Source organism: Onychostoma macrolepis, chromosome 19, assembly GCF_012432095.1.
Source record: "Onychostoma macrolepis isolate SWU-2019 chromosome 19, ASM1243209v1, whole genome shotgun sequence".
Classification (NCBI taxonomy): Eukaryota; Metazoa; Chordata; class Actinopteri; order Cypriniformes; family Cyprinidae; genus Onychostoma; species Onychostoma macrolepis.
The window spans coordinates 17,585,250-18,688,884 of NC_081173.1; the positions used below are offsets into that span (position 1 = coordinate 17,585,250).

A 1,103,635-nucleotide genomic window follows, 5' to 3' on the forward strand; every position below is an offset into this window, starting at 1 on the left:
ACATTGTTACCAATAGAGTTCAATGGAACTAACAACCATAGTTAGCTAACGATGCTTTTGGGAAACGCACCCCAGGTTGTTTCAAACTTCTTCCATTAAGGGTAACAGAGACTACATGCTTCAATGCTGCAGAAATTTTTCTGTACCCTTCCCCATATCAATACTATCCTGTCTCAGAGGTCTACAGACAATTCCTTGGACTTCATGGCTTGGTTTGTGCTCTGAGATGCAGTGTTACCTGAAGGACCTTATATAGACAGGTGTTTGCCTTTCCAAATCATGTCCAATCGGACGGATGATCAGTGGAAACAGGATGCACCTGAGCTCAATTTTGAGTGTCATGGCAAAGGCTGTGAATACTTATGTACATGTGATTTTTTTTTTTCTCGTTTTTTATTTTTAATAAATTAGCAAAGACTTCAAACAAACTTCTTTCACATTGTCATTATGGGGTATTGTTTTTAGATTTTTTTGGAAAATAATTAATTTAATCCATTTTGGAATAAGGCTGTAACATAACAAAATGTGGAAAAAGTGATGCACTGTGAATACATTCCGGATGCACTGTACAGGGGTGTTGTATGTTGGTGGAAAACCAGAGCCTGTGTGCTTTATGTGCTTCTCCATGTGGAGATCTTGAAAGAGGTGTGGGCCAGATATTGAATGCCACGAAGCAGCCACACAAGTTATATATTTTATTTTGATGACCTATTCAGTCAGTTTATAATGTTATAATGTATTCTATGTTATTGTTGTTTTTCCTTCAGTCTGGTTAATAAAACTCAGTTCAGTTGCAATTCATATCTGTTGTCTTTCTTGGTCACATAATGAAATACAGTGTTTATAGAAAATCTTACAGTGAATTTGAGGAAAAAAACAACTATTAATATGTTAAACTGTATTCGTCTCTTCAACCCCATTTCCATCTTCAACTCCGTTACCCTAGTCTCAACCCCGTACTCCATACTCGGAATTTGTGCTCTGCATTTAACCCATCCAACGTGCACACACACAGCAGTGAACACACACACACACACTGTGAACACACACCCGGAGCAGTGGGCAGCCATTTATGCTGCGGCGCCCGGGGAGCAGTTGGGGGTTCAGTGCCTTGCTCAAGGGCACCTCAGTCGTGGTATTGAGGGTGGAGAGAGCGCTGGACATTCACTCCCCCCACCTACAATTCCTGCCGGCCCGAGACTCGAACTCGCAACCTTTGGATTACGAGTCCGACTCTCTAACCATTAGGCCACGACTTTATGTGATTCATAAATAAATACCACATAGGCCACAGGGTTTGTAAGATTCAAAGTTTTATTCTCTAACAAAAATGAACTGGAAAAAAAAAAGTACAAAATTACAACAAATTAAAATATGGAGTGTAATAAGGATGTTTTTTCTGATTAAATCAATCAAATAAAAATCAGATCAGTGCAATAAAACAAGCAAGACTGGCTTCATTTCTGTATATAAGACATTGTATAAGTCTCAAAGGCAGTAGTTAGGAGCATGCTAAAGTCAGCAGACACTGGACTGTGTGTGTGTGTAAACTCCCTCATTAGGAATAAGCCTGTTACTGTATTTAGCGTAGGTAGGGAAGTAAATTGTCATTAAACCACTCTCGGGTGAACTGCAGGTGATCTCCATCAGTGGCGAGGAACACAAGCTTCCCTGCAGAATCCATCTCTGCCAAACCCAGGTGATCCTGGCCAAACAAAATAAAGGTAGATAAATCTCTAAGTATTTAAAAAGAAAACAGCACTCTTTCTGTAGGTTGGTGGGTTAAATGTGGATAATACAGAAGAGGAAAAAAGCCAACAAGCTTCAGTTTACCTCTGTATAAATAGCACTTTCCTGCAGTGTTTCCAGCTCTTTAGCTTGACCAGGTTTATAGAAGCCAAACCACTGACAAAGACAATTCAATTAGTAATAGTTCAGTCCTCTTCTAATTCAATAAAAGAGAGATTGATGTACCTCAGAATCCACAGGATCCACCATAGTGTCCTGCAGGAACTTAACCATGACAAACTTATTCAGAGACATGAGATTTTTCTTGTAGGTCTCATTCACCACCTGACAGAAATAACATTCATTTACACCACATGCACAAACATATCTATTTTTAATAATAATTTCTCCCTTATCCTGTAACTTACCCGCTCCTGATTGATGTCAGCAAGAAAGAGGCTGTGCTTTTTATACAAGTCATCATTGAGGGGATCGTGCCAGTATTGTGCCTGCACCAAGCTAAAATCAAATGACAATCAATTTGCTTGACTAGTGAATGTTCAGATGTGTTTCTGAAATCATAAAATGGTCTGTTGAGAAGCCAAAAGCAATCGTGCACGCACTGTTTTTGAACTAAATCAGTGTAGGCTCCTGAGTTTAACATCTTGCGAATCCAGTCACAGATATGAGAGCTTTCACCAGGGCATCGTGGAAGACCAAACACTCCTGTGATTTCCCCAAAAAAAAAAAAGGAGGAAGAGAGAATCACATGTCTGACAAAAAAAAAAAGCATGTTAAAAAAGATATGTTTGAATCATGTGGTTTTAGTCGCTGAATAAAAACAATTATTAATTTATAAAAATTTTATTAATATTTATTAATTAATATTATTTTCACTAATCTTGCCAAATGGTAGCTTATATCTAATTTTACATGCTGTAATGTGACTGTCTGCAAATGTTATAACCTATTTCCAAGTAAATTTTATTTTTACTCAGTAATTCAAAATGGTTGCATTTCCTGAAGCAACATAACTTGTGAAATCAAAACAGGGTTGTTGTACCACGGTGCTAACCACTTTCAGGAACAAATGTACTGCTGTTTTTAGCAAGTACATCAACCAAAGAGTCAGCAGAGCACATCTGTCATATTACCTTGATGCTGCCCACCAACTGAGACGAGGTTCTTCATTGGGGGATCTGGACAGCGCTGTGCAACTGCCCGCCTTACGAAACATTAAACAAGATAGAAAGGTAAAACAACATGGATAGGACTTCTGACAATCCCTTTCACAGACTGGTTTGAATAAATAACCACTTACAGAAACTGTGACCCCTGGGAGAAGCCCATTGCATTGTAGCCTCCCTTCAGTTTAGGGTCCTGAGACAGCTGATCACATACAAAAGACACCTGCTCATTAACATCCATGAAGAAGCCATTTTCAGTGTCCTGTTAAAAAAAGAAAGAAAGAAACTAAATCTTTTTATTTGAAACAAAAACAGGAATGAGAAGGAGGATGTGGACCTGCTTTACCTGTACGATAGTCTTGCCGATCATCAGGGAAAGCACATATATTCCTGGGACTTCCTCTTCCACCATCTTCTTTATTGCACCCATGCTCAGTGGATTGCAACAACTGTCTCCTACAAAAAGGTGAACAAATAACAATGATAATTAGCAATGATCTAATTATCTTTATGGTAAACTCAGTATGTGTGTTTCTGTTAATCTGGTAAACATGTTTTCATAGGTCATGGCACTACAAGGTGTTTATTAGACAGACAATTTTATGTTATTATTATAAATAATAAGCAGATGTGTATTGCAGAAGATCATGATAACCCCTACTGACAAAATGTTAGATTAAATGAAACAATTAGGAGCTATTTTACTGTATGGAATTGTGTATTAATAATGAGGAGTACAAACAAATGAAATGTCAAACAATTATAAAAAGACTTGTAATGATTAAAGTCACTTAATACACTACCATTCACAAGTTTAGGGTCAGGTTTTTCTTTTTGAAAGATATTAATACTTATATTCAGAAAGGCTGCATTAAATTTTTTTTTTTTTTAAATAATCCTGAAAAAATTTACATAAAAATATCCAGTCTCCAGCCTTATAAATGTAAACATAATTTCTTAATATTTTGAGGAAACTGTGATACATTTGTACACGATTATTTGATATTATTGCTATTTGAGCATTTAATATAAAGTTCAAAAGAACAGTGTTTATTTCGAATAGAAATATTAGGTAACATTATAAATGTCTTTACTATCAATTTTGATTAATTTAATTTCATCTTTGCTAAATGAAAGTATTAATTTATTGAAAAAAAAAAAAAAAAAAACTGACCCCAAACTTTTGATGGTTAGTGTACAGGTGCATCTCAATAAATTAGAATGTCGTGGAAAAGTTCATTTATTTCAGTAATTCAACTCAAATTGTGAAACTCGTGTATTAAATAAATTCAATGCACACAGACTGAAGTAGTTTAAGTCTTTGGTTCTTTTAATTGTGATGATTTTGGCTCACATTTAACAAAAACCCACCAATTCACTATCTCAACAAATCAGAATATGATGACATGCCAATCAGCTAATCAACTCAAAACACCTGCAAAGGTTTCCTGAGACTTCAAAATGGTCTCTCAGTTTGGTTCACTTGGCTACACAATCATGGGGAAGACTGCTGATCTGACAGTTGTCCAGAAGACAATAATTGACACCCTTCACAAGGAGGGTAAGCCACAAACATTCATTGCCAAAGAAGCTGGCTGTTCACAGAGTGCTGTATCCAAGCATGTTAACAGAAAGTTGAGTGGAAGGAAAAAGTGTGGAAGAAAAAGATGCACAACCAACCGAGAGAACCGCAGCCTTATGAGGATTGTCAAGCAAAATCCATTCAAGAATTTGGGTGAACTTCACAAGGAATGGACTGAGGCTGGGGTCAAGGCATCAAGAGCCACCACACACAGACGTGTCAAGGAATTTGTCTACATTCCTCTCGTATTCCTCTTGTTAAGCCACTCCTGAACCACAGACAACGTCAGAGGCGTCTTACCTGGGCTAAAGAGAAGAAGAACTGGACTGTTGCCCAGTGGTCCAAAGTCCTCTTTTCAGATGAGAGCAAGTTTTGTATTTCATTTGGAAACCAAGGTCCTAGAGTCTGGAGGAAGGGTGGAGAAGCTCATAACCCAAGTTGCTTGAAGTCCAGTGTTAAGTTTCCACAGTCTATGATTTGGGGTCATCTGCTGGTGTTGGTCCATTGTGTTTTTTTGAAAACCAAAGTCACTGCACAGTATCGTGAAGGACTCCACACATCCCTCCCACAGTCTCTTCCAGCTTCTACCATCAGGAAGACGGTACTGGAGCATCAGAGCCCGCTCTGCCAGACTGCTCAACAGCTTTTTCCCCCAGGCTGTGAGAGCCCTGAACTCAAATCACCCCGCCACTCTCTGAACCCCCATACAAACCCCCTACCTCCTGTAACATGGACCATCTGAAACTTATGGAACTTTTTTTGTGCAATCGAAGTGTGCTACACACAGGTGAGTGGGCCTGTACAAACCACCTGTAGTAGCACACTCTCCTCTATTGCGCACTAGTCACTTTTCACACACACTGCTGTGTGTATAAAAATCCCACAAAAAGACTCTGTAATATATGTACATGCTCCTGTACTACAAATCATCCTGCACTGTTCCCCAGCCAGCTGCTGACTCACAATGTTTCTCTTCGCACATGTACAGTATTTATCTGAAGCACTCGTATAGTTTGTATTTTTTAGTTTATGTATAGGTAAAAACAAACATTTTATATATAGTATATTTATAGTCAAAATCTATCAGTAGGATAGTTGTGTATAGGTTTATATTGTTTTACTTCATTGCTGTATGTCTGTATTTATGTAGTATGTCCTGTGAGGCACGACATTTCGTTCCACTGTATGCCCCCGCATGTAGCGGAAAGACAAAGCGCAACTTGACTTGCACCCGTTTACCAAGAAATTTTGGAGCACTTCATGCTTCCTTCTGCTGACCAGCTTTTTAAAGATGCTGATTTCATTTTCCAGCAGGATTTGGCACCTGCCCACACTGCCAGAAGCACCAAAAGTTGGTTAAATGACCATGGTGTTGGTGTGCTTGATTGGCCAGCAAACTCACCAGACCTGAACCCCATAGAGAATCTATGGGGTATTGTCAAGAGGAAAATGAGAAACAAGAGGCCAAAAAATGCAGATGAGCTGAAGGCCACTGTCAAAGAAACCTGGGCTTCCATACCACCTCAGCAGTGCCACAAACTGATCCCCTCCATGCCACGCCGAATTGAGGCAGTAATTGAAGCAAATGGAGCCCCTACCAAGTATTGAGTACATATACAGTAAATGAACATACTTTCCAGAAGGCCAACAATTCACTAAAAATGTTTTTTGTATTGGTCTTATGAAGTATTATAATTTGTTGAGATAGTGAATTGGTGGGTTTTTGTTAAATGTGAGCCAAAATCATCACAATTAAAAGAACCAAATACTTAAACTACTTCAGTCTGTGTGCATTGAATTTATTTAATACACGAGTTTCACAGTTTGAGTTGAATTACTGAAATAAATGAACTTTTCCACGACATTCTAATTTATTGACATGCACCTGTATGTGTGTGTGCAATATGAAAAAATTTGAAAGCTAATGTATGCAAAACCTTAGTGTCAGTTTTTTGTTGCTAAAGCCACTGTATACACAAAAGCCTTTTTGTGACGTGACCACTGTATATTACCCTAATGATTGACATTATTTAATGACTCAGACCTATTATTTATTTGATCAAGTGCGGATGTGTGTCTCACCCATGCCGTGCCATATCACCAGAGGGACTGTGGCATTAAATTTTCCCCACGATGAGCCACACAGCAACAACAGACACCCAGACACAGCGAAGAGGCGAGGAGCCGCGGATAAACCCATACTTGAATCCGAGCCTGAAGATGTGAACACATTTACATCCCTGTTAACAGAAAACACTTACAGGAAGGGAAAGCACTGAAATAAGGAAGTGAATAAGTGAAGCTGTCATCCACAATTAATTGAGTGGGCTTTCTGCGACACACACTTTTAAAATGTCAAAAGCATTTTCTCACGGTACACAAACACATCTAAAGCAAAGACAATTTCATAGCAACTTAACGAGCAATGGCCTTCAAAATCGTTTCCCTTTGTAATATTTGCGATTATACAACCGGGAGCCTTGATAATGCTACGCTAAGAAAAGCTATAAACATGTTAATACATGTTTAAACGTACACATATTTTCAGTTACAGCCATTGTGTACTTACTGCGATAACTTTCTGTTCATTCAATCACATGACAGACGAAAACACCGCTCTTGTCAAACAAATGCGTTTATGGCTGCAAATATTAGACTTATATGTCATTACATTACACCTGTCTTATACAGTCAGTCGGTCCAGAGTGTTTAGATTGTGATGCTAGCTTTACAGAGCAGGAAGTCTCAAAATGTCATGTGATCAACAGGAACTATGGCTTTCCTGAAATGCAACATTATTGTGAAGCCGTGTCGGCATTGATGTTGCTGGTGTATTGAACATTTTGCACTTATAGAAGTAATTAAAACGGTTTGTACGGCTATGGAGGGGTCGAAAACGGATCTTTTTTTTCTTCTAAAGCATCCAGCGACTGAGTCTTACATCTGTTTAGGAAGCATGTTAATGGTAAGAATAAATAAAAATCGCACCATATGTCAAATTCTGTATTTGTATAAATAACATTATTTGTGTATATAACGTAACATATAAATTAAAATACAAACCTTTGTATCATGTTTTTACATTAAACTGACGTTTTTCTCACTTTTTTTACATTTCATTTCATATGCTAAGTCTAGAAAAGGCAATAGAGGGACCCAAAACTAGCTCTTGAAGGGTAAAAGAACTGAATTGCATCTTGATTTTCTCCAGGATTCAGGTGAGACAAAGAATGTCATCTGTTTCACTGATGCTCCTGACATAAAGATGTTGGATGTTGTGGCGGATGTCAGCTGATCTGTTCTGTTAACCTTTGTGCTGTTCAATAGTCAGATGTTATGTTCAGAAACTGTCATGTGCTACACTAGAGAAAATGGGAATTTAAAACCTACATGATAAGGTATTTTACATTGTCATGTGCTTGGACATTTTCAGTAAGGTAATACAAGAGGTTTAGGCTTCCCAGTAGATCAACCTCTGAGTGAGTGAGTGAGTGTCATAGTTTTTTTCTTTTTATTTATTTACCAAAAAACATTTAAACACGAAATAGTCAAAACATATTACAGCTTTCAAATGAGGAGCTTTCTGATTTATGCCAAAATATAAGGAGTAGTCGTGCAATATAACATCTGAATAGCAATAAATTATATTAAAGGCCATAGAAAAGATCTGAAAAAAAATCTTTGCAGAACATTATTCAGTAAAAGCTGAAACAGACACATTTGCATAATGAATGATGAGGAAAATTGGTATTTGGCATGATGGATGGTCCAAACAGAAGAGGAAGACTAACAGAAAACGGACTGCTGATGTCAAGCACTGATAAGGAGAACTAAACGGCAATTTATGAAAAATGAATAAATACAGCATTGATCCCACGATTGTTGATTAGTTTTTGATGAAACGGCGCCTCAGATTGAGTGAAGCTAATGGATTTTCTGAAATGTCTTGTTTGTGTTTCAGTATTTGTGGATGTCATACTTAAACTAACTCAAGTACAGTCCAAAACTTACACCTTTGCAATCATGGCACTACAAGACGGTTACTCCATTAACTCGACCACGGACGACCAGGACAGCGACACTGCACCACTTCTAGAGAAGGAAGTGGAAAAAATCACAGGTTGGTCTGCAGTTTGATCCTCCTGCAGTCTGCATGAAATGTGGTGGTTTGTTTTGTGCATTAAATAGGTCTCGTCACACATATGCTACCATTCAAAAGTTTGGGGTTGATAAGATTTGTTTTTTTGTTTGTTATTGAAAGAAACCCCTTACCAAATCAACTCACCAATGATCAAAATACAGCAAAATATTATTACTATTTAAAACAAATGTTTTCTAGTTTAATATATTTTAAAATGTAATTTATTTCGTAGCAAAACTTTGTATAAACAGTATTTTAATAGTTTAAATCAATGGACTAAAGTTCCGTTCAGAATCTGGTTTAAAGAATGTAAATCACCTTTATTTGAAAGACAGTCAAGACTACTGAGATGGGTCACCTTTGACCCTGACTTTAAACCAGCAAAGTCTGATGGGACGTTTCAATCTTGGTATAGACTTGGCATCACTACTTTTAGTTCAATTTCCTCAAAGGGAGAATTAGATAGTTATCAGGAGATCTCTGATAAGTATGGTCTGGAAAAATGTGATTTTTTTAGATATCTGCAAACCAGGACTTACTTCAACAGTGAAATAAGATATTTGGAGAAGCATGACCCCAATTTAGTAGATTTATTTATTGATGTCTATAAAAATAAGGATAATAAGAAACTTGTCTCAAAACTTTATTTATCTATTCAATCCAATAAAGAACACTCAACTAGGGAGGTTAGGTTAAAATGGGAGAGAGAAGCCAGTCTTGCTATTTCAGAAGAAGAGTGGTTGAATATCTGTTCTGTTCAGGCTACTTCTACTAGTTCTGGTATGTGGAGAGAATTCTGCTGGAAGAACCTTATTAGATACTTTATAACCCCCAAGTTAAAATTTACTCAGAATGGTCAGACGGGTAGTGGTTTGTGCTGGAGGAAATGTGGGGAACAACTAGCAGATCACTTTCATGTATTTTGGAGCTGCCCAACCATTCAGCCATACTGGCAGGAGGTAACACAAGTAATACACAATATTTTTGATGATGCAATTGATTATTCTTTTTCTACAATTTATTTGGGTAACTTGCCAGCTCATTTGATGGTGAGAGACAAGTACTTATTAAAGATATTGTTAGCAACCAGCAAGAAAGCTGTAACACGAAAGTGGCTCCAGTCTGAACCTCCAACAAGGTCTGAATGGTTGGACATTGTAACCAGTGTACAAAATATGGAAAGAATCACTTTCACATTAAAATTACGGATGAACACATATCTTCAATACTGGGAAAAATGGATTGTGTCTATGTCTTTATGTTCTGTAATTTGACTTCTGTATGTTTCTGTTAATAAGATCTATGTAAAGATGCAAAGGTGACCAGCCAACTGTTTGCCAAGTTCTGTTGATATTCCTATTCTTTAATAATAATAATAAAAAAATAAATAAATTAAAAAAAATGTAATTTATTTATATTTTCTTCTGATATGTTGTTTTAACAATGTTGGAAACAGTTGTGCTGCTTAACATTTTTGTGGAAATGTGATAAATTTTTTCAGGATTTAATGTGCCCTCATTGAATAAGAGTATTAATTTCTTTCAAAAAGACAAAAAATCTAGTGCACCTTAAACTTTTGAAGGGTAGTGTGCTAAGTGACTATAATCTTTACCAGTTTTTTGAATATATGTAACTATTTAAAATTTCAGAATATGTTTGTATGTGTGACAGTGCCTCCCAAATGCTGCTCTGCACGATGCAATCTGGCTGCTATGATGTTCTTTGGCTTTGCTGTGGTCTATGGTCTTCGTGTAAATCTCAGTGTTGCCATGGTTGCTATGGTTAATGGAACCAATGACCAGTCATCATCCAATAGCAATATATCAAACGAGTGTCCAGTACCCACCCATACATTTGACAACAACAGCCAAAGTTCAGAACAGCCAGATGGGGTAAGACTAAACCGCATGCAGCATTTCATGCACCAAACCTGGTGGGTCTCCTCATATGTCATGTAATTTTATAACTTATAATACTTATATATATAAATATATATATAAATATATATATATATAATACTTGGTTCTTGTTCTATTTCATTTTCTTTTCCTAGATTCCAAGATACCCATGGAATCCCGAGACGCAGGGAATGCTGCTCGGTGCTTTCTTTTTTGGATACCTGTTTACTCAGATCCCGGGAGGCTACCTATCAGGTCGCTTTGGAGGAAGCCTGTTCCTTGGTGGTGGTGTGCTTGGAACAGCCGTCCTCACTCTCCTCACTCCACTGTCAGCACAGCTTGGAGCCAAGTGGCTGTTTGCCTTGCGTGCACTGGAGGGATTTGGGGAGGTTAGGGGGTGTTTGTAATTGCCAAAAAAACTCCACAATGATTCTCAAATAGATAAAATAAATCAGTCTTTTTTTTTTTTTTGTCTAGGGTGTGACTTTTCCTGCCATGATGGCGATGTGGGCCCGCTGGTCTCCTCCATTGGAGAGGGCTCGTCTGATGACGTTCTCAGGTGCAGGCTCTAGTTTTGGTGCCTTTGTGGCTCTTCCTCTCACTGGCTTCATCTGCCATAGTCTGGGGTGGCCAGCAGTCTTCTACTCCTGTGGTGAGGGAAAATGACATTTAATTTATGGATGCATTTATATACATAATAGTTTGGGGTCAGTAAGGTTTTTGTCTGTTTGTTTTGAAAGAAATTAATAGTTTAATTATGCCTATATTCAGAACTTGATCAAAAGTGCCAGTAAAGACATTTATAATACATAAATGCTGTTCTTTTGAACTTTCTATTCATCAAAGAATCCTGAAAAGATTTAGGACTATTTCCACAAACATATGAAGCAGCACAACTGTTTTCAACATTGATAATAATAAGAAATGTTTCTTTTGAATATTGGAATGATTTCTGAAGGATTATATGACACTGAAGACTGGAGTAATTGCTGCTGAAAATTCATATTTGGCATAAATTATATTTTAAAATATATTAAAATACCAAAAATTTAAAAAGTATTTAATTTATATTTTTACATATTATACAATTTAATTAATAAATTGTAAGAATATTTCACAATATTTGACTGTATTTTTTTTATTAAATAAAGCATATAGAGCATAAGGGACTTTCAAAAACTTAAAAAAAAAAAAAAATTTACTGACCCAAAAATTTGGAAAATTATATGTAACTAAATGTATTGGTGTAGCATCTACTCCAAGCAAAATGCTTGAAAGTAATTGTTTTATATATGTGACCCTGGACCACAAAACCAGTAATAAGGGTTTTCATCTGGAAGCTGAAGAAAAGCTTTCATTGATGTATAGTTTGTTAGGATGGGACAAAATATTGAGAAAATCGCCTTTAAAGTTGTTCAAGTACTTAGCAATGCATATTACTAATCAAAAAATAAGTTTGGATATATTTACGGTAGGAAATTTACAAAATGTCTTCATGGAACATGATTTTTACTTAATATACTAATGATTTTTGGCATAAAAGAAAAATCTATAATTTTGAGCCATACAATGTATTGTTGGCTATCGCTACAAATATACCCCAGCGACTTAAGACTGGTTTTGTGGTCCAGGGTCACATATGATATATGAAAATACTTAACAGTCTTTACTCTTGTCTTCATATTTAATGTAATATAATAGCGTCATATCTTATACATTAACGTGTTTTTACCACCAGGTGGTGTCGGGTGCCTCTGGGCAGTGTTTTGGTTTATCTTTGTGTCAGATGATCCCCAAACTCACCCAAGAATTAGTGACAGAGAGAAATATTACATAATTAACTCAATAGGCTCACAGGTATGAACTAATTTTATATTTGAATTTTTGATGATGTATACAGTTGGTCTCATTCTTTATTCATCAAGTAAATCATCCATGCTAAAAATAAATAACTATATGTAAACATGTATTAGAATATGTTATTGAATTTAAAAGGAATCCTCAAATAACATGAATTTCCAGCATGCCTTCCTCTCCATAATTAATCTGTGGTTTAGATCTGTGGGCATTTATATTGATTTGATATTTTCTCTGTTTATAGGGGATGGCACATGGTTGGTCAGTGCCTATATTATCTATGATGTTATCTGTGCCTCTTTGGGCCATAATCATCCCACAGATGTGCTCTAACTGGTCTTATTACACTCTCCTCACCTCACTTCCTACCTACATGGACACTGTGCTCCACTTTGATTTGCGACAGGTGAGGCAATTTGGATATTTCGATTAAATCAGCCTGGTTGAAATCCTGTGTCTCACTCTATTTTATTTCGTTTTGTCAATCAGAATTCGTTCCTCTCCGCTCTGCCATATCTGGCTGGCTGGGTGTTCTCAGTGGGCTCAGGTGTGCTGGCAGACAACCTCCTGGAGAGGGAGCTCCTGAGTGTCACAGCTGTCCGGAAAATCTTTACCTTTATTGGTATGAATAATAAATATCTTATAAATAAGATATTTATGATGACAGAGTGCCTGTATAAAGTGTGGAAATAGAATAGTTATGCTAGGTGGTCAAAAATTTGGAATTGTTACATTTGAAATGTTTTTAAAACACTCTTATGCTAATCAAGGCTTGATCAGAAAAACTGAAATATTGTATTTTGTAATGTATTGAAACATTATTACAATTTTAAAATGTAATTTTTCATTAGCAATTACTCCAGTTTTCAGAAATGTGATCCTTCAGAAATCATTCTAATATACTGATTTGGTGCTCAAGAAACAGTCTTACTTTCCTCAGGCTTTTAAATGAAAGTGTTTCACAGTTTCAATAAAAATATGAATAAGCAAAAGCTGTCCTCAAGATTGACAATAAGAAGAAATGATTTTGAGCAACAAATCAGTATATTAGGATGATTTCTGTAGGACAACGTGACACTAAAGTGTTGCAGTTTAATTGTTTTTATTAATATTTTTATGTTTTGTGTCCCATAGGTCTGTTTCTACCTGCTGCTTTCCTGTTTGCTGTAGGCTTCACGGGCTGTAGCGGTGTGCTGGCTGTGACATTTCTCACTTTGTCCAGTGCATTTGGGGGTTTCAGTGCTGCTGGTGTCTACATTAACCAGATTGACATTGCTCCACGGTACAAAACCAAGACTGTCTGGCTGGTTTATATGTCACAATTAATCGGTCTGCTCAAGTAGGCCCTATAGAGCTGTTCATACAACAAGGATTTCTTACGGGTTTTTGAATTTTTATTTAAAATATCGTTTGAAATGTTAATCTTCATCCGGGTTATATAGGACAACAAACTGAACAGCTCTGTGCTAAAACTCATGTCCATCAGTCTATCCATTAAGTTACCTTTACAAGCTTCACTTTTATTGCAATAGTTATATCCAGTGTTGGGGGTAACGTATTACAAGTAACGTGGGTTACGTAATCAGATTACTTTTTTCCAAGTAACTAGTAAAGTAACGCATTACTTTTTAATTTACAAGAAAATATTTGAGTTACTTTTTCAAAAAAGTAACGCCAGTTACTTTGTTTTCCCATTTATTGACTGACAAGTCTCCTGTCCCCATGTTGGGAGAAATCGGAAGTACAGACGCGTTGTGTGCGCATATAACTTTTTATATGAAAAACAATCAATCAAGCCCTGCTCATATTTAAAAAGTAACGCAAAAGTAACGTAACACATTACTTTACATAAAAAGTAACTAAGTAACACAATTAGTTACTTTTTAAGGGAGTAACGCAATACTGTAATGCATTACTTTTAAAAGTAACTTTCCCCAACACTGGTTATATCTCCTTTTTTGCTCTTTTCTTCCAGGTACGCAGGTACACTTCTAGGAATCACAAACACTTTTGGCACCATCCCTGGCGTTCTTGCACCAATTGTAGTGGGCTACTTGACCAAAGATGTAAGCTGTGTTCTTTACTTTGTGTAACACTGCAGTAGTTTAAAAGAATTCATCAACTAAAGCTGACATTTTTATATGTTCTCCCTTCCTTTGTTTTCCGAGCAGCACTCAGTTACAGGATGGAGACACGTGTTCTGGTTGTCTGCAGGAGTGAGCGCCTTTGGAGCCATCTTTTACGTGATCTTTGGCACTGGAAAGATTCAGAGCTGGGCAAGGACAGATGAGGAATCAGACACAGATACACACAGTTAAACATTCCAGTTGACCAATTCAGAGGGATATGAGGACTCTGCTTTTGAGTTTTATCCTATACTCAATACGTACTATCAGACAGAAGTTTGGACAAAAAAAAAAAAAAAAGTGTTATTCTAAAGACGAGCATAAAATATGCCTATTTTATAACTGTTTTAAAAAATGGACCAGATACATAATTCGTATATGTGTTATTTTATAGTTTTGATTACTATTATAAAAAAAAAAAAAAAGTAGCATGTCCAAACTTTTGACTCTGATAGTATTAATAATACTTTACTCAGGGTTTTAAAAGGGAAAATTTGTGCCTTACAACAAGTGCCTTACAATATGTAGTGTATTAGTCTGGCAATATTTATTTATTGCTGAACAATTCAGACTTAATCATAATACAGTGGAATGGAGAATTCAGAGTAATTCCATTTCTCAATCTCATTCAATTAAAAAATATACTCTGGACTTTATACTAACTTTCAATCAAGTGTAATTTTTATTACAGTAGTGAAACAGAACAGATTTAGGGGTTTTATCTAAATTTAATTACATTTGAAAATACTTGTTAATAAGCACTTTAATTCATTAATAATGAAAATACCTTACTTCTTGGGACCAGTGCTGTTCAGGTCATTTTAAACTTGTTAATGAAATAACTGTACTCCATTAATTGTGTCATTCAGTTCAGCACTCGGCCACTTGGTTTGTTACAGATTTACTGACAGATATAGTCCATTCATATTTACTGGAATTTGCCAGACATGGTACATTATTGTTTTGAAACTTGTCTTTCTTCAAGTTGAAATTTTTATGATGATTACATTAAGCTAGTGCAATTTAATTCTTTACATGTTTGGTAAGCTTGTGCACAATTTTATTTTTTCAAGAAGTTCTTACATTAAGTTTCACTTAATGTTTATGTAGTCATACATTAATTGAGCCACAATGGCCAGCACTTTTTTTTTAATTGCATGAATATCTCAATGCTGAAAATTGCCCAGTATTACTATTCCATTTTTTTTTAAATAAGTCATATTCATGTATGATGTTGATCATGCTCAATAAATACAATTTAAGTTTTTACAGTGCAGTCATATTCCATCTGTTTTGTCAGCACTTATGTGTTCTTCGATATGGATGAAAGATCATTAATCAAACATTTGTATTCCTATGAGCGATTACATAGTTAATAACCCCATCATTTTAATGGATACAGTATAAATAATATACGAGGCATTACAGTCAACTTGTGGCATTTGGGGACTTGATTTCTCACAACAACAGTCGGCAGATGGCGCAGCACATCGTTGATAAATGGCTGAATTATTAGAATGCCTCTCAAATTTTAGATCAGATAGTACTGCATGTTTAAATGTTATTTATCTTAAATTTGTGTATTATGATAACTAAAACAGTCAAGGGGCAATAATACCAGATATATGAACAATATCACTGCCTATGGCAGATGAGCTCCAACACTTTCAACTTACCTCAGCATTGTTGAGAAAATGACCCGGATGTACTTGACTGGATGCGGCAAGATCTCACGTGCTTATTTACAGTGTGACACTGATGTAAGCTTGACGATTGTCATGTAACCTTACTGGGCATTTTAACATTTTGTGTCATTAAGATAGTGCTAACTTTGATGTAATATATCGATTTTTATCAATGAGACAGCGAATATCTTTGATTATTTTAGGTTGGTCTCTTTAATCCTTCCTATCACGACATTGTAAATACACCCTTTCCATATCTTTTGTGTGTGTGTGTGTGTGTGTGTGTGTGTGTGTGTGTGTGAATAAATGAGCGATCTTTAGTCCAGCCCGGCATACCATGAGGACAAACATACTGGTAGAGTAATAAAATAACCTTTCTTGTGTTACAGTTTTACTAGCTGTTCAAAGGAGCAAAGTATTTGCTCTATGAACTTGATCTTGCCCTACCATACCCTGTTATATTGTTTAATATTATTGTAGATGTGTCTTATTTTGCTTTCCTGCTTGAAAGACAAAGTCGAGGAAACATTAAGGTAATATATGAACTGTTGGTCTTTAGATGGGTGAGATTTTAAAATAATAATAATAATAATATAATATATTAACTATAAGCAACATATTTTTAAGTAGTTGTGAACTGAATAGGAATCGCTTCCTTTCATACATGGACAATTGCATTTTCACCAAAGGTCTGAGACAAGCCCATGGTGTTCTCACACATGCAGATTTTTGTTTCTCTGACCCCTGACCTATTTGCATTACACCTTAAAAATGCACAACGCATGGAGTGGATTTGCAAGTGGAAGTTTCTTGCCTTGAGGGGGAGGTGGAGGATTTCTGCAATTCAGTTTGTTTTTTTCTTAATTATAAAAAGCCTTTAGGTTGATCTAATATTTATGACTACTTTTTTAAGTTATTTCATTTTAGGTTTAAAAGACTTTTATTAAATGCTATGTTGTTTAACTAGTGTTTTAATTTTAGAACTAGAGTACAGTTGTTTAAATTAATGTCAAGTCACGTAGCCTATTTCAGAACTGATTTAAAGCTAGAAGTCTGAAGGATTTTTTAAACAGTTTTAGCACCTCCGAAGGTGCACAGCATTGCTATCATTAAAATACTTTTTCATTGACATAACATTTGCATCTATTCATTTAGCAGATATTTTGGTCCAGACTGACTTATGATCATTCGAAATGTCAGCATTGCTGCAATATCAAATTTCAAGAGTAAACCATAATACAAAGCTATCTTGCAGTGAGGCCTGCTCTGTGTTTGAGCCTTGAGGGAAAAGTTCAGGCCTTTCCTTCTGTATTGCATGACTCAACAGTGAACTCATGCCAGGCATTGACGTTGATTCGTGGCACAAATTCCCCATGCCCTCCCCCACACTTGTTGAGTGCCTGAGATAGAAATCAAATGGCTGTTTATCTGGACAAATAGATATTAAGCCTGTTAGCATTGCGCTGCTACATGAACCTGGTAAACAGGCCAGACTAGATCAAGAGTCAGCACAGTATACAAAAAGACAAATGGTTTGAAACAGGGCAGGATATGCTGAGGTGTGTTTGTATGTTGGGGTGGGACTTTAGACAGCTGTGCTGTGAATAGTAATCATCTTTTGTGTGTGTGTGTGTGTGTGTGTGTGTGTGTGTGTGTGTGTGTGTGTGTGACCAAAATAAGAAAGAAAGGTGGGAATCACTGCAGTTCACATAGCACAATCATGTGCCAGCTTTTTTAAAATTACTTGTTGCTTAATGCATAATTCTATGTACTTCCATTTCTAGTATTACTGTTAAAGAAGACTATGATAATGACTGAAGAGACGTTTAAAAGGGTTTTTTGATTATTTGCTTGATCTGCAGGTTTGGGTTGACGTAATCAGAGTTGTTCAGTCTTTTTTGTTTAGATCAGTTGTTTCTCAACCATCAAGTTGCCTGGAACTTTTTGATTTTAAACTTTTTGATTTTATATTTAATATTTCTTATTTCAGAATTATATACTGACAGCTATTGCAAGGTCTGGTATACAAAGCAGTACAGAAACAAAATGGCAAAATTAAAGTTAAAAAAATATTTTACATTAATAGAAATTTCATGAGCACATCGCGATTGTTTAATTTATTTATTTTTATGTTTTTATTATTATAATGTGCAGTGTTCAATGTGTTGTTGACTTCTTTTTGTGGACACAAATTGTATTAATTCCATTGTTCTCCTGTAATTTCACACACTTTATTACAACTGGTGCATTTAGAAAAAAATAGTTTATACTGTACTGCCCTGCATGTTGTCTCATTATTTTAATGTACATAATTCATCTTTTTATTTATTGTCTATTGACTATGCAAACCATTGCTTACATGAAGGACATCGACCAAGGACAATTACAACAGTACACTGTTAATTCAATTATGACTGAGTATATTTTATTCAAATAGCCAATCAATCCATATCACTGTTCTTTGTGTAATCATTGTTTATACAAGAGAATGTGAAGTGAGTTGTGTGTTACCAGTATGCCTCTATTATGTTTTTTATGTTATATTCATGATTTTTTGTATTATTATTTCAAATACTTTTATTATATTATGTCTGTTGTGTCCCCATTTTGCTTTTACGACTGCAGCAATTCTGAGCTGCATGAACGTAAAATTGGATGATCATGTTCTCCAGCATGATTTGAGAATGAGTCAAAGAGCAAACTGTGCTTCAGTGGAAGCAAAAACATCAGACTATCTGTACAATGGAGTTTTCATGATCAATGTAACAAAGAATCTTAAATAGATGCAGAATCTTCAATGATTCTAAAAATTATTTTGTCCATGCTAGGATGTTTTAAAACCTTAAAACTTAATTTATAACCAAGTTTAATATTTTTTTTCACATTTGAATGAGGTCCCTGACTTTTAGACCCCAAAGCATGCTGCTCTGATTGTCACAGTATATGTCATTTGACTGTGTGTCTGTGCTGCTCTTGACTGAAATTAGCAGCTGTCGACCGAGCATCTGTTACCTAGAGGAAGAGAGAGTTGATCGGAGGTTCAGGGGGACATGCCAGCTCTTTGAAATAAGGCTATGAGGAATGTATGGCATTGAAGACCTGTAAGGCACTGAGAAGAATTAAAGATTCCCCACACTCTAGAACTCTGAATGCATGAAATGCATACAAACTAAGGGAAATTACGAAAGGTTCGCTGCCTCTTATGGGCTTATGTTTCAAATTAGGATAGTTTGACTCTCACTGTTCAGCAAATAGTCCTGATTTCATTTGAATCTGAATAGATGAACCACTGGGTGGAGATGCATCTGAAAGAACAGACCTGAGTGCCCTTATCAACTTGGTGCTGGTAGTAAATTGCTGACTAATTTGCACACAGACTGGGCTGATCACTGTCTCTGGGATAAAAGACTGGTCGTTTCATAAAATAAAATTCTGATTTCTTACATTCTTCTAAAACTGTTGTGAATAAAAGCATGTGAACAAGATGTCATTACTGTGAGAATAAGCATAAATACGAGAAAGAATGAGAAAATGAACAGCTTGCTGGCTATGCATATATTGTACACACAGAAAACTCGTGTTGCATAAAATGAAACTTCGCAGCTACTTTGACCAAAACCAGAGAATTAAATGTGAAATAGTTTAAGAAGTAGGCCTAAATGTGATGAACCAAATGTGTGAACCAAATTCAATCAGTGAGAGATAGGCCACGTAACGTATTAAGTTTTATAGTGATATAATTACCGTCATTCATCATAAGGAGACCAAAAATGTAAACATGTGTGATAAGCATCTTGTGACAATCTAAATTTAAAATGGAAAGACAAATTTCTAGTATGCATTAACATTCACGTTAAAAAATAAAATAAAAATAAATATATATATATATATATATATTATTTATTTATGCTATTTTGTTAGCTACATGGTATGGACTCAGGCATATATTTTCCCATTATGTTTATCGCAACATATCGCAAATATTTGTAAAAATAAAAATAAAAATAATAATAATAATACTATTTCATACAGTCAACCAGATGCTCAGTAAAACAAAGTAGTGACGCAGTTTGTCGAGGCGGGGAGAATTTCGCTCGATTGTGTGTGATTTGCGGGTCGATCAGGCAGAGAGAGGAAGCGGGGGGTTGCAGCCCAGTCGGTCCTCCTCCCGTGTATAAATTCTCCAACCAAACCGTTTTTCTTCCTCTTTCTGTTACCTGGCAAAGGGGAGCAGCAGCTGAGGAGTGATCTCTCAATCTTGGTGAGTACTTTATTTGTTGGTTAGGCCTTGGTTTTTTACGCTCATTAATTCCCTTCTGAGAACTTTTGGACAATTTTGAAGGATTTTCTTCAGGTTGATGGTATTTTGAAATTTTCAGCGTTGTTTCGTTACTCGTTGTGCTCATCACTTTTGGTTTCTACAATGGTTTTCTTTCTGATTTGTTTTTTAATAGTGGTGTTTTTAATTTTTTTAAATTAGTAGTATATTTAGAGGAGATGGGGTTTGCTTGTTTTTTCTATTCTTTTCGTTAACGTCCATCTCCCAAAGATTGGGAACCGGGAAAAGAACAAAGGCACCAAGAGACCTCAAGTCGCGGGCCTGTTAAAAGCCTTCCACACATTCCCGCATCCAACAACTGTTATCAATGACTGGACAGCCAGATGTCTGCGTCCTTATGGATTCCTTTCTGACATTTTGGATTTTTTCCCTGTAACTTAACACCGCGCTACTCTAAAGAAACACGTGTCGCAGTTGCCTTATGGTGAACTAGGCCGGTTCAAACTCTTGGCCATCCATTACTTGTTACGAAATCCCCGCTCAAAAGTTTTTAATGATGGAAAGTCTTTCACTCATGCCTCTTTATCTAACTTTACTTTTCTCTTTTAATACAGAAACTAATCAATCATGGGAAAGGAAAAGATCCACATTAACATCGTGGTTATTGGCCACGTCGACTCCGGAAAGTCCACCACCACCGGCCATTTGATCTACAAATGCGGTGGAATCGACAAAAGAACCATCGAGAAGTTCGAGAAGGAAGCGGCCGAGGTGAGAGTTTAAACGCTTGTAGTGACTGTTTCGTGAATTTCTGTGAATTTATTGCGGCACATCTCCGAGTAAAAAGAGCCAAAATGGCGGCGGTAGCACGCGTTCCTGGGCTCAAGCCGGCTGGGTGTGGGAGTGGGCGGAGCTTAAGCGGTGCTTCACTATGACGTTGCAGATTCTGTAATGGCGCCCAGTAGGCCGCGCAACATGTGCACTGGTCCCATTCAACCTTTCAAGCAGTTCTGATTTTATAGTTTAACACTTAAAACCACTTGTGATCTGAAGTTTAATGTTTTAGAAGTTCAAAATGACTAAATGCCACCCTTTGTTTAATTTCTGTTTGCAAAATAGATGGGCAAGGGCTCCTTCAAGTACGCCTGGGTGCTGGACAAACTGAAGGCCGAGCGTGAGCGTGGTATCACTATTGACATTGCTCTCTGGAAATTTGAGACCAGCAAGTACTACGTCACCATCATTGATGCCCCTGGACACAGAGATTTCATCAAGAACATGATCACTGGTACTTCTCAGGTATGACTACACTCCACCCACACAGAACTGCTTTTGTGACTAATGAAGTAGGGTGAGGTTTAACTACAGTGCTCTTTCTTTTTCCTCCCCTCCTTCCAGGCTGACTGTGCCGTGCTGATTGTTGCTGGTGGTGTTGGTGAGTTCGAGGCTGGTATCTCTAAGAATGGACAGACCCGTGAGCATGCCCTCCTGGCTTTCACCCTGGGAGTGAAACAGCTTATTGTTGGAGTCAACAAGATGGACTCCACTGAGCCCCCCTACAGCCAGGCTCGTTTTGAGGAAATCACCAAGGAAGTCAGCGCCTACATCAAGAAGATCGGCTACAACCCTGCCAGTGTTGCCTTTGTCCCAATTTCTGGATGGCATGGGGACAACATGCTGGAGCCCAGCACAAACGTAAGTTTGTCTATGCAACTTTGCAGGGGTGGTGGGAAATGAGTTCTGTTTGTGTAACATCTTTCTTGGTGTATTTCAGGCTACATCTTAGTTGACAATGTCTGTCTATTTTTAGATGGGCTGGTTCAAGGGATGGAAGATCGAGCGCAAGGAGGCTAATGGTAGCGGGGTTACACTTCTTGATGCCCTGGATGCCATTTTGCCCCCCAGCCGTCCCACCGACAAGCCTCTCCGTCTGCCACTTCAGGATGTCTACAAAATTGGAGGTTGGTATAACATAACGTGAAGTTATTCAAGTTCTAAAGTCAAAAACTTGAATTGGTCTAACACTTTCGATTTCTCAGGTATTGGAACTGTGCCCGTGGGTCGTGTGGAGACTGGTGTCCTCAAGCCTGGTATGGTTGTAACCTTTGCTCCTGCCAATGTGACCACTGAGGTCAAGTCTGTCGAGATGCACCATGAGTCTCTTACTGAGGCCACTCCTGGTGACAACGTTGGCTTCAACGTTAAGAACGTGTCTGTCAAGGACATCCGCCGTGGTAACGTGGCTGGAGACAGCAAGAACGACCCCCCTCAGGAGGCTGGCAGCTTCAATGCTCAGGTTAGGCATTTTCCCCATCATCTTGATCACCAAGTCACTTTAATTCCAGGGTTTTTTGTGTGCATGTATACTAATTTGTTTATCTTTTTAGGTCATCATCCTGAACCACCCTGGTCAGATCTCTCAGGGCTATGCCCCAGTGCTGGACTGCCACACTGCTCACATTGCCTGCAAGTTTGCTGAGCTCAAGGAGAAGATCGACCGTCGTTCTGGCAAGAAGCTTGAGGACAACCCCAAGGCGCTCAAATCTGGAGATGCTGCCATTGTTGAGATGGTCCCTGGCAAGCCCATGTGTGTGGAGAGTTTCTCTACCTACCCCCCTCTTGGTAAGTTCATGTCATGCCAATCGACTCTTGCATCCACATTCTGAACTTTTGACATGGCTTTTTGTGCTAATCATTCTCCATCCACAGGTCGCTTTGCTGTGCGTGACATGAGGCAGACCGTTGCTGTCGGTGTCATCAAGAGCGTTGAGAAGAAAGTTGGTGGTAGCGGCAAGGTCACGAAGTCTGCACAGAAGGCTGCCAAGACCAAGTGAATTTCCCTTCATCACGCTGTTCCAAAGGTTGTGGTATGTTCATCCCAACCTCCTGGAATTTCTCTAAACCTGGGCACTCTACTTAAGGACTGGCTTATGCTGATTAAAACCCATCGGAAAAGTTTTCGCAGGAAAGGAAACCAACTTGGATTTAAAGTGTGGCTCCATTTATTGACTGATAATGCCTCTTTCAGTTGTTAAATTTGTGTTAATGGTTTAGAACTGCACCTGTTGCCACAGTAAAATTTGGAAAGAAGCTGCTGAATAAGAAACTAATAAAGGTATTAAAAATTGAAGTTGCGCTTTCTCCTGTCATCAATGGGGAACTGGGTGGGATTTGGGATAAGCAACTGTAATATGATTTGTCATGGTCCTTGCAGCTGTTTAACACGTGTTGCAGCCGGGTTTCTTCTACAGCGTGCCCACTTTACTGACGTCTTCTCCTCCAATCGCAAATAGTCAGTGCACAGCAAAGCTACCAATGGTACCCCTCATCTGAGCAGTATCTATGTGGTCTAGGTGTTTTTTCATATCCCACCCCTGTCTGAACCCATATAAATTTAGACGGGCAGTGTGACTCGTTCCTTTTTCTCCAGTCTGCTCTGGGCTGTCTGTAGTGCTTGTAGTCGGGTAAGTTTATTACTGCCTCATTTTATTCAGTCTTAATTCTGGAGTTGCTAGGCTGTGTTTGTCATAAGGGAGTGCCCTTAAATGCATTTTAAAATCTCAAGGCTGTCTAATTTAATATTTTCAGGGTAGCTGATTCAGACCAGGTTATTGTACTTCCAGGTTTCTTTTTCTCTACTATGCTGTTTTCACTGACGCATGTAGAGAGCACAAACTTGCTGGCAAAGCTGGAGAGAACATGGCTGGTGCTGTCATTATAGTCCTTCAACATGGAGGACACGAAGTGAATAGAGGGAGGGGTGGATGTTGCCAGATCTTGGAAAAAGAACCTGGACTGAAAAAAATGGAAAAACCATTTATTTAATAACGTAAATGCGGGTTTTTTTAATTCAGTCCCACAAAACAAACGCATTATGGAAACCGTTGTTAGTCTCGAACAGTACGTGAATTTCAACAGCTGCGATTAATGATTAATCAACTTGTGCTACCTGAACCAAGCTCTTGCAAGCCCCCAAATTAAGACTATTCACCCGCGACTTTATCTCGTTATATTATAATACATAAATTCTTATAACAGGCGGACATGGCAACACCGCCGGTGCTGCGCGTTGACGCAGAGATTACCCCGCACCCCTTGTGGCGTTCAGCGCACGAGCGAGCTCGATCCTGTCTCATCGCTTATATACTGTCGCGTTGTGAATTTATTTCCAGAATTCCTTGAACGCTTACGTGTAATGTCCGGATAATGTTTATGCCATCTAAACTAAACCCAGCAATGTCTTTCCACAGTAAATTTACAATATGGGTAAGGAAAAGACTCATATTAACATCGTGGTTATCGGCCACGTCGATTCTGGCAAGTCCACCACCACCGGACATCTCATCTATAAATGTGGAGGAATCGATAAGAGAACCATCGAGAAGTTTGAGAAAGAAGCCGCTGAGGTACGTCACCACAGCCGGGTGGCTTCCGATGACTAATGTGTCTCGATGACAAGGATATTCTGGGCGTGTCTTTTTAAACACCATGTGTTGTGAGCGACATCTACAGTTTAGTTTTGCTGGGCTCAGTCAGTTCAAAATGTCCAAACTGAACATATGAGGACTTCATTTGCAAAAACAGATAACTCCGTTTTTAACAATTTTCATTGTTATGAAAATCATTTGTCATTCAATTTTCATTGTGCATTCCAATTACTTTCCATCAGTTCTGTTATTTTGATTAGGTAAAAAAAAAACTAAAAATACAGCAAACTAACAAAAACATGACATAATACAAAACATGATTTGTTATCTGTTTTTGCAAATAAACTCAATATATTCTTGCAGGTTTTTTTTTTTTTTGTGGAATATAATCATTAATGAAATGTAGAGAATTATAATTAAACCAGTCCCATTATTGCATCACTTATAGATGTTATTCTATCATCCATATATCTATCTATCTTTTATTTATTTATTCTTTTGTCCATTCCGTCTCACAAACTTCTCAAATATGCTTCTGAATATTTTTTCTGCATCAAGATGGGCAAGGGCTCCTTCAAGTACGCCTGGGTGCTGGACAAACTGAAGGCCGAGCGTGAGCGTGGTATCACCATTGACATTTCTCTCTGGAAATTTGAGACCAGCAAGTACTACGTCACCATCATTGATGCCCCTGGACACAGAGATTTCATCAAGAACATGATCACTGGTACTTCTCAGGTAGGTTTTTTTAATGTCAACAAATCTGTCACAGATTGCTGTGTGTAATGATTTTGTTGATGCATTATTATTATTGTGCATTATTATTATAAATGTTGTGATTTTATTCATTCCTCCTTCCAGGCTGACTGTGCCGTGTTGATTGTCGCTGCCGGTGTTGGTGAGTTCGAGGCTGGTATCTCTAAGAACGGACAGACCCGTGAGCATGCCCTGCTTGCCTACACTCTGGGAGTCAAACAGCTTATTGTTGGAGTCAACAAGATGGACTCCACCGAGCCCCCCTACAGCCAGAAGCGCTATGAGGAGATCACCAAGGAAGTCAGCGCCTACATCAAGAAGATTGGCTACAACCCTGCCACTGTTGCTTTTGTCCCAATTTCTGGATGGCATGGTGACAACATGCTGGAGCCCAGCACAAACGTGAGCATCTGCTGCTTTTTCTTGGTTTTGTTAGGGTTTGTGATCACTGCGATTGTTCATGCTTTTTGTATTGTATTTTTTTTATGGATAATAGATGAGCTGGTTCAAGGGATGGAAGATTGAGAGGAAGGAAGGTGCTGCCAGCGGTGTTACTCTTCTCGAGGCCCTGGACTCCATCCTGCCACCCAGTCGGCCCTTTGACAAGCCTCTCCGTTTGCCTCTGCAGGATGTGTATAAGATTGGAGGTAAGCATTAACTACCAACCAGGGTTATTATAGATCTGAATTTTAAATCATTTTATTTTGTAATATTTAAATGTTTTTATTTGTCTTTGGAGTTGAATTTGTAGTTTGTCTTCTAGTTTTGCCTTTTGTTATTACATCAGTTTTAGTATTTTAGGGCTGCCATAGTTAATGCACCAACCAGTATAATTAAAAAATGCTATCATTTTCTTAGTACGGTCTAGTGTTATTGCAGTGATTCTCAAACATGTCCTAAAAAACTTCCAAGAGGCATCAAGGTGACTTTAAAATAAGACAAAACAAGCATCAAAAAGCTTCATAAGCTATACTAATTAAAAATCAAGATATTTCTTTCAGTTCTTCATTTGGTCCCTCAACAACTGTTTTTTTTTTTTCTTTGAAAACCGGTAACACATTTGTTAACATTAGTTGATGTATTAACTAACATGAACAAACAATGAAAAATGCATTTATTACACTATTTATTAATCTTTGTTAATGTTAGTTAATGAAAATGCAGTTCATTGTTTATTCATGTTAGTTCACAGTGCATTAACTAATGTTAACAAACACAACTTTTGATTTTAATAATGCATTATTAAATGCTGAAATTAACATTAACTAATATTAAGAAATGCTGTAGAAGTATTATTCTTTCTTCATTCATGTTTACTAATGAACCTTATTGTAAAGTGTTACCAGAAAACCTTGGATACCTGTAAATATGAGAAAGGGATTTCTAGATCTGGTAAAGTCATGTAAAAAAATAAAACTCCATGGACGTATTTGAACATTTTTTTAAAGAAAATCCTGATTTGTCGGTGCTAATAGCTTCGTGGTTAGTGCGTTGACATACAGCGCAACTGCGCTCATGGCAACCCGAGTTCAATTCCCGTCTTGAGGTCCTTTGCCAATCCCGCTCCCTCTCTCCTCCCAGTACTTTCCTGTCATCTCTCTCTACTGTACTATCCATAAAAAGCCCATAAAAATATCTAAAAATAAAAATTCTCTTTTAATCCTTATCCAGTAAATCACAAACTGCATTTTCATGTTTAATGCAGACAGTATTGCAAAGATTTCAAATTTTATAGTATACCGTGAAAAAAAAAAAAAAGAAACTAAAATGATTTTGCAGACTAGTTAGTTTTGAAGTTATAAATACACTGAACAAAATTATAAATGCAACACTTTTGTTTTTGCCCCCATTTTTCATGAGCTTAACTCAAAGATCTAAGACTTTTTCTATGTACTCAAAAGGCCTATTTCTCTCAAATATTGTTCACAAATCTGTCTAAATCTGTGTTAGTGAGCACTTCTCCTTTGCCGAGATACTCCATCCACCTCACAGGTGTGGCATATCAAGATGCTGATTAGACAGCATGATTATTGCACAGGTGTGCCTTAGGCTGGCCACAATAAAAGGCCACTCTAAAATGTGCAGTTTTATCACACAGCACAATGCCACAGATGTCGCAAGTTTTGAGGAAGCGTGCAATTGGCATGCTGACTGCCGGAATGTCCACCAGAGCTGTTGGCTGTGAATTGAATGTTCATTTCTCTACCAAAAGCCGTCTCCAAAGGCGTTTCAGAGAATTTGGCAGTACATCCAACCGGCCTCACAACCGCAGACCACGTGTAACCACACCAGCCCAGGACCACAGAGATACCGTGACGAGATCCTGAGGCCCATTGTTGTGCCATTCATCCACGACCATCACCTCATGTTGCAGCATGATAATGCACGGCCCCATGTTGCAAGGATCTGTACACAATTCCTGGAAGCTGAAAACATCCCAGTTCTTGCATGGCCAGCATGCTCACCGGACATGTCACCCATTGAGCATGTTTGGGATGCTCTGGATCGGCGTATACGACAGCGTGTTCCAGTTCCTGCCAATATCCAGCCACTTCACACAGCCATTGAAGAGGAGTAGACCAACATTCCACAGGCCACAATCAACAACCTGATCAACTCTATGTGAAGGAGATGTGTTGCACTGTGTGAGGCAAATGGTGGTCACACCAGATACTGACTGGTTTACAGACCCCCCCAATACAGTAAAACTGCACATTTTAGAGTGGCCTTTTATTGTGGCCAGCCTAAGGCACACCTGTGCAATAATCATGCCGTCTAAATCAGCATCTTGATATGCCACACCTGTGACGTGGATGGAGTGTCTCGGCGAAGGAGAAGTGCTCACTAACACAGATTTAGACAGATTTGTGAACAATATTTGAGAGAAATAGGCCTTTTGTGTACATAGAAAAAGTCTTAGATCTTTGAGTTCAGCTCATGAAAAATGGGGGCAAAAGCAAAAGTGTTGCGTTTATAATTTTGTTCAGTGTATAAATTTAGTCTGTGTTTCCCAGTTATATTGGTTTTAATTTTCATTTCACTGAAAGAAAGTGTTTTAGTTTTCATTAACAATAACAACAGCCTCCAAACTCATTCAGTTTTCTCTAATGAGAAACTAGTGTCTGTCACTCAAACATTCTCCTTGTGTTTCCTTCAGGTATTGGAACTGTGCCTGTTGGACGTGTTGAGACTGGAACTCTGAAGGCTGGTATGATTGTGACCTTTGCTCCTGCCAATGTGACCACTGAGGTTAAGTCTGTTGAGATGCACCACGAGTCTCTTTCTGAGGCTCTCCCCGGTGACAACGTTGGCTTTAACGTTAAGAACGTGTCTGTCAAGGACATCCGCCGTGGAAACGTGGCTGGAGACAGCAAGAATGACCCCCCTCAGGAGGCTGGCAGCTTCACAGCTCAGGTTAGATATAAATAATAGCATACAGGTGCATCTCAATGAATTAGAATGTCGTGGAAAAGTTCATTTATTTCAGTAATTCAACTCAAATTGTGAAACTTGTGTATTAAATAAATTCAGTGCACACAGACTGAAGTAGTTTAAGTCTTTGGTTCTTTTAATTGTGATGATTTTGGCACACATTTAACAAAAACCCACCAATTCACTATCTCAACAAATTATAATATGGTGACATGCTAATCAACTCAAAACACCTGCAAAGGTTTCTTGAGCCTTCAAAATGGTCTTTCAGTTTGGTTCACTAGGCTACACAATCATGGGGAAGACTGCTGATCTGACAGTTGTCCAGAAGACAATCATTGACACCCTTCACAAGGAGGGTAAGCCACAAACATTCATTGCCAAAGAAGCTGGCTGTTCACAGAGTGCTGTATCCAAGCATGTTAACAGAAAGTTGAGTGGAAGAAAAAAGTGTGGAAGAAAAAGATGCACAACCAACCGAGAGAACCGCAGCCTTATGAGGATTGTCAAGCAAAATTGTCAGACGTGTCAAGGAATTTGTTGTTGTATTCCTCTTGTTAAGCCACTCCTGAACCACAGACAATGTCAGAGGCGTTGACTGGCCAGCAAACTCACCAGACCTGAACCTCATGGAGAATCTATGGGGTATTGTCAAGAGGAAAATGAGAAACAAGAGGCCAAAAAATGCAGACTGTCAAAGAAACCTGGGCTTCTATACCACCTCAGCAGTGCCACAAACTGATCACCTCCATGCCACGCCGAATTGAGGCAGTAATTAAAGCAAAAGAAGCCCCTACCAAGTATTGAGTACATATACAGTAAATGAACATACTTTCCAGAAGGCCAACAATTCACTAAAAATGTTTTTTTTATTGGTCTTATGAAGTATTATAATTTGTTGAGATAGTGAATTGGTGGGTTTTTGTTAAATGTGAGCCAAAATCATCACAATTAAAAGAACCAAAGACTTAAACCACTTCCGTCTGTGTGCATTGAATTTATTTAATATACGAGTTTCACAATTTGAGTTGAATTACTGAAATAAATTAACTTTTTCACGACATTCTAATTTATTGAGATGCATCTGCATTATCTGCATGATCTTCATAATGTCAGGTGCTTTATCATGTACCCCTCTTTCTCGCAGGTCATCATCCTGAACCACCCTGGTCAGATCTCTCAGGGCTATGCCCCAGTGCTGGACTGCCACACTGCTCACATTGCCTGCAAGTTTTCTGAGCTCAAGGAGAAGATCGACCGTCGTTCTGGCAAGAAGCTTGAGGACAACCCCAAGGCGCTCAAATCTGGAGATGCTGCCATTATTCTTATGGTCCCTGGCAAGCCCATGTGTGTGGAGAGCTTCTCTCAGTACCCACCACTGGGTAAGAAGTGTCATCATTTATGTTGCCTTGAACATTATATATTTAACATTAATCAAACGTTCTGCTTTAATTTGAACTCCTTACTATCCCACTACTACTTTCCAGGTCGTTTTGCTGTACGTGACATGAGGCAGACCGTCGCTGTTGGTGTCATCAAGGCCGTTGACAAGAAAGCCTCCACTGCTGGCAAGGTGACCAAGTCTGCTCAGAAGGCTGCCAAAACCAAATGAATCGTCCCGTCAGACACCCAGCAAGCCTCATTGACATCCTACACTGCAATGTCTCAGAACCTGAGCACGGTTTTAAAGGACTGGCTTATGCTGATAAAAACCCACCGTAAAAGCTTCAGAAGGAAAGGAGGAAACCATGTATTTCTGAACACCTTAGGAGAAAACGATTATAAAAAATAAAGAATGACCATTCATCAGTTTGTGCCATTATTCTTTTTTGTCAAAGTCAAAGCATTATGAATGGGTTTTATTGTAAGTGCATTCATAAATAAATTGATTTTGAACATGATAAATATAATTAAGATTCTTTTTCTTTTACATTTGAATTGTGAATCTTTCAGTGTTATTATAGTTAACTAAACTAACACTATTAGAAATAAAGCTGAAATAAAATAAAATACAAATATTAGATTTAATTACCGTCCTGTATACGGGACGTCTAAGTTTACTTCACTATATTACAATTAAATCCTAATGTAATCATGACAAACTATATATCATTGGAAAGGTCTAAGACTCCTAAATAGATATTTTACCATTTTTTGTTGTAACAAATTATGTAGTAATAGATTAATTTATGACAAGGGTGCACCAAGAGTCTATGAAAAATCTACAACATAACAGGAGTTCTGACCTTTGTCACAAAAAGTCTTTATTTCCTTGCCTTTTTCCCTATCACATGTTTTAGCAATCATTGTAATTTATATACCATTTGAAAGCTTAAAATCTCAAAATTCATCCTGTGAAAACCTTTTGAAATTTAACGTTGTATTACCATAGAAATGGTACTTCAATATGACTACTTGGGTGTCATATTACAAAATGTATTACGGTCTTTTAGAATCAAAACCTTTTATAATCTTGACAAAATACAGTGAGGAAAATAAGTATTTGAACACCCTGCTATTTTGCAAGTTCTCCCACTTAGAAATCATGGAGGGGTCTGAAATTGTCATCGTAGGTGCATGTCCACTGTGAGAGACATAATCTAAAAAAAATCCAGAAATCACAATGTATGATTTTTAACTATTTATTTGTATGATACAGCTGCAAATAAGTATTTGAACACCTGAGAAAATCAATGTTAATATTTGGTACAGTAGCCTTTGTTTGCAATTACAGAGGTCAAACGTTTCCTGTAGTTTTTCACCAGGTTTGCACACACTGCAGGAGGGATTTTGGCCCACCTCCACACAGATCTTCTCTAGATCAGTCAGGTTTCTGGCCTGTCGCTGAGAAACACGGAGTTTGAGCTCCTCCAAAGATTCTCTATTGGGTTTAGGTCTGAGACTGGCTAGGCCACGCCAGAACCTTGATATGCTTCTTACAGAGCCACTCCTTGGTTATCCTGGCTGTGTGCTTCGGGTCATTGTCATGTTGGAAGACCCAGCCTCGACCCATCTTCAATGCTCTAACTGAGGGAAGGAGGTTGTTCCCCAAAATCTCGCAATACATGGCCCCGGTCATCCTCTCCTTAATACAGTGCAGTCGCCCTGTCCCATGTGCAGAAAAACACCCCAAAGCATGATGCTACCACCCCATGCTTCACAGTAGGGATGGTGTTCTTGGGATGGAACTCATCATTCTTCTTCCTCCAAACACGTTTAGTGGAATTATGACCAAAAGTTCTATTTTGGTCTCATCTGACCACATGACTTTCTCCCATGACTCCTCTGGATCATCCAAATGGTCATTGGCAAACTTAAGTCGGCCTGGACATGTGCTGGTTTAAGCAGGGGAACCTTCCGTGCCATGCATGATTTCAAACCATGACGTCTTAGTGTATTACCAACAGTAACCTTGGAAACGGTGGTCCCAGCTCTTTTCAGGTCATTGACCAGCTCCTCCCGTGTAGTTCTGGGCTGATTTCTCACCTTTCTTAGGATCAGTGAGACCCCACGAGGTGAGATCTTGCATGGAGCCCCAGTCCGAGGGAGATTGACAGTCATGTTTAGCTTCTTCCATTTTCTAATGATTGCTCCAACAGTGGACCTTTTTCACCAAGCTGCTTGGCAATTTCCCGTAGCCCTTTCCAGCCTTGTGGAGGTGTACAATTTTGTCTCTAGTGTCTTTGGACAGCTCTTTGGTCTTAGCCATGTTAGTAGTTGGATTCTTACTGATTGTATGGGGTGGACAGGTGTCTTTATGCAGCTAACGACCTCAAACAGGTGCATCTAATTTAGGATAATAAATGGAGTGGAGGTGGACATTTTAAAGGCAGACTAACAGGTCTTTGAGGGTCAGAATTCTAGCTGATAGACAGGTGTTCAAATACTTATTTGCAGCTGTATCACACAAATAAATAATTAAAAAATCATACATTGTGATTTCTGGATTTTTTTTTTTAGATTATATCTGTCACAGTGGACATGCACCTACGATGACAATTTCAGACCCCTCCATGATTTCTAAGTGGGAGAACTTGCAAAGTAGCAGGGTGTTCAAATACTTATTTTCCTCACTGTACATATCTTTGGAAAGGTCTGAGTCTCAAGATTCCATATTTGGTTATTTTGTTATAGATGTAATATTGAGAGAGAAATTGATACTTTTGAGACACAAATGCATTAACATTTTTTTAATGGAGTTTGGATGGCACCCGGTGGCTGTTTTTGGTATAACGCCTAAACAAAATTGCATATGAACCTCAATTTTTTTAATATCAACTTCAAATTTGGAACACAACTTATGTAGACATATGGCTTTCATTTTATAGCAATTTTGGATTTTTAACTTTTTAAAAAATATTTATTTGATGTAAAATAAAATAAAAATAGTATACGTTTTATTTACAGTAAATTTAAACTTCTATAACTTTTTAATACTTTAATTTTATTAAATGCTTTCTGTAATAATCTGCTAATTGTCTTCTTTAAAAAGAGATCAACCTTAGGTCTGTATTCAAAAGCATTCATGAATTATAAAAAAATAAAGTTTGGATAGTGCACTTTCTCCTGAATGTTCAAATATGGCAGTTAAGGTTAAAACTAAAAAAACATTTAAAAAAATATATCCTTGGCAATTAGCTGAAATAAGTTTTAGCTGAACTACTAAAATTTCTAAAACTGAAATTTCTAAAAGCTATTGAAAATGTTAAATACTATAATAGTATATAAATAATACAAAAATAGCACTGTCATGTACACCTACCGCACTTTGTTTTCTCATATTGTTTATATTGTTAAAAAAAAACATTCTTTTGTGTAGTAAAATTCAGCCAGCTGTTTTAAATTTAACAGTCTGTTGTATCACTTAAGGCCAATTCACACCGCACAGACAAACGCCAACAAACAAGTTGGCTCAAGTTGGCTGTTGGGTTTAGAATTTTATTAAAAATAACTGTCATGTTCACACTGCCCCAACAAACACCAACAAACGTCGAGTCACAAAGAGTCAAGCATAGACATATAAATATAGTATTTATTATGTCTATGGAGTCAAGTAACACGGTGTCTACACCGGACGCGACAGTGGTCCCATCGCGACGCATCCAGTGTAGACAGCGTCACTGATTATAATCAATAGAACCTCTATTGTATTTTGTCTCGTTGCACCGCGCCGCTCGCGTTTGGTGTTGATGGTGGAAGTCTGATTGGGGACGAAACTGATGATCCTGTAACCAGAATCAAAATTTTATTGTTATTAATGTCTTTGCGTGTCATTCTTCACCTGAAAAGATGGCGAATAAAAAGGAAAGAGGCCGTGGGTGGAGCACGCTTTAAGTGAAATATGCGCGTCGTCATGGAAACGGTTCGTGGCACGTCAGAGTTTGTTGTAGTTTGTTGGAAAACCCTTTCACACTGCTCAGACATTCCACGACCAACAAACGCCGATTAAGCATGTTCAGTCGGGTGAAAACAAACTCCAACCAACGCCAACAAACGCCAACAGGGGTAACACACTGATCCAACAAACTCCAACTCCAACAAGGTGTGAACTGGCCTTTAAAGTCTAAAAAAACATAATCGCCATTTCATTAGACAAAAGAAATTTGCATGAAACAGCCATTCAAATGTATTTAAACTGTGCCATCCATAGAAAAAATACTTTCCTAAAGGTTAACCATACACACTTCGGTCAGCACATTACAAAGGCCTTTGTACATTTAGACATTGCTTTCAGCTGATAAATTACATCTGTAACATTACACACAAGAATCAAGCAGGTCAACATCAAAGATCAGGGCCCGGTCGCATGAAAGTCCTTAAGTAATTTGTTTTAGGAGTATCCCTGAGGGGAAAGAATTCCCTGAGGTAAGGGATTTCTTTAAGAGAGTTGCAACAAACGTCTTAACTGTCACCCTTACCTAAGCGTTTCACGGTAGTTCCTGACAACATACGGCAATGAGCGCCGCGGTTGCTATAGTTATTTCATCTCATAATAAACATAGATATGTATATCTATGAAAATAACCAGAACATAACGAAATACAAACCTAACCAACTAAAACACGAACAAATAAACGAGTGCTGCCCGTTTCTGCGCTGTTTTGTGTAACGTTACAGTCGTTACCGAGGAAACCGCTGTGTTTCTAAAGTGAAAGCTCTCCTGACCAATGACGGAAATGTTAATAAATGTGAAAATTAACCCATGTTTTGACGCGGCAAACACGCAAGAGTTGTGAATGTGAACAGGTGGATCGACAAGAAGATAATGCATTATAAAAATCATTATAATGCATTATAAAGGCATAGATTACATTTATATTGTTATTTAATTAATGTAGGCTAATAATTGATTAATAATAATTGTTTAAATTAATATAATAATTGATACAACATCCATTTTCTTAAAAAATTATACAAAAAAATTGTGTTTTGTGAAAACCTGTAAGTCATGCATTTTACAGTCATTTTACAGTTTAAAATGTTACCATAGTGATTGCCCTACTATGCTTATATGATATTTTATTTGTGCAGGTCTTAAAAAATGTCTTAATCTCAGTATTTTTAAGATTTTTAAGCTCAAATGTAAGATTTAAGATTACTTAAGGGAGCTGTTTTGGTCCCTTAAATTTATCAAGGTGAAATAGTTACTAAGGACTTTGTAGCAACGCTTAAGGGAACACTTAGATAATTAAGGGGAATACTTAATGACAGCCTTGAGGTTCCTTTAAGTTGACCCTTAGGATTTTTCTTGCAACCCAAGTTTCACTAAGGGTTCCCTTAACCTTATAACTAAGGGATTTCTTAACTTAAGGGCTTTCATGCAACCGGGCCCTCTGTTCCTTAAGTTTCGGTTTTACGTCACTGGAACGAAGTCACACCCTGAAGCTTTTACTGTAAAGCGAAAGATCATCTGATGTGGCAGGGAGGAGCTTAGAATCAATATACACTTGTGCTGTATTTCTGTGTCAACAGATCTTCTTCTCTAGATCAGGAAGAGGGTAAGTCTGGATTCATGCATATCATTAAATAGTATGCTTGTGAAAATGTAAATAAGTGTGGAATAGATCAAATTTGGTGTCACAAACTGTCCTGTACGCTTTAGTAAATGCTGTGCCATTTTTCCGTTCTTGTTCCAAAATACACATATAAATACATCAAAACATCCTATATGTTTTTATCAGTTTAGAATTTCTTTTATTTTCTATTCCCTTTTTAAGCTTTGGAGTTCCATTTACGTTTATACTCTTAAAATGTATGAAAGCCATAAAACAGGGTGTAAAGCTCTCAGGCGTTGCACAATGTCTGTAAAATAAAAAAAAGGGTTGAATATATTGAGTTGCTAGTCAATTACTCTCTATGTTTATGATTTTTACTGAATATTATTATTTTATCCATGGAGAAATCCTAGCACATTTCCATACTTAATTAATTTGCGTTTATACTGCATTCAAATTTTAGGCTGGATTGAGCACCACGACAGAGGATCCGAAGAGCACTATATATCTTACCTTGGGTTTTTCACAGCTCTATTATGGAAAGTCAGAGGACATCATGTAATGTGGAGGATCTTTACTAGGTTGCTCTTTGAGTTATTGTTTGTATCTATGTATACTTGCTTATACTTGTTCTGTTATCATAAAGTTGGAGATGATTGTTCCATTTCGCCCGAGCTGGACCGCTTGATCAGACAGAGAGGTCGAGATCTACGGCTGCGTAAGCTTGACCAGCAGAAAGCTGTGAAGATAGTAAACCACCTGATCGACAGCCTGCTGGAATTCCTGAAGAATAATGATGATCAGCCCTTCTTCAGGGAGGTCTCCGTTCTCACCAGTGGCAGCTATTATGAGATGGTGAAGGTAAAACATTTGAGAAAAATCAGCTAGTAGTGTCAAGTTTGTATCAGAAATTAATTGTCTGTTTTTAATATACATTACCGTTTAAAAGTTTGGAGATTTATTTACTTATTTATTCCTGAAATTAATACTGTTATTTAGAAAGCTTAAATTAAATTGAGCAGAATTGACAGTAAAGGCAATTACAATGTTGCAAATTATTCAGTGTTCAAATGATTTTAAAATGTTCAGCTATTTCAAATAAACACTGTTCTGTTTAACTTTTTAATTTGTCAAAGAACCTTGAAAAAATCTATAATGGTTTCCACAAAAAAACAGCACAACTGTTTTCAACAATGATAATAATAAGAAAAGTTTCCTGAGCAGCAAATCAGCATATTAGACCGATTTCTAAAGGATCATGTGACACTGCAGACTTCTTTCAAAATCATTTAAAAAATCTTACCAACCTCAAACTTCTGAATAATAGTGCAATAATCCTCCACATCTTGAAAAACAAAGATTGACTAAAAGTATTCATGAATGTTTGGAATAATGGCAGGGGCGGCTCTAGAAAATATTTTTTAGGGTGGAAAAGGGGTGGCATGGGGTCTATGAGGGGTGGCAACACCAAAGCAAGCCCCCATGCATAGTTTTGGGGGATTTATTGCAGAGTTGTGTTCACAAATAATGCATTACCATTAAGTAATCATCTATACTGTTTAAAATTAAAAATAATTAACAACATTTCAATATCCATCATGGCACCAAGTCAATATGCAATATAAAAAATTTCAACAGGTTATAAATGTTTCTGAGCTTGTATCATTAATGAAGACATGCGATTTTATTAATATTGCATAGGCTACTTAGATGGTATAAATCACGTTTTAGTGCAAGTTTAAGAGTAACTCTTTTGAATTTCCTAACATTAGAAAGAAATACAATAATATCACAGCATTGAAACTGGATCAGTTTTGAAAACAATGTTTGATTTCTGTTATTACCAGAGGTGGGAATGTCTGTAATCACCCAGACACACTATCAATAGACTAGCAACACCCCAGCAGCTGCATAGCAAGAGCCTAGCAACCACCCAGAATATCCTAGCAACCAACTAGCAACACTATAGAAAACATCTAGAACATCTAACTGACCAAACTATTTATGTTTCTTAAACAAGACTTTAAGACAAGCCAGCATAAATTTGTCTTTCAAACTTTTCAATCTAGTTATTACAGGATTCTTAAATGCTTACAATTCAAATACACAGATGACTTTCCTGCCCAGTGAACACTCATGAGATCAATAACACTTAACAAACAACTCTTATTAGGATTCAGGAATTGTTTTTTCAGTTCAATGTCTATTACAGTATACAATATAAATTAAATTACAGATAATAATACTAATTCAGCAATGAACTTTTGGGAACAGATAATTTTCATTTTACTACTGTAAAGTAATCTTGCAGTAGATTAAAAACACCAGAAAAGTTGAAATACCAAAGAATTGTATATGAACTTGGTATGCACCACAATACAGTACAGTAAAAAACAAAAACAAAAAAACAAGTAAATTCAGCATCCTCAGCACATTTGGTCAAATTTCATTACAGTGTACAGTACTATAGCAGTTTCCTGGTCTCATGACACAAGACTATATCTCTCTAGGCAGTCATTTCTTAGTTCTGCAAACATGCAGTACACATAAAAAATGGTTACAGATAAAATTTGACAGTCACACGTTTAAAGGTGTACAACATGTGCTAGAGTTTACTGTACATATAGAATAGTGAAATTTCCATCATCTAATGTAGGCTACTGGTACTGTAATTATACTGAATGTGTAAGTATAAAACCCATGTATATTATTCGTTCAGCTCTCTCCTCTCTCCGTTGTTAGGATGCAGAGATTCTGATTGGTGTCATTTTGCTACCTAATGTTTAACTTACTCATTGTTAAACCTTTTGAGAAATGTGTCTTTGTTTTGAGAACTAAATTAATGGTTTGGGAAAATGGGCTAAATAAAATCAGTTATATTATGTTAACAATCGAGAAAACTGCAATACAAGATTCTTACCTAACTCTGCTATTAGTTTTCATGATCGGCATCTGATTTCATGTTATTGTTTCATCATGGCCTCTATATCCATGATGAAAGTGGAGCGAGCGGTCGGAGAATCCATCACCAAACAATTACGGGATGAATCTCAGATTTATCCGGACGGGATTAGATTTCTCAGAGGACTTCTGAATAAACCGAGAAGCAGTATCTGATTCACGAACAAATGTAAAAACAATTCGTTAGTGAACAGGCTGCGCTTTGTGTTTTTGACTCAAAAAGAACTGAGTGCACAGTTTAGTGAAAGACGTGTTTTTTTTTTTTTTTTTTGCCATCATTTTCCATTACGCTGTCATCGCCGTGGCTGAAAAGTAGCACATGAAACACTGCTTACATTTATGTTTTATTCTGTGATAATTCTGGGGTGGCACAGCTTTTTCTTAGGGTGGCAGTTGCCACCCCGTGCCACCCCGGTAGATCCGCCCCTGATTAATGGAATGACAAACTATAATTTTATCACCAACAGATCAACAAACCCAATGAGTTTGACATTATGCTGAAACTGAAAGTCCCAAGGCTTGTACTGTCAGAACTGGAAGAATATCAAGGACTGTTTTATAAGATAAAGCTTTTCAAAGCCACACGAACTGAAATCCAGCACTTTCTTCTCGAAGATGAACGAACCATCTCAGCAACCAAAATCAAAGCAGAAATGTACCGCTTGGTCCGCAAATTCATTAGCAAACATTTTCAAGGTGCGTTTTACTGATCAGTCTCTCAACACCATGTATACCATGTTCAGATAGCTTTTTATACACTACAATTCATAATTTTTTTTATGTCTATTTGGTGCATATATTTGATACAAAAATATAGTAAAAAGATTAAAAAACGGAATAAAATTTCAGCAGCCATTTCTCCAGTTTTTGTCACATGATCCCTCTGAAATCATTCTAATACGCTGATTTGCTGCTCAAGAAAAAACATTGAAAGGTAGTGTATAACCTTGAGATTGTTTGTGGTTCTGCCACCCGTTCACAGGTGAAGGCTGGGTGATACGCAGAAATCAAGTAAATTCACCAGCGGTGACCCTTGAATTTAAGGTGAAAGAGAATGACGATGATGTGATGTCTGTAGACATCGTACCTACTCTTGAGGTGCCACAAGGTTGGCCACAAGCAGCACGGGCAGGTCCCAATATAGACAAATGGCTTGGAAAAAAATCTCGTCGTCAGTTTGTAAGTAAGGCTGTGTATTTCGTCCCAAAGAGACCTAAAGGAAGAACTCTCAAAGATGATGCCAAAGGTATGCTGGCACAATACATATTCAGTCATTACAAAAACATTTATTTCTTTCCTTACCATAAAGGATTTATATATTTGAGGTATTCGTTCGCAGAGAGCTGGCGAATATCCTTCTCTCACATTGAAAAAGAGATGATGCAGTATCATGGCAATAAGAAGACGTGTTGTGAGAGTCATTCCAATAAGTGTTGTCGGTATGAACAAATACTAATTTTTATAGTTGGTTATGTTATAATGTTATGATGCCCCTAAGATTTTCTCTTCTTTCTAATAGGAAACTTTGTCTGCGGCTTCTGAAGTGTCTGATTGAGGGACTGAAGCAGCGGTATCCCAAAGAACTTGAGTCTCTGTGTTCCTACCATGGGAAAACAGCCTTCTTCCACGTCCTTTCAGACAGAGTGCAAGATTCGTTTTGGTCTCCAGGCCAGCTGTCTGTCTCCTTCATGAAGCTCTTTGGGTACTTTGAGCGATGTGCACTGAATGGTTCGCTACACCACTTCTTCGTCCGCGAACATAATCTTTTCTCCCCACCTGCATTTTCCAAGCGAGCTCTTTTATTTCTGACCACTGTTCTGAGGGAGCAAAGAGAATTGGGGTTCCCTGTTTTGAAAATGCTACGTCCTACCTCTGCTCTGGTTCCTGACACTGATGCTGTGATTCACCCAATCAGTGGCACAGACAGTATGGTTGCCTCTGAATGTTCTTTTAAGCATGTATATGTATGCTTATTGGTTGTTATTGTGTGTGTAGGAATCGGATGTGTATTTCAAAAATGAATGATGAATGATTTACTTTTTTTTTTTTTTAGAATGTAATCATTGTGCAATATAAAATTATTTTAATTTTAATGAAAATTATGCAAAAGATCATCCAGCTATGTCATGTGCTTAAATTATTTTCTGTGTGTTTTATGAGAAATATGGTACAGCCATATTTCCATTTTCTGAGAAATAAAATTTGAGGAAAAAATAGTTACCTTTTTTCATTGGGGATACGCAGAGTATGCTTCTTTATTATTTTAGTATAGTTTTGCAGTAGGCCTTATTATAGTATTTAAATACAGTAATATAAACTTTTAATTAAATCCAAGAAAAGACTGCATATATTAGATTAGATTAGATTCAACTTTATTGTCATTACACAAGTACAGGTACAGGGCAACGAAATGCAGTTTAGGTCTAACCAGAAGTGCAATAGCAGCAAGTGCAGGTTATACAATGGTTGAATAAGTGCAGGACAAGGATATGTACTGAATATATGTATAAATATATATAGAAAGATGGTTATTACTATAAACAGAATTTACAGGTGAATATGTATAATGAATAAATATACAGATGGCTATTACTATAAACAGAATTTACAGGTGATATGTACTATCAATGTAATATATATACAGATGGCTATTACTATAAACAAAGTGTAAAAGTGCAGTGGAAGTGATTGCATATTACAATTAGACATACGGTGCAAAATGCTAATGTAAACATTGATAATGTAAACAACAGTCGGCAGTGCAAATGAGCATAATCCAATTTAGGTATGGTAGTGCAAGATACAAAAGTAAACAGTTGTTACTGTAATAAAAATTTACATTCAGTAGTGCAAATAAGGCAGATGTGAGGTAGGAGAGAAGAGTTAACAATATATGAGGAAGTGGATCAACGGGGGTTAGAGTTCAGTAAAGAGACAGCTCTGGGGAAGAAACTGTTCTTTAATCTGCTGGTCCTGGTCCGGAGGCACCTGAAACGCCTGCCGGAGGGCAGGAGAGAAAACAGTCTGTGGGCTGGGTGAGAGGAGTCCTTAAGGATGCTGCGAGCTCGATGCAGACAGCGTTTCCTCTGGATGTGTTCGATGGCAGGTAGTGGAGTCCCTGTGATGCGCTGGGCAGTTTTCACCACCCGCTGCAGTGCCTTGCGCTCCGCAACAGAGCAGCTCCCATACCATACTGTGACACAGTTGGTCAGGATGCTTTCTATTGCGCAGCGATAGAAGTTCACCAGGATAGCCGAGGAGAGCTGATTCTTCCTCAGTGTCCTCAGAAAGAAGAGGTGCTGGTGAGCCTTCTTGACCAGGCTGGAGGTGTTGGTTTTCCACAACATGTCCGCCGAGATGTGGATCCCCAGGAACTTGAAACTGGAGACACGCTCAACAGCCATTCCATTGATGTGGATGGTGTCGTGTGCCTCTTGACTCCTTCCTGAAGTCCACGATGAGCTCCTTCGTTTTGGTGGTGTTGAGGAGCAGGTTATTTTCAGTGCACCATGTGGCCAGGTGCTGGATCTCCTCCCTATAGGCAGTCTCATCGTTGTTACTGATGAGGCCAATCACCGTGGTGTCGTCTGCAAACTTGACGATGGAATTAGATCCATACACAGGCTTGCAGTCGGAGGTGAAGAGGGAGTAGAGAAACGGGCTTAGCACACAGCCCTGTGGTACACCAGTGTTAAGTGTGATGGATGTGGAGCAGGTGAATCCTGATCGAACATTCTGGGGTCTGTTGGTCAGGAAGTCCAAAATCCAGTTGCACATTGAGGTATTGATGCCCAGGTCTCCAAGTTTGGCTATTAACTTGGTTGGGATGACAGTGTTGAATGCTGAGCTGAAGTCAACAAACAGCATACGTGCATAAGTGTTCTTATTGTCCAGGTGAGTGAGCACAGAGTGCAGTGCCATGGAAACTGCATCCTCTGTGCTCCTATTGCTACGGTAGGCAAACTGGTGTGAGTCCAATGTGGATGGTAGAGAGTCTTTTAGGTGTTCCAAGACCAGCCACTCAAAGCACTTCATGACGATGGGTGTGAGTGCTACAGGGCGGTAGTCATTAGGGCACCTCGGACTAGAGTGTTTTGGCACTGGCACAATGGAAGTGCATTTAAAGCATGTTGGTACGGCTGCTTGGGCAAGAGACAGATTGAAAATGTCTGTAAAAACCCCAGCGAGCTGCTCCGCACATGCCCTGAGAACACGACCAGGGATGTTGTCTGGTCCAGCAGCCTTGTGCGCACTGATGCCTTGTGCGCATCTCAGTGCCTTGCAGACATCTGTGGAGGAGAGTATGATTGGTGGGTGGTCAGCTGAGGGATTGAGCTTGGTGGCAGTTTCTCTGTTGTCTCTTTCAAAGCGAGCATAAAAGTAATTTAGCTCGTTCAGGAAGTTGACATCAGTGGCTGCGGGGGTGGAGTGGGTGGGTTTGTAGTCACTGATGGCCTGAATGCCCTGCCACATGCGTCGAGGGTCAGAGTTGTAAAAGTGTCCCTCTATCTTTAGCTTGTAGCAGTGCTCATAATAAAAATAACAAGATCTAGGACATAAAACATAGAAAGGTAGTGTATAACCTTGAGATTGTTTGTGGTTCTGCCACCCGTTCACAGGTGAAGGCTGGGTGATACGCAGAAATCAAGTAAATTCACCAGCGGTGACCCTTGAATTTAAGGTGAAAGAGAATGACGATGATGTGATGTCTGTAGACATCGTACCTACTCTTGAGGTGCAACAAGGTTGGCCACAAGCAGCACGGGCAGGTCCCAATATAGACAAATGGCTTGGAAAAAAATCTTGTCGCCAGTTTGTAAGTAAGGCTGTGTATTTCGTCCTGAAGAGACCTAAAGGAAGAACTCTCAAAGATGATGCCAAAGGTATGCTGGCACAATACATATTCAGTCATTACAAAAACATTTCTTTCTTTCCTTACCATAAAGGAAGGAAGGAATGAAGCATTTATGTAGCGCTTTTATTGTGTATTGCTATACACCCAAAGCGCTTTACAATCATGTGGGGGGGTCTCTCCTCAACCACCACCAGTGTGCAGCATCCACTTGGATGATGCGACAGCAGCCACAGGACAACGGCGCCAGTGCGCTCACCACACACCAGCTACAGGTGGAGAGGAGAGAGAGATAGAGCCAATCAAGGGGATGGGGATTATTGGGAGGCCATGATTGACAAGGGCCAGTGGCGGGAATTTGGCCAGGACACCGGGGTTACACCCCTACTCGTTACGATGAGTGTCATGGGATTTTTAATGTCCACAGAGAGTCAGGACCTCAGTTTAACGTCTTATCCGAAAGATGGTGCTCTTTTGAAAGTATAGTGTCCCCATCACTGTACTGGGGCGTTCGGACCCACACAGACCACAGGGTGAGCACCCCCTGCTGGTCTCACTAACACCTCTACCAACAGCTACCTAGTTTTCCCAGGAGGTCTCCCATCCAGGTACTGACCAGGCTCAGCCCTGCTTAGCTTCCATGGGCAACCGGTCTTGGGCTGCAGGGTGATATGGCTGTGGGCAAAGGATTTATATATTTGAGGTATTCGTTCGCAGAGAGTTGGCGAATATCCTTCTCTCACATTGAAAAAGAGATGATGCAGTATCATGGCAATAAGAAGACGTGTTGTGATAATCATTCCAATAAGTGTTCTCGGTATGAACAAATACTAATTTTTATAGCTGGTTATGTTATGTTTTCATTCGGAAAAAAAACAAAACAAAAAAATTTCATGAAGCAGTTTTGAAACATTTGAGTTGAGGAAATAACAAGATCTAGGACATTAATACGTGTGTTCCATTGTAAAGACTGTTAATATATTCCTTGCAGCCTTGTTTAAAAATTAATCACATAAAATTCCATACAGTGTCTAACGAAGGTCTATGACCTAAAAGACAGTCCTCTCTGGACCTTAGTCAGAGTAGACGTGAATAGGCCTATACTTTTCAGGATAGACATGCATTCCAAATGTTTGCTTTAATGGTATTTGTCAGATGTATTTACCAAGATACACAAAAGTGCAACAAAAATTAGCTGCTTTTTTTCTGTGCAGCAGGGATGGATTAAAAGACTAAAACAACAATTTTCTTCTTCTAGTTCAAAAATATTTTTCGAAGATGTAAATAAAACAAGGATTATTGGAGTAAGTTTTACAAGAAAATACCATTTCAGTTTTTTCTTCTTCAGAATTTTATGTTTAATTCAATGTTACAATGTTACAATGTTACTTGTCATTTCTTTGTCATTTTTGGTGAAATTTTCTTGCAGTTTCTGAGTGGAAATTGTTTATGCATTTATTGTTGTGCATTTATTATTCTGAGTAAGTAAGTAAGTAGCCTATTTATCTTTGTATTTTTGATGACAGCCTGATGGATTTACTAAGAGTGAAATTGATTAAACTTATAGGCTATTTCTGAATTTTCTTTTTTTTAACATTCTGCTTGACCAAATGATTAGGCTACATTATCCTGTTTAACGTTTCCCTATTATGAACATGATTTAAAACAGAATTTCCTATTGTGAGATGAGCGACAGGCTAATTGTATCTTCTTTCCTAATACTGAAAACTATTTTCTCCAACATGGTTGGTTTCAATCCTGTTCCTCGCGACCCACTGCTCTGCACATTTTGCATGTCTCCCTTCTCTGACACACTCATTTGAGTTCATGGAGCTCTTTCCTAATGAGCTGATGATCTGAATCAGGTGAGTAAATTAGGGAGACATGCAAAATGTGCAGAGCTGTGGGTCTTCGGGGACAAGTTTGAAAACCACTGCCTTATACTCTGAACTCTTAAGCAAACGTGTCGTCTTCGACTTCAATTTTGGAGTCTTTAAATATTACCGGAAGTTCGTCCCGCAGCGCAAAGCATGCTGGGTTGTGTAGTTCTGTGGTCTCAAAACGTAGCATAAATGCTCTGCGCCGGAAGTATATCGTCCTCTTCTTAGTGATCAAACATGGCGGTGAGTACAGTAGAAATTGTGATCATGAAGGAGTATCGTTAAAATCAACAAACATCTGCTTGTTTGCATGCAATAATCACGTGAAGTACACTGTTATCAGTCCCTGACGCTGTGATATACAGAATTATGACAGTATTTGTGGCCAGAATGAGTCGATGCGGCGGATTTTGGCGCTAGCTTTAGAGTGTGCTGTAGAGCCGAGACGGCACGACTTTGACTAGCATTGACTTGTGTGCTTCCAAAACTCCCTGTACTCTGGTCCTGTGGAAACCACAGGGTCCGGATGAACAACCGGCAGCTCCGTTGTATATAATGTGAAATATTGATAGTTTGTTGGCTTGTATTTCCATACTAGTAGCTTTCCAAATGGTGGATATGTCCGGGCATGTTCATCTCGGACCCATGGCCATAATGTAGCTGTTGGTTCATTAGAGTTTCGTTTGTTTAGCACCTACTTTTTAAGAGTTACTAATTGAGGGAGCTGGTGAGGTTTGTGAAGAAACCGCTTTAATGACAGCTAATTATTGGACTGCATGTCATTGTACAGGAACAGGGTGAGAAGAAGGAGAACCCTATGAGGGAGCTGCGCATCCGCAAACTGTGCCTGAACATCTGTGTGGGTGAGAGCGGTGACAGACTGACCCGTGCTGCTAAGGTGCTGGAACAGCTGACAGGACAGACTCCTGTCTTCTCCAAGGGTAGGTGGATCTTTCCATCTCTTGTTGGTGGTTGAAAATGATTGCATTCTGCTACATGTTATGAATGTGGATTTATATTCATTGATGTTTGTAAAGTTGTGCCATGCATTAAGTGTAAATTTCTTCCCCCGCTCAGCCCGCTACACTGTGCGATCCTTTGGTATCCGTAGAAATGAAAAGATTGCAGTCCACTGCACTGTCCGTGGAGCCAAGGCTGAGGAAATCCTGGAGAAGGGACTGAAGGTGAGAGGAATGTTTTTATGTTAATGTATTACTTTGTATTTGGTGTGCTCAAATTATCCAGGGCTGTACCTTTAAATGTCATGTTTTTTCATGGATGTTGTATTGTTTTTAAGCAGTTATTTATTTATTTTTGTGCAGGTGCGTGAGTACGAGTTGAGAAAGAACAACTTCTCAGACACAGGAAACTTCGGCTTTGGTATCCAGGAACACATTGATTTGGGCATCAAGTACGACCCAAGCATTGGAATCTACGGCTTGGACTTTTATGTGGTAAGTTGCATTTTACTGATACAAAAGTGTCACATTTATGCATCTATTTACATCACAGCTGCGGAACCTTATTTATTTCCTCTTGGATAGGGAGTTTGAGTAATGTCTGCCAGTACACTTACTTACAGGAATATCCATTTAAAGACCATAATACCAACTGTACTAATTTTTTGGAAGGGATTCTTCCTGATTGATTGATTAAAGAGGTAAGCCTCGAGAAGCTGTAATGTACAGTGATTTTAGAACCGATAACACGGAACAGAGTATTAAAAACAGTAACAATGTTGTCCTTTATTGACGATTAATTCTCAGTCGTCATAGTTAGGTAAACTTCTATAGCTGTGAATTGGAGACTATATCAAATGTGTTTTGCATTGCCATTTTCTCAAATAGCAAAAAAAACTCTACATGGTGTGTTCCACTGAAAACATGAGTGTTTTCACGAAAAAAATAGAAAACTGTCAAATTTACCTTCACTCCCAAAGACGGTGTATAAGAGACACCTTCACAGCTGTGACAACAATTTTTTTGTAACTTGATGCAAAGCTAACATAATGCAAAGAAAAGTGTTATAAATGTAAAAAGAAAATTTAAATATAAAAATTTTGCGTTGCTAATGACTTAAAACGTGTCATTGCAATCTGTGAAAAGGGTCCATATAGTTCTTCACCAGTGTGTGGAAGAATGGTTCTCGAGCAACACCGATTCACACAGTTGACTGTATATACATATTTTACTATGGCTTTAAAAGCAGCTCAGCCAATAATAAATTGCAGAATCATCCATATTATAACAGATCTTACTAATGTGTGTCTGTTGTGGTGCAGTACAGATGAAAGCAAACATATTTTAACCTTAACCTGTAATTTCATGGTTATATGGGCAAATATGAATAAGCAGTCCTAATTCTGTGTTTACTGTAGGTTCTTGGCAGACCTGGATTCAGCATTGCTGACAAGAAGCGGAAGCAGGGCCGCATCGGCGCCAAGCACCGTATCCGCAAAGAGGAGGCAATGCGCTGGTTCCAACAGAAGGTGTTTAAATAGCTGATACCTATGTTGATTTAGTTTCCAAACAGTCTACATTTTAAGAATGTATGGAAGTTGTTCTCTGTATTCCTGAATTTGCTTACACCTACTACTTTTGTCTTTCAGTATGATGGCATCATCCTCCCTGGCAAGTAAAGGACCACCCTTTTTCCCCAATTTGTAACAAACAAATAAAAGAAAAGCCCAAATGTGATGCCGTCCTTGTCTTTATTTGTGAAGTACTCACTGCACATAGTTCGTATTAGTGTGACATGTGACAAGTTCAAAAGTTATCAATGAAGTATATGAAATATGACTTCTGTTGAACTTTAAGTCATTTTAAAACTGAAATATCAGCTGTACTTGTTTAGGTGGTGCAGATTTTAGGTAGGGCTTTTTGCCAGCTTCTTGGTGTCCTTGGGTGTGACGTTTTAGATCTAGACACTCGTGTGGTAGTATTAGATGCTTTTTGAAGTACATTTGATTACAAAGATGGTAGTTTCTGACAGTTGAGGGCTGGATGGTGATTATGTTGCAGTGAATATTGCAAAGGAAAGAAGAGACAAGTTTTTCTTAAGTTTTATTCAGTGAAATCTCAGATTTTGAACCAGATACACTCCAGGCTCTTTAATCTGCTACATATTCCATGTTATGCATTCAATTGTTAACATTTCTGTTTCGTATCTTTACTGGTTCTTTTAGATGGTATATGATAAAACTATTATAGGTAGTTGTTTTGACCTCTACACAGGTAAGTAAAGACACTTAAATATAACTTAAATACATAAATGGGTTAAAACAGTAAATATGAATATGGTAAGCATGTTTAAAAAAATCATAACCAGTCTATGAATCATGTTGGTTAATATGTGTGGTATTATGCACATTCTTTGGAGGGCAGTATCAATGGTTTTGTGCTTAAATTTTATGTTTGAGGGGGGTATTGGCTTTTGCATTGTACCTCTTTGCATGTACCCGTGAACAACTTTTGCAGTTATTGGGTTTGATTATTAAGAAAAAAAATTATGTGAGAAATAAATAAACAGATACGACTTAATTCAGTACTACTGAAGTAAAATGGTTATAATCCCACTATGGTATTTTCAATGGAACTGTATGGCTCAATTTCTAAAACTCATTCACAGAAACCCATAAGCACATACCTCACTAAATTCCTTGCACTGCAGAGGCTCTTGTGAAATGTACCTTTCACATTCTTTATAAGTGGGTCCTAGGTAGTACCTTTTCTTTGAACTCGCTGTTTACCTAAAGCATCTGGAGTTTTAAGAACAAGACTTCTGTGCTTTTCCCTTCATGTTGTTATTCTTTACATTCTACTCTAAATTTCCATTTCACCTATACGTCTCTCTCTCTCTTGCTGTCTTTTTTCTACACTTCAACAATCTCTCCTTTCATCCTGTCTCTTTCTTGCTCTGTCTTTCCCCAGTTTTTCATGCAGTGTTATGCTGCGTCACGCTGCTAGGATCTTCAAGGGAAGGTGTGTTCCGGTGTCTGCGGGACGTGTGGCGTGGGGGCAAGGGAAGGGCACAACAAGACACTCCCACTATGGGTTCTGGCAGGTCTTCCGCTGTTGACCAGCTCTCGGTGCTTGGATCATAGCGTTGGACTGCTGACTTGTAGCGTTTCTCTGCTTCATTCCATCCACCTAGCAGGTACAGGTGATTTCCCAGTGGAGACATACCAGCTGTGCTCACTCCCAGGGGCAGGGTAGCACCTCTGGTCCACTCCTCGCTCTCAGGGTTGAAGACCTCCATGGTCATCACATCAATGCGGACTCCACCGGGACCAAGCTGGCTACCTCCTACCACGTACACCTTGCCACCTACTGTTGCAGAGCAGTGCCAGCCACGAGGTGTTTCCAATTCTCCCTGCTCGCTCCAAGTGTCGCTGTCAATGCTATAACGAATGACAGAGCGAGAGTAAGCACAGTTAACATACCCACCAGTCACCAAGATGTCTCCCGATGGAAGGATGGCACTGGCATGGCAGCATCGTGGCACATCCATTGGCGTACGGAGCTGCCAAGTGTTGGTAGAGGGCTGGTAGCTCTCAATGGTGGCCAAGAGGCCATCAGTGTTGCGGCCACCAATGGCATACAGCCGCCCACCAGTGGCCACCAAACTGAAATGTGTACGTCGTTGGCGCATGCTGGTAAGATGTAGCCAAGTGTTGAAGCGAGGATCATATCTGAGGATCAGAAGGTAATGCGGTCAAATCTATGTATTACATTTTTAGACTAAGGGTGTCCAATCCTGTTCCTGGAGGGCTACCTTCTTGCAGAGTGGCAACCTACCTGGAGCTGCCTAGTAATACTAAAGCCCCTGATTAGCTAGTTCAGTTGTGTTTAATCAAGTTTTGGACTAACCTCTACAGGAAGGTGGGACCCCAGGAGCAAGATTGGACCACCCCAGTTTTAGACTGATTTATAGGGTCTACTGATGACTAAATTATTTGTGATAACATACCTGCTAAGGGTGCCAACAGCATGTTTAGCCTGGTTTCGGGCATCATTCTGATCTTCTCCTCCTGCCACATACAGGAATCCATCCATCACAGCCACACACTGGTTGAAACTCTTGGCTGGCAGCTGAGTAAGATGACGCCATGTAGCCGTTCCCTCTCGTGGATCTCTCCAAAGCACCTTTGCACAGTAATTCAAGTGAGCAATCAAAGGAAATAAAAAATTTATTTCTTCATGTGAAACACAGCAGGGAGTTTAGTCTTGCTCCTGAAGGACCACATTCATGCAGAGTTTGACTCCAACCCTAATTAAACCAGAAACACCTTAGCCAAGATATTCAGGATTACTAGAAGCTTCTAGGCTGGTGTGTTGGAGAAGGACAGAGGTAAACTCTGCTGAAAGGTGCTCTTCCAGGAGTAGAACTGGAAACCAATGATGTCAAGAGTATTACATGTCATGGACTTTGTCCAAAGGTTTGTACCTCTCGACTTAGGGCACGCTCAGTTAGTGAAGGACGACCCCCAATGGTTAGAAGAGCATTTTGGCTTCCGCGGACCTTTGTGCGCCGTGACTGCAGTGTATTCTGCTGGTAGGGCAGCAAATGGTAGTTCATGGCATCCACCAGAAGACGGTGACACTGAGGATCTAGCATCATGCGTGCCACTGGCTGGATCTCACTAACCAGCTCGCTCGCAGAGATGGTCTCAAAGCGCACGTGAGACAGCAGTTCTGTAGCATGTTCCTGCCTCTTTGGGTCAAAGTCTATCCACTTCATTGCAATCTAGGTTCCAAGAAAATTTAAAACAAGTGGTCCAAGTTTAGTATCTAATTTAGTCTACTTTTATAAATAGTGTACATATTTATATCCTTCTCATGACTGTATATCTCGTTTTACAGTATGTGCTGTGTTTGCTGACATATTTAGCTTTAGGGTATAAATAGGACTTCCTTAGCCTTTGCAATACCCCTATTCCTCTTGCCCTTCCATCCATCTTTCCTTACACTAACCTGAAAGGTGGTGACCTCTGAAGGAAGAGATAGGTTGTCATCTTGCAGGAAAGATGTGATCTGCTCCAGGGTGAGTTGGTTGAATTGGCTTGTCTCAGAAAACTGGGTAAAATTCTCCAGAATGTAGCGCCGGGCGGCCTCTCGAACAGGCATCAGGCCATATGCAGCGCCGATGTTCCACACATACACACAAGTGTGCACATTCAGTTCGGCCATCAGGAAGTCCATGCACATCTGGAGAAGATGAGGTATTTGCAGGGTGCTGGCTGCAGACACAGTGCAGCCAATGGTGTACAGGGACATGTGCACACGGCCCAGGTAAGCAAATGTAATCACATTGGCAAGTCCTGAGGATAAATATAATACATACAGTATATGTTATGGTGTTTTAATATGTATGACTTAGCCATAATGTCAGTCATGATTCCAGTTGTTTGGGTCACTCAAAGTATTGGGGAACTTTAACAAATGCTGCTAGGTCTTCAATCCTGCTCCAGGAGACATACTGTCCTACAAATTTTAGTTCTAACCTGTTCCAACCCACCTGCCTGGTTGGATCTGATCGTAAATCAGATTAAGAATTGTCCTGAATGGTTGGTTCAGGTGTGTTTGATGAGAGTTGGAGCTAACCTCTGCAGGACAGCGGGTCTCCAGCCACACAAGTGAAAACCTCTGACCTAGGTTATATCTATTAAGGCTTACCGAGAGGTGAGAGGGTAGGGAGTTCCAGTCGTTTAAGTCCAGGGTCCTTGGCCAGAACTTCACGAAGATACTGGCTGACTGAGGAAATTACTAGCTTATGGACATCAAATGCCTTGGTTTTGCAGGCCATTTCCATATCAGTGAGGAATCGTTCCTGTCTCATCCGGCTCAGCTCCTCCAGCAGAGCGGATCCATGCATGGGGCGGGTGAGCTCACTGCCCAGGCCAAAACCTCTCTCCCCAGGTCGAATCACAGGGGGTGGCAGGGGCACTCCATTGAGCCGGTTCAGCTGCTCAATATTAAAAGGAAGCTCCAGCTTCTTAACTCCGGGCTCTGGGACAACCACTCCACTCTCAACTGTTGATGGTTCAGGAATGGACTTCTTAGGGCGTGGTGACTTCTTCTTGGGAGCCATTGAGATGTGTAGGCTGGTTAGATGATAGCTTTTTATCAGTCAGGTCAACAGATTTTCAAACTGATTTTTTGTTTCTTTGATTTTGAAGCTGTGACACTTTTACTGTATCACAAGAGCACCGATTAACCAAGATGCTATATGGACAGACAGATGCACTACACTTGCAAACTAACAGTGGAGGAGGGTGATTGATCCGTGTCAGTGCACACCACCTGAAAAGAAACACATTTAACATATAGTAAGTATGAGTTCAAAAAATACCATATGCTTTATAATATCATGGTCAACATGGATGGGTTTACACTTGATCTCATCTTACTCTTTTACAGTGGGATGATATAAGGCTGATTGACAGGTGCATGTGGTCTCGTAGGGGAGTTTCCAAAAAGGATTGCCACAGACCACGGTTATAGTTTATTATAAGCAAGCTGAGTAGTTTACAAGTAACATGCATATTTTTGTATTTCAAATTGAAAGAAAATTGTAAAGTATATTCCATGTAGTCTCTCTGTTGATATAATTGCATGAAAACCTTATGTATAATATATATTTTTAAAGTTTTTATTTTTAGTTTTTACATTTCATAGATCGATGGTGTATAGCAGGGCATATTGCAGGGCACTATATGCAGTTTTGTTACTAAATTTGATAAAGGATGTAATGTACATTTGCATTGACATCTGACTCTTATTATAGGATTCAGCATGTCTTAGAATATGTGTTTATTCTTATATCAGTAATCCCCTCCCATTTGGCAGTTATTATAATTAAATATACATATATGCAGACTCAGACTCAAATATTTAGCCATATAGTTTATTACAGATCACAGCAAATACATAAGCAGAATTATTACTTTTGCCCAGGTTGTTTGTAATCAGCTCATTTAAAATGTGTATTGTTTCAGAGAGGAGATTGTTCTGTTATGCTTGCAAAACCAGAACAAAGCTGACCCCTCATAGACAAACAAACAAGCATGATTGGACTGTGATAGACAGGTGTGTTTGCATCTCTTCTAAAAATATTCTAAAGCCACATAGGAAGAATGGCAGGGCTGTGCTGCTTAAATTACCCTCACACTGTCATCATTCCCTTCCTGCCCCCTCTCTCACCCCCATCTCACCTTAAAATCTGTGCCACAACACAAAGGTTACTCGGTGTTCTCAAAATCTGATGCAGTTGTTTTCATTCAAGCAGAAATACATGGATATGACTCAGTCATGGTGCACAGTGAATCCACCCATTTACCATGACAACCTTTTTCACCAGGGACATAGATACACAAAGGGCTGCTGCTTGAGTGTAATCAACGGGTATTCAAAATATGAAGGGTCTCATTTAAAAAGAAAAAATAACAGCATCAAAAAGCAATTATTATATGATTTAAATATACATGTTGGACAATACAATGCTTAAAATCCTGAATATTAGGAAAGCAAATTTTTATGACAGCAAAAGGCAACAATGTTTTTAGCTTATATAAACAGTATCTTATTTAATCTTTTTTTTTTTTTGTAGTATACGATTTTATTATATTGTGCAAACTTTTCAGTGAGCATTTCCATCTTCACAGATGTGTTTTTTCCAGTCAGAATATTTTTATTCCTAGTTGGTCCCTAAAATGGCAAGATTTACTATACGTAAATGAATAAGGAACACACACACACATATATATATATATTGCTATATTGCCTTCTTGATGACACATTAGATACATAAGTTATATGTTGCCTGCCATGCTTTTTTGGCATTTAGTATCATTTGGATCAGGTCTGCATGTTTTTCTGTAGATGTTCAAATGATTTCAGGAGTATTGCAACATAATGTCAGTCATAAGGCACTAACATGACTGTCAGCTCTTAAATTACACCACGGCAGCTGCTGGCCCTGCATGGGCTATGACATGCACAAACAAAACCACAGCACATTTACAGCTATTTACAGCACAGAGAGGAAAATGCTTGAGGGGAAAATAAATAATTTTCAGGTTTGCAGTAGTTTGATGAAAGTTGCAGTGATGGTCATACAACCATCTGACCCAGATTGCTCAATGAAAGTCATCTGGAGATCCTTTCAGGTTAATAGAAAGGTGATAGGTTCATGTTCTTTAATCTGATGCTGTAAAGAAGATTTCACAAGACTCAATATGAAAAGGTGAGAGGTAAGCAGGGGGACAAAGAAAAGAGCTTGAAAAGAGAAAGATAATAAAAAAGGATGAGAGGGTAAGAGGAGATGGAAAAGAAGCAGCTGTCACACACGTCATTCCTAAAAGCTGAAGGCCTGGCTGTCTGTCTTCAGTCTAAAATGCTGTAGTATCGTGGAAAGTCAGATTAAGTATTTGCATGCCAACTTCCAACAAGCTCCTCGCTCTGCTTGTTATTTATAGAGTGAGAAACAACCCTCATGTCATTCTCTGTTTCTTACTCTGACAGGGGTCTGTTTAAATTTAGACCACCCCACTACAGTGGGATGCCTTTGATAAGAAGTTCTATGAGTCTGTGTTTGGATTGTGAGATGTCCGTGATGCATATCCAAAGTGATGTTTAGTTTTTTGAACCCACATAAATCGAAGCATGTCTATATGAAGTAAGCATGTCTTACGATTCAGGCTTGTTGTTAATCCATGTTTTAAATTACAAGGAGATAGTGAATCTAATTCATGCATTAGAAGTGTAAGCAAAGTTCTGTTGCTTTTTAAAACATTCACATGTCAGTGTCTAATTTAATGTAAATGTATTATTATGTCCTAATGCATTCATAAAAAGAAAGAGAAGCACTGAATGTTTTACCTCTACTTTATAGCTCTCTTCCACTCTTCTTTGTCCTTCCTTGTTATTTCATTCGCTTTCCTCTTAGTTCTTGAATCCACACTGTTTTCTTTCTCTTCTTGGTAATCTGTCTCTCTCACTGTCTGTCTGTCTGTCTGTCAGTCAGAGCTCTGCTGGCAGCAGGAGTTAGTGGAATAGATGAACCAACCACAGCTCTGCAACACAGTCCTACCAACCCCTCCTACATAACCTTCTCCATATACAGCCATACACCCCTCCCCAAAAAAACACTGTCCATATCCAGCTTGTCCTCCAAACACCGACCTCATAGGCCAAACAGAGGCAGCGTTATTCTTACAGCCATGACAAGATTAGGGCTATAACCGCCCTAGACATTATCCATAGACAGTATGCATTCTTCAATTAGTGTACATATTTTACTTTAGTATATATATGTGAAGTTTAACAGGGTATATAGGCTAATATAACCAGTTTCAGTCTCTCGTCAGTGATGATGCTTTAACGTTTGATTATATCCTTGGCCAAGAAGATGCTTTACTCATGTTGTGGTGAGTCTTTGTATTTGAATAATGTAACAAATTAAATACTTTAATAATTCTAAATCACTTTTTTGACATGCTATAGACAAATTAAAAGCCAATTAAAGTTTGCAAGTAAAAAACTCACCACTTTGACCACATTTGGCCTTCCTAGGTAGGATGTATGTATCTGAAATTAGCACAAAGCTGAATTTTCAAAGCTAGACAATAAATACATGAATAGCCTACATCAAGACTTCACCAAGTGATTGGGATGACTTTATAACAGCAGTGTTACGTTCTTCCGGAATCTCCATTTGGAGTGACGGAAGTTCGCACTTCGCAGCAGCCTGAAACAACAGCAGGCCCCCACCACCACTGCTGCTGCGGCTTCCGGGCAACATGTACCAGCTGTAAACATGGCGGAGGAGCTATTGGAAGCAGTCGAGAAGTTGCAGTCAAGGCTCACAGAGAATCAAGAGCCTCGCAAGGTAAGAAACCTTTTCGGTGAGACGAAGCGAATGCTCTACGTCGTCCCTTTTCGCACCGTGTATGGCTGTGTTATACGCACTTCGGCGAGTGTCTGGCCTGAGGTTCGATCAACATTGCTATCCAGAAATCCCACGTCTTACAATTACAAGACCAGCAGACCGTGAAATGGACGATCGGTTTTCATAGATCTGGATCTGGTCTGGATTTAGCTTTCTCCTCAAATATGCCTCGATACGACAGCAAAACAGCATCGAGGCACTTTCCCAAAAGCTTGTGCTCGGTTATCAGAAATGTCAACCACAGCGATTTAATACGATAGCGGTGACAGATGAAGACAGGCCTTGAGTAATGCAGCAGAATTTCTGTAAGACACGATTCCTTCTCAATAGTGAATAGTTATTACACTGAGGTTGTGTCTCAAAACCGAGTGATCTGCCTATGTAGATTATTGGCATTATTGGGCAGAATGCTTCATTCCATGCCTCAGAATGTTGTCTAAATAGGAAGCTCGACGTGGTTTGAGATACTGCCCAACTTTCTGATCAATGCAACCCCCATGTTTCCCTGTAGGCCACGACGACACTTTGAAAGTGCAATTAAATGTTTGTTTAGCTAATTTTGGCATCTGGATTCTACTGCTTAACCAACTAATGTCTTTGTTACTTGGCATTAGCCTTACTTACGATATTGTCTTTGTGTAAACAAAAAATCCCACAGTACTACCTTATTTGGGCTCTGCACCACGGTTGTGCCATGGTTTTTTGTTGTTGTTGTTGTTTTTTTGGACATATACAATGCCAGTCACTCTTTGAAATTGTAAACATCCTGGTGCATGATATACTACTGTCAGTTTTTTTTCCTAAACGTAATGCATCTATATAGTTTGTCTATTTTATATGTATTTGGGTATAATTTATGTATCATTGTACATTTATCTTTTTTGTGGTTAGTTTTATAGAATGATGTGATTGGTATTTTAGGATAAAATGTGCTAAATACATTGTTAATGATTTTAAGTGATAAGAGTAGTGCAGTTTTGCACTTAATTTGATCACAAAGATTTTGATGTTCTTTCCAATATTGTTGTGGTAATGGTTCAAAATTTATATTTTGCCACAGCTGCCAATGGTGAGTGTTAATGGAAAATTTACCTGCTATATATACTTTTTTTCCCCTTTTCACCTTCTGTCTAGCTGCTGAAAACTCTTAAAAGGCTGGGGGAGCTTCCTATAACAGTAGACATCCTGGTGGTAAGATTAAAATATTACTTTTGTTCTTAAGTATTACTCTTGATTTGGTCTAACAGATTTTTTTAAATGCAGTTGCTTCTATAGCTTTTAATATGTTTACGTTTTCTTCGATTGTTGCAGGAAACAGGCATTGGAAAGGCAGTGAATTCTCTGCGCAAACATGAATTTGCTGGGGAGGCAGCAAAGAACCTTGTGGCCAAGTGGAAAAAGCTTGTGCCAGAGAAAACTGCAGACAGGTTAGTTGTTTAAAGTGATATAATATTATGTATTCATCATTGCAGTTAACCTTTTAAAGTAATAAGAATAGTGTAATTTTCCACAAAAGGGATACATAAAAGCCTAACATCTGATCATAAAGATTCTTGACAAAGCATCTACTGCAAAATTTCTTGGTGAAGAAGTTGAAACTGAAACAACTGTTCTTCAGACTATTTTTGCTGTCTTGGTCCAAAATTAACTTTTTGCCACAACTGCCAGTAGCAGGTGAATTGAGGAAAATGTATGTGCCTTAGATGTTTCTTATTGGTCATTCAACTGTATATTGCACTTTTGCTTATTTTTATATATACAATACTGTTCAAAAGTTTGGGATTTTGATAAGGCGGTTCTTGAAAAAGCCTACATTTATTTGACCAGAAATACAGTAAAAACAGTGATATTGTCACAATTTAAAATGTTATTTAATTTAATATATTGTAAAATGTAATTTACTCCTGTGATGGCAAAGCTAAATTTTCAGCAGTCTTTACTCAAGTCTTCAGTGTCACATGATCCTTCAGAAATCATTGTTATATGTGGATTTGCTTCTTAAGAAGCAGTTTTGCTGCCTAATATTTTTGTGGACACCATGATACATTTTGTTTTTCTGGATTCTTTGATAACTAGAAAGTTCAAAAGAACAGCATTTATTTGAAATAGATTTAATGATTTTTTGCTAAATAAGTAAATTTATACAGTATATTTTTAAAAATCTTACTGACCCCAAAGCTTTGAACGGTTACCAGTGCTGATGTGTTTTACTCAGATTTGATGTTTGGCGGGTAATAATTTTGGAAAACTGGTTGTTGTGGTGGTGTTGTCTAGTGAGATAAGAGATGAATAAGTATATGTTATATGTTTCATGTTTATCAAAAGACCAAGTGTAAAGGAAGGGCGTTCCCACTCACGCATTAATGAGTCTGGAGGGCACAAACGAGTCCGGGAGCGGTCTCCAGATGAGCCTCCACTTATGGAGGAGGAACAACATGAAGAGATGGGATACCAACATGGCTACTCCCCCTCCCCTCCACAGCACTACAGCTCACAGTACAGGCACAGTAGCGCAAGGGAGTATCAGTCAGATGAATATGAAAGCCCTCCTGAAGAGGAGCCAGAGCCCAGTCCCCCACGCAATGACATTAGACACAGCAAGCCACACAAAGAGCCAGTCAGAGAGCACAATTCCCAAGACATTCGGGAACAGGAGAGACGGAAGAATCGTCCCACGGGTGTCAGCAGCAGTGAGGAGAGGTCGCATAGAGCCGACAGAGAGCAACAGGGTGGGACGAGTCACAAATCTAAACACCATCGACATTTAAGCCCACACGAAAGCAAAAGGGAAAAGAAAGGAGGAAGTGATGGTAAGAAAGTTTTGCTTGCTTTTATTGTGGTTGACATGGCAGTATCCCTAAGGAAGTCTCTTATACTCACTATTTATTTGATTAAAAATACAGTAAAAAGTCATATATTAATAATATATTCACAATATTATATAGTCATGTTGTGAATATATATTATTACAATTTAAATATTTTATCTCTTGTAATATATTCTAATATGCTGGTTTGCTGCTCAAGAAGCATTTCTTATTATTAATCAAACAGTTGTGTTGCTTAATATTTCTTTGTGAAATTTTTTTTCAGGCCATTTTTCGATGAATAGAAAGTAAAAAAACTGCATTTATTTGAAATCTTTTGTAATGTTAAAAATGGATTTACTGTCACTTTTGATCAATTTTATACACTTCCTCTCAATTATTGACTTAAAACTGAGTTGTATAAGGTTTTACTTGAATTGCCTTTGTCTTTAAGGAAAATCAAGGGAGAGGAGGGAAGTTCCAGAGCCAGTGGATGAGGATGAGGAGCCATATGAGGCTCCAACTATGTCTTTCGAATCCTTTCTTACATATGATGCTCCGACCCCAAGCAAAAAGAAGAAAAAGCAGTCCTCGCGACCCCCTCAGCCTCCTGCCTCGATTCCTTCTGCTTCCTCTAAGTCTGGCAAAGCCAATGGGACCAGTAGTAAACATTCAAAGCCATCCTCTTCCTCAGTGACCACGCCTGTTCCAGAGAAGCGCAGGAAGGTGAGGCTGAACTTGTTTCTTAGACTAGGTGATGGGAAACCAGCTTTTGTCCATGTGTCGAAGGATTTCTAATCATTATTTCTCCAGGTAGTGGATGTGGTTCCCACACTGCCTGATATCCCTTTGCCAGCCATCCAGCCCAACTACAGACCACTGCCCTCCATTGATCTTACACCACTGACCCCCCAGAGACGCAAAGGTATGCGTTTTTTTGGTTTTATAACCCTATCAGATCATACCTGAAACGATCTGAATTTCAAAACAGTGCAAGTGGATAAATCCCAATGATTTTTTTGCACGGACTCATGTTTTTCTCCTCTAGTCCCACTATCACATGAGGAAGAGGATGGTGGCTACGCAGGGAGACGACTGAACTCTAAAATGGTGGTGTACTCTGGGTCCAAGACTTCGTATTTACCGAAAATGATGTCTCTGTTTGAACAGTGCATCAGAGTCCTACAGAACAATATAGATTGTAAGTTTCTCATTCTCTGATAATTTGTTATTATAGTAATTAAACATTTTAGTATAATGTTTAGCCCTAATGTGCTGTTATTGGGTCAGTTAAACCCTATATAATCAATAGTCACAGTTTGTTGTGTGTGAGAAATGTGGTGACAGTGATGACAAAATCAAATCTGTAAAGGATGCCATGATATTTCAGGCTGGCTGAAGTATTAACCATCAATTGACCTGAAATGAATCGGCTTTTTACTGGTATTTCTTGCATTCTCTTAGCAATTGATGAAGTGGGTGGAGTGCCATTTGAAATTCTGGAACCGGTACTGGAGAGATGCACTCCTGAGCAGCTTTACCGGATTGAGCAGTGTAATCCAGTATGTGTGTCAACGCAGTCACGTGCAGATTATTTATTTCACAGTTCTAATCTAATCTCTGATCTGGTTCTCTTACTAAACTGATGGTGTCTTTCTTTTTTTTTGTGTGTGTGTATTCTATTCAGTTTTGAAACCATGTACACTACTGTTCAAACGTGTGGGTCAGTAAGATTTTTTAAAGAAATTGATTTAGCAAAGATGCATTCAATTGATCAACAGTGACAGTAAAGACATTTGTAATGTTACAAATTATGACAAATTATGTTACAAATTTGTAACATTTCATATAAATGCTGTTCTTTTGTACTTTCTATTTATCAAAGAATCCAGAAAAAAAGTATGATGTTTCCACAAAAATCTGTTTTCATAATTTCTTGAGCCACAAATCGGCATATTAGAATGGTTTCTGAAGGATCATGTGACACTGAAGACTGGAGTAATTGCTTCTGAAATTTCAGCTTTGCAATCACAGCAATAAATTACATTTGAAAATATATTAAAATAGGAATATTTCACAATATTCTTACAATATTGCTGTATTTTTGATCAAATAAATGCAGGCTTGATGAGCATTAGAGACCTTTTTTTTTTTTTTAAACATTAAAAAATCTTATAGACCCCAAACTTTTGAATGTTAGTTTACATTCATAGTCATAATACTTAAAGGGGTGGTTGACTGTTTTTTTTTTTTTTCTAGGCTTGTGTTTATGGGGTGCAGTCTAACATGTTAATGCTTTCTTTTTTTTAAAAAAACATTATTTTTCACATAATTTACCTTTATTCCACACCGCTCTGTCCCTTCTCCTATAAACACGCTGATCATTTCCTGCTTTTATGAAGCCCCTCCCTCAGAAATACGCAATGGGATCAGATTGGTTAGCTGGTCCAGTGTGTTGTGATTGGCTAAACCGCCTCTAGTGTGCATCTGAACTAGAGCCCTAGCCCGGCCCGTGTCCGACAGCTTATCAGAATTCTCGGTCCGAGTCCGACCCGAGCCCGTCTTTTTTCCCCCTTCTCCCAAAACAGCTTATCTACTACCGTTTCAGCTATTAAAATAGTTCAGTTTTGTATGAAATGGCAAAGTGATTGTAATTCGTTTAGTTATTTTATTAAGTTAATTTAGAAAAACGTTTGGAGCATTTTTTTTTATTCGTTAAATGTAAGTTTTTGTTTTTTAAAGTTACGACCAAGCGGCCAGCGGCAGACAGCGAGTTGATCATAGCCTACGTTTGATAAATTTAGCTTTCTCAAATCATCACGACTTCTCTAAAATTAAATCTATAATTATAAAACAGCTCCACAATGTTAGTTTAAACGCTTGAGCTAGATAAATGTGCACTGATGCATATCCAGTAGTTTGTGTGGAGAGTGGAAGCTGAAGCGCGCTTTACAGGACGCGCAAGAATGATCACTTGCATTGGAAACATTTCAAAATACGCTGTCATTTTTGCTCATAAAGGTAAGAGTAAAAGGCTACGTTGTTCGGAACCGTAAAAGGGTCTACTTTTATTTGCGTGCACTCACAATATCAACAAAACGTGCTTTCATTAAAAAAAAAAAAACAGTTTCGGTTTTGAGCAAGCGGAGCGTTTCTGAAAAACCGAAACGCAGCATATAGCCTACTTGCCTCACTGACTTGATAAATATAGTATCTATAGAAAGCTTTGAATTACTACTTTAAAACGAAATAATTCGAATCGAAAACAAAAACTTTCATTATAAAATCCCTAAAGATGCATTTCTCTCTAAAGGCCCATCCAGTGAGGAGATGGCGTGGATCATCATCAAATGCATGGCTGATCAAAAATGCAGCTTTTCCCGAAGCATTGGGAACTTTTTGTAATTCCACGCTCCAACTTCTTCCTGATGCTCTGCATGGTCACCTGTATGCTAATGTGTGCGTGTGCGTATGCGTTGCGTATTGCTTAGGCGATGTATAATATTTATAAAATAATCAGTATTTAATTAGCCATGTGTGCTCTGCGCGTATATGGGCACAATAAAAGGAGAGAAGCTAAATGAGCCCGAGCCCGATCTGTAAAAAAAAAAAATGGCCCGAGCCCGGCCCGAATGGACTCGGCGTGTCGGGCCCCGACGGGCTTGCAGACCTCTAATCTGAACGTCTCGACCCTCAGCACAGCTGCATGTGCTCTGGTTGTATTGTAAACAATGGCGTCGTCTTATCAATGTGAGCCCGATTGAGACACAGAAAATATTAGTGAAGAGGATCGCGCAGAACCTGTGCGAGCACGGCTCTTAAAGGTAGGGTAAGCGATTTCTGTTGTTGATATTTGAAATCACCAAAACAAACACACCCCTATTTTGATAGCTTTGCCCCACACATATGTACGCAACCCAGGCAACGATTAGTTATGTGAAACAAAGCAAAACCAATGTTACACCGTGTCTACACCGGATGCGAGCGGCGCGACAAAATACTATAGAAGTCATTATAATCAGTGATGTTGTTTACACTGGATGCTGTGCGGCGTGACAAATCTCCGACAGTAAACTGCTGCCGCATTCTATTTATGTGCTGACGCAAATTTCAAATGATTTTCAACGGTCGCTTTATCGCGTCCAGTGTAGACAGACTTTAGCTGTTGCTGCGTGGTGTAGACAAGGTGTTGCTCACCTATCAAGAAGAAACAAAGCAACCTCGGCGTCCGATCGCGGGCCTTGAGTTCTCTCCAGCGCTGGAAAGCTGATCCGATATTTATACGGGTCCTACTTCTTGCCTTATCGTTCCGCAGACGTTTTCCTCCTCCTCTTTTTTTTTTTTATTTTTTATTATTTTTTTATCGCCATCTCTATCTTTCTGTTGCTTAGCTCGGCTAATGTCAGTCATGTGCACTGCGCGCTCTCTCCTCCACATCATGAGTAGACACGCCCCTTACTGCTGATTGGCTACAAGTTTGTTTTGGTACTCGGTCCCGACTCAGTTTTCTGAAGCGTTTTTGAAAAATTACATACCCCACCTTTAATGTTTATGTTTGTTTGTTGTTGTCTCATGCTTTTTATATACGGTTTTATCCTGATTAAAGCTTTTAATACAGTACTGCAACCGCACATGCGTCCATGTATAACGCTTCTCATAGCTGTGTGAAAATAAGAACAGTTCATTGTTGGGGCTGAGCTGATGATCTGAAAGAGAGATGTAGAGCAGGGCGACGCGAGGAACAGGATAAGAACCGCTGCTTTAGAACATTGATTTTGAAACTTGTGAATCCATTAGAAGACAGAATCACGATTCATATATGCATAGATTTTTACGTCACCCCTAGTTTTCTTGCCTCGCCTCCTTTGTTGCATGTTCCCGGGGGCGGGGTTTGTGATGTTACAAACCCGGGAAGTAACTCTTTGTAGTCCCTACGAGCTGTTTTTGTTGGCATTAAACTGGCGAAATTTTAAAAGAAAATATCTCCGTTTGCATTGAATTTTCAGTGCCGCAACTTTGCAGATACTGTTTATGCTCAAACAGCAACATTACACACTAACTAATGTTAAAAAAGTGAAATCGCAATCAACCACCCCTTAAAGAACAACACTGTATTCAAAGTTTTCCCATTAGAACTTAGCATGGTGATTTAGGGCTCATTTTTGGACTAATCTTTAATTTCAAGCCTCTCTACTCAGTATTTCACAGAAGATTCAGATGATCTGTGGATGAAACACTGCCAGCGGGATTTTAAACACGACCCTCGACAAGAGTATGAATCCTGGAGGGAGCTGTATCTCCGGCTCCATGAAGAAAGAGAAGAGCGTCTGCGCAAGCTCACAGAGAACATCACTTCTGCCCATGCAAACAAACCTAAAGGTACACACAGGCAGTAATCAATACTCTTAGATCAAACTTATTGTATAGATCTTTGCATAGAAAATGTTAACATTGTAGCTCAGTGAGTGCAATAAAAATGTAGGTGAGGATTTAGTAAACTGTTCACAATAATAACAACTCTATATTGTTCACTTTTAACAGGGCGGCAGGTTAAAATGGCTTTTGTCAACTCTGTCGCTAAGCCTCCACGAGATGTCCGCCGTAAACAGGAGAAGTTTGGCACTAAAAATGGTTCTACCAGCACAAGCGCTGCTCCTCCATCTGCCAAGTAAGTGAATGCTGCATTAGTCACAAAGATGTCATTAGTCATGTAGATGAATCTTTATGTCGTTTTAGCTGACAATCTGCTTTTCTTCCAAGCAAAACAAAAAAGAGAGAAGGATTTTTGTTTTTGTAGCGCCATTTATATATTATGCTAATTCTTCATATACAGGATCAGACCAGCAACAAACTACAGTGCTTATAGCAAAACCAGTGATGGTGGTCAGTCTTCTTTTAGCAGTCCCCCTGAGTCCTCCTCACGCGCCTCTGCTCCCAGCAGTGCTGGTGCTCCCAGTGCCAGAGACAAACCACAGGTCAAAAGTGAGTCTAAGAGGAAATGTTGTTGCTGTTAAATGTTTATCTTTACGTATTTATTTTACAGATATTTATGTATTGTATATTCACTGTTAATGTTATGAAGATCATGTCCAATATTTGCTCATTTAATTGCTTGAACAGGTTGTTTAAATTGTTTTTTTGTTTTTTTTTTAACCACTTTTCTGCTCTGTTTTTCAGAAGTTGCTCCAATGATGGCTAAGACTATCAAGGCATTCAAGAACAGATTTTCCCGGCGGTAAAGAGAAAAATGTTTTTGTGCGTGTGTGATAGAAGAGAGAACGACTGGAAGAGGAAACATTTTTTTTTGCTGTAATGCTTCATAGGAAATGTGCAATGCCCTCTCACCTCTTATCTTTTTATGCTTTTTAATATTATCAGTACAGCTCACTGGACGCAATCATAGAAAATATCCGCATCAACAACCATCCACACTCAATTATGTCATAGCATGTTGTAAGCTTTTTACATACACGGAAAACAAGTGGTACACTACAGATTACCATGTGACACCAGAACCCAGACCCTCTGTTATATGTTTATTTAATTGCTTACAATAATCATTGCATTTTCATGGGACTAAGTATACGATTTTATTGTAGAGTGAGAGGGAGAAAGAGATGAGATGTAAAAAGTTCAAGGACTGTACACTTCCACACCATCATATTTATTGAAAATCTTGGACCTGGCAGTCCTGGACCTTGCCTTGGATGAAAGATCAAGTCGTTTTAATAGATTTTATGAAGTGTTCTATGGACATTTTTAATAAAATCCATGTTGCTCTCACCATGTTCTTGGGAGTTTTACGTCTTTGTAATTATGATGAATAATGAGATGAAAGTTTTAATTTTCAACTTTTCACTATTGCTCTGTTCTATCACCTAAAATGGAAATTATGTCATTTTTTTAAATTCAGTCTCGTGTTATCTCAACCTGTATGACTTCTTTTTCGTCAGTGGACCACTAAAGACAGTAAAAGGTGACTGTCATTATACCAAAAAACATCTAACATTTGTGTTAAACCTAAAAAAGGTAACGATACAGGTTTAGAACAACATTAGACCGAGTAAATAATGTCATAATATTGATTTAACTCGATCACTTTAATGGAACCGCTTGTTTTCTTTCCACTTTATTTACGATGACGCAAAGCCAACGACCAATGAGACGTTAAAGCGTCACAAGAACGCGACTCCAAACTCTACTCCTCATTGGTTCCTTTGTTTTTTGTGGTCCAATCACGTTCCACGTTTCGTGTTTGCGTGTTGTCTACTTTCCCACTTCTACCACCTGTGTAACTGTACCATTTCAGCATATGCCACAGAAGCCGCTACTAGAGCTGTCGTACGTATCTCTCCTGTAAGCTTGGTTGTGTGTGTTTCGGTACTTTTTCGGTCCAGAACTGCAGGTTCACGCCATGTCTGGACACGGTCACGGCCACGGCGGCGGACGCGGTCACGGCTGCTGTGAATGCGATCACGAGCCAGCAGAGCGAGGAGTGGAATATGAGCTCTACAGACGCATTGATATCGAGAAGCTTCAGTGTTTGAATGAGAGCCGAGACGGAGATGGTAAACTGGTGTTCAAGCCTTGGGATCAACGCACTGACAGGGCGAAGGTACCAATTAACCTGGCTTAGTTATGCAGGAGGTGTGACGGACGTTACATTATCCTGTAGAATAGAGTCAAACTGCGAATTAAGACACTTCTGTATTTGCTTACATACTTAATTGCATATATGTATGTTTATTTTACTTTATATGAACTCTTCTAAGTTAAAGTCGGCGTTGTCTTTTGAGAAATTAAATAAACTGATTGGTTAATAAACTGTTGTCACATTGCTGTTCTATTTGTTTTAATGTATGTCTCCTGTTTTATTTTCAGTTTGTCGAAAGCGACGCTGACGAGGAGCTTCTGTTCAATATACCGTAAGATTTGTTTGTTGCAAGCAGAATCCATTTCAGTTTCTCTTCTGTTCTTAATTATCGTCTATTTAATAATTTTTGAACAATTTGCCTAAATACTAAGTGGTTTACCAACAGAAATGGATACAGTTGGTGCATATGGTTAAATCTGCAGGTTTACAGGTAGCGTGAAGCTGAAAGGGATCATTATTTCTGGAGAAGATGATGAGTCACACCCAGCTGAAATGAGACTGTGAGTTTGCACTCACTGCAAAAAAAAAAAAAAAAAACCAAGACTTGCAGTGTCACATATGGATGCAATGCAATATAAAATGTAATGCAGTTACATGAATGAATAAGTGTTGCAACTGGGAACAGGAATCTGCTTGCTGAGCTTGAGTATCCAAGCAGTTTGTTTTAATAATAAGTGCAGCTGCTAAACTATTTAAGAGAACATTATGTAAAAGGCTAAATATTAGAACATTTAAAATAGTTGTTGCTGTACATTTGTTTAAAATATTTAAAAAATAACAGTAACACAATGTTTTATGCAAATAATTTTATAAAAGATCTATATAACTTAAAATTTGCTTTAAAGGAATAGTTCACACAAAAATAATTTTTGAAAATGTACTCTGCCTCAGATGTAGATATCCAAGATGTAGATGGGTTTTTTTCATCTAAACAAATTTGCAGAAATTTAGCATTGCATCATTTGCTCACCAATGGATCCTCAGCAGTGAATGGGTACCGTCAGAATGAGGGTCCAAACAGCTGATAAAATCATCACAATATTCCACGTTTTTATCAGCTGTCTCACTCTCAGCTCTCAGATCAAAAACTCAGAAACAAACTCATACATACAGGTGCTGGTCATATAATTAGAATATCATCAAAAAGTTGATTTATTTCACTAATTCCATTCAAAAAGTGAAACTTGTATATTATATTCATTCATTACACACAGACTGATATATTTCAAATGTTTATTTCTTTTAATTTTGATGATTAGAGCTTACAGCTCATGAAAGTCAAAAATCAGTATCTCAAAATATTAGAATATTTACATTTGAGTTTGAATAAATGACCATCCCTACAGTATAAATTTTGGGTATCTCTTGTTCTTTGAAACCACAATAATGGGGAAGACCGCTGACTTGGCAATGATCCAGAAGACGAACATTGACACCCTCCACAAAGAGGGTAAGTCACAGAAGGTCATTACTGAAAGGTGTGGCTGTTTACAGAGTGCTGTATCAAAGCATATTAAATGCAAAGTTGACTGGAAGGAAGAATTTGGGTAGGAAAAGGTGCACAAGCAACAGGGATGACCGCAAGCTTGAGAATACAGTCAAGCAAAGCCGATTCAAACACTTGGGAGAGCTTCACAAGAAGAGAACTGAAGCTGGAGTCAGTGCATCAAGAGTCACCACGCTCAGGCGTCTTCAGGAAAAGGGCTACCAAGCCACTTCTGAACCAGAGACAACGTCAGAAGCATCTTACCTGGGCTGTGGAGAAAAAGAACTGGACTGTTGCTCAGTGGTCCAAAGTCCTCTTTTCAGATGAAAGTAAATTTTACATTTCATTTGGAAATCAAGGTCCCAGAGTCTGAAGGAAGAGTGGAGGCACAGAATCCATGTTGCTTGAAGTCCAGTGTGAAGTTTCCACAGTCAGTGATGATTTGGGCTGCCATGTCATCTGCTGGTGTTGGTCCACTGTGTTTCCTGAAGTCCACAGTCAACGCAGCCATCTACCAGGAAATTTTAGAGCACTTCATGCTTCCTTCTGTTGACAAGCTTTATGGAGATGCTGATTTCATTTTCCAGCAGGACTTGGCACCTGCCCACACTGCCAAAGGTACCAAAAGCTGGTTCAATGACCATAGTGTTACTGTGCTTGATTGGCCAGCAAACTCGCTTGACCTGAACCCCATAGAGAATCTATGGGGTATTGTCAAGAGGAAGATGAGACACCAGACCCAACAATGCAGATGAGCTGAAGGCCACTATCAGAGCAACCTGGGCTCTCATAACACCTGAGCAGTGCCACAGACTGATCGACTCCATGCCACGCCGCATTGCTGCAGTAATTCAGGCAAAAGGAGTCCCAACTAAGTATTGAGTGCTGTACATGCTCATACTTTTCATTTTCATACTTTTCAGTTGGCCAAGATTTCTAAAAATCCTTTCTTTGTATTGGTCTTAAGTAATATTCTAATATTTTGAGATACTGATTTTTGACTTTCATGAGCTGTAAGCTCTAATCATCAAAATTAAAAGAAATAAACATTTGAAATATATCAGTCTGTGTGTAATGAATGAATATAATATACAAGTTTCACTTTTTGAATGGAATTGGTGAAATCAACTTTTTGATGATATTCTAATTATATGACCAGCACCTGTACATACATACATACATGCATGGGCGACATTTGACTCTCGAGTCAGGGGGGGCAAGAAAAAAAAAGATCGGATGTAGCCTATGCATCAAAACAATACGCTACTATATTGCAACGCATTGTGTCAATACAGTGCAGTGAAGAATAACTTAAAGAGGTTGGCTGTGTTTACTAAACTGTGGAACTTTGACTCTTGCTGCTGATTTGAATGGCCAAGATTCCCGTTTTAAATGTCAGTTGATGGCCTTGTGCCAAATGTGCGCGCTGCTTTTCTGATGTTCATTAAAATTTTCCTTGTCTTTTTCCCGTGTCACTTGAAATGTGTCCGTTTTGAATCATTGTGGTGAGACACGTGAGGAAAAAAATAAACGATCAGTTGTGGGACTATTCTGTCATAATTCACATAGCCTACCATTCATTTCTGAACTTTGTACTATCCGTTACTGGAAATGAAATTACTGGTTGATATTTCCCAATCTCAATAAAGTTTACGCTTTTAGTCCGTGAACTGAATGTCTGTGGAAGTTTGGTCAGGACCGCTTCCAGAATATTATATATATTTGTATAACTCTTGCAGCTTCACATGAATAATGCAGTTACAATTTCCATGAATGAGTGTTGCAGCTGGGTACTTTTTGAGCAGGTACAAGAACATCCCCCAAATGTCATTTGACGATACAAGCAGAGAGCCAGAGCAAGCGTTTCGTCTAAACAGGGATCCGCTTGTTGAGCTTGAGTATCCAACCAAGTAAGCAATTTTAAATATGTTAACATGTGCATAAGCACATTAATAGTACATCCTGTATGTTGGACGCTATTAATCTATGTTGACCATGCCCAAATATTTGATATAGGATTGCGAGATTCTCCAACGTGCAGCACTTATCAATCCACATATCTCGAAACTTTGGGGCAGAATCCACTCGTGTGTATTACATTGGTCTGCGGGGAGAGTACACAGAGGTCAGTATTGAATACAACATACTGTATATGTGCTATAACAACAACACTTCCATCATCATTAATAACTGGTGGAAGATGCGCCATATTCTGACAATATTATGCTAGTGTTGCTGTTTCTATAAATATTTGTTTTACACTTGAAAAAAATAAGAAAGAATTCCAGAAGCATCTGCATTGCAGTCACCTTCATCTAGTATCTTTTTATCTCTCTTTCAGGCTCATAGGCATGAAATTACAATCTGCAATTATGAAGCAGCAGCCAATCCAGCAGATCACAAAGTGGAGACCATTACACCCCAAACACAGTTCATATCATGACAAATGGAGGAGAGAGAATCTCACGTGTGCTGTGTGAAACTATAAAAGTGTGCATGAGTTTTGATAATGGTGAGATGATGAACTGAGAAAGCCTGTGTGTTCTTTGTGTTCAACAGGGATTTCTTCACCAGGGTTTGTTCATCTGCAATTCTGCTAATGTGCCAATAAACCCTAGGCTATATAAGCATAATTACTTAATGTATGCTTATGTCAAATAAACAGTGTATGCTTCAACAAACAGAACAGATGAGCTGTGCAAGAAGTCTGTTCCTTAAAAAACATCTCTAAAGAATGCCATCTAGTGGAAACTTTGTTGTTCTTCTCATTTTTACAATGTCTTATACATCCATTTAATATTATTTTGCATTATTACCTTGGGTAAAAAAAAGCAAAATGTGTTTTAATCGATTCCTCAAAAGTGTATAACATTGATGGATTCATGCAGTTTGTGTAAAAAGAAAGTTTTAAAGAACACTTCCTGGTTAATTTTATTTTGGCATTTCATATCACACATTTTACAACAACTTCTATTATTTTGCTATTAGTTATTTAATGGTGCACTTCTACAGTTTCAGTTCGTGTTCACATATAAACGTCTATTGTGACAGGAGCATAACCATTTTGAGCATCCATCACTACAAATCCATTGTGCTTCACTGTAGCATAATTTATTTATTTTTGCTGTAATACAACAAACCACTTAAGAAAACGAGTAATGATATTTTGTATAACTAACAGTTTATTTGACTTAAAAGGAGTGTTACAACTGGGCCCAGATTTTAAAGAATGTGCTGTAGTGGTGCGTGATGGGCTAAATAATAGACAATTTAAATATTAAAATAGAAATTTATAGATTTAAAAATAATGAAAAATAAGAATAAAGTGACAAAAATAGTCTTAAAACGACCTTTTATTGTGATTGTAAAAAATACACAATTGAGAAAATTTACATTTTGCATTACGTTGTAGCCTTACGCTTACAAAATAGTGTACTATTTACAGATTACTACCTAAAAATGTTTAGATCCGTTTTCCAGTGCGTTTCATTGAACAACATTCAAGATCACGCGGTTGAACAAGTGCGGTGACGTCACAGCGCCGTGACTCCGCCCCTCTCCGGCAGAAGGAGCGGAAGTTCCGTTGTGACCTGGGATAGCAAGCGGTGAGTCAATAAATTTGTTGCACTGGGCCGCTGTTTATATCTGCTTTTTTTCCTGTTTGAACCCTAGATTTTAATCTACTCCCTGACCTTGGCTTTATCGCTAGCTATAAAGGCGCAAGCTTGTCGTTGAGTAGCGTAATTGTGGGATTATTCGCGGGGGTAGAGAGCCAGATAGCTCCATCTATGAGGCTGTGGATTCATTGTGACAATCATACAGGCGAAACGGGATTAAGCTGCCTAACTGCGATCATGTCGCTCGAGTATTAATGAAACGACCTGGCGGCTTTATTTATACATGTACCCTGTCCTTGATTCCGCCAAATTGAAATAATAATGAGCTAAGCTTCGCCCATTTCTCTATTGTTTTCGCTGCCCATCCCTTTCTTCCCATTCTTTTTGAATATATGATCGTGGTATTCATAGCAGGGTTCGTGAGAAGGATTATCGCACTGACGCATTAGAGATTATCAATACAGTCATTTAGTAATTTGTATAAATCATGGTGTAATCAAATGCATAGCGGTGCATACGGAGACCATGCTCTTTCTTTGAAAAAGGGTATTTTTCTTGTGTTTAGTGGAGAATGCAGCTGATTTGATAACGTGCAGTACTAAAGTCCAGAAAGGCAAACTGACCCATAAAACCAAGACTGGCACATGGAGTTCATTCAAGTGTTGAAACACTTCAGCCTTAAACTTGTGATATGGTCACCCAGGCCACTCAAAGACGAACGAAACCATTAAACTGGAATGTTTTGCTTCCTGCAGCTGTCAAGATTCAATTTCTTAGTGCTGTCATATGATTCCAGGAAAACAGGGACCCGTGGTTTTCATTTTAGGCTGCATTAGAAACAGTTTTCTGAGAGCTCATATTAAGCAGAAGTCTGCAAGTACAAACTTGTGATCTGAACAGCCACCAGCAGGAAATGAGCCTCTGTCAGTATGATTAACATAAGCGCCGACGCTTATCCAGTAGGTTAAATCACCCTGTAATTTTTACGTTACCTTTCAGCGTGCTTTTTCTTTTTCACGTCTAGATGCTCTGCAGGTGCAATAGAGCACTTTTAGCTTCAGATGGGCATGAATTGCTAGTTGAACTGACTTTAGTAAGTAACACCGGTAATTAAACCAACTTTTGTTAATCATTCTGCAGCCTGCTGACCGTTTCTTTCTAAAATCGTCTGGTTCGTATCTTTAATATCCAGCACTTATTGCCTGGGCCTTTTTATTTTGCATAAACATGTTGTACTGATTGCATTTGAACATTTTGTTTTTGTATTTTCCTAAAAGCACTCCTCACATTGTATGTGTGGCAACAACATGTCTGTACCTCTGCTCTCTGAAGCCTTGACAGTGCCTGGGACGGAGAAGGAAACGGCTGTGGTGAGAGACCAGTCGAATCATTAACTAAATTCTAATGTTGTCCAAGTTATTCATTAGCATTACACAGGCCAGGCTTCAAATCTGTTATTTTAAGTTTACCCACCCTTATGTTGCGAGTAAATAAAACTTTGGTTCGTTTTCAAAACACAAATTAAGATGTATTTAATGTCCCTCTATTGAAAGTCCAGGTAACCAAGAGGTTCAGAATAAGAGATTAGAAGATTTAAAAAGGTCATAAAGGCATCTCAAATGAATTGTATAACATATTGTAAAGATGGAAGCTCACACTTGCTGCGTGTTGCTTGAAAACAAATGAGGTTTGTTCTAGCCTCGCATGACATGTATGGGAATCCGTGTTTATCATATGTAATGTGCTCAGGGGCATAGCGTCTGGGTATGCAGGTGCATATGGGCCCGGGCAGATTGGGGGCCCGCCGAGCCGAGGGGTAACTTTTAATTGAAACCAGGGAACAAATATAGAGCCCTGCACGGGTCCGGCAGCTCATCAGAATTCTCCGCCTGAGTCCGACCCGAGCCCGTCTTTTTTCTCTCTCTCAATTTTCAATTCAATTAAATTCATATTGCTTTATTGGCATGACATACTTGGATACATATTGCTAAAGCATTGTACATAACAGAATAAAAACAAATATACATCCATAAATAAACAAAACAAAATACATCCATTTAGATTTATATAAACATTAATGGTACTACTAATACAGATGTGTTCACACTTCTCTCTTTCTCTTCCCCTTTACACAGCTGCTGTTACAGCTGTTAAAATAGTTCAGTTTTGTTTTTTAATGGCAAAGTGGTTATATTTCGTTTCATTTCTTTAAGTTAATTTAGAAACATGATTGGAACATTTTGTTTATTAAATTCAAGTTTTTTTTTCTTTTTAAATACCAAGCGGCCAGCTCCAGATAGTGAGTTGAGCATAGGTTTGATCAGTTTAGCCTTCTCAAATAAACATGATTTGAGACTTAAAATTTCATGCATTTCACAATATAAATTTAAAAATATAAGATAAATGTGTGATACATAGGCTATCAAATCATTTGTGCTAAAAGTGGAAGCTGAAATGTGCTTTGAAGGACATGGAGGCGCTAGCGAGATCACTTGCATTCTTTCTTAATAAGAGTGGAAAAATAAAATACGCCGTAATTTCTCCTCATAAAAGGTAAGAGTATACATCATTCGAATCTGCAAATGGTTTTATTTGTGTGCACTCACAATATCAACGAAACGTTTTGCTATTGTAAAATAAAGAAAACAAACAGTGTGGTCTTGATCTTGAGCAGGAACACTTCACAAAAACTGAACCGAAACTCAGCAAATACTTGCCTGACATGATGAATAGAATGCTATAAATTACTACTTTACAACGAAATAATTCAAATCAAAAGTTAAAAACTCTTTCATTAGCCTATGTAATCCGAAAAGATGCATTTCTCTCTTAAGGCGCGTCCAATGAGGAGGAGATATGAGGAGTCAGGGTCGTCAGCTTCATACCATTTTATTTTTATTTATTACATTTTTTTGTTTTGTTTTGTTTTTTGGGCCGCTGTGCCAAGATTGTGTTTGCATGCAGTACAAAATATCCAACCGCGGCATTTTAGTGTCACGCTGAAAAATAACTAAATAAGATTAACATCATACTATTTTAAGAATAAAGTCAAAATTACGATAATAAAATCATGTTATATTGCGTGAAGTTAATGTGAAAATTACACTCCGCAAAAAAAGAAAGAAAAAGAAAAGTCTGTGGCATCCAACCTGTCATTCTTAACACGAAAAACAGCATGTTTTTGAAAATCTAATTGATCGATTTTTATGAGACATTCGTTTGTTCAGATTTTTTTTTCAATATGCATTCAAATATTTATTCATGTTTATTTCGTGCTGCAAATATTAAAGAGGAAAACATTGATTCACATGCCGCTTGAACTGAGGCGAATGTAGTTACCTCACTACAAATAAAAGAGCTATTGTTTGTATCTGTTTGTACAATTTGTTTTGCATATGGGCCCGGGACTGACTTGCTACGCCAGCTGAATGTGCTCTATATTATATGTGAATAAAAGCCTAAATTAGATCTGGGCCCTTATTTATCAAGCTTCTCAAAGTGCTGAGAATTCATGAAATTTACTCCTGCTTTCAAACTTAAGTATAAAAGCAAGTTATCAAACTTCTTAAAGCCAAGAATCACTCTTACTCTCCCAGTTATTTAAGACAGCTGGAGAGGTCTCTCAAGTGGTTAGGAGTTGCCAGCAGGGGCTTGTGATGGCACTGAGGAGACAGAGACATGCCCAAATATTTCAGGAGGAAGTATGTTTAAAGCAATAAAGCAATTGTATCTCTTCACGAGACTTTGATTAAACAGTTTGATTCATATGGATTTATTTTACAATGCCTATGACCTTCTTAGATCTTCTAAGTTTTGGTTACCCAGACTTTAAAAGAGAGACAGGTTTCATTAAAAATATCTTAATTTGTCTCTCAAAGATTATCTTTTGGCTTTGGAACGACATGAGGGTGATTAAATGATGACAGAAAGTTCATTCTTTTAATAGTCAACATACAGCCTATACCGTTCTTCAAATTCTCATTACAGTCCAAATCTTCAAATAGGCTGCCTGCCTCCTCCTTTACTGGAATAAAAGGGTGAATGGATTCATAGAAAGTTGAAGTTTGCTATTGAGATGGTATCTTCATATAAAATAACCACAAAGTCAGCTTCAGACAGGAAATCTGGCCTATTTTGGGCTTTGCAGAGATAAGTTTCACATCATATTCTGTAAACTTTGCAGGTGATCTTCCTTCATGGCCTGGGCGACACAGGGTACGTTCTGTTTATTACCTGCCTGTTGCAGGATCTTTTAATATCCCCTGGCCTGGTGTAGAAATAACCCTGTGGTGTTACTTATTATAGACACGGCTGGGCTGATGCTATGACGTCTATTCGACTGCCATACATCAAATACATATGCCCACACGCGTAAGTGAAAATCTGTGAAATATTTTTTTGATATGTTTATTGTTATGCAACACAAAAATGTTCGTATCACTTGATTTACTTTGTAATTTATTGACCATAAGCCTATCATACTTTCTGACTCTAGACCCCGAATCCCTGTAACACTCAACATGAAGATGACTATGCCCTCATGGTAAGTTTCCTCTGCTGTGGATAACATTAAAATCTAGTACATTTACATAAAAAGTGCAGTGGTAATTTAAACCGGAGAATAAATAATGCTTAGGATTTTGAAAAATGTAAAACAAAGAAAATTTATGATGTAAAATGAAGAAGCATTTCAGATTCTGTACTATTATAGGCAGTTAATCAAATCAAGTGGCTCTTTGTACACATGGTCAGATGTTACATACTTGTGGTCAAAAAGCGGGACAAACAAAATACTAAGACATTCTGAAATTCATTTGAATTTTTTTATTTAATTAAAAACTTTTATTCAGCAAGGATGCATTATTGATTAAAAGTGACAGTAAAGACATTTTATTTTTAAATGTTGTTCTTTTAATATATTATATGGGAAAATTGTATTTATAAAATGCTAAATAAAAGCATTTTCACTATTGGACTCTTGGATTTCTCCCTTAATTCTTGTATAATGTTTTTCTTTTCAGGTTCGATCTGATAGGCTTAAGCCCAGAATCACCGGAGGATGAAGCAGGGATTAAGAGAGCAGCAGAGAACAGTGAGCAAAATTTGTTTTTTGGACACGCATGCACATTGAGGCAGTTTCCTGTATACAGCTGTCCCATCACTAACAAGCATCCAAAAATTGGCTTAGTCTGTGTCATCAAATGTAAAACCTCATGAAGAAACGGGTTCATGCCAGAGAACATTGTTATATATCGAAATTTGATTATGTGGCGCTAAGTATAGACCACTCCTTTTTTTCAATAGTAAAGGCCATCATCGATCACGAGGTAAAGAATGGTATACCATCCAGTCGTATCATTCTTGGTGGCTTCTCTCAGGTAAGTGATCCATCCTGAAAGTTTGTACTCTCACTCAAATGGCTGACATTACAGGTGCTTTTCAGTTCCTCTTTTGTTGTCTGTACCCTTCAGGGTGGAGCTCTCTCTCTCTACACCGCTCTGACCTCTCAGCAGCAACTAGCAGGCGTTGTCGGACTTAGTTGTTGGCTTCCACTTCACAAGACTTTCCCACAGGTACAAGATGTCAGCAGCGAGTTTGTGTGAGGATAAATATGTATGTATGTAAATAGGCATGTCTGTCAATATGGATCTGCTTTTTTATCCATTAGGCTGCAAGTGGGAGTGGAAACAAGGACACTCCCATTCTGCAGTGTCATGGGGAGATGGATCCCATGATCCCGGTGCAGTTCGGGGCTATGACGGCAGAGAAGCTCAAGACCATTGTTTCTCCACAGAATGTCACCTTCCGCACCTACCCGGGTCTCATGCATAGCTCCTGTCCTCAGGTGAGACTCATGTTACGCACACAGAAACCTAAATTTAATGTTTTACCATGTACAAATTCAACATGCAGGCTTTCACAGACCCTCACCCAAACAACAACAACAAAAAAAGCTGAATCCTTTTAGACCTACCGAGGTCTTCTTTTGATTAGTAGTTCTTTATTACTACTGTATTACTACACTACTTTTTAACATTTTGAAAGCAGTCTCTTCTGTTCATAAAGGCCGCATTTATTTGATCAAAAACAGTAATACTGTGAAATATTAATACAATTTAAAATAACTGTTTTCTTTATGTATATATATTTTAAAATGTAATTTATTCTTGTGATGGCAAAGCTGAATATTTAGCAGCTGTTATTTCTCTCTTTAGTGTCACATCATTCTAATATGCTGATTAGGTGCTCAAGAAACTTTTTTTTTTTCTTATCAATGCTGAAAACAGTTTTCTCATGTATTGTCTTTTGATCAATTGAATGCATCCTTGCTGAATAAAAGTATTAATTTCTTTAAAAAAAAAAAAAAGTACCTATCCCAAAATGTTCAATGGTACAAGAGGGTACAACAGCTGTCACTGGGGCGGTACTTTTTCAGAAAGTACTTATATGTTCCATACATTAATGGTAAATAAGGTACAAAGGTGATTTAATTGAAAGGGTACGGCCCTAGTGTCAACTTTTATGCATTTTTTTTCCTGACAGTGTAATGTAAATATTGAAAAGAACTGCCTAGATTTAGTTAGAAGCAAGCTCCTGTTCTTTATAGGACACTTCATGTAAACTAATAACGGGATGAGGTCTGAACTGAAATCATACAAAATATTATTTTAGCTTTAGTACAGTGGTTACAGTAAAATTTGTTCATGCTATTTCTAACACCCATACCACTCTCTGATTGGCTTTACAGGAGATGTCTGCTGTGAAGGAATTCATTGAAAAGCAGTTGCCCCGAGTCTGACCTCATTCTAGCTCACTGTGACCCTTAGACACTGACCTCTCACCTCCGACCTGCCATTCTCCCACAGGAAACAGCCATGATCCCCTACAACACAAAACAACACACGAGCATGCACATTCAGTTGTACATACTGTGAACATGCAACACATGCATAACCATGTCATCTCACACCTTACTTTGTAATTTCATACATCAGTGGACATTTATTAAAAAGGTGATATTATAAGTGGCATCCATACATACAATAATATTCCATGAAAGTCTTTTGGTCTTTTCTTTAAGGGAGACTCGTTAACTTTCATTATACATTCCTGTACGTGTTACATCTTGAACCACTATCTCTCTTCCCTACTCTTCGGTCTCTTTCTCTCAATAAGCAAGGTGGTAAAGGTAACATTTTGCTAGACAGCTCTGTAACAGAACTCGGGAGATTTCAGATGCTGCAAATCTGTGGTGGTGGATGAAGTTAGTGAGAGCCCGGTGCCGTCTGGAGTGACTCGCGTCGTGCTGCTATGCATGCTAGTCCCACGGTGCATGCCTGTGGTGGGGCTTCATTGGGATGCTGCAAATCATACTTGTGCTGAAATATCTTTTGTTCTCTTTTGGTTTTTAACTAGAAATATGAGAAAGGCAAGCGAAAATGGCTCAAATAAACTGCGCAAATGAATCATTCAAATCTTCCAGTATGCTTTGTTCATCTAAAACAATTACACAGAATGAGAAAACATTATTTCATTTGTGCCAGAGTGAAATCCGGCACCAATGCTTTGAATCTATATGCAAATGATGAAAACACAATATATAATAAAGTGATTTAAAATAAACATTTTTAGAAAAACACATAACCAGCTTTAGATTTGAGTATTTAATTGTATAATAATCAATGATACTAAGCTTAAAAATAATCAGAGTGAATCACTCCAGACGGCTGATAATATTTTCCAGTTGCTTTAAATAGCTTCCTCAATCCTCCCTAATTCCCTGTCCACCTCATAACCACATCATCCTCCACTCACGTGACCAAACACATTCAAGTGTTCTGGGGTCTCAGATCGCATATGTATATACATTTCAGGCATAAAAGTATTGTTTACTGACACGACCTATTAATAAAAGATGGAAGGTCACAGTTACGCAGCAGCGTGGCAGATTAAGCCTGCTGATATTAAAGAAGTAACCTTGATTAGCTATTAAAATGGAAAGATGGGTTTGCAAACATGGTTGCTATTGTCATTTCTCTCACAGTTTGCTTGTATACGTTTGAAAATGGATTAAAATGGTTTCTGTGTGATGATATCTAAACAAGTTGTTTGCAAAGTAGTGAATGTTGCTTTTTTAATCTAAATAGATGTTCTTCGATATATTATTTCAGTGTTATTTTAATCTTACCGAGTCCATTTGACTTCCATGTTTTCATAACCCTTATGATCCCCTCTTTTATAATTGGCATTATTCCTTATTATTAGTTAGAATAATTTCTTAGCTTCAGACAGGTTTCCTATATGCCCTGTGGCTTGAATGTTTATTGTATGAATCATGGGCATGCCAGGCACAAGTCGGTCAGCAGAAACTGGCAATATCTTTTGGGTTTAACAGTGAACTTATCAGTTTATGTCCACCTGAGTTGTATTTTGTCGTTGGTTTTTGTTTTGTCATTTGTGCTCGTTTAAAAAAAAATCTGTCATGTTCTTTTGTCGTTGTCTTTTTATTTGAAGTGTACTGAAGGACAATTGGTTCTTCAGAAACTTTACCGAAACACCTGTATGTGAAATAAATGATGCAAATCACAGCAAAGCAGTCCTGCACCTTATTGATAATGCTACTTTAATCATTTTAATGTGATGTAGATGGATCAATTTGAGAACTTCAATTGAACAAGCATCAAAACCTTGCACACTCTTTCTCTCTCTTTGTTTTCTTAACAGGAGGCAAGCAAATACACCAAAGGGTGTAACTGTTTTAATGCAGAAAATGTGTAGGCCTATGATTTGAGTCAACTTAAATATCTTCCAGTAATAAACAATTTCTCATTTTATATAAAGGTCCAAAGGGGTCAAAATGTGCACAAATCCTAAAGGAAGTAATCTAGCTAGAGCAGAACTGCTGTCCTCAACAGATGACCTGTTTTGACTGCTGCTTGAAATAGTACTGAAATCAAAGTGTGATCAAAAATGTGCCCTAATTAAAGAATGTAGGCCTATAAAACTGACTGTAAATTAAAGGGAAAGACAAGTCTTTCAAAGTCATTTGACAAATGCATAACATCGATTCAGTGCCATCTCTCTAAATATCAAAACAGCTACCAAAAGTTCATATTTCTTCAGAATCTACTTCTCGCGCAATAAACTGAAATTTAAATGATAATTCCATTTTCCTTTAGGTGGCGCAAATGCTTTACTTTTTTTTCGAACAGATCACATTTGTGACCAAAAATGTTTTTGTGCTTGAGTGATCTAAAATTAATAATGTATTGTACACAGAGTTGAGATGTAAATACAAATGCAGACTGGGTTGATTTCACGTGAACATAATAGGCTAAAGGCTATACATACACCTACTACATAACATTTAAACAGTTTAGTGCTTTACTAGTTCGCATTATTTAAAAATATAGACTCAAATAAAAAGTTAAAAATAAATTAAAAACTAAATAAAATAAATAGTTAATAAATGTAATAAATATTAAATACAGGAAGTAAAGGAATAAAATAAAATAAAAATAATACAGAATAAATTCAGGACTAAATTATTATGTTTATTTATTTTTATTATTTATTTATTTAGGGTTTGGATTTTGCAGATGTATGCTCCCATAACAAATTATAAGAGTAATATTTAAATTCAATTCAGTTATTTATAACGCTACTCATATGACTCATGTAAGTGTATATGATAACGTTTTCAAATGTTCAAGATAATGAGTGGACCTTGATATAAGATAATATTATACCGTGCCTCATACTTCTCGGTAGGTGGCAGTGAGCGGCTCTTAGACTCGGTCCTTCATCTACCGTTAACACCGCGAAGGAGACGAAGATTATTGTCCTATGAAATGAGAGCATGACCAGCAAACACAGGCACGAGCACCACCCCTATGATTATACAGTTCTTTATCATTTCTTTTTACATAGTCTCTGACATGATCGAAGATCTGCCGTCCGATAACAATGTTGATCTAAGCTTTTGATAAGCCGCTTGTTCTGGTCATTTGATGTGCCAACGCTTATTGGATACGTCCAAATCAGTGATGAGGTACGTGTGTGAATGTTTGTGTGTTGATCGCTCATGTCAACACGCCTTGGTGTCGAAATCTCCGCTTGACCAGCTTAGGAGTGTGGAAAATTAAAGCTCTGCTTTATCAAACATGTGTTTGTTGGTTGAGGGCTTTAATGCAAGGGGTCTGTCAGCCATAGACCGGTATTGATGAACTGAACTGATGGTGCTGATTAGCTGTCAACACATCCTTGGAAAAACTACAGGCAGAGGCTCAAAGCGTTTGTTGAAAGATCTGCCCAGTTTTATTCTTGCAAATGCTTCTTGAGGAATTTAGCCACCAGAGAGAAACCACTGAAAACAAATAAGCAAGTCACAGAACAAGTATGCAGCGTTTACCTCCATGCTTTGTGATGGATTACATGAAAAGCAATCTTTTGGGTCTATTAGAACATTATAAGCAGCTGCTTTCTTTTTGAAACCAGTAAGTAATCTGTAAACAACGTATGTAATCTGTTTTATGTGTTTAGCTTGTCACCATGTTGGCTTTTTGTGTATTGTTAAAGGGGTAGTTCACTCAAAGAGAAGATTAGGTCATCGTTTACTCACCCTCATGCTGTTGCAAACCCGCATGACTTTCTTTCTTTTGAAGAACACAAAAGGAGATGTTGTGCAGCATGTTAGCCATGTCACCATTCGCTGTTGTTAAATATGCAGCGGGTCACACTTGCCTAGTAACTAGACTATGGATTTGATATGTAACTACATGTTGTTCTGGAAAATCACCACGAGTCTGAGGTATGGATTGCTTTTAGGGTTAAAATTTAAGGGTTATAGTTTTGGGATTACAGTTAGGGGTGTCAAACTCAGTTCCTGGAGGGCCACAGCCCTGCACAGTTTAGATGCAACCCTAATTAAACACACCTGATCCAGCTAATCAAGTCATTAAGGCTTATTTGAAAACTACATGGTATGTAAGTTGGAGCAGGGTTGGAACTAAACTCTGCAGGGCTGCGGCCCTCCAGGAACTGAGTTTGACACCCCTGGAAAAGTTAAGTGTAATTACAAATGTTAATTTAATGAGAGTCCTTTAAATGTAATAAGCATGAACCAACGTGTATGTTTATTATATATACATAGTAGTTAATAAAGCGTAACCATGCAATGAAGGTGAATATTCTCTGAGACTGTCAGTCCCTCACATTTCGCATTTTGTCGTCCAAAAATAATAGTAAAGATTTGGTACTGTCACTTTAAATGTCAGGTTACTGCATGCTGTTCTTGTCTGCCATGGCAATTAATTAGCCCGGAGTTTCAGACATTGTTAAAAGTGAAAATGGCAGTTGAGGATCATCTTTTAACACAAAGCCTGCATTGTTTGAAAGTAGCCCACTGCCTGTAAAATAAATGCAAATGGAGTTTTTCCATTAATGGACACACAGTATGTTTAATGATTGAGCTCTAGTGTGGGGGAAGCTTGTGGAACAGAAACGTTTCCCTCTCTTTGTGTGCCTGCCAAGTGCTGCTCTTAATTCATCTGTTCTGCATTCTCAGACGTCCCACCTGAAAATGAGCCGTTCTACCACAAGCCCAATGTGCGTTTATAATGATCCTTCTGAGTTCTAAAATGTGCTTTGTTTCTGATGCAACTCCACAGACATTTTTGTTGAATGCGAGTGAGATGTGAAATGATGTGGAAAAGAACAACAGAGTAGACAGAATGACCTAAAAAATCGGGTCGAACGCCCAGCTCCCACTCACTCATGCCCGATCAGTGCACCTGCTGCCGCCCTTTACTCTCCCACAACCCTCTCAAGCAGATTTATTAGAGCATGATATGATGCATGCTGGATTGTTTTGCTGATGAAACGTTATAGATCCCTTAGGTCATGTAACCTTTTTAAAAGGTTTCTTTTTTTTCTCTCAAAAAGAGTCATCTGTTTTATCTGATGTAAACGTTTAGAAAAAAAGGGTAACGATAAGATCAGATAAGGACACCTGTGCAAGATTGTTATTTGCACAATGTGGTCTTATGCAAATTAGCATTTTGTGAAGTAGACTGGTTTTGTTACGTTAGGGATTTCCATAAAATAGTTATGCGAGTTGGATAGTAGCTTGTTTATTTTTCGCACAATAGCATAGTAGCTGCGTATGAGTTATATATTCAAATCTGAACTGTATACTTGTTTACTGTTTAATATGTTACAAAGCAGAGCACAGAGCACGTTTGTGTTGCTTTCCACTGTTTTTCTATGTCAGCATACGCTAGATGGACGTGTTTGACCATTGCGATCATGCTTGGCATCTTTTACAGTGTATCGCACATGACACAGCTTTCTAAAAACATTTTTAAAAAATGCTCCTCAAGACCTTTATACTATCCTAAGTTTCAATGGCCCCAATTAAGCCACTTTTTGGTTGATTTCAAAGAAATGTGTAAACACTTCGGCAATATCAAAACAAGTGCAAACCCAACAGTCGATTTCATTGATCAACTGTGTCACCTGTCAAGAAATGTTCAGACTTTATAGATTAGGTTCAGAGTCCAGAAAGATTATTGATGGATCTGATCTGTCTTATTTTTGTGCAAGATATTTAACATTTCCAGTTGAAAATGCTTGTGGTAATTTTACACTCCAGATTTAAGCCTAACACTATTTTTGAATCAAGCTTTGAGGGGCAGGTAATGGACTAGTGATGGGCGTAGAGATTATGTATCGCATTAGGAGCAAAACCTGATTTTCTGGTGTCAAATTTTTAAATAGAGATTGCAATATGGTGCTGTTGATTTTCCACATTGATTTTACATTCCATGATGTAACACAGTGGTTAACAGATTCCAGACAATGTGATCGTGTTGATGTGTTTACAGGACTTGCGGTATGCGGCCCATCCACTCTCACGCTGGCTGAGTGCTGAAAACTTAATGTGGGCCGCTCTGCGGCTCCCACTACAACTCCTGCCATGGGAATACCGGCACCAAGTTTCGTAAAGCACTTATCAGTGGAGACGAAGTCCTGGCTTGCCAGCTTTATGAGAGCAACCCCCAATTTAAAGAGGCTCTGGAGCCCAATGCATCTTATGGGGAGCCCTATCAACACAACACACCCCTGCACTACGCCTCACGCCATGCCATGACGCGCCTCATCAGGTAGGAACCTGTGAATATTTGGGCACCCAAATACAAGCATTAGCCTCTACTGGTTGTGTTGTGGTTGTTCACCTTAAATTTCAGTGCCAGAGTGAATCTGACACTGAAAAGCAGAGCTGTGCAAATGATCGAATGCGATGATCATGCGCATCTAGTCAGTAAAGCCGGTTCTGTGATTAGAAGTTAATCTCCTTCACATGCTTTCAGATGGAGTGGCATTTAATACACAGAGCTGTAGTTCACTGACAAGCTACGCAATATTGCATTTAAAATCGCAGATAAAGCTCATTCGATTTTGAACGCGATATTGCGTAGCTTGTCAGCGAACTACGGCTCTGTGTATTAAATGCCGCTCCATCTGAAAGCACGTAAAGAACAAAAGAGCACAAAGATCAAAACAAAGAACTATTATAATTAAAATTGTTATTATGTTATGATTAGTTATGAAATTATGGTAACACTTTACAATAAGGTGTCATTTATTAACATTTATTAACATTAACAAACAATGAACAATGCATTTATTACACTATTTATTAAGTAAGTTCTTCGCCTCCACGTCGTGCATTCAAATCGTTTAATGCACAGCTAGCCGTTGATTATCCCGTTTATGCCATGGTCATTTGCCAGCATTCACATATTAAAGATGTTAATAATATTTGCGCTGCAATATTTGACCGGAACGATAAAAATTACTATTCAAATGTAACTGTATGTTACTATGGTTACCAATGTTTATAGGAAGCGCATTAATATGGAACGTGATTAAACTGACCAGGAACTACCTGTGCATTAAACAAATTTAATCAACACCTGCCAGCCAATCAGAATCGAGTATTTAGACAGACCATGGCATAATCTTTGTTAATGTTAGTTAGTGAAAATATAGTTGTTCATTGTTTATTCATGTTAGTTCACAGTGCATTAACTAATGTTAAAAAATACAACTTGTGATTTTAATAATGCATTAGTAAATGCTGAAATTAACATTAACCAAGATTAATAAGTGCTGTAAAAGTATCGTTCATGTTGTTAACTAATGAAACTTATTGTAAAGTGTTACCGAAATTATAATTTGTAAGGTACTAGTAGACATTACACAATCGTTCGAAAGTTTGTATCAGTAAGGGTATTTCTTTTTAAAGAAATTAATGATCTCATTCAGCAATTGATTAAAAGTGGCAGTAAAAATATAACAGTTTTGCTGATTTTTTTTGTTGGTGAGACTTTTTCAAAAACATTAAAAAAAACTTACTGACCCCAAACTTTTGAACCATACTGTATGTGTCACAGCAAAACATATGAACACATTTAATTTTAATTTGTATCCTAACAAATAAAGTTAAGGTTGTTAGACTTTTATTGATGTATTGTGGGAAAAACCCAAACAGCACAGCAGCATTTGTAGAGGTTTGTTGCTTTAGGAAAACACTGAATAACCTTCCCATATTGGCCCCTAACAGACAGGACCTAAAGCAAATATGCATGAAATGGGAAGCTTATGTGGAGCCCGAGGTGTTTTTGTGCGATGCAATGTTATTTTTGCATGGTTGTTGAATTCCATTGCTTGGTATTTGAGTCAAGACCACTTGCAGCCATAAAGCCAACTCTGACTTAGTGTACATTTTACATTTATGCATTTAGCAGACGCTTTTATCCAAAGCGACTTACATTGCATTCAAGTTACAGTTTTTACATTTAATCAGCTCTTGCTTTCCCTGGGAATCGAACCCATGATCTTGGCGTTGCTAGCGCCATGCTCTACTATTTGAGCTACAGGAAAGCCTGTAGTGTAGTTAATGCACCCCTCTGAAAAAATGGTTGGTAATTACCAGCTAGGACAGCTAGCTACTGAGGACTCTCTGTCCCTCCTCTTTCCTTTTCACGTTCCTCTTTTCATTTTCCAGCATGTTGGAGGACACTGCTAGTAACCTCAATGATTTCCCAGCATGATTGCTTCTCATTCTGATACATCAAGTTTATTGTAAAAGGCAGAATATACGTTGATCTGTATAGTTTGTCATATCTTTACCTTTGACCATGATTTCTACCCACATTGTAGCTTATTCTGGTGTACTTGGACAGGAAAAGAGCATCTGATCGACATTTAAAAGTGACCTACATGTAAACATGTGTTCTACTGTGCTGTTTATATGCAGATTTACAGACCATACCACAAAAAATAAGCTTGAACTGAAAGTTTGTACAGCACAGAGGGTCATTTCTTTCAGACTTTACCTTGAAGTTGCTTAAAATCAGCCAATCAAATTAGCGCTTGCAAGGTCAAAAATTTCTAATGTTGACAAAACTACAAAAATCCTAGCTAGAATCACCACCCAAGCTGTAACGGCCAGTTTGAAGTGGTTATGTATTGAAAAGCTAATACTAGAGTTCTGTATTTTGTAACTGAACTTTTGATTTACTTTGTGGCTGCTACTGATTCTTGGAAAAACAGCCTGCCAGTCTAGACTACACCCAGGATTTTTGAGGCCAAATGTGGCCAAATGCCACGTACTAACGTATGTGTACCCTTTGTGTGGTCTAGTTTTTATAATGATCACACTTTAATCGGCTAGCATACGGCAGAACAAAGCACAAGATGTCTTTCACCTGTTTGTCTAGACATTATCCTTGGATGTTGGTGTCATTCCACCGTAAATGCTTGGCTTTGCATTTCATGATGTGGTTACAGCATTATTGCACTAATGTTCTATTGTTACATCTCAGTAGATTTAACAGTCATGTAGTTAACAGGTGTCCATGTCAATTTCATGGTAGTTCAACCAGTCTTTCTGGCCTCTCAGGTGCAGTTGCAGTTGGAGAGCAGGGTTAGGGGAATGCTGGGAGTTAGAGCTGTTGTTTTCAGTTGCATCAACTAATAAACTCCGATTGCCAGATTCACATCACAGACTTCCCAGAACAGCTCGCCGAGTCATTTCCACTAAAAGGCATTAAAGCCTGCTGAATGCAATCACTAAATTCAAGGTTGTACGGTTTTCTGAGTCCATTCTATGGTGTATTTCAAACCTGTTATCAATTACTTTGAAACTCCCTCAATTAATCCCCTGAAAATGATATTAGTCTTCCTAATTACCTCCAGGCAGGGAGACATCGAGGGCTCCAGCTGTATTGAACCGTGTCATCGTGACATTTTCATTGTTAATATTGTTATGATCCTAAATCACCCTCATATGTTATGAAATTTTAGATGCTGCCACTAGCTCTCCTTTATTGCTTGAAGCGATATCTCTGAGAAGAAGACGAAGGTCGTCTTTAAATAATGCCTGTGGTGTTTTATAGATGCTTATAAAATCACTATATGAGACACTTCTGGTTTTGGATGCTGATTGGGTGATACAACATGGCGTAATCCACGAAGTGTTAACAGTTATGGTGCAAAACTCCTATTCATTGCTTGGCACCCTTAAGTCTCTGAGCATGCAAAATCAACCAGTGTTGATAACAGGATGTCATTCTATTCAACTCATTGTTCAACGCAGAAATAAGCTATTCCTTTGCTATCATTATGCTGATATGAGATTCTGACGGTATGATAACCTTAGCTAAAAATATCACGGTTTCATGGTATCACGGTATTGCTATTACAGCTCTAAAATATGTTATTTTTAAATGTCTGGGTAAAAAACAACGTTTTTTCCACTGAACACAATACATTTTATTTTTAAGAAACATATAGAACATTTTGGAATGGTAAACATGTCAGGCTAAATAATTAATATAAATAATTGAATTCTTGTTAATTAAAATATGTGCAATCACTTAAGTGAGCCTAAACCTGCAGCTCAACAATAATAAGAACATAAATTATTTTCTGTAAAAAAAAAATCAATAAAAAAAAAAATCCTTCTAAATGAAAAAAAAATTACAAATGCAGTCACTTAACCTAAACCTACATTTCAATAATCAAAAACATAAATCAAAACAATTTCTGTAAAAAATAAAAAATGCAGTCATTAAACCTGCAGCTCAACGAGGTTTTTGGAGACATGCTCACTTTCTACACATTCATCTTTCAGTCCAAGTTATGAGCGGTGAGGTACAAAGATGTGTGCACATACACATAAGGAGAGTGCGCGATTGTGTCACACACACACACACACACACGGTCTCTCGAATAACACTCAAACAGTGGCAAAGACACCTGAGCCAGCAGTTTGTTTCTTTTTTAAATGACGTGATTTTGAACAGATGTAAAAAAAATGGCAGGAGGCTTAAAATTATAGACGTGATACCAGCTAAATTTATTGTACTAAATCGCAGAAACATAGTACTTTAGTCTGCTATTCCCCGCTCTGTGAAGTAATGTGAGGGAGGAAACTAGCTGACGTTAGCTATTTAATTAAGTATGTTATCTGCCTCGGTAGCAAGCCAAATAGTATTTATTTCAACACTGAAACAACCGGCGAATGGGTCTCTGTCTTGATTGAAGGTGAAAGAGGGAGAAATGAAGATGACACAGATATATCGTTTGTGTACGACCTGGAAGTATTTACTTAGCGATCGGCGCCAAAACGGCATCTGTACGGAACATCGTTGTGTACGGAACATGATTTGTTTACGTTACCCGAAAAATTCCCATACGGCAGACTTCGCCTTTTTCGACGGGGGAAAAAGTTCTTGAGGATTCACCTCATTCAGCCATCATCCTACACACAGGTGACTCTCACTGACCGCTGTCCGGAGGAGGAGGAGGGGTCGTGTGACTTGTTACGCTCTTCACTGCTCACAACTGAGGGAGTCCTGCACTTTCCGTCTTTGACGACACGTAAAAAAAACTGCGCATACCGCAGGAAAGGTATAACGGAAAATTTTAGTGGTTTTGGAACCGTGAATTTTCCAAACCGCGGTATACCTTAAAACCGGTTATCGTCCCATGCCTAGCTATCATAGGTAAATAAATTGAAGAATAACAGTGCAGTCAGCAGTACAAATTTTGTTTTGTTTTTCATCCAAATTTTTGCTACAAACCAGTGTGTTTGACTATAAATTAAATAAAAATAATGCATACTTTAATAATAATAATAATAATAATAATAATAATAAATTAAAATAGTATGATAACAAATACCTATTTGCAATATCGAGCCGCATATTGGACTTTTTTTTTTTTACAGCTAAAATAACTGGAAGCCTCACACATTCAAGTTAAAAATGTATGTGCCTGCCTTAAAAAGTCATGAGATCTAATAAGATCTTAATCCCTGAAATTGTCTATAGTTCATATACATTTTTCTTATGATCTAATTTCAGGAGATACTGCTCTTGTGTAGCTTGTATAAGCTATAGTGATGCTTGATTTTTAAATGATTTGTTCTTTTTAGTCTGTTGTTTTCAATGAAAATGATCAGTCTAAATGATTCATTAAAGAATCAAGTCTGAATCAAAATCATTTGCACAAAATGAATATGTACAAAAAACTACGCTAATCTACAGTTTTTTTTTTTTTTTGCATTTAGATTCATAGCATTTACTGTTTGTGTTTTGCTGTTGTAATTTGTATTCTTAAATGTAATTCTGATTTACAGTCGAGTTCCTTTTCTGCAGGTCTTTCCTTCTCTCCAAAGATGGCAACCCCAACAAGTGCAACGTTCACAATGAGACTGCGTTGCACCTGCTGTGCATGGGCCCGCTGATCCTGCTGAGTGAGGGGGCGCTGCAGCCGCGGATCAGCCGCCCCCATGAGGATGAACAGAAGCGGGCTGAGTGCCTCCAGATGATCCTGCAGTGGACCGGAGCCAAGCTGGACCAGGGCGAGTATGAGAGAGCCAATGTCAATGCCACCGACAACAAAAAAAGCACCTGCCTGCACTACGCGGCGGCGGCTGGCATGAAGAACTGTGTTGAGGTAACAAGATTGTTTTTTTGTTTTTTTTCTTATGTAGTTCAGGCCTTGTGTATGTATTTATTGTATTTTCAATTGTATGTGTATGTGTGTGGCAAAACTCCATGACCATGCAAGATTGCTTTTCTGGTTTCACTGTAGGACTCTAGGATTGATTACTCAGTGAAGCAACTAACTAAGGTTAGTCTTGTGTTTTACAGTTATTAGTGAAGAAAAATGCAGATTTGTTCGTGGAGAACGAGGACCGAGAGACGCCGTGCGACTGTGCAGAGAAACAGCATCACAAGGAGCTGGCGCTCAGTCTGGAGTCTCAGATGGTTTTTTCTCAGGATGCTGGAGCTCAGGAGATAGAAGCAGAGTATGCCGCCCTCGACCGACGAGAGGTATGGCTGTGTTAAAAACTGTTTTCTGAATTTAGATGTTTTAGCATTTATTTTTTATACATTAAGTTTAGGATCAGTAAGATTATTTATATATACAGGTGCATCTCAATAAATTAGAATGTCGTGGAAAAGTTAATTTATTTCAGTAATTCAACTCAAATTGTGAAACTAGTGTATTAAATAAACTACTTCAGTCTGTGTGCGTTGAATTTAAGTCTTTGGTTATTTTAATTGTGATGATTTTGGCTCACATTTAACAAAAACCCACCAATTCACTATCTCAACAAATTAGAATATGATGACATGCCAATCAGCTAATCAACTCAAAACACCTGCAGAGGTTTCCTGAGCCTTCAAAATGGTCTCTCAGTTTGGTTCACTAGGCTACACAATCATGGGGAAGACTGCTGATCTGACAGTTGTTCAGAAGACAATCATTGACACCCTTCACAAGGAGGGTAAGCCACAAACATTCATTGCCAAAGAAGCTGGCTGTTCACAGAGTGCTTTATCCAAGCATGTTAACAGAAAGTTGAGTGGAAGGAAAAAGTGTGGAAGAAAAATATGCACAACCAACCGAGAGAACAGCAGAATTTGGGTGAACTTCACAAGGAATGGACTGAGGCTGGGGTCAAGGCATCAAGAGCCTCCACACACAGACGTGTCAAGGAATTTGTTGTTGTATTCCTCTTGTTAAGACACTCCTGAACCACAGACAACGTCAGAGGCGTCTTACCTGGGCTAAGGAGAAGAACTGGACTGTTGCCCAGTGGTCCAAAATCCTCTTTTCAGATGAGAGCAAGTTTTGTATTTCATTTGGAAACCAAGGTCCTAGAATCTGGAGGAAGGGTGGAGAAGCTCATAGCCCAAGTTGCTTGAAGTCCAGTGTTAAGTTTCCACAGTCTGTGATGATTTGGGGTGCAATGTCATCTGCTGGTGTTGGTCCATTGTGTTTTTTGAAAACCAAAGTCACTGAGAATCTATGGGGTATTGTCAAGAGGAAAATAACAAACAAGAGGCTGAAAAATGGAAACCTGGGGCCTCATTTATAAAATGTTGCGCAGAAACCGTTCTAAATTTGATCTTACGATCGTTTCTCAGAAATGCGTACATGCGATTCATAGAATGAATGTACGAACAGAAAACGAGCGTACGCACCTATTTCAGATGTGAAATCTATGAATTGCAAATTATCTTGAACTTGTGCGCAATTGAATGGTTTCAGCTCTCTGCCTTGTAAACGACTCCTAATTAATATCATTAACATATAAAATATCACCAATCATCATAATTTAGAACAGCGACCTGCAAGAACAGCTTACATTTGAAAAATTCTGCATTACTCCGACAATAAAAAGTGCGTAAGTCTGCTCGGACCCTGACATAACGCTAAGCACTTTTCCACGTCAAAGACCGTTTTTATAAATATGAGCGTTGGCGTGGATTTAAGTGTACGCACACTCTAAGCTCAAATCTGTGCGTACGTATGCTTTATAAATGAGGCCCCTGGGCTTCCATACCACCTCAGCAGTGCCACAAACTGATCACCTCCATGCCACGCCGAATTGAGGCAGTAATTAAAGCAAAAGGAGCCCCTACCAAGTATTGAGTACATATACAGTAAATGAACATACTTTCCAGAAGGCCAACAATTCATTAAAAATGTTTTTTTATTGGTCTTATGAAGTATTATAATTTGGTGAGATAGTGAATTGGTGGGTTTTTGTTAAATGTGAGCCAAAATCATCACAATTAAAAGAACCAAAGACTTAAACCACTTCCGTCTGTGTGCATTGAATTTATTTAATATACGAGTTTCACAATTTGAGTTGAATTACTGAAATAAATGAACTTTTCCACGATATTCTAATTTATTGAGATGAACCTATATTAATAACATAGTGTATAAACAACATATTGTGCCTCTAAGTGCCATTTGAAATTTTGTATCCAAGTCTTTACATTTTTTTTTTTTTTTTTGAAAGAAAGAAATTAACATTTTTATTCAGCAGGGATGCATTAAATTGTTCCAAAGTGACAGGAAATACATTTATAATGTTACAAAAGATTTTCATTTCAAATAAATGTTCTTTTGAACTTTCTTTTCATCAAAGATTACAGAAAGATTATCGTCATTACAACTGTTTTTTTAATATTGGTAATAATAAGAAATGTTTCTAGAACACCAAGCCTTAAAAAAAAATAACAACTTGAATGGTACTGTTTATACATATACAGTGGGGCAAAAAAGTATTTAGTCAGCCACCAATTGTGCAAGTTCTCCCACTTAAAAAGATGAGAGAGGCCTGTAATTTTCATCATAGGTATACCTCAACTATGAGAGACAAAATGAGAAAAAAAAAATCCTGAAAATCACATTGTAGGATTTTTAAAGAATTAATTGGTAAATTCCTCGGTAAAATAAGTATTTGGTCACCTACAAACAAGCAAGATTTCTGGCTCTCACAGACCTGTAACTTCTTCTTTAAGAGGCTCCTCTGTCCTCCACTCGTTACCTGTATTAATGGCATCTGTTTGAACTGGTTATCAGTATAAAAGACACCTGTCCACAACCTCAAACAGTCCAACTCCAAACTCCACCATGGCCAAGACCAAAGAGCTGTCAAAGGACACCAGAAACAAAATTGTAGACCTGCACCAGGCTGGGAAGACTGAATCTGCAATAGCTAAGCAGCTTGGTGTGAAGAAATCAACTGTGGGAGCAATTATTAGAAAATGGAAGACATACAAGACCACTGATAATCTCCTCGATCTGGGGCTCCACGCAAGATCTCACCCGTGGGGTCAAAATGATCACAAGAACTGTGAGCAAAAATCCCAGAACCACACGGGGGACCTAGTGAATGACCTGCAGAGAGCTGGGACCAAAGTAACAAAGGCTACCATCAGTAACACACTGCGCCGCCAGGGACTCAAATCCTGCAGTGCCAGACGTGTCCCCTGCTTAAGCCAGTACATGTCCGGGCCCGCCTGAAGTTTGCTAGAGAGCATTTGGATGATCATATGGTCAGATGAAACCAAAATAGAACTTTTTGGTAAAAACTCAACTTGTCGTGTTTGGAGGAGAAAGAATGCTGAGTTGCATCCAAAGAACACCATACCTACTGTGAAGCATGGGGGTGGAAACATCATGCTTTGGGGCTGTTTTTCTGCAAAGGGACCAGGACGACTGATCCGTGTAAACGAAAGAATGAATGGGGCCATGTATCGTGAGATTTTGAGTGAAAACCTCCTTCCATCAGCAAGGGCATTGAAGATGAAACGTGGCTGGGTCTTTCAGCATGACAATGATCCCAAACACACCACCCGGGCAACGAAGGAGTGGCTTCGTAAGAAGCATTTTAAGGTCCTGGAGTGGCCTAGCCAGTCTCCAGATCTCAACCCCATCGAAAACCTTTGGAGTCCGTGTTGCCCAGCGACAGCCCCAAAACATTACTGCTCTAGAGGAGATCTGCATGGAGGAATGGGCCAAAATACCAGCAACAGTGTGTGAAAACCTTGTGAAGACTTCCAGAAAACGTTTGACCTCTGTCATTGCCAACAAAGGGTATATAACAAAGTATTGAGATGAAATTTTGTCATTGACCAAATACTTATTTTCCACCATAATTTGCAAATAAATTCTTTAAAAATCCTACAATGTGATTTTCAGGATTTTTTTTCTCATTTTGTCTCTCATAGTTGAGGTATACCTATGATGAAAATTACAGGCCTCTCTCATCTTTTTAAGTGGGAGAACTTGCACAATTGGTGGCTGACTAAATACTTTTTTGCCCCACTGTATGTGTGTGTGTGTGTGTGTGTATATGTATATATATATATATATATATGTAATATTACAATTGTCTATATAAAAATACATACTGTATTTAAAATATATTCGTATATAAATAATATATCTTCCTGTGCAAGTTTTTCTCAGTAAATATTGGTTTATGCAGTTATTTGCAATTTATGTAATAGCATATCTTGTAATTAACTTAAATATATTGTTCTATTTGTTAAATTTGTTAATCAATTCATAGCCCAAAATATAATATAGGCAGAAGTTCGCAGGCCTACAAATGGAGAAACTAAGGTTGAGTGTGCGTGTGAGAGTACACCGTTATTTCATTAGTCATAGCTGTGTGCTGAGGAAGTGAGCTCAAGATAAATCATAACTTGGTAATGTCATGTCAAAGGATAGGGCACCAGTTGACAGAGGATAGACCCAGCTGCCAGCAGCAGACTCATGATTGCTTTGTTTTGCTGCTCCAGACAGGCTGAGCAATATAGAAGTTTAAAAGGAAAAGCTTTATTAGTTCTCTTTCCATCACTTCTCCACTTACACCCTCTTTCCTTTACACTTTTCATCTTTATCCCTCTCTCTCCCAAACCTGTCATTCTCTCTTCTTTTTCTCTCCAGCCATATGAGGGATTGAAACTGCAAGACCTGCGTCGGTTGAAAGACATGTTGATAGTGGAGACGGCGGATATGCTGCAGGCTCCTCTCTTCACGGCTGAGGCCCTGCTGCGAGCTCACGGTATGAATTTTCTGCAGCAAACAATTCCACTCGGCCAATGATATCACTGGGTGTATATGCTCCTTTTTTTATTTATTTTTTTTTTATTTTTTTAATACAATAATTGGCATCACAAGTGAATCCTGATGTAGTTGGGTAAATCTTTTAGATTTTGTGAACACAAATAAAAAGTTTCTGACTTGAATACTTTGGAGTACATGCTATATGTGTAAGTATCATCTGCTCCCTCTACCATAGTTTTGCTGCAGTACATATTTGTAAAACATTAGAGATGAAAAGGTAATATATTGCAGAGGTCTGTCACTGTGCCAGCTGATCCATTTGATCAATTAAAGAAATATGCCATATTTGGCCTATATCCAGGACCCTTCATTCTTCAAGATATTACAAGCAAAAGGGTTTGGCTCATCTTCATTACTGGGCAAACCAGAACATTCCATGTTTAATCTTTACTGAAGTATTTGGCACCAATTTCACATTCAAAGAGACGGAAGAAAAGTGAAATTGCAAATTGCGGAATTCTCTTAGAATATTATATAGCTGGCAACTGCTGCATGTCCTAAACAGGTGCTAGGCGACCAGGTTCCAGGTTCCTGCTCATACTTATTTTGCAAGACGGACTTTTATTTTGCAACATTTTTACAGTTTTTCTTAAAAATTGTGTTGGACAATGGCGGCCTTCTTGTCAAAAATGTTTAGAAACACTGCATTAGAGGAACCGTATGTTTAAACCTTCTTTTTGCTGAACAGATTGGGACAGGGAAAAACTTCTAGAAGACTGGATGTCTAATGCGGAGGACTGCTGCCAGCGCTCAGGTGTTCAGATGCCAACTCCCCCACCGAGTGGCTACAATGCTTGGGACACTCTGCCTTCTCCTAGAACCCCGAGAACAACTCGCTCCTCTGTCACCTCCCCTGATGAGATCAGCCTGTCTCCTACTGATGGCCTTGCCCTGGTTAGATTAATCGCCATGCATGACGTTATGATCCACGTTCTTTATCATTCAATGTACAAATACTGAAAAGAATATTGACACAGTTTGTTCAATGTTTCTTATGCCCATATAGTGTGGGATTTGCATGTGCAGCATATCTGTGTTTGAGGACCCTGTGGATATGTCGTGTGGGCACGAGTTCTGCAGGGCATGCTGGGAAGGGTAAGGAATGAAATATAAGTTTTGTTTAATGCACAAGATCAGATCATATCAGATATTTTCTTAATAATGCATCCATTACAGGTAACTACTTACACTACCAAGTTTGGTGTCAGTGAGATTTGTTTTTAAATACATACATTAATTTGACAAGAATGCATTAAACTGATCAATAGTGACAGTAAAGAAATTTGTAACATTACAAAATATTTCAAATTGAAATAAACCTGTATGTTTTCAACTGTTTATTCATCAAAAAATCCTGAACAAAATATATCTCGGGTTTCCACAAAACATTTTGCAGCACAACTGTTTTCAGAAATGTTTCTTGAGTGCAAAATCAGCATATTAGAATGATTTCTGAAGGACCATGTGACACTGATAATGAGGCTGAATATTCAACGTTGCTATCACAGGAATAAATTACATTTAAAATCTTTAAAAAAGCATCTAGAAAAGTTGTTTTCAATTATAACAGTATTTAACAATTATTACTGTTTTTTGATAAAATAGATGTGGCCTCAGTAAGCATAAGAGATTTCAAAAACATTCGAAAATATTTCAGACTCCAAACTGTTAAATGGTAGTGTATGTACTGGAATAGTTTCTAAATGGAATGGCTATAAACGTCAAATATATTGTTTTTTTAATACTTATAGTCATTGACTATTTCAGATATATATTTTACCATTTCCTGTTTGTTTATAGCATTTGCAATGCTTCATGTGATGAGTAGTTCTTTCCCTCAAAATAAAAACCTTTTGATGTTTTTTGACATTTTTAAAATCCTGTAGATAAAATGAATGGGAAAATCCACCTCAGTTAAAAAAAAACACTGTATCGCAGGCTGTTTATGATTCATGTATTCACAGTCTTTGAACACTGTTTGTCTGGATGTCAGGTTTTTGAATCTGAAGATCCAAGAAGGGGAAGCACATAACATCTTTTGCCCTGCTTACGACTGCTTCCAGCTGGTTCCTGTGGAGGTCATTGAAAGCGTTGTCTCCAGAGAGATGGATAAGCGCTACCTGCAGTTTGACATTAAGGTACAATTGCAGCTCACAAAGCACCAGAAACCATTTCAAAGCTGCCATTTTATTTTTCTTATCATAGACCGTGTGACATTGGCTTTAAATCAAATGCTGACAGCATCCTGCTGTTGGTTGAGTTTATGCCAGTGTTTGTTTGAACAAAAAAAGCTTTTGTAAACACGCATGCTCAGAAGTCAAATGTTTGATTGTTGGGTAAATATCACATCGATTTGATTGGGATGATTTACAGATTAAAATTGGTTTTGGATATTGGGTCATTTACGTCATCCAAAACAAAGAGGAAGTTTAAACGCATTTCTTTTCCATCACCAGGCTTTTGTGGATAATAATCCTGCCATTCGCTGGTGCCCTGTAGCCAGATGTGAAAGAGCCGTACGACTGACTAGGCCAGGCCCTGGAACCTCTGAGCCTATGAGCTTCCCCTTGCTCAAAGCCCCCGCTGTAGACTGTGGCAAAGGCCATCTCTTCTGCTGGTACGTTAACCAGCTGTTTCCTTTATTTACGCTCTCAGAAAAAAGCCGTGTCTGGAGTGGTTACTGTAAGGTACAAAAGCTAAAAAGTATATCTTAAAACCTCTAAATGATACATATTAGCACTCAAAAATAAAAAAATGCGATCATTGTGAGTGTTTTTTAGTGTTTTGACAGTATTTTAATATCAGTTGAGCACATTCTTTCCTTTTTCCCTTGGATTACTGTCTTCGCATTTTTTAGAGTTTTGTTATTCCTATTATTCTTTGTAATTATTTGATTCTCATTGCTGTAATATAATAATTAATTTCTGCAAAATGCAGTAAAACACTTAAAAACAAAAAAAAGATATATATATATATAATATATCTTTTTTTTGTTTTTATATATATTAGTGGTGGGCCGTTATCGGCGTTAACGTGCTGCGTTAACGTGTGACTCTTATCGGGCGATAAAAAAAATATCGCCGTTAATCTATTCTCAAAGTTGGGCTGGGAGCTGGATCTATACTACGCAAGCTATGATGACTTTCACCTTGATATTTTAGCGCGGATGTATACCTAGTCGAATTGCACTGTAGGGGGCGAGAACGCTTCGAACCTGTGTGTATGCGTGCTAACATGGATGCAGCTATGAAGCTGCCGGGTTTGCTTCAGGGAATATTTATTTTTAAGAAGCTTCCCAATGGAAATCTGCAAGTCATTTCTGTCTCTACGTTACATGGTCGCGCTCTCTGTATCGCGCGCACAGCGGAGTTCCGCCCCGGTTCGCACACACACACACACACACACAAACAAACGTAAGCGCACACACAAGTGAGCACACTCCCACTCCTATTTGTAAATATTAAGCCGCAAAACGTCTATTTAAATATGACTTCTGTGTGTCTGTGTTAATGTATGGCGCAGACGCGCGGGTTTGTTCACTACTCATACAGAAGACCGCGTGACGCTTGCGGCGATATTAACGTCTGTCGTCTCACTAAATGAGGACATAAATACATGAACAACATCTCCAGAACTGCTCTGAGAGTCACTTCATGAGCATTCGAGCGTTTCATTTGAGAAAAACTATCCTCACGGCAACCCGTCAAAATAAAAGTTCGGTTTCACTTGAAGACATTGGGCAGAACGTAATAGGCTACTACTACTAAAACTATTAAAACCTTATCTTTAAGGAATAATCATACAATGTCTTCGATGTTATCAATATTAAATTCTTGATGACTGCTAGTTGTTTACTACTAGTAGTAAATTTATTCTGATCTACTTGGCAGAATTCAAATGAGCCACTTTAATCTAGATTAATTCCAAGATTACAGTGAGATTAATCTAGATTAAAAAAATTAATCTATGCCCACCACTAATATATATATATATATATATATATATATATAAAATATAGAGGGAGAGAGAAATCTAAAAACTAAATGCATTAAAAGTAAATAAAAGCAATTAAACTTGTGCATAATATAATGCTGTACTTTTTCTCCATTTCATTTTTTGTGCATTACAGGGCTGGTGGATACAAAAACCCATAACAGCCCTAGAAATGAATATTTTTGTTAAAATATAATATATTGTTTCTTTTGATTTTGATTGGATACTCTGACACTTCCTGAGAGGTTTCATGAGATCACCATCTTAACGTTCATCCTGGAAAATGCCATCAAAACACTATTCATGTTTATCTCTGGGGTTTCTTCTCAGGGAGTGTCTTGGTGATGCTCATGAACCTTGTGACTGTGAGACATGGAAGATGTGGCTGCAGAAAGTGTCTGAAATGAAGCCTGAAGAATGTAGGAGCTCCAGACTTTTCAGTCTGCACCTTTGCTTAATATATGCACCTTCACCTGTACCTTTATGTAATGGATGTTTATGATATACAACTCGCTGCTGTAGGTTTTAATATTGAGCTCCTCTCTGTCTCTGAACAGTAGCTGGTGTGAGTGAAGCCTATGAAGATGCTGCCAACTGCCTGTGGCTACTCACCAACTCTAAACCTTGTGCCAACTGCAAATCCCCCATCCAGAAAAATGAAGGCTGTAATCACATGCAGTGCGCGAAGGTCAGTACAGAATGGCATGTGTGGACAAAAAAGACAGTCATTCGAATGTCAGCCCGCTAAATTGTGACTGTCTGATGATTATCAGCTGATACATTATGGACTAATGAGGTCAAATGTCCGAAAATGTATTCTATCAGTGAAGAAGCTGGTAATCACATATGTGTGGCACATTTATTAAGGACCAATATTTAGCTCCAGAAACATTTTTACCCTATGAGGGCATTTGTTTTTAACAATAAAAAAACAAAGGAAGCCATCCATTAATGTTAAAAACATAAATTTAATCAATTAATTGAAAGGAAATAGTTTAATAAAGATTTAATATTTTTTTTATAAATAGATTTTACTTGCAGTTTTGTGATTATTCAGTACAGCAGCAAGATAGCAATATATTGCTTTTAAAAAATGTATACAACTTCTCAATTAATTTTGAGTAAATTGCATTTTAAACACAATATGACCAGCTTTCTTATTTATAAGAAATAATATTGTTATATGAAATGTCAGCACTGTTAGAAAACTGCTTGTCCAATCAAATTAAAGGACTGCAATATAATTAGTATTCAACAGATAAAATGAATTCAAATCAAATTTTAGAGCATTTTAATTCTAAACTAAAGGAAACTCCTTGTGAAAAGATCCAAATGATGCTTTTTGAGATGCTATTCGACTTAAGATAACTTCCTCCTGTCATTATGTGCTGTCCACATGCACGGGCTTTAAATGAGCACTTGCATTCTATTTATTCTATAATGTACAATATAATGTAAACTCATTCATATGAAGTATGTAAGAGATTTTATATTGGCGTGTTTGACCCTGACACAAGATGCATGTGTGATGCAAAGCGGCCCTTTGACGTCAAGAGGCAGGTGTTTGAACAAAGGCAGTGTGGAGGCCATAGCCTCACTGTTATTTTCTTAATGAAGGCTTAACTAAAGCTATGAGTGACAGGCGCAGGACAGGGGGAAGGGGAAGCTATTCACACCACCAGCACGTGGAGGAAAGGCAACGTCACATGCTCACAAAAACAAATGTTGAATGCGCACTCATGCCTGGGTGGCTATATAAATATAAAGGGTCTTGTACTACCTGCTCCATGGTCGTACACTCTTTTCTTTGATTAATAACACGCATGCCGATTGGAATTTCTTGCTGGTTTATGTTATTGATAAAAAGGAAGGGAAAACAGTTGGAATGTATGAGAGCAGTTGGAATTGATTGTATAATTCAAAACAATTTCTAGTGCTTGCATACGTATTTGATGAGTTCTGTTTTGCTCTCCTTTCTCGTCTGGATCTCTTTACAGTGCAAGTATGATTTCTGCTGGATTTGTCTTGAGGAATGGAAGAAACACAGCTCCTCTACCGGAGGATACTATCGCTGCACGCGCTATGAGGTCATCCAACAGGTGGAGGAACAGTCCAAGGAGATGACTGTGGAGGTACTCACGCCTAAAATGAGTTTACATACATGGCAGCAAATGCATTTACTTGGATCTTTTGTGATTTGTTTGTGCACTACTGTGAATGGTGCTGGTCAATAAAAGGCTCAGCACTTCACATTTACTTTCCAGGCTCATATTTCTCATGTGTAAAAAGTAACAAAACAGGTTCCGTGCTTTTGTTCTGAGTTTGCATGTCGTTATGAGCTTGAATTTCCATCATGAAGTTACTCTTGCTTTTATGATTGTGTCCTCGCAGGCAGAAAAAAAGCACAAGAGTTTTCAGGAACTTGACCGTTTTATGCATTATTATACACGATACAAGAATCATGAACACAGTTACCAGGTAGGAATATTTATGTAATGAATGTCTTAAAGGGGTCATATGATGCGATTTCAAGTTTTCCTTTCTCTTTGGAGTGTTACAAGCTGTTTGTGCATAGATAAGATCCCTAAAGTTGCAAAGACTAAAGTCTCAAAACTAAAGAGATATTCTTTATAAAAGTTAAGACTCGACCACACCCCCCTAAAACGGCTCATTGAAACACTGAACCTGGGAGTAGCCTGCCAGCTGTGCTCAAAGGCTGTTTCTATAAAGTGGGGCAATTCCTACTTTGCAAGGACAGTCTGGTGCTTCTGATTCACAGCCTTTAAGTATGTTTTCTTATTTAAAGAATTTGCCACTGACTATTCAAACGCGAGTTTTGAGCTGTGTAGAGTAGTGCTTGTTGTTTGTTGTTTCTCCGATCACAAATGCAGACATGGTAATGTTTACACGGCGCGATGCAACGCGACGCGTAAAAAGACAGTAACGTTATAAGTCATTATAATCAGTAATTATGTCCCCACTGGATGCAACAAATGCCTCGTTTATAATGGGTTTTATTGTTTTTGTGTCGTTGCGCCGGGATACGGCATAACATTTCTGTCTCACGCTTGAGGTATTCGGCCAATCACAACGCACTGGATAGCTGGCCAATCAGAGCACACCTCGCTTCTCAGAACGATGAGCTTTGTAAAAATCGGCGCGTTTCAGAAAGGCGGGGCACAGAAGAGCAACAATAGTGTACATTATGTGGAAAATAATGTGTTTTTTGAACCTTAAACTGCATAAACACATTGCATTACACCAAATACACAAAATAATGTTCTTTTTAGCAACGTCATATGACCCCTTTTAAGAATGTTCTAGTTGAGTTATTGGTTCAATATTTGTTGATAGTCATTCATCAAAGGTGCTTCTTTTAATTTAGTTAGAAGAACGACTCCTGAAAACCGCCAAAGAAAAGATGGAGCAACTAAGCAAAGCTTTCATTGGAAGTGAGTGGAACATAATTTACATCTATTATTGTACATGGCTTTAGTTTGAAGTGTGATTATAGTATGTTCTTATGAACTGGTGTATTTTACATAATATAAATATGTAAAAATGTCAATATATCTCTTTCTTCAAGGGGAAGGAGCCCCACCTGACACCACTTTCATTGAGGATGGTGTGCATGAGCTTCTCAAGACCCGACGCATCCTTAAGTGCTCTTATCCATATAGTTTCTTCTTGGAGCCCAAAAGCACAAAGAAAGAAATATTTGAACTTATGCAGGTAGTGAGATCGATATCTATTCACCACTTAAGAGAAACAATGCAGTGTGATTGGTTTCCATTTAACCTTTTCTTGCACAATATGCTGATGTGTTTAATCTTTCTCCAACATACACAGACTGATTTAGAGATGGTCACCGAAGACCTTGCTCAGAAGGTGAACAGGCCTTACCTCCGCACCCCTCGCCATAAGATCATCAGTGCCACGTTTCTGGTGCAGCAGAAGAGACGTGAGTTCTTGGCCTCTGTGGCTCGAGGTGTCGCCCCAAATGATTCTCCCGAGGCTCCCCGCCGCAGGTAAATCTTTGTGCTGCTATTTACACCATTTTTATCAGGTTGTCATTTTTGCTAGTGTACTAGTACAGTATAATAGTATACATTTTCAATATGCACCATATGCAAACGCCATAAAAAAACAAAAAGGTTTTTTGTCAGCGAAAGAGAGAACTAAGATCTCCCTGCAGTTTTCTGCTGAAATGCAGTATAAGCTCTGTGGTTTAATGTTTGACAGCGAAGAAATTAAGACATCCATAAGTATTAATATTTTCTATTATGTAAAATAAGCGTATTATTATCATTAAATAGTATTAATACTATAGTAAATGATTTTTTGTTGGATTTACTTTTATTAAAAAATGTAAAACAACAACTTATTGCATGGTCATATTGCATCTCGTTGAAGAACACTATGATGGTATTATAATACTTTGATATTACTTTGGTACCATGTCCAAAATATATTATACTAACAGAAATAAAACCCTACAGCCACAGTACTTTTTTTCCTCTTTTGCAGTTTTGCTGGTGGGACGTGGGATTGGGAGTATCTTGGATTTGCTTCTCCTGAGGTATAACTGCATTACTGCTCCTGTGTTTACATTTTTTTTTTTTCTGTTTTAACTAACCTCTGCTATTGCAAAGCTCACACAGCTAGCCAGAGTTGTTACTCACTATACTGTTAATGCCCTCTGACTCTCTGCGATGTCCTTGTAATAATGTAGGAGAGTTGTGTGTTGTTGTAAAGTACTAGCAGTCACCGAATCTCATTCTGTGTCCAAAGATGGTGAGGAATCATCCAGTACGGGGATCAAATGCACAGCGTGAGGGCAATTACAATGCAGGAGGCCAGCCGCAGGTACTGCTGAAGACAAAATAACAAAACATTCTTACACAATTTGGTGCAGCATCAATTTTATAGTCATTCATATGTCCAGTATGACGTAATATATATGATGCTGTCAGAATAAATGTAATCTGGTGTTTAGCTGTTAAGGCTGGTCATCTCCTGGAATATTCCAGATAAAAGACTATGCCGTTACTTAGTCCAAATGCTTAAATAAACCAGAATTTCTGTCCTGTGGTCAACTTCACCGTTCTTGAAATGTGGACACTGATGTAGGCTGCTTTGTCATGCATTCAGTTTGCCTGTGCAAATAATCTGCATTCAGTCTTTCTAACAACTGCAAAATTATTATAATATTAGCTTTTTAATATATGTATTTTTTTTTCTTAATTTTTTAATGCCTGAATACAGTGGCCTCAAAAAGGATTTGGACACTCAGTCATTCTTAAAGTATGAATTCTTTTGCAACGGATAATTACATATTAAACTAAGAGGCATCTGCAAAAAAATGGTGCTGGACATATTTTCTCAAAACTAACATCAGGCTTCTAAACAGTTTTTTTTTTTTTTTTTTCAATGACTTTTAAAAAAATAAACAGGTTGTCAGTCTTGCAGAATAACCACTGGTGTAGTTCGTTGTATTAAACATGAACATGTTCTACTACATTTTAACTAAAGCGTTACAACCAGAAAATATCCAAGTACTTACAGTAGTTAAGTTTTGTTTTTTTTTATTTATTATTTTTTTTATTATAAAACAATTTAAACTTATTTTTGTGGAGTGTTTTTCTTGAAAAGTGTTTTAAAATAAAACTGTGGTTAGACATTTTATTATATAATTACAAGAAATTAATTTTTAAGGGTGACTTGAGTGTCCAAATATGTTGTATGGTCACTGTATTTTATTTTAATCCATATTAGTAGTAAGGTTTAGAGACGCAGGATACGGTTTTCAAATAATAATTTCATTAATTTCATTTATTCACTGCTTGTAATATTGAAGTCAATCAGTATTCTTGTGAGAGTCTGTCCATTTTTTTTTAAGGATCTATCCATTACTTAATTACTGCTCCTTGACAACAAATCATGTTCAGTATTTTTGTAATTAAACTGAGGTTGATGGTTACTGCAGGAATACTCCGATTTCCAGTACAGACGGAGACACAGGCAGAGGCGTAGAGGAGACCTTCTCAGACTGCACAGCCTCCGCAGTAACACCCCTGAACCACATGACTCCAATGACAACACTTTAGGTAAAGCTCCTGCCCGAGATAGTGACCCCACATAAAGTTAGGATAGACATAACTCAAAGAGCTGCTTTATGTCGGTTACAGAGTTTAAAATGTCCAATTTGTGTCTACAGAAACACATGAGGGAGGCAATACACAAAGGCATGGGATCTCCACGGTGAATATACTATTTATATGTAAAGATTTTCTAACCTGATAAGGGTTGCAAAACGATTAATCGTGATTAATCACATTCAAAATAAACGTTTATGTTTACATACTATATGCGTGTGTACGGTGTATATTTATTATGTATATATAAATACACACACGTATATATTTAAAAAAAATATTTTATGTATATATTTATAATTGTATACAATTTATATTATATATAAATAGAAATATTTTATATACAAATCTTACAATTTTTTTTTCCTTAATATATACATGTATGTGTGTGTATTTATATATACATAATAAATATAGACAGTACACACACATAGGATGTAAACAAACTTTTATTTTGAATGTGATTTAATCATAATTAATCATTTTGCAGCACTAAACCTGATTTGTTTTGGTCATATTTTGTATTTTGAATAAAATAATTTATAGTTACTATTTCATTTTTGTCAAATTTACTATAAAATGGCATCTAAATTTAGTCAACGAAATTGCTAAATTAAACATAATATTTCATACATTTTCTTAAACCAGAAAATATTTTATATGCTAAATTTTATATTGAAAATTTTGGGGTTGGTAGGATTTTTAAAAAAGTTTCTGTGAAAATGTCTCACCAATGCTGCATTTATTTGATCAAAAGCGTGGTAAAACAGTATTGTGAAGCTGTTTTCTATTTGAATATGTTTTAAAATGTATTTTATTCCTGTGATTTCAATGCTGAATTTTCAGCAGCCATTACTTCGGTCTTTAGTGTCACATGATCCTCCAGAAATCATTCATTTCTTATCATTGTTAAAAACAGTTGTGCTGCCTAATACTTTTGTGGAAACTGTGATGCATTTTTCCAGAATTATTTGATAAATTGAAGGTTAAAAAGCAATAGAAATCCTTAGTAACATTATTAATGTCTTGATGTCAATTTTTTTTTAATGCATCCTTTGCTGAATAAAAATAATAATTTCTTTAAAAAAACCCCACACATTTGAATGATATTGTAGCTCAAAAATGAGTCAATGAGCATATATTGAGAATTTGAACCCTTTTTATCCCTCAGGCACTTGGGTCTCTGGATGAAGATGACCCCAATATATTGTTGGCTATTCAACTGTCCCTACAGGAGTCCGGGCTGGCCTTGGACCCCGAGCCTCAGGATGTGCTCAGTAACGATGCCTCTGTAGGTGCCAGTGGTTCCTCTCTGCCCTCTAGACTGGATTCTGCGCCCCATACTGCGGATCCCCCCCGAGCTTCCATGAGCAGCTCTGAGCTTCTGGAGCTGGGAGACAGCCTTATGAGACTGGGCAACATTACCAGCCACTATACACCCTTTAACATGAGTTCCTACCCTGATGCCTTGGGTAACGCCTTCAACCCTAGTGACCCAGACTGCCTGGACCCTTCCACCAATGCCAACCTGCTTGGCAACATTATGGCCTGGTTCCACGATATGAATCCACAGAGCATTGCACTGATTCCCTCAGCCACCTCAGATGCCAGTCCCGAGCCACCCGTTTTTGGAGAGGGACAACCTGCCAAAGCCCAGGACGAGGAGAATGAGGTGGGGAGTCCTGAGCAGGATTCCCTATCGCTAATGAAAGAGAGCGCAGATGTGTTGGCATCGCAGCTTTTGGAGCTAGAATGTGTGGATGATGCACAACCTCCTAAAGCAGAGCCAGACTTGGAGGGTTCGGGCGGCAGTGTAGATCTCACTAGCGCAGTTTGTCCGGAGAGCAGTACTGATCGGGATGCGCAGGTAACCGACCTCTCCTTAGAGTGGGAGGAAGAAGTGCACCTAGTGTGAGGAAAAAGTCTAATTATGTTTACCAACTGAGTGCTCTTATCGTGCCAAAACACTAAATAAAAGCAGAATTGCTTGTTCAGAAATGGAGAAGAGTGAACCAGGTGCATTGGGGTTAGACGGGACTTGTCTTGGTTGTGTGTTGCAGTGCGTCTGGTGGAAGAAACAAGAAATTGTGATCAGATTCAAGCTAATGAGAGAAGAGTGGGTCTCATTCATTAACCGTATTTGTGTGTGTATGAATTTTTTTGCACAGAAATCATAATTCATTAATATCTTAGCACTTCGATTTTTTTTTTTTTTTTTTTTCTTCTACATTTAGCATAACAATTTTAGATCCAACTAAAACTGTATGTATGTAAAAATCAGTCCTGGTGGCCTTAGAAACATCAAATGGTTTAAGCCGAAAGGTTTATACGGAATTGGAAATTTTAACAGCTGAGTGACCCAAAAATGATTGAGCATTAAAAAATTACACGCATTTTAGATCTGGAATGGGTTCTGCATAAAAATGTATTGTTAGGCCTATATAAAAGGTCTTTGTTTTGTAATTAAAAGCCATTATATGGAGATGGTTAGGGCACTAATTATGCTAATTGCTAATTTAGGGACGTTTATGTAGAATAATCTGGATTCATTAACATTAGAAAGACAGTAAGAGCAAATTTCCATGCCTACCCGTTGAGAGTAATCGGGTGGAAATTTTGTGTAAGAACCATTTCTGTGCACATAAGAACACGGTTATAAGTGAATGTTGCAAAGTATTAAACTCACAATGAAATGGAAGTAGTGACAGGTATTTTATTCCATATTGTGGAATACATTAATCCGAGTGAAATGGATATTTGGAAAAGTAAAAATGTTAGGTGGCGACTTAGTTATATCCATTGTTGTTGATTGCAGTCGATTGTAAGAAAGAGACGGGGTTTATGCGCGCTAAATGATTGAAGAAATTAACATGCATCATCATAGGTAAGTCTGTCATTTTCACTGGAAGATCCACCTCGTTTAAAAATGACAAGGTTTTCATTTCATTTCTCTAGAAATCTTGCTGTGGGTGCCATGAGAGAAAGCTCCATCTGTATTAGATTGGAAAGTCATTCTTTCTTTTAAGTTCAAATGAACGGAAATTAAATGGATGAATTTTTGACATAGTTGTTTCTTTCTGAAAAGGAAAAAGGAATGTTTACGTGCAGACGGAAATGCATGAAAGCATCAATCCAATGTTTCTTGGCTCTTACAGTTACAGTGAAACTGTGAAGCCACCATTAAGACCTGCACTTTTTGCCCTGCTTTGTTTTTAATTTTACAGTTCTCCTATTTAGCAATGCCAATTTGTTGCTTTATTTAGAAACACAGATGTTCTTTTCATTTCATTTACGTCACATTTAATGCAAGTGCAGATTGCACAATGCACATTTCATGTTAAAAATAAGGAGTGTTTTGAAATCTTCAAGCTGTTTGTTCTTCAACATATTGTCCTGCAGAAGACCTTGTTCGCTTCCAAAAGGTTACAATTCATGTAAATTTACACTCCTGAAAATGTGAGGGCATTTATTACCTTGCCTATTGTGACTACTACACACAATACCTCTTGATTATCCTGTGTTGTGTTTTTCATTTGGGCTCATGAATAACGCGCATATATATATATATATGACACTTCACAGGTCTTCTGAAGCAATAGAGAGATAACAACAGTGCTTTTCCTTTTTCGTTTGTGTGCCGATGTATGAATATGTCATATTACATAGAAAGTCATTCTCTTTAACAACAAAACAGATATTTTGTCTCTTATTTTATGTACGGCATATGAGGCCAAATTAATCATCAAACCTTTGCAGAAGGCCAATCACATCCCTCTCTGACAAAACACACCATGCTGTAACCAAGAGGCTTTTCAAGGAATTTTCTTGGTTAAATACAATTTAAGATTTTTAGACGGCATCTGTGGCATGCTATCGGTTACCACATCAACCCTTAGTTTGTAAAATAAAAGCAATGTCTTTAACATGTAACTCCAACACTGTTGATAGATCTTAAAGTGTATTTAAACCAGAATATTTCTATTACTGATACATAATTGTTGGAAGGTTTTAGATGTGGGGGAGAGATATTTCCCCCCTTTTTTCCTTTGATTTACTGTGCTCATCGGTGTGCCTTTTTTGTACTTTTTCTTATTTATATACATGTTGCCTAATTATGTTAGTGTTTGCTGTGTCAAATCAAGTAGCCTACAATCAACCTTACATATTCATGAATTGCTAAAAATTCAATTTCTATATTCAATTGCTAAAAGTATGTTTCTTTTTTCAGATTGAATAGTTTTTGGTAAATGTTGACAACAGCCTCATGTTTTGTATTCCACTGAACAGGTTGCCATGTTTTGATTGTCTTTTATGACATTACAGTTAGAAAGGTCTGTGGCCCTAGAGAGGTGTCTTTTATTGACATTATGATACAAGGGAAAAGAAAGACTAGATGTAGATTTGGTGATTATAGTGGGTGTATTTAGGTTTGTTTGTTACTTTTTTCCAGAAAATTTTACATTAAAAGTGATGGCCAGTTTTTACAAATTTAACATTTGATTAAATCATCTTGCGTAGTAACGACCAGTTTTTACATCCGTTTTTTCCCCCTTACTTAGGTATTTATGGTGGTGGTATTTTATCTTAAATTTTTTTTATTTTATTTTGAGGAAACGTGACCATTCACATTGCATTGTCATTTGCACTTTCATAGACTATACTTGATACATTCCCAGTTTGTATGATGTGTAGCCAATAAACAGAAAGTATTGGTAAAGGTTTGCTCGGATTAAAAAGTTTAAAGTGCAGTCCTGTTTTATTGTGGTTCATGAAAAAACTAATGCAACAAACATGCTTTAAAATTAAATGACATGAAACAGTGAAATCCGGTTAAATATTTTTCTTGACAGATTTGTTGACTGTTTAAAACGCTCAATTTCTTCTCTTGTTCTTGTAAGTTTTGTTTTTTTTGTGTGGTTTGTTTGTTTGTTTTTGGCAAGGTAAAATATACAGGACCCATTATTCATTGTTTTCAAAATTAAGGATATGTATTTGAGACCATATTTCTTTGAAATGGACATTTATTGTAGAATTTTGACTGTGATCGCATTCTCAAAGAAACAAAAAAAACGACGGTTTAATTCAGAAATAACTTTACAAAACCAACTCTTCTTCCATGTGGAGAAACCAGGGGGAAATTTTGTGTAACACTCACCCGGGTAATCGTACAAACAGTGGATGCTCCGGAGTGTCTGCTTCATCCACCATCCAGCAGAACAATGGCCAAGGAAAACAGGTTTGCATCTTTCTTAAACTTGCTTTCTAACGTTGATTTGTGTAACCTTTCATTTAGACTGCTGTTGTCACTCTAAGTATAATAATAATAAAAAAGCTATCTAGTTCAATCATAGAAAATAAAATGTATATAGAGGCTGTGTGTGTTTGTGTACTGGTATTACCTACATTATGGGGACCAAATGTACGCATCAGTAGGTTTAGGGGTAGGGTTATAGAATATACGGGTATGTATATTGTTATTTTTACTGTTATGTTTACGTTTATACTGTTTGCCATATATTTTCTAGTGTTAAATATTTGTTCCTATTTTGTTTAACTGAATCTGAATTAAATAAAGCAAATAAATACATTTATTTTTAAACTGTAATTATTTAAAACTGTAATTTTGTATATTATTACATTTGCTGGTTGAATGGTTAGCCAGCAAATGTAAAATATGGTTAGCCAGCTTTAGAGCGTTAAGAATGGGTGTCTCAACTGTACCATGCTACCCATAGTGTACAGTTGAGACAAAAATTCACCTCATGTTTATGAGCTAATTGTGGAAAATATAAACTACGTATGGCTATCATCAATTCATGATATTTTAGTACACAAGCAAAAGAAAGATCATGTGAAAAATCACTTCATTTCAGCATCTAGTTTTTGTATAGTGATGAAAAGCAGAAAGTGTCTCTGGACTCAGTCTACCCTACATGACATCGCTCCCTTTGTACAGTTTTGGATGCATATTTGTATTTTTTTGCTTAGACAATTTTACTCCTATATACTTTTTAATGACATTTTAAAGAAATATGATTAAAATAATTGTACACTTGCATGAGACTACAGACATAAGTCTTCTAATTATATGGAGCGGGTCGCCCACTTAAGGGCGCTGCAACGTTTACATCACCACTGTCATGCCATTACAACCATATACAAAACTGTTGCTAATCTTGTTTTCCCCTTTATTTTATAGTCCAAACAGGAAATCCACAGACAATCCACACGGTTACGTAGCAAGTAGGCCTACAAATCTGAGAAAAAAAGTCTCAACCAAAGGATAGAGTAGACGACACATTTTCAAATTGAAAAATGTGCTTTTCATTCAGGCTTGTGAATAATTTTTATTTCTCCCTCCAATATTTACGTGGTTTAATAAAATGTTTCAATGGCTTTTAATCTTCTTTGTCTTCTATCAACGCCCCAGAGTCTGTGTCAACAATTGTCACACATCAGAGTCTGTGTTGTACAAGCTAATCGCTCCTTTGTACTGTGCAAAATTGTTGCACTTTTCTGTCTGCCACTTTCTATTCAGTAACCTGCACTTCTTGTGATCAGGGTGTCTATTATCAAACAGGAGACTTCACTAAAGTAATAGATGACCCATACTGTTGGCCCAGATCCAGCCCACATTTGAAATCCATGCAGGCCAGATGCGGGCCGGTTTTGTCCAGGACCAGTACTGTGAGAAAAGCTCTGTGTTAACTTGGTTGATCCCAACTCTGTCCAGTCCTCAAGATCGATTTGATCCAAGCACATTTATTCTTGGCAAGCAATGCAGAAATGCTTTTTTGTTGCTTGCTGATGTGCTGGACTTCAAATATTGCATATGCAAATAGTTAATTGTTAAAGGATATTTACACTGACTTGGTAAACCTGAATATTGTGGGGTCAGTGCATCATTACTATCATATATCCTAATTTGAAGCATGGTTAAAATGTTTTTTTGTTTTTTTTTAATTCCTTTTTATAACCGCTGCATAAACACCTTTATTTAATTGCGTAGGCCCTGAAGAAGACTTGCCATGAAAAAATGGAATTGTCTGTCACGCTCCATCAGTTTTCAATTCAAGAAGTTGCCTTTTCCCTACAATACCAGTTCGTCCAGAAAAAGGCTACGTTTGGACTCATGCCGACACCTGCTGAAGAAACTGTTGGGTGACATTAACCACTAAATTACTGCATATTCAGACTCAAGTTTTTTTGTTTTTGTTTTTTTAACAGGAATTTTCAGGACAATTTTAAAAACAGAAATGTCATGCTTGGATTAGAATGCGTGATATTTGTCATTGAACATAATACATTATATACAGTCACATTTCTAACTCAAATGTACAAAATAATCCAGAACTCTTGAGTTTGACAGTTAAACGCAGAAGCTACAGTAGTACGACACAGAAGTCTACAAACTGAAAACAGAAACTGTAAATACAAAGTTAATTTGTACACAGTATTGTTTTCTGATCTTCCAGTTCTGTGAGGAATGGCTCATCTTGAGCTTAGGTTGCCTGTTCACCAGCTTTCAGTATCTTGCTCTTGTTGAGATGTGGTGAGTCTGTGCTGGTGTCCAAAAGATGTGCCTGAAACAACCAATCCTTGATTTAATTTTAGCTGAAGGTTGAAGTGAGCAGGTATGTTAATTTTTTTGGCTATATTTTATTGATTAAAGAATAATCTGTTCAATTAAAAGATCATTTCTGGAACTCACATTGCTTAAATTGATGATAGTGGAGATTATGTCTCCAGTGGCCATCTCCTTATTGACCATGTTTTCCAAGGAGGCAGTTTCCTTGAGCTGCGTAATCTCCTGATCATGCTGCTTAATCTCCTCCACTGTAGCCCTGCAAGACATTGAAGATGCTACTACATTTGACTGGATATGTCTGTATCCACAAATGTACCTGGAAAGAACGTATGTTTTCAGGTTTTTTTCTACCTACTTTTTTAGCTCTCGTTTAATGGTGAAGTATTCATCCATGTTTCTTTGTATCGCTAACATGACGATGACTAAATTTTCGTAGTTCTCTACAGTCAGGTTCTCTGTATAGCCACTCCTTAATGGCTTTTGATGCTTGATCTTGTTTAGTTTCTTAACCACCACTTCCACATGGATCATGTCCGCAGCTTCGAGTTTGGCATCCAGTGGCGAGTCCTGTTTATGTGTTAAAACATTAAAGGTTTTTAGCTTTATGAACACAAACTAGATTTACATGGAGGAATAGAAGTGTAACTTAAAAATAAAATGAAGGAATAAATTATTAGTTTAATAAACAGACATTTAAAAGTTCATTGTTGAAATTATTATTTTTTAATGTAACAGAAAAATATTTTTAAAAAGAGACTTGTCGAAAAACTAATCACCTAAAACTAATCAAATATGTGATCCAGCATATAGTGCAATTGCGCTTCAGGTTCAATCCCAGCTCGTAGTTCTTGTCCTACCCCCACCCCCTCACTTTCTGTCCTCTCTCCAACTGTACTATTTGAATCTGAAAGGCATATCTTTAAAAAAAACCCGATTGACTTAAAAATGTAAGTTAAATGTAACAATAAAATATCACATTAATTTTAAATGCAACATTTTTATTGCATTAAAAAACCATAGTCCAGTTGCCAACTGCTTAAATTTTGCCTGAATTTGATCTGTTTTTTATTTGAATGTATTATTTGTTACCAGGGTCATTGCTGTTAAAATAAAAAAATAAAATGTAAAAAGTATTCCATTACAGCTAGTTGCCAAGACAAATGTTCTCATTTTCGTTTAGTTTAGGTTCACAAACTAAAATTACTAAAACTAATCATCTAAAAATTAAAGCGTAATACAAACTATATAGACATATTTAAATAATAATAATTCTGACAAAAACACAACAAAATATTTAAAAATCTTTAACTAAAATAAAAATATTAAAATATTAACAAAGCCTGTAGTAGTATATCTAAGATACTAAACTAACCATGTTACAATGTACTTCATTTTAAACATGATTTGTGACAGTTTTAAAAATGCCTTAAAATGTGCTAATTTTAAAGTTGATTTGACATTTTTGATTTCTGTATTAATACAGTGAGAATTGGTTCTTTGTTTTGTTTTGAGCTCTATAGTTTTTTTTTTGTTTTGTTTTTTACGTATAATGAAATTATGAGTGGTCCTTCCCTGTGCAAAGCTAAGCATGGTTAGCAGGGTTGCCAGGGTGTTTTTAAGGAGTTCTGGGTGGTTTTCTTAAGGCCAATTCACACTGCACCGACAGATGCCAACAATTGACCTCAGACACGTTCGTCGGGTTTTGTCTGATCAGTGTGTTGCCCAGTGTGCTACTGTTGGCGTTGGTTGGCGCTTATTTTTGCGGATTGAACATGTTGATCAGTGTTTGTGAAGTCTTGGAATGTCTGAGAAATGATGTACTGTAATCTGTTGACTGTCGGTCTGCGTCTGTCTTTGCGATGTGAATTGGCCTTTAATGGCCCAAGTCTAAAGAGGAAACCTATTTCTGGTCCTTACCTTGAACAAGGCATTAACTGTTAGACGCTCTTGCTCAGCCTGCTGTTTCTGTGCTACAATGAAATTGCCTTGTATCCAAGCATCAAACATTGAAAGCATTAGGCCACTAGATAGGATGAATGTAGAGAAGTACAGTAAGGTCCAAAACGTGTTTCCCATTTCATCTCTGGAAAACATGAGTAAGGTAACTGTGACTTAATGCTGGACATGGAAGAAAGCTTGTGAGTATTATGATGAATGTGTCTGGAAAGCAGTAAGTTGTACTCTTGTATTATCTTATAGGTATCTATCCATGAGTCTTGGGTTATGCAGACAAACAAGGTGTAAAATGTTAAAGACAGATTCTCAAAGGCTGATGGAAGAGTAGTACTGAACATGTCGACCCCAGCAACAGTAAAAGCCTGAGAAACAATCAAAGCAAATACAACTTAATTGCTCAAATTGAGCAACAAAAACAACAAAGATTTAAAGTGTAAATATGTATACGTACCAGAATGGCAACCACACTAATAAAAATGATTATTCTCATCTCTGAGAAGGATTGCACAGTGGCTTTCAGTGTCATGTCCATTTCTTGCATGGAACAAATACACAGGGTCAGACGAACTGAACGCAGACATCTAAAAAGCCCAAATGAACTGGTGAGTATGCTTTATGTGGAGTATAATTTTATAACACGTGGCTGTTAGTAATAGTAGTTGTTAATTCTGCTGGTTAGTAGCTGATTTTTATAAGTACGGAAATAAAATGAAGAGTTCAGATACAAAAGCCTCTAAGTGCCATCTGAAAATGTAATCTAAAATGAGCATTTTCATCAGGCTCCTATGTTTAGGTTCAGTTATTTCACTTTAATTGCATAGAAAAGGACCTATACATTGCCATTAGTGTAAAATTATTGAACCTAAACATAGGAGCCTGATAAAAATGCTCATTTTAGATTACATTTTCAGATGGCATTTACAGGCTTTTGCATCTAAACTCTTCAAATATTCTTTGTGTGTTGTAGCTTTTAACAACTTTGACTTAAGAATTCCACACCTGAAAACTATAAATGTGTCGGGATCACTGGTGACCCTGTGTCCCACAAAGAGAGTCAGGTTGATCAGGAGGTTCATGATGTTCCACCTGCTCTGGAGAGATTTTAACACAAGAGTCATTGTGTGACACTGTAACTGTATTTTTTTGAAAGCAACACCATGAAGTTGTGTTGAGAGATTTGTATGATGGGGCGTTAGGGTGCCACAAAGTAACAGGTTAAAGAAAATACTGACTACAAGGCACATTTCACGGACATGGTATACACTTTGAATTAATTTATTGATTGTGTGATTAATGATTGTGCTAAAACAAATTTAAATTAAATATCTTTTAATTTTTATCACTAAAAAGGATAAAATTACAAGTACACAGAAAATGAATAAAAAATAAAACACCTACTGAAGAAATTACTTTCATGTTAGTTTTTTCTTTTGTAAATAACTTACAGTATGCTATTAGGGAAAGTTCCTTAGAAAAAGAGAAAGAGAAAAATACCCTCCAGAACATCTTGAAGCCATAATACCACTTGACCAGAGTTTCCAGTACAAAGACCATCAGAAAAATCTGTTCACATAAATATAACACAAATCCATGTCTCTAAAAGAGGAAAGAAATGTGTTAAAAGTTACATATTCCTCATACGGTTTTCTAAAATAATACACAGTATAAGTTCTAAAGATGCAAGCCAATGGACATGCACAAATAAAGGCATACGCTATCTCACCTGTGAAATGAATGTGATTGTTTGGAGGACTGCAATTATGGAGTCGCTTACAACACAGCTTATTATCAGGAAACGGAAGAAGAGCTTCAAGTAGTTTTTCTATATATCCAAACAGAAAGCCCTCAATCACTCACTATCATTTAGCTACCTGCTTTTATCTAGTGAACTGCCTACTAGTCAGCCCTGCTGAAAAAACAAACAATAGAAACCATCACAGAAATTATGTTTTCCACTACAAATACCATTGCAAACCACCAACTTCTAACCATTAAAAATGGTTTTCTGTAGTGTGTTTTGGGATCTATTCCATTACAATTTAGTGGTTTTAAGTCACCCATAGAAGGCAACCAATTACCAGTATAAACCCACACAAATTTTTGGTGTGGTGTGTCTATTTTTTTTTAAAAATGTTTATTATTATTATTAATTACATTTTACATAATTGCACGCGCTGTTTTACTACAGAAGAAAACTGTAAAATGACCTTTTGTCCTTCGATATCGGTATTTTTGCTCTGAAACTCCAGCCATCCAGTCTTCGCTGACACTCGCTGCGCCTAAACGTGTTCAGCAAAACAAATATCAAACTAGCCTTTCATTACTGTTAGAATATAATTCAGAGATGTAATATTAACAACAATATCTTATTTGTAAAAACTTTTCACTGTGACTGTACCGGATCGGGATGTACCCTGTTGTCCATTTCGGCGATTGCAGACAGAAAGATACGTTATTTTCTGTCTCGCACGTGACAAATAAACGAAACGTCCGTTTTAAATGGTTAGCTTTTAAAAAGCTTCAGAACGTCATCCTTTAATGAATCGGGGATTTGAAAGAATCGGTTGAATGAACGAGTGACTCATTCATAAAGACAGCATGGACGAGGGGAGTGAAATAAATACGCTTAAAACAAATAATCAAACGAGGGAAAAAATCCCAGTAACCTATTCTTATTTACAGGACTGGACCATAACTTGATGCAGGGGTTTTCAAGCTGTCATCTGGTGACTCCTAAAGGACCACAACGGAGTAGGGTACATAGAAAACAGTGAAAAAAAGTGTATAAATAAATAAATACACAAATAAATAATGTAACAAATAAACTAAAACTAAATAAATTAGATTAAAATGATTCAAATAAATAAAAAAAGATGTAAATATATACACCATAAATGCATTTACAGGCTAGTGAGTAGAATGTAAATAATGCAATGTAATGATAAATAATGTAATATAATGAAACTGAATATTTTCCAAATAATATTTTACACATTTATAATATTCATTTTCACAGTATAAAAATAGGGTTTTCTATGTGAAAATGCATAGCTGTCTTTTAAATTTCACTCCAGTGAGAGTCAAGGAAGGGAGGATCTGTTTCTATTGGTAAGTATTACTAAAAAGTAAGATGTAAGTACTAACCAACCTCATTTAGAAAGCACATTTTTATTTATAGTTTAAATAAATGTAGTAAAATTAGTATGTATCAGAATGATCATCTGCTATCCTGCTTAGTTATTATAGAAACAAATGTGTAACAAGCAATATCACGTTTTTGTCACTTTGTTCTTCTTCACTCAGCATGTATACAGACAGAAATTAATTACTGAATGGTTTGTCTTAAAAGGTTACAATCTGATAATGGCTTTTGGCTGATGTCATATATTTTTAATATGTCTGTATTTTGTAGCAATCAAAAGAGAAGTGCAATCATCTAATATGGAAAAAATGTGAAAAAACATTTCTGTTATAATATTTTGGGAGGTTGGTTATTTTATGTATATATGTGTGTATTTATTTATTTATTGTTCCTTGACTTCTCTGTGAAGCATTTGGTTATTTTAGTCAGTAGATGTCTTTAAGAATCAATTACTTAACATTATTTAATGCGTTAGGTATCACAAACTAATTATACTGTTACAGCATTTATAGCATCTAGATTAAAGCTTATTTGTACTGTTGTTCATCTCATATTTACTACTGTTAATCTTGAAATGTTAAAATTTGGTTTATAACACAGAAATTAAATTAAACTACATGCATACAAATTCTGTTCATTGTTAGATCATGATACCTAATGATTCCAGTGTTTACAAATCAAACATTATTGTGTTATTAATATTTCAACATTGAACAATAGAAGAGACTTAACTGTTAGACAAGAAAATCAATGTTTAACTTTTTCAATGTTTAACTTCTGTCCAATGTGTCACAACCATCAGCTGCTGTGCCTATGACAGCCACCAGAGACACCACTCTTCTGGAACATTGTTGGTTTGTTTTGGACTTCAGTTCCCATTACCCCTTGCACTGATTGTTTCATTACCATCAGCTGTACCAATTAGCTCACCCTTGTATATACCATGCTCACTTGCCCTGCGTCCCAGTGTGCATACTACTCTATCTGCCCTAAATAGTATTGGAAATGACTAATATCACTTAGAATTTAGGATGGTCAGTATGCACATTGGGAGACAGGCTTAATCTTTTTTTGCTGGAGTATTGCACCTGTTATTTTGTGTTTTCTGTTACGCTGTGTGGATTACCTTTTGCCAGTGTTTTGCCTGTTGCTCTGTTTTTTGGACCATTGTTTTGGACTCTTCAATAAAAGCTGCAATGGATCGTCTTGTTTGAGAGTGCTCCGTGATATGATAGGCCTTTATAGCTACTCTTGATCTACATTAACTGTTTTAAGGTGAAGTGTCTAATTGTTTTCTATCTTGGTTTAATATTAAAGGCCAGGAAGAGTGTTTGGGAAACTTGTATGTAAACAGTATTAAAATTTGTTTTGGTGCCACTAGTCTTCTCTCAGGAGCAGCTCACATGAGTGAGTATGAAATATGGTATATGAGTTTAATTGATGGTGTATATAGTTTTGCAGAGAATACAGAGGGGATCAGGCACTAATTATTACAGTCTTAGATGAAGACACCAGCACAGCATAATGCAAAACAACAACAACAACAACAAAAAAAGAAATAATAAGAAATATTTTCAACATGGATAATAATGAACATTTTCATAAATACACCTCAGCAGTAATGGCTGCTGAATATTTAGCTTTGCGATCACAGCAATACATTTTAAAATATATTAAAATGTTTTTTTAAATGTAATATTTCACAATATTTCTGCTTCTACTGTATTTTTGATTAAATAAATTAATCCTTGGACTTCAAAATCGTTAAAAATAACTTAATTTATTCTTTAAATTGTTTATTGTTTATTCTTACGTAGTGTTTATGTACGTGCACTGTGGTTTAAGGTGGTCTTCTAGTGCCAAAACCCCTCTAAAACCAACCAATACCAGTCTAACTGTAACATCGACTATGTAGCATAATTTAAAAATAAATAAAGTTAAATCAATTTACAAGTCTAATAACATTGGTTATTTTTATAATTATAATTATTATTATTTTACATTTAAAGTAGATTGAAATGTTTTACAGACCTGTTAAATTATCTGTTTAAATGTTTAATTTCTGTTCAGTCTGGCCTCTTAAAAGTGATCAGGTTATTTTTTAATTTAGACAAGAGGAGAGTTTAGTCAGTATTTAATATGGTGGCACTAGTGTTGATGTATTCGCTGCTTCTCTCCTGAGCTGCTCATAATGTTCCGAGTTCTCAGGGTTCCGCTCACTGTTGTGACATCATAATGGAGATTCCGTTCGGGCAGCTCTAAACTGCTGTTCTGACTAATTTTCTTCTGTTGGTGTGTTAGGAGTGAAAAGATCGAAAGCTACTTTTGTGACTTTCTGCAGATATTGAAGACAAATACTGAATTCACTTGCAGCATTCAGTGTCCACAATGGCACTGTTTAGCAGTGTATTTAGACAACTTTTTGAGCGTTTTGCTCATTTCTTGCGCAGAAGGGAGACACCTTTGAGGGCACAGCAGTGTGCAGCGCAAGAACGGGCGGCACTAGAGAAACTTCCAGAGGCATCGCTGATGAAGGCGAGTGAGAGTGAGGCCTTCGACTTCACTGCCAAAAACAGGAAGTGCAGGAGGAGATGCCGCCAGGTAACTTACCTGAGAAGTACTAGCTTGCACTGAAAAATAAATAAATAAATTGGTTTAGAACAAATTTTCACTCAGCAATTGCTAGTGAATTTCACAATTACTTACAAAGAAACATCAACGCACTGATTTAAATGTGTAATTTTGAAAAAGAAAGACTGAAATAGTATTGTCTTGTATAATTTGCTTCAATAATCTTTATTCACGAACTTGAAACATCATTTTTACAGTATGGAGAGAAAGAGAAGGAAAGACAGGTGAAGAGAAAGGTGAAGAAGGAGAGAGAGATGAATGAGCGAGGAAGTCATAAAGACAAGGCAGAAAAAGAAAGAGAGACACTTAGCCTTGAAAAGATAAAGGATAGAGGACATGTGCCGCAGAAAAAAAGACAGTCTGCCAAATTAAGAAAGATGCAGAGTCTAGAAAATTTGATGGAGGGAAGAAGTGAGCATAGAGAGGCTGGAGAAAAGAAAAAGAAGAAGAGAGAACTGAAGGAACGAAAGACCACGGAGCCTACTCCACTTCTTGTGGAGGTCAAACCTCAGCAATCTATAGTCAGTCCTCCAGTGAGATCTTCCTTCTTGACGCCAATAGAAGGAGAACTTCCAGTGTTTCCAAGTGTCTCTGAAGACCTTCCTCTACCAGCTGCTCACTTCAGGCCCCTGCCGCCAGTGACCAAACCGCCCATGTATCCTCAAAAGCCAGATCCTGCATCAAAAGAAGTGTCCCTGCCATGTTCTCCTCTTCAAGTGGATCCTCCTAAACCGTTGGCAGTTCCTCCACATCCCACTCCAGCACCTGATGAACTGTTTTCCCTCCGACGCTCCCAAGTGAGGCCTTCCAAACAACTGGTGGTTCCTCTGAGCCCCATTCCTGAATCTGATGAAGTTGCTGATCTGCAACGTTCTTCAACTCAAGTGTGTCCTCCCAGCCCGGTGAAGCCTCAGCCGTCCACTTCTTCCCTGGTTGAGCCGCCTCCACAACTCATGCTCATCGACATAGAAGATGAGGAGACCGAGTATGTGGAGTACACAGGGAAGACCATTCGGGCCTGTGACTTACCCAAGTCTGAATGCCCCCGACCGCTGGAGGCTGAAATGAAACCGAGACGGATGGTTGCTTGGTTGGAGAGTGACAGCGAGGTGCTGGAGGAAGTGTGGGCGAGTGAAGTGGTGGAGGTCCAGGGATTTGAGGAAGTGAAAGATAACCCTGATGAAATGGGAGACTCCAAGGCCATAGAAAGGCATTTGGATGATGCCTCTCAGAAAAAGAAGGAGTTGGATGAGCACATGATGAAGCTGTTCTGTGTAACCTCTCCTGAAGGTCCCAAAAATGAGACCCAGCACAATGTGAATGTCCAGGAAGAGCCAAAGAGCAAGAGAAAAGTGCCACTTTTTCTGTTCATCTGGGCAGAAGAGAGGGCCAAGAAAAAGGAGGAGAAGAAAATAAGGAAGGAGAAGGAGCGAAGAGAAAAAGAGTTGCTGCTTGACCGTTACAGGAACAATCCAAAACTGAAGCACTTGTTGATCAACAAGTACAACCGCCACTACTGCTCCTCTGAATGAAGATCATTGTCCCTTCCCAAAACATCCTCTTCACCTTTAACCTACTGCACAATTCTGTGTACAAATAAAAAAAACTGTGCAAACTAAAAGTTGAAAGATACATGCAAGTTTCCTGACTATTTAAACATAAAAACACAAATGTTTAATATGAAAACATATTTGAAATGATTTTCAACCCTTTTGAATAACCATTTTTAACTAAGAACAGGCACAGAAAGTTAATGATTCATCTCAGTTCACAACATTAAAACTACACTTGATTTGAGTAAAAGGTACGTTTCGCAGGTAATTAATTTACAATTAGGTTTGGTTGGAGAGTGACAGCGAGGTGCTGGAGGAAGTGTGGGCGAGTGAAGTGGTGGAGGTCCAGGGATTTGAGGAAGTGAAAGATAACCCTGATGAATGTCCATGATTTGGATATTTCAAACACATAACCTGCCACTCTTGTTATTTATTTATTTTTTTAATTAATTTAAAAAAAAAAAAATGTTTCTTCCACTAGAGGCCCCCTTTGTGGATTTTTGGAGCATTTCCTCCCTAAGAATACATTTACATTTAGTCATTTAGCAGATGCTTTTATCCAAAGCGACTTACAAATGAGGACAATAGAAGCAATCAAAACCAACAAAAGAGCAATAAAATGCAAATGGAAGAATACATACCATATGCTACTGTTGTTTTTGACAAAAACTTGAATGTGTTTATTTATGTCTCTTTCAGACATGCCACACATTCACGTTAACGGTAGGGGTGTAACGGTGGATGTCAATAAAACTGCTTGTAAACAAAATGTCATGTAGGATTTCATTTATCTCAGGCAAGTCATCAGTGTCCACAGCTCATTATTTCACTAGAAATTAAGTAAAGAGCAGAGCATTTAGCAAAATATTAGACTAAAAACTTAAAAACTGCATTATGTGCAATGTATGTTTGCATACAACTTTTAAGTTGAGTGTTGATTATTTACCTAAAAATAAATAGTAATTAAATTTAAGTTTGGGCTCTGTTGTTAATTGTAACCTTAAAGTAAGGAAAAAGGGCTCTGTGGTGGTTTCCTGACCACCCAGGAACAGGTGGTAAGACGTTCTTTACTCATAAATTGGAAATGTCAATGCTACAGATCCGTTTCTTGCTTTGTTCATTTAATGACAAAGATACAGCTTACAATAAACGTGGATTCATGGTTCTATGGCTCTTAGGATATGGTAAGAACCATGTATTCCCGCTATCTGGTACCCTCCCCACACACACAAACATGAGGGTTTAAATATCATGACACACACCAACTCCCCCCATTCAACTAGTGGTTAAAAATTACATTTGGCATAAACTGAGGTAAATTTTTATCCCTAAGGAAATTTTATTTATAATTGAATTTATTTAAAGAAAGCAATTTTATCAGTAAACCACAGTTTGTTATTAAAAAAAACAAACAAAAAAAACAATTAATTTTGTTTGGTTTTTTCCCCCCTGCTCTAGGCTACCGAATACCGAACCGTGACGGCAAAACTGAGGTACGTAGGCCTACTGAACTGTCATGTTTGTGTACCGTTAACGGTCATATAAAACTAAATATGAAAGTAAACAAATTCACATTTTCTAAACAAAGCTGTGCATGGAAATGAGGAGTCCATATTTCGTTATGTTCCTGTTCTCGTTATGTCATTATTAGTTCATCCTCCTCACCTGTCTGTCCCTCATCAGCCCTCCTATTTAAGTTGCAGTCTGTTCAGTGCATGTCCTCCGGCCTACCTGTTATGGATTACCCTTATGTGGATAATTAAAGTTTATCGTTGTAGCAAATCAGCTCAAAAGGGAAATGTATATAAATAATTACAATTATTTATGATTAATTACAATTATTTATATCGGCTGACTAATAACTGTAGCAGAATTAAATTGCCATCAACTGATCTGTTCGTCCAGCGAACATTCAGTGTAAGTTCATATTAACTCTAAGAAAGGATGTTTTCGTGGCCACAGAAAATACCTTCCTAAGTATTAATGCATTAGAACATGTAGTAAGGATCAAAAATTGTAAAGGGACATTAATTTGCAAGGCAGAACCAGAAACTCATGTAATTTGTGCACACAACTTTTATTAACTAAACAAACATACATACACTAACGCGTATATACAAAAGGGGAGCTAAAGTGGATGAATGAAGCCATTAGAGAAAACAGAATGCAGTTATGGAAAGAGTCAGTTAACCGCCTGAGAAAAACCATCAGCGTTGTTTATAACGGGGTCTATAACTTATATTAAACCTCTGTTTAGTTTAGTTAGATGTACCATACTTGCACTTCCTTGGTGAGTGTCTGGAATGCAGTCTCGGATGAAAAGTCTTTGGACTCACGATCACGTTCTCCCAGGTTGAAGAGTGATGAATTCCAAAAGATGTTATTCTGGCTCGGTGGTGATTGGGAGTTCCTTCCCAGGTAGAAAGTGAAAAAGAGCTAAGAAAGAGATCATCTGAAGTCCGAGGACCTTTGGTTGAATGGAAAGTCAAGGCTGCAAGGCCTGGCACAAAAACTTAAGGGTCCAGAAGTGTTCTAGCTCACATCCTCGTCTTCTCAGTATCTGAAAAGAACCGCAGACTGGGATATGTTGGAGCCCACCGGGCACGCCTGTACCGGCTCAGGCTCTCCACACGGGCAGCAATCCGGAGATTTAGCAGAAGAGCTTTTTCAGAAGACAGTGAGGCGGAACTGTGCGTGAGCCCTTTAAGGTCTGAGAAGAGTCACGCCTCTCAGGATGGCCTTGACCAATGAGAAAGCCTGAATTTCCAAGCAGGAGTTTGGAAATACTGGGGGGCTTTACGACCCTTTGTCTGAGAGCATGGTAATTTGCAAAGGGGTTGGATTGGAAGTTGATATACAAACTATTAAAGATTCTTAGGACACTAATATGTTGCATTGGTATCAACATGTAATATTCACTCTCAATTAGATCATCCGAAGACGAATTGATAGAGACCAGACATGGTATGAGATAAAATGATATTATCAAGTGATATATCATAAGCATGCATAAAACAGTATACAATACACAAAAACATATACAAGAACAGTAATAATATACACAATGACCTGCATGATATGTGTGTTCATTCAAAGAAAGGTTTTTCTATGAATTAATTAGAGAAGAGTCCATTTTTATGGCATAATGTCTTTCCTATAGGAAAAAGGTAGTCCGAGTTGCTCTGCTTGCATTCCTTTGAGCAATACAACTAGTGTTATCTGATGGGTTGCCATGGAACCGGGGGCCTGAAGTCATTGACAGACATACTGGCACTGAGTATGTATATTGGGTGAGGGGTCTGTGACTATTTGTTAATCTAATAACTAATTGATTTGTTAAATCAAATGCAAAATTGTGTGTCTGATTGGTCCAAATGCTACATCGTCATTCTCTTCGTATTCGTGCGTTTCTCCTACACCGCACCGTGACAGAAATCCGGACCTATAAAAAGTAAAGTGGTGCCCCTTTTCACCGTTTAGTTTCCGTTTTTGTCAGTTTTTATTTTTTGTCATGGATCATCCCAATTACCACCTCCTTCTGTTGGAGCAGAAGAGGATGCCTCTTGAGGTCCACTCGGCGATCTTCTTGGAGATTGTCAACCACTCCAGCTTCCCAGACAACAGCCTCTGCACATTCTTTCTCACGAGCCTCAATGATGAGTGCAGAGCACGGTTGTCTGGAGGTGGACCTCGGGATTCTTTCGACTGGTGAGACGCTCCTCGGTGAGTCCCACTCTGGAACCAGTATCCAGCCCACCATCACCCCGCAGCACGGAGCATAAGCCTGAGCCCACTGCTGACGGAGAGGCAGAGCCTGCCGCAAGCAACGAGCCATCGCCAGAGAGAGCGACAGTGCTGAGGATCACTCCGGAGCCAGAGCCCGTGACATCAGACCAGGTGCGAGAGCCGGCTACAAAGCTCGCCATGGGAGAGAGCGCCATGGACAGTGAGAGTGCGGAAGAACGCTCTGCCCACTGCACCATGGCTGAGGGTAAGTCGAGCCCAGTGGACTATAAATGGGATATATATGCAGACATGCCCCCTCTTCTCCCACCTTCGTCTGAGTTATCTGTCTGCCCTGAACTGTCTGCCTATCCTGAACTGTCTGCCTGTCCAAAAACGACCGCAGATGTCATTCCCCTGTCCGCCGCGCTCCCAGTGTTGGGAGTCGTGATGTGGTGTGTGTGGGCGGCACACACCATCTCTGAACCCTCTATCTGCCTGGATTTCCCACCCACCCTCCCTCCCTCTCCTTTCTCCTCCTGTCATCTCTGCCTCAGCTCTGCCACCGCTGTCTCCTGGCAGCCCCTCTGCTCACCCTCACTCCACCATCTGTGCGGTGGGATCGCAGCGGGTCTGCCAGTCTCCATCGGCAACATGGCTGGAGGATCCCTTGTCTCTGCCTCCAGCCTCTGAGTCCTGGACTCCGCCTCGGCCCTTTGACCCAGCAGCTCCACAATGGCTCCTAGCTTCCTCCTCTCTGCCGTGGCCCGTCAGTCCACCAGCTCCGCCGGGCTCCCTCGTCCCTCCGGCTCCGCCTTGGTCTGTCATCGACCATCCGCCGCCTCGAAACTCCACTCCTCCGGCTACACCTTGTGCCTCCATCCCTCTGGCTCTGTCAGGCTCCTCCTTCCCTCCGGCTCCACCTCGGTCCTCTGTTGCTCCAGTTCCACTGAGGCCTTCTGGATCCCCGCCTCGGTTGCTGGTGCCATCTGGCCCTCCAGTTCCTCATGTCGCCCTGGCTAATCGGCTCTCCGTCTCCGCCTCGGGCTCCTCCACCACCTGCTCCGCTGCCGTAGGTCAGCCCCCTGGAGTCATCGGCCCTTCCTCCACCATGGCTCCTCCCTCCGTTGGCTCCACAGTGGGCCGACATCATGGCTGTGGCCTGAGTCCCGCCTGGCTCCTCCTGCTCCAAGTCCCTCCTGTCTTTTTCCTGGCTCCTCCCTCTGTCTGATCCGCCCTGGCTCCTCCTTTTTCCTCCATGGCTCCTTCCTCCATCGTCTCCTCCCTGGATTCTGTCTGTCGTCCACCTCCCGGGTGTCTGTCCTCCACCCAAACCCCCACCTGTACTGTTTGCCTGCCTTCCTGCCAGCCCTTTGCCACCCCCTGTCACCATCCCACATTCTCTCCTTTGTCCTCCTCCTAAGTCCCCCTCCATCCCTCCCTTTGTCTCTGTGGCGCGAGCCCGCGCCTTCCGGGAGAGGAGAGAACTGTCACACCCATGGAGGTTTTGTTGTGTTTTCATTCCCATGTGCCCATATTTGGTTACGTTCCTGTTCTTGTTATTTCATTATTAGTTCATCCTCCTCATCTGTCTGTCCCTCATCAGCCCTCCTATTTAAGTTGCAGTCTGTTCAGTGCATGTCGTTTGTGTAGCTTTTGAACCTTTTTTTTCCTGCTATAATAATGTTTAATTTCTGTCCAATTTGGCCTGTACTGTAAGTACCCTTCTAAATTATAATTGTTTCTTAAAAGTTTTTTTTTCTATTATCTTTTAATTTTCAGAGACAGGAGGAGAGTTTGGGAAACTTGTTAGGAAGCAGTCAGTATTTAATATGGTGGCACTAGTGTTGATGTATTCGCTGCTTCTCTCCTGAGCTGCTCATAATGTTCCGAGTTCTCAGGGTTCAGCTCACTGTTGTGACATCATAATGGACATTCCGTTCTGGCAGCTCTAAACTGCTGTTCTGACTAATTGTCTTCTGTTGGTGTGTTAGGAGTGAAAAGATCGAAAGCTACTTTCGTGACTTTCTGCAGATATTGACGACAAATACTGAATTCACTTGCAGCATTCAGTGTCCACAATGGCACTGTTTAGCAGTTTATTTAGACAACGTTTTGAGCGTTTTGCTCACTTCTTATGCAGAAGAGAGACACCTTTGAGGGCACAGCAATGTGCAGCGCAAGAATGGGCACTGGAAAGAGAAGTGAAGGAAAGGGAGATGAATGAGGGAGAAGGTCATCAAAACAAGGCAGAAGCAGTGAGAGAGACACTCAGCCTTGAAAAGATAAAGGACAGAAAACATGTGCATCAGAAAAAAAGAGAGTCTGCCAAATTCAGAGAGATGCAGAATCTAGACAAGTTGATGGAGGGAGGAAGTGAGCATAGAGAGGCTGGAGAAATAAAAAAGAAGAAGAGAGAACTGAAGGAACGAAAGACCACTGAGCCCACTCCACTTCTTGTGGAGGTCAAACCTCAGCAATCTCTAGTCAGTCCTCCAGTGAGATCTTCCTTCTTGAAACCAATAGAAGGAGAACTTCCAGTGTTTCCAAGTGTCTCTGAAGACCTTCCTCTACCAGCTGCTCACTTCAGGCCCCTGCCGCCAGTGACCAAACTGCCCATGTATCCTCAAAAGCCAGCTCCTGCACCAGAGGAAGTGTCCCTGCTATGTTCTCCTCTTCAAGTGGATCTTCCAAAACTGTTGGCAGTTCCTCCACGTCCCACTCCAGCACCTGATGAACTGTTTTCCCTCCGACGCTCCCAAGTGAGTCCTCCCAAACAACTGGTGGTTCCTCCGAGCCCCACTCCTGCATCTGATGACGTTGTTGATCTGCACCGTTCTTCTACTCAAGAGTATCCTCCCAGCCTGGTGAAGGCTCAGCCGTCCACTTCTTCCCTGTTTGAGCCACCTCCACAACTCATGCTCATCGACATAGAGGATGAGGAGACCGAGTATGTGGAGTACACAGGGAAGACCATTCGGGCCTGTGACTTACCCAAGTCTGAACGCCCCCGACCGCTGGAGGCTGAAATGAAACCAAGAAAAATGGCTGCCTGGTTGGAGAGTGACAGCGAGGTGCTGGAGGAAGTGTGGGCGAGTGAAGTGGTGGAGGTCCAGGGATTTGAGAAAGATGAACCCAAAGAAGTGGGAGACTCCAAAGCCATTCAAGGCCATACGGATATCTCTTCTCAGAAAAAGGAGTTGGATGAGCACATGATGAAGCTGTTCTGTGTAACCTCTCCTGAAGGTCCCAAGAATGAGACCCAGCAAAAAGTGAACATCCAGGAAGAGCAAACAAGCAAAAGAAAAGTGGCACTTGTTCTGTTCACCTGGGTAGAGGATAAGACCAAGAAAAAGGAGGAGAAGAAAATACGGAAAGAGAAGGAGCGAAGAGAAAAAAGGTTGCTACTTGCACGCTACAGGAACAATCCAAAACTGAAGCACTTGTTTATCAACAAGCACAACTGCAGCTACTGCTCCTCTGAATGAAGATCAGGGTCTCCAAAATGCCCCTCTTCACCTTCAGCTTGCTACACATTTCTGTGTGCAAATAATAAAAAATAAATAAATAAATAAAATAAAAAACTTGCAAACTAAAAGCTGGAAGAACCATGACTCTTCCTACATTCGAACTACTATAAAGTAATAAACATGTTTAAATGCTTAATATGAAAGCCTGTTTATTATTAAAATAATTAATTTTTAAACTTTTTTTAATAACCTGTTTTTTCCTTTAACAATTGAATGAGTCATTACAGCTGACATCAGTTTCATTTTGTCTTTCATTGGTTTAATGTTTGTAAGATAAGATAAGTTCATAAAACATAATATGGGGCTCCACTGAGTCCAGGTACCAGTGTTGTCGTTACTTTTTCTAACAGAATTTCTGGATTTCACACAAGACACACATGTGTTTCTTGTTAAAAAAATTCCATTTGATTTGAGTGAGAGGTAAGTTCATTATACTGTCACTTGTATGGAATTAGTGGCTCAGATTTTTGTCTTGGTCTGTACTAGGTCAAGCGAATTTTACAGGAGGTTTTTGCATGTGAGATGTTTGATTCTTTCAATATATCCAATACATCACCTGCACCCTTCTTCTCCTATAGGTGCTCTTTGTTGATTTTTCCAGAGCAGTTTTTTCCTCAGATTAACAGATACAGTGTAAAAAATAGCAGTTGCATTTGATCTAATTGGAATATTTATGCTGCTGTTGATTGCTGTTTGTACTTTGTTTTTCAGATCTACAAATCCTACACATCCATTTCTCATTCTCAGTCTCATTTCTCATGAACAGCCTTCTAGAATGGCCTGGCGAGAGAGAAAGAGGAATAAAACAGATCACCTTCGTATTTCGTGACATGTTGTATTTCAAGACATCACCAGAGGACGCTATAATCTAATGTTTTTTTGTTTTGTTTTTAATTGATGAAATGCATTGCAACATATTATATTGCATTTAGGTGTCACAAAACTAGAATATATATTTGGTTTGAAATGTTTAGGCCTATGTTGTGTTCAATTTGAAACATAATCGGTCATTTTAAAGAGCTTTGAAGTGAATCGCTCTTAAGAGGAGAAATGAAAACTGAACATGTAGTTTAGGAATATGGTCGAAGGCTTGGATAAGAATTCTCATGCAAATTTGACCAGGTTGTCCAATGAATAAAGTGCGCTAAAACTGAAGGAGGTTCACATCATCAAAGGGAGGGTGAGTCCTGCGAGTTGCGCTTCCTCCACAGCGAGAGAGAGAGAGAGAGAGAGAGCGAGAGCGAGAGCGTGTAGCAAATCCTTACTGAAGACTAGCCTTTCCCAAACTTCATTTCAGTCTCCGACTATAATATGGACAGGCTTCAGTGGAAACATGCACATCCAGCCCCACTTCATTTATGGCACAGAAGATGTCACAGTTGTTCCTGAAATGACAGCTCGTTAGTTTTTTCCGTAAATGAAATCAAAATGGGAAAACTGCAATCGAAACCTGGTAAGACACTTTGCGGATAACATGCCAGACGCTAAAACATATCAAGCGACTCACCACCTTGTATATTTCTTATTCTCATTCTTGTTTAATTTTTTTCCCTAGCATGTAAACGGAGAGAAAATCCAGAGGGTAAGGTGATACATGTAGCCTATAACTTCATTATCCATAGGCTATAGCTATTACATAAGAAAAAGTTATTAAATGGACATTTGTGTTGTATTAGGAGATGTTTTCAAGGAGGCTGAGTGTGTTGGTGAAGTGGATAGAAACAAACAGGTAAGGTGACAATTTTTAATGTTCAGGACAGATTTAAGTTAACTGTCTCTACATCTACATAACTACATGTATATAAGTGCATGTTTAAGGGTTAAACCTGTAAAGTGTTAATTGGTTGATGGGTACAACATTTATTGACAACATTTAATTAAACTATTATGAAACATTAGGGTAGACTGAGTCCAGTAGAGACACTTTCTGCTTATTTCATCACTACACAAAAACTAGATGCTGAAATGAAGTGATTTTTCACATGATATTTCTTTGGCTTGTGTACAAAAATATCATAACTTGATAATAGTCATAAGCAGTTTATATTTTCCACAATTACACAATTACATGCGGTGCATTTTTGTCTCAACTGTACCCATATAGTGTACAGTTGAAACAGTAGCATGGTACAGTTGAGACACCCATTCTTAATGCTCTAAAGCTGGCTAACCATGTATAGCAAATGTAATAAATCATCATTCATAACTCGAAACTTTCTGCATTCTTACATTTTCAATCATTCTGTATGATCTATAAGCTTGTTTCATCATGGGGACCTAAAAATATTCCCATAAGGTTAGAATTTACTGGTATTACTATACTTGTGGGGACATTTGGTCCCCATAATGTAGGTAATACCAGTACACAAACACACACAGCCTCTGTATGCATTTTATTTTCTATGATTGAACTGTTACTGTATACAGTACATAGCAACCTATAAAGGCATGTGAAGCAATAGGAGACCAATCCTGGTACAGCTGATACACTGTGTCTCAACCGTACCCCACTGACATTCTCACACGTTTCTCTAGATTATGAAAAGACCTTGCATGGCACAATGTCATAAAATGTCTATTTTTAGAGCACAGAGTAAAGTTTGCAATGATATATGTTAAGTTTAACAATCATAAAAGAACAATAAGCTATTCATTGTTGAAGGGACATGGTGAAATGAAAATCTCACCTTGGAAAAAAAACTTTTGCCGATATCTTCGTAGTGGAAAGACACACATTTCAAATTTCCCACGGTCAAAGAGAACACTAATACACATGTGGAGCAAAAATCACGGCTCGGGGTTCTTGTGTATTCAAGTTATTTAAGGTGTTTCAACTGTACACATGTCTCAAATGTACTCAGTCTACCCTACTAGATTATATAGATTAATTCTTAACAAGTAAATAGGCTACATTTATAGTCAATGCATACTGTATTCTTGTTGTAATGTACATGAAATAGACAACTGATCTGTTTAATATTATGCAATGTGAGTTTTGCTTATTAAACAATGTTGCTATAAAACTCATTCATTTGTACATTATGTAACCTGTGCATTAGAATCATCTTTATTTTTATGACCTAATGTCTGGTGCCAAACTCTAAAATACCAATAGTTTTTTTTTTTTTTTTAGATATGTAATTATATGATATAATAGACAAGCTGCAAGTATTCCTATTGTTTAATTCCCTGGGATCTAAAAAAAAATTGTATACCTAGCTTGCACTGTTAGAGGTGAAGTGAAGAAATGAAAATGTGAGTCAACACAAATCAACATAAATTGTCTTCATCATTTCCACACTTTAGACTACTCAGATTTTGAGAACAACCAGGCACTGAACGCTTTTCTCCGTATTACACTGTACTCTCAGCATTGTATTTAAATGGTGTTGGGTCTCTTCCCTCTTTTTCCTTTGCTCTCATTCTCTCAGTGGAGCCTGGAGCCTTCATCACTGTGTGAAATGCATATGGCCGGCAGCCAGAACAGCAGGGTCTTTGAACGCAGCCCCACCACACATCTGTTATTGGTTTTGAAAACAGAGGGAGGCTGTGATGGGAAAATGGGGGGAAGTGGTTGGAGGAGGGAAAGGAGGTGTAGTTGGTGGGAGGAGTGCTGCTGCAAACGAGTTGCAAAATGTAGATCAGCGGTTCGGCTTAAAGGCTTGGATTGTTGTGGTGATGCTGTGTGCATCAAACATCTAATTCAGAGATCAGGGTTGGTGGTTAGGACCAAGGAAATGTACAACACAGTGCAGTCAGTGTTGCTGTTTTCAGGCGAATGCGGGAAGTTGAACAGTTTCCTGGATTTTTGTAGCATTGAAACATGTTTTTTTTTTTTTTTTTACATTTTAAAGATGTACAGTCCTACTTGGAGATGCTTGATGATGACCATATCTCACTAAAGATGTATATAAGAAAAGAGCAGGGCTTAAAATGCTATAAATGGTTTGATAAATCAGTTTTCAAAGTAGGGTAGCTGTAGTAAGACATATAAAAAGTCACCAAGAATGGTACATTAAGGTGATTAAAGTGAAAAGCAAGTTGTGATATTACAAAGAATGTAACATTATTTGCTAGTGCCATGCTCATGGGTGCAATCGCAGGGAAAGTGCATAATGGCAACCAGTTCATGTTCAGCCTGTTCAATCACAGATGATGAATCTATAGACCTTAGTCAGGTAGTGTCATATTTCATTTTTGACAGAAATGAAAACAAAACTGTGCGAAGTACTGTGTACAATAAAACAGTTTTGAAAGTTACGTGCGATTTAGGACATTTATGCAGTGCATGCCACTGAAAGTCTCACATACAATTCAATATGGCAAATAACCTTACTAATGTCTATTGTGCAAGCTGAAAATGTATGAAAAAACGAAGAAATAGTACTTGCATTCTTTGAATTACATTTGGTGTCACTAAGTGACAAATTTTAAGTAACAATTTACTGTAGATTCCAATTTAGAATGCATGTCACCATCAGTTGACAAAAATGTTCATATCTGCTGTACACTCTCAGAAAAAAGTTACAAAGCTGTCACTGGCGTGGTACCCTAAACTACAAAAGCTAAAAAGGTACATCTTTGTACCTTATTTACCACTAAATGATACATATTAGTATCTTAAAGTTGTATTTTAGTATTTCAAAATACATATTAATACCTAAAGTGTAAACATGAATACATTTTAAAAGGGTACTGCTCCTGAGAGTGTACATCACATACAAAATAGTCTCCAAAACATGAGATTATAAGAAGACATTGGCCAAATCTTATTAATTTCAGTTTTACGCACAGAATGTATTTGAACTAAATCAGTCTTTGACTTTAAATGAGGACATGTGTATGTTTTCTGTCTCCAGTGTGTTTCGGGTCTAATTAGGACGCTGTTTTTTCATGGCAGGATCCTGCAGTGTGGGTCATAAAGCCAGGGACACTTGAAAGGTTTTGGTCTCAGAGGGCTCAAAGGAGTCTGTGTTTGCTTGGAAAGGCTGGAAGAATCCTTTCTTTCACCCTTTTTCCTCTCTGTCCCACTTCAAAGGACATAAGGAAGGAAGCGTGTGCTGGAGGCAGTGATCCATGTCTCTTTAGAATAGGGTGCATAGGATGACTGCTGCGTTTTCTTCAATTATTTTATACGAGCAAACTCGTTAAGTGTTATTACTTAAGTCTGTTGACTGCCAATACTCAACATTTGTTGGATGGATCAGTAAAACCCTAAAATGAAGTATCAAAAATAAATAAAAAGGGCTAAAGGGACTGAAAATACACGTTGCGAAGTAACAGATAAACAGATTCTGTCCTGTTCTATTGACCTTCAGCATCCAATGTATTGATATTTATCTGATAGAAAAACAAGAGCAGCTTTCGTCAGCTAGCACAGCTAGTTTGCCTAGACATGCAAACAAAGAGAGTGTAACTACACAATGGTATAAGCTTGATGTGTGGTTTATATTAGATTAGAGTTTCTTACTAGTAAGACTTAGAGTACTTACTAAGGCCCAAATATAAAATTCTAACATCATTTACTCATCATCAAGTTGTTCCAAACTTGTATTAATTTCTTTGTTTTTCTGAACACAAAAAATATATTTTGAAGAATGTTGGTAATCAAACAGTTTCTGGTCCGTATAGACTTCCATAGTAGTTTTTTTCCCATACTATAGAAGTCAATGGCTACCAGCAACTGTTTGGTTACCCACATTCTTCAAAATGATGACAGAATTTTTTTTTTTTTTGAGTGAACTATCTCTTTAAGTACTTGTATGCTATTAGTCTATACTAATACAATCAAGTTTGGGTAAGAAAGGAATACTACAACTGTAAGCCATTATGCAGTTCTGCCTTGAATGATTGCCCATCTAAACATGGAAGGCATAGTGATGCTGGATTGCGTTTGAGTTTATTCCAAGACCATGAAAGATTAAATCAATCACATCCAGCCTCAAAATTTTTAGCAAATGGTGTTAGATATTCTAGTGCGAGCGCGATCATACTTCATCCCAAATGGCATGTTGTTTCTCTCTCTCTCTCTCACCATGTAATAAGGGTTCCATCCAGGTGTTTGGTGACAGGAAGTGAGAGGAAACAAAGCCAGGTACTGTTCTGAACCTTGTGAGAGGGCACAGACAGCAGTGTGAGTGGGTGGTGAAGAGGAACTGGAGTTGGGATAGGGGGTGTCTGGCCCAGTGACACCCGGCTCAGGGCAGGAAAAAACCCTCCAAGTTGGTAATCTGAGCCCACATCAGAGGCCCTAGAGCAAGCAGAGCGTGGCAGAGGTTTGGCCATGATGCTGAGAGAAATCATTGGCAGACCGATAGATCACTCATCACACTTCTTTGGGCTTTGTTCTTCAGGTTTCTGTCAGACTGCAAGTTCTGCTTCCAGCAGCGTGATGCGGAGTTTTGGTTTATGGTTGCACATTTGGATGTGGGGCAAAAGATGAAATTTAATAGATGGAAAGTGTTAATGTATTTTGTGCCAGTATTTCATTTCATTTAAATTCTTGGATAAATACATATGAAAAAATATTTTGTTCAATTTATGGTAAAAAAAAAAAAAAAAAATGTCAGCGATGGTTGCAAAAAAATAAAATAATAAAAAAATAAAAATAAATAAACAGAGGCAATGTTTTATGTTGTACAGGGGCATATTGGTGCCTGTATATTTTACTACTACTAATTTTCACAACAGAAAATGTAACACAAAACACCCAAATGTACATTAATGATAAAATGAGAAGAAAAACTATTTATCGGAAAAAAATTCATATATATACAACATATATATATATATTTTTCGATAAATAGTATTACTGTCATATTACTATATAATTTGTTCTTGCAAAAACCATAGATTTGGAAGTATTTCACAGTAAAATTACATATAAAGCAATGCTAAACCTTTTATGGTTTTTCATAGTCAAGCAAATAACAGGGTTTTACTGCAGCATTTTTTAGAATTTAGAATTTTATAAAATTATAAATTTTCCTGTAAAAATCTTACAGTTTACAATTTTGCATTTTACAGTGCAAATAGGTCTGTTTTGGATTTTTAATTGTTTATGTTCATAGCCTCTGTTTTTATATTTCTATACATTTTTTTTCATCTAAAACTCACTTAAAATGAATCTAATCTAATAATTATTTAGTTCATGAAATCTTTAGCAAATCTCAAAATGAATGTTTACTTTTCATACTTTCATACTTCATACATACTTCATACATTATAGCATTTTTAGCATTTTATTTAATTAATTTTGAGAAAAATAGTGTAGAATTTTATTTACATTATTTATATTTATATTACAGTTTTTAGTTATTGATCACAACATGAAAATAATTACTAGTCTCAGCCAGTATCAGTCAGAATTTAAATATCGGAGCATCCCTAATATATTTATTATTTTGTGTTGGGTGATTTTTAAACAAGCTCACTCAGACGGGAAGCTGACTGCATGTTCTTAAGGCGTTTTCTCCAGATAGATTCATGGTTCTGGCTCATAAAAGAAGGTATATAGTTGTGTGTGTGTTACTTTAAATACAGTTTGTCTAGAACCATATGCTTTTCACATCTGGCCTTAAGTGAGCACACTGTGGGTGTTATACTTAATGTGTTTGTGAGTTAATATCTGGTTTTATAGTTGTGCATGATGTCAAAACTGGCATGAGTAACACTGTATCTACATCATGTCCCTGACTGAGAGTGCTAACGCTTTTATCTTTTTTAATAAAAGATTACATAATATTACATTTAATCTGAAATAGTATGATATTCTACTATAAAAATCCAGAAGAATATATGTGATGCATTTATTTTATATTCTAAATTTTAACATTTTTATGATGCTTGCTCACAGCAATTTTCAGAATGTTGAAAATATTCTTTGAATATCATACAGTGTATTGTGGTATCCCCCCCCCCCACAGGAATATTTAAATATTTCAAGCAAAATTACATTACATTGTTAAACAAATGCTAAAATCTTGGAATATGACATGAAAAGTTGATAGTCAGATGTCCTCAGTGAACATAAAGTTGTGTTTTCTGCTAGTGTAAGAGGGACAGAGTTGTGGCAGAGAGGATTACAGATGATTTTGAGTTGTTTTGTCAAGGAGGACAATTCACTTCCTCCCTCAGAAACCAGCAGTGCAATGTGTCTGGAAACAATTGGGCTTAAGACCACAGGAGTGCAAAGAATGAAGTGATTTTTTCTTGTTCCTGGTGAATTCATTATGGGGGCTGGTTTTCCAGCTTGAAAACAGGTTTTCTACGCAAATTATATACAAAACTGACTTAGCAATGCAAAGTTTCATAGATCGTGTTTGTCAGTTTATCATTTTATAGATGTTCACCCTCTGAAGAAACTAGCATGAGTGTTGTTTTCTTTGGATGTCCATAGTTTTAATGATTTGTTTTTCCTATTTAACTCTAGGATCTGAGTGGTAGAGATCCAAAAGAAGATCAGTTGTCAGATCAGTACTGTTCACTACAGGGTAAGTTGAACTGTGAAAGGAAACTCATTTACAAATAGTGCCATTGTTTAAAGCAAAGTAATACAGACTAATGTTTGTTTTCTCAGTCAAGTTAACATTATCTGTTATTTGTAGTAACACTGCCACCAGAGAGAGTAATGGAGACTCCTAAATCTTCGCTTTCTTCTCCTGAAAATGAAAGACAGCATCCACTCAAAGATTCATTTAGGAGAAATGGGAAAAATGATGTAAGTTTTTGTCATAGATAAATGCATATGAAACAATGAATATTGTACCTATTGTGAAACTCCAAAGACGACCAACCTGACATACTGTTCAGAAGTTTTAAATGTTTTTGAAAGTCGTCTCAGTGATGCTGCATTTACTGTTATTTGACTATTACTAGTTTTCAAAGTAATATTGTGAAATATTATTACAATTTAAAATAATTTTCTATTTTGTTCTATTTTAAACACAATTTATTCATGTGATGGCAAATTACATTAGTCTTCAGTGACAAGAATGCTGTCAAGAATTTCTTCTCATTGTCAATGTTGAAATTGGTCGTGCTGCTTAATATTTTTGTGGAAACGGTGATACTTTTTCAGGATACTTTGATGAAACAGAATTTATTTTAAATAGATTTATTTATTTTTTTTTGCCAATTTTAATTAGAATTCACTTAGAATGCATTATTGCTGAAAAAAAAAGGTAGATTAAAAGAATGGTTTGCTAAAATTAGTTTTCTGAGATATAGGATATCTTTTATGAATAAACATGTTATGCTAATTCAAAAATGATTGCAAATTCTTCCATTGTTCTGTTGATATCAGGGCAAGGGGTGTAATGTGTCTGTCACGGATGAAAATCATCAAGAGTGGATGATCACATTGTATGATTTGGACAGCAATGGGAAAATAACCAGAGAGGTAAATTTCAGTATTGACCATCTCATTAAAGTGATCATTTAGCCATTGGTGAGTTTCTCTCATTGTGTTTGTTGCAGAATATGTTGAGCCTGATGCAGACGATCTGTGAAGTGGTCGAGGCATCAGTGAAACAGCTGGTGCTTAGCAATGGCACAACCCTGCGTGTGAAGCTGAGTGTCACTCCATTAACCAGCAGAAAAGCCAACAGAAAAGGTGAAGACCGAACCTATCATAATAAAAAAAAAACTAATGATCTCATATCCTATTTGATCAATCTCCTGAAATAATCATGATGTAATGCAGTGTTACTCACATTTTACTTCTGTCCTTCTTGAGAATGGGATGCTGGGATGTCTCAGAATGAGCCGGATCAAATAGAGGATCCAGTACGATGTGCAGAGAGCCCTCATTCTCAAATCAGGTGATTTGTGCCATTGCATATATGAATGAATCAAAATTATGCTTGAGAAATATTTATACAGGAAATGAATGCCAACAAAATTATAACAAAATGGAATAAAATTATAGAAACAGTAACCAGTAATTATACCTGTGTTATTTTAGTATTATTTATATACTAATATAGTATTTATGAATATTTGTAGCTTTTACTTTTATATTTTCTATATCATTTTAAAGTGCTTTTGTAATTTTTATTCCTAATTAGCTTTTATTTTTGTTTTCAGTTTTAGTAATGTTTGTACTTCAACTTTTAACACTAATACTCTTTATTCTATTTGTATTTTATCTACTTGTTTTTCTTTTATTCATTTAAAAATAACCCTCTAACACTTGCACTCTCTGTTCTCTTTCTATTCTAACTACTTGTTTTCTTTTTATTAAAAAATTGACCTTCTAACACTAGCGTTCTCTATTCTTTTTCTATTCTTTTGACTTTTCTTTTTATTTATTTAAATAAAAAATGACCCTCTAACACTGTTCTCTTTCTATCTACTTGTTTTCTTTTTATTTGTTATAAAAAAACAAACAAAAAATAAAACTTGATACGTATGCGTTAGACTAACCGAGACTTGTCACATACATATTATTTATATATAAACTTGCATATTATTACTTTTTTTTTCTTTCTCTCATTTAGAAGTCGCTTTGGATAAAAGTGTCTGCTAAATGACTAAATGTAAATATAAGTTGTTTTATTTAGGTATTTGCCAAGGCATTTTGCAACTTATTTTAATATTTTATTTTAAGCTTAATTTAAATTAATGAAAGAGTTTTTTGATAGTTTTAGTTAACAATAACAACACTATTACCAACACAATATTCAGTAATACTGTATTATTTTGTCTGTCAGACAGCTGAACTCGGATCAGTTGGGTGTTTCAGAGAGGAAGCAGTACTCTGTAGATGAAAACACAGAACGTAGGAACCACTATCTAGATCTGGCTGGAATTGAAAACTACACCTCTCGATTTGAAGGTGATAGCTTAATATTTATTCTCTGAACTTCAGCAAGGCCAGTGAAAATTGCTGAGCTCAGTTTTATGAAAGCCAGTTCTAATTCTAGAAGATTCTAGATGTTTAAAGCTTTCTTAAATATGATTTATTCTACCATCAAAGCTCCAGAAACATGTGCTGAGGAGCAGCCTCAGGAGAGCTCGTCCCGCAACCATCATCGTCGCTCTCAACCCGAGACCTGCAACCCTGTGGAGTCATCTGGAAAATCCATTCCTTTCCTCAGGTCACTCCGCAACCGCAGCAAGTCTGTCGGTTATAGTGGAGCCACAACCAAACCCAGCAAGCTCCATGGGCATCACCCTATGACCTGGTGCCATCCATCCCAACAGCAGCAACAGCAACCTCTGCTGCACAGCTCCAGTAAACGCATCCGTGCCCGAGCGCGTGAGACTGCATCGCCGTCCAGAAGCAACCATGACAGAGAATTACAGCCTGGGCCAGCTGTTCTTCCTGGGGGTTTTATGCCCCTTCCTCAAAGACACGAACACCATCATCACCATGAGCACCACCATCACCACCATCATCACCATTACCACCCTGCGTAAGAGTTCTGAAAAACTCGAGTAGCAAACTCTCATAAGCAGTGTTATTTTTTCTGTAAAAACAAACATGCTGGTGGTTCATCTGCCAAACACACACAGCTTGATCATTTCTGTATTAAAAGGGGCTGAACCACTCTTTTCGATGATATGAGAACTGCACCTGCACAAAAATATAATCTCAGTTGAATGAGCCTGCATTCATTAGTGTGCAGCTCCTCCATGTGGTTATAAATGGAATAGACCAAACTGGTTTCGTCCCTAGATTATATTGCATTTGGTGGACTTTCCTTATTGGTTTGGAAAATGTATCATTTTAGTATATGCTTATTTCTTAAAAGGTTGATTGGAATTTTTGCGTTTGCGAGGTGCGACACTTTTTTTCCCTCAGGAATGTGCTTGCTAGACTATGTAGATGTAACCACTTCTATTGTATGTTATTACATATATCAATATTTCCATTAATGTAGTTTTAAGTCAGCGTGCTTATATTCATAGGCTGTAGTCAGTGTTTTTATTTAAAACCAAAGGTAGTCTTTACAACCACATTGCATGTTTATGTTCTGAATAGGGCTGCTAATATTATATTAATTATATTAGAAAATGCCATGTTTTATTGCTGACATCATGGTTAAAACAACAAAACACATAATGTACCAAGCTAAATAAAATATTAAATTAATAGAAAATGCACTTTTATGGAGCTGTGTATATATATATATATATATATATATATATATATATATATATATAGTTTTAAGTCAGCGTGCTTGTATTCATAGGCTGCAGTCAAGTCTTTACAACCGTAGATATATATTATATATATATATATATATATATATATATATATATTTTATATATTTCAATTTTTCAATGCATTTGCATTCACTTGAAAAACTTCTGTTCTCTCGCTCAAGAAAAAAAAAAAGAAAAAAAAAAGTTCCCCTGAAAATAACTTTGCTTTCCCTCGAGAAAGGAAATTTAGTGTGTTCTTTCACAAAACTATTGTAAAACCTGATAAACATCGCGTTCGCTCGCAAAAACATTTTCTTCCCACCTGATATTTTGCAAGCAAGTGAAATATATCCTATTTACAGTGACTTAATTTAACACAATTCTCAAAGGTTGACCCAGAAAATAGATTTTTCCTACATCCACAGAATGTAACCATTGTTGGTCACAGGTAAGAGTCTTCTTTTTTCTTTCCAGCCATCCAAAATCTAATTGCTGTTTAACCTCAGCCTGTTGGTCATGAGAGTATGAGACAGCTGCTTCTATAAATAACTATCCCCCTCTCGACTACCTCCCTCCTCATTCTCTCGATCAGCACTCTTCTGTTCTTGGGTTGACGCACATGTATATGTTGTTGAAAGAGAGCAGAAGAAACACTCCATATCTCCTAAAGGCTGACAGCTCTAAGAAGATTCCTTGATCTTGGGAGTTGACAAACACAGCCATGAAGAGCTTGAAGTTTCTAGCAGCCGAGGGCTTCGTTCAAACCGGCCCAAATGCGTGTAAGAACCTCCACTGCTTGTCTTACAATCTCTACCCAATCATCTTCAAAGCCAGCTATCTGTGTGAGGAGGCCACAATGCTCCACAACTTGGTCCAGACGTGGCCTCTGACAGTGCTCAACTTGCGCAAACTATTGGGCAGGACAGTGGACTGTCCAGATGATCTCACGTCCCACACATGCAGGCTCTGTCTGGAGGCCATTCTCTCAGGTCTGAGGGACTATGTGCTTCAAGCTCCAAGCACGTATACAAAAATGTTACGTGTGGTGGATCTAATCGGTCTGCAAGACATAGAACACCAGGTCTGTCCCTGCAGACGGACTCTTGGCCGTTGGGCAAGAACTGAACTGCTTACCCGCATGTGCTACGAGACTATGGTGTCCATGCAGGCCGGCCAAGCAGCACCATCAGCGATTGATGTGGAGGTAGATGTGCGCTTGGATGCATTTGTTACTGGACGGAACTATGAGGTGGTGGCTCAGGCTCTGTTGCTGCGCAGACACTGCCCATTAAAACTGAACTTCGTAGGTCTGCGTGTGGACTCGCTGAGCCTCAAGAACCTCTTTTACCTTCTGAAGCTGGTGGAATCACATGGCCTGCAGAAGCTGGAAGTTGTGCACAATGTACATCTGGAGGCTCCACACATTGAGGTACTGCTCTCTCAGCTGAAGTTCCCACAGCTGCGCTCACTCACGTTTCCTGCACAGGCGTTGAATGTACGCAGATTGGGTCCGGAGGACGAGGGACTCATGGGAGTTCTGGGTGAGCTGATGAGCAAACTGACTGAACTGAGAGAGCTCTATCTGGGGTTCTCCACACTTACAGGTCATCTGAGGAAACTGCTGAGGTAAAGACTATAAAACCATAATGTGACCACAGTTGCCATTTAAACTCCTACACATTTTTTCATTCATATTTCATCAACAATTAAATTTAAAATAACTTTTCTGTTTTGATATATGTGACCTTGGATCACAAAACCAGTCATAAGTAGCACGGGTATATACTTAGTATGGCTCAAAATTATTGATTTTTCTTTGTGTCAAAAATCATTAGTAGATCAAGTTCCATGAAGATATTTTGTAAATTTCCTACCGAAAATGTCAAAACTTAATTTTTGATTAGTAATATGCATTGCTAAGGACTTAATTTGGAAAACTTCAAAGGCACCCTCAGATTCCACATTTTCAAATAGTTATATCTCAGCAAAATATTGTCCATACATCAATGGAAAGCTTATTTATTCATTTATACATTCAGATGTCTAAATCTCAATTTAAAAAACAAACAAAAAATTGACCCTTATGACTGATTTTGTGGTCCAGGGTCACATATTTAAAAATTTAATTTATTGCTGTGATATGGCAAAGTTGAATTTTTGAACTTTTGAACAGTCTTCAGTGTTACATGATCCTTCAAAAATCATTCTAATATGCTGATTTGGTGCTCAAGATACATGTCTTATTATCATGGTTGAAAACAGTGCTGCTTAATATTTTTTTGGAAGCTATGATAGACATTTTTTACTGACCCCAGCCTTTTGGATGGTAGTTACCATAAGGTATATTTTTAATTTAAATATGAGATCCAACACTCTTATTTGATGGTTTTACAGTCTAATCAACTGTTTAATATCAAGCCATGTTGTTGTTCGGCTGGCTCTCTGTTTGTTGTGTGACTGCTAGACTACAGACAGCTGTCCCATTGCAAACCTGAAGTAGGCCAGGACATGACTCTGGCAACACAGTATGTTCTATATTTACTGTAAATAGCAGCACACGTGTCTTATAACAGTCAAAACATCACGTCTCATAGGTGTATATGTGACCCTGGACCACAAAACCAGTCTTAAGTCGCTGGGGTATATTTGTAGCAATCGCCAAAAATACATTGTGTGGGTCAAAATTATAAATTTTTCTTTTATGCCAAAAATCGTTAGGATATTAAGTAAAGATCATGTTCCATGAAGATATTTTGTAAATTTCTTACCGTAAATGTATCAAAACTTAATTTTCGATTAGTAATATGCATTGCTAAGAACTTCATTTGGACAACTTTAAAGGTGATTTTCTCAATATTTAGATTTTTTTGCACCCTCAGATTCCAGATTTTCAAATAGTTGTATCTCAGCCAAATATTGTCCGATCCTAACAAACATCAATGGAAAGCATATTTATTCAGCTTTCAGATGATGTATAAATCTCAATTTCGAAAAATTGACTGGTTTTGTGGTCCAGGGTCACATATTAACAGAGTGATTTATGGTACCAAAACAAAATCTGACCCATAGCATGTTAAATAATACATCTTCATCTGGGGTGAATTAATATCTTATGGGTCAGATTTTGTTTTGGTACCTGGAACTTCATATGGATTGTGAAGTTTGCAAGGCAAGGCAAGGCAAGTTTATTTATATAGCACATTTCATACACAGTGGTAATTCAAAGTGCTTTACATAAAAGGAAGTGAAATAGTCATTAAAAATAATCGTAATAACAAGAAATTAAAAATAATAAAATAAAAACAAAGTGATTTAAAAATTGATTTAAAAAGAATTTAAAACATTTAAGAATAGAAAGTGATTATATAGAGTGCAATCAGTTTGGACGTAACACAGTGCTCATTCAACAAATGCACAGCTAAACAGATGAGTTTTGAGTCTGGATTTAAATGTGGCTAATGTTTTAGCACATCTGATCTCTTCTGGAAGCTGGTTCCAACTGCGGGCAGCATAATAGCTAAAAGCAGACTCCCCTTGTTTTGTGTGAACCCTTGGTATTTCTAAGTGACTCGATCCTAATGATCTGAGTGGTCTGTTAGGTTTATATTCAGTGAGCATGTCTCCAATGTATTTAGGTCCTAGGCCATTTAGAGATTTATAAACAAGTAAAAGTACTTTAAAATCAATCCTAAATGTAACTGGAAGCCAGTGCAAGGACCTGAGGACTGGTGTAATATGCTCAAATTTTCTGGTTCTAGTCAGAATCCTGGCAGCAGCGTTCTGGATGAGCTGCAGCTGTCTAATGGTCTTCTTCGGAAGGCCAGTGAGGAGACCATTACAATAATCCACCCTGCTGGTGATAAAGGCATGAACAAGTTTCTTTAAGTCTTGACTGGAAACAAAATATCTAATTCTTGCAATGTTTTTGAGATGATAGTATGCTGATTTAGTTACTGCTTTGACATGACTTCTAAAACTAAGGTCTGTCTCCAGAAACACCCCAAGATTTTTGAACTTCATCTTTGTTTCCAAATGCAATGACTTCAGTTTTCTCCTTGTTTAACTGAAGAAAGTTCTGGCACATCCAACAGTTTATTTCATCAATGCATTGGTAAAGGGAGTCAATGGGGCTGTAGTCATTTGGAGATAAGGCTAGGTAAATCTGGGTCTCATCAGCATTGCTGTGATAGGCAATTTGGTTCTTTCTCATTATTTGACTTAGTGGGAGCATATACAGGCTAAACAAGAGCGGTGCAAGAATTGAGCCTTGTGGGACTCCGCATGTCATGGACGTCCACTTAGACTTATGCTCTCCTATACTCACATAATAACCTCTCCCTTCTAAGTATGACCTGAACCATTTGAATACCATCCCAGAAAGCCCGACCCAGTTTTCCAGTCTCTCTAGAAGTATGCCATCAATATATCAAAGAAAATACAGAAGTGATCAGATAGTGCTACATCCTTAATAACAATTGATGAAATGTTTAGACCTCTACTGATGAGTAAATCTATAGTGTGTCCACGATTGTGTGTGGGTCCATGCACATGCTGGGTCAGATCAAAAGTGTTTAAAACAGTTATAATTACTTTTGCAGTTTTGATTTATGCATTATCTATGTGAATATTAAAATCCCCTGCAATAGTAAAACAGTTAAACTCTGAGGAGTTTATATGAGTTTGCTATAAATTTACTGTTGTATCCAATAGATTTGTACTATATATGCACTACTGTTCAAAATTTTGTGGTCAGTGATTTATTTAATTAATTAATTAATTAATTTATTACGAAATAATGTTTATTTTCAGCAAGGGTGCATTACATTGATAAAAAGTGACAGTAAAGACATTTATAATGTAAGATTTCAAATGAATAAACATTAAAGAGTAAAAAAAATTAAACAGCACAACAGTTTTTGACATCGATAATGGATATATAAAGGAAATATTTTTTTTGAGAAGCAAGTCAGTATATGTAAAATGATTCCTGAAGGATCATGTGACACTGAAGACTGGTGTAATGACTGCTGAAAATTCAGCTTTTGCCATCACAGTAATAAATTACATTTTAAAAATATTAAAATAGAAAAGAGTTAATTTAAATGTTAATAATATTTTACAATATTACAATTTTACTGCATTTTTGATCAAATAAATGCAGGCTTGGTAAGCTTGCAGTAGAGTTGCAAAAAAGTGCATTGCCCAGTGAATCACTGGGATCACATTTTTCAGAGGTCCCAGTGCTGCATTCTATCAAATTTAGTTACATTTTTTTTTTTAATATTAATATACATATTATATAACATATTAATAGTATTGCTAACTGAACTTAGTGTAAATTACACTGTTGCAGTTTGATGCTTAATCTTGAGATCATTCCTAAACACTTGTTTTGAGTAACTATAATCTGTTTGATTTGCCAGTCCACTGAACACTCCACTGCAGTGTATTGAGTTAGCGAACTGCAGTCTTAGCGCAGTGGACATGGCCTACTTCGCCAACAGCCTGCACAGTGAGCACATAGTAAAGCTGGACCTGAGCGGTCATGAGGTAGCCGACCTCTTCCCCAACACCTTCCGGAAGCTTCTGCATCGCTGTTGTGCCACACTCACTAGTCTGGGTCTGGAGGAGTGTGGACTGGATGATGATAAACTGGATCTGCTCACCCAAGCACTGACACCCTGTCATGGGCTACAGGAATTGAAGATCCTGGGTAACCCACTGAGCACAGCTGCGCTGCACCTTCTTTTCAATATGCTGGCTCTGGGTTTTCCTGCATTGAGGTACAGTAAAACCATGTGTTCACTGATATCAATTTGGTTGTTTTTCTTGTCATTTATTACATTACATTGTCTCAGATACGTTGAGCTGCCTGTCCCTCGTGACTGTTACCCTGAAGGTGTAACCTATCCACTGGATGATAGGACGCTGATAAATTATGACACGGAGAAGTTCCAACAAGCCAAGAACGAACTTGTTGGCATTCTAGTGAGGGAGGGAAAAGGACATATAGAAGTCTGCACGCCATTATTTGGAGCCTATGATCCTGACATCAATGAGACGAGCAATGAGCTGGGAGTCTCCATGCTGCACTCCTTCAACAGTGTCATAGGAAACTTCATTGACACAGTCAACAGTGTTACCCAACGGAGAGAGCAAGGAATGATGGAGTGAGAGTGCCATCCCAGGATTAAACATTATATATTATATTCAAATAGAAAAGTTATTTTAAATTTAACTTAAATTACTGTCACAGTATTTGATCAAATAAATGCAGCCTTGAGCAATTGAAAATAAACATCTTACCAACTCCAGACTTATGCAATAATAGATGCGATTAATATTTACTGTATAAAGCTTTTAAAATAATTAATGCATAATGTATACTTATACATAAAGCATTAATAACACAACTTATACGGAGTATTTCAGTACCAGTATTGGTATCACTGAGTATTGTAAAACTTTAATGCCATTACGTCTATATTTAAAATACTCTCTTTACATTTTTTCTACATAAATTTAAAGAGCTAATGTGACTTTAATGAATCCATAGCACTTGTGAAAGAAATAATACATAGGCATGTAATTGTGTAATAATGTATATTAAGGTGTGCAATAAAGAATTCAAAGTATTTACAGCTTAACATGATTTATTTGTGATTGCACTTTTGTAACTGATGAATAGTGAACAGTTTAAGGTAAACCGTAGTTATTAAATTTTATTTATGTCTTGTAAAATCTGTAAGTCACTTTATATATATAGTCACTGTATAGTGTGCATTTATTGTTTTTATCTGTATTTAAACAAATGGCCTTATCTTTGGAGTGTACTGTAACATCCCATTAAACATTCTTTGAAAGATTCATTGACTACAAAATTGTCATGACTTTTTTTCCATTCAAAAGGGGAAAAAACAGGCATGTGAAGAGTTGTCAGAAAGGAAATTTTAATAAGTATAGGGGCTCATCACATAATACATTTTCTCTTAAATACAAGACACCAGACATCACACCAAAGAGGAGCTTCAGTCTCTTCACACTCATCCTACTTCTTTGCCCACTCCTCCTTTTCCTTCCTTTCACGAACAACCTCCTCCAGATAGGGCTCAAGGTAATGCGCATCCTACAAAGAACAATATTACTTGTGAAAAACATCTGAAGCAGAGGCTTAAATAGATGTAGATTAACAAACACATACGTTAACCTCATAAATAATATGTCTTGTATTTTCCAAACCCTGGTGAATAAAATACAGAAAAATGTGCAAACACACAAATTTTTCATTTTAAGACACTCGGTGTCTGTCCCTATTCACTTTTATTATATGAAAAAGAGCAGCATGCATGCTTTTCCTACAATCTATATTTGTACTCCATGACAAAACAAGGGATTTTATTTTATTTTTTTCAGTCAATTGATCACTTAAAATATGAAATTCTCATAAAAACAATATTTGAAATTAAAAAACTGGAACACTGTCTAAAAATCTTTGGGTCATTCAAATATGCATTTATGCACACTACACTGACAGCTACAATTCGAATATATTCAGCTGACATGCTTTCTCACCTCCTCATATTTAGTCCACTGATCCTTGGGAAGAACCTGTTGTTTCATTGAAAGATCCAGAGCTCTCTTGAGACGGAACATTCTGTCATTGTAAACTTGTTCTGGGAGCCGACGAACGGCTTCTTTCACATCACTGTCCTCATGGAGGGTATCATCCCGCATCAAGCCTAAATGACATGTAATGACACAGAAATTGGTACATTTGTAAATTGTTTTCAATGTAAATACCAGTCCATGAAAGTAACATGTTTTGTCTGCATGGCAAAGAGAAAGCACAGCTTACCAATTTTGTTGAAACCGCATGCATTGTAGTACCACTTCCTGAAGCCCACCAAGAGCCTGCTGGTTGCAGCTGTACAGGGATAGGAATATATTACATAACATCCAAAATTAGAGATAGGTAACGAGGCAAGTATTCTGAAAAGTCAGTGAGTGTCACCTTAAACGTATGCTGTGGTTAACGGATCTTATGTCAGGTGGGAATAGGGTTATTATAGCAGAAAAATCACTGATGAACATGTCACAGCTGACATTAGATTCAGTTAACCGCCTGTTAACTGTCAATGACTGAATCACGGAGCATTTCATTCTTCCTAATGCATCGTTTACAATAATTAGGACATAAATGGACAGTTACGAGGGGATAGAAACAGAGCATAGTCATATTTTGAGTGGTAACGTACAGCCCGCTGGCGCAGACGGGGACACACAGTAGAGGACATCAGTGCTTTACATGACAAGACTAACAACCTCTACAATAAACGGTCATTCGAACAGCACAGAAATCAGAGACATGGTAAAATAACTCTTTAAAATGATGGCAACAAATTCATACGCTCACACTTTTACAAAACGCTCACACAAATAACAATATTTCACCTGGTGCCCTCGACGCCATTTCTGTTCACTGGGAAAGTCGCACAGGATTGTGGGATACGTGACGTCTCGTCCGGTGATTGCGCAATCAGCTTTTCTCAGCATGCGTGGGGTCATTAGGCTGTCACAATTTTTTTTTTTTTTTAGAAAGTATTTTTTCTTGATCTGTTGCCTCCCCCCCCACATTCTCACTATTTTATTTAATCTCTATTAAATATTTCCAACAGTGTCATTCATGGCTAGACTTTAGTCTTTTTTCATTGAGTCATCTTTCCACCACATAATAGAAATGACAATTTTAAACAATTTTGGAGTAAAATGCCTAACCCATAAATATATAAATACAATTCTTATCCCAAATTTTGCATAGTTTGATCAAACTACAGCTTGATCATAAATGACGCACAACAAAAATAGGATAATGACGTTTTCTTTATTTTCTTCACACTTTGCATTTTTAAATACACGCATAATCTTCACTTGGGTGAGAAAAATTTGTGTGTGGCAAATTTGGTTTTAGATCTATACCTGTATAACTTGACTTACACAAGTACACCAAGGGTCATATTCAACCTCCTATTAAAATGGAGTATATCATCACAGGACAAAAGATCAACTGGTACTATAACCAATTTAACTTTGCAATGTTTATTTATAAAACTATGTTCATACAACCCAACTATTAAACATAATTCCATTTATTCTGTACATCTACAACGTTTTCTGAAATCTTTCAAAGTCTTCAAGAGTGGCTAACGCTACTTCTGAGCAGAAAACATCATCAGGCAAGAACACCAAACGATCCAAGGAGACGTAGTTGGGTTGAGATGGTTGGTACTGAGCATGGCCCAAATACTCTAGAAACAAGTGTCGCTCCTGGATGCGAAGGAATTTGGCATTAAGGACCTTTGAGAAAGTAAAAAAAAAAAAGTTAGCATGTTGCACAGTACAAAGTAAACTCGCATATTACACTGCATGGAAAATTTTTATTTAACATTTAATACACCAGTTATTTCTCTTATCTGATAGAAGATAAATACTATGCAAAGTGCCTCAGTTAAATTATTCTATCTGTACATACAATCACAACTCCAAATTTATAAATAAACTCTAAACTGCATTTGCATTCATAGGGCTTCGAACCAATGAAAGGACTAAATATGTACCTGTGGGAACTTTGCAATAAGTGAGTGTGGAACATCCATGGTGTTGTGAACAAAGTGAAATATTTGGGTAAGTTTTCTTTTATTGGCTATTAGAACTTTAGGAACTGTGGTCACAATATGCTGCATTTCATTTCCACGAAATCCAAACTCCAGTTCACAAACCTGGATGAGAGAAATGTATGAATTCCTGTCATATTTAATATCACAATAATATATATATATATATACACAGTGGGGCAAAAAAGTATTTAGTCAGCCACCAATTGTGCACGTTTTCCCACTTAAAAAGATGAGAGAGGCCTGTAATTTTCATCATAGGTATACCTCAACTACGAGAGACAAAATGAGAAAAAAAAAATCCAGAAAATCACATTGTAGGATTTTTAAAGAATTAATTGGTAAATTCCTCTGTAAAATAAGTATTTGGTTACCTACAAACAAGCAAGATTTCTGGCTCTCACAGACCTGTAACAACTTCTTTAAGAGGCTCCTCTGTCCTCCACTCGTTACCTGTATTAATGGCATCTGTTTGAACTCGTTATCAGTATAAAAGACACCTGTCCACAACCTCAAACAGTCCAACTCCAAAATGGCCAAGACCAAAGAGCTGTCAAAGGACACCAGAAACAAAATTGTAGACCTGCACCAGGCTGGGAAGACTGAATCTGCAATAGGTAAGCAGCTTGGTGTGAAGAAATCAACTGTGGGAGCAATTATTAGAAAATGGAAGACATACAAGACCACTGATAATCTCCCTCGATCTGGGGCTCCACGCAAGATCTCACCCCGTGGGGTCAAAATGATCACAAGAACTGAGAGCAAAAATCCCAGAACCACACGGGGGGACCTAGTGAATGACCTGCAGAGAGCTGGGACCAAAGTAACAAAGGCTACCATCAGTAACACACTGCGCCACCAGAGACTCAAATCCTGCAGTGCCAGACGTGTCCCCCTGCTTAAGCCAGTACATGTCCAGGCCCGTCTGAAGTTTGCTAGAGAGCATTTGGATGATCCAGAAGAGGATTGGGAGAATGTCATATGGTCAGATGAAACCAAAATAGAACTTTTTGGTAAAAACTCAACTTGTCGTGTTTGGAGGAGAAGGAATGCTGAGTTGCATCCAAAGAACACCATACTTCACCTACTGTGAAGCATGGGGGTGGAAACATCATGCTTTGGGGCTGTTTTTCTGCAAAGGGACCAGGACGACTGATCTGTGTAAACGAAAGAATGAATTGGGCCATGTATCGTGAGATTTTGAGTGAAAACCTCCTTCCATCAGCAAGGGCATTGAAGATGAAACGTGGCTGGGTCTTTCAGCATGACAATGGTCCCAAACACACCACCCGGGCAACGAAGGAGTGGCTTCGTAAGAAGCAATTCAAGGTCCTGGAGTGGCCTAGCCAATCTCCAGATCTTAACCCCATCGAAAATCTTTAGAGGGAGTTGAAAGTCCGTGTTGCCCAGCGACAGCCCCAAAACATTACTGCTCTAGAGGAGATCTGCATGGAGGAATGGGCCAAAATACCAGCAACAGTGTGTGAAAACCTTGTGAAGACTTACAGAACACGTTTGACCTCTGTCATTGCCAACAAAGGGTATATAAAGTATTGAGATGAAATTTTGGACAGAAGAGCCTCTTAAAGAAGTTGTTACAGGTCTGTGAGAGCCAGAAATCTTGCTTGTTTGTAGGTAACCAAATACTTATTTTCCACCATAATTTGTAAATAAATTCTTTAAAAATCCTACAATGTGATTTTCTGGATTTTTTTTTTTCTCATTTTGTCTCTCATAGTTGAGGTATACCTATGATGAAAATTACAGGCCTCTCTCATCTTTTTAAGTGGGAGAACTTGCACAATTGGTGGCTGACTAAATACTTTTTTGCCCCACTGTGTGTGTGTGTGTGTGTGTGTATATATATATATATATATATTAAAGAAAAAAAAAAATTAACAAAGTGTCAGACCTTTAGATTCTCTTTAATTGGCTCTAAACTGCCACACAGTAGTTTTGGTAGGCGAGTCACAACATCTCGGGTCTAAAGCAAAAATCATGACAACAACACTCATGGTAAATGTAGCTCTTCTGCAAATGGTAAAGGCCAGTGTGAAAATCAGGTAAAAACCACTTCATTATTGGTTTAAACAAACAAAAAAATATATGTAATTCTACTCCACCTTCTCAGCACTGAGTCCCAACTGCTTCTGAAAAAATCCAAGCCGGTTGTCGAGCCTCTCAACACTGAAGTTAAGCAGGTATGGAGCTTTGCTCACCATAGCAGCCACAGACTGCTTACTGAACTTCTTTGATTTCAAGTAGGACACCCTTAAAATGAACAGACAAAAGAGATAAGGTAACCTTTATAAGAAAATGTCATTACTTAAAGGATCAAAACGATACCCATGAAGAGACGTTTCAATGCAAAGATCACATCTTTCTAAAAGCTGCTAATTAGTTTGTAAAAGTTTTACACTACAATGTATTTCTTCTGACCTGGCTTCAAGGTTGTCCAGGCTTTCTGTGAGGATGAAGGGGTTCTTGGTGAGCAGTTGACCCAGTTTAGACTCTTCAACTCCCAGATCTTTGAGGAAGAGTAGTCTGGGTGCGACATCGGCATGGAAGTCAAGTCTAACCAGCATGGAACCCACATTGGGTCTCTGTTCTAGTTTCCAGAGGTTGACACCTGGAAAATGACCAAAGGATTAGACAAATCCAGAATAATCCAACATAATTTACTTAAGATATGAGACATACCAAGCTGAACCAGTTTGCTGAGTGTTTCTGATTTATCCACATAAGGTCTGAGTGTGGAAGATTCTGGTGGAAGGGCAGAAGGTACTTGGATTTGGACTGCTTCCTCCTCGCTGATTTCCTGAAGCGGTGAAGGATGCACAGCTGCATCCAAATCTACAGAAAACAAGACAGATTGTTAGCATGACAATTCAATCAGGGATTCAGAAGCAAGTAGATATAATACATGCCTTTACTTACCTATTCGATGCACGTCAGAATTTAATGGCACAACCTCTTTCTGCGCAAGATCAATCTTATTATAGACATCTGGCGAAGCAGCTTGGTGGTCCGTGAAGTGTCTCCATGTCTGTCTGCTGTGTCTCTGTGAGAGTGTGTGTCTGGTGCTGTGCTGCAGCAGTGTGAGACGTGAGCGCTGATGCAGTGCGCGTGTCGACTGCTGGAGAGCTGCAGATAAAGGCCTCGAGAGCAACAAACTCACACACCGCTGACAAACATGCATGACGACTCACAAGAGTTTTCCTAGGTGGAATAATAAACAACAACAGTGCGTTATGATGTTAATTCTTATTAGGTGTTATTGTGAAAATACATTATTTTAATTTAGTAACTATTTCTATGCAAACTTAATGTGACAGAGTACTGACTCCATTCAATGTCATTACAGCAGTGACATTATTAAATCTTCTATACAAGGCGCAAAGGGGAGACAATATTCAGTTTGTATTACAGCGTTATCCTAGACATAAGCTGACATCTTTTAAAAATATGACATTACCTATTTTCGGTAGTAGCATATAAACCTCCTAATGTACAAACTGCTGCCAGTTCGCGTGTAGTTTCCAGTCTTCTTCGCTGGTGATGCGCAATGCACTGGGTCTCAGCGCCCCCTAACGCACGGATGAATAATTGCATAATCAATTCATCTTCTTCTTCTTGTATGATTTAATGGCGGTTGACAAGCCAATTTACCGCCACCAACTGGATTGGAGTGTGAAGCATTAACGATAAGGAGAGAGAGAGAGAGAGAAAAAAAAGATATTTAAATTCTACTTTCTAATCCTGTTATCTTCAGAAAACTAATAATTTCTCTCATACTTATTTGTCATAATAACTTAAAAGCATAATCAATTCAGTCAAGGGACAAAGGGATTTATTAATGACTTTTTATTACAAAAATTACATAACACGGCTGTATCAAGTCAGGGCTAAAGGCAAATAACATAATGTGTAAGAACATTAATTTTAGTTGTTTTTATTCCAATATGAATAAAACGAGCAGATTGCGAGGCATTTAAATACTGCACTATAACAGATAGTGTTTAATTATTGTGATTTACAAAACATAGAGTTGTCACAGAGGTAACATCGAGAAAACCAAAGACCTATGGACTGTTTTAAAAAGTGCTTGCACAATTACAAAAATGATCTTTACAGCAAATGGCACAACATTATTTTAACAAATGTATATCACAGTATATAACATTTTATGTTATATGCTTGTCTGGCTGACAAGCAAAACTAAAGCTGCTTTTGGGTAAATGTTCACAACACTGAAGCTCAGGGAGAATTTAAGGAAATAGTGTTGTTACTGTAGTAGGTTTTTGAAAAAATAAAATGAAACAAAAACAACACGTGAAGTAGGCCAATACTTCATTAAATATATATATTTTTAAACATACAAACTATGAAATTTTCTTCTTTTTTGTATCTTTGGAGCAGCTAAAATGTTACTCTTTTATGTTTAAACAAAGAAAATACTTTCATGAAAGTAAACATGTATGTTGCATGTCAACATGTAATTCAAAGCATGCAAAACAACAGGAACCATTAAATAATGAAACAGATGCATCTGAAAACGTGATTAAAGAGAACAAACTGAAGGCTAAAAGCCTTTGAAAGTGAGCACAACAAACAAATGGAGTGGCAACAGCTGTGCAATTTCACTTCAATGATAGCAATTAGATTCGTACTTTCCTATGAAAACCTACCACCATTCAGACCATTTGTTTTCTAAGATAAGCATTTCTGTAAGTTTGAGAACAAAACATTATATTTTTAACCTCAACTAGGCCAGAACAGTTCAGAACCATTTAGTTTTTTTGTCCAATGTGCATGCTTGTATTGAGAAACTGCTAAAAGAAGCACTTTTATTTACATTTATAAAAAAATTTTTTTGCATGTGAGACGGAGTCCACATGTAGTATGCATGAAAATGCACATGCACAGAAATACATAACACATTATATACAAACAAAACTATTAAAAACAATAAAATCTGCCAGTGTTGACCATAAAATGTCTATATAATGTGAAATCGGGGGCCAGGGGTGGCGATGATGTCACTGTAGGGCTCGTCCTGCCTGAGCTCCACCGCCTGCTGTTTCTTCAGCACGAGAAAGCTGTAGAACTTAGCAGCTGCTTGTTTCTTGTTGTTACTTCTGCACAGTTCCAGCAAGCTGATTGATTCTGCTCCGGTCTTAGCAATGACTCTCTGTGGAAAGTAAGAGGAAGCAGTCAAAGGTATTTATGGATAGAAAACCATTTTATGGTTAAACTGAATATGCCCTGACAGATCTCATTTATCAAGATGTGAAGTGTATGTTCAAACCTGTAAACCGTGCAGCATCTGCTGCGTCCTCTTGTTCCACCTTCTCTCCTCCTGATCCTGGTCTCCGCTTTGACCTTCCTCCTCCTTTTAAACACAAATTCAGAATGAACTGAGGGGAATCAAGTGCAACCAGTGCTCAGATGGTCACATGCCTCATATGATAAATTATAATAACCGATCAATTAAAAATCCAAATGCAAATCAAAAACATACAGGAATAGCACAATTATAATTAATTATACACAAAACTGGGCATTTAAAAATTAAGTTGGGCATAAACAGTTGTACTATTTTGATGCTTGGTGTTAAAATGTTATTCTAATTTAGCTCCTTGATGCTAATTTGTGGTAAAGCCTCATCACCTCCTCCTCCTCATCATCATCCTTCTTCTCTTTGCTCTTCTCTCCTATCAGGTCGAATTCAGGGATAAACTGTGAGATGTTGGTTGGTTCCTCAGGTGGAGGAAGGTCCACCTGCTGCATGTTCACATGCTGTGTGGACACAATAGAGGAACGATCATCCTCCAGCATCTGTGAGAAAACAAGCGAGAGCACATAATTAAAAAAGCACAAACAGTGACCCACACTAAAAATCTGTCATTTAAAATCTCACAGGTAAGGCAGGCTCTGTGTCCTGAGCTTTGCGCTTTTGTCCACGGGGTCCAGATGGAGGAGGCATGACTGATTCATCAAGGGTTGTGCGACTGCCCTCCATGGCTGAAGCCTGCAGAACACTGGGCTCCTCCAGGATGGTCTGGTCTGCAAAAAGCCAAACATGGGCATCCGTGACAAACTAGTGAACTACTGTTAAAAATCTTAGAGTCCTCCAATATTTATCATGCGCCTTGTGATCTAAATAGTAGTTAGCCATATGAATCAGCCTCTTTTACCAATGATGTCTCGTTGCTGAGACAGGGCCTCTTCTCGTGGTACCTCAGGGTTCTCCAGGTCTTTGAGAACTCATCTAAGCTGTCTGCTTCTCCACCTTTTCTTCTCTTCCTCAGTTCATCGGGCACCAGAGGGGTCAGGCAGCGTGTGAACATCTGCACAGAGAGATAGAGCTGGTCTTAGGACAGATGATACTAGAGAAGATTTCTAATAAACTAAATTTGTGTAGCAATTCAATGGGAAACAACATTGTTTAATGGCAAGACTACAAAAAATTTAAAATTAAGTTGTTTTGTTGCCCAAGAACAGCCATATCCAAGGCCACTTATGTATTTTGTTGCACTAAAGCCTGTATTAATGTCTCACAGCTTGTTCCAGAGATCTGTCCTGACCTTGAGCAGTCTGCTGTTCCAGAGGGGCTGAGCTGGCAGAGAGAAGAGCTTCTCCACTCCTCCTGTTTCCTTCCACATCATCAGCTTCTTGGTAGGGGGAGCCAGATCCAGAGTGGTGACAATGTCAGAGTAGTCGCTCAGCTGGGCACGGATGGTCTTACTGTCCAGCTCCTTCACACTGTCCACAATCAGCTTCCTCTTTCTTTTTGCTTTGGTTTCCTTCACTAATAATATATAAGAGTATGGTTTGATGACAAGATAACTAAAAATGTTTATTAAACATTTTAACATTTCAAACATGTACTGTATGACTTTCTTTCTTCTGTGGAACACAAAAGAAAATATTTTGAAGAATGTTGGCAACTAAACAGTTTCAGCTCCCATTGACTTCCATTGTATGGTAAGCAAATACCACGGAAGTCAATGGGAACCGAAACTGTTTGGTTATCAATATCCTTTAAAATATTTTATTTTGTTCAGTAGAATAAAGAAATACATACAATTTTGGATGCCAGGAGGGTGAATAAATTATGACAAAAGTTTATTTTTTGGTTGGAAGTTTTTGAATGTAGAACATTAGTAATATATATATTCAGATTTATACTTGTCCTGCCAATTATTATACCTGTCCTGCCTCACCACAGATTATGGATTATGGCACATAAAAAAACAATAAATTGTTTGTTATAAGTTTCTTTTGTTAATAAACATGTACATACTTTTACATTTTACTCCATCTACATATGCCAGAAACAGTTTTATAAACAAAACAGAACAAAAAAACAAATCTTACAAAAAATTATTTAATAGGATAATGTGCAATAACAGATGGAAATTATATGGCTATAATAACTATAAAATAACTCCATGACAGCTAAACATTCATCAATAATTGTTGGAAAACAATGGTCACTTGTTTATAATTTTAAACATAATTAATTAATCAATCATAATTATAATTGTTTATATAATTAATATGATAATGAATTAATTATAAAATATAAAAAAATATATACAGTATATATTTAGAAATTAATCATATAAAATAATCTGGTACACAATAAAATTTGTTAATAATTTTTTGTCAAAATATAATTCATGACAGTCAGCTAGATTATTTTACCTTGGTGACATATTTAAAGCACAAATTATACAATCAGTCACATTACGGCATACAGTTCTATAAACTGGCAAACCTTAACTGTATAACTGCACTATTACTACTATTTCTCTGTTCTGGCTGACCTGTAATGTCGATGGGCTCCAAAGCAAAAGCCTCCTCCTCATTATGGACTAGGGTGGTTTGTTCAGTCTGGTCTGTCATGGTGGGCAGCTGCTCCACAGGACCAGAATCAGGACTGTCTGGACCTCCTGCGGCTATTGAACAAAATGGCAAATGTTTAATTATTATGCATAGAACCAAATACATATCATGATGTTATATGCATTCTTACGTGAAAGGTTGTCAAAATCATCATCATCATCTCCACCGTGGTCTTGGGGCATCATCACACCCTCAGCGATGGCTGGAGGGTCATCAAAAATACCACCTCCATCCTCGTTACTGAGCAGCTTGTCCACTGTAGGAACAGGAAGTAGCCAGCTCAGTCTCAAGATGCTTGTAAATGCAGCTTTAACTTATAAGGTGCTTGCGGATGCCTCTCTTACCCAGCATGCCTCCCTCTGTGCTCTCCATAGGGTTGTCTCCAAAGTCATCTTTGTATTGGTCATACTCTAGGTGATTGGACTTGTCAGCAATCTGTACGCTACTTGACTCTGTCTCCAGCAGCAGGTTAGACGCAGACGCTCCATGGATGATGTCCACTTCAAATGCACCTTCCTCTCGCATCATCTCTCTGTCATCCATCCCGAAATCAGCTGTCGAGAAAAATGTGTTGGGTATAAACTATCTACTGTACGAGGACAATGCGATGTGTGTGCATGATCAATTCAAACAATAAAAAGAGATAAAAACACAAGACAAAAAAATGTTTATAAAGAGGATGTTTATATGCCATACCAAAGTCATTCTCCTGTAGCAGATTGAGGTTTCCTACTTCTTCTCGCATTGTGATCTCCTCCACACGCGACTGATTCAGGGTGAACTGTTGAGCAACGTCAATGTCGCTGCAATCCACAACACAACCAAGGGTCAACACTGACTGCATGCAAGTCTAACTACATTTATACATTGATATCTGTAAGTTGAAATCTGAACATACTCCAGGTCCGGAAGAGGCTGATCGAAGTCGTGAAATTCTTCGGGTAATGTGATGGCGTTGTAGGCAGCTTCACGGTTCTCCTCAGGCAGGTCGACCACACCTGTGTCACATAGTCCACAATATATTATCTCTTGCAGTACAACAGGACCAACTTCTTTTGTAGTCCAGCCACAACTTACCTGGGCGAAAAGCCATTTTAATCTTAATAAAAGCCTCATTGCAGTCTGCCAGCAGGTACTTGGCTTTTCTGTGGTAGATCCTCACTACGCCAAGGAGTAAGTGACCAGATGTACGGAGAGCCATTTTTACCTATCAAATTAAGCAAATATTATAAATAAATGGAGCTGCTATAGAGCTGCTCAGTCATGATGTCAATTTGAAAGCCATCCCAGAAGGAATTTCCAATGTGATTTTTATAAATGTGGTTTTTGATTTATGAGTAAAATAAGGTCTGTGACCATCATTGAAGAGATTTTCATGATTTGTTTTAAACACAATTTAAAGTAGCTATGTTTACATGCCCACAAATATTCAGTTTATAATCGGACTGATGTGTCAGATGGAAAGAAAAGCCTTTGTGTAAACATTTCAATCCATCTGATTGAGCTTGATCTGAATAAAATTTTGATTTGATTGACCAGGGTTATTAAACTAAAACTAAAACCCTATTTTTTTTTTTTTTTTTGAAATGAAATAAACTTTGAAATGAAATAAAATATATGTACTATATGTGCTTTTGATGTACTAAAACAACTAATTAGAAATGAATAAAAAGGATATAGACATATTCAAAAATGACAAAACACAACAAAATTACCAAAACTTTAATTAAAATTGAGATGAAAACAGAAAATACAAAAATGAAAACTAAAATAAAATATATATATAAAAAGTATCTTAATATTACCAAAATAGCACTAGTGTAGACCTGAAATAATCTGAACCACAGGAAAAAATTAAGCATTCGAATGTCTAAATCAGACTATTTTCTCAATTGGATTATAAAATGTAAACAAATATGTGAATCGGATTGCAATGTTCAGGGTTCATATAAACATATAAACAATAATTTGTGGACGTAAACACCACTAGTCAAACCTCAAACTTGAAATCTAGGGTTTTTGGACTACAAAATGACCAGCACTATTATTCTAAACAGGTCTGCAAAGCATTTTAAGCTGTCATGGCATTTAAAAACGATTAAAAAATGGATTCCACAAGAAACATGGACAAAAATAAACCTGAACAGCATGATTTCAAGAGAATCTATTAACCTTTGGAGAGATGATGCTCTCTACACTGCTCTCCAGATTGCACTCAAACACGTGTGCTTTGGTCAGCTTCTTATCCCAGTGGGCCGCCAACCAGATTTTGGCCAGCGGCCCACGTTTGCTGAGGACAAAGTGGGCGTAGAACATCGTCCCTGCACCTTCTCACACTGAGGTGGTGGGGGACGCTGAACCTGCAGAATGAAATGGCAATGGTGTTAGGCACAATTATTTGTTATTTTTAATTAATAAACAGTTATTATTATTTTTTTTCTTTATATCACACCACTTTTCTCTATACCAACTCAATATGCAGAGAAACCTTTGAAATGCCCTTGAAATGTTTCAATACTTGTGGGTCTGTAGTGGTATCAAAACACTGCTGGTTTTTTTGAGTTTGTGGCAGGACTGTGTCAGTCCGACCAAACAATAGAAGACAGTTCAGGAATTTCATTAAAAACATTCTTTAATTTTTATGCAGGTCTTTTAAATGGTTTATTTCACAGAAATCTAAAAATATCACTCAATAACTTCTTTTTGTCATACACACCAACATTCAGTTTCTAAGGGTGTTCATTGTAATTTCATGTATCTATGTTTAGTTTGTTGCAGTACCTTTAAATAACGTAACTGTAGTTTGCATTTTGTCATAAAACAATATGGTATTTATTAAATCGGTTTCGGTATGTGTGTTTTTGATTAAACCGTTTCAGTCAAAAAAGATTCGACTCAAAGGGACAATTCATTCGTGAACTTGACGGACATCGCTAGTTGTTATTTAAGTGGCTTCTTACCTTTTATCGGAAATGTTTAGGAATATCATATTAGATTAAAGACATAATTTGAACAATTCTATTTGGTGAAATAAATTACAGCTTGCCATAACATTTTAAGAATTTACTAGTTATAAGTTAATGTACTGCTTGAATGTATGATGCAAGAACTGTACTAAGGTGAAAACGCACACACTAAATTATAGATTTTAAAATTATTATTTTTTATTAAAATAATTATCTAGATGTAACGTTTTCCAAAATATCCCCTCAGTACATATAACATTAGATGGGTGTGACTGTAAGTGATGGCGGGGCCTGTGTGATGCGCACACTTGACTAATGCACTGTGACCACAGAGTCAGCGCACCCCTGCACTTTTATTATTCAGCGCGTAATGGTGTTATTAGAATATGTAATAGTATATAAAATGTACGATAATGTCATGACTGTTAATAATGAAAGGACAGACGTGTTGGAAGGCTGTAGCTAAAAGAAAAGCTAACAAGCTAACGGTCTGCTGTCGCGAGATCAACATCTGCCTGGAATTTGTACTGCGGCGCGCGCCATGTGCGGATTTTCCTCGTGCTTTGCATGCGCAAAGACGCCGAACGCATTCTGCACATAAGTAATTTTAGCGCTGATTAAGACATTTTAAGTGATAACGTAAAGAAATGATGTTACACAGCGTCTGTCATTTGCCGCTGGTGTAGAGAGGGAGAATGGAATTTTCTAGCAAGTTGCATGAAGAAATCGAATGGTTATGATTCCAATGCATGCAATTCAATGCATTTTTATTGATGTTTTCGCCGACAGTACTTACGCGGAACGGTCCTATCGTAGCTTTCCGTATTTAGCAACCGTATCTAGGGTACCTTTCTCACCCTCCTCCCACTGTACAGTTTCACTAAAACAAACAAAATGGCGACGCCCCCCTCCCGCCGTGAGATTCATTTAAAACGAGCTATTAATGAGGGAAACTGATGCTCATACTGTATGCATGACAGAAATAGGCAGTTCGTGTACATGCAAAATTGAAAGAATGAAAACAAAATGCAATTTTAATGACTACAAATCCTCATGGCTGTATTTCCAGTGAATATCGTTTTGGTTAAGCTACACAATTATTAGGCTATAGTTGAGACAAACGCTCAGGCAAACATTAAAATGGGCTATATTTAGTAAGGCAGAACTTTCTCTGGAAGAACAAGTTGTTATTTTTATGTTAATAACAGTGATTGATGAGAATGCTGATTGAGACTATCAGCGCTGCTTTTTCTTGAAACTGACATCTGGTTTAAAACAACGAAAATAGTGGACTATGTAAATATATAAAGTAGCTACCGAAACGATTTAAGTTGATGAATAACCCTAATTTACATTGGAGCTGTCAAAGGATCAGGGAATCTTTACAATTCTCCGTCTCTTGGACTTTAATTTGCTGTAAGACTGAAAATATAACGTTAAAAGCACAATATACAAGACGACAAATTACACTGCCATGGAAAGCCATAGAAGTTGGAGTCTTCTTCAAGTGTTTGTAATGTATAACCTATCAAAATCTACAAATTACAAAGTTAGTTGAATTTAATGTCCAGAAGATCCCATTTCATAGCCACCAGATGGTGCTCACACTCCATCCGTAGTAACGGATTAGCCTACAGTTTAATGCTGCCTCAGACTAACTGCTGGATGGCTGAATTAAGCACTATGAATAAACATAATGCATCTTGATATCTGCTGTAGATCCTGAGAATTTTTATAGTTTTACTCCTTTTCTTCCAATATGGTGGTGAACAAAACTTACCATCAAGACGTTAAAGCATTTCTACAGGCTTAAGAAAATTTACCACGGTTTTATTGTAGTAAAAGTGTAGTAGCCTAACCATGGTTTTTGTTAAATTGATTACCATTTGTGTGACCACAGTTTTACTACAAATACCATGGTTAAACTATGGTAAGTGTAGCAAAACCACGGTTAATTTGTGGTTACCATGGTTTAGTAACCGTGGTTTTTTGGTTTAATTTGTAGTAAAACCATGGTTAATTTTCACAAGGGTATTAAAAACAACAACAACAACAACACATGCCATGTGTCACTGTAAGAAATGTGAACAACCACATAACCTTTACTTCACTTGGGTGTTTTTCACCAAAGTGTCTCAGAACAGTGCAGTTCTTGTGTCAATTATAGGTTAAACAATAAAGAACCAGGATACAGGATTTATGTTATTGTGTAAAGATACAGAATGGCAAGGAATTAAAGGTTTATTAACTGGCAGGAGAACAGTCTCCCTTTGAAAAAATTGCAGCCTGTTATGTTCATTTAGAAATAAACTTTAAATAAAGTTCACAACGCAGGTTTGGGAGGAGCCTAATCATCCAGTCCTGCCAATCATCATTTCGACCGTATATAAGCAGCAGTCATTGTTCCGGCATCCCTCCACCACCCCTTCTCCTTCTTTAAATCCCTTCTCTTTCATCCACACCGTATCATCATAAGGGGGGTTTCTTACTCGGAGCTCAAGCCGAGCCTCGGGTTTTGAGCTTCCTTCACGGACAGCAAGCCAAGTTCGTTTTACCATTACCTGGCAGGGCTGAATGGGCAGGCGAACTCGTGAACTGTGTCAAGAAATGAAACCTGCTTGGCAATTTACTATTTTATAGTATTTATTTGAGAACAAACCTATTGCAATTTGAATGGAAGTTTATAGGAGGACAAAATTTTTTGTGGCAGTTCTGTTTATATAAGTTGTTTATATAAGATGCTGTCTTGCTGTAAACTTTGTTTTGGAATATAAAATAACAAGTGTGTTGCAAACCTAAACTTGACCTATTTTTTTTTATACCCTTTCAGATGTAGAGATATGGAAATGCATGGATTATTTGCATCCGTCTAGACAAATTAACTAGCAAATAATTTGAAATTAAATATATATATGCAATTATGTCTTTAATGTATTTATATATCAAACACACATATCGAGCCAACACCTTCATGTATATAGTGAACCTAAGGTGAATGTGTTCTGCTGTTTGGTGCATATGAGCCATGCATGATGCCCTTACGTTGTCCTTTGCTTTTAATGACAATAGCGCTACCTCTTAAAGTATTTTGCATAAATCACTGGTGCTTTGGGGAATGAATAGGGACAGTCATTTCCAGCATATTACCTTTAGGGTGAGGGGTTTCCTATAGTCTGAAAATACGAATTTCCATTACTCCTCCATGACAACCGAATTGCTTACTTTTAATTGGAAATGATCATAACTCTCTTGTGAGCTTTACTGTGGAGGGCTTTGTCATGCATTTATTCTCATATGGTGCCCACAGTGTCGGCCCAGAATGAGACATCCATCAAGACTCAAGGCAGGAGACACTTGTTCTTCAGCAAGCGGAAAGGAAAGTGACCTTGAGCACCAATGGAAGAGAAACTTCTCTATCTCTCCTTCACCAAGTCTCTGCCCATCCTTCATGATCAGTTGTCTTGTTGAACTGTTTTTTAGCTGCCCTTTTGCAGGTCATGTCCTCCACCGGGGCTGGATGGGCCTGTCATTGTCACAGCTGAGGTTCGAGCGCAGTGTACTTAATCAGGCCTCTAAGAATCTCATTAGCGCACGGATGCGGGCAGATGCAGTCGAAAGACAGAAACACAGCGAAGACATCTGCACTCGCTCTCTTGAGTAACCATGAGTGCATTTGCAATCTGAATCTGCAGCCAGTGGGAAATGAGAACAACAGTATGGGATCTGCTGTAGACGAGCAGGAATGGTGATCGCAAAGCATGCCAGAGATGGAAACTCATGACTGAGTGCTTTCCTCTACACAGCAGAGCAAGGGGAAGGTGTTAAAAGGGCAGTTCATCCTGCAAAATTCCCAACCTGACATTCAGTCTTCTGTGGAACATGAAAGGAGTAAATATAAAGATGGTGCTGGTCTTAATTTCTTCAGAGAAAGATTTTTTGAAAAATAATCCATCTCTGAGTCTATGTAATGGGATAGTTCTCCCAAAACTTAAAATTCCATCATCATTTGCTCACCCTCAAGTTGTTCCTCAAACCTGCATGAATTTCTTTCTGAACACTAGAATGGTGGTAACCAAACAGTTGATGGTCCCCGTTGACTTCTATTTCTTTCCACACTGTGGAAGTCAGTGGGGACCAGCAATTGTTTGTAACCCACATTCTTCAGAATATCTTCTTTTATGTTCAGCAGAAGAAAGAATCTCATACATGTTTGGAACAACTTGAGGGTGAGTGAAGGATGACAGAAATATCATGTTTGAGCAAACCAGCCCTTACTGCAAGTAAATGGATTCACAAGCACTAAAAAGTTTAAAACATTAGTATTTTCTCACACACACACACACACACACACACACACACACACACACACACACACATATTTTCACTTCACAAGACTGGGGTTGTATGTCGTGTTCGCTTTGTGTGGTTTTTGAAGCACCAAATTTTGGGTCACTATATTTACTTGCATTATATGGACTCCCAGAGATGGATTATTTATTTTTTTATTAAAATCTTTCATTTTCATTTTTGGGAAGAGTATCTCTTTAAGAACCCAAAAGCTCTGTAAAAATATCATGTTGTTCACATGATTTGTGCACTATATAAGACTTCTCGAGTCATACCAGCTTTGTGTGAACAGACCCATATCAAAATCTTATGATTTAGACCTTAGTCAAGGTAGCGAATATTTACATTTTTAAAGGAATGAAAACGAGGCTGTGAGGGATAGAAGTACAGCGCCTTCAATAGATTGTATTGTTGTTTAACAACATTATACAGAACTGATTGTTCAGCTAAAAAATAACTTTCAGTAGACAAAACTCTATAAAGGAAATGACATGATCTAGGACCTCTATACAGTGCAAGCTATTGCAAAAGCTATTGTAAGTCCCTTACAGCCTCATTTCCATCCGTGTTAAATTCAGTATAGTGTCTATCCCGATTACGGTCTATTCACCGATAACAGGTATACGGAGTCAGTGCAAAGAATCAGCCCGATTAGGCTATTTGTGAACAAATCCTTCAGGGCTGAGTTTCCAGCATCATAAGCATAAGTAGAACGTAGAAACCATTTCCTCCAATGCTCCCAGTGCTTTTGGGAAATGCAGCCCAGCCTGGTTTTGTGGCCAGGTCAAGTAATTCTCTATAAAATATCTGATTCAAAAGAACAATCGGGTACAGGAATCTGCTATTTGCAGCTGCTTCTATCACGAACAGGTCAAGGCAAAATGTGCTCTCCAGTATATGTGATAGAAAGGGTGAATGAAACGTGATTTACGGCTAAAGTAAATAAGAGCTGGAGCCTGTCTTGGTTATCACACTCACTCCTGCTCTTTGTACTCTAAGCTCTCTCTCTGCCTGTGATTCTGTTATCCCCTTCAGTGTCCGGCTTTAAAGTGGTATGCTAGGAGCACTACAAAACGCTGCTGTGTCATCTCCCAGTTCACCGTGGCAAAGGAGAACTTTTACCAGTAACCTTGATCTCACTATTGGCGTGAAATGATGCAGAAAGAGAAAAATTGCTGGTTCGTCTCAAAGAGAATTTACGCTTGAAGCTGTTGTGATATAAACGTGTCCGTGGTGAGATGAAAGGGTGGACATGAACCTTAGCTCTACTGTGACAGAAGTATAAGCATTAGACTACAGGATTATACTACTGCATCTTCGTATTCTGAAGTGGCTTTCTGTTTGGTTGGAGATTAAAATATTGCAAGTTTATACTGGACGGTTAAATTGGGGTTTTGAAGGTGGGAGAGCACTAAAACCTGGTGGTCATCTTTTTTTGGTCATAGTGTTTGAATTTTGCTGAAAATACCCTTTAAATGTATTAATCCAATATTTCTTTATTTCACATTCATTATCGTTACTCACTTTGATTAAAACGTCTTATATTTTAGTCAACAATTAATATTTTGGTTGATGAGAAAATGCACAATTAAACCAAAAAGTGTATTGTCTTAATTTACACATATATCAAAATTAAAACAAAAACAACATTTGAAAACCATTTTTTAATGGTCGTTGAGCTGTTTTATAGCTTATTCAACTTCATTTCATATTTGAAGCATTTTGCAAAATGGACACTGTTTTGGACAACTGACTCGATCTGAATAATAACACTATTGTCTTCTGTAGAGCTTCTGTAAAGAAAATTGAACTTATTTAAAAATGTATAAACATTATAGTTATTGAACTGAACTGACTTAAGCTGAATAACAACACCACCTCTTTGTAGAGCTGGCAACAGAATTTGAATTTTTCTTATATTTGAAGTAGTTTGCATCATTACCGTGTTTATTACAGTTAAGCTGCTTTGAAACAATATGTATTGTAGCCTATAAAACGCTGAAGGTAACTTGACCATCACACATTCTATCACAAAACTTGTGCATTTTATTTCGCACCATTTTATGCTGAGGAAGTCTATGTTGTGTAATCTTGTATGCATATAATGTGTTGGGGGAGTTGATTAAAACTTTTATTTTTAAGATTTATTTTTGGTGTTTGGCTTTTTATTACAGTAGCGGAGTGTAGAGGAGACTTAAAACTTTAGCTCTGAAAGCAGTATGATAATTATGCAATTCACTGATTGTCTCACTCCCTCAGTTGCGTTCAACCTTGTTTGAATTCTAGTCATACTGGAAGTGGCCTTACATTCGTCGCTGTGCAAGTTTCAGTATCTCAAGGTCTGTCTTGTGTCAGGAATGTACACCTTCAAGAACAGACCACTTCATGAGTTTGTTTCATCTATTCTCTTTTATCTTCCTTTCAGACAACAGGGACAAACCTATATTCAATAATCTAACCTTGATTCATGTTTTTTTTTTCTCTCTATACCAGTGGTTCCCAACCTGGGGGGCGCGGGGGCGCAAGAGTTCACAGCGGGGGCGCGGGAGCAGTAGGGCTGGGCGATAAAATGATAACTACAATTATAGTGATATAATTTTCCTCGATACAACAAGTTCGATAAACATTCAATGTAATGTTTATGCAGGAAAAGCGGAACAAAACAGCTCTACTCATTTGAACCGCGCCACACGGACCATATCCGCTCGGTTCAAACAGCAGCGCAGCGCTGACTAGAGCAGATGTGTTTACTCACCGATCATGCAACCACTAAACAGCGCTGTGAGATCCGGTTAGAAGCGCCTGAATTCAGCGAAGAACACATGACTGGTATCAGTGGCGGTTCTACATTGAATTACTCCCCGGGCGAGACCCCCTCTGAGCGCCCATCTCCCCATCCGAGAAAAAAAAATTGTAGGTTTTTTGGCTAAAAGATTTTGCACAAACAGTTTTACTATAACAATATAAGTGTAAGACAAGCTTATATTTCTCAATTGCACAAATCCTTCAACATGAAAAACACAATTCTGCACAAAACAGTATAAGTTATCAGAACTTAAATAAATATACTCTATATACATAATAAACACTGTGTTTATTTGGCACTCGACAATCAACAGATTTCCCATCCCCCAACACTGTCACTCACGACCAGAAGTCAAGACTAAACCACAAAGTGAAAATAGCAGTATTCTTTAGTGATATGTTATTTACACAGTGCAGATAGCTTTAGATTCTATTTATTCTATGTTAAAATAAAATAAAAACATGGCGAAAAACATTATTAGAGAAAAACATTACTTATTGCAAAAATAGTGGTAATTATCTGCACTTCTGCATTGTAATACAGTATAAAATAGTATGCAATAACTTGAGTATAATTTTTTAATTTTATTTCTAATTATTAAATGGATGCCACCTTATTGGGACAAAAGCCCTCTCTACACCTACCCTAACCCTACCCGATACTTTGTTCAACTTTTTGATTATTTCCTTCATTTTTATTAAAAAATAAATGCTTTTCTGATGTGATTTGAAATTTAAAAAGCGAGAAAAAAAGTTCGCCAAAAGGCAGATTCGAACCCCTGTCGATCGTGTCAAAAGAAATGTATTGCAAACTTTACCATCTGCACCACTGAATCTGACAACTAGTAACCGTCTTTTGCATATTTGACTATCCCAATCATACATTTGTGGGTGGAGTTAATGTAAATAGCCTCTGCCAGCAACATAGCTATTTGCACTTAAATAGACACTCCGATTTTTTTTATTTTTTATATTCCCAACAATTAAACAGTTGCCCACATAAAAAAAAAAAAAAAAACAGGGGGTGCTACAGCACCCTCAGCACCCCCACTTCCCGCGCCCCTGGGTGTGACTGACTTTAGCCCACTTGTCCCACTAATTTGGGAGAGGTGAACTGTCCCCCGCGGCCGCACCCCCCTCCCCTTTCCACTTCTCACACAGCTTCTGTGCTCGGTACCTTCTCAACAAGCAGGGGCGCCAATTTGCCAATTCCCCGCACAGTTATATGATAGATAATATGATAGATAATAGAAAATCGCTTAGCGGCGAAGATGATTTTTTTTTTTTTCCAAGTGCTTGTGCCGCCCCCCACGTGTCATGAAAAAATGCCGCCCCGGGCGGCTGCCCCGTTCGCCCATGCCTAAAACCGCCACTGACTGGTATAAACTAGTATCAGTCGATATCAGTCAACTGATATAAACTAGTTTAAATCCAGACAAAACAGCGCTGACAAACAGCAGAAAAACACTGTGTGCAGAAGGCTTTTCAATCTACAAATCGCCATCGTTTACCAGGGATTTACTGTAGTAACATTAACTGCACCATGGTATTGTGGCAGAAATGTGTGGTATTTATGTCAAATTTATTATATTAATGTAGACGTGTATTAAAGGAGTAATGGAATGTAATTACACTATATTTGTGATTAAGCTATAAGTTATCGTTTGTGCATTTATAATAAATGTATTTAGACTACTGTTTTAAATATAAATAGGCTACATAAACATATAGTTGGATTTTTACCACAGTATTGAGGTGCTATATGTGTGGTTTTAACTCTGGTTATCATGATGTAAATGTATGCTGCTATGGAAGAACAAGGGTTAATTTGAATAAAACTCAAACAGTCAGAAAAATAAAATTTCACCATATAAAAAAGGAGGTTTTTGCAATTTTTTACAGATGTTACTGATTTTGAAAATGAACATAAATTTACATCTGCATCCTAACTCAAACTACTACTGTCAACTCAATGTCAAATGTGTCAATGTCAATGTCATTTTTAAGAGATAAATATTAAAATGTATATTATTATTGCATATATATATATATATATATATATATATATTACCATATGTGTACGTGGAGGGGGGCATGAAAAAGGTTGGGAATCACTGCTCTATACAATTATGCTGTAGTGAATTTGCAGACAAAGGGAAAAAAATGACTTCTGCATTTTTTGCAACTTTTGCACTTTCACACACAAATAACTTTTAAGCCTATGAAGCTCAACACCGATTTAGACAAAATTAATATTTAAGATTTATTTCTTCATATTGTGGCATGTTACACATGCAATTCAAATTTAGGTTTTCAAATTCTCAAAGATGGATTTCATAGTTGATTTGACATAGTTGATTTTGTTGGAAGATGACATACTTAACCCATTATGTAGGCATAAATCATGTTTTTTTCCCATTGGCAGCCATTAAAAAGTAGCTGTGTTCTGCCAAAAAAAAAGATCTTTGCAATTAACATTCAAAAGTTTCAAAAGAAGCAAAAATGGCAGCATACTCCCTTTATTCACTCATGGCCCACAGGAGAAGGTTTGCTGGAAGTATCTTCTTTTTTGTGATCAGCCAAAATAGCATAAAGCAAAATTCACCACAAAGTCATACATGACCTCGGCAACATTGTCACTTGATGGATATGTCAATCCCAGCTGTCATGGGCGGAGTTTATTCATTTACAGACTGCTACTGCAATTAAGACTGTGTCAAAGGGGGAAATGAGATCGCTCCACCCTACAGGGATTTCAGCAGCTTCTAACTCCTGCACTCAAAGCGTCAAATTGTGATAAAAGGTGTCAATCAAGTGGTTGCATAGCAACACAAATGTGACTGAAGCCAACAAGTGTGACATTTAAGCAGGGGGTAAACAGGAATGTTTAATTGTGAAATTCTAATCAGTCATGTTGTGTGCAGAACAATGCTCACACTGAGCTTATGAGACGGATCTGATGGATTATTTGAATAATATTAAGAGAACATGTTTTAAAACACGATGATATCTTTGGCCTGTTGATTTTGGCTTATCTTTGCAGCCCACATTTCATTATTGATCTAATTCCACAAGAAAAACCTCGAGTAAATGCTTAAATCAATGAAAAAGACAGAACACTCATTACAAAAGGAATTAGCCTTTTTAATCTTACATTGCATTGAAAATTTACATAATAGTTTCATACATTTTACAAATAATTTCTTCATAAAAATATATTTCTTTACAAAACTTTTTTTATATTCTTTTTTACCCTCTTTTTATATCTCTTTTGAATGCATTAACATGGGAGGAGTACCCAGCTGTACTGCAAATATTCATCTGTTTGATCGAAAAGTGTCCTTTTTTTATCATAAATGTGTGTTTTCTTTTATTGCAGTCAGTTATAGCAAAAGCTGTTGTTGGCAAATAAGTTCAGACTGGCGAAGGTACTTAAAATGTCTCGGACGGGCAGTGGCGTTGGATAAAATTGTATTTCTGAGCCACACATTTCAAGGGGCGGGGAGAAATTAAAATCCATAAACTATATGGCAGAAGGTGAGGAATGAGTAGAGGAAGTGAGGAAGCAGCAGACCTGGGTCACATGGTTTTTGGTAGGCACTGTGTAAAAATCTGCCATGTATTTAAACAAAATCCTAGAGATAAATAATAAATTCAAATAAATCAGTAATGTCAATGATGTGCAAGACTGCAAATCCCTATGGCTGAGTGCAAAAATGAATGCAAAAAATATCACAGGTTGGTTTGTTGGATTTTGGAACTCCAGGACATTGATGTCAGCATAGCCTCCTGAAGACTGCAGCGTTCACTCCTGCCGATGCACAACAGCGTACCTGGACTGTAATATCACATTCATTCTACTGACACATAATCATTTTCAATATCCTTTCATATGACCTGTTTAGGAAAATGTGGTGGTGAGTACTTTAGAAGGCACTGGAATGAATCTCACAGCTTGCAGGCCTGGAAACACATGACCAACAGTGTCTGACCCTGCGTTCTTCAGAATTTCATCTCCTATCAAACATATAGTGTGATATGTCTAGTTTCTTTGTAGTAACTTCATTTAGGTTGACCAAACCCACTTTAGATATTTTTTAAGGTCAAATAATCAATGTTTGCTAATGATTTGGATGAACGTGTTTAGTGTAAAACACAACAAGGTCAGACATAACCGGAAAGGTGTTTGACGGGCCATATGTACACGATAGATATGATCATATTGTTGCCACCATATATCAATATACCTTAAGAAACATGCATTTGTCTGTTACCGTATGTAATCTGAGGTTTATATAAAAGTATACTGTATAAATGTCAAGTGCATTTCATTTTATACAAATTTTTTTATACAATAACAGTAATAATAAGAATGGCAAGTTGTTATAATGACCAAATTATCATATCAAATTTGTTTACCAAATACAAATGGAGCTCAATGACACTTCCACACCGAAACACCAATTAAAAATAAATAGAAAAGAAAAACTAATCTGCAGGCTTCAGGTCAAAATGCTGACATTTGTCCGACGGCCCATTCTGAAGATGGGTGCTTATCAACAGACACACATACTGAATATCAAAGATCTATAACAATTATTAAAAAAAAAATCCTCAGGAGGTAACGACACACCACTTTTCCACACATTTTCTCTCATTTTACCCAAACACATCACATAATGCCTCGATGTCCAATCACAGAGATGACTGGCGACATCAGGAACCGAAGCTAAAGGAATGACTGTGAATGAGCTGTAAATAAAACACTGCGTACAGTACAAAACCGTCAGAGAAATAACATATCGGTCGATGTGAATCTCCTCATAAACTCTTGTTAGATTCGTTCTCTTTTGGCCTCTCCCATGTGGTAATATATAGCACAAAAATATAGGTGGTGAATGCTCCTCATATATATGCAAGTAGATTTACAGATCCCTTTCCCCTAAAAAAATACCCAGTCAACTGTGAAGAAGCACTCACGGAGTGTGAATAAGGTAGCAGAAGAATCTCTTCATGCTTTCCGTCATGAAGAAGCTTTTCAGAGTGAGTCTTCAAAAAAAAAATCCCCCATGACAATGTGTTTCATATTTCATACATGTCCTCTGCGGACGCACATGGTCAAAATGGTTCCTGAAGAGTGTGCTTTATATATCAGAGGAAGGGCAACAGCGTTTGTGCTAGACATCCTCTGCGAGTCTCAGACAAATCCGTCCATGACTGTAATGCGATTGTTTCCACCTCCATTTAAAAAAACAAAGCAAAAACCCTTAAATAAAAAACTCCACAGATGTTCTCGTGTCAGGCGGACCTAATTATACCATTGTGCAGACTGTGTTCAGATTGGGGTCAAATCGGACAGCTTTGCCTTCCGAGGACTTTGTGTTGGTGTTGTACATGGGGTTCTCGAAGGCGGCCTGCCCGTTGTTGTTCTCGTGAACCGAACAGCCTGTGTACTGGGTTTTTGGAGTAGTCCTGTCAGAGCGAAACACACACAAGACACAACATCAAAACGTCATTAGAATAAAATCTGCAGCAGCTTTGAGAGTACGAGCGGCAGCGGGTACGTGGAATCACGCAGGGAAGAAAGCTAGCATCTAATTATGATCGCATTCAATAACCTGCAAACCAGCTAATTCTGTCTCTAAAGACGGTATCTGTCACTGTTTATTTCTTTACATCCTGCAACAAATGATGATGATTTTGTCAGAGACTAATTTCTAAATTCATTCTGATCTGTTTAGAATAACAACTCCGCAAACAAACTTTGACAGACGGCAAGACTCACCGCTGCTTGTAGAGATAAAATCCGAAGCCTGCAAATATCAGGGCGAAAAAAGGCACAAGGATTGCTATGGCCACAGAGCTACTGTTTGTACCATGTGGTGGATTTGACGAATTATTACTTTCTGACATATTCAAACCTGCAAGAGATCGAGAAACACATTCATTTTCATTTTAGCATGTATTCGCGTCTATTTAATTAACCTTTTGTGTCAAAAAATGCATTGATGAAACAGGGTGAGATAAAATATTTTACAATGACACAATACATGCAAAAAATATCAAGATGGGCTCCCATACCTAGCCTTTGCAGGCCAAACTGGCCGTAGTCTTTACCCTGTATAAAGCCTTGAAAGACATATGTGGACCCATCTGGTTCAGGAGACACCTGACGGGAAACAATCAAACACATCAACTGCCTTGCAGACCAATAGGAATATATTATCCACTTATAATCGCTACTGCTCACACAGATCGCCAAAATAACACTGAAGATAAATTAACAAAGAAATTGTCAACATGCTGGAATGTCTTATTAGCAGTTTACATTCACATTAGCAATGGTGGACAGTACTAAAATATACTTTAGTAAATTAATTAATTTTATTCAAATGAACAAAATATTTTATGTTACTACATTCTAAAGCATAATATTTGACATCACTACTGTATATTTCAGGGAAAAACAAAACAAAACATGCCATTCCTTGTTATTCTGAAGTGAAGAAATCAACACCCGATGTCAGAAGCAGAGAGTCATTTTTGATTAATAAATAAATCATTCTTTTGAGTCGACTGAACTGGTTCACAAATCATATTTAATGATTCTTTAATTCAACTGATATGATTGCAGTTGTTCGTTTACAGAAGTAGAAATCAGTGTTATTTTAGTTTTGAGATACTATTATTTTTTTTATTAATATATTAAACCAGTTTTTATTTTGATATTTTCTGTTTTTATTTTAATTTGAGTAAGTAGTTTAATTTTAGAAATGTGTATTTTTGTCATTGTTCTTTTTTTATGTATGTCTATATAGTGTATATTATTTTAAATTCAGTTATAGTTATGAGAAATGTTGCTTTGATAACTAGCAAAATAAAAAAATAAAAAAAATAAAAAATTGTTTTATTTCTGTTAACATTTATGGTAATACTTTAGATTAGAGAACACTATTCACTATTAACCCGTTGCTTATTAGCATGCATATAACTAGCATACTGGCTGTTTATTAGAACTTATGAAGCACATATTAATGCCTTTTTCTGTAGAATCATATTCTAGGTCCCTTATATCTGCCCATTTACACCTGAACATAACCACTACAACAGCTATCTTTCTTACTATCAGTAGTGTTTATTGAGGAAAACCCTGAATTAATAGTCAATATGCATTCCCTAATCTAAAGTGTTACCACATTCATTTTAGTTTCATGGTTTTAAATTTAGTCTCAGTTTAGTTTACAACAATAACCCTGGTAGAAATGTAAAAGCAGTGTACTTATACTTTTACTGGAGCAATATTTCATCAAGATATCTGTATTTTAACTCAAATACAGGATGCTTGTACATCATCCATCATTGCATTTTAGTATATCACACTATATTCCTCTGTGCAAAATAACCTAAAAAGATAACACGTGCACATACAAATCCATCCAGGGTCCACTGGTCTTCTTTGATCTTGCTGAGTGTGGTGGATGAGGACGCTTTCACATGATACACCAGCAGCATCAGACGTGCTTCCTGGCTCTTATAGACACCTACGACAGAGAACAGAGAGCACACAGCTGTCTCCATGTTCTGCGTACATGTGTTTCATCCTCTTATTGCTCTCTTCTCGTCTCGGTCACTCTCTCTAACTGCTGAACAGAATTGCACGCACACACACTCTCTAGTCTGACCACAAAATAAAAGTATTGACAAGCCCCGCATTACCTAAGACACAGCTCTTTGTCTACAAGCACTCCTCCTGACCTAACTGCCCACTTTCTAAACTACAAACGAGAAGCTAATTGAGAACAAGCAAACATGGCTAATGGCACTCCAGCATTTTGGGCGAACAGACACATTTCATTGCCCTCCAACTGGTTGATGACTAATCAGTTGATGGTTCGCTGTTATGATCATATTACCATTCCAACAAGTCCATTTTTCACTTGAGTGACTGGTGGTTTATTCACCTTTATTCACCAGTGATTATTCCTGATGGCTGGCCAATAGGAGTGTCTAAGATTAATTAGATGATGTAAAGCATATGTCAGCTTTATAAAGACTCAGTGAGTCTAATACAGTCAGTCTAATGATCTAACTCGTTAACGGTCTAGTTTAATTTTACTCTGATGGGCTGAATCAGATTCTGTGATGGTAAGAACACATGTTTGTAAGCCTGTATTATAACGTGTTCTGTCAGTTTAACAGCAAACCAACCTGAAAGCAGTAGTTCCATGTTGCTGCTTGTTAATGTGACGTTAACTCTACCCGTGGTTGTATTAAAGCTTGTGATACTCAAAGTCATTGGTTGTTTTCTTCCTTTGTAGTTATATGAGCCCTTCCAGATGTAGTTAGGGGCAAATACATCATCAGGAACTGTAAACAAATAAACAAAGGAAAGACACGTTCAATATTATTCATAATATAATTAAAATAGTATTTTTCAATATTAGTCATTTCAATCCATGAAACATCATATTATAAAACATATAACGCTCACATATACACATCTGAATATTTTCCGTATATATTAAATTCCTGATATTTCTCTTATGATATACATTAACATGCAAATAAAGTCTTTCTTAGACACCTAATCACTACTATATTTATCTTCTATTGCCAAAACAGAGTACAGTATATAGTGTATATATATATATATATATATATATATATATATATATATATATATATATATATATATTTCTGTATACAGAACTATATTTTGTTATATCTATTTTATTAAAACTAGTTGATGTTTTAAATTGGATATTTCTAAATAAATAAATACATTAATAAATATTTATATGTTATACCTATATTTATATATTAATATACAGTAATATAGCCTCTCATATCTTACTACTTAAGCAAGGCAAATGATTAAGTCAAGCTTAGCCATAATTCAGCGTATAATTCAACAAAGTATTCAGTTATTCAGTTAAGATATTTATAATAGAGCCAGATAAGAAATAATGTGTTGGCCGGAGTTTTCAGATAACACGCTCTGAGTCTTCTCAAAGGCAGTCAATTTTCCTGTAATCTACCGTTTCAGAACCCAGTAGCTCCAAGGGTTCTCCGTGTCTTACTGATCCTAGGATCCATCAGTTTCTAGAAACACATTGGATATCCGGTTTGTCCTTTCTGTCACGGACTCAGTGACTCAGAGGAGTCATATTTGCTGTAGGTGTTCCCGCTTGGAGGAGCTTCATCATTGCATGCTTAAAGCTTTGCAGGACACCAGCTTGTCTCCTACTTAATCCTGCTCTCTAAGTATATAAATGTAAGATACGCAATATGCTCTACGAAAGTCTGGCAAAGTTCAGTAGGATTATCTTGTGATTCCAGTCGAGTTTCTTGTGGCTGCCAGACTACTTTACTGTCAAACTAACTGGAACTCGTTTTCTCCTCATTAGTCCCCTCCTCCTGGGGCTGTGGTCTGGAATACATCACGGATAGTGACTGTTTAAAGGTACCATTGCACTCTGTGGCCAGATAAAGGAGATGTTCAGCCAAAATTATGCATCCTAAATGAGGTGCACTTAACACTCATAAGTGGTCTTTCAAATGAAACCCTGTTTCGTAATAACAGTGCACCCACCATTTAGCTTTGGACTCGGTGTCCCTGGGACAGGTTTAATAGGCTTTTCGGAGAGTTTGGAGCCCGCTGGGAAAGAAAGAGCAAAAATGAATAAGGCATTTATTTTAAAAAAGATTGACAGATCAAATTGGCATCACTTTTATCATTTCATGCGTACAGTAACATCCCCAGGCAATAGTGTGCCTCCTTTCTTCCCTTTCACAAAGAAAAATCAGGTGACTGCAGACAGCAGGGGGGGTCACATGGTCAACATATCAAGCAGCAGCTGAACATTCAAAAGGAGGCTGTTTAGGACAAGCGCAGAAAAATGAGGGAGAAATACAGCCCCATCACAGTTTGGAGAAGCTCCGTGTCGACCGCTCGGGATTTTTTTTTTATAGACAATCACATCTGTTTATGTGCAGTAATTACTGGAAAGCCTGAAGTGTACAGCTGTGTGTGCGCACGGCGGCGTGTGCTGGCTGCTGTGGCAGCGCTCGGAGCTGCAGGATGAAGATGAGGAAGATAAAATCACAGCACTGCAGCATGCTGGCCACACGCTAGCGCTCCGGCACCCCACCTGAGCACACGCTCACTTGGGCTGGAAGTGCAAAGTCACAGTTATCAGAAAGGAGAAATGTTGTCTGGTTTAGCAAAATGTGTCATAATAGAGAATAGAGAGAAATCAATTACGTTTAATTCTAAAATTTAAAAGTAAATAGGGAAAAGGCTATGAAATCAGGGATATCATGCACCTTATTTTTTGAGGGGGGCTCTTGGTGGTGACTTGGTCTATGTGAAATAAAGCATGACTGAAAAAAACCCACTGAATATATTCTAAACAATTCAGTATGTTTAGGGGTGGGCGATATACTGGTAGACCCGATTAACTAGTAGAGATCTACACAAACGTATTTGTAAAAATGCCCATCTTTGCAAGTATCCTCATAAGCACAGTTATTTAGGTCTTAAGTGAAAGCAAATAGCTGAGAAAGAAAACACCTAACAGTCTATTGGATCCAGGCAGCTTCAAAATGAAGAAGAAAATTTTATATATATATATATATATATATATATATATATATATATTATATTAGTGCTGTCAAAATTAGCGTGTTAACGCAGGCGATTAATTTTTTCAGTTTAATGCGTTAAAATTATTTAATGCTGTTAATGTTAGGGGTGGGAGCCTAGGGTTGGCCATCCCACTCATAACTGCTGTTTCTGTCTGTTTTTTCTTGACAAGAAGTGCATTTATTCAGTCGCAGAACGTCTTTACGAGCGCATCAATCCGGATACGTTTCAGACGCGCGCTACAGCTTCACTTCAGTGCCAGGCGCGAATCAAACAAGCACGGAAACCGGCGCGCGCTGTAGCCTGTATCAATTCATATGAAAGCATGAAATAAACTATACGTGCATGCAATGTCGTGGTCAGTTAAGGCATGAAGTTACCAAAAAGGCGATTAAAGCTGCCTTAAAACTGTGCGTGCATGTAATGTGTTATATGAGTTACATTAAGAACATGTCTCTGAAATGGTTTTCAAAACTGTCCTGGAGCAGCCCAGCACTGTCTCCCTCATCTCAACTGTCTCACACACTCGATTCAACTCGTCAGTTCATTAGTAGAGACTGAAATGGGTCTGAAAAGGTGATGAGAGTTGAGAGAAAATACGATGCGTTTCAGATCCACGTCACGTTCAGCAGCGACATCTCAAAGTAATTGCAGCCAAAACAACCTAATAACCAGCTGCTGTGATGTCTGTTCATCAAGAATAAAAGAAAAAAGAGGAAATCAATAACTTTTATATAGCTGTAAGTATTATCTGTAATTAGTTTAGAATTTAGTGTTTGATAACTTGATTCAATTTCTGTATATTTCTGCTGAGGGGCACAGCTAGCCTAGCTAAATATAACATTTATTATAATGGGTTTATGTGAAGATTGTTTTAAGTTCACTTAAAATTGTTGAAATCGCGTGTTCAATTTGTTTTCAGGATTCTTTGAATAGTAAGTTTTCAAAAGATTTACTTTTATATTAATAAAAATATAATAAAAGTATTAATAAAAAAAAAATTAATCTTACTGACCCCTAACTTTTCAATGGTATATTAATAGACCAAGCGAAATTGCAATCGAACAGCTAATCAAAAGTCGTAAAGTAAAAAAAAAATCTGAGAGGACACGATTGAATGTTTCTGATGGGAATATTCTGTATGCATGATATATGTTAAAAGTGCTGGCAGAGAATGTGAAATGATACCTCGACACACAGGCATCTTCCCAGTCCAGGTTCCATCAGACTTGCAGACCCGGTGCTCAGAGCCACCAGACAAAAAGAAGCCAGTCTGGCAAGTGTAGATGAGCGTGTAACCATAGGAGGGTAGATCCATACCCATGACATCCACATGAGGAGGACTCTCTGGCTGTTTACAACTGTGGGCTACAAAGGGAACAAAAGTAATTTAAAAAGAGAAACAAAAGAAATGAAAGCACTATCTAGCAAACAGTCTCGCTCCCCATATAATCAGACTTCAAACTTCAGTGGGCAAAATCAAAATGAAGTTTGAACTTTAAAGACAACATGGCGTGTTTCTTTAGAGAGGACCTATGCTCTCTCCCTCAGTAGCTGACACTGCCTTGTTCCTGTGCCTACAAAAGCTGGCTGAGAACCTTGAGTGTGGCAGACGTTGATGCATGCTGGCAGACGGCACTTAAAGGGAGCGCACCTTTACCTGTCACAGCAGCAGATCAAACGCAAGCCAATGCTCACTCAGTCATTCCAACAGCTCCACCATCACTACGACTTTGATCAAAAGTAGCCGGATTGAGGTTTTGGCTCGGTGCACTGGACCTAGTTCTTTTATCCAAGACTTTGATAAGGGTTTCTATCCATGATCACTACATCAACAGTACAGCCACAAAAGAAAAGAATGTAACCAGGCAAAGAAACTATTACGGTTACATTGCTGCGTAATATGGGAGCGCAGGGATTATTGCAATAAATTCTGCTCATTTATTGAGAAAATGTAAATCAAAATGCGCTTTGAACATCTTTGACATTAAATTCATATTGTTATTCATACTCTTTCCTAATATTGAGAGAGATATAAAGGAGAGATCAGAGTTTAAAATTATTTATGATTTGATGTATTGTGAAAAAATATTGAGCAACTGAGCAAAATATTTTTTTCCCCAAATTGTCCAAAACCCAATATGATCACAATTATCCCTTCTTTTCGCATGTCTTTTTGCATGTTAAAACCTCCCTTTGCTATAAATTATATGATACAGTCCACTTGAAGTAAATAAATATATTCTCTGGACAGAGCAAGGCACAAGAAAAAAAGAGAAAAGAAGCATTATTTCTTTGGAGACGAATCTAGTGGAACGCTAATGGAAAGGACAGCCAGCCATTATCCAATTCTGTGTAAAATAAAAGATGGGAATGAGAAAGATGATTTAGCACTCAGCCTGACTCTGTGAGTAGCCAACTGCTCTGTGTAAACAAAATTACAGTGCGTAATTACGGAATGATCTCGATTATTCTTGGGGAAAAAAATGGTGTGATTAGGTGCGAGCACACAAAAGCTGTTTTATCACAGATTTACAATTAAGCGAGGGGAAGCGCTGTGTCTTCCTAGCCATCTCCTTCTTTAATTTCCTAATTTTTGCAAAACAATGACAGAACTTTGGGGCAGTGGCATGATGCAAAATGTAATTAGCTTTTGAAATGCTTCAACTGAATGGCAATCTGTCTTGTGAAATTGGAGGCCAGCTGTTTTCTTATACTTCAGCCTGCTTTAACGCTGTTGATTTTGGAGCTTCTGTTGGTAAATGGACATAATCCAATCACAAGCCTCGTAGCCCACCATGATAACCCACCAGACCTGAGTGAATCATCTTCATCCATTTGCGATTTAAATACACTGAGGTGATGTCAGGGGCATTTTACATTAGAAAGACTTACAGGGAACGGATTTGAAATTGAACTCAACTGACATATATGAAAATACAAGCACTTGTATGTATATCAAATGCAGATAAAAAAAAGAGCAACCTGTCGGAATTGTAACTAAAGAAACTAAGCATTTTATTTTTATCCAAGTAATTAAAATAGATTATTTTAGGAGTTAGTCTGCTTTAACCCTCTAAGAGCATGGACGGACCTTTATCACTATGAGATCAGCGATTTATCAATTGATGAACCAGGGGAGTGTAGTCAGGGTATCACAACTCACATTTATCACCCAGATAATTCAGAAGCAATTCAACTCAAGTGGCCGTTGTGTGAGAAACATTAATCTTCCCCCTTGCAGATAATGAGACATTTTCTAAGTGATTCTCTTTTAGTATGGTTGAGTATGTGCATCATCTGTTCAAATGAACCTCAGAGAAGCAATACGTTGGTCAGATCATTACAGTAGTCTCAGAGTCACCCAAAGGTCTGTTTCACACCGCTAGTTTTAGCTGTGAGTAATATTCACAGTGCAACCCACATGGTGTCTTCACACTGCTGTGTAAACTAACTGCAGCTTGATACAGAAAATAAAATGATTTCTGAGTTACTATGTGGAGTATTTCCTTTAATAACAATCATAAAGTATAAAATGGTTATCAGGAGTGTGCCACTGAGAATTATGACATCATTTGATGGTAGTGAAATCTAATTTATATGAGGAGAGAGATCACATTTACATCCAAATGGCAGTCAATCTAAGAGAAACTATTGCTATAAACATCTATATTCAGTCAGACCAAAAAAAAAGTAGCTTCTATCAAGCCCAGATATCTTTTCCCAAACAATAGATGAGTGGTTTACGCTAGTACTTTATGTTGCATCATAAAAGCCTATATTGCAAAAGACCATTCATAAATACGTTTCTAGTGCATTTTCCACCATATTTTCTGATGTTAATATAAGAACAGAAATAAACTGGGAACCACTGCTTTAGATTTAGTTGCATGTGACGGATGTTGTGAAATTAACAATCATTATGAATATAAACTATTAGCAGAGCGAAAACACAAAACTGGTCATACAGTGTCTCAAATGCAAGTTAATTGATGTTAATCTTTTGTTTGTAGAACACTTGGCATTTAATAGTTAATTCAAGTTGAGCTGGACAGTGTTGTAGTCGAGACCAGTTCAAGACCAGGGGCCAGTTGCATAAACCTAGCCACCATGTTAAGACTATGTCTTAAGAACTAGTTTAAGCAACTAGCAGTTGCCAAGGGGTAATCAGTCTAACTTTTCCAATACAAATAAGACCAATTTAGCTTTTCATAACTGAATTAAAAAGTTATGAGTAGTAACGCCAAAAAGCAGGAATGTCCGCCAATAGTTCTAGGAACTATAAAAATGTTCCTCCGGTGCAAAAGCCCCTTTTGTCTTAACATGAACTCGACTCTCTTCTGGTCTCAGTTTTGACTTGGACTCGAACGAGCTGTGCTTGACTACAACACTAGTGGACCCATTTCTCTGTAGCTTAACATTTAGCATTGACCTTTATAAATAAGAAACTTTACCCACAAATATAAACTGGTATTTTAACAGATTCCCATGGATGTGCTATGAGAACACTTACGGATGCACTCTGGCTGGGTCCCGCTCCAGGTTAGGTCGGCCTGGCAGAGTCGTGTGGTGGAGCCCTGCAGCAGGTGACCAGGCTGACACTGGAAAGACGCCATACTCCCAACCTACACACAACACACACACACACATCCCCTCAGACACTGTGCTCCCATAACTCTTCTGGCGGCAGATTAAACACAATATTAAACACCTAATACTTCCAGCTTTGAATGACAGAGTTTCACTCCTGAGGACAGATGCTACAAAAGACTGTGACTACAAAGGTGTCGCTCAGAATTTCACATCTTTCAGGTTCCTTCTGCATCGTCGTACACCATTTGCTTCTCAGACTCGCTCTCTTAAAAGCTCAAATGGATGTGCGCTAATGTCGGGAGAATATTCTCATATATGGTACTAACCTACTTTACCTACAGCTAATGTAATCACCAGAACATGCACTTAGGAAGCCATTTTGACCTTCTTTCTGGACCACTAGTGATGTAAAGTGGCACTTATTTCCATAATATATGGTAGGGCTCCTCATGTGAATGTGGCTACTGTGCTATAATCAGCAAGGTCATGGGACAAAAAAAAAAGTGTTGCATATATGCCTATAAGTGTGGGCTGTGCTTTAGTATACATCTGAGGAAAGTAAAATATTAACGCGTCACCGAGTGGCATGTGGGCTTAGCACATTAATTGATTAACATGTCCCTGCTCACTGTGAACACGGTTGACGAGCCATAGACACTGGCGCTTATCTGGGGTGCGCGATATCTCCTCTCACTGACTCCAACATCATTAAGTCCCAGAAAGCAAAAGAGCTTGACTGGCTCCTTTTTCTCGAGGCCAGACAAATGATTTACGAATATAGAAAGGATGATATTTAGCCGTTTCATGAAGCCTCTGCAGGGCTTGACCTCTGATACTGTAACGACTTGAATTCTTAATGCCAGCACATCTTGGCGATGAATGCTCTTCCTCAGCAGACTCAGAGTTTCTGTTTTTCTCTCCTCACATCTCCCTCAGTTCACCCCTCTGTCCTGCTCCCCTGACAAAACATAATCAGATTCATTTGCACTACTGAGAAGTTGATTTTTTTGCTCTTTTCGAGTGGTTCTGTGGTGGTTATTACATCCATGCATACATTTCACCGCTCCTCAAGTGGAAAAGTCTTGAGAGGTCTTAATAATATTTTGTAGTGGATGGGAGGGAATGGAAGGCCTACACCAAGTAGTTTGTCTGAAGTGTGTTTGAGAAAAGCCATGAATCATTCTTTGAAAATCATTAAAATCGCATTCATGAAAGAATGAGGGAAGATATGAAATTTGTTCTTTTTAACCATTAATTTGAAGACGAAAGAAACAGCTCACCTAAAAATGACACTGTTATTCCAACTGCTGTATTAATCTCTATATTCAGTGAAACTGAACAGGATCTTTGACACTGATTATTGTGAAAAAATTGTTTGCGACTGTGAAAAAGTGTTGTGAAAGTGGTCCATACAATTCATGCCATGTAGTTTCAGGTTGGAATGACATAAGGGATAATATCTGATAACAAAATGTTTCATTTTTGATTAACTTTCCTTTAAAAAGCAGTGATTCTCAACGAAGTGGTCTGGGCCAAGGTGACTTAAAATTCTTTAAAATAAAGACAAAACAAGCATTAAAGGGGTCATCGGAAGCCCACTTTCCACAAGTTGATATGATTCTTTAGGGTCTTAATGAAAAGTCTAAAAACACCTTTTTTACCATGTCAAAATCAGCTCTGTTTTTATTAAGCCATTTTAGTCCATGTTGCTTTAAATGCTAATGAGCTCTGCTGACCCCGCCCCTCTCTTCCAGCAGTACTGTTTACTTTAGCCGCAAAACTGGCTAATTAGCACCTTATTAGTAAAGGTGATTTGCAAAGATTCATAAAAAACCCTTATACTCACTTCTGTAGATGGAGCTGGATCACAAATTTTCTAGCATCTTTTTTTTGGCAAAAAATATTTTACATTAGTCATACTAATACTTTTCAGTATATCCCAAACATCTAGAAAAAGTTGTTTTGGACAATGGTGGGTTGGGAACCACTGCTTTCAGAAAAAAAGGTCCAATGATATTTTAAAATAATATATGTGCATGAGTATATAATATATGAGTGTAAAAAATATGTATAATATATGAGTGGAAATTTTTTTTTTTTTTGAAAAATTATTATTACTTTTTATATTTAATAATGCATTTCAGAGTACATGGTTTATATTAGTGCTTATTTCTTAGAATTTTAGTTTGCCTCTCTTAGGCTTTAATGAGTGCAGCACTCAAGCTGACATGAACTCCACGTTTTTAATTATATATGTAGTCATCCTGCTACCTTAAAGCCAAAAGTCCTGTTAAGAGAGCCATAACGGGGCGTCCCAGGGTTCTCACAGGTGGTACGAGTTGGCTCTGAGAAAAGAAAGAAAGAAGAAAGACAAAACAAATGAATATCCAGTCACATTCTTCTTCTCAGTATCTTCTTATCTGTCACAACTGAGGCAGTTTCTTTTTCACCACCATGAGAGCATAACAGCATTTCAACTCTCATAAATACGTGCTACATCTCCCTTCATGATCCCAAACACATCTCTCAAAGCAGCGCTAAGACTCGGCTTATAGTGATGGTTATGGGGCCTGTGTGTTTATGTAAGTGCTGCAGCAGTGTCGTAACTGTTGTTTTTTTATGGTGGGCTGATGGAGACGCAGCAGGGGGCAGTGTTGCTGCAGCAGTGCATCTGCTACGACACAGCTGTGCTGTTCTGTAATTGGGATGTAGAGCACATTTTTGAGCTGACGCAGAGACCCTTGATTCAATGCAGGCGTGCAAATGACAGGACAACCTGCAAGGCTTACACAACCAACCCCTTTTCTATGCCGTTTTTTAACCGTGGAGCTTCTAATACTGAGTCAGCACACAGAAAATATATGACTGCATTGCCATATTGAGAAGAGAGTTGCAGACAGTGTTCGTGTTGCTTTGATTTTGAAGGAGGAGCCCACTAGGACGCCAAATAGTATCAAGTAGAAACTAGAACATCTGATTCACTGACTCGCATCCTTTTTTAAAATTTTTATAACAAGTTATAAAAAAAAATCAGGTTGTCACCACCAGAAGATACAATTTTTTAAACAGAAATATTTATACACAGATGAAAAACACAGTATAATATAATATAATAAAAGTTGCATATGCCCAACAATATGATACTGGTTGCAATATGATACAAAATGAATAATTTTGGTTTCTAAATGTTTCATGTAATAATGCATTGCAGAAAACACACTAAGGACAGCATAAACCTCTCCTGTGTTCTGTGTGATCTGTGTTTATTGATGCTTGGGTCATATTTCTTGTACCCTGCATAGTTTAGTTCAAATTTTGAGGATGAGGTCACGTCACACAACCTGTTCATGTTGCTATCTACCTAATTTGTCAGCTTTTACCAACTGACAGATGAATTTGCAACTGAATGCACTTTTTTTTTTTTTACGTCAAGAACAAAAGATAACTTTTAAAAATCTCAGATTTTGCTACACATAACTATGCACAATTTTAAGGTTAGTTGAATTTAATTATGTGCATCTGTGCCACTGAACTAGACTGCATAGTCAGTGAGAACAGCAAACAGGATTCATTCTATAAGAATTGTTATGCATAGTAGTTGCCTTTTAGAGCACTTAATTTCCACCCCCCAACACCCTATAATTCTTTTTCATGGAGTCTTTGAGGGTGTAACACGAGGCCTTAATAATACTCCTTTGAAAGAGCTAAATGATTACACCTGCTTTGGGGCCATGGCTGACATCTTCTGTTGGCACAATACACTAAATGCTTAAAAACGCCAATCAGAGCTCATCCAAATCTCCTGCTGGCTGTTCACGGCTCCTCAATAATGGCCTCACAGAGTTGGGACCATTTATTCAATTACTTGCTCAATTAAAAACAATTATCGATGTATTTATTGACGTTAGGAGAAGGACTCCCTCATGGATATATAAACTGAGGCGTTTAATCAGATAAACACTGTACTTAGGGGGACAGTGAGAAGAGTCTTTGTTAATGAGACATGGAGAAATGGATGAAGATAATACAGCCATAAGGCCAGTTCAAACACAGAGAAGAAAGAAAAGTGAAAAGAAATAAGGTATGTATACATAAATAAATAAACAGAAATACTGTTAGAACTAATTCACAGAACTCTATATTTTAAAAGAGAGAAACAATTCTTTGTGAATAATAACTTTGATTTAGTTCACATCAGTCTCTATGGTGTCTCTCATGATTCAAAAGCACCCTAAAGCAGCTTTACAGAGATCAGTGCCTTAATACCCTCCAGTAAGGGAACCTGGGGTGAAAGTAACAAGGGAAAAATCTGTTGGGGTAGAATGCGAAATAAACCCCGGAAGGAACAAAGACTCAAAACTTGAAGCTTAAGTTACAAACTCAAGATTTCACATAGTTTAACTATAGTCAAGAAACCAAAAAAGAGTTATCTATAATTCAAAAAGTCAGAAACAGAAAATAGTTAACAAAATAGCATTGACAATTCGTTTTTTACACTCATTTTTGCACTAATAACAGAACCTTCATGTCATTTTTCAAAACTCTAGACACATAATTCACAACCGATGATGAAAATGCATTTTTCAAAACACTTAACACTTTTTCCAAATGCTTGGATACAATACACATGAGTCAAAGATCTTTTGTTCATTGAACTAAAATCACCTGTTCAAAATGACTCAACCTGATCAAGAGATGGAGGAAAGGTTGAGAGGGGCCCAGAACGATGTTCGCTGGGGGGCCTGACCACCCATTTTCAAATGTTTAATGATTCCAGTGTCTGTACTTTTCTCTCCAGTCTATTACAATGACGAATTTGTAGAACCACAATGAAAGCTGCATCATGTGTTTTGAACAACTATATTTAATGATTGTACTAACAACTACACAGTGAAACTATGGGTATATTGTGTGTGGGTGATCTACAGTAATGTTCCTATGATATTTCATAATAAATTAGTTTTTTGAACCAATGCTTCTGCAAATGCAAGGCTTCTTTAAAGATATGAACGCAATATGCAAAGTTTTGAACATCGGACAGCCTGTGTTACAAATAATGACAGTTTTGAGTTTTGTGTCTAGTGTCTTGAAAAATGACAAGAAGGTTCTATTATTAGTGCAAAAAAGTAAAAAACTGTAAAAGAGATCATATCATCATATCTTCAGAAAATCAGACAGTAATATATAATCCTGCAAATCAGAGAATTTATATTGCAAACAGTACAAAGATCTATATAAACAGTATGTATTTTATACAATATACAATACATGCAGAAATAAAAAATACTTAAGTTGAAAAAAGTGATAGCATTTAAATAAAACTGAACTAAAAAGAGCAGTGAGTTAAAATGATGAATGTGTTACACTTCACAACAGGGTTTGATTAGTTAACATTGATAGTTCATTATACCTAATGCATTAACTAATGAATAACGTTTTTACAAGATTTATTAATCTAGGTTCATGTTAATTTGAATATACTGTTGTTCACTGTTAATTCATGCCTTTTCAGAATATATTAATGTTAATTTATACAACTTGAAAGGCTAAAATGTATTTGTACAATGTAAAAATTAACATGAACCGAGATTAATAAATGCTGTAAAAGTATTGTTCACTGCGAGTTCACGATACCTAATACATTAACTGGTGATGATGAATTGAACCTGAATTGTAAAGTGTAGCCAATGAATAATTTGATTGGTGAATTATAGAACTTCAGTCAGGTCACAGGTGCATGCCTCAGTGCACCTGTGCTTGAGGAGGTCATGGGAACCGAGCCGAGAAGCAGAGGACAATAACTTCACAACAGCTGCCACTGCCAGCCGTCAAGAAGTGAGTTCGTCAAGTTGAAGTTTCTCATGCAATTTTGTTTTCCCTGGCCTCCGTTCCACACTTCATACTCGTCTGCCAACTGTTCCCACTTCCCTTGTTCTGTGGTCACTAAAAGGAGTGGCTTTGTTCTTTCCCACCATAATTGTGTCAATACAACATCAGGCCCAACTGGAGCAGCACTGGCCTGGGCTGCTAGGGCTGTGGGAGGGCATCGATTTCTTTGGAGTTGTTGTTGCTAAATACTTTTGAGCTTGTCTGCGCACTGGGCGACAAATAATACCAAAAGGTCTTGTTGTTGTGGGCGGTAATAATAAGACTACTGGAAAGCATTATTTGAGGCAAAACTTGAAATTCTAACCACCTAGCTTCTGCTGAACTGAACCATGAAACCATAAAGAGATGAATGACTTAAGTGAGCGTAATTGCTTCTCGCTTAGCAGAGTTGGACGCAGTGGTCAGCTTCAGTTGGCTGATTATTTGGTTTTAGCATTATGAGGTTTTGATATACATACTTCTAAAAAATTATTATGGCAGTCTGTTTCACTGGGAATTTAACATATGGTTTAAACATGCAAACTGTGTCAGCATAATTGATTTACCTATACAGCGAGGCTGGGATCCACTCCAGGTGCCATCAGCCTGGCAAATGCGTGTAGTACTGCCTACTGGGATGTAGGGAGCCATGCAGTTAAATGACACCTCGGACTGGAAGATGAAGCTGCGGCCTTCCCTCGAGCCAAAAGCAGGGATTCCCGGATCCCCACAGAACTTAGCTATAATCACAGTGATCACAAAGGAATACTTTCAGCTAAATCATTCTCGAATGGTTAGTCATGAATGATGCTGAAAGCTTTGTCGTTATAAAACAGGATGAATGCTTTATGATGTTACCCTTAATATTTAACATTTCTCAGAAAGAGAGAAAAAGTGATGCAAATATTGAAATTGTGAATACAGCAATGTGAGGAATATTCCAAAATCTGAAATATACACTGTCTATGGTTCATTCATCACACTAGAAAAGGAAGGTCAAAACTAGCAGATTGCATTGTGGGATGTAGCATCACGCTGTGTGCTCTGATGCATGTATACTGCACATTTTGGCAAATGTAGCTGGTCATCCAGTATTTTTTGAGGCTCTTATTCTCACCAAAGTCGCATGATGAAAAATACTGTAAAAAACGTAATATTGTGAAATATTATCACAATTTAAAATAACCTTTTTCTATTTTAATATATTTTCAAATGTAATTTATTCCTGTGATCAGCATTACACGATCCTTCAGAAATCATTCTGGTATGCTGATGGTAATGAATAAACCTTTCTTAATATCACTGTTGAAAACAGTTATGTTTTTTTTCAACTGTATCTAAGCTTTCGTAACATGATGTCTTTAATGTCACTTTTGATCAATTCCATGCATCCTTGCTGAATAAAAGTATTCACTTCTTTAAAAAAAAAAAAAGCATACTGACCCCAAACTTTTACACATTATATATTGCAGGAAAAGTAAGTATAGTATGCTATTATGCTATTCTGAGCATAGCCATATAACAGTGGGGGAAGTCCCATGCCCTGTGGTAAACGTTATCCATTGCCCTGCCACTGTCAGGCAAACAATAGGTCTCTGGAGGGAAAATCAATCACATGGTTGACGTCACCAGCTGACTGATCCATCATAAATATGCTGGTCAGACTACTGTGCCTGAGATCTAGCACTACAAACTTGACTTTTCTTGATGAATTATAGATATGCTGTCAAGATATAAAATAAAAGTGGAAAAGAAAGAAGGAAAAAAATCAGTACCCTGACAAAGTCAGAAGTATGCTTACTTTTTCGAGCAAACGATTTTTTTTTTCAATTGCCTGCTTTTGTTTCATGTGAGGGCTAAAGCAAGGGTACCTTTGTGATAACTAGGCTTTTTAAACTTTAAATTCTCATACCATGTCTGGAGGGTCTTCATCTTAGACATCATACAGCATTGTGCTGAAACAGACTGATATCCCACCATGCTAAGCCCACCTTGTCTGGTGTCCTAAACAAATATTACTACCTAATCCAGCCAGGCCTGTAGCCAGCTATGAGGTCATTTTCATGTTCAAAAATAAAATTTGTTCTCTGAATGACTAATTTGCTGTTAAACTCATATGAATGTCTGCATGACATGTATACTACAGTTCAGACAGTTTGCAAGAATTTTTAGCGTCCGTGGTATGAAAATGATCGCTGTGAGATGCTGCCGGTGTGAACGAGTTGTGAGTGAGGGCGCGGGCACAGCCTCCATGTTGCCAGATCCATATATTATACGCGTTTTTGGACTTGTCTTTTCCACTTAATTTAACACTTTAGAAAGGTAATAAAGTAGGAAGGTGCGGTTTCCTACTTTATTACCTTTTTTGTTTAGGGTCAGCGATATCTTTATCTTATCTTATTTGTAAAAGATTTGACAATTTTGGTTATTTTTATTTGTTTTAATAGTAATATCTGGCAACACTGCATCGCCGGCACTTAAACTGACAATAACAAAAAAGCCCACGGACAGGTTATAGCTGAAGGATACGACATTCGGTAAGGGAAACGCAAAAATAAAAAATATATATATTATGATATTATCTGTCAGAAACGTTATCAAAAACAGTAGCATTTAACAGTACACAGATCTGTAGAACAAGTAGGTTACAGAATGGAATGAAATTAAATACACAAACACTAGACATGAAGAATGTCATTCAGTAGACCTATAGTAGTTAAATTTTCATAAATCATGCAATGAACATTCAAAAGAGCACTAGACAAAGTTATCAGCTATATAGCAATGGTTATTAATAAAAACTATAACAGTAATATGTATTGTTGCATGAATAATAAACAAATGATAAACTTATCCACCCCTAACTATATTAAAGTATTAACAAATTATGATGCAATAAATATGATTTAAAAATGAGAGAGAAAACATCTTTCACAAACATCTACATATCTGTCTCTTTTGAACTGTTTATAGCGTATATAATGAGTTGTATTTGTAGGGGTTATTATAGCACGATTCTTTAACACCAACATCCCCCCCGGACCTCACTCATTTTCAAAGCCTGGCTACAGCCATGAATCCAGCAGATCTAATTGATATCAAGACCTATATGTTCACATTCAGTGATGATACAAATCAATCAATGTCTGATCATGACTTCCTCGCCAACAGCAAGTAGATAAGTTGCAGACATAAGGCAAGGTATGAACTTTCTGCTGCTTTTTTGGGAAATGTTGGTTGCAAACACCCACAGGGATGAAGCCGTCAGCTTGATTAATATTGATAGAGTAGTACAGTACTCACGCAAGCACTGGGGCACCTCACCACTCCATGTACCATTGCCCACACAGGTGAGAATGGCAGGGAAAGAGAGCTCATATCCTGGGGAGCAGCTGTAACTCACGCTGGTGCCCCACTCAAAGTCACGTCCCTCCAGGAGGCCGTTTGAGATGGGTGGAGGAGCTGTGCAGGTAACGGCTAAAGGAACAAGTTAAACAGAGGAGAGTTAAGCTCATACTTAGAATGACATGCCTGATACAGTTAGAATGTAACCAATATAATAGTAAATTTGTCTTGATTTCTAGTAAAAATGTCTAAACACCCTTAAAATAATACAAATGACACATTCCAGGGCTTTTTTCCTTTTAAACAAATGATCAGTGAAAGGAGGTGCTTAACCTTCAGAAAATGCTGATTGTTAGCCTCAGGAGGGCAAAGTAAATATAAAATGAGCAGTTTAATTTTCTATTCATTTTGTATGCGGTTTGCAATTCATGCAAATTTGTTAGCAAAATTTGAGAAATAAATACAGTTTAAACCCCTATTTGATGTGATTCACTTCTAGCAATAAACATTAAATAAACATAACTCTCCATAGGAGGTAGTTAGTTTGGAATCAAATGTGGTTTGTAGTTAACTGCATTTCCAATAAATGAAAGAAAAACTTTTTGTTTGAATACAACAGCTCGGGTAACATGGTTACACGTTTCCAATCTTCTTTATGAAACAGTCTAAATGATGCTATCTTAGATATCAGGCACAAGAACATTGCCATTTGTAAACATGTACATTTATTATGAATAATCTTAGTTAATATATTAGCTGTTAAAATATTATTAATATATAAGACAACATGTGTAAAAAAAATGTAGCGTTAAGTGTAGCAGTAACTATAACAGGACTAGCAGTTTCAGTAAGGTAGAGAGATTAATTGCTTCTGCTAACACCGCTGAAGTCATTGAATGCTATATCTGTCTTAGAGGCCCCATCTTTTCCAATAACTGCCCACACAACTCTGTGAGGTAAGTCCTCTTTCCCAGTTATCAGTCCTCAGGTACCACATGAGCCCTTAAAATCAATCACACTCTACCAGACAGGAAGCCAATGCCTTGCTCAAACAGGCACTCATGATGACACATGCCCCCACTTATGGTGCAACACCCCAATATGATGCTCACACACACACACACTCACACACACACACACACACACACACACAATCTTTATACCATGGTAAAGTTCTAGCCACAAGGTTATTACTGCCTGCAAAAACTATGCTTCGACTGCTTCTTTATGAGCTGATCGTGTTGCCTTTGCTTCACTCATGTTGATAGAACCAATAAACTTCTAACAAAGCCCATTGTTGTATTATTAATCAGAATCAGTGTTGGCATCCTTTAAAGAGGCCTGGACCAGATTGGAGCTCCTAAACTAATGAATATTTCATGAAAACCATCGAGAACTGCAGGAAAGAGACAGAAGGGACACACACATACTCAATGTCAGGATGCTCCCCACACCTGAAGCATTTGACAGAGGTGGGAGTGGTTCTTTTTTGAGTCGACTCACTTTAGCATGCATATTAATGGCTCTGTGAGACAGAATATCAGTTCAGACCAAGGATATGAAGTTCAAGGCTCTTCAGATATGTATGCACAACATGTCCTTTAAGAGACAGGAGGAGGCCGCTGCCTTCAGGAATAAATGAGACATCTGTGTCTATCTAAATGAGCTTTGCAAAATGGCATTCGATGCCAGGGCACTGGTGAGGATCACAAATGCATCGTCCAAACCTGGAATTCAATTTCATATCACTTTATATATTCCGTACCAGTTCATCTCCTGGCAGTGGGAAGATGACAGGAGTCATTTGTGAAATTAATTACGAGAAATGCAAGGGCTCATAGGTCAAAGCTGATTATAATAATGGGGACAACACAGCCCTTAAGGGGTGAACGCTCAGTCTACAAATGTGTTTGTGTTCCTGTTGTACGACTGTCATTTGTCAAACAGCATGATCGGTTGATAAAACATGAATGTTTACCGTTCATTGTAGCGCAATCGCACAAGAAAAGATGACCTACAAGGGTGGATAAACATTCCTCCCCTTTTTAGCTCTACATTTCAAACAAGACATCCATCACAATGGGTGAAGACACAAAGCTGGAAGACCTCAACCCACTCTGGGTGAAGCATCTGTGCATCTAACGCTTGGGGCGGTTGGGGCCAGATGTACAGATATATCAGTGAGCGAATAATCTTAGGCCTTGCCTTGTGAACAATAAAGCTCTTTGACTTTACTAGGCAGAGAAAATGTTAGAGTAATGTGTTAATCTTGGGATGATGAAGCCTGTGGGAAATTTCCTAATGGGAAATTAAGTAACACTTAATAAGGTTTAATCTGTCATATTAATTGACACATTAAATATCATTATCCTAAATTAATAAATACTGTAAATGTTAATTTGATAGGTCACACTTTACATTAGGTGGCCTTAACTACTATATACTTACATCAAAAATAAGTACAATGTACTTATTGTGTTCATATTGTATTGCATATTGTATCATATTGTAAATGGGACCATTTGATAATTATATCATTGTTCGATGTTAATCCATATTTGGTCATAGTCCATTAACAAATGTTCATTTATTCAGTTTAAAATGCTAAATAAATAACAAGTGGTTCTCAACCAGGGGGCCGGGGTCCACTGGGGGGCCTCTGGATGAATCTAAATTTAAATGCTGAACACACCCACAGACACACACACACACACACAAAAAAAATCTACTTATGAACTGAAAATCACATTCATTTGTTCTCCTCAGTAACTCTTTTTATTGAAGAACACACAGAATCAGAACCTTGTATTTTCTGGAATCACAAAATGAATAATGGTTTTTCATTTTTAATATATCAACACTCCCAGTTTCTGCTATAAACATAATATGTTAAGCTGTCTTAATTACAGCAGAAATACCAGAGGAAATACTTTAGGATATTGTGTTTGACAACTATGGTCTTTCAAGTCAAAAAGGTTGAGAATCACGTCAGTAAAATTATTGTTCATTGTTATTTCATGATACTTAACACTCTAACTAATGTAAACAAATTGAACCTTATCGTCAAATGTTACCACAATTTATTATACCTGTTACTGTTATAATGTTAAAGGATGTTTAAATCAAGTTTTACCTTTACAGAAAGGCACAGGGGCGTTCCAGGTACCATTTCCGGTACAAGTGATGGTGGAGAAACTCTCGATTTCCATTGTATAGCCAGGCTGGCACATGAAAGTGATGTTTTGTCCAATGGTGAAGTCTTCACCATATCTCAGGCCATTGGCTGGCACTCCTGGGTCTCCACAGTTGATCACTGAAAAGTAAAGATCACAGCTATGATGTTTATAGGCCAAAATGAACTACTGTGTTGAGTACAATGCGCTAATAGTCTCTATTTGAGCTAAAAGTCTGGGCAATTTACAATCTGCCAAACAACAGCAGTGTAGATCTTTATTCAATATCTAATACAACTCATCAGATGGCAATCATAGCTTTTTGTGGCAATGTGATTGAAGCTATCGAAACAAACCTTGGGGAGCCACATTCACAAATCATCTTTAACAACTCATTTACGCTACAGCAATCTTTAGGACCCCTGGCTTTTTATTTGAAATGATAGATCTTGTTATTATGTAAAGAAATCAATAGTAGCACGCAAGCACGGCTCCCGTCCCACCGGCGTCCCCGAGGTGCAACTTCGAATCAATTCCACAGATCTTTTACAATTATCATTCCTTCCAATGGATAAATAAGAGGAGGTCGGATTGGAATAATGTGAGAAAGAATACAGTGCCACTGGAATTCAGATGAAACAAATTTGTAGTTTTGCACTCTGCTGTGGCTGACAAAACCTCGCTCGATCAGTGCATTTATTTAATTATTTCCCAGATGCAACATCTTAATTTCCTCTATTGATTTATGGTGGACCATTACTTACTTGTCACCCTTCAGTTGCCATATGTTTTGTGTCTTTTGGAAAAGGATGGAAAATGATGTTTTGTAAAATCCATCAGCGGCCTTGCACATAAACATGTCAGCTGATGGTGAGAAATGGCTAACGCTAAATGCTAATGTGACTCCTCCCTTGGACACAGCCATGTATCACCGCTTTTGCACCACTCAATAAACACATGTAGCGCTGCATCAATTAGAGCTGGTTTGGTGCACCGCCCATATAATACCAGTCAACAGTACGCAGGGAATACGTCCACGTTTAAGGGTGAACGTTTGAGAGCATTAAGAGAAGTGATTATGGATGATAATGCCAACTTAGCTAGACACATTACGCATGCTTAGCTGTTTTATTGTGTTGTGAGACTCTTCATCGTTACTCAAACAACTACTACTGCGAGAGTTTTTAATCAACTAGATATGTGAGTGTTCCATCACTCACAAAATTGAACTGAAATAGATTCAAATGATAAAAAGCGTGATCCATATTCATACTGTGAGCAAAAAACAAAGCTGGAGCAAATAGCTATTTGGCTACTGGTTAACATCATCAAATAGTCCATTTGACCTAAAAGACACTGATGCTTTTAAATTAAATATTACTAAAGACACACATTTGTTCTTGGAATATTATGTACCTATGAATCATTATAGATTCATGGACTAGACTGTAAAATAAGTTAGTAATTTTTGGTAAATGGTAAAATGCTACAGTAAAACAATCTAATTGGTAAGTTACTCACCGTATACATAAATCGTTATGGACAGGCCATTTATGAAGAACACCGATTCATAATGTGGTTTTCTATTGTACCATCTGTTTTATTACGGTGGTTGTCAGTACATTTTAAAGGTACACAAAAGCAGAATTTGGAAGTTTATACGGTTATAAGTTGTAAAATATACAGATACCATTGTGTCCATAGCAGGGCTATGAAATAATTGATTAATGTATCTAACAGAGCAAAAGTGGAACTATCCTGACCTTTACATCTTCCTGCCTTTGACAAAAGAACATCTTGGAGCTACCTCGGAGAAACCGGATCCTGCAATCCCACTAATTCTGACCCAATTCTTCTAGAAAATGCACTGAAAAGTTTCTAACCTTCTCTATTCAAAGGAACACCGGTTACTCTCATGGTGATGCCTGAATTAAACTTCCATAAAGTTGGTCCCCTGAACTCTCAGCAAGAGGACTTCTCTCTATCAGTCAAGGTCTGTTACCATGACAATACATTTTTAGTACAGCTTTACACAAATTAATCCCTCAAGCACATCCGTCATATCACCTCATTACAACCTATAATGAAGCACTACTGAGGCCATTTTGGTTTATTCGAAAACAAACAAGCCTTCATTTCTATTTCAAGTTCAACAAATCCCCTGCCGTATCTCACTTGTTTCACACTTACAGGTGCAGTTGGGTGCAGTGCCAGACCAGGTGCCGTTAGCTTGGCATTGCCGTGTGGTGGAACCACTTAGCAGGTAACCATCCATACAGGAATAGATGACTGAATGTGAGAAGGTGGTGCCGTCCAGTCGATATACCCGTCCATTACTGGGAGTCCCAGGGTTACCACACTGCACCGCTGTAGTATTTTAAAAACAAACAAAAAGAAAAATGTATGAAAAGTTATCACTTAACATTCTTGAGTGAAATAACATGTCACATTATTTAGTAATTTCATTAGGGACCACAGGGGATAGCTAGGGGGTGTCAGTGTTTCTTTTGTCTGCTTTTATTTTGTATCTCAAGGTTTCGTGTTGTCTCTCGTCTCAACTTGTTCCAGCTGTTCACGCATGTACCTCATTTCCTTATTTTCCCTTGTGTACTATATCGTGACATGTTCCATCATTTTGAGTCACTTTGACCTAGAAATACAAACATTTTTATATACGGAAGGAAAAAGCAAAGTCTCAGATTTCTGATTATATTATTATGTTTTTGAGATATATTCATTTAAATGATGGCTGTAATAAAACCCCGTTTTTAAGAAAATAATCTACAAAAAATCCAATCAGAAATCATAGACATTTTCAAAATGTTACACATTATCTGACAGAATCACTATAGTTTGAGTTCAGTAAGATTTTTATTCAGTAAGGATGCCATAAAGTGACCAAAACTGGAAATAAAAACTTATGTTTTAAAGATTTATTTCTATTTCAAATAAATGCTGTTCTTTTTAACTTTTTATTCATCGTATAATTCTGAAAAAAAAAAGACATCATGGTTTCCACATAACATAAGTACCACAACTGTTTCCAACATAATAATTTCTGATCAAGACTGAGGTAACGAATGCTGAAAATTCAGCTTTGCCATCACATTAATAAATTAGATTTTAAAATGTATTGATATAGAAAACAACTATTTTAAATTGTAATAATATTTCCCAATTTGTCCCAGGAACTTATTATTATTATTTTTTACCCCAGACCTGTTGCTGTCTGCGTTTCCATCTGGTGATGTAGGTCTGCGCGCGTTTCTCAATACGAAGCACGCAAATTTCGGACTTGCGTCCTCCTCGGTAGTTCTGACTTCGCGAGTCCGACTCTGGAGTGTGAACTCCCGCGGACGAGACGACGCAAGTCCGGTAATTCTGCAAAGAGCGGCATACTTGATAACATCAGTAAGCTCGCCTCGTCTGCTGCAATCTTCCTCACTGTATTTACAATAGGATGAAATATGATATCAAACACCACTGCCTCTTTTCGTTTTCATTTAAACATATTAATATAGCCGCGGAAATGAAGTTCAGGGAATGTACATTACAATGAAACGAAATATTATATCAAACAGCATTGCCTCTTTTCATTTTCATTTTAACATATTAATAGATTAATAGAATAATAGAATAAAGATGGAATCTACCTGTCAGATTTACCCAAAGCGAATTATATCATTATACCAGCGAATTATACCACTACAGAGACATCAGAGCCAGCGGCAAATATCAGAAGGACTAGCCGAGGTTATGCTCCTCTCAGTGGGATACATGAGCATTGAGCGCCCGGTGATTGCGTGGAGCTCATGTCTCCGAAATCGGCGACGCACATTTTCAAATAGGCGCGCTTGCTGCGTCCCAATTCGCTTACTTATACCATGCCCTAAAAGTATGTACTCTTTTTGTGAAGAAAAAGTACATACTTTTGAGTATGTAGCAGAATAGTAGGCAAGCTTTGGGACATACTACTTCGTCACAGCTGCTTCTTTAATAACGGACACTCTGTTGCTTAGTTACGTGCATTCTGTAACTGTTTAAACTGCCCTGTCAATCATCTTAACAGTTAACAAAATCCACATTTCGTTTAATTAGATTTCCTACCGTATTGGAGAGAAATAAAGAAGCACATCGCGGGACTTTCATGCCGAGAACTCTGCTCATGTTTTTGCATAATGATGCATTTCAAAGTTAATGACCAAACGTATCATTATAAAAGATGAAAATTATGCTGATGAAATATAACGTGGATAACATTAAATAAATATTTTTTTTCATCAGGTTAGACATTGATTATTTTATCACTCAAATCCCTTTCTCTACCTGTCCGTCGGTCGCGCATATCCGCCATGTTTGTAGTATGTAAACACTTTTTATGCGTGTTTGTAGTTCTTATCGAATCCCCGTCCACCGCGCAATATGTTGTGGGCAATATTAGCAGTTAGAGTGTGCATCGATCTGCACTTCGAATTCTAACCGGAAGTAGTAGACCATCTTTGGCATACTTTTTTTAAACATACTATGATTTGGGACATACTAATTCTATTTTCGAATACTATTTAGGACAGACAGTTTGTGAATTGGGACGCAGCAGCTGTCTTTATAAATAAACCGCAGATTTGAGTTTTAAACAACTACATTCTCCCCTGAAATACTTTTAAAACTACATTTCATGACACAATAACAGTAATATTTAAAAAAAATTATGCAAATATGGTGGTTGAAATACAGTGCTGTGTGAACTCAACCAATCAGCATGCTCAGCGCCCAGGTCCCGCCCCTGAAAGTTCCAAACCTTTGAAAAAGTACTACCTCTCGAGCAGGGACTATCTGGGGGGCAAATTTGTACCAGAACTTTATTTAGGTCCTGGTTCCCCTCTGGTAGCCCAAAGTCCCTAGTTCCTGGGTAAAGTTCCTGCGGTGGAAAAGGGGCTATAGTTCTACTTAAACAGCTTTGGCGATTTAAAATGATCACATACCCCCCTAGTGTCTTGTCCAGCCTTGAATCTTTGTCATGTTCCTTAGTCTCAGATGGCACACACAGTCTGTTCGCTGATCATCTGATGTACAGTATATTGCTCACAAAACTGTCTAAGTAGGTGGTACTTGGCAAGAATAAGTGGCAGTGTGGACAAGACCATATGCTGTTCAGTCAAAGGTCTGACTACATGAGACTTTGTGCTTTTTAATTAGCAATACAAATATTCTGCCATGAAGCACTTACTAATTGAACTGGATTACAATTTTTCAGAAGTAGTCCGTTATCTGTACAACTGTATATTTCATTTATTAAGTAGCTTCCCCCAAACTGTATTTGATATATCTTAAGATTATCTGGACATCTGATGGGAAGAAAGTGATGGTCTAAAGGAACAGATATCATTAGAGAGACGTCTTTGACCATGTAATGACTATGACATGGCACAGTGGCTATAACAGAATGAGGAATTAGCGTCTGTAAGGCTTAAATGAGCTGGGATGAAGTTTGAAGATATGGTATGACAGGCCCGTAGATCATACCCGGAGCATGGCACCGAGACCGAGGAAATGAAAGGACAAAAAAAGAGAGCTCTTTATTTCCGCAGAGATGCTGGTTGAGTGAATTAACTGGCTGAAAACCTATTAATCCGCCAAGCCAAAGTGCTTTCTTGGTTGACTGCAATGGAAGAACTCAGGCTTCCTTTCAGGATGGAATCATCTCTCTGCGCAGCTGTTAAAAAGACAGTGCTTGCGGTACACCTCCATGACGGCAAACTCGAGCACTCTCTTTGTCTTGCGATGACAGGCTGACCATTGTGATTCCCATAGGGCTTGTCATTTTGCAGCATGGGGGACAGATTATAGCGCAATGCCTTCCCCCTCAATTAGTCACTGTTGCTGTATCCCTGTGCCAATTGCCGTCTCTCGCACAATGGCTTAGGTCATGTCAACTATATGTTCTGTGGGAGGTGGGAGCCCTGGGAGAAACACCATTAGTCAGGTCTCAGAGCAAGAAAACAAGATGGTGCATCATGTTTCTGCAGAAAACACTGCCTGCTTGAGTCTGGAAGTGACTAGTCATCTTTCATTTGTGCTGTAGACTTTACAGCCTCGGGGAAAATGTGGGTTTATTACGTGATGTGGGACTCTGACAACTGTACAACTGTAACGGCAGGCCCAACTAAAACATCAGGTAACAATGTGGTGGATGGTGATATATTATTTAGCGGGTAGTTGATTTTATTGTTTGTCACTGATAAATGACTTTTGGGACTATTTTATGGTATAATAAAGACAACACTTGCTTCCAGGGGGTTGGATGCAAGATCATTATTAAAATGAACAGGAAGGTCTTCTGTTCAGCATTTAGTAGTGCTACTAAAGAAATAACAAGGCAATGCTTGTTAAAAGGTTCAAAATAAGTTCCACTGTTCCACTCTACTTCTAAACCAACTCTTAGTTGCTGATGAGAAAGTATTTTGGTATTTTTATTATGCTTAAATCTTTACTATATAAACCATTTTCAACCATAATTCTTGAGAGATGTGATCTGTTTTTTCTCTTTAAAAAACAGCATCTATATGAAATAAAAATAAATATACATAAATTTGAACAATTTAATGCATTCTTGTTGAATAAAAGTATTTCTTTAAAAATACAAAAAATAAATTTAAAAAAATTATACTGACCCAAATCTTCCAAACTTCTGAATAAAGTGTATATATTCCGATTTCATCGGAATACAGTGGCTACTTCTGAATGGCCGTCAAATGCAAAAAGATTTAAATGAAAAAAGCATGATCAAAATATAGGCAAAAGGCAAAAAGATGTTTGGAACCAGATGGTATAGTTACGGAATCTCCCTGCAGGGGTTAACATGGGCATAGTAAAATGCCAAATCTAGATCCCTTGATTTGAACAAACAGATTTCATTACATGCAGTCAGTTCTAAATATCGGCTTTGACAACAAAATCGCATTTTTGTGTGCAGCATGAAAGCCTTAGATCAGCCGAAGACTTGTTAAAACAAACTCCTGACTAAGTAGCTTAGGGCTGAGATGTCTTACTTCTGAATTCACCTAACCAAGTGGAAGAGAATATGTGCAATGTGAAGTGAGAGTGGGAGTTGGGCAGTTTTAGAGATGCTGGATCATGTCAGCTGCTGCAGGCGCTTACGTTTGCAGGAGGGCTGAGTACCGGACCATGTGCCGTTGGGGAAGCACATCCTTTCTGCGGAGCCAAAAAGCTCGTATCCCACCGAGCAGCTGAAGTGCACTTTACTACGTATTCGAAAGTCACTCTCATCTCTGCTGCCATGGGATGGTGTGCCTGGGTCACCGCATGTCCCTGATGAATCACCTTGAGAAACAGAGAGAGGAATAAAAAAGACAATAGAGATTGAAAAGAGGTGAGGGTCATTCCAACTATATCGTAAATTTTTATGTCCCCATTGTATGTGTCTTAATATATTGGATAAAATATTAAACTCATCCTTTTATAAATGGCCTTTCGATTAGTTATTCTTAATATCACCATCAATTGAACAAATGGGCTGAATTTTAAATAGTTTTACTGCTTTCTTTATGCAGATGAAAAAACCTGCTAATTTATTATTCCAGGTGTTTCTAATTTTTGTTTCCTTTCTCTACTCAAAAGCGTTTTTGGGAATATTTCGTTTTTTTTAATTACCCTGTGTCCTCAATTTTACTTTCCTTCCTGTTAGTCTTTTATAAGTCATTTAATAATTCATGAATGACATCATTCTCCTGGAAATAACAGTTTTGGTGGGAAAACAACAGCACAAACATGAACATGAGTTGATGAATTTTATGCATTAGTTGGCTTATTTCACTCAAAAACATTCCATCTTGTTTGATACAATTACGGGAAAAAAAATGAAATGATGTATTTTTATTTCTATCGTGTTCATTTCTTGTTATTGTGTATATAAAAAGTTAAAACTTAAGTGCCTGAGGCTGACGAGCATATTTGTAAAAGTCTCCTTTATAGAAATACCTTCTTAAACACACAAGCGTATTAATCTTACTGTAGAAATATGAGGAAGAAAAAAAAGAAACCAAGTGTAAAGAAACATACTATTTTAACCTATTCCACTGCCAAACGAAAAAAAAAGGATGACTAGTCCTGCGCCTGTTTTCCAGCCCCTCTCAGGATGTAATCTTGGAGGAGGACATCTTTTTTTCCATGCACTCAAGGCTCTGCTACAGCTCTCTGGAAATTGATATTCCTGATTGATTCCTGCTGCTTCCATATATCTGAGCTCAGGGCCCTGCAGCCTTGCACCTCACCTGAACCTGAGCTCCATTCATCATCAGCACACTAACGCACACAATCACACAGAAACACACACCTGCACACGCACATTCATGCTCACAGGGTTTATGAATAATCTCGACACACCAAAAAATATAGAAAGTGATCGTTTGTGATTGTGTCACGTCGCATAGAAGTTTCACATTCAGTGTGCACAGACAAATCGCCTGCTGCTGGAAACCTGGTTAGGACACAGTGTTAGAAACCATGACTTATTGCTCAAACCCTGGACAAGAGAGCTAAAATAGATCAGTGGCTGGTTGTGCCAGCTGTGTGCAAGTTATAACTTAGTGCCGATTTGCACCAGAACCATAGGGTTTTAAGGGTGCTTTCACACCTGCCTCATTTAGTTCGTTGAATCACACTAGAGTTCGTTTTCCCTCTTGGTGCGGTTCGTTTGGGCAGGTGAGAATGCAGCAATCGCACTCGGGTGCGCACCAAAAGCGGACCAAACAAGCGCACCGAGACCTAGCTGAAAAGGTGGTCTCGGTCCGCTTCCAAACGAACTCTGGTATGGTTCGTTTAAGGTGTGAATATGAACCGGCCTCGATCCGATCCAATTGCAGAAAGCACGCTCAGAAAACACACAGCTCGCGCATATAGTGCTGTTGTTTGCATTTCAATCACTTAAATCACTTGTTTTCAAACCGCAATGCTTAAAAACGCGTGCAAATTATGAGTTTTCGTGACCATAGCGCCCACAGCAACGTGACATGAGCGCACTAAATAGGCTAAAGCTTGCCGCAAAGCCCAGCAAAAGTTACAATGAATGTGTCTGGGGGAAATACTAAGGAGATATTTGAATTATTTATTAATAAACTAGTGTTTTCTGAGTCAGTCCATGATTAGCCTGTTTAAAAACATTTAAAAACATTTTTTTTTTAAAGTTATGTTTTCACAAACATATTGTGCAGCACAACTATTTTCAACATTGATAATAATAAGAAATGTTTCTTGAGCACCAAATCAGCATATTAGAATGATTTCTGAATGATCACGTGACACAGAAGACTGGAGTAATGGCTTCTGAAAATTCAGCTTTGCCATCACAAAAATAAATTACAATTTAAAATATATTCAAATAGAAAACAGCTTATTTAAATTGTAATAATATTTCACACCCTCACTGTTTTTACTGTAAAGCTTCTTAATGGTTCAATAAACATACACATCATATTTGACTACACAATACTTTACAGAAGGCTTACAACCTGGGCTAACTTTTGCCTTAGGACAAAATTGTGCTATTAAATTATGTACAGACTTTGTTTCAAACTAACTAGTATTCACTACATGTGAACTCCATGTCTCCAAGACCTTATGAACACTTCTTGCAACTGCAACCCTACCCAGCACCCTAAAGGTAAAAACCGTCATCTCATATCAGGCCAGTCAACATCCAAACCCAGCCTATGTCAACGAAACCAGCCAGCTCCATAAACAAGTAATGATTTATTTAAGAACAGGCAGTTGTATGAAAAGAAAAAAAAAAAAATCTCCTGATCTAATACATCAGTGTGGCTGGAGAGTTCGGTAGGCAGGGCTTGTGCCGGGCGGCCCAGGAGACAGATTAAAATGGCTGTTATTAAAGGACTGCGGGCTGTTCCTCTTACTTATTAATACGTCAGTGGGCTCCTTGAACAGGCTCTTCTGCTGAAGGGCCAGTTGTTGACCCTTGCATGACTGGCAGGTTTTTATCCTGCAGATTTTGTTGTACAGTAAATCGCATACGTGTGCCATACTTTACACAGCGGGGACTCGCGCACCAGATGGACAAGATGCATGTTGACATGAACTTGAAGTTAAGTGAGGAGGATGGATTTCCTCTCAGAGAACAAGCACACAGAGGGGTCTGTTTCTCAGGTTGTGGTGTGATGAAGAAACAGGCTCCCTACCGGTCATGCTAAGATAAAGTAGCGCACATTTCTTAGAGTACCGCCACATGCACAGATGCATTGTGACAGCGACATGTACTTTTCTTGGGGCGTAATACAGCAAGGCGCCTCGTATTGGTAAACTCTTTCCGGGGAAGAGCGAGTAGTAAATTTCCTGGGAGGTCTATGTGTGTTTGTATGTCACTGCAGAACAAGGTGTGTGTTTTTATGTCATGTTCCATCTTCGTCTGTCTTGCTGGTGGCAGAGGACGAGAGGAGCGAGAGCCGGTAGGTGTGGGTGTTTGGACTCCCAAGAGCGTGTTCTGTCAGGGAGAGAGTGCTGACCAAGCATAACACTTCAAGGGCAGACGGAGGGGACTGCTGTATTAGCCGTCCCGCTGGAACTCTTCCACTTATCTGCAATGGCAGCCCTGAGACCACCGTAGACGCGGGAGGAGAGGGTATATGTCCATTTGCGTGTCACAAATTGATGTACAGCCACTTCTGATCAAAAAATGTCACCGCAAACATGCAGTTCACACTCTGAGGCAACACTGCTGACAGGATTACGTCAGATAAAAACTGACGCAATATTAAATGTCAACTTTCTGCAACCACACAAAACTTGAGTGGAAGAGAAGTAGGGCACTAAACATGGATTATTGATCAGTGGCATCTTCGGTGGCTTTTTGGCAGTCAGGGTTGATTTTTCACTTCGGGTCAAATATGCTTTTGGACAACAGATATGGGTCAGATACAAAATAGCAAAATTGATGGAGCTTTATCATAGCATTTAAAGAGATAGATCACCCAACAATGAAATTCTGTTGTTATTTAGTCACCACCATGTTGTTCCAATCTGTATGACTTACTTTCTTCTGTGGAAAATAATTTTTTTTTGTCCATACAATGACGGTCAATGTGGTCCAGTGTTTTTTTTTTTTTAAACATCATTGACCTTCACTGTATGTTTAAAAATTATTGAATTGGCATTCAAAATGTCTTCTTTTGTATTCTGCAAAAGCAAGTAAGTCATACAGGTTGAGTAAATGAAGACAGAATGTTCATTTTTGGGAGAAATATCCCTTTTAAAAACACACACTTCACAATCACACAGATCCAACATCCCATTCCGCCTACTCAGGTTCACTGGAAAGGCATGCCTTTACCTATGTTTCTGCAAAACTCAAAAAATGCACCTATAAATATGACTCGCTGCAGTTTCCAGTTGAAATGAACACTAGAGGCAGTAAAACTCTGACAACTTGTATTCGTTTTCACACAAATTATGATTTACAGGGCCAGAATTTCGATTAAGAAAGCCTAATTTTCACACAATTCCTTGCACAATATTATGTTATGACCTCAAAACAATTTCAATATGCTGCAAAGTTGAAAACTGATACTTTTAAAGTTAGCATTACATATACAGCTTCATGTGTATGGGTTTTCTAATGCAGTAGGTTTGCTTGGTAGCTCACATGATATGGCATTGCAGCTCTTTGGTATGTAGTAAATGTGCATTTTAGTGCCACTCACTAGACATTTCAATTTGAAACTGCTATGAAACATGCAATAAGCACATATTTTCAATGAGCTTGGGTTGTATAATTTCACATTAAAAAAAAGGCAAAAGTTCCCTTTGGAAAATGGAACTGATTGATAGCACCCATGCTAACATCCATTTAAGTCACTTCAGTTCTACTGAATAGTCAACATAAGTAGGCCACTTTTCTACTCTTAAAATGTTTTATTAGGGGGAAAAGGCACCTATTTTACCTGTCAGTTTTCTTCTTCTTCTTCTTGAAGCTGCTTGGAACGTAAGTCTGCACAAAGGTAGCTCTCCAGGAGCAGGATTGGAGACCCTCCAGAGAAGTAATTCAAGACAGCTCCTTAGCTCTTTATTTTACCTTTGTTGTGCTTGCCCCCTTAATTGCTGCTTGTAGCTAAATTTTAATTTGCTCTTATCATAGTTTTAAATGTACTTTTTGCACTAGCTGGAATAGCAATAGTCTTGAACTGTTCCTGACACAAAGTGTGAATGCAGCAAAAACAGTAATTTTTTTGTTACCAATGCCATTATGAATGCGTACAAATGCTCTATTTGCAGTGAGCAATTATTTCTTTATTATATGAACAAAAGTGTTTTCAATTGACAGGGGGGTGATATGAAATGTCACAAAAAATTCAAATAGTTCAATGTTGTACAAAATTCAAATGACATTTTCTTTTCTAGCCTCACAGAGCAGGATTAGCAGCTTGTACAAACCACGAGCAGAAGGAGATGTAGAAGAACTGATTGGAAGCAATTTCATTTTTTTGCTTTTTTTTTTTTTGTTTGGGTTCCTTCAGGGACATAGGAGTGACACACTTCACCTTTAAGAAAAGCAGAATCCCTGCGGTCTAAGCTAGCAGCTGCTCTGTCTCAATCAGTGTGCAGTCAGCTCGCTCTATCTGCAGTCAAGCAGTGCCAGAGAGCTCAAGCAGAGCTGGGAAGTTAAGTCTTGAGAGAGGCTCACTGCTAGAGGCTGCTCCTTTAGCTGCAGCCCTCACATACTTACAGCCGCTCTAATTGGACCACAGGAAGTTCAGGTGTGAGCAGGGAGAGAACAGAAGATCTTCCCACCAGGTGGACACTAAAACCCTCACTGATGCGGCCCAGTATATGTGCTAATTGGGTACCAGGCTGTTTCGGGGGCAAAGAGTAAATGGTTGTTTGTTGATTTTAAGAGGGTCGGATCATGTCATAACTTCGTAAGGCTTTACCTCAGAGACTTCTCTCTGGAAGCAGGCAATTAGAAGAGGCCGGCAACAAGGTCAAAGGCTTGTAATAGCTTCGGTTTGGACTCTTATTAAAACAAAAGGTTGTAAAACAGCACGGGACATCACTAACTGATCTCAAGAGCTGCTCGTGCAACAGATGCACACACAAAAATATCAACTCAGTCCTCTCTAGCAGTCTGCAGTCTCCTGCGTGAGCGCATGTTTATGTGTATAAACGCCTTCAGCACAGCACACAGGAAAAAGGATGAAGTTGTGCTGCTATGATTTTGTGCCATGAAACCCAGAAAACCCTGGAGGCAGATGAACAGTACCAGGAAGGAGAATAAAGCCTCCTAGGACCAAGAGGAAGAGAGATTTCTCTTTCTGTCTAGCTGTTGTTCTCTCTCTGCCTCCTCCTTTCTGGGTCATGGATCTCTGTAGAGGATTGGATCATATACAGTGGGATTGGAAAGAGACAATGTCTGTACTCACGCTTTATGGGTCACAGGCACTTAATGCAGGTTTAATGGATAAACAGTGGGTGTTTAAAAATATGCAAAGTGCATTTGAGAGTCACATTTATGCAAAGGCTGTCTGGAAGTTTTCAGCAACATGTCATTTTTCTAGGTACATTCACACTGACGGTGAGCGAGCAGAAGTGATTTGTTTTCAATGAGAGTTGGTGATCAGAGGCAACATGCACTCAAAAAATGGATTTTTCCTGCTTCTGCAATTTGGTTAATTAAAGTGAGCTAATGCAACACAACTCTTCAACATTTTGTCACAGCTTAATTTCATTGTGAGCAATCAATTTAAATGTGTCAAATGGAAGTTTACTTAATCCATTTGTGTAGGGACTACATGAGGCATGTTGGACATTACTGTGAACACTATTTTTTTCAAATCTGTTCTTTAATTCACTTAGTACTATACCAAATTACATCAAGGTTATTTCAGTCTTTCTTGTTGTATGCTATAAAGAAACAAGTAAATAGGCAATCTTTAGTACAAATTGAATGTAAAATTAAACAAAGGTAATATAGTAGCAACATATTGTAGTAATATTTTTCAAAATATCAATTTAACAGTATTAAGTAATAGTACAAAGTAAGCTATACAATAATGCTGAGCAGAGTTTGACTTGCGTCACTGTACATTCTGTCCTCATTTAAAAAAATGCTGTGTGATATGACAAAAATCACAATTTGATGTTTAATCTACACTGCCGCTTGGGGTTGGTAAGGTTTTTAATATATATAAAAAAAAGAGAAATATCACCAAGGCTGCATTCATTACAGTAAAACAATAATATTCAAAAAGTTATTACAATTTATAAAAATGTATTTTTTTTTATCATTATTATAAAGATTATATAGATGGCAAAGTTGAAATGTCAGGAGCCATTACATTGGCCAGTGTCACTTCAAAAATCATTCAAATATGCTGATTTGCTGAAGAAACATTTCTTTCTAACCGTAACAACAGCAGAAGCATCATGGGAATGAGGCGTGACATTGCTGATTACAAAAGTAGAGCAGCTTAGCCTAACAAATGCTCAGTCTGAACGGTCACAGACAGTATTTTAGTCATTTTACCCACACATATCACTGCAAGCCATTTGTGGTCATTCTTTAAACAATCTCAAATACAATGGACTAATTTATAACTTGAAAAAAATTGCACATCAAGTGTTTACCATGAAAAATGATTCTGATGGCTGGAATAAAAACACAAGGACACTACAATCAACCAAACCAATCAAAGTTCAGTCTACAGGCTTATACAAAAAGCAGCACAACCTTCAGCACAATTTCTAATAATTCAAGAGCTCCAAACGGAGATTTAAGAGCATACAAACATACAATATTTTCTTTTAAGAGGGAGTCCTCCACTACCAAGTCAGTGGTTCGGTGCACAAAATCTTTTTTTAAAGGGCACAACAGACTATTCTAGGCAACGGGAGGGACTTGTTGAGCTCAGTGAACCAGAGTATGTAGTATAAAACCATTCAAAATGCCAGTGACTGAGCAATTCTCTCTCTATACGCCTTTCCTGCATGTTTATATTTAATTCCCTTTAAAGTCTCCAAGGACAATGTGACAGTGTGGTAGAATAAGAGTTAGGTGAGGCATTGGACACAGGGGTCCTTGATTCGCAATAATTCTTTGTGACAAAGGCTCAGCTGCCGCTAGCGCACTGAGTTCAGAACTATTTGAAGTGGCCTTGCAGAGCGTTTTGTGCACGGATGGCATATGGCTTATGTAAAATTTCTTTAAGCCATATTTGGTGCTCAGCAAAACTCGTGCTGTACGTGTGGGTGTAGGAACCCACATGTAGAGCCCTGTGAGGTTCCCCTCTGGATTTTTCCCAGTTAGCACAAGCCTTTCCATTTCATTTACAGAATGAACAATGGAAGTGAGACGGTGGGGTATTGTGTTGTGTTTGTTATGAAATGTGCATGTTCGGTCTGGTCTCCACAGCTCGTCTTGATTCTGAGAGTCCCCTGTTCCTGTTGTAAAGACTACACAACATAAACAGACATGGACTCCTGCAGTTGCATCTGTATTTGTCCATGCCCAAAGCCATCTGCATGTAATCTCAATAAAAAGCAGAGAAAATGTATAAAAAACAGCACTGCAAACCCACAGATTAATTATACACCTCACAGATGTCGGATGCAGGCTTAAGGCGGCGCCCCACCAGCCGATTTTTCAGCCGTAAACTTCATTTACATAGTCATCGGACAGTCAGAGGGAGTCCTGGCCGTGTCTCTCAGTGGGAGAGTGTTAACAGCCCTGGCGACTCAAACCTCTGCTGAGTTAATGGCTCTGCCACTGGGGCGGATTCTCACGGCCTTGCTGGGCGTCCAATGAGTTTTTTCTCACACGGAAGAACTGACGAGCTTTATTTGAAGACATTTTGTGGCTTGGAAGTCATCCAAACTTATATCCCATGAATTGTTAACTGTGATTCTGCAACTGAGCTATTTTCTAAGGTTCTCCTACACTGAAATGACTAATAAAATGAGTAATTAAATAAAAAGAAGAGGCAGAACAGACTGTGTTTATAGAAAGTAACTCTATTTCTAACTCAAGCTGTGCATAAACATATACTCTCAATAGTAAGCCCTGAAGGAATAAATACACCCATGCATTCAGAGAGAAAAGATACTAAACAAATTGCATGCTAATTCAGTCTATTACAAGTCTGTCTGTGCGGTATTCCTGTTTAGCAAGCTACACATAACGGGGAATTGGAATAGGGCCTCCTTGAAAACGAGATGGTGCATCTCAAGGGGTTTATCCTCAAGAATATATTTGTTGCAACTGAAAAGAAATGTCATAGGCTTTAGTCTGTGACCACTCTTCAATTTAGAACCAGTTATTTTGACAGAATGTGGCCAGATTTCAGCAAAAACAGTCAGTAGGTATAAGACCTTAGACCAAAATTGAGTTGCTTTGACTCTAGATAGTCCAATAATGAAAAAGTTAATACTGACTGTCGACTGACACCAAGGAAGATAACTATAACTAAAGTTTTAATAATAATTTTGATTCTATGAGAATAGGTAAGTCCACATCACAACTATAACGATAACGACACCTATAGGAACGCTATAGTTGGAATCACTTCATGCCGACATTAACTGCAGCACACATTTAAAATAAAAAGGACGTTGATGTGGATGCTAATATAGTTATAGTTATCTTTACAGTTATTTTAGACACAGTATTGACAGTTCTTCTTTTTTCAATTTCATTTTTGCTCCAAGTACGAAAAATGTTTCAAATTTAACTGACACGTCTCACAGCAGTGGTGTTTTATTTCCTGTATGAATCTGTATTTTTTTTAGACTGATTAAACTTACTAGCATATCAATATATAACATACAGAAAGAGTCGCTGAAAAATCCCCACCACTAAAACATAGACTGACATTCTGGAACACAGACAAAAGCAGAGTGTTACAAACACTAATAACTTCTAGAGTTGGACTGTATATCAAGACTTTTGGAACAGCGCTCAGCCCATCAAACTGGCTGAGGACTAAAACAGAACTAGAAATAACTGTAGTAAAATATCAAGTAAATTACATTCCAAACACAACACTGACAACTATGTTGCGGATTTTTTTTTTTGCTCTGCCAGAGAAAATATTTACAAAAGAAGCCAAAGCAGGAAGTGTTGCGAAAACAGGCAACGGACTGATCCAACTGTTTTATGAAAAATCAGCAATTTTGGAATATCGCCTGCCCAATCAAATTAGTTGACTGCAAATAACTGTTGCATAGTGATATATATTACTTTTGCAACCAACAAAGGAAAGGAAAAACAAGATTGCTTTGTGGAGGCAGCTAGGTTTATGAGCACATGCTGTTTATATACTTAACCTAAGGACAAGTTCTGCTTTAGCCAGACAGAGTTGCCTGATGATGTCATTGCTATAGATAAACGGCCTAGTTAGGGTTAAGAGGATGCTCATATCTGTCCACAAACACAGAACCTGACGGCTTCTGCATCTGTGTGATGTCAACAAGAGGGATGTTTATGCAGGGGTACAATGGAACCCAGCCAATCATCTCTGCATATAAAATGACAATGACAAAAACAAAACCCTTAATGAAGGTAACAATATCCAAAATCTCTTCTAAGGCAGCATGTAATGACTCTTAGCATCTTTAATTGCGCAGATAGCATTGATGGATGTGTGTGCCCGTCCTACCTGAGCAAAAGGGCATGGGTACGCTCCAATGGCCGTTGAGCTGGCAGGTTCGTGAGGACTCGCCCTTCAGTTGCCGGCCACCCATGCAGCTGTAGCGCACCGTGGCGCCAAAGGTGAATTTGTCCCCGCTCAGCACTCCATTGGGAGGAGATCCAGGATGTCCGCAGTCCACCACTATTCAATACACATGCAGACGCAGAAAAGTGCGAACACGGTTAGTGGAACGGCAAACACTCCTTCAGTACACATTCACATATGATTATACGAAAACATAATAGACTTGAAACAAAGACGCTTTTTACTTTTAATTACACAATCATTCCGGTTGATCCCAATAATTACGGTGCTAATTCAGCTTCCTGCAGGAGCACTAAGATCAGCACTTTCTGAAAGTTTGCTCCTTTCCTTAGCTCAGACCTCACCGCTTGTGCACACCACTACTAAAATTAGAACATTTTTAATGGATATAATTTAATTTAAATATAATAATTTAATGCAATAGTAAAATAATTTAATATAATTTATTTTAATTTAATTAAAATGGCATTAAATGTGCGCGGAAACGTCATTGAGCTAACATTAAAAATTATATGTAATGTCATTTGAACGGATACAGTCTTTATGCTTAGATGTAAAACAACATAAAAAAATAGAAGTGAAAAGTAAAAAAAAAAAATCTCATTCATTATTAGCTGTATATATATTTGTATGTCAGCAGAAAAGGTGTTCACAAACAGGTGTGAGCACAAATAAATATAAATAAAGCATTGAGTAAAGTGTGCCAATCTCATAACCATTTGAGAAACAATAAACACCTTTCATACAGACCTAGACTGCAAGCAAACATCAGCATTTTTATGTAGAATTTTATTGTAGGGTCACTTTGGTAATCAAAGAGCCCAGCAACTGGTGTTAGGATCAAACATGTAAAACTACAGGGAAGATTATGCAGACACACAAAGCAGAAGTGACGACTGGGCAAAAGGGCAGCTCTGACAGCAGGGAGTCTTGTCAGGGCAAAATGTAAGCTCAGGCCCCGTCGACTTCGCAGCTGCTGCAGAACATGTCTTACTGAGCTGTACACAGGCTGAGGATGTGCTGTGTTTCAATTTTCACATATTAAAACAGGGATCAGATAAAAAAAAAAAAAAAAAAAAACTGACATTGCTAATTAATCTGCCATGGAAATCTGTGTTCCACCTGTCCCTCAATTACAAGCACTGATCTTAAACAGCGGGAAGAGGGTCGTGCAAATAATTCCCCTCAATTACAGGAATGAATAGGTAATTAGCACCACAATGCCACTGCCAAATTCTCATTGAAAGATGCCAGAAACATACCGATACACTCGGGCAGCGGTTTGTCCCACTGACCCGTGGGCTGGCAGGTGAGGACAGGAGAGCCAAACAGGTAATAGCCGGGGTTGCAGTCGTAGAATACCACCGTGCCAAAGGTAAAGTTTCCATGCTCGATCTTACTCTGCCTGATAGAGTTGGCTGGAATCCCAGGATCAGAGCAATTGACAACTGAAAACAGAGAAGAAAGGAAGAGGACAGAAACGGAGACATGTGTTATTTGGCAGAAGCACTAAGCAAGTGACTTCTGAGGAAACAAGTAGGTCAGATGCTCTATGCCTGCAATGCATGCAGAATGAGAATTTGCCATTTGTAGTATGTGTCACAGACATCCACATCCAAACATACTGTTAGGACACAATAAAAATATCTGAATCTTTGTTAAAAAGTGACATTAAATTTGAATAAAAACATTTTTAAATGTAATATTGAAATATACAGTATATCTTATATAAATATTATGATTTAATTTAAACTATGAAAATAATATTATAAATAAATACATTTTTAATACAATTTTAGTCAAACTGTGTTAGCATCATGTATCATACAGTTACATGCCACAATAAGTGAATGCACACATGCAGAATGAATTATCACAGAGCATGCAATCTATTTTTGTGTAAAAACAGTATAACATCGTCTTTCCTTGCCAGGCATCAATGACAATTTTTGTTAGTGTACTTTCAGCCACCAAACCCCACAACTGGCAGCCACTTAGCAACATCGCAACAGCCGCTACCCCCTTCCTTACCCACAGAGTGCACTGCGGTGCTTTAATTTTGTCAGGCGGTGGATCAGGCAAAGCTCCGTGTGAATAAAAGACTTAACTTTTCTCCCCACCTTTACATGTTGGTGGTGGCTGGCTCCACTGTCGGTTGGCCTGACACTGAGCCCGAGAAGGGCCCTCCATCACGTATCCCATGTTGCAGGAGAAGCTCACCACATCATTCAGGTTGAAGCCATTGCCTACGGTACGCCCATAGATGGGGCTCCCTGGATGCCCGCAGCTGATGGCTGGAGATGACAAGTGTGAGATGTTTTAATATGGCATAAGCACCATGTTAAATAATAAATTGAGTGTTGCGCTGTGGGATGAGTTCTTTCCGGGAGCTGTTTTCTCACAACAGGTACATATTAAATGACGGAAACATTTTTAGAGCGTGATTAAATTATGGAAGAAAATAGATGTGCCCTTTATATTGATTGGTCACTGCAGGAAATTAGTTCATTTTTCCCTCTGTAATTTCTAATCATTTATTTGGTAAGTTGCCAACTCAAAAGCAATAAATCAGATTCAGGTTCTCCTTGATAAAAAGGCAATTCAAAACCAGCACTACAGTCTAAATATCAATGAATAGAAACAAAGGCAGGTTTTATGAGGCAGGTCATTTTAAATGGGACACAATCACATGTACACATTTATCTGGACCTCTCCTGCTAAACAACAACAATTCTTTAAATATAGGGCTCAATGATAAAGATGGCCAAGGACAAGTCAGTGTGAGCGTTTTGGGCCAGTTACTAAAAATGTTACATATAATGATCAACGTATATACATTTTTAATGCCTTGAAAATCTAAATGTTTAGCATCAGTAAGAATGTGTTAAAATAAAAAGCAGTAATGTTTTGCATCTTATGCCATCATTTTACAGCAAAAGTTTTTCGAATTTATGGACTTAAAATTATCTGTATAATTTATAGCTATAAAAAATTAAACAAAAAAATAAAAATGACAGATTTTCTAGAGAAATTTCTTCATTTATTGAAAACCTTTTTTTATTAAATGATTTTTTATTTTTTTTTATTTTTTAGAAAATCTCAAAATGCATTGGTCTCGTTATTGTTCAAAATTTTGGAATCAGCAAGACTTTTTGGTAACACTTTACAATAAGGTGTCATTTGTTAACATTAGTTAATGTATTAACTAACATGAACAAATAATGAGCAATACATTTATTACAGTATTTATTCATCTTTGTTAACGTTAGTTAATAACAATACAATCATTCATTGTTAGTTCATGTTAGCTCACAGCGCATTAGCTAATGTTAACAAACACAACTTGTGATTTTAATAATGCATTAGTAAATGCTGAAATTAGCATTAAAGGTGCCATAGGTGATTGTCTTCAGAAACATTTTTTTGTTATTCTGGTTGAAAGTCTCTTCCCATCCTGATAGCAATCATTAAGTTAAGTGTTCTAAATCTATTTATCTGTATTTATATATTCTGTGGAAGGTGTAGAACCAAGAAATGTTCGTCCAATCAAAACGCTAGGTCTGAGCGTTTTAATTGGCTTTCCTACCTGCCTGTCAACGTATGTATTTGCATACCATCATTAGCGCGTTCACGCACGCTGTGCGGACAGAGCAAGAATGGCAGGCAAACATCAACAACCCAATCTTCCTTCTTGGTATTGTAGTACTTTTACTAACTGTGCTGTAAAGTTTTCTCACTGACACATGATGTAGCCCAGCGGTTCCCAATTCCAGTCCTCGCTCTGTGCATGAACTGTGTTCCGATTGACATGCTCCCTACACAGTGTTCATTACTCTCCACTCCCTGAGCAGGGGAAATCCTTTGAAGTTTATTTCACTTTGGAACATTCACTCACGGATTTGAGCTGCACAGCGTCTTCACACACAGACGAAACTTACTAGAGAAGTGTTAAGTGTGACATAATATACCTCTGTAAATAAATACAATTTAAATTCACATCTCGCACACTTTAATGTCTGTTGTGTGTTCAGGGGGGCGTGGCTTTGGACGGCGATTGCAGGGAGGGTGGGATGTTCGCTTTCAGTGCTATCAGATTAAAGTTAGCATTTTCCGAGATCTCCTATTGCACCTTTAACTAAGATTAATAAATGCTGTGGAAGTATTGTTCATGCTTAGTTCATGTTAACTAATGTTGTTAACTAATGTTAACTAATGAACCTTATTGTAAAGTGTTACCGACTTTAAAAAAATATATATTTATGTATTAATATTGAAATTAATAAATTTATTCAGCAAAGATGTATTAAATTGATCAAAAGCGACATTGGAGACTTACATAGTTACACATTTTTTTATCTATTTTAAATAAATACTGCTCTTTTAACTTTATATTTAGTAATAAAGAACCCTGAAAAAAATGTATCAAGTATTAAGCAGCACAACTGTTTTCAACATTAATTAATTTCCTGAGCACCAAATCAATATATTAGAATAGTTTTTGAAGAACCATGTAACACTGGAGTAATTTCATAAACATGAAAAATCTTACAGACTCTAAACTTTTGAATGGTAGAGTATATATAGCATGACATTTTGTCTGGAAGTGTGTCATCTAATAGCGCTGTAACTGTCTATGTGTGAAGGGAACATTAGTCCGATGAATGAAATCCCGCTGTTCTAATAGCAATGGGCAACACGGTACCATTTGTGCTCAACTGCAGGCATTTGCTGGCTGAACGAAGCGGTACATGCTGTAAACAGAAGATTCACACTCAATGCCTTCGGGTGAGAGCTGTCACTCTGATGTTCAGTTTAGACGTTCAAATTCTATCGTTTATCAGAGTACATACAGACAGCAATGTAAATCAATCTAACAACAGCATACTGCCTTTTAATTACATGCCAGGTTGAGTTTACTTCATTTATATGGAGAAAGTATTAGACCTAAACTGTCAATCAGTATCAGATATGGAGCCGATGTTAGCAGTGCAAGTTGTTGTTATCTACTGTGTATTGTGACTACACTTGTAAGCCGAAAATGACAGGCCAATCCTCACGTGTCTCACCGTAGGTCTCCACAATGAGTGCTGATTAACTCCAGAGTCTAATTCATACACTGTGCTCCAGAAGGGCTCTTATTTAATTAAAGTGAAATTTCTTTCGCTGATATGACACATTTAGAGGTATATTTGCTTTTGTAATAGCTCTTCCAGGCTACAGTATATTTTGTTCCTCACTATGCGTCTTTTCTGCACTCATAAAAAGCCACAGTTCATTTGCATAATCACAGTTGTAATTTGTTTCTCTTTGCACGGAGGCAATTTCCCTTTCATTTAAAGACTCTCCGTAGCCCAAATTTCCAACCAAATCACTGTATACTAAAATAGCTCAAAATGTACCCACATATTTTCCTCTTTTTTGTATATTACAAGCTGTGATTTTAGCTTGATACGCTTGAGTGCAAGATCAATCATTATTTTTGCTCAGTTTTCCTAAGAAAAAAATAAAATAAAAAATGTTTGCAAGCAATGTAATTCATAAAATACATTTTAAGCATCTATATATATGCTTATAAATGAATTTTGTGAAAACTGATTGCAAACTTTGAGGAGTACACCAGCAAATAGACCCCCAAACTAAAAGAACTGCAAAAAAGTCCAATATTTATTCATTTCATTGGGTCTTTAAATTGAGTAAACGATTAATACATCAAGTATGTCAGCTGCTATTGGTTAGATCCATTGAGGACTCACAAAGTCTGGTGCAACTTGTCTGGCAATAAAATTGGCTTTCTTCTCTTTTGCTTTATTCCATTTCAGAAAGTGAGAGATGATTTGTAGATGCAAAACAGCTCTGTGATTGTTTCAGACGCCGTGTTAAAGTAATGTATTGGAGAGGCAACAATCACCATTATCAAAAGAGACATCTCAATAGCCCAGTTTTCATTGTAATTGACTGCTATTCTCTGAAAGATCATGCAGGAGATGCCACATGAATGAACGTTGAATCAAATCAAATGACAGTCAGATATTACCAAATTTGAGAAGTAGTTCTCAAACATTTTTGCTGAGGACTCAGATTTGATCTCAAGCAAACTAGACCTACAACCCATTTTAGGTTACAACCCACATCTTAAAAAACAACAACTTTAAACTATTTGCTGATTTTGTATAAGTAGATAATGATACAGTATCACACAGCTTTCAAGACATATAAAAATGTAGGATCAGCCCTGCCAATTCGTCATCACTCGTGTCCCTTAAAGGTATAGTTCATCCAAAAATGCAAATGACAGAATTAGCATTTTCGGGTGAATTATCTCTTTAATAAACTGGAAGATGATGTGGATAAATCCTGTAGCTTCAAATACTGCAGTTACTTCACTCCTTTCCCTGCAGCTCCTTTTTATCAGCTCATTTAATCTAAATGTTCTTCAAACAAATAAACGCCCCCATTGAAGTGAGGCAGACTTGCTGCAGTGCGTGTCTGATAAATGCAGGCTGTGAGCGTGGACCCAGTGTGTCACTGTGCAGTGGGAGATGACAGTGACGGCACATTTTTTTAATATAAATAGCTCCCTAAATACAGAGGGCTCTTAAGGTGGATTCTTTAAATGCCAGTGCCATTTAAGAAAGAGAAACAGAGCTCTGAGGAGTGTCTGTGCCATGATGTCATGTCCCCTTATGCTTGTTTGCAACAGAGTTACTCTCTGTGCCCCAGATATAGTAGTAGTTTAAAACTGCAACACTAGGATGAGCTAAAATTAGGGCTGTCGATTGATTCAAAGCTTTCACTGAATTAATTCCATGTTAACATTATTGATTATACCCCATATGAGGATATTATTGTGGCGAAATTTAATATATTATTATTAGTGCTGTCAAACGATTAATCGCATCCAAAATAAAAGTTTTTTATATGTGTGTATATTTATTATGTATATATAAATACAAACACATGCACATGCACATATATAGATTTAAGAAAAATATGTTATGTTTATATATTAAATGTATTTATATATAATATAAAATAAGAATATAAATGTACATACATGTAAATATTTTGAAAATATATACTGTATGCGTGTGTATTTATATAATAAATATACACAGTACACATACATACAGTGCCCTCCAAAAGTATTGGAACAGTAAAGACAAAATTGCTCTGTTGGCTGTGGAGTCAAGACATTTGCAAATATGATTAAAAGATGAATATGAGACAAAACTACAGAATGTCACATTTTATTATTAGACGTTTCAACACATATATGTTTTACCAAATAAAAAGAACAGCACTTAGAGTTCATCCCACTCATTGATGCGAGCATAAGTATTGGGACAGTTGAACATAAGGCAGATAAAAGATTAAAAGCTATTATTGGAGTTGGAGATCCCTTGTGCACTATCACAGCAGTGAGTCTGCGTCTCATAGACATCACCAGACTCTTGGTCTCATCCTTTGAAATGTTTTTCCCAGCCTTTAATGCAGCCAATTCCAATTGTTGCTTGTTTTGGGGAGTTTCTGCCTTTACTCTCCTCTTCAGCTGGTGAAATTCATGTTCAATTGGATTTAAATCTGGAGATTGACTTGGGCAATCTAAGACTTTCCATTTCTTTGCCCTTATAAATTCCTTGACTGAACTGGCAGGGTGTTTTTATCATTGTCCTGATGCAATATGAAGCACTTCCCAATGAATTTGGTGGCATTTTCTTGAATATTGGTAGGCAAGATAGTTTTGTACCCTTCCAAATTCATTCTGCTACTGTCATCATACATTAAGTCATCAGTAAAGTTGAGAGGGCCTGTTCCAGAGGCAGCCATGCATGCTCATGCCATGACACCACCTCCACCATGCTTTACAGATGAGGCTGTATGCTTGGGATCATTGCGGTTCCCTTTTTTTCTCCACATTTTTGCTTTCCCATCACTTCGATAAAGGTTCATCTTTGTCTCATCGGTCCATAAACACCGTTCCAAAACTCTTCTGGCTCACCTTTGTGCTTTTTTGCAAACTCTAATCTTGCCTTTCTATTTTTGGAGCTGGTCAGAGGTTTGTATTTTGTTGTGTAGCATCTGTAATTCTGTGTCAAAGTCTCCTGAGGACAGTAAATTGTCAGAGCATCACCCCAGCTTTCTGGAAGTTGTTGGTGATTTTACAGACATGTCTTTTAGGGTTCATTTTCACAGCTTTTATGATTTGTCTGTCATCAACTACTGTTGTTTTCTCAGCTGATCAGGTAGTTGTTGGTTGCTGGTGGTTTCCAAACTCTTGATTTCTCCATGCCCTTTGTTTTTGCTATAGCACTAACTGACTTCCTCTTTTCTCTTAGCATCCAAATTGCTTACTTTTCTCTCAAAGTCAGCTCCCTCGTCTTCATCCTGGTTTGTGTGTGTCATCATCAAATGCAAGATTCAGAATGCAGAAGTAATGGATGTAACTGATACGACACATTCCCTGCTTTTAATATCTGAAGAATTAATGCAAGAGGACACAGCTGATCACTTAGAAAGACCTGTGAGGCAACCGTTCCAATACTTATGCTCACAGGGATGAAACTCTAAAAGTGCTGAACTTCTTAGCTGGTAAAACATCTATGTGTTGAATCACCCAATAATAAAATGTGACATTCTGTAGTTTTGTCTCATATTCAACTTTTAATCATATTTGTAAATGTCTTGACTCCATAGCCAACAGAGCAATTTTGTCTTTACTGTTCCAATACTTTTGGAGGGCACTGTATATTATGTAAACAAAAACTTTTATTTTGGATGCGATTAATCGTTTAAAATCAATAATTATTATTATATGTTATTTCCATATTATTCAACATACAGGCCAGATACACACTGGTAAATTTTTTTATTAATTTGACTAATTTATTGTTTTTAACTGACATCTGTAGCTAAAATATATATGATTGTGTCTGTCTATTTCTTAACCCAGTGTTTGGTGCTATAGGCCCTCTGTCTGATTTAATCTCTTCATGGATTCAGTAATTTTCCACAGCTTGTCTGAGAGAGAAAAGCATGAGTCCCAAACTCACGGACGCAGATGGGCAGCTGTCCGGACCAGTTGTGGTCTTGTTGGCAGATGCGCACAGAGGAGCCGATGAGGCGGAAGCCGGAGACGCACTGGTACACTACCGTGTCTCTGTAGCCGAAGTTCTCCCCGATCACCTGACCGTTGACGATCTGCTCGGGTAAACCACAGTGGCCAGCTGAAAGGAGAGGAAAGAGAAGAAAGAGTGATTAAAGTGAGAGGTCTGAGTAGCAGCTACATTACACTGTAAAATATTAACATCCAATGCTTTTAGAGAGTAGAACTGCTTCATGTAATTAAGTGTTTAGTGGAGTGCATGTAAATTCAAAAAAGTGAGACCTTCAGTGGAGCAGGAGAAAGAAACATGATTGAGGTCAAACGCACTTCAAGCACTTAGACACTACAGTATGTTTGTGTATTGCCGTTTAAGTCTGGGGTCAGTAAGATTTATTTTAAAAGAAATTAATACTGTTATTCAAGCAAGGATTGCTGATCTTTTGAACCTTGAAAAAATGAATCATGGTTTCCACAAAAATATAAGCAGCACAACTGTCTGAAGCATTGATGATAATAGCATACAGAATCGCGCATATATATATATAGTGTATACATTCACACTTCCATTTATTTTATTTTATAGTGAAGGCATTAATTACAAAATGTGGTACAGTAATAATAAACAAAACTTCTGAATGGTTACTACTAGAAACTAGGACAATGATGATTCTGTCACACTTAACAAGGTTTAAAAATCAAGTTGGACCGCTGCCAGGCAAACATGCCTGAAACAGCAGATGTGAACAGCAGCAGTGAATGTACACCACATTACCCAAGCAGCGCGTCTCTGTTCCACTCCACAGACCAGAAGATAGACACTCTCTCACAGTAGATCCCACCAGCATATACCCATTGTCACATGTAAATATGGCTGTGGCCCCAAAGGAGGTCTGAGTTCCAATTTTCTTGCCACTGGGAGGTGTGGCCAGATCCCCACATGAGATGACTGTGGAGGGAAGAGAGAGGGTAACACAAACAAGCACAATCTGGAAATCTTAAACATTTGACTAACGGAGCCAAACAGCTGTTGGATTGAAGTTGAATTACACACTTACTTTGGCAGTGGGGCCTTTCGTTCTTCCAGCTCCACACACCATTGGCCATGCACTGAATGTGGGCGGGGCCTAAGCGGTAATAGCCAGGATCACAGGTGAAGATGATTTTGGTCCTGTACTCATAATGCGAACCGTTAACGATCCGCCATCTTCCATGTTCCAGAGAGAAAGATCCGATACTTGGGCAAACCACAACTGTGCAGCAAATACACCAAAATCAATATTCAGAATCCTATGGCCACTCATTAGTACTGTGTCAATATTTTTTTTAATGATTCCGTTTCAAAATTTATTGAGCTGCCATGCTATTTTCATAGGTATCTGCCTTCTAAGGCAGCATGATAACTGGAACGGTAGCAACTCCATGTGTCAAACAGCATTATTCACAGTTTTCACAGTTCATATCACTAAGCTAACTCTGTGATACTCTAATAAGCATAAATAAAAAGCACACACACAAATACAGGGTAAGAATTAACTTTTTTTTTTTTTCATCAAACTTGAGTATATTTACTATTTGAATATTATATCTTAATCCTAATGTATTATAGGATTGCTTTCACCACAAAGGATAATTGCAATGCTGCTTTAGATTTTTTTTTTTTTAAATAGAAGGCAAATACAAATCTTAGAAGGCAAAGCCTTTAGAAACAGGCTTTGTGTTGAGGTTGATGCTTAAAGGGGTCATATGATGCGATTTCAAGTTTTCCTTTCTCTTTGGAGTGTTACAAGCTGTTTGTGCATAGATAAGATCCCTGAGGTTGCAAAGACTAAAGTCTTAAAACCAAAGAGATATTCTTTATAAAAGTTAAGACTCGACCACGGCCCCCTAAAACGGCTCATTCAAACACGCCCCCACATGTCTACGTCACAGTGTGGGGAGATTTGCAAAACACCAATCAAACGTATACGCAATGAAAGAAGGCGGGACTTTTATTCTCGCTGTAGTATTGTTGATGCCACCGGCGCCATGTCCTGGAGACGCTGTTTCGTTGTGAAGGCGAAACTACTTTGTTTGGGCTTCCAAAAGAGGATACAACTAGAAGTGGTTAAGTTGTATTTACAACACTGTTCAGAACAGTTCAACACAAATATTCGAGTGTGTGCAGCACATTTTACAGAGGACTATTTCCTGAACCTGGGAGTAGCCTGCCAGCTATGCTCAAAGGCTGTTTCCATAAAGTGGGGTAATTCCAACTTTTCAAGGACAGTCTGGCGCTTCTGACTCACAGCTTGTAAGTGTGTTTTCATATTTAAAGAATTTGCCACTGACTATTCAAACGCAAGTTTTGAGCTGTGTAGAGTAGTGCTTGTTGTTTGTCGTTTCTCCGATCAAAAATGCAGACATGGTAATGTTTACGTGGAGTGGCGCAATGCAACGTGACGCGTAAAAAGACAGTATAAGTCATTATAATCAGTAATTATGTCCCCACTGGATGCAACAAATGCCTCGTTTGTAATGGGTTTTATAGTTTTTGTGTCGTCGCGCCTGGACATGGCATCACAATACGGTAAGGGGCGTTAACATTTCCGTCTCACGCTTGAGGAATTCAGCCAATCACAACGCACTGGATAAAAATCGGTGCGTTTCAGAAAGTCGTGGCATAGAAGAGCAACAATAATGTACAGTATGTGGAAAATAATGTGTTTTTTGAACCTTAAACTGCATAAACACATTGCATTACACCAAATACACAATGTTCTTTTTAGCAACGTCATATGACCCCTTAAAAATGCAGCCTAAGTAGGCAGCTCATGTTTTTGAAACAGAGGCATCATTTTGGCAGATATAATTGGCTCATTAATAAATGATGATTAAAGCTGAAGCAAAGAGCTCTCTCAAAGTCCCTTTAAGGCAAGTTGATTCACTCAGCGGCCATCTAGTTATGCCCCAGGCAGCTATTTTCTATTTAGCCAATAGGGATACAAGCACAGCTCCTGCCTACTTGAATGGAAAAACACTGAAATTTCCAAAACTGTTTGTCTAAATTATGTTTTAATAACACATTCCAAATCAGCAATAAAATCTGACAACAGTATCATAAAATTTGCTTGACTTGCTCAAATAATGCAAAAAAGTATTTTATTTTCCAGGCTGGACCAATTAATTCACAACCTAGAGTAAACATCCTCTATTAAAACGGGATTATTTCTGTGTACAAGTCTATCTCATTCCTCTCATACTGTCTCTTGATCTCTTTATCTGCTGTAAAATTCATGCTGAAGGGCTTCTGCATCTCTATGAGCGAGCGGGCCTGTACCTGAGCAGCGAGGGACTTTGTTGTGGTTGCTCCAGGTGCCGTCAGGCTGGCACACAGCACTGGTCAACTCTTTGGAGGACAGCCGGTAGCCATCGTTGCAGAAGTAGGTCACACGTGTACCCACTGAGTAGTCCATGGCAAGCACTCCTCCATTCACAGGAGCCTTGGGCACCCCACAGGAGACAGCTTATGGGTGTGAAAATAAGATAGACATACGGAATGTTAAGTAATAAGTTGAAAATATAATTATGAGAAGATAATTAAAAAAAAACCTCTCATCATTGCTTATTACCCCATTAGAATATTTCACCATCAGAGCAATGAAAATTGGCTATTCGATTGGCTGGTTTTACAAGATGTAATTAGACCTGCTTTTCAGGTGCTTATGAACACGTAGCGGCTTTATTAAAGGTCAATACTACGTTTATGAGCAAAAAAGTCATTTTGGCCAAAAGGAAGTGGTCTGTGCACATGAGCATTTAATTTTAGGGATGCATGATATATTTGTACCATATCGGTTACCAGCTGAGAGAGAAGACATTTATCTTTATATTTAATAACACTGTGAAATGTAATTTTGTAGCAAATCTCAAATGAATATCCATTTTCCGTGCTGTACATTATAATGTTGTGATGCCTAGATTCAACAGTTTTTTTTTTTTTTATTTAAAATGTAATATCATCTATAACAAGAAAATAATTATTGGCTTATTGGTACCAGTTGGCCTGAATTTTAACATCAGCACATTCATATTTAATAAGAATTATAATAAGAATAATAAGAAGAATGGCACACGACCATCCCCAAACTAAAGTTGCCCACAAAATTGAATGTATGGATGGATGGATGGATTTCAAAATGTCACTGTATGGATTTACATTAAGAATTGGAATTAAGGAGTCTAGTCAATTTATTGAAGGTAAATACTGTATTAAAAGTATTAAATGAAAAGTCAGAGAAGGGCAAAAGAAAAATGACTCTATGATTTCAGACAATCAAAGTCAAGGTTCGCCTGTATGTAAAAGCATATCTTTTTCATAAACAATGAAATAGCACTCAAGGAGTTGAACTATTCCTCTACAACTATGCTTGTCATCAGTGTGGCAAACCAGCCAATGGAACATTCCATCTCGCTTCTTGTTCTCCTTCTCCCTTACGCAAGCAGCACTGGAACATATTATTTATCAAGGCACAGTACTTTAAGATGACACTAAGTATGAATCATTGCTGTGCAAAAGCCCTCTAGATTTATTGAGCAGCAAAAACACTGGTACATTTGAGAAACAAAGCTACAGTCCTAACCATCCGACTGTCAGTGCTCAGCCATTAGAAGCCGAACAATAACCTCCCAGTAATTAAAGAGCACATATCAAGAATAAAGCCGTTTCTCACCAAGAGTGGCCTTTGACAGTGACGCAAGAAGAACTCTTGTTGCTTTGCTTTAGGATAACAAAAAAAAAAAAAAAAAGTGCCCAGATCGCTTTTGGAAGTTTACAGAGTCATTTAAGTGTCACTTGATGTTAGAGGCACCAGAGCCTGTGGCCCTTAGAGGGAGTAGGGGCCCATTCTGTCACATTAGTGTAGGAGCAGAGGCCCTTGCATGAATGCGCCGCCTCAGAAACTATTTAGTCAGGCTCATCTACTCTACTGTGAAGCTGCGTCTGGGAGGATAGGTGGAGCAGGATAAACGACACAGATGGATAAAGAGAGCTCTGAAGATTAGTCATTAATGTGACAAATGAAACAGATCATGAATAAACAGTATCAGTGAGAGGAGCGGCGACAGTAATTACTGCGTCTCCATCACTGACCGTAAAAGCTTGTTAGAGATGCGTCAGGAAAATTACTGATCATATCTGCAAGCACTGAATTACTACCTGCTGACTTTAAAAAAGGTCTGTTCGGTGTTTTAGTCAACAAAATACAGGTGTGAAAAGAATACAAGTTCAATGCAAGTTTAATACTCGATTGACAGCATTTGTGGCACAATGTTGATTTTGACTTGCCCAAATAAAAAAAAAAAGGTAAAAATCTAAGTCACAGTGAGGCACTAACAATGAAAGTGAATAGTGACAATCTGTAACTGTTAAAATATTCTCTGTTTCAATAGTAGAGTCACAAAACATAAACAATATTAGTGTTCACATTATTTTAGTTAGATAAAAGCCTTTTCTTTGCAGTTTTATTCAATTTTAAAACTTTTTTGCCATGAAATCGTAAAGCCTAAAACTCTAAAATTACTGCAAAAATTATAGGAATGTTATATCTTTTTAAAAATAAAATTATTAGCTTCATGTATAAGTTTTACAATTCTGCAGAAACTGGTCCCTTCACTTCTATTGTAAATGCCACACCGTATCCTTTGATTATTTAATCAAAATGTTTTGTTTAATCAATGTTATGCTTTGAAATATTTTAATAAAGTTTGAAATATTTGAAATTATTGAATGCAGAAAACGAATGCTTTCCCATATCCCAGCTGAATATGAAGGAAAAAACAGTAGTTTGAAAATGGTCATTGTTTTTGCAAATCAGAAAAAGTTGGCGCTGGTAAATAACATCAATGTCGATGCCGGTTAAATGGCTAATAATCATAAAGTATTGAACCTTTAACATACTTTGGTTATCAGCACATTCAACCCAAAATGGACTAGTAAACACCTTGGCAAGCAGGAACCGGGGCGTCCCAGGCATAGTAGCCGAAGGGGGTCTTCTTGCAAACGGCAGTGCTCTTCCCAATAAGCCGGTATCCACGATCACAGGCCCAGCGTACCAGGCTGTTTAGGTGTCCTCCGGTCTGGCTGCTTATGGATCCATGGAGAGGAGAGTCCGGGGTGCTGCAGTACAGAGCTGTTCAGACAGACAGATAGACAGACAGATAGAAACCAAACCCCATCAGTTCCTTAATCACCACCCTGTGACACAGGGCTCATTCACTCATTCAGGCACATAGAAGTTCTGCTTATAAAAGGGGTTCAATACTTTCTGAAGGCACTTAGAAAAGCCTTTCTGCTTTAATAACATACTGTAAAACTCCTATGTGCCTTATTCAACATGCCTCAGCCTGGTGTTTTGGAGACATTTGGAGACACCGGCTGCAGATGAATATTTTATCATTTGTGAAAAGGTCACATTATCTGGTTTATTACTCTTTTCGCCCACTGAAATTTAGCACTGGAATTTGAATTACAGAAGATAATTCTGTAAAGAAAGAATTATTTTTTTAACTGCTGCAAAATTCTTCTTGTTCTTTTAACTTTTAAAAGACACAGTTTAAAAAATGCATGAATTTAATTGCATCTGCCAAAATTATGACCTTTCCTCAAAACTGACTTAAAATGTTTCAGTCACTTATGGAATTTAACCAGCGGTTCCTGTTCCTGTTATATAAAAAACCTGTTATTATTCAAAAACCAAACAACACCACCACGCATATTTTAATGGTTTAATAATTTAAACTCATTTTTGAAAAATACTTTGCCAAGTATTGTTTTAAGCTCAGTCTCACATATGCATGCCATGCATAAACAGTGCATTCAGAATGTATAAAAGTATTTCTTTTGCTATTATGTGGCAAGTCAAATGAATTGATTTTAAATAGGATTATTTCTTCTCACTTCCTCACAATTCTCTAAAATAAAATGAAAAAGATTGCTGTAAATAAAAGGTGGACCCAAATGAATGAAATCTATCTGGAAGATAAAATAAATGATAAATAATAAAAATAATTGCTATAAAGAAAAGATTGATGGATCCAAATGAATGAACATCTGCAATTTAGGCTAAGACAGAAAGTGAGTATTCTGGAATGGCCTTCCTGGAGTGTGGATTACTCTGCAAATACTACATGATACATGTATAGAACAGTTAAAAATATTGTGTTTTAAAATATGTTTTACAATCTGATGGTGTAAGGGATCAGAATGTGAGAAGATTCGAGGGGATGAATACTTTCTGAAGGCACAGTAGTCACACACTCGGCTTGAAACCAAACATAAACACATCAATAACCATGTCAATCAAACTCAGCGAGAGACCTTGACAGCAACAGAGAGCTCCACAGACAGAAAGAAGCTTTCATAACGTTAGACTTGGCTCTAGCCAAGTTTCACAGCAGACTGTGAATGAATTCAAACTGATTCTCAGCCTTTGAACTGAAACAAAGTATTAACATGTTGATGTGGAAATTTTCATATCCTAACGACGGAAATGAACAAGCCATTCATCATTGATTTCACAAGCCGAAAACAACTGACAGGAGGCTAAAGCCTGAAAAGCACTTCGAACGTGGGTTGTCAGTTCGCATTTCATCTCAGTTCAAAGATACTCCGAAATGCACGGCCTTACATGACTTTCTTCTGCACCTGCAACAATCACAGAAGTGTGAAGAGGATGTAGGTACGAGGCCTATTTATATCTCAAACCGGCAGGATAGAGGAAGTGTAAGCATCTGACCTCCATTCGCACGGGCACCTCATTCGGTTAAATTCACTCCAGGCTTGACTTTAACAGAAGTTCAGCCAGGATGTGCGGCCCTAACAACAGTTAAATCTGAGTTCAGAACGTCCAACTGTGATGGAAAACAAAAGTGAGGTGAGTACTGCTGGCACCCTCCAGCAGAAATGGCCTTCCTGAAAAGAATCAAGCCCTTTTGATGGAAAGTCAGTGAGGAAATATTGCTAAGTGAAAATATGTTGCAAGTGAAGAAAAGCTGTTGACTCGTGAGGTAGGGTGGATTTTATAACACTCCAAAGCACTTAGAAACTAAAATCGATACATGCAGTGTTGATATGAGAATATATTTCAGCACCTGCCACTGCAGCAATTTGATATGCACATTACCACTCAATAAAGTACACAATAAAGTCTTTATTTGCCATATGACCATGTGAATTAATAGAGTTATAGGAACAGTCCCCTGGAGCAACCCGAGGTTAAGTGCCTTGCTCAAGGGCACAATGGTCATAGCTCAAGGATTGCTCCGGGATCGCCCCCTGTTCGGGTTTGAACCTTTTGGTTACCAGCCCAGATTATAGAATTAATAATGATGTTATATAGTAAAGGTCTCAGTATTTCGTTTCTTGAAAATTGCAGATAATAAAAATTACAAATAACAACAATAATATGGATTTTTCATCTGCAACATTTTACATTACAATTTATATAGAGCAGTGTCTAAAAGTTTGAGACCATATTTAAAATCTAGGATTCAAAATCTAATTTAAATCTGGGATAGAATTTTTTAAAGCAATGCTATAATACAATAATACAAATGAAAATAAAATAACATTGATTTTTCACCATCAAGATTTTACACTACATCTTCTAAACAGTGGTGTCTAAAATAATGATCAAATGTGATAAAAAGCACGGGATGCTCTTTGAATCATTCTCAAATCATCCTGAATTACATGATCATGAGGTTTAACAAACTTTGTTATTAGACAGACTTAAGAGGTGGTCATGGCCATGAGAATAGTGCATTTCCCATGTCTGTAAAAAGTCTTTTTCGTGGAAAAAACGCTGAGACGCTAGGGAAACTATCCGCTTTAAGTGACCACAGAAAGCCCTTATACTGTAGATTTGTCTGTCCCTATTCAGTCCGCTCTACTACATTTAAACACACACACTCAAGCTTGAGGAATTGAAAGGTAAGGTGTGGTTAAAAAAAAAAAGAAAGAAAGAAAAAGAGTGCAATATGTGTACTTGGAGTCCCCAGGTCTTTGGTTGACATCCACAACGGCAAGTGTAGCATTCACTTAACCACAGTGCACTATGGGGCCAATGGGTCTCAGCCCTTTCTTGTTCTGTCAGTATGACTTTTTCAGGGAAACTGTAAAGTGCACGACCTAAACTGCAAAAGACATTTGTCAAACATATATGAGCTGAAATAAGGTAGTGTGTACCTCTCTCTTGGGCAATGAAGACAAAATAAACAAAGACAAAGTCACCTCTACAAAAATCAGCAGGTACATGTCCATCTATGTTCATACAAATATACACAAACATATACATGCGCGTGCACTCACACTCATTCGATTCTGACAGACATTAGTAGTTAACACATAACATGCAATAACTTTTTCCCCCATCAATATGCAGATTTTAGGTTTATATTGATAATAAAATATATAAAGAAGAAATGCAGGGTCAAGTAAATAAAGACAATTTTGATTTATTGATTTTATGATTAATTGTGATCTATTTCTTTAAATTGTCCTGCAGTTTGAAAAAGTTTTAAATAGGGATGCATCAATTTTAAAAGTCTGGCCAATACCAAACAGTCAATAACTACAGTATTTTTATGTTATGGCTGACAACCAATAAATGGCTAATGTTGAAATTCTACAGTATTTTGTCCAAATAAATGAAAAATAAAATACTACATACAATCAAACATTATACTGCACAGTATAAAACATGGACATTAATATTGACAGTGTTAATAAATTATTAGTGTTTTTAAAGTTTGTATTAGACAAGGAAATCTAAATGCAAAATTAGGAGATATTATGTATTATTTTTTAATTAAGAGTATAATAAGTTACACTGCAGGTCATCTACCCCAGATTATTTCATGCCAACTACCCAAACACACTTCCTCAGCTCAAAGTATACATGCTCATTCAAATTCAAGACCAGAGACGGAAAACGTGCAAGCAATAAAGAGATTTAAATGGATACATACTTTGATACTCACCGACATAGCGGATGCGGAACCCCCTCTTATTGGTGCCGTGGTCAGCTGACCAGCGCAGAAGAAGCTGGTGGCCAGTGGTGGTGATGTTGAAGGGTGTGGGGAGGTCACCACTCAATGTAGCCAGTGTCTGACTATGAATTGTGGGTCCTTTAAAAGAAATAGAAGAGAAAGACAATTTGCAGGAGGACTGTTACACCAAATTACATCTGTCAAAAAAGATGAAACTCATAAAAGAACCTAATGCTCAGGTGGAACACAATTTGACTAAGGCTTTTGAAATGACTTTTTGAAAAAAATATCTCGGAAATGGGAAAAGCAGACAAAGTGTAGATAATAACAGCCTTGGCTACAAATGGTGACTAACCTGTGAAAGGCATAGTCACACTTTTATTAGACTAATATCAATTCAAGATTCACTTTTCATGTTGCATTTAAAAAGAAAAAAGACAGTGAAAAGAAAAACAATTTTATCACTTTGTGGATCGTGTGAACACAGTGTTGCATATGTTGCAGAAATCTCTATAAATTAAACACTTTTACAATAACAGCCAAAGTTAAGTGGAAAAAAAAGTCTACCATCAAAGACTTCCAGAATGTCGTATTCTTTCTCTGTCTGGAAAAACTCAAAATACAGGGTGATGTTGTAGCCCTTCTCCACGTTGATGCTCCAAGAACACATCTGTAGGTTGGGGTAACTGTCTGGATACCCAGGGCTCAAAATCACCCCAGATGAGTCAAATCGGACATCATGAGCAGGACATTGCACTGTGGGGGGAAAAGACACATTTTTATTAGTTACTGATTTTGTACAAAGCAGATAATTATAGGGTGTGTGTATCAATAAGATGGGCATATTTTATATGGTACTACTCTACTTCATATTTCATATGTTACTCAACAAAGTTACTCTGTTCAGTTCAGTTCAGCTAAACTAAACTAAAAAAACAGTGGAACTAATTTAAACTCAGCTCAGAGAAATTAAACTAGAATAGACAAAACCCTCGACTTAACAAGCCTAAACTTGACTAGGCTAGACTAAATTAACCTAACCAAATTTGATGAAACTAAACTGAAAAAAAACAGATCTAGATAAGACAAAACTCCACTTGACTCAACAAACCTAGACTTGACAAAACTAAACTAACTCATCTAAATTGAACTGATATCAACTCAGCCAACACTCCACTCAACACAACACAACACAACACAACACAACACAACACAACACAACACAACACAACACAACACAACACATCTAAACTCAACTAGATTAGACTAAATGAACCAAACCAAACTAAATAAAACTAGACTAAACCAGACAACACAAGACAAGACTACATTTGACTCAGTCCTAGACAAGACTAGGACGGCTCAGAGTAACGAAACTAAAGAGGACTACACTTGACTTAATTTAATTTTGTTAATTAACCAAACCAAATTTAACAAAAATAAAGCTAAATTCAACTAAACTAAACTAAACTAAACTAAACTAAACTAAACTAAACTCCAAGACTAAAGTTGTAGAACAATAAACCAACTGAATTACTTTAGTTCAACTGTGAATGAAATCAGGCCTGGGGTGTATTCCAGAAAGCAGGTTATGTGACATACCCGGGTAAGTTTGAGGATAAGCGAGCGGATAACCTCAGCTTTCAGTTCCAAAATTGGAGGTTACTTTCGGGGTATGTAAGTAACCAAAGTAACTTGCTCTCTGAAGATAACCTGCTCCGGAGCAGGCTATGTTCCAGGGTTAGTTCACTTCAGCGCTATCAGCGCACGCGTGATCTACTGACGAGCCTTCAGTGGGCATGACAGATAGCGCACAACATTATATAATATTAAATTATGTAATATAGCCTATTATATATAACATATGACAAGGTAATGTTTAATTTATTATATTATATATATATTTGTTACATTTTATATTATCATCTCACACATGGATCGGCATTTTCTATAATGTATTTCTATAATAAAAATACATACAGTATCTGATATGACTTAATACATAATTAGCATCAAACAAAAATGATTGCAAAACTATCAATTAGGTGGCGATATGGCGATAAGCATGTAAACGACCATTGAACAAAAGAAGAAGAAAGAAACCGCAAGGCACGCTTTTTTTTAGCGTCCGTTTCCATAGTGACTCATTGATTCGTAGCTCTGTTGAGAATATCTTGAGTCTTAACCATACTCTGGGTTGAATGAATTTACTCCCGGATGCGTTTTTGGAACCACATACCTTGAGTAAGCAAGGTTTGGGGTTAATCAACCCAAAATTCAGGGTTTAGCTGAAGGTAAGTTAACCGTGCTTTCTAGAATACACCCCTGGTATCTATTGATCTTATTAATTCCTTAGTTTTAAAGCAGCAAATCATTTGCCTGGGACCATATTTCCTCAGAAAATGTAGATGGTGGCCATCGTCTGTCATCTTGGAAAAAAAAAGAAGCCACAATTTTTCATCAAGTCAGCCTGAAATGTTACATACTCTGCAAAACACTTCATGAGCTCTCCTGCTCCATGGCTCACTTTGTTTATCCCGCTCCGAAACTGCTTTAATGTGCATGACAAATGATTGAACTACCGTTTCCAGGCACTTTCCTGAATCTAAGCACAGGACAAATTCTAACAAAGTGAGTGCTCTCTTGTGGGGATGCAGGGAGAAGGATGGAGCCATGAAAGATTAATGGCAGCAGCTGTTTGAGCCACTAAACTCCAAGAGCTGCATCACTCATCAACAGCGAATGTGAGGGAAAGAGCAGTGACAGGAAATGACTGAGCTCTTCATGGACTATCAGCAATACCGCCTCTGATCACATTTTACCCTCCATTACATGTATGATGCTCGTCTGAGTGATTTGAGCTTATAGTCTAGCCATCCCAATATCCTGCCATTTACTTGTGGACGGAGGTTGGACGTTTCCATGGCAACACGCTCTAACATGCTGAAACCTTTAACCCCAGTTCTGCGCTGGTTCCGCTGTCTAAACGAGGACGCATTAGACACGTAATCCTGGTAAATGGAAGCTGGTGGGTCTGTGTCATTTAAGGGGCTTTGTTCTTGAAGAGCATGCCCACCTTGGCAGGAAGGAGGGTGTCCGTCCATCTGTAGCCGTTCTCCCAGCCTGCATGTCAAAATCTCGCTCCCCACCAGGGTGAATCCGGGGTGACAGCGATAGCGGATAATATCACCTGAGATGCAAAGAGAGAAAGAGAGTTACAATGATTAAGTGTCCGTTTAATTAGGTGGGACAGCGAACCTCCTTGGTTTTAATGGAGATAGATGCCCCAGATATGGGCGAGATGTATATATTTTAATGTTAAACTTGAAGAGGTTGATAATTGAGCTGTAAAACAGCAGCGTTTGCAGCCCTGTCTAATGAATTGCTTGTATTGGCTTTGCATGACAACCCCGCCACCGTCGCCTATCTAAAAATAATCATGCGTAAGCACCTGGAAAACATCAAACGTATGACGCATTGAAGCGTTCCTATGCACTGCCAGTGTCTAGGCAACAGGGCAAAGTGAATCTCGTTTACAGTATTGGCCTAATTTCTATAGCACTAGAAAAGCCAGGTTTGATCATTCGTGCCAACATGCCTGTGGGTGAAACGCTTGTGTTACAAACGGGTCTTGTTTAGGGTACTATTTTAGTAGTCACTTTGGCACTGAGGCCAGATGACAGCTGGCTGGAATGAGTTGAGACTCCTGTAACAGGTGGAGTGGAAATGTATGACATTTTTTGCAAGGAACATAAATTGCATAAAAATACCAGTGCCTGATCTGATTGTAAAAACTCGTAATGGAGAATTTCACCAAAAAATGAAAATTCTGTCATGATTCATGTGCCCTCATGTTGTTCCGAACATTAGATTTTCCTATTTGGAACACAAAAGATGATGTTCAGAAGAACTGTTTTTGTCTATACAAAGAAAGTCGGTGGGGTCCAAAACAACACTGTACCCTATTCATTTTCTTTGTATAGACATAAAAAGAGATTTTTCAAATGGCTTCTTTTGTGTTCGGCTGAAGAAAGTAAGTCACATGTTTAGAACAACACGAGGTTACGTAAATCATGACAGAGTTTTTATATTTAGGGGAACAGTTCACAACGAAAATCGTAACGGGTGACGGCGCCGATAGCCTCGTGGGCAGCACGTCGATATGTAGCGACGTTGCGCTTCGGGCGTCCCGTGTTCGAGTCCTGGCTCGCGGACCATTCCTCTCTCTCTCCAACTTTGTTTCCTGTCTAACTACTGTCCTATCAAATAAAAGGTAAAAATGTAAAAAATAAATCTTTAAAAAAAAAAAAAGAATCATAACGGGTATTAGAGAAAAGCAAACAAACAGAGTAATGTTATTAAAGTGCCACGGTATTTATACTCTTCAGGAGCCAATCTACAAATGGCTTACTTTATATAAAACGGGATAGGAGAACATTGGGAAAATAAATAAATAAATAAACACTCCTGGATCTCAAGCCAACCTGAACAGAATCAGAACCACTTTTATTAACAATAGAAAATACATGCGTTCATACCTATCTCCAACTCATTATCCTCCATCAGGATATCTGCGTTTGCCACTTCCAATGGAGGCTGGCAGACTCGTAACTGGTAGGCTGCAAAAGAAGAGAACGAAAGATGTGGTTACAAAGATTTCAGGAGTTATGTAACAAAAAGTATATATAAAAGCAACAAATATATATATATTTTTTTAGCATTTATACATTATTAATCAATGTATTCATTTGTACAAAATTTCCCTAAAGTTCTCTTTGCCCCACCCAATGCCCCATCTTAAAATAGTGAAAATGAATTTCATGTGAGGGCGAAAGATTTCCTCAAGCAGATTTTCGAACAGGTTCAAGCAGGTCATGCAGATTCAACAGAAAGATGCTTGGTTTGAAAGAGACTTCTTTTTGAACTGTGCTTCATACATCACTATGCTGAAATTTCACCAAAATTGTGACCCTGGACCACAAAACCAGTCTTAAGTCGCTGGGGTATATTTGTAGCAATAGCCAAAAATACATTGTATGGGTCAAAATTATAAATTTTTCTTTTATGCCAAAAATCATTAGGATATTAAGTAAAGATCATGTTCCATGAAGATATTTTGTACATTTCTTACCGTAAATGTATCAAAACTTAATTTTTGATTAGTAATACGCATTGCTAAGAACTTGTAACAGCCCATAGCGCTGTTACTATGGATTTAGTTAGGGTGAAGTTTTAGTACAGCCCTCTAGGGCAGGGCTATTCAATTAACTTCATTTGAGGGCCGGATTATCGAATTTAACATTTGAAGGGGGCCAAGGGGGTGGGGGGCCGTCGCGATCTTTTTCTGGGGGGCCTATAAAATTGGAAATTAAATTTAAATGCATATTCAGCAGTAAAATTAACTAATATTACCAACAGTAGCATCTATAAAAGGTTAACATTAGTGCTGTCTGCCATTCAATAAAAAAAATAATCACGCATTTCTGTAATTAATTTTAAAAATGTGACTAAATGTGACTAGTCATATAATTGTGTTGTCATATTTTCACACTGAACTTCCAAATTAATATAGAAACAACAAAGATGGTATATTTTAAATTGTGTTTAATGGCATCTTTTTACTAGCCTATTGTTAATGGAGAAGTATCATTGATACAAATAATGTTACTGTTGTCTCTATTAAATCCATTTTTTCCCTTTAATTTTAGCCATTAATTATAGCCATTTAATATTACAGTATAATTGAAATGTTATGATTATTTTTTAACATTTAATAGGCTTTGAAAAATATAACAACTTTTTATAAGTGAACTTAAAACAATCTTCACATAAACTATAAATTGTATGCATAAGCTATATTGATTATTCAAGCTACAAAAGTTAATCCGCAAGCAGAGCAGTCAAGTGATTTTCTCTTTTTCTTTAGTTCTTTGATTCACATCAATCACAGACTGCAGCAGGTTTCACTTTAAAAGCAGCGCTGTTTCTTTAATAAAACCTGATGCACATGACGCGGATGTGACACACATCCAATTTTCTCCCAACTCTTTACGGTCATTTAAGATTTTATAACTGATTTAAGACTCACCAAAACCATGTATTTTTACATCATTGTGTGTGGTTTTGTCCATTGAAGCGCTGGTGCGCTTGTCTGAAGCGGCTCAGCTTATGAGTTCAGCCAAACGTGCAGATTTTCAAACTATACTTCCTGCTTTGATAATAATCTTCGTCCAGTGTTGGCGCTATTTCTTGCCAGAAGTTATGACCGATAACACTGTCTTTAAACTTGTTTAAACTAACGTTAGAATTGTGGATCTCATAACTCCCTCACATAAACACTTGTCAAAACTGCCATGTTGCGGTCTCTGGCAGATTGTTTATTTTTGGCTGGCCCGAGCCAGAGTTGCCACCTTGTGGACAAACTAATTAGTGCAAGAACAATTCAAGGCGAATGTGCAACCTGCTTACTCTTCCTCGGGCCGGATGAAGATGATTGGCGGGCCGCATTTGGCCCGCGGGCCGCCAATTGAATAGCCCTGCTCTAGGGGCTCTAGGGCGCTCCCCTCCTTTATATTAAGCCCAGGTGGGGTAGTAGAGGGAGATATATTGTTTGGTTGGGAGGAAGCATGGCTTCTCATGCTACCTTCAATGTTTAGAGTCCCAGTTGAGAAACGTTGATGTTTTAAGCTCAATCAATGTAAGTGTTTATCTTTGTAAGTTTATTTGTGTTACTTTGCTTGTGTTTGTTTATTTAGTTATTTTCTTTGATGAATGTGTTTGTTAGCACTCTGGTTCTCAGTATGTGTTTGCGTTCTAGAGGGACTCTTTTGTACCGGTGGTTATTCTTGCCACTGAAGGCCACGCTGTCTGTACCTGGGAGATATTTCTACCATGGGATTCCTGTTGCTGTCGTGGACAGTTTGAGTTTTCTCACTCGGGGACTAGAGTGGTTTTGGGACTATATGGTGGAGTTTGTTGGATGCACATTGAGCTTTGTCGTCGTCTTCGATATCATCGTCTACCATGTCTTCAATGATAAGTACTACAGACATTCAGTGACATTCATGTTCCCCATTGGACTATGCTACAGGTTTAACTTTCAACCAGAGTTTCCACTCCTGTTTGTATGCTTGCAAACCCACATACTTACATTTCACAAAGCAACCGAGACTGTTGTTTTTCTTGTTGTTTATGTTGTGATTGGTTTATGCCAACTTCTACCACACGATAATAATTGGTTTAATCTCACTCTGTGTATTGATTTGGTCATTGTCAACATATTATTTGTTTTAAGGTACACTTATGAAGAAAGGTTGGTGGGCCCCTCTCTCAAAATATATTGTAATGGCTCGTTCTTTTAAAGAGAAGGGGAGCGGTTACAAACTTCATTTGGACAACTTTAATATTTTTTCAATATTTAGATTTTTTTTGCACCCTCAGATTCCAGATTTTCAAATAGTTGTGTATCAGCCAAATATTGTCCGTTCCTAACACACCATACATCAATGGAAAGCTTATTTCGAAAAATTGACACTTAAGACTGGTTTTGTCATCCAGGTTCAAAATTTTGCTAATGCCACTGCACATGTGTGTGGCCAAACTTATTTTCATGTTAAACACTTCATCACATCAAGACAATGAGCCAAACGTGCCTCCTCACGTGACTTTTTACCATTTGTATTGACACCATTTTTTTAGGAAGGAAAGGTAGTTGCTGCACCCCTGGCAATGCTTTTGCACAGACAAATATTGATGTAAATAATATTAAATGTCATATTTCGTAATGCTTCTCATTTTATTTTGGTACAGCCCATTATTTTCCAATGAAATCTTTCGCCGCCTCTGGAAAAAAAACGCCCTGGCCCAGCGTGACGTTCGGCACAGTTGCGTTGGCATCTAGTCAGTACTAATGACAGAGGAACCTGCCGTGACAAATAACGATGTGATTAAGTAGGGTGACACTGGGGGGCATGGAAGGGTGACTATCACTGCACTACGGGCCGCTTTGCGACGTTAGCACAGAGCCTTATCAATCGCTTACATCTGACAGCGGATATACGTGCTAGCAAGTGAGCGTGTCACAGTCGTTGAAATGCCAAGAACAAAACGACCCGCATAATGAGCAAATCACTTAAGAAGAGAAGGAATTAACCGAACATTTATCCGGCTACGGATTGCATGAGTAATGTATTTGTTGTGCGAGTATAACAGTGCTGTGGCCCTTTCCTGTGCAATCTATAGATAGCCACGACTGTTGATGATAATTACCGAGTAGCTTTGCACAGCATAACTGGCGAGTTAATTATTCTGGTATTAATGAAAACTGTAAATGCAACATGACCTCGAAGCAGTCGAGCTGATTCCAAGTTTGACATGAAGCTGTAATTGTAGCGACTTCACACTGATTTAAGATGGATATTTGCTTTGAGGACATCATGAACTGAGTCTTCCATCATGAGATGGAAGACTTTGGCTTTGTCTTCTCTTGCCAAGTTGAGGTTTCAGAAGGCTGAGTTGGAAACACACTAATTAACTATTGAAGCCCACTTAGCATGTGGCTTCTTCTCAGTTTGCTTCCTGAAGGGTTCCCTGTTGTGTTTTGGGGTAAGTGGCCAAAATGGAACGGCAACAAAAGGGGCAGCCCGGAGAGATGAGGGTGGACGCTCTGATCAGCAGCCATGTGGCTAAAGACACTATACTTCCCTACAAGAGGCTTTTCAAGTGGGTGTGAAAAAGGAGGGGGAAAAAAACAACAGAGGGTTGTGATTTAAAACCCCCCACACACTGAATTTATTCAATTACAAACCTTCCTTGTTGTTGTCTGGAGTTTTTCTTTGATGAATCACGGACCAGGGAGGCGGAAATGGATAGTTTGTGAGCGAGTATGCTTACTTCTGAGAGCCATTAGAATGAGACTTCGGAATTAAGTCGTTAAAATGGGCTACTTGGCACTTCTCTAACTCAGAGATGCCTCTTTGATGTCCTTGGTGTCTGGACGGAATATTGAGTAAAGCCCCGCTAATAAACCTGAGTGAATTTTGAGGGCATGATCTCTGCATTTGAGAGCTCATTCCGAGCTCATAATCATATTCCATAGATTCCTGTCTAAGCTGCTTTGGCTAGATTGGCTTTAAAACACTAGAGGATGCGACATCAGAGAGCAGATTGGCAGACCCGACAGAGCCCTAATATGATTAGATAACATACTAAATACTAGATGAATATTTCAGTTTAATGGATGGTAATTTTTACTAATTCATATCAAAGCAGTTGGTGGAAATAAAGTTGTCTTTCAGGCTCGGTGTCCCATTTACTCAGAATCAAACGGAATCAAAGCTAAACTCATTATGATGGAACGGGGTATTCCCAGGGCAAATCTGAGTAAATATAGACGATCCTTTCTCTTTGTTATGTATGCGCATCACAGACTAAAATATCTGCAGATGCAAAATTAGTCATCTGCAATTCAATCCACGAAAGACGGGTGAAGAAACTAAACTCATTGAGTGATAAAACAATATGGTCTGGAGCATAAAAACTCACAATAAGAGTTTTCTACTTCACATCTGACAATACACGACATTAAACATGCATAAGAATAATTCTCCAAAATTCTGCGGTCACTTACTCACCCTCTCATCTTTCTTAATCTGAAAATTTATTTGGTGGAACAAAAAAGGTTGAGTTGCTGCTCTTTGCCATACAATGAAAGTGAATGGTGACCAGTGATTACCAACTTAAATTTGAGACTATTCCTCACATAAAGCTGGTTTCAGGACAGGATGGAAGAGAGTAGTGTGAATATTATGAAAGTTATACATTTTTAACATGAGCGTGAGTAAATGAAATCCTTTTAATTTTTTAGGACTATCCATTTAATAAAGGATTTAGAGAAACTAAATGGAAAATATACAAACCAGACTATTCGGCGAGCATTATAGATAACCTTGAGACTGTTGGCGTGACTTGCAGTCTGAAATGGTCATCTTCTTTCAATGCATCTCAGGATGATTAAGCCCCAAGTGACAGCTGACATGGGCCAAGGATCGATATGAAAGCATGTAATAAACTACAAATACTAGTCAGCAGCCTGACTCAAGTCAATATGATCAGTGCATATGTAAGCCACTTTAAATGCCTGATGGGGATTGAAATGACACATTGATGACATATTTATTGAATCAAACCAATTTTTACCAATGTTAATTCCTGTTTGCAGATCACCCCAGGTTCTTGAAAAGCATCTTACACTATTTAGTACCAAGGTTAAAATTAAACAAGCCTAAGGAATAATTTATACAGAAGTGCAAGTATGTTTACGTGGCTTACATACACATGAGGGATGAGGCTACAAAGTCTGAATGTATAACTTGCCCTCAATTAAAATTCCTTTGAATGGATAAAAGTGTAAACCATTCAGTCTCTCACAGACACAAATGATATAGAGTTTAAACAGTTGGGTCTGCTGTTTAATTGCAGTTTGTGTTGTTAAAGCAATCAGTGAGGCTCTGATTGGATAAACTGGTAAAACATGTCTATGAATGCAACCTGAAGTGGCATCTCACCATGGTAACTAAGCACAAAGAAACCACTTCCACTGAAGTCGCTGTGGAACTTGATGAGGATCTGATTGGACGTGCTGTAGACAGACTCCAGGGCTGTGTTACCACTGAATTGACCGATCTGGGGCGAACTCTGGTCAGGACCATCCCTGCAAAAAACAGAAATGAAGCGAGATTTACAATTCATCCCCAGCTACATCCAGAATGACTGATCTCATGACTCAAGTCAACTTGTGTAATAGGTTTGTAAACAAAGGCTTTCTAAAAAAGTTGTTTCAGCGCAAAAACCACCTACAATCTAGAATAAATGGAGCCTGAGTGTTAAAATTAAGTCATTGTCACTCTTTTCAGTGCAAGCACACTTCATTTCTAGGAAAATTAAGCTCATTATACATTCCGCCTTGTTTACAAAATTGTTCACCTGGCGCTGTTATTGTGGGTGGCAAAGAGAATTTGTTAAAAGTTTTTCTGTTGATCATGGCAGCATGCAGTAATTCATTAAATGATGAACAAAAGATGGAAAAAAGCTTTATAAGTGGGCATAACATTAAATATACTTTCTGCATTTAAATCAGGGTCTTAAAAAAACACATACAGCAAGTGCAAATTCAGTTTTTTTTATGGGGTCTGAAACACCCAGTAAAGAATTTGCAGTTACACATAGAGTAAATAAATTAAACATTTTAAGACTCCTCTCCACTGCACTTTATCACTTAAAACTGCTTTATGAACCTTAAGTCACTGAAACATGACTTTAACCTAGTGGCCCAGCAAAAATAATGACTCTGCAATTACACTGAGAGTAAATAAACTATGTGCTTCATAGTTTAAAACTGATTTCTGCTGCAGTACATCGCTGAACGCTGCTTTTATGAGCCATATTGTCTGAAATGGGACTTTAAGCAGAGACAGCAATATTTCCCCTATTATTGACTGCAAGAAAAAGCGAGAAGCGCATCTCCAAAACAGGCAGTCATTTCTCTGTGTCTTGTAGTTTATTAAGCTATCTTCCTGCCATATCTGCTGCTGTCTTTACATTAGGCCAGCCCAGCAGAAATGCACAAAGTCTTTGTTCTGTACATGAACGATAGAGCTGGACTAATGAACCAGAAGACACTGTTTTATCTAGGTCACCTATGATGCATGAGATGGTCACTAGTAGCAGCACACTGAGGAACCGACGGAGCACCCAGAGAAAGAAATACAGAAGCTTGTTTGCAAGTTTGTTACAAATTTTAGTAGAGCACGTTGTCAAGCAGGTTTTGGGACAGACTGTAGCACTGCAACATGCAACATAAATGCAATCTCATTTGCAGATTGTACAGAACAAAAAAACTCTCTATCCGTGGTAAAAATGCATTATTTAACACAACGGTGAGTGTAGGCTATGCAGAATCCATTAATAAATAAAACATACCCTCTGGAATTTTTCTTAAACAAGAGGGACCTCTGATATGAAAAGTGAACAGCTGACATTAATTACTGGATTTATCCTGGGTTTCTTTCAATGCATTATTCCATCTCCCCCGCAACTGGGTGTCACAACGATGTGAAAGACAATTAGTCAAAAATCTCTGCTCTTCTGAACAACCAATTGGCCTTAACTGACTCTGTAAGGACACAAACTCTGGCTAAGGCCAGCTGTTATCTGTGACATATATCTAATAAGATATATGCCAATAATTTCAAAAGTTGCATGCTGTGTTACAAAAATAGCTTAAATTCGAAAGTTGTACTTTGCAACTTTTACCTCAAAGAACTTTAAGTATAAAATCTGTATTGTTGTTTAATTATTCCTCATTTTAAGCCTGACAAACCTCAAGAGATAATTCTTCTTGTTTGAAGACACACTCCCTTTGGAGTGTAAAACACCAAAGCAAATGGGCTTAATTTCCATGAGGGGGCCAAAACCAGTAGCTACAGAAAGCAACTAAAATGAAGTATACCCAATTAGCAAAAAGTCTTTACTGAAAGGTTAAAGAGACAAAGCTCAGAAGGGAAATTATGCACAACTATTACAAAAAGCTGCAGAAAGTCATTTATGCCCACAAACCAGACATATGCAAACTTTTGAACATGATAATTAAGGTAAATTTAAGGTGAAGTTTACATTTTCTTAAGAAGAAATAAAATAAAATTAAAAAATTTGTAAACACTATACTAAACTAGACTACTAAAACACTAGAACTAAAATTCTTTTTTAATCAACTTTAAAATATTAAATCTGCATCTAAACATAGATCTAAACATTTAGCTAATGTGCAGTTTGGTGGCATCTCTAGTATCATCCAAGACCAGACAAAGTCAAACAAAACAAGTGTGAAGTTTCCATTTTAGTAACAAGACACCACATTAGGGAACCCAGAAGCGAAACAGAATTTAATCCTGAAAATTGTCTCCTGACTTGAGGAACTGTGCAAAGGCAATTTATATAACTGCTTTTCAAATGGAGAGCTACTGTGATGCCTAACCAAGCAAATGAGGTGGCAGCTAGTCCTAAAAGTGTTTTGGGGAGATTTAAAGGATGATTTCCTTCCACAGACATGAGCAAGTGTGCTTTGAGGCTTTTCGGAGGACCGCAGGCTGTTTTGCACACAAGAGTGAGTGTCTTACGTTGAAGGACATTTGGAGTGTGGTCACAAATGGCTCTCAGTTCTTGTGGCTCATTCATCTGCATGTGCAGTCCCATCTCTCTTACTTCTTCAGTGCTATTATTATTTATCATACACTGATGAATATTAACAGATTCCTAATAAGGACATCATGACATATTTAAAAGATTTCCTATGAGAGCTTACCACACAGTGATGTAGTCGTAGATGGGTTCAGTGCTGAGGACGGTGAAGTTGATGTAGATGCCATTTCCAGGGGGCACCCGGACACTCCACACACAGTCCTGGAAGTTGGGGTATTCAGCTGGGTGACCCGGGGAGAAGATGGTGCCGTTCATGGAGGTAATGTTTCCACCACACAGAGCTTTTGGGGAGAGAAAAAAGTCATGTTAACAACATACAGTACATTTTGTGTATAGATAGAACATCTGAATAAATTTGATATTCTTTAAACAAGAGATTACACACAACCCTATAATAGTAGTCTAGGAAAAGCTATTTTATTGTACATATGGCTGGTCCTATATCACTGTGGGTGACATGTTTAGATCATATGACCTGCTAAATATCTACACACTTTATATTGGTAAACCCCAGAATAAATTAATATCAGGTGAAAAAAAATAAGGGTGTCAACGCATGCGATTAATCAAAAATTTTCAACGCGTAAATTCTTTTTTAATGCAGATTAATCGTTTGATAAGGTTTGACTCCAACTTCTTCCTGTCATCGCAGCGCGGAAGGTTATCTATCATTGTGCGATGAGGGTACAGAGGACCAGTGTTGCCAGGGTAACGGCACAAGTGGGCTATTTTGAAAATACAGTCGCGGGAAAAATTACAGAGCCGTGGGTTGCGGTTTTTGGGGCTACTTTTATAATGTACCGCGGCCGCCCAAAGTGTATATAGACAAATAAAAATTAAAATAGATCCTTTTACTAATGTGTATTATACTTGGAATGTATCCCTGGCAACTTAAGAACGGAGAGGCGGTTGTAACATCACAAACAACGTGAGTTTCAGCCAGAGCATACATGTTACGGCTTTTACACAGCAGAAACAAACATGACAACAGCCACTCTAGATTATATAAGATAATAAACACACGATTACGATAGATATGGTCTGTCTGTGATTTTCTTGAGTTGAATGTGTACATCTGAAATGCTAATTTGTGCAGCGATATAAAAGGCTATAAATAGCATATTTTAACAACAGTAAATGACCAAATTCCACATGTGATCGCAAAAGGAAGTTATTACAAACACTCGATGGTGGTTTGAAGTGAGTTCTGAGCAAAAGTGTACTATTAATCTCATAAATTGTCTTATGTTAGCATGTTAGCAATAATGCAGCTGCAGAACAGGTCCAAATCTTCTTCATAATCCATTTTGTCATAATACTTAACGTACGGTCGCAAGAAATGTTTTGTTGTATTTATTTAGAAATACTTTTGATAATAGTTGGGTAAATGTATACTGGGATTGAAGCGATGTGGCTTGGTAAACGTTTTATTGCCAGTATAAAGGCTGATAATGGCTGAATAAAAACAAACTAATAATGATAAAAGAATAATAAGGATCATGTCTCATACCTGGCGGAGGTGTGAAAGGTTCTGTTTCCTTAAACTAGTTTGTCATGCATTTCTTTTCCAACACATTTACAGGTAAATCCTAGTATTTTAAATTTGCGATTAATCATGATTAATAACAGTCCATGACTGTGATTAATGCAATTAATTTTTTTAATCGATTGACAGCACTAAAAAAAAAAAAAATGAAAACTGCACTTTATAAAGATATCAGTAAAAGAAACACTATTTATATTACATGATTCTGCATCCACACTATGATTGTGTAATATATTGAATATTCATGATATATTTGTATAGGTTTTTCGGTCAATATAAAATAAAGTAACACCATGAATATTGCAATGATTTTAATGTAATTAAAATTCTGAATTGTAATTCTTCCTTACTTTTATATTACTGATGTGAAAATCAATTTCAATTCATATCCACGATCCATTAAATCATATTGTCCATTTCAATGAATCAAATAAAATCTGTGATTCATGTCATCAATCAAAAATATAAATGGAAGTCTGTGTTTGACAAAATGTTTCTGTAAAATATATCTAGGCAAATATTGCTGTTAGTTATACTAGTTAGTTATAACAGTTACTCTGTTTTATAAATGCTTTATTTAGAATTTAAAAATTCTTTGTCGAACTTTGATGACATTTCAGTTCCAATCTCAGCCAACAGATGTAGGTATACTGTATAGTCCAAGGCTGCTTCATATTGATGAACAGAAGCTGGAAAAACAAGAACAAAATGACCTGCTGTAACTTTAAAGGTTTTATCTCCTAAAGTTCATCTCATAGCCTTGATCGCTCTGCTATGACATCACCTCACTGTGCTCTGGGAAATAATGTGGATCAGTGAGCCATTGAGAATTTGTTCTCACCATAGAGATGCGTGGCGCTGTTTAACATTGCGCATTATCTAGTAATATTGTTGAGATAAGGCAATAAATCTCACTCGTGAGCTTGCGTATAATCTCATCAGCTGTAAGCAACTGGCGACGCTTTCATAATAACTTATAGTGAGCTGTTTGCATGCATGAAACACCGAGGTCATTCAATTTCAGCAGCGAATAAAGGTGGTGTATAAAGAATTTATATTGAGGGGAAGAGTAAAAATCCACCTTCACAGCGTGGTATAGGGTTGTTCCAGTTCCTGCTGATTCCATGGAGGCATGTTAAAGAGGTCTCGCCGATGAGTGAGTAACCGGGTAAACACTCGAAAGACACCGTCATGCCCACGCTAAAGTCACTGCCTATTACGATACCATTCCTGAAAGGTCGGGGGTCAGGACAGCTCTGCAGCTGATAGGCTGAGGAAAAACAAACAGTTGAGGAGGATGAATGCAAATACCTCAATAATAAGACACCGAATGTATCTTGGGAAATGGTAGAAGTCTTACCTTGGTATGTAATATGAAATCCAGGTTTATTCTGGGAATAGTCGCTGTGAAAGAAGAAGCTGGTTTCGTGGGTGGTGCTGAAGAGCGACTCAGGAACCTGCGGCCCACTGAACCTGTCAATCACTGTACCAGTCTCACTAGGCCCGCTTCGGATCTCCAGGTAGTCGTGGATTGCCTCAGTGGAGAAGTTCAGGAACTGCACGTGGATTCCTTAAACAACATGTCGAGCACAGTAAGTGACACTGATTAAAGGCCTTGAGTCACAAAATTCCGTAGTTCATTCCTACACGGTTTAATGACATGCACATACCGAAGCCAATGGGAAGGGTGACCGTCCAGGTGCAGTCCAGACCACTTGGGTAGTTGCCAGGAAAACCAGGGCTCAGAATTACTCCGCTAACCTCCGTCATGGATCCACCACAATGAGCTGTGAATATACAGATAAAGATTTACTTGTTATACAGCCAAAAATGTTTTTTTTTATGCACTCCTTCTCTACTGCATCACTGAATGAATACAGCACAAAAAAGTCACAAACCCTGTCAAAACCCTGAATATTTTGTCACACTGATGTACCTTAAAATAGTTTTTTAATCTGAACATTTGGCAACATTCTCAATACAAGTTCAATTTGTTAAAATGAATTAGATTAATGCATTAAATCTCAAGAACTGAAATATTTGTTTGCTATTTAATAAATGAGTTTGTAATAATCTAAGATAATTTTTATTAATAAATATTCAACTGATCAATATTAATTTGTGTTGACTGATAATATATAGTAGTATTAACTTTGAATGAATGAATGAATTATAATTAAAATTAATTTAAAATTGTGCATAATTCCACTGCCAGAATTATACCGCTTTTATGACACCCCCCCCCCCCCCCCCATCTTAATTTCATTCACTTGCTCATAATGTGTTTTTAGCGAATGCAAAACTTTCACATAATTCCAAATATTTTGCACATATTTTATTGACAATTTATGGAGAATTTTTTTCCTGGAGTCATGATACAGAATACAGATACAGGAAATAGAAATGCAACTAAGGCCATGTGTATCACTTCTAACGTGAAGAACAAGTAGCCGTATAGACCTAGCAGTGATGCATTATAACTGTCCGTAAGTATGTATGTATATATATATATATATATATATACAGGGTTTACAGGAGCTCTCAGCACTTTCATATATATATATATATGAAAGTGCTGAGAGCTCCTGTAAACCAGAAAAAAATCCTTGTACATGTGATCTCACTTGGCCAATAAAGCTTTTTCGACTCTGAGAAGATGGGCCTCATCAGATCAAAACCACTGTAAAAGCTGCAGTTGGCAAGAGAAATTCCATTTACATATTATGTCAAGTCCCTTGTGTTCAGTCCTTTACATTTCACTTACTCTTAGATTAAACTGTTGCTTAAGAAGAGGCAAAATAGAGGAGCAGGAAAGCACTTAAACAGAAATACACATACTGGAATAAAATACATTCTGATCTGCAGTCTATTTGTTTGGCACAAAAACAAAAGCTATTGTATCTTTTAGAGGCATGAGGAGCATGATAAAAAGCACCAACACTTCTGGGGTTTAAAGTCGTGATTCCATCAGTTTTATGTAGATCACAGCTAATAGTTATGGATGGGAGGTCTAGTTTTGGCACAGGAGAGGCTGGACAATGTTGCTGCATATATCAGTAGTAGAAACTTCCTTCCAATTTCTTTCGAAAAGGAGGCAAAGGGAATTGGGCAGGTCAAGGGACAGCCAACTCAAACATGAGCCAAAGCAATATAAAAGATAAACAAGGTGCCCTTGATCAGTGATGAACTGATCTGAGGAAAAAGACACAAACTTGGTCTTGTAGGAAAGGCTGCTGGCCACACAGGATATGCTATAACGGGATAGGCTGATGCAGTGAAAGGGAGAGAGATGTCTGGCACATCAGCTTGGCAATCAAAGAGAATCTCCATCTTGCGTTACACATGGAGCAGATGGAGAAGAGTGCGTCCCCCTCAAACACATACAAATCATTACCAAACTGATCATTTCTGCTCTTGAGTTACTTGAGTTACAGACGGGCAAAATATCAACTGTACTAAGGGATACTTTGGCCACTTTGTTTAGCCAAGATTTTAATTTTTCATTACAGTTGTAAATGTGCATGATAATGCAACCAATGGCATCAGTTAGGGGCGGGGCCATCTTATTATTATTTTTTTTCTTCAAATATATGTTTGTGAACCATGACATTATGACTGTAACTTCCCCAAAATAACAGATAGAATTGACAAATTCATATATTATTAAGTGTGTTGAAAAACAAATGCATCTAAATGCTTTACTGGTCATGTTTGGGTTAAAAAAGCTTGATATTTATTTGGAAAAAGGTTTTGGCAGTGACAACAAACAGTACTCATGTCTTTGCCCTCTGAGTTGAGAAAAAAGCACCCAGAAAGGAGCGTTAAAAAAGTTATAGTTATGTGTGAGTACTTGCATTCAGAATGTGTACGAGCAGCTGGGTGGTAAATTATTGAGCTGGGTATTTCAGGATTTTCAGCTTGGCTGAGGCCAAAACAGTTGAAAAATGAAGGCAAACACTGAAACATAAAGGCTCTAGTTGGCTTTCACTCTAAAAACAGCCCCATAAATAAACACCAGATAATCCATCATTCTATAGTGTGATCGAAAACTCTGCCGCGCTCTGCATTTTAGGAACGGAATTAAATAAAACCTGCTGGGACAGGAGAAGAATTTAGGAGGAGATGATGAATAAAACTTCAGCCTAAACTCACATAACCCATCGTAGAGCCTCTTATTCAATTGCTGATGAAAGGGAATCTGAAACTGAGAAACACAATCTTCCACAATTCATTTCATAAGACCTTACCGAGGCAAAGAGGTACCGGATAATTCCACCTCCTCACTGGTCCAGGCATGCATGTGATATGAGCATTTCCCTAGACGACAACAAAACAGATCATTATTTTTAAATCACAAATACTGTGCTTCCAGGAATATATGACAAAACCGTTTGCAAAGAAGTGATCAATGCACAAAACAAGTCAGATGCCCTGAATGTTTTAAACAACACATTGGCCTCACCTGTAAAGAATATCCTAGCTCACACTGGAACATGACAACATCTCCCACCATGTATCGATCCCCTACTTTAATCCCATAGGTCGGAGTCTGAGGCTCTGGACATGTATCTAGGCCAATAGCTGTAAACACACAGAGTTCAAAACCGCTGCAATCATCTGATATATAAAAAAAATCTCCAAAGAATAACGCTGACATCTACCGTGTGCAAAAGATTTCAGGTTGCTGAACTCCTAAAAGGATGGATTTGTATTTCAGCAAGCCTGTGAGGATTTGGTGTGCTGGTATCTGAAAGGACTGTTTTCTGGCTAATTTTATGGATGTAAATGTGGACATCTGGCTCTGTTTTGTGTGGAACAGGTGTCTCTCTCTGGCTCAGCACCTGCAGCCATTCAGATCATTTTGCCAAATTCTGATATGAAAATATGTCTATTGGCTGGGACCACCTCTTTTTTCATTGCCATTCTCCCCTTTGACTACTATCTGTAGTATCTATCCATCCATCCATCCGTCGCTGCCTCTTGTGTCTATCTATCTATTGTGACTGTCTATCTATGTTTATCTGCCATTTGTCCATTCATCCATCCATCCACGAGTCTTTCTATTGTGTCTATCTATTGTGCCTGTCTATCTGCCATTTGTCCAACTATCCCTTCATTTGTTTATCTGTCCATTCATATGTCTATTTATCTGTCCATCCATCCATGCATCCATCAATCTGCCATTTGCCCATTGTCTGTCCATCCATCCATCCGCAAGTCTTTTTCTATTTTTTCTATTGTGTCTATCTATTGTAACTGTCTATCTGCCATTTTTCCATCCATCCACGAGTCTGTCTTTCTATTGTGTCTATCTATTGTGCCTGTCTATCTGCCATTTGTCCATCCGTCCATATGTCCATTTGTTCGTCCATCTATCCATCTTTTCATCCATCCATCCATCCATCCATCCATCCATCCATCCATCCGTGAGTCTGTCTTTCTATTGTGCCTAACTGCCATTTGTCCAGCCATCTGTCCATATGTCCGTCCATCCATCCATCCATCCATCCATCTGCGAGTCCCTTTCTATTGTGTCTATCTATTGTATCTGTCTATCTGCCATTTGTCCATCCATCCATCCGTGAGTCTGTCTTTCTACTGTGCCTGACTATTTGCCGTTTGTCCAGCCATCCGTCCATATGTCCATCTGTCCGTCCATCCATCCATCCGTGAGTCTATTTCTATTGTGTCTATCTGCCATTTGTCCATCCATCCTTCCATTTGTCCATCTAGCCATCCATCCATTTGTGAGTCTGTCTTCTTTGTATTGTGTCTATCTACTGTGCCTGTCTACCTGCCATTTGTCCATCTATCCATCTATTTGTCCATCAATCCATCCATCCATCCATATGTTAATTTGTCCATCCATCCATTCATCCAATACACATTACGTGCACAGAAAATTTTAAAGCTAAAGACTTTCTCAAGAGGTCAAGGTCTAGGGTGGGGCTGTACATGCAGGCTTTATTTAACACAGAGTGTCCTGTTGGACTCAGCCATTTGAAAGGAATCAATAGAGTAATGTTGTTACACTCTGCTGTTGTGTCGTACCGGTGTATTCCAGATGGAAGCCTGCTGCTGACACACTGATGTCTGACACAAAGTTCAGGTAGAGGTTGTTAGATGTGCTATTCAGGAGCTGAGGAATGGTGGTTCCTGATAAAGAAGAAACTGTGTTATGCATGCAATGGACTGCAGAAGATTATGAAAAGCTGCAATTCTTTACTTTTGCAGTCAAAATCACATTAGCTGGGGCTGAAATAAGAAACAGATAAAGTGGATTACCAAGCAAAGACATTTCGAGCATACCAAAATGTGGCCTAAGACCACATCAGACTTTTATTAATGTCTTAAATGTCCATGCTGTGATGAAAAGTTTTGCTACACCTGTTAACATTTGTCTTGTGACACAGCACCCTCACTGTTTTAAATACTTCCTGCTGTACAGTTCAACTCTGAGGTCAACTTCTGAGCTGCTGGAACCATCTCAATTACTGCTCCCGCAGCGCAGCCATAAAAACCTTGACTGTCCCTGAAAGCAAGATAAAGTCATGCACAGTTCCCAACAGGACACTATAAAGCAGTGTTTCCCATTCTCCAGGAATAGCCCAGAATCACTGTTCCAAAAACTGTACACTGTCTTGATGACAAGAAAACCATTGAGCCATCAGAGCTCAGAAATGACAAGCTGTTAGCATCAGTACACGTTCTCTGGCCGCTCTGTTTACAAACAAATAAAGTGCTGAGTGGTGAGGTGCAGTGCCCATTAGATGTGCTGCCAGACATAGCAATTAATTAGCTAGCCAAAAACAGCATGATGTGCCTTCTCCAAGTTTCCTGGCTCCATAAATTACAAACAATTGACTTTCTTCAAGGTGTGACTCAATTAATGATATCAAGTTCTAGTGAAGAATCTCTGATGTTTTCATTTTAATTCATTTCTTGTAAAGACTAAGAGCAAAGATAATTTTCTTTGGATAGAGGCATTCCATTACTCCTAATGTACCAGGGGCGTAGCAGCCATTTTAAAAGTGGGGGGGACAGCTGTCAGGTGATGTGACCCTCAAAGGAAAATAAATAATGTGCAAAGTAAGTACATTCATGTTCATATAATAAATTCTAAATAGAATACCAATTGGCGTTTTAGAGCATCATAGTTGCAATTTTGGGAACGTGCCATGATAGCTTGCAGGAACCTATTTTGTGATATCATACTAAAATTTTAAAAATAACTTCAGGACCACTGTGGACATCTATATTTGAGCCCACTGTGGACATCTATATTTTCTGATGAAGTAAAAATATACTTTTTGTGAAATAAAGATATTTTATGGACAATATTTCAATTACACTACACTTGAATAATAACGTTTATCTTAATTCTTAACACTTATTCACAGATAATTCTACATTTTAGGAGCACCTTCTAATCAATAATCAAAAATTCTGATCAAAAATTAACCTTCCCATTAAGAGGCAATATTTGACTCCTTAAAGTGATTTACAGGGAATTTTGTTTTTACCTGTGTAATGGCATTTTTGTAACTTTATTAAAAGTATGTCACATTTTATGTCAAATCAAAAAAAAAAAAATTATATATATAAGCTTTTTAACATTTCTAATTAAAACAACAGAATAAAAACAAGAAGAATAAGAAACAGATTAAGAATAAGTTTTGAATTTAGATTTTTTTATTTTTTTTTTTGAATATAGAAATATTAAATGATTTAAATAACAGAAAAGGATACTTTAAAATTTAAATAAAACTGCCAGTAGGTGACGGCAAATCACTGATTTGATCACTGAATCATTCATTCAATTGATTCTTTTGAACAGCTGATTCATTCAGGAACGAAGTACGTGACTGTCTTTATGAAAGGATAATTGAATCATTGACTCACTAGAATAGTTTAAAAACGCAGTTCATTCATAAACGAAACAGAAACACAGCTATTTTCGTTGACGAAATAGAGCAAAATAAGGCCATAGTGTTGTAGTCAGACAATATAAGTCACTAATATTAACTTCTTGTTTAATTAACTGTTGTATTAAATCAGTATCACATTTGCAAACTCCCTTAATAATCATTAAAAGCTGTCAGTCATCTTAGTTCATCACGATCCTTACACTGCACAATGAATCTCTTATTTACACCCTGTCTACACTTTGTTTGTTATAATGAGAGAATATGTCTGTCTGTGATATATTACTCAATTGCAAAAGCAACTAAGTTAGAAACCTTTGAAGCTCCCTCAGCGCAAACACAAATATGCTGATCGTGAGGTGCTCCTAAATATTTTTTCATAGTCGACTCGCACGTAGTATTTCCCCTTCAATTTGGTCACTCTACATTGCTATGGGAAATACCTTTTCCTCGAATACTACTGAAGCCTTATTGAATCACGCCAGTAAAACTGGCCAATGACATTCAAGCGCGCGAAATATGAGCGGGATCCCACTCTATATAAGGCAGTTCTTGTACGTCATCCATTCAGAATTTTTTCCTTCAGCAAGAAGCCTATCAAGAAATCTACTACTCACCGTGATCTACACGCTGTAGCGAACACGCCTTCTTTTCCCCTGCTGTGTTCCGGTGAGCTTCGGACGGACAAAAGATGACCTCTCGCGATTGCCTCTCCTGCGTAGAGCCAATCGAACCCTCTGATGGCCATGAATCGTGCGTCTTCTGCCTGGGTCGCGTCCACGCAGAGGTGGTGCTTGGGGGGGTCGGACTGCCCCCACTGCGGAGATATGAGTCTCCGGACTCTCAGGCTCCGTGTGGCCATCGTCCAAGGCGATGAACTCGCCCAAGTAGCTCTGCCGCGCTCTTCCTCTGCAGCCTCTTTTGAGCCAAGGAGTAAAGTGCCGCGAGTTACTGATGCGGATCTGTCCGGGTCGGGTGACGAGACCGCGCCGGCTCCGTGCCCACGCGCTCCTCACCCCCCTGCTGCAGGTCCCCTTCCAGTGCGCTTCATGGCCGCTAATCTCCGCCCCTCCCCCAGCGCGCAAGATGTGGTGTCTTTCGGAGCCACGGAGGAGGATGAGGATGATGCCATCTCGGTGGTGGCGGCGGTGGCAGCGTCTGCGAGAGAGGAGTGGTCCAACAGCCCACTGGATTGCACTGCGCCCATCAGTGACGCTGGGGACCTCCATCACAGTGATGTTGAGCTCCTCCGCGTCCTGACCAAGGCAGTTGATGAGCTCGGTCTGGAGTGGGCGCCTCCAACCGAGCCGGCCTAAAGCCGTCTGGACGAGTGGTTCCTCCAGTCGGATCGCGGCCGAAAGGACACCCCGCGGAGGCCCGGCCCCTTTTTCCCGGAGGTGCACGACGAGATAGCGAAGTCGTGGAACGTGCCGCTCACCAGTCGAGTGCACAATCCGGGATCCTCTCTTCTGTTGTCTGTGGACGGCGCTGACCAAGCGGGGTATGTTAAACTCCCCCCTGTGGAGGAAGCAGTCGCTGCCCACCTCTGTCCTGCAGCCGTGGCAAACTGGAGGGTGCGAAACAACGCGTCTCTCCCATCTAAACCTTGCCGAGCCACCGCAAAATTCGCTGGCAAGGCTTTTTCAGCGGCGGGACAGGGAGCTTCAACACTGCATGTGATGGCGATACTTCAGGTGTATCAGGCCAAGCTCCTTCAGTCCCTGGATGAAGGTGGCCCGGACCCTGAAGTCTTCAAAGAGCTCCGACGCGCCACAGATCTGGCCCTCAGAGCGACGAAGGTGACAGCTCGAGCGATCGGCCGCAATATGGGTAATCTTGTGGTGCTGGATCGTCACCTGTGGCTGACTCTGACCGAGTTGAAAGACTCAGAGAAGACGACTCTTCTGGACGATCCTGTGAATCCCTCAGGTCTCTTTGGAGCGGCGGTAGAGACGTTCACGGAGCGCTTCGTTGAAGCGCAGAAGCAGTCGAGGGCCATTAGCCACTTCTTACCAAAGCGTGCCGGCGCGAATCCTCCTGCGCGTTTCCGCTCCTCCTCAGCGCAGTGCGCGGGAAGACCGTTTGTCCCTCCTACTGCTGTTCGGCGTGAGCATGAGCCGGCGGTGAGACCAAGACAGCCGTGGCTGAAGCGCCGCCAGGGCTCGAAGGGCCAGAAACCCCGCCCTGACAGAGACGGCAGGCCACCGGCTCCGGGATCAAAGCCTCGTTCCTGATGCTGTCTCTCGGAGGAGGAAAGCTGCACTCAGCGCCGAAGACGAGCCACTGAGAAAGTCTGCTCGCTCCGCTGTGTGTGTTCACCACGCCCCCCTGCCTGTTGCGGGCGGCAAGAACGATTGTCATGTTTGTGTTTTGACTGTTCCGCAGTGCAATAAAGTAAAAAAAAAAAAATACTAAAATCACCTCAATATCAGGGCAATTTTCCTCCTCTCACTCCCCTCTCCCACATCACTCACTCTCACACTTGTGTGGTATTAAACTCCCCGCCCCCCAACGAGTTATCCCTCACGGTGTGCAGTCCGCCTCGCCCGCTGTCACAGTTCACAGAAGCGTGGCAGGGACTGCCAGGGGTATCAGAGTGGGTTATGAAATCAATAAAGAACAGCTACACGCTTCAGTTCTTTCGCAGACCGCCCCGTTTCAACGGTGTGTTAATGTCCACTGTGCGGGAGCAGATTGTCTCAGTTCTGCGAGAGGAAATACACAAACTTCTCGCAAAGCGCGCGGTAGAGGCAGTGCCTCTCACAGACCGCGAGAGCGGCTTCTACAGTCGTTATTTTCTGGTACCAAAGAAAGACGGCGGACTCTGCCCAATCTTGGACCTGAGGCCGCTGAATCGCGCGCTTTCAAAGCGCTCGTTCAAAATGATTATGCTGAGACAAATCCTCTCACATATCAGACCGGGAGATTGGTTTATCTCCGTGGATTTAAAGGATGCTTATTTTCACATTCAGGTAGCCCCCCGCCACAGGCGCTTCCTGAGATTTGCATTCGAAGGGATAGCGTACCAATTCACGGTCCTGCCCTTCGGCTTATGTCTGGCCCCTCGTACGTTTACGAAATGCATGGATGCTGCTCTCTCTCCTCTGAAGCAGAGCGGAATACGCATCCTGAACTATCTCGACGACTGGCTAGTGTTAGCCCAATCAGAGAGCGTGCTGCTCAGAGACAAACTCCGACTCCTCGCTCATGTTCAGAGCTTAGGACTGACTGTAAATATGCAAAAGAGCATGCTGATACCGAGCCAGAACATCTCCTTTTTAGGAGTGGAGCTGGACTCAATCAATATGCGAGCGCGTCTGTCGGAGGAGCGCTCACAAAAACTGATCAGTTCTCTCGCAGTCTTCAAATTAGGGCGTTCTCCCCCGCTGAAATGCTTTCAGAGGACCCTCGGCCAGATGGCTGCTGCCTCGACAGTGTGCAATCTAGGGCTCCTACATATGCGTCCGCTTCAGCTCTGGTTAAAGAGCCAGGTGCCACAGAACGCATGGCGCACGGGAACCTTGCGCATCAAAGTGACGCGCAACTGTTTGCATACACTGAACCCTTGGCGCGATATGACTCTGTATCGCCGGGGTGTTCGTATTCGTCAAGTGATCAGGAGAAAGAATGTTACGACAGATGCATCGAGTACGGGCTGGGGAGCCGTATGCGATGGCAGACCAGCCTTCGGGACATGGTCAAAAACGGAGAAGTCATGGCACATAAACTGTCTGGAGCTCCGTGCTGTTCACCTAGCGCTCGAGTGCTTTCCTCCAGACATTCTTCAACGTCACGTTCTCATCAGGACGGACAGCATGACAGGCGTTTATAAATCACCAAGGCGGTGTGAACTCGCGACCACTGCTGCAACTGGTGAGAGACCTCCTTCTGTGGGCAGATCGACACCTCCTCTTCATCCGGGCAGTACATGTCCCCGGACGCCTGAACTACGGCGCGGATTTACTGTCGAGAAATGGCCCAATCAGCCGTGGTTCCCAGAACTGGTGGAAATGCTGGTAGCCCCCCCATGGATTATCCCACTGAAGAGAGACCTCCTCTCTCAAGCACAAGGAACGATTTGGCACCCAAATCCAGAGTCATGGAGACTTCATGTCTGGCCACTCGACGGAGCTTGCCAGTAACAGACGCACTTCCTCAGCGGGTGTTGAACACTATCTCTGAGGCTAGGGCTCCTTCCACGAGACATCTTTACGCACATAAATGGAGAGTTTTTTCAAGTTGGTGCGTATCGCGGGGCGAAGACCCAATCAGCTGTCCAATACCAATAATCCTTGCCTTCCTTCAAGAACGATTTGATAGTAGTCGTATGCCATCCACATTGAAAGTGTATGTGGCCGCTATAACAGCCTTTCACGCGCACGTCGAAAATCGCCCGATCGGCAGAAATGACCTGATCATACGATTTTTAAAAGGAGCAAGAAGGCTGAACCCTCCTCGCCCTTCTACTCTACCCACTTGGGACTTGACGCTTGTGCTTGACGCTCTCACGGGACCCCTGTTCGAGCCCATACAATCAGCGAGCTTGCGAGCTTGGTTTCGACTAGGTCCTGTAGACCTGAGCTGTGTTTACGAAGAACTCCAATATCATTGCCGCTCTCATTACGGCTCTGGATGTGAAACTTGACATACTTTGTCGAACCAGGCTCCATCACTGTGACACGGCGGGATTTTATACGTTCCCATAGCAATGTAGAGTGACCGAATTGAAGGGGAACGCTCTCGGTTACTAACGTAACCTCGGTTCCCCGAAATGAGGGAACGAGACATTCCTGTTATTGCCGTGTCACAGAGCTCAGGATCTTAGAATGCCAAGTTGCTTCAGTCAAAGATTCTGAATGGATGACGTACAAGCACTGCCTTATATAGAGTGGGATCCCACTCATATTTCGTGCGCTTGAACGTCATTGGCCAGTTTTACTGGCATGATTCAATAAGGCTTCAGTAGTATTCGAGGAAAAGGTATTTCCCATAGCAATGTCTCGTTCCCTCATTTCGGGGAACCGAGGTTACGTTAGTAACCGAGAGCGTTTTCAGTGGCAAATGCGACTGAAATGGTCGCACTGTAGAGCCCTGATTTGCAGCGTTACAGTAGGTTAAATCATAACATGGAAATTTGATCGCGTGAATTGTGTCATCGCGACATAACACTTACTTACTGTGTGTGTTTGGAAAAAAAAAAAAGAAAAATCCCCCCCGGTTGCTACGCCCCTGTAATGTACTATTCCTGTAATGTAAATTAAGACCTGAATAACACAAGCTCATTATGTGGTTTTCTGGAATACTTGATTCTAATTGGTCAATAATAGCAATCAGCAGTGAGATATTTTTGAATAATGACGGTCACCAGGGGAACGCTGTGTAACCAACCTCATTCCTTTTGATTACAAAAATTACCTCTATCCACAGCAACACTAGTCCACTCTTTAGTCTATTCCTATTCCATATTTTAAACCCCAAACTCATGAGTTTATGAATTATTAAATATAATGTTAAATTAAAATAAATAATCAAAATCAAAATCAAACTGTTACTAAAAATATGAAGTATTTTATTTGTTTACCTGCATGTCCTGTGACCATAAACTGACTATTAAAATGTAGAAATATTAAATTAAAATCTCATGCTGTAACAGCTGAAAAAAAAAACGTTTGGCAAGGGAATCCCTGCTATATAACAATGAAGGTCCTCTGGAGTGAAAGAAAACATATGTTCAGTCAAGAACATATATCAATCCCAAAACAGGAAAAAGTATGTATTTTTTGGTAGTTGAACTCTCACCTGAATAGCTGCCCAGTCTGGGTGCATTGTTGTCTGCACCATCATAGAAATCCAGAGAATCCCAGTTATGTTCCGTGGCAAAACTCACAACTTGGATCTGATTTATAAATAAAGTAAGCAAATGAGTAAGAACTGGTAGAACAAAAGAACACACCTACAGGAACAGTAAATCTTAAATAAAACCTTACAGGTAATTGTATAGGTTGACACATACACCACCATTAAAAATGTAAAGTCAGTAAATTTTTTTAAAGAAATCACGGTTTCCATAAAAATATTAAGCAGCACAGCTGTTTTCAATTTAATAATAGCAAATGTAACAGTAAATAATAATAAATGTTTCTTGAGCATGTAAACAGCATATTATAATGATTTCTGAAGCATCATGTGACACTGAAGACAGGAGCAATGACTGCTGAAAATTGAGATTTCCCATCACAGAAATAAAATAAATAAATAGATAATAAATTAAAATAGACAGTTATTTTAAACTGTAATAATATTTTACAATATTACTGTTACTATCACTGACCCCAAATTCTGAACAGAAGTAGGCTATAGGTGTGAATTTTACACTGTTTTGATACAATGGTCGCTACAATTGCTAGAAACACATACGGTTAGAATCAAAAGGACAGAGACTTCAGATGGCTTTGATATAATTGTGAAGGTCATTTAAATATATATTGAAGAATATTAATAGCAAAACAATCCACACTAAGAGTATTATTTTAATGCAGCATTAAAAATAGAAACTGGGCGACTGTCAACAGAAGTCAAGGCACACTGCAAAAAATGCTTCTAATGCAGACAGCTTCCCTGATTACAATGTACAATGAGAGTGATTTTTTTTTTTTTTTTTTGTATTTGGATGAGCTGCAACATGTTGCTTGAGTCCAGTGTAAACACAATGTGAGATTTCAATAAACACTCTTAGTGCTCCATCAACAAAATTACTACATTCAGAAAAAACAGGCAAGGTGAAGAAACAGACTGGCACTGAAGTTTGTAGAACTGTACTCCCCATCATTTCTAAATTAAACATCGCCTTATGCATAATTAATTAGACATTAAGAATTCCCTTTATTGTAGTTTAAACTTTTCCATCACTGACGCTTCTTGTCTGAAACATTTAATTTGAGGAACTTCAAACAAGTTCCTCCACTCACTTGGATTCCAGCTCCCTCAGGAACAGACACCTTCCACACACAGTTGAGGTTGTTATCGTAGGGTTCCGGGTAACCCGGGGACAAAATGGTCCCCTTACGCATTGCCAGTATCCCTCCGCAAGGCACTGCAAAGACGAATCAAAAGACAGGAAAGTGTGTTACAATGAGCATTAACTTTCAATTAAATGGAAGGAATTCATCAGCCTAGGTACAAAAGAGAAGCAACTTCTGATGAATAATCAAAGCTAACTTTTCTGTATGATTACTCCCGACTAGGCCTTGATGCCTTCCCGCCTAAAAATATAATTTTATAATTTTATAATTTTAACTGATACTAAGTAGGTGTTGCTATGCTCCTGTAATCAGCTTCCAACTAGGTTTTCATTTAGGTAAACTAAAAATAATTATTATAATGAGATGAAAAATGTCTTTGTATTAGAGCACAATGAAAAATAGCAATGGAAAAGATATATGATAAAAAAGATATACAAGATATATGATATGGTTTTTGAAAATTCTGTCACCGTTTACTCACCCTTAAGTGGTTCCAAACCTGTATGAGTTTCTTCTGTTGAACACAAAATACGAAAGAAGGTGACCAAACAGTTGTTTTTTTCTCATACTAAGTCAATGTTACATCAACTGTTTGGTTACCAACATTTTTCAACAGAGTGTTCAACAGAAGAAATAAACTCATTTTGGAACAACTTGAGGGCAAGAAAATGATGACAGAATTTTGATTTTAGGAGAACCTTTAAAAAGCACACCGTAGCATAGATACGTTAGGAAATAATGCATAATATGTCACATCTCTCCCACCGGAGAAGCCTGACTTAGCAATTTTCTCCTGTTTGCTGAAGTGCTGCCAACTATTGTCTATAGCAGAAGCCACAGACTGGATCTGTCAATAACAAAGCACAGGCTGCTATCTGACACTGGCAGGGCAGAACTGTCTTTGTTATCCTATGCTCAGGTAAGATGCTATCTGTCAAGGACAAGGGGATAATCTAGAGGTCAAAGCCAATCACTTTGTTTAAACAGCTACGAGCGGGTAGGGACATCCTGATTGATGTGCCACGTTGCCGAAAAAAAAGCAGAAAGGGAGCGGGACAGAGAGCGAGAAGAAACAGGGAGGCTAGATATGGAGCAGGGCTCAATATATCTGTGTCAGATTCTTAAATTATTAACCAAATTCACTTCCCTGCAATTTTGGGGTCATTCATTTTTAACGAGTGATATATAGAATGCACCATGTGCTCAGGTAATCATGTGAAATATCACAGATCGCTGACCTTTCAGGCAGAATACACAGAGATGAGCAGAGAAATAAAACAAATTGTGACACAATAAAGCAGATGCCTTACATAAGAACGGTTGAACATAACATAGGTGTGACTCTATGGCTGCATTTACACTGCAAGTCTTGATGACCAATTCCGATTTTGTGACTATATCCGATTTTTTGGACGACGTGCTTACATTTCTTTTAAAAGTGACCCGTATCTGATGTGTGCATTTCACACTGCACTTGGTGAAGCAAGCCAAAAATAGCATATGACATCACAAATCAATTTGAATAGTACATTGAGTTTAATTTATTGACATGGAATTCATATAGAAACGTTTTTAATGCAATAGTTACATCTATACATCAAAATGATATAGCCTGGTACAAATTCTTCAGGACAGTGATGTACGCAGCTCCGCTGAAAACAGCGAGTGGAATAATACTCAGATGGAACTTGTGAAAGATATTGTTAAGCGTGTCACATCGTCTATGTTTTTTTAGTAATTAAAACCAAATGCATTCATCAGTGATTGTATATCAAAAGCAGGGACATGTTTGTGTGCATTTTATTTTGTGGTTTCAATGGAACGAACGGGACAGAAGTGCTCATCTGAGCACGAGACGCCGTCACTGACAACAGCAGCAAGGAGCACTCAGTGTGATTTCAGAAGCAACACATTCAGCATCAGATCGCCTTTTATTTAACACAAACGAATGAAATTAATACTCTGCTACTCAACTAGAGATGTTTCATTTGTTACAGGTATGTCTACCGCAAAATGTTTCAAAAAACTCACTTTTTAATGACGTAGGAGTCGCATTTACAGGGGAATATCCGATCTGACCGCTTACACTGCAGGTGCAAATGCACGTATCCGATTCAAATATGATTTATATCCACATATGAATGAGGCCTGAAACCGATTGGAGAATATCGGAATCCATGTGATTTTTTTTCCTGCTTACACGGTCGTGGGCCATATCCGATCTGTGCCACATGGGAGGAAAAAAATCGGAATTGGGTCACTTGAACCATGCCGTGTAAATGCGGCCTATGACTGTGTCTTGGCAGCTGTTTGAACGGCAGGTGGCAACTAATAAAAACACGCTAGTTTTCGTATTATCGTATTGAAACACTGGAGGAAAAATGTTTTACTTCAAATTTAGTTTAGAGTAGATTTAAATGGATAATAGGATAATATATACTAGTGTTCACTTTTATTTAATTGATCAAAAGTGACAGTCAAGGCTTTTACTCTATAGTAAAAAAATTCAAATAAATGCTGTTCTTTTAAACTCATTATTCATCAAATATCATGGGTTCCACAAAAATATTAAGCAGCACAGCTGTTTTCAACATAGACGATACAACAAAATGTTTCTTGAGCACCAAATCAGCATATTAGAATGATTTCTGAAGGATCATGCGACACTGAAAACTGGCGTAATTGCTACTGAAAATTCAGCTTTCCCATCACAGGAAATTACATTTGAAAAATAATAAAATATTACAATAGAAAACAGTTATTTTAAGTTGTAAGATTACTGTTTTACTGCATTTTTGCTCAACTATATCAAACATATGCAGCAGGTGAGCATAAGAGACTTCTTTCAAATACATTAAAATAACTTACCTACTGAAACCATTTAAATAGCAGTGTATACTAACATCATAGTTTGCTAATATAAACATACAGAAAACCCTTCAGTTCTATTGACTGAAAGAACCTTTAATGGGTACTCTATTCAGTGCCTGATAATAAATTAAACTGTGTCACAAATCACATTACATAAAGTTTTTTTTATATATATTCCATACAGCTAGCCTACTAACTGATTAGCCTGACTGCTTAACACACAGTTACCTAGCCGATTAGCCAGTCTTAGCATACTGCCACATGTTTGGCCTGCTATCTCAGCTATTTTGGGTTTGTGTACTGGGGAGGGTTTCTTTTTACCTAGCCTAAATATGACAAGAAAAACATAACTGCATAGCACTCCAAAATCTATAGTGAGAGAGAAAGAAATACTAGCAGAGAGACTATCAAGCAAAACAAAGAGAGGTGGCTTGTTAAAATCGGACCTTTTATACTACTAAACACCTCTCTGAAACTTGAGTAAACAGCTGAAGAGGTGTCTGTTTGTATCATGATATTTGGCTTTCGCAGGGACGCTTTGTCAGCCTCAGCCTGTTTCCCTGTGCTAACTGCAACAAAATCTGCTTAATTAACTCTGCTCACCTAAAAGAAACTCCCTGTCACATTTTGCACAGTTTTACTTCAGCTTGCATTTTGTTTCGCGGTGATGTATCATTCAGCTAACTATGCTTGGTTACACAACCAAATTTGTGAAAACAAAAGACCACATCGATTGTGCATCGCTCTCAGGGGCTTACCGACGCAAGTGGGCAACGTGTCGTTCCACTGAGCCAGAGCATCAGGGACGGTTTCACAGTGAATGGCAGTGGAGCCGTGGAGCGTGTAGCCTGGGTTACACTCGAACATCACTGACGCGCCCACGGCGAAGTTGTTGCCAATTCGTTTGCCGAAACGAGGTTCTGGAACAGAGCTGCACTGCGTGGCACTGGTCCTTGGTACGGCTATAACAGGATTGTAAAACAGAAACATGCAAACTTAGAGACTTTTACCTCAAAGGAGTGCTTTTTTGTTTCTATTTATAATGAAATGGCCTTGACTGTGGCTCAATGCTTTTGAGGTGAAATAGCGGCAGAATTTTATTTAATCAAAAATAAATATAATAACATAGACATCTGTTAAAGTAAGACCTTTATTCAATGTAAACATCTTCCTTTAAAAAGACTGAATTGGAAACTCTCATACTATCCACAGTAAGTGGAACAAACACAACTTGAAAATGTCAGGCCTTGACCTGTTAATGAATTCTGGAATCAACTGGTTTTCTTTTGCTTGTAACATCGCAGATATCTTTTTAAATGCCAGTTTAAATCACTGCTAAACCAAATCAAACACATATATAACTGTATCTTAAAGGGCAAAACCCCTCATCAATCTAAAAGGTGGAGAATATAATAATTAACCTGGAACAGACAAGTTTTTGGACTTGTTGTTCAGTCACTTAGAGGCTGAGTCAGTATGATTGACTCCCAAAGTACCAAAATCAAGACGTGTAGGCGAGGCTTAAAGCAGAGAAAGATATCCAACATGCTTTAGAACACAGGGCATTACATTTCAAGGTCCTGTGTGGCTCTTTAAAGATTTTACGATTTTAATCCAATGTGTAGTTATTGTTTTCATTTAAAAAGTGAAGTATTGAGCATAACATAATACAGAAAGCACAGTGATCAAAAATAACGCTGTAAAAAGGCTAAATACACTGGGGAAAAAAGTATATTCCATGCCACATTAAGTAAAGACAAGCTACAGGAAACCTTTATGATACATTCAACTGCACTAAAACAAGTGTCCTCAATAATTATATGTTTTGAAATACAGATATGAAATACTGACTAGGAAGTAGCAAAATAGTGTTTATAAATAGAGTAAATATCAACATAGAGCTGAAAACTGACCTTGGTAGACAAAATGAAAGCCTTTGGCAGTTTCCGGTCCAACTGTAGTAAACTTGATAGTTATTTGATTTCCTGTACTCAAAGGCAACGACTCGCCTGGAAAACAGACAGGGAGTAAATAAATCTTGAAATTGCATTTCGGAGTGATCTGCACACATCAAAAATCACTGCACTGAGCATCATTTTTGCTTCTTTTGGCTTCAAAAGCTTCTGATAGAGACGTATATTTGCAGAGAGGAAATGCCTGAATAGAAGGTCTCGTTTTACTTTGAACTCCCATGTGGCTGTTCAATCAAATGGCAATAACTGCCTTTCAGCTAAAAAGCCACTGAAGGATGCTTCTCTTTACTACAGGATGGTCCAACATATGTGATGAACACAGATTACGAGATAAACGCACAGAATTCGCTTTGCTACCAGAGTGGCAGTTATTTTTTTCTTCTACCATGGTATTTCTTTCTTCTTAAATTGACCATGTCTTTGTTAACAGGATTTGTTTTGTAATGTTCTGAATATATTCAGTGTGTTGAAGCTATGGAATAGATGTCAAATGACTTAATGCAGTCCTAAAGCACAGTAAATGCAACACTATTTCTTTGTGCCCTTCTTTTATGTTTTGCAATAACAGTATCACACCTGAACAATGGCTTGTGATGAATGGTAATGCGTCCAATTTAAAGTATGTGAAGATAGGTTTGAGCTTTACCTGAGTGAGACCCAGAGAGAGAAGACAGCAGAGAGGACTGCTGTGTTGGCCCATCATAAATGTCCACAACATCATTCAACGATGTCTGGAACAGGACAAACTGTCCAAATAGAACTAAAGGGGGAAAAAAACAGGCATATTTCATAAAATATTGGCTATAACATGACAATAATTACATACTCTACCCGAACCCAAGCGACCCCTCAACTGTTAAGATCCCAGCTGGAAGCTTACAAACAGCAAATGTGTCTTGAAAGGCTTTCTGCCTGTATTCTTCATTTACTTCACACATATTCAGATTCCCAATTAGACGCCACTAAGTACTCATATGCAAGAACATTACGCAGAATCATTTTTCTTCAATAGATCTGCGCATTTTAAACCAGCGAGAGCTCTCGGAGGTAATAAGCCTGTATGTTTATTTAAATCTTTTAAATTGGCTATCATGCTGTAACATCTCCCTATTATGTGTTGGTACCATGCTGAGTGCTACTGTGCATTGGTTTTGTCCTCCACTGGGCGCACTTGTTACAGTCTCATTTGCTGTCCGATGCTTTGATGTTTCCTCCATTAGGAGAAAATCATTAGTATGCTACTCATCATCATTACATCAAATCCCTACTCTAAAGTATATCTTAAGGATTAGAGAAGATTGAACTGAACATTGTACAACAACCAAAACTTTGGAAAAAAAGTTGTACGCATATGGATTCTACTGACCTCACTGGCATCTCTCTCTAGTTGTCAGGGTGAAATTTATTGAAAAAAAAAAAAGGCTTTAAATACAGAAACCTCTAGCATCAAAATACAAAAATTAGTTCTGGGCACAGATACAGTTGATATAAATGGAGTGAATGGACAGAGATTTCAGGGCCACTGCTGTCTCAGACTACATCCTTAACAGTGTCTTTGAAATCTGGCACAGATTCCAGTGATTCACCAGGGCTCTGAGGATCGATGGAGCGCCTCATATTCTCAGCACAGCTACTGTGTGATTAAACAGTTCTCTGCTCAGTAATACAAGCGTGTAATCAAACTCTTGCAAAAACCAAATCTGAAAAAAAAAAAAAAAAGATTTATTTGTCACTGGAGGTAAACAAAGAGCTTGATTACCTGGACCTGATTGGCTTTATTGGCATCGTATACAGTAGCACCTACTGCGCAGTTCTGGACAACAAATGGCATTTTTCACCGGTTTGATTTCACTGACTAACATCAAAAACAAAGTGATATTGGCCAGTGAAATCACAACTGAAGTCACTGGAAAACTTTGTTATACTTCTATGTCTGTAACCCTTTTCTTATAAATGACTGCCACTGGCTCAGGAAGGCAAAAACCAAGACCAAAGCTGCATGTGTATAAATGGACGGAAACATTGTATCAAGTTCAGTTAAAGATCAATTTAAGATAACGGGCAAAACCAGACCAAACCAAACAGTTCCTGCCTATGCAGAGTGTTCCAAACCTTAAGGTTTAATTTCAATTCGGATGCTACCACAGATGGCAGGTGTCTATGTAGGCAGCAGGCAGATTTCTACATTTGGAATTGAACTACAGTATAGTGTGCATTGTGGGTACTTATAAAATTAGGCTGATATTGAAGGTGGCTGCAAACTCTAGAAAATGAATCATGGCTCATCAAGTCTGTTGCCAGTGTGTGTGCAGGGAGTACTTTTGTCCCCTATGCCTTTGATAAGAACAATAGAAGCGAAAGATAGCGGTGGTCCACAATGCATTATTCTTGAGCTTCCCCATCTCCGAGGCTTTAGCAATGCCAAGATAATTACCACTTCATGTCAGAAAACAATTGTGCCCGTTAAGGTTTCGCTCGCATGCACCAAACAAAATGGGGCAATGAGAAGAAACAAATCAATTTGGAAGGAGAAAAATGCAATGACATTGTGCCAGGTTACAGTTTATTTATTCATTTATTTTATATTTTGAATTTCAACAAAAGACAGATCCCTTTTACACACCTATTAATAATGTACAAGGCTTAAGTAGTACATGGTTGTAATCATACTCAACACATTATAATTACATTAGGCCAGGGGTCACTAATGCACCGCTTTGCTACTCTGGGAAAGTTTTAAAGATGAAGACAGGGTGACATCTTCGTCAGGGACTGCTTTTGTATAGTGAAGCTGAGAGAAATTGTGCTTAAAATGTACTGTTCTGGGACAACAAAATGTAGACTAAATGTATTTATGCAATATTCATATGGCATTAAAATGTAATGTCAAGTAGCAGAACTCAAAATAAGTATATATTTTTACAGAATAAAATACATGTCAAGTGCAAAATATGTTTCAGAACTAAACAGTTGCACTAAAGTGCATTTTAGTTGGAACTATGGCTCAAAATAAGTATATATAACGTGTTTCAGATGTCAGACTACTATAAGTGCTACTAAATTGAGTCAAAAAACTTGATGCATTTAGGACACTAAATCAATATCATTTAAATACATTGAAGCTGCAATCACTTCTAAATATCCACATTGAGTAGGGAGTTTTAAAAAGATTACTTATAAAAATAGTATTTTTACAAAAAAAGAAAAAAAGTCTAGTTGTCACTAGGGTGGCATTTAGACTACATTTACAGACAACTGAGAAGGTTGTTGCCTTTGCAGGATCCACAGAGCACTCAGGAGTTGGAGTTCAGTGATTCCTGATACACAGTTCATTCTTAGCTTCTTGATGCCATTCCTTATATTTCCTTTTGCTTTCCTGCAGCCCTTTTTTGAGAAGTTCTATTTGAAGCTGGATGTGTGCATGACATGTGAGCAGTGCTTCGAGATGAAGCAATGGTCTGTGCATCTCTGTGACATTCTGACAGGAATTGAAATAAAAAAAAAACTCAAAAAACTAGATAAAACGAGTGGATGCACAAATCAATATTCACAGCTCTGATAGTTTGCACACTCCTCCAGCAGCCCACAAACAGAATACTAATCGGCAGATTTCTATTTATAGTATTGGCACTTTCCACTAATAGGGTACACTTTGTGTCCCATCACTTTAAAAAGCATTTAAAAGCACTCTAAAGCATTAGATGCAAAAACCCCATTTTGTGTTGTAAGAACTATTAGATACACAACCATTCAAAAGCTTGGAGTCAGTCTCTTTTTAAAAAAAAATAAATAAATTAATGTTTTTTTATAAGGCAAAGATGTATTACATTAATCAAAGTTGACAGTAAAGATTTTTAGATTATTACAAAAAAAGCATTTCAAATAAATGCTGTTCTTTCGAACTTTCTATTCAAACGCAGAAAAATGGGTAAATAAAAATAATAATAATAATATTTCACAATATAACTGTTTCTATTGTATTTTTAAGCGTGTTTGAGCATAAGATGCTTAAAAAAAACATTAAAAAAAACCCTAAAAAAAACCCCAAAAACTTACCCACCCCAAACTTTTGAATGGTAGTGAATGTTAGATAAATGAACTCTCAAACCAGCTGATAGCTTAAATTAGAAATTGTGCTCTACATTTGTGGCACTGTTACCAACTATAGCATGTTGCTTTTGTTTTAATCATTATTTTAATTAAACTATTTTATTTGATGATTATTTTCTAAACTGTCACAATCAACATTCTCTTTTTGTTAACCATTTGTCGAAAAAGAAAAAAAAGAGTTCCATTTCGTACCATATTCCCGGAAAGTGCTTTTTTTTTTTTTTACAATGTCTTCATGCACTCATGTAGGGCAGAAGCATTTGAATGTTATGAAAGCATGTATGACAAGCATCATTCACATGCAGATTGTTTTCATCATGCTATGTGCTCTCAGAAAGGGCTTTTGCTTTATTTCACCATTTCTTTCTGTACTGCACAGCTCCCAACCACTGTAGATTGGCCTTTTCCATACATCCTCTTATACTTAACACACTCTGACAGATGCTTACCGGCTGCTATGGAAATGAGGCCTGTGATTAATTCACACCTTTTCCCTCTTTTCTCATGACTTACACAATTCAGAAATAAAAAAATAGCTCTGTGGTTCCCTGCCTCTCCCCCTGTCTTTCCATCTCTTGAGCTGGACTGGATCACCAATTCAATTTGCTCTCTGAAAGAAACAGAAGTGAACGGGGAGGGGACACACCTTTCCTTCTCCCTGTGACAACTCAGGTGGAGAGAGGCATGATTTCAATTTACTTTCATTGGCATAATCTGCAAAGCATGCTGGGATACCAGTCCTGCAGGGTTCTTGCAGTTAGAGCAAAATAAAAATAACCCTTGATAGAATCACCCTGTTGTTGCAGTAAAACAAATACCTTACAAGCAACTCAAATTAATATTGAGACTAATGCTAAGGTAATAGTTTAACCAAAAATAAATGTTTTGTTAATTTACTCACCCTCACATCGTTCCGAACCTGTTTGACTTTCTTTCTTGTGAGGAACCCAAGATGTGATATTTTAATTACAGTCTTATACAATGAAGATCGATGGGGTGCAAAATGAGCGGAGTCCATTATTGTACAGACAACAACAGTTCATAAATTCTTTAAAATATCTTCTTTTGAGTTCCACAGAAGAATAAAAATTTGGAACAGCATGAGGATAAATAAAAGATGACAGATTTTTCATTTTTGGTTGAATGATCCCTTCAGGAATTGAATAGAATATGGATTTATATTCAAGTTTCATAGCAAAGAGAGTTAAAAAAATGAATTCAGATTGTAAAAGTCAAATGTTGAATGTTTTGCGCCTGAAGCATGACTCGAGGTTAGGTTAAGATTGGATTAGATATGGCTGATCAAGTCATCAGCTCATATTAAGTTCAATAAAACCTTCAGAGGAACTGTGAAAATGTCTAATACATGAAATTACAATGAAACTGGGATGTCCAGTCATATCGCACAGATGATAATAGGCAATAACCCAATATCTTTAGGGTTCCATAAACCTTACTGTACAGAAAAAAATGCAATTAAATGTGAGTGCTCCAGCTAAAACGTTTCCCAACATGCGAAGTGCTCCGCCATATATAAGCATATGGAGTAATAAAGCATAAATGACCTGCTTATTCAAGTCCTTACTAAGTAAGTAGAGTACTAACAAAGACCTCAGCTAATACTCTTTACCTAAAGAACATTATGCTAGGCAGAGATCTTTCCTTTCCTGCTTAATTAACACCGAGGGTACAATAAAGCTGGGCTGAATGCAAGGACAGCATACAAACACTTTGGACCTCTGGCCTGGATTTCCATCTCAGGTGTTTATTCAAGTTCAAAAGGCCCTGGATTAGATAACCCCTCAGTCAAGTCTGCAAAGGGGTCAACACAGGAGACAGGAGTGGACAAGTCTGCTGATTTGCGTCTTCCCTCTGGAGACATGTGCATCAGCGCCTCTCCATTAGTCTGCAGCCGTCCATCTTTGATGTACAAGAGCGAACAAGTGGCGAAAACAACTTATGAGGACAGGGTGGGATGTGTCTCAGGTGGATGTGGAGAATTTAGAAAGTTTAGGTACACTCTAAAAAATGCTGGGTTAAAAACATGTTCACCTTTTGATGATTGCTAATGCCTCTAGTAATTATGTGTTTGAATTTTAATTTACAACCAATTTTGAGTTCATTTTAAGCCAGCCATTTTACGTTACTTTTGAGTTGCTTTTTAAATCTGGGCAGGGCTTGCATGTTTGTTTTTAATATAAAATGTTCTTCTTTTACAAATGTAAAAGCACTTCAAAAGTGAAATGAATATGCCTCTGGCTGAAGGAAATGTAAATTCATGTCTGTACAGTAGAGGGTGCAACTAAAACAAATTGTATGAAAAATATGACGCAGGAGAAGGAATAACAACACTATTCAGCAATAACAAAAATGAAACACAAATGTGTAATTTTTGCTTATTGAATTGGATCATCAAAAGGTCAGTAGCAAAGACATTGGTTAATAAAATGGGATTAAATACATAATTGAGTTTGCATTTGACTGTTTTTATTCATTTTGAGGATTAGTGAACCTGTTTTTATGCGGGTGAGATGAGTAAATGCACGTTCATATTTAGTCTAGAACTACAGTAACATCATGTTCACACAGCAAATACCAACCTGGTCTCATGAAAATACGTACCTCTGCACACTTTTTGTGCGACACCGTTTTACGTACCTTGCTGCACGTTTCGCCGCAGTTTGAAATAGAAATGTCCACTGAATGGCGCTAAAACACAGGTTCAATATGTGAACCCTGGCACGTTTTTATTACGTAGATATTGGTACGTATTGCTGTTTTTTCATTACGTTGCTTCAGATACGTATTGCGGCGGTTCAGAATTCAAATATCCGGGGACTGTCGCTAAAGGTTAATGCTCTATCGTGTTGGAAATATGCCCTACACCAAATCCAGCCCTAAACCTACCCGATAGTGTTAACAAATGCAAAACAGACATAAAAACATATTAGCTTATGCAGCTGTTCCATTTGAACTTCCTTTTACGCAGATTTTAACTGCCTTGTCGAACCGTAGTTACACGGGATTCGAACCGGAGCTTCTCGTCTCCTAAGTCCGCCTCCGTACTCCGTGAGCTACCAAACAAACTTGTTATCTCTGAAAACCCATAGATATGAAGCTGGATGTGTGCGATGCTAACGTTCAAAAGCATCAGTTTTCAAATCTCTCAGCATATTAATATTGTTTTTAAGTCATAGCATGATATTCTTCAAGTAATTGTGAGAAAATTACGCTTTATTAATCGCAACTCCGTAAATTTGTGTGAAAGTGTTCATTTATTTTGGAAACTGCAGTGATATGTACTTCTTGGTACGTATTTCATGTCACGCTAAAAAAGTGCACCCAGGTACGTAAATGCCATAAGACCAGGTAGGCAAATACAATGCCTCTGCACTTATACCTGTTTCACACATATTCCATTTGCAGTGCGTATTTATTACCGCACCCATGTTAACAGATTAAAGCGTTCACACTGCACGTGGTGATCCTACCCGTCAGATTTTCCTACCAGGGCTTATTGCGTCTTTTTTCTCATGCTGAACAACAATATTTAATGTATCTGCATTACTGTATGGGTAGGTTTAGGGTTTGGGTAGGTGTAGACATTAATAAAACAATCTAATAGGTAGAAAAAATTATTTATTGTTGGTTTCCGGTAGCTGTATCCCTTCTAGCCACAACTGTGAATATAAAACATAATTACTGTATTTGCATTACTGTAAGGGTAGGTTTAGGGTTGTGGTAGGTGTAGACATTAATAAATCATAATTTGACAGTTAGCATTTTTTGTTGTCGAATTGTACTACCTACTGTTTTAATGGGAGGTAGGAAAATCTGACAGGGTAGCACAAATCGACAGAACACCGGCAGTGCATTCCTGGAGCGGTGCGTCTGCAGCAGTGCAGAGATCGTTTCCGCACCGAATCTATTTTTGCTGTGCTGCACACGCTGAATTAAAGTAACAGTGCTTTGTTCAAAGTAAAAATGAACATGCATTGACATGGAAATGCAGTAATTTCACAAAAAATAGATATAATTAAAGTCTTCTGTGTTTCACAGGTTTTTTGGCTAGGTTTAAAACAAAGAAAAGTGCACTTTTAGATAAACAAGGCAACATATGCACTTGTGTCTTGTGGAGGTAGAAAAACAAAGTTCTTTAAGACCCCTGGGACTGTTTGTAATAAAGATTTAAATGTAAAAGGCACGAAGGCTATTTGCTGTGTTTAAATGTGTTTCCACTTGCTTGAGCAACTTAATATACAAATCTATAGCCAAATGCATTTAATACGTTGTTTATATTAATTGAGTTTAAACGTGAATATGCCTACGAAAGATTGTATAACTGTACTGTGATAAAAGAGGATCACTACAATGCTGAAAAATAACTTTAAGTACGCTAACAACATTTGGATTTGAAATCAAAATAATGGATAAATGTTGTGTTTGTGGTAAACAGGCGCGGACCGCATACGCACTGCAAACAGAGCATGTGTGAAACAGGCATCACTCCCGATTTCTCTCAGCATGGCAACACGAGAGCTGTCAGTCAATACATGGGAAACAAAGAAACTGGAGTTACTTATTATATCTATTATTATTAGATATTTCCCTCTAAATTAAAAAGTAATGTGTTACTTTAATAGTAACTTGCGTTACCCCCAACACTGTTAATAAGTGCTTTAAAAGTACTAACAAACAGCCCATATGTTAGTAATATGCATGCTAATAAGCATCTAGTTAATAGTGAGAATTGGTCCTTAAACTACAGGTTCACCACAATTCACAACTACAGTAACCCTGGCTGAGGTGTAAAGCTCAGGCATTCTTAGGCGTGAGGCATCAACCCTGCATAAAAATGGAGGTACTGTTCAGATGTCTTGCCTTAGACAGGCAAACACTGCTTTAGCAGACGTGCTGTTTCCATGGAAATGAATGGTCAGATCATCGTTGCTCTAGATGCACGAGTAGCCTATACATGATTGAGTTAATGAGCACAGATCCAGACACGTGCACGCACACCCGGGCAATACAGTTCATATGGCACATATCACTGTTCAGTATGCTGTCCGAGCCTCTCCATGTCTTTCTTTTATTAGACTCTCTCCTTACATCGAGTGGCTTTCAGTTAGACTCAGAGGAGAGGGGTCACTCAAGCAGAGATTTATACCCCAGGGCCATCTTCTTGCTCGGGGCTAGAAGGCAGAGGTCTTTGCTCTGATTCCTAGCACACCTGTCTGGATTTGCAGGCATGGGCTGGACATCCGCCTCACACATCAATGCCTGGTCCCGTAGGGACAGAGATGCTCTCGCACAATCTGCCAGGATCTCTTTGAGGTGGGAGATTCCGCAGGGCTCATTGGATGTGCAAGCGAGAAGTTACTTCACTGTAGATTGACAAATCAGCAGAAACGTTCAAACCTCAAACTTGACTTCTCTAAAAACGATATTCTTTCAGCTGTGCGCTTCATATCTGTATCCAATAACGCCACAAAGGTTCAGGGTTTGTTCTGTCTCACTGCACACATGAAATATCATCCTGTAAACACGACCCACAAGCTATTTCCCCTGCATATGAATAATTGATAGATAACACGTATGAACCCTGAACCCCTTGTCCAATACACACACACAGAGACACAAAATATCCAGACAGGAATGAAAATACAGCAGTGTAGCGAAAATGCACCGCCACCTGTGCACCTGTTATCAGTGAAGGATGTTCTATCTGCAGTGCCGTGTGCCGAGGATAGATAGCAGCTTCCCCGCTCACCACATGGTGGGGACAGAGGAATCAACACATGCTGCACGCAGATGTAGAGAATGAGAAAAGGGAGGGGAGTAGCTCTAAAAGTCTGTTTATATCTAAACATAGACATTGCAGCAGGTGAAAAGATTTTTCTTTTTGTCATTACATTAAATTGAGGGAGAAACAAACACTTGAGGCAGCTCTGAACATTGGCTGGCTAATGAAGTAAGCTATTGGTGTGTGTGGTGTAGTGGTTAACCCTCACAGACCCAATGTTTTACATATTTTGTAAAAATGCAACAGTGAATCTTCCATCTCAATATTTTTAGCAAGTAAAAAAAAAAATGGAGCTAGTCAAATGAAAGCGGAAAAGGTACAGGTGACAAGGAGCTTTAGCAGAACAACCGTAAACTGCGGTCAGATGAGATGTCGTCGGGCCATATACAGTAAAAAATGAATTTTCCTGTCCTGTCAGCTGTTATACTGTGCTCAGAACACATGCTCTTTAATCTCATGCACAAATATGGCGGCGCACGCTGTATTGTCGTCAGTTAAGTCATGAAGTTACCAAAAAGGTGATTAAAGCTGCTTTAAAATTGTGCATCCATGTAAGATTTTGTTAAATATGAGTCACATTTAAAAACATGTCTCTGAAATGTAGTTGTTTCAAAACTGTCCTGAAGCACCCCGGCATGGTCTCCCTCATCTAACACACCCGATTCAACTCGTCAGCTCATTAGTAGAAACTTTAAGACCAGAAGTGGGTCAGAAAAGGTAAAGAGTTGTGAGAACGATGCATGTCAGATCCACGTCCCGTTCAGCAGCGGCAACTCTTAAAGTAACTGCAGCCAAAAAAACCTAATAACCCAGCTGCTGTGATGTCTATTAATCAAAGAAAGAAAAAACGAGGAAATCAATAACTTTTGTAGCTTTAAGGATTCATCTATATTTAATTTTGCATTTAGTGTTTTATAACTTTTTAAAGCCTAATAAGTGTTTATATTGATAGCTCAGTTATACTGTATTCTGATATGTACTTGCCTTGCCTACGTATATTTTTTTTCTCAGAGCAAAAAAGAAATTCTTATGATGATTATTTATGTTGAATGGCCATAGTCAATGGTTAAATATTAGGAAAAAGAAAATTTCATAGAGACATCAGTAGTACTGGTATCAGTGATACTGGCCTTCAGTCATAAAAAGTACACTGTGTCTATGCTGCTGCTACATTCATTTGAATATAAAATTATTGCAATATAAAAGTATATTTAAACTTTAATGTTAGGTGGGATTAATTGTGATTAATTTCAGAAAAAATGTGTTATTAATTAGTTAATTTTTTTAATCAATTGACAGCACTATATATGGTATTTAATGAATATTTGTATTGATCAAGGATGTGTTAAATTGATAAAATATGATAGTAAAGACATATTTTTAGAAAATATTTATATTTTGAATGTGCTGCTCTTTTTCACTTTTTATTCATCAAAGAATCCAGAAAAATATCACAGGTTCCAGAAAATAAAATAAAAAAAGCAGCACAACTGTTTTAAACATTGATAATAAATGATAATAAATCAGAATGATTTCTGAAGGATCATGTGACACTGAAGACTGGAGTAATGGCTGATGAAAATTCAGCTTTGCATCACAGGAATAAATTCTATTTTAAAGTACAATAAAATAGAAACTGTTGTTAATGTTATAACAAAAAAAAAAAAAAAAAAAGCAAATCTAACAATCCAAAATAATCCATCCCAATGAAAATTATGCACTGACTTTGACTTTGCTATTACTATTATATACTAGTGCTGGGCGGTATGACCAAAAATGTATATCACGGTATTTTTCAAAATTATACCGGTTTCACGGTATATGACGGTATTTATTTTTTTCATGCATGATCGGGTGTTAACCACATTTTCTACTGATTGAGAGAGGAAAAACTGCAGTAGATTGACTTAGAATGCCCTATTTTACTGTCATGAGGAGCGAATATTGTAGAAAAACTCCACACTAAATAGTGACTAAACACGACCCATTAATACATGTTAACCAGGAGCCATTCTCATTTATAATCACGACATCGTCTGATAAAATCAACATGCATCTAACGTTATACTAAAGAGCGGCTATGCGGTGGTTTTGGCTATATTACTTTTTTGTCTCATGCAGCGCACTGCCTGCGTCTGAGTAAACTAAAAAAAAAAAAGTGCATAATATTAACAGACGAACTATGCTCATATTTATAATTCCAAACAGTCGCGGTACGGCCAAATGAATGCGGTGCTTCTCTGCCGCTCGCTGCTCAGAACAGACGCAGAGAGACGCGACGCTGCGCTGGGAGTCAGATCTCGCGCTCGCGGGGCAGCACTGGCGACATCTTCCAACTGAACCATAGCTAAGGTTTATCCAAAACATTCGCTAGGTTTGTCAGTTTGTATATTCTATGGGGGAAAAAGCCGCTAAAAGGGTCTGAAAGTTGCTAAATATAGTGCTAAAGTCACGCTCCTGTGTGTGAGACACGGGAGCTGGTGGCGGCGCGCGGTGGATATTGTGGATGAGTTCTTCTGTGTCATCACGTTCTACTAGTTCTACAGCTTCAGAACACACTTAGTAACACATACAGCTGTGTTCTTGCCACAATGCAATAGTGAAAAGAGACCCCTCTCAAACAGTGTGTCGCGTTCCGAACGTTATTTAAATAACACCAGTATTGCGGTATTTTAAAAATTCATATCATAAGAAAAATAAACACCGGTATTCGGTATGAACCGGTATACCGCCCAGCACTATTATATACATATTTTAATAACCAGTTGCTTTCATGGTAGATTCAAGAAAGTTCATTATCATTAGCAGTGAGAGTCTTTGAGGGTTAAACCTCTGGTAAAGTAGTAGCCAATCCCTCAAAATAAGAACTATCATCACCGTACCCTTGAGCAAGGCTCCAGAAGTTAAGTGCCTCGTACCATTGTCTCTCTAATAGGTGTCCTCCAAATTACCGTAGATAAAAGCATTTATTGATGATGAAAGTACAGTTGTGTTTGCTACTGCCGCTACACCATGCTAGGACTCTATCTATAGTCAGACTGACATCAACATTTACACATTTCTTTTTTACTGTCATGGCTACAAAACTGAACTTTTCGCACAGCAAATCAAATAACTGTATGAGAAGCAAGACTATGTAATTGGAAGCATGTGTGCTTGTGAACTGCATACGCAAGCTTGCAATTACCACTGAAGACAGGTTTGTTCTGTCTTACTGCGCATCAGAGCGCTATTCTGGTGGTGTAAGCACTTAGATAATTATAATGGACCTTGTCACCCTGCATGGTCAATTAGATATATGCCTATTTCCTTCAAGTGGTACGGACGTATAACCTTCACTGTTTTCTGACAGAATAACATCTGCTTCCCTGCTAATTACCTGGACAATAGCCATAATGCCATCAAGATTGTGCATGTTTACAGGTGCATTGACCCTGGCAATCAGCTGACAGTAACCTTGATGACTTGACTAGTTAACAAGGCTAAAAGTCCTTGAGGTCTGGAGACCATGTATACATAAAAAAAACAAAAATAAAACAAAACAACACAAAAACACAAACAAACAAACAAACAACAAAACAATAAGAAAATTATTATATATAAATAACCCCAATGTAATCTATTCCTGTTAGATTAAAGCTGAATTCAGCAGCCATTACTCTTTAGTTTTCAGTGTCACATGTTCTTGTTCAATTCTGTTAAAATTTGTTGCTGAATAAATGATCAATTCACAAAAATCTAACTTTTCATTGGATAATAAGAATTTAAAATGGGGGTAAATATCATTATGAAATAAAATGTTTTTCTCTAATACACATTGGCCCTTTTATTCAATACTTTTTGAAACCTCCATTTGCCGGTTTAACAGCTCTAAATTTGCTCCTATAATGGCTGACGAGGTTAGAAAACACCTGACAAGAAATCAGAGACCATTCCTTCATCCAGAATCACTCCAGACCCTTTAGATTCCCAGGTCCATGACAGTGCTTCTTCTCTTCAGTTCACTCATTTTCTATAGGGTTCAGGTCAGAGGACTGGAATGGCCAGCAGAAGCTTGGTTCTGTGCTCAGTGACCAATTTTTGTGTTGTTTTTGAGGTTTGTGTTTGGATTATTGTACGGTTGGAAGATCTAAACATGGCCCTTTATAAGATTTCTAACAGAGTCAGTCATTTATTGATTTTTTATCTGTTGGTATTCGATAGAATCCATGATGTCATGTATCTAAACAAGATGTCCAGGACCTCCAGCAGAAATATAGGCCCACAACATCAAAAATACAGCAGTATATTTAATTGTACACGTGGGTTACTTTTTATCCCTGTGTTCACCAAACCCATCTTGAGTGTTTGCGGCTAAAATCTAATTTTTTAGTTTCATCTGACCATAGAAGCCAGTTCTATTTTAAGTTCCAGTCGTGTCTGATAACTGAATATGCTGGAGTTTGTTTTTGGATGAGCGAGGAGAATTTTTCTTGAAACCCTCCCAAACAACATGTGGTGATGTAGGTGCTGTTTGACAATTTTTTTTTAAAGGTTTTCTGACTCTGAGACTCAACTAATTTCTACAATTCTCCAGCTGTGGTCCTTGAAGAGTCTTTGGCCACTCAAACTCTCCTTCTCACCATGCATTAGGGTGATATAGACACACGTCCTCTTCCAGGCAGTTTTGTAACATTTTATGTTGATTGGAAATTCTTAATTATTGCCCTGATGGTGGAAATGGGGATTTTCAATGCTTTAACTCTTTTCTTACAGCCACTTTCTATTTTGTGATGCTCAACAATCTTGTTCTGAACATCAGAACTATATTCTTAGGTTTTACTCTTTGATGGATGATTAAGGGAATTTGGGCTTTGTTTTCCCTCCTATTTATATTTCTGTGAAACAGGAAGCCATGGCTGGATAATTTCATGTTCATAATCACACTGGAGTGCTCAAAATTGTGAATATGAATGGGAATATACTTCAGAAATATTTTACTCATAAGAATTTCTAGGGGTGCCAATAATTGTGTCCAACTGTACTTGTACATTTATTTAATAATATTTCCCCCCATTTTAAATTCTTATTATCCAACGAAAGGTTCGATTTTTGTGAATTTTTAAAATAAAAGATCAAAAGGATTAACAATGCAGATTAATTTTCACAGCCTTCTTTGATCATATTTACCAAGGATGCCGATATTTTTGACCACATTAACTTCAACTTTTGTTTTGCAAATACATTTATATTCACAGGAAGACTTAATGCTTTGATCCATTTTTGTGCAGTCTGTTAAAATATTTGTACAAACTAATCTCACAGCTGTCAAAGATCTTTAGTAGCTTACTAAAAAAGGAAATACTGAAACTAAAAGTGAAGCACCACAACCACCCTACCGCTGAGATATTAATTTGAGAATTACTTTAGGAAAAGATAGCGCTTAACTGCCCTTAGCCAACGGCAAAGTCAAGAAATGGCACTTTTTGCCTGCTTGACTGTGATTTATCAGAAAAAAGAACTTTAGCACCTTTGGTCTGACTGGAGTCAAGAAACACAACAAAAACATTATACAGAGCCCTGGCGTTCAACTGCTTTCTTTTTCTCCCTGGTAAATGAACTTTGCCTTGACTTCTGTTCTGTTTTGATGTTTTGGCTCAGGGGCTTGCAATTCCCAATTCTCACAGGCTTTAGAATAGCTTTGTGGAGAGAGAAGAGTGATCCCTTTCCAAGAGAGCGTCTATGTCAAAGACATGAAACTGTGACTGTTTTGAGTGTGTGTTTGTGTTTATACGGAGGTCAGAGTCAGCCAGGGGAAAAGCTATTTAGTTGACTATTTCTAACTGACAGCCATGACAGAAAATATAGAAAGTGTAAGTGGCCTAATGGTCGCCTCGGGCATTCAAAAAGGGAGTTTATTTAATATCTCTGTGCATTAATTTTGAATTTCTACGTTGCTGAAAGTCTTTCTTATTTTCAACACCACATGAAGGTACCCCAAAGCAAAATCCTAGTGATCAACTGAAATATTGAAATATTAATATGGTGTGCTATGCTACATCAATACACTCATACATGTCGTCATGTATTCACGAAAAAAAAAAAACCCAACAAGCATCCATAAAATATTAGTTAAAAAAAGGAATTGGTATAAAAGGGTGTGTGCGTGTGCAGACCAATTCTCACTATTAACTAGTTGCTTATTACTAGTTGCATGTCTATTAATAACATATTGGCTTATGAGTCCTATATGAGTCCATAAAGAGTCCTACTTAAAAAGTACATATTTTGCATGACCATATTATGTGTCTACATACGCTGTATATACATACACACCCTTTATATTAATATAATGGGCAAAGCTAATTATTTTTTAACTGATATTTTGTAGATTTTGTGGATGCTTGTATGCTTGTCGATACAAACACACACATTGTTATTTTAGTATAACTGAGATACTATTATCATTTTTATTTTTGAGTATTTTATTTTTATATAAATTTTGTTATAGTAACTGTGTGTTTTTGTCATTTTTAGTTGTTTTTATATATATATATAGTTTTTATTAAGTATACATTTTATTTAGCACATCAAGTCAAATTAAATTAAAATGACAAATATTGCCTTGGCAGCTAAAATAATAATAATAATAATAATAATAATGATATAATTTTAAATCAGTTAATGTTTATTTAATTTCAAGTAACGAAAATGTTTATGGTTTTAATTTTATTTTTGTTTCTTAAACTATAAATGACCCTGATACATACAGTGAGGAAAATAAGTATTTGAACACCCTGCTATTTTGCAAGTTCTCCCACTTAGAGATCATGGAGGGGTCTGAAATTGTCATCGTAGGTGCATGTCCACTGTGAGAGACATAATCTAAAAAAAAAAATCCAGAAATCACAATGTACGATTTTTTAACTATTTATTTGTATGATACAGCTGCAAATAAGTATTTGAACACCTGTCTATCAGCTAGAATTCTGACCCTCAAAGACCTGTTAGTCTGCCTTTAAAATGTCCACCTCCACTCCATTTATTATCCTAAATTAGATGCACCTGTTTGAGGTCGTTAGCTGCATAAAAACACCTGTCCACCCCATACAATCAGTAAGAATCCAACTACTAACATGGCCAAGACCAAAGAGCTGTCCAAAGACACTAGAGACAAAATTGTACACCTCCACAAGGCTGGAAAGGGCTACGGGGAAATTGCCAAGCAGCTTGGTGAAAAAAGGTCCACAGTTGGAGCAATCATTAGAAAATGGAAGAAGCTAAACATGACTGTCAGTCTCCCTCGGACTGGGGCTCCATGCAAGATCTCACCTCGTGGGGTCTCAATGATCCTAAGAAAGGTGAGAAATCAGCCCAGAACTACACGGGAGGAGCTGGTCAATGACCTGAAAAGAGCTGGGACCACCGTTTCCAAGGTTACTGTTGGTAATACACTAAGACGTCATGGTTTGAAATCATGCATGGCACGGAAGGTTCCCCTGCTTAAACCAGCACATGTCCAGGCCTGACTTAAGTTTGCCAATGACCATTTGGATGATCCAGAGGAGTCATGGGAGAAAGTCATGTGGTCAGATGAGACCAAAATAGAAATGATCATATATGATCTTTTTGGTCATAATTCCACTAAACGTGTTTGGAGGAAGAAGAATGATGAGTTCCATCCCAAGAACACCATCCCTACTGTGAAGCATGGGGGTGGTAGCATCATGCTTTGGGGGTGTTTTTCTGCACATGGGACACGGCGACTGCACTGTATTAAGGAGAGGATGACCGGGGCCATGTATTGCGAGATTTTGGGGAACAACCTCCTTCCCTCAGTTAGAGCATTGAAGATGGGTCGAGGCTGGGTCTTCCAACATGACAATGACCAAGCACACAGCCAGGATAACCAAGGAGTGGCTCTGTAAGAAGCATATCAAGGTTCTGGCGTGGCCTAGCCAGTCTCCAGACCTAAACCCAATAGAGAATCTTTGGAGGAGCTCAAACTCCGTGTTTCTCAGCGACAGGCCAGAAACCTGACTGATCTAGAGAAGATCTGTGTGGAGGAGTGGGCCAAAATCCCTCCTGCAGTGTGTGCAAACCTGGTGAAAAACTACAGGAAACGTTTGACCTCTGTAATTGCAAACAAAGGCTACTGTACCAAATATTAACATTGATTTTCTCAGGTGTTCAAATACTTATTTGCAGCTGTATCATACAAATAAATAGTTAAAAAATCATACATTGTGATTTCTGGATATTTTTTTTTAGATTATGTCTCTCACAGTGGACATGCACCTACGATGACAATTTCAGACCCCTCCATGATTTCTAAGTGGGAGAACTTGCAAAATAGCAGGGTGTTCAAATACTTATTTTCCTCACTGTAAATATATATACATAAATGTACACACACACAAGCAAAGACATCATATAAATGTTTTAATACAACTAAATATTAAAATGTATATCCAGCGGCTGAATGACAGAAAAAGGTGATTTTTATCTATATTGCAGATAAAAATTGAGATGATTCTTGCAATATTTTGCCACTACTCACTGTTATGGTACAGGCTTAATGGTGAAACCAGATGCTATTGTAAATCTATATTTGTGTAAATTACCTTATCTTGGGCCTTGAGCAGCCAGCAGATGATTCAGGACTACAGAAAACATATTAATAACATTACATCCAGAAGGTGACATGGCTGCTAATGTAACACCTTACGAAGTGCCTATTAACAATGCCGGAGGCGACCAGGCCGAGCTTGTCACATAATAAAAACGAACGCAGGAGTGTTTGATTAATGCATGCTGCACAGTATATATTTAAGTTCAACGTAAGGCTCTCGACTGATTAAAGAATCAACGTTAAATTGAAATCTGCAAGACAAGCTAACAGATAATTAATGCTCTGAAGTAAAACTAACATCTCGCTAAGAGGCGGCCCTGATTACTTCTTCAACATGCCACTCTGCAGCTCCAACACCCAAGGCTTAGTGCTGTTTGGCAACATAAATGTTTACTATCTTAAGCTGTGAAAACCACGCTCACTCATGCAGTGCTCTGATCAACAGTTAAAAACACATTATGCCCACTTGCGTAGCTCGAAGAAAACCGTTTCCAAAACAACCAGGCAGTAATGAAGCCGTAATTGAAGGTTTTGGCTTCAGCGTGGAATATTTAACAGACAGAGATCATCAATTTAGATTTTTTCCCCCTGACCCCCAACCATTTGCAAGCAAGGATTCCCCTACATATTTGTATTGACTGCCCGGGGCCAGCGGGGGTGGTGGGAGCCGACAGGAACATGAGGAGGGGGTGCATGCTCTGAATAATGCATCTCTCAGACCAAACCTGTCATTGTCTGAAATATTGCCGGCATCATTCTTTGTGACAGAATAATGAAACATTAAAAAAAGGCAGTGGAGTGCTGCATTTTTAACGGAGGGCTCCAGAGCTCTGCCCTACAGATCAGAGCCGATGGAGGAGGGTATGTGTATGTGTTTTTTCGGGTGGTGGTTTCCCTTTAAAGAATGCAAAATCTGAAGTGATTAGGGATCCTAAGGATCAGCGAATGCAATGTGCATCTCTAATAATTACTAGGGATGCACCGAAATGAAAATTCTTGGCCGAAACCGAAAACCGAAAGAGAGGAAACCAAGGCCGAAAACCGAAACACCGAAATAAATTATGCCAATTATTAGTACCATTGCATTAATGGCTATGACTATGTACTAACTTTACTAAAATCAAGGCATTGCAATTGCATAAATTAATTTTAAAGTTTCAAAGAATAAATCAATTACAAATTATGCAAATATTTATTTAGCACATTGCAACAATGCACAGTATAAAATAAAATTCAAACTAAAATGTTTAACTTGACCCCACTCATGTGTACATTAAATAATAATGTACAGGCCTACTGGCCTGCTGAAAGGTTGTAAAATTAAATGTTCTCTCATTTAGGTCAAGTACATTTTAAATTTTTCTCTGTAGGACTACTACAAGAAAGTGCATTCAGAACAAGTGCAACTGCTTAAAGATACAACAATATTTTCTCTGTAGGCCTTCAACATAATAGTGTATCAAAACAAAGACTCCCATAGCCCATATGTTAACTTTTGTGTAATGCCCTTTGCCTTGACACCATCACTGGGAAACTTCCTTGCCTTTTCAAAAATGTCCGCCTCAGACGGAGTGGGCGTGCACGGAGGCATTTTTCTTTTCTCTGCCGCGTTCCTCTCATATTCAGCGTAGCGATCGGAATGTTTGGATTTCAGGTGATAAATTAAACCCGACGTGGAGAAAATCTTTGCAGATGCACCCCCTCTTGAAATTTCGGCATTACATGTTTTGCAAATCGCTGTCCGTGGGTCTTTCTCAGATATACTGAAATACGTCTACACCGCAGACATGTTGCTTCAGACAAGCACGTGCAGGTCGCGGTTTCTGTTTGCGTCATCACATTTCGGCCGTATTGTTTCGGTGATAAAAGTATTTAGGCCTTTTTCGGTGGCCGAATATTCGGTGCATCCCTAAAATTACTGTTTCTTCAACACTGTAAGACAATCTTTCCTTAATAACTATTTACTGTACATACCGTCCATCGGGAAACTGTTTTGTCTTAATGTAAGCATAAATCTAACAGCTAATTTTAATTTGATATGGTTTATGCATAAAAGAGGAAAAATATCTGACAGTGGATCTTTTCATCTTTTAAAAAAGAAAGTTATTTAGAGCAATGAAGGACTAAGATTAATCTTTAAAAAATAATACTTTTACTTAAATTGATCAAAACTGACAGTTTCAATCAATCAGAATCTTATAAAAATGTGCATCATGGTTTCAATATTGGTAATAACCACAACTGTTTTCAATATTTGATTGGAAACAGTTTCAAGATTTCACAACATTACTGTTTTTACTGTATTTTTGATTAAATAAACGCAGCTTTGATGAGCATAAAAGATTTCTTTAAGGAACATAAAAATCTAACAGATCCTAAACTTTTGAATGGTAGTGTATAGAAAATCTGATTTATAATTGTATACATTTTAGCGAATTTTTAAAGAAAAATTATATGTAAAATAAGTAATGTAAATCTGTGTACATCATATTTGCCATCACTGCATTGTAGTCACTGAATCTCTAGAGTTCTATCTACACTCATTTCTGCTTATGCACGTTGCCTCCAGAAATCTGCAGTCAGTGCAGGAGCCATGCTTTATGGTATCACTAAAAAGAGGCACAAAATTCCCTTCCTGAATCTTCACAGTCAGCGAACATCGATGGTGGAAACATCTTCCCAACGGCATCGGAACCACACAATCCCTTTTTACCTTCAAAAAACTCCTCAACTCCTTCATGAGCGCTCCACTCAAAACTATGACTGCAGTTACAGTACTTAATACAGTACTATTCTTCCTGTACTTTTTTCAATTCTTGCAGTGTTTCCCGAATCTAGCGCATACTTTTATACTTTTCCCAGCAACTGTGAAACTTTGTATCACAGTATTGTCTTTCAAGGATGAATGACTTTGTTACATTCCTCCTCATTTGTAGATCACTTTGGATAAAAGCATCTGCCAAATGAGTAAATATTTATAAATGTATACAAATCAGGCACTTTGCTCTCTAGACATCGGTATTGAACATTAAATTACCTATATAAGGTTTGACCACCAGTCTTGTGTGCCAAAAAACTACTCTCAGCAATGGCAATGCCAGTTTTTATGATTCCTTCCCAGTCTCAAAGGATTGTGCATGCCATTCTATGCCCAATCCACAGCCAACAATAAAACCAGCAGACCGGTTTCACGATATTTTAGGAATCAATACACAAAGCTGAACTTCTCTGGCTTATATGATCTGCCTCCATGCCGTTTTTGAATCTGACAAAACAAAAGCTTTTATGACAACTGTAAGATATTTATCTCCACTCCGACACAAATGCTCAGCCCAGGCTTTGTTCTACAAGGCACTTTAAGCTTTTAATCGTTCCCTCTCTTGGCCTGGATGTTTGACGATACTTCAGGTGCATGATAATGGAATGCTCCCCCTCCGTGCAGGTGTCCACCATGTAGAGGCTCAGCAGCATCAGCACAAACTAGACTTATGGATCTCCTGTCCTGGATTTCTTCTCTCTCTCTCATTTTTTCACCCTCTATTTGAGTTCGTTTTTCCATCTTCTGCTCTATTACATTAACTTGTTTAACTTGCACACTGAGTGATTTGAACTAACAGAACTGCTGATGACCAATGTACACCGAACTCAAACAGGACTAATTAAAGCAGCACTCGGTTGCACAGTATTTTGCCCAAGACCGCATTTATTCATTTTTTTTAAACACACTATGTGACATTTGCCTGTTAATTGAGCATAATGGATGTACCTTAGCAGATAATGTTAAGCGGATATCACTTTGAAAGATAGGCATGGTTTACTAATTATTCGTTAATGTAAAAGAACCTCATCCCTTTTGCAATTCCAATCATTACTAATGGCTTGAACTGCAGCTCTGGGGAACAAGATAAATTGCTGCGAAAGTTTATGTCTAGATCTCAGGTACTATTTACCTAGGGTTAAAATCCATCTAAATACCTGAACAATTACTTTGTCCCTAGGAGCAGCAGGTCTGTGCACCATTCAGAATTGAATTTAGAATGCTTTTAAAATTACAAATTAATTGCTGCATTTCTTAAATGGCTAGTTTACTCCAAAAAATTCTGTCACAATTTACTCCAAACCTTTATGGAGGTTAAAAAGTATCTTCTTTTTGGTCTACATAAGAAAGAAAGAATGTCATACAAGATTGGAATGACATAAAGGTGAGTAAATAATGACAGAATTGTAATTTTTCAACTTCTGAATTTTGTCCAAACATCCTTTTGGAAACCAGTGCAAATATGTTTGTTTCCCTTGCATTTACCTGCTGGTACTGATATATTTTATTGCTGTTGGTTCTAGTAAGAAAAAAGCAATGCCACAAACGGTATCCCACGCATTTGACAGAAATACTTTAGAGTATAGTAGAGAAATGTGAATATGTCAATATTTATGTTTAGAACTGAACAGGCAGGCAATATTTCACAGTATGTTTAGTACTACGTGCACATATGCCAATGTTTAAAATGGCATGGCGAGTTCAATGGTGTGATGTATGCGTTTCAGGGGCTCACCTCAGCTGCTGACTATTCATTTTCACGCCTTTTCATTTGCAAAGCTATCATGTTTTTCACTTTTCGTTTGCTTTTTGTGAAGGCTTCAATTCAAATGACATCTATCTCGTTTAGGACCTTCCATCAGAGTGCGAGCAGTCCAATGACCAGAGACGGGCCTCGAGGGAGAGATCACATACAGCTCACATAATGCCAAACGATGTTTGTGAAGGAGGTCCAAAATCCCCATAACAGTTGAACTGACAGCAACGTTTACAGAGGAGGGTTTTTTTTGTTTTTGACATGGTTTCTATCCTTTCAGCACCACATACAGGACTGAGATAGCGAAGTGGCTTTCTTTTAGGACGAAAATGAACCCTAAGACGAGAGACCGGTACTGGGAGGTTTGAAGTGCTTTCTCATTTCACACTTTCATCTCTGTACTATTTTCCAACTGGCGTCTGGATATTACAATCATAGGCTGTCAGCAAACATTTCAAGTATCCCTGGAATACAGCAGGTGAGGGATTCTGGGTGGCACATAACTACTAACAAATTCTGCATTTGCTTCTATACTTTTAAAGGTATAGTTCACTCAAAAAATTTTATTCCGTCATCTTTTTTTTTTACCCTCACGTCAAACCTGGATGACTTTCTTTCCTCTGTGGAACACAAAAGAAGACATCTTCTTTCATGTTCTACTGAAGAAAGAAAGTCATAAGGGTTTGCGTGAACTATTCCTTTAGGTAGCTTAAATATAGTTCTGCCATGACAACTCCGGGAGGGATTGGCATGGTAATGTACATGACAATGTTAATGTATTTGGTCTTGGCGGAATAGATCTGCTACGCTGCTGCGGCAGAGCAAGTACCAAGACTTGCTACTGCCAATACATCCACAACATGCTGCTGTGAGCATGTAAGAAATACTGCTGCTGCAAATATAACATACATGAAATAACCCCCATATAGCATACATGAATCACCTTGTAGCAGATCTATACAGGTGGAGCTGCGGAAGGTGGAGGGTTTCTGAAGCACGCTGCAAACTGCTACAGCAAGCAATAGTCATATATTTGAATGTTGATCAGCAAGTTTATTGGCTACCCATACAGGAGAGAACCAATCAGCTGTGCCATATGATAATGATGTCATTAGGTCGGACTGCGCCATCTAGAGTCTCATGCCAGAACTCTGTATTTGGTTCTGTTTAGTCAGCTACTCAGACTCCTTTAAATTATTAGCCAGTTCCAAAGCAGCTTCTCTAAAACTGCTGTTATTCACAGATGCTCTGAATTAGAGCTGCATACGGTACCAAAATTCATTTCAGTTCACTCCCTCATCTCTTTTTCATCTGTTGGTTTGGAAGGTCTGGTCTTTGTGCAGTGACACAGGAACGTTGACACCAGACTGACTACGCTCTCAGACTATGAAATATTCTTACTGTGCAACACCTTGCTTCTAGACAAGTCCACTTTATTTATTTATTTTTTTTTTTTTTGTCGACAGATGGCTTTCAAGTATAAAAGAAAGACGAGGAAGCTAGTTGCTAAGCTACACACCTCCTGTCTAGAAAAGAGCTAATCAAATGTACAGAAATGAATACAGGAGAATAGCATACTTTAACACAGTTCAGATGAGACTCACCCTTGTAGAAAAAGAAGTACCCTTCAGCATACTTTTAAAAAGAGAACTCATTACAGAAATAATTTACTTAAAATATATACTTACTGTAAGTGCAAACTGAAGTATTAACATTGCAAATTAATTGCAATTAGTTAAAAATGTATATTAAATGGCATTAGATGAAGTTTAGAGTGCCTTTTTTGACCACTTTATCTTCATTTGAAATTTCATAATTACTTCTATTGTCTTTGAAAACAACAAAAGACAATGATTAAAATGTACTTTAAAGTAACGTAATTAATAAACAGTCATGCAAATGTACTCTAAATACATTTACAGTCAAACTAAAAATTATTCAGACACCAGATATAATTTTTTTTATATTTTGTTTACTAGTGGGTGCAGGACACTATAATTTATTTATGTAAGTCAGGATAGCACAAATTCTTCATACAGCGGACTACCAGTAAAATTGATAAAAATTTGGGACCAAAAATTATTCCGACACTTTGACCTGACCATGTTTTGCTTAAGTGTTTTTTTCTTTAATTGCTAATGCGACCTTTTTACACCACACACTGAACAAAATTAAGCATTGCTTGGTAATTGGTTGACCTAAATTGGTATGATCTAATTGTGTATTTAAATGTAACAGCTGACAGCTATTCAACCTAATTCATTACATACCTCTCTATCAAAGTTATTATTAAGAAATTATCAAGATGAATTTGTTCTGACACAGTTTAACTCTGAGTTATTGTCATATTTCATTACCATTTTCTAAACTGTAGCAAATGAACTGTCATAATGTGAGAAATGTTGAAGGTGTCTGAATAAATTTTGGTTTGACTAAGTATTTTTTTATTTCATTAATATTATATTTTCTACAAGTACAGTCTTAAAATATACTTTCAAAATTTGATGTACACTACAAGTGTACACTTAATTAAGCACACTTCTTTTTTTACAAGGGCATACTGTTTCTAGTAATTCAAAAGTATGATATTTAATATGATTTATTCACTCAAAATGATTGTGAATGTAACAGTGTCATATGTACAAGACATGATGAGGTATTAATGATTTGGAATTTAAACTAGAGCTGTGTGTGTTTATTAACATGGTAAAATGGTTAAATGTTTAAAACCATATTCAGACTAAATAAAGAGAATTGCCCAAAATAATATCCCTGCCACAAAAAACCAATGATAAACACACCAAACACATTAAATGCATTATGTTTTGGCTTTGCTGCACTGTGAAACTGCAATTTTGTTTTCGTATTTTCAGTTACTCACCAAACTCCCTGGGTACAGAGATAGAGTACACACAGCTCTGTCCCGTTGTGTAGTTCCTTGGGAAATTCGGTGACAGCACGGTTCCTTCAGTCCCAGTAGACCGACTTCCACATGGTGCTGTTCACACAAACACCCAGATCACTCATTACTTTATGCTTCAACATTCATGATGAACTGCTATTTTTGAGACAGCAGCCTCGATAGAACTGATCTTGGCTAGCGAAGCATGCACAAGTCATTTTACAAGTTTGATTAATTCTGTTTGGTCTGCGGCAGCACGCCCAAACTGTTTATTCTCAGAGATTCTCCTACACATCCATCTTTACTTGCAGACTCTACCTTGACAGCTGGGCAGCCCCCTGTTCCAGCCAGGCCTGCCATCATCACCCATAATGCAGGTAAGCGTGGAATAGCCCTGGAGGACGTAGCCTGCCTCACAGTAGAAGGTCACAGTGGAGCCCAGCTTGTAGTCGCTGCCCAACCGAGTGCCATTCATCACATTACCGGGATCAAAGCATGACTCCCTCAGCTTAGCTGTGTGAGATGGAGAGAAGGTGCAGGGAAAGCAAGGGTTGAAAATCACTTTAGGCATAACTTAGCTTGCAGAATGAACAGTTATTGGTTGAAACTGAGATTTCTTTACAACATAAACACATTTTTCTTCAAAGAAAAAGCCTTTTAGGGGGGTTTTGAAGCTTGTCTGGTAAGTATGAACTATGAACTGTAACTCTTAAAAAATTCTATGTTCTGAGGGAAAAAAATAAATAGATAAGAGCGAGTAAACGTAGACAATGTTCATTTTTGGGTCAACTACTTCTTCAAACCGTCAACTGAATACTAGTCACAGCCTGACTTCCCTCTGCAGTTCGATATATGTGTAATATACTGTATTTAATTAAGGGTTTAGACATTTAGGCTCTCAAAATGTCAGGGTCTACCTTTGTACTCCAGGTGGAAGCCAGTGTAGCTGACAGAGCCATCACTGCGAAAGGCCAGGTACATGGTGTTGGAGCTGCTCTCTATTCGTTCTGGAAGCTTGCTGTCCTGAAAGCTCCCGATCAGCGGGCTGTTGCTGTCCGGTCCATCGTAGATATACAAGAAGTCATAGTTGGGCTCTATGCTGAAGCTAGAATAGATGATCAAAGAGGAGTTTTCTGAATAGAGGGATCAAAAGCTAGGCTGTGATCTGGATATTCGAGTCCTGAGATCAACTTTGCAGACGGCAGTATAAAGCAAGTGGAGCCTGTTTTAGAATGATAGGGGAGACCAACAACAACACACACACACACATACATACATATACACATATATATATATATATACACACACACGCATATATATATATATATATTTATTTATATTAGGGATGCACGATATTATCGGACCAATATAGGAATCGGCCGATGTAAATATCGGCATCAACACGATATGACAAATTATGCCGATATGTCTTGCCGATAAGAGGAATCCATTAACTCACATGTGCTCAGGGTGTGCTAGCGATTAGATCACGTCAGCATTGTGGCTCATTCTTGAAGCAAAGGTTTGCCTGAATGATGACTAGATTCACTGTTTTGGATCTCTGCATTTAAACTGAGAATGCACGTACAGAATGAGGCTTTCGGTATATGATAGAGTAAACAGTAATAGCACGTGCAGCGGCAGCCTCCCCCGGGTCCTAATGCCCGCTCAGTAATGAGTTTTCCATAGGGGGCGCTGTTGGCCGACTTCTAATAAGATGAATGCAAAATACACAAATAATTATTAGACTGCCTTTATGATTAAATAAAGCAGTAATTGATGCCATAAAATCATGTGCATGTATTGATTTAAAGGTCAGAAGCTATAACATGACACTTAAATTAAATAATTTTATTTATATATATATATACACACTGATTTATTTATTAATGTGTAATATTTTTTAAACAAATTATGAGCTCTAAAAGATTTTCAGAATAAAACAACTCTTTTGCTTTAGACCATTTACAAATGTTAAATCTTAAAATAGAATGTTAAGGTTACCACTGCATCTTTCTGAAAAAAGAAAAGAAAAAAAAGCAGCGATTGAATATAGTTTATTTATAGTTATTTTCAAATCTTCAATGTACTGTCATTATAAAAGAACTTCATTATTGTTTATTTAATTCTAACAAATAAGTTATTGTTAAAAACTAACCAAAATTTAAAATAATTTGCTTATAATTCCTGCACAGGAGAGACTTTTTGTTGTTTCCAAACAAAAGGAAATATATCGGTATCGGCATCAGCTATCAGCCAAAACGAGTTGAAAAATATCGGCATATCGGATATTGGAAAAAATCCAATAGCATGCATCCCTAATATATACACATACACGCACAAGATTTTAAATCTCACACCATCATCATGTAATTGACTCCTGTATTACATAAAACACTATTATTATTATTATTATTATTAATAAAAACAACAACAACAACAACCCTAATAAAAGTGCTGATATAAATGTTAAAAATGTATACAAATATTACATACAGTATTAGTTTAAAATGATGAAACAATTATTGATATTATTAGCAATATTAAATAACATTTTCTAATACTTTTAGAATACACATTAATAACATTAATTTTAAAAATAAAATACAATAAAATAAAAAATTGAATTAGTTTCTTCCAACCAAACCACAAATCTACTTTGGAAAATAGAATTACAAAAAGATTAAATTCCTGCCCACCTAAATGCCTGTTCACATGCTAACTTGCAGTTTAAGGTCTAGGTTGAGGTATGTCTCTTTATTGTCCATATTGCCTGCATGACAGTTGAACATCCTAAATAAATATCCAGGCTTTGAATGCCAGCATTCACATACTTCTAAAACTCAGATATAAAAACTCCCAGCACAGTATCAGCATCTTAGCTACACTCTGAGATTTCCAAGACAGAGAGCCCCATATATAAACACTTGCACCTTTTCATTTGCAGTAAGGTGTAATGATAAGGTCTCGCCCATCAGTGGAGTCATTTGCATGAGATGGATTGTGACTGAATCAGATTTACACCCCCTTTTCCCCCCCATTATGCAGAGAGCGAATGCTAAGCATGCCTTCCACACTTCACTGCGTCAGAATCCACTGCTTAGGGGTTATTATAGGATAATTCATACACAGGATAAGATCCTTTACACCACATTAAAAAAGCCATTAATTTCTGATAAACAGATGCATTGGGTTTTTCCCCCACTCCATACCCTCTGTAGCTGTCAATCAGAAAACAATTATTTCTGCAGTAATCAGGTTGATAGCACAAACTGTACTGTTGCTAAATAGAGAGACACCCGGCTGGGATTACATTTGTAGTGTTGCTAAAAGAGGTCACTTTTTTTCGGAGGGCTGGTGCGCGCGTATTGTTCATTTCCAATTTCATTGTGGACATATTTCATATTGTGGATTTTTAAGGAGAAAGAAGTCAGTAATGGACTGTGTAATGAAAGTCTTTGAGATGGAACCGAACGAGAGCTATTTATTAGAAACCTGTTTGAGACATTGCCCTTCTGGCAGAACTCCAACATGCTTATTTACTCAGAGAGAGGACAAAATTCAAATGAGAAAGAGGCTACTTCAGATGTAACGCCAAACATGAGAATGACACTACCTGCTGGGCTAGGTAAAAAAAAAAAAAAAACCCTGAAAAAGTTCTTCATCATCTGTTTTGGGGCTGATATATGGCTTTAACTAGTAGCTGTGAAGGTTTTGAAAAATATTAGGAGCAGAAAACTCACAAAACAGCCTCAAATGGCAGCTCCTGTTGTGATAAATGTAGTAAATTGTGACACACAGGCAGAACAGAAGATTGTTTTTGAGTTATTGCTGTCATTAAAGGAACTGCTCTTAGATGATGAGTCAAAGAGAAGAAGAGGCAAAGTTTAAACTTTCAACAGTCGCCGATATTTCAAAGTGCGAGCGTGAGAAACGGATATTCAGAAGGAGAAATGCTGAAACCTAAGCACTTCTTCTGCTGACTGCATGCGAATCCTGATTAATATTCCACAGCCTCACGCCTGGACTAGACCCTCGCGTCACCCTTTGATCCAGGTGGAAGGGAATCGCATGCTAGTGGTGCTATTAGCATTAACATGGAGGGAGGACTACAGCGACTGTCAAATACGACAAACTCCTACAGCACTCGAACTTAACCCCACGCTGACCCCGGCTGGACGGAGAATCCTGCTTGCAGCTTGAGCGTCGCTACGTGTTGGCTAAATGAAAAATGGACATAATTAGCAACATGATTGGACTGTGAAGGAAATTTATCAACCCTGCTTTTATACTAATTGGTCACATCACTCAAGGCAGAGACACCGCTCTACACCTTTAAGGCAAGATGAGGGGAAGCTGGAAAAAAAAAAAAGACCACCATCAGGTTCATTACAGACAAAATGAGCAAAGAATTCCAGCTGGGCTCATTATCTCTCCCAGACATGAAATGCATTTTAATTCAGACACTGATAGCCGTCGCCGCTACATAATTACTCAACACGTCGACTGCGGCCATGTCGAAGGACACAGTGGGCGCTCATTTTGAATTCAGCGTTATGACACAGCAGCCTCTAAATGAACTCGTGAACTTATCAGTTTGAGATATTATAGCTCAAGTGAGGGCATAAACGAAAGGCCAGGAATATGCGCACGGCAAGATTATTTCCGATAGTGTGTATACTGTCTCATCGGCCACAATTTAAAACTCGCTGACCCCAACACAACAGAGGGTTCAGCTGATATTAACCTTGCGACAGAGAACCGCACTGTCTGCATTCACAAAACTTCCTGGACACCAATGGTAAATATACAAACCTCCCTGTACATTCTGCCACAAATGCTAAGCTGAAGCTGCTAATATATATCTGATTGTCCATAAATAAATAAATATATTTATTGTCTATAAATTATATAATTAGTTTTTTAAAATTTATTTATATTATATACTGTATGTTTTTCTTATTTTGTTCCTCCTCTTTTTCAAATTTCATATATATATATATATATATATATATATATATATATATATATTAAGGCTGGGCAAGTTAACGCGTTATTATCGCATTAACGCATTAATTGATTAACACCGACAATATGTTATTGCGCATAAACGCAATAAGTTTTTTATTGTTATGAAAGTCCGTTGCTCACTGGCTCTGAAGGAGGGGTGGGATGTTGATCAGTACTGGCTTGGGATGGGTGTCATCACGCATCTCAACCAATGAGAGCATGCAGCAATTTTTTCGTATTCATTATCCTAAAAATTTGTCACGCACAGAAACCTTGCACACTGAGTCTGATGCATATTAATTAATCAGTTGCAAAAAAATTTGAAAAACAGTAGCCTACTAAATGGAGTCTTCAAGCATTGAGGTTGATTTTGTTGTCGACTCGCTTCTTAAAAAAAGAAAAAAAAGGAAATATTGGGTCCATCCAATCCTGAGATATAGAGAGTTCCTAGTTTGCTAGTGATACTAGAGCCACATATTAAAAAGAAGACCACCAATTTCTGTGAACTCAGTGTGCAAGGATCTATATAACTTACAGTGCTTTGTTCTGCGAGACCAAGTTGATGAATTTGACAATCGCCATTCTGGATTTTGGCGTTCGCTTGTACGGTGGCTCCGAACTGTCAAAACACCTCTCAAAATGCTTGCTACGTATGCGAAAAACGGAAAAAAATTGAACCCGATCCGAAGCTTTTTATGACGGACGAAAATTTTGGAGGCAGTGTGTAAACGTGATTGACATAACGTGAGGTCGTATTTAATTTTTAATGTGCAGAAGAAATTTTCGGACTCAGTGTGCAATGACCTTTAAGTGGGAAATCGGAAGTTTTCCGAATAGCATGTGAAGACAGCAGAGAAGCGCTCTCGCTCAGCACAGTGGAGTGCTTCGTTTTGTTAACTTCCTGGTTTATTATTTTGAGTCTTTTGGGACGCGGTAACACACGGCCCTCTCACAATATATTGCTTTACAGATCTATCACATTTGCCGCTCAGAAATGTTAACGCAATCATGCTGCACGTATCAGAAGTTCCGCGCTCTGGTGTGGTTAGCGCTCACACTACATGCGTACCGCGCCTGAGCCCAACTGAACCATGCTCCTCTGGCCCACCTCTTCAAACAGAGCCAAGGCCTGAGCGCGGCATGGAGCGATCACACTAGTCAAATGAACCGGGCTTTGGGGGTCAAACGCGCTCGGGCACGGTTAAGATTGCCTAGTACACCCTTATTCTGCCGCATCCCGCACACACGAGTCTCTACACACCCTCACCCGCACTCGCCTATCAAGTGTTGTCTGCACCCTGCTGCGTTGGGGTCCCGTGATCGTGCAGGTCTCTACTCAGAATGTGCCTGTTATAATGTTATGATCGAGGCTCTGGACTCTGAGCATAACTTGTTTTTCTATAACAAACTATAAAATATTTTCTATAAAAACTTTAATGCCCTGGCAGTGGCAAATAGTTTTGGTTTTATATTTAATTTGATTACATTAATGTTATAAGTTGAGATTTACAAGAAATATTTTAACTGCTACTATGTAAAAGGAATACTGCTGTAAAAAAGCACCTTATTTGTTTAAAGTGTTTGCAAACCAAATGTTATTGTACTTTTGTTCATACAGCAGTACTTAAAAAAAAAAGAAAAAAAATTATATATATATACACACTGTACACTATATTACTGTTACTGCACCAATGATAAATAAAAAAACGTATTATTCTACAATCTAAAGCAATACCACAGACATACAGAATAGCTTATAGATTTCTTTACCTGATGAATGCAAGAGACAGGACGTAATCAGAGTTGACGGCTATGAGCCAGTCGCAGTCCTTGCTGTGCGGGTATGGATGAGGGAAGTTGGGCGACAGAATAAACCCAGAGGAACCGGTGAGATTGCCCCCACACGGAGCTGGGAAAACACAGAGGATTCATATCAGCAGCATATGGGCATTAGTAACACATGAGGAGAATCTCTTATTAAAACATGCGGCTTGAACATCTGTGCGAACCAGGAGCCCAGAGAAAGAGTGCTGGAGTGAACATGCAGAGACAGAGATATTGAGAAAATTTTAAGGTCCTCTGAGGAACCGGGCCACGTAAAGCGCTCATATCTTATATATGAGAATGAGAACTACAGCAAGAGAGAAAGGTTATTTAGAATATGAAAGGATAAGATGAAAATCCTGTACCCTCACTTTCCTGCTTCCAAAATGAAGTATCTTTTGAAAGAAAGAGACAATCCATATCTCGTAACTTGATATTCATTCATTTGGGCACACTTTCATGTCACTGAGATGACAAGGAATCTCAATGGTGTCGGGTCCCTCAGTTTGCGTACAGCTCTTGAGAATGGGCTGATAAAAACTGCCTAATTTTAGAGCACTTTTTAGACACAAGTTCTGTTGTCAACATCTAAAGCAACATGCACCAATTAACTCAGCCTCTCAGATGTCTCAAAATCATGAATATGCATTATGAAAATGAGTAAAACAATTCTTCTTAAGTATGAGGCTTTGTCTAATGTTTACAGATCAGCATATAGCATACAGTGTACAAATACAATACAATACACTAACATAACTTTTTCAAAGCATCAGGGACACAAATCCCATTTTTGAGTGAACTGTTAGATACTGTATATTTAATAAACTATTATTTACCATAAAACTAACCCACAGGAAAATTAGCTAGTTTTAAACACATATATCTATATCAGAGGTCTTTCTGACTGTATCTAACAATTAAAATCATACAACAATTAACATCACAATTTAGAGATAACTTGTTGAATCAGTATTCAATTCATTACAGTAAAAAAATTAAATGACTAAAATATGAAAGTTTAGTTGTGTTACACATGATATTTGCTCATCACAGTCCTTAAAAATTGTGACACAAAGTAAATCTTTTTTTTTTTTAACTTAAAAAAATGCAGAATATTAACTGTAAATTAAATATACAACCTGAATTCTGGAAATGTTGGGACGTTTTTTAAATTTGAATAAAATGAAAACAAAGAATTTCAAATCACATGAGCCAATATATTATTCACAATAGAACATAACAAATGTTTAAACTGAGAAATTTGACAATTTTATGCACAAAATGAGCTTATTTCAAATTTGATGCCTGCTACAGGTCTGAAAATAGTTGAGACGGGGGCATGTTTAACATGGTGTAGAATCTCCTCCTCTTTTCAAAACAGTTTGAAGACATCTGGGCATTGAGATTATGAATTTCTGGAGTTTTGGTGTTGGAACTTGGTCTCATTCTTGCCTGATATTGGTTTCCAGCTGCTGAAGAGTTTGTGGTCGTCTTTGATGTAATTTTCGTTTAATGATGCACCAAATGTTCTCTATAGGTGAAAGATCTGGACTGCAGGCAGGCCAATTCAGCACCCGGACTCTTCTACTACGAAGCCATGCTGTTGTAATAGCTGCAGTATGTAGTTTTGCATTGTCCTGCTGAAATACACAAGGCCTTCCCTGAAATAGACGTCATCTGGAGGGGAGCATATGTTGCTCTAAAACCTTTATATACCTTTTAGCATTCATAGTACCTTGCAAAACATGCAAGCTGCCCATTCCGTATGCACTTATGCACCCCCATACCATCAGAGATGCTGGCTTTTGAACTGAACGCTGATGACATGCTCCTCTTTAGCCCGGAGGACATGGCATCCGTGATTTCCAACAAGAATGTCAAATTTGGACTCGTCTGACCATAGAACTCTTTTCCACTTTGAAACAGTCCATTTTAAATGAGCCTTGGCCCACAGGACATGACGGCACTTCTGGACCATGTTCACATCTGGCTTCCTTTTTGCACGATAAAGCTTTAGTTGGCATCTGCAGATGCACGGCGGATTGTGTTTACCGACAGTGGTTTCTGGAAGTATTCCTGGGCCCATTTAGTAATGTCAATGACAGAATCATGCCGATGAGTGATGCAGTGTCGTCTGAGGGCTCGAAGACCACGGGCATCCAACAAAGGTCTTCGGCCTTGTCCCTTACGTACAGAGATTTCTCCAGTTTCTCTGATTCTTTTGATGATGTTATGCACTGTATATGATGAGATTTGCAAAGCCTTTGCAATTTGACGTTGAGGAACGTTGTTTTTAAGGTATTCCATAATCTTTTTAAGCACTCTTTCACAGATTGGAGTGCCTCTTCCCATCTTTACTTCTGAGAGACTCTGCCTCTCTAAGACATCCCTTTTATAGCTAATGTTACAGACCTGATGTCAATTAACTTAATGTTGCTAGATATTCTCCCAGCTGAATCTTTTCAAAATTTCTTGCTTTTTCAGCCCTTTGTTGCCCCCATGCCAACTTTTTTGAGACCTGTAGCAGGTATTAAATTTGAAATGAGCTCATTTAGTGGGTAAAAGTGTGAAATTGATATGTTTAAACATTTGTTATGTTCTCTATGTTCTATTGTGAATAAAATATTGGCTCATGTGATTTGAAAGTCTTTTAGTTTTCATTTTATTCAAATTTTAAAAAAAGTCCCAACATTTCCGGAATTCGGATTTGTAATTTAAACAAACCAACATTTGGTCCCAAACTAGCCTGCTACCCATCCTGCCATTTTTAATGCATTTATTTAATTGTGTTTATTTAATAATTTAATAACTTAAAAGATCACACAAATGTTACATGCACTGCTACGTTTGTGTAGCTGTGGTAAAGCCTGTATAATTCTAAAGCCAAATACTCATTCTAACAGATTCAGTCCTTTAATTAAATTCAAATATAAACCCTTACCTATACAGACAGGAGGGCTTGGTTGCCAATAGTAGCGGTTCTCCACTTGAATGCAAGTAATCTTTACATCTCCCTGCAGTTCATACCCAGGATCACACTGAAAGGTTACAGTGTCTCCAGGCTCCCGACCATCTCCATTACGACTGCCGTTCATAGGCACTCCTGGATCCCTGCAGGCAGTGGCCACTGAACCTGTAATCACATTCAAACCAATTAACAGTCAATTAGCACCTTATGAGCAGTAACTGTATGCTGTCAATCGAAATACAGGGCTCCAATCAGAACTCTAGAAAAAATAAATCAACTCACTGGAGAACTCTATGGCAAATCCAGACTTGCTGATGTAGAAGTCAGTCTCGAACTGAATGGTAATCATGTTGAGAGTACTGTGGACGTTCTCCGGTAGCAGAGAGCCACTCACCTCCCTCAAAGACATCTCATTCTCTGGAGGCCCGTCCCATACCCTCAGGATGTCGTGGGATGCTTCGGTGTCGAAGGCTAGAAACTGTAGGCTGTTAATATAAAAATAAACACATGGAGATGTATCCAATCATACAAGTCATGCTTCATTAGATGCACAATGTACGGTGATAGAAATAAAGGACTGTCTGACATACAACAGATGTGCCATTCATTATTATTCCAATGCATAAAACAAAAAACATGCAAGAGTAATTATAGTTAACTAAACCTAATACACTTTTGATACTTGAAACTAAATATGTATTAACTGGAAAAAACCCTTAAACTTATTTAATTTCAGCTAGTTGCTAAGGCAATATTGCTCATTTTCATTTAGTTTAACTTGATGTACTAAAATAACAAAATTACAACTGAAATAAAAAATAAAATAAAAACTTTATAGTCAATAAAAAAAAAAGACAAAAACACACAAGAAAAGACTACTAAAATTAATATGACTACTAAAATGAAAATGAAAAGACAAAATATAATATAGGGAAGTCGTGGCCTAATGGTTAGAGAGTTAGTAACCCAAAGGTCATGGGTTGAGTCTTGGTACCAGCAGGGATTGTAGGTGAGAGAGTGAATGTACAGCGCTCTCTCCACCCTCAATACCACGACTGAGGTGCCCTTGAGCAAGGCACCGAACCCCCAACTGCTCCCCGGGCGCCACAGCATAAATGGCTGCCCACTGCTCCGGGTGTGTGTTCACTGCTGTGTGTGTGCACTTAGGATGGGATAAATGCAGAGCACTAATTCCGAGTATGAGTTACCATACTTGGCCACATGTCACGTCACTTTCATAAATACAGTATAAAAACTAATTAAAACATTAACAAATAATCTCAATAATACTAAAATGTCATTAAGTGTTTCATATTTACATCACTCAGCAGATTATTTCATATTTACTGTGAATACAGTAGATAAGAGAGTTTGATTTGGCAGAAATGAATGTTCAAAATTCTTTGCAGAGCCGTGACGAATCACACAGAGGTAGTGTCAGACAATCATATCGCAAATATTATGCTCCAGGGTTCAATAATTGAGGACAACAATCGCATCTCCTTTCTGAGCGACAAGTCCTTGATAACAATTTAGCAATCTGGTCTGATCGAGACATCAGCCGCAGATGAACAAATAATGAACGAGTATGCGATTTCAAAAAGCTTTTGCTGCTGAGAGAATTGGAAAGAGGACAAATTATTGGGTTGTAGTGCAACATTAAAAGTGCAACAGCGTTTTAAGCTTTATAATGAGTTTGGCCGTGCAGCTGGTAAACAAAGAGATTTACGAGGTACCATCAGCTCATCTGATGTCTCCTTTTCTCTCTGTACATCAATGGCCAGGTCTGCCATTAGAGGTTTATTAATAGATAAAGACCTCCAGTCTCAGCTGAATTCGCTGGCTGCATTCTTATGGGCTCGGTAATGTTCCAATTGCTAATTCTAGAGGAAGACGGACAGCAGATGGACAGTTGGAAGCGAATACTTATCAGCACCTGATGATGTTGCCCGAATCCACCTCGACAACCCAGGTACAGCGCAGATTGTTGTCATAGGGGAACGGATAACCTGGCGACAAAATGCGTCCTGATGTCTCCCCTTTAAAACGTCCACCGCATTCAGCTGGGAAAAAGAAAGGACAAAACGGGGTGGGAGGAAGAGACAGAAAGAGAATTGAGAAGAAGAATTAAACAGCGGTGAGTTTATGCATACTCTCACACTTGTACAAACACATCATGGCCCCTGAAGATTTTCAGGCGAGCGCTGAAATAATTAGGGGTGCCTGGCAAACAAGCACAATACGAGAGGGGCAGTCCGATAATAAAAAGCAGTGTAAAATGTGCGGTTAGATCAATAAAGCACTGTGAGGTTTTCAGACATCTAAACACAGCGCAAAAAGTTTCTGGATTGTACAGAATAGCAATTTATTTATTAAAAAAAAACAAAAAAAAAGGATGCATGTAAAAACAATGAGAGGAATTGAACTACTGAAGCTGAATCATTTAGTTTTAGATTTTAAACTGCAGTGAACCAGTTACCCCTCCCAGCATCTTAGAATAGGTTGTATTTTATTTTATATGATCAATATATATTGATAAAATATGATCAATATATTGATAACGCCTGCAACTCGGTCAATTACAGTCAGCAATGTGTCATGTATTGAGGCTTGGTTTTAACTGTGGTGGGAAACAGTCACTAGAAACAGTCATTAGATTACACATACTTATTTATTTTACCTCTAATAAAATTGGAAGAATTAAATGTGCTGTAAACAAGCACATTTAGATGTGTGATTCAATCTCAACCATCTTCATTGTTTGGCTTCTTAAAGCTTATTTTATTTAAAAAAAAAAAAAAAACAACAACAAAAAAACCTTTTAGGCATGTTTTTCTTACTAAAATACTCTTATTAATAAATGTTTCTCTTCATTTTGACACATTTCTGACTATATCAGTGTTGGAGATCACTGTAAATGGCAATTTTAACTTTAATTATAGCTGTCTGTATATTTATTTCATTTATAATCATCATTAATCAACATGATGTTGACCTCCTGTAACAAACAATTCTGAAAATATCAAAAATCCGTCAGAAAAAAAAAAAGAAAATATTACATTTTAGAAGTAATTCTAATAAAACATTTATATCTTTTGTCTATAACTGTTCTGGGAGAATTTCCATCACAGAATGAATGGTGATTTGAGATGAGGGATAGTTGAAGGGGGGATTTATCTGTGATGCATGTATATTTAGTAGACAATTTAAACAAACTACCGAGTTTGAGTTATACTTTGCATTATACCGAGTTTGAAGTGTATTTTAAGGAAGTTTAATATTTAAAAGTCCACAGGGTCAAAAGTACCCATAGTAAAAGATACACCCAACAATGGTGGCTTTCACCTCATCTTGTTTCACCACTCCTCTATTCTCCTCGAATTCCCTATAAGCAGCCAGGTGATTTCTCAGCTTCAAGTCAGAGCATCAATCAAATGAACAAATGAGCCTGACGTCCATTTTGATGTCTCCTGATGGCATTCAGACTAGCCACTTTTGCCCTCTGTACTCGATTCATTATTAGTCGGCTTTCACAAGCACTTTATTAGGAAACTTTAATTGCAGGCACTCTCTTTTCCCCTCAGACCCCTTTTCTATCTTCCCCTATCCTGTCTTTCCCATTCTCCCTCTTGTAAAAAAAACTGCAGGGGCCGGAAGGAACAGTTTCAAGAGAGACATGCACCGTTTCTTAATGATTCCCTTTTCAGCAATTCCTGTCACTGAGCCTCATTTGCATAAACCATCTACATGACAAACAATGGACGCACAGCTCAATGAAGCCTGAATAACAGGGTTCAGATTGCGACTTGATTAATCTGAACATTAGAGTGTTTTTTAGACATCCGGAATAGAGGCATCTTCCAAATGTATTCCTCCCCAGCTTCTCGCTAAACCAACATCCTGCCATGTTCATCGCTCATCAGGGCAGCGTCTCAATCACGTGTCATTGGACGGTTAGGAGCGCTCAATCACCCCTGATTGGCTGCTCATGCGTTGAAAATCAATGCAGGAAGATTAGGAGTTGAAGGGGCCTCTGGTTTGAGGCTGAAAATGTGTACATCCACTCTTAGCGCAATTATGACAATATGACATGTCGAGGCGTCTCACGCTAGGTGTGTTTATGACTGCGTGTTTCAGCCCGCAGATTATGGCACTGCTGTTGAGAGGAATGCTGATTTAGCACTGCGATGGTGTAGCTTCCTCTGCAGAAACAGGTGAATTGGAATTTCTTATTCACACTCTTTACCTGTGAACTTGAATGAAAAAAATATTAAAAGAGTGAAATATTTCATCTCTAATAAAAAAAATAAAAAAAAAGGTAACGCCTTCTCACTGTTTTGATATATCTCACTTTTGCTAAAGGTCACATCAAATGACCAGCACATTTCGCCTGTCAAAGGAAGTGAAATATCCTCCACATTATTAAGTATGTATTATTAATGCTGGCAGATAAGCCTGAAAAATATCAGCCTGAAACTTCAAGGCTGATTAGTATTTTGCAAGCCTACCATCGGTTTTGACGTAGAAATGAGACGAATGTGAGTAAAAAACATGCTCTGTGTTTAACACAGGAAAGTCACTGTGTTTTATCTACGTCTGCCGCGCGGAAGCAATTTGGACGAGCGCTTTGAGTCTAATCAGACCTCATTAAGACTAAATCTAATAGTGAGCAAATCTGATCTGGGGTCAGTAGACATACCAATATCCAACTCATTGGAGGCTAAATCCCCATAATCACCATTCATCAGGAAAATGAAGGAAGTAATAGCGGCACACAGCCCTATCTCAACCCCTCATGTGCTACGCTTGATGAAGAATCATCTCCATAGCTCAACCGGGACCCCTGCATCAGCTACAATATTAACAACCTGCACCATTAATCGCAGTCCACCATCGCTAATTTTGTTAAGAAACATTTGCCATTTGTATTCATTTATGAAGGAATTACTTTAAAAGGTTAAAGGCCGCATAGTGTGGCCTTTTAAGAGCTTTAATGTGCTTTTTCTTGTGCAAAATATGAGCAATATTGCTGCTTTGCTAGCTACAGAAATGGGGAGGGGCTTATACTGCAGCACTTGATAATTATAACAAATGGCTGAGAGCAACACTGAGCTCAGTTATGATAACCAGAAGCAGAGATCAGGCTGGAATGATGCATACTCTCCAATACCCAAGTTCAAATGTGGTTTCTATGACAACAAAAAATCTCCATGCACCAAAAGGACGTTAAAGAGGTAAAGTGATCATTTGTTCTAATAAGAATAGCTGCTGTTCTGTAGTCCATGAATTTGCCTGTTTGCATTAGGTAATTTTTCTTGAATTTTTCAAATGTCAAAAATAAGCAATAATCACAAAAAACCACCAACAACAAAAACAATACAATAAAATATCACTCTTTTTTAATTTTTTTTTTTATAATTGACAATTACTCATCTTATAATGTCATCTTTTACATTTTACATTAATTCGGTCACATTTTATTTCAAGGTCCAGTTCTCACTACCAAAAATGAAAATTCAGACTCTCGTTAATGTGCAGAGGAGACTGACACGAAAGAGAAGAAATTGGTGAATGAAGTAGTTTTTGTTTTCTTTGTGCACAAAAAGTATTCTTGTAGCTTCAACAAATTACGATTGAACCACTGATGTCACACGGGCTATATCCTTACTACCTTTCTGGGCCTTGAACATGGTAGTTCCATTGCTGTCCATTCAGGGTCAGAAAGCTCTCGGATTTCATCAAAAATATCTTAATATAATTTGAGTTCCGAAGATGAACGAAGATCTTATGGGTTTGGAACGACATGAGGGTGAGTAATTCTTGACAGAAATGTCATTTTTGGGTGAACTATCCCTTTAACTAACTATTAACTATGACTTTTGCCTTAATTAACTCCTAGTGTGCTATTTTGGGTATGGGGTAGGATTAAGGGATCTAAAATATGGTCATGTAGGCATTAGCAATATTAAATGCTCTAATAAATGTACTAATAAACAGCCAATATGCAAGTAATATGCATGCTAGTTAATAGTGAGAATTAAAATAAAGTGTTACTAATAATTGTAATTTTTTAATATGTTCATTTATATGTGAATTATAACATTCATATATTTGCACTTTTTTGCTTTTTGACCCCTTTTCCTTCAGGAACAACATTAGAAAAGTCAGTATACAGCACAACCTTGAAACTTTTAAATCACCCGCATGATTCCTAATGCTACATTAAGCTCTGGTTGTGAACGAATGGACCAATTTATTGTACTGAGTCACCGTTAACGGTAATGATCCTTTGTAACTTCTATGTAATTTCCTTTTGTATATACAACACTTACAGTCCCGGTGCATTATTAAATTCATAGCCACATACAGGGTGGTGATAGTGGGGTACATTTACATTACTCTATAGTTGTACTAGAACATTTATATTGGATATTGTCACGAATTCGGTTCGTGGTCTTCCGTCCACTCGCCATCACAGGTCGCTTTTGCATTAAATTGACTCTCACGCCACACAGACTGTTACACATCACCCTGGACTACATTTCCCATTATCCATCGCACTGATTACATGCACACGGCTCTAGCCAATCACACACTCTACATAAGCCATGGACTTCCTCTTTCTCACTGCCGAGAATTGTCTAGCGTTTATCGCTCTCCCAGTGATAGCTACTTTATGGAGCCCTTCCGTGTTTTCTGAGTCTAAGTCTAAGTCTAGTTTATCCAGTTTATTGCGGAGTCATTCGTATCTTGATCCTAGCCTGTGTATCTCGTTTCTTATCTGATCTCTGCCTGCCCTGAAGTGTATAGCCTGCCTTAGATCTCTCTTTTGTCTTGTCGTTTTGGACTCTGTTTGCCCCTGCCTGGACTATTATCGTGTACCTGGATTATCTCTCTTTGTTTTGCTCACTGGATTACGCTCGCTGCCAATCGACCCTGTCTGTTCACTGGACTGCTCTTGTGTCTTGCCCGTGCCATAACCGTTTGCTGTTGTTTGACAATGCCTGTGTTTTGACCATGTCTCTGTTTAATAAAAGCTTGCATATGGATCCGCATGCCTCTCGTCTCGTTACAGATATTAATAAACAGATATTCGAAATCAAAAGATAATAATCAAAAGATATTTGAAAAGAGCTTCACTGACAACCTGAATTAATGGCTCATTCTTTTTCCTTTTCCTTTTCTTTTTCTGAAGTCTTTAAAGTCCTTACTTTAAATCAGGTATATAATATAATATAAAGTTTAATGTACAGTCTGCTGGACGTTATATTGCAAAATAAACCCAGACAGAGTGATCAGGATCAATGCAAAGAGTCGGATTACAGGGAAGAAAGTGTAAGGTGGATTCATGAGGTTACCTGCAAATAAACACACCATGCAAAATATCATAACATATGCAAGTCACGTCCATTGTACAACATCACATATACATTTTACTGTGGCTTTTCTGGCTTTACCAGACTACTAGGATGCAAATATGTGTGCTGTTACAAAGAAATCACTTGCATTCTTTTAGTAGAATCAAAAGGCTGTGAAATTTATTGACACGGAAAGGCTTTTATCATCTTAGATTCATGAAATAGTGACTTTCAGTCAAAATTGAGAGAATTCAAAGACTGTACTTATTCTGATTATACGCATCTATGACTGTGACCCTGCTTCAAAGTACACTAATAATTTACTGCACATCCTTTCTACATAGTTTGAGCCGCTGAAGTCTTACCGATGCAGGAAGGAAGAGGATTATCCCAGGCCCGCCTCTCTCCTGTCATGCATTTGAGCAAGCCGCTGCCGTGCAGTGTGTATCCGGGGTCGCACTTGTAGGTGATGGTGCTGCCAGAGAAGTGGCCCTGGTCGTTGACCTTGAAGCCAAACTGGGGCACCCCAGGGTCCTCACAGTGAGAAAGCTCAAAACCTGAAAGACATTATGGCTGTTAGCTTACTGATGGCTGTTTGACTCCAGAAAATGTCAATATTTTCTTAAGAATAGTGCTTTTATTGTACTTTTTATGTCATTTATTAAACATCCCTGCATAAACCTGTCAAAAATGATAAAAATGGAGCACTATGATGAGTTTAGTAAGACTAGATTCATATAAGACTGAGAACAACTGTACTGCATTCAGCTTTATGAGGTCATTACAGCGATGATTGCTGAAATTTTCCTTCGCCTGATATTTTCATGCTGCTCTGTGGCAAAGCTGTAAAAGTTTGCCATTAATGTGATCATTAACGGCAACAATTTGAAGTTAAGATCCTACTGGGCTAGTAGGCAGAGACGGTCCCTTGCTAAGCAGGCAGAACAATTAAGATTAAGTGCTTTGTTAATTTGGAGCCATAATCAGAACCAAAGCACAGACCCTCTCACTGTGCGACACATCCTGTTATTAATTGTATAGCTATGACTCATTATCATTAAACAACCAGTACTCAGAAATAGCCGAAAACACATGGCAGCTCGCACAGTATATCACAGAATTTTAATTAAGTACTAATTTTTCAAAGTTTTTTTTACCTTCATTAACAAGTTATTGAACACTATGATTTCATATACATGCAAATATTAATATAAACAGTAGTTGCTCCAAGAAAATATGTATATGTATATATACATATATACAGTTGAGGTCAAAAGTTTACATACCCTTTCAGAATCTGCAAAATGTCAATTATTTTACCAAAATAAGAGGGATAATACAAAATGTATTTTATTGTTTATTTAGTACCGACCTGAATAAGATATTTCACATAAAAGATGTTTACATATAGTCCACAAGAGAAAATAATAGCTGAATTTATAAAAATGACCCTGTTCAAAAGTTTACATCCCCTGTTTTTTTGTTTAGTGATAGTTGTTCATGAGTCCCTTGTTTGTCCTGAACAGTTAAACTGCCTGCTGTTCTTCAGAAAAATCCTTCAGGTCCCACAAATTATTTGGTTTTCCAGCATTTTTGTGTATTTGAACCCTTTCCAACAATGACTTTGAGATCCATCTTTTCACACTAAGGACAACTGAGTGACTCATACGCAACTATTACAGAAGGTTCAAACGCTCACTGATGCTCCAGAAGGAAAAACATGCATTAAGACCCGGGGGGTGAAAACTTTTTGAATTTGAAGATCAGGGTAAATTTAAATTATTTTGTCTTCTGGGAAACATGTAACTATCTTCTGTAGCCTTTGAAGGGCAGTACTAAATGAAAAAATATGATATTTAGGCAAAATAAGAAAAATGTACACATCTCCACTCTGTTCAAAAGTTTTCAGCCCCCGGCTCTCTCTCGCTCTCCCTCTCTATATATACATACACATACACATACACAGAGATAAAATAACTATTATAACGTACAGTATGTAATGATTAGTCAAGCATAATATGATGCTTTTTAATTCAATAATGTTCATTAAGTACCACATTTCAACTCAGTAACACAAAAAAAGTTATTAAAGTGCTACAAAGATTGAGAGGGTCTCTCAGTTTAGCAAAATCCTCTTATCTCAGAGTTTACTCTCTCAAAAATAATAGGTCTCTAAAGATGACCACATGGGGACTTGTATAGCTTATCAGCAGTCCACCATTAAGCTGCAAGTTGTTAAGTACAGATAAACACAACAGCACTTAGCATCAACTGTAGGTGGAGGTAACAACTTCACTAAAATCTGACACCCGGCTTTGATTGCTAGTTGATTACAGGTTGTGGCTTCACAGCACGCTTGGGTTGAGATTAGGACTCAGCCAAATAAACAATGCTATTTTAATCAGCTACATTCTCCCCCCTGTCCTGGATCAGGTCTCTAAATTACAACATCTAGATACCGGAGGTGGCCCAGCTTCTCTGGCTCTCTCTGACCTTTATTATACACTCAAATGGCTAATCCTTCAGGGGGAATGGAATCGTAGACAGACAGGGATTTAGTCGATTTCAAATGAGATAGCCCACCAGCAGGTTAATACTTTACCCCCCACTGGAACTAAAACCTTGTTGAATCCCACACTGCGAGCACAATAGCATTAAAGCGCACCGAATTCAGACCAAGTGCCTGCACAACTCTGGCTCTGGGCCAACAAAGCCAAGGTCAGTGGAGACACAGTCATGTTTTTCCTGGTCCACTTCCTGATAATCCCTTTGAGCTGAACAAAAGCTGATTGTTTCAGGTGTTCTCATGCTTTTGTTATGTCCTTCCCATGTAAGAAAAAGCTTTTCCTATCTACTGGTTGTTGAGTTGTGAGGAAATCAAATCTTTTGGAATCGAGCAAGAAAACGAAGTGATGCAATTACATTTTGTTAATAATCCCTCCTAATATTTCTAGATTGCAGATGTGACTAAGTGTAATACAAGTATCATACGATTTCATGCATATTTTCATTTGCTGAATGACAATATTTTGAGTTCATAAATCATTGATGGTTATGTTATTCACATTAAATCCTTATGTTTCAAAATGACAGAAAATATCATCAAGAAGCAACACTGAGAAGTAACAGTTTGCTGAACTTTACATTTCCTGACATTGCTGTATATCTCTGGCTCTAAACATTTACATTTTAATGGTTAACATTTTAAACCACACATTGTGTTTACTTTAACATTATCTGAGATCAAACTGTTTTTAAATATGTTAAAAACTATCTATTTTAACACTGTATAAAATACATTTTTAAACATTGTTAGCTTTTTTATATTAGTGTAATGGTTGTAAATTTTAATGAATTACTTTTAAGATGTAGTGAACAAATATATATTTATGTAAACATTTCTATACATGAACAACTGACAAGTTATATCAGCTATTATTCATTCATATTATTCAACCATGAAAAATGGTTTGGAAATAACATGTACAATAATGTTTCCTTGCATCTTATATGTTTTGCTCACACTATCATCAAGAAAAACATAAACTGGCTCACTAATGGGCAATGTGGCCATATGCAAGATATGCTAATAATATAGAAGCCATCATCCACTAATCGCTTGCCTGTAGGAAACACTCCGTTGGTCAAAATAAAGCAATAACATTCCATCTGCTGCCTTCTTCCTGTCATTCGTCTGCAATGTGAGTGACTCTTACTAGAAAGGTGCTCTTTATTAAGATGAACACTTTATTTGGTGTGAATAGCATTTCTTTATTACTAAGGTCAAGCCCTCGTGTGCTGAAGTGTGTGCAATGTATAGGGCCAATGTAATAACTTACTGGAATAGACCAGTTTGAAGCCTTCTCCAGTGGCCTCTGCATCACTGTAGAACTCCAGCCAAAGGTGATTGGAGGTGCTGATGAGGGTCAGACCCAGCATAGATGAACCGGTGAAGGCCCCCAGCATGTGAGCCGCGTTGTCTTTACCATCATAGATCTGGAAGGCAGTAAGATCAAATGTAGATCACAAACAACAGCAAGATGAAAAGAAAATGCTGCCTGATATTTGTTCTATATACAGACAGACCAAAAAAGATTTTGTTTGAAAAGCCTTTCTAAGATTCTCGTTATTCTTGCTCTCTGTTTATCTGGATGTGTACAGCAACATCTGCAGGGCCCTCTCAGTCACACACTGTATGTCTTAAGATGAAAGGAAAAATAAAAATGAATGTGACGATCCTGAACATGATCGTTTAAACTGGCACAATTTTTACTTTTTAAATCCCTTTTCACATGTAACAAAATGAGTATCTCTTAATTTCTTCTGTGGAGCATGAAATTATTTTAGACAACTTTAGCCAAAAATTAAAAAAAGGCCTCATAAAAGAGGTCCATATGGCTTGTACACAACAGTTACTGAAGCCATCTTTGTGTGTAGAAAAGACTGAAATAAAAGTTGACATCTAGCCTTATACTGCATTCACTCTAATTCGCTTCTGATCAAAGAGTCTGCCAAATGCATACATTTAAATGTAATGTAAATGATTCGTTCACAACTCATAATGATCCAGAGTTCAATCATTGACTCAATGATCCAGTCGTTACAGTTAAAAGCTCACTGGAAGATTATCAGCGATTAAAAACTTAAATTTCGGCCTGTGTCACACACAAAGCGATCACATGACTTTAGAAGGCTTAAACTATAGCACATGATTTCTACGTACAACTTTTACAACATTTTATGGTGACTTTGAATCATTTTTAAAGCTAGAAAAGCCCTGTCCACATTCACTTAAATTATATTGCAAAATAATGGCACATAGCTCTTCACAGTTTTGCCTTTTACATTCTATAGAAGTTATAAGATGTTAAGTATATGAGTGAGTAAATGAAGACGGAATTTTGTTCCTTTTTATTTTTGTTTCTCCAAAAAAGGCTGCATCATGACATTACTATTTTTTTTTTGCAGCCCTGTAACTAGTTGCGTCTTTACATAGCCAAGTTAAGACTGCTCTGTGCCAGCTCAAAATTCAGTGTAAAGGCACAATGCCAAGACTAAAAGCCAGATTAAATTATGCCTGCTCAGACCCAAATCAGCCCCTGGTATCAAAGTATAAAGTTGTAATTGCTGTGTAAATGCATTTAAGCTATCGTTGAGCAGTCTATGTAAAGACACCCACATGCCACTTCAGAAGCGCTTCTGTGCCACCTTTGCCTGTCAATTTGGCATAAATGTAGAAATACCTTCAGAATGTCACCCTGGGCCAGATGGAATGTTCTGGCAGAAATGTTGATTCCTTTCCCAGCCTGCACCTGTATGCTGTAAATGCACTCATGGTTGTTCTCGTAGTTCATGGGGTAATTTGGTGACAGCAGAATCCCTTCATTGTTGATGACAGATGAGCCGCACTCAGCTAGAGATGGGAAATAAAACCACGGAACATTGGGGAAAAATGGAGTAACACAAGCACAAAGCTAGTAATCAAAACGTCATCTACTATTATTATATAAAGATATTCAGTTAACATTTTGCTACACACAAACACACCACACGGACATATTGCTGCTGTAAAAGCTCAACGTGCGTTAATATAGATCTGGCATTTTCAAAAAGATTGGTCTGGACAGCACAAGTCTGTGGTGCTCGTGTGACGGCGCGTCTGGAAACCGAAATCGACAGAGCTGAGTTGCACCATTCGTAGCTTTAATTCAAAATCCCATGTTGTTAGGGGATATAAGTTGGACTCTGAACAATAACCATCAAATGTAGATTTGATGGAACATCAGACAGTAAAAACAGGTGTACTAATATCCATCATGTATTCTGGTGCACGAGAAAGACCAACATAAAGCAACACAGCCCAGCTGATTTATTTAACATCCCCTCGCCATTTCTCTCCATGCCGCTCCATGTTATGACGATATTACCAGTGTCATATTTTGAATAAATCACCACTGTTACTGCCTCCATTTAGTAAATTACCTACATACACCCCCCTCCTTGGTGAGTCAGCCCAGGACATGATGTGAATTTACACTGGGCGAGACTTCTCGCTTTTCCCATATGCCCTTCTTCTAACTTTCATTCAGTTCTAGGGAATAAAAAAAGTAGTTAGGAGCAATTTGACTGAACCGCAATCTGAATAAGTTAGGCCGTCCCAGAAATTAAAGTGTGGGAGGAGGAGTTTTTCAGTGCTTTGTTGCCTGTTTTGTTTAGAGCAATATAAATACCAAAGTGCAATTTTGATGTGGCCTGGGGAACGTGGTTTGGGCTGAGATTGCAAGCGCTCCTGTCAAAGTAATGTTTGCGGATGGGAGTTTGGACTCCTGCTTCATTCACACAACCTGATCCAATATGACAGGCAACTGAAACTGACCCTTGTGTTTGGAAAAAATGGAGAACTTCAGAATGCTACTTTCAGTGAGGAAGGCAGTATGTCCAAAAATTATGTGAGTTTGAGAATCAAGTCAGATGCCAGAGTTTATGAAGTGCTGTTTAATCTGACAGAGCAGGAAGTCTGAGATGAGCTTGGGGGAAGCAGAATCTCAGAACTGGGAGACACTGAGAGGTTTGATTCCTGCCCAGACATTTCTAGAACTTATTTAGGGTTTGACATTAACTCAGCTGACAGAATCCTTAAAAATCCTTCATATTTGCTGAAAAGTTAGGTTATTCCATGTGTTCTCTCCTTACCAATTGTCAAAAAAAGTTTGTTAAATTAAAAGGATTGTTAACCCAAAAATGAAAATTCTACCATCATTTACTCAACCCTCATGCTGTTCCAAACGTGTATGACTTTCTTCTGTGGAACATGAATGAAGACATTTTCTCAGTGTGTGTGAATTATTTCCATACAATGGCAGTCGAAGGTAACCTAAACTGTTTGGGAAACCTAAACATTCATCAAAATATTTTGTACTCCACAGAAGAAAGTCAGGTTTGGACTGACGTGAGGTTTGGACCGTACTGTAAATGACAATTTTCATTTTTGGGTGAACTGTCCCTTTAATTCCTTCCTTCTTGTCAATGGTGGACTCGGTCATAATCCTTTGGCAATGTTTCACCTGGAGCCGTGCAAAGCTGTCACAGATGCACACTCCATTCTCCATTCCAAGTCACAGACATAAACTACAACCAACTACCTCTGTTACTCACATGATATTTCAAATGCATGAAATTTTAATTAAACCAAAAAAAAAAAGTAAGTCAAATGAGATTCTAACTTGTGATTTCTCAAACTTAAGGCAATAAATATTCCTCTGAACCACACAAACCCATGCACAGATCAGGAACTGAGCCCCCTAAGGCTAAAATCCTAAAATCGCCCCTGGCACAGACCTTTGGTCATTTGGGAACTTTCAGAAACACAGGACAAGTTTTATGCATACTTAACTATCATTACACACATCTGTGGAAGGAATGAAGGATACTCAGTGCCGGATTCCGCACAGGCGAAATTGGCAGTTGCCTAGGGCAGCAGTGTCCCCTGCGTGCCACTCCTGCACACATCAGATGAGCACATCCAATTCTGCTGGCAATGGAGCGATGATATTGCCATACAGGACACGTCATCTTAATCAAATCACAAAATAAAATGTGCACCGCCTTCAAAATTTGTAGTGAGATACACACGGATATTCCGTTTCAGTTATAGTATTATTTTAAATTCTGAAACTATATGCAGTTTCTTTATTGTCAATAAGATAATCACATGAAATAGGTAAATAAGTTGCAAAATACAAGTAAGTAAATAAATTGTAGCATAGTAAAATGTATACAATAGTTTATTTATACATTACCATTAAAAAAAAAAAAAAGTGGGCATCCCTCTGATTTTTTGATACTTTGATTCAACAAGGATGTTTTAAATGGATCAAAAGTGAAAGTAAAGACATTTATAATGTTACAAATGATTTCTATTTAAAATAAATGCCGTTTCTATTAACCAAACAATTCTGAAAAAAGACAATTTGCTTAGGTTTCCACACTGCAGCACTACAATTTTCTGATGTGATGCTAAAAGGGTTTCTTCAACACCAAATCAGAATGATTTCTGAAAGATCATGTGACACTGAAGTCTGATACTGAGCAATGGCTTCTTAAAATTATATATATATATGTGTGTGTGTGTGTGTGTGTAAAGATAGTACACAACAAACACTAGCGTCTACAAGTATTGCTCTTTCACAGGATACCACAATAAGCAACAATCAGCTGGATAGAGTGAATGCAACATCCTCTCAAAAAAAGATAAACGTGACCATTTAGAAAAACGGTCTCATTTAAAACAATTAAACGATGAAAGACGTGCATTGTGGAGCCTAACACTAATCCCTATTCTCTTTCAGACTATAAACAAAACATGCATCAATCAAGCAAATGGTTTATACACAGTGTTTAAATGCATGCATACTAAATGGACGCTGCAAACAAGTATCTTGCTGCTAATCCAGTGGAAAAGGATACTTGTCTGTTGAATCTTCGTGTCTGATTCCTTTAAGCCAGTCACCTCACACCATGAAAGGCCAATCTGATAAGATCTGCTTCTGGTAAAGAGACAGGAGGCTTTACTTCCTTTAGTGACAACATCATTTGTGTGGTATACAGAAAGGATTCGGTGTGCTCATGTAAGCAACTGAAGCAGTTTCAATCTGTTTCTTCTAACGTTAAGGCTCTTCTCAATCGGTGGACGAGAGTTCAGACAACAGTCACAAGACACAAATGTCTGCCTCTATCAGATGTTGCTATTTGGCACACATTTATTGTCATTCTGTGTAGTCGTGCCTGACTTTTGTTTGGTTTGCTTGGAAACAGACAAAGATTGTCCAGATTGTCCAGAAGGCTCACTCAGACAGAAGTGGATGTTTCAGACCATGGCCGCATGAGCAAAGACTGCCATGAGCTCGAAAAAAAAAAAAAGAAGAGCAAACTGAATCCCACATTAACTGACTAATTAACTTTTGAGATGGATCTAATCATAGAACATATATTCATATTACTGCAAATAAACTGTAGAAAGACAACAATACTTCAAAATTTTAACGGTGCAAATGGTTTCTAACCTGTGCCAGATATTCGTGCATATCATTTGACTGAATATGAAAAAAAAAGAGTACAAACAATATTTCATACTTTCAAATGGAAAGAAAATATAAATAATTTAATTGTAGGCAAAAATGTTGTTATATTCAGACAGCAATGTGATGAAGTTTTAAGTGAGCAAGCTTATAGAAAGTATCAAGTTTTTTTTTTTTTGAATTATTTTATTATCTTATAGCAGTAAATTTAATATAAAATTTACCGATATTACACAACCCTGAAGGTGCTATTGCTATAGAAATATAAAACATGATATAATCAGCAAGGTAGGAAACAAAGAGGAAAAAATATCTGGTTACCATATTTATTCATTATTCATAGTCTTAGTCATAGTCATAGAAAAAAGAGAGATATTTTCAGAAAGAAAAAAAGTTCTGAAAGTTATGTTTGGATGTCAAATAAAGCAAAAAATAAAAATAAAACATACAAGTGCATCAGCAATTTTTTTACAAGTGCTAAAATGCAGGTTACTGAGGCTTTACAAAGAGAATGAATGATGAATTATGAAAAGCTGTATTCACATGCATTTGTATTACTCTTATATACAGTGGGGCAAAAAAATATTTAGTCAGCCACCAATTGTGCAAGTTCTCCCACTTAAAAAGATGAGAGAGGCCTGTAATTTTCATCATAGGTATACCTCAACTATGAGAGACAAAATGTGAAAAAAAAAAAAAAAAAAATCCAGAAAATCACATTGTATGATTTTTTAAGAATTTATTTGCAAATTATGGTGGAAAATAAGTATTTGGTCAATAACAAAATTTAATCTCAATACTTTGTTATATACCCTTTGTTGGCAATGACAGAGGTCAAATGTTTTCTGTAAGTCTTCACACACTGTTGCTGGTATTTTGGCCCATTCCTCAATGCAGATCTCCTCTAGAGCAGTAATGTTTTGGGGCTGTCGCTGGGCAACACGGACTTTCAACTGTCGTCCTGGTCCCTTTGCAGAAAAACAGCCCCAAAGCATGATGTTTCCACCCCCATGCTTCACAGTAGGTATGGTGTTCTTTGGATGCAACTCAGCATTCTTTCTCCTCCAAACACGACAAGTTGAGTTTTTACCAAAATGTTCTATTTTGGTTTCATCTGACCATATGACATTCTCCCAATCCTCTTCTGGATCATCCAAATGCTCTCTAGCAAACTTCAGACGGGCCCGGACATGTACTGGCTTAAGCAGGGGGACACGTCTGGCACTGCAGGATTTGAGGCCTTTGTTACTTTGGTCCCAGCTCTCTGCAGGTCATTCACTAGGTCCCCCCGTGTGGTTCTGGGATTTTTGCTCACAGTTCTTGTGATCATTTTGACCCCACGGGGTGAGATCTTGCGTGGAGCCCCAGATCGAGGGAGATTATCAGTGGTCTTGTATGTCTTCCATTTTCTAATAATTGCTCCCACAGTTGATTTCTTCACACCAAGCTGCTTACCTATTGCAGATTCAGTCTTCCCAGCCTGGTGCAGGTCTACAATTTTGTTTCTGGTGTCTTTTGACAGCTCTTTGGTCTTGGCCATGGTGGAGTTTGGAGTTGGACTGTTTGAGGTTGTGGACAGGTGTCTTTTAGACTGATAACGAGTTCAAACAGATGCCATTAATACAGGTAACGAGTGGAGGACAGAGGAGCCTCTTAAAGAAGAAGTTACAGGTCTGTGAGAGCCAGAAATCTTGCTTGTTTGTAGGTGACCAAATACTTATTTTACCGAGGAATTTACCAATTAATTCTTTAAAAATCCTACAATGTGATTTTCTGGATTTTTTTTTCTCATTTTGTCTCTCATAGTTGAGGTATACCTTTGATGAAAATTACAGGCCTCTCTCATCTTTTTAAGTGGGAGAACTTGCACAATTGGTGGCTGACTAAATACTTTTTTGCCCCACTGTATGTAGCCACAAACCTTAAAACCCTATGTTTGTCAAACCCACAAGTATCAGCTGTAAATCTTTTGAACAGAACATGCTTCTAACCATTATGAGTTACACAACATCTCACACAAACCTCCTCAACATGAGCTTGGCAATATAAGGCTGATATGATGAAAGGCAACGTGAAAGCTCTTGTACTGTATATCATAACCTGTATTTCCATCCAGCATGTCATCTGGCACAATAACATAATGAACTCACTGATACAGCTCAGTGCCTACTGAGAGGCAATTTTGCTACCATTTCTTTCGTAAGATAGAGGTGAGCGGACCGCCTCAAGTGCAAGACGGTATTCTAACTCATCTACGCATTTATCATTATCGAAGCATCACAGGGTGCACATTGCTTAATTCCCTTGTAATTTGGCTGTGCAGTTGCCAGACAACTCAGACGGCCAGCGTAAGAAATGGTTTTCACAGCAAATGATCCATTGGTACAGGGTTCACCGAAGCCACATTTCACTTTGCACTTTTTTCCCTTAAGACAGGGTTGCTCTGTGTTAATCTATCTTAATCCTTGGAGTAAACAGTAAAAAAAACAAAAAAAAAAAAACAGTGGCAAGTCTTGATGGTATGACTAGACGTTCCATCAGGGGACTTCGATATTTACCAGGCCTCTTGTAAACATGGGAAACAAGCACATTTGAAATTGGGGTGTTTGGAAAAAACAAATCAATTTGAAATGCAGTAGCAACGCAGGCGAAACATTGCTGAAATTGCTTTATGATGGAATATGACCTTCTGAACCACAGGAAACAAAACTGAAGGGAAACCGAAACTGATGAATCTGCAATGCAGTGTTTGTGTGGGTCAGAAGCTCGAACCTCCCTGACAGATAATCAGGTAAACTGAATTCTTAAACACAATTTAAATTCCAAACACATCACACCTGTTCACACATCAGTTAGGAGGTGTGCCTCTGTGTGTGTGTGTGTGTGAGTCTGTAGAGCAAGTTGACAGGGCTTACATAATCACACACACACACACCAAATAAATACTCATGTTCTTTGCATTTTTCTATGGTGAACTCATTACGTAGCAAGGTCAACAAACAGCACAAACAGGAATGGAACTAAACCTCATTGGAAAACACCTAATGTTTTTATTTACTCGTGCAAACGGATGGACAGATCAGGGTTGCCAGGTCTGTGTAACAAAACCAGCTCAACTACTACCCAAAAGTAGTCCAATCACGACAGAAACTAGCCCAATCAAATTCTGGGGGAAACGGGCTGTCAAAATTGCATCAAAAATCACCATAATCATGTCAAAATCGCACAAACTAGAGACTAAAAAAAAATAAAATAAAATAAATTAAAAAAACAGCCCATGGCAGCAGTATAAAACTAGCCCAATTCCACAGGAAAACTATAGACTTGGCAACTCTGGGACAAATACAGGTGCTGGTCATATAATTAGAATATCATCAAAAAGTTGATTTATTTCACTAATTCCATTCAAAAAGTGAAACTTGTATATTATATTCATTCATTACACACAGACTGATATATTTCAAATGTTTATTTCTTTTAATTTTGATGATTAGAGCTTACAGCTCATGAAAGTCAAAAATCAGTATCTCAAAATATTAGAATATTACTTAAGACCAATACAAAGAAAGGATTTTTAGAAATCCTGGCCAACTGAAAAGTATGAAAATGAAAAGTATGAGCATTACAGCTTTCCTGTAGCTCAAATGGTAGAGCATGGCACTAGCAACGCCAAGATCACGGGTTCGATTCCCAGGGGAAAGCAAGAGCTGATAAAAAAAATGTAAAAAAAAACTGTAACTTGAATGCAATGTAAGTCGCTTTGGATAAAAGCGTCTGCTAAATGCATAAATGTAAATGTAAATGTAAATTACTGCAGCAATGCGGCGTGGCGTGGAGTCGATCAGTCTGTGACACTGCTCAGGTGTTTTGAGAGCCCAGGTTGCTCTGATAGTGGCATTCAGCTCATCTGCATTGTTGGGTCTGGTGTCTCTCATCTTCCTCTTGACAATACCCCATAGATTCTCTATGGGGTTCAGGTCAGGCGAGTTTGCTGGCCAATCAAGCACAGTAACACTATGGTCATTGAACCAGCTTTTGGTACCTTTGGCAGTGTGTGCAGGTGCCAAGTCCTGCTGGAAAATGAAATCAGCATCTCCATAAAGCTTGTCAACAGAAGGAAGCATGAAGTGCTCTAACATTTCCTGGTAGATGGCTGCGTTGACTGTGGACATCAGAAAACACAGTGGACCAACACCAGCAGATGACATGACAGCCCAAATCATCACAGACTGTGGAAACTTCACACTGGACTTCAAGCAACATGGATTCTGTGCCTCTCCACTCTTCCTTCAGACTCTGGGACCTTGATTTCCAAATTAAATGTAAAATTTACTTAAATCTGAAAAGAGGACTTTGGACCACTGAGCAACAGTCCAGTTCTTTTTCTCCACAGCCCAGTTAAGATGCTTCTGACGTTGTCTCTGGTTCAGAAGTGGCTTGGTAGCCCTTTTCCTGAAGACGTCTGAGCGTGGTGACTCTTGATGCACTGACTCCAGCTTCAGTTCTCTCCTTGTGAAGCTCTCCCAAGTGTTTGAATCAGCTTTTCTTGACTGTATTCTCAAACTTGCAGTCATCCCTGTTGCTTGTGCACCTTTTCCTACCCAAATTCTTCCTTCCAGTCAACTTTGCATTTAATATGCTTTGATACAGCACTCTGTAAACAGCCACACCTTTCAGTAATGACCTTCTGTGACTTACCCTCTTTGTGGAGGGTGTCAATGTTCGTCTTCTGGATCATTGCCAAGTCAGCAGTCTTCCCCATTATTGTGGTTTCAAAGAACAAGAGATACCCAGAATTTATACTGTAGGGATGGTCATTTATTCAAACTCAAATGTAAATATTCTAATATTTTGAGATACTGATTTTTGACTTTCATGAGCTGTAAGCTCTAATCATCAAAATGAAAAGAAATAAACATTTGAAATATATCAGTCTGTGTGTAATGAATGAATATAATATACAAGTTTCACTTTTTGAATGGAATTAGTGAAATAAATCAACTTTTTGATGATATTCTAATTATATGACCAGCACCTGTATGTAGAATCATATACAGACAGACAGAAAGATAGAAAGACAAGGATAGATGGATGGATGGATGGATGGATGGATGGATGGATGTAACAGAACAGAACAGAACAGAAATGACAGACAGATCTTGCCATCCATGCTTTCCTCACAATTCCTTGTATTGTCCTTACTGAGCACTAGGATAGATTAAGCTGGCAGAGACATTTTTTTTCCCCGATGATAATCAGTGGAAATCCTTTTGTTATCCTTTTATTCCTAAATTAAAGGTAAACTGCTTAATGCGGCACAAGATGAGATTTTGCCATTCTAAACCCCTCAGGGAGTCCGACACAAAAGTGAAGTCACAGCTACCCAAGCCCGTTGTCAGATGACAGAATATTAAAGGGAGCAATATTGACATTTTCCATAAGCTTGATAGGCCTAAAGTTCACTCTAACTGCATTGTAACCCAATTATACTGATTAGAGGAGAGCTGTGCACTTGTCTCTGTGGACTGCGTAGAGAGAGGAGAGGAAGAGTCCGAGGAAGAGGCTGTTGTATTGAAAAGACAAAAGACAGGCAACTGACATTGAAAGACATTGTACGAAAGTTAAAAACCCTGCTGGGTGAAGTATCTGAAAGACATCAATACAAAACGGACTGACTGCAATGTTTAATGCTCAGAACAAAACAATGTACAGTATCTCCTCCAACACATGATTGCCTAATCGCTCATTGATTGTTTTCTGCTGAATAGTCCTTCTGGTTGCCTTGAAAGTCCAGCAGTTCTCAGTCTCAACAGCATATGAACATTTTTATTTTCTCCATAACAAGATGTTGGTATGAGAACTATTTTTGATCAAAATGCATTGCTCCATAATGAGCTGCACATTTAGGGTACTATGCAGTTTAGCGTGACAGAAATATGCAGTGGGAAGAAACTCTAAAGCCACTAGTAAAAATATTTTTGCTGTAGAGCAAAGAAATCTGACCTTTGCACATAGGAGCTTCCATAGTCATTAGCCCCTTTCACACATAGTCTTTACTGGTAAATTAGCGTTTAGAAATCATGTGTGAACAGAATCTTTTCAAAAATACCAGTAAATCAGTTCTGGCAGTTTTCCGTTGTAACGTTACCAGTAAATTAACGGTGTGATTCTATGTGTGAACAAAGAAAATGATTAATGGTATGAGCATGTACAAGATAAGATGCACTGACATAAGAAGTCTGCTTTAGGCCGTAAGCGGTGCTGCTTTTAATAGTATTTCTATATGTCCTAGATAAATGCATGACCGTAACACTGCGTCTTGCACTTGAGACCTTGCCTTCTTTTCTATTCATCAGCACTGCAGCTCCTCAGTTACTACTGCATACTAAAGTAACTATTATGCATATTGTGTTTTTAAGAGCAAAAACATGTTTTGTGTGATCATCCCACAGATAGCGAAATTAATGTGCTTCTCCTCATCCATGTGGATGAAGAAAACAGTGCAGCATTTAAATATGACTTCTGATAAATGACATCACAGAATTTACCAGTATTTTGGTACTGATGTGTGAACATAATTTACTGGTAAAAGGATGGAATGCATATTTGTGTATTTACTGGAAAAGTTAATTGGGTAATTTGAAGGTAATTTACAATGTGTAAAAGGGGCTAATGTGATGTACAGTATTTGCTTATTTAATTAAGGACCTGGAAAAAATGCAGAATCTTAAATATTTCTTAATAAATTTTTAATTAAAATATATATATATTTTTCTTAAAACTTTCCATTGTCCCAGGTTACATTTATATTTAATTATGAATAACATATTTCCAGTGCGGTCTCAGACTTTTGGCCCCCTCAGTATGGATTAGTGTTCTGGATGCAAATATGAAATGCTTTCATTTTGTCATATTGCAAAGATGTAATGAATCCATAACATATAACCTGGAAAAACATTCTACTGTATGACAACGATCAATTCAATAATATATTTCTTTGCTAAATTAACAAAAGCATACATGACACGTTAGTAGCTCCAATTGCACAATAAGCATCGCTATCCTACAACTGCACAGTTTTTGCAAGTTTGCGCTGTTTCTCTCCATCAGCAATATACAGGCCTACAGGCCTTTCTCCAGACAGAATGCAACTGCTTTTATCCCTTTTACAGCAGAAATTGTCTTTTGATTCTCTTAAGAGAACCATGTCTCAATACACACTCTCTCACAGCTTTGCAAAATACACAAATTACAGATAAAACATTAAGAATAAATGATACATTTTGAGTTTGAATGTTTAAGAGCATCTTCAATCACCCACTCAGGGAATACATATATATTAATTTCACCGTTAGCACCGTATCATTGGCACAAAACTTTTTTTTACAAGTAAGACAGAACTGTTGAAGTCCATTTCCAAATGAGAAACTCAAGCAGTGCTTTAATCACGAGGATTCAGTTAATGTCTCTCCTTGGCATTTGCAGTTGAAGCACTGAAGCCGAATGCATTAAAAATGTACAAGACGTGCCCTGTAAGATATAGCTTGCAACAAAGAAGCCTTAAAAATACAGTTTTAATATCTATGCTAATGATAAAACTTTCCTCTACAGTGAAAAAGGAATGAACGAATGGTGGAAAACGAGATGGTCATGAAAGTTTTGCCAGCTAGATCGATGGGGATCAACATATTGAACAGTTTTTCACAGCTGCAATTAAAGTTTAGAATACATTATGAATTACGAATGATATGAGTGATGGTTTCGCATGAATTATTGATAAGGCGATTATACATTCATAAAGCATGTCATCATATACTGAGTCATGTGACTGGACTGCAACTCCCCTCAGAAACACAATTTATCAATCCGTGCCTTTGGCTATGATGAATACATACCAGCATGCAAATCAGCAATTTGACACATTCTAAAGCATAATTTTTATGAGGTAAGCAGAATGTTTAGATTGAGCTACGCTGCATCATTTTTTTATTTGTTTTTTTAAGCAAGAAATAAAACATTTCCATGTGATCATGGAAACAATGAATGTACACTCCATCTGTCCAGCCCTAGTAAATGAATAATGATACTGCTAATAATAACTTTATTAATACAAGTACTACATAAAATATCTACCATCAACTCTACACATTTTCACATTAACACAACATCCTCCTTATTTTACATGACACACAGTACTAATTTATTATTAGTCATTATAATCATTATAGTACTTATACACTCTCAGAAATAAAGGTACAAAAGCTGTCACTGGGGCGGTACCTTTTCAAAAGGTACATGCTTGTACCTAAAGGGTCCATTTTGGTACCTTAAAGGTACATATTAGTACTTAAAGTGTACATATTTGAACCTAATAGGTACAAAAGTGTACCTTTTGAAAAGGTACCACCCCAGTGACAGCTTTTGTACCTTTATTTCTAAAAGTGTAAGCAACAAATTAACAAATATTGAAATCAATGACTGGCTTACTTCTGTCTCAATCCCTTCACTAGTGACTAGAGCTAGCAAAAAACAACCATTTATAATCAAAATATCAAGGGAAAAATGTCCATGCCATAAGTAAAATAAATAAATAAAATTTATTTTTGAAGAACGATGCTTTGTGCTTCTAAATGATGCATTTAAAATATCTATCAGCAGGGGCTGATGGGGTCATGCTGACCTTAAACCCTTGGCTCTTTCCAAGGTTTCTTCCTCATGCACTTAAGAGTTCTTAAGTAAGTTTCTGGCACTGTTGCCATTTGCTTGCTTATCGCAGAGTTTGTAAGAAAGCAATCATTGTAAAGCGCCTTTGACACAAATTGTATTGTGAAAAGCTCCATACAAATCAATTAAACTAAACTGAATACATCTGAGAAATTTAGCCTTGGATATTTGTTCAAAGCACATGATCATCACTGAATGCATTATACAACTCTGCATTATGTTTGCATTATGACTTTAATTGAAATGTGGCCTTTGTGGGCAGCTTCCCATTCTTTAGACCACTGCCTGAGGTTATACAAAGATACTAATATCTTCATGTTTCACAACATCTGGACCGCTGGCAAATGAATACCTTCCACACATACAAAGTCACTACTTATAATGTGATTACCATGGTACAAATAGACATTCTTAATCTATTCAAATCTTGTCTATAAAACAAACCATCTGTGTGAGTGCTTTACTTGAAAATCCCAAGGTGCTTAACATCATAAACCTCATGCCTGCTAAAATGGAGATGTAATACTGATTTATCACAGCATAATCTCAACCATACAAAAGCAGCACCTTGTCTTGCATAATATGTGTTAACACTCAAGTTAAGTGATTAACTTCACATTAACAGTAAGTATGTGTCGGGGAAGATGCCCTGTGGTCTCCGATTGAGAAAAAGTGTAACGTGATCAGATAATGTAATTCTTATTGCAACCCATTGAACAGGCTTGACTCAACTCATAAACGTCACCCGCATATGATTAATAGCATTATAAGAGAAAGATCGGATGCTGCAGGAGACTTTACCAGCATAAAAAATTCAGTTTAAGGAATAGATTAAAGAAGGCAAGGTGGAAAACAGCTGGCTCATTCTCAGTGGTTCTGCATTGGCTTTAACATATTTCTCCTTGAACAGATCTGTGAGGTTACTGTTTAAAGCAAACATATTGGAGGAACTTTAAAGTTTAAAGCTAGGCTGTTTAATTTCGGTGCCACCAGTGTCAACAAATGCAATTGAAAAAACAAATAAACCTTTGTCACTCATTGGTCAGGCAAAACAGATAGCCCCACCCCCAGGGTCAGAGGGAGTTCAAATTGTGCCGTTATGTCTATATTGTGTTTAACACCCATGCTTATTCTAACCCCTGGCCCTAATTGTTGCCTAGAAGGTCCATTTGTCCTCATTTTAAAAAAGGACATTTATTTTTTTTCTTTTGCAATGTAAAATCGATATTGGTGATGGATGGGAGGGAAAGCTGAGGCTTGTGTTACTGTCAAGTTATTTTGATTAATACACCACCATTGTCTACCTCCCCTCAAGTGGAAGGTATGTTTAAATCCAAAACTAAAAATACACTCAGCTCCAAACTCATCAGGCATTAAAAAAGTGGCAAAGATGAAAGGGATAGTTCACCCAAAAATTAAAATTACCCCATGATTTTATCACCCTATGTGTATTTTATCCTATGTGTATATGACTTTCTTCTTTCAGATGAATGCAATTGGAGTTATATAAAAAAAATGTCCTGGATCTTCCAAGTTTAATAATGGCAGTGAACGGTGGTCGAAATATTGAAGTGGTTTACTCTTCAACATACTACAGTACTGTAGGTGGCGGTATTGATCCTTAATGATGGTTGCCACATGTTATAAACCGGAAAAAAAGCAGAAGACAACAATGCAGTGTATAGCTACTACTGCTTTACAAAACCATGTCAGAGATGACAGACAAAAGTGAGACAGTCTATATATGCTCGAAAAAAGTTTGCTCGCCAGTGTGGGAGGTTTTTTTGTAAATAGAAAAATGTGTTAGACACCCCAGTCTGCACGAAGTTCTTACGGTTAAGTTACGGTTCTTTTTGTGTGCTTTTGTACAGTTGTGGTTACAAGCTCTCCATCTACCTACACTCATATTTCAGTGCGATTCATTGGCTAAAAAAAAAAAGAGAAAACACAAAATAAACAGAGTTAAAGATGAATCTGACTGATAGTATTGGTTTTTCCTCCAGAATTTTTATAGGTCACAATAATATTGCTATTGTGAATTCTTTTGGCCATGTATTGAAAATCAGATATTGTGTCAGGCCTAATCGATGTGACAAGCAAATGAGCGAAAAAAAAAAGCCCAGTGCCACCTCCGCAAGAAGCGGTCCATACATAGATCTGCCACTGGATGTACTAACTTTGTTTGGACGTGATCCTTGATCTCCAGAACTGATTAGTTTTCTAGCACTGGACAATGCAACACAGAAAGAATTGTGGGGACACAACCTCCTGGTTGAGGGTAGAACAATATAAATAAAAAACAGCCATGATAAATGCAGTTATTACTTTTTTCAATTAATGTGAAAAATGGCCGGTGACCCCTCATGACCAAAGAAAAGTGTAGAGTCACTAGCAAACCTCCGAAAGTTCTCCATTATTATAATTGCCATTTTGTTTATGCCCCTGTCTTGTGACATGCATGGCTAACTTCCAATTGATGCCGCTTCAGCCCACTCTGTCTACGTCTGATGAATGCTTTATTGCCGAGGAGTCACTTACTGACGCCGGTGAGCAAGATACACTGAGAGATACAATCAAGAAACACTGAAACATGACAATAGCAGCACTAAATCACTCCAAATGCTCTCGGCAGGAGCCAACCAAGCTGAATTGTGAAAGCAACTGTGAAAGAAGTTTGGCGTGGCAAACCACTCCTGTCCTGGAGTTTATTAGCTCTAGGAACCAAAATGGAAATGTGACCCCTCTGCACAGCAACATGATGACTCTTTGTGTGTTTCCAGGGAAACAGTAGGAACCAATTACTCTATCATAATCAGCCTCGACTTAGCCAACCAAAGAAAGTGACCATGGTCCTATTGGAGAAAATGGAAGCTCATGTCATCATTCTCACCCTCATTTCACCCTGTATGACTTTCTTCAAAGATTGTGCTACTAATTATATATTGTGCTTTTTTATTTTGTATTATTAAAATAATTGTAACAATATTGTGACAGCCTTAGTCTTCATACACCTGCATTATATTAAAAAGAAACTGAATTCTTCAAAAAAAACTGATTTTTGTCTTCCACTGAGGAATACAGTCATACAAGCTTTAATAGACATGAGGGAGAGTAGCTAAATAATGACAGAGGTTTCATTTTAAGTTGAACTGTCCCTTTAAACCATTCATTGTTTGAACCCCTCTGACTTATCCCCCATAAAAACAGGTTTATCATTAAAGGCATTTCTGTCATTGGGCTGACAGTCAAAGTGAACATGTCAGCATTACCTTTCTTTCGAATCAGCAATATGTCCATGTGGTGTGCCATTTGGTAATGAATCAAGAGAATAAAAGTTTAAATGAATGAAAACAGCTGACAACGTACCAACACACCTTGGCAGAGGTGCGCTCCACATGCGCCGACCCCCTCCCAGGCAAATGATTTCTGGTACTCCCTCCAGGCGGTAGCCCATATTGCAGGAAAAGGTAAGTGTATCTCCGATGCCAAAGCTGTAACCGTTACGCCGCCCGAAATGTGGCACTCCTGGATCCTCGCATGGCTCCAGGTTGTATTCTGGGGGAAACAGAATTTGTTTAAAGATTACACATTAAAAAAAATATTTATTAGGGATTGGGGTAAACATAATGAACATGAAAAGATGTTGTTTTTGTATTTCTTGTTTAGATTTTAATTATGCCTCTATTTTTTTAAATACATTTTATTTTTTATTTTTATTTTTCTTTCATGCATTCTTTTTTAATATTATTTTAAATTAATAATTTTTTTCTCTTTTTAAAATAGAAAGTCATTTTTATTTAATTCACCATTGGTAGTTTTATCACAACTCATTAGGGTTTTACAAAAATATTAAAATGTTCACACAATAGATAAGAAAATAGTCTGATTCTGTAAATACTGTATAAACTGTAAGAGGACCCAACTACCGTCCCTGTGCCCTTCAGAGGGTCTATTCTCAGGATATCCCTCACCTGAAAATGTGATGTTGAACCCTTCGTAGGAGATGGAGAAATCAGATATGAAGCGGAGCTGGGCCTTGAAGTTGCCATAGAGCCCCGCGTTGATGGGCGAGGGCAGTTCTGCGCCTGTGAGGCGGGCGAGCGGCTGAACAAAACTCCCATTCTCAGTGATGAGCAGGTAGTCATGATGATCCTCCAGGTGGAAGGTGTTAAAGGTGAACTGAACACCTATTGGGGAAACAAGAGCAATGCACAAAGGAACCGGCTAATATTATAGTTCAAGTTTTTGGTCAACCTCTGACATTCACTGTCTGGTGGAGCTTGGAGAAGGAAGAAAAAACTGACAAAAAAAGAAAAGAGTAAAAGGAATGATCAAGCACATTAGGGTCAACTTCATTATCTAAGGCAAAAGGGACTTGTGGGCCCCACTAAGGGTATATCCCACTCATTAGACCCAGGAGAAGGGAGGCCCATTCATTAAAACCTTTTTTCTCGGGCCCTGTGAATTTAAGCAACGGCCCTTGGCTGAGGTCACGTAGAACAAAGAAAATTTTGATACTGACCCTTTTCTGCCTTTGTGTCAGAAAGAGAAAAGTGTATTTTTAGTTCCAAGTGATCTGTCCACTAAACATAATGGCCTTCAAAATTGATATGCATTAGCAGCCATGGGAAATTAAAATTCAGAGGAACTTTCATTATTCTGAACTCAAAGGTTGTATAATGATATTTCAGAGTAGGGCATGGACAAGTACCTAAATCTGTATTCATGACAGTTTGTACCTACGGCTGGCTTCATCCAGATTTCATCCAGATATCAATTTGTATATTACTCTTCAGCATATGGCCTGTCAAAATGAATGCTTATATACCTTTCAATAAGTGGGTAACAAACTGCAGGTAAGGTATATCAATTGCTGCTTTACCTTTGCCATGGCTGACCTCCACAGTCCAAGTGCAGTTAAGGGAGCTGGGGTAGACCTCAGGGTATCCTGGGGACAGGATGGTACCTCCAGGTCCTCGAACATCACCCCCGCAGAGTGCTAAAGGCAGAGCGAGGAAGGTTATTTAAACAGACCTTTCGCCTACAGTAAATTCAATGTATGCAAATGGAACTATATAAGAATAAAGGATTTCACTCTTCTATCAGCCCATATACTGGGCTTATAAGTTAAAATGTCAAAGATGAATTAACATTTATATCTTAGTTCCTTGTGATTGAAACTTCTAAGCACTTGCATAGCAACTGCAGTATTGTTAAATAAAACAATTAAAACAATTATTTTGTTTTCCCACAAGGATACATTTAAACAACCAAAAGTGACAGTAAAGACATTTACAATGTTATTTCTATTTCGAACAAATACTGCTCATGTGAACTTTCTTTTCATCAAAGAATCCTGAAGAAAAAGAAAAAAAAAGGTTTCTGTTTTCATTAGGTTACAACTGTTTTCAACACCAAATCAGTATATTAAAATGATTTCTGAAGGATCTCTGAAAAGTGGAGTAATGGCTGTCGTAATTCAGCTTCGCCATCATAGGAAGTAAACTATATTTTGAAATATATTCATATAGAAAACAGTTACTTTAAATTGTAATAACATTTCACAATATCCACGTTATTACTGTATTTTTGATCAATAATTGCAGCATTGCTGAGCATTAGAGACTTTTTAAAAACATTTAAAAAATTGTACGGACTCAAACCATTTGAACTGTAGCATATGCAAATACAGCGGGGTCCAGAAATCTGAGACCACTAATAGAAAAGCATTTTCCCACTTTAATATCATTCAATTCTTTCCATTACAAGTAACATTATCAGGATTTGAGTGATAAAGCTGTAAATTTATCAAAATCTTAAAATCAGGGAGTCTTTTCCCTCCTTTTTCTTATATATAACTCCATTCAGTTTACAGTTTACAACATGGCTTGTATAAATCCATCCATCCATCTATCAATTTTCAAAACCACTTTTCCTATGTAGCGTTGCAGGGATACTGGAGCTTTTATTTAAATAAGAAATATGCAAAAAGGAGCTTAATTAAAAAAAAAAAAAAAAATGGTTCTGCTTGTATCAGAAGTATAAAGAAAAACAGTATGACTTTCACACCAGCCTAAGCTATTTCTTGGAATATTGGTCAAAAACGTCACCTCTCTCTCACCTCATAAAATGCATGCTTGATTCGTATCAGTACTCATACGCTTTTTTCTTAAACACTGCATGGTGCTCAGTGGAGGATGGATGTACAGTATCAGACAGACCTCTGCTACCTGAGACAGCAGTACAGGCAGGTGCATGTCTCTAATGTATGCTGCATTTAGAGCCCATGGAACTGAGATGACTGTGCGCAGTAAAAAGTGCCCCTGGATGTCTAATCTGGTGAGCGCATCAGTTCCTATCAGCTGAAGCAGCCTTCACAGCAAATTGCCTCTCAGAGTCCTCCTCAGCGACGGGCTAATGGCCTTGCATTGAATCACATTGTTTCAGTTTAGCTGCCTTCGTGAAGGCAAAGCGAAAGAATGTAATCAAATAGCCGAAGGACAGGCAGCCTAAGGAGCTCTGACGGGGTAAGACATAGGTAACGTCTTTCATCCAGCGTTGAGCAGAGGTTTCATTGCCAGCACAAGCCTGCTGTTTAGCGCTGTCTTGCTTTAGTAATACGGTCTATTAAGCCCTTTTTGTCACTGACTCTGAACCTCTTTTATTCAAGATGTAAATCAACATGTCACCTTTTTTCTTTACCAAACAGTTTCATTGATCAGTAGGCCACAAAGATTAACAGCTCTCTTTTTACTGCGAATGTCTCAGGAGACTAACCGTCACAGGTGGGTAGTGGGTGGCTCCACCAATGGTTCTTTTCACAGACCAATGGCTCTTCGTGGCTGAGGCGGTAGCCTGAGTCACAGCCAAAGGACACGGTGGAACCGATGGAGAAGTCCTGACCATAGCGAAGACCGTTGACTGGAATCCCTGGATCCAGGCAGGAGTAGGCATCTATTGTTACGCCTAGGAATAGTGAGACAGATGAAGCTTAGAAAAAAAGTATTTTGAGAGCGTTTCAATTACTGTATTTACTGCCTGCTGGTGCTCTAAATTAATGAAAGTTGCTTTCAAATGGCAAGTTTTGAAACTGTGGAAAGTTTACTGTACACTTACTTTCATACAGGATCTTGAAGCCACTGTTTGAGCGGCTGTTGTCAGTGGTGAAAAGCATGTACAGGTGGTTGCCGCTGCTGAATAGGAACTGAGGCACTTGGGTGCCGTTGAACGAGCCAATTAGAGGAGAGAGAAGATTGGGCCCATCATGAAGCTCCAGGAAATCACAATTCAACTCTGTCTGAAATCTGGTTGGAAAAACAGGCAATAATTAAATGTCCTTGCCAGCAATGAGACAACTTTATCATATTTAATATACACTACTGTTGAAAAGTTTAAGGTCGGTAATCGGATTTGAATGTTTTTGAAAAAAGGTCTCTTATGCTCACCGAGGCTGGATTTATTTGGTCAACAAAAATACAGTAAAATATTGCGCAACATTATTGCAAATTAAAACAACAGTTTTTTTTTCATTTAGTCCTGTAATGGCAAAGCAGCCATTACTCAAGTCTTCAGTGTTTGTTCAGAAATCATTCTAATACGTGACCCTGGACGACAAAACCAGTCTTAAGTGTCAATTTTTAGAAATTGAGATTTAAACATCATCTGAAAGCTGAATAAATAAGCTTTCCATTGATGTATGGTTTGTTATGATCAGACAATATTTGGCCGAGATGCAACTATTTGAAAATCAGGAATCTGAGGGTGCAAAAAAATCAAAATATTGAGGAAAACGCCTTTAAAGTTGTACAAATGAAGTTCTTAGCAATGCATATTACTAATCAAAAATTAAGTTGATATATTTATGGTAAGAAATTTACAAAATATCTTCATGGAACATGATCTTTACTTAATATCCTAATGATTATTGGCATAAAAGAAAAATCGATCATTTTGACCCACACAATGTATTTTTGGCTATTGCTACAAATATACCCCAGTGACTTAAGACTGGTTTTGTGGTCCAGGGTCACATATGCTGATTTGGTGCTCAAGACCATTAATTATTATCAATGCTAAAACAGAGTAAAAATATTGTACCGTTTACTATTTTTTTGGAAACCGTGATACTTATTTTTCAGGATTTTTGTACAATAGAAAGTTTGCAAGAACAGCATATGCTTTGTTTCCAAAAACAAAAAAACAAACAAAAAAACAAACAATTTAGTGCATCCTTGCTAAATAAAAACTTGCTGACCCTAAACCTTTTAATGGTAGTGTATTTCCAATATACAGATTTCTTTGTTGTAACCATTTAATTATATAGATGTACAAAAGCAACAATATCTATTCAAATTAAAAAAAGCATACTTCTCAAATGTGATCTTGATGGAGCGTCCCGGTTCAGCCTCTATGACCCACTCACAGTTGAGCGAATCTTTGTAGTAACCAGGCCACCCAGGAGATAAAATAACTCCACTCGGAGCTGAGAAGTGGCCTCCACAGGGAGCTGTAGAAAGAACAGAGGTTTAACAGAGATGCATTTTAGTTTACTTGCATAAAGCCACTGTTTTTTGTATCTGTACTTGAGACAGACGACCGGTTAAAAAATAAAGACCAGTTGACTGTACATTATACCTCATTTTACATATTTACAATCCCACAAAACTTACAGTAAGGTGTTAAAACTGCTGGTGGGCGACACTGTTAGTCTGTCACTCTACTGCTCTGACCATATGAATAGTGTTGCTGCATAATTAGAAACACGCTGAGCGAAATTCGAGGGATTGACAAGGATTTTAACGACAGATGACAGGCTGCTCACCACCACATGCCCTCCGGTTTACATGCCCTATTAACCCCTGTCTCTGTGACCCACAGGTGACTGTCTATTCAATTTAGAGTCACATACAAAACTAGGCACAACTGTCCACTTATTGGGGACTCCTGTCTACTTCTAGTGGTAACTGGCCATAATAAATACCTTCACACTTTGGGATGGGGCCGCTCCACATCACCTTGCCACCGCTGAGCTCACAAGTGATGGTTTCTGCTCCCTGTGTCTTAATGAAGCCATCCTCGCAGATGATCGAGATGGAGCTGCCTAGCTGGAAACTGTCACCGAAACGTCTGGCGTTCAGGGGGACTCCTGGATCCGGACACTCATTATGGCCAAATGCTGGAAGCAAGAATGACATAAGATAGTAATCTAGAATTGGAAGTGTCATGAACAGGCTTTCGCCATAGATTTTCTGGGTAGTCAAAGTATTTATGACACCACAATGTCACTACCAAAAAAAAAAAAAAATCACTTTAACAAGTGGATGAGTTAAAAACGAGGTTGTTGAAAGTTGAGAAGTTTTAAAGACACTCCATTCCAGGTGGTGCACTTCAATTTACCCTGCACTCAAAGAATGAGGATTTGTAGTACTTTGCAGGACACGTTTCCACTCAAGGCTTTGTTTATTAGTGTTAGTGTTATTGACCTTCCAGCTGTTTTTATCATAACTCCATGAAGCATATATAGAGGCCCAAGGCGATTGGCCAAGAAAGCTGCTGTCCCCACAATGCCCTGAGTGCCTGATGGATGTCTAGTGACAGGAAAGGCCTACAAGAAGGACATGACGTTTGTCAGAATGAATACAGATTTAATGTGCTCTATCAGGGCACTGACAGCTCATAACAGACAACAGTTAGGTGTCAGCCTGTTAAAGAACTCGACATTAGCGTTAAGCCTTAACGACTACTATAGCAACCTAATATGCATGCAAACTGATGTCTACTTTAAGGACTTTGATGGATTATAGTGACATTTCACATCTCCTTTAAGAAGGACCATCAAGAAGTCATTGTGTAGATTAAAGTCATGTATGTGCTAATGAGGGGCGGAGGGGAGATTGGGTGTGCTGGGGGAAAAACGAAGCGGCGTATTTGCATTTGAAATGCCTGGAAGTTGCTGTAAACAGACACTCTTTCATGTTAGTTTGTTTTACGCATCATAAATTCAATGAATTCATATTTTACAGAACATTATTTCTTTCTTTCGTTAAGTGTTAATTTCGTCAACAAAATTATTGAAGATGTTTACTAACAAAGTTTTTTTTAAAATTATTAATGATAATAAAAACAGGATGAAAAATGTGAATTATAATTATGATTAATTTTAATTTAAACTAGTGCTGTCAAATGATTAATCGTGATTAATCACATCCAGAATAAAAGTTTTTGTTTACATAATATATGTATGTGTGCTGTGTATATTTATTATGTATATATAAATACACATGCATGTACAGTATGTATTTCAGAAAAATAGGTTATGTTTATATATTAAATAGATTTGTTTATAATATAAATTATGTCAATATAAATATAGAAATGTAAATATTTTCAAAATATATACTGTATGTGTGTGTCTTTTATAAATACATAATATACACATAACACATATACAACCAAAAACTTTTATTTTGGATTAATCGTTTGACAGCACTAATTTAAACATTTTGTTGGTGATTTAGATATAAATACAAATATAAAGGAAGTTTTTTTTTTTTTTTACCAAAAAAGTACTATATAAAGTATTGTATTGATTTTTTCACTAATTATTGTAAGCAGCTGACTTACAAGATAGAGAAAAAAGATATTGAGAAAGTTTGAAGGACATTTTCATCAAAAGACAAACTATTAATAGTACTGCAAAGGTGGTAAAAAGGGTTAAAACTGCTCTCAGTATGCTAGATTATAGCTGTAATAGCATATTATTCAAAGACAAGTTCATCTTAATTATCAGCACCAAGAAAAAAAAGTACCTGCTATCAGTACGATTTGATGCACAACACATGCTTAAAACAAACATGATGTCTCATGCAGAATTCATGCTTCATTTATGCTTAACAAATGCCCCATGCAGACATAATGCTGATCATAAACCCATCCAAAGGTGTTACACGCACTGGTGTAGGTAATGTTGAAACCTCTGCCCGACATGGAGTGGTCAGCCTGGAACTCCAGCCGGAGAATGTTGTTGTTGCTGGTGAGGTGGGACGGCACCTCTGCCCCAGTGAAACGGCCAAGCACAGACGAGTCAAGCATCTCTCCATCCTTCACGGTCAGGATGTCATATGGAGCCTCTAGGTCAAAGTCATTGAAGGCCAAGTGGATACGGCTGCCGGGTTCTGATAGGATCAGCCACACAGTTAAGGTTGTTCCCATAGCCCTCTGGGTAATCCGGAGAGAGCACTGTGCCCATGGGTGCAGTGAAGTTTGAAAGACAGGGAACTGAAAGAGTAAAACAGAATTGCTACTAATTTTTAACTAAAGATTAATGTAACTATGTTCATAATGACTGAGAAAAAAAAAACACCCCGATAGCCGGCAACATATAAAAACATGCCACATCATACATCAGTGTAATAATACAGCACTTAGCCATGTGTATGCGTTTAATATGCCATATGGAGACTGTCACTCTGCTGTTGATTAGGTTCTGCACTTTCTGACAAACTGCGTTCATGACATAGATGGACTTCAGGCTATAAATAGAGCTGATTTGTTCAATCTTCCAATTAGACGTGGGGAAATTTCAGCAATGCATTTTTTTTAAGCAAAGAGCCTACAGGTGAAGTATCAAAATAGAGCAGATGTCACTGCAGCTGAAGTAGTCCCCAGGTTGGCTGTATATATAAGCCAATTATTTCAGCTGCCTCAGAGATCTCTGCATTCATTTGGAAGTAAAGGCAAAGACAGGAAAGTTAATAAAATGCAGTTATAAGGAAATTCTTATAGAAGATAAAAAATTGGTCAGAAAAAAAGATGAAGTGTGTGATTTCTATGCCACTAGAGTCCCAACTAATGACTGTTTTCAAACTTGTTTCCTAAACATTTTCCATACCTGCCATTGGTCAGCTAACATATAGTCCCACCCACCCACTTTATTTGCCATATTATTATTTTTTATAGAACCCTAGAGAGGGAAAAACTATCTTAACATTAATTTCAATTTCAATTTTCCTAATTAAAATGGTCAAATAATACATTATAAAACTGTCATTATAGCACCAAACTAGGACAGGAAAAACATTTCCAAAGCAATTAATCAGTTTGCAACGTACAGTAGCATTGACAGTACTCACAAATGCAGATGGGGATGTTGGCAGACCACTGGTTGTTGTTCTGACAGGATATTGTCTTCTCTCCAATAAGCTCAAATCCAAATTGGCACTCAAAGCGTAACACGTCACCATTAGAGAATCCATCTCCTTCTCTCATCCCATACAAAGGGGTGCCTGGGTCCCCACAGCTCTCCTTGTCGATTTCTACAGAGAAAGGATGTAAATAATAGCGATTGCAGCAGTGGAAAGAGGGAATGTGATGTTTAGCAGTTTAAACAAGAAACCTTTTATTCCTTGTTGATAAAAAAATTGCTTAAGCTTTATATACAGTATACATTGGTGGCCAAAATTATTAGAACACTAGTTTTTTCACCAGCTAAAAAATTATTTTAAGTCAGTTATTTCTATCTTTTGCTGTAGTGTGTCTGTAGGAAATATCAGTTTACATGTCCAAACATTCATTTTGCCATTAATTGTAATAATCCAGTGAGATTTTTGTTTGTACAAGGAGTCTGACATCAGCCAGTGCTCCACACAGAGATCTGGTCTCATCATCATCAAGTCTGTCTGGAATGACATGAAGAAACAGATCAAACTGAGACTTAAATCCAGAAGAACTGTGGCAACATCTCCAAGATGCTTCAAGAAACCTTCAAGTTCACCGAAAAAAAAAAAAAAAAAAAAAACTAATCAGACAGCATAATCTTTGTTGTGCTGGTGGCCTGAAAAAGTCTTGCTGGTTGAGGTAGTTAAGAGAAATGAACTGTCAAGTGCAAGACTTATAGCAAATTACTAAATTGTAGCTTTGAAATTGGCACTGAATTGTACTGCAAAAATCCAATGATGGACTGATTTCATCAGATGTCCTGAACCTCGCTGCACTTACAGGAAGTTGACTGGAACAGAATGCCACCAAAACTCTCTGTTCAGCCTAGATAAGCTCCAGCACCTGGACCCTTCAGTGGTAAGAGTCGGTCAACCAGGACATTGCCACCACGAGTATAAAAACCAAGTCTAGGGGTCACTATACCTAGATAACACCTTCCATCTGCATAGAATCGACTCAGTGGGCGGCAGGCTGCTGGAATGGGCAATACATCTTCCCAGACGCTTTGCACGGACATTCACAATTGAACTATGAACTCCATTCCGAATAAGGATGCTTGAGGGTTTGCCAAAGGATGGATGGTAAGAGAGAGGAAAAAAACATCCACTAAATTTCATTTAAAACCAAATCAAAGTTTGAACGTGTAGGAAGGGGATTCCTCCTGAGGTATAATGGAGGTCTTTGGCCAATGCTTGATGTATGGCATTAATTTCCGACATGACAGTCTCTTTATGACTACCACAATGCTTTACTTCATTGGTCAATCGTGAGGGGTGGCTAGGGGAAGGTTAGGCCATATTTACAGCTTTGTATTCATGATGAGGCAAAAAAGAGTACAAATTGTCTGTAGGAGCTGACGGTGTGTGAATAATCACGGACAGCGCTACACTCCGACGTGAGGTCAGCGTGTCAGATGCGAACCCCTACGCTTCTCTCGCGGCGCTTAATGTGATGGGGTTCTGTGGGACCACTCTGTGAAGATCAATTGTGTCAACAAGTTATCCAATCAAATCCAAAAGGTTGATTCTGTATGTGTAAGCACAGATGGCCCACACGGGGGAAGTTTGGGACCTGTGTTTTTCTTCCTAAAACAGCCAGGGAATTACAAAGTATCAGTGAACTTTGGCATGCAATATATCAAAAAGCATTCTGAGCATTTACCATATAGCAGGACTCATTAAGCCGGCCTTCACATAAAAGCCTATAAATAAATTTAATCTCAAAACCATTTCTTATTCATTGGAAAATGGCAAGTAATTTATCTCTCCCTTTGTGTATCCCATGGATATTGTTTCATTTCAATAATGCTGACTTTATCTCGCTCAAGAAAGTGCTCATTATCGCAAAGTCGAGTTTTATGTGGAGTCGAGACACAAAACGAGGCACTTCTAAAACACGAGTCACATGAGTCAAGTACACACAGGCAAACTCCCAGGCGGATCTCTGGTTTTATTTCTTTGAAGCATTCAATTAAATTAGGTTTTTAAACCACATTGAAGATACTGAAGCGTTGTGGCCATACGGAATACAAACAAAATTATCTTTAAAAGAAGGGATATTAATGAGTGTGGCCATATGCTGGTGCATTGAAACAGTGTGCCAAAGCACAGAGTTCAGCTATGGATAATCAATGGTAATCTGCACTAAAAAAAAACTTCAGTAATGCATAGGCACCACTGCTTAAGAAAGACTTGAGTAGATTGTTTCTTTCTGAATTATTTAGCCAAAAGTTTAAAAAAGGCCATTTTAAAACTCTTGTAACTGGTAAAAGTCAGTAATCAGGCATTCGGTCTATACATTCTAATTCAACATTTGTTTCTTTCTGTAACAGCTGTGTTTCTTCAATGTTATTACAAAGTCAAACTTGCAGTTTTTAAGCAGCAGAGGTTCAAGGCTACCAACATCAAATGGAGGATAACTAAACAGAGCATACGCTATACATATAAAACTAGCACAGCCACCTACGCCAAGTTATCAATGACATACTGTTCGGAGAAATTATAGACACCAAAATAAAAATACTGTATAGAGGCGTTAAAGAATAACACATAAAAATGTGCTCAAGGAAAATGTTATTATTTAAAAATTAAGAATCTAAAGGTTCAGGCACTACTCAAAAGCCTGGATGCTTTGATTTAACTGAGTGACATTCGTCTTTTTAGAATTGATTTTTTTATTTATATGCCAAAACCCATACAGTATAAATAACAATGAGACTGCCAGAGTTAAGAATAATAGACCGATTTTCATGGTAATGAATACAAATCATGGTAACAGTGCCTGTCTACACTTTTAATATGTTAATTTGAACCTTTGGGATCAAGTAAATGTGTTATGTTTTTATGTCATTAAGTTTGTCACAAGAAATACAGTGCACCCTCAGAGGTAAAACATAAGGGTATAAATTCATTGATGGAAAATGACAGATGTAGCTGTTTTAATAAGTGAAATGTAGCCATCAAACTTCAGTTACCATAAACACAATTAATGACCCATGTAGATTATGCATTTGTCACAGACGTCAGTATAATGGAGTGCATTTGTATTGTAAGTATACACCCCTAAATGGGATGAACTATATCTCTTCTGTGCTCTAGGGCAGTGCTTCTCAGATATTGAGTAACAACCCAAAAATGGGCCGTAGGCCTAACTGTTTTTATTCTGCCAATAAATTGTTATTTCATAAATAAAGTTTTTATGTGCCAGATAAAACAGTGGCAAACACTTGGTGTTACACTTAAAAATCTAATTCAAACACAAATTAAAGGAAATTAAAAGCCAGTCTTGTTGTGAATGCTTGTGTGAGACAAATTTCTGTATATTTTTAGGCTATTCTCTTAACAGATTCACATCAAAGCCTCTGTAAATTAACTTTTGCATTCAAATCATCATTTTAATTATATAATCACTTCTTTCATGTTGAAGTGACCCTTTTGTGCAAAATCGTGACCTGACAGGTAAATGAACTACTGGGGAACAAAACAATGAAAACTTCAATTGAATGAATGAGTGCTGTGAACCATTAATGAGTTCATTTTGTGTCTGGATCCCTCAAAGGGCTCTTGATTTATATGATATATCACATATAATACTCACATCATATATCATATGTGTCCTCATTGGGTTCTCATTTTATCTGTGCTTTGGAACACATAACAGAATCTGACATTCCAAATCTCATTCAGCCTTAATCAATGTTAAACCCATGATGTTCTTTCAGTTAGAACAGCTCCATATTATTAAAATAATTCTAATAATACTATTCTATATATTCTCTCTCTCTCTCTCTCTAAATTATATTCTATATACCTGTATATACATACATTATATATATATATATATATATATATATATATATATACACACACAGTGGGGCAAAAAGTATTTAGTCAGCCACCAATTGTGCAAGTTCTCTTAAAAAGATGAGAGAGGCCTGTACCTCAACTATGAGAGACAAAATGAGAAAAAAAAATCCAGAAAATCACATTGTAGGATTTTTAAAGAATTTATTTGCAAATTATGGTGGAAAATAAGTATTTGGTCAATAACAAAATTTAATCTCAATACTTTGTTATATACCCTTTGTTGGCAATGACAGAGGTCAAACGTTTTCTGTAAGTCTTCACAAGTTTTTCACACACTGTTGCTGGTATTTTGACCCATTCCTCCATGCAGATCTCCTCTAGAGCAGTAATGTTTTGGGGCTGTTGCTGGGCAACACGGACTCCAAAGGTTTTCGATGGGGTTGAGATCTGGAGACTGGCTAGGCCACTCCAGGACCTTGAAATGCTTCTTACGAAGCCACTCCTTCGTTGCCCGGGTGGTGTGTTTGGGATCATTGTCATGCTGAAAGACCCAGCCACGTTTCATCTTCAATGCCCTTGCTGATAGAAGGAGGTTTTCACTCAAAATCTCACGATACATGGCCCCATTCATTCTTTCGTTTACACAGATCAGTCGTCCTGGTCCCTTTGCAGAAAAACAGCCCCAAAGCATGATGTTTCCACCCCCATGCTTCACAGTAGGTGAAGTATGCTGTTCTTTGGATGCAACTCAGCATTCTTTCTCCTCCGAACATGACAAGTTGAGTTTTTACCAAAAAGTTCTATTTTGGTTTCATCTGATTCTCCCAATCCTCTTCTGGATCATCCAAATGCTCTCTAGCAAACTTGTACTGGCTTAAGCAGGGGGACACGTCTGGCACGGCAGGATTTGAGTCCCTGGCGGCGCAGTGTGTTACTGATGGTAGCCTTTGTTACTTTGGTCCCAGCTCTCTGCAGGTCATTCACTAGGTCCCCCCGTGTGGTTCTGGGATTTTTGCTGTGAGATCTTTGGGTGAGATCTTGCGTGGAGCCCCAGATCGAGGGAGATTATCAGTGGTCTTGTATGTCTTCCATTTTCTAATAATTGCTCCCACAGTTGATTTCTTCACACCAAGCTGCTTAGCTATTGCAGATTCAGTCTTCCCAGCCTGGTGCAGGTCTACAATTTTGTTTCTGGTGTCCTTTGACAGCTCTTTGGTCTTGGCCATGGTGGAGTTTGGAGTTGGACTGTTTGAGGTTGTGGACAGGTGTCTTTTATACTGATAACGAGTTCAAACAGATGCCATTAATACAGGTAACGAGTGGAGGACAGAGGAGCCTCTTAAAGAAGAAGTTACAGGTCTGTGAGAGCCAGAAATCTTGCTTGTTTGTAGGTGACCAAATACTTATTTTACCGAGGAATTTACTAATTAATTCTTTAAAATCCTACAATGTGATTTTCTGGATTTTTTTCTCATTTTGTCTCTCATAGTTGAGGTATACCTATGATGAAAATTACAGGCCTCTCTCATCTTTTTAAGTGGGAGAACTTGCACAATTGGTGGCTGACTAAATACTTTTTTGCCCCACTGTGTGTATATGTGTGTGTGTATGTATATATATATAAAATAAAAAAAATATATAAAACTATAAATACATAGTATAATCTAACTAAAATTATAATTTTTTTCATAATTCATCCTTTCACACCAGACTCAGCAAACTATTGTAATTGTGGCATCCCATAATAGTGGCACACTGAAAGCTTGTTCGTGCTACATTATGTATGTCCAAGCTATAGCATTTTTTTTTATCCCCTCATGTATGACCGTCACGTATTTATGATTGACGGGTCCAATTAGATCTACCTAGAAATTGAAAATTAAGCAACAAAGCCACTGTGCTTGTCTGTGGCATATATAGAATGAATTATAATAGGTGTAGAGAAGACAAACGAAAAAAGACAAATCTAATGCAATCTGTAATATTTTGCCCAACTCTCCCAGGGATATCATACAGTAATCTGTTTTTTTTTTTTTTTTTTATCTCTCTGGTCTTGCACTTAAGGGGATTCATTTGCTCTCTCGGTCTCTTTCTCTGTCTACCTCAGTCAGTCTCTCTCATTATACTGAATGGCACGCTGTTCATCACCCCGACACTAATTTATTACAAAACCTTGAGGGAGGAGAGATAATCAAAGATATGGGTTTTGTAGGGATTGCTGCTTCTATCAAGTGAATGTAGCTCATGTGTTCGGGATGAAAGTTAGTTGCCGTGCATTCAGCAGAGACCACTGAAGTGATTTGTGGGAACTGCTTCGCTTTTATGCACACTGACTACTAAGAATGTATGCTGAATTCTCATGCAGGAAATAGTGGACCAGGTAAATAATGTCTGGCCCTTTTATGTCTAAACCGCTTTGCAGTGGATGTGAAAAACACTTTCTCACTCGATCAGAAAACAAGGATGAAGGTTGGACATTTGATTGAATCTGGGCTTATGCCAGACAGGTTGTTTGTACAATTTTGGTCTACCCTGTTTTCCTTTGTTTGTTTGCAGTTGCAAATGAAGCTGTTTGGGTGTTTTTATTTTTTTATCACTCTGCCACACGTCTTCCTTTTAACCTTGACAATAGGGCTGCCACAGTCACAGAATTGACAATTAATTATTTGTTGTACAAATAATTTTGATTAAGAATATTTATTTAATCTTATTTGTATACACTTTCGCATTTCATGTTCACAATGAATGTTAAGTCTAACTTATATTTACACTAGGGTGCTTATCGCCAATAACCGAGATCAAGTAAATCACAATCCTGTATTAATAATACATGTATATTTTTTTCTTTGAGCAACTCTCTGTTTGCTTTTTAGTGTTTTTTTTTGGACTCTTCCCAATGTGACTGTATATTATTCACATCCTGGTACCTTTGTAGTTGATCTTGAAGCCTATAGATCCCACGCTTTCATCAGACTGGAGGTGAAGCCACATCTGATGGGTCATGCTAACGATGAGGTCGGGAACAAAGCTGCCAGTCAGACTGATGAGAAGAGAGAGATTATACACACATAAAAAAAAAAAAAAAACAGCAATTCATACTGAATGTTTAATAGCAGACAAAAGGTTGAGCACACCTACCCAGTGCTATTTTGCATAGTTGTCGAAATTAAGAATTAGTTTAATTATAATTTATATAATGCATCATATATTTCAATGCTTTAGCAGTTTCAGAAATTAGTTTTGTAAAGAAATTCAATCATAGGCATAATTTTTTATTTGTCTACAAAGAGGTCTTCAAAATCTCTGATGCCAAATATTTGACTGGTATTGTACGGATACGTACTAATAACTAACTTCATGAAATGCGTTGTATCGTCGCTCTTCGTAACTTAAGACAAACACATCCAGAAGGTTGGCAAAGGAGGACAACAAACATTTGAATGGTTTCTGAAAACATAACATGGTTATTTACACTGGTAGGATATTCAACATTCATTTTTGTTCCTGGAATATCATTCCTATCAAACAAACACTGCCCAGAGCAATGAGTCTGGTTTATAGAAATACTGTTTCAGGAACAGCACAGAATGTCCTACTTGTGTAAATTATGTATCATCTTACCGTCCCAGACTGTGGATAAGAAACTCACACTTGCAAAATGGTTTTCGGGTCTCCTACTTCCCCTCCATCACCGATGGTTAGTGTGTCATAGCCCAGTTCTAGGTCAAACTCCTCAAAGTTAATCTGAATCACCTGTCGGCAGAAATGAGGCATAATGCTTAGTGATGTGTCAAATGAACTGAATTAAACTTTATGGCTCTTGCATAATTGAATCCTGTCAGCTGACTGAAACAGAAAGAGAGAGAAGATGGCCAAAACTCACTTAACAGAATTTGGGAGAGAATAAAGAAACTTCACCTTTATTAGAAGGTAAAAGTTTCCAGAAAACATACTTGAGTTTGCTTTGAGCATTCAAGCATGATGAACATGCTTCTACTAAACAAACATCATAAATTAAAATGAGAATTTTGTTTGTTTTTATATACACCAAATGTACCAGTTTTTTATAGTGCTCAACAGAAGAATGTAATCATAACCAAACCAGTCAAGATGATTAGTACTACAAATTTAGCAATTATTGATTAAACAAGACATTTTTACATGTATTTCCCGCCTTTATGCTTCCAGCATTCTCTCTGTCCTGTTGGAAACAGATCCTTATGAAAGAAAAAAAAAATCTCTATAAAAAGACTAATTAATTATATTATAATAGTATTATTATATTATCAGATATAATTAAATGGGCTCTAAAATAAATAAAATAAAATACATTTTGTGAAGAAATTATTATTATTATTTTATTTAGTAAGAATGTAATCATAATTGAACCAGTCAAGGTTATTATTAGTACTACTTTTTTTTTTTTTTTAGCAATTATTGCTTAAATGGGAGATTTTTTACATTTATTTCACGCCTTTGTGCTTCCAGCTTTCTCTCTGTCCTGTGGGAAACTGATCCTTATGAAAGAAAAAAATCAATATAAAAATCAGACTAATTATACCCATTACACTCAGCACAATCAATTGATTCATTCAAATGTAGTAATTTGAACACTAGAGCGTCTCTTGGATGACTGGGAGTTGGGAAAGGAGGATCAAGGCTTTAGAAACAGGGATTAGAGGTGTGGAAGAGCTACAGGCATTTGGAGAGGCCTGAACTTTCTATATTGATTAACCCATTGAGAGGTACTGGGAGGAATTAGTTGCCATGGCGATGGGCTCTTCACCATAGCTGGGGCTTAGCAGGTATGGATGTATGAGAGCTACTTAGGACTGATGATTGATGCTCAGACAGCACCTCGGCACAGATAATAAACTTGTTTTTCCATGTAACTGAATACAAAATACTCCAGAGTCCCTGTCTCACTAAAGGTCACCAAATAACAAATGCAGCGCCGATGCAGAGATGCAGAATTTAACGGGATGAAATAGTTGTGAATGAGACTTGAGATCTCTGGATATCTATTATAAAGGATACCAGTGTAAAATAATCCATAAACCTGATCCCAGATCAGCCACACAACACATCAACACAGGAACTTGCCTTCAGTGACTTGCCCTGCCTGCGGTTGTCATGGCGATTGGAGTCGTAAGCTAATGTTTTTGTTGGAGAGCAAGTGAGGTGCCGAGGCCAGAGTATTGAATTGCAAAGAAATAAGGTAATAGAGCAGAATTATTACTTTACAATGGAGCAGAGAGGCCAATGAAAATGCTCCAGTGCATTTACAGATATACCGCACAGACAGGTCTATTCCATCAAACATGAAAATGCATCATTCTGACGGGTGACTGTTTTAAAAACTAATCCAGAATCGCTAATCTAACAGCATTCGGAAAATTAATCTGGTTTGGCCTGCTGCTGTTCAAACAAGTGTAGGGACAGCAGACCAGACACATACACATACACATACACATACACATACACACATACACATACACATACACATACACATACACATACACATACACATACACATACACAAATGTGCATTAAATAGAGACAATTATTGATTGTATAATAATATGTGTTCACGCAAATGGGATTTTCTGGCTTACTGGTGACATTGCATGTCATTGTGTCTCTGTCCCTTAGAAAAACTACATCTGTCCCATTTTACATTTATGCATTTAACAGATGCTTTTATTCAAAACAATTTGCATTCCAAGTAAGCAATTTGGCAGTTTGCAATGTTTCCTGGGAATCGGAACCATGACCCATTGTTACATTTTTACCAAACCATTATACTGAATAAAAAAAAAATAAAATAAACAAAAATAAAATACAATACAATTGTATTTTATGTTTTTTTTTTCTTGTAATTTTATCTTTCAATGTACTTTCTGCTATAATTCAATCTCAGTATTGCTAAGCAGAAAAGTAAATACATTTCAAACTTCAACTTCAAACTTCAACTTAAAAAAATGCCGTAGAAACGCCTCGCTGCGGACAGAAGCTGCCTTTTTTTCTGCGATCTCTCACTGCTTCCGCCTGCTCTTCGAGCTGCTTCAACAACCAGCGCAGACGCCAGCTCGTCCCCTGCTGCCATCCGGCGAGCCTAAAATAGCAAATTTCTCTCTCTCTAAAAGAGCAGCGGTGTTGCAAATGTCGCGCCGTCATTGCGCGTTGTGCAGGATTGCACTGCACGATGGTGACGGCCACTCAGAACTTTTCCACATCCTCTCTAAGGCAGTCGAGGAGCTGGGATTGGAGTGGTCCATGCCGGAGGAGCCCACTCGTAGCCGTCTGGATGAATGGTTCCTGCCAGGGCACCGCCAGGCCCCTCGTCAGCGAGCCTCTCCGTTTTTTCCGGAGGTCCATGATGAGCTTAAGTCGTGGCGTGCTCCCTACTCGGCCCGCCTTCTCTCTAACTCTTCTTCTGTTCTCTCCTCAGTGGACGGCGTTGAAGAAAAGGGTTATGAGAGGATGCCTCCTCTTGATGAGGCAGTGGCTGTGCACCTTTGCCCAACCACTGCCATTGGATGGAAAGCAAAGGTCGCTCACCCCTCCAAGCCCTGCAGGACGACTTCTGCCCTCACTGGACGAACATACTCCTCCGCTGGGCAGGCCACCTCAGCTCTACACTCTATGGCTGTGCTACAGGTCTTTCAGGCCAAACTCCTCCAGGCTATGGATGAGTCAGGACCTGATGCCACAGCTTTCAAGGAGCTATGTAGCGCTACAGACCTGGCTCTAAGGGCTACCAAGGCCATGGCACAGGCCATAGGGAGGTCAATGGCCAGTTTAGTGGTGCTTGAGCACCACTTATGGCTAAACCTCACTGAAATTAAGAAGGCTGACAAGGTCCCCTTCCTCGACTTGCCGGTCTCCCCTGCAGGGCTTTTTGGACCTGCTGTCGGCCACCAGTCGCTCCAGACCTCCTCCGCCTCAACAGCTCTCCCGCTCGGCCAGATGCTACCCATTTCCCAAGCGCCAAGGACCCCGGCCCAAGCTGACCTTGGATCCTATGCCCCGGCGTCATCCTGATCTGCTGGAAAGGAAGAGGAAGGGGCAAAGTCTTGCCAGTGCTGGACTGCCCCCAAAGCGCCCTCTTTTGTGCCCTCAAGCACCCCGTTCGGTTCTGGGTGCCAGTGGAAGTATGTTTGTTTATTCTGTTGTGAATCACGGGCCCGTTCCAAAAGTGCCCTCACGCACAGTCGCTGTTATAGGAAGAAAAATAAAAAACAAACATTTTCAAATAAAGAGCACCAGTCACCATGAGTGTCAAGCCCCCACACGGCGGCTCACCACCCGAACTAATCCAACCCCTTGTCACATGGGCCGAGGCCTGGCAGGCTGTCCCACTGGGTGCTGGGAATTATAAAACGAGGTTATTCACTTCAGTTCGCTCGAAGACCCCCGCGGTTCATCGGCGTGGTCTCCACCTCAGTGCAGAGCAAGAACGCTCACGTTCTGCGAGCAGAGGTAAAGAATTTGCTGGCAAAAGGAGCTGTAGAGACAGTTCTGCCAGCTCAGAGCAAGTCAGGCTTCTACAGCTGCTACTTCCTTGTCCCCAAAAAGGATGGCGGCCTTCGGCCCATCCTCGATCTCAGACTCCTGAACCGCACCCTTATGAAACGGCCATTCAAAATGACTACACTGAAGCAGATCCTCTCACAAATTCGCCCAGGGGACTGGTTCTTTTCGCTGGATCTGAAAGATGCTTACTTTCACATCAAGATAGCCCCCCATCACAGACGATTCTTGAGATTCGCCTTCGAGGGAGTGGCTTATCAATACATGGTCTTGCCCTTCGGGCTGTCCCTGGCTCCCCGCACTTTTACGAAGTGCATGGAGGTGGCTCTCTCCCCTCTGAGACAGATGGGGGTCCGTATCCTAAAGGGGCACACACCTATCTAAGGCGGTCTAAGTCTCAGGCTCTGCCTGATTCTTCAAGAACGCTCTTGGCCCTATTAATAATGCTGAGGCTGTACATAAGACCGTTGGAACGATTATCCAAGATGGGCTTATAGCAGTTTATAGCAGTTGTTCCTCTAACATGGCACGGCAGGATTGTATTGGTTCCCCGTTAGTGTCTAGCGATGCAGTACGAGTGAAGTATCGAAAGGGAACGTACTCTGTTACTTGCGTAACCTCGGTTCCCTGAGATACGTGAACGAGCACTGCGTTCCTTGCTGTACCATGACACTGCACAACTCCGTGTCGTCGCTTCAGTCGAATTTACCTGAGATCCTATGGTGGAATGCCTGCTTATATAGCCAGATGGCCCCACCCATTCTGGCAGGCTTCACTGCCATAGGCTCATACAGCACTGCTGCCGAGCCATTGGTTCGTTTCTTTATCTCTGCACGAACCAATGGCCGTGCAATTACACTTTCCTCGGAGAAAAAGGAGTTTTCCCCATTAGCATCTAGCGATGCAGTACTCGTTCCTGTGTCTCAGGGAACCGAGGTTACGTAAGTAACCGAGTACGTTTTTCCTGCATAGAAAATTATGAGGCGGTCGCCTCCGCCTCTGGCTGTAGACAGACTCAGACAGGCAGTCAAATACAAGTGTCACTGAACCACGTCCATTAGGGCTTCTAGTTCAAAAGTGGGCATATTTGGAGAAATATTGATATCTTTACACATAATCACTTTATATTTCTTTAGACAGAATCACCATTTCTTCTAAATTTCCACTGAATTATGCGATCTGATGAGCATTAGTAGCTTCCAGCGCTGTCTCAGTATGTTTTCTCTTTTGCGATCGGTGTTCTGACTCAGGCCCTGTTTACACTAGTGCTACGTTTACGCCTGTTGGCTATACTACTCATGCGTTTTCGTCCACCGAAAACTGAGACTTTTGAAAACGCTGCAGACCAGGTCAAAACTCTGGGGTTGCATTTCAGTGTAAACGGACCAAAACTGAGATTTTTGAAAAAGATGGCGTATCCTTGCTCTGCGTATCCTTGATGAGCAAAAACATAATGCTCATTGTTGTACCCACAGATATATATAGGTAGATTCCCCATTCGACCGCTCCAAGCATGTAGACGCATGCTAAATAATAATAAATCTAAATAATAGGGCATCTTCATATACATATCTATGGTTGTACCTGCATGAATGGTCATGTGACGTGTTTTCAGTTGTGTAGTGTGGACGGAGATCTTTTCTGAAACGCAGTGAAAACGCCAGTGTAGATGAGGATCGTTTTCATTTTAAAATGCCGATTTAAAACGAAAACACACTAGTGTAAACAGGTCCTCAGAGGAAGATAATTTGCTGCTTATATGTCATTCATATTGTGCATTAATTTTAACCCAACGTAACCGATACAGATATGTGACGATTCAAATTGGTAGAGATATTAAACGAATTGTGATGCAATTGGTTTTGTTTGAGTTTATATGAATTTATCTCTGAGGGGAACTGTCTTTAGAAAAGATTAGATGGCATTTTCTTTTCATTTTACCTCCGTATAATGCATATTAATGTAGTATTTAAAAGCGCCCGTGCAGCTTTGTTTACAGCGGTAACCAAGTAAAAGTTTTTTTGCTGTTCCATTAGCACCACCTGCTGGCAGAGAGTGAATTTGCATCTAATTCAGCCTGTCTGCTGTTTTTGTTTCATGCAGATGTTTTATGTAGTATGGCTTCACAAAACTAAAGACAGACCATTCTGTTTTTGCTTCAAATTTCGAAATTAAGCAATCTCATTTAGATTAAAAACTGCTCATGCTCATACAGAGGTTGCCTCTAATTTAAATGGAAAGAGCACAGGCAAAGCCTTAATTTGCTTATATGAAGAATTTATTAAATTTATGATATAAAACTTAAATTTACTTTTGTTTTTTGACACATTTCAGTTTCTCAAAGAAATGTGCAGCATTTTGTCCAAGCAATAACACCTTTTAATTTATAATTTGTCTTAAATCTCTCTTTTTTGTTAAAAAAATAAATAAATCAGTATTGTGAATCATATTGTATTTATCATATCGAAGCCTATTATATTTATTTTAATGTTCAACAGGTTTGTTTTTGTAAAATGTAGCTTGATAATTATCATTTTCTTCAATCATATAATTAATGGAAAACATAAAATGTTGCATGTAAAAAGGTGTTTGTTTCCACCAGTAAAAGTGTGTACATTGTACCCACCGTATAATGAATTCTGATAATATTTCACAGTATTACTGTTTTAAACTGTATTTTTGATCAAATAAACATGCTTTGGTGAAATCTTCATACCTCAAGCTTTTGAAGTGTATGTGCAGTGGCAAAAAAAGTACATAATATTGTTGGTTCAACGCTCACATCTAATCACAAAGATTGGATATGCAAGTCCTCCAAACACACAAACATGTAACAGCACACACATCCACAAGGGGATCTGATGCTTCCTCAAGGTGAAAACAGAAAACACGCTGCCTGGATGTCAAGCTCCCATAGGACTGTTCGTAGTGTCATTTCCCCCGATTAGGTTTACAGAGATGGGATCTCTGGTTTCCCTAAGCCAAACTACTTCAACTGTCACACAATCCTGCTGGGATTTACTGCCAGCATGGATTTATGGCTGTAGTATCACCCAAGCATTTCACAGATGCAGTTTAAAAACAAGAATGAGAGCACACGCCATCATTTGAGCACAGAAAACTACAAGGTTGCTGCAAAGCAAAATGCTGAGTGTTGTACTTCAAACTCTGATTGTCCAGGTCAATACAAGAAGGAACTTTCAATGAGTGCATCATAAGCAAGTAATCAAAATAAATAAATGCTTTAGATTACAAAATTATATAATTAATAGTAATGTCCATATTATTAATTATCAATTATTTTTATTTATTTTATAAAACAGTTTTTTTGTAGTCTGAATATGCTGTATTTTAAAACTTGTTTAGATATAATTAATTTAATCATTAGAACCAGAACTAATAACACATCAGTCAAATTGTGCCCGTCATGCGATAGACAATATGTGTATTGTTATTATCACCACTAATATATGTAAGTTAATGATATTTCAATCCAACGGTGATTGCTGCGGTTTATTAAATGCAATAAGGCACTTGAGGCTGTGTCCGATTGATATTACATTTTTGTTTGTGTTACGGTAAAAATCACTGTCATCTGTCAAGGCTTATTGCTTTAGTTCAACACTGTGTTCTGTTTATTTTCCCTTGTACTAGAAGCTTTATATAAAGAGTTTTTATTACCATCATGTTCACTTTCTTCTGTTCAATGAATTTTCAATCATGTCACTCAAATGAGTCTATTTCAGTAGTTTTACCTGGAGCAGAATTTCAGTACTATCATGTCAGCCCTCTAGCACATGGCGAGCTGTCAAGTCAGGACCATGTCAAACGACAGTACTGATGAACAAACGTTACAGCCTCAAAATGACAGGTAAGTAATTCAAGTTTGTTCCAACAAAAGGCATTTAGCAATAAAATGTAGTTTAGAATAAAAAAAAAAAAAACATGAACTAGACTGCGTCTTTCCTCTGTTAGTCATTACAAAATCAAAGTTGGCTGAAACTTGGCTGAACTATTTGATGAAAATAATGATTTGAATATTTACATGATCACAAGCAGTGACAAGGGGCCTTTAAAATCCCAGATTAAATTTTCAGTTTCTCTTCAAAACATCAAAATGGGTCTGTTTTTGTTCTTGTTCCCAGGAGGACAGGAACACGCTATGAAGAATGATACATTTTCCTTTCATCGCTGATAGTGAAAAGCTATTAGTAACCCTTGAAAAAGTTTTTAAAGCCCCTGATGCAAGCGTGATGTAGGGAAAGAATACATCCTGAAAAATGTGCTTCTGGGTATCCCATTATTGACACAGATAAAAGGCATGATTGAAAAGATTATAAATAACCATGCACCTTACAATGCAGTCCCTATGCATCTTTTTTTTTATTATTTTTATTTGTTTTTTTTTAATACATTATATTAGCTGCTTCTACTGTAATATACTATGCAAACATTTTTTTAAACCACAAAAATGAATAAATTAATAAAACAGAAGAGAAGAAATGAAAAAGAAAAGACAACTTGAACTGAACAGTCTCAACATGGATGAGGGGACATATGTTTCTGCCCATCGTGATCCGACCTTTGATGCTCCCTCTGAGGTTAATGCCCAATCTGGGCATCAATCTCCAATGAAAGGCCAATGGGGCGACAGCATTTTAGTTTCTGCTTGATAAATCAGGTCATGCTCCATTCAGAATGGACAACTGAACTCTGAAAAACAACCACCTACAAATGCACAGAGTGACGTTTAATGCTGACTTCTCCTTTAAAATCAGAGAATGCAACTCAACAGCTGCAAATATGAACAAGGATGGAAACAATTTGGGCCTTCTTCATGAAACACAAGCCAATTACTGTGTAAATCGCACATAAAACCATTTCTTTGTAATTTGTCCAATTGAATTCAATGCATGTGCTGCATTTATGATCAAATTACACAGAAATTTGTTCGACTTGTGAATAAGGTCCAATGTGTGGCTGATGCAATGGCCTTGATTCTATATGCACGGAGTTAAGCAGAGTTAGCAAATCCCTTGTTAAACCACTGATCCGTGTGTTATTTTCGATATCTCCATTTTAACAAACAAACAAAAAAACATTGTATCCCACATTCTCACAATCCAAAGGCATCACAATGGAGTCTAAATTGAATTAAGCCCCGACACGATTCAAGTCACTCTTACCAAGGTTAAAGCACAGAGTGCAATATAAATAAATCGCCACCCTAAAATTGTCTGCCAAAAATAAGTGAGCAATAATGTTCCCAGGCTGTAAGAGACAATTAGCAATTTCTCACTTGAAACAGGGTGGTCTGCTGGTTGACCGAGATCTATTTAAATCTTTGATCTGATGTCCTGAAACACACCTTTGTGCTCCAAATGCATTTCGCTTCTGTAGATGAATGGCTTTTGCCACATGTTTTTCCTGTCATTTAGTGAAACCTACCAATTAATTGAACTTCCAGAAAAGTGTTTTACAGTTAGTACAAGGCTATAATTGCAACACATATTTTGAACAGGTAAAATGGGGACGAGTACATTAGACTTGGTACCATGATGGCTGAATATGGGATTTTTAAAAAAGAAAAAGGCAGAGGCTAGTCACCACACAGGTGCTAAGCCTAATATACTCATCCACATTTTATCTATTTAAAACATCAATCGCTGTTTGTTGCTATTATTGCTTTGTATTTCAGTTGTTTTTCGGTTGGGCAAAACAATAGTTTAATGTATTTGCATTTTACCAAATGTTTTGCTGTTTAATGACATGTTTTATTTAATCTTGCTGTTTAAATTAGCTGAAAAGCCTATAATAAACTGTTTAACGGCAAGTTCCCCCAGTAGTGTGCCCCATAGCACAAAGGTGTGTTCAATGAACTTCATGCTCTGTCCATTGTCTTTTTAATTTTTCTTTTAGCGAATGACTCTTATGATCTGTTCCGGCCATTACAAAAAAGAGGATAAGGGGATAAGAAAAACAAAAAAAAAACAAACAAAAAAAAAAAAAAAACTTTTTTTCTTGGAGTAGGCTACTGTCTACAAACTCTTTGATTTATTGAAAACAACACGCCAAAGCCAAGGCTGCAAGAAAACAACACAAGCGTCTCTATTCATGCTGGCAGAGTTCCAGACCTTTCAAAGTGGTCAAATGCGAACTGAAAAAAGTAGGAACAGAAAAAGAAAAAAAGTCTCTCAATGGCCCACAAGGCTTTCATGCTACCCTCCATCCATCATACGATGGGAAAACGTCCAGACGATTTCATCACAGCCTTCTGAACATTTAAATGGTCCTGAGAAAGTTAGGTTGTAAAACACAGTTTTCCAGTTAAAACCTTGGGTGATTTCAGCTCTCTAGAAGTTAGGAAAATGTATAAATGAACAGTAAAAGTAGGAGATGTGAATATCGGTATGATCAGGACACTCCATTTCACAAACTGTCCCCTGAAAGTACCTGGATAAGAACAAAACTTCTTTATAGACCTATGAGTAGGCCGACGAGGAGAAGGTGAAACTTTGTAAACTTTGAAAATGGATTGTTCGTTTTCATTTATTGCCTCTGTATATCATTCCACCACAGCAAGAGTCAATCGCAGAGGCCTTGACTTGAGGTTAGGAAGAATTTTCAGTGTTTTTGTTTGTTGCACTCAATAGATCTGCTATTTCAAGATGAATTGCAATGCAAGTGAGTCACATCACCTGGAATCAATTGCAAGGTCCTACAATGACAATACAGACATGGCTGAAGTGCTAGCTGTCGTTACAAATGTAAGGGAGAGGGATATCAATCAAAATGTCATGACTAAGGTTGAGAACCAATTAAAAAAAGACCAGCAAACTTTGATTCCTGAGCGAAAGATTCTCATAAGCTGGATTTTTTTCAAGTGAATAAAAAAACTCTGATTCTTATGATCTGGTTCTTCTAAGTGATTCAAAGAAATACAGTGTAACTAGGGAAGTGTGATTGTCAAGATAATGATTCTTATGAACTGATCCATTATAGCGAATCAGAAACATACAGAGCAAGCAGTCAAATTCTCGAGTGAAGAGCTCTTTTGAACAAGATCATTTAAGTGAATCAAAAAATGACAGTGAAATTCTCTTGGGCTAATGACTCTTATGAACCAGTCTGTTTGAGTGAATCAAAAACCAGTGAAATCTGATTCTTGAGTAAATGACTCCCAAGAGTTCATATTAGTGGATAAAAACATACCAAAATCTGATTCCCAAGCAAAACACTCTTGAAACAGTCCTTTTTAGTGAATTCAAAACAAATCTGAAAATGTTATAATCCTCTTGTCCAAAATTTGTAATTTTTTATATTTACCACTAAAATGATCCACATTTCTACACATTTATTCAAATATAAGTGTTGATGGAAATGAAATAGTTAAGACAAATCAGAATGACTTTCCTCCAATGCCTTTTCATCACCGAGTCCTCCTCTCCACAAAAGGATCATCTCTCTCTTTCTCTCTCACATTCACATATTTATACACTGATTATCTCCCTGCACACATTCACACACTCATATTTTCTCCCCTCGATGTAGCTGTTGTGGGGGTGCATCTCAAAATGTTGGAATTAAACTGAAGTGTGGCTATAAAATCCACAAGAGCAATGAAACAGACACTGTTCACCTTTACACACACATAACTAACAAAGCCCATCATGCAGTTCCCTATAAAAGAGTAAGGGCTTAGTGAGGAAGAAGGGACGGATTGGGAGCTGTTTGTAGGGGGCAAGGCCACAATAGCACACACAAAAGGACAAGGGAGGAGGCCAGGAGCAATCATACAGAAGGCCAGGAGAAGCAGGCCAGTCAAAGGAGCGGACGCCTATGCACCCTCTCTCTCTCTCTGATACAGTGACAGCATCACCACAGGCTCTGTACAAGAGGCTGAGCAGAGTCACACCAGAATACTAATGCCAACCTGTGGAGCACAGTGTAACGACAGAGGCACCACTAAGGGTGGTAGAGTGGTAGGAGACCCTTGGACACCTGATACAAACTGTTCGGCCCCTCATCTAAACAGTTTAAAAAGCTACACTATAACTTCAAAAGTTTGGGGTCTGCAATGTTTTTTTATGTTTCTGAAAGAAACCTCTTATTGTATGTTCAAAAACTGTTATGTTGTATAATATTATAATTTACTTTTCTTTGTAATATATTTTAAAATGTAATTTATTCCTATGATGGCAAAGCTACATTTTTAGCATTAATTACTCCAGTCTTTAGTATGGGGCAAAAACAAGAACGCTTCTTTTCAGACACATTTTCCATTTTCTATGATGACTGTATGGGAAAGTCATTTGGTGACTTGTGAACCATGAATAAACATAGTAAGAGGAGAGTACAACAGATGCAATATACTTTGCGAATACTCTTTCTACCTGCAAGCTACTCATTAAAAACAAACATAAATTGTTTTAACATCTAAATGTTATAGAATATTAAAGGCATTAGAGCATTATCAAACACGCATCTTTGCTCGTACCTTGTTTAGGTTGCTGGCTGTGATGATCCACACACACTGGGAGTTGCTCTCATACTGAATGGGGAAATTGGGTGAGGTGAACGTCCCCGATGGACCTTGAAGATTAGATCCACAAGTTTTCACTGTATAGAAGAAGAGAGAGAGATAAAATAGAGAAAACAGTGAGAAAAAAAAAAAAAATCAGGAAAGTGCCTTTTCTCTTCAAAAGCATGTCAAAGTCTCAGCTAAATGGTTTCAGCTGCGGTCAGCGGCCACTTAATGTTTTCTACTATTGATTCGATAATTAGGAAAAAAAAGTCTGCGACCCCACCATCTCGAGGGATTGAGTTTCACTTACCGCTCGTAATGTTTTTGCGGGATTTGCACGGCTCATATTGGAATATAAGCCACAAGCCTCCACCAGTCATCCATGACCGTCTTAATTTGTCAACGATTAGCAATCCAATCAAATCCTCAGATGACTAACTTCATGCCGGCTAAACGAGTTAATTCGAAGCAGGCTTAGCCAAACACACTTGGGCCTGATTCGTCATCTTAATATAGAAATGTCAGTTATAATTTGCTAAGTAGACACGCTCTGGTGTTTCTCTCCCAAAGCCAGTGACAGTGATATCTTAAAAATTGACGACTGCGGGTTTACGCCTTCTCAAATCCAGCCTCTTGTATTTTTGCCGTATTTATCATGGTTGATGTCAAAGTGACAGGGCTTTGATGAAAAGACAAGGAGGCATTATCTCCAACGGCAGCAGGTTTCACTATCGGCTTCTGACATCTTGATTGCTTTTGAAAATGAATAACTCATTATCTCAGGCAAGCGCAGGGGATCCGTGAGGCTCCTTCAGGCCCGAAAGCATACTTTTTCCTCTGAAAGTCATTCTCTCGTCAAGGGGCTCCTAATTAGAGAAGTATCCTGTGACAAGCCCTCTCCAGTCTGGCATCCGTAATAAACCTTAGCTTGAACTGATGAGGTGTTTGCGTGAATCACCTATCAACAGCCATAAGGGTGGAATACCAATAAACCTATGTGCAGCCAGTGAGAGCTGAGGGCAAAATATGTGTGTGTGTGTGTTTATTAATAACAACATATTTTGAAGCTTAGCAATTTGTAAAATATTACCTCATGTTACAGATGTATCTTGTGACTCATATGCATTACATGAACTGTATTTGAAAAACAAAAAACACTAGATTTAATTTTGGACAGAAAGTGGTACATCAAGTACCAAAAGTGTTCATCATACAAAATTGAATCTCAATGGCTTCATGCTCTCGACAGCCAATAACTCACTATGCTAAAAACATTGTGGTTGGCACAAATCATATTTATCCCTGTTGAAAGCAATCTCTTGTTTAATATAGTCTGAGTCACTTTTTCTCATATTTTTCACACCCCGATTTAAAAAAAGGGAATGTGTAAAAAATAATGCATGGTATTCTAAAATCCTTTTTTCCCTAGATTAAATAATTGTCTAACAAATAAAGCAAATTATTTAAAATTGTTTATCTTTTTTTCAGCATATTAAATAAATAAACAATAATAAACCTTATTTTTTTGTATTTAAAAACTAAGCAAATAATAATTGTGCTAATAATTAAAATAACTGTGATTAATCTCCTGACTTCCAACTTGTCTTTAGAACAGAATGATACAGCAATAATATCATATTTTCTGTACATACTGTAACAAATATCTCACATAGTATTTTTGTATTTACATTGCCATCTTAGGTATGCACAATTATACGATTACTTCACTTTATTAATTGAATTTACATTGTATCTTCCCAGCTGTCCATGACCCCATCAGAACATATTTCAGGGTCATGACCCACTAGTTGTGAATGACTGTTACAGTATTAAGAGGTCTGTTCTATTAAGGCTTTACAATTACAAACCTCTATAACAAATTTCCCTGATTAATCACAATATACTTTTTAACAACCTCCAAAAAAAGGAGGGAAATGCAAAGGGAGGGTGTCAGGTGTTGGACCCAATAAATGGAGGAACTAAAATTTATGATTAACTCAACGTACCCCCAGGATATAAAAAAAAATAACATAGATCCAGGCAATTTTCTGCATGATTTCATGTAGCATCTTCTCATTTAATTTGTGCAGTCTGTAGCTTCAGGAACAAACAGGCACCCAAGTGACATGAAGGTAGTGATTTAGTCGAGAGCTAAAGGTTAAGCGCCCGCTGAGAGTTAGTTGCACAAACTTCACATGTGTGTGAGAGAGACCAAGTTGGGGACATGGACTCATGCAGAAACACACTTCTCATCTATACTGAGAGGGTTCTGGAGTGGGCAACATTGCAGGGGGATGAGAGTTTTGAAAGCCTGCGCAGTAGGTGGTCATGTTCTCTGAGCGTGCAGACTCCCAACGAAGAAGGCAGCTGTCCAGATAGCTGCAGGCACTCCTTAACACAAATCTGACACAGCTAGCAAGTTACTTGCGTGTCAAAGGATGATTTCTACCCCTGGCTATAAGATATTTGTGGTTAAACAAATGCAACATCTTTCCATCTTACACTTCTAAAGCACTGATTTATGAATAGATTTTTGTTCAATATCTAGTTTTATGTTCATTCAACATTTTAGTCGACAATGAATGTGCAAAATGTAACAGACCAAGCAAATTTGACAAATGAAATTTTGCTTTTTGTTATAAAAATCAAACAGATTTATCAACCTAAAATATATCATGTTTCCGCAATTAAATATTTAACTCTCTACTTTACAAAATTACTACCTCCTTGTCACTTGGGTGACCATTTGTTTTTATGGCTTTAGACTGGTAAATGGTATATATATAACATTTTAAAATCATTTGAATAAAATGCTAACAAACATTTTCAGTTCTAATTTGGTTGATAAGATAAACACCGCTCTCTGGCATGTTTTTCAGTCTTTTTGTTCTTTTTATTAGACAATAAACGACAGTACACACTTCTACTGTTTGTTTTACGTTCTGCATCTCTCTCTCCATCATGTTATCTCAACTCATAATGTCTCTTAGTCCTTCCCACTTTTCTCTAGACGCGCAATACTAGAGCTACAACACTGATGCGGTGTACACAGAGTGTCCATAAACAATTCACAAGTCCATCTCTGCTGTTATTCCTGTCGCTTGGTCTCAGTGTTGTTGTACTGTTCTTACATACTAGCGACAACAACTTATGGACAAGCTTGCAATTTAAGAGCTCAGGGAAGCGGTCCAGAAAGCTACATCAGTTCTCACAGTGACGTATATCTGCGCATGCTTGTGCCTTCACTGACAGCTCAATTACGGCTTGCTAAATGAACGGCCTTGGCTTGGCTCTCTCGCCTGTAGCAAAGCAGCCAGAGAGAAATTATCTATAAAATTAAAGGACAGGATGCGCAAACAATTCATTACTTGGCCAACGATAGCCTGTCACTTTTTATCCCACCTTCACAAAACAATGACAAGAACCCTTGCTTGTGCAAGACTGACGTTTATTACAATCAAAGCTAAATGTAAAGAGAAAAACTAAATTAAGGATATACATTTTTCATATCTGAAAAAAATCCACTCTACAAGCTTTATAGAATGGTAAATTTAAGTAAAACCATATGAGCAAGAGTGCTGGCACAACTGCGCAATATTGTAAAAGTTCAACATTGCAAGCAAGACGTTAACATTTAGTAACTTACATTGGTACTATTACATTTTAGACAATATTGTTAATTATTCTGTCTATTTGTGGTCCACCAACAAAAATGATCAGTTTACTATCCCATCAGTTTACTGGAGAGGTTTTGCAAATGGCAGTGAAGCGGTGCGACTGACACTGATGGGTCACATGACAACGATAACATGACAAATGTACTGTAGTATGAAGTAATTACTTATTAAAAATAAGTATCTGCTAAGAGTGTATGCAATTTCAGACTTGTTTTGCTCCTGTTAATGAACAAATCATTGTACGAATGACTCATTTTGAAAGAAAAGTCACTTGTTTCCACCTAATCTCGTAAAATGTACCCACAGAAATAATCATTTAAAAATCCCCACCATACTGTCGGGAGACACCGCTAACAAACTCAAGGACCAGATAAACACTTTACCAGTTTCCTTCCTCCTTTACCTATTTTTCGACCTCTTTGGTTTAAAAGTACATTAGCCTAACTGCCTACTGTGATTCTACCACTACCAAATCTTTTAATTCGAGAATATTGCCGTTTTTCTGAGAAGGAAAAATAGCTTATCATTCAGCTTTTAGTTCTAAGAATCAAGATAATTGCCCATTGCACCAGATAAAACAATCTCCTTTACGTATCCCTTGTATAGCCAGCCTTATTTGCTGTTTTACACATCCTGACATTGAATCCGACCTCTGCAGGGAAAATGGGCCAAGTCAGCACCAAACATAAAGATTAGGAGACTCCAAGACATTGGAATGGGCTGAACTAAAAAACAATCGCCACCCAGAATGATCAATTACATCATTAAACCTCGAACACTGTTTCACACCTTCATTTTCCTGCATGCTGCAGACTTAAAGCCACAAAACTCATACTGAACTCATCCAAACAAACACAAACTCACATTAATAGTCAATCTCATATAAGAGCACTCGTCCTTCTACATGTAGACCAATCACCTTTTCTGATTTCAAAAGACAAGAATTACTGCACTTGACTCAATACACAATACAAGTTTTAAAATTCTCTGTCTAATTCTATCTGCTGATAAATAAACACAAAATGAACTGCTATGACAAACTGTAAATTGTAATTTATCACCTGTGATGTCCCTAGGTGGCCACTTGGGGTCGCACTGTCTAGTTTCTGCTCATAGAGGTCCATAACACCGACAAAGTATGTTAGCATTCGCTTTCAGATCAATGGCAGTTGCTTGGCTAGTGCAGAGCTCTCTGGAAGGTTGAAATCTGCCATCTTTGCTCACAGGCACGCTCTCTTCCAGACAGAAGTTTTTGAGCCAATAGTCTGAGTAGTAAATGCCAATGTGACTACTCTGGAATTGGAGAAAATGACGGCCTGGCTGGCTGATGGCAGCACAAGAACATGCAAGCCCCCTTTCATTAGTGGCTATCCACAGCTGTGACTGAAAAAAAAAAGACGTTTTAAGAGAGATTGGTCACTGGGAAAAAGTCTACTGTAATCTAATTAAACACATAGGCGGGGCACATAGTAACATGACCATATGATGACAGATTCATATCCCTTGTTATTACATCCAGTTTAATATTTTATCTAATCTAATAAAAAAACAAACAAAAAAACATTTGAGATAAACTAAAACCTCAATAAAAGCCATTTATAAACCTTGTCGTTTAAAATAATTATAATTTTACATGCATAGTAATTCTGTAGTTTAACATAAGCCACTGCACAGGTCAAAACAATGCAGGCTAATACATGATAATATTCATAAAAGGAAATTATGTAAATTACATTGCACGGAAACACATCATTTGTGCAGTTTTACAACGTTCCCACCCCTGCGCAACTGGGATTTAAAACTGGCTAGTCACTTCTGCTGGATAGCTGAACAATAAAAGACGGTGCAAGCTGCTAACTAACAGATTGGAGACTACATTAATAGCAAGATGCCCTTGTTTTAAATAAACACTAAAACAGAGATAATAATTAACTTAATGTTACGGCTAAATTAATTCATATTGTGCTTGTTTGATTAATAAGCGTTTAAAAATAACAAGTAAAATAAGTAAAAAACAGAACATCCAGTGATCCCAAAATGCTGATGAAAGTGTCTGTGTCACTCCACTTCATTTTGAGCTATAATTAAAGTGTCCTCCTGAATGATGGAGACAGTTCAATTCCTGTTTGTTTGCCCAGGGCAGCCAACTGACACTTAAAGCCATTAGGGCTGTGAAAAGCTAGAAGTCACTGCTGGCATGCAAATTCTGCTCTGAATTTTACTAGTTGCCATGGCAATACTATCAGATCCAGCGGGGGAAAAAAGTTGATTAGTAAGCTTGTCACAAGACAACTGCAAACACTCCCGAAATTAATTAATATTACCCCTTCTAACCTACCCCTTGTAGCAATAATTAATCCTACTAAGTATTCAGACCAAATATCGCTTCATGATGACTGACCCAAATTCATAAGAGAGGCTGACAACCTATATAGAGACTGTGTAGGTTTAATCTTAAAAGGATAGTTCACCCAAAAATAATTTTCGCACCCTCAAACCCATATAGCTTAGTTTCTTCTCTGGAACTCAGAAGGAAATTTAAGTAGAATATTCAAGTTGCTCTTCTTTCATACAATTCGAGTGAATGGTGAGCAGGTTTAGCTGCTTAATGTGCATAAGTACATATTTAAATATTGTGTGCAGAGATTTATTGTGCCAGATTTTATGTCAGCAATAGGTTCTTACTTGTCACGTTACTGAAGTGACACACGTCATATCAGAATATGCGTAAATGAGATTTGAGGGCAAGATTTTTGCAACTCTAATTTCAGTATATGGCAAAGCTTCACTGTCAGAAAAAAAATATATATTTAAAGTTTATACCTTTTCACTGAAGCAGTACCCATAAAGGGACAACTTTGTATCTTATCTATCCCTAAAAGGTGAATATTAGTACCTTAGAGTATTAATATGAACCCTTAAAGGGATTGTTCACTCAGACAATTCTGTCATTAATTACTCACCCTCATGTTGTTCCAAACCTGTAATACCTTTGTTCATCTTCAGAACACAAAGATGAGATCAAAAAATTGCATCAAAAATATCTCAATTTGTGTTCATGTAGTAAATAATGACAGAATTTTCATTTTTTGGGTGAAATATCCCTTTTAAGGTACTACTATGAACGTTTTAAAGGGTTTGCATTTAAAGGGTTTGCATGTGCATTTTGCACATTTTTTTTCAGAGAGTGTATTGTGTAGCTTCATGAAAGTTGGAATACAGTGCACAAGTCACACCAATTTTATGATACTTTTTTGGAACCTTTTAGAGCAGCCTCTGGTACTCATCCACTTTCATTGTATGGCAAAAAGCAGCATGAATATTCTTCTAAACACCTCTTTTTACAGTAAATGCAGTAAGTTTGGAGCATGAAGGTGAGTAAATGCTGACAGAAGCGTTTTGGTGGCACTACCCCTTTAAACTGCCGGACTAGACCACCAATAACCACCGTCTAACTTTAATCTGATTAACACTTCTTGAATTTAAATGGCCACATACACAAATGTTCAGTGTGGTTTGCAGGTAATAGACTCACCTCTACAAACAGGTCTATGATCAGTCCAAGCTGCGAACACCTCCGCCACTCTCTGACAGGTGATGCTCTTGGAGCCCTGGAGAACGTGGTCTTCATCACAGGTGAACTGGGCTGTGGCACCAATACTGTAGGGATCAGGACCCATATGCGCGTATGCACACACACAGAATGACAAACAAATCAGATACAACACAAATCCATTAGCAAGTCTGAATAATCAAGGTGAATGCCATATTTAATTTGATGCACATGGAAATTAGGCTTTTATAGCTAAAAGCACAGTTCAGTGGGCTATAACGTTGTGTACCATGGTAGCAGTCACTATGCAAGATGCCACAGAAAAATACGGTTCAACAAAAAAAATTCAAATTCCAAATGAAAAATGCCATCTACTCTTAGTTCTGCGCAACGCACATACACAAAGAAGTTTGAGAGAAAAGTATTGCAGCACGCACAAGAGGGGGATAAATAAATGAAAGGATACCAAAAAGGTGTCTTATCCTCCTTACTAGCGTACAATCAATACTGTGGTGCTTCTTGATACTTTATAAAAGTCTAGTTTGAAGCTTCCTCCATTCCTTCAACCTGTGGTTGAGCAGAACTCAACAAATCCACTCAGCAAGCGCTGACACTTTCACATTTTGACAATCCTACACCCTCATTTGAGGAAACCGCAAACAGTTCTTTTACAACATGTTGCACAATCTCGTGTGTAAAACCCTCTGCTAACAAACATCAAACGCTCCCGTAGAATTCGCTGGGGTTTTTCTGCAATTCTAAAGCCATGTTACACAAAAACCTGAAATAACATTAGAGTCACACTTTGAATCGACTAGCCCTAATTAGCGGTAAAGCCATGCTCATATTGTCAGCTTCCCTGTGGAGCTGGTATTAGCATGACATTGGGAAAGTCTTGGAAGAGCCTGGTCTGGAGAACATGATTTATATGCTCTGGGAGTGCTAAACAGAGGACACCACTAGAAGATATTCAGATGTTACAATATTAATGACAAGTATCGGTGTAGAAGCACTGAATCCATAATACAGGTTTCTTCTCTTCTTGGAAAATTGATTATGTAAGGGCTGACTGTACATTATCCCAGTTATTACACAACTAGTCTTCCATACTGTATGTGGACATTATATATTGACTTGAGTTGAAATTATTTAACTTGTCTGCATATGATCTTAAAGCTTCTGCTAAAAAAAAAAAAAAAAAACAGTACAGCAAAAAGACAGTATTACAGTATTTTGCCTGCATGTATGATGGCGAATATTACGAAACATCAGAATGCTGCGACTGACCAATATGAATGTAATTATTAGCATCTACTGCTGGCTTTCTTGGTGAAGAATGTGGGAATAATGGTCACCAGATACCTTCTCACGAAGCCATTATCGGGACACACAGTACCTAAGGGTGATTACCTAAAGTCGTTGCCAATGCGCTTGCCGTTTTCAGGTTCCCCTGGGTCTGGACAGGAGTTAGAGGCCTGTTTGATTCCTCCTTCGTTTACTGCGAATTCAGAGCACATTTTACCATTAGACACATACATACGGATAAATATCATCTCTTCATGCAAGTCTCATGCAAACGGTTTCACAGAACTGCTGACACTAGAGGAGGTGGAATGTAAACATGAACACAGACAAAGACACACAACGCACACATCCTCGAATGATCTAATTGATAACTTAACACATCCCCACAAATGTCTCTCAGTGCAGTTGTCACTTTGTAAGAGTGTGACTACTTCATCGAAAGTGGTGTATCTGCTAAATCCCAGGCCGAATTAACAGCTTTTCATACTAAATTGAGGGCACACTTTATTATCAGTGGCATTAATAGTAGATTATACACTATGTTAGGGAGGAAAAAAAGCTGACTTAAGAAGTGATTCAAGTGCAATATGCAGAAACCCTTGTGCAGAATATGTACACACACACACACATACATACATACAGATGTGTATATGTATATATATATATATATATATATATATATATATATATATATATATATATATTATATTATATACTCTCTAAAAAGGCTAAGACTGAAGGTTAGAGTGGTTGGCATGGGCCATGTGACTAGTCTGAAGATGAGTAATTTTGATAACTTTCTATCTGGGGCCGAGAGGACGGTGTCACCTCTCATTATCCAACTGAGTGAATGTGACTTCAAATGCAACCCTTTACACACACACACACTTGTAGGTGTATAGTGTGATGAAATTAATGCACAATTAATATTGCATTTAACCATGCAGTTAAAATATGCTGATTACTACAAAGAGAAGTTTCAACATAATGCAGAAATACTCACTATCATCAGCATGCACACAAGCATAACACTGCAAAAAGAGAATGACTCCCTGTATTGAAGACATTCACTTTTTTATGCATCCTGAACTATTAAAGAAGCTCCAATGACTCTACAGTGCAAATGCAGAATTTTACACTTTTTTATTTATTTATTTATTTTTGTACCGTCTTATATCACCGTGTTAAGTGGATGCATTTGCATTTGTTAAACTGTCCCCAAAACCTTTGATTCTTAAGATAATCTGATGAGGAACAGTGGCTTCCTCTACTTTATGTTTACTGATTCAAACTTATAAACACCTGCTGGGTTTAAATGAGGCTCAAGATGTCCTGTCTCTCCAGAAATGTCTTGCCACTGAATAATGGAAATGTGGTCTTGCCACAGGACGAGGAACTCTCTAAGACTGAAGGATGCCTACTGATGGTGTAATTTATTTGCACACGCTGTTCCTGTTGTTTTAGTGGCAATTTACTAAATTATGCAAATGTTGGGACAAAAAAGACCTAATTTAAATACTCATGATGCAGTTCTAGTTTTTCTTCTGAAGTTGTGTGCTAAAGTTCTGCAACTGTTTAGTCAATTTATCCCACAGGTCAGTGGTAATGACATACATTTAATGTCATACAAATGGACAGCACAAGATAAAGCAGAAATTATATTACATTATTCATGTGTGTGTTTTTTTTTTTTTTTAGTTTTAAACATGATCATTGACTGACTGTGAGGAAAAAGAACAAGAAAAATATAGGGGAAAACAAGTAGATGAAGATAGACTGATATATTGTTCTTGATTCACCTCTCTTGAGCATTTTGAAAATCAGCCCCATTTAAAGCTGCAATTCACATCAAAGCTGTTAGAACTTTAACTTAAACATTATGCACTTTTCTGCAAAGATTGTCAGTCACCTCAACCTGTTTTTCCTCCAAGTATCCATTTTCCTGCTTTTTACAGATTCTATCTGGCTTCTTCATTAACTATTAAAGGCTCTGGAAAGGTGCAACGGGAAAATGGAGCATATGCAAATGTCAAACCAATACAAAGGTTGATTTTGTCAAAGCATGGGTGAAACTGTGACTAACATCAAAAGCAACAGATTGTCAAAATGTGATTTTCCTGTATTTTGCAGAGCTTTGAACATGGAGATACTCAGCCCACACTGTGACTAAGTTAATTATCATTTATATTCATGCAGTTAATCCATGCTTACTATTTCAAATCAACTCCCACTTTACCTGCCAATTGACATGTAAGATTTTAGGTTAATATGTAAATTAATGTACAAGGATTTTTTTTTCTAAAATGTAGTTTCAGATGGTATATAACGTCACACTACAAGACTTCCCAAAAGTATTTCATGTCAATTATCTTAACACTTTTATGTTTCTCTGTAAAGTTAAAAAATGTATTCTAAAATTTTACATACACAGTGTCTTATGTGGCATCATTTATCCATTGATGCTTTCAAATTATTTTGTATTACTAAAGAACTAAAAAAAACATGGTGCCTATAATATCCAACTGCTTGCTCCAAAAATTGGTTATTTAACTCAGGAATCAGGAAAAACAGCTTGACTTGACAGATTTTGAATTGAATGGAAAACTCCAGGATGTGATGAATGTGGACTCATATCGGTGACGACAACAGCAAATAACAAAAACTACACATGAAGAAATTAACATGTTGTGATTTAAAACAGACGAAAACAGACGGTTTCTGATGAATGTCTGTAATATGTGAGAACGGGTAAATATTATCACTCTATCTAGCTCTCTGTCTATCCTAATTTCATTTCCTAATTCACCAGTCACCAGTCCAAACATCCATTCAAATTATCATCTGTCTCTGAAAATGGCCACAAACAAACAAATCAACCCTGAATGTCAAGAAAAAAAAGTTTGCATGTTTGATTCAAAATCAGCCTACATTGCGAAACATTCAATAACATGACTGAGTGTGGGAGTACTGTGAATTGTGTTAAAAACGGCATTGTTATATCTGCACACATGTGCAAGGTATATTTACAGACATGCGTGGGATTTAAGCTACATTTTCTTGCTTGTGAAGCTAACAAACACTGTGATACTTTGAGCCCTTCAAGTGCACTGGATTTTACTCTGCTTGTATATGAAAACTGACACAAAATGAGATTTTCCTCTTATTCTGAAAGAACAATTACATAAAAGCCTTCAGCTTTTTTCCCAATCAGCTGAGTTGACAATTCATTTTATCGAACATAATAAAGTTCAGTTCATGCCACTAATGCAAATAAAGAAATTAACAACAGTGCTAAAATTACGATAATTCTAATTAATATAACTCAACACCAACCCTAATGCCTCTGATATTTAAAAAGAGATTATTTATCTTCAGTCATTTGTTTGAGAATATGCATGCCCAAAACAACATTTATCTATAACTTCAATATAGGGATGGTTTTCAGTGGTTTTGTCTACATAAGTGTCAGTTTTGTGCTTCAACTTTAGACCTAATTTTACTGTGTAATGAGGCATTCAGTGATATTGTCTTTGGAAGGGCTGACTGATATCTTGACCGTATACCTTTCGGAGGAAACTTGATCAAATTTGGCCCTGCTTTTGGATGTGAGCCAGTCCTGATTAAAAAAAATAAATCTCTACTAAAATGTGATTAAAATGCCCAAAATGCCTCTCGAGTCTTTGTGGCAAGACAACTCTTCTCTTCTATCTCACCTCCCTCGTAAAAATGCCTCGTGATTTTCTCAATTTTCTTTTATTCTCAATGTCAATTAGCCATGATTTCTACAGAACCATTTATTCTCTTGATTGAATTTGTGACCAGTTATAGTCTGATGTAATTCCTCTACCTTCAGCTGAAACCTCTTCATTGTAACTATAACTGAACATAATGAACTCTCTGGGAACTGAAAAGTGCCAAAAGTTAGTACGTTTAAAATCATCACACTAGAATTGTATCTTGTTATATTGTATTGTTTAGCTGACCTTTGTGATTAAGCCTTTCAGTCAGAAGAAAAATCATAATGACATTTTTTTAAAGCGGCAGTACGCTGTTTTGAAAACAGCTTAACTGCATGTAAAAATGTACTGAAGTACTAGTAAATATAACTCAAAACAGTGATAGTTTAGTATTAACTAAACTAATTACACCCCAACATTAGTCTCTTTTTCATGCACAAGTGCTGTTGCTAAGAAACTTCTTCTCTAATACTTCATACATCAAAACACATTCACTTAAAATCAGCAGCATTTTGTTGAAGAAAATTAAGAAAACTAATAGGACCCAACTGGCCGTGTGAAAAAACAAAACATGTTGAGGTCAAGGGACTGTCTTGGCGTTTAACTTGCTGTTTTCTTCTAATGGGCTCTGAGCTGAAGCATCATGTTGCAGTTTTCACCATCCATCAGCCTGGGAGAATTTAGGGCTTTCAGTGGAAGTTGGGGGTTATTTTAGTGCACTTCTTTTTTTCCAGGTCCTCCTTTAGAATTATCCCTCTGCTATGTTTAGAAAAGTTGCCTTTTTTTTCTCACATTCAAGGCCAGTGGAGTATGAAACCCACAGGGCTTTTAGAGCTCAATCAACAGTCAGAGAAGCAGAACTCTCTGTGAGACCTGTTATTCTCATTCCCTGAAACTTACCCTCTGCCTCTCTTTCTCCGCATCCCTCTAATTCACACAGACAAATACATACCCACACACACACTCTTGATGAAACACTCTCTTGACACTGTATCTCACACAACACATTCAAGCACAAAACATTCATAAATTCAAAACACACACATCCATAGCTAAACTGTCTTTACTCTGTGATAGGAACTGACTGGTAAACAGAAAAACGTCATTTTCAGAATCACATTCACTACCTTGCACAGTATGAAGTGTATTCTACATAATCTTATGAATAAGGAGGCGATCAAATACTTATGAGCATATCGCATATACTTTTCTATTGTTAATTTATTCATATGTGGCCAATGCACAAACAAATCACAAATAAAACATAGCTTTATATAAATACTCAATGCTTCATGCCCTTTCTTGGACCTCGCCAACATGCGTCAGGAAAAAATGGGGCGTTCAGGTGGACACATAAACAGGGCGAGCAAGCGAACAAGCTATTAAACATGCAGTCACATGCACTCACTTCCGCATGATCAATGTAGACCTGTGCATCCATGAAGTCATGCCAAATTATTGACAAAATCTGTTTCCATATAGCCAATAAAGAAATATACCAGCTGGTTTGACTGTAAACAGATATACCTGGTTCAAACTAGCAAAATGTTGAAACCAATTATATGGGCCTTTGTAATTCACTACAAAAATCAGCCTTAGGCAGATGTAGGCACTGTGAATAAATAAATAAATATAAAAATAAATATTTTAAAAATAAACCTCCATAGAGTTTTGCAGTTTTGGTTTATTATTGAAAACGGATGGCTAATACCTGAGATCTGATTTGATCTGACTTCAGATAAAGATGGAAAACAGTTAAGCTGAGCTGTTTATAGGTCTGAAAGGTAAATTTACTCAAAAAATGATAATAATAATAATAATAATACTTAATTATAATTATTAGGACAGAACGCTAGAGAGTGGAACAGGCACACATTTTAAGCAACTACATGTTTGATATGATTTTTTTTTTTTTCATTTGTATTCTGCATTTGAATACTTATGTGTTTACATAATCACAGTATCTTCAAATATTGCTACATAACTACAGAGAAAGTATGAAAGGTCAATGATTGCTCAGTCGACTGTAAATATTCCATCTTAATTCTATTAACTGCATGATGTCATGGAACACCAACATTTATGAACACATTTTGTTCCTATAACAGAAAATTATTTACGCTTCAGGCTCATTTGCTTTCTAACACTAGATTCTGAATGCGACCAGGCAAGTTGCATTAACAATGAAACAAGATGAACTGTCTTTTCAGAAGCACATGTTTAAAACATATTCCAAAAGCATTAGAGGGGAGTCACTAGCTGTGCTATTTGGCTTCTCTTGTATCCACTTGACATGTAAGCAGTACAATTGAAGTACAGAGTTCAATTTAAGGTCATTTTAATAGGGATCTATGAACAACACAGTGCCTGAAGCACTTTAAACCATTACACCCAGCTCTATAAAGTCTAACAAAAGACCCCCGACCTCCAGGTGTTTTTGACAATACACTATAAATATAAAGTATGTGATTGGGTATCTTTAGTATAACAATCCCAAAGCAATTTTACACATTTGTTTTTTGTATATTCTTTGCCTGTCTTATGAGTCTAAAAAAAATGTAGCACTTTGGAAAGTGCTAAACCGCATTTCTGTTAGCCTTACACTACATCTAAAAGGACACACTGCTTCAAATTCCCTCAATAGCTATAAAAGTAAAAAGCTAATTTCACACACAGAATGGAAAAGGCCTGAAATTATGGAAGGGCTGCTTATAGTGCATTATTCACAACAATATGCAAGTTACAAGAAAAATAACGTAATAGTGGATATTTCCCATGTTTGACAGCTGCAATCTAGATTGATAACTTTCACAATGGGTACTAGATCAGAACTGCATGGTGCAAACATTGCTCACTGTGTTGTGTTGTTGACGGACGGAGAGACTGCTGGTTTGGAAATGGCAAGAGAGATTGGTCATGCAAGCAATATCAGCAGATAACGATCCCCAAATAAAGCAATAATAATAAAAAAAAAAAGAACCTAAATCGAAAAAACATGGCACACTCTGACAACACAAATATATTCAAAAGGAAAATAAGAAGAGCACAAGCAAACCAAAAAAGAAGAGTCAATTAAAACAAACATGACATTGTTGAAGATCATTGCAGGTGTTTAAATATTTGGTCAATGGGATACATGCTGTAGTTTATCTCAAGCTGAAGTGACTGTTACTGCATATCTACAGCTAATTTGCAATGCTGGACTGTCTTTCAGGGGAAAAAAAAAAAGTGTACTCTTAACTATAGAACAACCTTTTCCCTTCTCCATTTTAAAGTGTAAGTTGATATGTTCATAATAAAGGGGGTTTCAAACCCCCAAAGGGCTTAAAAAATTAAATTAAATGAAATATATTTATAATTTCCAGTACTTTCCATAATTTTCCATATTTCCCTTAAGTGCAACATACAATATATATATACAATATTTTTATATTTTAGAATATCATGCTTACTATTTTTCTCACACAGTGTAAATGGGTTTTTATATGTCCAAAAATATCTGGCTTTTTATTTTATTTATTCCATACAATATACAATTTTTTGTATACAATATTTATTCCATACAACCCTGTTTTGGGGATTTGAAAGAGCTATTAAAATCTATAGGGCTGGCTCCAGTTTTAATACTGTTTTAATAATTGTATATATACTGAATTAACTAAGTAGTCACTGAAATAAAATGTTTCAGAGAAACGTGAGTCCATGTCAGAACATTAAAGTGAAGAAACATGAATTTAAGTTTCATGTCACTGTCTTGTTTAAATTATGGATAAGTGCTTAAGTGAACTATGCTCATATATGTTTGATGTCTGTTACATAACTCGCAAGGTTAAACATATTCTGTACTTAAAGAAATCTATAATTTTTAAAACTAACCTTCTAGACTAAAGGCCATAAAAACAAATCTTTGTTTTTGAAAGTAAAATGAAGAGCAGCTAAGGCAAACTGGATGTTGATATAAAAATGATAGGAATTTACGACCCATAAAAAGAGCGCAGATACCACGAGCCACAAGGTCACTCCCTCATTACGGTGTACAAATCACAATTTTACTGTAAACTGCCATTCATGCTTTTGAGGAAATAACTCTCAGTGGGGGGTTAAATAAAATCTGCTGGAAACTTCTGCTTGTGAGATATTCGTGGGAACTGAAATTCATTCGTGATTTCGCCGATAAATGCTTATCAGCACAAGATGATCTTGCAATGATCTTACTGTCACTGTTTGCTGTAATCGACTCCAAACGAGTAACACAGATTTACCATAAAATAGTAACAAAGGGTAGACTCACAGATAGAAAACTTGTTGCTGTTGTCTTTGCCAGGGAATAATTTTACTCCTCTAGATTTGAAATCTACAGACCTTTTCACTAGTTAAAGGGGAAAAAATGAAACAAAAAAACATGAAATCAGGTGAAACAGGTTTTAAATAAACTTGTAAGCATTATAAAAAATAAACCATCATCAAGCGCATGAGAGAGAAGAGCAGAAAAGTATAGCAGTGTCAACAATTTCCAAAGTGCTCTGCAAACAGAAAATATGGGCATGTGTTGAATAAAAGGCAAGGGCATAAAATGAAAAAGTGAGGAAAAAAAGATTAATAAAGGAGTGGAGGGACAGGACTTCTGTTCAGTTGTCAACCTTGACAAGGGGAAGATTTCAGCTTGCGCTGCATGTCTACACCATTCGATGTGAAGCAGACTTTGTCTAATGCCTCTGTGAAGTATTTTGGGCCACAAATGTCTGCCAAGGTATTCCTATGGGGGAAAAGTGGCTGTTTGACATGCATGCAGACAAATGGCACGGTCCTTAGGGCTAATCCAGACAAGCATGTAGCCCAGCATGTCAAAGGTCAAACAGAAGTCTTGTTGGGAATGCAAACGCTCATAATAATAATAATAATGAAGATGATGATACTATTAACTAGTCCACTCTGAATATTTGTTAAAACATTGTGGAAAAAGCTTTATTTGCATTAATGCCTCTACTTCCCTTTGCAAATGGTGCATGTCATTAAACAAGCTAACTAATAAATGCATAATGAGTGCAAAGCAACGGAAACAATTCTTGGTCATCACATTAGTTATAGGAAGGCCGACCTGAAAATGAACCCTGGCTTTGCCATCAGATGGAGTGATGTGACAGTGACTAGGACTCGGTAACAGCCAGGTTAAACCGAAAATTAGAAATTCCATAAAATGTTATATGAAATTAGTGTGATTTTCTGTCAGTAAATTTGTCTTTGCCAGTTAAATGTAATCATTTGAACACATGGAGCTATTGGAAAACAGCAGCCTTCATTTTATACTTTAAAACCACATCTGTGATATTATTGGAAATGGGATTTATACATTTTCATAGAAGACAACTGTTACCCCCATAATAGAGCTGTAAATGTTTGTCTCTTCAACTGACACGGATGTCATGGGGAAAAGAGAACATGTTGGGGATTTAAACTTTGTGTAAATCTGAGATGCAGTATTACTGTACAGAGCCATGCAAATACACATTCAACAATGGCTCTACTTCCTATAGAGATACAATACATTCATCTTTCAGAGGAATAAATATTCCATTTTTGATAAAGAGGGGCCTAAATGTGACAGTTCAGGCAGCCTATGAATATGAATGAAATACGATGTTTGCCCACCCTTACATAATCTTTTACCAAACACTGTTCCAGCATATGTAACTTCATTCTTCAAAACCCTTTGATCGGTCCATACACTTTCACAGCTAGAAAAGCAGTGATTTTATCAAAATTCCAATGCCAATCAAATCCACCAATAAATAAATCAATAAATAAAACTACATACTAAAGAATATTTGAAGTTTAAAGTACATTTACAAAGAACATTAATTAATAAACAATACATTTTAGACAACATTTGAGGCATAGTGTTGCTAGATACAGAATATAATTGACTCAATCCGTACTTTTTGTTAAATCAGATGACAGCAGCAGCAAGGCATTTACAACACAAGTAAACCAGGTCAACATTCCAGAGTGCTGAAAAGCAGTAATGCAAAGCCTTCATTTTTGTTCAAGACTTGCATGAATGATTCAGTAAAAACCTGTTTAGTATTTGAGCTGTAAAGTTATCTAAACCACCATTTTAGAAGTGGTATGATGAGTGAAGGTGGATGAGGTGGATTCACTAAACTGAATGCACCTATATCTGGAGGAAGCTGTTTAAGAACGATAGGCGATTATAACACACCTACAGTATCCAGCTGAAAATGGAATCATTCTATCAACTCCTAATGGAATCTCACTTTCATTACTGAGCACCCATTAACCACCCACTGGATCAACCCAATCACCATAAATAAATAAAAACCAATGAAAAACTGATTTCAAAAAGCCTTCAACATGAACCTATTTAGCATTCATTTGAATATGCTATTGCCATAGACACACCCAGATCCAAAGGTTTAGTAAATTATTCCGTAGATGGAAATTTGCTCTGACACCTGTTTCTACTTAAAAGGTTTATGCTGAATAAATCATTTGACACGAGGCCTGCAAATGAGACGCTCTGCAAATGACAAGACATTAAAACTGAGGAAAGGACTGTTGACCTTAGACAATGACATGACATTAAACCACTTTTAAAGGTACATTAAAACACACTGAAATTACACATAATGCTAATTGCCATAATACTTCCTTTTTGCTACCATAAGAAAACAAATCTAACCTTAAACTTCAGTCATAATCACAACTCTTTTAAGCTGTGGCACATCATCCCATTAACACTGGATGTTCTATCATTATTATAAACTTGAGTAGAAACACTGACATAAAATCGCAATACATGTGATTAATTAGAAATTTTGGCAGAAACGGGCTGTACACCAGAATGATGACACATTTCTGTTTTGAAAATGAAAGCCATTTTTCACCAGTTATTATCCCAAATGATGTTTCAGCATGTCTTTCAATCACTTATGTCACTTTAGACATCAAGTAATTTGCTTATCGCTTCCTGAGTATCGCAAATGGCGCAAAATGTTGTATGCCATCAATAAAACTAAGATCAGACTATAAACACCCCAGACAACACATTAAAATAACAAACTCATTCATTACAATTCCCAACCAACAGCCTGGATGCAACATCAGCGATCTGTATTGGCAAATGCACACATGCATGCTAAATACAGTATATTCTAAGGAAATTCCTTCTACCCCAAATATGCATCTATATAGGCAATAAAGAGCAAGCTTTCCACAATTACTGTCTATTACCTGTCAACCCAAACTTTCCTCAAATTCTTTATGGCACCGGACTGACATTTTACATCTATAATTAGTCATTTAACATTTTCCTGAGCCTCCACATGTGTGACAAAAGCATTTCAACACCTATTCGGGCTAAGAGCGCTTTTCAAACACTAATTAATCTAAAAATCGAGCAGCTGTCAGCAGCTAACCAAGGTCAACATATTCATGGTTTCTTGGAAATGACTGCTCCACTGAGCTGCACAGGATGTGATGGGTACAAATCAAATCTTCAAATCCCCATTGCAAGGAACTAATCAACTCAAACCCAACTACTTGTGATGGGTTCGAAGGTTTGCTATCACAAACATTTGTTTTTCTTGTTGCTGCAGACTTGCACCTTCATCTTTTTGTTCTGTTAAAGTTAAGCGAAGATTTCAAAACACAATCAACAAGCTACTGCATCAAAACTCCAGGTGAGAGTGCTTTCAATCTGCTTTGCCTTTCGTTTTATATGTACATTGGCTCTTACAGGTATCTTTGATGTGAACTCAGACATGTCCTTGCATTGCCACCTTATCTCTCTGCTGAGTCCCTTGGCAACCTATCCCCATGTCCATCTAGTCAAGGATAGATTACAGTAATTGTTTTCCGCACTGGATGTCAGATTATTAGCTGGACCAAAGTCAAGCGTGGATCCTGTGCACCATTTGTTATCGGATAGGAAATAGTGATACTATCATATTTCCCTGCCATAAAACTGACCTTCACCTTCTTACTGTGAGGGCAACATTACATAACATCTCAGTTATGACTATATCAGCAAAAGGGCCACACAGGTTTAGCATCTGATTAGTAATCTTATGGTTTAATGCAAATTACAATTTGTCGACCCGCTTTTCATTTAACAACTGTCTCTATAAAACCGTTAAGATAAATGATGAACAGAGCAGAAGCATAATACTTGCGGAATACTTGCCACTTTCTGGCCATTACTTCATCTGAAAGCCTCCCTGAGTGAATTCTGACATAACTCTTGGATAAATCTCCTCTGATGAGACCAAGCGCGCTACTCTTGTCTAGAAGTAATGGCAACACTGAGAGCCATTAGAGTTACAGATATATTTTTCTCCTGGGGACGTTTACCCTTTAAAGACTTATATACCCCTAAGGACTCAGACGCTTACAAAACCTCTGCATTATCAATGAATAGTGGATGGCATTTTCTTTAATGGAGACTTTCTTTTGTAGATTGAGGGTGGGGGCGTCTAATATCAACTGTGGCCTCAGGACGATCTTATTTGACCTCTGCAAGCACAAAATCAGTCACAATAAAAATGTATATTTCAGTTCTTTTATTTACAGTTACTGAAGTCATTCAAGTAAGCGAGAAGAAAACTGTAAATGACCTACGAGGTGAGATAAATACTCCTTATGTTCTTAAATTGAGCAGTTTGATGAGCCAGTGTTGCTCAGGGGTAACTTTGATTGTTATTTCTGCTTCTGTGAATAATCTATACAACAAAAAACCCTTCTGTGTGCCCTTAGGTTGCTTATATATGAGTAAACATTAATAACCACTGCCGACCAGAAAAGAAAATACTAGCTGTGCATTTGTTGATCCATTGCCACTTTTGATAATAACATGTTGGCTATGATAACCATATCAAGCATTGCTCTGTCCAGAGAATAATGTACCGTATGTAAGAGATGATCCATAGGTGCTCATTATATCATGCTATAAATATGAATTATTAGCCACTCAACAGTCAAAGCAAGTTTTTATTTTCTCTCTTATAATCATTCAAATCATCAGATTTCCTGCTGTTCTTGTAAATGATTCTGTTTAGAGAACCTCTTCATGCTTATTTAGCTTGGTTATCAATCAGACTGCAATGTTCCTTTATCCAAAATAACTAGATAAAAAAAACTTCAAGACATTTTGTTTTCCACTTAGCAACAGCTCAGCCATTTTTAGAGCAGGAGTGAAAGGGAAATTCTGCTCTAAAAATACTTATACTGCTGTTTATTTGCATGGACTGTTTACGCTGGTTTTATCCACTGTATTTTTCAATGCAGACGGAACGTCCCAGGTTACGTATGTAACCATGGTTCCCCGAGGGAACGAGACGCTGCGTCGGAACGCTTTGGGAACACCCCTGTGTTCCCACGCTCTGAAACATGTGTGCAATCAGTCCAACGGAATGGCGAAACATCACGGGCGGGGTGACGTAGAGACCAGAGAGCATAAAAGCGCATCCGGAGCAAGCAACACCAGCTTCAGAAAGTTGAAGCAAGTCGCTCACAGGGATGCAGGAAGTATGGCATGCGACGCAGCATCTCGTTCCCTTGGGGAACCATGGTTACATACGTAACCTGGGACGTTCCCCTTCGGGAACTCGAGCTGCGTCAGAACGCTTTAGGAACGACAATGCCCCGCCACCATACTGACAAATGCCTGTCTAGTGTGAAATCATGACGAGCACAGCTAAGACAGATGCACCTGAGAGTCTGGAGTGGTACCACACTTCTCCTGGCCTCAAGTACAACGAAAGAAACTTGTACCAACGGGTAAAACCCCTAATGCAGACCACCCAAAGGGACATGGTAAGCAGCTTTTACCGCCATGAACACTCTAAAGGTGGAGGGGGTCCAACCTGCGGACAATCGTTCCTGCAGGAACTCCAGAACTTTAACCAACCAGGAAGTTAACTGGGAGCAGTTGACGACTTCCACACCATGAAGTGAACAAATCCACTTCAAGGACAGTTTCCTTGTTGAGGGAGCTCTGGACGGAGTATGGTTTCAACAACCTCAGTTGAGAGACCGGAAGCTATGAGTTGTGCCCACTCAGGGGCCACATCCCCAGCTCCCACAACTCCAATTAGATGGGAATCTCCCATGGAGAGTCTGAGAGTAGGGCCTACCGGGCTACCAGGCTACCTAATAATAGGAGCTAGCTAATAATAGGAGACAAACGCTTTCTCTGCGAACTCTCTCCAGAACTCCCGGAAGCAGAGCAATCGGGGTGGGAAGGCGTACAGACGAAGCCTCGGCCACGTCTGTACCATGGCATCCAGTCCCAGTGGAGCTGGACAAGTCAGAGAGAACCAGAGGGGACATTGTGAGGTCTCTCGAGATGCAAACAAGTCCACCTGGGCTAGACCGAACTTCTTCCAAATCTGCTCCATCACCTCGGTGTGGAGCATCCATTCCCCGGGCCTCAGCCCCTGTCTCGACAGGATGTCTGCCCTCTGATTGAGGTACCCAAGGATGTACACTGCCCTCAAGGAGAGCAGTTTCCCCTGGGCCCACAGAAGGATCTGGTGCGCCAGCCTGTACAGGGGACGCGAGCGCAGACCCCCCTGGCGGTTGATGTAAGAGACCACCTACGTATTGTCTGTGCGAACTAGCACATGATGGCCTCTCAGGTCTGGGAGAAATTGCTTCAATGCTAGAAATACTGCCAGCATCTCCAGGCAGTTGATGTGCCAGCTGAGATGGGAACCTTCCCACAGACCTTGGGCGGAGCGGCCACTCATGACCGCTCCCCAGCCCGTGAGGGAGGCGTCCGTCGTTAGCGTTTCTCGACGACATGGAGCCCCCAACACGGGCCTTGTGACAGGAACCACGGTTTCTTCCACATGTCTAAGGCACGTAAGCATCGCCGCGTGACCTTGATCATGCGAAACGGGTTGCCCCTCGGTGAAAACCCTGTGGTCCTGAGCCACTACTGCAAGGATCTCATGTACAGCAGGCCAAAAGTGATCACGTTGGACACAGCTGCCATCAGACCCAACAACTTCTGAAAAAGCTTCATAGTGAGTGACTGGCCTTCTCTCACTCTCTTGACTGTCGTGAGGATCGACTCGATACGAGCAGGAGACAGACGTGCCTGCATTGTGGTTGAATCCCACACCACGCCCAGATAAGTGGTCCTCTGTGCTGGAGGAAGCACACTTTTCTTTGCATTTAGTCTTAAACCCAAGTCTTTCATGTGAGCGAGAACGACATCTTGATGCTGAACTGCTACCTGCTCTGATTGAGCTAGAATCAACCAATCGTCGATGTAATTCAGTATGCTTCATGAAAGTATGGGGTGAGAGTGCTAGACTGAACGGAAGAACCCGATATTGGTACGCTTTGCCCCCGAAAGCAAACCTCAGGAACTTCCTGTGTTGAAGAAGGATGGATATATGGAAGGCGGCGTCTTTAAGATCTATAGTCACAAACCAGTCCTCGGACCTGATTTGGGACACGACTTGCTTGATAGTAAGCATCTTGAACTTGAGTCTCATGACTGAGCGGTTCAACAATCGCAGATCTACAATAGGACGCAACCCCCCATCCTTCTTCGGAACGATGAAGTAACAGCTGTAGAACCCTGATCCTCTGTCGAGAGGAGGGACCACCTCGATGGCCTCTTTCCTCAAGAAAGTAGCTACTTCTTGTTCCATTACCAGAGCCTGCTCGGGGCCCACCAGAGTGGGAAACACCCCGTTGAATAGAGGCGGACGCGACCCGAACTGAATCTTGTACCCTCTCTCTACAGTGTGCAGGACCCATCGAGATACATTTGGCAGAAGCTTCCACGCTGCCATATAATGTACTAAGGGAACCAGTCTCTCGAGACTGGCCTCTGGTGTGTTTTGAACTGCTAGCTCGGTGCCCTGAAGCGGAGGACCGGCAGGGAACGGCAGATCTAGCGTTCTAAACACTTTTTTGGAGGTAGTAAGCCTCTCAGGACCGCTACGTTTCCGGGTGGAAGCTGAGAGAAACACTCACTGGAGATCGCTGTGCCCTGAAGCACCGAAGGTGGCAGGGGTAACAGAACGATCTCCTGAGGGCACTGAGGAGAAACGGGCACCATATAATGAGGTGTACACCGCTCTTCCCCAGAGGGGCCTGCCCCCCTGAAGTCTTTTATTGAGACGATGGTCCTCAGACCCGCGTTATCTCCCAGGAAGACTAATTGGTAGAACTAGAGCCTGCTAAGCAGGACCCAACGGGACTTGGCAGGGCTCCCACACCGCCAGGTGACCTTCTAAGGGAACCAGTCTCTCAAAACTGGCCTCTGGTATATTTAGAGCTGCTAGCTTGGTGCCCTGAAGCGAAGGACCGGCAGGGGACGGCCGATCTAGCTGCTCTAGAGACCCCCAAAGGGGCGGCGAGCCTCTCAGTTCCGGCTAGGGGCCCAGCAGCCCCTAGCTTTTTTTTTTATATAGGAAACTGTCGGGGCCTTAGGGGTGATGCTGCAATGGAACAGATAGCCAGCAAGGGTCTGTCCCACCTTAGACATCGCCCTAAAACCTAGCCATTCATCCCCTGAAATTTGAAAATACAAATAAGGGCAAAGAGCTGGAATGACAAATGGTTAAACCCATGCTCTCAGCACCTCGGTGTGGAGACAGGGAAAACCAGAGGTCCCGACATGGAGGTTGTGATAGAATGCTACATTTTTCTAGAAAACCTCCAGCAACTCCCTTTCTTTTTTTTTTTCAAAAGTCTTGAAATAACATGCTGACCATATCAACCTAAATCTAAATGCAGAGCACAAATTCCGAGTATGGGTCACCATACTTGGCCGTATGTCACTTCACTTTCACTACTTTCACTTTCCTCGAAGGAAGAGAGGTAAACAATGTGCCCTCACGCGAGACTATAGATCCCAAGAGAGAGCTGTATAGAGAGTGAGGGAGGAGAAAAGGGGGCCCCGTCTCCAATCCCTGTGCTGATTATATATATAAATATATTCATAACATATCTAACTTCTTAAAGCTAGAGGAATATACATATTTTAATTCCTCAGAATTAAATGCAACCAAGCAACCAGGCAAGTGAACACGATCTGATTATAATATAAAATGCAATATAAAGAATGGCGAATAACAGCCTGCAAACGCATTTATACATTTGCACTTGTTAGGGGGAAGAGCTTTATTTTCTAGAGAAAAATAACCTCCTGCAGCTTTAATTGCTGCTAAACCCATAAGCACCTGTTGCCTCAGCAACGCGCGAGCCACTCGATTACATTGCATAAACTTTCTTCCCCTTTTTTTTTTTTTTTTTTTGGGAAAAGGGAGTGTAGATATAAACGCAATCTAGTGTTGTCACGGTACCAAAATTTCAGTATTTGGTACCGATACCAGTCAAAATCCATGGTTCTCGGTACCAATTTCGGTACCACATGCTAATTAAAAAAAAAACACTATTTTTAATAATAAAGTCAAGCAAAAAAAAATTTTTTACAAAAATCAATGCCATTCTTTATACTTTATTTAAATTGTGTTTCAAGTTTTTCCGCAAGTAATAAAAGTATGAAAAACAGTAAACAAGTTTCAACCAAATTTAATTTGTCTTTTAATTAATTAAATTTAAACACATTGTATTGTTTTGGTAAATAAAGGGGATTTACTATTAAAATTTAAATATGGAAGAAATATTGTGTGATTTCTTTAAAAAAAAAAAAATGTAAAAAATGTATATATATATATATATATATATATATATAAAATTATATTTCTGGCACAATGTCTTTAAGATAAACTTTTATTTTGACGAGTTGCCGTGAATACCTTTACATTTCTGTGTGTAGCTATATGATATGACGCTGGTTTTACTCAATGAAACGGTAAAATGCTCGCTAGGGGACTCTCAGAGCAGTTCTGTAGATGTTGTTTATGTATTTATGTCCTCATTGAGACGGCAGATGATGAATCACCGCGAGCGTCAGGCGCGCTTCAGTGTATGTAGTAAAAAAAAGAAAACCGCGCGTCTCTGCCATTCATTCACTCACACAGAGATTCGCAGAACATGCGGGATTCATATTTGAATCGACTTTTGCAGCTTAATATTTACAGATACTAGTCCACGTCGCGATTTGATTTAAGTGCAATGACCTACTTTTGATTAATTCATCCAAACTTTGACAAATTCCGTGACATTCCATGCTAAACTGTAAATTCCGTTTTTATAACTGGATTCCGAGATTCCGTCCGCGTTTTCTGCATCGCGGAAATCATAGGGCCGTATGCGTCAAGAACCGGGTTGACCGGGTACTCGGTACCACCGGTACTTTAAAAAACCTGGTACCGTGACGTTTTCACTTTTTTAGTACCGACTTGGTACCGAAGTACCGGGTCTTTTGACAACACTAACGCAATCCCTGCGAACCAAATCGCCGCCGTGCCTCAGCAACAGCGGGACAGGAACCGCAAAGACCGCAACACGGACACACTCCTCGAAGTGTGCCTGGCGGGAGCGGAGCATTCGCGTTTGCAGGAGCACAACGCACAATCAGCTCCCTCGAGCGTGCTCCGCTCCCAAACAAACAACACAACGACCGCGTGCGTCGATATTAGACGATATTTTGCCGAGTGTGTTATTGTGCTGATATCTGACTACCGTGGACAGCTGCAGTTTTTGATATTCTGCATATTCTGTGTGGAAATTAATCTTTTCATATAAGTTTAAATTGATTTTTACCTTTTATGGGCAATTTTACCTTTAATAAAGCCATTTTTTTCTAAAAGTATGCATCTTTTGAGTTGAACTGTTACATTTAATCAGTCAATTAGAATAATAAAGAGATTTAGGCTGTTACCAAACAAATTAAACCAGTATCAACAAAATTCATCTTTGCAGAAGTTGCATCTGAAGTGGCATTTAGATGTATTCACACACTGTTTAGGACATGGAGTGCTTTAACCTGCAGTTACAAATGCATATGTTTTGATATTTTAAACATAACAAATTAAATACTGATATTTGAAATTATTTTAAAATGAACAGATACTCTGAATGTGAAATTAAAGTCGCCAGTAGGTGGCAGCAAGTCACTGTTAACAATTGAGTCATTGCGACTGAACCGAATCATTTAACGGTTGATTCATTCAGGAACAAAACAACATCGTCATGTTCCTCAGAGATGAAAAACAGTGCTGTAGCTGTTTGGAATTATTTTTTTGTTGGCGAAATGGAGCAAAAACAGGCAATATAGTGTCTACAACATAAGTCTCTTAATATTAACTTATTGTTTATTGAACTGTTGTGTAAAATCAATATCACAATCATGCTTATTTTTTAACAAAAAAATGTCACTCTTCGTGTGATTGTAACTATATGAAATTATATATATATACACATTTTCTGCCCTCATATCTTGAATTTTGTGATCATTCTTAATGCATTTTAATAGACTGAATCATGCAGTGAAAGAACACACTCTAAATGCGCACGCGCTCTAGTCTAGACTTCACGTAATGAATGCGTGCTCTCTGTTTTGCAAAATACTCGATAATGTCAAATTGCACATTGTTAAAACAACAATTACTATATTATTGCAGACGATATATATCGCACACCCCTAATAAATATATACATGTAAATACATGCAAATATTTTGAAAATATATAATGTATGAGTGTGTATTTATAAAACTAAATTTTATTTTGGATGCGATTAATCTCGATTAATCGTTTGACACCACTAGTTTATTTAATTATGACACTAAATTACAAGAATATAATAAATACTAATTCGCAACCTCAAACGTGTTTTTCAACATTTTATGAACAAACGTCAATGGAAGTTTTCCTTCCAAATCTCAAAAAAGTAAAGTTTCGCAAAAAGTATAATGTTCGCCAAAAGCTAAAAATAGACAGCACCTAAAACTGAAATTCAATTGAACCGAATAATCTACAAAACAAGGCTTGCAAAACAAGGATCATTAAGATGTTTAATATTCATCTTTTTAATTTGTTTATTTTTTCTTATCGTTTTTCCCCTTGTTTTAAGAATGAATTAAACAACAAATATACATAAAACAAGAAAATGTTGCCAATGACTTAAAAAACTTAACTTGGATCTCTGACAATAAGTCTCAACGTCTTATTTATTTATTTATTTATTTAATTTACTAACTGCTAATTACAAATTAAAATGATTTTCCAGTGTTGACTAGAAAACTGTAAGCAGAATGTTGCTGCCTTGTTTGCCCTGTACAGATGGTGATGGGCAGTTTGGCACTGAAACATTCAGTAAGAGTTTCTGGGATTCCACTCTGTTGCCTAAAATTGAGACAATGGTGTGTGTTTCTATTATATGTCAACTTGTTTTTGCCTAAAGCCCATGCAGGCACAGATCCAAAAGACAGTGAAGCCAGAGTTTAAGTCTGAAATCTATTATTTTAGACCTAGCGTTGTTCAGTCAAGACACTATGCTACAGTTTATGAAACACTGATAAAGTGATATTCTTTATTTTATTATGTTGTTACGCCAATATGTCAACAGCTTTGATCTCCATATTAGATTCATTTCACATTTCCAATTCTTCAAATCAAAGGCTACACTGCTCAAAAGATTATAACATAATGTTCCACTTGTTTGACATTTAAGAGGACATTTGAAATGCCCAACTTAAGCACAGCAGGCCGAAGAGTAGGACATTGTCTTCATTACAGACTGTTTGCTGGAGTTTCTGTATAGCACTAATGGCATTAAGTTAAGGAAATTCCTGAGGAATGGTGTTTGACAGACCTCGTAGAGGCCAGCCAAATAATTACTCCCTCAGGTGAACTGTGAATCCAGTACGAACATGCAAGATTTTAACCAGTTTAAATGGACGGTGGCAGGAGTGACCATCAAAGGAGGACTTTATTAGGTGTGGCATCCACTCCAGGGAAGGCATGACAGAGAACCTGTGGCCACATACTGATTTCAAGTTCTATTTCTAACTGACCTACTCTCAAAAGTGAGCGAGAAGTGTTGCAGAGTGCTTGCTGTGTCATCAAAAGCTACAAGACCAAGTTTGGTAGAAGAACTCCATTTGCACATTTGCAATTCTTATTGGCGTTATGAAAGCTGGCTCCCCTGGCCCTTTGCCAACATCTTTGCCCTAGTTTACATGACTTATCTTGGATTATTCTTCATTATCATCCTCACCTCTAAATGACTTAGGCTTGAAGGAGAAGTTTGTTTTGCATTTTTGACACCACTACCATCTGTACATGCAAACTACCGTGTTTATTTAGTTGCTTTGGGGGTTGAATGATGTCTTACTCTTAACACAATAAGGCATTTCATTCTTGCAAGATGCATTCACATTCTAAATGCAGACAGAAACAAGCTGCTACTCCCTGAGTACCTCAGCAGAAGATAAAAAAAAAAAAAAAAACACTTAAGAAAACCTTAAGGTGACAATACATTTTCCGTTATAACCATTTTTTTTAAAGGCTAATTCACACTGCACTGACAGACATTCCAGACATGAAAAATGCCAAGATGCTCATTCACTGAAAAACAAGTGCGACCAATGCCAACAGAAGCAGACGGGATAATACACTGACGGATGTGTCTGCTGCCGTTGGTTGGTGTCTGTCATTGCAGTGTAAATTGGCCTTAAGATGTTTCTTGCTATTAGGGCCAGCACATAATTTATTATTTAACATTTAACACTGAACATTTATTTAAACAATTGAAGTGAATATATTACATAATTACACACACACACACATATATATATATATATCCATATAATACACTTTAAGAGAATTAAAGTGTCATGAATAGACAAGCACTGTGGCTTTAGAACAGGGTTGGGCAAAATTCTGAATCTGAGAACTGGCTCCCTTTCAATCCATGAGTATAAATTTGAATTAAAACGGCCACAACCCACAGGAAGTTGTAATTTAATTTGAATCAGAATGACAGGAAGAGGAATTTACTTAATTGTAATTCAAAGAAAGTCAACACAGGTAATGCATTCTGAGAAATTAAGGGCCAGATTTACTAACAGTTTGCACCAGCACAAACCGTCTCCTGGTGTTAAAATGGTACTGTCAGGATTGACTAAAAAACGCACAGTGAAGAATTAGCACTGAAAAGGCATGGACAGTTATTTTTGCACCTGACCTTACTGAATATGCATTTGTAGGAGTTTCCCTTTCAGACGCAAAAAATTATTGGGAGGAGACTATTAAAATTAATCATATAACGTGATTTATTAACGTTTGCGCTTGTCAGATTACTGGTATTTGTTCCATTATTTAATGCCCAAAAGAGCATGACTTAAAGCAAGTGGTAATTCGCGCTGCTCTGGGTAGACTGCGCTGGTCATTATGGAAATAATCTGGCTGTGTCTGCGTTCTTTAATGTGCGCATTTTCAGTAAATCGCCTGCAGAATTTGCGCTTTCATGGATGTTAATTTGCCCTGTTTAGTACATTTTTATGAATTCCTTATTTTTTCATTCTGTTTCCTTACATTTAAACTGCAATTCTAAATCCTTTTTGTAGATGACGCTCCCTCTCTCTCTCTCTTTCTCTCTCTCTCTCTCTCTCTCTCTCTCTCTCTATATATATATATATAAAGATGAATTTTTGAAGATACTATAGACCTCCCACTCACTCCATTTTGCCCAGTTGCTGTACTCGAACTCATTATTTCATATATAATCATTTCATCAGTTCAGCTCCTGGTCAGATCTCTAGTGCTATATTGAGAATTTGATAAAATTTTATGAATGCGACACCTTTACTAGCAAGCCTTCCAGCTAGCACCACCAAGTCTTTACAGGTGATCCAGAAAACAGCAGCACGTCTGGACTTCAATCAGCCAAAGAAGAGCCATGTCATACACTTTCCACTCACAGCCTGTTGCCGCTAGCATCGAATTCTCAAGGCTCTGATTCTAGCATAAAGAATTTACATTCCATCTCATTTCCTGTGGTCAGTGAATCAACAATGCCTGGAGGAACCATCACAATGCAGCACAAGGTCACTTTCAAAAACTTTACGCTCACTGTGACTACTAACCTTCTTTACAGGAATCCATTCCAATCTTCAGAAATCATCCGAAGACGCATCTTTCAATGGAGCATATGACTAATGACCCCCCAAAAAAATAATAATAAAAAATTAAATTAAATAAAAATAAATAAATAAAACTAATAATAAAAAAATAATAATAATAATAATAAAATAAAACGAGGAATTGAATATAAAAAAGATCAAAAATATATTTTGGGGAAAATAAACATATAATAAATATAATTATTCTGCACTTAAACCTTTTTTCTATCATTATACTTTTCTCTTAATATTTTTAGGCACTATTCTTATTTCTCCATTTAATTAGTTAAAAAGATTTTAAAAAGTGTGCTAAGTGGATGGATGTTATATGAAGAAAAGCCTTTCCTTTAATAACAAAAATTAAAAACCCTATAGTAATTTTGTATAGATTTGTAATGTCTTTTTTTTTTCTGTCATTACTGGTTCAGAATGAATAATGAGTAGAAGAACACGTCTACCTCATACTCTTGCTTCTGGACTCTGAGTTTCTCAGATAGAGACCCGGGTAGTCTGTGTATATTGAAGCCAAATAGCCCCTGCCAATAACAGCTTTATTTTCTGCAGATGAGCATTTCCATCAACTGGCATCTTGAACCAGCAACAGCTGGTTAATGTGTATAAGAGTGGAGCGGGCCGAAATGGAATGGGCTTCCATTCTGATGGCATCTCTTTCAGATGAATCAGTGGGCTAAATTGGATTTTGCTGGGCTGTGTCCTGAAGCGCAGTGCAGATGTTGCTTTTTGAACCCGATCACTTGTCCTGGTGATGCAGTGAGTACCTGCTATTTCACAGTCAAAACTCATGCCAGCTCAATTCAATGCAGGAAGCTTCTAATCAGCACTCTTGGATCTTACACAAATCCAACAAATCCAATCCTATAGCCAAACTTCTGCTCACGTTTTCAGTTATCCAAGATGATTGCATGACTATTCAGAGGAATGGACACAGAGGCAGACTGACCTGACAGGTCTCTAAAGTTACACAAAGCCCTTCTATAGAAGTACGTTTGCAGCAAGGGATAAAAAAGGTAAATGTGGAAAAAATGTAAACTCTGAATTCACAATCGCAAGATATAAATTCAGAATTCTGACTTTTCCTCGCTATTCCAAGTTTACATCTCACAATTCTGACATATATATATTTTTTTGTTTGTTTGTTTCTGTCACAGAATAATAAAAAAATATATATATAAACAGTAATTGCAACTTAAATCTCACAATTCTGACTTTTCTTCTTAGAATGGTAAGTTACGTTATAAATACTGCAATTGCAAGAAAGAAATTGCTATAAAAAAGGTCAGAATTGTGAAATAATGATTTGCAATTAAATTTTTTATTCCCGTGGCAGAAAGTAGCTTTCATACAAAAATCATATATCCATGCAAATGAGGTTTGTTTTTACTAAAGGCTCAGAAAAGAATCTAGACGATCCAGTGAAGACGTATATGAATTTCCATATAAAACAACATTATGCAACACTTCTGTAAGATAATAGCATAGATATGCAAGGGTTGGCAAACAATTTCATATTTCACTCCAGACCTCTACAGAACAGCTTCCAGTGAATGGTTGTATAGACACTGGAATCGAGTTTATGGTAAATGTGTGTAAGTAGTTCACAAACACAGTATGCAGCCAAGCACATGAGGAAAATTATGGCTATGGATGACCTGTCAAAGCATAAAACTTAAATGCGGCTTGCTTTTCGCCGTTCTTTCTTTCAACCCCCACCATTTTATTACATTTGAGCTTCCTTTTTTATGAGAGAAGCAAAAAGATAACTCTTCCAAAAAAGACAAGACATGATTTGTTGTTGAAATATGAGTTAGTTTGGAAACAAAACAAATCAACCAAAAAAGGAAAGAGGCATTCAAGCATTGGCAACAAAAACAACACTTTTCTGACTCTGAATGTTGAAAGTTATTGCAAAAAGAGCCATGTGAGCTGAAGTCAATGACAATCAACACAGTTTTGAATGATCTTTCTCATGCTTGCATTAAATAGACATTTGGAACAAAATGATAATTGATATCAAAACGTGTTTAACATAAAACTCCAATATTCTTTTTTTTTTGCACCTTTTATGCAACAAAAATCATCAAATCAAAGATAATTAATCGTGTAATTAATTATCCAGAGAGGACAACCGAATAGACTTTCACTACAGTGTTCACAAGAGTAATACTAGCCATGGAAACCATGCATTTGCAATGACAAAGCGAGCAGTTTACCTTGATAATGGGCGCTGAAGCCTTTGTATCGATGGTTGCTGTCAGTAACAAAGTGTAACCTCAGCCAGTTCTTGTTGCTAACAATAGGAGATGGGACATTCATTCCGGATAACCTGTAAAACATGAAGGAAAGCTCTTTACATTTGTTACGGAAAGTCACCCATTAACAGCGACAACAAAAAACATTTATAATTACATGGCATCTATCTAGAGGGGCTGTAAAACTCACGTTTTGTAGATGTACAATGATAGATAGCACTGTCAAAATGAGTTTAAATGATCTGTCTGTTTAGGCCGTGAAAGTAGATGTTTGGATAGTCAATATTTTATCCTCTGAAGTATAAAACTTTCTGAGAGCTCATAATATACTACCAAGGTCACTGATCTAATACTCTGACATTTTGAGGCATGGCACTCGGGACATTTAACAGAGTACAAGCACCTTAACACTTAGGCCACCATTACTCATGAAGTGCAAGCCGGGCCAGATACGGTCAGCATGCTCTCTGGACACTTTTGAGGGGCGGTGCACACAAACTGAACATTTTGACAAGTAAAAAACATTGTGTGTGTATGTGTGTGCGCGCGCACGCACGCGCGCAGTGTGTCGTGAATCAGCGTGGTGCTGCAACAGAGGACAGAGGTCATTGTAACCCCAACCCTCCACCCATCAAAATGCTCCATCTTCATCCTACATCTGTCTCACTTTATTGATGACTAACTGGAGATGTCATTAAAGGACATGGCCACATGAATCACACTTTAATGGCCTTCACAGGCTGGAGCGGAGCCATATCATTACTGTTATCTTTCTGTCTCTCTCTCTTTCGCTCCAACACACACACACAGGCAGTTTACATTCTTTTGCTTAGACTTAAAGGTAAAGTCTGTAATTTCTGTGCCACTAGTGTCACCACAGAGAATTATAAAAATAATGACTGTTTGTAATATGTTTTTCCAGTACAAAGCACGACTGCGAGTGTGACGTGTGACGTGAGCTTCAATACAGTTTTGTTTCCTGAATGAATCCATATTTTGAACGAATCGGCTGAGCTAATGATTCACTCACTTATTCAAATTCAATAAGGAATTCAATTGTTGATTCAGGAAAAAAGTTGATTTGGACAATTCACTCATAAAGACTATCATTTGTCGCCACCTACTGGCGCAATGATATAATTTGAAAAAAGTTTTTTTTTAACTATAGTTTATTTCGTATTTGAATTTATCAGATATATGTTGTTTACTAAATATATAAAAACAATAATAGGTAACACTTTATTTTAAGGTGTTCTTGTTACACGTTACATGTACTTCCTATTATAATAACAATTAATTATAGATAATTACATGCAAGTAACCCTAAGCCAAACGCTAATCCTAACCCTAACTATATAGCAAGTGCATGTAGTTAATTAAAATTACACAGTACTTAAATGCATAATTACACTGTAACAAGGACACCTAAAAATAAAGTGTAACCCAACAATAAAAAAATAATAATGTAAAGATAATGAGATGATCAGCAGTAAGCATCTTTATTGCGTAACACATTTCACATTTAATTAAATAATATATTTAAAATAATATTTCTTCATTACAACAGTTCATCACAGCATTTTTTTTTTTAAAGTTACTTACTATGTTCTAAAATATACGGAAGCCATTTTTTTTTAGCATTGCATTGCTTTTCTTCACATGTATTTTACAAAAGGCCAGGGTGCCATTACATCAATTTCCAAATTACTACATGTCCCAGAAGAGCCCTACAAGAATTAGAATTAAATTCACCCCATTGACTTAAATATTTAGATTCAGTTCAGCAAAAACACTGATTCATTTAATTTCGTGCCTCTTTCTGCAAATTAAACTATTATGCCAGCAGGTGGCGAGAATAATTCTTTTAAACGTTCACTCAACAGATTCATGGAGAAAGAAAGAAACACCAAACACAGCACCATTTAAAAATACAGATAATAGAAAAACAGCTAAACTATGTCTTGACATGTATTACAAATCATAATAGTGTAGCCTAATATAGTCTATATTTCATATTAGAAAAAAAAGGTGACCTGTGGCCTAGAAATACAATATTTGAACCAATTCAAAATCTTACAATTTGTAATATAGTCACACACATCTTTTGCTTGGTTTGATGTAATATTTCACACAGCTCCATAGCCTCCCAAAGGGACAACTGATTTTCTGACATTTGAATAATGTGTCCTTGAAATATGTATTCAGGAGTTGTATGAAACTTGCATGAATATGTTTGTCACATTCTTGTCATGCAGTGGCACAATTACAATACAACAGCACTTGCACACATAACCCATTCCATGTTCATGACTTTACATGTCTCAGTGAGCTTACATTTAAATCTGAAATGGAGTCCCATAAATTAAACATATGCTCCATAAAGATCATAAATTAATTATGAGTCAAAACTGATTTTTCTTCTTCTTCAGTTTTTATGGGCATAATCTACTTTAGGAAATGAGGTATGGCAAATGCCCCTTAAATATAAAGACATAGCATTAAAAGCTTTAGATTTATCCCTTTTGCTGCCAATAACCTATGCTCACAAAGCAGTCCATGCCAAAATAGACTTCATACTCATCTTGTTGGTTAAAATACAGCATGTGTGCTAAGGCTTTAAGGACAGGCACACGTTGTATTTCTTTTATTCTATCTATGCATAACCAGTACTACAGAACAGACTCTATAGGCACACCCAATCATGAACTCCACTTCATCAAAATAAGTCTTAATATGACCTCAATTTAGTTTTTGTTTTGTTGTTGTTGTTGCTCAGAGTGTCAACTTTCAAGTTCTGTCTCTTTTTCCTCCAAAATTAATACACAAAATGTCTTTTTTACGCCCTTTAATGTGGTGTGACAGATCTCTGTAGCTGCCTCAGTTCAAACAGAAGCACAGAATGTGAGCGAATCAATAGTCTCTTCTGCTTTACTACTAGCTGCAGCATGAAAAAAGATTAAATAACACCAGAGAATATGTTAAGAGACACAGTGCAACTACAATTGAAATGTATCAAGTGTATGACCCTGACATTACATTTACATTTACACACACACACGCACGCACGCACGCACACATATATATATATATATACAGTGAGGAAAATAAGTATTTGAACACCCTGCTATTTTGCAAGTTCTCCCACTTAGAAATCATGGAGGGGTCTGAAATTGTCATCGTAGGTGCATGTCCACTGTGAGAGACATAATCTAAAAAAAAAATCCAGAAATCACAACGTATGATTTTTTAACTATTTATTTGTATGATACAGCTGCAAATAAGTATTTGAACACCTGAGAAAATCAATGTTAATATTTGGTACAGTAGCCTTTGTTTGCAATTACAGAGGTCAAACGTTTCCTGTAGTTTTTCACCAGGTTTGCACACACTGCAGGAGGGATTTTGGCCCACCTCCACACAGATCTTCTCTAGATCAGTCAGGTTTCTGGCCTGTCGCTGAGAAACACGGAGTTTGAGCTCCCTCAAAGATTCTCTATTGGGTTTAGGTCTGGAGACTGGCTAGGCCACGCCAAAACCTTGATATGCTTCTTACAGAGCCACTCCTTGGTTATCCTGGCTGTGTGCTTGGTCATTGTCATGTTGGAAGACCCAGCCTCGACCCATCTTCAATGCTCTAACTGAGGGAAGGAGGTTGTTCCCCAAAATCTCGCAATACATGGCCCCGGTCATCCTCTCCTTAATACAGTGCAGTCGCCCTGTCCCATGTGCAGAAAAACACCCCAAAGCATGATGCTACCACCCCATGCTTCACAGTAGGGATGGTGTTCTTGGGATGGTACTCATCATTCTTCTTCCTCCAAACACGTTTAGTGGAATTATGACCAAAAGTTCTATTTTGGTCTCATCTGACCACATGACTTTCTCCCATGACTCCTCTGGATCATCCAAATGGTCATTGGCAAACTTAAGTCGGGCCTGGACATGTGCTGGTTTAAGCAGGGGAACCTTCCGTGCCATGCATGATTTCAAACCATGACGTCTTAGTGTATTACCAACAGTAACCTTGGAAGCGGTGGTCCCAGCTCTTTTCAGGTCATTGACCAGCTCCTCCCGTGTAGTTCTGGGCTGATTTCTCACCTTTCTTAGGATCATTGAGACCCCACGAGGTGAGATCTTGCATGGAGCCCCAGTCCGAGGGAGATTGACAGTCATGTTTAGCTTCTTCCATTTTCTAATGATTGCTCCAACAGTGGACCTTTTTCACCAAGCTGCTTGGCAATTTCCCGTAGCCCTTTCCAGCCTTGTGGAGGTGTACAATTTTGTCTCTAGTGTCTTTGGACAGCTCTTTGGTCTTGGCCATGTTAGTAGTTGGATTCTTACTGATTGTATGGGGTGGACAGGTGTCTTTATGCAGCTAACGACCTCAAACAGGTGCATCTAATTTAGGATAATAAATGGAGTGGAGGTGGACATTTTAAAGGCAGACTAACAGGTCTTTGAGGGTCAGAATTCTAGCTGATAGACAGGTGTTCAAATACTTATTTGCAGCTGTATCATACAAATAAATAGTTAAAAAATCATACATTGTGATTTCTGGATTTTTTTTTTTAGATTATGTCTCTCACAGTGGACATGCACCTACGATGACAATTTCAGACCCCTCCATGATTTCTAAGTGGGAGAACTTGCAAAATAGCAGGGTGTTCAAATACTTATTTTCCTCACTGTATATATGCACTATATTATTAATGCTTTACTTTTTTATTTGTATTTAAAAATAAATAAATAAATAAATAAATCTGTAATCTTTAAGGCCTGGATCTTTGGGCCAATTACTTTAAAAAACTTTCTGAACTTAAGTACAGAAACTTAAGTACAATCTTTATTTATTTTTTAATCATTGCATAAAATACAAACTGTGTTTCAGCATTAAAATGACTCAAAATGATGGAGAAGGTCACAAAAAACTTGTGTTTTCTTGTCTGCATAATGCAAATGAGAAAAAAAAAAAAAAACAGTCCACCCACGGCCTTGAAGGTGGGCCCTCCATTGCTACATTGAAAGTACTGAAACCTCAGCTAGAATGTCAGCTAAAACCTACAGGTGCCATGGGACAAAATGCAACTCCCTCAGATATGTCTTTAGATGACTAAGGAACATACCCGAATGTAGTGTTTCAGTAATGCCCTTGTTGTATATCAGCTCACTTCTGAACAGAAATATAGCTTTGTTAATTAATTGTAAAGTAAACTTCAATGCACCGGTGAACTTACTTTAGCTTATTGATGTGACTGTCTCGGTTGCGAGTCACCCTCCTGAATAGCACATGTTTCCACATTTGTAATTGCCTGACAGTTTAATTAAATAAGTGTGAATTTTGCAGTAACATAATTTCTCAGGAGCTGGAGAGGCTGGCAGTGTTTGAAACCAACCACAACACAAGAACTCAGATTCCTCCACACCGCCTATATCTACCCCTGAATAAATCACCATGCAAGCCAATAAACCCTTTCACATGGATAAATGTATTTTAATCAACATAGCTCATTCCAAGGTGTCTGCTTTCTCTCTGAGTGTGTGAATGTGTGTGCGGATGTTTGTTGGAAGGCAAGGTCAGGAAAAGGAAGGGGAGGTTATCAAACACATGGATGAGCAAAGTGGTATATGAGCAAATCCTACCATGTCAGTGCAGTTAATCCACATGGGATGTAGAAACGGTTTATAAATAGGACTAGCTGATATGGTGCTGCAAGGAAACTAATATTGCTCAAAATGTGTGCATATGTCATTCTATATTTTAGACCAAACATCAACTATTGCTAGGTATAGAAACGATAATATATTTAAAATCATATAAAGTAACACAGTGAATTCCAATAATCCTTGTTTTATTTATCGCCAGACACTCTGCCAAAGCCAGCACAATGCAAGAGAAAAATGAATGAGTAAAGCAGAATGGACGAGCAATGGAGGAGGAACAGAGGAGAGAATTTGAGATGTGTAGGAGTGGACAAGAGGTACCAAAAGAAACAGAAAAAGTCAGGAAAAGAGCAAGATAAAGATTTAATAAGAGTAGAAAGAGGTAGAATAACTTTCTGTATCTCTGCATTAAGAAAGATCCTCAATGTTTATGAGATACCTCAATGTACTAGACAGTGGCAACAAGTTAATAATTGCCTATGATTTAGTTGAGTGATGCTAAATTGTGTGGACAGAAATATTGCTCGTCTTATTAGGAAATGGCATTACAAACACTAAAAGAAATAATTTCAATACCTCAGACATCCAGCAAGGAAAGGTATTTCAGATAAACACTAAATCAGACTAAATTAAACCTCAACCTGTGCCACAAATCGGACAAGATTATATAGCAGCTTTAATGTAGTGTGGGTGTGTGAGATTTCAGATGCTGGGCTATGCATCTGAATGATGTGAATGACCCAGTGAAATCAATAAATGCAGCAAAAGACAAACTGAACTATAGAGCATGCTCAGACTCCAGACATTGAAATGTGGCTTCGAAACACATCGACTTCTCTCAAAAAAAACGTCAAAAAGGGGGATTGAGACAAAAGGGTGAGAGTCTTCTCATGAGGCAAGGAAAAATAAGAACGTATCATCATTGACCATAATGGACTTGGCGAGCTTTTAAGCTTTTGCCATGCAAGTCACATCCCTTTCTCAGATCAATAGCTCTCAGTGGTTCTGTGCAAAATTAGGAGAGATTCATTATTAGCAAATGACAGCCGTTAGCATGTTCCTTAATCAGGGAATCTGTCTTAATTGCCTAGCCGCTAATTAAGACAGGTGGCAGCACTAATATAGAGACCCTTTTTGGCACACAAATACACAAACATAAAATGTATTGCAGTTTACACAGAAATACGGTACAACTTTTTTTAAGCATAATAATCAGAAATGTTTATTGAACAGCAAATCAGCATATTAGAATGATTTCTGAAGGATCATGTGACACTGAAGACTGGAGTAATGGATGCAAAAATGTTTGCTTTCCCATCACAGGAATAAATTCCTTTTTTAAATGTATTAATATAGGAACAAATAGAAAACAGACATTTAAATTGTAATATTTCACAATATTACATTTTTTTATTTTATTTTTTTGGTCAAATAAATGTAGCCTTGGTGAGCATAAAAGACATCTTTAAAAAAAAAAAAAAACGAACAAAAAAAAAAAAACAACAACTTTGAAACCCCAGAGTTTTGAACGTTAGTATATAAAAATGTATTCATAATAAATCTCACTTTACTGTTTAGTAGTCTGAGAAGACGTTTTATAAATAGCACACCAATCGTTACTGTCACACACAGAAATGAACACATACTCTTTCTGAAACTTCATCAACATCCTGTATACCTGGGCTCCCATGGTGAGAGAGGGGGGCAAGACATGGAAAGAGAAAAAGAGAGAGAGAAGAGCATGGCGGAGCAATGGAGAGAGGGAACGAGATGAAAGCAGGCTCTACAGCATGGGTCTCACACTGGCGGTCGCCTCATCAATCACGGGCCGCTGTAGCCCAGACGAATGAGAGGCCGCTGGGAAGCCGCTCGCGTCTCTCCATCAAACTGATGTTTTGAAAGTAAGTAATCAGTGTTCTCCACGGGCACTACTTCTGTGGCAGAGCACCCCTCCTTCCCTACACTCCTCCCGTACTCCCTCCCTCCTACCATTCGTGATGCACTCTCCCCTTGTTCTCTGTTACATGGAGTCAAGGCCTCTCCACCCCCATGGCATTGTGGGAGCCGTACTTTATCCATCTCAGCACAGTGGGAAGGACTCGACACTATCCAAACTGCAAGGTGCTTTTTGTGAACAATCATGCTCAACAGACGGGGGGAAAATGATGTACACAGAAAAAAAAGTGGTTGCTATGTTCTTCTGTGGTTGACTTACTGGACTCTGGGACACACACATAAAAAAAAAATATATATATATAAATTTTTCTTTTTGTTTTGTGCTACAGTAGTAAATTGAAAAACACAGGAAAAATGTTAGTATTTAAAAAATAAAAAAAATTACTAATGAAAATGTGTGTGTGTGTATATATACACAGATGTGGCCATTAGGAATGCATATTTTTTCCCACGGCATGCCGCAATTCGGCCCGTGGAATGTTGCTGAATCCTGTGAGCACATGTTTTACAGTGGAGATCAAAATCAGAGAACAACCTACAATTTCCTAAATTTCATGGTCACTGTCTCTTTTTAAAAAATTAAATGAAATCTGGCACCTGCTGCTAAATTCCTTAATAATATGACAAACCCTATTTAACTGGCAGCATTCCTCTAATTTTCACTGCAATTGCAAGATGCTGGGCCGCACTAAAGCGACCGAAACCCACCAAAAGTAGGTTGTCGAGATGAAGGCCAAAGGGATGACACTTTTAGCCACCTCAAGAGAAGTTGGCCATTCTAAATCTGTCTTGAATATTGAATATTGCAGATTTACAATGACACTAATTCATTCAAGTCCCCCAAAAAGGCTGGTCTTCCACGTAAAAGACAAATGCATGAGAAGACAGGATAAAGCAGAGGCTCTCAGTGGGGAATCGGTTCAGCACTGCAGCTGGAATTGCTTGCCAGTTCAGTGTTGAACAGGGTGAGGATCTCTTTTGGAGCGTTTAAGAGAAGTCTGAAACCACACTCTGCAGTGACCAAGCATCTCATCAGCAGAGAGAATCAAAAGACTAGGCTCACCTTTGCTGAGGAGCACATTGTGTGGACAGAGGAGAACTGGTCCAAAGTTCACTTTAGTGATGAAATCAAGTTTAATTTATTTGGGTCTGATGGGAAACATTTTGTTTGGCGTCAAACTGAGGAAAGACTGAACCCCAAGTGCATAAAGAAGTCATTAAAAGGTGTAGGAGGAAGTGTAATGATTTGAGTACAGATAAAATTATAAAATGGCTGGCCCAGAGTGCTGATCTAAACCCGATAGAAAATCTCTTGAAAATCTTTGGTGACAAAGTTATGGCTAAGAAACCCACCACAGTTACCGGACTATAAAGAAGAGTGGACCAAGATCACACAAGAGCAATGTGAGAGACTAGTCCTGTGGCAGCAGATGCAAGTAGATCAAAGTAGAAGTAGAATTCAAAGCAGAAGTAATGCAAAGCAAGAGCCTCTGCACCTCTATTCAAACTACTTTTGTGAAAATAATATGCCAAAATATAGGTGAAATAATGTTCCATCGACATTCAGTAACACACACACACACACACACACACACACACACATATATATATATATATATATATATATATATATACACCAATTCTGACCTATACTTATTAATATATATATATATAAAAGAATAAGTGATCACAAAATATTTTAGGAGAGAGGCAAAGATAGGTAAATGTCAAATAGTTAAAGTTGCAATAGGAGATCTCGGAAAATGCTAACTTTAGCCTGACAGCACTGAAAGCGAACGTTCCACCCTCCCTGCAATCGCCGTCCAAAGCCACGGCCCCTGAACGTATACACACACCAGATGACCAGAGACAACATTACTACAATACATCATGTGTCATTCACCGGTGTGAAAACTTTATAGCACAGTTAATAAAAGTATTACAATACCAGGAAGGAAGATCAGGTTGTTGATGTTTGTCTGCGATTTTCGCTCTGTCTGGAAAGCATACTGTACGGGAACGTGCTGATGACGTATCGTGTCTGCACGAACAGGGTGCACAGAGGTATGCAAATACATACATTGACAAGCAGGTAGGAAAGCCAATTAAAATGCTTGGACCGAGCGTCTTGATTGGACGAACATTTCTTGGTCCTACGCCTTCCACAGAATGCTTAAATACATATAAATACATTTAGACCACTTAACTTAATGATTGCTATCAGGGTGTGATGAGACTTTCAACCAGCACAACAAAAAATGTTTCTGAAGTCAATCACCTATCGCACCTTTAAATACTCACTTTTTTTGTACTCCTAAACTAAACTAAAATAAATAAATGAATTAAAAAAATAGCTGTATGCTGTATTAAACTTTTATTGCTTTGATGCTTGAAAACCTCTTTTCAGCTTTAGACCATATAGTGATTTCATATGCTGTGTGGATGCCACATACTTTGTCTCAGTACAGTGGCAATAATTAAGTTACTTGGAAGGATTCTCTGTGAAACTTATGTAAATCAGAGACCACCACATTGAGACATCTTGCACGCTGGTCACATTTCCACATGAATATCTTGTTTGGCCCATGACCAGAACCTCCATTTTGAGGATCAGATTGGGAGGGAGGGAGGAATGAAGGCGGCGTGGCACACTGGAGAATAAATGAACCTCGCACGCCAGCTAATGACCTCGCAATGCTTTTACTCAGGAGCATATTTCACCACTGGCTTGGTATCCAACACCCCCAAAAGCCATTTCAATAAAGCCTGTATTTACAGTGAACAATGTGTGATGGCAAATGTCATTTGAGTTAGGTAGGCTGATTCCTCTTCTAGCACATGATTCACAGAGGTCTTTGTACTTGTTTTGTGCATATGCGCTATTTTGGGTATTAAGCTTGACTTCTGAGAGCACAAAGCAATGCTGTGATACCGGAGTGAATGTGATTATGTGCACCCAGACTGAAATGATGGTTTAGTGTCTTTAATCACGGAAAAGAGCTTTTTTATTGAAATGGGAATTTGGACTTTCAGCCGCACAGTGTGATGAAATGTGTCTTGGTAAAATGATCCCTAATAAATCCTATGTACCATAACCCTAAATCGATTTTGTTGCTTTTATTAAACATCAATCACTCAATCAAATAATCAATCACAGGCAGGCGTCAATTAGTTTGTCATTAGCTTTGTAGACATATTAGATTCACATATTAGAAAAAAAAACACACAGTATTTTGGGAAGGTGACAGTAATAAATCCCATCATAAGTGCCATTCGTTTGTCATATAAGAGGGCTAATTCCCCAAAGAGGAACGGATTGTAATGGATTACACAGCTCTCTCTCTCTCTCAGTTCTTCATATTTCCCAAAGGTTTCTCAGCTAGAGGGCTTCTCTAATCATGCAGCATGACAGAATGTATGATTAAGTATTATAACTCTATGAATAATAAACAAAACTCTGCACCGTAGCCCAGGCAATGGACACACACTACCAGCTCAGCACCTCATGTGTTAAGGTAACATGATTACAATGGTACCAGAATTATTTGAATACTTAAGTGACTCTTAAAAAGACATTAAATGTGCATTAGAAGCAAAATATCATACATTACATTTATTTTTAATGTATATGGCACAAACATTTTTTGAGAACGCATTATGAGCTGAAAAAAACAAGATTGTTAAAACTGTATACAGTTAGATCTATGGATATATCTGTGGAAACTTGTAATAGACCGATACATTATTAAAATTATGTGATTTTAGTGTCTGGATTTTAAACATATGTCTTTTGGAGACAAGAGAGGCTGTGCCTCTTCAAAATAAAACAAATATAATGAAAAATTTAACTCAAATAACATGAAAAAGAGATCAAATGGAATGTAATCCACAATTTGGTTACACTTTATTTTGTGTCCTTGTTACAGTGTAATTATACATTTAAGTACTGAGAAATACTAATTAACTACATGTACTTACTATATGGTTAGGGTTTGGCTTAGGGCTACTTGCATGTAATTATGCATAATTTATTGTTATTATAATAGGAAGTACATGTAACGTGTAACAAGGACAGCTTAAAATAAAGTGTTACACCACAATTTTTTCTAAAGTAACTTAAAGTATACTGCAAGACACAGGAGAAACGTAAAGTGAGACGAGGAAGTTCCTCCACGTCACTGTGACTGGCTGATTGCTGAGTGTAATAGTTCCCACCTATAATGTTTGTAACTCCACAAATTGGCTTGAATGTGCCAATCTGGTAAAAATTTAATCAATTAATTAAAAAGCAACAAGTCAGAATTAAAATGAACTTGTAATGACTTAATACACAGAATGATCTATGAGCAAGGTGGTTTTTAGTGAGCACTCAGCTCGCTAAAAGTTAAATTAAAGATCCATCTGTGTGTCTGCAACCTCCACTGCACTTACGGTGTTTACAGAGGATTTGTTGACTAATGATCTGAAAAGAAGGTGACTATTAATAATAACAGCTGAATAACAGTATGCTATGCGAATAAATACAGATACATAAAAGTATTCTTGTCACTGTACAGCTGTAGCTATTATTGTTGAAACAATGTAAAAATGCAAATAAAATTGATGAGACTTTAATATGATAAGACTTTTATGTGACTTTTCTAAAATAGGTTTTAATAGTATATGTGGTGTACATTGACAAATATGGGGTTTCAATTTGGCAATATAAACAAAAATGAAATGAAATGAAATGAAATGAAATGAAATGAAATTAAATTAAAATTTTCGCATTACTCAAGTGCTTAGTTATTTGAACTCTGCAGCAATATTTGTGAAAAACAAAACAAAACAAAAAAAACATAACTTTTTGTGACCATATGAGAATCATTCCATCTTTAATTGAAAGTGGACCAACATAACTCTGTCTTTAAAGCATAATAAAATATATAACAATAAATAAATAATAAAATACATAACAATAAATAAATAATAAAATACTAATTAAATAAAATTATAAAATCTTCTGAAATAAAACAATAAAATGACTAATGTTCTCAGTTATTTGCACTCATAGCGATATTTGTAAAAATCGGAACTGTTTTGTGAATATAAGCATATGAGCAACTTCCCATCCTGAAATAAAAGTGGACTAACTTAAGTGTAACCAAGATCAGAGGGCCTAGAAAATCCACAGCACATAAGCCATCGTCATGCTGCTTTTGACATCCTGTCTAGACACATCAAAATGCGATTTGCCAACCTCATTTCACCCCTAATGAACAGCCCTAATGAATATTTTAGGAAGAGACAACCGGATAGAGTCTTAAGTGTGTCTGTAGTCACGTCTGTAGCGTGGCGCTCTGGTGTTTTTGCTCTGTTCTCTGTCGCTACGCAGCAGCTGGGTTCTGTGTGGCGGCCCACCTGCTCATCTCCGTCATCCTTTCCACCACGAACCTGTTCTGAATCCTAAAAAGCCCATCACTATCACAACACATTCAACTTTAATCACTTGGACTGTTCCATCCTCTGGTGTGGCTGTTTGTTTTTGCTGTTGTACAGGCTTCAGCGCGAGTCTTGATGTGTAGGGCGCTGAGAGGATTGTAAACAGGTTTACAGGATCTTGTAGGAACAGATCAATTCTCTACACTCTGTTGATCACAGTATCCAGACCTGTCACTCAGAACGTACTGTAGGAGGGCAAGTGTGTTGCATTGAATTCCTTTACAGCAGGAGAAGCGTCTTTAGTGCAGAGAAAGGAAAACGGCGCAGCAATCAGGGGAAAAAAAATACGAAACTGTAAAAGAGAGACCAGTGTTTTTCAAACTTTTAGTCATATAGACCCTCTGAAACCCATCAATAAGGCTCAGGTAGCCCTTCAGCAACAGCATTGACATCTTTAAAGTGGCCATTTTACTTCAAAAAAAGAAAAGAAAAGAAAGAAAACTATCAATATTGTGTGTAAAGAACAGTTTCAATTTGGAATGTTTTATGATGGAATTTAAGTACAATCGAAGTGAAGTGATGAAATTTTACCTACAGTGAAATAAAATAAAATATTTGTTAATGAAACATATACTGTAGAAAAAGTCATTTACAGTAAAAAAACAAAACAAAAAAAACAGCAGCTGTTACGGTAAAAACAGCAACAGTAAATTTTGTATATTAAACTTGAATGAATGAATGAATGAATGAATGTGAGCTGTCATATTTGAGAAGAGAGGATTGTGGTAAAGCCAATTTATGATTTTTTCACCATAAATTATAAGAGGAATTCCAAAATTTAGTATTATGTAATAGTATTTTAAAATTACATGGAATCTCCAATTAGATCTATAGACCCTTTTTCTGTTAGTAAACATTGTGACGTTTTTCTGTGGGTGGAGCTTAGGTGGAGGCAGAAAGATTCCACTGACCGCTTCACTAACGCTAGCTATGAAGTTTGTTAGCTTGTTTTTTTTTAACAATTAGTGGAGAAAATCAGATTTTACCTGCATATGTAAGATCACTCACTGTGCAGGACCGTAACTGTTATTTAAATATGTTAACTTTAATGGACGAAACCAGATTAGCCGACCTGTACTCACTTAAAGGATGGACGATCTGATAGGATTACATTCGGTTAAGTGACTCACGTCTATAGAGAAACCTTACGTGTAGTAAAGAGAAACTTACCTGTGTCTATCTAGTCATGAAGATGTATATATATATTTAAATTTCAGCAGGCAACTATTTTTACAGCTACATAAGAGTGAACTGGGCTAAAATATAAAAAGTAAGTTAAACATTCAATGTGATGGATATATTATTTGAAGATGTATGTATCATTTTGTATGTATGTTTCGGACAGTGTTTTCCCCTGCTTGGACTATTGCTTACGTTTTCAGACTACCACTCTTGTCAAACCCCTTTGGATATTGTTTGCTGTCGACTGACTCATGCCTGTTTTTGATGACTCTTTGCCTTGCCTGTGATATACAGTGGGGCAAAAAAGTATTTAGTCAGCCACCAATTGTGCAAGTTCTCCCACTTAAAAAGATGAGAGAGGCCTGTAATTTTCATCATAGGTATACCTCAACTATGAGAGACAAAATGAGAAGAAAAAAAATCCAGAAAATCACATTGAAGGATTTTTAAAGAATTTATTTGCAAATTATGGTGGAAAATAAGTATTTGGTCAATAACAAAATTTAATCTCAATACTTTGTTATATACCCTTTGTTGGCAATGACAGAGGTCAAACGTTTTCTGTAAGTCTTCACAATGTTTTCACACACTGTTGCTGGTATTTTGACCCATTCCTCCATGCAGATCTCCTCTAGAGCAGTAATGTTTTGGGGCTGTCGCTGGGCAACACGGACTTTCAACTCCCTCCAAAGATTTTCGATGGGGTTGAGATCTGGAGACTGGCTAGGCCACTCCAGGACCTTGAAATTGCTTCTTCTGAAGCCACTCCTTCGTTGCCGGGTGGTGTGTTTGGGATCATTGTCATGCTGAAAGACCCAGCCACGTTTCATCTTCAATGCCCTTGCTGATGGAAGGAGGTTTTCACTCAAAATCTCACGATACATGGCCCAATTCATTCTTTCGTTTACACAGATCAGTCGTCCTGGTCCCTTTGCAGAAAAACAGCCCCAAAGCATGATGTTTCCACCCCCATGCTTCACAGTAGGTGAAGTATGGTGTTCTTTGGATGCAACTCAGCATTCTTTCTCCTCCAAACACGACAAGTTGAGTTTTTACCAAAAAGTTCTATTTTGGTTTCAGCTGACCATATGACATTCTCCCAATCCTCTTCTGGATCATCTAAATGCTCTCTAGCAAACTTCAGACGGGCCCGGACATGTACTGGCTTAAGCAGGGGGACACGTCTGACACGGCAGGATTTGAGGCCTTTGTTACACTGTTAGACATTTCTGTAATTTCCACAGTTATTTACTGTATATCACCCAGTATAATACTGCAAATTCCCTTTACAGTAAATAACTGTAATACCCTTTGCATCATGGGCATTTTCTGTGACGTCAGACCCCACATACAGAGACTTACTGTATTTTTTAAAATTGCTGTATACTACTGTAACGGTCTCTTTGGCGCCATTATACTGAGGTCGTTTTATTTTCCTCATTTCTTACATTTGGATTGACACAATTGACACAGAGCGCTTGGAGTACATCTGTACATCAGAAATATACCGGGGCATCACATTACTGTCCGCATCCACTGTAGATAGTATATATAATGGGTTCTATATTGTTTTTTATCATCTCGCCGCGCCACTCGCGTCCGAGGAAGACACGGAAGCAGCGGGACAGCGCCGCAAGTTTTTCCCGGGGATGAATCCGCGAGAGTGGAAGAGCTCCGGAGAACATCTGCGCTGTGTGACGATGCGCTTTACGAGAGAAAAAGACCAGCAAGCAAGGTAAAAATATATGTACGTTTGTCTGTGTGTTTTGTGTCAGATTTTTGCACACCAGTTTACCTAACATTAGTAACATTTACTCCTCAACTTGGCGGTTACAGAACTTTACCATGGTAAACTGCGCTGTCGTTTCAAACGACTTTTGTCAGCTTATTGAATTAAGTTACAAAATTAAAATTGTTTTTAATGAGCAACGCTTATCTTATATTAACATTAGGTTAACTAATGTGAAATTTAGTTCAGGTGTTAGTAGTTAATGTTGGCCAGTAGCCTGAGAAAATAAAATCGTATGTTAGCTAGGTTAAACTAGTTTTATGGCTAGCTGCCTTTCTAGTTTTAGAATTAGTTTGTTATAGTTTTTAATGGAATTTAAGATTTACTGCATTTTTTTGTATTTGTGTTTTAAAGGCAACTGCAATGAAGCATCAATAAAGACATGAGCAGGTCAGCCACCCTGAGACTGATAATTCATGGTAAGAGAACAACTGTGGTTTTGAGAGGTTTGTGTATTCTGTATGAGGTTTGCCTTTTAAAAGTGTGCTATTTCTTCTACTTGTTTTTCAGAGAAGACATTTCTGTCAAAGTGGATGGTGAGCAAAGATGGTGGCCACGTTTTGGAGCAGCACCTGGGTTTTGCAGACGGCTATGTATTCTTTGGCTGTTTGTCTTTTTTCCCCATTTTGTTTCTGTTGCCTAAAGATTCTTTGTGAGGATAAATCACAACAAAATGCACTGCAAAACGTCCTAAGACAGGAGAAATGGTGAAGATGCACTGTTCCAGCATTGGAAGACTGTATTTGTATGTGTTATACATGCAATGTTTTAAATAAAGAATTTTATATTTTGTAATTATTGTGTCTGTTTTAATTGAATGCCAGTAGTACCTATGTAGAGTAAAAATAAAATGAATTCTATATAAAAATTATAAAATCTAATGAAATCTATATTAAAATGAATGAATTACAGTAGTATACTGATAAATCAAATACAGTTTGCTACTGTAAGTCTTAATTACAGTAGCTTACTGGCAACAGTGTTCTTGTGATCATTTTGACCCCACGGGGTGAGATCTTGCGTGGAGCCCCAGATCGAGGGAGATTATCAGTGGCCTTGTATGTCTTCCATTTTCTAATAATTGCTCCCACAGTTGATTTCTTCACACCAAGCTGCTTACCTATTGCAGATTCAGTCTTCCCAGCCTGGTGCAGGTCTACAATTTTGTTTCTGGTGTCCTTTGACAGCTCTTTGGTCTTGGCCATGGTGGAGTTTGGAGTTGGACTGTTTGAGGTTGTGGACAAGTGTCTTTTATACTGATAACGAGTTCAAACAGATGCCATTAATACAGGTAACGAGTGGAGGACAGAGGAGCCTCTTAAATAAGAAGTGACCGGTCTGTGAGAGCCAGAAATCTTGCTTGTTTGTAGGTGACCAAATACTTATTTTCCACCATAATTTGCAAATAAATTCTTTAAAAATCCTTCAATGTGATTTTCTGGATTTTTTTTTTTCTCGTTATGCTCTCATAGTTGAGGTATACCTATGATGAAAATTACAGGCCTCTCTCATCTTTTTAAGTGGGAGAACTTGCACAATTGGTGGCTGACTAAATACTTTTTTGCCCCACTGTACCTGTTTGACCCTTGCTTGTTTCCGGACCACGCCTCTGGCTCCGTTACACATACAGTACGTTTACTGTGAATATGTGAATATTTTCTAGAAATAAAAATTCCAGAAACTGATTTTGAACTTTCTGTGTTTGATTATTCTTTCTTACCCCAAGTTCTTAGAAATTCCAGCTACTATCAATCACAACAATGTATATTATGTATAAATCGTCAGTTTGTTGTTTTACACACATGCACCCAGACATTATTTCATACACGACATAGTCGTGAGATGCATAAGAAATCTTTAGACACATAACACAAACCATAATCCATAACAAACAAAAGACAATACTTTATTGAACCTTTTCTGATAAGAAGTGTGGGCTGCAAGCATTTTTGACGATCGTTTCTGTCCAGTCCGCTGGTTTTATCGCGTTTAACCACAGATGTCGTCGGTTTTTTGTCTGGCAGTGGCAGCAGGTATGCGATCTGTACTACGTCGATTCTGGCACCCAACATCACAACAAGATGATATTTTAAGCTCCTTGTGTAGCCGAATCTGTGCTGGTTTGAATTGGCCACCTCCAGTTTTCCCTTTGTTTTGCCTCCAGCTAGCGCTGTTACGTTATTGTGACGCTGGCACAAAAAGGGTCTATTGCATTTCCCCTTCAGGAACTCGAGCTGCGTCAGAAAGCGCTAGGGAACGCCTTCAGCGATACCGTGCTCTGAATCATATGTGACCCTGGATCACAAAACCAGTCTTAAGTCGCTGGGGTATATTTGTAGTAATAGCCAAAAATACATTGTATGGGTCAAAATTAAAGATTTTTCTTTTATGCCAACAATCATTAGGACATAAAGTAAAGATCACGTTCCATGAAGATATTTTGTAAATTTCCTACTGTAAATATATCAAAACCTAATTTTTGATTAGTAATATGCATTGCTAAGAACTTCATTTGGACAACTTTAAAGGCGATTTTCTCAATATTTGGATTGTTTTGCACCCTCAGATCCCAGACATTCAAATAGTCATATCCAAATATTGTCCCATCCTAACAAACCATACATCAATAGAAAGCTTATTTATTCAGCTTTCAGATGATGTATAAATCTCAGTTTCGAAAAATTGACCGTTATGACTGGTTTTGTGGTCCAGGGTCACATATGTGTAATCAGTCCAAACGATGGGCGAGACGTCATGGGCGGGTGACGTAACGACCAGGAAGCTTAAAAGCACATGAGGTGCAACCGGCGTTAGCTTTCTGTCATTCAGCAAAGCTCTGTGTGTGTGTCAGTCACGATCTATGTTCTGTGAGTCTTATTTACTGTTGTTTGTCAAGTTACAAGTCCAGCAACATATAAAGCTCCAGTGTCTCTAAAACCGAGGCAAAGACAAAACATAAGGGTGAAAGCAGTTCATGTTACAGATTGTGTGTTCCTCCCTGCCCATGCTACATTTGCTGCCCGCATTGTGAGCGGCTTCCACTGTGTATTCTTCACTCCCCGAAGGCTCTCTTTGAGGAGCGAGCCTTCACCAGCGTTCCTCGCGGTGCCGGCCCCGATTTAGCTGAGGCGGAGCAGCGGCTGTGCTCGTGGGAATCGCAGATGGATCAGGTGGAGGGAATGAAGACAGGCGAGCCCCTATCTTCTTCCTTTCCCATCAGACCCAGCAACCGCTCACTGGGATCGGAAGCCCGCCCGGCGGAGTGTGTCCGCTGAGGCACGGCGGCAATTGAGATCGCGGGGATCGCACATGGATCTGGCGGACGGGTTGGAGACGGGCTCGCCCTATCTCCACCTGCATTCCCCAGATCTAGCGCTCTCTCGGGGTTCGGAAGCCCACTCTGCGGTTCTTCCCCCTTTGAGTGAGAGCACGCTGCTGCAGCTATCTATCTCCGAGGAGATTGATATAGTTTTTTTATCCGAGTGGCTCGCGTGTTGCCGAGGCTGAATCTTTTAATCTTTTCACATCAGACCATGTTTACTTGTCTGGTTGTTTGGCTGCATTTAATTTTGAGGAATTAAATGATGTATTTCATCTGACTATGAGAAGTCAGACATATATTATATATATTATATACAGGAGCCTCTTGGGATAATTTCTTGAGTGAGAGGACAATGTTTACCTCTCTTCCTCCGAGGAGGTTGAGGTGGTCAGCATGGGCTGCTGAGTGGGAGCAGCCCCAATCGTGTTCCAGTTCCTCATTCTGGGAACGTCACTTCTCGTACTCCCCACAATTTTGGAGTCAGAGTGGCGCTCCCGGACCGAAGGCTTCTGGGATCTGCGGACCGTCATTCTCGCTGGATAGTCTTCGGCTAGAACGTCCTGAAGCCTATGGCCCAGGGCTTTTGAGGGCCGGCCCACACGGTGCCCGTCTCTCCTCAGTGCCCTCAGGAGATCGGTCTGCCAACCCTGCCAGTGTTCCAGGGCGCGGCGGTTTCCAGTGAGCGCTTCTCTCAGTCTCTTCTGCCCAGTAACGTAGCAGGGCTGAGAGGCTCACTACCCCTTCAAGGGTCTCTAGAGCAGCTAGACTGGCCGTCTCCTGCCGGTCCTCTGCTTCAGGGCACCGAGCTAGCTGCTCTAAGTATACTAGAGGCCAGTCTTGAAAGACTGGTTCCCTTAGTAGGTCACCTGGCGGTGTGGGAGCCCCTACCAAGCGGGTGTCGTTGGGTCCTGCCTGAGCAGACTCTGGTTCTATCAGTCTAGTCTTCCTAGGAGATGATGCAGGTCTGAGGACCGTCGTTTTCAATAGGAGGCTTCAGAGGCAGTCCTGATGCCCATGGCCCAGGACTTATGAGGGCAGGCCGCCACTTCGGGGGACTCAAGAGTAGCTAGAGTGGCCGTCTCCTGCCGGTCCTCCACTTCAGGGCATCGAGCTAGCAGCTCCAAGCACACCAGAGGCCAGTCTCGGGAGACTAGTTTCCTTAGGGTGGGTTGCACCAACCAGGATTAAGCTTAAATCTAGATTAAATCAAGGTTTATCTAATAATTCTGTTGCACCAAACTTTAAACCTTGTTTAAAAATAAGCAGGTTTACATTTAAACCATAAGTTTGATCCTGGATTTATTGTATATTTAAGATAGATTAACTTTAATCCTGTTGCTCCATAACTTTAAACTCAGATTTAAATCTCAATTAAGGATTAACTTTAAATTTACAGGTGAGGAAGTTTAAATACAATAAAGTGCACTTACAGTTACAGTATGTGGCTGATTGAACAAAGATAGAAACAGTGGGTGTGTCCTCAGGTCTCAGAGAGGTGTTTATTATAAATAAAAATGAAAATTAAAGCGCACTGAGCCCGCAGATTGTGAGGGTCGTGGCAGCCTGTAGTAAACTCGCGTCTGCTATCGAGTCTGGGATGTGAATCCGTCACTTATCTCAGTGCATCTTGGCGTACGACAAAAGGAAAGACGACAGGAACGCGGCGCGCCTCTTGGTTCTCACGGCCGCTCCACACGCGTGCTGGACGGCGATCAAACGGAAGGGGCGCCGCTGTCACGAGCGGAGCGGAGGTAGTCATTCCATGAATCATGCCAGTTATTTTCTCTTATCTCGGTTGTCATAAGCTATACTCCATTAATTGATACAATAAATATATATTTCCAAGATGATCAAATCCGTATGCACTGCCTCAAAGTTGTATTGCTTGTTTGATCAGCCGTTTGATCAACGGTCTCTCTACATAACATTTTATAAAGATGGCGGACCTTTTACAAGTTTATTTCCTTTATCGACAAAAGCAACTTATGTCAGAGACAGAGGATAAGGAATATTAACATTGTTGCTGATTAATTACATGACGAATCCATCATGGCAGAGAAAATTAATCGTAGATGGAGGTTTTAATCGCAGGTTAGAATTCTAATCCCCAATTTGTTAATCTCAGTTTAAAATTAAGTGGTGCAACACAACTCGATTTAAAATAAAACCCAGATCAACAAATCCTCGATTAGCTCTAAACTTTGCTTAATTTAATCCTTGTTGGTGCAACCCACCCTTAGTAGATTATTTAGCAGCGTGGAAACTACTGCCAAATGTATCTCGTTGGGTCCTGCAAACTGTAGAGGCATTCAGTTCGGCGCTCCGCCACCACTTTTCAAAGGGGTTTTTCTCACATTAGTGGGCCCTGAGCAGGCTCTGGTATTAGAACAAAAAGTGAACACTCTCTTGAGGAAGGAGACCATCGAGGTGGTCCCTCCTCTCGACAGAGAGTCCGGGTTCTACAGCCGGTACTTCATTGTTCCAAAGAAGGATGAGGGGTTACGTCCAATTTTAGATCTGCAGCTATTGAACCGCTCAGTCATGTGTCTGAAGTTCAAAATGCACACTGTCAAACAGGTCGTGTCTCAGATCAGGTCCGAGGACTGGTTTGTCACGATAGATCTAAAAGACGCTTATTTCCATGTCTCCATCCTTCCCAGTCACAGGAAGTTCCTGAGGTTTGCTTTCACGGGCAAAGCTTACCAATATCGGGTTCTTCCCTTCGGCCTAGTACTCTAACCCCATACTTTCACGAAGTGTGTGGATGCTGCTCTGGCTCCTCTGCGACTCCAGGGCATCCGCATACTCAATTACATCGACGATTGGTGGATTTTAGCTCAATCAGAGCAGATGGAGGTTCGGCATTGAGATGTCGTTCTCGCTCATATGAAAGAGTTGGGGTTAAGACTAAACGCCAAGAAAAGTGTGCTTTCTCCATTACAGAGGACCACTTATCTGGGCGTGGTGTGGGATTCGACCACGATGCAGGCACATTTGTCTCCTGCTCAGATCGAGTCGATCCTCACTGCAGTCGTGAGAGTCAGAGAAGGCCGGTCACTCACTGTCAAGCAGTTTCAAAAGCTGCTGGGTCTGATGGCAGCTGCGTCCAACGTGATATCTTTTGGCGTGCTGTACATGAGACCGCTACAGTGGTGGCTCAAGACCATGGGGTTCTCCCTGAGGGGAAACCCACTCCGCATACAAGGTCATGCGGCGATGCCTACGTGTCTTAGACATGAGGAGGAAACCTTGGTTCTTGTCTGGTAGCTCCTTGTCACCGCGTAATGCTAGCGACGGACACATTCCTCACCGGTTGGGGAGCGGTCATGAGTGGCCACCCTGCCCGCGGTCTATGGAGCGGTCGCCATCTCACGTGGCACATCAACTGCCTGGAGATGCTGGCTGTGTTTCGAGCACTGAAACACTTCCTCCCAGACCTAAGAGATCACCATGTGTTGGTGTGCACCGACAACACAGCGGTGGTCTCTTACATCAACTACCAGGGAGGTCTGCATTCGTGCCCCCTTTACAGGCTGGCGAACCAGATCATTGTGTGGTCCCAGGGCAAATTGGGGGATAAGGCTCACTCAACTAGAGTGTGGCGGCCTCCAAGGCCTTTCTGGCAGGTGTACCTATGCAGGACATCTGCAATGTTGCGGGATGGTCTACGCCCCTCATGTTCGTCAGGTTCTATGACCTAGATTTGCGAGCCGCTCCTGGCTCTTCTGTTCTCTTGCCATAGTTGTGCTCTTTCACACTAGGCAGGGATTTGCAAGTCTGGCAGCGTAGACAACTCGTTCCTCTAGCGTTTTCCGACGCAGCTCGAGTTCCTGAAAGGGAACTTCCCAGATTACGTATGTAACCATGGTTCCCAGAGGGAAGTACCTCACGTACTTTTACGCTTCCCGGTCGTTACGTCACCCGCCAGTGACGTCTCCCCCATCGTTTGGACTGATTACACATATGATTCAGAGCATGGTATCGCTGAAGGCATTCCCCTAGCGTTTTCCGACTCAGCGTCTCGTTCCCTCGGAGAACCATGGTTACATACGTAACCTGGGACGTTTTTCACCATATAAAGAAACTGTTAACTGGTTTTTAAGCGTAGCCTTTTTACAAGTCTTTTTCTGTTGAAATTATGATCATTTCTATTTTCTGCAACAAATGTTGACACTGATACATGACACAAAGCCCTGTTTTCTGTATAAAGGGTTTGTGTTTTGTGGCAAGGCCACAGATGGGCATTTTTACATTATCTTTCCACAGCGTAGGTACGTAATTGAAAAGCCTGGTCCCTTCATTGTCGGCCCTCTGAATCATAGTTTCACATTGAGATCTAGGACACCTTCCCTAACAATCAATAACAATAGAGCGCTGCCTCTTCATTCAGAAGGGCCTGTTGTTGGATAGATGACTGAGAGAGGTTTCTCTTTTGTTCGTCACCTTGCCTCGGCACGCTACAGATTTAAGAGATGAGGGCGCTGGTGGCAGCATCCGCTCATTTGTAACGTTTTGTTCATCTCGAGCTGTCAGGCGCCACACTCAGAGCAGGAAATGCAGCCGTCTCTCACTGGCAGATTGCAATGAGAGGTGCTTCTTCCAAAGTACCAGCCAAAAGTCTTGCAAATGATTCTCAAAAATGTGGGATCAGTAAGATTTAATGTTTTTTTAAAGAAGTTTCTTCTGCTCATCAAGGCTGTATCTATTTGATCAGAAATACAGAAAAACTGTTATTTTGTGAAATATTATTGCAATTTAAAATAACAGTTTTATATTTTAATATACTTTAAAATATAATTTATTTCTATGATCAAAGCTGAATTTTCAGCATCATTACTCCAGTCTTCCGTGTCACATGATCCTTCAGAAATCATTCTAATATGCTGATTTATAATCAATGTTGGAAACCGTTGTGCTGCTTTGTTTTTTTTGGGGGGGGGGGGACCTGTGACCTTTTTTTTTTTTAGGATTCTCTGATTAATAAAAAGTTAAAAAGAACAGCATTTATTTAAAAAATAAATTTTGTGTTACAATATACAATGCTATTCAAAAGTTTGGGGTCAGTACATTTTTTCTTTCTTTTTTTTTTTTTTTTTAAGAAATTAATACTTTTATTCAGGAGGGATGTGTTAAATGAATAAAAAGTCACAGTAAAGACTTATATTGTTAGAAAAGACTTCTATTTTGAACAAATGCTGCTCATTAACATTTTAAACAATCAAAGAAAAAAGTATCACAAGTTCCAAAAAAACAATATGAAGCAGCACAACAGTTTCAACACTCATAATAAATCAGCATATTAGAATGATTTCTGAAGGAATAATGATGAAGTAGTGAGAAGTAATGATGCTGAAAATTCAGCGCTGCATCACAGAAATAAATTCTGATAAAGTACATTGAAATAGGAAACCAATATTAGAAATTGCAATAAGATTTCACAGTATTACTGTTTAATCTGTATTTTTGATCGAATAAATACAGCCTTAATGAGCAGAAGAGACTCCCTTAAAAAAAACATAAAACATCTTACTGATCCCAAACTTTTGAGAGGCAGTGTACGTATGCATATACAGACATATATACGAACATACATAATTAGACATATAATATACATATATTTTTTCTATATGTAAATTCTGTAAGTTCAAGACTTGTTCAAACATTTCTTCTAATACTTACATAGCCATTTCCACAGTAATTTATTAATACCTATGAGTTTCATTATTATAGTTATGTTTATAGTTATATTGTAGAAACATTTTAATGAGCCTGTTGCTTAGGAGAGTCTCATTATCATGACATAATTACACTACAGGCTGAAGAAACATTTGCATCAAATTCTGTTAATCTAATTCAACCATAAATTAATTCACAACAGACATTACTCAATATGTTAATTATCCTGAATACTATCAACACAATCAGCACAAAATAACATGCTAATGTCTCTAGACTAATCGACTGTAATGCCAGAAAAAATAAAAAATAAAAAATCACCAATATAAACATTATAGGAGACAATGGGGGTTAAAGGCTGGATTTTTTAAATCCCACAGCACGCACACCTACACAGGTTGCAAAATACTATGACTATTTTATGATTTGTGATATTACTGTATGTTACAATAATACAAGAATGAATTTGTTATTAACTATAAATTAGTAAAAATTAGTTAAAAATAAATGTTGCAGATTTGTGTAGCTAATGTGGATCAACTAACGTGATTAAATATGTGAATAATGTTACACATAGCTACAAAGGCCCTTATATTTGCATTTCCCCCCCTTAAGAGTGCTTTTTATCCAGTTATACCAAATATTTCAAGTATTTCAGCTTGTGCACACAATATAAAGCAAAGTTTTATTACTTTTATTTTTTTCTTTATGTAATAACATAAAAAGAGGGAAGCTTTGAAATGCTGCAAATAGTCATCTTCAAATGAAAGTGGATTTTTAATAGGATAAAACTCAATGGTAAAAACTAAATGGTAATGCATTCCCATAGAACGCCCCTTTCTAGGAAGTGTGCCCAGTGTCCACAATGGAGAGGCTTTGGCCAAAGCACTGGACATTATTACAGATGCAAAGAGCCCAGCCAAAACATGAACTATTACACTGCTGGAGAACAGCAGAGAGTTACAGCCTCCACAACACAAAGGAAAACAAGGTACGTGGAGCCATGTTTAATCTCTATCTTTACTGGGACTCTCAGAATGTTTAATTCATCACTGAAGAATTCAGGCCACCGACTCACAAAGCTCTGACTGCAGCACACACACAGACACAGACACACACACACACACAGACACACAACAGCATGTATACAATCACAGATTAAATCAATGTGAAAATACACTACTACTCAAAAGTTTGGGGTTTGTGAGATTTTTTAATGCCTTGTGCCTCGAAAATACAATAGTATATTGTGCTTTAAAACAACTTTTTTAAATATAATTTGTTGGCAAACTGAATTTTCAGCAGTCATTACTTCAGTCTTCAGTGTCACATGATCCTTCAGAAATCATTAATAAGCTTATTTGGTGCTAAAGGAACATTACTAATTATTATCACAGTTAAAAACAGTTGTGCTGCTTAACATGGAATATTTGATCAATAGAAAGTTCAAAAGAACAGCATTTATTCAAAATTATTTTTATAATAATGTAAAAGTCTTCACTTTCCTTTTTATCTTTAATATATATATATATATATATATATATATACATATATATATATATATATATATATATATATATATATATATAGTGCTCAATAATGGTGACAATCAACAAATTTTTAAATTTTAATATACAGTAACTACTCAACAGATAACTATAAGTGACAATAAATAACAGAAAGACAGCAAATGGTGAAATAATCTTCCCATAAAAGTATGTGCATCATTTATTTATGATGCAAAGCATATTGGGAACTGAAAAACCCTTGACAAATTGTTCAATATGAAACTCTTTGTTCAGGCAACACTGCCTAGTTGGAATAACATCTTGCGGAATATTGTTGGTCTACTATGTGTTTTTTTTTTTTAGAATGTAGATTCAAAATAATTCATATTTTCAGCGTGTGACTCAAAAAGCTCTGCATGCTGAATAAAATGTAATTGCTTTTTGACAGTGCACAAATACAAACAGTCACGCAAATAAAACAGATGGATACCTCCAAGAACACAGAGTTAAGCCAATACACACAAAAACAACACATGATGCTGCATATTTTGACAAATTTCCATGTAATTGGCTTTTTCCTCCTCATTCACATGCTCAATTGATATGTAGCAGGTTGGCAGAGCAGCTGCCCAATATGGTCATGAGGAATTTATCACACGTCTCCACCTTACAAACCACCATCTGGGAGTGTGATTAAAATGCAAGTTCATGGCGACTTTAAGCCGAATGCTTTCCTTCCAACTCTACTCCTTCAAGAGATTCTCATACTTCTCCACACTAATGGCTTCCCTCATCCTTACAGTCATCGGCTGAGGCAGTATTAAAAAAAACCTGTATTTAAAGTTCCCTGGGGACCGAGATCTACAACGAAAAGATGTTCTCTGTCCTTGAGCGAGAGACGTTAGACACAGAAGACAAATCAAACACAGATCTTCACTTCACTTCGTATTGGACACAAACTAAAGCACACAAAACAGAGCGACTGTGATGTCCGATCAGTTGACTGTTTCTGCTTTTAAGGGCCTTTCCAGACTGGCAGCCATTTTGGCTCTATCGCACAGCTCCAAATGAAATTCATACCACAGCCTGAGCCACTGTGGCACGCACCACTGCCTTTGGGTAAAGAGAGAGTCAATGTGCTGATTTTAGAATTTTACAGATTTCTGCTTATGGCTATGTAGCACATATAAAAATAAAGTTACTCTGTAAGGCCTGCATACATGTACGGTACATGAGATGAAGAAGTAGAGAGGGTTTTGACTGATATCAGCAAATACTTTGTGCTTGGCTGTGTAATAATTGAAGCAGAACTAACAATAACATGTCTGTTGCTGCAGGAAATTATTAAATAGTTTAGTTATCATTAGCCATTACTAAATCTTGTAAGGATATATAAATGTAAAATAAATAGATAAATGTGAAAAATAAACTAAACAACACAATTAATAAAAATAAATGTATTAAACATGATAAAATTATAAATATTTAATGGTAATAAACATTTTTTTTTTTTTTTATTTTACAGGCAGTAGACATAACCCATCTTGTAACATTTAATACATTAATAAATTTAGTTAATTTGAAATTAATTAATAATAATAATAAAAAAAAAATCATGAGCATTTGTTCTTTAACATCCCCAAACATTTGTTATTAACAAAATACCAACAACAACATTAATAAAAGTAATAAAATAATGTAAAGTCTTGTAACAATATATATATATATATATATATAGATAGATAGATAGATAGATAGATAGATAGATAGATAGATAGATAGATAGATAGATAGATAGATAGATAGATAGATAGATAGATATAGATATATCAGAATAATATCAAAGTTCCAGTACACTGGAAATTGATAATTACATAATAATAGCCTCATTATATAGTTATGTTTATATGATAAACTATTTGTGACCCTGGACCAACAGTCATAAGGGTCAAGTTTTTGAAATTGAGATTTATACATCATCTGAAAGCTGAATAATAAACTTTCCATTGATGTATGGTTTGTTAGGATCGGACAATATTTAGCCGAGATACAATTATTTGAAAATCTAGAATCTGAGGGTGCAAAAAATAAAAAATAAATTAAAGTATTAAAGAAAATCGCCTTTAAATTTACAAAATATCTTCATGGAACATGATCTTTACTTAATATCCTAATGATTTTTGGCATAAAATAAACATTTATAATTTTGACCCATACAATGTATTGTTGGCTATTGCAACAAATATATCTGTGCGACTTATGACTGGTTTTGTGGTCCAGGGTCACATTTTTCTGTTATGTACACTCCCAGAAAAAAGGAACAAAAGCATATACGCATAATCATATACACATATACACACATACCTAAAGGGTAACTTTTTTTCTGAAAGTGTTGCGACCAAAGTAAAATCTAGGTAGAGAAGTACTGGTTCTTTTGAAAGACGAATAAAAAAGCACACAGGGAAGGTTTGTTCAGTACAAAGCCCTCTCAGAGAGCCGCTAGCTTCACACTAATTGTCTCAGCTCCTGTACAAATGCACCTGCAAACAGGCCTCGGACCACTAAGCCCTCAAGGGGGGTCCGAGGTACAGAACGAGTGGGATCACTAGCCGGATTAGCAAGGATCCCACCTGACTACAGTGACTAAGCATGATGGGGACTTGGCAGGAATTGCTCTGGAAGACCCATTCTGAAGGACTGTGACGCTCCAGAACACTGCAGCTCCTGCCAGGCACTGCTGTCCGAGCTTCTTATCTCTCACTTGGCAAAGCTGACAGCCTCTGGTTGCCTGCCACCTCCACTTTAGGCCGGCTGCTCTCTGAGCAGCCTGCGGTCTGTGGAGCCGCTGATAAATGCCCTAACGCTGCCCATCCCGACCCACTGAATGTCACTGAACTCTTAGCTCCAAACTCTCCTCACTTTCTGAAAGCACATTAGGAGAAGGCCAACTTTAATGGGTTATATAGCCCATCTAATTTTTTTTTCTTTGAAGAGACCCTGAGTTTTGTTTTAAGCTACTAAAGGCTTTTGAAGGACACCAAGCGTGTAGAGAACGTGTTTTTTGAGCTAACACTAATAGGGATATTTGGTTACAGTATAGGATAGAAAATAGTATGTGCAGTGTTCAGAAGAGATTTGAGAATGCCTATAATAATAATAATAATAATAATAATAATAATATACATGCATATACTCTTAAAATAAATTGATGATATGAATTTGAATTTAATTGAATTAGCAGCCAGGATTCAAAATCAAAATACACATTATTATTATTATTATTATTATTATTATTATTATTATTAGGTAACACTTATTATTATTAATAATTATTATTATTAGGTAACACTTTATTTTAAGGTGTCCTTGTTACACATGCTACATGTACTTACTATTATAATAACAATTAATTATGCATAATTACATGCAAGTAACCTTAAGTCAAACCCTAATAATAATTCCTTACATTTATATAGCGCTTTTCTAGGCACTCAAAGCGCTTTACATTGTGAGGGAGGAGGGGGGGGGGGTCTCCTCATCCACCACCAGTGTGCAGCATCCACCTGGATGATGCGACGGCAGCCATAGTGCGCCAGAACGCCCACCACACACCAGCTTATTGGTGGAGAGGAGACAGAGTGTTATTTAGCAAGAACACAATCTGTTGATCAATACTGACAGCAAAGACTTTCTTTTCAAAAGATTGATTTGAACAGTTGAAATTTGTAAGAGTCTAGAAAAAAATAAAGAAATCTTTGTTTCCACAAAAATATTAATCAGCACAAATGTTTTCAATAATGATAATAACAAATGCTGAGCACCGAATCAGCAAATTAGAATGATTTCTGAAGCATCATGTGACACTGAAGACTGACTTGAGTAATGGCTGCTGAAAATTCAGCCTTGTCATCCCAATAATAAATGCAATATTTAAATATATTAAATAGACCATAATATTTCACAATAATACAGTTTTACTGTTTTTTTGATCAAATAAATGCTGCCTTGGTGAGCATTAAAGACTCATTTCAATTAAAGACTTCTTTACATTGAAAATCGTACTTACACAAGTAAATCAAGAGTGCAAGTTATGCATGTAGCTATGCATTCAATTAAATCCGCCTAACTGTGTGTACATGCTGAGGGAACCTAAAGTCCATGTATCTCAAGGTCACACCGAAGGCACTTCCTGCTCAGAATGCTGCTTCCATCCGGGTGCTGTAGATTTCCCAGAAGTGAACGTCGGTTAGTGTGCCAACAAAATTGATTGGAACGTGGAATGCATAACATTACTCTCAATTGATGTTCAATTCACTTTAGTCTCCCCCTCCCCCCTTGTTGTTATTTAAGATTTTGGCAAAGAAATGAAGAAAAGCACAAATTATATGAAAAACACCTTTGTGTGCCAGTCTATTACAAAAGGAAGGGCTTTTCAATGACACAGACATGGTGGATTAAAATGAAAATAATCTTCATTTCAAGCTCATATCCTGAGATAAAGCAACTACACAATACCTATATTGTTTCTGATCATGTACATTTATTAAAAACATGCCTCAAGGATTTTCCAAAAAAAACTACTGTATTGCGTTTCTTAAAAGCTTTTTTAAATAGACTCCATCCTGACAGCATGAAGAGACTTTCTGCCTTTTCGCTGGGATGATAGTCTGTATAATTTTTCATCATGGTTAGGTAACTTTGTATTTGTAGCCTTTAGATGCCAGGTTGCTTTACATGTTCACAGAATTAAAAGGGCACTGTTAATTATCCTCCCGCTCTTGCCTCTCATCCAAACACAGAGTGAGCTGGAGGGGTCCTCTTCTGGCATTCAAGCACACAGTCTGTGTGTGTGTCACGGCTAGACAGAATCTGCAGCCATTTTCACATTTTCTGCTCTGATTTTGGGGAAAATCTGTGTAATGGATTTCAATGTGATAAAATGTGTTAAACTGAGTGCTGCGATATTCAAGCATTACTAAACAAGCCAAAATTTTGATGTGGAGCTTTAAGGCATTCCAAATTTATTTTTCACTGGGAAAAAAAATAAATAAATAAAAAATAAAAAAAGAATAAAAATAAAACAAAACAAAATAAAATAAAATAAAGTTTGGGTTAAGATTATTATTATTATTATTTTAATTATTCAGCAAAGATGCATTAAATGGATTCAAACTGACAGTAAAGACATTTATAGTATTACCAAAGATTTCTATTTCAAATAAATGCTGATCTTTGGAATTTTCTATTCATCAAATAATAAGAAAATACTAAGAATACAAATAATAAGAAAAGTATCACAGGATATTAAGCAGCACAACTGTTTTCAACATTTACAATAATAAGAAATATCACTGTTTATTTTATTATATTATTATAGAATATATATTAAAATAGTTTATATTATTGTAATATTATTATTTTTCCTGTATTTTTGATCAAATAAGCCTTGCTGAGCATACAGTGGTGTGAAATAAAAAAAATTGGGGCCCTTTCCAATATTTTATTTTTTTAAATATTTGTCACACTTGAATGATTCAGATCATCAAATTAATTTTTATATTACACAAAGATAACCCGAGTAAATACAAAATGCAGTTTTGAAATAATGATTTCATTTATTAAAGGAAAAAAGCTGTCCAAACCTGCCTGGCCCTACGTGAAATAGTAATTGCCCCCTAAATCTAATAACTGGTTGTGCCACCCTTTGCAGCAACAACTGCAATCAAGCGTTTGCGATAACTGGAAATGAGTCTTTCACGTCACTGTGGAGTAATCTGGCCCACTCTTCTTTACAGAATTGTTTTAATTCAGCCACATTGGAGGGTTTTCAAGCATGAAAGGACTGTTTAAGGTCATGCCACAGCATCTCAATTGGATTTAAGCCCGGACCTTGACTTGGCCACTCCAAAACCTTAATTTTGTTTTTCTTGAGCCATTCAGAGATGGACTTGCCGGTGTGTTTGGGATCACTGTCCTGCTGCATAACCCAAGTGCGCTTGAGCTTGAGGTCACAAACTGATGGCCGGACATTCTCCTTCAGGATTTTCTGATAGAGTGCAGAATTCATGGTTCCATCAATTATGACAAGTCATCCAGGTTCTGAAGCTGCAAAGCAGCCCCAGACCATCACGCTACCACCACCATGTTTGACTGTTGATATGATGTTCTTTTTATGAAATACTGTGTTGGTTTTACGGCAGATGTAATGGGACACACACCTTCCAAAAAGTTCAACTTTTGTCTCATCAGTCCACAGAATATTTTCCCAAAAGTCTTGGGGATAATCAGGATATATCAGGATATACAGGGGGGCAATTAATTTTTCACGTAAGACCAGGTAGGTTTGGACAGCTTTTTTCCCTTAATAAATAAAATCATCATTTACAAACTGCATTTTGTATTTATTTGCATTATCTTTGTGTAATATTACAGTTTGAATCTTTTAAAGGGGTCCTATTATGCTTTTTCATTTTTTGAATTTTAGTCAGTGTGTAGTGTGCATGTTTGGGCATAAAAAAGATTTTAAAATTTACAAATCTCAAAGTCCACTCCAAAGGGAGATATTTTCATTTTTTTTAAAAATCCCTTTTCTAGAACTACAACGAATGGCTTGTTTGGACTACAGCGTTGTTTTCTGGGTTTTGTGATATCACAAAGCGGCCCATTAGAATATCATTAAAATAAATCTTGCCTACGGAAATTCGATTGGTTGGGGGTGGGGAGGGGTGAGGTCGTGGTTAGAACGCTTGGTTGAGTGCATCAGACAAGAAGAAGACGAAGTGCTGCTGTAGCGTCAGGTTTTCACAAGTTAGCCGTTTGTGCCAGGCTGGGGAGAAGGGTATTGTAATAATGTAAATTATGTGAAAAATAAAGTGTTTTTTGAACCACCAAGCGTGAGAGCATGTTCTAGTACACCCCCAAAACAAAATCAAGACTTTGTAAAAGAGCATAATAGGACACCTTTAAGTGACAAATATGCAAAAAAACAAAAACAAAAAAGAAAAAAACAAGAAGGGGGCAAAAACTTTTTCACGGCATTTTAAGATATTTCTTTGAAAAATACTTCTAAAAAAATCCCATCAAAATTTGTGCCTAAAGCGCAATTTTGTAACCCAGACTTCCATTAGTAATTTTTCTATAAATCACTAGTACATACATGTATGAGAATGCTAACAGTTAGCTTTACATCACATCTTTCCATTTCTCAACAGCGTCTTTTGCTATAAGCTAAACAACCAGGTCACATCTTGAAGTCTGTGTTTTTGTAATATTCTCTGCACACTCATCTGTCAAGCGACTGTATGATATTCAACAAACAACATCATCTTGGTACAAACATGTTAAGGCAAACTAGCCTTCACCTCGCAAACACAATCTTCCATTGCTCAAATAACCTGCACTTCAGATAAATAAACCGCGAGTTATCGCACACGCTCTACAACACGGCCCGGAGAATGAAAAGGAAGCATCTGCGGCATTGAATTATCTATGACTACAATGCACTGGACTCCCATAGTGCAGTAAACAGTAAGTGAGGTTGCCTTGCCCTTTGAAACATGGTCAATACACTGCCTTCCTGTGAGTGATGGAGAGGGACAAAAGTGATCTAATCCAATCATCTCCAATAAGAGTAGAGGATGAATTGTGATGGGAGGTAATGAGCAGTTGTCTGGAGTTAATCCCACTGTCTCTCCGGTGAGAAATGGCTCATTCTTCTTCCGTCCCAAGCAGAACTGAGACGTTTCAGGCCTTGATTTGAATGGCTGTGTGAGATATCTGTTTCCGGCCAGGAGTCATTTGTTGGGCAACAATTTCTTTTTACTTTAAGCCCTGAGATGTAGCACTTCTAAAATTGTACTTTGGCAGATACAGCGGATAAAACTTTAAGGGAAAGGATATGATGCTACAATACGTTTATGGCAGCCGAGCTGTCGCATTCTGGCTTCAATCATGTCTGCTCTCACAACAATGCTGGATCTAATCACTCTCGTCGCATTCTGACTTGCACAGTGGGTTCAGGCTGAAGTGATGACTTTCTGAAATGCTGACAGGCCGGACAAGCTCACAGACCAAGAGCTGCTAGAGATATCTGTACTCCAGCTGCACTGAAGCTGTCAGAGCAGCATCATAAGCCACGCAGCAGACTGTGGCCCTCTTAAAGAGCCGGGTGACGGATCCAGAGGAGGAATGACGATGCAGCTATCAGTGGAAGCTCAGGGGAACTTAAATCAGAGGGAAATGAATTGAGAGGGGAGAAGCAGACTGGTAAAGCGAGCAGCACATACCTTAATGCCTGCAATGGTTCAACACTTCAAAGGGATGAGCAATTGTAAGCCATCAGATAAAAAGCAGTGAGTAAAAACCTGGAATTCAAAATCTAATTTAAATCAGGAAATACAAAATGTTTTATTATTATAAAATAATTAAAACAAATAAATGTTATGCTTTTCACTGAAATTGTTATAATAAAATGATATAATAAAAATTATTATTATTATTATTATTTTCACAACAATAATCTATAATTCAAAATCTAATTTAAACCAGAAAGTAAACAAAACATTTAAGATTAAAAACAAATGTTATGACCCAAAATGAATGAAAACAATGTAAGATTCTGAATGCTCAGAAACTATATGTTAATATGTCAGAAATATATCACTTATTCAATTGAAATTTTCACTCAAATTATGTTTATAATAATATCACACTTGACAATTTGTTAAAATAAATATTTTCAGATATGAAAATAAACATTTTTTCTTTGCTGTTATTGCAACAATTAAAATGGAGAATAAAACCCTTCATATTAATGCTAAAACAGCAAATGCCTTCTTTTCTAGTTAGCACAGACCACTTACAACATCATTAATTGACAATTAGCAGCAAATAATTTGATGAAATGCGACAATAACTGTCTGTGTAATTTCCTAATTAAAGTTTGCACTAGCAAGAATAAAAATGAAGCATTTTACATGTAACCTCATATAAGATACAGTACGTGCTTTGAACCACCACTTTTTGTTTTTCTAAATCATCTTTGCAACAGAAAACAGGTGCAAAATAGCCAATAAATTATCATATTAATATATCTACATTAACATTTCAATTTCCAGCACAGCTGCCCTTAACCTGCTTGAACTCTGCGCTCTGGGTAACATCAGGGGCGCTTCCAGGGCAACCTGCCCAAAATGCAGAGATACTCTGAGCTGAAAACACTTCAGTAAATAAGCTGCTCAATCAGAGAGCACTAAGACTGCAGCAGGGAGAATGAAGCTCATCATTTATTAAAGACATCAATTATGCGTCGCTGGAATGCACCGAACTACCTGTGGTGCTTTTTTTTTATAATAGTTTTTACGTTTCCAACGTCTCCTGGCTTTGACTAATCCAATAAGAGGTATTCGTTGAAAGGCAGTGACCCAGAAGTGCGCGAAAGAGATGTCAGGACATTCTGTAAACGACAGGTTAGATCTGCGATGTGGTGAGGGGTGGCGTCACCTAATCCGAATTCACAAAAAAAGGTCAGGCGCACACAAGTTTGCAAAACAAATTAATTATACACAAGACAGATTAATGCGCAGCAAAACTAATGCCAGATATGATTAAGTGATGAGGCAGGTTTATCTGTTGATCTAGTCTCGGATGAATGAGCAGTGCAAACACAGGGCAGTGAAGCTTGTTGCGTTCACATCTACATGTATCAGCAGCTCCCTCAGATGTCCGCTGTGCTTTGTTTATGCAGCAATCAGCATTGGAGACGGACCGGCCCATCTACATAACATGCATATTCAAATCAGGCTCTCTGGCTCGCTTTAAAAATCCTCTTTGACGTCCCCTTGCTTGCCGCTAAGAGACTGTCTTAAATAAATCACTGTAAACAATGTGTTAACACGTCGCCGCTGCGTGCCTGAAGCCATTACGTACCCCCTCGACCGCTTGCTTCGAATCATGGGAAATCTTACGAGCACTTAACGGAGCTGCAAGTGTTGCCAACTTCCGCAGAGGAGAGTAAGGGACACTCTTGGTCTTGTCTTTTTTTTTAGGACGATATGGGACACCCTGCATTTCTTTACACGACATGTGAGTTTTAGATAAACTCTTGATGGCAGATAACCAGCGAGCACAGTACACTAAAACAAAATTCTAGAAAGGCCTGCAGCCAAAATAGTCACTGCATGACTGAGTTAAGTGCTAAATATATTTGAGTGGCTTGATTTTAGTTTATTGACTATTACATCTGTTGAAAAAAAAAAATGTTTCATAATAAAGTGTCACATGCTATAACACGCACATCAGTTACATTAGCTGTCAACTAGATAAATGATACGTAACTCCAGTTATTAAATTATATAAATTATTGTACATATATATTTTAAGATGAAAAGAACTAAACTTAAATGTGCTTTGCATTTTAGACATTTTAATGAACAAACCCAGTTAAGAATGTACACCAATGATATGCATAAAAAAATAATGGAATTACATTTGCATTTAATCTCAATCGACTTGGCACTTTATATCCCACAATGGTGCCTTGATATCTCAGAGTAAGATTTTATATCTGACAATGTGACTCAGTGTTATTGTCAACTAAAACTAAAACTATTAATTGAATTATTGAATTACTTTTTGCTTTGCCAACTAACCTAAATAAATTTAAATTGTACTAATAAAAAATAAGTAAAATTAAAAACTATGAACGGTATATATATATATATATATATATATACACATATACATATATACAAACCCGATTCCAAAAACGTTGAGACACTGTACAAATTGTGAATAAAAAAGGAATGCAATAATTTACAAATCTCATAAACTTATATTTTATTCACAATATAATATAGATAAAATATCAAATGTTGAAAGTGAGACATTTTGAAATGTCATGCCAAATATTGGCTCATTTTGGATTTCATGAGAGCTACACATTCCAAAAAAGTTGGGACAGGTAGCAATAAGAGGCTGGAAAAGTTAAATGTACATATAAGGAACAGCTGGAGGACCAATTTGCAACTTATTAGGTCAATTGGCAACATGATTGGGTATAAAAAGAGCCTCTCAGAGTGGCAGTGTCTCTCAGAAGTCAAGATGGGAAGAGGATCACCAATTACCCCAATGCTGCGGCGAAAAATAGTGGAGCAATATCAGAAAGGAGTTTCTTAGAGAAAAATTGCAAAGAGTTTGAAGTTATCATCATCTACAGTGCATAATATCATCCAAAGATTCAGAGAATCTGGAACAATCTCTGTGCGTAAGGGTCAAGGCCGGAAAACCATACTGGATGCCCGTGATCTTCGAGCCCTTAGACGGCACTGCATCATCACATACAGGAATGCTACTGTAATGGAAATCACAACATGGGCTCAGGAATACTTCCAGAAAACATTGTCGGTGAACACAATCCACCGTGCCATTCGCCGTTGCCGGCTAAAACTCTATAGGTCAAAAAAGAAGCCATATCTAAACATGATCCAGAAGCGCAGGCGTTTTCTCTGGGCCAAGGCTCATTTAAAATGGACTGTGGCAAAGTGGAAAACTGTTCTGTGGTCAGACGAATCAAAATTTGAAGTTCTTTTTGGAAAACTGGGACGCTATGTCATCCGGACTAAAGAGGACAAGGGCAACCCAAGTTGTTATCAGCGCTCAGTTCAGAAGCCTGCATCTCTGATGGTATGGGGTTGCATGAGTGCGTGTGGCATGGGCAGCTTACACATCTGGAAAGGCACCATCAATGCTGAAAGGTATATCCAAGAATAATAACAACATATGCTCCCATCCAGACGTCGTCTCTTTCAGGGAAGACCTTGCATTTTCCAACATGACAATGCCAGACCACATACTGCATCAATTACAACATCATGGCTGCGTAGAAGAAGGATCCGGGTACTGAAATGGCCAGCCTGCAGTCCAGATCTTTCACCCATAGAAAACATTTGGCGCATCATAAAGAGGAAGATGCGACAAAGAAGACCTAAGACAGTTGAGCAGCTAGAAGCCTGTATTAGACAAGAATGTAGACAAGAATAGGACAACATTCCTATTCCTAAACTTGAGCAACTTGTCTCCTCAGTCCCCAGACGTTTGCAAACTGTTATAAGAAGAAGAGGGGATGCCACACAGTGGTAAACATGGCCTTGTCCCAACTTTTTTGGGATGTGCTGATGCCATGAAATTTAAAATCAACTTATTTTTCCCTTACAATGATACATTTTCTCAGTTTAAACATTTGATGTCATCTGTTGTATTCTGAATAAAATACTGAAATTTGAAACTTCCACATCATTGCATTCTGTTTTTATTCACAATTTGTACAGTGTCCCAACTTTTTTGGAATCGGGTTTGTGTGTATATATATATCTATATATATGACAAAAGCACACATTAATTACTAAAACTTAAATCTAAAATTAAAACAAAAACTAAACTAAAAATATAAAAAATGAAAAAAATTCAAATAAATAAATAAATGCTACACTAAACTATAAATAAACAGATTTTAGCATTTTAAATTTATAACTCACGATTACCTTTTGTATTTTGTACTCTGATGTTTCCACAAGAAAGTGACGGAGAGTTTACAGATTGTCTAATTAAAAAAAAAAAGTTCAAAAAGTTGTGTAGCTGTTTGGGTGTGAGATAGTAAAATACAGAACAAACTGTGCTTCATGTGGATTTAAATATATACTGTCCCCTTAAATATGTGATGATTCAGTATCATATGGTGCAGTAGACACCCCAGAGCAAAATTTGAGTGCTCCATGCAGCCCTATATGACACTGACTGATATCAAAACCATACTTTCCAAATGAGATGTAATTAAAAACTTGGCTTGAGTTCAATTTATTATGTTAAAGCGAAGAGGAAGGGCATTTCGGGCGATCAATACTCATGTTCATTTCCTCTAAGAGCTGCACACAGTACAAGAGCGCATTGAATTTTTCGCTTTTAACAAATGTAGCGAAGCGTACGAAGAAGAAAACAAAAAAACTTGGTAATAATTACCCATCTTTTACCCATCATCACCAGGGTAGACAAGGCTGGAGGGAGTGAATCAATAGCCCAATTTGAGCCCAATCAATAAGCAGCAGAGGTGAAATATTATGATGATATAAACATTAGACGCTTCCATTATGACTAACGATTACATCCATAAGGTACAGCTGGAAACGACACACGATGCACAGGCACGGCAACAACACCAAATGAGGAAACGCTTGCTGTTAAAACATGCAAGATTACATCTAAATCACAGACTTGTTGGATTACACACAGTTACAAAGGTGAGATCACGGATGGGGGCGATGGCTCATTTAAGATGTCCATGAGATTAGGCAAAGATTTGACAGGAAGCTGCTACCGTTTGCACCACAAGACAGATGAGCATGGGAATAAACACCAGAGGGCAAGGCATTTGGACTCACCATATTGTTGGCGGCTCGGACCCCTCCACCTCCAAGTAATCGTACTTTTCCTCCGTCTGGAAGTCTGTAAAAATGATGGAGATGGTGTCTCCGGGATCAGCAAGTATGGTCCACGTACAGTCCGCACTATTGTAATATTCACTCGGGAAATTGGGACTCGTAATGATGCCACTTGAACCCCTCAGAGTATCACCACATGTGTCCTCAGCTGTCAACCAAACACGAAAAGATTTGTGTTAGGAATCGGCCTTTAATTTCTAGACATACTTATACAGTAGAAAATGACAGCTGAACCTTTTGGACTAAATCGAGGCCACTTTTCCCATTTGCACACCAATTGTTAAATGGATTCTGCGCCAATTCACAGCCCATTGTTGGGAGCTAAAAATAGCTTTATGGCGATTTTGTTCGATATTATGCGAATGAGCGAGAAACTGTGGTTATCTGGCGGTGCCGTTCATTAATTCGACACACACTAGTTTAAAACAGGCTGTCCCATGATTCCTTTTATCATGTTTTAGTGAGGCAGTGGCTCTTCCGGCTGCTTTTGAAGCTTTGGCCCTCTCTCGTTTAAGTTTTGTAAATGGTTTCCGTCACGACATGGTTTTCAGAAAAACAAGGTCCCAGCTGCATTTCCAAATAGACTCAGAGCTCATCTCTGGTCCCTTCTGCTAGTAGGTGTCCAATTAAATTTGAGAGCGATCTTTTTGAATTTACCAATTCCAAATTGTAATTTTGTCTTTGGAAATCGAGTTGCAAATAGAACTATGTACAGATAAAGACACATGGACTAGTCTGTGCAAACATGATAAATTATATAGAAATAATTTATACAAACAAGCATCCACTCATATGTACGTACAGTCATAGCACAGAGCCATGTGAACGTACATATAGTGCGTACATAAATATGTAGAAAGCGATGCTCCGATTTGGAGAATCACTTTTACCTTGGATCGACACATAGTAAAGGTGCAAAAATTCTTGGCAACAAGAAGAGTTACATTGAAACAATTACGAAAGACGCATTGACATGTCCGGGACGGAAGCCATGTCGATGCGTGCCCACGCATACATTTGCATACATTAAATGTTGAGAACGTACATACACGACATGCATTCACAGGCAGAAATGCGCAAGAGCACATGCACTCAGAAATACTAAATGGAAACCTTGATATCTCTTACACTTCTAACGGTTATCTTTCATTTCAATTAACTACCTTTGAAACACAGCGCTCTGAAATCCTCTATTGCAATAGGGCAATCACAAAATTCAGCAGTCAGATATTTTCTTAATATTCGCTGTCATCTGTGGATTTCATTGAATTTCATTCAATTGCTTTGCGTCTTAAAGGGATACTCCACCCCAAAATGCAAATTTTGTCCTTAATCACTTACCCCCATGTCGTTCCAAACCCATAAAAGCTTTGATTGTCCTCGGAACACAATTTTAACAATTTGTACGCTGTTTCCGTTCAAATCGAAGCGTAAATAAACGTACAATACGTATTCATGTGTTACTGATGACAAAGAATAGCGTACGCACTTTGCGTCCATCGGATGCTTTTCAAAATGGCGCTACGCTGACACAGAGAGACAGAGGAGACAAATTGTTGAATAAATGTCGTTATTTTTATTTTCTTTGCATACAAAAAGTATTCTAGTCACTTCATAAAATTCAGATTGAACCACTGATGGCAGATGGACTATTTTTAATTGTGTTCCGAGGACGAACGAAGCTTTTACGGGTTTGGAACGACATGGGGGTAAGTGATGAATGACCAGATTTGCATTTTGGGGTGGAGTATCCCTTTAATTATCACTTGTAGTGAAAACGATCTTGGTAAACTTCTGAATTAAAATGACTGTAAAATTGTTTTCCACATGACTTTTTCTTTCGTGAGGTAATTAGGAGAATGTTCAAGCTGCTTTTTGTCTATAGAATAAAAGTGGATGAGGAGTAGGAACCGTCATTCACTTCCATTTTATGCAAAAGAGCAGTCTGGACATTTTCCTAAACATGTCTTTTCTTCTGTCTTGTGTTTGAAGCAAGAAAGTAAGTCATACAAGTTTGGAATGACAGAGTGAGTAAACAGTAAAAGAAGTGAGGTAAATAAGCTCTCATTGAACATTAACCCTCTGGGGTCCGAGGTCATTTTGGGGATAAGAAACTAAATTAATAAACTTATAAAAGAACAGAAAAGGTATAATATGGTTCGAAGTATGAACAATGGTGTGAGAAAAACATGAGGAGTATGAAATACATGTTTTGTGTTTCAAATACAAGCTTGTCCTAAAACATTTCCACACTCTGATGGCTGGGAAAAAGTCATGAGACATAAAACCCGAACTACAGTAATATCAATGCTAATGTCAGGAAAAAAAAAAAAACACGCACGCACACACACTTACACACGCACAACTATTAATGTCACTGAGCATGTGATTGACAGCCTCATAAAAATTCCATTACATAAAAGGAACTCGGGAGACAAAACGGACAAAGGTGTGTTTGGGCAAGTGTGAGAGAGTGTATTTCTCTCTTTTGTTTACACTGAATGTGGCTGCATCTCACTTAGATATGTAACAAGAATACGAATAAGGTCTTTTTTTTTATTGCACAGCTCATAGACATTTTGTAAAATGTATGTAAATGAAGTGTGACTTAGTGCCTGTGGGCATGTTTAAAATTATCCTCACCAAAGACAATGTTGAGGTGGCCTTTTGGTGTGTTGCAGAATATGTAAACACTTATACACCAACAAAAAAAAACCATACAATTCAGAAAAATCGACTTAACTGATAAAAAGGGAAAAGTGATGGTGTGTGTTTCAATAAATACTAAAGCAGCTTGGCCTTGACATTTGCATTGTAATGTGGAGCGACGGACTGTGGGCTATGATAGATTCCCTCAGGGAAATATTTGTGTCAGTCATTTGTAAATCAATTCTGCATTTTTATGCATCTCTCAGTGTCAAATGTGGATGAGCTAGCACTGCATTTCATACAAACTGGAATAATAACACAAGAACATATAGGGTCAAAAAGAAGAAGAAAAAAATCTCATTCTACAGTTGTTGATGGGCTAACAGCCAACATGACCTCCAATCCATATTGTGCTGTTAAAGGCACCTTGAATACAGTTATAAATATGTCAACAGAACAGTTGTGATCTATGCATAGCTGGTTCTGTACCACCAATATAAATAAAAATAAATCTCTCATTTGTCTTCTGTTCTGCCATAGCTATATTCGATATGTTTAGAAGTGCTCAAGTACCAAGGGTATTGTATTTAATAATATTTAATTAATCATAAATTACACAGTTATGTATTGTTTTTTTTGTCTTTTTCCTGAGAAACCCAGCATACCTGAATTTATTGATAAGTAAGTAAGTCAATAAATAAATAAATAAATGTTGTGTTTAAAGATCTTAACAATTCTCGCTGGAATGCTTGAAATGCTGAAAAGTCTGATGTGACAAAATTACATAAAAGCAAATAATAATTTAATATTATTGTGTAAATATATATTTACAAAACTTTTTGAAAAAATTCTACCTATTTCAACTTAAAACTTAACAAAACTTAAGTTCAGTTGCTGCATTAAATGTTTAAGTACGGCATAATCAACTTACAAGTCCAAGTCATATCAACTTAAACCAACTTAAAAAAATAAAAAATAAAACAGATAGAATTTCATATAACATATAAAATAGCTCAACTTCTTTTAATGAGTTCAGTTAACGTAAAAGCATAAGTTGCCATGACTTACTGTTCGTATAATTCTTTACAGTCCAAATATAAATATAAGATGAAGAATATTAAATAAACAACACATTTTTGAAAAAGCTCAGATACCTAAATTAATTATTCAACACCCGAACAACAAATCTTGCACTGGCCTTTAAATAAAAAAAAGTTTAATTTAAAAAAAAAAAAGAAGAAAAAATCTTGCTGAAAATTCCTGTGTGAATAAGCTATGAAATGATTGCTGGGTTTTTTTCCCCCAGCTATCCTAAAAATTCAGTTGCTGACTTCCCCGTGCATCTTTTCTGCTCAGCCCATCAGCTAGACTCCAAACAAGGCTCTGGGACAGGACTATGGATTGAAATGCAGGACTGGTATAAAGGCTGATGCTATGATGGCAGACACAGACACAAACATGTTAGCAAATGATCATTCAGGGGCCTGTGGGATGAGATGTGGTGTCAGGAACCTGGCACTCTCCTGTCCATCAGCTAAAAGCCAGCCTGACTAGACTATATATGTACACACTGCAATGGGCCATTATGATATACAGAGGGTTCTAAATGTCTGAGACCACTGAAAATCTGGGATGTGTTTTTTTTTCTTTTCTTTTTTGTATATTAACTGAAAAAAGTTTCATATTTGAAAAAAATAACAAACAGAGAAATTCTGACTTTTAAAATAAAGAATAACATTTTCTGATTTTCCGCTCTTTCTAGGTCACTAATCAAATAAATAAAATGCATGACGCATTTTAATAAGTTTTGATTTTTTCTTTTTTTCTTTTTTGCCTTCGACTTTGGATTGAAAAAGCCATCCGTTGTTGCAATGTGTCCTGAGTCCATCACCTGGCCAGATCCATTAAATCACATTCTGTCACAAAGCCCATTTCTTTCATTTTCTGTTTCCATGCAATGGCCTATCTACCCACATATTGTGTTCTCGGGGGGGGGAGGCACCTGTCAGCGACTGAAGGTGGAATCTGAGCTTGATGGAGTCTCTGTATAATCCATGTGATGTGACAGTTGAGAGGGGTGGAATATGGTGATTGAACTGCACTGAGGTACGCTGGGGGGGCTTTGGTCTAATCCAGTCATCGAAGAGCAGGAGAAATGAACACGTTCTGACTGCAGAACGCTCAGCTGAAGAGTGCATTTGTATGTGTATTATTCATGCGTGCTCAATGTCAAATGCAAATAAATTCAAATGGACACATACTGAATTCATAGGTATGGATATATTGTATGAGGCTAATTCTGGTTTTATTGCACAAAAAAGGGCAAATGAATAATATGCAACATATAAAGTGGACAGGATTACAAATGACATTCACTAGTCCAGTCTGGAACAGGCAGAAAGTAAAAGTAAAGAAAGTTTGAGCATACTTAGCCCTTTTTAATTATTACAATTTTGTAATGTTGTTGTTGTTTTAAATTATAATAATATCCCAAATAATCTACTAAATAATACAATGGAAGTATTTGGAATGAACGAACGAACGAGCAAATGAACGAATGAACAAACAAACAAATACAAGTTTGTAAAAAATACAGTGTAGCACTTATGTGTCTCCACAAAATAAATACTATATATAACTTGACCTAAATTTGGAGGATCATATATATCATCATTAGATGATCGTCATTGTAACTTGATTGGACTATTTTATTTATTTGTTTGTTTGTCTGTTATTGTTTTTATTATTATTAATATAATTAAAAATATAAATAAACAAACAATATAAAGTACATAATCAATGTGTACAGTGTTCTATATTTCTGAATATATAAACAATTTAAAACAATATTATGGATCATCATAATTGACATTTTATGTTATTCTATATGTCTGATTACTATTTAAAAGATTTCAAATGCTCTATCCTGAAAAAAAAATAGCCAGTGTGACCACTGAGATAGCCTCAAAAACACTGTTCCTGACAGTCACATCTGGTCACTCAGTTCTGAAATCACATCTGCGCTGCATTAGGGGCTTCTCGCCCTGAAATCAATCAGTTATACAGCATCCTTACTGACATATCTGCAGTCCTCCAGAGCCTTCTGTGGTGATAGTGTCATATTTTGTTTTCACAAATATTCATATTTGTGTTGACACTTTTTCCTGAGGGTGAGTGACATGATAAACGAGCTGCCGCTGTAAATGTAGTAAGTATGTTTGTGGGAGGGCAAAAGAAATGAAACCAATGCACTGAAAGATTTCTTGAAGCTCTGAAGACAAATGAGAAAACGCTCAGCCTGGTGTGAATTCAGGTGAGTTCTCGTCTGCGGGAACGCGCAGGTCCCTTCGTATGGTCTCTGAGGAGATTTTTGAAATGTCAGTCCTGACAACCTCAACAAATGTGGGCATACAAACATATTTTCATGCTTTGGAGCACCCAGGAGGCACAAACCCATTTCAACTTTTTGATCTCAACTGCTGTGAGGAGACTTCGAAATGACCGCGGTGTAATAATAAATGCTACCTTTGTAGAGCTTTGGGAATATAAAAGCATCTGAATTTGAATCCATGTACCTAATAACATACTTTTTTTTCTATATTTGGATGTTTCTTCAACTATACACTTTTTGGCCTTGTAGAATTTTAGAAAATAAACTCCTAAAACACTTTTCAAACTCTCATCTCATCAACTGTTTCATCTATTAACAATTTTTAAAAATCTATAGGGGTGTTTCTTTAACTTCAGGCACTTTTATGTTCCAAGGATTGATTATTATTAAAATTAGCAGCATTTTTGGTTATATAAAGGTCACCTTATTTGTGGACTATATAAATACGTTATATGAAAGTCAAACATTTTTATGAACTGTTTACCAGGCCTTTATCACTTATTTTCACTACTTTCAAATGTACATTTTACTCTCAGCCCAAATTTGCAATTATCTGCTATACAAGTCCATCAAAAATATGAATTATTATATATGATTTATTTGATAACCTAAACAAGACAAAAACAAACATAATCATTATAACAATTTACTTTGTGAATATAATCTTACATTTTTCAAAAATTATGACCACCCCAATCACATTTTTGAGATGAAATATGATATATGTATACTGTATATATCATTATATATATATATATATATATATATATATATATATATATATACTGTATATGTTATAGGACAGCCTTTCCTGGTTGAATCTATTCTACTCTATTCTGTATATGACACTCACAAGCAACAATAAAGATGGCCATCCAAAATGTCCGTTCAAATCACAATCAGTCTTACAGAGAGAAGCTATTGAGGGCATTGATGCAACTGCAGTGGCTAAATCATCTGCTCTCGAGCTGTTTGATTCATCAGTGCTCTGCTTGGGGGATGTGGACTCTGCTCGCACCAACAAGCCATGTCAAAACAAAGCCTAAGATATCAAGAAACCATGAAGTGTTATGATATCAGAGCCCACAGACTTGTGGGCACAAGCACATATATGGCTGTTTCTTCAACTGCTAACATATTTGAACTTTTTTTCTTTATGCTACATGAAAGTCACATTTTGACCTTAGAAACTTTTACCATGTCTTTATCAAATATAACACAAAGAAAGAAAGAAAGAAAAACATGAAAATGTATTAATATCCAGTGCTGGGTAGATTACTTACAAATTGTATTCTGTTGCTGATTACAGTAATGCAATTTAGATTACTCGTTTTGAGTAATGTATTCTGGCTCCTTTTGGATTACTTTTAGATAACTTATGACCTAAATTTTTACTTTTGAAATATTTTGTTTACCTGCATGCTAATGTGACCATTATCTTACATCAGAAAAATGTGAACAAGCAAATGTGTTGTTAAATGATTGAAATATTATTGTAAAATCTCAGGGGGACGTTTGGGAATCCCTGCATCATAATATAAAACAATGTAATCATGCAATCCATAAAAAAGTAACTGTAATCTGATTATGAGCATTTTAAAATGTAAAATAATCTAATTAGAAGTACTAAATGTTTGGAATCTGATTACGTAATCCAAATTACATGTAATCAGTTACTACCCAGAACTGGTAATATCAATTTTTAGACATTTCTCCCATAGTTTAGCCTAATTTTCATCAAACCAACAATTTTGTCATTAATAAAGTGTTTCTAAAACTGCACAAAATTAATGTATTAAATATTTTACATTGTTAGCAGACAAAGTAAATAAACTAGTGAGAGTTCACACAAATCCACAGGATCAACAACAATGCCCATAGTTAAAGCAACAACCACGTACACAAGTTTACTTAACTAAATAGGTACATTCTACAGACTTCTACTGTTTTATATAGAACTAGTTCTATAGTAAATACTATAACCTAACCCACACCCCAATTCCTACCAGAAAACTTTGGTACAATATATGCTGGTGTATTTTTCTCTCAGCTTTGCCTCTCATAGTGTATATTGTATTTTTTTGTAACTGTATTCAATATACACTGATTACGTAATCATGCCGGTTACAAGTCTATTCTTTAGCCTGAATTTAAAGCAGCCTTCTGGGTTTTGTAAGCCAACAACTGGGGTCAAAACGTACAGTTTGTCTCTGGATATATGGGAAAACCAAATTAGCAAAATATATTCTGGAGAGCAGCTTCTGCTGCGCCGTGTCAGAGGAAATAGCTGACTCATCATCGTAGAATAATTCCTAAATAGAGAAATGACTTAGCTCAGCAGAGCAGCTGTGGGTTTCGGGCCAGTCACCGGATGGCTGGCTGGCTTTACAAAAGATCATTGACACTTCAATCACACCGTTGAGAAGGTGCTGAAATGGCCTTGTGCTAATCATCAGCGCACGCTCATGTAAAACTGTAATCGTATGATCAATTTAAGCATAATCCTCATGCTCTCTGCAAATAGTGGTGCTTCGGAGTACTTGCAAGGGCAAGGAAGAGGATGTCACTCGCCATCTCTGCTCCTCACACCCACACAGACATGTCATTCGGCCCTGTGGGGAGCTCCGTTCTCAGCCTTGTATTAATTCACTGCACTTAATGTGCGACTGAGCTAAGCATTCAGAGCAATTAGAGCTTGCAGTGTTGTGCAAATTTACTCTCAGGGAGAAAGGACTGTGGGAAGAGACCTTTTAGCGCAAAGGTGTCCTACACACATCAGGACAGCATATCTGATAACTCATCGGTACCCTCCCAATTCTAGACTTTTGTAAAGTGCAAATTAAACTCCTGACAAGAAATTTCATGCTTGAGCTGCATCTGTCTGCGCAAAGGTAGATTTAAGGAATACCTCACCTGAAAATAAAATTATATTTTCATTTACTCATGTTGTTGTAAACCCACATGACTTACTTTCTTCTGTTGAGCACAAAAATTGAAAAACTGCACTTTTCAAGCAATCACAATGACTGAGGACTGAGGATTTCAAGTCTTTTCACCCTTCAAAGGGTTTCAAGCACATAAAAGTACCATTAAAAGTGGACAATATGAGTTATTTTCAAAGACTTATAAGGGCATACAATAGCTTTGTGTGAAAAACAGACCAAAATTTAAAACATCTGCCTTAGCTCTGCGGTTTTGTAAATGGGATCAACTAATTTATTTTAAAAAATTCAACTTAAAAGAAAGATTAATTCATTAAACAGGCATCACTACAGAGTCAGATTGAGTCAAAATTGAAGTGGAATATTTTCAGTGAAATATTTGGATAAATGAAATGTAAATATTTTGTCAATATTTGTCAGCAGTTTTTCAATGAATCAGTGTATGTAGTCCATAAAACTAGCTTAAATGATTCGTTCAACTCACTGACTCCGGTTGCAGTGGTTAACAGCTCACTGGAGAAGAAGATATTTAATAAATAATGAGTTTAATTTCAAGTTTGTTGCTCAAACAAAACAAACCATATGACTTTAGAAGACTAAATATATACATTGAAAAAAATACTGTGTAGAAACAGTTTTCACTGAATTAATTGCATGGAAATGGCATGTAATATTGAATTAAATGTGAAATTTTGCAGTAGAAAAACTGAAATTCTTTTGTATCCTTTTCAAAAACTATTTTTGCATAGCGTGGAAGAAAGTAAGTCAAGTTTGAAAAAAAACATGAGTGTGAGTAAATCATCATTCACAGAACCATAAAGCATATCCCTCACTGTTTGCTTCTTTTAACCAGGAAATAACAGTGGTTTGGTGCTGGAAAGCTTTAACCCATCTTCAATCCGAAAACACTAGAAATCCTGATCCTGCTACAACAGCTGTTAATTAGCACACTTAATTACAAGCTTAGCCCTGTCTGACAGGAATGTGATCCATCCAGCGCTAAAGTAATTAAACGATACAGCAACGATTCGCTGGTGCCTCCTGGACTGTGGAGAGAAGCCAATGTTAAAAAGCTTCCCTTTCCGGAAGCTTTGCATTTAGCCTAGTCTGTTCATTATTCTCTCACAGAACAGTGAACAAATGACATATTTGGAAAAATTCCGATTTAAATAATACGGCTTGGAAAATGCTGCATCATTCTAATAATGAAACACTTCTAACACGCAGCCCTTTTGTGAAGTACTTCAAAGTGACCGGCTATTAAATTGCCTGTTGCTGATAAGGTCAGTCTATAAAATTATATGACAGCTTTTGATGTCTATAACAATGGACTGAGTATCTAATACCATTGCCATCCAGACGAGACCACATTATAAGTCTATTTCCCAACAAGACACAAAATGGACACTAAGCCAAAGCCATCTAAGATCGGAAACTAAATTGATTGTTGGGTAATCCATCACGGCACATTTGCTGGCCACATTTGCTCATTATGACTGCAGATTCAATGATCTTTAATCAATAGATCTCCAAAATAGTGTTCTTCATTTCCGCAAGTGCGTTGAGATTGAATCTTTGAAAAGAGTTGCAGGAATTCGATATACATTTTCAATGACAATAGAAGGGAAGAAATAGAAAATTTATCTCTACTTTCCTTGAATGTACTCACTGGAAAATCCCACAAATATGGTGTCATAATCTAATCATGCCTAACCAGCCATTCATCCTGCCATGATCCTGTACATCGCCTGAGATACACAGAAGTGGGGCGGATTCAGGTCAGACCATTGAAAGGTCACTGCACTGACTTGGAGGGTAATGAGGCACAAGGAAATGGGGGCAGCCAAGAATTTTCATTCCCCAAAAGATACTATGATAGATAGTTACATGTGGATGCACCACACAGGACCTTGAGTTTGACACGAGGCTTCTTTGACCCCATTAGATCACTATGTGTTAATCATCAGCCACTCGCACACACACAGATATAAACACACGTAATGGCTACAAACATGAGATTATACTTAAGTAATCACACAAGCAAGAGTGCACAGCACAAGGCTGCAAGCCATTGCAAGACTGAACATTTGGCCAGCTGTTTAGGATGGGAAAGGATTTATTTATAGCAAAATATTTGAACCACAAAAAAATAAAAATAAAATAAAATATATGTGTGTGTGTGTGTGTATATATAACATTTTTATTCAATTTAATGAATAATTAAATTAAACGGAGATTAAACAATGAAAAATGTGTCTTGTTTTTGAAGGATGTATTCATTTGATAATATGAAATATAACAATTTAAAATAAATGTTCTATTTTTATTTTTTTTATACTCAGTGTTGAAAACTGCTGGGCTGTAAACACTGTTGTGGAATCCTTTTCCCCCCCAGAATTCTTTGATAAATAGAAAGAACAGAGCAAAAAGAAGAAAAGAACAAAAAGCTGAATTTATTTGAAATCTTGTATGCAAATGTCTTTACGGTCACTTTGATCAATTTAATCAATTTAACATCTATATCTATAAATACATCTATATAGATGGATAGATAGAGAGAGAGACAGAGATATAGATATAGATTTAGGTATAGATGACTCAGGAAAAGAGACTCAATAAAATACTATTTTAATTTTTAATTTTTAAAACAAATTCTAGAAAGGTCACTGACCAGAGAGGACAGAGAGGACCAGAGAGGACATGACAGAGTCAATAAAAATGCATCAAGCAAATCATCAACAGTAAAGTGCACTGCTTCAAATGTGGCCACAAACTATCTTATCACTACCGAAGTCTTGCTCCCAACTGCCACGAAGAGTCACCTTCAGCCTCTCAGTCTTCTCCAAGCACTATGAATCAGTGCAAATTATATATGCATGCTGTTGATTCTGTACCACTGCTTGCTAATCCTGTTATTTGAGTGCCCTTGATGTGAGGGTATTGACAAAGTGTAAAGCTTGTTATTGGATTTCAGATTTTTCCCCTCCTCTCTTATTCCCTCTAGGTCCACCTGCGATTATTTGATTGTATTGAGAGTTGCTTCCTTGGTGAATCCCGGAATGCAACCTTGTAAAATAAATTTGAGACTTTTAGGAAATTTATCGAACTCTAATCTTTGTTTGTGCCAGCAGTCATTACGGCTGGTGTATCAGTCCAAATATGCATTAGATTAATGGTATAGATAAGTTAGAGCGAACAGGAGCTTTTGATCAGAGTGTGGTGCTGTCAGAATGCGAAGGACTGTTTATATGCGTGAGCCAGTTTACTACACTTTCGGCTCAAATTTGCAAATTTGAAGTGAGCCAAATAAGACAAAACCTTAGACATTTGGGATTTCCTAATTTCACAAAAATGTAATAATATTATAAAACAATATTAAATAAAATAATAGTAATATTATTTAATAAAATAATAAAACTGCAGATGAATACCATACTAAAAATGGTTAATGTTTAATTTGTATAATATTATAATAATGTTTGACCTTGACCTGCAAAATATTCTGCTGCCCTGAACAAAATTTTAAGAAAACAATTCAACCAAGTCAGTGGTTTTATTATGCAAGATAAAAACAAGATACAAAATGAAATCAAAGTTTTAATTAGGTTAGTTTAGGTTAGATTGTCTGGTTGGTTTGAAGTTAGGGGACAGTAAATATCATTAGGTCAGTGTAAAAACAATGTCATTGTAAGGTCCAATATGGATGAAGAAAACAACTCTCTCTTTTTGCACTTAATCTATTAAATTTCCTTAAAAGCAGAGTGCACATATCTACACATTCATGACTTTTAGTTCTATTGCCATTTATATATTTATATATATTGCAATTTCCTTTTGCCTTGCAGTCTGCCTTCTGTCCATTCTTTGATACATACCTCTAAAAAGCCTTTTTAGCTGTAATTTACTTCAGGACACATTTCAAAACACACACACACACACGCACGCACAGAGAGCATAGAGACATTGTGGTAATTAATGCTTTCAGATGTGTAATCAGCCATTTTCAACATACTGTGCTAAACCGAGTCTCTCCTGAGAGGCAGTGATTGTGAATTATAACACTTCTCTCTAAAGTGCTGTTTCATCACAAACTTAAAAAAAAAGAAGAAAATTGCCCTTAAGTGAGAGGCAGATTTTTATGATAATCATGTCAAAACAAAAATGTGATACCATTTAAATGTGTGAGGAGCTTTTGCTCTAATGTTCTCACTGTGTTCTGCAATTTCCCCACAAAGTGACACATGGAGAGACTTTTCATTGATTGTATTTATCTCATCTCAAACTACCTAACTGAATAGAATCTAAAGACATATAAAAGAAAATATCTTTTTCAGATCCAGCCTAACAGACTATAAAGACACTGACGGCTAAATGTAATTCCATGTACAGGATTGTCTGAGGGGTTATTTCATTGTCTTTAATTGCTAGAACTTTGCCTCGTGACTATTCAGTCTGTCTGCAAATTAATTTATTCCAGTTTATGCACGTGTGCGAGGTAAGGAGCAAGTGTACGTGGGCAAGCGAAAGCTTGCGGCTTACTGGGGTAACACCTGTCATTACCCTACAGAAGCATGCATCCAATTAGCTGTATTTTCAATAAATCAGTAGCTAGGGATCATACGGGTCAAGTTCTGTAAACAGCACAATTTAATTGCAAAAAGGAGATGTGCTTCTGCTTCAGAAACAAGAAGGTTCTTATTGTCTTTCAAGGCAACACTGGTTTGAGGAAAACTACTGTGGCTTTTTAAATGCACATTTTGGGACGCTGTGAAACAACGCTGTATAAGGAAGTTTAAGTGATGGACAGGTCAACTTCTTAGACTTTTCTTCAGTGCAAATATTTGATGGTTTGGTGTACTTCTGTTCCAAAATATTACTCAGAGTTGTGCTAATAGTCTGAGCCATTTCATTTCCATGCTGGCAGCTCAAGCCAGAAGGAATATAACTGAGTGATACCTAACTACGCCTGACTAAAAACTGCTCTCTCCCCTGTCAATTAGCAGCCTAATCATCTTTTGCTGGCTTCTAACTCACACCTTTACACTTCATAACATATACAGTAGCTCTACCCATAATGTTTTGACAAGTGGTAGCTTTACACAACTACTCCCTACTGCTAAACATGATTTAAAAAATAAATAAATAAATAAATAAAATAGTATAATTATAAATTTTAATATAAATTTAAATTAAATATTTCAATATAATTGTAAGTATATATTATAAAATATATATATTATTACTAAAACATATACATACACACATATACACACACATATACATATATATATATATACACACTGTGACTAGTCGGTGGCCCTCCCCCTTATTATCATCACCACCCCGTCCCTTATTCGCCGCCCTTCACCAGGCTCCCGACGGGAGTGGGTGTGTGAGAGAGGAGGGGCGTAGGAACAGCGAGGGCTGGCGGCGTGTGATGAGGCACAGCTGAATGGAATGAAGCCTCATCACCGCCGCTGTTCAAATGCCAAGCGCGCCTCTCCTCGGGAGACCGGTCTCTTGCATGCACGCTGGTGTCCTCGTGGGTCCAGGAAGGGTGCGTAGAGGGACTTTCGCGCCACCGGAGATGTGAGCTGCAGAACCCGCGGTCCGGTAGAAAGCCGCACCCGTATGACGGCCGTCGGGCCAGGATGCCGGGTCGTACAAGTCCTGCCAAAGGCCGTGGAAAGAAGAGGAAGAGCCGCCGCTAGAGAGAAGCCGCCGCCCCTCGTGCCCCGGACCAGAGCGGGAGCGCGTGCGGCCACCGGACTCCGCCTCTTACCTGGACCCTCCCTTCCAGAACACTGCCCTCCTTCACAAGCCCCGCAGCACGACGAGGACACCAGATCCCCCTGTTTCTGTTGGACACTTCTTCCCCCTGGACACTTTATTTTATTGTCTTTTTGTTTAATAAAAGCCTCTCTGAGGCCTGACGACACACCCACTGTGTCTGTCGTTGGCTCCTCCCGTCACAAACATATATTATTCATAAAATCTATGCTAATTATTTTAGACTCACTGAATACACATACATGGCCAAAAATATTGGCACCCTTGCAATTCTGTCAGAAAATGCAACACTTCTCTCAGAAAATCGTTCCAATTGCAAATGTTTTGGTATTCACATGCTTATTGTTTTTTTTTTTTTGCACTGCAACAACACAAGAAAACCGAGAAGAAAAGTCAACCTTGATCAAATTTCACACAGAACTCAAAAATGGACTGGACAAAATTATTGGCACCTTGTCAAAATTGTAAGAAATAATTACTTTTCAAGCATGTGATGCTCCTGTAATTTGTATTTAGACACAACTGTGGCAAATAACAGGTGTGGGCAATCACACTTGCAAACAGTTAAAATGGAGAAAAGTTGACAACCTTTGTGTTGTGTGTCACACTGAGCATAGTGTAAAGAGTTGTCTGTGGATTTGAGAGAAAAAAAATTGTGGAAAAACATGGACAATCTCAAGGCTACAAGTCCATCTCCAAAGATTTTAATGTTCCTGTGTCCACTGTGTGCAATATCATCAAGAGGTTTACAGCCCATGGCACTGTAGCTAACCTCCCTGGATGTGGACGGAAGAGCAAAATTAATGAAAAATTACAACAAAGGATTGTTTGAATGGTGGATAAAGAACCCTGATTAACTTCCAAACAAATTCAAGCTGATCTGCAGACACAGGGTACAGCATTGTCAGCTCGCACTATCCGTCACCATCTGAATTAAAAGGGATGCTATGGTAGGAGACCCAGGTGGACACCACTGCTGACACAAAGGCATAAAAAAGCAAGACTGCAGTTTGCCAAAACTTATGTGACAAAACCACAATCCTTCTGGGAGAACGTACTGTGGACAGATGAGACAAAAGTAGAGCTTTTTGGTAAAGGACATCATGGCACTGTTTACAGAAAAATAAATGAGGCCTTCAAAGAAAATAACAGTCCCTACAGTCAAACATGGTGGAGGTTCAAAGATGTTTTGGGGTTGCTTTGCTGCTTCTGGCACTGGATGCCTTGACTGTGTGAATGGTATCATGAAATCTGACAATTACCAAAGAATTTTGGGGTGCAATGTAGTGGCCAGTGTCAGAAAGCTGCGTCTCCACCAGAGGTCATGGGTCTTCCAGCAGGACAATGACTCGAAACACACTTCAAAAAGCACTCAGAAATGGTTACAAACAAAGCACTGGAGAGTTCTGAAATGGCCAACAATGAGTCCAGATCTGAATCCCATAGAACATGACCTGGAGCAGTTTGCAAAAGAAGAGTGGTCCAAAATTCCAGTAGAGAGGTGTAAGAAACTCATTCATGGTTACAGGAAGCGATTGATTTCAGTTATTTTTTCCAAAGGGGGTGCTACCAAATATTAAGTTAAGGGTGCCAATAATTTTGTCCACTGCATTTTTTTGGGGTTCTGTGTGGAATTGTATCAGATTTGACTTTTCTTCTCTGGGGACACTTAATTTCAAGCGATTATCGCTGATTTGATTGCACAGATACTATTTAAAGTAAACTGAGCTAGACAATGACATCTCTGAATTCAATAATGAAATGCCTTTAACTGAAAATTGAGTGTTTAATCTTACCATTATACATTACTGACACTCCATCTTTCAATTTGATACTGTTAAGTGCTTTGACACAATCTGTATTGTTAAAAGCGCTATATAAATAAAGGTGACTTGACTTGTTTTTTTTTGTGTTGTTCCAATGCAAACAAAAAATAAAAAATTAACGTGTGTACCAAGACATTTGCAACTGCAACTATTTTCTGAGGGTTGCATTTTCTGACAGAATTGCAAGGGTGCCGATATTTTTGGCCATGACTGTATGTACACAATTACAGACTAGGAACAAAACGTACACAAGTGCAACCAAGTATTACCCGATCTCACTCTTTACAATTCCATTCAATTTTGTCTACATCCTGCATGTTTGTCCTCTAGAGCTGAGGCAGTTCTTTTCCTCTTTTGTCTTCTTTGGCTTATAGAGACATCCTCCAGCTGCCTACATCCTCCAGCTCACCCTAGTGAAGAATAAGCAAGCTGTTGCCTCCTGTCACTTTTGAGGATGAACCTCATTGTCTACTATTGGCTGGCAGCACAAAGTGAAGGCATGTGACAATCACTCCTGGGAAACCACATTCGGTGCGAATGTTTGTGCAAATCTTTTGATGGGAGAGGTGAGACGAAGGTGGCACCAATACAACTGATAAGAAAAAGCCAAGTTTTGTCAAACTATAATCCATCCCACTAGCAATAACAGGCCGGAATGTATAATTCCACAGTTTAGCATTCATTTCAAATGTACATGCATACACTCTCAGAAAAAAAAAGGTACAAAAGCCGTGGAGCGGTACTATTTCAAAAGGTACCAATCTGTACCTTTAAGTTACTAATATGCACCCTTTAGGGATAAATAATGTATACTATTTGAAAGAGTAGTGCCACAGTGACAACTCAGTAACTTTTTTCTCAGACTGCATTTAACAAACACTGTAAACCAGGCAAGAAAAACATGACGAAAATAGCATTTATTGCCATTTAAAAAAAAACAAAAAACAGTGAAACTGTGTGGGCTTCACTTTGGAGAATTTTAACATGTGTAGGTCATAGAAATAACACTAGAAAAATCAGAGTTCTGTTGTCGCTGTTTTTTTTCCCTATATATCTTCATGAAACCGCTCAGAAACCCCTCGGCTCTGTTGACTGTGCCTCTCCACTGCTATTATTACTTCTCACGTAGCTGTCACAGCCATCACAGGCCTCAGATCGGAGGACATGCCTCTCCAGCTCTTACTTTCATTACTTCTTTCCTCCTTACATTTCCTATCTCCTCTCTTACTCACCCATTTCTGCTCTATCAAAATCAAGCTTGCCTTGCCTGACATGTCCAGAGTCTGATAGGCGTTCAAATAAACTGTCAAATGGTGAAAGAAAAAAAAAGTATGACATGCCAAGGGGCAATTACTGTCAAAGCACAATGTGGAACCCTAGAAAAGGCGTGCGTTCGTACATTGTGTATTTTCCTCGAAATGTGTTAATTTGCTGGCGAGACCTTTAATTTGAGATGGTTCCCACATTCAAGTGTCAATATCTCGATGTGATAACTAACTGATGGGTTTGAAGTGATCATCATACAGGCTCTATAGGAGGACCCTTGAGCAGAATTAACCCCCCCTCCCCCTCCCCTCCCCCTCCCCAAACTACAACTCCAGGATTAGAAACATGCAGCAAGGGGGGAAAAAAAGAAAGGAAGGAAGGAAAAAAAACCTCTGGCACAGGCTGGGCACCTGCTATTGTTCTCTGAGCTGCTAGATCGATCATTTTACAAAACCCTCATTTACATCAGTGCCTTATTAGTGCTTAGCTTTTCACTGGCTTGATGTGCTTATGTTTTCGGGTGCCAGATTTCCTTTTGATGTGTTGTGGCATGAAATTTTATTTCCATGACTCTCTGCCCTTGAAATCAAAAACATTTAATTCTTCATCAAAAAGCAAAAGGCCCAAGGGATACATCTTTTTTTCCCCCTTTATAATACTATAGGCTTTCATGAGCATGTTTATATCAAGGATTGTGCAGCATTCAAAATCGAATTAAGAATGCCTTTTAAACTCTAATTTGATCTGATTTTGTATGAAAGTGAGAAACAGCATGCAACAGCATTAAATGTAGTATATATAACAGCATATCAATTTATTTTCAGAACAAATGACCAAAAAACATTTTTGTTCACACACACAAAAAGTTAGAAACATAAGACAATATTAATAATTAATGCCATAATTGACACAGAAAGAAATACACAGAACAAAATGGTTCAACTTGCTAATATTAATTACCATGTTACGTTTAATATGTTTTACAACATTTATTTTATTCAGCGTTTATTGATTATTGTAATGTTAATTAATAAAAATACTATTGTTCACTGGTAATTTGTGAATTTAATTTTAAATGCTTGTTTAAAATTCATGTTTAGAAAAGTTAGAAATCTATTATGTAAAAATTAACCAATATTATTAAATGCTGTACAAGATACAGTATTTCTGTATATAATGTACATAATCTTCATATGTTACCATGATTTATATACATTTCTTTATAGTAAATAATTACATTTCATTTTATTGAAGAGGAAAAATACATAAATACCCAGAATAATTTACCTTCTTCAAAATAACGTGACACAGACTAGACGCAAACAGAACACAGAAGCTGTGTTGAACTGCTTAAATTATTTTGTAATCTTTGTTCTTATTATTTTGTGTGTTGAATTTCTTTGAATTGCAATCACTCAATTCAACCTCCAATTTAGCATCATGTAGGATTGGTTGATTTTAATTCAAATTTTACCTTATGATTCGAATGTAAGCCAGTTCTGGATGTTCCCTGATATTCACCAAACCAATTGGTTTAAGACAGAACTCCCTCAGACATTGTGTGACCTACATAAATACTAACCAGTCAAAATGTCTAATTCACATTACTCGATAGCTCTGTAAGCTCACATTAAACTTTCAGACAGTAAAAGTAACTCAACAAACAAGTATCGTCTAAAATGTCTGAATACTGAGCAGAAACTAGGCTACTCTGTGACAAGCCAACATGAAACTTTATACACCAGTTTTTACAACTGCATTCAAGGATCTTGTCCTTAAAGACTCATTTTGTTTTCTGACATGTTGTGACATCGTAGCATGTCTCGGTGATAAGTTGACATGCGAAAGCCGGGTGCATTTCAATATCGAAATGTGTCTATCACAATGTTACCCCATATTAAATAAGCACTAGACTCAACCATCTGTCTCACCTTACTCAAAATAGTCATGAAAAACAATACCTTAAAATATTGCAATCTACATTTCAAATCAGACACTACCTTCAGATTCTGTTAGAGCTCATAGTTTCATAGACGCAAAAAAGTATTAACATATTATCATCAGTTTTAATTTCTGTCTCAAATATCACCATACAGAGTTATTAGTCAGATAATGACTGTTTCCTAAACTCCACCCATTTGCAATTGGTCAAGTAAACAGCAAGTCCCGCCTCAAAACTTACACCATTGGCTGAGCCACTGTTGCTGTTGGGCTGGTCAGGATTCTCCAACAAACAAAAGTTTTGAACAGAACCACTGTGTTTACATGTTTCAGTGAATCAACCTAAATCTGCTCATTTATAGTTATATATTTATAGTTGTTTCCACATTAAGCTGGGACAGGAGAAACTATTTTAAAATACTTTTGCTAGTTAAAAACTAATTTAATTCTGCAAACACTCTCCCCTTCAGACATTTGTCAAAACAATCCCCCCTCCCCAAATCACACTATTGGCTGAGCCACTGTTGCTATGTCAGGCTGGTCGGAATTCTAAAACAAACTATTGTTTACACTTCTCAAGTGAATTAACATCAAATGTTACTTACAGTTGTCTCTTCATATTAAACTAGAATGGGAGAAAGGTTATTAACATTAAGTGTTTAAAAATGGCATACTTCACTTTTATGATCTACTATGGCAATGGTGTTATGAAACCTGGTGCTGAGAGTAATTTCCCAAACTGGTAATGGCACAGGATAAAAAAGATGAATGGTATGCTGAATTGGCTGGGTTCATGCATTGAATTCCAGGGACCCTCATCCTTGCTGAATGACAAAATGACAATTAAAAGTGATGAGTCAAATGAATATTGGACATGGGCATTTTGGGATGGCAGCCATTTATAGTATTCTCCATAAAAATGGATGAGGTGGAATTCCTCAGGAATAATAAATAAAGGAAAACAATGAATGGATTTTTGATGTCTTTTGTCTCAGTAAAGCCTTTGAGTGTTATCATCATGTATGAATAGTGAACAGTCAAGCTGTAAGTTAATCCGTTTTCCACCTTTTTTCCTGACAAGGTTTTTATAATGATGATGATGGTGTCTGAAAGTATGAATAGGAAAAAAAAAATAATAATAATAAATCATACAATCCATTTTAATCCATTCAGGTGGTGTTGAAAAGCTTTGGTTAAAAAGTATGGTCTGAATGAGATAAATGTTAATATATATAAGATACGGGGTTCTGGTTATACTGTATGCTCTCATGTTTCCTACTCGAGCCATGATTTCTGAGATTCATTTTTCATCTGTATTCATCAACTGAATTTGGAAACAAAATGGCTCTCAAAGCTGCAATGCAATTATGTTGAAAGAGCCAATAATGAAGCAGAATTCAATTAATCATTCCACCATAAGATGGAGATGATGAGAGAATTTTGTTAAATAACGTAACTCTAATAACGCACAGAGTACTTAATTTTGCAACCACCTCATATACAAGTGTTTGATGTAAGAACAAGGGTCTATAAAACAGTCGATTCAAAACAGGGCATGCTGAATTTTGAGCAAGCTAGAGACTGAAAAGCATAGGATTTCCTCCCTCTTTAAATACAGAAGACTACATTAATGGTGCCTATAGGGACAGGCTATATATCTGACATCTCTCAATATGTTGCTTCAATTATGCATGAGCGTGGTGAAAAAATGTAAATGTAGTTCTATAAACAGGATCTGCAATTCTTTGTCCTCCATGCCAAACAGGAGATAAGCACCATTCAGCTCAGTAAATATTCATCACTGTGCTTGTTGTTTCTGTGGATAGGATTAGGCACAGCATATTAACTGGCCCTTGGGGTAAAGGGACGATCAAGGCGGATGGCTTGTCGACGTCTGTGATCGTCTTACTTCAAACATACAAAGTCACTTAAGAGATGGGAGGGGGGTTGTTTAAATGCAACATAAATATATATATATATATATATATATATATATATAAAAAATCACGATATACTGTATAAATATAATTTCATATAATTGCACACACACACACACACACACACACACACACACACATATATATACACTGTATGTTTCTTTTTCAGACTAGTGACTAAAGTGAGCAGTAGACTGTTGTCTTATTGATCAGACCAGATTGAATTTCATTATATGTGTTTACTAATTTATTCTTTATTACCTCAATTCAGAGTGTGCTTCATCAATTATACAATACCTTTCATAGTTTTGCTTCACATTTTAATGCATTACACCTATTCAGGCGCATTATCATGAATAATATACACAATGAACCAAGCTAATCATGCTATCAATTTGTTTTCAAGACATATTTTATTCAAAGACTCATTTGTAGAGCAAATAAAGAAAAGAACAAAAATGTTGTACAATTACTTTTAGCCTGCAGCACACAACACATATTTGTGTATTTTAATATTGTATGCAATTTTTGAATCTCTAAAAGCAGAGTTTAAATATTTAATGATGCATTCATGAGAACTATGTTCCCATATGAAATTACAAATTAAAAAATAAATTAATTAAATAAATTTAGCAAGCACATAAAATTCCTCTTTGTGTAGAATCAAATCAAAGTTAATTTAGCATACAGGATCAAACTGCAAAGCACATACACAAAAACAACAGGAAACAAACTATACCTGTAATCAACCCAACAGTTTTTGATAGCATCTGACCTTCAGAACTTAACAAAAACTCCCCTCTGTGCTTAAAACCAAGCAAGTAGGAGCAAAGCCATTAATAAAACTTGTGAATAACCTTTCAAGAGCTTCACATGCTGACTAAAGTGGGCAGGTGAAACTCTGACAGGTGAACGTTTCTGGAGTAGACAGCCCAGGCAAGCCAGGCATTAAAGTGTCAGAACATTGCTGTACCAAACTATCATTCAATGGATAGTAGCACAAAGGCTCCATCAGATAGAATCTAGCATTAAGGGCTTGGCTGTCTTTTAATTTAACACAGTTCAACAGACAGGGTTAAAATAGTTTGCTTTGTGAAGGGCAGGAATATTTTGAACAGTTTGTCAAAACATGATTTGTACAGTTTGTCAAAACGTCTGCTGATAATGATTTACTCATAAAGTGGGCAAATTCCATTTGGAAGTGAGAACCCTTGAAGTGTGGATTTTGGAGGGAGCATGGTATTTGTGTTTCATAATGAAGCCGTTTGGAAAGCACTTGACAAATAGAGCAACAACAATGAATGGCAGCGATGACTGACCCAGAAGAGAAGAAATTGTTGAATAAAGTCGTTATTTTTCTTTTCTTTTCGCACAAAAAAATATTCTCTTAGCTTCATAAAATTAAGGTTGAACCACTGATGTCACAGACTATTTTAACAATGTCCTTACTAACTTTCTGGGCCTTGAAGTGGTAGTTGCGTTGCTGTCTATGCACAGTCAGAAAGCTCTTGGATTTCATCAAAAATATCTTAAATTGTGTTCCGAAGATAAATAAAGATCTCACAGGTTTGCAACGACATGAGGGTGAGTAATGAATGACAGAATTTCCATTTTTGGGTGAACTATCCCTTTAAGCATTTTAGTGTAACAGCTGTTTGAACTCTCAGGATAAAGTGCTTTTTACTGGTATTTTATTCCAAACTGTAAGCACTAAGGAGATGTCCGCACTGCTCTTTTAGCTGATTCATACCACAAGTTATCAAATGGTGAGCTCATTTGGCATTAAGCCTTGCAATGAGGTGACATTTCAGGGCTTTTTCCTAGACATCCACTTCCATTTAGCATCTAAGAGGACTAGAGCTTAGATCAGCATTGTTCCACCTCTAGAGTGGGGCCGGTGTCCAAGACGAGGCAGTGCGACAGGCAAAAAAAAAAAAAAAAAACACAACCAAAATTTGTACATCTCAATACCTAAAAGGCTTCATTTTGGTGCCGACTCCGAGTGAGAGAAAGAGCACACAATGTGTTCGTCCAGGAGACGCGCTCTGTGTGTGAAGATTACCTTAGAGAAGCGATCAAAGAACTGTCAGACTACTCTGTGTGTCTAATATTAACATTCCTAAATATAATGTCTGTCTGTCACTGAAGTCTTACTTTAAAATAGATCAAATAAGAGTTGAAGCTCTTTTTTGCTTTCCATTCGAGCAGGACTGTGAATAATTCATGGCTCTGTCCAAACAAAACCACCATGATAGTCACATTAAAAACCTGACAAACATCCTTTCTTTCCTGTCTTGTGTTTCCACTGCACAGGTCCAAAAAACACTTTCTGAGGTATTAATAAAAACAATTTAGATTTGTTTGGCTTTAACACTGATATTGGGTATTTACGGTCGGCAGCTAAATCTGTTTTATGTCAAATCTCCAAGCAGCTCTTTGTTGCACGTCTTTGGTGAAATGAAATTATGAGGGCAAGAGGGTAAAGTAATACCTTAATTGGCATTAAACTGTTATCGCAACCGCTAAACATGGCAGTGGGAGCAAAAACTGAGGGAGTAATTATCACTTCACTCTTTAAATCATGATGGATGTATCATAGGCTGCCTGCACTGATGTGAAGAAAAACACCAAAGGCAGTGAACGTCTGTGGCATATGGCACAGCAGCCTGTGTAATAAGTCACTTAGATCTTTAAGAGGTCTGTGTGATAATACTAGTTAGCGAGACTGCTATTTTTAAAAAAATACTATGCAGAGACAGCGAAAAATATTATATATGCCAAATCTATCTATCTATCTATCTATCCCACATGACCATTGTATAAATATATTATACAGACAGCTCAGTATGTGCGTCTCCTTGTACACTGAACACATGTTCACAACAAACACATGTTCCGTATTTTCAGAACTACAAACTTGTAAAAAAGTTTTGTTTTGTCTTTGGTCATGTCTTATCTTGCCTAGGGCACCAAGTGAGCCAGGACAGCCACCGGTGCCCCCTCACAAAAACAGGTGGATGACGCCGCTGGCAAATGGTAAGCTAAGTTATCGTAGACTGGCTTCCCAGAAGAACATAAACACTGTGGCTTGGTAAAACTTTCAAAACTTTGCTTGTCAGCAACATGTCAGCTTATGGCCCAAATAATGGTTTGAAATTGGTGGCAGGACTACCTGTTTGACCAAACAAATAGCAGACAGGAGGCGGAGCAGAATTCCTGTGTATAAGTAAAGTGATTCTTACAAAACTGACTGCTTCAATTCAATGGAGCAATTTAAGAGCTGATTTCAAATAATTTTCACAGAAATACTTGTGCTCTTCGAATACAGCCAATTGTAGCTTCAATTGGTGCAGAAATGACACACTCCACAAATACATGTTGCTGAGCTGTCTCAAAAACTAACATCTCTCTTTGTGTCTTGACAAAGAGATGGATGCTGAGAAACCTGAAAAAGTTGGTATCAACTTCTGGGCAATGGCTGATTCTGCACTAGAGTTCAACTTCAAACCATGTAAGTTCAAAATCTCTGGGTATCAGCTGTACTTTTGAACCCTGAGTGAGCTCACTGCAGCAGTCTTCTCTGATGCAGGTATTCACCTCCTCTTCTGGCATGGCTCCCATCTCAGATCATCCAATACGGTCATTGCTGCACTCCACTGCTGTACTCGTAATAAATGGTGTTCGTCCATCACTTAAATGACAATTGCACATAGGAACTGAATTCAAGGGAATTACATACTGTACAGGCTGTGGCGAGATCTTTCAAACCACAGCATAAATCAACACCATTATGGCTGCATAGTATAAGCTAATGGAACACAGATAGGCTAGCATCTGCAGTGTGGTACCTTATATGAATTAGAGAATTTGTCTTTATATGAGATTCTCAAACTTTTCAGGTGGCGTTAAAATGAAAATCCAAGGGGTTAACAATTACCACAAAACAATTACCAACCTAAAATGGGTGGATTGGACTAAACACGTTTAACACACTGCTGGTTATGTTAACATTAATAACCGATTCTAAACAATTCATTGTCATGAGTTGATTCAATGTTGAATGAATTCTCTCTCTCTCTCTCTCTCTCTCTCTCTCTATATATATATATATACACATACACACACATATATACAGTGAGGAAAATAAGTATTTGAACACCCTGCTATTTTGCAAGTTCTCCCACTTAGAAATCATGGAGGGGTCTGAAATTGTCATCGTAGGTGCATGTCTACTGTGAGAGACATAATCTAAAAAAAAAAATCCAGAAATCACAATGTATGATTTTTTAACTATTTATTTGTATGATACAGCTGCAAATAAGTATTTGAACACCTGTCTATCAGCTAGAATTCCGACCCTCAAAGACCTGTTAGTCTGCCTTTAAAATGTCCACCTCCACTCCATTTATTATCCTAAATTAGATGCACCTGTTTGAGGTCGTTAGCTGCATAAAGACACCTGTCCACCCCATACAATCAGTAAGAATCCAACTACTAACATGGCCAAGACCAAAGAGCTGTCCAAAGACACTAGAGACAAAATTGTACACCTCCACAAGGCTGGAAAGGGCTACGGGAAATTGCCAAGCAGCTTGGTGAAAAAGGTCCACTGTTGGAGCAATCATTAGAAAATGGAAGAAGCTAAACATGACTGTCAATCTCCCTCGGACTGGGGCTCCATGCAAGATCTCACCTCGTGGGGTCTCAATGATCCTAAGAAAGGTGAGAAATCAGCCCAGAACTACACGGGAGGAGCTGGTCAATGACCTGAAAAGAGCTGGGACCACCGTTTCCAAGGTTACTGTTGGTAATACACTAAGGCGTCATGGTTTGAAATCATGCATGGCACGGAAGGTTCCCCTGCTTAAACCAGGCCTGACTTAAGTTTGCCAATGACCATTTGGATGATCCAGAGGAGTCATGGGAGAAAGTCATGTGGTCAGATGAGACCAAAATATAACTTTTTGGTCATAATTCCACTAAACGTGTTTGGAGGAAGAAGAATGATGAGTACCATCCCAAGAACACCATCCCTACTGTGAAGCATGGGGTGGTAGCATCATCTTTGGGGGTGTTTTTCTGCACATGGGACAGGAGACTGCACTGTATTAAGGAGAGGATGACCGGGGCCATGTATTGCGAGATTTTGGGGAACAACCTCCTTCCCTCAGTTAGAGCATTGAAGATGGGTCGAGGCTGGGTCTTCCAACATGACAATGACCCGAAGCACACAGCCAGGATAACCAAGGAGTGGCTCTGTAAGAAGCATATCAAGGTTCTGGCGTGGCCTAGCCAGTCTCAGACCTAAACCCAATAGAGAATCTTTGGAGGAGCTCAAAGCCAGAAACCTGACTGATCTAGAGAAGATCTGTGTGGAGGAGTGGGCCAAAATCCCTCCTGCAGTGTGTGCAAACCTGGTGAAAACTACAGGAAAGCGTTTGACCTCTGTAATTGCAAACAAAGGCTACTGTACCAAATATTAACATTGATTTTCTCAGGTGTTCAAATACTTATTTGCAGCTGTATCATACAAATAAATAGTTAAAAAATCATACATTGTGATTTCTGGATTTTTTTTTTTTGGATTATGTCTCTCACAGTGGACATGCACCTACGATGACAATTTCAGACCCCTCCATGATTTCTAAGTGGGAGAACTTGCAAAATAGCAGGGTGTTCAAATACTTATTTTCCTCACTGTATATATATATATAGTTCATTTTTTAAATAAATTTGTTTGAGAATAAATTGTTTAAGAAAATCAGAAAATATGTTATATGATGCAGTACTGTTGCAACATCTGAAAATATAGATATTGTGTTAATGTTTTCTTTCCTAAATATACAATAATTTTCCACAATCTCCGGAGGAACCCTTAAATTAGCCTGACTACGTCAGACTTCGTACGTCCGCTCAATTTCATTTCGCTTCTGTACTCAGTCTGATATAGCAAACGATCTCTCAGTTTATCTCCGGCTCCGCAGCAGCTGGGCCAATCAACGAACAGAGGGCGGGCTGAGAGCCGTGTAAGATTGTAGTTTAGGTTCAGGTGAGGGAAATCTAAAACGACAGCAGACATGGAGACACGGGATGCCGTTCGCTCTGTTGTGGAGAATATTCCCGGCATTTGCCAACTGAAGCCCGAACAAGAAGAGTGTTTGGTTCACATTTTGAATGGAGGTGATGTTGTGGCCCTACTCCCGACAGGTTTTGGGAAAAGTTTTATTTATCAACTGTTACCGATCGTCAGCGAGAAACTGGGGAGGCCAAAGTTCGCCAAGGTGATAATTGTGGATGTGTAGATTTACTTCACATAATCTGCAAAAGTCGTTCACAGCCATCTTCACTCCGGTATTTCGCTCTATGGTTTTGTTTTCACCGCATACCTGTGTTTACAGCGGAAGTTCGAGGTGGCTGAGCCGGCGAATAACATATGTCATAACCAACCGTTATGTGATTGGCTTACGGGTACACCAATGATTTTAAATTTCAGACAAGCGCCCATCCACGAGAAAGTAAACGCTTGTCAATTATGCCCTTCCAGACTCTGTCTACGAAGCAAAGCGAAGTTTGGTATTACCAGGCTACCCTTAAGTGGCTACTAGAGGAGAATTTTCTGAAAATGGAAATGGGTAGTTATGTGACTAGTATTTAATTTTAAAAGGCAGTGACACACATTTGCGTCAGGGAAGACTCTCAGAATATTTTAGGCTGATCATCTGTAGGTGAAATAGACAGTAATCAGTAATAATCATCAAACTACATTTCACTAAGATGAAACGCAAAGACTTGAGAGAGAAAGATTACTAAAGCAGCACTACTTCTATAATACACTGCCTTACAGTGTGTGACCTGTTTTCTCTTTTTGGCCTTAAAAGACTAATGAAAACAGGAAATGTATTATTTTGAACTCTTATTTCTATTATCACAGCACAGAAGCATACCACAATCTATCAAACTTGTGATTGTATAACTAGTCTCACAAATTACATTTATGAAATTGCAATAACTGATTTTCTCAAGCCCAAAATCTAATTTCTTGGACAAGAATAACAAAAATGGAATAAAAAATAAAAACAAAATAAATATATTTATATAATATTTATATTCAATATATGAACAAAATTATTAACGAAAGTAAATTATATATAGAGTATATACTAAAAAGTTGGGATCAGTAAGTTTTTTTTTTTTTTACTTTTAGTTTTTTTATTTCATTTATTTGATCAAAAATACTGTAAACATTTTAATATTGTGAAATTATTGTGAATTAAAAAACTTTCTGAACCCCCAATTTTTGATATCAACTACAAAATATTTTCACTGTAACAGCAGTTCTGTATTTGCAATCTCTAGATTTATGAACGAGAAAAACTTTAATACTCAGTACATTACACTGCATTAATCAGATAATTTGTGCTAAAGACGACAGTGGCAGCACATAAGGGAAAGACACTGAAATAGCATTAGCATATAAAAGTGTCAAGAGGCTAGAAAATGTGGCAATGGCAGCACCCACTCGGCAAAAAACTGCAACAGATTAAATAGACCTCCATCACCCCATGAGTCCAGGAGCCAAATCCCTTTTACCCAGCAACAGACTTTTATTATCCATAAAGAAAACTTGAGAATGCTCCATAACCATGCATCACAGACTCTTATAAGGTTCTCCATAGAAGTGTTGTTACCATTCACTAAAACTATTACGATTAAAATAAATTTACGGTAACACTTTATAATAAGGTTCATTAGTTAACTGTATAGTTAACATGAACTAAGCGTGAACGATGCTTCTACAGCATTTATTGATCTTATTTAATGCTAATTTCAACATTTACTAATACATTATTAAAATCAAAAGTTGTATTTGTTAACATTAATTCATGCACTGTGAACTAAAATGAGCAAACAATGAATAACTGTATTTTCATTAACTAACTTTAACAAAGATGAATAAATAGGGTAACAAATGTGTTATTCATTGTTAGTTCATGTTAGTTAATACATTAACTAATGTTAACAAATGACACCTTATTGAAAAGTGTTACCATTAAAAATTCATAAAAAGCACATAAACTTACTAAAAAAATAAACAAATTCAAATAAAAACTAATAATTATAAAACTATAATAAGTATATAAATAACATAATACTAAAATAACGGTCTATAGTCTTTCTCAGATTGACGAATCACCAATGTTGGTGAAAAACAGGCTTGTAAATTTTTCTTTTTTTGGTCAGACATGTCTTCATGGGCTTAAATTGTGCAGTTAGAGACAGATTCTCTAAACCAATCAAGTCAGCGCATAAGCAATCCCTGGCAAGAGCATTGCATTTAAGAAGGGTGTGGGTGTCAGCTCCAATTTCGGCAGGGCTGCTCAAAGTGGTGTGGGATTGATCAGGGATTTACGTCGTTAAGCAGGTGGTCCCCATGGTTGTCAAAGCCAGACAGGAAGGGGAAAGGAGAAGCACGATTGCTGCAGCCCACAGCGAGTTTGAACTCTTTAATAAAAAAAGACCCTGTCAAAATTAAAGTCTAGCACATCAAAAGCCAGTCATTAAGGCTCATAGCCTCAGCGTCGAATTATCAGCGTTTTAATGCTCCTTGAGGAATTCCATCCGACAAAGGATAATTTTAGCTATTCCACACTTGGTCTTGCTAAGTAGGATTGGTTTAGGAGCATAAGCACTAGTGGAGAACGGTAAAGATCATTGGAAGCCATAAATACTTACACGTAATGATCGATTTGCTTAATTAACTGACTTGCATTACAGAGTGACTTTATTTGCTTTGATTTTTTTTCATCTCGCTACATGCTTGACCTTTAAAGGCACCGGTTTCCAGCCGAGATTTTGGGACTTGTTTACAGCGAAGGCATGCGATGATAAGAGGTAACTTCATTTGACTTATTCAAAGCTTGAAGCGAATTTGAAATTCAGTCTCTGGCCTAAATGATGCCATTTTATAGCTGTCTGATTAACAGAGCTACATTCCCTCAGCCGTGACAAGATGGCCCATTTCACTTGGGTTTACCAGTTTGTTATCCTTGACCTCTGCAGAGGACTGAGCCCATCCACAAACATTTATTAGCAGCCAAAATTTACTGGACCAAATTAGCCCATTCAATATGTTAATAAAACATGCCGAGCTCGTCTGGATGATTTCCAGGTACAAAATGGTTTGCTTCTCGGTCTAAAAAAGCAGCATTGATTTTGCTGACTGCGTTAAGGGCTTTGATTTTATTGAGGCAGCTGTTCAAAGATTCAAAAACAGAAAATGCTCAGGAAAAAAAAAAAAGACAATTCTCTGAGGGTCTCACACTATCTAATGAGATTATTTTTACGATAAACAAGTCCCATGGTGTTGTGCAGCATGTGATTGGGTGCTGACCGTATTGTTTGGTAATGTCAGGGCTAAGAGTTTTCACCCTAGCTAAATAAAAATCTCTGTGACTGTCGTTTCGGCTCGACTACCTGTGCAGCAGTGCTGTCATGCCTATTTCACACCTTGATACTGCAGACTGACCAACTGTGCCAAAGGCATCCAAGAATGGAGATATGCACAACCAAGCAATTTTGAGAAAAATTCTTGAAACTGAAGTTAGAAACAGCTGACAGAAACCTCTATTTGTTTCAGTCAATTCCAAACTACCAAAATGCTGAAAATGCAGTACGTATTATAGCTTTCTGAATTGTTTATATATATTTTTGTTTACTATATATTTATTCCGAATCATATGAAGACATTACAATAATTCATAGTGAATATATATAAGCATTTAAATATAATATCGTTTAGATAAAATAATAATAATAATACTTAGGTTCACAAAAAAGTAAATAAATAATAAAAATAAATAAATAACCAAGAATACCCATAATGCAATTAGAAGAGAAATGAAAAGTGCAAGTGGGCCACAAATATTCTTGAGAGCTTTTTATATCTCCACTTCTGCATTCAGAGATGCATACATTACAGAATTTTAGCATAACATTGACATTTGCGGAAGTAGTATTTCTAAAGGTCCTCTGACTTAAGGTTTAAAATGGATTTTTTTCCCCCCTTAATCTAAAATTAATGGTAACTGTAAATTGCCGGGCAAAAATAATTTCAGAGCTGCTTTTATGTAAAAATCTCCCATCTACTTTGCTCATAAAAGGGCAGATACCATCTAACACAAAGATTCACTTTTTGTCAAGGTAACTTATGAGTAGAAAATTAAGAATGCTCTGTGATGTTTTTATGAATATCCAATTACTAAATGCACTAATAGAGACACAAAACCCAACATGCATTATAAAATGTACTTGTGGAATGAAACCCACATCTATGCGACAGTACTACAGTATATGCAATTCCATAATTAATCAACAAAATATTAAATGATCAAAACACATCCTCGCATATAAGACATAAAAGCTTAAAGTTGTACCCTGAAGAAAGTGCCAGATGACAAGTGCAGCAAACACAGTGGTCTGCTCCTCCATACCCTACTGCATTCTGGGCCAGGTTGAGGCTCCACATTTTAGTACCTCAGGCTATTTTCTATTCAAGCACAGTTGGCTTTGCAATTTGTGTCCAACCAAAGCAAGCATGATCCAGACGCTGTCATTTCCCTCTTTCTATTAAACACGCTGGAGCAGAAACCGGCGCAGGCTGTCTATGGAGAGATTCTTATTTGAGAATGGTCATGGCTAATGCACATTATAATTGGTCTGAACGTAAGACAATAAATCTTGATACCTTCACAACAAACACACAGAGCCCTGACTCATCTTTTCAGGGGAAAAACAACAGTGTGGGACAAGTAAAGTGAGCTGAATTATGAAAGGGAATCAAAAACTAATTGAAAGTCAAATAAATGCAAAAGGACCCTTATGGGGCTTTAAATGAAAGAATGAAAGATTGAAATTGAAGGACAGAAAATAAACATGGAAATGTAAGAGCTGACAAGAGCAAAGATGTGATTTGGTTCTCATGTTCAAGAGGCCTCAAAATGAAAGGGTCGATCTGTTGCGCCATTTCTAATCAAAATAACCTAGTGCTTATATCCCACTATAGCCACTCGCTGATATATTCACCCATACATGCACGCATATATGCACAAGCATCCGCAAGGACAAAAGAACACAGAAAAACATCAAACACTCATGCAGGGAAACTCACAAACACGCACACGTTTGCAGTGCATCGGTCATGCATGTCACATGTAGGGATATTTGGCTGTTTGCTTACCTCTGCAGATGGGCACTGGGAAGTCCCACACGGCAGCATTGCCTGCATTGGTCACACAGGTGAGCTGAGGATGGCCGTCCAGCACATAGCCGGTTACACAGCTGTAGCGGATCTTGTCGCCTACATTAAAGCGTGTCCCGTACAGGATGCCTTTAGGCGGGACGCCAGGGTTCCCACAAGAACTGCTCTGCAATTCTAAAAAGGAAAATACCACCTTTAGCATATGTTATTTATATACAACCATCCAAACATTTTTAAGGAAGCCTATCATACCCACCAAAGCTGCAGTTATTTAATAAAAATACAGTAAACACAGTAATATTGTAATAGTAAAATTGTATGTATATATAAAGAACAGCATATATTTGAAATAGAAATCCATTATAATATATTTGACTGTCTATTTTTGATTAATTTAATGCATCTTTGTGGAATAAATGTATTAATTACTTTCAAAAAATAAATAAAAAAAACTTTTTTGCACTACTGTTCAAAACCTCAAATATTTGAACAGTTGTGTAAATATTTTATTTTATCATAAATGTATTTTGGCGATCCATTTCTCAGTGTTGAGTCTGACCAGTTATCCACCATACATTCAAGAATGTAAACAAGTTTTTCCTTGTAATTCATAGTAAACTAATTTATTCTTGGCACTATTACCATGCCACACTGACAAGCCAAGGGCTACGGGACCAAAAGCGCAACATTTTATCTGAATTATTTGTTGTTTAATCGCCAATTCATGCTTTATGTTCTGGTTGGATCCAAACCAAGGGCAGAGCGGTAGCACTTTGAAATAAATGTGGCCCAGGGACTAGTTTGGGAAATAAAGAAAGAGGTACATTGATTGCGCTGTTACACACGGCTTGGCATCAGACATCTTGCTAGTAGGAGGCCATGAATTCACTGCTGACTTTTAGAAGGTTTAGACCGACAACTCTAAACAACAGCATGGAAACTTAAATAGGCCTCTATTGTTATAGACCTTAAACTTAGATTTCTTATTGTGTCTTTATTTCTGAAGACCCAACAAGCATTGCAAAAGAAAACCAGTAAAACTGACCACAGGGTAAAATATATAATGGCATTTTTTCCTGCTGATTTCATGAATTACTATTGATTTGGCCAAGAAAAGTAACAAACAGAGGATCTATCGAGCAAGATTAATTACTTCATTATATCAAACAATACAGCAAGAACATTAACCACACAAAGGAAAACAAAATGACTTACGAAAAATGCTCTAACGCAAATACCACATAAAAATACAAAGACATAAAGAAACATTTACCCAAGAACTATGTTAAGATGCCATTCTTTAGTCACAACAACCACTTTCTAATCCTGTTTACTTGAACAAATACTCATAATAATCTTTTACAAAAGACCGTTCCATTGTACAATATGTTACGCCGTAATATGCCACTTAGCTGTTTTCCCAGAGGCTTTGGTTTTGTTTAGTACTTTTGTAATTATTTATTAAGTAATCACAAATGCTCAGCAAATTATGGATTTCTAGCTCAAAGTCTTGCTTGTAATGATCTCTGGAGTTTTCAACATGTAAAATATAATCCATAGTGCGGCTAGGGTTTCTTAATGACCGACATAAATAACATATAACGCCAATACATCTTTAAATGAACACATTAGATCTCTAGTTTTCTCTAATAATTTGCAACAGTATGATTTCGATGCACTGGACTTCTGGAAAAAGACATGCAGCAGAACAAAGTCATATCCATGTCCTTACTTATTCACTTGGCAACTCCCCTTATTTAATATCCCTAATTACCTCTATCTCAGAGCGAGTGAAACGGGTTGAATTAAATGACGGACATCAACCGAACATGCCCCTCCTTTGTCAAAACAGTGGGCCCTGATCTCAGCACGTTATGGCTGGATAATTTAAAGATCTTAGGGGTGATTGTTGGAGTGTAAATTGCACAATAAGAAGCAACAAATATGAGAACATCTCTCAGCATGTTAATTGTGTTGATTATAACCTGCTGACGCCCGATTTGCATTTAGGAAATGAAAGTGTCGGAAACAAGCATCAAACCGCCAACACCATGTTGGATGTGAAAAAGTGTCACATTGGAAGGATTGAATAAAAAAGGATAAATGTGATAATCTTGTGTCAGCAGAACAGGCATTCAAAGCCCTTGAGGGCTGTCAATTTTGCCATTTAGAGTGGTGATGGATCACTCGCGTTTGTCATTGAGGCCGACGGGAATATCAATGAAACGAAAATGAGAGATCCGGTACATCAGTGGAAAAGACAAAAAAAACTAGCCAACTGTCCATGCCATGCTTTGTCATTTTAAGAAGCCTGTATGGAATATTTTTAAAAAGCATTCCAGTGTGCCATATTGGGATCACATGATCAGTTCACTTGAGAGAAAAAAAAAAAAAAAAAGTTCACATAGCGCCTTACAAGGTTAAATTTGTTAAATTAGTTAATGCACTACAAATCATGAACTTACAATGAAAAATATTTTTACAGCATTTATTCATCTTGGATAATGTTAAATTAATATACTGTACATTTGAAATGAACAAATGTATTATTTATAAGCAGATCGCATATAAATCACACAAATAAAATATGCTATTTTTTTTTAGTATTAAAGACATATTAAAGACAACATAAGAATGAAGGAGCCAGAGTCCAGAGTAATGGTATGGATCTGCGATTCACCCGTCCAAACAGAATGAGCATGAGTAGAAAAATAAAAGGTCCGAACAAGTACTGCCTGCTGGAGCATGACAGGGAAAAATGGCTGGACCTCAAGCAGCGAACAGGAACATACAATGGCCACAGCCAGCACACAACAAAATACCTCTATCCACAACTGCACCACGTCCCCAGTGACACAAACGTATCACAGTTATTACTTATTTTGTCCATAATCACATTATAAAAAATGCTTCTTTATCAAAAAGCAGTGCAAACTGTCTCCCCTGCTTCATATTTGCATAAAGCCTAAGCCATCCGACTGAATTCCAGTATGATTTAGCAAAGGTTACAAATCTTCCAGTAATCTCACTGATAAGTCAGTGTGACACAGACACGCCCCAGGGAGAGTCTGGCCTTCTCCAGGGGTCTGAGATCTCCTCTCAGGAGCAGTGTGAGTTACAGAGTGACAGGGGGATAACATCTAAGCTTGTTAATGCCCTTCACTGGCCCCTTCACGATCCTCTCTTCAGCCCTCTTAAAGAGTTTCTGTAAAAGATCGCCACTGCCCTTCAAACCAAGGCTGCCACCATCAGATTCAGTGTCAGGTTCACTTAGAAATCGCCTCCAAGGAAACAACACAGAGCCGTCTGGTTTTTCCGTGGAGCTCTCCAGCTGATTCGGATAAAACCAGGTCACATATTCAAATGAATGTATCATTCAAGCAATCTGTACAAATCCATATTCATAGAAAGAACGGCAAGTTCTCCCGTTCTGAATGGGTAAGAAGCACTCAAAAGGGCTATAATGAGAAAGTGCCAGGAACAGTATTCTTTCATCTTTTCTAGTGATCTCACAAAGACACCACAGCGCTCGTATCAGTTCTTTCTCTTCTGTTTTATTAAGAAACTTCCCAAAGATGCAAAGCATAGAAAATGTTAGAAATGACATATTTTGGGGCATCTCTAACAGCAAGTGCGTAGTCATGTAAAATTAAACAGGGCTTGCAAATTTCGAGAAATCCCGCCAAAGCTATACATTGCAAGGATTTATTATTTGTGGCAGCAGTATTCATGTGCACAGTCCCTCTGGCATTTATTTTTCTTGCAAGTTTGCTTGAACTGCTTAAACACTTTGAGGATTAAACATAGAAAATCTTAGCGACTTTGAAAGCAGAAGTTCTTTAGAGAACAGATTTTTATAAATTTTTCATTCACAGTAAGGGGAGGGGGGAACAATTCACAGAATTAAAACCCTGAAATGTAGAAGACGGTGAATCACACACTTGGCTTGAAAACGTTCCTAGGTTTTACAACAAATTGAGGCTATGCCAGTATTATTTGGTTTGAAGATTCACTTCACTACACATATCTAAGCTTCAAGACTCAACTTTAGTTTGGGGAATGGGTTTTAAACCGTAAAAAAAAAGTATTTCTTATCAGCAGACCTCCATTTGGACTGGCCATTCATCACCGTCCCGCTGCCTTAGACATGTAGTGCTGGGGCTGGACCTTGCAGCTTGGACTCTCGGGTGACAGGGCATTTCCTGCCCTCAATGTTCCATCTTCTGTACCAGCTAATATGTGGTCTATCGATTGCATTTGTAAAAAAGCGGGATGTACTTTCGGATGTTTTTTTTTTTTGTTGAGTCCCAAAGGGAAAGCAAAAATCTCCAGTATCTAGGTGGGTGGACAGAAAAGCGATAGCAGGAAGTGGCTAATTCTCTTTCAGCGCAATGTTTCTAAATAAACTGGCCATAAGTTAGTGGATATTAAGTAGTATTGGCATTTTAAGATGATTAAATATAGGTGAACTACTAGTTCGCTTTCTTCTAAAGTTGTTTGTTGTTCTTGTTTAGTTAAAGGGCAAGTGTCATTTCCAATAGCTTCACTAAAAGGAACTGCAAAATAATAACTGTTTGAAAGAGGTTTCCTGAACACACCCCTCCAAGCTGCTATTGGTCTGAACTACTGATGCCCCGCCCCAAACACACGTCATTGGTTAAACCTCCGTTGCTGTGTCTGGTTGGGATTCTCAAAACAGAACAATGTTTTGTTAGTGCCGGAGTGCTTACTGTTTTTGTGCTGTCTCTGCATATTAAGCTAGGTTAGTGGCTATTTTAAAGGAATATTTCAGGTACAATATAAGTCGCTACCACTTACCGACAAAAGTGAAAGGTGGTGTTCTGTAAATGTTAAAATACTCATTGTTTCACTGGATGTTTCAACAAGGCATTTGTGGTTTACAGGGAAAACTCACTCAAATATTCTGTCAATTTACTCACTCTCATGTAATTCCAAACCTTTAAGAACTTATGTCTTCAGTGGAACAAAAGAAGATGATATTTTGAAGAATGCTGGGGTCCAAATGACACCATAGACTTACATCAGGTGGAAAAAATAACAATGAAACATGTGCAGAATCTTTTCTGTTCCACAAAAGAAAATGTTATGAAAAGTTTGATTTTCATTTTTGGGTGAACCATTCAACATTTTAATATAATTTCACTCAGAAAATGCCTTTTTTTTTTTTCTTTTTTTTTTCATATCTACAGCTTCATTGGCATGACAAGGTAAAACCTAAAGCATCCATAGAAAAGGTGAAACAATTGTCAGATCAAATAGCACAAAAATCAACAGAATTAATGTGCTTTTATACAATTAAGCTTCAAATTTCCTGCTTTTTAAAACCTCCAAATTTTTCATTTACTTCTATTCTAAGTGCCTCACTGCAGCCTCAATTTTTGCTGCTACTGCTTCTTTTTAGTATTTTTTATTTTATTTTTTTTTAAAGTAAAAAGGGTACAAAAATTACACAAGCAAAATAACAGATTCATGGAAATATACATGATAAGACAAGATAACTGTTCTTAGAGATCACAGTCATAATAAATCATGTTATGTAGATGACAATGACCCCTCTGCCTTTTCATCTACATCATATTTTTTTATTAAAAAAAAAGAAGAAGAGCAAAGCTGATATCACAGATTTTATAATTTTTTATAATTACCCAAGTGTCCTCTAAAGAACTACTCATGCATGCTAAAATTGAGACGGCAATTTTCACAAACAGCTGTCTTCTCCCATCAGCACATGGAGGTTCAGCAGAGAGCCTGACGATATCCCCCAGCCCTTTGTGCGACAAGGTCCAAGAAGACTCAACTTCAACATGACGACGCCATGTGAGAAAAACAAACATTTCATCCCTCCGGAGGAAGAGTCCGTCATCCGGCAGCTTAAGATGAGCAGAAAGCAACTTGAAGTTTTCCAGAGGCATATGACCTAAGAGACCCCGCCGCTGCCCAACGCATTAGCATCCCAATTTGGTTTCAATACAGCCCAAGACTGGTGCCGAAGGGGCGACTTTATTACAATGTGTTGCGACCTCGCCTCAACGCTCTCTTGCTTATAAATTATTCTCCTTTCAGGGCAGAGAAGCAAGGCGCCGATCCACTTACAATCCCTCAGGAATAATAAGATCCTTAAACCCATTTCTATCTGCCAGCAAGCAGCAATGAGTGTGTTGGCCTCGCCGTTCAATTCTGGAAGAGGTATAATGGAGATATTCTCTTTTCATTATCACAATTATGACTGCATGGCTAGAAAGGATGGATTTCTTTGTCTCCAGCTGGACGTGGACTCTCAGTCCTGCATGGCGTTGACACAGCTGCTTGGCTGAGATGGGCTGCGTTTCCCTCTGACACTATTTTCTGTTATTGTCCCAAGAGAAAAAAATTACAGGCGTAGCTCTATACTAAGCAAACAAAGGTGGGAGAGAAAACCAAATGTGAAAAAAAAAAAAAGAGGTCTACGGGGCATACTTTCAATCACACTTTATTATTGAGATGGATGATATAGCAAACTGGGGGAAAAAAATAAATGAAGGGGTCACTTAAAGCCTGACCAAAACCATCAAGGCCTTAGTAAAGTATTGGTATTTTAGACGAAGATGGTTCATATCATCACCTACAACCTAAAGTTTTGAAAAAAGGCCAATTCACATACATGCTCAGATGCCTGGCCTGACAATTGATCATCTCTGTGGTCTTTGGGGGTCGCAAAGCTTTCAAAATGACCTCATTTATAGCAAATGTACCTCTCTGAACTATCTAACTTCAATGTTGCTGGCTTGATAAGAGAAGCCATAGACAATGCGGCATGTCAAAGGTTACGAATAGGAGGGCATAACGGACAGAAATGAAAGCCCATTGCGGTTGATTGTTGGTGTATGTCAAAACACATTTGTGTCTACACAAGACCTTGGTTGGATTATAGAGAACATGCGTCATACAGCACGCCACTCTCATCTATTTCAATCCATCATGGCTAAACCAAAGCTTTACACACTTTGATCATCTGCCTTGTGAGATCACAGAAACCAAAGGTAAGATTGCTCTTGTAAATGAATCCGAACAAAAGATGAAAGGGGGGACTGTAGACTATGAATATGTTCATTATTCGCCCCCAACCCCACCTCCCACCCCTGTAATCCGCCGTCAGTTGTATAGCAATAAGCTCAGCGACTGCTTTCATAAACTTTGATGGAAATCTGACCTTGCTACTTTAATGTCATCACAGAGGAACCTAAAGATCAGCCGCGGCTCGATTGTGTATTGATCGCGGGCCTGCTCTGGTATGGAAGGGCTGTGCTCGCAGGTGTGGGCTAAAGGAGACAGACTGCAAACTAATGGGTCCCACCATCAGCGGCCCATCTTCAGCACAGTGCCATTTCCTTTGATTCTCATCAAAAAGGACTCCAGCTGCCTTTTGATCAGGCCTCGGCAAGGATGCCCTTGCTTACCTCCTCTTACTAATTGAGGGACGCTTTTTGTGCTCTGTGTAGGTGTAATTAATTAACTCGGGTTATTAATTATTGTTGCTGGTCTGAGAGTGTCGGAACAGCAAACATTTTTCTATTTCCTAATTATGAGGATGGAGTATCATTTATGATTAAATAAAATCATCATCCACAGATTGCATTTGACCCATGCTGAAATGGAAATTGATATGCTACTTATCTTATCATAAATGCTAATCTAGATTCACTGTTTGCATTGTAAAAACGTGGTCTTTATTAGCCCTGAGCAAATGTAGGTTGATCTGACCGCGATTTATCAAATTACCACAACCTTTTAAATGTGAAAGCAATAGCTAATGGTGGTTTCAAATATTAAAATGACCATAATTCAACATTAGCATCCCAAAAGAGCTACCATGCGGAGGTGGGTGAAAACAATTTCAAATAAAATTTTTGAAAGACTGACAAAAATTCGGATGAAGACAGATCAGACCATATTTGACCATTTCAGATGCACAAGAAGCACCATTTAAACACCATTTCAGGCCCTATTTTACCTCATCAGACCAGGAAACCACAGAAACCACAAACAGAAATCGGTTGGTTGCTCAGTGTTGCTAGTATTTTGCAAGGTGGCATAAACATTTCAATAAAAAAGTGTTCATGGAAATATTGTCATTACTAAAAGTAAGTTTGGTGTTCTTGCTGTGAATGTCTGGAAGTTCAAAGAGGAATCCTGTCCAGGTAGGTTTATAATATTTTATAGGCCAGTTAAAAGATTCATAATACGTTCCAAAAGCATTGTTCGTGATGGTCTGTGCATTTTATGAAATATTCAGTGCCTATCCCACATCCCAGCACTGACATAATGTCATGAGGCATGGGCTAAGGGAGGAGAAATGAAGAATATCAAGTCAGATCATGGACTCCATGGATGACATTTTTCATTGCAGTGTACGATCCCTGTAAGAAGACCTTGATGTGTACACCAGCATGAATGTTAATGATGTACAACTGTGTTCAAAGGCTCCTGCATGTTAATTTTTCAGTACCTTTGAAAGAATTTAGGCTATAGGTAAGAAGAACTACATGAGAAGGTTAGTGAGGTAACCTGACATGGCTAATCTTGCTAAACATTTAGTGAGATAATGACTGAAGCTCTGGCCTGAGGCAATGATCGTTTGACAATTACTGACTCTGTCAAATGGCTGCTGACTATAAACAGCTTTAGTGAAAAAAGATTCAAGATCTAAAAACAAGAAGTCCATTGACAAATCTGTTTGACAAATCCGGATGAGGCTGTTTCATCTCAAAAAGAGCCAAGAAAGATATCGGCTGAGGCAATTCAACAAAGCCAGTGCTTAAGGGTATCTGAGTAATCGGCATTTGAAGTACTAATAGATAATATAAAATAGAATATAAAAAGTGTTTTATATAACTAAGACGTTAACAGCTAAGCAATATTACACTAGCAAAAGTGATGTTTTTTTTAATAAAATCATGTAATATATATAAACAAACGGATGGATGGATTTGCTGCTTGGTAAGTTTTTTAAATTAATTATCAGCTAAATAAAATTGCATCACATAATTCCTCAAAATTCCTCTCGCTCGGTTTAAATTTTTTCTTGTGTGCTTGTTTAGCCTTCCCAAATGTGGCTAGTTGTCAGAGAAACATCAGCACCCTGCTAGCCCTCTTACATTTTTCATCCCTCAGTATCCTCCTAGCTATCATTGTCTACTACTTCCTTTCACTATCTCCTGTGTATTACAACGGCAACCTCTGTTTATTTCTTTGTTGTTTCCTGTTTGAATTCTCAGCCATTCTCAGGAGGTTTTCTCTCCTTTCACCGACGCTCTCCACAGCTGTGCTTGATTCTCCTGCCTCCTCTCCTTCTAATGTCATTTCGAGCCTCCAATGCAGGCGAACCGTCTCAATTATCCTCTGTCTGCCTCTCCTGGCATGCTTGAGTTGAGTCCATCTTACAGCACTCAGAAGGTTCATGCCAAATTGGAAATCTCTGTATGCAATTAGGTTGGCCACTAAAGCATTCCTTAAATCTCCATGTCAAATAAATTTGACATGAATTTATTCCTAGCAAAGCTTTATGGTAAAGGTATAGATACCAATATGTTTTAAAAAATCCCATTTGGGCAAGCTGAGCAGAAGCTTTTTCCTTCCTACAAATAGTATTACCTTGCAATTGAAATTAAGTTTTAGAAATGTAGGGCTACATCAAAAGAGAATAAGAGAATAAGAACACTTATTCACTATTAACTACGACTTTTCCCTCAATAAATTCCTAATTTGCTGCTTATTAATAGTTAGTAAGGTAGTTGTTAAGTTTAGGTATTGGGTAGGATTACGGATGTAGAATAAGGTCATGTAGAATAATGCATTAATATGTGCTTAATTACTACTAATAAATGGCTAATATTCCAGTAATATGCATGCTAATAAGCAACTAGTTAAGAGACCCTAAAATAAAGTGTTACCAAAGTCTGTTTTAAATAAATGCTGTTAAACTTTCAAAGAATCCTGGACAAAAATGCAAAAATAAGCAGCACAACCATTTTTTAAACTGTGATAATTAGAGATGTTTGTTTAACACCAAAATCAAGAAATTAGCAATCAGAATAATTTCTGAAGGACCACTTGATACCGAAGACTGGAGTAATTGCTGCTGAAAATTCAGTTTTGCAAACATAAAATACATTAATATATTTACATTTTCTTAAACTGTAATATTATTTACATAATATTGGTGATCATAAGATAGGAGACTTCTTTCAAAATAAATCATACAGACCCCAAACTTTTGAATAGTAGCAATGCAAAAAATGCTTTTCTTATTCAGATTTTTTTTGTCTTCTTTTCAGCCAAAATATCTAAAAATTCTTGTCTTGTTTTTTAGAAAAAAACAAACAAAAACAAGTCAAAATCAAGTGAGATTTTGCTTAGAACAAGCAAAATAATCTGCCAATGGGGTAAGAAAAATAATCTGGTAACACTTTACAACAAGGTGTCATTTGTTAACATTAGTTAACAACAAACAATGAACAATGCATTTATAACACTATGTATTAATCTTTGTTAATGTTCATTAATGAAAATACAGTTGTTCATTGTTTATTCATGTTAGTTCACAGTGCATTAACTAATGTTAACAAACACAACTTGTGATTTTAATAATGCATTAGTAAATGCTGAAATGAACATTAACTAAGATGAAGAAATGTTGTAGAAGTATTGTTCATTCTTGGTTCATGTTTACTAATGTTGTTAACTAATGTTAACTAATGAACCTTATTGTAAAGTGTTACCAATAATCTTATTTAAAACAGAAAACAAGAATAATTTGCTTACCATTGGCAGATTATTTTGCTTGTTTTTTTTTTTTTTTCTGAAAACAAGACAATAATTTTTACTTGTCTAGAAAATCCTTCTTGATTTAAGAATTTTTTTGATATTTTAAGCATTTTTTTTTTGCAAAATCTAGACTGATGTGGCAATAGGAAACCTAGTAGAAAAGGACATCAGCACCATGGACAGCACTCAACCACTCTTAGTACAAGAAGAAATAACCTTGTTTCTTAAGTGTGACTAACTGTGACATGACATGTGGCCAAGTATGGTGACCCAGCATTTAACTCATTTAACTCAGCAGTGAACACACACCCGGAGCAGTGGGTAGCCATTTATGCTGCGGCACCCAGGGAGCAGTTGGGGGTTGGGTGCCTTGCTCAAGGGCACCTTAGTCGTGGTATTGAGGGTGGAGAGAGCGCTGTACATTCACTCCCTCACCTACAATTCCTGCTGGACCTGAGACTTGAACTCGCAACCTTTGGATTACGAGTCCGACTCTCTAACCATTAGGCCACAACTACCCCACAATTTTTTATCTGCCATGTAGGGAAGGCATGGCAGATAAAATGATTCCCATTCCCAACTCCAACAACTCTGGGGGGGTTAAAGGCAAAGGACTGCAGAGATTAATGGCAGTGTCTACGAGGAAATAAAATGGGGCCTGGCCAAAAATATATACATTTACAAAGAAAGAGAAAAGGAATAGGAGAAAAGGGCACTTTATCATCGCCTCTTAGCCTCTTAGAAGCATACTGCTACATGTCAGAGCCTGAAAGATTATAATCAAACAATTTCTCCAAAGGAACCCCCTTGAGAAGATTCAAACACCTATTTATTGCCAGGACCACTGATTTTTTCCCTATTTTTTTTTGGCAGCATGGCCTTCTCTTTAATGGTTTATGGCAAATCCCAGCCACTTTAATCAGTATAACTGAGAGCCCATCAATGTCATTTGTTCCTGCCATCTTAAGATCCTTTTATGTGTTATAGAGAGGTTACAGATTCCCTGTGATTATGTCATGGGGTCCAGGGACCTATATGATGTCAGAAGACAATGACAGCCAGCATGAGACTAGATACAAGAGAACAACATAAGGACAGGCCATGCTGTGGTGCTCAGATAGCAGGAGAGAATGGAAAGTCTCCCAACAGCCCCTGCCTGAAACACAGAGATAGTACTTGTTCTCCTGAGGAGGACATGGACTAAAAGCATGACTGACTCTCTCATTTTGTTGCATGTATAATACATTCTCCATGTCATAAAACAAGAATATATATTAAGGAGAAGGCGTGGGGAGGCACAGTCGTAAAAAAGGTTTATGCACTGTGGGAAACTGGGGGAGCAGTTGGAGGAAGTTGGAGGCTGGAATTCAAAGACAGTGAAACACAATGCAGATTCTCAGCATATCTAAGAATGCACACGTCTTGACATTTCAGTTTAAGAGGGTGAGAACAACAAGCTCCGGTGCATCTGCTATTTATAAAACACTTGCTAAATTATTTTTTCTACTTACATTTTATTATTAGTGGTAGTAGTAGTATAATTAGTAGTATATGGTTTTATTTATTTTTTATTTTTTAATATTCACTCTGTTTCTACTCATATTATTACCTTTATATAATTGAGTGTGAACATATATTTTTTTAAATGTTTATTACAAATATAAAAATATACAAATTATTTTTTTTAGAACTTAACTTACATGTGCTGAACATTAATGCCAGGCTCCATTAAAAAAAAAAAATAATAAAAATCACTCTGTTTCTAGATATTATTCTGTATTCTTTCTTTATTTTTATTTATTATTTATTACTATTATTTTTGACCCTGGACTACAAAACCAGTCATAAGGGTCAATTTTTCGAAATTGAGATTTATGCATGATCTGAAAGCTGAATAAATAAGCTTTCCATTGATGTATGGGTTGTTAGGATATGACGTTTGGCTGAGATACAACTATTTGAAAATCACCTTTAAAGTTGTCCAAATTTAGTCCTTAATGCATATTACTACTCAAAAATTAAGTTTTGATATATTTATGGTAGGAAATTAATGAAATATCGAAATGGAACATGATCTTTACTTAATATCCTAATTTTTGGCATAAAATAAAAATCTATCATTTTGATCCATGAATATAATGTATTTTTGGCTATTGCTACAACTATACCCGTGCTACCTATGACTGGTTTTGTGGTCCAGGGTCACTTTTAATTACTTATTATTTTCATCTATTATAAAATATATAATTAAACTAAGTCAAATTATTTTTAGAACTTACATGTTTTAAACATTATTGCAAAGCTATGTTTCTACTTATATTATTTTTATATAATTGCATGAGTACATAAATATTTTAAATGTTTACTACAAATATACATTTTTAAAAAAAACTTAACTTACATGTGCTGAACATGAATGCAAGACTCACTGTTTCTACTCATGATTATTTATTACTCATTTTATTATTAATAATTTATCTTATTTCATGCACTATATTCACGTTTTCTGAATAGCTTTTGTGTAATAACTAACTAACTAACTAACTAACTAAAAATGTAGTTATACAGAGAACAGAGACTAGAAAAAATATCCTGTGTGTTTCATGGAAGAAAGTCATACAGGTTTGGAATGATGTGAGGGCAAGTAAATAATGACAGTTTCTAATTATCTAGTCAGACAGATCCTTACAGCATTCAACCAACCACTGTGCATGCCACCTGATATTATAAATGATACATACTGACGTGTCCTACATCCGTGTGTATTCTAAACTAACGTACTACCCAAAAAAAAAAAAAAAAAATTCGTAACGCCAGAGGACATAAAAGAGGAAAGGAGGGATTTTTGCACTTCTTCCTTTCTTTGATCTAGTTCCTGTGCCTTGTGCACACACTGGAGCTGCATGTCAAATCTGGTGGGGAAGCAGGCGGTGTCAGTCAGCAGCCAGTCAGATGGAACCGGAGGAGACGGGTGTAAGCTGTCCCACGAGATACCCGTGCTTTGATAACCCCGCAGGAGCAGCACTGCATGTGTGTGTGTGTTGTGAATGCGTCTACTCTCTTTCACCGTGTATATGTTAAATGATCCATACAAATGGTGTGATTGTGAACAGGTGCTTTTCTGTTAGTCCTTAAGTGCACTAAGAGGATGTTTAGTGTTGGTGTGTGTCTTTCTATCATAGTTATGGTTTTACCGACAAATTTGCTGGGAAAAAACAAAAACAAAAAACAAAACCAAACCCAAGAGTGCAGCTGTATTTGATTAAACCTCTTTCTGAGGACATACTCAAATAAATGCAGTCTAAGTGAGGCGTTTTTAAACTTTGATGCCAAGGACCCCAAAATAAGATGATCATAATAAAGACAACACATTTTTTCCAAAATTAAACCACTGGCTATCATTTTGATCCATGAATATAATGTATTTTTGGCTATTGCTACAACTATACCCGTGCTACCTATGACTGGTTTTGTGGTCCAGGGTCACTTTTAATTACTTATTATTTTCATCTATTATAAAATATATAATTAAACTAAGTCAAATTATTTTAGAACTTACATGTTTTAAACATTATTGCAAAGCTATGTTTCTACTTATATTATTTTTATATAATTGCATGAGTACATAAATATTTTAAATGTTTACTACAAATATACATTTTAAAAAACTTAACTTACATGTGCTGAACATGAATGCAAGACTCACTGTTTCTACTCATGATTATTTATTACTCATTTTATTATTAATAATTTATCTTATTTCATGCACTATATTCACGTTTTCTGAATAGCTTTTGTGTAATAACTAACTAACTAACTAACTAACTAAAAATGTAGTTATACAGAGAACAGAGACTAGAAAAAAATATCCTGTGTGTTTCATGGAAGAAAGTCATACAGGTTTGGAATGATGTGAGGGCAAGTAAATAATGACAGTTTCTAATTATCTAGTCAGACAGATCCTTACAGCATTCAACCAACCACTGTGCATGCCACCTGATATTATAAATGATACATACTGACGTGTCCTACATCCGTGTGTATTCTAAACTAACGTACTACCCAAAAAAAAAAATAAAAAATTCGTAACGCCAGAGGACATAAAAGAGGAAAGGAGGGATTTTTGCACTTCTTCCTTTCTTTGATCTAGTTCCTGTGCCTTGTGCACACACTGGAGCTGCATGTCAAATCTGGTGGGGAAGCAGGCGGTGTCAGTCAGCAGCCAGTCAGATGGAACCGGAGGAGACGGGTGTAAGCTGTCCCACGAGATACCCGTGCTTTGATAACCCCGCAGGAGCAGCACTGCATGTGTGTGTGTGTTGTGAATGCGTCTACTCTCTTTCACCGTGTATATGTTAAATGATCCATACAAATGGTGTGATTGTGAACAGGTGCTTTTCTGTTAGTCCTTAAGTGCACTAAGAGGATGTTTAGTGTTGGTGTGTGTCTTTCTATCATAGTTATGGTTTTACCGACAAATTTGCTGGGAAAAAACAAAAACAAAAAACAAAACCAAACCCAAGAGTGCAGCTGTATTTGATTAAACCTCTTTCTGAGGACATACTCAAATAAATGCAGTCTAAGTGAGGCGTTTTTAAACTTTGATGCCAAGGACCCCAAAATAAGATGATCATAATAAAGACAACACATTTTTTTCCAAAATTAAACCACTGGCTTTCATATTGTTTCAGTACAAATACTGCACAGTAACGCTATACTGCAAAATAATACACAGTAACAATATATTATTGCTAAAGAGAAAATTTGTACAGACAGCAGTCATTACTCCAGTCTTCAGTGTCACATAATCCTTCAGAAATCATTCTAAAATGCAGATTTGGTGCTCAAGAAACTTTTTTTTTTTTTCATAAATTTTGAAAAAAGTCGTGCTGCCTTATATCTGTGTGGAAACTGTGAATATATATATATATATATATATATATATATATATATATATGTGTGTGTGTGTGTGTGTGTGTCTGTGTGTCTGTGTGTCTGTGTGTCTGTGTTTTATGATTATTTAAGTTCAAAAGTACAGTATTTATCTGAAATAGAATTTTGTAACAATGTAAAAGTGTTTACTTTTAATCAAACTATCATATCCTTGCTAAATAAAGATATTAGTTTCTTAAAAAAAAATAAAAAAAATTACTGACCCCAAACTTTTGAATGGTTTTGTTGCTTATTTCTTTGTTAAAAAAAAGAGTCAATACAATTAAATTGCATGATTTCCATCCAGTCTTAGAAAGCAGAATCAAACAATAATATACAATTTGGTAAATGGATTTAAATGTAATATTTAATGAATACCTTGATTTAACACTTTAACAGGCCTAAATAGGTCGAGGGTCCCGAACCCAATTTGAAAATCAGTTTAATAATAACAACGTTTTTATATTCCTGTGCTACATAAGGTATAGTGAAGTAATTTTAAGTAACAAATATAAATAATTAATATTGAAATATTGATTAGATTAACAATAGTGATTATGATTGATTAATCAGCATATTATTATATTAATTTACCCAAAATTCAAACCTACTTTTAAGTAAACCGAAAGTCAGACAGAGAGCACGTACTATCAAAAGAAATCACGTCGCTGGTCTCGGTGTGGAGTGGTGCTGACAGATGTGCCTTTCATCTACACGTGGACACAAACTCCCACAAACACAACCATATGGGGGAAGTGGCTGGGATCTTCATCACAAAGGGTATGAATGCATCCCTCTACACCTACTCCGCCACTCTCAAGGTCATTCCCTCAGCTGGGCCATCAATCAAAGCAATGCCTCTGCCACAGCCACTGCAATCCCATTGCCGTGCATGCCCACCACTAAAGTGGATGCTGGCAAGTCTTCAGCGGTGAGTGGTGAGCCCGGGGACATCCGAGCCTGAGTGCTGCAACCAGAGATTTGAATTTGAATATATGAGAGAAGTAGAAACATATTAGCCTCATATAGCACAAGGCTTGCATTCTCACCTTGTTCAGACTTGTAATAAGTGTGCAGACTAGCAACTTTCTGCATGGCAGCTACTCTGCTTTAATTAATCCTGTCTGACCCGCATCTGCATGCATCAGTAGCCTGGCAATGTCTGCTAAGCATTCCAGCACGCTGCACTGAAAATGTCTCTGAAGTCAACAGCATGAAAATAGGAGCCGGGACCCAAACGTATAGTATAGAAGCATCATATCATGATGGAGGTGAGACAGCAGTATGTATTACAAGAAGACCCTGAAGAATAACTGTAAAGGCATCAGAGCCAGCAACAGTAAAAGCTGACAGAGATAAATAGTGATTAAAAAAAAGAGTGACAGAGTGCTGCTATACCAGTGGTTCTCAACATTTTTGACTCGAAGGCCCCTGTTGTCCAACACAATATCTGAAGCCCCCCATCCACCTATAGGCTACAACACTTTGGGGTTTTTCCTCTGTTTTCTCTTATGATGAAGCTGCTTGTTTTTTTTTTAATTAATAGAAACTGGGAGTATTGACATAAAATTAAATAATTAAACTTTTTATTTTGTCATTCCTAATATTTTAAGAACTGTATGTTATTTAATAAAAACATTATTGAGGGGGGAAATGTATTATTTCAGTGTACATATTGATTGATTGATTTTAAGTAGCTTTATTTAGATTAGAGTAAGATTTAATTGTAATATATTAATGATTATTTATTAATTTAAATTCTTTCCACCTGATTAAGAACTACCGTCCTATTCATTCTATGAATAAATAAATGCATCAAAACCAATTCAAAACCATAGGTAACAACAAAGCAAATAAAACCAGAACTGTCAATACATTCAATAATTTATTGTGAATAATTTGCGATTAATGTTATATTTGTGTAGTAAATATCCAGCGCACATTCAATTCAGTTTTAAAAAATAAGTTTTTTTCCTTCAAACTGTATCCAAACAGAAAAAACACATTAAATGCAAAAGATGAATGCAAATCAATTCTGTGATAATTACTACAGTAATAAAAAAAATACTACAGTAATCATATATATATATATATACACACACATATACATATACATATATATATATATATACATATATATATATATATAACAACAACGTGTAATTAAGAGGTTGTCTTCTCAAAATGCAAAAATGTTTATATAAAATGTTATTTCATACTTCTTGAGCTTTGAAGCTCCCACCATACTATGAGTACAAATGAATGTACTTTTGTTAAAAATCGAAATGTGATGTTTAAAAAAAAAAAAAAAAAACCCACAATTAAATAATCTCAAATTCAGAGAACGTGCTTTAAAAACAAGTTTGTACTGCAGTCGATTTTTAGTACTGGTATACTGCAGAGACCTAGTCTGCATGTGCACAAAATCCTTGAATGGATTCTGTCGAGGAACAATAACATGCTGCCACCACAATGGCTGACAAAGCCTCTCTGTGGGTTTAGAAAAACATACGGCATAACACCACACTAATGACAGACAGAGACACACATACATACATACACCTAACCACATTCAGGCTATGACTGAGTGGGATTCGCATCACAGTCTTCCCGAGAGTTAGGACAGATGTTAACCTGACACAGACTCACAACATATGCAGCCCTGTGGCGCAGCTCTGCATGGGGCCTCACAGCACCGCTCTCACTGTTCTAAACAGAACTAAATAAAGCAAACCTGCACACACCCTTCCGCTCCAACAACCAGAGTCAGGTGCTCTTCAATTATTAACTGCAAATCAATCCTATCACACTTTGATGACATCTTTAGGTAATGCGGATCAGATAGGAAATGTTAATCAGATAATAATCTCATATTATTCAGATTAGCCATTATGGCAAACAGAGTTTTGAAAGCACCTTAGGGTTATGCTTCAGATTATTTTACTCATCCTCATGCCTTTCTGAACCAGTATGACGTTCCATCTTTGTTGAACATAAAAGATGATATTGAAGAATGCTTTTACTCTTTGGACCATAATGGCTGCTGGAAATTATTCCAGTGGTTTAAGTGTTTGGGAGAGATCAACTCATTTATTTATTAAAACAAAGGGTAACACTTTTGTATAGGGACCAATTCTCACTATTAACTAGTTGCTTATAAGCATGCCTGTTATTAACTTATTGGCTGTTTATTAGTACTTATAAAGCACATATTTTGCATGACCATATTCTACATCCCTAATCCTACCCAATACCAAAATTTAACAACTACCTTACTAACTTTTAATAAGCAGCAAATTAGGAGTTCATTGAGGCAAAAGTTGTTGATAATGGCTTGTTAATAGCGAGAATTTGACCTTAAAATAAATTTTTGAGCTTTGGGCTTTTTGAGTTGGCGTGTTGCATTCTAAAAGGATGATTAGATTCATTATGGCAGAACACCTCATATAACCTCTTGCACTGATATGCTCCCATGATGAAAAAGAAAAGAGGCATCATCGGTGCTCAAGGCATGTAATCTTTTGTGTTATTATATCCTGCAGGAGCCGACAGCCCCTCAGCTTTGTAATTGTTATTGATGGTGCGGCAATGCTAAGTTTTTTTTTTTGTTGTTGTAATGTGTCTGCACAACAAGAAGCCTGTACTCCGCCACGTTCCCCAACAAGGTCATCCCTCCAATCCATTGCATTAACAGTGGGTGCCAAGCAGCCAGCAAATGGAACAGAGCTCTTTGAAGTCACTTCCTTAAAGCGACACCCACAACATCAAGACATTTTTTTTTACTACCATCACTACACCACCATTTAACGGGATAATTCACACAAAAATGTACATTCTGTCATCATTTACTCACTCTCATGTATGACACAAGATATGATATTTTGTAGAATCTGTTTTCCTTGCACTTGCAATGAATAAGGATTGTGACTTTCAAGATACAAAAAGGACACAAAAACCATAAAAACAACACAAAGCCTGAATCCATGGCCTGTGCTCCTGTCATTTTTGTGTGAAGAACAGACCTAAACTGAAGTCATTATTCACTGATAGCAGTTACAGTAAATCACTATGAAATCAAAATGTACAATTCTGACAATTCTGTCATTCACTCACCCTCATGTCTTTCCAAACCTGAGAGGTTTCTGTCCCACCACTGAAATCTATTCATCTGTTTAACCAACCATATGTCTTTGTAAGACTTGGATTAAGCCACTCAATTCATATATAAATTCATTTTACAGTGCATTTATGACCTTTTTGGATCTTCTAGATTTTGGTTATCTAGACTTTCAATGGAGGAACAGAAACCTCTCAGGATTCCTTAAAAATATCTTTACTTGCATTTTGAAGATAAATCAGAGTTATAAGGGTTTTTAGAACAACATAAAGGTGCGTAAATGAGGACAGAATTTTTATTTTCACTTCAAAATCATCTCTTCTCTGATGATGTGTTATTTCCGAGATGCCAATTCAGACTAGTTTTGTGAACCAGAGTAATTGATTCATTAAAAAGATCCAATTTAAAATAATGATTCATTCATGAAAATGACAGCACTGCTTATCATAAGAAGGAGGATGTCAACAATTTCAATCTATTAAAGGGACAGTTCACCCAAAAATGAAAATTCTATCATTAATTATTCACCCTCGTGCTGTTCCAAACCCGTAAGACCTTTGTTCATCTTCAGAACACAAATTAAATATATTTTTAAAGGAAATTGGAGAGCTTTCGAACCCTGCATAGACATCTTAAAGCTGCAGTCCGTAAATTTTGCCTCTTTGTTGCCATCTCTGTTTGAAAACCTGGAATTGCACTTCCTTGCGGAGTTATTTTTATGGTGTGGGTTGTACTCTGGCACGGCTCCAGCGCGGATGAATCTGTTTTGAGGAGTATGTGTGCCTGTCAGTCACTGCACTGGTGTGGATGTTTACTGTACTCAATCACAGATTCTAGCCTACGCCTAGGAATAAGAATTTTCACCGGATAATTCCATCTGAACAAGTAACAAGTCTGCCACGTTTGTTCTGACCAACTGAGGAAAACAGAATTACAATAAAATGGTGATTTAATCTAAAGATCGGTTAGCTCGTATCACATCAAACCGTGCAAATTATTATTGTTATACTTTATTCTCAAATTATTAATGTTAACAACATCAGCATTGCGTGACAATGTACATAAATTGAAATCTACACACTAATACACACTATACTCAGTCTAATCTCTAATTGTCACACCATTCGAATTTCATATTAAGAAATTATTTTAACCCAAAAAGCAAACTAGGCTTCCCTCGAACTGGTTGTCTTTAAAATACAAATCTTGTGTAATCCTAGGCTATCTGTAATCAGAAGCACATTTAAAACTGGAATATAATTTAATGTCATTAAATTATGGATTGTGATTACAATCCGCCATCAAAATGATTTTTTGACATTTAATTATTCTAGCTGCTGTGAGAAAAGGCTATAAACGTTCTGCCACCTGCAGGATCCTCACATGCGATAGCCTAGTAGCCGGGACAACTTCATGTTTACAGACGTGATGTAATGACGCAGTGCCATGCTCGAATGCTCAAATTAGAAAACATTATTATAAGCTAAGCGTTGTGAATCGGGCTAAAGTAAGGCGATAGTTTTGAACACTGGCTGGTTATGTACTTGCTCAAATATTGATTTTGGATATTTTTTAATCAAAAAAAGGTACGGACTGTAGCTTTACTATATGTATATGCAAAATATCTTAATTTGTGTTCCGAAGATGAACAAATGTCTTACGGAATTGGAATGACATGAGGGTGAGTAATTAATGATAGAATTTTCATTTTTGGGTGAACTATCCCTTTAATTCACACAAACCTATCATATTGCTTTGGAAACTAGGAATACAATAGTATGAGCCACTGTTTTGTATCCTTTTTGCATCTTTAAAGGCCTTCTGCTCACAATCCTTCATCACTTTTCCTTTTCTATAAAATCTGAAAGTTATATGGGTTTAGAACAACATGTAAATAAATAAATAAAAACAGAAATAAAAATCTTTGTGGGCTGAACTATTCCTTTAAGAGAGCCAAGCCAAATCCAGCACAAGCATACACTCACAGCTCTAACTCCCTCCCAGCGATTAAAATGTCAGAGCAGAGGAAAAGCCAAGCTGCTGCAGGAATATTAAAACTACACTGTCTTCCATTTTTAAGACCTGAGCTAAGGGAATGGAGAGAGTCTATGAGCACTTGGCGCAAACCCTTTGATGCATCTGCACTGAAATAATCTCATGCGAATGTGACACATTCATTTTAGAAAACTTCAGCCGAGGCCCCGCAGAATTTGCAGTCAGGGCTCTCGGAGTATAATCCACAGCTTAGTCTGGAGAGTGTTGCTGAACGCGGGAAGAGCAGCGGTGGATGCAAAATGACTCGTGTACATGGAGCACTGCAGTTTCTCTTCCTTGCTGCAGAGAGAATAGGGGGAGAGTAGTCAAGATTCAAGAGGTAAATTGTGTGGGAAGTTATAGTATATCCTGCCAGATCTTGCCAGGATGGTAATGAGACGGGATAAAGTATCAGAATTTTTTTTAATAACTTGTCCAGCTGTCAAGCATTTTCTACAGCACAAATGTAAGCTGACTGGAGCAGAACCAGCTGGCATAATTATTTTACAGTACAAAAAAAAAAAAAAATCTATTAATAATAATAATAATAATAATAATAATAAGTGATCTTGCAGTATATTGCAATTTTATATAGACATTATATACATACGGGTGTTACATATACATAGTACCATATAATATAGTTGCATCAAAATCATTGTGATTTTATTATAACGTTTATAAAATAATAATAACAATAACAATAACAACAGCATTAATAACAACAACAACAACAACAGTAATAATAACAATAATAATAATAATAAATACACAAAATATAACCTTAATACAATATACAAAAATAATATAGAGTACATTATAATAAAAATTAAGACAAACTTTAATCATTATCTCAGAATTACAACTAATGTCAAAATACATAACACTTGAGGATTATTTATTTATTTATCAGGCAGAAATGGTATTCCATAACTTCCCTTATTTTGTATTATGTTTTATAAAGTTTTGCATAATGTCTAGAAATCATATATAGTATCTAGTACTATAACACACACACACACACACAAACGTCCTTATAATAATAATAATACAAAATATACAATACACAAAATATATTATCTTTAGTATAATACACAAAAATAATATGGAGTACAATATAATAAAAATTAAGATCAACTTTAATATTTATCTCAGAATTATAAATACTGTCAAAATACATAACACTTGAGGGTTAATTATTTATTCATTTATTTATGAGGCAAAAATGGTATTCTGTAACTTCTCTTATTTTGTATTATGTTTTTATAAAGTTTTGCATAATGTCTAGAAGTCATTACTGAGTCGCAATAAATATTGCCAACCATAATGTGGCTAATTAATTTAATTTTAATTTAATCTCCCTCTCATTCAACCAAAACAACTCGAAGATGAATAGTATCAAAATAACCAAGTGACTCGGTCTCAGTCATTACATAATTAAGCTCAGTTAGGAAACATTTAAAGCCACGCAGTTAATTTGTGTCTAATTAGGCTACAAAAGAGGCAACACTAGTGTCTACCAAAGCCTTTGCTGTTCAGCAGGTTTGTTTATTGATGGATTGACCATAGCAACAGCAGGCACAAGACGAGGGGCTGAAAGGCCCGATAAGAGCAGAGCACAGCAGAAGGAGAGCTGAGAAAGCAGAGCACCATGGGAAAGCGCAGCCCTAAAGGGCCGTGACCGGTTGGCACTAATCTTCAATGGGCTCAGCTGCTTTTATCAGCAGGTGCGCTCTGAGGTGTTGGCTCGGCCCACTCCAACAGATGGAGAATGATGGATACAATGTGTGAGGAGAAGGGTGACATCCTCCCCTACCCACAAGTCCCAGCGAGGAGGCCCGTGCAGAGTTAAGACAGAAGTACAGGCCTGGGTTAGAAGTAGGTCACGGAAGTACTACAAGGCTAGTGAAGAAGTTGTTTTCATGCTAATGAGAGCAGCTGAATTGCGGACAAAAGGAAGGCCAGACAGTCAGTACAAAAAGCACATCAGTAGGCTACTTGCTCTTGGGACCTTCAAATGTTTAACAATGCACTGACTATTTTTTTTTTGTCTAATTACAACACATCAGGTGGGCTGGGAGTTAGAGACCTCCTAGAGACTTCATAGGGAAATGCACAGTCTTTTGTTTACTAAAAGTTTACTAAAAAAAAGTTATTGCCCCCCCTCTCCTCTACTGAATGTGTGTTTCATCTATATAGATGAATATAAGTGAAATGAGTATAAGTGACAGATGAGTATAAGTGAAAAAAAATAATAAAAATGATGCGATTGCACTAGTAAGTGTGGGTATTTGTACATAAAGTGTTGGTTTTTGCAAGTTTGTAATAACACTAAAACATACATCTACTGTAAGTATTGACAGCATCCAAAAAAAAAACATTTTTGAACAATTCCTATAAACAGTACATATATACAGTATGTACAAATATTTAGTTATAATTAATATTGTCACTTTATTTGTTTATGTATTATTATTATTATTATTAGGTCATTATGATTTATATAACATTGCCAATTGGTATAAGCTCAAAAATAACTATACAATAGCAAAATGTAAGTACAAAACCAAAACAACACAGAACAGAACAGAACCTAACCAAACCAAAAAAACAAACACCACAACACAACATAAACAAAACACACAAAAAACAAAACCTAACCAATAAATAAAATAAATAAATAAAATAAAAACAAAACAAAACCAAAAACAATTTTTATACAGTTATACATTTTTTACTTGCTTTCAATACTAAATCAACTTTGTTCTTTTTAGTGTACATATCTGAATTTACCAAAAAACAAACAAACAAAAAAAACTTTTACATAAAAATTTTAGCTCAGAAATCAGGTAAATAAAGATAAGCAGCCAATCAAAGTGCAAACTGTAAAATGCAGCAGATTTCAACTTCTAAGTGACAGATGTCAATCCTGATATCCCAAGTACATCAGATTGGCTGGCTTCTGTCACGTTTCTTTGCCAAAATCTTTGTCATTTTTGACTAGATCAATTAATCAATTATTATCTCGTCACGTAGCGTGTCAGTTTTTTGGAGGTCAAATGATTGTCTTAACCACCCGGTAATCTGCAACATGCAGCTCTTCAAATTGGCGAAGTCAGACAAGTAAAGATTTTCAATTGAACTGTGCATCTCATTTTGTGCCCTGAGGGCAAACGATCTTTATTGGATGGCAGCAATTAGCATGCACATGTTTAATTAATTCTGTAAGAAGCTTTTGTGTCGGCACAACACCTCAAATCTGAAGGACTGAGACAGGCTTTGTCTGAAATCTCAAGGACTGTGCAAGAATGTCAAGCCACATGCTGGCTAAACCTGGAAGATTTATAGTCACAAAGGATTTGAACTTGTCTAAAAGTGGCAGTTGTACAGTCTGTCAAACACGGATCTACTGAAAGACGCATTTTCTGATACTCATATCAAGAGACAGCAATGTTTGAAGTAATCTAAGAAAATTAATATGCTGGTGGCACGTTTGAGATGTAAACATGTTGGTGGCAATTATCTATATATATATATATATAACATATGCAATTATTATGTCTGTCCTATAAACCTACAGTTCTTAATTACATTAAGTTTCTTCTTCAGGCCCGATTCACTTCAAGCACTTAGATGTAGACGACTTCAGCATCTGCTACAGTACTAATTGCCTGTGTAAAGAAAAGAAAAAAAAAGTCCCTCGAGGTATTTTTTCAATATTTTCCAGCAATTAATGAGCTCATCTATAATTACAAATGTGAAAGATGAGATTTACATGACACCAACATTGTCATTTTGTCTTAGTTTCAGCCCAGACGTCACACAATTGAGTTTGGAAATGACAAAGGTGCAGTCAATAAGACAAGAAGTTGGCTATTAAGATGAGAACAAGGCATTTTAATGGACAAGCTTTGATGGTGTTCTTTAAAACGGGAAGCCGACTAATGGATTAGAAGTCAAGAACTCTGGAGAAACCATTGATCTGAAAATAAAGGAGGCTGCTTTGACAGTTTTTCTTATTCTTTTCCTCTTCTTCTTCCCTCTGAAAAAGTGTTTAAGACATACCTCAGCAGACGCTCAGATGAGAGACTTGATTATTGACAGGACTGGTCTTTACCCACGCTTGAAGATTAGATGCTCTTTAATCACCTGCGGATTCAATTAAAAGTAAACAACCGATCCTTTGTGCTGCGAAGCTGTACGAGACGGATGCTCCCAGTCCCACCTGCTGTCTGAGTTTGCCGTTCCCAGACACGGCAGATTTATATTTTTAGTGCGAGACAGAATAAAGGGATCATCAAGGATAGAGTAAATAACGTTTAGTGCTTGAGTGGTGCTGTTGGGGTTCATCTCAAGATTGTTCCATCCATCTTAATCAACCAATCAAGGTCTGGCCGGTTAGAATGGCCCCGTTGGCCCCTGCTGGTAGATGTCGTAACTACACCCTTCAAATAGTCTAGTATCTCTGGATGAATAATCAAGTGGTTTTCAAACCTTCCAAAAAACATAACAGCATCTATAATTTCATGTGAAAAATGTGAAAACTATTAAAGCTATTTGGCTTTTATGTTCTTACAGTACCAGCAAAATTGAAACATTAAAAATTTAACACTTAAATATCTTAAGTTAACACTGACAACCTTAAAAGTTTGGGGTTGGTAATATTTGTTAAATGTTTTTAAAAGAAGTCTCTTATCGAATGCTCAACGAGGATACATTTATCACATTAAAAAAGCCATAAACTACAGTTTTCTATTAATATATCCTAAAATATAATTCATTCCCATATAGCAAAGTTGAATTTTCAACAGTCATTATTCCAGTCTTTAGTGTCACATGATCCTTCAGAAATCAAATCATTCCATTATAACATGTATTATTATTATCAATGTTGTAGACAGTAGTGCTGCTTAATATTTTTGTGGAAACTGTGATCCACAAAGAAAGAATAGAAAGAATGATAGTCTAAAAAAGACAACATTTTCTTGAAATATAAATCTTTACATTAGATATGTTGGTACTATCCCTTTTGATCAATTTAATGAATTCTTGCTGAATAAAAGTATTAATTTCTTTTTTTTTTTTTTTTTAAAGGTACTGTACATGGTATTGGTATCATAAATAAAATAACTATTTATTTATCTATCAGTAAATGCACACCTTTAATAAAAAATTGCAAACCCCCAACCATCCCACCCAAAACTAAAATGAAACACAATCTATATCATGACTGACATATATGCAACTATGCAGCCGTCTAACCACAGTGAGAAGTGATATCAACCATCAACCTATCATTCACAATCATACGCTTTAATAATGTCATCATATCTCCAGAAATACCCATAACCATTGTCAGTCATCATCAGAACGCTACCACATGCCCAAATAGTCTGTTCCTCTAAACACTTTAGCTGCAGATGGTGGGTTACACTCTGGGTTATTGAACATCTTCTGATTAATTCACTGTTAATTATGATAAAGTATGAGAGACAGTCTGTTGTCACTCAAAATAAAGTGACAGGAGACCGAAGAGGTCAGCAGAAGCACTCATAATAAAGCAGCAGCTCCCCCATTACCGCTGGGAAATGATCTTCACAAATAAGCCTGAAGTTAGATGCCAGTATAAATTAATACAATTAATTTCAACCTGAAAATATGCTTGGAGGAGGCATGCATGTTAGGCCAGCGGTGGATAGTCATTAGCGAGGATATTAAATATTCCAGGCAAACAGGAAAGCGTCAAATTGAAAAGGAAACACAATCTGGAGAGAGAAAGCAATGACTTCCTGGGACCTTTGGCAACGGCGCAGATCTTCCTGATTAAGGGGATGTGCTCACAAACATCTGTAAATTCATTACATGTTGTGAAGAGAAAAGAAAAATCCTACTTCATCCTATATGGAATAGATTAAGTTTAGAAGGGTGGGAAAGAATCACTCGAGGCTTTTGCTTTAAACTGTCTGCGTCCTCTTTCACTACTTGTCAGCACTATGCAATAATCTCAGGACACCCTCATGAAAACGAAGACTTATGTCAAATAAATCAGTCAGCATTTTCTGGATCCCTGGGGTCAGAAGTCTGCTCACTCGTTTCTATGGCCAGTTTTTGGGATGTATAACATATTCAGACCCACTTAATTGGGGAGGGAGCAAAATTAAATACGGTGAGCCAAAAAACAAACAAAAACACTTTTCTACCACATACATATAATAGTGACGAATGAATGAATGAACGATTTGTCTATTACCAAGATTTCTAATCTACTAGAGTAAAAGGACTGAGTTTTGAATCAGTTCAACAAAATGATTAATTCAGTTTGAATAACTGATTTATTAAGTGACATCTGTCAAAATTAGTACAAAATTAAGTACAAAATTATTTGTTCCAATTTAGCAAACTTCAAGTATCATGAAATAAATGTATTGCAAATACATTTTAGTATATTTATTTTTCACTATGATTATTAGTGATCGTTTCAAAGATTCACTCAACAGATTTGTTCTAAAAAAGTCAAAACACCATGACAGCACTAATTCAAAATAAACATTTTCAAAATAAAATACAATGAAAAAAAAAAAAAAACCCAGCAACTAAACACTATTTTGACATTCATACTACCAATCAAAATCAAAGTCTATATTTCATTGTTTATTATAAGATCTCACTTCGTCTTTCTCTCTTTCTATTTAGAATTGTGAAAATTGGAAGCAACACTTGCAATCAAAACACCTGGAATCGGAATCTAACAGCCTTACTGGCGAAGCGGTTTTTCAACAACATAACATGAAAATGCTGTCATGAATGAAGAAACATAAACCTTAGGGCCGCAGGGAATGCAAAACACTTAGTCAGATATCCCTTTTAGTTGAGAATACATTTTTAATAAAGCTAGCGTGCACCATTAATAATAAAGCACACTTTAATATTCATACTATATATACTGAAGGAAAACATCTAAGTTCAGAAGGTCTCCGAGGTCCTTTAGATGTACAAGAGGGTCTCCTTTAGGAGCGAGGCAGTGAAGTACAGTGATTTGGTTGAGCTCAAGAGACCTTCGAGGTTGCCAGACTCGCCGTGGATGTTGTACGATATATTCTACCTGCGCCGGCCCTCATGAGAACAATAGCTCCAGGCATGTGTTTACAAGAGCAGGAGTAGAAATGCTGACTTCCTCTCCGAGAAGCTAGTTTCCCAGGTGATAGAGTGTCTTTGAAATCAACATGTTCTACACCCACACCACCCTTAGATAACTGTCTATTTGTCATGGTCTGAAAAGAATGATTCCAAAATCCTTCAGGAAACATTCGTAAGTTATTTTAGCTGTTTGTGCATGTTTTTCTCCTTCCGTCATCTGTTTTTAAACGTATTCAACATTTCCCATCTGAATACAAGAGGTAGAAGGAGATACCTGGATAGAATCACGCAATCAGTGGTGGTCCATGGTGCAAGAAGACTAGAATATCTGGATCCACTTGTTGTGTGCAGCAGAATAAACGAGTGAATGGAAACTAATCCCAAAACACACTTTCACAAGTCGACAGGAACTGCTCATTAAATACCAGGGTAGCTAAAATAATGATGCAACATGTAAAAACATTCAGATCTTAGTGCTGGAGAAGAATAACAACAACATTGTACATGTAATCCCAAAAAGGAACAATAAATAAATAATTAAAATGACCAATGAGATGGCAAAGAAAAAGTTTTACAATTCCAAACTTCCTCCTCCTCCTCAAAAAAACAAAAAAACAAACTGTGCAACAATGTTAACATATTAATAAAAGTGCAGTAATATTAAAGTCCTCTGAGATAATTGTCACCGCAGTTGATAACTGAAACGCAAGATTGCCGGCAGTTACGTTTATATTAAAACGAGTCAAATTAGCATCAGTGTCATGAACAAATGACTAACCCTGGCCACATGGTTGCATGGTTGCTGGTTTAACCCAGCTGTTGGGTTAAATTTTTATATTCAATTTTAAACCCAAAAGTTGGATTAGTCCATATTTGACCCAAAGTTGGATTGAAACAACCCAGCATTTTTTTTTTTTTTGAGTGTAGAAAGTTAAGAAAAATTTGTATGTGCATCCACATGTTGTGAATTAGGTGAAAATCTTTCTAGAGAAGAAATATTGTGTGTACAAATAGATAATGGTATATACAATTATTAATAATTTAACATGCAAATTTACCAGTATCAGTATTAAAGGCACAGCAGGAAAAAGTAAGCAAGTAAATAAACAATAAAACATTGCCAGTTTAATTGTAATTCATTTAAATTATTTTTGGCCCCTCAAAAAAAAAAAAAAAAAAAAAAAACACAACACTTTACCAACAATATAAGTGGACCCCAGAGAATAATTATTATAAGAGCCTTTAAAAATTATCTCTATTAATTGTTTGGAAGACTGCCTACCATTTGGCATGCTTTTGCCAATTTTAACTCTGAGACAGATGAGGAAATGGGGACAGAGAGGTCGAGTGGGACCGTACACAACACAAGCGAACATTGAGTTTTTTAGCTGAACCCAGTGCTACTGCTAGTACTTTGCTAGTAATGTTTAAGTGCCAAAGACACTGTAGTGAATATTACAACCACAACCTCTATAGAAACATTCTCATTCATATCTTGTCTATTGCCATTGCCAATACCATTGTCATTGACATACAGCTACACCTCCCCAATCTCAGCCTCCATCCGCCAATGTTGAATCATTAAGATCATTACCAGTCATACCAGGAACTCTGCTCTGCATGAAAGTTTATACAGCCTAGTAGTTCTGGGACAGACTGCTTGATGAGGCTATGCATTCCCAACTGCTGTCCACATTATGAAACATTTGATTATGTAAACACACAGGACGCACACGCTTCACATCTCCAGCTGAATTTCACTTGATTTTGAATATCTCCTGATTTTGGATCAGGCACATTATAATAATGTGCCGTTTGCAAAAATACAAACGACACATTATTATAAGTTATGAGTGCTTCGGTTGTTTGCAATGCAACCAGACAGGCTGATGTAACAATGTGCCCTAACCAGGCGTGACACGACAAGCTTCAAGAGGAGAGTAATTTGTCTGTCCACACCAAGGATAAAAATGCAGAATAACATAACAAAATTACAGAAAATCAAACATAGATAATGATATGGCCATGTGGAATTTTGAACCGATAAGACAATAAGTGGTTGAGGCTAACCAACCACTTAACAGGTGTGTACAGTTAGGTCCATGCATATTTGGACACTGACACAATCCCCCCATTTTCTGGGGCTCAAAAGTAATTGGACAAATAAATATAATCATAAATAAAATGTTCATTTTAATATTTTGTTGAGAATCCTTTGCAGGCAATGACTGCCTTAAGTCTGGAACTCATTGACATCACCAAAGACTGGGTTTCTTCCTTTGTGATGCTTTGCCAGGCCTTTACTGCAGCTGACTTCAGTTGTTGTTTGTTTGTGGGTCTTTCTGCCTTTAGTTTTGTCTTCAGCAAATGAAATGCATGCTCAGTTGGGTTGAGATCAGGCGAATGACTTGGCCATTGCAGAATAATCCACTTTTTTTACCTTCAAAAACTCTCTGGGTTGCTTTTTCTGTATGTTTTGGGTCATTGTCCATTTGTACTATGAAGCGCCGTCCAATCAACTCTGCTGCATTTGGCTGAATCTGGGCAGAGAGTATATCACTATACACTTCAGAATTCATCCAGCTGCTTCTGTCTTCTGTCACGTCATCACTAAACACCAGTAACCCAGTGCCACTGGAAGCCATGCACACTCATACCGTCACACTGCTCCACCATGTTTCACAGATGATGTTGTATGCTTTGGATCATGAGTTGTTCCAAGCCTTCTCCATACTTTTTTCTTCCCGTCATTCTGGTACAGGTTGACCTTAATTTCAGTCATCCAAAGAATGCTTTTGCAGAAGTGGTCTGGCTTTTTTTTTTTTTTTTTTTGCCAAAGTCTAATCTGGCCTTGTTTGCACCTTGTGGTGAACCCTCTGTATTTGCTCTCGTGAAGTCTTCTATTGATTGTAGACTTTGACAGTGACACATAGCTCCTGGAGAGTGTTCTTCACTTGGCTGGATGCTGTGAAAGGGTTTTTCTTTACCATGGAGAGGATTCTCTGATCATCCACCAATGTTGTCCTCCGTGGACGTCCAGGCCTTTTTATGTTGCGGAGCTCACCAGTGCATACTTTTTTCCTCAAAATGTACCAAACTGTTGATTTGGCCACTCTGAATATTCCTGCTCTCTCTCTGATGGATTTGTTTTGTTTTTGAAGCCTAACAATTGTCTGTTTCACTTGTATGGAGAGCTGCATGAAGTGGGTTCACAGCAACAGCTTCCAAATGCAAATGGCACACTTAGAATCAACTCCAGAAATTTTACTTGCTTAATTGATGTAGAAATAACGAAGGAATAGCCCATGCCTGTCCATGAAATGGCTTTTGAGTCAACTGTCTCATTACCTATGGTCCCTTGAAGGGGGTACATATTAAAGAGCTGTAATTCCTTAACCTTTCCTCCAATGTTGATGAGAACACCCTCAAATTAAAGCTCAGAGTGTGCATTTTAAGCCCATATTAATTATATAAGTGTAATTGAAAAAGTTTTGGTCAACAGCTAAAATAATAAAAATTGTGCCAGTGTCCAAATATATATGGAACTAACTGTATGCTAAAGACCTTGTTTGTTTTCAGTGAGGATTACTTTCCACAGGTGAAGATTGCATTCACAGTTTGCTCTGAAACATGACATGAAGGTCATTCACTTTACTTGGATCTTTTATAAGCATATTTTAAAAGAAGAAAGAAAATAAACTGCTTAATAAAAGCATGGTTAAAAGCCTCCAAAACTATCACGAGTGAATTTACCATGACTTTGAGAGAATCAAGTATTAAACACTCTTTTTAGAGTTGCATTCAAAAAATGTTAATGTATTGTACATCTATATCTAGATTCCTCGAAATAAAAAAAATACACCTTTATAACTTTAATAAAGTGCATGTCTGATGCTATTAACGACACCATAAATTGATGTTTCTAAAAAATAAATACAATTAAATACTTTCATAAATTTCAATGTAGATATGTTTTGCATGAACTAGCCAGAAAATTAATAACTGAAAAAAAGTTTTAAATCCCATTTTAATTAAGCCAAATTTGATTACTTATGTTCTAACAAATCACTTTCACTTAAGCTGTGTACGAGTGATTATTAAAGCCCACAGTTTTCTGACAAAAGAAGTTTGACGCTGCAGTAGTGAAACACTTTTTCCCTGCACAGTTTGATCCAAAAAAAATGAATCAAAAGGAAGGGGAGACAACCAGGCCGAGATACTGAAACACAGTAAATGATGCTTCAGGCTGACGCAGCCTACTTCAAGTGACTCAGATCAGACAATGAAAGACACGCAGAGCGGTTCTGCTACACACGAACAAGACCACACTCATCCATCTCCCTCCTACAACCTCACTCCCAAAGCTAATATGTGTAGTGAACGCATTTCCTCCCATTCATCCAGCCGCCAAATGCTCTGATAAGAAAATAAGTTAAAACCAAACTCTGCTGTACATAAATATGCATTATAAAGCATCATATAAAAACATATAATCATGATTTCACTTAGCAAAGTCTGTTAGTTTGTTTATTTAGCTTTTAAATAAATAAATAAATCCTGTACGTCTTCTTAAATAAGACTAGGAGGCTGTAAAGCACAGTCAAGCAACTGGAAAAAAACCCTAGACTAACGCACTAAAGACACAGACGTCATGTACCCTTCACTATCCATTAGTTAACATACAAAATTAATGAAATAAAAGGTGATATAATGCTCTGTGCCATCGTCCTGAAATTTTATGCAAGTGTCTAAAAGAGGGGGAATACATATTTTAGCCAAAGCCTCCAGACAGTAATTTGATGAAGTTTAATGGGGAGTGATGAGGTCTGTAGTCAGAGACCACCTCTTTATTGAGGTTTAATAAATACAATTATGATTGGCACAGATTGCAAGGTAGCCTTTTACTCGCCAAGCAGAGTGGCTCTTAATTAATGCCGCAGATTTCATCTGATATGCGCAATAAATGACAATATAGTGTAACAAGACATAGCACAACACAGAATGCACTGGAATCCTTACCTTCATAGTAGATTTTAAAGCCGTGCGCGCTCACGGCGAAGTCACTGGTGAGTCTCAAGGAGAATACAGACCCAGTGCTTGTGACAGGAGGTGGGATTTGGAAACCCGTTAACCTAAAGAGATCAAAGAGAAGATAAATAAGCATAAGTTAGAAAAGAAAGATCTTATACAAATCATCTTATAACATGTTTAGAAGTTTTCAGCACTCACTGCATGCATGGTGTTCGTTTTGTGATTTTTGTGATATTGAAACACAACTGATGATTTCTTGAGATATAATATTATTTTTAATTAAAATTAATATTCTTTATTCAGCAAGGATACATGAAATTATTTAAAAATGACAGTAAAGACATTTATAATGTTACAATATATTTATATTTCAAACAAATGCTGTTCTTTTGAATGTTCTATATATCAAAGGATCCTGCAGGAAAAAAAAAAAAAAAAAAAAAAAAATCACAAAACATATAAAGTACAACTTTTTTCAACCTTGATAATTTGTTGTATTGTATAAAACTTGATGTGTTTTGTTTTATAACATCTAACATTATAAGATCTAACAAAGGCAATAGGCCGATTATTAAAAAAAAAAAAAAAAAAATAAAAACTCAGTGCTTATGACAACATGGCTAAAATATAGAAAACATAGTGTGAAACTAATTTGATATGGCAATGTTTAGTTAAATCTGAACCCCTCTTCTCAGAATGCTCATATTATTGCACATTATTTATTGTGAAGGCACTGGGTTTCTTCCCCGCTTTATTTAAGCTCCAGAATAATCCCCAATGCTCATGTGTGCATGCAAAGAAGTCATTTCGTCAAACCACTCCTTGGGGGCATCCAGACATCACCAACATTATAAGCCACCAGCATGCTACAGAACATATATTTAGAGGCATTGATGAAACACACACTCTGCATAAGGAAATTGTGTGTTAGCAGAGCTGCTGGTTATCTCCATTTAGAAAATCGATGAGGTCAGCAACATGTTAGGATGCGGAGAGGTTTTTAAAAGTGTGTGTGGGTTTTTGCTCAAAAAATGTGTGTGTCAGCTAATGTGCGTCACATGGACAGAATTTCTTTTGTTTATGCTAATGAACTCACAGTGAGACTGAAATATTTATAAATGGCTATGAATAATATCCTTAGGACATTGCAGTTTTGTTTTAATAATATTAACCTTTAAACTTGTCATAAACTTCAAAGACGGTTAGAGAATAGATTAAAAGACCTATGTTCCTAAATCTTATGTAAATTCACACATGACCTAGTTGCTTCTTAAAAAAAGAATAATCTCTTTTTTCCTTCAAATGTTTAGCCGACCATATTAAAAAAAAAAAACTTCGTAAAAGGCTTGGAATTAAGCATTTTCCTTTTACGGGAAGGGTAATATTGAGGCTAATGATTTAACATTTTTGACACAGCTGTGATTTACACTTCAAATCTTCTGATTGGCTGTTTAATTTCAGATTTAAAATGAATAAACCTCTTTTATTACTTGGTACTGTACACACAATGTTTACGTAATGAAAAATAACTTGGGAAAGAAAAAAAACAACTTTTAAACGAAACTAAGTACTATGCATCTCCACCAAACTGCCAAAAGTGAGGCATTAAATACTAAGCAAATAACCATCTTGTGCTCTCTTGGCAAAGTCTCCCTGAATAAAGCCAACACTCTACTATTGTCTGAATTACTGCATGTATTACCAGATACCTTATCATTATTCTTGCTGGACAAAGGAAATAATTTGGATTTGTGAGGCTGGATGGCACAGAATCTCCCTTAAATGTATGTGTATGAATACATTCATGCTTTGGAGGACTTCACAGGACATTCGTCCATCTTCAGTGAGACTCCAAATCAGTTTGGTTGTACTTAATATCACAGTACAATGTTATAGATCTTCCGTTACAGTCTTGGGGGGGTGAGTTAAAGCATGCAAACAAACTGCTACTAGCATATCAGACTGCGGGACCGGGTTTTAAAGGTTGTTGGAGATGAGTGGAGCTTGAGTTCTTTAAAAGGAACAGCAGCTCCGTTCAGAGTCCATCCATCCCCAAGGGCTTCGCTAACTGCTTTTTTCGACTACTGCGTGAGTTGGAACAAATCTATCTCCTCACTCTGCCCACAGCCAAAACAGTCGGGAGCCTCCACTCTCTGCTGCTCGTTAGATGATCATCGGGGTTTAAATCGCTTGGACATTCTGCTTTTGCCCGAGAACATGCAGCAAACTCCTCTGTCTTCAAGCTCCCAGCCACCAATCAGCTCGCGCTGCACACTTTAAAAGGCACCATACTGACAGGGTCAAAAACCAGCCTGTCATACGAGTTAGGATTAAAAGGATGGTTTAACCGAAAACTGTCCAGAAAATGAAAGATTCTTGTGTAGGCAATAGTGTTCCAGCATCAAACCTTTGACCTCAAGTGTTTCATAAAATGTTCAAAGGCAATACAGAGAAGGCAAAGACTTAAGTACTGTTTGGATGGGATTTCAACATCTACAGAACATCTGAGTTAACATGGGACTTCAGCAGCGACTTTATGTAATGGTTCAGGCAAGATTGGAAACTCTGTGGTTTTTAGTTGATTGTCTGAATATGGACAGCATTAAGATCAAAGCTTATGCTGCTACTGTACGGTATAAGCGTATGTCAAAGTATTTCCAGAAGGAATTTTGGATTAATTCCAGCTTTTAAGCTCACAGATTTGGCTTCAGACAGGAATTATTATCACATAACCCCAATGTTCCTCAAAATAATACAGTATTTCATTCGGCTGTAAAGGTTCGTAGGACAAAAACACCTATATTTCAACATTTTCTAAAACATTTTTTGATGTCTACACGTATTTGTCTTGGAGGAACATTCACTATCCTAAATGATTCATGAACGTAATGCCTTTCTCATTTTGAATGGAGAGGGTAGTCTATATTTCATTTTTCTTTCTTATGTCAAATGAGTGCTTCCAACAAGGTAGAAAATTACCAAGATCCTGTTTTACCATGAGAAAAAAACAAAACAAAACAAAAAAAACACTATGATCCATTGCGAGAAGAACACGAAACATTTCCTCAAAGACACCATTACACCCCTGCCTCTAATGTTGCTTTATTCCTAATGTGCATTTCCTCCTTTTAATCCGGTAATTACATTTTACCAAATATGCTCATTCATACTCATACTCATTTATTTCTATGATGAGATTTCTCTGTTTCTGTCTCTCTGTCAGTCCCTCTTCCTTCTCTTTCTGTCTGTCTGTCTCATTAAGCACTTAAAGAGTGGTAAAGCTTTCTTACACAACCCGGGGAGGAATAAATAAAAACACTCAGCGTTGCCACAGTGGTAGTGCAGTGGGGAATGGTGAAAAAATGAGGTGTCTTTACTGCTTAAGGTTTGATTGGAGGGTTTGATCTGCTCCAGTAGCATCTGTTTCAGGGTATTCATTATATACAGTCAGAGTGGGAGCTTATGAGCCAATAAAATCATGTTATTCTGTAAGTGAAAATTCATCTTTTCTAAGTACTTTCCTTAATCGGAGTGCGATATTCAAAGTCATAGATTCAAGTCAATTGATTTTTTTTCCTCATTAAAAGTCCTCGGGTGTTAAAGGATAATGTGATTCCACAGGGAAGGTGCAGTTCCTCTGCTTATTTGATTGTTTTCATCTTGCCGTGGTTACATACGATCGCATCTGAGAGAGTAACATGTTAGGATGAGAGTAAAGACAGATGGGTTTAATAAAGATATTTAAACGGGGTTATGAGGTCTTGTACGTTGCTCAGGGACTTCAACCACAAAACAAATGAACTTGATGAAGATGGAGATGTCAAGACAATTCATTTCTCTCACTAGAGAACTAGATACAGGTCAAATAGTGAAGCCATTTATTGGTTTTGTGGATCTGCAGGGTGTTCGACCAATTTAAACTGGACACCTTTGATGTCAGATGTGAGATTTTGAAACATGGGTAGAAAATGCTTGGTTTCATGTAGCATTACATTGATCTTCATCATTTTGAGACTTTTACAAAAGGTAAAAAAAAAAAAACAGTACAGCCTCAATTATATTTAATAATCATCAACCTCAATAAGTCAAGAATCTGATAGTTCATTACTGATAAATGACTGATATTGAAAGTCTATCGGGTTTTGTCTAATGCAAAAATAAAACATTACCTAAAGTCAGTTGTTTTAAATGTTACAATGCAACTAATTTAACCTGCATACTGTAATAAAGCATGAATGATTAAAAGGTTGGTACTGCTTTAAGTGTGACAGTCCAAAGAAACTTAACTGGCCTATTTGGTGTTCTAGAAATAAAACACAGCAATAACGCACACTTGTGATATTCACTATGAAATTCTAAATATAATAGTAAACTATGCTTGCTTTTGAGAAATCCTAAGTACAGTGTAGTGGGCCATAGCTGGCACAACACAGATGGACACAATTTTGTATGAATATACATATACACCCGCACACTGAAATGTTTTGGCAGCTTCCTTTAATATGCTGATTGTGTGAGACTATTTATATTACAAGGACATTATTTCCAAGAACATAATTTATATTCTAGCTATATGGCAAAAGGCATCAAATATATGAAAGAAGGGTATAGAAAACCACACATGCAGCAATGGGAATAAAAAAAAGCAACCTATAACAGTAAGTTTTTGATTTACTTTTACCTTTTGACATTTTATACATCTCATTATGTGGGACATTACTATTAAATCTAAATATTGGTGAAGGGGGCTTAGAGTGCAGGGAAGCTTTCAGCCAAATGAAAACAGATGATATCATGGTTCCCCCAAAAAGATGTAATGCCTCTCATGGGGAAAAACAGTCCATAAATCTTCATTTGTCAAGATGGCTCTTGCAGATAGTCGTTCATAACTTTGAGCTCACTTCTCTCAAAGGTCTGTGGCATATTGGAAGGCAATGGACTTAAGTTCAGAATTTATGCAATTGCCACAATTGTGAAAGTCAATAAAAGTAACATGGGACGTTTCTTTGTAAGCAATTTTGTGTTTCTATAGATGAGAAAAACTCAAACTGACAGCCGTATAAAATTACCAACCACGATAACTAAGCAATTTGGGAGTCTATAAAGAAAGTTTCCTCCAAAATGCAATTTTCGAACATCGCTTGATGTATTAAAATGCTGTAGCAAAGAGAAAAATGGAACAGCTTCAAGAAACTGACTTGCCAGAAATATAGATCTGTCTTAACACTATTAAAGCTCTACAAGTTCACTCCACTGATGATGAATATCAGCATCCCAGTCATATTTACTCAAATTTCCGCAGCTTAAAGAATGTGATATGTAATATTAGCTCATTTCAGTCCATTGACAATTATGTGACCTCACTCTTTTATCTGTTATCCATGAATCCTTGTTGTAGTTTAAAATGACCTCAAACAATGTGCAAAGTCAAAAAAAAAAAAAAAAGTACAATAAGCCATGAGAGACTGAGGCCCTGTTTACACTAGTGTGTTTTTGTTTTAAAACGCATAACTTTTGCTACGGTTACACTACTCCGGCATTTTCAAGGTCAAAACGGAGACTTTTGAAAATGCTGCAGACCTCGTTTTAGTTTGAAAACTCCGGGAGAACGTTGCAGTGTAAATGGACCAAAAGGGGAGACTTTTGAAAATGATGGTGTGGCTGCCCACATTCGCTCTGCGTATCCTTGACGACCGTGCAAACAATAACATCATGCTCATTATTGTACCCATAGATATGTATGGATAGATTCCCCATTCGGCCGCTCCAAGCACGCAAACGCGTCCAACATCTAAATAATAGGGATCTACCTATACAAATCTATGGTTGTACCTGTATGAATGGTCACGTGGCATGCGTTTTCGGTTGTGTAATGTAAACAGAGATCATTTCTGAAACGCAGCGGAAACGGCAGTGTAAACGGGGATCGTTTTCATTCTAAAACGCCGTTTTAAAACGAAAACGCACTAATGTAAACGGGGCCAGAGTTTTACAGTGTATCCTTCACAACTGACGACGTCTCAAAAGTTGAATGTTACATCTATGACCTATTTCAACATGAAAGTTACTGTAAACTCATTTGTGGAATTACATTTGTTAACATTAACAACATTAGCTTACATGAACTGTAAAATGTCTACAATATGATACAATTACATGAATTATTATGATATTATGACAATATTAATTTGACACCCTCAAGTAAGTTAACTCTAAATCCTTTATTTTAGTGGATCAGTTTAATTTCCTTTCCATTGTGTAAAAATCAAGCTACAATTACGGTTTAAATGCCTGAGCATATTTCTGAAAATCTTCTAAGAAGAAATACTTCCTTACACTTCAAGACATGTTCATTTTTTAAGTTTCAGTTGAGCTCAAAAGGTTCTGCATAACAAGAACGACCCGCACCAGTCAAGTTAAGAACCGCTGCTTTAGATTTTAACTTTCAAACAGTTTCCCATCGGTAGAGTAATTAAACGAGGACGAGACAAGCGTGTGGGCGAGCGATACCTCGAGAGATTCATTCCCAATATCTGTGACCACTCAGCGAATCAAACACTGTATCTCCTACGCCTTGAAACAAATCACAAAGTTGTGTGGCAAAATACGGCGGGCTATAGCACGCCCCAGCTGCTAATGCTGCAGCTCACTACCCCAGATTAAAACCCTTCTGTTCCTTCTATATCTGCCCAGCCAGACGTACCACTCACACAGGCATACCGTCTTATCAAAATCCACATTCCATCAGCACCATACTCTCCCTCAGTGGGGGGAAATTGCCTGCATTCCACCCCAGCTCCCCCCGTCCCCCCACCCCAAAGCAATCTGCTGCAGAGGACAGTTCCAGTCTCCCACTCAAGCAGACCCTGCTATTTATATGGAACCTTCTGTTCACTAACATGGACACGGATGCACTTGTCTGGCTAATGAGCTTGGGATTTTATGAGGCAAGCATAGTGGTGTACAACAGAAGAGTGGGTTTCGCCTTTGGCTGAAAGACATTTGTTTTGCTACCTTTTTCAGTTGTTAAAGAACATAATCTTTATGTACGCAACCACTTTTTTGGTGGGGATTCTTAATTATTATAGGAACAGCCTACTTTGAAATGGCCCTCATGTCATTCCAAATGACCATTTCTGACTTTGAATGCATATATGAACTAACTGAGAGCTGGAGATGAAGATTTTTGGTCAGTTCCTTACACAAAGTTAACATATGGCACAAGAAGGTTACACTTTATTTTGATGGGGCCCTTTAGACATTAGACGTGTAGCTGCAAAGTTACAGTAGAATGTCCGTTGAGGCACTATCAAAATAAAATGTTAGCAGATATTAAGCATACAGTCTATTCATACTCTGGTAAATGACAAGTTACTTGTAGTCAGAATGTCTAAAAGGGATCATTAAAATAAAGTGTTACCCTTTGGAAAACGTACATTATAGTAAATGATTCGTATTTCGAAAAAACTATTTTTATGGAGCTTTTTTTCCTTCACAAATGTCATCCCTATACAAAAAGAGCTATATTTACAAAATTAAAGGGCTCAAATGTCATACTCAATCACTTGAGAAATTAATAAATCATTGGAAAAACAATCAATAAATAAAATAATAAAAAAGAAATGTTAAAAAGTAAAAAGCTGCTTTGAAACAATCTGTATAAAGCGCTATATAAATAAATGTGACTTGTCTTGAAGATAAATAAAAATGAAGATAAGCAAATTGAAAATACAATATAATATAGAAATAAAAAAATTTCAACCACTTCTTAACCAAAAATAAATTTTATATTTTGTTATTTCTATATTAACAGATGAAGAATTAAGAATTAATTATAAAATCTTACTATAAAATAACTGACATATTCATTTTTTAAATACATTTATCAATTCCTTAGTTGACCTCATAATTATTTAGACCCCTATTTAACAATTCTTCTTCAAAAAAACAAAACAAAAACAAAACCATTTGGTGCATTCATTTATTTGTGAACTATTCTTTTAAATGCAGGTAATACATTTCCAAGACTGCCTCTTCTGAGGTAAGTGCCTGCAAAATATATTTTAAAAAATGTTGAGAAAAATAATATTTGCAGAGTAACTTCAAAGATTTATGACAGACCCTTTCAAAACATTGTGATGTTTGATCTCACTGTATTTTTGGCTTTTGTATTAGCTCATCTTTGTTAAGTGGAGAGACCTGTCTACTCCCACTCAATATGACTGACTTGATCTAGAATCAGATCGGAGGCAATCAAGCAGGGGAAGTTTTGATAACAAAGGCGACCTACAGTGCGGTTGAGGGGGAGGACATTGCACGTCATACGCTGCGTGGACTCACAGAAATAATTCAGACTGTTGAATAGCACTGTCACCCTCGCCATCATGGTGGTCTACAAAAACACAGCTCAGTTCTGACTTGTTAATCTGCAGAAGCGATCTGTGAGGGACAGCCAGACTGTTTATTCAAGCCACATACTGTAGATTGCCTTATACTATATCTATTCACTGGTCAGCAAGCGGTGGCCTATTCACTAAATGCTATATTCTACCAAGTAGCTTTGGTTAATTCACTCAGATAGCTTTACAAACAGCATGGATGGAGGTCGATCTATGTAAACATGAGTCTTTGTAGCGGTCTGGAACCTGATTTATGAGTCTGGCCAGGTAGGAGAAGCGATGCCATGGTTCCACATGCTGGTCTGTCATCTGGGTAAAGGTTAAAACAGGCCACGGGACCATCAGCCCTCTAGAAACGTGCTGACATGCCGTTCATTACAGCTGGCCTAGCTAGAAAGTCCATATGTCGGCAGACCCAGAGCATCATTGCAGTGACCCACAAGATCTGTGGGACCCACAAGCTAATGCCCATGGGCTCTCAATTCCTAATGCACAATCATATGCACATAATTAATAACAGTTATATGACGACAAATAAAACGGTCAGCTTCTGAGATAAAACTTGTACTTGAGGTGAATCAGAAAGAGATCTCGATGCAAAATATACTGCGAGTCAGATATTAGCACAAATGCAAGTTTCTGAACGGTGCAAGATCCATCATTACTATCACTGACATTTATTATCAGGGCAAGATATAATTTTCAGGTCACAAGTAATGGTGTCTTTTCTCAATTTGTTAGCGCACAGCTCTTTGCTCATTAACAGTTTGAAGACATAGAACAATTCCATTCTTCATGCTCTTCTAAAAATGCAATAAAAAGAAAAATTGAATGGGGCAATTTGTCTCTGAAAAAGAAACAGGTGAGAATAAAAGTCAGAGATATAGTAATAACATCCACTTAAGAAGAAAGATGAATCAGAGACTACCACGTATAATATCAGCCTTACATTACATGAATCATTATGTATATTTATTTTCTCTGATTGTATATACGCAATAAATAATGACCTTCTTACTTCAATCGATTTGAAATTCATAATAATAAATGATCAAAAACACTCAATGGATACAAGGTACAATTTTCAGATGAATGGCACTAAGATAAAAGCTCGTTTAAGGATGTTGTCATTGTGCAGAGAAGGAGATCAAAGTATTATGTCATACAGAATGTACAGTAATTTGGTGCCTTTAACGAAAGTAAAGACAAAACACTGTGCAAATAAAGGGATTTGAGGTTTTTGGTTTGAATAAAGCTCTTAGGTTATTCCTGGGAACATTGACAAGATCTTCATACGTCATTTACTTGCCGCTTTAAATAGCAGTTCGGGATCAAACCATCTTTCACTGATCTCTCTGAGCACATGAGAACAAAGAACATTTAAATAAACAACCCAAGGCCGAGAAACAGACGTTTGCTTCTACTAAACACAGTCACTCCAATGGAGAGAATATAAGTATGATTATTACTGAGAAACAGATTTATTGTCTTCTTTGAGGTACTTCGAATTTGAATAATATTAAATGCAGTACAGCTCTCACTAACAGCCGAACACCTCTTTAAATAAAATCTGAATATGAGAATAATATTCTCAAGAGTGTTACAACTTTCAGCTACCCAAATCACAGGTGCTTCTGACTGTGACTGTGACCAATTAAGTTCAGAGAAAGAAACTCTGCTAGATCCTCTGCAGAACGTCTTGCATCTGTTTATAATCTATAATCATATATTCACAGTGTTATGTCTTACAACAATTTGTTTTGAAACATTTATAAAACATTGTAGTGTTATATAAACCGTTTCAATTATTAATGTTTTATTATTATAATATTAATGAACATTTGTGCTATATATAAAGTTATATAATGCACACACAGTTTTATAATATGGTTTGTTTTATAATTATATATATATATTGTGAACTATAGTATTAGTATATTTCTAAAGTAGAAACATTTATGTATTTATTCTTATTTTTTACGAGGGTTTTCTCTCAGTCATCAGGTTTTACTCATACACCACTGACATGAAGCTTGGAGGAACTACTCAGATATTTTTTTTTTTTTAAACCTTGCAGCTACAGGTGTACCACATCCTTTAGTACGATGAGAAAAAAATATGTCTGTTTGTCAAATGCAGTTTCTTTTCTTGATTAGTACAGAGGGTCCATTTCATCTAATGCATGATAAGTGAGAAATATGAGATTTTAGGGGGAGGAAAGTCCATTAAATCAAAATCTATTCAAATGGTGCAATTAGCTCTGTTCCATGGATATAAAGGGACCGTGTGGCTCCAGCACTTGGACTTATTTTTCTTAGTTCTCTGCAAGTTATTAACCTCGGTCTCACTCTTTCTCTCCAGATCTCTTTCTCATCACGTCCTCTTTCTTTCTCTTTGCAAATCATTCCATTGCATCCACATGGATAACAAGCCAAAAGCACCCACGGCCATGGCACTTCAAAGACCCTGGTCAAATATTGACTATAGAAATTAAAATTATCTGATTTCCCCTCACAGGCAATTCGTTTCACAGTCCTGATCATGAACACTTTCCAGTCATGAATCCTGAATGCCTCATAATGTGATAGATTGATTTTTCATACAAGAACTGATTCTCTTTCTTTGAAAAGGCTGTTCCTACCGTCACCTGGAGCTGTGTGCTAGTGGCAGCATAATGATGCACAGCACTGGCTAGAAAATAATGTTTAGAGCGGACACAGAGGCTAGTTGTCACTTTTACTATGGTGAATATCTCAAGGTTCTCTATTAGATATTTTTACTGTCAATGCCCAGAAGAACGGAGAAGTAGAAGAAAAAGAAAGAGAGTTAATTCAACACATGTTGAATTTATATTTTGTGATAACATACCCCCAGACATGTTGTACGGTAAGTTACGATAATGAGAACCTGCCAGAAGAAATTATGAAAAAAAGAAAAAAGAAAGAAATTTAGAAAAAGCTAGCATACAATTTTAAATCAAACCACTGCTAATAGAAAAGGTAAATAAAATAAATGATATTAAATTTAACATACAAAACATACATACATGCACTGCCCTGATGAAAACATCTATAAATGAAATACATGATCATTATACACTACCATTCAAAACTTTGGAGTCTGCAATATTGTTTAATGTTTTTGTTTGGATGTCTTTTACGCTCGTCAAGGCTATACTGATTTGATCAAAATTACAGTAAAACAGTAATATTGGGAAATTTTAAATAACTGTTTCTTATTTTAATATCATCTAAAATGTAATTTATTCTTGTGGTGCATGAAACATTTCTTTACTATTATAAACCCTAACAACAGTTGTACATTCATTCATTCATTCATTCTTCTTGGGATGATTAAAAAAATAAACAAACTGTACTGACCCAAACTTTAGAATGGTACAGTAGGATAATTAATAGTAATATAATTGCATGGATGTGTGTCAATGGTTATATTGTTCAGTTGTTTACTGCACAGTTATAACACAAATATGGACAAAATTTGGACAGAATTGAAAAAAAAGGACTATTGTGGAATTTGACTTGATTTAAAACCTTATAGTTACTGAGATGCCTGGGTCTCCCCTATGCAGTTTGTTAGATTCAAGTAGACGCAGGTACTCCAGAGGTACTCCAGAAGTAAATGCTGTTTGGCATTCAGACTGTAATTGAAACCCACAGCATTTTCTGCCATCTGCGTGGACGGCCTTTTCAGAGTTTTTTTTTTTTTTCTTCTTCTTCAGGGTAAGGGGACTCGGGATGACAGGGTGGAAGGAAATAGAAGAGAAAATAATCATTCTATCACTCTCTTGGTCAGGATTGGCATTTGGCTGATGGGATGAACATTAATAAGAGCACTGCTGAATATTTAATGCCACTGCCATTCTGCTCTAATGTGCGCCTGACTGCACTCATTTGCTGGAAATGTGAGAAATTTATCAAACCATGCTGGTCATGCCTACATAGTCATTTGTTTTCTGGACTATTCTAGGCAGGAATAACCTGGAGTGCAGAGTGACCCTTATGACAGCCTGGACGCTGCAGAGATATATGCTACACTGCTGTAAACTCATTAGCATGTTGACGCATGTGCATTCATATGTACATAAAATATCTGTCCGTGCATGACATACAATTATGATTGTGTGCATATGGAGGGTTGTATGCTTTGCGTGCATTAGCTTATGATTCATATTAGGTGAACTGTTTTCATTCCAATTTGCATAATTAACTTTGACTTGCATAATAACTTGCTAACGTGTGGATGGCCATTTTTCTTTTAATTAAAACCAAATTTTTAGGTTAAAATCAACATGAATGTATAAGGGAAATATATATATATAGGACTTGTAACCGGCCTTTTTTTTAACCATTTCTAAATACCTTCTTGAATTCATTTTAAATGGTCCTAAAACACTAACACACACATGGTTTTAAAGACAATTTTAAATGGCTATGTAAATAAAATGGTTCATGTAGTATCTTAAGTATACATTATGAAGTAATGAAACATGTATGCATAATTAATATAAATGTTTTTAAAAAATATATTTAAATAGAGCCCGGCGTGTCAACTTTCCTGAAGTATTTTTATGCCAGCTTCCCAATATATATGAAATATCACCTGATAAGGATTACTGGAACTTTTAGACTGAATTTATCTGCTCATAAAAACAAACACACACTTTGTGCCATTAGAGAGTCAACACACCAGCTCATTATGATTCACATCATTAAGATGCTAATTTCCTAACTGAGTACAAATATGAAAATGCCACTGTCATTTGCATTTAATCTGGAAAATGTATATAGTATTTGTTTGCAATCTGAAAGAGAGGATGGAGGAGGGGGGGGGGGCTATTTATATGCCCTTCTATTTTTTTCATTTTTATTTTTTATAAAACAGGTTACGTTTTCAGGCTTGGTCATGCGGAAGACTGAATTAGCCAAGACAATGAGCTGAGCTAATTAATCTGTGCAATCTCTCATCAACTATTTACCTCAGCACACTCCCAGTAGCCCATTCAATGAACCCTGGGAGTCAGCCAATCGTGGCCCCCGGAGGATGATATTTGGAGGAATGCTATCTCTGTGGCACAGCGAGCGTTTTACAAGACCTACAGAACAGCAGTGCTGAAACTGATGAAGGGTATCGGTATCTGCTGCGCAAGGCCCTGCTGCGAGGATACAGAGGGGTCTGAATTTAAAAACATAACGGTGGAAGGATTCACTCAGTCTCGTGCCAAACTCTTGCCTTGTCTTGGTAAGACACTATAGGCAACGGCTGTTTTAGGCACTTGCACTAAAAACTTTAAGTGTTTTATTACACTTTATAATTTGCATCTGTAAATTGCAATCACATTGCAATTTACATACAGTACATACAGTATCTTTAAAGGCCAAGTTTTCAAATCAGTTTTTTCTTATGCACTGAGCCAGAAATCTCCACTTCAGCAGCACTTAAATGAACCAAACTTTTTCCCCCAGCTTCATTCCGTCTTTACAGAGGGGTTTGTTAAAGGAATACACAAAATGGAAAATTTGCTGAAAATTGACTCCCCTTTAGGCCATCTGAGATGTCGATAACCTCTCTTGCTCACCAATGGATCCTCTGCAGTAAATGGGTGCCGTCATAATGAGAGTTCAAACAACTGATAAAAAACAAATCGCAATAATCTACGTTGACTCCAGACAATCAATTAAGTCTTGAAAAGCAAAAAGCTATGTGTTTCTAATAAGCAAATTCATCATTAGGATGTTTTTAACTTCAGACTATTTTGAGTTATTGTTTTTGTTAAAATATGAATCCCCCATCCATAATATTATATTCTTTAGTAAAAAAAGTTGTCTCGTCTGAATCAGGAGAGAGATATACACAGATCAAGCACTGTTTACAAGCCAAAACGGTCCAAAACTGTTCTAAACAAAAATATCAGTAGATTTTGATGCAACAAGACAACAGGGGATGGACTGTTTCACTAGAAGAAGCGTATGCATTATGGACTATTTTGGCCCGAACCAGCAGTTTAATGATGAATTTGTTTCTTATAAATACTCAGCCATACGTTAAGTGATAAAAACATCACAATAATCGACAAGTAATCCACATGACTCCTTTCTATCAATTGTTTGGACTCTCATTCTGACGGCACCCATTCACTGCAGAGGATTCACTGGTGGGCAATCGATGTAATGCTGAAATCTGTTTCGTTGATAGATGGACTGAGGCTGGGTAAATTTTCATTTTTGTGTGAACTGTCCTTTAATATATCTTTTGTCTGATTTATTTAACATTTTATTCAGATTTTTCACAGCTGTTATTTTCTGATTTATGGACTTGCTTATTTAAACATAGCATTTCAGTAAACCTGTTCACCTGTAGGGTCTTGCCTTTAGTGGGGTTATTGTTATGCTTCAGAGTCTAATAGAAATGTGGCTTTCATAGAGGGCTTGAATTCTGGAAATTGCTTAATCAATGCGACCGACTGGACTATTGCAACTTTAAAATACACTTTAAGATCCCCGCTGATTGGGTAAACATCCATTTTTGTTCTTGTCATATTTAACTGACTTGAATAAATTCTACTGACTCTATGAACTTCGCAAAGTGACCACTATGATCTGATATAAACATACCCCTGCACTTCATCAGCCAACCAAAAAGAGTGCCATCAGAGATGTTAAACCTGGCCTTGGCTCTTTCCTCACAGATCCTAAGACAGCCTTTCAGAGCCAGGGCCCTTTGGCTTGCTGGGAAGCTCAGATCCCTGATCACAAAGAACACTTTCTTCCTTCTCTTGGTGGCCTCTCCCACCCCCTCACATGCGGCAACTGCACCAGAGGACAAACCGTTCGCCTACTGAATAAATAAAGAGAGAAACGAGGGGGGAGAGACTTGGCATGGAGTCAGCTGGGTGGGGAGAAAGATAAGAGAGACAAAAATTTGCAAGGGTGTCGGAAGGAAAAGCCCTCTTGCTGCTAGGTTGCCTTGGTTGTGAAAAGAAAGAAATGAAGACGACTGCATTTCTGAATGAAGACATGCTTCTGTCTCTCTGAAATCTTACTGGATGCCCCTTCTCTCTCTTTCACAAACTTCCATTGCCTTTGTTCGTACCTTTCGTACAATGTTGGGGAGCAAGTAACTAGTAGCGGACTACTTTTGTCAATAGCATGACAGTCAGCTGCTTCAAAAAATAACAGAGCTTAGCCAGATAAGTTACTTTAAGTTAAGGGGTAGGTCAGGATAAAATGCTATGTCACATTGCATTGTACATAAAGCTTTACAGCTGAGCAAATTGAGAAAATAAATCGAACATGGTTCCAAAACCACCTTTCTCTCGCATGTGTGGTGTTGGGAAACCCCAATCATTTTAGTTAATCAGTTCAAATAAATGATTCACCGATTCACTTAAGAACCAGCTAAATGCTAGACCAGTTTTTTTATATTTAGACATATTAATTAATATCACTGCATGGTTATTATATTAACAATAATTATATTTATAATGCACACACAAAAAATTATGATTTTTATTTCAAATCTGAAAAATGAACATCAATGTAATAAATAAATAAACGTTAAGCAACTGTTTTCAACATTCATGATAATAAGAAATATTTTTGAAAATCAGCATATTAGAATGAAATATCATGTGACACTGAAGAATAGAGTAACGGCTGCTAAATATTCAGCTTTGCCATCACAGGAACAACTGCACTTCACAATAAATTAAAGTAGAAAACAGTTTTTTTAAATTGCAATAATATTTCACAATTTAACCGTTTTTATTGTATTTTTGATCAAATCAGTGCAGCCTTTCTGAACATTAGAGACTTCTATCTAAACCATTGGTCTCAAACTCAATTCATGGAGGGCCACAGCTCTGCTCCAACCCTAATCAAACGCACCTGATCCAGCTAATCAAGGTCTTCAGGATTGCTAGAAACTTGCAAGCAGGTGTGATTTGGAGCTGGTTGGATCAAAACTGTGCAGAGCTGTGGCCCTCCAGGAATTGAGTTTGAGACCACTGATCTAAAGCATCATTCAAAAATCTCACCAACCCCAAAGAGTGGTATATATAAATGTATTTAATAAAAAAATAAATAAATAACATTATTATTACAGACCATTTAAAGCTAGATTGCATTAGATATTTCTGAATGTTGGTAACCTATTAATAAAGTTGTTTTTATTTTACAATAATTTTAAAAAGTTGTATTTATTTATTCAAACTGCATCTCTGTGCATGTAATACCATCACTAGCACTGCTCCTGCCAGAAAGTGTCATTTGCACAGTCTTGGTTTCTTTCTGCAGAAATCCTATAGGTCAAATCAAAGCCTAGTTTAATTGAATCCTTGTATTTCTGTCCTATGCGTAATGAACTGACTAGCAGACCATGGCAAAAACCTTGTTCTCTCTGGTAATGAAAAAAGATCCAAAGTTTCATGACAGCAGTGTGTGGCCCAATGCTCGCATCATTCCGAGGGACAGAGAGAGAAAGAGAGATGAAGACAAAAACATAGCCAGTGTGTCAGCCATTTGTCAAGAATGTTGACATAGCAGCACCCGTGTTAATCTCAAATCATATTCGGGTCAAGATATTTACAGTTATATCAGGTAAATCACAGATTTTATGATATCAAATGTACACAGGGCATCATGTTGAAGGGTCATCTTTACATTTTCTCATTTTCCAGGGGAAACTAAAGCATTACGGAGAACTGCGGGACTCATTCATCTTTGCTTAAGAGACCAACATTGCCGAGCCGGGGAAAATTACTTTGCTCAGGCAATAAGAGCAAACATATTCGAGAAAAAAAAAAGGAAAAAAAGTCCAATGATTGGGTTAGACTGGTGGAGGTTGCCCATGGGCCATCCAGCATATGGTCGGTGCATTCATTTTTCATTTTGATACGTGAGCTTTGAGTAAGTTCAGACAAGCCACATTTCCCCTATTGTTTGCTTTTTTTTCAATCCAAAATGGACCAACAGGGAGTTCAGTGACAAAGATGGGAAAGATTTAACGAGCTGCTGTTGCAAATGTGGATCAGTTTGTCTTTTCAGTCCCAGTGGGTCAAGGCCAGGCTAGATAGCACGTTCCAGTTACCCCCTGCTGGTAATGTACATGTTGTTACTACACGGTTTGGCTATAAAAGCATTTAAATCCATTGATAACAATTCAGCAGCAACATAAAATGAAATATTTAGGAATAATTTAATAGTATTGCCCAATTTGTTTTAGTATTTTAGGCTGTTAAAAGCATAAAGTGCACTTATTCTCAAAATGAAATTTTCAAGGCAAAATAAGCTTATTATCTGTTTTTGATTGTGTAGCGACATATAAAGCACATTCTGTCAGGACCACTATCGTCAAACATGATTGACAATTAGCATACAGTTTGGATTGGCGGTATGGTTATGTTCTGGGCAAGAACTCCCTGCGCATCCATGCAGCCTAGCATGGATGAGAGCAGGGAGAGCAGTGATAACCCCCAGGGTAAACAGAACAGAACCAACTATGCAGATATTGTAAAAGTTCAGTAATTTTTGTTTATTTTAGAATTAGTCTGATTCAAAGGAGAATCAGAAGGCTGGATCCTGAATGACAGAGGAGGAGCTGGGGATGGAGGAGGGTAATTAGCTATTGAGCAATGCGAAAACTGCTGATAAACTGAGGGACCTTATATATGGATGCTTAGATAGGTGTCATATCCCTATAGGTAGATGGGGATCAGCTGAGAGTCAGCTGATGAAAGCTCGACTAACGTGACCTGCCAGAACTAACAAGTGCGTTCGAGATGCACTACACCAGCCTGCCACCGGCTGGCGAGAGCAGCCGCTTTCAGTCGGGGCGGAGACGTCAAGTCGGACACTTTCCGCTCCCGTTAGTGACGCTCGCACGGTTTGCATACTCGTAGCACAGATGAAGTTAATTAAATGCTATATTTTTCAAATACACAGAAACGTTTTCATGAGCAACAGAAACACTTTTTATATACTGCTTAATACAGCGCCATCTGTTCATGAATAAAGTTCAACATTAACATATACTATTTAAATACCAATAAAGTGGGGGTATATATGCTTTTATCAGTGTTTTATTGATAAACGTGATTCAATATGTGCGACTACACTAAAAATGCTTTTACTGTTAAAAAAAACACAGATTTGTGAGCATTATTGGAATTGAGTTGTTAGAATAAACACACAACACACCTCGTGCTTCTCATCATAGAATCTAACCAATGAGAATAAAGTGTGTCGTCATCAAGGATCTCGCAGCCGATCTTGGAGTCTGTCCTCGCTGCCGCCTGTAGCATGATGACGTAGCTGGACTTTATCCAATACGTAGTGGATGTTTTACGCGCATGCGCTGTAGTAGGACTCAAGTAAATTCATATTTTTATTTACATTTAATCATTTATCCACAGCGACTTAGTCTAACGACTTGGTCTAAGTGAAGTCTAACGCAGTACTTGTAGCAAGGGTTTTTGACCTACATTACAATACGCGATGACCTACATTACATTACAATGTAAAAACTTTAATGTCTAAACTCATTAAAATCATCCACGATGTTTTTGTCTTTACAACTTCAAAGCTTTTTTTTTTTTTTTTTTTTTGAATAGCCTGCATTTCATATGTTATCACCAGGATGCACATATCAGTGTTGTATCCATTATTATAAGGATACAACAAGCACTGTAACATGATTGATAGGCAGAGGTCGCACTGTAAATAGCTAATTCAGATATACATCACTCTGACAGATTTAGCCTAAATGTCTTTTTGATTGTATCCGTCATGTTTATTTAAATTTATTAGGCCTATATAAAATGATTAGGGTAATGTGTGTTTCATGTCCCTGCTAAAAAAACAAAAACAATAGAAGCCCAATAGAAACCATCACAGAAATTCCAATGGTTTCCATTAAAATAAACCATTTGCTTTTTCCAGTAAAACCATTACAAATGTCCTTTTTGTAGTGTGTTTTGGGCATTTTTCCAATAGGATTTAACATCTCACCAATAGAATCCATCAAATACCAGTAGACACCATTATAGTTTCCATTAAAACCAATAAAATTCCCATTATTATTATTATTATTACTACTTTGATGGCATATGTGATCGTAAGGCAGCTGCAGCACCGATCAAAGTCGGACAAATGTTCTAACCAGAATGCATTGCTTTTGTCAGCCGATTTTTGCGGCGCCGCATGAAGTTGAACACACCTAACGCTACGCTTGATGCTCACAAAGAATTCACTTTCAAACCAAGTTGTTTTCTGTTAGTGAATGCTGCAAATTCACATGAGCAACTGAACTAATGTTTTTTTCTTCTTTAATTTTGGTCTATTATTATTAACTTGTAACTGTTCTTGACATTGTTGTAAGATATGTTTATTATTTATTATCGACACGTACAGCTTTTCAAGACATTACAGACATTCTTAGTCTATGTAGCCTACATGTTATTTTTATTTTATAAAATAAAGTCTGAACTCCCAAATTACTCTAATTGTATTACTGACAAATTATGCTGTGTAATGTGACAAATCGAGAATAATAATTATGTCATTAGAAAGCAGAGTCTTTCATTTTCCATTCCGTGCATAAAACTCAAAATGTGTTTCTGGGGCAAAACGAATCAAAGCAATGGAGCAAGTCACATACTGTATGGACAAAACATGCAGCCAGTAGATGGAGCAATTTACACTTGGCAAATTTTATGAGCGTATTTACATCAGCATGAGTCCCTCCACCACCCTGACAGTTTTCCAGCTGCAGAGAGCTTCCGAATGGGGTGCAAATCATTTTGATCATTGCATTGTTGCCCTTTTCTTGGCTGGCAACCGGGGAGCTCAAGGAAAGCAATACCTCAGAGGACAAAATAAAGGAGAATAAGCAACTGCCCTTTGTGCCACGGTGGCCAGGGGTTACTGGACAAAGATCAAATGTAAAAACATAGTGTTTTCATTATGCAATGGAGGTTCACAAGCAGCCGTTGAATAATAGAAGCCCTAGTCATAGTACATTAAGCAGACAGTTTATCTGAGGTGATGTCTGTGAAGGTTTTTTTTTTTTTTTGCAGCAAATGGATATTAGCATGCCACTGATGTGCATCGTCTCTTTCCTTTTCCATTTTCCAATTCGGCACTACTGTGATATTTAGCAAAAGGGAGATTAGTGTGTTATAAAGCAGAGAGCACCATGCCTCAGGATGTTTTTGGGCGATATTAAAAAATTGTGAATAAATAACTCCAACGTCAGTGTGCAGAGGCTGGGATGTGGCTGTCAGGGACACTCTCAGCATTAATTAAATCCTGGGCTTTCAGGAAAAATTTCAGAAGTGAGGAAGAAAGAGAGACTGTGTCATCTCTAGTCGCTTCCTTTTATCCATTCCAATCCCTATTTTTTTTCTTTCTTTCTTTCTGTATTTCTCACACGCTCCCCCCTCACCGCATGAGCACAGCATCCAGCATTCACAGTCTTCCCTCACAATTTTCCTGCGTGTCTCAATACGCCTCAACGTGTCTCAGCGATGGGTTATGCTTTGAAATAAAAATATATTTGCTCTGCAATGTGGCAAGCAATGTGTCAGTCTGAAGTAACATCAATGCAGGAAATAAAGTTTGACATTGAGAAAAGTGGTAACCTTTTAGCAGCCTTGTAGAAAATAAACATATGACAATCACTTGCACATTCAATGAATCTGATGTGAATAAAATGCACCGTCAGCCTCATCTTTCACAAATGCTCATTAAATAGGCCAGCTTTTTTTGGTAGCTGTTCCACTTGGGTGAAGACTATCTACTTTAAAACATGGGTAGCTTGTATTTTTTCAAACTGCAGATACAAAGTAGTTCAACTACAATCTTTTATTAACTACTACCAAACTGTACAAACTCGATCTCATAATAAAACTGTTTTATGATTTTGCTTTGTTTTATTGCTTCTGTTTTATGATTTATGACACGATTTGTCTGGAAATGTAAAATAAAAGCACGAAGGACCACCTCTATACCTAACCGTTAGAAGATCTCCACCAATTTGCCAAAATATAAAATAGTTATGAATTGCTATGAGAAAACAAGTTAATGCAATTTTTATTTTATTTTATTTTATTTTTAAATGGATCAGTCAAATAGGTTACCAAAATGACTTGCTAATATCACGCTCACTGCATCATTTGGAGACATTTTTCATTTAGTAAAACAAAAATATAAAAAAACACAAGGACATCTGGATGAAGTGGATCCTTTCCCACAATCAATTAAAACAAAACATGCAAAGGCATCCAAACATCAGCGATGAAGGAGGTCTTTAAGTTCAACACCTGCATGAACAGCTTGTGAATGATTCTGTAGTGCACATAAAGACATTTTCCAACCAGACAAGTATCAAAGCAGTACACAAGTACCATCTGATATCAATTTGGCATTTATCTGCTACAAAAACAATGAGGATATCAAATATAGTGACTGAATGAACCAATTCACTAAAATCAATCTCAATGCTTCATTTGAGAGTGAGATGGGAAATGTTTTAGGACAGTGCATTTGATAATTGTTTGCTTGACTGTGCCGTTTATAGCTCCACATATAAAACAACATAAAAATAGCAATATAAAGATTTCTCAAGTTAGCAATATCACTACTATTAGTTAGTTGCTCCCAAACACAGAATAATAGTTTGTATCTTGTTATGAAACCTAGTATCCTATGAGCATTAACAGAAAAAGACAATTTGTTTATTTTAAGTTCTCTTATAAATAATAAATAACAGGGCTTAATGGTACCCTATGTAAGACGTGGATATTCCTACTTGATATCTCCAAACTCAAATCATGAATATTTTTCAGTGCTAACAAAACAGCAATTGTAGATTTAGCTTTGCAGGTGTTTAATTACCAATCTCCTAGCAACTAAACTACAGAGACTAAACAATGTTATGCTAGCATTTGTTCTGCAGGTGTACGATTATTAACAGAGAGGATAATTTACTGTGTTTTACTCGGCTCTCTCTAAAACATTTGCTAAAAAGATGTATAAACATCAAATGTAGGAACTTTAACTCACTCAATAATTTTTCCCCAAAATAACATGTTTATATCATAAACTTTGTATATCTCCCTGAGTGCCGCCACGTTTGAGTCACATCATACGCCTTCAGAAAAAAATCTGATTTTTGGATTTCCACTCAAGTTCTAAAGCTGGAAATCTGATATCAAGCAGCATTCCATTATACTTCTCCAAGACTTTCTGAGTTAAATGCAATGCATCATAAGAACTCGACATCAGATGGCTCGATGCTAAAATCTCTTTAATTGCAGCATCTACTCTGCTAACATATCCTCAGAGAGCAATTTGGCGTGTCTCATTGCATGCTATTGTGTGGATTTCACGAATGACATAATGCAAAGACTTAGACAGGAGAGACAAATGCACCGTGCCCATTTACAAACCACATGCTGGTTGAGAGCTAATTTGCATATATGACTACATTATACCTCTGATCCACTGGGTATGTGACTCTCATGGGTTTGGGGATGAAGGAAAATGGATGTCAAACGATGATACTTTGTTTAAAAAGTTAATCAAACATGTATAGTATGTTTGTAGCCTCCAGCTGTGTATTATAATGAGCCCGGGCCTCCTGTTTATTGCAGTCAGGCTACACAGCAAAAGAAACAGGGGCATTAGGTCAGGGAATTTTGAGGTGAGGGCTTTACACTCATTTTTGCATGAAAAATGATGTGTTAATGTGATTTAAGGGAAATATTATTTACGTTACAAAGGTCATATCCGCCTGGTTTCAAGGCAAGAGGCTTAAATGGGAGTTTAGATGCCGAGAGGAAACTAGAAGAAATGCCAGCTTCCTTATGGTGGAAACTAGCCGAGCTAGCTGAAGCTCTAGTGTTTTCACAGCCTAGATATAAAGTTTTCAACATTAAACAACCCATTATTTAACAAATAATTAAAAAAAAAAAAAAAAAAAACTGGCAAGTAACACACTGAATTAAACTTGAAGTAGAAAAACTGAAACAGTATGTTTTGTAAAACATACTCCAATAATCAATAATAATTCAGTTTTTTATAAGATAGATAGATAGACAGTAAAAAGCGTCTATTTTTTGATAGTTTTCAGAGAATATCACAAATTCAGTTTATTTTTCTTACCATATTGGCAAGTTGTTTTTTTTTCCCTTAAATTTTACCAAATTTATTTAGACTTACACTTTAAGAAAGAACAATTGACCTATGAAGTAAACATAATTATAGTGTGACATGTTTTTTTTGTAAATAAATAAATTATTTTTGTTGAATATTTTCATTTTTGAAATAATTTCAGATATTTTAACATAAATATAAAAGGATTTTATAGTTTTTGAACACTGGCTCACAGACCCCCTGCAGTGCATTGCATGGTCTCTTGGTTGAAAATTCTGGCCTTAGAGGATATTGTGAGTCAGATACATGTTTAGAAAGCAATGAGCAGGATGAAACACTGACACCCAATTAATCTGACGGACATCAACGTAATCAAAAATGACTAAACCATCCCAGGAAGTGTCAGACTTTTCTTTGACTGAAAAGGACACAATGAGAAAAGGAGGGAGATGGCCCTTTCTCAAACAGTCCATGCAGTTTCTCCCACCAGGTGATTGCAATGAATCAGTTTGCATTTGGATGCTCCAATTGTTATGTTGTTGCTCATCGTCTTGTTCATTTACAGCCTGACAGCAAAAGGCATTAACGAGCAGTCAGGCTTGTGGAATGATGCTGCTTGAGAAAAAAACCTGAGGCTGCAAACAATGCTGACTTGACGATTCAGACTCTAAAACAAAGTGTTGCCGAAGTTAGATCACATACAGCTGTAGATAACTTTGACATCAGTGGAATCATTATTTATAATAGGCTGTATAAATCTTTGAATTTCTCTCTGGGAAAAAAAAAAAAAAAGAAAGAGGAAATGCTTGAGCTGTGCGACAGCTTGTACTGTATATAGTATGTGTACTATTTGCAGACAGCAGAAAACACAACACAAGACACACCATGTTCTCCAGGATAAATGACAGTGCATAATTAAGAAAAGTATCCATCATGGACTGACCTAATGAATCAGCATTTTTTGATGACTATGACTATGCTGAGGAGTCCTAAATTTTGAATGAAGATGACATAGGATGTACTTTCTCAACCCTCTCTAAAAATGGACTACCTACTATAACTGCCAAGCAGCAGAGGATAATCTAAAAATAAACTTGACTTGGTTCTTTAGGGGAAGAAAACGTACTCGTCAGCTAATGTATTCATCCAACCATGAACAATCCCCAGACAAAACACTTAGACAAATGTATAGACAGCAATTTAACAGAGCAATAGGAGCCATAATGTGGAGATACGAGCAGTCAAGAGTGTAGTACCAAAAGGAAGTGCACCTAAAATCCATCTAATGTCACAATAGCGATCCTTTTTCAAGTGAAAAGCAGTGCTTTTATGAGACTATCATGTACTGAAAAAGACTGGAAGCTCTCCAGTACAAAGCCTCTCTACACAAAGGCAACACACAATGATGCTTTATAGAACAGAGTTGCTTTAACACAAAGCACTGTCTCCATCAAGAGATTAGTTTTCCCTTTGGAACATCTTAATCTCTGGTAATTTGAAATCTTTTCCCCTTTGTAAAATCTAAATTTCATTTCAGACCAACGGAGCCCTATTTCTTACAATAAGATGATAACATTAATCAAATATGAAAACGCTACACATGGTTTCCTAGAAATTGTGGCAGTATTGCTCTCAGAAGAAACCCCTATGCCATCACACATTAGCTCTGCTACAAAACCCAGTTAGCTGTCTAAATAGGGAAAAGCAGGGGCATAATCTAACACCAGGCCACATGGTTGAAAAGTTTCCACACATGCTAGCATGATAAAACTTGTGTATTTACTAGTTGCCACATTTAATTTGACTTGTATATTTTGATTAGATCAGATAACATTTTAAGGTGTTATATGGCTATGTTACAAAGTGTTTCACCCATGGGGCGCGTTGTCACATTTCACTTGCATTCTGTCAGCGTAAATAAGGAAAAAAGTATACACTGTGTTAATGAAAAAGGACCACATATTTGTACTAGACATGTGAAAATAATGTGAAAACTACCAATTCACTGAGCTAATAGCTTTATACTCTAATAAACAAATGGCACTATCAAATACTAAAATGTTTTAATTTTTTAAATATTAAAATTAAAGGGTTAGTTCAGGTTGTACTCACCCTCGAGGCATCCTAGGTGTATATGACTTTCTTCTTTCAGACGAATCCAATCGGAGTTATATTAAAAATTGTCCTGGCCCCTCCAAGCCTTACAATGGGGGTAAGCGGGTGCTTTTTGTCAACAGTCTAGAAGACGTGAAATAAAGTGCACGCATCTGTAATAAAACATGCCTCACATGGCTCCAGGGGGTGAATAAAGGCCTCCTGTAGCAAATCCATGCATTTTTGTATCCATAAAATATCCATATTTCCAACGTAATAAACACTTTTTTCTCACTTCTCGCTTTATTTCACATCTTCTGGACTGCTGACAAAAAGCACCCGCTTACCCCCATTGCCAGACTTGGAGGGGCCCGGACAATTTTTAATATAACTCCGATTGGATTCATCTGAAAGAAGAAAGTCATATACGCCTAGGATGCTTTGAGGGTGAGTAAAAGGCAGGCTAATTTTAAACCTACATATTTGGGTGACATAACGCTTTAAATACATTCCTGCATAAAGGTAAATGCTCGAAAGAGTTGCAGTGCATTCTTGAAGCGTGTTTTTTCTTTTTTTTCCCTGAGGATACATGCTATTCTGTCTGAGAATTTGACCAAAGCGAGATACTTGAGGAGGCAGCCTAGAGTTTGGAACAGCACTCACATTGGGAGCGCACCTGTGATGTCTTAAAATGCTGTCTCCAAAGGCAGCTCACTAGGTTTTGGAACAGAGCAATCGTGTACAGAAGACACACGTCCTCAGGTCTTTCCAACTGCGGCAAAGTCCATCATTAGTGCTCATGTCTGCTCGAGCATCTATCCATCATTCACTGCTACAAGACCTGCCAGCGGTCATAGGTTGAGCTGTATGCTGCAGGCTGTGTTTTCGTCTCTTGGTTTGAGGAGGTGAGACCAACCTAAGATTAGAGCTGGATTTGACAGAGGGGTCATTTTGCAGGAAATCATTTGGAGGAAATACAGACAGGTGAGTGGAGCTACTGTACATCGGTAAGATTAATAGAATGGTTCCTCAAACAATAATAGAAATGGTTCATACAGTCTGGGTGAAGTGCAGGTGTCGGAACAATGCTAAAAATAGACCATTATGCAAGTTTCTTTTGCCAAGAAACTTAGTTTTATGCAATACATATTGTACTGCATATATCCAAATCCAAATATGAACTACTCAAACTGTGGCTAAATAAATGCAGTAGAAATTAATTTAAGTGACACTTTAGAATAACATTAATCTAGATCTAATATTAATGAAAATTATATATATGAATTAAGTTCTGTTGTTAATTGATATTTGTTTATAATACCTTAAAATGAATGTATAAAACATAAAATATATTAGCTTTAACCAAGATGAAACAACAAAGACTTATTGGAATTTTTTTTTGTGAAACTCCAAAAACATACAGATACATACAATTCACTGCAGTTTCCAGCTGAAATATACAATATTAGCAGTAATGCAAACTAAAATGGCATGGTTGCTGCAGCAAATGCATTTGTATCCCACATTTGCTTTGTTAACACGGTTAGGTTTACTGCAGGGGGTACATTAATTACGCGATAGAGCATTAACCTTTTGGTGCCACTCGCCAGATTTTTAATTTTCAAACTGCTGCTACTACGGTGGCTGAGAGAGCTCAACGCGCTGCAACTTCAGAAAACACATGCAAATAGAAAAAGCACCAGCAAATCAAGAAAACATCTTCTTCAGTTTGACAGCAGGTGGTGCAAATGCTCAAAACGCAAACAAATAAAGAAACGCGCTGCCAATTCACACAACACAACCAAATAAAGAATTTTATTTGCAGCGCGTTTCTTTGTTTGGTTGTGTTGTGAGTATTTGCAGTGTGTTTCTTTATTTGGTTGTGTTGTGAGCATTTGCAGCTCGTGTGTTGTCAAATTGATGAATTTGTTTTCTTAATTTGCAGGCGTTTTTTTCTATTTGCAGTGCGTTTCTTTATTTGGTTGTGTTGTGAGCATTTGCAGCGCTTGTGTTGTCAAATTGATGAAGTGGTTTTCTTAATTTGCAGGTGTTTTTTCTATTTGCAGCGCGTTGAGCTCTCTCGGCTACCGCATGCTACACTTATAACAACCACCATAATAAAACCTTGCCAGATTCAAATTCAAATCCATCCATCCATCCATCTTAAATATTTCAAATATAATTCCATCCATTTTGTTTAATTTTATGTCAGATTTATTCACTTGCTTTATGTCAGATCTTGTAACAACTCCTTACTCTGTAAAAAAGCGCAAAATCTGCAAAATAAATTAACTGAATCCTATTTTTCTTTTTAATGTGTCTTGTAATACAACATCTGTTTGCTCTAAACCATCATGCAGGAATATAAACACCATCAGACAAAGCCCATTATTCCCCCACCTGCATTTGGAGTGGTGTATCACCACCCCTCTTATTTGATGCTAAAATCCATTTGCAGGCTCTGAGGTCCAACGATGACAGACCTCAGTAGCGCACCTTCACTCGTCCATGGGTGAGTTTACGCCTATCACGCTTGTCCTTATGCTCCCCATGGACTGCGTCGAATGCTGAGCGGGAGATGAAACAGCATTTCCTAAGGGGTAAACACTGGCAGCCCCTCTTAACGCAACAGAGTGTCACGATTGCTCACTTCAAAGAGCCCTCCTTGCTCACTTTTATACCTATTATGACAAAATTCTAACGGGGCTTGAGGTCTAATTGGGAAACTGCTGGCAAGATGAGGATAAGTAGATTACATCAAGGTGTGGAAAAGATAATCTTGCCAAGGTGAATTTAGGTCGTGAGAACATGAAGAAGATGATCGGCTTGTAGAACCAGACCTCGTTCAATGTTCTTCTGATGCAGCAAACACATAACGGACAAGAAGAGATGCACCAAATATTTCCAGCTGAAAGGGAAAACAGACTGAAAGCAAAACCAACCACAGCCTGCTTCTCTTTCTCTTTAGTCATTTTAGGATGAACATCAAAAACTGCAAATGAATCATTATCCTTAGTTGTCTTTTGTTGTATTTTAACAGTATTTTAACAGAAGAAGTTTAATGTAATATATAATAAAATATTATTCAAAAAATGACTACTTTTGCTTTTCAGTCCAGAATTATCGGCTTTGGTCCAAGAAATTAATTTTAAAATCTAAAAGTCCTAGATTTGTGCATGTGTGCATGAATATTCAAACAAGTCTGCTGTGGTTTTCTTATACTGAATTACACACACTTATAATGCCATTGGTGGATATTACAATTCTCAATACATCATACCTATTGTATCCAGTGATTTATCCACCATATAAAACACATGTATTGCAGTAGCCTCATATGAAATGGAAACCAGCCATAAACCTTTTACCCCACCCCATTAAAGCGACAACCCCTAAAAAAAAAGGGGGAAAAAAGTGGTCCTGATTTAGTGGATAATAATGAAGGCAGTCCCTGCAGCCAAAGCCAAGGGCAATGTGTTGGAGATGAATACAGTGAAAGTGTAAAGTCAGGGGAAGGGCGTAAGGGACAAGTGCAGTAGTGAATGATCACAATAGACCAGTGGCTCAACCACTTCAGCTTTGACTGCATGCCAGGCTGCTCCCTCTTGATTTATTTTGTTTTCACAGGGTGTTGGGCCACAAAGAGGTATAAATGCACCGGCCTGAATGCTTTACTCACAGACATCTGCAAACTTTAATACACAACAACTACGCTCCAAAATCTAATAGCTGTAATTTGCTGTGGGTCTTGCAAACATAAAAAAAAAAAAAAAAAAAAAAACAGGAATATACAGTGCAAACCAATTCAGATGCAAGAGACTGTAATGTAGGAAAAGCTAAAAATACACTAGCGGTGCAAAATTATTTTAGGAGGACCATGAGAAAATTCACAGAATCGGGAAAAAGTCCACTCAGATTATTTTCTTTTGAATAAAGTCTGGCCTTTCATCTTCTGGATTAACATCGGTACTTATGCTAAAATATTCATTCAAGGAAATTCAACCTGGTCTTTCTGCTTTATCTGTGCTTTATTAACTAGGTAGATATATGCATTGATAATAAGAGCAACAAATCAGCAAAAAAATGTGCTTTGCCATCACTGGAATAATTTATATTTATATATATTTACATACATACATACTGTATGCAACATATATAATACATATATAATATGAATACTCTTTGCCAAGTCCAACTTAATTTTAATAGCTGCTCTTTTTGGTTTGGGGAGAAAGTCTGAGTTCTAAAGGTTACAGTATGTTTTCATAGTACATGGAGCTCTTTTATCTCAAAAGATCAAGGAAAATTTGATTCCTCCTGATATGACCTCATTAAGCAGTTATTTCTACCTGATCCGGCCCTTAAAATCCCCTTCATTAGTATAACCTAATGTGGTCAGGCTGATTACATCACAGTAAATAATGTTTTCAACTTGAATAAAACCAGTTAATTTGGATGTTACCACATGAAACATATTTTTAGGTTACCTGGCAGCGCATTTTTTACTTCTGAGCAGGAACTTAAGCAGGTGTGGATTGCAGGGTATCCGGCCACCTTATTCAACAACAGATGTTCATGCAATGGACTTCATCATGGTCAACAAGGCATGAAGACTTTCCACGCTGTTGGGCTAATACTGTTATTAGCTTGTGAAATGGAACTCTAACCGCTGCTGCAAAATGAGAAACAGGGCGAGAGGGAGAGAGAGAAAACAGAAAGAGGAGAAAATACAGCATTTGGACACTTAAGTCACACTCTGTTTGTGTAATTGTCACAAACAGACTCAAATTTAAGTCATTACTTTGTGAAAATCTTGACATCTGCCCCAGTTGTTACAGCATGTTCAGGACAATTCACGAGAGAAGAAGCAATGTCTCTTTTGTACACATGATTCATTTATCACAGTTAGTAGCTACTGACTTATATGTCAGTCTGTTTGTCACAAAACGCTATCATATGATCTCAGAAGTCTTTGATTATAGTGCAATATGTCAAATGGACCATATTTACGCTTGACAGGCCCAATCCTCTTTTGCTTTCATTATATTGGCCAAAATTCATACAGATTTGGAGGATTTTAAATGGGGGTATCTTTAAGTGTGATTTTTAAGTGCCCAAATACTTACTTTTGAGGCCACTGTATAGTATATATTTAAACTGAAGCAGAACACGATGATAAATGAAAGGCACACTATAGTTTAAAAGTTTGTGGTCAGTTTTTTTAAATTTTTTATGTATTTTTAAATATAATAGTTTAATTTTTTTAAATATATATCTTCATTCAGCAAATGCATTACTTTTTGGACCAAAAGACTTTTACATTATATAACAAAAGTATTTGAAATAAATGTTGTTCTTCAGAATGCTCTGTTCAAAGAATCATGAAAAAATTAATCACAGTTTCCAGGAAAAAAAAAAAAAAAAAAAGGAATAAACAGCATAACTGTTTTCACCATTGATAATAAGAAAATAAAATGATCAGCATATTAGAGTGACTTCTAAAGGCTCACGTGACACTGAAAAGTTGAATAATGGCTGCTGAAAATTCAGCTTTGCCATCATAGGAATAAATTATAGTTTAAAATATATTAATATAGTAAGCAATTTTTAAATGGTAAAATATATTAGTTTTATATATATATATATATATATATATTCGGGAAAAACAAAACTGTCCCATACAGTAGCTTGAATGTCAATAAGTGCATTTATTGATTATTTTTTAATATGCACTAGTAAAAGTTTGAGGTCAGATTTATATACTTGTATATATATATATAGTATATAAATCTGACCTCAAACTTTTACTAGTGCATATTAAAAAATAATCAATAAATGCACTTATTGACATTCAAGTTACTGTATGGGACAGTTTTGTTTTTCCCGAATACAGCTGTCCATGCAAACACCACATCCTGAGCCTATGCTGCACTTTGCACATTTACCACAAGATGTCAGTAACCCAAGCTCAGCAGTGCAATAGATGGAGACAGAGCCAGAGAAAGAGAGAGAGAGTCCTCTTTCCCTCTACCGTGGCTTTGCTCTTGGCAGAAAACACTGCACAGCAACAGTCCAGACTGCTACTCCTTTACGTCCACTAGATAGGGATAAAATGTAGTCTGTCACTCTCTCTCCCTCTCTGGCTATTCAAAACAAGCCACTTGGTATGTCAGACATCTTTCCAGAAGCCACACGAATGATGTGTCACTCGCCTCTTCCAGGCCATGGAAACGTAATGGAGTGACAGACTGTATTCTGCCTACAATCGATACTAGTAACCCAGGGTTGAATGAATTTCACCCTGAATTCCTAGAAAGTGTAATGAGAGCGACTGGGTGAAGGGGAGAGGTTAGTTTGTGGGTTTTACAGCCTCACAGATGATGAACTGAATGGCTGTGGTAAGCGTTAAGTCTGAAAGCAGTGCATTTAAAGGGGCAGTACACTACAAAATGAAAATCCACTCATTATTTGCTCTGGTATTTACCCTTTATAGAGTTTAGATGGTTTACAGAGAGACTGGTGAGAACTATGTGAAGGGTCTCACAAAAGTCATGATTTTAGAATGTCATGAGAATAGTAAATAATGACAGAATTTTCCGTTTTGGATAAACACATTTTTATTAAATGTCTTTTTCTTTTTTTCCCCTGACAGAGCATCTTGGAAACAAAGAAAAACTTCCTTGTTGTCAATGTAAATCACCATTTCAACTGCTAGTGCAACTATAGTGATGAGCAGGCATGCATGCTTTTATAACCAATTCACAGTCTTCCTGTATTCGCATGCATTCGCATCTCATGCATATGCATGAGTTAAAGACACAGGGATGAATTTAGTTTCAATCGCAGCACCTCTTGATTTTCACATTCCGTCCATGCGTCAGTACAGTGCTCCAGCGCTGACACCTCGATCAGACGCCAAAACAAACGGCAAATGATTTATGGCTATGGGTAGCTTTGAGTGACAGGACGGGGATGAATAATTGCTGGTGGCTGCTCTCGCTTCCTCTGTCCCATCCCCGCTACATGCTGATGACTAATTACATTGCTAGCTCCACGGGCTAAGCGTCTGCAATTACACCTGGCTTTACTTAGGGGGTCTCTTTCACAGTCTGACACACATAGTGACACCCAGCGTTACTACATGAACCGCTCGCAGCCCAGCAGCCACATGTATGAGTGCTTTCTGCACAGACAGAGGGGGTGCGAGGACAAGAAAGAGAAGAAAATATACAGTATCTGAAAGTGAAGGTGAAAGGGAGCACAATGGAATAAGATGAAAGACTGTTACTGCCTATTATTTCTCTACTCCTGCAGAGGATATATAGGCTACAACTTAGTCATATATATACTGTATATATACGACTAAGTTGTATACAGTATGACTAAGTTGTATAGTCATATATAGTCATATGTGTATATATATAAGTATATATAATATATATGTGTGTGTGTGTGTGTGTGTGTGTGTGTGTGTGTGTGTGTGTATTTATGTACACACGCAAACACACACATACATATATACAGTATATATTATAGAGCATATACTGAGAAATCAGCAACAGCAGCAGCAATGAGTATAATTTATCATGTAATAATAATAGTAGTAGTAGTAGTAGTAGCAGCAGCAGTATTGTCATTATTATTATTGATAATAATAACAATATTAATAGTGACAGTTATATTAAAACCAGATAATTATTATACACAAATGAAAGTTTTTTTTTTTCTTTTAAGCCTTAACAACATATTCAACAACCAGGTCATATATTTGATTCCATTTACCAAGAAGAACCATTGAAATGTGTGCACTGATTAATTCATTGAGTCTTTCTATAGGTTACATAATTACACTGGTAGGGGCAGCAAGTAATTATCTGAGTATTATGAGTGAGTCTTTGAATAGTTCACTCAAAAGATTCACTAAAATCAGTTCATGACAAAAACACAATTGCGTCCATTTCCAAATACAAGATATAATTGACAAACTAAAAAGATGGCAGCTAAATTATCATATCATTTCTATGAAATAAGAGGTGAGTGGGCACAAGATCATCAGAGGTCACCTCTTATTTGCCATTATAGTCTTGGTAATTTAAACATAAAGTAAATAAAATAAAATAAAAAATAAAATAAATATATATGACATGAGTTATATTTTCACACAGAATACCAGATGTTTGTACAATTAGAGTTTGAGAGGGGACGCTTTATTGCGTGCCAACCAAATGATCATTTAAACCTATTAAGAATTTGTTTTGATATTTCTGAGCAAAGCTGTAAATGATTCAGACAGATCTGTACATATTTGAAGATTAATCACTGATATCTTTAGATGTCAGGTTCAGTCCCTGGCATTGTTAGTGTATAATTCATTTAAAAACAGCTTTTTTTTTTTTTTTTAGAGTCCCAGCCAGGTCACATTAATAATCATTACTGATGTAAAATCAGGACGGAAGGCATCTATCACCCATCAAGATCTGAGGCTTGATCGCCCACACATCTTTCACAGGCAAGAAAGAAAGAACAAGAACACAAATGAATGAACAAACAAATAAACCTGCTGAAAAGCGAAAAAGCATCGACATGACACTCACAATATTTTATATAGGTCAGCACACCCTCTGTGCGCTCGGACAGAGACGCCTTAGGGGGTCATTAAAGTCTAAATGAATCCCGATTAATCAAATTCATTAAATATGGATATATAGGTATATAAGGACATATAAACGGTAATGGGCTTTAAGACGCAACAAGGTATTCATGTCAGACCTCTAAGGACGTTGGTAGTGGCCATAAAAGAGAAGTATATCTTCTTTCAAACAGACAAGAGGAAGAGAGAATGAGAGAGAGAGAAACAGAAAAAGAAAGAGAAAGAGGGCTCAATCGCTAATTGCAGTGCATAATTTAAAATGGCTGAATAGCAACATGCAATTTGTCTATGATGCCAACGAACATGGCGATGCAAGACACAAATGTAGTGCCTGCAGAATCCTGCATTATTTACGTCTTGAACGGTTTAATTAAGCTCTGTCATTATTCCTGCTTCCTCTTCTCCACACATACCCCCTTCTAATATCTCCTTCATGCAGGAGAGCAAGAGAGAGAAGAGGAAGAATGAGAGGCTACAAGAGACTAAACATTTTTCATAAATAAATAATTGAAAAGAGGTGGCCTTTGTGAGTGTGAATGGTTATTTGCAGTTTTGAAAGTACAGCTACACACACACACACACACACACACACAAATACGTAGAGCTTAAAAATTGTCTTGAGTGTATTTAAATTATGTGGCTAAAACTTAAAATCTGCCATATTTACTTATTTATTAGGTATTGACTTAAAAAAAAGAGCTCCTTTAATTTATTTGGTTTTAAAATGTTAAAAAAACACAATTTTTAACATTATGCACATGATTTAAAGTAAATAATAAAAAAAAATGCTGGAAATTATGCTAATAATAATACTTTATAATAATATTATTAAATTATTTTTTTGTTCTTTTTCCTTTCTATTTCACAAGAAAACATCAATATTTAACATTTTACAGTATATGCACCAATGGCAATGCATTCCACTTGGAAAAGACAGACCGGACTGCACTATGTCAGCTGGTTAACAGCTGGGATCTGTCAGGTATCGATCCATTCCGCAAATGGGACCACAAATCCCTTGACACCACCTTTACTTCACTGCCTAATGCATAATACACGCAGACAAACATGTATGCATCACTAATGCGCAAACAAATACACATAAATCTGTCACATTGCAGAACTATTTAAAATGAATTAGTAAAAAAAAAAACACTTGACCAGATACAAGGATACAATGATAAATTCATATACAGTACATTAAGCTAAAATCTAAAAATAAAATAAAAATGACAGACATGTAATTTCCCTATACCTTACAAACATAATTACTACATATAATGCTAGATTTCCGTCCCATTTTAACATCCTTGTCTGCTGTCCCAGTACATGAGAATGAAAATCTAAGTGTACATGGCACAACAAAATATATGCACATGGAAACATTCTCCTCTTACAAATGCATACAATGTTTTGTATGGAATTTCCAACAGTCATGTTCACCATATTGTCCAGCTCTGACCATAAACAGCATAGATGTGTAAATGAAATACCCCTTTGTAATACTTGCAAAGATAGTTGTCATTAACCCTTTATGTGCATAATCACACTGGTGTTGTCGCAGAGATCTTACAGAGCGTTGGTAGAGTTGTTTTAGGGAAAGACATGCTTATTTCCTTTGCAGAGAATTTGGTGTTAAATCCATTCAAAGCCCTACAAATGTGCCTTCTTAAATTATAGGCTTAACCGCAAGACATTTTTACGTATCTACAGTAGGTATGTCGTTTTAAATGGCTGAGAGTCGATTGTAAAGGATAGAGAAGCGCGTCAAACAATGGCCAAGTTAGGAAAATAGTGCTTAATTTTTTTTAGTGCAATTATCCAGGGAGAGTTCTTGGCAGCACTTTCACTTGGCATCATATTCAAGTTGCTTACAGGCACACCGTAAATTAGACTCGGCAAAGTGCTTCCTCTATCCCTCCGTGATCAGGTATGTACAGTTCTCTGTATTTTAGTCTCACATTAACTTGATACGGTGCAGTTTTACAGTTACTTACAGTTTTATGTAAATCGGTCATTATAAACAGCACTCACCTCGTCCTGAAGTTAGCTGGGTGCGGGTGTCCATCGTAGAGAGATAAAAAGTCATAGTCCTCCTCCACTGCGAATGACTGAAAGACTATTTGAATTCGGTTGCCCTCCTCTGCTACAATAACCCACGTACAGTTTGCCCCGTTCTGATATCCATATGGAAAACCAGGACTTTCAATGGTCCCATTCCTTCCTTTTAATGTTCCACCACATGTATATATGAAACCTGTAAAGAGAAAAGAGAGAAGAGTGTTCACTAAGGTCAGCAGTATAACCACAGTTTTGTAACAGAAATGAATGAATTTATTACAAATATGTATTTTTTATATTATAGGAGAGAGATTTGCAAGGAAGGAAATTTGTATGCATGTACATAAAAAGGTAAAATAATAAAATAACTGTAAGCCTGTTGAAATTTCTACAAACAACAGAGTACCTTTTCTGTGCTCATAAAAATACTTCTATAGAATGGTTAATGAATGTGATTCAAAATGACTGATTTCCACAGCAATGCAGTCCTGTTTGTCAAAAATATTCACTTTAGTCATCATAATGAATTCCACACAAATTTGATAAATACCGGCTTATGCACACTACAATTGCAAAGGCAACAAAGACACAGATATCAACTCTCATATTGAGACTCAACACAGTTAAAATCACACACAGTGTGTCAAAACTGATAGTACATGTTGAGAGTTTTGAAAATGAGAATGAGTGAACTCGCTCTGTAATTGTACATCTGTACAGTTGATTTGAGGGCCCTAGATGATTGGCCTGATGATCAGTACAGTCTGACATACTTTGGACATTCCTGGCAGGTTTATTAGCCATATGAAACTGTGCCTTATTTCAAAGTGGACCTGTCTCACAAGCTTTCAGTGGAATTCAATAACATTGAGTGAAGGAAAGCTTGTTTGTATAATTAAAGCAATCTTCAATTTGAAGCTACAGTCATGAGGCCAATGGAAATTCTGTATTATACACCAAGGCGCTGTTTCTCTGCTGACGGTATTCATTTTGGGATAACTTTACATCATACAATTAAAATAAACAATAATGTTTCCCATAACAAAGAAGGGCACTGTTGGTTAAAACTGAATTATACTCAATATTACGATCACAGAAAATGACAACATTGCAGCTTTTATTCTGAATAAAATACTTGACTCACAGAAGACAACTGTACACTCGATGTTGCACTGTACATGGTAGCAGCTAGGCAATGAATTGGTATCCCTATGAGCTCTGTAAGTTGTAATGTATTGTCACATTGTGAGAGGAATTGATCTAGGTATGTCTCAAATGGACAGCCATTTTGCACTCTCTCATCCACGAATTCAACACAGGAGTGACTCAAGCAAACCAATTCCCTGAATCCAATCTGATGACTAATGAATCAACTGAGCCAGCTCTATCGTGTATTACAACGCAAAACCTGAGCAGATAACATCTGTTTGAAAGGCAAAGTCTGTTCAGATCTAATCAACGGTGAGCTGGGACAATCATTCGGAATAGTTGTGGGAATGTGGCCACAATAAACCATTCTAACCCAGCATTCAGCCTGCTCACATCTGTAAGGTTTTTTCGTCTATTGGCGACATAGACTGTAAAAAAAGGTTGGCGTCCATTAGTCTCTAAGTTTTAAGGTAGCTAACGCATATGAATGTATGTGTGTCTGCTCAGAAAGAAGAGCACACGGTTTCTCTGGCTATGGGCTTTACAGTAAGTAGACTGCGATAATCATCGCACATTCATGACATAATGGTGTGAAAAATCTGAGTTTTAAAGGGATAGTTCACTCAAAAATAAAAATGTTGTCTTCAAACCTGTCCCAAACCTGTATAAATGTCTTCTGTTGATCACAAAAGAACATATTTTGAAGAATGTTGGTAACCAAACAGTTGCAGGTAGCCACTGACTTACATAGTACTTTTTTTTTTTTCTCCCATATTATTAAAGTCAACAGCTACTTGCAACTGTTTGGTTACCAACATTCTTCAACATATCTTCTGTTGTGTTCAACAGAAGAAAGTAACTCACACAGGGTTTAAGTCAGAATGCTTTTCACTGAATAATGTTAACCATTGTAAACAAATCATTTGTTTAGCTTCTGCCATTGAAATTTCTTTAGGATCTTTAGGTGCATCCCAATTTGCATATTTATTCACTATTCTGGACTGTTTTTAAAAGTGTAAATAGTGTGATTAGTGTGTTCACACTAAATGTTGGGCACTTTATGCATTCAACTGTCGCAACTTTAATTACATACTGGAAGGGGAGGGGATATCAGACTCTGATGTTGGATGACAAAATAACCAAATATAATTGATACATTAGACGGTTGACTACATAGTGTATAGTGTATATCGTGTAGGACACAACTTTTATCTCTTTTTTTATTTTGTCAAGACTATTCATTGTATATTTTCACAACCCTGGGCATGTGTACGATCTGCTTCCTGCCGCCCCTGATTGTTCAGTGGCCTGTCAGTGATTCGGTGTGAAGGGTGGAGGCCCTCCAAGCTCTAATTGCACCATAAGCTGCCATGGGAAATTAGCACCAACGTGGTCGCCAAGGAGTGTGAAGAAGAAGCACTCTATCATGCACACACACACACATGAACAATGATTAGTTTCGGCAACTCCTTAGAGTAGAGCAAGGGGACAGACTGTGTCTGTGAGGATGAAAGCCAGTCATATGGTCACTGATGGTCAGTTTTGTGGATTGTAGATTTGCTGTGACAACGTCCAATGGGTCTCACTCGTGAAAATGACAAGACAGAAGGGAGATCTAGCAACCAAAGCTTCTTTACACAGACTGCAAGACCCTGATTTACTAAAAGACAACTTAACTAGGAAACTATTTAGCTTGTGCAATCTAACAAAATGTGTAGGCTAAATGTATACATTTACATATGTAGCAAATATAATTAGATAAAATAATTAAATAGTATAGTCTATCTAGGCCTATCTATACAAGCATATTGCCATATTTTAAAACCCTGATGTTCAGTGAAAACCCATTATTTTCCATGACCGCTTGATCGTAATACCTAATCAAATTAATACCTGCATATCAGCCATAATGAATTTGCACAGGCATTTACTAAATCTGAATGACTTTCAAGGATGATAAATCACTTTCAGATGAAATTCAATCTACTTGCATTGACAACGCCGTGTATGAAAACACCAAAACATATTCATTAGGAAAAACAAGATAAACCAAAACAGGCAAGATACGGTTTTGTGCATCTGAAAGATGCAATAACAAGTAAACCAAGTTAGTACATCAGCTCTGGCGATTTGTTGTGCACGCATACTAGAAAACCTTTATTAAATCAAGACCTAAGTGAAATCAAAGCCATAAAACACATACAGAGAACGATGATTTAGCCTGAAGTGGCATTTACTGTTACTGCAATAGTTTGTGTTTATGATGCAATTAGAAATGCCACACTTATTTCAGCATCACATGTAATGTATATTTTATTATGAATATTTGCAGTGGGCTAGAATCAGGTTCTAGGACATGTGAGAAAATACTGTATACAGTTGTTATTAAAATATCAGTGAATATTGTAGACAGTCAGGAATTGTGTGATGCTATAAAAGTACAAGTACATATCGTTTTTCATTGCTGAATTGTGGCTCAACAGAAGCTACAAAATAAGGAACAGCTGTTAGCTACCTTTCTTATGTGCCTGCAAGTACGCTTTTATCTAATTTTGGTAGTTTTTAGAGGTAGATTAGATTTATATGCACCTCTAAGCCACAATATGTAGGATAGCAAGAGAAGTACATTGTTTATCATAAACAAGCAATGAAATTTAGCTATATACAGGCTAGCGCATTAGCTAAGCAAGTTTCAAATGAAAGCTAAACTTTTTAAAGCCAAACACACTGTTTTGAACATCGTCATATGTATAATTGTTTGTACTACTAAGGCAGTAACAATCTCAGTTTCCAAGTACCCATAACAACACATTGTACTAGCCATGCTAAGATTAGCTTAGAGAGTAATGCAGGTTAAAGAGAAGTAAATGCTACCCACAGAGAGCTAGTTTTCCATTGATGAGGAAATAAATCTCGAACATTGCAAGCGTGTCCCCCTTATGTGAGTCCCTAGAGATGGAAGACAGCTGGAAGATTGTCCAGTTCCCACCGTTACTTAAGTAACAAGATTAATACAGAGATTTTAGCCCACTCCATCTAATACGCAGGCTAAAAGAGCTCAGCATAGCATCTGAGAAGCTGCTGATAAAACAAACTGACATGCCTATAACGAAAAAACCCCCACCTAATTAAGATTTACTATTTATCTCTCTTCTCTCCCTTAAGGGGCTAATTAACATGGAGGATAGAGGAGAAGTGTAGTAGAGCTGGCTATGTGGACTTAAGGCACCTACACATCTCCAGCAGTACAGAAAAGCAACCACAAGCCTACCTAAATTTTCAAGAGATTTTGTTTTCTTTTGCCATAGTCGAGGTGATCATCGGCTTAAGAGAGAAAAATGTTGAATCATCTGACCGCCTCTGCCCATTATGAACATTACGCACTTTTTAAAAATTTAATATCGAGTAAATGTATGGCTTGAGGGAATGATCTCAAAAGTTTTTTGGTGATTCATGTTGTAGGGTAGAGACTTTAAGGAGAGGGTGTAAGCTTCTTATAAAGAAGGCGCTAAAATCTTGACTCACATAAACACCGTGCAACTTCACTTGAGCCAGTGATCAAAAGGAGATCACAAAACACTAATGAAAAGTTTGGCATGTTGTAGGCTTGAGCAGCCTACACACTGCTGAAATTAAACTAACCACATATTCTTTAATTTCACAAAGATTTAAGAAGCTGTCCACATAGAAACATTTGTTCAATATTATTTGTTAGCCAAGGTGATAAATTATATAATATATTATATACAATTTAGTGCTGGGCAGCGATTAATCGTGATTAATCACATCCAAAATAAAAGGGTTTTTTTTGTTTATATAATATATGTGTGTGTAATTTGTATATTTATTATGTATCTATAAAGACACATGCGCACACAGTATATATTTAGAAAATATTTACATGTATATATTTATATAATATATTTAATATATAAACAGTATATTTTTCTTAAATATATGCATGCATGTGTGTGTATTTATATATACATAATAAATATACACAGTATACACATATATTATGTACACAAAAACATTTTTTGTTCAAAACTGCTTTTTGGATGCGATTAATAATAATTGCGATAGAAAATAGTTTATCGAACATTTTTTAATAGGTCTCATTCCCAAAACCAAGTGATGTGGGCTGCTGGAAAATGAAGTTTAAGAGGGTAGCTGTGTTTTGAAATGCTTTAGCTGGTTTCTGGCTGGTCCAAGGTAGTCATTAACTGTCATGCAAGCTGGATGACCATTTGGACCAGCTAGAAACCAGTTAAGATTTTCCAAAACACCTGAAAGAGGAGTTTTGTACTCATTAGTTGGATTCTAGCTGGTCAAAGCTAGTCATTAGCTGGTAATTTTAGCTGGTAGACCATCCCAGACCAGTCCAACAGCTAATGACCACCTTAGACCAGCTAGAAACCAGTTAAGAAGTTCCAAAACACAGCTTCCAGTTGTTTTGGAACATATTAACTGTTTCTAGCTGGTCCAAGGTGGCCATCAGCTGGTCATCTAAGCTGGAAGACCAACTTAGACCAGCACCAAACCAGCTACCAGCTGGTGGTCAAGTGGTAGTCAAACTGCTAATGACCAACTTGGATCAGCTAGAGGCGAGTTAAATTGCTTCAAAGACCCTGATAGCTCTATTTTTGAATATGTTAGCTGTTTCTACCTTGTTTTAGATGGTCATTAACTTAATCTGGATTGTCCAGAAGTGATAGGACACTGATCTGTACTCTATTTGTAGAAATACCAATCAGCTAATAATCTGCTTTTTCAAGTGTTTACCTCTTTGTGCTTATTATTATTTCTACCACAATGCTAATTGCTCATTATATAACAGAAATAGAAGCATGTCTTGCTCTTTTCTCAAGCTGTTTGTTGATCCTGACACTATGTAGACGTTCATACTGATTACTGAGGTGTGAGGAGAGGCGGTATGCTCGTCCTCTCTTCTTGTCCAGGTTCTGTTGGCAAAGGTTTGCGTCTCGTTTTTACCTTGGCAGCTGGCCAATCTTCTCTTTTGCTCTGTATTTCACTTGTGCTTCCTCCTGCCACCCCATATTTACAACAAATGCTGGCGCCACCTGGGTCAGCATTTCCACACCACATCTTTCTTACCCCTGACAATGCAGCTGAGTAGTCTGGCAAGACTGTGGCTTTAAAAAAGAAAGGAAAAAGAAAGATCAAGATCATTTTTACCTAAGCTCAAGCCAAGACTCTTCTTAAACAAGACCTATCAGTACCATGTTGTATCGATTTGAATCTGCTTTAATTCCTTTTGAGAGCTTTTAGGAGTTTCTGCAGTCAAACAAAATAAGAATAACAAGTGGATGAGTACAAGTACAATAGGGTTGGGTTCGATTATGTTTAAATTTAGACAGTTCAGTTGGTGCACTTGAAATTATTTAAAATAAAGATTTTCAATAGTGCTGCAAAATTTAGATGCTCAATAGGGCAAATCACATAGAATTTAGGAAGCAGCATTGCACTCGCTTTGCAAAATTTTATAAACAAGACTAATAAAGAACATTATTATCATTTAAAAAAAAAAAACCTAGATGAAAATGAACTAAAATAAAATAAAATGGTTTATGGAAATCAAACTATAATCGTGTACTACCATATACAAACAAAACTAAAACTAGAATTGCAGAGAAAAATCACTGACTTTTAAACAGAAAGCACCAGTCAGGAATGTTTGAACATGAAAAACAGCAATCAACATGTCAGTTATTTTTACATAACATTTTGCACACTGATCATCTAGGATGACACCACAATAATAAACTAGCATGCATTAAATTACACAGCAACTCGATCAAATAACAGCACAGGAGTCACGTTGTAAAAACAACCAAAATTTCGTTTAGGTCATAAACACCCGCAAACTTAAATATCTGATGCTATGAATCTTGTCAATTTTGGTTTAATCAATAACCTTTGTTCTCTGATGCAGCTGAAACTGACACCAAACCTGAGTGCACCTTGTATTATGTTATAAGAGTAAAAATACAATTATATTTAAATTAAATGATATTAAATACAATAATAATTAAAAAAAAAAAAAAAACTAAAATACAAACCACTTTAAAATCCATTATTTACAAATGGAACTAATCACACATGTAATGACTATTGTATTATTATTATTATTATTATTATTTTAAAACAACATAACACAGACCTTAATCCACAAGTAAGTCTAAATTTGCTAACCTGCCACAGGTCTTTGGATGCCAGATTACTATTAAACCTTGAAGAAAGCTTTTCTACAGATAAATGAGATTTCTAAAGGAAGTGAGGCTTTCCCTTTAATGAATTATTAAACTGCATTCCCCAATGACAAAGTCTTCTTAAAAGGAAAGGTCAGATGAAAGGAATATTTTATTCCCATTCCTTGCTTCTAATTCTCAGCAGACCTGAAACAATTGGCCCTATCAGAATGAGTGAGAATCCTCCCAATTCAAAGATACTAGGAAAAAAGTCACAAATCAGAGATATTGCAGCCACATCTAAAAATCTGATCACCAAGAAAGCATTTCAGGCATTAAACACACACATACAAAGTCTGTATCCAATATTACACATTTTTTGTTTCATGTTAAATGTAATTTGCACTATTGCTAATGATTTGTGCTGCACATAGTATCGATTATGTTGCATATTAAGAAGCAGATTATGTTGTGTACTAGGTGTACTTGTTCTACTCAGTATTCATATATGCCACATATTTCTGTACTCAAAATATTGACCTAGCTTAACTGGCTATGTGATTCATGTAAGGGGTATTACTGTATCTAAGCACAGCCCAGAAAGTGGTAGACAGCAAGCACACTAGATTTTGAGACAATTCTATAACCCTGTATAAAAAGTATCCAGCGACAAGTTTAAAGGTCTATAAAACAAACTAAATCATTCAGCACCATTTGTGGTTCCAATTAAGTGTGGTTTAAGGTATATGTGGACTGAATCCATCAGACAAATCAAAGGTGTCCCTTCTAGCAACCAAAACAACAACACTGAAGTATTCACTCCTAACCTGAAGGTGTTGCTTTTTTCATATCCCTTCTTTATATGTTATAGGGCTAGCAGAATATGTCTATTATGAAGGTGTTTATTAGACTTCAGTGTTAGGTACACCTGCCACTTATGCTTTGTACCTAGCTGACATTCAGATTTCATGGGAACAGTGTCCTCAGTGGATGGGGGCATCCTGTCTTCTCAATTCTGTGTGTTCAGAGGATAGATGGAATGCCTGACAGCAAGAAATGTTCATCTTGATGTATCTCTCTTGTGGGGCAGTCGTGGCCTAATGGTTAGAGAGTCAGACTTGTAACCCGAAGGTTGCGGGTTTGAGTCTCAGATCTGGCAGGGATTGTAGGTGGGGGGAGTGAATGTCCAGTGCTCTCTCCACCCTCAATACCATGACTGAGGTGAGATCTTTGAGCAAGGCACCAGACCCCCGACTGCTCCCCGGAGCTGCCCACTGCTCCGGGTGTGTGTTCACAGTGTGTGTGTTTGTTCACTTCTCATTGCTGTGTGTGTGCATGGGTTAAATGCAGAGCACGTATTCCAAGTACACATCTCCTCCTTTCCTTTCGGTCCCACAGTTCCTAGTTCCTACCATTCAATGAATTAGTTGGAATTTGAATTGAACCGTCCAGACCCCACAAGAAGTTCAATTGGAATTAACTGATCAACTGCAAAATTTCACAGACAAAATCCAGTGATTTTAATAAGACTCTGTGCAATCAAGAGTTTTTGTCAACAGAATGCTGCTTGGTTTGAAAGTGCCATTGGTGTGAGTTGACACTGAACTTTTTTTGCCTGCAAAATGTTGCCTAAATTTCACTGTGATCGTACATTTAGACCAGTAAACCTTCAAACTTTTAAAAATATAAAATAAAAATGAATAAAATACTTTCAAAGACATTCAGTTTTTGACACATTGTTTTTCTATAAAAACATTATAGTTAACTAACTAAAATTACACTGATTTTTTCCCACTTTAATTCTACTTCCTTAAATTTAAATACAAATTGCTAATTTTTCACTTCACAGGGAGGCGATTGACAGGCGATCTGACCAATCATAATGCAGAATCTTCCATTTTTGTCCTGCAACCAAATCAGACAGGAGTAGATTAACGTCTGTGAACTTGAAAAATGGTGTGTATTGACGTCTTTCTGTGGTTAAAACAAGATACCTTCTGATGTTCATTCATGTTTATTTCTTGCTATAGTTAATAAAGAGGAAGAGATGATTGGTCCATGTGCTGCTTTAACTGAAGCGCTGCAGCGATCTGTCACGACAAATTAAAGAGCCACAAAATGGTATTTATTGTTTGAATTTATTAATTTTTTTAAAAATGACAAAATTTGCAAGCTGAGAACTTGTTTCATACCTAAAGTAACCTGCTCTGTCTTGTCTTTCGGCACATTTAGGGCTACACGATAAATCGAAATGAAATCGCAATCGCAATTACACAGAAGCTGCGATTGTCATATATCTTTCAGTGAAGCAGGGTTCTGTGATCAGTAGTAAATCGCCATCCGAAGGCCAGAGGGCGCTCTCGTGTGGAAACTCCAAATACGGAGAAACCCAGGAAATGCCTATAACAGTTGCTGAATAAACAGAAGATTTAACTGTTTACATTGATTCAATGTGACTAATAAACGTGACTACGACAATATATGGTTTATCTGAGTTCTTATTATTATAAAGTATATTTATAATGCAATGCCTTTATCATTTATAATACTATGAAATATGTTGTGTGCCTTATTCTGTGTAAGAAGCCACATCATCTCACAGAAGTATTTATTTCAAACACTCGACTGATGTTATGAAGTGAGTTTGGAGTAAAAACGTTATTAAATGTGGTATTTTCACATGCTTTCAGATAGAGCAGCATATACTACACAGAGCCGTAGTTCACTGAGAAGCTACGCAAACAGCTGTCATTATCGCAAACGATTTCTTCGATTTCATAATCGCGCAATAATATCGTCTGCGATTTTTTTTGTGTGTAACCTGTCAGTGAACTACGGCTCTGTGTAGTAAATGCTGCTCCATCTGAAAGCACGTGATGTAGATTTACTGCTGATTACAGAACCGGCTTTACTGACAAAATGTGCATGGCAATCGCATTCGATTTAATTGTGCAGTCCTAGGCAGATTCTGTCAGTTTCCTCTTTGCTCCGCAATGTATTTTTCACTGTGTGAGAGCACCATGGCTTGTCAGACACAGCAACAGTAACAAAGCAGGATGGGTCTTTGCGAAGGGTCAATTTAAATTCAATTAAATTCTGGAATTTAATTGGAGTTTACAAGGCATCTTCAATTCTGAATAGTGAACAATGCAAATCACAGCAAGTTCCATTTGTAGTTCCTGTACCTAAGTGTAATTTCTGACCTATGGCTGCATTGCTCAAATGTCACTGATGCTAGGCCCTTTTCATCGCCGCTCACTAACCCTCTCGCACCGAAACACAATCTATACTGACACATGTCACTGACAGACAAAGTGAGATCTTTCACCAATGTATAGAATGTGTTTAACCCCTGCTGCCTTGCACAAAAAGACCATTTCTTCAGGCAGTATGAGTGAGACAGAGAGCAAGAAGCTGAGAAAGATGACAGAAGAGCTCCCTCAGAGAGCATGTCGTTAGCATGAGCGGAAAATGGAGGGGAGGATGAGACGGAGGAGAACTGATCAAACTGTCAATCACAGGCCAGATAACGCTATTGGAACGCGGTAGCAAGGTGGCGTGAAAAATTACACGACCGTCACCGTGAGAGGTCGTACATCACGTCTGTCTGGTAGACTGAGCTTTGTTTGTTGAGTGATAATTGTTAGGATTAAGTGTCTACTGTCACACAAATTAAGAGTGAAGACGCACAGTGGGTCACATTTGCCGCATGACATTATTCACAATGATGGCCTAAATCATGCATGTAATATGGATTTTGATTGGATCCATAACCAAACAACAATACAAAACAAAAGCTTTAAAATGGCAGTTTGACAACATTAAGCAGCCTTTTTTTTTTTTGTAGATTTCAGTAATTTTATCATTTACCAAAATTATATTCACAATCTTTTGGTCTTTTCTCATGTAAGGCTTATGAAAATAGGGTTATTTTTGACCAATTTTTGCTTAATTTATTTATTTATTTTTCATATTCTGTGATTTTCTTGAATTTCATCATAAAACTACTAATCAAATGAAGTTGCACACATTCTAATTATATATTTATTCAAACTGAAATTAACAATGTATGTAACACTTTAGAATAGAACAATTTACTGTTAACTAAGAGCTTTACCTGAACAAACTCCTAATTTGCTGCTTATTAATAGTAAGCAAGGTAGTTGTTAAGTTTAGGTATTGGGTAGGATTAAGGGATCTGAAATATGGTCATGCATTATAAGGCATTAATATGTGGTTTATAAGTACTAATAAACAGCCAACATGCTAGTAATATGCATGCTAATAAGCAACTAGTTAATACTGAAAATTGGTCCTTAAAATAAAGTGTTACCCAATTTATAATTAAACGCAAAAATGATGACGAAAACATTGTATTAATAAATAAAGTGACAGATTTTCACAGCATACTCTAAAACAATTTTACTATAGAATATTGCATTTTACTATACATTTCAGCAAATACAGTTTGCTGAAAGTACAGTATGGATTCATACAGTATAGGCAATACATTCAAAACCAAGCTTTTATTTTGGTTGTGAATATTTCAGTTTGTGTGTTTTATAGAAATGAATTGCTCATGACCTGAACTCAAACATCACCTCCAGACATAGAGTTTGCACTTTAATAATCGTGATTTTCATCATGGAAATCACATGGCCCTACACTTTTATCTGCCAAAGTTAAAAACATTTAATCACTGATAGCACACTCCTATTCTCCAGGATAGGTCTGATTTTCCAGTGAGACAGGATGCATCGATAAAAAGAAGCCAATATAGTGATTTTCCAATTCACTGCATATCTGTGTGTGTGTGTGTGTGTGTGTTGTGCTGGGTGATGAGGATTAATTAAAGGGGCATCGGTTACATGTCGGGTCGTCTTGGCGGAGCTGATCGATCCTGATGGCTCCTCAGTCCTCTAATAACCCAGGCAAAGCCCTCCAGCTGTCTCCCATGCACACACACAAATCCACACAAACACCCTCTGCACCTGCCTTAATCACCCTGCTTGCAGTCACACTCTCATCACGCTGTCTGTCTGTCTGACTGTCTCTCACACACACACACACACACACACACACACACACACACACACACACACACACACATACAAACACACACACACACACACACACTCTCTGTCACAGGGTAGTGGCTGACACTAGCTCATTAGTAAAGGTAGGCTTTGTAATCACTAACCTACATAACTTGTCTTCTGTGATAGAGAAAACAGTTATGTCTGGGGGGTATATACAATAAGGGTATATACTGTTACATAACTATTATATAATTAATACAAATATTAGCAGTAAATTCTGTCTTCTGTGATAGAGAAAACACTTATGTCTAGGATATGGATGATTATCAAAAATGGGGAGAATAAACAGGCCTATAATAAGATTAAATGCTGTCATTTTTTTTTTCTAATAATTATTATATATTAATGAGGACAGTTCGTATTTTCTATTTATAATATGCTATATACTGTAGACTAGGGATGTGCATCTCCATAATTGAGGCTGATGTGATACGCATGTCGATGCATAGCCAATGATACGATACATTGAAGATACATATGAAGCAGCTAGCGATGCGTTGCGATACGATTCACCCCTATAACAAAGTAGGGTGATTTGATTTTGATTCGATTCGATTCAACACAATGCGATTCGATGCAATAGAAAAAATATGATCACTTTTATTTCTTTGGTTCAGACAGACAGCAAGTCATAAATTAACTTATGTGTCTTCTGACTTCTAATGCCTCGAGGCCTGTTTCATAAAACAAGTTTACCAAATAGGCCAGGCTCATTTCAGTTAGTCTGACTCACCGTCAAATGATTTGGTTCCATAAAGCAAATTTAACAAAGATCAACCTCAGTCACTGTGGCAACTTATGCTGGAAAGCTAACTTGGTTCAGGGCAGGCAAACTGTCAGGCTAAGCTGAGCTCACTGACCAATAGGAATGCAATGATATTACCAATGACTCTCTCACATACTAGCCTTTCTCTCTGGTCTTATGACAGCTGTACCTTTTATAGTTAGAACAGATAGCATTAGAACATTACAATCTAACATTGCTCTTTAAAGCATTAACAATCACTAACCTAAAAGTTAAAATCACTAAATTAAAACTACATTTTAACTGCTACAAGAAACACACATTAACTCATCTGAGCTTAGTAATTAGGACTGTATTAGCTCACATTTTATTTACCCATTACAATAGTCCCTTTACAGTTACTGCTATCATAAAATGCATATTTGACTCAGAATTATTGCGCTCTGTCCGTTTAGCAGGCGTAAGCCCACTCATGACAGAAAAATGGACGTATTTGCACGACTTTCTAACATTTACAGATGAAAAAAACCTACTCGTGACATGTCAGTTATGCACTGAGGAAAACAAAACGTCTCAAATGCATTAAACAGCACATATATATTCGCTGTTTGCCATGGTGGATCAGTGCATCGCGATACAAATGCCAACTTGTATCCAATGCACACCTTTTAAACCGATGCATCGCATAGTTAACTTTTTTTGCTGGTGCACCGAGCGAATCGAGGAATCTTCCCATCCTTACTGTAGACTGTTACATATCTATTATCTAATTAAAAGAAATATTTGCTGTAAATTCAATATAACATAAATAATAAAATAATATAATATTTAAAAAAAAAAAAAAAATTATACAATACATTTTGGGAAGTTCAGACCTTTGACCTGCGTCTCTTTGGTTTCTGCTTTTTCAGTAAACCTCCCACTTTATTTGGGCTTTCATTGCAGCCGACAGATTGCTTTCCTCCAGACATTTCAGGCATGCTCTTGCCCTCTTTCACCTCTGTTGTGTTATCATTTCCCTCGCCTCTCTTCTGTACAGTTACATCTCCAATATTATCTTTCACACCCTCAGTCATCAGTCTGTATACGCCCACTGATGATAGTTCTGTCTCACTTTTCTGGATTGTTAAAATTGCTCCAATAATGTCACCTCAAAAACACTTACAACGAGATATCTGAAAAAATCTGAGGGAAAGATAAAGGTGTAAAAGGTGCTGAAGAATGGAATCTTTATTTATTACCACATGAACAAAGCCTGTGAAATGTAGTTTTTATGACTTTCACATGAATCTTGAATCTTTACTTGTCGCGACCATGATCTTCACATAAGGTTGTCATAGAAAGGTGCCTCTCATAATGCCTGTGCTTCTTGCAGATATCAAACCAGTATCCTTTTGGTTATTAGCCCTAAATCTTAACCACTACACAGAACCACTAAATAAATATTTCTGCTAAGACAGGTTTCTGCTAAAACTTATGAATAAACCAGTCACCTTTACATCCTACACTCTACAAAGTAAGCTATTTCTAACTCCTTGGATATCATCACACTCACACAAAAATCTGAAATTTTTTTTACACACGTCATTTCAAACTTGAATGTGGAGCACCAAAGAAGCAATCGCTTATGAATGCTGAAGCATGTTCAAGCAGCCCTCTTTGATACAACATTCGATTACAGTGATCATGACTGAGTAGATCCAACTGTGTGCTATATTTCAAGTTATCTGGAGCCAAAAAAAAAAAAAAGTCTTTGTATAGCCTTAAAAATAATGGTTCCAAAAGGGGGTTATCTCTGCGCTGTCACAGAAGAACTATTTTTGGTTCCCAAAAGAACATTTCAGAAAGGAGCTTTTAAAAGAACCTTTTTTTTTTTCCTTCTTCTTCGTGGTACAAGACTCTCTTAAAAATAGCAAAGGTTTTCACAGTGATACCACAGAAAAACTATTTTGGGTTCCTGAAAGAACCCCTTGGCGAACCATTTCTTTAGTGTTAAGAACATTTGAATCATCTAAGAACCTTTTTTTCCTTTTTCCACTGTAAAGATTATTTTGTGTAATGGAAATGAAAAAAAAAAAAAAGACATTTTAAAGAGTTTAATGATTACAGTACAAGTAAACCTAATGTGACACACCTAAATATTATACAGCATACAAATAACAAGGTGAGAAAAAATAATGAATGTTCAGTTTTGGTTGAACTATGAAAGTATGAAACAATGATCAATGTTTTAAACTGATTTAATTGTGAATCTTAGAAGAAGCCTCTTTAGAAGGTTTATAAGAATATATCAGTCATATTCACAGCCAAAAGTCAAGTTGTATGGATTATTACAGTAAATAATAACATAATTTTCGAAGCAAAAAAACCAATAAATTTATTCAGATTTCCCCCCTTTAGATTTACAAATATACAAATGCAAAATACTACAACACAAGCAATTCATCTTCACAAATTCCTAAAGTCAGCCAGAAAAGTACAAGCTTGTTCACAGATGCAAGTGTAAGAAAGCCATATATATATTTTTCTCTCAGGCAAGGGTTTCAGTACAGAGTACAGAAAGCCTCTTGATATAAACATGCTCATGGAGGAGCTGTGAATGTGAAGGACACAGCTGGTCTCCTACTTTAATAAACCAGTGTCCTGAAGTAAGGTGGAACACAGCACCTGTATAACTTCACATTACTGCCGTCACCTCTGGCCTACTGTGCATCTTGACCTATTGAATTTAACTGCATTGGATTGTCTTTCCCTCTTGAATAACCCTCTATGACCTCAGATCCGATGAAGGAAAAGCCCTAGTGTGAAATGTGGTCTATATCTGGCAGTCTTTCACATTGAACGACATCCCTTGTTCATATTCTCCGAGGGTTCATGCTAGCCCTTGAAAAACTATATACCTTAAATTCCAGTATTTTAGGACAAGAACCCTTCACATATGCTTGCGGCAACCAGAGCACATGGAGCAATCTGGACTGTGGAGATTACATAATTAAAACTATTTAAGGGAGCGGAAGGTCCCACACACAGAAAAGCGGAAGAGCGGAACTGCTTAGCTGTTACAAAAGGTTGACTGATGTAACATGAAGTTGGCTAACAATGACAGGACACTCAAAGAGAGACATTCAAGGTGTCGAGTGCTTCAGAGCAGCTGTGTTGACTCGAGGACTAAAATGCTTATTGTGTATCTGTGCCTGTAAAAGAGACATAAAAATAAAAGAAGACAAAAGAGAGGAGGTAATTGTGACTACACGAGTGACTCATTTCTTCAGAACCTTCACGCTGAAAAATCATATTCACACTTGCGTAGACAAAAGCATCAACATTTATAATTATGAAAGCCTGAATGAAAGGCGAAGCAGTCTATGAAAGTCTATGTAACATTCTAGTGTGATAAAAACTAGACACCCACATTAAAATTCTAGTAAGTACCAGTAATTATTTATATATTATGGCTGATAATCAAAAAATTCTAAATTCATTAAAAATAAAACACTAAAAACTAGTGTTGCTATTGTTAATTACAAATAATAATAAATAAATATATATATAATAAAGTAATTACAAAAAGTTTTTGTAACTAAAATAAATTATAAATATTAGATGAAAAACTTAATTGGACATGTTGCCTTGGCAACTAAATCAATTACATAAGTTAAAGTTGAAGTATGTTACTACTAAACATAAAACTGGAATGTAAAAAAGAAAAGAAAAAACGATTAAAATTACTTAAAACTAATAAAATGACAAACACCTAATAAAATGACTGAAAATATATACAAACTAATTTAAATTATGAATAAATACTATAATGGTAAATAATACTAAAATTGCATCAAAGCGAGTTTACAGGCATCACAACATTATAATGTACTGTATAAAATATGAAAATAAATTTTAAGGTTAGCTAAAGATTACATTTAACTGTTATTAAATTATACGATTTTCAAGATTATTTTAAAAAGTTGTAGATAATGGGAAGGGTCATTTGAATGTAAAAATAGGGGAAATGAGCATACAGATGATACAATAAATCAAACCGCAAAAATCTGGCCAGCAAACACATGCCTTGCAATTTCATACTTCATAAAAGACAAAGTCTATATTTACTGTAGTTATCTGTCACTATGGTTACATGCTAAATGAAGTGGCATTTGCATAAGAATGTAATTAGTGTGAAATAGAAGCTAACTATCCTCTTGAAATCAATCCAATATTATCACATTTATATAAATCAATGGCTAATTATTACCTACGCAATATGTAATGTAGTATATATAATATGTATGTATTTTATAATCCGAGCATGAAGTGGGTGTTGGAGTAATTAGGGGGCAACATTTCTGCCTCCACCCCAGTTCGCTGCTAAAACCCCAGTTGATCTTTAGTACAACACCTTCACGCAACTTCCCATGCAGAAGGGCCGAGCAGTTTCTTTGTGCTAAGAGAACAATGAGCAAATTACAGTTGTGGCCGAAATAAACACTACAGTGAATATAGTGAATGTTTCTCTAGCTGTTCAAAGGCACCATTAGAAAGCGTTTCAGTGAATGCAGCTGCATTTACTCTTTTGATCCTGCACAATTACTGGCGCGTCAAGGGAAGGCGGGCAAATGGCGGAACCCCGCTGAGAAAAAGACCGCAAGCATCATGATAGTAGACCCGAGGGTTGGATAAACTATTAGGTTCCAGAGTCACTACGAGGTTATGGGTGCCCTGCAGTAAAAGCGTGCCCAGGTTATGCCGCAACCTACCCAAGAGCGTGGACTCTCTGAGTAACACTAACAGACATTGTGCGAAATCCTGGTTTTTATTTACAGTGCACATCATGACGCATTCATCAACACTTGATTTACTGATGCCTACGAAGCTATTATAGCAAACACTATGCCTGTGGCTATCTGTAGCACACTTATCACATATTCAGCGCCTGAAGTCTTCCTGACATGTCAGCATGTCATGAATCTATTGTTGCTGCTTCATTACAGTGACTAACCTATGGTAGATCATTCTTACTGTAGGCTCAGGCTGTCACTGTAGGTCTGTCACAGCAGGGCGCCGCTGATATGGGTGATCTTCAGGACTGAGCTCGTCTTTGAATGAGAAGGATTTCACACAATGAGATGGTGCAACACAAAGAGTTTCATTACCATAGAGCTTTTCTTCATAAGAGTAGAAATTCAAGCTTTTCAGCACATACCTTTTGAGCTTTGAATCGATTCTTTAGCTAACCTAAAAATAGTTTCTGAACTCACCTAATACCACCCACACAACTCTGACCTTGGTTTCTTGCTTTCATATGCCCTTCACTCTATGTATATAGTTGGGATGCACAGATACAAAAATTCTGCTAGATAAAAAGTCAATTAATTATTTAGAAAGTAGCCGATAGTATAAATTCATATTATTTTAAATAAAAATTAATTAATAAAAAATTATATATATATATATATATATATATATATATATATACACACACATATACATACACATAAACAATATTTATAAACTAAAAATACAACACTTAAACCTAATTTGTCATTTAAAATTATTGTAAAAGCAAATTTAGGAATCACAACTATTTATAACAATTATAAATGTACACTATGAAAAATTAATATTTATATATTGGGATTTGATAAAGTTGACCTTCAACAGTTTTAAACACAATAATGGTTAAAAAATATTAAGTAAAAAACCAAAAAAACAAAAAAAAAAAAAGTTGGTGCCAGTAGCCAGAAGGGCAGGACACCAACATATTGTGCCATTGCGCTTAATCCCGACTCAAGGACCTTTGCCGATCCTGCACCCCCCCATATCAGGTCTATCATAATAAAGTCAAAAATGCCAAAAATAAGTCTAAAAATAAATAAATAAATAATTTGAGTAACTTCAATAGCAAATACAGTACTGATAGAACAGATAATGGCCCTATTCCTATACAAATGTTATGAAAGCTGTTTTATATATTTTATTGTAAACGGTGCAGCTGGAAGAGTCAAACTTGCTATTTAGAAGTGGGTGTCCACCTACTTTAAGCCAAATAGCCTTTTTTTTTTTCTGATGCTGTTACTCAGCCCACTTTGCATTAGCATCTTTTTAACATCAGCGGAGTGGGTGTGCACATAGGCCAAAGGGTCTCAATCTTGGCTCATGTGTTTGTGTGTGTGTGTTTGTTTGTGTGTGTGCATGTGACTGAACTAGGCTTGGAGAGGCTCTTAAAATCCAGAGGGTCTCTTCCATCTGTGCCTTTTCTCAGAACCGCCAGCCATGACACAGAATGGTCCATTTCCTCTTGTGCCTTGATGCTACACTTGAGACTAAAGGAAGAACCTGCTCAAAGCTCCAAGTACTGATTCTTTTGCAGGTTGAAATGTACCATTTCATACTAGGCAAATAGAAGAACAGTCAATGCATTAAAGAAAAAAAAAAAATAATAATAAAAATCAATATATCATAAACATTCATATACTCATTTTTAACAAGAACAAAACAGATAAAAGGATCTTAAATTAATAACTGATGTGAAAAAAGACCCAAATGAAGAGAATTCAAATACATCACATGGGTAAATGAATATAGCATTGAACACACACACAATCTGTCATTTTCACACTCAGATTTTAAAAATAAGCAACAAATTTCACAATTCCTATAAAAAGCACCAAGCATTAAACAACCATTCGGTTCCTGCATAGAGAAAAAAATGAATGCATTCATCACTGTTGTGACTATATCCAATCTTAATTCTTAACAACATTAACACATTGCACCAGATGACTTTAATGAATGTGGACTAATTGAAGGATTTGACTGCGGATTTGCAAGTGCTCTTCATGCATGTCAAACACTCAAAAAATATGGACTTGAAGCCCGAATAAAATGGACGTGCAAAAACACTTTAAAGCAGCTGCTTTATCTAACTTTTCACTTGCTCTTATCTTTTATTATCCAATTCCGCATCAGACGCAAATGAGTGTGTGACAGAGTGTCTGTGTCATAAGGAGAATCCTTGCTACATAAGACACAAACACTCACATGCTCATATCTGCTGGTTACTATGGTAACCGGGGCTGTGCCCATTAGCCTCGTTCACTGAAGAAAGAAAAGAGAGCAAGGCAGAAAGTAAGAAGGAACGAGAGAAAGAAAAAGGGAAAGTATAAAGATCGAGAGAGAGAAATGATGTAAACACTTATAGGAATAAAGGACAGTGGGAGAGATGAGGTGGAACTGAACCTCATCTGCCTCATGATAAAAACGAACCCAATTTGCTGCCATTTCAGGCAATTTGCCATGGAAAGTGAGAACACTTTTCATTGGCTTTTATAATGTTCAAAGGTGTACAACAGGTTCCTCGCCTCCTTTATTTCTCTTTTATGGTGCGCAGCAGGGCGCTTCAAAATGTGTTGCTGGCAATCAAACATTAAAACTTCCTTAAATTTCATTCATCATGGTATGCAAAACTGATCACAATTACATAATATGACTTTGCAGACCAATATTTTGTGTAAGCCAACATCTCACGCGTTTTTACAGCACTGCGCATTATAACCAGTCACACATGATTCTGTTGAGCTTATGAATGCAATGACCTCTTTCTGGCGAATTCTCTCGTCAGAAACACCACAATGCAAATGTGTGTATGAATCTGTAAGTAAGATATTAAGGTCATTGTGTAAACAGCTTCAGTGATTTTAATAGACTGTAAAATGTTCTTTGATAATGTATGCTCTTTACTATCTTTCTGTACAATGAAAGTGTTATGATTAGTAGCCTAACTTACAATATGTTTATTCACATTAACTTTCAATGTTAAATTCACATTAAATATAAAGTCAGTCTTATTAAAATATGTTATGGCATGACACCCATATCTGTTCATTAAGTAAAGAGACAGGTTTTCATGCATAGTTAATACCGTATTGTCCCGAATATAAGACGACCCTGATTATAAGACAACCCTCCTTTTTCCAGATGTACCTGTTGGAAAAAGGCTTTTTGAAAACCAAATCTTGTTTTTTTTTTCTCTCTCTGTAAAACACATTTATCCTTAAATTATTTTCATATTGCATATTTTTCCAATTCTAATTTTTGTTTTGAAAGTAGGGTAAATACTGGTAAAATGTACCAACAATGACATTGGACAATTTTGATATACCATTGAAATAACAGGTAGCCCATCTGAATTATATAACAATTAGGCTATCATAGTAGCCTACCAAAATGTTATTATCAGTAGACGTGAAATCTTATTGTAGTCTTCAAATCTGGGTACTGTCTTATGTTTTAAAATCACTTACAGAGGAAGTTTGGTCCCATCAGACTAACATGACAGTCACGATCATGCTGCTGTAAGCTTTTCTTTTTCATTTGTTTTCATTCGCGATCTTTACAACACACATTACATTACATATTTCATGGCACACTCGTTTTATGCGTTTTTGGCGCCACCTATTGTTGTGGGTGTATTACTGACATGTCAAAGTCTCTAGACCCTGAATATAAGACTACCGCGTTTTTTCCAAGCGGCAACCTCCCGCTCCCTCTAGTGAAACCAACACGGAAGTGACTAAAACTGCAATTCATCGACTGGCCGCTGGAGGCTGGCTCCAAAAGGGAGTCAATGTTAAAATGCCCAATTTTACAGCAGAAAAAAACATGTTTACAGCCTGGTACAAAACATTATTTTGGTCTATATAGCTAATTTTGCCCTTCGTGACAACTGTGAGGGGGGTGAATTTTTTTATAACTCATCCGTTTAAATTATATTAAGCCTTAAAGTTCTGCATAATTAAGGGCGTGGCCACTTGAGTGACAGGTGGACTGCCGCGAGCTCTGCTCCAGAGTGTGAACTCGCTAGTGCGAAACTTAGAAAACTGGCTTTAATGATTTGTATTTGTACAGAAAAAAATAATTATAGGTAGGACACTGGGAATCTGGCAATTAGATGTTTTTAATCGTTATTGCTTACAGTGCTTTGTTATATGGAGCAGTTTGTTAGATCGCGATCTCTCTCATTTGTTTGTCTAATGAAGTGCCAACAGATATAGAAGTACACAATAAACGCGGTAGACTTTAATGGACAGTAAAACAAAGGCAGAATACCGTATACTCCAGGCTGGCACAGTATTGACGAACCAATGCAAACATATGCAGAGCACCGTAACTTATCTGAGCTTTCCAAAACAAAGTCAAAGCGCCGTAACTGATGTTATACTGTGTTCTGCCTTGGTTTCTCCGGGGCTTTTCTCCATGATACTTAAACACATGATAAAGGAGGTCATTAATGTCCCAAAATGATCAATAACTCATTTTCGACCAAAACGGTTATGGTGTTCTGTCTTTGCACGGCAGCACTGCTGTCACTATAGAGGGCGTGGTTTCAGCTCAGCTTCACCCACGCCCCGCCTTTTGCCCATTTTCGATTATCCGGGAGTGACGCGCGGTGACGCGCTTCCAAGATGGCGGCGGTCGGCTCCGCCCACTTTAGGCTTCAAAAACGCTTTACAGAAACCTACGGGTGACGTCACGGACACTACGTCCATTTTTTTTTACAGTCTATGGTTTTTTCAGATGTATTTCCAAGGAAAAACATCGTCTTATATTCGGGTCAATACGGTACATTAAATCATGAAACTAAACACTTAAAACTACCCATATTACAACAACAAATGCTAAACAAAAAAAAACAAAACAAAAAACTAAGTGAAAATAGTAGATAAATCCATTTGGGCCTACTAATTGGTAAGAAAACAATACCAGAGAGCACAACCTGGGTAGAAACAGGAAACAACTGACAATAGAACAATGTCAGCCTTTCAAAATAAAAGTCATTAACCAAAAACTGACAGAAATAAGTTAAACTAGGATACATTTCTGCTGATATCCAATCAAAACAATGAGTATATATATATATATTGTGTTGGTATATATATATATATTGTAAAGATATATCCCCCCAAAAGCTGAAAATCTACTGACGAGCACTTTTGGAACAGAACAACATCATTTGTTTTCTGCAGTCAATATAAATGCTAACTCAAGTGCTAGCGTACCTCAATTCAAAAGCAGTCAAACCTTTTGATTCTTCAGTTCCCCATGAATGCTTCTCATGATAGACTGGATTTAGAAGCAGGCTTTTTTGTTTGTTTGTTTGTTTGTTTGTTTGGTTGGTTATTAAGCCTTTGCTTGGCTAATTCCATGCATATATTAGCACAAAAAAGAACCTCTGCCTCATTATCAGACCATCATCTCACGAAAAACTAACAGGATTGCTGTTTTATTCTGGTTCTGTTTCTTTGTTGTTACATTTCTCTTTAATCAGAAGATTACAGAAAGGCCACACATCAATGATTAATGTCTCTCGTGTAATTATTATAACAGCTAGCAGTTGGATTGACGGTATTTGCATGTCATCTTAAAGAGAGCATGTTTTATTGTGCTCTCCTGCAATTAGCCTATTGTGTAAAGGCAGACTTAAGATAACGTAATGAATACTTTTGTAAACACTTAAATTATTCTAGCAGGCGGGGTCATTTGGTTGATGAAAGGGAAAATAAGGCAAAGAACAATGGTTGCTTAAATGTTATATTTGTATTTAGCAGTGCATTGTGTTTAAGATTATGCTAAAGTCAAGGGATTTAAGAAAAAGCATGAAATGAAAAATATTATAATATAATATACATAGCCAAACACTAAACATCCGGTGTTGCGGTTATCAAAGACAGAATTAATTTCCATTCCACTCCTTTTTGAGCGGTTTCTCATTTTAGATCCAACAGGGCTTTTTCAGCTGTCAGCATTTTCTATGAGCAACTGCTGTTTGGTGTCAGTTTTCACAGGATTCTTTGCACAGTTCAGTTTCTTTAAAGCTCTTGATCATATGACAACAAGTCTTTGTTGGCTGCGTTTTGTTCTGCTAGGCCAACTTATGCAATGTAACCTATATACTGCCAACTCATCCCAGCAATGTTCTGCTGAAGGCACCTAATGAGTAGTGCATATGAGCAGTCATTATTTAGCATGAAATTAATCCTTAACTGCTTTCATTACACAAGGATGTCTACTAAGCCAGTGGCATCAAAGTCAACAGGCACGTCTTGCAAGGAAAAAAGCCTTTGTTAAATTGAGTGGAAGTAAGGCATTGTGTGTGAAAGGCATCTGTTTGTTTAGTGCACTTCCCGTTAAAAGCAGCTGAAAATGACAAGACATATACAGTATCCTGTGTTTCATTCATGTTAAATTGAATTGATAAAGACATAATGTTGATTTCCACAGAACTTAATTTTGACCTGCCCCTCCTTTTCTTTAAAAGAAAGAAAGAAATGGGGTTACTGTAAAGCACATACAATTAAAGTGGGATGAAGAGGTCTAAAATACTCACAGGAACAATAGTAGATTTTACTGTCAAAAATTTATTTACTAACCTGTATGCAAAACACTAAAACGGTGTAAAAAAAATTATGAGAAAATTGTTACAGCTTAAATAACAATTTATATATAAAATTAGTGCTTTTTTAAAAATATATTTAAAAATATTTCTGCTTTTACTTCCTTCAAACTTTGGCTATTAAATCCTTCAAAAAAAAGAGTACCTTTTTTATGTTATGTTATTTTATTTTATTTTAGCACTTTGGCTCGATTCTTGAATTACATTTTTTTTTTTTTCAAAACTTTGAAAAATTTATTCCTTCTTCACTTAAGATTGGAATTTCTTTTGCAAACAGGATTAAATTGCAAATTTGTTTTGGGATATGTGCAAAAGAGCAAGTACAAATGTCTACAATTTGCTCAATAACTAAATGATTCTCTGTGAAATTGTCATATTCTTCACAACTTCTAAACATTCTTTCATTATGTGAGCCATCACATGCAAATTGATCCATCAAATTATGTGTTTCTAGTAAACATTTACCTACAAAGCTGTATCTAAAAATGTGATATGCAAAATCATTTAGATAAAACGAACAGTCAGTGTGTCAACAAAAATTTGAACAAAAATTTAATTTGTACATAAACATTTCCATGGTTGACTGCCATGGTAAAAACAAAAAAACAAAAAAATCAAAGCCAATATACTGACACAATAACTAGGTTTTTAAGCATGAATTAAATTGCTACATTTTGCAGACATGCAATAGAGTTCTTACAGTTTAGAGAATGTTAAGAATGTTAATGTTTCAAAAATGATCCAAAGCAATAGAAAAAGTCTGTAAGCAAAATGTGATAAGCCAAGATAATGTTTTGGTTAATCAACATTGTCACAAATGCTGTGTATTAAGCTTAACTTGTACTAAACCCAGAACAGTTCTTTAAACAATAAAGATGATTTGCTTGATTACTTCTAAAGTTGTGTGTGTAGATGTCGCTTGGCATGAAAACGGCTTGTTTAGAAACAAGCAAACATATACGTATGGAGAATGCAGACTGCAAACACATTCACACACACATTACACACATACAAGTTGTCACGGTGCTGTCATGCTTGTGCAGTGTCGCAGAATCCAGACTTATCTTCCAGCAAGCCAGATCAGAAAACAACCTAAGGCCGGCTAAATCGCCGTGACTTGATATCTCCCTAGCGTGGCATTCTGTTTCATGTCATAATGATGTTAACAGTGTGCTGTGTACGTTTGTTTCAGTGATCTTTAAAAGGACACAAAAGAGATCTAAAGCGAGAAAACGGAAGCATTAAGCATTATAATTCATCAAAACGAGAGAGAAAAAAGACTGAATTCCAAATTTTGGCTAGAGTTGATGGGCTGCTATTACAAAAAAAGAAAGCGAAATTATGCTGTTAAATTTTGTGCAATGGATGAACATGGATCTGAGCTGCCTCTGAGGTACTAAAAGCCCTAAAAAAAAAAACTATTTGTTCAATTAGAGCTTGTGAAGTAGCTGCCAATCCCAGCACTTGAATCCTCAAACAGCTAGAAAAGGGAATAAAGATGACAGCTTCACTAAACATTAAGCCATAATGCTACGTTGCGGTAATTACTGATCATCATTTTTGGGTCTAGACATGCATGATCTTCAGATGAGATATTACTCTTATTGTATTAGTATCTGAACATAAAACAACATTTAGTCTTTTATTATCTATTATTTATGCATTTGCATAAACAGTCATATTTTAAAGGTACACTACACAATACTGGGTTCTCAGTCGCCATCTGTGGATGAAACATACATTTTTACGTTCTTCTGCACAAATTAATTTGATGCTGAAGCCTAAAATTTCCTGCCAAATCAAACTTGACAGCTCTGAACATAAATCATTGCTGTATTGTAGGCTTCTTTAGTGACTTGAGGTAAGGCAAAGGCAAATTAATTTTATCATGTACTGGCTCAATAATGAATTTCTATTGAAAAATAATACAAAAAATTCTCTGTAGTGTGCCTTTAAGCACTTGCAAACGTGTCGGTGTGAACAACTGGGTGTAAGACAGCCGATTTGGAAATTCAGTGTGTGTGGCATAAAGACCAACTATTACACAAGGAACTTTCACTCACATTGACTTGGCTTTGAATAGATTATTGAAACCGACAAGGCGGGAAATGAAACTACTTTACTTCCAAATGTTTCCCCTGCTCTGGTTCTTGTAATGATTCTCAAACATGCTACATATTGTTACCGATGTCCCATTTACATCTGAGGCTTTAGTGTCGACCAACTTCAGCAGCTCGATCAGATTCGACAATATCAAAAAGATATCAAAAGATAATAAGCAAATACATGCAGTGCACTGGGCTAAACCTGTTTCACTAAACAGAGATGCTATCTCACGTCCTCTGCTTTACTCGTTGAAATGCATGGAGATTGCCAGAGTCTTTCATATTCATTGCCTTGCTATTTCCCAGCATTGGTGCAGAATGGAACTTGGACGAGCTCCGATTGTGCCGGAAGCGTCATTTATGTGTGTCATATGTGGGAGGAGAAGCTCAGATACTATCTATGTCCCTGCTGTCGTGGTCCAGGTTTTTTTTTTTTTTTGCCTGTCTCTCCCTGATTTCTGCTGCTTCTTGTTTTTTTTTGTTTTTTTTTGTGGCTGGCAGGCTGCTTGTTGTCTTGTCTGGTTTATTGTTGTTTTTTATTTTGTAAAGTATGCATTTTGTGTTTGTTCAGCCGTGAATTGTTTGCAACAAGGTTTTAAAGCTGTTTGTGCAATGCCTGCTCCGATTTGTCTTTTGTCTAATGAGAGCTGCACTTTACAAACCAGCTACAGTCTAGCATTGTGCAATGGGCTGAGAAGCCTGTTTTATATATACATCAATATACTACCGTTTAAAAGTGTAAGGTCGGTAAGATTTATTAATTTTTTTTCATTTGAATATATCAATATATTTTTTTCAGTAAGAATGCATTAAATTGATTAAAACTTTACAAAACATTTGTTTCAAATATATTTCTATTTATTTTGAACTTTCTATTTATCAATAAATCCTGCAGCCTTTTTAAGACTTATTTTTTTTTTTTTTTTTAAATAGTATCAATTTAAAACTTTTGTACAATAGTGTGTGTATGTGTGTATATATAATGTATGTATGTTATAGAAATAGTTTTTTTAAAATAAAAAACAGATTTATATATTATGTATTATTTGTATGCATTATTGTTTGAATAATAAATTAAATAAAAATGTAATGATTTTTATTACAGATATGTTTGTCTATTTTTTTTAAATATGTATTTACAAATCAGGGTTTTCTTATTCTTCTATTATTCATCTATTCAGTCATGTCTCAAAATGTCAGCAGAGTTGCAAAATTTCTAAACCTCATCTAAAATTAATTGAAAATGAAACAACTCATTTAATATTTAGTTTGACCTTCTGAGGTTGACAGTGTACATTTTCTGAAAGTTAAGCGTCTCTTTACATCAGTCATTTACTGAGAAAAAGTATAATAAAAGTTCCAGGCAATAGAAATGAAAAGTTTCATAAGCAAAGACGCATTCACAAAGCAACACAAGTACAGCCGAACTACTCTAACTAGAAGCTTTATTCCGAAGATTCTGGAGACTCAAAAGTTCTCATCTCTCACAGGGCTGTGCATATTAAAAGCAAATATTCTTTACTCTGTCTCTTCCACAAGACTGCTGATCAAAGACTCAAGGTGTTTAGCTCATCTGATTCTTTCTTTTGAGACGTTTTAGCATTGCGCTGAAGTCACGATGCTAATTAAAGATGCATCAAAGCCTCTCCTCCTTCTCTGACTTCCCACCTTTAAACAGAGTCTACTAGCAAACTTATCTGGACATAGAATTTCACTTCGGCACTTCAGATTGAGGAGAAATGGGGGAGGACAAAAGGGAAAAGTGCTTTATTTGATTTAACAACCCCCTCTTCTCCAATTGCTTCCCCTGTGAGTCTCCCGCAGCAGCGTGGTTGTCATGTCTGACAGCGGTTGGGTTGCTCTGCCAACATATAGAATCATTCCGGCACCCCTAGTGGTTCCCATGCAAAGCGCAACTCCTGCTCACTACGTTCCTGCAGTCGGATGGAGTGGAAATTAGCCTGGGCATTTTGGGACCTCAGCTCAATCGGCTGCATGAGCTCCTTCATGAATAATTATGCTCCGTCCCAAAGCTTTAGCAAGATCTTAAGAGCTTTCTTCTCAAAAAGTGATATAACAGTATGGCAGATTGCCTCTGATAAGCCTTAGAAAGGGCAGGCTGGACCCTTTCAGGATGTGCCGATCGATGATCCAACATGCTTGTCTGATGAAGCCCTGCGCTTAGTTCCCCAAAGTCATTTGTAGCCATGCGTGCTGTCACATCTCAAACCAAAGGCCATTGTTTTATAAAACGACGTAAAGGACGGTGCTTCGGTGATGTAAGCTGTCTAATATACTCATATTCAATATGAGCAGGATAGAGTTTAGAATTAGCAATTAAAACAACACTAATAGGGAGAGTAATTGGAAACATCACCGCTCAAAGAGAAATAGGATCATGTGCTGTTAATGCACTGCATTACTTGACAATCAAAACGCTGGTTATCTCGCAGCATTCCCCAACGTCCCTCCTGGGTCTCTGAAATATGCTTTACCAGTTAATTAACCAGCAGGATTAATTGGAAGTGATTTTTTTTTTTTGAATTGTAATGAAAGTAAAAGTGCTTGGCTGTCAGCTCTGCCATGTTTAGCCATAAAACGAGGGGATTTAGTGGACCGTAGAGATCCACGGCAATGCTCATAAGGGAAGGCATGATGAAACTAGAGGAAACGATGCAGCCTCAAGACATAACGCTCCATTGCGGGTCCCGTAATGTGGCAAAATGCTTTCTACTCTAGATCCAAGACTTATCAAAATTAGATGACAGTGAGAAAAAAAATGTATAAAGGTTGCAATGAACTCCCAAAACTAAGCACTGTGTTTTGGGGCGTTTTTGACGGAAATGCTTTGCTGACTAAAATGGGCTGTGTTTTGTTCTTCTTGCAGAGAAGCTATCGTTTTATGTGAAAATCTGTTTAGATCCTCCTGGTTGACAATCAAGGACAAATTGGGATTTGGGACCCTCATGGATAATTTGGATGTGTTACCATTACGGATTTTTTTGTTATTACTTAAAGGCTTAGAAATGGGAGACAGAGGGTGTGTGAGAGACAGACTGAAAGAGAGAATATGAAGACAGTGCCCAAAGCAACAGTTCCATTCAAGCAGATCTAAAGAAATCAGCTGTTGCACTGGAGCCCAAGTAAAGGCCCTCTGTGTCGTGTCATGAGAGGACGCCTGATGCTACTGTGACATCCTGAGAAACTCACAATTCAAAAGTAGAAGTGGTGAAGTTGATGCAAAGATTTGTGTGATTATCCACTTTAAGGTTGTTTTTGCATACTACAACAAAAGGTAAACCTGTAAATTGGAAAAAAAACTAACTTAAATAAGAACCAACCAAACTAAAAAAATCATTTACAGTGTCAATGAGTGATTCACACATGGCAAAATCTTACAAAATATAATGGCATCTCTATATTTCCATGTACGAAGTACGAAAATCTAAATATTACAAATATGTATATATGCCACTTAAAAAATACCCTGAGTTCTTATAGCTTTCGTTTGGTAAATTAAACTCTTTCATTGTCATTACAATCAGCATGCATCTTCCGTCAGCTTCTGCTTGAAAATCTAGAATCAACAAGTTACAGATGCATTGAGCTTCCCGCAGTCGTGATTCCTGTTTAACACATTTAAATGTAACACATTTGAATAAATTTAAATGTTATACAATACAAGTCTCTTCTGTGCCTCCTTTGCAGTCAAAAAAAAAGAAAAAAAAGAAAGGGCTTTCAGTGGAATGGTTTAACTTTTTTTAGATTAACATTACTCAGGTTTATGTGTAATGTAGCAATATTATATTTAGCCCTCAGCTTTGCTAACTATAATGTAAATTAACAAGTGAAACAGAAATATAAATGTCCATAAAATAAATAAACCAAACAAATAATTCTACAATAATAAAAAAAAATAAACCCATATGCTACTAAAACTGAAAATTAAAATGAAAAATACAATTCCAAATACAGTAAACTTCTATTATATTGTTGTATTATTTTGTATTATAAATCTAATAAATCCAAACTAACTGAAACGTAAAACCAAGTGAAAATGCAAAACTACAATAATCCTGATCCACAGCAGTATGATTTTTATGAATAATTAAACGTAACACTTCAGATGCTGCCTCTTTTAATATTAAGCCATCAGAGACTGTATCGAATAAGCATTAAAATACCAAATTACACTTTGACAAAGCAAAAAGACCAAGAGAGCATCCAGCAGCCCTCTATGGATTTATGGGTAAAAGAGCATCAAACAGCAGGCCACAACACTTCCACCCTCAGGACAGACCAAGAACTCAGCAAGGCCGTCCGTCTGGTGTCAGAACGTGTTTGTCATCGTGTAATTGTGTGGAAGTTTTTGTCTGCAGAAGCGTGACAGATGCTGGGTGTGTCTGCAACAGGAAATTAGAGCTTGTCCGATATTCAGAAGGATTCTGTCTTCGGCCCAGGATAATCGCCATCTCGTACACAAACAAGAACACGAGGGTTCCCGCCAAGAGGCAAATCAGATCATGATTATGGATTTCTCAAGAATGCAAACAAGAGCAACTGCAGGTAAACACAGTTAAATGCATGTGCGCTCAAGTAATAAGCCTCATGCATACACGAAAACGGAAACAGATCACCACCGTGGATTTTATAGAAATCCAAATAACACCTACACAAAACTGCTGCAAATCGCACAAGTTAATAAGAATATTAACTTGCTCTCTCTTTCCTCCTCTGCTCTCCTGTGGGATAATAAACCTGCTTGCATCTTATTTCCCCGTTTTCATTTCTATACTTCCTTAAAAGTGTTTATCCTTTCTGATCTCGGCAGTGTCACACTCATGCACTGCTTAGCACCCAGAGAGGCCATCCATAATGACAAAAGACAAGAATGTGCAAGAGAAAATGGATTAGACTGTAACATATTTAAATATCTGTACACAAAGACTTCCAGCTGCACAAGCTCAATTTTATGTCATTGTGTTTTAAAATGTGTCAGAGTGCAAATCAGACAAGAAGAAAAGATTTTTGGATTAATTCGTATAGTGACTCTTTCTGCAGGTTATGCCAGTAGGTGTCTTTTATTCAGAATGATTTGTGAATAAGGATTTGTGGGTCATTTTAAGATTCTTGGGATTTTTGACTTTTTTGTCTTTTTTGTGTTTAGTAAGTCATTGAACCCAAAGGTTGTTCAAATGTCTACAAATATACATTTCATCCATTTTGTCAACTGCTGGGCTTCCTGATATTTAGGACGAGGTCCTACTAAATAAAATTAAAATATGAATATATATAAAACAAACTTATTTTATTTCAGATAATTACCAAGGCGACATTTCTTATTTTATTTTAACTTAACTAACTAAAATAACTAAAACTGCAAAATAAAAAAAATAATTTAAAAAATAACCAAAATACACAACAAAATTCATAAAACCTTAACTAAAATTAAAATGAAAACAGGAAAAACACAAAATATTAATAATATAAACTATAAAATATCTAAATGCTACTAAATGAATACTTTACATTAGCAGACATTAAGCATGTTTAATGGGACTGCACACCTGTAATGCATCTGTACATAAAGGGGTAGTTCATGCAAAATTGAATATTTTGACATATTAATTTACTCACCTTCAAGATGGAACACAAAGGTTTTTGAGGAACACTGTATAAACAGTATCTTCGTTTGTGTTCCACAGAAGAATTATGGGTTTGGAATTATGAATTTACATTTTTGGGTGAACTTTTCCTTTTAGTATGTTTTAGGCCAGATGCAATATGACAAGATATTTCTCTGTCCATACTGTCCACATCACTGCTGTGCAATGTGACACAATCCCAGCCAGTCAGAAGATTTGATGTTAATGTGCAGTTATGTGCAGCTTTAGGACACAGTGTCCTAAGAAAAAAGAAAAAGAGGGACAGGAATCCAACAACAGAGCTGGAATGATACATGTGCACACTCACAGCGGTTACTAATGAATGGAAAGGTGTTAAAACAGTCACAACAGCTGGGCAAACAAGCAAGAGTGGGAATCCAGGTCAGTAATATGATGTGGTGTCACAGTACATAAATCTCTGCTGGGTAGAGAGGGAAGGCGAGCGGGGAGGAGGAACGGAGCAGGAGAGAGGTGCAGTGGTGGGCCTCAGCTGCACTTTCACTTGTTAAGCTTGTTTGCTTTGCATTGCATTGCCTGCCCTGGGGCCACTGCCTTCACATGGGCTGCCTACGCCTCTCTCTCTCTTCACTGCCGTCTTTGTGTGCCTTGCACAGCACTCCACCTCAAAAAATAAATAACACAAATAAAGGGCAACATGGGGCATGTGCCATGCAAATGAGAATGCTGAAAAAACAATCAGTGGAGCTGAGAATTTTGTCTTGGGCCTTGAGTTACAACAATAAAAGGCAAGAACAAAACCCTTTTGGCTTCTCAGCCCATGCAACTTCTGATGGTAAATTGTCCACGGAGATAAAAAAAGACTGATTTGAATCTCTTTGATTTGATTCTCTCACTCTGCTTACATCAGTGAGAGGCAGACTAACATCCTTTATGATCATGGTTGCAAAATTAACACAGGACTCCAGCCAAAAATGGGTATTTTTCCACAGCAGATTGTATTGTAATAATGTATTTATGCTGCAGCAAGTCATTGATTTTGATTATGTTTTTCAGAATGCATTTGATTGGCTGTTAGTCCCCATCTTTAGTGCCACTCATGGAAGCACATCCAATTACTTTATTTTGCTCAATTGCTAATAATTTGTGTTTGATATGTTCAAATCATAAATAAACACATTGGAATGTTTGTAAACATCCAGTAGCCTAAATATAAAGAAACTGATAATTTGTTATATTCTATGCAGATACTCGGAAAACTAAGAAAGCTTGTTTCCGCCATGGGATTAAAAAATGTTGCAATTACATTTTATTTTCCGTGGCAGAAACAGGCTTACATAGAAAACAATCTGATTGTAAGTCTGATTGCTTTACAGTTCAACAACAAAGAGGTTAATATTGGTAGTTCCGGAACTAGTCAGCGTTTTTGAAGGATTATGTTGAATGAATATGCAATTATTGACTCATTCATGAAGACAGCTTTTTATTTTGTTCCTGAATGAATCAGATATTTTGTTCACTCAAAGAGTCGCATGTTTCTCCTGAATGAATCATCATTTTTTAACAAATCAGTTGAACAACTCATAATGATTGCATCAATGTAACTTACAGAAAGAGTCACTGAGAGAAAGCTTTTCTCTTTTTGCTAGTTTATTTATTCATCTTTTAATTTTAACGTTATTTAAAAGAGAATTCAACCAAAAAAATGGAAGTTGAGGTTTCACACCCTGCTTATGATGAGGTTAAGCAATAGTGTGCGATATCTAAAAGGGTACAGTAACATATTTACTCATCAAAGCCAAAAAAAATTAGAGTGGTAATTTTTCGACCCTGACAAAGAAAGTGAGCCGGAATTTACAACGACCGACACTACAACTCTGCCCGTGGTGAGGAACGTGAGTGGAACACATTTGATTAATGAAATATGGATCTCCTGCAGGCATGATCATCACTGGGACATAAATCAAACCCCAGGACAGATCAGTGGGCGCTCGCTGCCTGCATGGTTATAGTAAAACACAACGTGAAGAAATTACAGGAGTCCTTGATGTTACTCTTCTTCAACCTGAGGTGCTATAATATGCAGACTTACATATCAATAAATAACAATTCACAGCAGAACTTCAGGGTGTGTTTATATGACTTGTTGTGATTAAAACGGGATTTTTTCACATTGTTCTCAAACAAAGACAATATGGCAGAGCTTTGTCTAGAACCTCATCTGTTAACAGATGTTTCTCAGCGTGCCTTTGGAAACTCCCTGAAGCACCCATTGAAGCGGCGGCTTAAATTACAGAGCCGTATCAAACCACAAAAAAAAACAAAAAAAAAAAAACAAAGAACACTATTTTCTCTGGAGTCTACTGAAGAGATTTCCTCTAATGTGTTCTTTTCACTGGTTGCTATGTGAACCAAAGGGACCACAAATCTCTTCTCCTCATCGCGATGTGGATCAATAATGAGAAACCGAGCACGCAGCACATATTTTGGGAAAAGAGGCTCCCATTGTTCTACATTAGACATTTAGTCACAGATGAGGCTGTCTGATTACACTTGCTAGATTTAAATAGATTGCTCCTGTCTCGGAGAACGTTTCTCGTGGGGCTGTGTTTGATATAACACCCATTGCCACTTTTTCCATATTGCTTTCTTCCGTCAAAAGAAAGAAAGCCAGTGTGAATAGATATGACGGATATTAAAAGCATGTTTTTGATGCCTTACACAGAAATTAGGTATAGCTCTGACTGAGATATATGATAGTGAAATACCTAAAGGAAGCCTATTTGGTTGGCTAGATGAATGGATGGATAGATAAATAAATAAATAAATAAATAGCAAACCCATAAAATATTAAATTTTATTTTTTATTTAATTAAAATGTATACATTTTTTTAAAACATTTATTTAGAATTTTTATTATTACTTTTATTATTATTTACCTTTTGTGTTCTCAAACATCATGAGGTTGAGTAAATAATGACAGTATTTTCATTTTGAGGAGTACCATCTCTTTAAATGAACATCATTTGATTTCTTACATGCAGAAATGATGAATTTATAACTCTGTGTGGGATTGAGGATAGTAATATGAAGCCTACAGGAAGTACTGCCTCATTTGGGTGGCGAGGTGAGAGTACCGTATGGCCGTGTGATATGAAAACTTCAAGTGAGTTAGCAGTCGTGAGATGTGGGCGAGAGATCCCTTTGCCTCTGAGACACTAAGCACAGAATGAGATTAGAAAGAAAGATTACACCTCTCCTTCTGCTTCATTTCAGCAGGGACCATCATCACTAGAAAATAGCACTTAACTTGACACATAGTACAATCAGAGTGATGCACACCATAGAGACTCTCCATTGAGCTGAGATAAGACTAAGAAATGTTTAATAATAAATAAATGAATTAAATTAAAAATGAGTCTGTCAGTTTAACATGTTAATTTAATACAATTAATTGCATAAAAACAATGTATAAAAAGAAAGAATTAGCACATTTAATAAGGGATTTTCCACTAATCACCCTACCAAAAAAAAAAAAAAAAACATTTCTTTGACTGCTATATTGAATTGCACCCATTTCTGTGAAAGCTGGACAAGGGCTTTAGGAAGAAAGGAAGAGAAAGAAAGAAAGTGACAGAGATGGAGAGAAAGAATAGATAGACTTTCTTTGACAGCTAGCTGTCTGTCGTGCATTTTTCTGTCTCATGTAGGAGAGAAATTGTGAAATGTTTTCTCTTTCTGCTGTTGCCTGACTTGCCAGAGTTTGAGAAAGATAATTCAGCTGGCTCCGAGGCCTTCACTGGTCAGAATGCTACAGCTTATTGAGGGTTTGAAATGTTCGCAATACTGCACTCAGCTGCTGTTGAATAACCATTTAGACCATCATTGTACATCACAATGAAAGTAATTGAATGCAAGTTTCTAAATTGAATGTACATGACATTTTTTAGAGTGTACTCAGACATTTCTAGACCTTTGGATTGCATTATTTTATATTATTTCTTTATGCCGAGTGGGGTCGAAACATCTGTGGAATCTTTCTTGTTGGAAAATTTGCTCTTAAATTCGTGGAGGTTTTGAAGCCAAAAGATAAACTTTATTAACAAAGCAATAAAGCCAAGTTATGTTTGCCAAGACAACTCCAGAATCTAGTTATGCACTTACATATATGCTCCTTGAGGCTATTCAATACATTCCATACATGTCCCTCTTTCTGCCATATACGAGCTCCTGAAGCATAATCAATTAAAAGGTCCTTTTCAATATATGTGTGTGTTCCATGCAGTTTTAAATAGTTCACTTTCAAATGTTCTAAGCACACTACAGTCCTCTCACACACAGTGAAATATATAATAGTACATAATCATTTTCTCAAATAGCTATATTTCTTTTTATTATACTTAATGAAAATTAATGACTATATTCCACAAGGCCACTAATCAAAATGCTTCTATTAAGTATTTTTCATTTCATATCATAATGTTTTTTTTTTTTTTTTTTCTCCAAACCAATCAATCAGTCTTCAGATTTTCAATGTGAACTCATATGATTTATTTTGTATTATATATTTATGATATCCAGAATTTTTTTTAAATACTTCGCTTAAATTTTCAGTGTGGATTATTATTATTATTATTATTAAGAATATAGAGAAAGATGTTTAAAGCATTGCAATATAGAACATGCACCCACATAATAAATGTCCATGCATATGAATATGTTTGATTACAACTCTTTCAATAACACAATCTGAAATTGTGTTATTTGAGACAGCCATCTTATTTTACAAAGATATAAACATCAAACATAAAACATGACTATTAAAGACCATTTTAATAGTATAATAGTCATTCCAGACTCTAAAATGCCAATAAAACTAAATTAGGGAAATATGTTGTCAAGCATAAATCATAAGTATGTTATTTTAAAGTACTATTAAATTAAATGTCAACATAACAACGAAAAACAAAAAAAGTTTGGCCATTTCTAATTATATAACATAAAGTTGGAGCGAAATAAGTCCTTATACAGCTTGCCAAACACTGTGGCTGGTCTTTTATCTACAAGAGTTAATTTTAGTGCCAGCGCTCCTGCTGACAGAGCAGAATGGATACGGACCCAATCTTGCTCCTCGTTTTATACTATATTAAAAAAAACACACACACACACATACACACAAATGTTTGAGGCAATGCAGGCGAGGTCTTTCCTTCTCTTCATAAATAAGCTTGAGCTAAACAGGCAAGTGATATTCAGCACCATGGAGAGCGATACTCTCTCACATGCCACATGCTGAGCTGAATTCACAACAGTTGCACCACTTCTGCAGTCAAAACCTGCATCATTCACCAACCGTGGAAATCCAGTTTAAAGGAATACATCACCCAAAAATGAAACTCAGCTGAAAATGTACCCACCCTCAGGCCATCCAAAATGTAAATGAATTTGCTTCTTCATCTAAACAGATTCAGAGAAATTTAGCATTACATCACTTGCTCACCAATGGATCCTCTTCGCTAAATGGGTGCCGTCAGAATGGTGACAAAAACATCACAAGTTATCCACACAACCCCAGTCCATCATTGATGAAGAGGAAAGGCTGGGTGTTTGTAAGAAACAAATCCATCATTAAGACGTTTTTAACTTCAAATTGTTGCTTGTAGATAAAAAAAAAAAGAGCCCTGTATCCATAATATTTCTTTCTACACTAAAACAGACATCTTGTCTGAATCAGGAGAGAAATATGCGGAAGCACCTTTTTCGTGTGAAGACCTGAAAGCAGTTTTAAACAAATATGTCTGTGGATTTTGATGTGTGAAGACAACAGGAAATGGAATTTTTCACTAGAGGAAGCATTATTTATGGATTATGGACTCATGGAAGCAACAGTTAAAGGATAAAATATCTTGATGGATTTGATTGTAGATTTATACTTCACAAGACATTAATTGATGGACTGGAGTTGTGTGGATTACTTGAGGATTATTGTGATGTTTTTTATCAGCTGTTTGTTCTGACGGCACCCATTCACTGCAAAGGATCCACTGGTGAGCAAGTGATGTCTTATCTGATGAAGAAAAAAACTCATCTACCTCTTGAATGGCCATTTTTGGCAAATTTTCATTTTTGGGTAAACTATTTCTTTAACTATTTGCTAAATAACGCATTCGCACGAGCAGGTGTTCACCCCACCTCTGGAGATGCCTCGGTACAGGCTGATGATGATGATGAAAAGAGTCCTTTGCTCTAATGAAAGCCACAGTGCTCTAATGTCTAAAACAGGTTGGAGGGTAAGTAAGGATCATGCACCCTGTGGAGCCCAGCACAGCGCTGGTAAATACTTTCCCAGCCCTCGCATTATTGTTCTCGGGGTGAGCCTGGGCTAATGTTGATTGGCTCTGTTTGTGCTGATGTGCCATTTCCCAGCTGGCTAGCCTTGTTTCCCAGCTCACTTTGATGGTGAGCCAACAATGATGGGGGCCTGCGTTCTCTCGCGCCTGGAAGAGCACGTTTTGAAAAGCGGGCCAAGACACTGTGCGTCTCAAGCCGCTTTCATTGTTTCGATTTTGATATATTTGTGTGCTGTAAAATCGCATCAGCACAACGGCAGTAATGCTCATTGACTGGGATTACGACGGATGCTTCCTGAAAAACACAAACTATGTTTCAACACAGTGGCCACTCAATACAACAGTGCGCTGCTCCAAATGTGACTATGAAAAATGGCACTTTCAAATGAATTTTCCATGTTTGCTGTAAACAATTTTTTTTCGAGAGCAGCAGCAGTCCTTATGTGTTTGGAGCATGTCTGTGCCATATGTGGCTGTTCTAATTTTAAATGCTCTCTAAACTGAGCCTGTGATGTTACTCCAGGCAAAACAGAGAAGCAACTGAAGCTCCAAACTGTAAGGGAAGGTGAAACATGAACACTTGTGTGAAAAACACAGGATAAAACTAATCAGAAAAAAAAAAAAAAAGTTATATATAACCTCTCAGGGCTTTACAAAATACAAACTTGAAACTAGTGAAAGCACAGCATGATGTAAGGTTATAAGCACATTGCACAAAAACAATAACATAAGGGAGGAAAAACACACACACACACATAAAGCACACACTTTCCCTGTCACAAACACTGGCTGGAGGCGTTGATAGGACTTTAGGACTTCAGGGAAGCATGGCGGAAGAATGAATGTGAAAGAGAGCAATGCTTATCACTGAACTGCAGCACCTCTCAGAAGGAACTCAAGGAATGTTCCAGAAGCACAAGTGCAAAGTGACTTTGGAGGAAATGGAGGAAAGCAGACAGCTGAACTGATGAAAGTGTCCTATTACAGCACTGCTCTGCCTTTCCATTTCCTGGACCTTCAATATTTACCATTAATCTATCTTTCTTTTCATTAATAAGCAAAATAAATTGTATTTTCAAGTATACATAATATAATGAGGATTATATTATGAAAGAGGATGTGTTGATGCTAGAAGTGCTATATATATTATTTTTATATACATTTAGATCAATATAGAATTTATAGAATAATATATAGAATATATATAGAAATGTTTCAGATTCTATATATCAAATTTTAAATATTTGAAAATGCAATTATAGTATTAATACGACATCTTATTTCTGTGGAAATGTTTAGTCCACTAGATGAAAGAGATAGGAGAAAAATTATCAGCAGAGCTGTCAGCACATGCCCTGCATCCATTTTTATAAAACGTCACAAATTGTGCAGATTTCTTCAGGATAGGTGAGTTGAGAATGAGCACATGCCAAAGCATGTTAAATGGTCAGCAAACACAACCTTTCTTGAAGCCCGAGACGATTCCAAACACGTCAAGGAGGACTGTGAAAAGCCTCTTAATTCTGAGCAAAAGACCGTCTGTGTGTGTCTCTCTCAGTCGTTTTGAGAGAATAAATAAAATCCAAAAATGATTAAGAATGTAAGAATCAGAATAAAGCATTATCATTTAAGCTATAATGTCTGAAAGATTTGATGGCACAAAGAGGACGCGCATTTGCAATCTGCCAATAGATGCAGACGGCCAAATAGTCTCCCAGAATAATAGTTTTGTTGATGCAGAAAACTATTGAGTCCTGAGGCTTTGAAGACTGTATGAACTTTGTCCTTTCGGACTTCTCTCAGTCCATTACAAGAAAGGCTATGAAAGAGGATTTGTTGATGCTAGAAGTGCTAACAGGCCCATTTTCAGTTTGAAATGTTTCATTCTCTTTTAAATGCATCCATTGAAACGATTATGTGTATATTACATCAGCTTTTTCCTTTCCAACAGGACTGAATAAATACATATGAATGACAACTGGCCTCTTGCAATTGTGCCTAAATTTAGAAATCCTTAAAATCACTTTCATGTTTTTTGTTTTTTTTTGTTTTTAATCAATCAAGATAGCTCAATGTTACAGTACATCTGATGATATATAATCACTGTGCATTAATTTGTTCTTCATCCCCTCTCTAGACCTGCCTCAGCAATTGGAGTTCACCTCCGCCTTAAACCTATGATTCCATGAAGACCACTATCTCCATCGGTTTATTGACAATCCACAAACTGAATACAGATGAAGGGCTTAAGTGTCCCTCATTATGGTTACATGGAGCCTGTGCTCTTTAGGAAGTTGGCTTAAAGTTCAAGTACTGCAATCTCCTTACCAACAGCACCAGTGGGTTATTCATCCGCTCCTGTAGCAGGATGGTGCACCAATCAGAATTTAAAAAGCAACAAATGCTTTTTAAATTTCAATTTAATTTTTGAATTTGAACTGAGGTAGCTGAAATATAATTTGAGTTAAATATAAATGTACACATAACATTTGGGCTATTTCCAAAAACATGAGATATGAATTTATATACACTACTGTTCAAAAGTTTGGTTTTTGAATACCAATATTACTGATACTACAGATTTTTTTTTGAATGAAATTAATACTTAAGAATGATTATTTTGATAAAAAGTGACTGTAAGTACATTTATAATGTTACAAAAGATTTCCATTACAAACAAATGCTGTTAATATATATATATATATATATATATATATATATATATATAAACAATCTAATCCAACCCTATTCCAACCCTGAAATGTTATTCAAACTATGAATTAATATGCCTGAAAAGACATGTTGGAATAAGATTTTCTAGTTAAATTTAATGTGAGTGTACCAAATGTCAATTTGCATGCATAATAAAGCTAACAATGGAGCCAAATACTGTCTGAAACTTGTGCTTTTCAAGCAGAACTCTTGCTTATTATTTCTTGCAAAATTCAAAAAGGTTCTTCCTCACTAAAAATAACACCAATATCTCCTTAAAAAAAAAAAAAAAACACATACTGTGTGATGACAGGTCCTGGAACTTCACAACAAACCTCTCAGGATAAAGTCTACACCAGTAAACTTGACACTACAGTGACTGTCACACTATTTTAGTTTCCCAACAGCTCATTAAATAAACATGAGGGTCTGACTCAAAACAGGGCATATTTGGGCTATAATTTCACATGGTAGTCTGAGTGGAAGTGATTATTTATAATTTTATTGCCACCCCTTCTATAGCTTTGGTTCTTGAAGTACACTGTTGCAGAAATCCTTTAATTAATGTATCGGGGGCTTTGGAAGAACTGGGATGTCTGACTCAAAGAGGCAAATTAAAAGCAACGAAGTGCAGAAGGCATGTAGCTTCTGACATTAAAGCCATGCAGCATGGATGTCATTACATATGGAGACTAGATCAATACAAGAGAAAATGAAAAAAAGAAAACCCTTCAAGCATTGCAAACAACCGGTGAGCATTCGCACAGCATTTCAGCAACCTGTTTGTGTGTGTGTGTATCAGTGAATGAGCTCCACCACTGAGAACTGCTGTATGTATGAAAGAAATCGCACTGCTGGAATACATCGTCCTTATACTGCGACGGCAGGGAGCAGAGTCAAGGTGGAAGAGGAGAGGGTAGAAAAGAGGCAAATATACAGTGGAACGACAGAGGCCGAAAAGCAGGGGGCAACATCTCGAAGGGCATTGTGCGCCATCTCCAGCTGGAGCACTTGACATTTAAACTAGGGTCTGGAAATCCCAAAGGAAAGGCTCAACATATCTTCAGATTTGTGTAAGGGGGCTTGAAAGAAAACATCAGCATGATTCAACATTAAGTGTACAGCCTCTGCTGGGCTGACATTTGCGTTTAAAGACATAAGTAATCCCTGCGATATTTCTCATCCCTACAATCAAGATATGCAGAGATATGAAAGGTGCCACATTCGATAATGGAGGAATAAAGGCCTATCCTACCAAATTTTCAGCACAAAAGCATTCACAACAAGATTTTTAATCAAAGAGCCAAATTGTCATTGTTTAATTCAGACATTAGGTTCTTTTTTTTTTTTCAGTTACTCTGATGGGAAAACAATTCATTTAGCTCTATAAACTTTGTAACATTTAACAGTATGCAATATAAAAAAATTAACATTAGGCTATTTCACATTAACAGAAAATGACTAATTGATAAAGACAATCACTGTTTAGTTACTCAATGTATAAGTGATTTGAATGAATCAGTTGAGTGTATGATTCAATGATTAGCTTATAAAGACAGTTGCTTGCGTTTTCCCTGAATGAATGAATGAATGAATCACTCAATGATTCACTCGTAAAGACGGTCACTTTTTGCCACCTCTTGGAGCAACAATGTTCTACTATTCACTGATACTTAAAGCATCAAAGATATAGTATACTAAATAATGACAATTATGTCATTATTTGCTCATCTTTATTAAGGAAGTCAATGGGAAGCAAAACTGATTGGTTACCAATATTCTACAAAATCTTCTTCATACATAAATACATTGAGGTTTATTATTCAAGATAAGTATTATTCTGCAAACTAAATAAATAATATATAATTCCCTTATTAGTTTTCCCCTCTTTAGCTTAATGTATTTACCTCTATAAGTGTACAGCCCCATGACTGGATTTTTCTACAGAAAACATTCTGTATGTTTTTGGATGTGGTTAGATTTTAATTTATGTTTTTGTGTTGGACTTGGTTCGATCAATCAAGAACCTACTTGTTTTGTATATACATTTTATATCTGACATTAAGATCTAGTTAATGTTTGTATAGATCCAATTAAGCGCTATCAATCACTACTTTGTGTGCATATTATAATTATGCCACGAGAAGCTACAACGAGCAGCTGCGCACCCCTTTATAATACATACACAATAGATAATAGCAGCCTGTGGGGTCTCAGCGGTGGTGTGAAGCAACTAAACACACAAACTTGAGGAAAGTCACAAATGAATGTAAATAATGGGTCAAATTACACCTTGCACCTCATCCGTGTAATTTCCAGAACAAACTAATTTTCTCAGGTGTGAGAAACAAGGGTGACAATGTAAAGCGTAGGAGGACAGACGGATCCTCTGCATCTTGAAGAGGGCCTGATCTGAGAAAACTTTAATGAGACCACAGATGTGACTTTGTCTCACTGCTAGAAATCAAATTATTACAGAAATCTATGCACAATCATGGCTGGCGCCTTACTGATGTAGAATGGCGATTTTTTTTGGACAGCTTTTAAGAGGTGAGGCACTAGTTCCTGTCACCACTCGCTCAAAACTGCACTGCAACAAAAAGCCAATTAGCCAAGGAGCCTCGTAGAAAATGAAAAGGGAGTGTTTTTTCATTCCTAATTATTGCTCTTATCAGCAAGGTAATTTAAGAAATGCCAAATGTCAGCACAGGGCAGCTGGGAAAAAAAAAGGGTGATGCTGTGAGTTCTGGGCTACTAGAATAGAGAAAGGTTTATCCCTTATTACAAAAAAAAAATACTTACAGTGCAGCCCTTCTACTTTATGTAACCACCAGTGATAATTACGCCTGCCAAATCTGTGGAACTTCTGAAAAATGTCAAACGTTCTCTTGGTAATTAGAGGGATTTGCGTCTTACCGCAAACTAGCAGCAAAACCCTTTTATTCCTTCAGACGTTCACACATGCTTGTGTTGGTGTGTGATTTCTCTATTGTTGTTATGCGATTCGGATACTGAGCTCTTATTGTTTGCTTCGTCTTTGATTCTACTACTAAATTTATTATGTTATCAAACACAGCAGTGCACCGACTGACAGGGGTGAAAAGTGGGTGCACACTGTGTGATTTGTTGTGTTTTGCGATTGTTGCTTGTCAGATTGTATGATACCATCTCAGTGTGATCTTGGTGAAAAGCAAAGACAGAATGTGTGACAGTTTTGTGTTTCATATTGTATGATATATTCATGAAATAGTACTACACAAACCCAACTAAGCCTTTGTGCTTATGCTAGCAATGTTATGACTGAAATAACTAGGTGTAATTTGCACAGTATACATTTTTGCATTTAAAACATGAGATGCAGGGCATCTATAAAGTTCAAAAGTTACAGTACTTCATTATTCAGCCACTCACTTTTCTGTTTTCTGGGAGAAATAGAAAATTAATTTACATTTTTTTAAATTAAATCCAAAAGTTTCAGAACTCTTCCTTGACTGCACTGCAGTAAAAGACAAAATACATTACTTACACATATTTGAGAATGGGAATATCAGATATTTCACTATTAACAAGATGTGTCTCCATAGAAATAGGAATATGATGTGTACTAAAATAGTTTGCATTAACATATATGTAAGCAAGTACCCATGCACTCTAATTAAATATTTTTTTTGCAAGCAACATATAGCCTGATCCAGTCATTTATTTCATAATATAGTAGATATTTTACAAGTGACAGATTTTTTTCTGAAGGGCTCTAAAAAGCGTGAAATGGACTTTTTTCCTGTCTGCTGCCTTTGACGTCAAAGCTCATATGCTGGAAAGATAGTTGGTAAGGGCTTGGGACTTGGCATGTTATTCTGATAATATTGAATTCAATAAAGTGTGACAAAAACATTTAAATAACATTAATGGGAAACATATCTAACCAGTGAACACAAGTTGTACTAAAGTTTACACAATGTTGGAATAAATGAAAAGAAATAGGCCTAATATGCTGGTAAAGGTTTCTGCCAATAACCTCCATTTTGACAATGGCCTAGAGTCTGGAAACTGACTGACGACTGGCTCTGTGGTTCTGCGGACAAATGTATCTCAAAGATGAGAGTGATTGTGTTTCCAGACATCTGCTGCTGACATCATAATTACAACTCCACCTGCTCATGCGCTCCCCCTTACTAGCTATTGATTGGCATTCATAGTTGAGACACATGTATTCTGGTCTGTTCTCACAAAAACACAGACCCATAGTAATTAAAGCACTGAAAGTGCATTAAACCTTTTAACAAGACCAATACTATTATTTATAAAGCCTCACTTATACTTGAACAATACCACAGTAGCTTTGTGAACACTAGCTTAGCCAGACAATAATAATAAATCATGATGCAATTATACATAGTCATTATAACTCTCTCCCTCAGCCAGTGTTTGGCCTTTCGCTTTCGAAGCCTGTTGAAGCATATAAATTCTGATGATAGGTTGTTCTTCCCTCTGTGGAGTGAAAGTGATTCCAAAAACTTTTCCAGCCTCATTAGATTTGCAGCCCTCTGCAGGTACAGAAGGAAAACAGATACAGTACGCAAACAGCTGGAACAAAGTCATCCTTGTCTAACATTGTTCAAGGCATGAAGCCAAGCCTTTCACTACAATACTATAAAAAGTCCCCATTCGACTAAAGTAATATTTTAAAAGGCCACAGGAGATCACATTAGCCTTCAGCATTGTGTCATGGACCACCATTAAATCACGTGATATGTATGGTTAACTCCCCCTATTAAGCATTCTGGGTGAAAAATAACTCTTGAGCAATCTCAAATATGCATAGTGATGATGAATCTTAATTACAAAGGCGATAAGCTTTCGTAATATCAGCATTCACAGCACGCACAGTCAACCAGATAAAGTGAAGGGCCGTAACTCAAAATTTGGTTTTAAATCTTGCTGGACTAGAACAAATGATCTCAAGGTGACTTTAAGCCAGGTAAAACTGATGAAGTTGCATTCTGCATATCTCAAACTGCATGGACACACTACCAAAATAGCACACACTAATTTAAAATGTTTGCCATTTTAATTAGATTATGCTCTGAGATTGCGTTATCTGATGAACTTACGGGGGCGTCGTGATTCAGCGACATTTGAGCCGGAACAGAGTAGAAAAGTGTTACATAACGAACTTTGTTTCGCACAACTAGTTTAAACAGGTTATTGTGGTGATTCAATTCAGATAGAAGCTGAATGGTACCTGAAACTTGAAATAGCAACACTACAAAGCAACCCGCTCAGTGGAAAAGCTAGAAACTCTTTATTCTTTATTAAATAAGACAGTTGAAGATACATTTCTAAGAATTACAGTTTGCTTGGGGCATCTAGTATTTTAAATGTAGCAAAACATCTTGGCTTCTGTTGACTGTATGTCATAGTCACAAGCACTTTATGATATTAATATTGTAGTGCAAGGAATTCTGGGAAAAAACTGGGTTTATTAATTTATGGAATCATCTAAAATGACAACCCAGCAAGCAGCTGCATCCTCCGCCGAAGCCAGAAGCCTAGGAATGAAAGGTCAAGGGGTCAAGCTAGTCCAGATCTCCGTCCAGCTGTGTCCTCTAGCTGACGACAGGTATCCATGTCATTCCTCCTTCATTAAGGTCCGCCACAAAAATATCACTCCATTATATTTCCAATGCGAACTCAAAGAGATATTATTTATATATGCTGTCTATGAAAGGGAAACAACATATGTGAGGGGAACTGGAGGGAGAAAAGAGTAAATGAGCTTTGAGGAAATTGGCAGAGAGGCTCAGCATGAGGCAGCCCCAAATTCAAGGGAACCCAGATCGTACTGACAGCTATTCTCCCTGCAAACAAGAGGCCCACCATGAGAAGCAGTCACGAACAAGCCTCCCTTGTGAAACAATGAGGCCACAAATATATCACTGACTATATTAAACGCATCTCCACTGAAAACAATGAGGCAGAAAGAATCAGACTGGAAAGCCACAGCGCATATGACCTGCTTGCAAATTCTACATGGCAAAAGGTCAAACGTATAACGCCGCACGCTCCCACCTCCTCTGAATCGCCGCCATTGGCTGTTGTCGAAGGGATGGTGACTCCTCTCTGTCAAGCCAATGCACTTCAGAATGGACTTTGATGTCATTTCTTCATTCACAGAAGCTGACCCATAAAAAGCCTGGCTCTGGACTGTGGTTATGGACATTCTGATGAGGGGAGAGGTCTAGGTCCAACATGTCTAGGAAATGTGCCAGTCTTCTGGTAAAAATAGCACTGTACAGCCACACACAGGCATACATATGGATTCAATGGATCTAATTAAGGTATATCACCCCAATGCTTTTGAATATAGCCAGTGGTGGACAAAATATATTTGAGTTAAAACCCTGACAAAATGTATTTCTTTTAAATGTAATGTAAACGTATTTCTTTTAAATTTCTACTTAATTTTACTTTTAACTTACTAGTAATTACTTTTAAATATCAAAAGTACTTATAAGGATAGCTGTATGTTATTTAAATTGCTATCTGTTATACTTCATCCGAAATGCTTAAAGATTCTAAAGTCCCTGCCACACATATAGGATAGAGCTTATTTTACTGAAAATAATCATGAAGTGAATATATATATATATATATATATATATATATATATATATATACACACACACACACACATTTAACTTCATATTGCAATACTGCATTTGAACTTGAGTTGAAGTGAGGTATCAACTGCAAAATTAAGTTGAAATTTAAAAAGCATTATTCATTCATTTCTAAATGGGGCACAACCCAGGTAAAAAGTCAGATATTACATTTTTAATGTAGCAAAGTAAAAGTTTCCCAAAATGAAAATAGAGTAAAGAGTAAACTACTGGAGAAAAATACCTTCCTCCACTGAATTTAGCATGTCTCAAAAGCAAGCAGCTGCTGAATACTGCAGCAGTACAGATGTATTCTAGCATAATAAAAACAAACACAGCTTTTCTTTTTTTGACACTGCGGCTGTAGCAGCAGTTTGTAAATGTGTTTGTGAATGTTTATAGGTGTGTATGGACTGAGCAACTCTGTCACAACAGGTAGTGGTGAGAATGAATTGCAAAAACAGACAGCTCCACACCTCTGCACCTGATCCTTCCTGACAGACACAGGGCTCCAATCAGACCATGTTTCCAACACAGCTGTCACCCTGGAAGCCTTTCACTTCTCTGAGGTCAGAAAAATGCTTCAGTATGACTGTATATTCTGCAACAAAGCTTTGTTTGTTTTGTAGTAGATCAATTTACTGAAATGGATTCAGTCTTTGCTGAGAGACAGCGAAACTGCTTTAATACGATGTTTAATAGCCTCTGTTGAAGAAAATTAGTTCTTGTGGGTTAAAATAAAATCATTGTATAAATCACTGCATTTGAGCGCAGTGCACTTGTGTAGTACTTCACGCACTGAAAGCCCTTTACAAGTAATGAGGTCGCGACTCAGCCATCACTCATGTAGCCTACCACTGTGTGACAATACTCTAACCGTCATCTAGTATGTGGACAGAGCCTTTTGTTATTCTCTTCCTTGATGCTCAATTACAAGCTATGGCTGAAAGGGTGGTAAACGGGACCATATCACACTGATGAAATAGTTAGTGCCCCCTGCTGGCTTTCACCAACCAACACCAACCTTACCACTGATGTGACTTACAAGGCTGGCATGAACGTTGATGGTTTGAAGATGAAATAATAGTATAGATATGTAATATTCATTGCATTTCCAAACTCATATTGGTTGTTACAGCACTAAAATGCAGCATGTTGTAAATAATGCCTAGGGTGGTTAAAAAACAGCTAATATTTAACACCATCTGACAATCCCATGCGTAATTCACTAATGAATTACATGGGAATTCTGTACTTGAAGCAGCCTTAATGGTGTATCCCAAAATGTTGTTTTCTGCAATTTGACCTTTAGGGATTGCATGTTATTTCCCTAGACACATAATAATTAAAATGCAAAATGAGGTTTGGTATATATGCTGTTTTTATACTGTGCACACCACCAAGTAAAAACTTGGCAAGCCAATAGAATGGCCGGTAATTTTACAACTCTGCTGAATATTACAGAGACATCAGAAGGCTGTGTGAAATATCTATAGTTTTTCTCTAGAAATCCATGCAATGACATGTTTGTGGAATGTCCCCTTCATATGTATGTGTGTGTATATACATTTACAGTAAATTACTTTAGAGACAAAATATTGGCGGAAATTGGAGAATCATCAATGAAGTTACAAACAAAGCCACAGAGATTAGTTTCACACCTTGGAACAACACGCTAGCCTTCCTGAATGAGTCAGTGCTACTAACTGATTCAGTGAATAATTCAATGACAATGACTACTAATATAATAATGTTATTCCAGTATGAATCAATGATTTTAAACAAATTGTGTGAATGAACGATTCAATGAGTCACTCATTATACAGTCACTTGTTGTCACCTACTGCTTTATCAACTTAACCAGAAGAAAGTAAGCATTTTTAAAATTATATTAGAATTTGTAATACAAAAATAATGCAAAACGGTTTCATATCGCTAACAAATATTTATGGTTGGTAAATGAACAACGTTAGCAGATTTGACATTAATTATTTTCAATAAAAATAATGTGAAATAAAGTTTCATAGCCGTAAGTTTACTCAGCAGTAGTAAATGTGAAAATATGCTAATTATTATTTTCAACAAGAATAATATAAAATGCATTTTCTTGCCAGTAATAAATGCTTACAGCTGTAAAATTCACTCACCATTTTATTGGCAAGGTTTGGTAAAATGTTTATTTTTGGACCCTGCTTCCACTGTATATTTCTTTTTAATTATTTATATTTTTAATAGGCCTAACCACAAAGCTTCTTATATGACCCTTAAAAGACCCCCACGAGGAACAACTTGTATTCCAACTACCTCTTCTCTTGTCCACTAATTTAAAACATCATCCCTTCTGAAAAGCCATCCATCTGTCAGTGTTTTTGCGTGTTTTGTACTACAAGCTGTTTAACACTTCAGATGTAGTCAAGTACAAGTCAAGAGACCAAAGTAGGTGTGAGTATTTGTGCATGCCTAATACAATGTTGATCATCAGGGGCTGTTAAGGAAAAAGACAGAAGATAAATCCAGGGAAAACTATAGGTGATCCACTGAGCATTCACATAAAGCTTTGTTACTGTGAGAAGATCACTCCAACTCCCGATCGATTCTCCTCAGGGTGGGAGAAAAGGTGATGCATATCCAAGTAGCAACATGCATGGTCTGCAGCAGAAGCACAGATCTTCAATCTGATATAACATATTCCCCTCCGAGGTATTTACATCCCTTTATGTCCTATTCATGTGTCCACCGATAAACAGAAACCATCTAATTGGATCCATTTTATTGAGGCTGTTCAATTTCCCATGAGACATAATTCCAACCTGAGGGCAGTGTGCCATTTGTCACTTGATAGGAAACACTACAGAACATGTTACACGACAAGCCTTGCGCACACAAACGGCTGCTAGAAATCATCTTGTAAGCTGTGCATATTCATTCAAATAACCCTAAACATGCTTTTTGTAGAAGAGGAGTTCCTAAAATCTATTTGACTGCAGACATCTGGGGACTTTAATGACCCTGCTCTGCACCTGGCTCTTCAGCAGCCATGCTTTGCTCATGGAGATTAAAAGCCTCTTTCAGGCGTGCCAGAGAAGAGGCAGTGTTACACAGCGGCAAACTGTAACATGCTGGATTTTACACTTGTAAGATAGGGCACTGATCCCAAGTATGATGCCTCTTCCAGCTATTAATCCATCCCCTCAGGACTTGTCCTCAGTGGGTCCGTATGTTCACCACTGAGTAGACATATTCTGCTTTTAGCTGGTGATCTGTGGTCAGTTTATAGAGACTAATTTGAAACAAGTGAGATTAAAGAGGCTTTTGATGAAGCCAGGCAAACTAGGTTTGTGATAGGGCAGGTTAACAACAATATATTAGGTTTTTCCATAAATTTTTATTTATTAAGCAGCCTTTCAGAATAAACAATCTGAAAGAACCCTGCTGTTTTGTGAAATTAGATATGGCATAACTTATGGAAATAAACAAGACTTTGAAACTAGACTTTTCTGCTCTATTAATGAGGACAAATGCTTCCATTATTTGACAGTCAGTCCATTTATTTTCACTTCTTGTTGCTTAAGCAGGAAACAGAAAAGTTTAAGGTGTCGTTAGTAGATCCTAAAACACAAAAATTGTCTACACAGGATTTAAATTTTATAATTAATCTCCTACAGATATGGCCAATATATCATCCTTTTTCATCCTCTAGATCTCTATTGCTCCATATTTCAAACTACTTCATTTGAATAATGCATAAATGTACTAAAACACAAATACTGGACTGTTTAACTTCAAAGCCTGTAGATGATCTTTTTATATCACTATCACAAAATTGACAAACTCAAAAAAAAAAAAAAAAAAACAATTTTCCTCCATGAATTCTTGAATGATCCCAATGTTCTCCCATTCCAGTTACGCCCTGCTGGTTTTCCTTATATCAGAAAATGTGCCTTTGCTGCAAGAAATGAGATGAAGCAGGTTTATAAAAATCTACCACCTGGACTCCTGCAGAGCAACTGGCTTCCAGAACAGTGAATTTTTAATTCAACGCCTGTAGAAATAATGTTCATAATTAAGTTTTGTCCTAAGGCCTGCTGATCCTAAACCGTGAAGCATTTATCTACTGACCACATCCCTGCTAGGTGGGAAAATGCTTAAACCAGCCTAAAATGGTCTCCCAGGCTGGTCGTGCTGGACGAGTTTGCTGGTTTAAAATGGAGTTAGGCACGTCAACCACTTAAAAACTATCGAGGAGATCAGCAAGACCATGTTAAGCCACCTAAGACCGGCCAACCATTGGTTTAAGACTTTTCGTGTCTCTTATCTTTGAATTAAAGTATAATATATGTTCATACCAAGAGTTTATGCATTTATTGAAATACACTAAACAACTGCAAGTCAGAATGACTCACTGAATAGCGCGCGCGCTCTCTATCTAGCACTAAGTCAGTGATGTGAGGTCTAGATCGCATTAATTATCCTCGGGATCTCGTCACACTGCCACCACGCGACGGGTTATCAGCCAACAAGACTGCATCTCGCACACTTTACGGACACCGGTACTGCTGTTTATCCATATCTATCCAGTCCAACTAGGAAACACATCAAGCCCTTTTCAGTATTCATTCCGCGCAACGACAAACTCGATACGCTAAGCGTCTAATCAAGATTATAGAAAAATAATCAGGCTGCTAATATCTTATCTGTTTATATTTATAAAATAATGAGTTACATTAGGAATGAATGAGATTTGAGCTGGCGGTACTATTCTTATAAACCGTTTAGCACCAGATGAATCAGCTCTGATGCAAATTAAAATGCTAGGCAGGTGGTAATGACCGAGATACATCAGGCAGAAGTGCTGCCCAGGGGTTTGCCTCCACCCCACTAAATTCAATCAAACTACAAAGGTTTTTTTGAAACCAGAAACCTAACAATTAGCACGTTTCTAAAACTTCACTTCTAAAAGCCTTACAGATTCCATATCGCACTAAGAATCACAGAGATGAAAGCTCACACCAAGCCTCCTCCAAATAAATCCACTGAAAACGCCGAGGATGTTTCAAATCTATATGCTGTATATATGGAGACGGCGTGCAACAGTTAAAACATCCAAATCAAGGCTGATCAATAGGCGTCCAGACGTGTCAATTCCATCGCGAGCTGCTGGGTGAGATGGTACCCTGACAAGTGTAAGGTCGAAATCTTTCGTGCCACACGTTATCCAGGATGTTCTTGACTACTTATAGACTAACACATGTGTTAATGGTGCATTTTGTTGGCTGTATATCAACTATACCATAAGGAATCGTGATTCGCTTTCCATCTCCAACCCATATCGAGCTGCGTTACCCGAAAATATAGCACTCAAAACACGCGTTCATTTGAGATTCAGTAATTAGCCGTTCCCTAATAGTGGTTATTTGAAACCACCCTGCGTGCTGTTCATATGTAAAACAAGCTCGGAATCAAAATAAAATCTCTCAACGCCCTTATATTACTTTGTGATCCATCACTTAATGACCACAAGCAACTCACGTATCCGCTCAAGCATACTGCAAGAATATTTATTGAGTCCTCGCTCAATGCCTGCATTGAGTAAATGCGCTTCTATTCTCAAGCATTTGCTGCACGGTTGGCTCTCCTCTCCCTACATCCACTCCAAGCTCGTTCCCATCCATATACACTGATGCAAAACCTCCGAATAACTCCTCGAGACTGACGACTTACCTCGCACGCATGTGACCATCATAAAAAATATCAGATTCCAAAATGTAACTCCAGTTTTAATCCCCATTTTCTTTGCTTGGGAGTCCACCGGACCACATCTAATACATCCTCTCTTGAAAACGGACAGGAATCCCGTTGATCTGACGCTGTGCCCCTCTGTGTCATCTATGTTCATATTCACATGAAGGTAGTTGTTCTTTCCCTCAGCCAGAAGCGGAGCGGATCACGGTGTGGCTCGAAGTGAACGGTGATGCTGGGATCCCACAGCAACCTTGACGAGGACTCAACCATCTCGCCAAAAGGGGCCAAACTCTCTGCGCTGTGATCTCCTGTGACTCCTTTTCACTGCCATTCAGTGGATTAACTGTGTGATCTCACTGTTTCATCATTGCTAAAATAAAAGATTTAATGCATTTATCAGTAAATGAATGAATGAAGCACCGCTGTTGAGGGGGGAAACAAAAAACGGTCTGAGCTGGTTTACTGGTCCGCTGATCTGGGCAAGCTGGTCTACTAGATGATTTTATGCAAATTTTGACCAACTAAGTTAGATGTAAACTAGCACTGTTAGACTGGGAGACTAGGTTAAACCAGCTAAGACCAGCAAACCACATCAAGCTGGGGTTTGTCCCCAGCAGGTATTAAAAATAAATTACCTAAAACAAAAAATAATATACAGTCATTTTGAAATAGAGCATACATGTACAAATTTGCATAGCTTATTATTGATTATTTGGGTTTTTAATGCAACATTTGTTGAATATATTAATTTGTTTTCATAAAGGCACAAACAATCCATTGGCCACGCACATATAAACACGTAACAGTAGACTTAATATGATGGAAACACACTCATTATTTAAAAATGATTCTAATTCAGTCCAACATGCTGCAGAGGTATTAGGCTAACAATTTAATTTGATTGACTTTTAGAGTCCTCGTGTAAATAACTATTTACTTGAGAATCTTGAGGCCAATAATCTTACTTGGCCTACCAGTTTAGTATAAATATTATAATTATTTCCTACGAAAGGCATCTTTGTAAGAAGTTTGTCGGTGAATGTGAGATCTAAGACTGGCTGATTGCGCTGTAGAAGGACACTCCTGCCATCTACAGGCTAAACACCCAGTCAAATTGCATCCTCAGAAGTATGCAGACACCCGGCATTCCCTCTGTCCACCAACCCCCTCACGTGCCTGAAAAACAACACACACCGTCTCTCTCACACACACTTTGGACAACTAGACACATATAATGGAAAACAAAGAAGTTTCAAGGGATTTCATTTACTCGTTTTTCACCACTTTTTAGTCATTAACAACCATTCTCATTCTCAACATTCTCAAAAAATCTCAAGTCATTCTCAACAATTTGGAACCTAAGACCAATATTTAGCACATAATGTCAAAAATTACCATATTTGTCCATACACAACCATAAAACTGTCCAAGGTGCTGAAGTCTCTGATGCAGCACATTTGAATAGATAGATAGACAGATAGACCGACACTGTTGCAATGCTTATTTATCAATATGTTTAGCTCTATAAGTTTTAGATATAAATTATAGATATATTTATTTGTTTAATATTTATTGATTTAATATATGCTGATACTTTTTTTTTTTCTATGGTGTTCTAAGTTACCTTAGATGCTCTTTTTAAATAAAGAAGAGAGCCTGAGCATTATGAATAGCTGAAATGTCGAGTTAAGGAAATATTCAACAAAGTCATTCATCCGATTTTTTAGCCACTACATGCTCTCAAGCACTAATTAGATAGTGGAATTCCATCCTCATTAGTCCTGCAGATCCACACCCCTCTGAACAAAGGAAAGGGCAATAAATCATATAGTCATAGGCATAAGCATATAACCTTTACTCATCGCAGTCTCTCAATGACAGGATCAGGAGATGGTGGAAAATCCACCAGAGAATGAATCATGACTGCACCTCATCAAATCCACATTTCTCCTCTGCTTTGAGTACAAGAGACTAACCTTCTTCTCCCTCCTTCCTCCAACACAGAAAATTAAAATCCAGTTAAAGTCCCTTAAATATCAGATTGGCTCAATGCGAATGGACATTTGGGGAATGATATCTCTGAACTCTGAAGGCATTCAATTAGAACTCATAAACAGTTTTAATGCGTGTTGTTTGCCAGTCTTTAGATACCAGTACGTTTGATCAGCAAATAAGAGTGGTATATATTAGCCTTGGCAATATTAGAAGCACTATATGATTAGTTACATGTCATTTAGCCAAAAAGTTTAATCCAAAGTCACTTAGCGTATACTAATTGCTCTCCCTAGAGCACTAGATCAAGGACAATTGAGACTCAGAGCAACTCTCTTGGATCAAACTTACAAACTTTGCTTGACAAACCTTTATCTTCAGGTTGTAGGATATATCTGAATCTTTAAAAGTAAAAGGGCCTTTTAAAAATAACAAATTCTGGTTGAAATAAAATAGCTTGATGTACTATATAAACATATGCAAGTTTCAAAATTGAAAACATTCTCTCCAGTCCAAAAAAAAAAAAACATCTGTTGAAATGAAGCTGGAAGACTCAATCCAAAATAATTGGATTTCTGTTTTCAGACAGATGAATACATAACATATGACAATGACACCTATTCAGTGTCCAGCAGCTTGGGCTAGTTTGGTGCAAAGAAGTACAACAGATTCTATAATTACAAAACACCCAAAATAAGATGTTATTATTCCAGTTAACTAGAAGTTGGCCAAACGCTGTGTTGTTTCTGGCTGAGAGTGGATGTTTATTTTTAACAAGTACACTGATAATTTCAGTCCAGCCTTTAACAGTTTGTGCAGCACATTTCAGCATATATTGTTTTGTGAACCTGCAAAAGAGGCTGTTAGTGAAGAATAGGGCTGCACCAACTATACTGGACCTGACAAAAAAATAAATAAATAAAAAAACCTACAAACCATAAGCATTGTTTCTATTTTACATGCAAAGAGGTGAGCCAATCATAGCAGAGGGTGTTTACACAGAAGTCTAAAAGTCTAAAAAGTACCAACAACTTCCTGTTTAAAGCATATATGGTGTATAAGGAATATGGTGACTTTGACTACATAAATAAATAAATAAGATAGGGACTAATGGGGATGCCAATACACTAAAAAGGCAAAATGTAGCAAATATGCCAACACTGAAACTGATCATTTTAATTGATTTAATATCAAAAGTTCACAAGACATAAGTTCAGTCATAACTCATAAAATGCATACTTACCCAAGTTTTTCCTTTTGCATGGTTATCAAAAGACACAGATAAGAAATAAAAGTAGAAGATCAGTCAATGCCAGTCTTCAAAGTATCACCCTTACTTTATTGCTTGCTCTCAAAGCATCACACCAGAGCAAAACAAGTTCCAAGGGCACTGAGCAATGAGATACAGAAACATCTGCTTAAAAAGGCTCATGGTCATTTGAGGAGATGCAATGCATCAATCCAGCCCTGAGGCTGAAGATGGGTTATTCTTATGACTAGAAAAGTGACCTCATTTGCACACTTCATTAAGTCACGAGCATAGCTCGCCTTCCAGGTGTTAGAGAGTTTCTCAGCTTGTTATTTATTGTATGTCGTCACTCCCTGTGGCCCCCCACCCAGCTCTTTGGATTTACTGCTGGGTGAGAGCAATGAGCGCACCCGTCTGAAGCACTGTTGAGCTTCAGGCTCTTATCCATCATATCTGGGGGACACGTGCATGATGGAGAGCATCAGCTCTGTCACACCTGCCATTCAGATTCATTAGCAGTAGATGAAGACTGAACATGGCAACCTTTCAAAGTACAAAGTACATTCACAGTCATTTTTTGCAGTTATCCCAGTATTTAAATAAAATCACAAATGTGACTCAGAATGAGACCTACTGTAATTTGCAGCCCATGGTCACTTTTTTGTTGTTGTTGTTGTTTCTTTATTTCTTTCTGTATTTATTTATAAATGTCAAATAGATGTGACATATCTTATTGATTTCAAGTAAAATGTATGAATGCAGTGCTTTCCTATAAATTATTTTACATTAGTTTTTTTTTTTTCATTGTTGCTTACTATTTAATTAATTAATTAATTATTTTTTATTAGTAGATTTTATTTCTATGTACATGTGCAACATTAAAGAAGACATGAGGTTTGGATAATGGAAATTTCATAGTATAAAATTTCATAGCATTATTTCATAATATAGTTCAAAGCTAATTTCATAGTAAAATTCGGAATATTTATTTATTTGTTTGTTCATTTGTTTGACTAATTTAATTATAAGAGTACTGAAAGAGTTTAAGATGATTTAAGACATTTGTACTTCAATAGTGTTGAAACAATTTTTACTCAAAGGTTGCTAGTACATTTCACAAATAAGTAACACGTTTAAGTAAACATGACATTTTTAAGTAAAAAGATGGAAATGTTCTTGTAAAGCATATTCCGATCGTTTTTACAACTTCTAAAATATTTGTATGCATGTTTAAAAATGAATGTGTATAAAAATTAAAAGAAGGAAAGAAAAAGAAAGAAAGAAAGTAAAGAGAATTATGGTTTCATTACTGGTCATTAGTAAGCATGTGGTCACTCAAGAAGCAGATTTTAACTTTACCATTAAGTTGTCCATCAAGACTCTGTGTGTAATGGCTTGAACTGCAAGCACAATATTTTAGATTGAATCATAAAGCCTGCATGCAAGGAATATGAATTAAGTTATTGATTCACCATAAATGAAATGACATTCTTCTAGTGTGTTGTCCTAATGTTCACTATCAGAAAACAATGAACAGAAAGAGAAGACGTGAGATAAAAGGAAAGAGCATGAGGACAAAAGAGGGTGTCATTCATCATGCCCAACACTAAATGCTTGGGTATTCCATGTTTAGAAACTCACAGATTTGTAGGCTGGTAGCAGTAGTTGACAATGATGTGTGGCACTGTAAGATCTGCTGAGGCAGAGCACTGTTTCTAGATCGGCTCCCCGTCCGCTCCATAGAAAAGGGCTCTAAGAAGAAGTAATGATGGCAGTCTGGGGTGAGTTCACTGCCTGACTAATGTCTTGTTGAATGCCTAAAAGTGTCAGGGCTTTAACATCACACCCATCAATTCTTCCTCACCCTCCTGTGGCAAAAGCCATAGATCCGCCGCTGTTAGGAGAGACAACGGCATCAAAAGCCAGACGTGACAGACAGGAGAAGAGGAAAGAATTGTCCGACTTTGACAGAATAAAATAGAAATTGACCCTCCCTGAGCCCTGACTTAAAATACTGCTTACCAAACCTTCCCTTTGGCAACTGTTGCCATGCATAATATTATCAGACAAGCTTTTCCTACTTTCTAATAATGTAAGTGAGTGGAGATCCTGTGTGTTTGATTAGTAATCTGTATATTGAGAACAGTCCTGTTCTCAATATATAGTATAGATAGATAGATAGACAGGCAGATAGACAGATTGATTGATTGATTGATTTGCATATACAATTTTATTATGTTTATTAAATATAGAAAATTTAATTGTTTTTTTTTTTTACTATTATGTTTAATTGATTAATTATTATTTTTTCAATATATGTATTAAAAGTAATTTAATATTGCATAAATGATTGTAGTTAAACAGCATTTTTGCATATCTTCTTGCATATTACAACTCAAAATGACTCTGTAATAAAGAAAAAAAAAAAAAAGTTGATGCTGTCCACTTTGCATCGCCAGCCAGAAGTTATTATATGTTCCCAATCCATAATTAATTTGAATATGTCAATTAAAGAAAATTGCCCCTTAATTACCCATGTGCTGGTGAGAAAACCAGTGCCTCAGCAATCAGAAAGAAACCTAAATATACCCCAGACCCTTTGGGCTTGTCAAAGTGATGGAATAATTATATCTGGAGAGGAAGGAAAGTCTATCTCCAGCAGAGTCTACAGTAGCTCTCACAACACACATCGAGCTTGTGGGTGAGAAAAGTTTCACTTCAGAAATGAGGGCCAGCATTCAAGGAAATTGCTCTCTGATCAGAAGGTACATTCTGATTCAGCCGCTTCTGCATCTGGGCCCCGCTTTTAAATAAAACAAACGGAGTGTTCAGTATTTCACATTACAGCCACCAGACGAGAAATCATTTTTCATCAAAGAGTTTGTTTTATCTTTTATCCTCCGGGCCCATTTTTTCTTTATTTATAAAGCTTGGCTGATACGACAAGTCTCACTGCTCCCGAGACCTTGACTGACCCTGCATGAGAAAGGAAATTTAGAGGCATATCGGCATCTGAGAATACGACAGTATGCGCAACTCGGTAGACGAGGTCGTCACAGCCCCACAGTAAACAAAAGCACATCGCAAAGTTAAATGAGCGCACGAATGCAGTCCCTGATATCGCAAACAAAGCCACCACTGTTGTATTAATCTTTGATGAATGTCAAGTAATACGACGCTTCTGAATTTCTCGCAGAAAACGCATTTCGGTGAGCCTTGAACCGTTTATTCCTTGTCAGTGTCGTCTGCAGAGACGGGAAACTTTTGATGAATGACTGAAGTCCCTTTGCTAATGGTGGAACTGGGCCATACAAGATCCACATCCTATTGTGTGTCTAACAGTCAGAGTCACTGTTTCATTGCACAGAGAGGAATTATGGAGGCTTTGCAAACCGGTTTAGGGATGTTTTGGTCTCTAAGAAGCTTTTCATTTGGACCAACCGTGTCTTTCTTCAACTAGCCATTGACCTATTGATGTGACTAAACAGTGTTTCTGCAAAAGGATTCAAATGTCATATGGAATCAATCATAATTACACAGTGACTTTCACCATGTGTTTATTCAGTGCCTATGCTTTGATTCTACAAGAATGGGTATTAAAACCGATATTAAAAAGATTCATCAAAGTCAATGGACTGCAGTACAGCAGACAGAGTTAATGCCAAGTATTCTTTAACAGAGTGTGAAGCACAGCCCAAACATTAAATGTAACAGTTTACTGGGGTTAAGCGATATTACCACATTAACCTATGGTGCAGCGTTCTGCTAGGATTTCATAATTTTAACATTTCCATTTGCTTTTTCACACACACCTCGCACTTTGCATGTATCAGGGAAGCGTTTTAACCTGAATGATGCACAACACCCTGTGTATCACAATCAGCATGTTTACATGCACAGTTATAATTGAGCTAAAGTGTGTTTTTTTCACAGCCAAGGTACAGTCTCCATTTGCTGTCCAAATAGACATACTTCAACTAAAATCATGCATATAAATATACTATTTGAAGGAAATGAAACACCTTCTTATATATATATAAAACTTAAAACATATTGCACAATACCATTCATTTTTTGGGGGTCAATACACTTTTCTCTAAGAATTGAATACTTTAACTGAACAACAATGCATTAATATGATCAAAAGTGACAGCTGACTACATAAAATATCCATTTCAAATAAATTCTGTTATTTTGAACTAATAACCAAAGAATACTGAAAAAAAAAAATATCACGCCTCCCATAAAAATATTAAGCGGCACAACTGTTTTCAACACTGATAATAAGAGATGCTTTTTGAACACCTAATCAGCACATTAAAATGATTTCTGAAGGATCATGTGACACTAAACATTGGAGTAATGGCTGCTGAAAATTAAGCTTTGTCATCACAGGAATACATTACAATTTTAAATATATTAAATAGAAAACAGTTGTTTTAAAATGTAATAATATTTCACTATATTACTCTTTTATTTTATTAAACTACAGCCTTGGTGAGCATAACAGACGTAATTCAAAAACATGTTAAAAAAATCATACTACGACTTTTAAACGATAGTACTGCACACATGCACTCTCTGCACATCACTGAAATTTCTCTGGGCTGCTGCTCAGAGGCCTTAGAGCCTTGGAAGAGTCATTGTTTATATGCTTTAGGTTCCTATTGTTACTAGTAAAATTGGTCCCAGCAGATCACGTTCTACATTCTTGTGCACCCACGGTTCCTTGCTGCCTTTTTATTTGTTTGCTATTATTCCAGTTTTCGACCATTGTTACCAAGGAGACTTGGCTATTGTTCAGCGTGTTTAAATCCTTCCAAACTCTCAGTACAGCTAAGACACAGTTACTGTCCCTCTACGCTGGTTAACACAAGGCAAGAAACAACAAAAAGCCATGGTTGTTAGATAAGAAAAAAATCACCCATTTACTCACCCTGATGTCATCTCAAACATTTATGATTTTCTATACGATGAAAGTGAATGAGGAGCTATAAAACTCCAAAAATGAAAATAAACACCTTAAAAGTAGTATAAAAGTAATCCATATGATTTGCACAACATTGTCCCTAAAGGGTGTGCTCTTTTCCAAAATCATCTGTGTAAGAAACAGACCAAAGCTGTTACAACTTGCATTTTTGTCTGTTCCTCGCACAAAGCTTTTGCATGATTCGGAATATAGTGCAGAAGTAATATGGACTACTTTTTATGATACCTATATACCTAGCTATACCTAGTTAAAAAAAAAAAAAAACACACAGCTCTCCATTCACACTTCAAAACATTTATTTTTCAAAATGCAGAAAACAGATGTAAATCAACATGGTAATTTGTAACAGCTGTTCATTAACAATGCTTGAATCAGAAAAAAATCCCAAATTAAATGTTAAGAGTACATTTACATTTAGCAGACGCTTTTATCCAAAGTGACTTACAAATGAGGACAATAGAAGCAATCAAAACCAACAAAAGAGCATTTGAGAAGAAGAATATTCCCTGAGCACATTAAAACAAAAGAACGCACACTCAATATACTTTAACTTACATAGTAACACAAACATTTGCTCATACTGTCTAACTCCTTTGACATATATTGCAATGTCAGCTTGTGTCATCAAGTAAACACAATAGCTGAATCAAGAGAAAACATGAAAATAAACATGCAAGACCTTTCCTCTCCGTGTTGTGCCCAAGCAGGACAGGAATGCCATGGAGAACTGCAGTGTGTTGAAGAGTAACCTCAGTTTCCTGAAAAGAGGGAAGAGTATATAAAACGAGATTCCATGTTATTCTGTATCTGTAAAGAACGTCTTATTTATTGTTCTTAATTTGCTGACAATCCATTTAATTTAATGAGCTAGTCTTTCTAAAAATTTTAATTTATCACCCTCATGCTAACCTCCATGTATATTACTTTCTTCTGATAAATACAATGATTTTTAGAAAAATAATCAATCTCTGTGAGTCCATATTTGATGCTTTAAAAAAAAACACACACACAGCAATTGTGACAGTAATTCATATGAGCACAGTGGAGGAATAAATATCTACTAAAGACATCTTCCCAACATCTCTCTCGTTTTTGAAGAATTAACTTTAACGGTCCCTTCCTCTAGCATTATATGGTCTCACATAGATGGATTATTTTTCAAAAAATCTTTAGATAGTGTTTATCTGAAGAAAAAAGTCAAATACATCTGGGACAGTATATAAGAATGAATAAATGATCAGATAATTTAGATTTTTGGAAAGAGTATCCCTTTAAAACATCCTTTTCTGCCAAGCAAAGTCATCACATACCTTCTCCAAGTTGTCTGTTTTTCCTGCCAGGATTAAGAGATTTAGAGAGAAAAAACTGTGATTAGTTGTAGAACAACAAAAAACACATTAATGATCAATATCTTTAGCATAATTTTCACTCATGCACTTTGTATTATATTAAAGAAACTAACCTCATATATGTACGTATTGCTTTGGAATCACCTTTCATATCTCCTCAAATGCATATTAATCCAGCAGCCATGGGTCTCTGTAATATGATGATGCAGGTAAAACAACTCAGTTAATTCATGAACAACAGCAGATAAAACCTAACTGACCATGAATATATCTAAAAGACTGTAAGTACTTACTTTTGTGATGTGATAACATCTCCAAACTGTTGTGCAAAGTTGTCACAAAAATCTCTTTCCTAAAAAGACAAGGATAGCAATTATTAACTGGATTGAAGGAAAACAAAAGCATAGATAAATAAATAAAACATTAAAATGATACACACACACACACACACATATATATATATATATATATATATATATATATACACACACACATATATATATATATGTGTGTGTGTGTGTGTGTATGTTCCATTAAAGAATACTCCATAAAGTCTTTTGAAGCTACAACAGTAATTTATTTAGTAAAGGACAGTTATCTTTTGTTTGATTAACATTAATAACACACCACAGCAGGTTTATTTAGGCTGCTGTCACTTTAAGAAGAAAGAATCTAATACTGATCCACATCTGTTTTTCTCCCAACTGTTCACATTCATTTTAGACATAACCGACTGTGTTTATGTGAATATTAAGAAAGATTGGTATTTTACATATCTGTGTGTTTATTTCATTTCATTCAAATGCCGCGAAACAGAACACATTTCTGAACTTCAATGCTGACAGGCATCAGCGGGCGCGCACAGAGATCCGTCGCGCGAGTGTCGAGCTCAGTTTTCTTTCCGCGCACTTTTAAAGTATCAATCAAGCACGTCCCGTTCTTTAATCTCCATTCATCCGTGCTTCATCACTCAAAACGTGTCAGTAATTCAAACACTGAACACTGCGCGGATATATTTACCAGGCGCGACATAGACGACATAACAAAATGTATATTGACACTTTATATTCGACAAAACACGTGCATTAATCCATTAACTTTGACTTTAATATCATATAATAAAGTTCCTTAACATTAAACTCAAACTTATATGTATAAATACTTCGTTTATCAGCCGAGGTCTTCCACAAAACAAGATGGCCGTTGATCAGAAAATGCTCAATCCAAACCCTGATGACATCAGTGGTCACATGGCTTGCACAGCACTCAAATCATGTAACCTTAACTAGGGACATTTGAGTAACTAGGACTTTTAGCACAAATAGTAAGATTTAATAGATCTACATCAGTAAGGTAAACAAACAATAGCACTTTAAGTAAAGTCAACAAAATGAATTGAGTTAGCACGTTTGTTAAGATTTTACAGTGCAGTATGTTAAAAGAGCAACCAACACATTATTCAGTTTTTTTTATTTTTGTGTTTTATAGAAGAAAGCAGGTTCCTCTTTCCAGCTTGAGATGTTGGGATATTCTCCAGCATCCCTGAGACCACAGGACACGTAGTTTGGAAATTCCAAGAATGGATGAAGAACAAAATAAGTCCTGGTTTGGAATGACATGGGTGAGAAAATTATGATTTTTTTGGGTGAACTATTCTTTTAAAGGTTAAGAGATGATAACACGTAAGACAAAACTCATACCGCAGAGTTTATTGAGGCAGTTCACAAGCATGAGCGACCACAGTTTATGTAGATTCATCTGCGTGACATCAGACATGCTGGCCAAGCCTCGCAAGCTGTTAAACAACTTGGCTTTGTCCTTTCATTCTCAGCAACGAGGGTGTAACAGCCAGAACTGGACGGAGAGCCAGAAAGAGCGTTTGAATATTCATTAAACTGGTCATTAGAGAGCTGGCTTGGCTTCTAACGAACCAATCAGACCTAATGAATTTGATGTGCAAAGCCTCAGTCTTCAAGAAGGCCCCACACCGTGAGGGAGGAGACTCCAAGCAGAGGAGATTATATGAGGCGGAATGAGAGCAATTGAGAGTGAAAGGAGAATGAGTTAAATTGCAGCAGACTATGTTGTCTTTTGAGTATAAATGAAAAGATTAACATGCTCACCGCCTGAATCACGCAACAAACAAATTGTAGAATAATGAATGGGAACATTAAACAGTGCAAAATTGGTGTTTTTGAACAGCATGTGAATTCAAAACAAGTGTGGATATAAAAGCTATATATAGATTTGTTCGACTTGCAATCCGGCCAATTTAATGCTGTCACAGATGCATTTGTGGTATATAATTATCAGTGTGAAAAACATGCCTGTGGTGACAAACTCGGCAAAATGATTTTACGTTGCTTTTTGCACATCCGGCGACACTTTCAAAGTGAAATGTCCAGTGAGTGGTGCTAAAAGAGCATTCAGTTTTATCTGAAACAGGTGAGCATGAATCTGGCAACGTTTTATTATGTTGATTGTTGTACATATTGCAGCAATTCTGAAATGAAATAAAAGAATAATGCTAAAATATTAATGATACACTATCCTACACTAAACCCTACCCTAAGCCCAATTGATAATGTTAACAAAAGCAAACGTGAGATAAAAATGTCTAGATTATGGTTCAACATGTTACCCAATGAAAGTTTCTCTTATAGGCGAATCAGTCTTACAGTAATACTTTTGTATATCAAAGTAACGGTTCGCCATTATTTCCCATTTGAACATACCTAAAAAAAAAAATAGATGAGTCTGTGAGGAAGTCATTTGTGAACTCATTAATGGCTCTCAGTTTACTGACTCTGCGAGTCTGAAGCAAACCACTAACTAACTAATGACAAAGTTTAATTTGTTTTTGACTATATGTGTAATTTATGTTGTGGAACAAATGTTCTCCACGGATCATAAATCTAAAAGCATTATTGAAAATTATTGAGGGAAACCACTAGTCAATTAAACGTTTGGGTTGGCAAATGGACTTCCTGCCTGTACAGTTCTAATTACTAGCAAAAAGCACAATTAAATCTGAAGAGGATGAGATTGACTAAAAGCAATGGAAGGATAAAAACTGAAAGCAAGACAACAAGGCTCTCAAGTCTTCATATTAGCTCTTGCTCACTCTTGTTTGGTATATTTCTGGACATGCCAATCTTAGCGGACAAGGACGCTGTTAAAATTGACCAGTGATGCAACACTGGTACTCTTCACTCGATACTGGTAACGTATGTTGCCAAAAGGGGAGAGGGAATAGCAGGGGAAGGTGAGGAAAGACAGATCTGGAGCTTTCAGTCAATAGGCATATCATTGATTGAGTCTGTCTCTCTCTCCTCTCTCACACATTCACACAGAAGAACACATGGTGTCTACCACATCAGATGAATCCCTTTTCTCACTCCTCTGTCTCTCGGTTGACCTTATTTACACTTTATGAGAAGCTCAGACGGACAACAAAGGAAACCTATTCCAAGCTTTGAAGTACATCTGATTCATATCGATGCCCATAGTGGTAAAGGTTGATCTAGGCCTTACAAAAACATGACACTCAAGAAATAACACATCTCTCCTCTCACATTTGGCAAGGACGTAGGTGAGGTTTGAAAGGTAGAAGTAGTTTTCCTATTGTCACATTTTGTCATTTAAAAAGGCTGGGGGAAAAAAACATATAAAACTTAAATATGAAATGGTACAACGGCAATGAATTAAAATAGGCTTAAGTACAAAAATATCTAAATATAAAATAAAAGGTAAATAGAAATATTAAAAACAAATGCTAATAAAGACGAAAGCACAAAATTGTTACAACTTAAAATTTTTAAAATAAAATTAAAATGTAAATACGTAAAAAAAAAAAAAAGGAAATTCAAAAAAGTATTAACTACTATAATAATATATAAATAATGCAACTACAAATACATTCTCAGTGAAGGATACATTTGGCTAAAAGAAGGTATCTTAAAGGGGTAGTTCACCAAAAAAAAAAAAAAAGTGTCATCATTTAGAATTTTAGCATCTTGTTACAAATGTGTTCTCAATGAAGGATATGTGCAATGCTGCATTAGAATTTGGCTAAAACAAGGTATCTTAAAGGGGCAGTTCACACAAAAAAATGTTAAATAAATAAATCATATTTATTATCGTGAATATTTATTTATTTATTACAATGAGCTTGAATATTGTGAATATTTTCTCAAATAAGGATACTTGAAATTTCTGCCTACAATTTGACTAAACCAAGGTATCTTCAAAGGACAGATAGCCCCAAAATGAAAATTCTGTCATTATTTACTTACCCCTACACAAAAAAAGAACAGTGGGGTCCAAATAATGTTGAAATGAATTGGATGAATTGTATCTTTAAGAAGCAACATTAAGTTGCCTATCTTTTGTAACAGACTTCAGGCCAGAAGCGCTCCTATGATATGATTATGATTTTTTGGAGCAAAGCAAAAGTGTGAGTACAGCATGGTACAATCAGAGTTTCTGTGGAAGAGATAAAGAGAAAGGGGGAATGTACTGCCTAGTATACTTTTAATGATATGATTGTACTTGACAAGGCTAAATGTGAGCAGGTGTCATAGATACTCATAGGTTGCATGGGCAACGCCAAGGGTGTGTTCTTCAAAATGTCTTCCCCCCTGCACATCCTTGAGTCTCATTGGACGTGGCAAGTATTCTAGGAACAGTTGACAAGTGTGTCAAACTAGCGCAGTATCAAAGCTATGGGTCATAGCTTTGGGTAGTGTTGAAAGACAGGTCTTTGTGACCTTCATCAGCAATATAATGATAATATAGGAGATAGATCTGAAAGGGGTATTTAAAAGAGAATATAATCAGCTCTTATGCTCAGCTCAAAGCTGTACTGCAGTTGAAGTTAACAATTTTGAGAATTTAAAAATCTACCTTTTATTGATTTAAAAATCCTCGAAATATCATAAAAAGAAAATGATTCAACAGTTCCTCTATTTGATGAATTTTATGTTCCAAATATGTTTTTGACTTTGTTTGGACTTACTATCATAAACAGACTAAATAACTGGCTCTGAATTTTAAAAAAATGTACTTATTCTCTCCATAGGGAATATATTTTTAATTATAACTTCATAATAAACCCCTAAAGACAAGCCCACTGTGAGCTCCAGGGGTTGTTAAACAAAGGCATACGAGTCTGTTAATACCCTCAGTCAGAGTTATTTCAAATAATTAGTTGAAAATTGTGTTTATCAACATAATTCCTATTGAAGAACTACACTACCCTTGATTCTGCAGAGAATCTTGGGAAACAAAGTGCACCAAAGTGTTCTGAAGCGACAACTCAGTCACATGAAGCACTGCAAACTATTTATATCTCTATTTATATCTGTATAGTTGCAATTAACTTAATATGTCTTATTTCTATAATTATAATCAACAATTGTAAATCAATAGTTTATATTTCAATCACATCATTCACTACACTGTACTTTTGAATCGTTGTCTGATTTTCAAATACATTTTTGGTTTAAATCAATGTCGAATGCACATCAGAACTGGCTGCTTCATCATAGAACTCTACTCTTATATTTTATATATATATATATATATTTAATGTTCATGTAAAAGTATACTGTATCACATATCCCCAATTACAAATCCTTTGCCATGCTTTTCACTGCTCAGATCCAAGCCTCGATAGAGATGGTCTTTGCATGTAGTTCAAGCTTTGAGTTCTTTGAGTCTATTTTCATCTCTGTTCCTAGCAGCAGGCTCTTCTACGCTGTTTGCTGTCATGAATGAGCATGCCCAGGGGGATTGTGGGAATTGTATTCCAGGTGGAGGAGAGGCCCTTAAGTGGTCGGCAGCAGGTGCTCACTTATTTAGACGAGTGACTGGATAATTACCAACACCTGTGTGCTTATTGGAGAGCTGTTTCACTGCTTCGGAAACAGGCAGAGGATTCAACTAAAGGGACAGTTACTCCCAAGGGGATTTGAGTGGAAACTGAGCCAAAAGAACAATTGAACACAGTACCACTACAACCATGATAGTAAACTAGGATAGCATCCAGCTGTGTGTCACATAGTAAACAAGCATCCCTCATAATATGAGGAGAAATTCAACAAGATCATATGAAAAAGAGCTGCATTAGTTCAGGGAGTCTGATTCAGAGATTCTCAGACAGATGCAATCTATTGCATTCACTTTGAAATGAACATTGAGACTGTTAAGCGTCTTATCCTTCTTATCTGTCTGCCTCAGGGCCAAAAATTCAGTAAAAAAATAAAAAAATAAATAAAAATAGGCTTAAAGAAACTGTTCATCCAAAAGAGAAAATTCTGTCATTATTTACTCAACCTCAAATTTTCATTCTTTTGTGGAGCACCAAAGGGGAATGTGTAAAAAATATCCTGGCTGTTCTTTTCAATATAAAGAAAATAAATAAGCACTAGGACTATCAAGCTTTAAAATGACAAAAAAAAAAAAAAAAAATACTAAAAAAGTGTTCCATAAAATGTGCACGATAGTGCCTTGCTTTCTGAAGCTATTTATTAGCTTTGAGTGAGAAACGGGCAGAATCGAGAGTTTATACTGATCATATTTTTGATTCAAATATTTTCAGTGAATCAGTTAATCAGATTCAAAAATCCACTCTGAATGATTTGTTCATTAATTGAACTGATCTGATTCTCATGTCGCAATGATCCGACTGCAGAAAGAAGCAGCACTGTCCAATTTGTGAATTAATTGTTCATTTGAATCTTTTTAGTTAAGTGGTTGATTCAGTTAAAAAAAAAAAAAAATCTGAATGATTTGTTCACAAATTTGGCTGATCGAGCTCTTGACTTCAACTCACTGATGGTTAAAAGAAGGCAAAATTTCAATCTGTTTCACACACAAAGCTAACATCATACAGTATGGACAACTTGTATGAAAATGTTATGGTGCATTTTTCTATTTTTATGGTGCTTTTGTCTTCATGGAAAATAGTCTTTAGAATCTCCTATGAAAGAATATGTAGCAAGTTCGGAATGACTTTTCATTTTTAGGTAAACTACGTCTTTAAGCAGAAATGTTATAGGGTACAGAAAGCAATATATAATATTTAGTGCATAACATTTCATTAGCAAGGCCTCTTAATCGAACACTTAAGTGTGCTCCAATAAGATAATTTAATAAAGTGCTTAACCAAAAAGCACAAATTAACAATATTCCTCCTCACTGTTGCACATTAACACAACAATCTTCAATGATGAAATGCCCTAAACACTAAATTCACAGTGAGGGAGAAAAGGCGATAAACCTATTTTATGCACAACAAATCAAAGCACAAGCACTTACTGTAGTGTTTGTGAAAAGTCTGCTAATTGTGTCCAATTTGATTTATTTAAAATGATGTAGACAACCCTCTACAATGGCAAAGCACTGGAGAGATACTGCGTGAATGCTCAACATAGAAATCTTTACATTATTGAGCAGAAGTAATCCTGTTATTCACTTCCATCCTTCAGTACTAGAGATACACTGATAAACTTTTTGAAGAGCCGAGAAAGATATGATCTCTATGGTCGTGATAACACAATCAATAATTTATGATTCCAGGGACTGAGGCTATATTGAGCTAAAAGGAGAAATGGGAAGAAAAAAGGAACATACAGCACATTATTTGAAGAATACAATACTTATATTGTATGTACCTGCTGGATCAACTTGCCATTAATTCCCATGCTTCCCCTTGAACAGCCTTGAAGCCTATCCGTGGAATCTGTGAGAACTATAAACAATGCAATAAAATAAATTCAAATGAATTGCCTTCATATTTAAATCAGAACATACAAACTGTATTTATATTCGCCTACAATGCCGAATAGATGAACAGCATCTTTTAGCATGATAATTCTCCATGTTTTCTGAGCAAATAATCATTTTCACTACAGCATTTTCTCTCTGAGGGAAATGTGAGATGTTATCTTAATATGCACACCACAAATTCAAGTTATATTTTGCCAATTTACGTAGAACAACAGCAGCTTAGACAGGAACACTGACTTTAAATCTCTATTCTGCACGCCAGCGCCATGTGGAGAAGGTTTGCATTTTGAAAGGTGCTGTGCAGATGAGATTGTCAACTGTTGGATATAATATGCCTTTGGATGACTCAACATAGCAACCCACTCTGCTTCCTTAAATTTGAGATTACACTCTTATTGGAAATACAGGGGCAGTAGTTTTAGGTAAATTGGTTGTTTCTTGCTGTATAGCTGTGAATAATAATAATTTAAAAAAAAACTCCAAACCCACAATATGACCACTGAAGCATTAAGATAAAGTGCTTTACCTGAAGTAAAAAAAAAAACATGGGAACTGGGAAGAAGATTAAAGCTGAAGTGAAATGTTTTGGATTCTTTTTTTTTTTTTCAAACCAGCATCATTAACTCAACCAATGGCATTATTTTGTTGGAAGGACTAGCTAACCAAACATTAATGAAGGAAGTGGGAAATTACAAATGTTGGCTTTAATACAGAAAAAAACAAAAAACAAAAAAAACAGATGGACTCAGCATAAGTTACATAAAACAGTGCAAGCACCCAAAAAAAAAAAATCAATGCTGAATGTGAAATACTAGTAAAACTGTATTGTAAATACTGTATAGTTCCCATTGGAATGAATTTGTTGGCCATATTCAGTAAAATCTGTATTTAGATCCCAATGGGGAATATCACAATGCTGGCAAAAAAAATATGCTGGAATCTCATGTCACGTTGTGGCTCGCTTTAGTTGTCGGCGTAGAATCGGAAAGAGTCAGGTATTGATCAGACAGAATCAGATTTCCCCTGACAACTGAAACAGCTGATTGATTCCTTTGCAGCGCTCTGCAACGCACCAGAGACGCCGATAGACTTGAGGTGGCCAATGCTCATACATACTGCTTCACAAGTGACTGCTGCTGAGGGATGACAGATTGACCAAAACAGTGGTGGCAATCGAAGGACAACGCTTCAAGGGTGGTCAATCATGGTGATTAGTCTCCCGTGGTGGAAAGTGGAGCTGCTCTTTTTGTTGAAGCCCTAAGAGTCCATCAGCTTGGCAAGACAAGACTGCGTCTGCGATACAAATGCATTAATACAGCTTGTGGTTACGGAAGTCCTTGCCGACAATTAATGGCTGCCCTTTTGAAATGCAACACTGACATTTTTCTAGACAACACCATGAGAGCAGCCTGCTATTGTTTGTGAGGCTCACTTTTCTATGTCTTTCAGGCCAAAGACTCAATTTAATGGGTGACTAGATTAGATCTAACAAACAATGAGTGGATATTACTCACTGGAATAGCAGTGTTGAAGGAAATACTTTATAACTGTAGCTAATATATAAATATAAATATTAGGGCTGTTGATTTAATGTATTAATCTTAATAATTAGTTATGGAAAAATAATGTAATTTGTAACACAATTTTGCTCTGACATTTTGAACTAATCAATTAAAGCAATGATTCAATGGCCTTTTCATAAAGGCCTGTCCATTTACTTCATGAAGGAATCAGCAGTTTGAATGAATCAGATCCTTACTAATGCTTCACATGAGATTCATTTTATTTGGCTGTGGACACCAAATTTCACAAATAACAGCAATGTCACATTTCGCAATTCTACTTATTGGACCAAACCTATTTTTACTTAAAAAAAAAAAAAAAAAACTTTTAGTTAATTGATAATCAGATAAATATAACCGATTTGATATTCAGAGGTCAGTTACATTACAACCAAACATCAAATTTCCATAATGTATGAAAAGTATGATAAATGAGACCATTCTGCAGTTTGGCTAGTGCTGGCTGGGTACCCATTTCCTAGTACTTAAATATTAGCCTCTGTGTAACATACATCAATATGTTAAAAGCACTACAAAAAGCAGATGGTGTGGATTATTTTCCTGGCAACTCACAAATCTCAAATGACTAGACCATCCAAATGAAAGGTCGTCTGCGTTTGGTTAAAGTCATGCCCTTCAGAAATATGTCATCGCCTTTGATATCACTGCCTTTATCAATGCCACATTAAGTGGAAATTTCTATTTGCTCAAATCTCATAATGACCACCCCATTTGACTTCTTGACCCAAATCCCCACTTCAAAAGCTTTAGATCTGAGGTGAACATTTTCAAGGCTATAATGAGCAGACTCCTGAACTGAAATGCACCACAGAAGCCATTGAATATGCAACAGACAGTTTTTTTTTTCTCTGTGCATTGATATATTTGAGGTTGTTTTTCTCAACTGTCCTTTAAATAAACAGATCAGCATGATATGACATGGAGATGTCATACATTAGGGTAATTATTTGTGCATTTGAAACTACTCGCCTTCCCACACAGCTCACATTAATTGGCTTGTTAATTGACCCTAGACACAGTGTTGTATAAATTCATGATCAGCTCTGCTCCTTGGCTCAGCAGCTGAGTGCTTCCCCGGTGTGATTCAAGACGGCCTGCCGGCTGAGAGGTCACAGGTAACACTGTGAACGCAGCAGATGGCCAAAATACTCAGCATTTTGAAGGAGGCATGTGTATCATTTTGGTACAATTATCTCAACTTCTGTTCCTTCATCGATGCATGTAACATATTACACAGTTAAAGCCAGGCATACGGACCATGCCATCTGTGGTCAGAAACAGAGGCCGGGACATTTCGATTGTTTAGAAACAAATTCCCTCAAACTGTTATTATAAAGGGCTTCTCCTTCTTTACCATTATTTAATAAAAATATGGCAGATCAGCTGATTCTGTAGTTTGGAATTTGTATAAATTCAATGTATTTAATAATAAAATTATTTTTTATAAAAGGTTTATTCATTAATCTATGCAAAAGTGTCTATTTTGAAAACACGATTATATGCCAAATATTTATTTAATGTAAAAAGCTGTTTTTGTACATTGTTCTTTTGACATTTGACATGCTGTTAGATGAAGGCCAATTAGCTGTTTCTTGGGTAGCTTCTCAGAAATAAATTACAAATATAATTACCATCAGCTATAATTACCATCTGTACAATCATACGTTTAAACCAAAAAAGCAAGCTTCATTTTTCAAAATTTATGTATTAATAAACTTGGCTCCAGGTTTCACACTGACATTCATTGTTTAAAATTGGTTTTGAGGATAATTTATAAAAAGTAAATCCAAGCCAACAGGATTCTTCCCTCCTCTGCTGCACTGTGCCATAAGAATTCACATTTCCACCATATATTGTCTAATAATGAAGTAATGTGGTTACCATGGGCAACAAAATAGAAAAAATATTGTGGGGCAGCCAGTTCTGAACTCTTTCATATGCCATTAATGATGTTGTTGTTGTTCTGAGGTGAGACGTACACATTGCTCCCAATACATTGCTCCCAATAGTGAAATTGCACAGTTGAAAATAGTAGAAAATGAAATAGGAAAAAATAATTACTCACTCGCATATCACTGCATTTCTATATGCCTTTATTTATTTCCTGAAACATCTAAGAGAAGTTTATGAGAATGCAGAGATGTGCTTTTCAATACAATGGAAGTGAATAGTGACCATGAGCTGCTAAAGGGGTCATCGGATGCCCATTTTCCACAAGTTGATATGATTCTTTAGGGTCTTAATGAAAAGTCTATAACATACTTTGGTTCAAATTTCTCAATGGTAGTGTAAAAAACACCTTTTTACCCTGTCAAAACTAGAGCCATTCTAGTCCATGTTGCTTTAAATGCTAATGAGTTTTGCTGACCCCGCCCCTCTCTTCCACTGGGTGATGAGCAGATTTTTAAACTTCAGCCGCGAAACTGGCTAACTAGCACATTATTAGGAAAGGCGATTTGCAAAGATTCATAAAAAACCCTTATACTCACTTCTTCTGTAGGTGAGGCTGGATTACGAATGATTCGCGCGAACATAGACGCATTTAGGCAGATCGGGGATCGGCGCATTCCTTTCAAAACGAAAGTAACATTAATCCTCTGCGTCTTCAGCAGCTCAGATGTCCGGAGTAAATGACGACTGCTATATTCATTATTACATCCAACAACAAAACGCCTCAATCGCTTAATCGGAGACGTTCTTGTCTTCCCCTGCACCGGCATCGACACAATGGCAGACAGCTCTCAGCTCACTCAGGGCGGGTCTAAGGTAAGATGGCTTGTCAATCAACTATCGTGGGAGGGGCCTGTACAGAACTACATAATTCTGACAGGAACCTCAGAACAGTCTGATTTGAGAAAGGGGATTTTAAAATAGGGATTTTTGCATTATAGGATGGATGTGTACATACACTTCCAACATACATTTATGTTCAAACAACTTGTAAAGTGAATTTTGCATCCGATGACCCCTTTAAGATACGAAAGGTAAAAATAAAAAAAATAAAAAAGCACATTGAAAGTAATACACTATATTTCAAGTCTTATGCTGCCATATTATAGTTTTTTGTGAGAAACAGACATTTAAGTTACTCAAAATGTCTTGAATACATTTATTTTCTTTGTATGGAAAATAGCAGCTCTAACATTCTGCAATAATATCTCCTATTGTGCTTTGGGTTATAAAAAACAAGGATTGGTAAATAACAACATAATTTTTATTACCTTTAAGTAAGCTTAATTTCCTTTTTATACTTATTTAGACATTTATAATCAAGCCATAAGTATATATGCATATATTATGATGATGTATTCTTTTTTTTTTTAAATTTTAATAAATGAATATTCAAAGTGTTGTTTGACTGTGTGGTAAGAAAGGCAAGGCAGTTGCACAGTTTGATTATACATGTTTTAACAGACGCAGTGTACAGTAATACGGATTGTCACAGCAGGAGTTTGCTGTCTTTAATGCAAACCGCCTGCTCTCAGCAATGTCATGATCACACACTGCTGTCAGACTCGCTGCAAGGCCACACACACACACACACAGCAACACGAGAATATCACTGCCTTACTGTATGCCTTCCTTCCCTGCCACCACACCACTGTGCTCCATGTCAATGAGGAACTGGATGTGCTAAATGTTCCCATTTGGCTAATTGGTGGAGAATATTGTTGACATTCGCAGTTTTTTAACTTGGTTCTTTTGAATTTCACTCTGATGTGTTGATCAGGGAGATTCAAACTGAACATGGTGTTCATGATTTTGAATTTTCAGCTTTTGCTCAGTCTATAAAGACAAGCTCAATGGATAATGAGCCCTTCAAAAACATTCACACAGGCTTCCGATTCATTTTATTCAGGTAATGACGGTTAATGAAAGTAGCTGGGAACAAATGCAACCCGCTTTTAATTACCTAGAGATAAACAGGAATTAGTTTGCTAACAGCTTAATTGGGGTGGCAAATGCTTCCTAAAGGAGTTATCAGTCATTTCATCAGGGGGCTTTGTTGTGATTTATGACACAGCCGTTGAGTTTGTCCTCGATAAGACTAGCAGTGGTATTTCAATTATGTATTCTGCACAAAGGCATGTTATCATCTTTCCTTCGGCCAGTTAAGTTTTTATCAATAAAAGAATAAGTGTTTTGTACACTTTTGGGAACCTCTATAATAACCATACCACATAGCATATACTGTATATCAACTAGAAAATTATATGTAGATTCGAATTTGAAAAAGAAATGAAAGCATTAATGATTTTATATTTATCATTCAAAGTCATGGCAACAGAAATGGACTGAAATGCATAAAAAAAAAAAAAAAAGAAAAGAAAAAAATTACAATCACAGAGCACCGTATTATGCACTTTGGCATTGATTCCTCTAGGTCTAATGTATCAAACCATTAAGCACCAAGCGCAGTGACAATGAGCACAAAAGCAGAATGTCAAATCATGTTACATTTGTAAAGGAAGCTCTACAGAACAAATAATTGCCAGAGAGGAAAAATGATGACCATGAATTTGTGGATTTTGCCTTATAAAGCTGAAAAGGCTAAAATATGACAGATGCTCAAACCACCAAGGTTTGAGTGAAATAATGAAATACATAATAGAACAAACTAATTAAAATGCTGCAACTGATTTCTGAGGACAAGGTGTAATATTTAAACAAGTAATGCATCCTTGAAAATTCCAGTGCATTCAAAAAAAAAAAAAGGCAATAACACTGTGCTGAAAGTCACACATAAATTGGGTAATTCTGTATGTGAAAAATACCCAGCATGCATTGTTTCAAGAAATGCTCGATTTTAAACTTTCACTTTTTTTCCTCATTATCAGAGACACCAGAACGTGTCTTAGTTGACAACATAGAGACCTTTGAGGCACCTTTAATGAAGTGCATCTCAGCCAACCTCCGCAATTAAATAAATGTTAATTCAAGGGTGAATCTCTATGAATGTGACTTCAAAGCTTCATCAAATTTAGCTTTTATGAAATCATGAATAATATTCAAACTCCAGATGTCACATTCCATGCGTGGGGAAAAAAAAAGATGTCATTTTTTACTCCGATTCAAAGTGAAAGATTAGCAGGTTAGGAATTATATCTCACTCACTCCCAGCTCACAGAATCAACAAATTCTCTGAGTAGATGTTTGTCAGTAAACTCATGCCTCTGATTCTGCTAGACACTTTTGCCTTTAGTTATTAAGCCATTCATTTGACTAATTTATGTGATGCTGCCATCTGGCCTTGCCTCTACAGAGACAGTCAGTCAGTCATACTGACTTCATCTAGAACACCCAAGAACACACCAAATATTAGTGGAAATTTAGAAGTGAAACAGTGTATATCCAATAAAACAAAGTTAAATGAGCTGGTTGTACAAAGATTCAATATGTAATGCCTGTTTTGGCTTCATTCAGCAGTATCTTCATTACAAATCTGTCTCGTTAAGCTACAATAATTCAATTAAATGATTATATAAAATAACAGTGCATTACAAAACATTAATCTAGCCTGCAATCTGGACTAAAATCACTCAAGTTTAACAGTGTGCACTAAAGTTGTGCTCACATCAGCGAAATTTTGTAATTGTAACAGTAATTGTGACCAGACTTTATGCTTTCAGTTGTTTCAAAGGGTACATTAATATAGCAACTGCTTCTGATTCTGTCACACGTAGTGAAAGGGGAATAAAACAAACTATCTGAGATGCATTTATCTCAAATCTTACTTTAATTGTTATGACGCTAATATAATTTGAGTTTACTAATATTTTAGAATTAATACTTTGCTAATTTGTTTTCTAACAGTTTACTTTTGACTTGCATAACTAGCATGATTGACCAGCATGATTGCAAGTGATATTTATACAACCATTCAATAAACAAGTGCAAATTAAGTAACTTACATTTTAGTTTTGACAGATACCTTGTCTGTTTTGTGTGTGTGTGTGTGTGTGCAATTGCCTGTAATCGATCGAGTAAATGATTCAATGACTGGCTGCATCTGAAATCACATACTCTCACGTGCCCCCTCACTTTGAATGGGCATGACGCCTCTGTCTCTGAGTTGGCACTTCTTTTGAATAAGTAAATTCTAAGAGACTGTTAAAAATGGTATGTACATATAAATGAATAAATGATACATATGAATTAGATATGATATGTGAGAGAGAAGGCATACATGCCAATGAAAGTGAATCAGAAAGCAGTTAATAATGGCGTCAGTGTGGATTCTGGGGTCTAGTGCAATTGTTCTGCTATTCCATGGTATTATAATTGCTGAATTATCAAAATTGTAAGAATAAAATGGTTTGTCACCCATTTGCTGCACTATTCATATTCAGGGCACTTGCATTGACAAAACCGGCACTCCTTACCCTTCTTCTTAATTGAAAAGGTCACCTAAACGCCAACACAACTCCATTTTCTGTGTTTACAGTGGATTTTAAGGAACAGTGAGGTTCAATTTAATCACTCCACCTTTCAGTGCTTCATATCGATAAGACACAGCATTTACAACCACAAGGGAAAAATGTTACTGCTTGGCTGTGCAGGTTAAGACACAGACTAAACACTAAATCTCAAACGCTATCACTCTGAGCTACGATCATACATGTTCTCCACACATGAGCCTGTATCCTATTTAGCCATCTAATATATAAAAATGGGTTGGCCTATGTGAGAAAAAAAAAAGGTGTTAAGTGAAAAATGGGACCCCTGGGGTCAAACCCCTCTCCCTGTCTTTCTCTTTATCATCACGCCACACTGGACAACAGTGACAATGATTCACACCAGCTATCTCACCCTCTCTACCAACTTCTGTAATGTCTACTCTTCTCTTATCAAACCCAGTTTTCTTTGAATTGTGACTCATTCATCACAATTAAACATCCTTTGCTTGTGGACACAATTAAACACACAGAGATACAGCCTTCATGAAGCTATATTGTGTTATTGCTATTGCAAAACGCCTACAAAAAGAAAGAAAAGTCTTTTACAAAGCCTAATCAAACCAGCTGCAAAAGAAAACTAGAAGTTTTCAGAGCATTTAATTTCCATGTATATACATATAATGTGCAATCCTAATAATTATTTGACAAAATTAAGCTATTATTCTTAAAATTTGTTATATAAATTTGACCGACTAGATCAAGCAAGAATCAGGTTAAGAATGAGTAATAGTTTTTAGATATTAACTATTCTCTTCCTCAAAGGTTTGGCCCCTTTCAATACATCAAGAAGACAAAGTTGATCAGGGATGATCAGCGATTGATCATTTGGATTGTTTGTGATGGTCAGAGAAACAGATGGTCCATTGAGATGGTCTTTTTTTGGTCAGTTTTGGTCTCTGAGGATCAGAAGGTTCAATACAGCACCTTAGTCTAACCCCTTAAAAGCATGCATCAACAAGATGGTAGGAACATGAGCATTACAGTCCAAATACTCTTCTGAATAGTAAACTAAAAATATCATCCAAGTATTTGGAATCTATCCAAAACCATACATAAGAAACATCACGTGAAATAATTACCATTAGAAGTTTGTTATAGAGTTCTAGAGCTGATGCCAGTCAACAGAAAACAAATTAGGACAAGCTGAAAGTGACAAGGAACATTATTTAACTGTTTTATGGATTCATTTGGCAGCTCTGCTTTGTAATATGGGGCTGTAATTAGATCATTGACATCTTAATCACTTCCATTTGTTCCTCCTGCTTTGCCCAGAACCATTAGCCTAGGTCTTCATTTAGAACAAACTGGGCTCGCACACAGTTTAAAGGTCATAAATTTTATTGTAACACTTGTTTAATTTCATAAACCCCATTTTATTTGAGGTGCCTGATAAAAATTCTCACTTACAGAAATGCAGATGAAGTCTGTTCTGAATTAAGGCAAACCGTTAATTTAGTGTAATAGCGTGTTGACAGTTGAAGTCATAGGTGCAATTATATTGAAATAAAATAATATTTTTCCTTTTTATATTCACAATGATTTTATCTGAAATCATGTAAAGTAATATAAGGTTCCGATTCATTCTGTACTTAAACTTTAAAAAGCATGACATGATAGGATTCATATAATATTCATAACTGAGAAGTTGTTATACTTCCTTACTATGAAATGTTAACAACGATCATACTGTGAGTGGCAAACATTTACAAAATGTTTTGTTTTTCATTTAGCAAATAAAATAAAATAAAACACAGATGGATTAGATCACTACAGCTAGATAAAAGGTTAATTTAAATAAAAGTTTAATTTAAAAGGGCAGATTAAAGGTTGCAAAAATGAAATTAATTTTCCCAATATTCTGATAATGTAGCACATCAGTTAAAAAAATTGCTCAGTTTATTCTCATTTCTCATACTCATAAGTAAAAAAAAAAATTAATGCACATAAAAGGACTGATATAAAAAGATAACATTCAAAATGTTTGCTAGACAAAGCAAAGAGGAAAAAATGATGAGGAACTGCTCACTGACGTACAGTAGCACAACCCTAAAGCAACTTCAGTCACGAAGAATGCTTAGAAGTTCAGCAACGTGACATTAATTATGAATGTAGCTAGTCAGATTTCCCTTTTGTTCATTTTTTTTATTTTTTAAATCTTCTAAAATCAATGTAGCCTCACATAATTGGAAAATGTTTACAGCAAAGATCTACATGAATGAAATGGGTGTACTGCAACCTGATCAATCTTACTGAGGAACAAGGGCTTGGTACTCTATTCCTGTGATTTTTTTTATGTGATCCATTCAAGTGGTCACATAAAAGTTCTCATTTCCTGACAAGGTGAGCAAGGTATAGAGCTGCTTTATCTAACGCTGTCGCTGGCACTTCAATATATTCCTGCTTGATTTTAATGAAAAGACCCTTTGTTCGATGCATTGCTTGCATTTTCTCATTCATAGCATTTGTCACAGTATATCAGGTCACCTTTCCACCCTTGCAGGGTGCACTTGACCTTTCCAGTCAGTAATTACTATCTTCCTCTTCACTGCACTCAGCGAACTTTGTATTGACCGGTGCTGACAAGGTGAAGTTCAAATGTGAAGGGTTTTGAGCTCTGCAATTGCAAGAATTAGGTTTTACACAGTGTCTCCTGCCCGAAAGATTGACATTAAGGCAATCATTTGGTTGCTTTACTCATGTCAGTCACGAAGGACGTTCTGTTTAATGCTTTCAACACTTTGTGACCCTTTAAAAGCAAGGATAAAAATCTCAGATTGAACCAGAGTGTATTTTTTTAATCTGGTTATTTCAAGATAAACAGTCTGTTGAGTTTTTGTTACTTCAGAAATATAATACCTACTTTTTGATGGGATAAGCCCCTATGCACTGCAATATCCTACTGTTGACAAAAAGGATTGGGATGTCTGCCAAAAATGGGGAGATATATAAATATATAGCAAATCCAGCTGCAATAAAACCGTTTTCTTGTCGGACAGCTCATGGACAATGATGCCCTGGGATTCGTCTCACAATGGAGGGAGTCAGGGGACTAAACAAGATCACACACATTAAACCAAGCGAATCTGTGACAGGTCAATCCCCACGGTCCACACTTTCCCAGCGCTACATAACCTCTCATGGATGTCACAGCAACAGAATGAGAGGCACTCTGTGAGAGAAACAAATTGGTTCAATGAATCAGAGCAAAATAGAACATTAGGAGATGAGTTTCAGGAATGAAACACAAACAGTATTCAAAACCTTTTTTTTTTTTTTTAACTAAAAGGTATTTTTTTCTGTACTTCTTTAATCAGTTAGATTTTTTTATTTTTTTCCCTCTAAAGTCATAAAGAAAAGTTCAAGGTGTGGAATAGTTTACTTACGTGTTTCTTTCATTTCTCTGGTCTGACACAGAAGTAAATTCATTCAAAAGCATTTCCTTCCAAGAAATCCACTTGTTTGCTATTCTATTGAACATTCAGAACTTTTTACTTTGTACCTGAAAAATATTGGTGAGAACAATTCAAACTGTTTAGCAAGAAATAGGCAAAAGTTACCATGATGAAGCATTACAATTTTAAATAAGCTATTCATTTTAAAATATAGTAAGTAAATCCAAACAAACTATCCATTGCTCATCATCTTATTGTCTCGGGCCTTACATATGCCTCCTACTCCACTTCATTGCTCATGGGCTCCTACATTGAGCATCTCACACATCCAGTAGGTATTAAATAATTCTGTGCTTAAATAACTGATGAGGCCGCTGTCTAAGGGAGTTCAGTGGTATTTCATTTTCACAAGACATTTATTCTACATAACTTGCTGGTCACACATTCTATGGAGCATTTTTACTCTACCTTTCACCACAATGTGAGATCATTTTTACATGAAAACACATCACAGCCAGTTAGCAAACAAGCCTGGTCTACATTATGCACGACTGTAAATGAATCCAGTTGTCCAAATATAGCTTTAAATGTGGAGAGAAAAGTTTGACTATTGGTTAAAATGCAGAGTTGCTACTAGTAATAGGGTCTCTTCGGCCTTATAAATATACAAAACTAGCAGCCTACAAAAGTACTTCTGCAAACCACAGGAATGTACTAACTTGTTATTTTTACTTTATCATGTTTAGGGATTTCAAACCATCAATAAGTCTGCATGTTTCCACTGGACTGTAAGGCATGAGAGCTTTGCAGGAAAATTTGTTTTAAAATAATGACATACTGACTCATTTCAGACCCACAGGAGGTTGAAAAACACATTTCTGTCCAAATGTCTGGCAATCAGATTTCACATTGTTGAAAAGTATTGCAACATCTGAGCATTAATGCTGTCCAATATGCTCATTCTAAAACATTTGAATCACATTGTGTGGAATCAAATTTCCCTTGTTCTTTTAAGATAAAAGAGTTCATTGTACTATGAAAACAATTTCAAAACTCAAAGCTTGACTTGATGACACATGACCAACTACAATTATACAATCAATGAGTGTACATGCACAACAATATGCTGATAACAATCGCCAAACAACTAATTAAAAAACCCACCAATGTAAGAAAACAAAACAAAAAAAAACAATCACATTATAAAATTTGCAGCCTAGTCTCATAAAAATTCGTACCTCTGTGCACTTTGACGTTACGCCGCAGTTTCAAATAGAAATGTCCACTGAGTGGCGCTAAAACACAGGTTCAATATGTGAACCCTGGCACGTTTTTATTACGTAGATATTGGTACGTATTGCTGTTTTTTCATTACGTTGCTTCAGATACGTATTGCGGCGGTTCAGAATTCAAATATCCGGGGACTGTCGCTAAAAGTTAATGCTCTATCGTGTTGGAAATATGCCCTACACCAAATCCAGCCCTAAACCTACCCGATAGTGTTAACAAATGCAAAACAGATATAAAAACATATTAGCTTATGCAGCTGTGCCATTTGAACTTCCTTTTACGCAGATTTTAACTGCTTTGTCGAACCGTAGTTACACGGGATTCGAACTGGAGCTTCTCGTCTCCTAAGTCCGCCTCCGTACTCCGTGAGCTACCAAACAAACTTGTTATCTCTGAAAACCCATAGATATGAAGCTGGATGTGTGCGATGCTAACGTTCAAAATCATCAGTTTTCAAATCTCCCAGCATATTAATATTGTTTTGAAGTCATAGCATGATATTCTTCAAGTAATTGTGCGAAAATTACGCTTTATCAATCGCAACTCTGTAAATTTGTGTGAAAGTGTTCATTTATTTTGGAAACTGCAGTGATATGTACTTATTGGTACGTATTTCATGTCACGCTAAAAAGTGCGCCCGGGTACGTAAATGCCATGAACCAGGTAGGAAATTTGAAATCATTTTTTTTTTTTCTTGTTTTTATATGCAGCCTGAAAACGGTGCGAGAACACTGCTTAATGTGTTCAAACACAGAGCAAAAATTGGGTGAAATTGAAGGCAAAATTGAGGGCATTTATGACTTTTAACCGATAAAAAACAATAATTTAAGGCAGTGGGTCTCAATCTAGGAACAGGTTTAATAGTTTAAAGCATTTACATGACCTCTACATATTGTCAGGATATTAAGCATAATAAGCTGGCTGTAAATTCTGTAAAGGTTCCCCAAAGAACCTTAATTTACTTATTTTTTTCCCTATGAGAACTATGAGATTATTCACTTTGAACATTTATATATACTGTATATATATATATACTGTATATATATATATATATATATAGAGAGAGAGAGAGAGAGAGAGCACTAAACCACTGGATGGTTTTATGGATGCTAAAGGTTCTTTATGGAACCAAATACTGTACCTGGACAAATAAACTTTTATTAGTGTGAACAGTATTCACTGATCTTTAAGCAGAATAGTCAAATTTAAATAGTATGTACAACACGTTTAAGTGTAGACTGTGGGAAGTTTTTGTGTGTGTGTGTGTGTGTGTGTGTGTGTGTGAAATGCACATGTGCAAATAATAATTACTAAGTGCAATTTTTTTTTTAATAAATAGTAAAAATAGCAATGAATGAATGAATGAAATGTACGTATGATACAACCCCTTTAGGAGTCCTCAAAAGCATTTGGATTTTTGCCAACATCAACTAATGCAAATGTTCATGAAATGCAGATTACCTCCATTATTTGTACAAAGATGAGTGTGTTTTCATACAGATTAATAACACCATTTCTACAGTTAAAAGCCTGTCAATGCATCTGCTTATTTGAGGTCAAATGGCACTTGGAGCGTCTTGATTTTTATTACATCACAGCAGCTGTAAATCCCTTCTATTCCTCTTTAATCAAAAACCTGTGAGGACTGAATTGCAAACTCATGTGAAAAAGGCTGAAACCTTTGGCTTGGAGTAACATCTGCGCTATCACATTGCAGCCTTGAGAACTGCTGGGATGTTGATGTGAAAGGACTATTCCCCTGCCTACATCCGAAGTGGGCTGTGTTGACTTCTCTTTTTGCTTACACAAATGGTCTCATCTGTAGTGAGCCAAATGTTCTACAGAGCAAGGCCACAGAGGGAAAAACGCCTCTCCTTTCCTTCCCAGCGAGAGCGGATGGAGCAGCGAGTGCCGGGAGGCGATCTTCTGTTACCTGTTCATCTGCCAGCGCGGGCTGAATCACTCGGCCCAGACAGCTGGCCTTCTATCGCTCTCTGATGCCATTTCCCATCCACTCCATATTCAATGGCAGTCCACAAAATGAGAAGCCACATTCCCTTTGTCTGTTCGCTTCAGGATTTACTAAACCCTGAGCAGTTGAGATTCGAAGTATCCGGTTCAGATCAGGTCCAAACCAGTCCGCTCCACACTGTGCAAAATCCTCATCCCCATTCAAACAGTCATTTGTATCAAAAATACCCATTTCTACTGTTTGATAACTTCACTTCCCTGACAAGGTACATGAGCAAATCAATGCTTATTACAAGAGCTGCCAGAGGAGGGATAAAATGAGCTTAAATGTGTGATTGCTGGGTCTTTGCTGATTGTTTCCTCTCATCATTGTGGCCATCCTCACCATATTACACCATGCTTACATTTTTCTCCTCTGGGAGGAGGCTATTTGTTTTGACTTTCTGCTCAAATGAGAATGCAAATTGGACTAAATGATATTTCAATAAAAGAAATATGCAGTTCATACCGTGTAAATTAGAGTACAGGCTTTGGCATCAGAGTGAAATAATGAAATGAGATCATGTCATTACTGTTTCAGTCATTTTTTCATTCACTATGGAATTTCTATCATCCCATAGGTTCTATTTAAATGAGTTTTATTTCCTTTGTCACTATGAAAGGTTGTAACAGACGCACTCATTTTATTATATAATTATACACATACAGTTCAAAAGTTTGAGATCAGTAGGAGTTTTTCAAGTCTCCCATGTTAAAAACCATGTAATTGTGAAATATTATTACAATTTAAAGTAATGTTTTATTTTTAATATATTTTAAAATGTAATTTATTCCTGTGATGGCAAAGCTGAATTTTTTTTACCAGCCATTACTCTAGTCTTCAGTGTCACATGATCCTTCAGATATCATATAGCAATATGTTAATTTAGTTCTCAAGAAACATCTCTTATTATTATTATTATTATTTATTTATTTATATTAATGTTCTTTGGATTCTTTGATGAATAGAAAGTTCAAAGAAGGGCATTTATTTGAAATAGAAGATTTTTGTACACTGCAAAAAGACTTATCTTACTTAATAGTTTTGTCTTGTTTCTAGTCGAAATCTAGTCACAAAAAAAAAAACACAGTACAAATACTGTTACAGTACTATTTTCACAAGTAAGGTGTACATTTTCAAAATTCTTAGAACTTTAAACTGATCACACTTGTAACACCACTAGTCATTTATTTCAAAACCTGATCTCATGATTTCATTGTAGAATATGTTCATTCCGCATAATCATTGTTTTAAAACACAAGATCATTGTGATTGAGAACATTTGAATTAATCACCAAAGCACAACAGTATGATCTTCTTTCAATTTAGTACTTTTAACAATCAGTTCATTCAAAAGAAAACATTCATGTTTCAAATCACCTTTGTTGCTGAAATAATTACAGCAATAAAGGCAATAACTGTCATGTTAGAAAATACACTTAAATTACCTAACTTGCATATCTCACATAAAATCAATAATATTTTGTAAAAGTATCCAGTGTGTTTTCAAAAGGTTTGTGCTAGAACAGAGTTTACTGTCAATACAGTAAATGTCCTCACTGTGTCATATGACTGAATCTATATTCTAGCTGAATTTTTCAGATGAAGGGTGAGTTATAGTAATGTGCAGTCTTTACCATGGTAATGCTTCAATATACAGTATCACATGGCACGATGTAATGTAAAATGCTGTATTTGATGCCATCTGTCTCCGTTCTTCTGATACATCTCCAATCAGTTCCTCTCCCTTGTGTCCTGCTGTATGTTCACAAATAGCAAAACACACGGTTTTACAAATGAGGACATCCTCAAAGGGAGGTTTTAGGTGATTTTGTCAAGTTTTGCTTACTTCTGGGTACCAATTTGTCCCCAAAAATTGTTTACTGTAACGTAAGTAGGTACACACACACACACATGTTTGTTTTTGTGAAAAGTGGGGACATCCCATAGGCGTAATGATTTTTATACTGTACAAACTGTATGTGCTATTGCCCTACACCAACCCTACACCTAAACCTACCCCTTACAGGAGACTTTGGGCTATTTCAGATTTTCAATACACTCCATTCTGTGTGATTTATAAGCGTTTTGAAAAGTGGGGACGTGGGGTAATGTCCTTCTCCTTGTAATACCTATGTCATACCCTTGTCATTGTCCTCATTTGTCACAAAAACATGCACACACACACACACACACACACACAGGTTTTCCTATCGTTATGGTGACATTCCACAGGAGTAATGGGTTTTATACTACACTAATCCTACTCCTAAACCTACCCTTATGAAACATTTTTTTTTTCTCATTGGACCCAAAAAAGGACAATGATTACAGATATTGCCATCTTTGTGGGGACATTTTGTCCCCATAAAATAGGGTTTACCTGAACCACACACACACACACACCCTTACAAAATAGTGGTTATCATCTTAGATAAATCACTTTTAGTGTAAAAATAATTCAGTGCATTTGGTTATCCCTAATTTGAAATCACGTTCTATAGAAACTAAATATCTATATCTATAGATGCACCAAATGATTCACCAATTAACCATTAAGATGAGTTAGATTAAATAATAGACAAATGTATTAAACTGAATGAGAAGTCATGCTAATGAAAAGTTTGATAGTAATATCTTTATGAAAGGCAGTTACTGTGAATGAAACATTTATATAGATGAAACACTTGTGTAGTGAAAAGGATATTTTGTGATTGTGTGTATTTTACTAACACAATTGAAAATATGCTGAAATGTTTGAAAAAAGTTCACTTTTGATGATCTGTTGTGATATTAGTACTAAGAGTTTTGAAAATTTACCAATTTAAAATTTAAAATTGTGGCAAAGCAATTTAAAAAAAAAAAAACTGTAAACACGTGAATAACCCAGGAAATCTGCAGTTTTGTTCTGACACTTGACATCTCTGTTATGACTCTGGCACCTACTGTGCCATGTTCTGCCAACAACCTGGGCAAAGAATCAAACCTAGAGGCCCATTTGCTGGACCCAGTGTCACAATGCCTGACCTATGGAGCTTCAGCAGAGATTGACAGACCTGTGATTGACTTGAAGGTTTGTCACATTTCATGAGCTAAAGATGGACCGTATGAGGGCATGTCATATACCAGTCAATCTACATAATCTTTATTTTTTATCTTCTTTCCCGTTTACATTGGCATGCAAGAGCTTGTAATGCAACATGTCATATCTCAGATGTCACAAGCTAAATGGGTTCTGGAACAAATCGTCACATTGGATGTTTATGAATCAATTAAAAACTATATTGTGTGATTTTCTACATTTTATGCTAAAGATTGTGGATTGACAATGCTCAGTAAGTAGCACTCCGTCAAGCCGCAATTTGTTTGACATACTTACATGTAACATTTAAAGGTATTTTTGAGCCGTGCAAGAGTTAGCCAACCTTTGAAAATGTCAACCTATTTAAACATGGACTAAACACAGTCTATGGTGGCAAGGTATTTCCTGTCATTTATTCTTTTATCAGTTTTATGGTAAAGGCTCAGTGCAATTTTGCCGATTAGCAGTTGAAAGACGGAGGTATGTGTGTCCTTCGAAGGGCCATCAAATGTGGCCTCAAAAACATGGGCAATGCAACACAGTAGAATATGATGGGCATACCAGAAGAGGTGATGCCAATCAAATGAGACATGAATATAAATAGGGCAGAGCACTAGCTCTAGCAGTGACAGCTTATGCTGATTAGATTTTTTTCCCTGCACTGACAGGCCATTACAAATTCATCTTCTTTTTTCATTCTAGACGCGCCACATGACCTATGAATGCCAGACTGCTAATGTAAGGAATACTGTCTCCACAACACAGACATAATTGAATATCTTAGCATGACATATTGGTTTTGGACACATCTGGGCCTGTTCATATGCATTAGCTTCTTGCAAGATCTGTGAGGGACGATACAAATTAATTACACCAATCGGATGAAAGTGAGTGTGTGGTAAAATACAAAGTGACTCTTTTACTAATAGTCACGTATATAGTCTGGACAGCAATTTTATTTATCTGTGGCAGTATGATCTATACTTGATTTAGGATAAAGCCACAGAAATCCATATAAACTAGACTCAAATTCATGTAAAGCTTTTGCAGCTTTGACATTAAAGTTCACGCAAAATGAAGATTATGGCCTCAATTGCTCACCCTCATGACATTCCAAAGTCACAAAACTTTGGTTAATGTTCTAAACACAAATTAAGACTTTTTTTTTTTTTTTTCAGTAAAAATTTTAGAAAATCCCAAAATGTAAAGGCATCATTTAAGAAAATAAAAATAAATAAAATTATGAACATTATGAATCTTAATAATTTATTCATTCTTCTCTATTTTATTTTAATTTAATTAATTAATTTATTTTTGGGGTGAGCTATCCAACTAAAATGGAAGATATATCAGTACATTATCGTTTTTTTTTTTTTTTTTTTTGGCTTCTCGGTACAGATGATGCTCATGTCAACCTAGTTTAACATGCACATTACATTTATTGTCAACCAATGTTCACTTAAAGTTCATCTTTAACAAAAACAAATAACTTTTTTTTTTTTTTTTTAACTCTGTTAAATGTAACCTTTACCCAATCTCAAAATGAATATCCATTTTCATTGAAAATACAAACTAAAAATGCAATATAAATAAACCTGTGAATGATTCATTTCTGTTCACTTAAGTAGTTATCATGCACACAAGTGTGCATCAATACACTCTGACTTCTTAATTAGTGAAAAGGGAACTTAATGAGAGAGATTTAGAGAAAGGCAAAGAGAGACAGATAAAAAGAGCAAGAAGGAAAGAGACCGAAATCCCATCCCCAGCCTTCCAAATTCAATCACTGTGGGTAGAGAGTTCATTAATGGAGTTAACCGGCTAATTACCAAATGATGAATAGAGTCAGCACTCCCCTGAGACGCCCAGCTGGTGAGGCTCCGAGGGGCCCGCCAAGTCAGGGGAAAAAGAGTGTTTAGCGTAGAAATAAATTCTTAGTGACAGCTCAGTCAGTGAGAGCATGGGGCTCTGCTGCCACCTGTTAGAGAATCAGTATGATATATGGGTTCAAATCAAGATTTAGAACACTAGTGTCACATTAATGTGCTTATTAATGGCATTATGCAATAACTTTTGGATTGCAGGGGCGTCATGCGTCTATTTTTGGCACCATTGACAGTCACTTATCACTGTTAAGACACGATTAAAAAGAAAAGACAAACAGATGTAAAAAACAAGAATTGAAGTAAGATGTGATACAGGGTTATATATATGTACACTGTAAAATTTACGGTACAAAACCGGCAGGTTTGGTTGCCGGAATTCTACCATAAAAAATACGGTAACAACATTTTAGGATTTAACTTAAATTTACAGTTAAATACCGTAATTTCATTAACTGATATAATGTTAATATACCAACCTATTGAAGTACTGAAATCTGTTTTGTACCTTTGAAATACACTGATAACCACCAAATGCAGGTGGTGATGAGAAAGTCACGATGAACCAAAGCCCATCACAAGTAGCTTTTAAATAGTAACATATATAGAAGGTGTACAGTGTCATTCACACAAACACTAAACCCCATCATGGTGAGACTCATTAAACTGAAATATGCAGTAAACATTAATTTAACATCATTAGATATAACATACAACCCTAATGACTCTATAAGCGCTTTGAGTACCCAGAAAAGCGCTATATAAATGTAACGAATGATTATTAATTATTATTATCATTAATAAACATAACTTATAAGAAAAAAAAAACTAAGTAGAAACATAGTTATTTCAAAGAAAAAAACATCCAATTCAAACAAAATTTGAAATGCAATGCAGGGAATTCTGGGAAGGTCAGTTTACGTTTTTCCCTGTAAATTTTACAGGAACTTACCGTTAACCATTTAACAGGTTTTTACTGTAGCATTTTCACAGTTTTTTACCGTTAAAATCACGGTCAATTTTTTTTCAGTGTAGAATCAAAATTATTAAAGTAAATGAATTTAATTTAAATTAATTACAGTATATTAATTTTATTGATATTTTTGTAAAGTTCAGTTATAAACCCCAGTAACTGAACTTTAAAAAAAGTCTGAGGCTGAGGGAGACATGTGAATGGTGATAGACATAAACATAAACATAGCAAGATTCAGGTTTCTTAATGGCACCTCTTTGCCCAAAAAAATCTATTTTACAAATTCTTCTTCAGTGATACTGATGTAATGTGTTTATACACCTAGTAAATAAGTCATTGTTTTAAGTTGCTCCATGTCAGTATATATCAGGCTACGCATGTGGCTGAAGAGAGGACAGCAGCACAGAAACTCAAGGTTGCATCTTGTAAAAAAAAAGAGAGATTCATGTTTTTTTTTTCTTTCATTCACTCCTGTTTAACTTTCTAACAAACTGTTTTCCCCTTTCCCTCGCCTTCCATGCCAAAGGAACATTTTTCAATGCGATGTGCAAAGTCAGACAGAATCAAGGAGCATTGCTTATTGGAAGACGTTAAATAAATAAATTTCACTAAATAAATAAAAGCTCACATCAATCAGAATAACACAATTTTTTTTTAGCAACATGGAGGTTAATGTAAATTTGATCTCACAGTGCTTCACTACTGTAGATTAGTGCTGAGAAAAACAAACAAAACAAGATTCATAAAAATGTGTGATTCCAAAAAAAACCTCAAATTTATTTATATCCTTATTTAGAGCTCTGAACTCAGCAAAAAGTACACTGCTCAATGTCACTTGCCAGATTTTTGAGAAGTCACAGACTTGAAATCCTGAACTCCTCAAGGGGAATGCTTTTATATTCAAGCTGCCTCACAGATCAAGAGATTCGTGGTACATCTACACTCCAACAGCAGCTCAAAAACATTTCATTAAGCGTAGATTCCCGTTTTCTCTGGTGAATGGTATTATGCTCCTGTGCACTGCCTCCTTTACAGAACAACTTACAATTACAGTCATTTAATAATGTTAAACTGCAGCAGGAATTTCTAGGAAATGTCATACTTGATGTCTTATGAACACTTCACTTGTGTTTCTTTCTAACCAACGAAATAAGTCGTAACATTTTAGGGCTGCAAACCTCTAAAAATGAGAGTGTGGGCCAAAGACTGAAGTAAGCTGGGTGAAATATAATTAAACATGCAAGGCTGCATACATTACGGAGCATGAAATAAAAGATGCACAAAGCAGTTAATAATAAATGAGCTTCATGGTGGAGAGAATGACGTGCCCTTCCAGGGTCTCGCCTCAGACATGTGTAATTCTCTCAAACGCAGTGGTGGTTTAAGTGGCACCACTCAAAATGCTCCTTGGGGGCTCAATTGTTTGCACAACCTGAGGCTGACCTGGACAACCAGCACTATTTATTAGAAGCCCTCCGAACAGCGCTGGTTGTTTGGAATCAGGTGGTTCTGTGAGATAAGTTTCTGCCGTGCAATTAATGTCTCTACAGGTGGAGCGCAACATGACAAGTGAACCCGGAGCTTTTAACAGCGTGATGCCGATAGACAACGTCTTGGCCAGCGTGCTACCATGTAATCATCACATATGATACTGCTGCTGACCTTTCTCAGCCTCTAAAGCTCTTACAACAAGTAGCCAATTACATTATATGTGGTGTGTGACATTCAAAAGGTCAATATAAAGAATGTGAACCTGGAAGCGGCATTGGAGGGTTACACAATTCAAAACAACTGACAAAACAACTTGGTACAGTGTACTGATGTGGATCCATTTGTCATGGTTATTACACTTTTTCTACTGCAACCTGTGGGGAGTCATGGCAAACTGCACAGAGGTGTCGTTTAACTAGAAATATTCTGCTGGAGAAAGACACTCCAACAACAGATTTAGTTGTATGATATTGTTGGTATTGTAGGTATTCATATGTAAAGTGTTTGCAAAGATACTGGAATGTACAAGAACAGATAGCATCTAAAATACAAGCACAACTTAGAAAATAGCCAAAAGTTTGAGAATCCTTTTAGGTTCATATAATATTTAATTCATGGATTTAATAGATTGAATTTATTGCACTTATTCAATGAAATCAATCCAATATGTTAAATAAATATACTACACTGCCGTTCAAAATTTGTAGTCAGTAATTTCTTTTTAAATAAAACATAAATAAATCCTGTACTTTTGAACTTTCTATTTATCAAAGAATCATGGGGAAAAAAAGTTACAGTTTCCACAAAAAATAAATAAATAAATAAATAAATAAGCAGCACAACTGTTTTTAACATTGATAGTAATAAGAAATGTTGAATAATTTCTGAAGGATCATGTGACACTGAAGTCTGGAGTTATGGCTGCTGAAAATTCAGCTTTGCTATCACTGGAATAAATTACATTTTATATTATAACATATTGTAATAAAATATATTGAAATAGAAACCGATATTTTTATTAGTAATATTTCACAATATTGCAGTTTTACTTCTGCAATATTGTGAACTTCTTTACTTCAGAGACTTCTGTCAAAAATCTGTCAAAAAAAATTTCCAAACTTTTGAATGGTGGCATATATAATAGAAACCACTATACACATATTATTATAATGTACAATATTCCTGAAGATTTTTAGATTATAATTTAGCTGCTCATCAGTTAATACAACCGGATCTCACAGAATTCCGTGTAATGACCACGGACTTAATTAACCCCGAATCTGTGGTGGTATCACGGAATCGCCGAAACTTCCGTGATTGGGCTCAAAGAAGGCATCAGCCGTGGTCCATGCACGGATTCACTGGTTCAACACCAGCGCTGCATCGGACCACGTAAAAAGAGTGACTCCGATGCAGTTATATTTTGTATATAAATTTATACTTTCACTGGAGTAGCTACCTGACCCCACCCCTACCCTAAACCTACCCAGTTCTGAACAATAATGATGACGATAAATTTCCCAGTATCGCGTCGGCATATTGATGCTAAGGGTTTCCTATTTAAAGTGTTGAACCAGTGAATCCGTGCGTGGAGCACGGCTGATGCCTGTCACTGACTTACATTGGTATCACTTCTGTGAGCCCATCACGGAATTTTCGGCGATTCCGTGATGCCACCACAGATTCGGAGGTTAATTAAGTCCGTGGTCTTACACGGAATTCTGTGAGATCATGTTGGTTAATACCTTGTTTTAGATGCTGTCAATACGTCCATTTCATTTAACACCCAAACAAGCAAAAATGTACATTATGAATACCAATGAAATTAAGTGCTAGTTCAGAGAGTCAGAAAATGACTAATACTTACGAGCTGTAGAATCACGCAACATATTGAGTGCAAGCCACTCTTTATCGACAACCAGAATGGTGTTTACATCCAGAGAGAAAATCTACATACTGTATGCAGATCAATTTTTACTTCTGTAGCCTACTCCTGTTCTGATGATAAAGGAACACAGTTTAAAGCATTAACATCACATACACTTTGTCAGGTTATCAAGCACAATCTGCGCATACACACTGTAAAAAGGAAAGTATTTTGGTCATAAATCATTAAAATTTCATAGGTTTGGTCCTTGATAACCAATGCTAGCACTCACCACCTATCCTGATTAATTAAAACAGCTTATTTCCAGTAACTGTGACAGGTTTATATCCTCTCCTTGTGGATCTTCCCAGCACTTGCTGGTACAGAGAGTTCTGAAAGTTAGACTCATGGTATGAATGTCATGAATTTTCACTGTGCCACTGGCCGGATTGTTAAGAGTAATTGCATTCCACTGGAAGCTCCTGACGCTCATTTGCTGCCTGTGGCAGATCTGGAGCCCAGATTGCAGCCCTTCCCTGGCATATACCAGCCTCCCTTCTCTTCTAATGCACAATAAAAACGAAGGAATGCTCAGTATTTCTACACCGAAGGCTGTAATATCCATCTACTGAGTAATGGTGTACTCAGTATACACCACAGTATATTACAATGCTTATTTTCTGGAAATGTTATGAATATTAGTTTTTTTCTGCCTTTATAAAGAAACAATGTGCTTAATGCACTAACATGATCAGATTTCAAAAGATTATGTCAAGGTTTACTTTACCAAGTATGCACGCTGTACTCACTGTCAGCGGAAAGGAATAAATAAAGCTAAATGCAACAAATAAGACATCCTGTGTAAGCATGTTATACACACATACATATATATATATATATATATATATATATATATATCATCTCTGTGTTAAACCTTAAATCTGTTATTCTTGTTTTCTTGCAGTTATATTTATATAATTATTCTGTACCGACATTTTTATCAAGGGCGCCCAGTTGTGCGTCGGACCTTTATGCAATAGTTACAACACAATGCCAAGGATTCTGCTGAGAGAAGCAAAGGCACTGATTTCGGAAGCAATGAACCTGTTTATTTGGCCTGTCAAACTCCTAACACACATGGCTCAGGGCTCATTTCTTTATTACGGCAATCACGCTCTTTAGTATTCCAGCAGTCACTGAAATTTCCCAGCGCAGCTGAGGCTCCGATCTCTTTATTTCCTCCTTTTCTCCAGAGAGCATCACAGGACTTGTACTCTCTCCTCCGTCCAGACACGCTCACGAGTGTCTCTGTCTCCCCTGCTCTGCCAACAGATGTTCATTTATACAGATGACCCTTTCTTTCTGCTGTTTAATTACTCTTTGTCCTCTTGTTAATGAACCAGCCCGTGTGCTCGTGCCGCAGAGGCGTCCCACAAGACAACATGGGCGCTTCTGCCAGGGTGTATTTTCGCTATCGAAATTTGAGAATCACAATATTCACTGATGCATGCAAGAATAAATACGAATCATAAGAGTTTCATAATGGAAGCTATAAGCACCAGGCCCTCTACAGACAGGTTATGAAAGCTTTCGTTGGGAGTGGGCTTTGATTTGTTCATTGCTTTCTGATGTGACTGTGTGCAAAGAATAACTGATGATATGAGCTCCTAAAAGTGCACTCAATGCTTGACTAGATCCTCTTCATCTCATTGGTCTTTCACCTATCACGTACCAGCATGGATGCATGAAGTTTGCTTATTATGATGATTACGATGGTGTTTGTTTATCTTCCGCTTCTTTCTTTTCATACATATATATACTGTATATATATATATATATATATATATATATATATATTAGCGATATGCTATTTACACTAAGTGCAAATAGCAATGAATTCTACAACCCGAATTCCGGAAATGTTGGGACGTTTTTTAAATTTGAATAAAATGAAAACTAAAAAAATTTCAAATCACATGAGCCAATATTTTATTCACAGTAGAACATAGATAACATAACAAATGTTTAAACTGAGAAATTTTACAATTTTATGCACAAAATGAGCTTATTTCAAATTTGATGCCTGCTACAGATCTCAAAATAGTTGAGACGGGGGCATGTTTACCATGGTGTAGCATTTCCTCTTCTTTTCAACAGTTTGAAGACGTCTGGGCATCAAGGTTATGAGTTTCTGGAGTTTTGGTGTTGGAATTTGGTCCCATTCTTGCCTGATATAGGTTTCCAGCTGCTGAAGAGTTCGTGGTCATCTTTTATGTATTTTTCGTTTAATGATGTGCCAAATGTTCTCTCTAGGTGAAAGATCTGGACTGCAGGTGTAGGCATATAGATTCAGATAGCTATATATATATATATTTTAGTATTATTAATTGTCATTTACTAAATGTACTGGTGCTTCAACAATATTTGTGTACAATGTATAATGATGCCTATTATAACATCACTTAGACTTGTATATACTGGCGATGGTGAGCCGCAGGGAGTTTCATTCATGTATGAAGAAGTCACACTGCCAGTCGTTAAAACACACTACTGTGAAATGAACTAATTTCTTGTTGTGTTTATTAACTTTGCAGGTAAGATAAGTGATGTGGCATCGCAGCTTATGTTCATGAAAGGTGTATGTTATATGGGGATTTCATGTGTTTGTTTAATGCACTTATGTTTTGAATGGATAGAATTGACCGCGTTAGCGCACCCGCGGCTGGTTTGCGGCCGAGTCGAGGCCGCGCGAAGTATTGCGTCATGAAAGTGATTGATGTTGACAGAGAAGATTATAATTAAAAATGCACTCAATCTTGTTTGTAAAAGGAAGTTAAGTAATATTCGATTATAAAGGCGTTTGTATTCTGTAATTTTATCATTGTTTAATGATTACTATGATGCTGGTGGAGTTTACAAATGTTTAGTATTAAGTGTACTTAACAGTGCGTATACACAGTTAGTGTGTTCATTGAGTAGTGCTAATTTCAGTGAGTTATAGTCTATATGGTGGAATGTATTGTTCTCATTTTTGCTTTACTTTATGTAACGTTATATCGGAAGATTGCGCAAAGTGAGTTTATTGAACTAGAGTTTCATTCATGTATGAAGAAGTCACTGTTTATTAACTTTGCAGAGTGTGACAAAATAAAAACTAATATGTGCCACCAGACAACATCGCCTCTTCTGTGTGTGCAACACAGGCAGGCCAATTCAGCACCCGGACTCTTCTACGACGCCATGCTGTTGTAATAGCTGCAGTATGTAGTTTGCATTGTCCTGCTGAAATACACAAGGCCTTCCCTGAAATAGACGTCGTCTGGAGGGGAGCATATATTGCTCTAAAACCTGTATATACCTTTCAGCATTCATAGTGCCTTCCAAGCACTCAGATGCAGTGTCGTCTGAGGGCCCAAAGACCACAGGCATCCAACAAAGGTCTTCGGCCTTGTCCCTTACACAGAGATTTCTCCATTTTCTCTGAATCTTTTGATGATGTTATGCACTGTAGATGATTAGATTTGCAAAGCCTTTGCAATTTTACGTTGAGGAACGTTGTTTTTAAAGTATTCCACAATCTTTTTCCACACTATTTCACAGATTGGAGTGCCTCTGCCCATCTTTACTTCTGAGAGACTCTGCCTCTCTAAGACATCCCTTTTATAGCTAATCAACATATAACGTCTGGAATTCGTGTTGTATTTACACTGTTAAAATTTATACTACTTAATACAAATAGTGGCAATTATCTGCACCTCAGTATTGTAGTACATTATAAAACAGTATGCAATAATAACGTATTGAGTGTAAATGATAATTTCAATTAAAATTATAAAATGGATGCCACCTTATTGGAACAATAAAGCCCTCCCTACGCCTACCCTAACCCTATCCCTATCCCATACTTTATTTTCAACTTTTTGATTATTTCCTTAATTTTTATTCAAAATAAATGCCTTTCCGCTGTGATATGATATTTGAAATGGGAGGGGAAAAAGGCAAAAGGCGGGTTCGAACCCGGTCGACCAACAAGGCGAGCTCTTTGCACTTAGTGTAAATAGACACTCTGTTATTGTTCTTCTTATTATTATTATTCCTGTGATTCAGCAGCAATTACTCCAGTCTTCAGTGTCACATGATTCTTCAGAAATCATTCTAATATACTGATTTATTTCTGAAATTATATTATTATTATTTTTTTTTTCCTTTTCCTTCCTGATTTAATAATATATGTATCACAGGTTAATATGCAGTGACAGAAATTTATGGAATTTGACAGTAATTTTAATAAAATTCAGACAACTGGAATAAATATGTTTTGGGGCTTCTCAAGAAAAAAAATACTGAGATTCTGAAAAAAAAAAAAACTGCCCTTCAGGCATTGCGTGATACAACAAAGCAGCTGTCCCTGACTATCTAAAGCTCACTGATGCCCAGTAGACTCTGCTGATCAATTTTAAAGTCTCTGTCATACAGATTTTTGCATCCTGTCTGTTGAAAGTGTGGAATATATATGTGTAACCTCCATAATACACAATAAACATTCTCTTATTTCAAGTATGTAAACGCTGCACGACTGACAGTGCAAAAGAAAATAATATATAAAACAATTTTTATTTGATTGCTTATTTATAAAATTAATTAAATTCAGTAACATTTGCAGTGACAAAACAATCATTAAAAGCAGCACTCCTAGTATTCCTTCTGCCCTACTCTGTTGAGCCATAAATTGATTTACCGTATTGACCTGAATTTAAGACAACCCCCCTTTTTACAGATGTACCTTTTGGAAAAAGGCATTTTGGAAACCAAATCTTGTGTTTTACTGAGAAAAAAAAAAAAAACGTTTTTTTTTTTTTCTTAAATTATTTTCATATTGCATATTTTTCCTATTTTAATATTTGTTTTGAAAGTATGGTAAATATGAACCAAATGAGCCAACAATCACATTTAAAAATATACACTTTTTGATAAACCATAAAAATAACAGGTAGCCCATCTGAGTTATATAACAATTAGGCTATCCATCTCATAGTAGCCTACCAAAATATTATGAACAGTAGAAGTGAAATCTTATTGTAGTTTATCAAATATGGGTACTGTCTTACGTTTTAAAATAACTTACAAACACTTACTGTTTGGTCCCATCAGGCTACAGTCACTACTCATATGCCACTGTAAGCTTTTCTTTTTCTTTTGTTTTCACTCACAAACTTTACAACACACATTACATTACGTATTTCATGGCACACTCGTTTTATGTGTATTTGCCGCCACCTATTGTTGTGGGTGTATAATTGACATGTCAATGTCTAGACCCCGAATATAAGACGATGTATTTCCAAGAAAAAATATCGTCTTATATTCGGTTCAATACGGTATGTTTTGACAGTGTCACTGAGCCCGCCTTTAAGAATCATCCTACAAATTGCTCATTTACAGTCTTGGCATATCAAACTGCAATAGGAGAAAGCATTTTGCCATCGAAAGAATCACACACACTTTACCTTTAAGCTTCATAATCTTTCCTTCTTAATTATTCCACTTGTGTCTCAGTCAGCTTTAAAAATGCAGTGAGAATGCGTTGATATTCATCATGGCAAGAGTAATATGTTTCCACATTATTAATTTCCATTAAGGATGACCTTGGAATGGGCGAGTTACTAAGATCACAGCCCTCCAATCTGCACCGTGCCCTTGAGATAGCCACAAACCTCATGTTGCTTGAAAGGAACTGTCCGTGTAATTAGTTTACTGCAATTTGCTTTGAATGAAAACGGGCAGCTAATGTTTTGAAGACAGAAGCTTTTGTTCCTGCGGTGGTCTTGGTATTCTTTGTCTAGCAGGGATACTTGTTTTTTTGCTGCTTCCTCTGCTAGAGAGGCATGTGGGTGTATCTAGTGTGTAATGGAGGAACTGATCACTCTGTAGCTGCCCTGTGCACACGCCATCTCATACAACGCTGAGAGCGCTTTTGTAATTATTGCTTCCAATTTCTGGCAGCTGCACTGGTGTGGAGACAAGCTTTTAAAAGCCACTTGGACATTTGGTTTAGGGAGGAATGTAGCATGAGGGCTGCTGGGACTGGGATTTTTTGACTTGCATTTGTCTGGTCCTCTAATATTCTTATTTTCATATTTTCAGTATTGTTCTCCCCTTGTCTGCCTGCTGCATGCACACCAAATCTCAAAGCATATACTATTTCTGTATACAAGTACAAAAATCTCTTAAGAACTGTTTTTTTGTTTGTTTGTTTGTTTCATGTTTTTCTATGGCATCACTGTAAAAAAAAAAAAAAAAACTTATTTTTTTCTTATTATTTTTAAGAGTGCAGTGTAAAATGTGTCCAGACTGTAAGGTATTTTCAGTGGATCTTCAAAGTATGAACCCAGTATGCAATTTTAGGAAATTTGTTTGGCATAGATGGTTACGTAAAGAACCTTTATTATCCATGGAATCTTTCCATAGCACAAATGATTTTTAAAGTGGAAAAAGCTTCCTTAGATTATTAAAAATGTTCTTCAAACGAATAAAAAGGTTCTTTTAATAAACTCTTCACTGAGAGGTTCTTTGGGGAACCAAAAAAAATCTCCTTCAGTGGAATCACTGCAAAGTGAAGAACATATTAATAGTCTAAAGATCCTTTACACTCTCAAAAATAAAGATTCCAACAATCCCATTGAAGAACCATTTTGGATTCCCCAAAGAAACTTTCAGTGAATAGTTCTTAAAAAGCGTTTTGTGCAATGGAAAGGTTCCCTATGGATCCATCAATGCCAATAAAAAAAACTTTTTTTAAAGAGTGTATCTTTTTCTAAGTTGATCAAAAAAAATATAAAGTGAAGAATTATTAATGAACACTGAGTTACAATAAGTTGAACATGAGACAATTCTCTGTTCATCCATAACATTGAATGACATCTGGAGAATGAAACCATCACATAAGAACCAAATGAAAAAAGTTTTGGAACAATGTGTTGATGAGTCCCTGACATGCCATCTCCACTGAGATCCACGGGTCATGTCAATAATTCAAGAGTGACAAGCAACACAAAGAGGCATATTGATCTCAGTGTCTCTTCTACTGGCCTCCCCCAATTCTCAGTCTCCCTCCCTCCTTCCCACATATCAAAGCTTTGCTCTCATATAGGCATATACACAGGATTGTGCAGCATTCACAACTGCATATAAATACGCATCCAAATATATATACATCCTGAATGTCGCCAGTCGAATTCAAATTCAGGAACCAAAAAATTGACCAATTCTTACATCCCTTTTTAAAGATGTTTACTCACATCTAACCAATACTGCAACACAAAAAACTATACTGCCCTTTATCTTTATCTTATCATGTGGCTTATTGTAAACATTACAATAAGCCACATGATCTCAGACTGCAACAATGCCTACGATAGATGCCTGCATAAAAACTCAATTCAGCTCATGTAGTGCCATCTCTCCCTGCATTAGCCGTGCAGTGTTTAAAAATCCCCAGCACTGTTTGGGTCCCTTCTGCCGCTCTGCTTTGGAATTACTGATATCAGGTGCATATTCATTTCAGCTAGAATGAAGGGAGGAGAGATGGAGTGATAATGGCGAGAAAGGGGGGAAAGAGAGGTAGAGATATGAGCAGAAGTGAATAATGCGTGCATTCTAATGAAGCGCACAGTAAAATGGTGCACATCCAGAGAGGTTGACATTTCCTTGACCTTCAGCCCTGGAAACAGCAGCAGACTGAAATGAAGAGAAAGAAGAGAGTGCTAATGAGGATGACACCGAGAAAAATGGCTCCCTTGGGTCACGTGCCAAACCTCCAGCACACCACCCCTCAACCCTTATAGCAGAGACTGAAGCAGGACATTGATACGTGGCAACATGTGGAGATGTGATCAATGTGAAGACCTGGATATTCGAGGAGGCAGTGCTTTATTTGAAATCGGATCAATAATTCATATTTTAAAGCAAAGTGATTTGTCAAACAGAAATCCAAATCCATTTTGAGCCCTTCTTTAGCGTTGGCATGGGCCAGTTACCTCCTGCTGGTAGATGCTGTAACTACACCATTATACTAGCAAAATGCATCTTTCTCTAAGGCACTCTAGCTGTGCATTATGATTAAATAATTATCTGTAAGCAATATGTTGCAATTTTTTATTATATCTTACTGAATCTGTCCAATATTTCTTAAAAGCGTGTACGTGGACTCCCATTTAACCTGATTACTGTCCACTGCCGTTGACGTCAAGAGTAGTAGTGAAGGGCTTGGGGGCGTTTTAGTGATGCTGTAGACCAATCAGTGTTATCAGGATGTCATTTTCTTGCAAATTATTAGCCACATGGCATTTACATGTCAGGTGACTGGCTCTCCAAAAAAAGTGTCCAGAAGCGAGTGAAGATGAAGCAAAGATGGCAGCATGCAGGTCATGTACTTCTGAGATGAATGGGAATGTTAACAGACAGATCTCAGGTATTACAGACCTCCAAAGTTCTAAGAATGATATGAAAAGCTTAAAGCCCGGTTCATGAATGTTAATTAGGTGATGTAACGTTCCTCTAGTGGTTGTAACTGATTCTCTGAAAAGCATGGGTAAGTGGGTGCTAGAAATATTAGAATTACAGCTTACAGATTGATCGCTCAATCCATGATCATGATGATGCAACCGGAGGGAAGAGACCCTTATTGACTTTTTTGTTCCTTCACACTGCAGCCAAGCAAAAAAATAAATAAATAAAATATAATATTATTTAAAATATATTCACTGCCTCTGATAACAGTTTGCAATAATTATTATATAATAATCATAATAATTAAAAACTAAAAAAAAAAAAAAAAAACAGTGCTACAAGTGAATTTAAACATTTAATGAACCAAATATTATTATTTTTTATTTTATTTTGAAATTTGCTAAACATTTAAACTATTATGGAATTACCTTCATGTAAGCGTTTTATGTCAGCAAAGGTAATCTGGTAACACTTAAAGCCTTTGTGTATAATCCGTTATAAAGTGTTATTAAAGAGTATAATGCATAATAATTATTCATAATGTGCATTATAATACATTATATCTTGTAAATAAGTATAACCAAATTTGAAATGCGTAGTGTAACAATGAATTGATAAGTGTTATAATGTATTAGCTGTGGTTACAATTATTCATGAGACTGTACAATGCATTATAAATTGTATTACAGGAATAATTAATGCATTAAAATGTAAAATATCATTATTGCCTCTGAAAAAAAAAAAATTTTAAATAAGAAATATTAAAAACTAAAGTTTAAACAAACAAACAGGGGTCTGCTGGTTCCTTGGTTTAACCTTCACTAGAAAAGCCTAAAAGAAGTTTAATGGAAACTTTAAGGAACTTGTATAAAAACATGTACTTACTTACATCCCTCATTAAGCACATTTACATCGGTACACATCAATGCAATAAACCTTTGATGACAAAATGTTGGTGCTCAGCCCTCCTGCAGCACTGGTTTGGGTTTTAAATGTATTGGATTGAACTAGCCTTTTTGTTTTGAAACAATGCATCTTCATAAGCAAACTAACAGAAAACCATTTCTGTACACAGATGAAATTAGGTTTATTGCTTAACCTATGTAAGCCAACCAATCTGGTATTAAAAATGCACACTTTCATATATAAAAATAGAAGTTCTCCTTATTCGCAGGCCACTCTACATGAAATTAGTGACTTTGATTAGGAAATATGGCTTGCAGTTGCAGAGAAGTACAGAAAACTAAATATGTCATGTGCCAAATTCATCTCCCTATAAAATAGACTCTGGCCTTCAGGCCTCTAGCTGTCAGTTTTCATTAGTTTTATCATCTATTATTCACTCTGTTGTATGAAAATAGAGTCTGATGGACTCTGGTTGTTATAGTCAACCAGAAATTGCAACATTTTATCAGTTTATTTCACTTTTTCCCTCCTTTTAATAGAGGAAAAATCCTTTGAACTACAAACACAGGAACCTTTTAAAGCAATTACACATCCACATTCAGTTTAAAAGAAACAGGGCAACAAGACATCGACGACACAACAACCTAAAAAAAGAACTTCCTGTCAACATTCTAGAGTCGGTGGTGAATACGGAATACATACAGTGTCAAATACCATTGCTATTGTTTTGTCCTCGTATCCAATCCATCATCATTATATGAGAAATAAGAGCAGGGTTGGGGAGAGAGAAAGAGAGTGAGAGATGGGAAACATTCCATTGTAATTCAGCTGAAAGCATGTGCTGCTCTCCAATTTTTCCATTTACATCTACCCAGCGGGCACGCATGTCTGACTCCAAGGATCAACAAATAAAGCCCATGTGGGCAATCTTAAGCCATCACTTGGAGGAGCCCTGCAAGGCATGTACAGTATGAAGCCACAGAGCCAGACATGTACAGAAAATCATTTATTTGCATAAACGCGACTAGCTCGGCACGCATATGTGTGTTGGTTTATCATTAATGCCACCCATGACAGATGGCATGTTTTATTGTTTGTCACGTAGGGTAATGTATTGTCTGCTTTTGGAAAAAAACTTTAATATACGCCTCTTGACGGCTTTAAAATCATACAAGAAGCCTGCTTGACCTTGTTATCTGCAATGAGAACATGATCTGGTGTTTTATTGAAGTGGTAATTGTAGTCTTTGTCATAATTTACCACAGATGAACTGTTTTATGTACAATAATGCTCTGTTTATTACCAAGACTTTGTGAAAGGAGTTTCAGCAACACTGCCTGGGGATTTCATTCAGCTTCGGTTTCTTTTTTCTTTTGTTATTTATTAAAGCAACTTCACAGTTCACTTACAAGACCTATTCATTTAAAAAAAAAAAAAAATGAAAAAAAAAATAAATAAAACTTTTGACTCTCCAGCTAAACCATGTGGTTAAGTCTAATGTGGTCAAGACAGCAATAACTAATTTAATTATTAATGAAATATAAATGATTATTTTCATATTATGGCTGCTATCTGATGAATAGTAAACTCTTCTGTCTGAATAAATTAAAAATGAAACAGTTGTTTTAAATTGATGCAAGTTAATTTATTCATCACAAAATGATCAAAAAGAAAGGATATTTATTTTGATTTGTCAAACATTTCAGTGTTATTAAACTATTGTCTTTTAAAGATTTTAAAAAGTCACTTTACATGAGCATTTGATAATGTCGAAGGTAACCTAAATATTAAACATGTCCACAGAAATATCCAATATAAACCACTACAGATAAATTTACAAGAAAAAAAAAAAAAAGGTAATATCTGCCCTCAACCAATATGATACCAATATGCTGTGCATCCCTAAAAATAATCACAGTGCAGATGCAGATGGGCCTCGTCCCAACAAACACGCTGACACTTTAATATCTGTTTTTCTCTTCGATTCTTTACACTGAGTGGAATGGGTCTCTGTGTTGCCTGGGTAACCAACTATCTCCAGCACGGCGCTTCATGACCGGTCCCAAGAGCCGAGACCGGTCAGCCCCAGTCCCATCTTCTCCATGGTTACGTACCCAAGGTCCCTATTTAATGAGAGCCAGCCTCTGCGGAGAGATGGCCCACATGTCACAAATAATCCTATCTGAAGAGCACTGTGTGAGGAAAGGGGAAAAAAGCCACATCTTCAACTTATGTGATTCTGCCAAGAGAAGTGCACTGATTCACTCTATACCAGTCCTCTTGCACGCCCTCCACATTTGTAGAACAGGGTCTAAACACACACTGGCGTATTCTTAGCTTAAAAAAGTGGGTATTTTTTTTAACCATATCAGCAAAAAACATTTGGCTGCACTTGCTTCTTCTTTTTCTTTCTGAGCTTTTGATATTTTTAGAGCAGCAGTGATAAGACAGAATCGGGTAACAACAATAGGACTGGAGTAACAATATTAGAACAGTAATATATAAAAAAAAAAGACAACCTAAAATTTTGCTCTGTCTCAGTATGAGCCATTTGTTTCTTCTCAGTAAAAACTGAATACTAAAATGATCAAAGTAAATTGCCTTTTTTCGGTTTCACAAACTATATTTTAAGGGTTTTTATATATATACACACACATACTTTGATCATTTTAGTATTCCGTTTTTATGTTAATATATTTATGTATTATAATATAATGTAATATAGAACTAAATGTCTTTAAATGTATTGTTATTCGGTTTGTCTCTCTTTTGCATTAAATGGCAGCACTTGAGTCACATGAACTTTGTGTAAAACCCTGATCATGAGATTCAGATTTTGAGAGCATCTTGTGCTTCAAAGGAAGAAAGAACATTTGAACGTCTGTACAAAAGCGTTCACATGATCAATGTCAAAAAGTGACTCAGAAAAAGCACAGAATCTTAAATATTTCTTATTCATTCCCAACATATCTTTTGTTTCCAATTTTTACATATTCAAATAAAAAAAAGGAAAAATAAAACATTTTCAGTGTGGTTTAAAACTTTTGGCTCCCACTGTATGTGATTATACCTCAAGTAACACAAGAGGAAGGACAAGTTGAGGATATTTAAGCTAATGATAGTCATTTCACTGAGTGCACTGCCAGCAAAGTCTAAAACGAGCAAACGGGAGACTGTTTCTGTCATCTATACCTGTTGAAATGAGTAAATGACTGGGTGCAAAGTCTTGCATGGATCACTGGACACCCTTGAAATCAGTACCTTCCTCTACCTTCAACAAGGATTTTTTAAACACTCTACAGTTAATATGTCTTAGATCTTTATCTCAAGAATCTATTCATGGTCTTTGAGTAAGTCCTTTAAGAAGAATCAGATTTATCTCACAGGCTATGGAAGCAGAATAATGACAATAGTTTTTTGAAACAAAGCATGCTGAATTCCACAAAAAAATTTCACACACATTTTCAGAATTAAAAATTCAATAATTCATATTCACCTTCCAGAATTCACTTCCAAAATATTCAATCTGTTTAAAAATACGATGGTAGCGCAAGCGGCGGTTGATGAAGGCCATATGTGGACAAAGACTATAGAATAATAAAGAGACTTTGATGTGGATCAAGTCATTCATTTACAAAAACTGATTTGCAGAAATGGAGCAAGTAGAAGTTTCGATTATCGGGGGCCAGTATAAACAGTATAATCAGCGGAAATGCTGATTGTGTGCATCTTTAATTCAACATATTCGCTGTTTCCCGTAGCCTACATGTAAGCAGCTTTCTCTACCACAAAGGAGATTATAATGCTCTTTTACCCAACGCTGAAGTACAGAACTAACATTACATCTGAGGAAGACATGTATTGCTTTTGGTTGCTTAGTTTCTGTAACTTTGTATCATGGCTTGTGTGACGCTGTGCTGTAATATTGGGGTTCCCCTCATATGCCACACTCCAGGATTCCCCAACGACAGGTAACGCGCCTCAGTGAACTATACAGTGATATAAGACCTCAGATCTCAGAATACACTTTATTGATGATTATGAGAACTATATCGACAGTTAAGCAGATGTAGAATATGAACGAACGCGCACGGTTTCATGCTGTTTCCCTCAGAAATCGGTTAAAGAAATCGCATTACGAGGCTCAGTAGTGCACTAACACAATAACAGCTATTAGACTTGTTTGAGATGCGCCTTGCCTGAAATGTAGGTGGCTGCAGTGAGGGGAGGAGTGAAATAAGCGCAGTCAAGATGGACAGTTCTGCCCTCTCGAAGTGGAACAGATGCTTACGAGATCAAAGGAGGATATCGTGTTATTCTCACTCATGTGCTGTGCTGCTAATAAATGTGATATATTTTCAGTTCTGTTGCTTTTATATGAATGTAAATATGATGAAAAAGACACTCAAAGTGCTTGTTATTTAATCCCATAGGAAAGGCGTCTTTATCATCTATTTCTACTTTAATGTACACATATTTTGTAATTCATGCTGAATTAAACATACACACAATAAGCGTTTCCACATGTTTATACTGGCCCCGATAATCAAAACTTCTACTTAGTGCTTGCTCCATTTCTGCAAATCAGTTTTTGTAAATGAATGACTTGATGCACATATGGCCTTCATCAACTGCCGCTTGCGCCACCTGCTGGTGAGCGGCTGACAGCAGCTGGAGATCATGCAGATAGTTGAGATCATGTGCAAAGCTGAATTTTCTGCCGAATTTTAACCACTTAATTTGTGGCTGTGAATTTGGAAAGTGAAATAAAATGACCGAAATTTGCCTGTTGAATATTATACATCGTATTTTTAAACAGATTGAATATTTTGGAAGTGAATTCTGGAAGGTGAATATGAATTATTGAACTTTTAATTCTGAAAATATGTGTGAAATATTTTGAATTGAAATATCCACAGATTAAATAAACAACTATGCTAAATTTCAGGACCTAAAAATGCAAGCACTGGAAATACAAGGCATTAAAATGCAAGCACTGTTAATTGCAATGCATCTTTTTTTTTTCGATTTTTGGAATTCAGCATGCTTTGTTTCAAAAACGATTGTCATTATTCTTCTTCCATAATAGGCTACAAACCAAATTGAGTTCTGGTTTAACTTGGTTCCCAATGAATTGATTGCTTGCAATGATTACAGCCTGGACAGATCATTCAAAAATGCCTATCCAAATTTATGTCCATCCCTGTCAAGAAATGATTTGACCTTTTACCTTAGTTTTTCTTCAGAGAAAAAAAAAAATCTATAAAAAGAAAGTGGCACTAGGAAAAAGCCTGGTGGCATATTTCACAAAACTGTGTGACGAGTTCTTATGGGGGTCATGGACAATCAGGACTTCCAAATTAATATTGAAAATGTACCATCTTGGTTAACGAGTATTTATTTATTTTTTTACATGCAAAATTTTTTGTATGAAACACTGTGCTCAGAGTATGCTAAACACTGCAAGGCATAATTTTTAAACATGAAAAATGTCCAATTCTGCCACAGTTAAACAGACTGTTCATGTCAGTCTCATCACAAATGGTGCACATTTATATCCAGAGGGGGAACTCAGCACTGTCACTCTCCCTTTTTATCTTGTAACAGAGAAAAAAATAAACACTTGATTTCACAGCTCTCTGGTAGAGACAAAGATAACTGAGCAAAGGTTCAAATGAAATATATGTAGAAATATACAGATATAGAGGTTTGCATGTGCTTATGGTGCTTCAAAGGGTTGAGATGAGTTTGACATTATAAAATATATATATATATATATATATATATATATATATATATATATATATCCATATCACATTTTCAGATTGACGGGGTTTATTCAATTAAATTTCAAAGCAAATGTTTATGAGACTCATTAGAAGTGACAGTGTGGTATTAGAATATGCCAGCATAAAATGACTCATTAGATGAAGCATGACATTATTACACCAGTTCAAAGTGAAGCTGCGGGCTTGAAGCACATTAAACTAGATGCACACTAAACTAGAAGCACACAACAAAGTCCTCATACTGGTGGTCTACAGCCATATACAGGTGCATCTCAATAAATTAGAATGTCGTGGAAAAGTTCATTTATTTCAGTAATTCAACTCAAATTGTGAAACTCGTTTATTAAACCAATTCAATGCACACAGACTGAAGTAGTTTAAGTCTTTGGTTCTTTTAATTGTGATGATTTTGGCTCACATTTAACAAAAACACACCAATTCACTATCTCAACAAATTAGAATATGGTGACATGCCAATCGGCTAATCAACTAAAAACACCTGCAAAGGTTTCCTGAGCCTTCAAAATGGTCTCTCAGTTTGGTTCACTAGGGTGGAGGTGGGTGGAGAAGCTCATAGCTCAAGCTTCTGCTGACCAGCTTTTTAAAGATGCTGATTTTATTTTCCAGCAGGATTTGGCACCTACCCACACTGCCAGAAGCACCAAAGGTTGGTTAAATGACCATGGTGTCGGTGTGCTTGATTGGCCAGCAAACTCACCAGACCTGAACCCCATAGAGAATCTATGGAGTATTGTCAAGAGGAAAATGAGAAACAAGAGACCAAAAAATGCAGATGAGATGAAGGCCACTGTCAAAGAAACCTGGGCTTCCATACCACCTCAGCAGTGCCACAAACTGATCCCCTCCATGCCACACCGAATTGAGGCAGTAATTAAAGCAAAAGGAGCCCCTACCAAGTATTTGGTACGTACACAGTAATTGAACATACTTTCCAGAAGGCCAACAATTCACTAAAAATGTTTTTTTTATTGGTCTTATGAAGTATTATAATTTGTTGAGATAGTGAATTGGTGGGTTTTTGTTAAATGTGAGCCAAAATCATCACAATTAAAAGAACCAAAGACTTAAACTACTTCAGTCTGTGTGCATTGAATTTATTTAATACACGAGTTTCACAATTTGAGTTGAATTACTGAAATAAATGAACTTTTCCACAACATTCTAATTTATTGAGATGCACCTGTACATCATTAAAATGTAGGCAAAATCATATGGCCATTGAAGAATTAAGGATGCATTTTTCTGTTTTTTTATAAAAAGATAAATAATTTATCATTAATTTACAAGAAGTGTATAAACATAACACACTAGTCAGTGATGTGATTACTAGACTGATAATAGCTTTTAAAACAACCCCAGACCTCTCCTCATGTAATCTGACTTGCTCTCTATCTCACTCTCTTTCTATCCACTCCATCTAAAATGGCATTTATTCATCACATTAGAGTGCATCATCACGGCTGTCCAACCACCTATTAAATATAGAGTCATTTTGGCCATTTCATTTAGTACCTACGTTTAGAGTGAAGATAACTTAGCAATGGTATTTTTATGATAGGCCAGCACTCCTCTCCAATCAGAAAAAGGTTAAAGGGTTAAATATCTGGCACATGCTGGGCTCCAATGAAGTAGAGTCCTTAGGAAGCCAGGCTCATGCTAAAATATTCCAATTAATTTCTTCAGCAGCCAAGAGAGGACACTGAGGAGAAAAAACACAAAGGGATTAAAACTAATGAAAACACATAATGTTTTCCTCAGCATTTATCTGCTTATTTCATGACAATCTCCAATGTATTCAATAACATGTAGGAGCCTGCAAAGCCTTCTCAGACCAATTAGGTCAATTTTGTTCAATTGTCCATGTTTTTTTGGGGGTTTTTTGTCCAGTGTTTATATGTAAGGATTTTCATTAGATGCAGATACTACACCAGGTTGACATATTTTAATTCTCTATGGCTAATTTAGAGCTTTGCATCAGTCTCTGTTGTTCCGTTCTGTCAGGTTATGACAATTAAATGCAATCTTGCAAGGTGGATTAAATTCAGATGACTGCTCTGGCCAGAGGATTCCTCTAATCCTCTATTAAGACTCCTGAAAGAAAAGCTTGTCTTAACAAGGGATTTTCTGCCTCAGGCCCTTAAGATACTTAAACATAAGTTAAACGTTCAGGACTTTCAGTGGGAAATGGGCTATAGAAAAAAAAAATACAGACATACTGTACTGTAAATACACCACACCACCTGCAATGACACATCAAGAATGTTGTGGGAAAATTAGTTTTTGTTATAAAAAAAAATAAAAACACAAAAATAGTTGAAAGAACTGGCAAAAAAAAAAAAAAAAATTAAAGAACCATGCACTAATGTTAGGGAAAGGTTCTGTGTTGGTATATATGAACAGTGAGGATCATCTGTGTTCTCTATTATGCCAAAATCAGTCTGATTCTGCTCCATCACAAGCATAACAAGCTAATGGTCTATAATGTCAACTGCTTGTCAGCAAGAATTCATTACTTGTTAAACAAAATGATAGTTTTAGTCCAACCCGAGTCATGTCCAGATCCCAATCCCACCACCTCTACTTTCCTGTCTGCACTCCTCTTCCTGTAAAATAAAAAGGCAAAATATAAACAAAAAAGAAGAAAAAAAAAAAAATGAGTAAGACTGAATGATGTACTGAATTTGAACATAATCAAATGTCTACTAAAAATTATTGAGAGATGAATGTGACAGCTAAACATGGATATGAGATGACCAATAATTTGCTGTAGAATTTAAAACGGTCTGCCAAGAAAAACAGGCTAAACATACATTATCTCTCCTGTCAGATGTGCAAACAGTTCCAAATATCATATCATTGCTACTGCATCTCTTAATACATTCTGTAACTGCACAAATATGTATTTAAAACTTAATAAATTGTGTCCAGACTTTCATAAAACACCATTTGTGTTTTACAGGAGAAAAACAAAGGGGTTAAAACAAAATAGGGTTGAGTAAAAATGACAACAATATTTTTATTTATGGGTGAACTAGCACCCATCATCAAGTAGCATTGACTATAATCTTGAAATTTATGGCTAATTGTAGTGTTCAATTAGTGTTGTTTGTCTCCAGTTTTTTATTTATTTACATAATTTACTTGATGTATACAAAAAATACCATCGTGAAACAAAATGAGTGTTTCAAACATATCAAAACATTAATACATCAAGACTGTCTCAGATGGACATATTGCATAAGAAATCACCCACACATGCATGTCTAGTCTGGCACTTCAGTACATTTGCATTCTATCATAAATGACAAGACATTTAAAACTTCAAACAACAAGCATCATATGCTACACAGACAAAAAGGACACTTTGAAGCTAGCGGGAGTTGTTGTTGTGTTTGAAGGTAGTCTGTACACAAGGGAGGAAGGAAACGGACAGAGAGAGATAGAAGGGAAGAAAAGAGGGACCGGGCCTTTACAGAGGTCACCTGGGGGCCAGGAGCATCAGCTGGGGCTCACTACTTCCTGAAGAGGAACATGGTGTTTGGCCTTCAGAGATATCACAGTCCTCAGCACACAGTGACACAAGAGATTCTCTCTTCTTCTGCCTAAAATGGGGAAAGAGAAAAATAAAATAAAAAAAAATAAAAAAATATTCATGCCACAGAGAAAGCAAGTTGAGCGTGAAATTATGTCCAGTGGAATAAGATAAACAAACATTTTTAACCTTTTCTTGATTTGCATTCATTACTATAGCATTGGGCTTAATCAAAATCAATACTTATTTATTTCTGTTTTTATATACAGTATATAAAAAGTATTTGCTGATGAGGCAAAAATATATACACAGGTGAATTTGATCATCTCCTAACAAGTCCACATATTAAGGTCTGGGTGGGTTAGATGGTAAGCAAACAATCAGCTCATGTGAACAACATGTTGGGTGCAGAAGCAATGGGCAGGAATGAAGATCTGAGTGACTCTGATGAGGCACGAGGGCAACAAAGACTACCCCATCTGGTCTGAGCCAACAGAAGATCTGAAGTCACACAAACATTTAATAGTTATAGGAGGAATGTGCCACAATACACAGCACATCATACTCTGCTGCATAGCTGCAAACCAATCAGATTGCCTGATGACCCCTGTCCACCATAGAAAGGGTCTACAATTGATATACAATCGTTGGAGCTGGACCTTGAAGCAGTGGAAGGAAGTTACCTGGTCCAATCCAATGTCAAGAACATTCTAACAGCACATTTTGGACCCTCGGTGAACCCTTCTTTAAAAATCCCTAAATCTCTAGTGTTTGAGCTGAATGAATGACTTATTGATCGAAACTTTCTTGGACTTTTTTTTTTTTCTTTTCCCTGACATTTTATGTGAATATAATTACTTTACTAATTTAAGTCAGAGTGACATCATTATGCTCCATTAGAATACTACTCAATTTGGCAAGAACTTTATAATCCTTCTACCAAACAATACATTGCATATAATAAATCAATTTGGATTGCTGAATGGCCTTATGTAGTGTGTTTGTTCAAACAGAAAGCCTTATACTTCATGTCAATGAGAGTCTCACTTCTCACAGGTAAATAAATGTCAAACTGCTAAACTTAATGTCAGTGAATTCAGATAGAGACAAACATGCATTTCTAAATGGTATATAAAGTTTTCTTAAGACATGTATAATGCTAAATGGAGCTCATGTACTATGAAACTAAAATATACGGACGCAGGAGAGACTTGACAGTATGGGTGTCAAGAACCTTCATGGCCTCTCAGTCTAATCAAAGCTAATTCATTTACTGTCAAACTCACTACAGCAGTTAGTACATCAATGTCACATTCAAGTCAGGAAGAGAGAGAGAGAGATGAAACTTGGGGGATAAAACCATTATGATGCTAAGCATTTAAAAGTGGCTACAAATCTACAAAAATGTGGATGGGAAAAGACAATAAAATTCAAATAAAATAAAAACAAGTGATTGGTGGAAAACCCTGCAATGTGAGAACATCCACCTCTCCTGTTCACTATTACACAAATTAGTCTAAATGGATCAAAATTGTGGAAATGGACAGAAACTCTCTCGCCTTGGTGGCATAACCACCATTTGGGCATGTCCACATTTGAAGATATGTGGGATGATGTGAACATCAACTGAGCTGCATCTCTCTGTGTGTCCATCGTTACATTTTCGATATTTACAGAGCATCTGATGTCTTGTTTTCTGAAGAGAGGGTGACTATTACAGCAGTTAATAGTATGAAAAGAGCTAAATAAATGTTTTTACCGTACAATGGTAGTTATTTCTGAAGCAATAAAAAAAACTTGCATATACACTACAGATCAAAAGTTTGAGATCAGCATGTTTCATTTTTAGAGAAATAATACTTGTATTCAGCAAAGATGCATTTCATTGATCAAAATGTCAAAAGTGACACTGTAGACAGAATGTCTGCTGAAAATTAATCTTTGCAATTCATTCAATTTTTGATCACAATTAAATTTCAAAAAACATACAAATATTTTACCTCAAACTTTGAATGCTGTTGCATATGCCTTAACCCAGAAACCATGTAAACAACAAATGGAACTGGGGCATGAATTTAGAGTAAAAATCCTAACTGCAGAGAAAGACTACCCGTCTGCATTTCAAAAACCACAGTTCACCACTAACATACAATCACAAAAAGGTCAAGGATTCTGCGGTTAATACTGTAAATGTCAGTTGTGTTGGTGCAGTTACTGAAAGCTTTCACAGTGGTGTTTTGCTCCAGAACGCTCTTGATGACAGATTGAGACACTTCACACTATATCAGCTGTACCATCCAAAGCAAAGCACTTACTGCCATACGGTCACCGTTCACCACGACACCACGCAATGAATAAATCAGCTGCTGAAGCCAAGAAAGCAAGCACACTTGGTGAGGTCAAAGAGTCGAAGACATTAAAGCACCATGACCCTGCTGACCTGCTGCAGATGAATGAAATCAAAACAACAGAAGGAAAATAATGTGCACTTTGATTAGAATTCAAACATAACTATTATTTTGACGTGTAATTATTAAAAACGTTGATGAAAAACATGCCAAGGGAACGTGAAACCTTGACTCACAGGAAACAAACGCACATAAATGACAATGGCAACATGCAGTACAGTATACTGATATCCATTAGAGTCAAGGTTTTTCAATGCATAAAAAGATCTCTCAGGCATAATAAGAAAAAAGGAGCAGGCTTGTGTACTTCATTTCATTCAGCGCCACTCACAGTCATTAGCACGGCTTCTCAACTCTTACTGAGCGTAATTAATGAGGCCGAAGCCGGTGTGTGAATGGCGACGCTCTCAGCTTGACGTTCGCTCCTTCCCTGCAGCAGCAGAGGTGCCCATGTCTGTCTGTATTTACACAAGCAAAATGCTAAATTCTAATTAGCTGACAGAGATAATTAGTATATTAAATCATGATGCTTTTTTCGCTCTCTGACTCTCTCGACCGCAAAGTACATTTGCAGTAAACACATAAGTCTTTTAATCATGACAGACGCGAAAGGCTAAAAATAAATAAATAAATAAACACTCTATTGACTTCCAAAGCTCTGAAAGTTAGCGGGATGGTCACCCTTCTCACTACTGCGAACAGCTGGAATGCCGATGTCAGCACAGTGTGAGCCACAGGAGAGATCATGCTTTAACTGAACACCTGTATTTTGAATATGCATGCCATTCTGATTTTTATTAATTTGCTTTCATTTCAAAGTTAGAGAGTTTGAAAATATGCCTGTTTTTTTTATTCTGCTACAATGTGACCCTGTTCAACTCAAAACGCATGGGGTTTATCATTAAATTTGCTTTTAATCATAATTTAGTTCTAAATGCACTGTACTGGCAAGTTGCTCCACTGATTAAAGGCATCTCATTACCAATTTATTGTCATGTTTTTGTTCATGCACGTCCTCCTATAACTCCAAAAAATGAAACTTTTGAAAAAAATCCTGCAAATCTCAAGCAATAAATCACTGAAGCCTTTCAAAATATATTTACATAAAAGTATGCACCATACCTTTTATTGCCTGATATTACATATTTCTTCATTTAGAGGTGTCAGTTTATATATATATATATATATATATATCCAACATCAGCCAATATCAGGTATTAACTGTAATAGTGAATTCCCCTTATTTTTACATTTATATTCTATCTTTAAAAACAGTTAATTTAATAACATCGTTAAATGCAATCTTTAGCAAATCTGAAAATTAATATAATTTTTTTCAAACTGTACACTGAGGGAAAAAAGTGGAGTAGAAACTATTTTCACCCAGAAATTGCTGTTAAATTTGATAAATAATTACAAAGAAATGGCTAACACATTAAACTGAACTTTTTATTTTAGGAAGAAAGACTGAAATATTATTTTCTTATAAAATATGCTCTAATAATCTTTGCTCTATTTATGTTCTATTCTTTTTTTTTTTTAAAGTGTACATTATAATATGATGATGCCTAATTTCACTTGTAGCAAAGCAACCATTTTTACCATTTTTAAACATTTAATATCATACACCATTAAAAGAATATATTATTGTAAAAGGATCTCAAATGAATTTTTTTAAATCTGGTTCCCTTTAAACCTTATGGCACCACACTTTAGGACAAACAAACAAGCTTACGTTTAAGTCATATTGTGCTGTACAGAGACGGTACATGTAGGGCATGTGCTGTCAGAGTGACACCTAAAAACACCATACAGTTCTGTCCCAGAACACTCTGCACCCATGATAAAAGCACGCAAATATCTGCTCTAATGATCCTGTGTTACCAAAGGAACAAGCAGAGAACATTCGCTAGTGATCCACAGTATCAGTGGGTTTTATGACAAAGGAAAAGAAAAGCAAACACAATAGCATATGGAGACAGCCTCATCTAATTAACCTCTTAACACGGCCACAGTCCGTTATGTGCCCAAGCTTCATTTATCTCAATCCTTGATCAGAGATCAAGGCAAATGTGACTTCGGTATCCCGAAAGGCAGTGGATACACAGAGATGAGACACATGAAAGCTATAAGCTGACTTGTTAGGGATGCATATCTCAGGAGAAGAAGAAACCAGGTTAACCATATCAGATCATGTAGCATTAGATCCCCAGACTAAACACGAAGGCAGCTGTGAGACATTCATCAGATGTTACAAGTTACAACTCGCAAACAAAACAACAATGAGTTTGGAGCTTCAGCAGTTTCATGGAAATAAATGAAGAACACAATTTTCAAAAAGGGGTCCGTAACTATCCATAGCAGTACAACAGGGGGTCTGCCTGATCCAGGTTGATCTCAAACTACTTTTTGCAAAGAAATGAAAATATGCATTAAATAAGTTAGCTTCAACATCAAAGGTAAGAAACTAAAGTATGTATGTATGTATGTATGTATGTATGTATGTACAGTACATGTATATGTGTATGTGTGTGTTCATATGTATGTATATATGTTTATGTTTATGTATATGTATATGTACTGTATATGTATATGTATATGTATATGTATATGTATATGTATATATATATGTATATACAGGTGCATCTCAATAAATTAGAATGCCGTGGAAAAGTTCATTTATTTCAGTAATTTAACTCAAATTGTGAAACTCGTGTATTAAATAAATTCAATGCACACGGACTGAAGTAGTTTAAGTCTTTGGTTCTTTTAATTGTGATGATTTTGGCTCACATTTAACAAAAACCCACCAATTCACTATCTCAACAAATTATAATACTTCATAAGACCAATAAAAAAAACATTTTTAGTGAATTGTTGGCCTTCTGGAAAGTATGTTAATTTACTGTATATGTACTCAATACTTGGTAGGGGCTCCTTTTGCTTTAATTACTGCCTCAATTCGGTGTGGCATGGAGGTGATCAGTTTGTGGCACTGCTGAGGTGGTATGGAAGCCCAGGTTTCTTTGACAGTGGCCTTCATCTCATCTGCATTGTTGGGGCTGGTGTCTCTCATCTTCCTCTTGACAATACCCTATAGATTCTCTATGGGGTTCAGGTCTGGTGAGTTTGCTGGCCAGTCAAGCACACCAACACCATAGTCATTGAACCAGCTTTTGGTACCTTTGGCAGTGTGGGCAGGTGCCAAGTCCTGCTGGAAAATGAAATCAGCATCTCCATAAAGCTTGTCAACAGAAGGAAGCATGAAGTGCTCTAAAATTTCCTGGTAGATGGCTGCAGTGACTGTGGACTTCAGAAAACACAGTGGACCAACACCAGCAGATGACATAGCAGCCCAAATCATCACAGACTGTGGAAACTTCACATTGGACTTCAAGCAACATGGATTCTGTGCCTCTCCACTCTTCCTCCAGACTCTGGGACCTTAATTTCCAAATGAAATGCAAAATTTACTTTTATCTGAAAAGAGAACTTTGGACCACTGAGCAACAGTCCAGTTCTTTTTCTCCACAGCCCAGGTAAGATGCTTCTGACGTTGTCTCTGGTTCAGAAGTGGCTTGGTAGCCCTTTTCCTGAAGACGTCTGAGCTTGGTGACTCTTGATGCACTGACTCCAGCTTCAGTTCTCTCCTTGTGAAGCTCTCACAAGTGTTTGAATCAGCTTTGCTTGACATTATTCTCAAGCTTGCAGTCATCCCTGTTGCTTGTGCACCTTTTCCTACCCAAATTATTCCTTCCAGTCAACTTTGAATTTAATATGCTTTGATACAGCACTCTGTAAACAGCCACACCTTTCAGTAATGACCCTCTGTGACTTACCCTCTTTGTGGAGGGCGTCAATGTTCGTCTTCTGGATCATTGCCAAGTCAGCAGTCTTCTCCATTATTGTGGTTTCAAAGAACAAGAGATACCCGGAATTTATACTGTAGGGATGGTCATTTATTAAAACTCAAATGTAAATATTCTAATATTTTGAGATACTGATTTTTGACTTTCATGAGCTATAAGCTCTAATCATCACAATTTAAACAAAAAAACTTTTGAAATGTTTTACTTTACATGCAATGAATCTAAAATATATGCAAATTTCACTTTTTGAAATAACTTATGAGAAAAAATGAACTTTTTCACAACATTCTAATTTATTGAGATGCACCTGTATATCTCAAAGCTACATATCCATAAATGTAATTATTAACTGAATGGCTTTCCAATGTAAGCATCAAAAGCAAATATACACTACATGTTATAGGCTTCAAATACAAAACCAATTTCCTAATTCTAAAAATATGCTCAATTTTGAATAAAATGTATGCTCATAGGGGTTCCTGGCCTCAAAAAAAAAAAAAAAAAAACCCTGAATGAGACTTTTCTCATTTATTTCAGTATGATCAACATGGTGCTGCTGCAGCTTTAAAGGGCATCTCTGATGAATCTTAAAAAGACAGAGAAATCCTATGACCCTGAAACTATGCAACAACATGCAAAATGTTTAAAGTAATGGTATTCACATTACAATCAATAAAGCATGTCTCACATTCCAAGATCCAAAATCAAAAACTCCTGCACCGGCTAATCAAGGACTTTGAGCTCAATATAAAATGTATAAGAAGGTGTGTTAAAGCAGAGTTAGAATCTCCAGGAACATAATTCATAACCCCAGGCATTCCTCATTATACGTTCCTTAAAAACACATGGCATGGCTTGAAATATGTGAATGAACTGGATTGGGTCAGTTCCTTAAGTCCACCGAAGACCAAATGTTATGCTATATCGTACAATGACACTCAACGACATCTTCCTTCCAGAGACTTTACAACACAATTTGGGGAGATCTTTTCCACTCAAGAATTTCACCTTTTTGGGTGAACTGTCTCTAGACATGTGTTCTCAATATGTTGGCCCTCATGAGGCAAACCATTCTGTGTAAAATAACACAGCTTTTATTACACACTGGCCTTTGAAAAGTGTCTAGTTGCAATGACATAAATTTCATTATGTGCTATATTTATGGTTCATTTCAATGGCTCTGTCAGCCCAGAACTATACGCATCTCTAAACACCTCAGCGCTCGTAGCAAACTCACAGCACATCTGCTGAAATCCTTATTTAGCTTTACTGAAGTAATAAAAAATGAGTAAACAAATATCTGAAAAACAACTGATGAAACAAAGCACAAACGAATGAGACAAATCATGGGGGATTTGATCAAAGTGCTGACTTGCATATTGAATCAAGTATTTTCCAGAGAAAGCCCAAGAGCAGGATGTACCGTCCCAGACCTTGATTTTAGAACAGTTTGACAAGGCAGGGTTTTTACACTCATTGCCCTCCATGTTCAGTCTCCTGAAGAGTCTGGGTAAAGTGATTTATTTCAAATTTAAAACAGCTTCTTCAAACAGCGCTGAAATGAAAATCCCCGGCTCCTCAGGTCCTTAACCCTGTCTGTTTTGTTCTGCTCTTCATCTCTTCAGTACATGCATACTGGATATTATAACATAAAAAGGACCCTAGCAGCCCTTAATTTATACTTAACCACTGTTGCCCTCATATTTGAATACAATAACAGTGAAGACTGTAGGTATGATCTACAGATTAAAATACGCTTCATCATAACCTCTGAACTAGTATTATGTTGTAAATCAAAGGACTAAAAGGTTACACCTTCAAAATAAATACATGCATAACTACAAATGAATGCTGAAAAACACTTGAGTCCTGAACTACAATAAAAACCAACAAAGCAAGGGGGGTATATCTGAGAAAAATGGCAAAATGCATTTATACAAAAAAAAAAAAAAAAGGATTTGTATACATGGATATGAGGTTTACATATTTAGATGGTTTAGATGTACATATTTTTATGAAAATATGAGCAACTCCAGTCGACTAAAATTTTGCCTGAGGGCAGAGCAAGAGCATCTCAGTTGCTTTAGAGGTGAGAGAGAGAGAGAGAGAGATCGACACTTTCAGCATGCAAGTTATGTGAATTACTGACTCTACACCTATATTTTTTATTTCATTTTAAAGAGCATAAATGAATAAGAGTTTATGCAATGTCTGCAAGGATTATACAGTTAATTGAATTAATGGACTACAACTACTTAAATTGTTACACCTTTTGTAGTGTTTTATGGGAATAATTAACCCAGAAATAAAAATTTGCTGAAAATTTACTCACCCGCAGATTGATTAGTGGATTATTGTGATGTTTTTATCGGCTGTTTGAACTTTCATTCTGACGGCACCCATTCACTGCAGAGGAACCATTGGTGAGCAAGTGACATACAGTGCATCCAGGAAGTATTCACAGCACTTCACTTTTTCCACATTTTGTTATGTTACAGCCTTATTTCCAGAATGGATTAAATTCATTATTTTCTGTGAATTTGACAACGTGAAAAAAGTTTGTTTGAAATCTTTGCAAATTTATAAAAAAATAAATTAATTGGGGGATCACGTGACCCTTCGACGGCGATGCAGGCTTAGTCTTTCGCTCTGCTCACTTTGCCACATATTGTAAGATCCTGTCAGTAAAATTTGAACCACTCTGTATTGGACCCATCATGAGTGCTAAGGCAGACAAAGGGGATCAGAAAAGAGAGATTGAGCAATCGCCAATGAAGAAAAAATTCAGAGATTCCGCCATCTCCAGAGAAGACCTCGACGATGCTATCGCTAGCCGTATTGAACTAGCATTTAAACAACAGCAAAACACTTTGAATTCGGTTGTGAATTCGGCAGTAAGAGATGCGATGGACTCTGTACTGATTCCAGCATTGCGCGAACTGCGTGAGGACATACAAGCGACCAACAAGTCTGTTAAAAAGCTAAGAGAGGAGTTTGAGGCCATAACTACCTACTTTTTGGAGGGGACTAATTGAGAGTAGGTTTAATTAAAAATATTTTTTGGCTGTGTGGGCCTTTCGGGAGACATGTCTTGCGTTGGAGTGGATCGGTCACGAACCATCACTATTTTTGTTGCTCAGTCAGCCCTATGTTCTCGGTAATGTGCGGTCTGAGTTGTTCCTCGTTTATAGTTGTTGGTTGTTCAGGTTTTTATGTTGTTTTACTTTTTACAACAGACATTTATACTGTTATTTATTTTACCTTATTTCTAAAGGGATTTTTCTTCTAGGAGGTTTGGTATCTAAAATGCACGTCAGCGTTTACATGCTATTTACAGAATGGAAGTGCTTTTGTTTTTTTCATTTATTGAATACAATTTAGGGATTGTGAATATTCAATGCATACTCTAAATATTTTATCACTGAATGTGAATGGTTTAAATTCGCTGTTAAACGAACCCGTGTGTTAGAATATTTACACCGTAAGTCTATTTCCTGTGCCCTAATTCAAGAGACGCATTTAAAACAAGCTGATGTGGCACGTTTTCAGAATAAATATTATAAATTAGTGGCTTTTTCCTGCGCTCAAAATAAAACTAAGGGGGTGCTTATCCTTGTTAATCGAAAGTTAAATTTAACAATTGAACACCTTGGTAGTGATGAGAAGGGTAGATTTGTGTTTATCCGATGCAAAATATATAATAATAGGTTAGCATTGGTCTCTATTTACGGTCCGAATGAGACAGACAGTGCGTTCCTTACACAGATTTCAAAACATTACTTGAGCAGACTGACTGCCCATTAGTTGTGGGTGGGGATTTTAATGCTGTCATAAATCCTGCTTTAGATAAATCTCAATTTGATACAACAGCCAATCCATCTTCTAAATTACTGAATAAATTTATCACGGAGCTCAACTTAATCGATCTTTGGAGAATTCAGAATACTAAAGCTAAGGACTTCACTTTTTTTTCTAATAGACATAAGACTTTCTCTAGGATAGACTACATATTTCTCAGCCCATCTTTAATTTCGTCGAATTCGTCCATCTCTATATTACCAATTTTATTATCTGATCATTCTGCTGTGTTGTGCAGTGTTCCTCTCTCCGATGTTAAAGCCAAAGCCCTAGATGGCGCTTTAACATATCATTATTAAGTAATCAGACTTTCATTACTTCATTAAAAGAATATATTAAGGAATTTCTTTAAATCAATATGCCCTCTGATGTGGATCCTCAAATAATGTGGGAATCGACTAAATGCGCCATACGAGGATTCTGTATATCTTTTTCTTCTACTCTTGCCAAAGCGAAAACTTACCAATTTACACAATTAGAAAATAAAATACAATCATTGCAAAACCTACAAAACAACATTTTACTGAGCAACAGGCTACACAGTTGTCCTCTTTAAAAGAAGAATATGATTTACTTTCACACTCAAAGGCGGAATTTATTTTACATAGGACTAGGCAAAAATATTATTTTGAATCAGAGAGACCTAGTCATTTATTGGCCCTTAGGTTGAAAGAATGCGAGTCTAAGGCATATATTAGCGCAATAAAATCATCGGATGATCAGGTCACCATGAATCCTGTGGCAATTAATGACATATTTAAAGGTTTTTACATGAATCTGTATAAAGCCGAAACAGATTTTGATGAACCAATTTGTAAGCAGTATTTAGATAAATTGGAACTGCCTCGGATCTCACAGATGGATAAAGAATCTTTGGAGGCCCCATTAAGTTTGGAGGAGCTTCACGTCTCTCTAAAAAGCCTTCAAAAGGGCAAATCGCCAGGTCTAGATGGTCCCCCCCGGAATTATATTTAGAAATTTGGGATTTGGTAGGGACACTTATGCTTAATTCATTTAATTTTGCGATTGAACATGGGGTTTTCATAGAGATCAAAAACATCACTGATTTCATTACTTCTTAAAAAGGAAAGACCCATTAGATTGTTCCAGCTACAGACCGATTTCGCTTATCCCATGTGATCTTAAAATCTATGCTAAAGTTTTTGCTTTTCGTATGGAGAAGGTAATTCATAGTCTGATCAAGGAGGAACAAACTGGTTTCATCAAGGCGCAATGCATCTGACAATATCGTCGACTCCTTCATATTCTGGACTTTGCAGACTCCCACCCGACCCCTTGTGCGGTCTTTTCACTTGATGCAGAAAAAGCCTTTGACAGGCTAGAGTGGAATTATATGTGGGCAGTTCTGCAATGTTTCGCTTCGGCGAACACTTCATTTCTATGATTAAGACATTATACCACTTACCTGCAGCATCAGTCATAACTGGTAATATTATTTCCCCGTTCCCTTTGCAGCGGGAACAAGGCAGGGATGTCCGCTTTCACCCTTATTGTTTTGTCTATCTCTTGAACCCTTAGCACAAGCCATCAGGAAATCTGAAGTATCGATTAAGATTCATGATCATAATCATAGTATTTCGTTATACACTGATGATATTATTCTATATTTAGACCACTTTGACGTTTCAGTCTCTAGTGTAATTAAGGAATTTGATAATTTTAGTAGCTTATCAGGATATAAAATAAATTGGAGCAAATCTGCTTTAATGCCAATTAACAATGTTAAAGTCAATTCTTCTATTCCTCATTTATCCCTATTAAGGAATCTTTCATCTATTTGGGCATTACCATATATAAAAACATTCATAAGATTGCCAGAGACAATTTTAATAATATCTTAGTTAAAGTCAAAATGACATTCAAAGATGGAAGAATCTTAAAGTCTCTCTTCAAGGAAGAATTTCCACTGTTAAGATGAATTTGTTACCTCGATTTAATTTTTTTCTCTATGCTACCACTTTCTCCCCTCCAGGTTATTTTAAGGAGATTAACTCCATAATTTCTAAATTTATCTGGAATGATAAATGCCCCAGAATTAAACTTACCACATTACAACATCCTAATAGCGCAGGAGGACTGGCTGTACCAAATTTTGAACTGTATTATTGGTCGTTCCAGCTTAAGGCTCTTCATAATTGGGTTGATCCTCAATCTACAGTTTCTTGGAGAGTGATTGAAGCTGACAAGGTTAAACCAAATAGACTCCAAGATATGTTATTTACTGGCACAGGAAAAAAAGGGGATAAGTATAAATTTGGTCCGGTTGTGGCCAACTCTATTAAAATCTGGAAAACGGTGGAACGTCGGATAGGAGGAACCTTCAAATTTTGTAATAGTACACCTTTATGGCACAATTTTAATTTTGTATGCGGAAATCGTCCATTTGTCCAACCCTCTTGGTCCTCTTTGGGTGTAAACACATGCGGTGATATATATGATAACCAGGGCCTATGTTCATTTCAGACATTAAGAACCAAATTTTGTCTACCAGCATCCGCATATTTTGTCTTTCTTCAGTTACGTTCTGCTCTCAAAGCGTATGGAGTTCCTTGGGCATCTCCCATCTCCTCTCATCCTATGCAAGATTGGATTGCACCATCTGTTGGTCGGCCGTCTGTTTCTTTAATATATAATAAGATTATTGATTGCGTTACAAAACCTCTTTCTATTCAAACTATTTGGAATAGGGAGTTATCTGACCTTAATTTATCTGTCGACTGGGAGAGAGTGTGGTCTAATCTCAGTTTAACATCTAAAAATCTGGCTCATCGTCTTATTCACTTCAAAGTCATTCATAGAGCATACATAACTCCTTACAAAAGATTTAAAATGAAACTACAACCGAATCTCAACTGCCATATATGTAATACTACATCATCAGGTACTTTTCTGCATATGTTTTGGGAATGTCCTGTCGTCATCAGTCTATGGACACATGTAAACCTGGTTTTATCATCCTTATTGCAAATGGATTGGTCTGTTAATCCAAGTTTGTGTCTTCTTAATGATGATTCTGATCTCTGTATAACCTCAATGCAAAAGAGAATGATGTTTGCTGGTTTTACAGCTGCGAAGAAGACAATAATACAAAACTGGTTTACACCGCACATGTGTGGAAAAACATATTGGATCCGTAGTCTCCTGCACATAGTGGCTTGTGAATGTACAACAGCACGAATCAATGGGGCCAAGCCTTCTACCATCGATGCTTGGCAGTGCTTTCTTTTTGATATACGTGACTGTATAAAGGAGTGACTTTTGTGTTTTTCTTGCCTTTCCCTCTTTCCCTCCATTTGATTGGACTTTGAGATATTGAGTATGTGTCTGTTGTTGTTTTTTATTTTATTTTTATTTTTATTTATTTATTTATTTATTTTATTTTTTTTGGATGTTGTGTATAAAAAATAAATAAAAATGTTGATAACAAAAAAAAAAAAAAAAAATTAATTAATTAAATAAAAATAAAAAACGAGGAAAAAAAAAATCACATGTACAGTATATAAGTATTCACAGCCTTTGCCATGACACTCAAAATTAAGCTCAGGTGCATCCTGTTTCCACTGATCATCCTTGAGATGTTTCTACAACTTGACTGGAGTCCATCTATGGTAAATTATGTTGATTGGACATGATTTGAAAAGGCACACACCTGTCTATATAAGGTCCCACAGTTAACAGTACAATTGTCTGTAGACCTCTGAGGAAGGATTGTATCGATGCACAGATCTGGGGAAGGGTACAGAACAATTTCTGCAGCACTGAAGGTTTACAGAAGCATGTAGTCTCTGTTAACGTAATAGATGAAGTTTGAAACAACCAGGACTCGAAAATTCAAGGAATTGTGCTGGCCTCCTGGCCAAACTGAGCAATTGATGGAGAAGGGCCTTGTCTAGACTGGTGACCAAGAACCTGATGGTCACTTTAGTCAAGCTCCATGATCATATATGCAGATGGGAGAAACCTGCAGAAAGACAAACATCACTGCAACACTCCATTGATCTGGGCTTTATGGCAAACTCAATCCTCTCCTCGGTGAAGACACATGAAAACACGCTTGGAATTTGCACAAAAACACCAAAAGGACCCTCAGACTCTGAGAAACAAGATGCTCTGGTATGATGAACCTCAATTCTAAGTATCATGTTTGAAGTAAAGCAGCTCTGCTCATCACCTGCAGAGTACCATCCCAAAAGTGAAGTGTGCTGGTAGCAGCCTCATGCTGTGGGGGTGTTTTTCAGCAGCAGGGACTGAGGGACTCGTCAGAATAGAAGAAAATCTCAATGCACCAAAATATTGAGAGCCTCAATGAAAGCCTCGTCCAGAGCATTCAGAATCAGACAGGACAATGACCCTAAGCACACAGCAAGAGTGGACAACTCTGTGGATGTCCTTGAGTGGCCCAGACACAGCCTGGGATTGAACCCAATCAAATATTTCTGGAGAAATCTGAAAATGTGCATCTGCCCCCATCCAACTCATGCCAGAGCTTGAGAGGTGAAGAGGCAAGGAGAAAAATGGCAGATAATGCCCAATGATTATGATCAAAGCTTGTCGCATCATACCCAAAAAGGTTGGAGGCTGTAATTGGTGACAAGGGTGCTTCAACAAAGTATCGAGCAAAGGCTGTAAGTACTTATGTACACTTTTTTTTTTTTATGAATTGCAAAGATTTCAAACAAACTACTTTCACGTTGTCAGTATGGGGTATTGTTTGTAGAATTGAGGAAAATTAATTTAATCCATTTTGCAATAAGGCTATAACATAACAAAATGTGGAAAAAGTGAAGCGCTGTGAATACTTTCCGGATGCACTGTAACTTTAAATTTCTCCAAATCTGTTCTGATGAACAAAAACACATTCTTGGATGGCCTGAGGATGAGTACATTTTCAGCAACTTCATTTCTGGGTGAACTATAGCTTTAAGGAAAAAACTATTTCAAAAATAAAATGCATTTTATACAAGGTTATATAGGAGCATACTCTAAGCATACATGTCACTTGCCATGCATGTAATTTGCTTTGATGCTTTCATCCCAAATTAAATTAAAGGAAATACATGAACAGCGAAGTCCAGGCAAAAAATGCAATGGTCGATTTCCATGACAGAAATATATGGTGACGTATGAGCAGCATGAATATTCTAGAGACTGTTCATGGGTGAGTAGACACAATCCTCACGTCACATTCCGTACAGCTGCGCTCTAATTGTACCACTGTTCAACAACATGTGGCTCCATTACAAATTCATGGAAAACTGTTTTATCATACTCCGCATGTGTGATAATTGCTACGTCACATTGTGCAAAGCTTGAAGTGGAATGACCCAAGGTGTTCTGAAATGGGTTCACTCCATCTACTGAAGTTTCAAGAGGCATTCAAACCACAAGAATGGGGACCTGTGAGGGTCCTTCAGGAAATTGCACCCAGCCTCTGAAGAGATGTTATAGGTGATGCATACTTTAAAATTCTGCTCTCACACTCCAGATTTCATAGTTCAGTCTAAAAGACCGCACAAACTAGGGCTCAACGATAAAGATTTTTCTACAGACCAAGTTCACATTTTTACATGGCCTGGTGAAATTTTCACCGGCCTGAAAGAAGGGGAAAATTGCTTAATTTTATTTATTTACTTATATTTTATAATAATAATAATTATTATTATTATTATTATTATACTATAAATGCTATACACAGCTTTTTTGCCGTTTTGTGTTTCTTTACAAAACAAATGCACAACAAACTGTTTTAAAACAAAGTCAGCATTTGGTACCATGAAAAATAAAACTGAGTAAACCCAACAAAAGTTTATTTTTGAATATTGAGTTGTGATTTATGAGTAATGTAAACCTATTTCATTTGAATCCACTAAAAATAGCATCACTATTAGCTAGCAATAATTCACCTACATGTGCTAACATAAGGCTCTATTCTTCACCACAATGTTTACCCACCAAAATGGAAACAGAAACCCCTATATATTCTGACATAAGACATACAGGTGACATACTTTTCAAACAGATATCTTCCAAGATTAATGTTGCATAAAAACACACAAAATAACTTAATTTCAACATTTGCTCTAAAATCAAGTTTCCTCTCTTTCCTCTCCTCTGCTGTTGTTAAAGATGAAGAATACTGACACTGAATGAGTCATAACTGTATTTCTTGAAAATGATCATTATAAGTTCTCAAACATTTTGATTGAAATATTAAAAGGATAGTTCATCCAAAAATGAAAATGTGATGTTTATCTGCTCACCCCCAGGGCATCCAAGATGTAGGTGACTTTGTTTCTTCAGTAGAACACAAACGAAGATTTTTAACTCAAACCGTTGCAGTCTGTCAGTCATATAATGCCCGTCAATGGGCACACAATCTTTGAGAGAGAAAAAAAACATGCACACACAAATCCAAATTAAACCTTGTGGCTCGTGACGATACATTGATGTCCTAAGACACGAAACGATCGGTTTGTGCGCGAGACTGAACAGTATTTATATCATTTTTTACCTCTGATAAACCTCAATGTCCGACTGTCACAACATCCGGTGCGTGACGCGTCAACCTGCTCTGGCACATGGTCACAGGTCCAATTTTCTGGCACAGAGAGCTTATTAAATCACGAAAACGATTATTTATTTTTGCTAATTTTATTTTCGTTAGTTTTTCCGTTACTGTTGTTAGTTTCGTTTAGTTTTAGTTTTTCATTTATTTAAAAATTTTAATTTTATTTCAGTTTACGAAAATGTTTTTTGACCAATAGTTTTAGTCTTAGTTTCAGTTTTCGTTTACGAAAATAACCTTGCTCAGAATACCAAAAAAAGTTTAGACTGATAACTAACCCTCTAACTAATTAGCCTGACAACTCTAACCCTACACAACATTACCCAATAACAGCAAACCTTCGTAGAGGGCTAAGGCTGATGATACACGGGGCAACATTTTGAGCAATTTTGCCGGGCAACTTTTTTTGAGCAATGTTCTTAGGCACTTTCCCATTGAGAATGGGTAACACATTTCTATCTGGACATTTTAGATCGGTCATGGGCCCTGTGTCTCACCTGGTTGCCCATTTATGGCAACATTTTCCAAAACTGCCCTCCAACATTGCTCAAAAAGTTGCCCAGTGTATCATCAGCCTGAGAGGTGGCATGACAGCAACATAGAGTAAATCCAGCATTGGCCCATCTGAGCAAGTGACGGTTCTGTCAACAAGCCTGAACCAGCCTCAAGCTCATCATTGAGCCCTGTAAAAAAAAAAGAAAAAGAAAAAAAAAATCCCCAAAATGCTGACTCCAAGCGTTCATCTTCACTTTATAGATGTGAATGTCATACCCTATCTGGCTAGGTGGGAAGTAAAATAAGACAGGAGCACTGTTCATCTGGCATTCTGCTGCCCTGGCACCTGTGGGAAAAGCAATCTGGCATCCCTCCATCACCACCTCTCCCCTCCTGTCCCGGGTGTAAAAAGGTGTTGTCCACTAGTTGAACCTTGCCCACAGCACACAGTCAGAGGTGACGTGACAGATGGAAAAAAGCTGTTTATTTGGCTTGTGCTCAGTTTTTGAACTGACAGGTAAAACCTGGCCCTGCTTCCATGCTCCTGACAGATGTGGCCATTAGTTCTAACACACTAGCATACCAACCAGTTTAGAGTGGCAACATTTCACTGACTGAGGAGTGAGGGAGCGCTGATTGGAGTCAGACTCACAGTGCTAAACTCCCTCACTGACAACAACAGGAAAAAGCTCTAGACTTTCACTGAAACCAATGATTATGCTCATTTGGCTGTCCTTTTCAGACCTAATGAATCAATAAATGGAGGCAGTATTCTTCTGGAAGGGAGCAGTGAAGAATTATAGTCTCAAATGCATCCCAGTATAAAACCATGTCTTAAAGGGACAGTTCACCCAAAAATGAGAATTCTTTCATTATTTATTCACCTTATGTTGCTCCAAACACCTTTGCTATTATTTTAAAAGTTTATATATTAACAGATAATAATAATAATAATAATAATAAATTAACTATTCAATTTGAATATTTTTTAAAATGTAATTTATTCCTGTGATGGCAAAGCTGAATTTTCAGCATCATTACTCCAGTCTTCAGTGTCACATGATCCTTCAGAAAACATTCTAATATGCTGATTTGCTCCTCCAGAAACATTTCTTATTATTAATGTTAAACACGGTTGTAGTGATTAGTCACTAAACACAAACATTTTGTTGTGACAAATCATTTGGAACCATACTTCTACAATAAACACTTTATTTTCTGTAACTACAATATTTAGAATAGAATACTTTGAAATATTTTAGTGGCTAAAATATTATTCAAATTCATGTTTCCAAAAAGAAAAAAACAACAACAACTAACATCTGTACTGTATAAGCGGGTCATACTTTCTTCCAGATGTTAACACTATTTCTACATCTATTTACAAAACAAATCACCCTGTGGACATGAAAATATGTGTCACAGACTAGGCAGACTTAGACTAAACAAAACCCAACAATGGGGATGAGTAATTCAGTGATTCACATAGATGGTCTACATCAGTGACACAGCACCAGCGGTTGGCAGAAGCATTAAGCTGACTTTTTATGGTTCAGAGCGCAGGGCACCTGCTTCCTACGGAGATTTCTTCAAGGCATGTTTGTACACAAAATGACCAGTCGTCTTAAAGACCATTGGGTGAATCATAAGGTTTAAGAGATCTGAGCCTCCAGGCTACCGCAGCCTTGGACACATCACAGACCAAACATGCTCCACTTTCACACTGTCCTCCAACACAAGTAATATACCATTTTCCAAAAGAAAACATTTATTTAAATAGACATGCTTTTACATTTTGTCTAATATTCTAAAACTCGTCACAATTGAGTTTTCACAATTGATTCTGTTAATAAAAAGAGTATAAATTCAACTCATTACCACTAAATACACATGTAAACTACTGTACACATTAACAATTTACAAAGAGAATAACATGAAATAGCCACATTCTTTCAGCACCAAACAACTTACGGTTTCCTGTCCCACAAGTCACTTAATGCTCTAAAAGATTATGATTCTGTTTTTAGAAACAGACTAGAGTAAACTAATTTCACAATGGATTCCAAGATTTTCTATTTCATCACACATCTGTTCAAATCTTTGTGGAAGTTAACGCTGGATCCTGCTGTGAGGAAAATGACCTCCTTTGACCAAATGTAATAACCTGTCAAAAAATGACTACTTGCTTAAGTATTAGAAAAGGTCAAAGGAAAATTGAAATAACAGGAAGTAACATTTCTTCTTCATGTCAAATTTAATTGCTCAAATGTCCCAGTGCTCCCCCTTGTGTACGTTTTATAAATGTAGAGATACACACACACACACACTTACTTTTATTAACAATTAAAATTATTACTTTTATTAAAAATATAAAGTATATACGAGTATAAATGAGGTTAAAGAAGTAAAGATCACCTTGCTTGAAGATATTGTGTAAAATTCCTACTGTAAATATATCAAAATTTATTTTTGATTCGTAATATGCATTGCTAAGAACTTCATTTGGACAACTTTAAAGGCGATTTTCTCAGTATTTTGATTTTTATTTTTCTCAGAGTCCAGATTTTCAAATAGTTGTATCTCAGTCAAATATTGTCCTATCCTAACAACCATACATCAATGGAAAGCTTATTAGGTGATGTATAAATCTCAATTTCAAAAAAATGTACCCTTATAACTGGTTTTGTAGTCCAGGGTCACGAATTCTTAAAACATTTTCAAATAGAACATATTGAGGTATATGGTAAATTTTAAATGGCCATCAATGGAGAAAGATGCTATAACAGGGGACAACCGGATTGTGCTAACTTGATAAACCTTAACCCCTTGATTTCAACACAATTACATTGATAAAGTTTGTCACCAGTTAACATCAATGTTGATTACCCAATCAAGTCAGACCCAGCATAATTGAGTCTTAAGGCAGCATAGACAATGCGTTTTACAATGCACCAGCCCTAAAAGGACCAGGAAAAATAGGTGTTTGGTTCTTTACACCAGTGTCATTTCCATATCTGTGCAGTTTTGCATGGTCTGCATGCAATTTAGGCATAAAGAGGAGTCATTACCACCAAATGAGCAGCATTTGCATACCAAGAATGGCTTAAGGTGCTTGTTTTTATGCAGCTCTCTATCATTTCCTGTAATTGAAGACAAGCTTGCCATTTTCTTCTCATTTACAAGATAATTTGATGGAAGGCAAATGTTATCATTTGGTGGTGGTGGTGGGGGGGGGGGCATCGCATCTGTTTGCTTTTTGCGCAATTTTCCAGCATGGCCCATCGTTTACTGTGACAGCAAGACCTCACGCAATAAAAGAAATGCCAATGAAAAGAAAAGTAAAAGAAATAATCTGCCAGTACGCCTGGCTATGTGTCTCTAATTACCTTGGAAATCAAGTCAATACGGAATTAGTATGCAGATAGCCACAAGGATGAGACGCCACTTACACTGGCCTGATCAAAAGCTGGTTGTGCTGTGAAAGTAATTCACGTTGAAATGCATATGCAAGAGGTAATCAAGGGCTACTACACCAGCATAAAGCATCGAGAGCAACAATTACAAGCACAGAAGGCTGACGAGGTCTAATTCGGCAAAGCAATTGATACAAGTTTCCTTAATTAACAATCACAAATGAGACACAGAACAGTGAGACAAATTGATTTCTAAAGAGGTATTTGAATAGTGATTGTGAATGGGTCGACCGTTTTATATTTGAATTTGTAAGAAAGATGTCAATGACCCAAGACGAACCGGTTCAGGATCGTTCAGTCTAGCCCATGTATTTCCATCTATCTCGAGATTGAAACATTCTGGATCCATTACTCTGCACCAGAGCCAGTGCTCATTTCATTTCTGTCTCGTGTCTTTGATTGGATATAATGACTCTGAAATCTCAACACGATAAGAAAGGAGAATGTAGACGCCTCAACTCAGCAGAGAGTGTATGGGGAATTGTTAAGACCGTGATTATTGGTGCGTTCCTGGCATTTTTTTTCTTTTTTTTTTTCTTTCATTTCCTTTGTTGTCGGTATAGAAAAATCACAATGTCTCATTAACACCTACAATATGCCATACCAACACAATGTGTGATAACACCTTACATAATTTAACCGAACACTGAATAATTTGACTGCTTTGCATCTGTTGTGTGCTTAATAACACCGCAGGAAACATTATGGACAGTGAAATATGCATTCACGTTCATCCTGATTTAATCGTTAATAAGCTTAACTTGTTCATTAGATAAGTCCTTAGTAGACAAGTTTCCTGTACAGACGCATTAAGAGGTTTAGAGAAGAAATCTTTTTTTTTTCTTCTTCTTTCTTTTTTTAAAATGCTACAACTTCATCCTAAAAAATAATTTCAAAAATCATATACATATTACAGGTTTTAATTAATTAAAAAAAAAATTCTATGTGGTTTCAGATATTGGACCCATTGTATATGTGGTCAACTAGAATATTCTGGGTTCAATAGAAATTAAGCTCAATCAACAGCACTTTTAACAATGTTGATTACCATAAAAAAGTATTCAAAATAATTACAAAATAATTAATTTTAATCTGGTTTACAGATAGTAACGGAGTAAATTGGTGGTGTAAAACCATAAATATTAAAATACTCAATAATAAGTCTGTGTTAACATGATTTTATTGTGACAAACACACACACACACGTGTAATCCCGTTTCAAACACATTTGCATCGGTAAAAACCTATTTATTTATATATAATGACTAGTGGATGACCAATAATCTGTAACCAATATTTTATATGTAGATTGATTTCTCCTCTCGAAACTGTTTCTCAAGCGCGTTCTCTCATCACCGCTGCGCGTGAATATGACGAATCACAACAACACTACGGAGACCTGAGGAAAAGCGGGGATTAAAGTCCAAAACCTGACTTGAAATAACTTAACAAATCAATGGGGACTAAAGCGGTTATAAACGACCATGTAAATTCACACAATCTCACTAATTTGTCCAGCTTATTCTTAATCAGCCCTAAATGTCGAACATGGATCAAATCGATCCACCATGGCAAACAGCGAATATATACAAGTGCTGGTCATATAATTACAATATCAACAAAAAGTTTATTTATTTCACTAATTCCATTCAAAAAGTGAAATTTGTATATTATATTCATTCATTACACACAGACTGATATATTTCAAATGTTTATTACTTTTAATTTTGATGATTAGAGCTTACAGCTCATGAAAGTCAAAAATCAGTATCTCAAAATATTAGAATATTTACATTTGAGTTTGAATAAATGACCATCCCTACAGTATAAATTCTGGGTATCTCTTGTTCTTTGAAACCACAATAATGGGGAAGACTGCTGACTTGGCAATGATCCAGAAGAGGAACATTGACACCCTCCACAAAGAGGGTAAGTCACAGAAGGTCATTACTGAAAGGTGTGGCTGTTTACAGAGTGCTGTATCAAAGCATATTAAATGCAAAGTTGACTGGAAGGAAGAATTTGGGTAGGAAAAGGTGCACAAGCAACAGGGATGACCGCAAGCTTGAGAATACAGTCAAGCAAAGCCGATTCAAACACTTGGGAGAGCTTCACAAGGAGAGAACTGAAGCTGGAGTCAGTACATCAAGAGTCACCACGCTCGGACGTCTTCAGGAAAAGGGCTACCAAGCCACTTCTGAACCAGAGACAACGTCAGAAGCATCTTACCTGGGCTGTGGAGAAAAAGAACTGGACTGTTGCTCAGTGGTCCAAAGTCCTCTTTTCAGATGAAAGTAAATTTTACATTTAATTTGGAAATCAAGGTCCCAGAGTCGGAAGGAAGAGTGGAGAGGCACAGAATCCATGTTGCTTGAAGTCCAGTGTGAAGTTTCCACAGTCAGTGATGATTTGGGCTGCCATGTCATCTGCTGGTGTTGGTCCACTGTGTTTTCTGAAGTCCACAGTCAACGCAGCCATCTACCAGGAAATTTTAGAGCACTTCATGATTCCTTCTGCTGACAAGCTTTATGGAGATGCTGATTTCATTTTCCAGCAGGACTTGGCACCTGCCCATACTGCCAAAGATACCAAAAGCTGGTTCAATGACCATAGTGTTACTGTGCTTGATTGGCCAGCAAACTCGCCTGACCTGAACCCCATAGAGAATCTATGGGGTATTGTCAAAAGGAAGATGAGAGACACCAGACCCAACAATGCAGATGAGCTGAAGGCCACTATCAGAGCAACCTGGGCTCTCATAACACCTGAGCAGTGCCACAGACTGATCGACTCCATGCCACGCCGCATTGCTGCAGTAATTCAGGCAAAAGGAGCCCCAACTAAGTATTGAGTGCTGTACATGCTCATACTTTTCATTTTCATACTTTTCAGTTGGCCAAGATTTCTAAAAATCCTTTCTTTGTATTGGTCTTAAGTAATATTCTAATATTTTGAGATATTGATTTTTGACTTTAATGAGCTGTAAGCTCTAATCATCAAAATTAAAAGAAATAAATATTTGAAATATATCAGTCTGTGTGTAATGAACGAATATAATATACAAGTTTCACTTTTTGAAAGGAATTAGTGAAATCAACTTTTTGATGATATTCTAATTATATGACCAGCACCTGTATGTGCTGTTTAATGCATTTGAGACGTTTTGTTTTCCTCCGTGCATAACTGAGATGTCACGACTATATTTTTCATCTGTAAATGTTAGAAAGTCATGTAAATATATCAATTTTTCTGCACGCATGTACTCTAAACAAACAGAGCTCAACAAAATATGTCAAATATGCATTTTGCTCAAATTTTCGTTGTTGGACATTAAATGTGCCATTTATAGAATTTTAAAGGTATATTGTTATGATAACATAGCAGTAGTAACTGCAAAGGCACTGTTGTAATGGGTAAATAAAATAAGCTGATGCAGTCTACTAAGCTCAAATGAGTTATTGTGTGTTTCTTAGTTATAGCAGTTAAAATGTAGTTTTAATTTAGTGATTTTAATGCTTTAAAGAGCAATGTTAGATTGCAATGTTCTAATGCTATCTGTTCTAACTATAAAAGGGACAGCTGTCATAAAACCAGAGAGAAAGAATGCATGGCTATGAGAGTGTATGAGAGAGCCAGTAGTAAAATCATTGCATTCATATTGGTCAGCGTTAGAGGAGCTCAGCTTAGCCTGACAGTTTGCCTGCCCTGGACCAGGTTAGTTTTCCAGCATAAGTAGCCACAGTGACTGAGGTTGATCTTTGTTAAATTTGGAACCGAATCATTTGACAGTGAGTCAGATTAACTGAAATGAGCCTGGCCTATTTGGTAAACTTGTTTTATGAAACAGGCCTTGAGGCATTAGAAGTCAGAATACACATAAGTTAATTTATGATTTGCTGTCTGTCTGAACCAAAGAAATAAAAGCAATCATATTTTTTTTTTCCACTACATCGAATCGCATTGTGTTGAATCGAATCTAATCGAAAATTGGATCGCATTGCATCGTAACCATAGACTGTAAAAAAAAGATCGTAACAGGGGTGAATCGTATCGCATCGCTAGCTGCTTCACATGTATCTTCAATGTGTCGAATCGTTGGCTATGCATCGAGATGCGTATCGCATCGGCCTCAGTTATGGAGATGTACATCCCTTATATATATATATATTACTAACCTTTAACCTTACTTACCTTACACATTTACAACTACACTGCTATGACAACATAACACCATACATCCTAAAACAAACATTTTAAAATTATACAAATTATAGAAGCAGAAATGGGTCCCACTTACTTCCATAATAAGTGCCTCACCATAATCCAAATTTTTAAATAAAATAAAATAAAATAACTGCGTCTATCTTGTACTGAACCTGGAAAACTAATCTTACCAAATTATTGGTTGAGTCTAAAAATTAACAATCCATTAATATGCAAGAAAATGAGATATCGACAGCCATTCTCCTCACGTCCCATAATACAAGGTCTCAGAAGTTGACCAAAAACACAGTTAAAGGACCCATGCAGATAACCTTTGACCTGTGGTCACTAACGGTCACTTAAAATGCCCTGAGCTACTTTGGAAACATGTCAGCAGATTGTGGCTTGCTCAATGCCAGACATCCTGGTACTAAGGGGGTGACGCCACCACATGCCAACAGCAAACTGTGATGGTGATGATGATAATGTAACAGTGCAGTACTCTGGTAACCCTGTCACTTCTTTCTACATTCATGGTGATATTCTATTTGAACTCTGCCTTCCGCTGACTGTGTGCACATATTTGTTGACGTAAGAGGACATGCTTCATACTGTCCCACTCGCTAAGAGAAAAAAAAGCATGTAATGTTTCATGAGCTGCAAAGCAGACACAGACTTCAAAAAAGCCACCTGGGTGTTTGTTGACCTACATAGGTAACCATATGGTGGTTTTCATACACTAAATCATACATGCAGAACCATGATACAATATAGATCAATTCAGATGTGCTCAGACCATTTTATCTTTTCCAACCTAAAACATCACATTCCCTGTACTCTATCTCTCTGTACTTAAAATTCTATTAAAATCCCATGTTATTTTTAGGAATTTGATCAGGAATTATCCAAAACTAACTAACTAGCTATTTATTTAGTTACAGAATTTTAAAACAAACTAAATTTTTAGCTCAGAAATCTGAGGGGGCATGTGCTTCTCACTAGGTTTCTGCAAATCAGTTTATAATTGTAAGTCATTAGTGATCTGTTGTAACTTGTAATATGGACTGACAAACCTTTCTGAGCTGTTACTTATTTAGAAATGGACCCAATTAGAGGACACTGTTATCACAAGTGATGGTGGCTGAAGTGTATATTACTATTCTAGGCACACAGCAATTAATTCGCACATTATTATACACCAGACTGTTAATTATACAGAAATAAATAATGTGCATTCACAAGTCTCCACATTTACTGAAAAACGAGGAATTGCTGCACCTTAATAATGTTGTAGAAGAGCTTCTCGGAAATGATGCAAGGAGGTTGTCATCAGTTCACTGCACATCAGTCAGTATGTCTGTTTGGTCTGTCCTGTTTTCTGCAAAATGCTGCTGTTGAATTGTTTTATAATGAGACAAGCATGTGACAAGTAATGTGTGTTTTCATTATTTCAAAGTAATGCAAATTGTGCAAACATCTGGATTTTGCAGGACTTCACACAACATACACTACAATGCCACAAAAAGCATGAAATAAAATGTTATGATACATGGGGTGAACATTTTTAGGTGAACTACGCCTTTAAGACACAGAAAACCGAGAAAGACAATGAAACAGTGAGGATGGTCACAGAGGAAAAGTGAGAAATGGAATTAGAGAGGAGATAGCCCAAGTGTGTCTTGATACTGTATCAAAATAATGGTACAACAAGATGTCTCACACATTCTCTTTTTTTTCCTGCAAGCTGTGCTTGTAACAACTATCTCCTGTTGCTATGGTCGGAGAAGACCTGTGGGGGTGACAGCTGTCAATCAAACTTCATCAGCCGGGAAGAGTGCGTGTTCATGTGTTCATGGGTTTATGTGTATATGAATGCACATGTGGGATAGATGCAGAGGCAAGATCTGCTGAGGCAGAACAAAACCATGAGCCTGAATATTTCTCCAGATGTTTAACAAATTATGTTGGATGTCAGAACTGTAGAATATAAAATTAGTTACACTACACCTACATTTCAGAAAAAAAAATCCTTTATTATTTGGACTTTAGGAAGGACAAAGAAAAATATAAGCTACAAATAATGCCTTTCTTTTAACATGACAGATCAACTAGATAAAGGCAATTTAGGAAATTTGTGGAAAGACCCCACTGATCTGCAAGAAAAGCCACTATCCACTGACTTGCTTTGAGCAAAATAATTTTTAAACTTTTAAATTTGACTCTGACCTGGACCATTTTATACAAAGACAACTCTATATACTATTTACAAGTTGGGAAGTCATAAATATGATGTCAGATGCATTCAAATCACTTTGGGTGGGGAAAATACAGCAAGATTTTTAAACTCTACTTCTACAAAACGATAAACTAAGAATGTGTATCAGGTGTCTTTTTACTTTCTTACGTTTTTATTTAATTTATAAAGTTGCCATAAATTAAATTGTTGTATATAATATTGTAATTGCAATACTATTGAATTTTGTACATGCAACTTAGCATGTTTTATTATAATATATATATATATATATATATATATATATATATATATATATATATATATATATATATATATATATATATATATATACCCCAACACAGAAACAATTGGCTCAAAGAAAATCTTGTTCATGTGTCAAACATGTAAATGTCATTTTTATTTTAAGGTGTCCTTGTTACAGTGTAATTATACATTTAAGTACTGTGTAATATTAATTAACTACATGTACTTATTATATGGTTAGGGTTAGGGTTTAGCAACCCCTGTAAAACCGCTTTGGAGAAGGAAAAAAATATATATATCAATGAAACAGAAAATTTCTTTATATTAACATGGTATATTGGGCCCTATAAAAGTATGAAAACAAAGTTACAATTTAATTTGACCATGACTGTCATGAGATTGCCAAACGTGTAAATCTACCATGCCAATTTACAATGCGAAAACGCTTTTCTTCAGAGATTTCCACGGTTGATAATGTCTAAACCAGTTGTCTTACATTTTTGAAGCCAGTATCATTATTAGCACTTGCCCCTTGATCTGAAACTCCTGCAGTCTTACTGTCTAATTGTCATCCACCTCTAGTCCAGGTCTGGCCTCTACAAAGAGCTTAGGGGAAATGAGTGAAGTCACAGCATTCTCATCCTCTTATCACTAGGGCACCAAAGAGCCCAATCCTATTCTTTAATTAAGGTAAAATGAAGATCAAAGCCATACAGTTTAGCATCATTTCCGTAACCTAATTTAGACACCGTTTTGTGCAGCAAGAAAGAAAGCTGCGAGTTCAACAAAGACTAGCCGTTGTTTATAGGGAGTGCCAAAACACATGACAGGTCACATGGCTCCAAAGACGCTTTCTAACTTTCCCCTATGACTATAATTGCTCATAATTCATTGAGTGCTTTTAATGAAGGAATCAAACCTGCCAGGGTGATCGGAGTGAATTCGGTTCTCCCCTTCTGTCGCAAACTTTCCCCAGGTGCCTTAGTAATTCTATCCATGTGCGTCTCTTGTGGCTGAGGCTCGATACACAAAGCATGACGAAATTCACTGGGTGATTGAAAGAGCACCTTCCGTTCCGCAGAGGAGTTTCAGCAGCTTCCAGGATTTAATCAATCGAAGCGTTAAGTGCAATTCAGGTCACACAACACGTAGCACATCCTGGCCCGCTTCGCCTTTGCCTCACACAACAGCTTTTACACGTGTTGTAGATCTCGTTTCGTGTGGTCAGGGGATCGAGGATACTCTGGGTAAAAGCCCTTTCTGACTTTTGAGGACTAAACAGTGGGACTGAACATGGATCACAGGTTATCAGGGTTGGGAAAAATTCGAAATGAAAACATTTGGCTTCCTTTCAGTTCATGAGTTGGAATTTGAATTTATTTGATCACGTTCCACATGAGACTGAAAAGAAATTTGAATTGAAATGACAAGAATTCATTTAATTAATTAATAGAATGAAAAAAATATATACTATAACTAATAGCAACAACAATAGCATTCTATAACATACTACACACAACATAACAACATTCTATAATATATTGTCGATTCAAGTTTTATATATACTGCTATTCAAAAGTTTGCAATCAGTAAATTTTTTTGTTTTTCAAAGACGTTTATGCTCATCACGGCTGCAGTTATTTGATCAAAAATACAGAAAATTTCATTTATTCCTGTGATGCAAAGTTGAATTTGCAGCATCATTACTCCAGTCTTCAGTGTCACGTGATCCTTCAGAAATCAGTCTAATATGCTGATTCATTATCAATATTGGAAACATTTGTGCAGCTTAATATTTTTTTGGAACTTGTGATACTTTTTTCAGGATTCATTGATGAATAAAACGTTCAAAAGAACAGCATTTATTCAAAATAAATAATATTTCCTTACAATATACACTACCATTCAAAAGTTTGGGGTAAGTAGGCCAAATTTTTGGTCAGTCTCTTTTTTGAAGGAAATTTATATTTTTATAAAGGTCAATGCACACTGAGTCCGAAATTTTCGTCCGAAATATTTGCACGTTAAAAAATAAATACGACCTCTCGTTTTGTCAGTCACGTTTGCACACTGCCTCCGAATTTTTCGTCCGTCATAAAAAATTTGGATCAGGTTAGATTTTCTGCGTTTTCGCATCCGTAGAAAGCATTTTGATAGGAAAGGATGACCAATACAAAAAAAAAAACTTTATTCAGCAAGGATGTGTTAAATTGATAAAAAGTGATAGTAAATTGGATGCAGAATTGTAAATCGAACTTAAGGAAGTAGAATCTACTAGTAGGTTTGTGTGTGAGAGAGATGTTATATATATATATATATATATATATACACACACACAAGCACCACACATACATACAGTACATACATACTTCAGTAATTTCTACTTCCATGCTCCATGTCTAATAGCAGTACAATAAATGTGAGAGCAGAGACATTATTCAGAATTTATAATTTTGCTGTCATACCATTATGATTTTTCTACAGTCCCATTATTTGTACACTATATTGTGTTGCACCAGTTTTTGAAAACTGAAGGATTATTCAAAGAATTTAATTCATTTTCATATCCCGCACAGCCAGCCAATGAGGCTTGACTTGTTGTCTGAAGGTAAAGAACCTCACTGGTCATTTATTCAGGCAAAGACAATCAACCATAAAACTATTATCACATATTCTTGAAAGATATTGATTAAAGGCTGTTGTAAGTCATCCGTCTTGATCACGGCCTGAAAATTAAATAATTCCAGCGATGGAGTTAGTGCTATCTACATAATTATGTTTTAGAGACCTAATCTTATATTCGGTGAAAACTTTGAGCATCTGGAATGGCCTGTTTATACAGTACAGAGCAGGCGACACTTAGAAGCAAGAAGAGTTTTGTCATGTCATTATTATTATATTTTATTGTTGTTTTGGATAGAGTACAAAAACATTGATTACAAACAATTACTGGCACTATAACTGCAGTAATAAAATAATTACTGTAACACTTTTCAATTGCTTATGTAAAAGCTTTTGTTGTGCCATGTTACATCACACACAAACTCTAAATAATTAAAATGCAAGCTCAATCATCTCTCAATTCAAAACACACATTCTCCATCCTTTCATGAAATTACTATGTGTTAATTCAGACATTCACTGATTCATGTTCATGTGCATTCATATTCATTTATTTTACTACTACAGACGTGTGTAGCGGGTGAAAGGGAATGAGATATGGGTCAGGGATTTACGCAGTACATTTGAAAAGGAATAGGAGATTGACTCTGTATAGAGAGACAAGCTTTGACCTCAACGCCTCCTGTGAAGGAAGCTTGGTCAAAAATATTTCAAAGGAAGGAAGTATGTATGGTGTGCTCACAGTGAGGGGAAAAAATGAACATCAAACCCCAACAATTCTAAAATGCTCTTTTTTGTTCCTTCTCTGGTCATGTAAGGTTAACACTTGACTTTAAGACTGTCTCGCTGAGTTTGGGCGAATGATTTGAGGATTTATGTGCCGTTCTCTGCTTGTTACAGCTTAAGGGAGCATGCTGCAATATGACACAATTGTTTTAGAAGCTCTATAGTGCAATTAAAATTTATAGTAAGTGCTTCTTGATTGGAGTTGAACATTTTTAGACTTTTTTGTCACCAAAAGGCATATTTGTCAAATCAAAGAGATTAGCACAAAATTGCATTTATGTTGCTCCCTCAGCATCTGTGTGTAAAAAAAGAATAAATAAATTGCCTTGTTTTCCAATCTGATGCAAGTCAATGACAAACAAGACGGAAATTAGTCTCCAGGCATAATTGCAAGTTTGGAGCTAAAAGTAAAATTACATTAAAACAGGAACTCAGACAGAAATGGGCTGTTTTCTTGGTGGAATACAGGTGCATTCTGACTATTCTTCCTGGAGTCAAGGTAAAAAGTTTCTGGCTAAAAACTTCAGGGAGAAAATGCCTCAGCCTACGTTTATCTTACCTAAGATTCTCTCAGAAAGCCACCATTCCATGGGTATTCACTTTAAAGGTCTTTTTATTTTTATTTTTTATTTTTTTGTTCCCAAGGTTTTCAAAGACCTGCTGCTTGGAGCAGGGCAAGTAAAGGAGATGTGTGTAAAAGAAGTCTTTTTACCTTGCCAGAATGTGTTGAAAGGCACAAAACACTGGCTCTAATATAAAAAGAGCTCCACTCACTATACCGTTTTTCAAACAGAATTCACAATAGTTGTATTGAAAAGATAACGTGTACTTCAGACCATTTTGAAAATGATAATACTTAGTTTCAGTTCCTCCGTTCAATCACAGACTGTCCACTTTTAGCTCGGCTGAGTAAATCATACTTTATTTTATATTACACTAATGTCATTTATCATAATTACTTATCTGGTCCTAGATTTTGAAACTATTAAATCCCATTCAGGTCTTATATTACATCCCTTGACCGTTGTATGAGTTCAAACTCTTTGACAGTAACAATTCTTTCCTTAAAATAAAACATTCACTTAAAGTCCTCTCTGGCTGTCAGAGAAAGCCAAATACAGGGATTGTGAGCCCATGGTTTTGCTGTCAGAATGAGTGGCATTGAGCCGGCAGTAAGACACCTTGATAAAACTACAATTATTCCCACGAGACTGTGGCCTGAGGTGGTACATGCATCAGTTTAAGGTGAGGAATATAAACTTTAACAGCAGTGATTTGGACCACAGGTATACAATCTCAACCTATAGGGCACATAAGGGATACACAAAAAGTTATTTATTTCTATGTATGTCACTAAACAATTTATTATTCATTAATAAATGTATATTATAATAAAATGTTAGATAATAACATTAATATAGAGAATAATATATAATAATAAGAAGATTTTAAGCTATAATTTATAGTCTGTTATGTCAAATTTTGTATTATTATCAACAGCAACAACAATTCAATGCATATTATTTCATTGTTGTAGTCGATTTAAATTACTGTCAATTCAGAAATATTATAATTATTAAAAATGATTAAATTATTCAAATTAGTTCTGCTTAATCAGCCACTTTACAAAGAAAAGTAACCTTTGTGTCACCGTGAGAAGAAAAGATCTTCTTTTTATTATATATTTACAAAAGGATGATGACGCACGTATGACTTAATAAGCAGGTTGTTGAGCTGTGAGTTCTGTTCTTTAAAATTCTCAGAAAGTCATTTTCACTTTCAAGCATTTGCCAGCATCTCACTGTGAGGCAAATTATTACACAGGAGAAAAATATCTCCAAACAAAAAGCACCTAATCCTCTTTATTCGGCTCTTTAAAAGTGAGTCTTCCACAGGGATAGTGCATTAAGCCAGGTTTGACACAGTCAGTGTACAGCTTTGTCTGTGTTTTTGCAGGCTCTGTCTGCATGAGGCTGGCCTTATGCACCCTCTGTAATTTTAGAGCTTTTCATGGACAGAGACGGTGAACAATGATGAAAAGCCACAGTGGTTTGCCTCCCTTATTAGGTTTTGTCTGAATAAAATTCACAGATAAACAGTTTCTTCCTTAATCAATTAACAATGTGTTCAAGGCTCAGTTCACCCCCCTCCCCAACGTACCCACAAAAAAAAAAAAAAAAAGTTCCAAACCTGCATGACTTTCTCTCTTCCATAGATCAAATATTTTTTTAAATATTCCTTTTCCCAATTTCTTTTTCATTTTCATGAAAGTGAATGGAGACTGTGTCTGTCAAAATAATGACATAAAGCACCATAAAAGTAGTTCAAAAATCCCCCCTTTGTGTTCCAAAGAAGAAAGTAATATTGGTTTAAAAGGAGTAAAGGACAACAGAAAGTTAATTTGTGGGTGAACTATTCCTTTAATATAGGTTTAGGAAGCTGTTTCAACCCAATAAACCTGTCAATTACATCGTTAATTAGTTAGTATGCCAGTAGAATCTAATGTCTGCTCAATTTGATGTTTTATCCAGTTTTCAGTTTTTGTGCAACCCTCTCACAGCCTTTATATGCATAAGCAATGTTTCATTTAGTAATATATTGTTTAAATGATCCAAAGCAGAGCTGCCAAATGATTGAATCTATTTTTAGTTCTCCAAGAGAAGGATGACTCACAACTCTTTTAAAACAGCACAGCCAAGGTTTGCTACAAATGCCAGCTCATTTAGTGTCCACCAAACATACCAGTATCTATCCAGGTTGTGTCCTTTCCTCTTGATAAGACCATGATTTAAATATGAGTATATATTGAGAGTACTAAAGTGTGATGTATTGACTGACTCCTATTTCACATAAATGCTTTGAAAGACTTTGATAACATAATGACAGACCAACAGCTTTGCCATACATTTTGGTGTGGTAGACTATAAAACATGGAAAACCATTCAAAGTGGCCTTGAGATCTTTTTAGGAATATGCAGAGCAGATAAATCATTTAGAGCCATATTTAGCTCAATTGTTCATTGTTTCAGTGGCTGAAACCTCTGTTTTTATCCTATAAAGCCCACATTCTCTACAGATTTATTTCATAGTGACACAAATGAGCTACCACCCTCCTCCGTGCTATTATCTGATGGGTGAAATTAAATGTCAAAGATGTGTCATGTCACACAGAATCGCCATCACTCGTGACTCCAGACGCAGGCCAGAGCACATGACCTCAGGGCTTTGATCAAGATAACCAGGTGTCCACTCCCATTAACACAACATCTTCAAAGAAAACACATCCATTTATCAGTATTGCCATCACTAGACAGGAACAGTTTGTGGTCCGCTTTGAAAAGAGGTTCACCTTAAGGTTTTCTTCTAGCCCTCTGAACTCCTGTGATTCCTGCATTAATCGTAGCACCAAAAATACAAATATAAACAAGATTGAGGTCATGGAAGGCTTTGATAAATCTAGCCTCGAGGGCCTGTTTACGTGTTCTTTTTAAACTCAACATGAAATCAAAATCGAACCTATTTACTTTTTAACACATGCTCATGGTCATATCGTGCATGATACAACGATATAGAGTTGCACTGATATAATGAAGCATTAACAACTTTCACATTTTGGCAATGAAAGATATATAACATTAAAATGTTACAATATGTTTGTATAAATAATAAAAAAAACAGAAAGAAAACTATTATTTAAAATCAATTATTAAAAGTGAATTGACATCACAACTTTGTATGCAGTATGAAAAATAAATGTTAATTTTGAAATTTGCTAAAAATTAAATTCAACAGTGTATTTTAAAATGATTTTTGAGTGAATGTTATATGGCAGAAAAGATAATCTAAAGGTAAAAAAGGGGAAACAACCATGAACAGTTAATACAACATCAGATTAGAAATGAACAACAACAAAAAAATCTCATTTTAGCCAGTAACTGATGATATTGTATATTTTTTTTCTTTTCTTGATGAATATGCTGTACATACGCCTCATTGGCATATTAAAAGATTTAAATGGGTTGAAAACATGCTGACTTTCATAAATAATAACTTTAGTATAATAAGATTATATAATAATAAGATTAATAATATAATAATAAGATTATTGTAACAGGGCTGACGAGACGTGAGACATGCGGATCCATGTGCAAGCTTTTATTTAAAGGCATGGTCATAAATACAGGCAGGGTCGAAACAATGGCAAACAGGTATGGCAGGGACAAGACAAAGAGTAATCCTAGGACAAGCGTGGGTCGACGATCGGTGAACAGTATCCAATGGGGCAAGGCAGAGAGATAATCCAGGTACATGAGTTAGAATCCAAGAGAGGTGCAAACAGTGTCCAAACGGCAAGGCAAGGGTTAATCCAGGGAACACGGGCTAGAAACAAACACAGGAAAACAGGCAAGACTAAGACAACTAAGTGGGCTCCGTAGTAGCTATCGCTAGGAGAAGGATAAGTGCATACAATACTCGGCAGTGAGGGAGAGAAAGTCCATGGCTTCAGTAGGGTGTGTGATCAGTGCAATCAGCTATGTGTGCAATCAGTGCAATGGATGATGGGAAATTGAGTCCAGTGTGATGTGTGCTGTGAGAGTCAATGTGGTGAGCGAGTGACCTCTGGTGGTGAGTGAACGGAAGTTCATAGACCGGATTCAACCACTACACAATCCAGGAGGGTGGTGGAGCAGAGGCCGAACAGGGGGAGGGACGGAGGGCCAGGTCCACGTGGGAGTGAGAAGACCGGGGACTGAGGCAGAGCCGGCAGAGCAGGACACCCAGGCAGAACCGGCGAAGCAGAGTACCCAGGCGGAGACCAGGACCGAACAGGAGCCCACCAGGGCAGAGCAGACGAAGCAGGAGCCCACCAGAGCGGAGTAGATGGGGCAGAAGACCTCCACGGTGTTGCAGACAGAGCAGAAGCCCACCAGTGCAGAGTAGACGGGACTGGAGCCCACCAGGGTGGAGCAGACGGGACTGGAGCCCACCAGGGCGGAGCAGACAAGGCAGAATACCTCCATGGCGGAACAGACAGAGCAGAAGCCCTCCAGGGCCAGACAGTAGACCACCACGACGGATCAGGAACCCACAGCAGAGACTGGGACTGTAGGACCTCATCAAACGGACACACAAAATTAGTACGAAAACAGCACAGTCCTTAAAAGAAGTCCTCTACCAGCCATCTGCGGTCATGAGACTAGTTAACGATTAATCTCAGACCACGGTTGACCGTTTCCTGTCAACGTTTTCTCATCCACTCAGAGGGATGATAATGACTAACTTAATCAGGAAAAACAAAGCTCCTGTGTTTTAAAGAACTGCAAGAGTCTTTCTTGCAACCCCTGGAGCAACCACGTGATTTAAACAAGGTATAGGGATCCATACATTTCAAACAGGGAAAGGACCATTAAAGGAACTAACTGCCCTCAGGCCGCCAAAACCACGTGCGTCTGTAACATGACCGTCTGATGACTCACGCGTGCTCTGTCGTCAACTTTTCTCTTGCAACAAAAGAAACACTAACTTACACAAATGATCTCTAAAGACAATCATTTATTTCCATTGCCATTGATGCAAGTGTATCAACAAATAACATGTTTGATGTCTTACATATATGCTTGATGTTTTATGTTATGCGTGGTGTGCTATATTTCAATCTTTACCTTATAACTTTCTTTTGAATAGATTGCCATGTGTAGTATCATGTTAAAGCGTATTTCAAATGCAGGAAGTTGGAATTAATGTTATGTCGACGTTCAGTTTCATATGAAGGGTGAATACTTTTATAACCATTTATTAGAAATATCCCTCACATGATGGAGGAAGCATTATTTTAATATATGCACGGAAAGAAGCCGTGCGGGGCGTGGCTTCGCCCTGTACAGACAATCTGATTGGAAGATGCCTTTAGTGGGTGGACAGACTCCAGCCCGTTAAAACTCCGTGACACAAAGCTCATTGGCTGCTGCTGCTAAAGAAAAACTGGGCTGCTAAGAACAACGGGGCTGCTGGAAAACCTTTGCTGCTGGAAAGCCCACAGCCTACAGCCTTAACATCAGGTTGACCATCCAAGACTTCAACACTATCAACTTCTGACAAAGAAACTTGCAAAGCCTGCAGAGTAAGGACTTCAAAGCCTTGCCATTCGCGCGCGGCCATGAAGCCACCAATCCAAAAGGGATTCCCCGAGTGACGTCACGCAACAACGACACCGCAGCCGCAAAATCAGCTCCGGGATTCCCTAAAGCAACCATACAGAGAGCCAGCTCAGCCTTCAAGTCAACTTAACGCAAGTAACCAAACAAACAGTCTCTATTTGCTGAAGCTGACTTGAATGAATCTTTAAAAGATAACGATAGTCGAGTCTTCTGTTTGTGACGTTTTCAGGTCGTCTTTATTCTCAGGAAAGAGAATAGCCTTAAACTTTCTTCAAACTGCTTTCATCTTGCCAGAACGTGTGTATGTGTGTTGTTAGTATTGTATCCTAGAATAGTAAATAAACTCTCGCTTCATTTATGATGAATGGTTTGGTGCTGTGTTTTTCAAGTTTGAAACTATTTGCCAAAGATCTTGTTACCTGTTGCTCAAAATTTCCCAACGGATTCTGCATTATTATCGTGGCCACAAAATAAACAGAATTGCTAAATATACTGGTTTAATGCTCGCTGGCTCGAGTCATTAAGAAAGTATAAATTATACGTTTTGATTAATACCAATTAATCAGATCCAGCGAATCTCTATGATTCGATTCCCTAAAGCTAAAAATCAAATTAAAAGCTTCAATAAAGAGCTAATAAAATTATTACAGGGACCTGGGGAAAACTGAGACACAATGAGGAGAAAGAACATGCACGGACACAAGAACTGAGGTGGGGAACATGGGAAGTCTATTAATGTTTTCCATGGTGGCAACTGAGCAGGCAGGCAGTTCACAGTCAGCCACCATGGCTGGGTCAGAGATGGCCTCCTCGGCCGGTTCAGAGCAGGGAAAATGTTCAAAAGTGGCCTCCGTGGCCATGACAGGGCAGGACGAGAGTTCAGGGACAGCCCTTTTGGCCGCGACAGGACAGGCAGAGAGTTCACAGACGGCCTCCACAGCCGCGACAGGGCAGGACGAGAGTTCAGGGACAGCCCTTCTGGCTGCGACAGTACAGGACACGCAGACGGCCTCCATAGCTGTGACCGGACAAGACGAGGAATCACGGATGGCCTCCGCAGCTGTGACAGGATAGGACGAGAGTTCATTGATGGATGCTGCTGACACCTCTGGAGGTTCTGCAGCGGTTGCCACCCCCTCTGGAGGTTCTACAGTGGTAAACTCAGGACACAGGGAGAGTTCAGTAATGGTCTCTTCGACCGCAACACAACAGGCTGAGAGTACATTACTGGGCGCCACCACCATACGAGGAGCTGAAGTGAGCATCGCCGCTTCGGGAGGTTCTGCAGCATGTACCGCCACCTCTGGAGAAACTGCAGCGGGCACCATCACTTTGGGGAACACAGCAGCGAGCGCCACTACCTCAGGAGGTTCTGCAGCGTCAGCCGCCACCTCTAGAGACATCATAGTGGACGCTGCCACCTCTGGGAGTTCTGTGGTGGTATATGCAGCCCAAACACACCAAAATGTGATCCCCATCATGGGAAGCACTTCAGACAGGGGAATCAGTTCAGGAACAGGAGGGCTAGAGTGAGTGGGTTTGGGGATACCAGCTGCGTGTGCAGACACCAGCGGTGAATCCCTCACACTGGATCCTCGTTTGGCTGAGTATTCTGTAACGGGGCTGACGAGACGTGAGACATGCGGATCCATGTGCAAGCTTTTATTTAAAGGCATGGTCATAAATACAGGCAGGGTCGAAACAATGGCAAACAGGTATGGCAGGGACAAGCCAAAGAGTAATCCTAGGACAAGCGTGGGTCGACGATCGGTGAACAGTATCCAATGGGGCAAGGCAGAGAGATAATCCAGGTACACGAGCTAGAATCCAAGAGAGGTGCAAAGTGTCCAAACGGCAAGGCAAGGGTTAATCCAGGGAACACGGGCTAGAAACAAACACGGGAAAACAGGCAAGACTAAGACAACTAAGTGGGCTCCGTAGTAGCTATCGCTAGGAGAAGGATAAGTGCATGCAATACTCGGCAGTGAGGGAGAGAAAGTCCATGGCTTAAGTAGGGTGTGTGATCAGTGCAATCAGCTATGTGTGCAATCAGTGCAATGGATGATGGGAAATTGAGTCCAGTGTGATGTGTGCTGTGAGAGTCAATGTGGTGAGCGAGTGACCTCTGGTGGTGAGTGAACGGAAGTTCATAGACCGGATTCGTGACAATTATTGACGCTTCTGTTGACAGTGGACATATACATCTTTGACAAAAGGAGGTCAATAAATAGCTTTTAAATTTATGTTTTTAATTATGATACTGGGTCGTGTTCATTAATGATGATTGCATTAATGAGGGTCATGAAAGGCAGGAGCCAATCTAAAGCTCTGTTCTTTCAATGCAATGGCCCATGCGCAGTTAGAAGACTCAAGGATGACTAAGATGTCATCGAACAACCTGAAAATAATTGAAGACGATGTAACTAATTAAAAATGCCACTCACAGGGCCTTCCACTGATTAAATAATTACATCAAAAGATAGAGTGCCTGAAAATATTATTCATTATGCAATTTTGAAATTAAAATATGAAAGTGAGCTTCAAATGAATTTTTATCATGTGCTGGCAGTAGCAACCATGGAGAGATGCTGACTGGTTGACCACAGTCATTTGTGCAATTTAAATGTCAAATTTTTATAGTATTTTTCCAATTCTTGTACAGTTAAAATGGTCTTTATGACCTCATAATTTTGTAATTGCTTGATGACATAGAATATCCGTAATCAATACAAATGTATTTGTCACACTTGTTTAAACAGACGTGTGGTGATTAAAAATGCTCTTAAAAGTAAAACTTTTGAAATTATGAAATTAAAATAAATAGAAATAATAAAAAAAACAGACTCCACAGATTTTATAAATACAATTTAGGATGTTGTTTACCGAAGTTAATTATTGATTCCAGAGAATTTTTAATTTTAATTTCACAATACAATGGCCTCATGTTTTTCTCAAATAGAAAGAAAGGGTATCTACACAAAGTAAACAATTAAACTCAAACAAGGACGAATATATATATATATATATATATATTTGCTCATCCCGGATTCAATTCCCCTGTAACATTTTGTTGTTTTAACAATTGAGTGACTACCATACAAATGAAATTGGATGTCTCATTTAGCAGGCAAACACACTTTTGTTTATGCACAGTGGTTTGAATGGGGCGGTATGCTAATATGATGCCGTGCTAAGAATTTGCACCGACTCAAGTAGGTATAAGAACAAGTGCAAAAGTATAACAAAACGTTTAAAAGGTCTCCACAGAAAAATGCAAAAAGAAAAGAGAGCCTTTGGGTATTATATGTGAATGAATTAGAATCAAATCCAATCACGGCATGCATGTCATGCCCTTTAACCACAACAGAAGAAAATACAGCGGAACAACCAAAAACAAATGCTGTTTGTATAAAAGTTATCACAGGCCGGTCTGTGAACTTCCCCTTTATATAGAACTTCTGTCTTTATATAGTTTCCTGGTCTTTTAAAGTAAAACATGCAAATTTATCTGACAAGTTTCATAGCATATTTTTTAAAAAGTCAAACAAGGCAAGGATGAGCAAATTTCATGTGGGTGGTATTTACTTGAATGAAGGAGCATGAAACCAGCTTCCATCCAAAAATGATATTGTAAACTGTAACCTACGACATGGTACAAAGTGTTGCTGCCAAATTCAGATGTTATCTTTTCCAACATTGAAACACTATTCCGGTGCAGTCAAGAAGATTCTATATCCGGTAAAGTCTTATTTGGACATCAGATGTTTTAGATGGGGATGTAATGTAATTTCAATATTTACAGGTACTAGTCTGAGATTTTATTTTTTGCTATCCAAATCAGAAATATCAGTGTTTTTCTCGTACCACCCAAAATTCCCGGCTGATTTACCATCTATTTTCTGACAAACGCGAATCTTAATTCAATTTCATCTCTGAGTTTGAATTGAGGGATTGGCTTTGAATGTCTTTTTTGGCCACCGCTAAGTGCCGTCGGGCTGCTATTTGACACTTTTGCAGGTAATGAGCGTTTAGGTATTTTGCACAAAGGATCTTAGTTTCAAACAACTAACAATTGAAATATACTTCACACAATACATACACAATGCAAAGTTGTGTGAGTGACAACCATATTTACACGTAGCCTTGATTCTCCAAGTTATTGTTCAAGTAAGGAATACAAGACTCTATGTTGGATGATGCAGCGACACCAATTTGGCATCTCTTGGCTGTAAACAGCAAACATGGAAATCAACAGTTTAAAACTTTTGTTGTGAGCTAGTTTTGACCAAAGTTAGAAAACAAGGACTAAAACAATGGGATGTGACAACGGTTTAGCTGCAGTATGTTGTACAGTATATGAATTCATTTGTCCCCTCTTAGTCCATGAATTAAAGAGAAATCCAAAAGCGAAAACTGATACCATTTTCCTAGCCTATATGACTTGAGAAATGTCTTAATGTTGATTTATGTCCATACAATTATACTGAAGCACGCATGGGACTCGTGGTGTTTTCAGCCCCTGCCGCCTCAATATATAAGGAAATGAACACATGAACATAATCCTACGGTGGCCGTGAGAGCTCAACGCGCTGCAAATAGGAAAAAAAACACCTGCAAATTAAGAAAACAACTTCATCAGTTTGACAACACACTCGCTGCAAATGCTCACAACACAACCAAACAAAGAAACGCGCTGCAAATAAAATTCTTTATTTGGTTGTGTTGTGAAAATTTGCAGCGCGTGTGTTGTCAAATTGATGAAGTTGTTTTCTTAATTTGCAGGTGGTTTTTTTTCTATTTGCATGTGTTTTCTGAAGTTGCAGCGCGTTGAGCTCTCTCGGCCACCGTAATAATCTCTAGAATTGCTCTGAGTCACTTTATTAGCATTTTACCGTTTCTTTAAGAAAAACTATTATCATAAAGGTCTTCACAGCAACCCATCAAAATAAAAGTTCGGTTTAACTTCAAACTGTAGCCTAATTGTTTAAAAACTAGTATCTTAATTTAACTACTGGTATCTGGAAATAACACTGCCATAGCCACCAGCCCAGGACAGGGGTCATTTTATTCCCTAGTGGTAACTATAATATTCTGCTACACGTCTCTGCCAAAGCATATCCCAATTAGCTTCTGAAAACTATTCCGATCAGAATGACCACAAGGACAAGCAAGAGTGCGGAGACAAAATGAGGTCATTCTGGGTATCATACACTCTTCAACTGCTGATTCAAATGAAATCTTAACATGCAGGTCCAATGGAGTGTTACTGTTGAGAAATTAAACTCAAGTACTTTCATTTCCAAGATAACGGTTCTTTTCTTTTCGGCAAAGCTGATTAGTGTATGTTAAGCAAACAGCAATGTTGTGTCTAATCAAGCCGCCTCTTAGCATCAGACATAAGTGTCATGTGTGCAAGAAAAGGGATGCGCAATTGATTTACTGTCCTCTTTAGGTTTGAACTTTGCATCTTATCAGAGACGCCTGTGGCTTTAAGGTCATTCAGTCCATGTTAATCACACGAATTTCCTGAAATCCCAACAGAGAACATTTTCACTTCAGCTAATCTCAGGCCTTTGGGAAATCTCATCATCAACTCAATAACAGTGTTCATCGTCAGGCAGTAAATGACTCTGCTGCTCTGATAGCAGCCACACCGTTGACTTCTTGGAAACACTGTCAATCAATTTTCTGTCCCTATTCAAATGGAAATCGTGCTTGACAGGTCTATTTGTTTATTTTATGAAAAATAAAAAGCCAAAGAAAATAATCAAAAGACCAAGCTAACTCCCCCAAATGGTTCAATTCCATCAACAATAGGTGACCGTAACAAAGCAATATACAGACATATCTGCTAACTATTAGTCCTAACCAAAATAAACCCCACAAATTGTGCATGTCGGTCAAACATTATGGGTGTCTATTTTTCCCCTAAATTTTGCACACAGTGCTGTTTTTTTTGGTTGTATTTTTAGCTGAAGCTGGTGTTAACTCATAAAACAATGATGATTAATCAGTGCTTTTCACATAAACATGATGATTGATTTTTGTCATCTATATTTGCACGCAGTTAAACCATACATTGATTTCAACTGAATATCAAAGGCTCCATATGTCCCTGATTATCCCATTACATTATTTGTCCTCTTCATAGATACAAAATTTATATGGGCTGCACAGGAGTCTTTATTACCCTGCATTTTGCTCATTCATTTGCCTGTGACAGCACTGGACTTCAGCCATTCTGACAAATGAAAATCGATAGCCTGATCAATCTGGTGATAAAAACCATAAAAGTTATATTTTTAATTTACATATGACCTACTGACAGTAAACTTTTTTGTACTGACTCAAATTAACCTTGATATTTATATGCATAAATGTTATAGATACTTGTGGGCATTCAATATATCACGATGTGTGTGCCAAAATGACGAAGACAAAATGGGTGAAATTACAACAAGTGTTGAAATTGGTTGATGTAACAAAGATAATTATGAAGCACTTTACATATGAAAATCAGTCATCATGGTGAAATGTGTTTTTGTGCTTCTTAAGAACTTTCTTGTTGCCAAGCAGCAATTTGAGGTGATGAAAATTCCTATAAAAATAGTAACTGGACATATATGAACATACAATGGGTTTGATTTTGCATGAAATGTTAAACGTTCACTTTCACTTTCAAAAAGATGGTGCATGACAAGCAACAATAAATTAAAAAAAATACAGATTTCCTAATTAGTATTTTTTTTATTTTTCTGTGGGGAAAAAAAGAAATAATAAATAAAAATAATAATAAAAAGAAAAAATAAATGGTAACACTTTATTTTGATGGTCCCTTTTGAACATTCTGTCGACACTAAGTGATGTTGCAACTACATGTCAACAAACTCTCATTAGATTATTAGTAGACTGTCTGCTTCATATCTGCTAACTCTTTATTGTGATGGTCTCTCGACACTCTACTGACTGTAAGTAACCTTGCAACTATACTGTAAAAAGTCTTAAAATTATTAAGTAAATAATAATTTTAAAAAATAAGTTAAGTGAATTGTCAAGTTCATTGTCATTTTAAGGCAACGGGTTTCCTCAGTTTTTTTAAGTTGTCAACTTATCACTTTTTACAGTGTACATGTCAACTTATTCTAACCCTAACCCTACCAGTCAACTAATACACTACTAACAATCTAATGAGAGTTGGTAGAAATGTAGGTGCAATGTTACTTATAGTCATCAGAATGTGTTAAAGGGACCATCAAAATAAAGTGAAACCAAATAAATAAATCACTGGAATGGAACTTGATGACAGACAGACAGCTTGGAATGACATGGCAGATTGGTCAACGGCAACTTCTCCATAACTTTATTGTAATAATTAGGAAATCTGTATAATTTTTTTTTTTTATTGTTGCTTGTCATGCACCATCTATTTGAAAGTAAAAGTGAACGTTTAACATTTCATGCAAAATCAAACCCATTGTATGTTCATATATGTCCAGTTACTATTTTTATAGAAATTTTCATCACCTCAAATTGCTGCTTGGCAACAAGAAAGTTCTTAAGAAGCACAAAACACATTTCAAAATGATGACTGATTTTCATATGTAAAGTGCTTCATAATATGCTTCATATATATATATATATATATATATATATATATATATATATATATATATATATATATATATATATATATATATATATATATATATATATATATATATATATATATATATATTCTAAAAAACATTTAATAAACAAGTCAAATTTACTTGTAGCGTTTTTCACAATACATTTTGTTTCATAGCAACTCATTATTTTAATGTTTATAATATCTTCCTGCCTTAGTCACATTTAGCACATTAAAGTTGCCTGAAGGCAGTTTACATTTTGAGATGATACAAGCAGTTGAGATTTGCTACATAATTGCTGGGGTTTTTTCCCCCAAAGTAAAAAAATCTAATCTCACAAAGCTTGCTTTTTGTGGTCTTTACCAGCTTTTGATTTAGCCTTGCTGTTTTTGTACAATTTTCTCTGGACGTCATGTAAATGGCTAGAACCAAGTGCACAAACAAAAATAAGCATGTTGCATTTTCTGAGTCTCCGTTTACTATTCCTTTACATGCAACATGCAATTTCCCCAGCCAGTGATGTCGGTAAATCGTGAGCCTGTGCAATTCAATAAAGAGCACTTAAAATGCTGAGTGGCTCATGAATTATTCAGAAAACATCAACCTGCATACCCACAGAACCAAACCCATGTCTCAGAAGCAGGGCCTGGACGTCCGTCGGAGCGCGGAGGCTCGCTTTCCAAGATCTATATATCTCTGCACACACCAGCTGATGTGGCATGAAAAAGTTTCTGATCTCTCATACACTCAGGAGAACCCCAGTCATCCATTGGACCCGACATGGAGACGAGTTGCTCTTGCTGCTTAAACACAGTTATTGTGAGAAGGGGTCTCCATGAATAAATCAGCAGCACAGTGATCCTGCTGGCTCAGCTCACAGCACCAGTCTGTCACCCAGTGATAGAGCTCAGACTTTGACTGGGAGCAGGGATAGACTGGGGCTAACAGACAAGGAAGGAGCTCCTGAAAGGAGGAGAAAAGTTGACAAAAACGGGGATCCCTAATTCCCTGCTGCAAGATTTTAACTAGGGCTCTCAACTGAATAAAGATTTTACATAAATGATTTAAACACAAATGAACCACATGATAGGCAGATTAATTAATTAAGAAATAAATAAGCAAGAAGTGGCTTACTTCAAGCTTGAATTGCATCGTTTGGAACAAATCTCATTGGTGAAGCATGAAAAACAGACAAAACAACACAAAATGTGTCTAAATTATTCATTATATAAGATTTAACTAGTAGTGAAAAAATCAAATCAATAATTTGATTAAGGGTGTGTTAACTTTTTTGTGTGTGGTCGTCCAGAAGGGTGTGTGTACTTATTTTTTTTTTGGGTCATATTTCAGTCGAACGGCACTTGAGTTCATTTGGAAGTAGACAGAGACCCACCTTTTTAGGGGGTCTCATTTCACTTGTTTGGTGCATATCAAGGTTTGTATGGCAACGTTGATACTTATTCAAATGAACCACACTAAAGCTGTGTTCACACTAGCAGCGGCTTTGTCGCTGCATGTTGCCAGGTCGCTAGTGGTCCCACTACTGGTTGCCTTGACAGTGAATCAGGTTTCTTGCCGCTAAGTTCAAACATTTTGGAGGCAAAAGACTAAATATAAGCTAAATCTAAATTATATCCGTACATACAAACAAAAATGAATGAGGCTTTAGGCTATGTTTACAGTAGTGCATTTTTGTTTTAAAACACAGAACTTTTGCTATGGTTACTCCTGTCGTTTACACTACTCCAATGCTGCAGACCCCGTTTTAGTTTGAAAACTCTGGGGTTGCATTTCAGTGTAAATGGACTAAAATGGAGACTTTCGTAAATGATGATGGGGCTACCCAAATTCGCTCTGCTTATCGTTGATGACCGAGTAAACAATAACATCATGTTCATTATGAATGGTCATGTGACATGTGTTTTCGGTTGTGTAGTGTGGATAGAGATAGTTTCTGAAACACAGTGAAAACTCCAGTGTAGACCTTGTTTTCCTTTTAAAACGAAAATGCATTAGTGTAAGCAGGGCCATAGTGATCCTTAAGACCTTGATGAGCTTTTTCAGATGTGTTTGATCATGGTTGGAGCTAAATTCTGCAGGACAGCGGCTCTCTAGGACCGAACTTGCCAACCCCTGCCCTAAGTGAAAAAAATATTGATCGTAAATATAACACATTTAACCCAACAATAATTTTCTGTTTATTTTAAAGGGATAGTTCACCCTTGCTATCTACAGAGGGTCAGAAAGCTCTCGGATTTCACCAAAAATATCTTAAATTGTGTTCTGAAGATGAACAAAGGTCTTATGGGTTTGGAACGACATGAGGGTGAGTAATTAATTTTTTTTTTTGGGTGAACTATCCCTTTAAGAGCACAATTATGTCGTCTGCCACTTTAAATACTTCTTTAAATTCTGATTGCCTGTGAATGTTTTTATCGTTCATCAGCTAGAAAAAAAATAATTCTGAAAGTGATTCCAACTAAATGGTTCCTCTTTGGCACTGTTGTAGTTGTAGTGTGGACCAGTGTTGCCAGGTTGCCTATTCAAAACTAGCCCAATCATATTCTGAGGGCGGTCCACCCCCTGCGTTCAAGGGATGTAAAATACAAGTGTTTTGGAGGGAATTCCTCTGGTAAAACTCACATTTCATGGGCTAAATATCATGTTTTTGGGGTCGCTTCAACCCGCGGACATGGAAAAACAACCCTCGGCAACAGTGTTAAAGTAGCCCAATTCCGCGGACTTGGCAACACTGGTGTAGACTTGAATGACTATTGAAACGTTATGGTTTTCATCCTTGATGTGAACCTGTGGTGCCGGTGTCAATGTCAGTCGCTGCCTATCTAGAGAGTTCAGTCACTTATCAGTTAGAATGCCTTTTAAAAAGTCCGTCAGCAGCATTTGTAGGTATCAAGGCAGCTCAGTGGGTTTTGGAACTGGGCTAAACCCATAGGAAAAATTTATTGCTCAGTGGTTGCTTTTCCTAAGCTCAGGACACTTAGATGAGAGTTTCATATATCTCTCATTTTAGTATCAACAGCATTTCAGATGTTTCTCCTAAAATTCCTTAGAAGAAATAGTAGTAGACACAAATGAGACATGAGAAATATTTGAGAAAAAAAAGAGTCAAAACTGAGAATGTGGTGGAAGAAACATAGAATATCTCTATATTGTCTTGCTGCAATCTCTGTCAATACTCCATTATAGGAATTTTATTGCTCAGCGGTTGCTCTTTCTAACCTCAGGAGACTTAGTTGTGATTCTCATGTATTTCTCATTTTAGTCTCAACAGTGTCTCAGATGTTTCTCTTAAAAATCCTTAGGAGAAAAAAAAGACACAACTGAGAGAAGTTCTGAAAGAAAGGAATCAAAAATGACAATGGGAGAGAAACGTGTGAGAAACATGGGAGATCTCTTTATTGTCTTGTTGTTATCTCTTGCAAGACTCCATTATAAAAATGATTTACTGCTCAGAGGTTGCTTGTATTATTGCAATGGGATTTTTCACCATTAATGGTCAGGACAGTAGGAGTAGAGACAGGAATCAATTGGACAGGTGAGAATTGAACAGGAGCAGGAATGTACCTTTAACTGACATTCAAACCCATGCTGTCTGATGTGCAGTTGTACCTTCACATCGATGCTGCCCACAAGGTTATGGCTCTGACAGAGATCATTCTACACTCAGGATACTAAGGGGTGATTCTCTTATATGTCTCATTGAGATATCAGCTTTGTTTTAAGATGTCTTCAGTTTTATTTTAGGAGAAACATTAAACTTTCACTAATATTGTAAATATTAAAACTACCATTTAAATTGCATTAAACATTTCAGAATATCAAGGAGGGTTACTAGTTTAAATGTTTAAATTTATCTTCAATGTCCAGCATTGTAAAAGGACTTACATGTGCAAGATGTTTAGTATAACAGCAACACCTTTTTTTTAACAAATGTAACAAATGTAAAATAAAAGAGATCTCTTTAACATTTCAAATATTTCTCCTAGACAGAAATGAGGTTCTCTTAAGATTGAATGGAAACTTTTGCTTGAGTCTCCTGCTTCTCAAACTTGTCTCCTGAGACAAAAACTCTAACACTCTCACAATGGTCTCCTTTAAAGCTTTAGAAGAGATCTCAACAACATCACAGATATTTGCTCAGATGTTTTTCCTTAGCTAGAGGCTCTGGATCTCTCAAATTTGTCTCTTTTAAAGCTTTAGAAGAGATCACAACAACATCAGACACTGTGCTCAGATTTTTCTCCTACATTAACGACTCGTTGAGCTCTCACATTTGTCTCCTCTAAATTTCAGAAGTGATCTCAGGAACCCGTGTTGTTGAGATCTTGAATGAAACTTTGGAGGAGACAAATGTAAGACCACCAGAGTCTCTAGCTAAGGAGAAAAATCTGAGCACAGTGTGTAATGTTGTTGAGATCTCTTCTAAAACTTTAAAGGAGACAAATGTGAGACCACCAGAGTCTTTAGACTAGTAGCTATATCTGAGCACAGTGTGTGATGTTGTTGAGATCTCTTTTAAAGCTTTAAAGGAGACCATTGTGAAAGTGTTAGAGTTTTTGTCTCAGGAGACAAGTTTAAGAAGCAGGAGACTCAAGCTAAAATCTCCATTCAATCTTAAAGTAACCTCATTCATGTCTAGGAGAAATATTTGAGATGTTAAAGAGATTTCACTTTAGATTTTTCTTTCCTATGTGAAGTGTTTATACAAAAATAAGAATAAACTGAAAGATCTTTGGTTCAGGAAAGAGAATAAATTCAGCATCACGTTAGTTCAGACAGGCCACGTCAGTCAAGCTCGCATCAGCTGATAGTCAGCTGTTCCTGACGTGTACCAATCCAGTCTTGACACCTATCACAAGCGGTCTATTTAAATTAACATTCTTCAGCGTCTCTCAGCTGCTTGCAATTTAAACTCCCTCCTCCAACCCCAACTCCTAACTGAACCTGATCTGATCTGACTTGTTTCTTTCCTTATACAGTTCACTTCATTGCAAGCATTCTCTATCATGTTTTTTGTTTTCTACAACTCATGTAATTGTGAATTGTAATTATGTATGCATATAATGGTTCTGTTCTGTACCCCCCCAGGGGTACGGAGGTCTTGCTGCTCTCCCCGCTCAGGCATGTAGTGTTGCCCAGAACAGAACCATACCGCAACACTAATTGTATGCAATATAATTGTAATAAATATACTTTGACGAAAGTGGTCCTGATTGAATTGTCTTAAAGCAATTTATGCATGTACATGCACATGTAATGATGTATACATACATATTTATATGTGTACTCTGTATCGTTTACACAGTGGAAACACAGTACAGTCATCCATTACAAATACGGTGACATTCAACAGTAGCTTGTATCAACCAAGGCTTGTTTTTGACTTTATGCTTCCACAGTAGCCCTTCATTGTCAGTTCTATGACCGTGTAAATGCAACACTTGAGGTAACTTTCAGCCAGGCATCCTTCCAGAGACCTTAAAGGTAATAAGCCCATGAGAAAATCCATCCATGTAGTAAAACTACTGCTCTTTGATCTACCACTCTTGGATAGAGACATGACAATGCTTTATCTCCACCGCATGCCAAGGAGGCAATGTATCCATGGCAACAGGGAACAGTCAGATGATAAATTGCCTGGATATATGCTGGTGAGTGCTCTACGACTAGAGCAAAGTTAAACCAAGGTTTGTTTTTCTCATAAGTCTTTACGTCTTGCTATTAAGGATATAGAAAAGTTTTCAAAGACACTGAAAAAGCTATACTTATTGTTCTCATCTTAGTGTTAGTTCTTTTAAGCTTACAGACCTCATTACCTGGTATTAACATCAACTTGGACAGTGCAATTACAACTTTAAAATAAAAATAAAAAAATTAAAGAAATAATAACATAAACAGTATTGGTGCAAAATATGCTACAAAAGTAATAGAAATGTCGAAAAAATAATTGTTTTGCCATTACAGGAATACATTACATTTGAAAATATATTATATTGAAAAATATATCTATATTAAAACAGAAAAATTTAAATTGAAATAATATTTCACAATATTTCTGTTTTTACCGTATTTTTATCAAATAAATTTAGCCTCAGTCAGCATAAGAGATATGTTTTTGAAAAACTTCTTTAAAATTATTCCAAACTTTTGAGTGGTAATATATAATATAATGTAAATCAATTTTAAAACTGCAGTAATATATAGCCGATTTGACAATTCAATGCAACAGTGTTGTTTTTTTTTTTGTTTTGCTTTTATGATGCACTTAACACACTTGTGATCCCAGAGATGGATCTTAACAACAGAAGTAAACAGTCAAGCTTATGTGAAGCTCTCAAACAACCTAAGCAGTTCACGTGAACTTGACTGCATAGAGTCAGATTCATAAGGTTTGCTTAAGCTGTCCTACTGTCCAATTCATAATTCAGGACACTTCTGGCTGAGGGGCTTAAATAAGGTTATTCTTGGAGAAATGTAAGACTCAGACATGGTGCAGTAAAGGCTGCACCACCCCTGACGTCATTTGAAGGATTAGTAAGGGCTATGGCCCTCAATGTATATTGACATGGGAGTCTGACTTGTTGGGCATATTGACAAATGCATACAGGATTAAAGCAGTCTGCATGTTTGACCACATCTGATGACTAACCTTGATATTCTATGTGTTTTAAAGAGACCATAACATTGATTTGAAGATGAGATTACAGTTTTTCTCAATTGCTAAAACACTAAACCCTATTGTCTGAACCAAATGCTCAGTTGCCTGAACCCACTGATTGAATCAATCACTCTTTTGGCAAAACCATAAGCACTTTTCACCTGTTTAGACACAACTTGCCAACACATTTTCATTGTGATGCACCCGTGCTGCATAATGGTGAGCACAGGTGACAAAAGTCAAACACAATTAAAGCACAGGTGTCACCACTTGAACACAACAACTCAAAATTGATCACACTTGTGGCTAATGATGTGAGGGAACATATACAGTAAGCCAGTTCAGAGAGCACTGGTTTGTGAGGCCCTACAATGGATAGAAATCTGAGAGGAAGAGTTCGTGTGAGAGGAGGTTGAGGTGGTCAGCGAAGACAAAGAACAGTAATATCTGATGAAATCAGAGCTACTGTGATTGACCATGTTCTTGTCCATGGTATGAGCGTGAGGGAGGCTGGACAAAGGGTACAACCAAACATCAGTAGATTCACTGTGTCCACCATAATCCGAAGATTTAGAGAAGAGAACAGGTAATTACCTTTTTTTTGACATTATAGTACAATATGTAAATGTTGACAGCAATTACTGTATGACATACTATATACTGTACCACAGTATACTGTAAGTAAATGTGTTTCAGTACATCACTGTACCAATGTACTGTAGTATTGTAATGGAGGGTTGGTCTAACTGTTTGTAGGCCTAGTATTCCATGTATATTTTTTGTAACTCCATGTTCTCTTTTTGTAGAATTGAAAGACTGCCACATGGGGGTGGGAGGACAGGTATGTTCTCCCCACACCAAGAGACCCTAATTGTTGATATGGTCCGTGAGAACAATGCCATTAAACTGGGTGAAATTCAGCAGAAGATCATTGAGGACCATGTCAATTTTGAGGGTATCAACAGTGTCAGCCTCTCTACTGTTGATCGTGTCCTCAAGCACAACAGACTGCGCATGAAACGGCTATACAGAGTGCCCTTTGATTGCAACTCAGACAGAGTCAAAGAGCAAAGATTCCAGTATGTACAGGTTGGCATATATCCAGACACATTCAATGTTGATTACTCTAAGTAGCGATTTACTGTAGTGGCCTAAATCACTTTCCGTATCACTTACAAAACTATATCTATTTCTACAGAGGGTTTTTGAACTGGATGCAATGGAAAGACCCCATGAATACATGCATGTACATGGATGAAGCTGGGTTTAATCTCACCAAAAGAATGAGAGGCCGTAATGTGATTGGCCATCGGGCCATTGTTGGTGTTCCTGGGCAGCGTGGTGGCAATGTCACATTATGTGCTGCCATCAGCAATCATGGGGTTGTCCACCATCATGCCAACCTGGGGCCCTACAACACTCATACTAGCCTGATCCAGTACGGAGACATGATGCTGTGGCTGAGTAATGCACTTATTTGTATATTTTTGTACTTTATTTTTACATGGGCTTACTGTACACAAGTGGCAAACGCATTTCTGTTTGTTTTACAAGTGCTACGTGTAAGTGCACAAGATTTCTGTTTTGTCTTTTGTACAAGTGCTAAATGCACAGGTTTTTTTTTTTGGTTTTGCAACATGCATTTAGCCTACAGTGAACAAACATTTATTTCTCCAGCTTCAAGTCCTGAGCATTGTGTTTTCTACGTAGTGTTTAGTGACTGTTCTGTAGTGTTTTTAATTTTGATTGACTCGGGGCACGATTTGACAACATGGTTCAGTTTTGAGCACAGATTGAACTGTTTTGAGGTGAAAGTTTGGTTTTGCAAGAAGAGTCTGAGGTTTTGTGAATGTAGCTTGAACATTGAGTTTTGTGTTCACAGTTTAGAGAAAAGGAGAGCAGCTTTCAAGAAATGTGTCTTAGCAATCGAGAAAAACTGTAAAAGCATAAGAGGCATCCTTTGTAGTCTTTGTAAAACTGGACAAAGGAGTGAGAAAAACAGCGGACATGAGAGGACAAGAAAGCGAGTGATAGAAAAGGAAGAAGTCCTCAAAAGTAGCATTGTATGACTTGATCTTATTTTCATGTTATGCCTCACACTATGTCCTCTGCTAAACTATAGTTTATGAGGGCATCGGGGCTGTTCATCACTGTCAAAGATGAACACGTTAAGAAACTCAGCAAGGATCACAGGCTCATTTCCATACATTTACAGACATTGACCTGAGGTAAGCTGACACTGACAGTGTATGCAGAGCATCTTTCTTCAGACCTGCACACACACACAAATAATATAGGTTGCAAAAGAGCAGAGGATGTCATTAACGGAAAAGGACAAATAAACCATGTATATATGAATATCAATGCAAATAAATAAAAAACCTTTTGGTTTACTCAAAACAGGTGATTGTGAGATAAAATGTGAATGAGTGAGTGAGTGACCGAATTAATGAATGAGAGGAGTGAGTGAGTGGAATAGGTGAGTGAATGAATGAGCGAGCGAGTGAGTGAATGAATGAGTGGAGTGAGTGTGTGTGTGTGTGTGTGTGTGTGTGTGTGTGTGTGAATGAGTGGAGTGAGTGAGTTAATGAATGAGTGGAGTGAGTGAGTTAATGAATGAGTGGAGTGCGTGAGTAAATGAATGAGTGTGCGTGCATGAGTGAGTGAGTTAATGAATGAGTTGAGTGAGTGAGTGAACGAACGAATGAACGAGTGAGTGAATGAATGAGTGTGTGTGTGTGTGTGTGTGTGAATGAGTGGAGTGAGTGAGTTAATAAATGAGTGGAGTGAGTGAGTTAATGAATGAGTGGAGTGCGTGAGTAAATGAATGAGTGTGCGTGCATGAGTGAGTGAGTTAATGAATGAGTTGAGTGAGTGAGTGAACGAACGAATGAACGAGTGAGTGAATGAATGAGTGTGTGTGTGAGTGAGTGAGTGAGTGAGTGAATGAATATGTGTGAGTGAGTGAGTGAGTGAATGGAGAACTGTCTGTAATATTTACACTGCAAAATTTAAACAATTAAACTGAGTCCTAAAATTCTAGCTAAAAATATCAAATCAAGAGATTTTTTTAATCAATGTTTTAATTTATATAGTAAACCTCCATGATACAGCACTTTATTATTATAAATTAGTATTAACTCGCAAAAAATTTTACAGAATTTGGAAAAAAATGGAATTTGTGAAAAAAAAAAAAACAGATTTCTTAGGGCCCTATTATTGTTAAAATGTAAATAGATTATTAAATTGGTAACGTTGTATGAATTAAATTTGTAGACATGCAGTACTTTCAAGAGTTCGTGTGGTCATATAATCTTAGCATTAGTGGTAAACAGATTTGGCTTGATGTCTGCAATGGAGGGCTCAGAGAGACTATTCTACTCGAGCTCCGATAGCCCCCTATAGTCAGAAAGATAAATAAATAATTAATTAATTAAATATACATAAAAGGAGGAGATGGGGAGGAGGAGGGATGCTGAAAGAACTAACGACGGAAGGGGTAAGAAGCTGTCTTTTATTCTTGGATATTAATTGGAAGATTAAATGGGCTTACTCCTCCCAAAATTACGTTAATAACTTCACTTTTGATGATTGAAATTTTAATTTAAGCATTAAAACAGCCAAAAATATTGAAATGGAAAACAGAATTTGGGAAAAACAAGTTTCACAGGGCCCTTGATGTAAAGTAACTCTGTGAGATATTAAGTCACAGTCATGAACTGATATGCCTCACAGAGCCTTAGATGTCACCAAATTGAGCTAGACTTCAGTTACAGCAATCAGTATGTAATGATCAAACAAGCCGTTGACTTTAGCTGTACTGTAGAGCCCTAAAAGAGTAAACACTCCTCTCAACAAGACACCACAAGATTAATCACAATCTATAGACACCATAAACACTTACACAACACTCTGCAAAAGACAGGGATTACATCTATGATGATGATGTTCATAAATACAGCAATCTCACTTCAATAAATGCTGACATAATTTATGTGCATTAATCCAGTTTACCCCAAGAGATTCTAATGGCACATCAATAAATCATCACATCTAGCTGCTCTTAATATCACCTCAAGAAACTCACTCTTGGCACTATCCATTCAACATTCATCCACATTTGTAGTTTAGAAAGTAATGTGCTCTATGCTGTTTTCCTCTCTTTCAGTTTCATTGTTTTATATTCCCCATAAGGAGAAGCAGTTGGTTTGTCTTCCCATGCGTTAAAGAAAATAAACCGTCTGCAAGAGAGCCTCCGTTGAAATACATATTGCTTACACACATCCGCTGAATTCACCATAAAAACGTGAAAATGTGTGTGCTTCTCCTTTTGTAGAGTTCAATGCAAGGTTTCATAGCGAGGATGCACAAATAAAGTTCACTCTAAAGCCAAAGCAAACAGCCTTGAAAAAGAACTAGTCAAAAACCACCATAAGGCTATTTGCTCCAGCAATAACACTGATTGCTCAACAAATAAAATAATCAGGTCATAGTTCAGCCAGCAAGTGAGAGAATATTGAGAAATGGAGATGATCTTTCAAGTGGCAAGTATAGCAAGCTCAACCTGTTTTATAAGAGACCACATGGAAAATGCGATAACGTCTGTTTGAAAATCAAACAGTTAAAGCCGTCAAAATAAGCATTACAGTAAGTGCATATTTAAGCGCACTTATTCAAGTTTTCTTTTAAGATAGTGCTATACAGAGAGAAATGTGCATATAAATGGAAAATACATATTAGATTACTTTTGATTTAACTCGTTTATCACATTGATTTAAATAGCATTATCTTGTACCATAATGATGTAAAAAATGCAAAGAGTAAGAAAACTTGTTCCATTCATTGTAATTTACATGAAGTGCATTAAACATATTACATCAAGGTTTCCCAAACTAGGGTTCATAAAGGAACTGCAGGGGGGTTGTGAGTTTAATGAAAAGCTGACAATTAATTAAATCATAAAAAATTTAAATGAAAATAAATCATTTTAAAACAAACTCCCTTTCGAGGAAAGTCTCTTCACTCGGCGGCCATATTTGCAACGCCTCCAGGCAGCTCGTACAAGACCAATCCTAATGAATGGGGGAATCCTGAAATCTCAAAAACTGCTTGCTGAACTCACAATTAAATTGCATATGTCAAATCAGCAACAAAAATATGAAATTAATTGTCCTATGAAAGTTGTTTCTTATGGTCAAATAGCGTTTAAAAAGCTTATTTTTCAGGCTAGACCAGCCAATGTGCATGCGGAGTCATAACGTGCTTATAACTGTGCATGTGCGTTGACTGGTCTAGTCAGGGCTGCGTTCAGCCCCGTCAAAACATTACTAAACTTTTTTAAAACGGAAACGGTGCGTTGAACACCCTGTTCTGATGACGCAAGGGAAGGCCATTCTTTGTGTTCTTTTTGAAGAATTTTCGGAGCCTGATGAAATCGGTATAAATACGTGTTTAATACTGCAAAATATGCTCAATGTTGCAGTTACAGCCCTTGCCGTCCATTCTTATGTAAAGCACTTAATTACCATTGTGTATGAAATTTGGTATATAAATAAACTTGCCTTGCAATGAAGCTAAAAATATAAACAACTACATCATCATGTTGATATGCTATATTTTTACAATAAAACTCAACAAACATGTCTTCTAATATCTTCAATTGTTGCGTATACCGAGCTGCAGCGGACACATTTATAAAAACAACTTTACTTGGACCCATTGTGCGAGCTGTCTCTTTAATACGGCATGGTTTATATACAGTACATGTTGCTGCTGATGAGAAAACATATCTCAAACCTCGTTGCACACCGTTTCCAGGAAACATGTCGTTCATCCCGGAAACCAGGTTTGGGCTTGAATGTGCCCCATGTTTCTGGAAAATTTGGCTCTTTCATTTAGAAGGTGGGACTATTCCTCCATATTACACGTTACAGTTTCTCCCATTCATAAGTATAGGAGTGAACCGTCTTTGTTTTAAATAAAACACTTACTAAAAAATATTAAATATTTTTGTTTACCTGCCTGCCATGTGATCATTAATCAACATCAAAGAAACCATGAACATGCAAATGTGATACTTAAATATTGAAATATTTATTTTAAAATCTCAGGGGTACTTAAAGCAAATATAGGCTATTTGGTGAATAAGGTTTAGATGAAAAAAAGTTTTGTAATGCCTGCATTACATGTAACTAAGAAATAACATGAATATGTGCATTTTAATTAGTTATAATTAATAATACAATTAATACAAAAACCTACAGAGTAATAATTCAAATAAAAATGAATGTGAGAAGAATCAATGAATTATGAACAATTTATTGTTATTGTGTGAATAATATGTAATCATGTAATCCATAAAAAGGTAACTGTAGTCTGATTACGAGTATTTTAAAATGTAACTAGTACTTCATTTTTGGAATCTGATTACGTAATCCAGATGACATGTCATCAGTTACTACCTAGCTCTGGTTGTGACCAGGCAAACATTTTTTTTTTTTTTTAAGTTGTTTCCAAACATTTACAAGTATAATTGTAAGTCTTACTAAATGCAGCATGATATACATTTGTGGTGTGACCAGAGACAGGTCCGCTCAACAAATAAATGGAGTGTAAACTCCTCTTGTGAACAATACATTGCGAGAAAGACACCAGGGAGCATGAAACCTACCACAAATCACAGCAATTTCTTAAGAAAACACAAACAGAGAGAATCAAACTTGACCCTCTGACTTGTGCCCACCCTCAGATCCATCAACAGACTTCTTACGGGTGACTATACAGTAAACCTTAACAGCTGGAAAGGAAGGTGAAAGGTTGTAACAAAGCCTTCATTTCATTTGGCAGGTGGGCAGAGGGTCGACAAGTAAATTACTTTAATTTATTCCCCTTTTAATTTGCTGCAACTTCAAGCCAGTTTAATTAGCGCTCCAGGGTCTGATCATGTGATCTCGCCGTCCACCACACTTGCTGCTGACTCCGAGCTCCCACAGAGATCCCGAGCTCTAATTCATGCCTTCCGTCAGTTTCAACTTTGCTCTCTGATCTCATACAGAGGAGTCATATTCTTCCAGCGTGTGAGCCTCAGACATGTCAAGCACAACGCACAGATGCTGAGAGGATGTGTGTGTTTGCAGGGGAAGATCGAACATGTGTAACAACATGCATTAGATTGCTCGCTGAGGGGGTGAGAGGGGAAGGTAAAAGCTACCAACACTAGGTAGAGCACTTAGAAACAGTAGAAAACTCACTGCTGGAAGAAAGTCGTCCCTGAACAAAACAAAACAAAACACAAAAACAAAAGAAAGTAATGTAAAAAGTAATGTAAAACAAAACAAAACCGCAGCTCCCTATATGCAGAGTACGCAGTTTGCGTAGGGCACCATTTCTCAGGGGGGCACCATCCCAGTTGCTCAAAAAACAAAACAAATAAAAGTTTCCCTTACGAAAATTACATACCCTTGCATACAATTTATGTACATTACATATTATTACAAATGCCTGTAAAGCGCGCAAAAGGCCTGGTAGTTGCTGCTGTTACACTTACAGTAGAGTACGATCAAGTCCTTGTTTAATATTGACATAGGCTAATTCAAATATCCATTTAATCTTTCATTTTTGGCCACCTTTTTGCGATAGAAATGCTACAGCCTCTATAATTTCTTCAACAAAAACATGTGGACATCACAACCCTTAAAAATGTTTACCATGGTTTTATCGTGGTAAAACTGCTTAATTTTCTTTTGTGTGATTTCTGAATGCTTGAGACTATAAAATCAATCAGACAACTGTAATTCTTAGCTGTAGGTAACTGTCTAGAGCTACAATTGTAATTTTTAAATAATAATTAATTTATTTACTTACTTTTATATTTTATTAAAGTTCTATTTTGATCCCTGTATGCTTTTTTTTTTTTTTTTTACTTCCATAATATTTGATAGAGGGAGCACAACAATACAATTCTGCTTAGGGCACCCATTTGGCCAGCAGCGGCCCTGAAAATACAGAACAAACATATTTACATAAATTCAGCTTTGAACATTATTATATTATTTGACAATGTTTTACACACTGTGTGACTGTCACAGTTGTTGCTCCAACCTCTTACATTTACTGAAAAACTGATTGCCCAAGTTACTGGTCTGTTCCTCTCAAACTGAGACTGTATGTTGGCATGTTGACTCACGACTCTCACTGGGCTGTGGAGGGCTGTCAGGGCTGCTGCTAACGATTCAACAGAGGCAGCACAGCGGAGAATAAACCGAGGATATGTGGCTCAGGGTTATGTAAATATATTTTAGATTTAGCCCTGACTTTAACCCATGATTTTTAATGTCCTTGGTCAACATAATAAATCATGCAGTTTATGATTGGTAAATTAAGCTCCTCAAATAAATAAAAAAATAAAATAAAACTCAACGTGCTGGCATCCAATACTGCAATCATACATAAGGGTTTTAGAATAAATCAATATCAGTTGACATCAATACATTTTACGTAGAACTGCCACAATTTTAAAATTATAAATAATTCTCTGTAAATAAAATGTCTTAAAACTAAAACCAGTGGTTTTGGTAATGTACAGCATGAAAAAAAAGGATATTCATTTTGAGATTTGCTAAAGATTACATTTAACAGTGTTATTAAATTACTAGTGTTGTACGGATCAACTTTAAGTCAAGACACCTCATCTGTATTTATGTAGCGCAGATTGTTTCAAAGAAGCTTTGCAGTTCACAGTATCAAACAGGGAAGTAACAGATTCAATAATGCAAAATAGTGTTGACTCAGTGCTGTTCAATAACTGTGTAAAATTCATCAAACCTGAAACAAGTAGTGTCACTATTCAGCTCGAGTCAGTTCAATTTGGATTCAAAGAAGTTCAATAAGTGTCAATGTTGCAAAATTTTATTCAGCTAAGCAGCTCTAAATAAGACAATAATGCCATTATTTAGCTCAGTTCAGTTCAAGAGTTGTTTAAAATTGAGTATTAGATGACGGCAAAGGTAAATGTAAAATGGAAATGTAATGGATGTGAGCATGCAATTAAATATCCAATTTTGGCTAACACTGTGCATCCCTAGATATTTTATTGGTCACTATAGCTATTATTGCATTGCGAGTCAAGGTAGAGCAAACAGCAAGAAAATGTCAGCAATAATAGTACTGACACTGTCAAATGAGACATTTAATTTTGCTTACACTGTTCTTTTTAGAAACACTTACAAAATAAAAATGAACTGAAAAAAATAGAAAACATAAATCCAACAGACCTGAATAAAATCTACAGTAAGCTGCTCTGAAAATCATGTATTTGCATCTCAATGACTGAAAGTGATTCAAAGTGGCTGTGAACTCTACAGCAGGATCTCTTTTGTGTCACACACATACAGATGAGCTGATTCACTGTTACTGATCACACATTTTGATCACTCGACTCCAGTCAGATTACATTCAGGTGGTCATCCAGATTTCAGGGAGGCTCTGAATGCTGACCAACAATACCATCCTGTAATATAATAGCCTATAAGTGACAACAACTGCAGACAAACTGCAGCAGGAAGGCTCTGAGTGTGAAATAAATTACATCTTTAACCTGCAGTTTGATTTAATCTTGCACTATTGATCTTTTGAGATGCATTACAGAATTTTACACATTCAATCTCTGGTGAATGCAAGCAGATATTACACTATAGTGAGAGATGAGGAGAAAACACAATGAGGGAGATAAATGACTAAAGCAGTCTAAAAATCTGCAATCTCCTTCCTACGGCAGCTTAACCTCAACTTTCATCTAGCACCTGCCTTTTTAACCATATTGTACTGATTCAGATATTGATTTACAGTGGTGTCATGATAAATTGCATGTTAGGAACAGAAGATTTCTATCCTCAGTTTTGTACTCTGTATGTGTAAGTTTTAGAGGTCAGCAAGACTCTGGGGTGAGTTTGGATAGCAGGCAGGCAGCAAACAGAATTTATTTTGAAGGAGTTTATGTGAATTGATCACAACAGCAATAAATCATCAAATGATGACCAAATAATGGAACAGAGCACAATAACAAGCAAATATCCATATGCACCACACCACACATTTTTTTTTTATTACCCAAAAGGTCTGTATGGAAACAGAAAGTGTTGTTTTGTTCAGTGTGTTAGACTCATGTCCTATATAAGTGAGCATGGGAAGTCATGCACAAACTTTCTTCCATTTTAACAACTCGAGTCTGCTCACATTATCATTGTTTAGAATGAAACCGTGGCAGAAGAAGACAGCTGAGTGAGTATGCTGGAAGTCAGCAGAATTTTACGAGAATCTACAAAGGCAAATCACAGCAAGCTGCAAAAGCAGCCAGCAATGTGTCTGACTAGAGACAAATTAAGTAAATTCAGTGCAAATTTAATATGGCTCATCATTTTCATGTTTTGAGCATAATGTAAACTTACTCATGCCAGAGGGACCAAAGTCAAACTCCACACATGTATTTAAAGAGCCAAGACCCAGATAAGGAGAATAATTAGCTTTGGCAGAGACAGGAACTTCCTTTTAGCAAGTCAAATTACACAGTCTCCCCCCAACCGTTTATTTGTTGTGAAAATCCAATTCCCCGCTAATTTTGGGCCTACTTGACTTTCATGAGCACATTCTTATAAATGTTTAAAAAAGTGTCTGAATTTGATACACAGGATTCTAGATGAAAGACCAAATTAAACAGTCTCTGCGGGACAAATGACTAAGCCTAAACAAACCAATTCATAACAACATGTGTGCATGCATGAATGAATCCGGTCAGCTAATATTTTTACATTATTCTTTTTTTAATATATATTAAACTACTCATCAGTTCTTTAATATTCGGTGTACTGATATTCAGATTCAAATTTGGTTTATCTCTGAAGAAAAACTCCCCCTAAATCCTACTACAATTTATTTAGTAGAAAACAACAATGTTCAGAATTAAATATTTATACTGTTTGCATAATTATGCTTTACGCAACGTCATGTATTCTCAAGTGAGAAACACACAGGATTTTAAGCTTAACAATGGACACATTTTTATTTTAGAATCATCGAGATACTACTAAAGTTTTTATTAATATTATATTTTATAATGTTTATTTTGAGCTGAATTTTATTAATATTTTTATATTTTATCTAGTCATTTTATTTTAATATTTAGCCATTTTTGTGTATTTTGGTAATTTTTTGTAGTTTTTGTTATATATATATATATATATATATCAGAGTATGTGAGCGGAGTGGAGCGGCAACAAATAATCACTCCGCTCCGGGTTCACCATTTCCCACTACACTCTGCACTCACTGATATCAGAAACACCGCTCCGCATCTGAAGTATTTCAGTATATTTGAAATATCACAGTTCTGTTTATAACGTATATTAAAAGAAAAGAAATGAAATGAAATGAATAAAATAACAGGAGAGTTTCAAAGTGGCTTATTGGAGCACTACAGGTGCATCTCAATAAATTAGAATGTCGTGGAACAGTTAGGGTTAGGGTTAGGGTTACTGAATTTATTTCAGTAATTCAACTCAAATTGTGAAACTCGTGTATTAAATAAATTCAATGCACACAGACTGAAATACTTTAAGTCTTTGGTTCTTTTAATTGTGATGATTTAGGCTCACATTTAACAAAAACCAATTCACTATCTCAACAAATTAGAATACTTCATAAGACCAATAAAAAAAAAACATTTTTAGTGAATTGTTGGCCTTCTGGAAAGTATGTTCATTTACTGTATATTTACATTTACATTTACTGTATACTCAATACTTGGTAGGGGCTCCTTTTGCTTTAATTACTGCCTCAATTCGGTGTGGCATAGAGGTGATCAGTTTGTGGCACTGCTGAGGTGGTATGGAAGCCCAGGTTTCTTTGACAGTGGCCTTCAGCTCATCTGCATTGTTGGGTCTGGTGTCTCTCATCTTCCTCTTGACAATACCCCATAGATTCTCTATGGAGTTCAGGTCAGGCGAGTTTGCTGGCCAATCAAGCACAGTAACACTATGGTCATTGAACCAGCTTTTGGTACCTTTGGCAGTGTGGGCAGGTGCCAAGTACTGCTGGAAATTGAAATCAGCATCTCCATAAAGCTTGTCAGCAGAAGGAAGCATGAAGTGCTCCAAAATTTCCTGGTAGATGGCTGCGTTGACTGTGGACTTCAGAAAACACAGTGGACCAACACCAGCAGATGACATAGCAGCCCAAATCATCCCTGACTTCAGAAACTTCACACTGGACTTCAAGCAACATGGATTCTGTGCCTCTCCACTCTTCCTCCAGATTCTGGGACCTTGATTTCCAAATGAAATGCTAAATTTACTTTCATCTGAAAAGAGGACTTTGGACCACTGAGCAACAGTCCAGTTCTTTTTCTCCACAGCCCAGTTAAGATGTTTCTGACGTTGTCTCTGGTTCAGAAGTGGCTTGGTAGCCCTTTTCCTGAAGACATCTGAGCGTGGTGACTCTTGATGCACTCCAGCTTCAGTTTACTCCTTGTGAAGCTCTCCCAAGTGTGTGAATCAGCTTTGCTTGACTGTATTCTCAAGCTTGCGTTCATCCCTGTTGCTTGTGCACCTTTTCCTACCCAAATTGTTCCTTCCAGTCAACTTTGCATTTAATATGCTTTGATACAGCACTCTGTAAACAGCCACACCTTTCAGTAATGACCCTCTGTGACTTACCCTCTTTATGGAAGGCATCAATGTTCATCTTCTGGATCATTGCCAAGTCAGCAGTGTTCCCCATTATTGTGGTTTCAAAGAACAAGAGATACCCGGAATTTATACTGTAGGGATGGTCATTAATTGAAACTCAAATGTAAATATTCTAATATTTTGAGATACTGATTTTTGACTTTCATGAGCTGTAAGCTCTAATCCTCAAAATTAAAACAATTTTTTTTTTAATGTTTTACTTTACATGTAATGAATCTAAAATATATGAAAGTTTCACTTTTTGAAATAAGTTACAAGACTTTTTCACAACATTCTAATTGCAAACTTTTTCCTACAACATGCCAAGCATGTGACATGTTTGTCAGCATTAAAAGGTAGGCTATAATTGGTACTTTTTGCAGTGCACATTTTGTTTGTGATTAAAATAACAGTACATTTTCGTCAGTTATTTTACCTTGCATTTCTTACAGATTTCTGCTCAGTTGAAATCGCATAGCAGATGAAGTAGCACTGTAAGATTACATTTGTTTGAATGCATTATTGAGAAAGCGATTGCGCATGAAGGTGTTGTACCTGTTTAAATCATGCTTTCACCCGAAAATATTCAGTGTCTAGAAGGAACAAATTCCTTGAGAACAATAACTTCCCGCTCATGTCCATGCCATCATCATAACCTTCACATTCTTTCTGATTTGAGTGATCCATCTGTATCAATTTAAATAAATATTTTTATCATGTGAATTCTTGCTAAATATGCAGTTATATTACGGGCCGGTGGCATGAATTGTACTCATGATGGAGCAGTAGTGGAGCGCTCTTGGAGCGAGTGAAAACCACGGAGCTCCGACTTTTAAAAAATCCGCTCCTCCCTCCATTCAAAATCACACCGCTCCACTCACATACTCTGATACACACACACACTAGGCAACATCTGAAGTGGATCAAAACCTTTTTAGCCTTTTCAAATGTTGACTAGTGTGTGTGTGTGCATGTTTATGTGGTTTACGGGGACACAAATTTGTATAATAACATGGGTATGACAGAGGTATTACAATTTGAAGGTGGTTTATGAGGACACTGCCTATGTCCCCGTAAATCAAAAGGCTTAAAAAACATACTAAATGGTGGTTTTTTTATCTAAAAATGCAGACAGTCTCCTGTAAGGGGTAAGTTTAGGTGTAGGGTTGGTATACTGTATATATATATATATACATTTTGAGGAAAAAGCAAGCTAAAAAAATAAAAAAGTTTACTGTATCTCAGTTAACATTTATTTTATTTGAAGTAACAAAAATATTTTTATGGCCTTATTTTTAGTTCCAGTTTTAGTTAATTATAACAACCTATACATAGACCAAAACATGAATGAAAATAAATTTCCTCTTTTAAAGCATTTGTATAACTTGGTAGTTAATACTACAGTGGATTATCGCTCCAGGCAGATCTACACTGCTGATGGCTCATCTTTTATTCCAGCTTTTATATAACATCCTTGGCTCCACTAACCTGCCTATTGTACATGGTGAAGGGGGGGGAAAAACCTCACAACACTGGACTCAAATCAGCAAAGAGATCTATTTGTGCAATGACATTAGCAGTCAGGCTAGCGCATGTGGTGACCGAGAAGGGACTCACAGAGCAAACAGAAGCTTGCATTAAGCATTTAATTAAACTCCAGCCTGGTGACATCCTGCATTAGTCAGGCTGTCGAGATGCCACGGAGATAAATGAGGTGTGGATTTTTGAAACTTTGTTCATGATAACTTCTCATTAATACTCTGCGTAATTAATGCTGGCATTCAGCGCACGGGAGCCACTAATTACACCACTGCCTCTTTACGCACACCTGATGAAAAATGTGCAGCTGAAACACTCTCAAAACTGCAAAGCATCATGGGTTTGGCAGAAGATCACGCACAACTATTTATCTCCCTTAACACCAAAGAAGATACAGCCACATTTAAGGAACAGGAGTAAAGATGTTCCGTTACATCTTTAAAGAGTTAAAGAGTTACACTACAAACAAGGCTGATGCCTTTGCCTTGTTGAATAATCTTGTGGTACATCAAGCATATAAAGACATTTCCTAGTGGAATGAATATTTCAGAACTTACAACAAAGTCATTTTGCTTCTGCTTGCTTCATGTTTCTTGTTGTTTCTCTAGTGTAAATGCAACTATTGCTGATGTAACAGGACGAGAAAAATGTGCGGAAATCTGGAGCTGCTTTCAGTTATGTTGTAATGCAGTGGTTCTCCGGTGGATTTGCTTCAAGAGACAGATTTTACATGGACATCGAGTGGCAACACTAAAATTATGGCACAAAAGTAAACTAAAACATCCCAAATGCAATTCACAAACAAAAGACTCTTATGAACTGGTTTATTTTAACAAATTTTAATTGTTATACTTATATAACTTAAATGTATCAGTAATACAAATACTAAATACATTTAATTTCTATAATTGCTATAATATACAGTGCCATTCAATAGTTTGGGACCAGTAAGAATTTGAATATCTTTTAAAGACGTATCTTCTGCTCATTGGTATTTATTTGATCAAATATACAGAAAAAACAGACATATTGTGAAATATTATTACAAATTTTAATATACTGCAAAATATAATTTATTCATGTGATGCAAAGCTGAATTTTCATCATCCATTACTCCAGTCTTCAGTGTCTCATGATTCTTCAGAAATCATTCTGATTTATTAACAATGTGAAAGAAATCTTTTTTTAATAATATACACTACAATTCAAATGTTTGGGGTCAGTATATATATATTTTTGTTTGAAAGAAATTAATATTTCTTTCCAGCAAGGATGTGTTAAATGAATAAAAAAAAAAGTGATGGTAAAGACTTATAATGTTAAAAAAGATTTTTATTTTGAATAAATGCTGTTCTTTTTAACTTTTTATTCATCAAGAATTCTGAAAAAAAGGTACACAGGTACCAAAAACTATTAAGCAGCAAAAACTCTTTCAAACATTGATAATAAATCAGCATATTAGAATGATTTATGAAGGATCATGTGACACTGAAGATGTAATGATGCTGAAAATTCCGCTTTGCATCACAGGAATAAATTATGTCTTAAAGTATATTAAAATAATATTTCATAATATTACTTTTTTTCTGTATTTTTGATTAAATAAATGCAACCTTGTAGCAAATTAGCTTAAAAGGGAATTGTATATAAATAATTACAATTAATTATGATTAATTACAATTATTTATATTGGCTGACAGTGATAACTGTAGAAGAATTAAATTGCCATCAACTGATCTGGTCGTCCAGCGACCATTCAGTGTAAGTTCATATCAACTCTAAGAAAGGATATTTTTGTGACCACAGAAAATACTTTCTTAAGTATTAATGCATTAGAGCATGTAGCGAGGGTCAAAATCGTAAAGGGACATTAATTTGCAAGGCAGAACCAGAAACTCATGTAATTTGTGCACACAACTTTTATTAACTAAACGCTAACACACATAACTAATCTAAACAAACAAACAAACATACATACACTCACGCGTATATACAAAAAGGGAGCTAAAGTGGATCAATGAAGCCATTAGAGAAAACAGAATGCAGTTATGGAAAGAGTCAGTTAACCACCTGAGTTAAACCATCAGCGCCGTTTATAACGGGGTCTATAACTTATACTAAATCTCTGTTTAGTTTAGTTAGATGTACCATACTTGCACTTCCACGGCTGTTGGCGTGTGTCTGGAATGCAGTCTCGGATTAAAAGTCTTGATGGTTTCAAGGTTTTGGACTCGCGATCACGTTCTTCCGGGTTGAAGAGTGATGAATTCCACAAGCTGTTATTCTGTGTTCTGAGGTCAAAGGAGCTTTGGTTGAATGGAAAGTCAAGGCCGCAAGGCCTGGCGCAAAACTTAAGTTTCAGAAGAGTTCTAGCTCACATCCTTTTAGGATCTAATAGAACTACAGACTGAGATATGTTGGAGCCCACCGGGCACACCGGTACCGGCTCAGGCTCTCCACACGGGCAGCAATCCGGAGATTTGGCAGTAGAGCTTTTGCAGAAGAAGCCTAGCGGGCGGAACTGTGCATGAGCCCTTTAAGGTGAGAAAAGTCACGCCTCTCAGGATGGGCTTGACCAATGAGAAAGGTTGAATTTCAAGTGGGAGTAAAGTGGGGGGTTATGACTCTTTGTCTGAGAGCATGTTAATTTTGCAAAGGGGTTGGATTGGAAGTTTTTATACAAACTATTAAAGATTCTTAGGACATTAATATGTTGCATAGGTATCAACATGTAATATTCACTCTCACTTAGATCATCCGAAGGCAATTGATAGAGACCAAACATGTTACAGTTAGAGTGATATTAACTAGTGATCTATCAAAAGCATGCATAGAACAGTATACAATACACAAAAACATATACAAGAACAGTAATAATATACACAATGACCTAATGATATGTGTGCTCATTCAAAGAAAGGTTTTTCTATGAATTAATTAGAGAAGAGTCCATTTTATGGCATAATGTCTTTTTCCTAAAGGGGATATGAAATGAGTGTTGCTCGGCCATTTGCATTCCTTTGAGCAATAAAACTAGTGTTATCTGATTTAACATGGGTTGCCATGGGACCAGGGGGGGCCTGAAGTCCTTGAAAGTCCTACTGGCACCGGTTATGTGTATTGGCTGAGGGGTCTGTGACCATTTGTTAATCTAATAACTAATTGATTTGTTAAATTAAATGCAAAATTGTGTGTCTGATTGGTCCAAATGCTACAACCTTGATGAGCATAAGACGCTTCTTAAAAAAACAAAAACATTATAAATCTTTCTGATCCCAAATTTTTGAACAATGTGTGTGTGTGTGTGTGTGTATACAGGTGCATCTCAATAAATTAGAATGTCGTGAAAAAGTTCATTTTTTCTTGTAAGTTATTTCAAAAAGTGAAACTTTCATATATTTTAGATTCATTGCATGCAAAGTAAAACATTTCAAAAGTTTTTTTTGTTTTGTTTTAATTTTGATGATTAGAGCTTACAGCTCATGAAAGTCAAAAATCAGTATCTCAAAATATTAGAATATTTCTATTTGAGTTTCAATAAATGACCATCCCTACAGTATAAATTCCGGGTATCTCTTGTTCTTTGAAACCACAATAATGGAGAAGACTGCTGACTTGGCAATGATCCACAAAGAGGGTAAGTCACAGAGGGTCATTACTGAAAGGTGTAGCTGTTTACAGAATGCTGTATCAAAGCATATTAAATGCAAAGTTGACTGGAAGGAATAATTTGGGTAGGAAAAGGTGCACAAGCAACAGGGATGACTGCAAGCTTGAGAATACTGTCAAGCAAAGCTGATTCAAACACTTATGAGAGCTTCACAAGGAGTGAATTGAAGCTGGAGTCAGTGCATCAAGAGTCACCACGCTCAGACGTCTTCAGGAAAAGGGCTACCAAGCCACTTCTGAACCAGAGACAACGTCAGAAACATCTTAACTGGGCTGTGGAGAAAAAGAACTGGACTGTTGCTCAGTGGTCCAAAGTCCTCTTTTCAGATGAAAGTAAATTTTGCATTTCAGTTGGAAATCAAGGTCCCAGAGTCTGAAGGAAGAGTGGAGAGGCACAGAATCCATGTTGCTTGAAGTCCAATGTGAAGTTTCCACAGTCTGTGATGATTTGGGCTGCCATGTCATCTGCTGGTGTTGGTCCACTGTGTTTCCTGAAGTCCACAGTCAACGCAGCCATCTACCAGGAAATTTTAGAGCACTTCATGCTTCCTTCTGCTGACAAGCTTTATGGAGATGCTGATTTCATTTTCCAGCAGGATTTGGCACCTGCCCACACTGCCAAAGGTACCAAAAGCTGGTTCAATAACCATTGTGTTGGTGTGCTTGACAGGCCAGCAAACTCACCAGACCTGAACTCCATAGAGAATCTATGGGGTATTGTCAAGAGGAAGATGAGAGACACCAGCCCCAACAATGCAGATGAGATGAAGGCCACTGTCAAAGAAACCTGGGCTTCCATACCACCTCAGCAGTGCCACAAACTGATCACCTCCATGCCACGCCGAATTGAGGCAGTAATTAAAGCAAAAGGAGCCCCTACCAAGTATTGAGTACATATACAGTAAATGAACACTTTCCAGAAGGCCAACAATTCACTAAAAATGTTTTTTTATTGGTCTTATGAAGTATTATAATTTGTTGAGATTTTTGTTAAATGTGAGCCTAAATCATCACAATTAAAAGAACCAAAGACTTAAACTACTTCAGTCTGTGTGCATTGAATTTATTTAATACATGAGTTTCACAATTTGAGTTAAATTACTGAAATAAATGAACTTTTCCACGACATTCTAATTTATTGAGATGCACCTGTATATATATATATATATATATATATATATATATATATGTGTGTGTGTGTGTGTGTGTGTGTATGTATATATATATATGTGTGTGTGTGTGTGTGTATGTGTATGTGTATGTGTGTGTGTGTGTGTGTATATATATATATATATATATATATACACACACACACACACACACACACACCCACTGTTGAAACGTTTGGGATCAGAAATATTTATAATGTTTTTTGTTTTTGTTTTTATATATATATATATATATATATATATATGTGTGTGTGTGTGTTTAGTCCTTATACTGCGACAATTCAAACCTGCACTCCAAGGTGTTAACGGAATAGTATGATTTTATTAGCTTCATAATACGCTGGATGGGGCGAATTTTAAAAAGCTGTATGTGCAATCAAGCTGGACCACTGTCTTGTTTCAGCCCACCTGAATTTATTGTCATCACATTTTGTGTGACAGACCAGTTACAGGGAACAATTAGGGGAAGGGCTGCCGTGACAAAATTTGCCACAGGAAATTGACTCCTTGTTTGCGAGCAGACTCATGACTGAAAATATGTCACTTAATAGCTTAATTACATGATAAATTGGCATTTGCTGCAAAAAGGTTTGGTTTCATTGTAAAATAACATCCTTTGAGAGAATGAAAAATAGCACTGGAAATTTGAGTCATCACTTGTAGATAAATGTATCGGGGACAGTGTCTCCTTTTACAACTAGACCCTGGCTTTGTCAGTGCACTATTTATTAGCTCAGCTCACAAATGTCAAATCTATATACTGTGCAGTGTCACTAGCGCTTACCAGTCGTTTTTCACTGGTGCACTCATGGCCTCTGGAATCCCAGATAAACGGGTCATCATCTCATCCTGGCTGGCTCCTTCATCTCTGAGGTCAAAGAGCTTATTACCTCTCTGAGAGCTTTATAAATAACAGTACTCAAAAAGATATAAAATAAAAAGAAAGAAAGAAAAATACTGCTGAAGAATGAGTAGGCTTCTCCTTCAAAGAAGTATCAATTGCTTTTTCTTCTCATGACCTTCCACAAAATTATTGCAGTCAGTAGCAAAGCGATATATACTGTAAAAATGTTTTGTAGGGTAACACACAAAAAATGTATTTCATGCAAGGACAGACAATGACGTCAAGATGCTTTGAGAACACTACCTCACGTGTCTACACTGAAAGTCAGTGGGCTATTGCGATGCAACAAAACTAGGTTGTATATTAAATATCATATAATCTAACAGAAAATGTAACGTAAATTATATCAATAAGCATATTTGCATGAAGGTAAAATTGTTCACCTGCTATTTAATTACTGAGTATTTGGACATTACACTCATTTATGAGTATTGTCAGCCATCGTTTGGACCTGTCCCAATACCCACATTTGCTGTATTGGCCACTTGAGAGCGCATATACAGAAAGCAAGTGTGCAACACTTGCTCAAGTTGCATCCAAAATGACATACTATAACATGCACTATATACTCAACCATGTAATATATGAATTTTATAATTTTATTTTATCATCCAGAATTGGAGCTCCGTCCCCTTCGCCACATAAGGAAAGCTGTGACAGTCAAGCTTATGAAGTGTCCAACAATCCTCACTTTTTTCCATTTACTTAAGTGTATCTCCCCTGTATTTGAAGTGCACTTCCAGATCTGATAAATGCCCAAGTTCAGTGCCCTAAAAGCACACTAAATCCATTTACAAGTTTTATTTAAAAGTGCAAAGTATTGAAAATCAAAATGTGCAAATAAACCTCTGCAGAAACTTGCACGATCCCTGAGCAGTGTTCACTGCTCCTATTCGCTGAGCATGAGGTATCTGTTGAAGTCCACTTAACTTGACAAAAGACGATGCATTCGGACCACACTGCAACGTCATATTAGAGAAGTTTGTGGTATAAATAATTACATAATATAGACATTTGATTATATTAGTTTCTTATTCAACAGTATTTATCATAGTTGCATTGTAACTTTCACCTTTTGCTTAGTGTCTTATTTACCCGTGTTACGATAGTTACATTGTAACTTTTACCTTTTGCGCACTTTACCCGCGAATAACTGCATACAAATCACAATCAGGACTTATTAAATAAAAACATAAGGCTGCAAGTGTGGGTAAATGGGACAGGTCCAGTAGAGAAGTAAGCAGATGCAGATAAATGATTTCCGTTCAATTTGTCAATGCCCGTGTGAACGCCCGTTTACTATCACTCTTGCAATGTCCATTTGGTTAAATCTAGTTTTCACCTTACACACAATAAAAATAACCCAAACTACAGTATCCACAACATTGTTTACACCTGTATCAAACAGGATTTAATGACACAAATGTGCGACCCAACAAACTGAACACAACACACTGTATTATTTAGGCCTACGTTCACTGCAACAAAAACTGGCAACGAACACCTACCACAAGAGCACATATTACAAGTAACAACATAAACAGTATCATAAACATTTAAATAGCTAATTAAAACAAAAAGAGTCGGTATTGTCTCACCTTGCGATCCATCCAAGAAAGTTGTTACACAACGCCATTAAAGTTAAGTTTTCTCAACAGCTGGCATTATGTCCAGACATTAAAGAAAACTAGTTGATTTTCCTCCGTTTGGCTGTGGTTTTATAACTTGCTGGCTTATTTTATCCAATCATATTTATTTATAATTAATCAAATTAATCAATACTTGTATTAAATATGCACTGTTTCTACAGTATGTTGCGCCCCCTGCTGGCCTATCGTTTAATGGTTTGCCCATGCGTTCTGCCCATGAACTGGTTTAGAAAGTTAGAACAGGTAGAAATAGTCTCTTACGTTTTTTTTTTTGTTTTGTTTTGTTTTTTTCAGAAGAAGAAGAAAAATCTAAGTGTACACGAATTCGAAGCTGGTTACCTTACACAGTCACTTTCTTTCTAATGTGCAAACTTCAGCTTAGCTGTCTGACGGCTGTCATTCATTGTCTGGTAGTTCAGGGCGAGCCAGGTCACTCATAAATCATTAATGTGGCAGCAGTGTGGCTGCTCCAACATGTTCACATGTCTCGGTCTCTGGGGACGATGTGGCCACTGGTGACTCGTGACATTAGAGCAGCGGGCATCCTCAGATTCTCCTTCCTCCATATCACAAGTCAACCTGGGGATGTGGCCATCAGACACCCCAACCTGAAATGGGCCGATTCTCATCGCTAATGAGGTGCTAATTACATAACATAGGCAAGGATGTAGAAGAAAGACATCCAGTGACCCAGTGTCACAGAGTTATCTAAAGCTTAATTGCACACTTTGATAAACCTGTATCAAAAATGGAGAATGGTGCCGGGCACTATAGCGGCATGCAAATTGCATTTAGCGCTATTTTAGAGTGGTGTGCTGTTCTCAGGGCATAATAATTTTAGTCAAAACAGTGCAGATTAAAAATAAATGATCAGTGGCATGATTCATTCTTAGTGTTTTTCCTTTGTGCTTATCTAATTCACAGTGATGTAACAAGCGCTGGAGTATTATTTCCACTACTCATTTTAAAGGGGTCGTCGGATTCCCATTTTCCACAAGTTGATATGATTTTTAGGATCTTAATGAAAAGTCTTCATTACTAACCAACATACTTTGGTTAAAATTTCTCAAAGGTAGTGTAAAAAACACCTTTTTACCCTGTCAAAATCAGCTCTGTTTTTAGCAAGCCATTGTAGTCCATGTTGCTTTAAATGCTAATGCTAAATGAACGCATGTTCAGAATATGAACGCAACGCCCTGCACGTTAAGCCTTTTCTTCCTCATAGAAAACGCTTAAGGTAGGCTGTAATGAAAGGTTCATACAGCTTGTATGTTCACAATGGAGCTGTTCATAAAATTTTTATTTTGAACTTGGACTCAAGTATAAAGAAATACAGTCAGACAGTGGTTAGTTCAAGGCACGGTTTTGGGACATTCTAAAACGCTTTAATGTAGCTTAACTAGGTCCTAACAGTGACATTAGGACCAAATTCGATAATGGACCCTTTTCACAAGACTGTGATGATGCGTTTCAACGGTCATCATCATTATAAATCCTTGAAAGTTTTTTATATTTTGATTTTTTTTTAAATGTATGTTCATTTATAACACTATACTTTGTATTATATCACCGTTTCATCAAGTTAAAAAAAACTAGTTAACGCTAATGCAAGGGTGTTTCTAATGCAGCGTCAATGTGAGCGGCGGGAAATTTGACATTGTTCTCTCTTCTGACTGCTGTTATCAGTCTCTCTCAGTTTTTTTCCTTTGATTGAAAGTCGTGAAAACACTATCGTGGAGTTTTTCTTTTGCTATTTGAGCAAATGGGAATGCAAAAAATATATTTGTGGTACCCTCTCATTCACTGCTGTCAGATTTTACTCAGCTATGACGACTTCCGCTGCTGAGAAACCCAGAAATGTGAGAAAGGTCCATAATAAATACTAATAAAATTGTTAGGCTTATATTAATAACCTTATTAATAATATTACTATTAATAAAGCAGAATAGCCCAGAATATGAATGCAAAAGATTTGGTATTTTTAAATCACCGTTTTTAGTCATTAGCCTACCTTAAGCGTTTTAAGGGGGAGAAAAAGCTTATGTGCAGGGCGTTGCGTTCATATTCTGGGCTATTCTGCTTAGTAATGTTATTAATAAGGTTATTAATATTAGCCTAATAATTTTATCAGCTTTTATTATTATCGAATTTGGTCCTCCAAGTCAATGTTTTATTCATTTATTTGAGTCCAAGTTCAAAATAAAGCACTCTGAACGGTTCCATTGTGAACATACGAGCTGTAACCACTGCAAGCTGTAAAGTAAACACGAAGAAATTTTGTCCGAACTCAAATGGTTTTGTGAGAGAACACAAAAGTTTTGCGAGGGAACGCAAATATCTTTGCGAGAAAACGCAAAAGCTTTGCAAGGGAACGCAAAGTTTCTCGAGGGAACGCAAAAGTTTTGCGAGAGAACGCAAATATATTTGCAAGAGAATGCAAAAAATTTGAAAAATATTTTTTCCTCCCACCCTAAATTTTTTCCACTCACCCCGAATTTTTCCCACCACAATGTCCTTTAAAGGGCAGCCTGATTTGAGAAAGGGGATTTTAAAATAGGGATTTAAAAAAAAAAAACACTGGGTGGATTTTTATCATTATAGGATGGATGTGTACATAAACTTCCAATAGACATTCATGTTCAAACAACTTGTAAAGCGAACTTTGCATCCGATGACCCCTTTATAAGAAATTAGTTAACATTTATGAATCTCAGGCACAACCCACTACATTTTTCTTTGTGCTGTATTATGATTTTCATGCATGGCCTATAACTTGTTTCAGCTGTCCTGTTTGTGTATAATAATGAATTTAAGATTTAAGATTTTGCAAAATCGTTACAAACAGGGGAAAAAATGACTGACATTGAACTTAATAATGATCATAATTGATATTTATTTTAGCATTTACTGCACTTTTAGGCTTTTAGCAGCTAATGATTTGGAAGTCTCACATAGTCACAAGAAAATAAAAAAAGTTAGGTGCATATAGACTTTAGAAAAATGTATATTTTTAATTTAGAGATTCTGATGAATTGTTTGGAGTATACTGATTGTTGGAGAACTCAGTATTCACATAATGAAAATGATACTTTAATATTTATTGGCATCCTAACACTACTGGAATAATTTTAAATGTCACTGATCCAGTTATTGTCATAACAATGAATTAGATTTAGTTCAGCCATGATTAATTAATGTTGATGTCTATTTTATCATAAAGTAAACAAGTAACTCCGTCCCTCAATTTTATAATGGCACAACAGTTAGGCTACTCCAAACATTTGAGATGGCAATGACCGAGCACTTAGGTGAAACTTTTTTTCTGCTACCCTAGAAAAAAAGGCATCATGGACAGCCACATTTACAATGAAAAACCAGCTTTGAGGTTGAAAGTGTCTCCAGCAGTGCAAATAGCAACATTTTTCAGCGGAAACATTGAAAACAACCAGATAATGCACATGCGTTTGTTAAGCATGGATTAACAAGAAACCAATCATTGATGAAACCTGGTATTCTATTATAGCACAGCAGCAATGACTTTATGAATTTCTTCACTGAAAGAGAACATTAGAAAAAATATCTGAATTGTGCAACCAACTATCTCTGTATCTCAGATGACTCTTCAGGTGCTTCAACAGCTTAAAATTCCAATTCTTCTGTTTGTATATGCTTAAAAGAGATGGTTCCTGTCATTTCTGATCCACTGTTGATTATTATTAATTCTTCTCTTTCTGTAGGCTGCTCTAAACACCACAGATTTGCCATTTCTGTTCTCTACTCACACCGTAAGACACCCATCACGAGGTTCACTAGTTCCTGTCATGCCCGGATCCACCCCTGGGCCACCATCAACCCCACACCTGTGCCCCATCTGCCATGAGTGTCATCCAATGCCAGCCATAGTGTCTGTCATACACATGGGTTCCTAGTTTATTAGAAACCATTATGATCACAATATTTAATGTGTACTGTGTTGCAATTTAAAATGTTACATTCATTAATCTTGTACATTCATGTTCTATTCTTTGCGAACTCTGTGATGTATTCAATATTACTGATGCAAATTTGCTGACTTGTCTCAACCATAATGTTATCTAGCTAACATGAATAATTGCAAAAATGATTTGTGTGAGTCTTGAAAGTATTGATAAGAATGTGTTAGAGCTGACTTTTGATAAATAAATAAAAATCTTAAAATATAATTTACATTTATTAAATATGTAAATATAATAATATTTAATAAAATAATAAAATGTAACATTTAATTAAAAATATAAGTATTTTATATATATATATATATATATATATATAAATATATACATACAGTATATATATATATATATATATATATATATAATTGCTAAAATGAAAGTTGATCAATCTTTTGTGGTATAGGCCCTGTAAATATTTCAGTAGTGCAAGATTGCATTCCTGTATCTCAAATAGTAGCATGGAGCTTGCAACACAAGGTTATAGGTTTAATTCCCAGGAATGCATGAACACATAAAATGTGAATGCATTGTGAATGACCTTAAATGCTTCTGTCAAATACATGAAGGTAAGGTAAATTGCAATGACTGGACCAACCCAGGAAAAAAAAAATTTAATAAATACAATTAAATAAAAATGAATAAATAAATAAACTTATAATGTTGAGTCCTGAACAGTGCGGTTGGATGTGGTCAAATTAAGCCATGCATCTCTGAATATGCATACTTTGTACGAATGTATTTAAAAATGTGCCAGCCGGAGCATTTCATCCTAATCTACTTTTCTAAAGTTTACATTTTAGAAAGTCTGTCCTTGCTACAGTCACCTTTAGCTTATTAACTGGGGTTGCAAAGCTGCTTTGGAACAATATGCATTGTTAAAACTGCAATGCAAATCAATTGAATTGTATAAATAAAATTGTAATGCAGCTCTGGCCAAGTTTGTAATAACAATCTTCCAATATATTCACAAAACTAATTGTCGTTCATTCCACAGTGTTCTACCTCTCCAGACCTGCATGGTGATGAATACAGCCTGAGTGAAATTAGCTAGTCCTCTGTAAAGAACGTTGATGGAATAAGTACAGCTGTAAAAAAAAAAAAAAAACCTGAAGGGCACTGAAAAAAGGTACGTTGTGTATCAATGAGCAATGGCACTTTAGGATGCCTGTGCAGCCGGACAAAGGTCAGTCGAGTAGCCGTGTTTCACAAAGATAAAGGCCTGTGCACGGCGTACATAATCATCCTGTTATGATAAAGCCCATTGTGTACAATTGTCCATTGTGATTTAAATTATAAAAAGGCAGAAGATAGGAATATCTTCACTTGCACTTGAGGAGGCAAAACACTAAGGGATCTCAAAGTTATTTCTTCTTATCGGTGAAAGGAGCAATGTCCTCACCGTCCTGCTAATTGATAGGTACTGACTGAGTCAGGAAGAGGACAGAAATAAGAAGCAAAAATAAAGAGAAGAATAATATTAGTTGCGATGTTGTTGGCTTATGACAAGATGTATTTCTTAATTGGTGTTTTGAATAAGCTTTGAGTGGGATCATTGCCCACAACCAGAACTTATTGCAGTTTTAGTGTCAAAATGTGCCACATGGCTGCAGACCAATCTTTAACATTTTGCCCAGGGAAAGTTCTGTTTATTCTGTTTACTGTTAATTAATATTTTTGGCCTGAAGTTAACTTTGAAATTAGAACTGGACATTAAAACAAATTTTAGAAGAAAAAAAAAGTTTATATAAATCAGTAAGACTAAAATTAATTGTGAAAATTAATCTGCATTGATAACCCTTTTAATCTTTTATTTAAAAAATTCACAAAAATCTAACCTTTCATTGGATAATATTGGGTATCGTTATGAAATAAATGTTTTTAATTGGCCACAATTAACGGCACCCTTTTAATCAATACTTTTTTAAACCTCCATTTGCCGGTTTAACAGCTCTAAATTTTCTCCTATAATGCCTGAAGAGGTTAGAGAACACCTGACAAGAGATCAGAGACCATTCCTTCATCCAGAATCACTCCAGACCCTTTAGATTCCCAGCTCCATGACAGTGCTTCTTCTCTTCAGTTCACTCATTTTCTACAGGGTTCAGGTCAGAGGACTGGAATGGCCAGCAGAAGCTTGGTTCTGTGCTCAGTGACCCATTTTTGTGTTGTTTTTGAGGTTTGTGTTTGGATTATTGTACGGTTGGAAGATCTAAACATGGCCCATTATAAGATTTCTAACAGAGTCAGTCACTTATTGTTTTGTTTTTTTATCTGTTGGTATTTAATAGAATCCATGATGTCATGTATCTAAACAAGATGTCCAGGACCTCCAGCAGAAATATAGGCCCACAACATCAAAAATACAGCAGTATATTTAATTGTACACGTGGGTTACTTTTTATCCCTGTGTTCACCAAACCCATCTTGAGTGTTTGCTGCTAAAAAGCTCATTTTTTAGTTTCATCTGACCATAGAAGCCAGTCCCATTTGAAGTTCCAGTCGTGTCTGATAACTGAATATGCTGGAGTTTGTTTTTGGATGAGCGAGGAGAATTTTTCTGGAAACCCTCCCAAACAACATGTGGTGATGTAGGTGCTGTTTGACTTTTTAAAAAAAAAAGGTTTTCTGACCCCGAGGCTCAACTATTTTCTGCAATTCTCCAGCTCTCCTTCGCACCGTGCATTAGGACGATATAGACACGTCCTCTTCCAGGCAGTTTCGTAACATTTTATGTTGATTGGAAATTATTGCCCTGATGGTGGAAATGGGAATTTTCACTGCTCTAGCTCTTTTCTTAAAGCCACTTCACTAATTTGTGAAGCTCAATTATCTTTTGCTGCACATCGGAAATATATTCTTTGGTTTTTCTCATTGTGATGGATGATTAAGGGAATTTAGCCTTTGTTTTCCCTCCTATTTATATTTCTGTGAAACAGGAAGCCATGGCTGGATAATTTCATGTTCATAATCACCCTGGAGTGCTCAAAATTGTGAATATGAATGGGAATATACTTCAGAAATATTTTACACATAAGAGTTTCTAGGGGTGCCAATAATTGTGTCCAACCTGTATTTGAGAAACACATTTATTTCATAATGATATTTCCCCCCATTTTAAATTCTTATCCAATGAAAGGTTAGATTTTTGTGAATTTTTTTAAATAAAAGAACAAAAGGATTAACAATGCGGATTAATTTTCACAGCCGCCTTTGATCATATTTACCAAGGGTGCTGATATTTTTGGCCATGACTGTATGTCTAAACCAGCCCCATCTCCACCCCAGATGACCTGAGGAGAAGCATATAGGATAAAGATGTTTGATATTCAAGGACTTCCTCCATCTTTGATGTAATATTGTTTACATGCAAAGCGACCTCTTTTGGCTGATAGATAATCGAACTGCTCACCAAGGGCACGGTGCTGATGAAAACTAAGCAAGGGAGTGGAAAAAAGCACAATTTGCCTTGGGTGCTATACACTCAAATCAAGGCTTCAAATCAAGTCTTGCTTTTTCTATTAGTTGGTGAAGAAGTGAATATGTGAAATATATATATACTAAGGTTGGTTTAATCGCTTAATTGGGAATAGAAATAGATTTGTCTATCAATTGATTTGTCCAGAACTGTTATCTACACAAAGATACACATGCCCAAGGCACAGTCGGAGTACTTGACCACACATGCTGGACAACAATAGCAAGCAGAGATGAATGATACTGTCTGATCTTTGTGCTGTCAGCCAAGATTAAATTCTGATTGTGTTATTCTCACTTTCAGATCATCTGTCTACTGGCCTCAAGCAGCCGAACTTACAGTCAGCACCATCAATAAAGTTGTGTAAATATGTTTAGTTTTTCATTAAAGAATAATATATTGTTAATATAAATATTTATATTATTATTCTAAGTTTTTATTTATTTTTTTATCATAAAACGGTTAGTTTCATTCCTTAATTCTGATTGGTCAACAGCTGTTTTATTCACAATAAATAACAGCTGTGACCGCTTCACCCAGTGGTTGTTTGTATCACTATACAACACCCTTAGCTCAAAACTGGTCCATGTATTATGTATTTCTGCAAAATTAACTCTTTATTATTCATGTAAGCTAATTAATTATGTGTGACCCCTGCTGGTCTTATATTGCGTCATTGCGATTTTATGTCCATCAATTTTCACTGTGTGTGTATATATATATATATATATATATATATATATAAATAAATAAATGAAGCTGGAAGAAATCCTTGAGTTGAATATTACCTCTAAATTTGCGGTTTTCTCAAACTGCACATTCATAAGTCACTTTCTGAATGTCTTTGCAGGATTCTTCAGCAGAGTTTTATAGAATAATGTAACTCCAAGTTCCCAGAAGCCAGTCAACCTCTCTGGCATTAAAGCCTTTCTCGCCATAAAACCCCAAACTATGTAGCACCTCCATGTGAGTGACAGTATCCCACAGTGAGCAGAGCTGACCAGCTACATGTCCAGAAGAGTCCTGTGAGGGTTGCTTTCAAAGATTCACTCGGTCCTGTCTCTTCAACATCCACTGGCCAAGCACACGGAGGTCAGGGACCTTTCCTCAAGGTTTGCTTGGCCTTTGACTTTGAAGGCGAGTAAGGACAGCTAGTGGGACAAAAATAAGAAAGAGCAAGGAAAAATTGAAGCTATCAGGACTTCCATTTGCAGCTGTCACTGTAAGAGAACTTTTGGAGAAAGGGTTATGGCAGTTGTGGATAGCATTCATCCTCACTTTTATCTCAAAGGAGTATTTTGAAATGGAATCAGCTTGCACCAAAAAAGCTAAATCAAAATAGGAGAAGTCACTGTTCATGTCAGATGGCCTTGTTGACTAGTAACGTGTAACCTATTACTATTTACTGAGAGAGAAAAATTAAATTGTCACCTTTATCTTTAAAGATTTCGATACATGAGTCTTCATTTTAAAAGAAATGCAAATTAAGTTATAGCTACACATATCGGTTTTCTTCATTACTTTAAACTGACATCCTGCCGCCCTGCCCTGACTGACTGTATGTAATGAGCCTTGTAGGACAAGAGACAAAACAATTGGATGGCGATCAATAGCAGTTCCATACAGCACTGTGAGAGGTCAGAGGTTTCATTTGGATTGTATGTCATGTGACACAGCAAGCACAGGGATAATACAATCCTGTGACTCAAGTTCATCAACCGTCAAAAAGGTTAGATCTAGCTCTCCAGATTGGACAGAATAATCAATAGACCTGGGTAGAGCTGGACTGCTGGCCACTGGATTGAAATAACAGGGAAAAAATCATGAAAATGTTCATTTAATTGAAATAGAAAACATTAGTGTGTAAATATCTCACTTGTGATACATATATTGTCATGTGACAGAAAATTCAGCTTTGTATTACATTTTCAAATATATTAAAACGGAAAACAGTTATTTTAAATTGTAATAATATTTCACAATATTGTTGTTTTTACATTTTCTTTATCAAATGCAGTTCAAATTGCAGTTAATAAAATCAATAAATCTTAAATTACAAGAAAAAAAAAACATTCTATTGACACAATAAGGTACACAGAAAAATTGCTAAAATGTTTTATTTTATTATCATTATTATTATCATCGTCATCATTATTATTCAAGTTTAGATGTAACAGACATCTTTGCCATCTTTATTGAATCTTTTTGCATGTAAAAACCTACCACACAAAAAAGAAAGAAAATAATAATAATAAAAGTTAAGGTGGCAGCTGAAAAAAAAAAGAAAAGAAAAGAAAATCCTAAAATCATCATCTATGCACTTTAAATGCAGCAAGTGTAAAAACAATAACATTCTAAGAATAATGGTTAAAACATTTACATATTTATGCCCTTTGCCTTGACCTTGGCCAAACAAGCTTCCAGGCTCCATCAAATACTCCTTGTGTTTCAATATTGCTAAGACCTTCAAACATAGGCAAGATCTCTTTCATTTATTATAATGCAGTACCTGTACTTATCATGCTAATAACACATTTCATCTTTCTTCTTTTGCAATAGAGTAACTGAAGTGCAAGCATTAACATTTTCAAATTAAAATGAAAATCTAGACAAAAATAAAAATAAAGAATCTTATGTTATTTAATACCCAACTGTATAAATGGTTTGTTGAAAAGCGACGGTCTATAATGATTTCAGTTATTTTTAAGAGGCATTTGCAGTTAAGCAGCGTTGTAAGGCTAGTTTCTGAGAAACAGAGAGAGAAAGCACAAATGAGACATTTTGAGTCTCAATCTCTCCCCCTTTTCCCCAGTTCATATAAATAATGTCTGTATGAAGTCAGACTAGACCCAACTCACTGAACCTGTGACCATGAAAAGGAGCAAGTGTGGAGAAGTACACATTGGAGCACAACAACAACAACAACAACAACAACAGCAAAAACAACAGACATCTTAAAGTTGCTAGCAAACAAAAACAGAATCTGGGAGGTTCCTAATGTTTTTGCTTTTCCTATTCAAATAAAATGGAAAACTGAAGATGCGTGAACAGCTTTAAGATATATCAAGCACTTGACTTGATAAAGTATGTTTGGATCATTTCTGAGCTCATTATTACTTAAAAACATGTTTTTCAGTCGCTCAGGTAGACAGTTGTCCACTCCACATGATCAAAGTTGCAAAAGAATCACAAAAACCAAAGTACAGCTGGGTGAAACAACAATATAAATAACAATGTTATGCCTCTTTGAGACAACTGCCATAGAAAGGCACCAGAAACACCTGCAGTTATTAAGTTTCATCAACAGTACACTGAATAAAATTGTTAAAAAACATAAGTCAAAGGTGCTTTCAACTGCTCTTTAGAATTAAAGGTGGAACAGAATGAATTTAGACTGGCAGAAAGTTATTATTTTTATATTATAGAGCACTGGCTCCCATAAAATGACCAAATAAAGCACAGACTCATCAGTTTCCCTTGAATGTTCGGTATCAGAAGAGCAGGAGAAAAATACAGGAAGACTTCAGTCCAATACAAGCTTCTTCATCAACTACAAAGCACAAGTACATGGTAAGACGAGGCAACAGAAAATGACAACGCTTGGAATGAATAGTGCCCTTTTGTGGCCAAAACAAAAAAAATATAGTACTTTTGTTTAATATTCCACCTTTGGAGGAAAGGAAATTGAATTGTCTTACTGTTTTTGTGAAAAAAAAAAAAAAAAAAGTTCAGGTGTTGCTTCATTACGACGTTTGCTACATTTGCAAATGTAAACGTTTGTCAGAGCCAAACTCAAGGCCCTTATTCAGATGCGAGTTCAATGTTGCATATCAACATCTCATGTAGAAAATACTTTGTACAATATATCAGGCACTGATAATATGATTTTACTATTAACAACCTAGAAAAAAAATATTTTTTTTAAATTCCTTCCCAAATTTCTAGAGTAGAGAATTGCATCCCAGCAACTAAGGCAGCAGCTTAAAAGTTTTGATGGAATTCTGTGACTTGAGTTACCTAACCCTATAACTTCAACATAAAAAAAGACGAGAACAAACAGAAAACCAAGACATTTAGTATAATGTTAACTCGAGACAGACTATAAACTAATGTTGTCTATTCAGCCATACACATTCCCTGAGGATGCTGGATGTTTGTTTGAGGACGGCAGTCATTTATGCTGTTGCCATAGTGACAGACGACTGCCACATTTTCCTACACTGAGCCACACATGCAGAAACACATCCTCATTTTTATCAGAACCAGGTAAGAGAACTTTCCATAAATCTGCGAATACACACGACGACGAGAAACAAAGCATTAAATTGGAGTAGATGTACCTTGCTTGCTGAACTGCCTTGTCGAAAATTACATATCTGGACTAACGAAAATATATCTAGATTGAGTAGCTACATGTACCGATGTCTTCAAAAAGCAGTCTTTGTTCGTTAAAAGTGTATGTGTGTGTGAGCTCCCACAGAAATGCTATGCTGACTGAAGTTTCTTGCATTGGCTGCTTAGGCACCATGATCCGTCTTGGCACATTTCAAGCAAAAAAAGTTCAATGCATTCATTCGTACAAGCGCTCGCTTTCCCTGCTGCTCTAGTTGTGCTCGGACTGCAGGTTCGTAAAGCTCATTGGTTAGAGGGGCTGGCGTTCGCCTCGGGGGCAGCCCGGTGGAGGCCTCGCTGGATGTGTGTTGTGAAATCGTACTTATCGGCGCAAGCGTGCAGGCAGATACTGCACTGGAAGGGCCCGCCGTCACCATGGCAACTCATGTGCAGGGCATACAGGACCTCATCCAGGAAGACAATGCCACAGTGGGCGCATTTGCTCGAGATGTCATCTTGTGTGGCCTGATCGACCTTCTCCGGTTGGGCCACTGGTGAAGTAGAGCGCTCCTCTTCGGGTTCTTCCGAGCGTTCCGTCTCCTGCTCCCTTTCAGAAGTGGGTGACGCCCGTTTCTCCTTGGGGGTCCCGTTGGGTGTAGGACTGGGTTTGGAATGTTTCATGGCCAGGTCGAGAGGCGTGTCACTTTCGGGTCCAGATGGGGTCGGTGGGGGGAAATGAGGCGGTAAGCCGAAGGTAGGGTAAGGCACAAAGCTTTGGCACGGACTGGGAAGGCCAGCCACGGGGCTCAGATAGTGGCCCGGGTTGCCCGGCACAGACATCTTGTACTTAGTCCAGAAGCGCAACCAGTCCGCTTCGTTTTGCAGGTCGTTGTGGAGGAAGGGTAGGCTGAAGAATGGGTACTGGTACTTCTCGATAGGGCTTCCAGGAGGGGAGTAGCTGGCCTGCTTCGACGGACGCATGTACTTCTCGATAGGGCTGCCCCGTTCAGAACCACCCTTACCGTCCCCTCCCTGGGGTCCTGCGCTGAGCCCATTGCCCTCGGCCCCACCGTCCACAGGGCTCTTGTGCATATGCAGGGGTGGCATGCGCTTATGGATCTCCAACGTCTGGTTGACGAGGAACGCGTGGGTGGAGCGGGGGCTAGGGTGGCTTTTGGGTCCTGAGGGACCGTAAGCCTCGTATTTACCCAACTGCGCTTGGGCCTCAGCACGTGATAAAGACCCATCAGATCCTGCTTCCTCAGTCCTCCTCTCTAAGGGGCTGCCGTTGAGACGCTCCTCGCTGTTGACGCGCTGCTGCTTGGACCCCACCTGCTCAGATGGTACCGGGTCAGGATTCAGGCGCTTGCGTGTCCGTCGACGGATGATCTGCTCACCGTTGTTTTGTTTGATAATGTTCAACGGTCTGGGGGTCTGAAAAAGAGACATGGAAATTATTACAATTTGAAATTGGGGTCACTGACATAACTTTATATTGTCTTAGTAATTTTAGTACAACTTCAACTTATTTTACTTTAGTTATTTGCCAAGGAAACATTTCTAATTTTCATTTATGCATTTTAAGTTTACATCTAATAATTATTTTTGAACTAAATTAAAAAAAAAAAAAACACAAAGCTGCAACCAGAGTTTCTCTGTTAAAAATGTTAGTTTTTAATACCAGATTTGGGTTCGGTTAGGTACAATCTCCATGTGTGTGATCTAAACAAATATTCACACGCACTTCCAAGTGTCTGTGAGACTGGACCTGATCTATTTACTGCCTCATAAAAAGGTCTCTGATCTAATATTGTGATTTCAGTAGAGTGATTCATCCCTTCTGGGACTCAGAGGACAGATTCCTGTAATTAGGCTGGTTAGCATAATAATCTCCCATCAAATGGCTATTAATTACTGCTTTATTTTCACTGGACTACGTAAGCCTAGCTCAAGAATGAAGGCACTACAGTGAGTTCACAAATATAAATGAGTGAATTATAGAAGTGACTTTCAGCTTGACTACCAGAAACAGACAGAAATCAATGGGTGAAACTGTTATCAATTGTGCTACTTTACAAGAAAAAGCCCGAAGTAACAGTATGTTCCTTCTCATTTCGCATCCTTTACGTCTACGCTAAAATGGAAACTACTGTGGTTGGAGAGATGTGAGATATGCATATTTCCTTCGGTGGCAGACCTGCAACAGGAGGGAAAGAATGGAGCACTTGTCTATAATCTATTTTTCTGAGCTCAGATTCCATCCGGGTAGGCAGTGGCTCGGGGGGAAAACTTCAGTAAGGTGACGCAACTCATCTAGCTACACTGCCAGACACATTCTTCCAAGTCCTCGCTTGATGCAGAGATCACCCACGACTCACCCAGAGCCAGAGATAATTGGCAGAAGAACCATGTCGCTCCCCACTACCACCACCTTCCGACTGCTTGTTGACTTTGAGGTAGAGGCACATCGAGAGAATCAATCATGTATGGTAGCCACTTGCCTTTGTAGCACCCAGATCCACCATCATGTTCCTAGGCTAAGGAAAGCAATCTCTCTCAAAGATGGGGAGGCTTGGGAAACCAGAGTGTTTCAGTATGACAGAAGGAAAATATTTCTTTGGTACCCATTTTTCCTATTAAAGCTGGAAAAATAATTTATGCAAAAATGTAACTCCACCTCAAACTAGCCTTTGGCTCCGCACCATATGTTCTAGGGGAAGAAACATGAGATGCATATTTTCAATAATGTTTGGCCACTGGGGACCGGAGTTCAATCTAAAAACAAATCTTACTGTGTTGCTTAAGTTAATGCCCTGTGATAGATGGTGTTAAAATAAATGCGAGCGCTCACTCTTTGGAACATGTCAGGCCGGCTGTCGGTCTGAAGAGAGGACGGGGATGAAAGTCAGACAAAAAGAAAGAGTGCCCTCTACTGCTGGACCACGTCAGGCCCTCACTGCACACTAACAGAAAGAGCGCAATCTTTTCTGATCTTTTTTTTCTCTTCAGTCTAATTTTGTAAGGAATATTATTATTTAAAAAAATAAACAGTGCTTGATTCATCAAATGGCTATGAGTTCTTGACTTTTCTGTTTCAAATATCAAACCAGACAAGAGACATTATATTCTTAAAGCCTTTGATTATATCTACTTCCTACTACAAAATTAACAACTGACTAGAGGGATATATATATATATAATAAATGTGTATTAAACTAGAATGTATATGACAAAAAAGGGGGAAAAATAAAACAAATGGTGTATGGCACTAAATGTGCATGACAACACCACCCCCACTCCAAAAAAATCCCTTAAAAAAAAAAAAACATACACACACATATAACATACATATACACTATATATATACATACATATACACATATATATATATATATATATGAAAAATAAAACTATATGATAAATGCATACAGCACAAATGGAAGACTAGTTCTACAAGAAGCCTCTTTCGTAATAATATACTGTAGAGCTATTCAGCAACCTTGGGTATCTATTTATTTTATCTTATCTATTTTTGACAGTTTGAGTACCTTAGCTAAAGACTTTTTTTTTTAAACACTGAAATGTATTAAATGCTCAAAGGGGCATGGAAGGCCTGTCTCAACTGTGCTGTCCGTGAACAAAACCTTGTTGCTATTCCAGCTATTTCTTTCTACCTTTTGGGCTTTCTTGTTTCAATGGGTGATCAGAGTTCAGAAGCTGTGAGAATGTTTTTAGAGAACGAACGACATATTCTTTCTGCGTCCCACATAAAAAGTTCCATGATGGTGAATCTGAAAAACGGAGGCAGCCGCAAATTTTATGTCGGGCATTGATGCACGGCTACGGCGCATGTCAGGTCCTATTATTAGAAGATAAAATCTGAGAGACATTTATTATTGCAATGTGTTCTGGCACGAGGAGCCCAGACCTCCATTTAGGGCTCTCTACAGTGTGGTTTTATGAGGTGCTATTATGAAATGATTTCTGTACAGCATATAAAAGTTTTTATTCAAAAATATAAAAAATACTACTGGAAACTTACTGCCAGGCTGACATGAAGGACACGGTCTCCGCTGGACTGCGTTAGCGCGCCATCAGTGCAACAGTCATTCGATTATTTATCAAACCAAGAACCCGAAAGACTACGAGATATCTTCTACTAAACATCCCCACTGCCTTTACTCTGCTCCAGAAATGAAACTGCCGTAGATGACTCAGCATCTTATAGCAGAAACCAAAAACAGAAACATCAGGCAAACAAATCCTGTAGCCAATCGGCAGTGATCCCGAGGGCTTCGGAGAGACGTCTCCACATCTTGTTTATTAGCTTCTAGTGGAGTGTGACGTGTACACAACCTGATGGTCCACTGCAGAAGCTATTTTACAGTAAAAGAACACAGAGACTATGCCCAACTGGTCATTCAGTCCACCGCTGGAATGTACAGGCTTTAGATCATCGCACCACACAGCTGTAAGTATCATCAAAGGCGAGCACTGAGCTAGAACTAATAAAATACAGATCTATGCTATTGCTAGTTTTGTATACAATATGAGGGAAATACACATTTTCACCAGCACTGTATGCAGTCATTGTACAAATGCAAATAAAAAGATAAGCTCAAGAAGAGTAAAGGTAGCAGTTCTCATTAATAGGTTTAAGGTCATAACGGATTACATCAAAAATATCAGAACCAATGATTTTCATACGTTTCATTCATTAAAGGTTCTGAAATGTCTACAGCATTCTTTCACTAATGCTGATAGTGCCACTTTGCTACTTTAATATTTGCCATTGTCAAGATGATCAGTTTGACTTATTTTCTGTCAGCTATCAAAAATCTAATTTTAAATGCATGATTCATTCTTTCCTGTGCTAAAAAAAGCTCATTTGAACACAGCTTTCAGTGGTTTACGTGTCACTTCTATATAACCTGTGCACCAGAAATACTTCTGCACACTTTTTTTTCCACAGACATGGGGCACACAACAAGCTAAATACAAGATAAGGGTTGAGCAATATATGCAAACATGTTATGCAATACAAAACAATTATGTAATAAATTGTAGAACTTAAGTAAATTGTTAAATAAATTCTTCACTACATTTTAAAATTTTGAGTTAAGTTTTTTTAAAAAGAAATTAATACTTTTATCCAGCAAGGATGCATTATATTGATAAAATTTTTTTACAAAAGATTTCTATTTCAAATAAATGCTGTTCTTTTCAAAGGTCAATTCAAAGTATCGTTAAAAATTGTATCTTGATTTCCACAATAGCACAACTGATATCATCACTGATGATAAAAATAAATGTTTCTTGAGCAAATCAGCATATTAGAATAATTTCTGAAAAATCATGTGACAATGAAGACTGGAGTAAATAGCTGCTGAAAATTAAGTTTGCCAACAAAGGAACATTTTTTTAAAATACGTTTTAAAATAGGACACAATTTTAAAAATTGTAATAATATTTCATTTGTAACCAGCTATCGCCTGTGTGTCTGATTAGGCCTGAAGAATAAATGAAGCCACTGTGTTCCACTCTCATCAAATTCATCACCCCTCAGCTTTTAATATCAGTGTGATCTCAGTAGTAAAACTGTCAAGAATTGTTCCCATTTCCCTTAAAGTCATGGCCACCCCTCTTTTTCTGTCCCAGGAAGCCAGAGCAAAGACTTATGCGAGCTTCAGTACAGCTGCTGCATCAATGCATGATGGAACTCCAACATAAATGTCAAAGTTAGAAAAACTTCCAGCTTGAGGAAACTTATTTACTCCAGACAGTGTTTAATGTGGGGCAGTAAATAGAGCATACAGTATTTCACAAGCTCGGCTGTGAAGCGCCCATTGATTGCAGGCTCTCTGATGAAGCGGTGCGGACAGACGGGCAGATGTGAGTGCCTGTGCCGGGTCAAGTTAGCACGACTCAAGCCACCAGGTGGCATGGCCCCTGAAAGAGCCTCTTGTGATCTGGGCGCTGTGGTGCCTAAAGCCTTACCCCAGTCGACCACACTGATTCAGTCGGCCCCCTGTTTCCAAGCCTGTGCCACCCAGGCACTAGTCCCGATAGCCCGAGGCCACCGAGGCAAAGAGCGCTTCCTACATTGCATATCAAGACAGGAAGAAACCGTAACACTCACAAACTTGACCCAATTCTGAAGGAGCTCCAAAGATTAGAATGCAAAATCAACGTTAAGTCCAGCAACAGGCCCGAGCACAATGCTTTTTCTGTTTCTCCGGCTTAATTACTCACATGTTGTCGAGACTGTTTACCCGTCATGTTTATCCAGACACCATTTCAAAGGAAATAGAAGAACACTAGAACACTTTCAAGGCTGCAGACAAAGCTTTAGGTACGACTGCAGATGGGGAAAAAAAAGAAGCTAATTCAAATCAAAATTCAATTGGGAGAGCAGAGAACTGAGGCGTTAAAGCAAATCAAAGGGGTCCAGAAACGAGCAGTTTCATTTCTTTGTGCACATTTCACACAGACTGAAGAATTAATAAAATAGTCACTGTACAGTCACAATTTATGCATTTAGAAATATCATATACAAAATGTATTTTTTTTTAATTGCTGATATTATTCGGATAAACAGAAAGCATGCGTATGACCATAATTAAATTGAATCAAATAAGCTATGAATCAAACCAATGAGCTATTAAAGAAATGACAACCTGAAGGGAAAAAAAATATGCTAAAATTGGACAAAAACACAAAGTTAGAGACTGTGTACTTAATGAGGGAACAAACTACAATCTAATGATGCACTGTGAAAGAAACTAAAATCAATGGAGAAATAAAAACATAATTAATAAATTATATTTTCTTTGCAGAATCATAGGTAATGCAGATTTTCACAAGGAAATCTAAATTACAGCATTATAATTACAGCAGATTTCTGAATGATTAAAACTGAATGATTATTAAAAAAAGCAGACTGATGGCTTCAGCAAAATTAAAACCTTGGAGCTCAAAAAAGTTCTCTTTAAAGGTTTACAAGTTATCATTAAAAAAAATCAATACCCCTATGGAGAAAATAAATGGGATTTTTACTTTAAGGACCAGGATGTCACACTCTATAACATTAAGGAGGTTTAAAAAATTAAAAAGAATAGTTTAACCAAAAACAAAATTGTCATAATTTTTTCTCCCTTCCAAGCTTTGACTTTCATAGACTTGTAGGCTTTGGAACACAATAAGAGATATTTAGCAATTCCCAAGCTACTTACTATGTAGCTTACTACTTAGCTACTATGAAAGTGGATGAGCACTAAAACAACTGTAGTTGCCACTGACTTTATCGTATGGAAAAAAGCAGCTTAAACATACTACTAAACGTCTCCTTTTGTGTTTCACGGCAGGCTGTTGTTGTAAATAAGAATGTGTTCTTAAGTTACTTGCCTGGTTAAATAAAGGTTAATAATAAGAAGAAATTCATATGGGTTTGGAACAACATGAAGGTGACAAAATGTTAAAAGAAAGACTCCACTTGACTGGGTTTTAAGGTTGTGCCAGTAGGCATTGTGTCTCAGGTTTTAAGGTCAGGTGTTTGTAAGGACTGTGGGAAGTGGGGCTCCCAGCTGGTGCAAAATTACTTCCATAGGGCCATTAGTTGGCTGCAGGGCTGAGGAAGGCCAAAAGGGCTCTTCCCCTGGGGTCCTCGCCTGACAGCGCGGAAATGAAGCGATCAAACCGGAGCTGCTACGCTGTCACCTCTCCGTTCATTTTGAACTCTATTTCTGCGATTTGTGGGTGGGCTGGGGAGGCGTTCTCGCCGTCCCTTGCACTGATGTTTTCTTAGTTCCCCCCTTACCGAGTGCAGCTTCTGATAGAGGCCACACGCGTTGCACACGTAGCCGCCGTTGGCATTCTTCCTCCATAGCGAGGTCTTGGTGGTCAGACAGTTGGCGCAGAAGACCCCCGAGCCCCGCCGTCTCTGAAATCATAAAAAAAGAAAGAGAGCCAAAATGAGTAAAAAAAGCAAGCTGTTGAGAAAAAGAGGGATGGAGATTCATGCTCAGCATGGAGACGGGAGGTGAATGTAAAAGAGAAAGCAAGAAAGAGAGGCAGAGGGAGGAAAAAAGCGGGGGGGAAAATCCCAAGACTCAGCAGGGTGTAGCTGGATATGGCAGCTCTGATGGTGAGAGACACAATGTGTCCAATCAGAAAGCCAGGATGAGGCACAATTAATAGAACCAAGCTGATTCTAACACTAATTAACCTTCCCGTGATTTATAGGCCTTGTAAGATACCACTGTGTCAGTGACAACACACCAACAACTTCAAACTGGGTCGTCCGCACTGGCCTGACATAAATATTTTGATCTTTCAATAAATATCTCATCTCGAACACATGTATGACAGGAACCTTTAAATACATAGCTGGAACTCAGAATATCTAGTAGCTTGAAATATTGCACTCTACTGCAAGAGAAGGAGAAAAAATAAACTCAAGTAGGAAAAAAAAAAGGAGAGAGATATAGCCACATGAATCATCCACCGGGAACGGACAGAACTACAAGTGAATCCTGAGAGTCAACCGGGGGAAATCACAGGAATTATCTCGATTATGGTGCCTGTAAAACTCATTTAGCCTTATAGAATGTGTACGATTTATTTAGCCTAACTTCAGACGGCTTGAGCAGGGAGCACATTTCTCCTGCCAGAAAAGTACAATGCTCCTAATTGTGCTCTAATACATTTAGAATGGAAAGCTTTCAGCAGACATAATTTTGGCTTCGAGTCGGTAGAGCTTTTTTGGCAGGGAAAGGGCACTTGATTCATCGGGTGTTTCACAACGTATCAGTAAAAGTTTTGGGGCGCCGCCAGCTTCCTATAGGGTAATTTTTCCATCCAGATGCGCCATTGGAGGGCCCTGCATCAGCTAAACTAATTATGATCTCACCTTCGCTGATGCTTGCTCACTCTACGGTTCGACATCTCCCATTAATCATAGATACGTAGAAAATGAATGTGAAAAGAGAATGAGGGACGGTAGCCCGCACAACCATAAAGAATAAAAATGAAGGCAATAACTTAATGAGATGGAGCAATGTTTTCCATGAGCTATCAGCAAATGCAAAGTCACTCTGACAACTGCCCTTTGCAACCGCAGAGCATCATTCTGATGCGCACAGCATTTCAGGCCGAGAGGGAGGGATCCCGCGTCCTTATTGTGCACATAAAAAGGTAGGTAAACTCATTCAAGGTGCATAAACACCTTTCTAATGGCTTGCCGCAACAATAATGATACTATCCTTACATGAAGCATTACACTTATCCAAATCAATAGTTTTATCCTTCACAAAAAGTACTGTAGCACTACCATATTATGTTGATGGCTTTAGATGGTAATGCATTTAAATATTCTATGGGTACTTCAATTAAATATTTAAATGTGTAATTTCGAATATGTAGGCCTATGAGTTAAAGGGATAGTTTGGAATGGAATTGACTTGAATTTGTCACTTTTAGGTGAACTGTCCCTTTAAGACAGCAAGATGTCTGGCATGTCCTACAACACAAACCCACAATACCTTGCTGGAAGATTATCTCAAAATCGAATTATGGCCCATTTACGTCAGAATCAGTGCTTTCTTACAACCTTTAAGCGAGAATGTATATATTTTCTGATCTCAGTGGGGTTTTTAGAGGGCCACATGCTAGTCCTGACAGTTTAGACATGATTGATTGATTTATTCTTTCCTATCCTGTTCTAGCGTTACAAGCCAAACAAAGTGTCCGTCATCAGCTTTGTGGATTTCTCTCCCTGGCCTTCTGGGCTCCAGAGCCAAATCACTCACACGTGTTCCCTCCGCCTGGCCCGCAGACCTTCATCGTACAACAGCCGCAGAGAGTTAATATACATACAACCTACACACAGTGTGAACACAACGGATAATTTATCTTGTTGGTCAAATCATTCAGTTGTGCTGGGCCTCCTGTTTAGCCATCCAGAAAGATTATATGGTTATGTATACAGTGGGCCAAAAGCTTTGGATTTAAAACAATATAAATCAAAAGCTCTTGACTCTTAGAGCCAAAACTAAATCAGAATGAAAGGCTGATCGTGTCTGCATCTGACTCTGGTGTCCACTGACTGTGATAAGGACTGTTTCAGTGTTAGAATTAATTAGACTCTTAAATTATGTAATCATAAAGACTATTTTGATCAACAGGGAAAATAAATGGAGCAATTAAAAAAAAAACATCAGAAGGCAAAGGTGATTTTTATTCTATCCATAGTGTGTGTGTGTGTGTGTATTCAAATAAGGGAAAAACATTACATATATAAATAATATGCATTGAAATAAAAAATAATAATTATAGAAATAAAATTATATAATTAACATCAAAATAAAAATGGAAAAAATTCATGTATCATTTTTAAAATAATAAATAATAATTTAGGTAATAAACATTTATGGTTGAAAAAGCCCACTCAATTTATCCACCATTAGCAGGTGTAGGGAAAAAAAGTAATAATAATAATAATAATTTTTGACTAGCTACAGTAAAATTAACATGTCTCCATTAAAAGTCAAAAAGATAAACTATTGCAATCAAATGTTCAGTGTCATTAGGTTTATGTTCATTGTAAAGACAAGGCTTTATATATTAGGTTAAAGATGCAAGTGAGTTTTCTTACAGCAAAACAAAATAGCAAAATAAAATATAAAATGGAGAGGCTGACCATGTGGTGGCATTTGGTGTGCTGGATCACAGTAAGAGCATGATCTTTCTAATAAACAATCAATTATACACATAAACAAGATTGCAGGGATTGCAAGAACAACTTGTGACTGATATCCGGTCAAAGCGGTTTCCAAAACAATCCAAAGCAAGTCGACAACAAGTACCTAAAGGAAAAAATACACAAAATAAGCAAGCTACAGTGACAGTCCATTACATTTTAAGTAGGAGGGTGGGATCAAATAAAAGTGGGAGTGTCAATACGTTGAAATGTGAATGTGTTTGGGAGCGGGTCGTGGGTCAGTTACACAGGAAAACCCAGAAATAGCCTTCTCCTGTTGAATGGTGCACAATCCCAGACTTCCTTTTCAATTATCAACTGGACCAGTCTGCCATCTGTAAAAACGAATGCGTGCCTTGCCAGGTTCTATTTTTTTTTTTTTTTTAATCTCTTTCTCCCTCCATTACATCTCAAAAAAAGGACAAGTTGGCGAGAGAAAAAGAAGAAAAAACCCGCACATTTGACTGGCTTGCTGCAGCTGCTCACCAAAGGAAAAGGAGGGGAGGCGAATGAGAGAAAGCCCTGATTGTCTTTGTTTTCCCAAAGTGTGGGGCGATTTTTCTCGCCTGCCACGTCTGGCCGTGCTGTGAGGTGATGCATTGTTTTTTTTCCGCGGGCTAGAGGGGCCGCAGAGAGCCCAGGCCCTGTCTGTTTCCTGGCCTGCTCCAGTTTATCACTGTATCTGCTCTCAGCGCTGCTCCTGCTATCTGGTATCCGTCACGGCCTTCGCAAGGTGCCACGCATTATCACGCAGCACCGTCACTGGTTAAAACACCACTAATCATAATCAAAACAAACTTTGCGCTACCTTTCATCTGCACTCGGGATGAGGTGTAATAATAGGCTGGATTATGCATTTTTGGGGATCATTTATTTCCATATGGCGAGGGCTACAAACAATGGTAAGCATACAGGTAGCGCAAGGTTAGAGGTACTCGCAGTAAACAACAAAATGGCTGTTCTTGTTTGCATTGCGGGATCTGATGAATGACCCTGCTGCACTCTGGTACTTTCTGTGGGTGTAGCCTGTGCATTCTGTTTGTACGTGATTGATTACGCACGCCTAACACTAGGCACTCTAGAGAGTCGGACTAATTCGGTCCTGGTGAGAGGAATCTGAAGTAATTAGAGGCAGGACCTAATTACATCTATTTATTTAACGAGCATGTTCCCACAATCCCATAAAGCTCTCCATTAAAAGCTTCTAGTCTCAGGTGAAAGAGGCGGGGAAGAAACATCACACCTCTCTGTCTTAAACCTATTACGGTAATCAGCTGCTCTCAAGGTTTTGCAACCGGTTTAGCAGCCATTGTCGATTTGCAGTTCTAAACAATGCGGCGTCTATGAAAAATGTCTGTGTTAGAGGTGAAAATAATAGATTTCAGCACCAGGGAGATTTCCAGGCCTCTGCAACGTTCTATAGTCGGTTTTGGTGAGGTGGACAGCAAAATTGTGCCTAAAAGCAGAGACAGTTAAAATGATGAGGGGAAGCAGGGGATGCTTGGAGACTGACACACATCATAGATGTAATATGTGAAAATAAGGGCTAATAACACATTTGGCATGCCGTGTGGATGTAAGAGAAAGGATTCTTTGGTTTAAAGGGGGCGATTTGCACACAAAGCCAGTGAAATGAAATTACATGTAATTCACTTAGGCAATCCGCGGGGCCTCTTACATTAAATAAACAATTATTTAATCAGCTGCGGGGAAATTAGGTGAACCCCTACTGACAATTTCAATTTCAGAAATCCTGCATCAACTTTTCAAGGCTCAGGCAGTACCATCGAAACGCCATCGGCAAACATCTGGATACAATTGCAGACATATCGAACCATCAAGTCATATCTTTGGTGGATGTAATACCGGGTTTACGCAAATCCAAAGTCTCTTGCTGAAACGGAGTCGTAATTATATAATTCAGTTTGATAAATAAGGTTTAATATATTCTGTGAAAGCTTCATTTCTCCTGGAACCTGGGAGGGCACGGTTCAGGGTAATATTCCCACATCACATTCACATTTCTTCACGTTGCTCTCGGAACGCTTCACGTCAAGATGAAGTCTTTAAAAAGCAGTAAGGATGGCCTCAAATCATCTGTAGTCAATCGGAAGGTTATTTAAGCACTTTAAGTGTCGGAGAACAGTTGTCACATTTCTTTTACTACAGGGAATATTTCTCAGGGTTCTATTTTTTGAAAGTCTGTAAAATTTACATTTCTGAAAGTTTAAAGTCTGTATGAGATGAGATACCTCATAGCTGTGGGTCCCAACCAATGGCCTGAGGCCCAATAGGGGGCCACAGAAAAAAGGGGCCCTCAAGATGACTTTTTTAACTTAAAACAAAATCAAGATATTTCTTATTTTGATTCACTTCCTCTTGGTTCTTTCTTTGAAGAACCAGGGTTTTAACTGTCTGGGAAGACATGGACGTATTTGTGATTTCTAGACCTGGAAAGTCATGTAAATTAATAAAATATTTTTTGTAATGAATACACATTTTTAAACCCATTTTTATGCTCTACAATATTTTATCAGGTAGAAATTGTAATAACTACATATAAACACACACACATACATATACATATACATATATATATACATACATACATACATACATATACATATATATATATATATATATATATATTTTTTTTTATTCTAATGGTTAATCCTTTTCCAGTAAATCATGAACTACTGGAAAATTCATTTTATTTTTTATTTAATTGGGTATAAAGTGCAGTCTTAAAACTTCTGGAATTCTGAAATTTACAGAAACTGAGGCTGCGTTCCAGTTCATTTTTTTTTATGCCCTTCACTCGCAAACTTCCCTCCATCTCGTTCACTCAGATGTACATCCTTGATTACGTTGCATGAGTGCCCACTTCTGGCGAAACCCTTTGAATGGGCTTAATTGGAACGTCCTAAGCCCTTGATCACTTAGAATCCACTATGGAGTTGGTTTATTGTTTCAATTTTTTCCATTATGAATTTGTTTGATGCAGCATTCTATATGTATATAGGTATGCTTGGGCTGCTATAAATGTAAAAAAAAAAAAAAAAATCATTTATATATTATAGAGTTGTTTGGGGTGTGGATAAATTAAATGCAATCTGCGATGACGTCACAATCGTGTTGCATTGTGGTCTGTGGAGTGGTCTGAAGTGGTATGAATCAGACTCTGTCAAAATCGAGGGGTCGAGGGTCTGTCCGTATAAACTTCCCTCGTTCAATTCACGAAATGGAACGCACTTCAAAATGGCAACGGGGATTCCCCCGAGGTGAAGTGCTTAGGGAAGTTCGCGAGTGCATGTCTAAAAGTGGAGTGGAACGCAGCCTAATGGCGCTTTTCCACTGCGTGGTACGACTCGGCTCGGCATGACTCGGTTTTCGTTTCCACTGCAGTTTAGTACTGCTTTAGAGTGGGCGGGATTATATACGTCGCCCCATCAAGCTCTCGCAGGATCCACTCCTCAGCTATTAAAGAGAAGAACATCTGTACTTCCACAACAGACCACGAAACAGCCATTTATTGGGTGTAAAAAAAAAAAAAGGTGCGCTTGTTCAAAACAGTTGCGTTCATTCAAAAAAAGAAAAAAGGTTGCATTCGATCCTTCGCTGGCTGTGCTGATTTAAACCTAGTGGGTCTGGTGTCTCATCTCGCAAGTTCAATGACATAGGTTTTAACGATTCTCTCCGGCCAATCAGTGATCAGCAGGGTTTACACCTCACATTTTGGTAACGGTACGGCACGCTTGGAACCTCAGCCGAGGCGGTACTGAAAAAAGTACCAGGTACCAGGTACTATACCCAGTGGAAAACACCCCAAAAGTGAGCCGTACCGAACTGTACCGTGCAGTGGAAAAGCACCATAAGAGTGTCAGCCTTTAAATATTGTTGCGGACAATGGGAGGTATTGGAATCAAAAAGGTTGAGAACCACTGCCAACTAGCCCCAATATCCCATATGTTAAATACATTAGTTCTGAATTGTGCACTGGGAATGCATCTACAAGAAATGAAAGACAGAAATGGAGGAAACTGTCAACCTGCCACAGCTGACCAGTTCCCTCGGCCCAATTTCAAGCCACCAAAACTCTCTGAGGAGATGGGCTTCAGCTTTCCGTTCAAAGACAGCCCTTCTGTTATCTCTATCCAAATCCCCATCCACCCCCTTTGTTTTGCCCTGCATCGTACTGCGGCGTACCCCGCTGATACACGAGACTATCTGAGCCTTGGCTTTCTCTCCAAATCAGATTGAATCGGAGGACATGATCAAAGACAGACGGGTCTCTATCTGGAAGTGTGAAGCGCAGATATCCATTTGCACTCAGAGGGCTTATGGTTGTAGTCATGAGAGTAGCCTATTGTACTGTAAAAATCAAAGGTCTCCCTCCTTCTTGTGCAAATAGAAGGCGGCTTTATGTATTCTGGAATAATCTATTCCAGAGGCCGAACAATGCTCCGGTCTCCCCTTACCGCTACAAAGGCATTAGGCCTTTTGACACTATCGCTACACCCGTATCCCTTATCTAGGTCTTCCTTAGATATGTGGCATCCTCTTCTGTGAAACAGTTCCGAGGACACATCCTGTCTCGGTGACAGGAGAGGAAATCCGGATACATCGCAGCTGGCCTCTAAATGTGTCATCTGTCACCTCCATAAGGTCCTCTTCAATGCTGTTTGTGTCGACTCGTCCTGGATGTCATAACACGGGGCCAGCTGACCCGAAACAATAGTTAAAGTGACTGACAATGATGGGCAGGAAAGAGAGCAAAGAGTTCAGGCATGACTTCACCAGCACACCTGCTCGTGTGTCACAGAGGCCAGTGGGGTTACTGGCAGTCACAGAAAGGGTGCCTGCTGATCTAGAAGCATTTTCTTGGATCTACAAATCAACATCTATTAAGACAAAAACAATAAATTCTGGTCTTGGATCAGTATTTCAGTGACCTACTTTGTGTTCTTTGATCAATTAAATGCTGTTTTTAAAAGGTAAACATGATACTTAAGTATGAATAGATGACATGACAGTTTCTTTGGTACAAATCCTTTTTTTTTTTTAACTATTAAAAATGTTTATTGATATTAGGGATGTAACGGCATGAAAATTTCTTATCACGATTACAGTGACCAAAATTATCACGGTTATCAGTATTATCACGGTATTGTTAAAATGTGCTGGAGATGTTCAAAAAGTACCGACACATAAATCACTTCACCAAATTTTATATTTAAAAATCAACAAACAACAAATAAAATGACTTTTTGTTTGCATAATCACTAAAACAATAACATTACCAATGATGTTCGGATTTTAAATAACTTGACTGACAACAGTTTAATAGCATGTTCAAATATCTAATGTAAATGTTCAAATAAAGCTTTGAAAAAATGTTTATATAAAAGGTAAACCTCAAATCTCAGTCTTTAAATAAAGAAAAGGGTTAAGTTAAAATGATAATTGATTAATAAATGGTTATATGTATTTTATCTGCTCCATAAATAATTCCAGATAACTTATCTGAATTGTTTAAATGTGTAGAATCCACATAAGCTTGTTTTTCATCAACCGGTCAAAATTTACAGCAGGGCATGCAAATTTGGTCCGTTTTTGGCCAGACAGAAACTGCACACAGGCTGAATGTAAATATATGTCTCTGTAAATCCACTCTCTGACACTAGGTGGCGCTTATGGAAAAGCTGAATTACAGCTGTTTCCTGTAAACTCCGTGGACAAAGCAGGTTTGCGATTAACAACACTTCTTTTAGGTAGCCTATTACATGGAGCGAAGATGAAAACAAAATGTCATCGAATCGTTTCTGAAGACAGTCAGAACCTTCAGAGGTACATTCATATAATTAATTTATTCATATATTAATTTGTATAATTCCCTTAGCACTCTTTTAAAACCTCCCAGCTTTTCCGCCATCTTTGCACTCAAAACGAAACTACTCTGTGTGCTGTGTGCACGTGAGACTGTTACTTAAAACTGTGCTTTATGCTGGTGAGTGTTTATTTATCATGAGTTGTTCAAATCGCAGTAATCGAATACGGTTTTAATGATAATTAAAAAATGAAACGGTATTACTAACCGTGGGGAACTTTATCATGATTTATCGTCAAACCGGTAATAGTTACATCCCTAATTGTTATACATGTTTATTCTGATCATTTTGGAGGGCACAAAGTCAAAAATGTCAAAGTGGAACAACTGTGCTGATTTTAAAATTAAGAAAAATCTCATTCAAATAATTTAATACTTGAATAATATTTTGACAAACCATTATTATTATTATTAGAAATATTATATACAACAACAAAACTGCTTCACTGCTTTTTAACATTCGTCAGCAGTCACATGCAGTCAGTGCTGAAACATACAGGAAATTATATAATAGAAATAGACCATTATGACTGTCTCAAGGTCAACAAGTCTCTTAAAAAAATCTGATAATTAGATTTTTTTTAGATTAATAATTTGTGATTTGTAAAAAAAAAGAAAAGAAAATAGAATAAAAAATATTGCAAAACACAAACTATATTAATTGTATTTGTACATCTATTTTATAACCTTATGAAACACAACGTAAATGTGTCTAAGACCATGCCACATGTTTTAAAGAATATTTAAGAAAAAAAATATTTAGCTTATAACCACTCATGCATGTTATTGACCTGTATTTATTTTCGTTTTGGCCTTTAGCTGGTCACAAGCCAAATGATGAATATTGCAGAAAAACAGATAAATAGAAGGATTGAGAGGTATCTTGTAAAATAAGACTTGGAACATTTTGGAAATGGAACATTTTCCAAATATTTTCTGCAGGCCTGGGGCAAATAATCCGTTTTTTTTCCTTCTTCTTCTTTTAATTCTTCCCCAAACTACGCAAAATAGAGACTGTGGGAACTGCCACTAGCAAAACTCTGGCACACTTTGCTTTGATAGTGTGTGCTGTAATATTGTGTAGAAAGAAGGACATAGAAACCTTAATTCACCTTGCCCTGAAGGGGAAACACAGGCCACAGAGACATGTGAAGCTGTCTATGTGTGGGAGAGAGACAGTCTATACTACACAACACTCGGCACCTGAATGTGAGCCGCTCCGTACACTAACAATGACAGCCTTTTTTCCACTCAACTAATGTTTCTCTGCTGTAAATTTCACTTAAGCTTGCTAAAGTAAGCTGTGAGCTGCTGTAAGTTTGTGGCTTTGCAATAAACAACAAGTTACGAGAACACCACTGTTGAGAATGACTTAATCTGAAACGAAGTAAACCACATGCACACACACTGAGATATTCACACCTAGCAAAAGCACACAAACTCTCGCTTTCCATTTATGTGCAATTAAGCCAACTGGAAAATACTCGAAAATATAACCAGAGCTTTTCAGCTCATATCAGTTTCACTGTCAGACATGGAGCATCACAATAATTGCCCTGTAACTCAGAACCCAATATTTTACTGCGCTCAGAGAAAATATCAAATTCACAAGGATAACACTCATACGCTTCACCTCAGAGAACAGTCTGGCGAATGTACCCACTCAAAAGCAGAGAGAGAGAGAGAGAGAGAGAGAGAGATTTTGTGGTGTAGGCAGTCACTGCGTGGGATCTGATATAACAGTGACACCATTTCACTTGATAAACATGGTCAGATCTGGTTGAGGCAGCTTGCTGCTCCTGGATCAGGGGTTCAGGGTAGGCGACAGACATTACGTTAAATATAATAGTGACTTTTGGAATGATTTGGGAGATTTTTTTTTTCCTCTTAAGCTGACAATTTAAATGAAACTATCAGACTATAATTAACGACAACATGTCATTTATGCATTTGTCACTCACCAGATGGTCTTAACGTTATTTTTAAAATGGTCTTTCATCAGATTTGCATCATTATATTACACAACAATGTATAATGGGACATATTAGAAGAAATCAACTTGGCAACTTTTTAAGAAATGTGTGTAATGAACCTTTCCCTGATTGTACTTTAATTACTTCAAAAGACCTACTTTTATTTGTTCTCTTACTTTTCTAAATATCATCTCTTTGTCATTAACAATAAGTTACAAAAAACTATTTTCATAACTCTAAAGAGACAATAGATTTTTTTTTTTTTTTTGAATAAATGCCATAATGCAGAACTGAGATGATGTTGAATAAGATATTAAAAAATTTAGGTTTTTTTTTTTTTTTCAGGCAATAACACAAAGTTGCTTTTGCATGTGACAGTAAACAAAATATAATACTACTCGTTTCATACCAATTAAACTGATATTTATACCTTAAATGTAAGGTTTTGTAACATCTGACGAGGAACATATTGCAAAATCAGGAACAGCTTCTCTTTCTTGGGTCAGCTGAACTAACTTTGTCATCACGAGAAATAACCAACATTAGCTGTTTCCATCCAAAGTTACGCATTAAACTTATGCGCAAAATTGGAATATCGCATAAGAAATTTGCAAATAAAGCACCGTTTCCATCCAGTGAGTTGAAGAGAGCAAAATCGTCACTTCCTGATTAACTTGCGCTAAATATCACGAAGAAAAACATTTGCTGCAGTAGGAGAAGGCACTGTATATAAAAAAAAAATTATATACAATAAATCATGAGCTTCAGAGCGTGCAGACGAAACACGGTCATGTTATTTTCGGATCCTACATTCGAGTTAATTATAACAAAGCACTTGGAACAAGCTCAAGCATTTTAGAATGACAAAACTAGCATTTCAGATGCTGTGCAATGAGATCGGTCTGTTGGTTTGTCTAGTTTTATGCTGTCCCACTGCAAAGTCGCATCTTTTTTGATGCACATTCAGGAAAAAAATAAGTGTTTCCATCGTAGTTTATGCGCATGTTTTCTTACCGGATAAGAAATGTATCCGACTTAGTTGAGTGCATATGTCTTTTTATGCTCATTTTTAGAATTTATGCGCATCTTGGTGTTTCCATCCAGAGTTTTTTTTATGTGAAATCCCAAAATGCACATGAAAATAGGTGGATGGAAACAGCTATTGATCACAAAGCAGTCAAAACTAGCATCTCAATAGAACATTTGCAGGAGTCAGAAGATGAACTCAAAAATGACAAGAAAAACTGGAGAGAAAAGGGGGTAAAGAAGATGAAAAAATGATAAGCTGCGGGAAGGCAATGCCCCACTAAGCTAAAATTAGCAGTAGCGTGACAAACTCCAAGGGGCTCAGACTGAGATCCTCCATCATGTTGCCCAGAAATCATTCACCCACTCAGAGTACACAGGAAGGGACCATCATCCAGCAACTAACACTAATGAAGCCTCCATGGAGCTTCTATAGTTCAGTGCCCATCAGCTCAAATCACTATACATCGACACTGAGCTCAGACAAAACACTCCTGACTGACACTACAGAACAGCGGCGTTTGGCTGTGCATTAAGTTCAAGCACAAGAAAACCAAAAGGAGCAAAAAGGCATGAGGAACATTTCAGACATTATTTAATAATGAACAATGTTCATTGACTACACTGATAAGTTGTTCTCTTTGTCTGTTTGAATGGGTAAAGTGCAGCTTAGTGAAACCACTACATGATTTGATAAAACTAACGCAATGTGTTCATTGCGTAGCTAGGATGGGGAATGTTCGGAAAGTGTATTATTTGTGGGACTGGCTTCGCAAGTAGAGTGCCGAAGCAGTTTCATGGGTTGTAATTGCCTAGCAACCCTGGACAAGTGAGCTTTCTAAATTAGCTGCTGAAGAGTGGGAGACTTTTGAGCTAGTTGAGTAAATTTCATTGTGCTAAATTTGGATAATTACGGGAGTTTTCAGGCACTGCGGTAATGAATGGCACTTTGTTGTATTAAATCCGGGGCTAAATGGCTGGAATATGGCAAAGACATATTGGAGGATGGGGGCCAACACCTCCATCAGTCTGCAGGCAATGACTGAGATTCCACTGTAAGAACCTCATGAACCCAATCAAGTCATAATAAAGCTCTGATTGAGAGGGAAGTTCCTGGAAGTGTGATTGCATGGAGAAATAGGAGGAGGACAAAACAGCCCACAATAATTATTCCAATGTAGAACATTACAGCATTATAATCTGAAAATTCACAATGAGAAAAATGCAACATACTCACTCATAGTAAAAAAAATTCTGAACTAGAACATGAGAAGATAAAAATACTAGGGCTGTCACTTTAATATGTTCATGCATATTAACTCTTAAGGGCTCAGTAAGAGTTTTTGAAAGATGTCTTTCATGTTCACCCTCTATATGATAATCAAAAATACAGTAAAAATTGTGAAATAGTTTTTACAATTGAATATAACTGTTTTCTATTTAAATATATTTTAAAATATAATTAGTTCCTTTGATGGCAAAGTTGAATTTTCAAGATTTGTTTGATGAATAGAAAGTTCAATAGAACAGCATTTGTTTGAAATATAATTATTTCATAATGATGTAAAAGCCTCCACTTGTCACTTTTAATCAATTTAATGCATCCTTGCTGAATATAAGTATTTCTTTGGGGGGAAAAAAGAAGTGGTAGTGTATAAAACATATTTCGTAATACATTATATTACATTACATTATAAAATAATAAAAATGAACATAGTGATTACTATTTACATACAGTATAAATAAATGATTACAATTTATATGGTCACACTTTATTTTAAGTGGTTCTTTGCCTCCACATCGTGCATTTAAAATCCTTTAATGCACGGCAAGCCGTTGATTATCCCTTACTAATAAACAGCCAATATGTTAATAACAGGCATGCTAGTACTTAACTAATTAATAGTGAGAATTGGTCCCTACACTAAAGCGTTACCATTTATATGTATAAACACACACATTGACAAATTAACATTTAATCATACCTCCTGACCTCAAAATATATACTGACATATGTGAAAAATTTTATTAAAATGTATAATAATTCGACAGCCGTAAAAAAAGGAAAAATAGGAAATAGAAGTAAAGGAAGAGGATATGGAAATAGAGGATGAGGAAGTAAAGTTTCTCTGAAGTCGGTCACAGCCTCTTGGCCATGTTCACCTTGACCCCGCTGGCCTGACGAGCTCTGCTCATTTCCCAACACTGGGCTCCTTCCCCACCACTGAGCTAATCAGAGCAGGCAGGTCACACAGACCAGCGTCCGCCAAACAGGCCAGCAGTGGAGGAGGAGAATCTATTTTAGGACACAATTCTGGGCCTCCACATTCAAAAAGACACATGGAGACATGAATGGTGTAATTTGGTCCCTTCCTTTCAACCGTTATGCTTTTACTGTACTAGTAAAATTTAATCAGTCCTATGTCCGAAAAGTTACTGGAACAAAATCAATGGCCTCCGACCGGGAAATACTTTAGTTTTCTGTACAGAGTCACCAAGATTTTTTTTTTTTTTTAAAGTTGCAAATGCAGTGCTAGCCAAACTGCAGAAACTGACCATTGACTCACTGCTCAAACATACAGATATGATGAAACCAGCTAAATCTGATTTAAAACAATTATACTTATATACTCCATGTGCTGGACTGTTCCTCAGGATCCAGATAGCACAGTGTTTTTAATGGGAGCGAGCAGTGCTAAGGTCCATTACCAATTCCATCTGGAAGAGTGTCGAACTACAGGGCCCCCATCTGCCCTCAGGCGAATTGAATGACTAGCCTGTTTCCAATTTTCACACTAACTCTAATATCTAAAAGATATCTACATCCAACCTCTTTCTCGTCTGGTGCAACTGACCCTCTTAAAAATGAAACAACACATTCAGCATTTTTTTTTTTTCTGTGCCTGTAACACACTTTCTGTATCTTGACCTTTGCTGCTAGCTAGCATTCACGCAAGCCATTGTTAATTACCTCTCCAAATGCTTAAATGTGCTGGTTTGCGGACGTTTAATTAATGTAGCCACTGCAAATCCCATCTGAGGGCACCAGAGGCAGGAGATGAAGGGGTTTGGTGTGTAGGCATTTTTTGACACTTTGATTTTTAATAAAGTGTTGAAAGTCAAGCACACAAATATTCGACGGTCTAGCACAGATGAGAGTCTTGACCCTTATTTATTCAGTAAATGAAATCCAATATCTATTACACTTAATATACTTTTATGTTTGCACCTTGTCATAAACCTGGCACTGAATAATCAAGATACTGACCTCTCAAAAGTTACAAATACTGGATAAATCTCACTAATAGAATGTGGCATATAGAAACAGAGAGCGAGCGTGTGAACTGCTGTCAGGTCTCATAAAGTGTGTTACTGAGTAAAATACTCATTTCACTCTCCTTCACTCACACAGATTCAGAAAATGTGACTTCTGCAGTCAGAGGAAGTCAGCGTGAACCATTAAGTGCCTTTCAGTGACACTAACACTCAGTCTAATGTGGCCTGTGGGAACAGTGATTTTACCGTTGAACCCATTGTTTCATTATTGGGGGCTAGTCTAGCTGTGCAGCTGCTGTGTGACCCACCAGTGCTGGCTCAGTGTTTATAGATGAATATAGACCACTTCTCTCATCATTTAAAAAAACAAACATTTTTGAAGTTTTCATCATTGATTCTGTTAGCTTCCTGTTCAATACTGTGCAGCTGATTTGAAACAAAATCGACTGCATAAAATTACTATAAAAACAAAGATGACTTGGCTTTTCTGTTCCACAGAACGGAAAACTGACATTAAGGTGAACAATTGATTACAGTTTTAATTTTTGAATGAACTATCACTTTATATATAATTGCAATTAATATTTTGATATAATTTATATTTTATATCCTTATATTTTTTATAAACATGTTAAAGGAACACTCCACTTTTTTTGGAAATAGGCTCATTCTCCAACTCCCCCAGAGTTAATAAGTTGAGTTTTACTGTTTTTGAATCATTCAGCCGATCTCCGGTCTGGCGATAGCACTTTTAGCATAGTTAGCATAGATCATTGAATCCGATTAGACCAGTAGCATCGCGTTCAAAAATGACCAAGAGTTTCGATATTTGTCCTATTTAAAACTTGACTCTTCTGTAGTTATATCGTGTACTAAGACCGGCGGAAAATGAAAAGTTGCGATTTTCAGGCTGATATGATTAGAACTATACTCTCATTCCGGCGTAATAATCAAGGAACTTTGCTGCCGCACTACGGTCGCAGCAGGTGCAGTGATACGCAGCGCCTGAAAGTAGTCCCCAGCCAGGTACCCAGTTATAATATAGCTGGGGACTACTTTCAGGCGCCACATAATATCACCGCGCCATGGTACGGCAGCAAAGTTCCTTGATTATTACGTCGGAATGAGAGTATAGTTCCTAGCCAAATCGGCCTAGAAAATCGCAACTTTTCATTTTCTGCCGGTCTTAGTACACGATATAACTACAGAAGAGTGAAGTTTTAAATAGGACAAATATCGAAACTCTTTGGTCATTTATGAACGCGATGCTACTGGTCTAATCGGATTCAATGATCTGTGCTAAGCTATCGCCAGACCCGGAGATCGGCTGAATGGATTCCAAAACGGTAAAACTCAACTTATTAACTCTGGGGGAGTTGGAGAATGAGCCTATTTCCAAAAAAAGTGGAGTGTTCCTTTAAACTATAGAAATATGTATAAAGTTAAACTATAATAAACAATTTCTTATTTTTAATAAATAATTATATAAACTACAAACCAGAAAAAATACAATACAAAAAGAAAAATGCACAAAGTACAAGATATCTTTAAAAAAATAGCGAATATCAGTTATTTGTAAGCTCACATACATTTTTATAACTTCAATCCATAAAATCTTTGAAGCTGAAATGCTTCATACTTTGAAATTTAAAGGGGTTATATCATGAGAGATCAAATTTTCCTTGAGCTTTTGAAATAATGTTTCATGCAAACAGTAATTTCAGAACTCCAGACATTCTCCCTAGTTTAAAAAGACTATGGAAATACAGCTGTAAAAATTGAGAATGCATTTATTAAATATTACAACATGCATAAATGAGTGATCAATCTTTTTAATGAGACGGATGGAAGGTCTGAATGTTCTATAGGAGGTAAATCCTGACCACAAGCTGTTTTCTGTGGTTACTGAATGTCGCTGATGAGTATTATGGGAGATGGCCATTCTCTGAGTATCTCTCCTATAGAGATGAGCACAGCAGCTGTGATCAATACATGAATTACAATTTCGTTCTTTTTCTCTGCTCTTGAACACACTCTGTGGGGAGAGCGTGCTCATTGCATGCGTGGAGTTGCGCTATGCTAGTGGGCTTACAACAAACAGACGCAGGCTTGAGCATGACCCGGTGCGCGTCGGTGGCTGAGTGGATCGAAGCCTATCTAGCGTGGGCAGTGATCAAAACAGCCGTGAAGGGAATTGATGGAAGTGGAGTGCCGGGTCACAGTGTTCTTTTTCACAGAAGTCTTATGACAGTGAATCTTTGAACCAAAAGAATTACTGATTACAGAACTAGATTTCTGCTCTAATTATTGAATTCCGATGCATAGGATGACCCTCGATTTGGGCGTAGAGGGATTGGGTTACTGATCTATTTCAGTTGGCAGTGCAAAGTGGAAGAAAAGACAGTCTGAACTCACCAGAGACCACTGAATGCAGTAAATGTCATCTAAACATGCACTACGAAAGACATTCCCATTCTTTTGCAAGTTTTATCTAGGAAAAAAAAGTTTTTGGTAACACTTTAGATTAGGAAACACAAGTACACTATTAACTAAGAGCTTTACCTCAATAAACTCCCAATTTGGTGCTTATTGATAGCAAGTAAGGTAGTTGTTGTAGTAGTTATGTAGCGGTAAGGGATGTAAAATATGGTCATGCATTAATGTGTTCTTTATAAGTACTAATAAACAGCCAATATTTTATAGATTTATACAGAAAAAAATGCTGCATGTGATATGTGGTTTTATAACCTTGGACATATTTTAAGAATTATTTTAAATGGTTTAATTGTAAAACATACAGTTTCAATTTCTGATTAGATGAGCAACATTTAAAGCTACTAATTTGTTCTACATAAAATAATCAAAAAAGAAAAGATCATCAAAATACATCAAATGAATAAATATATAAATTCCAAGTTGCTTGGCAACTGTAAACAGCCTACAGTTAAGCTAATGAACTAAATTACTTGGCTTCACATCATGACTAAAAATGCCCCTTAACCTTGGTAAAAAACAAACAAAAAAAAAACTTTGAATGTCTTGTTGCTTTATTGAATGGCCTGAAAAACATCAAACCTATCCTTGATAAAAATGGCGAGAGTTTCACTTTGTCAGCCAAAATGTCTTCTACTAAGCAATCCCTTGTTGGATCCATCAACTTAAGTGGCTAATGTATGTGGAATACAGAATTCTCTTCAGTCAGATCAATAAAACTGCTAATAGTCTTAAATACTTTACAAGCTTTATTAACCTAACACCTACTTTATTTCCTTTATGACATGAGCTCTATTTCAGACATCATAAACCCAGCGGACACGTGGTCTGAATGTCTCCAATGCACATTACGCAAAAGTTGGATGCGACGGACCAATCAAAACACATGGGGCCAGTTCATTTCAGGTGTCACTGCTGTTGATGTCACTGGTAAGAGACCTTGTGACATCACGGGACTCGAGGGACCTAATTCACCTTTGTAACTAGAGTCTGTCAAAATGCCAAACTCGATCGATAATTGAGTGAAAGGTCAGTGTGGCCTCTCTGAGCAGGATTCAATACTTAATTACCAGAGCTGACCTGCAGTATGAATTTGAATGGGTATTTAAAGCGAGAGGAACATTTGCCACATGACATCAGCAAGAATGAATGAAGCTTCAGGTATTTATAAATGCTTAAGGAAACACATACCTGTGCATCATTGGTCAAATCTGACAAGGTCTATAGAAGGAGGAGGGTTTTACGGGGATGTTAAAAGACAAATAAAGGGGTATGCAAAGCTTTAACCATTTATTAATTTGATTCCTGTTATTTTGCTTGGCTCAGATGTGACTTGTGTGTTTTCAATTGCCCTGCTGGATATCCCACTGTGAGCAATTACATGCATGTGTGTCTAATCCAGACAGTTTGACAGACCGGGTAACATAAGTAATTATGTTTGGTCTATTTGTTGATGCTGTGTGTGTGTATGTGTGTGTGTGTGTGTGTATGTGTGTGTGTGTGCGTGTGTGTGCAGGAATATACGCGGGAAGAGTCTACCCTTTCTACACCTTACACCTATCATATGACTCAGCATCTGTTATGTCAGGGCTAGTCAACTTTGGAAAGGTCAAGAGCCACATTAAAAAATAAATTTACAATAAAAATAATATTATTATATTACTTGTCTTTCTGTCATCAGTGCAAAAACAGCAAAGTACAACCTCACAACAAAAAACTCAAAACTGCATTGTACTGCATTATAAATTCAGATAAGATGAATCACGTTTGAAGCCATTCAAGCATGAAGTCAATATACTTGCACACCTGTGACCACAAATCAGCTGAATATTTATATTAATGCACCAAGATGCAATGTGATGATGACAATAATAATAATAATAATTAAAAAAAATAAATACTTTGAAGGCTGTGTATTAAGTAGTGCTGGTTTATATTATTAGATTATATAAACCTCTCTAAAATAATGTTTCTAAAAAGTAAAACATTGACAACAACCAAGGCCACACTGGCAAAATTCTGATACCTTTTGTGCTGATGTCAGCCAACATCTGACAAAAGGTATGCCCGGTTTCAACAACAGATCACTTCAGAGCATGGCTAAGATGCCAGAGCATAGGCAGAAAACTCGAAAATCAATTTAAGTGTTCTGGAGGCCACTGCCCATGCAAGAGTGGAGAAGAGAAATAGATTTTCTGCTTCTTGCAGGTGGCCACCTTGACATTTGCAGGCACTGCGAAACTGTGAGTAAGAGAGACGTGCTCTTAAAAAGTGCCTCAAGAGTGCTAACACCTCATCTTAATGGAATAGTTCACCCAGAACTGAAAATACTCATTGGTTAATCACGCTCATATTGTTCCAAACCCATATAACACATGACTCTCTTTGTAAAAAGCAACTAGCACTTGGTGGAACACCTGCTTTTGGGTTGCATGGAAGGATGAAGCCAACCTCAAATGTAAAGTAAACTGAAATTGTACTTTATATAATCATTTATTTAGCTAATGCAAATTTGTTTTCCAAAAGTGCAATTTAAAAATGTAAAATATTACATAATAGAAAAATCTATGTGTGTGTGCATTGGACAATATGTAATAAGATACAAAAAAATAGTAGATTTCAACTCAGGCCTCTGTAGCTCAGCTAAATGGGTAAGTATATTATACAACATAATTTTAACATTTAATAATATATAACAACACAAAAATTATAATATTATATAACATTTTAACATTTAAAAATAAATCAGATGCAAAATAAATTATATCTGTTTATCCTAAAGCCTCGTCTGCTTACCCATTAAAGCTTATCTATAGGGGTGAGTGCCAGAATTTTCATTTTTGGTGAACTACTCTTGTTAAGTCAAGAACAAAAGTTTTACTCGTTAATTAAACCGAGTGATATAAAATGAGAGTGAGACCGAAGAGAAAGAGATCTGGGAGAGAACCAGAGTCTCCAGTTTTCAATTCCATTGTTTTATATCCCCTGTGATATATTCTTCATGAGAATAAAGACTGTGCTCAAGCATGAGGAGAGGATGAGGGAGAAGAAAAACCCCTCAGAAATGAGAGCTGAGGGTTGCAGCTGCAGCAGTGCTATTTAGAAAGCATTGTGTCACTGCGAGAGGGGGCTTACTAGTATCAGACATGGTAAACCCATCCGATATTAATGTCCTGTTCCTACACGCCCTGCGCTGGGAAAACAGCAGCACTCGTACAGCATACAAACGCACTGGGACGATGACAAATGATGGGCGAGCTGTGAGCTATGAAGGCACAGGCACATATGCGCATGCTGCGGCTGTGAGTGACGTCTGACGCAGTGGGATAGCAACTGACACGTCTGAGAAAGGCTTTTATTTAACTTTGTTGGGCTGTGGGCTGGCAGTTACAGTTCTAAACATGTAAAACAGAGGTTTTTAATGCAGAAGCCACAAGTTTGATTCCTTCCTGTGTTATGCATCCATTCCCTTCCTTGGACTTGCTTTATTAGCAAAAATAGAAAAAAGTCCAATTAAAGTACACACTAAGAGGAAGAAAAGGGTTGGTACTCTTGTCCTTGTCGTCACTGCCAGCTGTGTTAGGTCATGCCCTTTGGGTGGCCAACCCACTCCCATCATGTGCCGGGGGTGGGACGAGGGTAACAATGATTTGCCCGTCTTCTTGCCTCACCCCAAACATGCGCATATAGAGACAAAAACGCAGCAGCAGTTTCTGCACATCTGCTGATTGACCTTCAAAACGACAAAATACTTGTAAATATACGACACAGTTTTGACTGAACTCATCTAAGTAAATGCCTGGACAAGCTTAGTACTTCACCTCTTCCACAGTGACTCAGCATTTCTGACGGAGGGGAATCCCCCACACACAGCTTTCTTCTACCTGTTTATTCTCATTTCCATTTTCCAGTTCTGTGAAATGGTGAAACTGTGATTCAGTGATTAATTCTCAAGGGGTTCACAGATGCATGCACACGTGTGAAAACACTCACACCAAGAGTAGTGCGTCATTCAGAATAGAATTGGGTTGCCTTTTAAATTTCCATTCTATTTAAATTGTATTTGAACAGAGGTAGCAAAGAGGATACAGAATTGTAATTCAAATTTGAATGTGAGGAACTAGAATCAAAATTAATTATAATTCAAAGAAACCCATACAAAAGAGTAAAAAATTTGTCAAAACAAACTTTGAATGATAAAGCCTTGTTTGAAAGTTTTGAAAAAAAGTGAAGCTTTAAAAGTGTAATGAACATTTAGAACGATAAAACGCTAGCTATAACGTTAGAGTGTTAGATAGATAGATGGATAGATAGAACGACAGACAGACAGAACGCTAGATAGAACAACAGACAGACAGATAAACAGACAGATAGAACGCTAGATAGAACGATAGACAGACAGACAGAATGCTAGACAGAACGACAGACAGACAGAACCAATCAACTCGCCACTTTTCCCATGACACAGCCCTTCCATCTGTGTTTTGGTAAACGTTAACTTATTACCAGGTGCATGTTTTTTAAACGACCTTATCAGCTAATTCCATGAAACAACACAAACACTGAATATTGAAGAGATGCCTTTGCGCAGTGAGGCCCGTGGAGAGCATCAGAATGGGGATTGGTTCCAGCGATGTGCTCTGGCTGATAACTCTTCTCTGTTTGAAAGTGTTGCGAATGCAGTCTGCCGGCATGAAAGATGACTGACAGCCAGACAGATACGTTCACGAGTGGCACGCTAGTTAAGTATAATGTCTGGGAAGATCGTGAATCTGCATGGAAATCAAAGATTACCATGCTGATCACTCAAAGAAGCTGAAGCACATGTTGTGGAAAAAGGCCAGTTGGAATATCTGCCAGAACGGAGAGCCGAGTTCCGCGGACCTCCAGGCGATAGTCAGAGGGGGGCAGAAAGCTGTGCTGTGGATGGAGACTCACAAAGAATACAAGTGTGTTAATACTCTTTTCTTTATCAATGGCTCCAGGCCAAAGTGGGAAGCAAAAGAGAAAAGGTTGGGTTTTGACTGTGTGAGCACATTTATGTGAGTTTTAAAGCCGGAGATAGTGAGCCGTGTCCATGTGAGAGGAAAGTGAGGGAGACAGAGAGTTCAGGACAGGCTCAGTAAGAAAGAAAGGCCCTTTTCTCTTCTTGTCTAGAGACGGCATCTTCGACAGGAAATGAACACAAGCCTTGACTGAATCAGCTGGTGCTCATGCCCACTCTCTGCTTTTCTGTTCTCACAAGAGGATACAAGAGCTCTTTTCCAAAACCTAGTGAGCTGCCTCGCTTTCTACTGCCTCCATAGACAGCATTCTAACCATCATGGAAGATCATATGTGACTTATTTGGAACATTTCACATAGGCATTAACTACACAACCGCACCACAGAAACGGTCCTCTACAAGGGAGATTAGACTCACAATTGATTTCAATGGAAATCCTAGACTGCAAAATACTTAAATAAGCATAAAACACAGTTTCTGTTATCACTATCAATGGAAACTAAATAAAAACTTTTCCATTAACTGAAATAAAAACTAATATGAATGGAAAAACTGAAACTAAAATATAAGTAATGGCTCCAAAATGTAAAAATAAAATAAAAACTAACAACGAAGAAGAGTAAATGGCAACAAAAACTGAATTTGTTTTAAAATTAAAAAATAGAGAAAAATAGAAATAACACTAATTTAAATGGGAAACTGAAACTAAAATAAAATAGTAATTACTTCAAATGAGTTCTTTTGAACTTTCTATTCATCAAATAATTCTTATATTATTTGATGAATAGAAAGTTCATATTAAACAGCACTAATTTTTAAATACTGATAATAAGAAGCTATATTCAACATATTAAAATGATTTCTGAATGATGATAAGACATGAAAATTCACCTTTGCCATCACAGAAATAAATTACATTTTAAAATACATTAAAATGCAAAATAATAAGAGATATTTCACAATATTACTGTTTTACTGTGTTTCTGATCAAATTAGTACGCCTTGAATTAACATAAAAACAAATCTCAGACGGCAAATGTTTTAACGGTAGTGCTGCATTCAAATTTGGTCATAAAATTGCCCTCCGTTTCCCTACTATGCAGGCAGCTCACTAGGTTTTGTAACAGTGGCAAAATACTGAGAAAGAACTTTTTATCTTTTCCCTCACCTGACAACTCTGTGAACCTGTCTGCCTCTCATTGTCCTCTTCCCTGTACATGAGTATGAGCATCTCTATCTCTCCTGTCACGCGTCATCCCCCCACTTCCTCTCAGCTCCTGCAATGCTATTGAACCAACAACTTGAAGGCTATCAAAAGAAGAATAAAAGTCAGCGAATGCTGCTGATCAGCCAAGCAAAGACATTCGAGAGCATCGCACTCTCCCCCATCACCTCTCACATTCTCCCTCTATTTTACTCTCTCCGAGCGTTCCTGAGCTGGACACTGTCCAGGATCTGTAATAAAGTGCTAAGCAGAAGACAGGAAATACTGGAGAAGTCGAACAATGTTATGACAATACTTATAACTTTTACAGTTGGGGCCCAGCTGCACATCTGCATAGCATCAGGCTCTCACTGGCCCAGACAAGAGGAAACCATTTTTACTCCTGGCATCCAGCGCCTCCAAACAGATGTTATCACTTTACCAATAGCCTTGTTTTGTTGTCTTTTTTTTTCTTTAACACAGCACAAAGAAAAACACAACACAAAATGGCCATTTTTCAAAAGAGGAAATGGGAGTCATTGGCGTTCGGGAGGGTAGGGAGGGCAGCATGGAGAAACAGCATGATAGATTAATAATAGTTACCGTAATTGATTTAGCATGAAGGAATCCGCGGTGATCTCCAGAGGCGTTACCACGTTGCCTCACAGGAAGACGAGCTGTCGTGCTAACAGAACATGCTAAGCGGCGATACGTCTCTACGCTCGAGAGCTACTCAACAGCCTGTGAAATTAGCCTGGCCACCCCACAGGTAGTCATCTGTGTGCGATGATATCGCTGTTTCTTGACCGCAAACTAAAGTCAATATAAACTTAAATGATATTTATAGGTTGCAGTTTGACTTTCTGTCAAACTGTCTATCTTGTTACGCTTGCTACATTCAAACGTACATACAACTGCTTCCATTTCTACTTAGTGCGAAGCTTGAAATAATCAGGAAATAGCTAAGCCAAAAGCCACAATACAACAGGGAAATAAAGGAAAAAAAATAGACCTCCAGGCTATTGCAGGTGTAAACTCTGGTTGACGGTTTGCTTACGTCCCATGTGAACAACACAGGCTTCCAACTTTCTGCAAGTCTTTGGAAAGAAAGTTAATTGTTCACAATTTGACAGCGAAATGCGGAAGTCTGTTCCGACTGGGGTATAGTTCTGTTCGTCTGCTTAAAAAGTGAGTGAAAACAGCCTGGCTGTTGCCGTTATGTGATAATGAGTTTTTATTAGCATAGCATGCCTAATCACAATCGACACCATGAGCCCATTTAAGAATGTTTTGTTGAATGTTTTTTGGAATAGCACTTTTTTGACTCCCCACGCAACAGTGGATTTGCTCCAAATTCCAATTTAATCACAACAGACCGACTCTGCATATCCCTATCGTTTTTCCCTTCCTCTTTTATTTATCATTAAATACAGATTAAGCTTACGTTCGCTAGGGATTTGAGTTAATTCTCACTGCGCAGGCCTTTGCTACGATCTCTGCTATACCTTTCACTGATCCAAACGAGAGGAAATAAATCTAAATTATTCATTTATACCACAAAACTTCCAAAATGCCCTTGGGCTTGTACGAAGGGATGCTCGTCAAGATTGACGCCACTCACCTTTCTGACCTTCATTTACAAGATCTCAATACAGCAGCTCTATTGCGGACATACACTAGCTTTCAACGGCCTCTCTGGTTTAACTGCCGCCATCCGAGGAGGATTACAGGCTTAAACCCAAAAGAAGTCTCTTCTCCCTCCTGGTAAATACAAACCTGAGTGAACGGCTGCAACAAACTGACATTAAATGAAAAACAGTCCTTTGAGAAGCAAACTTGGATTGTTGAATCAATGAAAACGAGCAGATCTGAATGCTGATGGACAGCAGCTTCTGTGTTGTTGTCCATATTTTGTTTCATCACTGGGAATAAGGCTTATTATTTGAATTTTCTCCTATTTTAAAGTATAATCCACCATTTCCACAGAGGCGAGGCCAAAGGAGGGCTGATTTCACACGCGCTGCCTTTCACACACATGCGGAGCATAACCGTTTCATTCGGACGGCAGGTTTTACAGCTCAATTTGAGAACAAGTGTTTCATTAGTAGAAAACAAAAAGCAGACAGCCTCCCTCAGTTTGTGAGGAACGGCAGCCAAATCAAAAATTGGGGTTAAGGAAGTTCTGCATAGCAGTCCAAAAAAAAGAAAAGAAAAAAAAAAAAAAGAGTACAAACAAGAAAAAAAAAAAAGAGAGGGAAATGAGGAGAGATAGAAAAAGCGATAAATGTAGCTACTTTTAACAAAACCTCCCAACACCACATGCTTTATAGTCCTTTGCATAGTTTAGCCTATACTTAGCCACAGTAGAACAACTGAACACAAAGGTTCAAAGTACAAGACAAAACAGCAATGAGCATGTTGAAAAATCTAAAAAACAAAATGTAAGTAGTGCTTACCTAAGAAAAGCCTGTTGCCAAGACACTTAGATAAATGTAATTATGAAGCATAATCTATCTATCCATCTATCTATCTTATATGTATTATTTTGTATACAAATACTTTGTACATTACACCCTTTATATTACATTTACACCCTTTATATCATATTATATACTATTATAAATAAACATGTATAAAATTTCTAAATTATAATAATAATTTAGATATTTATTTAATTTCATGGCATGGTAATTTTAATGTTATTAATTCATTAATTGATAATTTTTTTCTGAAAGCATACATAAGCAATAGTAATATTAATACTGCTTAGGCAAGTACAACAAATTATTAGCTAAATAAAACTATTAAATTCAATATCATATTACAGTATAACACATAAACCCAGTAATGCACATTGAAGGGGTTAGCAGGGTACACTAATTTGCGTGTGTTCTGTCAGTTCACACGTATCAGGAAATGATGGCAGCCTGGAGGAACCCCCAGTAAAGTACACAGAACATGAAAAAGCATCTAGGTGACAACGCACAGCTGTTTCATGTGCACACAAAGCTCCTTGCAAACACTAGGAAGCTGCTGCCTCGCACACTTTTCAGTTTGCGTTACCGGTACTGCAAAAACTGCTTACGACATCTGGTGACAGCTGAGGGACATCTGCTTAACAAGAAATCCAGGGTCTGAGAGCCGAAATGAGGGAATGAATTGTGAGAGAAAGATTGAACGAATGAGTGAGTCAGTTTGCCACCCTTAGTTTCTGAATGCAACGGTCCTTATTCCCGTCTTCAAACGTGAAAAGGGATAATGCTTCCCACAGTTTACTTTGACAGACTGGAAAAGAACAAAGAAAAAACGGGACAAAAAAGAAAAATGACGAGGAAAAAGGAGAAGAAAAGTAGTAGTATGTAAGCCTATTAACTTCCATCCATCTGTGGGCTGTACATTACACTCAGCTGCCCTGCAGGCACCACATCTACACACAGGAGCTTAAAGAGAAAAAAAATGAGCCAGGCGAAACACCGGAGAGCGAGTGTACAGTCTTTCCATTGAGCGAGGGCCTTCCCAATTTCCAGTCGGAGCTCATACACACATGTATCATTTCTCTGCTGATTAGGGAAGAGGGATGGTTTCACGTTGAAGAGTTTAAGTGCAACAGACTTCCAGCTGTAGAGCCGATAAGGGATGATATAAAAATGCTGAAGCATGTTTTTCCCTGTGTTTTAATCTTCTCCTTCTTGTAATGTAACACTGGCTATGGGGCTTTTCCTTGAAGCTTTTATTTAAAACACATGTTCCCAGCTCTCCTCTTAAAAAAGCCTCCCTTATCTCTCCATCAATCTACAGACACTGGCTGATTCATTCTGAACGTGATGGAGGCCAGGTTTTACATTTGTGTGCGAGCGTGTGGGTGGGTGGGTAAGTGAATCAGACTTTGTGACTATGTAGGCACTCTATACCATATTACATTATTCCGGTGTGTGTGTGTAATTATGTATATGTAAACACATATAATAAAATAATAGAATATTGTGCAGTGTGCCTACCGTAAATATTAGGGCTGTCAAAAAAAATTCGAATTTCGAATATTCGTCGAATTTAAAATAAAAATCCAATTTTAAATGCATGTCAAACAGCCTTATATGTGGCACACAAGATGCGATGACGATGTAGGTGTCGTTGCATTTTAATGCTTTTTTTTTGTCTATCCAGTTGAACCCACTGGATCCCGCTGCTCGTTCAAAATATAGCGGAAAAAGAGACGTTTACGTCAAAACTGAAACCAAGCCATTCACACAGAACGCATATTATCGCATTTTCTAGAGGGACATCTATCACCGTTGCACTCGCGTCTCGCACAAGATGTTTAGAAAGCCATGTAAAATTAATGTGATTTCAACATGTCTCGAGACTTTATGGCGGTTTTTCTGCATCCCACTGCATCTCATGTTTTTAAATGAAAAAAGTAGGCTACTCTTTGTGATTGGTTTTCGGTATTAAACTATACATACATACATGATGCTTGTTGTTTCAAATTGTTTAAGCAACGTAATTAATTATATATGGTTTATAGACATTATGCACTTTTTTTTAAAGATAGTCTTGTTTTTTTATTGCTTCAAAGAAACATGCATTAGTACGGTAATATTTTGCTCGATGCGCCCTCTTGTGGCCTCAGGAGAGAAGCCAAAAGCTTTTTTCCCCCCTAACAGAAATAATGCCTTTTAAATTCAAATATAATTCGAATTTTGATAATATTTTAGTGCAAAATTTGGCAATTTAGCCAATTTGACAGCCCTAGTAAGTGTATATATATATATATATATATATATATATATATATATATATATATACCGTATTGTCCCAAATAAAGACGACCCTGATTATAAGATGACCCCGATTATAAGACGACCCCCCTTTTTCCAGATGTACCTTTTGGAAAAAGGCTTTTTGAAATCTAAATCTTGTTTTTTTTTCTTCTCTCTCTCTTTCCCTGTAAAACATTTTTCTTAAATTATTTTCAAATTGCATATTTTTCCTATTTTCATTTTTGTTTTGAAAGTATGGTAAATACTGGTAAAATGTACTAACAATGACATTGAAAAATATACACTTTTTGATATACCACTGAAATAACAGGTAGCCCATCTGAATTATATGACATTTAGGCTATCCATCTCATAGTAGCCAACCAAAATTGTATCACAGTAGAAGTGAAATCTTATTGTAGTCTTCAAATCTGGGTACTGTCTTATGTTTTAAAATCACTTACAGAGGAAGTTTGTTCCCATCAGGCTAACATGACACGACTCATGCTGCTGTAAGCTTTTCTTTTTCTTTTGTTTTCACTTGCGATCTTTACAACACACATTACATTGCATATTTCATGGCACACTTGTTTTATGCGTTTTTGGCGCCACCTATTGTTGTGGGTGTATTATTGACATGTCAAAGCCTAGACCCTGAATATAAGACGACCGCGTTTTTTCAGATGTATTTTCAAGAAAAAAACATCGTCTTATATTCGGGTCAATACGGTATATATATACACACACACACACACACACACACACACACACACACATATACATATACTTACTGTAGGCACACAACTGGTCAAAAGTTAGAAATAATTAAGAAAATAAAAAAAAATAAAAAGTTTTTGAAACTAGTGTATTCTCACTAAGGCTTTATTTATTTGATTAAAAATATAGTCAAATAAAGGTAATATTGTAAAATAATATTACAATTATACAACGAATGATTTCTGAAAGATCATGTGACACTGAAGACTGAAAAGGCTGCTGAAAATTCAGCTTTGCCATCACAGGAATAATTTACATTTTATAATATTATATATATATATATATATATATATATATATATATATATATATATATATATATATTAAAAAGAAGGTTTTATACTGTAATAATATTTCACAATATTATTTGTTTTTATTGTATTTTTGATCAAATAAATAAGAGACTTAAAAACATAAAAATGAATACACACAATGTTCTTACACCAAACTGACTGGTAGATTTAGTTTTTTGTTGGTGTTGTTGTTGTCTAGCAGTTACGAAAAAAGAAAGCGCTACAATTGCCTCCATCCATCATATCCAACTTATTTTTTAACACAGAAATAAGTTACAGTACTTCCTGTAAATGTGCAGAAAACCCTACATACAAATTTACTCTACAAACCTGTGTATCCCATGATAACGAGTTAAATTAATGAAAATAATGAATTAATGAATTAATAAAATGATAATAAACACCCAGTGTGCAACATCAAGCAACAGACTGTTTTTGTACAGCTAAAATAACTGCAAGAGGTCGACACCGGAAGACTTGTTACATTCAGTTAAAAACAGACACACCCACTCTTACATTAAAAATAAGGTGGATACTTTCATGTTTCTTCATTGTCCAATTTGAACATTCAAACACACCTAAAACATTCAGAAATGTTGTCAGCAAGCAAGACAATGGGTTATGAGCCACAGCCTCTGAATGCAGAAGTATATGTAGGTTACTGGAATCAGTAACATTTAAATATTTTACACATGTTGACACAAAAGATTAAAACAAAAGAAACTGCTAAAGTCCTGCGAACATGACTGCCAGTGTGGCCTATATGCAACAGGTATACTCTTTAATAAGAAAACATTCAAAAAAGAAGTTGATAAATATTGAGATCAAGAATGGATTGTGCAAATATGTTGTGACATTACCTGTGGACTACACTTCAATATTACTGAAGCAACCTGAGTCTCCAGGAAAGAGAAGGTAGTGGAAAAAGAAAGAAACAAGCTCTAGGCAAGGAGAATAATTTCAGCTCTCCTCTTCAATTATTCATTTGTTCATTTTCCCCTCTGAACGCGTGTAGATAGACTGGGAAAGGGGCGGTAGGGCATGAGTGAAACAGAAAGAACGAAATAAATAGAAAAAAAGATAGAATCAGAAAAAGGAAAGAATGATCATCTGGGACTTGCTCTATTCTTTACAGTTATTATTTTAGAATTGCCTTAAGTACAGTACATTGCAGTAGCATTATTCTTGTAATCCAGGGCCAAGTATGAACCTAAAAAAAAATATTACTGCCACAATGCTAGGATGCTGTGGATTGTAGCCAGGGTGTTGCTATGTGGTTGCATAGAATTTATGCTAAATTATCAAGACTCCCACTTGAGTGGAACACATTAATGTCCACCATATATTTACAGTCAGTTACAAACATAATAATGAAAGATGAACAGAATAAAATCATTAAAACATATATTTCACCTGAAGACTGGAAGCCTGGAGAGAAATATATAAGAGAGAAAGAAAGGCTCTTGACATGTCAAACGCATCCTCCAAAGACACCGACACGGAGAACTTTAAAATGAGAAAATAATACGTAATATATCCTGCTCGAGAGGCCTGACAAAAGCAGTATTTCACTCAAATACCCATAATGCTTCTGGGCTCATGGGAAAGAGAACTCATTCAGTTTTGCGTTAAAGGGATCAAACAGTAAAAAGGTTTCATTATGTATCTTCCAACACTTTACAAGAGCACCGAGTCATGCTACAGACACTTCAAATGTTAAAACTAAAATAATTATTATATTCAGAATTATTAATTTATTATTATAAAATATATTTAGTTACTGTAACACCGTGTCCTAACAACACATGACGCGACAAGATTCCAGCAACAAGCAATTTGGATGTCCACATCAGACGCGACGCGACACCGCGCCCGCGATCAAATATCACAGCCAATCAGAAGCGTGTGTGGGTGGGCTCTCTCTGGAAGCGCACTGCTCTCGCAGCGAAATGGATACGTTTATAATCTAATTCATAAATATAAAATTTTTAACATCATTAAATGTACATACAGAGTGACTGATAGCATCTTTGTTAAGGAATACACGCATTGGTTCGCAATGAGTTCATAGTTTTAACGGACATCTTTGTTTTATTTTCAAGATCTGTTGTTGCTTTCAGTATGGCTATAAGGTCACAAAATGATATTTAAACTCATATTAGACACGTTTAACTTTGAATAAAGCACATAATCACCTGATATTATCTACTGTCATATAGTTTCTATGTTGTTGTTCCAGCCGTGACATTTCTAAATTCGAAATTTCGCGTATAGCCATCGCAGCTTGTTAGGACAAAAACTCAGATTAACGTGGAAAAGATACCTTTTATCGCGTGTTGCGGCGCGTGTAATTAGGACCTCTGTGTAACAAATAATTACATCATATACTTAATATTTACAGCGATAACTAAAATATATTAATTAAAGATTAAATATATGATGTGTATATACATAAAATTTATATATATATGTAATATCTAATCAGCTAATTCATTTTAAATCAGTTGAGACAAAGTCATTGCTATATGTGTGATAGATTTATTTGGATATGACTGGAGGATGTGATGTACTACAGTGGGCATTTTCATTCCGACAGTGTTATGAGTGAGTTTAAACACCTCCAGATCAGAGCGCAGGGAGAGAATGGCCTCATCTGATTTCTTAGGGGAATGTAAACAGCGTTTTCAACAGCTTGCCTCGTCTGGTATCAATCAAGTTCAGACTTCATGACTAAAGGCTGCTTTTCTGTACTGATAAAATATGGCTGTAAGTTAATGTTGTGTGTGACAGTTGCGGTCAGAGTTGTTGGGAAAAAAATGGAGAGAGAGAAAAGAGAGACTGGAAAGAGAATGGAAAGAGAGACACAAAGATAGACAGTCAGGGCAAGGAAGAAAGCGAGAAATAAACAGACAAGCAAAGTAAGATGTTTCTCAGTTAATTGGACACAGATAACAGTATGGCTTTGTGAAGAGGAATACAGAGATATGTGTGTGTGTACATAGCCAGATGAGGGTAATGAAAGCAGTCAGAGTCTTGGTGCTGCTCGGCTGCTCTTTGTGCCCACTTTGAGCCCACACCACTGGCCTGATAATCCACCCGTTGCCATGGTGCTGGCCTTGAGGACCACCATTATTTCCCTCCTGCAGAATTTACCGCTTTGCACAAAGACACACACTTGGTCCCTCATCATAATGATTCCTCGCTAAACGAGCAATAGGAAAAACTACACTGGGAAGGGATGCTCATCAACGACTGGTGCTGTTGTTCGACAGCGTAACGTCACACATCTCTGTGCTCTTTAAATGCTCAGGGGTAAACACAGGAACAACACAGGAGGAGGACATAGAGAGCAGGCAGGGAGGAAAGGAAACTGGTGTCAGAGACATGGGTTATTGGAAACTAAATTTATTATGGCTGCAAATTTAATAAAATTGATTTAATCATTTAAAAATAACATGAAATTATATGATATGAAATGATTCAAATTAATTATATTTGAATGTTTCGAATAGAAATAGTGATGCATATCATTGAACAAAAGCCTATTACTTACCTACAGTTCATAAAATTAATCTCCTCTCTCTCTCTCTCTCTCTCTATATATATATATATATATATATATATATATCAATATTTAATTAATGCCATAACTAAGAAACATTTATTAAATTAATGTAAACGTGAACTGGGACCACAAAACCAGTCATAAGTCGCTGGGGTATATTTGTAGTAATAGCCAAAAACACATTGTATGGGTCAAAATTATCGATTTTTCCTTTTATGCCAAAAATCATTAGAATATTAAGTAAAGATCATGTTCCATGAAGACATTTTGTAAATTTCTTACAGTAAATATAATCAAAACTTAATTTTTGGTTAGTAATATGCATTGCTAAAGATTTCATTTAGAGAGCTTGAAAGGCGATTTTTTCACACCCTCAGATTCCAGATTTTCAAATAGTTGTAATATCGGCCAAATAATGTCCTATCCTAACAAACCATACATCAATGGAAAGCTTATTTATTCAGATCTGAAATTAAAAAAATATACTCTTATGACTGGTTTTGTGGTCCAGAGTCACATATGATATTTTGAATGTTTCTGAAAGAAGTCTATTATGCTCACCAAGGCTGCATTTATTTGATCAAAAATACAGTAAAAATAGTAATACTGTGAAGTACTGCAATTTAAAACAACTTCTATTTGAATATATTTTTAAATGTTTTTATTTCTGTAATGGCAATGCTGAATTTCCAGCAGCCATTACTGGCATCATTACAGTTTTCAATGTCACATGACCTTTCATATGCTGATTTGCTGCTCTGATTTGTTTTTTGTTTTTCTAAACTGCCATGCATTTTTTTTTTTTCCACTTTTTTTTTTTTAAATAGAAAGTTCAAAAGAACACAATGCATTTGAAATAGAAATCTTAAAACATTATAAATGTATTTACTGTCACTTGTGATCAATTTAACGCATCCTTACTGAGCAAAAGTATTAATTTCTCTTTTCTTATTGAAAAAAAAAAATCATACTATGTACGTGTGCTGTTTTATTCATCCTTTATTCAACTTTCAGCATGTGTTGAATTGCATATATATCTTCATTTTAATTCAGTGGTTTCTCTAGGGAACTTGCAGGAAATTGCATTTCACTGCCAGCAACTACTGCTCCATACTGTATTGATGTGCATTTGATAAAGAAAACCTTGGATCTTAACACTTGAATGAGAGTATATGGAAGAAAAGACTATGATTGCATTAGCACAACATTGTTGATTCTGGGAATACTGCATCTATTGCATTACGTCATGAAAATGTATGCACTGTGGGGGAAAAAAAAAAAATCTGCAAATCACAAGACACTTTGTCACATATACCCTATAAATACATAAAGGCTGCATATTAGTACTTTAAGGTAATAATTTACACCCTTTAGGGGTTAGATACAAAAAGTCTCAGTTTTCCAAAAAGAATGGTACAATGAGAGTGAGAATGTAGAGAGGGAAGAGCGATCTTTCTAGCTGTGTGGCTAGTTGTGCAGAAACAGATCACAGTTTCTGACTCATCAAAAGCAAGGACAGACATACTAACAAAGCCCACCGGTACATCCGTACACAACAGCTTCTGCAAACCATCATATAGCTGAACTCCCGCTGGACATACCTATATCTGTCCTTGGGGAGCACGATGGGCCTGCCTCCAAAGCTAAAGAAGTCTCATCACATTCTGTCCCCATGCTGACCTGTGCTCCCCGGGCTCCCAAATGAGAGCATAACAAAGCTGCTAGAGGATGATTCACTGACCCCGAGCCTCTGGGGAAGAGTGGGCACATGCCACATCACAGATACTGAAGAGAAACGACAGAACTGAGACAGTCTGATGACTGAAGAGGTCAGAAGGATAACGGACGGAAATGTAACCATTAGTGCTGACAGTTTTTGGAAAAGAGAAATGCAAGGGTTTTAAACGCAAAGGGTCTCTAATAATTGGAGAAAGCAATCTGTTAGCATTTCCATTCAACTTAATGACAGTTAAAAATGGGCTCTCTGGAAACAAGCCAATCACCTGAGGCGTTGTGACTAATTACTCTGGAGTCATATTCATATTATCAGAATATTCAGCTACTTTTGAACAGGCATTCAAAATGGAAAAAAGAGGATTTTTGGAACAAAATGATGTATTCACGGCATCTACCAGTCAAATAGTGTAAAGCGTACTAATTTTTTTTTTTTTAAATCGATGAAAAATGGACCGGATTCATGAAACTCATCTTATAAAGTTAAGATTTTTTCCCCCTCTATTTTTTATAGATGATTTCAAATTCAGCAAAAAGTCCTGTCATGCAGAATCTGATGACTGATCATTGGATAACGGTTTACATTGACCACTGACTACTTGTATTTATAGCAGTAATTAATATTATCTGTAGCTACTGTTAAATATTGTAATGCTTATTTGAAACAACCCAACACATTTCTTAAACATCTTAACTTTGGGGATTTAAGAGAAGTTTTTTTAAATGTTGCCTTCAGAAATTCAAATTCTTAAGTTTTGTCTTTAGAAAACATTTCATAAGAAAATATTCTTAAATTTATTCTTCATTTAAAAATAATAAGAAAATACTAGTTAAAAAGAATTTGATTCTTAAGAATGTTTCATGAATCTAGCCCCAGGTCTGCTGAACCCAGAATGAAAAAAAAAAAAAGGTCAAATAAAACAAATAAAGTCACTAAATTCTCAACAAAGTTCATTGCTATACCTTTAGAAAGCCAATTCATAATTGATGTGTTCTGCCGCAGTGCCTAAATCCACTTTTATATAATAATAGTGTATTAGCAGACACACATGCCTGACTGTTTCATCTGCCAGGCACGCTTGAATAATAAATCGCATCATACCTTTCCTGTCGAAAAGCCGTTCATTAATGATGTACACCTTTCTTTCTTACCCATTTCTGTTTCGCAAACAATAAATAACCTTTGCTTTCCAAACACAAACCATTCTGGGAGGAAATCTGGTCTACTCGAGCACCCAGAAATAGCAGGGCCGGTCCCAGCGGTGCTGTCTGAAGAGGGCAGCGACACAGCTGCTAATCAATAGCAGTCACAAGGTTTAAAAAGGCTACAGTGGCGGGAGTCACTTTGACCAGAGTGCGGCTGCAACGGAACCTTTTGTTTGAGATTTATCAGTTGGTAGCACGCGTCTGCGACCTCCAGTCACTTTCTATGCAGGAAGGGAGACGGCAGAGGGACATCTGTGGGGAGTTAGCATTGAGAAAGAGGAGAGACGAGGATTAAGCCAAATTTCATTTCAGGATTTGCTGCTTTCCAGGCGATCTTTCTCCCTCTTGTGGAGAGAAATCTCTTGCTGGACTTCGATATTCTATATGTTTTGGAGAATTCAAAAGGAAGGGCGGTCTATTGAATGCACAGCAAAAACATACTTTTTTTTAGCGAGGCTAAAAGTGCAGTTGTTTTGCAAAGCTCCTGGAGGTGTTTTTCATCTGAAAAGGGCCAGGGAGATAAAAGTGCAGCTGGCAGGAGGGCTGCCAGCGTTGATCCTCCTTTCTACAACAATGAAGTTAAAAATAAAAAAGCCAATGACCAGGAGGGGCCCGAGCAAAACCGGACTTATTTTTTCCTGCCGGATTTGCCAAGGGTCCCATTAACTGCGGGCCCATCTCCGTAACACACATTAAGCAACTCGCCAACACAAACCCACATGCATTTCATGAATTATCTATGATGTATCATAAAAATATAATCTCTAACTCTATGCACACAAAAGAAAGAGACAAGCATGCTGAAACAGCAATGTGCTAGCCGAGCAGGAAGTTATCCCTGAGCAAATAGTCTGCGGTAGTCCAGGCCTACGGGCCAAGCTCAGCAAACACAGAGGAAGCTTAACATCTGTAGCCATGAACAACCTGTTTGTGAAAACACACAAATCCCTAATTAGGCCTCTATAAAAGTGAATATGAACACCACGTTTTCGAACTTTCGTACTTTCCAGAGCCGCCCGATTCAGCGGCAGAGGAATGCTGAGAATTGTGCGCACATTTGTTCAGGAATGGGTTTTACAAGCTCTCTGAGAACTTCTGTTGGACGCCACCAATCTGCATGCTGAAAGTGTGGGACTGTTAAAGCTGGCTTCCTGTATTCTGAAACACAGAGACAAAACTAGTTCACTGCAGCGTCTGTTAAGCAGCACACATTACATTTGGGGGCAGATGCCATGTCTAAAAGACATAAAAGCATAAAATTTTACTGTGCACATTCTGGCATCATAAAAACAAAACTAAAGGAAATCTGTTGAGAACACAAGTGAAAATGCTTCTAAGTGAAATGAAAATGCATTTATAATTTAATGGTACTTATTTATTTACAAAGTATTTTATCAGCACAAAAATGAGCAAACAAATTAACTGAAGAAATAATAAAAATCTAAATTAAAATAAGCATCGTTATTGTTATTATCATCATTTATACATTTATTATATAGTAATAAATTACTATTACTACTAATAATAACAACAACAAGAAGAATAAATTATATTATAATTAGGGGTGTGCGATATGACGATTTTTGATCGTGGACGATAAAAATGTCTCCACGATCTGCTTTTGAAGAAATATCGTAGTATCGTGCTACAGCGCACATTATATCAGCTGCAGTTCTTATTCCTCCGTCTCAATATACTGTACATTATTCGGATCTGCTTTAAAGTCTTGCCGGTTAAATGTTTTATCACGCGTCTTCTCTGACGAGCGGTTTTTCTGAGCCCGTACTAAAGCCTGTCAAAAAGCGCCTGATTACTGAACTAAGTTATCTTGTGCACTAATACTGTCAAAACACACAAGGTTTATGTATAGACTCCGTTGCTTATGTCTAAAATGAGTAAGTAAACAGCTGAGAGAAACGGATGCGTGCCTCTGTATATTAGATGCGTGCATGTCTTAAAGGGGCAGTACTGAACATGCTGCCGACTGTCATTAAAGGGATAGTTCACCTTAAAATTTAATTACTGTCATTATTTACTAACTCGCATGTTGTCCCAAACCTGTATTAATTTATTTCTTGTGCTGAACACAAAAGAAGATATTTTGAAGAATGTGGATAACCAAATATTATCTGGTCCACATTGACTTTTGATAGAAGGAAAAAAAAAATACTATGGAATAAGTCACTGGGGACCAGCAACTGTTTGGTTTTCCACGTTCCTCAAAATAGCATTTATGTTTAGCAGAAGAAACTCATTCAGGTTTAAAGAAACTTTTGAGTGAGTAAATGATGGTATAAATATAAAACTTTTTATTTTGGGGTTAATTATTCCTTCAAATGTTAATAAAACACCAAAACACAAAGAGAAAAATCACTCACTACTCTTGACTGAAAAACGTTAATACAGTTGATTTAATAGGAATCAATCTATATAGTGTTTTATTTTTATATTTGTTGATTCAATTTATTGAATGCTCCTGCTAAATACACCTATTGTACCTGAAAATAAAACACTGTTTTATTTGTATAGTATGTGTATTTGTAATGTGTATCTTTGTTCTCATTTTTTAATAACAAAGATAAAATAATGACAAAGATTTTTATCTTCGCCCACTTTGGCCTAAATATCCGCCATTCTTTTTTAATATTTTTGTTATCTTGAAAGGTTTTGTCTTTATAATAGGGAAATTAGTTTGGCTGTAATGCTCAGACAACTTGCAAAATAGTAAAACCAACATGACAAAGAATCGTGATAAAATTGTGAATCGTGATTTTTCTTAAAAATATTGTGATATTATATTTTTGCCATATCGCCCACCCCTAATTATAATGTATGTATATTAATATTAAACATTAAGTAACTTATACATATTTGTTCATTTTATTTACCCTAACCATAAACATTTGCTTTTTTAATTAAATTAAATGTGGTTTGAGACTTTTCCACTGCACACTATGGTACTGAATAATTATCATACTTATGTGTCATGCTATTTACATATAATTTCAACAGAATACGATGGTATTTTTTCGTAAAAAATAAATAAATAAATTTAAAAAATTGTATTGGACTGAGTAAATAAACAGTATATCATTTTTACTTTCTGCAAGCATAGAGTTAAAAAAATCATTTACTGATTGCATGTCTTGTTAAAATCAATTTAAATAGAAGACGAATTAAGTCTTGATGCATCAAGTGTCACAAAGAAGTAGAACAATATCCTTCAAGGACAGCTGCGTCTCTATTGTGATAAGTTTGTTGTGTCCTTGGACAGCACAACACACTATTAAACCACCATCTTCCCTTCACTCATGATCTCAAACAATACATGCAACAAAAGCACGCTGACATTCTCCCTCTCTCTATCGTGCTTTCAGTCTTCCTAAGCCGAGGGCACAAGTTCTGCTTGGTCAGCCAAGGGTGTTGCCACGTCACAGACCGGCCTGCCAGTGTCATGGATTTCAGGGTTTCTATGGCAGCAGTGGTTAATTCCCCAGGCCCTGCATGGTCTCTTTCTCATCAAGGCTGACACTTTCTCTCTCTCTCTCTCTCTCTCTCTCTCTCTTTGGAAAAAAGCTCCAGCCAGGCCCTTAGCCAAAAGCCTTGGAGATAAGCTGCTAATAGGAAACAATCTACAGCTAATGCACACATTCCTCAGTGAAAGCATCTTTTAATAACAAAAACAGAGTGCTTCCCCTCTTCTCCTTTTCTTCCCCCTTTCTCCTGTCTCCATGGCCCCTTTCTAAACAAAGCTGCCGAGCGAGTGAGATAGCGGGAGAGAAAAAGAGAACGGGCCATTTTCCTGTTGTTGAGAAACGCACAGGAAGACAATCAGAGCATGCTGCTACCTGAAGAAGAATTGGTAGAAAAGCGTAGGTGTGGCACCTCGGCACCAAGGCTGCGAGCGATTAAATGATTACAGAGGGAAATGAAAGAGAAAGGAGCGGAGAGAGCAGGCAGCGATCTGCAACAAATGGGCAGAAAGTCAGGCCCCCGGCGTACGCAGACGTACATGCTTCAAGCCGGCTTGTTTGTTTGATGCCCCGCTGCCACGTTTTTCCTGCAGATGCCGGGAGCGATCCCAGAAGCAGCCGCTGCGCAGCGTGAGAGCGAGCCAAAAAACACGAGCGCCGATCTCCACCGCGATCTGTGATTCAGCTCGCAGATGTGCGGACAAGTATGAGTGAGAACGAGAAGTCATGAGAGCCGGGTGGCTGCAGGTCCATCTTGCTGTGATTATAGCTGCAGTCACGTCTGACGCTGTAATTGCAACTGGCTGCGAGCTGTTTATGGGTAGAGAATCACACATATGGACTTGCCCCTTTCATTTTAGGGCTGCTGCACATTCTCCTGATTACGTCTCCTCCTCTCTCGTGCCCGTTCCATCACTGACACCATCGGCGCAGCCAAGCCCTTGATGGACGGCTGTGCTGCGCGGGAGCCGTTGCCGAGCGACGCCTGTAAACAATGGGAATGTTTGCGCTTTGTTTATTCGTATCACGCTGAGAATCGTCGTGCCAAATCAGCTTGTGTTTTCTCTAAACAATCTTGGTGTGCTGTCATATCTTGATACCTGGAAAAGCTGTCAGCGGATTCGCTTAAGATTACCTTACAATGCGACTGCCAAATAGTCTGCAAGCAAACCGTTTCCCCCCCTTACAAAGGCAGCATTTATGGCCCTTAATGAAGCATAACAGCCACCGTCAGCACTCATGCTAACATTATGCCACACTCGCCTCAAATGCCACCTGCGCTGAGTAATATGACAAATGACACGACCATGCATAAACATTTCTACAGTCCTTTTTTAGCAAAGCTCAAAGCTGAAATGATTGCGCAAAGCTTTTTGTCTTGATTGACTGAAGGGATAGTTCACAAAAATATGTAATTTACACACCCTCATGTCAATCAAAACCTGTATTAGTTAGTTTCTTCTGCCAAACACAAAAAGTGTTTTTTTTTTTTAAATGCATACAATTAAAGCCGGTGGAATCCAAAGTTGTTTTGCACCTACTTAAACTATTTAAGAATTTAATTATTGAAATTTTTAAATAAAGTTTTACTTTCTTTTTTCTTTGTTATAAAATCAACTAGTTTAACATTTTTAACATTTTGTAGTGAATTCAAGTGGTGAATTTTTATTCAGAAATTATTACATCCTCATTATAAAATTATGTATTCAAATTTTATTTAATTCAATTGCATTTTTTGTAAATCGAGAATTTTTGAAAAACCAAATCTGTACATGTTGAGGTTTCTTTTATCTCTCAAGTGGCACAGTTATAAAGTGGCCATTCTGAGCCTGAAAGTCTGTGTATCTGTCTATCTATCCGCGGATAAATATCTTTGGTAAATAGCTCCGAGGCTTCACTAAGGAATATAGTTTGGATCAAAGAAGCCATGTCTTCCTGTATAAAAAGCCTAGGCCACAAGCTTGCTTGTTTGTCTAAAACAATTAAGGTCGTTATGAGGGGGGTTCCTGACAAATAGCTACCAGCTGATAGTGCTTTGGCAAACTCCAGAGGAGGTTGGCGGGGTAGTAAAAAGCAGGGGGCCAGATCCTAAGACGGGGTTCTAAATTAATGATCGGTCAGGGTCCGAAGCCCGCCTAATCTTGGCCAATTGCTCCTTAATTATGTAAGGTGCTGCCAATTTGAACTGTCGAGCAAATCAGGATCAGCATGCATTCATCCCCCCCCCCCCACCCCCACCCCTTGAATCCTGATTGAGTCTGGTCATTATTCGGACGGATCTCATTTTCACACATGGAACCAATATACTGGCCAGATGTTCATTTGCAGTCGGGTATAGAGCACAACGACTCATCTACACGCAACGGCGGTTCCCCTCAACGCTATGGCTGCCGTCTCACACCCTAGACAGGAGCAAAGGACATGAAAGAGGAGGAGGGAGAGATTGACGGAGAAATAGGAGAAAAAAAAATGTCTGGTAAATCCACTGTCAGGTCAATGACTTTTGTCGTGCATAGTTAAAACAGATGTCTCGTTGCAGTCGGCCTGGCTCTGGAGTTGGACCTCTGTGTTCAAACAAGCAAGCTTTGGTCAGCAAATCAAAAGCATAATTCATATAAACATTCAAATTATGCAGTACCGTTTTTTCCCCATCTCTCTCATCTTCTTCTGTAGGTCATAAATAGCTCCACTCGGATTCTGGTTTCAGGCCCCGCCTGCATTATTAGGGCCACCTGGCTGTTTCTGGCACCGTTCAATGAGCGAACCAGGTTTTTCGAATGACGCCGCATATACAATTGCTTCCTCATTAAATACAGAAATGATCTGTAGTGACGTATTGCCAATCCAAATTTAGATCTGCTCTTATTTTGAATGAGTTTAAGGTATAAATGACAATGTTTACGACACAGGATGAAAGAGGAATTATTCTTATAATCTCTTCAGGCCATGCTAAAGCAGAAAGCCATGTGGTTTGCATTGCTGTTATTTTTAACTAAAACAAATAATAAAAAAAAAATATATTTGTTCACTGAAATAAAGCTGAATTAAAATTCAAATTAGTTAAAAATTTAAGTTATAAATGATGCATTGGCAACTAACTCAACTTTAAGTTGAAGTACTACAATTAATAAAACTAAAACTGAAATAATCAATTATAGCTAAACATAAAAAAAATTACAAAAGCCCATTGAATTACTAAAATTAAAAACCAATTCAAAATATTAAAACATACTATAATAGTATACAAATAATACTAAAATAACACTGTTGTGCTGTCAATTTAGTGCAATTAATTAAACAAAAACTACAAATAAAATTACAAAAAAAAAAAAAAAAAACAATTAGAAGAAATTCTAAAAACTAATAATAAAAACACTGATTATAATATCGATTGACAGTCCTAGTTTTAACAGCTCAGGTGGCTCAGAGTTGAGCAATGGTCAACTTCATACAATATCAGCTGAGAGTCAAACAGCTGATGATACAAACCTACAAGAGTCTTATCTGTGTTTACCTGAAATTCAATGAGAGAAAGTTGCAGTTATGTTAGAAACATCAGATACTGCTGCGTTATTTAGGGCGGAAGAGGATGAAACATGATGGAAAGAGGGTGTATGTGGGGTTTCCACCATGAGAAACTAGTGGAATCAGGACAGATGAGACATAGATCACCTAACACCCCACCCCAAAACCAGATGTTTGAACAATGAGATATTTACATTTGAGTATTTCATCACCCTCATCCCACCTCAGCTTTCTGCACATTTGCACAAGGTCTACATCTATAAGATGGGCATAATACCCCCCAAAAAAAAGAAGAAAAAAAAAAAGAAAAAGATCGGAAACATATCCGTCATGGGGCTGCAGAACTTAATGAGTGATTCACATTAAAAAACAACACATTACACAATTAAAGAATAAAAATAACTCTAACCGCCATCCTGTCAGTGAACAAATTATGCTTGTCAACGACATTACAGGCGTGCTCGTGTTTTGCATAGCGTCTCCAAACCCAGATAGTGTTACACCCTCTCATTTTATATTTTGCTTGGGTTCAAATGTAAATAACGTTGTGGAAAGGTGGGGCTGGGGGGTATGGCTGGCAAAGTTTTATTATCACTGACATTTATTATCATTATAAAGGTTTAGGTGAATGAAAGCAGACGTGGGTGGTAAAGAGGCAGGTTTCCGGCACTATTTAACAAGGTGATTCGCTGCAGCTGCGGCTGGAACGTTTGAAGGGTGGGCACACAAAACAGCGAACACAGTCCAATCTGCTACCACATATAGCAACATAAAGAGAACCACGTTTGAATCCAGGCTTTCATTAGAAAGATAGTTTCACATAACATCAGGTTCTGATATCAATTCAGAACAAAAAGCCTTTTCTTTGCGGCCTAGACTCCATACGTGTCACAGGTTCCGTGTGAATATGAACTAAACGAGGCGTGCGACCAAACATAACAGAAGGTGCAGTGTGCTTGACATAAGTGCCATTCAGACTCAAAGTCGATAAATTAATCGGTCATTGAAAAAAAAAAAAAAAAAGTTAAAAATGGCATGGAAATTCACATGGCGCATGGAACTAACGCTGAGCAAACATGTTATGAGCAGCTGGCCGTAACTGAAAGGACTTGATTTAGGATGGTGGAGAAGGATGTAATCATTGCAGACAGACACATGAGTGAATTACCGCCGATTATGTCTTGCTTCAACTTTAAACACAATCTGACCATTATGGGCCACGGAACAGCAAACTTTGCTCACAGCCTCGCCATCCTTTCCATTCTACCTCCTGCTCAGTGCAGCCAAACCCCAAAAACAGGACGAATACACACACGCACACTGGCCTGGTCTGGCGTGGCCGGCTGGCTGCACAAGGGTGTCAGTTTGTTTCTGCAGCAGTCAAATTTCCCATCATTCCATAGACAAAAATAAACAGGGGCGTCCTGGAAGACTGTTGAAACGGCTCAGTGTATTCCGCCCCCTCAGACGGTGAGGTCATGCACGGCTCTCCGCTTGCCCACAGACCGTAGACTGCAGCAGGTAGTCACATTCCCTCCCCTCTTTTTTTTTTCTTCCCTCCCGTCCTTGCTCATAAAATGTGGCACTCTGTTACAGAATTCGTCTGCGAGATGCGGAGGAAGGTTTTCCACTTCCTGTCTGAGCAGCATTAGCACGGCTCTCGAACACAAATGGACGTGAAAACATAAACACACACTTGTTCGATGACAAACAAACACTGACATAAACAAAAACTTGCTGAGAACAGCAATTAGAGAACAAAAGTCTCAATATTTTCTGTGTAAGCAGAGCATTCAAGCTATAAACCGAAACATTCAGTGTGGACAAACACCAAACAGAGCACAAGCAACGGAGGTGCTGTCAAAGATTGATGTGTGCAGGGTTGCAGGCCATGTGACATTATCACAGTGCAGGTGAGGAAGAGTGTATTATCCTTGAATCAAACTTCACTGCACTGCTCACCTTCCTCTACAAGGGCGGCACGGCCAGAAAAGGCCAATTGGGGATGTTGCAAAGACAAAAAGTGCAAAACATTGCAAGTGCATTGAGTTAAAAAGCACAGAAATATCGAGAGAAGATAATGAGGGATCTTATTTCAAATAAAAAAAAACTAAGAAACAACACAGCTATAAAAGTTTAACGGTCTAATTAGCTTCTTTGAGTAAAAAGGACCAAAAGAATCAGCTCTATTTTCTCATTTTTGTAAAAAATAGTCTTTTTTCTTTAGTTTATTCCACTGAAGTCTGAAGTTCTGGCCAGCAGATTGTCATTCCTTTGCATCTCGCCCAGAACTCTGATCCACTCAGCACTGACCGATGAGGAAATTATCGCCTAAGTGCCGGTGCCGCTGATACAGCTAAAAGAATGTTAGAGTAATGAGATGCAGGGAGGAATTTGTGATTAGAGCTCACTGATCTATATAAGCCATTACTTATTATCACCAAAGGAAAATAACCTTGGTCATCTTTCTGCCAGTGAGGCAGACTTCCTGAAAGGGCAATCTACCCATAATCCTGCCAAGCTTCCATTCTGCTATGAACAACTGGGCATAGAAAGCATAGCCCGGTTAAATTAGATGGAAGGAAAACAGCTCATGTGTTCATTATGTGTTGCCGATTATATAATCTAGAAAATAATCTACAAAATGTATTTGATTGGCAAGATATAGAAACACTAAGATACAGTAAACACTGTGTTGTGCTTCTAATCTTTTAAGGTAAATTACAACCTCTCAAGCTCTCCAGTTGGTAACCCACAATCTTGTGGCATAAAAACCAGCAGTGTTACAGGAATCTGAAGACTTCCAAGAATAAGGTGCACTTTGATGTCTAACAATTTTGAAGCATTAAAAGCACAATTTTAGTTTTTGTGCTAGAACTACAAGATATGCTAAAAAAAAAACTATTATCTAAAAAAATATATATAAACTTGGCACAAAAAAAACAAGTTTTAAACACGTCATATTTCTAAAATGTTAATTTTGACCTTCTCAACTGTACCCCCTAACCCACGTTGTTGGCATTATCTGTTGAACTTCTATTTAACGGCTATAGATCCAAATGATCTGTTAAACTGCTTTTTATTGTCACTTTATTGTCATTTTAATTACCAAAAACAAAATATAAAAGTTTGTCCAGTGTGTGCAAATTTTGGAAATATAGGTTTACATATGACTACAAAACAAATGTTGGTCCCAAATTAGCTATTGTCCTTACTGAGTGACAAATGCCCTTAGGCTATATTTGCAAACCCTTTTTAATTATTATTTATTTTTTTATGTGATAACACTCTACAATAGGATTCAATAGGTTTACATATGTTAGTGCATTCAGAATACAGAATTAACCATTTTTGCATCAGTTACTACTGTAGGTTAATTCATGTTTGTTCAAAATACCTTTATGTTTATACAACCTAAAGCAAAAAGCATTAGTATATATAGAAATGAATAGAAATCTAGATCAATACATACTTTAAATATTGTCAGTTCATGATACCTAGTGCATTAACTACTGTTATAAATTAAGAAGTGTTCCTTTTTTTTTTTTAATCTATTTAATTTTCATTTAATATTTATTTAATTTTTATTTAATGTTTTATTCTGTATTTAGACCAACATTTTGTTAAAAAGGCTGCAAAAACTACAAAGCTCAAATAAAATGAATAGAAAAAAGCAGCTCATATAATATTTAGTTTGACCCCCGAGGTGCACGATCAGCACTTTCTAAAGGTTAAGTGCCTAATTTCACTGACCATTTGTTGAAAAAGAAAAAAAGAAAAAAGAAAATGGCCCTATTTTGTACTTTCTTCATGGAAAGTGTCCTATATGCCAGGTTGGTCTAGAGATTCTCCCTGTATCCTGTGGTGAGCACTCTAAAATGACAGACCGTGAACAAATTTTTTAAAATAAATAAAATAAAAGATGTTCTGGTTTCCTGCGCTGAAACTCACACAGCCGAAAGATCATGACAGGTCATGTGGGGAGGGCAGGTAGGGCTTCAATGACTCCTCCTGGCCGAACAGAAAGATTAGAGGGCCTAGTCATTTGTAAAATGTCATCAGTAATTACGGACTTATGATAATGATGATAAGCAGAAAAGATAATTCATCATTCGCCTATTTTTTTCTCCTTGACAGGAAGCAGCCCCACCCATCCCATTCATCTGCACCGGTGGGGTGGAACTACATCCATGTAATATTCCTCCTCAGGACTGGCTCCACACCATTACAAAGGGGATGGAGTAAGAGAAAAAGAAAAGGCTATAGAGAAGAAAATGAAACACATTAAGAAAGAAATCCCGATGGAAATTCAATACATTGGAGTCCCAGAAACATACAGTGCGGCTTATCAAAGCAGCTGTCGCTAAATATAATTTGAGGCAGCGGGCGGAAATGTAAACGATGGCAGACCTAATGAATTTCATTTCAGGGCTGCCCAAAGTAGACGCACTGTTTATCACAACCCTTTCTCCTTGCAATGACTCATTTACGCTGTGCTTGCATTTGCCCGCACTTCCAGGCCTGTGAACCTTTCACAGTAAATTGAGTGCTATGGTTAAAGAACTTAAGGTGTATTTGTCACATAATAAATACACAAATGGGAAACACAATACAGAGAGATTTCTCTTCACTAGATGGCTATAGCTGCAGAAGATACAGGTGTCTGCAACAGTAAAGAGTAGCAAAGAATGAGCAACACTGTGAAAAAGCAACGTTAATCTAGTGCTACTTTATACAGGAATGAAGGAACCACAGAGGAATCGGAGGCAATTGTAAAGAATTAAACTTCCTCTAACACATTTAAACATTAACATGTGCAGTACAGTTCTCTTAATGTCTGAGAAAAATGTTTGATCACTTCTAAAAAAAAAAAAAAAAAAAAAGATTTAACTATAATGTGATTAACTATAGTGAGTACATTTTACACAGTGTTTCCGATTGTTTTGGAACCACAACGGTTGAATCAATGTTTTTGAACAATCGCTTTGAATGATTGAACAGACTGAACGATTCAATGACTCACTTATAGACAGCCTCTTGTCGCCACCTACTGGCATAAAGACCCACTACACAGACAAGTGGATTAATACAAACATTGTAGATTCCCAGTACTGGAAACTAACTGTTACAAACAATTCAAATAATTATATTGTAGGTAATAAATTTTTTTTTGTTCTTTTTTTTTCTTTTTTTTTTTGCAGTAAACATTATTACTGATAGCTAAAATAATTACCGTATTGTCCAGAATATAAAACGACCCTGATTATAAGACGACCCCCATTTTTCCAGATGTACCTTTTGGAAAAAGGCTTTTTGAAATCTAAATCTTGTTTTTTTTTTTCTCTCTCTCTTTCTCTGTAAAACATTTTTCTTAAATTATTTTCAAATTGCATATTTTTTCTATTTTAATTTTTGTTTTGAAAGTATGGTAAATACTGGTAAAATGTACTAACAATGACATTGAAAAAATATACACTTTTTGATATACTATAACATATTAAATAATATTGAAATAACAGGTAGCCCATCTGAATTATATGACATTTAGGCTATCTATCTCATAGTAGCCTACCAAAATTTTATCGCAGTAGAAGTGAAATCTTATTGTAGTCTTCAAATCTGGGTACTGTCTTATGTTTTAAAATCACTTACAGAGGAAGTTTGTTCCCATCAGGCTAACATAACAGTCACGACTCGTGCCGCTGTAAGCTTTTCTTTTTCTTTTGTTTTCACTTGCGATCTTTACAACACACATTACATTACATATTTCATGGCACACTCGTTTTATGCGTTTTTGGCGTCACCTATTGTTGTGGGTGTATTACTGACATGTCAAAGCCTAGACCCCGAATATAAGACGACCGCGTTTTTTTCATATGTATTTTCAAGAAAAAAACATCGTCTTATATTCGGGTCAATACGGTACTTTTAATTATTTTAAATACATTTTAATAAAACACATTTTTAAACCAACATTACACTTCCTCCAGGTAACATACTTGTTCCTTCTAGTAAATCTAAAAATATAATTAAAAATATTAAAAGTCCTGCTCAATGTAAATATGATTACACTTTGTCTAGTTTTACTGCATAATTTATGAAATGGCATAATACTCCAAAAATTATTTTGAAGGAACGTCGAAGGAAAACGCTTGCCCTTATGTTCTCGTATTAGAACCATCTTAAAGAAACAAGAATGTTGCCCTGTGTACAGTATCCAAACAAGCCTTTGATCTAGATATGCAAAACACATCCATACGCAACATAAATATGCAAAACAGTATCTAATAGACCCTTAATGAAGAACATGCTTGTTGCAATCAAAGTTTACTGCTCCTAAAATACAATCCCTCTTTGATACTCAGAGGGTAATCGTGCATTCAGAGACATGTGGACACGATGTGCTAGGGGAAATGAATTGCTAGTTCCTTCGGTTTTGTGCAGGTGCAGTGAAACCTGACTGAGAGAAATGAATTGGTATTTTGGGGATCAGCAGGAGAAAATGACACCGGTTGCTCAGCTGTTCTCACCTGGAAGGTTGAAAAACTCGGGGGGCTGGAACCGCACGTCTGGCTAGGGGCTGAGATGGGCAGATTGTGCGACGCTTCTTCACGTTACGCTCTCGGATCTGCGCGAAGGGGCTGCCGCATCAGCACGATACCCAGAGAGAAGTCTTACAGTGCAGAAACGGCGGAGAAAGGTGAGGGAGGGAGGCTCCCTGGGGAGAAACCATCTGTGTCTGCAGAATGGTACAAAGCATCTCACCCTCCTCACCTGTGCTACCAACTCCTCCATTTTCTGCCACTCCATGTCATGGATACACCAAAACAGCCATTCATTCATAATCTCCTGCATTCATTCAACCACACAACAGCTACTTCACAGAATAGGTTTGGTAAACCCAGCTTAGAGAAGAGGATGTCTGGCCCTTGGGTAATACAGCAGCTGTTGGATTTCATGTCATTGTGCACCTCCGCTCGTCACCTGCCTGATGTGCCTGCTGCATTCCGCAAGGTAATCACACATTTGTTTGCTGCCAAGCGCAGCTGTTTTGTGTTTGTGTATTTGTTTAGAGGCCTCTAGTTCCTCCCCCTTATCCCTCGCTCTTGAAATGCAACCGGATGAGAGTCTTCGGGTGCTTTTCTGAACCAGTGTCGTCTCCTAAATCCCAAAGCCTGGCACCTGACACTTGGATTCAGCAGACTAATAGGTAAGCCGTCTCTTCATTAGCCTGCAAAGTAAAGCTAATCAGCAGTTACACAGAATCCTTCTCCTTTCTTCCCTCTCTCCACAGCGTTCCCTCTCCTGCTGTCTATCTGTACGGCATGTTAAATGCGAACTAAATGCCTGCCTGAACTTAGCTGAACTACAGACACCACTCTAGTCGGGACTAGAGGTAGGGAAAAGCATGTGAAAAAATGGGGAAAGGAAGGGAGAAAACAGTGAATGTCACCTTCCTCAAAGGCCCAGTTAATCCGACACTCCGCACAAATTAAGCAGCAGATTGTATTCATTAAGGAACAAAAAGGGGCTCCTGTCTCTTTGATGTGGGCCTGGCGGCACTGGACGCTAGAATCCACAGCCAGTCTTGGTGTCAGATTGGGATCAAACACGGTCAGACTCACATCTAAATAGGAATCTGGGATGGAAAGAGTTCCAGGGAAGGTGACCACACATGAAGAGAAACAAAAGGAAATGGGTGAAAGAAAAAAGAAAAAAAAAAAAAACAGAGCCGAAAGCCAAAAGTTTGGTTTCATATGCCTATACGCTTTCTCTTGCATAATATGACGCAAGCAGATCGTCACTGACCTTGTACTAGAGTCTCAGGATATCACATTTAAAAAGAAACATAGAATTATTCATATGTACATTTGAATAGTATATAATATGGCTTAGATTATATAAATACGTGTGTAAAAAAAATCTATTATAACATTATCTATTTTTATTCATTTAAAAATATGTAATATAGTTCTTTAAGGAGTCTGCTACTAAAATAAAAGAAAAGAAAAGAAAAGAAAAGAAAAAAGAAAATAAACAGTAGGAAAAAAAAGAAAAAAAGACAGTAGTAAAACATCTACTGAACACCTACCAATTAATTCAGTCAATTAAAATCAGTCACACTCACATTTGTTGACTACTGGGGTTTAAAAAAAAAATCTCAAAATAATCAAATAAAACAAAAGGTAATGAAGGCTAGACCAAATCACAATCAAACACTATTCTATTCTAAAGATATTCCAGCAACACTAGCATCTAATGCTATTCAGTGCTACAAAGACAGAGGATGAAGTTTGTAAAATCTAAGTAGAGCCCACTGGGAGCAAAGTTCAGTATAATCCACAGGGTTGTGGCTGGAGGCTTAATTAGGTAATAACAATAGGACTATCTTTAGAGATACTGAAGTGCACTAAGAGGCAACATAAAAGGATAACCGCATGATTAGTCTTCACAGATGAAAAAACATATCCGTTTGCTCCAGGGGTTGACCAATGCCAGCACCAAGCACAGCGGGAATATCAATCTGGGGCAATTAACGTGACCTGCAACTGGCAGAAGGTCAGCTGCAAAAAAAAAAGCGTCCCTTTTGAACACAACCCTAAACAATGATTGTGTGGCAGGGTGCAGCCACAATGCACCGGGGGGGTTAATTGCTGATCGCTGGACAGGCTAGAGAAGGCGCCAGCAGGCAGATTCTGGGTAGCATGCAGGAGAACGTTGGACCAGGAGTAATGAGCTCTGACATGAGGTGACGCCGGTAACGGGCCAGCAGGCCGAACGCTGCCACAGGGGGAGAACGCCTCTCTATGGGTATGCAGCAAGACTAGAGTAAGCTGGAATTCAGAGTCAAGGGCAAACAGGCATTTTAGAAATAGGGAGGCATGCTGTTTTATCAAAGGTAAGACGTCAGAGAAAAGGAGACTACTAGAGACTGCTTAAAATACAATGACCTTTCTTAACATTAATGTACGGATGCATAAAGATTAGATACAGTATTTATATAGAGATGTAAACCTATACAGAACTGAACAGTGGTTTGATATGCAATAAATACGATGGTTTCTATGTCTCATAATGGACAAAAATGATACAAAATTCTGCTCCACAAGAAAAGCTGGCATCCAGATTCCTTACCATTATTGCTCAATGATGTAGAACATGGACAGTCAAATTTGATCTAAAATAAATAAAACAAAATAAAATAAAAACTAATAAAGCAAAAAATGAATTAAACATTTCATTTTCATTCTGATTTAAAGGCTCATTTTGTTGGGCATTTTAAACGCTACATCAAAACAAGTACATGCGTTGCATAAAATAACCTCAAAACTGTGGCTTTAAAAAAACAACAACTGCATTTTAACTTTATCGCACTCTATCTACTTTTACAAAGTTGTGGTAACTTAGTCATTAAGCGGGAGGCTGGAAGAAGAAGATTTTGTAGGTGATGCAGATCCTTTTTATTTTATTTTATCAAAAGGTGACTATACATTGGTATATAATTTGAACATTATCTAATATGTGGAGGTGGGAAGACAACAACAAAAAGATGATAATGATGAATCACAAATGTTTCATTGTTATATGCTTGAGTCCAGACATCAAAATATTTTTTCCCCCTACAAGAAGACAGATGATCAATGTTCATGTCACTAAATAGATATTCATTATCAAAAATGCAACAAAAACCAAGAAGAGCATAAAAGAAACAAGCAGTTCTCTGGTTTCTAAAAAGGCAACTCCCAAGCCAAACCCCTTCATCACAACGTCTCTGTCTGAGTTATCAATCTCCTCTCCGAGTCCGAGTGCTGAAACAGGTCTGTGTGAGCCTTGGCTCCAGACTGGGTTCTTCAGGTTCTTTGGTAAGGAACCCCTCCCTGGCTGAGCAGGGTTTCATAATACGATAGATGACTCACACGCCAAGTCATGGTAACTCAAAAAATATTGTGACGGACTTCAGATCCCTTCTGAGTCCCATTAAGCCCTAGCAGTCCCAAAAAATGTTCTGATTCAACATTTCCTGAGGGCTAGAGCGAGGCCTCCACCTCCACCCCGAAGCTTTCACACACTCACTGACACGCCTAGCCTAATGACTTAACCACCGAACGTACCACGCCCGGGCCTCTTCTCCTGCCAACCGTTTTCCAGAACCATCCAGGGAGGACGTACGGCTCGCAAACCCCATTCCCGTTCCCCTTCCTTTTCTTTTTTGGGCCAACGCGTTACATCAGTGATGCCTTTTGGATGGGAGATGCACAGGAAGGAAAGATTCCCAGCAAGGGCCTCTTGTTACTCAGAGCTTGACTTAAAACGTAGGCAGAAAACGGGGCTAGCGAGCGGAAATTGTGTCAGAAAATTGCGGGAGAGCCACTCCTTCTCGCTGTCAGCCAACTTGGAGATCAAAGAGGAACGTGGAGCTTTAACGTACACATAAATATACACGCCATCGCACGACCTTGGGTTTGGAGAAAGACATTTAACCGCAGCCCAATTCTGCTCCAAATGTCAGACAGTGAATACATTACATAAAAAAGCCATTGTAGAACTCTTGTTTTCACTAGCTGTGCATCTTTAAGCAGTCTCCGCCTGTCATTTTTCGCCTGCTCACCTTTAACAACTGCATGAAGAAATTCGGATCGCTACTCATACCATTGTGACACTAAAGACATTATACGTCCTGATTTTAATACACTCATAACACATGCTTCTGTGCAGCCGAAGTCACTGTGTCAGATTCACCATGTTATCTGATTGACGTGCCTGACAGAGACTGTGGCATATGGGAAGCCAGGTGGCACAAACACAAATACATTGTTACAGATATAAGACAGCCATTACGTACAGGTCATTGTGTTACGTTTACTGTAACCAACATGCATTTCATGATGTGTTTTCATATTCTGACACTGACGCAGATGGAAATTGACAGGAATTTTTAACCGGATTTACATTTTCTGAAGGAAATATTGATGCTTGCAAGGCTGCAGAAAGAATATGTAAAAATTTGGAATCCTTTGTGAATTAAATGTCACAGAGCCGCTTTGACAGTGTCATGATACTTAGCATTTATCATAAATGGTTAAATGTGTAAGAAGGGGAATCAAAATTCTGCATGCAAGCAGATTACTTGCAATAGAAGTAAACAAATATTATGATTATGTCACTGAATACTGAAATTTCAATGGAAATCAACAGGGGATTTTTAACATTTAAAGTTGAAGTATAAATTTAAAAAGAATATTAATAAATAAAGATTAAAAGTTTCAAAAATAGATTTAAAAAGTACACAACAGATGTGAGATATTGCAAAGATGTCACTGAATCTTGAAAATTCCATGTAAATCAATTAGATTTTTAAATGAACAGCCAAAAAGTCTTATATAGAGAGAATGTCTAATGGTAAAATTATTTATAAAGTTCAAATGAAGTCTGCACAATCAGACTAAAATAATTTTCAAAATTAAAAATCACAAAAAAACAAAAAAGAAAACGCTGTTAGGACAAACCCCTAACCAGAATTTTTGAGTGGTATCAATATAACGACATAAGAAAGAAGTAACAAGATCTCTTATGTGAGTATTTAACTGAAATGATCCACCAGGCCAGATTAGGCAGAGCACTGCTTCCTCACAAGGCCTGCATCGGTCATAATTTCCATCATCAATTCTGAGGGTAAAGGGAACAACGCCAGCTGACATTCGTTAGTCATGAATCCAGGATCATGGGTAGAGGCCTTGTTACCTTGTTTGTTTGCTTGTACTCCCCATTATATCTTTGAATTGGATTTGAGTGTTTAGTCCATGACCCAAAGTTCTGAAAAAGTATATGTTCCAGTTTTTTGTTTTGTTTGTCACTCAGCGTTGAGGACCACAATGGCTCTGTTATTGTGTCTGCAGCTCTCTGGGTAACTACCTCAATTAGATTGGCCAGGCTTTTAAGCTGCAGAGGGTCTCTGTACATACTGACTTCATTAAAACCCAAGTAAGGATGATCACACACAAACCCACCCCAGCCTGTCGCTCAGTATGATAGGCACGGAGAAGCAATTGATAACTCTTCACTGTCATGGACACTGCTTCTCCATCTTAAGAGAAACCCTGGCAGATGTTCTCAGGTCAGGGCTCAAAGCAAGGATGGCAAATGGTAGAGAGTTTAGAACAGGTCAGTGTTACCAAAGTCCCTTTAAGGCAAGTCATGTCACTCGGTGGCCATCTTTAAAATGCTTCTTGGGCGTACATGTGCAGCTATTATCTCTTTGAATGGGGAAACATCAAATTCTCCAAAACTGTTCGCCAAGCTTACGATTAGATTTCATATTTGAAATCACCAATGAAATCTGACAACAACTGTATCATAGATTTTGTTTATTTTGCTCAAATAGTGTTATAAAAGTTTATTTGTCAGGCTAGACCAGCCAGTGCGCATGCGCAATCTTAGGCGCAAGCCTCAGAATGCTTACTGTTTCTATAGCAACCAGGACTTCTAACGGCAGCTGCAGTGACACGCTGACTTTACCGTTTAGTGATTGGCTCTTTTGCTCAGAAGGCGGAGCTTCGCTCAATAGAGCGGCCATATTGAGTGTTGCATTTTTCCCCATTCAAAACTATGAGTGACACTGACATGTCTTGGGTATTCTATAGTCTTTGGTGTTACGCAGTCAATACATCTCACATTCGTTGATCATGTACGTATATTCATTAAGTTATTATTTGTACAATTTCTTAATCTGCAATTTAAAAAATAATATATATACACATATACATAAAATGTTGCTAAAATAAGTCGTTTTTATATTAAAAATGTTTATATTTTACATTATTTTATTACTATAAAATATGAATATAATAAAACAATTAAAAAGTATAAAAACAATAAAACAAAGAAAAACAACTAGGTGTGTTTAATTATAATAATAATAATTATTATTATTATAATTATTATTATTATTATTCTATTCAAAATAATTCATATTTAAATAAAATATTACATAAAAATTAGCACCATCAATTATTTTTAATTATTATTATTAATTACAATAATTATGTTATAATATAATTATAATTATATTATATTTTTATGTAAATTGTATATTCAATTATAATTATTTTTCAAATATTTTATAAAAACATTTTTGCAATATCTTAATGTATGTAATTTGTTTGTTAGTTTGTGCAGTGAGGCCATTGAAAATATTAGAAGAGCAAGTAAAAAAATCTGATTGTGCCAGCAGAAAAAAATCCTTATTGTTCAGTTCGGTCGCATGGCTTAATACCTGGAAAGGAAATGCATACATTTCTAAGAAGATTTAAAAAAAAAAAGAGTCCAGACAGAGTGGACAGATAGACCATCACTTACCCGTAAGAGAGACTGCGACTCTTCCTTAGCACTCTTGCCCTCGGTAGAAGTTGGGTACTGCTGCCCGGCTTTCTCCGCACCGCTCGTCGGCGTCCCTGGCAGGTAGCCTTTAGCATCTGCACTGAGGCTGAAGATCAGTCCCGATGAGTCTCTAAGCATGGTCGCCCCCTTCTGCTGCTGCTGGTCTTTTACCCCAGCTGCCACAGCGTTCAGCAGACCCAGTGTGGCCTGGGGGAAAGGGGCTGGGCTTCCTCTAAGGATCTCCCCTGCACGTTCTTTGGGTACCCACACCAGGCTCTGCACGTGTTGCTCCCCACCTCGGACTCCACCGCCAGTCACAGGGCCCAGCGCTTCAACCCAGCCTTTTTCCTTGTCATCCTGGGCCTCACTCTTGACGCCCTCTGAGCCGGGAAGCGGCTCAGCTCTGCTGGCCTCTGGAGGCACCAGGCTATAGAGTTTCAGATCACCTTTACTCTCCTCTTTGATGCGAAGGGTTGAAGGGGCAGAGCAGCCGTTGGCAGGAGCAGAGGCTGGATCCGCAGAGTCCTGGCAGTGGGCGGAGTTGAAGTGGTCCAGCAGTGCCGTGGTGTCCGTAGCAGTGAAACTACAATGCCGACAACGACAGCAGCCGTGAACTCTCCTGCAAAGAGGATAAGAGACAGTCTTAGCAATCATGATTTTTATCAATCTTCATGGATCAAACTGTCTTTTCATATACTACCATGCTATTTGGCCGCTAGAGAGCCATCTGAGAGACAAAAGACTAATCCACATCCTGAGTATGTGTACTTTCTCCTTATCTGACGTCTCTGCCCCCCTGAGCTTGGTCTGAATCTCTGTAATGTTGTGTAATTACAGTTTAGTCAGCTATTTTCGTCTGCATAATGGCTCTTTGTTCTGTTCCAAATAAAGGAAACAAAGAGCTGCTCCAAACTCTCCGCAAAGGAAAGCTAAATGAACAGTCTGCTAACCTTTAGGTAAATGAATGTGACATTCTCTCCAGAAACACCAATGATTTTCTATAAGCTTGTACTTCCTGTTTGAAATCGACCACTGTCAAATAAGTACGGGTGAGTGTACCCCACCCAAAAAACTATGTTTATTTTACATGCATCAGTAGACGTGCTTGGACAATGGCCATACATTGATAGGTTTGGCTGTAAGTGCTAACTGTACCGCAATGGAGTATTTACACAGATTGAGAGGTTTCAAAAGCAAAAAAGTCCTTAGGGTTGAATGTTCAAGGGCAAATTAAGTGATTAATATCTTTTGCCAAGATCATCTGTAAGTTAAATAATAACTATAACAAAAAACAAACACATGTTAACATGCTCATAAAGTATCAGGAATTCAAATGATGTTGCATAGTTTTACAACGGTTCCAAGCAGCATTTCAAGAGTGCTGTTATCTATTGATTCCAACAGAACTATGATATTACACTGGAAACTGGAAATGAAAAAAAAAAAGAAAAAAAGTAGTGGTTATGCACTGCTTGAGGCTTTGGCTTCTTTTAGAATTATTTTGGGGGGAAAAAATCCAAAAGATATTTATAACAAACTGGCCAAATTTCATCTGCCATTTGAGTTACTTAGTATTAACTTCTTGTTTATAGAACTGCTGTATAAAAGCAATATGCTCCTGTAATATTCCTTAAATATAAAAATATGATTAGCACAATAAAATAAAATACAAATGACTTTAGACACAGTGTTGAATCTCAAGAGCATTCTGTGCACCTAGGATGAAATATTACCAACGGTTCAAAAGTTTTTTTTTTTTCTTTTTGTTAAAAGAAATTAATTTTTCAGCAGGTATACCTTTGATTGATCAAAAACAGCAAAGACAGAGAGGGTAAAGGCATTTATAATGTCACAAAATATTTCTATTCCAAATAAATGCTGTTCTTTTAAACTTTCTATTCATCATAGGATCCTGACGGGGAAAAAAAATAAAATAAATGTAACACCTTTCTCTCAAAATAGTAAGCAAAACAACAAGTTACACATAAAAAATGATATATAAAACTGACAATGCAAATTTTCACAAATCTAGAATTCTACAAAACTGGCTAAATGCTATAAATGTGGCATCTAGCTGTTTTGCTGTCTCTCTGTTCTTTCACTTTTCATCCATTCCGGTTCGACACAAAGTGTCTTCTTTGGTAAACGAAAGCTGTGTCTGGTGTTATAAATGCCCACTAGAGCCCTATCCTTCAAACTGAATCTCAGCGTAAGATTTTCCTTATTGTGAAAAAGACAGAAAAAATAAAAAATCAAATAAAATCTAAGATCTGTTACCCAGTAAACAGCCTCTCACGATCTGACACAGTATCGAACCAGGATGGATAAAAAGCAAGAGAAGAAGAAAGAGAGCAAAACAGCTAGATGCCATCTTTGCCTCTCTAGGCACCAAATGAGGGACAGAGTGGAAAAGTGCTTTTCATCATTGCTGCTGGCTGACTTTCCCAGCATGCAGTTCTGTAATTTGTTCCTCTTAGGTACACGAAGGCAGGGACAGATCAAACATTGGTGTATTCCAGGGACCGGTGAGGTGTGAGAACGTGTACGATCCGTTACATGTACCCCTAATTACAAACAACAAAATCTCAGAAAAAAAAAAAAAAAACCTTAGTTACTCACATACAAAATATTTCTTTGTAAAGTCCAAACAAATAACACAACTGCACATTTCTTTTGCTATATTTAGGTCAAATTCGTTTAAAGAAAACCATCTACACATCTAGAAATAAATGAACATCTGAAGACCATATAAACTTCTGTGAAGTTGTTTTATGAGGACCAGTTACCGTAAGCGACAGACATACAGATACATTCAGTTATCATTAATCAGTACCAGACAAAACTAGCTCTCCCCCCACCACCACCAACCAAGACTCAACTGTTTTCCAACAAAGCATGGGCTGCTTCCAAAACAAATCGTATTCTTTGGTCACTGACACGGAGCATAAATACGTTTGTCAAACCCTGCAACCCAGAACTGATTGTTTTCTGGCTTGACTTCTGTTAACAGTGAAGTTTTTAAATGGTGAAGCTGATGTGAAGCTTTATTCTTCTAACATGCAATGCCTTCATTAACTTAATCGCACAGGTTTATATCTTACATTGACAGTACCATTATTTGCTGAAAAGGTTATATTTTCGGAAAAAAACAAAAATTACATAATTATTGTATTTTGCAATAATTATGCAAATGATCTATCTATCTATCTATCTATCTATCTATCTATCTATCTATCTATCTATCTATCTATCTATCTATCTATCTATCTATCTATCTATCTATCTATCTATCCATCTTTCCATCTATCTAGTAAATGCTTTCATGGTACAACTTTAGTAGATCACAAGATCATATATACAGTATATGTGCCAGTAACATTTGTGACAAATATATGCTAATCTTTTGAACCTTCTATTCAAAGAATCCCGAAAAAAAATGTATCATGGTTACCACAAAAATATTAAGCAGTTTTCTAAATTATTAACTTGATAAGAAATGTTTCTTCCAAAATCAGCATAGTAGAAATACTTCTGAATGTGACAAAGACTTTTAAAAATTAGCTGCTAAAAATTCAACTTTTGCCATATTAATAATATAGTAATAAATTGCATTTTAAAATGTATTAGAAACAGGGATAAAATTGTACCAATATTTGTTTTGTTTGTAAGTCTGCTTAATGATTAAATGAAAATATTATTAATATCTACTTAAGATTAATGTTAAGATACATAAAAAGTAAGCAGTAACAAAAACAATTTGCCTTGTGTAACCACAGTGAATGTAACATAATATTATCATTGAAGTTCATTTAAACAATAAGTAAATAGTTAAATAACTATACCTGATTTCTGTAAACATCTGTTAATGTCAATCACAAGTACAGTGCATTACTACAGTAATTATGACAGTTTTCTCAAAATGAGTTTTAATTAAAACGCTGACAGGTTGTCAGATTTCCTGTGATGTTAAGAAAAACACATTAAGGCCATTAACAAAATGAAGTGTTAATCCCAGCTGCATCTGCTTGATAATGAGGTACATGTAGCACTACTGAAAAACAGCAGTGGTGCAGGAAATACTATCAGACTAGATGAATACGTTCAACCTGACATTCAAAAGTTGTCAACAGAAACAAAGACCATAAAAAAAAAAAGTTAAAAAAAATGTAAAAACGAACTGTGGATTTTTTATTTTTTTTTGTTAAAAATGAACAAAAAATAAAAATGTTCAAAATGTTCAAATGATCTTGCTTTACCCAGATTTACAACGGCAAGCTTAAAACAATTATTTATAAATTTAAGCTGTCGGGTCAGATTTTGTGGGAAATGTCAGTCTTACGTCATTTATCTTTGCGTGATTACGTCACACAGGAAGGTGTGTTAATAGTTCTGACAGCTTATAACCATAACTAATGAGCAACATTATTAATACAATGGATCATTCAAAAAGGCAACCATCTGAGGAATCATTTGTTGTTAAAACGAACAAAAAAAATCCTTTACAAGCATAAAGGGAAATGACAGAGCCTGTAACCCAACTCGTCAACATCAGACTGGCATTTCAGAGACGGTGACAACTTCATGGCGAAGGTGAGAAGACTTCAAAGGATTAACATCAGCCTAGACCCTTGATTCCCAACTCTAAAAAGCAGACTACTTCATTTGACTGGGTCACAAGAAACAGTAGCAAGGAATTTGTCTTTCACCACTCTCAGACTGAAGCAGAGCAGTAATCTCTGTATAAGGGGTCAGCATTCACCTGCACGACTAGCAAAAACCATGCAATCATTCAAAACTGTATGAGCATAAATACACTAATTTCCTCAATGCTTTCAATTTAATTGCAAACACAGGCTATAGATGAACTTTTTTTTCAGTTTCATTTTGCAAAGCATCAAAACAACATCATCGATTTAGTGGGGAAATACTTGAAAACATGAAAAAATGGATGAGAACCTATATCGATGTCAATAACGGTACTGAGTGGCAGTAATTTACGCTTGTGAAAATGAAGCCCTTTAGCTATGCACCAGCACACCCACTCAATACTACCATTTTACAGGACATGGAGCAGAGCAGAAGCGTTAGCGACACCGTCCCCATGACATTACACAGGAAATGGAAAAATGGGTACAGCGCGGCCTGCCGCTTACCTGACCGAATGACAGAAAAAATGGTTGGAGAAAAATCACAGCAGGTGGGTTAAAGTGCGAGCTCATTGGCTCATTCGGTCTCAAAAAGGAAACAAGGAGCCCTCATTACAAAAAAAAAACAAAGAAATAAACGTGAAGACTCATTCAGAGAACTGTTGCTCCTCAGAAATAAACAAAGGCACTTGCAAACTAAAATTCACGCAGCTAATCTATTGATTTCAATGTGGATTATGACCGCATTTCTGTATGATATCAAATTTACCAGTCTCCTTCCACACTCAAAATTGATATTATGCTGAAACAGCAGGAAAAAATATATACTTTTTGGTTTCAGTCTAATTAGTGTTTCACAGATGGCACAATTTGCCTGTTTCAACATCTATGTCATGTAAACAAGCTACAATATGTAAACATGTCAGAAGTATGTACGCACTTCAATGTGACCAAAAATGATGTGGCAATAGAGTGGCAATTTGTAAAATTTGCTTGGCTGAAATATCGATTTTAGACTTTACTATGTCTGGTTTAATTAATCGCCTATGAACAAGATAACCCAAACAGCATACAAAGTTTAATTACCCAAATTTAAATGAAAACTGTCATTTCAGTTTTCGGCAAAAATTCACTTCAGCATATCACTATATCAGACGGCTAATTTTGTAAAGGTGAAGTGTGCAACTTAGTCAACACTTGCAGAGTCAATCAATAAAAATTTACATTTGGGGTGGGACTATTTATCCAAGCAATGCATCTAAAGATGTGCAGACATTACACACTTCACCTTTCTAAGTGACTCCTACAATGAGTTGACACAAAGTCTGAAACCAGCATGTCCAAAATTCAATACAGTATTCTCGCCATTTCAGCTTCTGCACGTAAAAGGTCTACCTTTCCCGAACTGGAGGGCAGCGTGATATATTGAGTGTGCACTGGATCGGGTGGGCACGAGGTGTGGGAGGCTACGGCATCAATATCAGGTTCACGTTCGTGGTGGGTGGGTTGCTGTTTGGAGACTAGAGGGCAGGATTCTGCTCATAAATCTACACTATAGCGAGGTATTCAGGAGAGACGCATACACATACTGGAAATATTATGTATCAGTGATTCCTCAGACCACACAATCGTTCGCACGCACACACAGAGGTCACCGAACGATTCCACACAATGAAACTGGATACCATGACACAGATGTTCATAAAATAACATAGAAGACACAATGCTGAAAACATGCATGCAGTAGCCCACACATTAAAATCTAGCGTACTTCAAGTGTTCTCATGCTGCCCGTAAGCCTGGTGAGAAAAAAAAAGGTGAGGGAAAAGTAGTTTAAAAACAAAATATGACATGCACATTCTCAATCACACACACACACACACTCTGTACGGTCTGAGCTGAGAAGCAGGAGCTCTCCAGGGAGGCCATGCAGGTCTGATTTCGGCTCTCTCCTCGCCGGGTTCCAGGCTGTGGGCTCTGAATACAAACAGCGCCTTATTCAGAAAGGCCGCACGCACAGGCTGAAAACACTCTGCTCCACGTCCACCTGAAACAACCAGCCCCGGGCAGCTGGATCATGATGGACGTCACTCAAGGCTCAAACGCACAAAAACCTTCACACATGTTCCCTAGGGGACAGGTGGGTGTATGAGGCCTGAAATTCAGTGTTTCCTGACAAGAGCGCCAACTTGATAAATGATTCCTTCGCCAAGATCTTTGACAAGTCAGATTAGATGCTTCATCACTTAACAACATGTGAATCTGTGCAATTACTGAAAAAGTTTAAATAGCAGAAAAACTGTGCCTGTCGTGCAGTTATGTGCGACGTCTTTGAACTATGACTATGTATACGTGTTATTTTATGCATGTAGACTGAATTATGAATGGGTTGGAAATTGATTCTTATTTAAAACGGGTTTCCTTAAAAATAATTATAAAATATTTAAACAAATTGGTTTTCATTACATTCAGTTCCATTGACTTCTGGAATAGCTGCATTCTTTAACAGATGTGGATGGAAAAAATAATAAAATATACAATACTTACTACAATATACAATACACACACACACACACACACACAGCATGTCTGTTTCACTTTTGCAATAAAACTTTTTTTTTTTCCCCCCTAAGATATGAACCACAAAAAAAAGACTCGCTAACCACCTAAATCACAAGGTTGGTTAGAAAAAAAAAAAAAAAAAGACTTATTTTTTACTATTGATTTCTAATGTTTTTACTGAAATCTGAAATGATCTGATCATTTGCAACAGGTTGCTCAGAGAAATTAATACAATAAGAATTTCCAATCTGTTAATAAAATAGAATCATTAATTTAAATCTAGCATGGCAGCATTTTAATTTCACATTAAAATAAAACAAAATTGAGAATACAATCATAATGTTATGAGAATATGTAAGAAATTAAATTTATTGCAAAGAAAAATTCAGACAGACGTGATTCAGTTTACTGTTCTCCATCACATTGTTACATTCTCTATGACTTTACTCTCATAATAATCTGTAATCTCGATGATATGAAATTTGAGGGGTTTGTTTTCTTTTTTATGGCACTAAAACACTATCATAATTTAGGAACCATAATCATTAAATGGAATTGGTACCAAAATTAATTAATACTTATAAAATTAAACTGAAAAAATATTAAATATTTAAAGAATTTGTCAGTGAAATTTATTAAGTATAAAATACACAAATGTAAAATCTATTGTACATGCAAGATGCTGCCGATTTGTATTAAAGTTTTGTTATTGGGTTAATTTTGCCATGTAAACATCAGTAGTAAAATTGCTCAGAAGAGGTTCTTGCACATAATATGGCACAATATACTATAATATCAAACATATGTTGCATTGAGGTGGTTTGGTGTATTTACACAACACTTATATTAGATTTAGCAAAGTGCCTTTCTGTTCTCTTTCTACTGTGCCAAACTCAAGCGGACATATGGATTCCAGTGGTGCAGTAAACTCATTTTTATCAATAAATTCAAACCAGCACATGTAGACATGCCTGTAAACTCTGGCAGAAAATGGAGAGTAATTGAGATCTTATGTGAAGGTAAAGCAGAGCCATACTCATCCGCGCCGTACATAGTACACAGCTGGTGAAAGAAAGAATATGGAAAGGTATAATAGTTTCCCACATGTACACACTTAACGGACATATGCACGCGCACACACACAGATGCAAACAAACACTAAAGTGCACACATTTACATGCGCACCTGGCCTCAAGACAAGCTAAATCAAAACCAATGAGGGACTGCTGTAGGAAAAGTTACTCCCTGACGTTTAGCATTTTCAGTTTATTCAGCTGTGTTGCTCGACTTCAAGTAAAGTGCAAGGAGAAAAAAAAAAAAAAAAGCAAAACCTGTTACCTATCAGTATGAAAGCAAAACCGCCAACACAGAAACAAATGTGTAACACAAGCTTTCTGGCTATAATCAACAGCTGCTTTCACTGTCCAATGCTAACTTTTGCTACAATAATAAAATCTTAAAATATAAATATATCATTTTAGTGTCACTGACTTACTATTATACTTTTCATTAATATTTTGAATCAGGTTTTTTAAGATATTTTCCATTTTCATTTTAAAGTTTTATTTATTTATTTATTTTTTGTCATTGTTAGGATTTCATTAATTTTTATTTTTGTTTTTAGTTATTTTAGTACTTTAAACTAAAGCAAATTAAATAAAAATGAGAAGTGTTAAAATTAGTTAAAATAAGTAAGTAAACAAATACTAGACCTTTAGAATATGTATTAATATTTACATAAATAAAAATTTATTTGATTGTATAAGCATGAAAACAAAGCTGCCAAAGATGTTTAACACAAGCTTGCTGGATCACAAGCAGCTCACTCTGTCCAATAGTCATTTGCTACAATACATTATTTAAATTTATAAAAAATAATATCAAAATATTAAATATCTGAAAGTTAAACAAAATATTTTAAAGATCAAATATTATCAGGGGTGCAAACTCGTCAGGGGTGAAAAAGGTGACAAGATACATGAACTTAGTCAGGGCAAATAAACCACTGTAACTCTTTATTTCAGCACTCGAATTATTGAAGCAGCTGACGGGCTAAACGCGAGGTGTTTCTCCGTCTTGAAATAGGCTGTTACAGGCATGTCAGATAAATGTACGAGTTGAACGCACATGAACGCCACCACAAAGTCGTTATTACGAGTGGGAAACTCGAAATTTTCTTTAAGCCCCGAGTTTCCGATTTGGCGGCGTGTCCGTGAAAAAAACGTGTCGGATGCAATGGACGCAGCCAAAGACTATATGCAGTGTCGGTAAAGTTGTCGAAATGAATAAAATGAAAACTATATAAGTTACATAGCCTACACACAATATTATTATATAATTATAATAGAATATATAATTATTCAGTTTACATCACCTTCATAAATGAAATAAAACGGAAAAAAGAAAAAACACACTGATGCACATTCTTCATTCGGTCATAAGTTGCTTGCCATTAGCTTGTTCCTACACGTTTTACGTAGCCTCTGGAAATATGGATAGCATGCCTGCAGCATCTAAAAGTTAGGCTTCAGGAGTGAGATTGGTTGGTTGAGGGAAAGGACATTAAGGTAGGCCAATCAGAGGCAGAGTAGGGCGGGTCCATTCCTTTGCCAACAGGGGAAAAAACGCTACAGGTGACGTGACACAGATGACACGCAGATACGAACCCCCAATTACATTTTTTTTTTACCGATCTACATGATTCACGTGAATGACCTATTTCAAGGTGAAAACGGCGAATTTCGCCGAAAGGTGACAAGTTTGCACCCCTGATTATGTTTAATAACACATAATATTTATATATTTAATGAGCTGAGTTCAAGTTATGCAATCCAATATACACGCACATACATACATATATATATATATATATATTATTTATTTATTTTTTATTTTATTTTTTTTTTACAGCCCACTCTTAAGACCCCAAGATATGGTCCGGTTGCCTGCACAACAAGCCACATAATTTGAGATATCATTTATGTTTGTATCAGAAATGATACCGGATGAGTCACATATAGTTTTAAATACGTAAAAAATGTTAACAAAAAAAAATCCAGGAAGAACGCTCAAAAAATAAGGTGATTTGTTATGCGATTTTACCTGTAGTGACGAAAGATCTCCTCCTCCACTTCAGTGAAGAAATGGCACTTGGTGCAGGCATACTCTCCAGGATGGTCTCGCCCTGGCCCTGGCCCTGGCCCTGCATCACCTGATCCCTCCTCCTCTGGTTTGACTTCCAGTAAGGTGTGCGAGGTGTGGGTGCTGTCATAGTGCAAGAGAAGCAAGTCAATATCAGTTGAGGTGAACGGGCACTGGTCACACTGATGGGTGACGGACGCTCGGGGAGCTGGCGGGGATGGGGTAGTGGTCCCTCCGGCTGTTAGCTGAAGCAGAAGTAGAGCACAGTGCGAGCAGGAGCTCTTACGGCAAGCGAAGGGATAGGAAATCTCCCCCAGGTGCTTCTCAGGAGTGCAGAGCCCACGGGGACAGAAGGGGCAATGTTTGATGGTGCACTTGTGAATGCTGTGAGCCCGTTGGTAGTGATGCAAAAGCGGAGCCACGACGATGACTTCCGGCCCGTGAGTCATGGAGTAACGGAAGTCACAGAACTGGCAATTGTAACTGGTTACCACTGTTTCTTGGTCGCCCGCTGCTCCAGTCTTCTCCTTTTTCTGTAAGTGGGAGTCTCCATCACAGGCCTTTCTGTCCCTTTCCACTGGACTTCCCTCCCTGATGGCCGCCTGGCCGTGTCTCTTCTCATAGTGCTCCAGAAGCCTAGAAGCACTGGCAGCTTCGCAACTAAAACTGCAATACTTGCACCAGTAATATGAGGCAGGGGTGTCACCTCCAGTGCGGCTTGGGGAGTCTGATGCCCTGATTGGTACGGAGTACCCAGCCACAGAGTCATCTTCGGCCCGCACCGCCACCCGATCGGCCCACTTCCCTTGCTCATCTGTCCCAATGCGCGATACGCAGTTGCCCTTCTGTTCAATTGAGGACTTCTCCTCAAAGCTGGTGTTGGATGTAGGTGGACTCTTCATCTTGTTGGGGTGGGTGGCCAGGAAATGCTGTTCTAGATCTACAGAAGAGCTTCCCATGTAGGTGAAGTTGCAGAACTTGCAGCGGAAGTACTTGGTGTTGCCCTGACAGTCCTGCGTCTTCCTCCCGATTCCGATGAAGGTGCCGGCTAACGTTACCTGCGAAAGTAGGGAAGTCAAGAGGGGGGAGGAATGGATGACAAAGAAAGAAAATGAGATAAAGGGAAAGAACAATCATCCGTGAGTTACAGAGAATTACAGAGAAATAGAAGTCTGACATAATAAGACAGACAACAGACTTTCAATAACCCTCCCAATCTCGAAGACGAGGCAGCAGTTATCACCACACAAAGGCAAATCACATTTTATGTTATTATTACTTCTCAGCACTGAGAATTCGAAAATCCTTCTGTGAGCAGATGGGGAACATGTGAAACCTGTAGAAGAGGCAAAACAGTAAAGCAACCATGCATGCAGAGACAAAATGGATCTTTTCTGATTATTATTATTCAGGTGTAACTTTAGTTCTTATACTTTGAAATTAAATTATGGATTTAAAAAGAAAGAAAAGAAAAAATGACTAACAAACATAACTAACTAAAATAATTCTTAATTGCTTGTATATTAAAATACTGAAATGCAGATCCATGGCTTAAAATGCAATAAATGTCTGGCCTATAGAAAGCATATGGAATATTTAGCTGGCAGTTACAGAGCAGAGTGTGAGTGGGAGGTCTTGAGCTTCATACGCACTGTGGGGAATTCAACATCATGCTCCAGACAAAACACTCAAGGAATGTCACAGCACAGACAGGCCCTTTCCCCTGAGCAGCCCCTGAGCTGTATGTTGAAGCAATGATTAAATAAACACCCACTGCTTAGTGTAATATGTGCTTGATTATAATTCTTACACAAGCATATTACAGATTCAAAGTGGACTAAACTGAAATCCCAGCTGGTCGCTCTGTATCACCTGTCTGAGGAATTGCACTTAAAAGTGTGAACTTGTGACACAGACTACATAAACCTTTTCTTAAAAAAAAAAAAAAAGTGAGCAAGCAAGAAAGAGAAAAAAAACAAACATCCATAACAACTGAACATTGAATCTAAGGTGACAAGGCAAAATAAATGCGATGTGTATCAAATTAAGTATAGTTATTATTTATCGTTAATCATTAAATATATTAAATTATAGTAAATCAAGTAAATTATATAATATTAATAATAATACAATTTAATGTAAAAAAATGAAAATATTTTTTTAAAAAAATGTAAATAGCTAAAAACTCACTATGTTGTCCAAAATATGTGTGCTATGTATATTTAAGCATATTGGAGTTTAAAGTCATTCCTCTTGACACCTGTACTGAATCAAATTACCAATATAAATATTAATAAATAATTATTCCATAATATTAAATGTATAATAACTACAATACACTATAAATTATAATAAATAAAATGTATGTTATATTATCAAAATAATTTTAAAATTTTTTATTTTGAATATTCTTATTACTAAACAAAGAAACAAGTGAGCACAGTTACCATTAGTGATTTAGCAATAATTAAAATCATTACATCTGGCTGGTGAACTGGGCAAAATCACCCTTGCACTGACTAAAGCTAAAAGCTTCCAAACGTGGCTCATTTTGCAGAAACCGAACTTAAATATGCCGCTTAAATTGTAAACATGACATTGTTGAAGTGAAGAGTGAAACCGTGCTGAAAGTTAGGCAGATAAATGACTATGACATCTGTTCATTACCCATCGTTTAAAATAAATCGACTCCTGTGTTTTCACTGGCTCCCCTCACCAGCTTCCCTACGCTCTTTTTCCCCCCTTTTTTCATTGGGAAAATGAGAAATCGCAGTCGTCGATATTACTGCATGGAAAATTCCACTAGGAACGAATTCTGAATAGACTCATTATTCAAACTTTTTTCCTAAGAATTTATACGGTATTACGACAATTTGTAGACAGGCTGATGTTGAATTGAAAAAGATTGTGGCCGGTGTTATTAGAAGAAAAAAACATCAGGTACTCTAAGCTGCGCTGTGTGCTTGCTTGATTGAGTACATGCACATGTGCATAGCAGGCAACTGTTCATAATGGTCCATTTAAACATGATACACTGAGGCTAGTGCTACAATAAATCAGCCAAAAGTCACAGAACAAAGCCAAATACAGTGTGCCAGCATGATCCAGACTAATCTCCTTCATATTTTTTTGTTTGTTTGTTTTTAAAAATCAGAAATCACCAAGGTGATATGACAAATGATGCCTGCATTTCAATTTGAATGGAGCGGCTTGATTGCTTATTCATGACGTTATTTTATAACACATGCATGAACAAATACAGACTCTATGAGGGCTAGTCAAAATTTTTAAATTAATGCAGCCAATGTTCATCAGCGTGCGAGTTTCTTCGTGTGCATGACTTTGCATGCATCATGTACGGTTACCATCCATCTAGTGGTTTTACTTCTGTGACATAAATTTTAAGTTTCACAGCTGCATGTGCATGCATCATTTTTAAGCCTTAACGACCCATGGGTCTGAGTACAGCACCGCTCCAAAACTATAAGGCCATCTCGCTTCCTACATAGGCAGCATCTTAACTGAAACAGGCCCTCATAAGTCACTGATTTGGAACGCTCTACATACGATGCAAGTCCATGTATCATTAAACAGCATTTCACAGGCAAAGCAGACAGGAGATTTGTTTGATTTCAATACAAGTGCTGAGAGGAATGAAACAAAACTCTAATATGCATAAATACACACAAAACATGTACACTACCATTTAAAAGTTTGGGGCTGGTAAGACTTAATGTTTTTTAAAAAGTCTCTTATGCTCACCAAGGCTTCATTTACTTTATCAAAAATATAGCAAAACACTAATATTTTAAAATATAGATCATTTTTGTTTTAAAATGTAATTTATTCCTGTGATGGCAATGCTGAATTTTCAGCAGCCATTACTCCACTCTTCAGTGTCACATGATCCTTCAGAAATCATTCTAATATGTTGATTTAGTGCTCAAGAAACATTTCTTTTATTTGTGCTGCTTAATATTTTTGTTTAAATTGTGCTTTCAAGATTTTTTAAGAATAGAAAGTTGAAAAGAACAGCATTTATTTGAAATTTAAAACATTAACATTTTTGAACTTTAAATGTTTTTACTCGCCTTGCTAAACAGAACAAATATCTGATCCCAAACTTTTGAACAGTAGCTCAGTTTATATTTTCAGGAAAAATAAATAAATAAATATATATATTTTAGTTTTTTTTTTTAGTTAACTATTTTGTTTTTAAATGTATTTTTTACTACTTATTAGTATTTTTGGTCACACTTTATTTTAAGGTCCAATTCTCGCAATTAACAACCCATTAACTACGACTTTTGCCTCGATAAACTCCTAATATGCTGCATATTAATAGTTAGTAAGGTAGTTGTTAAGTTTAGGTTTTGAGCAGTGGGATTAGGGATGTAGAATATGGTCATGGAGAATATGTGCTTTATAAGTACTAATAAACAGCCAATAAGTTAATAATAGGCATGCTACACAGCAAAATCTCCAGTGTTAAATTAACTCTGCTCAGAGTACATATTGTCCCAATCTACAGAGTGTTAAAGTAACACTGAAGTAGAGTTACCACTGTTATGAGATTATGAGAACTTTTCATGTCTAAAAGCCAGAGCAGTAGTTGTTCATCTTCAACATTGTTAACAGCGGGATTTCTTTCCTAATGCTTACTCATCACTTAATTAATTGCTTAATTATCCCATTAACTTTAACTCTGCTTCAGTGTTACTTTAACACTCTGTAGATTGGGACAATATGTACTCTGAGCAGAGTTGAATTAACCAACTAGTTAATAGTGAGAATTGGTTCCTATACTAAAGTTTTACCATATTTTTATTATAGCATTGAATAAATATGTATACTGTATCTAAAAACAACATTTCTCCCTTTTCATCTGCTTTGTGATTACCTGTACGTCGTAGGTGCCATTAAGAACGGAGGATCTGGGTGACCCTGCTTCTGCCGCAGAGCCGCTCTGAGCTGATTGGCTGAGGAGGCGTGCTGAGTCTTTGGCCTGTGTTTGGGCTGTGAACTGCACCATGTTATGTAGTGCCAGAATCTTATTGTCCAGCTCCGCGTCTTGCCGCGTCCGGTTGTGCAGGCCCAAATGGTACTTACGAAAGTGTTTGATCAGGTCCGTGGGGTCGTTGCCGTAATAACCGTACCCACAAATGTTGCACTTAAAGTCTTGTAGTTTGGGTGAGGTGGGTGGAGGTGCTCCCGTCTCAGCTCCCAGAGGGCTAGGAGCGTCCTCCGCTCCCCCAATGGGCCTCTGTGGATGAAGTGTAACAGGAGGAACTTTAGAGCCTTCGACAGCCGCACCACGAGGGCTGTCAGAGCCCAGCAATGCTAGCGGACTGTGTGTGGCGTCCCTCTCCTCTCCGTTACTGGTGCAGCCCTGTACGATGACGCCGCCTGACCGGGTGCTGGGTTTTAGACCGTTCCGGTCGTCCTCACAGTCTCCTCTCTCACCTGGATCAGAGTTCGTTGGGGAGGCGGTAGAGTCCAGCGGTTCGGTATTGGTGCCCTCGCGGCTGGAGTAGGATACTGCCAGGTTGTGGCTGGAGTAATGCAAGTCAGGCCTGTCTGGTTTGATGGGGCCAGGGGAGGACGGTTCCTCCTGTTCTTCGCCCACAGCCTGGTCGGGCTCTGAGGCCTGGCTCCCTGCGTTCCCGCTCTCTGGGCCCGTGGCCTCGGCCGCCACCGCCTCGCCCTCCTCTTCTTCACCACCGAAGCTTCTCAAAGGGGGATTCTTTTTCCGCACCATATCTGGAACCCAGAAAAAGAGAAGAGCAATGTTAGAAGTAACTCGCTCAGTGTGTGGTTCTAACTGCTCACATGCTAAAAACAATTTCGGAGCCAATGACGCCTATTCTGCTCTCTATAAAAGCTTCTCAATTGTTCTTTCATTTTTGAAAATCAGAGACGGAATGCCCTAGAAACGGTTCTGCTGTTCCAGCTCAATCCATAAACAGCAATGAGGTTCTAATATCGGTGACTATGTCGGCGCCGGCCTTTGTTGATGATGTTTTAATGAATAAAATCTGTGCACTTATGTCACTGATGTGGCTTAGGGACACACATTTTAATCAGTTAGCAAAATCAAAGATGATAGGGAGAGAGAGAGAAAAAAAATGTGGAATTTATAAAGTGATTCATAGCAAAAGGTTTCCATCAGAACTCAATGAGGTCATGCGTGTTTGTTCATAGCAGGCAAATCGCACTATTAACTAGACTTTCCTTTGGCACAAACTCCTGCTATCAAAAGTGAATTTCTATGAACGGTTTAGCACAGCGCTAAGTTAAACATCATTTTGCATTTGCAAGATGGTGTGCGTGTTGGCCAGTTTCAATTTAGGGCAATTACAGTTTCTCATGATTTAACAAAACAGGGGCCTGTCTTATTTCGACAGACCGTCGAGAGCAATTTCCTCATTTAGTCTGTGATGCAAATGGATATTAAATAAAGCAATTCATGCTTTGCAGAGGGGCCACACCTTAACCAGAGCTAAGTTAATAAAAGCCTTGAAAATCTAATCACAAATATAACCACACCCTGTCATATCACTCACAGCATCTCTAACGCTCTCACCATCCACATTCTGCGATTTCTGAGGATTCACAGCATCGAAACACACTGCGGCGGGCGTGCTATCCATTTAAAATTGGTATTGATGAGAAACGCACCTGTCTGTATCATATTACTACCCCCTAAAAGAGATTGCGTTTGAAGAAATTTATTCAAGGATCAGTGGTGTCTGTAGTGAGTGTGACTGACGGTAGAAAAGATGTAACTAATGGCTAATGCCGGTTCTTGAAAGCCTACATTCTTAATCTGTCATAATACATCCAAAACTGCACATCATTATTTTATCATATCAAGAAACGCAATCAACGATATCACACAACTCTACATGCAGACCACAGTGTGGTAACTAATCTAAAACGTGTTGATGAGAATGACAAATAAACTAAATGCTAATTAGCACTCCACACAGCAAGATTACTCATTTGGTGATCTTGTACATGTGTTTTTATCCATTGCAAACAGGTCCCAATGTCATGGAAAACTTAGAAATAAAAGGAATTTTAAAAATTGTGTTTTCCAGGCTACCAAAAGTCATAGATATATAGATGATGATGATGATGATGATGATAATGATAATAAAGTGCTTTAGCATGAGTCATGAGAACAGAGAGCACCACACACTGAATTAATTGAATAAACAAACAATAAATACATAAATTTATGATATTTTAAATATACAAATAATATTTCATTTTTAACTGAAATGCATTTTAACATTTTGTATTTGTATTTTGTTTAATATATTTAAGGCAATTATTGGATTTATTTTTTGCCACCTATAATAAGTTCATGAAATGTCATTAAAAAGTCTGTGCAAACAGTTATATTAGATATATTTGTTTTGTTGAAATCTTACATGATCTCATTATTTGACTGATGAGGGAAGTAATATAAATTACCTTTCTTTACACTCAAATATTCTTCCTCAAAAAGTATCATTAAATGAGAAAAATCAGAACCAGTATTATAAAATATACATCCGTCATGAATATACACGGTTTTATTTATGCTGTGCTCTAAAATGTAGGGATGCATCGATCCGATACTCAGGATCGGTATCAGCTCCGATACAGACATTTTCTGTGGATCGGGTACCAGTCAGACGAGACCGATCCAAATCCGATATTGTTGCATATACTATTCTGTATTATTGTTGAGGCACAAAAACATTATAAAGTAAAGTTTTGTGCACTATAGTTCAAGTGTTCTGAAGCTGAACAGATAAATATTTAAGTCATTAAATTCAAGTTCACAAATTCTTCATGGGAACTCTATATATTTATATAAATGTATTTACTTGTTTTTTCATGAATGTATTTTACAACAATACAAAGAGCAATGAGTAACATTTTACCAGATTTAGTCGTACACATTCACTTTTATTTGTAAATAAAAATGTTTTACTAGATTTTATAAAATGATTGTGCACCCATGATTTTTCTAGAGTATCTTTTGCTGCTGAATTATCCACTAACCTAGTTTATAGTATTTTTGTCATAGATTATGATTATATATTTTTTCATTTGTTATTTTTCATTAAAATGAAGTTGTCTATATGTAGTAGTGTTTAACACACAAAAGAGTGATGATCAGGTCAACACAGAGCAGTAAAAAAATTCTACATTGATTTAAAAAAAAAAAACTGTGCTGGTATCGGATTGGATCGGTATCGGCAGATACTCAGAATTTTCGGTATCGGATCGGATCAGTTCTGAAAAAATGGTATCGTTGCATCCCTACTAAAATGTTTCATCATCTGGATATTACTCTTGTGTAAAGCTGGTGAGTAAACATTGAAGTAACAGATTTGTGAACAATTCTTCTTTTGAGTCGGGTCTTTTCAACGATTCAGTCAAATCAGTTCACAATTAAAGTCAGTTTAAATCTAAAAGATTTGATCCCTGGTACTGTTTAATAAATTGTGGATCAAATTAACTTGATTTAATATTAGGCTACAGAACTTATTTAGAAAGCTATTGATTTACTAAAAAGACACTTTCCAATTGACATTTTCCTTTTACAGTCTCTCAATATCTGAGAATAAAGGTACAGCCCTGCTATCAGGATCGAATACTAAGGAACATCTTAACCAACACAGAAAGAAAAAAAAAGGAATGGAGTGGGAGGACGAGAAAAGTTTTTAATACCTGATATGGTGCACAAATACATTAAAACTTGCAGGAGAAGCGGTGAGACATTACCATTCCAGGACGCCATCAGAAACCAAATAATCTGCTTTTATAGCTCCCAGGCATTTGCTGCGTTCCTGTACCAGTCAATTCAAATCACTAGTTCACTATCCACCCCCACCTCCTTTTCCTTTCCTATATTAAACTGCTCCTCTTCTGTTATTGTGCCTACTCGAGAACTTACTTAATAAAGTATAATATGCTTTTTGAAAAGGACAGGACAATCAATTTTCTTAATTAAAAAAAGTAAGGAGGGGGTGAATGGATCGACAGCGGCCTCTGTCTGCATACAGAGCAGAAGATGGAGCAGGGCTGTCCCTCGAGCGCTCTATGACACTTCAGCTAATGCAATCTAATGACAGGAGTCAAAGCTCAATCATGGGGCTTTGATAAGCGGGCATTACTACAACTAGCTTACAAACTGACGATTCTGACACTGTGTACGGGAGTGTTAACCAAGTGAAGAATTCCAGGGGGTCTTAGAGATGTGAATAAACAAAATGCTGTCAATTGCTTTCATCAGCCACATAATTTAAAGCTACTATATTATGTTTTGACATTTGTTTTTTTATCAGAGAAATCTACCTGTCGACAGGCGTTTCATCACTGTCATTGTGACATGGTGATGGAAAAGCTCGGTGTGATTTAATCACACACACACAAAAAACACATTGTATACACGATCAAAACTGACAATGCTGCGACACAACATTCCTGTGGAGAAAAACTCTAATGACAAGTGCGACACATCAGAATAGTTCAATTAACATGCCATCTGAGTCATTTGCATGTGCTGTGTGTGTAAAGTTTAAAAAAACAAAAAAACCAGCCTTTTTTTAAACAGTTAATCATGCACAGACCAACGTGAAACAGACCCATATTTTGACTCAATTTTGGGGAATTAGGCCTATTATGACATCAAGATCAAAATGCACTGCAAAAGATAAGATGTCTGATGCAAATATAAAATATAAAATCCTTTAATGCACAGCTAGTATAATATGATAATATAGTGTAATATGGTAATCTATACAAATAATATATTTAATTAAATTAATGTACATTAGGGGTATGTCATATCATACCGTCCACGATAATACGGTATGATATGATTTTTTTTAATTAAAAAAAAAAAAAAAAAAGCTCTTTCGGTGGTCGGCCGAATAAGCAAAAAGACAGAATAAATTGTACCGAACAAAGACGTAATGCGATCAAATGAGGCGCACACTAATGCAGCAAACATGACACCAGTGTGGAAGCATTTAAAACTATCCAAGAAAAGACACAAAAATCATTACAAGCACTGACAAAGAGAGACCATTTAGCACTGCACTGCATGTCTTCGGTGAGAAGAGGAAGGGGTGGTTGTTGGTGGTTACTGTATGATGATTAAAATTGCGAAATGGCCTAAAACAATTAAATACACTGCAGAACGTTATGTTTTCTAATACACACATGAATTGCATTCAAACAGCGCTGCAGGAGCTTGTGACGCTGTCTCGTTAGCCAGGGTTCAAAGTCCAAACCACGAGGGAAATCTGCGCTGAAACTGCGCTACTCGTCAGTTGCTCAGTAACACTTTTATAAATTTTTACTAGGCATGTGACAATGTGATACGTGCATCATCCCAAATTAGTAATGAGAATAATTTATAAATCTGCTGTTGTCAACAAAAAGAAGCACTGAGGACTTCCTGCGGGTCTCCGTCAAAGTAAAAGCTCCATCAACATTCATAAATGTTAGTACTGTAATATTACTGTTGTTCTGTTAAATAAAATTAAAAAGTAAGACAATAATAACAATAATAATTACAACAGCTCTATTAATACATTTATTATAACATTCACACATAGTGTTCAAATTGGGATCTGTAATATTGAATTCCCTTCTGCTCAAAAATGGCCACAAAATATTATTTTACCAACTTACTAATTTTAAGTTAATTTGTGCTTTGTTGGTATAATGTCTGCTAGAATGTTAAAAAAAAATCAGTGTTAAATAAGTATTTTTAAATTGTTGTTCTGTATTTGTGTACAATGTTTAAAAATAATTTATTCCATGTAGTGTCCATTTCATTCATTTAACATTTAATACTGGAGGCATCCAAGTTTTTTTTTTTTTTTTTTTTTAAAGTAACACAATAGTTACTTTCCCTGGTAATTGGTTACTTTTATAATGATGTAACTCAGTTACTATTTGTGAGAATTAACTAATAACTATAACTACTTACTTTTTTAAAGTAACTTGCCCAACACTGGTCACTACTATTGCACTATAATGCTGCTTCTGCTACCTCATGACAATAGATTTACACTTCAAATTATGTAGTCTGTCATCAATGACAGTAGCTCATTGGAAAAGGATGGAAAATGCCTTTCATTGTGTTTGCAGTAATAAATGCTGCTGCCTGCCAGCTGCAATTACCAATAAAACGTTGTTCCATATTTTTTTGTATATCGTCATAAATATCAATATTGCAAATATTCTTGAAATATCGTGATATAATTTTGAGGCTATATCGCCCACCCCTAATGTACATATCTGTACACAAAATGTCACGTCACTTACTTTACCCATCTATTAAACTTCAAGCATCTGCAAGCACTTAAAGGCACTACAGGCACTTAACAATTCAACTCAAAACAATTCGTATCTGATGGATGTTTCACGACATCACAATGATCCAAAATGAAATACAGATGAAAAGCGGATCACTGAGTGGCAAACTAATGCAGTGACGGCCACTTGCCATGGGTTTACATCCACACAAACTCCACTAACATCGCACAGGCAGCTCCCTGTGAAAAAGTCAGCACTGGCTGGCTTCCTGTTGGCCCATCTCTAGTATCAAAAGGGCCGGCCACATACACACAGAGCCTCATTTGTGAAGAGGCAATGTGACTCCAAATATGTCATCTTCATTGTCAAACTCATTTAGAAGATCTCGTTTCAAACACAACAACAAATACAGGGGATTTCCTCAGCAATCTGGCCCAGTCTGGTCAGCGCTGATGAGATTTTTAGTGGTAGGGTTTAACTTATGGCACCAAGTCGTTCCCACTAGGCAGTAGATTTGTGGAGTCCAGACAATGTCCAGGTGGTTGAAGTTAGACCCTGGCAGTGGTGGGAGTACATGTAAAAGTTATTTCTACATATGTTTGTGTTTTGCACATTTCTTTACCGTGCATGCTCATTAAAGTTGCTTTGGTTAAGTGCGTCTGCAGTGTGTCGAGGTGTTGCATAGCAAGAGATTACTGCTTAATGAGTCTCCTTAAAAAACACACCCACACACACACAAACACATACTTAAAGAAAGGATTTTATCATCTTCACGGTGTAAGAAATGTTCTGTACTGTTAAATAGGACAGGTCAATATATACATTATTATTTTCAGCTTTTGACAATATTTATACTGCATGTTAACAGACATCATTAAACTGATTCACAGAATTTAATTCAGTTTGAACTGATACATGTATTAAACTTTGCAAATCTAACTGTATTACGTCCACCTAAAGTTTAAATTCAACACTACTAAAAAGGAAAATGTAGATAAAATCTGCCCCAAGCCTCAGATTGGAAATTAGTCTAATGATACACTCTTTAAGAAACATATATAACAATATATATTATTTCATTCACTTGAATCTGACAGAAGAAAGCAACTTGTGCATTATGGAACAAGCTCTAGCTGAAAATGTTCTGCTTTCTAATCCTGAAACTTTGTACACAAAGGTAAAAGGAATGACTTTAACTTTCGGTTTGTTTTTCAAACTATCATATTATGGAGTATGATACATTTATGGATTTTGCATTCTTTTTGAATTTATAAAGATTCATTGCCTATTCAGATGCATGAAAAATAGCAACCAGCATAATCTTTCAAATTTATCTGTTTGTGTTTTGAGAAAGAAAGAAAACTCATACTGTTTTGGAACAACATTAGTAAATAATGACCGAATTTTCATTTCCGAGAATGCCATTCCTGACTAAATTGAACAAACCGTCAATTACTCAAGCCAGCCCATAGCTACTTTATTTTGGTCCCAGACATGTGTCCCTCAATTTTTCACTGAGAGTTCAGATGTAATCCTCTCTACATCGCAGTCCCAGGAGGATCACATGGGAGCGGAGATTCACACACACAGCTGGAGGACCCCATGGAGCGCTGCAGCCTGGGTCACTCCAAGCTCTCCACCCAGAAAGTCAGTTTATTAAAAATACATTACCCAAACCGCCCCTCATAATTCAGGCCTGTGCTTTAAATCCGTCGGGGGTGGATCTGAGTGAAGTCTTAAATAACAAACCCTATACACACACACGCGTGCTGACGCTCCCTCATATAAATACTAAAGCATTTGCGCGGGCACACACGCCGCTGATCAGTCAGGTGGAATATTGAGTTCCCCAAGATCTAAAATGATGAGACTCATTTTGCATCCTTTATTTACCGGCATCATAAATTGAAGCAATAGACTGGGAAAAAAAAGAGAGAAACTATACGCTCTAATTACTTTCTGTCATGGCTGGAAGACAGTGCGGAGGAATTAATTTCTGAATGAGTAACTGGTACGATCACAGCAACGGTAGAGCTAAACTTTAACAAACTCAAATAAAGAACTGTGGTTCTGTCTGATTTTACTTGCATGTTCTGGGATTTACCAATAATCAAGTTTTTGGGGCTACAAAAGGAGAATGACATAGAAAAAAAACTAGAAGAACGTCACTTTAAAATGAAACAGGCCCTGCTTTCCATTCTAACAATGGTATATTCAACAGCACACATGGCAATTAGCCACGACTCGGATCCGTCAGGCATACCATGTGTGTGCGGTCACGTCTAAGAGCGAGTCGTCATAAAAGTGTTCCCCCAGCCATCCCACAATCCCACCTTGTACCGTCTCCTTTATTATTCCTCCCATCCTTTATGATGTCACCACCGCAGATTTTTGCGGTGAGAAAGGACTCGAAGGACCCCGATCCATCTTGCAGAGGAGTTTAATCTCGTTTGTAACATTAAGAATAAATCACATTACTGTCTGTGGAGCAGAGTTTCAAGCATGCGGAGGGTCTATGGAAAACACATATGTGAGATGCTAGATAGAAGCAGTGCAATTAATTATCATTAAGGCAAAATGTCAAGAGGAGGAACTGGGCTCCGAGTCAGTGCCCCCCACCCCCCACATCCACCCTCCAAATCGGTTGATACACACACTTTCACATATGAACCATGCGGCTATGTGTCACATTAATTTGACCCTGGGCTAAAATATGGCAAAAGAAATAATTGCCTTTAAAGCAAGATAACTACCAAGCTGTGACACTGAGTCAATTTCATTTAAGTGCTCGATTTTTCTTCTTCAGATGCAGGACGTTTCTCTATACCATACATCTGAAAATGGATTTTCTTTCCTTGAAAGTAAGAGTAAAGAAACTCAAATTTACAATTATACTGATTAAGAGAAACCCCGACAGCAGCAGATAAAAACATAGTAAGCTTTGGAAGAAATTCTATCAACCTTACTTTTTAATTAAATTCAATTTACTTTATTTGCATCCGCTATTGTTGGTCCATTTGCAAAACACTGAAATCTCCTGTGCAATCTGGAACAGTCAATCAAGTAAGCAGACATTTCCATAGAAACTGAGAGAAAAAGTAGCTCTTGTGCTGCGAATAAGTGACTTTGAGGATGCAACAGGCAGCTAGAGACAGCAGGATGGCATCACGACAACAGGCCCCAGGGCTCTTACTGAATACCAAAACGCATTATATGCATTATGTTTTAAAAAAAAATGAATATTTGTGAAAAAAAGAAAGAAAGAAAGAAAGAAAGAAAGAAAGAAAGAAAGAAAAGCATATCAAAGAAAGCAAACAACATAAAATCAAAAAAGCAATAAAACAAAAATCAAATAAAATTTAAACAAAACAAAGCAAATCAAAAATCAAAATAAAACAACCTAAAGGCAGGTTAAGAATAACAATAATAAAAGAAAGAAAGAAAGAAAGAGCCCATCAAAGCAAACAAAACACAAAACAAGCAACAAAACAAAAATTACAAAAAAAATCAAAACAAAGCAAAACAAAAATAAAAAAACACCCTAAAGACAGGAATAACTATTTGTTTTTAGTTTTAGCTATCACTGACATAGAACAGGACTTTGGGTGGGACATATCAAAGGGAAATGTCTCTTTTTTTAAATAATCAAATAGCCAACAGGCTTTAGTTATGTCACAGACATGAACCATGACTTGCAGCTAGTCAGCTGCAGGTGTATTAGGGAGGGGGGAGTATTTGATTGGGCAAAAATCTTTGTAGTTCAGGTTGAGTCAACAATATTTGTTGGTCAGTTTTCTTGGGGGAAAAAAAGCATGTAAATTTTAAAATGTATATTGTGGCAAAAGAGCTTTTAGGAGTACACTATTTGCCATCGGAGCTAACACAGATGGACCTAAATCCATAGGGTTTTTAAAGTTCACAGGGTCTTTAACACAATGAAACAATTATGTATTTTCTATAAGAAACGTCTGTATAATAACACACATTTCCGGTTTGGCACCATATACTGCACTCCCAGTTAACTTTAAGTCCAATATTGCTAATGCTGCTGTCCAGTGGTGAAAACATCACGTTTCTGTGTCATACACAAATGATGAAAAGTTATTACCATAGCAACCATAATCTCTTTTCGATGATCTCATCTTTTCAGCTCCTCTTAAGCAGCATCTAGTCATCAACAAAAAGCAAAAAAATCAGGATACAGATTCTACAAGGAAGAGCTGAATATCAAAGGAGAAAGTGCGGAACGTAGGCAGCCTCTCACAAGAGATTCAACCTTTAATGTAAACAAGAAGTGAGGAGACATCTTTAGAGACCGAAATAAATCAACAGGCCTGCCAGAACACAGGGCTTTCTTCAGAGGGTGTGTGTGTGTGCGTGCGTGCGTGTATGGAACGGCATACTAATCTCCTCCCATCCTCAAAGTGCAAGAGGAAGAAGATAAAAAAAACGAAAACTGCCACTGCAACACTAAGGCCTTTGAAGGAGGCGTGGACTGCCAAAATCTGTCTCCATACAGATGTCCGGGAACGCCGATCTGTGCTACGCCCAATATTCCACTGACTTTGAAATATCAACATGCAAAAGGGAAAAAAGAGGGAAAAATAATAGCAAAGAGCACTTGAAGAGAAGACTATGGTGTTCCTCATTAAAACCTGTGGAGATAGCCAGGTTTTATGATTCTGGAGTTACAAAAACAGATTTGAAAAGCTCTACATAAAATCATAAAAGTGCATTTCAGGTAGAAAATTATACCTCATCAGCTTTCGTTAATAGTTTGCTGCACCTCGTTACATCTTTATCTTCATACAAAATTACTGTTGTGTGTTAAACAGAAGATTTAAAGTTGACAGACCTGCAGGGGATGATTTCATTCCTACGTGTTTGTGGTGGAGTCATCCAGCATGGAAACATACAACTCATATACAACTCTGAGACCGGAAGTCCCCTCACCTTAAGCGATGTGTCGTTTCAGTATGTGAGAGGGAGAATATACAAAACTGACAGAGAAACGTCAGAAAGAGAGAGAGAGTGTGTTTGTGGAGTAAGGAGAGAGGAGGGGTTGGCATGTCAAAAATAAAGAGCTTTTCCCATAATTCTCTTCACCCCCCGTTTTCCTTCCATGAGGCAGCTTGTGAAAGGGTGACGTGCTCAATAAGAAGGGCCCGTGACTAACTGCCTCTCTGTGACTTTTTTTTCCTTTTTTACGTGGCATGTCAACGGTACACAATACAACCAACACAACCCCCGTTCATGTTTATTCATGAGAATTCATTCACATCAAAGAAACAACACCAAAAACTGTTGCCTTTGGCAATGTTGGCAAGGTTTTAACCCACCTCCCCAACTCTCCCCCCCACCCTCTCCGCTTCTTCTCTTAATCAACTGAACTAAACTGCAGAACATGTGGACCTGTTGCACTCGACCAAAACATGCTTGAAAGATATTCTAAAATTTCATCCTATTATTTCATCACAAGTTTCACATAATTTGAATATAGAGGAAACTGCTATAAGGTTTTCATGTACAAGCACCAGTGATTTACTAGTAGATGGTTTTGTTTTCAAATGCTAAATATTTGTTAAATATTTTCTTATATTACTTATTATCATTTGGTAGTTTTGGCTCGTTTTTTTTTTTTTGAAAGAATCTAAAACTTTTATTCAGCAAGGATACATAAAAATCATCAAAAGTGACAGTAAAGACCTTTATTATTACAAAAAGAAAGAAATATAAAAGATTCCTATTTCAAATATATTCTGTTCCTCTGAACGTCCTATTCCTCAAAGCATCCTTAAAAAACTAGCATGGTTTCCTGAAAAAACATTTTTAACATTAATAATACAAAGAAATGTTTCAAGTGACACTGGAGTAATGGCTACTCAAAATCCAGCTGTCTTTACAGGAATAAAATACATTTTGACAGTAGAATAGTAAAACAGAAAACAGTTATTTTAAATTGTAATAATATTCCAAAATATTCCTGTTATTTCTGCATTTTTGATAAAATAAATGTAGCCTTTGTGAGCATAAGTGTCTTCCTTTAAGAAACATCAAAAAATGTTACAGCCCGCCCCCATACTTTTAAACGGTAGTGTACACAGCACAGCAAATCACATCAGAACAGTATAACATTCATGTGTATGATGGACAAATAATTTTCAAAATGCCATGCCAAAATGATGGAGTTGAGTTTATTCCCATTCCTTTTCCGCTTTACCTTTTTAGTTTTATTATATATTTTTTTTTTTACATAATTCAATTCATATGAAAATAAAAACTGGCAGTAGTGATGAACCAAATTTAACTGAATAATTACAAAATACAAAAAAATTTTGTAAAGAAGTTGAGCACTAATAAATAAATCTTTAATATAAATTTCTACAAAACAGCTAAACTTATTTACAAAATTGCTTCTCAGCAAATATTGGTCAACCTCTAACCAGAAACCTTTGAATTTCCAAGAAAAAATCTGTGATCAGACTCAATTTACAAAATTAGCACATGACCTTCCAACACACAGACGCCTTGTTCACAACTACCTGCTTAATTTGCAAGACCCAGAACCTTCTGGCCAGAATGTCATTATACCAGAACAGAAAAAAGAACTTTCTACCGTCTTGCCCAAATCTCTCCCCAATCGGCCTTCCAGTCAGGCAGCAGGGAGGGGGGAAGAGCGGAGGCCCCTGTCTGAATGACCTGGCCTCTGTGCACTCAATCAGCGCACGCTAGAACCGGAGACAACAGAGAACAACTGCTTCCCTTAAGCTTCCTGTGATCACAGGCCCCGAGCTGCCAGAGAGGGGCAGGGATCACGCGCTCTAGAGAGAACTGCAGATAACAGGCTTCCGCCAACGCCACCGTGTGTGAGAGTGTGCGTGTACGCGTGCGTGTGAAAAGAGAGAGAGAAAGGAAGGAGAGACAGATGGGAAGAAAGACCTCATGGAACTTAAGGGACCTGAGAAATGGATGCTTTTTTTAAGTTTACGTGAACTGCCGGTCGCAACATGCTTGACTTCCAGAATGTGACATGTCCGAGCAAAACTAGACATTTAATGAAAGAAAAACAAAAAAGTAGGGCAGGACTTATGCATTAGGAACTGCGAGGATGGAGAACAGTGGGCATTGTACACCAGAAATTACCCAGATTAAATGAGGATATGTGAAAACATTGCCTAAATAACTTTTGAGCTATTGCTTAACATGACTCACGAGACATCAGCAGAAAAGGAAATTTGTTTCAGATGAAGAACAAGCTAAGGCATTTTGATTAAAGATTACAGAGAGTAAAAATATGTTTTGAAAATGAGAAATATTTTTTGCTGTTTTTTCAAGACAATAAAGTACATTTATCCTCAAATTTTCATGCTGTTACAAAAAAATTACAAATAATTTTAAATATAAATTGATTCATATAATATATTCTTTAATATATTTAGTAATATATTCTTTCTTCAAAATATAATCTCTTTTTTGTATTTTGATTTTGGAAGGCAATTTGAGAAACTTCTTGTATTTCTGAAAAATCTTCATAAAAAGTGGCAAGTCAATTCAACAATCAAAAATGAATAAACGTTATCATAAAAACAGCACCATTAATTAACTGCCAAACCATGCAAGCAGTCTTTCTAAATCTCTAGTGAAATTCAAAATTCTGCAGTTCAGAAAGCAAGTCACACCACATGTGTGACACTTCAAGCAGTGCTGCAGTACTCATCTAAAAATATATATTTATTAAGCAACAGGAAAAGTCAGACGTGATTGTTCATTGCACAATGTGCTACCCGAGGCACTGATGAGAAATCACTTCTGCTCGGGTTCCTCTGTTCTCCCCCTGCTCTGCCTGTGCTGGGCCGCTCTCCTCTTTTCACACTCCTCCGTTTATGGAGTAGCAGAAACAGCTCCTGCTCTTGCTCTGTGATGTTTTTTAACTTTCCCATGAAGGACTAGCAGACAGTTAAAACGGCCCTGCAGGCAGAACAATAGCTTTAATTTCCTTCTCTGCACCTTGATGATTGAAATGGTTATGAGGTTTTTATGAGCTGACATCTCCCCGATGTCCTACCCAGGAGGAAACGGCTGATTGCAGCCCACCAACGTGGAGTCACTATAAGACGCACCTTGAGATAAGATATCCAGAGATTTCAGACGAGTCGAGATGATTGAACATTGAGTTTAACAAAAAGAAAGTTGGACGGGTATAAAGTTTTAAATAAAGTTGATTCTCCTCCTGTGCTGCAATGATATTTTTTACTATTCAAAGCAAGCCGTTGCAGCTACAGTGTGAAACCAACAGTAAACCACAGCCTGAGATGCATTTCCCCTCTGAGTTAAAAGCACAAAACGTTGCGACATACCTCAGGCTTCTCTAAAGCGACTCTCACAATCTCATTATAGGACTCTAGCCATTTTAAACCGACTACCTGACTTTCCACAAAACAAACAGAAAAAGCTGAGGAACTCTTTGACTAAATAAAAAAACAAGACTCAGAGTATACGTGTTGTATCACACGGAAATCTTAAAGCAATATCTTGCATGCAAGTCTGAAAATAAACTTCAAAGCTTGGGGTCTTCGTTTGAGTCAAAGTTAAAGGAATGTTCCGGGTTCAAGTCAAGTTAAGCTCTGTCTACAGAAAATAATTCTGATTTGTCTCTCAGTTTAAAAATATGCAAAAGAACAGCCACAACTTAACGCATGAAATTACTATGATAGAAATGCTTTACAATCAACCTTTTCTGTGAAAAAGTAAATCATTATTTGCATTTTTATCACGATCATGTAAAATCTGTAAACTTTCATAAGATACTTGCAAAGACATTTTAGATAAATCTATATTTTTTAACTGCATTTGTGTAACCACAGTTAATTTTTTATTTTTTTTTCTGTGGTAACAAACATTGCAACAAATGCACAAATCAAGTTAACTTGTACTGAACCTGGAACATCCCTTTAAGAATTTGACACTGGTTTGGCTGAATGTGAAAGGCCAAAGGTTGGTGTCTGCCACATCGTTTACAAAATGTCACTTGCTGAGGAAATCTTTTCTAGGCACTGTAGGAAAAAAAAACAACAACCCATTATCTTTATCACACTGCCCAGAGAACCACAACCAGAGGCAGATCCTGGTGACAGCGAGGCCTGTTGTATTAGAATCTCTCTGCTGCCTCTCTGGAGAGATTCCAAACGTGATCAAATGTGATTAGCCACAGTTAAGCACCCTTTGAGAAAGTCAGGTATGTCACCTGGCATCTGCGACAAAATATTTGCGCATAATCATGTGTGGAAAGACTCGCTTAACATACCAATAAGGGCTTTAACCTTGAGATTTGTCTTGTTGAACATTACAGAAGCTGCTGAAGCTTAGCACCAAGGTACAGGCAGGGCCTTTGAACATGCGTAGCTCACAAATAGTTCAAATAAACCTTCTTCACACAGACAATATTCTTTGTTAGTTGCTACTTGTTTGTATCTCCTCCCTTGCACACAAACTAGGTTACCTGGGACACTACGAACTGCCTAAATAAACATATTTCAGCTTTTTCACCAATGCCAAGTCTAAAAAAAGCACCAACAACCTACAAGAGCATATGCGCTGTATGGTATTTTCTGTGTAAAGGGAAGCAGTTTAACCACACTGGTTGTACAAGATTCCTCTATTTGCTTAGTACAATAATTCTCCTTTCAAATGCCATATAGCCTTGGGACTGATTAGTCATCAGAGCTGTTTGATAGAAACAACCACACCCTCTGATACCATCTGTGATCCTTATGCAAAGACGTACCTGCCTCTCTCATCATGGGAACTCTGCCTCATTCTACGCTTAGTGAAGCAGAACAAATTTCAGTGCAGCAATGCACTAATATTTACTTGTTGTGACTGAAAAAGTACCGTAACTTCTTATAAAAAGAAATCGAAAGCCAGAGCAAGATGACCTGAAGGCGGAAAAATATGCCACCTCATTTGCTCTCGACTTGGTCTTGAGCTATTCGTACTATTAGCAGAAAGGGCACCCCAAACAAGACGGCTGAAGTAAACTGAGGATGGAGATGATACCTTAGACATGCAGAGGTCTGAAGTCACCGCTATCTATAACACAAACTGTCTGTCACACTGCCTTTTTACCATGAGAAGTAGGCCACATAGCAATAGGCTCGGTGAACGTGGCCTGCTCGAGACAGGAACACTCCTGCAGGATTTGAGTGCTTGATCACCTGTGATGTGAGCGATAGAGAGATTTTTCCCATGGTCTAGAATTAAAAACAAAAATCGCAACACATAGCAATATTGAATCGAAATTCTTAAAGTCCCCCTGTAGTGAAAATCATGTTTTTTTATGTTGTTTATTTGTCTATGTGGTGTTTTTAATATGCTTTTAGACAAACCATGTGCCAATCCAGTAGTTTCTCGGAAACACGGTTTGAAACAGACTTCAGTTTGCTATGTCACAAAATTCAATAACCAATCACGTCAAGGGATAAATTCCTATCACTAGCACACGAAATATACCAATACCAGCACAAAACCAAAAATAAATTAGAGCAAAAAACCCACAAAGCCGTGGTTTAATGTGAATTTAGAACCGCTAAATTGCATTATAACCCGTGGCAACGGTGTAAGTAGCCCGGAGTCAGACCCACTTCTCCCGCATCGACGTTTGCTCTTTACATGCGTATGCTCGCGGGCGCGAATTGGAATCACAAACAGCGGCATTCAGTCCTAAAGGCATTTTAGAACACAACATCGTCAAGTAAGTAACTTTAACAAATGTTACAGTATTCACTGTAGTTGTCCGCCAGTAAAAACAGTTTTATCACTGATTATCCGTGTATGCCATTGTTTCGCGTTTACTACAGTTCAGTGGATCAGGAGGCGCTGGCAGATGTGACAGTGGAGGCTGGGCTAATTTGCATATTCATAGATCCGCGTATAGTAAATGAGGCAAGGGTGTAGAGTTACATTCAAGCTATTTTAAGGCATGAGAAAATTATTTTCACAAGAAAAAAAATTTAAATATGTAATTTTGATGATCAAAGATGAGTTTTAAGGGATAAAATATTTGACTACAGGGGGACTTTAAAAAAAGTTAAAAAATAAATGAAAACAATTTTTACAAATTTGCAATACATATCGTATCGGCATTCGATATCGTGATAGTATCGAATCGGGAGGTAGGTGTATTGTCCCATCCCTAATGGAAACAGATTTACCAAATAAATTCCAAGATGTGTTTCAAAGTCATGTGACTGAAAATTTGCTCAGGGAGAAAAATATAAAAATATAAAATATCATTTTACAGCATCTCAAAAATTGCTCTAGTCATAATGGTGACATGCTCACAAAATTAACATTTTAAAATTAGCCTATAATTTAGCCTTATAAATTTCCCTTATAAAAAGTAGCCTTTATTTATTTATTAAATATATATTTTAAAATATATTTTGATGTTTGATGTCAATACTTGGAGGCTATGTGCTATAGGAGGCTGTTTAATTTCTTCACATTTACATTAGCATTTAGCTTTTAAATAAGCGTGTTCCATTGCATATAATGCTGTGGTACCAAAATTGATAAATTATCATGAAAATTTCAATAATACTGAAATTTTGATATCATTTCAACCCTATGGGCTCTTGCAATCCCTGTTTCACACATGAGCTGTGGACTGCTGTTTGTTTGAGAGGGTGAAAAGTTGCTTCTTCGTCTGTGGCAATGGTTTTGTCAGTGAAAAGGTCAGGTGATAATGCCTGTATGCTCATATGTGTGGTTTCCACTGCGCTAGAGTGCCATAATTGGTCTCACTGCAATTGTGTACCTGTATAAGAGCAAATATTACACATTTCCTCTCAATATAATGACTGCAAAGCCTGTACATGCAAGTGCATGTGAGTGCACGCAAGAGTATGACTGTTTGCTAGAAAGCTTTTACGTTTTAGCCTCTGTACAATAATTCTCTTCCTTGAGTAGAGCGCTTGGGGCTCGGATCACCCTCAACATATCAGCACAACTGACAAATCCAATCCTGACGCCTACACAAGTGCCTGGCTCTCCGCTCAACAGCCTCCTATAGAGTCATCGCCCCAGTTAGCTATAGCATGCAGGTCGTAGCATGCAGATTTATGGCATAGCTATACTGCATGGGAAATCAGAGTGCCGTTTAGTGCCAGAAAAGTGGCAACGTAGGGTGTCAGATTTGGTCACGGAGTGCGAATTTAGAGTAGTCGGGGTTTCTGAATGAGGTAAAAAGAAGATCATTTGAAATAGATCTGAAATTTTATTGTACAGTTGGTAAATAAGAAGAAATGTGAGCAAAATTGGGCCTGAAATAAAGATATTGTCAGCTGCCTCTAGATTGAAAACTGCCAAATAGGTGAGAACGACCCAGCTGATTCATAGACACAGTTGAAGAACAAGAAATGACTGCCCAAATAATGTCCTACATTGGACTGAAGTTTAGGTATCAGGACTCAGGACATGCTGAAGCGAATCATAGTTGTATTGTTACCACATTCTTTCCAGCCTGGTGTCACTGGCTCGGTCCTCCACCGCCCAACTGTCCGCTTAAATCTTCCCCCCATGCCGCAATTGGCAAAGCTGAGCCGAAGGAGCACTTAAAGCTACTTGGCTCCAGTTCGGCCGTCCTGACCGCCTCCAAGTCAACAGGCCCCGACGTATAAATAAGAACAATATCAGATAAGTCTTGCAGGAAGCCTATAAACATTTACATTCTCTTTCAAGTGCTGTTTATGGATATTTTATCTCCTATCTGGAAGTCGAAGACATGGTGAAAAAAGAAGGCGACCTGGGGAGGAATCCGAGGCGAGTGGTGAATCAAAAAGGCAGCAGGCCCTGACAGGGACCCAGGCCCATTGACCATAATAGGTGTTGAGAGTGGCGGCCTCCACAGATGAGGAACCAGCTCCTTAGGCTTGCCAGAAGAGTTATGAGATGGTGCGGGTAGTGATGGGGAGGGGAGGGATGCCTGGTAAGCTACTAATTCTATATCTTCTTCTGACAAAGACAAAGTGCAGCTAGCAGAGTTCAGTCTAGGAGACGGGGAGAGGGAGCTTGTAGGACTCACTAGTGTTGTGTTTAACAGAGTGGACACACTCCTGTCTTCCTGTCCTCCAGCCTGATGCCTATCTGAGGCCGAAGTCTGACCACAGACAGTTAGTGTCTGGTTTGCTAAGCCTGAAAGATATGCAAAAAATCTTGTGATTACTTTTTTGCGCCCATTAACCATAGATTGCTTTTTATGGTCTGTACACGAGCAAAAGCATGCAATAATGGGATAGTTACCAAATGAGTAGTATTCATCTGGTCATATGATCACAACATGACAGGGCACACGATACATATACATTTACATTGTCCTCATTTGTAAGTCGCTTTGGATAAAACTGTCTGCTAAATTACTAAATGTAAATGTAAATATATATACACAAGCTCGATACCATAGAGCACCCCCACATAACAAATCCCAATTTAACCCCTATATATACTGCTACATGTAAAATATAGCTTTTATAATGAAAGTCTTCATGCATGATTTTAAACACATTTTGCCCAAAAGTAATATTAATTTCTTCTTTTACAAAACGTCTCTACTACATGTAAAAACGACCCTAACTTTTCATAATTTTTGACATGTCGGCATTAACAGCCTTACACCTTATGCTTTTAGTCCTGATTTTCCTCTTACTTTTAGTTAATGGAGTTTGGCAACAAATCTGAAGCAAAATCATTGCTCATTCATGTGAGCGACGATCCCTATGTTTGCATTATCAAAGACGCAATCAGAAAGAAGCGCTGATCCGTCACTGATGCCTCAGTGATAGTTAGCAGGTTAAATACCTAGACCTGTCTGCAATTTTAGTCCTGTAGTGTTAAATGTGTTTAGACTGAAACTGACATTGGCAACGAATGGACAGCTGTGTGAAAAGGACAGCAATCCAATGACTCTGAAAGCCGTGTAACATATGGGCGACACTACAGGTATAATACATCCAAAAATTCAATTGTATAACTTTTTCTTCTCAACACAAAAGAAGACATTTTGAAGAATATCGGTAACAAAACACTCGGGCATTTATCAAAATATCTTCTTTTGTGTTCCACAGAAAAAAAGTCAGTCATAAACTTTTGGAATGACATGAGGGGGGGAGTAAATGACGACAGCATTTTAATTTTCCCTTTCAGTTCATAGTCAAAAAATACTGCACTTTAACAGCCAATCAGAACACACTTGACATTGTTCATGTGCGGTGGAAAATGTATTGCTTAAAGCTTGAAATAAAAAATTCAATCTGCTTAAGAAAGATTAAAAAGTTACTAAAAGTCAGATACTACTAGAAATAAAAGACAAAAAAACACCATAAATACCATCTTTTATCATTTTATCAAAACCCTACTAGAAAATCTCAACAGCATAATTTGAAGTTTGATTATGTAACATCTAAAGCTATCTTAGATCATCAAGTACAGAGTCTGGACATGTGAGAGACCTGAACTTCAGTCCGAACGGAGTGAACCAAATCACAGCAAACAGTAGCTGTGCCACTCTGGACGGCCTCAGTCCTCCTTACAACGTGAAACTAAGAGAAGCTCCCACATTCACCTGAACCCTTCTAATCTGCAAAATAATGGCGCTCTTACACTGAGGTGCATCCTTGCCTGACGTGACGCCTTTTGTCTCCTCCTGTGTTGTGACAACACTTACATTTGTAAATTGCCCTCCTTGTAGAGGATAAACATCTGATAGCCACAAGAGAAGGGGGTTGGGGAGTGTAACAAGCCTCTGGGACTTCCTCTAAACAAATGGAGAGATCTTTAGAAGACTACTGTTTGTGTTTGCCAAAGACACGGCCAGGATACATGAGGCTCCTGTCAATGGCCTCCAGGCACTATTCAACTACGTTAAAGCTGGCCAACAGGGTGTATCTGAGAGGGTCTGATGGGAGAAGATCGCAAATGTTGCAGAGAGTTATTGCAGGTTAAAGTAGCTGCATTATTGTATCTGAAACAAGTAATACGATCTGTATTACACTACTCAACTGGACCTGGGCTTTGAACCAAAAGCATAATATTGCTGTGCACTGACGCTGTGCAGGCATCACTCAATGTGTGAACAATGTGGTCAGGAGCACTCTGTCAAAGCTGCTCATTGGATTGGCAATTACTTTAAAAAAGAAAAAGAAAAAAAAAAGAAGAATGGCGGGGAGGGAAAAACAGCAGATTAATCATGCTGTTAGCGATGAAGATGAAGACGTTGATTAATGCAGTTTGGCTTTTTAAACAAACAACTCCTGAGTGTGCGGTGTGCTCGGCATTACCCTTTAATTTAGAGAGGGTTGACTGGAGAAGTTTTGTTTTTGCAGCTTCGCTGAAGCTCTCTGCCCCCTTCTTCTTTACCCCCTTCTCCGGGACTTTTCCCCCCTCTCCGATACCATATGGAGCAGGCCTCGCGGAAACAATCCGCTAAAAACAACAGGCCTGCACTCAACCGTTCCCTCCTTTTTTAACACCATGCGCGAATAAATTGCTCCCTTATTGTGCGTTCTGCCAGTGGTCCGGGATCATTTTTGTGTTCTCGATCTAATTAGATTAGTTCGGTGCCGGTTCGGGGTTACTGCAAGGAGGTGCCATACGAGTGGAGAATATCGGGCTAATTGGCAGGAGGATACGGCCCATTCCTCTCTGTTCGCCAGAAGGTTCGCTCCTCGGTCCTCTCTCATTACCACCGTTTTGCAACTATCTCAAAAGTCTGTAATAACCCGGCTTACTGTATTCTTACAGGCAGAAATTGGAGTCAAACTAGCGAGTCTCATTAGGCGCACTCACGACCGACACCTCTCAGTCCGTAAAGGCTCTGCTGTTTATCTAGCAGGCCTGAAACGCATAGAGATGTGGAATTTCCATTGCAGAGGCAACCAGTTCATGCTCGCATGCTAATTCCACATCTGGAAAAAAAAAAAAAATCAACAACTTTAAAAATGTATTACAGCAAGCTCCTAAATGCACTTTTACCTGCAAATGAAAAGCCTTTTTCTTAGAGCCATTATATTCGTCAACAGTAACCAACTGGTTGTTGAGTACTATACAGCTGCTGATTAAGGTCTTGCTGCGTCAAACATTTCTATATGCGCTGCAAAACCGAGAAACGGTGGAGGCGAATGATCAGACTTTTAAATGAACATTATGAAAACATTTGGCCGTCTGCCTCCCTCGGCACACTGGCACGCCATACATCACGCAGGCACCTACTGGAGAACTATGCAGACCACTCAAAATTTCCCCACCATAACTCAACCAAATTATACAAAGCAAGGTACAAGTAATAAGCATATGCTTTAACTCACGGCATAAATCCATGTTTATACCCAAAAACGGGCATGCGAGTCAAAGAGATGTTCCAGTGCATAATAGCTGAACCTATAAGGATATGAGCATAAGTAAGGCCTATACTGTAGGTTAGATGCAATTAAAAGTGTGCTGAGATCAAAATGTCCTCATTTCGAAAATATAAGCTACTTAAGTGCAAACACACCACATTCTGCTTAATGCGTAATATCAGTAAATCATAGTGAAGAATCATCGGCTGGACTAAATAACAGCCATGAATTAGCATTTATGGGTTTAGTCTGGGTCGCACGCATTGGTTTTAAAGCAAATACACACATTTTTAAAGCAAATTAAAATTAAATTAGGTGGGCATTTCTAAATACGGGGTTTTATAAAACTGCAACCATGTCATGGAAACGCATCAAGTCACGTTTGTAAGGAGAAGACTAAATTAACACAAAATCTAAGTAAATATTAATATAAGAGCATCCCAATAGATTTTTCATGATTCAAATTAATAAAAAGTGAAAACAGAAGGAAAAAAAATATTTAAAAAAATGCAAAAGTCTATAAATTAATAAATTAAAATTGAATATTAAAAAATATTTACTAAAGACATCAAAATTCGATCTGTATTAGAAAAAAAAATGTAAAAGATGAACAAACGCATTACAACCCAGTAAGCCCCATCAGGGGCCCCTGGACCCCCGTATTAGCACTCAGGGATCTCAGGTGACCCTTGACCTACAAGCCTGTGTCGGAGTTCTGGGTGAAGGATCCATGGGGTTAATCTCGCCATTCAGAATCACCCTCACCGCTACGCATACAACACCAACCAAAAAAAAAATAAAAATCCAAGCACAAGCACATTTTAACCATCCCAGTGTGGTGTGCGTTCACACACACAAGCAGGTTTTCCCCTGAAATCCAGACTGGAGAAGATGGCATATGTTTAACATTACACAAATCTGCTGAAACGGCAGGGCACACGAGAGAAACCTCCACTGTGGCAACATTCACGAAGGCAGGATCCCCTAATCACTGGCCGTTACAGGTCGTTTATTATACATTTCGGCACAGGAGAAAACAGTCCACTACGACACTCTCAGATTACCTCATTTAAGAACGACTACTGCTCGCAACCCAGACCGCAAAGAATGCAGCCACTCTCAGAAGTTCAGATTATTGCATTTCTACCCTTCATTAGCTTGAGACTTAAAATCATGTGCGGTACAGAGCAAGCAGGCAAACCGCTTTTAAAATTAAAATCTCAGCCGAAAAGCAGTGTTAATGGTATTTCCCAATAACACTTAATGCACTTATAATGATTTATGATGGATCTAAATAAATGAGCATTGTAACAACTTTTAAAACACAAAAACCAACTAATGCAAAAACATTTCAAACATCTCAAAAAAAAAAAAACTAGCAGTGTTTTTGGGTGACATAATCGACCACCATTTATAAGACTAAACTACAAAAACAGACTTCATTTTATCTATGTGCTACAACGCATATTTTTTTATGAGCGATGCAGAAATATCTCCTGAGAGGAAGTCTGTAGAGTCCAGCTTTTCACAAACACAGTGGCAGAGAAGAATACCAGACCACAGTATCACCTGGTCCACAAATGTACAGCTCAAAGAAAGCCCCCACAGACTAAAAAAATACTGCTTGTGTGGCCTATCTTATTACCCTGGAGAAAACCCACAGATAGTCAAAAAAAAGTCAGGGAAAAGAAAGTCAGTAAATTCTACTGTTCCACGTAATAAACGCCAAAGCAGGGGATGATGGCCTTACAGAAGATCAAAGCACTTTAACAGCTTGAGCTATCTAGTGGTCTAGATTACTTCCCCGAACTACAGGAAGACTGGGTTAAAAGTTACCATAAATAAAGTTTTAAAGCTACATCACCCTAACACAACACCATCAAAAACCTGACGACAAGAATCACGTCCTTCTCTGTTAATCCTACTTATTAGTTTAGAAGACATGCAACATGAATTGCATTGAAAACCACAACGCCACACGCTGCCAGAAATCCCTGCGTTGTTGTAACACACAATCGCAAGTATACATACCTCTGTTAAGCATTGGGTTATAGCATTATCACACTCAAATCCAACAGGGAGGCAGATATCAAAGCTGGCAGAGTATCCAAAGACCCTTCCCTGAGGAGCCCTCCGAGGTATCCTTTATTCCACATCCATTCTGGCCTGGGAATCATTCCATTTTTTTCCCCACAGTGTTCAAAAAGTTTACTCGCTCTACGTGCGTTGCTTGTGAAATGCGCCGTCCCGTACTTCCTTTTCTCAGAAGACCTCACAGGTGCAGATGATCCTGGGTGCAAGGGGTGACCACACCATGCCGTTCTTCTCGATCACTGTAACGAAAGAAAAACGCACATGTTTAGCAAGAAGGAAGTGCTTGGTGTAAACAGTACTTTTTGAGTCATTATTAAGAGGGAAAGTCAAAATCACCACACATTAACACTCACAGAATAAAATTGCACAAACTAACTTTAAGGAATAAAAAAAAACAACGAACAATAAAATTTAAAAAAAGCATCATCTACAAAAAAGACTTGGAATCTTGGAAAAAGCTCAACATGGACACCGCAATGCACGCAAAGAGAGCTAAGAGAAATCCTCTGTCATGTACTCAGGCAGTCTGACAGCAGGTTTCATGAATGGGAGCTCTGACAGTACAGGCCCTCTGGCTGACCAAATTGGAAACAGGAAAACAAACATTCTCAAGGAAAACTCCCCCCTCCACCACCGTAACCCCTCCCCCCCACAAACCTTTTCTTTCGACTCATTCTGTCCAACCTGTGTCAGGTTAGCAATAGTCAACCGCACCAGCCTCCAGACCACACAGATGGAGAACGTGCAGCCACCGTGAGATGGAGAGGAAAAAAAGACGAAAAAAGCAAAGCGAAAACCTGTTTGCGAGGTAAAAGAACACACACCGCGATAGAAAGGAAAAGAGAGAAAGAAAAAGAAGGCTAAACTGACTCATCAACGTTCCAGAGGGGCCGGCGGACAGGAGGATCGGCGGACGCACTAAACTCAGCTCGTCGGAATGGGGAGGAGAGGAAGTGGGCATTGCTGAAAGATCTAAACTGAAAACTTTCAGAAAGTTTCTGATATGAAGCCGAGCACGGAGGCTTGCGGCGGAATAAAGCTAGGCTAACAAGACGAGTGTTTTTAATCAAACAAGTACTTACTGATACTCTAATTTTAGTACAAAAGTTCAGGAAAGTCAGTTCATATGAAAAGCTAACCCAATGGGAACCACTAGCTTTGAAAAACCACACGTAGCCAAAATGTCAACACATCCGACCAATAAAAGGTTTATCGTCACACATCACTTTAACTTGCATATTCACTACAAATGTCAGTTATTTTTATATTCTCAGTAAAAAAGTAAGTTTTTGTCAATGAGTAAGATTGAAGATTTAGGGGAACTTCGATTTCTATTTCTTCGTTTGCAGTGCAACCTACCACTCTACTGGGAATACGAGAGTTTTCAGTCAGCAAACTTTACCAGATGTACGCTAACCACTAAAATATTACACGCCACATAATTAGCCTAACAAGTGATGTCAAACAGCTCTGACAGCGTCAGAGACCCAAACCGTCTCTTATCTGGAGGAGTTGTTAAACACACTTGAGCTGCATTTGTGACATGTAAAAATTTGCCATCAAAATATAATATTAAAAAAATACATGGAGAAGCTAAAACTATACTTTCATAACAGGATAAATGAGGTTGCTATGACACCACAGGTCAAAGGTCCTTGTGTTTCATTCCCACACAGGGTGTGAGAAAAAAAGGGGAAGAGAACGAGATTTCTTCTAACAAAAGAAACACTTACATTTAAAGCACTTAATCTGGATGACAAAAACTTTCTCAATGTTACACTCATATAGCACCCCAAGTGACTTCACTCACACAAAATGCACATTTCTAGTTATTTCTCTTCAAATCCATTCATATTGCATGAAAGTTTAGTGAGAAAATCCATGACGATGGCAAGTCTTTATAATATATCTGCTATAACTCACCATAACAAGTCTATAGCACACATCCAGAGCCATTTAGTGACTTCAAAACACAGCTAAAAACAGGATGAAAAGCATATGACGAGACAAGGGACGACCTCTGTGAACTGCGGCTCTTTTATTCTTGAAAATCCGGAGGAAAAAAAGACTAGCTATTCATACGCAGGCTAAATCAAACATGTTATAAAAGCTTTTAAGGCTACCAATTATTAGGAGCTGTCTCTGTGTAAACCTTGGCATTTCATCAGGCGGATACAAAAAAAAATTTCTCAATTTTCCTGTCTCCCATGTTTGGAGATTTCTAACCACGAAAAATAAAACAAAAAGGAATTTCTATAAAGTCATTGATGCGTCATTTCAAAACACAAGCAGTGATGGTACTTTGCAGACTTGCCTGTCGCTCGTATAGGGAGTGGAAAAAATACTATGCCGTTATGTAAAACATAATTTTTTAGAAAGAAAAAGAAGAGATAGAGAAGTTTAAGAAGTTTCAACGACCTAAAAAAACGTATTCAGTCTATCAAAAATTAATAATTTTTAAACTTATATTTAAGTACTATGTCCTTTGCAACATGAACATCGATTGTATTTACTTTTGAGCAACAAATGAATACAAATATACACAAAAATAATCATCTGGTCTGAGTAGATTTTCTAACAAACAAGAAAAGTAAAAAAATACAATATTTTAAAGTCATCAACTAGTTACAATATGTTCTTTGCAAGCAAACACCTGGATTTAATATGGTAGCGCGATCCATTCTCTTTCACCGTCATTAAAAAAAAATCCCCTACAATTTATTTTCTCTACAGGCTTCTTATTCAACGGCACCAACGCCACATGAATCTGCCGCAGGGACACAAGTGGCAAATCACAGTGCGGCAAGAAGTTAGCCCAAAAAGAAGTTGTGCAAACTCAGAAGCCACGGAGAACAAATGGAAGACCCCCACTGCTGCTTTCTCCCTCCACCAAGGCCCAAATTCATTTGTCAGCCGTAAAGTTCCTGACTATACAGCGCTGATCTATTGCCTCTCTCCAAAGAGCTCACAGATGTGGAGTCATTTACATTTCAAATACACCTCAAGCTTTTCAATCACTTCAAACGCGTCTTATCAGACATCTCATGTGGATCTTATTCTTCTGTGTAGACTGAGAACTGAATCTAGTAAACCGCTGAACGGTTAGCAAGAACGAATTCACATATTTGTGTGAGTGTTTACGATGCACGAGGAATTAAATAATATTCCAAGCAGATGGAGATTTTTTCTTCTGATCTCAAGGTTGTTATACACGCATGAAATAGCTCATTGTCATTTTACATGACAATAAAGTGGGGAAAAGTTCTTTAAGTCTTCACAGAATAAAAATAGTCATGTAACTGCAAAAAGAGTTAAGATAAAGCAATTGTAACTGGAAAAGCCTGATGATGACAGAGATGAGGTTCCCTGTTGACTGTATCTGAAACTATGTTTACAGTTGTGAGTTTCTCTGTTTCTCTAAATGATGAGCCGCATTTGCCTGCACAGGCTTTGTCATTAAGAAACTTTTACCGACAAACTATTTCAGAAAGAAAAAGAGAGCATATCATTTCCAGACTGCCCGAGTGTGGCAACTTTCACAGTTTACAGGAAACAGCGCAACTCATCTACTGGAACCAACATGGGATTTTGTATCATAACAATCAGATACAGGTTACGCTTCAGTACAGCACATTTAAGTGAAGTGTGGGTGATTTTATCAGTTTGAAGATAAATACTTGTTTCCACCCACTTGAAAGTTCTAATGATATTCTAATGTGAAAGTGATTGTAAAACCAAATTAACTGGAAACATTACCACAGTTGCAGAACTGAGGAACCTTACAAAATCTCAAAATCCAAACAATGTTACAAAATGCATAGGATATGAACACATGTATAAACATAACTTGTTATTAGAACTATAACACTGGAAGTGTGTTCCTGTCCTCTGTACAAAAGTTTCTATCGATGAATACAATCAGCAAGAAAAGATAAGGGGAAAACGACTACTGTACACGCCAAGAAAAAATTTACAATTTCTATACACATGCCTTCATTTTAGAAGCTTAACACAGAGTTATTTAAATTCCTTGAACTTTTGTAGAAAAGTTTTTTTGGAAAGTGATAAGCTCCATCACGCCACTTTGGTCACGCCACAAGAAACTTTGTGAACTACAGCCCCCCCAAACACACCTAAGTGCGAAAGTTGTCCACACAGTTGCTAAAACAAATAAAAAGTTTCCCCATTAGTTATATATTCACAAAAACACACATCCAAATGAGAAAATAGTATTCGTATAGTTAGTCAGGAGCTCGTTACCGCTATTCATAAACTTTTCCTCAGAAACTTGCTGCACGTCTCCATCGCCTCGAAGAACGCAAAGAAACAGAAAGACATATTTTCGCTACCTGCCTTCGAATAAAACCGCAAAATAGCGACAAAAGCCCCGTTAAGATCCGTAGACAGTCATGTAAACAACCTGCGCCTCTTTGTATGTGGAAAATGAAGTGTAACGTTCAGTGCGTTGCCATGCCTACGCGTTTTCTTATCTTACATCAGTTACGGAAAGTTTTCGAAGTTTGTGTGGAAAGCGCCATTCAGCTTGAAGCATCATTTACGCAAAAACAGTAGCCTACACACTAATGAAACTTTCTACAACTTGAGCTATGCACCGTTTAGCTACTTTAGCGCGCAGTGCAACCGGTTTACACATAAACAATGCAAATAAAAGACGCCTCGCGCCTTAAATGTACAAGAGAAAAAAACGATATTACTACATTCGGGATATTATCTTGCGCAAAACGCATTGCAACACAGAACGAAATAGCTGAAAAGAAATGGGAAGGAAAAAGTAATCCAAAAACCTCTTCGTGTGTTTTCTCTCAACTACTGGGAGCTAACAAGTCGCCAATTTCAAATTGCAATTTAGCCACAAAACCCCAAATGGCACGCCGAAATCCGAAGAGCCGTGCTCTTATTTTCATTGCAAAGTAGCACTCAACTGATTCATCACCAAATCCCTTCGCCCTTCTCAACATTACATAACATTCTCCCCCTAAAAGCCATCAGGAACTACAGCTAAAATTCACATCGTTCTTCTGCCGTGATCGCAATGCTCATTGATTCGCTTTCTCCTTACCTGTTGATTAAATTGCAATAGTCTTTGCAGTCTGAAAGATGGTGGAGCTTTGGCGTGAGCCATGAAGCGTCTTTGTGTTGTTTGTTTGTTGATCTCGGGGAATGATTTCTTTTTTATGGGGATGTAAGATTGCGAATTGCTCCTGTACACGTGAAATCTTGGGAGACTGTGTTTAATAGTAAAAACGCCTGAGTCTGGGATGGAAAAAAGGAGGTTGGTTTTTGCAGTGATCTCAGTTCTTTATCAGAAATGTTATCGCTTGTCAGGACCTCAGACTCCAAGCATTACGTCAGTTTCAAGACACCAACACTATTAATATCAAGAAGCCCTTGCGGAGGAAAGCGCCACCCTAGAGCGCGCTCTCTTAAAGGGACAGTGACCACTAAAACAGCTCCAGCACCACTCTGCAACTTCGCCATAGACTGCTGAAGAAAGCTACTCAGATAAGTCATCTAAACTAGAATCGGTTCTCAACCGATGGTTCGCACTTCCGTTCCGAGCAGAGAAAAAAACAACAACAATGCGAAATCCAATGTAAAGATTATTTAATCATTTTTAGGGGGGGAACCTTATGATATTATAATATATATTTGTCTCATGTAACACAAATGTCTTCTTGCGGTCACCACAGTTTTGTGATATCTATCTATCTATCTATCTATCTATCTATCTATCTATCTATCTATCTATCTATCTATCTATCTATCTGTCTATCTGTCTGTCTATCTGTCTGTCTGTCTGTCTGTCTGTCTGTCTAGGCTTAAGATATTAAAATAAATAAGCTTATCAATATTTAAAGGTAGAATAAAACTGCTCTTCAGGGCACAGTTTTGGTTATGAAAAGAAAGTGATAACCGCATTCTGTTGGGCTTAAATTAGGAGTCACAACCAAATTTTGAGTGAGTTGACATGCTGTAGTTGTCTCAAATGGGCTATTATTAGTATTTTTTGTTTGTTTTCTTTCTTTTTCTTAGTGCTCTCCATCTTTCTCAGGGTATTAAAATAGGGGTATGACACAAAACCCTGGGCAAACATTTAGCCAGATATATGTTTTTTACAGATATTGTGGGGTAAGAACATATTAATAAATTTCACTCTTTGATTTTAGGGACATATTTGTTTATTCAAAACTTTCTCAGTGCTCAGCAATGTAGAACTGAAACCAAATAAGTGAAATGAAACACTCTGTCATTCCGTGAACATTTACTGACAGGTGGTAATTTCTGTGTGGAATAATTAGCAGAACACAGTAGTAGATGTTTTTGACAACTAGTATGAGTGTAGCTCACATGAAACACTTTTGGGAAGTTGACATGTCCTGTGGTGTGCTTCATCTTAAATTACTGTAAATAGCATTTCATGATTATTCTTGTATAATTATCATATATGCAGCATTTATGATCTTATAGACTAAATGGAAAATTTGTACACCATAATTTAGCATGATATTAAACAAATGACAAACTTTTCATTATACATTCATATAAATTTTAACCTAAAAATCTTGATTTAAAGTCCGCCCTTGTAGAATGTGTATCATACTGTCATTATAAAAATAAAAATAAAAATCTAGTCATATAATGTTTTTATTTTTGTAAGCAAATGAATGTTATATGCTATATAGGTGTATGTATAGTGTTATAATAATACAGCATCATATTTATGCATCATATTTACAATGTTATCATGGATTTGGGGTCCAGGTGCTTTACTTGTACTTGAAGCATCCAACCCTTAAGTTTTAAATGTTCTGTTCTCATCCATGACAAACCATAAACCATAAGTCCAAAGGTCCATAATTACTAGTCCTGTCCACAATAACAACTTCAAGATGAACCAACCACTTGTTGTCAAACACACACACACATACTAAAGAAAATACAAAATAAACTTGGCAGTAGTGTCTCCAAATGACTGCCTAGAGCATTACTGTCTGTAATGCATTTTATTTTCTATCTATAAAAATAAAACAAACTAAATTCATTTACACCAATTTATCACTAATATTGTGCTAGCTGTTTAAAATATTAACAGCAGAAGATTAATACATATACTTTCAAGGTAAATGTGTACAACAATAAACTTTCAATTGCTAAGTAATACATGAACATTTGGGAAAGCTTTCTCAGCTTTAGAGAGTAATTATTTATTTTGGAAAATTCAGCATAATTTATTAATTTAAGAAAATATTTTTCAGATACAAAAATTTTACCACATAACCTATATACTTTCCACGTTTAAACGAATGGAAAAGGTTGTTAAAAATGTATTATGTTTATGTTTTCCCTTTTTGTTTTGTTTTCCTTTCTCTGAATTTTTCTTATACAAATAACATAAGCTGTCAACAAAAATAAACATTTACAATATTGGTTTCCTGGGGATTAACATGATTTGAAAATAGGATTGCATGAAAAGAGCATAAGAACTGTTTTCCAAGAATACGCATATTATGTTTTTCTTTTTTCCGATGAAGCTAGTAATGGTGGGCCAATTACATGTAGAGAAAAATTCACTCAGACATGTTCCACCCACTGATTCAAAATATATAATATACATAAACGCATGCAAAAAAAAAAAAAATGTAATCATAAATTATATTGCATGTTTCCATGAACTTATTTGAGAAGTACCAAAGCGGCATACTCTATTCAGACTGTAAAAAAAAAAAAAAAAAAAACATATTTTGGGGTTTTCACATGCATTCTCTGCCATCGCGCCACCATCATGAGGTATACTGATGAAACTTTTTTAGAGATGAAACCTGAGAAGTGAAGTCAACGTTGTTTATTTCACATAGAGATATCATGCCATGAGGTGGACGTCACTGAAATATTTTTAGTCCTGGTGGTTACATTCTGCTAGACATATTACATACTGCCGAAGTTGGCGCCAATGCTGTCCCCTATCTGAGCTTGATACTGTTTCAGTATAGCCTTTCCTCTGTCCATGCTAACAGCCAGACTCATCATGTGTCATATTTAGAACACCTCATGCGTAGGAGACAGCCCTTCATTGCGCTATTGAACACCTCCTGCAGTACGAGCGTTACAATAAAACACACTGCTACAATATCTGTATTCATCCGTATTCACGGTGACGGCATGTGTTTAACAGTAGGCACAGCTGTAGGCAATGCACTGACTTGCATATTACATTTAAATCACTAATCTGAGAAAAGCTAAGGAATAACTTATTTTTAGTGTTTGGGTTTGGTTAGTGGTCCGACTTTTTTTCCCCCAAAGCACCATATATTATTGACGTAGAGGCTTGAATATCCACTTCTGTAGCATTTTTATGTGCATTTTAATTGTCTTCCCTAATTATTTTAGTATGTTATAGTATAATGTAGCATTTTATTAAAATACACTCCTGTTAAAGAAAGAGAAAGGAGGGAAAAAGTTGCTCACTCAAGTATCCATTCTTTACTTTTTAAGAGTTAACTATAAATAATAACATATTAGTGCATATTTCATTTTAGGGCTGCCTTTTATATATATATATACATATATATATATATATATATATATATATATATATATATATATATATATATATAATTTTTAACATGACAACTTTTAAGTCAAACTGCTTTTTCATTAAAAATTGATTCCTCACATGTAGAGTGAACAGAGACTAATGGATTTGAACGAAAACATCTGAAGAACAAAAACTGAATTTTTGATTACGAGAAAAATAATTTTTTGCAATGTCTTGTACCATCACAATCCCTAAAGACATCTCCTGTGAGCAGCACAATTGCATATGTGGCACAAATGTGATTCATAAATGGGCAGTTTTCAATTTTACCATTCGGTTCAACCATGCAGCGTAAATGGAATTTGCAGAGTGTAACTTCTGAATAAAAGGGAAATTTGAACTGGAAGAACGGCTCAAGGTGATTCTTCTACATTACTTTTGCACTCCAAGGAGCAAAATAAGTGATACATGGAGGGCCAGAATAAAAACAATTTTATACTTGAGTAAAACATTTTTCAGATACATTTCCGCATGAATAATTATATTATTTTTTCCTCTCCTCCAAAAAAACAAAAATAGAAGATGGAAGCAAAACCCTTTCACATGCAGCATCAAATGAATAAGACCTGGCATTTGTGTTGAAAATTGAGTCTCTAGAATATATTTTTTTTTGTTCTTAAAATATTGGAAAGGCTGTTGTGATTAAAATGAGCCTAGCAGAGAGGAGTAAGCAATGGAGATAGAGAAGAAGAGCCAGCACTGACACAAAACTAGACACAGTACAAGAAGTGTATAACAAGAAAAAAAAGACAAGATAAGAGACGGTTTCTATATATCAGTGTTCACTGTGTCATCACTAATTAGACGATTAGCTAAAAATGTAGATAGTTCAGAGGTGAGAACATTTCCACAAATAAAATGAAGCCTGAGACAGAAGTGCTAATGCAAAGGACGATGTGTGCATTTTTTTATAAACAATTATGACATTTTTACTGAAAGATGATATTTCTGCACATATAGAGCTCATTAATTTCAGTTGGGTAACAAACTGTGTATATGTGTGTGTTTGATTTTCAAATTATTTCTAGAATTAGTTTATTACTTGCTGTTTTAGTACTAAGCCATAATGAGAATTTCTTGCATGGATGTTTCTGTTTGGCATGCACAAATTTGGTCAAACATTATTAGTATTCTAATAAAATAATGAATTCAAGATCATGCTGGGAAGAGCCTCTGCTTATTGCTTGACCTGAAAAATTATATTTTCATACTAGCTTTGGCATTAGCTTTATCAGTAAAGGAACTGTTCGTCTAAAAAATGAAAATTCTGTCCTCATTCAATCTCATGTTGTTCCAAACCTGTATGACTTTATTCCACAGAACACAAAAAAAGAAATTCTGACTGTGCTGGCTGATCTTTCCCGTTCAATTACAATGAAAGTGGTCAAAACAACTCATGCAACATATTCCAAGCATGTACCGGATCAATGAGTCAGTATGTTAAAACCGGATCAGTCTGATTCATGAACGAATCACCAAAGAGAGATTTTGTTTTTCACACAAGGTTATGGTTTATTAAAATCACATTTTGCATGGAAAATAGTTTTTTTTAAACTCCTTTTTATAGTTTCTCCTCCCTCTGTTCCACACGACATGAGGTTGAATTATTACCTAAGGAGGCCTTTCTCTCCACTGCTTATGGTCTTCAATTAAGTGCCTTCCATATTACTAACAGGTCTATGGGCCTCACTCCAGTAGTTTCTCTCTCAAAGACTTCCTAATGTAAACCTACGTGACTCTAACCAACTTATTGTGCCTTGAAGTGCTCTTTTTCTCTCCTTTTTCTTTTTTCTTTCTTTCTCTGTTTCTTTCACTCACAGAAGTTCATACCCATCCAGTAGATGTTACCTTCATTACACACACACAGAGGCAATAACAGAGGATACTAATGGATTTCGCAGCACTTTAAGTGATGAAAAGTGGCTGTGCAGTGAATGTTCATTCCATCTTGGGAGAAGATGAGCAAGACTTCAAAAGAAAGTAGTAGAATAAATATTCCGAGAGGTTCAGATCTGTAACTGATTGAGCGCTATGGAATACCTCTTGGGTTATCATCACCAATTCGTGCAGATGAAGGGTTTAATCACCATCTTCTTTTTGATTAGCTAGCAGGTACAGCGTTTCTCTAATGTTATTGAGCGATCTATACAGCCGCCCGGTGATAGATGCTGACAGAGCTTCTTATCTACTGGAATCTGTGACAGTCTGTATCTCAGGAACACAGCGTGTGCACTCACATGAAAGTACAAAGCTTGTCACACAATTTCACGCAATCGTGATTATTCAAAATCTGACTCAATCATATATATTGCCTATATATATCTTGAAAATACATCAGGAGATAACAGGATAAGGAAAAGTAGATTGAAAATAAAGAGAGTGAGATTGCTCCACAATTCTGAACAAATATTGAACATAAAATGCTGTCAAATATATATTTATGAAACCGCAGGTGATATTTCTTCCTGTAGCTCAAACGGTACAGCATGGCACTGACAACACAAAAGTCATGTTTGATTCTCAGGAAAAGCAAGAAGTGATAAAATATCTTAAATGTGGCGTAAGTTGCTTTGGATAAAAGCAGCTGCCAAATGCATAAATGTAAATTTCTCTCCTGAAGTAGCCTACATTTCTCAGGAGGAATTGCATATATAGTTAATTAAGTTATGAAATATTTAATAACCTACAGCCCTACAAATGTTGTTTCTCAGAAAACATTATTTAAAATAAATTAGAAAACAAGAAGTAAGCTCAAATTTCTTTTAAATATTTTGTGGCTAGCCATAGACATAGCCATAGCCATATTTCTGGAATGTACATCATTAGAGTTCAATTATTTCAACTTATTCAGATTGAGTTCTGCCTAATATATATATATATATATATATAGTGGTGTGAAAAAGTGTTGGCCCCCTTCCTGATTTTTTTTTTTTTTTTTGCATGTTTGTCACACTTTAATGTTTCAGATCATCAAACAAATTTAAATATTCCAAAAAATAGCAAAAAAAAAGATAGTGATAGTTTTCCATGATAGTGTTTCTATGATATTCACAGAAAGATGTCAAATTTGTTGTCACTCCCTCAGACGGTTAGAGTTAGAAGCACTAGAAACAGCAGCGTTAACTAGTTTTCTGAAATTTAAGGTAATATAACACAAAGCATATAAAGTTGTAAATTCACATTAAAACATTTTTTTAAAAAGGAAAATATTTTAAAAAGTGTGATGTTTAATAACTGTGGAAACGCGTCATCTCAGTCCATCATATTTGAAACTGTTTCGATCCCAACGTTCTTGAAAATAGAAAATTTTGTGTTTCACAGAAGATAGAAAGTAATAAAGGTTTCGAAATGTGAGTGGGTAAATAATGACAAAATCTTCATTTTTTTAGTTAACTTATCCCTTTGACTGGTCATCAAACCAGACTGTACCCAGGCTCAGACCGGCTATTCTGGTTTAATAAGATTGAATAAGCTGTTCAAAGAAAACAAAATGGCTCCAGGTGAACTCTTTCAAACAAACCCCTCTGTTTTTAGTATCACAGGTCATTATTTCTGTGCCCTGCTCAGCTTTTACCTCGTTGGTTTCCTAAACACCCCCCTCATCCCTGTTCAGCAATAACTTCTCATTTGTAGCCTGTAGGAAGTAGACCTGCTGCTTTAGTGGCAGATCTGTTTGTAGGAGAAAGAAAGAAGGAAAACATGAGGAAAAGGTGAGCATGTGTCCGCATTTGCAGCAGTTTCTTTCTCCTGCATGCCAGTGAAAGCAGGAACTGGTTAAGCTGCAGGTGACTCATCATTTCCCACCATGCTAATGATACAGGACTGCTGATATGAACATCCAGCCAGACACATTTATCATCCATGCCGCACCTTCCCTTTAATCATTCGTATGTAAAAAGGCAACGATAAATTACATGTTCATGTAACAGCAACAGATCAAATAAAACACATTAGCCAGGAATTTGTTCAAGTGAATTAATCTTGTTCTCTCTTTAACTATTACTGATTTGCTTTCATATATATATATATATATATATATACACATGACCCACAGCGCACTGTATGGAATAAAATTAAAACCAATGAACAAAGAGAGTGAGTCACCAAAAAGAAAGTGATTCAGTCAAGGACAGCACTGGTCGATTAGTTTCTGGCATTGCACCAATAACAATAAAGAAGTGATTTGCTGCATTTAGTATATGACTGCAATAACAACACGTGTATCAAGGCATTTCAAAAACCTGCACTATGCATATATCGGGTTTACTGCAGAAAGACCAGAAAAAGGCCAGTGACAATAATGACTCGACTATACTGATTTGCAGTAAAGGATGAGAGATGACAGTGCAACTGAGAGTCTGAGTCACACTTCCTGTTATTGTGGTGGTGGTCTCATATTAAAGAGATAGTTCACCCAAAAATGAGACTTAAGTCATTATTTATGTTTATTCAAAACCTGTGTGACTGTATTTTTCCTTAGACACAAACAGAGAACCCGAACCTGTGCATGTCTAAACAATGATCCAATCCCCCCAACACATACTACTGGTGTTTCGCTCCTGACTGAATCAGTGTTTGAACAAATCAGTTGACTGATTCCTATAATGGCTCACTCATTAAAAACAGTCACTTTTCGCCACTGGTGTAACTATAGCTGTGTCCCAATTTAAAGACTGCATCCTTCGGAGGACGGATCCTTCGAAGGATGCGGCCAACGTGGTCTTCGAAGGCCACTCCGAGCCTGAGTCCCAATGTGCATACTATCCATCCTAAATTCTATGTGATATTAGTAAATTTCAATACTATTTAGGGCAGATAGGGTGGATAGTATGCACATTGGGACACAGGGCGAGTCTAGCCTTCGCAGAATTTTCTGATTGCACCAGCAGGTGTTCCTCATCGCCACTCCTGTCGCGTAGCAACGGTGCGAGAAGAGAGATGCCATGGATGTTATTTGTTAATGAAAATGAAAATAACTTTGGAGACTGAATTGTTAGTTTTTGACTTTTAATTACCGAATTACAATTTACATGTAAGTATTGGGTTTCGACTTACTTGAATATTGCAATGACATGAAAAAATACAAAATATAAAGCGGTTTAAGGTTGACTTTATCTTACCAAAATGTGATTTTATGTTGTATATTTTATTATTGATTATTACGTACATAAATGGACCATGGTGAACATATTTAAACAGGTTTTCAACCCCGTTTAGTTTTATGCAGCTGAATATAAAAAGTCCACTTACAAACATGACTGCCACTCATCAACGACAGCTGTCACAGTTGCTAGGCAACAAGTCCTCCGTAGGCTGGACCGGTCTGAGTCCTCGGAAGCAGCCTTCGTTATCGGACGCAGTTGTAATCAGCAACTGTTTTTAATATTATATCAATAAACTTTGATCCTTCCATTTGCAAAATAAAGTGGTGGAGTGTAACAAAATAAATTCCTTGTATTCACATAGCCAGGCCAAATGGGTGCCCTAAGCAGAATTGTATTGTTGTGCCCCCTCTGTCAAATATTATGTAAGTAAAAAAAAATTTTTTTTTTAATTTAAAAAGCATATAGGGATCAAAATAGAACTTTAATAAAATATAAAAGTAAATAAATAAATGTGTAATTAAATTACATTATTTACCATTTACAATTGTAGCTCTAGACAGTTACCTTCATAGCCTACAGATCAGTGATTTTTTTTTTTTTTCCCCTCACAGTACAGCAACACTACAAAAGTCAAGTCAAGTCAAGTCACCTTTATTTATATAGCGCTTTTACAATACAGATTGTCAAAGCACTTAACAGTATCAAATTGGAGGATAGAGTGTCAGTAATGTATAATAAGATTAAACACTCAATTTTCAGTTAAAGGCATTTCATGTCAAAAGCATTGTCTTTTACAATATGACACACTGTTGTACACTGTACTGCCCAACAGTAGCCCATATATAGAATTTAAATGTAACAACCTCTGAACAACAAATTCAGAAGTAAAATGCAACATACACGAGACCATCATATATAAAGTTTTTGTCTGTAGAATACATACCTTTACTTTTACTCTTCATACCTTAAGTACACTACAATAAAGATAATACTTTTAGTTAAGGCTTTAAATGCATACAGTTTTTCCTCGATGCACTATTAGTTACTGAAAGTACTTTACTAAAATATTTCTTCCACCAATTAATTTGTCATTGTACTACACAATTAGTCCTTTCCTCGAATCAGACCAGACCCCTGTAATGCAGGATAAACCTAAACATCCCAGTGCTGGACAGTGGAAATATGCACTCAAACACTCTGAAGACAATCCCAGATGATGTCCCACTGGCAGAGGCTGCACCAGGCTCTCTATTGTGGCAGCTCATTCAGGTCCAGCAGCTGCACCAGGGTCTCCCTGCTTAGCTGAATGAAAGTGTACATAGGCCAACATTTTTTTTCCCCAATCTGTTTTATGTACTGTTCATTTATTTTTATGTTGTTTTTCTGATGTTGAATTTAAGTTATTTTGTAATTAGTTTGTAAAAAAAAAAAAAAAAAGTACTTTTAAGTACAGACCAATTTATTGCTTTTTTGCTTTGCAAAAATAAACAATTCCAGAACTTGTCTTTTATTTTTAAGTTTCAACTTATAATACAAAAATAAAACAATGCACAGAAATTACTCTAGGCTAACTTAAATCACAAAAGTAATGCACAAAACAGCTTCATTCATTATATTTTTACGTTTCCAAGCAGCCCCATTTTCTCCAGAACTGTCCTAAAAGAAGAGAAAAAGGAAAGATTTGTGAAAACTATTAAGACAGGGCTGCAATCTTAAGGTTAGAAAATATGAAACAGACATGCATACAAAATAGGCTACTCAAGAAATCATGTTTCTGGATCATCAAGTTTGCCTAAAACATTTGTGGACTTATCTAGCATGGCACTACTACTTACTTTAATTAATAAATAAATAAATAACAATTGAAAGACTTATCTAATTATTAAGTAGCCTTACCTACTTATTGTCTTATTGTTGTGGACTGTTTTTGTTCCCAGTAAAGGAATGATCATATTCAGCCCTCAATTTAATAAATACAAGAACTTATGCCTCAGACCACCTAACAAAGGAATCTGTGCAGTGGTATTGTTACTTTAAGTTTACATTTTTGAATACCTGACTTTTAACATTTGTTTCGCTAGTTATTTGAGTAAATTTAAACACAATACTTACATTTATAAGTGTATTCGTCGGCCGCTACAGAACCATCACCCGCTATTTTGTTTGAATAAAAAGTCCCTCTTCACCGGCGCGCTGTGAATTCTGGGATAGGGTAGGCTGCGAGGATGCATTTGATGTCGCTTTCGAATTGCGCCAGCGTTTGTCGCGCCGCGGTGACGCAATTGGCCTTCAAATGAGGCCTTTGTAGGACGCGTGCTGCGTCCCAATGTGCCTACTTATACTACGCCCTTAAAGTGTGTACTCTTTTGGTGAAGAAAATGTACACACTTTTGAGTGTGTAGTAGAAGAGTAGGCAAGCTTTGGAACATACTATCACGAAACACAACTGCGACTTTAACGGACCGCTCTGTCGCATCTGTTGCGCGCACCCTGTCACTGTAAACTGACCTGTCAATCATCTTGTCACAGTTAACATCCTCCACATTTCATTTCATTTAACTTCCTACTGTATAAGAAGTAGCTCGTTGATCTGCCAGTCGCGGGTCTTTCATGCGCATATGCTCATATTTTCTGCATAATGATGCATTTAAAAGTAACGACTAAATGGATGTTTATAAAAATTCACATTGCTGTTGCAGATGAAATATAACACGGATAACAATAAATAAATATATATATTTTTTTACCAGGTTAAATGTTGATTAATCACCTTTTAATAACCCTAACCCTAATTATTAATAACTCGAACCCCTTTTTGCAAACCTAACCCTTAAAGACATTATTAGTATTCTGAATTTAGTCTTTCTTGCTCCATTTATTTTTTTAATTATATTGTTTATTCTTATTCCTCTCTATCTGCATTACTGTAAAAGAACGATACAAACAGTAAAAGGTCCCTGCTCGACCAATCAAATTCGAGGACCAGAGTTGTGTTTGTGATTATAGTATTTATGATATACACGTTTTCTACTACTTTTGAAGGTCTGTCAATGGAAAAATATACATATATGTATTTTTGTAGGAGACCAGATGGTGTAGTTACGGCATCTACCAGCAGGGGCTAACAGGTCCATGCTAAGTAGCTAAACCTTGACCCCTTATAGTGACACACTTGCAGAGCGAGGCAGCATGAGAATCCTGATCAGTGGCGGAGGCACACGTCTGTGCTAATGTACAAAATATGCTCTTAGCCGTCTGCTGCACACGATGAAGCTGAGAAGGGAATTGGAGGGGCGTCTTAAGTAGCTGCCAGGCCAGCGATGCAAGACCCTTTCCAACAGTAACCGAGTTAGAGAGGTGATCTGGGACAACTGATATGCCCTCTGATAATTCTCAGCATTACAAGCCATTTTTTCCTCCAATTGCTCTCTATCAGTGAAAAGAGAGGAGACTTTTATGTTAAATAAAGATGGAAAGGGAGAGCCAAGATCCATTTGAGATGACACAGTTTTAAAGCTAAAGTGTGTGATTTTCTTCTGTTAAAATACTTACAGGGGTTATGCGCAACACACTTCCGTATTCTGCTAACCAGGTCTTGTTGCTTCCGGTTTACGCGTTTTGCAAATGCCCCGTTAAATATGAAGCTGTTTTACTCAAGATGCCTTCAAAGTAGACACTAAAGATAATCATTACCAATGTCCATCACATATGTGGATTGATGTATAAAAGTTTTTTATTTTCATTCTTTTCAGTAACATTTATATATAAAAGTCGAATAAAACGTCAACAATAAAAACAACTAGCTGATTTAACTGATTACCTTAAAAGACCATTGATATCGCCATTATTTAATACTGCTATTAATACGTTCTCCGACAAGCGGAATCGATGAGACCTGTTTTCCGGGTTTGGTCAGGTGACGTTCGACATATACCCAATTTCCACTTAATATGCAGAGACATCAATAAGTAGTCTAAGTCATTTATAGATTGATTTCTCCAAAAATGGTAAAAATGCTGTTTCTGTGTGCTTTAGCATTGCTCTGCTCAACAAATTGGATGAGTTTGAGTTTAGGGCAGGACTAGTTCTTGTCCAACCATTAGCAAACAGTGAGCATCTGGGAAACCAATTTGATAACAGTCATTATTTAAAATGTATTTATATATTTCATATGATTTATGTATTTACATATTAAATTAATATTAAATTATATTTATTAATTTATGGAACTGCCATTAGAAAATTTGTTTAATCTAAACATTTCTAAACCCTCGTCTTAAGAATAAAAAACCTTTATTATCACCGTTAAATAATGAAAACTGTATTTTTTATTACCTATAATTTATAATATTGCCATATAAATAATTTCTAATCTAATTTCTAATCCACAATGTACACAGTCTACTCTAACAGTGTGTTTGTGGAATAAATCTGTCGCTTTGTTTACACAGCTGCGTCCCAAATCTTTTTTATTTTTTATTTATCCAATTGCAATCTGATTATTTTTGTCATCTAAACATCAAAAAACACCCATGAACACTGATTTTCACAATTCAATCCCAGCCACATTCATGGACAGTTTGAAATCCAATTCTAATCAGATTCCCGGAGATGCATTTCATACAAGCCATTCAGAATTCAAGTGTTTTATTGTCACTCTGTATGTGAAACATATTTTATGTCATACACTTTGCACAATAATTATGAAAGCACACACTCCAAAGCAGCAAAAACCCTCCTCCCCGTTCCACATTCGATCATGATGTAAACAGGACAAATTTCCTGCTCGCTGCACCCAATTGCTGTGGAAGTCACTTGGGAGCATGTTGGTGCAATATGTATATTTGTCATAAAATGAGTTCTCTGCCCTCAAACACACAGATATGATTTCCTCACTAGCCAGTAACATTGTGGACAAACATCAGGTTTGAAAACCAGAAAAATAATCAGCCCTGTTCCACAGCCCGTGGGACAAAATCAACTTTGAGGGACGTGTCAGAAACTTTTCTGCAACAATAACATTTACCACATCTGCTGTTTCCTGTCACCTGCAGATATTTCCCCTTGCTTTTCATTCTGGAGGAAGGAAGGATTTTACCTCTCGGCCTGAGCAGACAAAGGCTATTGCACATATATTTCACACAGATTTGTCTGCAGAAACATCCTCTAACCTCCATTTTTTTTGTGCGTCATTGGCCAGATTATTTCTCCTTCTCATTTAATTTGATAGAAAGTATCAGCTGCTGATGTTCTGAAGTGATTTACTTGTTACTCTTAACCCCAATCTACTTTTTATGTCACCTGTTATTGGCTGAAGCCCACCGCCCAGGTGATTGATTTGTGCACTAGCCTACCCAGTCAGTGCTATCAGCACTCACTCTCCTCTCAATGGCCAGAGATTTCCCCAGAGGCAGTTTCCGACTCTTCGGCTGGCCGCTTGGATATTCCTCATTGCTGTAATTGAAACAGGTTTTCTTGGCCTGCCTCCATTAAATCATGTCTGAGTGAATTCCTTTGTTCTTTGATCCCTGCAATTAGCTCCAGTACTTCATGTCTTGTCAGGAGGTGGTGAATTATTTGATGTCTCACTCTGCCTTCGCTCGCTTCTGTATTGGTCTTGCGGGCGGTTTTGCCATTGCTTCAGCCCTCCTTTTCGCTTTCACCGTTAGCTCTGCATCTCAGAAGGTAATAGGAAAGAAACTAAACATGGGCTCATTTTCCGGGGCAGGGTGATTGAAAGAAATATCATCTTTGCTGTGAGTGCCAGTGACTGAGCAAAAAATGGATGCTATCCAGTATCAATCCCAGGCCACGTTCGAGGGGGAGAATTGCCATCATTAATGTTATATAATGCAGCGCTGCACATTGATGAGAGCGATCTGTTCTCTGGACATTGTGGACTGTGGTATAGGATACAGCAGGAACATATTGGTCAGTGACACAAAGGGGTGTCTACAGGAATAAAGAAAAGAAAAGGAAAAATGTGTTTAAAAGTGCAAGTTTTCAGAAGCTTGCTTGTTGTTGGTTTCATATGATTTTAGAAAAATTTTAAATGACATTTTCCATACCTAGAACTAGTTTAGTGCTAAAATGAAAATATGATTTCTTTTTATGAAATTGTATTATTTTATATTAATAAGGTTATATTACCAAATATTTCCTCGAAAACCCATGTATACAAGCTGTAAGGAAATATGTTATTCAAATATTATTATTTCCTATTATTATTATTTCCTATATACTATTATTATTCCCTTTTTTCTAAGAAATAATAATAAAATATTATGCCAAACTATATAATATGGTTTTCTTTTCAAGAATTCAATTATTTTAATGAGCCCTTTATCTTCTTTTTATGACTATGCCTCCAAAAACAAATTTTAAAATGAACTCAAAAATATAAAAAAAAAACACCATGCTCATCATGGAAGAAGTGTATTCAAGCAGTTGCATTTTGAATGTATTTTTAAATAAATGACCAGATGAGCGTCATGTAATTAACCCATGTGTCATAGATCTGCTGGCTGGCAGACATCAAAAAGACAATGTAATCTCCCAGAGAAGAAGGGGGGAAAAAGCTTGCGGAAATGTCTCCTGCACAGCTGTAGCAGGCAGGCGTGCGGCCAAGCCAAATATGCAGACCTGCCAAAGTGAATTACGCCCATGAAGCGGAGGATTGTCTTTGCTAGTCCCGCTAGTTACTTGGTCAAAGCATAATTGATTTGAGGCGGGAGAACCTGATTGTTTCGAAAAACACTCAACCACACATCCAGAACGAAACATAAATTCAGCATTTCATGCGGTGATACTTCTCCCACATTCAGCAGAAGCGGTGATAAGGACGGTGACAGAAACGGAGCAACGCATAAAAAAACGACACGTTTCTTAATGGAAGTTATCTTGATGAATATCTCGCCGAGCTCTGAGACTTTTAGCGCATTCTGAGATGCATCTCTTCTGATCTATGGGCGTTTTCTGAGGCGACGCATACGGGTGGCTGCCAAAATCGTCTGCTGGCAGACAGGCCAATCGCTCTGAGGAAGCGCTGCATCTGACAAACCCTGCTGACTTATCTCTGCTGTGGCTCTTCCCCTCCCTTCAAAACACTGGAGATGGATTTTCTGTTTTTAAGAGCTGTGGTCACAGTAAGGCAATACTCTCAGGCACGCAGGGCCTAGCCGCTAGTCACGTCTGCCCTGCTCGCAAATGCCGTTCAATCTTTTGAGACCCTACTGGAAAACTGAACGCGGCCAATTAAAGAGAACACAGGGAGGAGATCGCAAAACCTCATCAAACAAGGGCCTTTCAAAGTCGGGTATTAAAATGTAAAAGAACAGAGCGAGGTGGGGATGTCCGCACATGAAAAGGCAGCGGGAAACAACAACAACAAGAAAAAAAGGCCGATATTTGTTCCCATAAACGCCGAGCCGTCTTCGCACGCCCCGCGTGGACCGGCTGGTCATGGTCGTAGCTATTCCCAGCTAATGTCTTTTACAGCGCACTTCTCGCTGGCCCGTTTGAACCTGCATTGTTATGGGCTGGCAGGCCACAGGCTTCATGAGAAGGCAGGGGAACCCTGGGCCGACTGATGTCTCTGTGGTCAGTCTGTCTGACCGTGAAGCCCTCTTTTTTTAGATTTAGGAGCGGGCTGACTCAAACTTGGCGCGCATTAGGAACCCACAACTTTCCAGCCTAAGGCGACAGAGCTGACCACTACAACGTTTGCTCGGTCACAGCAGAGCCAGTGGTAGCCATTTGGTGACCGAATGGTGTACTCGACACAGTGTCGCTGTTGTAATAATTACAGTCCGGTAGTTTGTTTGGGGATGGAGGATGATAAAGTTATAAAAGGTCCCGAAATGAAATTTTTTATTCATTTTCTGTTGTTGTCGGAGTCACTCCAACGGCACGTACTACACTCCTTCATCTCGCAAAGAAAGAGCCGTTAGGGGTTCATGTGCGCAAGAACACAAAGCACAGGAACTGAAGCCACAATATAATAACTCATTAAATTGTTCAGAACATTGGAACACTTACATGACTCAAAAATACATGCAAGAATCAAGGTTAACTGTTAACACTTAGAAGCCTGTATGACCTTCACAAACCTGTCACAACAGTCTGTTTTATAGCAACATTGTCAAAAACGTGTTGAAGTGTGATAGAAATTAGCCAGCAATTCAACGTTTAACCATGTTTCTTCAGCATTAAGAAAATAAACCTTGAAACACACTTTTCATGCTCTCACTACAGTAGTTTTCTACATTGTTCACTAACAACATTGTGTAATGACAGTGGTAAAACACTTTTAACATTTTTAGAATCAAATGGCTTAGTCTTTTTACATGGTGAATTTCAACCCTAAATACACATAATTAAATAATATTTTTCAGTTTATACATAATTTGACAAAATTGTACATTTTATCAGAAATGACATATAATAAAAACAAAAGAATATATATATATATATATATATATATATATATTATTCTTAACAAATCAATATATCTTTCCCACACATCATGTAAAATTGATATACATCATTTTCACACAATACATATAAAAACTTAATTAATTTATTTTATTTTTTCCATTTTTTAAATTATCAAAGGTTTTAGCTTAAAACAATTCATTTTTATGATGAACTTCGGTGAAGATTGGCAGTCTTAGTCTAGAACAAAAGTAGCTAAAATAAAATGCATATGTAAAAGACAGTATTTAAAGTATTTAAAAAGTAAAGTATTTAAAATAAAACAAAAAAAAAACAATAAAGTAATAGTAAAAAGTAAATTGTGACCTTTAAAAAGAAAAAGTAAAAGACCAGCTTCAAGTCGACATGAGATGAAAATCTATTTTCTAAATGCATAAATGTTCTATTTTCTCCCTATTGTAAATAAGGACATGTTTCCAGTTATAATTTAATTTAATTTAATTTAATTTAATTTAATTTAATTTAATTTAATTTAATTTGATTTGATTTGATTTGATTTGATTTGATTTTTAATTAGATTTTTTAATTTGATTGACTTTGTAATGTTTAATCAAAATGTCATAATTTTCTGGTGAAACAACACCTCTTCTGGTGAAACAAAAGACTTCTCTCTGGTGTTCATTTAGTACACTTAAAACTTCAAATCTGTTGCGACACTACTTCCAACATCATGATTTTAACCAGGCTGGATTAGCTGATCTGTCTATTAGCTGATGAAGGCTGTCAATTAGCTGGTTGACAAAGGAACTCTTTAAAAGGTTTAAAAGTCTGGAAGTTTAGTGGATGGCAAAATGTCTTTGTGGGTCTTTTTTTTTTTTTTTTATCTTCCCATGTCCTTGATTAGCATGACTTATCTTGGCTTGTTTGGCAAATCAGCCTCCAATGAGATGGATTATGAATAGCTCTGATCTATATTCAGCATGTGAAGAATGAGCGCTCAGGTCTGGTCACCAGCAAAGAGTAATGAACTGTGCATACCAGTGGAGCAGTAGGCTGCCCCAGGGATACTTTCACAGAGGGATGGGTTGCAGAAAAAGCCGATGACAGCGTTTCACTGAGGAAAATATGCTTGTTGATTGCAAAATAATCCAGAGCAGATGAAGCAGCAAATTTTCAACTCCTTTAACATTTATCAAACACACAGCAATGTGTCTTGAGCCTTCCTCCTGTCTCACACACACCCGACGTTCCAGCAGAGGGATTCACCTGCATTTACACTGCAGTTAGAGAACCAGTTTAAAGTAAAGTATACAGCTGCATTGGATCAGTGCAATTTCTTTCAGCAGGAAATATTCGATCGAGCATTTACCAAAATCATGACAAACTTTTAATTGTTTTCAAACTTTGTGCTGCAAGAAACCTTCCTAAAAAAAATAAAGGCATTTATATACACTATTGTTCAAAAGTAAAAAATAAATAATAATAATAAAATAAAATAAAATAAATCATACTTTTATTTAGCAAGTATGAATTAAATTGATTGATAATTGATAAAGGAAATGTATAATGTTACAAAAGATTCCTATTTCAAATAAATCTTAAAAATCCTGAAAAAACTGCACTGTGGTTTCCAAAAATTCTGAACTATAAAATTTTTTAAACTATAACAACTGTAATATTCATCAGTTATTTTAAATTGTAATAATACTTCATAATGTTACAGTTTTTACTGTAAATATGATCAAATGAATGCAGCCTTCAGCATAAGAGAATTCCTTCAAAAGTATTTTTAAAAATCTTATACGTTTTGAATTTACATTTTACATTTACATTTTAGCCATTTAGCAGACGCTTTTATCCAAGACGAATTATAGTGTATTTTCAGAAAACCATAGCAAAATAACATTTATGTTCTACTAAACTGTTAAAATAGCTTATTATAAGTATTATTATTAAACTATATGCATTTTTCTAACTATTAAAAGCAAGTACTGTCAATAGAATGAAATCACATTTATGTCATGATCAGTATATAGAAAAATTAATGAAGTATATATACGCACACAATTTCTTTTTTTTTCTTTTTTTTTTTTTTTTTCATTTTAAGTGCTTGTGTTGTCTTGGACAGCCCAAATTATCTTTGCAGACCACCAAGCACTACCTTGTCCAAACCATTGTCCTAAAATACCGCCAATCCAAGACCTGATGTAATCAGTAATGCACTGCCTGTACATCATGTACCTCTCTATTATACAACCCAGACAAGTTGTTATAGCATAACAGTTGTGAACTTGAATGACTGTAGACTTAAATAAATGAATGAATCAATAGCAAGCAAGATATCGATCAACGATCAGCTTAAGATTCATTCCACGTCCCAGGATCTTTTTTGAATGGGCAATGAATCAACATAGCGAATGTTACTCAGTCATGAGTAAGCAATCTGACTCATGAACTTACAGGGTCAAAACATGGATTAAGACGGCCTTGTATCTATGAATATGTCCAAAAGATGATTAGAAATGAAAGGGGATTTTTCCCCAAGTGCATTTCCTTTATGAATATATACATCAACATACCCTACTGAAAACATAACAGTGAATAAAGTATCTCAGACAAGAGAGACTCGAGGAACTGTGATGTTTTCATTTATAAATTTTGATGTGCTACATAATCAGGCTATTTTATGTGCCAGACATCAATCTGAGATGTTGCCTCAAGCCGTTGAAGAAGGAGGAGTAATTTATATATCATTTGTAGATTTGGGATTCATTTCCTCTCACGTAAATAAACATACACAGCAATTTTTTTCAACACCTGCTCTCTCATCTATCTAGTTTGGTTTTCAAATGTCTCAGATTTAAAAATAAAAAATCTTCTTGGGAAGGCAAAATGTTTTTAACCAATGACCCTTTATCCATCCACAACACCATAAGTGGGTTTTATCCATTAAAATACTGTTGCTTTTAAAAGGCCCTGCTTGGGCACTTAAGAACAACATAATACTCTCAGTGCTCACGAAAGGCCATTTCCCTACCAAACAGACACGATTGGTGGGGTTTTACCTTTTATTTTTTAAAGAAATGTGTTGCTATATATTATGGAAGCCTGTTTCCGCCACTGAATGAAAAATGAAAAAGGTAATTGCGACTTTTTTTCTCATAATTGCGTGATATAAACTAGCAAATGAGAGTTAAATAGTCATAATTCTGAGATATAAACTCGCAATTCTGAGAAATGAAGTCAGAACTGCGAGATATAAACTCGCAATTGCGAGAAAAAAAGTCAGAATTGCGATTTTTTATCTCACAATTGTGAGTTTATAAATCGTAATTGTGAGTTTATATTTCACAATTCTGTGAAAAAAGTCAGAATTGTGAGATAAAAGTCGCAATAACATTTTTTTTAAAATTATTATTCAGTGGTGGAAACGGCTTCCATAATATATCTACTCACTTCCCTGTTGAAAATAACAACATTGCATCAGGTTTCGGTACATTGTAAAAAAAATTGCGAGAAAAAAAAGTCAGAATTGCGAGTTTTTATCTCACAATTGTGACTTTATAAATCGTAATTCTGACTTTATAACTCGCAATTGTGAGTTTATATCACGCAATTCTGAAAAAAAAGGCAGAATTGTGAGTTTATATATCGCAATTCAGACTTTATAACTTGCAATTGCGAGTTTATATTTCACAATTCTGTGAAAAAAAGTCAGAATTGTGAGATAAAAAGTCGCAATAACCTTTTTTAAATTTATTACTCAGTGGTGGAAATGGGCTTCCATAATATATCTACTCACTTCCCTGTTGAAAATAACAACATTGCATCAGGTTTCGGTACATTGTAAAAATAAATAAATAAAGATCTTGTATTTTCAAACTTCTTATTGGAGTATGATTTACAACAAAAAAACAATTTCTACTTCAGAATTTCATTTCATTAAATGTGTTACTTGCCATTTCTAGTAATGGTTTGTGAAATTTACTTACTATTTATGAGTTCTATCGAGCGTTAGAAATAAATTGCATTTATAATCAAAGGAAAGCAATGAAACAGTCCAGATTTTTTGGCTGCTGAATCACTGTTGCATTACCAAACTGAATAAACAATCACAGCAGTCTTTCCAAACAGTATAGAAAACAGAATGCAATAATGCTATAATGGACGGACACTAAAATATGTAGTAACCCACACTTGGTCGACATGATTAAAGTATGTTGGTTGACCAGCTAAGCCAGCAGCAAACAAGCACTAACCATCTTGGACTTGCTTGGAAATTCCTTGACAAGGTTAGTAAAAGGAACTTGTGGGGAAAAGTGCAACACAAGTAGTCAATGGCATTAAAAGTGCTGCACTACAAAGTTTCAAAGTAGGCCAGAAGCTGCTTTTCAGGTCATAGATAAATAAAACATGATCTGAAAGATTTAATATAATATTTTACAAAAACATTTTAACAGTACAGAGGACATATTTACCGAGCTGGTTGAGATATATAATAATGACAAATATGGATGTATAACACACAATGTGCACTTTTTCCAGCTCCGTACTGAAAGATTTGCAGATAGTTTTATACCTCGATTTAAAATATCAAAGGTGATCCATCCATCCATCAAACATTCTTCAAGCTGCTTTGAATTGTAAAGCGGGTTTGTTATATTTACAGATAAACATAATTTCATCCTTTGAGCTAAATGGCTCCTTTTCATCTTCAAATGTATGTTTGAGAGCTGACACTGATGAATGGTTTAGCAGGGCATTTGTAACTCATAGGAGCACATGGCTTTCTGACGGAGTGAGGCTGGGGCCTCTTCAGAGGAAATTCCAGCAAGGTTCACAAACTGTCATTAACTTCATCCATCTCTGCCCATTCGCTGCGACCCACCATTGCAAGCAGTCACGACAACAATGCCAATGTGGCTTTGCCATAAAATGACATAAAACAGAGAAAAAGCAAGGGAGAGAGCGGGAGGGAGAAGGAAGAGAGAAAAAAGACTTAGCGGGCCTCGAATTACAGGCCCAGAGCAAAACTGATTGTGCTCAGATCTAAAGGGAGCTTGAGGCCAAACTTCATCTTTAACTTATTATGTATCCAAGAGGAAAACCACATCTCAGAATGCCAATGTTGGGCTCTGACATTTGCTTCTGTCTTTATTTACATTCTAGCTTTGACGAAGAAAAAAAGAAATCTTTTGCAGGCAATCCAGTTTCCCACTACAGTTTAAATGTAAAGAGCCGAAGACAAGGAATCCAGAAATCAATAATAACAATTTACCAAACAACAATTTTAGACAGACTCTGTGGCATTTGCTTTGAGCACAGCATCAAAACTGATTAATTTTTTCATATCTTGATCAATACAGCGGCCTGTGGAAAATGTATCTGAAATCCAAGCACAGCTTCAGAGGCGTTTTGTGAGCTTTAAAGTAAAGCTGTTGGTATCCAGCCAAATTAATGTAAAACTATGACATTATTTATTTATTTAAATACACTTTTTGTAAATAAATTATTTTATTTAAATATTTATTATTTACATAACTTATTCATGTTTATGTCTTGAACAATACAGTAGTCTGTAGATAATGCATATCAAATATAATGTAACTTAAAACAATAAATGAATCCATTTATATAAAAATGATCATTTCCTTTTTAAAAAACAAATAAACTTTGTTTCAAATAAATCTACATTTAAATAATTTTATTTACATATCTGGTTAATTTTATTCTTAATCTTAATCAACATAGCAGGCTGTAGATAATACATATCGAATCCGAGCACAAATTCAGATGCTTTTAAGAGCTTGAAAAAAAAAAACTGTTGTAATTTAGCCAATATAACGTAAAATTATTTAAAACTATTGATTGACTGATTGATAAATGAATAAATAAATGATACATTTGATTTTATTTGCATAACTATTCATTACTTTATTTCTTCATTCATTCATTCATAAATAAATAAATGATTTTATTTATGTTTTAATTATGTATATTTTATTTTACTTTAATTTATTTACATAACTGGCTGATTTTTTGTTGTTGATTTTTTTAATCTTAATCAGTACAGCAGAGCTTAGATAATGTATCTCAAATGCAAGATCTACTTCAGATGTCTGTGAATGTTTGAAAATTAAACTTTGAAAATTATTCAATGTACCTTAAAACTATTATATACTTCATGTTGTGAATAATTAATTTAATTTTATTTTATTTTTCATTTATTTTTAATGTCTTGAACAATACAGCAGGCTGTAGATAATGCATCTCAAATTCAACTTCTGAGAGCTCCAAACCAAAACGGTTAGCATTCAGCCAGTGTAACTTAAAACTATGACATTTCCCTCTGCAAAATAATCCAATTTTCAAGCATTCTCTTCTCATAAGGGTTAATAGGTCCCGCTTGGATGTAATTGCAAGGCAGCGGCGATCCACTTGGATGCAGAGAGAGTACAGTGGGGACGAGAGTGCTGGCAGTTATTTGATTACAGCTTTCAAATATGAATCAAGCCCATTTACCTATTCACCACCTAATGGAGGAAAGCACTGCTTCATTCAAAGCTAAACAAAGAGCGCTGCAGAGTTCATCCTCTTGTGTAATGACTCCCTCAGAGTAGACACACTCGACGAACCTCTGAGAGACTCATTTAACCTCACGAGTCAAATGAATCCATCCTGCCCAATCAAACCTGCAATAATTGTATGCATATAATCAAAATGATCGTGAACGTATATTGCATCATCTGCAACGATATTATAGCGGTATCCAGACAAAACAGTCTCCATTTTCTAATCTCGCTAATGTGGGCTCTAACCACAAATGAGGTAGGTGAGCACTCACTGAAGCTCATGAGGTAATTTTGCCTCCTGAATAGCACAGAAAGAGATTTATTCCTTCTTTCGTGGCTATACGCTTTCCAACACAGCTACCCTGAGTAGAGATGGATTAACCCACGCGTTGGAAAGTGTGAAGTCATTAGGAAATGCCCAGTTTTCTCTGCTAATGACTGGAGGAGTAAAACCCAGCGGTTTTGGGCTCACACAAGGGCTTGCTTTCTCTCCGACTCCGGCTGCCCGTGCCAAACAAAATAGCCTCGCTTTCTGAGGCGAGACACACCGAGCGCCCTCAGGCCCGTCCCACAGACTCATTTGGAGAGGAGAGTGTAATTGTGTCAGAATTTTTAGGCCTCATATTATGCAAAATGCAGCTGCTGAAACCGTGGAACATCAATACGAGCCGCCATTTTGACTGCTGAGGACGCATAAGAAATATGGTCATCAGATCCCTTAGACTTTCCATGAAAAAGTTTTATTTCCCAGTTATGTATGAGCACGTATTAAAAGAGCACAATACAGTCAGTGTTTGATTTTTCTGAAAGTTCCTGATTAGTGAATAAACACGAAACCCACTGACAACTAATTGCACTTCATTGAACTCTTGGTAGGAGGCAGCACTGTGTTCAATAAACTCAAAGAGCTTAAGCTGTTTGCACAGGAAGACAAATCCTGATAACCGTTTTTGTCATTTGTGTGAATGTTTCACAATGTGTGTGTGTAATGCCATGAAAAAAGATGTCATTTTCCCTTAGGAACTGTATATCAACTGCATTTTCATAGACTTGCTACTATTGTCACAAAAATAAAATAAAATAAAATAAACAATTTTCTGAAAAATAAATGGAAATGGAAATTTATTAAAAAACTATGTGTTTTAATAAAAATACAAGCCTCTCTTTTCTCCTTTAAAGCTTTCCGGTTGTCCCAACAGGTCTGCTATACCTGAATCTTCTACAGTAAATGTTTTACTCTGAATCTTCTACAGTAAATGTTTTACTCTAAAAGCATTTTTCATTTACTTTCTACAAATTGATTGCCTGTTGTAAACATTATGTTTAAAAAAAGATTACATTTTGAGGAAAGACAGATATTATGTTTAAAAATATATATTTTTTTTGTTAGATAGATAGACAGACAGATATTATCTATTTATTACGGTTTGCATGTCTAAATTTTAGTCCAATTGCACATATTACAAAAAAAGAGAGTACCATGGTATTCCTTACAAGGATAGTAAAACCAGTATTTTTTGAGGTTGAAGAAATCATGAAAGAAGTTTGTAATAAATGAAATTAAGGTTTTTTTGTTGTTTTTTTTGAAAATCTAAAAATGCAAAACATTTTGCGTGGAGGGGTAGGGTTAGGGTGAGAGGATAGAAAATATAATTACTTTTTATTTCTCAACCATGATTATACTCTATATATATTTAGTGTGTGAGCTGCATTCAATATCTACTTCACACCAAAAGATCAGAAAGCTAAAAACTGAGAGATATTTGATGGATATGAGTTGAACTTGACTGATTGAACTGGACAGTCACTGATGGGATATCAGTCATGTTTTCACTATACGCCGCTGCACGACACCATAATCCTGTCAGTCAGTCAGTCAGCCTAGTGAAAAATGGCCTGAGATACTTTGCACACCTGAGATTGCTGACTGAACGGATTTCTTCTCTCATCTTTCATTCACATTCCATATCACGTGTCCTCTCTTTTGTCATTCTCTCCTGCATACGAGGCTTCTCTGCGGGTCTACATTAAACCGTAATTGCCCCACAGTCGTTTGCTATTGATGGAAGCTCAGCGTGTTCACAGGTAGAGGGCGGCTGAGGTTGACACAGCGCTCATTACTCAAAGCCCCGCGTCTCCTCTCCGATGTGACTGATTACTGCTGCTCGTGTCACTCACAGTAAGTGTGAGGAGAATGGGAATTCAGGAGAATAGCTGGGAATTTGCTCTCTATCATATACTATCCATGAGAACGCGATTACTCACATGCACGCACAAGTAGATCTACAAAAATGCTCTAAGTAGCAGGGTTTTACTTATTTTTGTTACAGCTCTCTATTTGACATAATACGCACTAAATGAAATCAAATTTTAAAAAAGCGCAAACTTATATATGTAGTAAAAAGTTGTATTTTTTTTGTAGAAATTTTGAGATTTATTCCTGGCTTCCATGTTCCTGACTGTTCTGGAAATCTGATGAGAGTTCTCAATGACCATGATGTTTTCTTTAAGCCGTGTTTCAGTTTTAAACCATTAATGCCAAGACCTCACTCAAGCATGAGAACAAAGCAGAAAAACAGAAAAACCCCAAAAATTGCAACACTCTATGCCAAATAGATATTCTGATACTCGCTCATTTGCTGTGAGGTATTAAGTGCTCTACACAGCCAAAGCTGAACACAGCATGTGAACCTCTAAATGTGGATTTTTGTCAGAAATTTTCCATACTGCTGCAGCTATTCAATACAGTATATCGAGGATGTTAAGTAGTCATTTAGCAGACGCTTTCATCCAAAGCGATTTACAGTAGACTTATTATAGAGACAGTCTCCATGGAGCAATCTGGGGTTAAGTGCCTTGCTCAACGGAGAGGTTTGTAGGCTACCAGTTCGAACCAGCAACGATCTACCTCAGCCAACAGCACCATGCAACATTGTTTAAAGATCTTTTAAAGACTCTTTTATAGAAAAATATGTTAATTCAAAAACAGATGCAGTGCAGATCAGGTCTGCATATTCCTGCTTTCCTCCAAACACACATTCATTCTTACTCTACTGCTGCCCCATTTAAGTCATACAGTACATTCCATTCTTGAACAGAGAAATGTGACGTCTTTATATGCTCTCTTGCATGGGGGCAGAGTGAACACTCTTCATCTGACGCTCATGTAAGGATGACAACGTCACGGTTCAATCAACCTTAAGTGTCGCTAGGCTAATATATATATACATAAATATATATATATATATATATATATATATACAGGAACAGTCATTTTCTTCGGTCAGCATCTGTCAACAGGTCAGTATTTCTGTCACACCATTTTTATTTTTTTGCAGGTTAAGCAGCATGACTGGAGTTTAACCCATGAATGCATGAATTATTAAATCACAAAAAGCATAATGCTTCTTTTTGCTTCAAAACAGGGCTCAATGATAAGGATTTTGTATTAAAAAATTTTTTTAACTTGTGTCTATTTTTATCTCAGATTTTTTTTATTAAACTTTACATTTTCTTTATATAAAATATATCAATACTAATTTATTGCTTTAAAAAATGAAACATAAACAGGCATAAATTCATAGACTTTTGCTGCAGTATTCCTTTAGTAAATTGAGATTCTATTGCAGTTTTTATTAATATTTTGAATTTGTTTTATCTTTATAAATTTTCTATTTTTAATTCAGTTCTTTTTTTTTTTACCCCAATTCAATTCACATTTATTTGTATAGCACTTTTCACAATACTTATCACTTCAAAAGCAGCTTCACAGAAAATGAATGTTTCTACATTACAATTAAGAGTGATTGTATCAAACTTATCAGTATGGCATAAATGTACAATTCTTACTTTACGTCGCTTATCTTGGAATGGGCATCCCAAAGTAGACACAGAAAAGCAAATTGAGCATAATTTGCATAACTGCTGTTCATAACATACTGTTTTTAAATATAGTTTTTATATGTCATTGTATTTTTTCTTTAATACAAAGACAATTATTACTAAAGGTCAAAGGTCACCCATAGTGGTTTCAATGTAATGTTCCACCATGAATAGAGAATAATGGCTTTTAAAGATCTCTACTGTATAGTGGACATCATGCATCAGAGGATTAAAGGCCTGAGACAGACACATATTTAATATTTAATATCTTGGCAAGTATTCTGGGTAATGTAGCTTTTCAGATACAATATACTGCATTTGAATGAATGTGTATTGGAGTGGGATTTCATTTTGTGCATTTGCAGTTCCTTTTAATCTGCAGTGTTTTGCAAATGAAAATATTTGTACGGTCGTGAGAGCTTCAGATAAATCACAGAAACTGTGTGACGTAAACCTGTGTAGCACAGCAATTTATGCGGTACATAAATCAAACATCATCAGGAGATTAATTATCTCAACCAGATTAGGACAAGATTAATTATCTCAGTCAGAAATGTTTTATCCCCTGAAAATATCTACAATTATTTCCTCTGAAAAGGAAGTAAACATGTTTTACAGACACACAGTGAAGAGTTCATGTAGAGGAATCAATTAAATCACCTTAGCAGACACCGGAGGACAAAAGTCAAGTCAAAATGTCAAATAATTTGTCAGCGCATCATGCTGTACATCTTTCCTGTGGCTGTGCCTAATTAAATCAAATAATTAGATATCAGTAACTAATGTTACACTGTCTAATTAGACTTTCCATTAGTGCGTAACGGGTGCATCTGAATATTCTAGACCCAAAAAGCACAGTAATTGCTCCAAATCACCTGCCTCATTTTTTCTCTGTCGAGGCAATTATCACCTCTACTTAGTGGCACGGGATGTCAATTAGAGTGTCAACTCAGCGCCCATTGGGAGGGAACTGTTTGCTGTTTTTTCACGTTGAGTGGGGATATATTTGAATTAACGCCATTATATTTACCTAAGTCTTTCATTTTTTGCTTTTTCAACAGTATTTTGCTTTGCCCTCACACAAAGGTGATGTGAAGATTACATCTGTTGCAATGGACAGTAAAACTGCTGACCATCTATTTTGTGCATTTTAATTCTACTTAGATTGTTTAAAAAGGTAAAAAAAAAAAAACGAAAAAAAAAAAAAAAAGTTCACCTAAAAATGACAAAGCAGAAGGAGAATTTTTACAAAATAGAAAAGTTTTTCCCATGCAATTACAATAATGCCCTAAATTTTGGTGTGATGACACATCCTCCTGGCAAATCACAGTCATAGTGATTACCTTTCATCCCATCTTAAAAGCCCTGCTGTGCAGCATGGGTAATCCTATCATATGCTCTATATCAAGTATGCAGTCTCCTCACTAAGGAAACATTTTGATAAAATTCCATTATTCAAACAGCCAAGATTTTAATGAGTCGTACTGATAATACAATAAAAGAGATTTGCAATGAGCACAAAGTATTGGTAACACTTTAGTATAAGGACCGATTCTCACTATTAACTAATTGCATATTAGTAACATACTGGCTGTTTATTAGTACTTATAAAGCACATATTCTGAATGACCATATTCTACATCCCTAATCCTACCCAATACCTAAACTTAAAAACTACCTTACTAACTATTAATAAGCAGCAAGAAATTTATTGAGGAAAAAGTAGTTAACGGGTTGTTAATAGTGAGAATTGGACCCTAAAATGTAGTGTGACCAAAGTATTTAATAAAAGTTGTGTTTTTTACCATAACTTGCAAACTGTATGTTGATCATTTGTGTTCTGGTTGGAGTTTAAATCATAACGGTGGTCAGCAAATAGCAAATGACTGTGAGCAGGAAATTCAATTGCAAAATACATTGAAATATAAACAGTTATTTTAAATTGTAATAATATTCCAGTTTTAATTAAAATAAATGCAGTCTTAATGAAAATTACAAAAATAATAATAAATAATTACCAGCCTCAAACTTTTAAATGGTAAGGTATGTTCATTATTGTTACGTTATTTTTAAATGATTATTATTATTAGGCAGCAGCAGTAACCAGTATTTGATTCCCCTCAGGTTAAACTATACTATTACTAAATATTATATGAAATAAATATGTTATTATAAGAAGATATATGCTTTTTTTTTTTCAAATATATTACTACAACTCTCTTTTTTTAGATTATGTTCTGAACGAATTATATTCTGAAGCACTAAATGCAGTAGTACACAATCCATTATAACTGCTAAGTTACAGTGTCTCTCCCTTCAGCTGCTAATTGAAACCCAACACGCCCTCTATCCCTCCCCCGTCCTGCCTCACACCAGCAAGTTGCAACAAATTATGTTCCTCCCTTGATGCAGTCCTCGCAAACAAGGAACAAAGCTCCCTGTCATGACTGTATTCCATTTACTCATTAAATTATATTCTTGCTTTTCCTGCATCAACGTTAAAAGCTTGATCTTTTTCAGATAATGAGCTTCCCAACCTTTGGCCAGTTTCTGAGGTCCCAGTCAATTAAATTAGAGAGGTTTGGGCACCAACACTCTCACTTCCCAGACTTGAGCCGTCACAGGGAAATCGGACTGTAAGGAGCATCCCAACAAAGGTTTAACCAATGGAAGACTGTGAGTCTTCAGGAAGCCATTTGAAAGCAAGAATTATTTTTCCAATTCAATAATGAATCAAATTGCATACTTGAGCTCTCGTAAAATCAAAACTGTAAAGACATACAGTACATGCTAATGCATCTTAGAATAAAGTGCTTTGTTCAAGGTCATTATAGTGAAAAGGGCTTCTTCTGCCATCCAAGAATTTCAGTTCATTTAAAGGAGTTTCAGGTCATTTATTGGTGGCATACCATCAGTTACGACAGCAAATCTTGTCCCTCGATTTGAGAAAAAAAAATGCAGTAATAGACTTATAACGGAGGCCTACATGCCAGGTGCACTAGAGGACTTAAAAGCAGAAATTGCAAGCTTTTATTTACGTTAAAGCACTTACATGTATTTTTCAGAAAAAAAGTCACTTAAGGTGCAATTACTTTTGAACTTCTGTGTGATAATCATTTTTTAACTTACATTGCAAATCTATTACTGTTGAGTAAATTATTTCCTGTGGTAATAGACAGAACGTCAATGATTACTGAATTTCAAAACACATTAATGCATTACATTTTTTTATTCTATTTTTAGATTACACTCAGAGGGACATTTCTAGCCAATAAAATATTTAGAGCCGAGAATGTATAAAAAGTATATTTACTAAAGAAATATTTATTACTTTATATGACTTTTTCATGACTTTATATGGTGAAAAAATGCACACATTCATCTTTCTCACATATTATTGTAGCACAGTTTGTGCTGAATACAAAAACATTACATGTTGTCCAATAGTATGTTATATGTAGCTGAAATAAGCACAAATATCAGGGCATGTCAAAGGGCCCCAAAATCACCTCAGACCCCAGAGGGTTAAAATGAAGATCGAGTTGATTGAGATGATTGAAAATTGTGTCACCATTTAATCACCTTCATGTCGTTCCAAACCTGACTGACTTTCTTTCTTCTGTGGAACATAAAAGGAGATATTTTAAAGAATGTTGGCAACCAAACAGATTTGGCAACCACTGACTTCCATTCTATCGACCAAAAAAAAAAAAAAAACTAAAATAAAAACACACAAGTTTTAATTTCCATGGCCATGTGAATCATGCTGTGTCATAAAACTGGAATATTCTTTCGACACTTCACCACCACCATTCAATTCGTTTGATACTAGTTTTTACAACACCATGTTATTTAGCACAGTTTCAGTGCACACAGAATGATGATTAAGTAAATGTGCTCTGTGCAATCCTAATTCAGGATGTGCACATATTGAACAAGTTGTGTCTTCGCAGGAAATCAGACATTAGTCCATCTGAGACAGAAAGCTGCCTCAATGAGCAGAGGCATGCATCAGAGAAGAGAAATCCCTGCTGGAGACCAGCTCGCTCTTTCATCCCCGACACATTTAATGAAATATGGAAGTGCTGAATGTCTCGAGAGGGGAGGGGTGAAGATAGAACCCCTCTAAAAGAGTCTTTCTCAGTTTCTCACTTTCTATGTGCCGGAGTATATAGGTCTCTCTCTGTCTGTCTGTCTGTCTGTCTGTCTATCTATCTCTCTCGCTCTCTCCTCAAATTGTGCATTTAGCATGGTCCTGGTTGCAAAGAAATGGCTTTGATCTCCTTTGCTGTTGCAGACCTCTGCTTTTCACCATTGTAATGGCTAATCCCACGGAGACCTGCGAAAAGTGAGGACTTGCCTGCTACAGCCTGGGGTCCAAATGGAAAAGCCTGTTGCTGCTGTGCTGAATTACCCAGGGTTCCACTTTCCTTTCAACTCCCCTTCACCAGATTAGAAATTGCCCCGCACTCTCGTATCAAGATTCGACCCAGTTCTTCTGCTCCCGACCACTGCTGTGGGTCCAATCAGGTCCATGACTGCTGTCTGATTGGTTCTTCGCGTGGGCTCCTCTCAGATACCTCGTGTCAGACCTGTCCATTAACATTTCAGAAACAGAAATCACAGTGGGCACTGAGGTCATGAAATGGGCATGCAGGGACATACCAGAACTAACTGAAGAAAAAAAAAAAAAAACATCCAACCAGGGTTGAGTAATGATTGTGTCATGTTTTAAAGAAAACAATCTTTTACCAATAAAACATTCTGTTTGTTTGTTTGATTTAATTTCATTTTTCCTTTGATGGATCTGTATATATATATATATATATATATATATATATATATATATATTATTTAACTTGTTTTATTCAACTAGTTGCAAAGGCAGCATTCCTTGTTTTCATTTATTTTAACTTGATGTAATAAAGAGCTAAAACTGAAATAAATTAATACATTTTTTAAAAATTATATATTTAAAACATATTGAAAAAACAACAAAATTACTAAAATTAATTTGAAAATAAAACTAATTTGAAATATTTATAAAAAACTATAATTGTATCTCTGTGATACTAAAATAATACAACTTCCTAAAATATAAGGGCAGATAAAAGCCCATTTATACTGAGAGAAAAATATTAAACATGATATTATGACAAAATGGTCTTTTAAATTGTCATTATACTGAAACTTTAAGCTTTAAGGTATTTTCTCCTCAAAACTACAGTATTTGCAGGCTTTTTTGTCCTGTTATAAAGTTGTGTTTTAAATACAATAACATAACGATAGTTAATTTGATTCAAAACATTTCTTACTTTTTCTGTTTTTTGTTAATTGTTATGGATACTGGGAATATGTTAATACATAATCTAGTGCATTTACATTTATCACACTATATGTGTGTTATCAATATATTTTTCGCAACAAAAAAAAAAATTACAAGCGACATGAAATGATATTTTCAAAATTGCAATCTGAATGTAATAAATCATTACACTAAACATATTCCAATAATTTCTTGCATTCATTCTTATGTACATTTTAACTTTCATAGCTCTAAAAATAAATTTCAATTCTTTTTTGTGTCACATTTGTTGCGGACCCATCTGGGGCTCCCTAGACTTGAGTTTGTAAACCCTTGATTTAATACATCTAATATTTTAGCATGACAATAAAAAGCATGCAAACACAAATGCATCAGACAGAAAAAACGGTGAACAGTAACTGTAAATAAAACTGCATACTGTTCAGTGCAGAAACATAAAAATGCAGCTTGATTTCTTTTTCTCTACTGAGAATGACATTTCTTCCAATTTGCATTTGCACCAATCTGACTGGATTCATGCAGCACATTTTGAACTTGAAACTGCATGTATTCACGCCCACCGATGACCCCAGGCTTTTGGTAATGTTTCACCTGAGGTAGTGTGGACATGAGTTCAACCACCCTCCCTGTAAACGTGACCCCAAAGGCCAACACGGGTGATTTTACATGTGTGAAAACACAGACAGATTTATGGGAACAGTAGAGCTTCACTCCCTCACATTCTCAGAAACAAATAAAGAAATACAGTCTTTGTAGTAGAAATGAATCAGTAGCACTACAATTCCAAAAGAATGTTACACGAGTCGCATCTTAATATAGGACACATGTAATGTGTGTTTACTTAAGATGAAATCAGATGAAGCATATAGTAGCTTCTTGCTGTGTGGTGACAGTCCTATGAGATCTGTGCAGGTATTGTTCATAAGCGCACTTACATTGTGTTTGCTTTAAACTTTCCCACCTTACAAAGTAGATCTGAGGGAAAAAAAGTTTAGTTATATACACTCCAGCATTGGTGAAAAGGAATAAAACAACACACAAGCTTCACATTTTCCTTGGCGATCAAGATTGATCTTCTATTCTGTTTAAAAAAATATATATATAACAGAACATTAACTGTAAACCAACATCTGCAGTCTGCCAGTCACTAGGATGGAGAAATGTATTGCCAGCTATTGTGGTGTAGCTATTTTTCATTTGTTGCCCACTTCATGAGTGCAGACGATTTTTGCGATAATGGAAGAAAGGATGGGAAAAAAAGTATCTTTGTCAATGTCAGCTGGAATTTTCATGCACAAACTTTCCTCATATTTCCATATATCAATCAAATTGGCAAAACATCGTTTACTTATTGGTTCACAGTATATTGTGTAACCGGCAGATTATGCACCGCATTAGTAGGGCCTTTGTAGAGAGAATTTCCACTAAATTGGATTCACATGCATTCGAAATCACAAGGAAAATGATTGATGATCTTGGCCGTCATACAAAAAGAACATTTTCAGCCACTCTCTCGAATTAAAGCAATCCTCCGGGACTGTGAAGCAATGAAACTCAGAGGCATCTCCGCTTTTTTGTGTGAATGAGGACAAGGAAAAGACATCTGTTTGAGTCTAACTCTCAGGACATACAGTAACAAGTATCAGTAGTCAGAAACATAAGCAAAGGTGTCAAGCCAAAGCAATGAGGCGGGGGAACTCGCTGCTTTCAACAGCTGTTAAAAAAAAAGGATTGTCGGCGTCATGTCAGTAATTCTGTCTGTATTCAGAGTACTATGAATGTTGGCTTAAGGATTACCATCCCCATTACCGTAAGTAAGAGGACAAGCTTAACAGGCGGCCCGAACACGGAGCACAGCAAGAAAAATATGAAGCCAGCAGCTGGATGACAAGACATAAATCAGAAAAATGAATAAGTGTGGAGTGAGAGATCTTTAATCAGTGGTGGAGGAACGCAGGGCCCATCAGCACCACAGGACGTCTATGGACTCCGTGTTTCTGTGATGCCACATCCACCGAGAATCAAAATGACCAGAGACGAGACAAGATGCAATGAGTTTAGAAGAGAAGAAAGATGATGATACAAAAGAAAAGATGAGACCCAGTGAGATGGGATGAGATGATGGGGAGAAAACTGTGACAAGATGGCAGGAGATGAGAGGAGACTGGATAAAATGAGCTAAGATGGGATGATAATAGAAGAGATAAGATGACAGCATGATTCAGAAGAAGACAAGATGAGATAACAAGTTTAGATGAATAAAATGAGATATGAGAAGACGAGAATGAGACTTGAAGAGGAGATTAGCCGAGATTGTGACAAACAAGATGTAACATTATTATTAGCATTCTCCCAAAATTAGAATACTGTTTCTATAAAATACAAAACAATTTTAAAAAGTCAAAATTAATAGATTACAAAATGCTAAATACATATGCATCAAATCATAAACACTAAATACATACGCATTAAGATTTTGAGAAATGAACTCTTTTTTCAGCGAGGATAGAGTAAATTAAACTAAAGTGACAGTAAAGACTTTTATAATATATATACAGTATATATGAGCAAAACGTTTTACAAATTAAAGTTTTATATTCTTCGTCAATAGAACATAAAAACATAATACTTCCAAAAAACATCAGTTTCTCAAAGTTTATCAAATATTATACTTGAAGTCTCCTTGAAGTTAAACCTCACCCATCCACTGTTCCTTATTTTCTCAGGTATTCAAGAGAAGAGAAGAGAAGAGAAGAGAAGAGAAGAGAAGAGAAGAGAAGAGAAGAGAAGAGAAGAGAAGAGAAGAGAAGAGAAGAGAAGAGAAGAGAAGAGAAGAGAAGAGAAGAGAAGAGAAGAGAAGAGAAGAGAAGAGAAGAGAAGAGAAGAGAAGAGAAGGAGAATATCAATGGTATGTTATGGTATTCAATCTGTGACATTATACATCATAGACAAGGCTGGAGTGGAAAAGTGGGTGATAAGTGGGAACACTTGATATGGAATATCATTTGTTCATCACACTCAAATTGTCATGGGTTCATAGTTGCACTTAGAGAAGGTCTGGTCTCATGCAGACCTGAAGTAGAAAAGTCTCTGAAGTGGTTTCAGCTCTCAGGCTTCCTCTGAACTCTGTACCTACATCTCACTATATATTCAGAGACACCAAGGTTTGTCCCTCTACACTGCATGAGATCTCGCAAGCGCTTTTTTTTTTTCAAGCTGTGAAGGCCAAAATGAGACAATATGAAACTTAACCTGCTCATTTGAAACTTTTTCCTCTCTGACGAAATGTATACACTGCAGAAAATGCTTTTCTTACTTAGATTTCCAGCCAAAATATCTAAAAATTCTTAAATCAAGAAGGATTTTCTAGACAAGTAAAAAATTATCTTGTTTTCAGAAAAAACTAGTCAAAATTAAGTGAGTTTTTCCTTAGAACAAGCAAAATAATCTGCATGGGGTAAGCAAAATAATCTTATTTCAAACAGAAAACAAGATTATTTTGTTTACCCCATTGGCAGATTATTTTGCCCTTTTCAAGGTCACTTAATTTTGACTTGTTTTTTCTGAAAACAAGACAATAATTTTTACTTGTCTAGAAAATCCTTCTTGATTAAAGAATTGTTTTGATATTTTGGCTGGAAACAAGACAAAAAATCTAAGTAAGAAAAGCATTTTTTGCAGTGTAAATTTTGCATTTGTTTTTCATAGCAATAAATTTGTGTTGAGAACATCTGCCCTTCTTCTCTGAAGAGGAGGGTCTATTTATTGCATTTTAAACAAGTCATGCATTAAATTCAGCCAATTTTAGAGAGAAAGACAACTCAGTGAGCCAGTTCAGTCTTATTGTCTCAGCCAGTTCAGTCTTATCATTTCAACATTTGATACATGCATAGAAATGAGATGAAAATCATCCTCTCAGGTTTGTAGGGGGACAAAGCACACACTTCCAGAACATGTTTTCCAGGAGTTTTATCTGCCATTCACTTTTCAGTATGAAAACCGCAGATGACCCGTTGCATCTTAAAACCCATTCCCCGTCATGTCTCAGCCATGGAAGCTCAGAGAAAGCAGGAGAATTGATATTCCGTAAAAGGCTTGTGTCTTTGTCCTGTCACTGGCGTCTGTTCCATCCAAAGGAACTGATGAGAAAATGTTCCTGTCAATACTTCAGCCTCCAATCATCCCTGATTACTCAGGCATGAAGTTTTCCACGCTGTCACCTCCCCTACCACCCACACTCTTATCTATTTTATCAGCTAAATTGCAGGATTATAGATTATAGGTTGCATTTCAGTTCACTTTGACAGAATCATTCATGTCTACAGCTATTAACATCCAAGTGATGCACTAGAAGTTTCCAAAATGTTCTAATGGTAATTAAGAGCTAAAGAGGTTTCATGACCTAACGGATCACTGAGAGTCAAAGACATTTTTTTCACATGCATGTGAATTTTGAATGAAGCCAGTATTTAGTTGCAAAACTGAACGTTTAATAATACATTTTTTATAATAATAAGTTAACTTCTCCTAATGGCAATAATGCCAGCATAATTATATTATTATTATTGTTGTTTTTACTATTATTATTAATTATCAAATAATATAATAAGCTTTAAATATAATAATATATAATACAATAAATGACTATTAAATGATATAAATATTTCTAGGAATGAAAATACATTTAGAAATTATATATTAAAAAAAAGCTTGAATTATATATATATATATATATATATACACATACACACATACAGTGAGGAAAATAAGTATTTGAACACCCTGCTATTTTGCAAGTTCTCCCACTTAGAAATCATGGAGGGTCTGAAATTGTCATCGTGGGTGCATGTCCACTGTGAGAGACATAATCTAAAAAAAAAATCCAGAAATCACAATGTATGATTTTTAACTATTTATTTGTATGATACAGCTGCAAATAAGTATTTGAACACCTGAGAAAATCAATGTTAATATTTGGTACAGTAGCCTTTGTTTGCAATTACAGAGGTCAAACGTTTCCTGTAGTTTTTCACCAGGTTTGCACACACTGCAGGAGGGATTTTGGCCTCCTCCACACAGATCTTCTCTAGATCAGTCAGGTTTCTGGCCTGTCGCTGAGAAACACGGAGTTTGAGCTCCTCCAAAGATTCTCTATTGGGTTTAGGTCTGGAGACTGGCTAGGCCACGCCAGAACCTTGATATGCTTCTTACAGAGCCACTCCTTGGTTATCCTGGCTGTGTGCTTGGTCATTGTCATGTTGGAAGACCCAGCCTCGACCCATCTTCAATGCTCTAACTGAGGGAAGGAGGTTGTTCCCCAAAATCTCGCAATACATGGCCCCGGTCATCCTCTCCTTAATACAGTGCAGTCGCCCTGTCCCATGTGCAGAAAAACACCCCAAAGCATGATGCTACCACCCCATGCTTCACAGTAGGGATGGTGTTCTTGGGATGGAACTCATCATTCTTCTTCCTCCAAACACGTTTAGTGGAATTATGACCAAAAGTTCTATTTTGGTCTCATCTGACCACATGACTTTCTCCCATGACTCCTCTGGATCATCCAAATGGTCATTGGCAAACTTAAGTCGGGCCTGGACATGTGCTGGTTTAAGCAGGGGAACCTTCCGTGCCATGCATGATTTCAAACCATGACGCCTTAGTGTATTACCAACAGTAACCTTGGAAACGGTGGTCCCAGCTCTTTTCAGGTCATTGACCAGCTCCTCCCGTGTAGTTCTGGGCTGATTTCTCACCTTTCTTAGGATCATTGAGACCCCACGAGGTGAGATCTTGCATGGAGCCCCAGTCCGAGGGAGATTGACAGTCATGTTTAGCTTCTTCCATTTTCTAATGATTGCTCCAACAGTGGACCTTTTTCACCAAGCTGCTTGGCAATTTCCCGTAGCCCTTTCCAGCCTTGTGGAGGTGTACAATTTTGTCTCTAGTGTCTTTGGACAGCTCTTTGGTCTTGGCCATGTTAGTAGTTGGATTCTTACTGATTGTATGGGGTGGACAGGTGTTTATGCAGCTAACGACCTCAAACAGGTGCATCTAATTTAGGATAATAAATGGAGTGGAGGTGGACATTTTAAAGGCAGACTAACAGGTTTTTGAGGGTCAGAATTCTAGCTGATAGACAGGTGTTCAAATACTTATTTACAGCTGTATCATACAAATAAATAGTTAAAAAATCATACATTGTGATTTCTGGATTTTTTTTAGATTATGTCTCTCACAGTGGACATGCACCTACGATGACAATTTCAGACCCCTCCATGATTTCTAAGTGGGAGAACTTGCAAAATAGCAGGGTGTTCAAATACTTATTTTCCTCACTGTATATATATATAAAGAGTTCAGATGCAAAAGCCTCTAAGTGCCATCTGAAAATTTCTTCTAAAATGAGCATTTTTCTCAGGCTCCTATATTTATGTTCAATAATTTCACTTTATTGACAATGAATAGGTTATTTTCATTACCATTAGAGTGAAATTATATAATAATATATAATTTAAAGTAATATAACATAATAATATAAAATCATATATAATATAATATATTATAAAACATTATTATTATTATTAGTTTTTTTTTTTTTTTAAAGGTTGGGGCAAGTAAAAATCTGCTGAAATCCTTATAGTTGAGACTTGCTAGGATATATTCATCTAATTAATATTTTGTAATGAAAAATTCAGAACAAGGCTCAACCCACAGGTGTTTATGCATTAAAATGCATATATTTTATGCACCAATTTTAAGGGATAGTTAATCCAAACATGAAAATGTACTCATCCTCATGTTGTCGGAACAATGTGCAGTTTAAAAAAATTTCAGAAAAAGTTATAGTTTAGAACAATATTAGGGTATTTCATTTTTGAGCGAACTATCCCTTTAATGCCACTCTCACCTCCATGTGATCACTATATTGAGCCCAACGGGTCTCAACGCAAAAGTTTCAAAAAGACCAAAAAGTTAATGAAATTATGGTGAATAAACACACATTGACAACAGGCCTACAATGTGGGACACTGGCAAGTGATTATGGTTTTCATTAACATATGTGATCACATTTCACCAACGTCTGTCCTCTGTAATGTAAGAAAAGGAGGTCTCATTATTACAGTGTTTGGAGCCCCGAAGCATATCTTTTCCTCACGGTACGTGACCCCAATCAGCTTAGAATTGATGAGATACTGTAGATGCAGGCCTGCAGCTGGCTAACCAGCACACGGTCTATGGAAAGTTCCAGACAATCCATGACGACTTTCTTTGAACTCCTGTAATGAGGTTATTTATCAGACTTCCATCTTCTACAATGTAACAGACTGTGAAAGGGTTTACGTGAAGCGCTGGAGACAGAATATTTCCACCAAACCACTGATGAAAGAGGCACTGTGTGGCGTCTTTAAAGTAACCGTGTAAGTTGCTAACCACCAAAGCCCCACATTTTAATAAGATCAGACAAACACAGGGCTTCAAACAACCAAAAGGTCTAGAAAATAGAATAAAAATAAAGTAAAATATTATGTTGATTATGGTTCAAACATGACACCCAAGAACAAGGCTGGTTCTGTGAATCGTTTTGACTGACTGAAAAGAACCAGTTCATAAGAGTCATTTTCTTGCACTGCTGTGTGAAGGAAACCTAGAGCGCTGACAAAATCACAAATGGATGCAAACAAAGCTTTGTCAACTAGATTTTAAATTATTGTTGCACATTTTAAATTTTTACTCCCATTCTGGAGTCCTGAAATAGGGAGCACTATATATTCATGCACATGAATCTCCTGAACTGATTATTGATTTGCCATCAATCTTAAAGGCAAGACATTATGCCTTCCTCAAATACTGAAAGATTTCACTCTACATCCTCTCCTCCACAGGCTTGAGAGGGCAAAATGTTTTAAATCAGTCAGCATAAAGCCTTATTCTGTTTTTCATGACCAAGACTTGATTTGTAAGTTAAAAGGCTGTTTTGTGGGTTAATAATTCAGAGTGTCCTGGCTGTGAGAGGAGTTACTCTGGCGGTCTGAGGGGGGAGTAGAAGCACGAAGAAGTGGATCGATTAATCATACTGAAGGATACACGTCTTCTTTATCAAACCATGCTTGCTTTTGGGGTGGAAGACTAGGTGCAGAAAACTGTAATCAGTGACAGCTTATAAAGAAGGCTTAGGCTGCTCTTCTGTATTTAAGCACAGCAGAGTGTAGATTTGAAAAACTCACATAATTATCTAATCTTTGGACTTTAGAATTTGGCGAACTTGCAAAAATATCGCTCTCATTTTGCCAAGCCCACATTCAAATCTGTCTTGCATCTGTCTGAGCACTGAAACATAAGAAAGTAAGAAGCATATTTACATGTAAATCCTGGATAACAGTGAATATATACATAGCCTATATATATATATATATATAACATAACAAATCAGCAATATAAACATATCCATGTTTGTTATGTAAATATATACTGTGTGTGTGTGTGTGTGTGTGTGTGTGTGTACTATATACGTATACACATGTATCACAATAATTTTTTACATATGTACACACATAATATATATTTACATAAACATAATAAATTAGCAATATAAACACACACATATGTATGTGTGTGTGTGTGTGTGTTTATATTGCTAATATATAAATATGTACATATATACATAATATTATTGTATACTTCATTTCATATATGTCAGTTACGCTTCATTTTATGACATCTTTTTGCTATACAAAACAAAGACAACAAAATGCGAATGCTTTTCATCCATTCTTGTGCTTTCTTTGCATGAAAATGTAAATATGCTGATAATATCAAGTTAAAAAGTTTGCGATATTTTGCATTTGCAGAAGCTTAAACTATCAACAAAGCAGAAGCTTTCCATGAGTTGCATCAATAACGTCTGTGGAGGTCCTTCATAAAGGGATGTCATGTTTTTGTAGTCTAGTTTTGATTAAGAAAACCTCAATTAATTTTTGTTTATACCGGTTTACATGTGTGCTAATTGGTGCCAAAACAGTTCAGATATGTTTGTTGCCACAATGACTTGGAGAGGCCATGAGGACAACAGAAGTTAAACATCACTGAACAGTGCACAGCAGGCCAATGTTAATAAAAGTGTTCTGGCTCACTGTACCTCAGTTTGCTTGCTTAACTAAGTAAGTCTAAAAAGAGAATGAAGAAACAGACACAACAAAGAGAATCCAATTCTCTCAGAACACGCCCTTCTCCAGTGAGACTATGAAGGTCATGAATGCTCGGGGGATATAATCCTCTGCAGAAGAGACAGTGTTGCCCTCACTGCAGTCTGCAGGATAGAGAGAGAGAGAGAAAACATGTTTTAGATGTTCTTTGAGGTTTCTGGGAAACGCGATAGGGCTGGCAAACATGCTCCCCAGAAGCAACCCCCCTCAAACTGGGCCGAACAAAGCGGAGGAGTCTCACAGTGGAGCAGTGGCAGATGGAGAACGTCTACTGCATTCAGATTCCCTTCTTCATTCTACCTCCATTTTACTGCAATTCTATTGGAAAACACAACTTCTAAAGTTGTCTTATGGCCCATAGAAAAACATATTACTGCTGTCACTTTTCATTTGTTGAAACTTGTTACTGTGCTTGTGTGGTAGCCTTGTGCTGATATTCTGCTATCAGTTCAGCTTGAACTGCTTCACATACACAACCCACTCAAAGTTTGTGGATGTTTACAGTCTTATGGTCCTTTCACACTAAACCTGAATATGCAGCACATTTTTTTTCATCCATCAAAACACCAACCAAAAAGATTCGAGCTTTAGGTCATATGTCCAAAGCTGCTGCAGCTACGAATTTTGTTAAAAATATGATTTCCATTAATGTACATAGCACATACACTACTTTATGGGGTCAGTATGACTTTATTTAAAAATAAATTAACAATTGCAAAAGTGGAAGTGACTTTTAAATTGTTACAGATAATTTATATTTCAAATAAATGATGTTCGTTTAAACTTTCTATTCATCAAACAAACCTAAAAAATTAAAATGTATCAACTGATTTTAACATGAATGATAACAATAAATGTTTCTTGAGCAACAAATCAACAGCATATTAGAATGATTTCTGAAGGATCATGTCACACTGAAGACTGGAGTAATGATGCTGAAAAGTCAGCTTTGCTATCACAAGAATAAATTTGACTTTAAATATATTAAAGCGGTTATTTTGAATTATAATAATATTTCAGAATATTACTGTTCTTACTGTATTTTTGATTAAATAAATGCAAACAGTGGTCAGTATAATACACTGTCAAAAACATTAAAAAAAAAAAACTTACCAACCTTATGCTTTTGAACAATAGTGTATGCAAAAAAATAATTATATCAATACGTCACATAAGTATAGCCTAATTGTATACAGTAATTGCACTCATGCAGCGGCACTAGCAAAGCCAAGGTCATAAGTTTGATAAATGCACGATAAACTGATAAAATTTTATAATAATTTACGCAATCTGAGACTCTGGACCTGTCAAATGCATAAATATAGAAATAAAATGATTGTACTTTAAATGATTACGGAGTATTACATGATTTCCAAAATAATTAAGAAATGCTTAATTATTTGCTTGTTTAAGTCATTGCTTCATAGATTTACACAATATCAAAACGATATCTGAATTTCTAACCACAAATTCTTACCATGGTTCAACAGTTCAGCCAAATCCCTCAGTGCCCACTGGGAGACAGTTGACAATGTAACATGGAACCTCAGAAAAGAAAACTAAATTGAGAAAACATTATTAAAATGGAAAGACATAAATAGTTGTAGAATGCTGGGTATTTTCTATTTAAATGACAATAGTGTGATAAAGCCGAGTGCACAAGCTGAACTGAAACTCAACTGAATATACCTGCAGAACTTCCAGACAGCTCAGGAGAAGGAAAAGGCCTTCCAAGGTAACACCATTGTGTATTTTGGGACATTATTAGCATTCACACACATTAGCTGTTTGATTTCTACTAATACAGCCTCACTGGGCAAGAATTCTCATCTTTATTCATAGCCATTCTTGTTCCTCCCGTCACATTGAGAAACATCATTTCGGCCAATTCTTTTGATAAAGAAAAGCCTGCTATATCACTTCTGTCATGCCATTGTGTCTCTATTACACACATTTTTTCTTCTCTCAAATTCTCCAGTGTTACAGAAAGCTGATGCAAAACATCTTAATCTCAAGCTTTCCAGCTCAACAGATCTCACATCTCAAAAGATACAGCTCTCTCGGCAAAGCCTTTAATTACTTTCTAGCAATGCTCACAGAGCTAAATGACTTTGCAGGTTCTTTTTTGCCTTTGTTATTGCACTGGCTGCAGTAATTAGACAAAGATTTTATCTGTTGGTTATGGATGGACAGAATGGACCAATTCCAAATGGCACTTTTGTGCCCCAGAAAGAGTAATGCAGAACTCATATAGTTTTTCCAAATGAATATAAGCAACTGGATCCCTTAACGTAGAGCCTATACGGAGGTAAGTGAAATGTTTACTCATGTGTATGTGAAAATGACTGCAGATTACTGCACATTTTAAATAACGAAACTACTTGAAATATTCATGCATATGTACTTTTTATTTTTTTAAATAATTTCCCTTAATATTTATTTTATTTATATTTATTCTAATTTAAGTTTAAATTAGTTTAAGTTTTATGTTTATTTTTTATGCCTCACAGCACATAGGAAAAGTATTATCTTGATGTGAGGTTAGTGTAACATTGGCAAAACTTTTGTTTTTAGAGGACAGATAGATGCGTGTGATTATTTCATTTTGCTTTATATATATTTTTCAGGAGCACCTAAAAAGCATAAAAAACTATTATTTTTCAAATATATTGCAGGACTGTAAAATAGGAAAATTAACTTGAAATTTAGTCATGATAGTGATTCACTGATGCTTGTTTTGGGTTGTGATTTGAGTATCAAGTTCTGTGCAGACTACATACTTTAAAGTTTTGTATGAAACAAAATGAAAAGAAACACAAAACAAAACAAATCAACTGAACATTTACACTGTTATTTCTCTGGAAAAAATATACATATTAATAAAACACCTTTTGTATAATAATACTTTTTTGGTCATGTTTTTTTTTTAAGATTCTGTGCAGACTACATACTTTGAAGTTTTGTATGAAACGAAATGAAACACAACAAACAAACAAAACAAATCAACTAAACATTTACACTTATTTCTCTGGAAAAATTTGTACATATTAATAAAACACCTGTTGTATAATAATACTTTTTTTTTCTTTTTTTTTTTTCTGCATAATGCTTGGTGTTATAGGCACCATAAACATTTTAAAGGTACAGTACAATTGCGCATACACAGTACAAAACCTCATGAATGTTTTACACCCCAGAGGATCTTGTGTGAGGCTGTAAATCTGACCATCGTTCCGTAATAGGTGTTGTACGAGAGCAGTAACATGTTTTCTGCAGAAAGTTCCACATGTTTCTCTGGGTTTGTCATACTGCAGCCATGCAAACAATTCTAAATCTGAATCCCTATACTCCTAATGTAAACACTGCCTCACAGAAAATCACTTCTAATCTGCCTCTCTCTGTTTAGTAATTGTGCCCGGTCTTAATCTACATGCCTGCTCGGCTCTGCTTCCCTCTGCTTTTAGTTTGGACACAGAGCTTTCATGTGGCATATTGTCTGACGCTCTTTGGAAACTGAAATGCATTACACCATATGCTGTGCTGCAACTCATTAAGAGCAGTGTCTGCTTCAAAGGCCTGCGACAGATTGATCCTCTGTACTAAACCCAGTCTGAAATGCATTGGAGGCAGGGCTTTGAAATAAATAAATCGGGTTTGAAATTGTTAACTCTATGTGATAATTCCTGTGCCGTTACTGCTAAGAATGCAGAATGACTTTAGTTCTTGTAAAAGTGGGGGTTTATGTTCCTATATTGTTTTTAATTGACATAATCGAGACATCAGGTTTTAATGCTTATGAAAATCTAGTATTAAGATTATTGTCAGTAATATTCCCCAAGCTTTTTGAACAGGGGCAGGGGGCAACTGTGAATAATTTATGTCCATCTAAGCGTAACAGTCTGTGGGAGATTTCACGCATGAGCATACATTTTTAGCCCGAGTTTGTGCCATTTAGCGGAGAGGAAGGGAAAAATCATAATATTACATCAACCCCTCCCCAGCATGACAGTGATAAAACACAGCTCTCTTTTTAGATGGATTGTTTAGTGTATGCATGTAAGTGCATATGTGTAAATGGGTCTGAACACCTGCAAGCCGACATATACATACATACATATATCTCATACGGAGATATACATTTTGTCTGTGCGCATGCTGCAGAAGGTCACGTCCAGCACAACTGGTGTTCTGTAACGCCTTTGCGTTTGATGAGCTTGTAAAAGCAGAAAGTAACAGAGACAGCGAGAACCGCGTGACTTAACCGTAAAAGTGTCACAGTCTATTGCACTAGAAAAAGAATAATCAGTCCCACACAAACTTCTTAAAATATCAGAAAAAACTTTGATAAGCTACCATCTGTTTCGATGTAATTATGAATAAAAACAGTGAAGTAGAATTAAAGACATGTAGGTTTAATATGCAAATCTATTTGCATGCTGCATGTCTGTTTAAATGGCAGTCATGCTGCATCTGTCGTCTTCTGCTCTCCTTCATGTTCATGCACCAAACTCATTAGACATTAAAATGTATTCTTTTAATACATTTTATTTATTAATATATGTATTTATTTAAACTAAAATAAATACATATATTAATAAATAAAATGTATTAAAAGAATGTCATTTAATTTAAATAAAAGATGAATTTTTATTTTAGGGAAAAATGTTTTTCAAAAAATAAAAAAGTGTGTTGAACATTTTGAATTCTGAATCATGCAATGTTTACCTAATTGCATGCTTGTTACATCTTTAATTTCGTAAATCTTGAATTTCAAAGTAATCCTTAATGTACATTTTATTAATTTCAAATGTTCGCTTATTCCAATTTATTTATTTTATTGCGTTCCGAAATGTTCTAAATCAATTCTTTGTTTATCATAAACAGATGCCACAGTTTCTTTTATTGTTATATTTTGTTTACAGGATGAATATTACTTCAAAATGATGAACATGACAGTCTTGGAAACAAAAGCAATATGGATGGAAACTAAAACATACTACTCCCCCAAATCATCTGGTAACTAGTCTCTCCATTTTCCTCATTAAATACAGTTTATACTGCTTGTCTGTTGTATGATACTGTACAACTCGATAAATCCAGTGAAACTGTATCTAAATGTAGGTCAACTTTTAGACATGGTAAACAGAAAACCAGAAATCCTCTCACAAATTACACTAATTTAGAACTGTTGAGCTCACACGGAGTCTCCCTCTAAAAATACTTAGCTTTTTGCAAGATTTGAGGATGAAAAAAAAAAAACACAGAAATCTGTCTTCATTCAGTCCCACTCAATTTATTCCAGAAATGAAACACTTTTATGTCTTTACACGCAAATGTGGGCCATCGTGGGGTCTCTACCGAGAGATTTCAGTGAGCATCAGCGAGCATGTGTGTCCTATTTGGGTCTTACAGTAACGTGCCATCTGTATTTGTGCTTGTAATAGTGTGATTAATACCGGGGAGGTACATCACACACTCTGGCTCTAGGTTTTAGGCCGGGCTATCAGCGTGCAGCTCCGACTTTCATGTGCAGATCAGCAAATTGAACCCAAATGCTGTAATGAAGTGCTTTTGAAATAATTCCTTATCTTTCATAAGCAGTTACTGTCTGAAAACAATAAGTATTTTCCTGCAGGCAGCTGAATACGATTGTGAATAGTCAGCGTAAGCGGATTTGTGCCGTATCTGTCAGTATATTCGGAGATAATCGATATGACCAGTATCTAGGATAAGTGTTGGTGAAAAGGGCAACCTGGGGATCTGCGATTATTTATTTGCTTGTTCATAGGCCACGTGGGGCCGGAAATCTCTTCATTGACTCTTTCAGCTGATAATGGACATTGCCAAGGAGAGGTCACTGGCTTATGCAATACGCAGTGAAAGGATCATTGACTTTCTGTATGCAGGCCAGTGTTTATTGATGTCTGTTTTTAATGTCAAGGAATACCATAAATTTTGATGGGTTTTTTGGCAACCCTTCAACATTTCAACACTTAAGTACTTATAAAGCTTTAAATTGGCCAAAAAATAAAAAAAGATTTGTTCAGACAGATGGCAGATTTTTTAGACTATCTGCCTCAAATCTGTTTAGTTGTTTATAGTCTGAACAGCAAAAAATTCCACTTGAAATCCATTTTTCTGTGGTTTAAAATCTAATTTTGGAAGCGTGATTCAGTCTGAACAATCAGATCTAGATTTCAAGTAGTTTTCTTATTGTTTTCGGTGCAGCATGTCACAAGTCACACAAAAAGTTTACAGGAATAAATAATTATTAAGGAAAAGATGCTTTTCAAAAATAAAAAAAAAGTACATGTGCATTAATATTTGTGCAGTTTGTGTCACAAGTCATACAGAAACATGCAGGAATGTTTACAGTAATTTTTGCATTTTCACACAAATGCTTCATTTGAACCTTTGAGTGACCATGTTTAATAAATGCTGTTAAAAGCTTTGGTCCTATAATGGTTTTACATTTAATATGATTGCAATAAAAATTAAGTACATTTAAGCTGTCTTGCGGTAAAAACAGATTTATTTTATAATTAGCCTAGCTTATGCACTGTATATAAATTTAATGTCTTTGCTGTTTGATATCAATAATGGTACAGTAACTACAGCATTATGAGATTTCTAAATTTGTAATAGCTGCTTAAGGGACACATCTTCTAATGAGTTGTGAATTCTGGGAAACTGCAGTCACCCAGGTAATAAGTTTCTATATCATAATGTGGCAGAGCTGCTGCAAATGTCTCCTGCAAGAGACAAGCACACACACATACACAATAAACTTTGCCATTTAACAAACTGCATGAGTAAAAAGAAAAAAATTGTATGGAGATTAAGCCGATCCTGGAATCCCATCCCACCCACATCGACTCTTAAAACTAGTCAAATGGATTTCTGAAGTGGATGTGGCAAGATTTTTAAAAGGAGTTCTCGTTGCCATGTTTATTGTGGGATATGTTTGTTTTTCATTCCAGTAGATTATCTTAAATTATTTTACACATGTAAGAAATTTAGGGAAAAATAGTGCAGTTTTGAGCCAGATTCAAACCTCAGATGTTTTCTGAGAATAGACTCGCACTGGTGATTTGCCTTCGATTCATTTTATCTCCAGACCCCTTACGGCTGAATATTTGTCACGGTAGATTTCTGTAAAAAGCCCACGGTGGACTTAAAACGCTACTGCTGCTCCGCCGAGTCTCCCCAGCCCTGTTTATTGGGCATTCGCCCGTTCCTTTATGAAACAGTAGTGCCCTTTGTGGTACAGAAACTCATACTGGATTTGTCTGGCAAGACATGTCCAGCACACGCCCCATCAAGGGGAGCGCTGTGGAAAATCCATCTGGCATTTTCTGTGCTCATAACAACATTGAGCCAAGTGCAAATTATCTAAAAAAAGGGGGGGGCTCAGTGCAAACTGTTTGACTTCGGTTGCATGTGCAGGCCGAGGGCCCTTTCCCGCTCTCCTTATTACGTGGAATGAGATGTATGAAGGGAAAAACGCTAATCAGTGAACCCAAATCTTGCGAATTTTGCAACGTCTGGAAAAAGCCCCGTGAATAGCCATCTTGAAAGTCTAACTTCACACATTGGCCAGATTGTAAAATGGATAAATCGGCTGCCAACCCAACAGACCCTCCTCCTTTTCCCTCCCCCTCAATATCGCTCAGACTGGCTGAAATAGGTTAGGCATGGAAGTCATTTCCCCTCTAGGTGCTCCAGCCCTGCTGTCCAGACTCAACAAGGTCCTGAAATATCATTAACATCTGATTTTCGCCAGCGCCGTACAAGCGGCTCTTTGTTCCCCCTCGCACCAGACGGGGGGAGCACCCCTACATTACCATATCACCAATGTAATTACACCTATTAGAGTGGAGGAATATAGAATTTATTCCTTCTTTCCCTCCATCTCCACTCTTGTGCAGAAAAACGGTGTGTGAATATACCTATTGTGCGCATTTCAATTTCAGAAAGTGGTGCGGTATAATGCTATATAAACATTACCTCACCTTAACTCATAGCAGAGACCATTTGAGGCAAAATAGACTAGTTAACTTAATGACCCGCACAATCAAGCCTTTGTGCCTCTGCCATCACGGGACGAAAAATGTTCCCATCTTTCTGTGGTCAGAAGTCGCCGTGATGAAACAGGAGGCGGTGGGCGAGAAGGGCAGGCATGACTGGTGAATAGTCGTGGCTCGTGCCAAGAGTCCAGTTAAGTGTCACTCGCGATTATTTTCACTTATTGCCGCTGTCACTTTGTGCCATTATGCTCCAGGGTACACACAAACAGCAGCCGCATTCATGTTTCCTTTGACTTAATGCGTCACAAAACTAATAAACCTGTTGTGTATTTCACCACTGTCACTGCGTATGCGCTTTGGGAATGATTCACGGCAGACGAGCGCCGATGCCAGCCTTATAAAAACCTACATCCTGTTTAAACATTCCTTCATAATGTTGAGCAACAATACATCTTTCTTTTCCCCTGTAAACAAGAAGCATTTCTCTAAACGAGTTAAAGAGAAAAGTAGTGTGTACCGACACCGGATTTGACATTACATAATTAAAATGACATTTGCAGAAAGGCGGTTTAGAAACATCACAGCAAATTCCTGTGGTCGCCTTATTTTAGTTCAACATACCCGAGCCTTGGAAAAAGAAATGAGCAGGTACCGACAGACCCTGTTAAACTGACATGGATTTCATATATATGTTTATATCCAATTTAATGTCCAAATTTGTTCAGTGTTTATCATCAACCTGCTTCACTTGTTATTTGGCAAACAGAGTGTGTGTGATCAATATTTAATTGTAATTGGTGCAACCAAAAGGCATCTGGTTTAATTCCGCCTAATATTTCAAAGGAATTTCCTGATCGGCTTCAGAAATATCTGCATGCCATAATACAGGCCAGGCAGAGCTGCTGCTGTAGTTTGCTAGCAGCATGCAGATGATACAAACCCGACATCTTTAAACATAGCAACGATCTCAGCCGGAAAAGTGATTGTCAATCCTAAATTACTTTTATATATATGCCCCGTAGGGGGAGCAATTCAAGCCATGATCAAACTAAGGGGGAGTTTGTACCTCTTGACCTCAACCTGTGTTTAGTAGATACAACAGCTGTGGACGGGAATGCTACTGCGACCCGGAGTACACTGATAAAGTGCTACAGACAAGAAATGCAAAAATCAGTAACAACATAGAGGATGCCACAAGGATGGCATACATATATATATATATATATATATACACACACACACACACACACACACACACACATACATACATACATATATATATATATATATATATATATATATATATATATATATATATATTAGTGCTGTCAAATGATTAATCCTAATAATACAATTCTAAAAATAATAATCCAAAATAAAAGTTTTTGTTTACATAGTATATGTGTGTGTACTGTGTATATTTATTATGTATATATAAATACACACCCATGGATGTATATAGTTAAGAAAAATATGTTACGTTTATATATTAAATATATAATATAAATTATATAAATGTTAATGTTGTCACGGGTACGTGGTTGTAGAGTAAATATAAAATGAAAGGCAGGAGAACGAAACAGCATCAACTCACATTCCCATTTAATTAACTCAAGATCGGACAAATACAAAAGGAGAACTGAGGACTTTTATAAGAATGGGAACAAAAGAGCAAACAACATAATACAAATCATGTGGTGACAATCAATTAACAAAAAACGGAACTAGACCAAATAAGGACAGACAGGGACTTCAGACAGGTAGACACGTGACAAATGTAAACACATGTAAATATTTTCAAAATATATACTGTATGTGTGTGTATTTATATATACATTAAAAAAATACACAGTACACACAGATATATTATGTAAATAAAAACTTATTTTGGATGTGATTAATTGTGATTAATCGTTTGACAGCACTAATATATATATATATATATATTAAGTGCTGTCAATCGATTTAATTTAATCGCGTTAATCACAGTCATGGACTGTGATTAATCATGATTAATCGCAAATTTAAAATACTAGGATTTACCTGTAAATGTGTTGGAAAAGAAATGCATGACAAACTAGTTTAAAGGAACACTCCACTTTTTTTGGAAATAGGCTCATTCTCCAACTCCCCCAGAGTTAATAAGTTGAGTTTTACTGTTTTTGAATCCATTCAGCCGATCTCCGGGTCTGGCGATAGCTCTTTTAGCATAGCTTAGCATAGATCATTGAATCCGATTAGACCAGTAGCATCGCGTTCAAAAATGACCAAAGAGTTTCGATATTTGTCCTATTTAAAACTTGACTCTTCTGTAGTTATATCGTGTACTAAGACCGGCGGAAAATGAAAAGTTGCGATTTTCTAGGCTGATATGATTAGGAAGCAGGCGCAGTGATATTACGCAGCGCCTGAAAGTAGTCCCCAGCTAGGTAACTAGTTATAATATAGCTGGGGACTACTTTCAGGCGCCGCGTATCACTGCGCCTGCTGCGGCCATGGTACGGCAGCAAAGTTCCTTGATTATTACGCCGGAATGAGAGTATAGTTCCTAACCAAATCGGCCTAGAAAATCACAACTTTTCATTTTCTGCCGGTCTTACTACACGATATAACTACAGAAGAGTCAAGTTTTAAATAGGACAAATATCGAAACTCTTTGGTCATTTTTGAACGCGATGCTACTGGTCTAATCGGATTCAATGATCTATGCTAAGCTATGCTAAAAGAGCTATCGCCAGACCCAGAGATCGGCTGAATGGATTCCAAAACGGTAAAACTCAACTTATTAACTCTGGGGGAGTTGGAGAATGAGCCTATTTCCAAAAAAAGTGGAGTGTTCCTTTAAGGAAACCTTTCACACCTCCACCAGGTATGAGACATAATCCTTATTATTCTTTTAGCATTATTTGTTTGTTTTTATTCAGCCATTATCAGCCTTTATTCTGGCAATAAAACGTTTACCAAGCCACATCACTTCAATCCCAGTATACATTTACCCAACTATTATCAGTATTTCTAAGTATTTCTAAATAAATACAACAAAACATTTCTTGCGACCTTACGTGAAGTATTATGACAAAATGCATTATAAAAGAATTGGACCTGTTCTGCAGGTGCATTAAAGCTAACATTAGCATCATGCTACATAAGACAATTTATGTGATTAATAGTACACTTTTACTCAGAACTCACTTTAAACCACCATCGAGTGTTTGTAATAACTTCCTTATGCGATCACATGTGGAATTTGGTCGTGTACTGTTGTTAAAATATGCTATTTATAGCCTTTTATATTGCTGCACAAATTAGTATTTCAGATGTACACATTCCCTCAAGAAAATCACATACAAACCATATCTATCGTAATCGTGTGTTTATTATCTTATATAATCTATAAGATACCTTGTGCCGAGACCTTGGCAACACTAGTTCGCTGCACCCTTATCACACAATGATAGACGACCTTCCGCACTGCGATGACTGCAAGAAGTTGAGGTCAAACCTTATCAAACGATTAATTTGCGTTAAAAAAATATTAGCGCATTAAAATTTTTTGATTAATCGCATGCGTTAACGCGTTAACATTGACAGCCCTAATATATATATACTGTACATTTATATATCCGAATAATGAATAATGTATAATATAAATGTAATAGTAATATATCCTATCCATAGCTGAGCCCTAAAGTTCTTAGTCTGCGGCACCACAGCAGCAAGGAAAGCAGGAATAAAAATGCATTTTATAACACCGTATTTCATAAATACCAAAACATTTTATTTTATGCAATATTTATTTTGTCTTTCACTTATTAACTTTTTATCCTCTATTCTAGCTTTCCCAGATCCAGATATAACACAAATAAGATGTGAATCCCCCATAAGGATAGCTAGCGTTGCAGGCATCATCCTTATTGCACACATGTGGAAGCGTGACAGCACTAGGTTGAGTCACTGCACTAATGGCTTTTGACAGCCCAGGCAACGAGCACTAAACTGTGGCCTCATTCAATAATGGTAATACAAACTACAGTATATCATAAAAACGAGCTCGATCCCAGGCGGAATAAAACAGTCATAAATGCAGTCTGCCGTGTCATGGCACAATTTAGGGGACTGAATGCAAACTTACCTCTCAGAGTCATTAGCCTGAAGTTGGCTGCCTTGACTCGTGTAAAGTGGGTGTACAGAGAGTCTGCATGGGTCAGGATGGATTGTGAAAGGTGAGGGCGGTCGTGCCAGAGGTGAGACTGGGCCAAAGAAACACCAGCTGAACTAACAGAGACACGGTAGATAGGACTAAAAAAAATAGCATTGCAGGTTTATTCTAAATTCTATCAGTGCACCTTATGGACCTCGAGTCCTCTCCAACTCATAGTCAGATTGATGCAGAGAATGTGTGTGTGTATGTGTGTGTTATATTCACTACTGTTTAAAAGTTTGGGGGCAGTAAGTTATTTTTAAAGAAAGAAATGAATAGTTGAATTCACAGAGGATGCATTAAATAAATGGAAAGTGACAGTAAAGATGTTTCTTGAGCACCAGATCAGCATATTAGAATGATTTTTGGAGGTTACATCATGTTACACTGAAAAATACTTGCTGAAAATTCAGCTTTGTATCACAGGAATAAATTACACCTTAAATATATTGCAATAGAAAACAGTAGTAAATTAACCTTAGTAACTTTAGTAAATTGTAATAATATTACTGTTTTTACACAATATTACTGATTTTTGATTAAATAAATGCAGCCTTGATGAGACGAGATAGATAGATAGATAGATAGATAGATAGATAGATAGACAGACAGACAGACAGACAGACAGACAGACAGACAGACAGACAGACAGATAGACAGATAGATAGATAGATAGATAGATAGATAGATAGATAGATAGATAGATAGATAGATAGATAGATAGATAGATAGATAGAATAATCTATATATCTATAAATGATAGACCTTTTTCAGTCAAGACCATCTCTCACAGTTCAAGAGAGTGAGTGTGTGAAGAAAAAAAAGACAAAGAGAGATTAGCTGGATCTCAGTCAGCTCTCATTGTAAGTCTCACATCAATCGACCTGTGAGACTGTCAGGCTCTCAGGCTCCCACCTGAGCGATCAATACACTTCTCAATTAACCATGAACGTTAGGATGCCTGTAACTTGCGAAGTATTATTCAGTGTTGTAGATATCCAGCTAATTAATCTGGTGAAGGCCTAACGAGCTGCGCTGCTGCATTGCAAGTGGGGAAAAGGCTGGTAATGTAACTATTATCTACTGAGTTATGGAGCAACGGTTTGGAGGGAAATTGATTCTTTAAGAAACAACCAACATAGTCTCATCCTTCCCCTCAGACAGCAGGCAAATCAATGTGACAGTTTGCTCTCAAAAAAAGAAGCCATTCAATGAAAGCCAGATAAAAAAAAAAGAGAGAGAGAAATGCTTCAGTGTTTTTTATCGCAATGGTTTGGTTGCCAACAATCTTCTGCAAAATATTTTCTTTTATGTTCGACACAAGTTAGTTTGGAACAACATGAGGACTTAATTTTTTGAAAATTCAGTTTAAAATACTTCACAGACTACATTTTACCAATTCAAAATTGGCTAGAATCTATCCTACTATTAGTCCTGCATGCATCAGATGCCTACACTCACCAGCCACAACAGCCCATATGTTCTGGTCATGCCCAAAACTGGAGGGATTTTGGAGAGATATCTTTAAATCTTTTAGTGATATATATATGGTGTTTCAATTGACCCTGACCCCCTCTTAGCCGTTTTCAGTAGTCCTGAAGATACTGTGCTTACGGAAAGGTAAGCGCCTTTACTACACTGTTGGCAAGACGTTTAATTCTCTTCCATTGGAAAAAAGCTGAGCCCCCAACACATAACAGATGGGTTAAAGAAGTGATGTATTTTATCCAGCTTGATAAAATCTAATTCACTGTCAGAGGCTCAAAATGCAAATTTTTGGAAACATGGTCACCCTTCTTAACATATTTTGATGACTTACAGTTTACTGAGGGAGGGGCTAAACACCAGAACAAATATGGACCTACGGACACCATGCCATTCAACCACTTTTATTTATTTATTTATTACTTTTTCTGATGATCTGTTGCCTTGTTTTATAGCCTTTCACATCAGTTACAACTATGGTAAACTGAAAAGCCTGAGGCAGGTATAAGGTGGTTAATTTCCTTCTTTATTTACCTATTGATTTGTTTACTTGTATATTCAATATTTAATTTTCTAATTGTTATACCTACGTATGTACCTTATACCCTACATATGTACGTTGCTGCTACACGTTTGTTGTTTTGAAGATCGTGTCTGTTGTCTCTGAACTGTTTGCTATTTGTTCCTGCTGTAAAAACTGCACAAAGAGGGAAATGGGGGAATATTCTGGAATATTATATTCTGGTTTCTTTTGTTGCAGTTATTATTATTATTAGTTTTTACTGTTAATAGAAATGCCTATAAATAAGGTATTCAAAAAACAAAAACAAAAAAACAAAATATATATATATATATATATATATATATATATATATATATATATATATATATATATATATTTATTTATTTATTTTTTTATTTTTTTTTTAATTAATTAATTTATTTATTTATTTATTTTTCATTTTGGGTGAACAATTTTGGGGTGAAACAATTGTTTTAGTTTATTTATACTATTGTAACACAGCAAATGCTGTTTTTTTCTTCTACTATTAAATATTATTTCAAAAACAATTCGTTGGTCCTAAAATAATAAACAGTACAAAACAAGCATTGCAAATATGTTTGCCATTGCCAAAGAACCCACATACTGAAAAAATGAATGTACCATGCAAGTTGTTATGGATAAAAGCATCTGATAAATGCACAAATGCCAATGTACAATACTAAATAGCTGCAAAACCATCATCTGATGAAGTCCTAAAGAATATGCATAAATTAAAATGATATTGTCCATTATGAGTAACAAAACACATCCCTGGGCTTTGAAAGGAAACAATGTGAAATTTGTGCATTTGAGTTTCTATTCTATGGTTCATTGGTGAAATACTAATTGTTTTTAGCAGCAACTATGAGAAGCAACAATTAAGCCTAAGTATGTTTTCATGTGATTTAGTAGTAAATAAAGGAAAATGGGTGAAGAAAATTGCACATTTTAAACATTTCTGCTTCAATTCAGTTGCACTAAACCTTAAACACCCCACACGGATTAAATGTCTTCATCTGATGTAATTACCCCTGACTATCTTCCCATGAGAAGGATTCGTCAGCTAGCAAAGATGGTGGGCACGTTCGAACATGTGCTGTCAATTTATCACAAGTTTGTTTGACGTTTTTCCCCTGCAAACACTTAGAAGGATGAAGTTCTATTCACAAAGATGACGATTCATCACTCATCTCAGATTACCCAGCATCCCTTTCACCTGCATAAATTGGGCCGGATTCTCTTCTCCTTTTCATTAAACTGTCCTGCCTCTGTCAATCAGTTTACATCATATGATACCTTTTATTCCTCCACTCCAGGTTTCAGCCAATTGCTTCAGCTGTCTGCAAAGGAGAGCAACCAAAAGAGTAATGGAGACAAGTGGAACAAAGTCGACAGAATGGGGGAAGGGGTCAGATTGGTATATATATATATATATATATATATACAGATCTAGACACACAGTCTGCATACAAAACTATTCCCATAGACTCGAGCCAGAGGACCAGGCTTCTTATAATGTGCACGCACTGAACCGATATGTTTCTGAGAGCCCTGCTGTTCACTTTCTCCCCGTGAGCCCCTCTCACACATTTTTATAGATCACTATTAAATCGTCAAATTGTTGGGACTTGGAAAAGTTTCATCTTGCAGACTTAATGGGTCTAGCAGGTGTGCATTTAGACGGTACGTATTGCATATTAAGAGACCTTGAAGCACCAATACAGGCAGTTCGGTGGCTGGTAACTGCCTAACTTTAACTCCATTGCAATAGAATGTCATGTTATTAATGGGCCAGTGTTTTCATTTGAGAAAAATAAGAGCCAGTTTCTTTTCAGTCACATCTGAAGTGTTATTCCGGACAGACAAAATGTAGTCCACTGTCTGTGGTGAAATAAAATAGCCTATGCAAAATCTCTAACAAATATAGCAACACAGAAAGTGACAATTCAATCACTTGTAGCATATACATGTCAACATATATCGGCCCCCAAAATGACCTTATTCAAGTCATTAGAAAGGACAAACTAGATGAAATCAAAACAATTTCTTGTTAAACTTCACAGATTTATTTAATAGGACAGCTGTTTATTCAAACAGAATAGAATGGCATTATATTTACTGCTGAAATGTAATTCAAACAGATGAGATTACAGATTTTAAAGAAGATTTGTGGATTTACTACAAGCAAAGTGCTGATAAATTATATATAAAAATATATAGTATATGTAACAGGAAATATTTTTATTGCCAAGGCTATGAGCCTTAAAGGGATAGTTCACCCAAAAATTGGTAATTATGTCATAATCTACCCACTCTTGTGTAGCTCAAAACCCACATGACTTTCTTTCCTTGGTGGAACACAAATAGTTATTAATTTAATTGTGCTGTTCAACATTGGGGACTTACTATGGAAAGCTTTATAAATCTGTACCAGTATATGCAACGAGACAAGAGAGAACTCAGCTCTTAGAACTCTTGAAATTTTGAGATGTTTTTGCTTGGCATGTTGTGCTAGAAAGAGTATTGTCCAAGTACTAACCCTTTTTAATTTGTTCAAAATAACTCTAGAATACACAGACTTATGTGCTGATTTATACCAACTGTTCTATCAATTTCCACTGCTAAGGTACAGATGTCTGTTGATAGTAATCAAATATTAATTATCCCCTAACCATTTTACCCTCATGGCAATCAGCATGTAAACATATGCTTGTAAAGGCAGGGTTTTTATTTACTGCAAAGAATATAAAACATACTATCTTATACATTCAGGGGAGAATTCACATCACTAGCATCGATAAATATTTTACAACCCATCTTTACTCGAGGTCTATATTTGCAGAGCAAGTTAAGTAGCATAACTTACAGTGCAGAAGAAAAATCTTTAAATAAACAATGACCCTGTGCTCGAGTCCAATGCAATGCCTAATTAACCAACGAGATATAAATGATACCATTTGGAGATGCTCTATTACGAAGAAAACAGGGAAAAGAAAAACTACAGCTGTTTGCGCAGAAGATATCCCAATTGTGTGTGTGATATTTGCAAGATTCAATTAAGCTAATGTGAGTTTGAGGTACAAAACTAAAAGGATAATTAATCCATGAGCAGCCAACCAACCAGAAAGTGATAAACACTCACTACAGTCATCAGAATCAAGCTGTGTTTGCTGTGCACCGCTCAATGACGTTGATGCTATCTCTTATCAGGCTCTTGGAGTAATTGTTGTGATATGCCAGCATCAAAGATACGCGGTAAAACAAGAGGCAAAAGCACATCTAGAATATCCAGAGAGCCAATTAACAGATATCTGGATGCACTTAGATACCACAGCGAGCATCTTCACACCCTCCTGCGAGCCAAGCAAATGTGCCTGCCATTGATATTCTTCAGCCGCTAATTAATCAGAACAAGTCCGTTTGGGACGCAAGAAGAAAAATGGAGTTAACACAAAAGGAAACGTATAAGGCTATAGGCGCTGCTGCAGTAGAACGATTCCATAAATTAGTGCTTTTTTAAAAAGTAATGCACTTTTTTAGGGTTAGTTTAATTAGCATTTAGAGTGTACTAACAGAATTTATTTTATATTCAAACAATGCTTTAGCAACATTACATTGATGTGATGAAGCGAGACTCAAGTTACACATTTTGGCCAAATAACGAGAATGTTGGAAAATTCATCACGTCTACAGACGCTGAATAAATCATGGACAACAATGCAGTGTGGAATAGCAGAGACAGACGTTTCTGAGGCATTTCATAGTGACCTTTTTCCCATAATAATGTTTTTTTCTGGAGATACACTTCAGGCTTATTATAAATAGTCTTCTGGAAAATGCATCTGTGTATCACAAGGAGTACATTTGAGACTGCTAATTCAGAGACAAAACAACAACCCAGCCAAGAGACATCATCGGTGAGAGGGACTGATCTGGCAGAAAACTCTTATGAATAATAAAATTAACACATTTATGAGCTAAAACATGTGTGCAGACGTTTACTGTATGTTGAGCATTATTTTAGGCAAATTTGTGTGCAGAAATACATTTTATTAAACTCGTCACAATACAGGCGAAACCTAACCCACACACACTTTTTGTGATGGAGATCAAGATTAAATGTGTTTTACACCTAATCCTTCAACACCTCCTTCTGTTCTCCACACAAATTCCACCTTTTGTTCATATATATGTCCCCTGCAATCCCATCATCCACTCTATCTCTAGTTAAAACCTTTAACTCTGACGCAAACGTGGCCTTCCTTGCGATTTATGCCAGTAATAACGGAAAATAAGTTTCAGTGATTGTTTTTTTCACCGTTTGCCTCAACAAATGCTCTTCTCCCCTGAAACCTGCTATTAAATCTTTGAAACCAAACTGACGTCCAAATGTCAAAAAGTTATTCGAAAGCTGTACAAGCAAATGACTTTCTCCAGTTTTTATCGTATTGTGTGGGTGCTTTTGTGATTGTAGCTTTTCACCTTTTTGACAGATCAATAAGAGCTGAAAGTCTCTGTGTTTGGATTTGTGGTTGTAATGTTCCATATAGTGAGCAGGACCCTGACAGCAGCTAGTCAGCACATTCACACGGGCTCAAAACAAACAACAGAAGAAACACAAACTCATACTACAGTGTATTACAAAAGCCTCGTGGAGGAAATTGGCTTTGGGCTACAAAATAATTATATCCTTAAACTTGCAGGGTAAAAAAATATATGTTTTTTAAATTTGAATAAAATGAAAACTAAAAGACTTTTACATCACATGAGCCAATATTTCATTCACAGTAGAACATAGATAACATAACAAATGTTTAAACTGAGAAATTTTACAATTTTATGCCCAAAATGAGCTCATTTCAAATTTGATGCCTGCTACAGGTCTCAAAATAGTTGGGACGGGGGCATGTTTATCATGGTGTAGCATCTCCTCTTCTTTTCAAAACGGTTTGAAGGCGTCTGGCCATCGTTGTGGTGTTGGAATTTGGTCCCATTCTTGCCTGATATAGGTGTACAGCTGCTGAAGAGTTTGTTCAAATTTAAAAAACAGCCCAACATTTCCGGAATTCGGAAACTGTTCTGTTTGAAAATATTAAATGTTAAAATGTTATATTTTAAAACTAGCTGCTTAATATTTTTTTCTATTTGTTGAATAGAAAGTTCAAAAGGACAGGATTTATTTGAAATAAAATATTTATTATAAATTTCATTACTGTCACTTTTGATCAATTTTATGTATCTTTACTAAATAAAAGTAAAAAACTTTTGAAAGTTAGAGTATCTCAAAACTTTCCAAAATAATCAATTAATTTAAACACATATTGAGTTGTAACATTAATAGAACAAACAAACAAACAAAAACTGTACAGACCTTCATTAACATGATCACAAATGAAATTATAAATCAGATAAATAAATTAAAAAATTAAAAATTATAAAATTAAAGCTCTTTTGTTTTTTAAATCCTAAACATAGTCTTATGGAACAACTCCTATCACTTTTGGAGGATGTTGGTCATATGTGATAGTGAGCTCATTCAAAACTGGTTAAATTGATGGTGTTAATTCATCCAATGCTGTAACTGTCCCCAGTCTCTCCTTTTGCATATATGCATTTAGTTTCCTAGCTGTAACTTTTTACAGACAGCTTTCTCTTGTATAACACTAAACGACAAGCCAGTTAATGTTACTGGAACATATTCTGTGAAACCCCTGTGAGCTGACTGACAGCTTGCTTCATGTAGATTGTCATTTCCACCCTCAGTCCAAGCTGCATCTGAAACAAATTGAGTGCAGCACCCATCTTTACTTTAGTAATATGGCCTCATCAGACCCAAAGGAGGGGCACGCTTTGCATGTGAAGTGTTTCAGAGGGGGTTAAATTGTACTGCCACTCCACCCCATGCAGGTCCATCACCCTGGTTCAAGACCATGTGGTAGGCCGCCCCATGTCACATCCGTGGCCTGGCATTTCTCAGACAAATGTTAACATGTCAGTGGGCGGCGGGCAGAAGGGCACGGGTGGCAGCGTGACGGCTGACATCGGTTCCAAGAGCACCGTGGAGCCGCGGTGCGACGTGGACAAATTAACAATATGCAAACAAGGACCTGCCAGTGTTGTGTTTACTCACAGAGCACAGACATTGTCATGGGGAATTTATTCACAGCCTCACCACAGAAACACGACTGTAAAGCAGCACTCAGCAATTAAGTTTTTATCACCCCACAGCCAGCAGCCCCCTGGCCCCCTCCCAGCATGCACAGCATGTGTGGGCCGATGATTTCAATCTTATTCTGCTTCGCTTCTGTCGGTGCACGGATCAGTAAATACCACAAAGACAAAGCAGAGGGGGGAAAAGTGATTCATCATTTTGCGTTACATTGGGTTGTCAGTCTGTCATGCATAGGTGATGATCTGATTATGTTGATGATGTCATTTAAACATCAATGTGAACTGAAACTCTTCTTAAATCAAATTACATGCTATTTTGTCATTCATTTTCATGTCTGGAATTTCATATATTTTATGAGTTAAATATTCTTGTGTTGATGGGAAAAGTATTTAAGCAGATATTTGTTGCAATTCTAACATTTTTTTATATTCTGCTACAGAAAATCAGGAAAATGTAAATATATATTTATATATAAATATACATATATATACATATATATATATATCATTCAGTCTGACAGCGTCGACACTGTTCATTTTTTACCAAAAACCTTTACATTTAGTCAATATTTCATTATGTCATATTCACAATATTTGAATCCATTTTAGTCAACAAATATAACACTTGAAATATGATGACTTAAGAGGGTTTCATTTAATAAATTATTATTAATATTATTAGGGCTAGATTTACTAAAAGTTTGTTTGGCGTTAAAATAGTACTGTCAAGATTTACTAAAGACGCACAGTGAAGAATTAGCGCTGAAAAGGCATGGACACAGATATTTTTGTGCTTGCCCTTATTGAATATGTATTTGTAGGAGTTTCCCTTTCAGACGCAAAATTTATGGGAGGAGAGTATTAAAATGAAACGATTTGTGTTCATCAAATTACTGGTACTTGCGCCATTTTTTAACGCCCATTACTTAAAGCAGATGGCAATTCGCGCTGCAGATTGCGCTGGTCATTATGGAAATGATCTGGCTGCATCTGAGTTCTTTAATGAGCGCATTGTTAGTAAATCACCCGTGGAATTTTCCCCTCCCATCAGCGCTCACCCCATCAGCAACCCACCTTGTACACTCTAAAAATGCTGGGTTAAACATTTAACCCAACTGTTGGTTGAAAACAACCCAGCATGTGTTCTATCCAGTATTTACCCAGCACTGGGTTGTATTTAACCCAGCATTTTTTAGAGTATATACACCATATTTTCATCTACAGTGTGTTTCAACTAAAAACTGTCTCAGCTTTGTTCTCATCGACAACAAAACAGCCTCTGTTAACAAACATTTTCAGCATTAATTTAGTTGAAAAGATTAACAGTAGTCCTGCAACAAAAAGTGATAATTTTCTTGTTTTCACAAGCATTATTCTGCAAATGCTGAACTGCATAGTTGCACAAAGTTGTCAAATAAGTGTTGACAACAACAGGTACAGTAACTACGCCTCCCTGTGGTTTCTATGGCAAAGTTAGACGTGAAAATCAATACCCCCCAACCACGTCCCTCAGCCCAATCCATCACCACCCCCGTAACACCCTAGGAACCCTGACAGAAAGATGACAAATGGACCCATCATGTCCTCTATGTCCACCATAGCTGGAGTCCATGAGTCCATGGTGCCGTCACTTAGGCAGTGACATATATATATTATGACACGGGTCCCTACCACTTTAGTCAGAATGTTGGTTGAACAAGAGTGTGTACAAGCAAACATGTGTGTAGTCGTGCCAGGGGTCTGGATGAACTCTCCAGGGACTCTTGTCAGCTCGGACCCGGTTAGTCCTGTCACCTGGGATGGGCCTTAGCATTCATCAGCTGCACATGTCCGCCCTCACTCCAGGTGTGTGAACACGCAATGGCACATTAGGTTCCACTGCTAACCTCAGAACTCAGACAGAAACTGGTTTAAAGACAAACAACACAAACTTACATTTTTATCTGTAAATCAGGTATTAATAAAATGATTTTCTTTGTTTGTCTCTGAGCTCTGGGGTTAGCAGTGGAACCTAATGCACCAGTGTGTGCTCATAATGCAGTATTCATTGTTTATCGAACATAATTTCAGATTATTTCTGATGATTGCAACCATAGAAATTTATTTCAAATTTATTGACCTTTCATAAAAAAGTTAGGTTCTGTACTAAATCAACCAGTGTGGCATGGTAAATTATTATAGCTTATATTTAATCATTTAACTATATTTAATTCAATAATTACACTATTTCTATCATTTCTACTTTATAAAATGAAATACAAATATTAGTCAAATTTTATTTTATACATGTTTATTAGAAGCATTTCCAAAAGAAATGAAACCGAAAAATTATATTGCCATTTGCTCTCTATATACACTACCGTTCAAAAGTAAGAGTTTTGGGAAAGAAATTGCTTTCAGTATACTTCATTATTTCATTATACTTTCATAAAACTTCTATTCAGTAAGGATGCATTAAATTGCTCAAAAGTGAGTGTAAAGACCTTAATAATGTTACAAAAGATTTCCAGTTCAGAAATATTAAGTATCACAGCTGTTTTCAACAAATCTGCATATTAGAATTATTTCTGAAGAATCATGTGACACTGAAGACTAGAGTAATGACAATGAAAAGCTTTGCCAACACATGTAACAAATAAAATAACAAATAAAACTTTAAAATATAGCAATTTAAAATAGCAATCATTTTACATTTTTTGAATTTTTCACAATATTACAGCTTTTGCTGTACTTTTGATCATATAAATACAGGATTGGTGAACGTAAGAGACTTTTAAAAAAACTTTTGAAAAGTAGTATGTGTGTAAACGAAAAGTGGTGCATTTGTTAAGGATAAAGCATCTCTAAAATACATTTAATCGTTTGAACGAATGTTTAAAAAAATATAACAAAATTGCAACAATGTTAGTAAAACAATTATTTGGCTAATGATACATGGGGCAACTTTTTGAGCAATGTTGCCGACAACGGGCAACCAGGAGAGACACAGGGCCCACGACCGATTTAAAGTGTCCAGATAGAAATTTGTTACCCATTCTCAGTGGGAAAGTGCCCAAGAAACATTGCTAAAAATTTGTCCAGCAAAATTGCTCAAAAAGTTGCCCCATGTATCATCAGCCTAAAAGTTTTGCTAAGCCCTACGACTGATTCATTGAAAAGAACTGACTCATGCGAGTGAATTATTCATGAATCAGATATCAGATATCTCTGGGTTTGATGCTAAAAGGTTTGATTGCTGAGATACTGTGAGTGTGAGTGGCAACACGTATCATGCTACAAAATCAATAAACCACATCCAAAATAGCACATTTCTACTGAGAAAAATAGAGTGAAATAACTAACAGCTTCACTATTTGTAGCTACACTACTGTGTTTCAACGTGGCGGTCACAGTACAGCATTAGTACCAAAGCCTCATTGGATTCCCAAGAATCCATCCTCTGACATTTGACAAACCTCTGTTTTACGCTCCAGAGATGACAAGTCAGCCTTTACACTTTACTAGATTGTGAACAAATGGTTTCATGAAGGGGTGGGCCCACACGTCTGCCTCCATACAGACACCTGCAGCCAAAGGTTAGCCTGCTTTCTGTGAATTCACTCACATGTAACACACCCCCTTTCCCTTTTCCCTCTGCAAAAAGTCTTGAAATGTCGTTTCGGCAATGTGTCACACACACGGATGCTCTGTTCACAGCTTTACGCTGTCCTTTAAATGTCAGCGGTGAATGTGTGAGGTCCTAGCATTGCCGAGTGCTCATGCTCAAAGCCGTGTCAATGAACATGTCACAGTTGCACAGCCTAAGGAGACGCGTCTGTTATGCTTTTAAAGACTGGAAACAATTTTTGACCTCAGACATGCCTGTGCTGCAGAGATACCAGAAATAACCATGTATTCATGAAAATGTCCGGAATGTCAACATGACGAACTAGCAATAAACTCAAGTCGCTTCTAGAAACGATTATTTTTCCTCCTATGCAACTGCACCACTATTTGGTAAAAATTGCATATATACATAAAATTAGCCCATATAAGTACAGTAATTACATTTCTGACTTTCTCATGGAAAAATAAAATAAAATTATGACACTATATTGAGTTATTTGCAAAGAGCATGAATGATTAACCTGTTCTGATCATGAATGGCAATGAACATGGTGGTGGAAATGTTCAGGATGGAGGTTTTTGCCTCTCAATGAGGTCCACTATCAATTTGGGAGTTTAAAAAAGCCTACTTTCAATTTCTACACTTTTACAAATGGTCCCTAACCAAGCAATTCTTGGCAATATCTGGTTCCTAACTCCGAATCTATCCTCGGAGGAAAAGACATTCCTTGTTTATTGCTGTTCTAGCAGAAACTATGCCGCATAGCTAAAATATCATTTTAAAAGTCTCATTAAAATTTCATTAGTCTTGGTCTATTGACATTTTAAAAAAGCATTGTTTTCATAGACCTCATCCGAACCAGATTCATTCATGGTGACAGGCCATCCTATTAAACAGTAACTGACTTCTGTATGGAGCCGGTCAAACGATATCTACATAAATGCATTACACTCACTGGGTAGGTGCTTGCTCATAGGATTTCTTGCATTTCATATTACTACTACACACACACTGTTTACATGGTTGTTTATGTACAAGAAATAGATTTTAATTCAAATGTAAAATTAAAACTTACTTCTTGCTGTAATATGGAAAATCACATTAAAACCACATTAAAACTTTACAAATTGAATATCTCTTTTAGTTCTTTAATATCTTATTTCATAAAAAATATAAATTACATTTTTGCAAATATTTATTTCATAAGCATGATTTAGCAATTTTTTACATAAGTTATGTCTGATTTTCAACTGTGGCATCAGTTACGGTACACTTTACTTTAAAACCACTTTCATTATTTTACAAATAATTATAAGGAAACAGAAAGTAACATTTAATGAAACATGAAATTTTGAAGTAGAAAGAAAGAAATTGTATTTTCTTGTAAAATGCACTCCACAAATCTGATTTGTATACAACTTCAAAAAAAAATTTTTTATCCCTAACAACCATCAAAAGTTAGTGTACTTGCTTACCAAGGAGACAACAGTGTCAGTGAAGAGCCTGTCTGAGATGAAATATGAGGCATGATGTGTGAAGAAAAAAGAAAATCAGGACAAATATCACAGAATATTTTACAGCGTCACTTCAATCAATCATTGTCAAATTATGCAAAAAGTGTGAAAATATTATGCAATTGTGTTGACAAAAAAATCTAACAATGATATTAGCCTTGTGAAAGACAAATGAGTACGCCATGTTGTTCCAAAAATGATAAAAATGTAAGAATGTTGGTGAGATGTGATGGTAATGTTCATAAAGTTAGAGGGGGAAAAAGACAATTCTCCTGTAATGCATGCATAAAAACTGTTTAAGACAAATTAAAGTGTGAATATCTAGTGAAAATTGTGTTTTTAAAATAATTTCTTTTCTAAAAAGCACAGGGTCAAAAGTGCTCACATATTTGGTGTAAATGCATGGAATCTCGCATTTCTCTCCACACACACACACACACAAACACACACACAGAAATACAAGGCATATTTAAAGGTGGTTCTTAAGTCTTCCTGACCCACATTTGCACACAGGGAATCATCACCAGCTAAACTGACAGTGTAATCCCTATTACTGAATGTGCTTACTCATAAACCCTGACCCACCATGCTCCACTCGCACGCTAGCTCTCCTCTTCGCTCTTAAAGCGAAGGAAGAGGCCCACTGACACTCATGCCTCAAAGCAAAACGAACGCAAAGCGAAAAGACATGCCCAACAGTCAGCTCGCAAGCTGTGGGTCGTATGTCTTTTATCACCCTGTCTTTTCAGAACCATCATAAGAATTTCTAATTATTTTCACTCTCCAACCTCATAAAACATGTCGTCCAACAGAGAGACCATATTTTCAGTCTCCGCATTAGCCATAGATCTCAACAATCCTGTTTGTAATTATCAATTCATTTGGGAATATGGGATTTTCTTTAAAAATAAAGGATTGTTTTTCTCTCGGACGAAACCACATCACACAGTATCAGACATAGGGCTTTATTGTAGCTTCAAAACCAAGAGAATGGAAACTGAACAATAAGGCGCCACTGATGAAGTCTGCGAGTCCCCGAGGAAGAAAGTTTGCCGTTTGAAGATAACGGTTTTTTCTCTTGCACTCAAAGGAAGAGAAGTTTTGTCAGAGCATCTCAAATGACACATGAAGTCTGGGCAAATCATTTATGAAACACATTTCACAGGAAAACATTACATGGTGTGGGAAGAAAAAAACATACACCCATAATGGAATTCAGAGAAAAAACACAATACTAATACAATAAGCTGGCTCTCACTTCAGCCTGTATGGCACAGACGGTTTGAGACTTTCTCGACTGCGTCAGAACTGGTTTAGGAGGCCATTTATCACGGTTATGTCTGTGTTTCATGGTTTGGACACTGTGATATCTATGCGTGATTTCCAAGTACCCACCAAAGCAACAAGAGAGGCAGTCAAAAGGAAAAAAAGAGCATGGCAATAAGTTTATGTAAAATGTTCCATTGATTCCCTAATAGCTTTTCCCAAACTGGGGACCGGGGATTTGTCTCAATATGCCAGGTGGTTCATGAAAATTTTTGAACAAAATTCCAAACCAAAAAGCCAAAGCCATGGCATGCGATATGATTCACTAAAGAGATTTAAGCTTTGAACCACTCAGCTCTGAGATTAATCACAACATTACATCTTCTGATTCAAGTAAAGTTTAGTGTGAAGTGTGAGTGTGAATATGTTGTGAAACAAATAAATAATAACATATGAACAAGAGAGTGATAATTTTATACCACGAATAATTCAAAGATTCGTTCAAAGCCAATACCTCGTTCCATTCCTGAATGAATCAGTTTTTTAAAGAATTGTTTGATTGAAAAATTCAAATAGTCATTCAGTGGCTATAGAAGGTGAAACAGTATGTGAAAAGAGTAGTATGTCTGGATTCATAGTATAAAAAAGTAGGGCAAAAAGTACTTAGATGACTTGAACACTTCAGAATCTCACCGGAAGTAGTATCTGATTGACCATCCCATGAAGCCATAGGAGAGGAGTTGTGATTAGGTGTGTTCGACTTGAAGCAGCGCTGCGCAGACCGATTTGTCTATGACATCAAAGTACCGCGAGAGTGATTGGAAAGCATACAAGGCTGTCTGCACTCTAATTGTTCTCGCGGTACTTTGATGTCATACACAAATCGGTCTGCACAGCGCCTCTTCAAGTTGAACACACCTAATGGCAGTGAAGTGATGGAACTGATGTTAGTAGGTCACATGACAATGACAACATGACAGATGTAAGTACATGGTGTGTAACGGTACACAAACATGACGGTTTAGTATGTACCTCGGGTTTGATGTCACTGTTCGGTATGTTTTCAGTACAGCAGCAGGAAAAAAATTGCTACTAAACATCATTTTTTTAAATTAAACAATGTTTTACTGAACAAATTGCTCTTTCTTTAAATAAATTCAATCAGAATTAAAATTTTCTTTGAATCTACCTCATAAAATTAAAAAATATATATAAAAAAATCTACCTCTGCTCTAAACTATAGAAAGCCCTTTTACATTAGGCCTACTATAAGGTTACAATTAACAACAGAGCCCAAACTTAAATTAAATTACTATTTATTTTTAACTATAATAATCAACACTCAAATTGTATGCAAACATGTAAATTGCACTCAATGCAGTTTTTAAACTAACTACGATTTCTAGTTGTTGTTGAAATATAATCATTTACACAGTGTCTGTCATGAATCCTGTCTGTGGCCTTCCGTCCGATTGCCACCAGAGGTCGCTCTTCCATTATATTTTGTGTCACTCCGGACTACATTCTCCATGTTCCATTGCACTGATTGGACTCACATGCAGCTAATCACACACACTATATAACAACCACTCAGACCCTTCTCAGATCGCCAAGTATTATTTAGTGATTATCGCTTGTTACCCGATAGCTACATTACAGAGCCATCCTGAGTTTTCTAAGTCTAGTCTAGTCCTGTTCTATGGCTTATTTATCCGTGTCTTGATCTTAGCCTGTTTGCCTTGTCCTGTCTGCTCTCTGCCTGCTTTGGACGTTAGTCTGTCTTGGATTATCCCTTTGCCTTGCTGTTTCGGACTTTGTTTTCACCTCGCCTGGACTATTTCCTGTTTGTGGATTCCCCGTTTGCCTCGCCCTCTGGATTATGTTCGCCGTCGACTGACCCATGCCTGTCTTTGGATTACTCTTTCGTCTTGCCTGTGCTATACCTGTTGTTGTTGTTGACCCATGCCTGTTTTATGACCACGTCTTTGAATAAAGCTTTGCAGATGGATCCACACATCTCTCGTTTTGTTCGCCCCGTAACAGTGTCTGTCAGTTTCATAAAAGATTTATTTAAATATAGCCTACATCAGGGATGGGCAACTTTGGTCCTGGAGGGCCACTGTCCTGCAGAGTTTAGCTCCAACCCTAATCAAACACACCTGAACCAGCTAATCAAGGTCTTCAAGATCACTAGAAAGCTACAGGGAGGTGTGCTTGACTAGGGTTGGAGCTAAACTCTGCAGGACAGTGGCCCTCCAGGACCAAAGTTGCCCATCCCTGGCCTACATTAAATAATTAATAATTAATAAGCAGGTAAGTAAAATGTAATGAGTATATAGTCTAATATTTCGCGAAATGCTCTTGTCTAGACTTAATTTCTCTGGTGAACTGATGAGCTGTGGATGACTTGCCTGAGGTAAATGAAATGCTGTGATTTTGTTTACAAGCTGTTTTAATCGCATCTTTCCGCAAGTGAAACACTGAATATGCGATTACATGAGGCATGAGATGTTAATTCATGTTTATTTCACATTAAAACTAGTAGTAAAGAGGAAGGTATGATAGTGCTCCGTCAGAACATCAAATGTGAGGCGTTTATACAGCGATCTGTCACGTCATGTCAAAGAGCGCCAAAACGACATTTATTGTCAGAATTTCCTGAAAATTTTTCAGATTTGTTCGGTACATGTGCGTACCGAACCGAAAGAATGAATATGTGTACCGTTACACCCCTAATTCATACTAAACACGTTCATACTGTATACAACGTTCTTTTTAACAGTTGTGAAGTAATTACTTATTTAAAAGAGTGTTTTATTCCTGAATAATGAAATCATTTGACTGAATGAGTCATAAAGACAATTACTTGATTCATTTCTGAATGAACACGTTTTTTAATAAATTGTTAGAGTGAACGATTTAAAAAAAACTCCATTCACAATCATTTGACTGAATGATTCAATCACTCACCCACAAGGACAGTCTTTTATCGCCAACTATTGGTGTATCGATGTAACCTGCAGAAAGAGTCAATTAAAAATATTTACCAGCATCTCATCTCTACTAAATTCTTTTCAGCATTGGAAATTAACAAATAAAAATTTCGATGCATGATTGTGACACTTCACTAGCCGGAAAATAAACACTCCTCCCCTCTCAAATTTACACCTATGTCCTTGTTATTAAAATGCAGAAGAGAATTAGATTTTTCAATACTTTGAACTCTAATTAACCTTAACTCTAATTTGGAAAGAGATCAGTGTTTTATATGAATCCAAAATTATGTTAATCTTCACTTGCAGCATTAATAATTAGCCACGTCTGTTCGTGTAAAGATGAACTCATTACTATAAACAGAGAGGGCACATCATAGCAGAGAGCTCCGGCGACTGCTGTGAGTGATTACAGAGCATGGCAATACAGATGACGCTCATTGTCATCCTAATCGCAATCAACACAAGGCGTTCTTTGATGATAATACAACTCAACGATGTGCTTCATTATTGCTCAGAGCAGGTCAGGTCATGGGCCGCTGCTCTTGCACATGCAAATGCCAGATGCTCTTGTGGAGAAAGTCCCTCTAAAAACAGCTTTGAGACACATTTTACCAGCATGCTGTTCCCCTCTCTTCACCTCTGCTGTCTGATGGATCTGATCTGAACTGCGCAGTCCATTAAACGTCGCTGCCGCCTCCCACTCCGTTGTAAACCCAGCGAGTAGCTTACAAGAACTCAGAGCTGATGCAGATGAGCCGGCACAAATGAGTATTCTGGAAGAAGAGGTCTTTAATTTTGTTCCGTTTTCTTTTTTTTTCTCATGCTTTTCTTTATGTTGGGCTCCCTTTTTTCTAAGCACGAGGCAGATGGATGGAAGCGAAGTGCCCACTCGTATGATAAATGAAATTCACATCACTCGGCTCCAGTGAGCTGAAAAGAGGACACTATGTTGAGATGTTTGGACAAATGAAGGCATAGCCCCGCAAAAAGGAAATGTAACACTTTCTCCTTTTGTCTTTGGCTTTCTTTTTCTATCCCTTTTGTCCATTTCAGACAGTACTGGCAGGTCTATGCAGGGACCCACAAAAGGCCTTTGGCAGTGTTGGGAGAGCTATTTTGAAATTGTAGTGTGCCAAGTGACAAGCTACTCATAATTCAACAGAAGTCAAGCTACTCATTTGAAAAAAGTAGGTAGCTATTGAAGCTATTTTGAGGTTATTTATGGGGAAATATCTAATACACTACCACTCAAAAGTTTAGGGTCAGTAAGATGTAAAGATGCATTAAATTGATCAGAAGTGACATTAAAGATATTTATGATGTTACAAAAATTTTCATTTAAAATAAGTTCTTATTTTATTCATCAAAGAATCCTGGGGAAAAAATAAATAAATTACTATTTTTGCAGAAATATAAAATAGCAAAATATTAACTCTTCAACCCTGATAATAATGAGACATGGTTTTTAAGAACCATATCACCATGATTCCTGAAGGATCATGTGATCATGAGTAATGATTGCTGAAAAATCAGCTTTGCATCACAGGAATAAAATACATTTTAAAATACATTACAATAGAAACCTCTTGTATTTACTTTATACAGTAATTTACTGTATTTTTATTAAATAAATGCAAATTGGTGAGCATGCTGTTCACTGTTCAAAAACATTTTAAAAAATCGTACAAACTCCAAACTTTTGAACAGTAGTTTACAAAAAAATAAGTCAAAAATTATATAATTAATTTGTGACATCATTAACCAGATACTCTTAGTTGTCAAACACAACTAATAAAATTAGAAATTCCACTATAACTGTAACAGAGTGAACAGAGGAAGCGTGCGGATCCATATGCAAGCTTTATTCCAAAACGTGGTCACAAAAGGCAGGAGTCAAACAATGGCAAACAGGTAAAACACAGGCAAGACAAAGAGTATTCCTAGGGCAAGCATGGGTCTATAATTGGCGAACAACATCCAGAGGGCTTGAGAAGAGGGGTAGTCCAATAACATGAGCAATAATCCAAACTAGGTACAAACAGAGTCCGAACGGCGAGTCAAGAGTTAATCCAAGATACACAGGCAGGAATAAGGGAACAGGAAACAAGGCAACACAAACCGACAAGACTAACTAGAACAGGAGACTAGACTCAGTAAAGCAGCTATCACTTGGTGAGTGATAAACGCAGAACATTACTGGAGATTAAACAAAAACACAGAATGGCTCGGTAAGGCAGCTAACACTAGGGGAGTGCTAAACGCTAGAACAATACTCGGCGATTTGACTGAGGAAGTCCATGGCTTAAGTAAAGCGTGTGATGGGAATCAGCTGTGTGATCAGTGCAATCAGCTGTGTGTGTGTCATCAGTGCAATGGATGATGGGAATTGTAGTCTGAGGGTGACGTGCAACAGTTAGCATATAGCCAGTTAGCATCGCTGGCGTGGTTGCTGCTAATCTCGCTTACGTTGCTAATACTCTATTACACACATTACCATTGTTTCACTGTTACTTGCTTAAATGGCAGAATTGTGTCTACCTCTGAGTGCAGGTGAGGACACGTTCGAGCTACATTCGGTGCAGCTGGAGCTGGAGGCCGTGGAGAAGCAGATCCGCGACCTGGTGGAGAAGCAGGCCCAGCTGAGAGAGCGGAGAGCCGTGCTGGAAACATCCCGGGCTGATGCTCACAAGTCCGGGGTAAGTATACAGTGCGCTGCTAACACTCCGACCACCTTTACTCCGTGTGTTTCTCTGCACAGGCCCTGTGCACCCAGTGCACCCAGGACGCGATCTTCCCAGGTGTCCTTCACTCCGGCGCCGGGACACCACGGACCCTGGGTGCACCAGCAGCGGAAGACGCGAGCCAGGCCCCGGGTGATGACCTCTCCCCCTCCGCCGCCTCCGGTCTTCGAGATCTACACCCGCAACCGCTTCACTCCCCTCCGCGAGATGGAACGCGATGCTGTGATCATCGGAGACTCCATCGTCCAGCACGTCCGTGCTACGTTAGCTGAAGGTAAAGTGCACACTCACTGTTTCCCTGGTGCTCGTGTTCTCGATGTTTCTGCGCAGATACCCATGATCCTGAAGGGCGACGAGAGCGTCGACTCTGTCGTGCTGCACGGGGTGGTTAACGACACCAAGCTGCGGCAGACGGAGACACTGAAGAGGGACTTCAGGAGCCTGATCGAGACGGTACGCAGCACATCGCCCGCGACGACGATCATCTTGTCAGGACCGCTTCCCACGTATCGACGAGGACACGAAAGGTTAAGTAGACTTTTTGCTTTAAACGAATGGTTATTGTCATGGTGCAAAGAACAGAAACTGCTCTTTGTTAATAATTGGAATCTTTTCTGGGAGCGTTCTAGGCTTTTCCGTGCTGATGGCCCGCACCCCAGCAGAGTCGGAGCGGAACTCCTGTCGGACAACATCTCCAGGACGCTACGCTCCATCTGACTAGTAAGCCAATTCTCAAATAACTGCTATGATGGCTTTTGCTCTACCCTCCTAAATGACAGAAGTACTTGCGTTGTCCAATCTATACAGACTGTATCTGTTCCCCGAATAGTGAGGTCAACATATAAATTTAATGTAGGATCTAGAAAAAATCTGATTGTGATTAAACCTGAAAAATGCAAAATAAATGAACAAAAACAATTTCTAAATTGCGAGTGATCTAATGTTTGGGCTCCTAAACATTAGATCACTCGCACCCAAAGCAGTTATTGTAAATGAAATGATCACAGATAATAGTTTTGATGTACTTTGTTTGACTGAAACCTGGCTTAAACCAAATGAATATTTTGGTCTAAATGAGTCTACTCCACCAAGCTACTGTTATAAACATGAACCCCGTCAGACTGGTCGTGGCGGTGGTGTCGCTACAATATATAGTGATATTCTCAATGTTACTCAGAAAACAGGATATAGGTTTAACTCATTTGAAATACTTCTACTTAATGTTACACTGTCAGATATGCAAAAGAAATCTCTCCTATCTCTTGCTCTGGCTACTGTGTATAGACCGCCAGGGCCATATACAGAATTCCTAAAAGAATTTGCAGATTTCCTCTCAGATCTATTGGTTAATGTTGATAAAGCGCTAATTGTCGGAGATTTTAACATTCACGTTGATAATACAAATGATGCGTTAGGACTTGCGTTTACTGACCTAATAAACTCTTTTGGAGTCAAGCAAAACGTCACCGGGCCCACTCATCGTTTCAATCATACGCTAGATTTAATTATATCGCATGGAATTGATCTTACTGATATAGATATGGTACCTCAAAGTGATGATATTACTGATCATTTCCTTGTATCGTGCATGCTGCATATTACCGATATTAACTATATGGCTCCGCGTTATCGTCTGGGCAGAACTATTGTTCCAGCCACCAAAGACAGATTCACAAATAACCTGCCTGATTTATCTCAACTGCTCTGTGTACCCATAAATACACGTGAACTAGACGAAATGACTAGCAACATGGGCACTATCTTCTCTAATACATTAGAAGCTGTTACCCCCCTCAATATGAAAAAGGTTAGAGAAAAACGTACTGCGCCACGGTACAACAGTTATACCCATTCTCTCAAGAAAGAAACACGTAATCTTGAGCGCAAATGGAGAAAAACTAACTTGGAAGTTTTTAGAATTGCGTGGAAAAACAGTATGTCCAGCTATAGACAGGCTTTAAAAGCTGCCAGGGCAGAGCATATCCACAAACTCATAGATAATAACCAAAACAATCCAAGGTTTTTATTTAGCACAGTGGCTAGATTAACAAATAAACAGATGCCACCCGATCTAAATATTCCCTGACAGTTTAATAGTAATGACTTTATGAATTTCTTCACTGATAAAATAGATAACATTAGAAATACAATAACAAATGTAGGTTCTACACCGTCTAGTACTTCAGTTTCATTCACAGCTCCCAAAGAAAAACTTCAGTGCTTTACAACTATAGGACAGGAAGAACTAAATAAATTTATCACTGCATCTAAACCAACAACATGTTTATTAGATCCTGTACCCACTAAACTACTGAAAGAGTTGTTACCTGTAGCAGAAGAACCGCTTCTCAATATTATTAATTCATCATTATCTTTAGGTCACGTCCCAAAACCATTCAAGCTGGCGGTTATTAAGCCTCTTATTAAGAAACCACAACTAGATTCTAGTGAACTGGCCAATTACAGACCCATTTCAAATCTGCCGTTTATGTCTAAAATTTTAGAAAAAGTTGTGTCTGCTCAATTGTGCTTCTTCTTGCAAAAAAATGATCTCTATGAAGAATTAGCACAGAAACTGCACTTGTTAAAATTACAAATGACTTGCTTCTTGCGTCAGACCAAGGCTGCACCTCATTGCTAGTTTTACTTGATCTTAGTGCTGCGTTCGACACTATAGATCATGACATACTCATAGATCGATTACAAAACTATATGGGTATTCAAGGGCAGGCTTTAAGATGGTTTAGATCCTACCTATCCGATCACTACCACTTTGTGTTTTTAAACGGGGAGCCATCTCAACTGTCACCAGTAAAGTATGGAGTACCACAAGGATCTGTCCTAGGTCCTCTGCTATTTTCATACATGTTGTACATGTTGCCCCTTATATACATGTTGCCCCTTGGTGATATTATTAGAAAATACGGGATTAGTTTTCATTGTTATGCTGATGATACTCAACTATATATCTCAACAAGACCAGGTGAAACTTCTGAACTATCTAAGCTAATAGATTGTGTTAAAAATGTAAAAGATTGGATGACCAATAATTTCCTCCTATTAAATTCGGATAAGACCGAGATATTACTTATTGGACCAAAAAACAGTACTCAGAATCTCTTGGATTACAATTTGCAACTAGACGGATGTACTGTTACTTCCTCTACAGTCAAAAATCTGGGTGTTATATTAGACAGCAACTTGTCCTTTGAAAATCATATTTCCCATGTTACAAAAACAGCATTCTTCCATCTTAGAAACATTGCCAAGCTTCGAAACATGCTACCTGTTTCAGATGCAGAAAAGCTAGTTCATGCATTCATGACCTCTAGACTGGACTATTGTAATGCACTGTTAGGTGGTTGTCCGGCATCTTCAATAAACAAGCTACAGATAGTCCAAAATGCAGCGGCTAGAGTCCTTACCAGGTCAAGAAAATATGATCATATTACCTCAATTTTACAGTCTCTGCACTGGCTACCTATTAAGTTCTGGATCAATTACAAAATATTATTACTTGCCTATAAGGCACTAAATGGTTTATCTCCTGCGTACCTAACTAGTCTTCTACCACGCTACAATCCAACCCGCTCCCTAAGGTCGCAAAATTCTGGACTTTTGGTAGTACCTAGGATAGCAAAATCCACTAGAGGTAGAGCCTTTTCACATTTGGCACCCAAACTCTGGAATAGCCTTCCTGATAACGTTCGGGGTTCAGACACACTCTCTCTGTTTAAATCTAGATTAAAGACACATCTCTTTAGCCAAGCATTCACATAATAATCTTGTACTGCATTTATATCTGATCAAATGTACATTCTAATTCTTTAGATTGGGTTGAACAAATCATTTTTGCTTGAAAAGAACAGCAGCTACGCTAATTATGTCTCTATCTGTTTCTCTGATTCTGCCATGGGATTAACATCCCGTGGTAACTAGGAATTACTGAAGCGACAGTCTGGATCCAACCCTTAAAAAGATCCAGGATGACCAAACACCTGAGAAGAGATGATGGCAACACCTCAGAGGACCACGGAGGATGCCAACCCTCAGACAACATACACAATTACCAAGTTAAGTCTGTCATAACTTAAACATATTGGGTTTCTTCTTCACATGTGTATGTGTATATATGTGTGCATATGTGTATGCATATATATATATATATATATATATATATATATATATATATATATGTATGTATGTGTATGTGTGTGTGTATGTATATATATATATATATAGTAGAAACTTAATTTCCTGTAAAGCTGCTTTGCAACGATTGTATCGTAAAAAGCGCTATACAAATAAACTTGAATTTAATTGAATTAGTGTAGTGCAAGAGTCAATGTGGTGAGCGAGTGACCTCTGGTGGTGAGTGAATGGAAGTTCATAGACCAGATTCGTGACAGAGCTGCGGGGCAGAAGACCTCAACGGCGGAGCAGAAGCCCACCAGTGCGGAACAGAAGAGCACCACGGCGGAACAGGAGAGCACCACGGCAGAACAGGCTGATCAGGAACCCACAGCAAAGATTGGTGCCTAGGAGAAACTGAAACACAAAAAACAGAGAGAGCATATACGGTCTCAAGGACTGGGGCAGGGAACACAAGTCCATCAATATTTTCCCTGGCGACAACTGAGCGGGCAGGCAGTTCATAATCAGGCTCATTGACTGTAACTGGACTGACAGATAGCTCAAAATCTGGTATATTGATAGAGACTGAAGCAGACAGTTTAGTGACAGAAACTGGCAAAACAAACAATTCAAAAACAGACTCATTGAGGGAAACTGGACTCACAGACATTTCAGTGACTGAACCTGGACAAGCAGACAGTTCAAAATCAGGCTCTTTGGTCGAAACGGGACAGACATAGAGTGCATTATTAGGTTCTGATCTCATGACAGGCAGGTTTAAGAGTTCAACGGCAGGTCTTTGGGCTGCGACAAGACTACTAGAGCCTACAGGGAGTTCAGGTAAGGTTTCTGGGATTGTGGCTGGACTAGTCTGGCAGATAACAGGTTTGTTACTTAACATGGGACAGACAGGTAGTTCGAAATTAGACTTGGCATTAACAGAAACCAGATTAGCAGACAGTTCAAAGTTGGGTATATCAATTGAAACCGGACCAGTAGACATCTCAGTGACTAAAAATACACTGACAGACAATACACAGTCAGACTCATTTGTAGAAACAGGACAAACAGATAGTTCAACGTCAAGAGCACTGATTATAACTAAACAGCCTGACATTTCACACTCGGGTTTATTAGTGTAAAATGGATAATCAGGTAGTTCACTTGTGACCTTTCTGGCAATGACAGGGTTAACAGCAGTGATGGGAATAACGGCATTATAAATAAACGGCGTTACTAACGGCGTTATTTTTTTCAGTAAGGAGTAATCAAACGAATTACTGTTTCCCCCGTTACAACGCCGTTACCGTTACTGGCAATAAAATGTGGCGTTACTATATTATATTATTAGAATTTAATTTTTCAGTTCATCTGAATGGATGCGCAGTGTAGCTGTATTTGACGTACCAAACTCTAGTGTGAAGCGCACGACTCGCCGTCGCTTTCTCTCACAGACACGTAAGCAAACAAAGATACAGAGCAAGAGAGTCTTTCATAACATGCAGAATTGACGCGCTACATGTAAACGGTAATCTTTGTTGTATTTTCCTTTGGAATTCTTCAGCTTTTAAGAACTGCCGGTTTCTCTGGTAGTGGGCGGAACTAATGCGCAAACCACAATCTCATTGGCTGGCGCTCACCTATTATCGTCCCTGTTTTGTTTTCAGCAAATCAATTCGAGCGAACGCAGACAACGTGATTAATATTCATGAACCCAGCAGCTCATTAATCCTTAGTGCTTTTTATATTTATGACAAATATGCATTCATACTTGGTTATTCTAATTACTAAAGTTCTATCATCATATAATATTAAATTATCATAATATTATATTATAATGCTTGACTGACTGATACTAAGTGTCAGTAGATAAATAGTGTAGATTAATGTACAATGTTTTATAATAATAATTTATTCTTTTTAGTGTCCATTTCATTAATTTAACATATTTAATATTGGGGGCATCCAAAGTTATTTGACATTTGAAATTTTAAAAAAATATATATGGTAATTAGTTACTTTTATAATGATGTAACTCAGTTACTAACTCGGGTACTATTTGTGAAAAGTATCTAGTAACTATAACTAATTACTTTTTTAAAGTAATGTGCCCAACACTGGTTGACAGCACATACAGGAAGTTCATTTATGGCCTGAGTAACCACGACAGGCGGGGTTGAGAGTTCCAGCACGGCCCTTGTAGCCGCAACAGAACAGTCAGGTAGTTCACAGACAGCCTCCATAGCCGTGACAGAACAGGACGAGGATTCGCAGACAGCGTTCATAGCCGTGACAGAACAGGACGAGGATTCGCAGACGGCCTCCATAGCTGTGACAGAAAAGGACGAAGGTTCACAATTGAGTACCACCGACACCTCTAAAGGTTCTGCAGCAGATGCCACCACCTCTGGAGGTTCTACAGTAGTCTCATAGGGAACCAGAGAGAGTTCTTTGCTGGGCGCCACCACCGTGCAAGAATCTGAAGCAGGCATCAATGCCTTTGGAGACACAGCAGCGAGCATCACTACCCCAAGAGGTTCTGCAGCATCAGCCGCCACCTCAGGAGACATCACAGTGGACGCCGCCACCTCGAGCAGTTCTGTGGTGGTGTACGCAGCCCAAACGCATCATAAAGCGATCCCCATCATGGGAAGCTCTGCAGACAGGGGAATTAATTCAGGAACAGGAGGATCAGAGTGAGAGGGTTTGGGGATACCAGCTGACACCAACGGTGCATCCCTCACACTGGATACTAGACTGGGATATTGAAGAACTGACCTCGATGATCTGGGTGCAACAGACAGTACGTGACGTGACGTGACGTGACGTGACTCTGGACGATCAGCTGTGAAGTGTGTAAGGCAGCTAACACTAGGGGAGTGCTAAACGCTATAACAATACTCCGCGATCTGACTGAGGAAGTCCATGGCTTATGTAAAGCTTATGATGGGAATCAGCTGTGTGATCAGTACAATCAGCTGTGTGTGTGTGTGTGTGTGTGTCGTCAGTGCAATGGATGATGGGAATTGTAGTCTGAGGGTGACGTGCAACAGTTAGTGTAGTGCAAGAGTCAATGTGGTGAGCGAGTGACCTCTGGTGGTGAGTGAACGGAAGTTCATAGACCGGATTCGTGGCAATAACTCACTACTCCCAATGATTAGACGGCTCTTTTCTTCCAAAATCCCATCCTACAAAGACACCGTTGATACAGGAGATATCTATATAGGCGCAAAAACCCCATTCATCTGATCCAGACAGGTCAACTAGAATTCACTGAATGGTCAACATTTCAGCGGCCCATAGGAATAGCCACTAATGAGGAATCTATGCAAACAAAAAGGTCAGGGCAACTAAATTAATGAAACAGAGTTTTAAAAACTGCAAAATTTTGCTGCAAAAAACAGATGTGACAGGGGTACAGGGATAAATCAAATGAATCACTGAATCATTTTTGAATCCATTTAATTCATATAAACTGTTTAGTTCACTAAAAGTTAACAGAATTCCCAATGCTACATACAAGAAAGGACGGTTTAAGAAAGTGTTTTTGATAATTGCCTCAGCTTGCTTGGCTGTAAAGCTGTGGGTGTAATGCAATGTGACATAAAAAAAAAAACTGTGTATTGTCACATTAAACCACTACTCCTAGGAAAGCTTGTTAAAAACAAATAACTGGAAAAGCTACACTGTTATGTAACCAGCAGACTGAACTGTCACACATGCAGTTAAGAAAGATACAGCAGCATCGCTACTTTAAGTTAGTTACCAATACTAGAATTACTGTGATGGTACCACATTTATAATAGCCTACTGTACATATACCTTGCACTTGTATACGTGCTGGCTGCACTGGTGCAGGCACTGAAGAGTCAGCCAAGTTTACAGGTTCCATAAAGCAGCTGGGTGCTGGTATTGTTAATGTGAAATACAGATCCACAACCAGCATGGCATTAACATGGCTTCTGGGACAGGAGTAAAACAGAAAGCAGCACTAATCTAGTGTACACTCAGCCTGCCATTTATAAATAAATAAATAGAGGCATGAATAAATAATACAAATAATAATAAATAAAAAGCCAGCGTGCATTCTCGCAAAAGCAAAGTAAGATGCAGAGGTGGTTGACATGTGTTGTGATAATTCAGTACCCCGGTGCCAGGCCATGTGTATGTGAAGTTATGTTGCACCCACTGTGAACATAACTGAGGAAGGAATGCAGAGGAAAGTCTATGTCATTATATGAGGATTTTGAGACTGTAAGGTATAGTGAAGCTAGGCACCCGTGAATATGAAATGTGCTTCTCAGCTGAAAGGCTGGCATGACTATATTCCATCAGTATCTCAGGAGACTTCCCAGCTCATCCACAGTTTGGATCCAGCAGAGCCATCCTGAATATTTTTTCTGTACACTGCTGGAAGTAGATAACACGTTTTTATTGTAAATACCTCATTGTGTCCATTTTAAAAGGATTAGTTTAGGGATAAAATAAAATTTAGCTATTATTTACTACCATTCCAAAGTTTAGGGTTGGTAAGGTTCAGTGAAGGCTGCATTAATTTGTGAAATATTATTAAAGTTTTAAGGCAGCGGCTATTTGCACTAAGTGCAAATAGCAATAGATGCTATTTACACTAAGTGCAAATAGCAATTGATGCTATTTACACTAAGTGCAAATAGCATATTTTCTTAACGATAGATACTATTTACACTAAGTGCAAAATAGCAATGGATTCTATTTACACTAAGTGAAAATAGCAGTTTTTTTAACGATATGCTATTTACACTAAGTGCAAATAGCTATAGATTCTATTTACACTATGTTAAAATAGCAAGATTTTCTGCTATTTATACTACTTAGTGATAATAAATAGTGGCAATTATCTGCACCTCAGTATTGTAGTACATTATAAAACAGTAATTAGGCTATTAAATGGATGCCACCTTATTGGGACAACAAAGCCCTCCCTACACCTAACCCTACCCGATACTTTATTTTCAACCTTTTGATTATTTCCTTCATTTTTATTGAAAATAAATGCCTTCACGACGCGATATGATTTGAAAAGGGAAAAGAAAAAAAAAGTTCGGCAAAAGGCGAGTTCGAACTTGATCGCGTCAAAAGCACGCGCCTTACCATCCACGCCACTGAAACTGAAGTTGAACGAGCGTCTTTTTGCAGTGTTGACTATCCCAATCACATGTTGGTGGGCGGAGTTAATGTAAATAGCCTTTGCCAACAAGGCGGGCTATTTGCACTTAGTGTAAATAGACACTCCGAAATTTTAAATACCTGTTTTCTATTTTAATATATTTTCAAATGTAATTTATTCCTGTGATGGCAAAGCTGAATTTTCAACAGTCATCACTCCAGTCTGTTACACGATCCTTCAGAAATCAGTCTAAAATGCTGATGTGGTGCTCAAGAAACATTTCTTATTATCATATTATGATCTCATTATTACCAAAACTTTCGAATAGAACTGTATTATGTAATCCTTGTATTCAAAACCAGCTTCCTTCCAATGAATGAGGACTGAAGTTTTAAGACCCAAAAGCACCATAAAAATATAATAAAAGTGGCCCATGACTCATGCTATATTAAGACTTCTAAAGCCATATGACAGAAGTATTAGCATCCAATTTGTGAAGAAATCATTCAAGATGGATCTTTTTAATGAATCTGCTGCTTTAGTTATTAACAAAAAAGTTGAAATGATCCATTCAGGAGTCAGACTGATCCAGTTGGAATGATTCAATGAGTATTTTGAGTGAGTAAAGATTATCGGTAAATAATTTATAGTTCACTCTCACTCTATGGCTCCTGACACAAATCTACTGTATTGTTTCGGATATCCTATAATCTACTTTTATGGTGCTTTTGGATACTTTATGAAGCTTGAAAATGTCAAACTCCATGTAAATTCATGTAAAAGAGAGACAAGCTTCAAAAAGGCTTCTTTTATGTTCCACAAAAGAAATGAAGCCACATCTGTAATGAAATGAGGACATAATGTTCATTTTTGGGCGAACTATCAAACTATAAACGAGGCCATGATAACTCTGATACAATTACTGCTAAAAAGGCATTATTGTCCATAATCGAAATTCTCTCATCACACTAGCTTTTGTTGCCAAAGCCTGATGGTGATAGATTACACTCTTAAAGCAATATTTCACCCCAAGGCGATCCCAGTAATAGCAAATCTCATACAAACTCTACGACATCCATTTTATAACATTACGCATTTATAAACATTATGTTAAAATAGTTTACATTCCTCACATTACAAACTTCTCTTTAAGTGGTTGGTTTATAGTATCGCAAAGCCTAGTCATTTTCCAGCATGTTTCTGAAGCTCCCTAAGCCACATAAAAAGACATATGGTTTCTCAAATGTCAAAAAACTCAATTAGTCACTTTATTGCAAGGTCATTTATATGTAAAGCAGATAATTAAAACTACAGCTCCAGAACAACAGTGCTACAAAATGGCAATTAATAATGCAAAACAAAGGGAAACAATGGAGATCAGTCAGGATCCTCACGCGATTTAGTTCATGTTCGGAGGCAATGCAGCTCTGCGTGAAACACATCAAAGGCACTGAACATTAAACAAAGCTAAATTTACCGCATGCTTGGCCCTGCATTTACTAAACATGGCAATAACATTCAACAGTCAGATGTTGACTGCAAACATATTGCTCTGCTCTTTCATACAGTGCACAAAATATAACAGTGATGTAAATATCTTTGAATTTGAGTTCAGAAGATCTTCCAAATATCTTTGATGGAATCTAGTTTGTAAAACTAATACAATAAAAAAAAATCCTTCAATGATTCAAACATCAAATGTTTTATAAAAGAAAAAAAAAAACAGGTTCTAGCAATCATATGGGTTTGATTATGATGATACTGTAAAGGCTTGGAAAACCAGGTCTGGACCACAAGGAAAGTATTCTGAAATTGTGACTTCAATTTGTGGTTTCATTATAGAAAACGGAGACACTTCCTCAACTGCCCAAATGTGCTTTTCTCTAAGTGCACTAGAAAATCATTAGTGACCTTAGAATACTTGCCTGCCTCTCAGTTTGTTTTTCAGCCTGTCATAAAACACAGAGAAACAAACATCATACAAGTATTTTTATTTCAGCATATGATATTCGATCGTATAATCATAGGCTGGTCACAACCAGAGAGACCTCTGTACATTGAAAGCAATGATTTAGAGACATTGGGTTCTGGATCATCCATCAAAGACAGCTGATCCAATGTTATTGCCAAAGCTGATACTTATGAAATGCAGCACATCTTGACCTGACAGATTGATTGGAGCTGAAAAAGGACTGAATTTACATGCTATATTACAGCATGACTTGTAACAATAATAATAAAATGGCATGCTCAATCTTGACTATGAAGAAAATGTCAATGTCAAGTCCTGTTTTGAAATGGTAGTTTATAAGATTCTCAGAATTGAAAGTGAATTTCTGAGAAAAAAAATCGGGAGGACAAAAAAGTGCATTACACACCTGAATTGAGTTGTTAAGAGGAACATGAACTAAAAAAGTAAATGGAATCAAATCTAATTTTAAGTTGAGTGTAAACAGTCAAGCTCCTTTATCGAAAAAGTATAGCAAAATGGTAAAATGCTTTAAAGTGACAATAGGGAAAAGTGCCTTTAGTAATTATAAATATAAAATGTAACCACTTCCATATTTTCTTGTCAAAAACAATGTTTTTGAATGATGAACAAGCATGGTGACATCAAAAAACTACTAATAATTACTAAACAGAAACACTTTTTTATTCCTATTTATATAACTATATAAGAATTAAATGCTAATGTAGGAATGTAACAACTTTTTTATTTTTTTTAATCAGTTCATACACACAAACAAGCCAAATGAACCAATCCACAAGAATGAATCAGAGTTACCAATGCTACATACTGTATGAACATTAACACTTTGAATCATCGTTCTACCCCATTGATTAAATAATACATTTACTGGTCTACATAAATAAATTGGATTTGACAACAAGCATGTTGGATTAAAACTGGAAATAATCTACAACAGTTGTGCATGTGTCAATTAATCTGAAGCAGGCCTACCTTTCTACAACAAAACTCTTGGCTGGAATGAATGACGCTGTGGACTTGACGTCACCAATCTTTCAAGCATTGAGCTTGTCCTTCCTGAAGCTAATTCTCAGTGTGCACCTATAAAAACTATGCATATTTGTGCAGATGGCTGTTTTTTACAGGAGCCTACTGTGTAAGAGAACACAGCGTTGATTCAGAATGTCTGCCAGGGGCCCTGAGCTGAGTTCAGGGGCAAGTGCTCTGGTAACACAGCCGTCCTGCACCTGCCTCCCAAACACTTTAACAGGCAATTATCCCACCAAGCAGGACCTATCAAACCACCGGCCAACTCCACACAGAGAAGTACAAACTGACAGAGAGATAGAGAGAGAGAGAGAGAGAGAGAGAGAGAGGGAGGGAGGGAGAGGCTTTAAAAATTCACTCAAAAAGAAACTAAGTAATTGCTTTACTTTTAATTTTTAAATAATTACATTTGAGAGTTGAAGTCCATATTTACCCTTTGATCCAATTTTTTAGATCACTAACAACATGTTGGAAATTAAAATATTATATACTGTAAATATACAGTTAAACCAAAATTCATTCAGACACCTTCAACATTTCTCACATTATCACAGTTTATTCGCCATAGTTCAGAAAATGTTAATAAAATATGACAAGAACTCAGAGTTAAACTGTGTAAGAATAAATTAATCTTGATAATGTCAGATAACTTTGATAGAACGGTACAGTATCTCACAGAAGTGACTACACCCCTTACATTTTTGTAAATATTTTATTATATCTTTTCATGTGACAACACTGAAGAAATGACACTTTGTTACAATGTAAAGTAGTGAGTGTACAGCTTGTATAACAGTCTAAATTTGCTGTCCCCTCAAAATAACTCAACACACAGCCATTAATGTCTAAACCGCTGGCCACAAAAGTGAGTACACCCCTAAGTGAAAATGTCCAAATTGGGCCCAATTAGCCATTTTCTCTCCCCGGTATCATGTGACTCGTTAGTGTTACAAGGTCTCAGGTGTGAATGGGGAGCAGGTGTGTTAAATTTGGTGTTATCGCTCTCACTCTCTCATACTGGTCACTGGAAGTTCAACATGGCACCTCATGGCACAGAACTCTCTGAGGATCTAAAAAAAAGAATTGTTGCTCTACATAAAGATGGCGTAGGCTATAAGAAGATTATCAAGACCCTGAAACTGAGCTGCAGCACGGTGGCCAAGACCATACAGCAGTTTAACAGGACAGGTTCCACTCAGAACAGGCCTCGCCATGGTCGACCAAAGAAGTTGAGTGCACGTGCTCAGCGTCATATCCGGAGGTTGTGTTTGGGAAATTGACATACGAATGCTGCCAGCATTGCTGCAGTGGTTGAAGGGATGGGGGGTCAGCCTGTCAGTGCTCAGACCATACGCCACACACTGCATCAAATTGGTCTGCATGGCTGTCGTCCCAGAAGGAAGCCTCTTCTAAAGATGATGCACAAGAAAGCCTGCAAACAGTTTGCTGAAGACAAGCAGACTAAGGACATGGATTACTGGAACCATGTCCTGTGGTCTGATGAGACCAAGATAAACTTATTTGGTTCAGATGGTCTCAAGCGTGTGTGGCGGCAACCAGGTGAGGAGTACAAAGACAAGTGTGTCTTGCCTACAGTCAAGCATGGTGGTGGGAGTGTCATGGTCTGGGGCTGCATGAGTGCTATCAGCACTGGGAGGCTACAGTTCATTGAGGGAACCATGAATGTCAACATGTACTGTGAAATACTGAAGCAGAGCATGATCCCCTCCCCTCTATTCCAACATGATAACGACCCCAAACACACCTCCAAGACAACAACTGCCTTGCTAAAGAAGCAGAGGGTAAAGGTGATGGACTGGCCAAGCATGTCTCCAGACCTAAGCCCTATTGAGCATCTGCGGGGCATCCTCAAACAGAAGGTGGAGGAGCGCAAGGTCTCTAACATCCACCAGCTCCGTGATGTCGTCATGGAGCAGTGGAAGAGGACTCCAGTGGCAACCTGTGAAGCTCTGGTGAACTCCATGCCCAAGAGGGTTAAGGCAGTGCTGGAAAATAATGATGTCCACACAAAATATTGACACTATGGGCCCAATTTGGACATTTTCACTTAGGGGTGTACTCACTTTTGTGGCCAGCGGTTTAGACATTAATGGCTGTGTGTTGAGTTATTTTGAGGGGACAGCAAATTTAGACTGTTATACAAGCTGTACACTCACTACTTTACATTGTAGCAAAGTGTCATTTCTTCACTGTTGTCACATGAAAAGATATAATAAAATATTTACAAAAATGTGAGGGGTGTACTCACTTCTGTGAGATACTGTATGTAATGGATTACAATCAACCAAAAATTATTCAGCTGTTAAATTTAAGTACACAATTAGATAACACCAATTTAGGTCAACCGATTACCAAGCAATGCTTAATTTTGTTCAGTGTGTGGTGTAAAACATTCACATTCGCAATTAAAGAAAAAAACACTTAAGCAAAACATGGTCAGGTCAAAGTGTCTGAATAATTTTTGGTCCCAAATTTTTATCAGTTTTACTGGTAGCATAGTAGTCCACTGCGTGAAGAATTTTTGGATATAATATGTCATAGTTCACTTTATTTTGCTATGCTCACTTACATAAATGAACTACAGCGTAGTAAAAAAATATAACAAATTACGCTATATCTGGTGTCTGAATAACTATTGGTTTGACTGTGTGTGTGTGTATATATATATATATATATATATATATATATATAATTTTCTTTTTTTTAATTAAGCACACATACAGTATGTGCTTGTCATTCTTCTGTAGATGCATACTTATAACAAAAATATAATAATTATTTTTAAGTTATACTTTCATGTGGCAGGCAAGGAATTTACCAATTCACTGCACAGTAATTTCTCTTTATGCATTGAACATTTGGCCATCTAAACACACACAATGCACTGGACTTTATATGAACATGACCTGAGGAGAATAGCCAAACTCATTTTGTTAATTGTTAATAACTTGTTAGCCACAAAACAAATGATGGCTTTCAAGAAGACAACAGGGAGCAACTTTTAACATATTACAAATCACCATCTAAGATCAGGCACTTCCCATGAAAGAGAAGCTGATTAAAATTATTAAAGGTTAAAGGAGGATCTGTCTCCTGGAAGTAATTAAGCAACAGAGAGAGAAAAAGACCAAGAGTCACTACAGGACAGTTTTTTGTTTTTGTTTTTTTCATTTTCTCCAATGCAAATCAAAAACATATTCATTAGTATCACAAAACCAACATGCAAATCTCCACCACTTGAAACACTATGACTAAATATGTACAAGAACATGAACAGAGGAGCCATCTGGTCCCACACTTGGAGGATTCTCTTTCCTGGGAGTTTTTTTTAAATCTGGAAACCATTCTCTGCTGCCTTTCCTTTTACGCCTGGCTGCTTGAAAGCTGTGGAGAGTCAGATTAAGCCAGTAGTTAAGGATGACATCCAACGATAAGCCAAGTTCTCAATGCGTTTACGTTCTCTTTAGGTTCAAACAGCACTGACACTAAATAACACGTCTTGCCATGCAAAAAATGCACATAGGAAATGAGGGTCTGCCTGGAGAGAAGCAAATCTCTGAACTGGGAAAAGACAGAAGGAATGCATATGTAAAAATAAGCAGGCTTTTATCTTTCCTAATACATACTTTCTTGTAAAATTAGAGCACATAATTTTGTAAGAACAAGTATAAAATTTGTAAGTTTTGCAATGAAGTGTGCAAGTGATTAAGAGCATCTGATTAAGAGCACTATTTAATTTATTTTTTATGGTATCTTTGAACCTAACATCAACCATCACTCCTAAAAATGAAGGTTCTTCTAAGGTTCCTTTCGAGAACCATTTTGGGCTTCACAGGGTACTATATAAGTTGCTATAAGCTTCTTTGGAGACTAAACGTTCTTCATAGATTCTGTGTTCATTGAAATTGTCTTGTTAGCTGGCTGATGCTACAAAAGCGAGTGTATATAACTAATTGTAAGCTAGAGAGAGAACAGAGAAAATAAATTAGGAGTAAAAACAAGATTAATTTCAGTGTTCAACTACATTAATCACAAAGAATAAACAGAATGAGGATAATATACTAGACATGTGTAACATTAACCGAATGAATATACTAACCAAAAGCGAGAACGAGAGGTGTTATATCATGTCCACTATATTATATATTTACAAAAAATGACATAATTACAAAAACAGTGTCCTTCTGTATCAGAAAGTATATACTTATTAGAGAAATACGGATTTACGTACACGCATAAAAAAAACGTTTATTCACCCGAGAATTTGGATAGTTGATATGTAACACGAGACATAAGAGAAACTTTTGATATCACATTTTATGTTAATAACACTTTTATATATATATATATATATATATATATATATATATATATATATATATATATATACATACATATATATACATATATATATATATATATATATACATATATATACATATATATATACATATATATATATACATATATATATATATACATATATATATATATATATATATATATATATATATATATATATATATACACACACACACATGAATACACACAGAGAGAGAGAGAGAGAGAGAGAGAGAGAGAGAGAGAGGCAATACTTGTTTAGCAAGTGTTAGTGTTAGAAATTTTAGTACCATTTTTATTCATTAGTTCATTTAAGCAGTTCTGCAGTGTGTCAAATGAATTTTTAAAAATATAAATAAATGTTCCATGCACTTGCTAAATTAAGCTGGGACTTTAAAAACTATTCAATAAAAAAAACTACAAAAAATAGTTTTAAATGAAGTATTCAAAATATTAAAAGATTCTGAAAGTATTTCATGCCAATATGATACATGTCTACATGATATGAATCACATGGCCATGTGAACGCTAACAGAAGAGATGGTTTAAATCATATAACGGAGTCTCATCAGATGAGGAGCCTGTGCCCAAATTAGGTGTCGGTCTGTGCATGAGAGAAAGAAGAATGCGTTACATCACAGACAGTGACAACGTGGGCACAGCTGGTGGAGTCTGGCTGCTGTGAGTCTCCAGAGAGAGATTTACCCTGCGTCTGGCACGAGCACACCAGAACTGGATGATCTGCCTTTCCCATAAACGTCTCCTCCTACCCGCTTTCCCTCCCAGTGCTGGACAGCGGGGGTGTCAGGGATGGCACGTATCTCATCAGTCACGCTGAGCTCGGTCTGCCAAGACTGCGCCCGATGGAGACGCAACCTTTTTTCTCTTCCTCCACCCTAACACCCTCTTTCCCTCTCGCTTTCCTCCCTCATCCAACCAGCTTCGCTTTTTAATGTTGATGTGCTTCCATACTGTCTATTGTCTGCCAGGTCACGTGTGATAGCAGGAGGGAGAGTGAAAGACACAGAGAAGGGAAAAGGATATGTTATACCCAGAATGTTAAATTCATCTTTCTTCATTCTCATTTTGGAGCAGCAGACGGCCAAAAATCGCACTCAGGCTACTTCAGGCTACCTTTTAACCCTGGCCAACTGGGCTGGGCCTACAGGCATCAGAGGAATCAGACGGAGTGGAAAGCCGTCGCTCAGCCCCTAATTTGTTTACGTGCCGATTTTACCAATACGAGGGCTGAAAATGCGAGGGCTCGGACTTTCATCTCATTCACCCCAGCTTACTTTACCACAGACGGCCTGTAGTTTTCAACAGCCGCGGTTACTTGCGCCGTAAACACACACACACACACGCACATCTTATAACATCAGAGACAGGGATAGGCAAACCACTGGGCACTGTCTGCCAGAAACACACAGTCAGGGTGCTTGAGAGACTTCAACGACAGTATACTATATGTTACATATAGACACTTGACACATATATGGTGGTCTCAAAATAGTCTGGACACAATGTAAAAATGTAGAAACATCACTGCATTTGATATCAATGCAAAAAAAAAATATTTTTAGTGGATGTTCTCCTCGAGCAGAGTAGCCATAGGTGTAGTTTATCATTAGTTTATCACATTAACTAAACATTTTCCACATTTGACAAGTTTAACAACTAGAAAGTCTATAACACCTTTTGTTTTCATGTTGAAAACCATATATCTATTGCTTTATAATTGCAAATTTAACAAACTTCTTTTTGCTTAATATTTAAAAAAATATTTTGCTTGAAAAGTAGCTTTATAGATTGTTGCAATAAGTATATTTCAAGCTATTGATCAAAGAATCCTGAAACAAATGCATCATGGTTTTCAACATTGATAACAATATAGGAAATGTATATAGAGCACCAAATCAGCATATTAGAACCATTTCTGAAAGATCATGTGACACTGAAAATTCAGCTTTGCCATCACAGGCATAAATTAAATTTTAAAATATAGTGACACAGGAATCAGTTATTTTAAATTGTAATAATATTTCACAGTATAGCTGTTTTACTGTATTTTTGATCAAATATATGCAGCCTTTAAAAAACATATATGACGTCTTTAAAATTTTCTTTGATCAGTAGAGTATTTCTCCCAAATAAATGACATTTAGAATTTGACAATACTTTATGTCTAATGGAATGAAATCAATATAAGTATGGAACCTCTTTTATCCCAGAGTTAAACATTTCATTAAAAAGTTTAAAATGCTAAATAAATACAGTCTCAACCAACGTGAGATATAAAGTAGCAATTAAAATGGATTACCTTTTACTTTTTAATCAGAGACTATTTTTTAATCATCCATATTGCCTTGTGTCCAAATTTTTGTTGAGAGAAACAAAAAATCACGAACACAACCAGAAGATCGCATCATTTATGATGTAATGACTTCTTGTTTCTTCTAATTCATGGCACATCTGCATCTGAGCTAACAAACATAGTAACTTGCGCTGTCGTTTGAATCATCTTCTCTGCATTCCTATGCACCCATGGGGACTGTTGTGGGTGTGTGTGCTTTTTGTAATGTCTTAGACTTACAAAAACAGTTCCAAAAGACTGGCCGTGCATCACAGTGCCCATTCGATAGCTGGAAACCACTTCCAGCTATCGAATGCACCTTAAGAGCTAATAGTGATCAAATAAAAAGGCACACATAGAAATAGTCCCTCAAGGACTGTCAGCTAAGGCAGAACAAATGCTATTCTCCAGTCAAGGACACTAATGTGATGTATGTAAAGGTAGAAGTTAATCTGAGAGCATAAGGAACATTTCAACAATGGTACAGCCTTGTACTGCTGTATTTTAACAGAAAGGTTTGTGTGTATGAAATACTGTTTGAGAACATGATAGATTGAAGATGGAAGGAAAACCTTTTCTTCAGATTTCTTCAGATTATGTTGGGCAAGTATAGCTCAACTTGTTGTATTATTATTATTAGCAAAAGTTAATGTTGAAAACATTCCAAATAAATTAAATATTGTTTTTTTCAATATTACAGTAATATTAACATGCATGCACAATTATGCAAGAAACTAGTGATTATTATTTTTTTTATACAGTTGTCTTTGACTGTAAAAAGTTAAAGTGCAAAATTTGATCACACAAACCTTGTTTCCTGTATAGATATAGGCCTGTACTATATGCTGTTTATTCTGTTATGCAACATTCCTGTGAGGTAAAATGCTTTGCTTTGTCTAGTTCACTTTTTAAAAGCAGCAGTCTACTATTTTTGCAAATCCGTTACAGCAAACAATAATTGTGCCTTTCTAAACATCCTAAATCCTTGTTTCTGAGACAGCATGATTCAATTTTGCAAGCACATTACACCATAATTTCTTTTTTTTTCAAGCGATCCACTCAACTCCACACGTTTCTTCAATTTGATTATTTCAAACAGTAAATAATAAGCACAGGAAGACCAAAAATGGCAAGTCCACATGGAAAATGATGAAGCAATTATATTTGTTTGCAGATATCCTCACGATACGTGCCTCTTCTCTGCAAACATGGCTCAATCACACAAAGACAAAATGATTGGATAAAGACATCTCAAGAAGTTCTATATAGCTAAGCAATCTTCAAAACTTTAATGCAGTTTTATTTTAAAAATAACAAAATCAAAAAAATTAAATTATACTAAAATATTATAAAATTAAATTAAATCTAAAAACATCAAATGTAAAAATAATTTTAAAAATATTTTTTTGAAAATATGTTTTTAAGTATGTTTTTCCTTGCTCTCCATGACCCATCAAAACAGACGTGCATGGGACTCATTTTTGGGCTGCGATCCAACCACTGCACTAAATCTCTAAGCGCGGTAAAGCAATGACATCACCCCTCTTCCTGTGCAAATGACCAGCACTTCCTTTAATGGGCCAGATCTCTTATATCGAAATGCATGAGAGTTGTTATGATCCGATGGGTGAGCTGAGCCTGAGCCACTGTAATAGCTTGTCTCCTCATGTGATCCCACATGACAGTGAAGATGGGAAAATTCCCTCGGGGCTTCCCTCTCTCATGTGGATGCTGGGTGTAATCTCTTCATCTGGATGTGTCAATGACGTACAGTAAGATGTGTCGAGAAAGCCCTGAACATTGCAGACATGGAAAAAATAAAAAAGCTACATTTCAAAAAGCTTTGTGTGGATAAATCCAGAGATGATGGGTTCTAGTCGCCAATTGAAAGGTATTTTCCTCGTTGATACCATTTCTCTCATGTGCACACACACTCGGAGATGAAACGGCAAGTAAAGCTCCGAATGAAATAGTCTTGTCTGTATCTTTGACATGGTAAGTTATTTAGTGACACATCTTACCGTACCCAGCGCGAACACATAAAAACGTGCTTATAAATCTCTCCGCTTGACATCTAGAAAGAGAGAGAGAGACTTTGCCTCAGGAAACTTGGGATGGAGAACTGAAGGAAAATTCTATTTTGGTTCCTCCAAAAAGAGGAGTTTGCAAAACAGAGACAGTAAGATACTGTGTGCAATAAAAACCCAGAGGAATTTTGGTCAAACATTCCATTCTGTTTAATTATCCACAAAATGACAATGCCACTGGCTAATTTAGTTTAATTTGCTATAAAATCTGATTAATTCTATATCCCAGTGAATTAAATCCTCCTTAGAGGCAGAGTTTTCTATAAAAAAATAAAAAAGTCCCTAAGGTTTATCTCCCATATGTGGTCTTCAATAGACAGTTAACATTAAGTTTTGACCAATTCACCTTTAACCAAATATTATAATAACAGATGACAGCCAAAAGAAACACCAACTAACCAGCCAATAATCATTTTGTCTCCACATCAAATAGCCTCCGACGGGGTTCACAACACTTCCAAATTCTGTACAGTTGAACAAATAGTCTACTAGTTGGTCTGGGCCTGCTGTGCTTCTGTCTGCTCAGATTACCAGCTCAAGAGTCAGTAAGGCATGACCCATCTGTTCAGTTATACTGACCCCAGAACTGTAGTTAACGGAGACGTTGTCTGTCTGACTGCAATTCTTTTACACTACAGAGACTGTCAAAAAATACTATGGAGTATTTGTAGCACCCCCATGTGGACAAATTATTGCTCTGCTATTCTTATGAAACATCAACATCTATGTATTTTCCTTTATCACTTCAGGATTTCACAGAAAGGCATATTCACCAAAGATTAAATGGAAGCGAGTTAGAATTGACAGTGATTGTAGTAGTGCATCATAAGCATTATTTTCCTGAATGAACAATTCAGTAATAACAAAAGCAGTTGCCTGAAGTGAATGGCAGATCTTTCACAATGACAGCTAAAGGAATATAAAAGAATAAACGCAGTTATCATTGTCTGATCTAGTCAAAATAAATAATCACATATATTGAAATCGTTTCCAAATATATCACATAGTAGCTTCAGGGGTCTCCTGAGGGAAGCGTATAGCTGCAGGGAAATTATGCTAATTCTTCATTACATTTTTCATACTGTCAAAGTAATGTTTTCCTACTGTTTCGTTGAATTATGAATACATGTGATGCTACTGTAAAAAATCAGAACCTATTTTCCGCTTCAACAGGTTCCACAAAACCAGGCTCCACATGTCACCTTCCACTAAGGCAACCTGCTTAACACACACACACACACATAACACAAAACAACACTTGTTTTCCTATCATGGCAGGGACCTTCCATTAAGTTCTATAGTTTTTTTAATACTCATTATATTTGTTATATTATTAGATAAGATATTATATTATTGATACAGATTATTTAGAATATAAATTACAATATAATCATATTCATGTTATTTGCTATGCCCTATTCGTAACCTAACCTAATTTTTAATTTTCTTTCATCTTTATATTTATAATAACACATATATCCTGTGAAGATATTTAAATTGTTTTGCTCATGCGTTTTCAGTTTTTGCTCTCCGTGTGGGGACATGTGGTCCCCATAATGTAAGCAAACAAGTCTTTGAGGGAACTTTAAAGCATGGAAAATCAAACTAAAAGTGCAGTTGATGTTACGGCTAGTGTTATTTGTGGATCAATGGCAGTCCTTCACGAAGTACAGTAGAAAAGTCTGTTTGTACAGTATGTTACATAAAGGAGGAAGGTGACAAATGGCAATTTGGTGCATCTGTTTATTTACTTTCCAGACTGGGAGATTAATTGAATAGGTTATTTATTCATGATTCATGTGAGTTTGAATGTAGAACATCCACTGACTTCTCTCTCAAGTAGTGATTTGTCAGTAGAGTTATGATAATACAAAACGATTACTATAACTAATTATATATGCTAAACATCATGATAGGCTCTACAGGCTCTAAACGTGAGACTGAGATGAGGTGGAACTGGAATGATCCATATAAAGCAATCAACTGAAACGTATACGACATCATCTGATTGCAATCAGCCCCCGAATTGTGATTGTAATAAATTGATTCATTCATTCATGTGTTTTTGATTCATCTTGCTTGCACATTTTCTAGCTTTATTTTTTCTCATCAAAAAAGCAATTCACTGAGACCTAAGATGAGTAATGATGGTACATCACGTTTTTTAACCAGTACTTTGCATGAACGATGGATTTTTTAAGACATACGAGAATATATCACCTCTTAAAACGTTTGCGGCAGCTAAGTGGAACATCTTAGAAAGCGTGATTAATTATCAAACTAAAAGATAGCTGAATAAATCAACAAACACCTTAAATGTGAGCACACACTACAAAACTTACAGCGCACAATAAAGACAATACGTGAAAACAAATAGGACATAATATGAATTTAGATATATTGTGTAGAGTTCTAGGTCCCGGCGGTGGAGGAAAGCCCAAATCATTAAAATGGAACAGTGGCTATAACAAACCGTAACCAACACAGCACTACATTTTTTCCCTTGTCAGAGACGCTGAGCTCGAGCGTATCATATAATGTACAAGGTGTGCTTTTATACCCTGGCACGGATGCAAAAATAACAATATCTCAGGTTCGACTGAGCCTAATCACATTGCTCATTGGCATGTTCCAATGTTTCCTCATAGGAGAGCAGCTAAAATAAATGAGCGACATTCAGTTCTATGTTTAGGAAGGAGAGAAAAACCCTTCTGAACAGACTAAATGCAGTATCTTTAAAGGCAGGACTATAGCCGGAGAGTCAGGTCTGTAATGCACTTACAGTCAGGGGTTCATCGCTCAATCTGTGATGAAGGGACGCAGGAGTGTGTCCAAAACCATGTGCTGGATCCATTACCTGCGAGGAGGCCCACACCACACAAGGGATGAGTAATATATTCCTATACATCGCTGTATATATTATGTATTTCCTGGCAATGGCACTCCATTGCCAGTATAATAAACATATTATTCTATCCAGCGTAGACAACTGTACTACTATTCAGTTCGCTTTTTTAACAGTCAGCAGCTGCTGGTTTTGATTTGATGATGGAGTCCACATATATGTAACATATGGGCAACAGGTTTGCAGCGTTCCATGTTTGGATTTATTAATAAAATCATCGCAGCAGTTTTCATCATATTAACAGGCACAAGACAAAAGCGTGACAGGAGGGTTGAGAGGCAATGTGTAACTGCATTTGCAAACAGATGCTGAAGAGCTTTCAGAACCTTTGCAGCTGTGTGCCTTTTTTAACTTGTGCAAGTAAGAATATTTTTATAATGCATTTCCTATATATTTTTTCCCTTAAATGTTTTTTTTACAGATTCAGTGGCTGTAAAAAGTACTTAGACACTTTATGAATTTCATTGCATTAGATAACAAAATATTAAATTATCTGTAAAAAAAAAAAAAAAAAAAAAAAAGTAATTTGCCATCAAGTTCGCACAGGTGTCCTTGCAGAGTTACTACAGATGTAGTTCATCTCAGTAACTACATGTTCCACTACCATTTGAAACCAAAATGTGTCTAAATATTTTTTTTAGATGCATTAAATTGATCAAAAGTGATAGTGAAGACATTTACAACGTTACAAAAGATTTCTGTTTTAAATAAATTCTGTTTTTTAATTTTCTATTAATCAAAGAATGCTGAAAAAAGTATTACAGTTTACACCAAAAAAAAATAAGCAACAGTTTTCAACATTAATCATGTTGAAATGTTTCTTGAACACCAAATCAGCTTATTATAATGATTTTTGAAGGATTATGTGACTCTGAAAACTGAAGTAATGGCTGCTGAAAAATGCCATCACAAGAATAAAATGAAGAAAAACTGAATTAAAAAAAAAAAAATGCCATAATATTTCACAATATTACTTTTATAATATATATATGATCAAGTAAAATCAGTCTTGGTGAGCACAAGTCACTTTTTTCAAAAACATTAAAAAAATCTTACCAAACTTTATTTATTTATTTTTACTCAAAAAAGTTTGCATATACTATATTTCTAATTTTCTTAAATATAAATCTGTATCTAATTACATACATTTTTAAATATGACTTAAGTGTAATACATTTTTGAAGGGCAATATCATAATATTTTTAAGATCCTATAGAAGTATGACAGAAATGCTTTACAAGTACCAAAGCGTCTTATACTATCATATCATACTACTACAGGATGTGTACCAAGGCAGTACCACATTATTCTTGAGTTAGTTCTAAATGTCATGGTATGAATTTTAGTTTCCAAGTATCATATCTGTAGTATTACCATCTGAGATCATCATTGTACCAAAGTACCACCACAGAGCTTACTTTTAAGGGTTTGGTACATGAATATCCTAATCGTTCAGTATTACCAACTAATACCATTACTGTACTGTACTATAAAAAATGTTTGGCTTTTATGCAATGTAAAGGTTTTCTCTAAAAAAATACTACAAACTCAAGAGAACCTACTACAATCCTATAAACAGCAATCTTTTTGTTTGTGTGTGTTCCTTAGGTGCGTCTGAGTTCAATATCCATTGTATTCAGGTTTTTAGAGCCTGCTTCTGTGTTTTAAATTGGTCGCAGCATGGAGGTGTTAGGCAATGTTTGTTGTCTTTCTCTGGGTCGCTCTTCATTGGGCAGTGTCAGGGCAGCCCTGTCTTATCAGCAGGGCCCTGTAGCAGCAGCAGGCTAACCCTCTCACACAGGGAGCAGCAGGGAGCCGCAGGGTCACCACCGGCCCGCTACCTCAGAGAGAACAATCCGACGGAGCCAAATATACACACATCGCTTAAGTAAATAAATATGTCTCCCAGCCCCAGAGCCATCCCAGTGCTGCTGCCCCTTTCTTTCAAAATACACTTATACTCACCATTGTTTATCACCAGCAGAGGAGACGTCTTGGTTCATGTCAGGATCACTGTAAAAGAAACAAAAAGCTTAAACCTCTCTTCTTTTTCTCTCTCTCTCTCTCACATACACATACACATCCTGATGAACTACTCACATCCCTGAATACCCTGCTGTTTTCATTATTGAAACTGGTAATGAAATTTGTCACACATTCGCATTTCGGGAGAGTCAAGCAAGATTCAGCGAGTTATTCCTAAGATCTATGCTTTCAATATGTGACTATTGATTAGCCATAGAGCTAAGGAAAATCTAAACTTAACAGACAGCCATAAAGCGAAAAAAAAAAAAAAAACCTGTCGCGACCCGCTAGGTCATCAGGTAATAAATATACCACACGCCTAACCATCTTCAGCTAGTTTAAATGCATATTTATAGCCATGACTGTCTAGGTGAAAACAACACCTCTATTAACCCTGCATGTTATTATGAGGTTTATTGAGCTTGTCTTTGCCTGTGGAAATTGCAAATCTGTATACTTCATCACAAGCACCAGGGCCACAGAAAAGCAACACGCTATTTACCCCTTTCAATTTATTTTATGGGCTCTGTAACCTTTTTCACTCCTGTTTATTTGTCAAGCAGTCAATTATTTTCCAATGTAACTTTTTGCCTTTTTTTCTTTCACTGTTTTTTGGAAATGGGATTTTGGGTAAGGACAGTTTAAATTTCAATGCAAAGGCAAGAGAATAAATACAAGTTGAGGGGTTTCCATTTATTGAGGCCAACTTGTTATTTAGCTCTGACAGGAAGGGGGGAAATGAAAGCCCAGCTCTTGTCCCAGTTGTTCATGGTTAAAGTGTGTGGGCAGATGGAAGGACTAAAAGCATTGTATAGACGTTGAGTGTCTATAAAAGCTTAGTGTTTCGGGCCTCGTGGCCTAGGAAAGCTCTATGGACACAGGTAAGTACTGTAAGTGCTGTTTTCATTCAACGGACTGGCAGGTACTGTACGTGATGTTACCTTCTAGAACTTCCGCCAGACTTTAGACACGCCCTCTCTTTCTACAACTACGACTCTTCGACGTAACAACAGCAAGCAGTATATTTACCTGTCAAGCAGAAACAAAGCAACTTTGACGTCTGTTTTCAAGCGTTTGCAAGTGTCTGTTCTTTCCAGCTATGGAAGGCTTTGTTCGTGTTCTCTTGCATCCGTCGCTTTCTTGGGCTCATATTCGTTTCAGGACATTTTTGATCATTCAAACTCATCAAAACGCTGCATGTTCGTGTATTGCGCGCTCAGTTTCCGGCTTCCCATATACGGTCTGTCGGCTGTGAACGTGTAAAAATGATTGACAGATTGAAAGCGCCTCAAAATCCAAGAGGCTGCTGATTCTGTACTTTCATTTTACTGTAGCCTATACATCGATTTGGGGCGACTTGAAATTAAAGAACTGGCTTCTTTATGAAATTTCAAAAGTAAAAATAAATGGCACTCATTTTCAGCAGATGGCTCTTCAAACAACAAGTTTATCTTTTTTTTTTTTTTTTGCTTTTTTTTTTTTTTTTACTTTGTAAGATATTTATGGAAGCATTTTGTAGCATTATTTTAATATTTAAGGCTCGTCAAAAACTGAAATATTTCAGCAATCAAATAAAAACTATTTGTGTATAAATAAAACAGGTTATTTCGGATCCGCCATAAAAGCCATACATCTCAGTACAGAGTAATTCAATTCTCTTAAAAAGCAGTGCTGGACCTCCTTTAGCTCTATGCAGTGCATTTATCTCGATTAACAGTTCCCTCCTCTTTTCTCCTCCATTTGTCGTGGTTGCACTGTCAGAACTGTTTAGATGAACAAAAAGCCTGCTTGTTTTGACGTATGGTTTCTCGGTTTTGTTTTTGTTGATAATGAGAAACATGTTCCTTGGCTTGCAGCACCAAAGCCTGAGGGTTTGCAGTTGTGGAGCGCCTGAAAGAAACTGCAAGGAAATTACCTGAGGCACATGCCTCTTTTGTTTCAATGCTAGCTTGGCTAACGTGGCCTAAATCCTTGCAGAACTGAAAATGTTGCGATGTAGGATGCAGATTGGACCACTGATGTCGCCTCATTATATTGCAGGTATTATACTAGATTTTATGACTATAGGCTAATGGCTAGGATTGTCATGAACGTTTATCTTCTCCTCATGGACTTTCACAAGCTCCTGTGTGGCTAAGCATGCTTCATTTTGTTAGCTAGCTTAAAAATCTGATGCTGCCATGGTTGACAGTGGATGTAGAGTAATTTTACACATAAATGGGCCTTTAAAACTGTGTGCACAATTTCCATTACAAACATCAGGATTTATAAAAATCTACCCTGATTTATATAGGCAGTCTTTTGACGCTGACATTAAGTGACACTAGTAGAAACCCAGTTAATTGAACTAAATGCTATAAAGATGCAGTTTGCGTCACTGAATTCAACAGTCACAATCCAAAAAGCAATTTGCGAGGAGCTCGGGTTTTACAAACGTTATCGGTGCAATCAACTACACTCATGCTGTAAGGCGCCGGCAGAGATTGAATTCACTTTCATCAACACAAGTCACATTGGTTTCATCAGTGCGCAATAAACCTGTGATGACTAAATGGCTCTTGCCAGCATGCATTCCTTCATTTTATCAAATAGTGGATTGTTGGTAAGTTGTGCGTGATGCTTGTCTCATGGTGAGAAGTTTATGTGAGATGCCGTTTCATCTGTATTCTACTAGGGTGATCATTTTTTATTCATTCTCCACTCAGGCAAGAATGGTAACCCTCTCAAAGCCCCGATTGACCTCAGGGTCAATCAGGTGATAATCACCCTGTTCACAAGGCCATAGATCTGGTGAGAGCTGAAGAGAGTGAAATAGAGAAGAAAAAGGAAGGAGAGGAGTCGAATGTACAAGGAAAGTCAGGTGTTCTTGTTTTGCGAGTTTAATTAGTTTCTGAGAAACTGTTCATAATCTGAATTCTGGTAAAAATTACTTTCATATAAAATGTAAATATTAGAACATCATCTTTAAACAGTGAATATCATTTTTGTAAAAATGTTGCCATAGGCACATATTTTTCATCAGCCTGGGCTGCAAAAATATGCACCCGTATTTACCTAATGCTTACTAATGGTGTGTTCAATAAAAAAATAAAAAATAATTCACTCAAAACGAAAAATTTGCTGAAAATGTACTTACCCTCAGGCCATTCAAGATGTAAAGGAGTTAGTTTTTTAACATCATAGATCAGTATTACATCACTTGCACACCACTTGTCACCCTCTGCAGTGAATGGGTGCCGTCAGAATGAATCCAAACAGCTGATAAAAACATTTTAAAAAATTTACAAGTAATGTAAGTAATCCACAAGCTGTGTGTTTGTAACAAACAAAGGCATCATTAAGACAAATTCGGCTAAAATACAAGTCCTCTACCTGTAATATTGCTTTCTCCAGTGAAAAAGATGTCTGAGGACTGAGATTTGAGAGGACAACACAGAATGGACCTCTTTTACTTGAGGAACTATTATTATGGTTTAGCCAGATATTATGGACTGGCCAGAAGCGATGATATAAAGTTAAAATAATGGATTTTTTCATTACAAACACACAGCTTTTCACTTTACAAGATGTTTCATGTGGATTACTGTGATGTATTTATCAGCTGTTTGAACTCTCATTCTGACGGCACCTATTCACTGCAGAGGATCCATTGGTGAGCAAGTGATGTAATGCTAAATTTCCCCAAATCTGTTCTAAAGATGTTTTCTGACCAGTATACAGATATTCAGGTAAATCCAAATTATTTCATATCAGTAATGTGCATTGAAAATATTTTTAATCAAGTGCTCATTATGCAGTGGAAAACTGTCTTGTATACCCTTTGATAAATAAAGAGATCAGACTAACAAATACACTATTCAAATAAACCACGCAATTTCCTTTAACACACACTTTAATGCCCCCATGCTAAACCTTATGTGTGTTTTTTTTCATATTTGAAAACATTACATTGCCAGAATATTTCCCCTTATACTGTAGCAATAAAGATCTCTTTACTTATTATGCTTCTGGTGGTTGCCTTCATGAAGTAAATGTAGAGTTTTTGGGCTGTGAACTCGAGTGTATGTTTACATTTTGCTTGCTGGTTAAGAAGCTGATAAATTATCCACCAACACAAGGCCAGGCTGAATAAGAGGCTGAGAGAAATAGGGCAATTTTCTATGAATAAGGCTGCGAGAAGAGCTGACATCAGCAGTCTCTAGGCTGAAGATCACAACAGTCTAATGTTATGTTCTAGTGCCGACGCCTAACCTAAAACACCCTCATAACACACAAAACTCACTCATGCTAACTGCACCAAGCACTGGTTTCTAATAAATTGAATTTTAAATGTTTCCTTAGCTACAGAATCTATATATTTGAATAAATACTGGGAGACCAGAATAGCTTTCACACTTTTTACTCAAGGTGGGTTTATTTTCGTAAAGTCAGTTTCTGTATCTTACTTTTGAATATTTTGATCATTTTTCCAAGGAAATAAACACACACACCATGGGACAACATGGCTCAATATAGTTGCAGTCACAAAGGAACCTTTTTAGTTAAATAGCAACACAAAATAATTAAGAAAACAGTAAAACCAAAAATAACAAACGATTGGCCAGCTAATGCTGTAATTAATAATGTGACATCTTGCCCCAATGCAGTTCAATCTTTCATTTCTAGCCATCCATACAATATAACTGATCCTTTCCCATATATATTTCTGTGCCATTACAGATTCCATGTCTTACAGATATCTCTGTTACGGTTAGGACAATTAAAATATATTGCAATATAAACATAAAGGACCATCTGAGCACACAAAACCATTCTGCACTTAAAAACACGCTTCATATGCCAACTGCCATCCTAGAGGAAATCAGCAGAGTAAATTCTGAAAAGCTCCATAGAAATCCACATCAGATAAGACCGTAGAGAGCAGATGCCAGCACAGAGGACCAATCATCTCGTGCTGTCCCACATTATAGATTTGCCATTCAGACACAAATCATTATGGCTACAGAGCCTCAGTTAAGTGGCTGCATGAGCGACTCTCTGCAGGCATGCCAAACTGGCATGATTATAAACAAAGACTTGATATTAAAGCCTTCCATTCATGTATGCATAAAGTAAACATGAACAGAGGAAAAAGTCTATTTTGAAAAAAAATTATACTGCCCATTGCGGAGGAGGAGGAGGGCTGGGAACATTTTTCCATCTCTTAGTCCCGAATTGGTGTCTAATTATCGCATCATAATGAGAAGTTAAAATAACTTTGTTCATTCCTGGACAAGAACCAATAAGAAGACGCAAGTCTCTCCATAACCAGCTGCCTTTGTGACTTCTGGATTGTTCCCGCTGTCCACTGTTTTGCCTCTACACTGCAAGGCAAGCCGCATATAACTAAACCAGCTTGTGCCTGATTTATATATATATATATTTTTTTTTACACATTGAATGTCATCCACACAAATTGCTTGAACATATTACACTAATACCTACTATTTATTGGTCTTTCCTTTAAAATGTAGTAATAAGTCCTGATTGATGTGCGATTTAATATTTTAATTGATTGACAGCCCTTGTGCCAACAAATGAAAGTTTTTTGAAATTGTAAATTTCCTACACAATCTATTCAAAAGTTTGCTTGGATGGTAATTCATGACAAAATTTAAGTCAGAGAGTTTGAAAGCAGATAAAAGACCAAAGACTGTTATGAAGTATTAAGACCAACATGACCTGCCACTGATGGATTTCAACACATTCAATCAGACATATGAAGGTCACTTGAATAGTTGAGCACAGATACACATTCCCACAAACTCTCTCTCTTACACACGCTTAACATGACAAAGTACAGAGTGAAGGACAGCTTAAGTTGGCCCAATAACTAAAGGTGGAAATTGCATGAGAATTCATCCCTTTTATTCTGTCGTTAAAATTATGGCGTGTGGAATGCAGTTTCCTTTGTGCTGGCGCCATCCAGATCTCCACACTACAGGTTATATCACTGTGCGATTTGAACATTTAGCACTTGTTTGCAATAAATGAAGTATGATTTAGCATACCTGGTAGAGAGCCACATGTAGTGTTTGAATATTCACATAAATAATGTGGATCACTCTCCAAAAGGAGCTCAAATTTTATTGTTGAACTAGTACTACTTATTTATAAATAATAATTATAAAATGTTAACATACTTTAATTAAATTTTGAAATAGTAGTCAGTCGAAAATTCTCAAATGTTGCAGTGCTTTTGTAAATCAGAAAGATATGTTGTGTATTTAAAATTGTAATAATGAATACATTTTAAAATATATAAAATAAAGATATATTATTATAAAATAGTTAACATTTTAAATACTATATTATTACAAAATAATAGTCAATTGAAATTCTCTAGTTGTCACTCTAAACCAAAAAGCTATTTGATGATATTTATATAATTATAATATATAAATATATATTTATATATTATAATTGTAGCCCAGTGATAACAGGCTATAATTATACACTCAAAAAAGAGCAACTGGTTTATTGTCATTGTGGGTTGTGGAAGCCCAATCCAAATTTACCAGATTACTATCTTTTAAAACATATCGCAAACATTTATTTACTTATTAACAACTTATTAACAATTGTAAATTGGCAAAGGTTTACAGATTCAGTGACTACTGTAAATGAATACATAAATTAAATATACATAAAGTGTTGTCAGCCTAATTCATGTTCAAAGCGATTTCAAGATTTAGTACTTAATGTGCTTGAAAATCATTTTCAATATGTCAACATCAAATACGAAGGAGTAATTGCAATCGTTTACTTTATGGGACCTCATGCTAGGTGTCACCTCATCATTTCAGCGGCATTTTCGTCACAAGTTACAGCCATGAAGTGACACATTTTACAGTCCTCTAAAGGAGCCTGTTGTATACAGGCTTTGCTGGCATCATGGAAAACATAAAGTGGGAATAATGTTGACAGATTCCAGAAACACCCCATCTGTACGGGTATTTCAAAAGAAGCGGTGCCTCTCTGATTCCAAAGAAACCAGACCTTCCACCCTGACACCCACTGGACGCGCACCACCCCACATCAGCCCTAAAAAGGCACAGAGAGGCTGCCATTGATCATTTTGCTGATAAAATACCTTCCACAAGGACCTGGCAAGAGCTGGGCCCATTTGGCAAGCCCTCCCACTATGGAACAAATGTGTATGTACACTGAATGCATATGGCTTTCAGAGATAAAGACCAGATACAGCAGAAAAACTCAAGCTGAATTCAGAGTGGCCAGGATGGATGTGTATCGCCAAGCAAGCTTTTAAGGGTTCCCTCCGCCTCATGATCAATTAAATGTTTACAACTTGTGAATGTCAATAAGTTTAATTCAAATAAGTTAATTATTTAGGTCTGTAACTTTTAATGTATCTGTTTATTTAGTATTCATTAGTCATTGAATCTGTGGTCTTTTATGAGTTGTTATATTTGGAAAATAATAACCATTTAAGTTAACTTATCTACTTACAACTCAAATTTGCAACTGAAATATTGTTTTCACTCAACAATTTCAAAGTTAATAAAAATAATTATATTGCAGCATTTGGTAGGGAAAAAAGGCAATTGATTTTACACAATAGCATACATAAAACTATGCTTAAACGATCAAACAAACATGCATACAAAGAAATATTAGATGTTACATTTTAAATATATCCTTAGAGTAACGAATGACTTATGAAATAACAATAAGCAAAAACTGTACCGTACTTATTTAATGTGAATTTTAGATACACACATACATAAACAAATAAATATAATTTAATAATAATAATTAATAATATTCTTAATATATATATATATATTATTTTTTTTTATTTTTTTACCTAGCATACATAAATATTTAAGTAAATGATAACTCCTCTCAATAATGTATTAGGTATCATAAAATAATAATGAGGAATATGTTACAGTATTTATAAATCAATAAGGTTTTCCGTATTGATTTTTATTATAGGTGTTTTACCTGCATTTGAATTACACATTGCATTGTGTTTTGTTTTAGGGTTGAAGGAAATGTCTAAATTTAATGTAAAAAATGTACTGGTAATTTTCTCTTACGACATTATCTGTTTTTTTATGATTTAATTTTATTGAATTATTGAATTTATTTTTTAATAACTCCTATAGGTATTATGAAATAACAACAAGCAACTTGTAGAGTATTTATTGAACTAGGTTAATGTGAATTTTAGACAGAAAGGTAGATAAATGAATGAATAAATAAATAATGTGAGGTATCAAACCTTCAAAATCTTAATTTTATGGATTTTGAAGTCAAATAAGGAAAATAGGAATAGATTATGATTCCAAAACATGACAAAGTTTTTCTCAGGACCAATTGATTGTTTTTATCATTGATGATAGGGGCTTACAGTGAAACTGGAGGCAGATGTAAGACAGATAAATGAATATAGTGTGAACAGTTAATGTCTGAGTTCAGTGATCTTCACAGACTTTGAGAAGAGTCGCGTAACGCCGAACACCCACTGCCTCCTGCTCCGGTCGCCCACTCTGCCATCCGTCTGTCCCTCCCACCCTCCTCCATCACATCTCCTCACCCAGCCTTTCATGGGAGTACGATCCAATTAGTCCAGATTCATGAGGAAGCACTGTCAAGCGGCATTGCAACAAGAAGCCTTCAAAGCCATAGAGGGGGAAGGGCGGGCAACAGAGAAAAACATAATGAAAAGAATGCACATGTAGGTGGTTGGTGACTCAGACGTGTCCTAAAAGCCTCAAACTTTAGTCGATAGGAGGGAAGATGTCTTCTATACGCTCAGATCTGAAAGCCATTCTTTATGTTGCTATGGCCACTGCTGTGCCGCTGCCCAGGCTTTGACTTGTTTATTCACTATAAAAACAATCAAGTTCAAAGACAGTTACAGTAGGGTCAGACAAAGTCAATGATGTATTTGATTAAATTAAACATTGATTTTACTTTAAAGGGATAGTTCACTCAAAAATGAAAGTGTTTCACCCTCAAATTGTTTCAAACCTGTATGAATTTCTTACCTCTGTTGAACACAAAAGAACAGTATTGGAAAGGTTACTTTGAAAATGCAATAGGTTACAAGTTGCTCTGTTTAAAATGTAATAAGTAGTGTAACTATTTCAATTACTTTATAAAAGTAATGTAACTGATTACATTTGGTTACTTTTGGTTACTTTTCTACATTTCTAAAGAATGTTTTCAACTGTTAATCATTTTGAAACATGATTAACCTTACAGTGATACTCAACAGTTAATCTTAAAAAATAAAGCATATACATAAAACCAAATAGGAAATAAAACAGTTATTGAAAAAGCGTGTGTCCTATTCTGTGTCCTTAGCTCCTGAAATATTGTTGTCTCATATATTAGAGCAGGCAATTCAGTTTAGGAAAGAAATAAAAAAAATACAAATAAAAATGTGTGTGAATATTCAGATGCAACCCCCTTTGTAATCGTTAACATTTTCATAAGTAACTAATTTAATTACACATTTTTTCTCAGTAACTGTAACAGATTACAGTTACATTTATTTTCTAATTAAATTGCATAATTCCTTTACATGTAACTCCTTACTCTCCAACACTGCAAAAAAAGATATTTTGAAAAATGCTTGTAACAAAACAGTTAATGGTAGCCATAGAGTTTTTTTTTTTTTTCTCCATAGAAGTCAGTTGCTAACTTTTCTCCATAGAAGTCAGTTGCTAACAGCAACTATTTAGTAATTAATACATGTTTGGAATAACTTGAGAGTGAGTAAAAGATGATCAAAATTGTAATTTTGGGGTGAATGATGTATTTAAGCTTTTAGGATTTTTTTTTTTTTTTTTACCATATTAATTTTTCAGTTCCACTTTTCAGTTGTTATGCAGATAAAACTGTATAATTTGTAATAATAAAAAAAAAGTTGTATTAAATTAGAGAAATATTGCAAAATAAAATAATTTTTAATAGTGCTCTTTGACCCCAAAGGGTGTTCTTTAGATCTTTTTCATTGCTATGAAAAGTTCAAAACAGTTCAAAAGTGAATTGGCGGAGCAAAATTTCCACGCAAGTCACTTTGCTGCAACTCTAATACATGTGTATCTAAAAGAGGCGTTCATGGTCTTAAATTGATCCATACTGCGTGGACTACAGCCGCAAATTACACTCCCAACTCTCTAACGGAATACATAATGCAAAGAGGACCTCCTGGCGTCAGTGTGAATTTACAATTTCCTCTGCTGTGATGTCCTGACCTGAGAAAAACTCTCATATTGTGCAGATATTCAGGCTGTATCTCTCCCCTGTGGCCGTATCTCTAACCTTGAGTACAAAGATTTCGTTTAAACATGCGTAACCATGGTTTCCTATGCCCATTAGATCACGGGGCCTCTCTCTCGCCTAGAAATCAATAGTTTGCAGGTTTTGGGATATTTAGATGCGAGGGGGCTGCTTTCACATCACTCACACTGAACAACCCCCAGACCCTCTGAGCTCAGAGTTTTGCAGTTTCCATGGTAATGTGCGTGCGATTGAAAAAATAGAGAGTAATTGAAGGAAGAGAGGCGTTATATATGTGTATACATGTGAGAGAAAGCAGCAGAAGAGATGAAAGCAAGAAAGCTAGAAAGAAAAAGAAATCTCCATGTGCAAGAGGCAGGCAAGGTGAGGCCTAGATCATTCACTTGTCCTCACTGTCGATGAAACGCTGCTCTCTTCCATCAAACCTGTGGCAGACTGACATAGCATACTGATAGACTACAGATGACCCATGGTCTTGAGAGAGTCTTCCGAAGCGGCTGAGAATGAATAATGTCTGCCGGACTGGGAATGTGAAGTGTGTACGACTGAAGTGAATGAGTGTCATAGCAATGGATAAAATATCCAAACCAAGCGGGTTTATTTTGAAGCACACTTTTCATGTAACATTTCACAAAAAGATGTTTGTTTTAGAAGGTTTCAAATGATAAAACTGAAAATAAACAAGTGGTCCTCAGATTTCAATGCCTGAGCAGAAAAAAAAGAAAAGAAAACATGAATATTTTATTTTTTTTTAGTGACTTTTTCAGTAAGTTTACACTACAGTAAGTTGCAGTCATATTTTATTCAAAATTTTGTGGGCAAAAAAGGCACATTGTTTATTGTCAATGGATATATAGCGATGTATACAGCTCACACAGAAGTCACTTTCAAACCCAGCAGCCTTCTGTTTATCAACGCAGTGAAACTTGAACCTGTTGCAAAATCTGTGTTGAAATCTTTAACCTTTGTGAAACTCTTGTGAAATTTGAAATCGTGTGAATTCCTACTGAAATTAACGGATTTCTCAGTAAATGTAGCTGCACCTTTTTGCCAGTAGGTGGCGACAATTGACCCTTCACAAAAACCCACCCCCTTAGCTAGTGTCGCTATCAAACCAAGGCACTCTCACGTCACACGTCATGTTCTCACGCAGTGAAAAATACAATGCAGAGCAAAAAGGAAACTGACAACATGCCAGTAGACAAGACACAGCAGATTACTTTCGGTATGAAACAAAGTCTCAGCCTTCAAATGGTCGCTTTTAAATAAATTCAAACAATAAATACCGTTTTGTGGCTCTTTAATGTGTCATGACAGATCGCTGTAGCACCGGCATGTGAACCGAGCATCTTCTTTACTAGTTATAGCATGAAATAAACATGAATGAACATCAGAAGGTATCTTGTTTCAACCACGGAAAGACATCCATACACACCATTTTTCAAGTTCAAGTCAACCAACGTTAAATCTACTCTCTTTTATGGTTTGTTTTGTCAGGCAAAAATGGCAGATTAGGCATTATGATTGGTCAGATCGCCTGTCAATCAAACTCCCTGCAAAGGGGCAATTTGAGTGTCTTTTTGAGTGAGTCATTTGAAATCAATCACTCAACAGATTCATTCAACAACACTAATTAATTTAGTAATGAAAAGAGCTTGGTAATTAAATGAACTTGGCGCATCCAGAATCAAATAGGCCTGTCTGAGTAGGTACTACATTTGATTTCGCAAAGTGTGTTCTATATGAGGTAGTATGAATGAAATTAATGAAACATCCTCCATGTTGTTATTATCACATGACCTACCGTGGTCAGATATATGGCTTTACTGCCGTTCAGAAATTCTCTCCCAAGCCATTCAGGTACTATTTTTAACCCACAGTTCAAATACCTTGAATTCATACATAGTGCTCTTTGGCATACTGTTTTCGAATACTATATAGTAGGGAAGAATTCATAATTCAGTCAATTGCTGTCTCTAATTTAGAATGTTTCACCCACCGGACGTTGCGTACAACATTGAGGCTGCCTTTTTTCAGTAACCATTACATTCCAAAATAAAGAATTTACTGTGATTTCTTTAATTATTGCTTACTTTTCTGAAATTAGACATCCTCAGTGACATATAAGGCCAAAAATGCAACCTCCAGAGGGTGAAGCCTTCGAAATGAGATACAGCTAATATAACAATCATTCAACTGATTTATTCTAAAACACCTTTACTGTGCATTGCTCGGAGATGCATAGTTGATTCTTCTGTGGCTTTGTTTGAATCTAATTTAGTCGGTGGAGCAAAAAGCAAAGTGGCAATATTGTGTTTAAAATAGGCTACTAACTTAGTTTTATTGAAATGCTTTTGTAAAAGCTTGAGGGGAAATTACATAATACATCTGCTAAATTCACATTCATTGAAAGGGTTTTTTTCATTTTCATTCATTACAGTGAAATAAATACATTTGAAATATCTAAATAGACCTACCTTTTGAGACCACTATATCAGGGTTAACTTCAAGATCAAGTCTTTCACTTAATCAGATTTTTGCACTTCTCTTGGTTCTGTAGTGTGAGAATTACTGAGTTTCACATAAGAAATTTTATATAAGAGTGGTTTAATGTAGTTTTAACTGAACTACAGTATGTCACACCACAGGAGACTGCTGACACAGCTTGAAATTTCATGTGGACCACCCGCACGCATTGATAAAGATTTTTTCTCTTTAAAGAAGCTCAGAAGCACATCCACATACACACAGGAGACTTGACTCGTTAATTCCATCCTCCCCTGTATCATCCTCTTAAAACAAATTGCTCGGGCTTATTTCAATATCGACAGCACTTTGCCTGCAGAGGACTTAGAGAGAGTGAGTGAGTCTGTATAAGCAGCGTGTTGTGCATGAGAGGTCAGAGGCATTTCCGCTGCCTCTGCTCACAATTTACGGTCCGCCAGCTAATTCTGAACCAAGGTTATCAGGCGCTCGGTCTTAGGTGGCATTGATTTGAAGTAATGCTTTCCTCTCCTCCACACATAAGTCTTCATTAGCTGATCCTTCTGACCTGCACTAAACCCTATGTCATTACCCCGCGAGCCATCATCAATATCCTCCCCCGTCCTAAAGGCAGGGCCCTGCTCTTCCACCTTCTGCCCAGCTTTAATCTCAGCCCTGTCAGGTGGCATTAACATTGGCCAAGCTCAATGCCATTCACAGCACAGAATCCTCCCTTTCCTCGTGGCGGCTCCGCTTCCATTACAGATTAAGTTTCCTTACTCAAAAGCAAGGGAATGGAGGTTCGTTTCCACTGTCATTTCACAATTATCAAGATGAAAATTGCTGCTGAAAATTCAGCTTTGCCATCACAGGAATAAATTACATTTTAAAAATATATTCAAATAGAAATCTTGATCAAATACATGGAGCAATGGTGAAATTAGAAGACTTCTGTCAAAACTTTTGAACAGTAGCATTTGGGAGATTAGGAGATTTTATGAGAGTATAAGGTAAAAGATGTGCATCTCTAAAATAAAATAATTGTGCAATTTCCTATTGATACGCAATTGACACATCCGACCCCAATTTTCCTCATTCAGGAAAATCAAGTTTATATAAGACACAGTGCTTATGTAAAAATCGGTCTCTTCTTTTGAACATACACTAAAGAAATAGTCAATAGAGTTCATTTCCCTTTCAGTCTGAAAGGAGGTAATTGCAGCAATTGCAAATAGATTCAGCTTCAAATCATGTGTCTGAACTGAACTGTTCCAATACAGAGCCTTGGCTTTATATTTTAATTTCCTGCTCAATACAGATTTTTTTAAGGTACAATTTTCAAAACCAGTAACAGTATAAGAAAATTACAGCTCTAATAGTTTTCTACAGTTTTCCAACATAGGTGATTCTAGACCCTATTCAGTCACCCTAAATCTCTTCAATTATTTCAAGTTTTAAGTCTGAAACATCAAAAATCATCTTCCCCTTCAAAGGTCAACCAAAACAATTGCTGTTGTACTGAGCCTGAAATCCAAAAATCACCCTTTCTCCAACATAAAGTTATATGCAAATTATTCCAACTAAAGTGTCACACATGGTTTGAACATCCAGACAAAAAAAAGTATAGCAGCCTTATGCCAAACCTTCTAATGCATTTAAATGTACAGTTTCAGTCAAATAAGAAAAATTGAGATTCTTTTATCTTTGTAAAGAACCTTTAACATTCATGAAACCTTGTCAATGCACAAAAGCTTCTTTAGATTATAAAATGTTCCTCACACTGATGCTTTTAGAAATTTTATTTTTGAGAGTGTGCTGCACACATCTTAAACTTAATAAATCGAGCGATTTATCACGCGGCCACACCTGAACTTAACTGAACCCACTGACTTGAACTAAATAATGACACTATTGTCTTTTAGAGCTGCATTGCCACCATCGATTCTGCTATTTTTCTGTTTATCACTGTTCAGCTGTTTTGCCACAATCTGTATTGCATAAAGCGCTATAAAAATAAAGGTGAATTGACATCTGTATGCATCATGCCGTGTGTTTCTGCTGTAATTCATAGAGGTGTATTTACATTAGAACTACTATGAGCTCATAACTGCCTCCCTGTAACTACTAAGTGGCTTTACCAGCAAACACTTCACTTCTTATTACCCTGAACCCAACCAGTAGCGCAGGATTCTCCAAAACCGCTGTTTATTACATTTACAGTAATATGCCCCATTTTTACAAAAATACATAAATGTGCTTGAGAAATTAAATTTTTCTTCAAAAATTAGATAAATCCATTGAGTTTAAAACATTTGCTTAAATCATCATGGGCCTTTATTATTACATCCATTTTATTTCATCTCATGCAATGTCTGAACTCCATTGAAATTTTAATCACACACACTCTCTCTCTCTCTCTCTCACACACACACACACACACACACACACACACAAGAGAGAAATTCAGGAAAATTAAGACAGACTCTTTGAGATCATTTGAGATCTATTTTAGGTCAACCAGTGGATTATTTATTTTGAATTGAACTATAAAGTACATTCAGCTTGTTGAAAGTTGTAGAAAGTTGCATATAAAACTTTAGATAAAGATAAAAAAGAATTTACAGTTGTTGAGGAATTTTTCTCATTATAAATGATCTGATCAACTACTGCAGGTGTTAACAGTTGTGACTGCAACTTTACTACACAAACACATTAGAAGACATTTATTAATGTGAAGCACATATGAAGGAGCCACAGCCAGACAGGGGACAAATACAAACACACATAGATAGACAGAATCTGTCACTGACCTGTCAATAAAAGTACAGCAGGAGCAGCAGTGGCAACACAGAGGATGAGCTCTAATGAATTAACAGTAGAAATATCTGCAGGGATGACTGGAAGCCATTTAGCGTTGTTGTATCAATTTATAGTGAGTGCACTATTAGTAAGAGTTTAAATGGGTTTCAGGTTAATAGCATTTGCAATTATTTAGCATAGACCATAAATTCTGACCTCACTTAGTCTGTATTCAGCCCGTAACTATTTCAAGGCTATTGAGAGCTTTTCTTTTTCTTTCTGTTATTTCATTTTAAATAATAAGGTCTTTTAATAGTGGGTTATTAAATACAGGTGTTCCCCGATAACAAGCACTCAATTAATGGGAAATGACATTTACGAGCACACATAATTTGTTAAATTCACGTAACAAGTTTAAAATTACCTTAATGAGAAACACCTGACTACAAGAACATTTTCCAAACAAAACGAAGCATTGGTTAACATAAGTATGGAATTGTTGCATCAGAATTTAATTAGCTAATAATGTCCTGCAATTATATATATATATATATATATATATATATATATATATATACTTATATTTTGATTTATTCTATAGTTTTGAAAATGTATATATAATGTTGATGTTCACTAAACGTGAACTCTTCTGAGTGAACTGAACATGTTGCTGTCAAAGTTCACATTTTGTTGTCTAATAAAGCAGGTGCTAATGTTTAAACCTGATTTCAGCTGTTTCATCACAGATGCTTTTCGCCATCTGCCTCTGCGAGACCCTCTGGAGGCTGCCAGTAACTCAGTTCAAGTGTTCAATCCATCTTGCCAAACAAAATAAAGAGAAACTTTTGACAAGAAATGTTGGAAGGAAAAAATCCTAGAAAAGTGTGAGTTATCAAGACTGGGTATGTATGTATAGATTATTACAGAAACTATATTAGAGTGGAAAAGTAGGAATTTCCTGTTTATGGAAGATTGTAGTAACCATTGAAACTTTTCAAGGGCTCAGTTTTCATTTGCGAACACAGACAGCCCTGCATTTATGTGGGTTCTGTGTGTGTCGTCAAAAGGAAGCTGAGTGACCATTGTGGTTTCTAAGAACATCTTGACATTGCTTCTTCCAAAAAAAAAACATTTTTTGATGACCTCCTCCCTTAAATGCATCATTCTTCCATCTTCTCTGGAATCAAGAACTGAGCAATACCAGAATAAAAGCTGAAATCCGGCTGAAAATGATTTACTTGATATTTTCATCCTCCACCAAGAGGCACTTTCCATGACAAAGTATGACTTGTTGAATTTTTTTTCTAGCATGAAGAACAAAAAAAAGCAAATGAGTAAATAATTAGTAAGCATTTTTGTAATTAAGTAATAAAAAATAAATAAATAAATAACAGCTATTAAATTTTCCTTAAGTAACATGTTAAACTTTTTTTTTTAAAAAAAATGTTTTGCTACATAATAGTGTCTCTAACCAATCCCAGTTCTCACAACAACAAAAACACTGAATTTGTGACTTAAAAGAAGTTGTGCTAGTGGGACATCACAGTGTATTCCTAAAAAGTGCCAGGAACTGTTAAACTGAAGCACAGGCCTCTTACAGTATTGCCTTTAAAAACAGGTGCAACTAACACAAACATCAAACAACAACTTCTGCTGGCTTGTGGAGCAACGTCCTCAAAAAGTGTGGAAACAAGTGGGACTTCATCAATAATAGAACAAAAGCTGTAGCACCTCTGGCTTACCAGCCTAAAACAAACACAATGAAAGTGTTCAAAGAAAGCTCCTAATGAGCCAGCCTCGCTACTACTGCTTCTCAAATCAATGTCTTCTAAGCCGCCCGCTCACACACACACACACACACACACACACACAGATCAATGAGGCTTTAGGGAGAAATTCATCCCTCCATTATTGCAGATTCAAACACAGCTCATCACCTGTGAGGTGTCAGGTTAGCTAAACTCTAGATTAACCGTCAGGGAAAAACAACTGGCCTTTAAATGGACTGAAATCATGGAGTAGGTTAAATCCTGAGAGTTATCAATTCCATGAAACTTTGTTGTGGTATAATGGGAAAACATTAAATTAATACTGAAATGAGCTTCTATAGATCGACAGAAATGAGTCCTTGAAATCGGCTCTTATCCTGGAAAATGAGTGATTTTGTTTCAAAAGGTTTCTATCAACAGTATATAAGATAAAACATAAGCACTTTTAAGATAATGGCATGTATATAAATAAATATACACACACACACACACACACACACACACACATATATATATATATATATATATATATATATATATATATAATGTGTGTATTCAAAATTTTAAAACAAGCATTTATGGAAGAAAAACATGGAATTATTTGCATTCTATAGACAATTATATAGAATTACTGTTTTATTTATTGATTTGAAAGCAAATAGTTATTGTATTTCTTGAGATTTCTCAAAAACATCTTTGTCAGTGGATTTGTTATCTAAAGTATATAAGAGAAAATATATAAGCATAATATCAATATTATATAATTATATTATAAAGCAGATATATATATATATCATAATATATAATTATATTACAGCCTAAATTAATTCTGAAATGAGCATTAATGGTTGAAAAACATGGAATATTTTTTTTACTTTAAAATATACCTATATTTAAGGTGCCTGAAAAGATGTCAGTCATGAGACCTCTAACTTATCTTTTTCTATTAAAGATGAACATTTATAGTATTTCAACTTCAATACGCAAAATCCTTCCTGATTCCATAAAATGGAATAATTTCCATCATGACGGGATATAGTATTTAATTATAAGGGCATAAGGTCTATACTGCAATTACAGTAATTCACCTGCAAAAGGTGACATGGAATGTATCTAGAGGTAGAAAAGGACATTTAAAACTAAAACTTTTTTGCATTTTATTTTTCTTTTCATGCAGCTGGATTTTAATGGTGCACTCCTCTTTGAAAGGCTGGGCACGTCGTGTTATGTCAAAAGCTCATCGCTGCAATTACGACTCAAACTCTTTGCAATCATCCATCAGGGCGGCTGAAGTTCAAGAGTTTTATTGTCATGGTTTATCTGATTTAATCACCTGAAGTGAAGTGGAAATAAATTTAAAAATACATTCTGTGAAGGCTAATGACTGTAGCGGGTAGCTTGTGGGTGGACGGCGGAGAGGTGGTGGGCTGCAAATGTCACGCAAACCCCAGTGTCACTCGACTACAGGGAACAGTGGGCTGAAATTAATGTCCAGCAGCAGACTCCTGGTGTAAACTGACTGGGAAGGGGGCAGCGTTACAGCGCTGTACTCTAATTACAACTGTTCACATCCATATTTGACTAAAAGAACACAATGGCTTGTACAAACTGACTGTTTTGATCCCTAAATTGCTCCTTTCCAATATAGGGTAATTAGAGTGAGATTTCTGACCAAATAATTTTAAGAAAGAAAAATCTTAGTCACAGGCTTGCAAAAAGACTTCAAAACTCCCCTGCTGATACAACTTGTTCCTGTACAAATATGAAATACAAACATTAAAAAAAAAACAATCATGCTAGAAGGATGGCACATCTCTCTCTTAAAGGGATAGTTCACCCAAAAATGAAAATTTGATGTTTATCTGCTTACCCCCAGGGCATCCAAGATGTAGGTGACTTTGTTTCTTCAGTAGAACACAGACGAAGATTTTTAACTCAAACCGTTGCAGTCTGTCAGTCATATAATGGCAGTCAATGGGACCCACGGCTTTGAGAGTAAAAATAAAACATGCACAGACAAAACCAGATTAAACCCTGCGGCTTGTGACACATTGCGATCTTAAGACACGAAATGATCAGTCTGTGCAAGAAACTGAAAAGTATTTATATCATTTTTTACCTCTGATCCACCGCAATGTGGTGTCCAACTGTCTTGAGCGCGTTCACAACATGCCGTGGGTCCCATTTACTGCAATTATATGACTGACAGACTGCAACGGTTTGAGTTAAAAATCTTCGTCTGTGTTCTACTGAAGAAACAAAGTCACCTACATATTGGATACCCTGGGGGTAAGCAGATAAACATCAAATTTTCATTTTTGGGTGAACTATCCCTTTAAATGAGCATTTCAAATGTGGACAAAGTGAACACAATCCAATTTGTAATCAAATTTCCAACATCCCTTTTCACACATTGTAGACAGATATATTGGGTTCCTCTCAAAAATAACTGTTTGGTCCGTGCTGATACACATAATATGCATTTATACTGTACATGCCTAAATAAAATGACCTGTCTGATGGGAATTGAAATACCTATAAACTTATGTTTTGGTCTAGTAATGTTAAAACAAAAATCTAAAACCAATGGAACACTATTTTAAAATGAGCCACAGAAAAAGTCATAAAAATGGAATCGATGACTCTTGACCAATTATAGGACAATGTAGGTGGGCACAAGTCTAACTGCTTGTTCCTTGAAGAGCTTCAGCCATGAAAAGCTTGCCCAGGTTTTGAGATGTGAACTCCTTGATGGTTTGGCAGTATGTGTTGATTTGACCTAAAGAGTAGATGGGGGGAAAAAATTAGAAATATAGAATTCAAGGCAAAAACACTGTAGTTTATGGCATGACAGTGAGAAAGAAAGAAATCTCGAGAGAGATGAAGAAGGTACAGAATACAGAGATAGCGAGAGAAACAGAGGCAGGGTGGGCTATCTGCTGAAGTGGCTCAGTTAATGTACTCCATTATGTACTGAAGGCTGGCCGTCGAGCTCTTAGGTGATTGTCTTTCCGCTTGGCAGCGCTGCTGCTCATGCCACCGTGGTGTCTGGAGTTTAAAAGACCTTAAGAAATGGCGAGAGATGAGGTGCTCCCCTCCACGGCACATACAAGCATTTAATTCAGCCCCAGATCAAGCTATTACTCCACAGCACTACAAAGAGAAATACATGGAAACAAATACTCTTACTTCATGCCATTTTGTCTGCATCTCTTCTGATCTTGATGTTGAATGTTACAGCTGGCTCTTATTAAACTGGGATAGTTTTAGGCCTGAGATCGACCTACAGCAGAGTCATTATTTTTGATATAAAAACAATTATACATATTATACAGACAATAAAATTGTAATAAATATTTAAAAAATAAATAAAATATTTCACAATTTAAATTGCATAATTGTATTTACTATATATATATATATATATATATATATATATATTTTTTTTTTAATTAATTTATTGGCATTTCATTATATTATATTATTATATTATATGTATCATATAGTTAAAAATACATAATACTATTACTGTGCATATATAGATAATTTAATTTAAATATTACATTATTATATATATATATATATATATATATATATATATATATATATATATATATATATATATATATATATATATACACAAGTGCATCTCAATAAATTAGAATGTCGTGGAAAAGTTCATTTATTTCAGTAATTCAACTAAAATTGTGAAACATTTCAATACAAGTGTATTAAATAAATTCAATGCACACAGACGGAAGTGGTTTAAGTCTTTGGTTCTTTTAATTGTGATGATTTTGGCTCACATTTAACAAAAACCCACCAATTCACTATCTCAACAAATTAGAATACTTCATAAGACCAATAAAAAAAACATTTTTAGTGAATTGTTGGCCTTCTGGAAAGTATGTTCATTTACTGTATATGTACTCAATACTTGGTAGGGGCTCCTTTTGCTTTAATTACTGCCTCAATTCGGCGTGGCATGGAGGTGATCAGTTTGTGGCACTGCTGAGGTGGTATGGAAGCCCAGGATTCTTTGACAGTGGCCTTCAGCTCATCTGCATTGTTGGGGCTGGTGTCTCTCATCTTCCTCTTGACAATACCCCATAGATTCTCTATGGGGTTCAGGTCTGGTGAGTTTGCTGGCCAGTCAAGCACACCAACACCATGGTCATTGAACCAGCTTTTGGTACCTTTGGCAGTGTGGGCAGGTGCCAAGTCCTGCTGGAAAATGAAATCAGCATCTCCATAAAGCTTGTCAGCAGAAGGAAGCATGAAGTGCTCCAAAATTTCCTGGTAGATGGCTGCGTTGACTGTGGACTTCAGAAAACACAGTGGACCAACACCAGCAGATGACACGGCAGCCCAAATCATCACAGACTGTGAAAACTTCACACTGGACTTCAAGCAACATGGATTCTGTGCCTCTCCACTCTTCCTCCAGACTCTGGGACCTTGATTTCCAAATGAAATGCAAAATTTACTTTCATCTGAAAAGAGGACTTTGGACCACTGAGCAACAGTCAGTTATTTTTCTCCACAGCCCAGGTAAGACGCTTCTGATGTTGCCTCTGGTTCAGAAGTGGCTTGGTAGCCCTTTTCCTGAAGACGTCTGAGTGACTCTTGATGCACTGACTCCAGCTTCAGTTCTCTCCTTGTGAAGCTTTCACAAGTGTTTGAATCAGCTTTGCTTGCCTGTATTCTCAAGCTTGCAGTCATCCCTGTTGCTTGTGCACCTTTTCCTACCCAAATTCTTCCTTCCAGTCAACTTTGCATTTAATATGCTTTGATACAGCACTCTGTAAACAGCCACACCTTTCAGTAATGACCCTCTGTGACTTACCTTCTTTGTGGAGGGCGTCAGTGATCGTCTTCTGGATCATTGCCAAGTCAGCAGTCTTCCCCATTATTGTTTCATAGAACAAGAGATACCTGGAATTTATACTGTAGTTATGGTCGTTAATTGAAACTCAAATGTAAATATTCTAATATTTTGAGATACTGATTTTTGACTTTCATGAGCTGTAAGCTCTAATCTTCAAAATTAAAACAAAAAAACGTTTGAAATGTTTTACTTTACATGCAATGAATCTAAAATATATGAAAGTTTCACTTTTTGAAATAACTTACAAGAAAAAATGAACTTTTTCACGACATTCTAATTTATTGAGATGCACCTGTATATTTTCAATATTTATCACATATTTTTGTTACTAATATTGTTATTAGAGTACATATTATACAGATAATACAGACGATATTATTAAATGAAAATACATTTAAATACTTAACTTAAAAAATTTAAAAAAAAAACGAATTTAGCTGCAATATGTGTTTGAGGTAATGGCAACTATCGTGGACTTCAAAATCTAAATATTTGATAAATAAATTAGATCAAACTTCTCGTTGTCAGTTACTTCTTAGGAAAAACATTTAGTTTGATTGCAAAAATGCCCCATAATATAATCCATTTCAAAGGCTGAACATTCAAAATCTGAAACAGTGTGTTGCTGAGTAAACAGCATGACTCTAGAGTTACATAACAGAGTCCAGCAGTCCAGGGTACAAGATGACATGACAGACATATCACCCTCCTCCAGCTATTTTCTCTCAGACAGCGGCTGATCTATAATATACTACCTCCATAACAAGTTAGAAACAATTGCTTTAAATCAATCCCTGGCAAGGCCTCTGTAATGTTCCTCATAAATTACCTCTCCTCCCTTCCTTCCTCCCTTCCATCTCAACTCCACAGGACAGAAAAGGGACAAGTCCAAATCTTTTCAGATCCAAATGAGACGGTTAACGCTGTGTTGGGATGCCTCACATCGCTCAACAGCAGAGATTTGGCTTCCATTACTGAGCAGACACTAATCATCCACTTAAAGCTTGTAAACACAACTTGTTATGTGTAAAGTAAACATTATATATTTCTACTTATGCTGAAAAGCCTGACAAACTGATATGAAATAATAGTTTGAAAAATCTTTTTTCATTTGAACCATTTTGAACTTTTAGATTAAAAAAATGTTTGCATGTGTTTTTTTGTTAAGTATCATATTTAAGATTTTTATGGCTCATATAGTATGATAACAAAGAGATGGAAGGAAAAAGTCCCAAACTGAGCAAAAATATGCAATTTGGCGTTCTTGCTGATGTTTATATCATATTTATATATGCGTGTGTGTAATAATAACATTATACACGTGTATTAGGTAATAAATTATTTATATGATAAAATATATGATATATTATTTATAATATCAAATGCTTGAAGGAAAGATGACATACTACAAATGAGCAGGGTGTCCATTCGCGGAGGTGGCTGAGGAGGCTTGAACATCTTGCTCAGGTCTTCCTCAGGAAGCAGAGGCTCTCCTCGACTCTGTCTCTGTGCATTCTCCTGTTGCCGTCTCTGAATGTACTGTAGACAGATAAAGAACAAACGGTTATTGTGAACTTGATATCCAAATCTTTTGTTACAGGGCTCCAGACTAACTATTTTTACTAGGAGCACTGTAGCCCCTGACTGAAATTTTTTGGGAGCACAAGCAGAAAATTTAGGAGCACACCTTAAATCAGCCTGCAATGCAATGCAAATTAGTTCACATATTTTCCACATTTTTACTGTATTACTGACAACTGCTTTGATAATAAATAGACTTAACTCATAGAAATTACAATGTACAGTATTTTTTAATTTCATAGGGATTTCATTGTGTGAAATGCTTGAAAGTCATTGAAAATTGCTTGAATTTCTCACTCAAAAGGTTGTGCAAACCCTGAAATGAATAATGTAATGTAATAACATTTGACTATTTCTACCACAACACCATGGTTGCAGTTAGAGTTACTGCTTCTTTTTTTCTACGTCAGCGCTGTTTGATCTGTTTATAACAGATAATTCTGTGCAGAATTTGAATGCATCTCATTAGAACTCACACAGGAACCTTTATTCATTCTGCGGCTAATTCAAACGCTTCTCACTGGATCTCGCAGCGCTGTGCTGTAACAGTGTAGCGAAATCAACTTTGGTTCCCGAGTAAAGCTGTTCTGAGCTCGGACAAGTTTGTTTTTGCGCCGTGGTCCGAGCTGATAAACGGTCTGCGCTGCTCAGCTCAAACTAGTAGCAGGATTTTGTTACGCTTTTGTTTAGTTTGCAGTTTGATGTTTCTCATATGCAACAGAAATGGCAGCACGAATTGAACAACGCGGTGGTCGCGCCAGTGCACTGGCAAAAAAAAAACGGTCGCAGTCTGGAGCCCTGTGTTATTAACCTCCAGGCTGCCTGAATGAAAGCAAATCTTCTGAGAGGCAACCTTTTAAGATGGCCATGACAGGCCAGGAGAGGTGGCAGTGTATTTAAAAGAAGGGGAAGATGACAGCTGGAACAATAGACACTGATGACTGTGTTGTGAAGGAGCTGTCTAAGAAGGATGAAAAATGAAAAAGAAACCTAAACTGTATACTTCCTATTAACATCGGAGTAAACATTCAACTAATCACTGATAATGCAAGTGCATTGTGTCCTTTGTGCCTCCTTGTAATCAAATCACATTTTCTGCATCAAGTATTAGATTTAAAGAAATGAGTAAATAATGAAAGAATCACCATGTCATTCCAGTATCAGGGGAATTTGGGAGGTCACATGTACTTCAATAAATCACAAAGTTCAGGGCATCAGAGTCCAGCACTGAGGAAGGCCATTACCACCTCGCCTCTCCTGTCTCATACAGACCTTGATACACAGCCACTCAATAAATCTCTTTTAACTTCACTGACTTTATAGAGTCGGTGCCTTGGCTGGCTGCGTGGCACAAAAATCCCAGACACTCTCGCATGAATAGGAAGACTTGCAGCCTTATATTTGAAAATGAACAAAAACTCTTGAACTTGGATGAACCTCATGAAGAAACATCAAGGTCATACTTCACCCTAAAACTCTGCATAGAGACAATAAAAACTATTTGTTGGACCACTAAGATTTTGTTAGTAAAAATCAGCTTAATTTCAGTACATGATATATCCGTACATGTGTACCGCATTCTGCATATAAAATAGCATTCATAAATTTGTGTTTTTTAAGAAAAATTATCATAAGAAATTATAATTATCTTAAATTATTGTTACGCTTACAGTATGCTCACCAAGGCTGCATTTGATCAAAAATACAGTAATATCTTTAATAATGTGAAAAAATATTTAAAAAAATGTAAATAACTGTTTTCTATTTTAAACTAGTTTTTTCTAAATGTACTTTATTCCTGTTATAGTAAATGGCAAATTTTTAGCATCCATTACTCCAGTATTCAATGCCACATGACCCTTCGGAAATCAGTCCAATATGCCGATTTGTGTTTAAGAAACATTTATTATAATTTTTTATTTATTATAATTTTTTTTTTAAAACAGTTTAATTATACACAGAACAATTCTTTTTTAAATGTAAAAATGTTGAAATATTTACAAATATACATAAAATGTATCCTTTAATTTTATATTTATTTATTTGTTTGTTTACAGGAGAGATGTGTAAAAACAACCTTTAAATATTATTTGATCTCTTCATGCAAAATAACTATAATTTCCTCTTTTTGTCTTTTGCTTTTTGGGGTGGAATATGATCAAAACATTTCTTGACCGTTTTCATGAGAATCACACTTTCTATAGTCTACACCATGAATTAAAAAAATAAACACTTATTTAAGAGTACGATCTTTAATTGCTAAAAATTGCACCAACCCTCCAAAGTGCACCCTGTGTTTTCGAAACAAAGCTTTGATTACAGCCTCAGAGCTAATTCCTGGGTTTCGAGTTGCACAGTTTCATCAATTACAACTGTATTATAATTATATCTTACAGAGCATAACATCAAGAGTGAAACATCAAGCCTCGTCAGGCGCTTATTGTGATCTTTGTGGTGAAAACCTATTTTCCCATGAGCACACATCGCGCTAGCAAAGCTACCATTAACAGTAACTAGCATTTACATGGTTATGATAGCTCTCATCCCACAAGCACATCAAAGCATTCAAAAGTGTGCGCTCCCTCCATGTCACAATCGTCCACAGCCCACTCCCATGTCCCTGTAATATTCTGGTCCCAAGATATGGCTCTGTTCCTTCTACCGTCTGCTAAGTGAAAATCTGATCACTTGAAAGTAATAGCACACCTTTTCTCAACAAGCTGGATGATTTGAGGTATCGTTCACGACTATGGCAGAAACAGTGTGGGAAAATCTCTAGATGAAAAGACAGGTTTAGCCGTTTGATGGATTACCTGATGTTTCTGTTGCTGTTGCTTGCTGAGACTGCGGCAATAGTTGTTGTACTTGACAATGTCTTGACTCATGTCGTCCATGCGGTCCATCAGCATCTGCAGGCTCTTCTCCAGATGAGTACTGCAGAGGAACAACGAGGTGAAAACGTTTGAATAAAGGAAAAAATGAATGTGCATTTGATTGCTTGTTAATTAGTGAACGCTTCTTCATAGTGTCTTACGGTACACAAAAATAAATGTATTTTATGAATAACATGCTATGGAGAAACTCAGGTAAACCAAAAGAGAAGCTGACTAATTCTTACATTCACAGTTTTTCCATAACCTGACCTTTATATAGATGTCACAATTTGTTTTAGCAAGGTCACAAACATCCTGAATGTTAAATGTGAAGTGACATTATATAAAAAATAAATAAATAAATAAAAAATAATATATATATATATATATATATATATATATATATATATATATATATATATATATAAATAAATAAATAAATATCAAGATAAAGCAAAGCCACGCTTGCAAAACAAATTGGAAAAAATATAAATATTAAATTAAAAAATTTTTTAAATAAAAATAGGCTTTTCTTAGTTACAAATATATTACCATTTAAAATTTGAATGAACACTCTTATACTCAATAAGTATGTATTTTTTTGATTAAAATACCTAGATGAAAAATAACTGTTTTCTATTTTAATATATTTTAAAAATCTTACTGAACCCAAATGTCTGAGCAGTAGTACATCTAAACATCCTCAAAACATGATATTTTTTTTCCCTTGTTTTAAACACAACCCTCACTTGGTTTGTAAAAAAATAGTTATTAAAAAAAAGTCTTTATATCTAATAACATTTTGTAAAAATAGATCTCATTTTAAATTATATTTTAGCAAAAATATATATTTTAAATTAAATTGTCTAAGGTTTTTTCAATGCTAGAGAATAAAATGATTTTATTGCTCACACCACATTTGTGACCCTGGACCACAAAACCAGTCTTAAGTGTCAATTTTTCAAAATTTATACATAATCTGAATAAATAATCTTTCAATTGATGTATGGTTTGTTAGGATCAGACAATATTTGGCCGAGATACAACTATTTGAAAATCTGGAATCTGAGGGTGCAAAAAAATCTAAATATTGAGAAAATCGCCTATAAACTTGTCCAAATTAAGTTCTTAGCAATGCATATAACTAATCAAAAATGAAGTTTTGATATATTTATGGTAAGAAATTTACAAAATATCTTCATGGAACAAGATCTTTATTTAATATCCTAATGATTTTTGGCATAAAAGAAAAATCGATAATTTTGACCCATACAATGTATTTTTGGCTATTGCTGCAAATATACCCCAGCGACTTAAGACTGGTTTTGTGGTCCCGGGTCACATTTGTACTGAAATTTCAGTATGCTTGGACTAGAAATGTAAAACTCTGCCAGTATCTTGGCAACGCCATAAAGATCAAAATTTTATGGGAAAGTCAAATGATCAAAGCACATCTTAACCATCAACAGAGTAACAGAGAATTTTAAAAAAGCAGATAACAAACATGGATTCCTCATTAATAATTCATCACGTTCTGCATACATCAAGATCATTTGCATGTACCATGCGATATGCAAAACAGGTCCCACTGTAACTAGTAGAATGATATCCATATTTTATAACAGGACAGCAGCCCGTAGGACCAAGGATTGGGAAAATGTCTTCAAAAGCAGTTTATCTGTTCTTGGTAAACCCCATTAACAACAAATTAGCCTCGCCAGCATGTCCCATTAATCTTGAAGAAAAATGCTGGATGTATGTGGGGAAGTGAGATCCCGGGGGTGCAGACAAACCAGGAGCAGCTCTCTATCATGCATGAACATGTATACCCTGGTGCACATCCACAAAGAGATTTATGTTAACACCAAGTCATCTTGTAAGGTCTATGTGCACTACAAAGAAATCTCTCATTAGCTGCTGGAAAAATCCAGATAAAACCAGATTAGTCTTTTGGAACAGGGTAGCTGGTTTGCAACTTCTCCAAATCGGTGATTACTCAGTTCAAGCTAGTAGATCTTGGACCAGCAACAAAGCAGCTTTATGACCAGGTAAACAAGCCTGGAACAGCTTAATAAACTTTATTACTTACCAAATTCTATACTACTTAATGGTTATACATTAATCAGATTTTCTAAAGATTACATTTAACATTCTTATTAAATTATTAACTAACAATAGTTTAGCAATATTTAAGTTAATGCTTAATGCATAAATATCCAATATCAGCAAACATTAATAAATTTAAAATATCCCTAATATCAACCAATATATTATTATGGACCGTGTGGCTTTACACAGATTGGTTCAAAATGGGTCTGTTAATAGGTGACATGACAGGAAGCAAACTTACTGCATACTAAAATAAAATGTTTTACAAAAGCAACACTCTACTCCTTAGCCAAATGTTGATTTACAGTTGACATACGATGTTGTGACACTCCAGAAGTGCAGCGGCAAACCGTAGACGCAACCTCCACTACATTTCCAAAACACAGAGAACAAGACCCAGAAGACTGTGGATTGCAAAGAAACACAAATTCAGATTAGGACTGATGACCGTAAAAACGGCAGTGAACAAAAAAGATGACACAACTTCAGGGAATCTGCTCACTGTATATTTAAAGAGAAGATTGTACCGTAAACCACAGCTTAACTAGACTCCGAACAGCAAAAAAATAAATAAAAAACACATACACAGATTTTTTTTCTTTAACTGCCCCTACAGGGCAAGTTATATAGTTTGCTGGCTCTGCAAGTTTGGCAACAAAGCAGGCTTGTGGAGACTAAAAGAGAGAAAAGGGAAAGAGGGAATGTGTGTGTGGCCCTGGAAGCAGTTTTTAATGTTTCTGAAGAGTCTTTCTGTGGAGGTGCGCCAGCTCTGATGAATGAGGGCAAGCATCCCTGTATGACCTCCATCTTTTACCATGCACCTCATTATTCAGAGTCCAATGAGCTCTATGGATCTTTCCCTGTCCCGCTATCTGAATCTCACACACACACTCTCTCTCTCTCTCTTACTGTATATACCCACATACAACACACACGCCTGCAGCATGCATTCAAAAAGATACAACAACAATATACTGTAGGTTCACTTACACACATGCATATGCCAAATTTGCTGTGCATAGTTATTTCTGTCAGGCCATGTAAGTTTTATTTTGAATTATTTGTATTAGAAATATATTTTCGTTTCAGTGACAATTGTATCTATCTATCTATCTATCTATCTATCTCATATACAGTATATATATATATTAGTGGTGGGCCGTTATCGGCGTTAACGTGCTGTGTTAACGTGAGACTCTTATCGGGCGATAAAAAAAATATCGCCGTTAATCTATTCTCAAAGTTGGGTTGGGAGCTGGGTCTATACTACGCAAGCTATGATGACTTTCACCTTGATAGTTTAGCGCGGATGTATACCTAACCGAATTGCACTGTAGGGGGCGAGAACGAGTCTTCGAACCTGTGTGTATGCGTGCTAACATGGATGCAGCTATGAAGCCGCCGGGTTTGCTTCAGGAAAATTTATTTTAAGAAGCTTCCCAATGGAAATCGGCAAGTCATTTCTGTCTCTACGTTACATGGTCGCTCTCTGTATCGCGCACAGCGGAGTTCCGCCCGGTTCGCACACACACACACACAAACAAACAAACAAACAAACAAGCGTGGCGCACACACAAGTGAGCACACTCCCACTCCTATTTGTAAATATTAAGCCGCAAAACGTCTATTTAAATATGACTTCTGTGTGTCTCTGTTAATGTATGGCACAGACGCGCGGGTTTGTTCACTACTCATACAGAAGACCGCGTGACGCTTGCGGCAATATTAACGTCTGTCGTCTCACTAAATGAGGACATAAATACATGAACAACATCTCCAGAACTGCTCTGAGAGTCACTTCATGAGCATTCGAGCGTTTCATTTGAGAAAAACTATCCTCACGGCAACCCGTCAAAATAAAAGTTCGGTTTCACTTGAACGTAATAGGCTACTACTACTAAAACTATTAAAACCTTATTTTTAAGGAATAATCATACAATGTCTTCGATGTTATTATCAATATTAAATTCTTGATGACTGCTAGTTGTTTACTACTAGTAGTAAACTTATTCTGATCTACTTGGCAGAATTCAAATGAGCCATTTTAATCTAGATTAATTCCAAGATTACAGTGAGATTAATCTAGATTAAAAAATTAATCTATGCCCACCACTAATATATATATATATATATATATATATATAAAAATATATATAATAAAAGTTTTTGTTTGTGTGTGTGCATTGTGTACATTTATTATGTATATATAAATACACACACATACAGTATATATTTTGAAAATATTTACATGTATTTACATGTATGTATTTATATACATATAATTTATACTATTAGCCTATATAAATATACTTAAAATATGAACATAATATTTTTCTTAAAGCTGCAGTCCGTACATTTTTTGGGTTAAAAATTATTCGAAATCAATATTTGAGCAAGTACATAACCAGCCAGTGTTCAAAACTATCGCCTTACTTTAGCCCGATTCACAACGCCTAGCTTATAATAATGTTTTCTAATTTGAGCATTCGAGCATGGCACTGCGTCATTACGTCACGTCTGTAAACATGAAGTTGTCCCGGCTACTAGGCTAACGCATGTGAGGATCCTGCAGGTGACGGGACATTTATAGCCTTTTCTCACAGCAGCTAGAATTAAATGTATCATTTTGATGGCGGATTGTAATCCAGAAAGGATTATGTGTTTATGAAACACATGTGAATGAAATGAAATTATATTTCAGTTTTAAATGTGCTCCTGATTACAGATAGCCTGGGATTATACAAGATTCGTATTTTAAAGAAAACCAGTTCGAAGCGAGAATAATTTGCTTTTTGGGTTAAAAGAATTTCTTAATATGAAATTCGAATGGCATGACAATTAGATATTAGACTGTACAGAAATATATATATATATATATATATATATATATATATACACACACACACACACACACACACACACACACACAGACAGACAGACATTTATTAGAATATTTCACAATATTACTGCTTTTGCTGTATTTTGGATCAAATAAATACAGGCTTGGTGAGCAGAAGAGACTTCTTTAAAAAAAACATAAAAAATCTTCCTGTTCAAAAACGTTTGACTTTTTGACTGGTGGTGTATTTTCTACAAACTAACTATGACCCTTAATGTTCCAAAAAAAAGTCGTTTATTTCTGAATCATTTTTACCTTCAAGAGTAAGCTATGTTCTGGGAACAGTTTTGTCCCTAAATTGCAGCTAAGTAAAGCCACAAACCCAGCAAAAGCTCAGTAACACAGATACACTTACACCCCCTATCTGCATCTCCTGGCTTTCATTAGCATATTTAATAACATTTCACCATTTCTGTTTCTCGCTCTGTCTGAAACACACACAAACAAATCAAAACAAAACTCTGCTCATCTAAAATGGGCTTCATGAATAAACCTCCAGTGACTGCAGTCTCAAATGACTCAGTGAATATTAACATCCCCTAAAAAAACAGCTGGAAGATGTTTATCTATTATTTGATTAGGAAAGAAAACACCATCCATGACGGTAAGTGGAACCTGTCAGTGATGCAGTCGCATGAGGTGAGCGTCAGACTGGGAAACGTGGTGTCCCAGTAAAAGCTGAACCGCAGGAGAAAGGTGACTCATTAAAATCACACCATCCTATTTCAGAGCACTATTGACGGAAGGTTTGGGTCATCTGGAGTCATTGCAAACCACCACAGTATAACACAGCACACACTGGCCAAAACACACAATGAACCAGCATAAGTCAGTCTAAACCACTTATCTTAACACATGACAGTAATGTGTCACAGACAATGAGAGGTACTGATCAACCATGAAAACTTGTACTTTGGGAAAACAATTACAACAAAGCAACAGCAACAGCAACAGAGACTGAGTTGACACAGTATCCAGACGCGACATGACAAGTAATTTGTCTGTCCACACCGAAACAGACAATTTATTCTAACAAGACAAGACGAGCGTCAATTGTCTGTCTACACTAAAAAGAAACAATATATTAAGGCACAGTTCATCCCAGAAAAGAAAATTCATATTTACTCACCCTAGTGTTGTTCCAAATTGTAGCACGAAATTTCATTTATGGAACATTTTTAATTTTAAATATATTAGTTACTTCTCTTCAATATAATGAAAAAACTTTTTTTCCCCCAATATATTCAAAGTCTTTTAAATCTATACAATAGATTGTAAGAAAAAAAATGCATTTAAGTAGTTATTTAATGAATAGTTATTTAATCTTGACATCCAACCTAACTAGCATGCCTGATTTAGGAACATTTTTCTCAATTAATTGGTTGATTCGGTTCACAAAACCAGTCTAAATGATTTATGATTTGGACTGATCTGGTTCTTTAGTTCAGCTCACTAAGTGATTTGGCTGCATCAGTTCACAGCTCATTGGAGGAGAAGATCAGAGAATAACAACTTATATTTTGGGATGTTCTTTACAACAAATTGTATGACTTTGGGCTTTGAATGTTTTATACATTTTTTAAACTAAATATTAGGTGACATTAATAAAATAAAACAAAATAAATAAAACAAAACAAAATAAAATAAAAATTTCATGGGATTTGGTGTACTTTTTGAAGCTGCATAGAAAAAAGCAACCAGTGTATTATTCAGAGTTTCTCATTGTGTGATTCACAAAAGAAAACAAGTCTTAAATAAAAAAAATGATTAACAAAATAGGCTGAATTAGACAACACCACAGATAAAAACAAAAGAGATAGCTTTTATCACTCACTACATTATGGCGTCATGTCTGGTTAGGATAAGCACAAAAACACTGTGGGCAGACACCCCTCTCATTCTATAAAAGCAACAGCAATCTTGCATTACTGGAATCAACCAGAGTGACGATTGGTTGGATTTATGTGGAGGAAATGATCAGAGGCGCCCGCTCTCTTTCCTGGCCAATTAAACAGAGACTTGAGGCCAAACAGATTCCAATGATGCGTCCAGATCATTGAGTAGAGTCAATGAAGTCCACCGGAGTGCTCTGAGACAGTGGATCATGGAGTTTAGCGGTTTGGGGAGCCACATTCAGGCCAGATGGATGTCTAAAACCACTGTATTGACAGCCATGATGGATTTGGCTCAACCCAAGGGGGCTGATTTTGTTTTCAGATTAAGTAACTCTTGCCCATGAGCCCAGCCTGGGTATCCAAGCTTTGTGCAACAACAAAGATATATATCTGGGAGGTGATATATATACTGTATGTGAGCCTAAATCACTGCGGTAACTAAAGACATTGATGTGGATCTGGGCTGTAACACACACAAACACTCACTATTTAAGGGAGCCAGAGAACCAGGGTGCCAAGAACATGAGAAAAGGTAGAGAAAAAGAGAAGAAAATAATAAAAGGAATAGAGAAGGGTTAGCACTGGACCCACCAGAGGGTTGAGCTCATTTTAAATTGGGGTTGTTGCCGCCCCAGACTTACAGATTCTCACACACCCACCCAAATCACGTCCTCACGCCAAAATACTGTAAAACTCATAATTCTTTTTTCATTTAGCTAAAGAAAAAAAAAAACGCAATTCAATTTCGCCCCCAGATGAGGAGTGAGCCTGCTGGGAAGGATGGGAGAGAGTAAGAGAAGGAGAGAGAGAGAGAGAGAGAGAGAGAGAGAAAGACAGGGAGGTATTGTGTTAGTAAGGCTGCAGTGGTTCAGTGTTTGCTTTGGTTTCTAGGGTAACACCAGACTGCAAAGAGATAACTTAAACAGATGTGGAGAACCCGACAGAGGGAGGGAGGGAGAAAAAGACGAAAAAAGAAATCAGGAAAAATAACGAAACAGAAAAGCCACAGATAAATCCGCCTTGTCTGTGAGTGTTTCTGGTATTTTGGTGTTTAAAGAAAGAGCAAATCATGTCCAGAGAGAGAGAAACCAGAGCGATTAAAAGAAAAGACAGAGGAAAAAAAACTGGAGAAAAGAATAATAAGAAATTCATGTGATTTACTGATTAAAAGAAAAAAAAGGGCAAAGAAAATGGATGGCAGGCATGCAGGTTGTTGACACTGTCACAGAGATAAAAACATTTAAAAAATGTGTTTTGCAAATTATTCTTAATCATTAAAGTGTACAGTTAGGGCTGTCAGAATTATGAAATGTGCTACAATTAATATACAATTATATGAAAAATGTATATGTTACCTGCAGCATAACTTTGATACACACTGATGATTTCCTTTAAATACTGTAAAAATGATTTAATATAACAGAAACATAATATTCCAAATATTTATTTATTATTTAATATTATGAATATTTCTATATAAAATATAAAAGTCCACTTAAATTCACACAATTTGTATAGAATCTCACCCTCTAAAATAAAATAAAATAAATAAATCTTGTTAGGGCCTAATTTTAGGAGTTTTATTATATATGAATTATTTAGAGACAACTTGGAATGGAATATCTTGCACTCGTAAAAAATGAAATTGTCACACCGCAGGACTACTTGAATAAGAAAAGGTAATATTTGATTTAAGAGATTGTAGCATCCTTTTTCTTAAATATTCACATACATAAATGCCTAAAAAAATAAATAATGCTGGTTAATATTTTTTGTCATCTACCCACGCGTGAGTGTTTATGCATCTGTGTGAATACGCGTGTGAACATCCAGTTTCAGAGAGGGAGGTAATTATGAATGTATTCTTTCAAGTCCTCAGCAGTGCGACGTAGGTTCCTCCTTTCATCTGGAAAAAAACAAATCTGGCATGCCGAATTAAGACAGACAAATTAAAAAGATAAAATTCCCTTTCTAGTCAGCTGAGAAGAGACCTTCAAACCCCTCTTGGACCTTTGACAATTCAAAAAGTAGCAGCAAAAATTAATGTTTCTGTCCCAAAAAGCACCATCTCAACCATAGCTGCTCCAAAAATAATTAATAGATTAAAATGATAATTGGAAACTCAAACCTCCCCTCCCTTCCTCAAAGATCCTTAGAAGCTGTACATGGCGAGCTAATTTAAATTAAGAAAAAATGACAGTGGAAAAGAAATTAAATAATAAAAGTGTGTGAAATATTGATAGTGTCTGATGTATTGTCTCATCTGCGAGATCACTGAGGGCCGACCATGACAAACAGGGGAATTGAAGAAGAAAATTGACCAGCACAATGATCTATAGAAAACCATCATTCATAAAGTGAGCCGGCTCCTCTTCAAAGCGCCCATATTAACATCTATTTCTCAATGTTGTATTTCACTCTCGTCCACAGAAAAGAGCTGTTTATATGGAGCAAAACCGAATGAAACAAGCCTTACTAAAAACCACTCAAATCGATATAAGATCAAGGCAGCCATGCTTGCATCTCCTGTATCTTTCCCCAAAACTGTGAGTGGATTAAAAGTGTCATTTTATCACTGAAGCTAATTTAGACTATATTTAAAGTGTCAATTATTATTCCCAAATCGAGTGCTTGTTTTAGCCACCTGACCTCATGCGCACTGATTCAACAAGCGCTGTGAGTTTGGCCTTTGTTATGACCTATGCAAAACAGAGCTTATCTGTTTACACAAGAATACTCGAACCGAGCATCATTAAACCCTCAATGTCAAGAGTCACAGAAAAGTGCAGGGTCTACAAATACATCTAGTAAGGTTAACAACAAGAAAGGTTCTTCACGATAACCATCTCTTTGAGGGTCAGAGGAAACTCATTTGAATTTTTTCCAATAATTCTAGAGTATTTTTGCCACAACTGGGCTTTAGTGTAGTTTGGGGTCTGTTTTTGAAATAAGTTCTATATGCTCATCAAGGCTGCATTTATTTAACAAAAATACTGTGAGATTGTGCTAAATATTTATTAGTTATATTGTAAAATGTCTACTTCAATATATTTCATTTTTTATGAGCCATTACAACAGTCTTCTGTCTCACACGATCCTTCAGAAAGGACAGTAAGTAACATTTCTTTTTATTATCAATGTTGAAAACTGTGCTCCTTAATATTTGTCAAATTGTTTTGCAGGATTTCCTGACTAACAGAAAAACATATATTTTAACAAAAATATTTTGTATCATGCTTTTATTGTCACTAGATCAATTTTCTCCTTGTTGAAAAAAGTACTCATTCTTTTAAAGGGGTCATAAACTGAGAAATCAGAATTCCCTTAAAGTGCCCCTATTATGGGTAATGAAAGGTTCATATTTTGGTTTTGGGAGTTTCCAACAACAGTTTGACATGCATGCAAGGTCAAAAAACACTTTCATGGTCTTATAATATGCATTTATTTTTACCTTACTTGCTCAACGATTCATTTTTCCAAACCCCTCTTTTGCGTGACGCTAATCTGCGGTGATTGGTCCGATTGGTCTCATTTTCATTTCATGATGCCTGTAATGCCTGATAAAGCAGCTTTTGTGAGTGCAGTGCTGCTTTGTGTACAGCGTTACCGGGGACACAGATATTTTTACCTCTCCAAAGGCACCTAGTGGCAAAGAATGAATCTGCATTTTCATTCAGACAAGTGGGCGGGCAATATGCTAATGTTTCATGTTGATGTCAACATGAAACGGCTTGGGATTCCTTTTAAAAACGACTCGTTTCAATGATTCAGAGTCGACTCTTTCATTTGAGAGACAATAACTTTATACACGGTGCACTTTCAGATTTAAAACTTTGCAGGATGTTTTCATTCACTTAGAGCTGTGTTACACACTGCATGAAAGGTCATTTTCAAAAATCCATAATAGGGGCACTTTAATCTTTTGATAAGTAAGAGGTTATTGTACTATAAAAACACCCTGTAAGTTTTAAAACTCAAAACTTTGTCGTTAAGCCAAAAAACAGCTTACCTTGAAGCCAATCTGCCAAAACGACAGCTTGTGGAATGTGCCACTTTATGACGCAATAGTGTGGCAGAAGATGATCAACGCCTGCTTCTACATCGCTGCCTATTTAGCCTTGCCCACCGATTCACGCACATACTGTAGTAGATAAATGACAAGATCAGCAAAGGCAGGTCTACACAGAAACCAAACGATAAACTTTATTTGATTAACTTTATTTTAATTAAGTTCCAGACCGCGTCATTAAGAACTTGGCCTTTGTTCGCTTCATTTTACCGTGGATTTGTTTACGAATAAGGCACAAGTTGACGCAGAATTTTCAGAAAGATTGAAACTAATAGACGATGCTTTGCCGACTATACCAAATTAGCGCCACACGAGTGTGAGTAACTGTTTTCATCACATGATCACTACTGCTTTGTCTGTTATTACAGATAGTTTGATATGTACTGAACCTAAATCACAGCAATGTCCATCTGTGAAGAAAGTATGCAGTCAATCATACACAATTGTTAGCCAATCATAGCAGTGGGCGTTTACTTCCGGAGTCTTACTTCTAAATGATTTGTTTTTTTGATGTAAAAATCCTGATAACATTATAAGTGGACCTCAGAGAACAGTACAAAATAAAACAAAAAACAAAAGTCACTTCATGATGCCTTTAAATTAAATCTTAGTGAATCACAGTCCTCACAAACACAGACTGAAACCTATGGAGTACTCTTAAAAGCAGGCAGTGCAAAACATGATGTAATAGCTGCCAGAAAATATTTTCAGATGTTATCGTTGAAGACAGAGAATGTGCTGCAGAACTGACGTTTTGGTGACGGTGGTGCTTAAAAAGGGATGAATTTAGAAACAGAGAGGGTTTTAGTGCATGGTAAAAACCCTTCCTAGAAATTGTGTCTTTAAATTCATCCCCACATTTGTTCTGTCAGATAAAGGTAGGAGATGTCTAGCTTCTGTCAGAATGAGGAGTAAAGCTGCTAGTGAACTGTCATATTTGAATGTTCACTTCAAGTTCAAGAGGTAAAAAGTCTGAGGACTGTCTAATGAACAGTTTCACTGTTAGCAAAAGGCTTTTATTTAGATAGTCTAGCATGAAAGCCATTAAAAGCTGACGTCCTTTAGGAGCAAATCGCCTGGGCAGCAATGACCTTTTCATTAGTCCTCATCAGAGATAAGTTACTGCTAATGTGAGCAAGCATCATTAGGGATATCTCAGCGCTAGTATAAATTTACACGTCTTCATTCGCATTAGGAAATACTGCACTTGTATAGTAATGCGTGTGTGTGTGGTCAGACCTGCTGGAAAGGTTCAAGAGCTCGTGTTTGTCTGCAGCAGTGGATTTGTCCTCCAGCTCCCACAGCAGAACGCTGATGAGATGAGAGTTCTTAATGACAATGGGCACCTCCTCGAACATGTTTTCATAACCCACGCTAGCCTTCTTCAGCCTGAATACATAGAAAAGAGATTTTCATTGTCATTGATCCATTCATACATTTTCAGAATCTGGAAGTGACCCCTGTCAAAGATTTGACATCACATTTTTGATAACAGCAAGCTAACACTGTGGCCTAACTAGGCACAACCCGTCAAGTTTCAAGCAATTTGTCAGGCCATATTGAAAGTGAAACAGCTGTGCAATTTGAGGATCATGGCCCAATCAGGTTTCACAGTGGGCAGGGACACCCAGAATGATACTGAAATAAACAAAGCAATCAACAGACAAAAAGTCCAGGTGCTCATTATGTATAGAGACAAAAACATCGCTAACGTTCACTACCTTTCGTTTGAACCCCCTTTCTACTTCCTCCCACTCGTTCCCAATCAGACTTTATCCCCCTCATTAGGATCTGCTTGTGGTCGAGTCTCCTGCAATGTGGGAGTGAGAGGCACTATGTGAACACATCACTCTAATTAAATGATTGGATGATTTCAACTCTTCTCCATTACTAATCGCTCCATTAGACAAGCACTCTAGGCTGATTAGTCAACTGATTTCAAAAGGCAGTTTTTGTTCTGATGTTTTTTTTTTTTCAGATTTCTCAGAATTATAAGAGAATATCTCAAGCCAAACTACCCTTTATCCAGACTCCCAGCCGATCCATCATTCACCAATACAAAATGTTTTCTACAACAATATATAATAACTTCACAGTAAAATAATAAGTAAAAGAAAAAAGTTATACGTCACCTTTAGAAATAAATTGTACTTTATATATGAAGAGTTCAGATGCAAAAGCCTCTAAGTACGTCTGATGTTTTTCTTTAAAATGAGCATTTCTTTCTGGCTACTATGTATAGGTTTCTATGTAAGTACTGGTACTTCTGAATGGGATAAGGCTGAGATTTAACGCATTTGAAGTGAAAGCACTTGATAAACATATACTATGTGTGGAGAGCATTCACTCAGTATCGTTATCTCATTTTTGACCAAGATGGCTTTTAGAGGCTTTTGCATTGGAACTCTTCATATATATATAAACTAAGTCACACACACATTAGTTCATCTGCATTAACTTCATTGAGTCCCAGGGATTTAAAGGCTTACCCATCTGCTGAGAAGTCCTTCTCTTTACAGATCTCCATGAGTTTTGGGGTCAACCTGTAGGCTTTCAAACACAAAGAACCCTGGGCTGTCTTGATGGGATCTACAAAGAAAGAGAACCAAAGACAAAACATGGATGGTCTTTCTGTAGATAGCAAACAAAGTGTTCCAACTTGCTCAACATAAGGTACTATCTATAAGCTTCAAAAACAACAAACATTGTAGCGAGACCAAAAACCAAAGGCAGTAAAGGATGTTATGACAACCATATGAAAGGCAAAATTGAAGATATGAAGTTTGAAGAGATGCAGTATATGTTAATCTACCAAGGGAACAGAACTGTCAGCCAGTCAAAGTGGATTAATCTCACTATCAGAAGGCTGACATTTTGAGTGTAAAAAAAAAATTATTAATGTTCTGTCGAAGATGGCCAAAACTTGCCAGTCAGCTCTGCCCATTATCATTTATCCAAAGACAGGATTTATAGCACGGTTCTGTTCTGATATGAAATGCATTTAGACACCGTGGAAAGATGATCGTCTGTCTTTTCAAACTGTCTTGAAACTTCCCAAATGATAATCTAAAACAACTCAAGGAGATCCCAAGATCTGCTTAGACACAGGTAAGATTCAGTTAGTCTTCTTCAAGTACCTGTTGAAATGGAGTGGACTGAATCAATATCAGGTTTGAGGATGTATTTATGCACCACTTCTGAATTCATCCACAATGCCTTTTGCAACAACAGTGTACACAACTTGAAATGATAAAAACAAAACACAAATACAGAAATAAGCAGAAGTGCAAAATGAAAATAGATCAGAACAACATTTGACTGGTGCTTGCTAATGTAAAAGTCGCTGTGATGCTCAAAGAGGTTTTTAAGTGTGTTGCATTGTGGTTTCTAAGATGTTGAGTGGTTTTTAGTGTATTGCTAAGTGCTTTCTAGGGTGCTGCCACCCTCCAAAATCTCTGAATTGTGTAGTGTATGATGCTATGATAATGAGAATATAGCAAGGTAACATAATCCGTAAAGAATCATTTCTATTAAAATCAAATTTTGGACCCAAACATCTGTTTTTTTTTTGTTTTGTTTCAGCTACAGCTACTAACTTGTATATATAAAAAAAAAAAAAAAAAAAAATTCAAGCATACAGCCATTACCATTTCCTAAAAAAAATGCTAAGAATTTCTCAAATTAACAACATTTAATTTGAAACAAATAAAATAGTAATAATTTAGAAAAAGCGAAAAACAGGAGAATTTTTTCACTATTTTCTAACCATTTTTGACTATATAACATATGTATAAAACCAAGCATACAGTCATAAAATTCAAAAATTTCCTAAGAATTCACAATTTGTGAATTAATTGGATGGATGGATGAGAGATCCCTAATCTTTGACCCTCCCATTACTAAAATGTGCATAAAAATCAAGCTTTCGGTATTAACATTTCCTAATAATTTCTCTAATTTCTCTAAATATAATAATAAATACATGAAAATGATATGTATATGAATATACTACAAATACTAGGAACTGAATCATTAATGCCATAAAATGACATGATGCATGATGAATCAGACAAAAAATTCACTAGTGGTCTCAACTCCACTACATGTCCTTTACTTTATTAAAAAAAATAAATAAATAAAAATAAAAAAAAACACCTCCTAGTACCTGAGAGCCAGAAGAACATATGAAGCCATGTCTATCAAGTCTCACAGTTTGTGGACCCATCGGCCCTCTGAATGCTTTCATTGTTCATGTGGAGAGTGCGTTTGGTGCAGGGTGGGGTTTCTGGCAGCTGCTAGGTGTCTGATATATTTTTAGTGAGGAGCGCCTGCTTGCCACCACAAGGAGGAGACTGAACAAACACTCTGATAGGGATCCACATCTGGCCTGAGGGGGAAGTCTGAGGAAAGTTACAGACAGCGTGGACCATGAGACCGAGAAACGGACAGGGGGCGTGAATGAAGGAGGGGTGCGAAGAACAGTCAAAAGTTTTATGTTTACGTTTTCATCCAAATCCGCACTGGAATCAGAGCACGTTTACGCCGCTGCTGTCCCAGTTAGGTGGGCGAGTGTAGGTGTACAACATTTGTTTGTGTGAGTTCAGGGAAACAGATCTGTTGTTAACGCAGCTTGTCTGACGATTCCTCCTCCCTCGTGCCGCCATCGGCCCATCGACATCTGGGATGGGTGGCGTCTGTGCCGGTGGATGAGGGGGTGTCCGGGTCCTGAATCCACTCCTGAAGGTACACATCAGCGCTGCGATAGCAGGCTAAATAAACAGAGGGGAGGAAACCCTGTCTAGACGAGACTGCTGCCGGGCCCGCTACGCACACCAGCCTCCTGTTTACACAAGGGGGGAATGCTGTCCACAGCCAAGAAACGATGGGGTAGAGAGACGGAGAGAGAGAAAGAGAGAGAAGGGAAAGTGGTAGAGCAAAGCAGTGCAGTAGGAAAGAAGTGTGTGTGTTTGGGTGAGGGGTGCTGAAACATGCTGCTCTGTGTGTGTGTGTGGGGGTGTTTGTGTGTGCACACAAGCATGTACAACAGAAATAGAGATAGAGAAGTCCAGAGAAGAAGAAAAAGCAAAGAGCAAGGTGATACCAGAAAGGACAGCTAAATACCTCAGACACCATGTTTATATAGGCACATCATTTTCCCATTAAGGTCCGTTTTCTGGTTAAGCCTTTTATTCAGAAGATATTTACATGCTTCACAGCTATTGGAATATTTATATATACACGTAAACAGCATAATCCGAATAAACCTAAATGTTTTCTGGAAATACTAGAAAGGTTCTTAACATTTTTAGTCATTTCGGAATTCGGACGGTAAATATAACCAGCTTATTCATGTCCACCTTAACACAAAAGCATGTGATGAATTGCAAAATGTTTGTCATTAAATTCTTAGAAATGTAGACCATGACATTTTTTGAATGTTTGTAAAATGTGACCATGGACCACTTTTTTTTTTTTTTTTTTTTTTTTGAAATTGAGATTTATACATCATCTGATAGCTGAATAATAAGCTTCCCAAGGATGTATGGTTTCGTAGAACAGGACAATATTTGGCCGAGATACAACTATTTCAAAATATTGAGAAAATTGCCTTTAAAGTTGTCCAAATGAAGTTCTTAGCAATGCATATTACTGATCAAAAATTAAGTTTTGATATATTTAATGGTAGGAAATTTACAAAATATCTTTATGGAACATGATCTTTATTTAATATCCTAATGATTTGTGGCATAAAAGAAACATTTTATTTTATCATTTTGACACATACAATGTATTTTTGGCTATTGCTACAAATATACCCATGCTACTTATGACTGGTTTTGTGGTCCAGGGTCACAAATGTTAGAAGAAAACAAATTTGAGTCTCTCTCATTTCAGAATGTGTTTCTTGTCAATAACATGACATTTCAAATCTATATGTAATATCACTAAGAAAATACCTTTGTTTCAGCGCCACATGATTCTTCAGAAATTAATTCTATTTGTTGATTGATTTGGTGATCAAGAAACATTTCTTGTTATTACAAATGTTGAAAAAAGTTGTGCTGCTTAATATCTGTGTGGAAATAGTGATACATTTTCAAGATTGTTTGGTCAATAAAAAGTATAAAAGAATAGCATGTATTTGAAATAGAATTTTTTTTGCTGACATCGAAATATTACGTTTCTGTGCACATTTATGCATTTCTAGGTGACAAACAGTGGGAAAAAGAAAATGTGTTTTTTCATAGGAAAAACATAGGAATAGTCTGTTATTATTTATTGCTAGGTCTGTGTTGTTGTGAGTTTTGGTTCTTTTGCTATTGTAGGACCTTTGAAATAGCTGAAATCATTTGGTGAAGTGACATGGACAAACGTTTTATATGCACATTCTGACTTACAGAGACAAAAAACTGTGAGAGAAACCTACCATATATAAGCACAACTGACTCTTCGATGGCGTGCTGGTAGCTGAACTGAGAGTCCAGAAGGGCCCGGCTGACAAAAGAACCGTTGAAAGTTGACTGGTACCAACCCACATGGAGATGATCAATGTTTACATGGCGCAAACTTCTCATCATCTCCATCTGATACTGAACTACAAGAGAAAAGAGAGAGAAATGGCATCAGGGTGGGGGAGAAGGTATGATGTTGTGATTTCTCAATTGCACATTTTGCTTGACGATTATTGTCTCTCTCATTATATAGAGCTCTGAGCAGCTCTTCACCTGAAGAATAGGTCACAGTCACAACAAACAACAAGGACATACAAAGTGCCTTGAGAGGAAAAATATATTACAGATAAAATCATGCCCGCTTTGTTTCATTGTCAGTTAAAAAGCTGTTAAGGGTAATAATTCTCCTGCCCTGGAGCCTGGGAACCGAAACTCAACCAATATGAGATTTTAGATTTAGATTTCTTAATTGAAGATGATGATATTTTGATCAATACACAATTGCTATAAATTTGAAAATCGTTATACAAAAATAAATAGTAGAAAATTAAAGTAAGAATACTTAATTATACACACAATAAAACATTAAACAAATATTATGTGTTTGGTTTTTACAGTGCAAAAAAAAAAAGTCTCTTTCTTAATTGGTATCTTTGTCTTGTTTTGCAGAAAAACAGTCTAAATGCTTAAGATAACAATAATAATAATAATAATTCTTATTACAAATATTATTATAGATTTTGTATTATTATAATTAATTACTATTATTATTATTTAACACACACACAAGCGCGCGCAATAATAATAATAATATATTGTACAGTCGTGGTCAGAATTATTGGCAACCTCTGTAAATATGATCAAAGAAGGCTGTGAAAATTAATCTGCATCGTTAATGCTTTTGATCTTTTATTTAAAAATTCACAAAAATCTAACCTTTCATTGGAGAATACAAATTTAAAATGGGAGGAAATATCATTATGAAATAAATGTTTTTCTCTAATACACATTGGCCACAATTAACGGCACCCTTTTATTCAATACTTTTTAAAACCTCCATTTGCCGGTTTAACAGCTCTAAATTTTCTCCTATAATGCCTGAAGAGGTTAGAAAACACCTGACAAGAGATCAGAGACCATTCCTTCATCCAGAATCACTCCAGACCCTTTAGATTCCCAGCTCCATGACAGTGCTTCTTCTCTTCAGTTCACTCATTTTCTACAGGGTTCAGGTCAGAGGACTGGAATGGCCAGCAGAGGCTTGGTTCTGTGCTCAGTGACCCATTTTTGTGTTGCTTTTGAGGTTTGTGTTTGGATTATTGTCCGGTCGGAAGATCCAAACATGGCCCATTATAAGATTTATAACAGAGTCAGTCACTTATTGATTTTTTTATCTGTTGGTATTTGATAGAATCCATGATGCCATGTATCTAAACAAAATGTCCAGGACCTCCAGCAGAAATATAGGCCCACAACATACTTTTTTATCCCTGTGTTCACCAAACCCATCTTGAGTGTTTGCTACACCCTCATTTTTTAGTTTCATCTGACCATAGAAGCCAGTTCCATTTGAAGTTCCAGTCGTGTCTGATAACTGAATATGCTGGAGTTTGTTTTTGGATGAGCTAGGAGAATTGTTCTTAAAACCCTCCTGAACAAAATGTGGTGATGTAGGGGCTGTTTGACAAATTGTTTTTAAGCTTTTCTGACCCCAAAACTCAACCTTTCTCTACAATTCTCCAGCTGTGGTCCTTGGAGAGTCTTTGGCCACTCAAACTCTCCTTTGCACCGTGCATTAGGGTGATATAGACACACGTCCTCTTCCAGGCAGTTTCGTAACATTTTATGTTGATTGGAAATTATTAATTATTGCCCTGATCGTGGAAATGGGAATTTTCACTGCTCTAGCTCTTTTCTTAAAGCCACTTCACTAATTTGTGAAGCTCAATTATCTTTTGCTGCACATCAGAAATATATTCTTTGGTTTTTCTCATTGTGATGGATGATTAAGGGAATTTGGGATTTTTTCCCCCTCCTATTTATATTTCTGTGAAACAGGAAGCCATGGCTGGATAATTTCATGTTCATAATCACCCTGGAGTGCTCAAAATTGTAAATATGAATGGGAATATACTTCAGAGATATTTTAGTCATAAAAATTTCTAGGGGTACCAATAATTGTGTCCAACGTGTATTTGAGAAAAACATTTATTTCATAATGAGATTTTCCCCCATTTTCAATTGTTTTAGTTCAATGACAGGTTAGATTTTTTAAAATAAAAGATCAAAATGATTAATAATGCAGGTTTATTTTCAGAGACTTCTTTGATCATATTTACCAAGGGTGCCAATACATTCTGACCACGACTGTATGTATGTATGTGAACACACATATAGTTTTTAATTATACTTTTATATTGCAAGAATTTCATATTCAATATTCAAATTAATGTAGAAACAACAAAGAATATTTTTGATATTTGTTTAATGCCATCTTTTTTTATGACTGAAGGCAAGTATCACTGATACCAACTGATGTCTCTATGGATTTTTTCCCTAATATTTAACCATTGACTATAGCCATTCAACAGTATAATTGAGAGCTATCAATTTAACATTTATTAGACTTTAAAAAATAACTTCTAATTTAAGTGAACTTAAAACAATCTTCACATAAACCCATTATAATAAATGTCATATAGCCCATAGCTACCTGTGCCCTTCAGCAAGAAAATATAGCCTAATTTAATAAAGTTATCAAACACTAAATTCTAAGTTATATAAAGATAAAATTATCTTTTTAGTTTTGTTCTTTGATTAACAGACATCACAGCAGCTAGTTATTAGCAGAGCCATAGAGAGACAGAGTTGCGACAACGGAAGTTCGGAACGCTCGATCGTCACGTGATTCACGTAGAACTTAAATAGTTCCAGGAAGTTCATAGCGGGCAATCGGAACACATTGAGTTAATGAGACAGAACTGCGATTTTTGGTAATTAGCAGACTATAAAGTAATTTCTTTACATTATTTATATAAATAATATATAAATGTATGCTTGCATACACATGTAGTTGTATCACTGTTGTTTTTAAAAGATAAACTGCGCTAATATTTGAGGATTAATGTGGTCAGCTATCCTTACCTGCCATGTTAACATATTTTAGGCTGACGTTACCATGGTAAAAGTCCATGTTTGCTATATAAACGACATAGTGGTCTTTTACCAAGGTAACTTCAGCCTCTCTGTATGAATATAATTGTGTGTGTGTGTGTGTGTGTGTGTGTGTGTGTTCTAACAACTTGTATGTTAGTCAAGTGCAATCACATCTTAATGTTCATTGTCGTTTTATTAATCTCATGGTAAATGTTAAGTTTGTTGTCTTTGAAAATTTATTCCAAATAAGAGAAGATATTTTAAGATTAAGTGGGAATTAATCTCGTTTAATGTTTTTGATTATTGTGCACCCCTCCATTATTAATATATAAATATATATTTGGAGTATATTCAAATTTAAAATAACAAAACATTTTTACCCATTAATAATATATTTTATGTATGTTAACTTTTGTTATGCATTTATTTACATACTATAAAGCATGCTGTCCTTGAACAGTCTTCACTATAGTTTGCTGTGCTGCATGGAAGTGCTCCAGTCACTCACAGAAAGGAGTATGAATGTATGGTTTCCCTACTGACATGGAGAGGAGAAAAAAAAATGATGCAACAAGTTTTGTTCAATTCACATTTATTTGTATAGCACTTTTTATTATAAACATTGTTTCAAAGCAGCTTTACAGAAAATGAATGTTTCTACATTACAAATAAGTTCTGCATTGTTGAGTTCTACAAATTGAGTTCTGTTAACAGGTGTAACTGTGTCAAGGTAATGTTCATAAGGCAGAAATGTTCTAAAATTAGGCTATACAAATCATGCAGTTAAGTAATGGCATGTATTCAGAAACAATTAACAAATTAAAGCAATGGTTACATGATTTGATCATGTTGATTACAATGCAAGGAAAATTTAGCAGTTTTGTATGTTTATTCAGAGTCAGGGGCTCAAGGGCTGGCGTCATCTCTTCACAGGTGCTGGGTCATCTGAAGTCTTCATAAGAAGCTGGATATAGTCAGCAGGAGCAATCTATAGATTACACCAACGAAAATGTGATGTAATCATACTTGGGAACTGGCACTTTTTCACAAAGAACAGGGAAAGACTTGCCAAACCCAGTGAAAAGACTCATTGTGAGGGTGATCTCTCATTACAGGAGTCTTCAGGTGGTTCTTGTTCTAAGCCAGATAGAGAAGGACAAATGGTTAAGTGATGCTCCATCACATTTCAGTCCTGTGGCATCTGCTCCTTCAACACAGTGCTTCTACAGTAGTTAAGCCATTTAAGTATAAAATACAGTAATACAGTACAGGTTTATTGTGATTACTTCTATAAAATAGTAGTGGTATATAACACATTTTTGGAAATTTAGCCTAGCATGATTCTGAAATGAAAACTGCTCGCCTATTTTAAACTTTTTATTCTCACTTAGGTCCATCAGCATCCTTTGCAATAAATCTAAATCTATTAAATAACTTCCCAGCAGCAGAAATCACGTTTAAAAGCCTTAATTACACAAGGAATGAAACTGCCCGAAGAGAATGAATAACATCCCGTAAATCTACTAATTAACTGAGGAATAATCTAATAATAATCTGTTTTAATGCACAAGGTAATTTGATTAGCTGTGCTGATAATATACAATTTTGTCCTATAAATGTCTTACCTTTTAAAAGTTCATCACAGCGATCTCTTCTGCTGCATCTCTACGGCGCTGATAGTATGAGCGCGAACTTCCGGGAACTATTGAGCGGCTCCATGATCCGCCATTGCTGTAAAAAAAACGGTCCATTGGAGTCAACGGAGTTGTCGCAACTCTCTCTCTCTATGGCTCTGGTTATTAGGTTATTTTGGCCGCTACTTTAAAAAGTGCCACTGCTGAACTTGATGCGGATCTGACACTGCTTTAAATGTGACTCATAAATAATAAATACTTGCATGCACAGTTTTAAGGCAGCTTTAATCGTCTTCTTTTGTAACTTCATGACTTAACCGACGGCATAACTACAACATTGCATACTCGTAGTTTCATTTGGGTTTGAATATGATACAGCACTTTAATATAGCCTAATACAGCGCACGCCGGCACATTTATGCGTGCACTTGAAGAGCACGCGCTACGACCTCCATTTATACCCAACTCGCACCACTGGGTTATGATAAAGACCAATTTTCAACCCAAAATTAGGTTAAAACAACCCAATGTCCTTACCCAGCGGTCTCAACCCAGCATTTGGGTTGAAAAAATAACCCAGCGTTTTTTAGAGTGTATATTGTATGTTTGTATATATATATATACACATATATATATATATACACACACACACACATACATATACATATACATATATATATATATATTACATAATACAATATTTACACATATATACACATTCATGCACACATATGTTTTATTATTTATTATATAAAATTAAGTATATTTTACATACGTTTTATTTTCACTGACTTCCTGTGGTCACTGAATGCTTCAGCCATATGAAAAAAATAGCATCAATATCCTGTTAAACTCAAAACTTTAAAACCTATATTCACAATTTAGCACAATAGCATCTGGATGCCTTAATATTCAGAAGGATTTTAGGATAAACTTAGGATAACTGAGGACAACCAAAGTAAGATCAAGGTAATCTTATTTGAATCCACAAATGATTAAATAGCAGTCTGTTCATGCTCGGTGTATAAATCATCTGCTCTTCAGTGCCATGTAAAAACACATCCTTTTCTTTTCTAGCATATGCACCATGAGCTTATGAGCAAAACTCAGAACTCAGACGACCTTGATGGGGGTTTTAATGCTTAAATGAAATGGATTCTAAGTCTTGGACATTCAAGACCTCTGTTAGTAGATCAATCTCACTGTAGTATTGCCAGTTAGCATGGTTTACTGTGAGTTGATATTAAACATTACATTTCTTTCTGGATGAAAAAGTTATGCACCATAATTAAACTCTACAGCTTATACATGACCGATTGATCAACGAAGTGAGTGTAAAAAACCTTAAAGAAGGTGCACAATAGGTCAATGTTACTAAAGAGAAGATATTGACAAGCTGATATATCGGCCGAGCCCAAGAGTCTTAAAACACTCTTGCAAAGGGCATGTTGTAGAGAGCTAAGAAAACTCATATTAGTCCATCCCAAGTGTATAGTATGATCATATATCTGTGCAAGTACACAAACTTTCAGGACAGACATGCACTTCAGCAGAGTGCACTTACGGAGCACTGGGCTTCCTGTCAACTTCGACCCAAACACGGCCAGATTTGGTACTACAGATAGCGATAAATGTACGAACAAAGACACATTAACTCCTCGGCTTTGCTGGACAACAATTTCCACTCTCGTGTGCCAAGCCAGAATCCTGATGTCCCGAAAATACCCCCTCTTGACAATTCAAAGGCCATTCGGTTTTATCCCGAATGCAAAAGGGAGATAGCAGGATTATTAACAGAGGAAACATGTCGAGGATGAACATAACAAGGGTCTTCATTTTATTAAAACAGCCAGAGAGTCTCATAAGGTATATTAAATAAGAAGTGGTCCGCTCTCATGAGAAAACATCTGCGATATGAAGACTAGCCGTAGGATGGAAGGCAACAGTAACTCAAAAAAATTGAAACTAATCAAATGGTTGATCCTTTGGGGGGAGCACATCTCTAAAAGGAAATGTGTGAGAAAAGAGGGTTGGAGGGGACGAAAACAAATGGCTCTTTTAGAGTGGATACAAAACGGACTTCAAAAGCAGTGAAAAATGTGTGCATTCCAGTACACGGCACAGTTTTAAAACCACAAACCAGATTTTGCAAGGACAAATGAGTTGCATGAGAATAAAGAAAAAAAAAAAGATGTAAAAAGAAAAAAAAGAGACAAAACGAACAAACCCAAACCCCCTAAAACACTTGAAACAACAACACAAAAAACAAGATAATGAGAGTCTTGCTGATGGCATCCTGTAATTAAATGGATTTTCATACGGAAAAAACACCACCCTAAAAAAATATCAAAACAAGGCCAAACCCACCAGATTTTTTGCATGGAAGATTTTTTTTTTGCACGATTCGAGACCTCGCATTAACTTTTTGACTTCTTCTGTGGACACTTCAAATGTTGTGGGTTACAAACAGAAAAACAAGCAGGCCTAAAAATGGCAGATCTGCACAGCAATGTAGGCGCCTCGATTTCAAAATGCTAATGTTAAAGTAGTACCAAAAAAAGAAATGATCAAAGACGTTAAATTAAACGGTACAACATCATCATCACTCTTTAGCACCTCAAGGTCAAAGTAGTAAGGCAGAGTGTATTTTAGGTTGTGTAAATATAATAGCCATTGCTTTTGTCTGTACTTGAATCGTGCAGCTTGTTTCAGAGAAATGTGCTATATTCCAAATGGACTAACAATTTTCACCTAGCAAACCATTAAACTATGAATATGATATTCTCAACGTTAGGGTGTGCAAACAACCACTCAACACGCTAGCAACATGATAAAAAACACTCAAAACATGTTAGTAATCCAACAGAAACGCCCTGGCAACCATATTATGGTGGTGATTTACTTCAGAAAAATTTAAAAGTATAACTTTTGTTCATATGTTTTGTATCCAAATTAACCAAAAGGAAACCAAAAAGTACTTTCCGTCCCAGAATCCTACTTTCACAGAAACAGTCTATATCATTTACAACTGTAGTCATCTAAAAGTAACCTTAACACAACCTCAAACTAAATTTAATTCTAATACTAATGACTCAACACGACAGCTCACCATGTGACTTTTTCTCAATCCTTCAGTGCCATGCAGAGGACAGGCGTAAAGGCGTATTTATATTAAAAACAGGCCTGTGTTGTGCTAATCGGATCAGTCTGTAACTTACATGAGACACTGGGGCCACTGGTTTATGGAAAGGTTCAGCTCATCTCAAATGGCACCAAAGTCTACACTTTGTAACACGGCCTACTGGGTAATAGTCCGCTGTGAAGACCACACCAATGCAAAAGGGCACATTGTGCCGTTCATGAGCACCTTAAAATGTCAAACAGGACACCCCATGGCTGCAAATCCACATCAAGTGCGGCATTCGGGACAGGGACCACAGTCATTCTGGGATAGGCTTGAATGCATTTTATTTTAGATACTGATGAAAAGTATCATTATGTCAAAATTTGTAAGTCAAGAAGCTGTTTTTTTTTGTGTTTTTTTTTAATAAAATAGGACATTTTGAATGATAAATTCAATGATTATCAAGTGCATAATTATATATAAAACATTTACTGGCTGGATGAACTGTTCAAAATGTGCAAAACAACCATTTTTTCTCAATAAAATAGAACATTTTGAATGATAATTGGTGATAAATATTAAATGATTAGCAACAAATGAATAATTTTCATTAAAACATTTACTGGCTGAATAAAATGTTCAGAATGTGCAAAATGAACCTGCTTTTCCTCTATATAATAGAACATTTGGAAAGATAATTGGTGATAAATATTTATTGATTAACATCAAATGAACAATGATGATTATTAAAACATTTATTGGCTGAATAAAACGTGCAAAATGAACCTGGCCACTACAGCACTAGTGTTTTTTTTGTTTGTTTTTTTTCCTTTATCGTGTACTGGATAAATAAGGACAGGATCACAGGTGACACATGTCATCTGCAGGCAAGTCGATGCAATTTCTCCACACGCTGAAACCTGGGGCAGCGGCTCACGATGCTACAGCCCAGCACCTGGAGTGCTAATGAGAGGCGCCATCTCACTCTTGTTCCGTCTATGCACCCGTCTCGATCTCTTGGTCCTTTTCTTCATTTCTTTTCCCCCCTTTTCTGATACAAGGCTCCTGTCTCACAGACTTGTTAGATAAATTCAGACAGTGACAGCTTGTCAGGTCTCTGCGACAGGGTAGGATAGCCCAGAAAAATGTGTGAAGATCTACTTCCCCGAAAGGCATGCAAATTCAAGATCTCAGCACACTTAAAGCGGTAGGTCACCCAAAATGATAATTCAAGGAATACCAGTATTATTGTCATAATATTGCCGGTAACGGATAAATAGCCCACAGTAAAATTCTATACTTTGTCTAAATAAATAAAAAATTTAAATTCATATAAAATACTACAAATAAAATAGGTTACTGTTCAAAAGTTTGTGTTTGGTAAGATTTTTAACATTTAGTTTTAAGTCTCACAAAAGCTGCATTTATTTAATCAAAAATACAGTAAAAACATGCTGATTTGGTGCTTTAATTTTGTATTTGTTAAATATATACATAAATATATATACAGTATATATATATATATATATATATATATATATATATATATATATTATATCTGCAACCAATGCTGACTTCTTTTTTTTTGGTTGTTTCAAAGAGGAATATAAGTATGAGAGCTGTTTAATAATGAACATCATAAATCAGGTTCATATGAGACTATACGTTCCTGTAAGGATGTCACAAACTCATTAGAATTAGCAGGCATGGGTTTCTAATTCTATACTATAAACTTTAGCTTATAATGACTTCAAAACGTCTACACCAGCAATGAATATGTCATCAGAGCTCAAAAAACTTTGACCTTTTGTTTTCTTCAAGCACTTTTCCTGTCTCTTAAGCCTACAAATCCACAGCTAACGTCACACCAGCCGTTGTGCATTGACTGCCTACTATGCTCTTCTATGTTCGTCCTTTTGATAAGAACTTTCAGCAGCAGAAATAGCAGACCTGTCAAAGCTGAAGTCATACTTGTACCGATCTAAACAAGGATGTGAAGCATTAAAAACACTATTCATGCTTTAAAAAAAAAGCACAGTGGCATCATAGAAAGCTGGCGTTTAGCTAAAGAGCTATGGCGCCATCTAGCGTAAGCACTTTTTCTGGTCATGTCCTAAATAAATCAGAACCTCTACTTGTAAATCGGTATGATCCGCAGGCAATCACCAACACACACATGTAAACACACAAACAAGCAAGTAATCAGCAGGGCAAATAAAACAAACAAGCGTGCTACTGGTTTCCATAATTCATAAAATACGGCATAAATTGAATCTAAATCAAATAGGAGACATTCCTGGCTGTTTAGCTAAGGTCTTAAGCTTGACACGGCCCGTACACGTCTCTCAACAAAGACACAGTGTCAATACGTCCCAGCGCTTAATAGCATCATGTCCTGAGGCCTTTCTCTCTGCTAGGCAAGCTGAACTAAGCTGTTGTAACCCCTTCAGCTAGGTGACCGCCTCAGTGCACGCTATGCCCCTCGGGAAGCGGGAGGTGTATCTGTCTCTCTCTCCGTTACTCCATGGTCCCTGCCTCCTAATTACACCAGAGGAATCATCTACACCACATCACAAGCTCCTGCCGATCTGTCAATCATATTTCCGCTGAGCAGCAAGGCAATGTTTCCACCCTGAAGAGATGGAGAAGGAAAGCAAGCTAAAGAAGATCGACACCTCCCTGGTGGGCTCCGTAAGCTCGGATGGAAGAGGTGCGTGTCTGCTGTCTGTGTGTTTGTATATCCCCTTTACTGTCTTGTATTACTGCTCTTCTTTGATCTAGTAATATTTATTATTTTGATTCAAGATCATACTCATAAATCAAAGGGTGTGAGCGCTGTGATGGAAAGAACAACAAAGAGATGCATCAGTCAAAAAAGATGTGCAGAAATGCTGCAAATATACATGTGACAGCTATTGATTAAAACCAGTAAAGCTAGAAGGTTGAAGGTCACCGTATATCAAAGCTTCCTGGGTCAATGAGATGATTTTATCTTATCCATTAATTTATTCAAACTACAATTCATACGCTACCAATAAAAAGTTTGCAGTCATATGATTTTAGTATTTTTGTAAGAAAGCCTCATGCTCAACAAGGATGCATTTATATGATCTAAAATACAGTAAAAATAGACATATTGCGAAATATATTGAACTGTTTTCTGTTTTAATATATTTTAAAATGTAATTTATTTCTGTGATGACAACTTCGGTCTTCAGTGTCACATGATCCTTCAGAAATTCTAATATGCTAATTTGCTGCGAAAGAAACATTTCTTCTTATTATCGAAGTTAAAAACAATTGTGCCGTTTAAAATTTTTGTGGAAACCGTGATGCAGTTTTTCATGATTTTTCAATGAACCGAAAGTTCAGAAGAGCAGCATTTATTCCTGAAATACAAATATTTTGTAATTTTATAAATGCCTTTACTGTGACTTTGAGCAATCCATCCTTGCTTAATAAAAGAATGAATACATCTCTTCTATAAGGAGCATGTATTAATTTTTTTTTTTTTTTCTTGGTGGGCAAATTTGGTATGACCAAAATGTAGAAACATGCACAGAAAATAATAATAAAACAGCAAATGATATCATGGAGCACCCCTGCAAACCTTTATGACTGCATCAAGGTCAATAAATTGCTAAATATCAAATAATTTTACCTTTTCTTGACAAGAGAAGTTTAGATCAGGTTGTAAAATGTCATGTGGCGTCTCCTCATATATATTTTTACCTTGAAAAAGGAGTAATTTAAAAATGCCATGAACGTTTTTTCGAAACCAATGTGAATAAGAGTACATTCCTAAGAAGATACCAGCAGGGGGAAAAAAAGACAGAACAACTAAAATGGGAACATGAGAGATCCAGGCTGTAAGGGAGATGTATGAAGGATGTCTGATTCCCCGATGTTAAAGAGATAACCTGGTGCTGATGTCTTGCCGAGCATGACCAAAGCGAGCCTCAGCGAGAAGCTCATATCCATCACGTAGTTGCCGCTTTCTGTCAGGCACCGAGAAAGACGCCCTATTTTATGACACAAGGGGTCCCACAAAAATAAAACCGTGAATCACACACAGCACACAGTGTTCCGATGCTAGTGAACGGCCTGTGGTGAGGAAGGCAGGGAGGGGCCCCTGTGGCGATAAGCCCGTTTCTTCAGAGAACTCTGCGCCCTTCAAGTCAGCCAACTCACGTTGAGTACAGCCAATGAGACAAGACCAACGAAGTCAGTAAGTACCCTTGGAAAACACAAACTAGGGTTGGGTAGACGCAATTGTGCCCCAGAAACAGGGCGTGTTATTGCCAGGAATCACTAGAATGTTCCCAGAACAAGCAATAAGCTATTAAAGCCTTGAATAAAGTCTTGGACAGCGCATGAACTACAAAAAACTCATATTCCCAAAACTAGTTGCGGATGAGATTTATTTGATGTAAGGTTCATAAAAAAACTTTGTGAGGGACTGGAGTAGTCAATCTGAAAGTACCCTGCAAAGTTCAAAAGGTCTGCGGTCTTGGTCTCAAAACATGTTGGTCTGGATCTGATCTTTGGACTTTGACTTTCATCAGGATTCTGGTCTTGAAACATCTAGTTAGACAACAATGCAAGTTACTGCACACCATGTCTAATTCTCCACATACAGACCATAATACATTAAGCCCTAGATCCACAAACCAACCCAAAAATGGACTAGTGTTTGTACACTCCGTCTGCTGAAGCATCTGCTCTGGCTGCTTCAATTCTGCAGTGTCTTGACAGAATCACAGACCCACACAGTCCTGTAAATCCCCATTTTCCGTAAACGATCCCCTGGCAGAATAGCATCAGGCCTATTTCTACTGCTACTACCACTGCAGCTTGAGTTACTAAAACAGTGTACATTGGTTATTAGCAGCTTTATTATGAAGTCAGGCTATGAGATTCTACCAAAGGGCTAGCATTTACAAGCTCTTTCTGCTAATGCTAATTAGCTCCTTCAACACTGTAGGTTCAGTTTCAGGAGCTAAGCCACATGAAACACTGTAGCTACCAATAACCTGTGCACACTTTATAGATTTAGACTACAGAAACTGAATCACATCTTCAATATAAATAAGTTGTTTTCAATTATCAGTATTGGCTGTGGTACAGATCCACAAACAAAATCAACATACATTTTACTCAACTGGAATAAAGTAAAAATCTGGCAACAGAGGTATTAAACTGTATTTTTAGAACAAATCAGGCTAAAACTTATATATTGTTCAGTTTTCTCCAGCTAATGTCCATGCACATTCAAGCTGAAAAACCATTTGATCACTTGAAAAATGCATTAAAAAAATGACTGGCTCGTTTAACTGAGAGGCAGGACTCTGTATCCTACACCCGTATTGAGCATCGCAATTTTCTTGTTCATTTTTCTGCAAATGAAACCTTACCCTGGCCTTGGTTGAACATAACCTGCGGTAAGATGCTCTCTAAAATGATGGGAAAAGCATTTCAGTTTGTTGTATCTTCTTTCACCCCAATTTCTCAAAAGCAAATGGGTTTACCTTTGAAAAAAGCCCTTGAACCATCAATGTCTGTTGTCAAGTGGTAAATGCAAGGGCATTAAATGTAAGGCCAGCTGTCGAATGGAAGCCATTTCATCCAATGATTACTCTTCATGATCATATAACGATCAAGGAGCATAAGGCTGTTTTACAAGAGCAGGTGCACCATAAGTCACAAACATGGTTTGATCATGATGCTGCCATATTCAATATGATAATGACCTCATATGCACATGCAAAATGTCAATAATAATATAATTAACACCTTGTATGGTTTCCTCAATCACCAGATCTATAATTGTTGAACATTTAGGTGCCACATTTCTAGTTGCATACTATATGTGACATGCTCTAGCATAGCAGGAAGTTGCAATGAGTCGACTGAAAGCAAGAAAAAAAAATATTACTTTTTTTGTTTAGTATTTTTAAAATCACAAAGCCTTTTAAAATGCCAATTTTATCATGTAATTCAAACAATAAATGCCATTTTTAAGCTCTTTATCATTAAAATAGTCCATGTAACATCAGAGGTTATGAAGTTATGAGAATAGTTTTAGAATATTTTTGTTTTCTTTGCGCACAAAAAGTATTCTCATAGCGTCGTAACATTACGTTTGAACCTCTGATGTCACATGGACTATTTTAACGATGTTTCAGGGCCATGAACGTGTCAGTTGTGTTGTTGTCTATGCATAGTCAAAAAGCTCGGATTTTATCAAAAATATCTTAAATTGTGTTCTGAAGATGAACGAAGGTCTTACGGGTTTGGAACGACATGAGGGTGAGTAATTAATGACAGAATTTTCATTTTTGGGTGAACTATCCCTTTATATCAACTATATAATAAATACGCCCTGATAATTCAATAAAATAAATAATTTTGTCCAAAAAAAGTTTGGAATCTTTAGAGGGCATTTTCTCAAACATTTATTACAGCCACTATTTAAATAATTAATATATTGATGACATCTGAAGTAGAATCATAATAATTATATACCGGTAATAAGAAAACTTCTAGGTTAAAATATCTCAACATATATGGAAGCATATGTGTAGCAAAATTCAATTTGCAATGTAATATGCAAAATGGCAATGCAATATGTAAAATGGCAATTTATTTCTGTATTTAAATTTACATTTTCCCATACATGTGCAACATTTAGTGCAAAATGAAAATGAAAATTCAATTATATAATTTAAATTTGCCATTTTCTACACTAGTTTTAATATGCAAATTCAAAACATATTTTAAAGCTTTATAAAAGTTGATAAATGAAAATGTATTACCCAAATTGATTAGATATGTTTAACATGTCCAAGCAAAAACTAGCAAAATTATCATTTAAATGCTGTTTTTCCTAAATGCATTTAGATTTAGGGGTAGGACACTTGGGATTGCATTTTCATCGTGATACCGCATGATAATTGTAGCAAAATGCAATGAGAGTTTCAAAATGCATTCTGAGCCAAAGGTGCAGCAAAAGGGTAGCAAAATGGTGATTTAAATGTCTTTTATTTTTCTTAAATGCATTGACACTTACATATATGACGTTTCAATTGCATTTTCATTAAATACCCCGCGATGAACATAGTTTAAGTCATTGTGGATTTGAAAATGCATTCCGAGCCGAGCACGCCCCTAGCTGTCATAAATTGCCATATTACATATTGCATTGCCATTTTGCATATTACATTGCAAATTGAATTTTGCTACACATATGCTTCCATAAAAATGATGGAGCAGGTCACATACACCAAATTTATTTAACATTTTAAGACAACTTTTTCATCTTGAAACCAGCATACAGGGCACTGCATCACTCCAATTATCCCCAACTCACACCGTCACCTCTTGTCCTCAATTGTCCCTCAGGCGCTCACCTTTGTCTCGGTTGCTGTGCCTACCAGCTGCACAGAGCGGGGGATGCGGAGGAGGAGGATGAGGAGGTGGTGTCAGGCAAGATGCGAGTCATTAGCAGCATTAGCGTTTTCATCCACTTTGTCACTGCTGTGCGAAACAAACCCTTTTAGTATCCCGCACCACACCACCTCCACTTTACCACACAGAGTTCCGGCGTCGCTCTCCACTCAGGAGTCTGCGTGAAAGATGGAGCCGACCCAGTGTGTGCCCGACACAGATAACTTTATCTCCCAACACAGACATGCGCACCCATTGAAACGCTCAAATCCCAAGCCTGCCAAACACCTTGGCCCAGACATCTCCTTACTCTCACCGAAGCCACGCAAATGCAAGAGGTGAGACATCAATTTGGGCACTATGTGAATAACACTTGTGCGGGAATCGGGAACGGCTGCAGAGGCACACTGTGAGCATGACATGCCCCCCATGCACGAAACAAACTAATATGTCGTCCGACGCGAGGAGGCCAAGTGCACAAAGTCTAATCTGATAAACCGAGTCCACGAGGAGAGAGGCAGAAGTCAATTCTGTGACCTCTCCTTTACACTTTACTACTAGTTATACATGCAAAAAAAAAAAAACACATGAAAGTGCATCAGATAGGGCTGCACGATATAGCATTTCAGCATCGATTTCGCAATGTGCACATCCGTATACTGTAGTATACTGATCGTTATATTTATACTGATTGTTTTTGCGACAGCTGTCGCCCCCCCGCTGTCTAAACTGGAAGCGACAAGGGCACCGTTGCAAATCCTTTAAACTTTGTGTCAATACATCATAAAAAGAACGAGGGATTTATTTGCCGTGTCGCACCGCATCCAGTGTACACAGCATCACTGATTATAATGGGTTCAATAGTATTTTGTCGCATCGCTCGTGTCCGGTGTAGACATGGTGAGAGCCATGCAGATGCACGTGAACACTGAATTCCGTTCACTTCCGCATCTATTTGTGCCTGAAATGACACATACACGCGAAATTATGTCAAAATGCATGTCTCTGCAGTCTGCAAGTATCCTTGTAAACACAGTTGCTTATGGCTTGGGAGAAGGTAAACAATTGATAAAGAAAATGTATAGTATATTGGTTCACAGCAGTTTAATCTTCCTAAAGCTTTCTGTGTCATGAATGTTAATCAAGAAAAATCAACTTTTGTAGCTTTAACACAGATTTATTAGATTTAATTTATACAGTGAAGACTATGCAGTGTTATTTTACATTTGATTATTCAACCAGTATACCTAAATACTGTTAGACTTACCGGAAAAATATAAAGCACTGTTTATTTAATTTATATCTATTACATTTATCTATGTTTGTAATTTGTTTATTTTTCTATGCTGGTTTACTCACCTACAAAATCACCCCAATCATTGATTTTTTTTTTTCCAAATAGAGCTTTTCAAGTCAACTGGTGTTTTTTTTTTCTTCTCCATATTGCAATATATCTCGCAGAAATACAAAATATCGCAATGTGAGTTTTTTCCAATATCGTGCAGCCCTAGCATCAGAAAAACTTACTCATGTAATGACCCAATTATTGTTTGACTTGGGATAGCAAAGGAATCGACCACCATTGTTTACACTGTGCCAGCTTTGTAGTTTTATTGATGTTGTATTAATGCATTAAATATTCATTTGTTTTTTTTTAGGGTTACCCTAATTTGTGTTCGCAATCATTAAACTAATAAAAAAAAAAAAAAAAAATCGAACTAATCACAAATCATAAAAACACCGCAAACAAGAATAATCACATCAATAAGTGTATATTATTGTATGTATTTTTGTATTTTACTATATTTATTATTTTTACTATTTTGAACTCTTCTGTCCAAGAAGCTTTTTGTGCAAGACAATAAATAATCATGGGCATTTAGCACAATCAAAAACCGTAGTTGGATTAATTAATTAAACAATGTGTTACTTCTCTGTCATTTATTTCTGAAATAAATATTTGACCAAGACTGTTTCTCGTGAATTTTGCCTCTATAAAATTAGGTACTGGAAACAACTAAGTAGCAACGTTGATAGGCTACTCAAGATAATGACATCTCTAAACTGGACTAATTTGAACAGTCACGTTGTTTTAATAAAGGGAATTTAAGACTTTGTTTTGGAAATAAAGAATAAATGTGTAATAATGACTGCAATCTTATATTCTATTCTTGACCCTGTTCTGATGAAAATGTACATGTGTACAGTATGTGAGGTAAATTCAGTCAAAGAGTCAATTCCATTGACTCCTACACTGTAAAAATTTACATTAAAATTTACGGTAAAAAAACGGCAGCTGTGGTTGCCAGAATTCTACCGTAAAAAATACAGTAACAACATTTTAGGTTTTACGGTTTTAACTTAAATTTACAGTTAAACACCGTAATTTCATTGACTGATATAATGTTAATATACTAACCTATTAAAGTACTGAAATCTGTTTTGTACCTTTGAAATACACTGATAACAACCAAATGCAGGTGGTGATGAGAAAGTCACATGATGAACCAAAGCCCATCACGAGCAGCTTTTAAATAATCACATATATAGAAGATGCACAGTGTCATTTACACATGCACTAAACACCATTATGGTGAGACTCATTAAACTGAAATACGCAATAAACATTAATTTAACAACATTAGATGTAACATACAACATTAGATGTAACATGATAAGAAAAAACTAAGAAGAAAAATTCAAACAGAATTTGAAATGCTACGCAGGGAATTCTGGGAACGTTAGTTTTTTCCCTGTAAATTTTACAGGAACTTACCGTTAACCATTTAACAGGTTTTTACTGTAGCATTTTCACAGTTTTTTACCGTTAAAATCACAGTCATTTTTTACAGTGTACAATAGGCGTGGAGTTGAGGTCAACTACAAAAATCCTGGAATCAAACACCCCTAGTATCAAAAATACATAAATAAAACAGCTTATGAATAACATGTCACCCGATGTTACATTTACCTCAGGAAAGTCACTCAAAGTGTGTAGCTTGTTAGTTAGTTAGTTAAAATAAACTTTGGATTAGTTACAATATAAATCGCTAAAATAATAATCGTAAATATACTATTATTATTAAATATATGAACTATATAGATACACCATATTTTAAACTGATCTGTTAGTGGTAACTGAATTTAAAAACTATCCAAAAAAAAGGTTGGAATCTTAAGAGGGCATTCTCTCAAAAACATTTGTGATAGTCACTATTTAAATCATTATATCTCAACCATGCCATAAGTAGAAACATAGTAATACTATAATTAGAAAAGTTAGACTTTCATTTAGAGGATAAACCTAACGTGTTTATGGGTCAAAATAACTCAAAATAATGGAGCAGGTCATAGGTAGCAGGTACGGATCGGGAACCGTTGTAAAGGTGCGTACTGAATCTTACAAGGCCCAACCCTCAACTGCACAAAACAGCTAATATATTATCCAAAGCGAGGGGGCCACAGACACAGCGGCTAATATGATATGCCAAGCCCACGAAGAGAGGCAGAAGTCATTTCTGTGATGCTGACCGCCTAATGAAAACAAATCACAGGAAATAAACACTAGTCAATGAATGATGCGCAATAACGCAGGCTGAAATATGCTAATGGGACTATCAAAATATGTCTTGGGGTGAAATTTACAAATGGAAAGATGGAAATGGACGTGAGCGCAGTCTTTCGTGCCATTAGTGGACAAACATACCCAAACATCTGCCACAAACACACATGCTTTCCACTGACCCTGACCTGAATTAGGTTCGCCTCGGGGTGAGATGCAGCCCGGCTTGCAAGACTTCCGGGCACTCATTACCGTCCTAGAACTATCCTCCAGGACAGACAGAGAAGACATGGGGAGAAGTAAGGGAGAAAAAAGCAGGAGGGGGAGTAGAGGAAAGTTGCTGGAGGGGTGGAAATGAAAAATAAGGGTTTGTTATGGTGGAGACAAGCTGCAGAGCAATGCATTTCAAAGCAAATATTTCTGGGCTCGCACTGGGAGAGCGAGGGTGGTGAACGGTGCCCAGGGGGCAGTGAAGCGGCACTCGCCTGATCTGATCTAACCGGAGATTAACCGCGGCTCTAATCCTCACCACGGGCAATAGCGGAGACGTGACGGGCCGCACTCCACCCTCGACAGGGCAAATGACAGAGCCGCATGATCTCGCTCTGATGAGCAAAAACTCATTAGGCCGTGCTGTAAACTTCACGACACTGCTTACCGTCCCTGCAAGCAACACTTAACCTCGCCCACTTTGAGACAACAAGTGAGCACATGCAATGGGGTATTCAGGCGGATTGCACATTTGGGATGTCAACTCAACAGGAAGGGCTCCAAAACAGGGTTTGTGTACACTAGAAGACAGATATGTAAGAGATGGTTTCTTTTTTCAGCAATCAGTTAGTTATGAAACAGTTTAAGAGAAGAAGTGCTGGTTAATACATGACGAAAACGTGGAAACAAAAATGTTAAGCATTAATTTTGTGTACATTACTGCTCCATAGTTTGGGGTTGGTAAGACTTTTAAAACATTTCATCTTTTAAAACATTTCTTCAGCATTTAAAATAACTTTTCTATCTTATTATATTTCAAAATGTAGTTTAGATGTAAAGCTGAATTTTCAGCAGTCTCCAGTGTCACATGATCCTTCAGAAATCATTCTAATATGCTGATTTGCTGCTCAAGAAACTTATAACTTAGAATTTCTTATTATTATAAATGTTTAAAACGACTGTGCTGCTTAATATTTTTATGGAAACCGTAATAGATTTTTACAGGATTCTTTGATAAATAGAAAGTTCAAAAGAACAGCATTTTGGAAGTACAAATCTTTACTGTCATTTTTAATCAGCACTTTTAATGCATCCTTAGTGGAAAAAGTATTAGTTTGTTTTTTTTATTTTTTATTTTACTGACCCCAAACTTTTGAATGGTAGTATATATAATGGCAAAATTACTTTTAAATTTGTTTACAGTTTATTAGGAACAAAAACTACATCCAATTATAAGTGTGAAAACATTGTATGGTTGTGCTCACATGGACGACCTGAGTTTGAACCAAATTTGAGATAGACAGCAGATCAGTTGCTAATAGGAATCAGTCACAATAGTCAACTTGTCATCCAACAACTGTCTAGTCAATTAGTGAAGTTAACTAGTTAATCTAGACTTTTTTCCCCACAGTACAGCTTTCATTAACATACTTATTTCGGATAGTTTGCAAGGTAAGCCCTCTCTGAGAAGTTTCCCCTTTAAATTCATCTCCTTCAAAGCATCAAATTAAATATATATATATCTCAAGACCACTGTATACTGTCTACCTGGTTTTGAATGCAAAAGCACGACTAATAAGCACGATTAATGCCCCCTAAGAAGCCCGACTGATCCGGATCAGCTGAACCCAAAACCGGCATAATTATACAGTGCTCGCTTAAGACCAGTTAATCAACTAGTTGATTTTGAAAGTATGTAGATCTCCATATTCCTGCTTGCTAAGCAGCCACAAGAGACAAAACCAGCTTGCCAAAAAAAGTGGTCCAACAATAGGATTAACTTTTTTTGGATATTCAGGCAAATACTATTTGGACAAATTAAATATGAAGACTGCAATTCATGTGCTTGGCGATGTGACTGAGCAGGTGGTTGATGATACAGGTTGTTAAGGTTTAGACTGTACTGGCATATGCCAGTGTCTGTTTCCTATGTTACACTACAGCTGTAGTCGAACGACTGTGTGCAAGACAGGCTTAGACCAACCTGATTAATAAATTACTGCATTTAAATAATCAATGGTACAAGAGAGGCAGATATAGGCTTCATGACAGCTCCCCATCAAGAGTCATCATTTTCTCTTCCTTTCAGTCACTTCTTGGCATGTCTGCACACGCTCCTGAAAAATCTTAAACCTGGATAGGCTAGTTATAGCTGGTTTAATCTGGTCTCTTCGAACCAGCTGAAAAGCCCCAAAACCTCTTTAAACCAGCAATCACGCAGGAGTAAACCAGCTTAGACTGGTTAAAGATGTTTTCAGCAGTGTCTGCAGTTATATAACATCAAATTCAGGAAAATGAAGAAGATAAAAAATAAAAATCACAGCCCAAGCACATTAGGATGCCAGGCACGGCACTTGACTGACGACATCACTGAAAGCGTTCATTTTTCTTCGTCCGCAAGCTGTTAACTGTGGCACACACCTCTCCTCCCCTCCTCTGTCACAAACCTGAAATCAACTTAAAAATATATCACTCCTGCCACGGAGGTGAAACCGTAATGCTCCGTTCATGTACAAAATACAAACTTACAAACAGCCTAAATGGATAATCCATTCTCAGTGCACCTCTGCCTGAAACCGAGTTAATCTACAAGATCATTTCCACAATGAATACTCAATTTTTCTGCCAGGAAATATGGGCTGCAGATTACCTCCGACAGCACAGAGCTGCAATCTTTAAGTCATACACAGTTTTATTTATGCATTTATCAGATAAAACCCCCACCCAGTTGGAGCCACTGAGCTCACACGCACAGGCATTTTTGACAAGTCCCATACTGCCACCTACTGGTGAGCAAAATGTTGCCATCTTATTCTGCAAGGCTGGAAACCTAAAAAATGCTTCCTTTGCAGATCATTTGTGTAGGTGCAAAGGCTGCATCCAATCATTATACATAAATTATTATTTTTATATTAATATTTTTGAGATATTCACTACTAGATAGACAAACAGACAGACATAGATAGAACGACAGACAGACAGACAGATAGACAGATAGATAGATAGATAGATAGATAGATAGATAGATAGATAGATAGATAGATAGATAGATAGATAGATAGATAGATAGATAGATAGATAGATAGATAGATAGATAGATAGATAGATAGATAGATTTCTGAAGGATCATGTGACACTGAAGAACGGAGTAATGAAAAATTCAGGGGGAAAAAATAAAATTCTACTTTGATTCATTATACTTAAAATGTATTAAAATAGAAAACCGTTACTTTAAACCTCAATGAGTATAAGAGAATTTTCTCAAAAACATTTTCAAAATCTTACAGATGCCAAAATTTATGGTAGTATATATTTATAAAATACTTATAATAATAATAATAATGGTCATACATTTTTATATACACACAACAAGCAAAAAAACGTTCTTCTAAATAATTCCAAGCAAATCCAAGTATTTGGTCCAAGCAGCGAATATGTTCTGACTGGCTGTAATTGTGTAGTGTCACACAGCATTTTCACTTTCAGTGTGGAGACTGACAAATTACTTGATGGTAGAAATGTATCGTGTCGCGCCTGGTTAGGACACGGTGTAAAGCTCAGTTGAATTTGTTCTAGATCATTAAACATGACTTTATGGTGCCTCAGAAGCCTGTCTGCTGAGGTACTTTCATACAGAAACGCTGTCTGTTCAGTAACAGACTGACTGTAGGACCTCCAACTCTCCACATTTTTGATGTCTCGCTTCTCAAACAAACCTAATTCTACTATAGCAGATGCTATGTGACCTGAATTATGTGTATCAAATAAGGAGGCATACAAAATGTGAAGTATTAGTGGCCACCAGGCCCAAAATTCAGAAGTACAGCCCAATGATAATGAGACATTTGAATAAGTGCCATCCACGGACATGACTGGGCAGAAATGTTGTAAATGTGAATGGAAAATACAAATGTTGGTAGCAGACTGTAATGTTTATTAATACTACTGATACATTCTTGCTGTAAAGCAGGAGAGGAAACGACAAAATGGATACACAGCGAGGTTGAAAGCACTAAGGAAAAATACAAAACACACAGCATGACAATGTATCAATCATGTGGGACAGGGGTTGAGTTAACAGCTGGCGTTATCTCATTGACTGCTTCAGCGCCGACCTGGAACACGATGAAAAGACTCATCTTGTTACAGCAAAAAAACAGCACAAAACGCACAACAACAGTTCAATGCAGCAATAAGCATTTAAATATGTATGTGTAAATGCAATTAAACCTGACAAACACGCAAAGACTCATTATACCAGCTGTTAAAGAAACCTCTGCCTACTATGTACTGTTACACTGCGCATGCATATAAATGACAAAAATTAAATATCATTCTTGCTTGTTCTCATTTAGTGGAAAAGCATATGGTACTTTTACATAATGAATCTAATTGGCTATACAATGTCCGTCTGTGGCAGAAAAATATTGAAATACAATTTCTATTCTTCTAAATATTAAAATAGAAACTGAATATTGCCGAAAGGCTAAAAAATGAGACTGGTGACCAGGTGAAAACAACAAATAAGTGAGTAAGTACAGACAGGCAGATTAGAAAATAACAGCTAACACATTTGTAACAAACTGATTGAAAGGCTGAGACTGAGAGGAATGGTGCTGTTCACGATTAGTTTGGATTCAGTGCAGTAAACACCGTTTAAGAGGAGTTTATAACAGTTAGTCTGCCTATAGCAGCAGGGGCTGAAGTCTCTCTGGCTGAAGCCATAGAAACAAACTCTAAAACAACACAATCAGCGGTAGACAATTTTGTATGCTGCCAACATTTGAGTTTTCCATTCACGTTCACAAATTTCTACAGAATCAAATCATAGCTGTCAAAGTATGTACAAAGAAACAATACCCTGAGGTGATATCGTGCACATTACCATAACATTAGTGCGACTTACGTAATTCTACTACACAACAAAACTTTTTATTTAAATTAGCCTAACATTACATAACTATTTTATTTTTAAAAAGGTACCATGGTATTCTGTTAATATTTTTCTCTAGTCTTTTTTAACTTTAGTAAAAGTCTCTTATGGTCTGCAAGGCTGCATTGATTTGATATACAATATAGTAAAAACACCAATATTGTGAAATAGAATTTAAAAATATTTTGTGATGTCAAAACTAAATTTCATTTCGCCAGTCTTTAGTGTCACATGATCCTTCAGAAATCTAATACGCTGATTTGGTGCTCAAGAAATGTTGACAAATTATCAATGTTTATAAACAGTTGTGCTGCTTAATATTTTTGTGGAAATTGTGATACTTTTTTTTTTTTCAGGATTCTTTGATGAATATAATATTTATTTGAAACAAATGCTTTGTAATATTATAAATGCATTTGTCACTTTTGATCAATTTAATACATACTTGCTAAACAAAAAAAATATTTTTCTTTGTATAAAAAAAGAAATCCTACTGACTCCAAACTATTTTAACAATAGTGCAATAAATAAATAAATAAATAAATAAATTTTTTTTTTTTTTGCACGAAGTTCAATCTGGAGGTGTATTTAGATGTTGTATTAGTTACAATGTGCATTGGCAAATCTAAAAATCACACTTCACAAAATGCACAAAAAGCAAAAACATTCATTAACGCAGATTTAATACATATGCAGAGCTGAATCTAATGTCCTTTTTATTGTCTGTTTGAAACTCTGAAATGGAAGGTCACAGACAAAGCTTATCTCGACTGGGACGGTCTGTTTGTATTACGCTCCTTAGGTGTTCCACCCTCCTGTTTCAGTCGCTCCAAAGCAAACCTGCACTCCTCCATCAGATAAGACTCAATCCAACCACCTGAAAGACTTCTGCTCTGTTTGAGGCAGTCAAACACCAGGTAAAAATAGAGTGAAGTGATGGAAGTCACCTCAGGTCACTGGCAGGTTTTCATAATGGGCAAAAATGAAAAGGCTCACAAGGAGGAAAAGAACTGCGACCGACTCGAACTCACCTTTTAAAACTCTAGTAATAAATAAAGCAATTGCCTCGCAGGAAAAACAAGCAAAGGAGTCGCGACTGCTCATTAAAGAGTGAATTTACACCTTTCTACAGCCTGTACAGTTCAAGGATCCTTGCTTTGCATATGAAGGGTGTTTAAATATCCATTAGACGCCATAATTTGTCAGGCACAGCCCTACGGGCTAAAGACTGGGAGAAAAACATGCTGTGATGGGAAGGGTGGGAGAGGGTCACCCAAACACACATTGTCATATGTACACACCCTGTAGCAGAGGAGGAGAATAAATTAACCGCGAGGATACCACAGGCAGTGTCAGAGTTAATGTATACTTGGAGACGCGATGCACTACGCTTGAGGCCGAATACTTCTCATTTAGAATTAGTACTAACTCAACTCTTCTTGATAAATGCATCGGAAGTCATTACAGTCAGTTGTGGATTCAAAGGTGCTCATGTTGTCCCCTCTAACACTTGACTCAAATATTCAAATACATATTTTTAAATGCAAGTCTGCACCACACAGGAGTTAGGGGTAGACAGTATGACCAAATCTTACATCATGACATAAATAAAATAAAATTTAAAAAAAAAAATATATATATACACAGTATATACAGTGCAGACAGGCAGACAGATAGATGGTTATTTTGGCTCAAAATTAAACAACAATGTATTATTTTTATTCTTATTTATAATATTATGCATTAAAAATACATTACTACATGATGTATTCTAGTGGCAAATGAATCAATTTCAAAATCTATTAATAACATTAACCAACTAAAAAAACAATACCATTAATGATAACAATAATAAATTATTGTTATTCTGTATTCTATTTCTAATATATTAATCTTCCTATTATTTTTATTATTAATATTTATTATATTTCACATCGTGAAGTCCTGTATTTTTATTCTAGTCACTAAGTGAATAATTACATACCAAGATGTTTTATTATTATTATATATAGTGTTATTAGTATAAAAAAATATTTTTATTCTAGTGACTAAAATACTTTTTAATTTTAATTATTAATAATTTTAATTAATAATTTAATTTTAAACTCCATTGACGAACACCAAAAGGCAAGATTACTCAGATGACATAAATTATAAATGGCCCCGGGTTGTTGTTGGGGTTTTTTTGTTGTTTTTTGTTGATTTTTTATATCATGCCATCTCACGGTATAAACAGTATAACAAAATATTTTCTATCATTGTGGTATATACGGTCATATCACCCCAGCCCTATTTTGGTGGCCCACAAAACAACACCCTACCCTAGTCAATTTTTGGTTCCTTTGCTGCCTCCATTTCTGAGCCTCTACAGCCCATTACACTTTTAATAATGCAACCCTGCCTCAATTCTCCCTCCCATGATGCACAGCCCATCTCACCAGCTACACCTGTGATCTCACAGGCCGTAAAAGCAAATAAACAACTGGCAGTCCTTCGCTCTGTGCAGAAAGCAGCCCATTCTCATTCTCACTTCTCTCCAGACCGAGCTTGATGAGGCGTTCTGGCTAGCGCTACCTATAAAAGCTGAGCCCCAAACCTTTGCTCCGATACAGGTTTCTGTTGAATTACACCGCAATTTACTTCACTGTTTACTAGCTCGACTATCAATGATGACGTTTCTCTGCCTTAGTGATCACTGATGAGCTGGCAGGTAGTAAACGGAGGCTGGCAGTCCAGACACAGCGCTGTGATAAAATGGAAAAGTTTAGACTTTAAAGTTTAGAGTTTAATGTGATGAAATGCAAGGACGAGCAATAGAAGTACTAATTTCCTGGTGTAATTGAAATAAATGTTGCTTAATTTAGATTTTGTGTGCATAACTGCATAAAACAACAGTAAATAAAACAATATATCAGAATTTTATAGTTGGCTAAACACCAATTTGAATAAAAGCATCACCTTATAACTTGAATAATATTTGAATTTGAATAACAGCATCAACATTTGTAAATGACTGTATATGAGAGACCCTTAAAGGGATAGTTCACCCAAAAATTAAAATAGTCCATGTAACAACAGTGGTTCAACCTTATGTAGCGTTTGGACCAATCAGACACCCAATTACTTGTTATATTTAACAAATAATCTCTAATGCCCCCTCACCCAACCAAAGGGCCAACTATGAGGGTCTATGGACCCTTCCCTCGAAATGCAGCTAACACCTCAAAAGGGCAGAACAGGCCCCTGCTTCCATGGCAACCAAAGACAAATCATCTGATAACACTAGTTTTATTGCTCAAAGGAATGCGGGCAGAGCAACTCTCACTCCATTTCCCTTTAGGAAAGACACATAATGCCCATAAAAATGGACTCTTCTCTAATTAATTCATAGAAAAACCTTTCTTTGAATGAACACACATATCCTTCAGGTCATTGTGTATATTGTTACTGTTCTTTTATATTTTCTTTTGTAAGGTCAAAGTAGGGCACTAATGTTAACGTTATCTGGCATTATTTCAGTAAATGCAGTCCTACGTTTTGAATGCCGCTGCCGTTTACTGCGATGTTCAGGGCTGCGTTTCCCAAAAGCATCATGAGCTAGGTCGATCGTTGAGACCATTGGTGGGAAATGTTTCTACGATCAGCTTAGACATACGATGCTTTTTGGGAAATGCAGCCCTGGTAAATGTGATTTTATTTGGTCTGTTTTTTAAACAACTAGTTGCTAACAGTATTAACCCTTTGATGCACACGCTATGAAAACCCCTTCTAATGTACAACATGGGTCTAAAATGAGCCGTATTCATTTCCCATGTTATTTCATGCTTCACTGGGCATTTTTTAATTTTATCTTTTGAAATCAGCATTTAATATTTCCTGATATATAAATTCCATGATCCATGAATATTCAAAATATATTTTTACAATGACTTTTTCTTAGGTTTTGTGTTACTACATCAAGTTAACACACATGGGTCAAAAATGACACATCTATGCAAGCATGAAAAAAACAAAAGAAAAAAGACATTTTGTTAAAATAATTATTTTAGCAGTTATTTAGACCAACACATTTAACACTTTAAATGTTTATTTGCCACTTTGTCACACATAACATACACCTATGACTGATAACCGATAACACTGAAATTGAACTGTCTGTAGTGCATCTGTAGTGAATGTGACCGAATAGATGAAAATAAAACTAACAAAAAAAAAAAATCACACAGGTACAGCGCCATCTCAAACTGCCATCTCAGTGCTGACATGCCTCACAAAAGACAACTACAGGTTTGTGCTCCTTGCACACAGGCCTGACACGGAACACCAGCTGCTGACTTGTCTGTCTTTGGCTTCTGGGCAGATCCTGGACCTCTTCCTCTTCGATTGACTGTTCTGCCTGATGTATATCTGTGGTCAGGTGGTGGCTGTGTTTTGTTTTTTCTCCCACATCTTTCCATTGCCTCTGTAATATGGTTTTGAAGGTGGGGCCTGCCTTCCAAGCACCTCTTCATATGTGGCATGACAAGTGCTTTGACCAGTTCCTTGATGAATAGCTGTCATGCATTGGTCACATGTAATCAGGGTGTTGTGTAGTGAAGTTGGTGTAGGCCAGGGGTGGCCAACGGCTGTCCTGGAGAGCCACAGTCCTGCAGAGTTTTGCTTCAACCTTGATTAAAAACTCACCTGCCTCTAGCTTTCTGGTAACCCTTAGACCTTGATTAGCTTGTTCAGGTGTGTTTGATTAGGGCTGGAGCTGAACTCTGCAGAACTGTGGCTCTCCAGGACCAACATTGGCTGCCCCTGGTGTAGGCAGTGAGGGTGGCAACATCCAGCACATTGTACCACAGAACCATGGGCCACCTCCGTGTTCTCTGCTTACATGAGTAGGTGCAAACCATTTTTACTCAATCTATTGGACTGGGTCTGAGTTCATCAGACAAGTCTTCAATGTCACCACAGAGTCTTCTTCATCTAGGAGAGCTGGATTTACACCCACAACTCCAGACTGACCCTGTGGCACATAGTCTTGGTCATCAGCATCAGATAATTCAGACTCTGAATCTGGAAGAATTGTCTGATCTTCCTCATCATGTAGCATCTCTACAAACATTTCAGCCGTTAATCTAGAATGTCTGGGATCAGCCTTACTAACACTCTAGATAAAGAGTGCACAACAAGCAGTTGATCCATGTATACACTGATTATATATTGTCGCTGTCAGACATAAACCTTGTATGTCCATTACTTTTCAGAAACACTGACAGACATAATAGCACTGATTTATGAAAAAAAAATAAAAATAATGAAATATGGAGATACAATGTTTCTGCCTGACAGCAATGATATATACTTGTATATAATATATTATTTTGTTGACCTAGCTAACATTAGTTAGCTAAAATAGAATATGTCAAAACAAGCTAGTTAATAGTATTGGAAATGTTTCTTTGTCTCACTAGTAATAGATTTCAAGGTCAAGGTAACCTTAGCCTAACATTAAAATATTATATCCAGTTATCTTCCACAGTACATCAAATATTTTCAGTGGTAATAAATTATAAAATAAGACTAAATGCATCAATTATACAAAAGCAGCCATGTTGGGTTGTGAAATGTGGGGCAGGTGAATAGTTCTCTGCAGTAAATATGTTCCTACTTGCAAAAAATTGCAAATAATCAAAAGGTTTCTATATAGGTCTTTTTTGACCCATGTGTGTAAAATTTATGTAGAAATACAAAAACGGCGGGGTTTTTATAAAGCGAAGAAAGGAAAAATAAACATAATGATTTGTGGAAATCAAAAACAAGATATTTAATGAATACCTGAAATAATAAATGATCAAATGCATTTCTTTTAAAGATTCAGCAAAGAAACACTCAGCCATGACTGAAATAACATAGGAAATGAATATGGGTCATTTTAGACCCATGTTGTGCATTTGAAGGGTAGTGATACAAAAAACGATTTTTATTCAAGAAGTAAGAAAGAACAAATAAAAATAAGAATACGTGATGATCAAAAACAAGTTAATTAAAGAATTCCTGGAATTCTGAATGATTAAATTAATTTCTTGCAAAGATATAGAAAAAATAAACTCAGTCGGGTCACTTTAGACCCATGTAGTGCATCAAAGGGTTAATCCAAAATTAGTTTAAGGCTAATACACAGACATGAATTTTGCAATATATTGGATATTACATATACAAAAGCAATCTACAAATTTGTAGTAAACCTTTACAAACTTTCTTTAATTGCAGGCTGAGCTGAATGCTGAATACTAAAAAGTGAGCCTCAACACTTAAGGTAACTTCTATTGAGTTGAAGAGCAAGTTTTGTGATGTCTCTTCACATAACATATATATATAGATACAGACTCGGCTTTTTCTTTTCTACATCTATTGTTCATTATACACTTAACTAACTTGTGCATGTTTGTGGTTTTCTAGGTTTGTGCTGACCATGTAAGAGAAAGCAGCACTCACTAGCAAGATTTCACAGATGCTGCATGACATTCTAAAAGTTTGATCTTCAGGTGAATGCAAATTCACCAACACTAACATCCGCCATCACTCTCTTCATTGTATATAAAATAAAGTTGGCCTGCTTGTTTAAGGTTTTTTTTTTTTCATGATGTCAACAAGAAACGAGCCCTTCGTGCTCTCCCAGTGTACGTGTGTAAGGAGAACTGTTCTTCAAGACATGAAATGTAAGTATTGAGTGCATTAATAGAACTGCTGTTGGCAGTAAACATACAGTTGAGGCCAAAAGTTTACTTACACCTAGCAGAATCTGCAAAATGTTAATTATTTTACAAATATAAGAGGGATCATACAAAATGCATGTTATTTTTTTTATTACTGACTTGAATAAGTTATTTTACATAAGACGTTTACATATATTCATATACATATAGAAAATAATAGTTAAATTTATAAAAATGACCCCGTTCAAAAGTTTAGATCCCCTTGATTCTTAATACTGTGTTGTTACCTGAATGATCCACAGCTATGTTTTTTTGTTTAGTGATAGTTGTTCATGAGTCCCTTGTTTGTCCTGAACAGTTAAACTGCCTGCTGTTCTTCAGAAAAATCCTTCAGGTCCCACAAATGCAACTATTACAGAAGGTTCAAACACTCACTGACGCTCCAGAAGGAAACACAATGCATTAAGAGCAGGGGGGTGAAAACCTTTTGAATTTGAAGATCAGGGTAAATGTAACTTATTTTGTCTTCTGGGAAACATGTAAGTATCTTCTGTAGCCTCAGAAGGGCAGTACTAAATAAAAAAAAAAAAAAAAATAAAAAAGATATTTACGCAAAATAAGAAATGTACACACCTTCATTTTGTTCAAAAGTTTTCACCCCCGGCTCTTAATGCAGAGCTTTTCCTTCTGGAGCATCAGTGAGTGTTTGAACCTTCTGTAATAGCTGCATATGAGTCCCTCAGTTGTCCTCAGTGTGAAAAGATGGATCTCAAAATCATACAGTCATTGTTGGAAAGGGTTCAAATACACACAAATTCATAAAATCCAAAGAATTTGTGGGACCTCAAGGATTTTTCTGAAGAACAGCAGGCAGTTTAACTGTTCATGACAAACAAGGGACTCATGAACTATCAATAAAAAAAAACACACACAGCTGTGGATCATTCAGGTAACAACACAGTATTAAGAATCAAGGGGATGTAAACGTTTGAATGGGGTCATTTTTATATAAATTCAACTATTATTTTCTCTTGTGGACTACATGTAAACATCTTGTATGAGAAATATCTTATTTAGGTCAGCGCTAAATAAAAAAATAACATTCATTTTTTATTATCCCTCTTATTTTGGTAAAATAATTAACATTCTGCAGATTCTGTAAGGTGTATGTAAACTTTTGATCTCAACTGTAAATGACCACAACAGTCTACTTTTAGTCTCTTAAGTTAAAGTTACAGTTTTACTCTCTGTACTTATTCCAGGAGGAATTGGGCGAGCCATACAACACTGACACAAACACCTTTCCTGCCGAGTTTGTCATCACGGACAACGTAACCACTACGAATCCTACAAGCACTGAAGTTGTGATGAGATGATCTTCCAGTGTGTTTGACATTCAGAGATACACAGTCACAAGGTAAAAAAAAAAAAAAAAAAGCTGAATAAAAAAAATCCTCAATTGTATAGCTAAAGTTGTGTATGTTTGGTTTTTTAATGCATAAGTGTATTTTTCGTATTTAATAAAGTACCACTGCATCAAAATAGAGAAATTAAAAACATTACATATGGTAAACATATGTAACAACTATCACTAAACAAAAAAAAAAACATAGCTGTGGATCATTCAGGTAACAACACAGTATTAAGAATCAAGGGGATCTAAACTTTTGAACGGGGTCATTTTTATAAATTTAGATTGCCATCTGAACATGTAAGTAACAAGTCTGCCACATCTGTTATGACCAACTGAAGAAAAAATAATTACAATAAATCGCGCTACCAATGGTAATTAAATCTAACGATCGGTTAGCTCATATCACATCTAACCGTGCAAATTATTATTATTGTTATACTTTATTCTCAAATTATTAATGTTAACAACATCAGCATTGCGTGACTATGAGTATAGATTTCAATTTCTGTACAGTCTAATCTAATTGTCATGCCATTCGAATTTCATATTAAGAAATTCTTTTAACCCAAAAAGCAAACTATGCTCCCTTCGAACTGGTTGTCTTTTCAAATACAAATCTTGTGTAATCCCAGGCTGTCTGTAATCAGAAGCACATTTAAAACGAATATAATTTAATTTCATTCACATGTATTTCACAAACACAATCCTTTCTGTATTACAATCCCTCATCAAAATGATAAATTTAATTATTCTAGCTGCTGTGAGAAAAGGCTATAAACGATCTGCCACCTGCAGGATCCTCACATGCGTTAGCCTAGTAGCCGGGACAACTTCTTTATGTTTACAGACGTGACGTAATGACGCAGTGTCATGCTCGAATTTCCTGTGAAAACCTACCCGTACCACTCAAATTAGAAAACATTATTATAAGCTAACTGTTGTAAATCGGGCTAAAGTAAGGTGATAGTTTTGAACACTGGCTGGTTATGTACTTGCTCAAATATTGATTTCGGATCATTTTTAACCCAAAAAAGTTACAGCTTTAAAAAAATGTAGTTGCTTAACCTAAATTTTTGAGGTAATCGGTGTCTACAAAAATGGAGTATTCTGAACTTATCGGGTTTTACAGTGTATACCATGTTTGGTCTCTATGAATTCATCTTCGGATTATCTAATTGAGAGTGTATATTACATGTTTATACCTATGCAACATATTAGTGTTCTAAAAATCTTTAGTAGTTTTTGCATAAACACCCAGACGAATCACAAATGCAAAATACCATGGTCTAAGGGGCTGTTTACACCTGGTCACTTCATGCGTTTTTTCTGATCGGATAGCTATCCAATCGTGAAAAGACCAGGGCCCGTATTTATCAAGTTTCTCAAAGTACCATTTTAGTCTTAAGTGCTGAGAATTCATGAAATTTACTCCTACTTCCAAACTTAAGTATAAAAGCAAGTTATCAAATTTCTTAAAGCTAAGAATCACTCTTACTCTCCCAGTTATTTAAGACAGCTCGAGAGGTCTCTCAAGTGGTTAGGAGTTGCCAGCAGGGGCTTGTGATGGCGCTGAGGAGACAGAGACATGCGTGAATCTTTCAGGAGGAAGAATGTTCTTGAAATGTTTGGCAACGAGCAGTTAATAAACTAAGTTGTGGTTACTCTTCGTTTCCTTGCCATAATGTATTCTCTTGAAAATTCTTTATTGTCAAATGTGTGTTGAATGTAAACTCCTATTAGGATTTTAACAATTTAATGTGAATTTATCTGACAATATTCTTACATAAGGAAATCTATTCAGTGATTGGTGCATGCGTATGTCGTCATCCAAAATCACGTTTGTGGCACAGCAAAGTGTCGTGAATCATCTCTAAGACTGACACTTAAGATTTAGTCCTACACGTCGCATAAATTACGACTGTGATGCTTCATAATTAACTTTTAAGCGCAGCTTTGAGACAATAATTTTTTCACACTTAAGTCAATTCTTAGCAGTGTTCTTGAGAGTAATTCTTAGAGGCTTGATAAATACGAGCCCAGGTGTAAACAGGCCCTAAGACAAAGAGTCGTACACTTTCCCTCCAAAACTGAAAGTCACCATTGGCTCTTTGACCACCGAGGGGTTTTTGACCTCCATAGGATTTAAAAGGCCTCACTTCAGTGGCCTGCCTTGCTTTTTAGTCTCTCATCACCTTCCCATCTTCTGGTTGCTAAGTGCCTGGCAGGCCTCGACACAAGCCAGTCTTCGGTTCTGTTAGATACTGAGAAGATGAGGATGTGAGCTAGAACTCTTCTGGACCCTTAGGTTTTTGTGTCAGGCTTTCGGCCTTGTCTTTCCACTCGACCAAAGATCCTCGGATCTCAGCAGATGTCACTCTTAGCTTTTTTTTTTTTTTTACTTTCCACCTGGGAAGAAACACCCAATCACCACCGAGCCAGAATAACATCTTTTGTAGTTCACCACCCTTCAAACCCGGAAGAACCTGAAGAACTCCAACACCACCAAACCTCCAAACTATCAAAACTTTCATCCGAGACTGCATCCGGACACTCATTCAAAGACCAAGGCAATGCAAGTATCGTACATTTAACTGAACAAAACAGGGGTTTAGTATAAGTGGTAGACTCCGTTGTAAAATAGCACTGATGATTTTTAACTCAGGTGGTTCTGACTCCTTTTCCATAACTGCATTCTCTGGTTTCTCTAATGGTTTCATTCATCCACTTTAGCTTCCCTTTTGTATGTACCCGTGAGTGTATGTATGTTTGTTTGTTTGTTTGTTAGACTAGTTTGTGTTAGTGTTTAGTTAATAAAACTCTTGTGCACAAATTACATGAGTTTCTGATTCTGCCTTGCAAATTAATGTCCCTTTACGATTTTGATCCTTGCTACATGCTCTAATGCATTAATATTGTATGAAAGTATTTTCTGTGGCCACGTAAATATCCTTTCCTAGAGTTGATATGAACTTACACTGAATGGTCGCTGGACGAACAGATTAGTTAATGGCAATTTAATTCTGCTACAGTTACTACTGGCGGCTGATATAAATAATTGTAATTAATCATAATTAATTGTAATTATTTATATACATTTCCCTTTTGAGCTGATTTACTTTTTGTGTGCCAAGAAAACAAAAATAACCACTTTATTCAACAATTTCTTCTCTGTTTAATAAAGTCGTAATTTTTGTTTGTTTATTTTTGCAAACAAAAAGTATTCTCGTAGCTTCATAAAATTACGATTGAACCACTGATGTCACATGGACTATTTTAACAATGTCCTTACTACCTTTCTGGGCCTTGAACGTGTCAGTTGCGTTGCTGTCTTTGCAGGGTCAGAAAGCTCTCAGATTTCATCAAAAATATCTTAATTTGTGTTCTGAAGATGAACAAAGGTCTTACTGGTTTTAAATGACTTGAGGGTGAGTAATTAATGACAGAATTTTCATTTTTGGAAGAACTATCCCTTTAAGCAATAATCGAAAATCTGCAGTCGGACACAAATGAGCCACATTCAAACCTGGCTAACTGGAGAGTGGGGCAATGGCAGATTTGCAGTTAAAAATACAGGCTTCAAACACCAAGTTCAGTGGTTCGAATCTTTTCATGATTGGTAATACATCTACTTATTCAGCTCCCTATTTTCTGTGTGTTTGCGCATACTGAAAAAGCTGATAAAGACAAAGAAAGAAAAAAGAATGAGAGAAAGAACCCTGCATAATAAAGGTGTGTTTCTAATCAAATGCCTGCATATAAAATCAGAAAGTTGTATCTGGCACAATTTAAGGCAGAACGATCTAAACTGCATTTATAATAGCAGGATCACTATCTAGCAGTGAACACGTTTATTATGTTCCCAGGAAACTTATTTGTGTGTATTCTCTATCTGCACTCCATCAGTACTTAGTGTAGCACATCTCAACATCCATGTCAGTAAATCATTCGCTTTCTCCACAAAGCGGCTTAAAATGATTATTTCAATACTTCTTCAGGGAGCCCAAAATGTATTCAGTAAAAATTTCATTTCTGAGAAAGTCAACTGGGTGGCATCAGTGATGGGTTTTACTTCGTGCACTGATACAATACAATGAGAAGCAAAATGAAGCTAAATTTGATCTGTGGGTAAAATTCAAATAATCGAAACAGTTGCAACTATAATGATGGCAGATGGCCTACTTTACAAATTCTAACTCAAATGCCATTTAGAAAATTAATCCTGTCTGAATAGTGCTAACAAATGATTAAGGCAATGAGCACAACTTTATTCCCTTACCTTCATCAAAGTCAGCATCGTCCTCTGTGTGTTGAGGGAAAGGGAAGCAGTTTGTGATCTCCAGCCTGTCCTCCACCACCAGCCCCAGCAGCACCCCCTGCACCACCTCACTGCCCTGACCTTCCTCCTGGTAATGCTTGATGATCTTCATCACCACCTGAAACACAGAAACACAAGCTTGAAGATCTGCTAACACTCGCACTTGACTGAATTTCTGTTTTTCCATGATCTTCAAAACCTTTTGATCTAAAGGCTTGAGTGCTTAAAATATACACACATAAATTGCACGTATGCAAATTTCTTTAAGTAACTAATAATTGAATTTATTTATTCTTATATATCGATACAAAAGTTTGAAATAATTAAGATGCTTTTCTTGTTTTTGAAAGTAGCCTCATGTTCACCAAGGCTACATCTATTTAATCAAAAATACAGTAAAACAGCAATAATTGTCAAATATTGTTACAAATAAAAATGCATATACTGTTTTCAATTGTACTGCATAAATGTTCATTTGTTCCTGTAATTAATTTTCAGCAGCCATTTTTAGAAATAGTTTTTTAAAGCATTTTTGTTTGTTTGTTTGTTTTAGAAATTAATGCATTTTTGGGTCAGAAAGATTTTTTAAAAGAAAATTAATACTTTTATTCAGCAAAGAGACATTAAATTTATAAAGTGGCAGTAAAGACATTTGTAATATTACAAAAGGTTTCCATTTCCAGTAAATGCTGTTTAACTTTATTTATCAAAGAATCCTGGTATCATGGTTCACACAAAAACATTAAGCAGCAAAAATTGGTTTTCAAAATAATAAGAACCATTATTAAAAAATGAGCACCAATAATAACAAGTGATTTCTAAAGGATCATGTGATGTTGAAAACTCAAGTAAAAAAATATTTTATGTAAAGCTTTTTCATTAAATAAATTGAACTGGGAACATAAGAGACTTCTTTCAAAAACAAAACAAAAATATGACCAAACATATGACTTGTGGTGCGTCTAAATATGTGTATAGTCTGAATAGTTTGAACAGTCCATCGGAAAGCATGTTCTGGAACTATAAGTGATAAAGGGTGAACAGTGGAAGGGATTTCCTGGAAAGGTGCTGGAAGGAATTTGGTAGCAGGTGGATTTGGGACAAAACAGAGCTTAATCTTTAATCCGTAAACTTTAATACAGATCATAACCATTTGGAATTAGAAATGTCCCCTATAGATAACAGATGAGGACAGATAGAGAATGGGAAAATCCGAGAAGGCACAGGAGTGGGGCAGTGGTAATAACAGTGGATGAAATACCACAGATGAAGAGTAAAGAGTCCCACACGGCAGCGATAAGCCCAATGGCAGAGCGAAGCTCCGCATTTTTATAGAAAAATCTAATTCATCTTCAGCCGAGCAGAGCAGGGGCTCGAATCTGTCGACAAAGCAGTATCGATCCTTGGGTCCAGGAGGCCTGGCATCTAACACAATAATAGATTTTCAATTGTGACCAACAGCAGGCACAACCGTATTTAAATCCTAACAACAACAAAAAATGTCCTATGTTAAAGCCTCAAAGGTTTCAAATCAAAATAGGTGAGAGATAGACTGCTAAACTTGTGCACTGTATTCATTGAACCAGCACTGAAAGGTCAGCGGGGTACAAAGAATAGACATGGTTAACAAGATCTTGGTTCAGAAACCTTTGACATAGGTCCATGCTTAAATCTCCCAATGCTTAACCAGGATTAAGGAACCAATGTGGGGAAATCAATACAACACACCATCCATTCATCTTCAAAGCATGATCCTCATCCAGAGCTTGTGCTTGGAAGCAATTTCTATAAGAGCTAAAAAGACACTTATAACTAGAATCTAGAGTTCTTATAGTGGAACATCCAGAACAGCTTCCTGCCTTCCTTCACAAGGTAGGTTCAAAATGCCTTAGACATTCACATTTCCAAAACAAAACAAAAATAAAAATAAAGGCCTGGTTATGGGGTAAGGCAAGAAAAATACAAAAGATGCACAAAACAGCAGGAGCCAGAACTTTCTAAATATAAGGAAACTTATAAAACAGAGGTTTACAGGGGGAAAATATGCATTTTTTCCCATTATTTGGTTACTTCAGCATTTAAATTACCCAAATCTACTCACTTTCTACTCCAAAAGAAAAGCTGACAGAGCCTGCTAGAGTTGACAAATGTGTCCAAACTATTTTATTAGTGGAACTGACTATCTTCACAGTTCCAATTTCACTTATAGAATGTACATAATTATTAGAACCTCAAAAATCTGACATCAAATATTCATGCCCATTATGCCCTAACAGAGAGGCAGAGGTATGAATGATTGTAAGCTGGCAGGGGTCTAGAATTCCTGGTTGTGAGTTGATGGCTGTATTGGTGGCTTGCCATCTGATTATCAATAAAACTGACAGTTTCTGAATAAGCGAGCACTTAGGCCATTAGGCAAGACTCCAGCAGCCAGGCCTCCTGCGCCTTCAGAGCTAGTCAGGAACCATTTCTACTCTACAAGTGAGACACTACCCGCAGGTTATCTAGCTGTGGATGTTATGGTGTCAAATTAAACAAAACAAAACAACTTTATTAATGAACATTTTCATCACAAATTTTTTTTTTAATCAAACTAGTACTGACATAACATTCACAACTAGTTGATAACCTTTGCAGTTTACAATAATATGACAAGAAAAAAGACAATGCAAGATATTAACAAAATGTTCTTGAAGAACAAAAATATAAAAAAATAAGATTGGTTCAAATAATCCAACTAAAACCAAAGTCTAGGACTGACCCCACTTGAGCAGCAGAGCTTGAAACTAATCAGTGAATGAAACACTAAGCCATGAATGGACAATTAATAATTAAAGCATGAAGAATTCACAATATTTTATTATAACAGTGTACTCATAATGTTTTTAGGAGAGCAGGTTTTCACAAGGACAGCTGTTTTTGTTAAATCGTTACAATAATATCTAAACATTAAAATATTAATATATATATTAATATTAACATAAATATGTTATTTGCGCAAACAGAAAACCACTGACTAAAATTGATGAATATGACATGCTAAAATATTGGCTCGTTTTTAAGTATATTTTTGTCCAAAGACAAAAACTATGACAAAAAATGTAAAAATTAACAATGACAATGCAGTAAATTTAAAAACATGCAAACACATGGATGAATGCACAACCTATCTGTTCTGGTAAATCGAAACAGAATCAAACATGGGGGCAATTCATGAAACGCCGCTGTTTTTTTCCACAGATAATAATTACGTAGATCTAGTTGATACTGGATAATGGTATATTGTGGCACAAAAGATTCTAACAGAACACAGCAAAGAAACAGCTAAAATGGAAAACGACAAGTTCACACAGCAATGTGTACGTCAGGATGTGTCAACTTTCAACAAAGCCCTTGCTCATTGTCTTAGTGGGACAAGGTGACTGGGAGAGCTACAGAGCAAGTGGCATTCACAGGTCGAAAAGAGAGTGATTTCTAACACAAGCCGAAGTCACCAGGGATCCAGAGTGAGAATGAGGCAGGCATTGAGTGCCAGTCCCTGTAGTCCATCTGTCAAGCACGGTGAAACTCAGACACTGCAAAGTCATGAGGAAGAGAAGCAAGACTGTTTGGCAAGGTGCACAGCAATCGGCTTCTCTGAAAAAAGTGGACGCACGACCTCGAGCAGATGGACATGTACTTTGTGTCAGAACAAAAACTGTAGAAGCTATTTAAGAGCTGCTTTAAAAGATGCTTAAAACTTTAAAGTGACATAAACCGAGTTCTGAAACGGCAATGAAATGTGTTTAGACACAAAAAAAAAAAAAAAGCTTTCAATCGGAGTGGCGGTAGTCTCCTGTTGGCAATTTGACCTTAGCCAGGAAATGGCACAGCGGGCAATTGTGAAAAATGCCGAAGGACAAATACGAAATCCAGATTCGCTTTACTTCCTGTTGCTTGCCAGAGTCTTATTGTGCGCCCTCTGCACCAACTCAGCCATCAATCTTTTACGCTTGCTGTAGAAGTGCTCCTGGTTTATGGCGAATCAAGTTCTTCTCTCAGCCTGTTAATCTGCACTTCACAGCCCGCCGTCACTGTGCTATCGTCTCGCAGAGGGCCCTCAAGGGCCGTATATAAGCTCCACTCACACTCACCTTCTGTCACCATCTGAATCCGCCAAAAGGTTGTTGAGAGAGTGAATAATTGTGTCTACATCTTTTAAAGACACCTAAACACATTAGTCATAAAAAGCACCGGAGAAAAGTAACCTGACCCGCCAATACTGTGGAAACTGTGGATATTTATTCATTGGTATGAAGGGAGGAACCAGCAATTTTGATCATAAACATAGAAGGGATTCAAAGCCTAAACCAGATGCATTCTTCCATTTCCATTTAATTAGGAAAAAGACAAGGTAACTCAGCATTTTTAAATGTAAAGATTTCTGAAGGATCATGTGACTCAGAAGACTGGAGAAATGGGCACTGAAAAAAACTTTGCCATCACAGGAATAAATTACATTTTAAAATACGTTAAAATAGAAAACAATTACTATAAACTGTAATAAACGTTCATCAAATAAATGCAGCCTTGGCTTTGTGAGCATAAGAGATTTCCTTAAAAAAACAGGAAAAATTATTATAAAATTATAAATGGTAACACTTTAGAATTAGGAACACATATTCACTATTAATTAAGAGTTTGTCCTCTCCCAATAAACTCCCAATTTGTTGCTTATCAAAAGTGAGTAAAGTAGTTGTTAAGTTTAGGTATGGGGTAGGTTTAAGGGATCTAAAATATGGTCATACAGAATAAGGCATTAATGTGTGCATTAGACGTACTAATAAACAGTCAATATGCTAGTAATATGCATGCTAATAATATAATAATATATATGTGTATGTAGGTATGTATGTATGTATATTACATGTATGTATAAGAAGCTTATTGCTTACTACATATATTAAAAAACTAAAAGTACTAATATTGTAATAAAAGTAATAATATTTTATAATAATTTATATAAAAATATATAAACACACACAGTTTAGTTTAGTTTATAAACATACAGTGGAATGTTCCAAAGCCCTGTCTGCTTAGTAGGCAGTGGCACCCATTGATGCTTAGTTATTGCTCTCACCCTTCAGTGTTTCAAAAAGAGACTGACAACCCAACACCACTGTTTAAAAAGATGTACGGCAGTGCATGAAGTGAAGAGTGACACAGTTCAGTGATTTCAGTGGATCACTGCTGCCCCCTGTTGACCATCTGCCTCACACCTGGATCACGGGCAATGTTCTAGCAAAGCGTCTAGAGAGATTTACTAATACAGTGAATAAACCCATGACAAAAGCATATATATATATATATATATATATATATATATATATATATATATATATATATATATATATATATGCACTAATATTTTTAGCATTAAAAAAAGAGAAAAAACTCCTGGGGGAATCATAAATCAGAAATGATTTAAACATTGCCCTGCTATGATTCTCATGCATAAGCAGACCTTATTTCACACTGCTTAAAAAGTGCTTAGCTTTTGCCTGAAAGGTCAAAAATAAAGAGTTTCACATAACGGAGTGAGAGAGAGAGAAAGAGAGAGAGCTGAGAAGATGCATATCCCTAGAAGGGATTTGTAGAGCTCTCCGTTTAAGCTGCTTACCCACCCTGAAGCAGTTGCCTCTAATCCACCTGCTTTATACATTTAGCTTATTTGTATTCATCTAAAAACTCTGTGAACAGCAGGTCTACAAAATGGAGCACAGCAACAATGTCTGATGCTCAGGTGGCTGAACCAAAAGGGAAAATACAGCAGATGGTTAATATCAGGGTCTTCCTCTATCCCTTCTTAACTCGCTGTTTTGCTCACAGGGGAGGATTAACAAGAAAACTAGCATATCAATAACACCCACATCAGATGCATTTCCAGTGACCTGCAAATGCTTTTGCCTTGTGGAATAAAATGTAACAGGATCTGGTGACTTCACTAGGAGCCCAAAAGAAAAAGAAAAAAATTAGATTTTGAATATTAAAAACAATGAAGATGGACAGACATTAGAGCGCTCTAGGGGCTCCAAAGACAGACAGCCACTGTCAATTGAAATTGTCATTAGTACCCATCATAACTATAATTTGTCACCAAATGACAAACCATGATTGATTACGGCATCTATTAAAGTTTACATGAATGTGCACAAAGACTCCTAATTGTTTGTTTCACAGGGATGGGGTTGATTACAAGGGTATGAGAAAGTGACAACAATAGTCAATCATGTTCCAAAAGTTTTTCAGCCTAAAAACATTTAAATGTAATTTTTTATAACAATTTTAAACATCAAACATACTATATATTTTATACTATAGAAAGTTAATATGTGTTTTAAAATAGCTGTTTGTTACAGAAAAGAGACAAAACCTACTGGTCAGACATTTGGAGTCGGTATTAAGATTTTTTATTTTATTTTTTTTTTTAAGAAGTTCACAAAGATTGCATTTATTTAATTCAAAATTATTATATATCCCTGTTTTGTCAAAACTTAATTTTCAGCAGCCATTAATCTAGTCTTCAGTGTCACATGATCCTTCAGAAATCATTCTAACATGCTGATTTGGTGCTCAAGAAACTTTTTTTTTTTTTTCAATCTTAAAAACAGTTGTGTTGTTTAATGTTTGTGTGGAAATTATGATATTTTTTTCTTCTTTGTCACTTTCGATTTAATGCATCCTTTCTGAAAAAATAAAATAAAATACTGACTTTTGAACTGTAGTGTATATTTGCTTAAAGTATATTTTGACAACTTTTTGGAATACACTTGCATTCAAACAGGATCTAAAAGTCACAAAACTTTTGACTTTTATCTTCTGGGTAAACATACAAAAGGGGAAAGTGGTACATTATTCTGAACCCATCATCTATGTCTGTACACATTTTTCTGCAGCACAGAGCTGGAAAGACAAATGAATGATGATGTCTGCAAATACTGAGCAAAAAACAAAAAGAACAAAACTCCCAGCGATGCATGCATGAGGGACTAAAGAAAAACCTTAGTCAGTAAAATTGTGGGAGAGACAAAACCCAACAAACAAACAAACAAAAAAATAACCTTCAGGAAGCCCAAAATGTTTCCTCAAAAGCATTGTTCCAGCTCAGAATGTGCAAGAAGGCACATGAACCGTCAGCATCTTTAAGTTTGTGCATCAAGACACCGTAAAGAATGTTCTGGAAAGCCCACGGGCAAAAAAAAAAAATCATTCAAACAGCTCCAACCAACAGCAAACAGGGAGCTGAGCTTTAGTAAAGCCCCAAAAAAGGCTGTGGGGCAAGTGGATAGAAAATCAATGAAATCATTGATGGCAGCTTTACTTGAGGTGCCTTGACAGGAAACAGCTTTTTTTGGGCTGCAGCCTAAAAAAAAAAAAAAAAAAAAAAGTAGAACACTGAGCATGACGGTTTTCAAGAAACAAAGCAAAAACTAACATTTCTGTACATTCACAACATTTCACACTCATTCCCTTAGCAGTGGGGAGCGAGGTAGGAAAGTAAAACGAGCGAGAAGCTTCCATAAGCATCATTGAGTTTAATTAGGTTCAGTGAATTTATTTTATTGTGGCCGTACAAACAGATTAACTTCAAAAACGCAGCAAAAAAAAATCATTTGACTTCTGTTCAGGCCTGTAAAACTGAAGCAATGATCTACAATCTGATGGAAGTAATTCCATTAAATTAATTATGCATAAAAAGAAAACAGCTGCTTGGCAAATGAGGGTTTACAATAAGACATTGCTGTTTACTTACTTCATAATTATAAAAACCAGGGACTCTCAGCTAAACTCAGGGTGACTGTGATCATAAGTTAGCCCATGTCTTTATGAGCACATCTCCAATTTCTGATAAAGTCAAAACGAATGCCATCACACTGACAAACTCATTACAATATCAAGCACAAAATCTGTTCATACTGAGTAACAAGGGTGCAACAATAGGACTGTTTTGACTAAAGAGAAAGATGTATGTATCCATTCATTAATATAAGACAGATAGTTAGAATCTAACAATGATATCCTCTCAACTTCACAACGGGGACTGAAGCAAACATAACCTATACAGAAGCACAGAGGGATTGAATGGGTGCAACATATGTGTAACCTAGACACATACAACACAAACAATGACTAATGAAAAATGATGGATCATGGTGATGAATATGGAAGAATATCAATGTCTATGTTCATTGATAACAATGGTCAGTCTCTCTGTAGAAATTTAAACAAAAAAAAATATTGGGACTATTTTTACAAAAATATCTATTGCCACTTCAGCTGTTAAGATGCATTGATTAACCCATGTTAATGTTTTCCAGCTAAGTGAGCACATGCATAGAAATATGCCAGTTTAAAAAAGTTCATGTTCTTTTTTAAATGAAGTTTTAACAGTTATAATCTGTCAGAGGGGCAAACTGGAATTAAAGAGTTCTAGTCATGTGACTATTTACAACAGCCATGTAAATAGTCTGCACTTTAAAGTTGACAACTCTGTAGACAATTTAAACTCAAAAGTAAATGTTGCTAATGTGACCTGTGGAATTAAATGGGATAACTATAAATAAACCCTAAATAGGCAATAATATAAAGCTAAGTGTTTTAAGTATTTAAAATATTATAATTTCTAATGTCATCCTGAAATAAACCATTTCTTAATTTTCCACTAAATGCATTTTTAACTAGCTTTAAGAAATTAGTATTATTATTATTATTGTTGTTGTTGTTGTTGTTGTTGTTGTTGTTGTTGTTATTTCTAGTTTGGCATATTCTCATCACATCAGTCTGCAGGTGAAGTAACCAACAGAGGTTTAAACACCCGAGTTCACTTTCATTGATTCTGTTAAACGTGGTCTTACCAGTCCTTCGATCTGGATTTGTTTGACGGGAGAATCCGGGGTTTTTCCAGACGGGGTTTCTTTACGGGATGCCATCTTCACGCGCGCCGGGGATGCCAAAACCGCTACACCGGTACCTTCCGTTGAACCTGATAGCGATGACTGAATCATTCATTGGAATCGGATCTTCTCAATGCATGGGTTGAACCGGTTCAAAAAAAAAAACTAACTAACTAAAGATATAAAAAAAAACAAAGAGCACTAAAGAGCAATATGTGACAACAGATTTCTTTATTCGCCACATTATGGCGGTTTTTGAACTGATAACTTGCAAAGAAATGAACTGTTCAAAGGAATCGATTCGCGAAAAGGATTCACATTTCCTTTCACTAGAACGTGCAGCTGTAAAAGTGAACAGAAGAAACAGTTTCTACTGTGAACTGTTCCTAGAGTGAGTTAACTAATACAATTCTGAAAGTTTTCATCTAATAATAATAAATGAAACATATATATTAATTCTAGTTATCATACATGTATTTTCTATTATTATTTATTAGAATTAACGAGATAACCAAAAGCCGTTTGCTGTTTTCTACCCGGTTCCCATTTACTGTAACCACTCTGGTACCATGCTGTTAATGTTCGAGACTGGCGTGAGCGTCGTTGAACTGTTTTGTTGAAATATTTGCACAAATCAAGAGTATTAGTCCTCACGTGTTCGGATTTATTGATATCCTTCTCTTATCCAGTCAAGATAATCTATTCGTTTAAACTGTCTGTGGTTTATGTATCAATAATTCACCATGAAGATAAAACGTCAGAAACACGCGAAGAAAACCATCAGTTTTTACAAGTACAACTTTTGCTTTAGGGAACCTTTCCAAATATTAATTGATGGGACGTTTTGTCAAGCGGCGTTAAAGAACAAAATTCAAATCAAAGAGCAATTGCCAAAGTATCTCATGGGAGAAGTTCAGCTCTGTACCACAAAGTAAGTTAATGCTCTTCTTATTTCTGGTATTTATGTCAGTGTATTGGTTGTATAATAACATTTGTTTTGTTCCGTGCAGCTGCGCACTGAAGGAACTTGAAACCCTTGCAAAAGACCTCTATGGAGCAAAACTCATCTTACAGAAATTTCAGATCAGGAAATGCAAACACATGAAAGATCCAGTTCCTGCTTCAGAGTGTTTGTTGTCAATGCTTGGGGATACAAATCCACACCACTACTTCATTGCAACTCAGGTAAGGACTCTATAACTGGACAAAAATGTAATTTGGTCAAATAAATTTTAAAATAACACGCAATGATCCTTATTACCAGGATCAACAGCTGACAACGGCCCTAAAGAAGATTCCTGGGGTTCCTCTGCTCTACATTATCCTCAACACCATGGTGTTAGACAAGCCCTCTGAGCGTTCGCTGAAGCACGTTGAAGCAGTTCAGCTGGGTGAGTTGGTGAGCCCAACACAACAGTCAAGCATCCAGACTCTGAAAGAGAAGGAGGGCCTCAGCAAAGACAGTCATGACAGGAGAGGCAAAAAACGTAAGAGGAAATCCAGCAATCCCAACCCACTTAGCTGCCTGAAGAAAAAGAAGAAACCCATGCCTCAGCAGCCCAAAAAGACAGACAGAGAGAAAAAGAAGCGGAGTAGACTTAGGAAGCGACAGCCTGCTGGGGGAGAGGAAGCGGCAGTCAGCTCCAATCCCACAACTGCCTAGATACAAGCCTCGCTTCTACCAGACTACCATTTATTTGTTTCTCAGCATTTTTTAGTGTAAAGTTTGTCCTTTTTCCAGACCATGCATTTGTGCCAGCAAACAACTTGTTTTGTCTAATAAACAAGTGTTTCTTTTATTATCAATACCTGTTTTGTTTTGTTTTTGTGACCGTTTAAGGTTTAATTATTTTAGATTAGATTGGATTAGATATGTGCTTTGTGTTTTTATAATGAAAAATATATGACCAGAGAGAGTGCACGGAAAGCTGTGGTTGGCTTTGTGTTACAATGAGGAATATAGGTACAAACATTGAAATCTGTTACTATAATACACTTCAAAAATATTGATAAGATATATATATGTTTAATAAACATAAAAACTGTTTTTAATGTCAAATTGTTCAAATGTGTGACCCTGGGCCACAAAACCAATCATAAGTAGCATGGATATATTTGTAGCAATAGTCTAGATTGTATGGGTCAAAATTATCAATTTTTATTTTATGCCAAAAAGGCTATTAAAGGGATAGTTCACCCAAAAATGAAAATTCTGTCATCATTTACTCACCCTCAAGTAGTTCCAAACCTGTATGAATTTCTTTGTTCTGCCGAACACAAAGGAAGATATTTTGAAGAAAGTTTGTAACCAGGCTGCTTTGGGGCACCATTCACTTCCATAGTAAGAAAAAAAATACTATGGAAGTCAATGGTGCCCCAGAACTGCTCTGTTTCCCACATTCTTCAGAATATCTTCCTTTGTGTTCAGCAGAACAAAGACATTCATACAGGTTTGGAACTACTTGAGGGTGAGTAAATGATGACAGAATTTTCATTTTTGGGTGAACTATCCCTTTAAGTAAAGATCATGTTCCATGAAGATATTTTGTAAATTTCCTACCATAAATATATCAAAACTTAATTTTTGATTAGTAATATGCATTGAGAACTTCATTTGGAGAACTTTAAAGGTGATTTTCTCAATATTTAGAATTCTTTTTTTTTTTTTTTTCTTGCACCCTCAGATTCCAGATTTTCAAATAGTTGTATCTCAGTCAAATATTGTCCCATCCCTAACAAACCATACATCAATTATGTATGAATCTAAATAAATTGACCCTTATGTTTTGTGGTCCAGGGTCATATGATTAATAATAATTTAATAATATTTATTATTATAAATTATTATTACAAAGTAATAATGTTTTAATATCATTATTTAATAATTATTTATGAAATTAAGTTTAAAAGTCAGAATTTGAGGTATCAGTTGAGGGCAGATTGAAGTTTATATGTAAATGTTTTTTAACCACAAGAGGGTGGTATAGCCTCCAAGAGCCTAGTTCTTATGTTCAATAAGTGTGATCTTGTGAGGACTGCATTTATTAATGTTACATTACATTAATATTGCTTCCCAATGCTTTCACATGGGAATTTACCACATGCACAATATATTTTGATGTAGGTAATTTTTATCAAATTGGCTAAACTTTTAGTAGGACACTAGAATTTAAGTCTGGTGATTCATGCATGGCAGAGGTTCTGAAAGAGAACCGAAAGGCTAGACTCTCTTTTCATGGATGAAGAGAACTCGGTCCCATTCTGTCACTTTGAATGTCTGTAACGTCAAAGACTTTGTTGGTTTGATCTACTGGGTTTAAAAATAGCCTCAATTGTGTCTTCACTATTTTTGTCCCAAGTTGGGATGTATTGCTTATTTGTGCAGGTTGCTTGGGAAACGCAGAGAGGACATGACAGCATGCGGCTCCACATGGCTGCCTGGGCGGTTCACAACCATTGACTTTAGACCCATGAGTAGTTTAAGGATCAACAGTGGCTACTGTGGGAACAAAAAATATTAGTTCATACTGAAACCTGCATGGGATCAAAATCAAAGCTATGACCTGACAAATGTAATTTGTGATCTATTCAGTCCACAGAGGTCCACTTACTATTTACCATCCTGGCACTGCCAAGGGCATTCCATAGACTCCGGCTGTCTTCACTAGTACTTCCCGCGAAGCCATAGCAACTCCAGATCCACACGTCATCTATTCAACTGCATTAAACATTTACAAAGCTCATGGCAAATCAGAAACACTACAGGCGAGGCTGACGTCAGTCTCTCTACATCACTCCCTTGCACATAAAACAGACTTATGTCGCATGCAAAATCAGAGTGTGCGCATGTTTATGGCGTGGTAGGGGGTGAAGGGAGGGGGTGTTTTAAGTGTCCGTCCCAGAGCGGACTCACCAGTAGTGGACAGTGTGACAGGGAGATAAAACACTGACAGAGCTGTATCTACAGCTGACAAGAAGAACAGAGAGCTCTCTGCAACTCATCAGCACTTCTAAAAACAATGGAAGTAGTTCTTACCAGACTGAGAGATTTCTCCTGTAAAGAAACTTCTTTTGATCACTGTAAAGCAGCAGTGATGTGCAGGGACCATTCCTCATCCCAGGAGGTGTGCAGAGGGAAGCGTATGGCTGGAGAGGGGGATGCAGGCCGGCTGGACATTGAGACTGCACTGGCCTGGCTGAGGAAGGAGCTGGTAAGATTTGAATTCAGTAGAGTTCACTACATTATTAGTCATTTGGATGCAAATATGAGGTAATGTCCCACGATAACATTTTGCCTTCAGCAATGGCATGGATCCCAGGGGCAGGGGGATTTTTAGGAAAACCAATTTAAGGGAAATATAAAATTCTAATATATTTTATAATGTAATATAATTATTTTACCTGGTGTAAGTCTTGCTTTTTTCAATTAACTCTTTTGTTATATTTTGCAATACAGTTTACTTTGTTTTCAACCTCTTTCTTATAAAGAATAACCGGGAATTAATCTTTAGATGTTCACAAAAATCCTAACTTATAAATTCTTATTAATTAAATAATTTTATTGTCCTATATTTTGGCAGGTTGTTTATTTATATTACAATGATAATTATTATATTATAATGATAAAATAAATGTTTATATATAATTATAGTTCCAAAGTGTGGGGTCAGCAAGATGTTTTTTTAACGAAATTAATACTTTTATTCATCAAGGATCCATTAAAGTGATCAAAATTAACAGTAAAAATAATTATTGTATAATATTACAAAAGACATCTATTTTAAATAAATGCCGATATTTGAACTTTATATTCATCAAAGAATTCAGAAAAAATATTAAGCAGCACATCTCTCAACATTGAAATGAATAAGAAACGTTTCTTGAGCAGCAAATCAGTATATTACAATAATTTCTGAAGGATCATGTGACACTGAAGACTGGAATAATGGCTTCTGAAAATTGCCATCACAGGAACAAATAAAATATTCAAATATAATTAAAACAGAGAACAATGATTTTAAATTGTAGCATTATTTCACAATTTTACTTATTTTGCTGTTTTTTATCATATAAATGGTGTTAATTGGTGAGCATAAGAGACTTATAAGAGTATCATAATATAAGAAATTGATCATTTTTATTGATTTTATTCGTATTTTTTCCTTCTCCCTGTGTATAGTGGGTGTCCTGGGTGGTCTAAGCATTTCATGTGTGTCTGTTGTTGTAGACATAGGTCATGTTATTCCAAACTCGAGTAAAATCAAAGGTCAGCTTGCGTCTTTACAACGTTACTCCTCATGAGTAAAAAATTACGACCATCTCGTCATTAACATTCATGTTGCGACCCTTACAACGTCCCGGGGGTTAAATTCTGAGCAGGCCCATTCTCAGTAGATATATTGCTTGGCATTTACAGCCTCTGTACTCATGGCATGTCATGGCAACCTTTCACACAAAAGACACCACAGAAACCTTCTAAGAGGAGCTAATATTATGTCTCACTGGTCTAAATTCGTCACTTCAGTACTTCTGCGACTTCAAATCTAAATCTTGAACTATGTTTATTACTCTGGTCACAATTCCTTTTGCGATATGTTAACTGTAATTCATTTAGAACATGTTTATGACTAAATGTCAAACACTTTGATAAGAATGGATATATGGTTGTTTAAAAATGACTTCTGGAGTCGGGTGAATTCAGGTCAGTTAGGCCACTACTTGTTATTCCACATTCTATATTCAGCTCATTAACTAAAAGGGTTTGCCTATGACAGCATTCACAGCATATTGTTCTTTTCCAGCCTTAACACAGTTCTAATGACTCCTACAAGTTCCAGTGTTCACTTCCAGTCAGCATATGCCAATTCACTCAGCTGCCCACATAAATAGTGTTGTTTTGTGTTTTCTCCTATAGGAAATCAGGTTTAAATTGAGTTCCATTAAATGTGCTTCAGTGAAATAGAGAAAAACACGTAAACACACTCAAGCAAATGTACTGTTCACTCTTATAAGCAGTTCAGTGCCCAGGAAGGGTTTCACCTACTCCCAACAAAGTTCATGTCCTTTTCTCTTTCATTTTCTTTGATTAAATCTTTCAAAGCAGGTTCCATTATTAGTCTGCCAGTATAATTAATGCAGTTTTTGGCGGGAACACTTCTTGTTTCGTCCTTTCTGCAGTCAGAAACAGGCTCATGAAATGTGCTGGAATGCAGGATATTATTTCCTCTCAATACATCCAATTAGACTGCCATGGCCACCAATAAAAAGAGCAGAAAGAGGAAAAAGACATTTGCATCTGAAAAAGACATTGCCCGTCTAAAATACTTTCAACTCCCGCTGTTGAATACAAGGATACGAACTTATTCAGTAGCCTATAGTAACATCTTAACCTTGACCTGATCGTTCTGCATGAATATGTGAATATGTTAGAACTGTAATGTTTGTTCTGGTCACTCTTTTCAGAGTCTTTGAATGTCAGCGCTTTCCCAGTGTCTCGCTGTATTTATTTTCTTGAGGTTTAGTTTATGTTCTGGATAAAGAACAAAATGTAAATTGAGGTGGAGGATAATTGTTTCTAAACAGTTTCCCAGAATGAGGTTTGAATAGGGCCTACTGATTTTAATGTTTTTAGGCAAAAAGATTTTGATGATTTATGATGTGGATATGCAAAGTAGGACCTACATCAGCTTTATATACCAGTGTGCTAATTATAAAAAGCCTTTGAGGGGGTCACCTTTGTAGAGAAATTTCTGGCAATCTTTAGGCGCCTTTTCAGATCCATTAGTTTGCCGTCAAGTAGTCTATCTTAAAGGCGTCTTTAACACAAGATACCCTGCTAAAAAGAAAACAATAGAAGCCCAATAGAAACCATCACAGAAATTCCAATGGTTTCATTATAAACCATTAGCTTTTTCCAGTAAAACCATTACAAAATTCCTTTTTGTAGTGTGTTTTGGGCATTTTTCCAATAGGATTTAACATCCCACCAATAGAATCCATCACATACCAGTAGACACCATTATAATTTCCATTAAAACCAATACAATTCCCATTATAACCATTTCATTTTCTATTGTGTTTTGGGCAGGGTTCTATTGTTTTTTTCAGCAAGGTAAAGCTTTTAGTTGGTTATATTTGTGATAGGCTATTTAAATTTATACGGGTTCAGAAAGTTTGGTCAGTTTTTGCCTTACTGCTGAGGTTCCCAAACGCAACTGTATTTATACGGTGTATTTTCGGTGAAATTTCGCGGGTAAAAAGGGTCCATTGTCAACAGTGCACATAATTATTTTCATATCAGCCCACTTTCTATTGGTCAACGCGGCGTATTGGCGAGACTAAAATTTGAACACGAGCGAAATCTTCGTGGGGATTGGGAAATTTTTTCGCAATCACGCGAAACTCCCTATCGCGCAGATTATGTAACTTTTGTGGTTACAAAAATGTTATTTGAAAACGCTGTTAAAACATTTAACATAATGTAACTTTTGCGGTTACAAAAATGTTAGGCTATTTAAAAACATGGTTGAAACATTTAACATAGGCCTACTTATCCCTGCTGAAAAAACCAATAGAACCCTGCCCAAAACACAATAGAAAATGTAATGGTTTTAATGGTTATAATGGGAATTGTATTGGTTTTAATGGAAACTATAATGGTGTATACTGGTATGTGATGGATTCTGTTGGTGGGATGTTAAATCCTATTGGGAAAATGCCCAAACCGCACTCTACAAAAAGGAATTTTGTAATGGTTTTACTGGAAAAAGCTAATGGTTTATAATGGTATTTTAATGGAAACCATTAGAATTTCTGTGATGGTTTCTATTGGGCTTCTATTGTTTTTTTGTTTTTTTTTGCAGGGATGTCAACAAAATCATAGATAGGACTATGCTATACATATCAATGAACAAAATAGGTAGATATAGCTAGAGATATAACTCCTTGACAAAGATGATGTTCACTTTCTGCAGTATTATTTAACTGAGGTAAATTCTTATGTAGGTATTTGCTTACACAAAATACTGTTAAAATGTTTATTAACTCTGATGTAGCCTACTCATCTAATAATTGAATAAAAGCATAACAACATTCCTCTGGTTTGTAGATGGAGATGCGCTCTCAGGACCAAGCTTTGATTCGCCAGCTGATGGATCTTCATGACGGCATTCAGGAACTGAAGCAGGAGTGTGCAAAAGCCATAGAAGATGAGGAAGAGGAGGAAGAGGAACCTTGTTGGGACTCTGGGAGTGAGGGTGGGGGAAGCAGTATGTCCTCCTTCTCAGGAGAAATGAGCTTTTACCCTTCTATCTACTCCTTTAGCACATGTATGAGCCCTGCTTCTCTTGGAGCCTACCTGCCCAAACGGGCCTTTAGTAGACGCAGCTCTGTGCCCTGAAACCTCCAGTTCAGATCACATGTGCTTGATTAATACAATGTGTGCCAATATGCATGTTACAGTAGTTTTGAGTCTCACAGAAGAACAAATGATGAATTACTTATGTGAGAAATTTCATGTCACACGGGATACTGTATTTAAAACAACCGGAGTAACACAACTGCCTTATGCTCAGAACATACTATATACTATAAAGTGAAAAAGTAAAATATTTACACTGTGAAAAACTTGACAAAGTCTTTGGTGATAGACTACTATTCTACCTGAATACACTAATAGAGATACATAGAATGCACTGAGGAAGTTTGTTTTACTTAAACAGCGCTTATATATCTGTAAAAGTATTTTCTCTCATTTCACAAAACTGAAGTGCCTCTTCAAACTAAGTGCATGACACTGACAGCAAAAGAAAGTTACAAGAATATTGTTTTGAAAGTTGAACAATGAACAACTCATTCAATTGTATTTTGAGAGTCATTGGAAAATAATGATTTTTGTTGTTGTTTTTTTCACTGATAATCTAATTTTTCTGGGACAAATATCACTAATGATATGCTATGACATGCTTTGACATCATACTTATATCATACTTGTACCACAAGTACGATAATAAAAACCTACAAACCTGATCAATGTTGAGATTAATCATTTCATGATGCAATAAGGAGTTTAAATCAACAAGACATTTTAATAAACAGACGATGGCATGGTTTTGCACCCATTGTATATACTATGCTAATAATTCCATGTTCAAAGCTGAACAAATATCAACACTTGGTTTTTCAGTGATACAGCAGATGATCACACAATCTCATTAGCAGTAAGAACAGATATGAGCTACATCTTCTAGAAATTGTATCTATGCCAAGCATAAGTCTCAACTAACCTTCTTAAGGTAGTTCCCTTTACATCTGTTATTAAAATGTTTTGTATCCGAATAGCATTATATATCTTATTAATATGATATTTTTAACTGCATTGCATTTACACTGTCATTCCAATGCTTCTCCAGTCTGATCATCACATCAGGGGTCAGAATCCATTCTAGACCAATGTGGTTTTATGATTACATTGTGTTTCGGATGCATTTAAACCTGTAGTCAAGTGCTTTCTTATCGTGATTTGATCACCAAAAAAGTATGTTAATGCCAGGTGTAAAGGGAGGTATATGTAGTTTTGAGTACAAATCTCAGCACCCAGTTTGACTGATATTTGGTCAAGTTTTCACATACATGAAAATGCTTTCAAAATATTTCCCAACAAGACATTTTAACAAAGTGTACTCCAGGACAGGAAAGTTATTTGTGTTCCACTCCTCTACACACATCTGCTCACCAGGGCATTGTTCTCTCATTAAGCCCTGCTCTGCTCTGTGGGGTCACAGGTGCTCAGTGCTGTCAGCGTCCAGGAGCAGAGATCCGTTCTCCCGCCTGAGTCTCTGAATCTCCTTATTGAGTCCCAGCAGAGTCTGAGCCAGCTGACGGTCCTGAGAGCGCATCTCCAGCTGCATGACAATCACACAGCAACAGATCAGACACATTCAAGTCAAGTCAAGTCACCTTTATTTATATAGCGCTTTTAACATTCACATTCACATATCTATCTATCTATCTATCTATCTATCTATCTATCTGTCTGTCTGTCTGTCTGTCTGTCTGTCTGTCTGTCTGTCTGTCTCTATCTCGATTCCTCCATCCACGTATCAGTCAATTTGTCCATATCCATCTTTCCATCTATCTGTTTTTTCTGTCCATCCATCCATCCTTCCCTCTCTGTCTGTCTATCATTCATTCTTCCATCTGTTTTTCTGTCCGTCCATCCATCCATCCATCCATCCATATATCTATCATTTACCCTTCCATCTATCTGCTTTTCTGTCCATCCATCTGTCTATCCGTCATCTATCTGTCTATCATCCATCCTTTCACCTGTTTGTCTGTCATTCATCCTTTCATCTATCTGCTTTTCTTTCCATCCATCTCTATCCACCATCTATCTTACTATTCATCCTTCCATCTATCTGTTTTTCTGTCCATCCATCTTTGTCTATCCATCCATCCTTCCATTTATGTTTTTCTGTCCATCCATCCTTCCATATATCTGTTTTTTTGGTCCATCCATCTCTGTCTATCCATTCATCCGTCTATCCAAGCATCCTTCCATGTATCTGTTTTTCTGTGCGTCCATCCATTTATCTATCCTCATCTAACCGACAAAAAACAACAAACGTAACAACCAAACAATCCATTCTAAAATGTCACTTAAGATGTAAAAGTATCAGTGGTTTGTAAACTTACCAGTTCTGATCTTAACCAAGTTATGGCTCCGTCTATTTTGGCTCTCCGAAGCTCTTCGTTTACTTGTAAACTCTTTCCGATCGGATGAATATCTGTCTCAGCAGAGGTTCTCGGTTCTGCTGATGTTCTGAAAGCATGTAACAGCTTGTTCTTGATGTTCTCCAGAACCATGATGGACACTGAGTCCTCATACTGAGTGTCGGAGTTCATTGTGATATCCAGTCGAGCAATAACCGTGAGCACAACTGAGATCTGGTCCAAACGTCCCTCCAAAAGAATTGAGTGCTTTTATACTGCTCCAGTATTTCTTATTGCCTTTTCTTCTACCCAACTGAAGCTGCATCCATCCTTTCACACAAGTCTTCCTCCTCCTTTGGCACACTGTCTCTTCTAACTAAATTGCAGAGATCGATACAGAGATTCCGTCCCGGATTTGAAGCATGTTTTTGTGTCTCTCTTGCTCTGGGACCAGCTTGTTTTGTCACTGTTTCTATGGCAATCCAGCCCCTCCACCCCATCCCCGTCAGTAACCCCAATAAGAATGGAGGGACATTGTAGACAAAGACTATTGTTGCATTTGAAGAACTGAAAAGATTCCCCTCCCCTTCTCCTTCATTCTGCTCCTCTAAGCCCCCATTCAAGCATTGTGTGAGAAACAGGGTGTGAGAAAGATCTCAGTCGTGTCTGTAGTGAGGCATCACTGTCTCTGTTTTACAGCAAGTTTTCTCTGACCTTTAGACTGGTTTTAGCAGCTGAAAGCTCTCCTTTTCAGTGCCGCAAACAAATGAGCGGTAGGGAAGTCGGACACCGTGTTACTCAACAGTTTGTTGAGAGCGAGAATGTTTTTTATCACTTTTGCGGATAAAGACATGGAATTCTCAGAGGAATGGAGAATCCACGTCGTTTTGGCAGGCCGAGAACAATCTTTTTGCTCTCTAGAGAAACAGGAACAGAAGTCTAGTGTTCTGCCTTCTGTTGTGTACAATGACTGCGACAAGGGAATAAGTGAGAAAAGGAAGGAGGGAACGTATTGAAAGACATGACTGACCAAATCCTATCAGCTCTTAAAGGATCTTTTACACATCCCCTAAAGAAAGCTGAATGAGAGACACAATTTGTGCATAGTGGAGAAAAAAATGCAAGCACAAATGCACTTACTTCAGTAAGTAGACTAAGGATTAGATCTTGAACTTAATGAAGTCTCAGTGCATCCGTAAATGTGATAGTTTATGCAAACTATATATTAACAATCCCTGAACATGTTGCTTGAAATAATGCAGCCTTTACGCTGTGTTCAATGGACCGCACATAAAAATGAGATTAAGTTTTCCAGCGATAGAGGAGGGCACAACATGACAATATAATAGAGGCTGAATGTGCTGCTTGGCGTGACAATTCGGAATAAGCCATTTATCTCTATTGACAGCCTCTGTTTCAATACTGAATGGAAATCTTCACAAAAACATGTTCTTGTGTCTAAGAGTTATAAAGGGGGATGATAGATGTTTCACTTAATAATAAAACAAATATTTTGTAAACTTTATATTGAGTGTACTAAAAATAATAGAATTATATATAAAAAATAATTATATAAAGTTTTTTTTTTTTTTTTTGAGTTAGTCCAGCAGGTTCACTTCATTAGTCTGAATTACTCTTTGCAGATACAGTGGGTCAAAAAAGTATTTAGTCAGCCACCAATTGTGCAAGTTCTCCCATTTAAAAAGATGAGAGAGGCCTGTAATTTTCATCATAGGTATACCTCAACTATGAGAGACAAAATGAGAAGAAGAAAAAAATCCAGAAAAATCACATTGTAGGATTTTTAAAGAATTTATTTGCAAATTATGGTGGAAAATAAGTATTTGGTCAATAACAAAATTTCATCTCAATACTTTGTTATATACCCTTTGTTGGCAATGACAGAGGTCAAACGTTTTCTGTAAGTCTTCACAAGGTTTTCACACACTGTTGCTGGTATTTTGGCCCATTCCTCCATGCAGATCTCCTCTAGAGCAGTAATGTTTTGGGGCTGTCGCTACAACACAGACTTTCAACTCCTCCAAAGATTTTCGATGGGGTTGAGATCTGAGACTGGCTAGGCCACTCCAGGACCTTGAAATGCTTCTTACGAAGCCACTCCTTCGTTGCCAGGCGGTGTGTTTGGGATCATTGTCATGCTGAAAGACCCAGCCACGTTTCATCTTCAATGCCCTTGCTGATGGAAGGAGGTTTTCACTCAAAATCTCACGATACATGGCCCAATTCATTCTTTCGTTTACACAGATCAGTCGTCCTGGTCCCTTTGCAGAAAAACAGCCCCAAAGCATGATGTTTCCACCCCCATGCTTCACAGTAGGTGAAGTATGGTGTTCTTTGGATGCAACTCAGCATTCTTTCTCCTCCAAACACCAAAAAGTAAAAACTCAACTTGCAATCCTCTTCTGGATCATCCAAATGCTCTCTAGCAAACTTCAGACGGGCCCGGACATGTACTGGCTTAAGCAGGGGGACACGTCTGGCACTGCAGGATTTGAGGCCTTTGTTACTTTGGTCCCAGCTCTCTGCAGGTCATTCACTAGGTCCCCCCATGTGGTTCTGGGATTTTTGCTCACAGTTCTTGTGATCATTTTGACCCCACGGGGTGAGATCTTGCGTGGAGCCCCAGATCGAGGGAGATTATCAGTGGTCTTGTATGTCTTCCATTTTCTAATAATTGCTCCCACAGTTGATTTCTTCACACCAAGCTGCTTACCTATTGCAGATTCAGTCTTCCCAGCCTGGTGCAGGTCTACAATTTTGTTTCTGGTGTCCTTTGACAGCTCTTTGGTCTTGGCCATGGTGGAGTTTGGAGTTGGACTGTTTGAGGTTGTGGACAGGTGTCTTTTAGACTGATAACGAGTTCAAACAGATGCCATTAATACAGGTAACGAGTGGAGGACAGAGGAGCCTCTTAAAGAAGAAGTTACAGGTCTGTGAGAGCCAGAAATCTTGCTTGTTTGTAGGTGACCAAATACTTATTTTACCAAGGAATTTACCAATTAATTCTTTAAAAATCCTACAATGTGATTTTCTGGATTTTTTTTTCTCATTTTGTCTCTCATAGTTGAGGTATACCTATGATGAAAATTACAGGCCTCTCTCATCTTTTTAAGTGGGAGAACTTGCACAATTGGTGGCTGACTAAATACTTTTTTGCCCCACTGTAAGCATTAAAAATAAATAAATAAATAAACAAAAATAAAGTCATGGAAATTTGTGGGGTAAAATGTGTGTGTGTGTATATACATGGCCGCGGGAACTGGGGGTGCTGAGGGTGCTGCAGCACCCCCCGCCGCAGGGCCGGGTCTGAGATTTTCCTTTTGGCCCTCAATCATCCCCAAGATACTTCATTTCTGTGATTATTTATTAAACTGACCAGAAATATCCCAGCAAGCAGTTTTCAGTTTAATAGACGTCTAATAGCCGTTCAAACACAGCCCAGACGTCTAGGCTAAAACAAGGCTAAATTTGGGCTGTCAGTGAAAATTTAATAGACGTCTAATCATAGCCCAAGAATAGACTAGACATCAGTTAGACCGCTATTGACCTACATATATACATCTAATTGACTACAAAATGGCAAGCCATCCAAACAAATTAAATATACAGCTTTTATTAAGAAAAATATAATTTTTAACAACTAACTTAAGATATTTAAAAGAAAAAAAATCGAATACAAATTAAGAGCATGACAACATAAAAAAAAGATTAACCTTTTGTTGGTTTACTTATTTTAACAAATAAAACAACCAACAGTGAACTTAAAGGAAATGATTCATTACTGGTTTTATTTCTTGTTTGGAAATGCTTCCCAACTGCATTCCTCAAGTCCAACTCTGTTGCTGCCGGGAAGCTGGTCATCACAGCATCTTCCAAATAATAAATAAATAAATAAAAAATAGCCTAAGAAAAGCTTTTTTGACATAATGTTTTACTTTACACTAATTGTAACAGGGAGTCATTCTCTTTTGCTTGGATGCCTACTAAAAACAAAAACAAGATGGATATTGTGTATCACCATTCAGTGTGTAAAAAAAAAAGAGAGAAGCTCTCTGGTAAATGTTGTGAGTTGTATATAAATACCTCTAATGACCGAGAACAGTGCAGTCTTTTCAAATGCCTCTTTCTGCAGCGGACCACCACCATTCATGTTGAATTTGGACATGAGGGAATTTTTTTAAACCCTAAAATATAATACAGATTGAGGTGGTAAACAATTGCGGACAAAGTTTGACATTTTAAAATGACCAGTAAAGAAATTCGTTATTAAATTTCTGATTTGCATTGTAACTCATTGAGTATTGACACCACAATGTTTGATTGATGTGGCATGTTTTGAAGGCTTTACCTGTCCAGCATCCATCTGGCACTGTCTTTGAGGTTCCTTCCTTCAATTTTGCTCAACTTTAACACCTTAATAACACATGCCAATGTCAGGCGGGTAGCGTCATGTGTGTCAGTGTACAAGTGTTTACCAACCTTAAACACTGATGCCATTGACCTGCAAGTTTTCCATCACTAACCCTTTAAAACTCTTTATCTCTTCATCAGCTGAGAGCTGATGTCTTTGTCGATAGTCAAGGCGATATTACAGGAGCTGCCCCACATCTTTAAAATTTGAGCACATTGTTTTCTGTGAGTGTACACAGCAGCAGCACCTCTGCCAGAACGTCACTAACATCTTTGATTGTGAGATCAGTTTCACAGCTTGCACTGTATTATTCTTATGGTTTAGATGCTAAAAGGGAGAGTGCTTTCAAAGTCCTGCCCACTCTGCTTCCCCAATCAATATTCAAGAACGGAGGAAAGGTCTTCAGACCCACAACCACAGAATCCTGGAAGTCATTCATTTGACGTACAACCTGTAAGTTTCTTTTACTTTTTCTACTCTATACACAGTAGGGTACAACGGGGCTAAAGGCCCACCTTAAGAAAAAATGTGGTATTCACTGCGCTGCGCAATTAAAATGTATAATTGTCGAAAAAATATATACGTTGTATTGAACATTAATGGAGCAACAAGTTTTGTGTGAAAATAAATCATTCAAGTTGTTTATTTTGTTTAAAAATCTTATAAATATATGAGGTGACAAAGGGGGCCTTTTACCCCACACACGGGGCACACAGTATTGATACAAATATGATGGTTTAATTCTAAACATTGTGATTATCTCTAATATGGACACATACATAATACATATGATATTTATAACAACATAATAAATTATATTTACCATCTAAATCTAACCATGTCATGTGAACAAATGGAAAAGTCAGCCATCTTTTAATTATCATGTTAATTACTGCGCCTTTAGCCCCAACAGCAGGGGCGCTTTTTACCCCAAATACATACTTTTACATATTCTTTCTTTATTTAAAAACTGTTGCTTTAATTATCTTAAGCAGAACTGAAAATCATAAAGAAGGCCTTTGTCTCAAAATATATGCATTATTTTTAGCGATTCTCATTTGCTACTTAAATCTACAACATTTTAAAAAACATAAAATATAAGATCAAGTAAGCACAGAATCAACTTTGCGCTGCTGCGCGCGATCGCGTCAAAGATCAGACAAATAAAATCGTGCATGTTGAAAAGCGAATGTTTTGCAAAGTGCTACGCCCATAGACTGTAAAAAAGTGCTACGCCACGTTTTTGTGCCATCTAGTGGTTTAGATGAAAATAATATCAAAGGTGCCTTTTACCCCGGTGTGCCTTTAGCCCCGTTGTACCCTATTGTGCAAAAGTTTTAGGCCACTAGTATTTTCAACAGTTAAAAATGGTTTTAAGTCAGTTATTTCTATCTTTTGCTGTAGTGTGTCTGTAGGAAATATCAGTTTGCATTTCCAAACATTCATTTTGTCATTAATTGTAATAATCCAGTGAATGTCTGATAACAGCCAGTGCTCCACACAGATCGGATCTGATCATCATCCAGTCTGTCTGGAATAACATGAAGAAACTGAGACAAACTAAATCCAGAAGAACTGTGGCAACATCTCCAAGACGCTTCAAGAACCTACCTGCAAACCTACAGTACTGTTAAAAGTTTTAGACACTTGTGTAAAAATGCTGTAAAATGAGGATGCTGTCAAAAGTAATGTCATAAATATATTTTCTTTATCAATTAATTTCTATTAACTAAATTAAATCAACATTTGGTGTGATCATCCTTTAAATTTAAAGCAGCTTTTGCCCTCGGTGCACTTGAGCAGAGTTTCTCATGAGCTTTGCAGGAGGTTTCTTGAAGCATTTTGGAGATGTTGCCACAGTTGTTCTGGATTTAGTCTGTCTCAGTTTATTCTGTTTCTTCATGTCATTCCAATCCAGACAGACTGGATGATGACCAGATCAGATCAAACAAAAATCTCACTGGATTATTACAATTAATTGCAAAATGAATGTTTGGAAATGTAAACTGATATTTCCTACAGACACATTACAGCAAAAGATAGAAATAACTGACTTAAAACCATTTTTTTATTTAGCTGGCTAAAATACTAGTGGCCTAAAACTTTTGCACAGTACTATATATATATATACTGGGGGCTTTAAATGCCCCATAATTTATGCCATGTTGGTTGGATGAAATTTAGGTAGACAACCAAGAAGTGCCAGTAAGCAGAAAGAAACCTAAATCAGTAACACAATAAATATTTAGTTTGAGCAACCTTTACCAGACCCAGTTCACAGGAAAACCCTGATGGTTTGGCTGATTTCCATAAAATACACTTAAACATTATTTATTTAAGTCAACTTAAATGTTACAACTTGTAAAAATGTAAATTATGTTGCAAGACTAAGTGTTGTGTAATTAACAGGTGGGGACCAACACGGTGATGCATTCCTGCACATTTTGTGCCTTGGTGATGAGACAGCAACATCCCACATCTTCGCCATTGGTTCGGGCCATGCCATTGAAACGGACTTGTTGCTTATGGCTGTTTATCTTTTTCAAGTCCTTTTTTTGTGCTTGATGTTAACTATACTAACATCTTCCTTCCAGGAAATTTCTCCAGCATGCAGTATATCATATTGATGGACATGAGTCTTCATGTGTGAAGTATTTGAGGGCAACAGTTTTTTTCTGGCCACTTAATGTTTTAATTTTTTGTCACATGTATTGTCTGTTGTAGGTCTCTTTGTTTGGCTTCGGTTTAATGGCACAATGTTTGGACTGATTCTCATGTGGCAATCATTTTCATAGTGTTATGATACTGCAATATTGACAAAGAATAGGAATCTACAGTACCTAGTTTACAAAGTTTTGTTTTTTAAAGAAACTGATCTACAAAAAACATCTTATTTGTGTCTGTAGGGATTGGGTGTAATGTGTAACAGTATAGCACCCATTCAAAAAAATGTTTAAAAAGAAATGTGAAAAATCATTAAATTGATATTTACAGTTGCATTTTTTGTGTTGTGTAATTGTATTACAGAAAAATAATAATTTTACATTCCTTTGTGATTGTTATTTATTATTATTATTAGTAATATTGGTAAATATAAACGTAGCAAGGCAATGAGACAACAAATAACCCAATGTTTGGGTAATGTTTAACCCAGCATCACAGTTAACCTGACCCACTGGTTGGGTTAAATAAACAACCCAGCATTCTGCATCTCGCATTCTGGGTCAAATGGCTCAACCCAGCGCATGTTCTGTCTCATAGTTACCCAGCAGCTGGGTTAAGGTTGGGTTATTTTTTAACCCAGCCTTTTTAGAGTGTACAATCAGTGGTGTAGTGGAGGGTATACGCAGGTATACGGCGTATACCCACTTCTTTATCAGTCGGCATTCCGTATACCTACTTCTAAATCCTCTGATGCGCATCATTCAGTAGTGTCCTGCACTAGCCAAATCATGACAGTCCAGCATATGAGTAACTAATCCAATCGCATGTGAATAAATGCAAATATTCTCTAAAAACATCCAGTAAAGACGTAAACACTCTCATGCAGTGTATGTTTCATTTATAGGATGGCGCTCGCGCAGAAAGTCCAAAACGGCCTCATAGAAGTAACTCACGAGTCACGACGTGCAAGAATCCAGCTATCGCTGTAGCCAAATCTATGTCTACTGTGGCTAAGCTGAATAAATAGAAACATGAAGACAGTAAACACATGATTGCGACAGTATGGTTTATGTGTGTTTTCAATCTCCAGGTAATAAAAAGCATCTGATTCTGAATAATGCAGTGCTAAGTAGGCTAATTGATAGCATTTATTACACTTGCCAATAGATACTAGGCTATAAAATATATTCTGCCTTATTCTGTGATAAAAATGGGGGGAAATGTAGTATATAGGCTAAACAAATCATAAAATTGTCATTAGGAAAATACAGGAAAAATATTATAAATTATTGCTTATTGTCCAGCTGTGTATTTGATTTCTCAGCCAATTAAAAGCAAGAGGTAGCCTAATAATTAATAATAATAATAATAATAATAATGATCGTTATAAAACCTGTCAATTATACAAAAAGTTATTATATTAGACATTTCTGTCCCCTCACTTCTGTCAAAATCAAAAAAAAATTGTTTGTTTCAAATAGAGATCACAATTCTCCCACAATTCTGAACAGACAACTAAACAAAATAACATGCAATTTACTAGAGGTTCTGACAAAATGTCAGTTGCTGCAGTTAATTATTTATTGCAAAATCTGCACCTCCTCTGTGGATAATATTATTTTATAATGATCCTTACTCAAGCAGCAGAAGTTAAGTGACAGTGTGCAAATATTACTGGCCCATTTTGGAGTGAACTAAAATTGCAAGACTAGTTTTACATGTCACTGTTTATGACACAGGTCGTTCATCCTTTGCAGGGCCGTTTAAAAAAAATAAAAAATTGGGGCATGAATTAAGAGTATACCCGCTTCTCTAGGCACCACTACACCACTGTGTACAATGATAAAACTTTTACTCTATTATCTATTAAATTTTGAAAAAATTAAATCCTCTGAACACATGCATGCTGAACCGTGGGCCTAGTCACTGATCACAACTACGATCTGCTCCCTTCACTAAAATGTCACAGTTCCTAAACATGATAACAAATAATACAGATAAATAATGAACACATGTAAAAACGAAAACACAGATACTTACAAGACCAAGTAGGAATGTCCTTTATCATTTGTTGTTTGCCCGCTGCTCTCCGACAGGTAAACTTAGTGCTCTCTCGTGTAAAAACAAAACTCAAAACGCAACAGTGATCTCTACTTTCCCGTCTCGCGTTGCCTCATGTCTCAGTAGGGCTACAATAGCGGTTGGGAATTGTAATTGCATTTTTATTTATAAAATGAAAGACAGTCGAATAATATAAATCATATCGTATAATGTGTATGAATGTTACATTAAACAGCTTGTGGGGTGCACGGCATCATATTATCAAATGCAAGTAAACTTTTGAAACATTTAAATTATTTTTGGCATAATAAATGCTATATTTAACACTTCTGTAAAAATTAAATAAAATATAAAAGTTCAAAAGTTCACTTGCATTTGATAAGAATCTGCTAGGGCGAAAATTGCATGTAAACAATTTTAAGGCTATTTTGGCTATGCTCGTCGCTGGTCTGATATAGGGCTAACGTTATAGCCCAAGGCGTTAAATTAGACAACTGCTAAAACGTGGCTACATATAGACCATATCATGAAATGACACTTACATCTTTGTAGATATTTTTGACGCTGCGAACATGATGGGATATTAACCATTTCATGCGCTGCCTGGCCAAAAACTACAGTGAATCAGTTTTTACTATAAGTGGGCTACAAATAGAAGCTCTGACTACGAGCTAAAGTAGGCTATCCATATTATGACAAAATATTTTAATAAGACTGAATTTGATTTTAATCAGATCACATTTAATAAAAAATACATTTTAAGTTTAATTATAATGCGCACGTCCACTATTATTTAAACAACGAACAAATTATACAGCGAACAAAGAACATTTTTACATTATCGAAGAATATTACTGAAGCGTGAGTGTAAGCACACTAAAAAAACTGTAAGCTATAATCAGTGATGTTGTCTGCAGTGTATGATGAATTAATCTCTTGTATGTAGGTAGGCTACATCTGCACTTTGTTGTTTCTGATGAGAGAATTCGATAAAGTGCATTGACCAAAACTTTTGCTATCAGCGATGTTCATATTTAATAAAATCCCCTTAAATAATAGAAATATTAAAGAAAAAATTCTTGAACTAAAATCACAAAAGCACAAATATATATTGGTTCGCCTTCATTTGTATGTTAATCTATAAGAGTTTGGGCTGTTTTGTCAAAAAAAAATAAATAAAAAATAAAAACCGTGGCCCCGCCCTGCCACATCAAGCCCCGCCCCCAGATAAAATATGTTCCCGCGGCTGTGTATCAAATGCTCTATATATATATATATTAGTAAACCTTATTACTGATTTACATGTGGATAGATAGCTATTTTGATTGATTTCCTAGTGAATCATAATATAAATGATAAAGGATTTTACTTAATATTCATCAAAACTGATCACTAATGATGAGAAATTTTACAAAAATCCATTCTTGTATAAAGAATTCATGAGGGCTCTTTGTGTCATTTTTTTTTATTAAAATGGTCATTCATATTTACAAAAAACTGTTAAAAGCAAAAACTGATCATTACATTATAAAAGGCATATAATATCATATACAGTAAGAAAATATTACATGGTAAATCAGGTTAACATTTATGATGATATGTATCAGCTCACATTTTGGTATGAACAACTCTTAGTCATGTAGTTTTATAATAGCTTAAAAATCAAAACAACTGCAAAAAAAAGGCAAAAGGCAAAAACACGGTGCTTCTCTGTGATCGGGTTAACCATAAGCATATTTATCTGATGCAGCTCTGTCGTTTGGTGTGATCTGTCCACTTAACTTCATCAGCAGCTTGACAATAAGGCCGGCCTGGAGAGAAAACACTAAGATGATCAACATGGGTTAGACATTTTCACAATGAATGTCAAGATGCAAAGACACATACCTGTTTGGTGTGCACAATGAAGTTCTTCTTGTTCTCTAAACTGTGTATTTGGACGTACTGGTCAGCCTGACCTAGCTGCCACATAAATGTCCCATACTCCAAACTGAGATGAAGCACCTGATGAATAAAACACCACAATGTCACAGAAGATTTGAGGGAAAATTTACATGCAGAAGCATCTGTCCGTTTGATATAAAGTGACCGGAATCTCACTTTTGTCTCCATGTTCATTAGATGCAGGCCTTTGGTGTTCACCCCCACATACACTCGAATGACCTTGTGGGTACTGGAGCTGGCCTTGGTGAACACCTGTCCTGTGAAGAAAGCCGCCCCATAGGTGGGGATATCCCAGCAATTCTGCAGAAAGAGTCTCTGGAGGTGGTGCATCTCTTTACTCACACCCTCACTGGTGCTCAAACTCTACAGACACACAAAGAATTGAGAAAATCAGAACAGTCTTGGTGAGCATAAGAGTGCAATAACATTAAAAATCTTACCAACACCAACATTTTGAAAATGATCTGAATTGACACACCTTGTACTCGTGAAGTATCCTGTTAGTCCAGTGATGTGCCTTGCTCTTAACCTTTGAGATTGGAACTACTGATTTGAGGTTTTCCTCACTGCATTAAACAAGAAATATTCATGTCTTTTATCACTAACATGGAAACAGTCATTGTCGATATGGGGAAATTGATGAGGAATGAGCTACATACTTCAAAAAGCCCTGTTTGTGCTTCTTGCTGTCGTAGTTTCCGTAAATGATCTGCAGGAGGAGGCTGGCGAGAGTAATTAGCTTGCTGTCTGACGTTGATAGGAAGCCTTTGAGGAGGCAGTGACGAGCTTCATCAAACAGCATGAGAATGGACTTTGGATCTTCAACCTAGGAGGAAAACTCACATGAGTTTCACAGCAGGATGTAGGAGGAGACTCTAACCATTGCTTTAAAAACACCATGTGCATCAGGTGGACTAAAAACAGATAGACAAAAGATAATGTGGCAGAAACCTTTTTTTCTATTTCTAAGGGTAGCCGGACATCTCTGCGCAGGAAGAGCTGTGGAGTTTCCCTTTGGGGATCCAGAGCGGTGAGATCAGTCACTATCTCGCTCCAGATCCCTAAATGCTGCAAGGGCTTATGGTATGGCTTCAGCTGTAGAGCTGAAAAACACCACAGGGTCAGATTTGTCTCAATCCAAATCAAATAAGAAAAGCATGAAGAAAAATGTGAAGGTGATGTGTTTTATCAGGTGTGGTGTCTCACTGAGGTTCTCTGAGCAGATCCAGATGGTGAAGTACTGTTGTGTCTCCTGCGACAGTCTCATGCCCTCCATGATCTGCTGCACTGTTGTGTTGTTCCCATGTTTTAGTTCCACGGTCCTATACGATCCATCCATGCGATAAATTCTCACCTTCTCATACTGAAACACACCAAAACACGCTATTAAGCATCTCCAGGATCTGCAGCTCTGTGGAGAAAAAGCACTGAGTTGTAGAACGTAGTGGTTTCACACTCACTGGTTTATTGTTGGCTTGCTGAAGGAGTTTCACCGTCTCCTCCCAGTTGTTCTGTTTGCTCTCTTCACATACTTGAAGAGGGGATCGTTTCTGTTGGTCCTCAATGTGCTTAAAATGAAAAGAAATCCAAAAAATAATCAAATTAATTTGTCTGTTTAGAATTTAGCGTCATGCCAGCTGCAACTGCTATATTCATAGTGAAAAACAAAAATATAAAAAATAAATAAACAATTATAATTAATTAATTATATTAATTAATATATACTTAAAATACTATACTATTCATGACCCTGGACCACAAAACCAGTCTCAAGTAGCACAGGTATATTTGTAGCAATAGACAAAAATACATTGTATGGGTCACAATTATCGATTTTTCTTTTATGCCAAAAATCATTAGGATATTAAGTAAAGAACTTAAATGTTCCATTAAGATATTTTGTAAATTTTCATACCATAAATATATCAAAACTTCATTTTTGATTAGTAATATGCATTGCTAAGGACTTCATTTGGACAACTATAAAGGCGATTTTCTCAATATTTTGATTTTCATTCACCCTCAGATTCCAGATTTTCAAATAGTTGTATCTTGGCCAAATTACATCGATGGAAAGCTTATTTATTCAGCTTTCAGACGATGTATAAATCTCAATTTCGAAAAATTGACCCTTATGACTGGTTTTGTGGTTCAGGGTCACATTTAGTCTAAACAAGTTAAAATAAAAAATAATAATGAAATAAAACACTAAAAACTGGTGAAAAACGGTAATTAGCATAGACGATTAAATATATAAAAATATGGTATTTCTCACTCTGTCTATCGCTGGGTGCTGCAGAAGGAGCTGTACGATTTCTGCATGACCACCAATGGCTGCAAAGTGTAAAGGAGAGCTCAGTTGGCCGTTTAGCAGATTGGGGTTACAGTTCCCTTTCTCCAACAGAAGCTTGGTGGCCTCCACCTTTCCATGCCTGAAGTCAGAGGAAAAACATATCAATTTACATTCTAAACTGGAGAGATGATGGGCAGAAGAGGAGGAAAATGGATCCAAGTGATCTTATGTTTCCGAAAGAGAAAAGAGACATAAACAAACACATCATATGTAGTTACTTATTGAAAGAAATAGGAAGCTGATATATACCAGCATGCATAATGAATGGGTGCCCAGTGGTCGCTGTCCAGCTGTTTAACCGATAAACCACTGTCCAGCAGTTTGGACAGAAGCTCAGTGTCTCCTTCACAGGCACTGCGGTGCAGAGGGAAATCATCCACCCACTGGCGCTCTCTACAGGACACAGAGTGGTGACAAAAACATGATAAACCCCCAACAGATGTATATTTGGATTGTTTTAGTATTGAATGATCTCTGATTATTAATAGCTTAATAATATAACACACAGAACAATGGCATTTTAAGTGCATATACTGACTTGTCTTCTGTGACGCTGGTCATACTGTGCTGCCATTTGTCTCTCTTTGGAATCTGGATTTTGGAATAATCTGGTGCTCCCAAGCCAAAGTAAGGGTTGATGATGACTTTGTCCACCTTTATGCAAGAGTTTAATAGTTAAATCTTAATTATTGTTATAAATATTACTATGCATTCAAGTGATCAATTAGAAAAGAATTACATAAGACAAATGACAATTGAGTTTGGTGCCAAAACATGTCTCACCGAGGCTGCATTTATTTGATTAAAAATAAAATAAAAATAGTAACAATGTGAAACACTTTTAACATTTCAAATACAAAATAGTTATTTTAATACATTTAAAAATGTATTTTATTCCTGTAATTGTAAAGTTGAACTTTCTGCATTCGTTACTCCAGTCTTCAGTGTCACATTATCCTTCAGTAATCATTCTAATATACTGATTTGATGCAAATTATAACTTTCAAATGTTGAAAAAACATTAATATTTTTGTGAAATAAGGATACTTTTATTCTGAATATAAAAGAACAGTATTTATTTTAAATAGAAATCTTTTGTAACATTAGAAAAACCTGTACGGTCATTTTTGATCAAATGAATGCAGCCTTGCTCAATAAAAAGTACAAATTTCTTTCTTATTGACCCCAAACTTTTGAACAGTATACTTGTGTCTGTTCAATTATAGGCATGGTCTATGAATCCGATTCAAAACACAACCTACTGTTTTCTGGCCATAATCATGAAAAAGTGTCTCACTCTGTTAGTGTACTGCAGATCTGACCCATAGAGCGGGTTCTCAATGCACAAGTCGGCTTTCTCCAGGGACATCATCTTGCTCTTGATCTCCAGAGCCGTATAGCCCATGTGGAGCAGGCCGTCAGTTTGCTTGCTTTCCACTGAATAGGCCGGGTTACTCACATTAGTTTTCACACGGTCTACCGGAGCAGGCCGGAAAAGAGCAGGAATGGCGTGAGGCACAGTGTGCTGCTCTGCTAACCACCTGACACAAACAGAGACATTACTTTATTAACATGTAATGTAGCAAAAAACAATTCAATAAACATTTGTCTTATAGCTTTGAGAGCATCTGAATGCGAGTGTATTTCTAAAAAAGGACTAAAATGAACTTTTAGGAAATAAAAACATAACATTTACAGAAGTATTTCTCTACAGATTTTTGTCCAGTCCTACAATGAGAATGTCACCTCTACCTAATAATAACCAAAAGGCTACTGGTTATATTAAAATAATTACAATAGTTACGACAATACATACTGCCCACCTTCCTGTTTAAATAGCAAACAGGCCAGAGAAATGAAAACTGTCTATTAGCATGATTTCCAGTGGTCAAGGACGATGTTCAAACTTACTTGTCCAGAGCGAGTAGCATCTTTGAGGTGGTGGAGGAAAAATGGGCACTGGTTTCACTACACACACGCATAATGTCCTGAAGGCAATAGAAACTGGGGCTCCCAGGGTGATAAACAGACTTGTTGTTTTCTACATTGGAATACAAACCATATTACGTTCAATGTTCACTGCTTTGTAACATTATTAGTACACTGTATGTATGAGTGTATATATATATATATATATATATAGTTTGAGGGCAGCAAGATGTTTTTATAAGAAATTCAGCTTTCCCATCACCAGAATAAATTACATTTTGAAATATATTTAAATACAACACAGATATTTAAAATTTTAATAATTAATAAATAATTTACAGTATTTTAGAATTAATGCAGCTTTGGTGAGCATAAGAGACTAACTTTTTTTTTTTCTTTCTTACAGACCCCTGACTATATATTTATACACTGTGAAAAAGTGATAAGTTGACTTAACTTAAAAAAATTTAGGAAACCCGTTGCCTTAAAATTATTAAGTAAATAATAATAATTAAAAAAAAAAAAAGTTAAGTGAACTTGACAATTCACTTAACTTATTTTTTTAATGATCATTTACTTAAAAATTTTAAGGCAACGGGTTTCCTCAATTTTTTTTAAGTTAAGTCAACTTATCACTTTTTACAGTGTATATACATACACAGTGTATATATACACAACTCACTTTAATTTGCATATGAACTTTTGAGCAGTGAGAGTGCTTGCAGTCTTACCTTTGACATTGATTGGCACAATAAATAAGGACGCTTCCTTCCCTTCGCTGTCACCATCTAACTGAAACTTCCTCATGTGCACAACACGTTTCCCTGCAGCAGAGATCACGTATGCTTTAGTGGAACTAATTAAGAGCTGATTATTGTGCCGTAGAGCTGAATGATGAGGTTCTGAAACCAAACACCTCTTGCAACGACTACTAACCTATTATGCCCTGGTTATTGGATATGGGCTTCGTGGTTTCATCTACATACTCCAGAATTGACTTTGTCCGGTCACTGTTGGCCTGAATTTTGGTCCCAAGCAGTATTTTTTTCCGTTTTTTCTCTTTTCCCTCCAGGGGAACTTCAATAAGTAAAATCTGCATGGAAATGCAGATTTAAACATGGAGATGTCTTAAAGATGAACTTGAAGACTAATGCTTCACCTATACCTCACTCACCTCATAAGATTTAGCTCGGTACTCTTTGGAGTTGAGGCTGGCTGTGTTCTTTGGTCGTATAACAGCTACAAACACTTCCTCTATCTCTTGATTTCCCATCACGTAGCTCCTCTTTAGTTCCAGCTGTCATTAATTCTCTAAACACCATGCCTGCAATTATATAAAAAACATGTATGAGGATCAAAAAAATGACAAGTTATTCTGTTCTTTATTGCTACACGTGGGGCACTTTGTAATGCTCAAAGAGAATAGTTAACGTAAAAAACAACAACATTATCACAGTAAGAAATTAAGTCATTGAAGTTCGGAAAAACATATAAATAGGGTAAATAGCGGATTTTTTTTTTTTTTAAGTAAACTATTTCTATATCAGTTAATTCAGAAAACTAAGTTATTACAATAACATACTTTTTAAATATTAACCACGTACAAACACATATACACATGCGCATATATATATAACCGTCTTCATCCGTTTTGAAGACATAACAACAGAGAATAGTTAATATTGTTAAGACCGAAAATTTATAGAAAAGTTTAATGCTATTAACTTGTCTCTATTAAAGTTATTAGGAAGTTACATTATATCGGACTCCACCTCGCTGACATGATACTGGAGATAACACTTTAGTACTTTAGGTTCGTAATAGCTTGTTTACAATACATAACGTCTGATACAGCTGATAAAATATACTGTAATAACACAATAGCAGCACACAGACACAATGTAAAACATACCTATTTTTTTCTGACATTTCTAACAACAAAGGCGCTCTTCCGGCTGCAAAGGGAAAAGAGGAAACCTTCAAAATAAAGGTCTCCAACAAACGAAACCATTAAAAAAGTAATGTAATTGGTGTAGACAGCCTTTGCAAAAACAACACACAAACAACTTAACGTTAGCTTGTTAAACGCCATTAAATCCCATGACACGCCTCTATTAACATCCTCCACCTGGATACTATGTCAGTTTTGCCAAAAGCTGGCTTTGTTCTTGAGCATGAGAAAAGATTATTATTTTAAACGATGCTTTTGGGAAACATACCCCAGATCTATATCAGTTTAACGTGAACCACTCGCACTGGTTTCGTTAAACAAAAGAAGTGATTCATTTAAAAGATTGACTCAAAAGAATCATCTATGCACGAATCGAATCATGAACTCGCATTACCGCGCCAAAGATGATCTATTCTTGAACATTTCGACACACAAAGCTATCGTTTGACTTTATAAACTTTTATTTCATTCATGATTCGTATGAAGCTGTTAACTGAATGCAAAGTGTGAAATCTAGGAGAATTCGTTGTCATTTTTCAATTAAATTCTTAGAAATATTAAACGTAATGATTCACCACTCAAAATATGAGAAAATAGAAAAACGAGTTACTGGATAAAATTTTTCAAAGATCAAGAACAACTTCTCTCAAGATACTTTTTCAGATTAGAGACGTTGTATCCTCCGATGCTGATAGAAGTTTTGTTGCAGGTAGGAATTGCACTGCACTGAGATGTTAAGTTACCTTTTTCAGATTTATATAACAGTCTTTGTATTTCCACGAGAGAAATGCATTACGCGAATGGCTTTCTGTTGTGTCGTCCATTTATGTGTCGTGATGAGCGTATGCAGCTCACTACGAGTCGCTAAATGAACAGGCTGCTGCAAGCAGTTTTTTTTCAACCGAGAATCAGTTGCCTTATTGGTTAAAATCCCCAAACTGTTTACATACATTTTTAAATAAAGAAATTACATTAAAATTCAAAGTAATCACGTCGGTAATCTAAAATACATTTCGGATGTAATTTTAAATAGGTGGTAATCAAATTACAATGTAATTATAACGAAATACAGTTACTCATATTTTGTAACGCCGTTACATGTACTTCGTTACTCCCCAGCCCTGCCTGTAGATGCATAAATCACGATCATCTGGGTCAACAGCTTCATAGTATGGTGTAAAAAGACACTCAACACTCCAGTTTTATTGATGGAAATTACCCATGGTTTTATTTATCACTCAGCCAGTAATAATTATCATGGCTTTAAAATTAAGTAGATGTCCTTATTATCCAAAGTCACCCTAAGTCCATTTAAACAAGTGATACAAAAATATATACTTAACACTTTTTACAATACTGGTTTTGGTCCAAACAAAAGTGGATCAGAAAAGCCAATATTCCTTTAGTCTTCAAAGGATCCCCAATTTGCATTTAAGTTTACTTTTAAATGGATTTGGGCAACTTTGAATTAAGGGCTTTACATAATAATTTCTAAAAGACAGAACACAGAACACAAAAAAGCTGGTTTAACACACAAAACTTCACAGATTAAAAAAAAAAAAGTGTCACTATTTACAATTTTTAATAATATTCAAAAGGCCAATTAATTGATTCAAAAGCACAAGTTAAAGGATGAGAGGAGAGGAAAAAAGAAAAATCGAGAGAGAAAGAGAGGTTGATATCAAATTGAGAGGGTAGACAAAATAAGAGGGAGTACATAAGGAAATAAAGTGTACAAGTTGAACGTGAACAGATTCAGAACTACAGATTTAGAGAAGAATTCAGGACTTTTCCTTTTTCTTCCTTGCCTGCAAATCTCTGCAGTGGAGGTGCACGGCCCTCAACGTCACCCACCTCCTTAAAACATTCATTTTGCTTCTCACATCAGACAGCACTCAGACGCACAGGCTACGTTTTTACATCAAACACAATTCGGTACGTACAAAAGAAACCACACATACACAACCTGCGCACAGAAAAAAAACACACGGGTCATTCAATACATGAAAACACACCCTTCTGTAGATTCAGCAACTAGGTCTGTCTCAGCCATATGAAGTCAACCCAAGCATAAGCAACCCGTCGATACTTTTTCTTCAGAGCATCATTAAATTCTTGTTTCTTTCATTTACTTACAAAAAGAAAAGAAAAAAGCAAATCCTGCACACAATGCAGATGCTGCAAAGATTATTGTCCTGTTTAAAAGGTTCTTGCTTGATTGTAATGTGTTATTTTGCATCTTTAAGTCTTGGTTAGGTTCTTGGTTTGGGCCAGTGTTCCCCATTCAGTTTCTCAATGACCTCCATAGCAAAAAAACAAATCTCCTGGCACTATAAGCTAATCATAGTGCCATGATCAAAATACTAAGTACTTCAGTGTTTGTCCCAATAGTCTACGCCCAAGCCACAACAAATCTTTTCCAACATTTACTTCCTGCGTCGAACAGCAGTTTTGATTTTGCGTCCAGCAATTGAATTCTGCCCAGATGGTGCTGCGTTGAAAGAACTCTTTCCTGACCTGTTTGGGCGAAAGGTCACATTAATAAACTCTTTTCTGCTGGTAACAAATGTATTTTGTAGATGCCAAAACCACTACTTGAAACATTAAATGATGCAAAACATGAGTATTAAATATTTGAAGAAACGTTGAAGCCAATGAAAGTCGTTTCTTACCCAATGTTAAAAGCAGGGACCTGACCAAAGCTGAAGCCTCCACCAGAGGGAGGATTTAAAGCAGGCATGGCGGGCATGGCGGGCATGGCGGGCATGGCAGGACTGGCGGCAGGAGTTGCTGGAGCTGCTGATCCGGCCCCAAAGGCAAACACACTATTGTTGCTCCCTGATGCTCCAAATCCACCAGTGCTTCCAAACTGGAACCCTCCTTCAAAAATAATAAGTGGGGTAATTGTTATATAGATGCATACAAATAACTAGAGGGTTACTGGCAGGCTTTACTAGGTAGCATGGTGGTCAATTTCATCTGCAAAATCTCAGTTTGAACTGTTTGAATGTGTTGTGTGAATTGACTTGTTTAGAATGACTTGAGATTTTCAGTAAATGTTCTTTTTTCTGCTGATGTTAACAAGTCTCTCTGACCTTGGCCTGAGGAGGAAGCAGTAGATCCAAACGTAGGTGCAGGGTTGGCTTGCTGACCGAATACTGGGGCAGAATTGGGCTTAGCTCCGAACGCAGAAGCTGGGGAAGCGGTGGCCGAGAATGAAGGTGCTGCTGACCCAAATGCAGGAGCACTGGGTTGAGATGCGCTTTGTCCGAAGATGGGGGCCTGTCCAGAGCCAAAGCCAGATGAAGGTGTGGCAGAACTGAAGACAAATGGAGAAGAGTTGGCAGGTGGAGCTGGAGCTGCAAAAGATAAGTGAAATTAGACACATTTGTACACAATGACATCCAAAAGGTCAAAAGCACACTAGACAACAATGGGACATTTGGTGACAAACTAACCGGCAGATGCTGGGGTGGAGGATGCAGCAGCACCAAAAGTGAAAGCAGGGGAGGATGAGTTTGTGCCCGAGCCAAACTGGAAAGGTTGTGCTGGGGTAGGTGCAGCAGAAGGTGCCGCAGGAGGTGCCGGCTGGCTATCCTGCGGCTGCTGTCCAAACACAAAAGTCTTTGCCATGGTTTGTTCAGAGGAAGTACTCTGGCCAAATACAAAGGAACTTGAGGGCGCAGGTGAGGGAGCCAGGGAGGAGGTAGTGGGAGTGCCAAAAAGGCTGGGGGTGGAGCTGGAGGAAGCTGGGGTGCTTGAGGAGTTGGCCATGAAGCCAAAAGTGGGCTTTGGAGCAGATGTGTCTGAAAAGCATATAGTTGTAGAGTAAAACTGAGGTACTACTAGAACATATAACTAAAGCCATTAGGAAATTAGAAAAGACACTTTCACTCACCTGTCATACTTTGTCCAAAACTAAACGATGGCTTTGGAGGTTCTGCTGACTCAGCAGGTTTCCCAAATGTAAGTGTAGGCTTGGGAAAATCTTTTGGAGGGTCTGGCTCACCGAAAGAGAAGCCCAAGGTTGGTACCGGTTTGTCAGCTTCCTTGGAAGCGCCAAATAAGAACGCAGTGGAGGGTGCGGAGGTGTCCTTTTTCTCTTCTGTTTTTCCAAAGGTGAAGGTGGATGTCACCAGTGTTTGCTCTTTCGATGATGCGTCCCCAAACTTTGTTGCAGAAGATTCAGCTACTAAAGACTTGCCAAAAATAGGAATGACACTTGCTGCTGCTGTTGTGGTGGTGGTGGTTGAAGCCGTTTCTGAGGGAGCAGGAGCATCATCTTTCTCAGCTTTGGACTGGGGCACAGAGAAACTAAAGGATGGATTTGAGCTTCCTTTCTCACTGGGTTTAGCTCCAAACAAAAATGCTGAGTTTTCAGAGCCAGAAGCTTGAGAGACAAAATTGATTCCATTACCGCCACCAAATTTAAATCCTGCACTAGAATCCTGAGATTTAGTCTTTTTTTCCAGCGAGTCATCCATGGATGCACCAAATGTAAAGGCCTTTGACACACTCTCTTTTGATGCTGTGGAATCTGATGAGGAACTACCAAGTTTGACCCCACCAGAAGCTGCATCCGAGGATATGCCTCCAAATTTGAAGCCCTCTGATTTTGAGGTTGAGTCGGAGGACCCAAATCCAAATTTAAATCCTCCTGTGGTGGAATTAGTATCTGAAAAAGTGCCTCCAAACTTCAGGCCAGCAGAGGTCGAGTCCGTAGAGCCGGTACCAAACTTAAAACCGGATGAACTTGAGTCTGTACTGTTGGACTGAATGCCAAAAGATGAACTAAAACCTGAAAAAGAAATGAGAATTCTGGTCATCAGCCTGCTTCTACTAAACAGAAAGCAGCAGCATCGAAGTCTCCTGACTTATGGAAATATCATTGCAAGGCACTTTACCTTTGGACTCTATTTTAGCTCCTGGTTTTGCTGACTGGCAGGCCACACACTGCTGGTCCTCTGCCTTATTCTGAACACAGCACACCTCACACTCCCAGCTCCCCTCAGGTTTCTTGAACTTGTCCCCGAATCCTAACAAAGACGCAGCAGTGCTTGCAGGTGCAGAGGCTGGAGTTGAGACCGCTGCGGCTGCAGCTCCTATAATACACCAAGGAGTAAGACAGATATGCAAATATTTCTGATGCAAAAAATATGCAAATTAGTTAGCAGATTTTGGAAGCAGGGCTCCCCCCCCCCTGCTTTTTAATGTGGGCATTAATATGTTTTAACTTTTAACAACAACAAAACTGAAACTTTACCTGGTTTAGAGCTCTGACAGGCTACACATTTCACATCCTGTGCCTTGTTTTGAACCATGCATACATCACAATCCCAAGACCCTTCTGGCTTTTTAAATTTGTCCCCAAATCCTAACAGTCCAGTAGCTGAAGAAGCGGTTGTTGTTGTTGTGGTGGTTGTAGAAGAGGTGGCAGAGAGGATGGATGAGGCCTCAGAAAGAGCTGGTAGGGTCAGGCTGGATTTCACTCCAGTCCCGGGTTTGGCCGTGTCACAAGCTACACATTTGACTACATCCGGTTTGTTCCTGACTAAACAGGTGTCACAGTCCCAGCTACCAGCTGGAGGAGCAAAGAGGGAACTGATGCTTGCAAGAGCTTCTGTGGGTTTACTGTCCGATTTAGAGGAAGAGTCTGTGTTGGGTTGTGGAGCGAGACAAGCCACACATTTTTTGTCCGAGGACTTGTTTTGCAATAGGCAAGTGCCACAGCTCCATGACCCTGCAGGTGGCCTAAACTTGTCACCAAAACCAAGAGAAGCCGAGGACGTTGATGCAGACAGTAAAGTTTTATCAACAGAGTTCTGAGCAGGGGACGCAAATCCTGAAAACAAGAAAAGGATAAATGTATGCAAAAAGCAATGACTTTCAAAACTTAACATGGAGAGAGAGAAAAAAATAAATAAATCTTACCAGGTCCCTTAAGTATGTCCAATACACTTCCCTGTTTTAAGACCTTGGCTGGTTTGAAGGGTCCTTCAAACTCCTTTTCTTCAATGGTCACTGATTTGACTGCAAAACATGCAGTAAAGAAATAAATACAATAGCATAACTTTGAATGAAAATATGTCTACTTTGTAAATCAAAACTTACCTGGTGCTACTGTTGGAACAATTTTCCCATTGGAGTAAGAGGGGCCTGTTTTCATAGTAGGCGCACTGAAGGTGAATCCAGACTGCAAGGAAGAACCTTTTTTTATTACAGATGCTTGTGCTGCATTAAACGTAAAGGGTAAGAGAATATAGGAGACCTACTGATGGAGAGAAAGATGGAGGACTAGCAGTCGTTGCCTTGACGATAGGCGAAGAGAACGTGAAGGGAACAGATGGTGGTGTGGATGGTGCAGCTGGCTCCTGATTAAACAAATAAAAATGATGTGTTACAAATACTCGTCCACCATAACTGCTATGAAACTGTCTGTTTGACAAGTCAAGACTACATCAGACAGAACGCACAATTCTAAAGGGGTCAGAGGGAAGGTAATACCTTATTTGCTGCCGGTTCCACCGAGACAGTTATAAGTGGTGTTGTGCTGGAGGTGAACGAAGAGGTTGGGGGAGGAGAAGAGAAATTAAATGTTGGCAAAGTGAAATTGCTGGGAAGAGAGGCCGGCGGCAGGTCTGGTTCCTCGGTAACCTGAAAGGAGAACAACTTATATGAGCATCAAACCATCCCGTTAGACAGCTTCAAAACAAGTTCTACTCAAAAGCATATAACCAGGAATTTCTCTGACCTCATCATCAGGTCTTTTGGATGAAGGTCTAATGGCCCTTTCCCTCTTCATTTTGCCCCCTCCTAAACCAGCACTGCTGGTCGCTGGGGTGCTGGACAAGGGGTAGGACAAACTGCTTGTGCTGAGACAAAGGAATTGATGGACTAAGTACATATGCAAGTGAAGTCACTAACAGTTCCTTGTCCTATCCAAAAAGAAAATTAAAACTTTCACAAATTATTCCCTCTTACCTGGGAGAGGGAGCCTGGGCACAATCTGAAATGGGAGGGGATTGTCTTACCGGCTACAAAACACAGAAAACAAAAGTTAGTTCTCTGGAAGAGCTCAAAACACAGACTCCATTGGTATAATCCACTTAATTATAAGGCTTGCCATTTTTGCAGACAGTTTCAGTCTTAGATGGACAATGTACATTACCTTTCAAAAGTTTGGGGCAAGTGAGATTTCAATTATTTTTGAAAGAAGTGTCTTCATGCTCACCAAGGCTGAATTTATTTTAACAAACAATTAAAATAGCAGTTTTGTGAAATTACAAGTTAAAATAACTCATTTTCATACATTTTAAATTGTAATTTATTCCAGTAACATTAAAGCTAAATTTTCAGCAACCATCACTCCAGTCCTCAGTGTTGGTGCTCAAGAAACATAACCAGAGAAAATGATGCTAAATACTTTTGTGGAAACTGTGTATCATTTTTCCCAGGATTAATTAATGAATAAATATTTTTTAGATAAAAAAAGAATAGTAAATAAATGTATTTACTGTCACTTTTGATCAATGTATAGCTTTGTTGAATAAATTTATTTTTTTCAAAGAAATTGAAATCTTATTGACCCAAACATTTATTCTACTGAATTGCAAGCACTAGCAGTTCCTTCATTTAATTGATTTAAAAAAATTTTTTTTTTTAAATCTATTTATTACAACCAATTAAAGGTGTCCAAATATGCCCCTCTTTTCAGTTGTTTTATAGTTATATGGTGAACTCTAATGTAGGATGCATTGTGATAAATATTGAACTCACAGTCTCCTTGTTGCTTTTCTCCACTCCTCTGTTCACTCCACCTGGAGTGAGTGACGGTCTAAAGGATATTGAGCGGTTACCAGACACTGCAGCAGCTGCAGGTACCACCAGCTTCTGCACAGGAGGGACTGATGGCTCCAGCTGTGTGTCAATGTAACAACATTACAAATACAGCAGACAGTTCAACAGTTCCCTACACCACTGCGCAAAAGATATCAGGCTATCCATTTTCTTTTTTATATTGCTCAGAAATAGTAACTACTCAAAGGGATTTTACAATTCTCAGTCAATAACTTCAAGACCTGAATACAAGTGGCATTAAACATTGCAAGCTCATGGACATCAAATGCATGAACACCTCTGCTATGATTCATCAAGTGTGCTCACTTTAATTGCAAAACAACACACTCGCAGCCCTGGATATTTTGGACTATGTACATCCGCCACAAACGGTTATTACAGGCTTTAGGTTTCTGGTGTTGGATGAATAGGCGCATTGATTGGGATTAGTAGCCAGCTGCCACAGTTGTTAACCGTTAAAGACAAGCAGCAGAAGCAAAGTGAAAGTTGACAATTTTACAAGACGCATTAAGGTACAGTAGTAAATGGCTTCTATACATGAAAACCATGTATGCATTTCTCTCGCTACATCCATGTTCGACCCCATTTTATCTGACACTTAAAAATCTTAAAGAGCTGTGTGTATTAATGCACAAGACTTACCCGTTTCCTCTTTGCCTGGAAATTTGAAATATCAAGGTCTGTGTGATTCAGTGACTAAAAAAAGGGAAAGTTTAAAGATTGTATAAACTGAAGACTCAATTGAAGTGAAATTCAAAGTGTTGTCAAGTAAAACTACTATGACACAATACTTACAGCTGACAGCGGTGATGAAACTGTAGACGGAATTCTTTTTGCATCCTACAAAGTTACAAAAACGTGTTTTATGAAATGCTTGTTTTTCCAAAATGTAAGGGAACCATGTTTAATAACTGCTTAATTTACAGAAACATTTGGTCGATTTTAAACTCTTTATTCTAGAGGCTTATTCTACAGTCATTTTTAATTTGATTTTTTTCATCTATATACCATAGCTCAGACAGTAAACTCACAGCAAGAGGACTGGACATGCGCTCCAGGGACTGTAGGATGCGTCTCGCTGTGGCACTGGTAACTCCACAGGGTTGAGCTCCAGCTGGCTTTGCCTTTATCTGTCTTCTAACGGGAGGCTGTGGAACAACAGACCAGAATTCCAGACGAGTCAAAAAGGAACAAAAAACAACCAAAAAAACCCCCAGCATTACAGTTTAAAATTTAATATCAAACAATAGTACTGGCCAATGAAACAAGAGTCAATCATTGGCATGATTGTTCAGACCTGGTAAGGTGTAGCCGGGCGTGAACGAGCCGATCTCATCGCAGCAGCTCCTCCATACGTGGTCTTCCCTGGGTAGAAGGGTGAATTCCCCAACTGACTGGAGTTCAATACTGAACTGTTCAACACTGACTGTAAGAGAACAAACATGCCTGTTTTACCAGTAATATTGTAAAATATTATAATTTACAATAGGGCTGCACGATATTGGAAAAAACTCACATTGTGATATTTTGCATTTCTGCAATATGAAAAAAAAAAAAAAAAAGACAACTTGAAAAGCTCTATTTGGCTCTAAATTCAATGATTGGACTGATTTTGTAGGTGAATAAATCAGCATAGAAAAATAAACAAATTACAAACATATAAATATAATACAAAAAATATAAATTAAATAAACATGCTTTATATTTTTCCGGCAAGTCTAACAGTATTCAGGTATACTGGTTGAATAATCAAATGTAAAATAACACTGCATAGTCTTCACTGTATAAATGAAATCTAATAAATCTATGTTAAAGCTACAAAAGTGATTTTTCTCTATGTGTTCTGTTGTTTGATTAACACTCATGACACAGAAAGCCTTAGGAACATTAAACTGCTGTGAACCAATATACTATCCATTTTCTTTCTCAATTGTTTAGGCCTACCTTCACCTAAGCCATAAGCAACTGTGTTTACAAAGATACTTGCAGAGACATGCATTTTGACAGTTTCACGTGTACGTCTCATTTCAGGCAGAAATAGACGCGGGAGTGAACGGAATTCAGTGTTCACATGTATCTGCGTGGCTCTCACCGGGTCGACACCGGACGCGAGCAGCATAATACAAAATACAATAGAACTCATAATAATCAGTGACGCTGTCTACACTGGATGCGGCGCGACACGGCAAATCCCTCTTTCTTTTTATGACTTACTGACACAAAGTTCAAAGGATTTGCAATGGTCGCTTTGTCGTGTCCAGTGTAGACAGCGTGGTGCGGCGATCAGTATAGATAGAACGATCAGTATACTTTAAAAAAATTAATTGCACATCCTGCGATGCGTCTATCACAGATGTGCACATCGTGATATCGATGCTGAAACGATATATTGTGCATCCCTAATTTTCAATAATATTACCAGTTTTCAATTTCACGTGACCCCTCATAAATCATTCCAATAATATGCTGATTGGTGCATTTCTAATCAAAGCTGAAAACAACTGTGCTGCTTAATATTTTTGTAATTTAATATTACATAACACTTACCACCAATTTAATGCATACTTGTATTCTTGTGATAGTAACTTAAATTAAGGTCGATGGGTCAGTAAGATTTTTTTTAAGTTACCAGGAAAATATGAATTACTTACTGATGAGGAAGTGCCAAAGACTGACAGGTTGAAGGCTGGTTTCTTGAGACCAGAGTGGGCTGTCTGTGATCCAGAATGGGTGCGTTCTGTCTCTGGGGACCAGAGGAGCGGCACAGTCTTTGACGTGGGAACATCTGGAAGAAGATTAAGCCCTGCTCTTAGTTCTGGCTATACCTAGCCTAGATTGCTCTAAACAACTTGACAAATCAAAAGCCTAGCATCAACAATTATATACTGGTTTCTCTTTAGAAATGTGGTTGCTCACCTTTATCAGATGCACGTGATGAAAAGCCACTGGTAGTCGAGATGTTGTCATCCTCATGCTGAGAGCTGGAGTCCTTAATCTCTTTCACCAGGGAGAAGTTGGAGGCTACAGCAAAAGGGCTCCCTGAGAAGGGCGCTGTAGACGTGGAGGGCTGGGAGAAAAGGGAGCTTGTGCCTCCTAATGCAGGGGAACCATCCAGGGAGGGGAAGTGCAGGTGGGTCCGATTGAGCGGGGGTCTCGACAGCGCTTCCTGGAAGTTCAGCGACGCTTTGCTTGTAGATGGTTCTGAAAAAGGTATTCAGCATTTCATGTCAAGAACGCAGGCAGCTTCTAAAGCAGCCACCTACATAGTTCTCTAGGTTTTGCAATAGCAACTATGCGTATCTGCTGGACAGCAACAACTCATCGTACCTGTGTTACTTGTGCTCGGCTCTGGAGAGTCTCGTCCATCTGGGAGCGGGGTGACTTCTTCGTTGCCGTTAGGGGGAGGAGCCACGTTGTTGCGGTCCACTCCTACAGCACTGGTATCACCCTCTGGAACTTCTCCATTTTTGAAGTATTTCTGCAGCCAGGAGGGGACTATGCTCTTCACTGTATCTGTCACTCGACTGATCAGGCCAGGCTGCTGCAGGAGCCAGTGGAACAAAATTAGCATATCCAGTAGCAATAAAAGACTAAGATCAATATCTTGAAACTCATTAATAAAAACAAATCCACTACTAAGGCTTTTAAACCATTGCTTCTGGCCTAAATAAATAAATAAATATATATATATATATCCATAAGCTATAATAATGCTCCATCCCATATAAGATATAAAAAGTCCACCCCATGTCATATTTGATTGTTTTCACTTGTAAATGGTTGATCTGGGCATATTTCTCTCTTAATTCAGACAAAATGACTTTTTCACTGGAGACAGCAATGTTTTGGATATAGGACTCATATTTTAGCCTGAAGAAATGGTTTGGAGTTAAAAACATCTTGATGGATTTGTTTACTAAACAGCTTTAAGTTTCACAAGACGTTAATTGATGGACTAGATCAGGGCTCCTCAAATCTTACCCTGGAGGTCCAATCCACTGCAGAGTTTAGCTCCAACCCTGATCAAACTCACCTGTCTGTGATTTTCTAATGATCCTGAAGACATTGATTAGCATGTTCAGGTGTGTTTGATTAGGGTAACAGCTAAACTGTGCAGGAAAGTGGATCTCGAGGTCCAGATTTGAGGAGCCCTGGACTAGATGGTGTGAATTACTTGTGTATTGTGATGTTTTTAATTTGCTGTTTGAACTCTCATTCTGATGGCACCTATTCACTGCAGTGATGCAATTTCTCCAAATCTGTTCTGATAAAGAAAACTCCTCTACATCTTGGATGGGCTGAAGGAGAATACATTTTCAGAAAAAAATGTGAACTGTGTTGGGGGGTGAACTATTCCTTTAAGAATCCAGACTTATTTGGGACAATTTGATATTAACTTTTTCTGCCTTAACCAGTTGCTCATTATAATGATAAATCAAAAGGTAATTCTTAGTCTTAGTAAACCTAAACCTTTTGGATTTAGGTTAGCACTGAACAGCTGACAAAAGTTAAGAGCTTAAGCACTTCTGTCCAAGTTTTCCATGTTCATGTGGCCTTCAACTTATCTAATATGCGTGAAGCCAGGCTGTAAGAAAAAACATAATCCTAAATTGATTTATGAGGTTAACAGAAGGACACATTTCCCCTATTTATCATACTGCAGAAGCAGTGTGGCCCCCAAGGCTGGAGAGAGCCTGGATTTGAGAGCTTCAGTTGTCGCCTAAAAGGGGCCCTGGGGACCAAATCACTGTGCAAGCTCTACAGGCTTATTGTTCTCTAACAGAGCTCCAGGGTTTGGACACAGCAACACCACAAACCAGCCCTTTGGCTGAACGCTGTAAGCATGTGACCTACAGGCAGGTGGGAAAGCTAAATAGTCCATTTAGCCTCAGCAGAAGAGCCAGGAGAGATTGCGCAATCAAAATGGAAGGCCTTTAAAGCTTATAGATACTTGTGATTTAAATATAGGCCAGAGCAAGAGCATAATTCATCTTCCTGCCTCACTCTGAGATCAAGAAGACTACATAAGAAAGTATAAACATGAACGTGCTGCATGCACTCAGCATACGAAACCAGCTGTGCATACGCCTCTATGTGTGCCTCACGCATGAGCTTAGGGTTGCAACATAAGTCACTTCCTGTCAACAGTGCGCACATGGCACCATCCAAGGTCAGCATGGCCAATCAATGCAATGTTGGGCAAGTTACTTCCAAAATGTAATACATTATATATTACTACTTACTTTCATTTGAAAGTAATTAGTTAAATTACAATATTACTGTCTCTGAAATTTTTGAGTTACTTTCACCCAAATGACTACAGAAGTATGACTTGGTGCTTATGGAACAGCAGCAATATGGCGTTTCCTGGGTTACCCCAGTAAACAAACCAGCGCTACTACTTTAATATGCATTATACAGAGGCAAGTCGAAATAAAATACCATGTAAATTTTGCTGAAGACAGTGAGTTCCCCTCAGAGACAGATTCATATAAACCCCCATCCCCAAATGTATCGCAGCTCGTTTAACATCGCAACCGACTTGAATCTTCACATATTTTTTATCCATTTTCAACCAGCTTGTGGTGCATTACCATTACGAACCACAGTCAGCAACGTTAGCTTACCTTGTCACTGCTGTTGTTGACGTGGATTTTGCTGGCAAGCTTTCTAAAAGTTGGCAATTCTACTGTTAACAGAAGCTACATATCTTCCCAACATACTTAGCCACGAGTCTCTTCACTTCTCTGGGCTCAAGCGGCATGGCAGACAGAGACAAATTTAATTTCTGTTGCTTAATCTTGCCTGCACTCTCGTCCGCCACATTCGCCCTTTTCTCACATGTATTGCAGCATCAGAAAACACACATACTATTTTACCCGCTGATTTTTTTCCTCTGGTCCTGCTGGAATATCTCGCAGTACTGGTAAATTGGTTAAAAACAAACAACAACAAAAAAACTTGTAACATGCATTACTAAAATTGTAATGGGTATAATATTACCAAAATGTTTTTAGTAATGCATTATATTACCGCATTACAGCAAAAAGTAATAGATTACTGTAATAGCATTACTTTTGTAATGCGTTACTCCCTACACTGCCTATCTATACTACCAAAAATGCGTGGATGAGCAAACTTTCATAATGTGCAAAGGAAAAACATAGACATAAGTTTAATTACAATTTATACTCCCATTATATGATGTCATCTAATCTAATCAAAACACCTGCCAGCTCAACTCTCCCTGCAGTGTTAAAAAAAATGCACATGTGTAGCTGACATGACACACTTTGGGAAAGATGTTCTGCAGGGAGTTGTGCTCTAAAACAGCATTTTTTAATCAGTACTATACATGCAGTTTTATTACCTATTAAGTGAGGTGCAGCACAGAAGATTTGCACATTTAAAAATGCCACATCACAGGACCACTTAAAATACAAGGTGAAACAAATCAGAAAGAAAATCAAACAGCATCTAAAATATACACTTTCCCATATACAATTTAACAAATTTTCTGCAACAAAACAAGGTGCAATGATGCACAAAGTGTCAACAGAAAATATGGGTATTTCCATGATTTAAGTTGCATTGGGTAAAAAAAATCAGCTATTATAAGATTTAAAATTTAAATGCAACATGAAGAGATATCCTGTTCTTTCCTAGTTCTAATTACTATGCCAGAATAATTTTAAATCACTACATGGGATCAGAAGAGACAAATACATTTTTGCCACATTTCAGCTCAGACAACTCAAAACAATGGTTTAGATTTAGAGAGATCGACCAATGTTTTTACATGTCAATACAAATTATTAGTATGTTTGCGTATTTATTAACCAGTATGCAGAAGAAATAAAATATATGCATAAACATATACATTTTAACAAATGATTTACAATTTTGCAAATAAGCATGTCAGTAAAAATTTAAGTAGAAATATTGTATTTAAGTCAAATCAAATAAATGCTGTACCTCTTCAACTTAGTTTCTCTAATGCTCAAGCCTTATACTTCTATCACGAAAACATGCAAAGTGATGTAAATAAATGCAAAGTTCACGTTGCTAAAGTTAAGCAAAATATACTTTACGATTTGTTTAAAATTACTAAAAGACTAATTAAGATTCCGTTCACAGAACCACATTAATCTATGAACATGCGTCAGACGCTGCACTATTTCTCTTTTCAAAAAGCAGCATGCGAGTGTTTCCAGTGAGCTAACCTTACAGATCCCTAAACACGCCACGACACGCACTCATCCCGCCTTTCTTCATGATGACAAACCTAGTGCATTAACTACCTGTGCTTTCCGTATTTATGCCAAAACATGTACCAGACTCGCAAGTCATATCCAACTGATCTCTACCCAAGTTCAAGACTTACACATGAAATATAAGTAACGTTAAAGAAAATATGGACAAAAATGTTGTGAAGCTCAGGTTCCCCACATGTAGACCCTCTGAGCGGCACAAAAGAGGGGAGACGTGAATTTCGGTGTATAAACAGCATTTTATTTAAAGGGCAACGACATTAAAATACTGTTTAAATGCTGTTAGATTTGTTAACATTTAAAAATTCTTGTTTGACGCCGGTGCGAGCCGCAGCTAACGGCTAACGGATTGTGTTTTGAAACGCGCTCACGCGGCTGTCTAAAATTACTGAAATGCATTCAAATTTCACCTCTCTAACGCCATATTTAGAGCATTCTCCTCACTGAACGGCTAGGTCTCTTCAGTCAAATGAGTTAGCGGTACTGCGGTGACAGTGTTGAGACCGTGTGCTGGAAGAACGTGAACAGGCCTGAAACAGGCCTCAAAATGTCTCCTGCTTTACAAATACAAAACCCGCCGCCAAAACACCGGTGCGGCTCAAGCTAATAACCGCTAAAATCCTTGCCGTGGAGACTAGGGTTTCGTTTTATTTACCTGTTTGCCTTTGGCATAAGGTTTTGAAGCGATGTGGTATCTTCTTGATCTGATTTTCCCTCCTCCTGTCGCCGCCATGGCTAACTAGATTGAGTCTGCTCAGTAGCGCTTCGCCGGATAGAGCTCCGCTGTCACAGCGCAACTCTCCAATATACCATCAGCCACTTCGGCGCTGGGGTTTATGGGAAATGGAGTTTGGACGGACTCATGCGTTCGGTATAGACTTCAGTTTGTAGGCCAACCGGCCGTGGATTCCCTCGGGAGTTTCTGGGGTTTTCAGATCGGTGGTTATGAGTGAAATGAGGTCTGTGGCAAACATTTCGTGAAGAGAATTTAATGTTGTGTTCTAGAAGATAAACCACACAGTCATTAGCTCAAACATGATTTCTGAATTTAATCACAGACCTTATTTTCTCATAAATAGTAGGCTAATAACAACAATAAAAGTAACTTGTAATTACACATTTATTTAATGGCATGTCGAATAAATTATAAAGGAGGGAGCTATTCGTTCTTGAAATATATATATATCAAAAGTTTATACTGTATCAGATTCATGATTAAATATATGGTTAACCTGATTCCATTCCGGAACAAGCAATGAGAAACTTTTTTTATAAGTTTACAGCAAGGTAAACAAACCAATATCACTGTATTTTGATTGAAAAAAACATATACAAAAATAAATTTTCCCAAGAACTCAAACAACTGTACTACAATTACTAAGAAAGAGACTTCAATTTATATTTTATTTGAAATTTTTACTCAATACAGTATAAGTGTTTTAAGAAAGAGAAGATCTGTCAGAAGTTTAACCATTCATTCATACACTGATAAAAATCTCAAAGAGAATGGTCACACCTCATTGCTCCTGATTACCACATTAAAGTATAAGAAATAATTAGATATTACAACACTACTGTGGCAGATTCAAGTTTGACATCGCATTTTATGCATTTGCTTTGGTCACCTTCAGAACTTCAGATCCATACAAAATTCATGACTAGAAATTTTAACAGCTATTTTAGGTTTTGATGTTTTGTTTGTTTTTTCCCCAGGAAAAAAATATTAAATTCTGTATAACTAACAGCTTGGGTATTGCAATTTGGTCCATGAAAAATAGTGTGTAAAAAAACAATTAAATAAGACAAAAAAGTGATAGTACCTTAATATAAGCATATGCTACCATTTAGTATTAATAACCTATGGGGGAAAAACAGCACAAAATCGTAAATGCAGGTTTTGCAAATATTACAATGATTTCAGAAAATTGCATGTAGAAATGCATAGTCATTTAAAGGCCTCAGACAGAAAATATTATTGGTCTAAAATCATGTATGCACATGCCCACACATACTCACACAGGAATAAATCTTACCACAAAAGTTAACATACAAAGCAAAAACAATAAAAGAACAGAAAAAAATGACAACATACAGATTATGTCATCATTACTAAACCACCTTTACATGTTGCCAAAAAAGCTGAATCATATTACATTTAAGTAAATCAACAGCTCTTAATGCAAAAGGTCTTGACCTGCCTCTCCTTCAACCACTCTACAGTTTTTAATAATAATAAGACTGAAAATACTGAAAGAAGACTGAAAAACGGTTGTGATAATAGAACATTGGTGCCAAGATGTATTAAAACAAGTTCTTAAAGGTTTTTCACGAATGTAGAGCTTGTTTTTATGCTCACAATGAATTGTTGCATAAAATGTCTTATGTGTCAACAAAACAATCACTGATTACAGGTCAAATGGAGAACTGTGTGCAAAATTTGAGAGGGTTTGGTTTGCATTAACAATACTGGTAATAAGAAATAATCAGAGTTGAATTAACGCTCCCCTAACGTTTTACAGAAAGCCTGGCAGCATTGAACTCCTTTCATTAGGAGGGCCATCACAAAACACTCACTGGCTCAGATGTCCGACATATAAAAGCCACATCAGTGCCACTGGAAAGTGTCCATTGTGTCATTTCCCAGAATCCTGGCATACCACAAATCATTCGTTCCTTCCAAGTGCTATGAATATGAAAACTAGTGTACAACAGTACATTGCAAAGACAGAGGCTTGTGGTTTGGAATGTGTCCTCTGTTTATAGAAACCTTCTCGTGTCTGCACACTATCACCCAGCTAACCGCTTTACCTCTCTTCAACCGTTTATGACAGATTCTTTCTTTCACCCCTTGTGGCCCATTGAGAGATCATCGGTCTCTAGCTGTGGTCACTTCTTGCTGCTTGTTCCATTGATTGTTTTGTTTTTTCCAGAGCCTCCTTTTCTTCTCCGTGATGAATTGGAATTACTACTGGAGTTTCTCTCTGCTAGTAGTAATAATGTAAATACATATAAGTGTTAAATAAAACCATCCAGATATTCGAAGGGTAAATAAATCTCAAATGTTCCTTAAAATGTTCTTCGTATCATAATACATTTTCTTTTTACAATTTAATTAATTCTTAATCTGTAGGGTAGAAAATGAAGTAATGAAAGGAAATTCCATGTCACAAATCTGAGCGTGATGTCAAAAATCTCATTAAAATGGTCAGTTTCTGGGTATTTAGTGTCATTTGAGAAACCCTCTAAAACAAATCAGATTGTATGTTACCTTTGGCAGTTTCTGGAATGTAGTCATACGGGTCAGTAAGAATGCTGTCGTCACAATCTGCAATGTACTGTTAAAGAGATTAATCGGTTTATCAACATTTGATAGGCAAGCACAAACTAGGAAAATAAAGCAAGACACACTAAAAGCCAGAGCAAGTTAGCTTTAACATATCATTGTGACTCTTTGTGTGCCCTCTGCTGGGGATGTTTCTAATATAAATATTGTCAATTGTGAAAGCCCAGCGGACAGCACTAGATTATATTCTAGTTGAAGAATTCACTGGATTTAATTAGTATCTGTCAGTAAATCATGTTATGGTAACAGATGAATAAATACAGTCATTTACCTTCAGCCTCTTCCCATAATTCTGCTCGTACCAAACCATACCATATAGACAGAGAAAAGTAATGAAAGCCTGGAAGGTGGCAAGAAAGAGAGAGAGAAAGTGTATGAGACTTCGCCACTACAGTGGGATTCAAAACTCTGAGAAAATGTATTACTACAAATCATATATTATTAGCAGTTTCAGCAATGAACATGAATTTCACAATGTCTATTTAGTTCCACTTGCACATGATTGAATAATTTGCTTTTTTCATTAGTGAATGAAAAAATAGTGAAGATTTTTAAATGGCATACAACATTTCTGTACTTTTGAATATTTTAAATGAGATTTTTCAGTGTGGTCTCAGACTCAGACCCACTGTATATAGTTTATAGAAACACACAAGGTTCAATCTGTAAACATTCAGTGTAAGCTACAGATGTGTAATTGGACAGAATAAACCGTTGCAACATATCAAAGTCGTAGTACAACAACATAGACAATATTTGTTAAGGTTTCAGTATCTGTTATAGAAAACAATAAACAGATCTCTAAAACAAAATTTCATTTTAAATGATAACAATGTAAAAACACAGATACATAATAATAAATATTTATGTATTAGTATATAAATAGACTTTTTAAATGAGAATATTTATAAATATAAGAAATTTCAACCAAAACACTCACCAAACACAAAAGCCAAAGGACAACATAAAGAACCTGTGTTTTAGAGAACAAGTCTTGTCCAAATTTGATACAAGCCAGGGCCTCAAGGAAAGCAATGGCCCTACAGAACAAAACACATACTCATGTATGTTGCATTATATAACATATCAAAGTGTTATTTATTTGTTTATATAAATATGCAATATATTGCTCTTTTAAACTTTATATTCATCAGATAATCCTTAAAAAATGGTATCATGGTTTCCACAAAGATATGAATCATGTTTTCAACATATAAAAAAAAAAAAAAGTTTTTGAGCAGCAAATCAGCATATTAGAATGATTTCTGAAGGATCATGTGACACTGAAGACTTGAGTAATGATGCTGAAAATTCAGCTTTGCTCAGGAATACATTTTAAAATATATTAAATAGACAACCATTATTTATTTATATATATATATATATATATATATATATATATATTTTTTTTTTTTTTTTATTATTATTATTATTATTATTATTATGTAATCACAGAGAAAGACGGGTTTATATAACAAACTTTCCAGCACAATTTATTAAAAATAAATATTTAAATGCCAATTTCAACATATATACTGTTGAAAATTCAGATAAAAAATGAGATGCCATGATTGGTTTGATATTTAGTTATTTCAGATATTTTGAAGAATCAAGAGTCAATGGGGTTCAAAAATAGTAGACCACATTAACTTTTATTGTGTAGCATAAAAACACAACTCAAAATATTACCTTTTCTTGTTCAACATGAGGGTAAGTAAATGACAGAATTGTAATTTTTAGTTAAACTTTTTCTTTGGTAAGTGTTAAACAGTATCCAAATAACGTTTTGTGTTTAATGCGCAATGGCAAATCTCTTATGAGCATTTCAGACTTGTACTTACAAATACAAAAGTGTGGTTTGTTAAGTCACCAGACTATGTAGGAGTAATCTGGCAGACCTGGAGCTTTACAAAGCCAAGAGAAAAAGCCTCCATTGTTTAGAATCGAATGGAAAAAGTGAGATTGTCTGGTAAACAGAACACAAATCACCTGATTCTGACAAAAACAGCTGTGGTGAGATGGAACTAAACCTATGTATTAAATCTCTCTGTATCTATACCATTGTAAGAACTGTGTTTTTCTGGATTTCCAAAATAAGTTCCAAATTAAACAGACAGAATCATTTTATGACACAGTCTTTATCGAAGGGATAGTGTACCCAAAAATGAAAACCATCATGTCGCTCCAAACCTGTGTGACCTTATTTGTGCCTTGGACCACAAAAGAAAATATTTTCAACTGTGTTTGTTTATAAATTCAAAGTCAGAGGGGTCCAAAACAACAATGGACCCCACTGACTTCCATTGTCAATGTAAACTGCTCAAAATGTGTTCCACAAATGTGTTCTTTTATGTACCACACAAGTCATACAGGTTTGAAAGTGTGAATAAATGATGACAGAAGTTTCATTTGTGATGAACTAGCCCTACAAGTCATCCTCTGTTGCTGATTGTAAAACCCAAACCATCCAAACTGGAAAAACCACTGGCTGAACTGTGAATATGATTTTTCTTTAACTTATTTTGACAGGTATTACATAGAACTTTTGCATTAATAAATAAATTAAATGTGTACTTACCCAAACACCCAACACTGTGTTCCAACTCTTTTGCACTGGGTGTCTGTTAGATATGCGTAGTATTGCCTAAATGCAAACGATAGGTAATGAGTCATTCAACAACTCTGGAATCAAACAGCACAATGGGTGTATACACACCTGCCAAAAATCATTATCCAAAATAAATGTATTTATTTAGAATGATTATATGGCCGAAAGAATGGAATAATAGCATTACTGTGTTGATGTTTATGGATCATCGGTTCACGCTCCACAATAAATAAATAAATCATTTCAATAAATAAAAAAAAACTGGCTTTTGAAGACATGGCAGTCTCATGTTTCTCAGTTCTTGTGGATCTCATGTCCTGCCTTTCCAGGAAAAGCTTTTGTTATAGTACATCAGATTTTGGAGAGATAATGATCCTGATCTCTAGAGAAGGAAAACGAGGCCAGAGCAAAAACTCTGATGAAATAAAGTGAAATGTCTTAAATGTTGTTTGGTTGGATGAGAAGTGCCAGTACAAAGAAAGGTTCATTTCAAGGGATTACGCTGGAACACAGAAGAAGGTAATTGGACATTACCGCACTGTGGGGGCAGTGATGATCCCAATGAAGAGGATACGGCACCAGCTGAGAGGATGAGAGGCCTGGAATACGAAGATATGCTTCAGGAAAAATGTGTTCAATTCTGTGAGCTGTTGAGAGAGCAAAGAAACGGGACAAAAGTGAGTGAAAACCCAAAGAACCACAAAGAAAGAAAGTCTAAATCTGTGGTCTACCACTGTTTGGTTAAGCTCTTCTGAATGTACTGACCTATTTCATATTTCATGCTCTGCTTTTCAATTAAACAGAAGACTTTTTTTTTTTTTTTAGGTCAAAGGGTACATTAGGTGTGTAACTGATGCTTTATCGACTATACTAGTGTTCAAAAGTTCAGGGTCAGTAAGATTTTTTATTTTTTTATTAATAGTTTTATTTAGCAAGGATGCATTAAATTAATCAAAAGTGACAGTAAAATTTTTTACATTGTTACAAAAGATTTCTACTTAAAATATTGCTCTTTTAAACTTTATATTCATCAAATAATCCTTAAAAAAGATATGAATCATGTTTTCAACGTTATATTTGAATGATTTCTGAAGGATCACGTGACACTGAAGACTGGAGTAATGATGCTGAAAATTCAGCTTTGCTCAGGAATACATTACATTTTAAAATATATTAATAGAAAACTGTTATTTTTTTATATGATTATTATTATATAATCACAGTGATACACGGGATATGTAGTTTTGCCATCATAATCTGGATAAACAAGTATTTTCTGTCAAGCTACATTATTAAGGTTCTCATTAAAGCGTTTCTCATTAAAAGTACAAAAACTGTGTAGAAATAAATTGTACACTCATTAATCATAATGAAATCTTAATTATCATCAATACTTATTTTTTTCCACTGTGACTCTACAATTTAAATGCCCCCAACTTGGAAAGTCATGGCTAAAGTAAAGTTTGTGGGACAGAGTTCTGTTTATAAACGACAAGCTTGAATGTAGCATAAACTGAAAGGCTTTCCATACTACTTATGTTTTAGATCACACACCTGCCATACTATCATGAAGAGGTAGATTCCAGCCACTCTCTGAAAAGAGGATTTGGGGTCAAACCAGCGCACATACGTCCAGCTGGCCGGAGTGAACTGCAAAACAGCCCGTTTCAGCTTGCCTGTGGTCGTGTGGATATCCCTGAACATATACAAAACACACAATCAACCTGTTTAAAATCATTCCAAATACATGAACATCACTGTGCACTACCCCAGTGACCTAAAAACTGGATCAGATGATCTAACAAGAATGTAGTGCAAAACAGGTTTGGAGTTAACATAACATAACTCATCTCTGCATACATATCTCCCAAACACAATACAATCACAGAGAGTATGGATGGTGGAGAGTGTAACTACTGCTACTGCTGCTTGTTCATTTCTGCAACAATATGTATTTTTCAATTACAAATGCTGGTTTCATAGGGAACAGCCACAGATTAATCATGAAAAGAGCTTACTTGATACTGGCCCAGTGGTAGGTACGCATCTCTAAAAAGTGACACGCAGTCATGCCAAGCCAAATGCCCCCTCCGTTGCACAACAGGATGTCAAGAATGACTTGATCCCACCAGCACTCTGCAAAGTTTGGCAGGAGGTGCATGAAGAACAACTGAATGAGGAAGGAAGATAGAGACGAGAGACATATAAAGCAACAAGTGGTGGTATGCCCTATATAACAAACCAGGCAGTTTTCACTGCTCAACTCGGAGACAGTATTGTGAATTAGTGATAGTCTGCAAATCTAGTATCAACTCATATGTATCTGGTATTAAAAGTAATAATAATAATCATGCCTCATACAATCATACATAAAAATTGTATTCCACAAGATATTATCAGGGTTTACCTCAAACTGAGATTTTGTGTTTTATTTGCTTAGTCAAAGAACACTTTCCTTGACATCAGTTTTTACAGATGATTAAGTATCTGGTTATGAGGACGTTGCATAATCAGTACTATGGCATGAGCAACTACTTACTTTCAAAGGTATTTGATTGGGAAAGACACTCACCCACTCATGGTGTCAAATTTGTAATAATATTTCAATATTGCTGGTTTTACTGTATTATTTTTTTTAATCAAATCAGCAGCCTCAGTAAGCATAATAGACTTCTTTCAAAAACATAAAAAAACCAGACGTTTGACATTTAAACAGTATAAATATATAAAATGCATTACCTCTGTGAGCTCCCATGTGATGCTGATAGACCAGCAGAGGCCGTAGCTGCGGATGAGTACCGCTTTCATTGCCCAGCCCCAAAAATGACCAAAGGCAAAAATGTCAAAGTGACTCAGGATGCGTTCCCATGTGATTACGTGACAGTTTACTGCATACTCCTGTAAAAATTGGGATAAAATTAAATAAATAAAACAAAATGCAAAAAAATGATATTGAAAAATTAGTAAATAAATACTAAGTAAATTCAAAATTATGTAAATTGTATGGAAAACTTCAGGCTATACATCAGTAACATATCAGGGCTGTATAATCAATTTGTTTCAAGAAACAATTTCACTAATTTTACAAATGAGTGGACACTTAAAACTAAAAAAAGTAGGGCACAGTGCAAATTAGATACAGTGAGCGACATGGAGCCTGATGTCAATGGACAGAGATTCAAAGAATCCTATTGGCTGAACGTCCGCAGTCAGGCCGTCCTCTGATCTACATGGAAACCTCTTACAGAAAGCTGGCATTATCTTTAATTAATTAACTAATTAATTCACTGGACAGCTCAGACATAATCTATGGCACTAGTCTGCTGCGACCATGATCGCCTATAAACATTTCATGAGATTGACACCATAGAAAAAGATGACATTATGCAGGAAATCACAGATTATATAAAACTGAATGCACTCCTTTATTTATTTTTCACAGCAACAGTCTCTGTTTATACTGGTATGTAAATGGAGTAATTAAAAAAATTAATAGGACTCAAATGAAAGCCAAGGATCCATGGTGGAAAAATAATAATAATAAGATCAGAGATCTTAGAAAACATAACATAGACCAAAACACAGAGTTGAGAAGTGAGAAAAGCTTAGGTGTTCACAGCTCAATGTGAATAAATATTGACTTGAGTTGCCAGTGCAGGGGCCTGTTTCATAAAACAAGTTTACCAAATAAGCCAGGCTTATTTCATTTAGTCTGACTTATTTTGAACCAAATCAACTGACAATAAGTCAGGCTAACTGAAATAAACCTGGTTTATTTGGTAAACATGTTTAAGGCCCCAGGTTTGTTATCATTTATATAAACATGGCAACAAAGAGTATAAGAGTATAAGACATGATGGCTAGCTTCTAGCTTCTCATGCAAGAATGAATTTAGTTCTTGTCCTGGGATATCATATTGCTCACCATGACATCTGCTTCTCGTGTAGCATAACGTAGATTGGGGTCCAGCCAATACAACAGCGCCTTCACCTGATCCCAGTTCAGGAAGATGAGCAACACCAGGAATAGGAAGTAAAGGACACTGAGACCTGTAAAGTGTCAATAAATCACGGCGTTGGAGGTTGAGTCAACATAGCCACTGATAAGTAAACACACAAGAAAAGACTGTTAACAGTCACTCACCAAAAACCATGCGCCATATAACGGGATGCGGTCTCGTGAAAGGACCTAAAAGTGTTTTTTTAATCCAATGAGAAAAAAAAAAATTAGTTTGTTTTCATGTCATTCATATTTGTGTGATTTACTTGGAGAGGTTTAGCCAAATGCCTGAGGTTTTACTATATTAAAAGAGCAGCTTGGAAATCCTGCTATACACATATTTGTGTTCCGTGGAAGAAAAGACGTGAGGGTGAGTAAATAATGACAGAATTTTCCTGCAATGAAAGCAATCAGCAAAAGTCAATTTGCATCCAGTTAAAGTTTGTTTCTATTGAGAAGCAAATGAACAATGACTGTACCGTTGGGGAAGGCAAGAACACTGATAACAAGAAAGAAAGAGCCGACCAGCAGCAGACCCACACGAAGGTTATTATCACAATCACCATCATCCCTACCATAATAAAAACACAAAGTATAGATAACATGTCAGAGCCGTGATTACGTCATAGAACTACAACCTTTCACAATCTCACCAGACTGTTTGGTGTGGGTGTGGCAAATCAATGAAGAACAAGACAGACCAGTGTTTAGTATCACTGAGATACTATTTTTAGATTTACTAATATTTTAAAATTAGTTGGTTTTTTTTAATAGTTTTTCATATTTATTTTAGTTGAAGTTTTAGTCATTTTTATTTATTGTTTTAAACATCCTTCGGGTTTTTTTATTAATGTTTATTTCAGCTTTTGTTTAGTTTTTAGAACATAAAGTTGAATTAAATAAAAATGAGAAATGTTGTCTTGACAACTAGCTTTTTTTAATTTAATTTCAGTTAAGGTTTATTTTATTTCAAGGAACGATTTATTATGGTTTTAGTTTTAGTTAATAATAACCCTGACATAGATAAGTGAATATATCACATTAAGTGTCATTCAAAAATACTTTGAAAATGCAATCTTAAAATCTTTAAATAAATAAGCAGTTTTAAAACATTAGGCTATTATCAATACAATCAAAAATTAAGTTGTGGCCCCAGGTTGTGTGTAAACAATGTTATTATCATAGATTCAAGTGGCATTGACAAACTCGTTTAATTTTTAATTGAACATAGTGTAATATTTAGCCTAAGTTTTTCAAATATTTTCAAGCAGTCGTTAACCTGATCTGCGTTGGCAACACTGTAACAAATCATCTTCAAACCATTTAAACAGTTTAAGCTGAAACTGAATAAAGTAGTCGTCTTGACTGAACCCTCAGTCACGCGCTCTGAGTTGCCGTTGCCATGCTGACAGACAGGTGTGTTCTGTCTTAAACCTCCTGTTTACTTACCTCGTAAACGCAAAGTACATTATGCTAACGACGGTGAACGTCAGTAAAGTAATGGTGTGCGGTTTGTAGAAGAAATCAACGGTGATATCCTCCACTTGTTGCTCGTTTATCATCCGAAAGTGAAGTTTATAATTCGCATCATCTTTACTGAGCATCCTGGAACCCTGACTGGGCGCCATGGTTGGTCTCATCCAAACTGTCAACGGGTCCAGGAGACACTCCACTCCACCAGCGCCGAGTTTCTCTGACAGAACTTCACTGAAGTTGAGTGGGTCGAGATGTTCTCACCGCCCTATTTCAGGCGACTTCATTGGCTGGGTAAAGGCAGGAGGCTACAAGAGCTTCTCCCATTTGCAGGGCTCTGTTTCAGGCGGAGTTGTTCAGGGTTCGTGGGTGTTGACTGGAGGAAAGATGAGCGATACTACCATCTTCTGGCCTGACTGCGCGCTGGCGAAAAGAGGATCTGCTCTTACGGATTTGTGATGTGACGGACATCTACTTGGGGAAGTTCAGAAGTTCAGGCTGGAAATGTTCTGCGTCGTTCTTCATCTAATTCAGTCCCATCTAAAATCAGTTTAATCTAATCTGAATGCAAAACCAAATCTATTTAGTCTAATTTAATTTAAGACTCAAGAAGCTGTATTGGCACGATTATAAGCCTCCTCTTTCTTGCTTTCTTTCTATGTAATGGTTAGGCCTACTGTCAGATTTTACTCCACGTGATAAATATACAAGCTAAAAGATCCTTTGTTCCCTAATAATTTTTCAAGTGTTTCAAGTGCATGTTATTTATATTTATTTGAATATATTGGTAAATATTTTTTATATTAAATTATTATATTTTTGCATATAATTTATTAAAGGCTATATATATTTATATCTGCACAGTTTTCTTTGGGAGTGTTTATATGTATGAATGAGTTGGGTTTTGTTTGTTTGTTTGTTTTTCATCGAATCTAGATATTCACTCAAATAAATATAATTTTATTACATCTTATATGAGTGCTGGCAATTATCCACTTAGTATGATTAGTCAACCAACAAAAGTATTTATTAGTGAAAGTGAAAGTGACGTGACATGTGGCCAAGTATGGTGACCCATACTCTGAATTTGTGCTCTGCATTTATCCCATTCAAAGTGCACACACAGCAGTGAACATACACACACTGTGAACACATACCCAGAGCAGTGGGCAGCCATTTATGCTGCGGCGCCCGGGGAGCAGTTGGGGGTGTCAGACCTATAATTAGGGAGTCAAACCTATAATTGTGCCATTTGGTGGGCTGGGGATCTTTGCGGTTATAGTTGAGGAAAGGTGTCTAGGTGACATATAATGTGTACTAGATCTGTCAAGCCATGGCCAATTGTTTTATGACAGGTATGTCATTAGAACACAGGCTGTTTTCAGTCAATGTAGCTGACACATCATCATTTGGAAGAAAGACATCAATAAGAGTAGACAAAAAAAAAAGAACACCAAAATTAGCTTGATTTGTTGATTTATTTTATTAAAAGCTTAAAGAACAGCTACAAGCACTCAGGATAAGGCTCTACAAGTATGATTTTGAAAAGAGTTCTGTGGTTACCATCTTTATAGTAACTTTACAGTTACAACTTTACAGTCCAAGACCATGTGAAGGCCTTGCAATATAATGAGAAAACATATCTGTGTAATAGTGGAATACCTGAGCAAGAATGGGTGATAAGTCAGAGTCATAGATTTAATGAGGCAAATAAAAACACTGCCTGCATGTGATTGGGATTATTATGGTCCATTATGTGGCACAATTACATCTAATTGGTTCCCAGGCTGCCTAAAAAATACTGACCACGGGAAACTTGATTAGGCTTGATATGTAAACAAATATGATTTTTTAATCTCTGTGTTGGAAACATTTAACCACACAGAAACCATACATTTTGCTACTTTTATATAGATAGATTTTTATTGTTTCACATTTGCCCCATCCATAACAATTTTGCCACTAATAAAGTTAAATAAATAAATAAATAACTATATAAATAAAATAAAAAGTTGTGTTGCCAATAGTAAAAAAACAGTATTTGTTTAAAGATATTTATTAATTTATTTAATCCTCATGAAATAAACCAGTGACTAATAATTAACTGTTGATGCCACTTTTGTTCTAATAATCAATTACCAGTATAAACCCGTGTTTTATTTTTGACAAGCGTAGAGCTAAGGCAACATAACAGGTTACGTGACCTCTGGAACGGGGTCAGATTTATTGTAGCAACGAATCATAGCAACGCACAGAGTCCATGACGACGATGGTCGCGAGATCTTGGATCATGTGTTGGAATGCGACAGTGTTTAAGAACTTCGCACAGATCAAATAGTTTCGGAGCCGCATTGAAAGCGCGCGCTGTCCTGAGCGATAAACATGGGATGTGGGAGCTCCAAAATCACGGTGGTCGAACCCGTAAAACCGAGCGTTCTGAACGGAAATGAGGTAAGCTGTAATCTTTTTTGTTATTCGATTTATAATGATTTCAAAGTTGAATTAATAAACGGAACATTAGTGAGTCGGAAGTGGTTATAGTATGTTGAAACATATGAGGAAACTGATGAAGAGATCTGTTGTTCTCACAACTGTGATATTTAATAGTCTATATTACGTGAATTAGATGAATAATTAAACAAAATGAAATGCTTCAACCAATGCTTCAAGGTTTGCTGGTTTTAGCTGATTTTAACTGGTTTCCCAGTCTCAAATCCCTTTAAAACCAGCCAACAGACCAGGTAAACTTCACTTTACAAGACCAGCAAACAATTTAGGCCAGGGGTCACCAAACTTGATCCTGGCTGGAGGGCCTGTGTCCTGCAGAGTTTAGCTCCACCTTCACCTCCAAGGAGCCTCAACACCCCTCAATGGAAGTTTCAAGTATACCTAGTAAGACATTGATTAGCTGCTTCAGGTGTGTCTAATTAGGGTTGGAACTAAACTCTGCAGGACACCGGCCCTCCAGGACTATGTCTGGTGACCCCTGATTTAGGCTGTCAGTGTTTTGTTATATGCAGACTTATGTCTGACTTTGCTTTTATTTTGTAGACTGAGACTCTGGGGTTTGTTGTGGCTCAGGGAGGCTCTCGTGGTGACTCTGCCGTGTCCAAAATGACCACAGACAGTGGGGTGAGTCTGGATGCAGCGGAGCCAACAGTTCTACCTGGATCTGTACCTAGAATGCTGCCACCGCTACAAGGTTAGATAGAAGCTCTAGGACAACTTGATGTTATTTCACTTTAAAGGAGCTATAAACTGCTGGCCAACTTTGAGGCCTTTCATCAGAGATATAGGAAAGCGGAAATGGAATAACAATATAAAATAGAATGTAGGAAATTAACTAAATATATGAATTATTTTGACCTACACATTGTGTGAAATCTAGTCCAGAGTCCTGGACTGGCCCAGCAAAGTGAAGAGAGGCCCGAGTCCAGTGAGATCCTGGAGCAGCTGCTTGTTCAGGGAATCATTCCAGCTCAACCAAGGCAGGGAGGAAGTGGGGAAGCCTACAACATCATGGTGAGGGCTGCTGTCAATGTTTAAATATAAAAATTGTTATGATTTCTCAAATATTACCTTTTCTCACATTAAAAATCAACACTCTAAGAAAAGTCTGTAAAAATAGGGACCTGTGTTAATATGAAGGAATTGTACATATTGATTGTTCATACACACTTCACATGTATTTTCAGTTACACATTGCATTGTATTGTGGAAATGTCCAAAATTGAGTTCTTATACAGTGAATAAGAATTTCATACACTCTTATATTCAATACTAGAATAGTATTTATTATTATAAGACTCTGTAGAATACTTGAATCTGATTGGTCAGACTCAGTCGTGACTTCCTGCAGTAAAATATTTTTGTGTATTATGCTCTAAACCAGGGGTGTCAAACTCAGTTCCTGGAGGGCCACAGCTCTGCAGAGTTTTGTTCCAATACACAAACCATGTATTTTTCAAATAAGCCTGAAGGACGTGATTAGCTAGATCAGGTGTGTTTAATTAGGGTTGGAGCTAAACTCTGCAGGGCTGTGGCCCTCCAGGAATTGAGTTTAACACCCCTGCTCTAAACTGTATATATGACTGTTGTCCCAATCTCTTATACTAGTCCAGTGTCTTATTTTTCTCACATAATAAAATAATTTATTTTTAAAAATAATTTTTATAATGTTACTAAAGATTTCTATTTCAGATAAGTGCTGTTCTTCTGAACGTCCTATTCATCAAAGAAACCTAATATTATTATTATTATTTTCAACAATAATAATAATAATAATAAATGTTTTTTGCGCAGCAAATCAGAATATTAGAATGATTTCTGATGGATCATGTGGAGTAATGATGCTAAAATACAGATTTGAAATCACAAGGAATAAATTAAATTTTAAAATATATTCAAATAGAAAACAGTTATTTTAAATAGTAATAAAAAATTTCAAAACTTTACTGTTTTTACTGTACTTTGGATCAAATAAATGCAGTCTTGGTGAGCAGAAGAGACTCCTTTAAAAAAACATTAAAAATCTTACTGATCAAAAACTTTTGGCTAGTAGTGTATATAGATCTTAAGCAGGTTAGACGCCATATTGAATTTAATGAGGCTGTAAGGAATAGACCCAGTCTTTTCAATGGCATACACTGCATGAACGTCCTAGATCATGTAATTTAAATTTTTTTCCTCTCTCAGAAAGACAGTTTACCAGCTGAACAAACAGTGTTGATAAACAACAGTACAATCCATTGAAAGCACTGTACAGCCTCATCTTCATTCCTGCCAAAAATTAAATACGGTGCTTCTGCTTTTTTATTATCAAGTTATTTTTATTTTTTATTATTGTTTTAAGTTATTTTTATCTTTATCGTCACTTTTGATCAATTTAAAGCATCCTTGCTAAATAAAAGTATTAATTTATATTACCCCCAAAAAATAATACTGACTCCAAGCTTTTGAATGTGTATAATGTTACAGAAGAGATTTCTTTAAAAAAAAAAAACATTCAAAAATCTTACTGTTCAAAAACTGTAAAATGTAGGCTATATTTATTTAGTACGCTGCATTGCACTATATGTGATCATATGTTTGGCCAATAATTATTCTAAAATAAACCACTTGATACAAGACTCATTCATATTTTGTCAGGGTCTTGATCACCTTTTTGGAGTTTACTTAGTCTTTAATCCACTCAAATGTTTAGTTGACTATTCTTTGAAAAAAATCTGTATCATATTGTGTGTGTATACATAATCATTTCTGTTCCACTGGGACAAACATTTATAATGTATGTTAGATGGATGATGCTGAGAAGCCAAAGAGAAGACCTCCCGCTCGGCTAGAGTCACTGAAAATTCGCAAAGAACAAGAATTCACCAGAAAGGAAGACATTGAGATGAAGATGAGACAGGTGGAGGAGAGGAGAAAGGTGAAGCAGAACCAAATGGCATTTATCATTCATTTAGTTTTAATGCATTTAAAATCTCTTAGCTAATATTCAGTGTTGTATTTGATCTTGGAGTTTTTTTGCACTTTAGTTAGATTGTATTAGCATTAGCATGTGGCGCAACATTATGATATATGGTTAAATCATCTGTTTTAGGAGAAGGAGGAAGACCTGAAACGCAAGTTGAGGATTAAATCAGCACGGCCGCGTGTCGCTGCCCCAGTGACCGCAGACGGGGAGCTCGACCCCTTGGAACTGCTCCATTCCGAACAGCTTCCTGTCCCAACCAGAACCAAACAGCTACAATCAATGGAGCCAGTCAATGGAGAGTCTGAGGACCAAAGACTTAATGATTCCCCAGAACTGGAAAATGACTCTACCTTCCAACAGACTGAAGACACAGATGAGGGATTTTAGACCTGCTGCTTGTGTGTGGTGTGTGTGTGTGTGTGTGTCAGAATGAAACTACATACAGAACCAGCTTGATCTAGCGATATTTCCTAATGTACATTCTTAGAGTTGCACATGCACTTTACATGTTATTCACATTATTAATTTTGTTTATTTTAATGCAGGGTATGGCTCAGATCGAATTCTGACCTTGGGTTTTTGCATTATCATGGAAATATGTGCCTAATAAGTGTAAACAGGTTGATGCAGTCATTATGTATGTAGCAGAACAAATGATTAGAAGGGTTAACGATTCAGCATGATATATGTAAGTTGCCAATGAGATATTTCTTTCATACTGCTCAAGTCTTGATTCTTAAGAACATTATACTTTCTCAAAAGTTTGTGGCCAGTAAGATTTTTAAATGTTTTGTATAAGAGTCTCTTTGTGCTCAGCAAGGCTGCATTTATTTGATCAAAATTACAGTAAAATATTGTTAGAAATAATTATTTTAAATGACTGTTTAAGTGTAATTCATTCCTGTGATGACAGAACTAAATTTTTAGCAGCCATTACTCAAATCGTCAGTGTCACATAATCCTTGAAATATCATTCTAATGTGCTGAATTTTTTAAATTTATTTTTTATTGTTTTGGCTAAAGTAACATTTCCTATTATTATTATCCACATTGAAAACATTTGTTCTGCTTAATCTTTTTGTGGAAGTCATGATACATTTTCCATAGGATTTTTTAGATGAATAGAGAGTGCAAAAGAACATCATCTTTTATAACATTATAAATGTCTATACAGTGTAATTTTTAATCAATTTAATGCATCCTTGCTGAATGAAAGTAAAATTTCTTACTAACCCCAAACTTTTTATGTACAGTTTATCATATAAACTACTTTTATATGCAATCAATTATTACAATAATCTGGGAGATATTTAGTCTAAAAATCAATATATTCTTTTAAACACTCGCTTGCAATTGTGTACCTTCCACTGAAGGGAAATGGCTGTCCACAAGGTGGCGCTACTTAGCTAATGTAGTTAGGCTGAAACAGGGACTTGTTTTGTCTTGGGGACAATGGAAATCCGAGATGGCTCTCTGGTGTTTTCCTTGCATGTTAGTATGTCTCTTTGTAATTATGATGATGTAACTATCCTAAGTAACTAGGCCTCTTGCAGTTAGCTAATTATATAAAACTAGATACCTTTAAAAACGTGTTGTCGTGTGTGCATGTGCGCGTGTACGTGTATGTCTGTGTCTGTGTGTGTGTGTGTGTGTGTGTGTGTGTGTGTGTGTGTGTGTGTTTGTACTTGTGTGTGTGCTGTTACAGCTGCCAGTGATTTGTCTGCCTGCACTGACATTCCGACAGGTCCCACCTGTTACATTTGAAAATGCCCCCTCTATCAAAGCAGTAATGCCTCACCATTCAAGCTGGCTCTTGTCAGACAGGCTTTTATGATACCATATGAAAATTACCGTCACAGACTAAAACATATGTACCGCACAACTAGATTTCACCTGACTTTATCCAAATAAACGAAGCATACGGTTAAAGAGTTTTCGACCCTAACCTTTTATGACTTGAATGTGTGGCTTTCAAAGCCGTTCAGCTGTTCGCTAGAACCAGTGACCTCTAAAGGCTGTAAATGTGTGTTTGTGTGAGTGAGTGACTGTGTTTGACAGGTGGATTGTTTTGAGGGCTCTCCAAAATCTCTTGTTCTCTTTGTTTGCCCTACAAAAAGAGCGTTAGGTCTATTATAAACTATTCCCTCAGTGTAAGCCCAACTTGAAAAGAAGAAGAACTAACAAGACAGGTTATATCCATTAACTTTATGATATATTCTGGGTTCAAGAATAAGGGTTCAAGTTAAGCTCAATCAATACTTTTTGGTACAAAAAAAAATGGAAGTGAATCCAGAAATGTTAATGTTTCAATAGTAGAACCACAAGACGTAAACAATATGTGTGTTAACCAGGGTTATTATAGTAAACCTAAACTATTAAAAACATTTTCATTACTTAAAATAAATGTTAACTGAAATAAAATAAAAAACTTAAACTTGTTTTATTTCAGCTAGTTTCCAAGACAACATTTCTTATTTAACATAATGTACTAAAATAACTAAACTAAAACTGAAAAAAATATTAATAAAAACCTATTTAGACATATGTGACCCTGGACCACAAAACCAGTCTTAAGTCGCTGGGGTATATTTGTAGCAGTAGCCAAAAATACATTGTATGGGTAAAAATTATAGATTTTTCTTTTATGCCAAAAATCATTAGTATATTAAGTAAAGATCATATTCCATGGAGATATTTTGTAAATTTACTACTGTAAATATATCAAAACGTCGTTTTTGAATAGTAATATGCATTGCTAAGAATTCATTTGGTCAAATTTAAAGGCGATTTTCTCAATATTTAGATTTTTTTGCATCCTCAGATTCCAGATTTTCAAATAGTATCTCGGCCAAATATTGTCCCATCGTAACAAACCATACATCAATGCAAAGCATAATTATTCAGCTTTCAGATGATTTGACACTTAAGACTGGTTTTGTGGTCCAGGGTCACATATTTGAAAAGAACAAAGATTAATAAAAATAACAAAATTACTCAAACTTTTAATTAAAATGAACATGAAAGCGGAAAATAAAAACAAAATCTAACCTAAAACACTAAAATAACTGTAAAAAGTTTTAACATAAAAATGAATGTAAGTTGTTTTATAAAATTATGAGCTTCAAATTTCTGTCTATAGTACATTGAAGTCTATTGTAAATACACTGCAGAACCTTTGATTTTTGATTTTTATTTTAAAGGGAAAAAAGGCATGAGTCAAAATTATTTTGGTGGTAATCATCATTATCTCACAAATGCTGTCAGTTGAGCTTTGTCGATTGAACCCAGACTATTCCTTTCATTGGAAAGTTTATGAATTTGATTGCCAATCAAGTTATGCAGTGGGTGCCCATAAAAGTGTAGCCTACAGGAAAAAAAGATTAAGTCAATGTCTTGTAGGTAAACGTAGACAGCTCCTGAAAGAAGATAGGCCTTCTTTTGTAACTGTGCTGAAACACAAAGCCATCTCCCTCGCTGCGCCTCCACTCGCAGCTTAATGAGCGTGTGGCCTGGCATGAATAAATTAGTTGATTCATGGATGCTCTCGATCGAGTTCCTACCTGACATTTTTTATATAAAGCCTCAATTATCCATCTACGGGCGTCAGGATCTCCACATGGCTTGGCGGGTCACACCACACAGGCTAGTTCTCAGGTTGCAAGCTTCCACAAAAACTCCATCACCCGAGTGCTTTGGAAGTTGTATGGTCTAAATGAGAAGGCTGTTTAATAATTTACCTGGTGACATATCACGTTCCTCCCAATTATATGGAGACCTAGAAAATCGTCTGTTCTTTTTGTCCTAAAGGAGATTGGGATGGTCTGACATTAGGAGTTGTAATTGTTGTAAAGATGTGCCTTTCACATATGGCAAAGAAATGTTAGAATGCTATACTATACTTTTAATTAATTATGAACTGATTTTAATTTGATTTTGCAATAAATAGAAGTAGTGTCCTGAAGTATGAAGTAGAGACTTATAGGCATATTTCTACAAATTCATGTTACAAAAAAGCTAAAAAGTTATTAAAGATGGTGAAATAAGCTTAATCAAATGGTGACTGAACACAAAATAGAAAAATATAACAAAATACAATATTACAATTTTTTTCTATATATATAAAGATGGTAATCAAAAATGCGCAAAAAAAAGTGTGAAAAGAAATGAAAGGTGTTGACTACACAAAATGAGTGCCTTTATGCTGCAAATATTCATTGAGAGACGCAGGAAACATGTCCAGACGCTCACTCTGTTTTTAGTTTCAATGAAACAGCATTTGAAACGCGTCCATTCTCCAGCACATCTGTGTATGTTCTTCACCTGAAGAACTCTTTTACCTCTCTTACCTACCACCTGCCAAGTTGTGCTAACGGACAAGATCAGCCTGATAAGATATGCTGGGTTTGCTTCTGTGCTTATCTTCAGATAGCTATGTCTATTATTAGTGACCAAGCGCGAAAGCTGTGTGTTGAAAACATTTTGTTTTTGTTATTTTGCAACATTTTAAATTCTTTGCTCTAAAGTCATGAAATTGCATTAAATTCCATGGGCTATACTAACTATTAGATTCAGCCATATTGTCTATTTGCCATTTTGACATAAAAAGCTATATGTTATCAAGTTAAAATGCAATAATATATATATATATATATATATATATATATATATATATACACACTATAAAAAGTGATAAGTTTACTTGAGGAAATTGAGGAAACCCGTTGCCTTAAAATTATGAAGTAAATAATAATAATAAAAAAAAGTTAAGCGAATTTGATAATTCACTTAACTTATTTTTTTAATTATCATTTACTTAAAAACTTTAAGGCTACGGATTTCCTCAATTTTTTAAGTTAAGTCAACTTATCACTTTTTACAGTGTATATATATATATATATATATATATATATATATATATATATATATATATATATATCAGAATAAATAAATGAAAAATTTTGTAAGTCATTCTTTACTTGTTTTCTTATGCACTGGGTCATATGGAGTGCAGTGTTAACCCAATTTGTGTCAGCCATTACAGCCATTGCCTTTTTGAATTTAGCAATTAAGTTTAGGCTATTTGTAACAGATCTGGCGCTGTCATGCTTAGTTATTGCCTGAAGCCATATATTTGTTAGATCTCAAAACTGCCAATGTTTCCTGCTGGGGAAAAACATCTTAAACAAGCATAAGCTGGTTTAACCGAGCACAGTTTGCTTGTTTCCCAGTCTGGTCTGTAGGCTGGTTTCATAGGGTTTTGTTTTCAGACAGTATTCAGCTGGTCTTATAGAGTTTTAGGACATTTTTCAGCTGGTTTTGTTGGGAGACCAGCTTGCTGACCAGCTTGGCAAGGCTGGGAGAC

The 1,103,635-nt window shown here is 37.1% G+C and overlaps 29 protein-coding genes, 4 long non-coding RNA genes and 1 other non-coding gene across 62 annotated transcripts; 16 read left to right on the forward strand and 18 right to left on the reverse strand.

Annotated features, from left to right (window-relative positions):
- Positions 1 to 1,304: 1,304 nt before the first annotated feature.
- Positions 1,305 to 7,218, reverse strand: ppt1 (palmitoyl-protein thioesterase 1 (ceroid-lipofuscinosis, neuronal 1, infantile)). Of its 2 annotated transcripts, none has more exons than XM_058754346.1 (10): positions 7,067 to 7,218; positions 6,580 to 6,737; positions 3,262 to 3,371; positions 3,050 to 3,177; positions 2,883 to 2,953; positions 2,352 to 2,454; positions 2,157 to 2,247; positions 1,975 to 2,073; positions 1,834 to 1,905; positions 1,305 to 1,705 (listed from the first exon to the last, which is right to left on the reverse strand). In XM_058754346.1, exons 1-10 carry the CDS (start codon positions 7,084 to 7,086, stop codon positions 1,583 to 1,585), a joined length of 975 nt encoding a protein of 324 aa, XP_058610329.1. In that variant the 5' UTR covers positions 7,087 to 7,218; the 3' UTR covers positions 1,305 to 1,582. The 2 variants fall into 2 exon arrangements, with proteins under 2 accessions (XP_058610329.1, XP_058610330.1); XM_058754347.1 differs by having other exon boundaries at positions 1,306 to 1,705; positions 6,580 to 6,711; positions 7,067 to 7,207.
- A 67-nt stretch (positions 7,219 to 7,285) lies between these two features.
- On the forward strand, positions 7,286 to 15,786 carry si:ch1073-513e17.1 (sialin). Of its 2 annotated transcripts, none has more exons than XM_058754344.1 (12): positions 7,286 to 7,462; positions 7,631 to 7,715; positions 8,459 to 8,617; positions 10,310 to 10,530; positions 10,692 to 10,925; positions 11,014 to 11,188; positions 12,275 to 12,393; positions 12,638 to 12,799; positions 12,883 to 13,015; positions 13,528 to 13,675; positions 14,369 to 14,459; positions 14,565 to 15,786. In XM_058754344.1, exons 3-12 carry the CDS (start codon positions 8,521 to 8,523, stop codon positions 14,709 to 14,711), a joined length of 1,527 nt encoding a protein of 508 aa, XP_058610327.1. In that variant the 5' UTR covers positions 7,286 to 7,462; positions 7,631 to 7,715; positions 8,459 to 8,520; the 3' UTR covers positions 14,712 to 15,786. The 2 variants fall into 2 exon arrangements, with proteins under 2 accessions (XP_058610327.1, XP_058610328.1); XM_058754345.1 differs by having other exon boundaries at positions 7,636 to 7,715.
- Positions 15,787 to 20,307: 4,521 nt separating this feature from the next.
- LOC131526139 (elongation factor 1-alpha) lies at positions 20,308 to 23,613 on the forward strand. Its single transcript, XM_058754264.1, has 8 exons — positions 20,308 to 20,465; positions 21,098 to 21,254; positions 21,603 to 21,782; positions 21,882 to 22,178; positions 22,294 to 22,444; positions 22,523 to 22,779; positions 22,871 to 23,105; positions 23,193 to 23,613. The coding sequence occupies exons 2-8, from the start codon at positions 21,111 to 21,113 to the stop codon at positions 23,315 to 23,317; spliced, it is 1,389 nt and encodes a 462-aa protein (XP_058610247.1). The 5' UTR covers positions 20,308 to 20,465; positions 21,098 to 21,110; the 3' UTR covers positions 23,318 to 23,613.
- Positions 23,614 to 23,791: 178 nt separating this feature from the next.
- LOC131526140 (elongation factor 1-alpha-like) lies at positions 23,792 to 30,907 on the forward strand. The gene is made up of 8 exons (XM_058754265.1): positions 23,792 to 23,947; positions 24,734 to 24,889; positions 25,469 to 25,648; positions 25,772 to 26,068; positions 26,163 to 26,313; positions 28,824 to 29,080; positions 30,246 to 30,480; positions 30,586 to 30,907. The coding sequence occupies exons 2-8, from the start codon at positions 24,746 to 24,748 to the stop codon at positions 30,708 to 30,710; spliced, it is 1,389 nt and encodes a 462-aa protein (XP_058610248.1). The 5' UTR covers positions 23,792 to 23,947; positions 24,734 to 24,745; the 3' UTR covers positions 30,711 to 30,907.
- A 3,552-nt stretch (positions 30,908 to 34,459) lies between these two features.
- On the forward strand, positions 34,460 to 41,196 carry LOC131526076 (cyclic GMP-AMP synthase). 2 transcript variants are annotated; one of them, XM_058754174.1, is made up of 8 exons: positions 34,460 to 34,640; positions 36,071 to 36,096; positions 36,557 to 36,651; positions 36,740 to 36,954; positions 39,522 to 39,750; positions 40,037 to 40,300; positions 40,394 to 40,493; positions 40,574 to 41,196. In XM_058754174.1, exons 3-8 carry the CDS (start codon positions 36,630 to 36,632, stop codon positions 41,073 to 41,075), a joined length of 1,332 nt encoding a protein of 443 aa, XP_058610157.1. In that variant the 5' UTR covers positions 34,460 to 34,640; positions 36,071 to 36,096; positions 36,557 to 36,629; the 3' UTR covers positions 41,076 to 41,196. The 2 variants fall into 2 exon arrangements, with proteins under 2 accessions (XP_058610157.1, XP_058610156.1); XM_058754173.1 differs by lacking the exons at positions 34,460 to 34,640; positions 36,071 to 36,096 and having other exon boundaries at positions 36,433 to 36,954.
- A 4,688-nt stretch (positions 41,197 to 45,884) lies between these two features.
- rpl11 (ribosomal protein L11) lies at positions 45,885 to 48,482 on the forward strand. Its single transcript, XM_058752637.1, has 6 exons — positions 45,885 to 46,029; positions 46,577 to 46,727; positions 46,864 to 46,970; positions 47,109 to 47,240; positions 48,164 to 48,274; positions 48,395 to 48,482. Exons 1-6 carry the CDS (start codon positions 46,024 to 46,026, stop codon positions 48,422 to 48,424), a joined length of 537 nt encoding a protein of 178 aa, XP_058608620.1. The 5' UTR covers positions 45,885 to 46,023; the 3' UTR covers positions 48,425 to 48,482.
- Positions 48,483 to 48,823: 341 nt separating this feature from the next.
- klhl43 (kelch-like family member 43) lies at positions 48,824 to 64,713 on the reverse strand. Of its 2 annotated transcripts, none has more exons than XM_058752630.1 (6): positions 63,737 to 64,713; positions 52,461 to 53,087; positions 51,759 to 52,105; positions 51,232 to 51,531; positions 50,755 to 50,930; positions 48,824 to 50,476 (listed from the first exon to the last, which is right to left on the reverse strand). In XM_058752630.1, exons 2-6 carry the CDS (start codon positions 52,873 to 52,875, stop codon positions 49,720 to 49,722), a joined length of 1,995 nt encoding a protein of 664 aa, XP_058608613.1. In that variant the 5' UTR covers positions 52,876 to 53,087; positions 63,737 to 64,713; the 3' UTR covers positions 48,824 to 49,719. The 2 variants fall into 2 exon arrangements, with proteins under 2 accessions (XP_058608613.1, XP_058608612.1); XM_058752629.1 differs by lacking the exon at positions 63,737 to 64,713 and adding an exon at positions 55,665 to 55,831.
- Positions 56,490 to 66,322, forward strand: eloa (elongin A). The gene is made up of 12 exons (XM_058752631.1): positions 56,490 to 56,673; positions 57,868 to 57,924; positions 58,045 to 58,160; positions 59,059 to 59,543; positions 59,994 to 60,265; positions 60,353 to 60,464; positions 60,588 to 60,740; positions 61,004 to 61,101; positions 64,738 to 64,918; positions 65,081 to 65,207; positions 65,373 to 65,521; positions 65,717 to 66,322. The coding sequence occupies exons 1-12, from the start codon at positions 56,602 to 56,604 to the stop codon at positions 65,776 to 65,778; spliced, it is 1,884 nt and encodes a 627-aa protein (XP_058608614.1). The 5' UTR covers positions 56,490 to 56,601; the 3' UTR covers positions 65,779 to 66,322.
- Positions 66,323 to 66,452: 130 nt separating this feature from the next.
- pithd1 (PITH (C-terminal proteasome-interacting domain of thioredoxin-like) domain containing 1) lies at positions 66,453 to 71,369 on the forward strand. The gene is made up of 6 exons (XM_058752636.1): positions 66,453 to 67,154; positions 67,421 to 67,464; positions 67,616 to 67,693; positions 70,485 to 70,589; positions 70,696 to 70,804; positions 71,021 to 71,369. Exons 1-6 carry the CDS (start codon positions 66,954 to 66,956, stop codon positions 71,120 to 71,122), a joined length of 639 nt encoding a protein of 212 aa, XP_058608619.1. The 5' UTR covers positions 66,453 to 66,953; the 3' UTR covers positions 71,123 to 71,369.
- Positions 71,370 to 72,147: 778 nt separating this feature from the next.
- Positions 72,148 to 79,765, forward strand: lypla2 (lysophospholipase 2). Of its 3 annotated transcripts, XM_058752635.1 has the most exons (11): positions 72,318 to 73,255; positions 73,437 to 73,467; positions 73,574 to 73,666; positions 76,480 to 76,511; positions 76,602 to 76,667; positions 76,792 to 76,839; positions 77,318 to 77,388; positions 77,601 to 77,674; positions 77,768 to 77,869; positions 77,965 to 78,141; positions 79,045 to 79,765. In XM_058752635.1, the coding sequence occupies exons 3-11, from the start codon at positions 73,589 to 73,591 to the stop codon at positions 79,093 to 79,095; spliced, it is 699 nt and encodes a 232-aa protein (XP_058608618.1). In that variant the 5' UTR covers positions 72,318 to 73,255; positions 73,437 to 73,467; positions 73,574 to 73,588; the 3' UTR covers positions 79,096 to 79,765. The 3 variants fall into 3 exon arrangements, with proteins under 3 accessions (XP_058608615.1, XP_058608618.1, XP_058608617.1); XM_058752632.1 differs by lacking the exons at positions 72,318 to 73,255; positions 73,437 to 73,467 and adding an exon at positions 72,148 to 72,284; XM_058752634.1 differs by having other exon boundaries at positions 72,318 to 73,467.
- Positions 79,766 to 85,235: 5,470 nt separating this feature from the next.
- ankib1a (ankyrin repeat and IBR domain containing 1a) lies at positions 85,236 to 111,979 on the forward strand (the record flags this gene model as incomplete). Its single annotated transcript, XM_058752508.1, has 20 exons — positions 85,236 to 85,459; positions 91,025 to 91,325; positions 91,523 to 91,705; positions 96,132 to 96,249; positions 97,000 to 97,205; positions 97,318 to 97,406; positions 98,305 to 98,449; positions 98,768 to 98,928; positions 100,635 to 100,723; positions 100,862 to 100,992; positions 102,302 to 102,436; positions 102,696 to 102,782; positions 103,690 to 103,756; positions 103,891 to 104,036; positions 104,154 to 104,332; positions 104,832 to 104,883; positions 105,096 to 105,170; positions 106,291 to 106,411; positions 106,522 to 106,565; positions 107,631 to 111,979. Coding segments are annotated over 20 exons (3,297 nt in total), but the record flags the coding sequence as incomplete, so codon positions are not given.
- trnaa-agc (transfer RNA alanine (anticodon AGC)) lies at positions 87,170 to 87,244 on the reverse strand. Its single transcript has one exon. It is a non-coding gene; the product is annotated as a tRNA-Ala (tRNA).
- Positions 111,576 to 113,608, forward strand: gatad1 (GATA zinc finger domain containing 1). The gene is given in 7 exon segments (XM_058752509.1): positions 111,576 to 111,695; positions 112,659 to 112,717; positions 112,719 to 112,785; positions 112,883 to 112,925; positions 112,998 to 113,072; positions 113,111 to 113,230; positions 113,469 to 113,608. Coding segments are annotated over 7 exon segments (624 nt in total).
- An 83-nt stretch (positions 113,609 to 113,691) lies between these two features.
- Positions 113,692 to 118,629, reverse strand: LOC131526081 (cation channel sperm-associated protein 4-like). 2 transcript variants are annotated; one of them, XM_058754185.1, is made up of 11 exons: positions 118,402 to 118,628; positions 118,211 to 118,282; positions 117,727 to 117,825; positions 117,498 to 117,599; positions 117,003 to 117,094; positions 116,455 to 116,584; positions 116,229 to 116,365; positions 115,965 to 116,130; positions 114,403 to 114,614; positions 114,171 to 114,303; positions 113,692 to 114,042 (listed from the first exon to the last, which is right to left on the reverse strand). In XM_058754185.1, exons 1-11 carry the CDS (start codon positions 118,426 to 118,428, stop codon positions 113,962 to 113,964), a joined length of 1,251 nt encoding a protein of 416 aa, XP_058610168.1. In that variant the 5' UTR covers positions 118,429 to 118,628; the 3' UTR covers positions 113,692 to 113,961. The 2 variants fall into 2 exon arrangements, with proteins under 2 accessions (XP_058610168.1, XP_058610169.1); XM_058754186.1 differs by lacking the exons at positions 116,229 to 116,365; positions 116,455 to 116,584 and having other exon boundaries at positions 118,402 to 118,629.
- A 13,195-nt stretch (positions 118,630 to 131,824) lies between these two features.
- Positions 131,825 to 142,651, forward strand: LOC131525950 (protein naked cuticle homolog 2). Its single transcript, XM_058753969.1, has 10 exons — positions 131,825 to 132,035; positions 132,138 to 132,164; positions 132,259 to 132,311; positions 139,014 to 139,074; positions 139,189 to 139,301; positions 139,887 to 139,982; positions 140,060 to 140,195; positions 140,319 to 140,403; positions 141,295 to 141,419; positions 141,561 to 142,651. The coding sequence occupies exons 1-10, from the start codon at positions 132,011 to 132,013 to the stop codon at positions 142,001 to 142,003; spliced, it is 1,164 nt and encodes a 387-aa protein (XP_058609952.1). The 5' UTR covers positions 131,825 to 132,010; the 3' UTR covers positions 142,004 to 142,651.
- A 486-nt stretch (positions 142,652 to 143,137) lies between these two features.
- lrrc14b (leucine rich repeat containing 14B) lies at positions 143,138 to 149,599 on the forward strand. The gene is made up of 3 exons (XM_058754767.1): positions 143,138 to 144,358; positions 148,156 to 148,515; positions 148,591 to 149,599. The coding sequence occupies exons 1-3, from the start codon at positions 143,454 to 143,456 to the stop codon at positions 148,904 to 148,906; spliced, it is 1,581 nt and encodes a 526-aa protein (XP_058610750.1). The 5' UTR covers positions 143,138 to 143,453; the 3' UTR covers positions 148,907 to 149,599.
- Positions 149,600 to 149,660: 61 nt separating this feature from the next.
- On the reverse strand, positions 149,661 to 151,273 carry LOC131526443 (cytochrome b-c1 complex subunit 7). 2 transcript variants are annotated; one of them, XM_058754768.1, is made up of 4 exons: positions 151,184 to 151,273; positions 150,588 to 150,656; positions 150,305 to 150,471; positions 149,661 to 149,858 (listed from the first exon to the last, which is right to left on the reverse strand). In XM_058754768.1, exons 1-4 carry the CDS (start codon positions 151,200 to 151,202, stop codon positions 149,781 to 149,783), a joined length of 333 nt encoding a protein of 110 aa, XP_058610751.1. In that variant the 5' UTR covers positions 151,203 to 151,273; the 3' UTR covers positions 149,661 to 149,780. The 2 variants fall into 2 exon arrangements, with proteins under 2 accessions (XP_058610751.1, XP_058610752.1); XM_058754769.1 differs by lacking the exon at positions 151,184 to 151,273 and adding an exon at positions 150,744 to 151,135.
- A 314-nt stretch (positions 151,274 to 151,587) lies between these two features.
- mterf3 (mitochondrial transcription termination factor 3) lies at positions 151,588 to 156,001 on the reverse strand. 5 transcript variants are annotated; one of them, XM_058753664.1, is made up of 8 exons: positions 155,879 to 156,001; positions 155,341 to 155,622; positions 155,104 to 155,256; positions 154,843 to 155,032; positions 154,527 to 154,674; positions 154,316 to 154,387; positions 152,347 to 152,508; positions 151,588 to 152,086 (listed from the first exon to the last, which is right to left on the reverse strand). In XM_058753664.1, exons 2-8 carry the CDS (start codon positions 155,600 to 155,602, stop codon positions 151,892 to 151,894), a joined length of 1,182 nt encoding a protein of 393 aa, XP_058609647.1. In that variant the 5' UTR covers positions 155,603 to 155,622; positions 155,879 to 156,001; the 3' UTR covers positions 151,588 to 151,891. The 5 variants fall into 5 exon arrangements, with proteins under 5 accessions (XP_058609647.1, XP_058609648.1, XP_058609649.1 ...); XM_058753665.1 differs by lacking the exon at positions 155,879 to 156,001 and adding an exon at positions 155,748 to 155,871; XM_058753666.1 differs by lacking the exon at positions 154,316 to 154,387.
- A 229-nt stretch (positions 156,002 to 156,230) lies between these two features.
- Positions 156,231 to 164,210, reverse strand: rad21b (RAD21 cohesin complex component b). Its single transcript, XM_058754750.1, is given in 15 exon segments — positions 156,231 to 157,594; positions 157,712 to 157,795; positions 158,074 to 158,241; positions 158,324 to 158,469; positions 158,601 to 158,666; positions 158,669 to 158,753; positions 158,991 to 159,214; positions 160,236 to 160,367; positions 160,445 to 160,570; positions 160,659 to 160,868; positions 161,011 to 161,117; positions 161,213 to 161,312; positions 161,392 to 161,521; positions 162,487 to 162,674; positions 164,077 to 164,210. Coding segments are annotated over 14 exon segments (1,914 nt in total). The 5' UTR covers positions 162,631 to 162,674; positions 164,077 to 164,210; the 3' UTR covers positions 156,231 to 157,402.
- A 9,370-nt stretch (positions 164,211 to 173,580) lies between these two features.
- csmd3b (CUB and Sushi multiple domains 3b) lies at positions 173,581 to 593,882 on the reverse strand. The gene is given in 71 exon segments (XM_058753321.1): positions 173,581 to 175,904; positions 176,218 to 176,353; positions 176,514 to 176,601; positions 177,861 to 177,973; positions 178,641 to 178,799; positions 180,025 to 180,090; positions 182,266 to 182,445; positions 185,591 to 185,702; positions 187,942 to 188,015; positions 192,105 to 192,278; positions 194,842 to 195,015; positions 198,017 to 198,196; positions 200,247 to 200,423; positions 205,215 to 205,397; positions 215,732 to 215,905; positions 217,072 to 217,257; positions 217,930 to 218,103; positions 224,860 to 225,033; positions 225,685 to 225,858; positions 225,968 to 226,162; positions 228,229 to 228,414; positions 230,891 to 231,079; positions 234,930 to 235,076; positions 235,506 to 235,694; positions 238,015 to 238,128; positions 239,477 to 239,557; positions 245,504 to 245,649; positions 248,299 to 248,476; positions 250,823 to 251,011; positions 251,102 to 251,311; positions 251,412 to 251,528; positions 253,989 to 254,058; positions 254,204 to 254,322; positions 255,793 to 255,897; positions 263,466 to 263,562; positions 264,635 to 264,759; positions 268,318 to 268,521; positions 269,473 to 269,568; positions 270,179 to 270,292; positions 295,512 to 295,628; positions 295,851 to 296,045; positions 296,450 to 296,637; positions 302,313 to 302,451; positions 305,308 to 305,499; positions 305,617 to 305,819; positions 307,271 to 307,397; positions 313,058 to 313,249; positions 316,532 to 316,688; positions 317,936 to 318,105; positions 333,860 to 334,048; positions 334,465 to 334,680; positions 335,376 to 335,492; positions 337,271 to 337,459; positions 337,610 to 337,797; positions 338,861 to 338,999; positions 339,474 to 339,668; positions 341,446 to 341,684; positions 341,686 to 341,770; positions 342,625 to 342,807; positions 349,443 to 349,555; positions 350,165 to 350,268; positions 362,546 to 362,667; positions 369,785 to 369,909; positions 371,213 to 371,300; positions 379,136 to 379,213; positions 396,148 to 396,260; positions 436,195 to 436,402; positions 469,233 to 469,427; positions 503,317 to 503,429; positions 539,676 to 539,898; positions 593,528 to 593,882. Coding segments are annotated over 71 exon segments (10,806 nt in total). The 5' UTR covers positions 593,703 to 593,882; the 3' UTR covers positions 173,581 to 175,744.
- Positions 593,883 to 602,148: 8,266 nt separating this feature from the next.
- LOC131526028 (uncharacterized) lies at positions 602,149 to 604,364 on the reverse strand. The gene is made up of 5 exons (XR_009267358.1): positions 604,291 to 604,364; positions 603,422 to 603,480; positions 603,242 to 603,318; positions 603,090 to 603,112; positions 602,149 to 602,537 (listed from the first exon to the last, which is right to left on the reverse strand). It is a non-coding gene; the product is annotated as an uncharacterized LOC131526028 (long non-coding RNA).
- On the forward strand, positions 604,353 to 613,618 carry LOC131526029 (uncharacterized). The gene is made up of 3 exons (XR_009267359.1): positions 604,353 to 604,481; positions 604,617 to 604,749; positions 611,978 to 613,618. It is a non-coding gene; the product is annotated as an uncharacterized LOC131526029 (long non-coding RNA).
- Positions 613,619 to 621,842: 8,224 nt separating this feature from the next.
- LOC131525239 (uncharacterized) lies at positions 621,843 to 623,960 on the reverse strand. The gene is made up of 3 exons (XR_009267156.1): positions 623,591 to 623,960; positions 622,344 to 622,459; positions 621,843 to 622,129 (listed from the first exon to the last, which is right to left on the reverse strand). It is a non-coding gene; the product is annotated as an uncharacterized LOC131525239 (long non-coding RNA).
- A 64,699-nt stretch (positions 623,961 to 688,659) lies between these two features.
- On the reverse strand, positions 688,660 to 690,454 carry LOC131526254 (foot protein 1 variant 2-like). Of its 2 annotated transcripts, none has more exons than XM_058754453.1 (2): positions 690,169 to 690,454; positions 688,660 to 689,609 (listed from the first exon to the last, which is right to left on the reverse strand). In XM_058754453.1, exons 1-2 carry the CDS (start codon positions 690,208 to 690,210, stop codon positions 689,148 to 689,150), a joined length of 504 nt encoding a protein of 167 aa, XP_058610436.1. In that variant the 5' UTR covers positions 690,211 to 690,454; the 3' UTR covers positions 688,660 to 689,147. The 2 variants fall into 2 exon arrangements, with proteins under 2 accessions (XP_058610436.1, XP_058610437.1); XM_058754454.1 differs by having other exon boundaries at positions 688,660 to 689,618.
- A 45,523-nt stretch (positions 690,455 to 735,977) lies between these two features.
- Positions 735,978 to 949,953, reverse strand: trps1 (trichorhinophalangeal syndrome I). 7 transcript variants are annotated; one of them, XM_058754437.1, is made up of 10 exons: positions 949,663 to 949,953; positions 948,574 to 948,621; positions 946,486 to 946,560; positions 926,966 to 927,150; positions 842,847 to 843,148; positions 817,997 to 818,856; positions 813,058 to 814,154; positions 802,727 to 803,366; positions 746,235 to 746,357; positions 735,978 to 739,852 (listed from the first exon to the last, which is right to left on the reverse strand). In XM_058754437.1, exons 5-10 carry the CDS (start codon positions 842,857 to 842,859, stop codon positions 738,722 to 738,724), a joined length of 3,864 nt encoding a protein of 1,287 aa, XP_058610420.1. In that variant the 5' UTR covers positions 842,860 to 843,148; positions 926,966 to 927,150; positions 946,486 to 946,560; positions 948,574 to 948,621; positions 949,663 to 949,953; the 3' UTR covers positions 735,978 to 738,721. The 7 variants fall into 7 exon arrangements, with proteins under 7 accessions (XP_058610420.1, XP_058610422.1, XP_058610419.1 ...); XM_058754439.1 differs by lacking the exon at positions 946,486 to 946,560; XM_058754436.1 differs by lacking the exons at positions 926,966 to 927,150; positions 946,486 to 946,560; positions 948,574 to 948,621; positions 949,663 to 949,953 and adding an exon at positions 847,990 to 848,276.
- A 17,987-nt stretch (positions 949,954 to 967,940) lies between these two features.
- eif3hb (eukaryotic translation initiation factor 3, subunit H, b) lies at positions 967,941 to 1,038,579 on the reverse strand. Of its 6 annotated transcripts, XR_009267409.1 has the most exons (10): positions 1,038,161 to 1,038,579; positions 1,029,228 to 1,029,384; positions 998,334 to 998,369; positions 992,744 to 992,911; positions 988,806 to 988,905; positions 987,556 to 987,705; positions 975,285 to 975,405; positions 972,297 to 972,429; positions 969,192 to 969,285; positions 967,941 to 968,781 (listed from the first exon to the last, which is right to left on the reverse strand). XR_009267409.1 is itself a non-coding variant. In XM_058754443.1 (9 exons), the coding sequence occupies exons 1-9, from the start codon at positions 1,038,308 to 1,038,310 to the stop codon at positions 968,684 to 968,686; spliced, it is 1,113 nt and encodes a 370-aa protein (XP_058610426.1). In that variant the 5' UTR covers positions 1,038,311 to 1,038,579; the 3' UTR covers positions 967,941 to 968,683. The 6 variants fall into 6 exon arrangements, 5 of the variants coding, with proteins under 5 accessions (XP_058610426.1, XP_058610429.1, XP_058610431.1 ...); XM_058754443.1 differs by lacking the exon at positions 969,192 to 969,285; XM_058754446.1 differs by lacking the exon at positions 969,192 to 969,285 and having other exon boundaries at positions 967,941 to 969,155.
- A 189-nt stretch (positions 1,038,580 to 1,038,768) lies between these two features.
- Positions 1,038,769 to 1,040,005, forward strand: utp23 (UTP23 small subunit processome component). Its single transcript, XM_058754449.1, has 3 exons — positions 1,038,769 to 1,039,130; positions 1,039,210 to 1,039,384; positions 1,039,464 to 1,040,005. The coding sequence occupies exons 1-3, from the start codon at positions 1,038,943 to 1,038,945 to the stop codon at positions 1,039,860 to 1,039,862; spliced, it is 762 nt and encodes a 253-aa protein (XP_058610432.1). The 5' UTR covers positions 1,038,769 to 1,038,942; the 3' UTR covers positions 1,039,863 to 1,040,005.
- A 2,097-nt stretch (positions 1,040,006 to 1,042,102) lies between these two features.
- On the forward strand, positions 1,042,103 to 1,047,226 carry LOC131526114 (alanine and arginine-rich domain-containing protein-like). The gene is made up of 2 exons (XM_058754225.1): positions 1,042,103 to 1,042,410; positions 1,046,307 to 1,047,226. Exons 1-2 carry the CDS (start codon positions 1,042,219 to 1,042,221, stop codon positions 1,046,595 to 1,046,597), a joined length of 483 nt encoding a protein of 160 aa, XP_058610208.1. The 5' UTR covers positions 1,042,103 to 1,042,218; the 3' UTR covers positions 1,046,598 to 1,047,226.
- A 94-nt stretch (positions 1,047,227 to 1,047,320) lies between these two features.
- LOC131525875 (protein FAM167A-like) lies at positions 1,047,321 to 1,050,515 on the reverse strand. Its single transcript, XM_058753860.1, has 2 exons — positions 1,048,895 to 1,050,515; positions 1,047,321 to 1,048,101 (listed from the first exon to the last, which is right to left on the reverse strand). Exons 1-2 carry the CDS (start codon positions 1,049,102 to 1,049,104, stop codon positions 1,047,976 to 1,047,978), a joined length of 336 nt encoding a protein of 111 aa, XP_058609843.1. The 5' UTR covers positions 1,049,105 to 1,050,515; the 3' UTR covers positions 1,047,321 to 1,047,975.
- Positions 1,050,516 to 1,052,548: 2,033 nt separating this feature from the next.
- On the reverse strand, positions 1,052,549 to 1,058,210 carry LOC131525876 (uncharacterized). 2 transcript variants are annotated; one of them, XR_009267305.1, is made up of 3 exons: positions 1,058,049 to 1,058,210; positions 1,053,017 to 1,053,117; positions 1,052,549 to 1,052,916 (listed from the first exon to the last, which is right to left on the reverse strand). It is a non-coding gene; the product is annotated as an uncharacterized LOC131525876 (long non-coding RNA). The 2 variants fall into 2 exon arrangements; XR_009267306.1 differs by having other exon boundaries at positions 1,052,549 to 1,052,802; positions 1,058,049 to 1,058,209.
- A 1,314-nt stretch (positions 1,058,211 to 1,059,524) lies between these two features.
- krit1 (KRIT1 ankyrin repeat containing) lies at positions 1,059,525 to 1,067,127 on the reverse strand. 3 transcript variants are annotated; one of them, XM_058753675.1, is made up of 18 exons: positions 1,066,990 to 1,067,007; positions 1,066,208 to 1,066,250; positions 1,065,470 to 1,065,619; positions 1,065,232 to 1,065,388; positions 1,065,027 to 1,065,119; positions 1,064,278 to 1,064,407; positions 1,063,664 to 1,063,907; positions 1,062,905 to 1,063,020; positions 1,062,616 to 1,062,759; positions 1,062,289 to 1,062,445; positions 1,061,474 to 1,061,581; positions 1,061,220 to 1,061,376; positions 1,060,965 to 1,061,116; positions 1,060,673 to 1,060,839; positions 1,060,492 to 1,060,579; positions 1,060,170 to 1,060,376; positions 1,059,957 to 1,060,073; positions 1,059,525 to 1,059,880 (listed from the first exon to the last, which is right to left on the reverse strand). In XM_058753675.1, the coding sequence occupies exons 3-18, from the start codon at positions 1,065,566 to 1,065,568 to the stop codon at positions 1,059,791 to 1,059,793; spliced, it is 2,226 nt and encodes a 741-aa protein (XP_058609658.1). In that variant the 5' UTR covers positions 1,065,569 to 1,065,619; positions 1,066,208 to 1,066,250; positions 1,066,990 to 1,067,007; the 3' UTR covers positions 1,059,525 to 1,059,790. The 3 variants fall into 3 exon arrangements, with proteins under 3 accessions (XP_058609658.1, XP_058609659.1, XP_058609660.1); XM_058753676.1 differs by lacking the exon at positions 1,066,208 to 1,066,250 and having other exon boundaries at positions 1,066,990 to 1,067,127; XM_058753677.1 differs by lacking the exons at positions 1,066,208 to 1,066,250; positions 1,066,990 to 1,067,007 and adding an exon at positions 1,066,051 to 1,066,178.
- Positions 1,067,128 to 1,067,433: 306 nt separating this feature from the next.
- nup153 (nucleoporin 153) lies at positions 1,067,434 to 1,082,189 on the reverse strand. Its single transcript, XM_058753035.1, has 22 exons — positions 1,082,030 to 1,082,189; positions 1,077,431 to 1,077,644; positions 1,077,020 to 1,077,304; positions 1,076,755 to 1,076,888; positions 1,075,401 to 1,075,529; positions 1,075,135 to 1,075,251; positions 1,074,899 to 1,074,943; positions 1,074,746 to 1,074,799; positions 1,074,023 to 1,074,163; positions 1,073,228 to 1,073,280; positions 1,072,998 to 1,073,118; positions 1,072,751 to 1,072,900; positions 1,072,519 to 1,072,617; positions 1,072,358 to 1,072,439; positions 1,072,178 to 1,072,276; positions 1,071,510 to 1,072,088; positions 1,071,151 to 1,071,348; positions 1,070,145 to 1,071,044; positions 1,069,705 to 1,070,052; positions 1,069,342 to 1,069,605; positions 1,068,919 to 1,069,126; positions 1,067,434 to 1,068,763 (listed from the first exon to the last, which is right to left on the reverse strand). Exons 1-22 carry the CDS (start codon positions 1,082,105 to 1,082,107, stop codon positions 1,068,673 to 1,068,675), a joined length of 4,389 nt encoding a protein of 1,462 aa, XP_058609018.1. The 5' UTR covers positions 1,082,108 to 1,082,189; the 3' UTR covers positions 1,067,434 to 1,068,672.
- A 559-nt stretch (positions 1,082,190 to 1,082,748) lies between these two features.
- ptdss1b (phosphatidylserine synthase 1b) lies at positions 1,082,749 to 1,093,328 on the reverse strand. 2 transcript variants are annotated; one of them, XM_058753037.1, is made up of 13 exons: positions 1,092,774 to 1,093,328; positions 1,091,804 to 1,091,895; positions 1,091,469 to 1,091,513; positions 1,091,250 to 1,091,374; positions 1,090,065 to 1,090,223; positions 1,089,344 to 1,089,495; positions 1,088,880 to 1,089,021; positions 1,087,860 to 1,087,972; positions 1,087,296 to 1,087,361; positions 1,085,658 to 1,085,757; positions 1,084,989 to 1,085,057; positions 1,084,643 to 1,084,709; positions 1,082,749 to 1,084,355 (listed from the first exon to the last, which is right to left on the reverse strand). In XM_058753037.1, exons 1-13 carry the CDS (start codon positions 1,092,962 to 1,092,964, stop codon positions 1,084,261 to 1,084,263), a joined length of 1,416 nt encoding a protein of 471 aa, XP_058609020.1. In that variant the 5' UTR covers positions 1,092,965 to 1,093,328; the 3' UTR covers positions 1,082,749 to 1,084,260. The 2 variants fall into 2 exon arrangements, with proteins under 2 accessions (XP_058609020.1, XP_058609019.1); XM_058753036.1 differs by having other exon boundaries at positions 1,082,749 to 1,084,358; positions 1,092,774 to 1,093,318.
- Positions 1,093,329 to 1,095,018: 1,690 nt separating this feature from the next.
- Positions 1,095,019 to 1,099,209, forward strand: stmnd1 (stathmin domain containing 1). The gene is made up of 5 exons (XM_058753872.1): positions 1,095,019 to 1,095,248; positions 1,095,849 to 1,095,999; positions 1,096,186 to 1,096,319; positions 1,098,094 to 1,098,225; positions 1,098,400 to 1,099,209. The coding sequence occupies exons 1-5, from the start codon at positions 1,095,180 to 1,095,182 to the stop codon at positions 1,098,658 to 1,098,660; spliced, it is 747 nt and encodes a 248-aa protein (XP_058609855.1). The 5' UTR covers positions 1,095,019 to 1,095,179; the 3' UTR covers positions 1,098,661 to 1,099,209.
- The last annotated feature ends 4,426 nt before the right edge of the window (positions 1,099,210 to 1,103,635 follow it).

What these genes read in the sequence shown, in the direction of transcription:
- ppt1 (XM_058754346.1), bottom strand. Translation starts at nt 7,086, where the DNA reads ATGAACAGAAAGTTATCGCA. An exon ending in ATGAACAGAAAGTTATCGCA is followed by an intron (nt 6,738 to 7,066) that starts GTAAGTACACAA and finishes TTCTGTTAACAG; the next exon opens with GGATGTAAATGTGTTCACAT. An exon ending in GGTGATATGGCACGGCATGG is followed by an intron (nt 3,372 to 6,579) that starts GTGAGACACACA and finishes ACCTTTTTGTAG; the next exon opens with GAGACAGTTGTTGCAATCCA.
- si:ch1073-513e17.1 (XM_058754344.1), top strand. Translation starts at nt 8,521, where the DNA reads ATGGCACTACAAGACGGTTACTCCATTAACTCGACCACGGACGACCAG. An exon ending in GGAAGTGGAAAAAATCACAG is followed by an intron (nt 8,618 to 10,309) that starts GTTGGTCTGCAG and finishes TATGTGTGACAG; the next exon opens with TGCCTCCCAAATGCTGCTCT. An exon ending in TTAACTCAATAGGCTCACAG is followed by an intron (nt 12,394 to 12,637) that starts GTATGAACTAAT and finishes CTCTGTTTATAG; the next exon opens with GGGATGGCACATGGTTGGTC.
- LOC131526139 (XM_058754264.1), top strand. Translation starts at nt 21,111, where the DNA reads ATGGGAAAGGAAAAGATCCACATTAACATCGTGGTTATTGGCCACGTC. An exon ending in TGCTGGAGCCCAGCACAAAC is followed by an intron (nt 22,179 to 22,293) that starts GTAAGTTTGTCT and finishes GTCTATTTTTAG; the next exon opens with ATGGGCTGGTTCAAGGGATG. An exon ending in GGATGTCTACAAAATTGGAG is followed by an intron (nt 22,445 to 22,522) that starts GTTGGTATAACA and finishes TCGATTTCTCAG; the next exon opens with GTATTGGAACTGTGCCCGTG.
- LOC131526140 (XM_058754265.1), top strand. Translation starts at nt 24,746, where the DNA reads ATGGGTAAGGAAAAGACTCATATTAACATCGTGGTTATCGGCCACGTC. An exon ending in TGCTGGAGCCCAGCACAAAC is followed by an intron (nt 26,069 to 26,162) that starts GTGAGCATCTGC and finishes TATGGATAATAG; the next exon opens with ATGAGCTGGTTCAAGGGATG. An exon ending in CTGGCAGCTTCACAGCTCAG is followed by an intron (nt 29,081 to 30,245) that starts GTTAGATATAAA and finishes TCTTTCTCGCAG; the next exon opens with GTCATCATCCTGAACCACCC.
- LOC131526076 (XM_058754173.1), top strand. Translation starts at nt 36,655, where the DNA reads ATGTGGAGGATCTTTACTAGGTTGCTCTTTGAGTTATTGTTTGTATCT. An exon ending in CATTAGCAAACATTTTCAAG is followed by an intron (nt 39,751 to 40,036) that starts GTGCGTTTTACT and finishes ACCCGTTCACAG; the next exon opens with GTGAAGGCTGGGTGATACGC. An exon ending in TCTCAAAGATGATGCCAAAG is followed by an intron (nt 40,301 to 40,393) that starts GTATGCTGGCAC and finishes ATTCGTTCGCAG; the next exon opens with AGAGCTGGCGAATATCCTTC.
- rpl11 (XM_058752637.1), top strand. An exon ending in ACGGCTTGGACTTTTATGTG is followed by an intron (nt 47,241 to 48,163) that starts GTAAGTTGCATT and finishes TGTTTACTGTAG; the next exon opens with GTTCTTGGCAGACCTGGATT. An exon ending in TGCGCTGGTTCCAACAGAAG is followed by an intron (nt 48,275 to 48,394) that starts GTGTTTAAATAG and finishes TTTGTCTTTCAG; the next exon opens with TATGATGGCATCATCCTCCC.
- klhl43 (XM_058752630.1), bottom strand. Translation starts at nt 52,875, where the DNA reads ATGGCTCCCAAGAAGAAGTCACCACGCCCTAAGAAGTCCATTCCTGAA. An exon ending in CCCTACCCTCTCACCTCTCG is followed by an intron (nt 52,106 to 52,460) that starts GTAAGCCTTAAT and finishes ATTTATCCTCAG; the next exon opens with GACTTGCCAATGTGATTACA. An exon ending in AGCGTGCCCTAAGTCGAGAG is followed by an intron (nt 50,931 to 51,231) that starts GTACAAACCTTT and finishes TACTGTGCAAAG; the next exon opens with GTGCTTTGGAGAGATCCACG.
- eloa (XM_058752631.1), top strand. Translation starts at nt 56,602, where the DNA reads ATGGCGGAGGAGCTATTGGAAGCAGTCGAGAAGTTGCAGTCAAGGCTC. An exon ending in CCTACAGAACAATATAGATT is followed by an intron (nt 60,741 to 61,003) that starts GTAAGTTTCTCA and finishes GCATTCTCTTAG; the next exon opens with CAATTGATGAAGTGGGTGGA. An exon ending in CCATGCAAACAAACCTAAAG is followed by an intron (nt 64,919 to 65,080) that starts GTACACACAGGC and finishes CACTTTTAACAG; the next exon opens with GGCGGCAGGTTAAAATGGCT.
- pithd1 (XM_058752636.1), top strand. Translation starts at nt 66,954, where the DNA reads ATGTCTGGACACGGTCACGGCCACGGCGGCGGACGCGGTCACGGCTGC. An exon ending in AACGCACTGACAGGGCGAAG is followed by an intron (nt 67,155 to 67,420) that starts GTACCAATTAAC and finishes TTTTATTTTCAG; the next exon opens with TTTGTCGAAAGCGACGCTGA. An exon ending in CACCCAGCTGAAATGAGACT is followed by an intron (nt 67,694 to 70,484) that starts GTGAGTTTGCAC and finishes CTTTTTGAGCAG; the next exon opens with GTACAAGAACATCCCCCAAA.
- lypla2 (XM_058752632.1), top strand. Translation starts at nt 73,589, where the DNA reads ATGTGTGGCAACAACATGTCTGTACCTCTGCTCTCTGAAGCCTTGACA. An exon ending in CATGGCCTGGGCGACACAGG is followed by an intron (nt 76,512 to 76,601) that starts GTACGTTCTGTT and finishes TACTTATTATAG; the next exon opens with ACACGGCTGGGCTGATGCTA. An exon ending in TGCATAGCTCCTGTCCTCAG is followed by an intron (nt 78,142 to 79,044) that starts GTGAGACTCATG and finishes TTGGCTTTACAG; the next exon opens with GAGATGTCTGCTGTGAAGGA.
- LOC131526081 (XM_058754185.1), bottom strand. Translation starts at nt 118,428, where the DNA reads ATGGACAACAGGGTACATCCCGATCCG. An exon ending in ACAGGGTACATCCCGATCCG is followed by an intron (nt 118,283 to 118,401) that starts GTACAGTCACAG and finishes GAACACGTTTAG; the next exon opens with GCGCAGCGAGTGTCAGCGAA. An exon ending in GCTTCAAGATGTTCTGGAGG is followed by an intron (nt 117,095 to 117,497) that starts GTATTTTTCTCT and finishes AAATCTCTCCAG; the next exon opens with AGCAGGTGGAACATCATGAA.
- LOC131525950 (XM_058753969.1), top strand. Translation starts at nt 132,011, where the DNA reads ATGGGAAAACTGCAATCGAAACCTG. An exon ending in ACGGAGAGAAAATCCAGAGG is followed by an intron (nt 132,165 to 132,258) that starts GTAAGGTGATAC and finishes GTGTTGTATTAG; the next exon opens with GAGATGTTTTCAAGGAGGCT. An exon ending in AAGTGGATAGAAACAAACAG is followed by an intron (nt 132,312 to 139,013) that starts GTAAGGTGACAA and finishes ATTTAACTCTAG; the next exon opens with GATCTGAGTGGTAGAGATCC.
- lrrc14b (XM_058754767.1), top strand. Translation starts at nt 143,454, where the DNA reads ATGAAGAGCTTGAAGTTTCTAGCAGCCGAGGGCTTCGTTCAAACCGGC. An exon ending in CATCTGAGGAAACTGCTGAG is followed by an intron (nt 144,359 to 148,155) that starts GTAAAGACTATA and finishes TTGATTTGCCAG; the next exon opens with TCCACTGAACACTCCACTGC. An exon ending in CTGGGTTTTCCTGCATTGAG is followed by an intron (nt 148,516 to 148,590) that starts GTACAGTAAAAC and finishes ACATTGTCTCAG; the next exon opens with ATACGTTGAGCTGCCTGTCC.
- LOC131526443 (XM_058754768.1), bottom strand. An exon ending in ATGCGGTTTCAACAAAATTG is followed by an intron (nt 150,472 to 150,587) that starts GTAAGCTGTGCT and finishes CATGTCATTTAG; the next exon opens with GCTTGATGCGGGATGATACC. An exon ending in AGTGGACTAAATATGAGGAG is followed by an intron (nt 149,859 to 150,304) that starts GTGAGAAAGCAT and finishes TGTTCTTTGTAG; the next exon opens with GATGCGCATTACCTTGAGCC.
- mterf3 (XM_058753664.1), bottom strand. Translation starts at nt 155,602, where the DNA reads ATGCATGTTTGTCAGCGGTGTGTGAGTTTGTTGCTCTCGAGGCCTTTA. An exon ending in CTGGACAACCTTGAAGCCAG is followed by an intron (nt 154,675 to 154,842) that starts GTCAGAAGAAAT and finishes GTTCATTTTAAG; the next exon opens with GGTGTCCTACTTGAAATCAA. An exon ending in CAATTAAAGAGAATCTAAAG is followed by an intron (nt 152,509 to 154,315) that starts GTCTGACACTTT and finishes TCTCTCATCCAG; the next exon opens with GTTTGTGAACTGGAGTTTGG.
- LOC131526254 (XM_058754453.1), bottom strand. Translation starts at nt 690,210, where the DNA reads ATGATACTACACATGGCAATCTATTCAAAAGAAAGTTATAAG. An exon ending in ATTCAAAAGAAAGTTATAAG is followed by an intron (nt 689,610 to 690,168) that starts GTAAAGATTGAA and finishes GAGGTCCTACAG; the next exon opens with TCCCAGTCTCTGCTGTGGGT.
- trps1 (XM_058754439.1), bottom strand. An exon ending in GAGATCTTTCGTCACTACAG is followed by an intron (nt 803,367 to 813,057) that starts GTAAAATCGCAT and finishes TCCTCTTTGCAG; the next exon opens with GAGAGTTCACGGCTGCTGTC. An exon ending in TCTATCAGAAGCTGCACTCG is followed by an intron (nt 739,853 to 746,234) that starts GTAAGGGGGGAA and finishes TCTCTTTTTCAG; the next exon opens with ACCCCCAGACCGTTGAACAT.
- eif3hb (XM_058754443.1), bottom strand. Translation starts at nt 1,038,310, where the DNA reads ATGATTCAGTCATCGCTATCAGGTTCAACGGAAGGTACCGGTGTAGCG. An exon ending in GAAGTCAGTGAAAATAAAAC is followed by an intron (nt 992,912 to 998,333) that starts GTATGTAAAATA and finishes TTTCTCTTGTAG; the next exon opens with TTCAGTATCAGATGGAGATG. An exon ending in GGACACCCTGCTCATTTGTA is followed by an intron (nt 968,782 to 972,296) that starts GTATGTCATCTT and finishes TCTACTCTTTAG; the next exon opens with GTCAAATCAACACATACTGC.
- utp23 (XM_058754449.1), top strand. Translation starts at nt 1,038,943, where the DNA reads ATGAAGATAAAACGTCAGAAACACGCGAAGAAAACCATCAGTTTTTAC. An exon ending in GTTCAGCTCTGTACCACAAA is followed by an intron (nt 1,039,131 to 1,039,209) that starts GTAAGTTAATGC and finishes TGTTCCGTGCAG; the next exon opens with CTGCGCACTGAAGGAACTTG. An exon ending in ACTACTTCATTGCAACTCAG is followed by an intron (nt 1,039,385 to 1,039,463) that starts GTAAGGACTCTA and finishes CCTTATTACCAG; the next exon opens with GATCAACAGCTGACAACGGC.
- LOC131526114 (XM_058754225.1), top strand. Translation starts at nt 1,042,219, where the DNA reads ATGGAAGTAGTTCTTACCAGACTGAGAGATTTCTCCTGTAAAGAAACT. An exon ending in CCTGGCTGAGGAAGGAGCTG is followed by an intron (nt 1,042,411 to 1,046,306) that starts GTAAGATTTGAA and finishes TCTGGTTTGTAG; the next exon opens with ATGGAGATGCGCTCTCAGGA.
- LOC131525875 (XM_058753860.1), bottom strand. Translation starts at nt 1,049,104, where the DNA reads ATGAACTCCGACACTCAGTATGAGGACTCAGTGTCCATCATGGTTCTG. An exon ending in CTTGGTTAAGATCAGAACTG is followed by an intron (nt 1,048,102 to 1,048,894) that starts GTAAGTTTACAA and finishes ATTGTCATGCAG; the next exon opens with CTGGAGATGCGCTCTCAGGA.
- krit1 (XM_058753676.1), bottom strand. Translation starts at nt 1,065,568, where the DNA reads ATGGGAAATCAAGAGATAGAGGAAGTGTTTGTAGCTGTTATACGACCA. An exon ending in GATCTGCTCAGAGAACCTCA is followed by an intron (nt 1,061,117 to 1,061,219) that starts GTGAGACACCAC and finishes GGTGTTTTTCAG; the next exon opens with CTCTACAGCTGAAGCCATAC. An exon ending in CACAAACAGGGCTTTTTGAA is followed by an intron (nt 1,060,580 to 1,060,672) that starts GTATGTAGCTCA and finishes TGTTTAATGCAG; the next exon opens with TGAGGAAAACCTCAAATCAG.
- nup153 (XM_058753035.1), bottom strand. Translation starts at nt 1,082,107, where the DNA reads ATGGCGGCGACAGGAGGAGGGAAAATCAGATCAAGAAGATACCACATC. An exon ending in GCCCGGCTACACCTTACCAG is followed by an intron (nt 1,075,252 to 1,075,400) that starts GTCTGAACAATC and finishes GTTGTTCCACAG; the next exon opens with CCTCCCGTTAGAAGACAGAT. An exon ending in GCATGTCCAGTCCTCTTGCT is followed by an intron (nt 1,074,944 to 1,075,134) that starts GTGAGTTTACTG and finishes GTAACTTTGTAG; the next exon opens with GATGCAAAAAGAATTCCGTC.
- ptdss1b (XM_058753036.1), bottom strand. Translation starts at nt 1,092,964, where the DNA reads ATGAGACCAACCATGGCGCCCAGTCAGGGTTCCAGGATGCTCAGTAAA. An exon ending in TGTTCTTGCCTTCCCCAACG is followed by an intron (nt 1,091,514 to 1,091,803) that starts GTACAGTCATTG and finishes AAACACTTTTAG; the next exon opens with GTCCTTTCACGAGACCGCAT. An exon ending in CACGAGAAGCAGATGTCATG is followed by an intron (nt 1,090,224 to 1,091,249) that starts GTGAGCAATATG and finishes CAATTTTTACAG; the next exon opens with GAGTATGCAGTAAACTGTCA.
- stmnd1 (XM_058753872.1), top strand. Translation starts at nt 1,095,180, where the DNA reads ATGGGATGTGGGAGCTCCAAAATCACGGTGGTCGAACCCGTAAAACCG. An exon ending in GCGTTCTGAACGGAAATGAG is followed by an intron (nt 1,095,249 to 1,095,848) that starts GTAAGCTGTAAT and finishes TTTATTTTGTAG; the next exon opens with ACTGAGACTCTGGGGTTTGT. An exon ending in AATGCTGCCACCGCTACAAG is followed by an intron (nt 1,096,000 to 1,096,185) that starts GTTAGATAGAAG and finishes TGTGAAATCTAG; the next exon opens with TCCAGAGTCCTGGACTGGCC.